Genomic DNA, 1,101,288 nt, shown 5'->3' with positions numbered 1-1,101,288 from the left:
AAATCACCGCCTATATTTTAGTAAATATCACGAAGACGAAATCCCCACTCCTATTCTTAATGGACAAGCTATTGGCAGGGGATGTTGATATGGCAACGCGAAAGCCGAAAGGAAGAAGGCAAGGAGAAAGAAATGGCCAGACACAAACTTATAACAATGTTGCTTCCCCTCCCCTTTGGCTCCAAGAAACAAAGGGTGAAATCTTAGGTGAAGCAATGCATGTGCACAAATCTTTTGTGATCGAGAAGCAATCAAAGAAGTAAAATTTGCTACATTCTATTCTCACCAACTCATTATTACAGCATCCATCCAGATAAATCTAATATGGATACGACGATATTGCCTCGAGTTCCGGCTGCAAAGTGGCGTGTGGTGGATGACAGGGGAGTTCGTGCATCTTGATCCCGGCCCTGGACTTATAGCAGCCTTCTTTGCCTTCCAGCAAAGTAAAACGAGAAATAACTCTTTAAGACGAAGAACCCCCAGGCTATTCCAGACAAGAATTGTCCATCACCAGCTCCACATGACCTTCTTAAACAGAGGGAGCTGTGATTCAACCAAGTAGCAGAGACACAGCGTCGATCTCGGGAATACCAGAGCCGGTTCTCAGATTCCGCCCTTCGGTCAAGAAGGATGAGTTGGCTCACAGCAATATTGAGGTGGATTAATGGCCTTTACCGAGTCATCCTAGCTTATATAGGATATGTAACAAGCTTCCCTAGCTTACAGGATCTGTAACAAATTTTGTTAGATAATCTTGTATACCTGTAATCTCTTTATATATGGAATACAATGAATGGCTAAACACCGATTGGTGTGAGAATTCTAAGACATTGTCATGGTATCAGATCCTATCGTGGATTAACATTTCTTGACTTTCGAAATCCCCACTTCCTCTTCCGTCCTCTGCTTCAATACAGTGGTACTTTTGATCGCCATTGAACTCTCTTCCTCAGACTTTCTACTTTGGCATTCTCAACTTACGCCATTATTACACTGCCGCAGCCATTATGTTTGGTGGATCCTCTCTCTCAAATCCCAAGTATGCTGAATGGAAACATTGGCCAAAGCAAAAGGCTGGAGGAAGAGAGTTTAATGGTGATCATGTGCACCATTGCGTTGAAGTAGAGGGCAGAAGAGGAAGTAGGAATTTCAAGAGTCGTGTGGATTGAGAGGTGTTAATCCACGATAAGCTCTGATACCATAACAATGCTCTGAAAATTTCTTATATAAAGAGGGTATACAAGGTTGTTAACAAAGTTTGTTACAAATCCTATAAGCCAACATAACTAGGTAAAGGCTTTTAGCCTCGAGTACCCTTGACAGTAAGGTAACCAAGACATAATTATAAATCGAAACGGCCTTGATGGCTGAACTGAAGACCAAGAGCAAGAAATTTCTCAATTGAGATTCATCAATGCACTCGTCTTCCACCGATCTTGAGATGATAGATTCGACATCCGAATAGCTCAAGCTATGTCGGACCTCGCCGGAGAAATTTTGCGACAAAATACCGCTATGGTATGTAGAAAGAGGAGAAGGAAGGGAAGTGTGAGGATAAGAAAAGGTTTTTATGACAGCAGAAGGATTTAGAATGGCAAGGTATGGTTTTAAGCAGAGGAAAAAGTTCCCGCGAGCGGGGGAATTGCCAACGGTAACTATGGATCTTTTTGGCTGCGCGGCGTGGTGCTATTGGACGAAGAGGCTGTCTGATGATTGAGGGAAACGACAGCATCTAGTAGATGAGTTGGCAATTGGGACCTGGCGTAAGAAGACTTTGGAAGACCTTTTGTCATTTTCTGAGTTTTGTTTCATTTAACTGTTCATAATTTGGTCCAAAAATTCTACAAAGAAATTGTTAAACATTGCATTGCTTCTGATAACTCTTGTATACCAAATTGCAGACCATGCTCGCACATACACCAAAAGGAAAAGAAAATAAAAAGGAATAAAGGTGTATCATCTATTATAGAGTAACAACGAGTCAAGTCAATACATATATTACAAGAAACTTTGCATAATTTCAAAGTGTAAACATAAATTGAGTAAGGGTTTTATCTAAGTTGGAGTTGAAGCTGAACGTTTTAGAAGTTTCCTTCTTGCATGCTTACACTCTTCAGTGCTAGTAATGCAGCTCCATATGCTGCCTCTGTCTGTGATGCTTTATGAACTGGCAAGCCAAGCACCCTCTCCCTTATCTTCATCCATTCCTGATTTTTTGCTCCGCCCCCTGCCGTAAACACTTCTTCCGCCTTGGTCGCCCCAAGATCCTCGAGTAATTTGTATCCCTTGGCCTGATTCCATCCAGAAAAGGCATTTTAATGTATCAACTGCTTGAAGAAATGGGATTCATTAGAACACATTTAAAGTTCGGTTACCTCAATCCGTGCGATGGATTCAAAAATACCGTGCAAGTATTCAACGTCACTTTCTGGGCGTGGATGCAACCTGAACAATAATTAACTCCTATACTTGAGATTAAAGAAATGCTGTACTGTTGAAGATAGAAATTTTGATGACTTCTGTGTGTTACAGTTAAGTTTACAAAATATTGTTGCTATCATTTAATCTCTCATTTATGCTTCATAGTGAATAAGCTATATAACTGGAAGGGAATTAGTACACTTTCTAATTAAACATATATGAAAACTTAAACAATATTCTGAGGAAGCATACCAACTACAAGAATGTAAACAATGTATTATACCTGGGCATCATATTTGGATCAGCGACAGGGAATCTTTCACCTTTACTTGGTAGAGGGTAATAATCGAGAGGTGAAGGTACCAAGGGATTAATTTCCCGACTCAGGAGTTCTAATTCTTTGTCAGTAAAAAGCTGCCTAAGAACAGCTCCTCCAGTATTTGAGGCACCACCGACAAGCCACTTATCATCCAATCGATGGCTGTATACCCCAAATCTCGCATCCTCAATACGTTTCGTGCTGAGAAGTTTAATTGCAAGTGTTGAACCCAAAGATGTTACCTAATAGAACTTGAAAAGATGTAAAGATGAATCACAGAACTACATAAATTAACTTCTTCAAGTAACACAGATTCAATGAAGAACTCACAGCTCTCCCTGGTTCTGCAGCCCGCGCTGCAAGAAAAGCTGCTATGCTATCCGTTGTGCCAGTACAGACAACACAGTCCTTTGAAAATCCTTACAGAAAAAAAAAACATAAGTTAGATATTTAAAAGTTAGATCTTACACAAGGAAAACATTATTATAGAACTAAAAAGTCATCTATTTTGGAGGAGAAACCAGGACAATAAGGCAAATCTTCAACCTAAAAAATAAATTATTGAAATGAGTTAATGTACCTTCAGTTGTGATTACTGATAGGAGAAGGTGCCTAGATGCTCATATTATTTCATAACAACAACAAAGACCATATATTCCAACTAATTATTGTATCATGGAAGTTCCTCATGGATATAACATGGAGCCTAAGAAGAAGAGCTTATCTGTGTAAAGATAATTTCACTCTAAGAAGCTCAAAAACAGAGATAAAAATTCATGAATTTGTTTTCTATCCTAGATTCCTTGTATGGACAGTGGATATAATAGAAAGTAACAACACCATGTTTTGAAGTAGACAACTGAAAAGAACTAAGATGTTTCCTGAGCTGAAGTTAACCTTGTCAACATGGAGTAAGAAATCCTTCAGGATCACCAACATGGCAATGCATGCAATACTAAATGGCTTAACCCACTTGGGTAACTGTTTTAATTGCAGATTTATCTTCTTAGCCAATGATATCAACTAAGGAATTTTTCATAAAGTTGAATCAAAAGAGGGTTGCGATGTGAAAGTAGAGCTTACCATATTGCAATCTAATATCACTTTTTATTAAACCAATAGGAGTTCCAGGTGCTTTTATAGAAGGTAAAACATGCGAAAATGGCTGAGACAGCAACCAACTAGGATAGGAATCAGTCTCTGGATCATATCCTAACTGTAAAAGAGAAAGAAGCTATAAGCATCTCTGCACATATTTTCCCAGTAATATGAAACTCAAGTTTCAAGGTAGGATAGAAAAAGAAAATACAAGAAACCAATATTGTTACATAGTTAATTAGCCATATTAAAACCAAGTAAATTATAATCATGCGATAAAATTTACTTGGTTTTTTTATTTAAAAAGCACTGTAATCTTTTGAATGTAATCAAGACAAATTTGGGCATTTCATCAAATTATATATATATATATATATATATATATATTATTTTTATTAATTTCTCTTTACATGTGCTGACAAGTTATGAACTTACAAGTACCTTTAAAGCATTATTATAGTCAGATACACCAAACTCGCCATGTAAAAGCCACAACAGCCAATCTGATTGATGCATCAATATGGCAGAATATTTGTCTGAATCATCTGAACTCCACCAGCTTACAAGCTTACATAGGGTGGATGACCCAGTGCACACAGTGTGGTTTTCTGGTGCGATAGATATAACAGTTGGTAATGCATCAGGGAAGCTTTCATTGTAAAGAAAAGGTCCAGATAGTATCTCCCCTGATTTCCTGCTTGCAGAAAAATTGAACTTATTTTCAAGGAACAATTAGCTGTCAATGCAAGTAAGAATATCTTATAAGAATAACAGGAGAAAGAGTATGAAAGAGACCTAAATACAATGTCCACCTGTCAATAATCAAGGTCGTTGCTGAAGTCCCATCAATAGAAATAGATGCAATATACTGCCGATATCTTATAGGGATATCATCAAGAAGCAAGAAAAGTGTTTCCTTCCAAGAGCTCTCCCAACCTACGGTCTTATCAACCTGCCTATAGGTTTGTCAGAAAAACAAAAGAAGTAATTTAACTATGAACGGATGAGTTTATCACCTTAATAAATGTCAAATGACTTATTTTTGGAAGAAAATCTTACACGATTTCGTGAATAGGTTCTCTTTTTTTCTGAATGAATATCCCCTTGTTTATCTATAAGGACATATCTTGCACCAGATGTTCCAAAGTCTATCCCAAGATAAAGCTTCTTGCTACCATGATTATTATGTGTCATGAAATCTTGGTTACTCTGACAGTGAGTACTCCTCATTCTCCTTGATACTGAAGAATTGTACCGTTTTGTTCTCCTCGATAAAAAGCATCCTGATAACAACGTAAAGAAAATGATATTTAAAATTTTAATTTAAGAACCAAATATTAACTTACATATCAATCTCCTATCCTGAATTTTAAGTATGAAAATAAAAGTTCTTCATGGACAATGACCAATTAAATTGGTTGCATTATGCTGCTTGATTTCATGCTTGAATGTTACTTATCAATATAAGGTTTCATATAAGTTATGGACCTTCTAAAGTTCTCTTTTTTGTCAAAAGATCAATCAATTTAGCTTGTTTCACCTTGCTCACTAGCTGTGTTAAAGATTACCTCTCTCCAGTCTCCAGTATGTTGACAACTTCGAGTTTGTAAGATTTTGGCGGACATCACAGCTTGACTTTTTTCAATACTATTTTTCAAGGGTGTCAGAAGATCATCTGACATGGGCTAAGAAGGACTGACAAGAGAAGAACTGAAAAATGAAAACTAAAGACTATGAAGTTCTTAAATTATAATCCCATACCAAATAGTGCTATGACACCGCAATCAAATTCCTAAAGGTTATACTTCTCTCCTCGGTCTATCGAGAATCAGCAAATCAAATTTAAATTATCTTAGGTAGATTTTTCTAATGCTCAAATAGTGCTTAAATATAGTTAATTTCCAATCTCTCATTCTTTCTTCTTACATAAACCGAATTGAACTTTACCCTCCCAACTTACAAAAGCAATCTCCCAGCATGGCACCAATTAATTCCCCATTTGATTATTGACTACAAAATCGATCCCATTTCTGAACAGGCCTAAGTAATCTGACAGTATCTATTTGAACGAGAATAATTTGCAAACTTATTGCTCCTCATAACCACCAACAAAGCCATGATGTTAAGATCTTGAAGCTTACCTCGACTGTGGAGGTTTGAGAAGGGGAGGGGCGCGAGCGTCACCATTCCCTCTTTCCTGAGGATTGCTTTCTGGGCTACATGAGAGTGGAGAAGAGTTTAACAAAAAATAAAAATAAATAATATAAAATAAAATAATAATAATAATAATAATAATAATAATAATAATAATAATAATAATAATAATAATAATAAAGTATTAAGTGCGGGGAAATTCTCAAGATAAGGAATGGGTGGACCATTTCCCATTGGATGGCAGACTTGGACTAGTGTAAGTTGGCCCATCAGTTGTTGGGCTTTTCCATTATTTTAGGCCTGGTTCCTGAACTAGTGTAGGGGTAGGAATGTAACCAAGCCGAACTTGAATTGAAAATAATTATGAGTCTAGATTTTGTATTCAAGTTTGAATTAAAATTATTTTAATTTAAGTTAATTTTTAGCTCGAGCCTAAATGAGCCCATTAATAATCAAATTTTAAAACATAACAAAAATATAATATATAAAATATTACTCATATTATATATATATATATTGAGTCTACTTACCATGGAGCTTCGCTCGAAATTAATATAAATAATAGAAAAAAAGAGAGAGAAGAAAAGAAATTAATTATATTTAGATCCTTTAAATTATCGTCCATTTGTACGCAAATCTCTCAAACTATATAATATCTCTCACACTTTTTGTCGATGTTAACGGAAAACATCTTACGTTTTATAAAAGATATTATATTAAAGGAACCTAATTTTAACAAAGATAAAAAGAGAGGAAGAAATAGTACCAATTATCATCAAGATAAAATAATTCCCAAGATTTCCATCCGGAAGGAAGCAGGTTCCAAAGTCCAGAAGTGGTAATTGGCTTGGATTTCTCTCTTTCCAGATCTGCCACCAAATGAAACTCTATAACCGTTAGGAATAGGCAGGCAGTGACGTTAAGGCCTCGTAGAAACGTTGATATAGAAGAAGTTCTTTTTTTTCTTTCTTTCTTTCTTCTTCTTCTTCTTCTTCTTTTTTAATATATGGATGGAGATATGGTCAACAGATTCCCCCCCTAAAACCGCAGAAAGGTTCAGGATTGATGGAGATCCATAGGCAGTGACGATAGATTCCTCCTCTCTCGTTAACAACAAATCTCTTGTGTGAAGTCGCCATAATAATTAAGAAGATCCATATGAAGATTTTAACTTTAGTAGGAGTTGGAGATTTTTTCAAATCTGTTTGAAAAGTGCGAATTTGATTCCTTTGGATTGAAGAGAAAACAAAAAACATAGATTTAGATGAATACATTCCTAATGAGTGAAATCTCCACTCGATCTCTTTGGTTTCAAGAATTTGATGGATGAACTCTCCTCCTTTTGTTCTCTCTCTCTCTCTCTCTCTCTCTCTCTCTCTCTCTAAAACAAGAGTTAAATAATCCCTGGAGTCAATATCTTTTTTAATTAAGTAATCAAACAGATAACTAATAGAAAGAACCTTCTTTTTTTTTGAAAAAGAAATAAATAAGAGAATCTATATGAAAAATTAATGAGCAACAATAATAATAGTCTCAAACCATGCTTGATCAAAGCTATGGTCGATCATGAGGAATAATTCTCATGGAAATATGTACAAACAAAGAGGATTCCTAGGTTTTAGTGGACCAGCTCAGTGACTTAAAAAACACACCAACTTGCGACCGATCAAGACAAGGACATGGCCACCAGAAGAGATGCAGCGGAGAAAGCAAAAGAGAAAGAGAAAGATGGTGATTGTGATTGTGATGGTGGTGCAATTTATTCCTATCTTTGTTTTTCCCTCTATGCGTCCTATATATTTTTGATAGGCAGCCTATTTTATTCTATTTCTCTTCTAAACTCTTCTGCGTATTGTCTGTCTTTGCTGACGATTAGATTAGTAAGCATAAATTAAAAGTTAAGGTAGTGGGTGGATAAGGGATTCTAGGTATGAGGAGCATCAGGGGAATCCATAGGGATAGAGCTAACCACTGCAACCCTATCCAATATTACTCGGATCAAATATGTTTAGATTAGTTTACTATAATTTAAAGGAAAATTTGTATTTAGCATCGTGGATGTATATTTATTATTATGTTTTAATGTTACGAATCAGATCTAGATCGATACAGACATAAAAAAATTATAAAAGTTTAGATGGTGGTAGCCTCGGAAGTCAGGGTTCTAATGATTTTAATTTCACGTAAATCAGAGGTTGAGATGAAATGTTATAAATAAAATAGTAGAGAAAGGTCAAAACGAGACAGATTGATAATTATCTGACGTTACGACAGTCGTCGGAGGGGGACGAACAGCCAAGGGTGGTGGTGGACGGTCATAAGGTAGAGTGGCTGCTGGAGGTGATGGTGATTATGAGTTGGAGAGTAGAATTAAGGTTTCTAACTTAGATATACTTTAAAAAAAAAATTAAACGGTCATAATTAACTTACTTCTACTCCTAAATTATCTTACTTTTACTTTTTAAAATAAACTCAAGATTAAAATAATTTTTCAATGTTTGAATACTTGAATTAACAAACAAAGCAACTCAACCCCTCTATATATAAAGGTCGAATACATTAAGTTCTACTCAGATTTAGCCCTAAAGGCTTATACTGATGGTGGTGGCTTGGACTGAAAATGTCTGGATCACCATCGATGAAAAGTTGGAGTTGTTGGCCCTAACTTCTACTGTGTGTTTTGGTTTATTTGTTTAAATAATACCATACATATCAAATATGCTCTCATCCTATGTGATCACTTTATATATTTCTATGGGTGGGGATTCTAGGGATTCTATGTATGGACGCGGATGTATTAATTGAGCATACGTATCTAATAGCTAAATTACACCTAAAAAGAAATATCTAATTGTAGGGTTCAAGCGACCATAATTGGAGCCATCTCAATGAGCACTCGGCTTGACCTGCACCACATTCTTAATTATAATCGACTGTTTACTTTTTTATTTCTTATAAAGAGCCTCGAGGCTAATTATAAGAGCTACTCTTTTTCGATACATAAATTGAATATATGAATCAATTCTTCTAAGAAATATATTACAAATGCGTTGAACCATGAGTCACAATGGCCCAAAAAGCAATCGCTCATGCAAAATACATTTAGATATATTGTTTTAACAAAAAGATTTGTACTCACAAGCGGTCGACACCATGTCGTCCTATCACGGGTGAATATGCTCCTACTACTATGCTACAGTGATAATAGGCTGTTGGGTTAATGATATATTTGTCGGTGACATTCCTAAAAATAGAAAAAAGTTATTTATTCTGAAAATAGAGGGAGTTAAAATGCAAATTTCTCTAATTTATAATCAGTATGTAATTGTTGAAACATCCACGTCCACAGTGACAAAATGAGAGATACAGTGGTCCTTCTCAATCGCAGTGAGTGCAACTCTTTGCAGAACGATTATTCAAAAAAAAAACCTCTTTGGAGAACAGTGCGATGGATAACGATTGAGATCGAATCTTGTTCCTAATCTCCAAAACTACATTATCTATATCCAATCTGCCGAATAATCTTATCAACTTTGAAGTTGAATTGCTTTGAATTCATATGAGATTTATATCTATCTATCTATCTATCTATCTATCTATCTATCTTCATCAACTCCTACCAGTGACGTGTGACATTGATTTTGGTTTAATACAATAACTCCGAGTTTCTTCTATCCTGCACATAGCAAGGAACATAGATTTGGTCCACACGCCGAGCTACGTTAGACCCAAGTTTCCTCCTCTAGTTTCAGCCGGACTCGGTCGTTCGAATCCGTCCGATGATCATCTCTAAAAGTCTAAACTATTTTCACTTTATATTTTTTACGTGTATTAATATGAAATGCTTTTACTGTCAGGAGTTAGTGGAATTTTCTTTCTCTTTTTCATCTTTTTACTATTCTTTATAATATATATTTATATATTTGTTGTTGTTGTTGTTGTTTATAGCTACAGCTTTAATCATGTATGAATGAAGTGGACCAGGGTTGAGACGTGAGTAAAAATAATGGCAGTGGAGCAGTGGGGGGGGGTGCAGAGATGGAGACAAACTGGCACAGAGGAGTAGCGTACGCCAAAGTCTTTCTCCCCTTGCCTGTCTATCAATCTATCGATGCCCATGGCCGGCCCCTTCCTCTTCTTTGTGCGGCATCATTTGCATGTAGGCATGTAGCACCTTTTATTTATTTTCTTTTGGGACCACCAGTCTCTCTCTATAATCTGCCTCAATTTTAATCTTCTTTTCTATTTCTCTGTTTCATACCAAATTTTTGAACGTAAAATGATATTAAATATTATCTACAGTATTCCCTTAAAGCTCCAACTCCCTCTTGGAAAATATAATTATATATTACCAAGAGGGAGAGAGGGTTTGGGTACTAGGGAACACAGAAGAGAGGATCTCCTCTCTCTCTCTCTCTCACTCTCACTCTCACTCTCATTCTATGGCAGAGTTGCATATGCCCTTGAGACGGGCAACACGTAGGGTTAACGTCACCTAATTAATGAGCAGATGGTGACGCTCAACGAGAGCAAGCTGTGTTATTAGTTTAACCTTAATATATTAATTAGCACACACACACGTTTCGGATATAGTAATTAACTGTGCCAAAATCTGGGTTGTTAGCCTCGGGATTCACGTACCCTTTTGGTGCCCTAATATCTCTCCCTCTTTAGTCCTAGTGTTCATACTATATATATAATATATTAGATATATTGTTATCCTATTCTTATGGTATATTTGCCAGCCAAGCGAGAGAAAAGAGTCAACTCCTGGGGAGGCAGCACAGGGCTCGAGAAGGTGAGACAAGGACTCGCTTATTGAAAGTCACCCACTAAATCAGCTCATTGAGTGTCCTTTTAAATCATTTTTATATCTCCATTAGTGGCTACTGAAATTAGGGCATTGATGTGAGTTTTTTTTATATTTAAATTATAAGCTCGTAGACTAATAATATGTTAGACAATGGGATTAAATTTATTAAATATCTAACCACAATGTTTATCCATAAAAGATTCGTAAAACTCTATCACTAAGCTATAATAGTTGACGAGCATTATTGTGAGTTTGGTAAATGCTAAGATAAAATATTAATTTACACTAAGATTAGATTCAGAATTATCTATGCCTGTTAAAATGACAAATAATGTTATTTATCAATTTGGATGTTACCATAGCTAACTTTATTCTAAAAAAAGTTAGAAAATTATTGTAGCATATTTCTGCCAACCTAATCTAGTAGCAAAAATTTATATATAATCATAGGTCAAATGACTAGGATATATAGTTGGATAGCACCATTCTCCTACTTTGCATGTCATGGCTAGAATACAGGAGATAGTTTTGTAGCCCAAGTAGCATATAGATAAGAATACTAGGAATGCGTTTAAAAGTTCTTTACCTAAATTTGAATTATATACTAGTCAAGAATCCTCTAGTATTAGAGTCCTCTTCTTTCTCCCTAGCATCTTTCAAGCAATTATTTATCCTTGATATTTGAAAAGTATTGAATTAAATGATAAAAGATTTTTTTTAAAAATTGCATTTGAATAAGGAATTTTCAAATCCCTAAGCAGATCTCTGGCCAGAAAAATTGTTATTATTTTTGAACTAAATATATTGTGCTACATCAAATTAAATATTTGGCACAAGGTCTCTAGTCAAATGTGTACTAGTAGAAACAATGCATTTTAATTCTTGGATATCCCAAATATTGGAAGAGGTGCAGTCCCTAGTTATATACATTTTTCTTCAAGTAGAATGCTATTAAAACTAGACTAATCAATGTAAATGTCATTTGTAGAAGAATTCTACATATAACTTTCCTTCAAATATAACAATACTGCAGACTTGCTAATGTTAGAAGGACAACACTAATCAATGTTCAATTATTCTAATGAATAATAATTCATCCTCCTGCTAATCTCATGTAGATAAGCAAGAGAAGCACAATAAAAGAAGACCCTAACTAAGAAATTTTAGGTATCTAGGTTTCACAAGTTGCATGCATGTGATTCAATTCCATTAGGCATCTAGATTAATTGCACACCTATGATCTGGAGCTTATGAAGCTAATCTTTAATGTTCACGAAGCATATGGATGTTAGTACCATAAAACCAAGTAGCCTTTGTACTACATATATAAGTCAAATTCAGAGAAGGATATTGTTGAGCTACTAAACTAATTAAGTATTTTGTAACACTCATCTATATATACAAGATGAAAGTATAGTTCCTATATATAGAGAGGTATCAAACTGTAATACTATCAACTTTACTTGAGCAAAATCTAATACATGTAGAAATTTGTTTCTAAAGTATTACAAGATTAATTGAGATAAAGAACTGAATCAAGAGTAATGTTTTATATACTATCGTCGCCAATTAAACTACATCCTAACACTAGATGATTGGGTTCTACTAACTTATGATATAAATTATGAGTTTAATTTTCTCGGTGGTGAACGTTGGAGTTGATATGCACCACTAGTAGATATTCTGTTTATAGCTATAAAAGAAACTATCTTTTTTTCTTTTCAGTTCTCTCTATTTAGCATCTGGTATACATGAATAGATAATTGGAACAACAGCGCCCTAAAGAGCAGCAGCATAGCAAAAGCACCCTTGTTGCCACGTGGCGGATCCAGGTCCGTCCGATAAGAGTCAACGGTCATTTCTTCCAACTTGACGTCAAGCACTCCTCCTCACTCCCATCATAGCTAATAAGCTCACTTCCTCCTCTTAATCATCTTACTTGGAGGCTTAATAAAGGAAATAAAGTATTAAGGGTTTTTTAGTCTTTGGCATAAGACGAGCTCGAGAGAGACAGAGATCTAGAGAGAGAGAGAGAGAGAGAGAGAGAGAGAGAGAGAGAGAGAGATCTAGATAAATGGAATCGAGGTAGTGGCAGGGAAAGGCGCAGCAGTCGATCTCCATGGCGGCGTCGAAGCACCGGCTCTAGCTAATTCCGTGTCGTAAATAGAAATCAAGAAAAGGAACGAAGAAAGGAAAGAGATCGAAGAGGAAAGGAGAGAAGAAAGAAAGAAGGACAGAGAAAGATCGAGATGCCCGAGCAGCTAGCTGCTAAAAAGAGCAAAGGAATCCGTAATAACAAACCGACCGATCGAGGTACATCTCGACTTCAATTTCCTCGAATTCAATTCGGTCCTTTCCATCTTTTCCCTTGATCAGTTGTTGTTTAAAAGCCGTACTCTTAGATCTTTATTGCAAAGTAAAGAGACTACTCCCATACAAACAAAAACAAAAAACAAATAATTGCGTGAATTGTGATGGATCTTAAGCTACAAGAATGGCTACTTTCTCTCTAACTAGCAACCATCGCCAAGCCGGAGATCAACAACAGAACAACAACCACTTCATCTCCTACTCGAGAGGTTTCGAGCTATGGCAGCAACTACATCAACAACAACAACAACAGCAGCAACAGCAACATCAACAGCAAATAGGGTTCTTAAGTTTCTCGACTGACCCGCCGCCGCCGCCTAATCCTACGACGGTGATGATGAGAGGCGGCGGCGGAGGAGGAGGGGGAGGAGGAGTTAGCTGCCAAGATTGTGGCAACCAGGCCAAGAAAGACTGCTCCCATATGAGATGCCGCACCTGCTGCAAAAGCCGGGGCTTCCAATGCCCCACCCACGTGAAGAGCACGTGGGTCCCCGCCTCCAAGCGGCGCGAGCGCCATCTAACAGCCGCCGTCGACCCACCTAAGCGACCCAGAGAGATCTCCTCAGGTAAAGTAACATATATAGATAACGCAGCTAGCTAGCCTTACTCTCGTTAATTACTAACCAGTCTAACTGGTGATATATATATACATATATATATGCATACATATAGGTAGGAGGACGGCGGCGGTGAGCTTCCCCTCGGAGATAAACTCACCGTCGGTGGTGTTCCGATGCGTCCGCGTAAGCCCCGTGGAGGAAGGCGAAGAGGAGATCGCATACCAGACGGCAATCAGCGTCGGTGGGCATGTGTTCAAGGGAATTCTTTACGATCAAGGACCGGCGACACGGCATAGTGAGTCTTCCTCTTCCTCTGCTGCTGCTGCTGCAGCTACGCTTGCGACCACTCTGACGTCGGCGACGACAACGAGCGTTACCGCCGCCGCGGTCTCCGCCGGCTTATTGGATCCTTCATTCTTATACCCAACTCCTCTTAGTGCCTTCATGGCTGGTACCCAGTTCTTCCCTCACCATCCCAGACCGTAGACATAGAAACTAGCGCAACCAAAAGAAAGAAAGTAGCAGGCAAAATATAAAGAGATCTAGATCAAATTAATTGCACCATTCAAACACCTAGCCGCTTGTTACATATCTTAGATCCCTATGTCTAGTTGCTGTTCTTAAAAGGAGCACAAGGCTAGGCATATATAGCTGGAGGTGGATCTTGTTAAGCTCTCGCTTACTACTTGTGTATAATTTTATGGGTAGTTTATTGTCTCCATGCCATGCATGGCATTGAAGTGCGGAAAGCAAACTTCTGCTTCTCTCCTCTTTCCTTCCTCCATTTTGTCATCACTTTGTTTGTTTGAGCTGCATTGGGATTCTTTAAGGGAAGAAGGGAATCAGAAAAAGAGAGAAGAGAGAGAATAGTTTTTGAAATAGGCTATACTAGATGTGGTGATTACATCTTGTCTTCTCACTTTATCACTAGTCTCTCACCAATCCCAACCTTCTGATTAGTATGTAACCTGCCCTCGTACTCAAGAAGGTTCTGTCTCTCTTTCCTCTCTCTCTCTCTCTCTCTCTCTCTCTCTCTCTCTCTCTCTCTCTCTCTCTACATATCTATTTAATTCTCTTTCTTGAGATTGAGGCATCCAAGGAGAAATATTTTATAAACTTCAACAATTATTACTCCTATATAGCTCATTTGGTGCTTTGGTGTGAGCTCTTGGAGTTCTCAGTTAATGCTGGAGGAAATTAATATGTATAAGTTGGTAGAAGAAAGTGACAATAACACCATATTAGGGCAGGCAAGTAGTCAGAGAGAGGGAATGGAGCTGTACTTCACAGTATCCTAATTGCATGATTTGAGGAAAAGGAAGAATAAATAAGGAATGGTGTTGAGATATGTGCTTAATGTAATGTAGCCAGATAGAGTAGTTATTATATGAACATGTCGAACTAATAATTGAAGTACTATAAAGTTTTATTAGTTCATATTTGAATTTTCTTTTGCTTTATTAATTCCATATTTTATGCATACTGAATATATTTTGCTACTTATACGACTCCGCATAGACATGTACATGCATTTGATGCACTTTAATCACATTCTTGAGATGGAGAAAAGATATCTAGTTTCTTATACTTTATTATTCTCTTCAGTAACTAATCTTGGAAGTGCACTTCAACCTCTTATGTTATAAAGTACTCCATTTGCGAAGCTATATACCTAAAAGTCTAAGAAACTATTTGAAGTCATTACAATTAATGACATTTGTAGAGTTCTCCTGTGAACTGTTAAATCTGATGAATAGTGGATGACTTTATGTTTAGGTAAAGAACATAAATGTTTTGATTTTTACAATAATAAAAAAAAAGAAGATAAATTTTTGGTACTACATGTTAAATGTGGGCATTGATTTTTTTGGCTGTTTCAGATGGTCTTATGAAGTCCCATCTTCCGTTTGAACTTGATAATAGTATTAAAGGTTCAGCAACAATAAACATAGATCTTTGTATAAACATGTATATATGTTTTCAAGATAAATTTTTTTATGCCAATACTTCCATCTTTTTTATGTCGATAACAAAGATTATCGAATATCTTTTCCTTTGTAGATATCTGGAGTACTCTAGATAACTGACTTTCCAAGAAAAAAGAATAGCTAATAGAAGTTTCAGTGACAACTATGCCTCTCAATGAGATAAGACAACAGCAAAATTTTTGGAGTAGCCTTCTGTAACTTTCGAATATGGATAGCTTAATTAATTGCAGTTTTGTTCAATATGTTTGATTGATCATTCGTAATAAACAATATATGGGTGATACCACATCTTTAGAATCTAGTAAAATTTGAAAAAACTATATATTAATTCGATCTGTCGTCAAGATGGTAAGAAAAGTTTTAACCTAACACATGCACTTTGGTGCAAATGCTCAAATGAAGTTTGACCTAATTTTCCATGGACATTCAGAATCAACTTATAGTTTTGTTGCACAGTTGTTCTCCGCAATCCCGGAGTTAATTAACGTTGTATGAAGTCAACTGCTTAATTGCACAATATTATAATTTGAACTGAAGGAATTTCTTGTCATAACTTGAAACGATTATTCTAATCCTTGTATGTATAAACCAACTCTTCATCTGATGGAGTTTCTCAAAGGAACAATGGCCTCAAGAAAAAGTAATTATATATGTAACTAGTAACTTAAGCATAAAGGTTGTAACATATGACATGATATTGATCCCATAAGTTGATGTGAGAAGCTTTAGAGATGAAATAAACTAACGTGTCTGTCAACCCTCATACATTTTTCCAAAGTTTAGCTTAAGTATAAGAATCTAATCAGAATAGGAGCATTCTGCCGGAGTGGTGGTTATTTTTTGGATTTGCAAAGGCAAAAGCAAGTTTCACTCCAAAACAAGCTAATAAGATTAGGTGATTGTAGTATGTTTGTAATGCCTAACTAATCTTTTTTATCTACATGTAATGGATAGAATGGAAATAACTCAAGAAATAGAGGAGGTGTTCAATTAAAACTATCAATCAGAACCCATTTGGGATCATAGATTTCAGCAATAAGCCATGTCATCTTCTTCTTTGGGAGATGTACTTAGAAATTCATGAGGCCCCTGTGTACTGGAGAGCTATATATTGAAACAATAGCTAATGTACCCGATTTAGTGCCCAGGTGCATGTCAGACCCCTAGATTGATACTTAAATCGTGCCAACGTGATAGACATGACAGTAGGAGAATTAGACTTCTTGGAATAAAAGGCTTGAAAAGTTTTTAAGTTGTGTAAAGATATAAAACTTTGTGGCAGACTCAGTATTTTGTGTAGTGATTAATCCATCAGGCCTAGTTTAAAAAGAACCACTTTGCAAATTTTATGTTATTATTAATGATTATATTAAGACGGATAAAAATACGTCGAGCATATAGAAGTTAATCAACTTATCATTAGGCCGTCATTGGAATAGGTTACTACCAAGATGCCTCTTCCTTCATCTCAGTATAAATTATACCCACCTCAGCCCAAAGCATAACCAGTTCCCTAGTTGATAAAGCCACCTGTGTAGAAGTGTAGAATCTGAGGCTTTATATCATTCTCATACCGTCTCTGGACATTTTACTTCTCAATTTTAATTTCTATGACACATTGGTAAAAGAGATGACACCCTTCGACCAGCTTAATCTTGCCATTCCCTTCCTGGCAATCTCCTCACTGAGAAGCTCACAAAAGAAAGATATCGAAACATATCCATATTACTGTAGCTGAACGCGTTGGAAAGAGACAGAGATGGTCCACACTCAGAATCTTTCATAGATCTTCTTTTCATCATCAATTTGCACTAACCCACCTCCCACTAAATAAGCCATCAAGTAGCTTTTTCCCAACTTAAAAAGCCAAAACTAAGAACATACTGTTCTAAGATTACACTTAGCACAAGGGCAAACACTTGCAAGGCCTTGGGTCAACCAAATGTAGGATATCATAACACAATAGGCCCTATAATAGCCTGTACTGAGGTCAGGTTTAACTTCTATAAGCTTTGGACAGTAACTGTCATGACCCTACAACCATATAATCCATTAAAAAAATTAAAAAGTCTAGGGAAATAGGTTGATAGGCATCAGTGCATGGTCCACAAACTACATCGGATGGATACCTGTGACCTCTTTCTTCTTTATGTGCCAGGCTTCTTGTTACTACCAAACCTGAAGAAAGAGAGACACTGCAAACTTTCATCTTCAGTAGCACCCCTCGAACATGTTACCTGTATTCAGTTGAAGCCCTCGGTTTTCCTTTGTTAGCGGAGTTCAGGTGTTGTGAAACGAATAAGACTCCCATGACAACTATTAAGCAGCCAACGAGGGTGCTAAAGAAGAGAGCTCCGGGCTGCCGGGTCTGAATGAACCCGTAAACCCCACCGGAAGTCACCAGAATAATATCAGTAAGTCCATCACCAGAGAAGTCTTCAAAGACCAGGGCATGAGTAGGAGGCGCGGGTAATTCAATTGTTGCCAGAATACTTCCTCCGGGAGATATCACCACAGCCTCTAGATCACCAGCTGCAGCAATCACCTCTTTATTATTATCATGGGATCGGAGAGAGAAAGCCTTGAGAGTGGGAACGACCACATTTTCCATCATTCCAGATGGAGATGGCAGATTTGACCAAGTTGCACCGGTTGAAAGTTGCCATCTCCAAATGGCATCGTGACCATGCGAGCCTGTGGAATATGACGTAACCTGAAAAATATATAAATCAAACAAAATAATTAAGACAGAATAGGTCATGAGACATGAGAATTTCATTGGATCAACTAGGTGTAAAAAACAAGCTTGACTAAGTGGCAGCATGGGCATAAGAAGTTATAGATGGTAATCTTTATGTTTTGAACTCTTCATCACAAGTGAAATTACCGAAACAACTAAGGTGCATAAATGGGCCAGTTCAGCTACTAACCTCTCCTCTATTTGTCAAAAAGATGACATCACCATGGCTTCCTCTCCGATGCTTATGCCCATCATCTCTGCTTATCAGGATAGGTGTTGCCACCTCCAGACCGTGTGCATCAAAATTCCTACCAAAGCTTCTCGCAAAGTCTCCATGCTGGAATAAGCCAAATTGACTGTGATGGCAGATGGAAACATTGAAGAGTTGTTCCCGCACTGGAACACCTGACGTGGCAAATGCCCAACAAGGTTTCAACACTTCCATAGAGCCACTAGCAACAGTAACCTGAGCACCATTGTTCCCAACGACCTATAGGAAGGAAAGAAATAGGTAATCAGTAAACAGTATATGCCAACATAACCTGATTCAGCAAGATGACAAAGGGAAGAGTAGCAGGCCTCAAATAACAAATAGGACATATAAGTTCCAAAAGATGATCTGATCAGTAGCAATCCCAGAATATTAGAGAAGACACATAGAATACTATCCTGCAACATTCTGATGTTATGTCAGCCATGAGTTTGTACACTGGCATTATGAAATTGGACGGCTCATTTTTTGCATTCTCAACTTCTAGCATCTTCCTATTGAACCGGAAGAGCCTAAATCAGGAAACAATGAATGCTGCATTGGTGCACCAAAGGCATCAAACATCTACACCTTTGTCTTGTGGCATGATGAGATTGTAGTCACACATACATCAATTCCCAGTTTTTGCACCCAAACAGAAACCAGACAAATAATTAATAGAAGACATTGAGCTCTAATCATCAACCATAAATATTCATTGTTGAGAATGTGGTCCTGATAGAACAGAGGTCCAAGGATTAACTATAAATAGCTTTAATTCAACTAAAAGCCTAAGCTAGAGATACTTTAAGAGTCCATTTTGAGATTAATGAACATCTTTTGGGGTCGCTTAGGTATCAATAAATAGGAACATATAGATGATTTTTTTTTATAAAGTCAATTCTTTGATTCACATATCTGCTAATACATCTTACATCTTCTCTTTTATGACTAGTTTCTTACCATCTCTAGCCCCTCTCCTGATATTGCAAAATAAGTTCCATATATTCTTATCTTCCTAGTCTCTGACCTTATTCCAACCAGCATATTAAATTGCACTCTTGGACATAGATTGTAGTGCCGGTTGGCATGGGTTGATATGAATCGTGCTAGTGAATTATCAGCAACGGTATGAAATGGAATATCTCGATATTCCCTCACGGCCACTCATACGTTCATGCCCATCTATGCCACTAGGAATTAAACATATTTCACTTCAAACAAACTCAATTTGAGGTATATTTCGTCCCTTTCAATACCCCTTTTAATTTTTGGTGTTTAATCCATAAATTACACATCAAATTTTAGAAATCAAAGGGAAATTCCAGTTATCTCCTACTTATTTAGCCCAGCTTAGAAATTCAAAAATATTAAATCATGAGATAAGATCTAATTCATGTGTTACACTAATATTTAGTGTTGAAGGACTTTAAGTTAGCCCCTAAATATCTTCTAAGGCCCTAAAATGGTTTAAAGATTGATTTTTGGGTATTTCAAGGTCATTTAGTATGGGAACAGCACACTGACACGTTCCAATAATACTACCTTGCTAAGCCAAGGTCGCATACACCGTACCTCTAGCACGACAATCCTTGCTCCTAGGTATTGAAAGACTATATAAAAGTTTTACTGGATCTAAAAGGCTTTCAAGGTCTCACCAAAGCTAGTTACCATAGATCAAGTTAGCAAGTCTAGCATGGAGTGGCGGTGAGCAAACAATAGAATCAAGCTTAGATTACTAGCAGTCCAAAAATATTTGTCACCTCGAAACATAATGCTACTCTCTGACCATTCACACCTAAAGGTTGATGGAAGTATCCAGCAAGCTATTTATTTCTACAAATTTACAAAAGCATATTTCTAATTCTTAATGTGTCCTTATACCTTCTTTAGCAATAAAATAGATTAGCATGTTATATTGAATTCCAGTCCAGCCAAAGATAGAAGATATTATTAGGCAACATTATCTATAATTTTGCAATATATTAGTGTTTTAGATATCAACCCATAACTAGTCACAGAAGATACTTCAATCATATTCATACGATAAGTAGCAGTAATATGTGGGAAATGATGCACCTGAACATGATCTAGAACTCCATCTCCATTAATATCAGCATGAAGGCCTCCCTCTGTTAGATGAAGCTGCCAATACAAGCGTGTAATATATCATACCTAAACCCCAGATGCAATAGTGTCTCTTGATATAAGTAGAAACAAAAACCGAAAGAATAAATCTGGATTGATGAAGTCCTACTTATACATCAAGTATTAAAAAGATTAGAGATGAAGTCCTACTTATACATCAAGTATTAAAAAGATTAGAGATGATTACAGTAGCCAAAAAAGAAATAAATCACTCTATGATCTCAACAAAGTTCAACTTTGGTTGCACTTGCTGAGAGTTGTCCAAACAACAATGAACTATATGAATTTTGATATGTATCCTTGAACATTAAGTACTTGCCCTTTTACAACAACAATTTCAGAAATCATGATTAACCCAATGTGTTTCAATCCATGTGCCCTTAGCAAATTAGTTACTTTCTACACAACAACTGAGAATTTAGGATGCTGTTCCTTTTCCATCTATCATTTTAGGATCATTTAAAACAGAATTTCTTGCACTAGCCTTTTTTGTTCTTGAATAGCAGTCAAGAAGTAATATTGCTATGAGCATATCAAATGCATCTCAACCTAGTAATAAATTTTAAATTTGTAACCAAAACAAAAAAACAAAAACAAATAGAGATATAAAATATCTACTTTGAGATAGAACTATAAATTTCCTTCAGTATCAAGGTACTTATCTATAAGAAATAAAAGAACATGTTCATAATTAACTAGGAAACCGCATTATGAAAATACAAGAATAAGATTACTGTTTTCAAATAGAAAATTTGTTTAAATGCTGATATATACCTTGCAAATGGTGCGTCCAGAAGCCAGATGGACAGCCTCTATCCCTTCCTTTTCATGTGCAACAACCACATTAGGGACCCACCAAACTTGGGTATGATTTGTTATGGTAGGAATGTAAAGAGACTTCTGAAGTCACAAAAGACACCGCAGAAACAAATGGTTAGAACTCTATAGCTCCGATAGGTTCATAGGAGGTAAAATCAAACAAAAATTAAGCATTACAAGGCATCGAACCTATGTTACCAACCTAGAACATGTTCCACATCTGTAGCAAGTGACTAACTACATCTTACAACCCACAAAGGTTGTAATATAGTTATTTACATATGATTTATGGTACAAATTACTGATTATTCAGCAGTAGAAAAGCAAAAAAGAAGTATTATCATTGAACTTTAAACAGAAAGGCATAAGGTGAGGAACAATATAACTAAGAACAACAAATGTTAACACCACATACACAAAATTTTGTGAAATGAAAAGAATCTACAGTACTTCACTTCTCATTTTCTACAAGCAGATGGAGTCAACAGATTGGCAATGAATATCTACATATATGCAACACTAAAGAAAGACAGGAGAAAACATTATACGTAATTCCTATTAGTCAGAAAATCTATTAGAATCAACTCAGAGAATAAATATACAGATAAAGTATCTTTCTGGTTATGCAATCCATTCAAACACGAATAACTGAAGACAAGCTTGACAAAAATGCACAAGAGGAGCATTTCCATGTTCACATATGAAACATGTCTGCTGCAATTATCCTTGAACATGTTCTAGTATAGGTTGACCAGTTGACCTTGAATTTCAAACTTGTTGTGAATGTTGCCAAATATGTAATTCTCTTGGTTAAGTTATTAATGATACATCATTCATTTTGTTGTTTTCATGTATTAAGAATACTCTTGTTTTATTTTATCTTATTATTTTACTATTTGAACAACCTTCCATCCACGTAGTGCATAAAGGGACTTGCCTAGCACCTAGGTTGTAAGTTGTCCTTGCCCACCTACTGCCTACAGTCCTTTAAAGTTTAAACTTAGCTAGAAACAATAATGGAACCTTTTCACATATATAAAGTTATAAATATAGACCAATGTGGAATAATTTGCGTCCAGCAAACCACCAAAAAACATTAATTTTCTTAAAAACGAACTTCTCAATTGGAATTAGCCTGGCGTGTCTTCAAACTTTTGACAGTTGGAAATTTTGCTGACACAACATTACACAAAAAAGAAAAGAAAAGAAATTTTATTATTTCCTCCAGATGGCATGAAACAGTTGTAGCATGGTTGTGCCTTAAATACAAGGTCTAAATGGACCGATGTAATTGTAGGTATGGCTTCATCATCTTATGCCTGCATTTGACATGCTTCACATGTACCAGGGTTAAGGAAAAGCAAACCATACAGAAATAAGTAAAACGGTTCGAAACATATAAACAAGTCAGCATAATAAGCACCACAAAAATAAAACTATAAGGTAAATGCTCATGAATATGTATGATCATTGCTACATATGTTTGAAATAACAAAAATTCTAGTCAAATGATCCTAAATAAAGTTTGGCTGAAATTTTCAGAGATGTTCTTGGTTTTAGAAAGGAAGAAAATTTGTGAACCTTCTTTTACTAACAGTTATAAATGGATAAAATGCCATAATAAGTATGTACAACACCAAGCATAAGCCCTACCTTCTTGGATTTTGCTGAGCCAGCATAATTTGCAGCCTTTCCAATCACACTAGCAATTTTATTAGAGGAATCTTTACCAGGTGGATTGTGTTCGGCAGGCTTGTGAAATGTAGTCGTCGTAGTTTTTCCGGGTGTTTTCTTCAATGATTTCCTCTTATGCTTCCTTAAATGAGCTAGTTGTAAAGAAGTATCCTCTCGTCTATCCTGGTGATATGATAGTCACAAACTTAGCCTGTAGTTTCATATGTTATCCTCAAAAGAGGAGCAAAGTGCAGTTAATTCTTACCCAATGATGAGGCATGACGCCAAGAATTGATTCCCTGAATTCTCTACATTCAAACTGCATGCAACAATTATCTATTAAACTCAAACTAAAACAAGAGTTCAAATAATCAAGTGGCCAAACAAGTTATCATAAAGGGTACGACCAAGCAACTGCTATCAGTAAGATCAAATTTCATGACCAAAATAAAATAAAAAACTACATAATAAGAAATTTCATCCATAAACAGCCAAAGTAATCTTGACAGTCTTTAGAAAAGTAGTCAACTGTTGTATTTGATCCTAATCTTCATTCCTGTCTATGTAAGGATGCTCAGAAAGGGAGTGGTTTTGCAGTGTCATACAAAAGTACAAAACAATCTTACAAGTGCATGAAGGAATTAACTGTTGAACATATTACATGTATCTGTAGACCAACATCAATTCACACTGGGAAATGAATATATCCATCTTGCACAAAAACTAAAGATGGAAACTTCTCTCTTTTATAATCAAGGAAATATAGTACTGTTTCAACCAAACCACTGTGCACCAAGGAATTCCATATTGACCATCATGAGGTTTGCCATACAATATTTATCAAGCCACAGGAAGTTGGTGCCACTATGGGATAGTACCTAGATACTTCCCCCTGCTGACCCTATGTGATGCCATATCTAACTCTACTGACCTTGTGCAGGTCATTCTGAACCAACACAAATTATTTGGCTCGAGAATGTGCCACCTCATGCCAATGACAAGGCAACCCTTGCGACATGCTAAATGATGTTAACTTATGCATAAGCATACCTCTCCAGGATGACGACTATTTAGGGCATGAGCATCCAGCTTATAATTGTGTTGTGGAATCAACATTGATGCATCCGAAGACTTTTCCTGGATATTCTGAAATACCAAACAGTGGGTGAGAGAAAAGATCATCATAATCTGCTTAATCAGATTAGCAATAACATTGAATATTGTAAATAAAGAATGATCTCATTTTCTAACGAATTACAATAAAGGGAGACTGGATGGCACATGATAGAAACAACATGTCCCATGACCAGGACAGCAACAATTTTACTCAATTAATGAACTACAGAGTAATAGGTAAGAAAATTCTTTTTGGAGAGTTGGTCCATATTCTAGAGAATATGAGGAGAAAAGAATCATACATCATTCTTCCGACTCCATCGCAGTGTTCCAGTCCGACCAGCAAAAGCATAAAATGCAAAATGGCGCAGATCTACAGCGTCAGTCCCAGATTCCTGAAATTAGATTTAATTCGCATTAATAAAAGTTAACAGAGTATACTAAAATGGAATAAGTGTAAGTGATTGTGAATCCATGTTAAGTTGATTTAGTTCTATTACAGTTGAAGTTTAGCATATATAACAACTGGTAACAATGATACCGGTCGGATATGTAGTTAACCGATAATGGTGAAAGAAAGCTGAAATGGTCCACATAAGTTATCTGCAGCCAACACAATGCTCCCTTTCTAGCACCAAAAAGTTCTAGCTAAAACAGAGAGGTTTCAGTCGAAAAATACAAAACAATCTACATTTTTTGGTTTTTGTAGGATTGATTCAAAACTATATGAAACAGTCTAAGACTAGTAAAAAAACTCCACTAAATTTAGTAAATCTAAAACAACTGGCTATAAATGAGAGAAGCTTGTTCGTTTAGGGCCAAATAGGTGAACTAAAATGACTGAAAATGCGAGTTCATTAATCAGTTCTAGAGGAAATTTTTCTCAACAGCCCATAACCTATATTTATCGTTCTTCCAAATAAATTGTATCTTTCTATCCCTTGCTTCCTATAGGTCTTTCAAGTGTTTAGGGGATATAGACATATAGTAGCTTAGTACAAATGGAGTCTTTTAATTTTCTTGCTATAGGTCCTTGCCCAGCTTTGCAAGAATGGCTCAAAATCAACAATGTTTTCAAACCACTCATCAAGGATGACAACATCAGAGAAACAATACAAGGGCTATTTGGATCATGAATAAGAAAATGAATAGAAGCAACCTGGTCCCCCAGACTCCAACAAGTCTTCTCTTTTCTGGCAAAGTGTCAAAGACCAGGAAATAAGTTCAATCAAACTTGTACATTGTGATACAAAAGGTTTAAGCAGCAATTTATTCTGTTCGAGTAGAGATTGTAACTCGTAGCTCATTGCAGAGTACCTAATCTTCTTCTCTTATAGTCTTATACATATTCAAAACAATATTATCCAAAAGTTAAAGAACCTAGAACGACTATTTCAAAAGCATAAAAAGGTAAGAATGAAGAAATGCTGTGAATGCTGGATTAATTTACTAGTTATGTTTTTCTATAGAAGTGAAAGTATTTTATGTTCTTTATAACTGCAAAACCAAACTACCACTGACCAAAACTCTTATTGGTCACACTTAGAGCCAACGTTGATTGTGCTGGTGGTGGCATGGTACCTGGCACACCTCCGTGCCAAGTCATGCCGACATGCACACATTGGCACACCCTGTGTCGAGCCGACTAGCACATGTGTATGTCCAGTTAAGCCAAATCAACAGGGTACGTGCCGACCGATGCCAATGTGCAGCCTATTTTTTGTAAAAAAAATTATTTTCATCAATCAACTTTAGTGTTATTCTTATGCCAATAAATGAAGTCATCGTCATCACTCATAATTAAATATTATTAACAATATTTAATGTAATATTTTTAAGTTATTCTTGTGCCTGCAAATGAAGTATTTGATCCTCTCTATCATTCTACGTTTAACTAGATATTATTTTTTAAATTAAATTATAATCAAATAATAATATGTGTTGACTATTATTATATGTTTAATTATAATATAATTGTTCAATCGTTAATATTAGCTTTAATGAATGTCTTCAATCATATTATATGTTGAATAATATTTATATTTGACTATTGTTATATCTTTAATAAAAAGACCATTTACAAAAATAATTTAAAGGTAAAGGATTGTAATGTAAGTTTTAATACATATGTTCAAACAAAAAACTAAAAATTGGCGTGCCGAAGACCCAAAAATATTTTTTAATATCCTCAACTTTTTATTAAAGCTATGTTAGAGACGTGCCACTGTCACAGAAGGGTATGTCAATGATGGCACAGTACGGCCATCATTGCTTATAGCATAATCATAGAATACAAGAAAAAAAAATTTTGAAACTTTATCCAAATGCGCACCTCTTTCTCGTTGGCACTTCTGCGGTGCAGCTCACCATCTTTCTCTGACATCATAGCTTCCTCAAATAGATCCATGGAGCTCTATGCAGTTCAATGTAAATTATTAGAATTTCAGTTAGAAGAAATTGGGAAAGACTAGCACGTGAAATCCGGCCACAATCTTTTAGAGAGAAAACGTCTCACTTCAGTTAAAGAAGTACATGAATAATTTTTCATGATGATTAGTATAATACTAAATTAATACAAGGGAAATTATAAATTAGTTTTGCTATAATGTTGAAGTATCAACTCATCATAGGTGTACCAAAATTACAGGAAAAATAACTATAAGATATGTCAAGATTCATTAAAAAGCATATGCTACAAGATAATGAAGAAGACAAGGAACATACATGATGTTGCATTTCCATCCTCCCTCCTACAATAATCAATCCTGCATCTCCATGTTTTAATGTATAATTGCTTATGGAAATTGCAATCTCCCGATGGTGAGCATTGTGGGGAAAGTCCTCCTAAAAAGGGATTAAAGCCCATTAAAACTTGTTAAAGATAACAATAGGAAATTGGGGGACATGATAATTTCAGTTCTTTAATGCACCTGTAGGTTATTTTCCCATAGCTTTTTAAGATTGTGATCAAAACACATAACTGACCAGCCTGACGTGACAACAACCAAAACCTGCTTCTTTATATCACCATGCCTATATGAACGATCGACAACACCTACAGCCATTGCAACAGGACGTCTCCCAGATGCTATCCGGACTTTGTCAGGCAACAAAGAAACCTCGGCTAGGACTCTTGCTTCACTAAACCCTTCATCTACACGTCTATTGTGGGGCTCCAGAACCTGCAAGGATCAAGATTCAAGTTTATTCAGTGGGGCAGTAGTACGGCACAGTGTGTGCCAACCTTTTGAATGCTGTCATGCCAATCCATGACGCACGTGGATTGTAGAGCATAACTACGGATCAAAAGTTAGCTTCTTTGTAAATTTATTGCTAGTTAAGAAAATAGGAGTCTTTAGTGACTGCTGTCTACATATGTGATAAAAGTCATGTGGGCATGGTAAGCCTACTACATACAATTCACTTTCCTCTTCAAAAAAATTCAGGTTCCTTTTCACAACAAGTCTTCTTCTTTACTTGGGCAATTGTTCCGACATTCTATTTTCTTCATTTGCGCTATCACAGTAGCGTCCGCAGTGATATGGTTTGGCACCACACATCATGGCATGCATGTGCTGACACCTTGTTGATTTGGCAAAAAGCACATGTACATGGACTACAGGATCCATTCATGACTGAGGTCATACTCCATGCTCGAAATAATCGGTCTAGAATACTGAAAGAAAGCAGCAAATATCCAAAATTTCACATCCCAATCTAATCAGAAGCCAACTCACTTGGATTTTTGCATCGTCGGTCGCCACGAGGACCTCGTTTTTTCCATCACCGTTGAGATCAGCTACCACCGGTGGCGGCAGGCGCTCGGCTTCATACTTGATCGGATACTCCTCGGAGAAGTGGACCCACGCCTCCCTAAAGGAGAAATCACCTTCGTGCTGAAAGGAACACAACCCAAAAGACCCAAGACTCGAATTTAATCCCAAACACTCGAAACATAACTGGACTCGAAGATAATTAGAAGGCTCCAAGGTTGAGAAAGGATCTGTTACCTGGAGAGAGAAGAAGATGGCGAAGGCGGCGAGGAGGAGGATGCTGAGATCGCGTTTCCGCATCTCTGCGGCCTTCGGGAGGGGAAGACGAGGTGGAAATCGAGCAGACGTTTCTAAGGTCGACCTGGTTGGTTTAACGGTTTTGGATCCGGAGTTCGAGTTCGGATTCTCTCCAGTGCATTGGACATGATCCGAGATTTTGGTGCTCTTTTTCGTGCAAGTTGCAAATAAAAAAGAAATATATAATTTTTCCTTTAGGCTCCAAAATCACTTCCTTTCTAATTCAAAAAATCTTAAATTTAGTCCTTATTTTTATGACTTAAATGAGATTTTTAATTTTTCTATTAAATTTAACTGAGCACTATAGTTATTTTGATTATTTCGTAGCATTATCTTAAAATCCGTATGTTTTCTCTAGTAAACACAATAGGGTATTTTAATTATTTTAATACTATTCAGTTAAGTTTAATAAAAAAATTAATCGTCTCACTTTAATCATAAATATAAAAACTTATTTGAGACTATTAGATTAAGGAACTCTAGATTCGTAATCAAACATCAAATTATCTCTATTCTAATTAAAAACAACATTCAAGTTATTTCACACATAAGCCCAATTATATCTTTTGATTTGATTAAAATTGTTTTAAGAATCATTTCTCCTCTCTTACCACTCACATATCTTATTCTACAAACAAAAATTTTCATGACACTTTCAGAGAAATTCTTGAGTCTTTCTGCGCCAGCCATAGCAGACTAAGGCTCTTCTAGAGGGCCTTCCCACTGACTGCCTGCTTGCCCGTCTCTCCTCTCTTTTCCTCTCTCCTACTTCTTCCTCAATCTATAGCTGTTGTCCCTCTTTCCCCCCTCGCCTAAAGAGCAGGAAATTTACATATCAGACAGCAATTACTCGTCTTTCGCTCTTTAGTAGTAGCCTAAATCACCTTCCAGTCCTTTTTCTGAGAAAACCTGTAATGTGCCATGGATTTCTCATGACTTTTTTAATAGAAAATCAATGTACTAAAATAACTCTGTGTCGTTCTGTATTTATTCAAGGCTTCTTTAATATCAGAACCATATCGCAGATGTACAGAAAGACAATTAAATTATACACTGAGCTTAAGATCACATATAAGTATGAAAGAATAGTCATTTCTTTCACTTCTCTCTGGACTGTAAAGACAAAGGGATCCAACAGTGAATAAATTAGTGCATGAAATACTTCATACAGAACGTAGACAAGAACGACGAAATACGAAAATACTCTTAAGGAAGCATTATCCTATATAGGTACACTTGAGTATGATATAGTGTAGATCGTGGAAGACAAGAAAGATTCCCTAAGAACTAGCGAACTAGTAGCTATCCAGTTCAACGGCCGTTGCCTTGAGGAGCTGGAGAGGTGTTGCCATTCCTCTTAGCACTACTGAACGTGCCTGTCACACTTTTACCCATGAACTTCCCAGCTTTGCTTAGACCACTGCCCACTGCACCAAATCCACTTCCAACCAGCCCGACACCAGCCCCAAGTCCTGTACCAACCAGTCCAACTCCTGATCCGACCAATGAGGCTGCCCCACCAAGGGCATCCATCGTGCTTCCGATGAGCCCAGCTTCCTTCATCCTCCTCCTCTCCTCCATGGCCCTCTTCTCTAGTTCTAGAGCCTCTAGCTGCTCTTCTTTTGTAAATGGATGATACAAGACCTGCAACAACTCGGAGTAGTAAATTACCAGACCACTGGATACAGAGGTAAACAGATAGCATAAACATACATGGCTCATATGAACTGATAGCTCCATATGGCATAGATTAGAGTATTTGTATCAGTTTCTCTAGCGAAATATAGAAAATTTGGCTCCTTTTTCTATTTTCAAGAAGCACTCTTTTGTACTTATCAACATCAAAATCCCTATTCCATTCTGTAAACATTTATGTATTATTTATGTTTAAGCTTATTATCTATTAATTTTTTAAAAGTTATGCTATTCAGCACTTCAAAAGATCATATATTGGTAAGGATAGGGAAGCTACAGTGCTTCTCTACATTTAGAGAAGCACTGTAGCTTTCTCTGGATTCAGGGAATGGCTAGGGAAACAGATGTGAAAGGGTTTTTATCAAAGTTACAGGCAGGAAATGCAGGAGACTCAAGATTGAACTAACCCACGCATCTGCTCCCCTCTCAATCCACCTATAACTCCCATCTTCCAGAATCTCATTCCCACCCCCTCATCGAGAGCAGCCAGCCCGATGTTTTTATGCAGCGGAGGACCATTTATTATGGGGACTTACCAATAAGGGAGATGCACAGAGGAAGAGAAGGCAGATGTTTGTTATAAACATTACAGGAATGGATCGCATATGTTGGTTTATCATTGCTTGGAATTCATTGATAGTGACTTTTGTTAGTTATAGAGGGACTACTTTACTCCTCTTTTTTCTCAATCAAGTCACTTTCCCTCATTCTAGCTCATTTTCCTGACTTACAATTTCTCATATTATGATTTTCAAGATCAACTTCTGGGATCTGAACCAGATGTGAATGCTCTTATAAACTCATTCACAAAAAAGATTAATAAATCTTCTGTCATAATGCCTAGTTCATAGATGTACGCAATCTCCACTAAAAAATAATGCTATTCTAGGAAGATCGCACAAGTGGAAATATGAGGGCTGCCACTCAGATACCGATCCATCAATGAATCACTCTTCATAGCTGGGCACTAGCAATTCATTGGGGAAACAGGTGATGATATTCATGCCTAAAGATAAATCACCATTAGATGAAGCTGAATTTTATCAATGACTCGGTTTGCTGAGCCCAGATTTCCAATCTCATAATTGTATCAAAACTAAAAGTTCCTTTGTCCTCTTCAATCTTACACCTTTAAGAGTGAACGAAAAAGATGTACGAGAGAATTGGTCGGAGTAGAAGTTTCTGAACAATACATGCTTCAGATGAACAGCATGTCCCTAGTGACAAATAGCTTCATCCTAGATTAGAAATTCACAGTGCAACAGAAGAAAAAATGGTAGAAAGAATGGTCAAAAATATGAGGAATACGTCTATACAGAAAATCAAGTGCATACTACTGATATGATCTAGTCTTTCAAATGGAGCTGAAAGTTCCATTTGTGCAGGCATATTTCCAGTGTGCCATGTGACAACTCACAATTAAATTTTTAGCACTTCTATTGCCATCCATAATGAATATAATAATATCGTAATTGAGATAGGCATATATTTTCACTTGCATATGTATTAAAGGTTAGATGTGGCTTCATAAGTCATTTTGGGCCACATAGTTGTACCTCCATCCTAGCAGCTAAAAATGGTGGATTAAAGACATACTTCAAAATCAAAGATGTACTTTTGGAAAGTAAGTGCATGGCTGAAGAACATCATATTGGAAATGCTGATTCTATGGTGGATAGAAATAATTAAGGAATTTTGCCACTAAAACATTCTAAACAAATTATATTTAAGGTTTTGTATCACCTCAATATAACATGATTTGCATTAAGCCATTTTTGCCTCTTATCCTATTTCACATGATAAACATTCTATTCTAATAGAAAAGAACAATTAGTCAATATGTAAGCATAAGAATCAGTTTTAAGGAGTGCACTTATCTTAGCAAACATGCAACAATGTGTTGACAAATCTCTTTCAAACATCCAACTCCTTTATGGTTCACAATTTTGGACATATCCAGATTACCCGAAATGGATCAAGAAGACTGCACGGCCGAAACGGGCCAAACAGCCCAATACGGGTTGTTTAAAGATTTTGGTCGGATCCGATTCCCCAAGACCCCAGCTACCCTCTTTTCAAATTTTCAACTTTTACTCTATCCCTCACTCTCTTTCTCTCAAACTCTCCTCCCACTCCTTAGATTTCATCAAGCTCATCCGACGCCCGATCTGAAGCTTTTTTAGTAAGTCTGCACTCTAGTGAACTCTAATGAATATTTTCTCTCTTTTGGTTTTCTTTTCTTTTGTTTTTTTTGTTTTTTTTGTTTCTCCTCTCTCTCTCTCTCTCTCTCCCACTCTTTAACTCCTTTTCTCTGCCTCTCTTACTACTGCAGAGCAGTAGAGAAAAGAGAGATTTTTTTTCATCTCACTTCTACAGTAGTCATTTACTATCGCAAAGTTTATCGGATTCAGCTCGGTATTTATCATAGTTTTAACTTTTAAGTAAGTAATTGTTTTAGTTTTTAAGCTTCATATGTGAGTAATTTTTATTTTTTTATTTTTCTGCCATTTCCTCAAAAAAATTAGTAAACTTTTTGCATTTTGAAATAATTTTTAAAATTTCTATAATTAAAAAATAGTCTGATACGGTATCAGCTAATACAAACATCTAATATCTATAATTTTTTCAGGTGGTTGATCCCGACCTCGATACTCAAAACCTTGATCAGGAGAAACACTAACAACTAATATATAACAAATACAGCTCATAAATGGAAAATTAATTGGCATTCATAAAAAATAAAACATGGATATAATTTAAAACATTCACGAAATAAACATGTTTTTATAATGCAAGAGATGTACTATTGTAAATGCTATTTCGAACTAAAAGGAGTGAACAAAGCAAGTGATACAAAGCAAGATACTAACCTTTACAGTAAGTGTCCCTCTGTCTTTCTTATCTTTAACCTTTAATGTATCTAGTGATGACAGCAGCCCCAGCTCAAACTCCTTGGAAACCTCCGCTTCTAGATCAATCAGTGATAACTTGGCTAAGCCCAGCTTCTTATCCTGTTTAAGTTGATCTTCATCATAAACCTGCAAATACAAGAGCAACCAAAAATCTGATATTAATTGCTGCATCCAACAGAAAATTAATGTATTATTTGGCCCATTAAATATAGTTTTAAATTCCAATACTAAATCAACCAATGAATAAGGGGTATCAGTTTGAGCTCAGCACAAAATGTGAATCTTGTGTAAGGATAGTCCAGATGTCCATCCATTTATAAGATTACAAAACATTATTAGCTGGGACATTGCTGGATGCTTTTTCCATTTGGTCCAGATGCCCATCTCCTTACATGATAGCCATGAAATAAATGCCAAAAATTTCTTAATATTTAACTTAAGTGATGAAATTTTTAGTTCCACACTAATGTCTAGGTAATAGGTCGTGGGTCAGTTTCAGAATTGACTCATGACAAAACCCAGCTCAAATACCTTTCTACTATCCTTTCTGTCAGATTCACATGAGAACAACTCTCTAAAATCAATTATTTTCCTGACAGAGGTTGTATAAGTACCAAAGGGGATAAATTTAAACCTATATTCATATGAGTTAACTAACAGCCAAAGGCAGATGTGTTCATTGTTTCAATATTCTCCTAGAAACTAGAAAATGAAAGATTGTAACTCTAACAAAAGCTGCAGAAATTCAGCAAAGATTGCATGTCTGAATAGAAGGAAGAGATGAGAAGACAACATAAAGCCACAAATTACTGATCTTTACGAGAAAATGGTTCAGATAATGACTATTGTCAGTTTGTCACGACCTGATTTTGGAATAATGACCGGCCACGTACAAGAGAAGTACTTGAGATACAAGAGCTTTAACATGTATATTCAAAACCCAATATGGTAAAAGAATCAAATGCATAATAAGAACTTTCTTTTACATAACCCAAGTACTAAGTAGCTAATTGGACTCCTAATTGAACATTGGTTATAAATGCTAGGACTTCATGTTCTCAAAGTACTCTCTTAAGGTATATTGTCGGTCATGATTTTGAAATCGGGTCGTGACAACTATTATATGAGAACATAATAAAAGGATGTAGCACACAACTAACAGACAATTCCAGAGGTAAACATGGATTAAAGCACACACCAATTAAAAGAAGAGTACCCTTGGAAATATATTGTACCTCAAAGAAAAGAGATTGTGTTTCCTTGTCTTCAGCAATCAACTCAAACGTTTCATTCCATTCGGGATTGAGATTGTCATCAATTACTTTTGTTTTAACCTTGAACATGGGACGTACATAAACAACCACATAAGGATCAGATTTACCAATATATTCCTTATTTTTCAAATCATTTGCTTTTACTACAGTCACTGAAAGCCTGCCCTGCGGTTTAAGCTCCAGCTCACTGCAAGAAATTACATCTTAAGTAAGATTACCATATAATCAATACCATATGTATAGATCAATTTGTTTCATTAATGCTGAAAAATAAACAGAAGAACAAAAAAAATATGAAGTAGATCAAACTATTTAATCCATTTTGTTCAAAAAGCAACATAAAGATCCTGCCAGTATTTGATAAACATAACTAAATCAACACAATTGAAATACATATACGAGCATCACATGAAGAGAAGAAAGATCTTCATGTATTAAAATCAATTTGAAACATGGAATAGACACAGAAAGTATCTAACTATCTATTATAGAGACATGGAATAGGAATAGCTGACAAATTACAGAATATTAAAGGAAATACTACAATTTCAAAAACTATAAACATATTTCAAGAGTCTAATACTTCCTCAATACCATTATCGATATCTACAGAGGTTGGTCTTGATTCCAAAGAACAAGGTTGATGTTGACATTTTTATGTCTTAGCACTTCATCTTGCAGTTGATTCTGCCAAAGTACAATTTTGACAACACAGTACAACCTTCCTTTGGCCCATATTGTGAGCAAATAACTTGATTCATCAAATTAAGCAGTTCAACCTAAGGCTGAAATGGAGAAGCTTATATGAAAGTGCAGAAAAAAAAAAAGTATTGTGGTGCAGAGTAAGTCTAAAATGCACAAAAACACCAGAAAGATATGAAACAAAAGAAATAGGCACAAATGATGGAATAAAGAGATCATCTCTTGTGCCTTAGTTACAATAATCATAAGGATGGAAAATTGGTGATGTTAGAAAGGCACGAGTAAATACTTTAGGGGGTTTACAACGTTGTTATATTTCCCCTCAAGTTTACCATAAACAGTTGTAGAAATGATGGAATCTGATGTTACAGGGCAAAACTGAAACACACACCAAAAATCAACGGCAAAAGGAGGCATCTTTTATTTTTTCATCCTTGCTCCATCCAGATGCCAATGTATCAGCAATAGTTAAGGGAATCAGTTATGGACTTATAGTGGCTGTGAAGTATTTTCCCTGGTTTACTATCCAGCCAGAAAAATTGGTTGCAGATGCCAGATTTGAGAAGAAAAAAAAAATGACATGGAAACTGGAACCTTCTGAGGAAAATCTTTAATAGAGTATTAGAGTTAAAAATGAAGTCGGCTTTTGAAGACACTAGAGCTTATCAATATCATATCCGCTGCAAGCAACCCCAAAAGAACAAATTGATGAATGGGCAGAAGAGACTACAAAGATTCAGTTATACATAAAAAATCTAAAACAGTTTGCCTGATAAGTTCTAACCTGAATCAATCTCAAGGATGATAAAATATCCATTGATTCAGTGAAGAAAGAATCTTACCTCATATCTACATCTACTCCGCCAAGTGGCACAACAATCCTATGAGGCCACTGAAGCATGTCGGAAACAATCGACTCCACAGTATCCTATTCGATGGGAACAAAAAGGCCAGATTCATAGGTACTTCTAGACATGGGCTACTACAGGAAGTGAATGGTACAAAACTAGTAAAAGCAAGATACTTACATCAATCATGTCTGAAAGTCCAGGGATAGCAGTCAGGCTTCCTCCCACAGCCTTCAATGTGTAATCAATTCTAGGCTTTGGCTGAAATAAATATTCATAACATTATTTCAGGCAATATAACTATTCCAAATAAGCATTTTCTTGAAAAAATTGCAAATGCATCTATATTTAACTATCTATAATTCTAGTATAGAATGTGCCTAATAATTTATGACAGAATATATCTCCATATAGTACCACTGGAAGCAAAGCATGTGTAGTGCAAAACTTTTTATAGGTTAACCATATGATTATATTACTTGGCAAATTTAACTTTACTCTGATAGTCATTGATCAGATATTACATATGTAGCTCCTCTAACAACAGTTATCACAGCATTAAACATGCTCTCTCTATTTCATACGAGGAAGCACAGTAGTTCCATACTATAGGTGTCATATAGGATAATATATCAGATAAGATACTTATCAAATATTTTAACAATCCAAATATTGCAGGTATGCTTAAATACTTCTCGAATAGTTCTAAGAGACCTATAGAGATAGTCCAATTGAAGGAGACTAATATCTTTGATTTCTCCAGAAGATTTCCTTTGCGAAATATGTTGATCTTATTTTCTATTTTGAGAAACCATTTATGGATGTGTGCGTGTATGTGTGCCAATAGCATTTCTTCCACCATGCAGATCAGCATACATGACCATGCTATGCCAAATAACTAACTACAAACTTTTTTTACTAAAATGATAATGTCATTTTATTGTGACATTTACACCACCAGCTGACAATTAATATACATAATTGATAGAAACATATCTTAAGAAGTATAGGTGGATAAAATCAGTCATACCTCAGCAAGGAGAGCAACAACAACAGCAGAGATGCAGGGAATCTCTTCAGAAAGTTGAAAAATGACACGGATTACAGTAAAAACCTGAAGATCTTTTAGCTGCAAAGTTTTAAGAACAATACGATATCAAAAATTATTGTAATAAAATAGAATGCCTTTTCTTTTCTGGCAATTTTACTATAGAGAACAGAATACAATTTAAAGAAACCGAAATCTCAAAGACTAATCTCTCATTTCAAGCTAAACAAACAAAAACCTGAATGGGTAGTGAAGCAACAACTGCTTCAACTGCAAGAATTATGCTTGGGTCTCCACCCCATCGGAAGTCAATATCCATTGTAATTTGGCCTTTCTTAAGGCTCTGAACACGGATACCTTCACAAAAATTAATAAATTCTTTTAGAGAAAGTAACAGGCGTGATTTCTCCAAACTCTATTACAAAAAGAGAAAATTAAAATAAATTACAATAGATGACTTCCCAACATTAACAGAATAAATTTGTAGGATATAATAGAAATGATGATAGGTGGACTAGCATCACCAAGAACAAAAAAAAGGAAGCAAAGAAAAAAGAAGAGATGTCCACAAGGTTGAAACTGGAAAGATGAGCAGAAAGTTCCCTAGAATAGAGTATCCTACATCAGGTTGTCTATAGGGAGACAAGAAAAAGATAGACACCATAATATTTACCAATCATAAAGAAAAACATAAAGCATGAAGAGATATCTAATTAAAATTTTAAAAGATGATATGCAGTTATGCACAAGCATTTGCACCTGAACTAGCTTTAAACCTTCATTGTAATACAAGTTAAAGGCAGTTCTGGGAAGTAATTTGTATTTTAATATAAGAAGTTTACTAGTTTAGCTTGAATCACGTGATGGTAAAGAAGTGAGTGTTTATTTACAAAGTCTGCTCTCTGAGTGAAGTCCTTCCTAAAACGTTACATTTTTTTGCTTCAATTATAACAACATCAAAATCTGCCTATAGGGCACCAGAAAGCAACTTTAGGCAAGAAACAGTCCTTACATGTTTAAATCTTTCTTTCTGTAGCACATAAATGGAAGGATATATCTTATTGGTCACAGTTAGTTTACTTGTCAAAGATAATCACCTATGATATCACGATACAGACAAGACAACTAAAATGAGAAGCAGAAGTGAGAAATATTACTTTATAAGTTTATATATCCATTGACAGCAATACCAAATTATCACTTGAGCAATAGAATGATAAAAGAATCCACCTTTATAATTTATATATCAAACGAAGTATTAAAATACAGTTGTAACCTTGATCAAGTAAGCCATAAATATGATTAGAATCATTGAACGTAAGATTGCAAAACAGTCACATAGTAAAGCATGTAAACTCATCTCACTCATTATTTATATGTTTCCAGAGAACTCAAAGTAAGCTAATGACATTAAACCAACAAAGCGAGGAAGTACTGTATTCTCAAACTTGTACTTTGTTTAAAAATTTAAATACAAACCTTCAATCTTTGGTGGCACATGTCCAAGAAAAAATTTGCTGAACTTAAGTGACGATATTCCAGCCGGTCGATAGTCATCAAGTAGTGGTTCAACAGATTCCTTAACGACCAGAGTGGCTGCCTAAAACCATATACAAAATGGAAATTAGTAACAGATTTACATAATTAAAACTAGCATTTATTATCCAGAAATATTGGATCTGGCTTTGTTTTATAGAGGGAGAATAATAATATAGATAGTTTGTATTACAACTCTTTCCATGATTAAGATTTACTAAATCAGGATGAAAATATACTATAAAGATCTCATCCAGAAAGTTATAGAAGTCAAGTTTTTGACATAATCTATTTAGGCAGTGCAACCAAGTTACCCGATGCAAGGTGCAAACTTACACAACATCAGTGTGCTCCACAATGTTACTATGCAGTTAAAATTACACAGAGGAACTAAACAGTGAAGAAATATGTGCACTTGGGAAGTGACAACTTTCACAAAAAGCTTTTGGAATGTCATACAAAGACATTCTAGCTACAGAAGAGCAAATTAGAATAACCAGATTTCTATGTAACTAGGTCGAAAAAAAGGAAATTTCTTACTTCAGCAATAAAAGGCCAGAGTTTGCTCAGTTGCTTGTTCAGCCATTTCACCTGCATGATAGAATAAAATCATGATTCTCTAGAACACTGCACAATCGTAAAACCAAGTAAAACATGAAGAAACTATCAAAACTTTATCAGTAAGAACGAGAAGAGAGAAAAGACTTTGATCTTTGATTACTAGTATGCACTTGCAAGAATGTACCCATGCATTCTGTGTACAAGGGTGCAAACCTCTACGAAATTTCTATTAGAAATCCCATGGAGGTTGCATTGCATCATTTTAAGTGGCACCTTATTTCTCATCCTATGGAAGAAGGAACATTTGATTCAGGAAAAGAAGAAGAAATTCACTTGCAATTTCCCACCTGAAACATGGTTCACATGATAGTACAATTGGAAGATCACAAGTGAAGAAGAATTAACACCAGACAATTGACAAGATAAAGGACAATTCTGGCAAAACTGAATCGCTGGTCAACACCTTTAGTATAGAGTAGCTAACAACAGAGATGAAGCTCATGTTGGTGTGCTGAAAACACTTGTGTATTTCCTACATCAAAGAAGTTCCCACTACAAAGGGAAGGCAAAGTGCAAAACAAACAAGAACTACTATCAATTGTCCTGATTCCATAAAAAACTAAGACCAAGGGTTCATGCAGTTGTACACCAAAGGATGGAGTATGAATATATTTATTAAGTATAAAGCAATTGATATTTCAACTTTGAAGAGAGAAAAAACTAAATCTCCATGATGCCATTTGTTCTTGAAACATTTCATCTGATGACTGTTGCAGTTCATTATTTTCAAATTAATGCACCAAAAGGATATCTATGCAGATGGATAGTAATTCCATCATAATAAAGCAACTAAAAAGAATAAACTAGGTGACAATTGGCAGATGAAGATCAAATTGGACATACCTGTTCAAAAGCTGGAAAAGATATCCATTCAGGAAAATTGTCACCACAAAGTTTCTTCAGATCATCTCTACTAAGAGAGCCAAGAAGTTTGATATCGACAGCCTGTAAAACAAGATTTTTAAGTCACATAAACTAAGAAATTGCTAAATCTAACTATCTAAGCTATTATATCACTTCCATATTAGTGAGTGGAGCATATATCACAATCTTATAGATCATATGAATGAAGTGTTATCATATGAGTAAGGTGCCATGACATTGATGCAGGAGTTTCATTACATAATTTTGACGGCAATCGACTGAGGGAAAATTAAGTGTCTTATCGCTGTAAGAGTGCAGCCTTTTTACCTTTTAGTTTACTTGATAAAATAAAAACGTCCCAACAATGGGCAGGCTTTGCTGAGAATAATACTATATACATCTAAACTGTTTATACTCTTAGTAAGTATAGAGTGTGTACATACATATTTCCTACTGAAAAAGCATGAACAACAAAACTTAATAGACAGACTACAAGAACGAGGATCGTTGTGAGAATGCTTTAGATAACTTGCACAGCTGCATTATCTACTTCTTAGTCAGTGTATGACACCTGTTTTATTCTTCTTTTGCATTTTCTGAAAAACATAGCTCAGCCCTTTGTATATTCCAGCAAATGACTACTCCCAAAAATACTGCCAATATTAACAAATAAGGGTCTCCAGCTCACGACTGCTGCTTTTGTCAAATATTTCATTACTCTGAAATTACTAGTAATACAGTATCCTATTTCAAAATATACATTACATAACCAAATTTACTACTTTATCCATCCATCTTCTTCCACATCATTGCTGATTCATTCCAACAAGCCAAAGCCAATAACGTCAGCAACTCTAACGCAAATTCAATTAGGTTAACCAAAAATTATTTACCAACGAAAATGACAAAAGTTACTCCCAATAAGAATGTTCTAACCATGTAATCCCAATATCTCCAATCAATTCGAGCATAGAACGAACTTTTGTCACAAAATCAGGAAATTCCAAGCAGGAAAAACTACTGTAGAAGAAAAGAAAAGATTTTAATCAACCTTGGTGATGCGTTTGGTGCTGCGATACCTCATCATGCGGCTCCACCCAGCCATGAGAGCAATCCCCACCAAAATCCCCATCACCATGCCCGAGATCAACCCCATCTCTCTCCCTCTACCTCACCGAAACCACCACTTCTCTCCCTCTCCCAACCCCAACAAAGCCAACAAGATTCCTTCTCTCCCTTCTATTCCCAATTCCTATTCCATTCTTACCTTGTAGCCTTCCTCCCGCGCCAAATTCCACCGGATCCAAGGAGGAAACCCAAGAATCAAGAAGCGCCCATGAGCGAGAAGAGATCGGAAACGCCCGTGGAGGATAAGAGTTTATCGAGATGGGGACCGAATAGGAGGAATAAGAGGAGTGGGGGTTGAGACTAAGCCGTCTATTAGTGGAAGCTGTAGAATAAATGTTAAATGGCGTTATTAGTTATTACTTATCCTCCCTATTCTTATAACGGATTAGGACGGGCGGAATAAGCCACGTTACTATTCTTATTTCGGCTCAGAAGCTTCTCATATATCTAGGATAAAAGATATCGTTTGTCACTTGTCAGGGCTATTTCTGTCCAACTTTAAGATGTACTTCTACAAAATTAGAAACTTTCCTCATTTTTTTTATCTCCTAAATTAATTTTGGTAGTAAGATTAATAAGTTTTTAAAAGGGAAGTCCTAATAATCTTTAGAAATATGCTCATTTCATAAGAGTATATAATAGAACGAAATTGCAAACAACTATCTATTATTCACATTAATGCAAGAAAAACTGCATGCTTTGTGAATGGGTAAGAATTTATTACTAAAATTCAACAATTAGGGCACAGATGAGTTCTGATTCAGCCTCCAACTCCGTCTGTATTTTCTCTTATATTTTCTTTAAATATTTTAAAAATATCGGCGAATGATTATATTATTTCTCTAGTGATTTTAAGTCTGACTTAAAAGGAATTCTTAATATCATTCTGCAAGTAAAATACTATATTGCCATCAAAGACATGACGATAATTCTTGTCCATAATCTGCATAGTGAGTTGCTGCACAATTGTTGTCTGGCAATCTCTTAACTACCAAGAAGAAAGAACTCTTATGCAGTAATTCCATGTTAAGCCCTTTTATGGATAGTAATTAATTTTCTTAATGGCTATTACATATTAATATTTTCTTTACTTAAAAGCATGAGGAAAAACTAGTAAGTGGATGGGTGGGTCCGAGTTGTAAAGCACTGATTAGGTTGGTTCCATATCAGGGCCGTCTTATCATTAAACTTAAAAAATAAATACACTAGACCCTCTAAATTATTGCTAATTTTTACTAAACCTATTTATTATTATTATTATTTACCATAACTGGGACACGAACAATATGCTTTATTTGGATAAAAAATGTAGAAATTTATAGTAGATATTATTAGTGCTTACATAACCCTATAACCGTCACCACTAACGAGCAAAGGCCATATTAACGGGGCGAAAATCTCTCTTATCAGTACATCTAAAGTCATCATTTCTATCAGAGATAGTTAATCAGTTTGTTACTTTGTTAGCTTCCGATAAACATAAAGAAAACATAATAAGAAACACTCAAAAACTATTATAATGGAAGATACTGTCCATGGTGAAGGATGCTTCTCGTTCAAAATATTGACCAATAATTTCGAATCAATTTCGACCTTCACATGATTATAACAATGCACCTCGAAAATCGTGTCATGGATGACATGGCTATCTTTATCAAGTTCTAGCCAATCAAAACGTTTTGCTGGAAAGGAGTCGTACTCCCCCCCTCGTGACTATTGAACTGCCAAAGGTTTCGAAACGACCCAAATCTACCGGTCCATCTGCTTCTCGGGTCAACATTTATTGAGGCAAAAAACTAATAATAATCATAATAATCAAGTAAGACTTGGTTGAGAGTAATAGTCGGCGACGAAGTCAAATTTAGATCAATAATTGTGGGAATAATATACAGAGATGAAGAGAGTTGGCCGTTGGGACAACCCCCCCCCTTTTGCCGACACGCATCGTGCGGGCACGTATGCGTAGTATGTAATATTATTATAATGTAATGTTATGAACAACCCAAAGGCCAGCATCTCGTTGTCGTTGTCGTTGTCGTTGTCGTTGGCGTCTCGCTGTCCGTTGCCGACATCAAGCTTGCGATCCAGAAAGAATATGAATGGCCCCTCGCTTTCGTCGCTTGCGGAAGCGGTTGGTCGTTACTGCCCTCACACGAGATCGGTTCAGTTCAGTGTACTTGGCAGCTTCTCATTGGCAATCACCTTTTCTTTTTTATCCAAAAAAATATATATATTAAAAATTACTTACTGGTTAATATATATTCTAATCTTTACATTGGGCTGTAAATAGTTGAAAATTTAACTCTGTACTTCAAAACAAATTATTTTTAAAAAAAAACCTCTGCCAAAATTCACTGTTTATTTATTTAGCTATTTATATGTATGTACTTATCCTTATAATCGCTCGTAAAATAGCAATTTATGTTATATAAAATTATGAATTTAAATGTTATAAAATGGATCAGACTCACTTGAGTACAATATTTGGTGATAAGACTTGAAATAGCAATTACTTATATAAGTTGGTTGACTTGATTTAAGTCAAAGTGAGCTGAACTTAGCTAGCTTGAATTTTTTTTTTTTTTTTGAGTTTGAATATGAACTAGGAAATTAGGTTGATTCTTTAGGTCAGCTCAAGTTAGAGTATGGTAAGTTTAATTCTAAGTGAATACGGGCAAAAGCTAGATCGCTCTTGTTTAGCTAGCAATCGGTAATTAGATAATTAGATAATAGAAGAAAATATTATTCTACCAATTTACTATTAAGAAAATGTGTTTTATTTTTCTATTTTGATAGATTATAAGCTAATTATGATTCTACTATCCAAAAAATAAGGAAAATTAAAAGAACAGGTCCCACCGAGATTTGAACTCGGGTTACTGGATTCAGAGTCCAATGTCCTGACCACTAGACCATGGGACCATTCTCTATATGAAACACCTCATCTTTTTAAAACTATATTTTGGTAAAATAAATATATTTAACTGTCTCCAATGAAATTAATATAACAGATAGTCTGATTGCCATATTAAAAAGGACACAAATATGTTGAACTAATAGTGAATATCTTTTACTGGAAATGCCAACCCAACACAAAACTGAAGTAACTGTAAACAAGTTTAGATCTAAAAATTAATTTATTTTATAACAAATTATAATTATTACTTTCATGTGATTTAGCTTCTTTTATATATATATATCCTTGTGTCAAACTTAAACCACTTTAACCCTATAGGACTCAGACCCATTACAATATTAGTGTCAATATTTTTTATATTTTAAATTAAAAATATATAGGCAAAGAAAATCAGGCTAAATCTTAAGGGTGTAATTTTTAATTTTATCTAATATTATAAGCATATTTACTTATTGGGCTCTATTCATTAAATAATCAACTTGGTGTAAATCGAATAGCGGTATAATCGGATCCTACTGTTACCCTACGCCAACCCGCCCTGTTAGGGTTTAAGGAGGGTTTAACTCCATTCCATTCACCTCACCCGATTCAAGGTTGGGAGAAATGGCGTCGCTCCGCGCCGCCGCTACGGTCGCCGCATCCGCCGCCAGATCCGCCGCGCTCCGCTCGAAGACCCTGCTACCCAAACCGTCGCCTTCTTCGGGGAGAGCCACTCCTCTCGTTCGCAGGTGAGCCGGCCCTTCTAAACCCTAGATTTCTTATCTCTTTAACCCCCCCCCCCCCCCCCCCCCCCAACACCCCCAATTATAAGAGCTTCCCGTCTCCAGATCGATTGCAGCGTTGGGAAGCGTGGAGTCTCTGATGCCGCTCCACAGCGCCATCGCCTCTGCCCGTCTCAAATCTTTCATCGCAGTCGATTCCTCCTGCTGGAGTTGGCTCTCCCAAGGTAACTCCTTTTGCGAATCTTTCGTGTCTAAATCGGAAAATTGTAAACTTTGGTAGGAAAAATGGTTAGATTATTTCAGTAGTATGAACCTTTTGAAAGCAATTTAATATGGGTTGGGAAGTTATATGGATAGTGATACTTGTTATCAATTCTGGTAGGTTTAACCAAGCGCATCTGATCAATGGTAGGAAGGGTGCGACAGAGAAGATAGGGAGGTTCCAATTTGAAGACATGTTAGTTTCTTTTATGATTTATGTGGCTTGATTTGTTATTCCATAACCATAAGCTTCTGCTAGGGAATTAGAATACTGGTGACGATGGCTCTACTTATGCGGAAGATATTTATTCTTGGAAACATATCAAAGAGTTGTTGACTTGATTTTGTTTGAACAATAATGGAGCAAAAGGCTGCTTTTGCTACTTAATGTTTGTTTAAGATGTGATGCTTTATTCTTCTCTTCTATCTTGCAACTTTGTGTCAACTTTGCAACTATGGGGAGACGGCAGAAGTTTCAACTATTCCATGCGCATTAAACATGCTTGTATAGAACTGTTGAACTGCCTGTACATACATTTTGCAGCTTGCAATAAACAAACCATTGATGTGAAAATAATGTTTTTTAATCTAGCTGTTTCACTTTCTTGTTTTGCTTTCATTGTTAGTTTACATTTTTTCATCATGCATCTCTAACTTCATCACGCGTTCAGTTAGAGATGAATGGTGAAGAAGTGCTTTGACAGTTTTTTCTTCTATCTAGGTGAATACATTTGTTTCTTCTTAATTTGTTTTGAAGCTTTTATGAAGTTTCCCATATAAATTTTCAGTATCCTGTTCCATATGGTATCATATCCCTCATTATCCTGACTTGCTTCTGTACGCCGTGATATAGGACGTGCTTTACCTTTGTGACGAAGGTGTGCTGATTCTATGGGCGGAAATAGTTCCTAGAGCTTCTATGTCATTTTGAGGAACAAATAACCATGTATCAGCATGGATGTGCTGAACTTTATTAAAAGGCTAAAAAAGCAAACTTACCTCTTATGTTCTTTAGGTTATTATGTTATTTTCTTCTTCAGATGACATTTATCGATGGATGATGGTTTTGTAATCTTCTTTAAACTTACTTTGGTTCCTAATATAATATTTTAGTTTCTATAGAAATTTCATGCAGGTGAATTTGGCTTATTTTTCACGGCCTTGTATACAGGCATTATTCTAGTTCTTATTATTGCTCTCCTGCTATAGATTTTAAATATTTTTCTAGTTACTGCATGTTGGTGTTGTTTTCCCAACTTGAATTTATATTTTACATGTATGTGTTATATAATAGGAGGGTGGAATTATAGTCTTTCTGATTAATTTGCATTTCCTCTGCTGAATATGGTGTCTTAGACTTCGCTGTCCCTCGGTAACGTTGGAAGCCTGCTGCTGTTTCCCGCCAAGCTTGCTGCTGGGTTACCATATTCTCCTTTATCTTGATGACTCCTTTGTTCTGCTGCTTGTGTAAAGAGAGATTCAGAGCCAAACTTATATTCAAGCACATCTACATGTCCTCCTTTCCTCTTTCTTTTTTCCAATCAAAACATTGGTAGAATCAGTTGGCATTGCTTTCATCATCAAATTATATTCGTCTATGCTATGTAGGTTTGGGCGATTTAAGGGTAACAGTCTGTCTTGTGACCTTGTCAAAGTAGTAGTCTTGTGGAATACTATCTTTGTAAACTTAGCACTATTGAAGGAATGAAAAATAAATCGGGCACCAAAAGTCAGGACTTAAATTGATTATTGATGAGTTTGTTATTGAGATTGTTGCTATGTCTTGAACTATAGGGATCTAAAAGAGATGAATGGTCATAACTTCCACGGTCCAGATTACAGCTTCTAACGTTGTCATTATGTGCTATCTGTAGACTTGAATTATTTGTCTTATCGCCATGAAAATAGATCCTAACCGACGCTACTTTTTGGAGATAAGATTGTGCTTTTTATAACTGCATCTTGTGCAAGTTTCTTGATCCCTCTTAATCATATGTAAAACTACCAACTGGAGGGTAACCTTAGATCTGTTGCAAATCTTTCTTGAGGCTAGTTGATTGCTTCTCTTTCTCTTGATAAAGGGAAGATATTTAAATCTCCTAAGGGATTTTAGTAAACGTGAGCATCATTAGAAATTGAATCATCATATGATAAAATAAAAGATTGTTTCTTATTGAATATATATATACATATGAATTGCTATTCACATGCAAATTTGTTCGGACTCCCAGCAACTAGCCAAAGCAATAATAAGGCGTCACATATCAGATAAAACTAGGATCTCTGTTCAAAGTTTAAATTGTACACAAGTATTTAAAAAAAAAACTTAACAGGCAAACAAACCCTAGTTGTTGTTCAAGAAAGAGTACTTATAGCTAGCTGCCTTCATATTTTGAGAGAAAATGTAAGTCCATACATAAGATTATATCAGCTTTCAGGTTTGATTACCATCAATAATAAGTATAGACTGCGAAATCCTGACACTTGAAATTTGAGAAGCTGTCTTTTATTGATTTCTCTATACAAAGAAAAGACTTTCATGCATTTTCCCTCATTTTTATCACCAGATTTGTCCACTCAAAATAACTGTAAATAACTACATTGCAGTAGGGGATATACATGTATATCGAACTATTTTAGGAAGCTACTCTTGAATAAACTACAGTGATGCAGTCCACCGGATCCCACCACGAGTGCCATAGGTTTCATATACAAGTAACTGGAGTTTGCTGCTCCTGTCAGTACAAAACAGCCAGGTTATTTATTAGAAAATGTGAAACACTTTGCAGTTAAAAGTCTGTTTGATTTTTGAAACCCTTTAAACATTTCAAAGCACAAAATATACTGCTGTTGTTGTGCTCGGTTCAGCATGCTGGAAAGCTATGTAATGGGCAACAGTTTCCTGATAGGATATTAGGACACAATTCACAACATTTTGAAGGCTTATGCATCATTTTTAATTGTCCTTTTCTTTTCAACTTACACTATACCGCATTTACACTGGTAGATGGCATCATATATAATAGGAGACAATCAAAAGCAGTTTGAGCTCTCGAATTTTCCATTTGTTAACTCATTGGTATTTTAAGCAGAACTTGGTTAAAGTTGCATCTAAGAAGAAGATCAATTTGTTCTGTACAGACATGTAATACTTTATATGTGGTGAAGTAGGCAGTGTACTCTAGTCTCTGCTAGTTTTTCATGTTAACACCTACATGGTAGAGGAAGTCATTTTAGTTACTTTGGGAAATAATATAAACAATGTACCTGTTTCGCTAAATGGCACACGCCATCACTTGCTGCAGTGCTTTAGGACCATATGCATGACAAGATGCATAGATAGTAAAGTTGAAAAAATTACTCAGTATTCAATTCATAAGCAGGTGCAATGAATTAGTTGGCCAACTGGACAAGCTGTTTCGATGATTCAATCCCGTGGCCACTTGGGTGGAGGAGGCAAGCCTTAACATATGTGACACCCTCTAAATCTGACTATTTTAGAAGGAATATAAATAGAAAAACATGAGAGAATGATAACTAAGATTCCATTGAGGCAACATAGGAAATTAGGATCAATTATACTGATGTTAATACATTATAACTCCTAATGGTGTTAACAGTAAAAATCAATTAGGGCAATTCAAAACATAGACATGATCATCACTGTCCCAACTTTTACCAACAAATTTAGGGTTGTTAATAAAGAATTGATGAGAAACTTGGAAACTTAATATCATGAAAAAGGGTACATTAAGTATGATTTTCAGCAAATTGACAAACTTTAATAACCACAAGTATTCTACTAGATCTTGCTTTTAGGAGCTGAAAATTAGGCTTTGCAGCACTAAAAATATGTGGAGGATGTAGCTCAAATTTTGAGCACCAGTGTGGATAAGGGAACAGGAGGGCTGACTATCTTCTAATGGTAGTAGAAAACAAGTTGCAAACATTGAAAGAGTAAAGAAATGACTAATTACGATATTTGACCCTTATCCAAAACATCCAAGTAGTGATAAAGGAAAGATTAAGAATATATTAGAACTACAGGAAGCAATCATTTTCCTTGCCATTATATAACAGACTGCATATTCTCATTCAACTTACTGCTAGCATATCTAATTACTTGAAAACCCAACCAGCAGATAGGTGTACAGCATTAACATAATTCAAAACATAACTTAAAATTTCAAACATTTACGATATTATCGATAAGCCTGGAATAGATTATCATGACATCTATAAGCTGTAAAAGACAATAAAATTAAAAATTAAAATAATTTATCAAGCCAAGAGAAGTTACATAACTTGTCATGTGTTTAAAAGCACTCGAGTAGGATGAGTTGAAGGGTTCCTATAAGATCTACAAGCTCCATGGGCCTTTAGAAAAGAAATACCTAAGTTGAAACAAGGCTGTTATGTCATATTAGTCAAAATTTTGGCATTTTATAGTATCGGCAAAGAACAAGATTTGAAGAATCTTCATGTAAACTGAAAGAACCATTGCAACAGGATCAGAATTCGAGGGAAATACTTTAATTTTCTTAAGTACTCGTTAGAATGTTCTTGAGAATATTTGCATGAATTCTTCCTTAATTGAGTAAATGATTTGAAAAATTACATTAGTTGAAGTAGTTGGTGGTTTAATTGCAAATAAAAGATAAAAAAAGAAACATCATAATTGTGTAGGATTAGCGTTGAAAGAAGTGTTAGTTATACTGTTAAATCATCCACAGACTCTAACAGTAAAATAACAAAGGATTGAAGGACTATTTTCATTTTACGCACATAAATGACAATTGATTGCATTTCTTTTGTCCCATACAATAGGTAGGATGATAGTAAGGTTAAAAGGCCAATTATGATAATAAGAATATGAGAAGGATTATCATCATAACTCATAAGAACAGTGAAAGAAGCAATATCTCAATAAGAGGAAATTACTTATGAATAAAAGAAAGGATCACTTCAGGTCTCTCCTCTAGAATAATTATGTTATTACTGTTATTACTTTTAATTTTATAGCAAGTTATAATTAATAAAGATTTCATCCAATTTATAAATAGTTTTGTGGTACTACTTCTACATCTTTGTACCCCAAGAGGCCAAGATACAACAAATACCGACATAAGAAAAATGATCTCTTTTGTACCTCTGCTTATGCTTCACTTGGTTCTGGAAGTGTGATCAAACGTGATGACGAGTCGTACACCAATGGAGTGCTACAACTGATTAAAAAGACATCACAGTGATAAGATCCAAGGATAGTGTTTTAAGTAATCTACAGAAATATGTTGCTAAAAATAACTCTTACTTTGAACATTTCAGAGTATTTGTCGAACCACCACTAGGTACTGTCAGTATAGTCCCAAAGAAGGAAACGTTTTCTGTACCGCAGTTTGGACATGGGCCCTAACAATTCAGTATATCTATTAGATTTTTGCCCTTGCACTAACTGAATTTATAAGTGGTGAAGTATAATTGAGACAAAAGGCATACTTTTAAAATTAAAAAGTCCTTCAATATGGCACTTGTAATTGCCTGTGCTGACCAAAAGATGAGAGGCAAAGCAGCAAACCATGTGAAGATGAAACTGAAAGGCTCTGGCAACTGCATTATGACAGAGAGCTCAAAGGTCAATAAAGCAAGTAGAACTACAAAGGGTAATTCTGAGCTGTGTTATATCCAAAAGTTGCATAGTAGGAACTTGGAAGTAACATTAGTAATTCATTAGGAATAATTATGCACATGAACTCACATTGGAAAATATATATAAATAGGGACGCCCACCAGAAAGACAAGAAGGACAAGGCCATAGGATTTAGTTAAGGGTTATTATCAGTACCATGATCTACTTTTTCCATAATGTGACTAGGGATGATTAGTATATCTATCACTTATCTCTTGAATCTCTTCATGTGTACTGAACAAAGTAGCATGTAGCCAATTCCTAAGACATATCAAAGTCACTAACATCTAGTCACCAAAAAGATGCAGTTCCTATTCTTCCTTCATGAAAGTCAAGATACTTTACAGTAATATATTAACTTTGCTTCCCTTTTTTTTTAGTGCTATTATCATGTTGTTGTTAGGTTTTATTGCTTATTGCCTCTGCCAGGCAGTTGAGTACTCCTGTCAGATTCCTCAATATTTGTACATATCATATATTCCTAGCTGAGCTTCATTATCTATAATTATGTTAATTAGAGTTAGCCAACTCAGGTTCCTGAACATTTGTACTCCAACTCCGATGGGATGCCTATTATTTACAGAAATTAAACTACATGATTCACAAATTTCAGACAAGCAGACCGCTTCTGTTTTATAACTCCTGATAATTGGTACACATTCCGTCCTCTAAGCATAACCACACTCATTTTGCACCATTATCGTATTAATCCTTCTAAATAGTTTGAAAGGACTGTAAGGCAGCTGATAAGCTTTTCCATGTTTTCAATTTTTTCACTGCATTACTAAAAAATATATATATATATATATATCTTTCATTCAGATTGTATGATCAAATTATGAAGCGAGGGACTGCACATTTTAAAATGAACCAAATAACAATAATATGATGTTTAGAAACTGACAAGAAGAAACTCAGCATACTACCAGTAGCTTGCTTTTCAGGAAAACTTGTATGCTTCATAAGCTGAATTTTATCATATAAACAAGAATATAGACCTCACCTCCATAAGATATGTGATCTCAAAACCTGTGAAATCATCTAGGAAGAAGAACCTGTAAAGGCAAAGTAGATACCAAAGGAGAGGGTTAGTGACATTGGCTATCGGTAGAACTCACCAAATTCAAGTTTTAGATCATTTTGGAAGTACAAATTATCTTATACTTCTGAAGTGCTTGCCTAAATTAGATTACTTAGCAGACATATCAGATTTATTAGTATTACTATGCCTAGAAAATTCTGAGATCAGTCATGTTGACATTTGCAATGTTACCAAACGGTAGTCTTTTTCCCTACAAAATTGTTGTATAAATTTTTTTGGCATGCTGCATATTACAACTGCAAGGATGGACAATGTACAATAAAGCCAAAATCCAAGCCTTGAAATAAGAGGGCTGATGATTTCTTATTTCTAGGGATGATAATCTCTAGAACAACTTGAAATATGAAGATCCATGAATTAGTTGCACACTGTGAGTTCTCGCAAACAGCCTGCATCGGTACAACTGTAACAAGGTTACAAAATTACAATCTACAGATAGTGCATGACATACATGTTCTCAACTGTCTATATATACTTATTTATAATAATTTCTTCAGATACTTTCCTTCCCTAAGATGAGATGGTGGTAGAGGAGGCTTGGATCAAAAGTTGTAGTTAAACTTTAACTATATTTAGAAGGCTTATGAGATTGGTAACATTTTTCAGCCAATTCAATATACCAGTGATGTATTTATTTATTTATTGAGAAAATATACCAGGATTAAAATCTAGGACACAACAATGCTAAGAGAACAGGTAACTCCTATAAGTCTCAGTCCATGAAGCCTTTGATGAAGTATGCAGTATATTAGACTACTCACAATGTTAGAGCCACAACAGCAGCAGGCACATTCAATAGGAACATCTTGAAGTAGTCGACTGTCAAGTCACTATAGACCTGTAAGAATATATTGCATCATGAAATCAACTTTACTAAATAGTGAATATATCTTGTCAAAAAATAGTGGGAAATGTCTGCAGTAATTGTAAAGGTGAATATTTTCAAACACAGTAAAAACATGTAGGCATATCTGACCACCTTTATTAGATCAAGAGACCCCGTGGACTGACAAATCATTTTACATGATAATAGCTAAGAGAATTTGCTACATTTCTATGTGTCTCAATGTCAATTTGCTGAGTCTGATTAAATATTTCCTATATTAATTGACTGGAGTTGCAATGTCTCAATGGACTATGAATAGGTTGATCTTGTGAGCTTGTTACTTTGGTTCATGAACCAGCTCTTAAACATGTGTGCGAGATTAATACCACAGAGCTTATGATCTTTCAAGAATCAAAAGTATACTTAATTCTCATATTATTCATCTTTTCTATTATCAACTTTATTTGGCTTATCTTGGGAGTTGGTCTTACTAGTGAGCTAAAAGTTTATCTTGTCTGTTGATGAAGTAAAAACAAGCTGAAGTAGAAGAATGCGTACTTTTAGCTGAAGTACAAGAATGCTTACTTTGCACACAAGTATGAAAGAAGCAAGCAAAAACAACTCAAATTTGTGTCAACTTTGCAAACTGTGTGAAACCATATATATTTGATTTGCAAGATCAAAGTATGTTCTACTATACACAATTCAAATTACTTGCTATGGGATCTAATGAAATTTTCCAAATTTTGTTAACTGATATATATTTCATTTGCACTTGAATCCCTATATGCTTTGGTTGGCATCATTAGTCAATGTAAACAAGTTTTTAGGAAATATAACGACTTTACTGATAAGCATGCCATCAAGTAATGTTGGACATCTGAAGAACTAGTATTATTTCTGATGACACTAACAGTGTGACTACTAATAAATGAAGTCCAACACTAGAAATAAGTTCAAAAGTTTCACTAATAGAATCTACCTTTCTACTACGAAGACTGCATCGGGGACCTTCCTGCACAATGCTGCTGCCTTCTTTCTAGAGAAGTAAAAGGAACACAATTTAAAGAAATCTAGTGAGATATACAGTTCAACAATTTATAAAATCTGATGCTACATTCCCTTTTCCTCAGATAGTATGATTAAATTGAAAAAGAATTAGGAAATACCAACAGTATTCTTTATAATATAACTAAATTGAACTCTGTGTTTCTAGTTTCTAGATCACAACCCAAACTAAGGTCTTAAGTTTTCAAAGTCCATAAAATCATACAGAACTTGTGCAAATATCAATACTAAAAGATCAAACTGTCAAGAAATGCTATAACAAACTGTCATGGCATGTTCACATTTTGTGACCAAGATGCAATATATGAAAAATACCTCGATTTTCCTTGTTTTAATATAAACAGATCTACATTGCTAAAAGGACATTTTGCCTTCATAACAACAATCTCATGTCTAATTGGTATATTCTAGTGGAGACACCCAGAATACCATTTAGCCACTACTTGCTTGAGCAGTTCCACTGAACTGATTGTCTAGAACTTGCCCAAAAAAAAAAAAAAAATCCCCAAACAGAACCTAGCCATATGTATGGGAGGGCAGAATTCATTAAAACCGGAAAGATGCAGGTAATAAAGTTTTAACTTAACTGTTATAAGTTACATGTTTCATGAGAAGAAAGAGAAAATAAACTAAGCAATCTAATCATCACTGATTCATGATCAAACAAAAAGTGATACTATGATATATTGATCAACTTCAAATTTCATATTATCTCAGCCGACAGTGCTCACAGCAATAATCAAGCTCATAAAATATCATATTTGAGGTTAGATATATATATGGGTTAAAGTTTTAAACTAAAAGAATATCTTGGCTTAGTTCTAATTAAATGTTTCACCCAAATAGAGAAGTGCAAACCTTTAATCTCAACTTCAGTTCATCAAATTCAGCATCTGTCATTATGGGATTGCCAGACACATAAGCCATGGAAGCTTCCAGAAGCTTTTGTTCGTCTGGACCTGAAACAACAGAGGTAAGGTATAATGCAACAAAAGGCTTCAGAAGTAGAAGCTTCATAAACTTTTTGCAAATACAGATTCTAATGATAACACAGAAGACAAGATTTTCTTGCAATGACAGGACATACTTAGCATGACCACACTGCTTCCTTCCCACATTAGTTCTTCCTTGAGATTATCAAATTCTTCGTTAGACATAATTGCCGTTTTGTCATAATAAAAAGCCTGAATGCACATCACTTTGTTAGCTAAAAATTCATCAAAGATAATAATTGATCACCATATGATGATAATGCATGTAAGAAGAATACTTGTAGTGCTTGCAAGAATTCCTGTTCAAGCTCTCCTAGAGACTTTTTCTGCTTTTTGTCTATGCTGCAATATGGAAGGACATTGCTATCGACAACTTCATCACCCTGCACCTGACCTGCAATTGGAACTAAGAGTTAGAAACAAAGTAATTACTAATTATATGACTGACAAATTCAATACAACTTTTGAAAAAAAGGAATACATGTGAGAAAGAAGAATAGTATAACAGAGTTACCTGAACATTAGACATATCTAACTGTCTCAAATAAAAAATCCAGGTGAAGTTAACTACATCTAGTATGTGATTACTAAGTGGTTTGGATCAATTTCTTCATCAGTTGATACATAGACCTCCTTGCTGTAGTTCATAGGTGTTGTAATAATTTGTGGCCTTTTCCTATCATATTTGGAACATACAAAGAGCACAATTATTGACAAGTATTCCATTAATTTGTTGCCAACCTCATAAACGTTATCTGATATATGTAATCCACTATATTCATTAGCGATGCACAATTGCCCACAGTGATTTCATGTAGAGAAAGTGATCATCGTATCGCTTCTTATTTATCTATTTTGGCCCATCCTACTGTGCCGCCAAAAGGGGAAAAAGAAATCCTCTCATGGAAAAGCTATAATCTCCTAATATTTTGCGAACTGGAAATTCCACTCACAGGACTAAAGTTCAGATTAGTCCAGAAACGATTTAAGCTCAAGGTTAAACATTTGCAAAACCTAATTCACTTCTCCAAACAAAGACACATTCTCGGAGATTTCTCGTGCGCCACCAGTCCAAAGCAAACAGCGCAAAACGAGATCTTGTATAACAAAATCCATCACCGACCAAGAAAGATTCGAAGCAATCGAGGCCTAACCTTGCTGATCGGTGGCTCGGATGCGGCGTACCAAGAATGCTCGGCCAGGACGGCGGCACGGGAGCCGGATCGTGACGGAGGAGGAGGAGGAGGAGGATGAGGAGGAGGAGGAGGAGGAGGAGGAGGAGGAGGAGGAGGCGAGAGGAGAGGGTCTGAAGAGGAGAGGGCGAGGAGGGTTGGAGGAACGGAGGCGGGAGAGGAGGGAGAGGCGAGGGGAGAAGGGGGAGAGCCAGGCTTCGGAGGAGGCCATGGAAGAGAGGAGAAGAGATGGTTTGTGGGAGAGAGGAGAGAGTGGTGGTGAAGTGAAGTAGGGAAAGATAAGGAGAAGACGTGTGGAGGGAAAGCAGGGGAGGAAATCTGATACTTTCTCGAGTGTCCGACCGTTGCTCGAGAGATATGGGATCGGATGAGTGACCAGGAAGACCAAACAGCTTTCTTCTCATATCCCGCATTCCCACCGGGGTTCTTTTTCATATGAGTACCTACATTTTAATCTTATTACGAAACTTACTTCCTTTTTTCATAATTGTGACAAACTTTAAAACTATCAAAAAATTATTATAATTGCTACTGAAATATTTTAAATTAAATATAAATTACTAATATATATATATATATATTGATATTAGAATGTAAATATTATCACTAAATCTTTTTATTGTCGATAATAGCAAGTAATATTATATAGCTTTCAAATCATTATAAACAATTTAGTTTTCACTATAATTTATTAGATTTAACTACTAATATGTCCTTCTTGAAAGAGCTCAATAATTTTCATGGCAATAATAATATTTTGAAAGTACAGTGACAAAATATATAAAAAAACCTTTATATAGTTCAAAAGCCTCTGGATAATCTGTATGAATATTCTCAGTATATTCTCTATTTTTACCTAACTTCTTATTAAAAATATAGAATAATATGACGTTTTCTTTTGGTACCATGATGATCTTTGGTGAAGGCAAACACTCTTTATTTTTCCCCTTTACGTATTTATAAATATACTCTTGCTGCCAAAAGCAAAGCAAGTTTCTTTCATTAATTTGGTTAATTAAGAGGGAGTTATCGTTGATAACTAAAATTGCTATTAGGTTAAAATTTTAGACGTAACATACTAATATTCAAATTAACATCTTAATCCTATACTAATTACCAGCAACATTTGGGGTACCTTCTTAAGAATCTTTAACATTAATACTCTTGGTTCGGTGTCGTACTTGGATCCTCATATAAAACCATACATACAAGTGCAACGTCTACGGTATAAATTAAGGAATTAATTAACATATCGCGTAGTGGGACAATTATTTAATTAGCTCGATTGTGTTTTTGACACTTGAAAATAGCCTTCTTCAGCTAATGATATTTTATTGACGACAATTTCAATTAAAAACACTTCAATCAAAGCCCAACACGAGCTATATATAGATAGCCATTCAAATTATAAACTCGAAAGAGACGACGACGCAGACCTAAACTTGAAAGTAGGACACAAACATATTAGAAAGCAAGCAAAAGAGGGATGTGTAAGTAGAAAGGCTTGGCTTCAATTTATTTGGTAGTAGTGAAGTCCTCCTGGGTCTTCTTGAAGAGCTTGTGCTGGATATGCTGAGCGAAAGTGCGAGGGGGGAACTTCGCCGGCTCCTCGTCGGTCACCGTCTCCGGGAGCGGCTTCAACACGATCTTATCCTTGGGCGGCTCGCAGAATATCGCCCACGAGATGCGTACCTTCTCCTTGTTCACCACCCCGCGGTGGAGGATGCTCTTGTACCTGATGGGTTAAAATCGCCGTTCTCTATTAGCTTCAGCTTTTAACAGAGTCACTGATTCAAATCCTGCAGAGCTTATCTGTGATTTCAAAATATAAAGTCTCTGAGCTTGGAGTTTACCTTCCGTTGCTGAGGATCTCAAGGGTGTCTCCGACGTGGACGACCATGGAGTCGGGGACGCACTTGGCGGTGATCCACCGGCCGCCGTAGTAGACCTGGAGGCCGGGGACCATGTTGTGGAGGATGAAGGAGAGGGCGCTGATGTCGGTGTGCGCCTCGACGCCGAGGGCGAGGTCAGGTTGTGGGCACCTGGGGTAGTAGTTGATCTTGAGCTGGAGGAGGAGGTCTTCTAGGCCGCCGAGCTCGGTCTCCAGCCTCTCCTTCTCTAGTCCAAGACCAATGGAGAGCATGGAGAGCATCTTGCTCACCACCGCCCTCAGCTGCTTTCCAAACTCCTCCGTCACCTCGCTACATGACCAAACTTAATTCTCAAGATGCTTTTGAAAACTCTACAGATGGGGACTTAGAAGAGCTAGCTATTGGTAAACCATCAAGAAGCTTTTTATAAATAGGCCACAAATACTAACTTCCAGGCTTATAACAAGAAGATAAATAGTTAAAGGATGAAAGGAAAAGAAGAAAGATTAGAAAGGAGGGAGTGTAAGTAGTATAACATACACGTAGTCAGCAGGATACTTAGGCCAAATCGTCATGTCCGACTTCTCCTGTGGATAGATGAGATGGAAGAAGTAATCCTGCCATTCCAACCTCCCACACGCATTATTGGCGAGCTTGCTCCCATACCCTTGGATCTTCCCCGTCGACTGATCATTCGCGTACATCTCCTTCTGCTCGATCGGCAGATCGAAGAACTCCTTCCCCACCCTCCTCACCTTCTCGATGAGATCGATCGGTATCCCGTGGTTGACGATGTGCATCACCCCCCACTCCGTCGCCGCCTTCCTCACCTCCTCCACGCACGCCGCCCGCACCGCCTCGTCGTCGGAATCGAAGCCCTTGAGATCCACCACGGGGATCTGGAGCCCTCTCTCACCCGACTTCTTCACCTCCTCGAAGGCGTCGCCGAGGTCCTTGCGCTCCGCCTCGGGCCGGACGTACTCCGTCGGGATCGCCTCCATGCCGCTGCTCGCCAGCCTCTCCACTCGCGCCGCCGCCGCCGCCACCACCTTCGTCGCCATATTTCACTCTCTCTATCTCTCTCGATATATCTTTCTCTTATCCTCGCAGTACTTCTTCCAACTTCTATTACTAATTTCTATACCTTCTTGGAGTATATAGGAAGTGCTGTTGGCCAATGAGGTAGATATGTAGATATTTATATACATATATATATACACACACACACATATGGATAGAGGGAGAAATGGGAAGAGAATAAGGTAGAACGCCGCATGCTACCTACGCCCAGGCATGTAACTACCCCCCCGCCTAACAGGACAAGGACACTTGGCATGCCACGATTGGCCGGAAGAATCATGTGACCTCCTATCGTTCACTTGAGCTGCGTGAACCACGTGCACGGTTCAACGCACGGTCCAAACAGTGACCGGAGGGCACGTAAGCCGTCGATTTCCGAATGGAGTGATGGACTGGCGGTAGGGTAAATTTTGTCTCGAAAGGTGTTTAACGGGTTTGACCGGAGGATCTGGGGGGGTCGGGGCGTGAAGAGCAGGTGACGGAGTCACGTTGCAACTTACAGTCGCAGTCCAAGCATTCGAAACTACGACTTTTTGCCGTCGTCTCTTGAAAGATCCGAGTCCCATTTTGGGACAAGTTTGGAGATCTTACTTCTGAGAGACATTTCTGAGATTTATTCTACTTGCTCGATGTTAGATAAGACATGGGACAAGGAGAGATGGTGACTTTTATTTTCTAGAGTTAATAAATAAATATATCTAGACATGATCGATCTTAGTGATCGATGCGCTCATTTTTTTCCTGTTGATATGAAAAGGCTTTCAAATGCATCCAGGGAAGCGAAAGATTACCCTGGATTTTGCATTTAAGAATTAATATAAAGATTGATTACACTTAGACTTTGAACTATTATTTCTTAATTTTCACGTCTCTCCTTTGAATTATGACAAATAAACCCCCTTGAACTATTGGATATTAATTTACTAGAATACTTTTACCTTCTTATGAGGTATTTTGATCCTTTTGGTTTAAAAGACATTCATTTTTAATAGTTCTAACAGGTCTATATGTCAAAAAATAAGTTCAAAAAAGATACATGGGAGATAATATATATGAAAAATTATGATAAAAAAATATGTTAAAAAGCCTAAATATATTATTTCTTAATATGAAAATAAAGAGAAATTTAGGCATAACCACCCACAAATTAAAACAGGTAGCGAGTAGTCCCTGTCCAAACCTCTCAAAGGTACGAGGCAATTGAAACCCAAATAGGTCGCTTACCAATCATTAATTTGGACCACAGAACAGAGACGAGAGAATAGGCTGTCCTCTTTTCTTCCCATTTTTAATAGCAAAACTGAGTGATCGTTGCATCGCATAATAGAAGACTAGTACTCGGCGTAATGTCTTCTTTACATTATTACTTTATTAGCAAAATGGACGTGCCATCGCATAAAATAAAAGAATATACGTGCTACTTAGCCATCCATGCAGCTCATGTAATGACTGTAGGCTTCTCCCTGCCAGTAAATTCCTTCAGCTTTGAAATCGACAATGCGAGGTCTGGGACAAGGCGTTTTTCAAGTTAAAAGATATTTAAGAGGATAAGATGGTCAATTCCATTGCTAGTAATTATCATAGCAGGAAGAACATTACCTATCAAAGGCTTTAATGCTGTTTGTGCATCCACATCATGCTTGGAGACATCAGGCTCGAATCGTTCAACATATATCCGTATAGTTGCACCGGCTGATCCAGTCCCCTAGTAAATTTTTAACAATTTGAACTATAAACTTATCACTATCAAAACAATGGAAGTGGAACTATCACTATCAAAACAGTGAAAGAAGTGTACCGAGAGACGATAGATAACCCTTGATCCATCTGTGAAAACAAACCGTAGGCCTTGCTTGGATGCTACACTGCCGTCTACCTGATGTATTGCAGAGTGGAAGTTGAATAATTCAGTTTTCTTTTTCCAATTTGCATATAATAGTTTCGTTATGTGTCTTTAAATGAATAAATAGAGGTAGAAAAGGTGAAAGAGCTTAAGTTAGTTTAGGAAAGTTACAGGGTCAGTGTAGGAAAAGTCATCTGAAAATTGAAGGGTATAATTTCCTGAAATAGAACATATCAATAATGTCAGAACATTATTTAGACAAATAAGCATCTGAATCCTAACAAACTTTTACAAGACACACCGTATTGTTCTCCAGGCTTGCTTGTCGAGATAAAGTCCCTAAGGTGCTGCATCATTTTATTTGCTCCTTCCGATTCGCATTCCTGAACAAGATAAGTCAGGTTCACATCATGACCTAAAACACTGGAGCAGATAACAATAGCAGACAAAGAAGCACTGTGTATAATTTTGTTCCAAACTACTAAAAGGAAATGCTTACTTCGTAATCATATCGAGAAAAGAAGTTCCTGCCATATTTTGCCCAGTGCTCCTTAGCAATATCTTCAACAGAGACTAATTTCTCTCCAATCCTTTTGTCCTTGTTTCTGTACGCAATTATGGAAAGCCAAGCCAAAACAGCCCTGTCGAGTATATATGAATAACTAAAGAGTATAGAATATGCAGCTGAATTGTAAGGTTCAACTACGATTTGGATTTAGTTTGATCAACAAGGACCAAGCAACAGCCACAATCAGCATGAGATAATAGTGCTCTCGACATAGCAAGCACAACAAAATCTACTGACTCAGTCTGATGATGTAAGGAAGAGAAAAATCGAGTTAGCTCAATAGCAGGACATTGTTAAAATCTTTGCAGAAAGATAGCAAGATAGTCACTCTTCTGACTTCTGAGTCCATTCTTTCTGAGGTTTCCCAGAATTGTCTCCTTTCGTCAAGCCATGAGATCTAATGGTAACAGACCACCTACTAATCCTGAGTCTTAGTGTCATATTTAATTTCTTTCCTTTATAATGAAGATGAAGACTTCTATTCTTCAACCAAAGTAACTTAAACTATTGTCTAACTTTCTAATATAAATTCTTACCAGATGCCATCCTTCTCCCGGATGTGATCAGAACCTGTGCCAAAACTTTCCTCCCCACAGATGGACAACTTCCCAGCATCCATCAGATTTCCAAAAAACTTCCAACCAGTTGGAACCTGTGCAGAAAAGAACATTTTGTGAGAGCTGTATGTAATCAGCTATGCGTGTGTACCTTATACCTACATGCTTCTAAAATTTGATAATGCAAGTCTATTATCTAATCATTCAAATACCTCAAAGAATGGGAGGTTCAATTTTTCGGCTACACGATCAAGAGCACCGCTTGTTGGCATAGACCTAGCAAGTCCCTGAAAGACTAATTAATAATTATTAACCATAGACAAGAATTTATGGACACCTGTAAAATGTAAATATAGTGAAAAGTTCAGGAAAAGAAATAAAAATATTTCTCTTTACTTTGGGACCAGCTTGGAAATAAGGAATAGCCGCCTGTGCATTAGCAGCAATCATTGCAACAGAATCTGATGGTGTAACAAAGAAACGTCTTCCAAGAATCATGTTTCGATCACCATCACCTGAAAAAATTTTGGTTTAAGACAAAGTAAAATAAGACATAAGTGTCTCAGTGGCAACAGCCTACACACCATCACTTGCTGCTCCTAGATCAGGTGCATCTGTGCTATACATTACATCAACAAGCTCCTTAGCATACCTATTCCAAAATAAAGAATATTTAATGATGTGCAAATAAATAAAAAAATTCAACCAAAAAAGAAATCTGATACGTCAGATTGGGGTCTGGGTGACCATGGCCAAAATCTTCAAGAGGCACTCCATTTAAAACACAATCCTGTATTTTAAAAAAAAAAACACTAGTTGTAAAGTCAGACAATCAAATGGAAGAAATAAAAATGTATAGCAGTTGCATCAAGAGATTGAATATCAAACCGGGCTGGCTCCAAGCCGTTCCACAAAGATAGGTTTTGCATATGCACCTGTTACTGCATGCATTGCATCAAATGTAAACCTGTTCGATAACATGGTTATAGGTCTCAGCTTAATAAGATTTTCAGATAGATTGCAACCTTCTCATCAACAAAACACTTTGGATTCGTAAATGTTAAAAGACTTATAATCTCATAAAAATATAAAATCAATACAAGGAAGAGTATTAGATAATTCATATTTAAGAGTTAGAAGAAAAAGTAATATCAGAAGGAAAATCTCATAATAAAAGCATGACGCGTAAAAATGGTGGCGACATATTTCAGTAGTAGATCTTCAAAGAGATAAACATATCAATGTAGAAGTACTTAAGAGACAGAAAGTCTAACAAAGCAGTATACCAGTAAGAATCAATGGATCTAAGATGGGAACATTAACTAAAGATAGGTATGAGGTGTTACGCATACTACAAATTGAACGAAATGATATTAGTTACAGGTAAGACAACCTAGTGATTGCGTGCATTTCTCCCTTGACAAGTTTCCAAAGGGAAGTACCATATTTTTATTTTCTTTTTTAGATAGATCATGAGGACGTAAACTAATTGTAGGTTAGGCAACTTGATCAACCCTCCCAAGAAACAAGTCACATTGGACTTAAACCTTGCGCATATAGTGCTCTTGTACAAAATCTACCAAATTAAATATCATCTCAAACACCCACTTGGGGATTCAAACTCATGACCTAAGGATTCCATCAGGGCTACAGTTGTCAGCCTACCACATTTTGTCAACTCCCAAAAAATTCTCTAAATTAAAATGTAAGGACACAAAATAGTGCAACTCCATTAATTTGTAACCCTTATGTCAATATGTTGGTCCCTAGGAAGGAGAAGAAACTACAAAAAAGTCTTTTCATGAACAAGGCATCTGTTGAACCTTATGCATTTACTTTCAGGTATGAAATACTGAAGGAAAACATGATGTATTATGCTGTAGAAACCAAATGCAGAAGCATCACAAAGTTCACAAGCACTCTACACATTAAGCAATTGAAGCTGCCATATCATATTTCAACATAATAGGAATAATTCTTTCTTCTTCTTTTTTGCGTGTGTATTTAATTGCCAAACAATATTCCATGGAAAAAATTGTGTTTTTTTTGTGAAGATCCAAACAAAATTAAATGCAAATCAGTATAGGAAGATATAATTTTAACAAACCTAATAAGCACTTGCACAGTTATGTGGAATAAAAGACATGATAAATTGCATAAAGATTCAAAGAATCAAATTCTCCATAGCTAGCAGGCAAAACATTCTCCGCGGAAATAAGTTGCAGATTTTTTTTTTTTTTTTTTTTTTTTGCGACTTTATAAACAAGTCATAACAAACAAGGATTTTACTATGGTGAGCATATTTCACTTCTAACATTAGACCATGACCGCATATCAGCTACTTGAGAATTGGGATGTGACAGAAGAACATGGGATAGAATATCACAAGCAAATATTATCAGGAAAACAGCTGAGTAAGAGATGTCCAAATAGTTACCCAAACAAGACTTACTAAGAACAAACAAACATCAGAAGTAGGCAGAGTGGCAGACTACATTAAAGATCTAACTATATCGTCCTCTATTGCAATATGAGGGCCCTTGCCTGTTGTAGAATTACTATTCCTATTCATAGGAAATAAGGTGACAGAAATTGACATAATGACATTTAACAGGTTTGTTAATCATTGAGCCGTTCATCATGCTAAATTAAAATATGACAACCTTATACCTGAAATCAGACCGAGAAAGAAGACCTTTGATGAGCTGAAAATCAAACACATTCTGCAGAAGTATATTCCACATCACCATTAGACGTAATTAAGAGAGCATTAAGAAGCTATGGGAATTTTCCGTACTTCAGTCTTACCTCCATTAATTCCAGGTAATCTGAAACAGGGTCTACCACCTCCACAGAAAAGTTGCCATAATTGGTAACACCTAGACTGGATAGATCAATATCAGGTATATCTGATGTTTTTATTTCAGAAATCTGCAGGCAAAATGTGAAATTTTTTACAAGAGCAATATATATAACAAGAACTAAGACTTGAGATATTGTTAAACGAATGCGCAAATAAGAGAAAAAGACAGTGTTTGGTTTACATGTTTTCTCCTATCCTTGAAATTGCAAAATAAAATAAAAAATATTTCGATCATGGAACCAATACTAAATTGTATCAAGCAAATGCACAATGATACACATTAATACTCTTTGACATGCCTCCGTATGTACACCTCTAGATTTTATGAAACCTAACCTCCAATGTATCAACCGGTAATGAGAGATGCAGGAGATATGTAACTTGCTACTATCAATAAAACTAGGCAAGTAAATTGACTGGTTTGGATCAAACTGTGATTTGGCCCAAATAAGTAAACCAAATCAAACCAACTTGATAACCCCACATCTAGGTAAAATGCTGATTCTGCCCCCATACCCATCAAATGTGGAGCAGCGACTAAATATAGCCTAAAGAACAATCAATAGTTTATGGACTTCACTAGAGCATAGATAAATAGAAGGGGTTCCATGCATCACAGAACAAGATCAAATAGATTGTTAATGGGACAGAAAATCATCAAAAATAAAAGAAAGATAAAGTTAATGGGATTTATAAGAATATTATGACTAGCATTAAAGCAAGTCAGTTGATATATGTGAATAGATTTAGGGACATACCGAAAGAGTGTTACCGTAGATTTTGTCAGTAATTGATTCAGGTGCAGGTTGTCCACTGCTGTAATTAAACTGAAGACAAGGAAAGCAGAGAAGAGTGATTAAAATTTACTCATCTCCAAAATAGTATGTCAGGATGAAGATTTTCTAAAGAAGAGGAATTAGACATGGTTATTTATGATAATTTAGTGTTGAAACATTCAGACAGCAGATAGAGATGAAATACTTTAGTACACTAAACAATCACTTATTCAAACTTTACTATTGTTAAGATAGCTAAATTATGAAGCTTAAAATAACTTAGCAAGGACATTCCCAGTCAAATAAAAGGACAACAGTTTAGCAAATATGGATCTGACAAGGTCAACAAGGAATTGGGTTTTTACCAAGGTCAACTATCTAAGTCCCCTTAGTACGTCAGCTCCCAGTTGGTTACTAGGAAGCAAAAAGATAGCTAAGGAGATTTGGGTTTTTTTCTTATTTATCAGTTAAGAAGTGCAGGACAAGTAAGATGACAAGAGTCACAAGATACTAAGGCCCTCATCTTTTTTCATCATCATTCAAACACTTTACATGGCACCTACAAATGGAAGCTCCAAAATATCAACCTTGTTTTAGTAATCATTAGTGGTAGGTGCTACTCCACTGATTTAATAGCACAAAGCAATTAACTAATTAGTTAACCTTTAGTACATTGTTCAGAGAGACTTTAACTTCAGATGCTGATTTCTCACTATATTTTAAAAGCAATTAATTAGATGCTCAGATATTGCACTTAAATTTCAAATAACCTGACACCTTTAGATTCACAGAAATTTCATCCTCACATAACTTATGATATCCTTGCCATGAAATAAAATTACAAAGCACAAACTGCTGAAATTTCAGTCGATCACTCTTAAAAAGAGAGAAGAAGAGTAGCACAACTTGTGTAGCATATTCACCTTAATGCCCCAATCATAGTCCGGACCACCAGGATTATGGCTTGCACTCATGATAAAACCACCATTCGCCTATAAAAAAAATGTCAAATTTAAAAAGAAAAAGAAGATGCAAATCACCTTAAGAGACACCACAATAGAGGTTAATGAGAGTAAATGATATACACACCTTCTGTTTACGTATTACTGCAGATACAGCAGGAGTTGACATGATACCATCCCTAACATCACAGCATTCTATATTCAGCTTACATCAATACATCTTTTCAAACAATAAGTGGGGCTTGAGAAAATAACTTTCTTCAAAAATAAAGAATTCAAAATAGTGGGACGAACAAAAAGGATAATTTCTCCTATTCTTTGACATTATGCCATTATCACTGCAGGCATCAGAACATATAGAGCATTTATATTTGTAAGCAAGTATGCACAAATTATATTCTGGATGGTCATTGTTATAGTCCATTCTAAATGGCCCATGATAACCCAAAACTTGAGATAAAGGGTGTAGGCCAAAAAACAATTCATAAGTAGTTGTTAATGAAGTTGAAGTTACCAAATTTTGAGGAGTTGGTATCAATTTGATTGGTTGACTCAATTCTATTAAATCAGGTGAGACATCAAATCTGGAGTCCAAATAGAACACACAAAAAGAAAGCAGATAACTAGAAAGGTTGCTAAGGAAACTTAAAATAGCTTTATATAGTACCGTACAAAATGACAGATTTGAGCTCAGCTCTCAGATTTCTCAAAATATTCCTATTTATAAGTAACTAGATTAATCAATATTCTTCCAAATCTTTGACAAATAATCCCTTTTATCCTGTTCCATAATGAGAAGATGAGGTTTTGGGACTTGTGAAAGTTATCGTCAAGTTATCAGTTCAGCAAAATGAGTACAGCAAAAGAGACCCACTGCTCATATATGAAGGTTGTATTATGCTAACTGTTTCCCCCTCCCTGGCCCAAACACGGGAGCCCAAGTGAAGCCAAACTCGAACTATTATTTCAGACCTTGATTAGTCAACTGATGATATGACAAATTAACGGATAATAATTGTCAAAAAGAAGAAAAGAAAGAAAAACTACAATGACTCAAGAGTGATATAGATAAAGTAGCCAGTCACTCACCTGCCAACAAGAATTTTTCCAACACCATTTCCAGCAGCAATCTTGATGATTATCTGCATCCAAAAGTAACACCAAAAAGAAAAATGGCAATCACAAAACCAATCAAGAACTCAACCAGAAAACTGGGGGCAGAGGAAAGGAGAAAAACAACTACTGAACTCCAATTTTTTCTCCCTAGTCAACGATGTCAGGGCACATATAGTATACCTGTGCAGCCTCTCGGTTAAAGTACCGCCCATCACCTCCCAAAACTAGCAATCCATTCTTGTAATCCTCCAGCGGCAACGAATTAAACAGTGCCTACAACACACATACGCACACAAATAAAATAATGAAAACAACAAATAAATAATCTATCAATCTTTCGGACCACCGAATTCCCAATAACTAATAGGATGCATCAATTCACCACAGACACTACCTGAATCCAGTTCGCCAAGTAATTCTCCTCCTGGAAAACCTTAACCTGAACCAAAACCCCAGATCATTCAGTTAAACCCATCAATCACAGCAAAACCCAACTGATGAAAAGCTACCTTCTTCCTTAATCCGCTAGTCCCAGTCTTCTGCCCCTCTACTGGCTTGGTGGGTATCGACTTGATCTGCATGCAAACCCCAATAAATCACTAACCAAACAAAATGAGAACCAAAGGAGCCAGCTTGATCGATTAAATCTGCTCACAAACCCCATTAAATAACTAACAAATGATTGAGAAAGAAAGGACAAAAAAAACTTCATCGGTGTGATCCACCCGAATACATCACTAACCAAGCAAAATACGAAAGAAAGGAGAGGCAACGAGAGGACCTTTATGCTTTCGGCCGTTGACGGAGTGGAAGAAGCGGAAGCCTTGACAGAGAACCTCAGGTTTGGCCTCCTAAGAGAGAGGAGAGAAATCCGGGAAGAGACCAGCACCGCCGGCGACGAAGAGCAGGGAGAGAGAAGCTTCGAAGAGGGGACGAGGGGATGCAACCTCATAGTCGGCACCGACATTGCCATTTCTTGCAAGTATGGAGAGAGAGAGCGATTAGTGGCGATAACGAGGTGGTGGAAGGGGGAGTAGTGCAGTAGGAGGGGATCGGATGCGGCCGCGGGACTTGGGAGGAGATACGCCTCGTGTGGTTGAAACCGAGGACGGAGGAGATGAACGCCACGTGTGCGGGAAAAAGTCCTCCTCGGCGATCAACTATATATAATTTTTATTGAGGCTATTGAGTATTTCAGGCCGCTCGTGTCATTTTCAGCCAAAAGACGGTGCCACGTGGCCTTGAACCCGACCAGACTACTCCGACCTCTAATGCTGGCCCGTGGTTTGACCCGCTTAGATTTGGAATCTAAGGCCCTGCCCTGTTTGAATGATTCAAGCCCAATTGTCTGCAAACGAGGGGGGAGCTAGCCATGCATGAACAAAATGACATACAATTTTCGTAAATCCGAATAAGAGGATTAAATTAAAACCGGTAAAATTTCTTTTGACCGCACTAATTTAATTAAAATACTTTCATATAATCTTTTATCCTACAAATTATATTAATCGAGATACTTATTATACATTTTCTCTTTTTTATATATAAAAATATTACTAATTACATTAATATAATAGATAATACTTTTATACGTATTTCTATATGATTAGAGATATTGCACCCACGCCACTAAATAAAATTCCTAGCTCCCCATTCAGACCCTTCTTCTTTGTCTGTATATCCTTCGTAATTTGTATTTATATATATAGATTCTCTTCGAGTTTAGTGTTTTATAATTATATGTTACAATTTGAACGATTCAAATAGATAGTAACATGAAAGAGTAATATATGTAAAAATAAAGATATGTTTGTGTTATTACTATTAAACAGATTTAATTGTTGGTTTAAATTTCATAGTATCTATGCAAAAATAAAGATTTTAAAGGGTTTATCTAAAGACCAAATAATATTTTGAGAGGTATACTGCGTGTATATATATTGGTACGTGAGACTTAATATTATAGAGCCAAATTGATACGAAACCCATCTAATTTACCATGATTTATATCTCTGGATTCCACTCACTTGAATGATGAGTTTATTAGCGTTGTCTAATCACACCAACCAGCCCAAATAAATCACTCATAAACATCATATCATCCTAACAAATGTCCATTTAGCACGATATAAGTTTTAACGTTTTCTAAATTCAATATTAGCTTCCAAACAAACCAATAATTATGGTAATTATTTACGAAAACAATCCTCATTGTCGTTTATCTATCCTCAGAGGTGTTGGAAAACGAAGAAACGATACACAGAGAACTATGCGGTGGTCCCAAATAGGTGATATTAATCTAAATTTGTTTGGTTCCTCCGTACGTCATAGGATATTATTCTTAACAAGTGAAGTTTTCAAAATCAAGGAGATGCCAATGTGGCATGGACCATGTCCTTCTCTTAGTACAATCAAACACTATCAGTTCAAAGACAAAGCACCCACCATTGAAAGAAGTAAAAAAGAAAGAGGAGAGAAGAAGGAGAAGAATAATAATAAAAAGGTAAATTTACATTCTGCCATTGATATGGTGACACCTCTTTTATCTTCTTCCTCCTCCTCCTCCTCCTCTACGTACGTACTACTGCAAAGAAGTTTAAAAAAGAAAAGAAAAGATTTCCCCCGACAAAAGCTAACAGATCCAACCAAACGACATCAGGCTCCCAGCAAAAGCCCAAATACTTGCAACTGAAAAGAAAAAAACGCCCATCTCTGAAAAGGAGAAGCGGAACAAAGCGAATCTCCCATCCTCTTTATACAGGACCCCTAACGTGCTTACCATATGTTCTCGTGTTTTTTTTTAATGTACATCATACATAGTTACAATACCATGTATCATCCATCACAATCGATCGACAAAGCAAGCACCGGACGACCCACGACACGACACGTGCGCATCGACCCCCGCGCCTTGATTTCCGAGGGCCGTTTCCGTTATTTGTATACGTCGTGACGTCAGCGTGAGCAGCGCGGCGGCGGCGTCCCCGAGGAGGTCGTCAACGATGGCCTCGCCCACCTCGGCCACGACGCCCTCGGCCTCGCCCGCCACCGCGGGGTGCCGTAGCACCCGGCGCACGTTGGCCTCGGCCAGGTCCCCGGCCACGAGGGCGTCGATGTCGCCGAGGACCCGGCAGTCGGCGGCCGGGAGACGACGGATACCCTCCCACACCTCCTTCAGTACCGAGGGCGGCGCTGGCGAATCTCGCCAGCCTCCCGCTAACCTGCGCCTTCTCTCGTCGTGGAGGTCGTCGAGGATCTCCTGCACGAGGTGGAACAGCAGCCGCCGGTTCCAGCGGTGCCGGAGGGGCCCGAGGAGGTTGAATGGGAGCTCGAGCTCGAGCTGGTGGAACACGATCGGGTCGATCCGCGATCCCGTGCATCTGCCGCGGGATAGGATCGAGCTCACGTATCTGTACTCGGGATCTTGCTCCTGCGGCACGTGGCTACTCTTTTGTGCGCATCGGCTTGTGGTAGTACCACTACTGCTAGTTCCTCTCTTGATCAAATCCCGCGGGGGAGCTTCACTTCTTTGGGCCGAAGGGAATCTCTCGCAGCTATCCCTCTTAGTACACTTGGCTGCCTTCACTCCCACTTGGTCTCTAATTGCGACGGGTGGCGGCGGCGGTGGTCGCGATGGCTTTACAATTACTAAATCATTCTCCAAATTATTCTTGGGTTGGGTTCGTAATTTGTCGTCGGCGGCGCACACTACGCTCTTCATGGGTGGTCGCGTCCTCTTCGATCGGATTCCATTTTGATCCCCATTGGCTGCTGCTCTTCTATTAGTGACGCTCTCCTTCACCTGCTTCACGATCTCCCGGGCGTAGTGGTGGCTCCTCGGGCTCTTATTCTCGTCCAATTGCTGCCTCCCAAGATCTTTCATCTTTCTAGGCTTTGCGGTATATAAGGATGGAGATCCGGGTGATGACAAGTCTTCGCATAGGTTGTTCATGTTTTCCTTGTTGTTCATATGTAGTGAAAGTCTCGGTTCGAATTCCCACGGCCTCACCGACGATGCCCTCGGTGTGTCCGGCAACGAGCGAGATCCCGCGTCGAGCCTAATTTGCGGTAGAGCCGGCGGAGAATTGCAGTTTAGAATCCTCAGAGGCTGCCGTTGTGGTTGTGTCGGCGATGCTTTCTTGCACTCCTCACTTACAATTGCTTTCTTCTTTTTCTTCTTCTTCTTCTTCTTCTCCTCCTCTACCATAACTGGCGTGTGGTACCCGGTGGTCGCCGGAGACATCGCCTGATCCGGTAGCCCGTCGAGGCCCATGAGCCGCGCGACAAGGCTCGGAGTCCTCGGCGTCTCCGCCTGCGTACTTCTCCTCTCTTCTTCAAACACCACCATCTTCTTATTGGTAGTTAATTGTATCCCAAGCTCAAACTAGTAACATTAGAAAAGAAAAAAGAAATTTAGCCATCAAACATGCACATATATATTAATTCCCAACGATCTATATATCAAATGGACAACTCTAGCAGACTCACAGGAACGTCGTAAAACTCCGCCGCCGCCGACGATTTACCCTCGTCGAGCTCCAGGCTGTTCCTCGGCGCCTCGACCCCTGAGTCAAATTTCCAAATACATCACACGCTCACACTAACTACAAAAAAGAAAAAAAAAAGAAAGAAAGAAAGAATCCCAAGCAAGTCATAGTAATCCTCACCTTTGGTATAAGAGGCAACTCGCGGAGACGAATCCGGCGGCGCTCGACTAACGTTTCCCGCTGCGAAGAGCAAGTGGTGGAAATCCAAGTAATGCAACATCCCACTCATGCATCCAGGGCTCTCCTTCTCCCCTCTATACCACTCCGATCTCCCCATTGCGATCTCCCTCTCCCTCCCTCCCCCCCAAGAAGCTAGCTAGCAAGAGAAGACCACTACTAAGAGTTTAATTAAGAGGGGGAGCGGGAAAAACGGATCGGCTTAGATGATGAATCTTTTGGCGAGAGAGAGAGAGAGAGAGAGAGAGAGAGAGAGAGAGAGAGAGAGAGAGAGAGAGAGAGAGAGAGAGAGAGAGAAAGAGAATAACAAAATAAGGTTGGGGTGGTGTCATTGGGGTTGGGAAAGGAATTGCTACGTAGCAATCAGAAAGTTGTTATCATCCCTTATCTCTTTGCCCGGGTGGGGGGACCCCATAAGGTTCCACTTCGGGAATTGGGTGATGACGATATGACCACGAGACACCCATGGCTCCCGTACCGACGCCCACAGTAAATGATGGGGCCGATGACGTGTTGCCCTCTCGCGCAGCGACCGCAGCCATCCGACGGTGGCCAACGACGGCGTGATTATATATTTACTGCGGTGAAAAAGAGACGTGGGGTGAGTTTTCTTTCTTTCTCTCTTATTTTATTTCGGTTGGATTCTTTAAATAGAGTTTGGAAGGATTCATTTGCAGCGGTTTAATTACTGCCGCACAGGGAGAACGTGAGATGGTCAGGAGGAGAGGGGAGAGGAAGGGTGGGGGGTGTTGTGTTCTCGTTTTGAAAATTTGAAAACCAACGGGGATCGTACGGAGCGAAGGAGGAGGAGGAAGATGAGGGGCCGATGTCACGATTACGCTCGTGATATGTTGGTTGGTCTGGTAGGAATTTTGACAGTTGGTTAGCTGATCTGTGTGAATAATTCCTCTTTTCTCTTATTTTTTTTAATTTCTTTTATGTAGGGTGGATTAATTATTAGCGAAATCCAAGTGTTGGTCACCACGCTACACTACTTCTCTATAATGGATTTAATGAGGTTTGATTACAAGTAAGTAAAATGAGGTTTTTGAGGAATTAAAAGAGCTTTATGATATATATATATATATATATCCTTTTGATAATGACTAGTGAGGCAGTGACATTTTATACATTCCTACACCGTCTTTCGATTCTCCGTAATACATTATAAATGTAAAATCCAACGAGGTATAAATGATTACCAAATTACTTATCTTATGATGTCACTTAGGTGTTTTTTTTCCTGATGTAAATCAGCTTTCAATTTACAATCCGATTTGAGTCTAAATCCGACAAAATTAAATAAATAAATCCGCTTTCAATATATATGCTGAGGATATATCGTATGAAAAGCTATAAGGTTAATGAAATTCACTTAACCTACTAACTCGAATCAGTCAAAAGTACATGACAGGTTTAACTGAGTCAGCAATGGAGCACCTAACCAGTTAGGTAGATCAAAGAAGAGGGAATCAAATGTATGCTGGTAGATAGATTGAGACAATTAAGTACTGAGGGGAGTGAAAGATGGATAGGGGACCATGAGAAAGAAAGCCCATGTAATTGGCCTTATATATAGCAAACAGGTCATAAGAGCTAATTAACTCTTCCGCCCCCGCAACACCCTGGCCTCAGGGAGAGAGAGAGAGAGAGAGAGAGAGAGAGAGTATAGCAAATGGTGATCAAGACAACGATGGACCCACACTGTGATCCATCCTTCGTTCCTCAGATCTAATCCTTGAGGGGAGGAGACACTGGTGGAGCGGGGGTACTTTGTTCAGCCCCTCAAACAGTGCGTACACATTTGATACCTTCAGCAGTGTACCCCGTAATAGTAGCCGGCCATGGATTTAGCATTTTATGATAAGAGTTATACGTATTCACCCATGCATGCATGTACATATTTACTATATATTATTATTATTATTATTATTATTTAAGGGTTTAAGGTTACATGCATAGCTAGTTAAAATCCACAAAAATGCTAAGCCACACACTAGATATGGGCTTAGTAAAGAATTAACCTTTTCTAAATATAAAAACACTTAGGTTTCATCAAGCTTTAATTAATCGTCGAACTATCGAGTTGTTATTCTAAGCCAACCTTACTGTTGAGCTATCAATCGAATCGAATTATTTAGCCAAGCTATCGAGTCACTAAATAATTTTTTTTCACTATAATTATTTGAGTGTTATAGTTGATCTCATGACCTCTTCGATCATGGAATAGGGAATCTATTGGTCATAGCATATATATAATAGAGAGAGGCAAAGATTTTTTTCCTTCTCCTATGGACTTGGTTGTACGAAATGTTTGCATGCTTAACCTAAAATTTACTAGAATGCCTTGGTTTAGATTGTTGTGGTTAATCTAACCAGAGCAAAACAGATGAAAAAGGATGAAATTAAGGGTTGGATTTCAAGGGAGAGAGAGAAAGAAAATAAAGAAGATAATTTTAAGATATTTATATAAAAAAGCACATCTAAGTGTTCTTTTTTTTGCATGCATATACTTTAAAAATCTCTTATTTATGTGTACACTTCTCTAAAGTTGATATAATAATATATATTATATATTTCTAAAAACACTTGTGATTTTTATATTGATATCCTCTAAACCCTTGTTTCTTCATAAGGACTAGTAAAAATAATTATTAAATTTCAATATATTTAATAGTAAAAATATTAAAATATCCTTATTGGTTTTTGCATATGTTACTCCCAGTTAAGGGCACCTTTGTCTCTATACATGTTAAATGGTTCAGATTTTAAGGGCATGCATGCAAATTAGGAGTTTTTGAGGGGTATGTATGCAGCATACACCTCTTGGTATATTTTCATTAGTATATGTTACCCTAAAGTTAGCACCTAAAGGTGCTTTCTGAATATTTTAGTGAAAGCTAAGTTTTTAATCAGATAATGAGTAGATTAGGTGAGGTGGTGAAATAAATATTCCCAATTTAAGCAATTAATTCCATCAGATCCAATAGTTGATCAAGTTTTTGCAGGGCAATATTAATGCAGCATTCAATAGCTAGAAAGGTCTTCTTATTATTATTATTATTATTTTGTCAAATATATTGTCCAGCACTATTATAAGATGTAATTAATTGAGCAAATAGTCCTTGAGAAAAGATTTATCCCATCCTGATTATATATATATATATTAATAAGTGAAAGATTTAATGATGTCTCACTAAATGCCAATATAGTTGAGATTCAAATTCAAAAACTCTTATAGGTTATTTAACAAGCACCATCTCATTAGTGAATATAATTTTATATTGTTGACCCCATAAGACTTGGTCTTGTAATGTCCTAGTGGTTTTGTAAATAAACACATATTTGAATATTAATTTGCAGACAGATAACTAAGTTTTGAATAAAATACTTCAAAGCTATACTGATACAATTCAATCGAGATAAATAAATGCCATAAATGTGTATCCAATCATGTATCAAAGTGTGACATATTTAATCTAGGGCTAGAAAATTTTGCACAGTTTTCGAGCAATTTATTATTACTAACCTCTTATAAGACAGTATTAGAAACATTATCATTATGTTATTAGCAAAACTATTGTTGAGAAAATTACTACTCATTAAAATACAGTCATTCAAACAAGAGTTTCAACCAATGTATTATTCCTAGCAAAATTGATGTCATATGAACACCACATTGGCGAGAAAGAACTACAATTTAATCACTTTTTTAAGATATTAAAATATATAGTAATGTATCTTAAGAGAAGATTTCTTTTGATAAACAATAAGGAGAAATTGTCCTCACTTAATAGTAAGTTGCAGATGGGGAGCATGACTTCATAAACCATTCTTTTAAGTATGATGTATTTAAACTAAATAAATAATTTATAAACTATATTAAACTAATAATTAGCTTTGGAGAAAATAATAGACTAAAGAATGTGATAGCAATAAATTTCTTGTTATTTACACAAGAATTTTTTTAAAAAAAAATTTGAGTGATAGTAAGATTGAGCTTTTAGAATTGAATACATTCATTTACTTTATTAGATGCAAATTTTTTTAATAATAAAACAGGAACAAGAGTTTGATATTTTAAAAATTGATTTTTAAATTCAAAATAACCTTTTTACGGGCTTATGTGAAAAAAAGAATAGAAATATTTATATAAAAAAAATGATGATGACGTGGTTGTGGGGCACCACAAAGGATCCAAACAATAGAGGAAACAGAGAGGGACACAGGGACTACCAGAGAGGTGTAGCTAGTAATGGATAGTAGTGGCAGAGAAAGAGAGAAGGGGAGAGAGAGAGAGAGGAGAGAGATGTACTTTGCGGAGATTCCAATAGTTTATTCTTTGGAGTTATTGTTGACTTCTTCTGCCATTGGAGGCAGAGGAACTTGGGCTTCATGTGACTCTCTCTCTCCCTTTCCCTGTAACCATAGTGTGTTTCAGAAATGTGAACAGTCTTGTGAATGCAAGATGCTGTGCATTTGAAGTGGGAGGTGCTGCGCGGGAAGAAGTGGTTGGGAGGGATAGAGTTTTGTGTTTTCGAATATATAATTCATGACTGAAAATCTGATTCTGATATGGGATAATTATACTTACAATTGCTGAATTGTTGCACATTTTTATATGCATTTTTTTATATATATATTTTCGCAGCTTGAGTTCTAAACAGGTCGAACTAAACTCACTTACTCTAGTTTTTAGTATATGTAACCATTGATGTGAGATCTAATGAATAGTAAGAAATATTTCTGCTCTCTAAAAGTCTTAAGTCTTAGACCGGCCCATAACCCATCTCATCCAAACCTTTGACTGGCGAGGTCTTTGATGGCACTCCAACTCTACCGGCCTTCCTTTATCCTTATGAAACGTTAGCAATCACCATTGGTATATGCCTTTATCATAACATTGCCCTTTTGCTACCTTACAAGGAGCTAGAATTTGAGCAAAGGCTTCAAAGGGACCTTCTTAATTGGTTTCCTAATTTGTATGAGAGTGATCAAGGCGTGTTGATGGTGAAATGAGTTCTTGATCATGATCGTCGTCTACCTCTCTCCTCTTTTGGAGCAAGTGTACTGGGGTCAAGATTGTGGACTGATCTTGTGAACTATACTCCCCTTCGCTCCATCTTGTCACGATCATCATCTTAGGTTATGCATTTAAGTATATGAGCACATTCTCTTTATCTTGGAGGAGAAAGAATGCGATTTCAATGAAAGTCTAGTTGATTGACTACAAGAAGACGATCAGATGTGATTATTTATTGATTTTTATCCTGTGCCCATGAAACACTTTTGAGCTATCGAGCCAACTTTATCTTAGCTCGTTTCGAGGTCAAGTTTTATCCGACCTTATGCAGCTCATTTCAAGATCAAATTTAATTGAGCTAATTTTATCCAACACGTCTCGAGCTCAAGTTGACAAAATATCACTATTAAGCCGAGCCGAGCTAGGCTTGTCCACACCTCTTCATTAACCCTTTTAAATATAAAAAACTTAAATATTATTTTTGTTAATTATTTGATATATTTTTTATTAAAGAATAATATGTGAATATCGTATAATTAATTTTAGTCGCTTTATGCACCACTTTTTACTATTCTTTCAGAGAAAATATTAGAATAAAAGTTTAATGTTAACACTATGAAGAGAACAAATATTTCATAGCTTAGAATGTCGAGCTATATATATATATGTAAGATCCTAGTGTAATTGTCCATTTTGATATTATGTTATATAGGACATGGATTAGGTTTTTAAAATATATGAAACCAAGCAGCCTTATATGATCTAGAATTGTCCTATTGTTTTGCACCATTCATGACCCACAGGTATATGCATGATTAATTATTTTCTTTTCCCAACGAGGATATACTTTTCTTCCTACAGATCGTAGCCCATTAAGCGGGCTTGGCAATATAAGACTAGTTTTAATTCTCTTCTTTCTCCCAACTATATATGAACTTGCAGGTTATATTATAAATTGGGCATTAATATAAGATCTTTTAGGATTAATTATATTTTATCCTCGTATGGTTTAGCTTAATTCTACAACATTCCCATACACAAATTTGATTAAAGTATAACTTAGAGATGAAATTGCTAAAGATTGAATACGCTTTCCACCGCATCTAAAGTAGCTTGTCTGATTTTAAATGATAAAGGTATTATAAAAATATAATTTTATTTAATATATTTATCGTATCTTTGTCATTTGAAAATCAATCATTATTTTAGATATATTTGAAAGCTCTATAAATTTAGTCTTTAGTTTAATTAAATACGATAAAAAAGATAGCGACTGCGTTTTAATTAAGACCGCATAGAGTTAAGTGTTTGACTTAAAATTACACAAGAATTTTATAAAATTGAGCCCAACCATAAGAACGTAAAAGTGTAATCTCTCCATCCTTTTAAGAATGGGGTTAGATAACCAGGTTATTTCCTATAAAAGCATGCTACAATGGACGACTGCGCTAATTAAAAGGCACTTGACACTTCTTCCTATATCTATATGGGAAGAATCTCAACTATATGTATTAGAGGAAATAACAAAGAATAACACTAATTTTACTTTTTACTATTAAACAAATTAAAATTTAATTTGTTGGTGGTTAGCTTTCATGGTTATCTATACAAAAATAAAGATTTGCAAGAGTTATATAAGTGTTTTGAGGGTATACATATAAATTCAAACTTGGTAAGAGTATATGTGTAAATAAGAGATTTTAGAGGAGTATACATGTAAAAAAAACATCTTTTTTTTTTTTTTTTTTTACTTTGCTAAAATTGGAGGGGTTTAATTGAAACTATGAAAGGCAGGATGTGAAACGAGGAAGCCCCCGTAACAAACACATTAATTATGTAGGGTGTGAAAAGAGAAAATCCCAGAAAAAACCTGAGCTCGCATGGTGGGGAAGTTTTTGGTGGTTTTACTATCGACGGCCGAGACCAATCGTTTTAAAACCCTCGTCTCCTCTTCCATTTCCCTCCTCCTCTCTCTCTCTCCGTGGAGCAGTTGGTCGAGTAGGATCGAATCCGATTAGGGAATCATATTCAACAGGACCAAGATCGTTAAGCTCTTTCGCCGATCGGTTCCCATCGTCCTCCAGAATTCCAACGGCCGCTGCTCTCTCATCGCCTATCAATAAATTTTTCTTCTTCTTCTATTATGTTAACGGTCGATTAGGGTTTTAGACTGTGAACAATCCATTGCAGATTTTAGCTTTCTTGAATCGTTAGATGTTTCTATCTGAAATCCCTTTCCTATGTCCTTTTGTGTTATTTTTCTTGATCTTGATAGTTTTCTTGAAATCTTGGTCGCAGCTTGGCCTTGCATTGACGATCTCTGGGCCGGTGAAACAAATTTGATTGGTTCCTGTTACAGGCAATGTTTTGCTACTGCGGGACGAGATCGATTTGGGCCCAGATGTCTCGGAGGTTTCACAGGAGGAGTTGCTGTTTCTTCTTGAAGGAAAATTGACCTTTTTGAGCAGAGGACATCAGGTTTTTGTATAGTAGTATAGACGATGGATGGAACAACGATTGGAATTTTGGGTTCTTGCCCTTCTTCTTTGTCATGGGATCTTGATGTGCATGTCTTGCTATTTCTGTTGTTTTATTTTGAGGCAGGTGAAGGATATAGTTGAAGCAATCGATTTGCTTCCTTGTCATTCTTCTGGGATAAATGTGAAGGTGCAATTTCACTAGGTATGTCACTATATAAGCTTATAGTTATAATTTTCCTTCCTTGATTGGATCACTTGTTATGACTGTAATGCAATTTTGATTGCATTAACCTCAATATTTCCAACATTAATTTCTTTGTGCACAGAAATGGAGACTCTGCATCCAACATGAATTTCTCATTATATATGCGAGTTTATTGTTCTACAACGAATTTGTGATTGAGCATCACTGGTGTGATGGTTCATTAATCTTTACATCCACATCATATTGCCACGGGATTGCAAGAACAAATAATGGTTTTGTCAAAGAAATTATTTGTAGAACAATGATCATAGTCTGGTCTATGATCACACTTCAGTTATTAAATTGCTGCGTGCTTAGATAGTAAATAAATTGATTCTGAAAATAAAGAGTTCAAAACTAATCAGTTACCCATAGTTTTCTATTTTCACATTGCTACATGACCTCCTCTAGATTCTTTACAACATCTATTTATTTTGAAGTACACCAAATTTAGAAAAAAGAGATAATAATGTTTACCTCAAATTGGGAAATTTGAGTGATACCATGTAATTATGCTGAATTGAGATGTTAATTTTTTTTTTACTTAAATTGACAGATACTTGTAATTTAAAATGGCCTTGTTATCTTGATACTAGCAGGAACTTTTATTTCCTAATTCATTAACCGATTACATCAATTGTCACTATATCATTCAAGTTGTAAGCTGATGTGCCCTTAATTGTTGGTCAGATTATTTTCTCTTGTTCCCACCAGACAATTTCTCTTGTTCGATGCTGATTAATCCCTTGAACTAGACTTTAAAAACAATTTAGTGGGAACAGTTGAGTTCTGAATGACTTTTGTAGTTTTACTAACTGAACATATTGGTACTGTAGCCATGATTAACTGAACAACTTAGTGGGAACAGAAATTTTATCCTTTGAAAAGACAAGATTAAGCATATTAAAATTGAGTTGCATGTGTGATATGTCTTATTCTCATTTAGCATTCAAATCATTCAAGCACTAGAATGGTTGTTTTAGCTAATAAGTTAGCATTTCACTAACCTGTTCTGATAAACTAAAATAAGTACTAAATAATTTAAATGCCAATTCTGTAATCTGTTTTAACAGTATATAATTGTTTGCTACTTGTCAGTGGTACGGAACATACATTGAAAGGTTTTAATTGTGATGTTATAAAATAGAGTCATCTATGGAAGAATGGAGCTATGCAATTTGAACTTGGATTGAAACAAAGAGAATTTCAGCGACAGATTGTAATGCAATTTTAAACTATGTATTGGTATTCTTTTGTTTATGAAGGTTGGACACAAATATATATATATATATATATATATATATATATATATATATGCAGAATTAGACCTAAAAGAAGTCATGGCATTCCTTAATGGAACAAATAATGTCAAAGGATTAGGAAGATACACTCAATGGTGCGTATTCCTTTTATTGAAACTTAATCTCTAGTTATATTTTAATTGTAGGGTTGATGGTTTTGAGTTTACCCATGGATGGAGCATCATATTTGACCTCCTTGACGTTGGTTTGTATCATGGATGCTATCAATCCAGAGGTATACACTTTTGTAACATGTTGATGCTGTCTCTTATCAGGCTAGGCTTGTCGTTTAAAAGTTTGTGCTGCATTTGAATGTGTATTCTTAATAGGCAAGACTGTCTGCCGTACTCACTCATCCATTTTCAGCTTTTTAATTATGTGAAATGTAGTTGATTAAACATGTAATGTCTTCAACTCTGTCTTGCACACTTAGTATAATATTTTTCCATCTGATTTCACTCCCAGATAAAAGAGGAGGGCTATGTTAGATAGCTCGACAGCCTATGCAATTTTTCGTGAAGAAACAATGAGGACAGTGGATCTCTAATAATTGGCACGTGGGATTAAATGATTAGTTGTTATTCTTGTTTTTACAATTGTTAGTTCTCATAATTTTTGTAGTTCGTATATGTTGGGGCTACCTTTTCTTCCTTGTGATAGTCAGTTCTGAAACTTGTCTCCTTAGTTCTAGGACCCTGATGGTCATAGATTCCTTGAGATCTTCTTGACAAACTAACTCAGTTTTCCTTGAAATCCACAGTTTGTTTATAGCTCTAATAGCGTGTTTTCTTGCGGAACCTGATAAGCATTTCTGGAAATGGAATAGGAAAAACCAAGGTACTCCATATTTGTCTTGAACAAAAATTTGAAATTTCGTTAGTCCTTACCTTCATTTAGGCAGCCCTGAAGGGCTACAAAGCAACAAGAATAACCAAGTTTGTAGTCCCAACTTTTGGAGGTCGATCACATCGATATTTTCCTTCTTTTCTTTACTCCACACAGTGTTCTTTATCAATTAATGGGTATAGTTTTTGTGTTCTTGCCTTACTATTTCCTCCATCTAAAAGTTTGGGTCTTTACCTCTCTCTCAGGAAACCTTCTACTTGAATGAAATCACTCTCCTCGTTGGTACACTTTTGTGGTCCTCACTGGACATATTTCTATGATCTTAGTACTGCAGAGATACGAATAAGTCGAATCCACTTTCTTAATCTTAGTTGGGTTTGCCTTGTCAACTGACATGTTGTCCCTCTTTCTAGGATGCTGATACTGCAGCTGCCATCAGATCAAAGTTCTATAACAGACTTCTTGCAGAGCTCACTGCCGATAAAACAGTCAACTCAGAGTATGATGGTAAGTGTATCATTAAAGATCAATTTGTTAGTTTTTCTGTTACTCCTGTATATAGTATATTTGTATCACTTGGTAATATCCAGGTACAATTACTGCTAAGGTAGAGGTGATAGAGAAGAAGAGGCAGCATTGGAGAGAATAATTGAATTATCAAATCTCAAAAGCTATAACACACATATCAGATATATCTCCATATTCTGATTTTGACTGGTATTGTACAAGCAATTTGGGCTCCAGTTCATTTGAAGATTGAACTACTATTTCAGATAAAAGTTGGGTTTCTGGATCTGCAGTTCAAGATGATTCCATAATGCTGCAGAAAGGAAATGAAGAATCTGATCAATGTAAACCACTTGCACTGTTAAACTTGAGTGAATCTACTAAATGTAGAAATAGCTCAGAAGATCTTTTGGCTAAAAGACACACTTTACTTCCTTAGTTCAGTAGTCCAATAGCAAGTGATTCAGTTTAAAATGAAATAGTGGCTTTGTCCCTCCAGAGTCAAGATCAACTACTTTTTCGTATTTCTAAAGATTTATCTGTTAAAGACCAAATTATTCAACACGACAAATCTGCAACTCATGCTGGAGACATTACATCCCAAATACAGAGCATGCCTAATGTCGCATTGAGAAACTGCAACTTGACAAGTCTTTCTACTACAACTACTTCAAGTGCAGATCATATGTTTAACAGAAAAGGACAACTATTAGATAATTTTGGGGGTGCTTCTTTGATCCTTGGAGGCAATGAAACCATACATGAAAGAGAAGACAGATTAATTGACCATGCCCTTCCAAATCCTAGAGACTCTGAAACGGGCTTTGCTGAGAAACGAGACACTTCAACACATAATAATGATGCAGTTTTTTAACAAAAATGTAAAGACTTACCCCTTTTTTTTGTTTTTTGTTTTTTGTTTTTTGCAGCATAGCAGCTGTATGCATTTGAACAATTTTTTATTGTTTCACTCTTCAATTGTTTACACGTCATCTGATATAGAATTTCTTAAACAATAATGCTAGCCATTAACATTATATGGTTAAATTATATTTATATTTTTAGTGATACATAATGCTTCTTTCATAGGCCTTATATATTTCAATTAACATAATCTTGTTAACTTGTTTCTTCTAAAGCTTACGGTGCCTGCAAGATAATATCCGGGAAAAAGAGCTCCGTATTCTTTCCAGGAGCAATTTCAGTACTATGTTGAAGGTATTCTTTAGCAAGATTAGACCATATTTCTTTCATCAGTTCAGTACTATATTTTCTAAGGTTCCTTTTATTTGTCTGCTGAAGAACTTTTATATTTTAAAAAGTTATGTGTTTCTGTATCATCTTATTGAAGAGCACCTTTTATTTTGCAGGTCAATGGTGAGCTCAATCTCCTTGCTACTGATCAGGTTTATCTCAACAAGCCCGATTTGGTGCGGGAGAAGTTAAGTGAGGTATATCAGATGATAATTTCCTTGGATATGTTTTCTCATCTTGTTCAATAGAACTTTTAGGCAGAAAGACACTCATTCTTTTATGCCATCCTACGTTATTCTTAAGCCCTTTGAAGATGCAAGACTGCAAGTAGTATATATTTTCTCTTCAAATATCTATCAGGTTAATGGAAACACAGTTTTCATGACCAGAAACTTTGAGGAATTTAAGACCATAGACCAAGGCACTAAAAACTTGAATGAGGACACTGCGGTAGCAAGTACTTCTGTATGTATCTCACCAGAGTCTATTAACTGCAGTAGATTATAGAGTAACCTACTTATAACATGCTCTAATTTCTCTTCTTCAGGTGATCCAATCTGCAATCGAAGTTTCAGAATCAGAAAATGTTAGGTATTTTCGTTATACCTGTTAATTTGGTTTGAAAATGCAACTTGGTTTTATCGTGCCTTTGTTATGGTGGAGAAACTGGAAGAACTTGTCGGAGAATATTTTAAAGGGATTTTTTCTTGTATACCCTTCTAAAATAATTTATTTTTTATGTATACTCCTTTAAATTTGAAATTTGCATGTGTAGTTGTGTGCCCCCAAGAACACTTGGTTTTTCATTCATGCTCCTCAAAACCTTGCTTTTGCAAATAGTATGTCTCTGCTCCAACCAACAGTTAAATTCTGAATCATTTAACAATTAATGACATTAAATACACTTATACACTTTTGCATTCACACCTCTCAACTAAGGGAAATTAGTAGCCTTATTCTTCTTAACTAGTACTTGTACATGTTTTCTACTAGGCTAACCTACTAATTTAAGTGAGTAAAGATGGCCAACATTGCATGCCCAGCTTTCTTTTTAGAGATTCAGGTTAAATAGAAAGAAGGGGAATGAAAGCTGGAGGCGTATCATGGATATGTACTGTAGGATTTATCTGTATACTAACAAGTTTATCATGGATATGTACTGTAGGATTTATCTGTATACTAACAAGTTTATAGAATATTCTTTATATAAGAAAAGAGATCTACTATTGGTTTTCAATTGACCAGGAAAATCTTTAAAGAAGGTTCTCAGAGATTAAGATGATGATAATAGAGTACAGTATATCCATATTACATGGTTACTTAAATGATAAATCTGTTTTTAACTTTCAAGTATTCACTTAATAGACAAAGTAAAATGTTGACATGGCTCCAGTATTCTAGCATTTACATGGTTACTTTACCCAGAGAAGTTACAACAATTGCTTGGGAATTGTGATGATCTTCCTGAGATAAATTAAGTCGAAGGGAGACAATTATCTTTTATTTTGACGCATAAAGGGAGGTTTGTTTTCTTTCAATTATTGTTTGATTTCAAATAGATAGAACATTGAGTCCTGAACTCCTGATGACACAATAGCAACTATGCCTCTCTCTTAGATTTTTCTTTTCTATATTTAAATCATTTTATGATACTTTATTATGGATGTCTTCAATTTGTTGAGGAACAAATACTTGTTGGATATGCACCATTAGCAGTTACAGATATAATTTTTTTAGTGTAAACATATATGCATTGTGTATGTGAGAGCATCTCTGTACTATCTATACAAAGTGCTGTATCCTTTTTGCACTATATCCTAGTTTTCCAAAATTTATCATATCAATGTTCGCATATTGCTTCAATACATTAATAAGGACAAATTGAAAGAGACACAAAGTGAATTTTTAATCATGATATAGTTACAGCAGTGGTTAGCATTAAGTCTTTACTACATTTTTTACATATTTATGAGACATAAGAAAGGTCCCATTCTATTTAATTCAACTGAGAATGTCATAATTATAAGTAATGCTATGTTAAACAGTTCCACAGAGGATATTATAGATTCTAGATAGCTAAGAACGATAAGGTCTAAAGTACATGAAATGCAAATTTTAGGAAAGTTAAGCATCAAAATAAAGTGATACTACTAAACTATGTGAGACATAAAAAAGGGATTGCCTTTTGTCACTTGGATTTAGTGTTTAATGTGAAGACATTGAAGTGAATTCTGAAGTATGATAATTAAGTGATGTACTGTTTGCATCTACCATGATCATCAGTTATATCACATAAGAATTGTCCTAGTACAGTCAGATGACTGGGGATACTCCATGATTTTAAATATTGGTTTGTCAAGGAACAGGATTATTAAAGGGCTGGGTGCGCATCCATGGTCCAAAAGATGTGTTTCCTTGCCCGGATATGCAGGCGATAGTTGAGTGATGTATTTCCTGTTCTTTTTTTGTTTGTTTTTTGACTTCTTCTATGAACTTTGCAGCACAATTTGGAAAAAATTCCAATACATTTTTAGTTATTGGTTGTGCCTCGTGATCATGAAAAACGAATCCCAGATGAAGAGATAAAATCTGCTCTCTCTCTATTTCTCATCTTGAAGTGAGTTTTTTGGATCCTGAAGTGTACTAAGTGGCTGCAATTATGTGAAACCTTTTATCAAAGATTTAACATAAGTTTTATCAAAGATCCTGAAGTGCCTTTCCTGGTGTTAATAATTTGGCACGAAACTATGGTAGCCACCAAGTACTTTTTCCTGCATTTTCATAAAATTCTTAGCCTTGTAAAAAAAACCTTATCTTTCTTAGCACTACTTTAAATCCTTCTCTTTATGCAGCTTCTTTTGGTGTTCTTGTCAAATCCTACAGGTGTTATCTACTTTCATGCAGATACATGGCAACACCAGATGTCCACCTTAGTTGCTTGCAATGACCTCCCGGGATCCACTTGAAGCAGCACTCTTAAAACAAAAGCGAACTACTGCTATATGATGTAAATAACTTTGTCAAGAAGGCAACTACCATACTTGCACATCATCATTATGGTAATTATAGCCAAGACAATAGCACTTGGGAATACCATTTTAACTTACAGCTACTGCACTATCCTCTGTCAATGGAGCTCTTTGCTGCTTTAACAGCATTGGAAGGAGACAATTGCAGGTCAATAATTTTGGATTTCTTGCCCAGATTGTGACATCTTGTCTTTATCCGTCTATTTTGATGTGTCCAAACTCCAATGGACCTGAGGCTTAACTAAGAGAAGAGAGGTGTGTTGATTCTTCTGCCACAATTTTGCTATGGGAAGAAACATAGAGGGAAGAAGCATTTGGAGATGCAAGAGTTCCTTAGGCATTAAGGCACAACCCTTGCAATAATGATCTGCACAACTGTTGGACCCACCCAAAGCACAGGCCTGCTCGTCGTCCTTGTAGTACTCCAGACTGTCCTCCACGGCAAAACTCGCACCTGCACTGTAAGTTAACACCTCCCATCTCTGTAAAGTTTTGTTGGATTGTGTCCATTATTTAGTTTCTTGTTAATTTTTGTGGCCGTTGGAAGATAACTCTCTGTAGCTCCAGTATATGATTTGAGAGAGACAGATGGTTTGTCACCTTCTAGCTATCTTATCACTTTGTTATATGCAACCAGCCCGTCACTAGTTAAATTGGTAAAAGTTTTTGGAAGTTTTCTTGCGGTAAATATAGTGACAGATTTCTTTTGGGTCTATCTTATGATGTGATAGTGACAGATTTCTTTCTTTGCAGTTTTAGTCCAATCGTAGCACTGTCTTCCTCTCGTAGGCACAAGATGAGAGAGAAGCTTCCAGTATCTTGTTGCTTTGCGAAGTAAGTTTCACAACCCTCTTCGTTCCAACTTTCCGTTTAATATTTTCGTTCAACTTTATAGCTGTTAACTAAGGCAGGGCCCCTTCAGAAGAGGAAATTGGTGATAGAACTTACTAAGGTCCTTTCGTCAGTATGGATTAGAGGTTATCACGAAACCATTTGTCTGAGAAGTTAGGATAAGAGGTATAATTATAAAGTTTACTTACAGAACACACAAGACAAACGTATAGCTCCTTCAAACTCTCAATCCAATTTTTAAGTGGGCTAAAGATATTCTGATAAAAAGGATTCAAACAAAATTTGACCAGACGTCATGCTAAAAATATTCTGATAAAAAGGATTCAAACAAAAGGGTGGGTTTCTCATGAAATCGAACACACGAGATTCTGTTGAAAAGTTATTTACCAGACCCACATCTTTGATGACAACTTCGCATCTAAGATGAACATGCAGAGTCTACGACGATTACTACTGAAGTAGTAGTCACTTTTTTTTTTTTTTTTTTTTGAAACAGAAGTCTCTCTTAGCTTATATGACAGGAATAGGTTTCTCATTGTGCTGCTAAGATTAGATAAAACAATATCTAACAAGTTTAGTGTCTGGATATGTATTATAGCCTCTAAACTTTTTATAGGTAAAACATTTTCAGAGTATGGAATAAGTAGTTGTCTCGGTGAGGTAGCAACATATTGGTGAATATAAATATATATATAGTATTGGAGGGGCACTAAATCCAACTTATTATGTCCCAATTAATAGCTATTAAAGCTTTGATGCAAAATTTGAGATTCCTCAACCTACCAAACACTCCCATTTCCATCCAGATAAAAAGTCTCCTTTTCTTCCTATCAACGTATGATTTCATCACTTCCAATTTCCCTTACAACACATCATTCCATTTCCACAAAGTGAGAGCAAAGCATGACTCACGCCCTCTTCATCCCCTCCCATTTCCAGAGCCCGAAAAAGAGCCCACCAAGACAATCACAATCACAATCATCATCCAATATACGTTATCCATCTACACCAATCATAAAGCTCCAAGGCAAAGTTAAAAGGATATACATAAAAGAAGAAGAATAAGATTAGCCCACTAGCTCAATCCAACGATCCATAGAATATTAGGGACCACACTATTAACCTTTAACCAGGCACATACGAAAACTTAGTCATGCATGATAGCCACATAGCTGTTATGCAAACCCTAAACTTACACTTACACAGTCGTGGAACACTCACTACCTTGCACCGAACTCAGTGGCCCGGCCACGCCTCCTGGCACGATCACCACTACGGCGATGCAGTTGACGTCGAACCGGTACTTGGAAGACACCCAAGTCCCAACCTTCCACCGGAGTTGCCCATCGAGCTTTAACGCAAGGATCAGCTTTCCGGCGACCTGATCACGGTTTACTTCGTATCCGAACGACGAGGAAACCGGCATGCCGGCCCCATACAGGGAGGTCGACAAGAAGTTAGTGTCCTGGTGGCCCTGGTAGAATCCCGGAAGCTCGACGTCGACGGTGATCTGCTGACCCTTGTAGGCGGCGTAGGTGCGAATCTCGTCGTAGTATATGCCCACCCGCGAGTTGGGGTTCTTGGCAACGAAGGTGGTCTGAATAGTGGTGTTGAGCAGGCGGGCCGGTGCGAGGCTGAGCTCGAAGACCGAAGCGTCTTTTACGTAGAATTGTGGCTTGGAAGGGTGGAGGATGAGCCAGACGAAGAAGACCAAGGAGAGGATGGAGAGGAGGAAGGTGGAGAGGCCAAAGAGGAGCTTCTTGTTGAGCTTGTGGAGGTGAAGGCCTTTCTTGGAGCAGTCTTTGGGAGAGTCAGTGAGGAGGAGAGACATTTGCTATATGGCTAGGGACGGGGTGGGGAGAGGGCTTTTGAATTGAGTGGTAGAAGAAGTAGGGGGCTTTGGAGTGGTGACACGGGTTTATATATGAAAAGATGGTGGGAGGCTTTAGTAATCATGCACAAAGGAAACAATTATTTTTGAGATACCCATAGCTTTTGACTAGCTGATATAGGTGGGATACTGGGGTTAGGTTTGTATATTCACTGTGAGGGGTCTTATTAGTGAGAAAGAGAGAGAGATGCAATGGCAAATTGACATGCAATGAGTGCCAAATTTTTTGTGGCCAACAACCTTTATTTGATATGGGTCCCACAAAGTTTTCTTGGGTTGATCCAATGGGATCAAGAAAGTATTCAGTACAATATGCGGTAGACTAGTAGTTGGTAGGTTGTGAATCAAATAAAGACAGACCTGACTTAGTTGTAAAGGAGGAGGTTACACAGATCCCTGGTGAGCTCCTCAGCAGACCCCATCTCATATTTAGCCGATGCTAACTTACCTCAATTAGCCGCCCATTCAGTAAGTAGAACTTTGTCTATGATTGGGTGTCTGTCTGATCAGAAACACCATATTGTACTGAATAGTAGGGTGAATAGTAGTGAGATGGGAATAGTGATATAGTCTACCACCATATTGTACTGAATAGTAGTGAATCAGATTACTTGAGATTGGGTGTTTGTTTGACCTTGTGCCATGGCAGTGCCCTGTTTCCTCTGAACGCTTTGTCTATGAACTTGGGGCATCCGATATTCATGTATATCTCTACAGGAGGACCACTTTATAGGGTTATATGCTCCAGGGATATTGTTTTAAAACTTTGGTTGAAATTTATTTTTCTTCTCTCCGTCGTGATCTTAGATTTCTGCAGGAAATATTATTAGAAAGTCTGCAGGAAAGGAAATACATATTTGCCATTTTTGTCTCACCTATCGTATTGTTTCTTGAAGATTCTATTGCGCACAATTTGATCTTTGATCTTATCACTTTTGGCACTTAGTACGACCCAGATTGATGAATGGGGGACTTTTGGATGCTAGTGTTACTTTCTTCTTCTAATCTTAAAAATGGAGCATGGGGAAGGGAGTGGAGGCATAAAAGTTGGTGATAGAAAAAGAAAACGGAAGGCAGGCAATATACCTTCCCCGGGTTGGGAAGAGAGTAAGATTTAAGAGAGTGAAGATAGTTGATAATGATTTCATCCTACTTGCTACATCCACTCTTGATAATTAGTATAAAGTGTGATGGTAATGAAAGTCCCACTCTCTCCAACCAAAGGCCCCCCCCCCACCCCCCCTAGGTTTGGTGCATCTCCCTAATGATAATAATGAGAAGTTTACCTAACTGTTGGTTTTTCTTCTTCTTCTTCTTCTTCTTCTTCTTCTTCTTCTTCTTTTTTTCTCTTCTTTTTTTTTTTTTTGGGCTGCTATTCATGCATGCGTCGTTTAGTCCAACACTTAAGAAGGTGGCAGTCATGATAACAAATTTTGGGAAAAAGATTGAATCAACTACTAATAGGGTCTTCTAATATTATACAACAAAACTAAGGTGTTATAAGCCATTTGGATTCTACAAAGAAAAAAAAGGATACTTTTGATACGATACAAATCTTCTTATTTTAATCATAGGAGCCTGAAGGCTTATAGGTTGGGAAATAGTCGTGCCCCCTTTTGTCCAATTTGAGCACATTAAAAAGTCCCAAATTAGACAAAGGGTTTAAATAATATTAGTATTTGTACTAAGAGTGATCTTTGTACAGTTTGTCTCTGCTCCTGATTGTGCTCCATCACAGTTTGCATTATGATAAAAATCTTAGGCGTGGTCCAATTAGAGAGTAGAACAGGATAGATGAAGGTTGAAAAATCTCTGAAGACACCTTTTTGGGAGTGTCTTGGGAATCATTCAAGACTATACTTTGGAGCTCAATGGGGTCACAAAAAGGCAGTAGCTTTTGCTAAAGAGCTAAAGAGAGGCTTTGGATGAAGGTTTGGTGGCCTTCGATCCTAGCCATTAAGACACACAGCCTGATGGGCTTGGGAGGGGTCCAGTTTTGATTGGGATATTCAAGCGAATATATTAGTCCCACAGAGGAAGCAGAATGAAATTAAAGGAGTACGTCTCTGTTAGAAATTTATTTGCTCCTCAGATGGCAGTGCCAATGTGGTTACACTCAACATCAGCTTTCTTTATCAAGTCTTCGTTTGCTTTGCCAATGCTTTATTACCTTTGCTCACTGGGTGGTGATATTGACATCAAGAAAATTGCTAGTGATAGAGCAACCGCAGTTCATTTAGTTTAAGCGATAAATATATCATTGCTCTGTCCCTTTCCTTGTTCCTCTCACCCCCCCCTCCCCTCCAAAAAAGAGAAGAAAAATGATCAAAACTTTTGATTTGATTTTCATAAAAATAATACTCCTTAATCATTGTACGTTGGACTTTGCCTACGAGAACATGGGGAGGGGAGGGGGGCTAGTTCGAACCTGAGTAGCTCTGGATTAGGCTCAAACCACTCTGTCCATGTACAGATCTGCTAGCCTCATAGGCGGCCTTTTATGATTGCAACTCAATTGCTCATTTGATCCGCTTATTTTAATCTGTTTTTGAAGCAAAAAAACAAATAAACAAGCGACTGTAAGCAACCTCACAAGGAAAACGTCTTTGTGAAGTGAACAGCTTAAAAATAAGATTGTCCTAAATAATGAGGAAAAAAACGAAGAAATAAGTCAAATGATACAGTTATGGGTCAATAATCTACATTCCTTTATTGAGCAAAGGAATAATTGCTACTCAAATATTATTAAAAACCTAAAAATGTAGATAAGGAATAATCTCCATGTAAATACATATTACAAACGCAGCAAAGTTGGCCCTTTTTATCAGATAAATACAATTGTCCAGAATCACAATGATCATGCCACAGGAACTGGAAATTGTCATCCAATTAGTTTAGGTACTTATAGAAATTGTGGCATCAACTAAGACCTGAATAACATGCCTATACCTAATGCAAAATTCCTACAAGGGGCCCTGGTCACAAGTATGAAGATATGCAGAGCCAACGAATACTTATCTGCTCCAATTTGGTTGTAGCGCAATGATTGGGTGAAACTGACAGTCCAAGAGTTGCAAAATATTCGCAGTGACTACAGATAACTCACAATTGTTAATGCTTCTGGCTATGTTAATTGATAACCGCTCTCTTTGCTTTCTCCACCGTACTGGTAGAAATTACATGCACTATACGGAGGTAGTGTGGTCAGAGGAGCATTGATGGCTGGGAAAATTAAACCACCTGCAAAGCAAAGCTGAATCCGACGTATTGGCAACTCCCCAGTGACACCCACTATGCTTCTCGGAATAAATAGGCAATATCTTCACCTACGCTGATTGGGATAGGATGTCACAAACCCATTTCTTTACAAAGGCAGCTAATATCAGGGATTATCCCGTCGCCGTGATTTTTAATGACGCCATTGCCAACAAAATCCTTCAACAAATCTGTGGGATTCTTTGCTCCACCATGCTGTAGGAACTTTCCTCTAATTGCAGCTCCTGTGCTCTGGGACAGAGGATCATCCTGGCATATCTCTTGCCATATGGTTGCCGCAAAACATCTCGCATACAGATAGCTATAATAACCTGAAATTACAAATTCAGATGATTGTTGAATGAACTATATACAGCTTGGATTTTTGTTTTAAGTTATGACTAAATCCAGCATGTAAGTTTCCCAAATCACATAAAGGCTATACCCTTACCAGCACCATAGTTTATAAGGTGATTAAAGTGAGTATGCCAATGTGTGCCCTCTACATGTTTCCAGCTTGTGTGTTGTCTTTTTAAATCGGCAACAATAGATATTGTATCTCTTGCAGTGGCTGGTTGCTCCCCAAAAAGTGTCAAGTCAATCAGAGAATAGAATATCTGGGAGGAACAAAAGAATCCAGAAATTAGAAATGGCAAAGAATATTGATTTTAGTCGATAAACTAAATGAGAATTGGTGTGATCAGCAAAACAGATTTGTGGATAAAAATCAGGCTGGTGAATCTGGCTAATATATGTGAAATTCAAACTTCTAAGAGGAAAATACACCTGACGTTGTAGTTCTGTTGCAGCAAACATGCTTCGAGCATCATTCATTGCCTTTACCAGCTTTTCTGGAATTGCATCACCAGTTATCTCATCTCTAGCAAACGTCCTGAGAACACGATAGTCCCATGCATAGTACCTGGGGGACTATAACCAATCATTTGACAGCAAAGAGAGGACAATATCCAGTCCTCTTTAGTAGCACAATGAGACTATTTCACAATCTCAAAGATTCAAAAAGAACAGTTTACCAAAATCATGTTGGGAAAAGAATTAAAGAAAACAAATATGGATCCACTCTTGGCCTAGCCATTAGGAATACAATTTTTCACCAAATGGATATGCATGGGATGTAGATACCCAACAGATACTAGAACCTGTTTTTACAAGATAATTATCTGTAGACTGCCCATTTTATTTTCACATTTCTACTTTATAATCCTATACTCCTATTGTCAGCGTCAAAATATTAATCCCTCGTTTCCTTCTCTCTCCTCTAGCATCCCCCATGAAGCACACATGCTTCAAGATACTAGTTCTGCCACATTAAGTACATTTTAAATATTGATAAATGCAGGACACTTCTTTCAAGTACCATAGTTTTTAGTGTTTGGAAAGAACAACAGTACTCTTTTTTTTTTAATTTTTCACATGTTGACAATTGGCACACTTCTTTTAGGTGTCATATTTCATAGCATAAAAGAGAAAAATACAAGAAACATCCGATAAAGTACCTCTTCTTTTTTAATTTTCACATGTTGACATTTGACAAACGTAACAGTTACTTAGGTCTCTTAGTCAATAGTATTAAGCATCTACAATGTGATACCAATTATAGCATGTCCATGTCCCCACAAATTTGTACAGAATCTTCAATTGCATAGCTGCAATCTGCAACCTAGACTACCTAGTGGATCAGCTATATTTAAACCTCCAAAGTGATGAACTCTAAAGAGAGCTACATTAATGTAGTTCCATCTTAAATTATTTAAAGAGATATACAAACTTAATTCAATGGAATCTGAGAATCTACCATACTTACTCAAAAAGGTTTGAAGGTGTTTCAGCCACATCAAGAACAACTCTAGTACCTGAGAAGTGTTGATAGTCCTAGGACATTCAATCTTAAGTTTGATCAGAAAACATAAAACGTCAGTATAAGCTTTGGTATGTGAAGCCACTAGAAAATTACCGTTCTTGAAAGAAGAGAATGAAGAGCATGGCCAAATTCATGAAAAAGAGTTTCAACATCCCAGTGATTAAGCCTTGTAGTTGATGATCCATGCTTATTTGGAAAGTTGCAGACTAGTGCAACAATCTGTAACAGTCAACTTATAATTTCAGAGAAGTATAACAGAAATCAAAAAGTGGAATAAGTTCATTGCATTGATGCAGTAAAGTGGCTTCTAATGTATGTACATTCACTTATATACATACTATATATATATATATATACCAATTCCTAGAATTGAACTTAAAGTGTGTGAAGGATTCAAGGATATGAGTTTAACTAGCTGCAAGAAGTCTAACTAGTTTTGGCATGTTCAAACAGAACCTACGCTTCATTTTTTCCCATCAATTTACCAAATAATAAGAAATGGTTTTGGTAAATTACAACTTTAGTGATGAAGTCCTTTATGAGTGCATAGTATGGCCCAGCAATTTCATTATGTAAAAGAAAGGTGCAAAGGTGCCATCATCCTCCCGAGCAAACACACTTGTCATTGGTTGATGCTGGTTTATGTTTGCGGACTTTCCATTCATTAAATGCTACATACACCTTTTTCTGACCATGTGCAAAATATTGGACTTATTTTCTTTTCCACAGAAAAGAGGGGCGGGATTTGTTCTAACAGTGTCCGTGACACCAAGTTGGCAAAGGTTGTCAAATCTCAAGAGGCAATAACTATGATTTGGCAATACAAGCTTCAAGTCCATGAAATGCCAATTTCTTTTCCTGTATACTTCAAAACATGCCAATCTTTGCCAACTAGCAGTCCAAGACGACAGGTAGATGACCACTTGCAAGCTATGCTGGTTTGGATAGAATATGCAATATGTAAATCCCTGTCCAGGAATTGCAATGATGATTAGTTGGAAGCCAGACATATAGGATGAGGAACAATATTCAGGGTTCAGTGTCTCAGGAAAATCATAGATGCCCCAATAAGGAGAAGTGATAAAATTCCAGCTGCAAATGGGACAGCAGGACATGAAGGCCAAAAATTAATGTTAGAAACAGTAAGGAAGGACACAATGATTCTCCAACACTCAGATATGGTGCTTAAGAAAGCTAAAGGGCAAAATAATTCATTTGGTTCACCCTAAAGGTTGTCTTGAGAGTTAAGACTTCATTTTTTATCATGATCAAGGGAAAATAAGTTCTCAAACAGACATGAGGTGGTCTCCCTTCAGTAGCCTGACTTACGGGATAATATCCTAGTAGCTTTATGAATATACTGACGTAGTCGGATGCATGGAAGGGCCGGACCTTCTGTCCAGACAAATAGCTTATCATTCAGCCTATCCAAAAAGAAGAAAAAAAGAAAAAAGAAAAAGGAATATCAACAAAATAAGTTGATGCCAACTATAAAAAGAGGTCTGAGATGATATACAATACCATTAATAGAGGCAACAAAATTGAGTACATCGAATAACCATCCCTAAATATTTTCAGTTTAAGTGATGTCAACACAACAAAGGTTCTTGAATGAAATAGATCTTTATCATGCAATTCAACTAGAAAATATTTCATAAAAGATACATAGCTAAAGAAACTTCAGTTTCATGCCATATAAGTAAAAATAGTGCCTAAGCCAAAAGATTGGTCAAGATAAAGAGGGTTCAGGATCATACTGGGAGTTGATATTCTGTCTCAGATATTCTTCGCCCACCTCTGATGGCAAAATGGGCACAACCTGGATATTTTCCCTTCCTGGAGTAAAGATCGAGATAGAGAAATCCTAAATCACCCTAGTTACATGAGAAAGATTCCCTTAGTTCATAGCACATATAACAATTATCAATTGTTGCACAAATATGCCTTGAAAAGTTGTAAGAAATTCAGAAGTTCATCAGAACACCACATCAGGGAATCTGGACTATATCATCTCCAAAGACTTCTCTTCAAGGACCATGTTAATCATTACAGTTGAAAATAATGTGGACGATAGCAAATAAGATCTTTGGAAAACCAATGAATTTTACATAAATAATAATTCTATAATGCTCAGTAGAAACAAAATATCCTCTTCGAGCAAATAGACAAGATAATAGCTTGCGCTGACCACACATATGCAATAAATGTGTACCTCTTGAGGATGATGGAGAGACAGTTTTATCACATCTGGATGCCAAGACTCGCCTGGTGTAACTGGAATCCTATGAAATGTGGCACCAAATAGTGACTCAACCAAGAGTTTCAAGCCCTCAAGACATTGGGACAAGGGGAAGTATGATGCAATAATCTGTTGGAGACAAGAAGAACGAAACTTAAGCACAAGAATGGAAAATAACACCTATGAGAGAGAAAATTCATTAGAAACGGATAGTGGGACAACAGGCATCCAGCTGAGTAAAAAACAGTTAACTTTTAGCCAAAAAGCAGCCATTCTTGAGTTCTGCCAACAGCAATTGTTTTTAAGTTTGAATAAGTTCTTTCTACTTTTCTATCTAACCAGTAAGTACAGTCAAAGAACAAAAGAACTAAATGGAATCAATTTCACATTGCAACATTTCTGAGAAGATCGGAAATAACATAAGTTACTAGAAGGGTGAACTATCTATTAGCATTATAATACCGAGGAGTCCAGATCATATGCCGAAGATTTCATCATTCCAGTGAAGTAAGACTCATCCCATGTCTCTAAATCTGCAGTCTTTTCATTACACATTCGCCTCTTGAAATTCTTTATTGTCCTAAACTCCTACAGAAATGGTGAATATCAACAAAGAAAGAATCTATGTTGGTGCCTACTGCAATATATGTCAGATAAATTTTAAAAAGTGGCTCAATATTTCAAACAAGTTATCTCTGTCATACCTCATTGGCTTTGTCTTTAATAGTCTTGCTTAAGTCAATAAGAAAGGATGTGACAACATCAACTGATGCGGCCATATTGGGTCGAATAGCAAAATCAGAATAAGACTTGCACTGCATTATCTACATGCATCACTTAGAATGTTAGAGAGCAAAAATTGGATCATTTTCTCAACAAAAGAGGAAAACAGAAGGATAAGACTTAATAGGCAGACCTTCGATATAAAAAGCAATATGCAAAAGAGATCACTACTCATTAAGAGTTAAGACTGAAAGCAATATATCAAAATCTCTAAGTTAGAAGTTGCCATCTTTTTTCATTATCCAGTAAATTTCCATACCTAGAGGTCTTACTGGGAGGGCTATTCCTGAGTTACTTGAGTCTAAATTGTAAACAGAAAGGTAAATTACTATTCATTAACTTGCCATGAGCTTCAACTGGAGCATTCCAGTTGTCTGATTTTGCTTTGAGTGAGTGTGTGACACCAATTTCTAGAAGGTTAATGCCAGATATACCCAATCATAAAAAATTGTCAAATCTTTTTGAGCCTTTGCTTCTTTGAGTTGTCCTCTGGTAACCTCATTTGGTTTACAATGGATGAGTTCGAGAAAAGAGTGGTATATTATTTTATGGACATCAGTTTAAGTGTTTAAGAATATACAACCTCATTTGGTTTACAATGGATGAGTTCGAGAAAAGATTGGTATATTATGGACATCAGATTGAGTGTTTAAGAATATCTCCGCTAAAAAAATAGAAGATTCCCCTTTACATATACAAGAACAATAATTATAAGAAATACAGAGATAAGCATATAACAATCATTGTTTATAACTTCCAGGCGCATTTATGTTCGAAGCACAAACAAAAGGATATCTTGAACCTACTTCACATACATCTACATATCAATAGGTCGAACCGTTGAAATATTTACTTGTGCAAGTTCATGACGAGTGCTTATAATCTCTTCGAGAACACCAAGATTTGCATGTGGTACAGAATTCCCCTTTATGTATGCTTGTCTCCTAACCTTTAAGAAGGAAAAAAAAAAACATAAGTTTCTTATATCTTGGCAGCAAAAGAGAATAATTTTGATAACAAAAAGTACTAAAAGATTACAATATTAAAGTGAAAGAATGGAATATAACAACTTCATTCTTTTCTTAAACATGCAGGCTGATAGAGATGATTGGATTTGTAAATAAATAACCGTAAACCTATAGAAAAAACAGTAACCTAAATATCTAAGTAAAGAAATTTCACATATAAATATGATATGTATTGCTTTGTAAATTAAAGCAATACGAGCAAAACAAAAGCTTTACTTAACCAGCATGGGACTTTTGCGTCATTTTTTGTGTATTTCTTTCCTTGAAATTTGACAATATACTTAAATAGAAAGAAGTTAGTCTTCTTATAAATCCATTCTGCATCAAGAAGTTGGAAACACATAAAGCAGAATAGGAGAAGAATGATATAAGAAGGTGAAGAATAAAATATGGTGGGTGGATATATGGGCCATGACCAAACTAATGATTATCTGGGCAAGAGGTACTCAACCTCTTAAATGCTGCCAATATTGATGGAATGGAAAGGTAAGCAACACAGCCTACACTAGCGGAAGAACTCAAGAAGCATACTTCCTCTGATAATTTCTTACACAAAAGGATATAAACTTTTAAATTAAAATCAGAACGAAAAGGAGTTAAACTAACAAGAAAATATAAGAGCATAGTCCTTGGTCAAAATAACTTCCTGAATAAGGACAGCAAGTTACTTTATACTTCTTTAAAGTTACTTAGATAGTTAGATCTTGAAAGAGTCAAAAAATACTGAGATGCATGTCAGACAATCCAAAAAATGGCCACTGTCCACTACATAATACCAATAACATAGATCTCAATATGTATTAAACCGTGTTAACCCAAACCACTACAGCAAGTTCAAAGAAGCAGGTTCAGGCGAGAAGAAGCCAAAATCTCATTCAAGTGATACTGTGATACTTAGGTTGGCATGATAATTTGGGCAGATCACTTGGGGTCAAAGTCTTTATATGGCTTAGCCTACAATCAAACTATCCACTAAACTATCTTAAAATAACCTAAAGACAGTTTTGGGACATTCGGTGATGTCCCCAAGCAATGCTAGTGGCACAGAGAGTGGACTACATCTTGCTTTAGTAGAGGGTGTTCACTGCTCAAGTCTCCTATTACAGCTTTCTAAATATTTGTTAATTTACCAATGTATAATTCTTCTTTTTCAAAATGTAACGGCAGCTTTTCATAGATATATATGGATTATAGACCCCTAAATAATATTAAGGTTGTGGGACCCACATAAACTGTAAACTTAGAAGAGTTTAATTGCTAAATTAATTTCCAACAGCTACGACTGATCACTTCTCACTCGACAGTTGCAGGCAGAAAATACAATGCAACCTAATTTCCAACAACTAAGAATGGTCAATTCTCACTCAATGGTTGCAGTCAGAAAATATGGCATATAGTTGACTTCATAGGTAACATTATAGTAGATGAGATTGAATTTCAAAAAGTAATGTTCATGCACAAGAAAACAGGGAACAGATCCACATCAGGAATATTCAATTATGGTACAAAAAAGATACTTTGTTAAATTCAAGACATTGTATTGTGAATAATATATCAGAATCAGAATTCAATTGTTATTAATGTTACAAAGAAGAAGCTACCTCAGCATCTGAAACCCACTTCAACACTGAAGAAAGAGTACTTGAATCTGTAGGTACTCGAAGGCCCTTTTCTCGTTTGCTATCGGTTAGTTCTCTTGATTTCTCAGATGAATCAAGAATTGCCCGGTAGATGGGCTTAAAATGATGTTGCATATTCTTTGGAATACGTGAAGATGGATATATATCAACAAATCCTGGGTCAATCAAAATATTTTCATTGAACCTGATGAGAAAGAATAAGAAATAAGCTTAAAGTTAGTGGCAGGGCAGGTAGCTAACTTCCTTGACTGCTAACAATTCAAGATGTGCATTAAAAAAGGAAAGAAACATGATCTGAAGAAAGAAAAAGTGAAAGAAACAAAACATTATCTGAATTAAACCTTTGAAAAAATAAACGTCAAACTAAGTTTGTACTACGCTACTACTACTAACAGCAAAAATAAGTCATCTGGACTTAGACAGAAGCTGAGTTCGACAAAGCTCCTTTGCATTTCAAATACAGGTTTAAATTTGACAGCAATTGTTGGACAAAGATTCGTATGAAAGTGCACTTGTGGCCTGAAATCATACCAAATTCTTATTTCCACTAATCAATGTAACTTTTTTAGGATCTCCACAGAGGTCATTTTTTCTTCCTCTGAACTTTGCTAAGTGACACCTTGTCACACCCTCATTCTTATATCAAATACACAAACCTAGGTGCAAATCTACAGAACCCATCCTGATCCATTATCTCATGCAAAAATCTCCTCAAGTAATGACAAAACCCTCCATTTTCCTTCATTATCTTTCATCAAATTCATGCAAACTACAAGAGCTGCTGATATCTCCATCTAACATCTGCTTGGTTTTGCAACTTGGAACTCAGAAATATATTAAGCATCCTTTGTAAATCTTTTTTTAGTAATACTGTTTCTGTTTCTACTTTCTAGTAATATAGTAATACAGCTACTTAAATTGGTATCAACAGCTTTTTCCACATGATCATTTTTCTAGTACAAATAAGCACACAAAACAGAAATCCAATCAGCATTATAAGCCATGAGGAAAACAATGTATACTAATTCAAAATTCTCATTTTTTGTACTTACTTTCTCCCCAGATGAGCAATCTTGAGATTCAATTGATTAACTTGCTCCATCTTGTCTGCCACAATTGATAAAGAGGTAAGTTTAATGCTATAACACCTGATATGCAAACAAAGGATATACTTGCATGGAATGTGGGATGAGTACCAGCAGGAAGATGGATGCCCCCCTTTTCAAAATCAACACGCAAGGTATAGGCTGCCCTTTGAGCTTCTTCTGTAAGCAGGACACCTTCAGTCTCAGCTTTAACTATTGCATTGTATAAACTAATATTTGTATTCAGAAACTGCAGACAGAAAATTCAGATATGTAAATTACATGCTTGCTTGCATACATAGGTAAACTCAGATTTAACAAAGTAAATGTGGCAGAATAGGAACTGATTGACATTAAGGAGTGAAGAAATTCACTCAAAGGTATAATGGTAAAGGAAGAAGCTTAATTGGTTCTCAATTTGAATGTAAGCTACAATATCCCATACTATAATTGATATAACTTTACTGCAGAAAACTTCCTCAATACTTACATATTTAGTATATATGTGAAAAAAAGCATTTCTGCTTCTCAATTAACTGTATTATAAAACTTCACACAACTGTGGGTTGAAAACCTCCAACATTGACCAAGGCCTAGAATAAGAGAACTTTGGAACTAAATGGCATCAGTATATCATGTAAACTCGTATCCATAACTAGTCTCGTTTTAGGCAACACAAATTTTGTGGGAGTCCTGCACTTACGTCAACTCTCTCATAGGTATAAGCGTTTTATCAACAAAAATAATAATGATAATAATAATTATTATTATTATAATTATATATATATATATATATACAAAACTATCAAAACTTTAACATGCAGAAATAAGTGAAGAAAATGAATAAATTATACTGTTCGATCTAACTCACATGAAGATACTCATAAATTCTCATTGATGCCTTGTCTGCTTCTTCCACGTACTCCCTAACACATAATAGTTGGGGAAAGAAAAATTCAGAGCAACAACATATCCACAAATGACCATTGCAAGGAAGAAATATATCATATAAATAGGAATCCACACCTGTCAGGGTGGGTGTTCCGACATAGCTCCGCAGAATCGATCACCGAACAGACCTGGAAGCACAACAAAACCCATCATTTGATTTCCCCCGCCCCGAGCCAAGAACAAATTTAGTATAGTAGTAGATCGCAGAATTCCATACAGTGTCCGAGATCTCGTCCATAGCGCGGATGATCTCCATGGAAGGAGGCAGTTGCGAGACGTAGGAGACGAGCTCATTGGACCTAAAAGAACGAGGCAAAGATTTCAAGAATCTCGAGAAAAAAAAAATCATGAACTCCATTCGGGTGAGAAAGAGGGAGTACCTCTCGATGGCCTCGTCGACGAACCTTCGGAAACCCTTGCCCGTCTTCAAGACCGGAAAGCCGTATAGGCCGGTGTCAGCAACGCCGGCGGCAGCGGAAGTGGAGACATCGAAGCAACTCCGGCTGGAGAAGGCGGCGGCGGCGGATGCGGCGCGGCGGAGTCTTAGGGCACGAGATAACATCTTTGAGCGTTGGGAAGAGGAGGGAAGGAGAAGCTCGGCCATTTCTTTTGGACGAGGACGTTATCGGGTTGGACGAGACCCGAACAAGATCCGAAATTATTATCGGGCCGGATCCTAGTACCAATGTATACCATTCATTACTCATTAAGCAATCGTGATAATATTTTGGGGCTTGCACTCAATTTTTTCTTTTTCTAGCTTACAACAAGCTGTTTATTAGAGTTAATTATCTAGATATTATTATATGATTGCTCCTCTTTTTCCATCTTTGTCATCAAACAACATTCTGATATCATCCAAGTATCGAGAGCTATTTTTAACCAACTTCTTTGGCATCTCAGTCAGTTGTTGGTTTGTTCTCAGCACCAACGACATAGAATTATAGATAGATCCATTGCATGTTGGATGTAAGTGATCACAAAGTGGCTAAGTAATAAATATACATAACAGCAACAGGATACATGGACATAAAACAGTATGTTAATACTACTGGAGAGGATGAAAACAAATCCTACGCCGACCGCGACGATGCTGCCGGCCGGAAACCGGAGAGTCTCAGGTGGGCCCTTCCAATTGCACGCTTATATTTATCTGTTTCTTGATTTAGTTACGTGATTCATGTTTTTCTTTATATTTATCTGGTTCCTTCCAACTGGGTCCCTGGGTGGCCAAGAGCCGGCTCTGCTGATCATATCATGAATCCAATACTTATATATTACCTATCTATTTATCCATCTTTTTCTTTGAAAGAGAAAGAAATAGCTAGAGAAAGAGAGAGATGGATTCCACGGCAGGCAGGAAGTGTGTGGCGGCGGCGGTAGTGGTTATAATAATGGCGGCGGGTGGAAGCATGGCTCAGCCGCCACTGCCTATAGATTGCATCGCTGAGCTGACGCCATGCATACTTTCCTTAAACATCACGGCGCCGTCGGCGTTATGCTGCACAGCGCTGAATGATGTGCTCAAGAATCAACTCTCGTGCCTCTGCGCCGGCCTCAATGATCCCGCCGGCGTACTCGCCCTCAAGACGGCCCTCGAGCTCTTCACCGCTTGCAACATCACCGGCGTCTCCTCGGACCTCTGCGCCGCCAGTAACAAACTCTAATTTCTTGTAGATGGATATATTGATAGATTCTATATATTTTTTTTTCGGCTTGATGATGAGAATTTAAATTAATTAGCGCGTGTTTCTTCTCTGGTTTCGGCGATCGAATGCCCCAACTCCAGGTATGGTATGTATTGAAAAATGTTAGATCCAAATTAATCTGGGAAACTTTTTTACGTTTCGTAAGCTTGATGATGATTATATAATTGATTTGTTCTGAGGTGGATATAACTCTTCTTTCGATAGGGAAATGCATATGTTTCTAATTTAGTCGTTGCTAGATTAATAATATGGAAGAAATGAGAGATGATCTAGTTTTTGTTAGCTAAAATGAATGATGTGTTGCACTTTTATTGTTCTAGAGAGAGAGAGAGAGAGAGAGAGTAACTTTTGAGTGTTGTGCTTAAAGTGGGAAAAACTTTTAACTGTGGTTTATGATAGTTATATCACAACATTCTTTGTAACATAATATGCTATTCTAGAAATATTTCAAGGTTACCGAGAGAAATATCTTAGTCCATAAATCATTTCCTTTCTTAAGAAGCAAGTCTCTTCATAAAACATTGGGGTTGCTATTTAATAGATTCATCACTAGAACAATATATAAAGTTTAAACCAATTGTGACCCATTTTCTAGAAAAATGGATTGACTTGGCCTTTGATTATATATCTTTGAGAACTCTACTGAATGGCTTAATGATCCTAGTGCGTACTCTCCATTGCAAATTTGGATACAGTTTAGCTTAGGTTAATTATTCGAGCTCACTAACTAATTTGTTACCTCATTTTTACTTTCCTTTTGCTTTGCATAACATTCTCTTGTTTCAATGATCAATGTTTACAGATGGAGCTCCTCCTCCTCCTCCTACTACTACTGTTGATCCAAATTTAGGTATTAATTGTTTTCTTAAAAAAATTGCAATCATATAATTTGGCATTTAACATATACTATCAAATAAGATTATATATATATACATGGAAATTATATTTTATAATAATTAATGTCCATAATAAACTATTTAAAATTGAAGATGTTGATTAACTATCTTTTGAGGCTTGAGAATTTTCCTTTGTCATTATTCTGCAGCTCCTCCACCGAAGGATAAAAATACTGCACACAAAACCACTTGGATTGGAGTGTCCACCTTCTTCTGCTTGCTTTTAATCTGATGGTCCATCATGCAATTGAAGTATACATGCCATCATGTTAGTACTAAATCAGAATAATTATTTCATGAAATTGGAGTTATGATGCTGGTATAGAAGTTCGTTATTGTCTTTTTTATCTATTTGATCTTTAACGAGGAATGTTTTATATTATAGTATATGTGTATGTGTATGTGTGTGTGTGTTGAGATGCATTAAACTCAGATATTGCTCTCATTTTATTTTTTTGTAAGAAAAGTCATAGTACTACTTAAAAAAAGCAAAAATACATCATATATCTAAGCACATATCTGACAAAATTAAATCAGAGGAAATATTGTCCACATAGATAGAAGTAAAATCTTGAAATAGTTCATTAAGAAACATCCTTCATTTTTAAGATGGTCCTTGTGATAAAATTATCATATCAAAATATAGGACCATATTCATACTAGTGTACTATTCTCACAAAAGCTAACCATATCTTGTTTCTTTAATATATACAGCATGAGTTATGAGTTTGTAGATTAGTCATATCTTAGAAAATAAATAAAAAACTAACTTTTCTGATACATAGTTGAATACCTGAGCCAATTATTAGAGAATACGACATGATTTGAATCTATAAAACCTATCACGAGACGATGCATCCTAACGTTGTACTGCAGTAGTGTTGTCAGAAAAGCTTCGACGTTCCTTTGAAATAATCATTGTCGTATATTTCTCTTGCCTATTATGTAATAATTAATGATGTAAATTGATTCTACTCTATAAGTCCCCATTTTGAGCTCTCTTTTTCCATCTAAAGAGAGCAGTTTTTGAGCTATTCAGCAATATTTGTAATAAAAAAAGGTTTTGGATTCCCTCTCATGCTGTCTCTCTCTCTCTCTCTCTCTCTCTCTCTCTCTCGCGATCTCTCTCTGCTTCTCTATCTCTTTTTATGAGGACGATGATAGAGATGTTTAACTTGTGAGCTATATATATATATATATATATATAACAAGCAAGGAGTTCATAACGTGAGTGAGCTTCCCGCTGATAGCTGCCATTGCTTTAAATAATAATGATAAAAAAGACGACTACATGGCTTTGCTGAGCAATCGTTTCGCAAGGAAAGAAGTCTGGGGGAGAATAAGGGTTGATTAAATCCAACATCTTGCAGAGAGTACAACCGTACAAGGTCAGTGAAATGGATTGATGAGATAGTCGTGGATCAATAACAATAGAATAATTACATTTTAAAATCTCGGTACTATTGTCTATTTTTTTTTGGTTTAATATAACTCTTATTTATTCTTTGCTATATTTTGACCTCGTTTACCTATGTGAAATTTTGAGCATTTAATTTAAAACCTCTAGAGACCCGTTTAAACCTCATTTGGAGAAAAGAAAGATAGCAAAGCTAATGATAAAGTAATTATTTGATATATTTTTTTATTAATACTGTCTTATCATGCGAGATATTAGACTTAAAAAGTCATGTTAAAATATGTAGATTTATAGTTTAGGAAGTCTGGATGATGAACCCTTAATAAAATGGAGAAGACCAAGATTAATTTTATAATTAGGATTATTTTAGAGATAGAAGGGAATTGATCAGATCTTAGTAACGTGTCTTCATCGCAACAAATAGATTAATTACAGCAAAAGAGAAGTTGAATTAATCCAGCCTAACGTCCAAATTCCAATCACAGCCTGTGGAAGCCGCAGCTGGTAAGTAAGGTTATTTGCTTAATTTTAATCAAATTAAATGACATGCATCTCAATGTACCATTGTTATCGTAATCCTAATCCAATACTAGAATGATTGTCAAGATTAGCATTATAATAACTATCTTGGCTTAAAGCTTAAGTAATAATAATAATTTTATTGAAATGAGACACTCGAATGAACTCCACTTTTTAGTTATCCAACACACATCCTAACTGACCACCAATGGTCACTCAATTAATCTCCAATTTTAACTTTCTTAATTACATGTGCCGCGACCAAGACAGTCCATGGATTTTGCTACATCACCGAATTGAAATAGTTTATCTCAAATATGAGAATATATCACATCTCAAATACATTACACAGTGTACTAATATTCCTCATTATTAAAGAACAAATACATGGCGTAATTGTATCTGAAGATTGAACATCACAAAAATCCCTAAACAAAACAAACTAATCCTTCCTGTCTATATCTATGCCATGAAACACCACAAGAATGAAAAGAAACTGAGAAACTGAACAAGCCTGGCAATCCAATGCAATAATTTTTGTATGCAGTGTTGACCTTAGGGAGAGGAGCTGCGGTATCATGAAAAGAAGATTTTATAATTAGTTCCAAATGGTGATCAAGAAAACTTAAGCTTCAATTTGTATTTTTAAACTTGACATTCTAAAACTTACTAAAATTTGGACTTTGAACTCTTCTAACAATTTAGATATGAAGGTTCATGAATTACGGTATTCTTAAGTAGCTTCTACAAGATTAATCAAGTGGGGGGATACATAGATTAGATATATTTAATTTAGATATATTGCATCTAGGAGAAGACTATTTAAGTAATTAAATACGCTGTTGTGTCAACTCAAGGGGAATAAGGGAAAAAAATATATTTGATTCCTTATATTCCATATATGAAATAGGACAAAATTCAATCTCTATTTAAAGCTAGACGACTTAGCAACTCTTACCTGCAGTTGGGTTGATAGGAGGAGGAGCTAGAGCTGGATCTATAATGTATTAGAAATCAAAACGAAAAGAACGCATTAGCAGCTTAGCTGAATTAATATCATACAAGGAAAGAATTCAAGAGGAAAAGAAAAACAAAGGGCAATGTGAATGAACAAGCTAGCTTGGTTAGAACATAGATTCATTTTCTCACCTTAATTATCATAAATATTGACTTATGGTGTATTACCAACAAATTTTTATGAGTGTGTATACATAATAAATAATGGCCAGATTGTCATCTGATCTTCAACCATTCAAGATAGCTTCATTAGTTCTTGAGTTAGAAGGCAATTCTCCAGAAACTTTACATGTTATGTTAATTTGTAGGACTTATATTTTGTTAGGAATATTCTGGACATTATTTAGGAGTTACCTATTAACAGCCTATATGAAATGTTATTTATGAAAAAAAGTATGGATTCTTATGTAAATGCCACTGGAATTTTTTAGAATATTATAGTTGCTCCTAAAATTATTGTGCTATTTCAAAAAAAAAAAACTATTTTGCGCTTACATAAATTATTAAAATGGTTTGAAAGTTATCTAATATTATATAATTATTGTAATACGATGAAAAATATCTTCTTTTATGCAAAATAAAAATAAAAAATAAATATTTTAGATTTTCAAGCTTAAAAAAGAAAGGGTAATTTAATCATCTATATATGTTTGTTAACCTTAATAATAATTTGTTAGGAATATTTTATTAAAACCTAATTATAATGATAATTCTGAAAGCGTTGAAAGATTTTAGTGATAATCCTAATATTTTAAAGAATGTAATGACAATTATGATTTTTAAAAATTTTCAGTGAAAAGTAAATAAAAATTGCAGAAAAAAGTAATGCATATCAATTATATGATATAATACTAGAATGCAATAGCATTCCTCATTGAAAGATCAAAAATAAATAAACAAGGCGATTATTAACTATGATACCAGCATCATAATCTTAATTTCATGAGATAATTATTATGATTTGGTACTAACATGATGACATGTATATTTCTATGGCAGGATGGACCATCAGATTAGTAGCAAGCTGAAGAAGGTGGATACTCCAATCCAAGTGGTTTTCTGTGCAGTATTTTTATCCTTTGGTGGAGGAGCTGCAAAATAATGAAAAAAACACTCTCATAGCCTAAAAATATAGTTAATAAACATCTTTAATTTGTATAGTTCTAAGATGGACCCTTAATTATTATAAAGTATCATTTCGAGATAGAGAACCATATGTGAATACTATTGTTAAATGCTGATAGAAATAACAAGATTTATATATGTTTAACGCGATATTATATGATCATAAATTTTCTAAGAAGATAATGTCAACAAAAAAAAAAAAAAAACTAATACCTAAATTTGTGTTGGTAGGAGGAGGAGGAGGAGAAGAAGCTCCATCTGTAAAAATTAATTATTGAAACAAAAGAATGTGTTAGCATGCAAAATGAAATTAAAAGGAAACTAAAAATGAGGTAATAAATTAATGTGATTGGATAATTGGCCTAAGCTAAACTTTATCCAAATTTGCATTGGAGAATACATTCTAGGATCACTAGAGCTCTCAAAGATAACTAATGGTCAAGGAAAAGAAAGAAAAATTATGCACTTGATCGACCCATCAAATTAGGATTTTCCTAGCTGTCCATTTTGCTAGAAATATTTTCAACATCCTTTAGGCGTTGACCAAAGGGAACCTATACGAAATGTTACTTGAGTAGCCATATTCTTCAATATATATATTTACTATCATTATCTCCATATTCTAGCAAAGAAGAACGTCCTACTCTTCTATCAGAGTAATAAAAAGTCAGAAACATGTGCATTTCCTATCTAAAGAAAAAGTAGATCAAGCTTGTGCAAAGGAAAGAGATTTCCCTGATTAATTTGCATCAAACAATAATTCTCACTAAACACCATACCTGGAGTTAGGTCGCTAGGAGAAGAAGCTGGAGCTGTAAGATCGATATTAGTCGTCGAATCCAAAAAATAAACACACGTTAATCACTATATATATATATATATATATTCAGCTTAATCATCAACAACACAAGCAAGTACGTAGAATTATTTTTCTTAAAAAAGAAAATCTATCTTACGAATCCATCTACAAGAAACTAGAAGAGTATTTTACCGGCGCTGCAGAGGTTTGAAGAGACGCCGGTGATATTACAACCGGCGAAGAGGTCGAGGGCCGTCTTGAGGTCGAGTTGGCCGGCGGGATCATTGAGGACGGCGCAGAGGCACGGGAGTTGATTATTGAGCACATCATTCAGCGGTGTACAGCATAACATCGTCGTCGCCGTGATGTTAACCATACACGGCATCAGCTCAACCATGCAACCTGTCGGCAGTGGCGGCTGAGCCATGCTTCGGCTCGCCGCCATTATTACCAACACCACCGCCGCCACACACTTCTTCCCTACCATGTAACCCATCTTTCTGTTGATATGCTAGATAGATAGATAGATAGATAGATAGATAGATAGATATGCTTCGATTTCTTGTGAAGATATATGTAATGGAAGGACAAGCAGACTTGGGGTTGACTTCCCATATACCAACAGCTATGTTGCATGGATTGATAAGATGGTTGTGGAACAAAGCTGTTAGGTTGCGGAGACCGGCCGACTATAACCCAGATATTGACGAAAATATCAAATCTATGTGTTTGTGAAATATATACTATTTTGGTCATGAAAAAGATTGAAGTATTTCATTTCCTTGCTCTCATTTTCTCACAAACTTTGATCTTACGAAAGCTCTCCATTTGTCAAACGAAAAGTCTTAGTAGCTACTTAGGATTGTTTAGAGATAAAAGAGAAGCAGTCAACTATCAGTAATGTGGGATTATCGCACCCGAGATCAACTAAGATAATCGAGAAGTTGAATCCAACCTGACATCCAATCACGAACAGCTGGTTGTGAAACTAACCTTTGGGCGTAAAAGGCTAAAGATTTATATCTGTAGGTTAATATATTGGCATTGAATAGCTCAACGTTTGGGTTAACAAAAGTTTGTAATCTATCTACTGATTCTACTCTTCATGGGTTAGATTAAAGACTAATCTTGCTTCAATCCACCACACTTAATCCCACGTGTGGAAAGAAGAAGAAGAAATTTAAGCTTCTTCAAGAAGATTTGATTCCCTTCTCGGATTAATTCCAAGGTGCATTCATGAGAAAAAGTGTTGAATATTTCTTCAGGAAATTTTTAGCATAAAGTTTTTACAGTGTCTTCTCTCACAGTATGAAGAAAAATATAAGTAGCAAACGAGTTAAACATGTTCCATGATCTGCGTTAGTTTCGGATCTAGATTAAATAGCTATCATTCCATTAATGCTATGTTCCATATATCACAATAGCAGAGAATGCCAACATTATTTTACATCATATGAGCTTCATTCTAGAGCCATTAAGCAACTGACAAGGAAAAGGGTGTAGCTACACTGTTAGAGAGACTTAATATAAGACAGTAAACTGTATCTTGTGGCTAATTAAGAGCCACATAAGTAGTCCATCAATGTAGTTACATGGATAAAAATGATGCATTAGTTATCATTAACTTGGTGCTAAAATCTTTAGCACATGGAAGGAATGATTTCCCCCTGCGATCAAAGAGAACTAATTTACCAGAAGTCTGGGAATATATTGATTTCGGTATTGAAGGGATTACATGATTCAAGAACTGAATCAATTTCATATTTAAATGCATCTAAGAACAATCCAAGGGAAAGCCCAGCTTTCCAGTAATTAAAAACAATGATGAAGTTCCTGATCCTGTCAAGGAACGGAAGAGAAGCCCTGTACATTAACGCACCAATCGCCTCAACCATGACAACAGCAAGGCCAGCAGAAAGAATGTCCCAATCACCGGTCTGCCCAATAACAGTGGCAAATGCTGTCGCACAGTAAAAACCAACCAAAAAGAATAGAATCTTCACTGATAACCCTTTCCTCAACTCCTTGATCCGGCTTTTTAACTTGGTTTGAAAAGATCTAATGGCTCTGATCAATCGAGTCCCATTGTTTTTCCTGCTTCCTGATGAGTCTGACTTACTTCCATCCACCATACTTATCACAAGTGATCTCATCCGCCTGCATTTAAATAAAAGACTAGTAAATCATTCATACTAGAACTACTGTTTAGATAATCATTATGTAATAAGGTTTCATATATAACCATTAAAAAAACCTGGAAGATATGCAACTACTGTAAGAACAAAACAAAATTGCTGAAAACAAACTCCTAGGAAGTAGACTAGTGCCAGCTCCAGGAAACAGACATGGAATTTTTCAGTGTATGATCAGCAAATTCTTTCTTTCGTTACTGTGAAGCTGTTTCCTTAAATTGTACAACCAGCTATGCAAGTTTATTGATAATCTAGGACACCAGACTGGTAGACACTCCTGCCTATTGACTTACATTCACACTGTTGCATCTCAATGGAGAAATATTATATACATTATTAAGCTTGCAACTCCAAATGAATTTTAGACAGAAGCTTGACAAGTTATCTAGAATCTCGTCATGGTTTAGTGAAACAGTAGGGCCATATATTTTTGCTGACTTACAATCAACATACAAGGGATCTATCTGTTGGGCGCAGCCTAGCATTGTGTGCCCTCAAACTGCTGAGAACTAACCAACAACTGACTGGGATGCCATGAAGTTGGCTAAATTTTCTTCCAATACTTAATGATATCGAAAAATTATTTAAAGGAAAAGTTAAAACAGGGTTTCGTTTCATGACGAAGGCAACCCAAAAAGTCTAGCTGAGTACTGTAGGCAGTAGAAGGGAGGACAAGGAATGCCTATGCGAACCGCAAAAAAATCTAAGCAGTTCAAAAGTAAACAATATAAGAAAATAATAGTTAAGGAAAATAGACAATAATTATAAACCATTGAAGCAGATAAAATCCAGAAATCTAAAAGTATTTGCAACAAATTCGGATTCCAAGATTAATCTACACACTAAAGCATGATAAATGATACTGAGACTGACCTAGGTAGACATAAAAGATCTAGAACTTGAAAATTAAAGAAACTGGTATCAAATTTAATCACACCTGGAATTGTTGACTGAAAGCACACGTACAGGACAACAACAAACATGAGGATAGATCTTTCTGCTACAATAACGAGAACCACTTTGCAGGTAAGATGTGCATAGAAACTCTGGTCTCAAGCATTTTGACAATGGCGTGATGATATTTTCCCCAGAAAATGATACCACCGACATGTGCGTCCACTATCTGCCAGACATCTGCAAGGGAATACCAACTACAGGATCAAGCAGACGTCATGTATACGAAATTCAACTAAACATGTTTCTTTTGTGTGTATAGTATATCAATGTCCATCGTAGCAAGAAAACATATAACCAATGTTTACTCGTTTCATAAGTAACTTGAGTAATCTCAACCATTAAATTTCGAAGCTATTCCTATTGACCTTGATCAAACTAAAGCCATTCATAAATTTCATCGAATATCTTTCCTGCTCCTCCCAAAATCCCATTCCCTCTCTGTCCCACCTCACAAATCGGTTCCTCTAAGACAATTATTACTCCGGAATAGGAAAACGAGTCTGTGCACCTCCTCCCCCCCACCCAAAAACTTTCCTTTTTGCCTACCAAGTTAGTTATTTTTCTTCATCAATTTTTGTATTTGCCTACACATAAAAGCAAGCCGATCGCAATTGAAGGATTCTAGGCAAAGGGTTCGCATAAGATCATGGAAGCAAACCCTATATTCTCCATTCGATTTTTTTGACAGAGGAATTGATAACCCTTTTAAATCAACTCCACAAGAATGAGATGGGTTCGTTCGTATCGTACCTGAAGGAAGAAGAAGATGCCACAGACGACGAATGAGAGAGACTCAAAGAAGCCCAGAATGGCTCGAAATATAGCCTTGATATCGAGAAGCCTTCACCTCGACTATCCGGGCCTGGAACTTTAAGCCCAAGTATTATCGCTTTCCTAGGAAAATGATAGACAAATCTATTCCAAATTTTGAATGACAAAAATACCCTCATGTGATTTAAATATTTAATGGAGTGGAAAAGTCTTAATAAAATAAAATAAAATATTATACTCAGGCAAATTTTTTACATAATTGCCATTAAAACTTTTCATAAAATATTATAATCATCACTATATTAAAAAAAAAACATATTAATTACTATCGAAATTATTGAACTCTTTCAAAAATATCATTCCATCAATTTAATCTAACATAATTTAAATTAGCTTCAGCCGGTTTGAAAGCCATATATACTGTTACACTGTACCATAGTACAAGAAAGCAAATATGTGATAATATTTTGCACATTAACTTCAAGAAACGAAGTTATTCTAGTCATTTATTCTACCCTTTTAATTTTAATAACAATCTACCAAGAATATTATATGAATATTTGTCAACAATCTAATCCTAGAAACATAAAAAGGCCTAAAACGTAGCGGCGGCATCCTCCACCACCAAGAGTATAGTTGACTAATTCTTCTTCTGAAAAATATGGAAGGAAAAAGAGAACAAATGGTGAATAGGTTCATGGTTTGTCTTAGTTGCCGGATGAGACTAACAACGACTGCATATATGTGTGACTAATAGCCAGGGCACTTTGACTCGGTGTATACGTTTTCTTCAAAAAAATGAATGATATGAGATCCAATCAAAGTAACTCCGAAAGAAAAAAAAAGAATTATTCGAGATTTTTATTTTACCATTGATGAGCCCGAAGGTTGGATATGGGTTGGACAAAGGGCCAACCCTCCCTAGATATAGAGGCACTTTAGGTCCCACTAAACTTTTAGCTGTTTAGTATAAGCTTCAAGTCATATGCGTCGTCGAATAATTGCTTCGAATCAAACGTCGTCGAGACCTGCTCTAAGTCGTTGCATTGCTAAGTTGTTCTTCCAAGCTAACCGTACTGCCGAGCCATCAACCGAATCGAGCCAAGCCACCAAACTACCAACCACCAAATAATTTCTCCACAATATTGTTTGGGATTGGAGTTGAACTCATGACCTCCTTGCTCATAAGCAAGTTACCTATATCCGAAAATTTTGATTCAATCAAAAAACAAAGTTAGTTTAGTATTTATTCTACCCTTTTAATTTTCATAACTATCCACCAAGAATATTATATGAATATTTGTCGACAATCAAAATCCTAGCGACAATTGTGAAAGAATAAAGATTCTAATGACCATTATAATATTTTAAACAATGGGCTTAAGAAAAAAAGAAAGACTCCAGGTGTCACAGTACACTCTGAGAATCCCCCCAAAAAATAATAATAAAAAGAAAAAGAAAGAAAAAAAAGGGCTAAAACGTAGTTGACTAATTCCTCTTTTGAAAAAGTTATAAGGGAAAAGAGAACAAATGGTGAATAACTTCATTGTTTGTCTTGGTGTTGCCGGATGAGATTAACTCCGACTACATATAACTAAAATACAATACGTTTTTAGATATATTTTGAGTCAATTACTATGTGTATACATTTTCTTCGAAAAAATTAATGGTATGTTCACTCTTTCAGGTCACTGATGAGATCTGATTAAATTAACTCGAAAGTAAAAAAGAATTATCCGAGAGTTTTGGTGGCATTTACACAAAAAAGACCTTTTAGTTTTTAAAATAATAAAAATAATTGTTGTGCGCATATTTTATATATATATTACAAAGAAATAAATTTATTTAATTTTAAAAGCCCAATTTTACCGTTGCTAAATATCTTGCAAATAGCCCATAAAACTTGGCCAACATCATCTATAAAGAGCAAACGAGGACAACCGAGGGAGACAGAGAACGGGAGACACACACGCCCAGAGAGGGAGACACAGAGAGAGAGAGAGAGAGAGGTAAGACAGTCGTTTAATTTTTATGGAAATTTTTTGATGGATGATATATTAATGCATCAAGTTGTCTACAAATAAGTGCCAAATTTGAGATTTATTTTTAACGTTATCTGATAGGTGTTTGGGTTGCTTACAAGAGCTTTTGTTAGTTGTTACGAACTCGCTTTTGCTCTGGATGATTTCATCGCTCTGCTTCTGGTGAATTTTTGCATCTATGTTGCGGGTAATATAAGATGTGATTTTAAGAATCATTCATGATTGTTTGGGAATTTAATGTGCCGAACTTTAAAATGCTTGAAGGAATCAAAGTGTCGGATTCGCTCGATCAAGGATGCTCACTGAAGGGAGAAAATATCACTGAATCGTTTACCCTAAACTTCAAAATAAATCTTAAGCTGTAAGCATATTAACAGTAGTTTGATGTATTTTGGGGTTGGTATTTTATGTACGCTGTAACTTTTATTTTTTGGTATTTCTAGTGGTATTTATGATGGAGGCCTTGGTTTTTTTACTGATGGACATGTAAAAGCTATATGAAATATCACCAGAAATGATCACTCATGTTGATGGTGAAGGCAATAGAAAGAAAAGATGGGAGAAATAGCCTTTGGAAATGAAATATTCTTTCTTAGCTAGGATGGAAAAGGAGAAAATAGAACATCGGTTTAGGCATAGACATTAAAACATGGTCAAAACATCATCAGTGTTTGTTAATCAGATCATAGGAAGACCAACCAGTGTAAACTGAAGTTTAGGAACAAAGAAGTTTTGTACCCCCTTATTGTTTTGTAATTTGATAGGGATTTGGCATGACTGTATGGCTTGTGATTAAATTTTCATCTTGCACACGGTGTTACATTATCATTTGCAACCTGAAGTTTCTATGAAATGTAATGTATTCTGCAAAATATTGGTACTCAGTACATTTGCTGTTTATAACTTTATTCTGAATCACCAGATATCTTACAATGGATACTGAATGTGGCACTGGGGATTGTCTTGGATGGGCTGCAAGAGATCCTTCTGGAACTCTTTCACCCTACAAATTTGACCGCAGGTATGTCTGAGATGTTGTACTGGGAATTGTCTTGTACTTCGTTCTATTTTTCTGGTTGGAATGCTGGTTACTTTGTGAGTGGATTTTATGACACAACAAAAGCACAATTTTCAGTTTTTGAAATAGAATGTGAGAATTCGGGAATATGAATATGATGAGAAGAATTCTTTACTGACTTTACTATATGATTTTAGTCTTTCTTTCTTCCTTGGCCTGCAAAATGTTCCCATTCTTGGATTTTGTTTGCCTTTTGCCTATCTAAAAGGATTTGAACCTTTTGCTTCTATATAAAATTGATTGTTAACATAATTTTTAGAAATTCATCACTTTTTCAGAGGCTTTTATTATCAAGACTTTCTATCCATCAGCTTGTCTTTAGGTCTTTTGATCCCATACCAAGCTTCACTTTCAGGTTGTTGCATACTTATGCTCTAGGTGAACAACCCATGTAATGCTAAATGTTACTGTGTTTTGTAGGATCAAACAAGGAGAAAAGAGAAATTTACCAGATTTGGTCTGGTCACATAAACCCTCTTTCCACTCTCTTCTATAATATATTATTTTTGTCCATTTTCATAGATTTCGCCGGTTCATAAACTTCATATACGATACCGTGTCCTAAAGTACATCCAAGCGATTTGTATGACAACTTCTTGACAACTTCTTATGACAACTTCTTGACAACCATTAAGGAATCTCCAATCTTCATGCAATAACTTCAATCTACATGCATTTCCACCATTGCCAGACCTTATCAACTGTTTGAGCCTACAAATCCTCTACATTTCGCCACCTCCCCAAATTTCTAGCAAGAACTTATTAAACCTCCATTGGCTATAAGACATTGTAGAGATGTACCATTGCAATTTGTAACACCTTTTTGCCCTATTTGTAATTCAAGGATGGCCGTGTCGGTTGGCACGCCTCATGTTGATGGAGTACCGGCACTCATCACGAGTATGTATCGAAATGCACGGCCTTGTGCTGACCCATGCTAGTTGGTATAGATTTTTTATATTTTATAGTTTAAAAACTAATTTAAGATGTACAAATGATAGATCTAGCCCAATTTTGTAAGATCTATAATTTATAAGAGTTCTTATATATACAAATTTTGTATTAGATCTATAAAAAGAATACTCTTTAAAATGTAGGAATCAAAGAGAAATTTTAATTTCCCCCAAATTTCAAAAAAGTCAAAATTAATGTCAAATTCATTTAAATTGGATCAAAATTAGTATATGAATATATTAGATTAACTCCACATGAGTTAACTAAAATTTTAGCATGAATAGATATCGCCTAATTTTTTTTCCCAAATTTCATAAAATTCAAAACTAATATGTCAAATTCATTCAAATTAGGTCAAAATTGATACAGAAACATGTTAGATCAACTACGCTCATCTAAATTTTGATTTCAATTATTAAAATATTATCTATTAATGATTATATTTAATTATATTATGTGTTGAATCATATTTCTAGTTGATAATTGTTATATCTTTAATTGACACATATAAAGAGCCTCAAAAATTTATTAGAAGCATCCCAGGGCGTGCCGAACTAGCATGCCCCATGCTGACGCTCGTTAGCATGACCATCCTTGCTTTGCATAAATGGCACGTCCTCTAAAATAAATTCATTCCACTAATTTCATTAGAATGAACTTTTTAAGGAATTGGATATTGTTTTATTACATAGTTGGACTTACAAAGTTGATGAACCTGCCATTTTGCATTAAAAATTGAATTAACCAAAAGGATGTAATAGTATGGTCAATATAAATTTTGAACTTTATTATGAACTACCAATATGTCTCTAATTTTGATAAAAATCCACAGGGTTCTTCGGAGTGATGATATCTCACTAAAGATTACGCATTGTGGAGTTTGTTATGCTGATGTCATCTGGACAAGAAATAAATTTGGGGATTCAATCTATCCTTTGGTGCCTGGGTTTGTATCTGATCTCAACTGTAGTGCATATTTTTCATCAGATGGATGTCTAACTGTCTCAATGCTTTAGATGGGCATGCCTATTTGATAAGAACCTAGAAGCCTTTAGAAAAGAAAGGTTGCTTGATAAGTTCCAGCCACAGATTTAGATAAGCCATGAAAAGCTCCTTTCAACTTTTATGATATGTAAATAGATTAATAGAACGTGATGTTCCAAATTGCAGTAGCTAATAACAAGTAAATCATGCACATTGAGTGAACGGGAATGTTTATAGATAGGTTCCTGCATCAAATTAATGGAAGTCAATCCACAAGGTGGAGATCATTAGCATTAGAACTGGAAAAACCAACATTATCTTATTAGCATCAATTATGAAAATCTGTTAACCAAAAAGATACTGATGCTTAAATGAGGGTGTCGTTCAGTGTAACATTAAAGCTTGTCCCTTTCACCCAGTTGGTCATGGGTCTGTTACATGAAGACATGGTGGGAGTCTCATGCATTAGAACTTCTTATAACGATACTAAAATCAATAGCATATCTCATTAGGAAGTCCACAAGGAAATTACTTCCTTAAGATGTTGACCTTGAACTGTCAAATAACTTTTTATTAGGTACGATCTTTCCTGTGCAACCCTGTTTTTATGATCATCATTAGTAAAACACTCTTAGCTTTGCCAGAAGTTGGCGTTGAGCTGGCTGTCATGAGTCCTTGTTCCAACTGGGCTTGTTGTCCCATGTCCCTTGCTCAATTGACCAAGTTTCACTATCACTTCAACCACCATTTCAAAGAACAGTAGTAACATGAAATGTTACACACCATCAAACACAATATCTAACATTTGTGGAATCTGTTCTAGAAATCGTATATTCTAATTACAGTTCACTATATATACAGGCATGAAATTGTTGGAATTGTCAAAGATATTGGTTCTGACGTAAAACGCTTCAAGGTTGGAGATCATGTTGGGGTTGGGACATGTGTTAATTCATGCAGAAGTTGCGAGTACTGTAATGATTTTCAAGAGGTTCATTGTTCAAAAGGGTCAACTCATACTTTCAATGCCCTTGATTCTGATGGCACAATCACAAAAGGTGGATATTCCAGCTACATAGTGGTCCATGAGAGGCAAGTAATTTTCTATCTAAATATGTCCTTTTCTGAGAGTAGTTTGTGATCAATGAAGGACAATAACAAACGTATAATATTACATTTTCTCATTTATATAAACTACGCTATCAGAAGAAATTATTATATGTGTGATCTATATTGCCGATTGGAACACTTCTTTTGCTGCACCAAGATGCAAGTGTTGACCGGTGTCCATATGGTAAATTTTGGTAATAGCTATATGGTATAGTGATTAATGATGTGCAATATCATGTTGTCTTTCAGCAAGGAGTGTGAAAAACATACTTATATCAATATCAACTCCTAGAAACCTGCAGACATCTTTCTGTGAGATTATGTCATTATGCTACTCATTATTCGTTTTTCATCAGGTTTCTGACTGATTCTTGTATTCGGATAACAGTGCAAAACTGTAAAATATATTAGCCAGGATAACTCGAGAAACAAAAACATGGTACAACTTATTTGTAGTTGCAAAATAACATTTCAAATATATGCACTTAAAATAAGATGTTTCTATTTGTCTATATATCATGGAACAAAATGATGATCACCAGACTCATCAGATGAGTCATTCAGTACTTTTGTTGAGCTAGATGACAGAACGGTCTACTTGGACAAGAAATTTTCATACAATTCCAGATTTTCAATAAGAATGAAAGAAAAACATACTTGTTGTGCAGCCAATACAAGGATCTTTTCTTGTACGTAAAATTTTCATCCAGATTTTAGGTTAATCTTTTGTTTAGAACTTAGAAGTAGGTTGAAGACATAAAGGGGCACATTTGTGGACCTATTGGAGTTAATAATATGAAATAAAAAAGACCTTTCTCTCTGGAAATTCAAATGAGTAAAAGGAAAATAATCAAGGATTTAGTAAATGGAAGACTAAGGTTGTGAATCTGGTATGGTTTAATTATTCTTTTGTCTTGCCTATGAGAATAACATATTACTAGCTAAGACGTTATTGTCTAGCGGATTTCTTTTGTTTAACAGTAGTAAATAACAACAGATGAAACAACGTAATTTTCCTTATACTTGCAGTACACGAGCATAGTGATGCAAGTACTTCGACAAGATTAATGATGTAGACTAGTTGATACGGATCTTATGCAAATTTGTAAACGACCTGCCGATTATAATTGATTACTTATTATCACCATATTAATAATCATCATTCTGACCTTCTTTCAACTATATATGTTTTGGCGAGATCACATTCAAGGACGAGAAGGATTTAAAATAAGTGATAGGTTGTTACATGATACCTGATGACTTATTTATCTGTCCACAGGTACTGTTTGAAGATACCTGATGGCTATCCATTAGATAAGGCAGCACCTTTGCTATGCGCCGGGATCACAGTTTATACACCCATGATGCGCCATAAGATGAACCAGCCTGGTAAATCCCTTGGGGTAATTGGATTAGGTGGTTTAGGTCATATGGCTGTGAAGTTTGGAAAAGCATTTGGATTGAAAGTAACAGTTCTTAGTACGAGTGAATCAAAGAGAGAGGAAGCTATCAAACTTCTTGGAGTTGACAAATTTGTGATATCATCAGACAAGCAGCAAATGGAGGTATTACATGTACTATTGCATCCTACAATGCAATATAGCTATATGGTCAATGTAACTAATGTTCCATACATCTTTAACCTGTCTCATGGAGAATTAGTTTATGGAGTTCAAAGTTATGACCTCAATTTTTTTTATTAACATAAGTAATTACTAGTTTATATTATTTTATTCTATGTTAAAATCAACTAAATTAGTTGGCCAACACCTTCTACTTCATTATCTTTAAAGGTCTCGCTTAAATTAATATAATCCCAGTCCAATTTATTCTTTTTTAACTGATTAAACCTTCTTCGTTTTGGACAGAAAAAGACGGACATTCCCAATATTTAGTTATGTAGAAGTAAGCATGTCTATAACATGATGAATCTAGTAATGAAGTTGCCATCATTTCAACCATCTTCTTTGCAGTCTATAACGAAATCCCTCGACTTCATCGTCGACACTGCTTCTGGCGATCACCCATTTGATCCGTACCTTTCACTCCTGAAAGTTGGTGGGATTATGGCCCTGGTGGGCTTTCCCAGTGAAATCAAAATTCATGCTGCAAGCCTCAACGTTGGTAAGTTTCTCTCTTTTCCTACTGGTAGATCATAGAACCTAAACTACTACTCCATAATCTTCATGTACTCCTAATAATAACTACTGTTTTAGGTGCAAAAACCATCTCGGGGAGTCTCACTGGTGGTACCAAGGACTTGCAAAAGATGCTTGAATTCTGCTCAGCAAATGAAATTTACCCAGATATTGAGGTAATTGATATACATTACATAAATGACGCTCTTCAGAGGCTTACCAAAAGTGATGTGAAGTACCGTTTCGTTATCGATATTGAGAACTCCCTCAAGTGATGTTATGCTGCACTAAGAAGAGAACTACGGTTCTGGCTATTTGTGGTTGCAGAAAAAATGTAACAGTTTCCAGAAAGAACATCTTACTATGGAGACTTGGTATTAGTTTCTTATTGAAATAAAAATATCTGCTAGAATCCTTGTAACGAGGGAACAGATACTTATATTTATTTGCTATGAATATAGTACAAGATGATTCCAGATTTTTCCTGTAATTATAGACAAAGAACTGCTTGATTCAGACTATAAGTAATGAGCCAAATGATGAAAGGAACATCCTGGATGAAGATGGCTATTTACGCATCAACAAGCTTTGCTGGTTACAAGTCATGAGATTTTTCCTCTCTCTTTTATGTTTCATCTTTTGCAAAGTGTATCTCAATTCTCACAGCAAATGCAGATATGGCTTGCTAATCAAGAGGTAAAAAGTGAGATTAGTTTGGAGATATGTATATGAGAATGAGTTGGGCTTGTGCAATGCATGTCACTACTAAGAAGAGATTAGAAACCTCAAACTATCTCTGTGTGATTGGTTAAAGCACAGGAAGGTACATCAGTAAAGTGATGTACCTCACCAAAACACAACTTTTCTGACCCACTTTAATGCAACCAAACATGCCCAAGGAGATAATGCTTACTTTGATGTTCTCCTATCTATGGTTCTAGATGGAACAACCTGATATCAATGCCATGACTGGCTATCTATTAATGTTTTCCATGGCTTCTAAATGAAGGCCATTATTACATTATATATACATATGTAAACACTCAAGGATGCCCCAAAGTTTGCTAGATTCTTTTTCTACTTCTTGTAAAAATAAAGAGGTTAGATAACTCAAAAATAGCTCCTGTCTGCAGAAACTTTCAAATGTCTTCTTAATTAAGGTGTTATTTCAACACAATCAAATTTGGGAAATTAAATTCATGGAACTCAGACAAGAGCCAGAGTTAAAAATTGAGCTGAAATACTAGTTCATGGTTGGCTCAAAGAGAACTCGAAATAAGCTTGTATTTGGCTAAGTTAGAGGCTTAGAGCTTGACTCAGTTAATTTGTTTATTGCTCAACCAGCTTGATTCACCAAATAATAACTAGAATACCTACCAACCAGGATAAATTATTAATCATTAGATATATATATATATATTTACATTATTCATGATAAATAAGAAATCTGATGGTCAATAATATTTGATAAATTTCTCATTGGAGCACTGTATATGTATAGTATGAGCCCGTAGTTTATTTCTTAGGAGAGTTATCTATAGTTGTCGAATTTATTTATGAGAGTGAATTAACCATTTATATAGTCTAAAGCTTACGAGCTTATAATATATGAAAAAAAAATTTTATTTTTTTGTATTTTTAACTTAAATTTTTATTAGAGATAAGTTTATATAGAAACGAATAATAATAAAGTATAATGAAAAAAATGAAAAAAATAATAATATATATATTAGGTACACTAATGATCTGTTGCAATTGCTCCTAATTCCTAATTAAAAAATAGGAAAACACTAATTAATAATCCCATAGGCAATAGGACATGGACTGGATCCATCGTTGGGGCCCACCATCACCATCACGGGTCGCCCAACGCTTTCCTCATCTTGTCTTGAAAAGTAGAGGGCTCTGTTTTCTTCTCTCTTCTCTTCCATCCCACCTCTCGAATAAGTCTCCCGAAGGGCTCGTTATCTCGCTAGAAGGAAGAATCCATGACGCTTGGTGGCTCTGCTGGATCCAGCGTTGTCGGTAAGGAGGAACGAAAGATCGATGGATAAATTTTGGCTCTCTTTCCTCTCGTACATCTTTTTTGCTGTAAATGCTTGCGGTGTTCGATTAGAGATTCGCATCGGTAGATCGCGTATGATGAGAACGAAAACGATCTGTCGTGTTACCGATTCAATTGATCTGTTAGATTACCAATTTTTAGAGTGTATGTTGCTGCGATCAACATCGAATCATGGTCCTTTGGCTTCAAGGATCTAGAAAATATTGTTTGGTTGTTTCAGATAGGGGGTTTGGCCAATTTCTTGCGAGTTTTGACCTCTTTTCTCGATCAATAAATTGGAATTTCTTATTATGTAAGTAAAGAAAGGAAGCGATTTTAATTATTATTGATATTTTCTTGATGCAAGATATGCATATTCACTCCACCACTTGTACCCACGGATTGCTCTGTTATTCTGAGTAGGAACTCAGATGTTACTTAGTTTTTCATTCTAGCATTTATATATGCAAGATATTTTCTTACCCACATTTTCTGAGATAGTATTCCCTTTATTTGGTGGGTAAAACCTAGTAAGAAATCTTTTTCCGTTGGAAGAAAGTTTTGCAGTCCTAGGTACTGTTGTCTTATTCCAAGTCAATACCACTTTCTTAATCATTCTTAATGTACAAGCTACCCTGTCGTTACCACTTCATCAGTCGTCAGTTATATCTTGTCACACATAATGCAAAGGAAATAGGTTATCATAAATGAATAACTGAGTTGTTTGAAAATTTTAGTTTTGGATATTTGATGGAAAGTTCAATTGATCGTCCATGTCTTTGCTAAATGCTTCATGTGATGGCCATGTTAGCTTGTGCCTATCAACTCGTACTAGGTTTTGTTAGATCTAGCGAGATGGCATCTTACGTCATGCCTTGTTGTGTTTCTCTACTACTGATTCAGATCAAATCACAACATTACTTTCAAGAATACCTCTTTGTCCTCCATTTTGCTGAGTGCCCACTTATATCCATAGATATCCCGCTCTCTCAAGATGCTTAACCATTCTACTTTCCAATGCAATTCTCTCTATATTCTGGTCAACTTTGGCTTTTGCTAATGTCTTATTCAATCAACTTTGTGTAGGATTGGAAGGGTGTAAAATTTGGTGCCCATGTCAAATTGTCAATATGTGCTGAAAACAATATCATTGTCTTTCTAAATCCTGAAACCTAAGCTGTCTTGAAACAAACTTGCCTGGAAGCTTTTGTTAGGATCTAAAGAGTAAAAACCATTTTATATTGTATCTAGGTTTCACTTTTATTACATTAATGCCTTAAAGCTATCTGAATCTACATATTGGCACAATAAGTCTGTTAACATTTTATTAATTGAAAAGGTTCTAGGATGTTCAAAAGAGGTCAACTTATTTTATAATCCTCAGGATCTTGAGGTAACCATTTGTGAAATTTGTTCTATTAACAAACTCATTTCCTGTAAAAGGACTTACTGTCTTAACTATATTTACTTTAGCATGGTGCACCATTTTCTTAGTTATGAATAGAAACTAGACTTTACTCCCTCCCTCCCTCTTTTGTGAATAGAAAAGGGCTAGAGAACAGAAATGGAAGTAAGGGTGTAAACATATCGAGCTTGAGCGAGCCGAGCTGGATTGAATTGGATCGAGCCAAGTTGAGCCACAATCTATGTTGAAATTGAATAACTCTTTTGCCATCTCTCTCTCTCTCTCTCTCTTCGATCACTCTTTTGCCATCTCTATCGCTATTACCACTCACCCATCTCTCTTTCTATCTCTCTTCCTTTTCTTCTATAAAACTTCTATTTCTCTGCCCACATGAGAAAATTGTTGAGCGAATTGGATTGGCCTAGGCAAAGACCAAATCGCTAAGCTGCACACTGTAGTGATGGTGGATGCTAAGCTGGATTCCAGTCGTCTGTTGATAATCGAAAGGTATGTGGGCCCCCATGCTCGCCAAACCCTCCGCTATCAGCACTGATACCCACCCATGCAGCACCTTGAACGATTGTCGATAGGATTTATCCCTAAACTTTACTAATCCACGGATAAGATAAGGTTCTCTGGGAACAGAACTGGGAAGAGTTTATATCCTACTTACTTGGCAGCAGAGATCGGTGACCTTGCAGGCGACCGATTGGTTGATTGGGGGAGACCTCGTCGATCTAGAAGCCAAGGGCGTGGACAGGCGCGTCGAGCTCGGCCGACTTGGACGGCGAGGTGGATGTCGTCATCGCCATGGGGGAATGAATGAGAGGGACTGGGTTGGGAACTTGGGATTAGGGATTATGAGTTTGGGTTGGTACTAGGGAGACACCGCAAGACTGGCAGCGTGTGAGAACTTTGAGGAGGTCCGCCCGAAGCAACAGCTACATTAGCCGAGAATGGTGCATGGGATGGGGTGTGGTAAGATGCGATGGTTTGGTGAATGAGGACGAGGCGGCACTGCGGCAGCTTGAGGAGGATGAGCATGGTGCCGAAGAAGGAGGAGAAGGCGGGGATGGGATTTGGGAATTAGAGTTTTTACACTCCTTTTATATACTGAGCCTATCGAGTCAAGTCTGAGCGAGTCGGCTCTAACTCAGGCTCGACTCGACATTAATTTTAAGCCGGTTTTGACGGCTCGGGCTCGGCTCATCTCTAACCGAGCTGAGCCGACCTCTAGCTTCAGCTAAGCTGAGCCTGAGCCGCTCGTTTATTTTAATAGACCTAAATAGAGGCAACATCCAATTATTAGTTGCAGCATTTTATTGAAGTTGTCGCTCGCTAGAACTTGTGTCATCTCAGCACGTGCATATCCATTCCGTATTTAGTTAGGATGTATGATTTAGGTTACTATTTTTTTGTTTGAAAAGGCATAAAAAATGAGTTTTTAATTAGAATTATTTGGTTTAGATAATAAAACAAACAGATACTCACAACTACAGACACTTTATAGAAAAGAAAGTAATCTTTGTAAGAGATCTATTGGATAAGGGATCTCCCTATTCCAGACCTTTCAAACTTTGCTTAAACCTGGTATTTGCATTCATTTTTCTTTGATATCTCTAACCACGTCTTGCACTAAATAAGGATAAGGAATTATCCAACTCATCCTCCACCTCTTGTTGGATGTTTGAACTTTCAAAACTGAACAACAAGAATATAAAGAAGCAGCCATGCTCTGATCCCCAATTCCATTGATCAAGGCCAGTCTCTTTGATGGTACCAACAATTGACAAATGACTGCACTGTTTTCTCATATTAATTATGGCAGCTGTTTTAAATTTTACATTGAAACAATTGCAGTTCATGCTTGATATTGTGTTTGTATAATTAATGGTAATCAAATAGATGGATAATGTTTCTTGTGAATACCTTGGGCTCAATACAGCATGATGTATTAGGAGCAAGACAATATTTTGGCAATTTAAAGTCACCCAGATAATTTTGTTAATCATCTCTGCAGTTCCTCGAAACTTTAGGCTGCTGGAAGAACTTGAACGTGGGGAAAAGGGGATTGGAGATGGTTCTGTGAGTTATGGAATGGAAGATGGAGATGACATCTTAATGCGCTCATGGACAGGCACAATAATTGGGCCACCTAATGTAATAAAGACCCATAATTTATGCCTCAGCTGCTAAATATTCTTAGATGCTTCTATCCGTTATTTATGTTTTCAACTTTTCATGTCAATGATTTACAGTCTGTTCATGATGGTCGCATCTATCAGCTCAAGTTATTCTGTGACAAAGACTATCCCGAAAAACCTCCCAATGTTTGGTTCCACTCACGAATAAACATGAATTGCGTCAATCCTCAGACAGGAGTGGTAATTGATAATTTCTTGACAATTTCTCTCCTTCTGCAGACATAAGAATGTTTGCCTCATTGACTATTGTATTTTTTTTCTAACCAATGTAGGTTGAACCAAAAAAGTTTGCCCTTCTGGGACATTGGGAGCGTAGATTTACAATGGAAGACATCTTGGTGAACTTGAGGAAGGAGATGGCAGCTCCACATAACCGGAAGTTACCCCAGCCCCAAGATGATGCATTCTTCTAGATTTGAGAATCTCTACTGTTGCATTTCATCATAGAGGAAGGTCATCATTGTTAACCAGCAAAAGATATTTATGTTCAAGTTTATGATTGAAAAATTGATAATTCTGCTGGAGTTATTAAGAAAAATTGTGTGGACTAGTTAATGTCGCATATATATGTTTCCTTCCTAAATGCTTTCTAGTGGATGTTTTTGATATTTTGGTTGTGTGCTCCAGTTACTGGAGTCTTCTGAGTGTTGTTTGATTTTATACAGTGTTTTGCCCTTGAAATCTCCGATGCTTCTGTTGTTCCTCTTTTTTCTTCTTCTGCTATACATATATGAAATTGTTAAGCAGAGTTCACTGATGTTTAATGCCCCTCTGCAAGGTTTTGAGCCATATGTATCTGCCTTTTTTGAATCGATTTCCTCTGCAAGTGGATGCCACTATTATCTCTTCTTCCACTCTCAATTCAAACTTTTCCTTTGTAAAACTTGGTATTATTAGAGAACGAAACGCTGGATTCTTGGAGCAAAGTTGTGGTATATGATAGGGTGCAGGTCCTAATCTACTGTGGTTTTGCTATGACTTCTTGGCTGTCGTTATGGTTTCTTTAGTTTGTAGTGAACCAATCCCCCCCTCCATTGCCAATGTGATCGGAGTCGTACATAAATGGTCACTGGGTTAGCCCAGTGTCAAAGATACATCTCCCTAGCGCACTTGCAACTTTGTACCCATTTGCATGTCGAATTCACGACTATACGTATATTTTTCAAAAAATTCTGGGCATTACGTTCTATTTGAGTGACGAATCTGAGTGTTTCAATCACTGCAATGCCGGCCGAGGTTAGGTAACGATCTCTATAATTGTGGTGGGTAAGGTTGTCTCCAATCAAGCTCTCTTGTGACTTTGCATTGCATCGGTTGAGGTCTCCATTGTCACAGATTTTTGACATGTTGATCATTTGATGATACACTACAACAAGATTCGCTGTATTCGATCGTTTGATGATACTCTTAAATATGTTCATCTTGTGCCAAAAGTCATACGATTTGCTAGTGTTCATGTTCCAGGATACTACTGATCGAATACCAACCATATTTCCTTCTGTCTCGTCGTGCACTTGGCCTCTCCAGATTGGCTGCCCAACAATCCAATTAGGCTGATGACTACTTGAGACATATGATCAATACCGTAGACGGCATCGCTTCTGCTATCGGTAGGTGGTACTGAAAGGTTCTTGTCAAATTTGTAGTCTAATTTCTGCATGCATCTTGTGGCCATAATACTCAACATTACATATATTATTCGTCTACCCCTCAAAATATATAGAAAGATGCAATCTTTCACTCTAGATCTCTCTCTCCAATGGATACAAATTATAGGAAGCTTAACGGTGCACAAAATTCAGCTTCTTCTCACTCCAATTTACACAACTCATCTGCATCAATATCATCAACAACAACAACAACAACAACAACAACTAGAACAGCAATATCAAACACATCAAACATCACACCAGAAGCAAGAGGTGGAAATGAGGAGGAGCTCTCGACTATCGAAAATGGAGTCATAGTGCTAAGGGGATGCCCTAGATGCCTCATGTATGTGATGGTCCAGGAGCAAAACCAGAGATGTCCGAGGTGCCACAACTCTTCCTTGGTCCACTTCTCTCAGTAAGTGGCATATGCATGGCTTTTATGTACTTTTTAGCCTGGTTTAAGATTCTACCAAATTGTTCTTGAAACAACTCGATACAATTGTCTTGGCCAACAAAATTTCTTTTGTTGTTTTGTTATTGGCTCATGCAGTTAGTAAAGGTTGCCTCCAACTCTCCAATTAAGCAACCGACTAGATTCTATTGGTTAAATGGGAATAGTGTAAAAATGTTTAATATATGAGGATGATATTGAGTTAGATACAAATTAGATTCAACTCAAATTTAGATTAAAATTTGAAACCTATATTAAAAAAATTTAAATTATTATGATTATTTTAGTTGGATGCTGGATTCAAGGAACAGCTTCAATGTAAAACTTCAAACCATGATTAACAAAAAAAAGTAACATGTAAACTACACTATGGTAGAATATAATTTTACCATAGTTGAGAACATAATGATTGCTTTTCTGGTAGTATTTTTTATTTTTATTTTTGTGTTTTATATTGCCTACTTTGGGAAAAAAATATATGGTCCTGAGTGAGTAACTGGCAAGCTAGAGTAATAATGTACGTTGAGAAGAGTGCTTTGGTTACAAAAGAAGCTTATTCTTAATACTATATTACTCCTAGATGGACTACATGATCCATCCATGATCCATAGGCTAGATCTTGGTATATAATTAATAATTTATAAATTCAAAACCTTCATCTTATTTTCATAGTAAAAGAGTTATATTTTGACTTGGAAATATTGCAGACTGCTCTTCTTCTTAACTAAGGAATTAAATTTAAGTCTCCGTTTTGTTTGGTTGGTTGCTGAATAAAAAAATCGATCATCTTAAATAATAAACTAAAAGAGGGATATTTAAGTGGAAAATTAACTAGATAAAGGTTTACCTTCTTTCACGTAATATAGAAAGATTAAAAAGGCTTTATTCCCACCATAATGCCTTCTTCTCCCACGTGGCAATACAACTCGATCGCACCAATAAGGTCCCTCCACGTGTAAAGGACACCTCACTACTCAGCGTCGCCGTCTCGGGCGTTACGTTTCTTCAGACTCACCTCGTCCGTTACCGTCAGCATTTCTCATAAACCCCGCCCCGTTAGCATTTCCAGATCGACGATCGTCGACAAATCCCCCCTCCTCTCTCTCATTCAAAACCCTACTTTCGAGATCCAAATCTCTCTCTCTGTCAAATGGCTCCTCGTTTCGTCCTCCTTGCCTTCGCCTTCTCGGCCCTCTTCCTCCTCCATGGATTCACCAACGCTGCTGTTGAGCTTGACAACGACGCCGACGAGGAAGAGGAGCTCCTCAACTTTCTCGAAGACGGCTCCGACTCTGACTCTGACATGGACTCCTCCCAGGAGTTCCCTTCCTCCGATGAAGTCTCCTTGTCCGACGCCTCCGACGGCGAAGACTTCGATCCCGACGAATACGAGGACGGCGCCGGCCAAATGCACGAGAACTCGGCGGATCCGATCGACGAAAGCGATGTGGTGGTGTTGAAAGAAGGCAACTTTAGCGAGTTCTTGGCTTCCCATCGGCACGTGATGGTGGAGTTCTACGCGCCGTGGTGCATGCATTGCCAGGCGCTGGCTCCGGAGTACGCGGCGGCGGCGACGGCCCTCCGCGACGAGGATGTCGCGCTCGCGAAGGTCGATGCCACCGAGGAGAACGAGCTCGCACAGAAGTATGAAGTGCAGGGGTTCCCAAGCGTGGCCTTTTTCGTTGATGGCGTTCGCAGGGATTATCCGGGTCAGAGGACAAAGTAAGAAGTTTGAAGATTGATGCGTTTCAGCCTTGATCTGCTCTTATTTAATTTCTAGGAGTTATTTTCCCTAAAGTGCTTCATTTTTTAATTTCCATCTTTACCACAGTGTTAATCTTTTTGCAAATCTACTATAACTAAATGTGCTTTCGGTGGATCTTATTACAGAGATGCTATTGTGACCTGGATTAAGAAGAAGATAGGACCTGGAATTCATAACATTACGACTGTCGAGGAGGCAGAGAAGATACTGATTGCCGAGGATAAAGTTGTTTTGGGCTTTCTCGACTCCTTGGTGGTAATTATTTTTCCTTGCGACTATGTCAGTCTAACCTAAGTGGATCCCCTTGAGCAAATTCAGTATCATCTCATTTAGTATAAGGAGTCAAGAGATTTAATAAACTCATAATCTCATATATCTGAAATTGGGCATGACTGTTAGATATGTGATTAGGAAGTCTCATGTCAGTATGTATAGTGTCTGTCTTTCTGGTCTTTATGTAATAATTTCATATTAACAAACATCCTGCACACAGGCTGCACTAAGATGTGCATCTCTCAAGTTTATTAGATCTTCTGGCTCAGATTTATGGATTGTTTTCTATTACACAAAGCATCTGAGAATTGACTTTATGCATCACTAGACCGAAGTTTCATGTATGATACTCATAGCTTGTATGTCAACAATATGGCCTTCTGCTAGATGGCTGTAGTATTTGGTCATTGTCAAGTGTTTGGCTTGTTCAGTTGACCTGTGAGGTATTAGACTTTCCATGGTATCATATAGATCTAATATCACTTTTCCTTCGAATGCCAATAATATTGTGAATTAGACAGACTAGATTTAGAAATTTATTTAGTAGCCCATATGCTGTTTGCTAGCTAAACGGAGTGTCAAACATGTCTGGTAATAATTCTTTCCTTATGTTGTATATGTTGATTCTTTTCTTTTCTATGGTGACTTGTACTTTCCCATGATTTATGATGGTTTTCTAATTTTGCTTCAGTTTTGGCTCAGTATTTCCTTTTCTATTGTTGCAGGGTGCTGACAGTAATGAGCTTGCTGATGCCTCGAAACTTGAAGATGAGGTCAACTTTTACCAAACTGCTAGTCCTGATGTAGCCAAGCTTTTCCACATTGATCCGGTAGCCAAACGCCCATCTTTAGTGTTGCTGAAGAAGGATGTGGAGAAGGTGGCCTACTTTGGTATGCTTGTATCTTAATTGTTTTAATTTCCACATTGCTAAATTCTTGTTTTAAATTAGAGGAACTAACCAGGGCACTACACTTTATGCAGATGGAGAGTTTACCAAGTCTACCATTGCTGACTTTGTATTTGCAAACAAGCTTCCTCTAGTTTCCATATTTACCAGGGAAAATGCTCCAGCTATTTTTGACAATCCAATTAAAAATCAGGTAGGCCATATCAACTGCTTGTAGTGATTTATTACTGATTTGTCCACATTCTCTTGCATCAATTTTTGGACTTTCTTACTTATTTAGTATTTCCTTTTTCTTCATTATCAGATTTTGCTCTTTGCTGTGTCAAATGATACTAAGGAGCTCATGCCAACCTTCCAAGAGGCAGCAAAATTATTCAAGGGCAAGGCAAGTGCCACTAAAGCACAACTTATATATGATGCACACTGGATGGCAACATTAGTTGATTTTCTATTCACCTATATCTTTACATAAAAATTGAGGGAATGATTTTTAATATAGAAGTTCAGGTTGATTCTCAAAATGTGGACCCTTTACACACACACACACACCCTCTTTATTTTCATAAGAAATATCCCATCTATTTTTCATTATAAACTATAAAGAGGTGCACTGTTCTCTATTTGTTTCAGTAGTTGCTTTCTTTGGAAATTTCATGCCACAAAGTTCTGTAGGGCAGACAGCTACATATAGACGTATAGTTGATTCGGAGATTCTTTGTTGATTCCATTGCAGCTCATCTTTATCTATGTGGAGAAGGACAATGAGGATGTTGGTGTACCAGTTTCAGATTACTTTGGCGTGACTGGAGATGATCCTAAAGTGAATTTTCTTCTCTTTCTTATTCTACTTCTCTTTTATTAACTTTTGTATCTCACATGTATCTCTATCACTTCTCTTCTTGAATGATGTAGCTAATAGTAGTTTAAAATTTTGAATTCCTGATTGTTGTATTTGTGCAGGTTTTGGCATACTCGGGAAATGAAGATGCTAGAAAATATATGCTTGAGGGTGAATTATCACTGGATAACATTAAGGTTTGTTACCCCTCCCCCTCCCCTTCCCCTTCTCCCCTCCTCCCTCCCCTTCCCCTTCTCCCCTCCTCCCTCCCTTACTGACATATTATGAACATATTGTGCATCACTGTATCCACACTGTACCTATCCAATTTGATATTGTACTCTGGCAAGGAAGACCAAAAATAGCAGTAGTAATGTAGGTAATCCTTTATATAACATTGGGTTGGTGGTATGCTTCCTTGTGAGCTCTGATACCATTTCTCTCACCTGCTACATACAGAAGTAACAAGAACTCTGGCAGGCAGGCATGCAGAGACACAATGTAGTTAGTGATGGTAAATCAGTACCCAGACAATTTTTCAGATTTACAGGATTGCACACAAGTTTGTGTATGCTCATAGACATAGTGCCTTTTTCATTTTCTGACTGAATGTAAATTAAGGTAGCATCACCAAACCATCTACTTATTCTGAGTCTCTAAGGCAATATCACTACTGCTTTGCTAGAATGTTGCTTTGATTCTGTTAAGGTTGTAATCTCATATCTTATTGTGCATTTTATTTAGATAATATATGACCTGGTATTTGATGCTCTTGTTGCCAAGGATTTGCGTGCTATAGTTTTGCAGTTTGTAGTATGTTTTGTGCAATCATTTGTTCTTCCATGAGAACTCCATGAGAACTTTGTGCAGGTCGATATTATCATGTTGTTTTCTGCGGGTATCTAGTACTGATCTTAACAAATTGTATCTTCTCATATAGACTTTTGCTGAGGGTTTCTTGGAAGACAAGCTAAAGATTTTCTACAAATCCGATCCTATACCTGATACAGTAAGCTTGAAACATGTCTTTGTGGCTTTCTCTTTTTGTATCCATATCTGATCGAGATACCCTTTTTGTAATATCTGCACAGAATGACGGGGATGTCAAAATTGTTGTTGGAAATAATTTTGACGATATAGTTTTGGATGAGTCTAAGGATGTCCTTCTAGAGGTAATTTTTTCTCATTTCATTTGTCAAGGAAGGTTTTAGTTGTAGTGCAGTGTAATCTCACTTCAGTTTGGACCAGCTCTACGCACCATGGTGTGGGCATTGCCAAGCACTTGAGCCAATCTACAACAAGCTTGCTAAGCATCTCCGTGGCATTGACTCTCTAGTAATAGCAAAAATGGATGGAACCAAAAATGAGCATCCACGTGCCAAGGTCTTGCTTCTTACCTGATTATGACACATAAACATATATTTATATGTTTATTTTATATTATGTTGAGTTTTATGTTTGAGTTTTACTCCATCAAGCAAGTAAATACTAAATTTTAATATTTCCTGGTACAATTTTATTGCATTATAGCTTGATTATATTCTCTCTTTTTTATTGAGTCATTTGAACTAACACTGTCTATTTAAAATTCCAAAATAGCACTGAATCTTAAAGCTAAAATATACCTCCTGTGTGTCTCAGGCTGATGGTTTCCCAACATTGCTCTTCTATCCAGCAGGGAATAAAAGTTTTGATCCAGTAAGTATTACCTATTCATGTTACTTTTCTATTTGTCTGCCCAAAAGTCCATCTATGTTAGGAAAGTTTGAATTAACTCCATCTTTAAGCAATCTAATGATTTTAATCCAATATTCATGCCTACACTCTAAAATAATAGAAAAACACCTCGCTATTAGATCTATTATTAGGTTTTGTGCAATGGCACGTGTTGATTTAACCATTCACATAATCAGCAAAAACCAATATCCAAATCTAGCATAACATAACAGATGGTCAAACTGGATTCTGCTCAATTAGACAGGCTTGTAACCTCCCTCCTACCTGTCTGGTTCTTTACCCAGTCAGAGGAAAGTCTGATGTTCTCACTTCAAAACTCTCTTTTGATCTCTCCTATTCCTCGTGAAGTGAGATATTCTCCTTTTATGCCATCCAGTTACACTTGGGCACTTCTTTTCATCATTTAGAGTTTGAATTGTAATATTGGTTAAATGTAGGTGTCAAATGCAAATTTTCCATCATGCTAATCTTCAGTAGGGTATTAGTATTATCATTTGTGGTATCATTATTCTTATTTGGTTGTCACTTGTCTTTTTGAAGATCACCGTCGAAACAGATAGAACAGTTGTGGCCTTCTACAAATTTATCAAGCAGCATGCCTCTATCCCCTTCAAGCTCCAGAGACCGGCATCTGCTACAAAAGCCGAGACTGCTTCTGAAGCACCTGCAGCTGAAGCACCTGCAGCAGAAGCACCGAGTCTGAAGATTAGCACCGCAGACATGAAAGATGAATTGTAGAGCTTTTTCGGTTTCTTGACAGATGCTCTCATTCATCAAACGACTAGAGATTTTACTCTATTAGGAGAGTCTGCATGATTGTAACTGGCTATAACTCGAATGTAGGCGATCTGAAAACCCTGTATGATTAGATTTGCAATCAAATAACAGAGGTTAACGCTTCTCTTTTCTGTTCTTTTTCTCATCCGCAATACACCTGCAGCAGAAGCACCAGAGGCTTCCAACCAAGCTTTGATTCAACTATACTATTCAATTTATCTTCATTATCCAAACTCCAATTCTCCTAACGAAAGAAAATTATCAGCTAACCTAACAAGACGCGTTGTGTATCTTTGACCGAGTGAAAACCTTTCGTACTTAAAAAAAAAAAGGATTAAAGAGCTTGCTTAAGAAGGATGCACTACCAATGTTGTGTACTGTGTACCATAAGAATAAACAAAGTAAAAAAGAGAATAATTTAAGTTTCCCCGCAAATTTTGGCCACCTTCTTCTCTTCTCTGACTTGGACTTGAGAAAGAAATGCGTACTTTGTCAACCTCCACTTTCTTAGAGATGGGAAATAGCTTTCTCTCTCTCTCTCTCTCTCTCTTGCTCCGTTAATCTATCGGACTCGAGATCCTATCTATCACATTAAGAATTACAAGTCAACGCCTCAAAATCTGAATCCACTGCAGGTTCGTCAAAATTTGGTACTAATACACACAACTTTACGTTTAAAACTAAGCACCATTGCAACAGTTCTTGTAAAATAGAAAGAGTGCAATATAGTTATTAATATTTTCAATAGAAGATCAGGTTAGCTTTAGATTTGGTTTTTATTAGGTGTGTGTGTGTGTATAGATTGTTAGGCAACAAAAAGTCTCAATATCCATCAAAAGTTGGCAGAATTCAAAGCACGTGCACTGCAGCTTACCCATGTCTCTGCCGTTAAGCAACGCCGTTACGCGGATCTCCAAATCCCAACGACCTCCCTCGCCTCTGTTTGGCGGTGCTCATATCCCATAAACCTCCCACTTCCTTCCTCTCTCTCTCTCTCGCGCGCGCTCGCCATCATTAGCCATTACTCTCCACCGCGAGCGATCTGGTCCTCCGCCTCTCCTCCTCCTTCTCTACCTCTCCATTTTGAAACCCTAGTAATCTTCCTCCATGGCAGTGGCATCTCTTCTTCTCCTGCTTCTCTCTCTCCTTTTAACACCAGATCTCTCCTCCTCCCAGATCTCACTCCCTCCGTCACCATCCCCCCATTCGCCGAAACCGGCGCTGTCTCCGACCGCTCTAGCTCCGTTCAACACCCTCTCACCCCCCGCGCCGCCGGAGGATTCCCAATCTCCATCCCCGTCTCCGGGGCCGTCCCCCTTGTTGTCTCCGGCGCCGTCGCCTCTCTCGTCGCCGCTGCCTCCAGCGCCGACGCCGGCGCACGAGGAGATCAAGGCCGGAGCGGAGGCGGACCAAGCCGAGGAGGGGAAAAGAGGAGGAGGGATGAACTGGGGCAAGAAGCTCGGGATCGCCGTGGGGGTAATGGCAGCGGCGGCGCTGGTGGTGCTCGGCGCGATTGTTTACAAGAAGCGGCAAGAGAACATCCAGAGATCCAGGTACTCCTACGCCGCTGGATTGGAGATGTTTTGATCTCCCTTCCACTCTCTCTCTCACTCACCATCTCATCGATTCGTTCCTTAGAAATCAGGAATTCAAGATTGCATTCGTTCCCTTATCCTTATCCTTGTATACTTTCGATATGCTCCGAAAGATTATTAGTTGGAATGTGAAGAAATGGTTACATTGTTCTTTGATCGATTCAAACCGATTCATTTAGTAGCTACATCACGTGTTTGTTTGTCCGAATCTGGAGCTATTTTAAGATTTTGCTCTTCTACTCTACCGTTTGAGGAAGTCAAGGCTTATCATGATATGCGTGTTTTTGTCGGGTATTGCCGTCCTAATCATTCATTCATTCATTCATGCATGGTAATAAGTCCACAGAATGCATGTGGGTCGGTTCAAAGGCCTCCAAAAGTGCCACCTTTGTCTAATTCGCTTTACCATAGTCCATAGGTTTGGGTGTTTCAGATTGGAGTTTATGTTGTTTCTTTCTTTCAGTGTAACCATGTTTAGTATATTGGACCACCCAATCCATACTCTGAAGGCCAATGAAGTAAAGCAAACAAAATACAAAGCTGCATTTTAAAGTCATCAAAGGCCGAGCAATATACTTCAGAGGCAGCTGCGAACGGTCGAAAATTAAAAATAAATAAATAATCATACATGATATATTTTATATAGTCTATACTTCAACATTCAAGATTTACAAACGGTGAAAAGAATAACAAAAATCTTCCTTATAACATCACCATTGCTGCTTATATATGTATATATATAACGGTTAGTTAAGTTATAAACCTGATCCAACCCGCTTCATTAGTTAGCTGACGTTGACCGAGTAGCCGACCTGCCAAGGTGTCCACCGGCATTTCAGCTTTAGCCACCGAAGCCCAGTAAAAGAATTGGTTGCGGAGGTTGTAACGAACGTCACGGAAAAGAAAGAAGAAAGAAGAAAGATGGCACTACTCGGATGCCTCCATGCAATTGATTAAAACATAAGAAAAAGGAAATTCTTGATCTTAATCGATGTTAGTATATGTAACAAAAAAGAGTTACACTTAATATTTTAAGCATATTTAAATTGGCAGGCCAATTTAAATACATGTGACATTATTCTCTGGAATAAATCAGATTAGAACAGTTCTTCAGGGGCAAAAAGAATAGCCGCAGTCCTACCTCTCAAGAAGCATCACCAACTCACAGTGTGGAGTATGAGGAAACAAATCGACCGCCATGGCCCTGACAGGCCGGAAAGGCTCAGAGTTCGGCATCGACTTTGTCCGCTGTCTGGCCAGACCAGCACTGCTCATGTTTCGCCATCCTCTGTTGCCTTTCCTCTTTTCCGCTACATCAGCAGTTGGAGTGCAAAGTTCAATCGCATTAGCCACCAAACTTTCAGGATTACAGGAAATGTACCTGATGGAGGACAAAATTTTCTATTTCAAATTAAAAAAAAAAGATAAGATATTTCAACGTTTGTTGCTTAATACAGTGGCAGAAGAGAACCGAACCATTTCATGCAAGTGATCAACATGAGTACAGGAACATCCTCTCAAGAAACAAGAGTGCATAAACATTATTTGAGTTTAGATAAAAGAGCTTACACAAGTCGCCTTATACGTGGATGAGTCCTGAGAGCTTTAATCACCTGGAAATCATAGAAACCATGAGTTTACCTTAAGAAGGTAACGCTGCAATCAACTATTTGGAATTTTTGATAGAAGAAAACAAAGGTCAGACGGTGAACACTATGTAAAAATCTGTACAGAGTTAAACAAACTGTGATCACAGTTTAGGAATGTTCTTTGATGGTATTGTTGCAACAGGTTAAATATGGCCCAAGGTGTTTTTCAGAGATATGTAACAAAGTAGATATGTAACTGAAATGAGGGGGTAAAATAATTTTTTTCCCAAAGGTATAAAAAGAAAATTCTTAGATTCATGACATTCAAGGTATCAGATTTCAAGAACAGAAACAAGTAGATATGTAACAAAAACATGTAGTTTAGATAGTCATAGAGCAAATGGAACTAATCAAGTTGACTTCAAAATTAAAAGGATATCAGGGCACTAACACTAAATAAACTAGCAGCCCAATCAAATTAGTCTGATTTCAATTGAAAATTGCTTCAGAAAATACATACTAAAAGCATCCATGGCTCTAAATCATGACTGCAGGAATATCAAAAAAAATATACATCAGGATTTGAACTGAAAGCAAACCTTTAAGTACCACAATGGACAATTCAATGTCATGAAACTTTCTTACATATTAATGATAACTGCCAAGAATGTTACCTAAATTTGTTAAATTAAAATAGTGTGGTGATGGAATATATTACCTCCTATGGAAAACAAAACAAAAGAAAAAAGTTTATGTAGAGAGTGGTAACTTACTATGGGGTGAAGACCGACCCGTGGAGGGTCAACAATAGCCACGACATTCTTAAATCTGCACAGAGGAGCTATATCAGCTCCCTTTTCTTCAGGAAGGCAGTTATCCCGACTTACATCTTTCAAATTCTGATTCTCTGGAATTGTGTCTTTAGGCCCTGTAGTGCAACTTTTCAGGATAACAGATGATTTGGCATCACAGGAAGAAAGCTCATGTTCAGAGGATCCGTTGTAACAGTTATCTGCTCCATTATTTTCAGAGCTCTCTTCACAGCTGGCCTCAAATTTTTCGTTGCTCCTATCACCTGAACTGTCTAGCATCTCCTCAGCAGTTGCACATACGAGTTCTCTGGATGTACATGCATCATGCTGGAAAATTCCACCATTATCAGCATTATTTGTTGCACTGTCATAATTTTCAGTGCTATTCGTTGCTGAGGTACCATTACAATCTAGGGCAGCTTGCTGTGGGACACCAAGATACTCTTTAAGCAGAGACCCCATTACATCCTCTGCCTGTTAAGACTCATGATGTAAATTCAGAAATGAATTAGAGGTCTAGAAGAGACTAATGAAGTGAAATTGAGGAATCAATATAGCATAATAGAACAGAGGAGTGCATCTGTCATAAAGCAGTCATTAGGGCCTCCAAATAAGAACATAAAAAAGAAATTTTTGAACTCACTTCCGACTTGTTTATCTAGAGAATCATACAAGGAACACAAGAGTGAGAATGGAAGAAAAGGATCTATATAGCCAAATCCAAATTGTTGGGACCAAAACTAGTTGTAATTGTCATGCATAGAGGCAGTAAAGATTAAGTTGGCTTCAATAGAATTGAATATTTTTGTCCTTTCTAATTTTCCTTTTTTCATATATCTCCATATATTATTAGGCTTTGAATATAACCTGTCATTACTATTTTAATAATACAATCACAAGCAATCAAGCGAGGCAGTTAGCTTAGAAATTTATTTACATGTTAAACAAAAGCTCAGGTTTTTTGTCATTACATGCAGCAATATTGCCTGTATTAAAAATTGGAACTTACGTTTCCAGTCATTAATTGGTCACAGTACAGGAAACTCTGATTGAAACAAACTTACCTTTCCACAGACAAATCTACAATTATTCACACCATTAAGCACTGCATTTCTCTGTGCATCTATGACTGCTGACTCATTCATCTCAATACCAACAACCTGGAGAATTTACAAGTTATCAATATAAAGAAATCAGTAAAGTGCAAAGTGAGATTCTATGAGTTTCCGAAGATTTAGTAATTAAAACAATTGTTTAGTGGTTAACATTTTAGAAAAATAAAAAGAGGAAATCTATGTAAAAATAGGGAACATTCTTCAATAAAGTATGTCCATCACTCTTGAGTTTTATTGCAAAGGGCCTGTGTTGTTGCATCAAGCACAAGTTTTCCTGTCAACCAGATATTTCAGAAAAATGCGAACCTTTTACCATTACAATATTTTTTATTTAAAAAGGTCTTCCAAGTTCCAACTGATACAGAATCAACATTGCCCACAACAAGCAATTATTTTGAAGGAAGAATGGAAGGGTTATACTTATTAATTATTATAAACAAGACCACTCACAAAATAAAAGGAGCCAAGTACGCTTTGTTTAAAATATGGTTTTAATTTCTACTACTCATGATGTTAGATTGATGTGATTATTCTATTAGAAAGAGGTATATCAAAGAACAGAAACAGCAGGCATTTAAAAACATATGGCCCAAGCCAGCCACACACATTAGGTCTGAACAAGAACCAAGAATTTAAGAAATCAACTAGAGTTTTTGAAACTACCATTCCAACACGGTTTGCTAAAGTCAAGCCAATTGTTCCTGTCCCACAACATATGTCAAAGAGTAATGTATCATGATTTAGATCAGCCCAATCACCTGCAAGGTTGTATAACCTCTCGGCAGCAAGAGAATTAACCTGCAGACTTAGTTATAATGGTGAGCACATCTTTTAATCATGAAAAACTGAGACTAAGGAATTGAAGTGTTTCTCACTTGAAAAAAGGCTGTCGGTGATATGGAGAAGCGGAGATTGCTTATGTAATCATGAATCCTGCCACCATTGTCACAAATTTTTTCTGAACAAGCACTTCCATCTACTTGTGGTACTAGCAGGGGAATCAATGGACAATCAGCTGGTGCAGCATTTGATATTCCTTTGTGATCCTACATGAAAAACACTCTTTAAAACAGAATTAGAAAGTACAGAAAAGAGAGTGTTAATACCCTAGAAATATTCTAGACACTGATGCTCCAAATATTCATGAGTCGTGACCAAAATCTTTCCTGTTCTGCTACTTGTCTCTATCTTGATCTAAAAACTTCTGGTAGTCCAAGTGGGCATCATGCTAATCATGTTTATTCGGACACCTTGTATTACTACATTAGGGTTCTGGATCTTGCCCTCCTCACTTTGTCACTAACAAATTGCTCTGTGCTATTGTAATAGATGGCCTCTCTGTTATCTAAAATAACTTTTAAGTTATCTTACCTCATCTTCTGATCTTTTACTATGGCCTAACCTCCCATTATTCTTCAGTCCAACTCTATCTGTTAAATATTGACTACTCTATCTTTGCATTTTTCACCTACATGCATTTACTTTTGTGAAATTGTTGCTTCCCACCGGCTCAACATTGTGACAGAGAACCATGGCTCGTCTGATGGTTGTCTTGCAACAATTTTCCATCTGAGATTTACTTCCTGAAAAATTATGTGCAAGAAGCACTTCAACTAAAATCTTTTTATGTAAGATATCTTCTGAAATTTCCTTGTTAAATAATAATCAATTTATGAAGACAGAAGAAACTTTCTTTTTGCTAATATTGTTCATCAAGTACAAGGGAGTTATATCTTGACCTAAATTTATTGAATTGTATTGTGTGGCCTAAGTTAAAGTCCAACTCATGCTATATTAGATTCCACTGTCCTCCCCAAGCTTGGAATTTATCCATCTAATCATTTTGTCAAGTCAAACAAATAATAAGCAAAAGAGATAAGAAAAACCAAACTATGACAATTCGAACATACTTATAAATCCATACAAAGCTAATTTATAGACATGCAGAATAAATTATAATGGCAGTACTCCATTTACAAGAATCAGCACTACAATTGAAAATCTAAAAACCATTCTCAAGCTCAAAGTTCTCATACAATTCCGGAGAATGTTATAAATAATTGTTCCGACAAATACAGAGCAAAGTAAAAGCAGTTCTTGATGCAAAACGTAGTGGAGAAAAATGAAATAGAGAGATAAGAAGGGAAGGAATGGGGTTTCACATCTCCACCCTAAAAATGGTTTCACACCAAAATCCTCTAGAAAACAAATCACATAAACTTTCATTAAGTTCCAAAAAAAATATAACGGATCTATATATAGACCTACAATAGAATTAAGCAAAAAACACCCTATATAGAAAATAAACAAAAGACACCCTAAATAAATAAAAATCAGAACCAGATCCCTATAGGAGGGATCATCAATTGTTGGCGCCTCCTGCGCTGGTATACACGCCATCGCATCCTATCAGTGATGTTCGCATCAGTTCTTCACATTTAAACTGTGTTAATTTAGGGCATAGAGATTTAATCATGAATTCATGATCATTCAATAACACAAAATTTTAACCCCATCCATATCATTAAGGAACCAAAATCACTTAGTATAGCATTTCAACCAGTGCACTGTCAATCAAAGTACCAAACCTTTACTGCATCATCACTAGAAAATTCATTCATATAGGGTACCAAACTACATGAAGAACTATTAAAGGAACTGACGTAGCTGCATGAACTTAGTAGGAGCAACTATATAACGAAATCCTCTTACATAAAGGAAAAATGCAGCCAAATAGAAAAAAAATTGATAACTAAGGGCTTAAGAATTGGTGTTTGACAGAAGATTGTGATTTCCTAGAAGTTGTTTCTAACAATATCTATTGGCAGTTATTAAGAAATAAAAATCAAAACTACAACAACAAAAGAAAATTAGATTCAATTCTAGCATCAAACTACAGCCTGATTCAGTACTAAATAACAATGCTTTCACATACATAGGTGCAGTCAGTTATTCATTCTACACCAAGATGGACCAAAAGAGCACTTCTCTGATATTAAAAAGCTCTAAAAGACCAAAACATACTAAACAAGATACTATAAACATCAACTGAAGTCAAAAAAGGATCCAGTAGTTTGGGCAGCCCTGAATATAAATTGTTCAAATGGATGAAGATCAGAAACTGTGACCATATCCAACTATCTTAACATTTTGACCTAGTATGTCTGTATGCTGGAGGAATCTATAAGGACTCACTCATTTTTCATCCGAACCCACAGACTAAGTAGAATCAAAGAATAATTCTTCTAATGATAAACTCACCTGCACTATTATTGTTGTCAGAGGTAGAGGATGTGAGCATGCAGCTGCTCCTTGAGCAAAAGCCCTAGACAAATTGTCAAATTCAGTTTTCATCAGTTCTTCATCAACGCCAGAAGAGCAAACCTGCAAATAAGTGAACTAGAACTTCAGCTCATGCTGAACAAAAACATCAATGTCCAGAGAAAATAACTCCTTAACAATCAAAGTTTATCAATCATGTTGAGAATTTCCTTTAAATATATTGCAATTACTGATTCATTTTGTACATGATACAAACTTACGATAGATTTCGCAGTTCCTATATACAATTATGCAAGAAACGGAAATAAGCATACGTAATTTGCAGAATGGATCAAGAATGTTGGCATGATTGTATGTTATATTTTGATATCTCCATGCCTATAGCACAATTGGTAAAATGATATTGCATGTAACACAACTTTGATTTCTTTCCTTTAGGAGGAGGTAACCTGAATGACAAGCATGACTTCCAAGACTTGAGGTTCCAGATTTTGAGCAACAGCAACTTGAACTGGATCCCTCCCCTCTCGCACCTAACATAAAATTTCAACAGGGTAATGATTAGATGGCAAAAGATGTCTAACAAAATATAGAGCAACAGTCAATATGTCAGCAAAAGTTCTACACCATGCAAATGTTTGATACTCTTAGTTTGTAAAGATATACACAATATATGGTACAGGAGAGCATACCATCAATTGGCGCCAAAATCCGATGTTGTCAATTCTGCTCCACACAGGCAAGACTGATGACTGTAAAAAATCTTGAAAGATCATAGCATACTTACAGGAAATTTTCGATACATTTGGGCAGTTGACAGGTTCCTCAACTGCTGTCACACCCTCCCTGGATTATTGTGGTAAAAGAAGCACCTGTTATCAGCTACACAAAATTGTTTCCTCAACAAAAGAATTGAGATATACTGACCTAAAATTTCCAAGCATAAATCCCACAGTTCGTTTACCCTGCAACGAATAGCCCACTGAAAACTCACATTTGTTACGGTATCCATTTATTATTGGTGACTGTAATATACCTTCAAGCTTGCACGGAAGACCACCTAAATGATTTAGATAAAAAATTCACTTCTAAATGAAAAAAATGCACCAGAAAATTTTTATTATGCAATATAGATGTAAAAAGAGAACACTTTGGATGAGCATCAAATAACAAAGAAACATTGTCTAGTGATAATGAACATGCTACTTTGATACTGATCTTGTAGATACTGGAGTTGTCTTTTACAGGAGTGCTTCATCAGATCATTTTTCTAGTCATAGGAAAAACTAGGTAAAAGCATCATAAAAGTTCATTTTATGTGAAGGATTTCTACTCTTTGATCCAGCCCAGCAAGGGTTAGCTTTGGCGAGTTCAGTTTTACTCTACCCGTCATCACCAGCAAGGGCACAAGGCAAGCAACAACCTAACATCTTATGCAAGTCAAAAGTTCGATAAGGTAGTTACTAACTGGTAGGATTTAGGAAGGCTAAGTCCAGTCTTATCTGTAAAGAATTTCCCAGGGAACTTGCATCAAATATTTTTATCACTATCAATACATAAATTTATTTATAGCCTAAACCTGAGTTTTTGATTCCTAAGTACTAAAAGCAAAGAAAGGAGCAATTGTGGTAGTTGAACCCAAAAAATATAATTGCATATCTTCCTATGTCAATCAATGTCGAAATGGATTAAGAAAAAAAAAGAGCTTAATAAAAAAAAAAAAAGACTCAAAGATGATCTACCTTATAGAAAATAAAATGATAAATTTTCCCTTAAAAGGATGACAGATCCGCTAGCAAAATTTTGTGATGTTTTCACCAGCTATTTTACAAAGAAAATTCAATTGCCATAGCAACTCTTTCGAAGAGAAGGTTACCAAGAGTGAATAGTGAAAGGGGACATTACCTATTTCTCTCGACTTAATCACCCACTCTGGAAGTGGTACAGAATCTGGACAAGCTTTCCGAGCATTCCGAGTCTGCAGTGGAATGAAAACTAAGAAACTCCCAATTATGCATAACCTGAATTATCAAATCTTTTTAAAGAACATTACAGACTATAACAATCAAGAACAGGATATAATAGCAAGAATATAGTTTCTCAACCAAATTTCAGTAGAAAATACATTCTACAAGGCTTGGCAACTCTCTTACAAGTCGCTTGAGTATTTGCAACAGCCCATTTTTCTTGTAATCCAACTGCTCATTGTAGGGCATATGAGCAAGCGGAGTGACCACATCACGAACAGCTTTTGTCTTTGAAGCTAAGCCTTCACCTAGAGAAGTTTCTTCTTCAGTATTAGTACCCAGCTTGACCAAATTTGATTCCATGTCAGGATTGGAATCTTCATTGCCTGATTGGTTTGCCCCGTGCCGTTGTCTACTTTGATCAGAAGAATTTTCCATCTTATGTTTCTTCTCATGGGATTTACGGATGGCATCTACAACCTTTATTTCCTTTCCACCAGTAGACTTTTGATTCAAAATCTATTCAATTTGAAAGGTGGCAGAAAAACCAAGATTCCGTTACCAAATACTCATACTAATAAATGTTTGGGAAGTACAAGGGATTACCTCAATAGCACTTTTAAGATGTTCAGTATTCTCAAAGGTCACAAAACCTACTGGCATTCCCTTTTTCTTTTTAGCAGACTTGTAGAAAATTCCCTGAACATTAAGTAATGGTTTCAGATTTCCACACAGAAAGAAAATCCAAACTTTTGTTGAACAGTCAACGGAGTAGAAATAAAAAGACTATGTAATATTTTACTTTGCTATCAGAAGTGCACAAACGCAATAGAATATACTGATGAGCATAAAAGATTCAAGCAATAACAATCTTTGACCTAATATAATCAATCATTACATGTAGTAGATAACTTCTCAAGATAGAAACTTAAGTAGTATAGACCAAGATGATGTTCTCATAATGGATAAATAGTATATTGTAGATGAGATAATTGAATATTCATTATTATGTAAATGATGGATGATTATTAATCAAAAGTCAATTCCTTCACTGAGAACCTCAGTATGAGTCTTAAATCAATTCTAACTTGTGCCTATTGGACATCCACAATAAGGTACACGGGAACTAATTAAAATCAGCTCCAAAAGGTTTATTACAACCTTTTCTCCGGCTTCCCTCCTCTTTACTCCCTATTCCCATTTCTCTTTTACCTCCTCTCAGTGGGTGGGTTAAGCATCTTTTCATTTGTTGGCACTGTTCTTCCTTCCTCTCTTTTCTGCCCCACATATGGTGGGGTATCCCTCTTCTCCTTTCCTCTTTTCACAAATTTTTTATTGTAATAGCTTTGTCCTAAAAGCTGAAAATTTGTGTTCCATGTGACCTTAAATCTATTCCTTGTCTCAGAGTAAAGTTACTTAGCTCAGCAAATTGATGTAGAGAAGAGTTCTATCAAAAGAGTAGATTTTTCATTACATTCCTAAATTGTAGTCGTTAGATTGATCAACAAAAAGATTCATATTTGCTTCTTTTGAAATTCTATTTTGTCTCTTGATTCTTTTGAATGTCCCTGTGTTTGAGATAGCAGCGTAACAACAAGATAGTACGATTTTAATATATCCTTACGTATCAAAGAAATCAATTCACCAAGATAGAGAACAGAACAACTCTACCTGACCGTCAAGGAAGCTCTTTAAATTGTCGGACGCCCACTTCCTCGGGAGGCCAATCAGGCATTTGTCGAGCGACTCCTCGTCTACCGTCACCTCCGGCGCCGCCAAAGCTTCCTCCACCTTTCCGTCTCTGCCGGCCCCATCAGACTTCACTAGCTTCTTGGCGCGGTTGGAGGTGGGATCCCACGTGTTGTCAGGTCGAGGGCGGAGCTCGGCCTCCCCATGGGCATAGCGGCACGCGTCGCCATGGCTGCAGCCATCTCCCCCGAGATTCCTACGGAAGTACGAGCACAGGCTCGTCTTCCACAGTGGAGCCTTGGTCTTCGAGTCTTCTTTGGCTTCCTCCCCAACTCCATTGCTCTCTTCCTCTTCCTCCTCTCTCTTGCGCTTCTCCGAGGCAACTAATGCTACTCTATCTCCGTTAACTTCGGAGCATATGGAGTCAGTGAACTGGGGATTGGACGGACCGATCTCTTCGACGGTGGGAGTTGCGTCCATCTCCATGGGTGTAGGGTTTTGAGAGCTCACTAGTTTTGGAAGAGAAGGGAAACGTAAATCCCTAATAAGAAAGCTAGACTTCGTTTTATAAGTTTCGGGCTGCCAATGGGTCGGATACTGATGTGGATCCGAATCCGACTTGTCGAATTTCCCGTGCACGCTTTACTAGCTTCCCAGTTGTTTTTGAAGTCTAAAGTTTAAACTACACGAGCTTTGCTCGTGTTTGTTGGGCTTAAAATTAAATTCATCAAGCTTAGAATGTTCAAAAAGAATTCGGCCCATTTTTAGCTTAACGAGCTATTTTGAGTTTAACTAGCTTTATTCACTTAATAAATAATTAAATTGACTTAAATGGCATACAACTCATAAGTCATTAACATTATCATACCATACCATGGAGAAATTAAAACCAGCAACAATCTAATGATTTAATTACTTATAGAACTAGGAAAGAGAGCTTTCCTGTAGTGACCAAAAAGTCAAGTCATTAAGAAACATATAGCCGCCTAGAGACAGCTTTCCGGCCACATCAGCAGATCATTAGAGGACCCAAGCTTTAATTTCAGCTCCTGGTCGGCTTATTTATTAAAGAATAAAAAGTTTGAGCCGAACACGTGTTATCTGCATAAAAATGAGATAGATTTTATGCCCTGGCGTTTCCAAGAATCCCAATCGCACTTTCTAATCTAACAACCTCAATCCATAGTTTTTTTTTTTTAATTTATTTAAAAACGCAAGCAGTCTTATATTTAAGTTTTAAAATGAATTGGGCATGAAAAAGAATTAGGAGCAGACTCAAAGTAGTCAAAAAATTACACTCTCTGTATCCCTTTTTGAATATAACCAGAATTATTTAATGTGCACTATCTCGGACCAGTAGCAGCAGATCCACAAAATCCTCACCCGTGATGTAACTAATCATTGGCCCAATTCCTCAAGTGGGAGGATGGAGCCGCCCTGACTGACCTTATTTTCAGAGAGTCAACCATGCCAAGCTTACTTCCTCCCTTCCCATTTTAACTATTATAAGTCTGCATCATTTTTGTAATTGTACAGACAAACAGCCATGCCTTGTTCCTTTCCATTGTCAGACATGCTAGTGCTGCTTCTGTTCATGGTATTCTTCTTTCCTCACCTTGCCATTGCATTGCAGCACAACAACCTAACTGACCTCTCCTCGCTGCTTTCCTTCAAGAGCCATGTACATGACCCAAATGGTTTTCTTGATTCAACCTGGAACTCTAACACTTCCTTTTGCTCCTGGACTGGTGTAGTTTGTGACCCTGGCAAGGATAGAGTCATTGCTCTCAAACTGCATGGGTTCTCTCTGCAAGGAACCATCTCCCCCTATGTTGGCAACCTCTCTTTCATGGCCCACCTTGATCTCAGTAATAATTCTCTTATAGGCATCATCCCCGAGTCCATCAGTCACCTTCCCCGCATCAGAGTACTCAATCTTTATGACAACCAGCTTTCTGGCCTTATTCCTCCTTCCATCTTTAACATGTCTCTGATCACCAAAATCGCCCTCCAAAGGAATAAACTATCCGGTCCTCTCCTCGCCAAAAATGATAGCCTCATGATCCCTCGCATCCAGTTCTTCTCCGTTGAGGACAATCAGCTCATTGGCATGATCCCGACAAGCTTTATTCGATGCCAAGAACTGCAGATCTTGTCTCTGTCCACCAACATGTTCAGTGGAACCATACCACCAGAAATCAGCATTTTACCAAATATTGTAATCCTATTCCTCGACAACAATAATCTCACAGGGACAATTCCTGCAGGTATAGGCAATCAAACATACCTTGCCCAGCTTGATCTGAGTTACAACAACTTGCATGGCGTGATCCCCCCAGGAATAGGCAATCTAGCCAAGCTCCAGTGGCTAAGCCTGGCACACAATAGCCTAACAGGTGCAATACCAACATCCTTATCAAATGCTTCCATGATCAATTTATTGGACCTTTCCATCAACAACCTCACGGGGAGCGTGCCTGCCGATATTGGGAAGAACCTTCCATCCCTAATGCACTTTGCTATCGCATGGAATCAGCTGAGCGGTGGGCTCGAGTTTATCACCTCTCTATGCAACTGCAGGAAGTTGGAGGAGCTCCATTTCTTGAAGAATGAGCTGGGGGGAGTTATCCCGGAATCTGTAGCTAATCTCAGCAAAAATCTCTTACAATTCAACGCCGGCGAGAATCAGATTATCGGGGAAATAACAGCAGGATTCAGTAATTTGAGTAGTCTCTTTTTCTTGAATTTGCAAAGCAACAAGCTGTCAGGAGCAATAACACCAGAGATTGCTAAGCTAGGAGGTTTTCAAGCACTCCTCCTGGGCAACAACAGCATCTCAGGAACCATACCACATGAGCTTGGACAATTAAAGAACCTGATCTACTTAGGCTTGGGATTCAATGCTCTATCTGGATCCATACCAGAAACAATAGGGAACATTAGTACTTTACAGAATTTGCAGCTAGACAGCAACAAATTAACATCAGGCATCCCTAGAAGCATCTGGAGCCTTACCAATCTTATGGGCTTGTCTATCTCACTTAATTCTCTGGGAGGCATAATTCCTCCAGATATAGGCAACTTGAAGGCCATAAACCAGTTGAGTTTATCGTCGAATCGGCTTTCAGGTAGCATCCCTGATGTTCTTGGGCAGCTTCCGATGTTAGAGGATTTGAGTTTGTCTAACAACTCTTTTGAAGGTCTTATTCCGCAATCTCTTGGCAAATTGATAAGTATCAAGAGTCTGGATCTCTCAAGCAATGAACTCTCTGGCCCCATACCAAAATCCTTAGCTGATCTCCACTACCTTGCAAGTTTGAATCTCTCTTTCAACAAGTTAGAAGGGCAGATTCCACGTGGTGGCATATTCTCCAACATCACCTTCCAATCTTTAATGGGCAATGCCGCATTGTGCGGCGGAGCATCGTCAAAACTCGGCTTCCCCCGATGCCCTCTCAACTCAACTCATTCCGATTCAAGGGCTGAGCCACTGCATAAATTAAGGATCATCCTCCCTGTCGTTGCTCTTGTCTTACTTCTTCTCTTCTGCTCATGTTATATCTTCGCTTATCGGCTACGACGCAACAGGAATACCATATCTTCCTCTGGAACACCACATCTTAATGAGTTCACCCTGGTCTCATACCATGAGCTAGTTCGCGCCACCGACAATTTCAGTGAGTCTAATCTCTTGGGTAGAGGAGGCTCCGGCTCGGTGTACCGAGGAGTCCTAGATGACGGAACCGTCGCCGCCATAAAGGTCCTGAATGTTGGAAGTGAAGGGTCTTCGAGGATTTTTGACGCAGAATGCCGTGCATTGAGCATGGTCAGGCATCGGAATCTCATCAGGATTATTAGCACTTGCTCCAACTTAGACTTCAAGGCTTTGATTCTCCAATTCATGCCTAAAGGGAGCCTTGAGAGATGGCTATACTCTCCTGACTGCTACTTGACCCTTCTCCAGAGGATGAACATTATGCTAGATGTGGCACAGGCCTTGGAACACCTCCACCACCACCACCACCAAGTTGTGCTGCATTGCGACATAAAACCGAGCAATGTGCTACTAGATGAAGACATGAATGCACACCTAGGAGACTTTGGCATAGCAAAGCTGTTAAACTCTGAAACCAAATCCATTGTGTCGGCCAGTGCAGCAGGCACCGTCGGCTATATGCCTCCAGGTAATAAATTCCACCACCATGATATGTTTCTCTTTTTTAAAGAACTGAAGTAACATGACATATGTAACAGAGTATGGATACATGGGAAGAGTCTCGAGAAGAGGAGATGTTTACAGCTACGGAATATTGATGCTTGAGACGTTCACGAGGAAGAAACCCACGGATGCCATGTTTGGTGGAGAGTGGAGCTTGAGGCAGTGGGTGTTTGATGCTTGTCCTAACACACTGACGAATGTGCTGGATGGAGTCCTCCTGAGAGACGAGTCTGGTGATAGAATGGCAAGACACAAATGTTTGTTAGCTATGGTGAAATTGGCATTGGAATGCACCAAGGATTCACCCAAAGAACGGATTTTGATGAAAGACGTTGTCCCAAAATTGCAGAAGATAAAGGTGGACTACCTCCAAAATTTAACTTGAAAATTGATGCAAGGCATCGGTTTTTGCTCTACTATTTGCACGCCAATTTAATCTATCTATCTATATTATGTACCTGGAAGAATAAATACAAATTGACATAATTCAATTCTGCGAAAGAGTCAAAGGCCCAACTTACCATAGCAGATGGATCTCTTCGACGGTGGAAGTTGTCAAACTCCATGGGTGTAGGGTTTTTGGAGCTCATGTTTTTTTAGGAGGAGAGGAAAACGTCAATCCCTAGAATCCGTTTTAGCACGCTAACGGATCGGATACCGATGCGGATCCGAATTGAGAGATTATTCGATGCACGCATTTACTCGTGGAATAACTTCCGGACATTGTATAGCTTTATTTATGTTTTAAGGTTGCAGAACAGAGCTTATTTATGTTTATACTATTATGATGTTTGATTAAAATCGGTATAATAGTATAATTATTATTCTTAATATGATATGAAAAGTAGAGATGTTTTAGTAAATAACTAAACTAATATTTGTAATTGATAGATGAGGAGAGGAGAGACGACAAAGAAGAAAGAGAGGGAGAGAATGTTTGAAATAATTTTTTTTCAATGTTAAAATAATATTTAATAAATATATAAGTATTATATAAAAGGAGATAAAACTAAAGTAGTTATTGGTAAATAGTATTGAGATAGTTACTATTTGGTTACTGTACTAATATAAAGAGTACTATAAAACAATTTTGCATCCGTAAATTCTGGAGATCCTTCAAAATAGCATTGCAAAATTAACTTCTCTGGATATTATTTGTAAACTTATAGCTATTTAAACGATTGAAAGATGACTATTTATCTTACAAAAGTCTTAAAAAAATAGCATTTAATATTTCATTCTGATGTAATAAAAATCACGAATGTTCTAGCTCTGCTAGGGTTTTGACGACACTTCTTTTTTCTTTTCAATAGTGTTCATAGCATTCGTAGAGAGAGAGAGAGAGAAGAGGTTTTTCTTCCTCCTAGAAAACATTTCCTAGCTCAAATTTTACTATCTTTTTTCTCTCTTCCTAACTACCCAATTTTTTTTCCTCCTCACCCCTCTCCATCATCACCCAATTACTTTCTCCAACTTCCTTCCCTCTGTTGACTACCCTCCATCTTTATAGTTGAAATACTCACCTCAAAATACATGCCCTTTAAGAAGATAAACCACCTGATTTAGGTTACTATTTCTATATAATATATAACATAAAAGTCTAAATTTTAATAATAACGAAAACAAAAAGAAGAGGATGATAAATCATAGGCCGAAATAAGCCTTAAAATATATATATATCCATAACACATCTAATATGAATGCTCAACTAGGGGCCACAATCCAACCAACTTATTTTATAAGAATAAATAATTAAATTACAAGTAATCCTTGCCAGCTTCTCTATGGACTCAAAATTATCTACTAATTTGAAATATTTTTATTGAAAGGTGGTCTAACCAACTACATATTTTTATGGTCTTATATAGTGTAAGGAAAGATGCAGCATGATATATATATATATATATATATATATATGTCAACCATTTTCATAATAATATATTTATGCCACATGCTCATTATGTCCGTATTTATAGCTCATATATATTTCTAATATAAAATATGGTATGTATCACTCCAAAATATCAAATTGTTTAACTCAAGCTTACTTAGAACCACAATCATAACCAATCTCAAATGCACGTATCAAATAATATCATTGAGGAGAAAAGACATCTAGAAGTAGTGTCGTCATACCCATTACCTAACAAATGACATGACTGATTGTCATACCCATTACCTAACAAATGACATGACTGATTGTCTACTATTGTAGACTTAGAATCTTAGTCATAGGCTCATCAACATCATATATCAATACTACCCACTTGATCTTTGTCCACCATGTATTATTGCCGACCACTATCTTATCCGTGAAATTTTAGTGGTCATCAAATCTGATTATATATTGTTATTAATTTTCACTTTTACTCTTCTATGCCCAGGCATGATGATTATTTTTCTTGTATTTCTCGTAGAATGGTTATTTAAAATATCTCCCATTTTCTTATATGGATCAAGCTTGTAAAACATATTTGAAATTAACGAAGTTATCTTTCTATGGGCTTTTTATTTTTTTTAAAAAAAGCAAAATATCTACAGTTTCATGTTGCATATTTTGCAAGTTCTTGATATGCAAGAACAACCGATCATAAAAGGTTAAAAGTTATTTGAATGGTTTATCGTGAAGTCAAACATAAATCACTAAAAATATTTCAAACTCTCAAGATGAGTTCACACTCTTATTCTAGTCAGTAGGGCTGTGAAAATAATCAACCGGCTTTAGCTCGGCTCCATCAAATTTGGCTCGAAAATAATTTCAAACCAAATTTGATCATGAGCTGTCTCGATCAAATAAGCTCGATAAAACTCGAAATAATTATATATATATAGAGAGAGAGAGTAATATTTTTTATATTATATTATAGTTCTATTATATTTTAAGATTTACTTAAGTGGATTGTTATGTATTCTAATCTTATAGAGTTTAATTCTAAATATTAATTTTATTAATTTATATTTTTTAATTAGATTTTATTTTAAGTTTGATTCAAGTCTAAATCAAGCATATTTATTCGAGACTGATCAGACTCAAAATTTGGCTTGAATTGATTAAGACTTGAAATTGCTTATTAATTGACTTGTTTAGCTCGAACACGAGTCTGAGTTCCAAATTAGCTAGAAATTTGCTTGAATTGGAATGATTTCAATTCAGTCTTGATCACAAATATAAGCTCGAAATTAGTTTCAATTCGAGCTTAATGCTTAATCAAGCTAGACTCAATTACACCTCTAGGTGTTAATTAGAAAGAATCTATTGACTGTTAAATCATCTAGCTCTCGGAAGGCTAGATTGATCGGGAACATCTCACACTGAGCTAGGTGTGTCATTAGCTGATCCAGGTGTACCAATGACACCACCGGAACATAGTTAGAGAAGAAGCAAATAATCGAAATATAAGCAAGATCAATTACAAGGATTACCAAGAAGATTTATTTCATGGGGACAATAGTTTTGTGGGTTATTTTGTACTTTTACAAACTTAATGTGGGTAAATTTACCGTTTGTTCCTTTTTTTTTTAGTTAGAGAAGTTTTAAAAATCCATGCAAATGCTCTATTCACTCGTCAAGCTATTTTTAGAAAAAAATAATCTAATTTTTAATATTAGAAAAAGAGAGCTAATACTGGTATAAGTTATTCTAATATTTAATTAAATAATATTACAAAAAATACTTATTATATTTGATCTAACATAAAATTGATAGTAAAATATTAAAAAATAATGAATTTGAACCGGGAACTAGTGATGTTTTATACCAAATAACAAAAATATCTTTGATTTAATGTAAACTAGTAAGTAATATATATTTATCTAAAATTATAATATTTTTTACTAAAATTATGAATTTAAATGCTTCATATATCCGAACTAATTTAATAAGAACTCTCTTGCATTACAAGCAAAATAAATTATTTAAATTTTTTCCTTGGACCAGCGCAGCAAATTCATGATTACTCTCACAAATATTCTTGCACTAAGCACTACTTCCCCGTATTTTTTGGGTACCTGTATAAAAATATATTTTACACATCAACAAACCGTAGCTTTCTGCAATCAGTCATTTTCCTACACACTCCCAACCCCGCACGGCAATCTCGCTCGGCGATATTTAATACTGAGTGATTAAAATATCCTTGATTGAATTTAAAATAGTACTAATATTTAAATAGGGTGTCAAGGTAGTCCTGGACAGCTAAGCTGGGTATTATGACTTGAGAACCCTATTATTAGATTTCTAATAGGGTAAGGAGTTGGTCCAAAAAACTTTAACATCATCTTTTTTAGGCAGCTAAGGGATTTAGAGCCCCTAATTTTATGACTTGAAGACCTCTTTCTTGGTAGGATTTTATCACACGATAGACAGGCCGTTACCGGTCGTTGACAATCTTACAGAAAGATTCCTTGGTCCCATTAAGAAAGCAAGACTAAAGCAAGACTAACTTGATTTTTTAGAGCAGCTCCTACGAGGCTTTAAAACTAGTTCCTGATTTGAAGCTAGAAATAGTGGGACTCTAAAAGCCCCAAAATGAAAATGGAGTCGGGCTCCATTTGTCATTTCAACCTTTCAAAATACTAAAATTATCCAATAGTTATTATATTTAATAATTTTAATTTCATTTATATCGTTTATTAAATAATTTAGATAGTTAAACTGAGTATATAATTAGTTTTACTAATCAATTTTTAATAAAAATAATATCATTGGAAAGGTCTCATCGAGACCTTCAAAATGTGTCTAATATTAAATTACTTTTGAGTTAATTTCAATTTTAAATTTTTTATTATTTATAAAAATGAGTCTGATATTAAATTATTTTTGAGTTAATTTAAAATTAAATTTTAAATCTAATATAGAGAGATCTTGTCAATTGATCTAAATAAAATTGAAGATCCGGATGAACGTGTTTTCTTTCAAAGAAAAAGACAACAAATTTGTATAAGAAGCAATATTCATTTTCAAGTCGGAAGTTCATCGTAAGAAGGTGGATACAATCAAGAAATAGAAGGTGGCTATAGAATCGGAACCGGAACTGGTGGCTACGGAACCAGAATCGATGGCTATGGAGATGACTTACTAGAATATTAAACATCTATTGTTTTTATTATGTTTGATTAATTTCTGCTTATTTTATGTAATATAATTTTGATATTTTTAGCGAATAACATGTAATGCTTATTTCGATGTTTATTTCGTGTAATATAATTTCGATACGTTTAATTAAAAAATTAATAATTTAAAATTACTTCTAAAACTATTGATTATTAGTTTTATTTTAAAGATCTCGACGAGAGTTTTCTAACTATATCTTTTATTAAAAAATAATAATACTAAGATGACCTATTAAATAATTTAAAATAACTAATATAATAATATATATTATATTATTATTTTAATATATATGGAGCCCGATGCGTTGCACCGGGCTCTTGCTCCATTTAGTGGACCAATGAAGCTTACTGTAAGATTCCCAACGACCAGACTGCCTGACCAGAGAGTCAACCATGTCAAGCTTACTTCCTCCCTTTCCATTTTAGGTTTTATAAGTCTACATCATATTTGTAATTGTACAGACAAATATTTAATGTGCACTATCTCGGACCAGTAGCAGCAGATCCACAAAATCCTCACCCGTGATGTAACTAATCATCGGCCCAATTCCTCAAGTGGGAGGATGGAGCCGCCCGGACTGACCTTATTTTCAGAGAGTCAACCATGCCAAGCTTACTTCCTCCCTTCCCATTTTAACTATTATAAGTCTACAACATTTTTGTAATTGGACAGACAAACAGCCATGCCTTGTTCCTTTCCATTGTCAGACATGCTAGTGCTGCTTCCATTCATGGTATTCTTCTTTCCTCACCTTGCCATTGCATTGCAGCACAACAACCTAACTGACCTCTCCTCGCTGCTTTCCTTCAAGAGCAATGTACATGACCCAAATGGCTTTCTTGATTCAACCTAGAACTCTAACGCCTCCTTTTGCTCCTGGACTGGTGTAGTTTGTGACCCTGGCAAGGATAGAGTCATTGCTCTCCAACTGCACGGATTCTCTCTGCAAGGAACCATCTCCCCCTATGTTGGCAACCTCTCTTTCATGGCCCACCTTGATCTCAGTAATAATTCTCTTATGGGCATTATCCCCGAGTCCGTCGGTCACCTTCCCCGCATCAGAGTCCTCAATCTTTATGAAAACCAGCTTTCTGGCTTTATTCCTTCTTCCATCTTTAACATGTCTCTGATCACCAAAATCGCCCTCCAGAGGAATAAACTATCCGGTCCTCTCCTCGCCAAAAATGATAGCCTTATGATCCCTCGCATCCAGTTCTTCTCCGTTGAGGCCAATCAGCTCATTGGCATGATCCCGACAAGCTTTATTCGATGCCAAGAACTGCAGATCTTGTCTCTGTCCACCAACATGTTTAGTGGAACTATACCACCAGAGCTCAGCATTTTACCAAAGCTTGTAATCCTATACCTCGACACCAATAATCTCACAGGGACGATTCCTGCATCTCTAGGCAATCTAACATACCTCGCCCAGTTTGATCTGAGTGCAAACTACTTGCATGGCTTGATCCCCCGAGAATTAGGCAATCTAGCCAAGGTCCAGTGGCTAAACCTGGCACACAATAGCCTGACAGGTGCAATACCAACATCCATATCAAATGCTTCCATGATCAATTTTATAGACCTCTCCATCAACAAGCTCACCGGGAGCGTGCCTGCCGATATCGGGAGGAACCTTCCATCTCTACAATACTTTAGTATCGGATGGAATCAGCTAAGCGGCAGGCTCGAGTTCATCACCTCTCTATCCAACTGCAGGGAGTTGCAGAATCTCTTTTTCTTGCACAATGAGCTGGGGGGAGTTATCCCGGAATCTGTAGCCAATCTCAGCCAAAATCTCTTAAAATTCAACGCCCGTGGGAATAGGATCGAGGGAGGAATACCCGCGGCATTCAGTAACCTCAGTAGCCTCTTGTTCTTGATTTTGCACAGCAACAAGCTGTCAGGAGCTATAACACCAGAGATTGCTAAGCTAGGAGGGCTTCAAGCGATCTACCTAGGTTACAACAACATCTCAGGAGGCAACTTGCAGATATAGGCAACTTGCAGGCCATAAACCAGTTGAGTTTATCATCAAACCGACTTTCAGGTAGCATCCCGGATGCTCTTGGGCAGCTTCTAATGTTAGAGGATTTGAGTTTGTCTAACAACTCTTTTGAAGGTCTTATTCCGCAATCTCTTGGCAAATTGGTAAGTATCAAGAGTCTGGATCTCTCAAGCAATGAATTCTCTGGCCCCATACCAAATTCCTTAGCTGATCTCCACTACCTTGCAAGTTTGAATCTCTCTTTCAACAAGTTAGAAGGGCAGATTCCAGGTGGTGGCGTATTCTCCAATATTACCTTCCAATCTTTAATGAGCAATGCCGCATTGTGCGGCGGAGCATCGTCAAAACTCGGCTTTCCCCGATGCCCTCTCAACTCAACTCATTCCGATTCAAGGGCTGAGCCACTGCATAAATTAAGGATCATCCTCCCTGTCGTTGCTCTTGTCTTACTTCTTCTCTTCTGCTCATGTTATCTCTTCGCTTATCGGCTGCGACGCAACAGGAATACCATATCTTCCTCTGGAACGCCACATCCGAATGAGTTCACCCTGGTCTCATACCATGAGCTAGTTCGTGCCACCAACAATTTTAGTGAGTCTAATCTCTTAGGCAGAGGAGGCTCCGGCTCGGTGTACCGAGGAGTCCTAGATGATGGAACTGTCGCCGCCATAAAGGTCCTGAATGTTGAAAATGAAGGGTTTTCGAGGATTTTTGATGCAGAATGCCGTGCATTGAGCATGATCAGGCATCGGAATCTCATCAGGATTATTAGCACTTGCTCCAACTTAGACTTCAAGGCTTTGATTCTCCAATTCATGCCTAAAGGGAGCCTTGAGAGATGGTTATACTCTCCTGACTGCTACTTGACCCTTCTCCAGAGGATGAACATTATGCTAGATGCGGCACAGGCCTTGGAACACCTCCACCACCACCACCACCAAGTTGTGCTGCATTGCGACATAAAACCGAGCAATATGCTACTAGATGAAGACATGAATGCACACCTAGCAGACTTTGGCATAGCAAAGCTGTTAAACTCTGACACCAAATCCATTGTGTCGGCAAGTGCAGCAGGCACCGTCGGCTATATGCCTCCAGGTAAGAAATTCCACCACCATAAGTTAGTTGATATGTTTCTCTTTTTTAAAGAAATGAAGTAACATGACATATGTAACAGAGTATGGATACATAGGAAGAGTCTCAAGAAGAGGAGATGTTTACAGCTACGGACTGCTGATGCTTGAGACTCTCACGAGGAAGAAACCCACGGATGCCATGTTTGGTGGAGAGTGGAGCTTGAGGCAGTGGGTGTTTGATGCTTGTCCTAACACACTGACGAATGTGCTGGATGGAGACCTCCTGAGAGGCGAGTCTGGTGATGGAATGGCAAGACACGAATGCTTGTTATCTATGGTGGAATTGGCATTGGAATGCACCAAGGATTCACCCAAAGAACGGATTTTGATGAAAGATGCTGTCCCAAAGTTGCAGAAGATAAAGGCGGACTACCTCCAAAATTAACTTGAAAAATGATGCAAGGCATCGTTTTTTGCTCGTAAAAGTACTATTGACATTCCAGTTTCATCTACATTATGTACCTGGAAGAATAAACTACTATTGAGCTAAATTATTATTTAGTTACTATATTAGTATAAAGTGTAATATAATAGATATTATAATAGAATAAACTTGTGCTTTTTTCTCAAGTGATCCCGACAGTTTAGGAATTTTATTTTAATATAAAGAACAATTTTGCAACAGCAAATTTTGAAGGTTCTCCGAAGTACCATCGCGGAAATAACTCGTCCAGTATCTGCTGTCATCTGCAAACTTATATAGCAATGTAAATGATTGAAATATGACAATTATCTTACAGAAAGTCCTAAACGAAGCAACATCTACAGTTTCATGTCGCATATTTTAGTGTTACAAGTTCTTGAGAGAACAACCGATCACAAAAGGTTGAAAATTATTTGAACGATTTGCTGTGAATTCAAACATAAATAACTAACATTTCAAACTCGCTAGATGAGTGCACGCTCTTATTCTAGCCATTGCAAAAAGAATTACTCGAGAAAAGTAAACTATTCTGGAAGATTTTATGCAACATTTGGTGTCAGCAAGGATCCATTGATTGCTGAATCAACTGACTCTTGGAAGGCTGGGTTGACCGGAAACATCTCACACTGAGCTAGGTGTGCCATCAGCTGATCAAGGAGTACCAATGACACCATAGATTCCACCATTGGAACAGCTACAGCAGAACCAAACAATCGAAATGTAAGCAAGATCGATTACAAGGATTACCAAGAAGATTTCTGGGAGGATGTGACAATAGAGCAGTACCTCGAGGGACCACACAGGGATCATGGCGACCTCTTGCAATAAGATCAGTCTCCTGTCTATCTCTGGTAACTGTGTGTTGCTTCTTCTGAAAAATTTTGAAACATAAAAATCATGATAAATCCCAGAAGTGAAGAATAAAGCAGTAACAATTACCATCATTTGGAAGTACCCAACTAGTACAATAACAAGGTAATTCCATATATCACTAAGTTTTGAGTTTCTGACATGACAAATCTTTCTTTCGACAGTAAATAAATGAACCAGAAGGTCTAAAAGGACATTTAGAACATAAACTGAATTCACATCCAAATGTACAAATATTCGACCAGATGCCAGACATCGCAAGGAAAGTGCTTACCCCAATAGTTGAAGTTGGTTTAAAAGCTATTCTCATGTATATAGTTTCACCATTTGATATCCCTCCCTGTACAATTAAATGTTTATATTCTCAGAAATGAAGGGTACCTCAAAATGGAGCTATCAGAATCAATATTCAAGTGTGAGTGACCAGAAAATATACCTGTATACCACCTGATCTGTTTGTCCGTGTTCTAATGTTCCCATTCTCGTCTGTGTAGAATTCATCATTATGTTCACTTCCAGTCATGAAAGTACCTGCATAATTGGTAAGAACCAAAAACATTACAGTGGTACTGAAATAAGCACAGCACAGCATGCTCCACTAGCTTTGTTTTCATAAGGGGAAAAAGCTAGTTATCCAAGATGCAGAAATCTATATGGACAGGAACTAGGAAAACAATAATAGAGAACTTGGTGGCGGTAATGTTTAACTACCTGAAAATCCACTGCCAAACTCAAATCCCTTGGTTGCAGGCAGAGAGAGCATTGCTTTTGCCAATTCAGCTTCGAGCTTATCAAAAACTGGAGAGCCAAGCCCCTGTATAGTATACTCATTCAAGTCATATATCTAGCCTACAATATACTTGACAAGGAATTCACTTTGAAATGTTGAAGACTTGAAGAGTAACACGAGGGCTAAATGAAAATTCAACAGGTGCAAATCTTTGACAAGTATGATATCTGCCCAGAGTAGATATGATTCACACTCAATGAAATACTTACACGTGGAACATTTCGTGCAATACATGTAACAACTCCACCAACTGAGTCCCCTCTTACTCTTACTGCATCAATTGCTTCAATCATCTTTTGTGCATATTCTGGATCCGGACATCTAACTATATTACTTTCAATCTGGAAAGGTTCCAACAAGAAAACTCATTAAGTAAAACACAACAAAATAACAATTGGAATTCTTTGATAAAAGGATACATCAACCAGACCTGATCGAACGTCACAGTTTCGTTATCAACTACCCCTTCTGGAAGTACAACTTTATGCACTTGAGAAACATAGGCCAGGATCTGCAAAATCAGAGAATGATATCAATTTTCAACAACCATGAAGCATCTGTATTTATCTATTGATAATATGGACAAAGATGCAATACAATTTGCAACAATAACAAAATTAATAAATTCATGCATCTCTTAAATGGCCCTGGTTTTTATTAATCAGAGGCATATTGCTATTTGTGATATTCTTACTATGATGATTTATGTTGTTAATATAGGCAGAAATGCATGGCTAAACAACTTTGTATGATTCTGAATAACAGAACTAAGAGGACACCATAAGCATATGAATGTATTTACAAGGTCAACTACAAAGAATTTCTCAGCTTCATTTTCAGTACTAGGGACCCATGGGAAGGTTCTATGATCCAACATGCTATCAAAGAAACATTGTTTGTCCAGTCTTTCGTACCAGTTAAACAGATATAACATGGGTATTCCGCACTACATGCTGTTTTATCATTTAACTCTGAAACTTACTGTACCAACAAAATGTTATGTGCATCACTGATTGTGACAATTCAACTAATTTATATGTCCAACACAAGAAGCAAGTATTGGATAGAGAGACATCCTCCTAGGGGGATATAGCATATATTCAACTTATGGCTGTAACTTATCAAAATCAACTGATGAATAGGTTCACCTCTGTTCCTGCTTTCATCTTGAGAATTTTCTTTGCCACAGCTCCAGCTGCTACTCTTCCAATTGTTTCTCTTGCTGAAGATCTGCCACCACCCTAGAGTTCATTTTGTGAGAAGGTAAACTATTAGGATTTCAAATTCAACTAAGTACTGCTACAGCATTTCATTACATAACTGTATTATTTCCTGTAGTAAAACTGTAATCGCAAGATCGGGCTTAAGGATATTCCCAAAAAGGAGCTAAAACAAACACAAAATACCTGCACAGATCTAAGACCATATTTGAAGTCGTATGTGGCATCTGCATGAGAAGGTCTGTATGCTTTTGACATTTCACTGTAATCCTGCAAATTCCAGTGGAGTTATCAACAATTACTCAGAAGAATATAATTATAAGGAATGCAACTTCAGAATAGGAGATATATTGATCAATTACTGAAAGGCCTAAACAGTTCTCAACATATTAGATGGAATTCAGAGGAGCGTAGCAGAATGTTGGATAGGTGATCACGCATAAAATATAATAATCTAGGGTCAGGTGGAATTCATAACAAATTTGGGATATATGGATGTCATAGATGCTGGTTTCCACACATCTTACCTTCTCACTAATCTGTAAGCCAACTAATCATGTGGCAACTTGTCCATTATTTTTTTATCAAGGAATAATCATAGGGACAGTGGATGAAAGAGAAAGAGCCTGAATAACGGTTGGAGATATAAAATCAGCTCACAGTGATTAATTAGGTATATTGGTCAAGAGTGTTAATAATTACCAAGTAATATTCAGTTTTGAAGATGTTTCACTAAATGCAGGTATTTTTATGGCCCACCACAGAATTGATAATGGTAACAGTTTGCTAGGTTTATATCAACGAAAATGTGATTAATATTGGATTGGTCCCATTAATTTAATACTTACATTTCCTCTTTGATCGGTATTTGGTACAAAAACATGAATTGGGGTTCCAGTTGTCATTCCTGCAACACAAATTGTGTCAATCAATATGTCTAATTCAGTAAAAGCAAGTACAAATTTGTGACATCCAAATAAGATATGCATAGCTACTTTACAAAAAAAAAGCTATATGGAAGTTTGACCTTCGGAGATTCCTGAAAGAATTCGACATGTATCAGTCTCCTTTCTTGGGGTAGTAATTCTACTCTGACCTGGCCTCCTGCATATATAATCATTTTAAGTGTGAGTACATGGAAATACACCCGAAACTCTTTGCATCACACAGGGTACAACAAAAATAGATTAAGAAAATGATAAGGCCAACTGGAAAGTAATTAGTTTGAAAATTGCAAGCATTGCTAGCATATCTACATATAAAAAGAGAAATGTTTAAGACCTTCTGTCCAATTCTACTTGCATATCAGCTTCAGAAAGGGGAACTCTAGGTGGGCAACCGCTGATTGTACAACCAACACCTCCTCCATGAGATTCTCCATAAGTCGCAACCTTGAAGTAATTTCCAAATACATTTCCAATTGCCTGCACTTCTGTGTTTTTGAAAATAAGTGTAGAAATGTTAAAAATGAATCAGCAGTTATGCATAGAAGATAATGACATCTTACAAACTTATACACAAAGAATTAAAAAAGCGGTAATTTATTTCCAGCTTTCCAACATGAACACAGGCATAAAACATGCTTTCGTTTGGGAATAAATCTCTATTTTCTTTCCTTTCCCTCCAAGTTCACAATTGTTTTCCATCCTTCACCATCTCAGGAAAATAAGACAAGCCTCATCGACACCATAGCTTCGATAAATTATCAACTCTCAATAGATCTTCTCTCTTATTTACTAGATTAAACCTATTCCGCCGGCGATACAATCCTAATTAAAAAGGAAAAAAGAAAGAACACTCTGATCTCATAGCAAATCATACGAATCCCAGAGCGATTAGTCTATAATTGACATAGATTCGTGAAAGCAACCAAAAGAAAAGGCATCGAACAAAGAGGAGAAGAGGAGCAAACCTAGACGTCGAGTATTGCATCTCCGCCGTTGGACGGAGATCTGAACGGCGGGGTGCGACAGGCCGCGGAGATCAGACGGCTGGAAGCCGAGCTCGGTTCTCGAACCCTTCACAAAGACCTTCGTCGATGCCAACGATGCCATTATTACTTTTCTTTTCCCTCTCTCTCTCTCTCTCTCTCTCTCTCTCTCTCTCACTCTCTCTCTCTCTCTCCTTCTTCTTCGACGCAGGGGTTGGTGGTGGAAGGGGAGGAGTTTATGGAAATGGAAACACACAGAGAGCCACCAACCCCACCCACCCACTCACCTCTACCTACTTCCCCATTTCCCAATCTTTGGACCGGTCAGTCTAATTTGGTTCGATCCCGAACCGACCAAAGGACAGGGACTCAAGGAGTCAAGTTAGACCGGGCAAGGGGTTGGTGAACAGGGCCTAACATTTTTATTATTATTTTTTGTAAAAAAAGGATTAAATTCACTTTAACTAAGAACCAAATTATTTATGTTAAATCTAATTTAAGACCTTTTAATGGTTCTGGTTTAGTATAAATAGATTTTTAACATACCAGACCATTTGGTTATCTACCTATTAAACGGAGAGTGTTTGTATATATCTTTTATTAGCTTTGCTTAAATTGGTTTAATCTATATCAGTTAAATGTAGTTATCCCTTTATCAATGGGTAATAAACGAATTAAGCTCGAATTAGTGAGTCAGATTCTAATATTATATGGTCAACCATGTACAAGTTTGTATTAGTATAACCTAAAATGATTGAGGTTTTAAACACTTCGACATAGAAAACCGGGTTTATATCAGACAGGTTTAAGCTTGGGGTTGACCGAACCAGTTCGGTTGGGGTTTGGTAAACTGAAGCTGGTCTTAGTTTGACTGCTCGTGCTATTGGAGCATCCCCGTTGACTGAACCAAATTACTTTCCCCATGATGAGATCGAGCCTGCATAAAAGGCATCGTTATCTGTGGGAAAAAAAAACTTTGGTATTACTTTTCTCCTTATTTTATTTCCTTCTCCAATTGACTCGGACACTGCGGAATCAAAACGCTCCCAAGTGTGGTAGAAGAAGACCGAAGAAGAACGAAAGAGACCTCAGAGAACAGGTTGGAAATTTTATTTCAATTTCCACGAATGGATCACTCCAAACATATTTATTTCCTTTTCCAATGTGTTTATCAACAAGATGCCTATCATGAGCATGCAGCTTCAACTGCCAAGCTCTTGGAAACTCCCTTGCATGGATCTCCAAGCACCTGAGTTGACACTCTGACACTGCAACTCCTCGCTCCGATACAAGCCTGTAGATTGTTTTGACAGCATAGATGACAGTAAGCTAAGACCACCAAATTTGATTCAAACTTGATGAAAACTAATGCCATTGCATTACGTACCTCCTGCACGACGGCACGAGCACTAGAACTGCTGCACCGGCCATGGTTGTAGCTTCCACACGTGCCATGCGGTGTCCCGAAGCTCGCAAATTTGATTGAAGAGATGACATGGTTCGGGTTTGGGCACTCGAGATGAAGCACTGGTCCTGCTTTCGCTGTCTTCTGTTGTAATGAGGTCCAAGAATCTACTGGTGCGGGATGCGACTCCGATATGTGCGCACACAAGCTTCCCATCTGCCTTGTGGCGAAAGATATCTGAGTTGGATCGCCCCCAACCTCCTCGAAAAGAACTAGATTGTTACTGCCCGGTTGGATAAACGAACGAGGGATGTGATACCTGTTTTGCATTGGCTAAACTCGTCAGAGATGATTGAAGTTTGAGGAAAGAAGTAATTCCTGAAACCTGGAGGAGAGCTCATTCTTACAGTTGCTGAGATGGCTTCCCGCAGTTCTTAAGGCATTTGTCCGATTTGAAAGCTCCCCTATAGTTGCATGAAGTGAGACAACCGTTCTGTGAAGAAACATAAGCAGGCCAGTAACGCCCAATGCTCTGCCCGTTCACCCATGCCTCGCCCTTTTCCATGCCAGTGAAGTCTATGGCAACTGGATCACTACCCTCAGGGGCATCAAATGTTGTCTGCATTAGAAGTATGAGATGAGCTCATTGTCAAAGAAAAAATAATAAGCCTACTGGAATAAGTGACACTATAATCATCTAATACAATGATATTGTTGCTCTAGGAGTTCGGACGTAGTAAATTAATCAAAAGTGACAAGAAAACCTGGAAACATGAGAACTAACCTTGTACCATATCAAAGGTTGATTTGTTGGCAAGGATCCTGAGGTCCATCCTGAAGAATCCACAGAATTGTCATACAAACTCAAGTCTTCCCCATTGAGACCGATCTGCAATGGCCAATATGATGATGGGGCATTAACAAAATCAACAGTTTCCAAAATATGGTAATGTATAATGTTATAGAAAACTAGTGATTTCAATTTAATTTGTTTGCATTATCCTAAGATCAGAACATTCTATGCTATCTGAGCAAGTATTTCCAATATGCTATATTGCTGAATGTTGTTTTAGACTTTTAGTGTGCCATAGAATGAATAACCTGGTAAGTCCACTGCATTGAAGATAAATCAAGTGTGCCATTTTGGCCCTTCAGCTTCACAGGACCAGTAACTCCAGCACCCCACAAATCATAGAATGCACCATAGTTCTGGGAGAAAGAAATTGAAGAGGAGAACCACATGAGTGAAGAGAAACTTGAAATTTGTAACCTAGTTTTATAGTGAACTGGGGATAACATCTTTGTGTAGATAGAGGTTAGAAACTTAGAATGATATTCTACAAGCTGTAGAGAATGGGTCTAATCCCAATGAACCCAATTAAATTTGTGATATAGTAAGGGAAACAAAGTAATCCTCTTGAAAGAAGACTAGAACAACCTGCAGGCCAACAGTTGCACTTAAAAGATCAATTGTGTTCTTTCCAACTACAAGCATGATAGGTTTTTCTAATGAAACCTTTGAGTTGCCACTGTTCCCCATTCCACTTCCTGCAAAGAAATTTAGAGTGGATTATTTGAATGCTAGAACTTCAACAAAAGAAACTAAATTTCATATTTACTCTCCAGGTTAGATGTACAGTTATGCTCACATAACAATATGGATACCTAGGTGTTCGCAATAAAATGCTGTCGTATTCTGGATTTTATGCAAGGAATTGCACTTTGAAAGCATAAAGATCAAACTCATAGATAGTAATTATAGTAATCACCTGACAATTTTCCATTGACGAAAACATGAAGGACATGCCCAAGTGAATCGACATGAAGATTAGATTGAGTTCCACTAAAAAGAAATGTCTCGTCGCCCTTGATATTAATGCTGCAAAGGACGAAGAAAACCATTGAAGTCAATAATGTGGTACTTCCTAGGAGATGATAGAGGGATATCAAAACATCCTTGTAAAGAAATGTCTTCCATACCTTACTGAGTACCAAAGGTAATCACTACTATCTGCAGTAGTATTTATCTGTTCCAGCAATCCTGCTTTTGTGAAGGCATTGGACTTTGAGATACCAACAGGTTCAACTATATAACTCCAGTCCGGTTTTATGTCTTTAGAGGAATCAAATGATTGATTGGAGGCTTGACTATAGTAATTTAGAGATCTTGTCTCCAAAGTAGAGGCTTGCGAGTTTATCTGCAGAAAAATTCATTGGTCAAAGTGCAGAAAAGGGTATATACATCTAATTGACGTCAGAATAATTTAACATACGAAATTATTTATCGAATTGTCTACTGTGAATTTAACTCCAGGGCAAGCAATTTACTGGATTAACGAGCAGAATGGGTTCTGCACAACTGTTTTCCAACAGACCAATTTAACATTTGAATACTTATTTTTTTGGTGTTCTCTGAGAAACTCATCCAGCAGAGATTGGCGATCTTACGTTCAACATTTAAAAACCATTCAAATAATAGACTGAGTATTACCAAAACATTGATTAAAGGGAAGTTCAGGGGCTATATACTGAGATGCAGATATTCTACAACTCAGAAGATATGCATCTTCTCTGGCAATTATTTCTGATGAGGAAAAGAGAAAACTCAGTTTTGTAACACTGCTATATGAATAGAGAATTGTCTGATGAAGTCATAACTTCATATGCTAGATTCTTCTTAGACACTGGATAACTATGTCACATGCCAGACTTCAATTTCTTTAATTGTACAAAATAATGCAAATTAGAGGAGCACCAAGCATCATGCTTTAGCTGAGATAAATATATTGTAGGTAAGAATGCATACCTGAGCACTATTGAATATCACATTTTGGCAGTCAGGCAGGATGCTCACAGACCATGCAGGTAGATGATATTGCTTGCCATTAAAAGTAACGGTTGCATCATTCTTCGTGTCTATATTGGCAAGAAATGCGGCACAGGCCCCAGATGTCTTGTAAACATGAGCCTAAAGCAAAGAAAAGGATAGCATCATGCTGAAAATCTCACATATCCACAGGGAAAAAGGGAAATTTAAGAAAAAAAAAACAATTACAAGAAATAGCATAACATCATGGAATCAGGAATGATAAAAGGCCATGCAAAAGAAAATTGTGTTGATGTCTAGAAGAAATAATAAGAAAGACGACTTACTTCCAAGTTCTGACCAAGTGAACTGTAAGATGGATCAGTTGCAACAAGTGCTTCCTCACAGAGCTTTATGGATTTGTGTAGATCTCTTAAGTGTCCCCACTTAGGTTGCCTAATGAGTCCTACAACCAATGTAAGAGAAAAGTAAAATGGAGGGAGGCTCCAACAGATGAACATGCTTTCATCTTAATGTGACAAAGAAACTACATCTATAAAATAATCATTCAATATTTTGCGTTTATATACATCTTAACATATAAGAAAAAGGTAAACCTTTGACATGAGTAAAATACTATGTCAAATGCCAAGATTGCTTTTATGCTGGAGACCTATGACTTATTGCAGTCTTTTACATTGACTATCACCGATGCAGATATACATCACATGCAAAAACTACATATATATTCCTCATGAGATGTAATGAACTAGTAGGACACTGTTGTATTTAAAAACAGAGGACGTCCTGAAAACTGAGTATCTTACTGAATTTTTTTTAAAAAAAAAAAGAATCAAAAGCTTACCATACTCGTCTAGTGGAGCATCATAGTCATAGCTTGTAGCAATAAAAGGTCCCCCTGAAGAGCGGCCAAAGTTCGTTCCACCGTGGTACTGACAAGAAGAATAGTTTAAAGATAAACAAGGTAGATAATAAAAGATAGCTTTCTTATACTCCTTAAGCAGGCCTATCAGAATTATCATAGCCTTAAAAAAGGACTGGCTCAGGAGTGATACCATGTAGTAATTTTGGAAAGTACCGCCACGTTGGAAGAATCGAGCAACCGCAAATGCAATGTCTTCGACAGGTCTATATGGCACTGCACCGCCGAAAGAAAGAAACCTATGAAATAGCAGAGACCTTAGCTATATAGGAATGATCTACGATCACAGAATCTCAAAGTTAACAGAATAACAGGTATTGACCTTAGACAACCAGTTTCATGGACAAGTTCAAGAAATTTATACGTATCAAGTTCTTCCACTCACATCTTGAACCAGATAACGTTGGGTGGAGAACATAAAGAGAGTGAAAAAAAACTTACCATCCAGTCCAGTTCTCTGTCCACATCTTGGGTTTCATGTTGGAATTTGGAGTAAACTGATCACAGTAAAAACCGTTGCAAGTGTTAATCTGTAAAGCAGGATGTGACATTAGAATGAGCGGTCAGGACGATATGAACATAATTGGATCACAATAACAAATAGCTATGAACAGTAAATATCTTGATTAAATTAGTAAAGACGACGATCCCTAATATAAAATTTATCTCCCTAGAATGAAATATCAAACATAAACACTCACAATAGGGTCAGGAGCATCAGATTGCTGGCACATCACCCAGGGAACACCTGTATCCAGAGACACAGCCATAGATGCCGACCAGTTGATGTATGACTTTGCTGCTTGCCCATATGCTGAATCGATATTCCCATATTCATTCTCAATCTGTTGCAAAATCAAGTACCCGACAACCATATCATCTAAATCATCAATTTGGTCAAGTCATAGAATGTGAAAGCATGGGAAATCATCACGAGATAGGTGAGCAACCTGAGATAAGATGATGGGTCCACCTTGAGACGCATAAAGATTCTCCTGCTTCATCATATCGACAATTTTTGCTGTGAATCTTTGCATCTCAGCCTGGGGATCAAAGGCATCAAACACAAGCTTATAGTAAAAACTAAACTGAATCAAAGTGGCAAAAAAGAGCACAAATCCCTACCTTGAAGGGCTCATTGTCAGTTCTAAACTTGATTCCAGGAATGAAATGCAACCAAAGAGGGAATCCTCTGCATCAAATTCCAAAACCAATTGTTACAAGAATGTCACCTATTCCCAAATAAAGAACCAAATTTACAGAGACAAACAAAAACACAAATAGGACAAAATAAAAAATCCAATATTCTACCCATAATTCCATTCAGCGCAGACATAAGGGCCAATCCGAAGATGGACATAGAGGCCCGCCTCCGCCACCGTCTTCACAAATCTCACCAGGTCCTTTCTCCCTTCAAAATCATACTGTTCTATCCAAAATTCCACAAAATTATAGTTCTTAAGAACCTCATTTCCTAACCCAAGAATCTTAAACCAAGCAATGCACATCAAATTACCTTGTTTCTCACAGGTTCATGGAGGTCCCAGAAGACGTACGTCTCGATGACGTCCAAACCCCCGTCCTTCGACTTCTGGATGAGGTCGGGCCACATCTACATTCCCATTCCCACTCCCAGTAAGCAAACATAATCCATAATTTCGACAAAAAGGAGCATTTTTTGTCAATTTTTTTCAAAAAAATAAACCTCGGGAGTACTGCGAGGGTAGTGTATGGAGCCCGAGATGAGGACCCTCCTGGTTCCATTGACGACCAGAGCGCGGTGGTCGTACGTAACAGCTACAGAAGCGGCGATCTCAAAGCGACCCAAGGCGAGAGCAAGGAAGAAGAAGAAGAAGAACACGAGCTTATCCGAAGCTTCTCCCATCACGTAAACGCTGAGAAAAGCCGCAAGGAACGAATGCGAATGTATACTACTCGCTTGCAGAGTGGATTTGGGGCGGGATTAGAAGAAGTCGAGGTGGGTTTGGTTTACTCAGTATTGGAAGCAAGTAAAGAGTGGAAGGAAAACTAAGGTAGTAGTGAAAGGTGGGGTTTGGTTGGTTATAGTAAAACTTTCTTCGCATCACACCGACAAAGGAGGTGGGAAAGAGAAAAGGAGAGGTTGTCAGATTCGTTGTCGTTTGTGATCCGGATATAGACGGCGGGAGAACCGTCTAAGTTTAGGCTAAGTAAAATGCTCGTGAACCAGAATATATATGTCGGATTTTGTGGATAAATATGTATACATCATAAACACCTCACAGATCAAGATCTGATATCTTTTGTTGAACTAGAAAAGTAAATCTACTACTATCGAATTGCCTAAAATAAAATACGTCTAATAATTCCAAGTATCTGACAAGTTATTTAGATATGGCAACAAAAATCCAAGCATATGCTGCCTTAGGATTCTGCAGTTCCATTAAAGGTGAAACTGGAAACAATTCAAGAGTTAAAAGTGGGAACTTATCCAATAGTTGAGCATTCTGAATGTTAGCAGAAACGGTTCGTGGTTGTACTAGAATTTGGTGAGCAATAACACCTAGGATGACAAGAGCTAGTGACGTATTCGTCCTTATCAATACCACCTTGCTAACCCTAACCGGCCTCTTTCAAACCCATCATCCAATGTCTATCTCATAATCAAGGTGGTCATGAGCTCAACTCCTACTCCAACTCCAAATAATATTGTGGAGAAATTATTTGGTGGTTGGTAGTTTGGTGGCTTGGCTCGATTTGGTTGATGGCTCGACAGTGCGGTTAGCTTGGAAGAATAGCTTGACAACGCAACGGCTTGAAGCAGGTCTCAGCGACGTTTGATTCGTAGTAATTGTTCGGCGACGCATATGGCTTGAAACCTAGACTAGACAGCTAAAAACTCGGTGGAGCTTAAAGTGCCTCTGTATCTAGGGAGGGTTGGTATTTTGTTCAGCCCATATTTAGCCTTCGGGCTCATGAATGATAAAAAAAAAATGTCAATCTCCATTTAAATACTTCCAACGTCGATCTAGGAAATTTATGTTGAAATTTTGCAAAAAGATTTCAAGATTCAATAACTTAGTTTTCGCAATCTATCACTGTTTTCTATGTAAATACTTTGAAATTTTTTTATTTAAGTTTCAAGATGAATTAAATATATAAAAAAAGTTTGTAAAGCTTCAAATAGTCAAAACAAGGAAAATATATATATATCCTAACATCCGTCTACCTTCTATCAACTACTTTGTACCTTAATTTCCAACTTCTCAACTAACATCACCCATAAAAAATATATATATATATAATAAAATAACATCACCCATCCTTTTCTTCTCCCAAATCTGGTGAAAATAAGACTAGATCTACGAGCATGAGCTCATATGAATCATATGCAATAAATAAAAATATTCCCAACTGTTACATGATGATGCTCCATAGAATTGCATCCCTGTTCATGTCAATCAGTCTTGGAGCTGATCGAATCATTCTTTGTTTATTTCATTACATCTCCAAAGAAGTCAAAAGGAGCCAAAAAATAAACAAGCACTCTTGTGTTTAGGATTCGTTGAGCTTACTCCATCCAAAAACTGACAAGCTTGCAGTGGAGTGCAGCTAAAATCCTATTGACAAAGACAAGCACCCAATTCTTCCATTGCACATTGCATGGCAGAGATCAAAACTAGATCAACTTTCTCTGGTAGGCATTCACATTTAGTTTGGTTGTTGTTTATAACGTAGTGCTCTTGTATCATGACATGATTGGTGGAGTTCTCCAATAATTGATCATTCTCTAGTCTTTTTAGCTAGTGCATGTTTGTTAGATAAGGTTGGGATGATCCCTTTAGTTCTAATCTTGTCTCACTTTTATTATATGTTATCAATTCGTTACCTAACAATTTAAGTTTCAGACCTAAAATTCTATTATATCATCTTTGCATCGTATTATTTATCTAGCAACTTAAATTTTTGGATCAATTGATTATCTTATAGTTATGCATTAATTCGTACTGATCTGAAACCACACACTCTCTCTATAGACTTTCCTGCCTTTACTTTGGATTTGCCACTTTAACACATCCTCTCCTTGTGTTGGTTTTCTACCACAATTAATTAAACGGGACAGGATTATGTTTCTTAATTTAGCATGTTGGATAAGTCTTCCTATCATTAAATGAGAGCTTGATTGGATTCATATCTTGCTTATCTAACTTCTATTCCATCCGCATCTACCATCTCATGTCTTGATTCCTTTTATTAGCTCCTTTTTGGTGCTACTCTGATAGAAGGAACCTTTTGTTAAGTTGTTCTTTGCTAAATAGTTTAGTATTTATCATCAAATACTAAATAACAACATCCCCATCATCAGAGACAGGATTCAAAAGGAAACAGGAAAAAGGTTTGGACAAACAAATCCCAGAGTTGTCTTTTTTGTTCAAATCTTTACTCTTTCCAGTTGTTCTTTGCTTCTTTCTTGTGTATTAGAGATCCTTGCGTACTTCTTTGTTCACAAGTAGGATAAGCTTTTGCTTTGTTGAAACTTCCAAGCCAGGAAAATAGAAACAATAAGCAAATAAGTCTAAACTTGGGGTCGCTTTTGGATGTTTAATTTGAATTTTGAAAGAAGAACAAATTGATCCTAGACAAAAGAGAACAAAAAGGAAGAGGACCTACTAGTAAAGCAATCTGACAAATCCAATTAGTATTTGGTTCATATTCGAATCAAAGATTTTGTCAACTAGGCATGCTCATTATATCTCCATGATAGGACTCTATTCAAAAGAGGGTGGAAAGTTTGACTCCAAAACTAATTTTGTTCTAATGTCAGAATTCTGGAAGTCACCAAGAGGAACTGCTTCATGTTTCCTTTCATTGTTTCCATTCTAATAAATTGTAATAATGTTGACTGGAAGTTGGAAGATAGATTTGTTTCAGTTAATTCCCTTAATTTAGTGAGTTGGTCCCCTTAAGACTCCATGGCTTAATTAGGATAGGAGCAACTACTCTAATCATAAGTCACCACAGAAAGATAGTTGGTACTCAAAATTTGCCATCAACAAACCCACCATTGAAACCCAAATGCTCCTTTTTTGTCATCCATCAAACAAATATCAGCAAAAAAAGGAAAAAACAATCCAAGAGATTACCAGAACTACAGAATTTGCTCACTTTCTAACTGCAGGTGCTAGAAACATAGTTTTACTACATCATTTGGCTCAAACCCTGATCTAAAGCATGTATATTACTTGTGAAATTTGTCTGTGCAAAAATTTCATCTGGCTTAGTATGAAAGCATTAGTATTATCCACTAGCATCTTGCACAATTTTGTATTAACCAGGAAACATAACTGCCAAAGAGGTAAACTTGCCAACCGTCATGAATGACCACAAAAGAAAGAAGAGGAAAAAAAACTACGAGTAATAAAGATCTCACATTCAATTTGAGGCATCTTTCATGAAGGTATTAACATGTCATTCCCTATTTTAAATACCAGAGCATGAAGATCTTCCTTACAAGGTGCCTTAGGATGGGATGATTCATGTCTACACCTACCTATATACCGACTCATGCTTGACCGAAGCCTCCATAAATCATGTTTCAACTGATGCCCTTGCCCTCAAGGCATCTTCAGCACTTACTTTAGCTGGTACAAAATCTGAGTACAATAGGTTTACAGAGATAAGTGTCTAACCAGCATAAAGTAATAACCCATTCTCATGAGTTATATAATTGTATTATCCAAGTAGAATTTTACCTGAGAGGAACTCGTATCTCTTCTGGTTGTTTACAGTTGATGCTGAAAAAAAAAACAGAAGGATTTACTGTGAAGCACAAGCTAATATATCAAGGAGTACCAATCTGTACAGTTCTAAAGCTCCTCAAACATATCAATGAAGCATTTTATTACAGATGAGTAGGAAAAGAAGTTACGGTTAGATTGTGTCCAAAAATCTGGAAAGAGAAGCCTATTCATGTAAAAGGAGTGTGGAACTCATTTGTTGGTGGTGTGGGCTACTAAAGGGGTGAAAATGGATGGAGACAGATCAGGTATTGGCATATCAATTTAGGAGTCCAATTCTCTTTCCAACTGTGAATGTGGTATATGGATATTGTAGGTCAAAAAGCTTCTAACTATACTTCCTTACCTAAATAAATATTAATTGATAAAACAAACAACCAATCCTTTAATTCCAACAATTTGTGGTTTGTTATCATCAGTATACTGTTGTTTTTAATAAAATATAAAGTCAATGTTAATTACTTAAAACATATTGACGAAGTCAATATAATAAAAAACTAAAGACATATAACACAAGGAATGCAGATAGTATTAAGCTGTCACTTAGTGGTCGCTAAGAATTTAAGAATAAGGACATCAGGACATATGGACATTAACTCTAGAAGAAATTTCATGCCAATATCTGTATGCAGATATCGATCTAGATCAATCCAGATATTGGAAACTATATCTATCATAGTTATTAGTTAACTCAGATATAAGCCAAATCAAACAGATAATATCCATCCAATTTCACCTCAGTGAATTACCAAATCAAGAGGTGGCAATTCCAAAAGGTAAAAAATAGCTTTATGGATAACTTTCTCTGTCTAAACTGTATCCACTAATATAGCTGAAATAAATGTTCCTTTTGACATATCTAAAAGATATGCAACAACAATTCATCAGTCAAATCTAATAAAACAACATAGAACTAGGACATATCCAGAGTATGAACTTTTAAGGACAAGCAGAGCTTTTCAAGATGAGAGAAGAAAAAGGGTGATCTTACATTTATATTTATTGGCTGTTGGGACTATGTTGGGGATCTTGAAAGCGGTAGGAAGAGATCAAAACACAAATGGCATAGTGTATAAACATTAGAGGTAGTTTGAAAGTCATGCAGCTTTTAAGAATCAAGTTGTTGCTCATCACGATGTTAAGTATAATGTCACTACTAAGTTACCATCAATCTATAAAGTGTAAATAATGTTATGATGAGTTAGAATTATGATATTATGAACATGATAATTCTCTTTGAGCGTACAAAGAAGAATTAAGTTTTTCACTGAAACTTTAGTTTTATCAACTAATTCAAAAGATTTATTGCTTCTAGTGCCAGGAAGGACTGGACAACATGATAAGGCTTGCTGTGTTTTTTATGGTCGAGGTGTACCTGATTATATTTTTGTTCTTAAACCTAATTTATTGACACAGATCTTAAGACTAGTTAAAAGCAATAAATCTCCATGTGTTTATGGTGTATATCACTCTAGCTGGTTTTCATGTGCATTCATTAGGAATCTGCTAGACTATCTTCATCTGTCCACAATGGAACAGAAAGCCAAGAGAAGCAATAAAAGCTGAAGGAAAATATATTTGGCACAAGAAATATATATTCATTACCTGACAAGACCAGCAGTATATTGAATTAAATCAAATTACTAGTCAGCACAAACAGGTTGCCACAATATGCATCCTATTGGATTCCTTGTAAAGTAATAATGTGCAATTAATTCCTCATAAAGTGTGCTGACAATATTAGATAAACTGACTTAAACTGGCATAACTTAGTAGATCGACCCAAAAGAACAAGAGAATCCAGGGTTTTGCCCCAAGCCACATAAAGTAGCTGCCATGATAAAATAAATAAATCTTAGATAGCAACAGTGCTACTAGTTTTCATGCCCTAACCATCTTTAACCTGAAAAATACCCTGGTTAGAAAAGCACTTAGTACTGTTATATTTCTAATTGAGTCACTTCAAGCATACATCTGCCATAGGTGTTCCAAGAAAGGACAGTCCTTGGTGCCTTAGAATGGGTTCATCATAAGAGAAAAAAGAAATGGCTATCAGTGGACCTAAGACTAGCCCAAGTTGAGTCGAAGTCCTATAAAAAAGATAAAAACAAAGAAAGTCCAAATTATGTGCAAGACTTAAGAGTCATATATCAGACATGGAGTAAAAAGGAAATCAGAGCCATTAGTAAAGAGCCCAAATGCTATATAATCAAGTTAACAGCAGTTGCAAGGATACTACAAAATAATTAGCCCTAGATTTTTGCAATTCAAGTACAAAATCAAAAAAATGTAATCATGCATCTATCCTTGTCGCTAAATCACATGGCTCTTTAGACTCAGATCCTCCCTGATGATCATCTCTCAGCAATTTTATGCTTCTGAAATTGAGTTTAAGAAGATTTGGTCCATAAATGGAATCCCTTTCGAATAAGTATCAATAAGCAAAGTTCTTCAGCATAAACATGGGAATTGGTGCATAAACACAAACATGCATATCTTACCTAAACAAATAACAAAACAGTCAAATAACAGGGAAAGACACAGAAGATTGGAAAACAGAAGAGTACCAATCAGTTAACTTACAGAGGTGCAGATAACTGACAGCTTTCTTGCGTTCCTTCGCAACACCGCGATAAGAATCCTCCGCAAACTTCTCAAGAAACAGCTCCTGCAATGCCAGGCATCAAAAAGGAAGAAATTTTACCATAACCCAACAGGAAAAAGTACAATTCTCGCCGACCCAGAAGAGTTTAGAGAGAGAACTACATACAGATGCCCTGTTGATGAGGAACACGGCGTCCGGGGTGGTGCGGGTGCCGGCCGATGCGGCGTTGCCGTTCCCGCCATCGCTTCGCACGAGGCGGCGCACGCGGCTCATTGGGAAGCTACAGGCGGCGGAACCCAATGCGGGATATCGAAAGGGAGAGGAAGAGTCGTTGCTTTCGATATCTACCTTATCCCTCTTCGTCGTCATCTTCTTCTTGACCTTGGTTTCTTTCTCCTCCTTCTCCTCCTTCTCCTCTTTCTTCCTCTTCTTCGCCTCGGATCTTTGATCTACTTGCTTTTTTGCCTTCTTGATCACCGAGTTCTTGACGGGGGTTTTGGATTTGGCTCCTCCCTTCTTACCGTCGATGAGCTCCTTGGCTCCCGCCGTCGTTGGCCCCATTATTATTTTTTTTTCTTCCTCTTTTCTCGGTTCACTAGTGGTTGGAACTTGGAAGGAGTATTTGTACTGCTCTTAATGGGCCGAGCCCATATATTATAAATTATTTATACAACTAAATAATGACTAAGTTGAAGCCCGTCTCAGCTAGAGCCCAATTGGCTTCTAGTAAGGAGAGCAGAGATCTAAAGTTAGGGTTTTGGGGTCTCTCTTTTTTCGCCGCAGCGGCTCACGCATCTTTTCGCAAATCGTCCCGTCTTCCTCTGTGATCATTAATGGCGACGGTCGTGGCGACGTCGGAGGAGGACCCCGTTCTCACGGTGGTTCGATTCACGTCGGAGCTCGCGTGGGCCGACGCAGGCCCCGAGGTATTCTTCTTGCTATCTTTCTTTCTCTGCTTTCACTCAGACCGGTACTGAAAGGTAGATGCGATCATGGCGATGTGATTTCGAGTTGGTTTTTTGTCAAAGCTAGAAAAAGCGAGGCCTTTCTTCTATTTTCTTCAATTGTAAAGAAAAAGATGGTGTTTTACATAAATTTAGATCGTGAGATATACAAAGATGGCCTTTTTCCTTCTCCTTTCGCTGGGCAAACTTCAAAGTTTGAGATGAGTGGAGCGAATCATCGTTTAACTTCTGCTGTTTTGGTTTAAATAGGTTGCAGAACCTCAGGTGACTAGGCTTTGTTTGGAAGCCCAAGATTGCATGCTTATGGGTAGATGGTTGGATCTGGCATCTCTTATGCTTACTTCGACGGACTTGATCGTCTCCCGGGTTTCAGAGAAAGGTAGGTGGCCGCCAGTTTCTACATTTTATGGGGGGGATATTGGTATGACTTAGAATATTGTGGTCTGATGTTTTTTGTTTTGGTGTACTTCAGAGAGTGTATTTAATTTCAGTGGTTCATCATTTGTGCTATTGTGTAACAGACAAGTTACTTCTTGGTAGAGTAATTTTAGAAACAAATTCTTAAAAGAACAGGATCCACATACATCTTTCAATAATATCGTTAAACTAATCTACTCCTTTTGCACTAACAGTTGTTCTAGTCAACTTAATTTAATGTACTTATCAGGTAATTTTTCTATTTGTGTCATTTTAATTTGTTTTTTGGTAGAATATGTTGCATCATGTAGTTGGACAGTTTGGACCTTTGGTCTTTTCATCTCAAGGGCAACCATGCAATCATAATAGCATGCAAAACTTAATGACTCCTATAGTTCATATCAGTTTATATCTCATGTCCCTTCACATCCCCTCCTTCAACTACACTCTCTCTCATTCATGTTATTGGGTCTCGGGCAATGTCACATGCAAGACTCCTCAGTTGTTAGCATCAAAACTTAATGACTCCTTAGTCTTTAGCATCAAGACTTCTTTTTACCCTTTGATTTATAAACTTCTGACTTGGAGGGGAGAAATGTAATTTAATGGCATAACTAATTTTACATATTTAGTGCATTAAGCTATCTTTAGTTTTATATCTCACCTGCACTTGTTGCTACTGGTGGTGGTAGTGGTGGTTGTGCCATAATTTTGACCATAAAGTATATTTTAACCGAGAGGTTAATTACAAATGGAAAACTTAGATAAATTCAGTATGTCACGTTGTGAAAATTAATGTCTGAAAAAATGAGGCAGTGATTTTTAACCAGTTATAACTAATTCGGAGAACCTTTAAATGTGTTTTTGTCTGTTAAATTTTTAGCATGTATTTACATATTATAAAATCTTCTAGCAATTAAGTGGCATAGTGATAATATTTCTGGAAGGCCTTAATGATCCTATTTTCTATGGTTTAACATGTATAAAGGCATACTGGTAGGAGCTTATGTGATTCTAGTGCATACATTGACTATATTTTTAGTTTATATTTCTCATTAATAAAGGAAGTTTTTTTTTTTAATGTTCAAGATGTTTAAAAAGTTCTAATAGATCCCCTTTTTATGTCTGTCAGTAATTAAGCTAACAAATTTCTGGAATTTGAAGTGAGTATCCAGTTGAATATTTTAACTTCTTTCTTAATAAAGAAGATAATGATATATTCTAGATCAAGGATTTATATGTCTGGTAGCACAATCATGCCAACTGGCATGTATTGTGCAAGGTGTCAACACCGCACCAAAGCTCTGGCATGGCCTGGGTTTAGGGGTGAAAACGGGTCGGATTAACTCCGACCCGACTCGGATCGGATTCGGATAAAAAATTTCTATCCGACTCGGATCGGATTCGGATTCGGATACGGATAGAATTTTAAAAAAAAATTCGGATATGGATTCGGATACGGGTCGGATAAATTTTTCGGATTCGGATACGGATATCGGATATCCGTTTACCCGCATATTTTTTTAAATGATTTACAGTTTTTAGTTTGCTTATTTAGATAGTAAGTATTAATATTATTACTAATAATACATTATATATTATTTATAGAGATTAATTTCTCTAATTTTATATATTTGACATACAAAAAAATTATTTGTTGTAAAACTCTTAATAATTTTGTGTTAATTATATTTAAATAAAATATTATAATTATTTTAAATTTAATCAATATCCGTTTAAGATCTGATCTTTTATCCGAAAATTATCCGTATCCGTTTAGTTAGGATATGGTTTTAAATTTTGCTATCCGTCCAATATCCGTATCCGAATCCGTATCTGAACTAAAAATACGGATCCGGATATGGATTGAGCACTATCCGATCCGTTTTCATCCCTACCTGGGTTACATAAGTCATATCAGGGCGTAGATCCAGTGTAGGTGTGATACCATGATGCTAGGCTACAACTATGAGGTGTATCGGTGGCATATAAAACCTTGTTTTAACTTTTAAATGCCTCTGCTCATACTTGACTTGGCAAAAGCCAACAAATAGTCACAATTGTGGTTCTTATAACAAAAACTGATTAACTTTATGTTCTTGTAGATCTTGAATGCATCTTCACAGTTATCTGCAACCTTGTCACAAGGGTTAATACACCTGATGAAGCACTGGAGATGGCAAAACTCATATCTTCTAAGGTTATTCAACAGCCAGATGATAAGCCGACATTGCGCTTAAAGATGTAAGGAAAATAAGCATTAATGCCTTAATTTCTCTGTAGTGGTATCTTATACATTCATATAATTCATCAACAGACTCTTCAATCTATACAATCTGCTGGAGAACCCATACAGTAGGTTCTTTGTCTACATGAAAGCACTTAATCTGGCAGCAGCTGGAAAAGTCACTGAAAGCATTATACCTTCATTCAAGAAGATGGATAGCTTCTTACATGAATGGGCTATTGGAAAGATGGATCAAAGGCAACTATTTCTCGCCATCTCTAACATTCTGAAGGACAACAAAAGGTTCACTCAGGCAGCTAAATGCTTGCTATCATTGTTCTTTTATCACTAGTATGCTTAGATTTCTTTTTTATGTCTTTTTATTTTGCAGCACGAGTAAAGATTCTTTTGACTTTTTGAACAAGTACTTAGCAACATTTTCTAGTACGGGGGAAGAATCATATACAATGAGCGAGGCAAAAGAGGAAGCTGTACGAGCTATTGTTGAGTTTGTGAAATCTCCAGACATATATCAGGTACTCTAATAGAAAGTATGCAGTATCGATGTACCTACCTAATAAGACTCTAAGCTTGTGTTATTTGGATTCAAAATATTTCATCGGGAAGTTGGAGTAACTGCTTTTTCTCTCTTTTCTTTCTTTTTTTTGCGTCAGTTATCAATTGGTGAAATTTGACATGCAGTTGGAACTGTTTTCTATTGCAATCCTTTCTGATATAATGGCCCTCATACTTAACGCTTTCAATGTTATCAGTTACTTTATAGTGAATGATATTTATTTGCTTCTTCCTTTTAATTGGACATTTCACCATTGTAAGTAGGCACAGAGCCTGTGGGTTCTCAAATGCTATTCTATGAGGTGAATGGCTAGTTTTCGGTTTCTATCCTTTTTTTATCCGGGTGTTAGAATTATGTAGTGAAATTAAATATGAGTCTCTACAACAAGACTAACCAAATAAACATGTTGTTTTGTCAGAGACTAAGTGGAAATTGATATGTCATAAGAGATTTACAATTTTTTGATTGTATTGATTTTGTACCTAATATATTTTTAATTTTGTTGTAGTGTGATTTGCTCGATTTGCCAGCTGTTGCGCAACTAGAGAAAGACGGGAAGTATGTCCTAGTTTATCAGCTTTTGAAAATCTTTCTCACACAGAGGCTTGATGCTTACTTAGACTTCCACGCTGCAAATTCTACTTTATTGAAAAGTTATGGTATGTCATTTCTCTGGATAAATTTTCACTCTCTTATTCAAGCTTCTAATGACAATCAATTAATTTGTAGGCTTGATTCACGAGGACTGCATAACAAAAATGAGATTGATGTCATTGCTAGACTTAAGTTCCAATCGATCCGGCGAAATTCCTTATTCTCTTATAAAGGACACACTTCGGGTAACTCCCAGTTAAGTTATCTGTTATTTTTTTCAGTCTGGTCAATATTCTGAGGATGTCTTCTGCAGATCACTGATGAAGAGGTGGAATATTGGGTTGTTAAAGCAATTACCTCCAAACTTCTGGACTGTAAGATGGATCAGATGAATCAGATGGTTATTGTCAGGTAATCCGCACCCACCAGATTTCCCTTTCTTTTTTGTGAATGTTGATCAGAGTCATAGAACACTGATTTTTTATCAAAGAAGAGGCATACTTATTTAAATTTGTAATTCCAAAGCGAGCAGACCCTTGATATATTTGCTTATTGTGACATGCAGCCGTCATACAGAGCGAATTTTTGGACTGTCACAGTGGCAAAATCTCCATTCAAAACTTGGGGTTTGGAAGGTATACTTCTTAGATTAGTCCTGGACTTGTTCTCATCTGCTTACAGATTGAACAACTGTGAACTTGAATTCGAGAACATCTTTCTTTATAACTTTTGGTTGTGCAGGATGTTTATTCCTGATATAGTGTTAGCATGCATATGCATCCCCGTGTCTGTGTTTGTTTGCATGTCTGTACAAGGTTGAGGTGCTGGATGATATATTCTTATGGGTTAAGTCTTAATTAAGGTACTGATGAGGCACACTGCTAACTTTTTTGACACTTCATATTGATGCCTTCCATTTCAGGCTAACATTGCCAATGCTATCAACACAGTCCAAGCTAACAAGATACCTGAGGAAGGGCAGCAGTCAATGCAAGGTTTAATGATACGCTAATTGGCAAATCGTCAGAGAAATGAACTGTGCTTGATTCAGAACTCCCATCCGAAAGACGACGCAGAAGGAATTCACGGGAGTTTTATAAGATTGTCGATTAGAGTTTCCTTTTTCTTTTTGGTTGAAACCATGCCCGGCAATTTTCATTTTTCTGCAGTTTTGTAGATCTTCTGGTGGCTGGGGAAATTTCCCTTCAATGTTTAGTCTGGTATTGTTAGAAAATATATGACATGATTAAATACAGCCATCGGTCGCCAATTTCTTTGAGCATCCTTCTGACATGGAGCTGATCTTACATCACTAGTATCATATGTACCATCTCTTATATGGGAATGAGGGATGATTAAGATAAGTTATATTTAAGACGGTTGGCATTTTACACTCGTTTTGTCCAGATTATCTGAAATGTATTGAGTAACACACAAGTGTCGACAAGGAATCAGATTTCTTTTGCAGATTTTAGTGCTGATTGATATAAATCTCATAATGCAGCTTGTATGTAACAACTCTACATAAAAACCTTTCCATTAGAAAGCCCATGCAGCCATTCTTCCTGTGCTTCAAAGATCACAAGTTTTTATTTTCTTGAAGCTAAAAGTTCCAATTAATTGCCGTTATTTCCCAGTGCTAGATGATTTCCTCTATGCAACTATCTGTGTGATTTTATTTTTTTGAAGATATACACAAAATTCAGGATGAGCTGTATATATAACAATGACTTAACAACAGTGAGCAACTGGCAATTGTTCTTAATGTTTCTTTTAATCAGACAGTGGTGCCTCTATTCATATATTCATTACTGAGAAAGACATAACAAATGGCATGATAGCAAAGAAGGGCAATTAGGAGTGGAACCAATCCAAGAACTTTACATGGTATTGAAGTAAAGCTTGGGTAGTGGAGTCTATAGTGGTACAGAAGTGCAACTCTTTATCGCCGGGGCCATGCCAATTTTTAGACATAAACCTAACTTCTTCTATAAGTACCAAAATAACTCTCTCTCTCTCTCTCTCTCTCTCTCTCTCTCTCTCTCTCTCTCTCTCTCTCTCTCTCTCTCTCTATTTATATATATGTTTAGCTTATCGTATTAACCATTGAATTACTTGGTAGTGCATGGAAAATTATTCTTAAACTATTATATTCTCTTTCGCATATTGGCATCTTGTGGTGGCTTTTCTGGGGAAAAAAAAAACATAATAACATAGTCTTCAGGAGAGAAGTTCTAACTGTTTCATAAGGTTTGAGGAGTTCTCTAAGATAACATACTCTTAATGACCTTCCCTCTCTCTTATTTTTTTCACTCTTGTATCTCTCTCTCTCTATTACTTCAATTCTGTATAAATATAACTGGGCTAAGCCCACTGTAAGTATAACTATCATCCATCCAAATATATGAGTGAATTTGAATACCTGACCACAATCTAAATGTACGATTTAGAATATATATATATTGAACAGTGATTTATAATTTTGGTCCCCGTCGAGAAATCCGCATTTCTATGACCCCCCGCCCCGTTTTGCACCTGCTATAATCTTACGAATAATGACGACGTGACTGATCGACGGGAAGCATGTCTCCGGCAAGAAGAGGACCCATGAAGTCGACTCTCACCATTCGCCTCTTCTTGTGGCATTAACCTTCGTCAGGTGTCCTATGGCAAACAAAGCTCCTACTGGAATCTCCTTCTCCTGGAGACGTTGCTTTCCACCATGATAGCGGACATAGCACTAGTGGAAAGAAGAAGAAATAAACCCACATATATATCTATATATAGAGAGAGATATAGAGAGAGAGGATCAAATGTATCCAGTATAATAACTCTATCTTCGTAACCTTTAGATTTAGAATCTGTTATCGGACTATGGCAAGTTGGGATAGAAAAGTTCGATATGCTATACTTCTTACTGTCCTTTAGATTTTTTTAATGGACCACAATGCGGATCTTTTAGTTGTTGCTATTCCCCTATTTGCTCAATTTGATATATAGATACAATTTAATTCCGATCATCAGATTAACTTAATTATAGGAGCAAATTAAGGCATTCAAATAACTTGGAGACACATTAAAATGTCAAAGTTCTAAGAAGATAGGATCAAATTAAGCTTATACTAAAAGTCATATCTAAACAGTGAATCCTACAAACAAAACTATGTTGTTTAATTTCAAAGGTTATATTAGATGAGTAAATTCAGGATAATATCATTGGAAATGGATGAAGTTTCTACTTTTTATTCCATTCCTACAGGCGTTTATTAAATTAGACTTAATTTAGGGTATTACTCAGTACTCTTTTAGTAAATAGAATGCTATATTTATAAACATTGAAAGGAGGGAGATTTATTATAATATAATCAAAATATATTAAGCTGGTTTTAAAATTTTTCAGGTTATCTTTTTCCATTTCGTGTAAAGCTTTATTATGTGTTTATTGTGATTTATTCCTCTCTTTAGTTTTATTTTAATTGGATCTCGAAAAAAATACTTGTTTTTTTAAAGGAAAAATAAAATAATCTAATTACCCACTAGCTAGGGTACTCAGGATATCTTTTTGGGATATTAATTGAAAAGTGGTAAAAAATAGTGAGATTGCAATGTATAAATCATAATAAATATATATTATCTTTGCACATATGTGAAGCCATAAATATATATATTTTTTACCTATAATTCATAAGCTTAGACAATAAGACTAACTCTCCTAATATATTATGCAGTTTATATAAATTTAGTATAATGCAGTTTATTGAAATTCATTAAGTTCGCAGTAAAATAAGATAGTATTTAGTACTACTACTTCAACATATATTTAAGAATATTTTCATTATTTTTTTGATACAATTTTATCATTCTTCAATTCTTTAATATTAATTTTATAGTAATATTAAATTAAATATTAGAATAGTTTACACTAGTATTAGCTCGCTTCTTCTAGTATTAAAAATTAGAATAGTTATAATAAGTCACCCTAAATCTAAATTCATACGCATGTAGCACTCTGATCCACTAAAACATCTGAGATATATACACACATGAGCGAATGGGACATTTCGACAGCGAGAGTGCGTGCACCTACCCATGATCACTAGCTCATAAAAGAGAAGGAATGGAATCTATAAGATAAGGAGAAAAAAATATAGAGAAAAGGAGAAAATAAAAAAATAAATACAATGGGCATCCATTAATTATTAATCCACCATGCAACCATGGAGCATCACTACCCCACTAGTGGCCAACCATGGACATATGTGGGACCCTTCATGTATAAACTTCCTATATAGAGGAGGAGGAGGAGGAGGAGGAGGAAGAAGAAGGAGAAGAAGAAGATATAGCTAGATAAAGGATAAAAGAGTATATGAAATTAGATAGAAGTGGGAGTTAAATATAGATAGATATGGAGGGGCCAAGTTCCACGTCGATGAATTCATCAGTGCACTCATCAACACCCACGTTAGGATTTCCTTTGGGGACTGCACTGCTTCTCATAGTCCTCTTCTGCCTCAGTGGAGTCTTCTCTTGCTGCTATCACTGGGAGAAGCTCCGATTCCTTCGCGACCGCCACCGCCGAGATGAAACCCTAGCAGATGAGCAGCAGCAGCAGCCCAGGAACTCAACCTCCAAGATCTCTACCAACGATCAAGTACTTTTAGTTCATATTCTACAGTCTATCAATTAGCTCTATTAATTCATGTTCATGTTCATGTAACATGTTTTCCACTTCATTGGATTAACTGTAACGTTCCTTTTCTTTTTCTTTTCTAGATTCATAAGCAAGAGACTGATCAAAGTTTGCCAGTTATAATGCCAGGAGATGAGATCCCAAAGTTCATGGCGTGGCCATGTCCATGCCAAGCTACTTTGCCCACAGAAGAGAAGGTAATCTTGGAGGTAGCAGTCTAGCAATCTCAATTATTAATTCCACCTGTAGATTAAGTGAGAAATTTGCTTCGAGCAGCAATGTTAATCGCTTTCTCTTAAGATAATATTATCTCTCGTTGCTTCGAAGTTAAAAACAAACATATCAAAGAGTACAAGAGAAAGATTGATTACATACAAACTTTGGTTGTCTTTATGCACACACAAAGTCAAGGTAGTACACCTCGAGAATATTTTTGATCGGCAAGGTTAGAATAATTTCGCTATAACTGGGACAAAAGATAATAGTTTCGAGAAGTCTCATCAAAATTGAGATCAGTCGCTCCAGAAAATGATATGTGCCATCGACTGATGTAATATAGATTATATTTGATTTATTTAAATTTTAAGAATTATTTAAACATTTAAAATTTAAAAATTTAGAAAAAAAAAATACAACAAATAGAAATTTCCCACGTATAAAACTAAAACCTAAAAATAGTAACGAGACAATGATAAGTTGAGTCTAATAATAAAATATCTCTCTTTGTAGCTATTCAATTATTGATGTCCTTATATTGGGTCCATTTTTTATTTGATCCGAATCTTTAGATAACTCATTTGGTTATTTTAGTCAAAGTGGTCCGAAATTGGCTTGATCGGAGTAGGCCGAAACTGGACAATAGGAGATGCAAGAATCTGGGACATCTGTAGAAGAGTTGTCCTATTATAAGCACCTTTCATGAATAGCAGAAGACATATCTATGCCTACTCTACTTTTGGGTTTATATAATGTAACAAGTTGTTGATCTAACTGATTTCTATGCCAAACACTTAACTTAATCCTCAAAATAATTCCTTTTTTTTTTTTCCTTAAAGCACGTCATTAGTTATTAGATCATTTAATTAGATCATTTTCCAAAAATTAGCCGTCATTTAATTGCTCTGCTTTTATTCATATTCAAACTCAGTAGTGCTAAGTGTCGAATGCGTCAAGACTACAGTGAACCCTGGAGATGTATGCCCTTATGGTTGTGGGAAGAAGCAGTCTCTTTATTCAAAAAATGGATACCTGTTTAAAATAATATGTGCATATTAGTTAAATATTGAATTTGAACTTCACTGCAGCAATTTTTTTTTTTTAAATTTCAGGTTATACTCTGCCTGTATACCTTTTCTTTTACTTATGTAGTTCTTTTTTAGCTTTTTCTTATGTGAGATTGATATTTTTTTGCCCAATTTCCAAGTCTATTTTTTAAAAAAATATATAAACGTCCGAGTAGTATTGTTAAATGAGAACATAGCACAGAGCAGCTTGAGTATGACACAGAGAGAAATACTGGCCTAGTTCTTCATCAATAGTTTACAAACAGACACTACATCCTCATCCAAGATAATTAGATTATTTTCTTTCCTAAACAAATATTTAGACGTGAATTATGTAAGAAAACTCAAGTATACAAAGACAAGAAGCTCCTTCGTATCCTAGATGAGCTCATTAACCAAATGAAGCTAATAATAACATACGATACGAATAAAAAACAGCTTTATTGATGTAAACCAAAAGGCACTGTGCTCATCTTTAGAGCTTTGGTCACTTGAACCAATGCTCTCCTATGTAAATGAAGTTGGCGATTTGCTTCTCTACATGTTAGTCGTCAGTCACAATGTTATACCTTAAATTCTCCTAACTGAAACTATATTTGAGAAGTTATATAATGATAATGACTGTAAAACTTTACTACTGAACTTAGGTTAACCTATTTGTACAAGAGATTGTAAGCTGGCAGATCTTGAATTCGATGGACGTCGTCCAAAGACAGCTCTCTTTCTAGTTGGATTCTTGTGGCTTCCAAGACCTCCTGGAGGAATTGTCATAGAGAGGAAATAGAATAATAACACAAACATTTTAAACTGTTTCAGAAATAAGCAAACCGGGAGGGCAAAGGAGAGTACTTTAAACTGCATATATGAAGCACGCATAGCTAACCACTGAGCATCCATCATCTCGAATGCTATACAGTACAAAACATCAAAGGCTTCTTCATCTTCTAAGATCATGGCAATTTAGAAATGCATTAGATGATTAAAGCATGAGAAAGAGAGGAAAGCATTACTAATTCCTATAGGAAAATGACTCACCTGATAATACCTTTACAAAGTTGATCCCAGGCAGAGATTTTGGTTTTGCTGCGGAAGGTAAAAAAAGTTCAGAGGGAGAAAGAGATAGAGTGAAGAAGATTATAATTTCCCAACATCATATTCAATTGTGCATCTATATGTTTAACAATGAACAAGGAACTAAAGGAGAGAAAGAGTAAAACAGGAACGAGAAAAAAGTCCCCACGGATGGTAATAAGGAAGATGAAGCTTAACAATTAGTCAAGCTTCATAAGGATAATCCCTAAGAAATGTGAAGGTTCCAGAAACAATGCCCCAAGATGGATCAAAAACACAGACGTCAAATTTTATGGGATGGAAGTCATAGGGCCACTTCTCATAAAAAAAAAAAAAAAGCAAATAAAACAACACCGACAACAACAAATGAATGTAAAGAAAAAGAATTTCATTTAGGAGTAGACGTCGTAAATTTCCATCTGTCAGAGCTTTTAGTGGTTAATGTGAGAAGTGGTTAGAGTTTATTCCACATTTCCTTAAAGGGTTTTAAGCCCTTCTAAAACTGCCCAGATAAAGCAGGATAATCTCTAGTTAAATGGATTATTAACAGCATGTAAAGAGATATGTGAACACATGGAAAATGACTATCACACCGTTTTAACTATTTGGAGTCAGTTAAATTAACTATGGACTAATGAACTGTATAGCACAATAAATAAATTAAGGAAAGAACATCCCTGATAAGTACCAAAAATTTGAAGCAACTTTCAGCATGAAAGATCTTAATCTCTTTTCTGACCTGAGGTAGTCATAGTAGTGCAGGAAAATAGAATAAAGTAATCATTCAAAACATTTTGTTGATTATAAAAAACAGATATAAAGATACCAAAAGTAATAGATAATCAACCTCAGCATTTCCTCTTATAACAAATTAATTCTCATTGCTTGGTGATCCCAGTGACTTAGGATATTGTGTACACTTGGCTGCACATCAGTTTTGGGGCTAAAGATAAACGTAGATCACATATCAGTTCTTGGATGCAATGATAAAACAATTTCTGATTTTTACCTGTTGCCCTTTTTCTTTTTTCTGTTAGGCTTATTTCACCCTATGGAATTTCAGCTTAAATTTGATTTGTTTCCAGATATCAGTAGAAGATATAAATTAAAATGAATTTAAGACAAAAAGTTTAAAGTTGACATCCAAAAATTCTTCCGTACCATGAAACAAGTGTCTAGTACTTTCTTTTCATATGATATTTCTGTCCAATTGATCATTTGCGTAGACATAATTCAATGCTGATTAATTCTATTCCAAATATTTCTTTTAGCATCTATGTATCTTGAAGATACCATTCGTTAAATATACTGCATGCCTGGCAATAGACCTGAATTTAGTTCCAACATCTGAATCAACATGAATGAAACATTGACGCCTGCGACAGCAAATGGATATTCCCATGTTGCCCGTAGACCTTCTTGTTTGAATAACAACCTTTGGAAAGAAGCCTTCATGTAGAGACAAATCAGTGTCAGTCTCAACAAAGTCTCATATTAGGCAATTCATTTTAAGATCAAAAGATGGAAACAATTTTATTTGCAGTTGACATATTATGAGAAGAGAAAAGACATACTGGATAAGTCCTTGCAAGAAATAATAGATTCTCAAGTGATACAAATCCACAGCCCCTGAAAAACAAAATTAAAAAGAGAACATAAATTCACAATAGAAAATTTGGTTATTTCCAGAACTTGAGAAAATAGTTTATGTTACATAAAAGGAAAGAGGTATCCTGGAAATCTCCCAAATTCCTCGTATATACACAATTCCAAAAAGAAAAATTGGTCGACTCCTTGTTTATTTCCATTCACCTTCCTTTATACTACTTAGTTGGTACATTTGAATAGGATTTGAAAGCTCTATCCACAAGCACACAAAGTAAGCTGTGTTGTCCATTTCTATCTAAATTTCAAATGATGGGAAAGGGAGATTCTATTTAATTGCTTTACCATGGCCAATAATCTGCAACATCCTATCAATATCATGCCTGCATTCTTGATGTGATGTAAAATTTTGGTTACTTATATATTACTTTTTTATGATTAATGATCAGTAAGTATAAACCTATATGTCCTCTAGAGCATCTCTCTGGTTTATGAAGTATTAGTGAAAAGAAAGCCTTCTGCACAAGAAAATCAACCGCCACAATTAAGTAAAAGAAAGCTATACAAACGCAATGTTTACCTGAAATCTGTTGATGGATTAGGACCTTGCCAACCCATATCTTTCCACTGTTCTGTGACCAGGCTTGTAAGTTCTGTGTCTGGAAAGGAAGCATGCCAAAGTGCTCTGAGAGCTTCCTGCCAATTATGGTGCAAAACATGATACAAGAGCCTTATCATATATTTTCTGAATAACCATTATCCTCAGGTTCATTAAGCAAAAAATAAAAGGTTATATTACTTTGTCACGTAATTAAACCATTTAGTAAGCAAGATCCCTTTATAATTGAGATAAAGTACTCAGGTATAGTGTTGTATGTTTTCAAAGTATCGGAACTTGGAAATTGTGCATATTACTTACTTGATGATCTGGTCGAGTCTCATCAAAAGGTACACTTAGTCGATCCTTAAGCCTTTGCAACCGCTGTTCCTGGAAAAGGCATATAATATAAGACCAAATTGACAAAATAGTATACGAATAAAAAAATAGAGCTATGAGAAAAAGAAAACATAGTTCTAATAATGTTTCATTTTCACCATATATAATTGTTCATCCAAACCTATGAATAGATGAGAATGTCTTACATAATAAAGAAGCAAAGGTCTCCAACCTACTAAAAGAAGAGCGATATAGCTAAGCATATAAAATCAATGAATTATAAGATTTTGTGGTCTTGCAATATCTATCTCTACTGTTCTTTAGCAATAAGTAGCAGAACAGTTGGAAAAGGAATCAGCTCAAAGAAGTCCTCCTGCCATATTTTTCTCTACTTTGGTGTTCAAAATCGCTATCAATCTCATGCTAAAAAAGTCGATATATTGTCGTCCTAACCTGACATTTTTATTGGACTAGAAAAAAAGAATCATTAGGTACCTTCTTGTATATAAGAATGTGAGCCTTAGTCATGCTTGACTAAATGCTAACTAGGTGATTTCTCCCAAGGTGAACTATGTCTCTATTTTAGTTTTTAATCCCCCTTCGTTCTCTCCTCTTGATTTTTGTGCTCTCAAAACCCTCTCAATGTGACACAGTTGAGCATGGAAATCAAATAGTAGGAGGTCTGGAAATTAAATGGCAGAATAAGGTCAGCCAATTTACAGACCTCATGGTCTATACCATATTAAGCAAACAGTTACTCCAATGCTTAATCTTTCAAGAGTAGTGGTAGAATCTATACATATATCCTGACAAAGCAAGATGATGGTTCTGTAATTGGATGTTTGTCGCTCATAAACTCAATGAGAAGAATCAATCATCAATTTACCATAGAATGAGGGACCAGTTTAAGGAAATAGCAGCCAACTAAATACAAAACTTTACCTGAAGAGGGGTGAAGTCAAGAACCTTTTCACCACTACCTTGACGTTTATTGCTCGAGCGGTTAAAGAGTCCTCCAAACCAGAATCGACTTCCAACCATAGCATCAGCTGTAACATCATGAGCACATACTTTTTTAGAATTACATGCAGATCGTGATGTCAGAATCTGGCCTTCAGATAAAACTGCTTGGCAATAGATACATATAAAGATGTTTAATTCTGATTTGGAGTAAAATAAACAGAGAAAATTACTTTTTTTTTCCTTTCTGGTTTACTGATGAGATGAAAATTATGGTTACAGTGACCTTAACAAGTACTAAGACTACCCAATATGCATCTTCGGGCCATTGTATGAGCGTATATCATTTAGGATGTCCCTTGCCTTCCTGCAGCTGCTTATAGTTTAGCATTCCAATGGAGAGGTATAAGCAGATAAGGTGGGGAATACAAGGTAAATTGTTAGAACTTTCAGATGAGCAACCAAACACTAGATAAGCTGCATTTCACATGATAAAATAACCTTCCTCAGATGAGCACTTAAACACTAGATGTTCTTCAATATTTCATAGTATCTTGTATTCCAATCACACATCATCTGACAGTTAAATTCACAACCCATCGCAAGCATCTACCCAATCATTCACAACTTAAGAAAAAGAAGCAGACCTAGGAAGTTCCCCTCAGGTCTGAACATAATAGTTGCAGCTTACAATGTTGTACTACCAGAAGTATGAAGATTTTTGGAATGCCGTCTTGTTTCTCTATTTTTGCCTACATATATTAGGTAATAATTAAAACCTCTATTCCTGCGAATGATTTAGAAATGGACTGCCTTTGTGCCTAATCCTTCCTCTGTCTCTTTATCTCAATCCAATCAATGAAAACAGAAACAAACCATTAACAGAGACACAAGGTCATTATCCATTCCGTAGCAAATTAAATGTAAGGCTTAGCTCTACAATGTCTAAGCCAAGAACTAGACAGATACCTAGAGATTAATCCAATAAAACAGCAAGCAAATCATTGAGGATTCCACAATCCTAATCTATAAACTGGAGATCTTGCAAACATTGAAGTAGATCGGTGCAGAAAATTAAATCATTATCTACAGCAATTAATTCTAGAAATTGGAGATTATAGCTCACCTGCGAGCGAATTAAAGCCGCGACTTCTCCATCAAATGAGACGAGAAGTTGCAAGAAAAGGAAGAGAACGAAAGAAAGAAATGCCTCCACTTTGGCTTTCTTTCTCACATCCCGCAACAAACAAGCACGCGTGATATCTGAGGAATTGCCTCAATGCCGATTGTTTTGGAAGACAAATGAGAGAAGAAGAAGAAGACGGAAGAGCAGGAGGAATAAAAAGGAGACGTATCCGATCTGTCAATTGTCATGCATGAATTCTCCCTTTCCCTCTCTTTCTCTCTCCTCTCACGGCAATGGAATGGACGGATATAGAATTCTTTCTTTCTCCAAACAATTACTCTCTCTCTCTCTCTTAACCGCCCATCCCGCCTAACCAACCATTCGCGGATCGCTTCTCTCTCTGCCATGTTATGATCTTTGAATGCAAATCGCAAGTAACATATATAAGTTCATGTCCTTGTATACTAATGTAAATATAAAGTGGGATTATCTTGCAAATTACTCGCCAATAATTACAACTAGGCTTGATGCATTGCACGATGTAGTACTCTTCCAGTTGTAAGTAGTTATAATATATTGCTACGTGCCCAAGGCAAAGAATAGTATGCAGGAGTTCTAACATGTAAGCAAGAAGGGATCATCCATCCTATATAAAAGGAGAAATTTTGGTGATGAACTATTGTGATAATGATTACGAGGATAGGGCACTTGTTCGAGCTTTTTTCTTATCAAATTAGTCCTCTAAATATTGGTTTTAATGTCTAGTACACTTATTAATTTAAATATAAGTAGCTAAATAAGTCTGAAACTTCTACAAAAATTCAGAATATTTAAAAAAAAATTATAATGCCTAGATCAATAATTCTAAACACGCTCATGTTTAAATTTCAAAATAAATTAGATATTAAAATAGCAAAAAAAATAAATAAAGAAAAATAAAAATGTAGCAAGTAGATCAATAATTCTACAGCCTATTTCACGTGTAAAAGTAGATCAGTTGGATCCAATAGTGATTGGTTGCAGAGCTTAGATTTGATGACAGTTTATTCGCTTTCTTCTGGATCTATCATTCAATTCTAGCAAAAGAAACGGGAAAATGTGACTTGCTGACAGGCAACTCAGCTGAGCAAGGCATATTCAACCGTGTATTACAGAACAAAGGGAGCGTCAGTGATAACATAGATAATGTGGAATATGATCAACCAAAAGAGTGTTGTACAGTTTAACATCTTCATGACCATAAACCAGAAAAGGGTCATCCCAAGAGCTCAACACAGTGGAAAAGCAAAACATACATATACAACAGTTGAAACTCATCTCCAAAATGGCAACTTAACAAATTCGTGGAATAACTATACACAACTGAAACAACCGGAGAAGTTACAATTCTTTTTTTTTTTTTTGTGTCAAGATCACAACATTAGAAACTTGCAAAACCAGGAAATGGTGAGAGATCATACAGGTCTCTCCCCTGGAAGAAGAGATGGAGAGCCACCATCTATTTGGTTCTTCTTCCTATTAAGTATGCCACTAAGACTTGGCAGAAGTGTCTTTTTCGAGACCATCTTACTGGTCTTGTGCTGTCCTTCGCTCCTATTTTGCGAGTGTCCTTCACTCTTGTGTTGTTGATTCGCACTCAGAACCCTTGGTCTAGGTGGAGATGCTTGCACAGATACCTGTGTCTCGGCCAGTATATGAGAGACCGCCTCAGCAGTTCTCTTTTGCTCCCTCTCCCGCCATCTCCTTAGTTCTCCTTCAACAGCTTTCTTTGCTGCCTCGGCCATCTCTGCCCTCTTCAGAGCATCCTCTGTAGCTATATCCATGTCCTCCATCTCCTTCCGAGCTGCCTCTAGTCTCTTAATTGCCTCATTCTCACTAGCTCTCACAGCTTCCACCTGAGCCATAGCAGCAGCAACCTTCATCTCAGTCAACTTCTCAGATTCCTCTACCTTTCTGCTCAAAGATTCAAACTCCTCCTTTGAGATTGTGATCTTGGCCCCCGACTCAGAAGAAGTTGAGGCCCGAGCAGCATTTGCCTTTTCTGATAAATCCTTGATTCGATCGAGGGCTCTTGCCTCTGCTGCTTTTGCTTCTTCTGCATCCTTTAAAGCTACTTGCAGCTTCTCCTCTGCTTCAATAAAGGCAATCCGTGCTGCTTCAGCTTCTTCTCTTAATTCTTCGGCACTTTTCTTCATCATTTCAGCTTCACGTAGTGCGCTCTCTGATTCAGAGGATACTTGCTGAAGGGCAAACATCAAGTCATTTGATGCCGAGGTGGCTTTAGATTCTGCAGCAATTGCAGCCTCAAGTTCAGCTTTGCATTTCTGAAGCTTGATGTGAAGGTTCCCTACAATAGACTCAGTTTCTGCATCCTTCTCTTTTAGATCATTATGCTCTTTCTTTACAGCTTCCAGCTCCAATTTTAGGGATTCCACCAAGCTCTTGAGAGAACTTTCTTCTTCAACCACTTTCTGCAACACCTCTTTAGCACCATCAAGCTCAGTTCTGACAGTTGTAACAGACTCTAAATCTGAAGACCGCGCATCTTCTATTTTCTTCTGGACAGCTGCAATCTCAGCAGTTGTTTCAGACAGCTTCACTTCAAGGTTCTGGTGATCTTTCAGATCAAATTCTTTTCTCAACGATGCCAGTTTGTTTTCAGTTTCTTCTAGTGCTTCTTTGTAAGACTTCCTGGCAGCATCTTTCTCAGAACGTATCTTCAAATCTTCCTGCTGGGCTTGCTCGGTGGCAAATTTCACATGCATAAGAGAATCCTGTGCTGCTGCAATCTCCTTGGAAAGCTGATCAGCCTTCTCAGAGTTGGCTTCAGACAACTGTGTGGCTTCAGCTTCTTGCTCAAAAGCAGATAGTTTGGCTTCCAAGGATGTGTCAAAATCCTTCCTTAATTTTCTAAGCTCCTGTTTTGCAGCATCAAGATCTGTGATGGCAACTGCATATTGCTCCCTAGCACTGTCCAGTTCCTGCTTCCAAACACCATCATTTCTACTGCCCTCATTGGAGCTGTCAAATTGTTTAGTTTGATCTTTTGCAGCTTCTGTAGCTTTAATTGCTAAGTCCTTGGACTTGTTTATTGAATTGAGCTTATCAGTTAGTTCATCAACAGTTTTCTTAGCTCTCTCTAATTCAGCAAGCGCTTGAACCCTGGTTGTTTCAGCATGAGTCAGCTGCTCCTTATACTTATTTAACTCTTTCTGGGCTAAGTGAAGTTCGGTCTCTTTGGCCAATGCTCTCTGTCCAAAATATAAGGTGTCAGGATTTGTGCAAATTAAAACAACTCACAAAGTCACAAGTAAAAACTGAAAATAGATATGGATAGGCTGAGGATCAGAAACTCCTTTTAGATCTTTCATTTAGTTCAATATAGTAGCCCAAAGCAAAAGGGACCTCAGTATCAAGCAAAGCATCTATATATGAAAGATTCAGCTTCACATTAAAGCATGCTTCTTGATATGCAAAATCTAAAATGGTCTGTTTTCTCCTGACAAAGTAATCCCATTAACCAATTTGGTGATAAAGCATTGGGAATCCAGCCAATTCTGAATTGTCTCTTGGTACAATTGACTAATTGATCACTATTTTGTAGTACATATTTCAAGTCTATGAAGCTCATATTCTAGAGATACCTCTGTTTGCTGAGGCTTCGACTTTCTTATGGTTTGTTTGTCAGCTGAAGATACAACCTCACCAAATAAGCTGACAGCAGCTTTCACAGACTCAAAAGGAGCCCTTGTATCTATCTCTCCCACCTCTGCTTTGGGCAAATCAGTAGCAGCTTGGCGAGCTTTTACACTCGTGTTGTCCATCTTCCTCAATCTATGTAAGCCTGCAAGAGTAAAGAATGTGCAATGAGGCTTCTGAGCAACAGAACTAAAATATGAGCAATTGAGCATATACTCCAATAACCCGTAACACAAGTACTAACAGGCTTTATGTAATAATTTCAGAGGGGCTTATATACCATCATCTTATCAAGTCAAATGACAGATTTTCCTAGCCAAATAACAATTTTTATTTTTAATTTTATTTTGAATATGCTTACAACTGCAGACTAAAGGCAAATGAGCATACTAAGCAGAGAAGAAGCCAATAGTACATACTTTTAGCTAAAACTACGAAAGTTATATTAAAACTAAAATCAGCACTATTGAGGAATTATGTAATATCTCTTTTTTTTCCCTATTCGGTCTAAATTAACCTTTGAGCTTCCAAAGTACATATGTAACACTAGTTTTCTCCTATTATGACCAGCAATGAGTAAAAACAATGAGATCAAAATATATCCAGAAAATCATGATTAGGGGAATTGCAAAAGTAAAATCTAGGTTGATCTTGAACTACCCAGCGGTCCATATCAAAAATGTTGGACAATATACTATTCTATGCTGAAAATGCCAATTGAACCAAGAATCCCACTAGATAAAAGCAGCCAAAAGTACAATATCAAGAAAAATGGATGATAAAGCTATTTGAAACAGATAACCCACTTATGGCCTTTTGAATCCTCAGAAACCAAAAGACATATTAGTCTCATATACATCATTAACTATTCAAAAAATGCTGTGATCTGCACCCTCCTCCATTCTCTTGAAGATAAGATAAAGAAGCTAGATTGACACAAAGAAGAAAAAGAAACTTGAAGTGCTTCACGTTATTCAAAAAATATCCTTTGATGGAAGTTATCTAGATAGGTTGCACACCAATCCTTTTTATTTTTGGACTCCAAAGCAGAAGAGAAGGAAGACCTTGACAAATAAGATGAAAGTCAGAACTGCCATGAAAACCAGTGAGTAGTGAACAATTCTGAGAACCTCATGAAGTATCACGATAATTTAACAACGAACATCCTGTAACTTTTTGAACTCAATATATTAAATGCCAAATTCATTTTAGAGTTGCTATTTGTATGACAATCTAATTTAACATGGGTAGCTTGAGCGCAGGTGAAGGTAGAAAAGGCCAAATATGTTTATGTCAATAAAGCCAAAAAAAGCAGATTCATTCATCATTAACTCATATTAAATAGTGGAACATCAAGTCAGCATGGTGCTTATAAGTACTGCCAATGGTTTGGGGCCATCGTGATGAGTGTATCTTGCGAAGTTTTGTGTTTCAAAGCATAAAAGACATAAATGAGTTAAAATGTTGCTTGCATCTGCCGTATCGTAGTGGCTATCTAAAAATCCTTTGGACTGCAATGTGACTTCTGAGTTCTGACCACCATTAAGTTCATTACGAGTGATGTTGTTGACTAAGTTAATAGTGGCTTTGCTAATTTATTTGTGCCATAAGTCAAGAATTACCAATCTTTTGATTCTTTCCGGCCTAACCATCTGCAACATAAACTGATGATATTAAGAAGAATAGTAAAAAAAATCTGATTTCCCAAAATTGCTCCAGTCACAACTTTAGGTACTCTCGAACCCTACTCTTTACTTCTCCTTCCTCCTTTTTTCATGTAAATGCTGTAAGAATTTCTCTGGTTGTTTCAGAGATCTGGTATTAGGGAAAAATCTATGCTTACGATCAGTTTTTACTTGTTACCTCAAATCTGAATCAGTTACATCTTTCTCATTGTCAAACTCCAAGATAAAAAAGGAAAGACAGAATATTCCATCTTCAAAGTGAAATATCAGATTATTTTAAAAAAATCTAAAAAAAAGTCGCTTATTTACCTTTCTTGCTATGTTTGAGAGGAGAAAGGTAGGCCTAGCCTAGCATATTGGGAAATTATGCTATAGGGCTTGTAAAAGCCTGTCACGTTTCGCTATGTTTAAGAGGAGAAAGTTAGGGTTAGCCTATCATGTCAAACCATAACAACTCTAACGAAAAACAGAAGCATGGAAAACCTGATCTGGGAGAAAGTATGGATATGGCAAAGACATGTAACAAGCGTATCTCAATCAAGAAATCATCTGAATGGACATGAAAAAGGAGGTAACAACAAAAATTACATCTTAGGTAAAATATTGATAATGGCTAACACAATATCTCCTAGAGATACCACTAACTACTGTATAGTATTACAATGGCAAGTAAAGTAGTAGATAACAGAACATGAAGGAGAAAAATAATTCAGACCTTCCATTTCAAAGCAGCACGAGGACCAGAATGGCTACAGTAGTTAACACTTCCAGGAACAAGACTTCAAGCCGCCAATAGCACTTCCACCTGTATACAACATTCATTTAGGAAAAGAAAATGAAAGAATAAAAGATAAAACTTTCAAGAGGAGAAAATGTTTAAGCACATACAACTTTAAACCAGTAGCCAAATCTCCTCCTTTTAATGTTATATAAGTAGTACAAAGATAAATAGAAAACATTTTACCATCTTAGAAGTATAATTTGGAAAAGGACTTAGCAAAATAAAGAAAATGATCCTATTTTACAGGTGAATGACAATTAAGGTCCCATTAAGATTGGAAAGAAGAACAAATGAAGAGCGTTCTTACACCACGGAACAAAGGGAAAATTCTGGAGATAACAAGCCCCCCAATATATAACCATGTCAATTCACATCCCAAACTAGGTTAATCTAGGAATACATTGAAGAAAACATGGCCATCAAATGGTCGTATGCGTGCAAGTCGACAAACCCAAATCAGAATTCGTGTCATAACTCATAAGAAGAAGCTAGTAAGAGAAAAATTGGGATCAAATTCCCCTCTTCATATAACAACCATATTTCCCGGCGATACCAAGCGAAGGTAATGCGATCCGGATGCGATCTGAAGCAGCAACCGATCGATCGCCCCTCGCGAAGCTTCAAAACTCGTGAGCAGGAAAAAGTCAGAGGGAGAAAGAGAATAAGAAGGGGAAAGAAACTTACAAAAAAGGAAAGGTAGCATTAACAGAGGAGGAAAAAGTAAAACAAAAACGCTCGAACAAAAAGCTTCAATTATCAAGCAATTTCGCTTCCTTTCCCCCAAAGATAACAAGCACACATACAGATGCGAAAAAAGGACAGAGAGAGAAGAAGAAGAACAACAACAACAAAAAGAATCGCGAGAAAGGAAGAGATGGAGAAATAGGGTTTACCGACGTCGCAGTGATCGCGTATGAGTCTCCCGGGGACGATCGGCGGAGGGGGAAGAAAAAGAGGAAGGGGTTTTGGGTTGGCGTGGGAGAAGGGATGGGAAAGCGGGCGAATAGTAGTACGAAGGTGGGGGATGGGAGGGGTGGTCGAGACGAGCAGTTTGGTTTTGTTTGTTGCAAAGAAGAGGAATTTAGACTATGACAGCTGACCGTGACCGGGTCTAAGAGCACGCACGGGGCACGCCAGGGGGACCTGCCCGCTGCCCGGCTAATCTCAGCATCTCATTTTTATAATCCACCCCACCGCACTCATGCTATTCTTCGACCGGCTCCTCCGCACATCCCGATTCAAATTCTACCCTGGCGTCTCTTTTGAATTTAAAGGGTGTGTTTAAATTAGTTAATCACAGGATTAAAACTAACACCTGGATTTACAGTTGATTTCTTTTGCCACAATTTTGAATTAATTTTATTCGAAAATGAAATCCTACTGCTTAGCAAAAAATGATATAATTTTTTAAAAAAATATCAAAATTAAAATTATGCGAATTAACCCTTTGATATTCTCACACCGCCTTTTATCAAAGGGCATTTGCACTACATGAATTTAGAAATAAGTTTTGATATTAATTTATTTTTTGCGTAATACTCATGGAAGCTAATCGATAGTTAAACTTTAAATTTATTTAATGGCCAAGAGGCAAAAATATTATATGATTTTTTGATACACTGGCACACTGCTCTTAAATAAGTGTATCTTTATTATCCCATCTATTAAATAATTTAGATTTTAATATATAATTATTAAAAAATAGTAGCTAGAAGGGCATCCATAAGGCTTTACAATTAATTATAGTTATATTTTAATTAGCAAGATCAAGATTTAAAAACTGTGTATATTTTTTTCTATAGTCAATACACTATTTATTTGTTATAATAGAATGAGTATAATTTATATATATATATAATATATATTAGAAACCACTATTACTAATGAAAAAATAAAATATAATAGAAATAAAAAGGCCATGTATTCATGTAAAAAGATTTTACTGAGTCTCTTTTATGAGCCAAGTCTGTGGCAAGGTAAGCTTTGTAGTGTGATCTGCACTCTAATTATTGTACTGAGTCTATTGTGGTTACTTTAGCTCTATTCTCTACCCTAAAAGTTGTAGGAATCCTAAAAGCTCTTTTGCTCTTTAGTGCTTATCTGTTATCTTTCTTGATTCTTGATATAATATGGAGAAAGATTAAGCTCGCCATCTAGAGATTACTTACATAGTTGATTAAAGTGACCAAATATAGATCGCAAACACTCACTGAAGGATGACGAGATAACTCAACCTCTAGCAGCCTGACCGAGTGCTTCTTATTAACAATAAAGACAGACCCTCTTTCAGACGATTGAAAATGACTCGAAGGAGTTAAAACCACATGAGTTTACCGGGGCGGAGCACGGCCCACCAAATTTGCATAGGTTTGGTGCTATTAATGGAACATGGTTATGCTATCCAATTATTGCCGAGTGATTTGATCTATTCTAACCCTTTTTTTACAAAAACATTTCCAATGTTTGGATCGAATTGAGATTCATTAGTATTGGTTAACATGTTAAATGGCATCACTCAATCTTCATGGGTAATGGAAGAGTCTTACTTATGATATTATTAGCGCAATTAATAATTATCAGAATCATAAAACTACTCGTAATTTTAGAGAAGCTAACAATTGGCCCATAAATTGGAGTAAAATATGATTAGTTATCTGTAAATTTTTTTATTAAAAATGATTTTTTAATTGATAAAAAATTAGAATTTTTTATTACTTATTTTTATAATTATTTTCATAATAATAGGAGTGTCAACTTCTATCAATTTATTATTATTATTTTTATTATTATTTATAAAAAATATAGATAGCTAAGAGAGAAATAAAATATAACTAATTTAGTCTTACAATTTAAAAAAAAGTGACTATTACTTTCAATTAATATGACCGATACTTCTAATTAATTTTATTTGGTATCATTTAATATCAGTTGCTAAATTAGGTGAGCGAGAAATTAATAGTTATTATTGATTCCAACCTCTTTTACACTTTTTCCCCTCCATTTTCTTTTTATTTTTCCCTCTAACACGACCTTTCGTCTTGTTTTTTCCTTACAACGGATGATTAATTGTTTGCTGCTTCAGATGAATCACATCCAGGTTGCATTACTACTTCCGATCATGGCTACTACCTTCTTCTTATGAGTTACGAAGACGACGATCGTTTGGCAGCAATGTTTTTCTTCAATCTATCTTGTAGTGTGGCCTGGTTTGGGATGTGAGTTGACTTTGTTATATAGTGGGGGCATTGGCCTTAGAGCATTTCTATTGTTAGCTGTATATTGATGGTTTTCTTTTCTAGATAACGTATCTATTAGAATATTGCACCTTCTCCTACTCGAAACCGTTGAAATTTTAGTAGTTTTTTCTTTGTTCTTCGGTGCAAGATCGCTTTCAAGTTATTCTTCTTTGCACTCTTGGCAGGATCGTAGTCGTAGATCACTGGTAAAATTGCTCATGTTCTTTAGTTTTCTGGTTGTATGTCAACGGGATTGAAGTCTTGTTTCCGGAAGTGTTAGAAGAAAGTCAACCATTTATGCTCCTCTTTTCTAATGCTATGCAGTATCGAAGTAGCTCCTGGATGATGGTAGAATGATGAGAGTGAGGCTCCTTGCGAATGGGTTCCAAATTCGCTCTTCTTTTGCCTCCTTCCTCCACACGAACTCTCTCGCTGACTTCATCTCCTCTGGCGTCGGCAGCCTTGACGACCTTGAATCCCACCTCAACAACTGCTCGGAAATCCCAATTACCCATTCTCTGATCACCCAAGTCATCGATTCTTGCACCAATACCTCCACCGCCACCACTAGCCGAAGGCTTCTCAGATTCTTCTCCTGGTGCCACTCCAAGAACCCTAGCGATTTGGGGGCGGATGTCTTCAACCGCGCAATCCGAGCCTTCGCCTCCATGGGTGATCTCACTGCTGTTGGCGTCGCCGTCTCGGATCTCCAGAAGGCTGGGCATGTAATATCCCCGGAGACCTTCGCCGTCGTTGTTGACACCCTCGTAAAAGCCGGCAAGGAAGATGATGCTGTCAAGCTTTTTAGATGTCTCGAGAGAAAGAAAATGTTGCCGAATTCGAGTAGCCTCAATGTTGTACAAGCTCTTTGCTCCAAAGGCCATGCTCGCAAAGCCGAGGGTGTCGTATACCACCACAAGGACGAGCTTTCTAAAGAATCTATGGCCATTGTTGTACAGAGAAGCCTTCTCCATGGGTGGTGCGTCAATGGGAATGCTAGGGAGGCCAGAAGAGTTATGGAGGAAATGAAATCTCAGGGAATCCCCCCAAGCTTGCTTTCATACAATGACTTGCTTCGTTGTGTTTGCCATAGGAATCTCAAATTCAATCCTTCTGCGCTCGTCTCGGAGGCCACTGATATTTTGACGGAGATGCGGTCCTCCGGTGTTTCGCCGACTGCTGCTAGCTTTAACATACTTCTTTCCCATCTCGGAAGCGCAAAGAGGGTGAAGGAAGCTTACCGCGTGCTCTACTTAATGCGGGAAGGGAAGGCGAGCTGTGCTCCTGATTGGGTTAGCTATTTTCTTGTTGTCCGGGTTTTGTACTTGACAGGTAGATTTGTGAGAGGGAATAGGCTTGTGGATCAGATGCTCAAGGATGGGTTGGCGCCGGGTGCAAAATTTTACCATGGTTTGATTGGTGTGCTATGCGGGGTGGAGAAGGTGGATCATGCCCTCCTCATGTTTGACAGAATGAGGAAGCGGGTTTTTGGTCAGGATTGTGGACCTACCTATGATTTGCTAATAGAGAAGCTCTGCAGAAGTGGAGGGTTTGAGGAAGGAACAAACCTATGGGATGAAGCTGTTCAAAGGGGAATTGCACTTGAATGCTCTAGCGATCTGTTGGACCCTTCGAAGACAAAGGTGTTCAAACCAACACGGCCTCTGAAGAATTTGCAGTCACAGGACTACAAGAAGGTAGGATATAAAGTAAGCAAAGTGCTGGTGAAACCAAAAAGAAGATTAGCAAGAAAAAAAGATCAGAAAGCTTAATAGGTAATCGGCCACTCCACTTAAATCTTCTGTTGCCTTTTCCACATACAGAAGAATTTCTTGTCTTGATAGTTGCAGATGCTTTCTTTCTTTTCCTTTTCATTTGTTTTGTTTTTGGGTTGGGGTAGAATGAGGAGGGGATTACTTGTCAATATTTTAGTGTTATGACATTTGACAATTCCCATATATTGTAGTTATAATCTCCTTGTCATATTGGATTCAGGAACACAATTGGACAATGACAAAAACATCAGAGAATCTATTTAGATTGCTGACATATTTTCAATTAATTGAAGTGAGAGTTTGCATGATGTACTTTTAATCAACTAATGATAGCCATGTGTTCTTGCTGATTTATAGTTTTAAAATCTTTGAAGGATGTTGATAGAACCTTCGGCCTCTGCTTTTCCTGAAATTCTAGTGGAGGTTCACATCTCAATTTCTGGTAAACTAATCCAAGTTGAATCTGTCGATCAAGAAATGGAGAACATCAAATTGCTGTCTTTCTTGTGAAGTGCAGATCATCTGGAAAGATCTACAATGAATTTAATTTCAGGGTGCTCATTATACTTTTGCCTAGTCTTTCTTTGTCTAGCCTGATTTTTCAATTTATCTATTGACTTTTGACTTAATCACTAATGCACTTGTATGAGTATGCATTTAGCCTTCCTCCATTAGTTATGCACTTCTTCTTCGGTTTATGGCTTATTAGTTGTTTAGTTGTGCTAGTAATCCAGGGTTTGCAAATTAATTTATTCTGCATGCTTAATTGGTTCTAGAACTTTTGGTTGGTTCATTGTCTTTTATCTGTGTGCCTAATTTCTACTGCGTTTGGACACGTAATTATGCAAGATTTTTAAGATGTCTTTTTGTGTTACCATTGATGTTACTTCTTTTCTTTTCGAACTCATGGCATGAGTAGAAAGAAGATTTTGAATTATATATTTTGAGTGTTTCTTTCCTCTCTTTTTTTCCTCTCCTTTTTCCTCTTGGGAACAAGATTGTGTGGCATTTACACTATAGAACAAGGACAATTATTTTAGATATAGTAATATATTGTGAACTCCACAACACTATAATGATTGGTAGTGGTTCTGTTTGTCTGGTATCCTTTAGATTTAAATAGGATATTTGCTATGCAATTGCCTACCAGAGAGATTGTCATCTCGCAAAGTCAGGTGAGAAAAACACATTTTAGTATCTATAACATCGTGGAGGTTATCAGAGTAATTCTAAATTTGCCTTCTAGACTATTAACCTATCACTTACCCAAGTTCTGATAAAGTAGTGTTTCAAGAATATCTTTTGATCGTAGGTAACCTTCATACATTCATTGCATCAGTAGGGGTGAAAATAGAATTGGATTTTATCCTATGCGACCCGCAACTCTGACCTGACCGAGGTCGGATATGGGTGGAAAAATCCATATCCAGGTTGGATTCAGATACAGGTCAGTTGTTTGCAAAAAATCGAATACAGATACAAATCGGGCCGACTTTTTCGGATACAGATACTTATATCGGATATCCATTTACGCATTAGAATTGGCTTCTTCTTCTTTTTTTTCTCTTTTGCTGAATTTTCATTTCATAGCTAAGTTTTAGATAGCTGCAATTGGATTGATATGTACTGTCAGAATAACTCTTCTAACCACAATAGTTTTCACTTTAAGTTCCTATTGTTCTTCCACTTCTTGGACCCAATTGCTGAAGAAGCCATGTATCATCTTGGATTCTTCGTTGTTGATGAATGGCTTCACATGAGACCAGGAAAGACAACCAAAGATCTCATACATGAACAGGTTTGTCATGTAAAAAGAACATTGACATTTTTTTTTGTCTACCTTCATTTTTCTTTATCTCATACTGGACATGAATCAAACTTATGTGAAATTTGATGATGTGCTATATTCTTATATAGTTGTATAATAACTATCTTTAATGATTGGTTGTTCCATTAACATAAACTATTTACTTGCTTCCAAATAAACCCACGCTATGCTGATCTGATGGTAGGTATACTAAGATACCCTCTGCATGCAGCACCAAAATAGTTTGCTGTCGTGTTGCTTTTAACTTTCTAATCTGGTTATGCTTTTATCACACAAATCTGTAGATGAACAAGCTGTAGTCGTACTAAATCTTAGCATTTTTTTTTCAATTTTTTCTTGTCTTTATCAATGATCGAATCAAGAAAAAAATGTTATGCAAAACAACAACAACAACAACAACAACAACAAATATTAATGGAAGATAACTTTGGTTTGATCTCAAATTATTATTATTAGATCTCATTACACTTACTGGGATCTCCAAGCCCAATAATTCCAACAATAACTTAGCGGATTAGAGGAAACTAACTATGTAAACCAATTCAAATATCAACCTAGTATATGATATCAATTAAGATGAAAGTAAGGATAACTATCATTCTAAATACAAATTTCCACAAGCATCGCCACCTGGAGAGCACTGCTGGCCTTGAACACGAGTGTCCACACCCACATACCCATCTCCACACGTGCCCTCCTTTGAGGCTTTGAGCTTATCTCTCCCCCCAGAAGTCTCCAACTCATCTCAAGAAAAGAAAGACGAAAGAAAAAGAAGACAGTCGACAAGTGGCAGAGAGATGATGAGACTTTTTGCTTGCAGGGTGGAAATATCCCCACGGATGAGCACGAGATTCTCTTGACCTACGAAAGCTATCTTCTCTCTTCTTTTCTTTTCTTTCTACAGATACTGACGATAAGCTCATCCATCAGCTAAACAATAGAGAGAGTCTTATTCGATCTCTAGCTACTCCAGCTAAACAAAAGAGATATTTTAGCTTTGTTAGCCCCCTGCTATACTTTGTATTAAGTTTGTTTATGTCCTACTTAATAGGTCTGTTGACTGATTAGTAAGTTTAAATAGGTATCATGAGTCATGGATTTACTTGGGAAGGATCTTCCTCGACCCACCGTTGCTTTTTATAAAGTGCTTACCTTAAGAGAGACAGATAAACAATAATTTTTTTTCCCATTAAGAAAACAATCTTTTGTTTGGGTCGATGATGACCGATAACCTAATCTTCTGATATGACTCGGTCAGATTGGATCCATTCGTGACACATTTGGCTCATATGACTGAGCCTATTTATCTAGTTTGGTCGTTTTTAATTTTTAGTAGCTATCTGAAATTTATTATCTGTTAAATATAGACTCAACTTGTTAATTGGTTAATTGAGTCTAGTCAATTCAATTAATTATTTTAGTTGAGTCATAAGATGTACTATGAACACTAGTTCAACTTGGGTTTTTTTTAATTTGTATTAGTTAATTGAATCCTTATCTAGGTCGGTCTAAAATTAGGCTTTTTAAATGTGTGGAGGTAGTCCTAATTTTGTCATTATCAAGTTATTGAAGCATTGCCGCCCCTACCTCTCACTATTTTGATCTCTCTTGACCGCCGGCTCATCTTACACCTCCTTCCTCTCCAACCAAGCTATCATCTTTCTACCGGCAAAGTCACGTCTAGCCCCTAAACTCTTTTGTTCACCGCACCATCCTTGTGCTTAAGGGTGGACCTCCTCTTCCTCATCTTCTATACCTCTCAAGTAGTATAGGATTTATCGTGACATTCGATCATTGATCGGTCAATATCTTAAGATCTAACTATCCAAGTTTTGAGATCTTTAGATCTGTTGGAAGCTCTCTTTAAAAATAACAATATATTCAAATTTTAAGAGAATCTAATAATTAGGTCGTCTAAAATAATCTTCGAAAGTTCATGCTAAAAAATTATCTAGAACCGTTATGAATTGAATCAAATCCGTTTGTAACATCTTCACTATCTATAGAAATGATCTTTTGTATTAACTTTATTGACATCTATCAAAAAGCTAATAGGTTGGTTGATTGGTTAGCAAAGTTTGGTAGAAATAAGGGATAGGGATGTATTTGCTAGCAACATATACCAATGGTATGTACAATGCAACTAAGTAATATATCTTTTTTCCTTATTAAAAAGAAGAAACTAAGCACAATAAACCTAAACTATACGAATATATAATCCTTTCATAAAATAAATTATTAAATATTATCTCGATTATGAGGAATCCACCTCATAACTCTCTATCTATCTATCTCTCCATTATTTGTCCTCACCACCCTGTGTAAATAAATATTTATTTTATAACTAGGTGTGACCTTATTATTCCATTACATCACTTTAGCAAGGACGTGACATGCAATAATGGAACTGGAAATGTACCCTAACATATGATATGATCTTGTTTCTTTTCGTTTATATTTATTTAATTTTGCGAATAATATTCGATTGGATATGCTATTCTATCGTGCGCCGCTGGTGCCACGTCATACTAGTGCCCATCGAGAGCTTTGGAAGAAAAGAAGGGAAAATCCACAGCCACCGTCGGTCTTCGTTTCCTCTTATTTTGGGGTTTTATTTGCATTCCACGTCCACATTTTAGTCTTATTTGTGAAAGAGACCTTGTTAATATATTTGCAAATTGTCGCTTATATTTAAGATGTATCATTTCTCTCTCTCTCTCTCTCTCTCTTAGGTTTTGCAATAATACACTCAGGCTCAGGAGTAAAAAAGTGTTATCTATTATAGAAATTTAATATTAAAATAGATTCTTTTGTATGTAAAGTAATTTATGGAAGAAATTTCTTAAACTTATGAGGGAGTTAATTGATGCTATTTTTACTAAGATATTTTTATTTTTGATAAATGAAATCTATAAATCTGAAGGAGAATAATAACATCCCCAGTGTGTGGCCCCTCTCTACTATTATGCGAGCTTAGTTTCTATTTTTCCATATGTACATAAGAGACACTGTGATAACATAGCATGTGAAGGGGGCCACCTTCCTCGAGTTATGCAGCCTTCATATTTATACTTCTTTCTTCTCTAACTCTCCTCCCTTTCGACTCTCATTTGGCCGCAAAAGACCTTTCCCATAGTTCTCTCTCTTTCTCTCTCCCTCGGTGCCACCGCTTGGTCAGAGCTTAACGATCACCTTGTCATCTTAGTTGTTGAAGAGATTGCTCCCTCTCTCCTTCCCTTTATTTGAGTAGTGTCAGCGTGTATGCTTATTTTTATAGCTTACCGTCGCTAGATTGAGTGATTGATTTGATCGGTTAACTACCGTCGATATTAAAAAACTTTTAAAAGAGAATTACGATAATATATAATTATTTAGATGACCGTCACATAATTGGGTATAGCATGCTTACAATATAACATATAATTATTTTATGATGATGATGTCTCTCAATATAGGTTAATGTTGATATATGATACCTGATATGATAGCATGTGAGTAGTACACCACATAATTGTTCTATAATGATGATGTTCCTAGAGTGTGGGTGTTGATTACCTTGCTTATATGATAGGATGTTTATAATAAAGCACAAAACTATTATATAATGATAATATCTCTTAATGTGTAGGTTGATTGTTACTTGAAATCTTACTTTCAAAATAGTATGTTGCAAGCATATCTGACTAATTTGAAGGTGTGATCTCCCCCTCTCGGTAGTAACTAAGACATCCCTAATAAGAATAACGAGACGAGGGAGTTATACTATGGTATTATACAGTAGAGCTCAAATATTAGTTTGTGGATCCTAGATAATCAACAATATTGTTCGTCGGACTTATTCGAATAATTATATTATCAATTAATGAGAGTCAAATTCTTTGAGATATATATGTTGAAGATCAAATACTAGAATGATATACTTAACGGTACCTAATAACGTATAATTAGAGCATTATCCGATAGTGGCTCATGATTCTATTATATGCAATAATCTTACGGTGACGATGATGACAGAGATGGAGATCTAAGTTTCCAAAGTGACATTCGTGATGAACAATCAATCAATTACTTATCAATATTTGTGTCAACATATTTAGTGTGAAAATAATTAGGGTCGCCAAAAGCGAACAATCGTAGCTAATTTATTTACGTGCAGATTTGGTTTTCATAACAGGTGATATGATATCGATGTATTTCATATATTATGTCATTATTTATATACTTAATATATGATGCATATCTATTGCCTATTTGGCGGAAGCTTTCTAGTAGCTCACTGATAGTGAAGCACTTAGTAGTGAAGCGCTGGACTTGTTATGTTATTGTTATTTAATATAATTAGTTGCTCATAATTAAATTACTTAATGGTAAATAGATTTTCATTTCATTTTTTTAAAATAGGATTATCCCTATCAAAGACAATTCCGATGCAGGTAACTTCCAGCCTGGTCATTCATCATTCACTCGCCCCCCCCCCCCCCCCCCCCCCATCACGCCATTTATTCGCACTCTCTCTCTCTCTCTCGCTCTGTTTTTAGCGTCATCTTCATCCCACCCACTCTGCACGGCCTTTTCGTACTGCCGTCTCCATTGCCTTTTCCCTCTCGTCTCATCCTCTCAGCAAAGAAAAAGAAAGAGAGAGAGAGAGAGAGAGAGAGAGTAATAATACAAGAAGGAGAAAGGAGGAGGAGGCCAATTTTAATGGTCATAAGGATCGAGATCGCCTCTCATCTTCTGCGTCATATGGACGGTGGTGGAGCTGCCGATCTCATCAAGCCCTCTAAAGAGTCGGCGCCGTACGCCGTGCGTTGTTGCATCAAGTACGTAACTACGACGACGACGAGGAACACGACGACGACTTCCAACGATCATGTGGACGCTTGATATATGCCTCCTCTCCTCTTCCCCTTCTCCTCGTCTGGCTCGTCTTCTTGATTCCGAGTTCGTCGCCTCTTCCTCCGCGGCCATGCTTCTCTCTCCGGCTTTTCCTGCGACGGGCCTCGCATCGCTGTCTCTTAGGTAATTGCTGTGTCTTTCGCGCTCCCTCACTCTCTTCTCTTCTTTCACCTTCCCCGCCATCTGTTTGTTGATATGCCTCAGAGGTTTCTAGGGTTAGTTTGGTTCCTAAGGAAGAAAGATGAGATAAATAGGGTTAGGGAGGGAGGGAGGGAGAGAGAGAAGGCTTAGTTAGTGTTGCTATCCCCACACGCGATTTGTTGTTACGACCAGGTCTGATCGCCGAAGGAATGGGAAGAAGACGAGGCACGTGGGGAGCACTCCCCCGTCCATGGCTTCCCCCACTCTCTGCTGTCAGGCGATGGATCATCCCTCTTCCCCTCACGCCGATGCACAAAACCTCAAGGTCTGCGCCGTCCTCACTCCTTGATGTCCGCAATTGCATGCCGCTGGATCGGCGGCCCGCGATATTATTTCCGATACCTCCTGACTTCTTTTGTTTATTTTTTTTCCTCTTTCTTGATGTTTAACTGATGAGTTCTTTTGATCGCTCCCTTTGGGGGGGATTATGCATGCAAAATAATCTGGATGCAGATTCTCAAGCTCGCGAGGGAAAGGTTTGCCCGGGAGATCGCTTCCAAATCCCAGGATGAAGATGTCTCCGTTGCCAAGGTAATGCGGTGCCAATCAACAAAATCTTTTGAATCGTGAAAAGTTAAGGTGCTAAGTTCATAAGTAAATATGGCATCTTTTTCAGTATCGTGACATTGTGATAGATTGGCAGAACGATTTTTTTTTTCTCATTTGCTTTACTTACTGTGGCTAGTAGAGTTTTAAGATCGTTCTGTTTATATGGCCCTCTTTGTGAATTTATGACTTTTATATTGCGTTATTACTCCATGTTTGAGACTGGATAAGTAAATGGTGTGAAAATGGCATCAAGATAGATTTTTCAGGTAAGGGATTCATATTCTTAGCTAGTGTCTATGTGACTTTTTAGCGCTTACAATGAAGATTTAAGAGATTTTGAATGTATCATTATCTCGATCCGATATGACTAAGATGGGCCATATTTGTCCACAGTACTTTTTGTTATTATCTGTTCTGAGAATGGTATGCCACCAATATATGCTGGCTAAGTTTGATTGCACAGGGACCACTTCTTGTTTTTAATGCCTGTGATGAACTGTATTTTATTATTGTTAGTGTAGCTCACATGCACAGGTTGTGCCCTTCCTATTAGTTAGCTTCATTTAAATTTGTCAAAACTGATTTACACAAAACAGATTTGGTGTATAGTTTAGATTGCACAAGAACCACTTATTTTTTGCATATTGGATGTCTCTCAAGAATTGAATTTATCATTTTTAGGCAATGCATGCAGCTTGCATGACACAGGTTTTACTCTCTGACTATCACTACTTCTATGTACTTGGTGGCAGAATTGTACATTGTCTATGAATACTTTAGTAGCTTAAGTAACATAAAATTAGCACTTCTGCGCTCCTCATTTCTAGAGATATACTGTATTCAAGACAAAGTTATGATCAATGTTGAGCTTTACTTGAAAACTTTTACCTCAGGCTTTGTTGTATGTTGCTGCTGAAGACGAAGCTTTCATAGCTTTTAACCGAGAGAAGGATGCTTGCTCATTTATAAATGAGAGAAAAGATGTTTCTGTACCCTTCAAGGCCCAGTCTGAAGTTAATGATGTAGAAGAGCTTTCTTTATCTGGCAAGAGCATATCTGGGTGGTTGACTGAGTTAGATATGATAGCAAAGGAAGTGGAGGCAGAGTTGGTTACAAGGGACATAGGTTGCCATTTGATGGAAGTAGTTGAGGCTGTAAACACTGTTCTTTTTGAATCAAGACGCTTCAAGAGATTTCCCGTGCTTGTAGATTCAAAATTTTCGTACTTGCATACAGTACTTTGCTCGGGATGTGGCAGCGGTAAACTGGCTGTTACTATGTGCAGTTGGCTGGACTATATTAAGTTAAGAGTATACTCTGCTTGTAGGTCCAAATTAAATTTCTGTCTTGTTGGCAGCTATTATGCTCAGCATCATCTATATTGAAATTTGCCGGAGACTCGGCGTGACTATAGTGGGCTCTCCTGTGGGGGAAGATTTTTTGATTTGGCCGCAGACGGAGAACCCAGAGGTACAATATTCCTAGATTCTGATTCTTTTGTAACTTGTCATGCCTGCACTTCAGTAAGCGATGGTTAATATTTCCATTCTGGTACTGTTTATATCCCTCCATTAGAGTCCTCATTGATCATATTTAGTTTATCTAACATAGTATTCAGCATCAGGAATCAATACTTGTGCCTCCTCCAGCTCTATTTCTCTGTTTTAATGCTTTCCTCCTGGTTTACTTTTCCTTTTGATTGACTTATTAACCTGTTGCTATATATTTCAAGTCCTTACTTTCTGAGAATCAACGCGTCACAGGGTGATCTCCTTTTTCTACCTAATCTAACTACTAACTAGTTATTTTGTTTTTTTAGGAACTTTTCAGGGCTTCTTCAGGACATAGCTTGTTAGCGACAATAAATGGTAGATGCATTGAGGATCCAAGATCAATGGCATCTGACTTGAACAGTAAAACACTTTTAGGACTTGAAGTTGCAACTAACAGAGATATTATTGCTATTGCCCTGGCTAATTTGATTGTAAGTTTTCTAGTTAACCGGCAACACTCCGAGTTAAGCAGTGAAGGTCATGAAATCAATTTTATCCACTATATCTTGTAGTCTCACCTTTCCCTTGTTTACAGAGGCTTCACTGGAAACGGGCTTCAAAGATGAATCATGGATTGATGTTAACTTCACCTCTTAGGCCGATTTACCCTGGGCACGATAAAGGCAACATGGAAAAAGTTCCACTATTGCGACCTCAAGAGCTCAGGTAATTGTTGTCGCTCAAGAAAGTAGATCTTTAATTTGGGTGGTCTATCAGTAACTTTGAATCATAATTCCATTGCAGAAAATTGTAAAGCGTATCCAAAATTTCAAACTGCTATATAGTGTTCATGATGAAATCAATGATTAAAATGGTATCATCAGTTTTGATGGTATATCAATGACTTCTGAAATATATAATGGATGGAAAGTATCTAAAGTGTGTAGTCGAATAATCAAACTGCTACATGCACATTATAAAAATGGATACGCACATCTGTGTCTGATAGGAACCTATTGGTTTTGGTCAATTTACTATTTTGATAATGGAGTATGTTGCTGAATACTGTCAAATGAGTAGAGTAACTTATACGCTATAGTGTATTCAAAGCACATTATTTAGTCTTATACTGAACAAGTTTGAAAATTAATAGAACTTTAAAGAGGATGGGTCTAAGACAGGCATAAATTTATTGTAATTGATAATGGCACATGAAGCAGGATGTTGTTTTGAGCTTGAAGTTATTATATAATGTATGATGTGTTACCCATCATGCTGAAGAAAGGATCCGTGAGCTTGCAAGTTGCAATATATTGTTGTGACTCGGGTTTTATTACTTATTAGTGCATTTTTGTGTCAAGGGAAAGTATACCAACTCGTGGTTTTATTTCCCTATTCTTAGAAGTGGTTTATCTACATATTTCATTAATTTATTAAGTTGCCGTTTCTTTTTTGAAGCTGATCTGAAGAGGAAACACTGGAATTATATGTGACATGATTAGTTAGATATCTGAATCTTAAAACTTAAAGTCTATTATTCATGTTTTTCTAGCATCGGTTATTCTGTTCTAGATATCTGTGGAACAGAAAGAAAGGTTACGCCAAATCGAACAATCTTGGTTCTTTTAGGATGATTAGATGAATTCTTAATGGAATAGTTCCCATCTTTGCTCGTTTTGTAGATTGGCCATCATGGCATCAGAAAGGTTGCTGCTTCTGCAGCCTGACAATTGGACTCTAAGAAGAGACCGCGGCATGCTCTTGTACTACAGCAGGTAATTGCATTACACCATTGAGAATTATGTTACCACGTTTGTACAGGACGTATGCCTAATTTCCATTTTACAGGAGGTACGGGGAAGCAGTCCAAGAACTCAGCATATGCATGGCCTTTGCACCTGTAGAGGAGGTAGAAGTTCTCGAACCGTTTGTCGAGAGGTTGCATCTGCTTCGCCTCGTATCATCCTGGGAGTCTTTGGGTCAGGCTGGCTCCGTAGCAGTTCCATGAGCTTTCTTGTGTAGTAGTTGTATGTTCTTAATCACGCAGCCTCTCTTGTAGCCAGCCTCCTTATTTACTAGAGGTGATACTGCTTGCTGCCGAATTCTGATGGTAAAACATCATCACATCATAATCTGACTAAAAAGGACAATCTGGATGTGGGAGTTGAGACATTCTTAATCATGATTTACGATCATTTCATTTTTGTTAAACTACATTGTTCTTTAAACCACCGTCCGTATGGTGCTAGATCTGATGCGATAACTGCTGAACTGAGATTGTTGAGACTTATCGCCTTTAAGCAGGATTTGAGGCCAAAACTTTTGGGACTAGCTTTTTGTATTATTTTCTTTATTTTAGTTGTATCTTTGCTGATGTCCCCCTCAACTGGCAGCATCATTATATTTTCCAATGCCTGACGCAAGACTTTAGATACAATGAAAAGTTAAGGGTCGATTTAGAATAAAGTTGCGAAATAAAATTTTCTAAATAGCTCCTTATATGAAACCTTTCAAAAGCTGTTAAAGTTTAAGTTATTAGTAACAAGATATCGAGAGCAAATTGGTTTGTAGTTCACGGTATGCTTTTAATTCGTTTAAGTTTAAATAACAACAAAAATTAACAATTGAACTAGAGAAGTAAATAGTCAGATAACTGGAATCCAATATAGGGTGGGAAAATGTGACTTATATGTTATCATCAAATAAGAATTTAATATGGTAAAACGAAAAACTGAAATAATGTAATTTAAATTATTTTTTTTACTTTTGCATGTTATAAATTCTTCTGTATAAGGTTCGTGCATCTCACATTTATCCATGGTTATACGGATCTCTTATTCGTATCATGTACCAAATTTATCATCAGTATCCGTATAATAATAACCTTGGTGTCCAGTAATGGTCGCCTCGACGACCGGCCTAATGGGGCAGTGGCTGCTTCTACCATACCCTAACACTCATCCTCTTCCTCCTCGCCTTGCCTCTCGTCCCTCCTCTTCCGCTTCTATTTCCAACCAAAACCCTAAACCCATCTCTGTGGTACGTGTTCCCTCTGGCCCTGTAAACCTCCATTCTCTCTCATCTCCATCTCGTCTTCCTCCTCCTCCTCCTCCTCTTCCTCTCCATGGCGGTGGCAGCGGCAACAACGCAAACAACAACAACAACGGCAACGGGAGGTGGTGGCGCGGGAACCCTTTCGATCCCAATGGCTGGTTTCCTCCTCCTGCTATCGTTGGCTTGCTACTACTCTTCCTCCGATTCATTAGGCACAACCCTCTTGCCTCCCTCTTCTTGCTCCTCTCCTTCTTACCTTCTCCCGCCGTCGCCATTAGTAGTGATGGCGATGGCGACGCTGGCGGTGGTCGTAAAGGTGATGACTTTGTTTGGGAAATAAGAGGAGGCAAGAGGACGAGGCTCGTCCCTGATCCTCTTCGGGATTCGTTCGTTGCTTCTCACTTAGAGGGGGAGGGGGAGGGGAACGGAATCTTCCACCATGGGATGGAATCTTGCTGGCGCTATTGCAGGGATATGTTCGTCCATTTGATGCTCCCTGATGGATTTCCGCACAGCGTTAGCGGCGATTACCTTGAATATTCCCTGTGGAGAGCGGTTCAGGGCATCGCCAGCCAAGTCAGCGGCGTCCTTTCCACTCAGGTATTATCTTCTTCTTTTATGTAATCTCTTTCAGCCAGTTTACCGCTATCGTTCTGTTGTTCTTTAAATTTAATTCTTTAAGGTTGTTCCTGAAGATATTCTACTGGATGTGGAACCACTAGGAAGGGAGCAAGTTACCTTGGCTATTTTTATTATTTTATTTTGGACCAAACTTAGCATAAAAAGAATAATAGAACGGTAGTATCTCGTTGACATGGATTTTGATTATATTGACACTAATACATTCACAGCATTTGAAGCAATTTTCATTTGCAATCTAGTTCGTAAAAGATACGAATTCTTTCACCTTATTCCTACTGGCCAGAATTAAATTACTGTACATTTTCTGTTGTTGCATCTGTTGCTTTCAGGCTTTACTTTATGCAGTTGGATTAGGAAAGGGTGCAATACCAACAGCTGCGGCAGTCAATTGGGTGCTCAAGGATGGACTCGGGTATCTGAGCAAAATATTGTTGTCGAAATTTGGTCGTCATTTTGATGTCAATCCTAAGGGATGGAGGCTGTTTGCAGATCTTCTGGAAAATGCTGCATATGGATTGGAGATTTTGACTCCAGTTTTTCCTCATCATTTTGTTTTGATTGGTGCAGCTGCGGGAGCTGGTCGTTCAGCAGCTGCTTTGATACAGGTGAGGAAAATCCCTGGATTAGAATTGCTTTATTAGATCTAGGTCAGTAGGTCATACATGTTGTTTAACTTGATGCGCTCCCAAGTGTCAGAGATCGTTCAAGTAGTAATCTCAGAAAATCCAAGGTCGAATCAAAAGGGAGAGGATAAGTGTGATCAGGTGTAAAGAAAACAAGATCGAAGACGAAACAGGGAAATTGTGAATTGAAAATTAAGATTGATTAGCACCAAAGCAACTGAGCAAAAAACCAATAAATGAGAAAGGAGACTATGAATCAAGGAATCATCTAAACCAGTTATAAACATGGCTATTTCTGTTGGATTTGATCGAAGGATATCATAGCTGCAGTGGTATTCAAAGCATATTGTATAATGCAATCACCAAAATTCTAATCCAAAGTATCTACATGCCTTTGTTTCGACAACGATAGAGCAAAGAAACAAGCAAGTTTGGTATTTCATTAATGAATTATCTAAAGATATCATTTTTTTTTTAAAAGCATTCAAATCCATAACCAAAAGATTAAGAATCCAGAATTTATTAAGTTAGAAGACAAATACAAATGTTTAGATCCATCCCTTCTCTGAAGTCAACGTGGAAGTAGCTATACATAGCTGCTTGTCTCATTTCAAGTACTTCTTGTGGATCAGAATGCTCCCAAGAAAAAAACCAGCACTAATCCTAATTTCGAGCTAGACAAATAGGAACTCCAAAAATCTCAAAATTGGACACTCATAGTAGAAAATTCTGGAAAGGAATCTTCTTTAAATGAGAAAGTCCTGGAATAGGAAATTCCGGAAAGCATTCTCTCAAATAAGGAATGTTTGAAAATTCTGAAATAGGCAATCATGGAGCTCGAAATAGGAGTACTTCAAATAGGGATTCTGAAAATAGCTCGTAATAGGAATTCTGGATCAAAATCATATATAGCTTCGTTGGACTCATGACAGCTGATTTGACTTGGTTGGATTGCTATTTCAAATTAAACCTTCAGCTTAGATGGATCTTCAAACATAGGAAAACAGCGCATTCAAGCCACTCTATTTTCCACTTTGTGCCATCTGATCTAATTTAAATTCATTTTCCTAGCAACCTGCACAAAGTGACTTCACTAAGAATATGGCATTAAATCAATAATATTATGATTATAAGATAGCAAATAGACTAGTATACGAGGTATTTAGGTGTACTTTTATGCTCTTATCATGTGTCCATTTGATATAAGGTCAAGTTGGCACGCACATACGCGCAACACATACACACACATACATACATACGTCTATATATATATATATATGTATGTATATATATTTGCATTTTCACTCACTTTTATTTGTAAAATGAAAAATTATTCATATTTGTGACAAACTATCTAGTACTCTGCCTTTTATTCAATAGTACCAAAATCTAATAGGTCCTATGCGAACACATGCCTTTTGTGGTTGTGAGATGTTATACACAGTGAGCTCATTTGTGTAATAAAAGGTTTATATGACGCTGATTATTTTAGTTATGGTGGTTCCTATTGTTTCGTTTATGTTCTTTTGTTAAAGAAATTTTAGGAATTCCTAGTATCTCACAATTTTAATTTTATTTGTTCCTAATATACTGCTGAATATGTGTGATTTATGATCTAATTACTCCCCTATTTGCATTATTCAGGTAATAGCATATCTTTTCTACTTAGCTGGATTTAGACATTTTCATCTGGCATTGCCATCAATTATGTCATACTGGTGGCTTCATTATGTTTATCCATCTATGGTTGAACTATTCTCTTATTCATTTTATTGCAGGCTGCTACTAGAAGCTGCTTCTATGCAGGTTTTGCTGTACAAAGGAACTTTGCGGAGGTAAACATGAGATCCTTAGCATGTCCCATCTATAATATTTCTTTGAAATTGGTGTATCAACTGTGCAGTTGCAGCTTATTCAGTGTATGATCATTAAATTATCCAGCATGCTTGAGATTCAGACATTATACAACATATACAGTATTCCAATTTTGTTTGTTGGTGTACATTATCAATGGATGCTTGATTACACTGTATTAGATAAAGATGCTTCAAAATAATATTTTGTTACAAAAGTTGTCCAATATAGCTAATGACCTAAAAACATATACATTCAGGTCTTAGTTCAGATATTGTAACTTTTCAGTTTTCATGATTGGTAATTTTGCAGGTTATTGCAAAAGGTGAAGCTCAAGGAATGGTTAGCAAGTTCCTAGGGATCGCGATTGGAATAGCATTGGCCAACTCCATTGGATCATCTGCACCTTTAGCTCTTTCTTCATTTGTTGCAGTAACATGTGTTCACATGTACTGCAATCTTAAGTCGTATCAGTCAATTCAACTAAGGACTCTAAATCCCTATCGTGCAAGTAATCTCTCTGTTTCTTTACTCATCTCCAGTATTTTTTTTTTCTTACAAAATATTAATTGTTGCTCTTTTTATGAAGTTATTAAGAATACAATGGTCAATGGGTAAATATTTAATTGGAAAAATTCATTTTTTTACTACTCAGTATCTCATTATGATATACAGAGTCATCTTTAGTAGTATATTAGTGTTTAGCTTAACTTTATATCAATCTTAATGGTCAATAGTTTTATATTCCAGTGGTAGTGCGGTTGATAGGCCAAGGCATGGCACATATGTGTATATGTTGAGAATCCTTTTTGTTGGATTGAGCTTCATGGCAACCATTTTAACTTCATGAGAAACATATATGTTGAGAATCTGCACTAACATGATCTGGACTTTCAGGGTTGGAGAGTAACAGTCAGGGAGTTATGGGGTTCCTACATTAGTTAGGTGACCTAAAAAATTACAATGTTGGCAATCCATGTTATGATATTTCTACATTTTTGATGGGTTAGAAGTATAAAAACTTAAAAAGAAGAGTGCTGTCATTGAAGGACTAAAGCTGAATGGTAACTCACACCAAGCATTGTAACCATTGGCTATTGTTTTAATTTTTATGACAATGATGGGTTTTAAAAATATGTGATTAGTAGACTTTGTTTAATGTGTTGTAAGATACTTACATCAGGATCAAACATTTGGAGCTTGACAGTTTGCTTTGTAAAATTTTTAGCACATTTTGTTTGTTTGATTTGTGCCTTTTATGAGTTTTTGACTCATGGTGAAAGACCTTCCCATATATATATATGTGTGTGTGTGTGTGTGTGTGTGTGTGTATCCTTTTAGTACTTATGTCTGTATATATATTGTAGATCCTGACAAGCTGGGTACATGTTTCCAAAATTAGTTTGTTAGTTCCTTGATATTCATATCTTAAGGTAAATACTTCCTATTATTAGGAAAAAAATATAAAACATGAATTTTCTAAATGCATGTGATGAGTATTTTAATATTTGTTTTAGTCTTATCTTACTAAATTAAATCTTGTTTAGTTTGAAATTATTTTTTTCTTTTTTGGAGCAGATCTGGTTTTCAGCGAATATCTATTGAGTGGACAAGTTCCTTCAGTGAAAGAAGTTAATGATGCAGAACCACTTTTCCCTGGCGTGCCAATCATCACTACGCATAAAGTGAGTGGAACTACAATATTTTTACTCTAAATTGCCTCTTATGTTTGGGAACTCTATCTAGGTTAACTATGACTGCTTTTCTTGGGCGAGGCACAGTATGAACTAATGGTACTTGATGTCTGCTATTGATTGTTATGTTGTCTTTTAAACTAGTGCAGAAATGTGAAGTTAGCTAGAACCATCTTACTGATGACTGACCTTTCTCTTTCAACCCTACTGTAGTTTTGCAAACTAGAAATGTCCTCTAGGGATCTCTTTCGAGATGCTGTCAGTAAGGAATCATCAGCCTTTTCTTGTCACATACTTTAAAAAACATCAATATTTATCAGACTTTCCTTTCTACTCTATAACCACTAAAGTTTAGGAACCCTGTCACAGAGCTTAGGCAATTTATATAACTGATCATGACTATCATTTAGTTCTATTAGTCTATGAATGATATTACTATGCAAGTAGCTTTTTTAGTTGATCTGCGTCAGTGGACCATACTGATTTAAAAATACATTTCATCTTTTAACTTCTGTTCAATTATCCTCTCCCAAAGTTTCATAGTATTACTCACTTTTGATTTCACAACTCAATTAAATTGGTATATCTCTTATGTTATTATTTACTGCATTTTGTCACTAAAATACTCTTTCTCTACTCATCCTGCGTCTTTTCAGCATGTTTAATTCTGTCATATAGACTAGTCAACCAAATTCAACCTGTCTCTTAATATATGTCTAGGCATACTATTGGGACCTACAACCTAGTTGTATATTCTTTAACCTTGTAATCTTATCTTTCTTGCATTTATGTATTCTGTATCCATGCCTTCTTTACTTAGCTCTAAATTTAGGACATCTTTCTGGTTCTCATCCAGTAAAGTGTGAAAGTAAGTCATCTATTTCTGTTTTGATCTTTTCCTTCAGAATTTCTGATTCACTTTTTATGTAATTATGTTGACCTAAATGATAAATCTTCTCTCTTTCTTCCCAACTTAAGCAAGTTTTTGTCTTTTGTCTATCTTTCTCACTCAAACATTTATTAAGAGGGTCCCACTAAGATAATTAATATATATATATATATATATATATATTTTTTTTTTTTGTTTGTTTGGAAATTGCTTGTTGGTTCATGCAAGCTAGTCAGGTCAAATAGAAATTGATAGCTTCATAACCTTGTTCCTGCTGGAAGTTAAATAGAGCAAACCAATAGTCTTAGCACAGGAAGTGGCTGCTGCATTCCCACCCAACCACCACCACCATCATGCACACGCAACATCATAAGGGCAAGGGTATTCTTATTTGATAAAAAAATTCTTGACTAATTCATAGATTTGAGTGGTGTCTAAAATGGAGTTTTTGTTATTAAGATACCTTGTTATGGTTTAGGATATTAAATGCTGATTGCAGCTTAGTGAGCTAAAACAATTTGGATATCAATCTCAGAAGGTCATTCTGATCTGCACCAGAGCATCTTAAATTTAATATTTGATTCCTGCTTCAGGGACTGTTCCAGACACTATCTGTGGAAGCCAAAAATGCATCATCTGAGATTTGTCGCCGGTTGCAACTGGGGTCCAAGCTCAGTGAAGTCATCAGCAGCAAAGAGGACGCATTTGCCCTGTTTGAGCTGTTCAGAAACGAAAGATACATTCTTACAGAAAATGGAGGAACATTTTTTGTAAGTTAGATATTCAAGATTTCATTAATCCTTCTTCATGAATTAGTTCTTTATCCTTTTGCATATTTATATCCATGTATATTAAACATCTGGCATTAATTATAGGTTGTTCTTAAAGAAGACTCTTCTACAGAAGATATGCTCAAATCTATATTCCACGTCAACTATCTCTACTGGCTGGAGAAAAACGTAGGGATTGAATCAAAAAGCATTTGTGATGATTGCAGACCAGGTGGACGTCTGCAGATATCTTTGGATTATGTAGAGCGAGAATTCGGCCATATAAAAAATGATGGTTTGCAAAGCGGCTGGGTTGTTGATGGGCTGGTAGCGAGGCCATTACCCAATAAGATTCGCCCAGGTTATGGTGTTCCTCCTCAGAAAGGTTGACAAGATAAACCTTATGATGTCCGGAATCATAAGATAAGCGCAGATGTGATCTCCAAGAAATGTGGAGTTCAGAAGAACGAGTAAAATTATCAACTTGTTCTCTCTCCACATGTGACAGGACATAAACAAAGATTCGATGATACTAGAGTACCGGAGTTGTTGGCCCTTGAGGGCTCTGGCTATTTTTACCCTGGAAATTCTGATTGCCTGATAATGCTGGGGCTAACTGATAGATCATTTGGTTTGCAGAAAAGAAACCATTTTGTTAAAAATTAAAGCCTTGATTTGGCACACAATTTGGTATAGTTCATGTTTTGAGATAGTTTGGCTTTCAAAAGAATACCAGTGAAAGGTAGTGATTGAACAAGACTATATAACTATTCTTTGAAAAGCCATCTATTATCCAAGTCTGCTCAAGTTTCATTGTCTCGCTCTCATCTCACTTCCAAATATCATGGGTTTTCTGAAGGGAGTTCCATTTGAAATCAGTTGGGAACTGTATTAATCCTCGCTAAGCCTTCAATTGATTGTTAACTTGAATTGCTAAGGTACTTGATTCATATGTAAAAAAAAGTTTAATGGCAGGTGCAGAGCTCACCCGCGATTGGGAAATTCAGATGGTTAGGTATGTCTTACACTTGCTTGAGTTCTTTATTAAAGTTGTTTGTCTATCTACAAGAGAAGATTTCATCTCATAATAGAAAGGGTGATAAAGCAGTTCCGGATGTTACATCTCATGATCCTGCTTAATTACATATAATGATTTGGATTGCGTATTAGTTGACTCCTCACCTGACTTAATGCACAGGATAGGGTTTCTGTAACACCACCACCACCACCACCACCATGGCTAGTGGATAATTCAGGTAACACTCTACTTGTCTTAATCGTCTGTTCATTGAAATCTTATGTTTAGTTTCCTCGGTTGAACTTTGGACGCTCTTTATTGTGTTTCCTTTACCATACAATGAAGTTGGAAGATTTGTACAAGGTGCTTAGCTTGAGACATTTCTTTACTGTCCTAATTAGTTGACATTTCTTTGTGTTCTTTTTCTTCTTCTTTGGCATACCTACTACAGTGCCTCCATGAATCTCCTACGGTCAGCCACTTCTAATTCTTGCTAGAAAATCTCATTGGCAACCCATTCAACGGCAACAGAAAGGGTCCAAATTGGATTCCACTCTCTGATTCCGATGTAGACCACCTGAAAAAGAAATTGGCATCTCATCAAATCAAGAAAAGTTGATGATCCCAGTGACCCCTTGGAGGAGCCCTGTGGCTATTTTTGGGGTGATGTGATCTTAGAAAGTTTTTGACCAAACTAACCCTCCATGACTTTTTTTAAAATGCATTCAATATACCAAGTATTTTGCCACGGTAAACTGCTGAATCGGACAACGACGTTGAAATATAAGTCATTTTTCAATTGTTGACTTATATGAAAGTTTAAAAGTGATGAATTGTTAAGTCTTAGGAATTTTTTTTCACATAAATCTTTTTTATTTGGTTCAGCAAAGACTTGCCGGTTATCGAACGACTTTTTTAATCGTTGAAGAGGAAAACGATTCCGGTTCAGCAAATTTAATAAAACATAGTTTCGTATTTAGATTTTATAGTAAATTAAATATGTAGAAAAATTTAGTGGGAAACTTAAAATATAGTCAAAAACTCTGATTTTGGACTTGTTTGGTCCTTTTACCTGTACTTGGTTGTGAGGTGATGCAGCAGGACCAGCATCTCTAACTTGGCCAACTCATTCCCAGGGCAGGAGTGGGCTCCACTTCCGAATGGCATGAAGGTGTTGGGCTTTGGAGCAACCTGAAGGTAAGAAGAGAAATTCGACATGATGTTTTAAGATTGCAAAGAGTAGAGGAGTAAAAATAGTTATACGATTACAGTATTAGTTGTTTCTTTACCTCAAATCTGGAGGGATCAAACTTCTCCGGGTCAGAGAAGTTGTCTGGGCTGTGGTGAATGTTTGTGAACAGCGGTAATACTTTCCATCCTTTTGGAATGACATACCCTGTATTCATACGTAAGGAAGACTTATTTATTAATAAATAATAGGATTCAAACCAATACATTAATTAGTAAAAGTAGACAATTATCTTAGTCAATAAGATCGTGTTCAGAATTTATGATGCTTAAACCACAATATTTTTTTTTCATTTATTGGCACCCACCTTCATAGTCCACGTCTTCCACTGCTTCTCTGAAGGTAAAAGATAGAATAGAAGCCACCCTCATCGTCTCCTGAATCACCCTCACCGTCGTCGGCATCCGTTTGGTATCCGCCCAGGTTAGCGAACCATCCCCGTCTTCCTCCTCCTTCTCTTTGCTCCTCATGATCTCCTCTTGCTCTTCCTATATAACAAGTAAACCAACGCTTGTTATCACACTTGGGACTAGAAAGAAAATCGAAGACGCAGAAGAAGAGAGATATTAATGAGTAAATTACTGAATAATCTTACTGTGACTGCTCCTAGAACACTTGGATTCTCTCCAAGATACTTGACAATCCAAGTGAGAACGCTGGCGGTGGTGTCTCTTGCCGCAAAGACCGACCCGACGATGTTATCAACAATCTGCTCATCCGTGAGCTCTTCTCTGGCTTCCATGAACGACCCAAGCAAGTCATTGGTCGTCTTTAACTTCCTCTGCCTTCTTGATAAGATAATCTTGGCTACTATTTCGCCAAGTTGCTTCCTTGCCTTCATTGCCTTGTTAAATAAGGTCCCTGGGAGATTGATGGGCATGGAGTTGTAGCCATTCTCCAGTGTGTAGTAACACTGCTTCAACTCCTCCACGTAGCACACCTCATCCTTTCCGAAGATAGAGTTCAGTGCCACGTTGAATGCGTACTGCCAATCATGGAGAAAAATTTGGAACCAGATTTAAGATTTTGTTTACATATATATATATATATATAGTATTGGAGGGTGTAGATTTGAATTCTCAAGATATTTCTTCTTTTTTTTTTCTGTACATACATCTTTAATCGTGTGGATGAAAGTTCTGTGGAGCTAGGCCAGAAGGAAATGATTCCTTTCTATATATATTATCTTTTATACATTCTACGTTTTTAACGTACCCTATTTGTTTGGAAGTTAGAATATATTTTATTTCCATTTCAAAAGGAATAAAAAAAGTTAAATACCTATTATATCTCTTCATTGATTTTTCTAAGATCTTCCTCTAAACTGTAAATCCTAAATAATGCTTGGATATTTATGTCATTTAATGTCTGTGGTTAGGTTAAAATAATACTGGAGCAACTTCCAACTACCTAACTACAAGAATGCAGGATCAAATGGAGCAAAAAAAGCGTCGTAAATCATAAATTTTCCCATGATAATATTATGGAATCGAATGAAACCAAAGAAGAAGTATAAAAACTGGGGCCATTGAGCTTACCGTTTTCATCTCCTGGAAGGTGTTGATCATTCGTCCATCCCATGAGCGGAGGGTGCGGACGGCGATCGCCTCGACGCCGGCCACCGTGGACCGGATGGCTTCGGGCATGAAGGCGCGAAGTACGAGGCGCCTCAGCCGGGCGTGGTAGTCCCCTTGCTGGAAGAAGATGGCCTGCCGGCCGAGCATCCGCTCCTTGCTCACCGGAAACGTCGGCTTGAAGAGGTCGGCGCGCGTCACTAGCACGAACCTCGCCGCCGCCGGGCTCGCCACCATCACGCAAGGGCAACCCAATATGTGGGTCTTAAAAATAGGTCCATACCTAATAAACAAACAAACAACCACCATCACCATCATCATCACCACCAACCCCAAGAAATGATAGAGATTAAAAATATATATATTATTACTATTCCAATACTTACATTTGCATGCATGATTAACGAATGCTCATAATCTAACTATGCGGTATAATAAACCAACAATGTATATATCATACTAGTAAGATAAGATCTACAGAGCCCTCCGGATCGGACCAGAATAAGTAATTAATAAAAGTATACGAACCTCCTAATCCTGAGGGCGAAGAAGGTGGTGGGGTTCTTGTTGGCGTAGAGCTGGAAGGTCTCTCCAACATAAGGCAAGCCCATGGAACCCGGAGGAAGACGCAGCTTACGATCAGCAGAAGGCCGTGCAGAGAAGAAGGCCTTCAGGAGCAAAGAGTAGAGGAGGTAGACGGCGGATAAGAGAAGGGATAGAGAGAGAAGCATGTGAATGGTGGTAGGAATAGTAGCAGTCCTATCACTATCTACGCACTTCATTCTATATTAGCTTTCTTTCTTCTTTTTTTGGCAAACTATTTAGATTTGTTTGAGGGCGATGAGGAGCGTAAGGGGAGGGGAGATGGGTATTTATAAGCGGTGAAGTCGAATCTAGGGGCGTAGTAGATACAAGAAGAAGAGAAAAAATTTGATTGACTAAGCTACGAAGAATTAATCATGGGATTTAATCAACCTTTAGAACAGGTTTAACGTAGGAGAGCGGCACGTGGAGGGAGCACGTAAGACAGCCGTTGTAATCTGTTGACTTGGAAATCTGAGTAGATTTGATTTTAGGGGACGAGATTTTTCTTTTTAAAATTAAGAGGGATTTTAGACGGGGAAAATTAAAATCATTAAAAAAAAAAAAGGGGAGCTGCTTGCTTTGTCGTGTTGCATGCGCTGTAAAAACCTGCAGTGCTTGTTGAGGATTGATACTCCCTTAATTTCCAACCAACTTCTATAGAATTGATAGGTACCTTTCCCGTGACCAAGTAGGTCATGAGTTCAACTCAAACCCTAAATAATAGTGTGAAAAAATTATCTGGTAGTTAGTGGTTTGGTGGCTTAGCTCGATTCGGTTGATTATTCGACAGCGTAGTTGGTTAGCTTGGAGGAACAGCTCGACATCGGTTATATCCGAAACTTTTAAAATAGTAGTAGAGAAGTAAAAATATAAAATAATTTAAAAAATAATAGGTAGGAGGGCTTGAGGAGTTACGCACGTGGAAAGATGTGCTCCTCTAAGGAGTAAAGGACACCTGGAGTGGTTTGGAGCATGCACATGAACTCTTTTTCCCGAATGGTTAATTAATCCCACCCCGCAAATATTCCTCCGGTCGCTATCCCAATTTGGTGAAAGAATTAATATACGCTATCCGTATACGAGTCCACCAATGGAGCTTATCCGCCTGTTCCAATCCGGACTCCGGAGCGAGGATAAAGAGCGGGGGAGGGGAGGATAACTTTGTCAAGATCCACGCGTCCACCCCTGGATAAAACCTTTGACGTTTTGCTTTTATTCCCATGTTCCAACTTCCAGCCTCTCCTTCGATCTGGATTTAGATCGATCGATCGAGACGTAGAATATCCACTCACTGGCTTTAAAGACTTAGACCTCCTCCTCCTCTTCCTCTTCCAATTCTTTTTTTTTTAATTATTATTCTTTGAATAAGAAGAAGAATAAAAGAACTTAATCGTGATTTTTTATCCTCCCCAACCTTTATCCCAATCGAATCTCTGTACTATTTGGTTCGTTTTTCCACGAGAGGCTAATTAATTTAAACTCAATAAGACGACGTGCAAAATAATCTATCTTTCTTTGTTAAAAAAGGTTTAAGGAGCAAGCAAAGGGAGAGAGAGAGAGAGAGTACAGTAGTAATGTACAAATGATGATGCTTGCAAATGCCACCTCATCCATAATAATTTCCAACCCAAGTCATCCGATGACTTTTTGGTAGGTCTTCATCCAGAAAAGTCATGTGTGCTACATAGGAATCAAACTTTGAACTATAGGCTATAGGCAGCTGCAGTCATTCTAGAAGCATAAGCATGGTATAAGATGTGCCAAGTGTCTGAAGGCACAACTCACTCTCGCATCAAGATGCATGTGTCGTGTGTGTACTCGTCCTTGCTGCGTTATGTTACAGTGGACGTAAAAGTCATCCAGGATTAACTTATTGGACAAAATGTATGTATATGATGTGACGCAGATAAAATTTTATCCTATGTTATCATACCTTCTTATATTTGTTGCAGTCTTACCTCTGTTGTGTTGGTATTTCAGCACATCTTAATCATCTTGGATAAGGAGATTATAAGCCCCTCAAAACCTAGGCAAAAAATTATGAATGATATCCAAGATCACAAACAAATTATTTAAATAATCGTATGGTTATAAGATGGACTTACCGCTCACCGGCCGATACCCATAACTATATCTGTAAGATCTTGCTTGCTTGCTTGCTCGCTCGAACGAATGATGTACTACTTGCGTGATCGATTTTCAATCTCAATAACTCTTGAGTTTGATGCTATCTTCTCAACAGCCGTCGAGATGAAGTCATTCAAAATTTGAACTAGATGGGGATGTGTGGAAATCTACATTCAATGTCTTTCATTACAGATACTCCAAAAGCTATGATGGTGATCTCCAATAGTCTCCAAAAATGATAGATGAAATGTCTTAAGGTTAGACTAGAATTCACTTATATATAAAGTTTTGAAAAGCCCATCGAGTCCAAGTCTTAGTTAGCCTAAGCCTAGAGTTGGCTCCTTTGCTTACTATGTTTGATTTAGTTATTTACATATTTAACTAGTTTGAGTCTATGTATCATTATTCAATTCGAATCGATTTATGACATGCTTTAGTTGAGTCCTAGTCGAGTATATTAGTTGGGTTAGCCTTTATAAATATGTGAAAGGCAATCCTTATACTTGAATGGAACCTAATTTAATCTTCTTCAACCTTGTCTTTAATCTCTGACTTCTCTCTCGCCCCTCATCTCTCTTTTTTCTAACTATCTCTACCTCCTGAATGACTCATCTTGCTCGCCACCACTGTCTACCAACCAAAGTTGTTAAAACATTTCTACATCCGAAACCCCACTATCCACCTTAATTGGCCACCATATTACCACCACTATTAACCCATGACCGGCTGCCCTCTCTAGTTGCACCCCTCCATTAGACCAAAGTCTTAGCCACAGCCTCCATTTAGCCACCACCAGTCCTAGCTAGTTCACCCACCTTATTCGCCACCTAATTGCCCTCCTCTTTGATCTAAACCACCTAGAAACCCTAATTAGTGTTGTGTCCAGTCCAAGTAGACCATCTCTAGCCCCCTGGCATCCCATCATGTACAACAGACATAGCCCAAATCCTAGCCAACCCAATGCAACCCATGCACGCGTTAGTAAGTCTAGTCCAGAGCTTCTACATGTTTGAGCGCTTTCCTCAGCCCAAATTCTAGCCCACCTCCATACCAAATTTCACCCTCAGACTACACTGCAAAAGACCTGAACCAGCCCAAACCTCTAGTTGATCCAACTAGACCCGAGCCGATCCGTCCAGTCTAGATCTTTCTCATTTTTGACTCATCTCCAACCCTAAACCTCGTGTTCTCTCTATAGAAAACTCTTAATAAGACCTTGACTCGTCTTCTAGTCGAGCGGTAGATCTCATACGATATAAGACACACACCAAAAAAAATCTCTAGCCGATCAGAAGCGATCCAATCAATCAAACTGGGACACCCAAGGCGAAAGACATTCCTCCTACTCTTGTCCTTTTTATAGAATCATAACCTAGGATTATAACACAATGATCCATGACATCACTCCAAAAATACTAAAGGTCCAAAATATGTAAGTGTGTGTAAAGGCATTTGGAGTGCGTTCATACGATAGCAAATTGTCCCCCTTTTTCACCCAAATTGATCCGGGACAAATTTTCTAAGGCTTGTGCATCAAGGATTCTTTAATTTCCGCACCCAAAGTCAAGACTATATGCCTCCACAACTCAAACACAATCTAATATTTTAGATCTTACTAAACTTGGTACGGAAAATCTATTCCACCCTACCAATTGTTTTCATGATCGACAATATCTATAAAGTTTTTGGAAAAGAAGAAAAGAAAAAGGTAACCATAAAAGTTAAGGAGAAGAAGTCCAGTGGACAAATTAGATTTTGGATATACTTGCAACCAACCAAAGATATTTCGGGGATATGGCTTAAAATATATATATATATATATATCCCTCTCGTTACGCTGCTGAGTTATTTAATAGAAAAAATACAAACCTAAGTTTAATTTATATGATAAATGAGAATAAAACAACTTAATTATGAAGTTGGTGAATGGGCGAACTCAATGCAATGGATTTTAGTGTTGAAAGAGCTATCCAACCATGACATATGGCAAAAGATATCGATATCTCACTCATATACATGTCATTTTCCCATTATTATCATTCTTCCCCCCTTTGCTAATTTTCTTTTTTATGCTACTCCATGTCCAGGGCAAATGCACCTTGATATTTTTTGGGCCAAGAGGGACCCTAGATTTTGAATATATTCCTACCTTATAAAGTCATAAAATAAAATTATTCCTACAAAAAATATTTAATTTTTTTTTATATAAAATGTTAAACGACACGTTCTGCTACACCGAGATGTGTTATTATTATTTTCGTAGAAAGAGTATGTGTGAGTGCTATAACTTATAAATGGATATATATTAATTATTTTTTTCTAAAACAAAGTTTAGTGCATGATTTAATCCTAATTAATTTAACTATAATTTTAGTACAATTTAAAAGCTGGAGTATTATTCTATATATATATATTTTTTAATCACGGTAGATGCAAAGCTTAGTTGATACTAATAAAAATTTATAATTTGATTAAAAAAAAATTTCTAGCTCTGCCAATGGGGATGTGTGTTATGAAAGTAGGAGCAGAAGATTAAGATACAACAAGATATATTTAATGAGGTAGTTGACGTGCAACTCTCACTTAGAAGAAGGTGAAGAGGTGAGATCCTGTTAGATAAATCTTAATCTTAATCTTAATTGCAATTGTAGCTAGCCTATGTTAATTAGGATAATATATAGATAATATATAATGAAGATGTCGATGCAATGCAATTGGTTGACATCTACTTCCTATTACGTACGTGTCCTAACAACCAATATGATGGGTAGAAGCAAGAAAAAGGTGCTTAATTATGCATGGAATATTGGGCCCATGCAGCTAATAGATAATTAATAGAGCAGGGATTATGCAAGTAAGTATTCGTGCATGCATGCACTTCCCTTATTCTTTTTTGGAGAGAGAAGTGGAAATTTAATAATTAAACTAATGCTGCTACTTTAGTCATTTAAGATGGAGAATAGAAAATAAAATTTGAGTGTGAATCATAATATATCAATAGTTTGTGGTGCAAAACATTATCTTTCTTTTTTTTTCTTCTCCCAACTAGATATATTATGCTAAGCATGTGTTGGAAGTGGCACTAAACCCTTTGTCTAGCTTGTAATTAGCTTATCTTATGATTTATAAATAAATAAATAAAATTTGCTTGTGGACCTTCTAAAGCCTTGGGCTCCTCATCTATTCCATGTGATACTTACAAGGCCCAACTTAGGCTCCAAATATTTAAACGAGGCCCAAGAATTGGACTGCGTTTGAAGCCTTATTTACTTCACGGGATTCTTAGGAATCATATCCTATATTTTATTTGTTTTGTGATTCGTATTCTATCTTTAAAGATTTTGTAACGTGACCATTTCTTTTTCTCTATAATTTTTATTTAATATCCTGACGTTATTTTGACTAACTAATATCGATTAAATTACTAAATACCCCCACTATTATCTCTTGTTTTCTATCCCTCTACTATCTTCTCCACCTACTTCCTTTGTCGCTGTCGCCACCACCTTTCCTCATCTTCCCCCTTCCTCCTCATCATCATTTTCTTCTTCTTCTTCTTCTTATTCTTTTTCTTCTTGTTTTTTTTGGGAGATAGAAAAAAAAAAAAAAGAGAAGAGAGAAATAGGATGAAAAAGATAAGGGTTATTTAAATTTTATTTTATATATTATAGTGGAATATTCTTTTTTTCATATCGTCAGGTTACAAAATAAGTATTACAGGAAAAAAGGATCGGGTTATAAAATCATTAAAGACGATGTGTGAATCATAAAATAGATAAAATATAAAGTGCGATTTGTAAAAATTTCTTTGATTTATTATCCATTGGGGACTTCTTTTTAGTGATAGAATATGGTTATCCCAATGGATAGAAAAAGAAAAAAAAGTGGTTTCTTGAAGGTTATAAAGAAATGAGAGAGGTGGAAAACTTGAACACTATTTGAAAGCTTTATGATCTATTGACTTACACGTTACAACAATAGGAATTGAGCTTTGCAAATCCTTATATTAGTTTGTGTCAATAGAATACCCTCTTTAGGAAAATATATATATATATATATAGAATATTTCTATATCCTCTGTGCACTTTTTCACATGTTTTCCTATGCAGTAGCTTTGTAGCTAGCGAGTTAAGTATCATGTTTGGGAAAGTATACTATTTGGGAAGTATCCTATGTGATACGTTTCAGACCATTGACGGCGGCTCCTTATGCTGGTGATCTCTTCCTTCTGAATCCAAGCTTGTGCAGTAGTGTATCGAAGACCTACTCATCGACGCCACCGCCGGTTGCGTCACATACATAAACCATAATATAAACACCACCGTGACAATAACTAAGGCAGCTGCTCCGGCGAAAACTCCATTATGGACGATATAACATTCTCCATCCATCCAACCTTTACCGTAGTATTGCCCAATGTTCATGCTAGACGCAGTCGCCAACAGTGTGATTGCCAGTGCAAAGGTAACCCTACAATTAATATGCCATGAATCTCATCAAGAAGTTAAAAGAGATGAAAGAAAGAATAAAAAGGTGGAATAGTAATCAACTGAGATGTATAGATAGTTTTTCTTTTTTATTCTAATTACCAGGATAAAACTAGTAGGACGATGGAGACTACTCGGGTGGTATTATCGTTGTTGTTGGATTTGTTTGTGGAGCGAAGGCTGCCGAGGGCTGCTGCTGAGGTACCAACCACCTGAGCCAATGATAAGCAAATGATTGCTGCCATTCCCAACCCGAAAGCTGAGCTCCTGGGGAGAGAGCAGAGGCTGCCATCCAGTTTCATGTCTTTTGCCTTTCAACATTGTTTTCAATCCAACCAAATCTGAAGTCAGAAAGATTTCTGAATAGATTTTTCTAAATGACTTCGATCTTAACTTATCTCTCGTATACTTCAATCTTAAATCATTCAATCCCTTCCAAACAGAGATATCGTCTAATTTAAAGATGATAAGAATTAAGTGCTTACTTAACTTTTAAAGTACAAGAAAGTTAATTAAGTCGAGCTAAATCGAGAATAAATTATAGTTTGCTCTTATTTAAAAGTTAAGTACCCTGTGGTTTTATCAAGGGTTGAAATAGTTACTGTGTTCTTATAGAGAGAATAGCTATCAACCACAACTAGAGTCTGTAAGTCAAATACTGAAATATGAAATGGATTAGTAGAAAACTTCTTCCAATCCAATAAAAACAACAGAAAGAGAACTCACCTTCAACTTCTTGAATTCGGCGGCCAGGGAGCAGGAGAAGGCCACCATGGTAAGCAGCAGCACCATTGCTACCCTCCAATGCCCAAACCTCTCCATCAAAAGAAGAGAAAAAGAAAAGGAAAGAAAAATTCTATATCTCTGGATAAGGATGCTATGTTATCCTATCAGGGCTTTTGCCCAAGGAGGAGGGAAGGGATGCTTGGCTTTCTAATCTCTCTTCTCTTCTCTTCTCTTCTCTTGTGGAATTCCCTTTCCTCCTCTTAAGGATTAGGATCTCCATCCTTGGATGGAGGGAGTGGGGGGCATTGACACCCCCCCCTCCCCCTCTTTCTTAGAAGGAGAGGTGGTCAACTGCTTGAGGATAGTTGAATTATTCGATTCCTATTCTAAAGAGAAAGGTAGAGAAAAAGATGAAAAAGAAAATGGGGGTTGAGTGGAAGAATCTTTTTAATTAGTGGACTAGTTAGAGCTTTTCTACATATGTATGCCTCTATCTGATAACAATTAGACCCTCGTTTGGGAATAAGAAATCATGATAACTGATAAATTATAGGATTGATATTTGATAGATATGATTCGAACATGTTATAGTCTATTTTTTTTCTTAATAGGGTTAGCATTTTTATCGAGTCTATGATAATACTTTCGACGTAAAAAATAATTTATCCCAAATATTCTAACCAAGTCGTCCAAAGTCAAGAATCTTATGATAGGAAACCTCTCAAGGTATTAATTTTTATTACTAATCAAGGGAGTCTGTGATACACGGCAAAGGCATGTCTTTTTCTTCCTTTAGTCTTCTTAATCTATTTATTATTATCAACTATGGCATAGTCTTTCTTCTTCCTAGTCTTAATCTATTTATAGCCATGATGTTATGATATATTATCAATTATTGACAAAGGTTATAGATTTATATTCACCGATTGTGATAATTCAGTAATCCAATCTATATATTACAGAGAGTTAACCCTTATATTTCGTTTGTAATTAGCTATCAAAACTTAATCAGCTCGAGGATAAAATAACTGAGATAAGAATATAATCTTGACCTTCAATGTAAAAATAATTCATCCCAAACAATCCAAATACATAAAACAAAGACCAAAGTCAAGAATCTAATAGAAAGAAATAATTTGATTGATAACTAATCGAGAGAGCCCTGTCTTCTTAATATAATAATATGCCCTAATAATGAAGCACTGTTGTTTAATTTAGTGGATCTATTGATGGTTAAGGAGATAATAAACAACGTTAATTAAAGAAGCAGGCGTGATGAGAGAATCAAATTTGACGACGTCTTTTGGCGACAGGATTGACTTTTGGTGTTCCTTTCTTTCTTCTTCAAAGCCTGCGGGCTTTGACCAATAAGGAAATGATGATGCTCCGAGGTCTAGTGTTGCATGCCAACTTGGAATCTTGACACTCTTAAATGCTTCTCGATATTTTATTAAGTAATGATTAATAATGTTTGGAAATGGGAATCCTCTTTCAACTCTTCAATTAATATTAATATTATCCGAACCTTCTGATGTTTTTTCTAATGATGCTTCGCCGTATTTTATTAAGTAAAAAAGATTATAATTTATTATTTACTTGTCTATCTAACTATCTAAATTTATTATTTCTTATATAGAAATAATATAGTAATAAATTGTAATCCATCCTAATTCCTATAGCTGACTGTGTGGGCACCATAGGATAATCCAGTCCACTACTATTTACTAAACATAACGTGGGGGTGGCCCATGAGATAAAGAGATAGTAATACCATGAACCAACTCTTGTTTAGGAACTCAAGCAACAAAATAACCACTTTTAAAAGCATACCAAAAGCACTCATATTTGCAATTGACATAAGCAATTAGGTTGCTTTCCTCTTTGTCAATGTCGTCACCATCCCAAATGCACTACTTCTCTTCCTTTTCTGGCTTGCCTCTGATCATCAGACTTACAAACAATTGCAGTGTATGTTGATCACTTTTGTTTTCTTTAAGTCGTTTCCTTTTCTAATTCCATTAACACTGTGTAGACAAATTAAGAAGAAGGTAAAATAAGGTTTAGATTCATCCTCCAGTGTTTGCTTCTTGTGGATTGTCAACACTCCCGGTGTTCGCCGCCGCATCGTCCATGGTAACGTCGGGAGTTGCACTGTTACTGTAATCAACTGTGGTGGTTGGAGAGGTGGATTGCATGCCAATAGCTTCCTCAGTTGCATTTGACACAGGCACCGTTGTCACCTCGTCTGTGTTAACATCCATCAACTTTCGCTGCTTCAGTGCCCTTTGTGCCACCAGATTGCTATCCTTGGATGTGCTTGCTGGAGAATCCTTCTGCATAGCCACAGATCCTGAGGCTCTTGAGGCTTGAAGTATCTGTAGCCGGTAATCTGTTTCCGGACGCCTACATACCTTTCTCAGTGGTACTATTTCCTGTGAAATTAAGAACTTGAAAAATGACGTACTATTTCACATGTAAAATTAAGAACTTGACGAAACTCTATTAATTGATGAATATGAGATCATATTTTCCTTCATTTATTGAAACAGCACAGATATCATTCTGAAATGGTTAGATAAAACTCTCTCTTAAAGCATGGAGGTATCAAAAAGGTATTCTATTCCGTTTGTTTCCTTTCGTCCATACAAACAGCATAGATATAACCATCAAATAAAGTGTGGCAATAACAAAAGAACTATTCTATGTCATGTATTTAGGAGAGTGGTTTTCTATGATCTACAATCCTCTTTCAATAGCTTAGGAGCTCTTCTAAACTCACTGAGCCAACATTTTGCTTAAACTATGCACACCAGCAGATATTTGACATCCATGCAACCATTCATTTCAGAATGATATAAGACGATCTACTTTCCAGATGAGAGAAGAAATTAGTAGCTGGTTACTATGATATCAAAAATCACATACTCTAACTGATGATTCACCCATACCAGCATAATCATCTGTATGTTACATCTAAAAGTTAACAAGTTTGGAAATTCATGTAACCTTCATAAAATTTTCTTAGATATACAACCATAAAGATGAAGAAGAATGATGATATATTGTCATAGCAAGTGGTGCCCATCCCTAGGGTACAAACATGCCAAAAAATTATATGTAGACAATCTCAACTGTGGCTAAAATATACTAGAAAGAGAAAAGACATCAAAATAAAGCTCCTTAGAAGGAGACACATCCTGCAAGAAATTTTTTTAATAGCAATAGCATCTCAAAAGGTATTTTTCATCACCGCAAATGGTCAAAGTACATGAGTTGACCTCCTCTTTTGTATAAATATTTAGAAACTTTGTTGTGGGATGGGTCCCTTCCTTAGTTGTTTTTAACTTCTTCGGGATTATCATCTGTGGGGTCATCATAGTATATGGTTGTCATTGATATGGTAAAGGCAAAAACAAATTGCCAATTCCACTTATCAGCTAACTCACCCTTGTGTAAAATCTGTCCTTGTATTGTCATTGTATCAAAACTTGTATACTGAGCATTTTATGGATCTTAAACAAATATAGCAGAGCAGTTTTATTCATAAAAAAGGAAATTGCAATTCTTGGATTCTAGAAATTTCATGGTATATACTGGCATTCATCTTTAACCGGATCTATAGTATAGAATATAGAAAGAAAGTACCTCGGACTGATCATGATCATAACGAACTAGAAATCTGCATCGACATCCTCGTACATCATGTCTTCGCCTTTGTGCATCAAGGACATGGGCATCGAAATAGAGAGCCTGCTCTTTTCCTTCCTGTTACATTCACAGAAAAAAGCTAGCAAAAATTAAAATCAACTTTTCTTGAATTATTTCAACTTCAATTGTGGAAGTACAAGAGTGCCTTTGAGTTCCTCAAACTGCATCACAAAAAATAACCAACTATTGTTCATTTCTAATATCGTAAAGGTGCTTCAAGAAGGGGAAACGAACTCCAAGCATTCAGGTGCATTCAGGTCTCAGGTCTTTACTGGCAATGATGAAAAAGCTATGCAGTTAACAATCTCAGCTCTCATAGATCTAATGGATAACATGAACAAGACATCACACCATATTCAAGCTTGAGATTTAACCAAAAGATATCCAGCAAACAGACAGTGCCAAGAAGTCATCAATAAAAGGGCTTTGACTGAAGGCTCATCTACTTAATGAACAAAGTAGCAGATTCGGCACCAGATACACATTATTTGCAGCACTTGGACATATCAAGAATACGAATCAGTCATACCGTACTATTTCTGCATATTTCAGAGGAATGAACTATAATATTCTTATTCAGTAATATTTTTGCCTCTTCTCAGTGTATCTGAGGATGCCCACATGTAGCTGGAGAATAGCATGCATGTGCACGAGACAAAAAGTGGACTCCGGTAGAGAGTGAAATTTTAGTGAACATCTAATTAATTCTCATACAAAGAGTACGACTAGAGTTCTTGTTTGTTGAGCACAAGATTGTAATTAATGTAAACTTCTATTCACATAAAACAATTAAAAAAATAGAAAAGAAACAAAGAAGCCAATAGTACCTGAAAACAAAGTATGAGATCACCCGGAAGTACGGCAACACATTCTGCAGCTTCACATGGAAGGGATCTCTGCCTCACACACTTCCGCACATTGATCCATTCGTCCTCTTCAACACCAAAGCCTGAAAAGCGAACCAGAACTTCCTGACACAAGCAGAAAAATAAATAGAAATTAGACATGATGGAAACTTCTGGTCCGTCTATTACCATTGTTTGCTACCATAAATTTCAGTACTCAGATTTGTCTCTTGAGTGATTTAGAAATCAATACATGCAATAGCATCAGATAACCACAGTAAAGAAACCAACCATTTGGTGGATACATAAAGTTTAATTACAATAAGTCAGTAACATTTTTATATTTCTAACAGTGCCAAATGACAATAATATGAAACAGAATAATCAATACCGGATCGCCTGTTTCAAACATTCTATGAGAAAGAAACACTGCAACATCATACCTGCATATGAAAAAATAATCAGCTCAAGTATAGGAAGCAGAAAATAGAAGACAATACTGACCATGCAGCAAATTTAACTATATTAAAACATATGAAAGATTGGCATTAAAATTCTCAGTGAAATACCGCATAGAAACCAATTAAACGGGGAAAAAAAGGTTTGAGGACAGTTATATCACAGATTATCCGTTACAAGATCTTTGGATCATCTGAATATGTTTTTTTTTCCCAGGGATAGATTCAATTCCTGAGCACTCAAGATTTTACTTCTGTACAACAAGGACACCGGGAATTTGGTTAAACAAGTCAAAATACCCTTGGCTTGTCAACACTCCTAAGTTTCTGAGACTGAGAGTACTTAGTGCACCAGTTAAATAGAAAAATATGATTTCCTAGTTTCAGGACCATACAGTTCAGGGTAAAGACAAAATGCTTTACATTATTACACATAGCAGGGTAAAGGATTACCCTGAAGGTAGTCTGTACTCAGTGCACACTTCCCGAAACATCCACAAAACTTGCTGCTCGAAATAACCTTGAATATCCTCAAACGACATATCTATACCTCATGTTGATGCGCATTGGCCAAATATCAACCTAGGTGATCGATGATTAGCAGCCAGGAACGATGTTCGCTACTAGGCTCAATGATTTTACATAAAACTAGAAGTACATGAGAGTAATGCCTCTCTGCCAAAAACATCCAGTGCCCTAACAAATCTTGCACACAATTGGCCACCTAGAGGATCCATAAATCTTAGACATTCTTGATCGCCCAGGGATCAGAATACAAATGGAAGAAAGCAAAAGATAAAACACTGACATGAATTTTTGAAAGGTAGCATGCAAAGTAAATAAAGTCTTGGGTACTTCCAGACCTCAGTTTTGCCTTAGTCAAGAGCTTAATTATTGCATAAGAAATGAAAATATCCAAGTAAGTTCACCTTATTTAGAGGTACAACCTGGAAATCTTGGTGTATATATTAATATGCTTTCCCAAAATGAAGCAAAAGATGGAATATAAGCCAATAACATCAAGTGTGTCTAGTATATCATAGAACTTGCAAATGGAATTATCCATGACTTGATTGCAGGGATGGCCTTAAGGTTTTGAAGTAAAAGCAGTTATCCAACAAACACCTTGATAAATCAACAAACATTTATAGCAAATATAGATTACCTACCATGCCCCATCTCTAGCTGATTTTGCTTCAAATTCCACCTGACCATTATCCAACGAATTTCTACCTGGATACCAAGGTTATGAGGAAATCATAAAGCAGCTATGATGCCCAAAAACATAGATGTTCATTCAAGAAAAGCCAGAAGATTTGGCAACCAATTGCACTGAAGATAGCAAAAGGTCCACAAAGCCAGTTTACATGAGCAGACTTTTTCTGCATAATAGCATGGCATGGATTGCATAATTGAGGGAAACATTAAGGAGATCAAGCTAACCAAGATAATTTCAAGCTCTGTTCATTTATAAGCAAGCAAAGCACAAGATTACCTGACAAATTTTCATGCTGAGCATGAAACAGATATTTTTAGTCTATATGTCTACACATTAAGTGATCCTCTGAAATGTATAAGCAGTTGTAGGACTGACACTGTTTTATTTTTTTTATCAAGTTTCAAATATATTAAATATTTATATATATAAATTTATTCAGCTTTTCTAGGTAAATTGAACCAATTACCAGAGCTTAAGTTGAAGCTTGCTCACCAACTGAGTTAATCAAGACACCGTTATTTAAAATTAGTATTCCAGAAGTTCAGAAAGACCTTTGTAGAATGAACTTCATTCAGCATTACGAGTTCTAAAATAAGCAACTCTCTCGTTAGAGATAGATCTAATGACCCAGAATACAAGCTTATAAAGTTGACAGTATAAAAATGCACACTTTACACGCAAGCAGGCATCCAAACAGCCACACAAGCTAATTTGAGCTGAGCTCAAGAAAACTAATGATTATCTCCAGCTTGGCTCCTTCATATGCATATGTCAGGAAGATATTTTTATATCCAGAGAACATATAAGCTAAAGAGTATGCGAAACACAATGTCCAGGTTAACATACTATAGACATTGATAAATTTTAAAAGATTTAACGAAAGATAGGCTGATTAGCTCTACAACATTATAAACTGGCAATCTGTACAATGCATCTACAACATTATAAACTGGCAATCTGTACAATGCATCTCAGATATCATACTAGTAGCATCATAATAAGCAATTGCGCAATGGCACTAATAACTTAAAAACTCTCTACAAAAAGACAGACCAAACACTCAGATAGATTCCATGGGTAATTTTTAACCTCCTAGTTACATAAAGATAACAGTTACCAAATGACAATAAATCCTTATATCCTACTTAATTGTCACATGAATGTATTCACCAATTGACTCTAACTTCAGAAATGCCTTCATCAATCTAAGCAGTATCTTCCCGGTGTTCCTATCACAGGTTCCTGTCTCCACCTTGTGACACCTTCCACTTTAAATAAAGTACTGTTCTTGTGTCTCTAAGGACAAGATTAAACTTTATCAGAAAATGACCTTAACTTGTCATTTCTTATTCTATCCATCTAGTACTTCCTCGTCAAGAGAACTCCAATTCTGTCATAAGTCATAACAACTGTAATGTCCTCCTCCAATTGAAAAATAGATTAAGAAATAGAGCTATAAACTTGGAATACCTTGTGATCATCTCTTTTCCTATTCTAGTACTTATTCTTTTACACATTTCTAATGTAGAAATTATCCAGTAAAAGTACAGCAATAACAAACACTGACCCTTTAGTCTCCAACTCTTTCATCTGTACTTAGTAAAGGGTTTGCATCCAATCAAGAGCTATGTCGGCTTAAATGAATATGACCGACTCTCCTTGGTGCAATATGTGATCCACGTTGGATATGTCCAAAGTCCAAACCATTATAATCAACTGTCATTTATTCTCTATCAATGCTACCGCTGACTTCATCTAATGTTATCATCATTACTCTTATCTTTCTTAGTAACAAGGATAGTGAGTATTGCCATTAGCCAAAAAGACTTCTCCTTCAAAAACTTAAAGCCAATCATGCAGGGGTTGAAACCCTAAGTTTCTTTCTCCCACAATGGTGGCTGGGGAAGGATGGAGCACTCTGACTTTCCCCTTCCTCCCCGCCACGGTGACAGTGCGACATGCTAGATGACAAAAGTATATCGAAGGCAACTCTCAAGCGCATCTCCATAAAGGATGACATGATGGTCTCAATACCACTGCAAGAGATACTTCTTGTGCCAGCAACCTATTGGCACAAGATGTGCCGCACATCAAGCATAGTGTAGGTTAGCACATAGATCCTTGCTCCAAATTCCAATAAATATAAATGCATAAATGTAAGGTACCAAGATTAGCATGCGTGCATTAATTAAATTGACCAAGCATAGCTCTTGAGAGAATCTTGAATGTAAATACATTGGAATGGGCAAAAGATTGAAGGGAATTTGTCAAGAGCATTACATAGCTCAAATGATTGGTTCTAAGATAACCACCTGAAGGAGCTGAAACTGGAGGAGCCACATTTCTAAATGAAAGTGATTCATCCCGATGCATAGGCGTAACACTTAGCTTCCCAGGTGCTTTACCCAATTTGGCCCTTTGTGCATATCTACGATTTTGAAACCAGTTCCACACCTGTAACAAACCTTAATAACTGGAAGTTTCTAAACAATCAAATAGTTGAAATAATAATTAAAATTCTCGTACCTGCTTCGGCTGCACAGAAATCTTTCCATTTCGTTCAGGGGACGCACTTAACGCAAATAACACTTTGTTGTTAGTAAGTCTCCTACTACATTGAAACTGTTAAGGGTTACCAAGGTAAAGTGCATGTTCGTGAATACCTAAACTTTTCAGCAAGGGCAGATATAACATGACGATGAGGTATTGCATTATTCACTTCCAGCAAGCGTGCTTCCATCTCCATGACCTTAAAAATGGAACCATTTTAAACCATAACTAGATAAATAAGCAACATCTAGGTACGAAACAATCATTACAAGGCTCTAATTTACCATACTTGCATTAATTGTGTCATAGAAAAAGGAAACGGTACTGAATAGTGAATATTATTTTCCAAAAAAATTCTATTATACAAACCAAACATTAAAAATAGAGAAAATAAAAGAGTTTTATCATAGACCTTCGTAAAAGATTCACTTTTTCGCACATATATCTCCTCCCAAAGATCTAACCTTTTTCCTAAATCTCGAGGCGCATTCGATGGGTAGAGCCTAGGAGTGTGCTCATAATCTGGATTTTGGCGTGACAAAAAACGCGGACAACACACATATATCAGCTCGCAATCATCAGCACAAGTAGGAATTGAGACCATAAAACGTGTAACTCCCAAAGAAATAACCCTCAGTTACCACCCATTCCTCTCACCACATCTCATTAAGCCGGGTAAAAACATCTATAAGCACGGATTAATTCCCAATCAAAGGGAGAGCAAGAGGATTCGAAGTTAGATCGCGAGGAAGAAGGAGAGAGGTAGGGTTTTGCATCCCGGGGGCGTCGTTACCTCGTTGGGGGTGAAGCGGAAGACGGGACCTCCGCCATGTGGGGGTCGACCCATCCGAGCCCAAAAATCCGAAACCCCCAAACCCCGAGATTGTGTGCTCGAGACCGCGACCGAGAGCGAGAGCGAGAGCGAGCAACGGTGAGGTGATGAAGCGATTTGTTATCTTTCGCCTTCGAGTCGACAACGGTTTACTTGGATCTACCATCTATTTCAAGTGTCCCATTTGGTTCACTCTAAACACCCACACGCGCTCGTCCGATTTGATTTCCTCTCTTCTCTTTTCTTTTTCTTTTTTCTCCTTTTTCCTAAATCCATCATTTAATCCATGGATAAAACCCGTGATGGATCACACACGATGCACAAAATAATGAAGGGCGGTGATTTCTTGGGGAACTTTTATTCAACTCCCTTACACACCATCCATTATCACAATTGGGATATTTTGGAGTAACACTAATATTTGATTTCATTATCACGGTCATTTTTTCAAATAGAATAGTATCAACTAAAATATATTTTATTAGGAATGAGGATGATTATATCTAGAAATAGATTTTTAATCTGGTGAAATGAACCAAGGAGATATATATAGCTTCAAAATACTAATAAATAATAGTTAGTAAGATATCATATAAAAATTATCCAAAAAATAATAGGTATGTGTATAAAAAAATATAATAAAAATATAGGATATTATTTCAAATTTTCCCTTCTTTATTTATCGAACTTAGAATTTTTTTGCTTTTTTTATCTCCGAAAATAAGAATAAAAATTAGGGGCGACAATCAAATGGGTTAATAAGAACATGATAAGATTATAAAAAGGTTTATTAGTATTATGAACAGATTTATTTAGGTTATAAAAGATTTTACTCAGATTATAAATGAGTCATTGGAATGGTAAATATGTTATTTAAGTTATAAGTAGGAAAAAGAGAGAGAACATTGAGGAGCTCCTAGTATTCTTCTAATAATGTGCATATATGCCAAGTCATGATCATCTTCCACGTCGAGGCAATTGATCGAGAACCATTACTTAATCGTAGCTAACTTGCCATATATATATCTACGCACGTCAAGCATCAAAATTACAAGTCCAACAACATATATATATATATATATATATATATATATATACTCTTTAAAACTTTATTTTATATTACTATGTCCTCCAAAGTATAGGAGTTAAAAACTAATAATAATAACTTCTCTCTCACTCTCTCTCTCTCTATTTATCATGGCACCAAGGTGGCAGTACTTACTCTGGGTCTCCATAGCAAATACAGAGTGGTGATGGTCTCACAAATATCACAAATTTTATTAGAAAAAAAGAAGAAAAAAAACCTTAGTAATATCAAATACGTACGTTCACATAGGAATATAGGATACTAAGAACATAGCAATTAGATATATAAGAAGAGACTAAGAACTAATCTCCTTGACACACAGTACTCCAAACACTACCATACCCACTAAACTTATTAACTCATCCATCATAGTTACGTACGTAAGTTCATGCATGGATAACAGGAGGGGATTCATGGCCGACGCTGGGGCTATGCCCGGGCGTAGTTGACTCCAACCGCGGACCTACATAGTCGGCTCGCAGGCGGTCAAGTTTTCCGTCGACTCCCAGATCCTTCGCCGTCGTCGTTGGCGGCAGTGGCGGCGGGAGGATTACTTGCATCTTTCTCGCACAAGCTGTGTGGAAGAGAAGCATGGCGAGTATCACAGCTGCAGCTGCACCAAAAGAGACCCTTGCAGTTGTCTTGGCCATGGATATATATATATATATATATATAATAAATATATATATCTATCTAACTGGAATGGTATAAGTTTAGTTGATAGTCTGGAAGAAGAGCAGCGAATGAAGAATTAGGATAACCCCAGGACCACCTTAAATACAAGAGTGTTCGATCGGCATCCAACTAATCCGTCTTTCACCCCTAGCCTCATGCATGCATAAAGTTGTCGTGTATCTGATCATATTGTCCTTTAACTTGTTGGGGCGTCTGAATCTGCATCTTTTTCCCCATGTAGTTGTATCTGAGGTGGACTTGCCAAAACTAGCTCAGACATGCAGATTAGCCATGGCCACAGGGCCAATGGCTACTGGATGGAATATATTTTGTGTCTTTAAAGTTGTAAATAGTTTCTTGGGTACGTCGCGATAATAATATTCTACACGTAGTGTATAATGCTTCCAAATTAATCTTCAAAGAGTAGGAGTGGGGCTTGAAGAGTGTGCATTAAATTGCTGAAGCATCTCCTCCCTTTTTCTCAAACCAGAAAGGAGGGGCCAAGTTGGAGGAGTTTTAAGTAGCAGTAGTGCTCTTATTTCACAAAGTAAGAGAATAAAAAGCATACTAAGGTTGTGGAAACCGAGGGAATATAATGATTAGTGTTCATGGAACACTATTTTAATCAAATTCTTTAGTTAAAACTTATAGTTTTAACACGTACGTACAACAGGCATCGTCTCATGACCCCCAACCAACTAAGCTAGGACGTTCTAGCTAGGAATATAATCTAACCGAACTTGATTTATACTTGTCTTGCAATCAGTTTCCGAGGCTATTAATTTTAGCTTATTTCGAGCCATTTGATTGAATCTTATGTGGTCTATATATTATAAAATCCAATCTTTCTTTCTCGATCCACAAGAGGTTGTTGGAGTATTCCGGCCCACGGATTATTGCTAATGGGAGTGGTTTAGTTTGAACAGTTCACATCATATCTTGATAAAACTTCTTTCTCATAGGTGTAGTTCTGATGCTGACATATAAGGCTTGTTTGAGCACCAACTTTAATTAAATTTTATTTTCCTCCTAACTCCTAACCAAGCTTTACTTCCTTTTTTTTGTGTGTTAAATATGACTTGGTAGGTGAGTTAGTTGTTTTGGTTCCATATGCTAATCCTTGTTTTTAGTTTACACACTCTCATAAAGAAGACTAGGAAAATTGATTAATAACATCATATATCTTTCTATTATTATTGTTCACACTCTATCATATGAATATATATATATATATATATATATATTATAATCTCTATATTTTACTTTTAATACCCTTAAGTAACTATTTTAAAGTTAAAGTAAAAGTAAGAAGGGAATCATATATATCTGAGGTAACATGATGAGATTTTAGATCTTTTAGTTTCTTATTGTTTTAAATAAAACTATATTCTCTATTCCATTATAGAGTTTTTTTTTTAAGGCGGTAGAAGCAAAATATAAGGTTCAATGACAAATATCTATATAATAGTGTATTTTGATAAATTTTCATATATATATATAGATATATACTAACATATAGTTTTTGCATTTAAAAAAGAGCACTATTACAAGTCTTTTGTAGTGTTTTTATAAATAACTATCAATGAGTAATGTAATGAGTAAAACATATAGCACATATGAAATTGATAGATATTAATAGGAGTAAAAGGACTTGCCAATCTTTTCTTTAATCAAGTCAAAACTCTTAGCTAACAAGTAAGTGGGATAAATCGAAGGTCATTCATCTTTTAGTGGATCTCATCTACTCGTCAAGATTGTTGCCTAATTATAATATGCTCTAAGCCATTAGGACAGGTTGACCTCAGTCACACCCAATTTACACATCAGCACGACACAAGCAAACACGTGTATTCTACGTCAGTCCTAGTGTATGCCACTCGTGCCCACGTGGCATTCACGGTACCCAGGACTTATAACTATAGATTTTGGGACTCCGAGCTTAAATTTAATTTTAAGACTTAAGAACTCCTTTGCTTAGGAACAAAGTCAATAAATATTTAATATTTTGTTAATTTTAAAATAAAAATTTTATTTAAGAAATAAACTACTTGTATTTTAAAATAAGAGAGTAATAATTATTTTTTATTAATACAAAGCGAAGAAAACGATGAAACAGATATTCTTTATTTATTATAAAGTAAGTTGATGGAATATATATTAAGAATAAATTAGTAATTATTGTTAATATGTGATATAAGATGTAATTTTAATAAATAGTATTTGTATTCTATAATGAGAGTTGTTATTTTAAAATAAATATATATTATATTCTAGAATAAAAAAATTAAATTGAAGACTAAATTGATCAGCAGGCTAACTGATTAATGAATGCAGCATAGTCTTGATTTCCCATATAACCCAACAACTGATCAACGCCGCTACTTCACCGACGCTAACGTCTCCATCCCGATATCGACGCCGACTTCTCCAACCCACCGCCTGTTATTCTTTTTTATTTTTTTTATTTTTTTATTTTTAATGTTATTAATTTAAAAAGACTCCACGTAATATAGTCGTGCGTGGGACCCATACAAGCTCCCTGAAGTTGATTAATATGATAGCATATTGAGTGAGTCGTTTTCGCAAAATCGAAGTCCCGTTGAAGGGTGTACATTTTTGCAAATTTCGTATCAGTCGTATATATTTTGTTGTTGTTGTGAATGAGTCGGTTGACTTTATGCGACGGCCGGAGTCGGGCTGGCCACGGACGGATCGCGATAGCGCCACCCGTCGTCGTACAAGCAGATCAACAGCAGCAAACCAAGATCTCCGCTGATCTTAAAGCACATAAGATATTGTGGGGGCCATCCGCCATCGGCCCACGTGGACTGGAGCCCCACTATTGGATATCAACATTAAGCCCCCCCCCCCCCCCCCAACCCCAACCAAAATTAAATAACTAATTCCGGGTCTTTTAAGTTAAACAGACAGAGGGGAAGGGGGAGGAGGAGAACGGAGACGCAGGGGAAACTAAAGAGGACTCTCCTCTCCTCTCCGGTCATCTTCCTCATCGAGACGAAACCCTAACCTTAGTCTCTTGATCATCCTTCTAGTACCCCCGTGTCCGTGGATTGCTCGGATGGGGCTTGAGTGCTTGACTCCTCCGGGTGATACGGTTCGTGCTGCGGCGGTCGGCTGCTGATTTGGAGCCGACCGAGATGGAGGTTCGTGAGATTAGAAAGGACGAACCCGGTCCGGGTTCGCCGTGGAGGCCGTGCGGGACGAAGGCTTTTCGTCCTTACGTCGATACCGGCGACATGCGTGTCGTCGTAAAGAGGCCTGTACGTCTTCTTATCTCGTTGCTTTTAATTTGATGGTGTTAATACTTGGGAAAAGGTACTGCCTTTTGTCATGGTCTCGATCGTTATCCTTTGATTGTAATTGTAGTTAGTAATTAATCATACAGAGCAAGTAATAGTCGCATAGGCTTCTAGCAGAATGTTAGCTTTCCTATTGAGTTTCTGATTGGAGAAAAGCCTATTTCGTATTGTTTATTTTCTTTTTTTTAGTGATATGTTTGTACTATGATGATTTGTATTGATTAAGGAAAGTACATGATCACCCGATCTTAGGTACCTTCTAATGTGTAAAAGCTCAAAATATAAACGCATCAATAAATCTGCACGCCCAAGTCTACTGCAGTAGTGAAAGAAACTTGAAGACTGAAATCTGTTTAACACTCTTGTAGGATGCTGTTTGATTCAGGAACAGCCAACATCATATTTTGAGATTCATCCTCTTCGCTTTTGCTTGCTTCATAGCTTGATCAGGTCGAAATTGTTATTATGTCACTTCTTGCAACCCACATGAACCCGAAAGCATCATGATCTTACTTTATATTAATTCCATTGGCATCCAACCTTTATATTAACTATGTACTGTCTAACAAAACATTTTCATAAGTAATCGTATCATGTCACATTATATTGAAAGTTATTCTTGAACAAACAGAGATGATTTCGTCCCTCCATCCAGCTTTCTTCAGGGTCTTAAATCACGAGAGATATAAGGATATCTTCCACCCCTTGACTCCCGCTGAATTTCTGACTAGAAGTTAGGTTGAAAAATTAATTTAAACTTGTCCATATTTCCTAGTTGTTACTTGTTGATACTGAAGATCTATATAAAAGCACTATTAATAACAGTATTCTTATATACTAAGTTGTAACAAAATTCCCAGACTTTTCTCACACTGAAAGAGCTCAGTAAATAAGTAGTTCATTAAACTGCTGTTATAGCAAATGCAGGATAATTATTTTTCCTTTGGATCCTTTTACATTAGTAAAAGCCAATTAGTAAGAACAATGTTTTAGATTCCTTGTATCCGTCACCTTGAAGAATCTTACTTTCTGCTGTTGATCATTTAAAATCTGATCATATTTAAGGCATAAGCTATAAGTGAAAAGGCCAAAAAGGTCCACTCTCTGCAGAAAATCAAGACCAACCACCTTTTGCAAAGGAAGCTTAAGTTTTGACATGTTACAGATGAGATTCTAATATTTTATTTATACGAATGGTGGTGGATCTCAATGTAATCAATGCATAGTTGGAGCCAAGATCCATAGTCGAAGTTCTTTTGCATCCATCTTTTAGAAAATATTATCCTGTCTTAGTTTGCGTACACAATTCCTTCTTTTTTGTTCTAAGAAGGTGAAATAAAATGAACATTTCAAGTTTCATGCTTCATTAGTTCTATATACTGCTAAATTTTTTAATGTTTAATACTTACTGATGACCTATATCTTCAAAATTTCTTTTCTAGATTTTCTTATACTATAGGACTGTAGAACTACTTGAAAGTTGGAAGAGTATCAATTCCTCTTCCAGGAGGACATGTGAGAACTGAGAAGTGATTAACGTTATGGCCTACACATAATATATGAAGGTTGCATGCAGAGTACTGTTGAACATAATTACGCAGCCATGATACCTGTCTTTAGAGTATACGTATGCATTCCAGTTAATTGCAATCACTTATACATGCATAAAAAACCCTGAAATGTTCTTGTCCTTGTAGTATGTTCTTATGAATGAGGATGTAAAACTGAATGCAATTTTCAATCATGCAGCTGGTGGCAAGATTGACTAACGATATTGTTCGAACTTTCCAAATTTGCAATCCCAATTTTAAATATTCAGAGGCATTCAATAAGCGCTACCTTACCAATCCATCTGTTGGAATGCTGAATGATGGCTACGATAATGGAAATTCAGATCTCATTTTACATGTGAACTTCGTCTTGGTCAATTTGAAAACAAAACGAAGGTTTGATTTTGTATCTTAATGTTAATCACTTAATCTTGTGTTTTACAGCATCCTCTTTTCTCTTTCTCTATTGCTGCTTACTTATAGTTTTTCTTCTGATTCTGTGTGCTAAATTTCATCATTAGGGCTGTTTCTTTCTGTCAGATCCATTTGTCAAAAGGTATAGGGTGGAAAAGAAAACTGTTTACCAAACTTTGAGTGTGGTTGCATATTTAGTTTCCAAGATTAGGGCCATCCATCCCTTCGATTCATGGTTCAAATTTCTGCTAAAACCCAAGCCATTTTGGCCAACAAAGATTTTGTCTCAGTGGAGACTGCTAGGTCCATGCCTTAAGCTGGAGAGGGACCGAATTTGTTCTCAAGCTTGCTGGTGTCAACTGATTTCAGGCTGTTAATCACATGTTCACAAAAATGACTATAAGAGGCTTGAAACTGCTAGATGGTTAAATCCTAGGAAACTGCAAGATTGAGCTCCTTTCAATTGCTTTCTTCTTATGGTCCTAATCCATAATCTCCATGATTATTATCTTTGAAGATTTGTGGAAACTCTACTACCGTTCTGCTGTAGAACAAGCTTTGGTGCTGTCATGAGGGGCCAAGGGTCTGTTCTTGTGTCAGCACCTCTTTTGCCAGATCCTCGTCCATGATAGTTGACATTGCTCACTTGATGGTAGCAGAACTGTCGCGGTTGTAGACAGCATATTCATTCCATGGCTGCCTCTTCTCCTCGAAGGAAAAGACTTTTTCTTTTCTTTAAGAGAAGACAAGAATGGAAAGGAGGATGTACTTAATGTTTGGAAGAGAATGATTAGGTTACTAGAGGATATGTGTTTTCTTTTCCTGATATTTTTCTATCTTGTATGGCTGATGCTTGGAGCTTTTGTGCTCTTTTGGACCTCAAGATAGGTAGATACTGATTAGACTTTAGAGTTGGTAACTTGGTTTACAAATTACAACTCAAAGACTCAATAAGTGCTCTATGGCTTAAATTCTACCAAGTAAAACTCAGTTCTCTATAGAGAAGGCTTTTAAGGTGTTCTCTTAGGAAACAAGTTGGAATTACAGCTAGAAAGAATTATGGCTTAGTTAGGAAGTGAATGGAGGGTACAGGGAACCAATAAGTGCTCCAATTGAAAGTAGGATGAGGATGCCTCCCATAAATCAAATTCTAGAATATTTTTAGTGTAATATGGGCAACCCATATCTGAGAAAGTTTAATTTAAGTTATCTTTATGAAAGAGGAAGGTTCCATGCCTACATTGCTGTCCTAAGAAACCTAATTCATTTTCCTAGGCAACATATATAGAACTCTCTGACATATCAATGTTAAGGAAGGGCTACTACTAGGAATCAGGATATTGACCACCTTTTTCACATAGCTATCTTTCTTGTACATCTGAAAATTAATAGCAAATAGTACTTAAGGAAATTCTTAGTTCAATTATTTTGTTAATTTACTAAGAAATGATTAATTGTTTAAAAACTAGAACATATAGTAAAAAATAAGTCAAAGAGGACATATATAGGTGAAGTTTTGAGTGTTGGCATGATCAATAATATTTGTATGCTGATATATAGCCATAGTTAAAGTGAAATAGCAATTTTAAATGAAGCTTATTGCTGAGTGACTATTATCATTGAATCTAGAAAGACAATCTATGCTGTTAGAATATAGAATATAAAAACTTTTATTTAATAACTTAAGCTTTAGAGCAATTAGTGAATTGAGTCAATCAACATTGCATTAGAGTAGAGGTCCTAAGTTTCACTAGGCCTATCTGTCATTTAAAATATAAAATCTCTATTCATTTTAAGTTAAATCCACTTCTTAGGTCCATTAAAAGTTTCAAACCGAGAAGGGAAATGGTAGAACATAAAATATAAAAATTATTGTTATCTAACAATTTAAGTTTTTAGAGAAGTTGGTGTATTAACACATTTAATATGAGGTAGCAAATATTTGACAATTTTTGGTTAACCTTTCATTGCGGATGGAGGAGCAAATCAATTTTTTCTTCCAAAATTGGTGAAGTCTGTTATTAATTATTACACTGAATATAACTGTTTTTGAGCATTTCCACTTCTTTGTGTTGTTTACTAAAATTTGGCAAATTTCACTTTTTGTCACACCAATGAGCGCAGCGACAGTTATAAGACAACCTGTCTCTCTTTTACTGCTCCTAGTGAATTTCTATGGGAAAGTTCGTTTGGTCAGAATTCCATTTGATACCAAACCCTATTTGCTTCAATTTTTTTTGTCTCCTTGCCACCTTAAGCCTTCTAATTGCATCTCCCCATTTTAACTCAACCACCTTTTACATGGGCATTTTGTGGTTTCATTCATCTGAGACTGCAAATTATTGGAACCATTTGTGTGCTTGAACAGGTTCTGCTAATGTTCAGGTTTTTGTTTGTTGGATTAAAAGGCAACCTAAAATTTAATTTGGTGCTAAATTTCAGAGAAGGAGAGTTATGTAAAAGAAACCAATTTGAACATGTATCGCTTGAATATGAGATCTTTGAAGTGGAAAATGAGCTAAGGTTGATTATGGAGAAGAAACTTGAGCTTGGTTTGTGTTCTAGCATATCGTACACAATAAACAAAGCTTGGACATTTTAGTATGCTGTTAAAACTTTTTTTTACAGAGTAGATGTTTTCTTCTTGCTCCTTAAGAAGATTACAGCATTAAGATACACTCTAGTTCACTTAGATCAAATTGACAAGGAGTACATTTATTTGGTTTTCAAATAAGAGCAGATTAATCAAGCTTTCCATCGATAGTGTTGTAGTCTTTTCTAAATTCTAGTGCTGCTATAAACATATAATTTTATTATTGTATTACATTTTTTAAGCTTAGTGAATTATTGATTTGGAAGAATATCACTTTTGTTTAATTTGCAATGCCTAGTTATACTGTCAAAGATATACTGGGCCAAGGTTCGTTTGGACAAGTTGCAAAGTGCTGGGATGCAGAAACCAACAATTATGTTGCTGTCAAAATCATCAAGAACCAGCCAGCTTATTATGGTCAGGCACTGGTTGAGGTCGAAATTTTGAAGATGGTAAAAATTTCTGGCATTTTTAATGTATGCATGTCTAACATGTGTGCAGAAATTGATTTTGCTATTTTGGGTGTACATGCAGCTGAATCAAAAGATTGATCCTCATGATCAACATCACATTGTCCGTATTCTCGACAATTTTGTATGCCATCATCATTTATGCATAACCTTTGAGTTGCTTAGCTTTAATCTGTAAGCTGCCATGCTATATTTTTTCTTATTCTTTCATGCATTCATGTACTACATGATCCGATTGATGTGTAAAAAAATTCTTTTTGGAGGTTTGAGCTAATTAAAATGAATGGCTTGAAAGGGTTGTCACTGAGCTTAGTCCAAAACTTCTCAAAGCAGGTGTGATATTCCTCCTGAATCCTGATATTGTTGAGTATTTGATGTGATGTCCATTTCATTTGCTAATACGTGACCTTGCTTTGTTCTCGTGTTTACAGATATTGCATGCATTAATTGTAATGAAAGATGCTGGTATCATACACTGTGATCTAAAGCCAGAAAATATACTTATATCTGCTAGGTGAATTGCTTATTGTTGAAAAATGGCATGTTTATGTATGTCGTACTCTTTTTCCACTCTTCTTTACTTTGATCATGGTGTATCAAACATTGCAGTGTGAAGCTACCGAAAATAAAAGTTATTGATTTTGGATCAGCATGCATGGAGCGTCAAACAATTTACACGTACATTCAGGTGTACAAGTTTTTCTTTTCCTGAGTTCAGTGGCTTGCATATATATTTAAAGTACTAATGCATTATGACCTACTACATAAATCCTGTCTGTATTTATTGATTGCTTATTTTCATTTAATACTTGCTACCTTTTTTTTTTTTTTAAACCCAGAGCCGTCATTACAGGTCTCCTGAAGTTCTTCTTGGTCATCCGTATCCTTGCTTGCACCTAAGCTGCAACAATCTTAAGATTTTCTCATATATCTTCCATCTGCATCTGTGTTTTTCTTGACAGCATTCCACCAATGATTTTCTAGCTGATTTCACCATTACTACTCAATTTTTATTTTTCCTTTTGAATTTTATCTCGATGATAGATAATATGGAAGAATTAGAACAAACGAGAAAAATTACACTCCAAGTCTTCGACTTCATTTTCATTGTCATGAATACCAGTCCCTAATCTTTCCGCAAGTATGGAAATTTTGTTGTCTTCTTTGTGCTTAACCTCCATCAGATATACGACTTCTATTGACATGTGGTCCTTTGGATGTATTGTTGCGGAGTTGTTCTTGGGATTACCTTTATTTCCTGGAGCCTCAGAATATGATCTCCTTAAGCGGATGATAGAGATACTCGGGTATGTCTCTTTCTGCAGCTTCCTCCCCTATCTGAATAGCTACCACTAAATAGGAAGTAGATGAACAGCTATCCATATCTTAAAGATTCTAATGCTGATGAATATGTCTTTGAAACAAGAGACTTTTCTATATAGCAGCTGAACTTTGGGAAAAATAACTGCGTAAAATAACAACGCAGTTTGGCAACATCATATTTGTGCTTATTTTACTTGTAGTTCATCCCCAATCTTTTCTCCCAAAAAAAAAAAAAAAATTGAAGTTGTGGTTGGCAGAGCAGGGAGGAGAAAATCCACCTACTTATCTATGCTATAGAAAAGCAATTACCAAGAAATGTTACAAGAAGTTACTTAGAGTTTACAGATTACTATATGAGTAATATATGAGGAGTTTTTAATTACTTTTATCTTAGTTATTTGTCTAGTTAACTCTAGAAAAGCCATTTGCTCTATTTGTTTGTATAGGTATTATGAAATCACTTTGCTCCAACTACTCTTTCATATCTCTTTTGATAACTGCAATCACATTTACAAATGTACACATTCTGCTTTTCATATGTATAATATTTTTCAGTAGGCAACCACCTGATTATCTGCTTGGAAATGCAAACAAAACAAGCAAGTTCTTTAAACATGTTGGAAATATTTATGGCTCTAAGGATGGTGAGAACTGCATGGATGTGAGTAGTGCTTACCAACTTTTAACTGGAGAAGAGTACAAAGCAGTGAGTCTTGTAACTTTTCCCCTGAATATATTTATCATTTTTACTTGGATGCTTATTTTCTCTTTTGGATGTGTCAAATTCAGAGAACATCAAAAAAACCAACAATAGGGAAGCATTACTTTAGCTCCGTGAAGCTTGAAGATATCATTTCCCAATATCCTATCAGAAGAAGTTTGCCTGAAAATGAGGTTTTCAAAGGTTAGCTCAACCATCTTCTTTGGTTTGAAAGATTATGTGTTGTAATATTGCACACAAGATGCATTATGAAATTCCTAACAGTATCATATCGTAAGTCATAAATACCTTACATCTCGATCATGATGCAGAAAGGTTGACCCGCAGGGCTTTGGTTGATTTCCTGAGAGGCCTTCTTGAGTTTGATCCCGGGAAACGCTGGTCCCCCTTGCAGGTATTTTTTCCGTTGAACTGTTTCTAGTGTTATTGTCAATAAAGGCATTCATTGGTGTGACAGTAGAGAGTTGCCTCTGGTGTCCTAGTGCCGTGTGTTCGTATCATAAAAGCAACCTCTCTGGTGACAGGGGTAAGGCTACCTACAGATTGCCCACCCTAGAATCCATTGATGGGAGCTTTGCTTTCAATTGAAGTGTCAATATGATACAGATTTATATGTATAATATTGTGAGAAAGCATTTTATGTATCTTTCAGGCTTCACGTCATCCATTTATCACTGGCGAACAATTTACAGGCCCTTATAAGCCTGGTCCGGAGACACCAAGAATTGTAAGTATGATCTTTCAGTCTGAGTCTAAAACCATTCATGGAGAAAGTCTGGTCTCTTTTTCTCTTATGTCAGTATGCAACTGAAATTTATGAAAGCTGTCGTTGCAAGTTTGCATTTAGAAGCATGATTTCTTCAGAAAAGGCAGACAGATGGCATACTTTGTATTTTATGTTTAAGCTTATCTATGTAGCTTTCGTATCTATGTAGCTTTCGTAATCTCATATATATAATGATACACCGAAGAGCTGGTTCTGTAGCAACTTCATGATGTGCCTCCATTAGGTTGTACTTTGTCTGAAGACAAATTCAATCAGTTGGGTGCCACTGACAATTTTTGTGCAGCCTTTATTTTATCCAGTTTCATCTGATCACAGTCCAGGAGGAAGTCACTGTCTAGCGGTTGATCTTTCTGCTCAGGTTGGTTTGCAACTGGTTTCATCTAGTTAGTGATGTCATTGGAATTAAATTACTTATTAGATCTAACTGATAGAGTTCATAAGTTATTAGTCATTCAGCATAATTTTCTAAGTGCAAATTGTCTCGATCTTTTTTTTTTCTTTACCTTTTTTATTGGACATGTTTCCTGGATCTAACAATTTTTTTTGTCATCTTTCTAGGCTGGATGTTTGAACAAAAGCCTACCACATAATAGTCCTCTTTTTTCAAAGGTGCCATCTTCTTATGACAGTAGTTTTGGCAGCCTGGAAAGCTATGGTAGCTACAATGACAATACTGGTCTGGGAAGCAGCTATGGGAGCTTTGGCAATATAAATCCTGTGCTGCCGTATTATTCTCCGCTAGGTCCATGCGGATTCAATTTGCATACACAAGTTGGAGGATCTTTCACTGGATCTTTTCCAGATACTAGGCAGAGGGAACAATTGTTTCATAGAAATGCATTAGACTTGAGCCCTGGATCTTTGATGCCTAATTTTCTTGAAGCTAATCCCCACCAATTTACTCTACCAAGTACCCAGATGCAGATCTCAACTGCTTCTCCAGCAAGAGGCGGTGTATATGGTTCACAGGGAAAAGCAAGTGCAGTAGGCAAAAATAGAAGAAAGAAAACTAGCAGTCACCCAATTATGTCTATGCAACCTCATGAAAATGCATCTCAGGATGGGCTGGCACATTATGGTAATGGCATCTGCAGTAGTCACCCTGACGCTCAACTTCAAGGTCTTGTTGGTTCCCATAGCTCACTTTCTGCATCCGATCACTCCAACTGGAGGGAAAATTTAGGTGATGTGAAGGGGTTATATTCATATGCCTCTTCAATTAGTGATTTTCTCCCAGCATCCTATGCACATGAAGTGGTCTCTTCACAAACATCAGATGCATTGTCTGATAGATCTGAATGCATTTCAATACCTGACCTGGCAGATTGGGACCCCAACTATAGGTAAATATGGCAGCTATAACTCATTCTAGATGAGATATAATACACATGTAATATGACTTGGCTGATTATCTTTAAAAAGCATTGAAGGTCTGCCCCTTCCACTTGGAGATTAAGTAAGAGGAACTTAATTTTTGTAAGAACAATTTAGTAGATCTCTATTTATACCCAAAAGTTGGTGACACAAATTAAAGAACTGTATTGGTCAATGTACAAATTCAGAGAGCCAGATTAGAGACTGAAATATCTGACTTAATACTTGTTTCCGCAATTTGTCCAGAGCAATTGTTTATCTTTAGGAGGGTTACAATAGCTGAAAGTTTTTTTTATGTTACTCTTATGAATTAGAAAGCCTTTTATTATACTTTGTAACCTTCTTCAATGTTATTATGTTGAGGAGAATATATACTCCTCGGTTGTCTTGCATGGGTCATCATAATCTTCAGTCAATGACCAAGTTTTTTTATTTTCTCACCAATCACTGATTGCCAAGGTTGGTTATTGCTATGATTGGAATTTTGTCATCTCTTCGAAAGTTTCTCTATTTGGAATATTGCAATCAATATCCAAGGTATAACATCTTAATGAGATTTTCTCTTTGTAGTGACGAGACTCTTTTGCAAAAAGATAATTCAGAAGACTGCTTCCTATCCTCCGAGTTTAATGGCGGCATTCGCCTAAACAACACAATGGATGCTGCAATTCCGACAAACAGAGCTGGCAGACTTCAGAATAACAGATATATTCGTACAAACTTGAATTATGTATCATCAAATCCAAGGTATGACCAATTTCACTTGAGGCCAGCTTTTCATGCAATGTACACACTTCTCAATGATAAGTTCCTCTTGGCAACTGAATGATGTTTAATGTTTAACTGTTAACACATTGATTATTTCTCTTTTCATAGTGACCTAGACTTCCAAGTGTTGCTGTGTGTACTTATCTTTTCTGTCGGTGCTGATTCAGAATATCTAACCATAGATTCACTTAGTACTGAATATGAATGTATGTTTTTGCATAAATTATTTTGACTTGAGTATGAAAAATTCCATATTGGCCATTGCTGCTTAATCCTTATAATAAGAGGCTGTTTTCTGCTTCATTATCAATATGGGTTTTTGGCCTCATCTGGTTCTTATGTCAGCTTGATTTCATTGTGCTTCGAATGTTGAAATCATTGATGTGATTGATTACAATATGAAGAAAAGGTCTGGAGGCATACCTCAGAAGTTAAAGAAAAGATAATACTGCAAATTTTGATTGGACTCACTATGAAGATTAAGTTATATCTTTTTCTTATGGCAAAGTTTTTGTCTTGCTTTCTTTTCTTTCTTGCTTGGCATTTGAATGCTTCAAGTACACAATTCCGTTTATAGGATCACTACATGCTATTTCCTTTTTACCGCCACTAGTAAGTTTCTCAGTTTTCCTCCTTACAAATCTTAGAAGGGCTCATCTACATGTAGTCACATTTATCACTACTGATTTCACTACCTCTTGGATGAACCTTGTAATACAGTATCTACATGAATGCATACATTTATGTTTCTTATATCAAATTTGCGTACAAGCATCGATTATCTATTAATATCATAACTTAGTTCTATGAATTTGAGATTCTGAATGTTAGAAATATTCAACATAATAATGTAAACTGTAGATCTATTTGATATGCAACAAAACCTTAAAGATGAGCCTCAGAATAATTTCTATACAGTCTCTTCTGAAAATCATAGTGCACAGAGCAATGAACCTGCTGCACTTATTGGCTTCTCATTTATCTATTTTGTTAAGGTATTCACCGTATTTTGGCAGAAGAAATTTGGACTGATATATTAAAAATTATTTGCTCTTTAACTTTACTAGTTCACCTTTTTGTTTGATTACAGAACAGAGCAGATGTTTCAAGCTTCTTCACATGGTGAGAGTAGCCTCTCCACAGATCATCATATGCATGCTGGTTATGGCAATTCACATTGTTTTCAGCAAACCTTTGAGAACAACCTTTCTTCTCATGATACTCATGCTGGTTACAGCCATTCATATTATTCCCAGAAAAACTTTTCAAACCAATTTGGACGGCCATTTATTCAGTCGTTCAGTCATATGAATTTAAATCTTATACATAGTGAGACGAGTAACCAAAATGGGCACATAGCTTACGCGAATGACAGAATCACAGATGTATATTCTTCTGCCCCAATGCTGGGCAACAAGATGCCTTCAGGTAATTGACTTAATCATGTTTTTAAAGCTTTGTTGGACTAATATTTCTGGCTTTTCCTGATTGGTTTTTGTGATGGTGCTTTTATCTTCTCCACATCAAGACTCGTACTTTATACTTTGTACTATTTTTCTGATAGCTGTCAGAAGATGTTACCAGTTGCCAAACTTGAGCAGTTTTATCTTCACCTATTCCATTTTCCTCAACTTGCTATAGCTAAATTTTCAACTTGACATGAGACAGAATTCATGTGAATCAGTGAAGAATTGAAATTGATTTGCTTTATAAAAGAAAGATGTTTGGTTCATGAGTATTCGTCAATATCTTTGATAAACAAATTCATTTAATTTCACGAAGGAATGACTGACAAATTTTAAGTCTTCTGTCATTGCTTAAATCACGTGATGCTTGGTGATCTATTAATGATATTGATCATCACTAAGATAAATGATCATTGAGTTTAGTGCATTCACATCATTTACCCATACCAAATGTTCAAGTATCCTTGCATGTCTCTGTTGGCAATCTCCAAAAAAGTTTACATATGTATACTTCATATCTATGAGTAAAGGTGGTCCATTTATGAGGCAATTGTACACATAGTGAAGATGTTCTTTGTACCATAGACCGCAACACAGATGGAGTGGAGAAAACCACCCTAATCCTCTTGTTAGTCAGAAAAGAGCTGATAATTACCAATGTTATTTATATAAAAAAGGAATGATGGCAATTCCTTAATTATACTTGGACACAACTAAACAAAATTGTGAAGTATCACTTTTGGATTCAGGAAATGCTTACCTTCAGTTATGGTTATTCAAAATAGTGAGATTTGCGTTTCACTATATTACTTATATTTCAGGTCAAAAGGCAGCACATTCGGCTGCAACTTCTCTGCCGCCATCATCCCACTGTCGTAGGATTTGATAACATAGAAAGGCTAGCCATCAGGAATACGAGATTTATTTCTGCTGCAGAATTAGTGTTTGCAATTTCCAGTTGCCTTACATATTTTCTGCTTCTGACAATGCTGCTCTTGGATTTTATGAAGATTGCCGGATTCTTCTTCTTGTTGCCGCTGGAATATGCCGATGCTCTCTGCTTGTCTGAACTATGATCTTGGTGGTGGTCTAGGCAAGTGCGTTTTCATCATTTAATTGATTGGAATTGGGACGAGATAATAGGCTAGAGCAATTTGAATGCTACACAATTGATGTGCTTCAGTTGTTTTGACCTAATAAAGAGTTACTACTTCCATTCTTGTTAGTCGAAAGTATACTTTAGAGAAGTTGTTATTAGAATTGGTAAGGGGGTGCGCCAGGCCCGTGCAGTAGTGCAACGCATGGGCGACGCTCGAGGGCCCCGCCAGCAAGCTGACGTGGAGTGGGCCCTCCCCCAAAAGAAATTAATTTAATATCGTGGTGGGCCGATGGCCCACGTATCAGATATTAAACTGATAAGAACAGATACTACACTTGATCTTAGCCAAAAGGCCGAGAAAGGTATGCTTTTCCAAGGCCCCGAAGCCCTCACTTTAAAGCCGCTTCTCCTTCTCAAGCCTCTCCAATCTCTCGATGTGGGACTAAATTGTTCTCAGGCTAAAATAGTTATTACGAGGTCATTAATCTCAACGCAATAAAGGTAGAATTATTGTTCCAACTCAACATCTGAAAGAAGACAGCGTGGAAGTTATGCCATCGTGATCTGGCCTTGAACATGGTTTATGTATATGTATGTGTGTATATATATTATATATTGAAGACAACGCCTTTTAAGTTAAGGAGACTAGTGGTATAAAAAAAATAAAATTAAGAAGGTAAATAATTTTCATAAAAGTATAGAAAGTGAAATATATTTTAAACTTGTATATAAAATTTGAGTTATTTATGCACCAGGGATTTTAAATTTTTAATCAGCACTTCTAAGTCAAATGATTCCAATAGCTAGTCACTTTTATCACCATTACGCCCTATTTAGACGGAACGATAGGATAGAAGAGAAATATTTTCTTTAGTTTCGATAGAAAATTTGGGATAAATGATTCCAATAGCTAATCTCCCCCCTTTCTTCTCTTTTCTTCCATTCTATTCTCTCCATCAATTTAGTACGGTGATTCAGTAAATGTTTTACATTGGGAAAGTGAATACTGCTGCTGATTCTTAGCTTCCCAAGCTTTTGGTTTCTTTCTTCAATAGACAAAGTAAGAGTCAAGGAGATCAAATTTCACAACTCAAATCACATTGAAGAGGTTTTCGTGAACACATCCATTAGATTTGAAGTTCGAATAATAATAATGAAAATTTTGAAACCCTTTACGCCTAAAAACCAACATCTCATAACCGGCCACATTTCCTGTCAGCATAGCGTGACTGGAAGCTTTCTGAGCGCCGCAAAGAAGAAAATCAGCAACTTCCTGTGAAGTTTGAGGCAGAAGATGACCATTGAACGCAGGTGTTATCAATATGCAAATCAGATAACATGCAGGAGGAGGATGCTGGTAACCCATACGAAATATCAGCTTCAGCTTTAGCTTTGTTTCCTTGTGCTTGATGCAGCATCCAGCCTGCATATATCCCCACGACAAAGTGGGCAAATTCTGCAAAGAATGCGAGAAGTACTAAATCAGCAATTACGGTATATGAAGGCATATTGGTGTGAAAGAGAGCAAACGGAATGAAACAAGTATCAGCATAACCCTTCAACTGTTGAAATGGAATTGCTTCATATACGATGATTAGCGGATGCAACTGGATCTCCAGAGTACATACTGTACCAGTAGGTTAGGCGTATTATGAAATAATTATTAGGAAAATTTGTATATGACACCTTGACTTTTAATGAAATTGTAATTTACACTATATATTTTTACTATTTACAAATCGAATCCTATAATTTAGAACATATATATGTAAAAAACAATTTGTCATTGTATCTGTTAGCTAAACTAAACTAAATATCTACGTTAAGTTAAATATACTAAGATGATTATAAAAATACCTTCGGTCAAATTAAACTAACCAAACCTATACTAACACAAATAAACCCAACTAAACTAAACTTAACATATACTAAGAAAATTTTAGTTATTTTAGAAATAAAATATTTCTAATTAATAAAATATTCTCTTGATGTTACTTCAAATCTAATCCAAAATATTTTCTACATATATTCGGTAAATTATAGAGCTCGATTTATAGATAATGAAAATATAAGGGGTAAATCACAATTTCGTTAAAAAGCAAGGTGTTATATATAAATTTTCCTAATTATTAGAAAAAACAGAGATTATTGGAAGCTGAATGTTAGAAGCCTAACATGTTCAGTACTTCGGTAAGCTAGATGTTAAGCACAAATAATATGTAAAAAGACAAACAAGAAAATTCAGGCCAAAAAATTGGTAGAATAAAGAACAAGAAACCGCAGGCAAATAATTTCTACCCAACATGACAACCAAAACAATTTATGTTTATAACTCTTGGCACACTAAAGAAAACTTAAGCATAAATAAAGAGCTAAATATGGTTCTGATATGTAAAGTCCAATGAAACATATTAGGATGTTACAGTTAGGAGAAGAATAAATGAGCTATATGCATGGCACAGAGCTATGTTACATGTGAAAAAATAATAATAATAAATGTATATCATAAAATGCTGCAGAATGATTAATAGATCAAATTTAGAAAGATACCTGCGAATTTCTTTCAACCATTTATCTACACAAGTTTGATGAAATTCATGATTGCAGGGAAGTATTCGCATGCAATCTCCTTCTTCATAATCAATGAGGCATATATAGCATCTGCTAAAGCAAATTGGGAAGGAAAATTATTATTAGGTTTCTTGCAGGCGTAAGCATTTGCAATGGATAAATATAATCGATGAGAAAATTGTGTTCCTCAAAAGAAATCAACATTATGAACACATGAGAGTACAAGACAAAAAAAAAAAAAAGTTCAGCAAAAAGTAAAGGATCTGAAAAGTTGGCATATGTTGATACATGCACACCATTTATATTTTGAGGTATAATATACGTCACAAACACATCCTCAAGATGCACAAACCCATATTGACATGTGTGTTCTTCATGCATGTTTGTCGTATATTTAAAATTATATACCTCCTTCAAGGCAAAAGTGGGAAATACTTACTGAGCAGCCCCCTCGGTTTGGTCATTTGGTGGCTTTGTATATGTCTTCACAGGCAAACACTCAACAACCTCCTTTGGTGCCGGATCAGATCCAATAGAGGAAAAGGATGGCCGTGAAGATAAAACTACAGATTGTTGGTGGATTTCATCCAACACCTATAAATCCATGGATATAAGTTCAGCTTCGAACAACAAGAAAATATAGCAAAAAGAAGAAAAAGAAAAGAATACAAGAAAGGAAGAATATGTTAGAGAGAGTCTATGTATACCTCAAACAGTGCTTCTGCTAACATAACAATTCTTGATATGCTAGCCCTCGTGCTTGTATCATCATCAGACCTACCAGCTCGGTTACGTGCTCTACATGTGCAGCGACCTGATCGATGTTGACCAGACAATATGCATGATCTGTCATGACCTGATAAATTCTCAAATCTGCTTCCTAATCTTTGAAGAGCACGGACCTGTTAAAAGAAGTTATAGTTAATGGACATCATGAGCACGTAGAAAAAGCAAAGCCAATTTACATGCCTGAGATCGTATTCTCCTCCTCCTTTCAAAAAAAGCTGATCTATGCTCCAAGAGATCACGAGTCCTGGCCCCTCTCAGCTGCAGTGTTTCTGAGACATGATCATCATTGTTATCCACAGAGCTAGAGGAATTTAGAAGCAATTCGATATTCCTGCTGGAAGAAGTATTTCTTCTTGCACCATCCAAGACTCTTCTGGCATTTGCCTGACCAGAAGGTCCCACAGACCTATCATCTAAAAGTGCAGGAGCAAATAATCCCTCAGAAAATGAAGTCCTTCTGAGTACTCTATCACGAAGTCGTCCAACACTTAATGTTCGGCTAAACCGTACACTACCTTCTAAAGGTTCTTGCGGTCTAAGTGATCTATAAGAATGTCTCATATCAGAGTGTACCCAATTCTGACGACAAAATCGTGTGACTAAAGCCTCGCGAGAGGCAGTAGTTTCCTCACTAACATTCTCTGAGTTCTCATTACTGCTTGAAGAAGTATCAAGATCTACATGAGCATTACCATCTCCTTCATTATTTGGGGCAGGAAAGCCAGACGATAAGAAAGAAAGGACACCTGACGACCCCGATGTAACCGCTCTGTTTAACCTACATGGCATATCATCCTGAACAAAAGCTAGTGAGAGTGACCTCCCAGAAGAATCCGTGGATTGGCTAATTGCAGCTGTAGTAGCAGAACTGCTGCTGGCACCAGAGTTATTCCCCTGTGGACAAACACAATCTTCTCTGTTTTGTTCACCATCTGAACAATTCAATGCGAGTATTCTAGCTGAGGCAGTCCTATGCTTTTGACAACCTTCATGGTTCCCTCCAGATTCGCTCTCGACTTCACTGTCACTTTCTGACTCTTCTTTCTGAAACCAACAAAAATTGGATAATTGTTATAGATTTGGAAAGACTTGTGAAGCTAACTATGGGTTCATCAATTTTTATGCAACTCCTTATAAGCTACCCATTCAGTTGGGATTACAATAACTTCTCATTTTACTTAGATTTACCCCAACTGTATATGTATTAAACGAATCTAATAGAACAATTAGTAAAATATTTCTATGGGGAACTAGTAGGAGTTTCTCTTTGCAGGTTGCATCCAAGGTAACTTATGATAACGAAACCCAACACAAATACAGCATCTCTAAGTAGTGTGGCAACAAAAAAAATTAAAATTTATTACAAATACAGCATTTCATAGGAAAACTAGTGAATCAAACCAAGTCAAGAAACGAAAAGGATTCCGACTTCTCGGAAGTATGACGGCAAAATCTATCATCCAAAACCATTGAAAAGAATAAATTACCAAAACAAAGAGAGAGATAGTAGCCACCTGCTTATCCGTAAGAGTCGGTGGGAATCTGAAGCAAGAAGAGCTAAAAACCCTAGATTTCCACGCTCCCACCTTCCGTCCTCCACCCGACGACGACGACACTACCGAGCTCTTGCTACTCCCAGATCCCATCACCTCCAAATCGCAATCCCGACCTAACAATGCCGCTCGATTCCCATACCAAACCCTAGGAGAAGAAGAAGAAAACGACGACGACAGCCAGAGAGAGCTCGATCCACGAATCCAGGGAAGCCTCTTCGGGTTCTCCCGAGAGATAAAAGAAAAATAATATAGCAAGCAAAGCTGCTCTTCTTTTAGGGCAGGGAGGGGAGAACATGAGAAGGGACTCAAGGGAGGGGTGGATATATTTGTTTAATGAAGCTCTTTTTGCAAATTAAAACCTACCATTTAACCTTATTAAGTACGCCTCCTCGGCTCCTCGTCTTTACATGTTTGCTTTTTTTTGTTTTTGCTATATAATTATAGGTGGTCCCATATATAATTTGAATTTAAAATTTTTTACAAATTACACCTTATATTTTTATTATAGTTCTCGTTTAACACCGTCCGTTTAACTTTAACGGTACCAACAAAAAAATATTATATTATTAATATATAAAATAATTTATAAATATCTAAATTATTCATAACTATTTCAGATGAGAAATAAAAAAATATAATAATAATAATATTCTAATAATTTAATTTATATTAATCAATTAAAATAACATCAAAATTTAAATAAAAAATTATAATAAAAAAGAGAGGTAAAGTTATAAAACATAGTTTGATTTGTAAAATACGAATTTAATTTAAAATTTTTCTTTTTTTTTCCACTAATTTGAAATTATATGGCACCAGAGTTAACTAAATCCAATAGGTTTTAAATTAAAGAAATATCAACCAAGAAATATTCTATTAAAATATCTAAAATATTATTTAATAGGATAGAACATCATGATTAGATCTAGAAATAAGATTTTAATTTGGTGAGTAGGCTAAGATTATAAATTCTAAGGATATTTTAGTAATTTAATTAGTAGAATTATATAAATTACAGACTATATGGTTATGTAGTAGTTAATTAAAATAATAATGGGATGTTATTTGAAAATTATAGGGGGGAAAAAGAAGAAGAGGAGGAAGAAGAAGAAAGAGAGGCGTGATTAATTGTGGATAGTGATAGCTGTGTGTACGGGGGAGGTGGAGACACAGCTCGTTGCAGTTCCAATACGTCTTCCGCCCCGTCTTTTCCGCAAGTTGGGGTTGATCGGATTTGATCCTCTGATTAATGCAGGCACTGGAATTGCAACAACAATTGATGCTGGCCACGTGTGATAGTTGAAGTGAAATGGCTTGCTTTGTTCTACTGTCCTTGGTACCGGATCTTGGTACTACAATTCCAGCTACTTGGTTGGAATAATTGCTAGGAATAGAATAGGCGGACCAGATCTGCTAATAAATTAGCTTTAATTGGAGATATTTATATTTCATACCCTATAGTATAGTTTATATATATATTTTTTATTTTATTTTATTTATTTATTTATTTATATTTTTACTGGTCATACCGGTGCTCTACTAGGGTTTGGCGTCTTGTCCTCCAAAACAAGGGTTTTCCCACAGTTTTCTCGATCGGCTTTACCCTCCCTCACCTCTCGCAAACATGTGTCTAGGTGGAGGGGAGAGAATATTCTTCTCCGATTACTCTTTTTTCCTTCTCTTCCTTGTCCTCTCCTTTTCCTCTTGTCATATACCTATAATTTTTTTCCTCGTTTCTTTTTATTTTCATCAAATCTCTCTTTTTTGAAAGTCAATTCTTGTCGCCCCATCATCATTGCATAAGTTAGAGTCCCCTCTTTGATGCCTTCATCTCCCCTAGTCGTATGCTCCGTGATAGCTAGCTCTTCATTTCATCTTTATTGTCTATCTTTGAGGCCACCTCCTCTTTGTTACTCGTTGTCAACTCTAAGGCCTATTACTCCTTCGACCTTGGATTCTGCCACCTTCTTCTCCATTGCCGCTCCTTTCCTCACTACATTCATCATTGCTCGGTCCCCTACTTATTGCTTGCCGATTGACTTGCCTCTCTTATTCTCCATCTCCACTTGCCTTCCGCCTTAAGGCGAAGGTGATGACTATGGAATATTATTGGTGGCCGCCAAAGTCACTTTTAGTTTCTTTTGTTGTACTTTATTTTTAGTTATATATATATTGTAGTTGCATTGCTTTAAGATCCAATAAAAATAAAAAAGGAAGCTAAAGCTAGGATGCATAGAAACCTCGAGGTTGATATTTCTATTTCGGAAACCTTCAAAATAAAATTCTTCGGGATACCAAGAAGATAGAATGCATAGAAACCCTATCAATAGTTCCATCACGAAGCTTCCTATAGTCGTGATCTTGATATCTTTAAAGACTTTAAAATAGAGGCTCTAATTATCCAAAAGAGCTTATCTAAGTTTAATATCTCCTCCAATAATATGTTAAAATATTTTTCAAAACAGACTTTAAAAATTTAAATTTGTCGTTGTTCATTCAAATCACATACGGTGCAATTGAATGCCTCTCATTAAAACTCATTCTAAGTCATTTTCATTTTGGAAGTGATTAAAATCAGTCTTAAAACACTCGTACATCCAACGAAAAACCACTCCACCAATAGTTCTTTTGCCTTTTATCAACAAAAAAATAAACTAAATTCTTGACTTTAAAAATTTATTCTTTCACTTTCATATTCTTTATCAATATCTAAATTACTCAGGCTTCTTCCGAGAAGGAGGGACAGAGAGGAGAAAAATAATGATATAAGTATTTTAGTAATTTAATTAATATTAGTTAGTCAAAATAAAAAAAAAAAATTTAACTCAAGAAATATATGTAAACAGAAAAAGGGTTTGAGGAAGAGTTTTATGGGTATTTATACGAAACCTAAATATTTTGAGTGTATATATATATATATAGATAAAGGGTGTATATGAAAATAAGAGATCTTAGAAGTGGATACATGCAAATAAACTTAAGAGAGGTGCCTTGGATTCGAAGGACTAAACCGAAAATTTCCATCCCCTACCCAGAAAACATAGTATAAATTAGCTTTCTTGGGGGAAAAAAAAAAAGAAAAGAAAAAAGAATTCTCTTCCGTGTTCTCATCTCCCTTTCCATTCACAAGGGAAGCGTCACGAAGTGGACAAACTCGAACATATAAGCGCCTAACAAACCACTAGGGTTTGAATCGAGAAGCGAGGGACGAGATGCACAGCGGCGGAGGGGACGGGCTAGGATTTACGCGTTTGAACCCGTCGGCGCCGGCGGCGGAGATGGTCGGCACGAGCGGCGGAGGTGGTGGTGGCAGGGGGAAGGATGAGAGGGTTCCTCAGTGGAGCTCGCAGGAGACGAGGGATCTCATTGCCATTAGAGGTGAATTGGAGAGGGATTTCACCGTGTCGAAGCGCAACAAGACGCTCTGGGAGTTGGTCGCCTCTCGATTGGCGCAGAGGGGTTATCGCCGCACCCCTGATCAGTGTAAGTGCAAGTGGAAGAACCTCATTAATCGATACAAGGTAGGGTATTGATTTCTTGGGCTATTCTTGGCGCTAGTTTGTTTGCTTAAAGTTGGTTCCTTTCTTATCTTATGACTTGGAATTGACTAGTCTTCTGTTGATCCCATGCTATTTCTACTAAATTTAGGATTTTGGAAAGGTTTTTCATTCTTTTCTAACGAGTATAGTGTATAGATGTTTCCTCTCGTTTTGTGTCAAAATAAATAGACAGATCATTATGTTCTTAACCAGTCCAGCATCAGTTTTTCTCGCATTTAAGTTAACTCAGCATTACTTGATAGTTGACACAGGCTGTACTTTTCTAAATTATTCTTCCTTAGTTTCTGTTTCTAAAATAGAGACCAGCTTATTTATTTATTTATTAAGTTTGGTGTTAGAATTATTTGAATCTCATTTAGAATAGTAGCTTGAGTTACTCAGTTTAAGTTCTATTGAGTTTCTTTGACAGGGAAGTATCCTTCCTGATCAAATGATTGCTTTTCTTCATCTTATTGGCATGAGTGGGCTGTCTTGGTGTTTCTATCTGATTTTATCGCATCATGGCTAGTAGAAAGGAATTGTAGTGCTAAATAGCTCGATAGATGAACCTTTTGTTATGTCTGAGCATAGTTTGGTCTCATTTTGTGCCTGAAGGAATGACAGGAGTATTTCTTCTTTATGGCGAATTAGCAATGTAGAATTCCTGGAAGGAAAAGAAAATTGATATGTTCAAAGAGAGGCCATAGAACTGCTCTCCCATTTACCATCGCCAACTCCATACAACTCTGTTCCTCTGCAGGGGATCACTGTCACACTCCATCTAACGGAGTGGTCAGTTGCAAAAGTGTGACTTCTGGATTTATTTATATATATGATTTGAAAATAGAGAGTGGAATGTGAGGGAAATTTAGAGCGCAATGATAAAATAGGAAACGGAGGAAAGTACACTCTCCATGGTTTGGGGGAAAAAAGTTCATTTAGGAGAGTCTTATATCCAAGCACAAACTATGTCAAGGCATGCATTCTACTCTTCTTTCTCCTTGATGCTTTTCATACAAAGATGTGCTGTCACTTATGAAGTGGAAGAAAATGATTTCACTTTGCTCAGTTGGCTTTGTTTCTAGAGGAATAGGGTTTATGGTTACATAGGCTTAATTGGAGGTCATGCCAATGTTGATATAATTAATGCAAGCTCAACATATACTGTAGGAAGAAAGAACCCATATTACCCTGATAGTATAAAATGGCCAACATGCCCCGATAATGTAGGGGGTCTTTTGTGGAACTCACAGGCTCAGCATGAATTACTGAATTGTCTTACTAGTTTGTCTTCACCATGGTTGCTTGATACTTTGATAGTGGATATAAACTGGTCTTTTGGTTCTCAGTTGAAAATTAGTTTCTCTTTTCAAAATGCAGGCTGAATTTTATGCTCTTTTTTCGTAGGTTTTGGAGAAAGACTTAGAGGTTTTGAAATTCATTAAGAGTAGTAACTTAGATATTTCATGTCTAAGGTTTGCGTTCTCTCATCTTTAGCCATGTTGTCTAATACGGAACAAAAGGTATTGGTCGTACTTGGTTGCAATGTCAATATTTATCAACTGCTGAGAGTTCAACCAGTTAAGTCTGCCTTGTTGGAATGTTTGGAGATTTGCTTTGATAGCACAGACCTGATACCATGTAGTCATTATTTGCAGATAAATGCATTAATAATCTGGGGCAGTGTAAATTTTTATAGATAGAGGAGTATTAAGTTTGATTTTATTCATTAGTCGGTCATTTTGCAGGATTGTTTCACATTTCTTTCTCTATAATCTAGATTATCACTCTGCTGGTTAGAAAGCTGAAACAATCATATTTAGATAAAATTTGGTACGTTGAAATGGAAAAATTTCTTAGATCATGTTACTAGTGCACTATAGCTTGATCATGGCATCATTGGTTTTTCCCTGCCATGTCTTTTTGTCTATTCACTGAAATGTTGTGTGATTTATCATCCAGTTAAATGACTTGTTTCTTATATCATAGTATAATGGATTAGTTTTCTCCCTATTACTTGGCGCGACTCTTCATTCCCCAAGACAAGGTGGAGGTGGTTTGTTTCTTTTAGATTATAAATTTATAACATGCTTGCTTGTGATTCAAATTGTTGCGCGACTTTGATTTTCTCTAAATTGGTCTTGTATGAATTAGAGTTTATTTGTTTGACCGTGCTTAATTCTTTCTATATTAATTTTGATTGTAAAATCAAATTCTGCTCAGTTAATAACTATCTTAAGTTCAAGGATGTTGTACAATATGATCTTTACCCTACTAACTCATGAAGAAATTTAATAGTTGATTTCTCTTTAGATTCCTCTTACATCTCCAGATTGATAGTTATATAACAATAATTATGTTGTCAAAGGGTGGAGAAATCTACATCTTGTGCCTGTTGTATCTTAACAGGGGAAAGAAACATCTGATCCAGAGAATGGCAGACAATGCCCCTTCTTCGAAGAGCTGCATACAATCTTCACAGAACGAGAAAGAAACATGCAACGCGAACTCCTCAAGTCTGAATCCGGAGCCTCTAATGTGACAAAGAAATTGAAAAGGTTTAGTGGTGATAGATCCTCTGAGGAACCATCTGATGACGATGAGGAAGATGAAGATAGCGATGATGATCATCACACAAGAAGTAGAAAGAGGAAAGCTGATAGGGTGCAGCAGCAACAGCGAACTACTGATAAGTCTGCATCTGCTGCTACTGGCATCCATAGCCTGCTGCAGGACTTTTTACATCAGCAGCAGCAGATGGAGATCCAATGGCAGGAGATGATGGAGAGGAGAACTCAGGAGAGGTTGATGTTTGAGCAGAATTGGAGACAATCCATGGAAAAGCTGGAGAGGGAGCGATTGATGATGGAGCAAGCTTGGTGGGAGAGGGAGGAGCAGAGGAGGATCAGGGAGGAAGTACGAGCTGAGAAAAGGGACACACTCTTGACCACACTGCTGAATAAGCTAATACAGGATGATCAATGACAAGAAATAGATTCAGAGATCACAGAGCTGGAGAGATGAAACTGGTATCCTGGTTTGCTTTCTAAGGACATCTGATTAGTTAGTATCGGTCCTACTCACCTATATTGCTAACATTGTATCTATTGGCCTGATTTAGAAAATATAGAGAATACTGTAACTGTTCTGCTTGAAAATTTTCCCTTTTTATTTATCCATATGGTCTATATCTAGGAAATCCATTGAGATAACTTTACTAGTCCAACATATATGTTGCAGGATATCTATGTTGAACTGTAACTGTAAATCTGTAATATAAAAGTATTAATTCCTTCACTGTTAGCTGGGAAATCAGATTTACTCTAGAAATATATATATATATATATATATATATATATATATATATATATATACGCACACACCTGTTAGTTTTAAATTTTAAATGTTATGATTTTGTCAAGTACATGTAAGGACCTTTATGTTTTTGAATCGGTACTTCCATTTACACCTGTAGATTATGGTAGACCCGTCACTTCGAAGGAGGATGTAGAGGATGCATCTTAGACTTTCAAATTATATTTATGTGATTTTAATGGTTCAATGCGTTTTTTTGACAAGGTCGTGTTAGAATAACAAGTTTCAGTATTCTTTCTGATTTGAAAACTCCCAAGAGGAGTTGATCCTGTTTATTATATCATTCAAGAATGATATTTTATGTATTTTAAGGGGCATGTACCGCGTTCCACGTTCCACTTGTAATAGGTGACACATATGGGATTTTAGATAAGTCCCATTAGTTTCCAAGCTGTTTCGCCAATTTACTTTTGAGTTTTGATTATAAATAGAATGGTATGATGAAAGGAATCATATCCACCTTTCATTACCTCCAGCCATTACCATTGTTTGACATTCCATTGTTGAATTTTTAAAACTCAGGCATGGCTATTCCCTCCATTCTGACTGTTTTCTTCCTTGTTATTCTTATTCCTGCATCCATAGCACAAGATCAAAACTCCACCACCCTCGAGACATACATAGTTCATGTGCACCAAACTCCCGGTACTGCTTCCATCTCCTCCATCGAAGAAAGGACGAGATGGTACGAGTCTTTCTTGCCGGCCAGCATCGCGGGCCTCGGCGAGAAGCGGCTTATCTATTCTTACAGCGAGATCATCAGTGGCTTCGCCGTCAAGTTAACCTCGGCGGAGCTCGCGGAGATGAGCTACAAAGAAGGCTTCACCTATGCCTACCCGAACACCATCTTGACTCTTGCAACCACTCATTCCCCGAGTTTTCTTGGCCTCCAGAATGGTGTTGCTGGATTCTGGGAGGACTCCGAGTATGGCAAAGGTGTGATCATCGGAGTACTCGACACTGGAATTGCTCCAGATCACCCATCTTTCGATGACGCAGGAATGCCTCCTCCTCCAGCTAGATGGAAGGGCTCGTGTGAGTTCAATGAGACTATATGCAACAACAAGCTCATTGGTGCTAGAAGTTTTGTTGAAGGATCGACTGCCATGGTGCAAAGTGCAAAATTGAGTCAATCGGACCTATTTGGCCCATATGACGGTGATGGCCATGGCACGCACACGGCCGGCACGGCGGCCGGAGCATTTGTCGAAAGCGCTGATATCAACGGCCTAGCCAATGGCACGGCTGTCGGAGTCGCACCTTACGCCCACTTGGCCATATACAAGGTGTGCGGAGACGCTGGCTGCAGTGTCGCCGATATCTTAGCTGGCATGGACAGCGCTGTCAACGATGGCGTCGACGTGATATCGATGTCTATAGCGGGATCGTCACAGCCCTTCTATAGTGACGGTACGGCCATCGGAGCGATGGGAGCGATCCAAAATGGCGTCTTTGTAAGCTGCGCCGCCGGCAACAACGGGCCGGACTTTGGCTCGCTATCGAACGAAGCGCCGTGGATCCTCACCGTCGGCGCGAGCACGATGGATCGGCTAATCCGGACGACGGTGAAGTTAGGCAGCGACGAAACATTCTTCGGAGAATCTGCGTATCAGCCGAGCACCGGCGGACCTGCCACGCTGCCCCTGGTCTACCCTGGCGGTATTGCCGGTTTTTGTACCAACGGCTCGTTGGACAACTTCGACGTCAAAGATAAAGTCGTCTTATGCGACACCGGCAGTGTGTCGGGGGTAACCAAGGGGATGGTCGTGAAAGCCGCAGGTGGTGCCGGCATTATAATCGCGAACCAAAAGTCGAGCGGCGCGACCACCTCGGCCGAGGCCCACGTCCTCCCGGCGTCGCATGTTAGCTACGAAGATGGGCAAAAGATCAAAGCGTACATCCGGTCGGCGTCAGCACCGACGGCATCGATCCTCTTCGACGGCACGCTCATCGGGACCACTCCGGCCCCGGCCCTCGCCGACTTCTCATCAAGAGGACCTAGCCTGGCAGACGAGAACATCTTGAAGCCGGACATAGTCGGCCCAGGAGTGAATGTCTTAGCTGCATGGGCTTCCAAAGTTGGAAACAAGAATTTCAACATGATATCAGGTACTTCTATGTCTACCCCACACCTGAGTGGTATTGTAGCATTGATCAAGAACACACACCCAACCTGGTCCCCCGCCGCAATCAAGTCGGCGATGATGACCACCACCTACCTGATCGCGAACGACGGCAATCCAATCGTCGATGAAACTTTACAGACCGCCAACTTCTTCGGCATCGGAGCAGGACATGTCAATCCTTCTAAGGCCAACAACCCAGGGCTAGTCTATGACATCAAGCCTGATGACTACCTTGCTTACCTATGTGGGTTGCAGTACACCGATACGCAGGTGACGACCGTCGCTGGCCGCGCTGTGAATTGTTCCGATCTCGGAGTTATTCTACCCCAAGATCTGAATTATCCATCGTTCATGGTGCTCCTAAATGCTAACAACAACTATTCTCTGGAGGTTAAACGGACCGTAACAAATGTTGGGCCACCTAATTCTACTTACACCGTAGAGATCACAAGTCCTAGTGATGTGGAGGTGGATGTGAAGCCCAAGCAGCTCTCGTTTTCGGAAGCCAACCAGGATGTGGAGTACACAGTTAGCTTCACAGGCAGCACAAGTAGCAGTGGAACTTATTCACAGGGTTATCTCATTTGGACATTAGAAGGTGGCGAGATAACAGTTTCAAGTCCCATCATGGTGAAGATTGAATGATACTATAATCAAGATTAATGTGCCGAGTTGACTATAATTTGTTGTTTTCTTCAATGGATATACAAGAAAGGCAGGAAACTCTTCTTACGTACGTGGAAGAGCTTCGATTGTCAACACACGTGTTTTGTGTTGAATATAATTTTTATCCATATGGTCTATATCTAGGAAATAGTCCATATACATTGCAGGATATGTATGTATCAACTATAATTATAAATGTGTAGTATAGAAGTATTAATTCCTTCAATGATAGCTGGAGAGTGAGATATACTCAAGAAATATATACATATGCACACCAGTTAGTTAAATTTTTTATTGCTGTTATGATCAAGTAATAAAAAACTGTAGATGGTAGACAGGCAGACAAGAAATCATATGGCAGGTAAATAAAATAAAATAAAATAAAATAAAATAAAATATTGTTAGAGAAGAAATTAAAATTAATACATACATTTTAATTAATATATTAATGTACTCTTGCTAACAGTTGTAGGAAGCTATAAAAATTCTCTAATTCATCAACACGTACTATAACTTTGAATTTCTAAATTAATCTACATGATAAATTATAATTCGATATGTTATAGGGGCTTTAGGACTTGAGCAGAATCTAGTTATAGGTGTTAAACAGAAAGTTTTTAATTGTAATTACCTTTATGTTAGCAATCTTTACTTCCATTTACACCTCTAGATATTGGTTGACCAGTCACTTCAGAGGAAGATGAGAGGATGCATCTTAGACATCAAATTATATTTAATGATTTTAATTGTTCAATGTATTTTGAGAGAATGGCTCAATGCAATTTGACTAGGTCATGTTAGAATAACAAAAAAATATTTCTTTTTTTTTTTTTTAAAATTTGGATACTTCCAAGAGAAGAGCTGACCCTGTTTATTATATCATTCAAGAATTATATTATATGTAGTTTAAGGGCATACACCGCATTCCACTTGTAATAGGTGACACATGGAATTTTAGTTAAGTTTATAAGCATATTTGCCAATTTATTGTTTATTATAAATAGAATGATATTATGAAAGGAATCGTATCTTCTTTGTCGTGCAAGCTAGCGATTTGAAAAATTAGAAGGTAGCGAAAGCAATTTCTAAATGTCCACAAATAAGAGCAAATATAATAGCAATAGATTTTGGTAAATAAAATATTAGCAAGGTTAATATCAATACCTCAAGATAATAGATGTAAAGAACTTTTAATTACTCAAGATAATCACAAGTAAAAATATCAAATCTACACAAATCATAAATAAGAGAAAATGAGAGACGATATTTATGTGATCCACAAGCGATGCAAATCTTCAACTACTAGCATTGATACAAAATACAATCTTTTCAAACCTCTATTCTATTAAACATGCAAATACAAAAGTTTCCAAGCCTTTAATTTCTCCAAAATATAATAGAGAAGTGCTATTTCAAAAGTCCTTTTTCTATTGTTGCAAGAGTCTCTTTTTTCAATCTTCTCTCTTAATCCTAAAATCCTTGATGAGGTATTTATAGGTGTGACCTATAAAAAGAAACTTCGTAGGGTATTTGGACGACTAACTCGAGTGCATTTAAACACCCTTTTATAATTTGCTGTAAATGCGAATGTTTCTCCCTCTTCGAACGCCGTGTAGAATTAAGCCAAAAATAACACTCCCTCTATTATCTTCAAACATTACCATTGTTTGGCATTCAATTGTCAAATTTTTAAAACTAGCTACAGCTTCTGATGATCTCATAGGAGGATTAGGGAAGAAGCATGAGTCTAGAAAAAGGACACACTCTTGACCACTCTGTTGAATAAGCTTCTACAGGATAATCAATGACAAGAAATAGATTCACAGATCAAGAGCTGGAGATATAATCGGTATCCTGGTTTGCTTTCTAAGAACAACTGATTAGTCCATACCAGCCCTACTTATCTATATGCTAACATCGTATCTATTGGCCCTACTTAGAAAATCTAGAGAATATTTCAACTGTTCTGCTTGAAAATTTTCCCTTTTTATATATCCATATGGTGGTATGGGAATTTATTGCACAAGTTTACTAGTCCAACATATATGTTGCAGGATATGTATGTATCAACTGTAACTATAAATCTGTAATATAAAATTTTAATTCCTTCAATGTTAGCTGCGGAGTCAGATTTATTCTAGAAATATATGCACAACAGTTAGTTTAAATTTTTTTTGGTTGTTGTTATGATCAAGGTTTTAAAAAGCTGTAGACTTGGGACGGGTGGACAAAAAATAATGCCGTTGGTGCTCATAATTCAAGATGGTTTAATATAAACAAATAAAATGAAAAAAAATTGTTAGAGAAGAATTAAAATTAATACATATGTTCTAATTAATATATTAATGCATTCTTGCTAAAAGCTTCAGTAAGCTATAAAAATCCACTAATCCATCAACATGTACGAATAATTTAAAATTTCTAAATCAATCTACATGATAAATTATGATTCGATAATGTTAAAAGGAGCTTTCGGATTTGAGCAGAATCTAGTTATAGGTGTTAAGCCGAAAGTTTTTAACAAACAATGGTTATGATTTTGTCAGTGCCTGTAACTACCTTCATGTTATCTATTGGTACTACTTCCATTTACACCTCTAGATGGTGGTAGACCCGTTACTTCAGAGGAAGGTGAAGAGGATGCATCTCAGACACCAAAATCGTATTTAATGATTATAATTTTTTTAATGCATTTTTTTGAGAGAAGAATGGCTCAGTGCAATTTGACCAGGTTATGTTAGAACAACAAGTTTTTTTTTTTTTTTTGTTCTGATTTGAAAACTTCCAAAAGAGGAGTTGACCTTGAACTTGTTTATTATATTATTTTAGAGTTATATATTATATGTATTTAAGGTCATGCACCGCACTCCACATGTTATAGGGGACAGATATGACATTTTGGATAATTCTTCTTGAGTTTCTAAGCTGTCTCGACAATTTAGTGTTTGTTATAAATAGAATGGTATGATGAAAGGAATCGTATCCTCCTTCCATTACCTCCGATCATTACCATTGTTTGACATTCGATCGTTGAATTTCCAAAGGTAGCTGCAGTTCCTGCTGATCTCAGGCATGGCTATTCCCTCCATTCTGACTGTTTTCTTCCTTGTTATTCTTATTCCTGCAACCATAGCACAAGATAAAAACTCCACCACCCTCGAGACATACATAGTTCATGTGCACCAAACTCCAGGTACTGCTTCCATCTCCTCCGCCGAAGAAAGGACGAGATGGTACGAGTCTTTCTTGCCAGTCAGCATCGCGGGCCTCCGCGAGAGTCGGCTTATCTATTCTTACAGCGGAATCATCAGCGGCTTCGCCGTCAAGTTAACCACGGCGGAGCTCGCGGAGATGAGCAACAAAGAAGGCTTCACCTATGCCTACCCGAACACCATCTTGACTCTTGCAACCACTCATTCCCCGAGTTTTCTTGGCCTCCAGAATGGTGTTGCTGGATTCTGGGAGGACTCCGAGTATGGCAAAGGTGTGATCATCGGAGTACTCGACTCTGGAATTGCTCCAGATCACCTATCTTTCGATGACGCAGGAATGCCTCCTCCTCCAGCTAGATGGAAAGGCTCGTGTGAGTTCAATGAGACTATATGCAACAACAAGCTCATTGGTGCTAGAAGTTTTGTTGATGGATCGGCTACCATGGTTCAAAGTGCAAAATTGAGTCAATCGGACCTATTTGGCCCATATGACAGTGATGGCCATGGCACGCACACGGCCAGCACGGCGGCCGGAGCGTTTGTCGAAAGCACCAACTTCAACGGCCTAGCCAATGGAACGGCTGTCGGAGTCGCACCTTACGCCCACTTGGCCATATACAAGGTATGCGGCGAGAAGGGCTGCACTGTCGCCGATATCTTAGCTGGCATGGACGCCGCTGTCAACGACGGCGTCGACGTGTTATCGCTGTCGCTAGGTGGATCATCACAGCCTTTCTACCGCGATGGCTTGGCTATCGGGGCCATGGGAGCGATCCAAGAGGGCGCCTTTGTAAGCTGCGCAGCCGGCAACAGCGGGCCGGAGTTCGGCACGCTGTCCAACGAGGCTCCATGGATCCTCACCGTCGGCGCGAGCACGATGGATCGGCTAATCCGGACGACGGTAAAGTTAGGCAGCGACGAAACATTCTTCGGAGAATCTGCGTATCAGCCGAGCACTGGCGGACCTGCCTCTCTGCCCCTGGTCTATCCTGGCGGTTCTGCCGGTGTTTGTTCCGACGGCTCGTTGGACAACTTCGACGTCAAAGATAAAATCGTCTTATGCGACGCCGGCAGTGTGTCGCGGGTCACCAAGGGGATGGTCGTGAAAGCCGCAGGTGGTGCCGGCATTATAATCGCGAACCAGAAGTCGAGCGGCGCGACCACCTCGGTCGACGTCCACGTCCTCCCGGCGTCGCATGTTAGCTACGAAGATGGGAAAAAGATCAAAGCGTACATCCGGTCGGCGTCAGCACCGACGGCATCGATCCTCTTCGACGGCACGCTCATCGGGACCACTCCGGCCCCGGTCCTCGCCGCCTTCTCATCAAGAGGGCCTAGCCTGGCAGATGAGAACATCTTGAAGCCGGACATAATCGGCCCAGGAGTGAATGTCTTAGCTGCATGGCCTTCCATAGTTGGAAACAAGAATTTCAACATGATATCAGGTACTTCTATGTCCACCCCGCACCTGAGTGGTATTGCAGCATTGATCAAGAAGACACACCCAACCTGGTCCCCAGCCGCAATCAAGTCGGCGATGATGACCACCGCCTACCTGATCGGGAACGACGGTAATCCGATCGCCGATGAAACGTTACAGCCCGCCAACTTCTTCGGCGTCGGAGCTGGACATGTCAATCCTTCAAAGGCCAACAATCCAGGGCTAGTCTATGACATCAAGCCTGATGACTACCTTGCTTACCTATGTGGGTTGCAGTACACCGATACGCAGGTGACCGTCGTCGCTCGCCGCTCTGTGAGTTGTTCCGATCTCGGAGTTATTCTACCCCAGGATCTAAATTATCCATCGTTCATGGTGCTCCTAAATGCTGACAACAACTATTCTCTGGAGGTTAAACGGACTGTAACAAATGTTGGGCCACCTGATTCTACTTACACCGTAGAGATAACAGTTCCTCGTGATGTGGAGGTGGATGTGAAACCCAAGCAGCTCTTGTTTTCGGAAGCCACCCAGGACGTGGAGTACTCAGTTCGCTTCACAGGCAGCAGAAGTAGCACTGGATTTTATGCACAGGGTTATCTCGTTTGGACATTAAAAGGTGGCGAGATAACAGTTTCAAGTCCCTTGATGGTGAAGATTGAATAATACTATGATCAATATTAATGTGCCGAGTTGAATATAATTTGTTGGTTTCTTCGATGGATGTACAAATAAAGGCAGGAAACTCTTCGTACGTACGTGGAAGAGCTTCAACTGTCAACACTAGTCTTTTGTGTGTGCTATTTAAATTCCCTTCTCCTTCATTGCCATAATTAATCTGTTGGATTTTTTTTATATAAATATATTTTTATTAATTAATTTAAATACAGATTTAAAAAATTGAGTTTAAAACATTGCTAATTAAGTATATTGTTGTTTTGTGATGAGGTCGTGCAACTTAATCTAGGCCTCATAAGATTCAATGGAAGTCTACAATGAGTGAACAAATTGGTTAATTATAAATAATCTAGATCCCCATTAGATTATTTTAACTTATCTATCAATTGAAAGCTTCTTGGGAAACACATTTTGAACGACATTCTCTCTTCACTTCAGGCTTTTGCTATTTGTTTTGTTACCCACTGCTAGAGAGATTAACCAGTGTGCCGGCTGATTAGCCAATCTGAATAAAGATCGATCTTATTCTTTTGACTGAGACTATTTGATTTCTTCTACTCATCTAGATCTTTGTATAGGGACAAGATATGTATCAGTTTGGATATTTGACATAATTTTGTGCCCCTTTTATTGTACTATAATATGTTTTCTTCTTATATATAAACAACAGCTTATTCTAAAAGGAGATGAAGAGGAAGTTCTAACTTTTCATTAACAATTCAAGATGCGCAACAAATGTATGATTCTAACCTTCTTGGTGTTTTAGGTAATAAATTGCATTATATATATAAAAGATGATAATAAAAGACCATTTATTCGAGCTTAAAACTGTTGGGATTTAATTTTAGTACAGAGTCCAAAATTATTCCCTTGGAAGAAAGAAAAGAAAAATAAGTTGAACTACTCTTATTGATTTCCTGAAGCGCAGTTATTTGTAATACACAAAGATTCGAAGAATTTCTTTGGATGCTTCCAACAATCCAGACCCGACCACTTGACGACGGCCCAAAGGAAGAACAAGACGCCGATCCAAATCCCGAAGTCCATCACGAGAAAAGTCCCCGCCTGCGACGTGATGAAGCTGAGCACTAGACTCGAGTAGGAGACGATGAACAACGACTTGATCCGGCGCGAGTTCGCCGGGACGCCAGTGAGCAGGCACAACGTCAGCAGCATCGAGCTGCCGAATCCGATCCAACTGGAGGACATGAAGAGCCAGTACCTCTTCTTATGCTTGTCTCGCATCACGGGGTCCCCTGCCTGGTATCCATTTTGGCTGTCGTCCGCTTGCCAGAACCCTCCTGGGATGTTGGTGCCCAGTTGGTAGAGTAGAGTTGTGATTAGAGTCGCAACTACGAGGAGTGTGTTCTTGTCGTTGCCCTCCCACCCGGTGTAACGGCTCCTCTTCGCCGGAGAATCACCGTCGATTTTGATGCTGATCTCCCCGCAGCATTGCTTGGCGCATTCAGACATTTCTTTTTAAGAGCGACGCAAGTATGTTATTTGATAACTTAAGCTTTTAACAAAATTAATATCGAATTAAGAAGAAAATTTGAGGCTTACCATTCCTCTTCTTATTCTTCGAATGACTGTGGAGATGGTGTGGCCTTATATAAGTTCGTAGAAAGTCTTTCAGGAGAGCATAAAACTTTACTTCAGAGAAGATAATAGAACAATACTTTTTTTGTTGGTCCATAACTTGAGCTAGCTTGAGTTCTTCTAATAAAAGGAGGAAGAAAAAAAAGAAAGTTAAAAGCTTGTGATCGGTGCATATGGATATGATTGGGCCATGATTTGTTGTTGAATTGATAAATTAGAAGTTATGTTTAGCAATAGAAGGAATCTCTATTTGTGTTGAAGGCAAGCAAAGGTAATGATAGATTCGTGGCTTACATTAGACCAAACAAGAACCATCAGGTTTACGAGTTCTGGACAGCGAATGCTCTAATCTCAATTCTTTCTAATTCAAAAGATTCATAATGGCTCGAGTTGGTTTCATAACAACGGAACTTATACACCCAGAAAATGAAATTTCGTAAGAGTTGGACCATTCCAATTCATAGGGGAAGATTTGGAATCTTTTCCTTCTCTTTTTTTCTTAAAGAAAATTGTACGAAAACAGAATGCTCTCTATAGACCATAGTAGCGAATCAAGAATGATTCATTCGTTACAAAGACATCGATCGGAATCTAATCAGTAACGACTTTTTTTAGGAAAAAACACACACAAATCTAGAAGAAAACAGAGCACGATGTCCTAAATCTAACTATTTCTGACAAGTAATACAACACAAGGGAGTCTTATGGCAGTGTTTGGAACCAATGTAGAGGAAGACGAGAACGCCGACCCAGATCCCGATGTCCATCAGCAACGAAGTCCGAGGCTGCGACGTGACGAACGTCAGCACGAGGCTCGAGTAGGAGACGACGAACGACAGCCGGACCCGGCGCGATTCGACCGGAACTTTGGCAAGCAAGCACAACGTCATCAGCATGGAGCTGCCGAAGCCCGTCCAGCTCGCTGCCATGAAGAGCCAATACCTCTTCCTGTCCCTGTCTCGCATTATCGGGTCCCCTGCGATATGCCCCGCGTGGTTGTCTTGCCAGAATCCGCCGGGGATGTTGGTGCCCAGTTGGTACGACAGCGCCGTGATCAGAGTCGCGACGACGAGAAGGACGTCGTGATTGTTGTCACTCCAACCGCCGTTGGCATTTGCTTGCAGAGCTTCCGGTGATGCCTGTTCCTCCTTCTCCATGTCGTGCTTCTCCGAGTTTGACATTTGGCGCAAAAATTTATGCTGCAATTAAGAGATCGATCGATATTGAATTAAGAAGAATGATCTTTGAGCTGTGATAGTCCGTCCTAATTGAAGGCCGAGAAGAAGTACATATAGATAGAAGTTACTCAGTTAGGGTCCAGCCGTCAAGGTTGAAATTAAGATCCACTATGAAGCTTCATGGTAGCACCATCTCTCCCACTTGGAAAACGATAGCCTCGGAAGATTCCAAAACCTTTTCCTTAGAAAACAGAAAGATTCGGATTATATAATGTTATCATACTTTTGATCCTGTTTCTAAGCAGTTTGAAGTCTTCGTCAACGGCGTAAAGAGAACTAGATATGGATTAGTTTGACCAATTAATCATCGTCTTCTGGTAAGTTACAGATCACACAACCAAGAGAGTGGGCTGGTAATGGTATGATAAGAAATATTTTGGCTGTTGATTTTTCCTTCAAGAATTGGGTTTAATTATGCAACTTAGTGTTTAATTCTGGATTCCCCCAAGTACATGACCTCCTTATGCATTTACCATCAAAGTTGTATAAATGGTATACACTTTGGATCTGTGATCATATCAGCACTAAAGCACCAGTAGTATTTATTATTATCTTTTTAACTTTCTCTGACATACTTGTCGGCCGACCACTTAGATCAATCATAGATAAGTAACCTTATCAGGTAACCCTAGTAATATTCTTTGTTTATAAGTCTAAAGTCTTTGCGAACAGTTTAAGGCTTGACAAGGATTGGTTTATGAATAACTTGTTTAGTAATTTGTCATAGTGTTTAACTATGGATTTCCCAAGTAAAATATCAAAGATTTCTAAATGGTAATTTTTAGGGAAACTTACATTTTCACCGTCTTAAAAGTTTAAAAATAAAAAAAAAAAATTAGTGGAAGGAGAAGGTAATTCTGACAGAAAGTAACATCAGAAAAGTTGTGCATCATGGTTTAGATTAAAATCGGATAAATTTGTAATTTTTTTATTAAGTTTGGATTAAAAAATTAATAATTTTATATTAAAGTATAATAAATGAAAGATTTTAAACATGACCACATGAGGATAATTTAATATTCACCTTTTATATTACTTTTTAAGGACAAATTATTATATACCCAAAATTCTATCTTTTGACAACTCTTCAAACTTGTGACCAGTTATTTAAATTCAAATGATTCTTCCTATAGATTAAGAAAAATTAAAAAGTCAAATTATAAATACCTCATAGACAAAGACAAGGTGTCAATTATACAACTATTAATATAGGCTTGTCGATAATTTCATGTATTTGACATGAATTTTTTTTATTAATTTTAAACTAAGTTTTAAGTGGGGTCCACACATTATTAATGATGGTTTAATGGTAAAATTAATTTAGTTCAAAGAGTACTTTATTGTCTTATATTCATTTAGTTAAATTTATGAAGGGAAGTGAATGAAAATTGGCTCTAAAGTGAGTATAATGGCAATGAAAAAAATAAAAAAAATTGAGTTTAGTACCATATTGGATATCTGAGAAATATTAGTATGGTATATAAGTAATAAACTTTTTATAGGCTTTGGGCTCCAAAAATGGTGTATCCATTCGGTGACCTTCTGCATCTTTTCATGAAGCCCGTTTAATTCAATATCCTGGGAGACCGACATCCACTGTTTCAAAAACAATTGGTAAATAAATTTATTTAATTTATTTATTTTGATTGGATTTTTTGTAACTCTATAGAATCAGATTGTTATTGCCAACAAAACTGTAATCTAAAAATTCCTCCAATTTAAAGTATGTTCAAGATTCCTTCAAAAAGCTCTCATGATGTCCTTTAGTGACTAAACCCCGTCCAATTAATTAACAGAGGGAAATCAGCAATAATTAGATCATTTATTCGTTACAAATTTATTCCAATAAAGCAAGGAAGCGAGAACAAAGTAAGAAGAAGAGGAGGAGCTCATGGGTTTAAACTTTAAACCAACTAAATTAAGCACACGAAGTACAACATAAGTTATCTCTATGGCAAAGTTTGGTACCAAGATATAGGATGACGAGGACACCGACCCAGATCCCGATGTCCATCAACAGCGAAGTCCGAGGCTGCGACGTGATAAACGTCAGCACGAGGCTGGAGTAGGCGACCACAAAAGGCCACCGGATCCGCCGGGAAGCAACCGGAACTCGAGTAAGCAAGCACAGCGTCATCAACATAGAGCTGCCGAAGCCCGTCCAGCTCGCGGCCATGAAGAGCCAATACCTCCTCCGGTGCTTGTCTCGCATTATCGGGTCACCAGCGAGATGCCCGGCATTGTCGTCTTGCCAGTAACCACCAGGAATGTTAGTGCCCAGCTGGTACGACAGTGCGGTGATCAGAGTGGCGACGACGAGAAGCACGTCGTGTTTGTTTGCATTCCAACCTGAACGATGAACGGCGGCGTTTGCTTGGATATGTACCGATGATTGTTGAGGTGATGCATCTCCCATCTTGTTGTGATGACTGACGGCGGAATTGTCGCTGCAAAGATGATTACAAGATAGATAGATAGATAGATATTGGAAGATTGACTAAGAATGAAATTGAATGGAAGCTAAAGAAAAAGGGAATTGGAGGCTTATCTTACGTCGGATTTCTATGTCAATGCTTTTGGGGGAGTTGGGAGGCCTTATATGGTGTGTGATTGAAGCTCTAAAGTCTTCGTATCTAAAATTTTGACCTGGTCTTGGTAGTGGGAAGTCATAGCCTGTAAACATGAGAGTGGGCAAGCATGACAAGAAATATTAGCTGTCCATCATTTTTAAGATTTGGGTTTCATATTCTGATGGTTAAATACATATCAAAATGCAATAAGATGATCAGTTTACATATGTTACTTGACCAACAGGTTAAGTAGTCTCAAAACCTATGTGATGCCTCAAAGAATTGCATATCTTCTAAATAGATAGGAAGTTGGCTTATAAATGTAGAGTTTGTTTTGATTTATGTAGCATCTAAGTATTTTTGATTTATTTTCTAAAACATCATTCAAACTTGGTTGATAGATGCATAGAGATAAATTAGAGGTAAGTATTGAAGTTAATTTAAACTTTAGTTGGTATGAGCTAATAGACTATAAGCTGAACAACATCAATACTCCTTACTTTTACATTTCCCTACCCCTCTGATGAAGATAAGTTGCAAGAGGTTTTACACTCTCGCCATCTTTTGCCACTGTTGCACTACCATTCTCACGGTACCAAAACGAATTTTCACAAATACCCATCTTGAGGAATTACTAATTTGTCCTTTAGACAATTAGTAAAACTAAGCAATATGCAATATTTATTAGACAATTGTGAGGGCCGTTAAGAAACTACCTGCTAACAGTCTGTGACCAGTTATTTAAAAGCAAAGAAACCAACTTGGCACTATAGTACTATACACATAAGTAGACATGAATAAAAACAGTTTGGTAGAAGAGAAAGGATATTAAAAAAATGAAAATTGAGAGATCAAAAGAGGAATTGACTTTCAACTGTGTAGCAGTCCAGAAAGAAGATAATGGAAGCACTGAATTGATATTGATATTTACATGTGAACCGAAACTTTTGCAAATCCAGTTCATAATACATTTGAGGGGACAAAAAAAATCTGCTTTAGGACATTTATTTGTACCTGTGATTTACCATTTTCAGCATGATTGGTCCAAATTTGGCAATCACATCAGCAATGCAGCTCATTTCACCAAAACTTGATTTCCTAAATCACAACTGGCATTGCAAATATACACTAATATTACATGGGAAATTGCATGAGTAATAAGCTTATTATATGATCCTCTCTCTCAGTCTTGAGTCCAAGAAGAGCTGCTTTAAGCCAATCATCTTTCCATACTGCAAAGTTAGCCAGCCTACGGCAGAGAAATAAGCAATGAGAAGACAAGCTCGTCTGAACTGTATCAAGAAGATTGTGTTCTGGTACTTCTTTGCATCCCACACTCGGGCAGCAGCACGGAATAAGCCCTGAAGGCTTTTGATTAAGATGACGAAGCACATGGCAGCCAACATACCTGACACAATCCCTGCCACCATATACACCACACGTCTACAACTTACTCTTTCAAATGGATTGGATCTTCTGAACCTGTTGAAACATAATTAAACATTGTTCGGGAGAATGAGTGACATGATAACTTAAGAGTGGTATGACAGTGAAAGATAGAAGCAAGACTGATCAGCACGAATGAAATATGCACCAGTAAGAGAAATGTGGTTTATCTAACAAATAGGTAATTTTCCAGCTCTGCAGCTTCTCAAATTTAATCACTTTAGATGAAATAGGAGCTCAGGCCCATCATACAGATTCAAATTGTGATTCGTATCATCAAAATTATTGGTTACCCATAAGTGGACAATTTGCCTGGTCAATAAACTATTATTCAAAGAGAATAAACAAACTTATATAGATGATAGATTAGAATCTTTGATTCTATCAATTCTGGCTGTGATGCTTCCTGCCGTGTATCACATGCCAAAATATGATTAGACTTATATATGGCTTCCTGCCAACAGGTACTGTTAAATGATCAGACTTACTGTGATTAGATTTGAACGGACAAATGAAGGCTGAGATACTCACAGAATAAAAATTCTTTTGATCATCTCTGCTGCAGAAGGCTCTTTCGCTTGGCAATTGAAAAGGTCATCTGAATAAATGTCAGCATTGCGACTTCCTAATGTATATCTGCATTTGTAGGTTTCATTGACCTAAGCAGATAAGAATATCAAAACAAAAAGCTTAAATCAGAGGGCACAAAAGATATTAGACCATTGAAAAAGAAAACAAATTGAACAGATTGATAAAATTTTAAGGCATGCAGAGAACACCAAATTCCATATATTTCAATTTAAGAGACTGGATCCTAGGATTTTAAAGGAAGAGTAGGCTGTAGTATACCAGTGAATCTTTTGTACATTAAGTTACAAGGTCAGTAGCTGAGAAGTAGCATAAACCATTAAGGGGATATATTTTAAGTAGCATTTCATGAAGAAATTGTACCTTGAACTTCAATCTTGTTGTCCATGCAGTGCCAAAATCAGGTCTGCAATCATGAGGTAAGGCCTCTTTTGGAGCCTCTGCAACTGCACGAAACATTTGACCAGAAAAATACTCTTTGTATTCCACCTGCAAAATATATATTGGATGAAATATAAGTGACATGCTAAAGCTAGGCGGACGAGGTCCTGCAAAATATATATAGGATGAAATACAAATGACATGGACGAAGTCCTGCAAAACATATATTGGATGAAATATAAGAGACATGCTATAATAGTTAGGGGGGCAAGGTCCCAACAACCCTACCAACCATAAAAAATAGTTGATGACTTGATTCAAGCAACATATGATGACAAATACAGAACCAAAATCATAGTTATAACTGATGAATCCATGTTTACAACCTAGCCACCCTACCAACCATCAAAACCAACCATCAAAAGTAGTTGATGACTTGATTCAAGCAACATATGAGGACAAATACAGAACCAAAATCATAGTTATAAGTTATAACTGATAAATCCATGTTTACAACAAATAATCCCTTACTGAACCCTCTCTGTCATTTGCGCAAACTACATCGTCTACAAACTCCATTTTCCCAACTCCATGCAGTCCATGGAAATGCTAAAAATTTGGTCGGTCCTAGCCCATCACAAATCTGAATCACATTCTCCGCTTGCGGCGACTATTTCCCCCTTTCAAGTTGATTACTTCAAAGCACCCAAAACTTTTGTCATTGCATAAGCTTTTTGATATGCTGATCAGACAAGCCGCACTTGGCATACCCATTTCTCATGTTACACTTGATTTTTAGTAAACAAACATTTTTTTTCAACACAAACTTTAACTCATCCAAAATTTTTGTCTTTGCACAAAACTTCTTCACATAAGTCAGTAACTCAATGAATATATCAGATAAGCACTTCATGGAACTTCAACCGACTAATCTATTGATTGCCAAACTTCATGCTCTCAAGAATATTTCTAGACTCCAGATTACTACCAATTTTGCCTTTAGTTCTTTAAACATGAGCATTTTGATCCCATTTAGATTGAAAAAGATAAAAATAAAATGATCAAGAATATTATATCCTCCACAATTGGCAATAAAAGATAAAATTACAGACTCAGATTTAACCTAAAACGCATCAGACTTCTTTCTTTGAAATTTATCTAAGCTTCTACTTGGACAATATTAGCAAGATATGCGTAATATGTTTGAGCTTCTTAAAACTTACCACACTGGTCATTGCTCATACTAGACTTTGACTTAGTTAATACTTAACAAGCTTGCACTGCTACAGTGAGTTGCAAGAGACCTCAGCATCAAAGAGATGTAGTACACCAGCGTGGTAGTCTCAATGTGATATGGCAACAAAAAAAAAACGAAAAAGAGAAGATACCAGTACCTGAATTGAATGGGAAAATAAATGGGAAGAATTTTAGGAACAAATGGCACACCTCTGCAATTGTTATCTACAAAATCTTAGTCTCAATTATAGTCCCTCAATCACAAAAGGACAATATGTCAAACATATGCAGTAGGGTCCAAAATTATATTCATGAAAATATACATACCAAAGAGATTCAGATATTTTTCACTTGGTTGTCTTTCCATGAAAATGCATTTATCCAAACTTTTAGGTGGCATTTGCTTGCCGGTTAAGGGAAAATCTAGTTTAATTATTCTCTTTTCTTATTAAAATTGTACCTCTCATATGAATTAGAAAAATAGGGTGTTTGATCGTCAACTAGAATAGTGGTTATAATAATTATCTTTTATGTGACATAAAAGATTTGAGCTAAAAGTAGAAATAGGAAGTGCGGATTGCAAATTGCACATCTTTTGTGAATTGAGTCAAATCTCCTTGTTAGTGGGAATTACTTTTTTTTGACATATAAATTCAAATTAACTTGTTACTTATTCTAGCTTAAGTAGTGGAAATTAACATGTGATACTTCTAGGTATACAATACATACTTAACATGAAAATTACTATGGGAAGAAAAGCTAGTTTAGCCAATCACTCTCTGAAACCAAAATTTTTTGCTCAATATAATCATATTTCCCGCTCAAAAGTAATTCCCACTAGGTAGCAATGCATACTTGATAAAATGCTTATTTGACATGAAAATTACTTTGGGGTGAAAAGTTGCAGCTCAAATTTTCGACTCAATTTTAATCATAATTTTCGAATGAAATAGGTGGGTGATAGGAGAAAGAAGAAAGAATCTTTGACTTGACATATAAAATAACTTTAGTCAAATCAAGAGTAAAAATTTATAGTTGGGCTTATGTGTGGAATAAAGTTCAAACTAGTATGAATAATGTTTTTAATTTAGAGTAGGGATTAATTTGATTTTTGGTTACTAATATATAGTAGTGTTCCTTAATCTAGAATAAGGAATTCACTAACCAGCATCCAAACAAGGCCTTGAAGGCAAACCATAATTCATCCATCAACTTCCCTGGTAAATACAGTTTCAAGTGGGGCAAAAATCTAGACTCTGAAGACCTCAGAAAATAGAGGCCCTATCAAACTCATGTTTGTACTGCCAAAATTCAAATTTGGCACTAATTAACATTAGTTTGTAGATTTTAAAGTTCTGTTTACATAATATTCAAGTGAACTGCACAAATAAAGCAAGAATATTGGCAAATCCTTAAGCCATTCAATTTATTCAGAGTATTATCGCTTTTGAACTTTCAGAGGTCATTTAACACAATCAAAGGATGATTCATTCCATAGAGCCATTTCAGTTTCTGGACTGAAATGTTTACACATGCAAATTTATTCAATAGCCTCATAAGCAGAAAACTAGAATTTTCTTTACTAATGTAACTTACTTAATAGTACATATTAAAAGTTCCATCTTGGCAAGAAATGTACAATATAGATATTCACCTGAAAGACTGAAGCCCAATAGTAGTCATCACGACATTGAAATCTTCTGCTCTCCAAAGGGTAGAATACATGCTTAGCTTTATAGTTCAATAGACCAAGTTCACAAACTTTGGATGACCTGAGATCTACACCTGCAAAATCACCAGCATTAAATCGAAATTCCAACGCAAAAGTACTAGGCAAAGTAAAAAAAAAAAAAAAGACAATGGAATTAAAAACTGCTTGTCAGCTAATTAACTCTTTGTCAGAGAAAAACAATGATATGGTGCTACATCAAAAAAGATAAATAATTGCAAAATTAATCCAAGGTTTAATTGCTTACACGGCCAAAAGAACACAAAGATAGCAACTTTGTTGCTAATTCAACCGCAAGGGGAGAGAAGGGAAGAGAGAAAATGAATAGCTAATTGAATAGCAAATCAGCAGCAGTTCACCACTGACATTACTTACATAAGCTTATTCAATCAACTAATTTCAACGATAACAAATAAGAAATAAAAGATTCGAGACATACAGAAATAAAAGAAACGAGGACCGATTACTCACTGCTAGAAACGATTCTACAAGTGGATGACACGGAGACGGCAGTGGAGGCCGAGAGATTGCCGATCGCCAAGGCTAGCAACCCGAACAAGAACGAGAACAAGAAGTAAGCAGCAGCGGAGAAGGCGACACTTAGGCAACAAGGGATCAGGACCCTGGAAGCTCTCCTCTCGCTCTTGCCCTCTCCTCCTCCACCTCCCCGTTCGCCTCCCTTCGAGGCGTCCGAGGGATCCATACGGCAGAGATCGATCCTACCGGCAATCCATGGAGGTAGAGGCGGATCTCCACTCCCACCTCCGATCGATGAACTCTAATTGTACGTACGATTCAAGATTTTGGAGAACGGAAAGGGGGAAAAGGAGAAGGGATTAGCTTAGACAAGAGAACAGGAAGGAGGATTTCTATTTTTTTTTTTCCTTTTTTTTTTTACTTTTTTTTGGAGGTATAAGTAACCGGCGGCATAACGAAGGAATAAATGCTATCTATCACCTGGACGCCTGGACAGACGGAGAAAGTCCCAGTCCCAAGGGTCAAAGGGCAAACGTCTGTTAGGTTAGAATTTTGCATTTAAAATCTTTTACTTTTCCAAACTGATATTTATACATTATATTATTTTTTATATTATAAACTAATTATAAGTTAGATAACGAAGCTGGTCATATACAATATATTAGATGAGACAATTGGTTAAATCCTTCAATCAACGAACCGTGATAAATTTAAATTATGGCTCATCTAATGAGCTACAAATAGTATCTTCAAAGGGATAATTAACAATAATAATAATAAATTATGGCTCAGAAAATAGATGGAGATGAAGGCAAACCCCTGCAATTGAATAAGTTTCATGATTAAGAAACAAACAGATAAGAACATTAAGATCTACCGCCATACGTTATGTTTGTGATCTCCCTAATAACACTGGACTTCTTCCATCCATCCAGGAAGAACCAAATAGAGCAGCACATTATTAAAATTGAACTAGCCCACCAAAGTCTCAGCAGCAGTGCCATTCTCAGTTGCTCCAATATCCGGAAGGTTGGATCTTATAGAAAACCTCAGCCACCTCTTCTTCTCCACATGCTTGAGGCAAGGGTGCAGAACTAGTCCAATGGCCATGGCTGCAAAGCTCACTACCATGACTTTAAGCGAAGACAGCGCGAGAACGACGACGATCAACGCCGTCGGAGGCATGAGCATCAGGAGCAATCCAATTGTGCCCAGAGGAACCTTATACGGCCGCGGCGCTCGCGGGTACTTGATCCTTAGTCTTATGAATGCTATAAACTCTAGCAGCATTCCGAAACAGTAGAGGAAATTCTCCGCCGCAACGATCTCTTGGAAGCTCATCCATGACAGGATCACCACCCCGCAAGCCGAGAACAAGATCCCGGCGAGCGGCGTCCCGTGCCGCGATCTCTTGCTGAAGAACTCCGGCAGCATCCCGTGCTCCGCCATGCCGAGGAGTTGGTATGAGTCGCTGCTCATCTCTGCGATGAACATTCCCATGTTGGACAGTGCGGATGCCGCCTGCACCCACACCATCAACCAGACGCCGCCGAGAATTTTTGCAATGTCGGAGAAATACCCATCAGTCCAGAGCTCCCTCTCAAGCGGAATAGCTCCCGTCCCCGCGAGGAGGGGGTACAAGTATCCCACCACGACCAAGATCACGGCGTAAAAGAGCGCCTTTGGAAGAGTCTTCGTTGGATTCTCTACTTCCCCTGCCAAAGTACTAATCGAATCCCAGTAGTTGAGATTCCAGAAGAGTGTATTCAAGTAGAGATTCCAATCAACGCTGCGTAGATCGACTGCAATCCACCTCGCCGGCCGGAGCCTTGGAATCGCGATGAGCCCCATGACGACGAAAGGCAGTATGGAGAAGACCCCGAGGCAAACGGCGAGCCATCCGACAATGGTCAACCCCCTGTAGTTCATGTAAGTCAAAGCCGCCGTCAAGCCCAATACTGCGAAAGTCCTAGGCGCGCCGGCTCCCAACGCCGGGACGCCGGACTTGAGGTAGTCCAAGAAGAGAACCGGGTACAGGGCGTTGTCAATCACGCCACTTAGCCATTTCATCCAACCTTGCTGGAATCCCCAGTAAGGGCCGAGAGCAGAGGAGACCCAGACCACGTAGCCGCCATCCTCGGGGAACATGGTGCCCATCTCGGCCGTGATTAGTGCTTCCGGAATGCTCCAGATGAGAGGGAAGACTACGAATCCGAGGATTGCGAGGAAAGGTCCGGCTGCTTGAACGCTGTCTTCTATGCCAAATGGGCCGCCGGAGACCTCGTAGAAGATGAGGAATATTAACGGTATGATCGAGACCTTGTTGAGGTTTTCCAATCTCGGCGACGCTTCAGGAAGGAGGCCATGGTGGTTTGAATCCCCTTGCTCGCCCATTGTAGTGGGAGATGCCTCGTTGTTGGATTCATTCTGCATGCAAAATTGCATCTTGGGCATGAGATTAGATCAAAGAATACAAGTGGGGGAGGGGGTGGGGGATTCTCATCATTAGATCTCAGGATATTCTTCCTCTCATCAAGCACTCAGAGGCTGGGAACGAAAGAGAAGGGCGTATCAGTCCTTTTGGTCGGGTGGAGCATAGAAATTTATTGCGTGACACGTTACACCGAAGGTTCCCTGCGATGGCTACACCTGGATTGCCAAATTGGAGGCATGGGAAAATATTGAGCTGCTCCAGCTTTGGCTTGATTTAGACTCCGAATCAAGCTCAAGTTATCGAACCACATCGTACACGGACGCATTAAATATTTTGTACTAATTATATAGGTCGAGTGTCTTACTACCTCTGTTTAAGCCCACGTCGCTTCTAGATTTTGCTATGATATGTTGCATTATTGTGTGTCAAGAGTATACATTATAATCCACTCAACAAATAGATGATACTTATAGACATGGGGAATTTACTCGTTTAACCCTCACTATTTGGAACACATGGAGCACTTTCCATTTCAATCCAGTTCCTTTCCCATCTTGTCTTGGAGACGAAATCCTAATTAAGGTCTCAATTAATACCATGAAGAGAGTAGTTGTTACCGGCTTACCTCTTGGCCTGTCTTTGAATCCGTCGTGCTCGCCTGACCACCGCGTGATGCAGCTTCGACGGCGGCCATGTTCGCGCCTCCGTCGCGCCCGGCTTCCTCGCGCGAGATACGAGGCGCTGAAGGCGATGATAGCCTTTCGGATAAATCGCTGCTTTCAGGGCAATCCTGGCCGTCCATTGTATTACCAGAGAACTATCTCGTGATAAAATGGATCGGATTACTCTACTCTCGTTATCCGAGGCGTTTTATGAAGGCAAGGAGGTAAAGTGACGCTTCCTTCCTTTCCGATAGATACTCTTCCGTTAATTCGGGTATATAAATCTGTAAGCAGTCCCAGTTCAGATAACTTAACCCAATATCCGTATTCGTACTGTACGGCTCATTATATGCGGATAGATGGGTCGGATCCGAATACCCGCACTCTCCCCATCTCCATCCGCTCCGCATAACTATTCTGTCCATTTATAATTAGGGTTTTAAAGGCGCATTGGCTTCTTCGCCTGCGGCCGGGGAGGAGAAGGGGAAATCCTAGCCGAGCCAAGCCACCCCAGAGAGAGGACGCAAATTTCAGGCAAGATATCTATATGTTCTGGATTCGCCACTCCATGTATTTTAGATCTAGTTTATAGGGATTTCGTGTTACGATCTCTACCTGTGTAATTTGGGACTTGAAGCAGGAGTAGAGGTTGCAGTGCATGAGACCTCCTAATTTTGAATATTCTTGAGATTATTCGTTGGGATTGGGATAAATATGTAGATAGGTTATCTTTTTAATCAAATGTAAAGACTTATCAAAGGGTTGGTTTTTAGATTTGTGATTTTGGTTTTCTTTTTCTGTGTCTGTGGATGTCTCTTGGACAGATGCTTGGTTTTGGGTTTGATATTTGCTTAAGGATTGTAGTGCAGATGATTGTGGAGTATTTTGATAGATAATTTGGACAAATTAAACTTGTTTAGCATTTCGATAGGTGACGCAAATCTTTACATTACTCTAGTGTTATTAGGATTGCCTGATAACAGTATATGAGTCCATTACTGTATGTCCAATTTTCCTGCCATCTTATGCTTACATACTCTTGGTTGATTAAGAGAGTTGCATACTTAAAGGAAGATGAGCATTTGAACATCAAAGGATGCTGGAACACAAGAAAGCATTAGCTGTCTCACTGTCCCCATCCAGGCATCAACTTGGAAGAAAGTCACGATGATACCAGAGTTGCTATTTTACTTTTAGCAGTGTTTTCACATTGTAATTTTTCCTCGGGTTTTGCAAATGGACAAATAATGCAAAAGAAAAAGAAGATAAAATATATATGATCATAAGACCCTTCATAGGCTGGTCCTAGTTTTCTCCATATTTGGGTCCAATTGGAAGCACTCCGCATCTTTGTATTTGTGGTAGTACCTTAAATTAACAGATTATGACTGAACTGTGTGGTGAGAGATACATAACACTATCTTTATCTTTCAGGAGACTAATGAACTTAGTTCAATTAGATTTAAGCTTAGATGCCAGATTACGAAGAATGTTTGCAAAAGGTATATCATATATCTTAAATGATTAATTTCATTTTTGTTGTAATTGCAGATAAGGAGTCATGGTTAAACATAACAATGTAGTGCCAAATGGGCACTTCAAGAAGCACTGGCAGAATTATGTCAGGACTTGGTTTAACCAACCGGCTCGGAAGACTAGGCGACGCATTGGTAGGCTTCTTTGACCTTCTATTAAGTTGCTTCTTTTATGCATTGGGCTTTGAACTTGGGACTCTAGGATCTAGATATTACTTTTTGTTGTCCTCTTCTCTTCATTCTCTTAGGATCTAGGATTTTATGGATAATTATATCATTAAGCATTTTACTTTGTTATTTCAGCTAGACAAAAGAAGGCTGTGAAGATTTTTCCACGTCCTACTGCTGGACCTCTTCGTCCAATTGTCCAATGCCAGACCCTCAAGTACAACATGAAATCTAGAGCAGGGAGAGGTTTCACATTAGAGGAGCTTAAGGTAAGTAGGTGATATCTACTTTGATGAATTTTGATTGGACTTAGTAATCAAGAAAAGAACTTAGATGCCAATCATGCTACCATATTTATCAGCTGATTTTCTTGAACTTGGATAAAAGATCATACTCAAATACTTTATGCATTTAAGCAATGTGATTTCGGCTGGCATGGACTACGATTGCAATTGAAAGTTAGGAATGCATAGTTGCTTACGACTCGACACTTTGATGTAACTTTTCATTAGGACATCATTAAAGATATAAAATTGGTTGTTCAAGCAGCGAGGACATAGAGTGATATTCTATTCTTTAATGTTCTACATAGTGTGAGTTCTTTGTTCTTCAAATTGGCCTGAGAGTTGCTGGAAGAACTCCTTTAATGATGAAATGCAATGTTTTTGCTTGAATGACTTGTTAGTTGAAGCCAATCATCGTTGTTTGTTAAGGCAAGGTTATACACATTCTGAATGGGTTATGAAATCACGCACTATAGTTATGGCAATAGCTTTTAATTGCAAAAGCTGAATAGACTTTTATTTGGCAGTGTGAGTTTACATTAGTTTGCATTATTTCTTCATGGTTGTTCATATTCTTTGGCTTGCTTGGTCTTTGGGATGATGTGCTCTTTCTTTTTCTTGGCGTATCTCATTTATTGGTTCAAATATGCAGGCTGCAGGAATTCCAAAAAAGCTTGCCCCAACCATAGGCATTGCGGTTGACCATCGCCGGAAGAATCGCTCCCTGGAGGGTCTTCAAGCAAATATTCAAAGGCTTAAAACTTACAAGGCCAAATTAGTCATCTTCCCGAGGCATGCACGCAAGTTCAAGGTAAGGGACTTTGATGTTTACTTATATAAGTCGAGAAATTTGTTGATTAAGATATGTTATCTAAAACTTGCATTTATAAGTCAACTAAAGGTATTACTAACCTACTCCTTGTCAGGCTGGTGATTCTGCTCAGGAAGAGCTGGCAACTGCAAGTCAAATACAGGGGCCATACATGCCCATTGTTCATGAGAAGCCATCCGTTGAGCTTGTGAAGGTAACAGAAGAGATGAAATCATTCAAGGCTTATGGCAAGCTTCGTGTTGAGCAAATGAACAAGCGCCAAGTAGGTGCTAGGATGAAAAAGGCTGCTGAGGCGGAGAAGGAAGAGAAGAAATGATTAAACCACACTCTGTCACTTATTTCATTCTTCACTGTGCTTTTTGTTAAAATTTGACTTCAATTTTGACTCATGGAGTGCCTGGTTTATCTATGTACTATTGCCATACAACTGAAAGTTTGCAGCAAATCTGCTAGTTTGAATTATTACTTTGCTCCTGCTCTCTTGCCTGGAACTAAGATACTTGAACTACTGGGTTTCTTCACTGTTTATTCGGAGTCCAAGACAGATTCAAGATTTTCTTCTTTTTTAAGTTATTGTCAACTCTGAACCCTGTGATGGTGAAAGTATGAACTTGGGTTCCAAGATGTTAATAACTTCAAGGTAAATTGCATGGTCTGCGGTTGGTATTCACTGTCCCCTAATAGAACGCTGTCAATGATATAAATATGTTATTAATGGTGCTATTAATTGGAGTAACCTAAAAATTATTTGATGGTTCCAAGGCCTCTGCGCTCGGATTTTACAATCTAGAAACAGATATGTGCAACATGAGTATGGCTATAGTGCATCTCTACGTGTGCTGTAGGATATGGCCAGAGAAAGAGAGCAAAACAAAATTGTAACAGTTAAGCAATGCACAGGATTTGCAAGTGCAGAACTTGTTCTATTGTTTTATTATGGTGCTAAATTGGCAGCTAAACTAAGTTTCATCGGCACTAGAGCTCGAATTTCATTTCAGCAAAATGAGCATGAATTTTCCTTGCAAACATATTCACAGACAAGAAAGCACTTCGAATGCATGCAGCAAAGAGAAAATAAAATAAGCGAAGATTTATGTGGTTCGGCAATATGCCTACGTCCACGTATTATCTAGTTTTTATAAACAATTAATAGTAGTACAAGCATGAATAAAGTTTCACAAGAAGAGCATTGCTCCAGTCTATTCATCCTGTAATTCTCACATCTTGTTTTCTATCCCAAGAGTTAACGAAATTCTTCCTGATCATGTTTAGTTCTGTCCACCAGCAATCAGTTTGCAAGTTCTTCAGAAAAAAAACGCGAACTCACAAGTGTAGCACCTGCTGCAACCAAAGTCAACTGTGTTTTGTAACCCGGCTAAATATTGTTAGCCTCAATTTAAAGGCTGTTTTTGGATAATAACCTGTTTGAGATTAGTCAATAAAATGAAATTTGAAATGAATTTGAAATATATATGTAATCTAACCAAGCTAATAGAGTAATTCCGACAGATAGAAACAAGAGGATAATTGTCTAAAAGCTCTCCATATGTATGATTTCCATAAATGCATACTAATCCCTGGTTACATATAATGTAATATAGCTATATTGATACTCTGTTCTCAAATATGCTACACTATGTCTAGTCCATTTAATGAACAGTTGACAGGCGAGATTCAAATTCAGTTACAGACCGACACAGACAGTCTATTTATTTTTCTTTATGAATCAGTTTTGCCACAAATTTCAACTAGATTTTAGAATTTGCAGACAAAGAGTTGATTTACCTGATTAGAGTAGAATGCTATTATGTATATTTACCGTAACAGAGTATCACAACATAAGGCAGCATTAAGGATCTGCATGAGAAATGCACATGGAAAAGAACGTCAAAATTTATTCTTCCATTCACAGCTCCAATCGACATAATAGGATCGTACGATTGACTAACCTTGTTTTACTAGAAACCATGCATCTCTCTTCGTCAAGGCATGAACACACAGACACCAGAATAAACAATCCCCATAGATATTCGGATCTTATATCCGCCATGCTGTATTCCTCATCTGATGTAGTTGAAGCTGGAAAAAGGCCCACTGTTTGATTTCTTGGCTGCAAGTTTTGCTGCTTCAGGATCTCCAAAGACATTCCAAAATCTCAAAGTTTCATCCCCAGCAGCAGATGCTACTGTGCAACCATCAGGGCTCTGAAATTTTCCAATAAAATGACACAAATAAGCAACCTTTTCTTTTAAATCTATAATGTGAAAAGACCTTATCCGAAGAGTAATTATATTAACCTGAGCCATGAATAGAACTCTAGAAGTATGGCCACTGAGCTCTGCAATCTTCACCATGGATGGGTACCTCCACAAGGTCAATTGGTTCTGAGTTGATCCATGAGAGCTAAGTAATTCCCTCTCGTTCTTGTTCCATAGCAGAGAGCACACCTGAGACCCAGTGTCGATAGAACCCAGACAAGCACCAGTGTGGGTGTTCCAGAACTTGGTGCACCGGTCGTTGCGACCACCCCCGGATGCGAGCATATTGCTCTGGAATGGGCACCAAGCAAGGGCCTTCACTGCAGCCATGTGGTCCTCAAACTTGTGCAGCCATTGCCTCTGGCCTGTAGCTGCATTGGAAGTTGCCATTGATACGTCCCAGATATGAAGAAGGTTGTCATTCCCTCCACTGGCCAATTTCTGCCCCGAGTCTGACCATCTCAGCCCACAAACTTCTTGCTGGTGACCTCTGTAGGTATGAACAACATGAGAACTTTTTCTCACATCATTGTTCACAATCTTGCCGTCCAGTCCGCCCGTTGACAGGATGTTGTTGTTCCAAGCAAGTGATCCAACTCTGGATTGATGAACTCCTCTAAGAGTCCTCAGCTGCAAAATTTGAACATAAGATAATTGGTAACCAAAAGACCTCAAATGCGAGAGACTGGATTCGGAGAGCATCAGCAATTGAAATTTAAGCACTAACAATGCGACCGGAGGTTGAGTCCCATAGTAGGATGTCGGAAGAGTTGAGCCCGATGGCGATATGCTGGCCATCGGGAGCCCAGCAGACACTGGTCACAGGACCACTGTCTTCATCAACTGTAACAAGCTTGGAAGTAGACTCATTTGAAGCATTCCACAAGTAGGCAGTGTTCCAGAGGGCGATCGACAACACGTTGCTGCTTCCCCAGTCGAGAAGATTCAGATAGTAGTCATCGATGAGCTCTGGCACATACAGTGTCTTCTCAGAAGACTGAGAACAAGATAAATAGATGTGAGAAAAGAAGAAGAAGAAGAAGAAGAAATAAATCAAAAATCAAGACAGCTTTTTTAACCTCTTATTCAGAGAGAAGAAAACCAACCAGAGGAATGTATCTTCGCTGCCTCGCCATCCTGGAGCAGACTTCTTGAAGAATGCTTTCGGCCGGCTCAGGCGGCTTGCTCTTGAAGGAGAGAATTCTGGTTCTATTCTTGAGAAGGTACTCATCGAGAAGCTTTCGGTATACCTCGCTCGAACGGGACGCGGCAGCCGTGTTCTGCTTCTCCTTCTCCTTTCTCGACTCGGTGAGGAGGTAGTAGGCCATGTCGAAATCCATGGAGGACCTGTATGGGATGAACCTATCACCCTGCAATTTCCAAACAAGATCGTTCAGAAACCCTATAACATCAATTCATGGCGACCATACGGCAACAAGAGACCCCAAATAGGCAAAATCTGAGAAGATTGCTTAGATCAAGAAACCAAAATCTTAGAACAGACTCTGTAACCCAATGTGTGACATGACTCAAGAGGATTGCATATATTATTTAGATCAAGAAACCAACCTTTTAGAACAGTTTAGAAAGAAAAATTATCAGAGGAATTCTTTTGAGGAAAAGGTAAGACATACGTAGTTCCGGGAAGATGGATTCTTGGGGGAGGTGCGCAGAGAAGGGAGATAAGGCCTCGGACCGACTTCTTCAAAAGGGCTGCGAGATGCGATCCGGTTCTTCTCAGAGGAGATGGTAGAAGCTGCATCCATGGTTAGCAACACGCAAGAAATGGAAAAGAAAACGAGACTATGGAAACCGAGAATTGGATTAGAAAACCTAAAACAGAACGCGGAAATCCCTGCAACCGAGAAAGTGTTAGATCGCGAAGCTGTAAGAAACGAAAAGGAACAACGAAGAACACGAAGTCGAGCGTTTTGGGATCACAGAGGAGAAGATTGAGATCCCCCACAGAGCGAAGCGAGGAAGGAGAAGAAGAGTTGTTTTCTCCTTCTTGAGAGCGCGCTGCGAAAGAACAGAGACATGGGAGCGTTTAGAACGAGAGAGACTTTTTTGTTGGTGGGAAGCTTAGAATAACCCGCCTTGTGTGTATATATACTATACAGAGAGAGGATTGGGGGGAAAATTTCGTCGCGCCAACGGCTAGTCTTCTTATTGAGGAATAAGACTTCATTTTTTGGGTGCTTTACAAAATTGCTAATAAAAACTCTGATATATCATAATTATCAGAATTGCATTCTTAAAAATTTTATAATTACCACTAAATTTTTTTAACTCTTTTACATTTGCAATTGCAATTATTTTAAAATAAAATATTCTTAATAAATTATAATTAAAATACGATTCCGTCTTAAAGTTTAGAATGTAAAATACTTATCATAAATTTTTATCTCACATATAAGAAGATATTTTTTTTATTGTATTGTGATATTTTGATTAAACAACATGTACCTTTAAAAGTATTTTAAATAATTTTCATAATGGCAAAATAGCTTTTTAATCCTAAGTTTTGTTTTAATTATGATTAGTTAGATTTAACTAAATAATGATATTTTTAAGAAAGCACAATAATTCTAATGAGTGCAAATTAGGGCTGTCAAAATAAACGAGCAGCTCAAGCTTGGCTGAAGATCGAGTTCGGCTCGGTATAAAAGGGTTTTTACAAAACCCTATTCATAAATCCTAATCCCTAGCTCATGAGCTTGTCCTCCTCCTCCTCCTTCGGCACCTGTGCTCGTAAGCCTGTCCTAATCAAGCTGCTGCGGTGCTGGCCGCCTCGTCCTCCTTTAGACATTCGCCAAGCTCCACCTCCTCCTCCTCCTTCGGCACCTATGCTCGTGAGCTCATCCTTCTCAAGCTGCCACGGTGCCAACCACCTCGTCCTTCTTTGCCAAGCTCGAGGGAGATTCTGACGACAAAGGCAGCGTTGATTAGGCTACGACAACATGACGAGAATGTGAGAGCTCCTCGATCTGCCTGCTGAGATGGATCCGTTTTTAAACTGGCTCATTGTCGAGGTGACAATGGTGATAGAGGAGGATGAGGGCAACTAGATCGGCGTTCCGGAAGGCGGTGATGACGTGGTGCCGGCCGCCTCCTCCTCCTTCTCAAGCTATCGACAGCCTCCTCCTCAAGCTGCCGCGATGCTCGGCTTGGGCTTGATTTAGCTCGACTTGAATGAGGTTTGATGATAGGCTTATTTCAGGCTCGAGTTTGGCTTGGGCTCGACTTGAGTTGAGTTGAGCCAAGCTTAAACCCAATTTTAAGGCTCGAAATTTATTTCGAGCCAAGCCTAATTGAAGCCGGCTTGTTCAGGCTTAGCTTATTTACACCCCTAGTGCTAATTACGATATTTTAAAAGTTTTCAACAGCAATTATGTAAAAATTTATATTTTATTTTAAATTAAGAGAGTGTTGATCCACAGCACCGAAGAGGTCAAAAGGCACTAATAAAGAGATACAATATTGAGGCAGTGCATCAGTGTGCTCAGTAATCCAAAACATAGTTCCAGATTCCAGACTCTCTAGCAGAATCAGCTAATCTATTGGCCACTTTGTTGGTCTCTCTAATCTATTTCTATAGGTATGGTTAATTTTAATTTCATCAAAACGTGTAGCCATTAATATGCAATCTTCTACCATGTAGAATGAATGAGAGTTGATAAGGGTGTAGCTCCATGCATCGTCCCCCTCAGCAATGCACAGATAAGACCACTGTTAGGAGATTTGAGAACAAAAGTTGATCTTCCCTCTGGATGATTACTAGAAAGAATGAACATTGATATGTGTTTGATTCAGAGGTGGTAGCTTCCGCTAGATAAACCGGCAATCCGACATTGTCCATTTTTTTCTTTTTCTTTTTAGCTTCGATTCACTTATGAAATAGAAATAATTTTATTTTAAAATAAACATATTTATTCTGATATAGTAACTAAATAACAACTTAACTTCTTTTGGTATATAAATACCATTCCCTCTCATCTTATTCTATAGAACTTAAAAAAATAATAATTTAATAATAATTTATAATACTATTTTATTTTTAAAATAGATATCACTTAATTATACAGCGTCTCAATTATGGAAAAAAATAAATATAGGAACTAAGGGAGAGAGGAAATTGTAGTGTAAAGGCTTTTGTATTAATTTTATATTTATCTAGATTTGAAAGCTATAATATCAAACATAAATTTCATCTTCTCCAATCGAATTCATCGGCAAAACAGTCATCTGTCCATCTCGCTCCAACCCAGGAAACTCTTTTTCGGTGTAACCTTGCAAATGATACCTTCTAATGGCTCTCTTACATGTCTCGTTGGCTACCAGACATGTTTACGATCTCTGTCGTCATCGTGCTGACTATGTTTCCAAATTGTTTCCCTCCGCTAGTAGAAGCTCGCTCGCTCGCTCGCTCCTCTTTTGAGCCCTCATGCGGGTGGTGATAATGATGTTTTCCATGGCCGTTGGCTATGGGATTTGTCTTTCCGAATCGTCAATTGTCTTGGCCGACGAACCTTAAACCCTTCTACACTCCTTTCTTCCTTTGGAAAATTTTGGTTGATGTTCTAAGCCAGTTTTGGCCCTCTCTTGTTGTTAACAAGCTTCTCTGGCCTTTGTTGTCCTCTTCATTTCGACGACGACGACGACGAAGAAGAAGAAGAAGAAGAAGAAGAAGAAGAAGAAGAAGAAGAAAGAGGTGTAGGTTGGACCCTTGAGCTCAACGCAAATCTTTTAGTTAAGGTGGGCCTAGCACCTTGCTTGTCACTGCCCAACTCTATTGCGGCCGATGGTTTTAGAGGCATGAGATAGGGAAGGTGACGATGTGAAGGAGACGACAGCGTCAAAGTTGGTGATGATAGCAATAATAGGCAGCAGACCAACAACCGCAACGATGACATTAGTGACTACAATGGTGACCAGGAATGAGAGAAAAAAGACAACAAAAAAAAGAGAGAAGAGGGGAAGAGAAAGAGAAGGAGAGACAGATGGGAGGAAAGAAGGAGAAGAAAGAGAAGGGATCGAAGGAGGAGAAAGAGAGGAAGAAGAAAGACCTATCATGGAAGAGGACGAAAAATAGGTGAAAGGAAAGTCGTCCCATTTACTAATTAGATTGAGATGATAAATATGAACATAATCAGTTTAATAATCGTATCAAATCCATCCGTTTACTATCATAATCTAATTATATTAAATCTAAACCCGTTTAAAGCCTTTGGATCGAGTCCGGTAAAAAATTACCATCCATACTGCTGAGGCATAAAAAAAAAGAAGTGATTAAACCACTACCTTGCATTTGAAAGTTCCTAGCAAATCTGCTGATTCTAATTACTACTTTGTGATAACTCAGTAACTACTATAAAAACTTAACCTCTTGAGAATGGTAGATTTTGTAATCTATATTTTATATTCTTAACACTTGTACTTCTAACATTGCTAGCATCAGCTGACTGGGAGGTGGTGCATGTGTTCGAGAAGCACTGTCCTACTGAAGAAATGTATGTTATTGGCATTCTTTTGTGTCACTCATGTGCTGGTTGGTGGAGGAGGAGCTAGCTTTTGTGGTCTAATTCTCTTGCCCGGAGGAAAATACTTCATTCATCACTGAGTTTGTTCCAATTCAACAACCTATGTCCAAAACAGGTAAATGAGTTTTGGATCTCTTGAATGTTCGGAGATGTTGCTCACGTTAAGGTTCGGTGGAGTTATTACGTATATCATTCACAGCCTTAGAGGGTGAGATAAATATTAGTTCGAATAATCGTAGCTTTTGTCAGCACAAGAGCTCAAATTCAGTTTCAGCGAAATGAACATGAATTTTCTTTACCGATATATTCACAGATGATGAGGAATCACTTTGAACACACGCAACAAAAAAGAAAATAAAAGAGACAGAGATTTACGTGGTTCGGCAAGGTGCCTACATCCACGGGGTTATCTAGCATGATTTCACTATAAAAATGTCACAGTACAAGAATGAACCGAGGAAGGTTCACAAGAAGAGCATACATTGCTCCATTCACAAGTTCACTGTCTAATTCTCACATCTTGTGCTCAAAATCTCAAGAGTTACAAGATTCTTCCGGATCATGTTCAGTTCTAGCAAATAGTCTCCAAATTCTTCAGAAAACATGTGAAGTCACAAGTGCAGTGTGCCTTCTTAGATGGACTCTGGCCTCTAAACATGTAAGAAGACTTAATCTTCTGGTGTACAGAAGCCTGCTATAAGCAAAACCGATTGTGACATGGGAAGTCACAAAGTCAATTGTGTTGGTTTATACCAGGCTAAAGATTGTTAGCCTGAATTTAAAGGTGACTTTTGGGTAATAACCTGTTTGAGATTAGACAGTAAAATGAAATTAGAAATGGTTGCAATATATATATACATATAATCCTGCAAAGCTAACAGCATAATTTATATTTTTCAGAGAAAAGCAAGAGGTCTAAATGTATAAAAGCCTGTATCATATATTTAATTATTTGCTGCATGTGTATGTAATAATTTTCCATATGTATGATCTCCATATATCCATATATCTAATAGTTCTTAGGTTACATCTAATGTAATATAGCAATGTATTCTGTTCTTAATATGCTACAATATGTCCAGTCCAATTAATTAAATGGAGGACACACAAGATCCAAAATTCAGATTCAATTGCAGACCTACACAGACTATTCTTTTCCTTTCAGATACAATTTTGCCACTAATTCAAAGTACATTTTACCTTTTGCAAACAATTACTGGAACTTTATTAAATGAAAGTAGTATGCTAATGAATACATTTACCTTAACAGATTTATAACAGGTAAGGTAGTAGATCTGCAAAGAGGAATGCGCATGGAAAAGAATGTCAAAATTTATTCTTTTATTCGAAGCTCAAATCAACATAATAAAATCGTACTATTGACTAACCTTGTGTTACTAAAAACCAGGCATCTTTCTTGGTCAAGGCATGAGCACGCAGAGACCAGAATAAACTATCCCCAAAGATATCCGGATCTTATCCCCCATGCTTATTCCTTACCTGATGTGGTTGAAGCTGGAAAAAGCTCCAGTCTTTGATGTCTTGGCTGCAGGCTTTGCAGCTTCAGGAGCTCCAAAGACATTCCAAAATCTCAAAGTTTCATCCCCAGCAGCAGATGCTACAGTGCAACCTTCAGGGCTCTGCAAATTTCCAATAAAAAGACACGCATAAGCAATATTTTCTTTTAAATCTACAGTGTGAAAAGACCTTATCCAAAGAGTAATGATATTAACCTGAGCCATGAAAAGAACTCTAGAAGTGTGGCCGGTGAGTTCTGCAATCTTCACCATGGATGGGTACTTCCACAAGGTCAATTGGTTCTGAGTTGATCCATGAGAGCTAAGTAATTCCCTTTCATGCTTGTTCCACAGCAGAGAGCACACCTGAGACCCAGTGTTGATAGAACTCAGACAAGCACCAGTGTGGGTGTTCCAGAACTTGATGCACTGGTCACCGCTGCCACCCCCAGATGCTAGCAAATTGCTCTGGAATGGGCACCAAGCAAGGGCCTTCACTGCAGCCATGTGATCCTCAAACCTGTGCAGCCATTGCCTCTGGCCTGGAACTGCATTGGAAGATGACATTGATATGTCCCAGATGTGAAGAAGGTTGTCATTCCCTCCACTAGCCAATTGCTGCCCTGAGCCTGACCATTTCAGCCCACAGACTTCTTGCTGATGGCCTCTGTATGTTTGAACAACATGAGATCTTATTCTAACATCATTATTCACAATCTTGCCATCCATCCCACCCGTCGTCAGGATGTTGTTGTTCCAAGCAAGGGATCCAACTCTGGACTGATGAACACCTCTCAGAGTCCTCAGCTGCAAAATTTCAACACAAGTGATGAGTAACTTAAAGACTCAAGAAAGCATCAGAAATGAAGATCTAGACACCAACCATGCGACCAGAGCTTGAGTCCCACAGTTGGATGTCGGAAGAGTTGAGCCCAAGAGCGATGTGCCGACCATCAGGAGCCCAGCTGACACTGGTCACAGGACCATTGTCTTCATCAACTGTGACGAGCTCAGAAGTAGACCCTGTTGAGGCATCCCACAAGTAGACAGTGTTCCAGAGGGCAATCGACAACACGTTGCTGCTTCCCCAATCGAGAAGATTCAGATAGTAGTCATCCATGAGCTCTGGTGCATCCAATGTCTTCTCAGCAGACTGACAACAAGACAAATAAAAAAAGAATTAGATCAGACACCAAGAAAGCGTTTTTAGCCTCTGGTTTAGGTAGAAGAAGACCAACCTGAGGGATGTATCTTTGCTGCCTCGCCAACTTGCTTTGATTTGAAGAAGTGCTACAGGAGCAGACTTCTTGAAGAACTCCTCCGGCCGGCTCAGGCAGCTTGCTCTTGAAAGAGAGAATTCTGGTTCTGTTCTTGAAAAGGTTCTCTGCGAGAAGCTTCCGGTATGCCTCTCTTGAGGGGGACGCAGTTGCCTTGTTCTCCTTCTCCTTTCTCGACTCAGTGAGGAGGTAGTAGGCCATGTCGAAATCCATGGAGGACCTGTCTGGGATGAACCTATCTCCCTGAATTTTTCCAAAAAGATCATTCAAAAACCAGAGGAATAACATCAATTCGTGACAAGAATTAGGCAAAAGAAGACCCAATAGGCAAAATCCGGGAAGATTGCTTAGATCAAGAAACCAATTCTTAGAACAGACCCTACAAACCCAATGTGCATACAAAATTCGTGACACGACTCAAGACACGAGCATTAGGAAAGAAAGAACCCAACAGGGCAAAACCAGAGAGGATTGCTTATACTATTTAGATCAAGAAACCAACTTTTTAGAACATAACCTAATTAGGAAAAGGAAAAACCCAATTGAGGAAAGACCATCAAAATGGATTCTTTTGGAGAAAAGATGAGACGTACGTGGCTCCGAGAAGATGGATTCGCGGAGGAGGTGCGCAGAGAAGGGAGGTAAGGCCTCGGGCCGACTTCTTGAAAAGGGCGGCGAGATGCGATTCGATTCTTTCCAGAGGAGATGGTCGAAGCTGCAGCCATGGTTAGCAACACACAAGAAATTGAAAAGAAAACGAGACTAACGAAACTAAGAATTTGATTAAAAAGGCTAAAAAGAACTCAGAAATCCTTGCGACCAACTAGAGTTAGATAGCAAAGCTTGTAAGAAAAAAGAACTCAGAAATCCTTGCGACCAACTAGAGTTAGATAGCAAAGCTTGTAAGAAATCAAGGGAATCGAGCGTTTTGTGATCGCAGAGAGCAGCAGATTGAGATCCCCCACAGAGCGAAGCGAGGAAGGAGAAAAAGATCTCTTTTCTCTTCTTCTTGATAGCGCGCTGCGTGAGAAGAGAGAGATAGAGAGCGTTGAGAGCGAGAGAGCGTTTGGTGAGAAGCGTAGAATAACCCGCCTTGTGCATATATAGAGAGGATTGGGGCAAAATTTTGTCACCGTAACGGCTTTGTTTCTTTTTTTGGATTGCGGAGTCATTGGGCGGGAGTTAGTTAAGTGATATTTTTTTTCAAAATATTTACGAATCAGACCTTATATTTTAACTATTTATTATTCACACCCTTTCTTTTATGATTTTATCATTCAACCCTTTTTTTTCATAGAACTTTTATTTAACAACCTTTCGCCTCATCCTACATCTTTTCTTTCTCTCCCATTTTCTAGGTCATCCGTATCACCTCATTATACACAAGTTGGATATTTTAATACCCAAATTAGAGTCGATCGAGATGCTTGATTCGCTCCATCTTCTCTGGTGAGTTTTTGGTCAGAGCAAAGATAGGTAGAAGATGAGAAGGAAGGAGGAGGAAGAAGAAAACGAAGAACATGAAGCTCGAGGAAAGGAAAGATGAGAGAAGATGGTAGTAGTGGCCGTGGTGACGACAACGAGAGGAAGTTGTTGGGGGAAGATGAAGGAAGATGATGAAGGGATAAAGAGGAGAGGAAGGCGGTGAAAATATTTTAGTCATTTAGTTAATATCAGTTAGTCAAAATAATGTTACGGTGTTAAAAAAATTATAAAAAAAATAAGAGGGTCGGATTATAAAATCTTCAAAGATAGAATGTGAATTAAAAAAATTCTTTATTTCTTAGGAAAGTTTATTTTACATCCTACAGTTTTAAGTAGTTACCAGTGAGTTTACAATTGCTCTCTCTTACTTGCTTAGAAATGTTTTACTTAATAAATTACAGAGACAATACAGATTAAGTTGGTGCGAACAACTAATTGCTCTCTTGAATCTGTCGGTGAATGATACAAATCCGTGTATTAGCTCTCTTGAATCTGTCGGTGAATGATACAAATCCGTGTATTAGCTCAAAGTTCTCAGCAAATTTGCTGATTCTTTTTTTATTCACTGAGAGCCTGATTCAAACTATTTGGCATTCTTGTGTCAAGTGCCGAATGCTGGAGCTAGCTTTTGTTGTTTTCCTGCTCTCTAACTTGCTTAGAAATGTTATACTTGGCATCTTCCTTAAAAAATACAGAGACTATTCAGATGAAGTTATTGCGATCAACTTACTGATATTAACTAAATGATACAAATCCGTCAATAGAGGGTGCTCTGGTTTTAATTGGAATAATTTCAAAAGTATAGATTGTGATTAGTGAGAGGTGAATTTCAAAAGTATACACAATCTGGAACCAGATTTGTGCAGAGTAGGTGAGTTTTAAGATGCGGCTAGAGAAGAGAGCAAAGGACATTGTTACGGTGGTAAATTGGCAGCTTGGTTTTAGTCCAATCCGTGGAAAAGGTCAAAATTCAGTTACTCAAGGTGGTGACCACTTCAAAAGTATGCGAAAAAGAGAATAATAATTGAGACAGAGATTTACGTGGTTCGGCAAAATGCCTACGTCCACAGGATGTCCAGCATGGTTTCACTATAAGTAATTAACTGTACAAGCATGAACCAAGGAAGGTTCATAAAGAGCACTCATTGCTCCATTCACAAGTTCACTCTAATTCTAACATCCTGTGCTAAAGAAAAAAAATCTCCATCTATAATGTTTAGTTCAGCAAATGACTAGTCTCCAAGTTCTTCAGTGTATTGCTCCATTCACAAGTTCACTCTAATTCTAACATCCTGTGCTAAAGAAAAAAAATCTCCATCTATAATGTTTAGTTCAGCAAATGACTAGTCTCCAAGTTCTTCAGTGTAGTGTCTTCTTTGATTGACTCTGGCCTTTAAACATGTAAAAAGCCAGCTGCAACCAAAATCAATTGCTTCATGGGAGATGTCACAAAAAAAGTTTGTTGTGTTTTGTTACCACGCAACTTTTGGATAACAATCTATTCGAGAGTAGGCAATAAAATGTAATATAGCCAAGCTAGTAGAATAATTTAACATCCCAGAGATAGAAGCAAGAGGTCTAATAGTATAGAAGTCTCTATCATTCTGGATGGCATCTGTATGCAACAATAGTTCTCCATATGTATGATTTTCATACATTTCTTCATAATCTCAGGTTGTAACATATAATGCAATATATGTTTGATATACTGTTCTTTAATAAGCTATATACCATGATGTAGTCCATTAGATTATGAATGGATGACATGCGAGAATCAAAACTCAGATTCAGTTGCAGGTACACAGGATCTTTTTTTCTGACTATGTTTTGCCAGTAGTTCAGAGTGACTTTTAGTATTTGCAAACAAAGAGTTGATTTAACTATGAAAAATCTATGCAAACACTTCCTGGTATTTTACTTGATGAGAGTAGCATGTTGTTTTATACATTAAACAGATTATCACAGATTACAGGCATCAATGATCTTGCACATGGAAAAGAATGTCAAATTGTATTCATTTATCCAAAGCTCAAATCAACACAATAGGATTATACTATTAATTAACCTTGTGCTACTAAAATATCAGGCATCTTTCTTCCTGGGAATTTACTTCAGAGTGAATTTTAAGTATTTGCAAACAAAGAGTTGATTTAACTATGAAAATCTATGCAAACACTCCCTGGGATTTTACTTGATGACAGTAGCAAGTTATTTTATACCTTAACAGATTATCACAGATTAAGGCAGGCATCAATGATCTGCAACATGGAAAAGAATGTCAAAATGTATTCACTTATCCAAAGCTCAAATCAACATTAATAGGATTAGTACTATTAACTAACCTTGTGCTACTAAATTTTCAGGCATCTTTCTTCCTCAAGGCATGTACACACCGAGACCAGAATAAGCTATTCCATTATATTCAGGTCTTACCCCCCATGCTTTACTCCTCACCTGATGTGGTTAAAGCTGGAGAAAGCCCCAGTGTTTGATGTCTTGGCTGCAGGCTTTGCTGCTTCAGGAGCTCCAAAGACATTCCAAAATCTCAAAGTTTCATCCCCAGCAGCAGATGCCACTGTGCAACCATCAGGACTCTGCAAATTTCCAGTAACAAGACACAAATAAGCAATCTTTTCTTTTAAATCTATAATGTGGAAAATCCCTTATCCAAAGAGCAATGATATTAACCTGAGCCATAAATAGAACTCTAGAAGTATGGCCAGTGAGCTCAGCAATCTTCACCATGGATGGGTACTTCCATAAGGTCAATTGATTCTGAGTGAATCCATGAGAGCTCAGCAATTCCCTTTCATTCTTGTTCCACAGCAGAGAGCACACCTGAGACCCAGTGTCAACCGAATTCAGACAGGCACCAGTGTGGGTGTTCCAGAACTTGATGCACCGGTCACCGCCTCCGCCACCGGACGCAAGCAAATTGCTCTGGAATGGACACCAAGCAAGGGCCTTCACTGCAGCCATGTGGTCCTCAAACCTGTGAAGCCATTGGTTCTGACCTGGAACTGCATTGGAAGATGCCATTGATAGGTCCCAGATGTGAAGAAGGTTGTCATTGCCTCCACTAGCCAATTGCTGCCCTGAGCCTGACCATTTCAGCCCACAGACTTCTTGCTGATGGCCTCTGTAGGTCTGAACAACATGTGATCTTATTCTAACATCATTGTTCACAATCTTGCCGTCCATCCCGCCAGTTGACAGGATGTTGTTGTTCCAAGCGAGTGATCCAACTCTGGATTGATGAACTCCTCTAAGAGTCCTCAGCTGCAAAATTTGAACACAAAGTGGTTGGTAATCAAAAGACCTCAAATGCAGGAGACTGGATTGAGAAAGCATCAGCAATTGAGATTTAAGCACTAACCATGCGACCAGAGGTCGAGTCCCACAGTTGGACGTCGGAAGAGTTGAGCCCGAGCGCGATGTGCCGGCCATCGGGAGCCCAGCTGACACTGGTCACGGGACCATTCTCTTCATCAACTGTGACAAGCTCAGAAGTAGACCCAGTTGAAGCATCCCACAAGTAGACAGTGTTCCCGAGGGCGATCGACAAGATGTTGCTGCTCCCCCAGTCGAGAAGATTCAGATAGTAGTCGTCGACGATCTCAGGCGCATCCAATGTCCTCTCGGCAGACTGAACAAAGGTGAGAAGGGAATTAGATCAAACACCAAGAAAGCTCGTTTAGCCTCTGATTCAGATGGAAGAAAACCAACCTGGGGAATGTATCTTCGCTGCCTTGCTGACTTGGTTTGGCAGGAAGAAGTGCTGTTGGAGCAGACTTCTTGAAGAAGTCCTTCGGCAGGCGCAGGAGGCTTGCTCTTGAAGGAGAGAATTCTGGTTCTGTTCTTTAGAAGGTTCTCGGCAAGAAGCTTTCGGTATGCCTCTCTCGAGGGGGACCCAGCCGCCGCCGCATTCTCCTTCTCCTTTTTCGACTCGGTGAGGAGGTAGTAGGCCATGTCGAAATCCATGGAGGACCTGTCTGGGATGAATCTATCGCCCTGCAGTTCACCAAAAAGATCCCATAAACCAAATGTGCATACAGAATTTGCGACAAGAATCAAAACAGAATCTGAGCGGATTGCTTAATATTATCTAGATCAAGAAATCAACTTCTTAGAATAGATCCAGTTGAGGAAAAGATTATCCAAAAGATGAGACATACATTGCTCCGGTGAGATGGATTCCTGGAGGAGGTGTGCAGCGACGGGATGTAAGGCCTCGGGCCGACTTCTTGAAGAGGGCGGCGAGATGCGATCCGGTTCTTCTCAGAGGAGATGGTAGAAGCTGCATCCATGGTTAGCAACACGCAAGAAATAGAAGAGAGAAACAAAAAAAGACAGACAGACTGACCAAACCAAGAATTGGATTAAAAATAAAATCTAAAAGAACACAGAAAAATCCCTGCAAACAAGAAGAGTTAGGCAGCAATAGAAAGCAAATTAAGTATAACAAAGCTGTGAGAAATCAAAAGAATCGAGCGTTTTGTGATCGCAGAGAGCAGATTGGGATCCACAGAGCGAAGCGAGGAAGGAGAAAAAGAGCTCTTTTCCCCTTCTTGAGAGCGCCGAGTGAGTCAGAGAGAGACAGAGAGAGAGAGAGAGAGAGAGCTTTTGGTGAGAGGCTACGATAACCGTTTTATGTATATATAGAAAGGATTGGGGAAAAATTTTGTCACCGCAACGGCTAGTTTTTCAAAGGTGTGAGAATCTAGCCGTTGGAGGTCCGACACTATCTGCAAAACCCTAGCAGGAGGCAGCCGCAAGGATCTTTTTATACATTAAACCCAAACAAAGAGAATAGTAACGAAACTCACTTCATGGGGTCAAACGAAAATAAGTGATAAAGAAGGGTCTTAAATGCAAGAGGTGTTATATGTAAATTTCTCATGTATCGGGTTGGACTGCAAATTGCGACCCACCGGTTCGATTCGGTTCGGTTCGGTTCGGGATTGAGTTAAACCAACTCGGTGGAAGATGGAAATCCATACGAGTACGACTACTTTATTCTTATTCTTAGGGATCGACTAGTTCTTCCATTGCTGAAGAGGATTAACGCGGCGGCTGCTCCGAATCGAATCTGTGATCAATCGATCCCAAGGTAAAGGAACCAATCTCAGATCTATTTCCTTGATCTCATGTCATTTGCATGGGATCTCTCTCACTATTGGTTCTTTTCCGGGACTTTTTTTTTTATTTGCTGCCGGTTAATTAGGGTTTCCTTTCTTACGTCTCTTGGGTTGGGTTTTGATCTGACGATCTAGTTTTCTGTCAGAGGTGTGGAAGTTGGATTTGTTCTTCTAGGTGGATGAGGTGAGAGGAGGAGCAACTTATATCTCCTTGTCGCTGTAGTAGAATGAAATTAAATTAGTTAACTTTGGCTTAGTTTAAGTCTCTTGAATTATGCCTTAGGTTAGCAATTGAAACCTATCGTACTGAAGAAAAATTGTTGGTTTATTTATTTAATTTTTGCACGAAATGGTAATTCCTAAAAATCTGGATAAGAAAATTGGCAAATAGTATATCAGAAATGATTGTGAGAACGTGGAAAAATAAATTGAGAGGGGAAGTGTGGATTTTTATTAAGGAAGCAAAAGTTTTATTGGCCCAAGTGCAGATAGAGATCCAATTAAGTTTGGTGTCTGGTATGATGACTAAAGGGGGTGCATGAGTAGATCAAAAATACGAAAATTAGACTACACATGATATCAAAAGTATGAGAATTAGCCATGGAGAAACTTTATATGATTCCAACTGACTGGTAGTTGTAAAAGATAAGTCACAAGGACATAATGGCCGTGTGCTTAGAAATCGATACTTTGAATAAAAATTTAAACAAGAAGATATGAGTGTTCTAATAGTGGAACATTTTGATCAAGAGAATTATAGTAGTCAAGATACATGGGAGGTTCTCTTTCATAATCCCTCCCTTTCTTTTTCTTTTTTGTCACTGTTATGATATGCTTAAATTGGAAAATTAGATGCCCTCAGTATGATGTCACGAATAACTACGAATCAATATCACATAGGCTAAGTGAAGAGAGTTGGACTAATTAGCACAAAGAAAGAAAACAGCTACAATCTTTGTATTTATTACAATCTTTGTATTTATTTTTCCTCATGTGTCTGCTACCAAACATGCTAGTGCGTTCACATGAGAAATTAATGGTGGGAGCATACAATAATGGTTAGTCTTACAAAATTAGATGTGTTTTAGTGCTTTGTAGCTCAACCCACTATTATTTAGGTGGACATTGCGGTGGCTTTGAAGTCGATGGTAAAAAAAAAAACGTGTTTTTCTTGCTCAATTCTTCATCTTTTCCTTTTTGCAGTTGACCACAAGATCTCACTGCATTCAGTTTGAAATTTATGCTATCCTCTGCTCTACAAAGTTCTATCTGCTTTCTTGCTTTCTTATCATCCATATCATTTAATTTTCTATATAATACTATTACCTGTTTTCTTTCTTAAGGAAAAGTGAACTAAGTTAATATGTGAAAATAGAAGTTGTAAGCATAGGTTAATATGATTCTGAGGATAATACTGGCCATACAAGACCTGCAAGGCTGCTCTCCAAGAATATGTGCATGCACTTCTGAGTTCTGATGTGCTTTCATGAAGTAGAATAGGAAAAGAAATATAGGCCACAAGGCCCGCACCATTGTGGTATAATTGGTAATACTATTAAATGCTTCCGATGAGATACACAATTCCTCTTTTTCTTGCTGACATTGCTAAGGCTGACATTTCTTTTCCCTCTCTCTAATGCTTCAAATTCTTTTCATTGTAGTTCAATTATGGCAACCAAATATATCATTGGATCTTTGGCAGGATCGTTTGCAATTGCATACATATGTGATGTATCTATCGCTGACAAGAAGATATTTGGAGGTAAATAGAAAGAAACCCTATCAGAAGCTTCGTTGGTTAGAGTAAATTAGTTATATGCATTTTCTTTTCTGAAAACCAGGCACCACCCCAAAGACTATAGTTGACCAGGAATGGTGGGAAGCAACTGATAAGAAGTTGCAGGCATGGCCTCGTACCGCTGGACCGCCAGTTGTTATGAACCCAATCAGCCGTCAGAATTTCATTATCAAGTCAGCTGAGTCTTAAGGTGAAACAGATTGACCATCTTAGTTTTTATACGATACTTGCATTTTGGTGCTTCACATATCCTGACATTTTCTTCACCCTTGCATGATAATCTGGCAGGATTTCCTTCTTCACCTGGACGTCCAGGTTGCTCTGTTTCCCAATTGAAAATTGCTTTTCTTTTCAAAACTTCCTGTAGTTTCCGGATATGTGAGCAGATTTCCAGCTAAATAATGGCTTGAGTTAGGAAACGTCTCTGGATGTGATTGACTAACTGATAAATTTCCTCTTAAAGGATTTGTTGCATCTGCCAGGAAGCATCTCTTGATGTGATTGACTTCTGATTCTTATAAATTTCCTTATAAAGTATTCTTACATGTATATGATGTGTTACATTTTTCTTTCTTCTTCTGCATCTGGAACATGGCTTTTTAAATTCCGCCTAAAACATTAGGCTGCTCAATTAAAATAAGGGTTTTTTTTTTATTTTTTCTTGTGAACTGAGTCCACACTTAGAATCTTAATCCTTGATTGGTTTGTTATATTATCATGGCAAGATAAAGCTTCATCTGATTCCATCACCAACATGATCACAATTACATTAAACCTCTGTTTTTTGACCTTTTTCTTTTTTTCTTTTTTTGATCAAAAACCTCATTTAATTCAGAACGGGCATTTTATATATGGTTCATTATTGGTCTTCACCTGTTCCAGTGTAATTTTTTCTAATCCCACCTATAAGGTGCATCATAAACTTTTATTACTGATTGGCTAAAAATGGCTCTTGCACTTATTTCATCTAGCACGAATGTACCACACTTCAGCTTGGAATCCTCTACTCTCTTCAAATTACTCGGCTTATCCTTTTATAAAGTAATGGAAAAAAAGACCAGACTTGAACAAGAGAGAACAAGATGGGAGAATGATGAAGAAAACCTATGCACATCTCCAGTCTCGCAGTTTGAGCAGTGCTGCCGACTTTTTGTGATTCTTCCAAGCAGTATGAGAGACCTGAGCTACTTCATTCAAGTGTTATAGTGTTAAATATCTTTTACATAGATGCCACAATAATCCGCACACCGTTCGACAAAAAATATATCTACTCCTTGGGACATTTTCAACCTGCTCATCTGCATTTAACTAATATAGATCAAAATGCATCCTGTACCCTCGAACAGAAGCAAGAAAAACAAGAGCACAAAATGGGGGAAAAAAGATTGGTTCACTTCTATAGAACTCTTTTAACTCCTCATAACATGTTGCTGCCAAATTCTACTCTTCAGTCCTTGGCCAATTGTAAGAGCCTACTACTGTGCGACAGCAATGGTATCTAAATCTGTTATTCCAGATTAAATAAAACAGCAGCAATCAGTATTTAGTAATTGTGAGCTTAAAAAAGAAAAATATTTGCATCCAAATATTAAAGTACCTAAAGAATCATGATTCAGCTACTAAAGACTTTAACTTCTCGCGGAACCTGGGAGCTTCCTCAGCTTTTACAACCATGACTAGTCCCATCTCCTGGTAATTCTTCAGCTGCAGTAAAAGACAATAACCACTCTTGATGCATATCGAAGGCCAAAAGTTAATAGGTTGATAAGAACATGAAAATTATTTTTCGCATTCTTTGGTCATCCAAAACAGTTTCAGAGAAATTCGTTATTGTTAGTTCTCATCACCATAAGAACATGTTGAACCTTACTTAAATAAAAATATGCCTACTAGATTAAAAGAATTTCACGATTGCATTCTGGAACTACAATGCAACTTTCCTTTTACTTTTCTTGAAAGGGAAGGCAGCATAAGAGGGCCTGATTTTCTAATGTTTTTGTGAAGTAGAATCCATTAGCCAAAATTCTCTGTAACCACTGGGTGTGGCCTAGTGACGTCAGTTAATAATGGAAAAATGGAGAGAATCAAAAGGATCTAGACAGGATTCGAGTCAAATAGAGAAAAGGATAATTGATTAATAGGTCTAAAGGTGTCACAAGAGACGTCATTTCCTTCTCATGGAATACAAAATTAGCTGCAGTGACAACTCAAAGCTGCAATTTCTTTCCCGACACTACTGAGTAGGCTTAGAATTGTTAGAAGATATGTAATAAAATCTTGCTCTTATCACTATAAGATTGTCCCAGTAGGAAATCTTAGAACTCCTGAACATTTAAATTTAAATCTTATAGATAAAACATGTGATTTCATTGATAAGAGAAAAAGAAAAACATATGACTGAGACAACCAGTGTTCTAATGACCAAAATAGCATTGAAGAGTTGTTGCAACAAGAACCAACAACATGTTTTTAAGCTGTTTAAAGACCTAGAGTTTCCCACATTCCGTGCTAACAAGAAAAATACCTGAAGAACATATTAATAAAAGAAAGACACAAGTGTATGCAACTTACTTCAGGGGGAGCCAATTGTTGAGCATGCAAAGGAAACGTAAAAGACCATGTGCTAAGCTGAAATAAGAAAGATTGTATAAACAACTTAATAATAAACAACAATTACATCTTATGGTGAACATTTAATACCTCACGAAGAAGTTCATCTTCGGCTTTCAAATAAATAACGGGTTCGTCCTCACCTCTGCTGCGCTTTGGCTTCCGTTGGTTGAAATTTTTGTTCTACATCATGAAGAAGGTGGCAACCAGATAATAGTTAACACAAAATGAAGCGATGTTTGCTTGGTGACAAACTACTACATGGAACACAGGAGAAAGGGGAAGCCCATCAAGACAATCATCTCGACATGAGATTGCTCTAGATGAGGGAGAAAATTGTTATATATCAACTTAGGGATCACTCTTTATACACTTAACCAATATATAAAGTTGGTAACTGGCTCAATCATATGCAAGCATGCAACTTCATTCAAATTACCAACATTGCAACTATAAAACAAATAACTTTGGAAGGAAACCCCAGTACCTCAAAAATTCTTGTAACCAATAAATACCATTTGAAACGGAAGGAATCCCGAAGCTCTTGCGTGGGCTTTCACAGTCAAAGACACAGAAAATAAAGTCACTCTCAATTGCCATGACCGTGAAAAGATAACAAATAGGAAGCAACCTAACATATATATGAGTACACTGCAACCAACCTCATCTTCAGTTGCCCATGAAACCTCATCGAAGAGTGCATCATACAATGGAGGCACTAATTGGTAAGGGCAATTCACAAATCGCTGTGAGACCAACAGACCCACATCGTTAGCTTTCTCTTCCAACAGAAGTTTCAGCTTTTCCTTTGCAGCTTCATCACTACAAACTCCAAGAAGGAACTCCTTGAGCTCCCTAATGCATCTATGCTCCTAAAGATATCAAAGTATAAGAACTAGTAAAGAAAAGGAACAAGATTAAAAAAAAAAAAAAGAAGCAAAATTTCAAATTACTTACGCCATATCTCCCCAAATTGAGCGCACTGACGACCCCATAGAGCCCCTCATCCTCATCCCCGTCCCCAGGACCACCATCTCCTTCGTCATCCTCATCATACCCATCCAATTTCACTACAGTGCCCACCGTGGTCTGCTCCAGAATAAGATCCACAAAACCACTGAGGTCCCATATCTTATCATCGAGGTAGCGCTGAAGAAGGAGCTTGGCGCCATTGAAATCCCGGGGCTTAGGATCAAAGAATCCGAAATCGGCTTGTACAGTCTCGAGCTTTTATAACAACCCAATACGAATTAGACGTCAAGGCGTCAACTTTACAACAAATTTGAAGTCAAAGAAAGATTCAATCGGAAGGCCCATACCTCTTGCTGCTCTTCTCCTTCCTTTTCCTCCTCTTCGTCGCTGGACGATTCGATCCGTTTAATGCGTTTCGGCGTTTTAGCTTTTCTGATTCCATCTTCCTCTATTCGATTAAGAAAGGATCAACTCCATCAGTATGTATTGAGAGGAAGAGAGCAAGGGGTTTAGATTACCTCGAGATTTCGGGGACGGAGAGGGATCGGGAAGCGCACGTTTGACGGAGGGGGAGGAGTGGGAGAGGAGCACACAGCGTGCGAAAGGGGAGAAGGCAAGGAAGGGCTGCGGCAACGATAGGCGGCGGCGCTTCGCCGCGCGCCGTCCCTGAACCATCCCTTGGCGGCGCGGGCGTTAACGGGGAAGCGGGGAGGGAAAGGGTTTGGTTGGGTTTAACTTTTATAACTTATAAGAAGCATTTATTTAAAAATAAATTACAAGAAAGCAATTAAGTTTTCTTCTTTTTTTTAAAGTCTTCGCCGGCAATTTAATTCTCTTTTTCTTTTTCTTTTATTTTTTTTATAAAAATGATAAAACACTGAAATTCCGAGGAGAGGTAGAAATCTTAGTTTAATTAGGAAAAAAATATATAAAAAATAAAAATTAGAGATCCAAGTCAAAATCAAATTACAAAATTCAAATCCTGTTAGGACTAAGAAATATGAATACTATACAGATTATGAAAATCAAATTCAAGTCGAAAATGAAAAACCAAGTAAGCATCAGAAAATATAAAGCTAAGAAAGAATTTTTTCAGTAAAAAATTATGGAAGAATTTTTTTTTTAATAAGAAATTAGTCTATATCAAATCATTACTCCTATATTAAAATTAGGAGTTGAATAATACCAAGAAAAGTTTAGGAGAGAAACTTACCCAGAAGCTTGCTTCTGCTCTCCTCCCTTTCTCTATGGAATTCCTAATAGATCTTTCAGCAAAATGACACTGTCTAATGAGAGAGAGGAACTAAGCCCAAATTAGCTTTCTCCACCACTCTTCATAAGCATCACCCCCTAACCCCATATCAATCATCGAGCACATTGAGGTCCTCCTCTCGGACGTTACGCCAATCATCTTTGAGGAGAGTCTATCTTCCTGCTTGTCTAGCTCCTCGGATTGTTTTATCTATTGGGTTGGATGTCTCGTGGAGAGGAGGTCGTCCCGTAGGTGGCGTCATCACCGTTATTCAACAGTTTACTAAAGAACTCTATGTTATCAGATTAATTCTACTCGAAGGTTGCAAGGATGCTCTAAAACCCAAAGCTCTCGCCATGCTCGAGGGGCTCAAGGAACTTTTGCTGTGGAGGTGGCAAAGCAATATACTTTATTTTCAGCTATTGCCAAACCGTTGTCAAGGCTATCAACGATCCTAATAATAATAATATATAGTGGGCTCTCGTACCAGTTACCAGGAAATATTTTAGGTGGATAAAAGTATTAACTTATAATTTAGCTGGTCTAGCTCTCAAAAATATCAAAAAAATAAATTCCGTATGCAGTAATTTAAAAATAACTAAATGAATAATGCACCAGCCGGGAATCGAACCCGGGTCTGTACCGTGGCAGGGTACTATTCTACCACTAGACCACTGGTGCTAGATGAGTAAGTTGACCTCCTTTATCTTCTAGAAACAATATCATTCTAGTTGCAAGAGCTGCTCCTACAATTGAACGCAAGCATTAGTATCTCATTTATCTGCTAGAAGAATGTTTGAAATTAGAGCCGGAGCTTTAAATTCCACTTTTTGTGAATTATAATATTTTAATTTCCTTGAGAGAAGTGAGGAAGTTTTTGGAGACCAACTAATACGGCTTTAACCAATTAAAGTATAATTACTACTGCAAGCTGGTAAAGATAAAGCAGCTTCCAAAGTTGGAAAAAGAAAAATAAAAATAAAAAAAAGGGAAAGAGTAGTCCAAGAGGTAAGGGGGAAGGGGGTCAAAAGAAACTTGGTTATGGATCTTATCCTATCGGATCCAACTTTGATTGGACCCGGACTGCTGGACAGGATCCAATGAGACAAACAATCAAGTTGTTGTTTCTCATTCGGGTCAGACACGGGTCGAGATATACCCGGAACCCACGTGCTTTAAGATCCGCGCGCATTAAAGAGCTACTCTTTCTTTCGCCCTTACCATTTACCAACGCCTTCTAGATAGTTCCGCAACGGAAAGGATCACGATATCGGACGGCGGAGATCGCTCCATGGAACCTTCCCGATAGACTTGCTTCCAAAACCCTCGCCTCTATATTAAAACCTCATCCCTTTCCTGCTCCCCCATTCCTAGCTGAGCTCTCTCACAGATTGGAAGCGAGCCTTATCCGCCGCCAAACCCTAGCCCTTTCAGTCCGCCTCTCAGGTACACTTGCCCTCTTCTCCTAGCTCTCGGTCTCGTTTCCCTTCTTCTCTCTCGCACTCTTGCGGTGCTTGGATTTGGTGGTCGTGTTTCGGTTTGGTGTGGATTCCGTTACTTTGCGGTCTACCTCGTTTATCTCGAGGGGAATTGGTTGTGCAATTTGCTGAAGAAATAAGAACGCCCGAGGATTTGGAATTAATGAATGTAATGAGAAATTAGGGCTGAATTATCTTGTTTTATTCTTAAATTTCCTACTTTAAGTTGTTTGGTGGTTGTAGTTTGTGCAAGTAGACGAGGATAAATTGCTTTGCAAGTTTGTCAAATGGTCCAGATTTTCTCTTAAGACGTTCACCTTTTCATTTTTTTTCTTTTTCTTTATCTTTTTTCGCTTTGCTGTTTTATGCTGGTGCTCGGTGGGAGAGAATTTGATGTGAGGTTTTAGTAACTTGGTAAACGACAAGTTGTAGTCTTGATTAAGATTCAATCCATTGTATAGTTCTTGGCTATCTCAATGTTAGTTTATCATGTGACTTGCAAACTACTACATTGGCATTAAAATATTGCTGGTATGAGCTGCGAGGAGCTGCTTAATTCACGTTCTCTCTCGAAGCTCTCATGGTAGTGTCTGACTGAGAATGTTCGCCTTTGCGTACATGGACAGAAAATGACATCCACATTCAGCACTATGTCAACAATCAGCGCTGTGGCTGCTCCTAGCAAGAAGCTCCCGGGATCTGGGGAGAAGTTCTCCAAGTTCTCTTCCCGCGCATCTATTTCTGCTAGCCCTCTAAGTGGGAGGAGGCAGGACTTGAACCTACAGAAAAGAGGCAGCTCTAAAGTCAGGGCAATGGCTAAGGAGTTATACTTCAACAAGGATGGATCGGCCATTAAAAAATTGCAAGTAAGTGCTTCGAAGTGTCTTGCAATTCTTTTTGCAGATGGACATTCTAAATCTTGGAACTTGGCCCTTAAATTTTGTTTCTGTTACACTAATTTTCTTTTGGCTGTTTCAGACTGGTGTCAACAAGCTTGCAGACCTTGTTGGTGTTACTCTTGGCCCAAAGGGTAGGAATGTTGTTTTGGAAAGCAAGTATGGATCACCAAAAATTGTCAACGATGGTGTTACTGTAGCCAGGGAGGTAATAATTAGGTTTATATAAAGCTTGTTCACTTTTCACATTATATGCTATATCTCAATTCATCAAATAGACATAGTTGTCTACAATTTCATGTTTTATATGCTAAAAATTATATAGGTCTCAGATTCTAGTGCTTTATCAATGTTCTGCTTTGATTAGGTTGAACTAGAGGATCCTGTTGAGAACATTGGTGCAAAGCTAGTAAGACAGGCTGCTGCAAAGACCAATGATCTTGCTGGGGATGGTACCACTACTTCAGTTGTTCTTGCTCAGGGGTTGATTGCTGAGGGTGTTAAGGTTTGTGATTTCTTCCTATTCCTGCACACAGTTCTCTCACTGGTTTGTTTGGGTGGTGGCATCTTTCCTATTTGCTGAAACTGTGGTATGCGCAGGTGGTTGCCGCAGGGGCCAACCCTGTTCAGATCACTCGGGGTATTGAGAAAACAGCCAAAGCTTTAGTTGCTGAACTGAAGCTGATGTCAAAAGAGGTATATATAGTAGACTTTGAATTGGAACCTTTACAGTCTCAGCATTTTGGTCCTACACTGCCTGCCATTTTCTCTCAATGAATTCCAACAAGTTGGTGTTATATAAATGCTTAGCCTTTTATATTAATCTCCAACTGCTTGCTGACGATATTTGGATGGTCTTATGGTCTCCACTTGTAGTGTATATATTAGCTATGATCATTAATCATGCATATGATTTGCAGGTTGAAGATAGTGAGCTAGCCGATGTAGCAGCAGTGAGTGCTGGAAACAACTATGAAATTGGAAACATGATCGCTGAGGCTATGAGTAAGGTGGGTAGGAAGGGAGTGGTGACACTCGAAGAGGGGAAAAGCGCTGAAAATAGCCTTTACGTCGTAGAGGGAATGCAGTTTGATCGTGGTTATATTTCTCCTTACTTTGTAACAGATAGTGAGAAAATGTCAGTTGAATATGAAAACTGCAAGGTTAGTATTTGCTTGCATAGTTTTGCGGTTGGATTCCATATTCATTTTTTATTTATGTCTAAATATATTTTATCTTTGCAGTTGCTTCTTGTGGACAAAAAAATCACAAACGCAAGGGATCTTATCAATGTTTTGGAAGATGCTATAAGGGGAGGATATCCTGTCGTGATAATTGCTGAAGATATTGAACAGGAAGCTCTTGCTACTCTTGTCGTGAATAAGCTTAGAGGTGCATTAAAAATTGCTGCACTAAAAGCACCTGGATTTGGGGAGCGCAAAAGCCAATACCTTGATGACATTGCCATCCTGACAGGAGGTTGGATTCCTTATACCATGTTTTAATACTTCTTGCACTGGTTGGTTTCCCTTTTTGCCATGTCATGACAGGCTGTTGTATGCAGCTACTGTGATCAGAGAGGAGGTTGGACTTTCCTTGGATAAAGCAGACAAGGAAGTATTGGGCAATGCTGCTAAAATTGTGCTTACGAAAGATGCTACAACCATAGTAGGTGATGGAACCACTCAGGAAGAAGTGACTAAAAGGGTTGCACAAATTCGTAATCTCATTGAGGTTAGATCTCCTGTGTTTTTCATCTTATTGCTTATGCTTTTTGCTTGTATGACACCTGGAACAGCCTGAATGATGCAAGAATATATTTTCAGGTTGCTGACCAGGAATATGAGAAGGAGAAACTGAATGAGAGGATTGCAAAGCTCTCTGGTGGTGTTGCTGTCATTCAGGTAATATATCGAACCAATATGTCTTTTGTGCTCTATTCTGATGAATTGTGTTTTACAATTTTACTTAACTTCCTGTTGGAATCGAGCAGGTTGGAGCACAGACAGAGACAGAATTGAAGGAGAAGAAATTAAGAGTAGAAGATGCACTCAATGCTACAAAGGTATGCCAAATTTATTTGTTGTGACTACGTCAAATATTTTTTGCTGTGAATGCTATGTTTTAAGTAATGGTCTCCTTGTTATAAGTAACAATATCCTTTTGCACCTAGACTATGTTTGAAGTATTTAAATGAAGTAAATTTGGTTTTCTATATGCTCAGGCTGCTGTTGAGGAAGGAATTGTTGTTGGTGGTGGTTGTACCCTGTTGAGGCTTGCGGCCAAAGTTGATGCCATCAAGGACACTCTCGAAAATGATGAGCAGAAGGTTGAAATTCCTTACATGAATTTATCAATTTTTTTTTTCTGATGGGCAAGTTCATGCATGTTGTCGAGACATCTAACGTTGACCTGCTTTATTGTAGGTTGGAGCGGAAATTGTAAAGAGGGCTCTGAGCTATCCATTGAAATTAATTGCCAAAAATGCTGGAGTTAATGGAAGTGTCGTCACTGAGAAGGTATGGGACTTCTTAGTTTGTGTACTAAGTTATTCTTATAATCTTGCTAACTGGGGGAGTATGAGATTCTTGATCCTTCTTTCTTTTCCTTCAGGTGCTCTCCAGTGACAACCCAAAATATGGGTATAATGCTGCAACTGGAAAATACGAGGATCTAATGGCTGCTGGAATTATTGACCCCACTAAGGTCGGTCCATTTTGCAACTCCCATCTTTTTTTCTGTTAATTACGTGGCTTTGTTTCTGTTGTTTGGTTCGACAAGATGGTACTGTTAGTGCTCCATAGATTCAATGACTAGTCAAAATGCAGTTTTCTTTCCAGGTCTTAGGATTAGGAATTAGATCTGGTCTTGCCCTCTTGTTTTAATATCTTTTGATTAGGTTGTTAGATTTGGTCATGATGTGTTGGATCAATCAGATATGAACTTTTTTCCTTTCCTGTTGGATTTGAGTAGCTCTATATTGATGCATTATCAAATGGTAGGATCCATCTTACCACTGTCGAGGTACTAAAAAGATTCTTTTCCATTGAGCAGGTGGTCAGGTGCTGCTTGGAACATGCGGCGTCTGTTGCCAGAACGTTCCTTACTTCAGATGTTGTAGTTGTCGATATCAAGGAGCCCGAGCCAGTGGCTGCTGGAAATCCGATGGATAACTCAGGTAATACCTTTTTGAAAGTTAAAATCACTTTTTAGCATACGTCCGAGTTCATTTGTATTTCCATAAGATAAGCTACCTGATATTTCCTTTTCTATTTCAACCAGGATACGGCTACTAATTGATAGCTCCACAAAGGTGTAGCCAGAAAGAAATAAGATGATCCCTCCATAGCCAATGCATATTTTTGTGGTCTCTCTTTGTAAATCTATTATTGATATCATTTTGAACTAGAGTGGTCAGAGGTTAGATTAAGCCTGCGGCATGCGATAAGAAAGCACCAAGAACATCTGTAGTACGTACAACCCTGTATTCTTTGTAAGACCTAACTTTAGCTTCCGATCCAGGTCTAAATGAATCGAGTCAGCTTACTTGTCTTGCTATTGAGCAACCGAAATTTTCATTTTAGTGACATCTAAGCTGCTGCTTGTCATTTACTATCTTTTCTGAACAGGATCTTCTGCATCCATTTCCTGAGCTTACTGTTGCTTTGATCCAAGCCTAGGCTTAGCATTAATTTTTTTTTTTTTTTTAATTTCCCACGAGAGTTTCTTGATTCTATTTATCCCGTGGTGGGTGTTTCCGTGTTTGTGATTGTTTTTGTCTTGATGTATATTAACACATAGATCATCATATGCGTACAATTCAAAATTTAAAAAGAAAAAGAAAAAAAAGAAGTAATTTAACCGTTTTACTCTTGCAGATAACAACTAACGACTTTGATGACATTAAATTTACTAAGTCGGTTCCTCCAGCGGCATTTATTCGATATTCCTTGCATTTATTGATCCTAGTGTCCGGTCTGTTGATTATATTTACATGGCGATCCATCCGATGATGACTCCTTTTTCTTTTTATGTAGTTGTACCGGTAACTTTTCCTTTTCTCAGTGTATGGTAAGTGCAAAATTTCCTTCCCTCTGTGTTTGAGGAACAGAATAAGCGAAAAGAAGAGATTATTTTTATTTTTGTTGTTGTACTTTTGGCTGGAGGTAGCTGCTCAGCACTTTAACATGATCCAGCTTATCTTTGTTCTATTCTTTTGTACCTAAAATTACTATTAAAACTTTGACATCTAGCTTACAGCTATATACACCTTTTCATTTATTACTAATAAATAGTATATAATATCCAGTACATGTCGCCTAATAGACGTTTGTCATATAAAGCCAAAACACCTATCCAACTCATCAACAACTACTACCAATGATAAAAGAGAGCTCTGTTAAACAACACTATAAGCATGATCGGTTTACAGTTTAGACCTCCTTTTGAGCTCTTTATCAATGATAAAATTAGCCCTTTTGGCTCTCCATTGTCTTGTTACATTAGATTAATTGGAACACAAATGTCAAGCTAAGTCATATGATGTATATATTTCATGAATGATTGGAGATAAGACATGAGCATTATAGTGTCTTTTCATGAATGTTTTGTGGTGATTGAAAAGTTTATTCTTTTTTAGCATGATCAAATAGGACTTGGAAGACCTTCCATTTCCCTGCAGAGTTATGGCCCTAACAGTTGTTCCTTATTGCCACATAGTTGATGATGGCTGATATTTCACATCAATCAAATGAATAGGCCAAATGAAGGGAGCTTTGAACCCCTTGTTGATCTACGCAAGTGACTTGGAGAATAATGGAAGTGGAACAAATCATAGAAGTGCAAGTTATCATGTTACTTTCTTATAGAATGATTGATGAGGAGTTGGCTCTTTAGATGGTTGACATATTTTTATGCATAAAATTTCAAAATATATTCTAAATCAGCCTGTCTGAAACTTGCACTAGGTTGATCATCTATTTTCATGGCAAACATTAGAACAAAACGCATGCCTAGCTAAGAAACTAATTAGACATTTCAAGAGATAGAGTAGATAGGACGAGAACAACTTTAATCAAGAGGACTCAAAGAATTAAGACAAAGACAAGAAGACAAGTTAACTCAGTTTCCCAAATATAATACCAGTAAACGACCAAGTTTCTAATCTGCAAGGATCAACACCTGCTCAAAAATCCAAGCAATCTCCGGAATGTGCCACATATTGGATCGTTTCAATTTACCATATAATAAAAGGTTGTGGTTGTTTCTCAAACTTCCAAATGGTGTACATCATTGGAGAGTACTAGGTAGCATCTTAATAATAATGGCCAGTGAAAAAGGTGTCAGAGCTTTGAACCCCTTAGTTATGTTCATGAATTGAGATTACTAACTTAGCTTCTTGCTCTTTAGGGCTATCGCATGTAAAGATAACATTACTACGTGATCTAGAATCTACATGCATGGATTGCATGGATCTGAACATGTTTATATATAAAAGGGAAAAAGAAAGAAAGAAGAGAAACATATAAGAAAGTAAAACCCTGAGTAAATAAAATAACTTCTGACAAAGTTTCGCCACTACACGTAGAAAGTAAGTATTTAAAGAGTCGTATGTTGTGGTACAATGCCTGTCCTCAACCTTTAATTTGTGGAACACGATGGAGGGTTGAGTAAAAGACTCAACTCATGTCGGGAAAAACACATAGTGTCCAATCATATTTACCAAAGTGAGAAACAAATGATTTAAATTTGAACTCATGAACACGTTACTCATGTCCTATATATGTGATTTGAAAAGTCACCTAATACTTTCATGTACATCAAGCTCATTTCTTTCAACTAGACGATAATAGAAAGTTCAGGAACAGGAGCAGAAACCCTAACAAGCTTATATCCTTCCTTCCTTCCTTCCTTTGGTCTAGCTTGTAGTCAATATTGATATATATATGTATCTTAACACAAGAAAGACAACCAATTGTTTGATTATCTTTGTTTGAGACTATCAGAAGTAATGTAATGAACTGTTCGTGTGTTCCTCCCTCTTAATTTGAGAGATAGATAGATAGAGAGAGAGAGAGAGAGAGAGAGATAGATAGATAGAAAGAAAGAGTTAATAAAGAAGATCTCATCCTATTATATTATCAACATCATCTCTCAACTTGCTCATGAAGGCTCCTCTCAGTCACATCTAAGACGTGTACTTCCTCCAACTGTTGAAAGCTTCTGTTCCTCAGCTTTCTGTCCCATCCCCCAACAATTCAAGGATGGTGGTCTACCACATGCCTGCTCCCATTTCACCAACACTTCCCTTTATTTTTTTTCTTTTTTCTTTTTAATCTTCTCCTACTTAATCTTTTTTTTTTGTTTTTCGCGGCTGTTCATGTTAAAACAAGATTTTTGTTTAATTAAGAAGAAAAAAAAAGTTAACAGAAAGAAACCCCTCGACTCCAAAGACTCAAACTTGGTGCAAGGTTTATATAGGTAAGGCTTGAACAAATTAATTGCATATATCTTGTTATATTATCAACCTTTCTTTGCTTCTCCAAACGAGCTCCCTCCCCAATCAAACATGTTGAATGGATCCAAGCCCTTGTCTCCCCTCTCCTCATCCGGCTTTGCTTCCATGAATTCTTTGGAGAAGATGAGGCTCATTGGGTCTGTCTCTAATTCCGTCAAGTCCGCGAAGAAGTCGTCCGGCTGGTTCGTCTCCGGGATCATTGGATTATAGCTCTGATGTAGTACTTGGTTGAGTTCATTGTCTTCAGATGCATCAGCGGACTTCATCTCCCCCACCTCTTCCTTGACGAGAGGAACGCTTGAGCTTCTCGTCGTCTCCTTTGCTTCTTCCTTAAGACCTTGCGGCGGCTTCTGGTTATGAGGAGAGATTTTTGAAGCTGAGGAGCTACTCTTTGAAGGCTGCGATCTCGTCGATCCAGCAAGAGCGTTTCTTTGCGTCGGCCATGGATGGTTGTGCTCCGATGTGTAGGTGATGACTAACATGTTCGGATCGGTCCGACTGCGCTCCACTTGTTTCCTTGCTGAGCATCCTTTCGAACTGCTACATCTGTAATAACCCCTGAATTGCATTCAAAGTTTCAGCTAATTATTAGACAATTATTTTACCAATGCACTCATCCATTCAAAAATGAGATAGCACTAATGTCAGTTGGCAAAGCAAAGATGAGCATATTATTCTATTACAACATAAAAACAAAAGAAACCAGAATTGCTTTGCCATATCAGAAACTTGTCGATTGCAATTCTTTTATATTAATGACGCTCTAAAATAACAAGAATTTGGAGTGAGTTTAATTATCCTGCACATTCAGAATTATGCACAAGAGCTTCGGCATGCCTATATGTAGGTTTGCAAACTGAAGTTCCAATAGGCTTCATGATTGATTATCAAATAAAAATCATCAGGACATGAGATATTTATTTAGGTTATAAATTTGAACATTTCTTGGTGAATTGAGGAACTTCACTGAAAAAGCAAGCAATCTGCTTGCTTTTTTTAACTCCACGAAACTAAAAAAACAATGTTACTTCAGATCCAATAAAAAAACAAAAGGTGTATATTAAGTAGGTAGCAGATGAACTCGTATCAGTACTTGAGTTGGTCTAATGAGAATGATGCAAACAAGCTAGAGGAGAAGGATCTGGTTCTTTTCTCCAAAAGTTCCCTTTTGCTCTCATACTTCTTTTACACATCAATGAATAAAATTCAAGACGGTAGCAAGAAAAAGAAGAAGAAGAGTAAATTAGTATTATGAGATGACACACTGTAGAGAGAAGAGACTAGGGACTTGTTCTTCTTTTCCCTTCATCAGAGTAGATCTTAGCTCATCCTTTGACTAATTATTAGCTACTCATGCAAATGCTTCTACTAACTAACAAAGAGGTTGGAAGAAGGAAGAGGTTATAGCTAGCTCACTTCCCAGCTGAGAATTAAGGGAATCTATGGGTTTTTGAGCATGTGATTATTAGAGGAATTAACAATTTTACCTTGGATATGGAGATCCCTTGATTGGTTTCTGGCCATACTTCCTCCATGCCCATAGGTCAGATGGAACTACCTCTCCACTTGACCTCCCGCTTGCTACTGCTGGTGCTGGAATGCACACCACCTTCTTTGCCTGGCTTTTCCTATTCATGGCAAGGAGACACCAACTCAAAACTTCCATTTGCCACACTCCCATAAATAGGAAAGAAATGGCTCAAGCAAGAAAGAGAGAATATGTAGATATAATACACATATAAAAGCTTTAGCACAATAATGATGATAGAGCTTGAATCTTTTTGGTAATTGTTTTGTTTTCGGTAGAGGATATCTGTTGGTTTCTCAGAGCATCTAGGGTTTGCGAACCACTTGACAGAGATAGAAGCCCTCTCTCTATTACTATCGAAATCTTCAGGGCTTTTCCATTGTGTGTTCTTCTGTCAGCTCAGACAAGATCACTCCTTTTGCATCATTCCCATCAAAAACCCACTTCCTACAACCCTCCTAATACCTCATAATTTTAAGAGCTCTATGTGGCTCTAACTTCAATTTAGATTGGCTTACAAGTCCTTTCCTATCCTATCCATCTCAACCCACTTGCTAGTTTTTTTTTTTTAGCCTTCTTCTTCTTCTTCTTTCTTAAAAACCTCATCTTGGTGAACCTCAAGGTTACAACCCCAATGATCAAAACCAAAAATAGCTAGAAAGAAGAAGAATAAGAAAAATAAATAAAAATAAGACAAGTAGCTAGCTATAAGCTTAGCAACAAGATATAAGCATACGCTAAGTAAAATTGATCCGAACCTTCGCTTGATCCCCGGAGTCCGCGGCGATGAGATCTGCGCTCCGACGACTGTATCCACCTCCGGGCCACCGCCGACCTTCAGCATACCTCCGGCCACCATCGGAGGAGGCGTCGGCAGGAGCAGCGAGGGCTTCACGCCAGCTGGCGAGATCTGGAGAACCCGTGAGAAGATATTATTGCTCATCTCCTCACCCACCTGTATCTTCTGAGCTAAAAGCCCTCCACCTCCTTCTCTCCCTTCGCCGGCGCTTACCGCTGCGTCCAACGACTCCATTCCGGACAATTCGTTAAGCAGCGGGTCGCGGAGGTTGGCGAAGGGGTCGCCGAAGTCCCCCGCCGGGCCGACATCGGCTGATGAGGAAGCGGGGAAGCTCACCGGCTCCACCGGGAGATGCCAATCGGGTGTCGGGAGGTCGGCCCTCGGCGTAGCGCCGCCGCCGCCCCCGGCGCGGACTATGTCGGCAAGGTCGCCTTGGTCATTCTCCATCCTCTGCCAGAAGAAATCACACATGACTAAAATTACTTTTCAGTAGCTCAAATCAACAGGTCTTTATTTTTCCTCCTCTTTTTTTTTCTCTCTCTCTCTCTCTCTATGCTGCTGCTGCTTCCTTTGGGGTTTGCTTGGTGTTGCACCAAAGAGAGAGGAGCAGACCCATGCAACAAAAGCTTTAATTCCTCTGAAGCTTCTTTTCTTTCTCCTCTCTTTCACTGGCTAGATGATAGATAAGAGCTGGATCAAGTAAAGGTAGTTTAATCCCTAAGAGGCCAAGTGGGATAGAGAGAGAGAGAGAGAGAGCGAGATGGGGATAACCTAATTTTTTATATGTAGTTGAGGCTGACTTTTTCATGGCAGAGGCCGACTTGTGCATACGCAACAAAGAGAGAGGCAAGCTGAGAGCAATGGATATAAATTACAAGGAATTCTAGAGAGAGAGAGACAGATAGATAGAAGAGGTTTGGGATTTATTAACAAAGAATTAATTAGATATATAATAAAAAAAAGTTTAAACAATGATGGTTTAGAAAGGCTAAGTGAGGATTGGGAGGACAGGATCCTGTACATCCCTAGTATGCAGAAACTTACTGCACAGCCAATCATGAGCTGCCAATTACTCCCCCCCCCCCCCGTTCCTAGGATATTCCTGCAGGATGCCGAGAGTTTCCTAGTGTTTTACTGTTGGTGTCCTGGTTTTGCCCTTGGGCTTTGGTTGGTTACCTTCTTCCTCTTTGTTCTCTTTCCCTCACGGGTTCCTTTTGGGAGGAATTCTTTCTTTTATCATATATCCTTAACTTCTTCTTTTTTAAGAACAAGTCCTCCCTCATTCTTCTCTTTTCCTTTTTCTTCCTCCTCTTCCTCTTCTTTTCCTTTTCTTTCCTTTTATTATTAGTAGTGATGTGAGATGAAAGGAGGAGAGGCGGCATGTAGCCGCATTTCTCGGCTTTAAATGTTTGGATATTTTGCACTTAATCTGCTTATCCATGTGAAGTATGGTTTCAGCTTTCCCTACTGCTCTATTTTCAAAAGCAACTAAAAAATAGATACTACTTTCGTATAGAGAGATCTAAGGTTCTTCCACTATTCACAAGTGAAATGTGTGTACTTTGTCTTGGTGAGCAAATAAGAAATGTCAGCACATATAGTAGCAGCATAAAAGCACCAAAAGTAATTATTATCTCATCTGCAACTCATTAAGAATCGATAATGAGGAGAAGATAAGGTTGAGAGTACATTAAAACTTCACGTACAGAACGCTTATCCAATTAGGGTTTTCTGACGTTGCCAGTTATCTCTTGGGTTAATGTGCATTGATCTGATTAAGAGGGACTTCGCCATGCATGATAGGCTGTGAATTATTACTCTCGAGTTTCTTTGCTAGCTCGATCCTTGATACGCTTTTAAGAAGTCATTACTTTAGCAGTGGAACTCTTGGTTGGAACTTGGAGCACTCAAAATCATGATTCTGATATCCTAATTTTATGAAATAATCCTAATAATCCTAATAATGCCTGACCATTTCCCCACCGTGATATAATAATAATAATAATAATAATAATAATAATTACGTACACTAATTCCATTCTTCTAATTTAACTATTAATTAATTTCTATGACATCATGGTGTTGGACCAAGGCTTCACAATGGCTATGTAAATTAAAGGAGCTTTGAGATCTACAGATATATCTGCCGTTCTACCACAGAAATTAACTATTAACGGAGCTTTGATATTAGAGAAATTAAGGGAGATTTGAACATTAGAAAATATTATAAAGCTATCAAAGAGAATTTTTGTTCCATCTACGAAACCAACTTGCTCTAACTGGTGATGTATTAAGGATTAAATTAGAGAGAGGTTGCGTCCTAAGAAAAGTTCCTTTGAATCAAATGACGTATCCGAAACTCTAATTTATTGCCAAAAACTACACTCGGATTAAGAGAACTGTCACAATTAATTAGCATTTAAGATCAATATAAATATGGGGACTTCTCGATAACCAGCAATGTGAGATATCGCTGTTTGTTTTGGTACACCAATCTTTTGAGAATTGATTAAGAAGGAAGGATAAAATTACATCGTTTGTGTTTCTCATTTCTTCGAAGGAATTGAAACAAAGAACACTGTATAGAATTTACATAATTGGAATGGTTCTAAGACTAGACTAATTGCATAAGTCCTCAATAGTGAGTAAAGTTGACTACAATGTTGCAGTCCTCTTACCTTATAATTCTGGAGTAGTTATGGAGTTATTTTATGTCCTTAATGCTGGAAAGCCATATGATTCAAGGTTTGACTCAGCTCCTCAAGTCAAATAAGTTATATTCCTTTTCCCTACCACACTTGATTGGGATGTGCTTTTTGGATGTCTATTGTAGAACCTTTAGTAGTATTGGATTGGATTAATTGCTTCTTTTCTACACACAATTACTACTTTCAAAGTAGTTGGAGATTCTTCAAAAAGTCGAGTGATTTGAATTTGATATTGGATTTGTGGAAGGTGAGGCATCTTAAAGAATTTACCATCTGACTACTAGTCTGCTGGAGTTGAGCATAGATTAGCGCTAATGACTTGGATTCGTTTAATTAATGATGACGAAATTTAATGCAGTTATAATTAATAATGAGCATAAGACAAAAGGACATACGAGTAATCTAGCTGTTAGTGTAGTGCTTCTACATGTTATGTGATAAATGCCATTTCTAAAAAATGGGTCCACATGGATGGTAAATTATAAAGGTAGAGAGAATCTCGGGCACTTAAAGAGTCCTTAAAATTAGCCACTTCTTAATTGAGAGCACACTGTGTTTGCTTAAAGACCTTAATTGTTTGCAGTATATTCATGAGGCTAGCTAGGAGTAGTCCTTCCAAACTTGTACTATTCTCATCTTATATAGATCAGTATACCATCCAATATTAGGCTATAGTACAACCTTACAAGGTAATGATATAAAGCAACAAAATATGTATTACAAAAGGACAGTTGCTCATGTGTTCTGAGGTACAAATGCAAATGCCAAGGGTTTTCTTTCAAAAGTAATCTCCCTTTTCTTTGAATCTAACCATATATATATATATATATATATACAGGAAATTAACATGTAGAGTAATAGTAAGCACACACTGTATCATTACATAGTGCATTGGTTTTGTTAGCTAGGATGTTGAGGCGGAGCTTACACTTTGACTTACTTTTACACTACTGATACAAAAAATATATATATAAAAGATGACCTCTTCATCTTCTTCTTCTTCTTTTTTTAACTTTGTGATGAGGTGTAAGAACCAATATTTAATGTAGCTTCCTTTCTTTACTCGTTCTTTCCTCTTCTTTTTTTAGGTAGAATAATTAATGCCTTGGATCTATACGTGTTGTTTTGCGCCTCTATGTAACATGTCATCCTCACAATTGTGAGGTAGTAATAGAGAATTGGGATGAGGGTTTATAACTAGTTTTATAGTTTAGATTTTTTAGTATCCAAGGAATTGAAGTTTCCAAGGGCCAATGATGTTGAGACTTAGAGAGAGAGAGAGAGAGAGAGAGAGTCACCGACCTCTTTTCTTGGCTGATGTGACTTCTTAAGGATCTTATTGGATCTCTTTAGAATGACAAATGAAGGAGAATGACAAATGAAGGAGAATGACAAATGAGTGGTAACAAAACCTACTTCCTCCCTCCAATTTGTCACTCTCTCCTTCTTCTCTCTTTCCTCCTCTCGTCAAACTCACCCACACACTCACACAGTCGATTTCCTATTGATGATATATGTAAACCTACTGTTTTCAAAGGGGATCAAACAAGCTTTGTTTAAATCCTCCTAAATTAACAAAGGACCCACTTGGCCATGTAGGCACTGCTCACCTTTTAACTTTATTATTCTCTTTAACCAATGTAATGATTTGGACTCGGCCAACTCATGGCATTCAATGTGGGAGAATCACAACTCCTCTCCCACGTTCATGCATGAACTGGGGAAGTAGACAACCAGCTCTCTCACTGGGATTCTCAAGAATAAGAAGCATCCTCTCCATGTGATCCAAAATCTTGTACAAATCACCTCTAACTAGTACTAGTGTACTACTACTACTACTACTGCCATTGCTAATGTAATATGAGTAGCCCTAGATTAAGATTTCTTTCAGCATGATCACTCTTCTATTAATTATAATTAATCTTGATGTACAGAGTTAAAAGATGGCATCACTGATTAAGTTAATTAATCCGATCGAGAAGGGGCTGAAGTCATGCTCCATTAACATCCAGTTAGAACAATCTAATTATAAATAAATAAATAATAGGGAATCGCACGACGGTAATCACCTCGATATGCACCTTTATTAACTCGAGAAAGTATACGATAACTTCGTGATGTCACGATTGCGACGAAAAAGATACCTAATAAATTTTAAAATAATTTAAATTGGTTGCATTGTTATACATGTTGAGAGAATGAATGAGATTCTTGTTAATCCTCGAGATACATCGAGGAATGAGCTTAGGGTTGTTTTCTAGGTGAGCTAGCTAAAATTTCAAAGGGGTCGGTTAGGTTATGGCTCACTCTAGGGGAGGGAAATTAGAATTACCTCATAAAGTCATACTTTAATTTTGGAAGATTGTTGCTAAGAACGATGGACTCAATTATTTATCTACAAAAAGACAAAATTATCAGAAAAACTCGACTATATAAGTTAGATATACAAGTAAATTTTTTCAAATTATAACTTCTATATGTCAAATTAAAGGAGTATCTAATCATCATCGAATTTCTATTTTCTATTAGAGCGAGGGCATACATAAATAGCATTATGAATCAATTATTAATACACTGACATCGGATATGACAGTAAAAATAAAAATTTTAGAAAACAAAAACTCTTAGTCTATGATCTCGTAAAATAAAGGTTTATTTCATCACATCAGCTGTCAGTACATCGGTGACGATAAAAAAGCTTTTATAGAAGAGTAGCAGTCTCTAAAAAATTGCCTCTTTTAGGACATTTACGAATCCGAGCTTTCTTCCCTTCACTCCAGGGAGAGAGAGAGGGAGAGGGAGAGAGAGAGAGAGAGTATAGTACTGTTTAAGAGATTAGATAGCGATAAGCCTCGGAAGGCGTGGCACGTGATCCTCCCACGTGATTGAAAAGGGAGGGAGGGATAGATAGATCGATAGGGAGGAAGAAGGGCTTTGCTTCCAATTGGGAGCTCGCCGAGCCTTTTGGTCCGCAATCCCCGCGGCTGCGGGAAATGTGGGAAGGAGGTGAGATTCCTTGGAGAACGTAATAACGTACTATAAACCTATTGAGACTTGAGAGAGCAAGCTTTTGGGTTAATAGATTTAATAGATATATTCTTTTTGAAGAAGAAGAAGAAGAAGAAGAAGAAGAAGAAGAAGAAGTTGTTGGATTAGCTTAGTGGCTAATCACGATTGCGTCTAATCGTGTTCTTGGATGCTTGCTTGTCTAGTGCAACTTGTTTGGGAGCTTATGATGAGCCTGAGGTGGGAGGTGGGAGGTGGGTGGTGGTATTGAGGAATATGTTAATAATTGTTTGTTTGAGAGGCAAAAGTAATTCAATTAGCCCAAGATAATACCAATTAAGTTTCTTTTTACTAAGGCCATAAAGAGGATGGGCCAAGGCCCATCACATTTAACAGACGGGACAATGGCAAAGAGAAATAGAATCTTGCAAGAAGATGATGTAAAAACGAAGAAGAAAGAAAGATAAGAACTGCGTACTAATTGTGTTATTCTATAGGAGAAAGGATGCCATAAGATTCTAAGTCCACCCATATGGGACAAGGCCATGAGAGATTTAACTATCAACAACCATCGATAGTGCTCTTCTTAAGCTAGGCTTGACTCTTTTACATTTGCCGAAAGCAAGGAGAGACTTCCTTGGCTGTACTAGTAGCTACAGTAGAACACAAAAGCAGGTTATTGCTATTCTCCAATGATTTGTACTTTGATGATGCCCACTGCTACCAAGCATTACATCCTTCAAATGAAGACATTAGCACTGAATGGCGTGATGCTTATTCCAGCGATCTACCTTTTCCACAGCCAGGTAGTTGTTCTGATTGACAAACTGAAGTCTGTTAACTGGAACACAGGATGACTGCTTTGATTAAAACTTAGAGGTAATCATTTGATTCATGAAATCAGAGTTCCTTCAAAGTTGAGAAAACACATAGAACAGTGTGGAGTCTCAGTCACCTGGGCCATGGTTCGCCGGACAACCATTCTTTGCAGCTGCGGCCTACAAACGGGGAGGCCCACGCACCAGGGCCGCATGATCTTGACTGGACGGATATGATAAGATGGATCAAGGGACAAAAGCTTGGGATGATGGGCAAGGAATTGGCACATCTCCGTCTCTTTTCTCCTCAGCTCAGAATCTAGTATGGTGGACTCCCCCACCACTAGAAACCAAAAGCTAAGGCAAGCCATGCAAGTGAGAGGTGCACAGAGAGAGAGAGAGAGAAAACATGACCATGCACTAACAAACTCCCTTTGAGAAAAAGCCACAGAGCAACAGCAGCATACCCTATTCCAAGTGCTCATTGACCTCACCATCCATGATAGCTTTCCTCCTCCCCTAACTCACTGCTTTCAGAAATGTTCTTAACTAGTGCCTGTCCTTTTCCCATCAAAGCTGTTTTCAAATGCATGAATGCCTAATATCACCACCTAAATTTCATTTATTAGGTCCAAAAGAAAGAAGCTGCAGCAAGTTTCAAATGACAGTGGGTTGGAGTTTTCCCAGTCAAAAGTCTGGTGCAAACCCTCTTGAGGCAGAAAGAACAGATTTTGTAAAAGGTCATGAAACTTCATTTACCCCCGTTATATCCTGGTCATTGAACAAGCATAGAGTCAAGCAGTGAAAAAGATCAAGTGAGACGACAACAATAAACAAAAAGACACAACAAGCTAAGCTTTACCGAGAGTGATAGCTCAACTTGATGCAGAAACTAATATTGGAGGAGATGATATGATGCTTGTGACCTGATTAGAGATGTGGCTTTAATCATTCAAAGTTTCAAACACTACTTTTTTGAAAGCTACAAACTGAGTTTCCCTGGACAGGCTGATCAGGAGTAGCTGACATTGTGCCTAAAGCAACAAGTTCCATAAAGCAATCAAGTAGATAACTATTGTGGAGTTTGAAGGCTGAATGCCGGCCCACGGAAGAATTTGATCAATGAGCTTTTTGACTAAATCGTCACTCTGTTTCTTGGGTCCACTGTAGAACGATGTACGATTAATGCCAACAATAATGACAGCAGACTGAAATGCCTAAAATAAGATGGAGATAAATGGAACTATTATTAAGATATTAAGGCAAGGCACCTTCAATGAAAAAGAGAAGGGAAACAAGGAAATGGTAAGTTACCAACCTATCATCGTCATTACTTATCAATGAACCCAAAATTTGGACATAAGGCATCCCAATGCACAAGGCTTCCACCAACGTGCGGCTCAGGGAGGGCATGATGTAGACAACCTTACCCCCATTACTGAAGTGGTTGTTTCTAGGCTCAAACGCATGACCACTTAGCCAAAGTAAGCAAGCATTACTGGCGTACAAAGTGATGTAACATAAGAAATACTACAACTCTATAAGACCACAACAAAGGCAACCTATAGCAGTAGAAGTTTCATCTAATGAAAATAAAGAAATAGCATGTATCTGTTACTGGAAGCACATACAGAGAAGAAGGAAATATTCTACTATTGGTCTATAAGGATTAAATAATTGATTTTTATTTAACTTATTATAAAGAATGATGTACAAATTAAAATATTCATGCCTTACCAATGTCCAGGGACTCATACTTCATGTTTAAAGCGAATCAGATTTGATCTTAGAGCATCAGGAAAATGATGTAACTTGGGCATCAAAAGCAGAGCCTGGCTGGTACCAAATACATATCCAGATTTGTGTCAGCCCAAAATTTTGGCTAGTCTAAGGCCTGCCATTCCAAGTTTCAGGCTCCCCAGGTCCATAACAACATTGCCAGACTATAATTTGATGTCCTCTAGAATATATACAAGTCATAAAGGAGATATTCTCCTCGAGGCATTTGTTCATTGCATGTTCAGGTGGAATTGCATGTCTCCACAATTACCTCATAGCTACAACCGAACTGTTGGAGCATACAATCAGTCATGCAAATCAAGGTGTAAGGGTGTGATAATCATGTAGACAAGGATGCTTGATATTCAGGAAGATTAGCGGCTTAATAGCAGGGCCATGTATTCCCAAAAGACCAAAGATCTGAGTGAACCAAATCAAACAGAGTAATGCATATGTGCATAAAACATACACATGTATGAGCTTACCGTAATCCAATAGGCTAACAGACCAAATAATAGAATAACAAGAAAAATGTACAGTATGTGGATCTGATTGAGGTATCCGGCGAAAAAGCGCATGCCAAAAAAAAAGTATAGCACCAAAGAACTGTTGAGCAAAAGGATAATGCAAGATTATGCTATGAATGCTGGGGGGGTTAACCATTTTTTAAATGAAATTGATAGTATTTACTAGAAAAATAGCAACTGGTGGAAGGAAAGGTAAGAAGGATTGAAGTAGTCTGACAACAAAACTACAAAAGGGCATCTTCCATTTCCATATTTGCCGAAGTGAAATCTCCAGCAAAGCAGATAAGCCAGCAGAAGACAGAAGATAAAAAAAAAAAATCTGCGAATCTGACTCTTTGCTACAATCAAAACAATTTATTAATGTTCTGCTCTAGTTATCAATTTCAGCGACTAGTTTTGCAAGGTTCTAAAACAATTTGGCTAGTGCATTCAACAATGGTTGAAGAATTGGTACTCCAAACTAAAAACAGTTGTCATTCTTTTCCAAATACTTGAAAGTGTCATATTACCAGAAGGTGAGTTAATGATATAACAGAAATGAAACTTGGGAAGCAAGTCTTAAAAAAAAAATTTACGCATGCATGTCGCAGAGGGAAGATAATGTGTATAGTTAACAACATGTCATGGATACTGGTCCATATCACAAAAGAAATTTGTTCAATCATGTAAGATACTAAAATCCATAATTCCAAAAGAGGCAACACATGAGGAAACAGAAATCAGTACTAAAATGAGACAATCTGTTGACAATGTTCAGGTAATGCAGGAAAAAAATATGACTACTAATAAAGGATGGTGCAAAATTATTTTGTCATTATTAATTATATGTCATGATAATGCATTCAATCTAGTTCCTCCCTCCGTTGAAATAATTACCCAACGAGCTTATTTTCTTGCTTGATAAACATTGCAATTTTCAAAATATTGGCCAAGATCAAAGTTACCTCAGAATATCAAGACCAAACCTTTTAATTTAGACTGACCTTGAACTCTTGAAGGCTTGAACCAACCCAAAGGGAGGGCCCAACACAATAAAAACCAACCAAGTGATTAGATCGAATCTGTCACTAAATCATAGAACAGTTATTGATTCTATCAGCTCCAGATCAAGTAGACCTGGACTCCACTTGATGATTTGTAGTGCTAGCTAAGAGGCTAAGATTATACTTCATAAGGAACAAATGAGTAGAAATAAATTCCAGCATTCCTAGTTTCCTGTGTCCTACAAAATGCTTCACATGGTGGGCATTTGAGATCAAATTTTCATCTCCCTCTTCTTCCTTTTCTCACTTGTCCACCTTCATTTTTATCATCTTGCTATTTACCTCTTGACCTATAAACGTGTGCACAACTTTTGATCAATTATTCTTCTTTCACCTCTTTCATCATCTCATAAACAGTTCATACATCCAAATACATTTAGATGCACTAAGCGGCCTTGGTACAACATGTGGTCATCCTTAATTCCTTATGGCAGCTGACTAGATTGCAGACCTGCCTGGTCCATTCATAAACCTCAAGAACCTCATTAATGCTGCCTTAGACAGAATAAATCTAGATATCACTTCTAAATATGCTAACATATCCTACTATAATCACACTTCATTGCATCTACTTTTGTAACAAAAAAATCTACCCAGTGCCATCACATTGTTTCACTTATTGGCTTCCTTTATTCTCCCGTGTTGCATTCCGACATTAATATGATAGGTAGTAGTCTAAGTTTACGAGCTTATATTTATCTTAAAAGATCTCTGCATTCCTAACTAGTTCCAGGCATACTTGTTATATTGGTTGCACTCGGATTTCCTTATACCATTATGATGGTTCTATCTATTATGTTTTTCCATACAGGTTCTCTAAACATCATAGCCAGGTCGGGAAATGGCATCATCATACCTTAAACACAATCATCTTTTGCAACTTCATACGATGAAAAAGCCATCAAACAATAAAGAATCGATATTATTCAAGACACGAACTTTATCCCGATAAAGACATCCACCTAAAGTATGTAATTCTACCAAGCAAAGGAACAAAGACTAGATCTTTTTTTTTTTCGATTCAAATAGGTATCTCTGATCTAAAGAACCAATGCCATAATAATACTAACACTGCAACTAATATTAATAATAATAATAAGCAACTACTGACCAAGATAGGGCAATGCATCCAATTCACCTGGAAACATATGAAGTAAAGCTGTGAAGAGTCGAATCAGGAGAGGAAGAGGTGGAAGCAGTGGCTAAATCACTGATTATGTTATAATGGAGAGCGTGCTAGGGTTATGGTAGACTGGTGGTGTGGTTAGAGAGAGGAAGGGGGGAAGAGAGCGGCCATCGATGAGCGCAAACGGGCGGTATCCGGATCGGATCCGGAGGGTGATAATTTTTTGGGTCTTCGGTCACTTTTTAGTGAGTTTAGAAGTAAATAAGTTGGTTCGGATTCGGATCGGGTCGGAGAAATAGCGGGTTCCATCACCAACCTTTAAGGAAGAAGGGAAACAATAATAGATCGGGGAGAGAGACGCAGGAAAGGGGCCGCGGAAGATAGCAGCGGAGGAGATCGAGGCGATGGCGTCGGTGGTAAGAGGTGTGCTCAAGTCGATCAAAGAGAAGGGATTAGGAAATTTCATCAAGGAGCTCCGCACTGAGGGCTACCTGTGAGTTCTTAATGGTTTGTTTCTCTGATCTAGATAGAGTTGTTAGTTTCAAGAAAACAAGAACAAATTTTGGGAATAATCGTTTGAGTACCGTTTGATTTCATTTTCCCTAATCGAAAGATCCAATCTTTTAGACCGTGATTGCTAGTTTTTTTTTGCATCTCCATCAAGTTGGAATCTGGTTATGCTGTGTCATGGATTCATTTAGGTTTGTATTGAGATGCGATAATGAAAGTTTATCTTAGTAGATTTTTTTTAATCGACGTATGCCAAGATGGATTCATTTGGGCTGGTCAGAAGTTGAGATTTGAGGAGGTATGGGAATGGGAAGAAGCTTTTGTTTTGTTAAAGTTGCTTGCTTGTATCCTAATTTATTCTCCCAAATCTGCGATATAGTTTTTTTTTTTTCGATTGATTGCATCTGTCCATTTTGTAAACCTGAATTGTGGGGGCGATGTGATCAAAGGCTTATCCGTTGGAATAGCTTCCCACCCATTATTGAAGACAATAAAACTTCGAATCTTTTATGATCGAAATGAAAAAGGGGGCATGCCATAGAATGAATGGACCATGCAGTAGCTAAGATTATATGACATCTTTTATTTTCCTTGGGATGCCCTATTCATTTTGGCTTGTCCGTCCTGCCTGGCGATGAATGGGGGAATTTTGAAATCAGGGATACTCAACTTTCTTTGTTGTAAGATTTTGATTAACAGGGAGTTGTGGGTGATTATTGTTGACCTCTTTGTTGCCGGAGTTCTTTGCATTTTGAACTTAGCATTCATTCTTAAGGGATTTCTTGCATGTTGTCAAGTTAATATTTTACATTGTTTGTAAATATATTCTTTGTTTAATAGTGAATGTCTTGGACAATGTGAATGATCATTATTTTGAGGAAGTCGTAGTATACATGATACTTCTAGATAGCCATGAAATCTAGCAATGCCACCTAGGTATTTTCGTGCAATATAATAGAGATCATAGTTACCGGAACTGGACCAAATTAGGTGGTTGGACAGTGAACCTATGAATACCATCAAACCGGTTCAATTTTGTTATCGGATCAAAAATGCAATTGACCTAGTAAAAATAGATTAATCCGGTAGTTCAATTAGGGAACCATGCCACTCGGACGAGTTTCTTCTCATTGATTAAGTTGCTAATTTTTTTTTTCAAAATTACCTAGTTGTCCTTAATATTCAATTATTCTATTATATACCTAAGGATAATTTTGTCCTAAAATTAAAATATTTATATCTTTCAAAATTAGAAGTGTATTAATCTGATGTACATAAACCTAAATATTAGTTAAAAACTAAATAATGGAAGAATACAATTATATTGCTTTTATAGATATTTTTAGAATTATTTAGAACTATTATTTAATTATTTAAAAGAATTTTGAATAAAGCAGCAATCTAACTAGATGACCCAATGGTTGAACCAATAATTCAGTGACCTAGTCTCTACCTAGGTCAACTTCTGGATAACTGTGATAGAAATAGCTTTTTGTACTTCATAATGAAGTAAAAAAGTCTTGAGAAACTTCATCTCTAAAAGATTTAGCAAATGGTCCTTCAAGATTATCCTACTAGGTAAAAATGCTTTTCCATTTTCTCTTTCTCTATTAGTTCAGATTGGTCACTTCAAATGGCTATGCAAGACTACGGGAAGTGAATATGATTCCCATTGCTTAAAACTTTACAATTATTCTTTATGCGACTCAGATATACAAAGTGAAAAAATATAGGCTGACATGCCATGGTATTCAGTTTTTCACAAATACAATGTGACATATATTGGTCATTTTTTGTCAATATCAATTGTACTGTTTGGTTTAGTAACATTAACAATTGAATTTTGATCCATCATTTGCTTAGCTATCACACAATTAACAAATTTATAATGAGGTAGGTGCTAGAACCCTACAACCCTTGACAAAAAATTATTAACTTCTTGCCTGTTCCATTAGCTTCTTTGATGGGAATTAAGTAAGATCGGATCACATCATGGGGATATTGGGTTTGATGCATCGAGTTTATTTATTTGTTAATTGATTTATATTTATTTTTTATGTATGCCTTTAAGACAAATCTAGTTAAGTCATATAAATTTTTAAGATAAGTAGAGTTAAGTCATGTAAATTTTTAAGATAAGTAGAGTTAAGTCATGTAAATTTTTAAGATAAGTAGAGTTAAGTCATATAAATTTCTAAGACAAGTCTAATTAAGTCACATAAACCTTTAAGGTAAATTTAATTAAGTCATGTAAGCCTTTAAGTCTAATTAAACCATATAGGCGTTTAAGACAAATTTTAGGTCAAGTGGTAAGTCTTTAGAGCTATTCCTAGTAGGACTTATTATATCCCGATATTTGTATATATGAGGGTTTGAGTTCCTTTATTTAATCATCTAGGCATTGAGAAATTATTCTAGTTTTAAATTTATTTTAGAAGTAAGAGCAAGATAATCTAGAAGTAGTACATTAATCTCTCTTCTCTACTATCACCACTCGTCTATTCTCTCTCTCCACCGTACTTCATCTTCTTCCTCCACCATACCACCGCTATCTTCCCTCCTACAATCGAGATCCACCACCTTTCGCCATCTCCATCAATCATCATTCACTCTAATCAAACCCTAGATTCCCTTGTCGCGGATCGACTCTAATTGGTCCGTAACATTCTCTCAATCTCTATTAGTGCCAAATTGTTGATAGAACTAAAGCTCAGTTGTATGTATTGCAGTCATTTATTAGGAACTTATATTACCCTCATAGATATGTATGCATTATTACTACATAAATCCCATTGACAATAAAATTGCTTCTTCTATTATTCTTTAGTACTTTTTACTATATTTTCTAATGCAAGGAAATTTCTTGCAGAAAAGCTCTTTTGGATGGGAATCTAATGTAAGTATCTTGTGCATACTTCTTTATTCTAGTAGAGCATCTTTGAGACAGTTATGATCATCTTTTTTTTTTTTTTTGAAACTATTATGATCTTGATGTGCTAGTTTTAATTGGACTCTTGTTCCAAGTTCTCTTATAAGTGTATTTCTTCTTTAAAGTCTGAATCATTTTGTTTGAATTATGTGCTTCCTTAAAAGAAGATACATATATATAGCTGACAAAGGTTTTGCTAGTTTCTCCAAGTTAGTTGCTCACAGAGTTCATTTATTGTTGATGATGATGACATAGACTTTTGGTTTGAGCTTCCATGTTGGGTCTGGAAAACACAGTCCTCAGGAGTCGGGCCCGACTGGGTGTAGAACCCCTGACACAGGCTTGCCCATGCATACTTTGGGCCCAGGTCGAGTTTTGGCCCAAAAAAGATCGGGCCAGACATGCAGGCCACAGTCTTGCAGACCTTTTGAGCAGGAAAACATTTCCTTTTCTGACTATAATTTTTAGAATGAACCTTCTAGTATACGTACCTCCTTTATTGAAGAGGCCCGCCAGCCTGTGGCTTGCCCAATTTCAAGACTTATAGTTATCCCCAATCTTAAACTTCTCATCTCTTCTCCTTATGACTGGAAGCGTAAATATTCATGGGTGCTACTCCTTTTCTTTTACCTGATCAAAGTTGCAGACTTTATCGCTGTAATTTGTACGTCTTTGCAGGCAAACAAAGATTCATAATATTGGTGCAACCGTTGTTGGAGTTGACAAATTTGGAAACAAATATTATGAGAGGATGCATGACACTCAATATGGTTTGTACAAATTTTGTTGCATTATACACGATAAAAGTTGAACCTTCACCCTTTCATTGTTGTCTTGTCAGACCATAATTAAGAACTTTTTTTTTTCTTAAACCTTTTATCGATTTCTGAAATATTAAGTTTTTATTAGTTAGAAAATGATATGAGAAGACGTCTGATAAATGTGCAGGTAGACACAGGTGGGTGGAGTATGCAGAGAAAGGCCGTTATAATGCATCTCAAATTCCAGCTGAGTGGCACGGATGGCTGCATCATATCACTGACCATACAGGAGATGAAGTAAGCTCCTAAATCTTGCAGATTGACTGTTTCTAAATGAATATATCTCATAAAAAGTGTTAGCTTCTCTCAAGTCTGAAGCATTGTTCAATTTGAATCAAAATTAGTTTCTTGCAGCAAAATTATTAGAGAGGGCACAACTTTGTAAAACCTAATATAGAAAGGGCTGCAGATAAGTAACATTTTTGTCATGCTACTCAAAGATAATATATCGTCTACTATTTCCACTTAAATGGTTTACCAATTGATATGGTCTTCTATTATAGGAAACAAAACTGAGTAGTTTGCAGTGATAGATGATAATTCTGATAGTGATTATCTAATACAGTTCTCTTAATTGGCAGCTCTTGATGTTGAAACCTAAAAGGTATGGAGTGGAGCACAAGGAGAACTTCTCTGGAGAGGGTGATGAGTACATCTACCATTCAAAAGGCCATGCCCTCAACCCCGGCCAGAGAGATTGGACCAGATACCAGACTTGGCAACCAAAGAAAAACTAAGGCATCCTTTCCATTTCAGCCCACATTCATGACCTACTGCATTGGCTATGTGGTTTTCTTCTTAAATTACAAATAAGTCTGTGGTTATCCTTAGACTGAGGTTGGATTCTTCTTCTCTTTCTCACCATGAATAGGGTTGGATGAGATGCCCAAACATCAATGGTTGTAATGAACCCACCCTGTTTGCATCGTCAGCCATATATTATTGATAGTCTCTCATCCTTCTCTCGTGGGTCTTTCATCCGTGTCACATTATCTAGTTGTGGAATTTCCCCGGCATAACAAATTTATTTTCAGGAAGTAATGGTTGATGCTCATGTTTTCTTTTGGGTCGTTTGCTCGAAAAGTCTAAAATATTTTCCATTTTTAAGGAATCTTCACCGAATTCCTGTCGTTCCATATGAAATCCGTAGAGAATTAACAGTTTTGAGTTATTTTCCATTTTGGTTTTTAGTGCAAACGAATCTTTTCTTTTGGGGATATTTATTAATAACATCAAACATATTTGCACCTGTTACTTCACACCTTTTCTTCTCAACATTCTGCACTGATTGTTAAGCACATTATCTCAGGTGTTCTTAGTTTTCTATTAAGGTAGGACTTATCCTTTGTCCAACCTCTCTGTCAAAAGGTAGGAGTTTTCAAGGTTATAAGTGGACCTACACTATTCAGTTGGAGAGAAGAGAAGGGGAAAACCTCCAATGGAACTATTCAGTTGGAGAGAAGAGAAGGGGAAAACCTCCGATGGACGCTTGCCTCCGGTGGTCCAATAGACCAAAAAATTGAAGGGGAAAGCGAAACGACTCTGCAAAGATAGAAGAAAAGGTATCCAACATGAGATCGTTAAGGGATTCTGACACCTCCCTGCATAGAATGCTTGAAAAGGGTCCCCAAATCCCTTGTATTCAGATACTTCTCCTCTTGAGGGCTTCTTCCATACCGTAGAGTTAATTATTTATTAATCGATTTGATAAAGATTTAACAGTTAAGATTTACCAGTTTATTAGATAATTATTATTTTTTAATATATATAACTTTGCATATTATTTTTTGACAATTATATTATCTTAATATTTTATCAAAGACATATATATATATCCTTAACCGAGAGTAATGCATATATATATATATTAAAATAAGGATATCGATGTCTTTTATAATTAACTTAATAAAATTTTAATTACATTTTTATCTCTTTGATTATTTTTTATTATTTACATATATCTCTTATTAGTTTAAGATTGATTTAAATTAAATTTTAACAGATAGAGACAGAGATAGAGAATTTTATTTAAATTAAATTTTATCTCTAAAGAATCAAATTTAAATTATTTAATAATAAATAATATAACTTATAATTAAGGTATAATTATATTTAAAAGAGAAATTTTAACAGAAAAAAATCATGTGATAGAAAAGTTAGGGATACGTAATTAAATATATATTTTAATAAGATATTCTTTATTTATCTAATGTAGTTTGATAATCGATACCGAACAATTAATACCGAATATAAAAATTAACTATTATAGTCATTAAATTAAAATAATAATTTTTAAAAGGACATCGAAAGTACCTGTTATCTTAAAATATATCCTCTAACTCGCCAGGACGCCAGATGCTCTACGTACCAGATAAAGAACAAAATAATAAAAACAACAGTAAAACTCACAATCCAACTCGATTAGATTAGATAATATTTCAATCTATATTTAGATAAGATTGAATTTAGTTATATGTTTGATTCGATGTTATATAATGTACATATATTATCTAAGATTATATGATTCAGGGTCTCGAACTCGAAATATGTTGAAATCGAATCTTTTCAATTTCAAGTGCTTTGCTTAGGCTTGAAACTAATTTCAAACCCACACTTTCGGTTCGATAGCACTCGTGGCTGCGAGGGAAAGTAGTCAACTTATTTAACCCAAACATGGCATAAAACTATTAAATTGTGGGTTCCAAGAGGATCCACTGCTCAATAGGCAACGCGTGGCGGCCTACCTTTGTTAGTACTCAAAATTAAACGGCTATCTTTGCTCTCAAGTCTCAAACTTGCATGCCTTCCTCGCTCCTCTTGCGCTACTCTTGCGCTCTATTCTCATCCTCATCCTCATCCTCCTCCTCCTCCTCCTCCTCCTCCTCCTCCTCCTTTACCTCTCTTACAACTTCTTCGAGGCTCCGTTAATGGAAGGAGATTTGTCCAATCGTGTAAATGAGATGCGAAGCACGAGGTTTTTTTGCCCTGAGACGGGCATCTATAGCAGTAAGCACGCTCCAAGAGATTTGCCCCAAGACCCATTTCAGGATTTGGTGTCCTTTCTCTTCTCTCAGGAACACCGGGGAATGACGGCTTTGGTCGATTCCCGGACTGGGTCTTCGATTTCATACGCTATGCTTCGCGATACGGTGGAATCCGTGTCCTCTGGGCTTCACCGTATGGGGATTTCTGGCAACCATGTCGTTTCGATTCTGTTACCGAATAGTATCCTCTTCCCTGTGATGTTACTGGGTGTTCTATCGGCTGGGGCAATCGTCACTACCATGAACCCTCTGAGCAGTCCGGATGAGATCAAGAAACATATGGGCGTTTGCAAGATAGATTTAGCTTTTACTTCTCTCGACAATGTTGTAAAAGTCGAGCGATTGGGTGTTCGTAGCGTCGCGGTTCCTGAAATCTTGGATTTTGACATTGAAAAATTTGCAATTTTCCATAAAATTATTTCTAGCAATCCGAGGCATGCGCCTAGGCCGGTGATTCGGCAAACCGACACGGCTGCCGTTCTCTATTCTTCGGGCACTTCCGGGCCCAGCAAGGGCGTCGTGATCACACATGGGAATTTGATTGCTATGGTGGAGCTTTTTGTAAAATTTGAGGCCTCGCAGTATCAGACAGAGAGTTGGAAGAATGTCTATCTCGCGGCTTTGCCGATGTTCCATGTTTATGGGCTCTCGCTGTTTACAATGGGGCTTCTGTCTTTGGGATCAATGGTGGTGGTGATGAGGAGGTTTGATGTGGATGAGGCAGTTCGAGCGATTGATAAGTATAAAGTTACGCATTTCCCCGTCGTGCCGCCGATAATTACAGCACTTTTGAGAGCCAAATCTGCCATGGCGTGTGGTGCGAGATCTTTGGTTCAGGTTTCGAGCGGGGCGGCTCCTCTGAATGAAAAACTATTAGAGGATTTCTTGCGCGCTTTCCCTCACATTGACTTTATACAGGTTAACAAAGGAAATTTAATCATCCTTGATTGCAACTTTGCTAACCATCATTCTTCTATATCATCTACTGTTATATTAATTTTTGTACAGTGAGGTTTGACGATAAGGATTTACTTATTGTGACGTCTGTATGCTATATCTCAGCTTGATTCTATATCCTGTAGAGGAAATTAAACATATTTCTATGCGGCAAATAGTATTGCATTATATGTGTAGGATTTAGCTTTTTAGATTAAACTATTTACACTACTGAGGGTGTTTCCAAATTTCATAACTTCTACTTCAAAGTATGAGTATTGTGATTATGCCTTCACAAAAGCACTTATTGATTGTTTTTATTAATCTGGGATTCCAGTTTAATTATCATGACCTCGTTTGAGTACAACACCAATGTATATGTTTCCCTGTATATGATGATGTATCTCTATGATTGTTCTTTACACAGGGTTATGGCATGACAGAGACTACTGCTGTAGGAGCTCGTGGTTTTAACACATCAAATTGTAAAAACTTTACTTCAGTAGGATTATTAGCTCCAAACATGCAAGCTAAAGTGGTTGATTCGAAAACTGGTTCATGTCTGCCTCCAGGCAGTAGTGGGGAGCTATGGCTACATGGACCAGCCATCATGAAAGGTAGAATTTTGAGTTCGTTACTTCTAACTTATGCTTCTACTGAGTTAAGATAGCAAGGTATTTGGCTGTCTTTAATTCTTATCAAACTATTTGCATATCATGCCAGTCTTAATTCCTTTAAGAAAATGGAAGTGGCATATGACATGAGAACAATCACACTAGACAGTGACGGAAATATGAATCGAACATATATATGACTACATGAGAATGTAATTTGATTCCTAAAAAGAAAACAGAAAAGTTGTCAAGAAATACTTATTTGTCCCATTCCTGTGTATCATGTTCCTTTCCTGAAGAAGGCCTGCTCATTTTAAAATCATGGGCATAGTACATTTAGCTCGTAAAATTCCCAAGTATTGTCATATCATGGTGTTATTGAAAAGATAAATCCATGGGGTCAAGCTAATAACATACAGTAGTAGTGACCAAATAAGTATTTGGCAACCTTATATTTAGTGGATGGCTTTTTTCTGATGACTCTGCTTTCTAAGCAACATGCAGGATTATTTGAAATGGTTAGGCTTATGACTTATTAGAATAAATAGACAGAATTATCTTATGCTTGGCAAATAAGTTGTTTTGCTTTTGGATAACTAGTACTAGTATAAAGATCTTCCTTCACTATTCTAATTCGTTCAATACTGAAGTATAACAGAATTGAATCTTATAGGATACCTAAATAATGAGGATGCAACATTATCGACTTTTGTTAATGGTGACTGGCTAAGGACAGGCGATATTGCATATTTTGATCAAGATGGTTACTTGTATATATTGGACCGCTTGAAAGATACAATTAAGTACAAGGGATTTCAGGTATGGTTCTTTTCTCATTACTTATTCAAAGAACAATCAGCATTGTTGGAATCTAAATACTATCATAGAGATATACGATATAAGAATGTACGTAGAATCTTAGGCCCCGTTTACTTTAGGAATAAAGTCAATTTTATAATAGGTATTCATTTTTGTTATTACCAAAATAAGGTTTTTATTCTAAGAATAATTATTCTCGTATTCACTTGTATTTTAGAATAAGGGTATAATAATTATCTTTGATGTGACATAAAGTGAAAGAAGAAAATAAAAAAAGAATGTGTTTTATTTTTTATGAAATTACCATGAATACCTTTTAATTTGATATAAAATAAGTTGATGGGATAGATATCAAGAGTAAATTAGTAGTAATTGAGTTAATGTGTGGTATGAGATATAATTTTGATAAATAGTGTATATATTTTAGAATGATGATATTGTAATGTTTAATTGTTATTTTGAAAAAAAGAGTTATATTTCTGGAATAAAAAAGTTATTCCTAAAGTGAACGGGAGCTTAGTGATTATTATAGAGACTAAATTTATGAAAATAATTAATAAATATTTTTTTATCGTTTTGGATGTGTAAGATTGAGCAAATTTGTTGGCTTACTATTAGTCTGTTACAGTAAAGTATGATCCACTTAAATCTGTCAACAAAGATAGCTTCCTACTAAAGGTTAGGAACCAAGGCATACCTCTTCTCTACATTTGGAGAGAAAATCAGTTATATTTGTCCTGTTTCATCTGGTTAAAGTAAATCCACTGGTGAATTAAATAATTGCAACTTGTCCTGTAGGAGAACTTCAAAGCCCGAGCTTGCCTTCAGCTTACATTTTTCTTTGGAAAGGGGTGAACTAAGCAGCTAGAACATGCTTATTTATATGTTTGATCCTCACTGAGTGAATGAACAGATATGATAATTCTAAAAGCTTAAGCTTGAAAAAATGTAACATATTCCTTTTCTCATCAACACTCTCTTGCTCAGTGCTCACCACTCATCGATCTTATACTCAAAAGTATTCTTCCAAGATTTTGAGGCCTAAACTTGAAAGTTGAAACTACCTCCTGAGCAATGTGGTAAGACTTAAATCTTGTTCTGCCCATCACTGCATTATCGGGAGCGCCATGAACTTGAATGCTTTCCTTATCGTCAGGAAGAAACTACTTGAATGCTTTCCTTATCGTCAGGATGAAACTCTTTCTTAGTTTTTGGCTTGTTTAAGCTCTCTCTCACCTGCTATTCTAACTTAGCCAATAAACTTTTCTTTTGTTGCAAGACAACCGATAATCTCTATTTTGAATCTCCTGGCCCCTGAGTATGATCCTTCGAATTCCTTTAGTAAAGTTGCTCTGTTCAAGCTAATTTTAGGAATTGCAGTTATTGCTGGCTTATTTGGTCAAAAGTAGGCCTGTATTAGATCTCTGTTTATGTTCTTGTTATCATTCATGTGGACTATTGTATTGTATTTTATAACAAGACCTTTGATGCAGATAGCACCAGCAGACTTAGAAGCTGTGTTGATTTCGCATCCTGATATTCTTGATGTGTCGGTGATAAGGTTCAGAAACTCATGAAATGGAGATTCTGCTCTTTATATGAGTTTGTTAGCTTGTATCTCCTTTTCTTTTTTTTCTTTCTCATCTTATGCTGCTATGTTTATAGTGCTGAAGATGAAGAAGCTGGTGAGATACCGGTTGCTTTTGTGGTTGGAAAGCCTGGAAGTGCAATTTCTTCTGCAGAAGTCATTGATTATGTAGCTAAGAAGGTTAGCTTATTCCTTCAACTTTTATGCAAAATGTTCTAGAAAAGTAAGGTGAATTATAACATGAAGGACTTTTTAGGGCACATTGGCAAGCATTGTGATGATGTATCACCTTTTGAATGTTCAGAGTATTGGCTATACAATGAAGACAATCACATATCTGGGTTGGTTCATGACACAGCATTATTGCTAGGCCTTAAGAACCACTTGTTATTAAACTGAGAGCCTTCTGGCCATTTGATTGTGACAATGTGTTCCCTATTTACTAACTCGGACCCTGTTGAATGTTTCGATTGATCAAACCATGATTAAAATTCACATTCCTTTATTAGTTATATTTATTGATTATAATCTTGTCTGATGTACTTGTTGAATGTGTATGTCAGGTGGCTCCATACAAGAAAGTGAGGAAGGTGATGTTTGTGAAATCGATTCCAAGATCGCCCGCTGGAAAAGTACTCAGAAGGCTGCTCAAGAACAGCCATGGAAATTCCAAAATGTGAAACCCTTGACACCCAACACAGCTTCTCACAGAATTCCAAAAGCTTCAATAAACCAAAGTCCTCATTTGCGCCTTTGTTTCATCGACCGATGATTGATATCCCGCATGTAAGCTTATATTCATTATAAGACGCTAGCCCTATTTATCGATCTATCATGCTAAATTGTAATTGAAATCCATCAGTTGGAGGAGGAAATATTTTTATGCCTTTGATTATGATGTGCTACAATGGAAAGAATAAGCATTTATGAATCTAGACCTAGAATATCCTTGTAGTACCCTGATTGACAATTCTTTGCACATATCTGATGCTTTGCATGCAGACAGACTATAATTTGAATTGACTTTGTAGAGAGCTTGGTAGTTAGTCTAACAAACCTAACTAAAATCTGCTGCCTAATTAATGCTCATACTAATGGCCAGCAAATGGTCCCTTCTCACTACTTCTATTTGACTAATCCTTTATTTAATTATGGAAGAGCTTATTCTTGAATTATTATTATTTTAATGTCTTAGAGCTTGCTTTTTATTAAAATGCAAGACTTGAATGGACGAATGAAACTAAATTATTTGCCACCTTAATTAACTTGGTCAACAGACATATGGCGATTAGATTTGACTACTCGGATAGTGTTCAACCCATATCCGGATCCATATTTTTAGTGCTCAACCTATAACTATATCCTAACTAAACGGATATGGATAATTTTTGGATAGAGGATATTGATCGAATTTAAAAAAATTATATATTTTATTTAGATATAATTAATATAAAAATATTAAGCGTTTTACAACAAATAAATTTTTTGTAGGTCAAATATGTAAAATTAGAGAAATTAATCTCTATAAATAATATATAACGTATTATTAGTAACAATATTAATATTTACTATTTAAATAAGCAAACTAAAAATTGTAAATCATTCAAAAAAAATATGTGGTTAAACTGATATCCGATATCCATATTCGAATCCGAAAAATATATCCGACCCGTATCCGAATCCGTATTCGAATCAGTATCCAAATTTTTTTCAAAAACTCTATCCATATCCGAATTGAGTAGGATTGGAGTTAATCCGACCTGTTTTCACCCTGTATATATACTCTTTAGAACTATAAGATTAGACACCTAAAGGTTAGGTATATGTATTCCGATAATAAATGCAAATACAAATATAGATTGGAAAATAATATTTGAATTAATATCTTTATATTCATATTTAAGATATTATAAGAATATTCTAAACAATAAATATTTGAACAAACTAGCTTCTTCACAAACTTGTTTACTAACTAACATACTCTTAAATTTATTACCTAGAGATACCTATTTTGGATATAAAATATTAAACTGTCTAAAGATTTTAGCACTTAGAGTGAGAAGATTTAATTTGATATATTTTTCTAATTTGCCAGATTATGTAGATAAAAAAGATGATAATATTATATTAAATTGAATTAAATTAGGGACATATGTGAAGAGGTTTATCATGTTATAATAAGGATAACTAACTAAGGAAGGATAACTATCTTTTATTTTATTTTTTGAGGGGGTAATTTATTCGTAATATATGTGATACGTATAAATCATGATGTAATTAATCCGTACTGGTATTTGAATCCGTATCTCACGAGGAGCAATAGAATAGAGGGCTTGGCGTGGTCTTCAGTTGAGATCCACGTAGTGGACCCCAACAACTCTCTCGAGGATTAGTACTAGAATAAACCCATCCCCATGCTTGAATTTACATAAATACCCTCATGGGTGGACATCTTAAATTAATATATTATTACCATCATAATAACTTCTCATATAAATTTGAGTGCCAAGTTGACTTGAACTAATATCACAAATTAATCGAAATAATAATTAATAAAAAAGAAAGAAAGAATTGGTCGGCAACTAGACAACTACTAGTAGTATTAGGTTATTAGCTCATCGCTCAGGGGTATTTTGGTAATTCGACAGCATAGTCCGAGACGAACCCGGTAACATAGAGCGATCCTATAAATACCTCGGACCCGGAGATCTCCTTCCCCGACAAATCACTCCTGGGTTTGGGGCAAGCGGTGAAGAATCCTCTCATGGCGCGGATTCCTAGTACGAAGCACGACGACGACGCCGCTCCACCGCCGAATTTCGTTGCCGGCGATCGGCCGGTCCGCGTATACGCTGACGGAATCTACGATCTCTTCCACTTCGGCCACGCTCGGGCGCTCGAGCAGGCCAAGAAATTGTGAGATCTTTGGAATCTTGGATCGTTCTTTCTCTTTAGTTTTCGTTATGATTGTGTGTATTTCGATTTCCGCTCACTGTTCGTCGCACGTAGATGTCAAAGGTTGGATTTTCCTGAGAAAGTGATTCTGATGCACAGAGAGTGCGCGGATATTTTCGGAGGGTAGGATAATGCATATGCAAATGTATATGGATACAGGCCTTAGATTTGAAAGCTTTTATATGATCGAACTCGTGGGATTGAAGTTGGGTGATGACATTTGAATAAATTTATTTCTGAGTTTCTGGTAACGGAATTAAACGGATGATAGTGTTGATTTTCAAGAAATTGTCTGCCTGGAGAGAGAAAGAGTTTCTGACCGATTTACTACTCCTCTTCTAATATTACATTTCTACTATAATTTATAAACTGTTTACTAAACTACTACAGTTTTTTTTTTTTTGTCATGTAAGCATAAATTTGGGACAAGATTCTGTTCTAAGATATATTACTATATAAATCGCTCTCAGAAAATGATTTACATATCACTTTTCAAAACAGCAATTTACCTTGCTAATGTGGTGCTTACATGGTAATAATTGTACTAGATTGGAAACTATAGTAGTAAAATTGAATTTGTTTGAATTGAGACTAGTAGCTCGGTCAAAACCTCTAGAGACATACAAGGTAGAATATAGTTATATGTTGTTCCTCCTTTTTTTTTTTTAAAGTTTGAACTTTGAACTTGTTCTTTTGAACTGGTAAATTGAACAGTGTTTTGAGTGTATTAGGCCTTCACAAGGTTGAAAGTGTTTTGAGTCTTCCATCTTCTGTTATATAGATTATAGATGCCCTCCCTTCTAGAAGGGAAGTATGCAATTTTGTATCAAGTGCATATCAGTTGACATTTGAAATTTAGTTTATAACACTTTATTTTCTTTTAAATCCTGTGAACTAATTACTATCAAGCCGTTGAATAATAGGAAAAGAAGGATAAATATTTATTACATGAAACTATTACTTCCATGTGTGCAATATCAGTTTCTGCCTGACCAAATATTTGATGCTACTTGACAGTTTTTATCTATTTTGTAGGCATGCAGGCGTATGTTTATCTTAATGGGTTTATTATCTTCTGTTTTTCAGATTTCCAAACACGTATCTACTTGTTGGCTGTTGCAGTGATGAGGTTACTTATAGGTACAAGGGGAAAACTGTGATGACAGAGTCCGAGCGCTATGAGTCACTCCATCACTGCAAGTATGCAATGCTCCATATTTCTTGCTGAAGGTTTTATTATATACTTCTGTAGAAAATCACTGATTATTTAGTATATCAAGGGGGTGTTCACTCTGTTCATTTCTTTTTTTTTTTGTCATCAATCTAGTTGCATGGTAATATTTGCTACATCAACTTACTTCTGCTGTGACTTGCTATCTTCATTTTCTGGACATTTCTGTAATGTTAACCTTTAAGCTTTCTGGTTAGTATGGAACTTTTAATTTAATCAGTTGAGGAATTGTGACAAAGTTATCTTACTGTAAGATAGGTAACAGAACCAGAAAATGGAAGCTACATGTGGAAAACGTTTTTTTTCTCACATTTTGTAGAATTACATGTTGCTCCTTGATTGTTTTCCATTTTCAGTCATTGAGGAGTTGGGTAATGGACTCCTGCCTTTAGTTGATGAAATATATTAACATGTGCTGTACTGTTATCTTATTTGTTACCTTGAAAGAATTGATTTGCATTATCAGTCATAAATTGTTCTCATGCTTGTTGCTGCAACAACAATAAGACCAGAGCCTAATAACTGTAATAGATTGGTTGCGTAGATCATCTTTCTGGGTTCAGCTTACTTGTCCGTCTTGCTGTATATGATTTTCTATCATTCTATTACATTCAAGCTCTGCTGTTATTTGTAATTTAGAGCATTTAACTGAAACAATATTTGTCTAAGTGACAGGATATGCAAGGTTTTCTTCTAATAATTTGCCACTTGTTATTTTTCTTGCCTTGCAGGTGGGTTGATGAAGTTATTCCTGATGCTCCATGGGTCATCACAAAGGATTTCCTTGACAAGTACAAAATTGACTACGTGGCTCATGATGCGCTGCCGTAAGATTAATCCAAACAAACTCAGACTCTTTGAAAGTTTCACCTAGATTTCACCTTGACAATATTTTCTTTTTCTTCCGACTCTTCTAGTTTATTTTCAATTCAAAATCTTGGATAGTGTGGACATGAACTAGCCTATAGGGTTAAATTTGTGATAAAATTATCCTTTATTAGACAATGTCTCAAAGATCACAGTTGCTAAGTGGTAACTTCTCATGTTTGCCATGGTTCTTGTAGTCTATTGACTGATACAGTTGTCTTTGTCTGTTTGTGTGCATATATGCGACTGCTTTTAGTGCTGATGTATACATACATTTGCTTGCAATTTCGTCACTGAGATTTATAGTTCAAAACCTGACAAACTCAATTTGCCTTTTGCTGATAATCTATGTTCACAAAAGGTCCATCCTTTTAGAAATTTATTTTCTTGTCTTCTTCTAGATTAGCTAGGTTTTAGATATATTTTACAGAATGATGCAATTTCCGATGTAATTATATGTAAGAAATTTGAATAGTTGGTGAATAGTTTTGAATCGCCAGTTTGGTTCTCCTCTGTTGTCATCAACTGATGCATTAGCCAATAAGATCAAGTGGATGATTCATCAGCAACATTTGATTTAAACGGTGGAAACCCTACTGATTTGCGATTATTTGGATTACATTACTTTGTATCTAGTTTAATCGTTTATAGATAAGCTTGAACTCCTGAAGCAGATCCTTGATTGCATGATAAATTTATTAATATGGTAGCGTTGAATCTTGCTATTATGTTCTGATATAAGTATATAACTACTCACCTTTGTAACCTGTGATGCTTTGTAGTTATGCCGATTCAAGTGGTGCTGGAAATGATGTCTATGAATATGTTAGTTCTCATAGCTTTATGGTCATACAGCTCTTCCTTTCTGTAAAACTGAAATTTATTATTATAATTACAATTCATTTGTTCTTCAGGTTAAGTCCATTGGTAAGTTTAAGGAAACGAAGCGTACAAATGGCATATCTACGTCAGATATTATAATGAGAATTCTGAAGGATTACAATCAGTATATTATGCGGAATTTAGCACGAGGGTATACAAGGAAGGACCTTGGTGTGAGCTATGTGAAGGCATGTTAACTGTCCTCAAGATTTTGTTTTTATGTACAATTAGGAGATATGATAGCGGTCAACAGAATTTATCACTTGACACAATGCAGTAATGAATTTTGACTGGTATTGTCTTGTTGTGCTACTGTTATCAGGAGAAGCAATTGAGAGTGAATATGAAGATAACTGAATTGCGTGAATCTGTGAAGGCACATCAAGAAAAGGTAGGAAAGAAGTTTTAAATTGATAAGTTTATATAGTTATATGCATCCTTTTCCTCTATTTCCTAATTTATGGGACAAGCAAAAAAAGGAGCTTCTTACAAGAGGAAACACGGAGAATTAGGCACAGAACTATCTTTTGTATGCTTGTACTTTTTTTCTCTAGATGATATTATACTAATGTGGTATGAACTATGAAGAGCTTTGTTCCTTATTTTCTATTTACCTGAATTATATTTGTATCTACTGGGTTCTTCTATCAAATAAACTTACCTCAACGTGTATTTCTCTCTTTCTGCAGTTACATACAGTAGCAAAGATAGCTGGGATGCGTCATGAGGAGTGGGTTGAGAATGCAGATCGGTGGGTTGCAGGCTTTCTTGAGAAGTTTGAGGAAAGATGCCATATCATGGTGAGTTGTCAAATTTAAAGTTTAATTTTTCAAATTTGCTTGTTATTTCTCTTTGATGCAGGCAGCAAAACGCCAAAAAGCCTCTTTTGAGCTAGAAAATATACTACTTCATTGAATCAAGAATTCAAATTCTTTAAGTTTTTTTTTAATTTTTCATCTTCCAGATATGTCATAATCAGAGGTTGTCTGCTCTAATTACTTATCATATGTTTTACTTGCAGGAAACTGCCATTAAGGACCGAATTAAGGAGACATTCTGGCAGTCTAGCAAACTGATAAGCGCCAACCTTGTGCACGAAGTAGCAGTTTCTTGAGGTTAAATACTTGATAGATAGCTATAGAACAACTGACAGATGGATGACATAGTGCCGCCCTATCAGCAACATCATTTTGCTTGGATTCATGAGCCTCCACAACATGGAAGCTCATTGGCTACTTCTTAACGATTGCATTAAAATCAATGCATTGTCTTGAGTAATGTAGCTTTCTCGTGAGTGCAATATGTATCTTTTTAGGATAGAGGATAGTATAGATAGTTTCCCTTTCATTATTTTGCTGCTAAATTCTTTTGTAACACTTCTGTTCTTTGAATCTTTCTATGAGGAGCATTTAGTTTCCAATATCATTTGTCCCGAACTAAGATTTTTTGCACTTCTAAATCCCAGTTTAACACGTATACTCCTCACAACTAATTTTTCAATTGCCTATCTTTTGTATTGCAGTTTTCTTTTCTGTGTGAACTTTGAACACCCCCGATCAGTTTTAATTCATTTTAGACAATCCTATTATTGTTACTCAGTCAAAGAAGATTTAAATCAGATCAGTCCTTCAAGATTTGATCAGTTTCTACCACCGAATAATATCCCAAGAAATCCATTTCTGTGCACATAATTAAAGAAGAATTATATACATACCTGTGGGAAATGCAAGTGACGCAAGGATATATAGTTCATTTAGCTAGCATGACCCTGTGAGTCTGGTGTATTCTCCAATAACTTGACCAAATCTATATGTTGTATTTGACAATTAAAAGTTACAGATTTTCTACATTCTTTCCCTTTAATTAAAGGGAAACAAACTGCTGTCTTTTGCCATCGTAGATGGCTTTCTTTCAGCCAAAGAACAAAAAAGGAGGAGAAGAAGAAGAAGAAGAAAAGAAAATTAGAACAAATAAAACATTTTTATCAAAGAAATTGGTATAACTACAATTAAGAATTCTCTTTTGAGCAATTCGGTCTATGTATTATGAATCTAAATCAGTATAAGAATTATCGTCGCACGACGTACTACCATTAGCTATTTGATACTCTCGATAATTCTCAAGTTTCTTTGCAGCATTGGAGATGGACCCCTTGTATCAGCATATGCCAAGTTGTGGAATTGATGATAACCAACACTATATAAAATTAGAAGAAATATATATATGTATATATATTTCATGAGTAAATTACAAGAGGTACAAATCATGGCGCCTCCCATCTAGGAGTAAACATGAGGAGAAGAAAAAATTGAATGTGAACATTGTAAATTCAAATATTCAAACTTTTGCTGCTTCTGCAGGAGCAACTGCCTTCTCTGCAACAATCTGCTCGTAGAGATCTCTTATTTTCAATCCGACGATCGTCTGGAAGAGACCAGTACCATTGTTGCTTCCTGGGAAGTCTCCATGCTTCAGCATTTGTTGTGTCACCTCTCCATAGTATTTCGTCGAGAGGCTGCTTAGATGGCTCTCCACATAGATGAGCTCATCTAGTCTGTCAAAATGTCCATCCATCTCCAACACAGAGACCTGAGAACCAAAAAAGTGAGAGCCAAATGAGATTCCTCAACTTCAAATCCATATTTCTGATTATATGAGTCTATTTTCATATTGACAGTAAGAGGACTTCAAGATAATTTCATTTTGGTTGCTGAGTTGATAGGAATACATGTTAAAACATAGGATGAAAGGAAGATAGCTTTCAGCCTTATATGCATCACCTCATTGGAGAAGTATGAGTCCGGGCCGTAAAAGAACTTGATGCCAGGGTATGAGCATGATAGTTTCCTTCCACAGGGAATCCAACTGATTGTTGATCCTTCGTCGAAAAGGTAAACTGGGTTGAAGTACTTCACCCCTTCTTTCATGATCAGTCGGACCCGCAAAACCTTTCCTTCATTGTCACCAGGGATTAATTCGGTTGGCAAAACTTCAATCACAGCATCAGCATATTTCTTCTGTGGATCTGCCATGCGCATCAACCCCAACAATTAGAGAGATTGATCTTATCGACAAAGGCCAAAGAGGCCAGATTTCGATATAAAATAGCCAGCATTCTAGCATTATACAAAGTTCTCTTTTGATACAAAAAAATCTTATTGTGGATCATGTTCTTTTTATAGATTAGAAACTCAGACAGCAATTCACAATTCCCTATCTGAATAACAAGGACATCTTTAAACACAGAATTTTGCCGTTTTCTTGCAAACTTTTTATGTAGTTGATTTTGTGATTTGTTCACATGTTCTATGATAAGCAAGATACAGTGATCGCCCAAAAAGTTGTAAAATTAGATTTCCATATGAAACAGTACCAATATAAGCATCAAAGTCAGGTTTCCGGGCTTCAATGCTTGCTTTAATGCTTTCGAGACTATGCCCACGCTCTGCCATATCCCTCTGCAATTGACAAAATAAGATTAGAAATAGAGAAACTTATTCAAACTAGTGAAATTACATAGCTCGACAGAGTCCTGACCTGAATTTTCCATGCGAACTTGACCTCATCGCTGATGTCCAAGTAGATGCTAAAGTCCAATAGATCCCTCACACGAGAATCATACCTGAAGTGTTCAAAAGAAAATGCTTGTAAAGTTAAAAGCCAATTCGCTCGGTCCGCTTAGCAGAATTTGTTAGAACTATTGAATTAACTCAAATCTTTAAGCTTTTAATCACTATTCTGACGTAGTAGCATAATTCACCGGTTCAATTTTATTGACGTGATTAAGTATCTTAGCCAAGTTTCATTAATCACAGCCAACAATGTAGTCACAAAGAGGAGTACCTTCTAAACTTCAGACCGTATCTGAAACTTATATGTAGTTAACCTTCTAAACGATCAAGGATGAAAATAAATTATCATTTCACAATTATTAAGTCAGCTGATAGGTGCCATATATTGATGAATAAAGCTATCAGATATTTCTTTTATACAACATAATCACACAAACCAAGCAAATCAAGGATGAAAATAGAATGCGTAATAAACAAAAATTTCAGAACTGAACAGGAATCAGCAAAAGCTCACATTGGATGCAATCCTTCAATGACCAAGATCTTGGGTGGCTGGATGAGCTCAGGTGGGTCCAGCAATCCAGTGACATGGTTGTATATGGGCTTCTCCACAGCAATCCCTCTCTTGAGAGCCTTCACTTGCTCATACATGAGATCAAAGTTGTTAGCCCTTGGATCCAAAGCAGTCACCCCCTTCTCCTTCCTCCCAGTCCTATCCAAGGAATGGTAGTCATCCAAGCATATCACTGTGGTGGTATCACTAATCAATGTGTTTGAATCTGGATTCCCTCCCTTTGGTGGCTCCGCTGCTCCTCCAAACACGCTCGTCAACCTCCTCATGAAGGTACTCTTCCCACACCCAGAGTCCGCAGCCAATCCAATCACCACCGTCTTTGCCTCGGCCGAGCAGGAGACCGCAAGGCCGCAACTCCCACCTCTCCTGCTGCTGCCCCTCCTGGTCGTGTAGAAGATGACATGCCTCTGGTGGGATCCCAAGTGGGTCTTTCCTGGATTGGCGATTGAGCAAGGGGAGTGGAGAGAAGGGGTGGTGTAGACTGCACAAATTGCCATCTTTCAAAGACCTCTCTGTGCTATGTTGGGGAAAGGCAAAAAGGCTTGGGAGTTCTTATAAGTGCGTCGAGTTCTGTGATGCCCATTGCTTCTGAGGAAAACTTTGGGAGGGCATGAGATTGAGGACTGGCAAGTAGCAAACCAAGCTGTCCTTTTTACATCATCATCCCCCATCTCATTCTATAGTAAAAGTACATCAAAAAGAGTAAACTTTTTAATCGTCTTTTTGGCGTCGGTTATTCTTGTGGGCAGAGTCGCAGAGATGTAGGGAAGATTCCATGGCGGTTGCCTCATGACTTCTAGATATGGTACTGCCACGTGGCAACAGAACAAAGGCTGGTTTAGGATGAGGGGATGAAGTGTGGGAGCTGGAGATAGGTTGCATGATCCAAGTGTGGGAGAATTAAAAGTTGTGGGCTTCTTCCAACTTCAAGATTATTATAATTTATTATTATTATATTTATTCTCCTTGCTATCCCATCCCAGTAGCATCCCTTGTGCTAGGAAGCTGCTGCACAAATATCTCTCCCTTTTGGAAGTTTGACAGGTAGTCTCCAAACAAGTATTTTGGTCTATAAACTGTGGATTGCAATCTTCATGTAGTTGCTGACTGAAGAAAAGTTGAACGAGGTGTATTAAATATAAACCAGGATGAGATGTAGGCTACGTAATTGAATGCTTCAATTGCAATATACCACTATTGCAAGGTAACAAAAAATTAACATTCCTCTCAAACAATGCATGAAGAAGTATTAGTTTTTTTTTTTTCAAAGAAAGATGAGAGACCCTATGGACTCATAGTTTTTTTTTTCAAAGAAAGATGAGAGACCCTATGGACTCAAATTATACCTCGGAAATGGGAGAACAGATTGATTCGAAGCCATAATAAAACCTGCCCCATTGTTTATATAAAATTAGGTAAATCGTAGTTTATCAACACAAGAATACAATCTAATTTGAAGATAGTATGAGTAATTTGATCATTTAATAGCTCGACGTCAATGATAATAAGATAATTTGGTTATTTATATCGTTAGTTTTGGATGAAAAATTTAATCGTTACAAAAGAGAAAGTGATATAAGAAAGTTGTATGGCAAATTAGAGACTGCAGAAACTGGCAGGAAACATCTCTGAACAGTAGAAATTGCTATTCTGCAGTCAAAGCTGAGTCATAAATAGAAGCACTAAGTATCATTGTGAAGCATTGCTAGCTCACCTTACTTACGTAAGACAAATCAAACAAACCAGAGCGCACCTAGAAAAGAGGATCCAGTGATAAGAAAACATATGCTTGAGGCTAACATAAAGCATCTAGCCAACTTTACAATGGAGCCACAACTCAACAAGCTTCAGACTGTGGTCAGTGAAACCAAGGCACAGGCCAATAGCTTTGTCAAACCATTATGCCATCAACTTTACAAAACCTCCCATGAGGATCTTGTGATTGACTTGTACTCTACTAGTCATACAATAGAATAACTAGATACCTTTGTCTCTTCAAATCAGGTGCTGCATACTGTTAGTTTTCCTTTTCTTCTCGGAGAATTGATTTGATTTTAGGCACAAAATAAGTTGCCTTCCAGCACGCTGTAAACTGAAGCTGTCAATATTTGTCCTTTATTCATGAACAGGACGAAATATGTTCTATTAACACTGTAGTAGAAGGGTATGACCTGCAGCAACCTATTGAGATTATGCTCCGTAGAGTGAAAGACCTATAAAAACACCTGCCGTACTATTTTACCTATAGAAAAATATGATAAGTACATGCAAATGTATAGATTTTGGCATATAAATCATTTACAAGTCATATTGCTTTACTAGCTACCTTTGTTAGAGTAGGATACAATGATGTAATGCAACTCTCAGAATAAGAATAACTACTAATGTGCTATACAAAATAATTTTGCTAAGAGTCTCTCTACGTCCTTATGCTTTTTAAGAGATATTTGAAATGGGGGGGAATAATATAATGAGCTTACAACCTAGTTTAGTGAGTAAAACCATTTAAAATATATAAATATGCATTAGAAAACATATCAAAAATATGCAAATAATCACAATTGAAAATTAAGCTTTAACACACAAATTTAATCCGTGTAGCATAATCAAAACCACATCATCTCAAATGCAAATGATATACTTAATATCTCAAAAATATATATCAATTGTAATAACAACTTAGGAAACTATGGTTAGTATCACCTACTGATAGGCTCATTTTATTTTAACTCTAGGATACAAGAGTTTCAATATATTCGCCCCACTAATTGGGTCACCCCTGTTAACCCCTAGAATTATCAAGATTCGTCCCATTTATACTCCATAATACCATACTTTTTAAATTTCTATCTTTATAATCATATGTTAGTATTCATCTACTAACCAACCAGCATAAAGCATGATTCCTATTCCTGTCAAATGATTCAAATAATAGCTTTCAAGCCCATCATCTAGCATAAATTTTATAAAGCCTTCAAATATAGTTTTATAATCTAACATAAGTTTCATCCTAAAAATGACCAACTGACATTAGACACCAATAGAGATCTATCCAAAGTATAAAGGTAAATTTTCCTCCTCGAAACTGAGTAAATACCATTAGAGATCATGTTATTTGGTATAGGGATGTCACGGAATATACTTAGTTACAAGTTTTGTCTTTCAGCACTTAAGTGATCAGGAATTCCATAGATAACCCGAATTTATATCTATAATCACTAGAGGAATACCTTGTCCTTACTTGGAAGCAGTGAATTTACTTAATATATTGGAGTTCAAGAGTTATCATGTAAGACCTTCAGCCACTTCTCTCAATTAACTTGCACAGAGCTTATGCACATAATTTCAAATCCAAGCTGCATTTGTCTACTTCTTGATTTGAACCTAAAGAATTTTTTTTATATCAACATCTTTATTCTGACATATATTGTGAGTCAACAGTTCCTTGTACAATAATCTTTTTCCTCTCTATTTCTGTAAGTTCATCTGGTCTGCATCTTCTCTTTCTCAAAAGGACAAAAATGTTGGGTTGCTTGCTTCTTCATTGCCTTTCAGATGTGCATCACCAATGATGCCAATATTGAAGAATCATGAGAAAATTCAGCTTCTATCATTTCATGGCCTTGCAACACTATATAAGTTTGGAAACATAATCTGTGGTGTTTCAATCCAAAAATTCATACCCCACAGACAGTATCCAAATATTCTCTTTCCTAACCGAAATATTATCTTTCCAAGTATCAAACATGGCTGCTCATTGTATGATTATGCTTGTTGTCGGTGTTGAGCGGGATTTGTCCACCTCCATGTGCATCACAATGTCCTGTAGACATTCATATATCATCTCAGTCTGAGGATGTGAGTCATCTTCAACAAAGAATTGGTGGATCTTTTTGTCTATTTCAATCCAGCTACAACCTGGATTCTTCTTCAATCCTCTCTCTCGTATCATTGCCCGTACCTTGCGAACATCGTCCCATCTCCCAGCAGAAGCATATAAGTTTGCCAGGATTATATATGTAGAGTGATCATCTGGATCCATTCGAATGAGCAACCTGGCGATTTCCTCTCCCACTTCCAGGTTCTTATGCAAACTGCATGCTGCAAGCAGTGAACCCAATAACCCAGCATCCAGTTTGTTACCAGGTATGTTTCTAAAGATGTTGTAAGCCTCTTGCAATTTTCCTGATCGTCCAAGAAGGTCTATGAGGCAGGAATAATGCTCTATACCAGGTTTAATTCCATATTCAGATGACATTTGGTTGAATAAATAATGCCCTTCCTTAACCAATCCTACATGGCTACAAGCAGAGATTACTGCAAGAAATGTGACACGATCTGGTTTCACACCTGACTGCTGCAATTTGTGGAAAAGCTCCAATGCTTCAGAGGCCTGGCCGTGGGAGCCATAAGCCATGATCATGGAAGTCCACGATATAACGTCCTTGACTGCTAACCTGTCAAAAATGTCTCTGGCCTCTGTTACCGCACCACATTTAGCATACATGTCAAAAAGCGCACACATGACAATCTCATTAGTTTCCAAACCATTTTCACTTATTTGCTTGTGAATCTCTCTACCTTGCTCTAGAGCTGTCAATTGAGCACAAGAAGATAAGCTGCAGGTATATGTAATAGCATCTGGTCTCACCCCATGAGTTCTCATATCATGGAAAACATCGAGAGCTCTAGAATAATTGCCCACTGTCACATACCCAGAAATCATCACATTCCATGAAACTACCCTTCCCTTAGGCATCGTCATAAAGACATATTCAGCATATCTAATGTTCCCACCTTTAAAATAAATATCAATTAGCGAGCTGGAGATATATATATCAACCTTAATACTGCGTCTTAGTACATATCCATGTATAAATTTTCCATGCTGTAGATCAGATATTCTAGCACAAGCCACCAACAAGTTGCATATAGTTGTGGAAGTGGCACCGATTCCTTCTGCATTCATCCTTGAGAAAAGCTTCAAAGATGCATCGCTATCACCTTTCAAAGAATACCCACCAATCATTGAGTTCCAAATAACAACACTCTTTGCTTTGGTCTGTTCAAAGACCTCTCTAGCACTCTCCAAGCACCCACATTTTCCATACATGTCCACAATAGCAGAGCTAACAAATGAATCCAACTCAGACCTAGTCCGGATTAACTCCTCATGTATCCTCTTTCCCATCGCCAAGTCCCCAACCCGAGCACAAGCAGAGAACACAGTTGTGAACGTCACTGAATCCGGCTTAAACCCACAACCTTTCATTGTATCAAACAATTCCAGAGCTTTCAAAGCCTGCCCAGTTTGGTAATAACAAGAAATAACAGTGTTCCACGACGGAACATCCTTTTCAGGCATTTCATCAAACACTCTAACCGCAGGATCCAAGCAATCACATTTCGCATACATGGTGACCAAAGAGCTCGAGACAACGACATCCGACACAAACCCATATTTCATCAGATGGGTATGAATCATCTCCCCTTCCCTGACGCTACCTAACCCCCCGCATGCCTTGAGAACACTTGGGTATGTGTAGTCATCCGGCTTGGGGTGGCGGGAGAGCACGAGCTTGCCGAAGAGAAGAAGGGCATCTTGGTACATCTGGTTCTTTGCGAATGCAGCGAGGAGGCCATTCCACAAGGAGATATCAGACGGGTTTGGGAGGGACTCGAAGACGAGGCGAGCGGAGTCGAAGGAGCCGAAGGAGATGTAGAAGTTGATGAGGGATTTGGAGAGGTGGGTGTTGGTGACGAAGCCTAAAGAGATAGACTTGGAGTGGAGAAGCTTCCCTCGAGCTAAGGATTTCGTGGCAATGCAGGCTCTTAGAAGAGCTGCGACCTTTCGAACGTCCATTAGAGTCGATCATATTTCGCCGCCATTGCAGCAACAGTAGGCTTTTTTGCATTTAAACCCTTTAAACCTCGTAAATTGCTTAGATTAACTACAAAAATAAACATATATGGTTTTTTTATTACATTTTTTTAACTCATATTTATGAAAAAGTATATAATATATACATATGTAGATTTGAAATTTAGAAGTGTACATACAAAAGAGAAAAGAAAATTCTTAAAGGCGACTCATATGATGTTCTAGCATTATATATATATATATATATATATTAAACTTAACTACTTTAACCCATTACAATAGTTAGTCAACTTTTAATAGGGATATGAAAAGATTTAATCATCCGCACACAAATACAATATAATTTGATGGTAGTAAGGATAATTTGAGATACTGTGGATTGATCCAAGTTTAGTATCTAATCTCAGTTCTTTTCTTGTACACTTTTCTACTTCCAGTTGGTTGGAATTTCCTGTTTGGTGTTTCAAGTCTCGTATCTAAATTTACGCCGGAAGTCGTTTGATCTCCAGCTGGCTTTAAGAAGGAGCCGGCGCGGGGCGGCGCACCCGATGTATCCTAACGCCGATCTGAGAGCCCAACGAGACGAGAGCACGAAATCTAAAGCGGTGGAGGTCGAGCTAGGGTTTCGGTCTCATCTATCTCTTCTCCTTCTCCTTCTTCTTCCGTAGATCTGATCGATCGATCGCGATCTCGGAGATGGCGGCTCTCCAGTTTCTGGAATCGCAGCGGGAGTCGCGACCGGAGCTCGCGGATTGGTATAATGCCCTTGGCGATCTCTACCAGAGGAAGCTGTGGCACCAGCTAACCCTTAAGCTCGACCAGTTCGTCGCCCTCGCCGTTGTTCAGGTCTCTTGCCCTTTTCGCCTTTCTTGATTTCGGCTTTTGGCATAACTTCGATTGGTGAGAGAGATCTTAGTGTAGGGAAGTAAAGATTGTAGCTCTGAATGCTCTCCGTTCATGTTTCGTTATAAGTAGGAGAGAATTACTCCATTTAGTCCTTCCTTCCCCGATTCAGGGCGCCATTGGAAACACGATACATAGGAAAGGGAAGGAGGACTTATAGTATGAAACTACTGCTATTTACGAGTTGAAGATAAAATGGAACGTTTGATGTATAAATAGATGTAAAAGGAAAATATGGGAGAATTGGGACATGAAATTGTAGTAACCATAAGAGCATTGTGGCGTGAATTTTATACATGAAATAATTTAATCAAAGTTTAGATTGTGCAAAGTTGGTTGTCGGAGGTTCTGATCTAGGAAAGCTTGGAATAAAACAGATCTCTCAGGTTGCTGCAGAAAGTTCTATGAAAACGTTCAAGAAGGATGCAAATTCAGTAAATGAGGTTCCTGGGGTTTGAAGGATGTTGGGCCATAAAAGGAAGGTGATAAATATGGAGATGAACTGTTACTGAATGTAAGAATGAGGAAGGTACATTGGAAGACAGAAACAAGAGAAGGGATAGAAGCAAGTAAAGGGAAAGGGTAGCTGAAGAGAGGGATTGAATGGAGATGACTTTTTTCAGTTTCTTTTCTAACTTGGAAGGTTTGTTTCAAAATTAACTTTTGTTATAGGAGACTTCCTTCTGAACACCGAGGCAGTCCCATTAGAATGCCTAGACAATCTGCTGCCTAGCATCTAGTACCTCTACATATAATGGGTTGTGATACTAGATGTTGTAATACACTAGAACTACACGACATGCTTGATAAGTTAATCAGAAACTACCTTAATATTACAAGAGTTTGCTCAATCAACTTACATGCTGTCAGATTTCTTCCTTTGATGTTCTTCAAAAGTTGAATAGGTGTATGCTTTACTTATTGTGGTAGTTAGTGCACTTCTGGAAATGATTCAATCTAGGATATCAAGTTATTCAAGACTATTTTAAGCTTTCTGCTATGTTAGATTGAGATAGTTGCAGATTCTTTTAATAGTAGAAGTGATTTGATTCTTTCATTGTAATTTTGCCTCTCTTCCTTGGCTCTTTCTTTCTTTATTTCTTGTTAACTATGTTTCAAATGTGCCTTATCTAACTAATATTCTTTCTTTTCAGGCGGGCGATGCTCTCATACAGCTATATAATAACTTCATCTCTGACTTTGAGACAAAGATCAATCTTCTGAAACTTGCTCATTTCACAGTAGTAGTTTCACGACAATATTCAGAAAAAGATGTTGCAATTAGCTATCTTGAGGGGGTAATTGCGAAGCTGCGTGACACTCAGGATATGCGAATTGAGGAACCTATTCTATATGTGAAGATGCAAATAGCAACACTTAATCTTGAAAAGATAAATCAAAAGGAGTGCAAGAAATTGTTGGATGAGGGAAAAAGTAATTTAGATAGCATGACTGATGTTGATCCTTCTGTTCATGCTAGCTATTACTGGGTATCTTCACAGTACCATAAATCACGTCAAGAATTTGCTGAGTTTTACAAGAGTGCTCTTCTTTATTTGGCATATACAACCGTCGACTCACTTTCAGAATCATTCAAGCTGGTATGGTTGCTATTTGTGCTGCAATTTTATCTTCGAAAAGAAGAAATGAATAATTTTAATGCATTCTTCATTGCAATGTTGATAACTCTTACTAGTATTGCAGATGTTGTTCATGTCCTGTTGCAAGTTCTGTATTAATTGCTCGGATATTTATACTATTTACTTCTGATGACTTAGCCTGTTTTCCCTTCTTTTTTATAATAATGCTTGATCATTTCTTTTGATTCCTGATTTCACTAATTCCTAGCTGATATTCTCTTGTTCTAGGACTTGGCATTTGACCTTTCCCTTGCGGCTTTGTTGGGTGACAACATTTATAACTTTGGGGAATTATTAGCCCATCCTATTGTAAGTGAAAGTTATCCAGAAAAAACTTTCCTTTTTTTTTCCTTTCGATTTAATATGTAGCCTTTTGTGCTTATATTTCTATGGGTACCTTTATCAGTTGACAGGGCTAGCTGACATTTGATTATATCAGGACAAGTACCAAGTACAATGAATCTTGTTATGACACTTCATCTTAGTATTTTTTTATTTCTTCATGGGAAAATAATTAATTCACTACTGTGCTACCTCATCCACTGTTCTGAGAAAATGTTTACTAATAGGAAATCCTTTATCACGTCTCTTTCTTTTATCTCTTTTTTATTGGACATATTTGTTTATTTCCATGCTGGGCATTTTCCGGAAGTGTCTCCTGCATAGACTGTGAGGGCTTTTATCTAGTTCTAGTCTTTACCTACTTTTTCTATGAAGAATATTTGACATGCATTACACTATAGGGGTATCGGGGGGTTTGCTAAACCAAAGTCTGATCTGTGGTGAGGACATTTTGTCATCTTGGAGTTGGCCCAAGTACCAGAGAGCATTTCTGTAGTGTTGTCAAATGTTTTAAAGAAGCTATAATTTTGACCAAGACTTAGGTTAGTCAATTTATAGTTGCAAAATGTTTGATTGACTAAGCATTTGCCCATTCTTTGGCTACATAAATAACCCTATTACAGTATCTCTTGTGCTTTTTCTCTGATGTGGACCTACTGGTTCCTGATGATAGAGGGGGAGTGTTGATGATTTATCACCCTCCCGTTCATGTTTATATATAGAGAGAGAGTCAAAGATCCATCATTTTCTCTGTAAGTCCTAATATATCATTGTCATCCAAGTGTCCAACCATTGTATACAAGTTCTATTGCAGATGTCTTATCTGTTTTTCAGTTTGAGAGTTGCTGCTAGTACTGGTAGGGTGGAGTTGGAGCAATTTATATTAACCATTGACTAATTTTATGTGTAGAAGGATCATTTCCTATATAAATGTTCAATCTTTTTATTGGTATCTTGTAGATCAATAGTCTTCTTGGAACCAAGGTGGAGTGGATTTACCATATTCTTCAGGCATTTAACGCTGGTAATCTAGTTCAGTACCAAGAAATATGCCGCCTCCACACTGCTGATTTGAATGCACAGCCTGCATTAGTTCAAAATGAGAGGAAACTACTTGAAAAGATTAACATTCTATGCTTAATGGAAATAATCTTTTGGTAAGAACTCTAAGAAGCATATTTAATTGTATAAAATATTTTATATGTTGGATAAATTATTTGTTTCTTGGACCCTTCTCTGAATGCATCAATATGGGTATTGTTTATTTATTTAGTCTGACATTTAAAATTCTTGTCGCTTCACAGTCGGCCATCTGAAGATCGGACTATTCCCTTGAGTATTATATCAGAACAAACTAAGCTTTCCATTGAAGATGTGGAGTATCTTCTTATGAAAAGCCTCTCTGTAAGTTTATCATCTGTTCACATTCAATAATTTGTCATTGTTAGAATATTAGAAATATAAAATCAATATTTTCTAACAGTTTGAGCTTTTAGAGTAATTAGTGAGTGAGTATTAGTGACTTACATGATTTTAATTTTCAAATCCTTCTAGGCCGATCTATCCATTTAAAATATAAAATTTCTACTCGTTTAAGTCATTCATTTCTTGGGCTGATCAAAATGTCTCAATCCAAAAATGAGGTGGAGTGTAGAATATAAAAAAAATATAAAAGTTATTGGTCTTTAACAACTTAAGCTTTTAAAGTAGTCAGCTAGTTAGCGGTAATTATTTCACAATTCCTGTTAGCTTTTGCAATTTATTCCTTGATTCTCAACTTTTTAGGTTTTTTTCTCATTAGCTGACAAAGATTAATGTTTTTCGACATTGAGCATCTTTTTCTCATTAGCTGACAAAGATTACTTTTAGGTCTCTCTTATATTATAGTAGCTATTGGAAGATTGACACTGGTTCATATTTGTTATTTTGTTCTTCAAAGTGCAAGGTTCTTTAAATTTATTTGTTGTTTCTTGTTGGCATTGTTTTTCAAATGTTCAGGATGTCAATTTCATCTCAACATCTGTTATCTAATATTTTTGTTTATTATCCTGAACCTATGACTATGGTACATCAAGCTAGTCATTCTCTAACCTTTGCCTGTTACTTACATAACAAAAGATTTTAAGTTATATCTTAGAAGTTTGTTGTTTCATAATTCCATTTAAGTCCTAAAGATTGAGGCGAACTATCACATAAGGTAAAGGTCGTCATTTGAGAATTTCTGTTGAGGCTACAACCGCATATGTGCTGCTTTTGCCAGACACAGATTTCCTTGGAAACCGGAACACTTTTTAGTTCAAAAATCCCTTACCTGTTTGATCCAAAACTTGGATCCTTTTCATGTTGGTTCTTGGCATAGACTAAGCAATAGTTCTAGTGATGGCCTTTATTTTCTTTCTCTTGGCCAATTCAACAATTATAAAGCAACATCCAAGCATTTACATTGCTATATTGATAAGTGAAAATTGTTGAGGCAGTTGAAAAGGTTTGGCAGCAACAACAGACCTGAGGATGACAGGAATATTGACTAACCCATACTATTCAAGGTTCAGTGGTAACAACTTGTTGGCCTATGGTGTGGAAGGGGATTAGTACTGTGTCTGGAAAAATTATTCCAGTGTATTCTATGTCAAGAAATTCTGTGATAGTTAAATTTCCTAATAAGTATTGTACTTCTATAACCATTGTGATTCGTGGACTTTATGCTATTCTTATTGTTGTTACCATGATAATAATTTCAATGCCATCTTCCACAGGTTCATCTTATTGAAGGTATAATTGACCAAGTGGAAGGTACAGTTTACGTGTCATGGGTACAACCTAGGGTACTGGGAATATCACAAATCAAATCCTTGCGCGATCGCCTAGATACTTGGGTTGGGAAAGTGCGTGCAGCACTATTGTCAGTCGAAGCAGAGACACCTGATTTGGTGGCTTCATAATGTGTTTGCTAGATCCTGTCTACAAACATTCTTGTAACAGTTTCTGCGTATAACAGATCAGAAAAGAAAATCGCTGCAGCGCCCTACTTGGGGTCCATTATGTGCTTAGATGATCACTTCTTAAAGCTGACTGAGGTCTCTATTTTTTTTTAAAAATTCTTAGCATGTTGGAACTCATGATACGCTTACATACAAGAAACAGAGGACCCATGTTTCTTGTGGTCAAGATCATTTATTCAAGAAATTGCTGCCCATTTCTGGCGGTGCTGTTGTTCATCATTGCAGTTGTTATTCTAGTTCTCAGGCATATGCATATAGTGAGGAAATTGCTGTTGTTTCTCTTTTGTTTGAATTAGGTGCTCCATGAGGATTCGTTCTCATAATATGGTTTTAATAGATTATGCAGCTAGGGTTGAATAACATCGTCAATTTGCTTTTGCTGCTACATGAAGGGCTTCTTAAGAAGGGTCGCCTGGACATTGAAATTATTTTTAGTGTGCTGACCCTCAGAACTAAGTTTGAGCCAAAGAGTTCTTCCATGCCAAGGTTCTTAGGTGAAGAAGCTATGCAGTTCCATCCATCAACAGCTCAAGAGTATTGCATGATATGATCATCTTATTTATTAAATGAGGAAAAAAATCTTGCATTTGAATCCTATGCATCTTATCAATCAATAATTGTTCATCCTGCTTAAATGAAGAAAAAAAGAAAACACACACACAAAAAAAAAAGAAAAAAAAGATAAGGTGTTATAGACCTTGTGGTGCATAAATACTTGGTACCGTCAAGAGTATCAGCATGGTTGCACATCATGCATCATACTAGAAGAGAAAGGGCTTCTTCTCACCGACTATGTATTCTATAATCCCTCCTTGCTTTGATGTAGTGTTCCACAAGTGGGCTAATGGGATTTGGCATCTGGCTTAGGCTGGCCTCAGACTAGCAGTGTTCCAGTAAATATTATCCACACAACGTAGGCCCCAAATTTGCTGACCCACCCAAAGGGAATCAGAGATGAGGAACCTCACCATGCCAAGTGTAGACTCCCATCTTTAGAGCTCAAACCACTCCAATAGAGGCTGTAGAGCTATCCTCAGATCTCCCAGTACATCCAATGTAAGCAAGCTGGACCCCATGTTATCTCTCTCTCTCTGGCACCTTATCCCTCACTTGCAAGAATTCTAGGCCTATTGTTTCCTTTCCTTTTCCTTTTTGCTCCCCTAGGTGGTGTTTGTGGATGCAACTCATGGATGGTATTCGAACCATAACACAATTCTTAAGAGCATTATAGGCCACAAGAAAATTGAGACTAGTTCAACTCCACATATCTGAGAGAGATAGAGACAGACAGGGAGAGCAACTAAATTCATTCCTTACCTCTATCTAGATTTTTGATGTCGAAATCGCAAGTCTTTGCAGTAAACTACTAATGGTGATCAGTGGCAACTCCTCGAATCGCCATTTTGCTGAAAGATGAAGCTTTGTCAAGAGAAACAAATCTTGCCTGTGGAACTGCTTGAAGTGAGAAGACCACCTGCCAAATACCTTTCATTCAGAATCCAGAAGCTTTGTAAGTGGTTTTCGGTGTTCACCATATCAATTCTTCAATTGCGCTTCCTTTTCAGCTTTCTACCCATTAGATCTGTGCAGTCAACAATCCCATCTCACTGAAAGAGTGACAGTACTGACACTTTGAGCTCATGCCATGGGTTTCTGTTCCAATTCCTCTTGCATCATTTGTCCACTGACTGCTTAAAAATGCTTGAAAGCCTTTTCAAGGCAAATGAGCTCTTTTAACCATCTAGAGAACTCTTCTGTGTGAAGGTAATGATATAATGGTAAGAGGTTTGGCCTTCCATCCAATCCAGCAATTCATGGCATCCACAAGCAAGCCCATTGAGACCCTTGAAGAGAGACCAAGAGGGCAGCCTTCATGGCTCCCCTCCCTGCATCAAGTCAAATCTATCGAAGAATTCAAGAAGATCCATGCGCAGTACATTAAGCTTGGATTAGACCACAATCGTCGACAAGCCGGAGATCTCCTTCTAGCCTGCGCACTCTCCGACTGGGGCAGCATGGACTATGCCTTAACGATCTTCCTCTCGCTCGATGAGCCCGGGACGTTCGACTTCAACACTTTGATCAGAGGTTATGTCAAGGACTGTGACCCAGAATCAGCAGTCATCCTATACAAAGAGATGCAGAAGAGCAATGTCACACCAGACAACTTCACATTTCCTTTTGCTCTCAAGGCTTGTGCTCAGCTGTCTGATATTCAAGAAGGAATGCAGATCCACGGGCACGCCACAAAGTTTGGATTTGAATGTGATGTCATAGTCCAGAACAGTCTGATCAACATGTATGGTAAATGCTGGGAGATTGAATTAGCTTGCAAAGTGTTTGAACAAATGGGTTGCAGCAGGACTGTTGCTTCTTGGAGTGCCCTTGTTGCAGCTCACACTAGAATGGGTCTCTGGGACGAGTGTCTGTATCTGTTTGCGAGGATGGTTGCTGAAGGTCTGAGGGCCGATGAGAGCTCGATGGTCAGCGCTCTATCCTCATGTGCGCATTTGGGTGCTTATGATCTTGGCAGAAGAATACATTGTTCACTGCTGCGGAATACTACTAGCCTCAATGTGATCATGCAGACTTCCTTGATAGATATGTATGCAAAATGTGGTTGCCTGGAGAAAGCAGTTGCAATCTTTGACGGGATACCTGAGAAGAGCACCTGGGCATACAGTGCAATGATCTCAGGTCTTGCAATTCATGGGGAAGGCAAAAGGGCTTTGCAAGTTTTCTCAGACATGCTCAATGAAGGCCACAGACCTGACGAAGCCATTTATGTGGGAGTCTTGAGTGCCTGCAGCCATGCCGGGATGCTCAAAGAGGGCCTGCATTACTTTGACAAAATGAGACTTGAACATCAAATCATGCCCACTTCTCAGCATTATGGATGTATGGTAGACCTCATGGGCCATGCCGGGAAGTTAGAAGAAGCACACAAGCTCATCGGGAGCATGCCAATTGGACCAACCACTGCAGCCTGGCGCAGCCTGCTGAGTGCCTGCAAGGTTCATGGAAACTTGGAGCTTGCAGAAATTGCCAATAGAAATCTGGTACAGTTAAATGCTCATAACAGTGGTGACTACATAATACTATCAAACATGTATGCAAAAGCTAAAAGATGGGATGATGTAGCAAGAACAAGAACAGAGATAGTAGACAGAAGGCTATCACAGGTTCCAGGGTTCAGCAGGGTGGAGGTGAAGGGTCAGATGCATACCTTTGTTTCACAGGACATGTCACACCCGCAGAGCGACAAAATCTATGAGATGCTCTACCAGATGGAATGGCAGCTTAGGTTTGAGGGATATACCCCAGATACATCCCAGGTGTTGCTCGATGTTGATGAGGAAGAGAAGAAGCACATGCTCAGAGGACACAGCCAGAAGCTTGCTATAGCTTTTGCTCTTCTAAATACAAGCCAAGGGAGTCCAATTAGAATAATCACCAACTTGCGCATGAGTGAAGAATGTCATAGTTACACCATGTTGATTTCAAGAATTTTCGAACGGAATATTATCATTCGGGACCGCAACCGCTTCCACTGTTTCAGGCAAGGGTCATGCACTTGTGGAGATCACTGGTGAATGTAACAGTGGAAGAGAAGAAATTTGTAGTGTAAAGAGCATTTTATGTGTATGCATCATTATTTCTACACCTTTTTCTCTGAGTAATGGCCTCACAAGTTGATAGGATAAAACTTTCAAGATGTAATGACCTGAAATACAGCAAATGAAATAAAGGTGCAGAGAAGTTGTACAGCAACGAAAGATCAGATTTTTCTTGTACATTCAGCAACCCAAATCTTATTCAGTAACTATATTGCTCTGTATCAGCAGCAAACTCTCAGCAGAGAAGACTACCGGTCACCAAAAAGAAAAAGAAAAGATGCAGTTAAAAAAAAAGGCTGGAATCAGATTGGTGCCTTGCTCAGAAAAAGCTCCGGTGAACAGAAAAGAAATGGAATTATCAAACAGACTTATCCTTTACTCATGAAGATTTATTATTCAGTGAGAATATCTTTCAAAACAAGTACTCATTCATAAACTTGTGCAAGGGGCATGTGTGTTCATGCAGGTGTCCATCAGTGAGAGAGTGCTGAGAGAGATTCTTGAGTTGACTAAATCACCCCCAGATGCTGATATCAGAAAAGAGCAAGGAAACATTTTATGCTCTTTATAATGTCTGCAAACAGGTCACTGGTGCAGGAGAAATAATCTGTTACATTGAAGATGCAGGAATTTTTTTTTATCAGTTTCTACAACCAACTATTATATTTTTTGTCCAAATTACATACCTCTGGATAATAATGTCAAACCTCGACAAAAATAAAACCAGACAGGAAAGGGTTCCGTCGAATACATAGTTCACTTTTCTGCAAGATGTATCTATTTAGTCTATTTTGATTTATTTATATAAAGAAGCTTCCTTATCTTTAACAATGGAAAGTGTCATGAGAGAGATCTAGTAGCAATGTTGAAGTAATTTGTGACAATAAATTGTCGAATACTTTCTCTATAGCTTCTAGGCCACACATTGCTACTGGATTTAAGATTGGAAATGGAAGAGGTGATCAAACTTTCTGAAAATGATACTTGTCTTCGTTAACATTTTAACATTATTTTACCTTCTTCAAACCTAAAGGTGTGAATAGCTTCAACTTAAGCGGAAAGGGCAGAATTTGAACTGCGCTCAGGTCTCTTATTTCAGTTCAAGCAGGCTTAACAAATTTAACAAACTGAACTATATATTTCTGCAAAAGCAGTAGCAGATTCAGTACATTCATTCAGAATTAGTGGCAAAATAAGCATCATGATTTACCTTTATTTCCCAATTCAAATAATCAGAAAAGTTCTAAAGAATTAACAACAAAAAACATTTACTCCTCAAAGGGTATCAAGATCTATACCAACTCTAGTAACAAATTACCTGTCATCAAAACACAGGGTCTTCTGTGGCCTACTTCAGAACAACAGAACCATGACATCCTTTTTTATAGAATGAATGAAGAAAATGTGAATCTAGATAAAATTGAGTCAAGGAAGTGAGAATGAACCACCAATATCTGAGGAATTTGCTGACGGTGGCTTGATAGCAACCCAAAGAAGTGATATGGTGATAGCAATGAGCCCTGACCAGACATAAACAATGGTCGGCGTCCTCCCTCTCCTACCCATCAGACCTTTTGCAAATGGATAGAGGTGAGCCAACACCCAGAAGCTAAAAAACACTCCACCAAGCAGCTTGCTCCACTGAGGGATCACACTATAAATCGTGCGGCTAAACCCGACGGCAATGGCAACCAGATTGATCATGATGATGGTGAGCGGTGGTATCATTAGCGACGTCCATTTGACAACATAAAGGTCTGCGAACTCGTCTTCAATATCATCACCGCCCGATTTCGAGGTGAGTGTGAATGAGATCTCTATGCCTGCAATCACCTTTAATAGACCCTGCAGCACTGCAGCAAGGTGAGCACTTGTGCCACCAATGAGCCAGAATTGTTCATTGCGCCACCACTCCTCCAATTCAATTCCAGACCACTTGACCTCAAGTATGGCCAACATGCAAAGAGTTAACGTGATAATAAGCAGGTACGTGAGAAATGTCACGTTAAGTGTCTTGACTATGAATTGCCCTGAGAAGAGCGAGAGCGCAGGCAGGAAGCAGTACACAATGAGGAACACAGACGTGAATGGATAAATGCCTACATTGAGGTATGCAATCCTTTGCAGGACCTTCATCTTTGAGCTTGCAAGAAAGGCATTGTTCCGAGAAAAGAAGATCTCAACGGAGCCCGTCGCCCACCGGAGGACCTGGTGGAGCCGATCAGTGAGGTTGATTGGTGCTGTGCCGCGGAATGCATCACGTTTGGTCACGCAGTAGACCGACTTCCAGCCCCTGTTGTGCATCCGGTATCCAGTGACGACATCCTCAGTGACCGAACCGTAGATCCAACCGACGCGTTGGCCCCATTCGGTCTTTTCTTCGTACCAGCATGATATGACACTGATTGCTTCTGCAACTATGGATGCATCAAGTACTTCCCGGGGAATGGTCAGGGCACCCGGCGGCCGCCCGTTCTTGACCGAGGGGTGATCAGCAAGCGGTCGGCCTTGGAACTCCGCCACCGGGATCGAGTCAATAAGAAAGGTTGAATTCCCAAATTTCTTCGGAAATGTTGCAAGGTTCATCTCTTCTTCATCCAAGTCTGCCATGCGAAGAGCCTGAGTCTCCTCGGAGTTGACCGAAGCAGCAGTAGCCCTGCGTTTACGTGGAAGGCAGCAGCTGCAAAACCCAGGATGGTGCTCCTTGGAGCGAGGAGGATCGAAACCGTAGAGAGCTACACGCCGGAAGAGGCAACCAGTACCAACATACACCGGACCTTGCAGGCCATCGAGTGCACGCATGTTGACGTCAAAGAAGACGGTGTTGTGGTTCGCATAACGATCAGAGGGATCGATACCTTCAAATCTTTGGGGGAATTGGACGTAGCAAAGGCGATCGCCGCCGCGATCCATCATGAAGCACATTCCCTCCCGTATGGCTTGGGAGTTGTAGATATAGTGGTCGCAGTCAAGGTTGAGGATGAAGGGGCCGTTTGACATTATTGCTGAAGCTCGGACAAGGGCGTTCATGGCACCGGCCTTCTTGTTATGGTCATAACCAGAGCGCTTCTCACGAGATACGTAAACCAACATTGGCAAACGTATGTCAACATCCTTGAAGTCAATGGGTGTTCTCTCATTGCTGTTCCCACACATAAGAGCGTCACTAGGAGGCTTCAGCATCACCTGAAATAGAAAGCATACAAAATTTTCCACCATTTGCTTTTGGTTAGTCTCTCATGCATACTCCGGTGGATAATCTAGAGAAAATGTCATCTAATTCACAGTTCTGGACTATGATATCTTGTTAGGTTTGATTCCAGAATTTTGCGTATGAGTGAGATAAAGGATGAGTTGGTCATCGAGTTCATAATTTAAATACAGAGCAATGTCAAGAGATGACCTGTATGATTCCAGCATGATCACCACGAGAATGATCTGGTGATGGGTTAAGCCAAGTGCCAGGCCAATGAGTGCCATCAGCCATCCAGGTCGCTTTTGGGATCTTGACCGGCTCCGTCGGCCCATCACTGGCCTTCTCTCTCTGTTGATTCATTGCCTGAATCTCCTCGCGAGCATGATACGCGTCGGAACGACGACGGATGGAATCCGGCAGGCCATTAACCCTGACCTTAAATTCATCATACTCACGCTTAATCCGTCTCCGGTCCTTAACAAAATCGGCTTTCACCTTGTTCTTGTAAGGATCTCTTCTCAAATTGAAGTAGCTATCAGGATTTCTTGGCTCAATGTTATGCTTCCTACAGAATGGCACCCATAACTTCGCAAAGTTAGCTGCTTCAGCCATTGCCTCGAATGTCAAAAGTGCACCCCCATCATCCGAGACATAGCAGGCAAGTTTCTCAACAGGGTAGTCAGTCGCAAGGATCGAAAGAATTGTATTTGCTGTGACAAGCACAGGTTCTTTCTCTGGATCAGCCGTGGAAACAAAAACATCAACGCCGGGGAGATCAGATCTTCCTGTAGGATTGTTAGGTCTGGGTGTTTCGAACTTCTCTTTCAGAACTGCGAGGTCTGTGGCGCGGTTGACAGGGTTGAGTTTCGGGAGCTGGTCCAGAATCCAAGAGAAAGCGAACCAGAGCTCGCAGATTATAGACATCGCCCAGAGCCATACCGCATCTTCGTTCTTGTGCGTGATTCTCCACGTGAGAAACAGGGCTAGGGCGATCATGCGAATGAGCACCAGGAGCCTGATGCAAGGCAAATAAAGTTATATGTTGGAATTAGAAATTTAGAATAGATACAAATAGAGAACTTAATGCATGCATGCATGCATGCATACTGCGTACCTATATGGACTTATGACTGCCGCCGGGATCCTCAGTTTCCTCGTCAGCGGCCTCCATGGCTTACTCATCAGCTCCTTGGGATACCCATTGTCTCCGCCGCCATCATCTTCGTCACCGTTCTCATCGGGCCATATGGCATTGCCATACCCATAAGTCCCTTTAGTCTCGAAGAGCCACCGGGTGTGATCAAAATCCCCGGTCTGCGACCGACTCATCGTCGGCTGCTTCATCAAAGACATTCCCGTCTCTGCCTTCCCTGACCGAGACCGCGCCGGCAACGATAGCGGCCCACCACTGTTCGAATTAGCCACCACCTCCTCCCACTCTGTGGTCTTATACGGCTCCTTGCAACCCGGGCAGGCCCCGCCGCCGCCCTTCACCGCGTCGGCGAAGCAGTCGGTGCAAATCTTGAATTCACAGTCACAAGGGAGGATGGGCTCTCCAAGCTGGTTAAGGACGACCTTCGAGTCGCAGCCTTGGACGGAGCATGTAGGCGCCTTTGATCCGGCACGCACGCCGGAATCGAACACCTATTAGTATTCAAGAAACAAGCAATTAATTATGAGTTCATGTAGAGGCTTAAATTTATCTATATATGTAATCTTAAGATTTTGTAGAAAAGATGGTGAGTTCGCATGCACCACCTTGTCCATGAGGTGGGAGTGGGTGGCGTTGTTGAAGCCGCCGGTGAAGAGGGAGCTTGAGGAGATGGGCGGGCCGTCCATGGGTTGGTTGTCGGGGGTCATGGGGAGGTGGACTTGGTAGTCCTGGTAGTCAACGCTGCTCACCTCGCTGTCGAGGTCGTCGGGGCGGGAGAAGCTAACGAACCGACCGGAGTCAGTGCGGCGGCCGAAGACCACCGTCGGGCCCGACGGCACCGGGGGAGGCTTCCCGCCGCCCATCGATCGATTCGTCTTGAGGATGCCTTTGGACGCCATGGAAGTGTTCGCTTGTTGGTTTCTATAAGATAGTAATATGTGATATACCACTTAAAAATCAAATCTTTCTCCAAAAATTGGTAAAGATGGCGCACCTCAGGGATCAGGGAGAGGAATCGCGAAGTAAGTATTCTTCAATAGAGCATTCTTCTCGAAAATGCTGTGGATTTTTGTAGGAGATGCGAGAGAGTTATGGAAGAAGAAGAAGAAGAAGAAGCCATCTTCAAATCCTTCATTAGCTCAGAGGGATAGGAAAGAGACGGTCGAATGGACTCCTCGTAAGACGCCAAGGAGAGACGAAGCAGAGGGAAGAGGAAAATATATTAATGCCTCGACCTCGATTGCTAAAATTCTATTATACCAACCAAAGGTCTTCGAATAATTCCCAAGAAGGAATTAAGGGGATTAAAAAAAAAGGCCACAAACACATTAGTACTATCACGATATGAATCGGTCGACGGTTGACCCTTGCAGCGGGAATTAGTCGTGCTCTCAACTCTTTGCACGAAGAAGAGATCGTTGGGATCACGACGAAGGATGACATGCAGAGTGGGGTCCACGACTGGAGTTGCCGTTCTAGCATTAGATTGGATGTTTTCACTTAATGTCAATTATTTCGATCTAAAAGTCAACTGGGACATCCATCCTCAAAGCCAAACACATTGTGAACACACACACATATACATAAACCATGTTCAAGGCCAGATCACGATCGCATAACTTCCACGCTGTCTTCTTTCAGATGTTGAGTTGGAACAATAATTCTAGCTTATTGCATTGAGATTAATGACCTCGTAATAACTATTTTAGCCTGCGAACAATTTAGTCCCACATCGAGAGATAGGAGAGGCGCGAGAAGGAGAAGCGGCTTTAAAATGAGAGCTTCGGGGCCTTGGAAAAGCATACCTTTCTCGGCCTTTTGGCTAAGATCAAGTGTAGTATCTGTTCTTATCAGTTTAATATCTGATACGTGGGCCATCGGCCCACCACGATATTAAATTAATTTCTTTTGGGGGAGGGTCCACTCCACGTCAGCTTGCTGGCGGGGCCCTCGAGCGTAGCCCATGCGTTGCACTACTGCACGGGCCTGGCGCACCCCCTTACCAATTCTAATAACAAAATTTCCCTGCCTTCTGGATTGACGTGTTCTCTGAATTATGTAATATAAACTCTATACCTCATTAGGTGTATTATTATTAGACTTAATGTCTCGTCTCTCATAGAACCACTAAATTAATTGGTTGCAGTCTGATTACCACCAAATCTAGGAAACTAAAATACGATCATATAAGCCATAATTTGGTAACCAACCATAAAAATAATCTACAGCAACCTCAAGAAACTCACTACCCCAACCTTTTTCTACAAGTCAACCCTTGGTGAGGCTTTATTCTTTTTCCTTTCTTTTTATTGACTCACATAATTCTAGAACCCGTTTCTTTCACGGCTTATATTTAGACTTTAATTTCGGGGTTTTGGATACTTTGGTTAACGCATAACATTTCTTTTACTTGCAAATTAACTCCGCCATTTATAAATCTTACTGTAACACTATTCTCCCTAGAAAGCTTAAATGCGGTTAACATGCATAATTTTTAATTATGCATATTATTTTATCTCAAATGAGTAGATTTTTAGTATCCTTGACAAATTAAAGAGTTAGGGGAAATAGCTCATCCAATTAATTAATTTATAGAATACTAATTAATATTTTCCTATCTATGCGAATCTAAAATTGCTCATATAATTTAAAAAATAATTATATTAAGTAGAATCATTAACTCAGACGATATTTATTATGTAAATAGTACATATTATGAATTAGTCAGTATTCCTGTATTGTTTGTCGTGGAGACTTATTTTATACTCTTAACAATCCCGAAGGGGGTCGTTAACCGACGAGCGGTAGGATCTCAAGGTCCGATGCTTTGAGATTGCGAACGCTTGTTAGGTCCGTCGGATCAGGTCTATGGCGGCGGCGTCGTCGTCGTCGTCGTCGTCTCATTTGCGTTTGCCGCAAGAAACAGAGAGAGGATTTGATCTCCCCTTCGCCATTCGCCGCCTTGTCTTCTCTCTCGTGTCCTCGACCTCCGAAATCGAGAAAAAAGGTTAAAATAGAGAGAGAGAGAGATGACCCTTCTAGAGGAGATGAAGTATTTGATCCCCGCAATATTCAGGTATCTATTTCCTCCTCCGATTTGTTTCATAAGGGATCTGAGATTTGGTTGGCGGATCCGATCGATGGTGGTCTCGATCTGGTTCTTGTGTGTGATTGCGTTTTTCGAGCTCGTTCTTTTGTTCTCGCTGTTGTTTTCCTGTTGATTTGATCCGTGGCATCAATTTTGGGAGGTCTTCATTGGAATTGGGGGTTTTGATTGATATCGAATTGTGATTATCGATCATGGCGGTGGAATGGATTTCCAGGCGGAACTCTTTTGGGATGTTAAACGTGGACAACAAAGTTGTTACATTTTTCTGGGTTTTGAATTTTTTTTTTTTTTTTTTTTTGTGAAAGATGTCAATCTTATGATGGTCTTTGTTTTTGTTGTAGAGGATTTTAGCTTATTTAGAAAGATTAAATTAGTTTCTTGAGTCTATTTGATTTGGATTAGGTGAATGATCATGCGTTTCTCTGTTTAGCGTTTAGTGGTTCTGTTTCAACCTATACATCAAAGTTCCAGTACAAACAGTATTTTAAGATTATAGAGAAGTTAGATGTGAGAAAAAAGAAACTGAGACTGTTCTCTTGTGGAACTGGCATATAGGCTCGATAGTTGTCGATTAAGAGAACCCCTTGGTTAGAGCAGTGGTTCTGTTTCAACCTATACATCAAAGTTTCAGTACAAACAGTATTTTAAGATTATAGAGAAGTTAGATGTGAGAAAAAAGAAACTGAGACTGTTCTCTTGTGGCCCATTTTTTGTGTCAGTTGAGATAATGTTATCTCTTAACAGGAATTGAGGTTTTCACAGTAATAATAGAAGTGATTGGTGTGTCTATGTTTGTTTTTCCTTTTGAAAAATAGAGAAGATATTTATTTAGTAATGTTCCTTTAGTGAAGTGTTGTGTTCACCTGCATGCTATTCTTATAGACTTTCTTGTTAAATCATTTCACTACATTCTTATACTAAATATTGTGCTTATTGTCTTCAGGGTCAACTTGCTGATTGACGTTCCTGACATGAATCTTTTTGCTGTATTACATCATGATCAGAATTTGTAAACTAAAATTAGTAAAGTTTGTGGATACAGGTCTGTTAACATAATTAGTTAGTGTTAGTATTAACTTCTGTGTATGAAATAAATGGATTTGAGAGATCTCGTGGTGTTAGATAAATTTGGGACAAAGAAAGGGAGTCTTAAGAGAAAGCGAAACTCTGCTGCATATTCCACTGAGGCTGGTCTTTCCTCTGGACTGTGTCAGCATGCTGCAGGTGGAAACCATATCAGGTCTTGTAGCAGGATAGCATGTAGAAATGATGTCAGTCACCGTACTGATAGACATATTATCAAAAGCTACCGCAATTTTATGACAAGTGGTTTGCCACAGCGCGTGCTGTTTTATCAGGATGGTAAGTGGAAAGATTTCCTGGAGGACATTATAAGGTTGGCCCAAGGAGATTTCCAAATAAAGAAGACAATTACTGAAGCAGTATGTCAGAACCAGCAACTATTATTGGACTTTGTACACATGATCTGCATAGATTTGGAGACAGGTCTGAAGAAGCCACTTGCATGGATTGATGAGCATGGGAAATGCTTCTTTCCAGAATTATATCCAGAAGTTTATGCATCAGATGTATATGAGCCTTCCAGCAAAGGTAAGCATATTAACATTAGCTTTGAGCCAAATGGAACACGTGAAAACAATGGCTGCATTGAGATATCTATAAGTGCATCTGAAAGCTCAAATTTAGGACCTTATGATGAAGTAATTTCTAATGTTAAGAGGTTTAAGAGTGAAAAAGATTCTGCCAGAAGCAAGGATGAAGATATTGAAGTTGAAGAAGTTGGAGAAAATGAATGGTGTTTGCCAATTCCTTCTAAAGTTTCTCTTGTTGAATCTTGTCAAGGAAACATGACTAGGCAAGTTGATGGTGTAAATGTGGATTCTTCTGTTTATCATATGTTAATCCAGCGTTTGGGCCCACTTGTTGATGGGAAGGATGTTATTGGAATCTATAGAACCCCATTGATGGATAATTTGGGACAAGTTCGTTTTAACATTTTCCAAAAGCAGATAGAGTTTACTAAAACTCACCGTGGCAATGCAAATGTCCGTTATGCCTGGCTTGCTTCTTCTAGGGATGCTGTGGAGAAGATGATGTCTCACGGTGTCTTGCAAATTAAGAAGCCTTTAGAGAGCCCTATGTACGGTGTTGGTACACATCTTGCATCAGCAAATTGTCCCGATATCTGGTAAGTTTCTTATTTGAACCTGAACTATGGTAGTCATGGTGTATTGTTTAAAATCTTCTATGTTAACCCATGGATGTGCTCACATGCGTGAATTGTATCACCATCGTTGTTTCTTAATGGCACATTAATTTCTTTTTTTACTTTTGATCATTCTAAGAGAGAGCTAATGCAAATACTATCTACAGTGCTAGTTATACCGATGTTGATGAAAATGGCGTCATGCATATGATGTTATGCCGTGTCGTAATGGGAAATGTGGAACTCATTCCTCCCGGATCTAAACAGTTCCAACCCAGTAATGAAAATTATGACAGTGGTGTAGATGATCTTCAAAAACCAAAGCATTATATCATATGGGATGTGCAAGCGAACACACACATCTTTCCAGAATATGTTGTGATCATCAAAGTGCCTTCCAAAGCCAAAGGTAGTTTTGTTCCATTTATTGCTTCATTGATTGCTACAGTTCCTTTTCTGTATATAGAAGTCTAGCATTCTCATAATAATATTATTATTTTCTTTCACATGTCACTGCAGAATGTTTGGCTGAGGATGAGAACGCATCTAATGTCTCTGTGATCACAAATTCTACTTCACCTCATAGTCTACTGGAGGTACCTCCTTAAATTTTATTAAATTAAAATGTTTTAGCACAATAATATGCTACGCACAGTTTGGATCCATTCTTTTTACATGCTGGCAAAAGTTTGAATGGTTGATTTAATTGATCTGAAAGTAGCTATACGCCTACACCTGACTATCTTCTTAAAATGATAATGTTTTAGTACTTATGCTTGATGTCCTCCTGTCACAACTATCAACCCCTTATGCCATTTCTCCAAGTAACAAATTCAGGATGCAACTCATAAGCATTACATGTCCCGAGAAGGAAAATATATTATAATTCAGAGTATTTAAGAAAAAATATTTTTTTTATAATTTAGAGTATTGTTAGTAATTACACTCTAATTTTTTTCTACTGGTCTTCAGTTGTTTAAAACAACCTGTAAACTATATTTTTATTACCCTATGATTGCTATTCTTTTCTTGCCGCTAATCAGGATATAAATTTTCAGATATCTCCATCTTTAGCAAATCAATCCCAAGCTCCAATGTATGGTAGAGCTCCAAGAGCCCCCACATCACCTTGGATGCCTTTCTCAATGTTGTTTGCTGCCATTTCAACTAAATTGCCTCCTAAAGATATGGACTTGGTGAATACACGTTATGAAGAATTCAAGGTTCCAAATGTTCTCAAACTGATAATATTTTGTTGTGGTACTTTGATAGCCATGCTAACTTCTGTTTCTTTACCTTTAACCAGAAAAAAAAGATGAGCAGAATTGACCTTGTAAAAAATTTGAGGCAGATAATTGGTGATAAACTTTTGATTTCTACAATAATGAGACTTCAGCACAAGGTACTTCTTTCTCCCAAATTCTGATTGATAGTCGGATAGATGTTATGCATTGGGATGCCATAAACAGGCCCAGTATATTAGGAAGTTAAGTTGGGGGTGGAGGGGAGGGACAACTTTCATGATGGCCCCTCATAATGGTTCTTTTGGTTTTGATTCTCAGTTACAGCTTGGTTGACTAGTTGCATAGTAGCTGGAACACATCTCCTATTCTCCTCCCTTTAGCTGCCAAATTCTTTATAATATCAACTCTCAATTGGATGAGTAGCATATAGTTGATTTTTATATTTGTCATACTCTATAATACAAGTTGAGTCGTCAAGTATCTAAGATAAAAGTTGGATTTCACCCTATGCTATCCACAGGTGCAGAGGATCTTTGTTTTGTAAACTAGAAATGCTTACACTCCAACAGCATAAGGATAGCTAATGTATTTGTTGCAAATTTTATCTCCTTGATTCTGTTCTTTAGAATTAAGGTTGTGACTTTCGTAACTTTTTTAATTAGTCTTTCACCTTTTCATTTGATTATTTTTGACTGTCAGTTAGTATTCCTTTTTCTTTTATCAATTATTTGTTTGTACCACTCACTAGTTATGATTGAGTGGTTACATGTGAGGAACATCAGATTTTTCATCTGATAATTGCTTGTGTTACACATGCTGTCGATGTTTTCTCTAGCTGATCTCAGGACCACAACATCCATTATTCCATCAGATAATTCATGAGGGCCAGCTCCGACCACTCATCGCATAGCTTACACATCGACAGATGGAATCCGAATTTGTTGGATGCTCTCCTTTCCGTACGACGTGAATGATTGTGATAATTTATGCTTCTATTGGAGTTGGAATTCACCAAAAGTAATATTCTATTGTCATTCTGATTTGATAGGATTACCACCCTTAATAAGATTTAGTATGATAGTACCTCAGATGGTTTAGTTAATTATTAGCTTTCCTGTTTTTGAAGGCCCATGTATGCTAAGCCTAGAAAGTATGTCGAGGCCTGGTAAAACTGCATTGAACTCAACACTATGTTATGCAATCTGTTGCCTGAACATTGCTGTTCACAGCCCCATTCATGTGAGGCTGTGAGACTGCACCGAGCAATTCAAACATGTTTTTTCTTTGTTTGATTCCACATGTGGTGTTCAAACTTCCTGATTCTTCCAAACAATATAGTCTGATTAGAGTAGATCAATTTATTTTTGAAGAAGAGCATTTGCTTTTGTTAATCATTTGGCCTGATCTAAGCTTTTATAAGCTCTTGCTAATTCATGACATGTACCTTTATATGTGACTTCATGTTTTGCACCGCCATGTAACATTTGTGTGCCACTATTTTGTCCATTAGTGTTTTTCTCTTACTTATTTTGTAGGATGTTATAATTAGGTACGTCTGAGATGTACTTTATGCTGCTCAGTCTCTGGCCATTTGAGTTGTCATTACTTCTGTTAATCTTGTACTGTGTTCAGACACATTCTTGAGTAGGGCATTTTTGCAGTGTGTGCTACTAGACATTGAAGTTGCAACATCCAAAAATTATAATTTTCATATTTGCAGCTCCCGCCGAAGGCAAGACACGAACCATCAAGATCCTTGCCAAGGATGCAAGCTGAGCCTTGATGTGATGAAATATTTCTTCCAGCAAAGAGTGGCTGACCAATTCGATCTTTGCCAGAAGGACTTGAGGTTCAGCTAGTTATCAAACTTAGTATCATTGTCATAGAGCTAGAGTAGGTTTAACATAACACGTATCTGCCAAGTCATGTTAGTGTGTGTACGTTTTACTCTTATCAGTAACCCTGTTTGCGTTATGGATATATTTCTTTTTGCCTGCTTAGCAAATGTTTGTAGCAGGAACGTTCATGATGTCAAATAATTGTTCCAATTTACCGCTAGTTCTTTCAAGCACTACGCGAATTAAATGGTGTTGCACACGAGACAATGCTCGAGGGCTTTGATTTGCAATCATATTTATCTTTTCCAATTTCGCGATCAATTTTTTTTTTTTAATTTATTTAACGCACAGTAACTTGGTATGAAGTTATGAATGCTGGGTTATATGGTGTGTTGTGGCGTCGTCATTTGTATGATTTGTAACTGAGCTTTATTTCAGTTTCCAATTGACTGATCATTGCGAGGTGATTGATCTATGGATAGAATTATGAAGGCCTCGCATAGTAAGGAGATCTGTAAGGCCTGCGCATGAAAAAGAGAATCAAGTGCCTTTTACCACATGATAAGTATTTATCTCCATGCAAGATGAGCAAGTAGTCCATCATACGATATGCATGAACAAAAATATCAACCCTCTTCTAATCATGAAAGCTAACCAAGAGTTTAGTATGGTGAATTCAAGGTAATCCTTTTGGAAGAAAATTTTTATGAAGGGGGTCGGGCAGCAGCAGAAGTAGGTCTTCTCTGAAGGAACAAAGGGAGTCAATCCCGAGCAAATATCCAGAGAGCAATGGCTGGGATTCAAATACAAAATTCTTCCATGCTGCCTTCTCTTCCCGTTGTGCAAGAAAGACATATTCTAAACATGCCTTCTGTTATTGTAAGCCTGTATGTAACATCTGTTTGCCATGTCATTCCATTATTCCATTCATCTCTCCGTTATATGCATGAACAAGAAAGCATCAAATGTGTTAAAACATTTACCTTCGGGAAAACTAACCCTGAGCTGTCCCAGTTTAGATCTAGTCTGAAGAAAAAAAACAGAGAGAGAGAAAGAGAGAATTCTTCTAAAAGAATTCTTCTAAGAGAGAATTGCGGAGCTACTCTCTTACTCGCAGCAATTTGCTGGTTCTGTAGTATGATTTCCTGTTTATAACAAATTGTATTAATATGTGCAGAGAACTCCAGCCAGATGTACATAAGAGTGTAATCGGTTGTCAATTTACACTGCAGGAACGTCCAATAATGCATTCCAATGCACAGCAAACCATGAGTCATCAACAGAATCCAGACACTTTCGTCAATATTCTGGATCACTTCCACTTGATGGATCCCAACCAGGTGGCTTGATGTTGGGCCAATCCCCACGGCAACCTAACCTAATATAAAGACTTTTCTTCCCTGCAAGATATATCAACAGTCACAATCGAGATATTATATCTGAGAAAATACTAGAGAATCTCTAAAAGAAAGAGCTACAAAAATACGTGGCGTGTGGTTTGCTACAATAAAGATAAAAGCTGCTTCATGGTGAGTGCTCCAACAAATTTCAACAAGACACTCGCACTGGCATCCAAAGTGATCGATAGTGTAGATATATATAAGCTGATATTGCATGGACCTCATTCCTTTCGGGGGCTCATTTATGGTGTCACTTGGTCCACAGGTAATAGAGTTGCATTATATGAAGTGTGCCGAAAGCCAAAATAGTTTTAACCAATACTAAATTCAATTGAGAAAACATTTGGAAAGGCAAAGAAGCTATGATCAAATAATATGTTTCTGGTTCTTGAAAAGTGATTTTCTATATATAATCTAGTCTAGAGTGATTTTCTAAATATAATCTAATCTAGCGCATGTTACACATCATAACGTCTCACAAAGTGCGAGACTAGATAAGGACAGGTCGGTTTAGCATATATCTTTCTGTTCTGCTGCTTTTACATACGTAGGCTGTCTTCTCAAGTACTATCAGTATTTGGCAAAGGATACAATTTTGACGCCTAAGCAAGAAATCAGACACTGATCGTAGGAGTAAGGATTATACTTAGCTTTCCTGTTATCTAGACATTACAAAAATTGAGAGCCAACTTTAGAAGCCCTAGAGAGATAATGACAGTTATAGTTTAAATTATGCACAAAGTTATCAGAAGTAGAATCATCAGCTTCATATGTTCAGGGTAAGACACCTCTGGCAACCAAGGATTTGTCATTCTTAAATTTAATAATAAAAAAAAGAAAACCAATAAAATGTCTCATATGTTACCATCTAATAAGTGCCATGATTATGAAAGCAACTAAGCATGCAGCAGAGGTTATGCTGATGATGTACCTGCAAGCTGCTTATCTAACGAGGTTAATTGTTTTAAAGCACTTAGGCATCCTTGAGCAACCTCTCTAGCATGGTCCAACTCCCATTTCCCAAGCTTCACAATGACATCAGCATTGGCATAAGCTAGACTTCCATCTTCTATGTGCCTTCGAGCCTCCTCCTTTGCAGAAGCTTCATCTGTATCATAAAACCAGGATTTCAAGGAAGGGCCAGGAAATGAAATGATGCAAGTATTATAGTTGCATATAACCAAGTCCAAATACCCTTGTGCTGTGGTGTTACCATGCTAACGTTGGCATTCATGGTGCTGTTGAATGTCTTAACTATACCTCGTCAAAGAGAACCATCGCAATACAAACTATTAAGGTGCATCACCTACCAGGTTTTATGACTTCATGTAGCTAAAGATTTCCTCTGGTGCTAATGCAGCATGTAGAGCATAGGATCACAATTGTTTCATTATTCAGTGACAAACAAAACTAGTGTAGTTCGACAAAAGTCAATCTAGAGTGAAACTACAGAATACTGAGAAATATTAAATTTGAATTTCTGGACTCTTCTTTTGATAATTAAAGCATTATCTTGATCAGTCACTATATCAGTGAAATTCCAATTTTAATTTTATATAGTGAAAGTCAAAATCAGTGAAAGATTTTCATGGGAAGACTGTTGGTTGCAATCAACTTTAATGGAGTTTGTGCAAAACTATAACTAGCACAGTTAGTTCAATATGACATCTTATAGTGAAGCTGATGTAGTCTAGAAGAACCAAAAAAGGAAAAACATTTTGCATATTAATTTGACATCTATACGGTAATTCTAGACAGCCACATATCCATATAAACATGTGGGCATATAAATATATGGATAAAAATGTATTTATATGTATATATTTATTGTAAATGCTAAGTATTTAAGGATGCCAGTATTGGGAGGTCGATAAATCATGAGAACTTCTATGAAGTATGGATGCACTCTCTCATGTCATTTTGCAAATTAACTTTTACACCAAGAACATTACATTGTGATTTCTAGCTTCAGAATTAACTTAACTACACTAGCTAGGTTATGTAAGTTACAAACAAAAATTATATCTCCAGTAAACACACAAGAAAATGTTGCCATATGTGAATACATACATATGTAAGTTTGAGCATATGGATCAACATAGGTATGTCCACATTGAATGGGTTATCTTATCCAGATCTGCTCATGTTTGAAACAAAATCACATATGCTTACACTAGGTAAATTCTTGAACAGAGTGAAAATTTTACTCATTGTCAAACAAACTTACATATCAGTCAATATCGTAGGAAATGATTATCTTTCTAATATTGCAATTCAATCTTCAAAAAATAAATGCTCATTTAAGATCGTCATAGTCATGCAAGCATCCAGTTGTCTAAAGCTCATGCGAACACTAGTAACTCATCATATACCGGCATGACATTGCACCCAAATATGAGATGACAGTGATTTTTAGAAGTGAAATATTATACTGGATTGGTTGTTATCAGAACTAGAAGATTGTCTGAAGCTCATGCTAGCACTATCATAATCCAGCAATATCTCGGTATTTCAGCCTTCCCATTCCAACGAATATTGGTTGAGATTGTTTATTCATGAAGTAGAGAATGTTAAGAAAGTAGCCTTGCCTACAGCTTCAGATTGAGACAACCATACAGTGAATCCTGCATACAGATGCTGCCACTTGTCAGATCGGCTTGCAGCTCCATGCTTTCCCCCCAATGTAGCAACAACAGTGCGGACATGACTGTTAAAGGTGAAATTTAACATGATGCCCTACTAACCAGTTGTAACAAACTTCGGAATTGCAGTAAAACCATACGATAACCTGCTAAGACTTTCTAAGACAGCACTTTCGGCTTCAGCAACACTTGCTGCTCCTTCAGAAACCACCCCTGGAAGTTATTACACTTGGTTAATGCACTGCAAAAAGAACAATACGGAGGAACTGAGACTTTTGAGCAGTTGAGGACATGTCTAGGACTCAAGCTAAGTGAAAGCATACATGGAGCCATCACAATTTTTTACTTACTCAGTGTAAAAATAAACTATAAAAAATGGTGGAATCATCAGCGTAACCACATCAGATTGTGCAAAAAGTTAAATGGATGTTGTAACATGTTTGGCTAATTACTCTTAACTATTAAGATTTTGAGAAAATCCCTCAACAAGAATCCACTTTCCCTGATTGGATTGTTGGTATACTTTAAAACTAAATAAAAAAAGCATCTTGTACAATTGTACTCGAACCAAAACTGGGTCTGTACTCTACTAAGGCAAAATTCACGGACACAGAATAACAGACTGAACAATAAAATTCACATATACATGATTTTTAGTGGCACATCAATCCTTCTATGTTAATTGTTAAAAGCTCATCCTAGTTAAGAAAACTCCTACCAGAAAGGTGGTCACAAAGGGCGAGATATATTCAGCCTTAATTCATTCCTAGTGAGGCGGTTATGACAAAGAAATGACACTATGATGCACAACAGCAAGCCTTACTGGCAAAGTGGAAGCAATAGCAAAAGAAGAAAAAAAGAAAAAAGAGTCAAATATAATTCAACATGACCAATCATAACAGTTAGGAGTATCTTTCTATTCTCCATTATAGGCAATGCCCAACTTAAATTAGTAAAGTACATATGCACTTCTAAAGACTGAATCAAATGAACAGAAAGCTCTACTTGATGCCTGGATTCTCTGAATATTCTCTTTGGAACCTTTCTATTTATTTGATAAAGTTTTTTTTTTCATGTTTAGATTCTGAATTTTCTCTAGCCAGTACCCTAGTTCATCAGGTCAATTTAATGCTGGCCAACTGACACTCTCAAACATTATACTCTCCGGATGGTGCTGCTACTAACTAACCTACTACTGAAATCTGAAGTACGGATATATTATCAACCCTAAATGCTTTTAATGAACTACATGGCTTCTCTACTTTGTCCTTTTCTCCAATTCATCCCCTCACCAAACATAGAGTTCAACTTTACCAATACAAACAATAAAATATAGATTTATACAATAACTTTTAGTCATTTCATTCAATTGATGGCAGAAAAAGAGAACATAATGAAAATAAAGGTCAACTAGCAATGAGCAAATTCATACATGTATCAATGGGCTTTTCAGCATAGCTTTCCAGCAATTCACTTGTACAAAGTGGAACATATCTGCAACGTCATAGATAAAAAGGTAAAATCGAGGATAATTGCTTACTGAACAAACCTTATTTTCAATTTTATCTCAGTTTTAGATCAAAAAGAAACAATTCAATAGATTGGATGCACTAATAGAGATATAGACAACCACGAATCATCAATCATGCATGTGAAAGATAGAAAATGATCCTGCATAAAACTTTTTTTTTTTTGAGTGAACATCTTTCAGTTACTACTTAATTCTGGCAAATCAAAAGAACATAATGGCTGCTTTCAACTTTGGACTCAAGCATTTCTCCATAGTATCAATTATGTGCTCAAAATTTTGTGGCAATCATCTTTATAAAAAAAAAAATTCTCTTTCTAGAGCTACAAATAAAATAAGACCTAGTTTCATATTGTTTCATGGCATTCCTATCATTTGGCTAAACAATTCGGCAATTAATACTCAAAGAATGAAAGGCTAGGCTGAGCTAAAGTTTTTCATGTTAATCTTGACAAGTTTAAACAAATGCAACGGTAAACCTCGCAAGAAAAGTAACTTCCAAGGTTTTGAAAGGCACCTTGTATCCAAGATATGCGATCGGTCATCCTATGGCACCAAGGTGATATGCAGGCTCTTATGAAGCATGGATACAGATACGAGAATATAGTGATATGGATATAGAGATATGATAAATTCTTTAAAAATAGAAGAATATAGATACAACAATAAATTAATTAATAAAAAAATAGTTTTTTAATTATTGCCAACCAATATAACATATGGTAAAAAAAATGCATATCAATCTCCAAAAATTCATAGAAAAATCTAAGTTCCATCATTAGATAATACTTACACTAAATAAGTTCATGTACTATGCTACTATGCACTAAATAAGTTCCATCATTAGAAAAAAAAGTCAAAAACCCAAGTTTCTCCTATTGGCAATTGCGGATTGACATCAATTCTAACATGGACAAAGAAAATTCAAATGTAAAGCTAATATAAAATAGTACTATTAACGAGCTCCAATTGATTCAACTATGAATAGACTTGTAAAATTAAACATCAAAACAAAATATTAAGATAGTGAAGAGTATCGAAGCAAAATATTATAAATAGAGCTTCCTTTCCACTACATTTTAGGTAACTTTTAATGGGTTAGTCAAGTGGTTAGTGGTCGAGACTTATTTTTGTTGCAAACCTGACCCACTAAATCCCAAATAACTTCAAAACATATCCTGTCATATTGGAGTCGTATCCAACTATATCCCAGCCATAGCAGACAAATTAAAATTAATTTTTTAAATCTAGATATTCCTTCAATCATGTCCAATACATATTAGATCGTATCAATATCCGATACATATGGTATACCATTACAGAGAGGTAAAAGAAGTATCCATGCTTTAGAGACAAGCTATTATGAGGTAAAAGAATTTCCTTAGTCCACAACATCAAACGATATGGAGGATAATCAAGTAAACAACTAATTGGTAAATAGTGATACTAATCACTAATTAGTAAACGATGACCACTAATCACTAACCAGTAAACAGTGAATCATGCAATTCTATATGAAGAAAGCGTAAGCTCCTCCCTCTTGCTTCTTTGCAGACTGACTTTCTTGACATAGTTGCATAAGATGGAAAGATCCAAACCTTCCTTTTCTTTGTGGGAATGGCTACTCAATAGGGGTGATTAATCTGGCTATCCATCAGATGTTAAACTGTGTCTCCATAAGGAAAGAGAAAACTAGCATAGCTCAATTGAAGCTCTGTATTCCACAAAATCTTGGAGGCAATAAATTTCTGATATGTTATACATTACTTCATGAATTGCATGGATATATATATGCATCGGATTAGTTTGTGTACTGGCTATAGAATTAAGAAAGGAAGGACGATAATTGCAACCGATCCAATATGAATTGCTAAGAAGTTCTAGGAACATCACAATAAATGCAATAAAAAGTGCATACCCAATGCCAGCAGCAAGTTCTTCAGCAACTGCCTGATTAATCTCTGTGGAATCACCAACAATATAAATTGAGGTTCCCTTCAATAACTGAAGAATTCCTGATGTAAGGGACTCCCAAGATTCTCCAATATCAGGCCATTTCAAGTCTGTATCATACTTTTTCAGATTAACAACCAGTTGTTCCTCATCAATGTACCTGTTCAAGAATAAGGAGAAAGAAGGGAAATCTGATTAAGTCTTCATATGTAATATTATGAGCTTATGCATCATACTAAAATGCGTGTTTGATATCTTTCTCAAATCCACCCATAGTTACCAGATTGTCTCAGAGGGGTTTATCTTGTCAAATAAACGATTCGTCTCCATTAGAGTTACGAGAGTCCCAGATGCTTTAACTCTGATTAACAGTGAAGTCTCATCTATATCAACAAAAATATCTCTGGAACTTTGTACATCCATTGCGCCGATATCTAATCTCAGCTCTGCTTCAGAAACACTATCAGAAAACTGCATGCATTGTCAAATAAGAACTTACTTAAACGGAACGTCAAAATTTAAAAGACAACAAAATATAACAGTTTAAATGCATACGAAGAGAAGTAGACAATGGTACTTGACCACAATAATTTTCCTTCCAATAAAAACGCCCTATAACCCTAATCACACCACCCGCTGCAAGAACTTGATCAAGAAACAAGACGAAGAAGAGCCTCATTTACCTCGTAATTTCTCGTTCCAGCGGGAGCGGCGGAGAGGTGCCCACCGGAAACCGATCCGACCCTCTCCGAGACGCCGCGACCTCCGGGGAGGTGAAGGGACGGAAGAGATGGTCGATTTCTAACCCTAAGGAGAAGAGGAGAGCCGCAAAGATGTGCATCTAGGCCAGGGATTCTTAGGGCTTCGGTGGGGCTTCGGGGAGAGAAGGAGAGGGCGGAGAGGAGAGCAGCGGCCATTAGCGGAGCGGGAAATGGAAAGGATAAGATAGAAACAAGAAGCAGCTCCAACCTTCTTCTTCCCTCTCTTTTATGGGTTTGTAGTCTCCAATGGTGGCTTAGAAGCCTATGAGTTGGGCCGCCCCACGGAGGCCCAATAGTTGCATCCATTACTAGTACAATGGGCCAATTTAGGCCTCTCCAAGAAGGCCCAAGATATAAATCCCCAAAATAAATAAATAAACTCGTCAAAAAACAACATCAACTCGTTGCCATAAAAATAAAAATAAAAAAAGAAGAAATTTCCATAAAACCCCCCGCGATTTTGTAGCACGGTCTCCCAGCCGTCCCTACTGCACTATTCCTGACTAAGGAAACCAGCAGCAGGTCCGGTCACATCCAAGAGCAATAATCCCCCCCTCATGTGATCCTCGCCGTACAGTGCCCAAAGGCTAATAATAAACAAACCGAGGGGTCCTTTCTGCAAATCGCGGGTGGCAAATATTTGCGTAAAGAACCCTGGAGTAATTCTAGGAAAGGGAGGACGCTCGCCTTGAATGCCGGGCGGAGAGGTCGGGTCGCCATCACGTGCGAAACCCGAGCTTGCCCGTGCTGCCCGGACGATGGGATAGGAGTACGCGCTCGCCCTGCTCCTCCCTGCCCGGGGGCCAGACCCCCAATCATAGTGTAATGGATTGCGCTATCATTTATTTCCCCAGCTTTTATTTCAATTCTATTTTTCTTATTTTACACCTCGCTTCTTTTCTCTTCTTTTTTCTAAGGACTTTTATAAACTTTTCCATATGGATCTAAAAAAAGTGTTGTTATATTATACAAGTCCAACAAATATTAAACTATGAGTTTAAGAGAGTAATGTATACAAAGGTCCCAAACCATTTTGGTAATTCCCTTTTAGTCCTTTTCTTCTTAACAAACTCTCGCTTTGGCTCCCGCGCGATTCTCGCATACAAGAAACGGACTTTTGTCATCTACCCACGAAACGAGTGGGAAACGAGATGCGAGACGTGTTATTTAATTGTGGATTCCAAGTGCACGTTAATGATTGATGTGCAAGAAATGTGCTTTAATTTGTGTGAAAGGAGAAGAAGGGCTTCTTTTACAATTAAGACAAAATATAGGTACTAATACGCACACATAAATAAAACAAGAAAATTATCTTGCACGGCGAGTAATACATACAAATATTAATATTAAAAAAGTGCTTATATAAATAATAAATATTTGAAAGATATAAGTGTAAAAAAGAAAGAAAATTTGTGAGAAGAGAGTCAACTCACGGGTCCAATTACAAATTACACGCAGTGTCCTAGTGGGACAGAGCATGACGTCGTCGTCTGCTGGCACCGGAGGGAGGAAGCTCTTGGTTCCTGAGTTCCTTCCCCTGTCCTTGGATGTAACAGAGATCACAGATTCCATTCTTTTTAGGACTTCCCCTCTAACCCATGCGCTGCTGCATTCTTATACGGCAAAGCTTCACATATTTATGTCTCTTTTCCTTATAGATTATGCTCTCGTAAACTAGTCCTCGATCGACTAATGCATTGGTTAGACAAGTGTTTGGGACTTCTAGCTGAGATCCTTTGACTTCCAAGTTGTTAGTCAGGCAGGTAAAGATAGGCGCTTTTGTTTAGGGGATATAAAGCAAACCATGCATCCACTTGCAAGAGTAAGATGAAACCCTATTGCTTTCTTTCTTCTTCTTTTTTTTATTTTTTTCTTTCGCTTTATCAACATCTTGAAATCAATAAGCTATCTCATGTAAATGCAACAATATAGCTTTCTCTCTCTTGCCTTTGATCATAAGCCTTTACTCGCCTTTGGCACTCGTATCATTTCGCCTTGCTTTCTGCCACAATTCTTGCCTTTGTCTCTCTCTCTCTCTCTCTCTTTTCTCTCCTTTGCTTTTTATGGATTCTCTATATGGACATCTGATCATATATATGCATACGACTCAATGCGGCCTTCCTAGAGTGAATTCAAGATTAGGCTTCGTCTGCGAGGCCAAGTTCGACATGGTTTCGAAGTTTCTTGGGTGCATGTCCTGATTCAGAAATAATGCTGGCATGTTACTAATCCATCAACGACCCCAGATCATGATGAGCAAATGGGTTGAAGTGGAGATATATACCTCAAAAGAGATTATGCTCCTTGGAGTGGAGTCCCTAGTTTTGTCTGGCAACCACCTTCCTCTGCTGCAAGAACCATCATGAGGAGAATATTTTCTTTCATTAGTGGAAGTCCATGCAAAAAGAAAGAGCACAAGGGAAAAGAAGAAAGCATGCATCTTTAGTTCACCATAACCATGCATGATCATGCAAATTGCAACGCATCTTTAACTGAAGTAAAGTTGAACTCCCATGTGATTGCACTATATTACTTAGAAAAGAAGCTGCAAGGGAGGTTCAAAGGCCCATCTTTTTCTTGCTATATATCCTTGGCTGAATCTAATGTTGGGAATTGTCCCTTTCTCAGGTAGACTACGAGTCTTCTCTTTGAGAGGAAGATAGATAGGCTTTCTAGTTTAAGAGGCAAATAATTTTCTATTGAGGAAAATAAGCATCTTGCATTCCAGACATGCTTAATTTTCGCAATGTCATCCACAAAGTCTTGATCAGTATTTTTGTTCTATCTCAAGAAATAGAGCAATCAAAAGAAAATAGTGCATATTTTAGTTTGATAGGCATGAGAAATTTCAATCTGCTATATATTTGGTCGGCTAAGTAACAAAAATGGGAATTACTTTGCACTCTCGTAACCTAAAAGTTTAAGTTGTTAGACAGCAGACTAACAGTATTTAAGCATATTGGATGAATGATACACATTCAATTAAATACTTCATTGTTTGATAATAACTCGACAAATTTGAAAGAGCTTAGGAGAGAACTCATCCATTAGAAGTATCGTACCTCGAATTAAAATCATCTCTCAGTTCCTTTCTTTTCAAAATGTTAGAACAAACATAACTCTTATGCTTCTTTTAAATTGAGAGACTTACTTGGTAATTATGATCCACAAAATATTTAGTCTCTATCATAGGAGAACTCAAAATTGTAGATATCCACACAAAAAAAATGAGATGCGGCGCTCTTTAATGTAACTACATACATGGAGCAAATTTAAATGTTCCTATAAAATGACCTTGACATTCTTGAGATACCCAACATCAGAAATTAAGTTAAATATATGCTACAAACTTGAAGATTGAAAATAAACTCAAATGATCGAATAGCATGAACTCACCTTGGTGAATTTCTCCACAGACAATCCAAATCCGTGCTGTCATTTCCAACAAATCTTTGATGCTGAATAGACTGTTCTGATCCATTTGTGTTGTGAATGTCATGTATATTGTCATCAGAAATCTCTATGGGTTCACATTGTCCTACGATTAATAAAAAAATTATACATCACCACCGTTATAATCAGTAAAAGAGATCAAATTATTCAAAAAAGAAATTAATATTTACATATTACCAGAAGAGGTTGCTGGTTTATCTGTGGTTTTGATTGTCCGATACATCTACAAGAAAATAAATTGAAAAAAAAATACACCATAAGTCACTAAATGCAATATACTTAGTTTTTTGATAAATGAAATCAGATAATTTCCAGTAGAGCAATTGGCAGATTAACTAAATGCATATTAGTAGATTTTTTATGGAGTTCTCTATGAACCTATTGGTCTACATAGGTGCTCATCTCCTGGCATGTATATATAGTGATATCAGCTACTTATATAAAGCCCAAGAAGAAGAACTATTGAGACATGATATCTTTGTTTCTATAATATGGACACTATACTGTAGGTCATGACCTTAGTATTTTTCCTTTCTTCTTTGCTTTTGTTGGTATGCTTTCTGATCCTCAAGTAAAAAAAGCTGCTACCTACTTGCTGAGCTTACAGATAAGGCTTCAGGCCACACACACACACACACACACACACACACACACACACACACACACACACACACACACACACACAGAGTATATAACTTCACGATCCATAATAGTGCAGTCAAAGGAATTAATTAATTGAAAAAAGAAAAAAAAAACCAAGTAGATCATTTTAGCTCCAGAAAAGTGATCCTAAATCATGATGATCCAAAAATTTTAACCAAGTTTGGGATCGAAATGTAGAGTGCGTATAACTTCATCCAAAAGACCATGAGAAGAGAAGTGATCATGAAAGACAAGTCAAGGAGATCAAAGGATAGCTTCCTCACCTGTAAGTGAGACTTGACATGAGCCAAGGTGAGATCTTTCACATCCATGAGCTCAAGAACTGACTTAGGTGTGGCCCCTATTATATATGATCAAAAAGCAAAAGAACTAATTAATCAGCTAATTAGATTCAAACCTGACAAATTTTTATGCCAAACGAGCAAGTGTGCATACTCTCATGGCCTCCTAGCAACTCCACGGCATGTACGAAGCGGCTGTGGAGCGTCGTCGTCCACCGCATTCTCGGCGCCCTCATACCACGCTTGCCGGGCGACCGCGACAAAAACTTGGGCAGATGACCTTGTGTTGCAAATGGTGATGAAGAGGTTGTGGTAGGTGAGTCACAAGAATATTGTTGTTGCTGGAGATGGAGATGTGAGTTTGGGATGAAAGGAAGTGAGGGAGAGGTTGGGTAAACTGGAATTCCCCTTATAGGCTTCATGAATCTACTAAAGCTTTGGTGATATCCTTCGTGTAGGAATCCCAGTTGGTGGTGAGGGTGGTGGAAGTTGTTGGTTTGGTTGGAGAATAGGGCACTTGGGTGTGCTAAGGAGAGCTCGAAGCCACTGATATCGGTGTGCGAAGCCGATATGGGAGTACTAGTGTTGTCGTTGTCGTCGTTGTTGTTATTGTTGTTGTTGTTGTTGTTGTTATTGTCTAATGCTTTCCTCCAAAACCCTAAATCAATGGGCTCATCTGTGGAGTTCCAGCTCAATGATGGCTTGCTGCTTGGTGGACTGATTTGGAGAGAGAGATCAGGCTGTGCTGGGAAAAGCTCCATTAACTCGCCCTTCTTCTTCTTCTTCTTCTTCTTCTTCTTCTTCTTCTTCTTCTTCTTCTTCTTCTTCTTCTTCTTCTTCTTCTAGTACAGCTACTGGTTGTTGGTGTTATTATTACTTATAATGATCCTTTTATGTGAAGTGTGGAGCTTTGTGGTTAGAGGAAGAGATGCGTGTTGCTTTGGTACGTATGGGGAATAGCAAGTAAGTTGGAAGGTAGGGTAGGAGAAGAGTGGTAAAATGGCTTAATGTTGTGTGTGTTGTATTGAGAGAGAGAGAGAGAGAGAGAGAAGAGAGAGAGAGAGAGGAAAGAAATGTGTGAGGTTTTTCCTTTTTACTACTACTTATCCATAGGATGAGTTCACTTTTGGAAGACAAGAAGAAAAGGGAATTTCTTTAGTGAGGTCCTAAAATTGAGTGTTTGTCTCCAGCTTATTACCACCACCCCTTCTGAATTTTTGAAGCTTTTGCTTTGTGATACATTTGATTTCATGAGACCTTTATTCCGCATGAGGACTCCATCTTGTCTCTTTGTAAAAACCCTAGTGTCCACTTCAAGGGTTTTTTACCCTTACTTTTACTGCCCTTTTGCTCTTCCCTACATGCTACATCAGTGTATCAGAACAATCAGGGAAGCTTTCAAATCTGAACATTATTAACATTCATGAACAATCCTGATCATCTTTTACTCCATTTGAGATCTAACAATCGTTTTTGCACTTTTAAACTCCTCTAATTATCATGTCATCTTCAGATGGTCATATGATGTGTCACTTCTTTGAAAAGTGCATTCTTTTCTTCTTTTCTTTTAATCCTTTCTCCAATAGGCAATCTCTTTGATGATGAATGGACAACCTAATCAATCCCCATTTCATGTGCAAATTATTTAAGATGTATGAATTCTATAGTGATCTGACTATAATTCGATTAACATTCGATCCGTAGAAACAGTTCGCCTCAAATTTAATATAATTTGATGAAATTAGGCATAAATTACCAAAGAGTTGAGATTTAAGACACCATCTAATTGTATCTAATGTGCACAAATTTTACTCTCTTTTTTTTCTTTAAATGAAAGAAAAAAAAAAAAGTTGTGTTGATTTGCCACCACCATAATATTATTTCCTTCATGTAGATTGTGGAATACATGCTTCTCCTGCTTTGTTCAGCATAAAATCTTCTATTTGCAAGCAAAGCCTTGCTCATTATCTAGAGAAACCTTATCTTTATCAGGGTTGTTGAAGAATTATCCAATACTTAGTAGCATCATCAACCATAACTTTCACTCTGATCAAATTAATTAAACCAAGGGACAGAACTACTCTACCAACTAGTATGCATATATAAATGTGATTCAAGTGTACTTAAAGATAAGTTCACATCATTCATAGGTGGTCCTAATCACCTATCCAACACTAACAGTAACATTGAACTAAAACCAAGTCTAATGGAAAAAAATATATACATATAGCAATTAGAAGTTTCTAACAATCCAAAATATTGCAATAGAAATGGACATGGCTGTCTGTTTCAGAGCCACATGTGATGTGGGAGATATAAGTAGGCCAATTTGTGATGCTTTTTTTTTTTACTTAGAATGTTAACTTACATGCATGGATGCAGGGATAGCAACAGGGCCAAAGCCATGAGGTACAAGACAGCATAAAGCTCAGCGAGAGAGAGAGAGAGAGAGAGGACCAGAGCTTTAAATGCATGCCATTAGTTTGGTGTTGGAGATGGTTCTTTGATGCCAATGCATGCAGCTTGGCATCATACATATTTAGCCTTCATGGGCCCAGACCCCACTGAGTGCAATCAGCTCATGGGATTCCTTTCAATGACTTAAAAACCTACCTCATCTAAAACAATAGTTTCTATTCTCCTTGTCTTTTTTTAGATCTCTAGCTTCCCTGTACTCCATGCATATGTCACAAATGATATATTCATGATGTTTACTTGACTTGATTCACAGAAGACCCTATGAATTGCCAGTAAATATAGTACACCTTTTAGAATACAACTATTATATATCATTTGCAGATTTACTATAACTGAGTTGTCTATTAGATCTACTCATGCTAACCTTGTGTGGTAGTTGTGAATAGTTCTCATTAAGTCTTCTAAGACAAAATGGAATTTATTTGCAAACATTGTCTAAAATGATACAGTGTGATTGCTTAATGACTAACTGCTGAATTAATTCTGAATTAGGTCAATCTATTGATAAGCATCAATCAAACACAACATCTTGTCATCAGAAAGGCTTAATCTTGAAAGAGAAAAAAGAATGAACACTGGTGCAGATCTAGAGGCCTTTCAACCTTGTGGCTTTAAATGCATTGTCTGTTTTCCATACCTATCTATCAGAGTGTAGTCACATCTAGTAGATGAATTTTATAACCATTCATGGCCAGACACAGCAATGCTACAATTCACACTGATCACAGAAATTGGAAATGAATCATCTCATGACAAAATATAGGCAAACCATTTGAGAAGTCCATTTTTCTTCACCATTTTTGGTGTCTTAGGCCTCACCATAGATGGGCTCATCCTAATTCTATGTTCATGCTTACTTTTGCTAGGAGACCTCACTCTACCTCTCTCTCTCTGTCCTGGCCTCAAGATCTTTAGAGAAGGAGAAATTGAACACTAGATATCCCTGTACTTCCCTTCCATAAGGATCAGAACAGTGGACCACAAATCTTTAACAGACACCAAAATCCCAGCTACTTAGGTCAGAGCACATTAAAGATTGAAGACAGAAGAAATCTGCAAGTAGATCAAGCACTACTAAACTTCTTTCTTCTTATTATTAATTACACTTAAGACTCCACAAGTAATTGCACATTTTTTTATAGACTCCTTATTTTTTTTAGCCTGAAACTTTAAACCCCTCAGCTTTCTATTATCTCTCACCCTCAATCAACTAAGTCGGTAACAGTCATGGATTGGTTCCCTTGGATGGACTTCTCCTTTTGGCATACTAATCTACATTTTTCTTTCATTTTAAGGTAAGAGTAAAATGGTCGCTAAAATACCTTGAATTGGTCAAATAAACTACTAGCACTAAAGGGGTTTTATATAAGTTGAAATGACACTATGCTATGAAAAATAAATAAGAAAAAGTATGTGAAAATGGACAATAGAGGTTTAAGTGTAATTATTTTTTATTTTTTAAAGGGAAAAAAAAAGAACAAAAGAATGTAAGTAAAAACAAGAAAAATGATTCTAGGATATCTAATCTTTCAATAAGAATCCTTAATTTAGTCTAAGCAAAATAATTTAACCAAAAACTAGGGGTGTAAGTAAATTGAGGCTGAGACTCTGACTTAGCTTTGGCTCAAAATTACTTGTTAGCCGAGCCTAAGCCTAAACCAGGCCATAATTTGAGTTGTACCAAGCTCGAATTGAATCTAAGGTTGAACTAAGCCAATTTTCAACCCGAGCCTGAGTTAAATCGAACTCGAGCTCGAGCCAAGCCCAAGTTTAAAAGGAGCCTATTCTCACACTAAGTCGGATCGAGCCTATATTCAAGCTGAGTTGGACCGAGCCCTTTATCTTAAGTTGAGCCATTAGAAATTTGATCCAATGAATATATATATATTAATAAATTTTAAGTCGAGCCTAAGTTGGAGTCAGGGTCAGCTCTAGCTTAAGCATCGCTCGAGATAAATTCTAAGCCCAAGATATTATTTACACTCAGAGTGGCTAATTTATTTTTGCCGCCCCAAACTAAAACTAAAAGTTTAATTTGGAATTTTGAACTTGGAGAAATATTAGCTTAATAAGCATTTAACTTGGATTTATTTATGGGCTGGGCTGGGCTGCACCTTGGACAGAACCAAGCCAAGGCATCATGGGAACTTTCCTCGAGACTTGCGCAACTCAACGGCTAGTTTTTCAGTCCACCATCTTCAATGGTTTTGTTACCGTTGGAGAAACTATATTCAAATCTTATATAAACCTCGCCATCAAGCTTTCCCTCAACACCACTATCACTCTCTCTCTCTATCTCTCTCTCTCTCTCTCTCTCTCTCTCTCTCTCTCTCTCTCTCTCTCTCTCTCTCTCTCTTGCCTTCTTCCTTGTAATCTCTCTCTTGCCTTCTTCCTTTCAATCCAATCTCATTTGGTGAGCGAAAACGCCATTAAATTAGTGTTAAATAGGACCCTTTTCTTTCTTTCTTTTTCCTCCAAGAATCTTAGAGCTAACGCATTGCTTCTTTTAGGTGTCTTTTTGCTTCCAGGAATGGAGACTCCATCATCCATGAGAAGGCTCACGAGATCTCAGGCCTCTGCTGCTTCCCGTGAGTAAAAGAACCTGTCTCTCTTATTTAAATGATAATATATGAATTGGGTTTTCTCTCATCTTCCTCCTTTGATCTAAATCCAGTGAAGAGCAAGCAAGAAGAGACCCTCCCAAGATCAAGAAACGCTCTGCTCGACATCACGAACGATTCGCCAATCGTCGGGCTCGCGCTGGCGACGACCGCCGTGGCCGAGAAGACGCCGTCTTCGTCGGCGATCAAGAAGCGTGTCGGGCCGAAGAGGACGCCGGGGTCTGGCGAGGCCTTGCTACGTGGCCAGGTGAAGACATTGTTGCAGAAGGTCGAGGAGGAAGGAGAGATTGCAGATAAGCTCTCATCTGGAGATCTCCCTCCTGCGAGAGCAGTCTTAGGCTCTTCGAGGTCCCCGACGCAGCTTCTCGCTCCGATTCCGGCAAATACGACTGATGCCATGATGGCTAGTCTTGTTGAAGAAGATACTACAAAGATTCCTCTAGAGGTTCCTAAAGCTTTGGATTCTCTTCTTTCTTGTTACTTTTCCAGTTTTTTTCGAGTTTCTTTTAGAAAGCTGATCATTTTCCTCGCTTCAGGTTGTTTCAGTTTTGAAGCAAGTGGAACATCTCAACCGGGCACTGCTCTTCGACTCACCGGCAAAATCGCAAGTTTCCGTCAGCGACTCAACGATCTCTTCTTCATCTTTAACAAACCAATGGAGCCAAAGCTCCTCCTCTGCTTGGTCCATCCAGGTTAATGCAAGTAGCCCCGAAGACGATGAAGAAGAAGAAGAACCAATGGGAGAACTCGAAGAGGTAGACGATGATGGCGACGAGTCTCTCGACGATTTGTGCGACGAAATGACAAAGATGTCGATGGCAGAATTCAGAGGAAAGCACACGAGGTTTGTCTACAACAGCGACGATGAGATCGAAGGAGAAGAGGAAGTGGGCGAGAATTGTAAGGCAGCGCCGTCGCCGAGTGTGTTGTTGCTTAAAGGGCTGCCGGCGCCGGAGGGGAAGCATCTGCGCTTCCAGGAGGAAAATTGAAAGCAAGAGTTTCGGGATCTTGTAGTGTTGTTATATGGTTGTCATTCCCTGACACCAACCTAGTAGTGCTGGTCCGTTTGATTCATTTCATTTGCTGATTCATTTTTGCATCCTTAGAATTTTGGTATAAAAGTTTGTTTGATCTGTGATGGGAGGACAACGCGTGAGCTCATTCATTTGCTAAATTTTCCAGCAGAGCAGAACAAATTAATGATATAATAATGACATTCAATATAGCAGCACAAGATTCACCAAAATAATATTCAACTATCAAGATTTCTCAAATGCTATTTAAATGCACTTATACATTCAGACTATATTGTGTGTAGTTGCTAGCTACATAGAGCCGGACCAGCAGACCGAGAAACACTTGGAAAATTAGGTGAATGTACAAAATTTCAAGAGGTGGGGGATGGAGGAGGGGGAACTGCAAATCTCCAAGAGGTTGAGGTCCTTGATCAAGCATAAGATCTTCATGTAGACGGCATCCGCAATAACTGACCGCGTTCTATATCATCAGACACAATTTGCAGAAGGAAATTCCCAATAGCTACTTCCTCTGCCAAAATCAGAGATTGGAAAACTTTGCATTTCAGATAAAAGGAAAGAAGAAACTGTTGATAAAGAGAACAATTGTTCAAGGAGATAAATACGAGAAACTAGGGTCATTCTAACTAAAGAAAAATTGGACTATCGAAATCCTCCTGTATATAATTGATATTTTCTGCTCTCGGAGAAGCTGAAAAAATCTCAGAGGTCCAAATTACCTGGTGACAACATTAGATATACAGACATTGCCATCAGCCTTTGGGGTCTGAAGAAAGAAGTTCCATATGATATGTAAGATTCTACATGTTCCTGGTGCTGGCCCACCCATTCTCTGATCTTTTCAGCATCTCCTCAGATTCCTTTGTGGTTGACTCAGCCTCCTCTGTATCACCAGACAGAGGAGGACTACTACCTGAAAGGAATTGTGCCCAGAAAGAATCATTGATGCCTGGAAGTTTCTGATCATCATCGTATAAAATATCCGTATCAAGGGGAACTGTCTCATCCACTTCCATTGCAATAGGGTTTACATATGCGGATGCTGGCTCACACATTATGAAGCCCTCACCTTGAGCATTGATTACACTGTCCTCAGGTGCTATATTTTGTAACTCGGAAAACTCTGGCATACTCATACCCTCAGGAACAGAAGGCAGAATACCTACACCAGCCTGTTCTTTGGACGAACTGTTATTTGCCAAACCAGCAGATGGATTCCCAGAGGTAGCTGAAGATGAGCAGACCGCGGAGAATCCTGAGCTCACAGTCATGTACGGAGCAGCTGAAAAACCAGAAGGAACCTCTGAAAGGGTAATTCTAGAGTTCCGAATTGAAGAAGTGTCATTGAAAGTTTCAGATGTGGATGCAAAATTCTCTGGTAGAAAACTATGAGAGTTGCTCAAAGGCTCCAATCTAGGAGAAGAATTTACCTTCAGGATCTGACTTAACATTGCTTTGCCTGCTTCTTTAATTAAAGGCTGATATCTAATGATTTGGCCATCAGGGAAAGCAATTTCAGAATCCAGAAGATGGCCTTCTTGCTTGGGCAACCTCCTTTTCTTATTCGCTGCAGCTAGTCGTCTGTTGCTGTCATTTTGTTGCACAAATTGGGCGAAGAATCCTGGATTATGCATGCCTTTAGCTAAAAATGACATCATCTGCTGCTGCCGCTGTTCCATTCCTTGAAGGAGCTTACCTAATGTCTGTAATTGATTATCTGAGGTCTGTTGTTGCTGTCTCAGTCTGATCAGCTCATGCATGAGCACATTCTTATCCCTTTTGAGCCTCTCAATTTCTTCCTCCAAACCAAACTTCCCCACCTCAACACATACAGCAACTGGGGTACTCTGTGTTTGAGGCTGCGGCATCTGACCAGGCACATGGGAGGTTTTTCGCCTATGGATAGTCCTAAGAAGATCCTTCTTCCCTCTTAAGAATCCTTCATTTGCAAATTCCCATTTATCAGTATCAACTTTCCTAAATCCCTGCTCAAACAACATAAGCAAAACAAAAAAGATATATATATGAAAAAAAAAAGAATTCAACTTTTCTTCTCGGCTAAAAGGAGTACTTGAATTTGGAGGCTTAATTTAAAACACTTAAACCTTTCAAAAGAATAAAAGAACCAATTCCAAGCATTCTAAGCCTGGCAGCTTGTGGTAGTAGAAAATAATTAAAAAAAACAAAGTTATGTTAGGTTCTGGCACCATCTTTCAGTTTTAAAAACAAACACGAATTAAAGGACAAAAAAGTTAAACGAAGAATACTCATGAGATTTAGGTTCCCAGCAGAAATGAAGCTATAACAAATGTTGTGTTTGATGTTCTTCAGGAGAAGATCCCTCATAAATTCATCATCATCCATAAAATTAATTTACTCTGATATTACCCAGGTGAGAGACTACTGTGTCTAATCAATGAATCCACCATAAGACTTTCACCCAAACCCTCGCCCGCTTGACCCGTTGGGCTCCATTATTCTTTTAACTTTTTTTTCAAATCAAATTGATACATATGTGGACCAAGATTGAGGAATTTCCATTTCCTCTAGAAATTATCTACCAGATTCTAAGAGCATAAAAAGAATGTCCAATTTTACTCCATCTTCTTCCTCGGGAAAGATAGGAAAACCCAAAAGAGGCTCGAAATTACAAGATCAAGACACCAAACCTAAATCAAACCAACAATTTTCAAGAAACCGAAACACGAAGGAGAAAACAAGAGGGAGAGGGGGTGGGGGAGAAGCGTACGTAGGTATTAAGCTGGCGGACGAAGCTGGAGAAGTTATTGTGCTTGAAGTACTTGGGAAGGAGATCCCTTGCAAACTCGGGCGTGTTCCACACCACGAAGGTGTTGTTCTCGGCCCCCCACGACACGATCGCATTCGTAGCTGGGTCGTCCACCATGTCGTACGTCTTACCCAAGAACGGCGGCGGCAGCGCCCCCCCGTTCTCCGCCAGTCCGCCGTCTCCGCCGGAGGCGTCGCTCTCCATCACAGTCAGATCGAGATCAGCTCCACCAGGGATCTATCTGGATAGTATCTCTTCTTCTTCCGGAAGAGGGGGAAAGAAAGGGTGTCGAGAAAACGAATTCGAGCTGGAAGGATGGAGGCCTGCAGGGGAAAGAGAAAAGAGAGTGGCCGAGCTAGTCTACTCGGGCTCGACCATTTCCTGTCTTCTTCTTCTTCTTCTTCTTCTTCTTCTTCTTCTTCTTCCGTTTTTCTTTTATGTTTTTTACCCCTTTCCTCCAATTCTTGGTTGACTGTGATGTGAGGAATGGATGGGCTTAAAGCACGTATAAGGTGAGAGTGCTTATAGTCAACTGTCCCGGCCCAAGGGAACTCAGATTTCCTTTGATGCTGACTCAAGGCTGAATGAAGCTTCTTCTTTTTCTTTTTTGTTAAGAAAAGCATGTTTGTTTTGGCAGCGTTCACTCTTTGTTATCTTTACCACGAAAAAAAAAAAAAAAAAGGCTGCGTTTACTCAAAGAGAGAGGTGATTTTTGCTGAAAGAAAGGATTACACGTAGAACCGTTTTCCCTTTTTCTTTCTTTTTTGAGTGACCAAACAAAAATAAAAAACGGTTGGAGAAGTTTCAAAGGAAGATTCTACTATGGATTATGGTCCTTTATGCAATTATATGTTGCTAGAAGTTTTTAGGTGATGTTGTTGCAATAGTTTTGTAATGGGAGGTTTAGATTATAAGGTCATATGAGTACCCCTAGAATCTCCCGAAAATATCAAAAGTTGGGATAAGTTTGCTTGATTCTTTTATTATAATTAGAATTTAATTGAGACGATGAATAAACCATTTGAAATTGGCCAAAGATTAACTTTACCCTTGTATTGAGAGGGATAAAGACTATTTAACAATAAATTATTTGAACCTGAAATATAGCACAACCATATGTCCAAGTAAGAGACTAAAAGGTTGAACGTTTTTTTCTTTTCTTTGTTTGAATAATTTGTCTAAGTTATAAATTTTAACCTATAGCATATTATTAAGCCTTTCCCAACGATCACCAGAATAAATTCCCAATATACTGCAACAAGCTTTACAATTTTGCTCAATTGAGACCATTCATCTAGGACATTAAATTTAACCATTACAAAAGTATTTCTTTGAGAAGTATTATCAACTTCGGTATCTAAGTCATTTAAAAAGCTTCTTGCTAGAGGGGGAATAAACACTCAAGTAGTAAAATGATACTGCACCAATCAATGAAACAGTGAAATCAAGAAGAGAAAAAGAAAAAGCAGTTACAAGTACCCATAGATTTGTGGACTACTTATGCTTACAACAACTAGGCATCTTTTACCACAGTTATTCTAGCTTCGCCCTATTACAAGACCCACAAATTCCATTTTTTAAAGCTCTTCTAACAGTAAACAAAGGTGCAGAGTGTGATTTCTATCAATATCAGTGTATATATAAGAAAATATCCAGCAAACAAGTACATACTATTGGCAAGTGCACTAGAATCATACCTCCCCTTGTTGTCATTCAACTCATTGTAGGTTGCAGGAATTGAATCAATGATGCGCAAAAGATAAAAAAAACGATTAGTAGTAAGTATAGATCCAAAAGGCTAAGTTTTGAGTATATTATAAAATACTTTTACCTCTTACTACAATATCAGGTACCAATATTTTGCAAAATTTGAAACTAATGGAATTTAGACTTCTGCACCAATTTGAGGTCCAACAGAACATACTGGCTACATAAGATATGGGGTTTCCCTGACAATAATAGATTAAAAGATGCTTTAGCACCAACAAAGAAAACGGAGGAAACATGTCGTACAAGATGTGCCAAATAAGTTATTTGCTTTCTGATGTCATGCATTTACATGTTTACTGAAACTATACAGATGCACTTTCACAATACCATAACAGAACCACGTTCATATAACCATCAATTGCACAAAGAAGAAAACCAACCTCTTTTCCTTGGTATTCTGGACTACTGCTCTAACTCCACAAGTAGAATTGCATAATTAGATTGTATACTTGAAACTTCAGAGCACACAAATTAAAGAGCAAATACTGCATTCTTCTTAGTATCTGGAACTACCAAAAGTATTTATGATAGTATGATATGAACTTTCACCAAAATAAGTCCTGAATGATAAGGTCAGCAGCATTAAATTTCATGATAAGTTCACTGTCCCTTCCTCTAACAAACTCTCCAGTACAATAGTAGAATTCTTATTTAAGATACAATGGCGTTTGCCCATATCATCTTTAATTAAGCACACAACATGCAGATATATTTCAGTATAAGTCTTCAGATTTTAGATCCATGTTCTAGTGGAAAAATAAAGTTTCATTTATTAGAGTAATCATTAGTACATGCTTCCAATCTTGAGAAGGTTTTCAGTCAATATATGTCCAAACTTCTAAAAGGAAGAAAAAAGAGCTTACCTTATGTCTGTTGCTTGTTTAGTCATCAATTCGATAAGAAACTGTATTTGTGATATGGACGACTTGACTTCTCAAGAATATTTTTGGTCCATATAAGTTGAGTCAGCATGATGGGGACAACTATCTTATCAGCACTTGGATAATGTGTTGACTGTTGAAGCTTCTTTCTCAGCCACACCAATGTTCCTCTCTCAACCACATCTAAGTTTTTCGCTCAACCATATCAAAGTTGACCTCGCCCATTTGAATCAACATGCAACAAAGATTGTTCTCGAACTTTGCTTAATATAACTCACAGATTCTCACCCAAATTAACCTTCATGGCCTATCTGAAACTTCTGAAACATAAACTTACAGAGTGCAATCAAAAATAAAGTATCACCACCTCTGAAGGTCGCTATTCTCAATCCAGAGTTCCTAAAGACAAAGGAGCATATTGTGATGATTAACAAGCATGTGAGTATGTGACGATAACTTTTTCTCCCGATCACGATCAATTTCCCCAGATTCCTGAAAAACAAGTTCCTTTCTTCCTTCTACTCTAGCCAAATCCAAGATGTACCCACCCCTGCTTCAAGCACAAACTGAATGGCCCAGCCACTATCCCACTTTTTATCATGTGCTAGCTAATAGACATGAAATCCCAAAGGACTTGGATCTTCAATGAACACCAACTATGATTACGAGCAGTGAAGAAGGAGACTGAATTTGGTACTCTAATCCACCAATGACATGAATGTTAGACTTTTCACATAATTCAGCATCCAACTTCGTCAATCAAGATGACCATCTAAACAATGAACATAAGTATTTATGCAAATTTCTATCACCCATAGAGCAAAGTATCACACCCACTGAATAAGGGGTACAGTTACAAGATACAAGGGCAATAAGAGATAAAAATGTTCAAGAACTAAAAAGATTAGCAAATGGCAGGATAAGATTGGTAATTTCTTTCTATTTTCTAGTGTTTGTACAAAATCAAATTTAGACTACTGAAGTAATTAAGCATCAAGAACAAGAATCCAGATCAACTAATTCCAAACAAACAGAGAAAAAAGCAAGACAGCAATTTGCCAATTTCAACAGAACAGACAATTCTCAGTCGATTCATCCTGCAACCTTGGTGGAAAGAAGAATTAGGAGAAAAGCCTTTTTCCATGCACCAGAAACCTTCCTACAAATTTATATCTATTCCTTGGACAAATTTAAGAAAGATATGTAATGATTGGCACGAAAGAGAAGGAAGGATATACACTGTCCAGAAGTCAGAATATCCTACTTATTTAGATCCCTCTGATCTTTTTGATCAAGCAGAAGACTGCAAACAATGCCATTTGATTCCTCCAAGAACGAGAACGAAATTTGGTTACCAGAAGTCAGAAGATAATTCACGCCACATTCTCCATTGCTTTATCCTCCTTATTCAAAACCTTCCAGAAAAAATCCGTCAGCACTGCCTCATACGATGGCATCTTGGCATACCCCGGGAAGTAATTGATATCGATCACGAGGTACCGATTCCCGACCCTCACGTCCCTTATCACATCAAAATTGAAGAGGCTAAGCCCCAGTGCTCGCCGCAACCCATGAGCAATATCGGTAAGGAATCCAAGCGGTGGCATTTCGACCTCATCAAGGCACATTTCTTCGGCCGCCACGGCGCAATCCTGGCTAGGGACGTTGGACACCTGCGAGAAGGAGAGCGATCTCTCGGTGGTCGACTCCAGCTTATCCTCCGATACATCCGGCAGCGACCGCCGCTTCACACATTTGACGTGGTCTCCGACGACGTAGACCTTAAAGATGACCCCGCCATGGTTGACGAATTCTTGGAGCACCAGCGGGGGTTTGAGTTTCCGAAGGCCGTCGCGGTGGAAGATCAGCGACATCTTGTGCGATTTCGCGCTGCCGTCGGCGACGAGGGGCTTCGCGATGACGGGGAAGCGGAGAGCGCCACAGACCACCCCGCCGGGGTCGGCGAGGGCGGCGGAATCGTAGATCACGACCTGACTCGGGATCCCGAAGGTATCGGATCCGTTCTTTTCGGAGATCTTGATCTCGGAGACGACCTGGAGCATGGAGATGCGGTTGTGAAGGCGCTCGATGGCGGCGGGGCGATCGAGGACGGGGATCTCCGGGTGGAGAGAGGAGAACGCTGCGAGCTGAGACGTCCAGTGCTCGCCGCAGAGCTTGTGAAGGACGCAATCGAACGGTCCTTGGTCAATCAACGGGATGGAGGGGTCGATGGGGACGAGATCGATGCCGCGAGATCGAGCCATCGAGAGGAGGGAGGGCTGGATGAAGCTTTGTTGCTTCTTGGGGGCGAGGGCGTAGCCGATCGAGAACCTTCGAGGTGGCTTCTCCTCCTCTGCCGCCATGACGCATTTGAGGGGAACAAGACGAGCTCTCGGTTTCTTGGATCGGTCTATTAGGGCTTTAAATCAAGAAAGGAAGGAGGAGTAGTAGAGGAGGAGGAGGAGAGCAAAAGAGACGAGAGGGAGAAAGGAGGAGAAGCGACGAGGAGTCTCGCGCTTATACCTTGAACCGAGGGATACCATCACTCGCCGGTAATCATACTTTCTGTGCGACAACTTGCTTCCACAAAATCACCCCTCCCTCCAATATGTGCATAAAATATTAAAATGAGAAGAACACCTAGGATCAAGTTGTGGCGGGTGACTGGTGAGCAGAAGCAGTGCCGTTTCGGCCTTCCGCTTGCGGCGACGACGCGTGTCGTCTCGTAGTGCTGCGGTGCAGTTCGAGGGGTCCGATTTTGGGTAAAAATAGTACTGGTGCGATGATGTGTCGCGCTGCACCAAGTGGCAATCCCAAAAGCCTCCTCGAGGAGAGGGGTTCTCAATGGATATACATTACTGCTTTTTAACCCCCAAAATATTATTTATTTATATTTTTATAATTTAATCCCTTCCATCTGAATCCATATCTATATTTTATTTTTACATTTAACTTGTTCAACTTTATTTTCTACTAAATTTAAGCTTTAAGGCACCTCATCTTTTGCTTTTTTTTTTATAGTGGATTGGTTTAGAGTACCTGAGAGAAGTTAACATAGTATTAGAAACTCTAATATTATATATATATATTTGTCTTCCTTATTCTGAAGGTGTAATATGATATTGTGTGAGAAGAAAACTATACTCATCTGAGCAACAACAGTGTCAATGGATCGAAGGTACAATCCAAGAAGATGCCAAGAAAATCCAAATGAATATGTCAATATGACTAACTAAAAAAGGTCAAATTGATGAGACACCATTATCACTAGAATGTAGTGGGGCCTAACAAAAGGCAAAGCATCACTAGTATAGAACTCAGATCAATGAATAACTCTATCCATATGTTTTTTTATTTTGGGTTATACACAAAATATAATAAAATTATTAAAATACTTTGATTATTTATCTCCGATAAAGTTTAATTTTTCTTAAACTCAAATTGGCTCCACTTGAATAGTATTAAACTGAAATAAAAACAAGCCAAGCTTAATTGAGAACTATGTAGCTTAGCTTCCAAACTACTCTTGTACAACTCTCCATCTTTTCTCATTTAATTTTTAATTTTTAATTTTTAATTTTTTGTTTGTTTGAAATAATTTGCTATTAAACTAGTTTGATTAATTAAAACTATGATAAGCTTCATACAGTCATAGTATATGATTCAAGAGATGCCAAATTCCAATCCACATCTTATCCTTTCTTGCATAGATCCACAAAAGGGGGATCCTTCAATGTGCAACTGGAGCAAATGATATAGAAAATTACTTCATCTTATATATATACACACGTATGTGTGTGGCCCTGCCACTGGCTTTAAATATAAGGCCGGAATTAAAATTATCAAATGGTGACATAAAATATTTGGCCCACTTGATTGAGTGTAACACAAACTAAGTCCATAAAAGAAATTATAGAGGTCTGAATAATTTTGGATTGAATATATTTTTTACTTCTCTATTAAAGATTAAAATTATTTTATCTTTGAAATTTTAAAAGAAATTATAAAAGAGTGAGGTAAAATAATTTAGAAAATATACAAATATTATATGAAATTGATGAAATATTCTGCTTTTTATTTTATTCTTTCTGATGCATGTTTGATAATTTTTTAGTAAATAGAATGTTTTATTTATAAATAATAAATAGAGCTATATTTATAATATAGTAAAACATAAATATAAACTTTATCCGAGATAAATTACAAAGCACTCGTTGCAATGCTCTCATATTAGTACCGGTGTAAACGGCCGAGCCGGAGAGAGTCCAACTATGATTGAGTTTAGATTGAAATTAATTTCGAGTCTGGCTCCATAATCAAACTTAAATTTAAAAAAAATTTAATTCAAGCTAATTTTGAGTTTATTTTAAACTTGAGACGGCTCGAATATTTTAGTAGCCCTACATATGAGTACTAAAATAAATAACAGAGAAAATATCAATTAAAATATATCATAATTTGGGAATCCAACCTGCCCCTTAGAAAGGACATAGCTGATCATCTGGGAATATAATTTTGTTTTTTGCAACATAGGTTATGATAATTTAAGTTAAAACTAACCTACATTGACAAAACCCTAATACAACAACCACCATGAATTATTTATGATTGGAAAAATAGATCCAACACATGGGAAATGTTTAGGTGGTCCCTAATTTGGAATGTGATTTACATCTATTTTCTCTCCTTTTTTTTCATGAAGAGTAGGTAAATTTCTTTGCCAAGGAGGAAAAAATAAATTAGTTACATTGAAGTTGTCATAATTAAGTTGAAAATTATTGTCGAAGATCGACACGTGACTACTTAAAAGGAGAAATCAGATGCCTCAACTACTATGAAATATTAACTAAGAGATATCACACCGCTGGAAAACACGATTGCATTCACATTAGAGATATATCTCGATCTCTCTTTTTATCGCTACATGAAAGGGAGAGATGCAAAATATTATAAGTTAATTTTAAAATAATAATAGTTGACAAAATAGATAATATTTTATTATTTTTAAAAAATAAAAGATTTAAGATATCTAAAATACTCCTCATTTAATTTTAAAGTTTTAAAATTTTGCTTGTAATATTATTTTGCATAGAGTTTAATTAGCTCAGCTACATAGTTTAATTTAACAGCGTTCGAATAACTATTTCCAGGATTATATAGATATATATATCACAACTATACCAATAAATAAATTCCACCACCTAATAATAATAATAATAATAATAATAATAATATTTTTTAGTAGAGAAGACTAATAGGGGCAGTTCGGGAATTTCAGATGTTAGTGTGTGAACAAAGCGACGACACCAAGTCATGCGGTACGTCTCTTATGCTTCCACGTGTCAGATGGGTCCCGCAAAGGTCGTTCTGGTAAACCTTCGGCACCGTATAACAAATTCTTCGCTCATCGTAGGGACAAAGAAATAAGAAAGGAGAGGATAGAGTTAAAGAGATGGAGCCAAACTGTTGCAATGCGAATATTCTTTTCCTTATAAACCTGGAAGAGGAGGAAGCGGAGAAGAGAGGGAGAAGAGCAGGGATTTAGGTGACAAAATTTTCCATCTTCTCCCTTCTCTTGCTCCCTCGAATTGGGTTTCTTTTGCTCTATCTAAGAACCCTAATTTTGTGAGAGAGAAGAGGGGGAATAGAGATGGGAAAGTGGAATAAGTTCCCGTTATCGGGGTGGGAGGTGGCTGTGGCGGCTGGAATCGTCGCAAGCTTCGGATTGGGCTTGATGGGGGTGTATCTGTCGATGCCGGCTTCGGATTACAGCTTCCTCAAGCTGCCGCGCACCCTGGAGGAACTCCAAATCCTGAGGTAAAGATTTAGGTTTTTCGTCTTTTGATCTAAAAGTTGCCTCCTTTACGGGAAACTTTTGGCTTGGGTGAAGTTTTGATTTGGGCTTGTGCTTGACTTATGATTTGGTAATGGAACAGTACCGATTTAATTTCGTAGATGTTTGGAAGTTTGGGATATTTCTGTTTACCCGTATATTTAGGGAAGTTTTGGATATTAAATGGAACAGATCAATGCATACTTTTTTGTTTTCTGGTCGCAAACCTGCTTGATGCATACTGTTTCCTTGAAGTACTTTTTAGAGATCTTGCGGTTTTTGGCTATTCGGGTACTCAAAACTCAGTTTTTTATGCTGGCTAATATTGCTCTGCATCTCGGTCCATGTAATTCGAAATTTGGCATTCTTATGAAGTTATTTGCATAACCTCGTGTATTTGTTCTTATTTGTTGAGGAGAGGGATGCATGAATAATATCAAAAGAATATGAAGTTATTTCCATGAGCTCATGTATTTGTTCTTATTTTGGCTGTTGTCAAGCTCGTTTCCATGTAGATCTGAGTCAATCTAGATTATATTTTGTGTTTAAGCAATTTGAAGTATATTTATTTGTTCCCTTGTCCTCATGTGTTTTCTTGCTTAGCTTTAAGATCTGGTCGGTTATACTTCTTCTTTTTTTAAATTTTTTTTCTGGTAGGTTATATTTAGTATGACCTTTTCATTCCATTCATAGGTATGTTTAACTGCTTGGGCAAGTTTTTGACCATTTTTATTATCTTAAAGGAGCATCTGATATTGGATTTATTTCTTGTAATATTATATTTTGAATTGGATGTCTTTGGGTCAGATATATGCAATACAAGTTATCATTACTTTGTTTTCTACACTTCTTCTTTTTTCTGTGGATATCTGTATGAGCAGAGCTATAATATTTATTTATTTTATTTATATACCACAAGCCCAGATGATTTGTTTAGCAAGTCCAATATATATGTATTCACTGGACAGCCCCTTCATCATGACCACATTGCAGTACCTATGAATCAGTTCAGAGCTATGTTTATGTTGGAAAATTTTACTTTCTGCTTGATTTTTATATGCTTCTTTTACAGGGATCATCTTGAGAGCTATACAAGTGACTACACCATTCAAGTTCTGGTGGGTTACTGCACAGTCTACATTTTTATGCAGACTTTTATGATTCCAGGGACCATTTTTATGTCCCTTCTTGCTGGATCCCTATTTGGAGTTTTCCGCGGTGTAGCTCTGGTGGTATTTGCTGCCACAGCTGGTGCATCTTCCTGCTATTTCCTGTCAAATTTGATAGGAAGGCCCTTGGTCTTCTCGTTGTGGCCAGATAAATTGAACTTCTTCCAAGCACAGGTGATCATTACCTGGTATTTGGGTCAACTATATTTTTGAAGTGTTAATTATTATTTCTGTGCGGTGTGGGTATTTTATGAATGGTATACTTTGGAGTTCCTATTCTTCTTCTCAACAAGTTATCTTATTTGCTCAATCTCTTCGCAAATTTTGCTTGTGCCAGAGAACAAAGAGGTTGCTTCTAAACAATTGAAACTTTTGTACAGAAATTTTGCCTTCTAATGTCGATTATCTTTTTAGTAGTTGCAATCCAATTTCTTATTTTAATGTTTGTAATGTCTGATTCTGATATAGGTGCATCATAACATAATTATACAAGTCTTGTTTTCATTCTGAGATGTCTTTGCATTGATCTTCTACGTTTTGAAGCTTTATCACATTCTGCTAACAAGGTAAATTACCTTTCCTTTCAGGTGGCCAAAAGAAGAGAGAAGCTGTTGAACTACATGCTTTTCCTCAGGGTCACCCCTACATTGCCTAACACTTTTATAAACGTTGCTTCACCGATAGTTGATGTACCCTACCATATCTTTCTCTTGGCAACTTCGATTGGGCTCATCCCAGCTGCTTATGTGACAGTGAGGGTATCGTTATTCTTCTTTTTTCATGCGAATTTGCTGGTCAATTCTGATTGCCCTATAAAATCTATTGCTTCAAATACTGAATGCTGTATTTTCTGTTTTCTTTTGAATGCAGGCTGGGATTGCTTTGGGAGAGTTGAGATCAGTAGGTGACCTTTATGACTTCCAAGCAATAGTCACCCTGTTTTTTATTGGGATTGTCTCTATCACACCTACTCTAATAAGCAAGAGTCAGACAGAAGATAATGGATTGAAGATAACACCCGTAAATGGGAGCTGATTGCTGAATTTGTTGGAAGCATTTATTGTACATATTAAGCTTCCTCGTCAACGCGGCATCTTCCACACTGATGCAGCAGTTTCCTCGTATTGCAAGGTCACATATTAAGCTTCCTCATCAACGCAGCAGTTTCCTAGTATCGCAAGGTCAGCGTAGTTGGATTAGCGAGTAACTGGATAATCATTTGTGGGCAGGAATGGTTCCAAACTCGCCTGTAAATTTAATTTGCTATCTGAATTATGTACTCGTAACTCAATTATTCTCACAATATGGGGAAACTAGGAAGAACATTGTAACATGAAAAAAATACGTTGAATGTTTTTCATTAAATTTGCTCATCAAAGTCGAGAACATATTGTACACTGCCCCACTACAATCCAGTAATTTAGTTGGTTCAGGAATTGCTCAGCTTGTTCACTCATCTTTTGATGTTCTTATCATCTTGTGCAAGCCTTCCTGAGAAAAGTAACACTGCCTTAAGAAATAAAAGCAGGCTAATACATAACAATCCAATATTTAGCACTTTGACTTGTGCCCACCTAGTAACCTGAAATGGAGGTGATGTTATTTCGAGACAGCAATATACAGTATAACTTGATCCGAGCCAATTTAGCCAGTTCAAAATTTTTAATTCCATTTGACTCAATCCCTAATCTGCCAACGGGAACAGCCTCCATTCAGAATTTCCAAAAGGGAATACTATTTTAGTGGAGTCCCAACGAAATGTTACAAAGATGTCATAAGATTTAACCCCTAAGTAATTCCAGCAGCCTATGAAATAAACTCCAGCGAAGGTGATTAGCAAGTCACTGTCTACAGTGAGATACTAACATCAGGCATCTAGTTTTACTGTTTCCTCGGCCTCTTATGCCGATGAGTATTCTCTGGAGTTGCATTGTCCTGCTTGCGTTTCATGGAGAGCTGCTTCGCCTTCCGAGCAGCAACTTTAGGCCTTTTACTGTTTCTAACTTTCTGATTTGGTGTTCGAACATTCTCACGTTCATGGTTCCCGTCCTTGTTCCCATTATTACTGGACTGTGGGCGCTTGCGTGCCTTTTTCAAGACTCCAGTTTTGCTTGATTTCAGGCCTTGGTAAGATAGAGAAGCTGCCTTCAGCTTAAATTTGTCATTCTCTCTGGATGAACCGTTTCCTGAGGTCAATGCCCTCTTCTTTTCTGGGAAATCCCTGTTTGACCCAGCACTCTTCCTCTTAGTCGGCGTAACAGCATCTGATGGCTTAGCATGGGAGAGCCTCAGAACACGATCTCGAATCATTAGGTCTCGTTTTCTAATGATGGTGTTTGCAGCCTCCTGCAGTGGTAAATGCATAACATGATTAAAATAAATATTTGGGCAAAAAAGAAAGGCAAAGCAACATTCATATGATAAAATGAACTGGAAGTTCACAAGTTATATACATACACACTTGTGTACACATGGACACACACACATATATATACTTCTTTTGAGAAATTGGCTGATTAATTACATGACAATCATCCAAAAATTAAAAGCTAAACATAAAAAGAAACAAATCTGTTATGATTCTTCATCTGTTAAAAAGGATGTCATGCTTGTGACATATATTAACTACTCTACAGACAACACAGGGCACAATTATTCAGCCTAAAGAACAGCTCGAGGGATAGAGGAAGCAAGATCAAGAATGGCAGTCTTGAGAAAGAAATATGGGACAAGGAGGTGGTTAAGAAGCACTAATTATTCCGGAGTCTAGTAAGGAGAAGATGAGGACCTTGATTCAGATTTCTAATACATATATATATCTTCACTTTAAATCATAAAATCCTATTTAAGATACACACACATATATGCATAGAAATATGTATGTATATATAAACATATACATGCATGCACACATATATGTAAACATTGTTGAAAAGGTCCGACTTGCTGGATAGCTCCAGCATTTAAAGGCTAAACGTTAATGCTAAAGCGCAGTAAAACAACTAGTTTAGTTTACTCTGATCTTTCTATTATCTGCTTGCAATAAAACATTTGTTATAAGTTTCAAGTGGTTTACATATTTACAAAAAGGCAAGTTCATCAGATGATGCATTACAATTACGTCTCTAAGATGATTGAAAGTTCAAAGATTGCATAATAAAATAATTGAATTATACACAATTTTGATGTCTCAGTCAGTTTGAACCTAAAGCACCACATAATAACTAATTGCTACTCCATTTTTACTATGCACAGGTACACACACAGACATTCATAATACAAGTTCTCCAGAACATTTAAACTATGATAGCATAAATTAGGGTACAATTGTTATAGCACAGCTTCTAACATTATCTTTTTTGTTTAAATAAGGGGTCAATGAACCATACCCTTGTTTTGAACAGAACATAGGCAATACCCTTTCCCAAGCTCATATTGGGATCTCTGACAACTCGTATAGCTTCAACATTAGATTCTGCTCCACTGGCCCCACAAAACAGTTCGTAAAGTTCTTCATCCTGATGTAACAGTAAACACACAAAAATGAAGACAAATATTAAGCAGCAAGGTTAGAAAACAAATTTTTCTTAGAACAACAAACGTCATTTTAACCACTGTACACTACAATCAAAGGGGAATTCACCTTCACATCAAAAGGGAGGTTGCCCACGAAAACAGTCCTCTTTCTATCATAAAGTGGACCTTCTCCTTTTAGTTTTTTCCGAGGAGGGCATGCCATGTCGACACGCATGTGGTGTCCTCCAACCTACAATTATAAGAAAGTTTAAATAAAAACAGGCAAAGTAGTCGCCTAACTTGTAAGTTGCAGGCTTGCAGCTCATGGTAAAATTAGAAAAAGACCAACTAACTTGTTAGAACAGAGTAGATCATCATACCTGTGCCATATTGTGAGATAAAGCAGCATGTGCCGACTGCTCATCCTTAAAAACAATGTAAGCATGAACGCTGCAATGACAAAAGGGAAATAAGGTGCACGTGGAATATAGCTAAGAGAAATGGCATTTCTTATCATTAAAGAGTATCATTAACAACCCAATAGTATCCCATAAAAAGAGAGAGGCCAATCAATGGACCAGATTATCTACATTTCCTATTGCGGTTAAGGTGGGCATGGGATTAATCTAGAAAAAGGACAAATGCGAAATCTTTCAATTCAGGGATTTGCCATGCACCCTTATTTTGCACTCAAATTCTAATGTGAAATTACTACAGTACCAGTGATTCTGTCTATCAGAATTAAAATAACATATGCGAGAGCTCATCACAACAGTGATCTCAGTTCTCATGTCTTTAACAAAAGTAAAGAAGCTTTAGATACTTCTCCAAAAGCTAATTTTCAGACACACAGACAGAGGAATTACATGGTTACACTGCAAAGGAGGTCCAATGCCAAGTCATAAAATGCCTAGGATAATCATGTCACTGTAACAAAGAGAACTCAGCATTCAGATAAACACCCATACCCGTCTTTTTTCTCTCCTCTTTTGATTTCAACAACATGATAAGGTAATAAAGTAACCCTACAGAACAAGATTTGGACTATGCTGTGGCAGTGACAAGATCCGCAAGTTTGCACAACATCATCTGGCTTTTAAAACTTCCAGCCAACTACCACTCACCACTCGGAGGTAGGAGGACTCAAGGTTCACATAAGATTCAGACACTATTGCCTCCAAAAAAAAACTCCAATTTTATGGCATATGCAAGTAGGGATGTCTGAAAATTAACACAGTTTTGGGTTCTAAAGTAGTTAATGCTGCAAAGGAATAAAAAGCTAACCTCCAACACACAACTGATGCCACAAGTAGTGACGGACCGTATCAAGTTGCATTAATTTATTCCGAACAACTTGTCATGAATATGAATAAGAAGTCTACCAGAAACTTGAAAATCGCATCACATAGAAAGTATAACATAATAATAGGAAAATGAGGTAATGAAATAATAAATATAATTGTAGCTGCCTTCAAGAAATAATGATTTACCTAATCATAACCACACAAGCAAACATGCTTTATACTTAAAGGAAACAAAGTAACTAGAAAAATAAAAAAGCAATCATCCACTAGTCAAAAGAGCGGGAGAAGAATAAATTGATATCTCTAATCAACAACTCAAAGTTGCAGGATAACAAGAAAGAGAGAGTTAGATATACACAGATAATGCTAAACTGTAAGTAACTATGTGATAGCACGGTGGACCAAGAAGGCAAGAACACAATGTTTTCTTATTTAAATATGTTGTTATCTAATGCATTTGATAAACAAACACAATTTCCAAAACCAAATAGAAAAAAAATTCGGAGCAAAGAAATTTTACCTATCAACAGCATCATTGATTTCTCCCTGAAATATAGCCCCTTTTCTAGGTGTCTTGGTCTGATGAACAAATCCAGTGTCAGAAAACAACATGATTTAAATTAAAAAAACATATTCCTCCACATTGTAAGAGCACAAAAGAGAACAGAGAGATAAAATAAACTCACATTTTTTAGAGGCACCGATCTCACCCTCACCGACTCGATCTCCCCAAAGGTCGCAAACTCTTTTAAGAGCGTCTTATGCTTCGTCTTCAACGGCAAATTCCCGACGAAGACCGTCCTTGCGAGCTTGCTCTCGTCATCATAAGACTCCTCCTTTGACACCACCATCTCCGCAGCCGCATCCGACGCCTTCCTCTTCTGACCAACCCCAACGACAACTCCTCCTCTTTCGTCGTCATTTCCCTCCAAATCCTTCCCCGCCGCCGCGCCATACTTCCTCCTCTCGTACTCCTGTTCTATCTCATCCCTCTTCCTCTTCCTCCTCTTCTTCTTGGGGCTCCCATCGCCATCGTTCTCGAGCTTCTTCCTCTTATGTGGAATCGAGTCTGGGTCAGGACTAGGACTAGGGCTTCTTTCCTTCTCCCACCTCCTCTTCCTCTCCTTGGCGGGGACGGCGGCCCCGCCACTGAAAGGATTCTGCGGTTCTTCCTTGGGAGGGAGCCTTAAACCTAGCTCCGGCGGGACGCCCGGGGGTTCCGGCGAGGGCTTCCGACGGAAGGGGTTGTCGGCGGCGAAGAGGGATTTGACGGCGTTGCAGAGCTCAGGAATCGGGTTCGGGTCCTTCGATTTCTTGCCCATCTCTCTTTGGTTGGGGAGGGGGGGATCGACGCATTTGGTTGCCCTCGGAGACGACCATTTTAAGCTCTCTTCAAATTGGGCTTGGTGGATTAAGGCCCAATAGATCATAATTTCGGCCCCGTTTGGTTCCTCCTTAGGATATTTTGAACACTACTATGGATTTGTTACCCAAATATCAAATTATTTCTACCTTATGTTAAAATTATTATTCAAATTATTTCATACATAATATAAATATAATTTTACTCTTAATTTAATTAATTTCATACATAATATATTATTTCTACCAAATGGATTTAAATTTTAGAAATAATTATATTTAAACACTTAAAATTATTGTTCATTTTCACATAAATCTCCTTTGCGAGACATATTGACAATCGTAGTTTTGATTAAGTTGACATATATCTAACAGTTGATTGAGTTGACATATATCTAACAGTTTATTCAGATTGATCTACACAAGGTCAACACACAGCGAGTAATGTCTCTTATATTAGTTGTCAGATTAATTTTTTTTAAATGGCAGTTGACTATCGCTTGAGCAATTTCAGGCACTTAATATGGGGATCATTTTACTTTTGAAGAAAAGAACAAAGAAACACTATAAATATTTTTCCTAAATAATTATTATGAAGATTAGTTCATAATAATTATTTAATAATATACATGACTTAAAATCTAGACTAGACAATTTAGTATATTTGACTAAATATTGGTGGGCCTAAGTGTCTTGTCTATGTATCTAAAGACATTTCGCTTTTGTTCAATATATATCTAGCATTTGAGCTAATGAACTATGAAAAAAAAAGTTGAAGTGTCGTAAAATAAATAAAAGGGGTTATGTGAAAAATGGGCAAATTTTAAGCTATCCTTAGATTGCGTTTCGTTTGCGATCCAAATTTGATGCTTCTTAGGAAGGGTGAAACAGGTTGGATTAACTCCGATCTGACCCGACTCGAATCGGATTCAGATAAAAAATTTCTATCCAATTTAAATACGGATTCGGATACGGATAGAATTTTTTAAAAAAATTCGGATACAGATTCTGATATGGATCGGATATAATTTTCGAATTTGGATAAGGATATCGGATATCCGTTTATCCGCATATATTTTTGAATAATTTACAATTTTTAGTTTATTTATTTAAATATTGATATTATTACTAATGATGTGTTATGTATTATTTACAGAGATTAATTTTTCTAATTTTATATATATTTGACATACAAAAAAATTATTTTTTATAAAACTCTTAATATTTTTATGTTAATTATGTCTAAATAAAAGATTATAATTCGTTTAAAATTTTATTAATATCCGTTTAAGATATAATACTCTATCTAAAAAATTATTCATATATATTTAGTTAGGATATGATGTCTAATATTTGTATTCTAATTTGTATCTAAAATAAAATTATGAATTCGAACGTAGATCAAACACAATCTGATCCGTGTCCGATTCGTTTTCGTCCTAATCTTAGCAGTCCATGTTGTACCAACCATCGGTTGCACCAACCAGACGATAATTACTTTTCCCACAAGCACTAATCAATCCTCGCAGATCCGGTTTTTATGACATTTGTCCAATCAACAGCAGCCGAGCACCCAACATTTGTAATTACCTGCAACCACGGTTGCAGAGAATCCTTTATATTCCCTAGTAAGAAACACCGAGGACCCGTTCATCTCTCGCCATTGCTTGGTTCCTTTCTTACTCGACCGCTACCCAATCGATCCACCTTCTCATCTCCCAATAACCACCCCCAAGAGCTAGGGAGAGAGAGGGGGGAGAGAGATCTAGAGAGAGAGAGAGGAGGTTCTCCGCCAAAACTCTCCCTCTCTCTAGCTTCAAATCCAACAGCCATGGCCTTCGATGCATTCAGCGACAAGAACGCCGTCTTCAGGAAGCTCAAAGCCAAATCCGAGAACAAGGTACCAATTTTCTCATCTCTATCCTTTTCGCTTTGGAAATCTATTAGGTTTTATCTGGATCTGGTGCCGAAATCGCGGATCCGGAGGTGGATTCCGCAGATCTGGTTGTTTTGGACGGCCGTATTTGACTTGTATTTCCGGATCGTCGTGTTTCGATCCAGATTTGCTTCGATTGCAACGCGAGGAATCCGACATGGGCGTCCGTGACGTACGGGATCTTCCTCTGTATCGATTGCTCCGCCGCGCATCGCAGCCTCGGTGTGCATATTAGCTTTGTTAGGTATGGGAATCCTCGTTATTCTTGCTTGATTTGAGGAAAAGAGGTAGCTTGAATTTGTTTGTTGGAGTCTGGATCTGACCTCTGTAATAGAATCAAGAAATCACAAAAATGTTTCTATCATCTAAATGTAGAAAAGCTAATCCATCTTTAAGCTAAGTTCATGTATTAATTATGTGTCCGCAGCATTAATAGGACTATGGAGGAAGTATATATCTGTTGGTATTCTTGCCGGTTTCACCTACATCTGGCTATAGAAGGTTGTTGACTTGATTACAAACGAATAAAATTATGGGAGTACACCTTTTTCATTTCTTTTATGTATACGTCCTTTGCTGATATAATGATGAGTTATTTGGGAACGTTTAAAGCTCGTCTCATGTGCCCTTGTGGCACAGTTTGGATATTAAAGACAAGCTCTTATATAGTGGGGGTAAGGCTGTGTACAACTTGCTTTCCTTTGATCCTGTTTTGACACAAACCTCTTGCAACAGAATGCCTTTTTTGAAGTCATGAATGACAAATCAATTTCCAAAGCAAACTGCACAACTTCTGGTGTTTTGCCTATCGATGAAGAATAACTCAGGCCTGTGCCTGAGCTGCCTAAGTGCCTAGACCACCCCGACCTTTCTTTGGTTTCATCATTATGTAGCTTTGTTGATGGGATGACAATGTGCTTTTGTTTCTTATTGAAATGACTTTTAAACATTCCGATATTTAGCAACGCAAAAAGTTGGATTAAGATGATGAGATTGTTAAGTGGGCTGAGTTTCCTGTTTGAATGTTCATTTATAGCAGATATAATTCCAGATTCATGATAGCAAGATTCCTTATGGCAAAAGTTGGATTAGTGCTTCCTCCCTTTTGATCTCTATTTGCTTCTTTCAAGTTTTTCTTTTGATGTATGTATTTGCTTCCGTGTTCTCAGGTCAACCAATTTAGATTCTTGGACTCCAGAACAGCTGAAGATAATGGCTTTTGGTGGCAATAACCGTGCACAAGTTTTCTTTAAACAGCATGGCTGGGTGGATGGTGGAAAAATTGAGGCAAAGTACACGTCCAGGGCTGCTGAGTTGTATAGGCAGATACTATCCAAGGAGGTTGCCAAAAGTTCTGCAGGAGATAATGGTCTGCCATCATCACCTGTTGCGGTGTCTCATGCACCAGATTCAGCCAATGGTTTTTCTGATTTTAAGCTTGCAGATGCACCGAAAGAAAATTTAAATGAGAGGCATGAACCTGAGATTACTCGTTCACCTAGGGCTCCCACTCATCCTACTTTTATCAGCTCTGTTAAGAAGCCCATTGGTGCAAAGAAGACTGGAAGTAAGACAGGGGGACTCGGAGTCCGAAAACTTTCTACAAAGGTCAATTATTTCTTCTCTGTACTGATTATTGGTGAAATGATGTTATATCCACAATGATATAACTGATACTTCCTGTAAGCTTATATATTTTTCTGGTGGTTCGTATCATGGCATTGCATAGTGCCTGAAGATTATGTTATTGTCTCTTACTAAGATTTTAAATCTTTATTTACTTATGAATTTTCCCTACTTAGTCTTCATTTCCTTGCTCGTTAACAATTACTGTAATCTTTTCTTTCCAAGTACAATGAGAGACATGATTTTAGTTTCCTATTGCAGCCAAATGAAAGTCTCTATGACCAGAAGCCCGAAGAACCAGCACCTGCTTTAACATCCTTGGCTAGTTCGGCCAAGACACAGGGCCCAAGCCAATCCTTTCCTTCTCGATTTGAATATGTAGAGAATACACCATCAGCTGAGACTAGCTCTGGAGGAACTCAGGTGTTTGGCCATGTTGCACCACCAAAATCTTCGAACTTCTTTCAAGACTTTGGAATGGATGGTGGATTTCAGAAAAAAGCAAGCTCCACTTCATCCAAAGTACAGGTAAAATTTTGTCAGCTCACTGTAATGTAGTTTAACTGAAGAAAGTGGCATTCAAGTTCAGTGTATATTCTGAATCGATTTTTGAAAGATGTTCTTTTTCCCTCTAGGTGTGTCCTAGTGCGTAGGAGTTTGATGTTGGATTGCTAGTCGAAAATTGTCACTTTTTTTTACCTTCTCAACATTGTATTGTGTTCAAGATGACTCCTTATTGTCAGAAAAGGCATAGGGGAGGATACTATCATCATCTCCTTGCTTTCACGCTCTCCTTGGTATATGATTGTTCCCTATCATAAAAGATATCCTTATTATCTTGCTTAGAACCATGCTGAGTAGTGAAGGAACCTAATATGCATGCCTAAGAGTGTTACCTGGAGAGCATTTAGAATAATGACAAGTATGCTACTTACTTTGCATATCTATTTAGGCTTGAACAATTATGATTGTCGTTATTGAAAGATTTTAACCATGCTTTGAAGCATAGATGAATCATGGACTAGATTTATGACCAATTCAGTTGGATCTTGGGATTATATATGATACATTGTCACAAAGATATTGACCTATTATTTTTGTGGTACACAGGATTGCTCTTAAAATACATGTGACTTCGCTTAACTTTCATATTGTTCTTCAGATACAGGAAAGTAATGAAGCCAGGCAAAAATTCTCAAATGCTAAGTCAATTTCATCATCTCAATTTTTCGGTGATCAGAACAAAGCAGAAAAGGAGGCTCAAGTTTCCCTTCAAAAGTTTACTGTACGTATATTCTGTTGTTAAAATTAGAATACTTCTTGCTTGAACTCAAGATATGTGCCTACTACATCAATTGCATGGTGCAGCTTGTGTAGTCACTTGTCCATGAGAGATCTGTGTCTTATTATTCTCAAATGGTAGAAAGCTGACACTTTAGTGGAGTTCCATTTGGTGTTTTTTTTTTGGGTCTTAAAGTGTTTATATTCATTTGCTGGATAGTGGATTGCAATATGATCTGTATGGTTAGTTTAATGTTGACTAGGGGTTGCTTAACTGCCCACAACTGATTGCATGCAAACCATAAACTAATATGTGCATGAGGATGCATATTTTGAATAAGCCATTACAGAATTGGCTGCAACTAGGATCAAAATCTCTTGCATCTCAATGCATGAACAAAGATGGCTTAGCATCAAATGGGTCTCTCATCACTGTTAGACTGTTAGTGCATCACTTAGTCATATCTCTAGTTGCAGCTCCTTCTGTTCATCAGTATTGCTTGGTCATGGCCTCCTCTTTCCCATGCTGTTAAACAGAATGAGATAGCTGTGCTGCAGCTATTTTGTTAAAATGCCTGAGAAAATTATGTTTTCATCTGAATCAATGCATTCACAGATGCAAGAAACTTGACAGCCCCACATTAGTAATCTTTTAATTCATTACGGTCTTCAAGCACTGAAGCTTTTGTCCAATGAGGTAGACGATCAGCAGGTTCTACATACTGCATTTTATTAACTATAATTTCTAAGAATGAGAGCTAGTCCTACCTTTCATTTTTGTAATTGCAATAGGTATTTATCACTTTGTTGCTCTTCAATAGGGATCAACATCTATTTCCAGTGCTGACCTCTTTGGCCATGATATGATGGATGATTCTCAACTTGACCTGACTGCTGCAGACCTTATCAATCGGATATCTTTCCAGGTACTTTCTCTGCCGCTGTTCAATTATTATTTGCCAAGTTGGAGGCTTTTTTTTTATTAGAACAGAGAGCTGGCAAGCCAGCTAAGGAGAAACCAGATTACATCTTACGGCTTGACCAGCCAACTGAGATGTCAAAAAACAAAGTATCCTTAAGGTCATGGGGCAAAATGATAATGTCCTTTACTCAGCAAAATGTATTCATTGACCTTTAGTTGACTTCCCTTTGTTTGCATCAGAGCTTACTATTTCTCCAGACAGCGAATGTCAATCTTAAGATGATTTTAATTTAGGATAACATGCATTTAAATTTCTCTCGAAGCAACTGCAAGTTTAAAAGAAAAAAAATTATATACATGGCTCATGTCCTACCTTGGTTTTGCAGGCATCACAGGATATATCCTCCCTTAAGAACATAGCTGGAGAAACCGGGAAAAAACTGACATCTTTGGCTTCCAATCTCATTAACGATCTTCAAGATAGAATCCTCTGAGTTCACGAAACGAGATTACTTATACATGTTCAAAGGCCAGACTCTTTTATCATATAAGATTGATGCCCATATGAGGGATTCTGCCTTGTCCACTGTACCAACTTCATTTCATTTTTTCCCCCCATTAGAGAGTACATTGATCTACGGTTCTCAGCTGCAGTTCATGGAGCTACAGAACCATTCAAGAATGCTGTTTATTTTTGTTATTATATATTTGTAAGTCCTTGAGAATTTCGTTTTGCCTAGTAAACTGAGTGGTGAATGAGTTCCTGATATCTATGAGCAAATTAGTCCGTAGTTTTTATCGCTAACGTTTGCAGGTCAATGCCACAGACAAATCTTGGGTTCTTTATATCATCCGGCAAGTACCAGGAACTAATACAATATCCGGAGTTAAATCCCAATTTTGAGCCATTAGCGTGTCAGCAAAGTCATTAGCTTCACTTTTGGGCGTTTTCTTAACGCATAAATCGTTTTTTAAACAACCAGTATTCTACTTCATGATGATCACAATTTGTGGAACATTTAATCTTAAAAGGTATAGCATAGCACCAGAAACATATAGAGACTATCATGATCTCCAAATCTCAAATACAACTAGCAGTACCTGCAGTCTGTAGCTAATTAGACCACACACACATAGTACTACAAATTTACTTTATATCGTGAGACATAATGCCTACTTATTAGTAACACACACATATATAACAGGTAGATACTTCTTATTCCAAATCTCTCAAGGAGCATCGTTCAAATGCCCATCACCCTCTCCTTTACCACCACTAAGGTGGCCATGGCCGCCGGCACCGTAACCACCGCCATTTCCAATCCCCTGGCCAACGCCGCCGCCGCACCCACCACCACCAAGCCCCCCACCAACCCCAATTCCTCCACCTGTGCCACCACCATAGCCAATGCCATGCTCTCCACCTCCTCCATATCCAGTTCCACCACCAATTCCTCCCCCTGTTCCTCCACCATAGCCAATGCCATGCTCTCCACCTCCTCCATACCCAGTTCCACCACCAATTCCTCCACCACTGCCATAGCCACCTATACCACCACCACCAAAGCCACTGCCAGCACCGCCAAACCCACCACCTCCAAAACCAGGCATGAGACCACCTATACCTTGCCCAGGGCCATATGGGAATTGGCCTTGAGTGAGGCGGGCTCTACTCACACCCAAGAGAAACAAGAGTGCAATACTAACAAGTCTAGTGGTAGTAGAAGTAGTAGTAGCCATGAGTGAATTCTTTGTGCTGAGGACTTGGATAGGAGGAACTATATATAGAGGTAGTGGAGGTTTGCATGTTGCATGGTTTGCTCATGACTTGTTGCTTGTATCATTTTCTAGGAATTAAACGGTTAAATAGTCAAGAACTACTCCCAGAAAAGTTAACCATTGGTCTATTTTCTTTCTATAAGATGCAAGTTTAGGTGTTTATCTTGTGAAGAACTGGCAATTCCTTAGATGAGTTAAAGTTCTATCTAATTCAAAGTGGAACCATATGTGGAAAAGAAAATGTACACAAGATAGACGTAGAACTCACGAGAAACTCTGTGGAATAAGAGAATCTAGCTACTGTCGTACTAAATCCAAGGGAAGTGGTTCTAAAGTCTAAAGTAACTCAACAACTCCTAACAAATTTTTCCTCAATTGAATTGAGGCTATAAGATGATCATAAAGACTCTTACTAACAATTGATGAGTTGATTTCTAATTATCAGAGTGCCTTCATTAACATGAGATATATAATGGACAACACAGTGAGTGCTTATGAAATGGTATTTGAGGTTACGAAGTAGAAAAATGAGGTATCATGTTAAAGTTGGATTTTGAGAAAGTATACGATAAAATTAGATGTGATCTTTTGGCTGAGGTTATTCACTAGAGAGGGTTCCCAGTGAAGTGAGTTGATTGAGTGATGCAGTTAGGGCTGTTAAAATAATCAAACAGGCTTAAGCTCAGCTCGAAAATGAGTCGAACTGAACTTAGTCTTTAAAATAAACTCGACAAATAATTTTAAACCAAGATTGATCATAAGCCGGTTCAATCAAATAAGCTCTCACTAAGGCTCGAAATGATAATATATATATATATATATATATATATATATATATAATATGAGTAATATTTTCTATACTATACTATAATTTTATTATATTCTAAGATTTACTAAGTGTATTATTGTTTACTCAAATTTTATAGAGTTTAGTTCTAAATTTTAATTCTATTCATTTATATTTTTGAATTAGGCCTTACTTTTAGCTTAATTCAAGCCTAATTCAAGTGATTTAGTTAGTATGTTTTGATATTGGTGTATAGATTTGGTTAGTATGTTTGGATCTGTATAGAGTTTGGTTTTCTTGGTTGTGTGCAATTTATTTTGAGCAATTAGTCTAGTGACCAGAACGATCACTTGAATGAAAACTACTGATGATTTGTTGAGAATATAAATGCAGCGCAAGGGAAAAAGGAATAGTGCCTAAGTATACAATGATTATGCACATAGTATAACTCTGCAACTGCTAAAGCCTTTTATTGAAATGGAAACTTAGCTTTAACTTAGCTTAAGTTATCGTCCATAATGTAAGGATAACAACACCACTCTCAATGTTTGTGATTGAATAAAGAACAGGCAAGCATCTTGACAGTCTTCAGAAAGCTCTCTTCTCATATGAAACTAAGCCATGCACCCCTCCCTCAACTTGAGCAGCTCCTGTGCGCACCTGTAACGGAAGACCAGCATAGCTACATTTTTAGCCAACTTTGCTTGTCGCGTTGTATGGTCACAGAATTTTGGTTCAGAACAAGATGCAGATATCATCACACAACCGTGGAAAGATAAAATTTAAGAGATGAGTTTTAAGTCGTACCTCAAATCTTAGCTCCTCTGATCGTAAAAGATTGTGAGCCGACTGCAAAGATGATGCACCAAGATCTTGAAATCCTTGCTTGACAGCTTGCATGGTATAGGGAATGAACTTCAAAACAGAGCCTTTGTCTGCTACTGCTCCAACAACCCCCTGAGCGACTTTCAGCTTGAGAGTGTCGCCCAAATAGCGTGCATCACTTCCCTTCGTCATAGCTTCAAGTGATCCCATACCTCTATATTTTTTGACCCGAAAGCCATTCTGCAAAAGAAAATTGTAAGACTACAGAAGTTCTATCAAAAAACCTCTAAAACTATTTGTGTGGAAGAAATCCTCAACTGAGTATTAGAAATTTCAGAAGGACAGAACACAAAGATGAAGATCTAAAAATACCATTTGCTCTAGAGGACTTATTCAAGAGTTGTAAAAGATATAATAAGGCCTTAAGAACCACAAACTAGTATTTTTTCTACATCAATAATCAACACATAGAAAGCTTCGACATCAATGAACTTGACTAGTCGATATGTGGCAATACAATGTTATACATAAGAAAATATGATAGTTCAAAAACCTAGTTGTGATAAATCTAATGTTTTACAGGCCTTACAATTTCCAAAAAATAATCGTGTCATTGTACATAATGTTAATTAAAACAGCTTTGCATCATTATAGATAGATTTACAGCATAAGGTACTATCAAAGAAAGAATAACTCAAAATACACTCGAGTATATTAAATAGGCACATTAGGTAAAAATTTCAAAGTAGAATATCTTCCTTCTAGGAAAAAATAAGGGTCTCAAATAGAATTACCTTATATTCATATACTCCAGGTGCCTCAAGACTGCCAGCGAGGAAACTGCCCATCATAACGGTAGATGCCCCTAGCACCAAAGCTTTAACAATATGTCCCGAATTTGAAATCCCACCATCTGCAATAACCGGCACACCGTGGTCCTTGGCAAAAGATGCAACTTTGTACACGGCTGTTGCCTATCAGGTCATTGTAGACACAAGTGATTATCAAACATCACAGTCCACCCACTCTAAAGAAAACCAAGAGAAAGACGCAAAAAGCGGTGAGCTAACCAATTGCTTCACAAAGCAGTCATCCCCACTACTTGCATAAAAGGCAGTTTGGAAGAAAGGCCCATTTATATATTAACCAGTAACTGATTTCTAATAAATCTTCACTTTCTACTCAACAAAAGAATCAAAGATTTTAAGACAAAAAAGTTATTCCAAGAACAGTATAAGAAAAAATCTAATAGAGTCAGACAACATTACATCACTAAATAATCTATTTTGCATAAGCTAGTACCTTTATTCCATAATTATCGAGTATATTTCATTGCAGTACCAAGAAACTAGTTCAAGTGAAATAAAAAAGAGTAATGAATTATATTCTCACCTGTCCTCTACCCACTGCACAAACCTCCTGAGTGGTGCAAATAGAACCTGAGCCCATCCCCACCCTCAATCCATCAACTCCGGCCTTTACCAGATTCTGAGCCTGTGCGATCGTGACAACATTCCCACCAATAATATCCAGCTCCGGATACAAATTCTTCGCATATTTGATCATCTCAATCTGATACGAAGAGTTCCCCTGAGAGCTATCCACCACCACCACGTTCGCCCCGGCCTTCACTAAATGCTTTAGCCTCTCCTTATCCTCCTCCCGGGTCCCTATCGCCGCCCCGACTAAGAACTTCCCATCCGCCCCAACTGACGGCTTCCCCAGCTTCGGGTAACTTCTTATCCTCTCCACGTCCTTTGCGGTGATCAAGTCAACCACTTCGCCGTCCTCCTCCGCCACCAGCGGCGCGAATTCCAATCCCTCTCTTTCCAAGAAAGCCGCCGCCTGATCAAAATCAAATCTTGCCGACGCCGCGGACTTGGGGGCGGGGCGCATGTACTCTGCGACCGTGGCGTCCTTCTTCCAATCGGAGGCGGCCACGATGCCGAGCAAGTTAGAGGTCGAGGTGCCGGCCTCGGTGACGAAAGCGTAGCCGTCCTCGCCGAGGACGGAGGATGAGATGACGTCGGAGGGGGAGAGAAAAGGGGTTTGAGAGACGAAGGGAAGGCGGCGGGATTTGGCGGCGCGGACGAAGGCGGCTTGGGATGAGGGGGAGGAGTTGGAGTGGACGATAGCGGCGCCGCCAAGGGCGGCCATGGCAGCGGCCATGGAGGCCTCGGAGACGGTGTCCATGGGGGAAGCGACGCAGGGTATAGAGAGGGGGACACGGCGGGAGAGGAGGGTGGAAAGGTCGACGGCGTCGGCAGGGAAGTCGATGAAGCCGGGGAGGAAGATGACATCGTCGTAGGTGTAGGAGACGCCCTGGGAGAAAAGCCGGGAGGCCGAGAAGCCATCGCCACAGAGGTCGAACGATGAGCCGTTCATGGTGGAGATGGAAATGTAGTTAGGGTTTTGATGGAAGGAGAAGGGGAAGGAGAAGGAGAAGGTTATTCAAAGTAAGAAACTAAGAAGATGGAGATCAGATATAAAGAAATAAATTATGTCGATTTTTTGACTATTTTAAATCAGCTAAACAACATAAGAAACTAAGTGCATTCATAACTCTATTTTATAAAAATCCATCATATATTCAAAAAATATTTTCAAATCCAATTTAAAGATTAAGCTCCCTTTAACTTATCTTTTTTAACCAAATCTTGAATTAATTGAGTATCCTATTTTGTAAACATACCTAAAATATTTTAGAGAAAACTTAAAAATTTACAAAGAATATAATTAGTACTTATCATATAATATTTAAATATAAGAAAAATCAAGAAATTTATATTATATTTATATATATATATATATATATCCATATTATTAATTTTTTATAATTTGAATATAACTAAAAAATAAAGATTAAATATATTTTATCTTAATTTAATATATTTATTTTAATAATTTAGGCAGAATTTATTGATTGAGATCAATCACAGGTCCCAAAAAATATTTAATCCAAAACTTACTTCTCTCATGCAAAATAGAGAAATTAATAGCCAAGTTGCTTGCTTAAGATAGATAATATATTTGCTAGTGCACCTTCTATGCTATCCGAGCTGGATCCAATTTACTCTAAATTACAAAATACAAGTGGAAAGCATGGTTAAAGTGAGGAGGATAGCAAGAATAAAATATGGAGGCCTAGGAATATCTCGTAATGATAATGATGGTATCAAGTGAAAGATCCATTGATGAATATTACAGTTTTAATAATATTTACTTAAATATAATATATATTGTTGAATATATATATATATATATGATTGATGTGTTAGTATGTATTTAATAGAACGTATGTATATATATGATTGATACGTTAGTCTGACACCTGCCTGGTGCTGGAAGGTCGAAAGGAGAAGTGCGATAAGCTTTGAATGGAAGCCTGGGTAAAACTCTCATTATCCTAAGGTAGCGAAATTCCTTGTCGCATAAGTAGTGACCTGCACGAATAGTACAATGACTGCCCCGTTGTCTCCGAGACCCAGTGAAATTGAATTCTCCGTGAAGATGCGGAGTACCAACGGTTAGATGATAAGACCCCGTGCATCTTGATCGAATGTGTAGGATAGGTGGGTGGTGGTGACACACAACGACCAATCCTGAATTATTTCAAAATATAAACACATTCTATATTTTATTATTAAAATAAAAAAATATATTAACTAAAAAAATTAGCAAAGAGATTAAAGAAATTTGACAACTTTTAATAATTGTTTTATTAGTTAAAGTTATTAAAATTATTTTATATTAAAATTAATGTACGTCAAGATAATTGCATATAAACTAAAAATATAACAACTACAAATGATATTAAAAAAAACTTCAAAAAGACATTCTAAAATTTAGCTAGGGATGTAAATTAACACCATAAAATCTTTAAAAATAGATAAGTACAATTTAGAGTATTAAAAGAATCCTTTTTATAGAACTAATTTTATCTTCATTTAATTATAATTTTGAGATTAAAAAAATCCCCATAAATTGAATCACCAACAAGAAATATCTATGCATCTAGAAAAATATCAAAAGCAAAATATAAATAATATTTTTAGAAGTGGAGAAAAAGAAAAGTACGCCTCTAACACTCTAATCTCTAGAGAAGAGAAGAATTGGCGTAGCAAAATGATCACCATATGTATTCAAACACCTCAATATCTTCGCCGAATTACCCACGTGTTACTCTAGATCTCTCTTCCTCCGTCCGATCCCCATCAGACGGCTTTAAACAGCCCCAAATCGAACCGTCAAACCCTCCTCTCCCCCGAACCGACCATCCCAGGAAGCGGAAGGTGGTCTCCACTTTCCGCATCATCAACCTCTCCACATTCTTATCCAAATCGATAGACCAAATCTATATCCGAATTCTGATCTCTCTCCTCTCTATTTTTGGCGATTAGTAATCTTTTTAGTTTTAAGAAAAGGAGTAGAAAGATATCTTCTTCCGCTTCCCTAATCGGAGACCGCAGCCGGAGGTTTCCTTATGAAGTATGTGATCGGGCCTTCGTATCCAGTGGAGGATGGACGGCTCCGACCAACCGTGTAAGGTAAAGCTTTTGCCGGTTCGCAGCCACTTCAATTTTTGGCTTGGTTGATGAGTGCTTCTTTTTCTTATTTCGATTTAGGTGTTGTGCATTAAAGGTGTTTGCTTTTTTGTCATCTGAGATCTTATATAAAGATTGGGGTAGAGAAAGAATCAAAAGAATATGGCTTTTCTGTTAAATTGTATAGATATTCGTAATGATCAGTTGGGAGGTAACAGATACCGATTTAATGCCCTTCTCTTTTTGTAGATCAATGGACCAAAAATTGGAGTTGTTCACTTGCCAAGGATACCGATAGCATTAGAATTTCGAGTCATTCCTGCATCTTCCAATCCAAACTTATTTTTCGGTTGGTTGCATATGTCTACATTGTTTAGAGAGAGTTGGGGACTTGCGTTACATCTAGGGTGCTCATAAATTCTTGCGGTTAGTTTGGCTTCTTGTGTTTCAGAGCTCACTTGAAATCATCTTTATATGGTTTATTTTGAAATACACTCGTTAGAAAACGAAGAGGAAGAAAAAGTAGATCCTTTCAAAAACAATGGGAGTGTTAAGATTCTACATATGAGCTTTCTTTGTTATCTAGAGGTGTTATATTATGTTCCTATCTCACTAAACCAAACAATTTGTTTTAAAGATAGATTCTGCATTTGTAGATGTAGCATCTCTTACAATGAGCCAAAAGGGTCCCAAGTTGTTTGCAAGGCATGGTGGCTGGGACAAATGTTTTTTTTTTTTTGTCATGCCTTCTATGGTTGTTTGTGGTTTTCAGTACATTCTTTTTTATCTTATAAAGTGGTTGAGTGATTGATTGATTCACTTGTGAGACTTTCTATGCAATGGTAATTTGTGTGCTCAGTAATTAGTAGGAGAGGCGGATTTCATATTATTTACCATCTATTATCCTAAATTTCTCAAAGTACCACTGAGGGTTGATATGGAATAACATCATAAGATTCATAACAAATCATTTCCATCCAAATTGTATCTGGTTGCTCAAAAGGGATTTATTTATTCTACTGACACTATTACAGCTGCAGTTTTGACGTCTAAAGAATTAACAGGGAAGGTGGTGTAGAATCAGGGATCCAATCTTAAATTAATTGATGATGGCTTTAGTTGGTGCAATCTTTTTATCTAAATCGACCAATTTCTGAGTCAATGTTATCGTAATGAATTGTGTGATCTTTCACAGTTTTCATCTCCCTTTTCTCAATTCGATATACTTTGCACTTTTACTATCAATCTGTTGGAACTTGGAACCTTTTAAGACATCTTCCAGTAATTTTACTTATCAATTCCAGTGCAAGCCCATTTATAAAATGGATCTCAAATAAAACTACCTGTGATTTTACCTCATCCTCTAGCCCATCAGGATTTAGGTAGACATGCCTTGAAATAGTACAATACTATGCCTTTATCCTAATTGATGGATTTAGTATAAGGTAGATCTTTCTCTGACTACCAGCATGCATTTGGTTCTTCTAAGATGCAGCATAAAGTTGACCTACAGGTCCTACAAATCTCTCATCTAAATCATAAATTGTTTCAGTTGATTGAAAAGGAGATGGCATTATCGTTACTTATAGACAACCTGCCTCTATAGGTTTTGAAAAAATATGACTACCTCTGCACAATCACTGCTACTCAAATTTGCCCAAATAGCTATTGTCATTTTCCATGTCAATATATTCTGGTCAAAGATAAACCATTAACTGTCATAACAAATTTCAATGGCGATAAGACTTAGTTATCTATTTCATATCCCAATTACAATGAATCGTGAACTTTGGTTAGTTAAACATATCCCTTTTAAATCTAAATTTTCTTTCATCTTGTTCTTTGTTTAATCATATAAGGCCATGGGTAACCTTATTTGTACAAATAATCTGGAGGTAGCCAATCAAAATCACATTGGTACGAGCGAATTTTTCTCAAGCATGGAAAGTACAAGAAAGAATCTTTGCATCGATACTGGTATTCTATTTGAGGTATCTATAATTTTGAGTGCAAGTTTGGAAAGAAGGGATAATTTGAAGATGGTTGATTTTATGAATTTGTAACTAGTGGTTTCCCTCTCGATGGATTTAATATTTCTTAAGAGTTAGGCTGATTGATGGCTCCAATTGATGGACTTCCACGACACAGTATATAATGTTATTGATGATCAAATCCACTAATATCCATTATTATTTGAGTGAGCTCTGATATTCTCAGGCTATTTAATCTTGAAGAACTATACATGTGATCTATTAATTTGAAGAAGTATATAACTAATGTAGTACCCACCCTCATGATATATTGATCTAGGGATGCGAATTAGAATATTCTATTTATGTGAAATTGTTCTTAATCTAAGCTGCATTCTATTTTAGGACTACTACAAAGTTCTGGAGATTGATTATGATGCAACAGATGATACTATTAGATTGAGTTATCGAAGATTAGCATTGGTGAGTTATCTTTAACTTTCTGGCTTGACCTTCACAATTTTTTACATTCACTAGTAGATAAAATGGGAAAATCCCAAGCATAACAAGCATTAGATCTTTTTGTTCTTTCGTAGAAGTGGCATCCTGACAAGCATCAGGGCGATAGTGCTGTTACTGCAAAATTCCAGGAGATCAATGAAGCTTACAAGGGTAACTTCTATAAGTTCTCCCTTAGTTATGATGAATCTCTTGATTTTCCTTCTCCCCTTGTTGGTTCTTAGCTGTTGGGGCTGCCTTTCCGTTTATTTTCTTGCTTTATGTGGTGTGTATGCATGCACACTAGTACATGTGAGTTTTAAGAGTATTTGGTTTCTATTTGTTCCATATAAGACATTTTGTTCATTTGAAGAAATAACTCTATACATGGTTTCCTCAAGAGATAGCTGAGATAAGTGTTTCGGATGCTGTAATAATATCGTAAAATGGAAAGCCTGACTTGTGTACTTATGAATGTTTGCAGTATTGAGCGATCCAGCTACTCGACTCGAGTACGATATATCTGGTAGTTATGAGATCAATAGGTACACCTTACGGGTAAGGATCTTATCTGATAGTGGTGATTGCAACTACAACTTTGCATTTTTATTATTGATTTGCGGACATCACATTTCTTGTTTGTGATTAATTGCATTCCCTTCGTTTAGGAGTACCTTGCAAGATTCAAAGGAATGATCCTTACCTGCAATGGTCTTGGTATCAGTCACTCAATTTGGTAAGCATCTAAGTTCATTTTATCTTCTGAAGCAAGTATTACTGCTTACAGTGCTTAGCATAGTAGAGCTGGGGCCGGTGTACTGGTACATGCACTTTACTCTTGAAGTACAAACCTCGTATTTATAGTTATTCGATTTCAGGACACAGCAACTGATGGATATGGAGCCGATTGATCGATAGTGCAGGTTCTTTCTGCGTGAACCTTTATCAATTACATCGACTTTTCTTGCACAAAGTTACCTATAGAAACTGACAAGCAGTTTGATCGATGGCCTAAGGATTCTTGTTTAATGTGTCATCAAGCTACAATTCTTCATTTTTCATAAAAGCAACTGTAACTTATTCCTCAGGATGGTCAAAATCTTACAGCATGCCACAATTTGTTACTCTATAATGGAACTCATTCATAACAGCAACCAGTGAGTGTTAATAGACCATACCGAAGAATTCGTGCTGTTTCCGTGTAAAAATGTGATAGTCTTAGTGTAGTTATCATTTTTTTTTGTACCAAAATTTCTTTTCTATGTGAAAGTTATTCACTTCAGCAACGTCCAACTCCACTTGCTGTCATGTGGTCTTTGATGACATTTTCTTACTCTGGACATAGGAATTTCTTCTATTGCGGTGTCTTATTCAATTCGTCAGGCCAGGTGATTTAGAAGGAAGAAAGCTTTGCTTTCCCATTAACTATTATAGTCTATGTAGAAAGATTAGGTAGAAGGTCGACGTCGCCGCAATATGTTATAATTTGAAGAATTCTTCCCTCAAGCATGGCCTAGCAATTCTGGTTTAAAATTATAGTTGACTTTGCTTTCCACGTAATGGTTTGATGTGTTGATTGAGACCTTAGTATTCTTATGATCATGGACGAGGAAGGGCCCCAAACGATTTATTATTTTATAAGATTTATCTTTTTTATTTGGATAACAAATAAGAAAATCATATGTATATTTGGATTTGGGTCAATTCTTTGGGATTCGAAATGCGTAGAATATTTATTTATTTATTGAGGTTTGATTCTATTTTTTAACTATTTAATGTCTCACGAAGAAGAATAAATGAGGAGTTTTTATGTGAAAATTATAATTATCTTGCATTTAAACACTTCATAATCTTATTTGAAAGACAAGTTTACCCCTGCTTCAAATTACATAGCTCCTCCAAAGCACTGCAGTGAGGAGGGCAAATTCGGAATAGGAAAGAGAAGAGAATCACAATCCCTAATTCTAGTAGGGAGATTCTAATTATGCGAGGCGACGAATACCCTGATCTGGTCGAGAAATGTGATGTCCTGCGGCCGGTCCTTCCGCTTAACGTATCCCTTCGCCTCCGCGTCCGAGTAAGCCCCGAATCCCAGCTCCCCGCTCCTCCTCCACAGCTCCGCAGCGTAGCTCCGGTGCGCGAAGTATGCCTCCACCTCCACCTCCAGCTCCACCTCCTCCTTGCCGTGGAATACGACGACGGAGATAGGGAGTCGCTCGTAGTGGCCCCTCGAGACGCCCTCGAGCTCGTCGAGGCGGGCGAGGGCGCGGGAGGAGACAGCGTAGAGCTCGCCGGAGACGCGATTCCCGGCGCCGGGCAGGTTGAGGAGAAAGGGGACGCGGTATGGCCCGCAGACGAGGGGGAGCCGGCCGGCGGTGGCGGCTGCGCCGACGAAGACGGCGTCGCCGGAGCAGATCAGGCTCTGGATAAGACCGTGGTTGGAGAAACCTCGCTTGAGGGTCCCGTAGGTGAACACCAGCTTCCGATCCATCGCATTCGATCCAGCCACCATCTTCTTCCTCCCCTCCGATCTAACCCTAGAAGAAAGGTAGGTGTACTCTTCTCTCTTCTCCTTCCTTCTTTGGGGATGGTAGTAGATGTAAGGTGGTGAGTTGCGCTACGGTCTCCGCCTCTTTATAGGACTTGGTGACATCTCTTTGGTTCGCGGAATCGTGGTGTAGAGGGCTCGGAACGAAATGACGATAGTACCCTCGCAATTGTTTGAGCCAATTAAATAATATGGTAATTACAAAGAAGAAACGTGTTCGTTTTTGCCTTCTATTAGGGTAGTTGGGTCGGGTCAAATCTTGGACGGGTTTGTCAATTTAACCCGTTACCGCTTTCAAACATATTCTAATCCATTGAACCTCAAATAAAATATTCCCAAAAATATTTACACGCTAAGCAAAATTTTAAACAAAATAACCACACACACACACACAAAATAAAAAAATGGAGTAAATTTATACTCCATTGTTCTCATCCGCGGCACAGCGGCGAGCGCTCTTGCGCGACTCTCGCCTTCGCCGACTTCCTTTGCCGGAACGCCTTCATCGGGCTCGCGAGATACCGATTCCACCCCTTCCACCTCCCTTCTCCTCCGATTGAACCAGGGGTACTTTCAACCACGACTGACGTCGACCTCGGCAGCACCACTACCTCCGGCTCCTTCGCCCTCGAGAAAGGCCACGGTAAAAGCCACCCCCGCCGCCTCTCCCTCCCCTGTCTGCCGGAGATCGATCCCGACCGCTCGATCACAACCCCAACCGATCTCGACCGCCGAAATGCCGCCTCGCTGTCGATGAGGTTCGTGAGCTTCCCGACCACGCCGATAGAGGAGGCGCCGGTGGATCTGGCGAGATCGGAGGAGGAGCACAAGGAGGGGGAGGTGGTGGAGGGGGAGCATGCGCACGGGCGCACGTTAGCGCAGCCAGGGCAAAGGAGGAGGAGGCGGTCGCGGAGGCAAGTGGGGCAGACGGCGTAACGGGGTTGGGGTTGGTGCTTCCAGCATCGCCATGGCTCTTCCTCTTCCTCGTTCCAGAGAGGTAGCTCCTCCACCGTCGATCTGCGGTCGCCCTTCATCACAGCCGTTGGTTCCTCTTCCGAAACGGTTACCGCAATGGGCGTGGAGTGGAGCGGAGAGGGGCTGACCGTTTTTATACTCTAAAGCGGAACAGTAACGGAGAAGAGGTAACAGTAGCCCTTCGTTTTTGCTTTAAATAACGATGCTGCCACGTGATCAAACGTGGGGATTTCCATTGGTTCGTGCTCATGGACATGGTATGGCTAGCACCAAAACCATTGTTCATGATGGGATTATATTCCCGATGGAACTATAGTTGCTCTATCGTTATATATATCCCCTCAATTTCACAATAAATTTCACTGCAATAATGAAGTGGTAGGGCCTTAGTGTTGAACGCTAATATACATAAAAGTTAGTGATGATTAGATAATTCTTTTTAAACATTGTTAGGCCAGTATTCTTATTATTTGGTTAGGCTAAAGTTTAGTATATTTATTTATTGATAGAGAGATCGTAGATTAATCCAGATAATGGAGTTAATCCTCTCCTACATATGTTGGAATATCATAAAGACTAAATCTTGATACCGTTGATGATTATGTTCTACTTACACTCACGAGGGTATTTTTGTCATTTTGGAAGAGCGTCGTGTCTTATCAAGAATTCCTCAAAGATCACGCGGCCGAGAGATCCCACTCGATCCCAGAGGAGATCGTTTCCGTGTGCGCCCGCCCGCGCTACGATTCCCGGGTTTTAAGGACGGACGGTTGAGATTGCGACCTAAGAGGGAGGAGGGCTGCGATTGGTGGCGGACAGGTCGCACGGTTTACGAGACCATCCGTGGGATCCGGCTTTATTGATCTGGAACACTCCGAGACGTCGGACGAGTGACTGAGTGAGGTGACCCACAAACGGCTGGGCTTCGGAGGTAAACTCGAACGTCTCTTCCCCCCTATCTCTCTCTCTCTATATATATTTCGTTCTTTGCACCCGAAAGTGTGGGTGATGATTAGACCAAGTAAAAGGACCGCTCCTCTGCATCACATGTCAGGAGGGGGAGGGTGGGGCCCATGGCCACACGTATTCTTTGTGAGCGAATATCATGTCAGATAGGTGTATTCCGATTCCGCGGGGTCCAACTCAGTCCGTCGGATCGATTCAAGCGCACCGAAGCTTCTCGAATGCATGCCAGCGTACGTATCCAATCACGTACATACACCTATGATTCTACTCGTTTTAATCGTTCTCTTGGGTTGGGTTGCATATAATAATATCTGCTTAGATTGATCTCGATAAATCGACCTATATCGATTACATAACTAAAGTAATCTTTGTTAAATAAATACTTATTCCGAAAGAAAATTTAGGGTGACTTCGTAATTAAAATGGTAAATATTTAAAGTGTAAAGTGTTTTTTTTCTTCTTCAAACTAGTATTAATTTTAAGGCGTTAAAATAGATAGAAAATATGACAGTAAAATTTTTAAGGGGTAAAACATATTCCGGGCTTCTTCTGGTAAAGTATGTTTTGAATTTTTATGATGTTCAAAGATCAATAAGAAATCGTCAGACAATATACTAACAATATTTATTTTCTTTCAGTTATAGGTGTACAAATATTTTAGAGTGGTCATCTACAGTAATGGAATAATCTAAAACAGAAGATCCAAATGTAAGAAAAAAGGTATCTTTTTAAACATCCAAAATGCTGTGAATTGGTAGTTAAGCCCCCCGGCTTGTTTTGAGCTTAGAGGGGTTATCTGAATAACTAAACATATTTTTATCTTTTCTATATCTAACTAAATTTACTTTAAAAAAAATTAAGACTAAAAAATAAAGTAATTAAGTTCGAGACTTAATCTCAAACCAAACAGAACCTAAGAAACTTAGTCTCACTGTCCCACACAACAAAATTAGTATCATATCAAGGTTAATTTATTACCCACATGTGTTAAATCACTCTACTGATATCAATGGATTTGTTTTTACTTTTTAATATTACAGTTAAATTGCACCAGTTTGATGGTCGATTTATCTGTCCAACTAGACGGGCTAGTCCTTTTTCATAACTATGCATATCATATTAAACAAAAACCTTCACCATAAGTATTTCTTTATTAAAAAAACGTCAATTATATATATATATATATAAGGAATCATTATAAACATTCAAAATAGGTTTGGTTGGTAGTTATTGTTCCACATGGTGTTTCCTATCCCCTAACAAAGCATATCATATGAAGGTCCATCTTAAACTAAGGAAAACCATCAAGGATTCCAAGGAAGGAACGTGATCTTAACCTAATTCTCCAAAGAGATGCTCTAATATTCTATCTAATAATCCTTTGGTGGGTGAGGATAAAACCTCCCATCTCACCAAGACAACCACATTGATCCAAGCTTTCGCCCTGTCATTATATGAGCACCCTCGTGGATTTATTCTAATACGAACTCTTTATTAAACTCTGGACTAAAAATGTCACACTTGTATTCATTTGAGCCCATCATCTCTCTGACATTTTGCAATAACAATCAGCCAAAATGGATTCCCCTCCCTCATTTTAAAAAAGAAGAAAAGCCATTTGCACTTAGAATAATATTTATATCCTGACAGCATAACATATAAAAGGTTACATGCATGGTTATTGATCATCAGTGAGCAGTAGTGCATTACAGTTAAACATAGATCTTCTTGAATGCACACTAATATATCTATCATAGACATCTAATACTGCTCTTCCCCGTTCATTTTTGGACGCAATTATCGCTATGTCCTTCACTTAATGGGCTAGATTCAGGTCATAGGTTTGGTCCGTGATTATAACTTAAGTTTTTAAAGTAGTTTGATGAGTTTATAAAATTTTGTCTTATAAAAGCTTTCACCATCAATATAAGCATATTAATATATTGTATAATATAAATCCAGATCATGACAACCTGCATTACAAGTTGAATAAATCAAGGAGCAAATAATGAAGTTTAGCCAATTAATTATCCCACGTGGTACTAGATGTCACGTTAGCTCAACAGAAATCTATGCCAATGTCGTCTCTGGATTTTGTCCAAATTTACTATTCTGAGAGCCATAAGAAGACGATGTTTCCTTCAAGCTAAATGTTATTGAATTAACTTCGTCAGCAGCATTCATACCTACGGAGAGTATAATCGGGCTGCTCATTTAGGTAAGCATAGAATACTTTTTTTTGAGCTCCCATGAACGACTTCTTTTCTCTCCTCCGAGTTGACTTTTATTCTTATTTAACGCATCAGTAGGGTATCAATTGGGTCAGGTTATCAGAATCCGAGTTGAGTCGAGTCCGACTCATAAGAGTTATGATAATACAAATATAAACAATCAAATATAATTTATTTATTAAATATATTATATGGGTCATAATAAAATTATGGAGTGATACAAATTATTTAAATTAATTTAACTTATTTATATTATAAATAAGTTAATTAAGTCATAAGCGGATTGGAATAAATATGACTAGCTTAACCCGTTTACAAAGTCATATTTTTCACTCCAAGCTTTGACTCTCCTTCAAGTGTAGTTTGAATAGCAGGTACCATTTTCATAAAAAAAATAATAATAAATAAAAAGAAGAAAGAAATCGTAGCAACATGTCACGAGTTTAGTTGGTGATAAATCTCATCAAATCTCAACGCAAGGACGAGGTTATCCGACGTGTCGTGCGATGAGATGCACTAGGGATGAATAAATAAATCTATCCACCTCCACTAGGTAGGAGGATTCCCGGATAGTTTCGCTCTCCTATTCCAAGAATCGCGCATGTATTGTCCTCTTTATCGCCTTATCGGGGGGGGAATAAGTTTGTATTCCCCGGCCGCTATCGTGGTGAGTGAGGATTACACGCGTCGTCCCACTTAAGTGGCGGCTTATTCGTTGAACTAGGGGCTGATACTATCTCAAAATATGTGCATTTTTTCTTTCAATCGGCAAATAGTTCACAAATTGATTCTAAATTTTGTATTTCAAACTTAAGTGCTTTATCATCTGTAGTTTAGATCACATTAGATTTTTCATCTAAAATTAACGGTATAAATGATGAATTATTCATATAATTATTAATGCTAATATTCTTCTACCATAAATAAGTTGTTAAATAACTAAACTACTCTTACTATTATTAAATCATACTATAGCTAACACTTGCAACTTTATATAGAATAAATTAAAATCGAGCCAAATCACATAGAATAAACTGTAATTTATCCTTTCAAATTTTATAAACATAAGTATAAGAACACTATCACTCACAATTTCATTGATCTACTATGCTAATATATATATATATCACCAAATATAGGAGACTCAACCTCCTCCAACAAGTTTCACAATTAGAACTAATTAAAAAAAAATCATAACTTGTGTCAAGCTTAGGTTGGATCTATCTCAAGTTTTTTTTTACTCATTTAGATTGTAGAGTGACCAAAATTTGTGGGCATTGGAAGCTTAAAGTTTGGTCCAACAATTTGGTCATCAAAGTACTAGTCAATTGCTTCACATACAAAAAAAAGAATTTCAAACTTTTTCTCCAACAGGGAAGAATAGAATCAAAGTTGACCAGGACTTCCAGATGAGTGGCCTTAGGAACTATTATTTCCAACTATATAATTTGTTTGTTTAGCCTTCCATCTTCTATTTCTTGGTAACATACTATATAAATGCTCCTTTAGAAATATCTTGTCATGAGGTAAGCTAACACATAGCTAATGCCTTTAATTAATGATGGCAATTAATGCCATTGTTCTATATTGCTAATTACCTTGGTTATATTTGCAATTGGATTGGAAATTTATATGGCTACAGTTAGATGCTAGAAAAGGATTGATGGAGAAATAATGCAAAAAAGAAAGTAGGCCATTACAAATAATGAGGACTAAACTAATTGCAGAGGAGAAAGTGAGAGGAGGTTTCCTTGCAATTAACGCCATCTTAGGCTTGACTTTAAGCGGATAAGAACAACGCAGCTCTCTCATCTCTTTCTCTCTCTATCTCCTAAGTCTACAAGAAAGACCCCCTTTCCAAGGAGAAGTTTTAGAGCAAAACAGAGGAGACCCAATTCGCCAAACTGGCGATAGAGCACGAATCCAGCTTCAAGCTCAAGAACAGGAGGAATATGGTGGGCTCTTTGGCTTTCATTTTGGTGAATTGTTTGGTGGATTGGAACTGGGTTCTAATCTGTTTGTGAAATTTTGTTTTTTGTGCTGTTGGATTGGAACAGGGAGGAGGATGGATGGAAGAGGAGAAGAGATGGCCGCCGTGGCTGAAGCCTTTGCTGTCGACTAGATTCTTCGTCCGATGCAAAGTCCATGCGGAGTCGCACAAGAGCGAGTGCAACATGTACTGCCTCGACTGCATGAATGGAGCTCTCTGCTCTCTTTGCTTGGCGTCTTACCATCGTGACCACCGAGCCATTCAGGTACGAATTTGGCTCTCAGTTTATTCGTCAATAGGAAAAGGAAAAAAAGATAGATGGATATGTTGGAAAATAAGATCGTCTTATTCGCAGATAAGGAGGTCGTCCTACCACGATGTTATCAGGGTGTCGGAGATCCAGAAGGTGTTGGACATCACTGGAGTCCAGACGTATATCATCAACAGTGCCCGCGTCGTCTTCCTCAACGAGCGGCCGCAGCCGAGGCCCGGCAAGGGCGTGACGAACACCTGTGAGGTCTGCGAGAGGAGCCTCCTGGACTCCTTCCGCTTCTGCTCCCTTGGCTGCAAGGTTCGCTCTCTCTATTCCCCCCAATCTGGAATTACGTCGAGCAGGTTGTGATCAAGCTTTTCGTACTTTTCCCAACGTGTTTGATGAAATGCTGCAGATAGCCGGAACGTCCAATGGCCACGAGAAGAAAAGGAAGAAAAAGAAGAATTGGGACAAACCAATGACGGCTGCGTCGGACTCCGACGAGTCCTACACGAGCACGAGCCGCGGGAGCGAGAAGAGCAGCGTGGTGCAAAGTTTTACCCCTTCGACGCCGCCGCCGCCGCCGACCGCCGCCGGCTTCCGCAGCGCGAAGAGGAGGAAGGGAATTCCACGCAGAGCCCCATTTGGAAGTCTTACACTGGAATTTTAACTACTACAACAATGTTCTCATATATCCCTATATAGTATGAAACACAAAGTACAAGCAGCTAAGATCCACCCAATCTCCCTAGCTCTCTCTCTCTCTCTCTCTCAGGATTCAGGTATAGATACTTCTTTAGATATGTCATAATAGCTAGGTTTGTGGTGTTTCATATGATTAATATTAGTATAGGAGATCGTAATTGTGAATAGTAAATGTAAATATCTACTCATGAGAAAGAATTAATAGAGGTGTTGATGATGGGTTTCTATGGATGCCATGGAATAAGATGCTATTTTACATTAATGGGTTGTGGTGCTTGCCTACCAATTTTAGCTATTTTTGTTACTATGAATTATTTTTTTTAAAATATTATAATTCTTGTTAGTTTAAGTCAAACTTTAAAACATGGCATTCGATGCACATCAACGTATTAATTTACAGTAAATCCTGAGCATTACTAATTAAACTTTGAAAGGAGGTTGTTTGTTTTAATTAAACCCTATTTACTATTAAAACCTGAATAATAAAACAGCAAAAATGAGTCACGTAACACCTAATCCTGCGTAATTGCCACGTCACGACTTTCTTACGTGTCGCATTATCATTGGACGGCAGGGGAGGACGTACGTGAGACGCCGCCCGCCTTCGTTGACTGATCTCGCTCACATGTTGTTCTCGCCGTCCGATTGGAACCGGACGGATGGATTCCATCAGGTCAAGGTTGTTGGAAGAGACTTGTACTTCCGCACGGCTCTCCTCTACAAACTATAAACTATGGCTTGAAGCATAACACATTGATTATAGAAATATATTATTCCATTATTTAAAGGCTTAAAACTATCAATTAATAAGCCAACATGACATGAGACGTACGTAGGTATTTCGCACATCAAACGACTCCATTTTATTGTTTTTTTAATATCTTAAAAATACTCTAATATTAATTTATAAATAGATACGTATTATATAGATTAGTTTAATTAACTGTAGATATAAAACAAACTTAATTTCAAAATTAAGGTAAAAGTAAAAAAAAAAAGTAGCAGCATTTTTAAAGATGTTAGGTTAAAAATTAAATCAAACTATTTAAAAAAAATTAAAAAAAATAGGGAAGTTGAATATAAAAATAATACTCTTATTAATAAAATTCTCATTGAGTAGACAGTGGAGATGGATGTGGATCACACCAAGTCTCTATATATATATACATATCTTTCACTAGATTCACCACCCAACGACAAAAATATACACGAATATTACGGTTAAAGAGGCTTCTCATTAGCTCCAACTTAAAATAATAATAATAATAATTATTATTATTATTATTAGGGGGACAAATATCCAACTTTATATTATGTGCGTGGCTTATGATGTCATAAGCTATTATAAGAATATTCTCTCTAATTTTTTTTTAAAAAAATAATAAATATTTTAAACTATTAAAAATACTTCAGATATTAATATTTCATTACGACGAACTTACTCTTCTATTTTTATTTTATAATATTAAAAGATGGGGTATCTCTATGTTAAAAAAAAAAATAATAATAATAATAATAATACTTGATAGAATTAAAGTATAATTATCCAAAAGGTGGGTTGGTAGGGCCCATATAGATCACGGGTTAGCTTAATGCCAAAAGTTAATACTATTTTAAGGTTGCTCCATTTTGGTTGCCTGCTTGATTTAATATTGCTTTAATATGTGTCCTGTCACTTGATAGTTGATAGGATTATTTGCACTCTATTTTTCCTTTTTGAATTTTAAATATTTTTTCATACTCAATACAAGATATACACTAATCTTATTATTACTAAAATTTAAAAACTTTTTGCTCAAAATATTTCGTATTTGATATATATATATATATATATATATATATGTGTGTGTGTGTGTGTGTTTATAATTGCTTGTCAACTATTAATTAGAATGTAAATAGTCTTAATTATCTATATAAAAAAATATGGTGCTAATAAACTATTAATTAGTTTAGACGAAAAATTTAAATGATTACTATTTGGTCTAGACGAAGGGAGAATTAAGTACCTAAAATTGAAATAACATGTTAAACTACAGCGGATAAACTATAATTTGTCATATATATATATATATATGATATTGGTGCTAATAAATTCTTATTAGTTTTGAAAAAAATCCTAATGATTATAATTTAGTCTGAATTAGGAGAGGATTAAGTGCCTAAATTTGAAAAGGATGAAACTAATGGAGATTAATTTTAATTTGTGCTTTGTGTTTGTGTATATATATATATATATATATATATATATATATATATATATATATATATATATATGTACATTGGCAAAAAGGTGTGTGAGTGGAGTTAGGTTGATGGGCACCAATTGGTTTGAGGAGTGATGATTAGGCATGGATGCTTAAAAAAGTGGTGCAATTGTTGAGCAGTTGGAAGCCAAGTTGCTGAAGGTGACATCCTTCCTTTCTTTTTGTTCATCTTCTCTTTTTCAAAAGGAATTGGAAGCCAAGTCCCTGACACAGCTCGCTAAGCTAAGCTAGAGGTGCCAAATGAGATGAACATGACCTGGCTCAAATACTTTTGGAATCGAACTCGAACATGAGCTAAGATGCTAATTCGATTTTTCTGGTTCGCCTTATGTTTGAACTCGGTAAATTGAAGTCGGTGCTGGCTGAGAGCAAACCCTAGCTTGATCATGTTCCGCTTGTTAATACTTCTCTACCTTATCGGTAGAAGTGATCATTATCGAACGGGCCGAACCAGATTCGAGTCGGACTTTTCAGGCCGATCAGATTTAAATATTTTATCACGATCCAACTCACTAATCACTCGAATCAAATCAGATTCGAACTACGCTAGAATATAATAGCATATTACCGTGCACTAGCTCATGCGATATCAGACCTAGCATAATAAGCTGAATTTAAAATTGAGTTGCTCAATGTAGAGGCGAAAATGCAGCTTCTTGCATTACTTACGGAGCAAGTGATAACAACAGTACTGGTTATTCCAAAATGACTGTTTCTAAGGTTTATCAACCCACTGAAGAATTGAGAAGATGCATTGGATGTGTTGGAAATATTTGTTTTCCCAGGTTTGCAGATCTTTCCTTGTCTAGAGAGGATTTGATGACTAATACTAACTTAGGGTTCCACAGCTTTCCCAAGGGAGCAGATCTACTTTCATATTTGTATGTTAAGCTGTGAGTAAGCCATCGGAGCCTTCATGTGTTCTTCTATTTCATGTTATTTGTTTGTATTTAGCAGAGCATGTTGCAGTAGTGTTAGAGCTCCCTCCGTCAATTTACTAGAAGTGTGATCTCTGGTAGAATTTTTACCTGGATATTGTTTTCCTATATCACCATTTCCTGAATACCACTGTTCTGTATCTACTAATTTTATGTTTAAGTATTGATATCTACTATAATTTTTATATTATTTACCATATTACATTAGTTTTTATCAAGTATATTCTAGAATTATCACGTTAATATATTATTTAGTTCTTCTTTTTCGATACCCTTCGTATCTGTTTATCTTTCTAAGATAAAGAGAGATAAGAGGATAATAGGAACACTAAAAAGTCTTATAACCGGTTCAAAATGTGATTGCCTATATCTAAATTATAATTTCTAAGTTGTCGACGCTATTTAACTGAACGTAATGTATATATTTTTATATTGATATCTTTTTATAGTTAACTTGAGGAAAGTTTAATTAAATGAATGCCTTCAATTAATTTTTAATTACTTACATATATCTCTCAATTGTTTAAGGTTGATTTAAACTAAAATTTGATTATTAAATGATATATCCTATAGAAGTATTAAATTAATTCTATCTCCTATAAAAAGTAAAGAATCAAATTTAAATTAAATTCTATCTCGTATAAAAGTAAATAATCAAATTTAAATTATCTTGTATTAAATAATATATCATGTTAATTAAGGTGAAATTATATCCATCGTAATTATAGCCAAAAGAGAGAGAGAGATCGAAGTATTTGTGTACATTATTGGCAAAAGAAAGGGGTAATTCGCATAGAAAAGAAGAGCAAGAGTAGAATCATAGATAACGTAAAATGGAGGGGTTAAATAGAAATTTCTTTTCTATTAAATTTACAAAAGAGTCCTCGACATTGGTGTAAAAGTCCCTTCCACAAAATAAACCCGGTTTGTTTGTGATAGGCTCATCTCCACGCCCATCCCATCATCATCCCCTTCTCCAATCTCCTCCAATGGAGTCTCTCCTCCTCCTCTCACCCTCCTCTCCATGAAGCATTTGGCGGCGACGATGGCTCTCCCATCCTACCTCCTCCTCCCTTCCTCCCGCTTCTCTCCTCTCTCCCGCTCCATCTTCGCGGCGCCCACGCTCCCCCTTCCCCTTCTTGGTCGCAGCCCCAATGGAGTACAGCAACCGACCGGGTTTGGGAGACGTTGGGGTGGTAGTTGTACAGCTCCCCGGAGCCGGAGTCGTGGGCCTTCCATGGTTTTCGGTCTTCTGGGCGGAGACGAGGTGGGGAGGGATCCGTGCAGCGAGAGCGAGGGGGAGGAAGAGCACGACGAGGAAGAGGAAGAGATGATGGCATCTGTTGCTCCTGAGAGGTGGGATGTGTTGGGTCTTGGCCAAGCCATGGTATGGACTTGTTTCAGCTCGGGTTTCTTGCATAATTCCTTATGTTAAAGTGTGCTCCTTTGATGCTAGCGCTAGGTCATGGCAGCGTTTTTTATTCCAATTAACACGATAATGCAACTTGTTATATATGGAATTGTAGAAAATAATGAGGAAAGGACAGTATTGTGCATGATTTAGTTAAGAAGACTTGGTATATTTCAATTTGATCCTATTCTAGTTTACACTACATGTTGAGGTGTTGTAGGAACTAGGAAGTACTTTGTCATAATTTTAAACTTCCAACAGCTGAGCTATTCTTGCTCCACATTGTCTCGCTTTACTTTCTGCTTATTTACATGATTCTGTTAGGTGGGAATTGTAGATTTTCTTTCTTCATAGGTAAATCTGTACAGCAACATAGTCACTAGTAAGTAGTTGATGAACATGGTCACTAAGTTCAAGCTATCATTAAGTTCTATATATATCTTTTTTTACTTGGATTGATATTTTTTTTATCAATATCGATGTTATATATGAAACCACAGAGGTGATGATGTAGTTCTCTTGTTCCATCAGGTTGATTTTTCTGGCATGGTTGATGATGAATTCCTGAACAGAGTAGGCATAGAGAAGGGTACACGGAAAGTAGTTAATCATGAGGAGAGGGGTCGCGTATTGCGGGCCATGGATGGTTGTAGCTATAAGGCTGCTGCTGGAGGTTCTCTATCCAATACATTAGTAGCTTTGGCAAGACTTGGTAGCCGGTCAATCGGTGGTCCTGATGTAAATGTTGCCATGGCGGGTAGTGTGGGCAGTGATCCATTGGGTGGTTTCTATAGGTAATACTAATTTATTTTGATTGTTATCAATGTCTACAAGATATTCTGTATGGTGCTTTCTCTACATCTTGAGATTGTAATCATCTAGCCTGAATGCCTTCAAATTAAATTACTAGGAATATTTGTGTTATATGCATGTGAAGTTATGCATTCTGAAGTTATTTTAAAAACTTTCTCTTGTCTCTCTTGCCACCCACATACCTCATTCCACAAACTAATAGTTTTCCCTCAAATTTTTTTGCTCAATTTTCCCAATTGCCTCCTCTCTCCTACCACCTATTTAAACCATTTCTTAATAAGTATGCTTTGCGTAATTGCAAGAAATGAGAATGCTTTAATTTAAATTTATATATCAAATCAAGAGTTTCATTTTTTATTTGTATTTTATCTGTACTTTATGTCACATCTAAAATAATTATAACATTCATATTCTAGTTTACAATCAAGTATTAAATTACCTACTCTAGAATTTTAAGAGTAATAATAAGAATAACCATCCCTTAATCAAAAATCAAATGGGGCCTTAGAGCTTTTACCAGACAGGAGCATGTTTTTGAATCAAATAACTGTGTTAGTGTGTTTTCCTGTCTTATTATGAAATGCTTAGGATTGATAGCTCCTAGAAGGTGTCTTCCTAGAATAAATTTTGTTTCTTCCCCTGCTATTTGGTGTCAAAGATATTGAAGAATGACTATACTAAGTGGCTGAATTTATAGATATATCTTTTGAACTTTCAGGGCGAAATTACGTCGGGCAAATGTTAATTTTCTATCTAGACCTGTCAAAGATGGGACCACTGGAACAGTTATTGTTCTTACTACTCCAGATGCTCAACGAACTATGCTTGCATATCAGGTCTGCTCCTTTATAAGTAACATCTTGTTCTAAGTCTGTTAAGTTTTATTAATAATCTAAATGAACTCAGCTGCATAAAGTGGTCACACACATACAATTATTCAAGTATTATATTGGCACATGGTTGTCCAGATGCTGGTAGTGCAAACAATTTTACTACCAACAATTACCTTAGTATGTCATTAACATGTTTGACATGTACTAGATAGCCATCTTATGCCTAATTAGGAATTTAGGACTACTATTACATTATTTAACACCTTGTTGATGTACAAGAATTTCTTGACCATGGTGACACGAACAAGAAAGTTATGACATTATGTCTTTATTAGATGCCCATTATTTTTTTCTTGGAAGCAATTGTTTCATTGATTGTTCTGAAGCGTCCCTATCCTCAGTGACTCTTCATATGGACTTGCCAAGGACAATAACTCCTCACTGAACTTACTGTTGCAGTCTTGTTAGAAGCCCTTGCTGTTTTATGATTATTGACCTAATGATTTCCTCTGCATATTCTTCAAGGGCACTTCTTCTACGGTCGACTATGATCAATACTTGGCTAGCATAATCTCTAAAACAAATATGCTAGTCATAGAAGGTTACTTATTTGAACTGCCTCACACAATCGAGACTATCAAGAAAGCCTGCGAGGATGCTCACAGAAATGGTGCACTTATTGCTGTAACGGCATCAGATGTTTCCTGCATTGAGAGATGTTATGATCATTTCTGGTAAGTTCATGTACATATTTTTCACAGGTATATTGCTCGTACAAGTTGTCAGTCTTTTGTTCTGAGATTACACAGTTCTTCTTTAAGCTTATATCAAAGCACAGATTCCCAAGCCTCCTTTCATGATTTCATCAAACAGTGAAAGCTAGCAAAGGAATCACTAATTACTTGTCCAAGAATGTTCTACAACTAGAAGTGATTTGCCTTGACTTATCAATTCTTCAACAGAGATTTCCTACTTCGATATGTTCTGCCAAGAAGAAACCTGTGGATTTTTTTCAATATATTTGTATGAGTTCTGGCCCATTTTGTCTTATATCACCAAGTGCTTCTTTTGTGCATAATTTCTCTGTTTCTGCATGTGTCTCAACTCCTCATTTTAGTGCATGTCGATGAAACGTGAATTGAAACTTACCAGCTTATCTCAAAAAATTTATTCTGAAGGGACATCATAGGAAACTACGCAGACATTCTGTTTGCCAACAGCAACGAAGCAAGAGCATTTTGTGACATGACCTCAAAGGAGAGCCCCATGTTAGCTGCTCGCTACTTGAGCCATTTCATTCCATTAGTGTCAGTCACTGATGGCCCACAAGGCTCGTACATCGGTGTCAAAGGCGAAGAAATATACATCCCTCCGTCTCCATGCATACCTGTGGATACCTGTGGCGCAGGTGATGCATACGCTTCAGGTATTCTCTACGGTATTCTTCGAGGGGCCTCAGACTTGAAGGGCATGGGTATGCTGGCCTCGCGAGTGGCAGCGGTGGTGGTAGGGCAGCAGGGTACTCGCCTTAGGGTGCAAGATGCCTCCAGGTTGGCGGAATCATTTGCCTTTCATCTTGATAGCTTAAAGATGTGCTCAGATGTAGGATCAGATCATATCTCCAGCTTATGATTCTATGGATGTAGGTTAAGTTTGCATGATTCTCATTTGACAAAGAATTTCTAGGTGTTGCATTATAAACATTGTTTGTTAGTTCATTAGGAAAAATGCTCAAAAGTATTTGAGGATTGAGAGGAGGGAGAAGGAGCATTGTGTCTGTTGTATCGACAGGACTGCAGTTAGAAGGGCTTCATGTAACTCGAACACTTAGTATTGAGAAATGTCAAAAGACTTTTGTCTGTCTTCATTGTTTGTAATATCTAAATGGCCCTTTTACCATCATCTTGTAATGTAGAATGACATATTTGTTGTATATATAGCACTTATAACTTGTTAATCAAATAAGAAGAACTAGTATTGAGTTCTTATAATACTAATCCAGGGAGGGGAGAGAGGGTAAAGTACTCTGTTTTAAGGCTGAAGTGGGATAAAAATAAAATACAACTAAATACGCGATTATTGGAGCATTTATACTAAACCCCGAGTGCAGAAAATTCCCTCACCTTCCTTCTATATAATTATATATATATATATATATCTATTTATTTATTTTTAAAGAATGATTTAATGAATATTATAACTTATGCTGGTTTATTTTAAATTTATTAAATATTAGATGGGAGTATCAATAGTTATCATATTATTCTCTCCTTGATTCAAACAAAATAAATTTATTTTTCTCTTCTCTTCTCTTGATTACATCTAAATAAGATAAGAGAAAGTTATTTTATCTTCTCTGCTCTCCGTCCAAATAGAATGTAAATTTTGTATCAGTACTAACGCCTTAGAAAGCATATAGAATCTTTGCAGTCTATGAGTGTTGGTAACTTTGACAAGCATCAGTTTCTGTCTTGACCTTCGTCAACCATCATTGACGTTTTAGTTGCAGAACAAAACTTGGTAAACAGAAACACAGACAAATACACAAGAGCAACATGTTTATATACTAAAGAAACTACGCCGCCACCACGAAAACTGAAGGTAACATACCACTGAGTTCTAAGGAGCATTGAGATTTATGGCCTTTTCATATGTACAAGCAGCCGCGGTCTACACTCTGAACTGAGAGAAGAAAGAAAAAGACATCTATATGGTTTATCTACATATGGAAGGGCTTCAAAGCTGCCTCAAACTGAGGCGACAATTCACAAAGAACCTGGCGATTCAAGCGTTGGTAAAGTCTCTGAAGAGAAGCAAGGATGTGTTTAGACAGGGCCTCTCTGGCAAAAACTGCTCCGTCTTAAGAACCGAATTGGCCTTCTCTTTCTCGATGCCAGGGAGGCCGAGAGATAGAGAGAGTGACACAGACAGATCATCTCGATCACTCTTCGCAGGAGCAACCATCTCCAAATGAGATTCTTTTTTGTTAACCAAAGGGAAAAGTAAAGGCAGAACTTCCTTCTCCGATGACTTCTTTACACCGAGAGCTAGTTCAAGATCTGGAGTTTTGGATTCTAGTGCCTCTTCGTCATCTGAAGATGGAACATGTATAGCATTGTCAAATATGGTGCTCTTGGCAGGGCAGCACAATCCTGCAGGAAAGAAATTTCTATTAGCGCCTTCTATATTTTTTGGCATCACTACTGCACTGTGCACGTCGTCTGTATGTTGCCACCGATCCATATTGCTGTTAAACAAATTGCCAATTCTTGAATTGGCCTTTATCTTCTTGCATTCCGTCTCATCTTCATGAAATATGAAATTTGCCTTTCTGTTCCAAAAGTTCTCATTAGTGCTCTTTGCTGTCTCACCAGAAGCCTGTGATACTGTTTCGACTGAAGACGACCGTGACCGTTTCTTGTTTGGCTTATACTCCAAACTGACATGGTCCCTCACCGTGAGGTTTTCCTGCTGGTTGCGATACAAGGGTTCTTCACATCTCATAGATATCTCTTTCTCCCTCACTTTCTCAATGTTACCTTTGCCTTCTCCGCCTGCTCAACAGTCAGGCAAAAGAAAATTGAGTATAACTACTTTTGATAGCTAATGCGCACCAAATCTGGGAAACACATTACCTTGTGCAAAATCTGGAGAAATCTCTTTTGCGGATAATGCACCATTCTGATGAATCTGTCTTGAATTTTCAAGACCACAAGATGGGGAGACAGCAGCCACACCAAATTCACTTTTACTCACAATGTTCTGCAAGCAGAAAAATAAAAGATCAAGCTTGATAAAACCTACAAATACATTTTTCACCGTCATATTATTAAAGCAAGCAAGTTATTGTCATATCTTTCTTCTCAACTTGCATACGAACAATCAAAGAAACAGTTCTACTAGTAGAGACTCAGAAATCATGATCTATAAACAGTTGAGTATTGAGCTACTACTTCATATGCCTTGCACCTAAACACCATTCTCTTTTTTTGTCATTTTGAGGGCAAGATGGTCTGAAATTAACATTAAAAAATGCTTTTCCATGGTGAGCTAGAACACACATTTGTCTATCTTGTGGCATGGTCTATGTACAAGCTTTCACCAGATGATAAAAACAAAAGGTATCTCATGCACGCTTTTTTCTACACAAAGTGTGCAGTTAATATTAGTTAAGAAAGTGATAACTCCATACAGATCTCTAATGTGATCAAAGGAGAAGAAGAGTACCAGGTCGATACAATAGGCTCCCTGTGATGTCTGCACCTCTTCAGCACTGATCTGAAGTCCAGAACAAGTATCAGGTGAAGCATGTAGCTCAAGTAAGCTTTTCAATGGCTTGTTCACAGGAAATAAGCAAGAAACTGGTTCTGAAGGTGCCTGACGCACAGTTTTTTGATGAAAAGGCGGATTGATTGCATTCAAGATCCTACCATCAATACCAGAAGCCAGGAAAGGCTGAGCATCCACATACGCACTTGACTTTTCAGGCTGAGGCTGCTGAGCATTCAAGATCCTACCATCAATATCATTTCCACAAGATTTCTCATCTAGATTCCCATCTGAATTTTTTTTCTCACAAGGAAAATCATCTGGAGAAGCTAAATCTTGAGCGATGGAATCTAAATTCAACTTTGATCCACAAATTTTCATCTGGGAATTAGATGGGCCATTTAAGCATCCTTTTCTCCTTGCTCTAAAGATACCCCAGAGAAAAAATAACCTGTTCCAACCTGGAAAGGAAAAAGGTTATCTTTTAGAGAAGAATTCAGCATGCCAAGTGACCAAAAGATGCTGGTAGGCATTTAATGCAAGTTATCAATGTTAGCTCTTACGCTGGGAATTCTCTTGTAACTTATTTGATGGAAATATAAGAAGCTCAATACTGTTGATGTTTCCTCTGAGGGCTAGATCATTTTCAAGCATATTGTCCAACAGCTTTAGGTAAATTCTTTCGTAACTGTATCAGAAGAGAAAAATGCAGTCAGCCAACCAATCCTGATGTATGAACTACTAGAGAATTACAAAGGTAGCAAGCTCACAACTATACCTATCAGTATCCTTGGCAAAGAAATAAAGAGCAATATTATCATCTTCTGGCTTCTTCCCCTGAAATTGCGAAGGCCACGAGCTAAGACGAGGGACTTCCTCTAGTCGGACTCTGCTAGGAAATTGGGTAACTACTTCAAGCACTTTAGGTGATGCACAACTTGACAAATGAGCTTGAATTCCATCATAGATTTCAGGAAGTGTCCCAGCTCTTAGAACCTCAAAACTCCCTCTGCAAATAAATAAAGAAATAAGGATAAGAGCATTACAACATCCTTACATTTAGGGTAATATTAAAAGTTGCCCTAACTGATGAAAATAACTAGATATCTAGAATGCATCCTTTGAACTGAAAATTTAGAAGAGAAAGATATCATACTGCCAGATGAATTCATGATCTGGAATAACCACAGCTCTAAATGGATTTGAAAGAGAAGAATGATCAATTTGAGGCGAATCTGTCCCATTAGGAACATCCAAGGTTTTCGTAGAAGTTTCAGTCAAAGTAGTGCCTTTAGGAAGGCAAGGGGATTCCTCTTGATGTTTCGCTTGCTGCACATCTGTCGCAGGCTCAGCATTTCCCGACATATTTTTTTGATCAGATATTCCATTTACATGCAAATTCTTCTCAGAATTTGAATTTGCCAGTAAATTTCTAGAAACTAGTTCACAGCTCACATCAGCCCTTGATGCAGAATATTCCTTAGATTTGTCTGACAATATACTCTTTTTCCGCTTTCTTGTCTCTGACATTACTGCTGCAGCAGCACTTTTCCACTTATTGGAACTCTTGGTGATCCCTCTTAAACTTTGCCCATCAGATGACTTACTGATAGAAGAATCACGAAGATTGTCAGTTGGGCATAACTGTGCAGCGTGACCTGCTTCATTACACTTATTACAGCATAATATTTGACCAACACCAGGAACCTCCCGTTTTGTACTAACAGAATTGCCTGGAACTTTGTCTTTATCACCTCGATGGGATAATCCTGCAAGCTGAGGCACACTGTTTCGCAAAATGGTATCAGGAACTCTGCGTTGTTTATTGGTTGCACCGGGACTAGCAGAATCAGCTTCCTTTGGAACAACTTGGCGTGTGTCTTGTTCCAAATTGCACCTTTCATAACTTCCAGATGTATGTGATGTCTTCTTCATTTCACTACATCCTGAGAAACCACAAAATGGCAAAAGGTTATTTTAAAGTAAAATAGGGAGCTAACAAAAGGTGAAATACACATGACTACAAGTCCAATGCTTGGGAGATCAGTTACCTAAATTATTTGTACTATCCAGTCCTCTCTTGAAGCTAACTAAGTCTGCCTTAGACTTACTGACAAAATCTTTATCATGATGAGGAATCTTCAGGTCCAGCTTCGGAATAGAGCTGCCAGTCTTTGCTGATGGACTAACAAGGGGCCGATCTAGAATAAAGGAGTTATTCTTATCTAACATCTTCACTTCGTTTACTGGTTTCAGTGCTCGAGAACTCTGAGCTCGAGGCAAATTAAGAAGCTTCTTTTGTTTTACTGATTCAATGTTGGAATGGCCTGAATTCACACTCTTAAATGATCCAGACCTAATTAATTTCCTGACTGATGCTCCCTCTCTGGTGTTTGTGGAACCAAAATCCCGTGTTATCCGTTTCTTATCAGGAACGTCTCCGATCAACTGTTTGACTCTTGGTTTTGAATTCAAATTGTTGAACGAATTTTGCTTCAATAAAGAGCCTGTGGGAAAAGTAGAAAATAAACAATTTTCAACCTCAGAAACAGAACATGATTCAATTAAATGCATAAAGAAAATGTCTGACAAAAAGTACCTCCAGGTGAATGGAGTTGTTCTTGAATCTTAGGCATGCTGCCTATTGCATGTGAAGAAGAGGCCTGGAAACTTATGACAGATGGATCTCGAGGTGAGGAAGCAATATTGGCTGATTTTATCTTTTCCATATGAGAGCTTCTGAAGGAACTTTCACGAGATAGGACATTACTCTTCCTGGGGCTGGCTGTCTCCCTGGACCCAGAATTATTTTCCACAATTCTTTTGCTGGTTGTAGAAATAACTTCTACATTATCTACATGTCTTTTGACCGATTTTTGTAGATTTTGTTTTCCTTTTGTAAATCCTCCCACTTCAGGATCAGTTGCCGTGTCACCTGATTTTACCAAATCCTGAGGGGTGAGTCTGCTTCCACAGTTCCGATTATTTTCAGTAAAAGATTCTGATATTGGTGTACTAGAAATCGTCTCATATTTATCCTTTCTTTTATCCTCCACATCCTTAAGCTGGCACTCCTCACATAGCCAATTGCCTTCAGGAATTTTGTCCACCATTACTCGCATGCAATAACTAGTCATATTATTAAAAACAAAAAAATCAGTGTTAACTTTTGATCATACCAAATAAGAGAGGTCTCTAATTAGAGCAAAAAATGGGAATAAATCAATAAATCAATAAGCATGCTTACATGTGCTCAGCTCCATCAATGCATCGACTGCATGTAGCTAGAAGCTCCTCTCGACCTGCATCTCCGCATATATCACATACTTTAACCTAAAACAGAATGACAGAAGATCAAATCAAAACTCAGAAGAATCCTCTACAAAATCTGAAGAGCAAAGGAAAAGCGGTTGCTAGCTATCTCCTTGAGGTAAACAACCATCAAGAAAAACATATGGAATCACAGCAGCGTAAACCTAATCAAGCAAATATCTCGACAAAAAAGAAACTCCTTTGCTATCCGCATAGTAGCAAGTTTCTACTCTTCAAAATAACTAAGTCTTTCCCTCCATTTTATTATATTATATATTGAGCTAGAGACAAACTTTATGTTAAACCTTTGCAAAAAGGTTTTAACACATTGCTGGTCATTGAATGCCTCTCAGCACTCAAAATCATTATCCCAAGGTGGGAAAAGATGAAAATACTTTCTCTCTCCACTTCAGGATTAGTTTTTCATGATTTTGGGGCACAATCAATTGATAGAAATGTGTTAAAGCTAGTTCCAAAAGTTTAATATAAAGCTTGCAGTCCAATTCACATGCAACCTGCTATTCTTATTTCATATACTGTTTCAAAGTTTCTAACATGACGTTGAATTGAAGAGTATACAAAATAATCATGCATCATCATCATCATTATCCAAGCCATTATATGGGGTCAATAAGAGCACAACCCAATATCAACACTTTCTACTTTTTTTTTCTTTGTACCAAAGCTACCCTCAAAACCAAGATTGGATGGTCAAACCATTTTATTTGTCTAAAGGGAGGAGAAAACCTTTGAACCTTTGTCACGGGTTTAACATCTGAGTTGAGAGGCTTCCCTAAGACAACAATATGTTTTTTCCCCAACTTAACTTGCCAAAGTATTATTCATACAAGTCCCAATGTTCCATACATTATATAAAAGAGAAAATTAGTATTTATGCAGATCATTCTTGACACTACAGCAGTAGCAGTACCATAGTTATATTTCAAATTAACAGTTCAGCTACTTAATTAGTTATTTCATTCTTTTATCATCTCATTATGCATTCGTTGCACAACAAGTACAATGCAGGTGCAATAAAATCCTAAACTGAAGGGCACTTTTAATTCGTTTTATGATCAATTTCCTTTAAGAAAACACAAAAAAAAGGTACCTACATCATCCAACTCATTGTCTATCTCCTGATTCTCTCTGTCACCCGTCATTCCAGGTTGCATTTGAGACTCATGATCACTCAAGGGCTTAAGAAATGAACTTTTCAGTTGATGCTGTTCATTATTGCTGCTGCACTTGATGATTTCATCAGATTGGATCTTGCTATCATCTCTGTCTTTATTTTCCAAGCATGGAATATCAATTTTTAGAGCCCTTGAAAAAGACTCCCTCCTTGTATCATTTGCTTTACTAACTTTGGTGTTTGAAAGCATATCACACTTCCTTCCTTCAGTGCTCTTAGAAGCCAATTGTCCACCAGCTGAAGATTCCACATAGTCCATTGAGCATTCAAAAATTTCTTCATGATATTCAGTAACTAAATTATGTTGTAGATCACCAAAGTTGGCCTTGGGCCTCACATCATGGTTACTGTGGGCATTGGAACTTGGATATTGTACTTCAGGAAAAGTTGTTGCTTTGCTGAGAGTAGACTCTGCAGGCACGGACTTATCACAAAGACCAGCTTTTAGAGCACTAGCATCAGACTTCTTTCTTGGAGATCCATCAGTGCATGCAGTAGTCTTTCTTGAGTCACCTCGGCTGGCTCCATTTTCATAGTTATACAACCCATAAGAGCCCTTCTCTTGGGAAACCTTTTGCATGTCTAAGTCACAGGTTAATGCAGAATTACATGTGATGTCCTTCTTGTCCACTTCCACAGTTTGATCACTGGTTGGCACACTGGCATCTTTAAATCCACTAAGACATGAAATATTGTCCCCGTGACATTCAACACCATGCTTCTCTCCATCTTGATCTGAGAACCTCTGGTGCTCTCTAGGTGAGGAACAGAACTCATTATCAGAATGAAAATTCTTTGGTGAAAGAAGCTGTTGTCCAGCAATTGCTTCACATACCTCTGAAGGCATGTCAACATTTTCAGAGATATCACATGTAGTAGAGGTTCCTAACATAACTTTACTTTCAACATTTTCACAGGAAGAGTCATTACTTGAATTAGCACTTACTATGTTGCTTGTTTCACTACTGACATGTTGTTCATCATCAAATTTTCTTCTCTTACAAAGAGGTTGCTCATCAGCATCAATCAATGTACAACTACCATCTTCTTCTACCCTACCAGAATTATCAGAAAAGGCAGACTCGACTTTCAACTCCATAACTGAAAGACTTCGATGCAAACAAGAGGAGCAAGGAGCAGAGCACACATTGCATGTCCCAGATTCTGCCCTCATACGAGGACTACAAGCTGAAAAGGTACCCTGTAAAATTGCATAAAATACAGATTGTCAGAAGTGATTCTTTGAAAAATGTAAACAAAGAATGTAGGAAGAAATACATGAGTTGCAAAAGCATTTACTTATATGTGCCAAGCATGTCTCACAACTAAATAACTTCTCAATTTTAAGTTGTAATCTATATAAAGAAAAAGGAAGTACAAGACCATATTTCCAGAAAACAAAAAAATGAGGAAAAAAAAGAAAACAGTGAATATCAAATAATATTGTCCTCAGTAGTAGAGTGTCCAAATGTAAGGGAGAGAAAATATACCAGAAGTTCCACAGAAACTTCTGAAAACAAAACAAATAGTTTCTCTTCACTGCAAATCAATCCAGACTTCCAGATGTATCATTTAATTACTCTCACCAAGATTAACAAATAAGGAATAACTCATTTTATTGTGGGCAATTTATGAAGCATTTGTCTTCAAGTTTAGGAGAAATCTTCTCAAGAACAAACTAGCACTTAAAAATTTATATAGTCTAAGAAACTTCATCGATTTGACAAGTACAAGATGTTCAATACAACTTACAAATTTCCAAAAGGGAACCACAATTTCCCTCTTCAATATTTCATCAAGGTCTAACCAACAAGGCAGATACCATTGTACTCGTGGACATTTAGAAGCTTAGAGAGAGAAAAATTCCCAATAGTAAACTGGCACTTTATAAACAGAAAAGATATTTGATTCATCAGTTGACTTAAGAATAAACATTTTATTTAGCACAGGCTTTTGTCCTTCTATGAAATATCTCATGTCCTTTTTTCCCTATTTCTTTCCAATTCCAGTTTTTCCTCTAACTCTCTCTTCTGCTTATTTACAAAAAATCATTGCTCCATTTTGGTGCACTGTGGTTTTAAATTGGACATCAGTTCAAAACTTATCCTTTATAGATGCTACATGTGACAAATACAATTATTTCATACTGTATTTTTCCAGTAACAACACCACTCACCTCAATAACCTCTATGGCTAAGCTGAATGTTTGGTAGTTAGTTTCCTAGTTGCCCAGCATTTTATTCCACAAAAGAAGCTAATCTTATATCGAGTAAATTTGATGTTTTGACTTCAAGGATACATGATAATTATTACACAACACACTAGTGGCGCTTCTCTAATTTAACAATCCTATGCTAACCCCATGTGCACTCATTAATCTCCTCTTCCTGTTAGATCCAATATAAAAAAGTATGTCATGTAAGTTATTTTCTGTCCATCAAAAATAAATCCTTCATCCTCATATTTTCTCGTTGTCTTGAAATTGCAATCTGTGCTTCAGTCTTAGCAATAGTTATTCTGAGCCTTTAGATTGAGCTTCTTCCCTGTATTTTTAGTTCAAGGTTCAACCTTATCCTAAATTGCTCAATTAGAATGATGTCGTTGGTAAATAAACAATACAAAATTCCATATCTCATGTCTTTAACTAATTTACTTACAAAATCAATTGAAATAAGTAACAAAATATATCCTCTTTTAATGCAACAAAACATGTTAATCAATTACAGAAGCTATACGCCTTACCTTTTCTGGATTTCCATATTAAGATGAGTCAAAAAATCTGATGTCCTAATAGGTACAAGAATATGAGCTTTCATTTCCTTATCACAATTGGGGCACACTATATTTCAACCTTAGGTGAGTTTTAGCTGAGGCAACTAGATAGGCAATTTGAGGCACATGGTACTTCATGTTGCCTACATAATTTAACAAAACTCAAGATACTCGATAAATTGGAAAAGCATGAACTGGTACTGGGGAAATTGTGATGATGAACTTACGTCAGGAAAAAGGAGTTCAGAAACGAACTATGATTAATAATTTAACAAAAATGTAGAATAGTACAAAAGCTGTACATGTGTAATCCTAGAAACTATTAAATCTCATGATGTCCTGTTGAACAAAGTCCCCAGTTCCATGCTGCTGCAAAATACATAAAAATGCATGTAGAGAATTACATATCATTAAAAAATTTAAACAAAATATAATTTAATGAATTGCTGTTGATCGAGGATTCAAGATTCTAGCAAAACGAAGGCCAATTCATCATGGAGTTAAGATAAGCAATTTGTGGAAGTAATTACCAAAATTATGGTTAGAATATCAAAGTACAAGTATCACTCTAATATGCTTCTAGACTAGGAAATCACAACCATTTATTTAAAATTTAAAAAAAAAATTAATGTCAAAGACCAAAGAGCTACACAAACACAACTTACAGAATGCTTAATCTCTGAATAATAAAGGAAGAAAATGCTTATTTGAAAAAGAACAATAATAAGTCTTCCTCTTTTCTCAAAAAGATAAATAAAATAAAATAATGATATGCTAGATTTCCAAAATTAGTTACTAGAGAAAAAGTCCTTTCCAATCTAATCTCTGTGCGTGGAATTTCAGATAATAGTAGCTATCATTCTGTGATACCATCCTCAAAATGTCCTCTAGAAACTGCTTAGAAACATCATCCATGTAGCTTTGTATGTATCCTATATATAGAACATCATGAAGCATCTGACAAATGATAATTCAAACCAACTGTAAGTTGATGCTTGACCTGAGCTGGCAACCTAATTTTGATTACACCGGCCTGAACTGTCTTCTGATCTTCTCAAATTCATCAAATTGAAGACATGCTATCATATAGCAATTATACAGGAAGTGCCTGTTTAGGAAGAAGGAAAAAAAACTTTGACTACCACATGGAAAACAATTATACGTGATAGCGTTCTTCTTACCGATTTCATTCTTAGCAATTCGTGGTCCAATTGATCCCCTCGTCCTTGGATGCAAAAACTCTCTTCTGGGACTGGTGTTATCTAGAAGGAAGACACAACACCACATCGATCACAAGGACAAAAAATAGCAAATTTGATGATTATTTCAAGTTATAACTAATCACCCGTCTTCCAATTGATTGTAAGAAAATGTACGGATGAACTGATCGAAAAATCCCAATGCACGAATAAACAATTGGTAAAAGAGAAGCAGGATACCACAAATTTCAATCTTTATCGAAAACCATGACAAGAAATGTTAATTAGCAGTTCATAAGTTAAAACTCACAATCATCTTACAAATGAAAATAAACACCAAAAATTCCTCGGGGAAACAAGATCGAATCCTATTAAAACAAAAGGAAACTCCCAAAACTAAAAGACAATTACAAGCCTACACCGATCCACAACAAAATCATTAGAGAAACCAATTCCCAGCATAAAGGCGATAACTTTACATGCCTCCGGTTGCGAGATCTTCTTCGTTCGATCGTAGAGATCCTTCACGCTCCTCTCCCCGCGCTTCCTCATGTCCCTCCACCTCCGGAATCGTCCCGATCGATTCCGATCGCCCTAACCCCAGCTACCGCTTCGCTTCTCCATCTCCATCCCGGTGAGCGTTTCGAACTGGCCCAGAAGATTGATGGATAGAGACAAAGAGAAAGAGAGAGAGATGAGGGATACGGGCGGGGGGGGGGGGGGGGGGGGGGGGCAAGAGAGAGAGAGGTGAACAAGGACAAGGAGACGCCAAATGGGCGCGCCGGGTGCGAATCGGATCGGATGGAAGAGGTTGCTACGATGCGAGCTTCACATCGAATCAATCCATGGCGAGCGAGAGAGAGAGAGAGAGAGAGAGAGAGAGAGAGAGAGAGAGAGAGAGGAGAGCGACACACGCGTGGAGTGAGGACTCTGTCTATATCTCAATGCGAAATTTGCTCATTTTGCATTTTAGCCCCTCGAATGAGTAATTACTTCTGATCTTAATTCGATATCGACCACATAATCTCTACCACTAAGCAGAAAGTAATTAATTACCTAATTACTCTTTACAAAATCACATACAGATCACACATCATCCCATCAATTTTAATGGACTAATTATCACATTTTTTTCTTCACTTTAAATTCTCTTCTTCTTCTTTTTTACTTAATGAATCACATTAATTCTAACTATTTCTTTTATATATATATAAATATATTTTCCTCAGTTACTATTAACTCCTAACATTTTTCTACGGTATGCGTCGTGAACTAGACGCCGACATCCGTTGAAGTGTTGAACCGAACGAATCTCAGATCTACTGCTGGCTGACGAGAAAGACGAGTAGATTGGAGTACAGAAAAATGTCATAAATCCAAGTCTTCGGAAGACTATAAACAATCAAATGATGTAAGGAAGCATGTATGAACGTATGGAATAAGTCAAGAAATAAATATTCCAATATCCACAGGATATTTAAAAAACTATTAGACTATTTATTGCACCCATGCAGCTGACCTGATGACTCGTCAATATGTCATTATAACTAGTTTAAAGAAAATATTGGTGATGTTTGGAATTTGCAACTCGATTTGGTCTGCAACTTCGGCGTGGTGGAGTCGGAGGTGGACGAAGAATGGCTGGAGATCCTCTGCACTCAGTGTTGTACGAAATATATGTATGTTGCCAAATAATTCCACTTTATTAGCATATTATTAATACAGTATTAGTGTGTATTCCCTAGTCCCGATTTATTAAAAAAAATTACAAATCACACCCTACGATTTACATATTTTGTGATTTATTTCGTTTTGAGGATTTTGTAACCCGACCTCTCTTATTTGTCTATAATTCATATTTAACACGTTGATTTAATTTAGACGATAGTAGAAAAAAAATATTCTATTATAATATATAATAATTTATAAATACTTAAATTACTCTTGTCTTTTTTATCCTAATTTTCTCTTCCTAGAAAAAAAGTAGAAGAAGAAGAAGAAGGCGGTGATGAAAGGGAAAAGATAAGGAAATATGACGACAGTAACTGGGGAGTAGGTAGTGGGGAATATAGCGAAAAGATATAGAAAAATAAGATTGAATAATAGAGATTTCAGTAACTTAGTTGATATTAATTAATTAAAATAATTTTGTTAAATGAGAGATTAGGTTATAAAATTCTAAAATACGGAGTACTAATTATAAAATGTGTAAAATATGTAGGTGCGATTTGTAAAAATCTCTTAAATAAAAAAGCAAATATAGAAACCTCTAAAATTAGAGCCGATAAGATAGGATAAGCCCGATTAACATTACAATACTGTTGTTAATTAGGAACAGTTTTCCAATCAGATCGTAGGAAAAGCGTGCAATTCATACTGTATAGCATCCGAAGTAACTTTGTTGGAGCGTCGTGTGAACTGCATGCAGCTCATGGTGTATCACGTGGAAAGTACTACGGCTTACAAGGGAATTGGAATCCAATTCCATCCTCTCCTTTTTATTCTCTCTCTCTCTCTCTCTCTCTCTCTCTCTCAATGTATAGAAGTTTCTTCGTGCAAGTGATGTTAAATCGCTTTAACGCAAAGTAAACCACTGGATTGTTTTCCATGCAATATTGCAAGCTTTGGAGTTGTGAAGCATTTACACGTAATTTCCTTCATATATTTATATATATATATATACACACACACACACACACACATACTTTGATTACGATTAAGCTTTCTAAGTTGCAGTAAACACGCATAAAGCTAACATGCTTGTGAGATGCGATCACTTCACAATTCACGCAACCTTTGTTTCTGACCATACGTGGCCATTTAACACAAGCATAAGTTATAATTTAAAAATAAAATAAAAATAAATTATTTTACTGTTATATACTTTAGCATAGAACCACTTTTAACCCTCTCTAATCTATTTTGTATCACTTAGCGAGCATTTTAAATTACCAAAATACTTTATTCTTTTTATTAGATAGTCTTATTCTAAGGTTTTGGGGATCAAGCAACTGTTTTCTATAATCACCTTTCTTAGAGACTATAGAGTTCACGTTTGCTAGTAGATGTATGGTATTGACCTTAATTATATTGCTTGAGAGTAGATGTAAAGAAAGATGACTTGAAGAAGATATTATATGTGGAAATATTGAGAAGATTGCCCTTCTTCTACACTTGATTAAAGATAGGTTTTAACTCATTCCTTAAATCCATAATTTTTTTTAAGAAAGTATAATCATAAGGGGAAATTAGTCAAGTGGTATTAAATAATTTGATGCCAAAATGAAAGAAACTAAAATATATTTAACATATATTTAATCTCTATTTAATTCAAATTAAACATGACAATGCAAAATACTAGAATTAAGATAGTCAACTTGAGCAAATATTTTTCACCATAATTAAATTTCTAAACAACTAAACTATTTCTATCATTCATAATAAGTAAAAATTTTAAGTGATTAAGTTTAAAATAAATATATATATATATATATTTTGGATACACTGTAATTTATCCCTACTACTATATTAAACACTAAAATTACTCTCTAATTAAAATCACTATAACCTATAGTATAAGACGAAAATTTACGTGGTTCGAGCGATGGGGATTCACAAAATCTCCAGGTAGAGGGAGGTATCTGGACACGTGTTCGGTCTGGATCTAAAGTTACTGGGTGGGGGCGGTGGCGAGAACAGTGCGTCCTTTAAATGCGAGGAATCCGAGGACGAAATCTCGAGTAAGATGACAGATCGCGTGGAGGTTCGTGCGAACAGTCGATCCGGACCGTCCAGTTGATGGGGTCACGGGCACCGCCTCACCCCGATCGGACGGCTGGGGACCGGGTAGCGTCGGAACGGACGGCAGAGATCGTTCCGTTGGTTGGTTGGGGGGGGGGGGACCAAAGGAAGGCGGGGGGGGGGGTGGGCGACGTTGAGGCTTCTGGAAGCTTCTCCCCTGCACGTCATCCTCAGTACGGTCTGCTGTTGACCACCGAACAGCGTGTAGGGAAATGGCGACCAATCTGTTTGCTTTCTTTGCTCCTTTTGGTGCTGGACCCTCTCCCGTAATTTAATTTTGATTTTAAATTCATTTTTTTTTAATTTTAATTTTGACTTTTTAGAACAAAAAAAGAAAAAAAAAAAAAAAGAAAAAAAAAGAGGATCGAAAGGGACTGATTGCAATCAATGGATCATCCGAAATAAAGGTCAAAATCAACACTTTTGATCAAACAAATTTCCGCCATAATTTTCAATCAAGTTTTTGGATTGGTACTATTGGATTTTAGACAAAACTTTTATCAGTTAGTACATATTCTAAATAATACAATAATTATTGAGATCCTATAATGTATTCTTCTTGCCACGTGGAAGAAAAATATAGTTAGTTGGGCGACTTTAAAAGGCCCATTCACGGAGGAATCCTAAAATTTCCATCCAGCCAATTAAATTTTCTACTCGTCCAAAAGTTACTCAACTATATGGTTTAATTTTATTTAGTTTCAAAAGCTCAATCTACGTTTTAGATAATATAAATAAATAAATAGTAAGCAGGAGATGAGAACGTAAATAGAACCTATGAAAAGAGTTACTTTACGTGTCACACAGTACGAGACTTAATAACAAGAAGCCAAAATGATGTCAGAAATCAAAATCACTGTTGGTTTTTAATAAGTCCAATAGTATAATACTATTTGACCAACAACTACCAGTCCTTTACTCCCAATTTATTCAATAGAGTTCTTCAATTTATAATTTATTTTGTCCCAAGTAAATAAAAAAATAAAAATAAAGTCTTCTATTAATTAAAGATAACTTTATTTTTGGGGGATAATAGAAATGTTTCTACATGAATTGTTGTAGGAAAAATACTTCACAACAACTATAGTGCTTTAATAAATAAAATATATTTTTATCAAATATGCTAAGGTAGATAGTCCTAGTAATCCAACCTTTGATAATATATTGACCGGTAGCTAGTCTTTAAATATTATACTTGTCAACCATAGAGGACCTAGTGAATGGCATTAATTTTCTGGCCTCCATGGGGACCATCGAGAAGTTAATGACCTATATCTAAGCATTCTTTTTGTAATAGCCAATGTTGTTTTCATCTCCCATATATAATGTTTTATTTAACAGGAAAAAAAGAGTTTAGAATTGGGATTGTATAGTTTTAAATAGTTTATATTGGGAGATTGAAAGTTTTTTTTTTTTTTTATGTTATATATCATATGTTATATTTAACTCATTTTATGATCGGTACTCTGTCTTTAAGGATTTTGTAACCGAACTCGTTATTTTCTTCTATAATTTTTATTTAACACCGTGTATTAAAAAAAGAATATAACGTTTAATATACAAAATAATTTAAATTACTCCTGCCTTTTTCATCCTATTTTTCTTTTTACGAAAAAAAAAGAATAAGAAGAAGAATAAAAGGAAGAGGGGGGAGGGGAGAATATGGGGAAAAGTGCTGGTGATAACAACATGTAGCGACGATGGAAGAGGTAGGCAGGAAAATTTGTAGAATAATATAAAAAATGAGAGGAAATGATGGAAGCATTTAATAATTTGATCGACATTACTTAGTTAAAATAATAATGAGATCTAATAAGGAATGCGTAAGATTCTATTATGCTGCTGCTGCTGCTGCTTCTTCTTCTTCTTCTTCTTTTCCACTCTTTGGTTTGTAATAATTAATCATCTATCTATCTATCTATCTATCTATCTATTTATCATCCACACCAACCCATAAGGGAGACCGTTACTTTGTATGGCAACAATAGAGGGTGAGTCGCCATCGCCTTTATTTTTGGATTGCTCACAGTTAGGAACATAAAAGTGATAAAGACTGAGAGAGACGGGTTGCAAACGTTTCAAACCTGCAGTTAATCTTCTCCTATTGGTGTTATTGGTGTTTTCCTTTTCTTTCTAAATACCATGGCGTAGCCTAAGCTCCATAGGCTAATCATAATTCCTTTTTTTTTTAAAAAAAAAAAAAAAAATATATATATATATATATAATACCTTACTTACTCTTTTTTTTAACGTAATTCTAATTTATATCTTATATTTTCACTATTTATAAATTAAACTCTATAATTTAGTGAATATCTGTATATATAAGTAGAGATATTTTATTTCTAAAATAACTAAAATGCCCTTAGTATAACTTGGTTGATGGTATTTTTATAATTTTCTGTATATTTAGTTAAGTTTTACGTGGTATTTTTTTTACATATATTTGCTAAATCATATGACTCGATTTGTAAATAGTAAAAATACAGGGTGTAAACTATAATTTCGTTAAAAGATAGGGAGTTATACGTAAATTTATTAACAACAAAAAAATTTGTGTGCATTCCTAACATAACATACAAGGAAAGTTTTAATTTGGAGAAGGGAAACTTAGGCACGCATCATTTGAAAGGAGGGTAATTCAATAATTTTATACAAAAATATAGCAAAAGCATTTCAAACAGAGGAGAGAGGAGGAGTCTCACAAGGAAAGTGTGAAGTAAAGCAAGACTCTAATTCTCATTTGACTTTTCCTGCTTCTTCTTCTACTTTTATTTTTTTGGCTCTGTTAATAATATCAAGTCAATTTAGATACATGAGAGATTAGATTGGGCCAAACTCCCAACTCTTGTCTAAGTTTTTGGCCCTCAAAGCCTGATATGGCCTTCACACATGAGAGTGGGCCTGAGGGGTCCTTAGTTCAGAGATAGAGAGAGAGAGAGAGAGAGAGAGAGGGCTACACATTTTGTGATAAATTTTAAGCCTGATCTCAGTAACTCAGTTGTAATCTATCTATTAGAGGAGGATTATAGCCTATGAGTATTTATTATATTCAGATGCATAAGAGGTTCTTTGTTTTATAAAAGATTTCCAATATAGATTGAGAATGCTTATTTCAGAGGAGAATTAGAGGAAGCAAGAAAGAATCTTGAACTTAAAACTTATGATATTGGGAAATTTTCTATTCATTTTCATCTTTAAATTTATATTTCTATCTGAGTAGTTTGTATAAATATGAATATGAGTTTAAAAGTTAGTATCTAATCAATATTCATATCTCTATTTGAGATGTTATGAAAATAATGATATAAAAGATTGTTTAATATTTTTATATCTATATATATATATATATTTACTTATACAAAAGAATTTAATAAATTTATTATAATATCCAATCTATATCCATAACTATACTTTGTAAATATGAAGAAAGAAAAAAAAATAGATACACATATAATTTTAGAGACAATTAAATTAAATTAAATTCCCTTATTATTTATTTTCATAATGAATTCTAATTTTTGATACATATTATTAATGTTAATGAAAAAAATGTCAAATGATAATTTTACCACCAACTATTTTCTTTTTTTTTTAAAATTTAAAATGAGGATAAAATGATTCAAATAGAGTCTAACATTGATCGCATGATACTCGTATATTATTTTTTTAATAAAAAAAGCCTAATATTTGGAAGTTTTCTATATGTGAGAAAATAAATGAGGCTAATTATCTCTTAATTTTTATCACTATCGGATCCGTTTTCACCCCTGCCGGCGTTGAGACAGTAGTAATAGCCATCCGACCCAATAACATATCGGATTCGGATCCACTAGATCCTCCGTATTATTTATATCCCACCCAGTTCACTCGCCTCACCTCACCTCACCTCACTTCACCTCATCCGCCACCGGAAAAGCGACCGAGGGATGGAGACGGAGGAGGAGTTCTTGAGCTGCTCCGGCAGCAAAAGATTCGCCAAGGAGATGGCGGCCGCTTCCCCCTTCTCCGATCTTGATCACGCTATCCGATCCGCCAGAGACATCTGGCTCAACAAGGTCTCGCTTCCTCACTAGATTCCTCCCCCCCTCCCCCCTCTTTCTCTCTCTCACGCGCATCGAATTCGTCTTTGATCCATCCATCTCCCCCTCCTTTTTGTTTAGGTAGACGTGAATGGATGGCTGGAGGCCTTCGCAGCCCACCCAGCAATCGGATCCACATCCCCCTCCGTCTCCCAGTTTGATCCCTTCCACTTCCTTCTTTTATTTTCTTTTCTTTTCTATTTGGATTATTGAATTCCATCTTGTTCCGCTTATTTGGTGGGTGGTGGATTAGGCGGGCCAAGGAAGAGCAATCTGCAGCACTGGCCACCGCAACCGAATCGACTACGCAGGTGTGTACTGTGCGCTATATTTTTATTATTTGTAATTTGGTGATAGTTTGATGGATTTATGAGTATTTTGGAGTAATTAAAGTGTACATTTTATCTTCTTCTATTTTCTGCCAATTTTTGTAGGAATTGGTTGAGTGGAATGCGAGGTACAGAGAGAAGTTTGGGTTCGTGTTCCTTATATGCGCGTCCGGGAGGAGCACGCCGGAGATCCTAGCTGAATTGAAGGTATTCTGGTTTATTTTGTTTCTTTGCTTTGTTGTTATTATTGTTGTTTTTTTGGGATTTGGGTATAGAGCCCATCTCTTGAATGCTGCTTTTTAGAGCTGAGAAATTCTTTGCTTGTGAGAATTCACTCTGGTGAGTGCCGTATTTATTAGGAAGAAAAGGTAGAATTGCACACTTGATCAGATGCGGCAATCTATTGGTTTCGGCAACTAGAATAACATTTTAGGTTTACCCAACCATCAACTTTGTTCATATTATCTATCTGCACAGATGATTTCGATCAACTACTCTAAGTGAGATTTATCTGTTGAGGGTCCAGTTAAGGTCAAATTTAGATTTGATATGAGTATCCTAAGCTTAAACAACCAGTGATTTGGTCATATGTAGACTAACCAGATAGTTTAATTAGAGAGACTTAAAGCAACCAACCCAACTATGAGGAAAACCAAGAAAGTTCTATGATGAGATCATTCTTGAAGTGGGAGAGGAAATACATGATTTGCATTAGCTACGTGACTCTTCCTTCTTATTTAAAGTAATGGTCTAACAAGGTTTTGTTCTAGAGTTTGTTAGCCTTTTAATTATTATGTATATGTCTATATATGTATATTTGCGCGTGTAAGTCCCTTTAAAGTATGATTACTTGTTGCAGAGGGCGTAATTTCCTTGGTCAAGTGGTTTGATACTTTTATGGGAAAAAATGAGGAACGTATGGAATACTATTTTTTCTTATAACCAGTAGTTATCCCTGCCAGATGTACCAGTTCTACTAAGCTATCAATACTGCTACTCATGGTTCCAGGCCTATTTCCCAGAATCTTACTAGAAATGATGGGTAATGGTAGGATTTTCAAAAGAATAAAAAGGAATTAATGAAAAGAAAAGATAAGCAAGGAGAAATTGTTGGATTGATTAAAGGATGGCTGGTGCTCCAGAATATCCTGACTGTGCCAACGTTAGTTGGCCACCTCCATTCCTCTTTCTTTTCAGAGTGGAGCATCGGGAAGAAAGGCTAAGCATTAGGTATGGTTGAGTTTATTCTGGTAGTAGTACTTAAACCAATTTGAAATCAAGTTCATCCTAGCAAGTTATCTCTGACAGTCACTCCGTTTCTCCATGTTTCGTTACTCTAACACCTTAGACCAAATTAAGAAAATTATCAAAGAAAAACTTACCCCTGTCAATTCTAACTCGACATGGCTATTCAAGCAGATTAAATCATTTAGAATCTAGCTTGTAACTCTTTCTACCTCTGGAAATTGAAATGCATTTAAATTGCAACTTGCTTTCACTTTTCTGTAAAGGCTTCCGAAAAAGCAAAATTCGCATAGTTTCTAATTGCACGTACCATTTCTTGCTTCATAGATACATGCTTACCTCTGACTAAATCATTTTCAAACTTTCATCTTTTCCTGCCCTGTTGTAGAGGCGTTACCTGAATAGGCCCATTGTTGAGCTCGAGGTAGCAGCACAGGAAGAGTTGAAAATATTTGAATTGCGTCTGGCAAAGCTTTTTGTGCCTAAGGCGAGAACTATACCATCAGTTTCCATGGCACTTCCTGTTAGTCATTCAAATAAAGCTGGAGGTACTAATAAAACTGGACTTACATTGGTTATGTTTGGTAATTATTAGATATTTAGATCATGTTCATGCCTGCTTAATCTTGTTTCTACATTTTTGTTATATCTGAAGTACCTTTAAAGAAGATTGCAAAAGATGGAAGTGTCTATTACTCTATTATTGGCAATTCTTTAGTGCTATATTTGATTTTTCTGTGAGAATTTTGTGCTCATGTCTGTCAAATATTCACATGTACTGTAGGAGCATATATGCATTTTAAAGAAATTAAAGAGAGACATACATGCACCCTCTCTTTTTCCTTTTCTTTATGTAGTAGTTTATTTGACTATTCCTATATGGTTAATGCTTGTCCTAGCGGCCGAAACATGACTGCATAAATTTTGCTCTCCCAGGATTCTTTAGACACGAGCCTCATGAACTAGGATTCCCTTATTAAAATGGTCAATTTGGCAATGGTCCTTTTAAAATGTTATTATTGTAGACAGTAGATATATGCAATGGACCAGCTATGGTTAAACAAGCATGAATAGATGAATCAGGATGTTTTAGTTAGTTGGTCTTGTTTGTGCTGATGCTACAACCATTTATTCTGCATATGTTTGCATTTACATGTTTTCTCCATTTGGGTAGTTTTGGTTTATCCTGACATCTCAATTTTGAATGTTATAAAGATCGCATAGGCATTATTGGAGCACATATTACAGCTTCTGCTAAGGCATCTGCAAATAAAACTCCTGAAATGACAGGTAGCACCCAACGCACTCGCCCTCCCATAACAACCCATGTCTTGGATGTTGCCGGTGGTTCTCCAGCATCTGGAGTGGATATTCACCTTGAGATGTGGAGGGATACTCGAAAGGGCCCATCATTCACGAGCCGAGATTCCGCCCAGTGGCTGCTTTTAGGCTCTTCAGTCACAAACTCCGATGGTCGCAGCGGTCCTCTGATGGACATTGCTGATTCCATCAATCCCGGTTTTTATAGGATAAGTTTCAACACTGGTAAATATGCACCATCAGGCTTCTTCCCTTATGTTAGCATTGTGTTTGAGGTCAGAGAGAACCAGAGGTTGGAGCATTTCCATGTGCCCTTGTTGCATTCACCCTTTTCATTCACTACTTATCGTGGGAGCTAACTTAGTGTCGTAAGTGCTTGAGGCTGTTGGTCGTTGTTTTTATGGACTCTTATCTTGTTATTGTAGTGCTCTGAAGTTAAAAAAACATAATTTACTAGTTGTATCATCAGGTTACTCTGTTTAATAAATCATCATCTAATTTGTCGCTTAATGTTGGAGTTGGCATCAATGATTTATTATTCACCATTCATAGAAATAAAAATACGCGTCTTTACCGGTGGTGGTGGTTCACTGCCTGTCTGTTTAGATTACAGAATTATCTTGTGAGATCATCTGACAGATTATTTGAGTAATTTTCCTGATTTAAAAAAAAGACCTGGCTTGATAGCACAACATAATGTCATGGAAGTATCTGCTATTTCTTCGTCTACGGAAAAGTTTGCAGCATGAAAAAGAGCAATAACTCAACTGAGCAAAACTGTAAGCAGTATTGTGAGAGCCACATCCGTTGCCTAAATGTTACAGTTTTTTTTTTTTTTAAATTTTAAAAAAGATCAAAGGCCAAAGAAACCAAGCTCGCTGGCTCTCTCCTTCTCGAATGTCTCGAAATACTGATAAATGATCGTCACGGCGAGAAGAATACCAGTTCCAGAGCCGATTGCACCCATGAAATCTGCTAAAACAGTCAATGCGCCAATACACATGCCACCAAAAGCAGCTGCAGTGGGGATGTATCTATTCAATTCCTTTTGCAAATTTGACTCGCGGTGGCCAGGCATCACCATTTGTTGTTCCTACAAAATAACAAAAATTGAACGACAAATAATAACGGATTTTAGAATAGTAATCGTTATGGATGTTGACACCATAGAGAACAAGAAGTATTGCCTAAACTGTAGCAAGCAAGATAAAGTTTAGGTTAATTTATGTCATCATTTCTAACTAGGTTAAAACTTAGTCATCCTAGAGTCGAAGAAATTCTTCAACTTATTTTGCTACTTAGGAGTTTATTTAGCTAATTTGTGCTACAAAATCATGAGAAAAGGGACATATACTAGACAACTGTAATGTAACGGGATACAAAACAAGGAAATATTTGTACCTTGAGCTGCTTTGCCACATCTCTCGCTGATGATCCAGAGACCTCTATCCAAGTCTTTGAGAAAAGAGCACAAGCTGAGAGCATAAAAACTATATAGAATAGTGCATGGAATGGATTTGCGGCCATATCTGCCAAGCTGCGGGATATAGTACCAAACATGAAAACAATAAGCTACAACAGTAAAGAAAAGAGAGACTATAGACATGCACCAACTATAAATCCAACTTCATAGAACCAATAACACCAAACCATGAGAGAGAGAGATATGTCAAGTCGATTGATTACCTTGAAGGTGCTGTAATGTAGTAAGCAATACCGCCAACAGGAATAGATTGACCAGAATACTCGGATTCCTTCCACTTACCCAGCAAGTTTACAAGGAAATTTCCACTGTATCTCCTGTGTAATAGCTGCATGAACATGAACAGATTAGATGTTCCCAAGTATAAGAAAGATCAGTATAATGTGACAGAGGCATAGATGTGGCGTCAAATTACCTGAGAGATGAAATATAGGTTGGTAACTAATGCGGACTGTAAAATGATGGGCATATTAGAAGTGTAAAATAGCTTAATAGGATAGGAGCCTTGCTGCCCACGAGCAGTCTTTGACCTCACAGGCAGCACAACACGAAAACCTTGAAAATAGATAACTATAAGGAAGACAAGGACTGTTGCAAGCAAGTTGGTCACATTTGGAAGATTTTGACGGTAGAAGGCTTCACGAAGGGCACGGACTTTGTCTGCTCGAGTAATCAGAAGATGGAACAAGGCAATGACAGCACCTTCAAATTCAGCACCACGTCCACTGTTAATTGTTGTGGGGCTAAATGCCTTCCAAATGATATTTTCACTGCATGATAAGGCAAAAGTACGGTTATATACCATATGCTGACAGCGAATAACAAGTGAAACATTTCCATATACTTACCAGATATTAGTAGCGATGAACAAAGAGATACCAGATCCCAAACCATATCCTTTCTGGAGAAGTTCGTCCAAACAAATGACAATGATACCAGCAAAGAAGAGTTGAAGTATTATGAGAATAGCATTCCCAGTTCCTAGTTGACTAACACTGCCATACATCCCAGATAAGACATATGCTACTGCCTCTCCAATAGCAATCAAGATACCGAGCAACTTTTGTGCACCGTTTCTGGAGGAGAAAAACAAAATTAAACATCAGAGAACCAACATTTGATTAGCTGCCCATAGTGAGACTTTATAGTAACATATAACATAGTTGCACAATGCAGATATTAGCATAGGAACACCTCATTTCTCTGTTAATAGCATAAATTCTGTCAGTACTTGCATAAATTGTATATCAACATATAAAAGGTCATCAGAAATTTTTTTTTTCCAAGAAAGACAAAGAGAATGACACCTGAATTCACTACTTATTCTCTTCCTTTAATGATACCAGATAATGAATAATAACTATACCTTCATAGAAAAACTCATAACCCAAATAGACCATTGTAATTCGCTAAATCCTTTAGAGATTTTCTTAACAAGCAATTTTGATGAAATTTCAACTTTACATGGCAACTTCAGCAAGCAGAACTTACAAAAGAGCTCGATCTTCTCGCACACTGTTATCAACTTCAATGATCTTTGAGCCAACCAAAAGTTGCATCACTAGTCCAGATGTGACAATTGGAGTAATACCTAGCTCCATGACAGTTCCACGGCTCGAAGCAAGAATAACACGCATCCAGTAAAATGGATCAGCTCCAGTAGTTGAGTGTATGCCATATAAAGGAAGCTGACTGCACACCAGAAAGATGAAAAGGGAGATCACTGTGTAGATAACTTTTTCCCTGAATGGAATTTTCCGATCAGCACTTTGAACTTCAGGCAGGAATGCTAGAAAGGGCCTGACAAGATGAAGTACCCTGAAGCCTCCTGCCATTTCCTGCACCAGGGGCAAAGTAATTATAGTCTCTAGACAAAAGAATAAATGCCACAACATTTATTGGCAAAAAACAAGGAGAACATCATCTTGTGATGCTTCATAAGGAAAAATAATGCAATAGGAAACAACTGCTGCAGATATCCAATGTTTTAGAGAATACAAAGTAATAATAAGCATAGTAAAAATAAATAAACAAAGAATTTTTTTTTTCCTTCTGCCAAAGATTAGATTGCGATAGATGAATCATAAAATTAAATAAATACCTTTCTACAAAAACTAAACAAAATCAGCTCGATATTAAACAATATGATTATATCTCCATGAGATAAATATTTAATAAACATGCATGATAATATAGTTCCAAATAGGCAACAAATGTCTTAAAGGGGATTCAACCCAATTATTTTTTGCAAAATATTTAACCTGTTCAACCCATAATTGAAGTCTATTATGCATCTATCGAGACTTGCAATTTAATTATATTTAATTTTCAATTTTGCAATAATGGACTCTAACATGCGCATATGTAAATTGTGTGCACTCAATTATAATAAATGTGCATATAAAAATATATGCACCCAAGTTTATATGCTAAATCGAAAAACCAAACGTAATTGAATTGCAAAAGCCCTTGCATATATCTAGAATATATTTCACTTAATTCATTGGGCCTAGAAAAGTATTGTATCACCAATTTAGGCAGTTAAACAAAATTTTACGGCCTTAGTACGCGAATTCTTCTAACTGCATTTGAGAAAAATCATTGTGCGACACATGAAGAAAGGATCTAAGCTAAGCACCTGAAAATATCTAGGAATTTAATCTTCCATGCAAAAAGATCATAACCTTCTAAGAAACATGACCACGATCTCACTCAAAACTTTTGAGGCATCAGATACACAAACATGCAATGATTAATCCTCCAATTCTTATACTATCCCATTATTCTCGTGTTTCTCAAATTAAATTGTACTACGGATACGCCTTCAAGTCCCAACATTATAAATATGAACAAGTCCAAGCAAGATAAGGAAGCATGCATCATCCAAATCCAGACCACGATCGCACTAAAATCCTCACACGCTCTCCGATATTGATTCTTGGCTCGTTGATCGGATCAAAACCAACGTCAGAAGAGTCGATCAGATGATTAATCGGCTCAGCGCGTTCAGCTCGATTACGAGCTTGCTATTCTCCGAAAAATAATAAGCAATCAAGAGATCAAGACAGAGATTTACCTGCGAAGGGCGTGGAAAACGAGGAGAAGAACAGATCTAGGGTTTGTCGGGGGAGGGAGGAAGGCGATGCTTTCAAGTTTCAAGGGAGGTTTGGATCCATCAATAATACGAGACGACACGAGGCGAGCGACGCATTCAATGCTTGCTGTCCACCAGAGAAAGCATTACGCGACGGAATTATATGGTGTTTTTGACCAAACTGGGTCTTCGGTAAAATTATTTATCCGAATAGTTCAACCCTATAACTAATATCAAAATAAGTCTATTTATACCGGTCTATGTTTCTATCAATCCAAACTTATATTACTATAGTTTTTATTTTAAATAATATTTATTTATTGTGCATAGATTAATACTAACTGTAGGTAAAATTATTTATCCAAACAAATAATAATAATAATAATAAAATAAAATATAAATATTTATGTGAAAACTCTTTTGAGGAAAAAGAACACTTACATAAATATAGAAAAAAATTAATGAGTAAGAAAACTTAATATACTCATCATAAATTAATTTATATCCGAAAAATATTATTTGTACAACTCAATATAAGAATATTTATAAAAATTATTAGAGAAGATATTCTTCTACTTTATTTTTTTCTCTCTGCACTCCCTAATTTGTCATCCTGTCTATATTAATCTCTTTATAAAAATATTCATATTTTTCTCTTAATTAAATTAAAATACACTAGTAATTCTACTAAGAGAGTCTTTATAAATCTAATTAATTTAAAAATATCTCACTACCCCTCCTTCATCTAAGAGAACCAAAAAAAAAAAAAAAAAAAAAAAACCTATCAAACTAAGATTACTGGTGAAGAGACCTACTCTAATAATTTAATACCAATATAATAGTAAGTGTCAAGAGAAGAGGCTAGGAATTAAAATTGCGAACTGGAACACGAGCCAAATTGAAATTATATCTCGTGTTCGGCTCGGAAGCGAGCTAAGTTAAGCTCATGCAATTAATATACTTACGAAACTAAATATCTAATAAAGCTTTTAAAAATCTCAATCTAATGATTAAAATACCTCTTAACCAGCAATCAACTAAGTATGCAAACTTTGAGATATTTTCCCTTTTTTCAAATTTAATTTCAATTAAAAAAGAGAGAATAAAACGGCCTTCCCTTTCTTCCAGAGGATAGCCTACCCTGCCCCCCCCCCCCAAATCCTCTCTCCCTCTCCCCCCATGGCATCACTCTACACCTCCACTTCCACCTTCTTCCTCCACTCTCCGCACCCACCTCCTCCTCTCTCTTCCCCCAAACCCACCTTCTTCTGCCGCTCCTCCTCGTCCAAACAAACCGCCAACTCCGTCGATCAACAACCTACCACCACCGCAAACCCTTCTCTCTCAGACCAACTCCTTCCTCTATCCCTCACCCTCCTCAAAGAGAACCCTTCCAAATCCCAACCCCTCCAAGCCCAACCCCCCAAGCCTAAGCCAACTTGGGTCAACCCCTCCAAGCCCAAGCCCACAGTCCTCTCCCTCCGCCGCCACCAGCGCCGCCATTTCCCCTCCTCCTCCTCCTCTAACCCCGACCTCAGGCGCCTCGTGCTCATCGCCCGCAAGCTCCGCGACTCCCCCGACGACGACGCCGAGGCCTTCTCCGCCGCCCTGCAAGAAGCCTTCCCAGACCCCGTCTCCCGGGACGACGCGCTCTTCGTCCTCAATTCCCTTCATTCATGGCAGAAGTCGGTCCAGTTCTTCGATTGGCTCAAGACCCAGAATTCCTTTTCCTCTGAGACCATCTTCTACAATGTTGTGATGAAGTCCCTGCGCTTCGGCCGGCAGTGGGATTTCGTCGAACGCCTTGCGTGCGAGATGGTGGAGCGAGGAATTGAGCTTGATAACATCACGTATTCCACTGTCATTACTACTGCGAAGCGGTGCCGTCGCTTCGATAAGGCCATCGAGTGGTTCGAGAGGATGTATAGGACCGGCGTCATGCCGGACGAGGTGACTTACTCCGCCATTCTTGATGTATATGCCCAATTGCGGAAGCGAGAGGAGGTGATGAGCTTGTACGAGAGGGCTCGCGCCGGGGGTTGGAAGCCGGACGCAGTCGCCTTCGCAGTGCTAGGCAAGATGTTTGGCGAGGCAGGTGACTACGATGGCATTCAGTATGTCTTACAGGAGATGAGGAAACTCGATGTGAAGCCGAATCTTGTGGTGTACAACACTTTGCTCGAGGCCATGGGGAAGGTGGGGAAACCCGGGCTCGCACGAAACCTGTTTGAAGAATTGGTTGAAAATGGCTTGTCGCCGAATGAGAAGACGCTGACTGCGTTGATTAAGATTTACGGGAAGGCAAGGTGGGGACGCGATGCATTGGAACTCTGGGAGAGGATGCGGGAGAATAAGTGGCCAATGGATTTCATACTCTACAATACATTGTTGAGCATGTGTGCGGATCTCGGCTTGGAAGAAGAGGCAGAGAAGCTGTTTGGCGATATGAAGCAGTCAGAGGCAGGTGTCCGACCGGATAATTGGAGCTATAGTGCTATGATCAATATATACAGTAGCGGAGGGAAGGCGGAGAGAGCCTTAGAATTGTTTGAAGAAATGTTGGAGAGCAGAGTTGAGCCGAATATTATGAGCTACACTTGCTTGATCCAGTGCCTGGGAAAGTCCAGAAGGACAGATGATGCTGTCAGGGTATTTGAAACTGCGCTAGAGCGAGGTATAAAACCTGACGATCGGCTCTGTGGGTGCTTGCTCTCTGTTGTTGCTTTGAGCAAAGAAGGGGAGATGGGCATGGTTCTTGCTTGCTTGGAGAAGGCTAACTCAAAGCTGGTTAAGTTGGTGAACATGCTTGCTGATGAAAAGGTCAGCTTCGATGAACTTAAAGAGGAGTTGCGAAAAGTACTGAATGAATCTGCCATGGAAGTGCGGAGACCGTTCTGCAATTGCCTGATCGATATATGCAGGAATCAGAACTTTCCTTCTCAGAGGGCAAGTGAGCTTTTCCAAGTTGGAACACTGTATGGTTTGTATCCTGGTTTGCATTCGAAGAAAACCGATGAGTGGTCGTTAAATCTACGATCACTGTCAGTTGGTGCTGCAAACACTGCTTTTGAAGAGTGGATGAAGAGTTTATGCAATTCTATTCAGCAGAAGGATGATTTGCCTCAATCCTTTTGTGTACATACTGGCGCCGGAAACCACAAGTTCTCTAAGGGATTAGCCGGTGCTTTTACCGCGCATCTCAGCAAGTTGGCTGCGCCATTCCACCAGGATGAAGAGAAGAGTGGTAGTTTTGTTGCTTCAAAGGACGAATTGATACCATGGTTAGAGGCTGGCATTGTACCTGCATTTGTAGCTGGATAAGTGAAAGAGTGTTGCTATTAGTTACATTTTAGATTTTTCTTCTCATTCCCTTACTTTGAAGCTGTAGAATCTAATGCAGATGAAGAGAACAAATTTCATACCTCATCTTACTATGGTGTTGGATCTGTTTCATTCGTCCATTTGCAGTGCCAATAGTTAAACAACTGGATTAGTGCAGATGTGTAAATCTAAATATGCTCTAAGCTGTTACTGCAATGATGATAGCCGGAAGGAGTTAATTAACCTACATCTCAATCTCAATACTCCACTTAGGTTTTACAAGAACCGACGGGAGGATATACATACAAGAATCAACTTCATGTTCTGAATTTTGATGTAATCTGATTCCTTCACAAAATATACATTTCATTGCTTGCCAAATAAAACTTTTGCTAAATGAGATGATTCTGTTCAATTGACAAAAGAATTTGGATCTCATATAAAGTCCAACAGTGACAAAGAAAGGATAGCTACATACTTGTAAAATTAGTTAACCCTGAAAAACACTGACTATTGAACAGAAAAATAAATAAAGGGAAGGCAACATGACTACTAAGTTGCTGCACATCCGCAAGTTAGAGAGCATAGTAATCCCTCTGCCAGGAATTATGCTGCATCGTTCACCCAAAGAAATTGTTGTTTGTGCTTGTTATGCGACATCCTTAAGCACGCTGAGAAAGTATTGCTGGGCATCTTGTCTTCTTTTTCTTGGTCTCTTATGTGCTTGATATGTGACATCCTTAAGCACCCTGAATCAGGGGTGTTCTCAGGAACCTCTGGTAATGGCTTGTGGGATGGATCAGACAAAAATAAGCAGAAGCAAGGAATAGCACGTTAACCATTCCAGAAATTGGATTGGTAACATGCTGCGAGCATTCAAGATCACGACATCAGTTTGTTTATCTGGGCCACATCACACGTATTTACCGGAGGACTTCCAGATTCTTCCTTCAAGTGATACAACCATTACTGTAACATCATCATGATATTTTCTTCGGTCCCCTTGAGGTATGTCCAACAGTTCGTATAAGTCCATACCTGTAAATGGAAACAGTCAATTTTTATAAGATCATATGAGATGTTTAAATTGAATAATTTGAATCAAAACTATGTAACTAAACCAAGGAGACAAGCATTTTGCACTATGTTAACAAGTGCTATGCATTCTACCATTAATGCTTAAGTGGCTAGAAAACTTGAGTGGTAATGAATGAAATATCTTCAGAAAAAATATAGACGTTATATTCAAAAGAATAAACTCACAAAAGTGCATGGGAACAAAAGTCACCTTAGACCATGATGGTTAGTCTGGTAGTACTATAGAATGTACCAGTGGATTAGAAGACTTAGTTAGTTGAAATTCCTTTCTGCTCCTCAAAATTTTCCTTATTTTCTGAGTTAAAACTTTAAATGTTTTCCAGGACAGCATTATACCTTCAGTTCCCACTAAATACTTGTAATGATGGTGAGTAAGGATTGCGTGACCAACCTTACTATCAAGTGAAACATATGACATAATTTTTGTGTCAATGAAGTTAAGGCTGTAAGTGATTTAAACAGAGACTCAAAAGTGAAACAAAATAGGACTAGGGACATTACTGCTTGGCAAACAGCCATCATAAAAACTTTTGCTGACTTTGAGGGGCTTTGAATGCACAATCAACTAAAGGGTACAAAATGGGAACAAATAAAATGCACCAAATGTTAGTTTTGGAAGCCAACTCTCAGAAAGCTCCAGAGACTATGAGAGAGGTTCAAGTGGTGATCTCATGTGTTGGAGAATTGGAACATGTGACTTTATACTTTGTGTAAAGATCCTTCACAAAGATCCCTCACATTTTTCGTTAACAAGATCTCATTCCTCACTACATAAGGCTGGAGGCTAGAAAGTATCATATGGTTGGACACTCAGCCAACATTGCATCCTTCAAAATTAAGATTTTCTGGAACAACACTTTAGACCCTAGATTACTGTACAAGATAACTTGGCATACCCATTCTGAATATACCCAATTTTCTTCTTGATTATGGATCACATTTTTTTTATTGATGATTTAAACTTTTATCCAGGAATAAAATACATGTTTGTGTTGTTCAGGTCAATGCCTGAAATATACTACAGCATGAAAAGATACCAGAGATGTGCCTGGCATGCCAAGTACATTCACAGATGCTCTTGTGCTTACACTGCTTTTAAGTCCTTTCTGCTAGCGAATTAAGAAAAGAAAACATGCTATATGCCTAGCCACTAGCTTATTTCACACTACTTACCATCTAAAATATACTACAGCATTAGAATCCGAAAACTTTATAATTTAAAGTAGTGCAATTTACAGCTGTAGAATTCTACAAATATTTCATGACCTGTACGCTTTTTATGACCAAATCCACTTGATGCAAGCTAGTAAGTGCATCCTTTGTAACTGACTACCCTTCAACAAGACAACTACCAATCTTCTAGTGCAACTTCTACACATGCTCTTGAGCAAATAAATCATCATAGCTGTCTAATCATATTTCTATTATGCTCCTGTAAATTCCAAGGTATCTTTACATCACGAAACACCGAAGGAATATTAGATGATGTCTAACCATGACTATGGATAGAGGAAAGAGATAGGTAGCTGGTAAGCCACACACTGCACAAAAAAAAGAGCGGGGAAGAAAAGGAGTGAAAGGAAGAAGAGGACTACCCTAATTCTGCTTCGATCTCATTTCAACATAAATGTGATGAGAATGATTGCTGTTAGGATTCTGGACCTGATAATCGGACTCCCTTGCCATGATTCTCCAAACAGTACCTCTTGGTCCTTCCACTCTGCATTTATAGCACAATTCCAAGCCTAAAAGTCTCTCTAGAAGTGCTTTCTCTAAAGGTGTGATTGGTTAGCTTCTACTTTTGATTCTTACAGGTGTGCCTGCTATATACTTGTCGCTTTCTCTAAAGAAGCTATGGAGTGATAACTCAAAGGTTAATTTTATGAATTCATGACTGGCGTCTTCCCTCCTTGTAGGAGTTTGCCTTTCATAGTCAGCATAGTTAATCACTGAATGAGATTCCTTTCCATTTTTCACATATATCATTCCATTGTTGAAATGGTAACCAGCTCTCTCTGGAGTTTAGACATCAAACTTCATGAGCATTTGTGGAATCTTATATACTTCCCAAGTAACCGAGGTGTAGCATGCAACACCAGATATGGTTTACTATAGGACTTTCCTCAATAGCACATTTAGTTCCCATAACCTTTGACAGTGCCTATATTTGTATTGTGACTTCTCATTTACAAATGTCTGCATAAATGAATGAGGATAGTTCACTGATACTTGATGTGCTGATAGAGTAAGGAAGCTAGTCAGAGATGCAAGTTATGAGAAGTTGAAGAACACATCCATTTGATTAGAAACCCAACATTGGCTGGTTGCCATTAAGTCTGGTTGCTATACTTGCAAGGAAAGAAATTATCATGAGACCTACATGCCTAGAATTTGAGATGTCATTCATTTATATATAGAATTCAGTAGTAAGTACCTGTCTGTCGGTCATATCCATATTCTCTTTCCAAACTAATGCAATAACAGGAGAAGAATTCGAAAATAAATCTTACCAGCTTTCTTGGCTGCTCGGAAAAGAAGCTCCTCAATTAAACTTTGTGCAGGGTCTCCATCAGGAAACTTCTCCATGAAGTTTTCGACATGTAAGACTACTTCCTCATTGCTCAGATATTGATATAAGCCATCAGAGGAGAGGACCAAAAACTGATCATTTGAGCTCAGCTTATGGTGGCGAAGGGAAGGCGTGCAGGATATATATGGACTAGTTCCAATATACTCATTGCGGAACATTTCCAGCAATCCATTGTTCCACTTAGGCTGTATCAAATACAGAGAAGGCAAGTTAGGTTTTTCTCCATGATTAGATAATTCAAATTAAAACTGTATACCATAACTCAACATGTAAAGCTTATCTTACTATCTAGGGTGAGTTACAATGTGTTCAGAAAATGCTACTAAGTGCATTTGGATTAGACTACCCTCAGCTGAATGAATAAATGAGCAGCAGACATAATAGGTTGAATGCTCTATATCATAGATACACAGGAAAACAATCTAAAGACAACACATATTACCTGTTTGAGATATCCAACCCCAAATGCTCGGGTGACCTTTAGCCGCCCCTTAACTCTATCATTTACAATACAGTGTTTGTCATCAGGATGTTCTTGCTTAATTCTGAGGATTTCCTGCACAAGACAAATTAAGTGAAGAAAAGGAAAACGTCAATATACTATGTGAGTTCATAAATTCAGCATTTCAATATATTATTCATAGCTTCTATTCACAAGCAGATATATGACACAGAGATGCATCATAGGACTTCTATACATGCATCCCTAAAGATTATTAATTGAATCTTACTTCTTCAATGCTGGTACTGTGATCAGAGGATAGCTGCAGTGCCCCCAATTCCATCGTTCCTCGATCCAATGCCTCATTTTCCATAGGCATGCCATTTTCGCCGACATGTCTGTCCATCTGATCTAAGTTACTAGACCTATACTGCCCAATGACCGCTCGACTATCCCCGACATTCATCACATACACATCCTCATCCCTCATCAGCACCACTAGCAGGCACGAGCCCATCAGTGCGATTTCCGGATTGCAATCCATAGCCTTATCCGTCATCTCCAAGTACGCATGCTCTGTCACTTCTAGGGCGCGAGAAAGAGCACTCAGAACCAATCCATGATTGGACACCGGACCGGCCTTCCTCCTCCTAGAGTCGCCACGATCAGCGGCAACCTTGGTCTCCTTAACCTTGTCTTCGGAAACATATCTCCATTTTGGGAGCCATACTTTCCGGCTATCCTTTCTCCAGCTCCCAATACCATACCTCAACTTCGACAATGAGAATGTAAACCTTCCTGATCCCGAAAAGTCTAATTCATCGGCGCAATCGCTGTCGCCATCAGCGAGGAACTGCCAGAGTGGCTTGGAGATTTTAGGATTTTCTCGAAAGCTACCTCTTTTCTCACAACCCTCGTCTTGGCAAGCTTCTTCCTCCGGCTCCGCTGCGTCTTCCCAGAAGAGGCCGCGAAGCTGATCGAACAAGCAACGGTAGAGATTGCCGACGAGGAAGTCGGGAGCGTCGGGGCCATTGAACCCGTCGTAGATCCCGACGAAGAGCCACCTCTGCTCCTCCGACACGACCACGTGGACGCGGTCCTCGCCGGCTTTGCCGTGGGCCCACTGCACGCTCTCCGAGGCGGCCTGGAAGCTCCGCAGAGGGACGACCCAAGGGGGGTTCTTCTCGGAGAAGCTCCGGCGGAGGAGAGAGGGCTTCCGGAACCTTCTAGAGAGGGCCCTCCGCTTCTTCTTAACGAGAGGACCGGAGAAGGGGATGGGATCGAGGGGACCGGAGAGGGCTCCTCGCTCGATCGGACCGGAGAGGAAGAAACCGCGGTCGAGCGGCCCGGAAGCGGCGGCTCCGCCGCCGCCAGAGAGCTGGAGGGGGAGGGCGGAGAAGGAGGACGAGCTCTGGAAGTCTGCGGCAGCGGCGCCGCCGCCGGCGCAGGAGTAGACAGGGAGGGGGGCGGAGGAGTTAGCGGAGACCGAGGCGCCGGAGATGGTCTTGAAGGCGATCTCGGCGGCGGAGACGTCTCCGCCGCCTCCGCCGGTGGAGGAGGCCGAGGAGGTGCGCGAGTGGGCCGGGGAGGAGGAGCGCACGTAGCAGAACGAGTGGCCTAGGGTTTCGTCGAGCGGCCCCGCCTCGTAATCCGGGCCGCCGCAGTAGGCGGCGGGGGGCCGCACGCAAGAGATGAGCCGCGAGGCACCGCTCCCCATCGCGTTTGAACCAAAACTACTCTGCTGCTACTCCAACTCTTTCTCCTTTCTCTCTCTCTCTTCTCGCCTCGCTCTTTATTCGATTAATTTCTTTAACAATTATGAATATTATCTTATATATATATATATATTATAGATTTAAAATAGTAACTAATTATTATACATAGGAAGTGGGGGGGTGGGGGGAGGGGGAGAAGAGGAGGGTCATGAGCTCTGACGTCCCTGCGGATTCCTGCTCATGCCTTCCAGGACAGCGCTGACGTGGCGCCGGCAGTGTTAATAGTCAACCTTGTCAACCTCTTTTGCCCCTCGCCCCCTCCTTATTTACAAGACGAGGCATTAACAGAGAAGGTCATTTCCGTAAATTCCGATCCCCATAGGGCGTTAGAAAATTAAGGGGGCGGGCCAACTACCCGCACCGGCAGCTCCGCCGCACGCCCCCTTCGATCCGACGTCTCACGATCAGATTGACGTCGCCGTCACGGAGTCAAAAAAAAAAAGAAGAAGAAAAAGCCCCACGTAAAATAAATAAATAGCAACTCGCCCTAGGGAAAAAGGGGAAACGCTGCCTGGCGTTTCCCCCTTTCGCGATTCACGTGTTGAACCGGTGGGCGATATAAAATAAATATAATATGGGAAAGTGATTCAGCTCTGCAAGTCAAAATTCCAGCCGCTGGGCGAATTCCGTTTCCCCCTTTTGCTACGCTCTCATTGGACGAGGCAAGTTATTAAAAAAAGAAAAAAAAGAAGTCGGGAAAAAACGACACCGAGGGGACATGGAAGACGACTTCCTAAGCCCCTCTCTCTATCTTTCTTTCTCTCACATCACATGCAAAGCATAGTCTTCAAGAGTAAGACACCTGCTCTCTCCGAACACACACCAAATTCAAAAAAAGGAGTTATTTATTGGCGAGTATCAAATTTTGCGCACACGCCGGGTGCGAAGCGTAAAAGTGACTCCACCCCACTAGGGTGCTATTTGCAAAAAACCTCTTCATAAATAATCTTTTGGGGAGTTGGGTTGGCCCGCGGAGGAGTCAAAGCAGTTGACTGGTCAGGGCAGAGGGCGGGACCCACCGGTCGTCCAATGGGAACGGCTCTGCTTTTGTCGGCTTCCCGCCAGAAACGTTTACCAAAATGTTTCAACTCATCGGAGGAGGGAGGAGGGAGGAGGGAAGAGGAGGGAAGAGGGAGGAGAAGGGAATCTTGGACTTTTGCTGGTCTGCTGCAGTAGAATATAGCAAGTTGGGAGAGGAGATTTTTAATGGAGACCTGAAATGCAAATATAGTACGAGACCCACATTTATTGGAAGGAGATCCAAAGCCAAGTCTTAAAAAGTAATAAACAATCGTTTGGAATTAGAAGAAAAATTCAATTTGGAAAGAACAGCAGAAAGGGCCATTGCTGCCTCCTTTTGGGTCTTTATGCAAAAGGGTTTGACAGGAAAAGAGCATCATCAAAGAGTACACATCTCTCTCTCTCTCCGACCTACTTAATTTTTGCAATATTTACTCCCATCCTTTTGAATTTTCCTGACCCTTAAATCACAATCTTGTGTAGAAATTGCACAATCTCTCCCAGATCAGAATCATAGTACGTATGGGAAAATACAAGAGTTTTGTCTGGAAATTTGGTCTGAAGTCAACCCCACAAAGAAAAAGGGTGGTGGATGATTCGCCACCTTTGGATGGAAATTGTCATGAGGAAGGTGGAAGACAAGGACATGCTGGCAGAGCTCTAAGCAAACCCCCTGCAATGACTCCACAAACACAAGTTGGTCAACTGCCCCGATGGCAACAAGCAACCTTACTGGATTCTCAGCAAAGGAAAATACCTGCATTATTCCAAAGTGGGCCAACAAAGCTACAAAAACTACTTTGTTAGATTGAGTTTTTATCTTTTTGGGGGGTTAGTATTTACTCATCAGAAAGTTAAAGCAACAAGATGTCATGGCATTTTGGTGCAGTAGAATATATCAATTAACTTTATAAGGTTTCCAGCAACAGACAAGAATATAGATGTCAAATGTAAATTAGGTAAGTATATGCCCTGAGCCCATTTGAAGAACAACCAAAGTAGATTTTATTTATAAGTCAAAAAGATACAGAAAGAAATATTGCACTGTTCTAGAAAGGAATTGTATATAGATATATAGACTTGAAGTCTTTGGAAAAGGAATTAGCACTTCAGTAGTCATTGAATGTACCTCAAGATCTAAAAAGCTCATCTAAAGGTGAAAGAAATGAAAGCTTTTCTCTCTCTCTCTCTCTCTCTCTCTCTCTCTCTCTCTCTCTCTCTCTCTCTCTCTCTCTCTCTCTCTCTCTCTCTCTCTCTTCATCTTTTGAAGTCCTCTATGATCCTTGGGTAAAATCAATGGGCCGAGAAGTGTTGAAAGTTTTCCCAAGTATTTGTCATCCAACTTAAAATTTATACATTTACATAGCTTCCATATATATTTTTAAGTTTTAGGTGGCAGTTGGATGAGCTAATAAATACTATTTATAACCTAAATGAGTGCAGAAGTGTTGTGGCTCAAGTACTTACAACAAGGATGCATGCATCATTTTGAACAGGATAAGTAAACTAAATGGATGAGATGTGCTGTAGCCTCAGAGAAAAATGGTGATAAAATCAGAGAATCACCTAGAGGAAGCGGACAATCAATCCCTCAAGCAGACAAAGTTTCCAGCAGCTTACTATTGCCAACCCACCAATGATACTAATTCCACTATTTCTGGTCAAGTAGTTGCAGCCACCACCAAGTTGACTCAGTAGATCAATAAACTAATCCTGGCACTCTGGCAGTCATAGGGCCCAAGAGGCAGAGACAGAAGAGAACAGACTGAGGCAGTACAAGATTACAAACAACAAATGAACATACAGTGTCAGCTCATAATTCTCAAATTATCCATACAAGCTTGGGAGAATCATATACATTACATTTTCTTGGAAATGTGGAAATTTACCAAAAAAGAAAGCAGGAAAATCATCAGAAAGTACCATGAAAAACCAAAAAAGAGTAGGAATGTTGAAACTAGGAAGATTTGTATTACTTTTGGCTGAAACTCGTAAGTCAAATGTCAGCTGGTATATACAAAAGCTGCACATAAAACAAGAAAATGGTTGGCCTGATATTCATCAAGACGTGTTAACTTGCCCACTGTAATTTTGACAATAAAGACAATATAAATGACGATAACTGAGTCACTTGAGCACTGGAGATAGCTTATCAGAATAAAAAAAGGTGAGCTCTAGGGCTGTAAGTGATTGCGTAGAGCTGGACCTGGCTTGGAAAATTGACAACAACTATAACAGCTGGCCCATTCAAACCCCATATGGCAGCACAGATCTAGCTCACTCAATTCTCCGATGGTAAACATCAAGAACATAATAGTTCAACTGATCCCCAAATATCTTGGTAGAGAACTTCTGCATAACATGGCCTCGCGCATCCTTACCCATCTTTACCGCCAGATCAGGGTTATTTATCAGCGTTAACATCACCTTTGAGAATTCCACAGCTGAAGGATCACAGAGAAAGCCTGTAACTTCATTGATAACTGTCTCCACAGGGCCCCCACTATTGCATGCAATTACAGGCTTTTGTGCTGCCATAGCTTCAAGGGGAACAATACCAAAGTGTTCATCCTGCATAAGCAGAAAAGGAAATACCAATCTATATGTAAAACTTACGTTTCTTGTGAATGAGGAAAGAGTTCAAGCCCTGTAAAAGCTGATACCACATAAGGAAAATATATTCCATTTCCTTATGCACATTAAATTGATAGTTGATTAACTAGCTCCCTGGCAGGCCACAATCCAGAGCTGGGAGAATTCAATTACTGTTATATATCCAAAATCATTTCAAAATCTTTAATTTTCTTGCATCAGCAACGTCATGAAGAAATACGGGGTTTTGCTTCTAGTAGCGACATACTATTGGGTATTTTCAACATAAACAAAGGAAAGCATGTGTTTATTTAGAATTCCTTGATTGAGGAACTCTCTAGTGAAATGGTCTGAGAATTTGCTACTCGTATACTAACTTTTAGAACGCTTTTAATGGGGAACTACTTAGCAAGAGCCTACGCGAAACAGAAATTTGAACATTTAGGTAATAGTTGATCTTGAAGAAAAGGAATATAGCAGCATGAAATGCATATAGCTACTACAATTTCCATTCAAGTACAATTTACCAACAATAGATAGGATCTAATGATGAAAATCCATATTGTATACCAAAATTAGCAGCTAGAGGCTGAAATTTATGGCCGATAAATGCATTGACCTTCTGTCCACCGTAGAATGGGACTAACACTAATATCGGAAGCATAGGTCCAAGATAAAAAGGTGATGTAAATCTATGTCCCACAAGAAAAATATAGTATAAAAAACAGAATTACCTTTGGAGTATATATAACACAAAGACATTTGGAGAGAAGTTCGTTTCTTTCTTCCGTAGAGCATGATGTGACAAATTTAACTCGATCTGACACTCCTTCAATTTCTGCCAGCCTTTTAAGCTCATCTAGGTATTCAACGTTCTCTTTGAGGCGTTTATCAAAACCGCCTGCATAAGAAAACACAGTGATTTACAGACAAAGGGAAATGAGATCATCAGAAAGTTATCTTATATATATAATTCATTATCCCACAATAACTATCCATCTCAATATCAATGTATGTTAAGAAAATAGTCATACAAAAATATAATATCTAATGTTCCTTTAACCTTCCTAGAAATAAGCAGACTATTCGTATAAACTTTTCTTTCTTTGAGAGAAGATCATTCGCACCAAACAAGGCTTGCATTGGATCTCAGTCCCAAATAATGAAATAACCATAACAAGAGGTTCAGGCAAAGAGAGATATGAAAGAAATATAACAGAAATATAGAAGTAATCACCTGCAACTATCAAGGTAGCCTCCAATAAATCAGTACAAGGAGGGTTACTTTCAAAGGAATGGAGCAATGCAAATGCTGAAATTGCTAACTGAAGGTTCTTTTTTCTTTCAAATCGGTTAATTGAAAGGAAATTCAACCTGAAAAATGCACGGAAGAAATTAAGATTCTTAAAAAACTTAAAATGCAAAAAAACATAGTTTGTATCCTATATGTTACAGCTTCTGATAATTGTGTAACCGACGAGCCCTATAAGACAATAAAGAGATATACAAGCATGCCAGTTACTTGTAAGCAGTAGGTGCATCAAACTGCTCCACATTGACTGCTGGATAAAGAATTGCAGGTTCAATTCCTCTCGAATGAAGATGAGAGAAGGTGGTGGCAAACGTAGATGCAGTGAACTTGCTGTTAACTAGAATCAAATCTGCCATACCTGAGAGTATGAGTGTATAATTGTCAGGAGACCAGATGGAATGAAGTCTGAACTCGGAAATAAAGCATAACAATTAACAAGTAGAAGGTATGCAGGGAAAAATGAGATCTGGATTGGGCCAGACCAGTAGTAGCTTCTTCGATCATGTCAATTGGCTTGCGGTAGAACCTTCTAAGCATAGTTGTATGTTGTGCGAGCAACATATCTGGAAAATGGCAGTAAAATACTATCTGCAAAGATGCACTACAATTCACAAGGTTGTGTTTTCAATCTTCAATAAGATAAAAGAACATAATACAGTACCTTGGTTGACCTTTTCAATTTCATCAGGGGAATGACAACAGATACTTGGTCTGCCAGTATGATGTCAAACGAGGGCCACATAAATAGCACACACAATGCTACAAATATACAACGAAGATATGCACATACAGCATGGAAACGGTAGAAAATATGGCGAGGTAGGAAACCGCCATAAACTGTAACTGGGAAAGGACCTGAACAAGCAATAAAACCTGTTATTATTACTACTTAACAGATCTGAAAACTACAATAAAAGAAAATTACATCAAAATATGCATAACTTACTATCTCGACCTCCTTAGACAAAGAACTTCAAATACAAGCATATTAAAAGAGAATGTAAGTGATAACAATAAATAGTTGCACGCTCTTAGCGAAATGATGGAGGCAAGAAAGTTGAGTTCAGCAGCAACGTAAGAGTCCTGAAGTGCTTTTTACCAGAAAAATATTTTTCCCACCCATCTATTGCTGATAAATTAAGATCCCGGAAGGTACTCCTAAAACTGTGCTGATTGTGCAGTCTCATTGTAACAAACTGAATAAACTCACCAGACACAGTCTCCTCAAAGCATCGAGTTTTATCATGGTAAGATGTGAAGACATGAACATCGTGTCCATGGCCAGCAAGCTCAACTGCAGCATCAACAATCAATCTTTCTGCCCCACCTACAGAGGTCAACTGCATTGTTCATGCTAATTTTAAAGTAATGTTAAATAACTAACAACAGAGATCATTAGTCATCCAATTATCTAAATATAGAGCTACTCATTTTGCGCTTCAACCAATGGTTTCTTAACGGAGTATAGAAAAATGGCATCGCTAATATTTACAAAGCTGCTCTGTTCAGAAACAAATTTGAAGGGAACTTTACATGACACTCCTACTTATGCCGTTTCAAAAAGATACGTGAGTGAAGGACAGTATGACATTGAAGATGAGAGATGAAGAAAATTCTCCACAAATCCAAAAAAAAGATTGTTAGTTCGAAAGCACAGTTTTCCTTAGTCAACTAATTTGACAATTCTATCGACAAAGAGTTCCAACTGAGGAATTCTATATTCCGAAAGCGTTTACAAATTAAAATTTGCGGATAACCGAAAAAAAAAAAACTAATGGGCAAGAAACTACTCATAGATCACGGAATCGTCTAAAACCTATCTGATTTCTTATAGATATAGAGATTAAATAAAGATATAGCGGAGAGAGAGAGAGAGAGGGTGACCAATTCCGAGATCGGGATGGATGATTGCGATCTTTAGTTTGGGATCACTTCGCCTCTTCTCCATCCTTCGCGTCGTCCTTCACCTCCGAGAACTTCTGTTTTAGAATCGTTGTTCTAAACCTAGACTGGCCTTCTTTAACGGGTCTCGTTCATAATGGATCGACGTCGATCCAATGTTCGATCCATTTATTATTCTAATTAGTCCCGATTTGTTTGACTAGCTTGCTGATATTAGTTTTGTTTAATTGAATTAAGAAAATTGGGTTAAAATACTCTGACATCATAGTTAAAATTGCATAATTTCATTTAAATCTTTTTATGAAATTAACCCAAAATAAATGAGGTATTATAGATTCAAGGATGAGCATCTGTGACATAAAATTTTATTGGATTTTCCTCTTGTAAATTGATCCATAACACAATACTTACTTGTACATATCTAGATAAATGCATTGTCCTTGGGGCTTAAAAATTATTTGATTATGTTTGTTAATAACTATTGTTATACTATTAACAAAACTAAGTTCTTATATATCAAACATCAACTATTACTATGGATTGAGGCCATTAGAGTTGTACTAATATGGTTAAAAGACTAATATAGTATGAGTATTTTTTTGAATTCAAATTCAAGCAACATTGGTTTAAACGGGACACCATTAAGTTCTTATTTTACAATAATAAGAGAATATCATGAGAAAAGAATAATTACAACCATTTTGGTATAAACTCTATTTATTTTTTTTAATATATTGACATTCTTAATTATTAAAGATCTTTAAGACCTCTAGAGATTATTCACTGAAAAGAGAGTAAAGTTTGACAGTGTGAGATAGACCATTTGATATCATTAATATCGCTAAGAACGAATTAATTTTTATAACTCAGAGGATTAATATGTATAAAAGAAATAAGTGATGCACATAAAAATAAGTAATAATTTATGGGGTATTTTAGTATAATTATTCTTATGATATATTCATTGTTAATTAGGATTTAAATGCAATTATATGAATTATATGTTGAATAATATGCTGATAATTGTGATATAGGAAAAGCTTTCAATAGCAGTTATGGGAGAAAACTCTTATTTTGCTGGAAAAAATAAAATCTAAATCTTGGCTAATTATAACATGATAGCGGATTGCGGATCCAATTACGAAGCCTAATTAACCGAATCAAGATCCGCGAAGTAATTACTCGCCGCTTTACGTCCTTTTTCGTAAATATCCCCGCCGCTTCGAAGGTCTTACGACCGCTCAGCCAGCAACCCCACCCTATAGAAACCTCGCCAACGGCTAACCGAGGCTTCTCCTTCTTCCCTTTCCCTGGGGTTCCACTTCCTAAACCCTAAACCCTAAACCCTAAACCCTCGTAAGCAGCAAAGGAGAAGAAGAGGAGGAATGGGAATTCCGGCATTCTACCGGTGGCTCGTCGAGCGGTACCCTCTCTCGGTCGTCAAAGTCCTCGAAGAAGCTCCAAAGGTCATCAATGGAGTCCAGGTCCCCGTCGACACTAGCTCGCCGAACCCCAACGGTTTCGAGTTCGATAATCTCTATCTCGATATGAATGGGATCATCCACCCTTGTTTCCACCCAGAAGACAAGGTTTATGATCTCTACGCTCTTCTGGTATTCTCTTGAAACATCTCGAGATTATTGTTTTTTGATAGTTTTTGAGTTTTCATTTTGATGTTTAGCCTCCGCCAAGTTCGTACGACGAGGTTTACAAGGCGGTGTTTAAGTACATAGACCACATCTTCTCCTTGATTCGGCCAAGAAAGCTTCTTTTCATGGCAATTGGTGAGTTTGGAGCTCATTGGAGCTCAGAACTTGATTTTGAGATACATGTACAGGCTTTGTTTTGATTAACTTAGTATATTATTAGATGGAGTTGCGCCGCGAGCGAAGATGAATCAACAGCGAGCGAGGAGGTTCAGGGCTGCTAAGGATGCGGCTGATGCGGTGAGTTTGGTGCTATTTTTTTGTTTTTTGGTTTTTGACGTGGTAGTTTTGTTTGCATCCGTACTTGACAACGTAAGTGGAAAATGTCAGGCGGCAGAGGCAGAGAAGCTCATGAATGAGTTGGAGAAGGCATCCTATAGAATATCTCAGTCTGAGAAGCCTAGCACGATGGATTCAAATGTTATCACACCTGGAACTGAGTTCATGGCCTCCTTATCTCTTGCTCTTCGATACTATATTCAACTAAGATTGAACAGCGATCCTGGATGGCGGAACATCAAGGTAAGTCTTGGTCAATTGTTCAGATGTGTATATCTTTTTAGCTTATTAAGTATAGTTTTATGAGTTTTAAGTGCTTGTGAAATTTTGAAGGTCATTCTTTCTGATGCCAATGTGCCGGGAGAGGGGGAGCACAAAATAGCATCATATATTCGTGCACAGAGGAATCTTCCTGGATTTGATCCAAATACAAGGCACTGCTTGTATGGATTGGTAAAACCATCGCCTGTTGTTTTTCCCTCTTTCTTTTTTCCATTCCTTTTTTCCCTTATCAGAAAAATCTAATATTTGTATAGGATGCTGACTTGATCATGCTTGCATTAGCAACACATGAGATTCATTTTTCTATTCTAAGGGAGGTGGGTACATTTTAGAGAAATTTGGAATTAGTTTTTTTGTCTGATGAATGATAGCTGATGTTGGGTTTACCTTTATTATTATGTAGGACGTTCGAGTTCCAAGGAAGAATGGAAACATTGGAAAGCTTAGTGTGAAAAGTAATTTTTCACATAAAAGAAAAGGACAGTTGGAGTTGGACCGAGAAGAGAATCATAGCATGCTAAAAATAAAGTTTCAGGTTGATCACTTCATTATTTTTACTGACAGGGGTTATATGTTTGCTGATTTACAAATATGAGCTTCATCAATTGGACCAAGTCCGAAATTAATTTCAATCCGAGTTTAAGCACTGGCTGACTTGATTAGGTTTGACTCAATTAGGCTCAATTCATATTTATTAATATATATTATACATAATAAATAAGTGTCATTCTTGTTACATGTTTGATTTGATTTTATAAAATGTAGACTTCCCAAGATTTAATTTTAGCTTGATTTAAGTTGGATTCAAGGTTGTTTCAAGTCACACTTGATTTGAACTTGATTTGGGCTTGAATTAAGTTTGATTTGATATGGGCTTGAATCAGCTTATTGAGCAGCTCGAAATTGGCTAATGCTCAAAATGGGCTCGAATTATATCTAATCAATTCACAGTTGATGCATTGACTTAGGCTCGAAACTAATTTCAAGGCAAGCTTGAACAAAGGTCTGCTTGATTACATCCCTAGTGCTATCAGATTGTTAGAGCATATGATATACATATGTTATTTTAGAATATGACTATAAACTTTATATTACTAAGTAAACCATAAAAACATAATATTTCAATACACTCTCCCAACTATACTATTTTTTCCTTCTATGTATCTGCAGGAGCATTGAAGTAGTTAAATTAGTTTTCACTTTCTTGACATTTTTATTTTACCTACCTTATTCTTGCTTTTTTTTCTTCTTTCCAATGGAGCACTTTGTTACACTATTTTGTAGTGATCTCTGTCTGTTGTTTCCTATATGAAAGCCACTGCGATTCAACTAATTAAAAAGAAGTGTTCTCGAATAAATTGTAAGATAAAAACATAGAGAATTCAAGAATGATAAAAAGTAACTAAACTTTGACTTTGAAAGATCCAGACTTTTGTACTATTTGTTTGATTTAGTGTATCGGTGTCTTGCTCTTATGCTACCAGAATGTGCCTATGCCATTGATGCTCGTGAATGAAGATTAATAGTCAATACAACTGACATTGGTTCTCCAACTGATTTTCATTTTGTTGCAGTTCCTCCACATTTGGATTCTGAGAGATTATTTAGAGCATGACCTACGAGTATCGAGTGCATCGCTAAAGATTGACTTTGAGCGCTTAATTGATGATTTTGTATTTATCTGTTTATTTGTTGGAAATGACTTTCTTCCTCATATTCCTTCCTTGGAAATTTCAGAGGTTTGCTATACATCTTCTCTCTATTGTTTTCTTGTTATGTGAATATTATCTTGTAGTTTATCTATGTATTACCTGCTCGAACGCAAATGTGTACATATAATGTTCACTAGTGATTTATCCTTCTATTTGAAGGCTACACAAATTCTATTTAGATTTAAGTACATAAAGCAATTATATGCAATCAGAATATCAGATACAAGGTAATTGACATATGAGATAGTTCTGGTTATGTTTCATCTATTTAGTGTATTTTGAAGGAAAGATGTGAGCTATATTTCATCTGGAAAAGCAATTGTATTTAAGACAAAGAAGACATCAGCAAGATTTGGAGAAGTTGGAAGGAGAAGAAATAAGATAAGGAAAGGAGAAAATAGGGAATTGAGAAGGCGTATTGAGATGCAAGTAGAAAAAAGAAGTGGTTGAAACAAATAATCTCTTGTTCTCATGCCGGCTTTTGGCTGCTTGGTGCTGCATGAGAAACAATAGTTTGGGGAGACTTACCTCAGATGCTATCTCTCCTGTTCAATCTTACCAGCAAAGAGGAAGGAAGTTGTATGGATTAACTGTAGCGTCTACAAGACTACAACTCCACATATGGTATTTTGGCTACACTTTGAGATACAGCAACAATAGTGATCTTATAGGGCCTCATACGCATGGATTTGTGGTCTCACAACTGTAGTTGCAGGCAGCTAAATAGCCCCGAAGTAAATCACTAAAGTCATAAAACGTTGCAGCAACATTGCATTCTTAGGGCCTCGTACAATCGCGTTTGTGGCCTTCCCACATGCTAAACTGTTGTTGCAGGCAGCTAAGCAACCCACAATAAATCATTAGAATCGTACAACATTTTATCCTCCGTGGACTTAAATTCAAAGCCAGACCAGATGATAAGGCAATTCTAGCACATTCAAACCATATAATCTTTAAGGGCATTTTACATAATTTGACAAATTAAGTCTCCGATGACTCAAATTTTGACTATCCTGAAAAATAGAAAGTAGACTCAATTACAATAGGCACTTCTTATGTTCATCCCATAAGTAGTTCCATAAGCATAAAAATGAAATTAACACAAGTTAGAGATTTGTTGGTATATATTCATATATTGATGCAGGGAGAACTGCTTTGATTTTTGATTGACTTCTGTAATTTGATTTGCACATCATTTTTTAGAAGTGCAACTAACCTTTTTTACGTTATCAATGCAGGGAGCGCTCGATCTGCTTATGAATGTATACAGAAAGGAGTTCTCTAGCATGGGTGGTTACCTAACCAACTCTTTTGAGGTTTCTCATTGAATATCACTTTGATTGGTCAAACTTTTCCATTTAAATTAGTTTACAGGTGTTGAGACAGGACATTATACTTAATTACTTATGTTACTTCCTCTCCCAGTCGGACCAAGAGCATTATGGAAGTTTTACTGGACGGTGTTAGTTATTTTGTTCGTCTCATTATTACAGGAATTTATACCGGTATTGAGAAAAGTCACAATGAACATGCACCATAATGGCATAAACATCATATGAGAGCTTCAGAAAGTTAAAGTATAAATTGTGCTGCTTAACAAAAAACTACTTTTCTTTCAAGATGGTAACAAAGAATATTGAATAAAAATAGAGAAATTTGATCAAGTAATAAGAATCAAGATTCCAAGATGTCGGAAAATGAGAAACATCAGTTTCTAACAGAAAGTTTAGAGGGATAGCTTGTGCTGATTTTGATGTCAATCGATCTTGAGATATCTGGAACACTCACAACTATTCTGATAGCTTTCTTGTCATAAGAGGTGTTCTCCCTTTTTGATACGTCCACAGGGAATTGACTTAACTCTGTACAAATATAACGGAAATGTGTAATGGAAGACAAAATTCTCATGGGCAAGGGAAAAATCAACTAAGATCACATAAGGTTCTTGCTTGTTGGCTACTATTTGTAGTGGGTATTACCATTAGGTTCCATGGCTTCCACAGATAATGAAAAAGAGGAGCAATGTGAACTAGATTTTAAAACGTTAGATGCGAAACACAGGAAACTGCCTTTTAAATATTTCTCAGATTGCATCATTCAATAAATGTTCTCAATATAGTGTCTGCAATCTTTATTTGCAATAGTGCATTAATTAATCATAATACAATACTGGTTGTCTGATACATGTTTCTTCTCATTCTAGTTTTTGGAAATTTCTTTTTAACTCTCTTAACTAGAAAAGAAAGTCCATGAAATTCACATGCGTTGCTGTAATACATAGGATACTTTTACGTGCATCCATATATTGTTCTCGTAACATGTCCTTTTAAGTTTTAGTATTTCTATGTGCATAGAATTTGATCAGTTAGTATGCTTAATTTTGTTGTTTATTGTTATTTGAGGTGTAATGATAGGTCCTCCTTCCTGTTTCTGATTTTTTAGGTGGATTTGGCGCGTGTTGAGCATTTCCTCCAGGTAGTTGGATCTTGTGAAAGTGCCATTTTCCGAAGACGTATCCAGGTATCATCAAACTGAACTTCAGATCGGAGGTATTTTACACTTGCATATTGATAATAAGAATTCTGAATAGGGCAATAACTTTACTACCTTGAAGGGGAAAGGTGGGGTTTTACAGTTCCATGTTCTCTTTGTTATCATGCGGTGGAAAAGACAATATTATTCTTTAATTTAGTGAGAACTTGATGTAAAGCATGAATAATCTTGAACATGGAGAGAACATGATGAAGAAGGTCCAGCAACTCTTTTGCATGGCCTATTGATTAATACCCCTTGTGTTTCTGGATTTGGCATCAATTCCTGAAAGTGAAAAGCAATGACAAACTGGCTGCTGAATTTTCTGACATGATGAGGACTTTATGTTTACTTGTTATGGCATTGATCAGGTTGATAAGGAATTAAGGGATTCATGGATGTAATATTTGAGTCATTTAGCAGAAGTATTTCTATCCGTCATCATCACTCATGGCAGAACATAGTTGTTTTCTACTTTTCTGTATACTTCATTTAGATGATATTTTCTGTTTTCCAGTGCATACTATATTTTTGTGGCTCGACTCAACATCTGTGTATCTCTTAGATGGACAGGAACTTGTTCTTAGTTGCAACTAGGGATGCTAGGGGTGGTGTAGAATTTGGATTTGTCGACTCTATGTTGGGGAAATGCAGGCATCTCCATTGGGTGAGGCGCACATAGAAGAAGGTCAGGCCAAAAGGGGACTGATGTTGGTGGACAGTTTGACCAGAGTAGGAAGTGTAGTAAAGATATTGGATCTGAAGACAAGGAAAGGAGGTAAAGTAGACAGAGCAAAGGGAGGCGGAGCAGAGGGAAGGAAAAAGATCATTGGAGATGAGGCAGATGGTTGTGAGGAGGTGTAGGTGATGATAAAGACTTGAATACTGATGTTGTTCTGGGATTTGAGTTAGGGGTTTAGAGGTTGGTGGTGTAGCACATAGATTCAAGTTTAGGAAGCTAGACTTGGCTTTGTTGCAGGAAATTCAACCTAGTCCACCTGGACATTTCAGGATTGGGCTCAGGTTGGTCATTTGAAGATGTATCAGTGGCTCAACTTTTGGAATTTCAAGTCTCACTTACAGGATCAAATATAAGTGTGGGTGACTACATATTACATAATATCATCCTGAACTACCTGTTATCCATATGCTAGATGACACTCTCGTGCATGCTACTTGTTATTAGTGCAAATGATTGTTCCTAATTGTGATAAATTTGTAGATTATGTCATAGATTTGATCTGTCTGATTTAGCTATAATGCTACATATTTTTCAAAAGAATGCGTTGTTATTCAGTTGCAGAAAGAAAGGGATATTCAATTTGGTGCAGCTTCAAGTATGACGAAGATTGAACAAAAGAATGGATCTGTAAGTATTCTATTCTTTTCTATGACCATCTTTTCCTTGCACATTCAAGAATTTCATGCACTTTGAGGATAATCTAATTAACTATTGCTTTTCAGGTAAGATAATGTGTAATAAGTCATAATTTTAATGATTATTGAGGATGGTGACACCTTTTAATTCTAATTAGAGACCATGTTGACGAAGTTTTCTAATGCTAGCAGAGTTGGATGGAAAGCACTCAGGACTCCTCTAACTTGGTTTGTAGAGACTCCCCAAGTAATGGAGGATCTTGTAATCCAATGAAAAACCAGGTTTATTTCCTTTTCCATTGTGGGTTTGCAAGAACCTTTAATTGTAGAATATTAGTTGGTATTTATTTGAGCAGCTAAAGATGCATGAGGAAGTTTGGAAGGAAAGATACTATGCAGAGAAATTTGAAGTTAAGACTGAAGATGACCTTGTAAATTTGAGAAGGCATACGGTGAGCCTTTCTGTCATGAAATTCATATTTGTAACATTGAGCAGATATTAGGTAAATAATTTTTTGTACTCAACCATGTGCTGATCACCAATTGGTTTATGATCCATTCCCTTTATTAGAAGAATTTACATACTCAAGAAATTCACCAATGAAGTGTAACATTTGCCTTTCCTGATCTGCATTTACACTTCTATCTAAGCATAGAGGTTGGATGAAACCTTTTTTTGCTGACAAATCTATTAGAATATGAATACTCTTCTGCATGATTTCATATAGTTTCCATTTTTATTTATTGTTGCGTGCAGTATATAGTTGTGCACAAATATACTTCATCTGCATACACATATCAAATATTTGTGCAAGCATGCACATATAAATATATACATATGTACAAACAGTTAGTAGTGTAAACAAGCCGAGCTCAAGCGAGCTGAGCCTAGCTCAAGCATGGCGTGAAATTGATTGAAGTTTAGCTCGAGTTAGGCTTGAGATCGAGATGAGCCTATATGGGCTCGGCTAGCTAAGATTACCAAGCTAGCTCGACTCGGCTTGAGCTGTCTAGGTTTTTTAGAAGTTTTATACCATATTTACTCTATAGTATAATAATACAACTTTTTGAGAGGTGGGTACATATCAAGATGATTCTTATCTCTTCATTTCCTGATGTGGGACTTAATACTGTTCAACCAATTTAAAAAATTAATTTTTTATATGTAAAACCTAGGATTTGAACCTGAGTCATCTTTTTTGAGGTTGAAGTGCATTCACTACCATCTGTGCTACAATAAATTATTGTAAATTGTAAAACATAGAATATATCTTAATTATATATATTGAGCTAACTTGAGCTTGAATGAGCCAAGCTGAACCAAGCTTACGAACCTCGTGAGCTAGGGAGCTTCTTTGACAGCCCAAGTGCATATAATATATATGCATGCAGATGTATACAGACACACATACACAGAAAAATATACACTAATAGATGGACCAAAATCTTGGGGGCTGCACCTATTGATGTGTTAATGCATAAAAATATGTATATATGTTATTGCATTTTTATTGTTTGTCTAAAAAGCAGGATGATAGAATCATGGAGGCCATTACTTTGTGAAACAAGCATTTTAAAGGATGAGGCCGTTTATTTTCTCTGGTTTTCTTGTGAATTCTGAACTTTTAGAAACCTATTAATGTATACTGGTGCATACAGATTGTTTTGGTTTCTCCTTTTGTTTGGAGCCAGAGTGGAACTCTTGATTACTAATATACATATGTTAAAGTGTAGGTCATGAAATATGTTGAAGGGATTTGCTGGTTCATGCACTATTACTACCAGGGAGTCTGCTCCTGGCAATGGTGTGTAAATATTTGTCTTCCTTGTTTTCTTAGTTCCTTTTCTTGCCTAATATTTAGTACTTTTCTTTACATGAAGTTCATTTACGGTTTCAAGTTTGTTATTTTCATGATTCATTATTGTTCACCTGTTAATGTAATTAAACCTATTATTTTAGGTTCTATCCATATCATTATGCACCTTTTGCTTCAGATTTTCTTGACTTGAGACAGTTAAAAATTCAATTTACACTTGGAGTTCCCTTTAAGCCATTTGACCAATTAATGGGCGTATTACCGGCTGCAAGGTTAGAGATGATTTAGTTTTTTGAAGTGAAATAGCTTTAGAGCATGATCTCATAGGTGATCCATGTTGCTACTTGCAGTGCACATGCATTGCCTTTGTCGTACAGGAAACTGATGACAGATCCTTCCTCATCCATCATCGGTTTTTATCCACCTGGTTGGTTAACTCTTACACAATTAACTTCATCCTTTTGTTTACTTCTGCTCAGTGGTTTGACAATCTCATGCAGACTTTGAGCTTGACTTGAATGGCAAGCGTTTCTCCTGGCAGGTGACGGTCTTTTCCTGATAGTGACTTGTATTTTCTTTTGGGTACATCATACTTCAATTTTTTCCGGTACTTAAAAGGAAGTATGTTGTTCGTACCATGGACAGATTTTGTATTCCATACAATAGCCAATATTGACATGTCTAGAGTATGGAAGCACCTGTGGTTCCTAGGATTAAATCAAATGAGTTATACTGATCTTTAGAACACGTAAAATCAGTACAGTCCTCAGCATGCAATTCATAATGGAGACCAAGGTTCATGTTGCATGAAATCATGAAGACCTCTCTGTGGCCTTTAAGATCGTAACATCTTTGAAAAAAAGAGTTTCTATGTATTCAGTTTCTTGCAACTTTCAGTATATTATTATTTCTTGATGTTCATCTTTAGAAGAACTCTAGCTGAGGGTGATGATTCTGTTTGTAAATGGTCCTCTGTAGTATTATGTAGTTTCTGCCCACATATAGGTTTGTGCTACGCACTTTTGTCGTACTATATTTTAAAGAATCAAGATGACCTAAGGTTCTTTTTCTTGATTTGGTCTGATAATTACAATATGTCCCTATCATAAGTGGGCTCTATTCAATTCTGAGAAGCAAAAGTCAACCTCATAATGTTACATGAGACAGCTTTTCAGAAGATTTTATTGGAAGTTGATTTATCATATGTTCTGTCTTGAATTGAAGGTGAACCCTTTTCATTTCCCAGTTGAAATTGTTGGAATTTGCAGGAATTATAATATCCATATGAGCTTGTATTGAGTATACTGTGACATCCTTAAGCTTTATCATGGTTGAATTTTTGTTTTTGTTTGTCATTTGAGTAAGGCGTTATATAGATTCACTTGTGTTCATTTCTTTATTGTCAGGCTGTATGTAAACTACCTTTTGTTGAGGAATCTCACCTTCTGCAAGAAATTGAAAAAGTGGAACACACTTTGACGGTAATGATTTATTGATTTATATACCATGCATGTGATCCATTGGTCTCTTGCCTTTGGTCTAACTTTCTACTCTGTAGGATGATGAGAAACAGAGAAACAAGTGTGCATTTGATGTTCTGTTTTTTCATATCTCACACCCCTTAGCTTCAAAGATTATCACATTTTACATGAGGAAAAGGGATCATCCAAAATTATCGAAGGTCAAACTTAAAAAGAAGCTTGATGCAAAAGTCAGGTTTGTGATGAATATTTTGGTTGCACCAGAGAACTGGAAACTCATTTGTTGTGATAAAAATTGGGCAGTTGCAAATAAATATCACACACGTATGCATGTATGTATTACTCTTATTTGGCCTAGCAGTCATTTCATTCCTGTATAATCCCTACTTTGAAAAGCAGTAACTCGTGACTTCACCATTAGTTGCTAACTTTCATAAACTGTGCAGTGTGCACCGGCAATTTCATTTCTTTTCTTAGAAGATTCATTAAGATATATGGACTAATGCCTCATACTTCTTTGACTATGTTTTAAAGAAATCAAGTTAATCAAAGGTTGTCCTCCATTTTCTTGATTATTAACTTGTGACTTCACCATTAGTTGCTAATTTATTTACTGTGTACCAAGTACCAACAGCTATTTTTATTCATTAAAATATATAGGTTAAGGTCTCATAGTTCTATGGTACTATGTTTAATGAAATCAAGATAGCAATGGCAGTTTTCCATTTTCTTGATTATGCTCTAATAAGTACAATGTTTTTCTTGTCATAAATGATATGTAATATTTTCCCATATCTAGAATACTATCTTCTTTACCTCAGTATATTGCTGATGCTGTTGTCTTCTTCTTCTTCCTTTTTTTTTTCTTTGTGTGTGTTTGTGGGTTTGCTCTTTCTAGATGTTGGTTATCTAACAGGCTAAAAGGATATTCTGGTTGATTGTTATTGAACTTCATATAATGGATAGTTAAATTCTGTCACAATGGTGATCGTTACTTATGGATATGAGCTTATGGAATGTTCATTACCTGCAGTGCTGGAATGAATGGGTACATGTACATTTCTGACAAGACTGTGTGCTCATCAGAAGTATATTCGCCGGTTGAGGGCATGGAGATGATAAGAGAAAATAAAACCATGTATGTTTCCTTATCCTGTCCCTTTTGCACGTCGAGTGTATCAAAAATTTATCATGAACAGAAAGAGCACAGATGTTCTGCAAATAACGAGAGGCGTTGATTAGCAATAACCATTTATCCTAGTCTAGTGCCCTATATTATTGAGAGAAAGGAGGATCATCATTTACCCTTGCAAATTAACATATTCATACTGTGACAGATTTGTGTACTACAAAGGACCTCCTATCCAGATGCACATTCCTAGAGTACCAAATGGAGCAACTTTACCTACGAAGGTATATATTGTCACTCTTTTATGGAGCTGCTTCCATTCATTCCCATATGGCCGGAGGGTTCTTAAGTATGTCCTTTTCATGATTCCACAGTTGATTTCCAAGAAAGATGTGCTACCGCCGCCGATATTGTGGCATAAGAGATCAACAGTACAGAGGCGTATGTATTCCGAAAGGTGAATCCTCACTTCCTTAGTGATCTATCTTCCTACTTAGAGTCGATATGCATTGTTTAATCTCCCTTATATATCATGTACTGTTGCTTTCTTCATAATCGATGACTTGTGTTCTTGTGATGAGTATACAGACCTATTATCTAATTCCATAACCTGTTCTCATCTATCAAAGTTAACCCCTTCTTGTATCAAACTGTTATCATGAGAAGAAGCAAGAAAACAAAGCTGACGCACTTGATGACCTTGCTATTGATGGTTCATGTCACAGGCAAAAGATTGCAAAACAAGAGAGCAACCACAAGAATAGCGTCCTAGGGAAAAGGAAGCGCATGGATCTCCAGAATGGAAAAAGGAGGCCCATCAAGCAAGAGAGAAACCATGAGAGTTATACCAATGGTAGCAACCTAGGGAAAAGGAAATACAGGAGCCATGGTGGCAGAGGCAGGAAGACTAGAAGTAAATACAAGAGGAAACAGCACTAGAACTTTATCTGTAGCTTTTCTTTGTTCTTTATTTTAGGTAATGTAATCTTAGCCTAGGGATTAGTTCGGCTTCCTAGCCTTTGTTGCTCTTGCTTATTGTGTAGTCTCAACATTCTTTTTTTCACAAAATAATGGATTATTGGAAGAGAAAAACTAAGCTAAATGGAAGCATTCAAGTTGGTTTTTGGAGTCGGCACCTTCCCTCTTCCTGATAATATATGAGGTGGAATTTTTCTTCATTCAGATTGCTCAGGTTTCATCAATAGATTGGTTTCTTATTTGATACCTGAAAACTTTCAGGAGCTTAATGATTAATGGCATTGCTAGTCTTGCATTTTCAACCTTTTTCTTGTGTAGATATTGCTGTTGTTTATCGTGTGCTGCTATTACCGTGAGAAGTTTCATATTTAAGCTCTTATTTTATATGAAATGTACATAAGATGCTCAAATAATTAAGGAGCTCATATTACATTGAGTATTTTTGAGTTCGAATCCCAAACAGCTTCTGTTTAATTGAGGCTCATTAAAAGTTCCCATCTCTCTTTCTCTCTCAAAAAATAAAATAAGAATTAAAAATTTAAGCTCTTGTTTTATTATGAACTGGCACATAAAATTCATATTAATGTGGTAGTCCTCACTCAACAACAAGACCAACATAGGGTTTGAATAATGTGGAGGTCTCTGGTTTCAAATTGCTCTCTACTTCTGTTGCTCCTTTCTCTTCCATCTCCCCTTGTTATCTTCTCATCGAATAAACTATAACTGGCTCAGCCCACTTTTCTCAACAAAAAGAAAAGAAGGGACTCGAAATATAAATACTGAAAACGTAGGGTGTGAATTGTAAATTTGTGAAAAAAATAATAAAAAGTAGTAGATATATTCCTCCGCGTGGCATTTGAACGCCGAGATTTCACCCGTTCCTCAATCCTCTTCTCCTCTCGGCTCTTGCTCACACTCTCGTCCCCACCTCCATGGCTCTCTCTTCCGCTACTCTCCCTTCTTCTCTTGTGTCTCCTTGGAATCCATTGCCAAGTAACCCCTCCTCCCTATCGTGGTCTTCCTCGATCCCACTCTCCAAGATCTCGACGCCTCATCGCCTCATCTCCCCTACTCCCCTCGTACCCAATCGACAGGTTTGATATGCGTCCAACTCTCCTTTAGCCTTTCTATTGTTGTGGATGAGTTAAAATGGTGAAAGATTTCTCATTTGTGGTATAAACCACTTGTATGAGCTGTATCTTTGCAGAATCTGATCCATGCCTAGATATGTCATGAAACTAAACCTAATAAGGGACTTGATTTGCACAAGCGGTGCTCTTCTTGTTAGTGCCAATAGTGTTGACCTGGTTTAGTTTCATAATGTATTCATTCCTACTCCATTGAGCTGCTAATCGAGTAATTTTAAAAAGTTATCTAAAATATTAGAGAATCTGCGGGGATCCACATGCTAAAATTTCCTAATGTTGCCAAGTTGGTTCATTTTTTTGTTCTACAATGCCATGGTCTTGATTCATGTTATTCCTATGTGATAACTGGAATATCCTCTAGTCTTGATTCAGTTTATTCTCAATATTATCAGCACGCATATCACGCTCGTACTTGTAGTCGCTCCTCTTTGCTGGTACATTACCTCGTCTGCATGAGTCGATTCTCATGTAGCTAATTCTAAGTGGGTGTTGTCCCTAACTTCTGTTTGATATACTACATTCCTATTCTATTTTTTTTCTACCAAGTCCATTTATCTATCTCACATCTTCATCCCAGGTATACTTAACATCCATAAACCATGACTAGTTTTATAGTTGCCTCACAAAGTTTCCCTTTAATGTTAAATGAATACATATAATCAGTTGGTTCAATTTAATAGACTTGTGGAATGGCTATGCATATGCACTTCTCCATCATTCTCTTCAGGAACCATCAGAAAGATTCCTCTATATGCTGCTATATTAATACTGGATTTCTTCTTCTGTTTCTGTTGTTCATTCTTAGTCTCATAGATATGGAAAATGGTCATATACTGGTAATTTTTTTCCAATTATCAGTTTACTTGGAAGTCATGACTAGAACAATAGCCAAATAGTATTCAAAAGCTAGCTACTTAGTTTGAAGATCAACACTTTGACAATATTATTTCTGTCTTACGATGTGTATCCAAATATAAACATATCATATGCCATCTTTGACTTGCCACATCGATGTTTTGGCTAATCCCAGCAGAGCACGAGTTCCGAGTTGTTGTCCAAGTTTTAAGTTCTCAGATCATGATTTTTTTCTCACTTGATTTCTTAAAACTGGTCAATGATGAGAGATCTTATATCAATATCTGTAGGAAAGCGCTTGATTTCTGCATTGTGTATATTTTGTAGGCTTTTGTGGTTCAAGCTGCTTGGACCCGTAGATCTCGAGGTGAAGCTGCAAAGAGACCCAACAGAAAATCATGGAAACAAAGAACAGACATGTACATGAGGCCTTTCTTGCTAGATGTTTTCTTCTCCAAGAGATTTGTTCATGCAAAGGTGATACACAGAGGAACAAGCAAAGTCATCTCTGTTGCAAGCACCAATGCAAAAGATCTAAGAAACACATTGCCATCCCTTACTGACAATGATGCCTGTAGGACCATAGGACAACTTATTGCAGAAAGATCAATGGATGCAGATATTTTTGCTATGTCATATGAGCCCAAGAAAAATGAGAGAATTGAAGGTAGGCTTGCTATTGTCCTCGACACAATAAAAGAGAATGGTATTATCTTTGTGTAGGCAACTTCAAATGTTTGTCAATCCACCAGCTGGAGCAGCTAATATTGTTAAACTACCAAAAGCAGAACTCTCTGCATCAGAATGTAATATGTGAATTTTGCCGTTCCCATTTCTAATTACCTAAATTTGTACTCAGATCCAATTAGAAATATTTTTTCGTGTATACCGAGAGTTGCGCAATTCCATTAGATTGGCTATGTATATTTACTCACAGGAAAAAGGGAATCAGAACACAGTAATGTAGTCAATACCAGCAATCCTTTATTGTGTGTGGGATCAAACTTTATTCCTCTATAAGTATGACAAATTTAATGTAATCTGCCAAATCTGTGGCCCAGTAATTGTACAAATAACTATATGGTGGACAAACATAAATAAGACAACTACATGAGAGGTGTAACTATCTCCTACTGCACTTGCACTCCAGAATCATAAATCGCACCGGCAGTCCAATTCTGCGGTATGTTGTTGGTCGGAATCACCCATGTCTCATCCCCATCGTCATCTCCGCTAAATAGCATCCTAATGGAGAGAGGCCCACTTGGAGGAGACACCACAGTCCATACTGCTCCATGGCTCCGGTCCAGTAGCTTGCATGTCAGGTTCACAGTCTGCATCCCATACATCACGTCATTTGTATACATAGATATATAAATTAACCAAAAGCAGTATTAGTATACATAATTATATATACCTCACATAAATGGACGGCAGTGATGTCCTTATCTCCTTGTTGAAACCATATTTGGAAGGCAAAGTAATCAGGGAAGTTGCTTGCGTTATCGATCTTGAAAGAGATGTTCTTATTTGGATAGCTACAGGAGACCCTGTAATATACGTTGAAGAATAAAATCACTGTAAAAATACCATAACCGGTGGACATTCCTTTTGATGTTGTTTAAGAAAAATGGCAACTCGAGGTCCCCAAGGCCAGGGAGAGCGAGATGTACACATGACCTTTCTCTCAGTGCCATAAAATGACTATATATATACGTACAGAGAGAGGAGAGAGAGAGAGAGAGAGAGAGAGAGAGAGAGAGAGAGAGAGAGAGAGAGAGAGTGATAAAAGATTTACCTTTGGTACTCAATGCCTACTGCACCTAGGGCAAGTAAAGAAGCACCAGCATCTGCATTCTGGCCCATCTTAGCAAAGGCATGTTGGCTAAGTATGAAGTCGGTGTTGTCACTCGATCCCGAGTCAGTAATCACAATCGTCACGCCATTATTGGAGCAGTAGTTTGCATTGGTACACCTCACCTGGTTACATATACATATAGATGCCCAGTTTTAACTTTTAACCATGAACAGTAGATAAAAAGGTGATAGAATTTGCTAATATAACATAAATATTAGATTCTGGTCATCAGCAGCGGAGTTATGTGTTTGATTCTAATCATAAACGTTGAGATTGATATTTAGTAAATATAACATGTAGTTTTAAGAGAGTTAATCTAATATATATACTGAGAGATATTTGTCTCGTAACAAATTAATAATAGAACTTCCTTATTCAACAACAGCTTTACAAACCTGATAGCATGCACCACAACCCACACCATTCCTGTAGAGGTTGGAAGCAGCAGAGACATCACCACCATTGAGTGTTGCTCCAAAAGCACCATACCCGCATGCCCCAGCTGCAATTATATTATACTTAGTCAATATTACGATCTCAGATAAGAGAGAAAAAATTTGTACTTCATTAGAAGCACACTAATAGATAATATCATCTCATGCTTGCTAGTAAAGGTGTAAAGGTTATCACACTTACTGTCAGTTCCCTGTGTGTCAGAGTTGGGATAGTAAGCTGCTCTTGATTGAATAAAAGTATCTCCTCTGGCAATAGAGAGGAATAGAAGCAAAGGTAAGAGAGCAAAGAGAGGGAAACGAGGTGAGAGAGCCATTAATGAAGCAATTAATAGAAAGGAGAGCAAAGAAGAGAAGAAGAAGAAGGAGATGGTGGTATGAGAAGGCTTTGGTTGTTGGGCTATTTATAGTGTAGTGTGTATATAACTTGAGGAGAGATGTCTTCCATTTGCGTGATTCTTTAGGATTTGACATTGTTTTTGGACCTGTGGTTGTTGAAATTGATACAAATATTGAACACTTTTTAAGATTTGAAACTTTGAGTTTGGTGTAGTCTAACTAATACTCTTTTTCATACATTTCATGTGTGGACACATGCTGGAATCATGCATCAACAGCAATAATATATCCTTCTTCTAATAATTATAAGTGTATCTATAAACTCTTTTGTATAGATTAATTAGTTGATCTTTTACATGAACAAATTAAAATAGTAGTTCCTATTTGAGCTTTCAAAATAGTATGTGAGTTAACATAATATTACAATAAGGATTTGACATTGAATTTAAAATATAAAGCGTTCGCTCATTTAAGTTAAATCCCTTATTACATTCATCAAAATATCTCAAGCTCATAACATAAAATAAAAAATGAAAAACTATCATTTCTTACCAACTTAAACTTTTTAGAGTTGTCGGTGAGTTAATTACTACAAATCCTCCTTGTTTAGTGTCATACAAACACTTGTCAGACCTAAGTAGACTCCATCACATATTAATCAGTAACTGTGCATCCATTTGCATGATTAGGTGCTTAATTAAATATTATTATGTTGCCAGAAATAGTCAGATGGTCAGAGTTGTCCTCTTCCATTGTGCTTCACATTCCAAAAGAAGCAAGAGGCATTAACCTGGATATAGCTGCAACTTGGAAGTCCTCGGTAATGGTTTGATCCTATCCGTAGCACTCAGAAAAAAGAGAAGGTGCACCAAAGGTTTAGTGCTTGTGTACCAAGAAAGAAGAGGGTTGAAAACTTCTACAGGAATTCTATGCACAATCTAAGATTCTTTGATATAACCCCAAGTTAGGCAGATGCACTTATGACCATCCGTATAACAACTCCCACTGGTACGTAGCAATCAAACAAAGGCTTTTTGAATCCTTGAGGAAAGGAAGGTGACAGGAAACATTCATCCAATCCTAAGATATGGCCATCATGTCTAGTCCTTCCTTTCCCCCAGTCACCACTCACCAATTGATACATGCCATAGTTGACGATTGTTTAGTCCACAAGTTATGCAAAGATTAACAACTTTAACATATAAATATACATCTTGCCAGCCTTGATATACCATGGATGGACCTAAGTCTTGGGGTCTAAGTTTCTTCCATGAGATGGAAGAAAAAATTAGGCAGGGCAAACATGGTTGGCTATTAGCTAGGCCATGGAAGAGCTATGGCACTCGGGGACCATGAGCTTCTCATCACATCATCAATGACATGGATAGCATTATAAGGTGTTCATAGACTTTGCTTTACGCAGATGATCAGCAGTGTAATCATACAAGAAGAATTCATGGATAAGCAACAGTCTTATAAACACCTATTGCTAACCCTTAGGAAAGCAGTGATAATTGCCATTCGCCTTTTCGCTATTTTGTTCTATAACTTGGCATAATCAACTGGCCTTGTAAAATAGTTTCCTTGTTTAGAAATAGTGCCTATTTTTTCTTTAAAAAAAAAAGAGAAAGAAAAAGAAGAAGCAAAGTTCTTTTGTATGATTGTTATCCTTTTCCTCCCTCCAGGTTTATTGTGGACAATGAAAGGTGAGTGAGAGTTGGCAGTGCTATTGGAGATGTGTGTGCCAAGGAGGCATGAACAAACCCAAATTTAGAAACTTAGTGATCGAAAAGGTCACGGATTTAACTCTAAGTCTAAGTAAATTTATTGTGGGCAAATTATCTTATTATTAGTAGCTTAGTTTAACGACTCAGTTCGATTTAGTTCAGTGGTTCAATAGTATAATTATATGGAGAAGCAGCTCAAACAGTTTGAAGCGGTCTTGATAGGACTACTTAACATAATATGTTGGCTAAAATTTAGTAGGATTAGAGTACTTTTATATTAAGAGAGGATTAATTCTTTAGTCTTTGAGCTATTATCCAACTATGCACAAAAGAAGAAAAGAAATAGAGGGATGAATGAACGAGAAGGTTCACGTTGGTTGCTCCAACAGTGACAATGATGCAACACCACTGATGTATACCTTCACTATCTCTGATGGATAAGCATATACTGCTGTATACCTAAAGTGGATCTGAAGGGGAAAGTGGTCATCATTAGAATCTACAACTGGCATGGGCAAAGAAATATAAGAAGATTTGAGATCATCTATTATGATCAAGGATAAATAATTTATGTCTTCTTAGCATCCTGAACTATTTGTTGGTAGTACTTTCATCCCCTTGAAAAAGAATTCAGCACATACCCTTCTTAGATTATCTAATTATATCATTAAACCCTGTATATTAAAAATTCTGATAGAAAAATAATCCTAAAATATAAATTTACTAATTAGATGAATATAAATGGTCTAATCCTCTCCTCCCCTCCTATCAGAGGTAGATTTTAAATATATTAGAAAAGGTCGATTTAAAGTTCGATATTTAGAGTTGTTGTCTTAGAGACAGAGGTCACAAAAGAAAAATATGGAAGGCAGCAATACTTTTATCCATCTATTAAGTTAGTCAAAATTTCAAAATTATTCCCATTAAAAATTTTAATAAAATATTGACAGAGGAGTCATAGTAACACATTTATATGGTTTATAGGATTAAAAGTGATACAAAGTAACCCCAACTATAAACCATCAAGATCAAGATGATTCATATTTGAGTGAAGGTGGTGACAGACTAATAGGCAAAGTCACGGAAGAAAAATTATGCAACAATCTCTACATTAGAATGAGAACAATGTGATGGATGTTGTATTTATCTGAAATCAGCAAATGCGATGAACAAAAACATCATCTAGGCGATGATATAGTATCGGTCTCACCCTGTTAGATATGATGATTTTAATCTACCAATAGTCTCATGTCTCCACGGTTCAGATGGCTGTCTTCATGAAACTCTTTTGAGGCTTCTTAAAAAGCATCTGGAAAAGAAATAGATAAAATAATATGAATTACTTACTGAATGAATTGAAGCTTCTTCTGGATGCCTGAAATAATTGGGAGCACTCTTGGTTAAGCAACAACAACCTTGCTCGGGAGAAGTCAAATTAGGTTGATATCATCAGCTTCTCGAACCCTCTTCTTCACATTTTGCAGAAAAGAGGAAGGCTTCTTCAAAGTAGCAGGAGCAGATACTCCATAAATCTGGCCACCACCAGGGTGCCAGTAATTTTAAGCAACTGATTTCAGAAGTCGATAAGAAGAACCAGAGTTGCAGAATATAATTTAGATAAGTCCTATAATGAGCAGAGAAAAGGGATGCAAGGTATCGAAAAAAACTGGTTAACATTTCAATTGCAATAACCAAGTAATTGCCATTGATATCTGATGATTGACTATTCCTGATAAAGCAAAGCTTACAGAAGTTCTAAACTATGCCTCCACTAGATAGAGATCACTTGCAAGTTACAACTGGTAGTGCATAATGTATATGATAGGAATCTGCATGCCCGTAGAACTCGGACCATCACGATATAACAGCCATCAAGACAACACTATTCGTCTTCTACTTCACTCAAGTAACTCAAATGATTCTTCAAACTTGACCAGAACTCAGGATATATAGAAGTTAAGGTTGTTTCTTGTTAGGACATATGAAGGGAAGAATAATATTAGTTACAGCATTCATTATTATGAACTTAGAGCTAGACAAGGAGTTCACAGAAGTAGACAAATGAAGGAAAGTGATCCCAAAGACAATTGCTTGTCCTGTTTGGGATTGCCAGAGATGAGTTGAGGGTCGAGAAGGAGAACAAATGAGGATAGAGAACATATGTGAAACATTAAGGTTTTAATTACATATATGCAAAAGCTTGAAATCCACAGTAGCATATAAGATTGTTTAAAGAATCACATCGTGGCACTAAAACTTTGACTCTTACATCAAAATCTTTTGTAGAGATTCATCTAATACCGGTTAAACAATTAAAAGCTGACCCAACAAGGAAATATGCTCGCTGAAGTCATCTGATAATATACTATGTTACATTTCTATTTCTATGGCATAGATGGCTAAAAGTGTATCTGTTATTACTTATTACTTGAATAAGTAGGGCCCTGAAAGAAACCTTCAAGAATACGACCTAATGAGAATTGTAGTCGGTTAGTATCTTACTAAATAGATTGTGTGAAATGTCAAAAGATCTCAATGAATCTTTCTTTTCACATATCGACTCTACAACTAATGAGCCCTAATGTGTTGATGTTGTATTACATATGAAAATACTTACATATTTAATCATCTTCAGCTTCTGACTCAACATATTTTGTTGTGCGAAAGCTGAATTTCATTTCTTGATCAACCAATTCCGCTAGATCATGTTTTCCTGCAAACCTGTAGGCATCTACAAGTGCCTTATATAGTGACTCATTAGGTTCAATTTCCTCATATTTCAGAAGTCCATAAATTCTTCTCAATCCTTCAATCATTCCTGCTTTTCCATAACAACCTACTAAATAAATATAAGTAACCAGATCTGGATCCAATCCCTCATCTTGCATTCTCATAAACAAGTTCAAGGCTTTGTTGATCTCCCCTGAAGCTCCATATGCATGAATAGCAACATTATAAGCAACAGAATCAAGTGCAAACCCAGCAGCTAAAAATGAGTTGCAACATTCCAAAGCAAAATCGTGCATCTCTACCATGGAGAACAAGGAGGTCAATATGGTCTGCCTAGCATAAGGCCTTCCCTCATTGTATGATGATTCTAACTGCAATATTGCTTCAAATGGGATACCGCCTTTCTTTAGTATGGTAAATATTGTTTTGAAAGTTGAGGCATCAGGTAGTATTTCACATGCGATCATCTGTTGTAATAATTCAGCAGAATCTCTGAGCTTGCCGCTGACTGCATAAGAAGCCAACACATTATTATATGAAGCACAATCAATCAGTAAGCCTGACTTCTGGAATTCCTGGGCAACATCAGTAGCCTCATCTAGCATGCCCATGCTCTTGTAGAGATACATCATGGTAGCATATGAAACACCATCAACCTGCATATTCTTCCTCATATCATCAAAGATCAACTTGGCCTCACTGACCATTCCAAGATTAGCATAAAGGTTTATCATGCAATTTGAGGCAACTATGTCAGGACCATCTCCCATGTTTTTCATTTTAGAATATAAATCCTGGGCTTCTTGCCAGCAGCTGACCTTGCTGTAGGCCTTGATCAAAGAAGTGAGGACAATCTGATTGGGGGCAAGTCCAGACTCTTCCATCAATCTATAGTAGTGGAGTGCCTCCTCGACCATCCCACCCTCTGCAAACATATCTACCAACAACCCATAAACAACTTCATTTGGTTGAACACCTGAGGCTTTCATTTCATTATAGATATCCAAGGCCTCAGAAACCAAATGTTTGCGTGAATAACTTGCAATGACAGCAGAAAAAGTCTCACACCTAGGTTTGAAACCTGCATCCTTCATTCTTTTTATGTACTCCCTCGCTCTCTCTGGTGAATCGCCAACAGACAGCATCTGAATCAGTGAATTATAAGTGCAATCATCAGGCCAGACCCCACATCTTCTCATGGTCTCAAACAGAGAGAAAGCCTTGTCATATTGCTTTGCTCTCCCATAAGCTTTTATCATGACATTATATTCCACTATATCTTTCTTATGCCCTATTTCTCTTTCCCCACGGAAGACATCCTCAGCTAACTCCCACAAGCCTTTCTCTGCAAAAGCATCAATAATGGCAGCATAATTCTTGGAAGAAATCCCCCCGCCACTGCAATGCTTTTCAAAGAAGATAGTTGCCTCATCAAGCAACCCCAGATCAATATACATCTTCATAACAACAGGAACTGATTGCTCGTCTACACTAGCACCTAATTTCATCATTTCCTCAATTGTATCCTGCAGTTCTTGAACCATCTTCCTCTCACACAGCAGATGCAACATTATTCTATGGCTCACAATATCTGGACGCAAACCAGCTTCCCTAGTCCTTTTATAATACTTGCACACAGCCTCAATATCTCCAAGAGAAGCATACATCGACATAAGTATGTTGAACGTTTTAGTATCAGGAAGAACCCTTCTCTCCTCCATCTTGTGAAGCAATTTCTCTGCCTCTGACAAATGCCCATGCGACCTGCATATATTGATCATGGTGTTAAATGTGATCGTATCAGGAGCAACACCTGACCTAAGCATCGTGGCAAAAGCATCCGAAGCATCTTTCAGCCTCCCAGCCTTCCCATACATATCGATCAATGTATTGTAAGTAGCAGCAAGCCGCGGCTTTCGGGGGCTCTCCTCAGTCCCTGAGGCAATTCTCGAAATTGGAGCTCGGACACCAGATTTGAAGAGCTCAGAAAGCAAGAAATGCTCAGGATTAACCACATCCAACTCAGAGTTATCCAATTCGAGAAAGTCCAATTCGACTCTCCCATCGCACCATCCTTTGAAAAACCTCTCCCCTTTATCGAACTGACCGGAATCCTTTAAAATCCTCAGAACGGTATTCATGGTGACCTCGTCAGGCGAAACCCCCCTGGATTTCATATGCCTGAGCCACAAAAGAGCCTCCTTTACGAGCCCAGCCTTCCCGTAGACATCGATCAGGGTGGCGTACGAGTTGTTGGTCGGCAAGATTCCATCTTTAGCCATCTCGATCCAGCAGAGCCGCAGCTCGTCCCACCGCCGACCCCGGCCGAGGGTCCGGAGCACGACGTTGTAGTGGATTGGATTGGGAAGGTAGTGCGTTTGGGCTTTCATCCGGCGGAAGAGCCGCAGCAATCGACGCCAGTCGCGCTGCCGCTTGAGGAGCAGGGTCTGCTCCTTTGGGTTGAGGTTACCCACAAGGGAATCAAGAGCGGCGTCGTCGAGGTGCTCGATCGCGTTCGAGGAGAGGGCAGCGCACGGGGCGGAAGGGACGCAACGGGGATTCGGGGCGAGGGAGATGTGATGATGATGATGATGAAGAAGGTTAGAAGAGAGAGGGGGAAGAGGGACGAAGCGGTTGGAGGAGGAAGGAGGCAACGAACGGAGATGGCCAGATACGGGAGGGCAGCAACAGTGGAGAGCGGCCATTGAAAGACTCTCAAGGGGAGAGAAAGGGGGAGGAGGGGTTTAGCCAAAGGAAAAGGGTTTTAGGCCTTGAACTGAAGAAAAGAGGGAGATTTTTATTTTGAGCATTCTGATGAAGAGCAAACTGGGCAGCAGCAGCAGCAGCAGCAGCAGCAGAGATATATATTCCTCTCAATTTTATAAAACCTTTTTATAGACTTTTAACTGAAATAATTAACCACTCTTTAATTTTAACTAAAATATAGCATATATATATATATATATTATCATATTTAATCAAATCAGAGATTTAATTTAATGATCTTTATTAAAGAAGTACATTTATCCAACCGTCGTTATTATCTTGCTTTAGCAAACATCCATTGCTGTTGATCTCACTTGCATTTTTCATGGACACGTCAACGAGAGAGAAGGGTGTCTTTAGTTTGATGGCAGTAGGTCTTGATTTGAGACAGTGGATTGAGAACGTAAAATTCCTCCGCTGACCCAAAACGACTTTATTTTTCTATCTCCTGACTTCTTTCACTTTCTATCTCCTTTCATTAATAATCATAATTATCCATCTCGACAACACTTTCAATTTATACCGAACACTAATTAATCATGACTGTTTTAAGATATAGAAACTTCTAACTATCAAAATTCACTTTCTTCCCTCCATATTTTATTAAACAAACACCGCCTAAGCCACAGAGATCAATCTCAACTTGATAGGAAAAGTGATCTTTTAATTAAATCACGAACGTTATTGATTAAAACTAAAGAACGATGCAATTGACATACTTGTTTGCCATACTAACCACACCTTAAACTTCAAATTTATAAAACTATAAACAACACGAATATAACTATAATACAACAACGATGTCCAGTGAAGGCAATTTTGCAAAGAACATACGAGCCACCAGGATGGTGGTTTCGACAAGTCTGAAATCAGCAGATAGCAACAAGAACAAGTTATCCAAACGGCTATATTTTAGACGAGATAAATGTCAAAAACTACTAATTTCATCGGGCCCAAGAAACCGAATCTATCTCGTCCCTTGCTGATTTGTATAACTGGAGTCTTTTAGCACATTGCTGCCTGCGCTCCATCAGCGCAGGGTCCTCATCTAGCAGCTGAGCAAGCTGCTTGCTCTGCACGAAAGAAAGACTAGTAAATAGAGAGTAAAAGTGAAGAGGCTTTAAACATGGTAAAAAGAATGGCATACCTCCTTTCTCCCCACTAGGGTGTAGAAATGATTAAGCAATGAGCGTTTAGCTTCACGAACTTGACAATAGACGACTGCCTTTGGGATTGTGTTTTTGAGTGTTTCAGACACCATTCCGATGTAGGAGGAGACATTTAAAGCTATTCTCCTGAAGTGCCCGTCAGTATACCTGTCGACAGAAGGGGCTGGAGGATTCCCACCTTTCTCTACTTCCTGCGGGAGCTTGCGGAAGAAATCGACAGTCAAGTACGATGATTCCATGTCAACCAACCTTATCGTGGTCTTACGACTATCTTCGCGAAACCTTTCCAAGGCTTCATAAGAGGCAGCTGCAAGTTCAGCTTGGAGAGTAGGAAATCTTTTCAATTCCTGAGGATTAGAAACAAAAGGCATGTGTTTTTTTTATATATCTGCAGTAGAAAATATCCTGGGGAAGTTAAAAATGAGAATGCACCAACCTGAGTCTCTCCTATGGACTTCCTTACCAATTCCTTCAGAACATAGTGCACCTGCAAAAGAAATAAATAAAAAATATAATCAACTTCACATGAATCAAGTTCCACGTGTAGAAAATTAACAATAACGTTGGAAAATGATTTCTTACAGCATCGACCGAAGCTTCTGCTGGGCCCCTAAAATAATTGAGAGCACTATCAATTAAGCGACGATAACCCTGCTCAGGAGCAATCAAGTGGGGCTGATAACCATCTGCTTCAGAGACCACCTTCTTCACATTTTGCAGAGAAAGGTATCGATCAAATGGAAGCTTTTTCATAGCAGCAGGGAGTTGATTATCAAAAACTCCATAAATTCGGTCACCACCAGGACGGCTATTCAAGCACACAACCAATTCAGAAGTTGATAAGAAGAACAAGTTACCTCAGTAGAAGAATAAGTGCACAGAAACAGCAAAAAGAGATACATTTTATTAAAACGTTCCAGTTGATATCAGAATTGCAACTACCTACTAATTGTTGTTGCCATGTGACAATTGAAAGCTATTAGTTTAGCAACAGTCTATAGAGACCCAAAACTGCCTCTTGCATGTAGAGACCAATTTCTACTTTGGCATATGACACTTATATTTTAATTTTCAGCATAGCATAGAATATTGGTCCATTACACATTTTATTTTTCGGAAGAACTTATATTAACTAACACAGGAACAAAAAAGCACCGTTAACATCTGTAGCCAAAAGTTGTACAAGAAGCTTAAGGATAAACTCCTTCCCAAGTACATTTGTACTCATAGAATAGGCAGTATTGTTGTGCACAGCCTAATACTAACCGTTGAAAGCATTACACTCCTGTGTGTGATCCGATCTCACCAAACAAAAAGGAGAGATAAAACAGCAGTAATAAAGCACGACAAAAAGATTTACAAAGAATACTCTCCATAAGAAAAAAAAAACCACGGGACAACTAAGAAAAATCTACTAAGCAAGAAAACATAGTATACCTACTCAAACCTCTTGGAAAAAAAATTAATTTGCATCCAAGGAACACCACTTGCATAAACCCAGTATAAGAATAATTTCACTATGAAAAATCACAGGATCTCTAGAAAAATTATCAGAGAAGATAATACCCAATTGAGAGTATCCACTACGCTACAAAGTCCTGGCTGAAAGCCGATGCAGATGCCAAACTTCAACTAAAAGCCCTTCTACTTCTTTTCTCTCCCAATTCTCTCTTTTGCTTTCTATTCACTTCTTAATTTTGTCGTATTCCATCTAGCATAAATTGACCTCTTTATACAAGTGTCCAAAACCCATACCTTTCTCAAGTTAAGATACACTCCTAATCTCACCAAGAGATTCCTTATAAATCTCCTAATTTAAATAAAAAAAGTCTCACCATCTCCTACCTCATTTAGGAGACCAAAAACATGATGAACTAATATTCCTAGTCCGATTATGATTCCTCATGAGGAGAACTAATCCAGCAGGTATTCGTGAGCCAGTGCACTGATTTGTAGGCCTCACGATAAGTACATAGGAAGGGGGGCAATATTCAACAAGGAGCTTCACTATCCAAAGGGCTCCATGCATAACAATGAGTATAGCAGGAATGTGACAATGTTGAATGAAGATGAGGGCTTCCTGGAGGGTCACAGTCTCAGCCATACGAGCAGAAGAAACTCATACCGGCAACCGATGAGGACAAGGTATCTAGTGGCTGACCTGAGAACAAGTCTCGCCCTACCCGGATCCAAAGGGCGATAAACAAGCCATTTGTATTCGACATTAGCCAGGTCGGAGTGGGAGGCTCCCGTCAAATGAGATGCTCGGGCTGACTGAGTGCATGGCCAGAGTATGCTCCCAAATGAGGCATTTTTGTCCATTATTAAGTAAATCAAATTTCAACATTTTTTTTAGAAATTTCTAATGATATATTGATGGATGAGACTTATTAATGCACTTAAATAGTTTAGAATGTGTATCTGTCCACCGTTTTTCTTTGGGGGTGAAAGTGATAAAGAGTGATAATTGAGGACGTCAATATGTAATTAACTTTTTATTATATAGCATAATTAAATGGGCAATAAAACACAAGGCAAACTAGAAAAAAAAAAGAAACTGTCATTGCTACCTAATCTAAAAAGTCACTAATATTATGAGTACGTAAGAGTGCTCTGAGATGTGAAAAGTGGACTTGAGCAGCAATAAGTGCACCAATTTATATGACCAGTCCCCAAGCAAACAGCATGCAAATGCTGATTGCAAGTGTGCAACATTTCCTGGAAATATTTATTGAAACAAAGAAGCAACTAACAGCATTTACCCTCCATCCAGATGTTCTTTAAATATCTTGTCAAAAGCACGGCAGAGTTCCAATATTGTATATAGTTGAGCCTGAAGATACAAATAGATGTTACGATTATGTTGTAAATTAATCAAAAGCAAGATCTTTAATAGCATTAGCCGCTTACCCCTGCATCAACAGCAATAGGTCTACCAAGATGATCCATCTCCGATTCAAGTTCATCAATAGTTTTGTTTATCAATGATGTGATACTTGGAATGCGTGTCCTTATGACTGACTCAAGATGCTGATAGAATAATCCAAGATTACAATTGACTATTTCCTCTAGGAATGTCAAGCAAGGCACATGCTAGTAAATAAGTCAAAGTGTACCTTCGAAAGAAGCTTAGCAAGATATTCCGAACCCATTTTATTGGCTAAGTGAGAGTAATCAGAACTAGTAGCAAAATACTCGCGTTCCCTTCGCCTGGCAACAATCATATCTGTATTCTTGTTGATATCCGCTTGTGAACGGTTAACAATCCCAACCCAAGGATGTTGCAGCCTATAAGCTCTTCCTTCTAGAACCTAATAGGTAAAGCCTAATGGTATTAGCAACACTTAAATTAACCAGAAGATATTTTACAATATATTTTCAATAAGCTACATGGAAAAGAACACCTACATCAAGTGCATTTGTTCCCTTATCCATAAGATCAAGCTTTGTAAGCACCCCAAATGTCCTCTCACCTGAGCAAAAGTCAGCATGACCCTTATGCAGACGAAGGATAAAAAATTTCACGAAATGAAATGTGATACACAATATAGACCCTCCACTATTGTCAATAATGATAGTTGCAAAAAGACAAAATATTACATTAGCATCTCTAAAGCAAAACATTAGTGACTTTTCTTTGATAACCTCACATCATACCTGTTGGGTCAACTTCTCTAGCAAGCTTAATGGCATCAGATGTTGCAATATCTTGATTGGCAGGAGAAATTGCCAGTATAATACTATTAGGCTACAAAAGAATTTAAGAATGTGAGGTATCATGTTTAAATTGTTTTGAAGATACCAACAGTAATGCAACCTAGTTCCCAAAAGGAAAGCTAGAGGCTAGAATGAGGAAGAAGTTTGGGAATAAAAATGAGTATTCACTGCAATGACTGGATAATGATTAAATAGGAACCATAATTTAACAAATAAATTTCTGATTAAGAAATTTTAACACATAATCAAGATGTATCTAGGAACACTCCAAGTCTCCAACTTTCCCAAATTAAAGTAGGTGTTGATTCATTTATCAAAAGATCAACATCCTGCTCAGTGAGACCTTCCCGAAGGAAGGGCAGTCAGTACAAAGCATCTTGTGTGGAACTGCTTAAGCCCCATTACTAAGTACATTAGCACTTCTAGGGTTCTAGCCTTGTAATAGGAAGAAACAAACAAGTAACCCCTACAGATCCTTTTTGAATTGATTTCCAGATTTGCTCAACTAATATTTACTCATGGCATAAACTACTTTTTAATGTCTCCAAATAATAGGAAAAAAATGATGTCTATCTTATTTATATCAAGGATGCCAGTTTCGACTGATCCTGAGTTGGATCAGCCAAATCCTACATCAGGACCTTCTCAGAAATTAGTCAGATAAGATCCAACCCGCTTAGAATCCTGAATCAGGATCTTCTATTTTTATTTTTATTTTTTTTCATTTCTTCTCTCTTTCCCTCTCTCCCGCTCCCTAACTCTCTCTTAGTCTCTCCGCAGCTGTGATGGTTTTTCTCATTCATCTTTCTCTGTCAAGTTCTATATAAACTCAGTTTTGTATTAATAATGCTCCAGAACAGCAATAAATTACTATTGCAGAAGTGAGAAGGCAGAGAATTTTCTCTTTATCACTATTCTAGAGCATTACTACTGCAGAGCTTAGAATTATATGCTGTCTTTCATTTTCTGAATGAATTTGATCTCTGTTTTGATTTAGTTTACACGGGAAAATTAAAATGGCTTCAAAAGATATGACAAAAGGCACCAACATTGGATAGCAATATTATAGCACAGTTTAGCAAAATAAAAGACATATTAAATACAACTGGTGTAGAAAAAAAAAAGTAGCATTGTTAGTCGTACGAAAGAAATTTTTTTGATTAGAAGATAAAAAATATAGCAGCTTATACTTAAGTAAGTTAGAAAGTCAGAAAACAAATGTCGGCTCACTTAATATGACAAAAGAAGGATATACAATTTGTACAATGAAAAGAGAGAATGGTTTGTTAAAAATTGATGCATGACACTAACATTAAAAAGATTAATAATGATAACAATAAACATAATGGAGAGGATAATGAGCATAGGCAAAAGAGGAGGGCAATGAAAGAGCAGAAATATGCCTAAAAAAGGGAGAAAGAGAAGATGAGAAGCTAGGTTTACTAGATCTTGATTAGTTCACATGTAGGGAGAAAAAGAATATAAAGTTAGTACTCTAAAACTCTTGATGTTATCAGGGAAAAAAAGAGGCAATGCATATAGCACTAACAAGACAACTATTAAAAAAATAAAAAATACAAAGAATTACATTGGTAAGACTAGCTCTAATTTTTTTCCCATATTCTTTTCAATGTAGCTGATAGTTTTTTGTGAGAGAGAAAGAAAGAGAGAAGAAATTGAAAAAAATATAAAAAAATACTCATCCGAATTTGCCAAATCTATCATCACAGGAGCTCGTTGAAGTGCAAAATTGCAAAAAGGGTGGGAGAAGAGTATGTAAGAGAAGAGAGGAGAGAGAGAGAGAGAGAGAGTAAAAGAAAAAAATCAAAAGCAATTGTCCCTAGTGAGTTTTGGATCCGACATGTTTCACACCTGCATCGGCCTATTTTGGTCAAGACCAGTTTAATGCTTGTATTGGCCCATTTCAGCCGAAACAGCTCTAATATGGGACAAGATCAGTCGATCCAACCTAAAAACTAGCCAGTAAACTAAAATCGGCTATGTTCAACATGGGATCGACTAAAACTAACATCTTTGCTTACATGTTTAGATTGAGACATACATATTACAGGCATATGCTAACTAATAGAGAAAGTGGCCCTGACAAATTGATGAAAATTTTGAAATCTAGAAACTTGCCTAGCATCACAATGAAAGTCAAGCTTTCCAATTCCATGGATAGGCACCAAAATCAAATAAATCACAAAGGAGGATTGTAAGATTTAGTATTTGGATCGAAAAAATTATATATTTTGCACATATATGTCATCTCTTTCTCCAATTTACATAAAACGTTGATTTTAACCGTAGAGACATGTTGCTAAGTAAAACATATGGATAGTATTAGTGTTGGATATTATGAAGGAACCATATAAAATAAAATCATTCACTAGAACGTTCCAAGAAAAGAAGCAAAACCCTTATATAGACAGACTAGGATGAAGTTCCATTGTAAAACTACATGAAACATGACAAAGTAAATGGTAGACGCCTTTATGAGCAAAGCATACAAAAAAATGTGGCTTGATGTTCTAACATTACTTGCACACCTCATAGTGTAGTAAAATAGCAAATACCTTCTCAACATACGAGCGCACCATGTTTTCAATATCTTGAACAACACTTTCAGGCTGTCCTTCTAAAAAACACAACCCAGCTTAGTAGGTACTTAATGCATAAATCTTGCAATATTGCAAATGAAAAACAAAGATGAAACAAGTATCATACATACCAACAGCAACCTTTGTCAGACCAGGAAGATCAATCAGTGTTAAATTCACAACTGTAAAAACAAAACAAAGCTTCAGATAGTGTTAGGAAATCTAGGATACTTTCATTTATTACATAACACATAACATGGACAATGATAATATATACATGGGAGAGCAGATTTGCACATAAGCAGGAAAACCCAACGAAGGGCAACAAAACAATTATGTCATGAGCCGTAGTATCATTCACTAATAGCCCAAGTAACAATTGTCATCGAGGAAGATGATTGCGATACGAGTTGCAGCTCTGGACATAAATTAACACGAAACTTTTAAAAGCAATAAGGATTGATCTAACCGTTGAAATGATCTGACATTCGAATATGTTGTTCCTCTGAAAGTCAGAAATCTATTACTACTAGAATCTCATCGATTGGAATAATAGATCACATGTTATTATAAAAATACTAACCAAAGGTCAGGGGTGGCGAGATGGACGAGGACGATTAAAATTGGTGATGTGGGTAAGGTTAGGGTCATGAGAGTGGAAGGTGGCTATGGTGGATGGGTTAATACCTTGAATGAGTCGAGGAGAAGAAAGGGGTTTCTAGGTGGAATCAGTCACCAAAGCAAGGAGAAACGATGAAGTTGTAACCTCAACCGTGGGTTAAATTTCGAAGTGGTTACCGAGAAGGCGATAGGCGGAGGGAAAAGATTAACTCAAGCCTAGATACAAAACAAATGTTAAATGTTCAATAATACAAAAGTGGCTGTCATTCCACATATTTAGAAGCTAGCCATATGTTAAAAATAATAAATAAACCGTAATACAAAATATTTCAGCCGTCAGGTGTTTAAACAACCTCGTAAAGCTATTCGAACGACCAAACCAGTGCTTCCGTATATGCAAACACTATGTAGGCATCCGAGCGCCACGTTTGAACGGCCCTTCCTGCCGTTTGATTGCCCTAGTCAAAAATTCTTATTCTTAAAAACAAAAAGTCTAGTCCGAGGCAGATTGATCAGGTTTAATCTGTATCATGCGAACGCTATGCAGGCATTCGAACGTCACGTTCGAACGGCCCTACCTACCATTTGATTGCCCTAGTCAGAAATTCTTATTCTCAAAAAAATCTCAAAAAACAACTATAGTTAAGTCTGAGGCAGGTTGATTAGGTCTGATTCGTATCATAATCACAAATTGTAACAATTTACCATACTTCCTTTACCTTGTCCTCAAGGTACAAAGTAGGAAAATGATCCATCAAGTCATTTTCCGTCCGCCATGTCGCTTCATTCGTGGGTCGTTTTAGCAACTCCACCATAACCTCCATCTCCAAATGCCCGTCATATCATCGTCATCGTTTGGCTAGGACCGGTATTGGCTCATCTGTCTCTTGCTCCTTAATAGGCTCTGGTAAGTTGATTTCTATGGCTAGATTAGGTTTGATCCTAACTTTCGGAACTAAGACATTGAAGGCTAGATGTACTCGTGTCCACTCAAGAAGCTCAAAGCAATATGCTACGAGTTCAATACGCTCCAATAGCTTGTATGGGCTGAAAATCCGGTATGACAACTTTTAGTTTTGCACAAGCCGCATTGTCACCAGATAATATGGTTGCGCCTGCATAAAGACCCAATCACCAATTGAAAACTCGCACTCGTGATGCCCCCAGTCGTAGACCTATTTCATCATCTTCAAACTACGCTCATCGACGAGGCCACCTAGCCTTGGCTCATGGATCACCAATGATCGTCATCATTATCATTGGCCGACTGGTGGGGTCATCATAGGGAGTCTAAGTGTGGAAAATCAAGATACCTCTTGTCTTTCGATTAGCCTTTCTTAGATCGCCCGCAACAAACCGGTGTTTTATTTCACGATCGTTTGACTAAAGTAACTAATGGTTTAGGCGAGGATAGTAGAGAAGGTTTGTCCCAAAGTATCAATAGACCATAAAAGCATTTCCATGTTTGGATCCATGATAGAGGGTAGAGAAGGCAGCCTTGTGTACGTGGTCCTCTTGCCCTTAGATGCCTACGAACGGAGGTGTAGAGTTCTCTGCACGCGTGGATGTCTCCATTTCTTCTTCTCTCCGTTGTGCTGTCATGGATCTAATAGTTGGTGTCATTGTCATTGTTGCAGTCCCCTCGAGAAAGATGATTGCGACCCGAGTTGCAGCTTTGGATAGGAATTAACACAAAAACTTTGAAGGAAATAGGAATTGATCTAACCGTTGAAATGATCTAAGATTCTGATATATTGTTCCTCCGGAAGTCAAAAATCCAACGTCACCAAAATATTATCAATCTAATCAGTAGATTAAAAGATATAGTAGATATACTAACAAAGGGTTAAGGGTGGCCGGATGGACATGGATGATGAAAATCAATGATATGGGTAAGATTAGGATTATGAAAGTGGAAGGAGTCGTTTATACACCACTGTCCGATCCACCATCTTTTGGAAAATCAAGAACCCAGAAGGTGAAACCATTTACTTCACACCTAGGAAAAAAGGTAAAGGAAGCGTGGCAGTCAGTTACAAATAGGCCGAGGAAGTTAGCATTCCAGTGGTGAGGGTGAAGCAAGAAAGTTCCACATTTCACCAAGCCATTTATTTATTTGACTTTTATATCTTTTTGTGATTGGTTATAGCTTTTAAAATTACTCAGGGAGTCAAACCTAAGCTATTTAAGCCAGACTGGACCAGTCAAGCTAGAATTTGCTTACTTGAATGAGCCATATTCAAATTTGTTCGAATCGGCTAGTTGAGTCGGTCTAGGTATCCACCAAATCCATTGTAGCGCACACCTTACCTTTTGATTTATTGCATTAGAATTTGGTTCGAGTCGGTTTAACCCAAGCTAAGATTAGCTTGGTCGATCAAGTTGATTAGGAAGACACTATAAATTATGTGGTGCAAGATTGACTTCCTTCTTGTTTGACTAGCTCCAAGCTGTGGTCGCCCTAGCCACCGCCTAGGCGGATCACCGTTGCCTACCTCCTCGTCTTGCCGCACCCCCTTGACCTTAAGGAACAGTCATACTTCTTCTCTACCCCCTTCCTTACCAACTACACAGATATCCACCATTACCATCATCGCCACCTTGGCTGATTACCACCACGCCCACTTCGGCAACCATTTTTCCACAATCCACTCTGATAGATTTGTCCTTCATCCCTAGTCTATCACAACCTTAGAACCATTGGTCTATCTATCTATTAGATCTTAAGTTGTATCTTAACCTTGACGATCTACGGTAAACCTAACTTTCTCTACATGAGATGAAATCCAATTCCGTCTGTGAATTTAGACTCACATAGATCGCGGAGTTAGAAAATTCATATCACAAACTTATCAAAAAATTACGAATAATACATAACGCACAATAGTCAAGAAACTTGTACCATTTGGTGAGTAAATGCTGAGATGTATTGGAACAGGAGAAATCTGCTTTGTCTTCCCTGTCAATCTATCAGTTTCATCCTGGATTTCCTTCCGCACAAGAGCTACACGAGAAATGCGTGCATTGCAAGGCAGTCAATGCACTTATAGATGAAAAAGATTCGAAAAAAAAATCCACATCAAAATAACTTATAACACTGTAGTAATGTCGCATAAAGTGGCGGCTAGAAAATGCTAGGCATATATTCTTAGAAAACAAAACCAACATTAAAACCTAACAAGTAATTCATTCAGTAAAATTCAAAAACACACAGAAATCAGTGAATCTCTTCTTTGGCAGGTGAAGGAACTCAGCATACTCCTGCTGCCCTTCCTCCGTCTTGTGCAGCTGTAGTACCAATGGCCGCCTCGTCACAATCCCTTGAAAAGACCACACAAAAGATAAAATAAATAAGAATCTCTCAACTAAAACAAAGACAGCAAAATATACAAGAAACGCCCGTGAAATCAAGAGAACGCATTCAAACCAGATCCACGGGGAAGGAAGTCGCGCCCTACAATGCTCTCCAACACCGAAGACTTTCCCGAACTCTGACACCGATCACAATCAAGAACGAGCTCAGCATAGCCAAGAAAGAAACGACTACAAAAGCAAAGGAAAGAGAAGTCTAGGGTTTAGAGTTAGCACCTGACCTCCAACGACGGCGACGGAGGGAAGGGCCTCCCATAGCGTGGGAAGGGCGGCGCCGTCAGCCCCGCCGTAGTCGCCGAGGACGGTGCAGGCGCGCTGTATCCGGTTCACGAGCCCGATCAAGCTCTCCATCGTCGTCATATCCGAAATCGTAACCCTAGAATGCAAGAAACCTTGGAGGAGAAGGATGAGGAGAAGATCGAAGAGGTGAAGAAGACGAGAGAGAGAGAGACAGAGAGAGAGCGAGAGCTCGGAGAAGACGAGGAGGGTTTACTTATGGAACTCCTTGTTCCCGGTTTTGCCACTCCTAGTTTCCCGTTTTACCCCTGTTATTCTTGCTGTCAGTCGCATACAAGGGGTAATTTGGGAAATAACACGCCGCTCCTTTCAATTCCTTGTCCATGGCCGGTCGTACCAACTTTCAAATGTTTTCAAATTCTCCTCTTCGAGGAATCCCAACACCGTCTTAGTAGCGGATCGCCTGCAGTCTCGGCTGTAGGAAATACTACAGCCCGGATTTCATGGCATTTATTGGATTTAAAATAACTCTTGACCTCATATATTTGAAATTAATATCAGGGAGATAAAAAAAAATATTCTATTTTATCTACAATTTATGCTAGCAATGTCCAAAAACCTTTTATATGTATGATACTCAGATTCCAAGAGCAAATTTAGTGCAAACCGATTCATGCATGTATTTGATGTTGCACCAATCATATAGTTCATATCTTACAACTCCGAGTAAGGAATATGAGAACTATAAGATTTGGGTGATTAACCCGGGTTAAGCCAGCTGAATGAAGCTCCTTAATTTCAAAAAATATATATATATATATATAAGATTTTGGTGATTTAATTAAAATTGTCCCATATATACCATCGATGCACTAAATCACATGTGACGATGAGCACAAAAAATTGGCCCATATTAAGTTTTCAATCATAAATTAATATAGGTTTGATGCAAGCCAGTTCATGCGTGTCGATGATGGTGCACCTTTAGATTCTCATATCTGATAGCTACAACCATGCCTGATAAGAAATGCAAGAACTATAAGATTTAGGTAATTTTATAAAATCGTCAGATACATACTATCGATGCACTAAAGCACATGCAATGATAAGCCGAGACAAATCAATACAGAATCGGCCTACATTGAGTCTCAAACATAATTACTATAACACCCTAAAAATAAGAAATGGAGGCACGTGCTATGTATATGCATGGCTACTTATCTTCTTCCCTCTCTCACTTATGTGTTATGGAATGGCACAAACCAGCCTTATGATCGTGAAGTAGATGGATTGACGATACGAGATCCTAGATTCTCACATCTTTAAAACCCATCATAACTCTTCTAATTTTCTCACTCTTTTAGTCATATGCAACATTTTCATATATGTACCGATGATGTTAACGTTAATTATTTATCCCTTCTTATATTGTGATTGCGCTATATGAGTTTATAATATGTTGTGTGATTATTTTATGTGAGCTTATAATATGTTGTGTGATAATAGCTGAAATTATCTATGATCTAATGATATGATGGATTATAAGTAGTTTAAACTCTATGTAAACCTGTAATACACGATGTTACACATGATATTGAGTATTTGATAAGTCACGAGTAAATGATAATGAGATTTAGTTATTATTCATGTGAATCGCACATTGTTGTCACATTTCTTTAGAATGACTTGTATTATTGCTATGTTTTGCATTGCTTTTGAATTGTTGTAGATTACACTTACTTAGCATTATATTCACCACATTTTTGGTAGAATACGTTACAAATATAGAAAGAGGATTATGAGTTAATCATAGAATAGTTGTTGATGTTTAGTTATTAGATGTTTTATATTTGCTTTGGTTAAGATGAATGTCACTCCTGTGTAGGTTTTTGTTGGGTTATATGGACATGTAGTCTGAAGTCTTACTATCGTCCCTATTTTATATTAGATATTTTATTATTGGGCTCATATTTTAATAAAATCAATTGTTGTTGAAATATTAACTAATGGGTCACATAAATATCATGTGAGTACTCCCTATATGAGGAGCACGTGTATTTTAAAGGTGAATATTTTAGATACCATCTTCCCTATTCTTAGGTTTTTTTTTCTCGTTTCGCATCAACTATTATTTTTTTTTTTGAAAAAAATATATGAATAATTTCCAAATTCAGCTTTCTATATGAGCTTATGACCCTCTAGCCTTTGACCAATGAATAATTTTATTTGAAGTTCAAAGTACATAAAATGGAAAGGAGGATAAATGTATATGGATTCATGAATCACAAGATATGTTTGAAAGGTTGATCAGGTAGGAGATGGAAGAGGGTGGACTTCCAGATTCTAAATTGCTTTTGGTCTTCAAACAAAATCTGAATGGTTCCTCCAGTGGTGCCCAAGGTTATTGCATGCAAACTATGTTGATCTTTACAGAAGACACCTGCTGTTGTATCTTCCAGTTCATCAAAAATTGCATCTGAAAAAAGAAAATTTATTACAATTCAGATAAAGACAAGGCCTAAACTTTTTTTTTTTTTAAATTCTGAATCATTTACAGTTAAAGTACTGCAGATTTCATAAAGTTCCGTAAATTTTTCACAAGCATTAGATATCAATGTTGATTTGGATCTTAGTTCTGAATTTAGATAAAGAGACTAATTTCTTGAAGCTTTGCAGTAGTAGGAGGAAGAAATTTAATAATTAGTATGGAATTATGCTTTAAATTCAATTGAGTCTAAAGATCTTACAATCCTTGAATGAGGTAAAAGCTCCACGCATGTGTTTCTTCCCCAACCTCAGTGTAAGTTTGTCACGTTTGAAGTAGATAGAGACGATTCTGAGTTGAATTCTGCCTGCATATGCCCAAAATTTTTATCATATGAAGACTTAAGAGGAATATAAAGAAGAATTATATTAATTTTGGAGGCTTTAGAGATGTTCAGGTAACAATTTATACTAGTAGTTCCTTACCAGCAGGCGCGCGAACCAGGAGTCGAGTTCCTCTTTCGAGGATCTTGTGTTCCTCTGAGACATAACTGCTAGTTGCTGCCCTTAGTTCTAGTGCTGCAGCTCCTCTTAAGCCTGGAAACAACAGCAATAGATTAATGTTAGCTTCAGAATGAGGCATGCAGCAAAGTAATGCAGAAGAAGGTGAAATGTTTCTCATGTACTATGACAACTAAAATCATGTCAATTTCTCCTTTTTATCATATAGAAGATTCTCTGATAACTGAATGAGAGATAAAAAGGAGGAAAAAGTTCAAATCAAAACCTTTATAAATTGGTGAATTTCGACGCAATTCTAAAATCTTGAGAGTACTTTATGAGTTCCTTGCATTCACAAATCTTAAATTTCCTTAGGAAAAATTATTTTGTTATCCTTCATTCCAACATTAGTCCAATAAAGAGTTGGCTTCTTTTCATCCTTCCTTGATTCATATGCAACAATTACCCTACTGCTAAAATTTTTCTGGAGAAAGTTATAAGTAATCTTGCATTCATGCATTGAGCTACTTATCAATTCTATGTAGTAGTAAGTAGTTCAGAGTTTTTGTTACAGGTTGCAGCAGTTGCAGTCAAGGTGAGCATATCAGGAGATGTCCGCGCCTCTAGGCCCATGTTGATTGCAGACGCAACAATAGACCTGTTAGCTCCGACCGACTCAGCTGCTTCAGCGCACACCGTTGCGACCAGCGCTGCAGCTGAAGCAACCACTGTGTTCATCTTCTTGTCCCAGTCTCCTCCCTCACTGGCCATTGGCATGCTCTTTGGTTCCATATGCGAATTCGCCACAATGCCAGCAATGGCTGCAGCCAATCTTGCCACAGAGAGAGCTGCATGGACTTGAGACATATGCAATCTTATCTCTTCCTTCCTTTTCCTTCTGTGACTCTTAGAGAAGCTACTTAGTACCTCCCCTCTCCACCATGCTTTCATGTGTCCTGCATTCATCTGTGCAACAATCAAGAGTTAATATTGGAATTAAGATGCTCATTGGCATCTTAAAAGGAAAAGGAAAAAAGAAAATTCTCTCTTACCCAGCTAGTGTGGACAGTCTTGTACTTTTGAGGAGCATTGCCATTGGAGAGCACTGTCTGTTAACAAAAATAAGGCACTGAGTTTGGCTTGAATCTCTCTTCTTCTTCTTTTTTTCTTTTTTTCTTTTAAAAAAAATGTTTCTTTACTATATATTGGTGTAATTTAAGTTACGGTACCGATATCTGATCCACTCTATGTGGATTGAGATGGACCATGTTATGCTCCTTCTCTTGATCATCTAGCATTTCAGTATTCTCCTCTTGTCCACCATTATCAAAGCATGACATTAGGCTCTGCACCAAAAGAATTCTATTTTTAGCTTTTCATATTACTCTGAGATCTAGACAAAATATAAACAAATTTTGTAATATGATCACTTTCATGTTTTTTGGCCTTATTCTTGAGTCCTTTGAAATTTAAAATCAAAGTGCAGATCCATATGCAATATATGATTAAAAAAAAGAATAAGATGAGGAAGAAGAAGAAGAAAGAATATATTTATGATTCAATGCAAATGATCAGCTTTCACTATGCAGATTCTTAACTAAAAGGAGAAGGGAAGATGAATCTTATATTTAATTATATACTTATTAATTATTAATAACTCGTGCAAGACATTGGAAACCTCATCATAGACTTCATGATCTCCATCAACATTAACAATAATTACTTACATTGGAAGAGAACAGCTGAAAGAAATCAGAGGAAGATGGGCTCCAAGTCCTAGAGAGGAATTCCATTGCTTTCTGAGGACTTTTGGGAATTTCCAAAGGACAGTAGCAGTTTGAGAGCTGCAAGTCTTGCTTACACATCTCAAGAGCTTTTAGATCATCTATATTCTCCAATCTCTGACTCTGTAAAGAAAGTAAAAGTATGTTACACAGCAACAAAGCCCCCTATAGTCTATACTAGATTACTGAAACACTGTAATATTTCACAAGGACTGCCATTGAAACAAATGAATTCAAACAGACTGATACTAAATGGCAATGAATGTGCTCACCATTGGATAGGTCAATGGAGTTTGTCTCTGGAAGGAAACTCTTCCAATTTTTGCTCTTCTTGATTCCTCCATTTGCTAACCAACCTAGTATCCGATGAGGGATGTCGAAAAGCAGAGAAGAAAACATGGATGACATAGAAAGCATAAGTAACAAATATATCATGCAATGCATGGAACAAACTGATTGACAAAAAGGCGAAAGCTTATGCTCCCCACTTAGATGCCATATCCAAAGTCTAGATTTACAGCATAAGCCTATATCCAACTACTAAAACAAAACAAAGTAAAAAATAGTAGTCTAAAGATTTAGTTGCTTTAATATCAATACAATCAGAAAGGGGGGGAAAAAAAGAGAGAGAGACACACTAGTGCTTCTAAGGAGACCTGTTTTTGTGCAACAAAACATAGTGGTAGCGACCCTTTTGAGCAGCCACCACTGAAACCAACATAATTCCATGGTGTTCCTACTTTCCTCAAAATGAAGCTCATAGTGATTGGATGTTTATATAACATGAAAGAAGACTAGTAAAAGATGCAACGCAAGCTTATGACGGTTCTTACTCAAAATGGAAGGCTTCTAAATGGCAAGAAGCTCCTAGGCTCGACGCGTAGCGCGTAAATGATATTTGTACACATTCTAAAAGAAGCAGGAATGACTAAGCCATGAGACATGCTGAATTTAAAAATGGCTTACCGTGCACACTAAAGTATGGCATCCATCATGTTCTTGAGAAATTCTTCTGAGTCTAGGATATCCAACTCCTCTAAACGAGATTTTTCTTCTCTAAACTAGGTTATCATGAGTTGATTAGAAATTGAGACTTGCTTCAGAGCCCTGTAATGAAGGTACAAAACTATACAATTGCTCAAGTCAGACAGTACTTGAGTTCAGTATTAAAATCTCTAGTGAAGGTTCACATAATAATGACTAGCATGTTATTGGTTCTGTATTGGCTAGGAATATTCTTAAGATCATTGATATGCAACCATCTCTGCTCCATTACTTTTCACTCTTCTTTTGATGCAACTTGTAGGAAAAGAAGAGGCAAAACTCAGAGCACAGTAAGGAAATAGAATTAATAATGGCGACTCTATGACCATTAGTAGGTAGTTGCAGGCATCTTCAGAAAGTGAAGACCGGCAATTTGCATGATACAAAATAATGGCAATCTTCTTAGGTCTCACATAGGCTAGGAGGAGCTATTCAATATCAAAAATTATCCAAGTCCTAAAGACTAATTTAATAAGTATAAGATCATATACTAAATGCATTCATTCCTAGTTCAGTGATATGATCCTCCAATCTGGAGCCTGTCACATGAACAAAGAATGCAACTAGGCAAATAATGGGATATGTGCAACTAAAAATTAGAGCCAAGTTTCCATACTGTCAATAGTTAATAGCTTAATTATATCGATGGGAGCCGTAATAACCCGGTAATTGAAGCAGGACCATGTGGTTATGCTCCCATAGTGACACGAGGCTCGACGCGCCACCGGGTCAAGTATGAAATGGTAAGAACTGAACTCTCACCAAATGAGTTCATGAGATTGTCACCTGAGAAGCATTTGACTTGCATAGTAGTAGTATGCTACTGAAAACTTGACTCAAGATTGTAATATTATGAGTAGTATCTAGTAGCTAGATTGTTATTAATTTGTAGGAAAATATATAGTAGTGTTAGGTCTGAAAACTTGATAATGAGTAGTAATTAATATAGCAAAACTATTAGCTAGATTGCTATATATCAATTGGCAGGAAAAAAAAGTTTCATGGCCAGCAACTGTTAATTTTAGCTTTATAGTGGAATTGAATCGATCTAAAAGTACATAAAATGTTAATGCATTAAGAACTCCTAATTTTCCTTTCTGTTTGCCTTAATTTACTTCTCACTGAATACCCTTTGCCATTGTATTCTTAGTTTCCTTTCTGTGTCTCTTGACATACTTGGCATCAAAGTTACTTAATTTTCTCATTGAAGAAGAGGAAAGAAAAGAGAATTAGATGATCAATAACAAAGCGAAGAGCTTTTAATGCCAGACAAGATTTTCCCATAAGTTCCTCCTCTTAAAAAATGCCAGAAAATATAGTCAAACATTTCCTTTTGCTTTTGGAATCGCTTTTATATAAGAACAACAAAAGAAAAGGATTTGGAGGCAATGCTTGAGAGTGATAACATTTGCCATGTCAAAATTTGATGAAGACTTCTAACATGACTGTGAGATGAAAACTTCTTCAGTCGAAGAAATATTGATATCTTTTGCGACGGAGCTGAGCTGATTTCATTTTATATAAAACACATGTTAATCTAAATTAGAACAATATATATATGATATGATATGATATGATATACATCCATATTATAAACTCAGAAATTGATTTAAATGCCATGGCTCGAAATATATCACTAGTTTCATTGCAAGATATACATGCATATGTGTGATATTTTAGTGATACCATATCGACAATGTTACTCGAATATATATATATATAATATCCATGGAGCATAGTAGATCCAATGGAATCACAAGAACAACATGCATGCATATTTCATTGTAAATTATACTAAACATTTTAAGGAAATTTTGGAAGTATCAATATGGAAGATGAAGTAATTATCAAGTCCTAGAATACATAAACACGCATGGCGATTAAGTTGTTCATAGAGGCATGCATGCATGGAAAGCAAAGGAACGATCCATAGCAACATCACACTCTTTCTTTTAAGAGAAGCATTATTATATATGATGAGAGATTGCATAAATTCAAACACTGCAGTTGACTTTGTAGTGCCCAAGAACTAGTTCAAGTTTGATCTCACGTGTGCAGTGCTATATAGCTAGCCGTAAAAACTTTGATACCCTTTTTCCATCAATTAGCAACTCAATATCTTTTGGGGTGAGTAAAATTAATCGATGGTGCATCTGTGTGTAGATCCAAAATGGAGAGAAGCATGAACTACACACACTTGGCTATAAATATTATATGAACTTTTGGGAGTATCAATCTTGATTCTTGAAGATGAAGGTGATTGAATAGACACGAGTGGACACGTGCATCGAAATGACATCATCGAATGAATGCATGCATGCATGCAAGATAGCACCATGTACACCAACCTCCTTGATGTAGGTGTGCAATTCATAGTTGGGTTTTAATTACTCTATTTGATGATGTGAGCCTCAGCCTCTGCTAGATGACTATGATGTATCTCTTCTATATATCCATTTGAGCAGGCTATGGACATACTCTTTGGGTAAAGATACACACACCGATCTCCATGAAGTGTATGTGTTTTATATGCACCAACCTCCAATGCCACTATATACAGTTCTCAATAAATCCTTTCCTTTTGGTGAATATAATGTACATCCATATGTACACATATCATTCAAATAAAAATAATCAAATTGAGAGTCCATAAAATATATTTTTAGTTCTGAAGTGGGTTATTTTTAGATCATAGAAAGGTTAATTTTTTTTTTTTTTTTTTAAGGAGAAGAAGATGATTCCCAAGTAATCGATAAATAACGCATTTGTAGATCCAATAATATAATGGGGATGCATTAATATTTGTGTAGTTTATACTAAAACACCTTTTAGAAGAAGTTTAGGAAGTAAAAATTGTATAGAAAAAGAAGCACTATAAAGTATAGAACCAAGTCATGGATGCAGAGATTGGCCCATTCATCCAAGCACATTAGCACATGCAAAAAGAAATCTTGCAACCTCATCCATAAACTATTAGATTCTCCCAGACAACGCCCACAAGATTTCAGAAGATTATCTTGGAATTGGAACATTCCAATCACTCCAAACTCCAAACCAAATACTTGACAACTATTGCCACGCCCATCTGCAAAAGTTTACAAATATTTTTGGCCATAATACATCACTCAATTCTCGACCTTCACTGCCTCAGGATTCTATGATAAAAACTCCTACCACCTACCGAGAAAAATAAAACCCTTTCTATCAGAGTTAAAAACTCCTTTTGAGGATTTTCTTGGCTATCTGTCAATTGTATTTCTATGGTAAAAAATTATTCAGACTTGGCTCAGCTCGCATCAACCTGCACAAGACTGAATCGAGAACCTATTTTTAAGCTGAATTGAGCCCAGGTTGCTGGGCCTTTGTTTAAACCTATAGAGCCAAGCCTAAGCAAGCCGTGTATATATTAATAAAACAACAAATTTGAGCCGAGCATGAATAAGCCGGCTCTAGCTGCTCAAGCTTCACTCAAAAATTTAATCATAATATAACAAACTGGGTACAACCCATTATTTCTGAAAAAAAAAAAATTCTAGTAATTTTTATTAGGGCACAACTTAACATGAAAAGTGCCCTTTTCTCTAAAAGTGTAACTTAAAAATATTTCTGTCACATACTAGGTATGGCACGTTATATTTTGTATGAACAAAGTGCATTTTAACCTTTAACTCCTCACTTTGTCTCAAAAACAAAAATTAATTAAAAAAAATCACTGGATTCACTATTCTTCTAAAAAAAATGAAAAAAGAAGGAAAGAAAAAGATTCTGATATGAGATGTGAAATATTTTACTGGAAACTGCAACTGTTATACCTTGAGAGCTGTTCTGCAAAATATTCAGCTGCAGTGAGGACCGATAATTATAGGCTGAATAGATAGCTACTAATCCGTTATACTTCAGATATATCAAAGAAAACGGGATTTGCAAACTTTATATCTGCAATGGCTGTGCATAAGGTCACAAGCAATTATTGAGCTTCTGAGTTTGCTTCTGAGTTCCATCAGATGCATCACTTTTGTGCCATAAAATAAGAGTCTTTCTTTCTTCCTCAGCTCAAAATCGAAGAACATGAGAACTAACTCTTCCAAGGAAGATTTCCCTTCAGTAAACTAGTTCTCTGGTCATCCAAAAAAATTAAACAACTGAACCTTAGAGAAATTGACCCTAGTCCTTTCTGTATACCAAGGTTGGGTAGACCGGATTCCACATGTTTTTCTGGACGTAGGCAACCATTTCCTCCTTGAAAACATAAAGAATTATGTCAAAAAATGGAAGGTGTATCAATTATATTTAATGGACAAAGGAATCCCTGATCCACATAAAGAATAGATTCACCTGATTAAGTCTTTGAAGCTCCCGGGCATCCATGTTACGATATCCCTCTGCTAGATCCTCTGCTACTGCTTCCCTCACCACAGCTGCAGCCACCTCCTTTGTTATGTCACGTATGCTGCACAGAGAAGATATTCAAAAGCAAAAATTTGGGGAAGCCAAAACATAAGAAGCACTAGAGGCAACACTAAGGACCTGGATATTGAAGGATATATTATGCCATTGAGAACTTCCTCTTCTTTCATATAAGCAGCCAAGCTATAATAGGTTTCATGTAAGCACAATATCTGAATGTCCTGACACAATAAAGAAGAATCTTTAAGATAGAAAGGTTATTTGGACTACCATTCAGCTGCAGCCTGAAGCATGCCATCGGAGATGATGCGTGCACCAGATAAAAGGGTACCAAGACCTATCCTGCATGGCCACACCGCAATGGAAATAAAAGAAATAAGGAAAAACACATATGAAATGCAATTAGAAGAAAGGCAACACAACTAACCCAGGAAAGAGATACATGTTGTTTCCTTGATTGCAGTGGCCAACCCTACCATTTCCTGCAAGGAAAGAGATATATTGCTTAAGTGGCAGTAGAAAACCATTTCTTCCATCAGTTGTTTAACCGATAGACATCCGAATATATCCATGCTGACATTTAGTGGATCATTAGCAGCCAACAACTGCAATGATGATTATCTGTTGCATAGCAATAGTCATCTCGTTGATGACTACTAAAGTTTAAAGCCACTTGAAACAGACTATTTCCAAATAAATATTTTGGGCCTACATATTCTACATTTGACCTAGCAAGGAGTGTTACGGATGGACTGTTACAGATTTATATAGCAGCAAGGAAGAATACCACATAAAACAATAGATGACACAATATGACCTACCTCAGTGGTATGTTGTTTTATTCATATTTGATACATAACAGACTACAATTGTATAACACACTCAATTGTACCATCAAACTCCACCTAGGATCAAGAAACAGCACATTTTTATTTTTTACTTCCAGAAATATGATTCTGGTAACTCCAACATTACTATCATTATGAGAAGCTTTCTGTGATGCAACATATCATTTACCAGATAGTAATACCGGCACTGTAGACTGAATTTAAACTACTCTAGCGAACTTTGTTATATGCCTGAACTTTCTACTTAGAGCAAGAAAATTATTTATGTAACAGTACGAAAGAAGATGTACCAAGATTCACGTCATTAAATGGGCTTCCGCTAGCAAAAATTATGTTCTCCCCAAGAGTAGAAAAGGCTTCTTCGGGTGTGCATTCAGCTACCACATAGAAGATCAAAAGAATAAGAAAATTAGTACATAAATTAAGGCAGATGAGAACTCTCCACTTCACGGACCATTTTTGGTAGGATTTGACATTGCAAAAATTGCTGGTCTAGAAGAAGAAGAATCCTTTAAGGCTTCTAAAACCTGAAAATAGTAAAAGATCAACATTAAGCATCCTTCATACCTTTTAAAATATATGTCAATAATTTATTTACGAAAAAGATCTATTTTACATAGTAGGTAAAGCCAATACAGCATTACACACTGAAGGGGAAAATGAATGTGAGGAAAAAGAATCTATTTACAGAAATCCCAGTAATAGATATTAAAGGATGACAGCCTGAAACAACAACTCACAAAACATTTTCAGGACCACACTTCCTCTTCAACCAACCAACCAACAATGAGGTAACTTCCACCAAACAATCAACAAATGATATTGATCCCCTATTTCATCATATCTGTAATATTTCTTCAATTTGATTAAATTGTAAATGCCTTGTCTACAAATGTACAGAAGTTGATATATCAGAAGCAAAGGATCACCAATCTTTTCAGAATAACTACCAGGGACAAGGACAGAAGATCTACAGAACTTACCAGAAACTTTAGATAGTAGTACTCACTACTCAAAAGAGCATCTTTCACATGGATGGGATAATAAAGGTTCTCAAGAGAACCAGTAGCCTTGTTGAGTTTCTAGACATCTTCACTTTGCTAGTGCATCTTAGCTTCTTACTTTTGCATTCACATTTGCATCATGAGTGTTCCCATGGAACTTTAAGAATTTACAATTGAACTTCAAAAGTAGAAAAGCTTTTGAATAATCTTCCGTTGTATATAATACGCTCAGCTTATAGTCATTTTAGACTGTTTCTTCATGTCTCTATTATTGAGGGAAACTTAAGGCTAGAGTTAAGGCACTCTGAGAAATCATCCAGTAATTCCAAAAGCACATTTGCATACCCTCCTCCGTACAATCAAGTCACTTGATTCCTTTAAAAAGAACCAATGATAAATGTCAAACTTATTATGCTTTTACATTTTAAAGTTACCGAGAAACCTTCTTTTTAAACAATACATCCAAGGTTTTATAGAATAGATTAGGAGGCTATCTAAAAAGCAATCCACTAAAGGGAAACTCATATAATGTATTTGTTCTATAACATATCAAGTAAGAAGGAATTAGGATGTTGCGAACTAAAAGAATGATCCACTAGACTAAAATATTGCTCCATTTTTAACTAGATATTTCTTTATGTTGTCTGAACTTTGAGTGAAGCAATGCAACTCGTGAAGGGACTTCATGAGTATTATTTGAGTGATGTGATTGGGAAACCGGCTATCAGCTGTAAGATTTTTTAAAAGAGATACATGTGCAACATTTTATGTATGGGTTCAAACAAAAGGAATGCAATAATTCAAAGTAAAATTGGGAGTTAGGTTGCTTTATGCAAGCCTAGAAACAGGAAAAAACAGAAATTCCAGAACTTTGAATTCACTGTTATATTGATCCATAACTGGCAAGAACCTCTATGTTTCTTGTTTACTCGCTTATCACCACAGTCAAGTAAACTTTAAAGCACATGTAAGTATGTAACTACCAATATATAATTCTTGGAAAACCAGAACTTGTCTTCATGTAAGAAACCATATAAGTAATTTCAGACTTAATAAAATGAGATTCAATCAAACCAGACAACAAAAGGAAGGTTATCAGCTTAGGAACACAATATTGACATAGGGGGGAAACAAACAACTAGACTTTGTACAATTATATAATTACAACTTATAGATATTTACCTCATTGGAGAATAAACCACCAACTGCAGATAATCCTAGTAGAACGTCAGGCTTTACTTTCTTAACCTGATTCATACACAAAACGATGCATAAATGCATTTAATATAGAATAATCCAGGTCTAAGATATTACATACAAAGTCAGAAAACAAAAAAAGGTATTCAGATTTCAGGGTTCCTTCACTGAACTAAGGATGCTAAATGCTTAGTTCCATTATACATAAGGTAGAAATACAAGTTTCTTAGATGAGATAGAAATTATTACCTCAACAAAGGAATCACGGATTGCTGACAAGAAGACAGATTTCTCAAGACAAGTTAATTAACTATAACCAGATTTCTCATCAAAGTAAAACGTAGGTTTTCAATGCAAAGGGTTGAGAGACCACAAGGATACATAAAAAAGTAACAGCCAGTAAACAAATGTTCCCAGGGTAATTCATACATGAGTAAATTGAAAAATAAACCTTTACCACATTATTGTATATGAATATCAGTTGAATTATAGAGAGTAAGAGAAAGTGTTGAAAGAGATAAAAAGCATATTCATGCAATAATTTCATGCTAATAGACTCATCTCATATGTCCAGAGAAGTGAGAACAAAGAAAGGTCCTGGTTTCAGGAGCTTTAAATGTTGTTTTATATCAGTTATTCAGCAGTAGGACATCATATGTTATGTTACTGACCTGTGGACAACATAATTTTTGCTCACTAAATCCAAAGAGACTAGAAAAATACTATTTTTCAGTTTGGATATTTCATTCATAAAACCAATGACACCTATAAATTGGTTAGTTTAACAAAGAAAAAAAATGTCTTAAAAAAGGTGTGAAAGAGGAAATCCCAAAGTAGAGCCAAGATAGAAGCTACTTTTCTTTTTCTCAAACAGAAAGATAGACAATGAAAAAGCTAGAAATTGTGAGCTGCATCAAAAGATTGGGACTTGTTTGCCAAATACATCTAAGATCCTCCAGGTTCCTTCTTATAAGTTATAAGCATCTTTTACTAGTATGAAGCCAGAGAACTACGGGAAATAATCATGATATGCAATTATTATCAGATTACGATGACAAAAAAGGGAAATTTATAAAGTTTGTAGTCAACTGGACTTCATACAATTTTGGCCTGTAAAAGACTTCCAAATACTCAACAAATCAAGTTGCGAAACTTGCCTATTAAAGGTTGTGCAGTAAAATACAAATACAATTTTGCTTTAAAGAAAAGCAATTCAGAAAGCGTCATGATAATCCCTACTGCACAAAGTTAAAGAAGCTTTAGTTTTTTTTTCTTATTCCATATGTACAATATATATCAAATTTTCATTTCTTTGGAACTCATACATATTGCGTAACAACAGATTTATTTCACATTGATTTTAATTTGTTATGCTAGTGACTTGCTTGAAGCTGTTTCAACAATAACCTAGAAAATCAAATCATATGGAATTATGAATATATGTACATGAAAAAAACATTAAGGTATATGGCAGAATTGAAGATACATACAACTTCAACTAGGCTTGCCCCTTCACTTAGACCTTGGTGACCCGCTTCTCTAAGCTTTTTCGCAAATGGTAATGCATCTGGATCAATGTTTGCACGATCTTCTGTTATTAGACCCTGATATTTCATGCAGAGGATTTTATAAAGAGATATATAAGGAAGTATAAGAACAAAAGAAGTATCATATAACAGAAAGGGGATTTGATGGTTCCTTGAAAGAAAATAAGACATGATGTGATATTTTTTTGAGTTCTTGGAAATGAACTTTTAACATTTTTTTTGTTCCAAATATTGAATAAAATATAGCTGTCAATATTACTACGGTAGATTACTTCATTCCAGGGAATGTCCTTATAGGCAAAGATTTTCATATTGAGTGGCAACCACTGCCAACAAGAAACTCCATTTCAGCTCATGCCAAACTGCACACAACTTTTGGCATGAGGTTGTGCTACCCCTTGCAGATGGCTAACCTGCATGCCCTGTGCCACCTACTCAGAAAGTCAGAATTCTAGCAATAATCGATATTGGGTGGCACGACCCAGTTAATGACAAAACCACATTGATATGCAGCATGCACGCCCAGTGTGGCAAGGGAAGTGGCAAAGCAAAGGTCATTAAAACTCAAAGCCCCTTCCCTTATCACGATTATGTTGTCCCTTTATTTGTGTGTATATATATAAAGATACTGAAGTTTTCTGTATACCAGCTTCCTGGGAAACAAGAATGCCTACAACATGGAATCAAAATTATATTTCATAAGCAACTTGTAAGGGATAAATTAGATGTTATTTCGAAGAAATAGATATATTAATAAGATGGCTTCTGGTGCTGCCTTCTAGTACCATGGTATTTGTAAATAAAATTAAAGTTTCATACTCACCATAGCATCCACCACCCAGAACTGGCTTCTAGCACTCTCAAAGGCAGATTCATTATTTCCCAGCATTCTTGCCATTGTTTTACTTGCAGCATTTACTACTCCTATTCCAGCACTGTAAATGAATCAACAAATTATTTGATACCATTATTTAAGTAGCTGAGACTGAGATTTAAGATATATTGGATGCTCCAATATAAGCAGCTCTTAATAGGGATCCCAAAGTTTTGGGGAGAAGTAAAGAATTTCAAGAACCGTGCATCCCAAAGTTTTGAGGGAAAAATTGTAATAAAATTATCAAAATAAGCAGCTCTCAATAGGCAACAGACTGATAACAACAAAAGGTTTCCGAGGCTGAAACTATACCTAGAACATGGCTCAGAAGACAGTAATTTAACACCTCTATAGAGGCTCTTAACTAATATATGTGTATATATATATATATATATTGAAATTCCTTAATAAACGGAAGAGGTTAAGATTCAGTACTGTACTATAAAATGTTCAGCACATCACTGATGTATGAATGACACCAGCCCTATGCATCTTGATACAGAAAAGGCCAATAAATTTTTTTCTTCGCCAAATAATTCTTCTTTTTTTAAAGGGAAATCTTTTTGAGTAATAATCAAAATCAAATGCATCTTATTCACCTATATCATTATTTGACCATGATAAGATCAAAATTAGCTATGTAATTAGAAAACCAGGAAAAGTCAATAGCAAGAATCTTATTTTCTTGAATGCAATTATATGATAGATAATACATGCACTAGTGTTATTACAGTACTTCTGCAACTATTAATCCAAAAAAACAATGAGAAGGCATCTGAGAAAAGCTTCTGGTACCTAAGATTATGGTATGAGAAAGCAAAGTGATAAAAAAGTTGCAATTTCAAACCTTCCAGCACCAGCAACAACAATTTTTTGCTTTGGGAAGTCAATCATCGGCTTTCCTTGTGCCCTTACAGCTCCTAAAAGACCAGCTATTGCAACACCAGCAGTTCCCTTTGGGCAACAAGAAATTGATCAACTTAATGCTGAAAATTAGACACTTTTACTTTATGAAGATGTAACTAATCAACAAAATGATTATAGTTCTTTAAACGTGGACAAAATGGCAAAATAAAAAATCCAAATATTACCAAGCATCTTTAGAGGCCGTTTGGTTTTATGTATTTGAAAAAACCGCATCTACATATATAGAGTACAATTCAAAATCAGTTTTAAAATTATGAATCCCATGACATATGCTTTCCAAGTGCGACTAGGGGCCTATGTAGCATCTTGACATCCATTTAATTTCAGTGGATATCAAAACACATACTCTCAACCTTTGATCGGAAGAACGAGGAAAGACTTAGGTTCTTCCGCTTATAATGGTTTCTCATTGAACACTATAGATACAACATCTTGAGATGCATGATTGACAACATCTGTCTATCCATTAGAATATAAGCATCTCCTTACCGTATGCATACATCTGTTGCATGTTATACTAACTACTAAGAATTGCTGTGCTTGTAGAATGTGTCGTGCCGGCCACCAATCAATACAGTACATGCCACGGTAAATGACATGCCAACAAACGGCACGGTTGGCATGGAAAAGAACTGAGAGAGAGAGAGAGAGAGAGAGAGAGATCTATTTTGGAACCCTTCACCACCACCCCTCAATCTAAAATCATCCATAGTCATCGGCTTTAGGCTAAGCTTGCAAAAAAATAAGGGTTGTGGACCAGTGAGAAGAGAGAAAGATGATGAGTTAGCTTATCAGACCCTATTTTAAGCAATAAAGGATTCTGACTTGTCATAAAGGATCCTCGATGATCCAGATCCTATTTTAAGTGATAATGGATTCTAACTTATCATAAAGGATCATCTACAATTTGAATCCAATTTTAAGTGATGCAGATCCTATTTCTCCACACCCATCTTCTCCATGAAGTCTAGGAAACAAAAAGAACCCTAGTAATGGCCCTTTCTTCTTCTCTGGCTTCTCCACGCAATTACAGAAGTCCTATGTGAGGCCTTTCTCACTCATCGGAAGGTTTTATAAGCCTTTTGGGGATGCCGTCAGCACTCCTGTGCCATGTGCCAACATAGCATTGACACGATAAGTGTCGGCCGACACTACAATAAATGTGTTATACTAAAAGGTGCCCAACTGCTCATAAGTTACGCATGCCAACTAAGACGTGCACCAAAAGCTGCCCAGCTGAAGTAACATAAGTATCTCCTTATGGTGTCTATACATCCATGGGATGTTGTACCATGAGGTGCCCAACTGCCCATAAGTTAGGCATGCCAACTAAGTTGTGCACCATCAGGTACCGGACCACCCATTAGGCCTGCCAACAAATACACTTGTGCATATAATAATTACTAAATACCATCCTCAATAACATTGTCCTAGAGCACAAATAAAAGTCGAAATGGCTCTTAAGAAAAATTGACAAATCCTAATGATCGGCTCTCAACATGCATTAACCACTAAAATTTCACAAACATTTTTTGATCAAATAGTAATCAGGCAAGAGATTGTCTTAAGCTTCACAGAAGCAATAGATAAAACACTATCTTCCTTACGCTCATAAAACATTGTAGAGCATTCAAAACTTTCTTTGGAGATAACATGTATATTGATAATATATGCACACCTGTTGATATAAAACTGCAGCAGATTGACAAACAAACAATTGAATGTGAAAGGAACTAGGTAGATTGAAATACTTCTTACCTGAACATCATCATTAAACATGCGATAAGTACTTCTGTAACGCTGCAACAATTTGAATGCCCACTTGCTTTGGAAATCTTCGAACTGCAAAGAACAAGAAATATTCATCATGCCTCAAGATGGATACGACAATATGATCATATAGGACTTTACTAGTAAACAACAATATGTGTAATTTCCAAAAAATACCTGTACGATGACATTGGGCCAACGAGTAAAAACAGCTTGCATAAACTCATCAATAACAGAAATATATTCATCACCATCAAGACGATGCTCTTGAAGGCCTAGGTCTACACAATAAAGAAAAACAGAATTTGTAACTTTCAGCATAATTAACAATATCACAGACTGTAAACTCATCTGCAAAGAGAAATGCCATGTAACATTAGCATTAGAGTGATAAGAAATAATAGATCATACATTGAAAGCATACACAGCAATCAAAAGTCCTTTTGAGAAAGCATGCATCAGTGTAAAATGGCAGAATTAAAATCAGAAGCCAATGGCACTATCCCAGTACATGGTGAAAGTGAAATACACCATGAAGTATATAGCTACATAATCTCATACGCCAATGCTGCTCTAACCCTCTGACAACAAAATCATGGATGATGTATAATATAGCATTCTGAGCTTTCAGGGGACTGAAGGCATCAAAGATTGTTGGATAGACCCTAGTGCTAGTAAAGATACTGCAGTAGCAAGGCACATGCCACTCCATGGCACCTAGCAGAAAGATCAAGGTTCCAAAAATCGGTATCGGGATCGGGATCGGCCGTCCGAAAAAACGATACGTATCGGCTGTATCGGCCGTATCGGCTGCCTGTATCGGATCGGATTATTTTAATTAAATAAAATTCTAAATATTATTAAAAATGTTAGAGAAATTTCTAAAAATTTAGAAAAAATTATAAGAAAATAAGAAATAATAATTACTCACATATAAAGCCTAAAAAGTAAAAATATCTTTTTCTCCTTCTCTTCTTTTCTATTCATTCTCTCCCACATTCTTTTTTTTATCTTTTTCTCTCTTTCTTTCTCACCTTTTTTTTTTAATCTTTCCCTCTCCCACACTCTCTCTTCCATTTTCTCTCTCTCATTCCCCATTTTTTTTAATCTTTCCTCTCTCTCTCACTCTCTCTCTTACTCTTTCCCTCTCTCTCTCCTTTTCTCTCCCTTCCTCTCTCTCCCTCACTCTCTCCCTCACTCTCTCTCTCCCTCTCTCTCTACTGCTGCTGACAGCAGCAGCTGTCAGCAGACAGCTGTCTGCTGCCTGCTGCAGCCACCTGCAGCAGGCAGCAGGCCAGGCCGATCGGGATCGGCTATAGCCGAGAGTGGGATCGGCCGAAACTCAAATCCTTGAGAAAGATCATCAACACGCCTTAGTGCAGCTTGCAAATATCAAAGTTGTAGGTCATCTTATACACAACTCTTCACAAGTCTCAGGGAGGTTCCTTGTTGGGGAGGAGAGTCCTAATCCAAGAGAAAGATGATGTTAACTTATTATTTGAACCCAATCCAACACAAAAGATTTAGCCATTAGGTGAGGGTCCAAGAGTCAATATTTATCCTTTTCAATTTTTGCTATCCTCCCAGTGTGAGATTAAACCATAAAAAGTGAATCTCAAAATGTCAGGGCAAGAAAAAATTCAAGATATTGGTCCCTTGACCTGGAACTTCAGAATTAAATTAGAACTGTTAATTAATAGGTAATGTGCAGGTTTAAAAGAGGCTAACCAAAATTCTGCACCCTCTTATCAAGATAAAGTACACAATAGGTGGAGCCACATAATGATGCAGATCAAGAAATTCAGTAAATTTGAAGTCCTGAAAATGTCAAAGAAAACCTTACAGAGAGGATCTTTAAGAAGTTTCTCGTTGTTAGTTCCAACATCAATCATCACAGGAAGAACCTGGAAGACAAGGATAACATTGAAAAGCAAAGGAAACAGAAATAAACTTTGCAAAAGGGAACTTTCTTCCACTTACTAGTTACTACTTAAAACAGCATGTGTAAGTGAATATAAACTGACAGGATATGACTATGTTTTCTATTCACCGGTCATACTACCAATGAAGAAATTTGGACGTGAATTTTAGGAGATAAACTCTTCTCACAGTTCCCAAAATCAGCTACTCCCGAGTTGGATCAGCCGATCCCAATCCTGACCTGAAATGTTTGAGATAGGCCAGTTTCGGTCATATCTGCCAGATCGGCCAAAACTAATTTTTTTTAAAGATCCAGTCAAATCTAAAATAGATTTGACCTAAGAAATATTAGTAATTAATATCTCCAACTGCCTTCTTTTCAAGTTTTTAATTTTTACCCTCTATCTCTTACACATAATTTCCTTCCACCCTTCACATTTTACCGAGCTCATGCAGTGAGCCCCTCCGGCTATTCCACACTCTGTTGAACTCGAGTGAATGTTTTTTCTCTTTTATCTATTTTTTCCTCATTTCTTTTTTCTCTTTCTCGCCCACTCTTTAAATCTCATTATGTTATTACTATAGAACATCAACGAAAAGAGGGATCTCTCACGTCATCTCACTTATGCAATAGTAATTTACAAGCATAGAAATTCACCAAATTCAACTTAGAATTCATTATGGTTTTGAGTATTTTTTTTTTTCAGTTTTTAGGCTTCATGTGTGAGTAATTTTTATATTTTTTTATTTCTATTATTTTTTTCTAAATTTTTATAAAAGATCATATATTTTTAAATAATACCTAAAATTTTGCATAATTAAAAAATAATCCAATATGATACAAGTGGCCGATACGGCCAATATAGACGATACGTATCACTTTTTTTAGTGGGTGATTTTAATATCGAGTTTCAAAACTTTGCTCTTTCTTTTTTCCTAAAATATAACTAAATTTCAAAATTTTCATTCAGGAAACAAAACTTTGGCCAAATCCAAGGAGGGGGAGGAGAATGCCCAAGATGAAGCTCATGTGTTGTGCTTTATGTTGATGTTTGGCCACATATTAAAGGGACATCATATAGGAAAGTGAAATTTGTTTGACAACAAAATGGATGCACAAATCATCGGGAAGTATATCCTCGATTCTTTAATGGCACGCATTTCTTATAGAATTTGATAATGCAGCTAAACCAGCTTAAAACTCAAACTCAAATTCTATATATTGTATTTTGTGACAAAGGGTTCATGGCCTTCAATATCATAATTCATGATAGAGACCAATACAAACACCAAACAAACCAAAGATTCTCTAAAGAATGCTCATGTTGTGCTATAGGGGTGTAGTAATATCTGGATTATCCGAAAATCTGATCAAATCACCGGATGTGCATTGGCAATTCCAAGATACAATCATAAATGGATATCTGATGGAACTTCCATACATCCAATGTTTAAATGCATTGGTATACATATGTTAACATAATCAGAAATTTTGGATGTCGAAGACTCAAAGTTAGTATTATGCTACATAAGTGGAGGATATAAATCAAAGATTGAATATTCGGTAAGAACCTAATCCCAAATGATCAGACTCTTAATGGTGTAGATACGATCATGAAATTAGATTGCAATTAAAATCCAATCCAAATCCAATATCCTACAAAGCTAACTGAAATCAGACTCTACTTCCAACCCAGCTGAATCCCCCAAATACTAATTTACACGCAAGTTACTGTTCACAAATAACTATCACCCCGATGAATTAAAGAATACAAAACAATGATGAATTTTATATTCCTAAAGCACCTAAGAAAATACAATAATACGACTGCATAGACTGCAAAAGAATTCAAAATCATCACAGAACCAAGATAATTATAAAGCTAGTCCTTTCTAGTATAAAGCTAGTCCTTTCTAGTATAGAGCTAGTCATTTCTAGTATAGAGCAGAGAGAATTGGCCAAAATCACATATTTAAGGGAAGCATAAATCTACCCTCTGAGGATTTATTCCAGCAGCAGCAACATAAAGATCCAGCTTTCCAATAGCGATTCCAATGCCCTGAACCCCAAGATCACCAAGGCCCAAAATCCTGCTTCCATCAGTCACTACTATCATGTCAACCTAACACAGGTCATTGCCACTTGTTAACAACAATCAGAGCACTTTCTTAGCATTACTCTAAAGATCTGCTCGCTAATAAAAACTAAAGAAAGCAGCTAGTGAGCAAATACATATATGTGCTATGTGCATTGCGATACCAATCCTTGATAAACATACGCATAGCTGTGAGATTAAATATTGCTAACCTACAAAAGGGAAATTCCACAAGTTAGGAAACAAAAAAACAATGGGTCAAAAATATCCTCTATGCACTAGATAGAGTACATCAACAGCATGATATCGTCCTTACCCTTTTATGTGGATATAAGTACATTAGGTCCACTGAAGAGGAGGTCCATCCAACAATAAATACTACAGCATTTGCATTCACATAGATATATTTTTCATATACGAGAGCTCCATAGTGAAGTACATAACTCAAATAATATAAATACTCAAGTTCATGAAACATTACATCCTTATCTTTAAAGGGAAATTTTGAACAGTATATATGAACATATGATCGAATGAAACATAAACTCACTTTAAATTGCATATGGGGGTCTCATAAGTAAGGAACCATCCAAAGGATCACAAATATTCTGAAAGAAAATTAGAAACGAAGAATAGCTTATGGATCATCTCTTTTACAACATTCCACTGTAGATAGGCTGTGTTCTAAGTTCTAACTGTAAAAAAATAAATAAAGACAAGTAAAGAAATCAGATAACAACATTGTAGGACGCTATATTTTAAGTTATGATAAACAAACAATAAGCTAAATTAATTTGCAGAAAGGTCGCCTAGATGTTTCCTCTGATATCTAAAAACTTCAATATGTATTTCAAATAAAAGTGAGTCAAGTGACGACAAAGTACTAGCCAAGATATCAATTACAGCTGATTCTTGAAGCATGAATTATTTCGTAGATAATGCTAATAAGATGAGAGACAACTATAGCTACCTGATCAGCTGGCCAATTGTAAACCATTGACATCATCTCCCCACGGTCTTCTGCACTAAAATACATTCCCCGTGGCCGCCGGAACAGCCCACTATAGTTCTGGCAGACAAGGCCAACAGTGGGTGTATAAACTATAGGTGCATACTCCTCAATGTTATCAACTAACACCTGTTAAATGATCAAAAAGGAGGCAATAACAAGGGTAACCATTATAAAAGAGAAAGATCTGGAAAGTATTTACTGAAAGAGCATTTCGTGGTAGAACAAAGTGCCTACAAAAGCATTCTAACAAGAAAAAAGCGTCACAGATGCTCTCAGTAATATGAAGATAAAACTCCACTGTTTTGATACTATGTGTCATGGTCCATGACAGGGCGCTGGAGCTGAATGGAGAAGAACTGTAGCTTTTACAAATAAACCCTGTATCAGTGATACAGGGACTGCCTATTTGCATTTGAGTTCCATATCAGTAGCAATGTTCCATATAAGCCTTTAGTTAACCCATGCTATGGACATGCAGTTAGTTAGGGTGAGGAGTCCAAATCCTAGCAGTTAGGAGCAGAGAGAAAGGGGATCTGGGGATAATATCAGAAATCCCCAAATCCATTGTAATTGCTTTTTCATCTCAATCAAAAGGCTAATGAAATAGCTCCCGTTTTCAGCTGGAGAGGGAGAGTTAATCCATTCCATTTCCTTAAAGGCTAATTGCTTCCAATCTAAGCAAAATTACTGCAATTCGAGGTTAATTGCTGCTGTCGGGGTTCAGATCCTGGCTATTATAGTTATTAGATTTATATATAATTTTTTTTATCTTATCTCATAGTGACTTTGTATAGATAGGGGTCAGCCCCTCTTTGATCATTAAGGAAATATAAACATTTTTCATCACTCTTCTCTTCTCCTCTCTCTTCTCCTTTAACTCAATATGGGATAAACCAACTATCATTTCATGTTATCAGAGCGTCCCGATCTCTAGCTCTCATTCTCCAATAATCAACTCCCTCTTCGATTGTTTTTCACCATCGTCGAACTTAAGAGTTGCCACCTCACTCCTCGAGCTCGCTGACGCTACAGCAGCCACTACTGCAACCTCCATCACTGCAGCAACAACTTTATCGTAGATACCTTAGCTCCCCCAGATTTATCTTTTCTAAATCTCCCTACTTCTAGCTTATCCTCCATCCTCTCTGAGATGCCTGGTTCAGCCTCACCATCTACATCCCACATGCTTTAAATTTCTCTATCCATCAACACGCCTTTGCTACTAGTTCATTTTGCTTCCCCGGGTGTCTCTCGCTGAGTCCCCAACCCCAAAGGAGTACCCCCTCCCATGACGATTTTGCCCTACTTTTATACTCATAGATCTTGTCCTCCCACAACTAAGCCTCCCACTCCTTGTAGTATCTTTCTGATTGTCTCATCCTCTACTATGACGGCTCATACACCCACTCATCATTACTCAGAGCATGAGAATCGATATACTCCCCCCCAAACCCCCAGTTTCACACTTTTCTTGCAGCTACTCACTCCACCCCTTAGCCTAGGTCCTATCATGAGGTAGTCCAAGTTCCAGAGTTACAGCAAGCTATAGCATATGAGCTTCAGGCCCTTCAGCAGATGCATATTTGGGATGTTGTCCCTCGCCCACCAGACATTGTGCCTATCAGCTGCAAATGGATCTTCAAGGTCAAATACTGACCTGATAGATCCATTGCTAGGTACAAAGCTCATCTGGTTGCTCGGAGTTTTACTCAAGAATATGGAATAAGTTACAAGGAGACATTTGCTCCAGTTACCCGGATGACTTCTGTTCCGCACTCTTCTTGTTTTTGCTTCCAGTCACCAATGGCCTTTACATCAAATAGATGTGAAGAATACGTTTTTTCATGGTCTTCTTGACGAGGAGGTATGCATGGATCCTCCATCAGGTTTTCCTCTTCCTTCAGGTCACATCTGCCGACTGCAACGAGCTATCTATGGCTCAAGCAGGCCCCTCGTGCCTAGTTTGATTGGTTCTCACGGCCTATGGATTTTAGGAGAGCTCGTCTGAACCATCTATGTTTCTATGATTTTTTGCTCAGAGTCATCCTCCTTCTGTATGCCGATGATATGATTATCACCGGAGATGACTCGACCGGGATTCACTCCATTCACAACATCTTCAGAGTCAATTTGAGATAAAGATCTCAGTCTTCTTCGATATTTTTTGGTTATCGAAATTGCTTAGTCATACCATGATCTTTTGCTGTCCCAACAGAAGTATATTACAGACATTCTCAGTCGTGCTACTATCACAGACACTCATCCCGCTGCTACCCAGTTGAGCTTCATGTGAAGCTTCAGTCCGATGACAGTCAGTTTCTTCCATATCCGACTAAATATCATCAACTAGTTGGAACACTCGTGCACCTGACCATTACTCAGCCTAATATCTCTCATGCAATTGATCTTGTCATTCAGTTCATGTAGGCTCCTCGATCTGCTCATTATACTGCTCTTATGCATATTCTTCGATACCTTCGTGGCACCATCATTCATTCTCTTTTCATGCCATCGACTTTTATCTTGGTTCTGCGAGCTTATTATGATGTAGATTATGCCAGTGGCAAGTTTGATCGAAAGTCTACTATTGACTTCTGCATTTTTTTAGAAGATTCTTTGATTTCTAGGCATAACATGAAGCAAAATGTAGTCTCTCTCCAGTACTGAGTCAGAATATCGTGTTATGTGTGTGCCGACTAAGGAGATTGTTTGGCTCCGTCATCTCCTTAGTGATATAGGTGTTCCCTTACCTCCCCCAACTCCTCTTCATGTCAACAATAATAGTGCTAAAAAGCTCACTGAAAATCCTATTTTTTATGAGAGGACGAAGCAAATTAAAGTCAATATGCACTATACTCGTCAGTAATATCGAGCTGGCATCATTTCGCTCCATCACCTTAGCACTGAAGAGCAGATTATCGATTTCTTCACGAAATATCTTTCCCTTCCGCGCTTTGCGCATTTAGTTGGCAAACTCTCAATTTATGATCCACCTTGAGTTTAAGAGAGAGTATTAGAGTTATTAGATTTATATATTATTTATTTATCTTATTTTATGATGACTTTGTATAAATAGCGGTCAGCCCTTCTTTGATCGTTAAGAAAATACAAACATTTTTCACCACTCTTCTCTTCTCCTCTCTCTTCTCTTTCAACTCAATCTGGTATAGGTTAATATTTTCACTGCCAATATGGAATTCCTAGCATAGCAGTGTCTCAAACTCCAACAATTTTGTAAAGCTTACCTAAGTAGTTTGTGAAATTAGTTGGAAAAATGTGCACTGAATTAAAGAAACTCACCTTATAAAACATTGTCTCATTTCTGTCATGTAACCTGTTGAGTATTCGCCATTTGGCCAATGCATTAGTGTCTGATGGTCCATCTCTTGCATATAATGCTAGTCTTTTCAGGTCAACCACTGGTGATAAAAAAAAAATACTTACTATGATTTCAGAAAAATCATATGATATTATACAGTATTCTAAGGCCGTCATTATGATGTTGAAACTTATTGATTAGAGTGATAATTCAAATTCTGCTACCTATCTATGCCTCACAAAAATTCCTAAGAAGTACTTATCATAAGATAGAAACAAGCTAGTCTTTGGTAGCATGGTTATATGCTGATACTAGACTCTGGACAAGAATATATGATTTTATTTGCAAGAGTCAAAGATGATAACAAGGTCCAGTTTAATAAAAATAACTACGACTTTCTGACATGAATTAAAAACGGACAATGTTCGTATCACCTAGTTCTATATAGCTGTACGATACACGCTTACCACCGAGATCAACAATAAATGCATAACTATTTTTGGAAAAAGAGGACAAGTATGCCCCAAAGAACAAGATTGTAAACACACAGAATAGAAGATTCAAGAACTTACTGAAGCGGTCGATCTGCTGTTGGGGAGTCATCACATTGGGCGGAAGCAATCCTCGGAGATCAAGCCGGTCCCGCTCAGTCATCGAGAAAGCCGTGCCCTTTTCACCTCAAACAGTGAAGAAACCCCACGAAATCAAATCTTGGAAAAGTTCTTGAAAAATAGAAAAAGAAAATCGATAAGAATCGGGATCGAAGGATGAGGTTAATACCTTGTTGAACCATGGATCGTGGAGGATGTCGAGGCTGCGCTTGTGGACGATGGTGGGCCGAGATCCCTCGGTGGTGAAGGAACGCCGTGATCCCTCGACGGCGGCCGTCCGATGATCCAACCGACGGAGGAGTGAGGAGGAGAGAGATCGCCTCAGATGAGGATATAGAGAAGGAAAGATCGCCATCTCCTTCCTATCTCTCTCTCTCTCTCTCTCTCTCTCTCTCTCTCTCTCTCTCTCTCTCTCTTGGAAGAGTGGTAAAGTGGTGCGGAGTCTAAAAATTTCCAACGGATTCCTTCTTCTTTCTTTTTCTTGATTGGATTTTGGATGAGGGTCGAAGAGAGCGGCCGAAGAAGTCGGACTGTCGATCGGTCGATGAGGTGTCAAAAATCGTGCCCGATGATTAATCCGGAGTCTGACTGTCGGAGTGATTAGCGGATAGATACCCTGATTTCTTATTTGATTGGAATTTTCAAATTACACCCCATATTTTTCATCATTTTTTTTCTATAATTTTAGCCTTGGTATATGGTTTACATACTAATTAAATTATTACAATTCTTTCAAATTTCTTTTTTTGGTTTAGCCCTAATAAATTTTAAAAAAAACTGTCATGTCTTAAAAATAAATTATGTATATATAATTTATACGCGTTAACTATAAAAAATATATACTTTGATTTTAAAAAAAATATCACGTATCAATTATATAATTTATACGTATTGCTCATGCAAAAGATACGTCTTATTTCCTTTTTAAAATAGCATACATCACCTAATTTATACACATAATTTACATAAAATATACACTTGATAATACGAGGGTAATTTTACCAATTGAAAAACTAAAGAGCTCTTTACTGTAAATTGCCCGATATCATCTAACACCAAAAGGTAATTAGATACTTTATAAATTATATTTAGTATTTATATTTAGTATTTATATAAATATTTCTTAGTCAGTATGTTTTTATCCGGATTTAGTTTAGTTAACTATAACGTTCGGACCGGGTATTAAATCCGGATTGGCTTAATTCAATATCACCTGTTCGTTATCGGATCGGATCCTATAACGTTCGGACCGGGTATTAAATCCGGATTGGCTTAATTCAATATGACGGTATCACCTGTTCGTTATCGGATCGGATCCTAACTGTACGTGTCAGGCCCCACATTAAAAGTATAACCAGTACCAGAGCGACAGTAGAACGTGCCCCTAATAAATTCCGATCCCAGTAGCTCGCCGGCGCACTGGAATTAAAATAAACCCAGTCTCCTTCTCCATCTCCGATCGAAGACAAAGAGAGGAATCGCCAAACCCTAACCCTAACCCTTCTCCTCCTCGTCCATGGCGGAACCGAGAAGAGGACGAAAGGAGATGCCACGTTGGCGGACGCTATGAGGTGCAAGATCCACCCCTACGAGTGTGGGGTCGGGGTTTGCGCTCCTTGCCTCCGGGAGCGCCTCCTCGCCCTCATCGCCGCACAGAACGAAGCCTCGGCGGCAGCTTCTCCTTCTCCTCCGCCGCCTCTCGCGTTTCCCCGGTCCGTTTCACCCTACCTCTCCCGCCGCCGATCCGACGCCTCCACCTCCGCCGCATGTCGCCACCGCCACCCCCTCTTCTTTAGCACTCCTCAAATCGGTCCCTCCGCCGCCGGTGACGAGCTCGCCGGGAGCGAGAAGAGGTGGAGAGGGAAGTTCTCGATCCTATCGTCTCTCTTCGGCCATTCCAGATCTGGCGAGCCTTCAATAGCTTCAAGAGCGAGCTCTTGGCTCTCTCCGCTCATCCGCAGGAAGAAGACGACCGAGATCGTCTCCCCCGAGCTCGCGTCACCAGCCGCGGTTGGGAGGGCAAGGAGGTCGTTTCAAATGAGGGATCGGGGAGTATCACCGGAGAGAGGGGAGGACGAGCCCGATTCCCCGTGGCGGGCGACGCCGTCTCCAATGAGGTCAACGGCCAGCCGCCGCCGCCACGGCGGCGGCGGCGGCGGAGGGATCTCAGGGTTCGCGGTTTGCCTGAGTCCTTTAGCCAGGCCGAGGCCCTGCCGTCACCGGGGCTCCGGAGCTCCAGCGGAGGTCGGGCTCTCCGGCGATCTCCGGAACGCGAGGTCGCCGCGCCACATCTCCTCGCTGGAGCACAACCGGTCGAGGAAGCTGGCCGACTTCGGTAGGTTTCGATGACGCTTTTGCCCCCTTCCTCTTTCGTGCTTTTACCGCGCTTGCCATTTTATTTTTATTTTATTTAAAAAAAAAAAAGAAGTTTTAACTCTGCGGAATTTGTTTCCTTTTTGTTTTTTAAATAAATATATTACCTAGTCAACGTTCTGTAAATTACGCTACTATTTATGAAATTTCTATAATCTATATATTCCCTATCTTGATATCGAGTGCCTCAATAAATTTAAAATTTAGCCAAAATAATTGCAGAATATTTAAAAGGTTACGACAGTAACTCTTAAATTAGGGAAGAAAATAAGTAGAAATAGTTTGATTTAGTCTCGGGTGGCAACTATGACTTTTCCGATATGTGAAGTGGGATCCACGCAACTTGCTTGCCTAATTTACCCGCCTTAATTGCAGAATTTTCAAATACTTCCTTATTATTTGTATTTATTTGACTTTTATGAACCTCTTCAACAGATCTTATCCTCTCTTAAAAATAATTCTTCTTTTAACCCACATCTCACATCAAATCTCTCAGAGTATTTGGATGAGATCTATGAACACTAATTTAAAAATTAAAAAAAAAAACGAAATCCAAATCATTGGACTAGCATTCACACAAATCATTACAGAAAATGAATGATTGGTTAATAACAATGGGGGGCTAGGAGTCAACTGGGGTTAGTCGGCAGAACGAGGGAAACCGTGCCAAATATCCTTTGAAGGAGTCAACTCCAAGTGCCCCTGACCCATCTAAGTGTCTGTCATCTCGTTGGATGCTGCTTCTTCCTTTTTTAAGTTAGTGTGGTGGTTGAATCGTAATGTAATTGCGACGGTGGTGATAGTAGTGGTTGACTAGTTGCAGGTAGTGGGTTGCAAAATTCCATATAGATATAGATATAGATATATATATAATACCTTCACGTCCACCATCCGAAGTGGTGGGATCCAGGCCAACCTTTCTTCCATGGAGGTGAAAGAATTGATGAGTGGGACTGTATAATTTGGTCGACCACTAGTTGCAATTTTATCTCTTTTTCAAATCTTTTGAAAATTCAAATATCACTATAGCTTAGTGATTGAATTCTATTGATCTATGATACAGTTATTCAAATACTCCTATAAAACGATACACTATTTGTTCATGTGAGTTGTATTGACTCTCGTTTCTAAGTAACGCAAATCTTATTTAACTTCTTTACTTAGCTTATTATCGAGTTTAGATGTGATAGCTTAGCTACCATCAACTTTGAAAGTAGGTGAGGTTGGAACGCATAGGGGAGCAATTTATTGAATCCCCCCTCTCATTGAGCTCAGCTCGGTGAGGAAGAAGGAAAATATTAATATTTGATGTAAGAAATCATCCTTGTTAAGAAACCATGAATGGAAGGGAGGTAAAGTGGTAACTTATGTTCCCTTGTTTACATTTAGAGATGGTCATGACTCATGAGCTTCTTATCAGTCAAAGGTTGATCAGTATGAAGAAATAAAGTGTTTTTAACTTTGCCTGTCCTGATAAAAGGAAGCATAGGTAGAGCAACAGATAGATAATAGTAGCCAGATCAGGACATTGAGATAATCTTAATTTGTGACGCTACAATTTTGGAACCAACGACATGATGAAGTTTAAAGTAACGACTGCTGGATCTAAATCAATGCGATAAAAACAAACAAAATAAGCGTAGAGATTTATGCGGTTCAACAACTTACCTATGTCAAAGAGCTCCAACAACAGTCTTTTTCACTGCTACTGGAGCAATAAGAACATATTTATCTGTCAACTTTGTGGTTCATGTCAACTTTGTGGTCCCTTACCACCGAAGCATGATATCACTAAACTGTGAACTTTTCTCAAACCAAAAGAAGGGAGAACTTATATTTTACCCTTGCACCTAAATTTAATTAGTTTTCATAATTTTATTTATGTCATTTTATTCTATTATAATTATATTTAAATTAATATTATATTTTTTTTCATCATATCTGATCAGTTTATAAAATTAATTTTAAAGATATTTATTAGAAATAAAGTTGTATATAATTTGATAAGTATTTTAACATATTTAAAATAATACCGATTGAATTTCGTAAAAGTCATAAATATATAAAATATATGTATATTTTTATCATATATTTATCACTTGAAATATAATCGGAATTATTTTAAATGTGTTGAAAGCTTTATCTAATTATTTATGACTTTGTCTCTAATAAATATTTTTAAATTCGATTAGCCAAATATAATTAAAAAATTAATAATTGTAAGTTAAATATAACTATGAAAAAATAAAATGATACAAATAAAATTATAGATCTATGCACGTTCTGAAACTGTAAATAAAATATCTATAGTACATTTCAAAAAAAGAAGCTATAGGTCAACATGACAACATTAAATCTTCAATGCACCAGTACAATCTGAGTAGACGAGCAGCTTTCTTCAACATGTAATCAATCAAGCTTTTATTGAGGTCTCAACTAATAATAAATGTGAAGGAAATGATGACAGACAAAATTTGCTTGTCTGCTATCTCAAATATGCACGAAAGCCAAAATTGATGCAGTAACACTACATTCAAGATACTATTAAAAATAAAGAGATTATATTTTAGTGCAAGAAAGGAACGACTTTGAGAGTTACAATTCAACAAAATGCTTCGGTTTCTTCCTCACTATTGCAACTGATGGAGGTTTCCCTCAACGGAGAAAACTCCAAATGCATTCAAGCTGTTACCTGGTAGGTAAGGAGTAGCTCCAGGACCATCTTCAGTTTCTAGCAACACAATCTTGTGGGTCATTACGATATGGCTTAATTTGCTTGTATGTGTATGTCCATCAAAACATAAACAGTTCCTTGACGCATTTGAGAGAGACAGGCATTCTCTCATTCCTACTTCAAAACACTTTTACATTTTCCCCAGCAAAAGAAAAAGAAAGAAGAACCAGAGGGATATAGCAGTCGGATTGTATGGCTAAGGATCAAATCTAAAGAGAGGAGGAAAATAAATAGAAAGAGAGAAAGATGCTAATCTAATCACTTGGTGTGCTAAGAAAAGTATAGTAATGTCAGAAGGGATCACTGACCTCGTTTCATCATAGGTATAGCAGACTGAACAATGCCAGCTTTGCACTTCAGGGACCTGAGGCAATTTAATTTCCTCCAAATCTTATTAGAATCATCACTATGGCCCATCCAGTAGGTAGAGGGGAAAAAAAATATGCAATGAAGATCGGTACCATCTTGATGTAATTATAGATAATCATTCAAATCATTATTTCCTTGAGCATTCTATGAATGCCATTTTGACCTGTAAAACAGCTGATAGAATGATGGCAAATACATATCAGCTCAAAAAGACCATCTGAAACAATAATAATAAGAAAATAACATATATGCATTTCTTACATTCCAATAATCGCTTTAGATTTTTAAGCAAGATTGTAAGAACTCCAGAAGCAAGGAAGTAAGAATGGAAACTATTGCCACGAGAGTACTATTAACACATTAAAAGTTCAGGTCCAGGAAAGTTTTATCACAGGCAAATACTAGGAATATATCACACAATAAAATCTACCTCTAGGCTTCTAAATTCTAATATTCATTTACTCTAGGCAGACGTGCACCATGGCACATCCAATATTGCTAGTTTAGGCCACAATAAAAGAACAGCTCCTGCAATTACAGTGCCAAAAATTCTTTAAATTTACTAAATGTGAACTGGAGTAAAGCACACAATAACGAGATACTAGTTCACCACACTGCACTGCAATCTTCATGGATCCTCCTTTGCAGATGTAGCTCTGATGCAAATAATGTTGTATAGTCGAGTTATAGCTGATAATCTTATAGCTTCCATTGGAACAAAATCTGGATGAGGTTCAACAACTGCAGCCCCCAGACTGTGGCTGCGACTGGGATGAATTTGCATTTGTCGCCTTCAAGTTCACATCAACCATGTCTTCTTGCTTTGTTGAATTAAGGGTCTCCATTCCTGGAAGGGCAGCAGCAATCTTGCGAAATAGTGCCTGCAGTGACCTCGCCAATTGTTAGTATTCACCTTGTGGAAATAGATACAAGAAAGAAAGCAGAATAGTATAAGATGCAAGATGGAGAACTGAAAGGATAATAAAGATGAGAGAAAAGAAAGACAAGCAAACAAAGTACGGTTGTAGATAATATTCCTTATGGATTTAGTATTTATTGCAAGCGGAACTGGTAGCTAATAATCCTTGTGTACTAACTGAGAGGTCTCTACAAGTTATCAGTTATCCTTTCATCTCCACATGCACTTCCACTTTTAAAGGAAAAGGATCAGAATTATTCAAAGGATCGCCTAATAGTTTCCTACAATCTGCTTTTCAATCGTCCAACATGTTCCATTTTCAAGTCAAAGAAAATGACGATGATAACCATTAAAACCTTGGATGCCATTCCTTAGCAGAAGCAATTTGATGGTGTACAGAGTTCTACATGACAAACAGGATTTGTATGCTTGAAGTTAAACCCATTTATGCACCTCCTTGTTTTGAATAACCATAGAGCCGAACCATAGAAACATCTGCTCTATTTGAAAACTTATCATACTCTGTATGCTTCAATCAAACCCAAGAACTCTCTTTGGAATATTTCCACCCTGTATGGTGCCATCAAACCCAAGGAAGTGAGACACACCTTTATATTAAAACCGGCTTTGGCACTTGTCTCAATAAACATGACGCCAAGATCTTGTCCTTTGGCTTCTCCTTCCTCTATTGATACTTGCCTGTTGTATCAGAAAGAAAATCAATCATACGCAAACATTTAATGAGGCTTTAAAATTAAGTTGAAGACCTCTCGACAAGCAATATGTCAATAATAAAAGTAAGCATTATGAATATGAGAGTAAGGCTAGGTTGAAAACCTCTAAAAAGATATACGATCTACTATTTTCTTGTTTATCTTATACTTGTCTCAGCAGTGCTTTAGATACTACAAAGTACTATGGTTTAAACATCCAAGTAGCTCCAGAAATTACATAGGGTGAAAAGAACCTACCACCAGTACTCTTTATTGATTCTTCTTATGATTCACTTAGCAATGACTCGATCTTTTATTCCATTCCACTAGGATTAATCATTTCTTCTTTTCTAAGCAATAATATGATCTTAACTGAACAACCCTCATTTGAACTTGATAAAGGTCAGGCAAGAAAGTAGTTAGCATCAGATGATAAAGGTATTGTACTTCCAAATTACTGACTAAAGTTTACACAGGTAAGAGGAGGTTAGGTACCAAATTAAAGCAACAATAAGATCTCTGTGATTACTTGCATAGGCAACAAATAAGAGGTTCTCCCTTTTCTTTGCATTTGTACAGAAAAGAAAATGTCCACAGCACATGCCTAACTTTGCCAGAGGAGGCATACTTTCCTAGGTAATAACTAGACAAATCGATGTAAATGGACCCATATTTAGATTACCAACATAAACAATTAAACATTGATGGAAAAAGATCCAATTATAGATAACCAAATTGAGTTTCAGTAAATACTAAATATAGCACTCAAAATTCAATATCTAAGTCAAAACAAGTACAGAGAACAACTAATTTACCTATTTAACAATTCAAAAGTTTTAGATCCCTGCTTTCAAATAATCCAAAAGTAAGAAATCTGACTAGGATAACACAATGGATTGTTCCCAAGAGTACGAGTAAAACTGAATCAGGCTCAGAGGCATAAGAAACAGGGAGCTTGCTTTTTTTTCTCCTTTAGTTTTGGTAGTAAGCATATTCAATAATTTACACTGCAACTGCTGTTTGGAGTTTGCTTTCATGAGTTTTTGACTAAGTACTGCTACAGTGTAAATTATTTCTCAAAGTACATCACTATTCAAATTATTTCCCAAACTAGTACAATAATGAAATTGTTGTCCCAAACAGTGATTTTTAATAGATTAATTAATTTTTCAACACCCTGGAAAACCATTAGGAAAATAATTGTCTTAGACAACGAAATTTTTTTCACCATTATTTTTATATAACATGCTTTCAGAGAAGACGATTTATAAACTATTATATAAAAAAATTGAAATTGAAATTTGGAGGAGCTATGGTCTTTATTTTGCGATTCTGAGCGCAATTGGTTGAGGGAAATAACTATGTCATTCTATCTTATAGATCTCTTTCATATCTTTACGACGATATATTTTATGTCCAAAAACATATAACCTAGTGCAAAGTTATGATAATATAAACTTTTTCTTTATATTTTAACCTATTAAAAAACTGATTAATTTACTAAGAATCATTATCTGAGACAGTGATTTTTACTATTGTACAAGTTTGAACAATACTTATTTTGAAAAATATGTTCTACTATAGCAGCACTTTGGTTAAAAAACTCTTGCTTTCTTAACCACCACTTTTAGTTTGCAAGTCAGCTCTCCTATATAGGGCTGTCAAAATAACTCAGCAACTTGTGAGTCACTCGAGCTCTAAACAAGCCAGGCCAAGCTCAATTTTTTGGCTTAAAGAAATAATCGAGCCGAACCGATATAGACTCAGCTTGTTGCATACATATATATATAATTTGAGTTATTAGAACCATTGGATCTTAGATCCAATGAATATATATATATACTCTCTAAACACTCTAAATCTCACTGTGACCCATTGCCTATCTTGCCCGAAACCCTTCCAAAATTTATCGGCCTTCTTCTTTCTTTCGCATTCTCACAACTTCTCACTAGCAGCACCCCAACTCTCCACCTGCCTTCTTTCTCTCGCCAAACCTCTGATGGCACTCCAACTCTCCACTAACCTTTTTTTTCTTCCTATTGCCTCCTCGCAATTTGTTGTTGGTAGCACTCTGACTCTCCACTAGCTTCTTCTTCTCTCGCTAAACCTTCAACGACACTCTGACTCTCCACTGGTCACGCCTTTACCAGCTTTTTTCTTCTTCCCCTCACCTTATCACAACTTGTCACTGACAGCACTTCGACACTCCATCAGGCTATTATAGTCTACAAGTTGCCTTTGATTCCCTTTTGGTACAAACTTTGCAAAAGAAGTTGTCGATTTTGGTGCTTGTTTGTCACCTATCTTCTCTAAGCTTTTGTGACCAAGTTGATTCCGTAGACTTGAGATGTTCTTTGTTTGTTCTTAAATAATGGATTATATCTATCCATCATGAGGTTATCAAAATCTAATTCTATTTTGGTCAAAAATTTGAATCTTTTTTTTCTACATCGATTACCCTCATGAAGTTCATGTCTTGTGGTTTATTAATGTTTTTTCTATTGATTTTTTTCCTATGCCCATGAAACACTTTTGAGCTACTGAGCCAAGCTTGAACTTTCTCGAGCCTTATCGAGCCAACCCATTTTAGCTTGTTTCAAGCTCGAACTTTGAAAAAAAAATCACTATTATAATATTTTGACAACCCATTTTAGCTCAGCTTGCTCAAGCTCGGCTCATTACACCCCTAATCAGCTGTAAACTCTCTATGTTGTGTATGTATTATAATACATGTATAATAAATACTTGGTACCTATGCTCTGCACACGCATTAAAGGAGACACTCACTAGTTCCAAATAGTTCACCTCAATTTACAAGTCCTACCCTATCATTACTTTGTAAAGTAACCAATGATGGACAAGTTGACAAAATTAAAAAGAGAACAAATTATAGTAACAGCATAACAACATCATCACTGATCACCTCTTGTCAACAAGGTCTGTTTTGTTTCCAACAAGCACAATGATGACATCACTGCCCCTCTCTGTGCGGACCTCTTCTATCCACTTTGAAGTGTTCAAGAAAGACTGCCGGCCTACATCAAGGGAAAAAAAGGAAAGAAAAGACAGCAAGATCAATTAAAAGCTTATATGTGAACAGAGGATAGTGAAGAATAACATGGGAACAACCTTCAAAATCTCAAGTATAGAAAATTTATACAGTTCAAAAGGCATTCAGAAAAATAATATAAGTATAACTTTCTATTAAAAATCTTTTGAACTTTAAGAATGAACATTCTAATCCACAGTAGTAATGTGGTTCATGTTTGATTGTCTTGTTTATTACACTTCATAAGAAAGCATACTTGCAACATCATAGACAATAACAGCAACAGAAGAGTCCCTTATGTAGCTGGGAATTAAACTTCTAAATCTCTCCTGGCCAGCTGTATCCCTGTCAGAGTAAAAGAAAGAAACATAAATAGTTGAATGAGATCCTCAGAGTATAAAGCACAACACAAAGAAATTGAGTACACCATAATTTTAATTTCTAACATCATGCATCATCTTCCGAGTGGCCTTTCTTTGTGATCAGATATCATCTTCCTATGATTGACATCACTAACTGGGTGGTAAGGATTGCCACACTTGCACATAAGTAGTTGCAAGTTCGATCTACAGAAAGAGGCTTTCAAATAATACATCTAGCCTTCCTAGAGACTGCACAAGAAGGAGCTCCATGCATTGATGCAGTTAGACGTGCCCAATTTGTTCTTCCTAATAAAGTTGGCAGTTCATTTTCTTTGTCTGCGACCTTATGTTTTACATAATGCTAATCAATAAGAAGCTCTCAGTAGTCAGCTAGATAATTGGTTCAGCTTTACAAAAAGAACGGCCAAAAATTAAATGGAAGAGGCCAGAAACAGAGAAAAAGAAAATTTTACATCTATCTTTGAAGCCCCAAGTTTGAGTGTTACTGTGGAGACAATTTTGGTCTTTCCCAATAAGTTAAGGGATTAGGAGTTACTTGTTTTGCAGGAAGGAATGAAGGGATATAAAAATTGAGAAAGAAATTGTTTTGGGGGGGCCCACTAATTACTGTCGTTAGGTAACATAGCCCAAAATTTTGTAGCCTTGAGCCCCAAAGTATGCAGGTGACCACTCTTCAGGTCAGGGGCCTTAGGCAATTGCCTAAGCTGCCTAGGGCTTGAACCAGCCCTAAGCCCAAGACAAACAAAGTTGTGGATAGAAAATGAATTGCCTGGTATGGAAAAAGAAAAGGAGAATGATAAGCAGAAGAAGATTTTATGGATTAAAAAGATACACTGAGGCTGTCACTTAGCATATGAATGACACTACATTACAGTATTATACACAACAAATGTAGGAAATGGGACAAGAATATGTTCATCTGATGATAGTGCCATACAATTGATTGATGTAAAGCATAGTGAAAAACTGAGCATACCAAAGTTGCAGTCTGACAGTTCGGTCTTCAAGATACATAGTTTTTGACAGAAAATCAATGCCGATTGTAGCCTGTTCATCAATGTAAAAAGTCATGGGCACGACAGTTTAAAATTAAAATGTTTCCACTGTTACTGTCTTACTAACTTTAGATGATATTAAATAAAGATATACTTTACAAATATAAAATAATATCAGACTGCACAATATTGGATGAAATAGGAAATGATTACTAGAAAAATCCTGCAACAATTAGTTATTTCTTCTTCCTCGCTGAATACAAATGGAAACAATCAAGCAATTGATTAGCAATTCGTAATTCAAATTAATCTTAATTCTGAAACATAGAAATCCTGTAAAAGGGGCCACTTTCCTAGTGGTGGTTATAGATAATAAATATCCTTTGGTACAATACACCATCCTATATTTGTGGGTTAGTTCCTCTGCAAAGCCCAAATCTCTGTACCACCAAAATGTCAAAGACTGGAATGTGTCCTAAAGATTCTGTGGCAGACTTTGAAAAGAGCATCAACAAAGGGGGCAATATTTACGCATGCCTTTTATAAAGTTCATTATGATATGTAAATTGACGCATTATAATTACTCTGCCTAAATGTATCAATCATACTGTTAGATGGGATCTGACTTACCACTTGACTTGATTTGTTTACCATCAAGGCATTGCCTTCATGAACCATTAGCGTAATCCTAACATTTTATGATGGTTCCAGTAGCAACCTTTATCACGAAACCCTATCGATTTCCAAATCAAGTAGTTTAAGCATATGAAATTCTACATAAACTACATGAAATAATTGGAATTCTTCTGAGTAATTGATATATTGAAACAAGTAGAGAAAATCTTCCGTTATGTAGATTAGTGAAATAAAAAAAAAAACAAATGTAGTTCATTCCAATTCGGGAGAGCAAATTATGCACCCTAAAGGACTAAATACTGTATAAGGAAACTTAGGATGCGCAAGCACTCACACAGTATCACTAGAGAAAGTAGCAAACACAATCCCACAAAACAAAAGGAACCTTGGCATCATTCAATTGACAGCCTTGATCAATTATCTTTCCCACATTCAACACAAAATGGTAGCCAGTTATACCGAGATTAATTCGCATTTCAGTTGTCCTACATACATACCGAGCAGAAAATAAACAAGTTTCAGCACTCCAACGAGAAAGGTAAATGAGTTTGAGTCTGCAGATAAGTCAGAAAATAGAAGCCAAATTCCAACAAGTCTCAGTGGTGGCTCAGGAGGAAGAGGGCTAATTGATTAATTGTTTGAATCAAGTAGTGACTTAAAAATGAGATCCACAAAAGTAATAGCTCTACTGTTAATTTTCTGATTCTAACAATGTCTTCACGCAGATCCAGATCTCTCGATAAGTATCGGCCTAAAAAACGGACGATTACAATTAAGTGTCACGTAATTTTACAATCACTGGGAAATCAAGAACTAGATCTCACATCCAAATAAACTTATACCAAAGATATCTAACCAAAAAGATCCCTAGCCCATTAAACAGGTAAGATCTCCACCACTTAACGAGCATCTACAGGGAAACCAAAAGAGGAATGAAAGATCTGAAACCCTAGTTCCGAGATCAAGGTCGGGAGAAGGAGATCCACCTGATAGGTGTTGTCGAACTTGTCGTACATGAATCTGGTGATGATGCTCGTCTTCCCCACCGATTGATCACCCAAGAACACCAGCTTATACTTCGCCAACGCCGACACGGGAGCCATCACCACCTAAACCAGATAGATCGATCGATCGATCAATCGAGCAGCAAAGTGGAAGCTTAGAGAGATGGAAACGAATGCGAAGGCGGAAGTGACGATATATTTATACATCTATACATATAATTTTTATATAATTGCCGCTGATAAATTTTAAAATATGATAATACCATTTTGCCCTTATATAAATTATGTAATATGACAATTATAATATTATATATATATATATATTAGTAATTACAGTTAAAAATCTCATTTAGCATGTGTAGATGCACTTTGTCCTCTTTGCAAGTAGCTTCATGGAGTATCATTTTGTTATAGTGAATTTTGGTCTGATAATGGACTCATCTCTTAGAGAACTGGATTCTCTCTGCATGTGTGTGTGCAAATGGCCACCCCTGAGATGGTATGGAAATTAAGCTAGTCTCAATAATCCATCTAGGGATATTGAGGAGATCTCTAATCTTCTTCCTCCACAAATAGTTGAAGATGTGGTTTCTCCTTTGTCTGCATGTTGTTTTTCTATTCAACGAGTTATATGAAAATCATTATCCTTTAATATTTTGTTCTCTTGTTTGGTAATTTACTTAGCAATTTATATGACAAATTAATTTTCATATAACTTGCTTTTTAATTCAACTACTTATATTTGAAAATCATTATATGGTTCAACAATTTGCTGAACTAGACGAAAAAAATAGTGGACGGCTTTTTGAAAAAAAATAAAATATATTAAGATAAAGTTCCACAGTTACAAAATGCTCAACTAATATCAGAGGCACAGAACTGTAAAAACAATGGGGGTTTCAACTCAAGTACAACTAAATCCTTAGGATGTTTCTAGGCTTGCTAGACAGTCAGACACCCGATTGACCTCGCGAAAAATATAAGAAATATCATCAGTAATTAATTTGATAGTCCAAGAAGGGTTGGTTAGTCAAGTTAGCATGTTGACCAAAAGTAGAGAATTAATTTCAAGCCACATCCGATCAACAACAATTTAAGTAATAGCACAAAGAGCATCCAACATCGCCAAAGCTTCAACAGCAAGTGTAGAAGCATACTTTCCACATCAATTGCCTACAAGAATAAGATCACCATTAGCTTGCTGAGCAACAAAGTGCATTCCACCCAGGTCCAGTTGCCCTATGAAGGAACCATTTGAATTGATCTTTATTTAACCCGAGGAGGTTCCCACTAAATGGAAGGATCGGTGGCTGTGGGTTTTGTCGACCTTACAACTTTCTGATCAGAAAATTCTAAAAATAGCCTAAAAGTACAATCTCAAACCTTAGGCACCGGCTCAAATGTGTTGTTAAAGCAAACATAATTTCAAAGCCTCCAAATGTATCAATGGGCCACAAAAATAGTAATAAGAATTAAATCACTTTGGGCCCCCACTTAGCCTCGATTAAGTGAATCCATTAGCCATAGTCCTAATAGTAAAGATTAGGTAAGGCAAGATTATATTCAACCTTCAAGCAGAACCATAAGTCAGTAACAAAACTATAACTATAGAACAAATAGCTAATAAATTTATTAAAGAGGCCATAGTTAAGGCACACGAAGAAAGATCCAATATTTATAGAATGGAGCATGTCTAACGTCAAGAGGCGACTCCAGCAAACTTTTCAATAGAACACCTTGATTTTAAGAGGGATGCTAATGGCGTATAATTTCTCATAGCCTTTAAGCCTTACCAAAGAGATTCAATCACAAGATTCTTGCGCAAGAAAAAAAGTATAGTAAAAAAACTCTTAAAAAACCTCATTCATATATAGAATAAGATTAAAATAGGAATACAAATTCTTATTTGTTATTATCAAGAGTTATTTATCCTAAAAATAACTATTCTTATATTGACTAGTATTATAAAATAAAGATATAATAACTATATTTAATATAATATAAAGTGAAGAAAAAATAATTAATTATTCTTTATAAAATTATAATAAATATTATTTGATTTAATATAATAGATTAATAAGATAAGTATCAAACTATCAGTAATTGAGTTAGTGTGCAATATAAGATTTAATTTTAATAAATAATATTTGTATTAAAAAATATAGCTATTATAATATTTACTTGTTGTTTTGGAATAATTGATTGTATTATTAAATAAGAAAAAAAATAATTCCAGAAATAAATAAGAAAAAGAAACAAAAACACAACCTATTTAATAATCATATAAAGTGGCTCAACCAGTTTATAATTGGAATCTTATTATATTAAACTCAGACCCCTCTAAACTACGCCCACTATCCTGCGCCCAGGAAGCCATTTTGGTTAAACTACGCCCCCGTTCCACTATCCATTCTATTCTTCCCCAATCCGACCTCTCCCTCAGCCCCTAATTCGCCGCCATCATGTATCGCCAAGCCTCGCGCCTCGTGATCCGCGCCGTCGGCGGTCGGCAAGGCGGCGCAGCCGCCGCTTCCCGGGCCTTCTCTTCCGATCTCCCGGCGGCGCCCGCAGAGGATGCGGCGTTCGTGGAGGCGTGGAGGAAGGTGGCCCCCAACATCGAGCCCCCGAAGACTCCGCTCTCCTTCATGAAGCCCCGACCGCCGACCCCTTCCTCGATCCCCTCCAAACTCACCGTCAACTTCGTCCTCCCCTACCAATCTGAGATCGCGAACAAAGAGGTTTGGTTTCTTTCTTTGCTCTCGCTTTGGATCTGGTTTCGTTGTGGGCCAGTATGCGATTTCTTCTCGTTTATTTGATTTGTGGAAATTTTGGTTGACATGTAGGGCTTCCTCGTGATAAAAGTATCTGCAGTCATAAGTAATTGTATTTTTATGGATACTTGAGAACATATTGATTCGCACATTTGTGGCAAGATAGTTTGATACGAGTAATGCTACAAACTTCAATAAAAGAAACCTAAAATTTATCTTACTCCTAGGTTTATTAGGGTTGGTTTCTTTAGTGGGTGTCAAAAGTATTACACTTTGATAGGTATCATTTGGAAATTGTTCCTCTATGTGGTCGGCATTCATACACAATAACACAAGTGCTGGATAGCAACACTACCTCATTCATGTATGGTCCTTTTTCCCATTTAGGATCTTTAACTAATACACCATGCACTGCTCGTGATTTTCCTGTAGTTGAAGGCATCTCCTGTAAATTATGTTGACCGAACTCAATTTCTGACCCTCCTTTCCCACTTATATCTAATAAGACGTATGTATGTTGAGAGATGACGGTGATCTTTTGCCACTGATGCTAAATATTAGGCATTTGATTGTCTTTGTTCTAAAGAATGTCTGTAGGTGTTATAATTACTTCGAACAGTTTGCGGTTCTTTGTAAAGATGCGCCAATATATGGGTATGTCTATCATTGTTCAATCACCAGTGGTGGTCAAGATTAGGGAGATGCCCACTTGATTGTGAAGGATTTGAGTGTACTACAAAAGAAATCAACAGTCACCCTCAAGGATATTGATATGTGCACCCTCAGGGATAGTCCAAGTTGACAGTTGGATGCTAATCCTGGTGACAATGAAAATGAAAGATTATTTTGGCTTGATTTTTGAATCATAAAGCAAATTTTAAAGATACATTTATGGTATCCTCAGAAATTTTTGCTAGAGGAATGATGATCTGGAAGATTGAATTAAAACCTGCCTATTTAAATGAATAATTGTTGATATGCAGCAAGCTTGCTTACTTCAATAGTACACCTTATACATCAAGTGGATTACATGTTGCCTTGAGTGCCTGATGTCAAATGTTCTTGTTGACAGCCTCTCTCAAGTCTCAACAGACAATTTTTTTTTTTAATGTAAGGGTGATTGTGCACTACTGTAAATGGATAAATGGATTCTTTTTGCTCATTAGTCCCGCAAGATTCATTTGGATGCTTCAGAAAATATAGTTTAGGGGATTTCACCTCTTGTTACATGGTTGTTAAGAAATAGTGAACTAGCTTTACGAATTTGATGGGAGCATTAGGGTTTATTTCCATCTAGATTTGCTGCTAATTTGAGTGATTGGAGGTCTCTATGTGAAGTTACATGGTTGTTCCCTAACTCCTTTTCCACCAAAGCAACTTTGAGTCTCTACGGAATGCTCGTTCTTTTGAGTTAATATATTTCTAATATGCACCGCACATTCACTTTTTAAGTGTTTGTCTATGTGAAGTAATTCATTCACATAGGAACTTCAACCTTCTGATTAGCCTTGATTACTATCTCTTGTTTACCTCAGAAATTCCTTAGAATACATTAAATTCCGTAATTTCTGTACGTTAATGACAGCTACCATTCAGTGAAGAAAAACTTTGTAAGCTTGTGCACTGTAATTTACCTAATCTTGATTTACAGTTACCACTTAGTGAAGGAAAAACTTCCTATGCACTGTAAATTACCTAATCTTGATTTCTCCATGTCATTGACACTTACCACTTATTGCAGTATCTTGCTTCTGGGATAATTACAAACTTTGGTTAATCAAAAGAAAAAAGTGCTAGCGTTATTATTCTGTGTATTTTGAATTCTCTTTCCTGGTGCCCTTTTCTGAACTTACTTTGTCAGTAAGTGTTATGTCTAAACATAACATTTGCCTAGGCAGCATTGATACTGCTTGGCTTCATAGAGAATCTTGCTGTTATAACTTGCATCATAAGTAGAACACTAGCTTATTCAATCTATGTGAGCTTGTGAGGTCATGGAATGGATAGGCAGAGGTATCGAACACTTCTGATAATTATCAAGGTAGATTATCAGTTTATGAACCCCATATGTCTCTTCTAAGAAAAGGGGATGCACTTAGCTTCTATGCAGCATAATTTAATTTGTTGGGCCTATATGTGAAAAATCCTAAATACAGTGCTTGCAAGGAGATAACTGGAGATAGTTCATGATTACACCAACAAAAGCATTCAATATTTGATTATTTTAGCAAAATGTAACAAGTATTTCAGAGGAACAAAACATATGTCAGAGGAAGATAGACATAGTGGTGAGACATAAGTGTGATGAGAACACGTCAAAATCCTTATTTTGTGCTTATGGTTGCCAATGAGATGATGAGTAGCCCATGGATGGATTTAGAGATGATTGCTTTCTAGAACCATGATTACAACTGAAGTTCTTGTGGTTACCTACACATATTTAAGTACCTGAAAAATCATCATGCTGAACTTAATTTTTCTCTTGAACTGCATGGCATTATCTTTTTGGTCAATTTTCCTTTAACTTTTTGGATATTTCAGGTCGATATGGTCATCATACCAGCAACAACAGGTCAAATGGGTGTTTTGCCTGGTCATGTCGCCACAATTGCAGAGCTCAAGCCAGGCCTTCTTTCTGTGCATGAAGGGAATGAAGTAACGAAATACTTTGTCAGCAGTGGGTTTGCCTTCATCCATGCAAATTCTATCGCTGATATAGTGGCTGTCGAGGCTGTTCCTGTTGACCGCATTGATCCAAGCTTGGTCCAAAAGGGACTAGCTGACTTCACCCAAAAGCTTGGCTCTGCTACCACAGACTTGGAGAAGGCTGAGGCACAGATTGCTGTGGATGTTCACAGCGCACTTAATGCTGCATTATCTGGTTAAATGATTCATCATAATAGAGGGACCCCTTTTGCGTTTGTCATTAAGGATGAGTTAATTTAGGTGCAAACTTGTGCGGTGGGAGGGATACGAAAGAGATTTGAATAAATTGTGCTTATGTTGAATAAGTATCATTTTATCATATTTTCTTCCTTTGATGCATGGATATTTTATGGTAGATTATTGGCTTCGCATCACTACCAATGCTCTGACATTGGGGTTTGGTAGACACTTCTGTTTGACATCAGAACAGATGAAATAGCTGGAATCCATTTTTTTTTATCTTGGTCAACCTCTTCATGTTATGTGGTATTCTATTCGTAATTTGTTCGCTGACCGACTATCTGAGGAGTTATAATATTTTCTTTTCTTTCTGAAGTTGTTTGGGTTTTACTTTGATCAGTTGACTCTTCAATTTATGAAGTTGCAGATATTGTATCTATCTGTTTTAGGTTGAGTTGCCGATAAGTTATCACGCCATCCTTGATGTAATCTCAACTTGCTGTTATTGGTCATTGGGATTGTTACTACCAGCCCACCATCTGCATATCATATAATACTACTGGACGGATTATGGCAAGCACTCAGCTCATTATCTGAACATCTTATGTTTATTATCAGCTTATGGTCAAATCTATCAATAAGTAGGAATATAAAAAGGTCATACAGTTGATAGTCAAATCTATCAATGAGACAAATTTGCTTCCAGATCAGCCATGAATCCATGGGCTTTTGCTCAAAATCTCACGTTGTTTGCAATGAATCTTTCTTCTTAGTTATTTTCTAGTGGCATTGAACTGTTGATGCCTTCTGGAGGTTGTTTTCTTGTATAATATATACTTATGTAGCAACGCGTGTTTAACCTGGTGTGGTGGTCGTACTTCTAATTAACATTGACTTCGTAGCTAGATTCCAAGCTGAACAAAGTGGATTTGGAATCACAGACTAAAAGATTTCAATCTCCATGGTTTTCTTTCCTTAGCTTTACAAGATTTTTAAAAAACTATGTGCTTGGTAGCAGCTACACATCCATATGCCAATGATGTTACATTATTATTTCACAAGACTAGATCCAAGCAATTAAATTAGTCATCTCAATCACAAAGTAATCTATCATATCAGCATGTTAAGACTCTAATCTCTGCCATCTTAGTTTATTTTGCTAGTGATGCCATTTGAGATGTCTTCACAATCAAATTGAATGCCTACAGGACTAGCTGAGATGATAGGCGAGACTTATTCAAATATCAGACTTGTAATCATCTGGTTGAAATGAATTGATTCTTTTGCCTTAAAGAAAATAAATCAGAAAGAGGGAGGAAATTTGAGATGCTGACATCCTCTCTCTCTCTCTCTCTCTCTCTCTCTCTCTCTCTCTCTCTCTCTCTCTCTCTCTCTCTCTCTCTCAAATTACATGCCATTCATGATGGTTGTGGCTGGCATACTTGTAAGGTCATAATGAGGTTGGCATGGCATGGGGCACCCATGACTTGGCTTCTCTCACCAAAGTCAGTGATAGATTGCACCAGGAGCAGTAGAAAATAAAAGGATAGGCAAAAGGACAAGCCTGATGGACTATTAAAATATAAAGAGATATTGCTTGTATAAACTGAATCCGTGATGAATGAGAGAGAGAGATTGGAAAACTCACATGATGTCTCTCTCTCTATTCTCCTCTCCAATTAAGAGAGAGAGAGAGAGAGAGGGACAGAGATTAGAGAGATAGAGCAAAGGCATGTGAAGGGAAGGTAGCTTTGATCTAATTAATAGATAAAGAATTTATAAATGACACCTTATGTTTTAACTTATACTATAAATAAATCTCTCCTTCTTTTTATTATTTATATATAAAAACTCTTATCTCACTCCCCTGGTATTGGGATAAAACAACTGTTATTTTAGATCTCTTTCATCTTATGAGATTCGGTGTTTAGATGTAATTTTAGTATTTAATTAGGATTTATATATAAGTTAACTAGATATCTATCTAGATAGACAGATATTTTTCTAATAAATAGAAGACTTTATTGCAAATAAAAAGAGAGTGCTTTGGTTGTAAGATAGTTAAAATATTGGCTGTTATTTATAATTTTGTCATCAATAAAGCAAGCAAGAAGGCATTCAAAGGAAAGATCTGGATCCAGAGGTAGTAATGGTGGCAATTGGCAAAATTGGGCAGGTGATCAGTGCATGACTATGTAATGCATCTTCTCCAAGATGCTTGCTATGCACCCAAAAAAAAAAAAAAAGACCCAAATTAAAGTATCTTAATTATCAGTTAGTTTAAATACATTTTTCCTACCAAATTATTATTTTTATTATTATTTAATAGAAGTAAAAAATTTAAAGATGATTCAGTTAAACCGATGCCGATGGTATTTAAATTCGAGAACACTTATACAGCATGGGCCCCTTTATCCATACGAGCGTTATCCCATTAACTACGGTCTAAATTATTATATTCTATTGGACTTTATTTTGTATCATTATGTTTTCTTGTATTTTTGACTAAGTAGATACTATTAGGATATTCATTCAAAGTTAATAGTATTCGTGCTTTTCTTAATTTTGTAAAAGTACTATTAATTTAAATATTAAAAAATCACTTTACTCCTTAAACTACTACTGTCTCTCAAATATATATCTCAATAATATAAATAAAGTTTACTAGGGTGGGTGGGTGTTTACAATAAAGATTCAAATGTAGGTTGGTTATTTGCAAAATAAATTCTCCATAACATTCAGGGGGTGTTCAGTGTTCTCCCTTCCACAATGCTTTGAAGTTATGTTTATAGCTGCTAGCATTTTGAGTATAAATGTATGAGAATGTCACATGATGCTCGTTCATTTTGGCTCCCTTTTGGTTGCAACTTTGTCTTTCTCAGCACTCAAAAAGAAGAAGACGAGGTGAGTTCTTTTAGCCATTCAATCTCATGCATGACAAGTATTTTGCCCTGGTTTCAACCACCTCCCATTAATATTTTTCTCCTTCTTTCTCTTTCTAAAGTAGTATTTATCGATTTACCTTTTATAATCTTCTATAATAGTTTATTATAAATATATATATAATCCGTCTCACAGTAACACACCAAAAAGAAATTCATCAGCGTTATGTTATGTGGGATTCGACCCACAAACTCTTGTCATACGATAATGCATTTCGCATGAAGATAAAAATATGTTGAATTAAATCTTATATCCGTATTCGAATAATTTATATAGATTTAGACATGAGTTGAAAAATAGTATATGAATACAAAGATACTCGATAGCTATACTTAGGAGATATGATAATTAAATTTACTATCTTTTCACTATTCGATATGTATCCGGTCCGTTTTCTTCGATTGTAATATTTATATCTTTTTAACTCGAAATAAATCTTAAAAGTCACAAGCCCACATAGGGTTGATTTTAATATTAAGATCGATGACATCCTTCTGTTCTCTATAATGGACTGGTCTCCTAAATAGATAGAATTGATGGTATATGGTTGAGTGCATAGCAACAACCCGGTTGGAAATTATTACGCCGTAGAAGGGGTGGTGGCCCATTGTTGAAAATTAAGAATCACAAACACATCTCTCTCTCTCTCTCTCTCTACTCACTCTTGTGGAATTATCTCAACAAGAGATCCATCTATCTATCAGCATTATAATGTTTAGCACCATGGAACCAATAATATAGTACCTAATTAATGTATCTTTTATCTTTTCTAGATGATATAATAAACGTGTCAAACAGTAGCACCATCAACAAAAAGAAAAATAGAAGATAAATTAATAATAATAATAATAATAATGATTATTGTCAAAAGTACATTAATAATAATAATAATAATAAAAAGTATTTAGCCCTGATTTATAGTTCAACTTTGTTGGGTAATCAATCAAGATTAGGTTAAGTGCACTAATCTCCTATCTACTTAATGATATAATTTTGGTCATTTTTTAAGGATAAGGCTGGAAAAGTTGGGGAAGTTATTGGTGCGTGGAGCCCAAAGGCTGGGAAATCCAAGGAAATCATAGAGAGCAGCAGATCCCACCGCCACCGCTGGCTGCAGGAAATTTGGTGCAGTCGGGATACAACCAACGAGAGTTGGCCAAGTAATCCTACCCTCTTTGGACCCGAAATCTCAAATCAAACAAACCCATGTACTAAGGAAAGTTGGAGTCGTAATTTGTATTCCTCTCCTCGAAATCTTCGGTTATAGTCGGAGGTGGTGGTGAGAAAGGCGATCGATATCTTTGGCGTTTCGTCCTCCTTTTCTGCTCCGGATTCTTCCTAATGGCGGTTCTCGATTTGTTGAAGTGATCGTGGTCGGTTTGTTTGTGCTCATGGATTTCTCCCAACCACCATCTCGCGCAATCTTCTTCTCCAATGGAGGTACGAGGCGAGACCAAAACAACTGTTCTTCGTTTTAAACTTGTTTCCATCTCTTTAGATTTTTGATTTGGTTACAGAAGCGTCGCCGATGGTTATGAATCAGCTTCCTCTCGTTTCCACTGGGTTACACCTCTCTTTTGGAGAGCACCAACATGGGAAGAGCCAATCCGATCTCGTTCTCTCCTCCGTAGACGAATTCACTGCCCAAATCAACCACAACAGGGACGAGATCGATCGATTTATTCATGCCCAGGTATAAATTTCTCATCTTTTGGGTTTCGTTCTGAGATGGGATAAAGATACGAAATTTGGGTTTTAGGGAGAGCAACTACGTCGAGCTTTAGCCGAGAGGCGGCGGAGCCACTATCGAGCGCTGTTGTGCGCCGCGGAGGCGGCGGCGGGGCGCCGGATGAGGGAGAAGGAGGCGGAGCTGGAGAAGGCGCGGCGGGACGCGGCCGAGCTCGAGGAGCGCCTCGCGCGGCTCAAGGCCGAGTCGATGGCGTGGCAGGCCAAGGCGCTCTCGAAGCAGGCGGCGGCGGCGGCGCTCCGGGCTCAGCTGCAGGAGGCGGCGGAGGAGTGCGTCGGCGAGTCGAGCCCGGCCGAGGACGCCGAGTCGGCCCACGTCGATCCCGGCCGGGGCGAGCCGGGCCGGGTCTGCTGGGGTTGCCGGACTAGACCGGCTTCGGTGGTCATATTCCCGTGCCGCCACCTGTGCCTTTGCGATTCGTGCGAAGTTGGCAGGGAGTACTGCCCGGTCTGCAGAAGCATCGTGACCGGAAGCATCCATGTCTTCCTTCCGTAATTTCCAAAAGAAGAAAAATGGAAAACAAAAACAAAAAGAAAAAAGAAAAAAAAAACTTATTTATGCCGCCCTCCCCCTCCCCACTCCTCCTTTCTACTGATTTGGTTTCTAGGTGAAATTAAATTATTAATATATTAATTCTTTTATATTTTTGATATTTCCATAAATGGAATATTGAAGGTACCGTTTGTCGCAAGTCGAAGCACTGTGCTTCGATCGCCTTCGTTTGTCTTTTATCCTCTCTTTGTCGGAGGTGGGTAGCTATTGATACGGTCGTACGTGCATGAGTTGTTGGGAGATCGCAAGCCGGTGAATCTGAACCGTCCGATGCTGCGAGTAACAGCGTGTATCCATTGGCCACGTGTCAGTTGCTCCTCTCGCCTGTCGTGGATGTTCCTTATTTGGTGCTGCCAGGTTTCCACGCGATCAGGCCGTGAAGGGTTTGGGCTGGGCTTCTACTAATTGGGCCTGGCCCACTAAACAAGCCTCCAGGCTAATAATTCAAAGAGCATTTGTGTATGAAAGTTTGATACCAAAGCTTGAAATCTTTTGTAATAATATTAGACTTTTTGCCAACCTAATATAACTTTGTACACCACGACAGCAAATCTATTAGAAAAATGAGAAGAAAAAAAAAAAGAAGAAGAAGAAGAAGAAGAAGAGTTGTTAGTGATAGTCAAAAATATACACAAGCTTAGGCACAAGGGAATGCTCCTGTTGGCTACTGCTACAACAAAATTAAACTAACACCATGAAAGAGCATGGAAATAAGCCATCACTAGCAACAAAATCATACAGGACTGGCAGCCTTCATGAGCACAAATCTCCTCCTTCGAACCATATTTGCATTCTCCCCCAGCTTAGCCAGGTGAAGCATTCTCCGTCTCGAGGAGTTTGGAACGGTAGGTTGCTCCGTTTGCTTCTCCATGTCTGGGTGGAGTGGTGAGCTCTCTTCACTTGGATCAACGTGCCCGTCCATTTCCTTATATTGCATGGCTTGCTTTAGACTTTCGATCACCTCACTCATCTTGGGGCGATCCTTTGCGTGCTTTGAGAGGCAGCTATTCGCCAGCTTAGCGATTTCTCGAGTAGCTTTTAGGGAGTACTGATTCTCGAGTCTCGGATCCATGATCCTACTGAAACGTTTACCTTCGACGGGATATTGCTTCACCCATTCCAAGAGTTTCTGCTCATTCCTCGGACGGTTTCTCTCCATCGTGCGCCTGCCTGTGAGGATCTCATATAGTACGACGCCAAAGCTCCAAACATCGCTCTTGGTAGTGAGATGGCCTGTCTCAACATAATCCGGGGCTGCATAGCCATAAGTTCCCATTACCTAATTGGCATCAAGAGAAAACATCGAATAAGTTCTCATATAATCAGAGGCATTTGAATAGAAAAGATTACTAGAATGAACATGTCAACCGATCCTTTTGGTCAGAATGAATTGACATATGAGTACCTACTTAGATTAACAAAGACGCTTACATTAAGTAGAGTTGAATGAAAGAAAAAGATCAACATGGCAACTAGCGGCAAGTTGTTGCTATTATTTCACAAAAATCTGATGTCGAAGGAGATATGGGGTCACCGTAATGCATGTCAAAATCTTCAACTCAACCATTTTAACACCCAATGCATGGCAAGACTTGAACACCTAGAGCTCTTGGCTCCTCTAAGGAAAATGTCCTCTTTCTATCAGATGTGAAGAGATTTTCTACCTTACCAAATTGAACCTACGAAGTTTCATTCAATTGCTAATATGAACAACAAACGGAAAATGAAACAGAACTGCAGTTCCGTGATACACGGTGATATTCTGGTAAGCAGGAATATGATATATATATATATGACATATATAGTTCTTTATTACTATTGATAAACCAAGACATACCGCAGTGGACACATGAGTTTGCCCAGCTGATGGTCCCTCTCTTGCTAACCCAAAGTCTGACAGTTTTGGTTTAAACTCTTCATCCAGTAGCACATTAGATGCTTTGAAATCACGATATATCACCTATCAAATCATGAATTGATATAATTAATACTTGTAAGAAGAACTCAACAATCATTGCTCGACATAACAAGATTATATCTACTGTAAAAGTGAAATAGAATGGAACACCATTTGTCCAAAATTGCACATAATTTCCACAGGATGCCATCTTATTACTTGTATATGCTCGAAGTACAACAGGTAAGTTTCTTCTTCACAAATATGCTCAAGGTTATTCTGAGACTCTAACCTAGAATTTGGTTCTTCCAATATTGCCATCAATCCATGTGATTTTACTCTAGAAATGGAAATACCCTCATCAATAGCAAGTTGAATTCCACCATTGAATTTAAGGCTCTAGAACATCATGATCTCCAATTGGGATATTCTGGAAAGAGAATGTCCCATTATAAAAAGGAAGGTCTGTGGTAGAAGATGTAGGTCAGCAATGTAAGTGAACGATTCCTGCTTAATGTGTAAGTTTAAAGATATTTAAGTATGAAGAGCATTAAGTTTGCTTTGCCTGACAGGTTGATCCAAAGATTGCAAAATACCGAATAAGGATAATGACAGTAGAAATAGGAGCTTATTTTCCCTGTTTGGATCCTTAAGAAACATCGAGGGACAAAAAAAATTAAATCCAAAATGATTACGTAAGAATATTACATTTGGATCTGGATATTTAATAAATTCAAGATTATAATCATTATCAAGAGAAAAATAGGATGTGATGAGAGAAATAAAAATGTGGTGCGCTATCTGATACTTTTACCAGTACTCTAACCTATAAGGGTTTTGATACCTGGGTTGAAAATTCATTGGTGACTTAGGATTATTTTTCTCCATCATGTTAAACTTGGAGGTGAAGATCCTAGCTATTGCCGCAGCAAAACTATCCAGTCTTAGATTAAAAAAGGAAGAAGATAGAATACACATAAAAAAGATGCGGAGTCATATGATAGATAGTTTAGTAATAAAATCTGTCTTCAATTTCAGTAGAATATAAAAAGATTCTGAAAGGAAACCTGGACTTCCAATCCCTCATGCAGATACTGTAACCCCTCTGCAGCACCCAAAGCAATCTGCAATCTCACATCCCATGGAAGGCAAGGATAGGCTTTATTAAATAAATGATCTTCTAGAGTTTTATTAGGTATAAACTCATAGACCAGCAGCCTCTGGGCTCCTCTTTCACCATCGACGGCACAGTACCCGATGAGCTTCACGAGATTAGGGTGTTCAACCACTCCAAGAAATTGAACTTCCGCCAACCATTGCTTATGACCCTGACAGAGGCAAAAAGAATCAAAAGAGAGGAAATACTCGATGTATATAATTAGCATTGGAGCCCCAATTCTATCAGTGAAAATTATAAGTGCGAGGCGCTCAAAGTGAAGTAGGATCTGATTGGTGGAATTGGAAGACAGTCCTAATTGAGTTCAAGCATGATATTTAAAGTGAAGATTGACACTGCTGATCATGATCTAGAGCTGCCAATTTTCTTAAATAAGAATCTACATGTCCTATAGCCTCTCATGATGAATCATTTGAAGAAAATTGTGAACTACCATATAGAAGCATCTAAAGTTATTCAATTTATGACACAACAATTTTCTATCAGATAGATTAGAGCAATAACAGTTGGTTCAAATGTTCTATGATGTACCAGTCTTTATCATGAATCAAGACAACAGCCAAGAGACGATTTATACCTGCAGGCTATTCTGGTTGAGCTTCTTCACCGCGACTACGGTGCTCTCTTCCTTCCCGCCGGGAGGCTTGATGAAACCTTTGTACACGCTCCCGAACCCGCCCTCGCCGATCTTGAGAAGCCTGTTGAACTCACTAGTAGCAATTCTTAGCTCTTTGAGCTCAAATTCTCTCAGGTTGTGAGCCTTCTGCTCATACAATTCCGGTATGCTTCGCTGCGATGAGACGGAACCGGAGGATTTGCTCGTCTCCTTCGCGATAGCGAGATCATCCGAACAGGCCATCCTGTTCTTCGAAGCGGGTGAGCTGACGGTGGTCGAGCTCGGCGCCGGAGCAGACTTCCGCTGCTTCCTAATCTTGTACAACTCCTTGATGTAGTAAAAACAAGCCATTCTTTACCAGACCTTCAGCTTCCAAGAGTTCCTTGCGCTGCTTTCTTCATCGGAATCAACTAAAAGCCTGAATGAATGAAGCCAAGGAAAGGAACCAAGGTGGCCAGCGGAAGAGACCAATCAGAGGAAATCTATGGAGAGAAATAATGGATATTAAGACTGGTTGGATATTGAAGAACACCCACCTAGCGAAACCCAACGAAGTTGCTAAATGTAGAAGAAGAGCCCCAAATAGGAGTCAAATGAAAGAGAGAGAACTGGAGACGAAAGAATAAAGCCTCCTCCTTCTCTCCCAAGTCTCAACCTTTCTTCACCTACACAAACACCCCCAATTAGACTTCCAACTGCAGTCTTCTAAGACCTCTCAACGTAGCCTCTCTGCCCTGTTCAAGCTCCCAACCCGGTCAATCGTATTACTCTAACAAAGATGGGACTTTTGCGGCTTCATTTGGGTGAAAGGCTGAAAGGAGGAAGGCAGAGAACGACAAAAAAGCTCCTTTTAATGTAATTTTGGATTAGAGATGGATCGAGAGAAGGCAGAGCAGCAGTGTGTTTATGGAGAAAAGGACAATTAGGTGGGCACATAGATGTCCCTGTGATGCCAAAAGCTGTTCAAAAATGTGGATCTCTCCCCCAACTACTAGATTCACTTCAATACTACCCAACAACTGCTCAAAAATAATAATAAAAATTTCACAGAGCGCTTTTTTTAAAAAAAAAAAACATGTAAACTCATTTTATTTTTTTGCAGAATCTAAAGTTAGATTTGATTAATTATATAAAGTGAAATAAACAATGGTTGATTCGGTAAAACAGAAGATGTCTCTGTTTTGAGAATTAGCCTTCAAAATTAAAAAAATAAAAATATATAATTAAAAAGTGGATCTCTCCCCCCAACTACTAGATTCACTTTCAATACTACCCCAACAACTACTCAAAATTAATATATTTTTTTCACAAAGCTTTTTTAATTTACATGTAAATTGATTTTTTTTTCTAAGTTTGCAGCATACTCAATTTTATTATTTGCAGAATCTATAGTTAGATTCGATTAATTCCTTTAAGTGAAATAAACAATGGTTGATTCAGTAATATAGAAGATGTCTCTGTTTTTGAGATTTAGCCTTCAAAATTTAAAAATAAAAATAAAAACAAAAACAATAAATAAACAAATAAAAAATAAAAAAATAATGTTAGCCTATCTTTAAATGTTGGCATTTGGATTTCCCTTTCCTCGAGGAGCCTTGGAGTCATCAATTGCTCAATTAATATTGATGGAAGTATGTGAGTTTGTAGATTTTATTGACAAAACTTGAACAACTATTTATTTTGCTGTCTAGTATATTATAAAATTTAAATATAACACTATATATGTTTGTTAAATAGGTGACTTATATACATTTTTTTATAGGAAATTATTAAATTTTAAGAAGAAATTTTTGTATAAACTATTTTATATAAATCACTGATCAGATCAATAGTTTTCAAACACATAACTTTACATTTATATTTTAAATAAATTAAATTCGTCTTTATGTACATGCTCACATGCATCTTTCTCAAGTCTATAAGAGAAACTATGTGTTAGTGAGCTTGAAGAAGATAGATAGATAAATAGATGAATAGATCTAAGAGTGAGCTGTCTTAGCTACTTAATATCAACTTAGTTTTGTTTTTAATCTCCAATTGATCATTCCATCGTCTTTTTTATTAATCTCCCCACGAGATTTTTATCGAGATGATTAAGTTATTAGTATCTAATAGGGGAGAATATTTATAATATATGAGTCCAGCACACCAACCGAGGCAGCTCATAAAATAGTGCCAATGTGTGACGTCTAAACTTTTCCCTAATCTTCTGCCTTTCTAAACCTATTAACTTATATTCATACCGTCGAGGTTACTTTCAAGTTGAGATTTTAATAGTTAATATTTTGATAAAAGAATTCAGAGTATTTTTGATATATGTAAATAATATATGTTTTGAGAGGTATGCATATAAATATCAACTTTAGAAACGCAAAAATAAAAGTTCATGTTTTATGTCAAATAATAATAAGTCATGATCTTGACTGTTAATATATACATATAGAGTACCTAAACTTTTAGAGTGGTTGAGAAATAAATAAAAGTGATTTTGAATGAAAAAGAAAAGTAAAAAGAAAAAGAAAAATTGCCCAGATGCAAACAGAGATTTGATCTGGGAATAGTATGTCTGACCCAGTCAAGAACTATGGGTGAATTAATTGATGGATAGCAGAGTTAGGTAAAGGGGCCTACATCTCTTAAATCTTGCTGAGCTCACTCTTGAAAAAGAATAACAATCCCATTCACATATTCACATTAATCCAAATCCCAGAGGATTGGAATTATGGAATAAACCAATCTTTAGAATAACTTAAGTGGGAATCATTTTACCGCATAGGATGGCAATTATGTACTGGGAAAAAAAAAGTTGTATTGTTTCCCTTCTTTTCCCCCCGTCAATAATACCATGACAATCTCCTTGGTGATCTGCAAAAGAAATGAAAGTAAATTATGATGCATTCAATTATTAATTAATATAATATAGAGAAATTTGTCAAAAATACTCATAATATTGCCTGTGTTATCGTTCACATCCTACAAGATTAATATTTATCATTCAAACCTTGCCTACAATTACTATATAGATTAGTTAAATTAACTATGGATGTAAAATTATCTTAATATTCTTGAGTATGTCATACAGAGTGCTGTCGTTGAGGTATTAAAAGTAAATTATAAGGATTTAATAATAAATATTTTGTATGGTAAGATTTGCATACTTATTCATGGCTGAAAGCAAAACAGGACTGACATAAACCTAACTCTGATGAGGCTCTTGAAGATACGGGTGCAGGACTGCAGGTATGGGATACTAAAATCAAAACATGAAGATATATTTTTAACAAATTTCCCCCCATAAATTTAGCTAAGCTTTGCCCACTTATCTCAAAAGATTTTAACTTACCAATTACTCCTTGTATGCCACGTGTCACGACCAACAACCTGCGATGAACCAAAGGATGTTGCTATGTCGCACAACAACTAGAGATAGACTCCCACTCGAACAGATCTACCAACTACATCACGTACATCTCTCTAATAAATTTACATGCATGCATGACTCTCATATTTCTTACTTCTTTGTTAATTCTCATTGAAGTCAGCCATGCCAACCAACCCTCCCTGCGTGCTGATTGAAGCCCCAGGCATGATGTACCAACAATGGAACCGGCCCAAGCACTACAAGGAAGCATCATCAGAAGATGATCAAAGACTGGATCTGAGGGTCGCGATCGACTTCAGTTACAACTACACCAATACTTTCAGCATGAGACGCTAACCTCAGGGACGACGGTCGCCGACGACCTCAACTGCTTCGCCACGGACACCGCCTTATGGAAGGTGGAGTCGGCCGTATCTCTTCTGAGATCACTTCATTCAGAGAATCTTGGGTTCATAAGGAGAAACTACATGAAGCATGTGGGTGAAGCTGTCACCGGCTACAGCTTCCTCCGAGGGATGGCAGAGCTCCGAATTAGGGGGGTAGTCACCTGCCAGTCTCTGCAAGAGGGAGAGCAAGTTGATCAATCTTAGACCAGACTGTGACATTGCCAACCAAGATATATGAGTCTTTCGGATATGTAAACGAGCATAGGTTTAGCATAATGTCTGCAGACTACGATCTGTTTGACCTTGCTGTTTAAACAAATATGTATTATTTATTTATTTTTTAAATGTTATATTTGCTGTCAACTTCATAGACTACCACATTACTATTGTCACGTAGTAAGTCTGATCTATAAACATGTGATGTCAAATATAGCTGCAGATCTCATGCACGCAATCATTATCTAAAGATGAAGCAAATCAAGAAAGTGTGAATCCCATGTCTATACAAGTAATGAGTAATTATTGGTAAAGATAGATTAGAAGAAACCCAGCAGAAAATCTTACCATGTTTGAGGTGGGTAAAACCCATCTATTGTCTTCACAGGACTTCTACAGCTGCAGAATTTGTGTCTTCATCATCGCTTACGCATTTTAAAGCCTATCTGTGGCTTGAGGTAAACCATATGTCATCAGAGAAGTCAAGAAACTAACAAACAAGCCAAGTTGAAAGGCAAGATTTTATGCAGTTTTTTGTTGCAAGAAATCAAAAGGTCAGCTCTAATTACATGATCTGGCAAGAGAATATTGAAACGTGAAACTATCTCCATAGAGAAAAAATATGGAACTACTCATTCCATGAAACAGGAAATCCTAAGAAGCATTATAAGCAATCAATCCAAAATATGTAAAAATATCATTATATATATAATGTATACATACATACATACATATACGTTATAACATTGTAACTACGCAAGAAATTAATCATAACAAAAGGATACTACCTTGGTACTTGGATCTCGGATATATATCTTCACATCTGGGATAATGTATTTTCCTTTTAATGGATACAGGAACATCTGATCGTAGAAGATATGGGCCTGCCATTGCAGTACATTAGGCACTGCCTCAGCAATCATCATAAAAAGTAGTCAACCAAATTCTTATGCATCACAAAATGGAATTATAAGTTCTAGGTTTCATGAAACAACTCACTGGTTCAACCACTTCTTTACCACTAAAAATTGTGCAAGGATAAATCGATTCATAAATCATCTCTGCAGTTGATTCAATCAACTTATTGTGGTCGTGACTGAACATATCACCTGCACATTTGCATACAGAAGACCCATCAATATCACCAAGCTTACATCTGGAGAAACAAGACATAACACCAAATGCAATAAAGTGATAAACAAGCTAGATGTGAACACGGCAAAATATTTGGTGCATGAAATATGATTGTAAATCGTAGTACTCCCAAACAAATAGCAGAAACATGTACTTCAAGACCAAGCAGCTGCCTTGAGCCACAACTTTAACAACTAATATGTTGTTAATGAAGCTGAATTAAATGAAGAAGGCTCAATTTTCTTTTATGTGGGAAGAGAATAGAAACCACCAGAATCCACTACTGTACAGTAAAGAAAATACTAAACTATCTATCAAGTGCTCCCGGAGCAGTCATAGAATGGTTCAGAACGCCCAAAACAAGCTATTGAATGGTCATCAAAAATCATTTAATAGCTACTAACCTACAGCTCCTAAGGAATCAGAGCACTAGAAATACAGGTACATCTTCTAGCTACCTTTGGTGAATGCCTGCCCATAACCTAAAAGCCCTAACATGTTCGAGCCTGTTAATCTGAGCATCTGTTCTGATATTAGATGACTTTAAGTTCCTGTACAGATTCTTGTGGAATTTCAGAAACTCCCTTCTGTACTTCCACTTGTCAGCATATATTTTGTGCCTCGTCATGTAACTGATAATCTCCATTACCCTCTCAAAGTAGCCACCTTTGAGAAAATTCACTAGCAAGCAGTCGAACAAGTCTCTATCAGCAGTTAAACTGCCAACTTCCAGCTCTCTCTTTATTTCTCCCCATAAGATTGTAATCTCACGGTACATGTTTAGAGAAGAACAGCCATTTAATAAATGACTGAAAGTCTGTAACGTGGGCTTGATATTTCTCTGTCTCATATGTTTAAATGTTTTAAGAGCATCTCCCATCATCTTGGCCTTACAAAAAAAAGTAATTGAATTATTAATCTCATAAAGTACTCCACTTCCGTGATCTTCTTGCATGAATTCTTTTTCTAAACACTCAACCAAATATGTATTCCCAATGGAGGCTTCATTGGTTGGGTTACAAGCAATATCTTTTGAAGTACATGAGTTACCAACATGAGTATCTGTTATGAAGAGTCCTGCTTTCTCTATCTGTTTTAGGAGGACTTCAGATTCTTCCAATTTGCTTTGCTTGTAATATGCTGTCAACAGTGATTTGTATGTCATTACCCCAACTGGAACTCCACCTGATTCTAAATCATCTAGAATGTCATGGGCAACATCCAACCAACCCATATGAATGCAAGCATCTATCACATCTGAACCCAAACTAGGTTCTTCTAAACCTTTGTATACACTAACCAAAAAGCTAGAGAGTCGACCAACCTTTCTCTCTTTCACATAGCTATTGATAAGTTTTGCAAGAGCCTTCACGCTAGGAACAAGCTTCCCATCAACAAAAATGACAAGTCCTGGATGGCTTTGTGCATCAACAAAGGAACAGTTCTCCTTTTTTGTGAGCTCAACTGTTATTTTATGCCCCGTCTTTAAGTTACTAGATCCGCTATGCATGAGACAATAATTTTGGAACCCATTACTGGAAGATTGAAAAGGTTTTGGCTGTCCATAGAGATCAAGTAGAAGCTCTGAAGCAGCATCAATGTCATCATATTTGAAGTGCAGACTCAACAAACTGTCATAGAACTGTCGGTAGTGGCGAATCAATGACACAGAAGAGATGCAATCAATATGTCCTTTTAATTTCTTCAACTCATCACGCTGTCCAGTCATTTCATAGATCCGGGAAATGGTAATGATGGTATCTGCATCAGCCATGAGTCCAACAAGTGGCATCAGTTGTATTATTTCTTGGGCCTTCATGGTACATCCAAACCTGGCACATGAATCCAAGACAAGGTTGAATAATGTAATATTGGGCTTTATCAGCTGCACTTTCTTAAATTTCTTTCTATCTGAACTCTCATGCAATAGAAGCTTACAAGACTCAATCAGGACATCCATTGCAAGGTATGATCCAACTTGCGTCTTCACCAAATGTAAGAACACGGTGCACAAAATATCAACCGACGGAAGCTTGCCTATCTCTAAGATGATCCTTAGAATCGTGGAGGCATGGATGGGCATTTGACTTCTTGCAAGTATCAGAGCAAGCCTGCTTAACGAGCTGCAGTCAAGAAGATGGGGCTTCTCTTCGTGAATCTCACGGACCATGTCATATGCTTTCTGAAGCAAGTCTCTACTGGATGAATAGGAGAGCAATACAATGATTCTACTCACCAACTGCCGTGTAGGAAAATCATGTAGTCTTTTAAAGTTGTTGAACGCCTCCCATGCTTCGTCTACATTGCCATCTTTCAAAGCAATTTCAAGCTTCTTCAATAGAGTTTCATATGAGGAGCCTTCCCATTGGATCATTTCAGGTAGAAGAGTAGAAAGATGCTGAACCCCATGGTCACAATTCATCATGCAGAAGATAGCAGGTGCATGAAACACATAAGCTCTATTGGGCAATGATAATCCAGCACAGTTGACCTGAATTAAAGGTGCAAAATATGGCGCGTCAATAAATAATAAATTTAGTCGAAATCATTATGCAATTTACTTGAGTAATAGATCTTACACTCCAAACATCTTTAGTTGCATAAGCCACCCGCGAGAATCTAGCAGGGAGTCGGCAAAACCCAAGCAAGCCTCTCATTGTTATTAAATAAAAAATAGCTTAAGAAGCCATTTCTCTACAGACAAACATAAGAAATTTCTTCGACATCGCGAAGCTTACGACCTAAGATCTGTTAGAAGTGTAAAATTAGTCGTGTTAGCCTCAGTAACCAAACAGTTCCAAATGCTAAGCTAAATACCTATCAAGAACAAAGAAATAAAAATAAGATATTCTTCTAATCCATGGGGAAATTTTCCGCATGGATTAGAAGAAACATGGATTGCCGAGGTGAAGGTCAGCACTGATGGCGCCAATAAACATTTCCACTTCCAAATTTTTCCGAACCAGAATCATAAATCTACACATAAACTCAGAGGTCTCATTCTGTTAACCTAATCTATCGCAAACCTTGCCTTCGCGCCGCGCCGCGCCGCTCCGCCGCTAATCTGATTCGATACAAAGAATCGACAGCTAGAGAGAGAGAGGGAGGAAGAGGTGGAGGGGAGGAGAAGAGAGGAAAAGAAAAGAAGGGTTGGGTCGAGATGGGCCACTTTGGATCTTAGAATTCCTCAGCCCACTATGGACTTAGTTACTGGGCTACTTTATGAGCTCTCTTACGTTATTCATTAGTAGTAGGATTTGAATTTAATATGCAATCGCGCGTAGAAGTGCCAGCAACGGTGAAGCGAGAGTGAGAGGAGGAAAAGGTGGGGATCGATTTAGGGTCCCGACTTAGTTGGTGTCAGGTTGTACTAAGCCGCTGACAAGGAGGAGATGTCGGCAACAGCAATCTCAGCTCCGTCGACTTTCTAGTGATGTCATTAATAATAAAAGAGAGGTTGAGTGAGAAAGATGATAAATTAATCCTAATTATATCTCTTTTTATCCTAATTTATTTAAAGGGTCAACATAAAGCTGTATTAAAATTTTTATTAATTTGATTGAGATACACAATGAGTATCTAAGTCATTCACTAAAAGAGATGGGCTAAGTTTGGATCGTAGAATTAAGCCGATAAGGCCCACTACGGACTTAGTTACTGGGCTTTTCTTTATGAGCCTGTTATTCATTAGTAGCAGGATGTGAACTTAATATAACCAAATTTGAATCATAAACAGATTGATGTCATTTAATTTGACTATTAAACGAATTGCATTTTAAACTTAACTTGTTTATCACGACCCAAATAATTTAGTAGAATTTAGTGTTCCACACATATCATGCGCTGGAATAAGCTGTCAAAGCCGATAAACTTCACGTTCTCTTTCCTCATCTGTGGTCGTCTCCAACTCAGCAGGAGCGCGGTGAGTCGACGACGCTTATCCACTCCAGCTCAGCCAAAGCCAAGTCCAAAGCCACGTCACCACCGACCTAGCTGCCCACCTGCCAAAGAATAAAAAAAGGTGACGGCACTCACGTTTTCCGAGGCGCGTTCTTACCCGAAACGCGGCGGCCCTACGGCGTGATTCGATGCGATTTCCTCGCCGAGCTGGAACTTAAAAAACGAAGACAACTACGAATTTGAATCGTTTTCTGTGAATTGAGTGGCATTAAGTTCCAAATATAGTTTATTTTTTAAAAAAAATTCTTCACAAATTTGGCATTAATTGAAATTTTGTCATGTTTGGGTGATGATTAAGCTCGACAATAATAGTAATAGTCTACAGAGATAGAGCCTGGACCAGATCCAACCGGCCCTCCCAGTTTCGTACAGTCGTTCTATACTACACCTAATTCGTGCGTACTTCGTTCTAAATTTAGATCTTCATGACTTATTAATTCATTTATAATTAACTTTTAAAAAAATCACGTTTAAAATCGATATGGATGTTTTACGTAGTCTCTCTCGTCTGTCAATCGGTGGCGTGTAGAGTATGTAGAGTACTATGAGTACTCCGCGACTTGACTGTTGAGTAGTTTGAACGGCTCTTTTTCTCCGCTTCCTTCCTCACTTCTCGCATCGTGCAGTAAATTTTCTCGTCTCCTGTCGCCACAAACCAAATCCAAGAAAAGAAAGCATTCATTCTCGGGCTTATCCGGCCCGTCCTCTCCCCGTCCTATAAATACCCACCTCCCGCTCCCAACCCCTTCCACGCAATCGTTTTAAGACCCAATACGTATTTTGGTTAGATATCCTCGATTTTGTCAGAAAGATCCTTCCTTTCTTTAGCGTTTTCTTGGTAGTCATGAATGCCCTGGCAGCCACCAGCCGCAACTTCCGGCAAGCGGCGAAGCTTATCGGGCTCGATTCGAAGCTCGAGAGGAGCCTCTTGATCCCTTTTCGGGAGATTAAGGTATGGGTTGGATTTGGGGCTTCTTGGGTAATTTCTTGGATGGTGGTTCATGGTTGGGATATGGGGCCGATCTTTTTCTTGGGGGTGTGCAGGTGGAGTGTACCATCCCGAAGGACGATGGTACTTTGGCTTCGTACGTGGGTTTTAGAGTTCAGCACGACAATGCTCGGGGCCCCATGAAAGGTGGGATCCGATACCACCCGGAAGTGAGTTCTCTGGCTTTGTCTTGATTGCTTGGATGTTGATAATTTTGGATCTTTTCTTGAAATATCTTGTAGTTTTAAAAGTACTGAAAGCGACTGCTGTGGTTGCATGACAGCTTATGCATTAGCACTGGTGAAAAATAGAAAGAGATCGTCTTATAGTCAGTTTGAATAACTCACAATCTGACATTTTGTATCGCATCCCTTTGCTTCTCTGTTGGTATCTCGTCTTTAATATTGGACGTGTATGGTTGGAAGTTGCGTTCTCGAATTGTACAGTCACTTCTCTAGTTTGTCAAATTGGTTTATTCTAAATGATGTTTGCGTCTTTTCTATGGCATGGAGATGTTTTTATTGTTCTAGCAGGCTTAGGTAGCTGCCAGCTGATATAGCAATTTTCAACTGAATTGTATACCAATTTTTATTGTTTTTTATAAGGTAGGTCCTGCTAAATTTATATAGCAAATATCAACTGTGGAGATGATAAGCGATTGGCTTATGATTTGACAAGGTGATATTACAGAATGTCCTTGTTAACAATAGGCTGCTGGCACTTTCTAAATTTTGCAACTTCCAGTTGAAACATTGCAGATGCACAAGCTCTCTTTCTCAAATATGAGAAATTGAATGCTTACTTGTGCATCTGTATGGGAACAAGGAAGGCAGGATAAATGTGGTTCTTAAGATTTAATTGTCTATAGTCACTATAATCCTTCTCGGCATATGCAGTACATGAAGAAAGAGGCTTGATGATGATTGTATCTTCTTTGGCCTTCTCTATTATCGGGTTTTGGTTTTCTAGGAGGTTACTGTCAAATGAAGTTGTCGATAATCTTATTTGAGGTTATTATAATCTAGGAGAGCAACAATCCTATTGTTTAAACGAAAATATTTCTGTGTCATTTCTTGACTGGTAAATTGGAGCAAACTGGTATATTTCAAACTGTTTTGCTGTACTCTCTCTTACTCTGCCTTTGTGAATTGCAGTGTATCATACCACCTCTTAAATTCTCTCTTCTGCTCCAAGCTACCAAGATTTGCTTTCAAGAAACATTAGAATTTCAGATAGTTTCTCAGGAAGTTGAATATATCTAGGAAATTATGTGTTTTTGGTTTATATTCCAAAGTTAACTGCGATAAGTATTATTCTTCGCTTCTCCCGCTTTTGTTTTTTTCAGAAAGCAGAGTCATTCTTTTCTTTCTAATAACTATTTATTATATGCTAAAATGTTTATAATCACATCTTGCAGGTTGATCCTGATGAGGTAAATGCTTTGGCTCAACTGATGACCTGGAAGACTGCTGTAGCAGATGTACCATATGGTGGAGCAAAGGGTGGGATCGGATGCTCTCCTGGAGAACTAAGTAACAGTGAGTTGGAACGCCTGACGCGTGTCTTCACGCAGAAAATTCATGATCTTATTGGAACACATACAGATGTTCCGGCCCCTGACATGGGAACTAATGCACAGGTACTTTCTTTTGTTCATTTCTCATTGCCTATGTGTATGTTGTATGCCCTTTCAATGCCTGAGTACTCCTCTCTGACTTATGGTCCTCATTGTTCAATTTCTGCTGGCATTGTCAAACAGACTATGGCATGGATATTGGATGAATATTCAAAATTCCACGGGTACTCACCAGCCGTTGTTACAGGAAAGCCAATAGTAAGTAAATTAAATTCATAGAATACTACTTCTGTTTACTGTTGAATTTTTTATTTTGTAAATAAATCTAAATATCTTTTGTCTTTACATGTATTGTAGGATCTTGGTGGTTCACTAGGTAGAGATGCTGCCACAGGACGAGGCGTTGTCTTTGCAACAGAGGCTTTACTGGCTGAACATGGGAAGTCTATTTCAGGGTCGACTTTTGTTATCCAGGTGAATATGATGTAATTATTCCATATTCTGCATCAACTTTGAATGAACCACAAGATGAGTACTTCAGTAATTGAACTTATTCAGCAAAACTATATATTGAGAAGAACAGCCATGATGAACTTGTGAATTATGTATGATCTACCATTCTCCAGTGACTTGCCTACCACCTGATAACATTTTTATGCAAAAATGTTTTTGACACGTTCCTTATGAATTCCTTCACAACATGAATATTTTGCTTGCATGATGCATCATCTTGATAATGAATCTATCATTGTCAATAATGGTAATTACTAAGTTTGTTTGACTTATTATATGTTTCAGGGTTTCGGTAATGTTGGTTCATGGGCAGCGCAACTCCTCCATGAGAGGGGTGGTAAGATCATCGCAGTTGGAGATGTAACTGGTGCAATTAAAAATGAAAATGGGATAGATATTCCTGCTTTAATCAAATACAAAAGAGAAGGCGGTCCTCTGAAGGATTTTCATGGTGCTGATGCCTTGGATGCAAAAGAATTGCTTATGCACGATTGTGATGTTCTCATTCCCTGTGCCTTGGGTGGAGTTCTCCACAGGTACTGACAATTTGCCTTGCTAGTTCTTAATTTTAACTTGCCCTGGCTCATTTTTTGCTGTCATATTCATAATAATCTATATACACTCTTTGATGCTTGAAAATGCATTGGCGTTTTAATGCTTATACTTGAACGTATCACCTTTTCATATATTCCCAACAGATGTGACCACAAAATTCATATACTGACAGCATCCTCATTCTTTTTGTTCAAATAATGAAAGTTTCTGCATGTTGCCAATGTTCTGCCAAGTTTGCACCCAATTGACTGGTTTAGTAATCATGTCGCATCCATTACGTTGAAGCTAACTTTGTTTAACTGTTTAAAGGGAAAACGCTGCTGATGTTAAGGCCAAATATATTATAGAAGCAGCTAATCATCCCACAGATCCAGAAGCAGATGAGGTAGGCTGGCCTTTAAAGTAATAGCAAGAGTAATTTTATTCGGAATCTGTTAACCTTTCCCGTTATTCAACTCTGTGTAGATCCTATCTAAAAAGGGAGTGGCTATACTGCCTGACATATATGCAAATTCTGGCGGTGTGATTGTTAGTTATTTTGAGTGGGTTCAGGTACTGATCAAAATGCAACACTCCTTCTGCTTTCGAGTATATTTAGATTATCTAGGCATTCAACCATTAATTTCCTTTTCCATATGTGGCCTGCAGAACATCCAAGGATTCATGTGGGATGAAGACAAGGTGAACATGGAGCTCCAGAAGTACATGAACAGCGCATTCAAGAACATCAAGGCAATGTGTAAATCTCATGACTGCAGCCTCAGGATGGGCGCGTTCACCTTAGGCGTGAACCGTGTTGCGCGAGCTACTGTCTTGAGGGGTTGGGAAGCTTAAGATGCATGCAGTTCTTCTATTCATTCTTGGGTTTTCCTTTCGTTCTGAGAGGATCCAAAGAGAAAGATAATTGATTTTGCATAAGATACTTCACTTGCTTTTGTTGCAATAAAGAAAATTGGAAGCTATGAATTCAGATATATTCCGCAAAATTTAACGCTTACAGTGTAATTGCAATGAAGATTGATTGCATGCCCTCTGGCAAGTGTTCTGAATACAAAGGATATATCTATTACATGCCATTTGGTATTCTCTGATCCTTGGATTTGTTTAATAGATCTTCGTTGTGAGGGCTTTGCTATAAAATCAATACTATACTAGTGCATATTACGACTTATATTCTCTTACTTCATGAAATTAGTGAACTTGTTTAGTCCTCTAAAAATTAAAAAGAGTTTTAATTACACATGTTAATGCATGTTGCCACTCCTCCTCTACTTCTAATTATATACTCTCTCTCTCTCCCTTTATCAATCAGCATCCATAACGTTGACATTTGGTTCCATCTATGTAGATAAAAAGAGGTGCTATTTATAAATAATAATTAATTCATAAACTCGGATAAAGTTTAAGTATAAAATTAGGCTAGTAGTTATTTACCCAAAACAACCTTCATCCCAAGCATAGGATAGGAAGTCCTCTGACGTCAGCAGCAACCCCACAATACCCGTCCGGCTTAACCTACTCCGCCCGATCACGTTAACCAACGCAAAAACCAATGCGTTGTGGACTTGTGGGAATCCCAATGCCCGCACGCCGTTCCCACTCTTCCTGTTCTCATTCTCCCCCAATTGAATTTAATTGAATTGAATTCTAAAATCCCTAATTCGGAAAACCGAAAGCTTTAAAACCGGGGAATTGGGGGAGTGGTTTGATGCGGAGATCTCGACGTCGCCATGCCGTTCCTCTCCACGCCTTCCTTTGATCTCTCCGCTGGATCCGATCCCTCTCTTCTCCCTCCTCGGGCGCCGACGAAGGAGGTCGGCGGCGGCGGCGGCGGTGGCGGCGATGCGGCGGAGCGCCGCCTCCGGGAGGCGGAGGATAGGTTGAGGGAGGCGATTGAGGAGCTGCAGAAGCACCACGTGCGGGGAGGCGGTGGGGAGGGGAATCTCGAGTGTGGCCACGCGGATGAGTCGTGCGTGGCGCACGCGGTCGGGAATCTGTGTCAGAGCTTCTTGCTCTCGTACGGTGTTAGGGTTGGGATAGGGATCCTGCTCCGGGCGTTCAAGCTCGCGAGGAGGCAGTCCTATTCCTCTCTGCTTGATCTCAAGGTATCGTGCCTATCCATTCCTCTTACTTTTGGATTGCTTAGTGATCCGGAGTTAGTTCAATTGGATCGTGATATCTTGATTGTCTGGAATTCCATGTACTTTAGATAATGCAGATGGTATGCGAATGAGAGAGGAGATGACGTCTTGATGGTTGACTCTATGACTTCTTAATTTTCGTAATAAGCTAATTAGTTCTTTTGTGATCGTATCTCATTTGAATTGTAGTATGAACATTCTTAATCTAGTCGAAACCGCATTACAGTAGTTAACTGGCCATTTGAATATCATAAAATATATATCTTGCTCCTACTCAATGCCGAAATGTTTGATGCTTCCTGCCATTGTGACAGATGATAACATAATACAAAAGAGTGCAAATAGAGCCATGATAACTGAAGTCGCCTAACTTATTAGCTGTTTGTCTTTCATGTACAGCAACTTGTTTCGGAGAAAGATTTGATTGTAAGAGAAGAAGCTTGTCGTGTTGGATTGCTTTTTGGTGGCTTTACTGGATCATATCATGCTCTAAGATGTCTTCTGAGGAGAATCCGGAAGAAAGAGACACCATTTAATGTGTAAGTTCTAACACATGAAAAAGCTCTGTCTCTGTAGATAGATATACTGTTGGGTCCATTCAGCTCTTTGGGTGCTTTTTTTTTCCTTTATAAGTCACGAAAAAGAGAATTAGCTTTGGATAGTCCAAGTATCTGTTGTGCTATCGATTAGATTTGCTTCTTGTGTTATTCTATTCTCAACCACATTCATGAGTTAATCGAAGGGCATGATGGAGCAGAATATTAGCAGGTGGAGTCGCAGGCTTGTCAATATTAGCATTAGACGATTCTAGTCGGAGACGCACGCTTGCTTTATACCTTTTAGCTAGGCTTGGTCAGGTATAAAATTATTGGAATTTCCATAATGTTGTACACAGAATAAATTGCTTTATTTATGTATTTTGAAAATATATTTTGTTATTTCACAGTGCGCATACAACTCAGCAAAGTCAAAAAATAAGTTTCACCTATGGGGCAGCCATTGGAGGCACGGAGATTCACTTCTCTTTTCTTTAGCATGTGCCCAGGTAAGTAAAACATACGTTCGATATGACTGCACTTTTTTGTGCTTGCTTAAACTGAGCAAAAGAGAGAAACCTAAGCAACAACTTTTCTAGTAGTTCAGTTCTTGACTATTATACAACATTCCAAGTTCTTAAAATGTTATTGATTATGTTGGTAGAATTGGCATGTGAAAATGTCATTTGGAGAAAGAAGATGTGATAATTGTAAACTAAAAGTCACCGCTATACATGATTTTTTGTAAAAAAAAATTTGTGGTCAATGGACATATGCCTACTTGTTGAGAAATAACTTATCTCCACATGATATAAAGCCCTAAATTTGTTGATTTTTATAGCCTTTTTAAATGCGAATCATGCCTAATAGAGTGGTTTTCCCTCTTAGATGACCTACAATGCATTTTAGTTGATACTGTTGCTCAATCTTCAATTACACATTTATCCATCATTGGCATATCTATGATTATGTACATGTTTATGTGCATTCGTATATCTTATTACTAATCATGGATGGCCGTGTCATGGCACGGCTCTTGCCGATTGGTGGTTGGCATGGCACGTGCCACGGCATTTGCTGGCCGTGTCGCAAGAGTGGGAGAAAAAAGAAGAAGGAAGACTAGTAACGCTTCTTCGTTGTCATCGTCGCTTGTCGTACCCGAGGTCGTTGATCGCAATGCGGATGCCCTAGCCTTTGGCTCGAGGAAGAAGACGACCCGAATGGGTCGAGTCGATTACGAATAGAAACTTAAGTTGCGGATTTGCCCGTCGAGATCAACAGCGATGGCGAACGGCGACGACAACGATGACGACGAAGAGTCTTCAGTGAAGCGTTGCTAGGAAGGGTGCCGTGCGGCACCCCTTGTGCCACGTGCCGGTATGCCGCCGGCACGGCGGTCGTTGTTACTAATATTAAGGCCATCATTTATTCTTGATGTTATGCATGCACAATAGTTATTTTTGATCTCTTGATGCGGCAATTTATGTCTCATTTTCCGACTCGCATATTTGCTTAAAAGAGAATTTACAAACAATTAAATAATATCAACATATTAACAGCGTGTTCCATATCCATCTTTCATGTCATCCTTCTACTAGATTTATGCTGAAATGCATGCTTCGACTACCTGTTTATGATATGATCTGGAGATTATCATCCAGCTGGAAATTTGGAATTGCCAAATTTTTACTTAACACTATTTGATTATTTCTTTCGAATCTGATTTATTCAGTGTAACATTTATCGTGCGTCCTTTTATATCTTTTGATCCGGTCTAACTGAACGCATCAACTCAGTTAATTTATTGACTGTATATTGATTCTGTTCATCTCAGGTTAATGGTCTTCTTAATATGGTGTGATACCATCACAGGACAATGCACTTCTAATAGTTAGTTTACTTAATTTTCAGATTATGTATGCTTTTGTTATGAGACCAGAGAGCTTGCCTAAATCATACCAAGATTTTATTCAAAAGACTGGACCAGTTGCAGAGCCTGTATACAAGGCTGTGAGAGAATGTTGCAGGGGTGGTCCTGTGGATGTCATTTCTTTGTCAGCTTATTTGTCAAACAAGAAGGGGTCTAGCTCTATGAAATTAACAGAGTATCCTTCCATAATTCCGTGCTCCATTATTCATCCTGACAGCACTTCTTGCCTGGCTCACAATGCAACAGCTGCATCAGCAACATTCAGAAAAACATTTCCGCTATATTTCTCGTTGACATTTGTCCCATTTGTCGTTCTCCATCTTCAAAAGGTACTCCACTTAAATGTTTTGATTGTCCCTATGTTTTTGGGGTTACTAATCCTAAGCTTAGATGTATATTGTCAATTTAGTTTGTACAATTTTGTGTTCTAGTCCTTGGTGTATATCATTTGTAATTTGGTGTAATGAACCCAATGATGAAAATATTTTCTTTTATTTTCTGATACATTTGTCACTATCCTTCTATATTAAGTTTGCATACAGTGACGGACATACTTTTCTTCTTTCTATTTGGGCAATCTCACATTATTTAGTTTACATATATTGAGGGACATGCTTTGCGAGAACTAATCCTGTGAGGCTTCATTAAATAATAAGAAGAAATCATAAGCTTTTGATATGCTTTAACAAAACACGAATAGTTTCTGGGCTCTTTTTGCTTGCCTTTTATTTCAGTTTAATTTATATTGCAAATGTTGATCTAGAAGCCCTGTGCATGAATTGCGCCTATATGTATTGAAGTTGAAAAATACTCTGTTATACGTTGTGAGCTAGAAATAATCTTGCAAATCTTTTTGCATATCTAATGTAAAAGATTTTTTTTTGAATCAAATACTAGTTCTTGGAGTCTCCTTCTCGGACTTGCTGGCGTGCTGTTGTCGGTGCCGTTCGCTCAACTACCTTCTTGTCTGCTTTTGTTACAATCTTCCAGGTAATTTCACTGATAAAGCACTTGCTTTCTATGCATTGCTTTCACTTATATTTTTTCTTGTTCATTTGCAGAGTGCCATTTGTTTACACCGTAAGGTGGCAACAAAGGATCATAAACTCATATACTGGTTTGCTGGCGGAATATCTGCTCTTTCTGTGCTTTTGGAAAAGAAAGCTAGAAGAGGTGAATTGGCACTCTATGTTCTTCCCCGTGCTGGAGATTCTTTGTGGCATATCTTGGTCAACCGCCATATGCTACCTAATATTAAAAATACTGAGGTACTTAGGTTCTACCTTTGCTTCTGTTTTTCTGATCCAATAATAATAGATCTCATACTTTTATTTTGGCAAGGGCGGGCGGGTGAAATTTATACCAGACAAATTGTAGCAGTTGTGATGTTTTTTTTTTTTTTTCCCTCCTATGGGTTTGGCTAGACTTTCATTGTTCTTGTGACATAGAGAAAATATTCAGGTCTTAGAATATCTAGCTATTTTTGAGACAAGGGAGATCAAAGTTAGTTGAATCAAAAGTTCGCTGGAGGTTCATACTATGTAACTTGTATTGGCAAGTGCTCTTTGGATCTAAAGATTACCTAAACTAGGGCTGCTTGTATTTCTGTTAGTTTTCTGCACCATCGCATTTGTTTTGGTGGGCCATTGATAGTCAATCTGGAAAACTAAACTTATTACCTATATGTGCCAATGTGAAAACTTAACATGAAATAAATGATGATTATGATGACACAAGTAAGATAGTAAGGTTAAGACTATAAATTTGCTAGGTGTATTATCTTAGTGTAGGACATGCTAAGATCTTGCTACGAAGCAATGATTGTTGCTCATTGGCATTCCATAGACTCATGAAGAGAAAACTTAATTTCTGAAGATATGGATTAGTGTTCAGTCAGCAGCAAGCCTTTCATCTAATATGATGATACTTTTTTACTTTTTTAATGATGCAACAATTCTGATGGTGGGGTCTGTGACCTTTATCTCAACTTTTGGTTCTGATTTAAAAAAACATCTTCCTCCACAGAACCTATGAATTTATAAAATGGGATACTATGGTTTTGCTAGTGGACAATAGGAATATGCGGTTGTGTGAATGGTCAAAATTCATCATTTTTTTTAGTGTCTATGTAGGTTTTTTGGCCGAATATTTGGTTACAACTATCAAATATTAAGTACATCACGTAGCAATATTTTAATTTATGAGTTCTAGTAAGACCCTTTATGTGAATGCATACGTTGGACCCATCAAAGCATGCAATTGGATGTCTGAACTCTGATGTATCCAGAAGTTTACAAACATAAGGATAAATTTATTATTATATTTTTATTTGATTGCATTGGATACTTCAGCAGAGGTGTGCCTACCCCTTGTTCACTATCTGTGCAAGTCACATTGGGTTTATGGGATTAAACTTCCTAAATTAAAATGTTCAAGTCCTTAATGATCGGCAGATTACTTTTTAAGGTCATTTATTTTAAAATCTTTCCTTAAATTAGGTAAATATTCTAAACATACCTATGAGTATATTCTGACTTGAGATGTTTGCTACTATGGCAGGTGGCTCTCTTTTGTCTATGCATGGGTGGAATCATGTATTACTTAGAGCATGAACCAGATACAATGGCTCCATTTCTTAGGGGTCTCATACGCAGATTCCTTGCAAGCAGAATAAGCAGTCCAAGCCCACCTTCCAATCGAAATGCCTCCTACTCTTACTTGCACACACTGGGTGCTATTGAAAATTCAAAATCACAAGAGAGCAAGGAGAACAGAGCAGCAGAATCAGCTAAATACAATCTTGAATCAATACCTGGACTTTAGGCGTCAAATTAATAACATAAGAGAACTCTGCCTCAACATTCATCATGTTCCGGCTATTCATCACATTTGCTTCTGAGTTGACAACTCTTGACTCCCATTTGTCGCTGATTAGCTGAATATTTTATTCACCCATTTTTGTCTGCAGTTATCCTGTTTGTTAAGGACGGCCCCCCATTCAATCTTTTCTTGAGATTGAACCATCATTCCAGTTGTTAATTTTTTTTCTTTTTCTTTTTTGTTGTTGTAAAGCCAATCATACTTTTCTTGAGTTACATAAGGAAATAAAGCTTGAATAATATCCGCATATCTTTGATTAAGCTGGTTGTGCATTGTTTTTGTTCTATTGGAGGGTGCGTACGGAGTTGAAAAACTGCATGGTTGAAGTTAAAGCAGCTAATTTTGAGTCAAGAGTGTTTTCCTTGATTACGTTTATATGCTAACTGGTTGAATTGGTAGCAAAGGTGGCCTTTTACCAGCCTGTGTGGGAACGTATTAATTAATTAGAAAGACATACTTAATATTATGCATTAGGCCTTGAAACTCACAATGTCGTTTATCTTCGCTAAACTTTTTATTAAAGGAATTATATATCATGAAGTAGAGCCAAACTGAAATGACTATAATTGGTTCCTGAAGTCTCTCATAGAACACAAAATTTATAGAACTCGTTATTGGATGCAACTTTTACACTGTAAATCACTTCTAATCTGGAAGCTTGCAAATGTCATAAGTCTTTTTACCTATTTTACATACTATGCTACTAAACTTGCACATAAATATATGCCTCCGGGATGAGCTCGCATTGCTCTGAGATTTATCGAGTTCCTCGATTGCCTGCTTTAGCCTGTGGCTGATATCACCCGACGCCCATAGCATTGATATATGTGGACGAGGATTCTTATAGAACTCTGGAAGACCATGCAGTCTATAGATTTCATCGACACTATGGATCTGCTTAGTTATCTCCAGCAGACCGCCCCCTGTAACTTCTAGCGAAAGGAAAGAACGAGTCTTTTCGTCATTCATGAAAAAATCCCACTTATTGAACTCCATGCAATATCTGTTTTCAGATATATTATTAAGCATGTTTTAGAACAATAAATCATGAAAAATTTAAAGGCATTCGCAGCTATGATGGTATATAAAAAGGCTTGTTAGGCAATTAAAGAACAAATGTTCTCAGTGAAGAGAATATACTAACCGTCTTTGACATTGGAACTTTTGTCGGAGCATTGCCACAATTGAGTCTATTTGATGTACTTGAATTGCAACGGTTCTTCCCAAGCTAACATGAAATTCTCTACTTAGAAGTACTTGGTCAAGTTTTTTATCATCTTTGCATAAATCACTGAGCGCATAGTCAGCATCCACAGCATAGAGGTTTGGAATGAGAGATGCAAGCTTTTTCATGAAAATTGTCATTTGATTCCTTGTTGTAGATGGTATCAGAACTGTATCAGGGAAGATGACTATCTCAGTTCCACAAACATATTGCGGAAAAATATATCCTACGAGGTCTCCATGTAAAGGCAGTTAGTTGTATGTGTGTCTGTTTGTGTGTACGTGATTACATGTAATTGTGTGTTGTGTGTGACTATGCATTGGTATATATGTCTAGCTATACATTTGAGATGGCAGAAGAAAAGTTTTGGTTGCACGTTCATCTCAATTAAGCATTTTTCAACTATTGTTAGTCTTTTCCTTGATATTGGATGCCAAAGAACACTTGGACGCTCCATTACATAAAAAGACCACCCAAATTTATCTGGCAAACTTAAAATATATAAACATCATATTAAGACCATATACAACCAAAGGGGAATTTCTAGCCATGCTACATTCAGATACCAATATCTATGCACTAATTCAATATGTTCATCATAAACTTATATAGATGATGAAGATGAGTGAAACATAAGGAAAAGGATACCTGGAATGAATATATGAAGAGAATAATTTCCTTCAATATGTGGGAAGTTCCTGACACGGCTTCCTCGAGTCAGTGATGAAACATCTGAAGATTATCATGGCAAGTGTGTTTAGACAGAACTTTTAGCTTCAGTTCTAAATCGGAGATGAAATAATGTTAGAGAAAAATAGCACACCCAAAATTTAAAATTCAGCTAATCATGATCTTAGGAAAGGTAGAAAGACATGTGAATGTTCCACACTAGTCATGGTAGCCCCATCTGATCGCTTATATCCCCTAAATAAGTAACAAGTCAAGTCCTCCTGATTGTGCATAGGTGCTAATATTTGTTGTTTTATATTTGATACTATGCTTTATTGCTGTCCTGTTTGTTTTCAACCAAGCGTCGGACTTGTGTTAAAAAGACCGCCACTCTATCTCTTCCTTTAAACTTTCTGTGTTTGTGTATCAAGTTGTAATCAAATTATGAATAATTATTTGCACCGACGGGATTTCCGCTCAAGAAAAAGAAAAAAAATGACGAGTCAAGTAGCTTCTCATCTATTCCAAATAATTTCTGTCAAAGACAGTATCCTGCATACCTTCTCCCATGTCACTAATCCACATGAATACCTTTGATGTCTATCCACACTCAAATGCCATGAAGTAGAACTAAATCTTATTGCTACACATCACAATGATAACAAATTATTAAAGCATAACATCCACCAATACATTGAATTACTTGCAAGAAATTTTTATATTACAAGTAAGAAATACCCAAAACAGTGCACTTGATTAAGATTAACAACGAACTGATGCTTACTCCTTAGCAAACAAAGGGAAAGTAGATACCTTTCATGTGAAACAACTAAAAAGAAATCAAATACGCAAAGAATTAAAAGGTTAAGTTTATAATCTTGATAGAAATTAGACAGCAGTACCTACAAAGTTAGGGGGTTGGAGGAGATCGAGAGGAGGAGGGGGCAATAGATCCGCTGCTTCGGAGGTTACAAGAACTTTGCCGGAATCCTCGCTGCTTCTTCCGATTCGGGTCGAAGGAGGCGAACTATCCGACTCGTCCGAGTCCGAGCCGTACGTAGCCATCAGAGTCTCCATCTCTCTCTCTTCTCTCTTCCCTCTTTTGGTTAACGGCGAATTAAATCGGATTGCAAACGAGCTTTCTTTTATGCTTTGTTTTGTTTCCAGTGTGCATTCCCCGATCTGCCCTTGACTAAAGTATTGGATGTCTATGACGTTTATGGAGCTCCAAATGGCCTAAATTAGAACTAGAGTTGGATAGAGAACTTCGCCGTGACATAGAAGTTTACATGTTCAGCTTCACTTTAAATAATATTATAAAAAAATTATTTAATAATTTAATAGTTTGGCTCGGTTGATGATTTAGTAGTACGGTTAGCTTAGAGAAACAGTTCGACAACGTGACATTTCAGTCCATATCTAATTTTCGAACTTATGAATGTATAAAAAAAAGGAATTAGAATTATAATATGTCGTTTCCTTTTCGTGCATATATTATTTGTCACTGATTTCAATTAATTTGAGTGAATTTGAAAAGGGTGTTGTAAAAATCCTAGGCTAATTATATGATAAATAATTAGACTAACACTGTTTGATATATAATAAATAGAAGAAATTAAATTATACGCATATACTATTTGGGTTCGCTCCGCCGATTCGAAATTTGGACCATCCCGCCGCTCTCCTTTAAAACCACCACCTCACACGCCCTTCTCCAAGCTTCTCTCTCTCTCTCTCTCTCTCTCATGAAAAATGGAGAACAACTCTCCCCTCCGGTCCCGAATCCCCCACCATTACCAATCCGCGAAGCCTTTCCTCCCTTGCAAAAGACCCCAAGAATCTCTCTCTCCTTCCCCCTTCTCCAAGTCTGTCCTCTCCTCTCATCGTTTTCTTCGATCTTGTTTCGCATTTAACACCCTCTTCCTCCTCGTCCTCCTCCTAGATGCAGCACCAGGAACCCTCTCTCGGAGATCAACAACAACGCGGCCCGCGAATTAGAAGATGGCTACTCGACCCCTTTAAAGCCCCCCGGTTCTTGCAGCGTGCATCGGGCAAGCGGCGATCTTGACGAGGATCTCGACGAGGCGTTCTTGCGAGAAGTGGATGCTATCTGCGAGGAGCGGTCCACGGCGAAGAAGGAGAGGCCGAGCCCGGAGGAAAGCGGGGAGGAGGTGAGTCCGGATGACGGTTCTGTGCCTGACAAGTACTGCGATTACCTGTCTTCCCTGAATGATGTGCAAAGGGAGGCGGCGTGTAGCGATATCTCGGTTCCTTTGATGATTGTTGCTGGGCCGGGAAGCGGGAAGGTATTGTCATCATCGTTTCTTGAAATTAGGAAAAAAAGGCCCTAATTTTGGTTTTCTTGATTTCTATTCTGCTTTCATGTGCTGTTGATGATTTATAACTGCTGGATGTAAAGACTTCTACTATGGTTGGGCGAGTGCTTACCCTACTCAAAGAGGTAAATTCTAGCTTTTTGATTATTTCTGGAATTTTGTTTTCTTCTATTATTCGGATACTCGTCAGAAAACAATCTACCTTTTCTTTTCTTTTGTTTAGGGGGTTCATCCCTCCAACATTCTTGCGATGACCTTCACCACCGCTGCGGCATCTGAGATGAGGGACCGAATAGGAGCAGTGGTAGGAAAAGCGGTTGCCAAGGAGCTCGCGATCAGCACATTTCACTCGTTCTGTCTGCAGCTTTGCAGGTCTCACGCGGAAAAGTATGTCAGTATATATATTTTTTCTTTAACAGGAAATCTTTTACATCTCACGGTCATGCTCGTTTATTATGAAGTAATTCACCTTGTTGCATGTATAAATTATATGGCTATTGATAGAGTTGAATTATGAATATGTCTTTAATATGGTGAAGGTTGGACCGCACAGCTGAGTTTTTAATATATGGACATGGGCAACAGAGAAAAGCAGTTGTTGAGGCACTGCGTCTAGTGGAGAGTGGAGAAAGGAATGGAGGTGAAACTGCAGCTGAACAGCTTGATCAATTTTCTACCGATGATGTTGCAAAATCTTTTAAACAGAAATCAAAGAAGTGGCAAAAGTTTGTGACACAGGTCCATTTTCAGCACCTTCAATTTATTATGTTTATATTTGACACAGATATCATGTTAGGTTGCCAAGATATGTGATATAATCTGCTGAAACATGGTATATTCAGTCTACCAGTACCGTGAAGTTTGACCTACTGTCCGTTCTGTTTGATCTTGAAGACTACTTTGACGTCCTTTGTCTTGTTGCCTCAGCAGCTACCATTTAGAATCTTTAGATTTTATGGATCTTACTTGTGCAGGTTCAATTATCTTCATCTTATTCGAGGAGAAGTGCCTATATCTGTTTGCTGCTTTTGGAGAGGTGTCATGACTAGTGAAGTAGTGATATCTATAGCTACATATGTTTATAATATTTGAGGCCTTAAGTGATATTGATTCTCTACTACTAGTTCAGATAATGAATGGATTGTGGTAAAGGCATGATCATACAACAACATTATATTTGTTAATTTTTTGTGGCTAATACAATTTACATACTTATTGCCAGGCTAAGGCTTCTGGGAAAACTTCTGATGAATATGAAAAAATGGGTGATGTGATAGGAGTAAGCCAATCTCCACTAGTCCTTTATTATGTGATGCTAAATTTTATAACAGTTGTTCAAATTTTCTGCTTGGCTGATTCAGGCTTTGGTTCTTAGACACTATAATGAAATACTCAGATCATGCAATGCTCTAGACTACCACGATTTCATTAGCTCCTCAATTAGGCTGCTAACTGATTTCCCTGAAGGTTGTTAACTTGTTATCGTCATTACCTTACATTGGCAGTATCTGACATTTTTGTCTTTCTAATACTTTCGTTTATAAACATTCTAGTGCATAACAAGTCTTTGGATACATGGAGGGCAGTAATGGTAGATGAGTTTCAGGATACAAGTTCCACACAATATAGTCTTCTAAGAATTCTTGCTTCCCATAACCATGTAACTATCGTAGGCGATGACGATCAGGTACACAAGCTATGATATACGTGTTTCCTTTACATAACCCATTTATAGTTATATGGTTATATTTCCTTTTTAATAGATCCTATGTTGTGTTGCTTGACTTTTAATCTCTTATCCAGTCCATATTCAGCTTCAATGGTGCCGATGTTTCAGGATTTGATTCATTTCGTAGAGACTTTCCTAGTCACAAAGAGGTCTTAGTTTTTTCCCCTTGAGTTGTTTTTTTTTCAGTGAATGTGATGTCCTATGGACTAGTGAGCTCAACTTTCTGATAAAGTTCTCTTACTTTTCAAGATATATCAACTTATGTTAATGACTGCAGGTTAGGTTGAATAAAAACTATCGCTCCACGCGGTCTATTGTTGAGGCATCATCATCTCTTATTCACAATAATATTAAGAGATGTCATCTTAAAGCTGTTGAGACTGATAATCCTACTGGCTGCAAAGTATCCTAGTCAAAGTTCTTTTGCTAGGAACATCAATATATTATATATCTGGTTAAAGATCACAATTCTTCAGTATTCTGTTTAATCCTTGACACTTTTTAGATCACTGTTAAGGAGTGTAGCAATGAGGATGCACAGTGCGCTTTTGTTGTTGATAAAATAATAGAGATTACATCTAATAGTTCAACTGATGGCTGCAGCTTTGGAAATGTAGCTGTCCTTTACAGAAGACAGGTATATATGCTTATCTAACCATCATGTTTTGTTATACTTTCTACTATGTGTCCTGATCTTACTATGTGTAGATATCTGGTAAAGCATTCCAGATGTCCTTCCGCAACAGGAGAATCCCCTTCAATGTTCACGGTGTGGCCTTCTACAGGAAAAAGGTTCTACGTTACTCTTGCTTTTATCAGCTGAGATGTTCTAGCAGCTCTACCTGACCTACTTGTGGATCTCTGTTAGTTTTTACTTTGTAGCATATAAGAACCATAAATCTTAAAGCTTAAGAAGAAACCTAGCAGTTGGCTATAGGTCCATTGCGTTCACTGAAACTAAAGAGTACTTCATCAAGATTTGCAGATGTTATGTGTAGTCCAATATTTATTACCTCAAGTGTTGGGACTGTCTTTCTGAAGGATTATTTGAGCGATGAACAACTGAACAAGAGTGTCAATAAGGTGGTCCACGAAATCCAAATTATTTCGGCTTTGGAAGTTTAAGTTAGTAAATGATAAGATAATCTATAACCACCATAAAGCTTTACTTGATAGAGAAGTTTGGACCTTCAGTAGCTTAGTCCTATGTTTATGATATAGTCTTTTTCTCAACGTAAAATTGAGCATTTAGGTGTCTCTTCCATTTGCATGTGGGCTCATATTATGAATGCATTTATTTTACTGGGATTTAATTGTATAGAATCTATCAAGACCTTGCAAGGCAAGAAGTTCTCAATGTTCTGTTTCATTGTTCACTTATTTTCTATGGAACTCCTTACATTGTTACTTAGCTGTTCAAATTGATGCCTTTTGTTCCGCAAAGAGAGTTTATTAGGTGGTTTTTCAAATAGGTAATCAAATCCATTATGGCAATACTTAGAACAACATTGCCATGTTATGATGATGGCCCATCTCGTCAAGCCTTTAAAGCACTTCTCCCTGGTGATAAAGAAGAAAAGAAAAAGGTGTAATATAGTTATTTATTTTTTATTTTTCTCTCTTTCCTTTTTGCCACTTTCCCGTTTCTTGTGTATTAATCTATTCTTCCTTTTTAAGTAGTTCTTTTGTTGATCCTTCTTTTGTTTTGTTTTCTGTTGAATCTTTGACTTGCATCCTGCAGGTCATCGATTATGTTGAAAAGATATCTTTAGCAAGGAAGTGCAGCTTTTTATCAGCTGCCAGAGACATATTCAATGCAAAAATCTCGGGTACTTTTAAAAGGTTCTGTATCATTTGTTATGACTGTGTCCAGTTTTTGTATGCTTGTGTTCAATTTTGTCGCTCCATGTCCTGCACTGCATGTTCTATGCCAATGGAACAGTATCATTGATTTTGGAGAAATCAAGATACTTCATATCGGAAGACTAGCTATGGTTTTCATCTTGACATTGCTCATTTTATGTTATATTCTAACATATCGCCCGTGTATAAAGCATTCATTGCTTCTCTGAACACGATTTTTATACCCAAGTGTTGGCAGGTAGCAAAGGGAGATCCAAAATGGCAGGCCGCCATGCTGGAGGAACTTAGGGCCCTTAATAAAAATGGGACATGGGAACTTGTGTCACTATCGATGGGAAAAAAACAGTAAAGGGAAAATTAGTCTTTACGGTGAAGCAGACCTTAGAAAGGAATGTTGAATGCTTCAAGGCAAGATTGGTGGCAAATGGATATAGTCAGACTCATGGATGGTCGTGCTAGTAGAGGCACAACACTTGGCACGCCCCCGTGTCATCCGGCACGACCTCGTGCCGGTCATGTACTAATGTAGAGATAATTTTTTTTATTTTTTTTCAATTTCTATCAATCTTTATCAAATTAACTTTACTAATTTTCTTAACAAATATGATATGACATGTTGAACCCATTTTTTTGTAACTTTTTTTTTAATTTTTATTAATCATCATCAATTAATTTTTGTCATTTGTCATTCTTTAATTTTTATAATCATTATTTAACAAACATAGAATGACAACTCATTTGTCATTTTTGGAATAACAACTCATTTGTTATTTTTTAAAATTGGAATGATAACTCATGCCTAATTTTTATTTGTCATTCTCTTATTTTTATTTGTTATCTTATTTCTTTTTTATCTTTTTTTTATTCTCATCTATTAAATATTTTTAAAACTCTTATGTTAAACATAATTGTGTTTAACACTTCTCTCTCTCAATCAATGATAGCCGTGCCAGTGGCACGCCTCCTCGGTGCTAGTGACACGCATTTATAATATTTTTAATAAAATTTTTAGGATATTTAGAGATGTTTTTGGTAACGGTGGCCGTGCCACTATCAAATAAGATCATTAGAGTAGGAAGTTATTAAGAAAATAAAAAAAGAGAAAGATAGAATAAAAAGGGCTATGGTTGGAGTTAAGAGAGAGAAGTGTTAAACACAATTGTGTTTAGCATGAGAATTTAGAAATATTTAATGAATGGAAATAAGAAAAAAGACAAAAAGAAATAAGATTAGATGACAAAATATAATAATACATGATTTGATTGAAATTAGAGAATGACAAATGAAAATTAGGCATAAGTTGTCATTCCAATTTTTAAAAATGACAAATGAGTTGTAATTCCAAAAATGACAAATGAGTTGTCATTCTATGTTTGTTAAATAATGATTATAGAAATTAAAGAATAAGAAATGACAAATTAATTGATGATGATTGATGAAAATAAAAAAAAGTTATAAAAGTAGTTTCATATGTCATATCATGTTTGTTAAGAAAATTAGTAAAGTTAATTTGATAAAGATTAATATAAATAGAAAAATAAAAAAAATTGTCTCTACATTGGCACATAACCGGCACGAGGCCGTGTCTCCACCGGCATGAGGCCGTGTCTCCACCGGCATGGCCATCCATGCTCTCAACTTCTCTAATAGTAACCTTTCTTATTCTATCTTTCTCTGTTTTTCTTTTCTTAATAACTTCCTACTTTGGTGATCTTATTTGATGGTGGCATCGCCATCGTTGCCAAAAATATCTCTAAATATTATAAAATTTTTATTAAAAATATTATAGATGTGTGCCATTGGCATTGAGGGTCATGCTACTGGCACGTTAGGGCGTGCTGCTTGGCATGCCCCGTGCCGATGGTGTCATGACACGGCATATGCCACCAACATGGCCATCGCTGGTTAGACCTACAACATCGACTATGATGGGACCTTTGCATCAGTGGTAAAGATGAGCACTGTCAGAACACTTGTCTCTCTTGCTGTGAATAGTGGATGGCAATTGCACCAACTGGATATGAAGAATGCATTTTTTCATGGAGACCTGTTGGAGGAAGTGTATATGAAGCAGTCTCCTCAAGCTTGGTTTGACAGATTCAAGAGAGCTATGATAGGCATGGGATATTAGCAAATTAATGCTAGCCACAGTGTTCTTCCAATAGCATAAATGCCATACTACTATGGTCGCAGTTTATGTTGATGATATGATCATCACAAGTGATGATGAGAAGGAAATTGCCCAACTGAAGATGAGACCGGCTAAGGAATTTGAGGTGAAGGACCTAAGTCTGCTCAAATACTTCCTTAGAATTGAGGTGTCTTGTGGAGGAGAGGGGATTGTCTTATCTCAGAGGAAGTATGTGCTCGACTTGCTTACAGAGATTGGCATGCGAGGATGTAGGTTTGCAATCACTCCTATTGATTAGAGGCACAAGTTGAGTAGGTATGTTGGAGAGTCAATTGATCGGGAGAGATATCAGAGGCTAGTAGGTCGGTTGATTTACCTGGGTCACACTTGTCCTGATATTTCATTTGCAGTGAGCATGGTGAGCCGCTACATGCATGACCCAAGGAAAGGCCATTTGGATGCAATTTATCACATCCTAAGGTTTTTGAAGGGTTCTCTAGGAAAAGGGTTGTTGTTCAGGAATAATGGTCACTTAGACATTGAGGCTTATAGTGATTTTAATTAGGCAAGCTGCATCGATGGCAGAAGGGCCACCTTGGGGTATTGCATCTTTGTGGGAGGTAACTTGGTCTCTTGGAAGAGCAAGAAGCAATTAGTGGTAGCACAGTCTACAGCCGAAGCTGAGTACAGAGCAATGGCTCTTCTGGTGGAATTAAAGAAATACAAAGGTACTCACATGAGACTCTTATGTGATAACAAGTCAGCCATTAGCGTTGCCAACAATTTGGTGCAACATGATAGAACCAAGCACATTGAGATCGATAGGTTATTTTTATCAAGGAGAAGCTGGATGGAGGACTATTGAAGTAAGTCATGTTTCGACTGAATATCAAGTGGCAGATTTCCTCACCAAGGGTCTTAGCTCGTTAGGTCTTTCTAGATTATATGACAAGATGGGCTTGGTTGATATCTTTTGTCCATCTTGAGGGGGAGTGCTGAGAGTTAGATTAATGCAATTATGTAATAAGCTGAGGGCCTATTTGAAAGATGTACACTATATAAACCTTGTTAAGCAATAGAGAAGAAGAGTTTTTTTCTTGACCTAAATTATAAATAGTTGGATATTGCTTTGCCTGGTCTGATATACGGGTATATCCCTTTTTATGTTATTCATATTGATCTGGCTTTAAGAACGGTATGTGAATATATGTTGAAGTTTGGCTCAAATTTAGACTTTTCAGATTTACTATGTCGGGGCGTTCGAACGCAATTTTCCGAGAGAATTTGAACTCTATAGGCGTTTGAACGGCCCCACAGGCATTTGAACGCCCTCCTACACTCTAGATTAGAGTTTTTTTGGTATCCAAACGGCCCCACGGGCGTTCAAACGTTAGGCCAGATTTTCTGCAGCTTTTAGTCAGCCCTATAAATAGAAATGTTGGGTTTTAGGGTTTAGTGTGTGCATTTTGCATGAGAGAAAAATTGAAAGGGAGAGCTATCATTGTTTAGAGTGAGATTAGAGTTTAAAACTTTTAAAATTTTGTGATTTGCCTAGTAGATTGAAGATTGCTCTGTTTGTGGTCGTAGGTATGTTGCCGAACCACATAAATTTTGTCTCTCGTTCTTTTCCTCTTTGTGGTTTGCATTTGGATTTCTTATTTGTGGTTATCTTAGGTGTTTAGAAGTTCTCTACATTTAGCAGTTTGGTTAAAGATTTTTTTTTTTGGGGGTATTGATATTAGTTTTGCTAATATTTGATTTGCCCAAATCTATTGCTATCATGTTAGTTTTATTGGGGGAATTAAAAATTGCTTCCGCTAGCACCCACTCATTTGGCATTTAGGTATACCCCTCTTTATGTTAATGAACACTGAACTTGTGTTCCAAATGTTGTGGTTTTGTATAAAAACACCATGTATACTGTCAAATGAACTGCATGTAAGAGAACCCTTTCATTATATATATATGCTGTATGAACATGATGGACAGTTCCTTTGAGCATATAATTATGTTATTTTTTTCATGTATTACCTTTTACTTTAGTACTCGTTCAGTTTGTATTGAGTTTGCGGTTAGACATTTTTCCTTCTCATGTCATCAAGTAAGGAAATTTTCTATTCCGAACATATGCTGATTCTGATGGTTGTAGGACTCAGCTAACTCAAGGACGTAAAGTTTTATCAACACTAGATATGCTATCAAAACTTGTACAAAGGGTAAGAAACTAGTGAGCTTCAGCTTTCTATATCCATTGTACCTATTTTATGTTATGTTTTAAAATTTTCTCCTTGTCTTGCTGAATGAGTGCCCAACATTAATTAAGAATCCATTTTTAAAGGGACTTGATGCCTTCTTTGTATGCAGAAGAACCACAATCAAAGGGATTGATCTGCAACTTTCAGTGAATGATTTAATTGGTACATTTTGCGTCCAATGGGAGAGTGACAGGGGGTCATCAGGAAGTAGATGATAATTGTAAGGACCAAGAAAGTGGAATATGTTCTGGGGTTTGATTGTACAATGTAGACTTCATAACTTATATAAGCAAGTGGTATGCAAGTATTGTAGGAAGTTCAAACCAAAATAACTCATTATTATACCAACTTAAAACAAGAGGTTTTTTCTGCCCCTGAGAGGTGGTAAATTTTGAAGGTCAAGGAGTAAGGTCAGAATTCCTACTTGTCGCTTTTGAATCTCAGAATACATGAGGAAGTTTTAGGAAGAAAGCTCCCTTGATTTACTCATTGACATATTATTGTCACATTTAAATGCCAAAAAAAAAGGGAGAGAGATAGATTAGGTTGACCTAATTATATGATGTTGCAATGGTAATGAATGCGCTCTAAGACCAAATTTGAAACATTTACATGAATGACTTGCTATTATTGTGACGCCTTGATTCTTTTCCTATGTTCTTCTGTTACATTGGTTTAGAAGTTTCATCAAAGGGATTGACAGTTATCATTCTGAATGATTCTATTCATTAAATTATTTATTGCTGAAATTTCTTCTTACCATCAATTTATTCTTGTCCATTATCAGTTTTGGCATTAGGAACTTCCTTATGCTTTCTCTTTTAATACTTCATGTTCATTTTAAAGCAATGCGTATTTGAAGGCAGTGGTGAATTGTTCTGTTTCTCATTTTATCAATGCGAATAAGCTCTTTTTGGTATCTTTACCTTCAAATTTACTGCCCTGACTGTAGTATGATGTTTGTATATTTTAATAAGCTATGCCTGTTTTTGTGCTCTTAGGAACAATCAATTTCGGTTGTCATTTCTTCAGTGGCAGATGTGTTACCTCAGGTTTAATCTTGATTCTTGAATCAATGTCATATGTAACCAATATACTTTATTTACACCTTTTGTCCTTTTCTTTGTTTTGCATGAATTGTTGGAAGATAGATATGCTTTTACTGAAAACTATCATTTGTCTAGATGCAGCTATCTTTGTCTGTCACTGTCAGCATTTTTGTCTTCCTAAAGGAATTTTTAACTGAATTTATGTTTACTTGCTTGTTTTAGTTATTTTGAATAGTTACATCACACTGGGGCTATCGTATCTCTTCTTAAGGCACTTTCATTAGGGAATTTGTAATTTTCTATTGCTGTGATTTAGATTTTCTTTCTTTGCAATTCTGTACATTTGCCCTATAGTATAGGCTATATAGCTTGTAGAAATGTAAATAAGTATTTTGTAGTCTTTTAAGTCATGAGAATAAATGGTTGGCATTGAGATTTTCTGTCATCTAGGTCATCTGCTTGCTTGGAAGGACTTAAGTTACTGCTATATTGTGTTAGGACGTGGGTGGCTTAGTTTTCCAACAATAATCTGTCCTCTTTGGCTGGTTTGCTGGTGCACATATACATATGCTAGTTGCATCTCTAGTTAATAATTAAAACTTTTAACTATGGATGGCCGTGCCGATCGGCACCGGGCGTGTCGGTCGACACTTGCCGTGCTGGCGGCGTACTGGCACGTGGCATGAGGGTGCCGCACGTCACCCCTCCTAATAGCATCGTCGCTCACCATTGACCTCATTACTAATTGCCGATCGCCACCCGCCGCTCGCCATGGTCGTCGCTTCCTTGCATGCTCTAGCCCACTCGAGAAAGAAGAGAGATCGAGAGAAAGAGATCCGGATCCGAACCCGCAATTTAAGTTCTCTCTCTCTCTCTCTCTCTCTGTCTCGATCTCTCTTCTCTATCGGGCGGGTTAGGGCACCCGACAAAGTGACGGCCATGGCGAGGGCAGGCGGCGATCGGCGAGTGACGGTGACTACAGAGGCAAAAGTGAGTATCCCTTACCTTTTTTTCTTATTCTCTTACGGCACGGCGGGCAAGTGCCGTGCTGGCCGGTGGTCGGCACGGTTCGTGCCTGTGGCATGGCCATCGTTACTTTTAGCTTCAACGATTGTTGCAAACTCTTAGATTCGGATCATGGATCTTTGAGGCAATCATAAAAATATTCATCTTCCTAAAATGTAATATCAAAGTACAACCTACATTGCATATAGTTTTTATTTTGATTTTGTGCACTCAACATCTCAAGATCCACAACACCTTTCCAGCCTCAATTTCCAGTACCCTAACACAAAACAGACCCTTTTCTCTATAGTGGGTGGACATGATCATGCATTGAGTTTGCTAAATCCTATGGGCTATAATAGAGGCTTATAGAGATAACAATGTGAAGCTATTTGCCATTGATGGTCTAGCTGTGCTAGCCTCTTCTGGAATCTGGAGAAGAGGATTGTGTAATATGTGACATTGGCGTGACTTTGCTGCTGCATTTATTTCATGTTAGGCAACAGATAGTGGTCTTGGAAGTGATAAATGATTGTCAACCAGGTAGGTCTTCTACCTATTCTATAGAGCCTATTGGAACTTGAATACTAGAGGTTTTTGGCCAAATGATGCATGGCATTACCATAAATGAAACATTAAAATACTTGAAAGTATCCAAACACTTTAGTGTTGACTGTTTGGTATTTGGGAAACTTGAATATTACCATCCCGATACCTGCTAGCAACTTCTAATCTATTTTCTGCTAAAGTCATAGTGCACTTATCTGGAGCTTCGACAAGTGTGTCATGCTGTGTTGATTTGTGTCCAAGTTTGCAGAAGACAGATGCTTTAGAAAATCCTGAATCATACATGTTCTGTTGACGTGTTTGTCTCTTCTTTGCCTCAGGCCATTGGAAAAGATTAAGAAGCCATCTTCCCACTGTAGGGAAACCCTGTCCATATTGGTTTATATGCATATTGAATTAAATCACCATCATTAAGGTGTATTATGGAACTTTTTACCAAACCCTGTGCCCCGATCCCCCCACCCCCCAACCCCCCCACCCACACACACAGAAAAAGTAGTATGGAATGAGCTTATCAGCTCAAGGTGAATGGACTCATATTTTCAAATGTTTCCAGTTATTTTTTTCCTCGTGTAAGCCAATGAGTCTAACAAATCTATGAAGAAAGGAAAGGAAAAGAAACAGTTTGCACAGCTACCATTTTTTCAGGAGTACCTTCAATTACATGCCTTTTTGTGAAGTGACTGAAATAAATCCTTGCTCTGCGATTGCTGTGGCCTTTCTATTTAGTAACTTATGTTATTTTCTGCTTCCCATCATTTCTTCCCAAGTCTAATATTCCTAGCCCCAGTTTAGATTTTCATATTTGCTTGTAGAAGTACCTGCTTGAACAGCGTGCAGTTGTTGATGTGGAAGGTGGAAAGCTGTTGAATGAAGATAATGACCTGCGATCTGTAAGTTTATGATAGATCTTACAATTTCGAAGTTAGCAAATAATGTAAAAATTTATTTGCTGAAGTTTTAAGTTTTACTCATTTCTTTGGTTTGTGGATTTGGAAAAATCTTTCTGGTATGATTAATTTATATCCATGTTGTTGGCTAGCCAAGAAAGCTTAAAAGCATGCAACCGAGAAGAAATGATTTCAGCTAGGAATTTGACAAGCAGTCCATGTAGATTCAACCCTTTTTATTGATAATTCCAAGTATACTTATGTGTATTTTTTCTATGTTACTCTATACTGTAAGATTTTTTTACAATTAATTGGTTTCTGAGATTTATGTCAGTCCTTATTGTTTAGTTTAAGAGATGTATACCAAATTAATTGGTATTGTGTTGCTTTGCAGGTCCTGCAATATTTAATGGATGACATATCTGATTTCTTGTCGACGCATTTTGCTAATCCAGAGGATAAAAGTAAGAGCAAACAGAGAGGCTGTGCTGATACCCTTAAGGCATTTACAGACTATATTTCTTTGAGAGAAACTGAGAACTTCCGCTCTCTAAAGCGAGAAAATGACAACTCTGTTACGTTGACTACTATTCATCAGGTCACTGCGATGAGAATAATCACATGCTTTCTTGCTTGTTAATTCTATTATCTTTTCCTTTAAGATATACTTGCATGCTGAGCCAAATTTTCATTTTTGCAGTCAAAGGGTTTAGAATGGGATATTGTTTTCATTGTCAAGGTATGATTCACACTAGAAATGTTATGTTCATGTAATGTTCAATTGCGCTTTTAATTCAAGCTGCTATTAGTTTGCCATTTTATTTTGTCTGCATTACCTCCAAATGGTTGTATAGTTTAGAGAGATTTTGTTTCGTAGTTTGTGTTGTCTGTGGTTGTCACTTCACTATTATACTCGTGCATTTTATTTCTTTCTCACGCTGCTATTAGGAATTTAGTTTTGTTGGTTATGTGCAAATGCAGTGATAGATCATGAGATGGTCTACTTGACATTATTCAAGTTCAGTTTTCTTCCTTCTGATTGCTGGCGTAAGGTTTTGTAGTTCAGAAGCATCAATGCATAATTACCAATTGAACCCTTGCTAATGGATTTGGCCCTTGCTTTAGATCAGTAAAGTTTTACTAGACTCTCCAGATGATGCATTTGGCCCAAGAGAAGATGCATGAAATTGCACTTAAGTGTAGCTGGCAAGGGATCTTTCATTCCATTGTTGGTCTGAAATAGGATTAAAGTTGACATTTGCAGTAGACTTCTGAGTTTCCATTATTTAAATGTCGTAAGTGTTAAATTACCTATTAACCAAAAGCTTAAACTTTGGGGTGTTGCATCAACAAAAGCGTAGTCTACTAGGTAAGGACATGTCATACATTAACACTAAACATCCCAAAGCAAATAATAGAGGACAGAAGGTAAAACGTAACTTGGAATGACATAAATGTTGTCATGTGTTATTGTGCTTAACCCTTTTTAATTGTCTTCTTGAAGTTCTTCAATTTTTGTTAAAGTACATATGACTTTTCAAGGAAAAGTAAAATAATGCTGAGAATTTCTATCCAACAATATAAATTTTTGTGATATTTAATTCTTTGATAATGCTTAATCTGACTGATCTGAGCCTTGTCTGAAGAGATAACTTATACTTGGAGCACATAAAATAATCTATTAGAATGCTGTTATTTCTTTTATACCATTCAGTCTTTTAATGTTTTTCATTTTCTCTGGGGTGATACTTCTTAATATGTATTTGTTACTCTCAAATCTCCAGATAATCAACTATTTTGTGAACATTGCTTCTGTCCTAAGCAGTAAGACTCTAATTGACAAGAAAGGTCTTAGCCTGGCAAATTCTTATTGACAATAACCAAATGTTTCTAAAAGTTGTACATATGTGAGGCATGGAGAACATTGCTTCCATCTATTAATGTTAATATATGTACAAATATGGTTCATCGGATATTATAATTTTGTAGTATCTGCTATAGGTTTGACTGTATATCTCTGAACCAGTTCTTGAATAAAGCATAATTAAACAAGAGAATGAAAAGACATGAATGTCAGAACCACAGAAGGCTGATGGGAGTCGAGGTGCATATCATGCAGATACATGACTTCTGTTTTGGTTTGGATATAGGTTGACATTTTTCATGGCGAAAGAAGACCTATGAATCCAAGGACCCAGTATGTCTTCATAAAAGCACTAAACCTTTCATTTCTTTCATAGCATTCCATTTGGGACTTATTTTGGTTTAGAGAACTATTTATAGCATATTGAAAATGTTTCACCACCACCAACATCACCAGCACCACCATCGTTAAGGGTTAAGAAAGTTTGGCCGTGCTGCAATTCATCTTTAGAATTTTTGGTCGTGTGGTAGTCCATTACATATGCATATATTCTCTCTTTGGATGGCTGCTATAATTGGCTTTGCATTTGATTCACCAGGAACTTCTTTTTGTAATTAAGAAGTATTAATAAATTTCAGGCAAATGACTCTGAAATTCCTTTGTTGCATGAGTACAATGGGAGTGTAAAAGATGGTGAGACCATGCTCGAGGTATGGTTGTGTTATTTCATATTTTTGTTTTCTCTGGCTGCAAAAGGAATCTGCTTATATGCTGCATTTACACGTTTGGCTACAACTTGTAGGAGGAAAGGAGATTACTTTATGTTGCAATGACTCGTGCCCGGAAGAAGTTGTACATTTTATATGTTACTGTGGATTATAATTGGCAGGTATGCCATATTTTAAATGTAATATGCACTATAGATTCTGCTATGTATCTTCTTTACCTTTCCTGATTAAAGCATATTGATTACTAGTTGCTGCAACCTTCACGTTTTCTCAAAGAACTTCCTGTTCACCTTCTGGAGATCCAGGTCAGCGGCATGATTTCACATCTTCCGTTTTAAATTATCCAATTTAGAAAACTTAATTTATCTCAGAAAAGAAGATGTTGCATCATGATTCATCTTTGCTGGTGCGTGGAAGCTTTTCCAGTGTCTCCTTTCAATACAAATTTGTCATCTGAAAATTTTATTTACTTGTATAAAGTTTAACATCTATTAGTACTGGATAACATTTTATTTACTTGTATAAAATTTTATTTATACAATTTTATTTACCGTGGCCCGAACGTATATTATTTACTTGTATAAAGTTTAACATCTATTAGTACTGGATAAAATTGTGATTTATACCACTTTGGCTTTTCAGCTGATTGCACATATGTTATCCCTTTAAATCCAAAGTGAGCATAAAACTTATAAAGTTCTTTCTCCTTACCTGCTGATCTTCTTCTAGGTTTGATGGATGCCTTTCTTTTTCCCAAAATTTTCTTACAGCCAAGGTTTTGGACATCCACTTAGGTTAAAATGAAAGATGGGGCTGTGAGATGCAAGATTATTGTTGGTAATATAATCAGTGAGACTGACACTTCATTTTTCAAAATGAACTTAAAATTCTATCACATATGAAATAAACCAGAGACAGGAAGATATCTCTTGGTCTAACCTAGATTTCTATGACGTGTAAAAGTTAACTAATTTAGATCCTCAAATCTATTAACAAAATAGACACCTGTAGTTATGGTTGGAATTGTTCAGTTAGACTTTTATTACATTATAGTCCTTTTGCACAGTCAATCTGAAAGCTTGTGATTTTGGACAATAATTATACAACAGGATTGTGTTTCATTTTGTTTAATGCTTTGGTGAAGAATAATCCTCATATCCAATTTCATCATCTTTCTATCTTTATCAATATTATTACTAAGAATAATGGATTTTTTTTCTGTTTGGAAGTTTTTTCTAGTTGCATGAGCATGCTTGTTCAGATTATTATCATGAATGGAATTTCTTTTATTGTTCTCACTTTTGAGGTTGCTCCTAGTTGCATGAGCCTAAAGTACAATCAATGAGAATGTAAGACAGATAACTCTACCAAATCTAAGTCTTCCATGCAAGTCTTGGTATTTTCATGTTCCCTGTTGAAACAATAAGAGATCCAAATCTAAAATGGGTTTGGAGAGGAGAGGAAAAGAGTAGAGGATTTTGGTGAAGTATTTCTTCATGAGTGAAAGAGATGGTTCAGCCCTATTTATACAAGATTACTATAAAATAAGATAAATTAAATGATATAAATTCGAATAACTCTAATACCCCCCTCAAACTCAAGGTGGATTATAAACCAAGAGTTTGCTAACTAAATGTTCAAATTGAGGAAGAGGAAGCGACTTCGTGAAGAAGTCGGTAATTTACTCCTCAATGCTGAGGCGATGGAGTGAAATGGTGCCAGCTCGGTACTCCTGGCAAGTATAGTGAATATTGACTTTAATGTGTTTCGTTCTCTCATAGAAAATAGGATTTTTAGCTAACTTTTTAGCACTATTATTGTCGACATGAAGAGGGGTTGGAAGGTATAAGAAAACACCCCTATCACTAAGGAGACGATGAAGCCAAACAACCTCCTTATTCGTCGCACACATGGCATGATACTCTGACTTAGTACAGGAGAGAGACCACATTCTGTTTCTTGCTACGCCAAAAAATCAGAGAGTCTCCTAATAAAATGTAGAAGCCAGTAGTAGACTTTCGATTAAATTTGTCACCAGCATAATCTGCATCGGAATATGCTCGCAGAGCTAAAATAGAAGTCGATAGCATAAAAAGAGAGCGAGTGATAGTGTCACGTATGTATCGAAGAATGAGTATAAGAGCAGCATAATGGGCAAATCGAGAAGCTTACGTGAACTGAGTGATAAGACCAATTGCATGAGAGATTAGGTCGAGTATTGATCAGATAGACGAGTGCCTCAACAAGTTGACGATATCTGGTCGGATCTAGAAGGTGACCATCATCGGGTTGAAGCTTAACATGAGGCTCAACTGGAGTAGCAATAGGATGAGTATCAGTGATGGTGGTGGCACTGAGAATGTTAGTAATATATTTCTACTAAGACAACAAAAGAGCATAAGATGATTGGGCAATTTTGATCCCCAAAAAATATAGAAGAGGACTGAGGTCTTTCATCTCAAACTGATGTTGAAGATGCTGTTGAAGGGAGCGGATATCGACTGAGTCATCTTCAGTGATAATCATATCAACATATAGAAGAAGAATGACTTGCCCTTGAGTAGAAGATCGTTGAAACATAGATGGCTCAGAGGGGCTCTCTCGAAATTCATAGTCTGTGAGAATACTACGAAATCGATCAAACTAGGCACGAAAGTCTTGCTTAAGTTTATAGATAGCTCGTCGCAGATGATAAATGTGACTTGGAGGAAGAGGGAAACCAAGTGAGGGTCCATGTATACCTCCTTATCAAGAAGACTATAAAGAAACACATTCTTTACATCCATTTGATATAATGGCCACTGGCGTTTGGAAGCAACGACAAGAAGAGTGCGGACAGAAGTCATTCGGGCCATTAGAGCAAAGGTTTCATCATAGTCTATCCCGTATTCTTAAGTAAAGTCTTGAGCAACTAGACGCGCTTTGTACCTGGCAATAGATTCATCAGGTCGATACTTCACCTTGAAGATCCATTTGCAGCTGACAAGCACGATGTTTGGTGGGCAAAGGACAACATTCTAAGTATGCATCTGTTGAAGGGACAGAGTATGCATCTGCTGAAGGGACAGAAGCTCATTTCTCATGGCCTGCTGTCACTCTGCAACCTGGATGGCCTCACGATATGACCTGGGTTGAGGAGTGGAGTAGATGGTTGCAAGAAATGTGTGAAATTGGAGAGAGTATATAGCGAAAGACATTAGAAAACCATACCAGTCAGGAGGGCGACGCTCACGCTCTGGATAACGACGGTTAGGTGCAGGAATCGTCACAGTAGAGGATGAGACTGTCGGAGGAATACTACTAGTGAAGGGAGGCTTAGCTGTATCGATCCTGATCCTTTTAGCTTGTAGACGGGTTCTGCACAACATAAGTAGACGAGAAAGATATAGTATAACTAGAGTCAGAAAGCTGAGTAATAGAAATAAGACTCATAGTTAGGCCAGGAACAAGCCAGACATCAGATAAGGTAAGACGACTAGTAGGATTCTCTGATGGGATGATGTGACCAATGTGAGAGATAGGATAATGGGCCCCATGAGCTGTGTGAACATGAGGAAAAGCGAGTGGGGCAAGTGTGAGGCTAGTAAAAATGGAGAAGTCATATGATGTGAGGCACCTGAGTAAAAAATCTAGGGTTTAGTCATGCCAGAGGCAGAAGTGGAGGCGCCAGTGAAGCTAAAAGCTCCATGAATGAGCTGAATCTGTTGGAGCTGCGCACTATTGAAAGGTGGGATTAGTGGAGTGAAGAGATGGATTGGTGCTTGGATCAGCAGTTGAGAAAGACAAGTGAAGGTGCTTGTCCTTGATCTCCTTTGTTAGAACGAGCAATAAGCTTAGGATGAAGTTGATAGTAGTGAGCAGCAAGATGATCAGGACAGCCACAATGAGTGAACATAGGTCGTGATGAGTGATGCTCTCGTCCTGACACATAAGTGACATGAGCAGTAGTAGAAATGTTAGGTTGGACTAGCATAGGGGCAGGTGTAGCACCAAGGACACTCTTTATGGCGACACGGGGCTGTGTAGGTGTAATCTGTTGAGAGGGCAAGAGACGCTGTCGAAACTTCTTAGTGAGGTACCAAAACCTCCAAATACACGTGTATATCGTGTGGGTAAATCCCTCCACGCGGTGCATCACAATATCTGTCAGTAATAAGTTTTCACAAGGCACATAGCAATATAGGTTCACACCATAAATAATCTCAAATAAATATGAGTCTAGATACCAGTTCTACAGGCCACAACAAGCCTTTAAAATACACATCCAAAATACAACTCTAAAGTCCAAAATATAACGTCAATCATAACACTCTCGTATGGGTTAATACAATTGATAGACATAGACATAATCGAAATAAAAAGGCAGCTACTCCTCGCTACCCGCACATGCTTTCTTTAGCTCTAAAATGATGCCACTAAGAGGTAGTGAGCACACAGCTTCGTGAGTAGAATCCATACAACCTATAACAATAAAATCACAAGTGTATATTCAATACATGCTTATAGTTGCTAGCAATAATAATACGTTTGTTTAAATGACTTATCATGAGTTAATTAATGCAATCAATAAAGTCTACATGTCACTATCCTGGAACATGTCAACTCCTAATCATATCAGGATAAGTCCATACAGATATAAAGCTTGATATAATCTTTAATTCATATAAATCTCAATCATAGTGTTTACATGTTATGTTTAGCAATAAAAGAGTAGTTTAGTCATTTCATGCTCACCAAGGTATTAATTATGTTTTATCAAAGCTCATCGAGCTATTCACCACACAGTGTAGATATTCTCAAAAAAAAATCATTCATCACATAATTATCTATCATCTTATACATTAAGGGATATATACACATCTAGTGGTAATGCCACCAAAACATGCATGGCGACACTACATGTGATAGGTTGTCTGTGGTTATCAAACTAAGGATCTCGGTCGTGGGCCCATATCTCACTCTAAATTATCACTGCCCTCAGCGAGAGAATCGGGAGCCCTTGGCTCATTAATGGACGCCCTAACCTTACGTCGTCAGGTGTCGTTAGAGATATATCTCCGCCTCATAATTATGTTCTATCATCATAATCTAATTTTGACTATGCAATATAATTACCTGAATTCCACACAGGCTCTCGACCTCAGTTATAATTCGCTAATAGTATAATCATATATGATACACTCTACTTTTAACCTCGGGTTGAGTGAGTAGGGGCACTGCCTAGTCAGAATTTAACTACTAATAATAGGTGGAAGTGGTGCAGTGTATGTGAGTGTATAAGGCATGTCATAGTTATCATGATCGTTATATTTTATATTCACAAAAGATATTTATGCAAAAGTTTATCATACAGGATATATGTAAAGCATCGTTACACTAATGTATATGCTAACATTAACATTCTCATAATATTATGATGAGTAAACTATCAATAACTGCACATGTCAAGATATATTATGTTACACTAGATGCATGTATTAATGCTAACATTTTCTACAGCATCATGGAAGGTTATAGTAGCTATAACTACATTATTCTAGACTTGTATAACCTCTACTTGCCTGAAGGTATCCAAAGTACTTTAGTTTTCCTCAGCTAGCCGGCTTTTTCGAAATCCCAAAATATTCCTGAAGTAGTGTCGAACTTAATGCCTTCCAATTCTAAATTCTACTAGAAATTCACGAATGAATGAATAGAATTAATTACCTTATTAGAGGATTTAGGTTTAGGCATATACATAAGTCATGGGTCTTCTAAGGTGAGTTATATGTCATCGTAAAATTCACACTATTTAAATAATAATAAATTATCTTTAGCGGAGTGATTAGGCTAATTAATCAGGTGGAATAAAGAAATGAGGCTATATGGTCCAAATAGCCCCAAAAAGGCTAGGTTGGGGGTGTTGGGTTAGGCTCAAGCCTAATCCAATAGGCATGGGGGGCCTTGGTGGGTTGCAGTCCAACTGCAGTTCACAAGGTTGGTTGAGGTGGGCTGGGGGTCTAATCACAGCCCATCAAGGTTTGATTGGTGGGCTACAGTCTGCAAATCACCCAAATTTTTGGGTTAGTGGGACCGCAGCCCACTAAAGGCCTGGGGTTGGTGGGTTATGGCTTGTAGCCTACCCAAATTAGGATTGGTGGGCTGTGGCTTGTAGCCCATCAACGCTCATCTCTCCAAATTTCCTTCGAAGGAGGGAGACAGAGGGGAAGAGAAGGAGGGAGACAGAGGGGAAGAGAAGGAGGGTCGGCGGCCAGTGATCCTTGACGGGGGGGGGATGGCTGGTCGGAGGGAAGGAAAAGAGGAGGAGAGAGAGATGCGACGACGCAACCACGAGGCTAAGAGGGGTAAGGCACATCAAAAGAAAAAAAAACAACAAAAAGAAAAAGATTTATTGAGGGGTTGCGCGGTTGGCTTCGTCGGTTGTTGGCTCCGGGGCTTCGTCTTCGGTGTTGGCAACCCGAGGGAGAGAGAGAGGTAGCGGGGTGGAGAAGAAATAGGGGGCTGGGGATGGTTGCGTGCACATCAAGAGAAGAGGAAGAAGAAAAAGGAGAATAAGTGGACGGGGGTGGCAGGGGCACTAGGACGCACGTACGCGCTTGGCGGGTGCACGGGTCCCTCCTATCTGGCGCCATGAGTGTCGTGGTGAAGTTGAAAGCGACGCATTAGACTCGATTGAACAAATCGACGACGAGATGGGTCTAGATAGCCTGTGCAGAGGAAAAGGTCTGGAGCTGAGGTTAAAATGATCGATGAACCTGTAGAATAAGGTATGTGTAGACCTCTATGTCACGTAGGACCCACACATTATACTCTGGAAACCAAACCTCGGATTGAACAATCTTGAGTGTGTTAGACTCAGAAGAAGTCACAATAGTAGTTTGGATGATAATGTGAGGGGGAGCACACCCCGGAGAGATGCTGTCGTTGTGCCTAAGAAGACGTCGCCCATGAAGGACGATCTCAATGGAAGAGGCCTATGTTATCCAGTCCCGTTGAGTGACAAGAAGAAATTTGGCTAGTGATACACTCTCACGATTGACCAGGACATAAGACACCATTGGAAGGGATGAAAATCTATCACACCTTGAGGGCGATTCAAGATTTTACCACTCAGGCCTTTCGTCGAACAGTTGGAGTGCGGAAAGATTAATCTCAATTTGCAGTCAAGCAGTTGCCTTATTTCCACTGTTTGGATGAATGGAAGCAAGAAGCGTAGCCTTCATTCACAGAGCTTGAGTGAGTGGGAGGAGATGGTCAGACGAGCAACAACCCAGCCATTGATGGGTGGCTTTGCTGACAGCAAATGGAGATCAATGATGATTTCTTTGCTAGTGGTGGCTCTATGATATGAGCTGGGAGAGCGCACCAACAAATGGAGCTTGAGCTCACTACTGCAAGATTGGAACTTGCGGCGATGACTATGTGATCCGAGCTCTTGGCGGTGAAGTCATCGACGGCAATAGCAAGCTTTTGGTTGAAGTCGAGCTCAAGAAAGGTGACCGGTGAAGGCCACCTTTTCTTCAACGGGAGAGCTCGAGTTGCGAAATCAGGCTTGCTGGTGAAGGAAGGAGGCAGCTGAGAGAGCTCACTGGTGGCAGCAAAATATTTTGGTTGAACCCGAGCTCAAGGAAGCCAACCAGTGAAGAAGAAGGAGTTGCCTCTCCAGCGGCAACCTCCTTGATTGGAATGGGCAGCGATGATAGGCAGCGCAACGGGCAGCGATTAATTCCTCCGTTGAGGAAGAGGAAGAAAAAAAAATTGATGCTCGCTTGGAACGATGAAGTCCAAGGGCAGCTGAAGAAAAAGACTTACAGATTGGTGAGCTTTGATACCATAAAACAATAAGAGATCCAAACCTAGAATGGGTTTGATGAGAGGAGAGGAAAAGAGTAGAGAATTTTGGTGAAGTATTTTTTCATGAGTGAAAGAGAGGGCTCAACCCTATTTATACAAGATCACTATAAAATAAGATAAATTAAATGATATAAATTCTAATAACTCTAATATTTGTCTCATCTAAATTTGGCAGTTGTTGCTTACTTAAGAATTGGCATTAGACTAGAACCGATTGTCACTTGTAATTATTTCAGTAGGTTTTGCAAATTGAGTCATGCGGTAGTTGACTTGCTTTACTTAATTTTATCGTGCATGTGGAAATTTATTCCCAATATAATGATGTAAAGGGTCTAGAATAATTGATATTTCTTTTGTGTTGTACTGTAGTATCATATGACATCAACCTTCCAAAATTTGGTGCCATGTTGATATCCACAGCAAAATTTGACAGTAGAGGGAGTGACCTCAAAATCCATATAGCTATTGGTGGGTAAGGTAATCTACCTTTTTGGTTGTAGTTTAGGTTCATGTGATTAGGAGTAACACTCCAAAACTCTAGGCATGGGGATTGTCTAGATGAGTGAGAAAAATGACAAATTTTGACTAGTCTTCTCCGAAATAACTAAGCAGAAGAGACAAATGGAAATTTGTCTATATACATGTATAAGTATGTCAATTAAGGAGGAGATGGATCTCTCAGTTTACTTGATTATTCGCCTCACAGTTTCTTCTCGTCTGCTATATCTTAGGATCCAAAAGATATCTGCTCATTTTTTGAACCTTTTCCCTTTGACTCCTAAATTCTTATAGGGTGGCTTAAGTGACCTTCCTTATAATTTTTAGTTTAGTTTGGCATCAAGAAGAGGCATATAGAAGTTGCATACTGATGTATATGCTTCATGCTAATTACAACATTTTGTAGGGCACGGAACCTTATGAAGAAATAGGGCGACTGACAGAGACAAGAACCCTTCATCACAGTAATTCTGGATGTGAACCGTCAGTTGGAAAGCCTATTTTTGAAAACAATGAGTGTTCAGGTTTTCCTACAGAATTGGCTCAAATGCCTCCTGCGAATGGTTTTTTGAAGAGGTTAGTAGTAATTGTTGGCTTATTGCTTGTGGTGTATGCTAAGGAAGTGATGATGTAAGTATTGGTTACACCAAGGTCTCTCATGAGTCATGACTCTTCGTCTTTTACAGGTTCAGTACAGATGATAGATCTATTGTATCTCATCTGTTCCATCATTGGGCAAAAAAGAAGGCATTTCAGCTTCCAAAGCGTTTGCTAGATAAGGTACTTTTTATTGAAAAAAAAAAATCAGTGTAGAAATTAATGGGAACCATGAACATAATGTGCTTTTCTCAAGGTTACAGTGCAAGAGATTTTAATGAAAATCATTTGAGGAATACTCTATATGCACACTTAACTTTATGGTTTAATTCATTCCAGGCACTGCATAACCACACATTTTTTATGGGCAATTTTAAATGAACATTATCGATAAAGGGCCTAAATTATATGGTTATTAGCCTAGATGGTTTAGAGAAAATGATGGTAAAGATTGATTATTGCAGATGACAGTAGCTTTCCATTGTCTTTGCCATGTGAAATCTGTTTGACTAGCTATCACATTTGACTTTTTGTGAACAAAGGATTTTTGAGTTTGGTGTCAATATAGAAAGTTTTGCTACTTGCTAGTACTAATTTTGGAGCAGTATTGGTAACTCAGCCGCAATTTATTCTAGTAAACTTTTGTTGCAAGTTCCAACATGCAGGTCCAGAACGTTATATGATTATGTTAGATATTTCATAGTTCTACTTGGAATTCGTTTGTGATGACTGTGATGATTAAACTGTGATGGACAGCAAAGCTGTAGCATTTTTACTTTATTACATGATATGATTTAAAATATAGGGTTTAACGAATCCTGGTAATATATAATGTAAATCATGGCTCCATTTCTTATCTGTGGTTGCAGGTTGGCTTTGCAATTGATGAGCGTCTAAGGAGCAAATCGTACAAACGCAAGGTTTTCCTTTTCCAGAAGCTATATTTTCTTTTTATAAGTGATTTTGATACTCCCCATGCTATGGACATAATAGTTGCATTTGTATGCCATTTACATATATATTTTGTTCAAATATGTATACAAATGTATCCAAAAAGGCTTAATATTCTATCTTCCATCCTCTGTCTATTCCTAGTGACCAATTGTTCATCCTTCCCATATCCTCTTCCCCATCTTTATTCCAAACCTCTTTACCACCTTGCTTGAATACTAAGGGTAGAGATTAATTAAGCAGTTGTGAGACGAGAGGTGAAAGAAAGGAGGATAGAACAGTAAAGAACAAGAAGAGGTCTGTATTCTGGAAAAGTGATTAACTAATTTGTACGAATGGGATGCAAATATGCAATTCCTTTTTGTGCTATTTGGTACTAAAACCTAAATAAATGTCTACATCTCGTACTGATAATATACTGCAGTTCTCCTGGAGCTGCCATGGCAAATTCTGTTTTATATGACAGACATCTTTAAATAAATTTAACCATAATTCAAGTGTCAGAAAAACAGTTATAGTAGGATTCTTGAAGGTCATAGAAGAAGTTTGACTCTCTTTTTCTTTGCAGTACCAGAACGATGAGACTGCTGGGTTTGCTATTCTTCATTTCTTCACATTTCAATGACTTGTCTCTATCTCATCTTCCTGCTGCATTTAAAGCTGAACAATCTGAAAATCTTCTTCTCAGGAAGTTCTATCTAGCCTCAAATCATGTTTGGGTGGTGATGAAGCCTTTTGTTATGCACAATACGTGAGTTGACATAAACAGAGATTTTCATAAGCAAGCCAAATCATGTTTTACTCATGGGATTGGCCAACTGCACATTGCAGGTTATTAGGTGGGAGCAGATTCCTATTGATAAGCGTGCTTATTTGATTAGAGAAAGACAGGTCTGTTATTGTATTTTACTTTTTAATAAATAACTGTTTATAATTTCTTCTATCCTATTAAATAATGAAACGAGGTGCCAATTTCTTCTAACTGAATTCACAACTGTAACCTCAATATACTCTTACTAGTTCATGCGCATATTTTATCCTGTATTTTCTAACCTAGTACTGCAGTCATCTACTTCAGTTTTCTGATTAATGACATTCTACATAGGCCATTAATCCCTGTTCCTCAACTGTTGTGCTGATGTGCAGAATACTCTGAAATTAAATTGTAGCATGTATTGGAAAACTATTCAGTTAATTGCAGAATTAACGAACGGCTCTAATCTCACTACTTTCTTAGCTGAGAATTTTCTCAATACATGATATGACATATGTTAAATACATCAAATTTGTCTTAAATTTCCAGAGCATCATCATGCAGTAAATGTTAATAAGCTCTTTTTTTTTTCAGGAACATTTCCAGAAGCAGAGAATTGAGAACTCAATGAGTTCATCAGAGGCTACACCTAAACAGGTTGTATGTCAGCTAGTTCTCGTTTATCATGTTTTCCTGTTGTATCAAGTGAAAGCTTGATTCTTTCTCCCCGAACTTCAGAGTGCTAACACAACTATCTCATTCATGCAAAAATATCAGTATTCTATTTTTCGAGTATTTCTCTCCATTAAGGGTATTTTTATCCTTTTTTTATATTAAATTATTCAGATTTAATTTGAAAATTAACCGGGAGGGTATATATATGTGCGTGTGCGCAAATAACATATGTTTTGAGAATGTAAATATCAACTTTCCAGAGGTATACACGAAAAAGAACCCCTCTTATTTACATGTGAATTTCTTTCATTACAAGGATCCAGTTACTTATGATGAATTTAATGAGACCAACTGAATGGTAGAGTAATAGAAGGCTTTGCCTTGTTGCTGGCCTCTTTTCCACCTCTGTACCTTGCTTTCAATAGTCATATTAAAGTTAAACTGCAACTCCTTTCCGATAAAGGTTAGGCCGTTATAGCCTAATTCAGTTGATTTTATTATTTTAAGAGCTAACAGTCCTATTGATTTTGTTTTGCTCCCACTAAACATTTTTCTTGCTTTGATTGTTATCCACAGATTGCATATCTTCGGAATCTGGGGTGCACTATCACACCTAATTCACGCCTTCATGCATCACATCTGATAGAGCAGTACAAGTCCTTGTGAGATAAGAGGATGACTTGAAGATTATAATATGTTTGTTCTAAATCATTTAAGATAATTTAACCATAAAACTATGGTGAGAAAAAAAAAATAATCTTGTTTCATTTGAAAGATTGATTGGCATCAAGATTAGTGATCGATATGTTATATCTTGTACCATTGAACAAGAAATATTTAAGAATATGCCAACTTTTCTCCTTTCCAAACATTCTCTAATATTGATTATCTTGTACAACTTGGGCCGTTCTGTTTCAATCCATTTGGAGGCACGGTCCAATGTGCATTAGTGCATCAATTGCGTCCATCACTTAAAAGGATCAAGGCAAGAATTAGAATTGCAGCAAGACGGAACCAGATTGAGGTCTGGATAGAAATCAGGCCTGTGCTTCAATAGTGTTCCAAAAGGAGACCTTCCTGGGCATGGAAATGAAATTAAGAACCATAACCATCTGGAGTTCATCTATTTCCAACCAATATTGATATAGGAATTGTTTTCTGTAAGCATCTGTAATGCCGATGCACACACACCTGACAAGTTCTTTGTAGTAAATCTCAATTCATGGTGCTCCCTTACATGTATCATAGTACCAATCTGGTGATGCAGCACTTGTGTTTTTATTGGCAATGTATACAAAGTCTGCAAGTCCATCTCTCCACCATCCTTAACTATCTTACAACTCTTGCCAAGCTTTACAAGAAAGAAACCACTGAGAGCCAGTTTAGGGGCAAATCTAATATTAGCTAACTTATAAGTCAGCGCAGTCATGATCCAAGGGAAGCAAAAATATAGGAGAGCAACAAACTATGAATTCAAACTGCTGAAATCTCATTTATGTCAATGTTGTTAAGGCACAATGAGCTGCTTTCGAACTATTCCCCCCCATGGGGGGTGCATAGGCTGCTAGTTGCTGAATCTGGAAGATTGGTAGTTGGAGGGGCTTCCCTCCATTTCTGCTACTCCACTCTCTGCAGGGGAGTTGTTTGTGGCTGATTTCTCTTTTGGAGGATGGTAGAGAAGTTCTGCTTCTGGGAATGATCCATTGCAAGGAACATCGACCAATAGGTTGTGATCAGAACTATCATCAGTATATTGGACCAGCACAGATCTCCTATCTGGAGAAGAAGCTAAAAAGTTCCTTGGATTGAAGCAAGCTCCATCACTGTCAACAAAATCATCAGTGTCAACGACAAATCTGGTCGCTGCATTACTAGATTTCGATTGATCAGAACTTTCCAATGGAGGATCCATGTTGCTCCTAGATTTGCAAACTTTTTTAGGGCTTCTCATGGTGCCTTTCAGCTCTGAAGTTCAGGATATGTAATGAATCAGCTTATGGCCCGTAACCATAATCATGCACTTCCACAAATCATTTTTTTAACATAAAAAAGAGATAACTGCATGTGTAAACATCTCATTAAATTTTGAAGTAAAACTTTTGGCAAACTATGCAAATTGTTTCACAGAAAGACCAGATATTCTATTGAATGAAATTGTAAAACAAGAAAATATATTTCCAATAAAGTGAACAGTATCAGAAGATACCTTTGCAATCTTCTATCATATAGCATTATGATAATAAAGGGTGTTGGAAGTTCCCCTTGGATAGTTGAAAGTCTAGATGGTACTCCAACTGGAAAAAAGTGTGTAGAAACCTAGATAAAGTGGCTTACTAGCTTGTTGCCTATAGATGAGCAATTTGCATATTTTGAAGAAAATATAGCTGCAACTTTGCACGGGACTTATTATTATCTCTGATTATGCAAAATGTTGTCTTTTTTTCAGTTACATGTAAAGGTTGATACCGCAATAGTGAGAGTATATTAATCTTCATAACAAACTTTAAGTGTGCTTGTTAGGTCTCTTAGTTTTGCAATCATATTGCATTTGAAGGCTACAACCATGACTTCCTCTTGAGGTTCCTGCAGAGTAAAAACTCTGATTTGATGGATCTGACATCAAGATGAGTTTTCCAGAAGAATTGTTGACGTTTGTTTGTTTAGTGTGGAAATTAACTGAGGAAAGAGAATAATAAATAATTAAATTGATACACGCAGATTCACAAGCATCACCGAATGATGGTCTTATGCAATTGCTCTTCAATCATGAAAATCTGCAGTTCGTACACAAACCAGTATGATCAGCGGCTCTTCATTAAGTGTATATGGATTCAATAGACAGTCCACTTCCTAGTATATAAATTCCACAAAAGTAGGACATTTGTCCAGGAAAAGATTTCGGATGCAAAAGAAGGAGATGCACGAGTACTGTAGTGGTTTGAGGCACTAACCTGTATCGGTGCAACTTCGGCTATCATGAGGCCTCTTGAGGGATGCTAATTTTGAATTTGCAAGCAAATTTGGCCTAGTGAACATTTCCTTTCCTCCCGTCTTTTTATGGGTTTTGCCCTAAAAGAGATACAAGCAAAGATAACAAATTTGGATGTCCATACATACAGCTTAAAACGAGAAATTGTTCATATAGCAGGAAATAAATCTACACCTAAGAAGTATAGACTAAGCTTCTATCCCTATATATACTAGGTTGTAATCTTTTCATACCTCCAGCTGTTTATAGCACTCCACCCACTTAGACTTTAATGGATCAAGCAATACTAGACTCTTTAAAGCTCTACATTCTTCAGTGTTTGCTTCTGAAAAGGAGAGATCGAAAACTCCCTCTTGAAGAAGCTTTTGATAGCAATGTAAAGCTTCCAGATATTGGGAAGTGCTAAACATACTTCTAAGGCTGCAGATGTAACATGATAAGTTTATAAGTAACGACATAGTATTTCATCTACTGAAAGACAGGAGTGCACTTGCAAACCTTTCAGGAGGTTTTGTATCTGTAGGAGGAAGATACTTAAGCAACTGTTCTTGTTCCTCACGTGTTAAATAATTAATAAAATTCCCGAAGTTAATAACATCCTACAAACATGAATAAGAGGATGTAAGCTCAAGTGCATAGGCACATTAATGAAATGTCTTACGGTTAATAGATACCCAACCAAATCTGTAAATGAGAAGTTATATTGAAAAGACTGAAACCTTGAAAAAAATGTGAAGCATGCTAAACTTACAGCTAAATCTAGTAATTTTAATGGTGAACCAGCATTTTGAAGAATCTGTATCTTTTCATGATGTTTATCCCTGCAAGAAAGTGACAAGCTAAGCCATGCAGAACAATCTAAGTAAAGACTTTCTCTGAAGGATAATCCTTTAACATATACAAGTTATAGCCAAGAAAAAGAATTAACTTCAGTCATGTGTACTCTTTTTATATTGCTATAGTGAATGTCTAAGAGCACCTTTTTGAATTATCTTGAGCCACTTGTGCTGGACACTTCTTAAATTTCTCGGTGTTGATATTTGATAGCCTTGTTCCTTTTCTTTCACTATGTACAGGAAAAGGTGCTGACCCTGAGTAGGCCTCATTACTAAAAGACGATTGATGATCTAGGGGAATTGAGCTTGCTTCTGATTCTTCCTCCAACAATTTAGAACTTGGATGTCTTATGAGATAACTTCCATAGCCTGTCTCAAAAGAACCTGCTGGAGTTTCACTTTGATAAAGCAGGTCTTCGTTTGAGGATCCTGAAAGGTAAGATGACTGTTGTTCATGCATTATCGAGTAGAGATCCTGTGTGAGCTTTTCAACATGAGAAGGCTTAGGATGAGCGATGCATGTCCTCTTTTTGGATGGCACTAGTGAATCCCAAACATTGGACTGTGCTGAACCTGGAAAAGAAAGATATAAGAAGATTAGATAGAGACGAGACACATGATATCACGTACAGGCACAACAGCACCTCAGGATAGCCAGCAACTTCCGGGCAAAACATAAATTCATGAAAGGAAAAATTCTATTTGTTAAGCCAGACAGTAACAAGCTTCAAAACATTTGGTCTACAGTTAGTTCTATTTGTTAACCAAGGAGTTCTTGTTATAATTGTAATGACATAATTAGAAGTCTTTCATGCTGAACAATATCGTCAGTCAAATAAAAGGCTGCTTCAAAAGAAAAGAATCAAGACTCCAGAATAAATAACGGTGTCAGATGCTGGATAGCATATAGGAGGCTTGAGTACGCCTATAAGTCATCATGTAGTTGAAATTGATTAGTTTTAAGAACTTTATGTGTGCTGCAATCAAGCTAGTTGAGTAAAAGAAAGATCACTTTGCCTCATTCAATCCAACAAGTTTAAAAGCAAGTATGCTCAAGTTCAGGAAATAATTTAGTTATGAATAAACAAACAAATTACATACGTTTGCAACTTTAATTACAAGAGGTTCTTATAGAAACAACAACCAACCCATCTTAATTCCACACAGAATGCAAGGGCAGCAAACAACCTTATAAAATGGCATAATGTCTTTAAAATTCCACACAGAATGCAAAAGTACTAGGATTTATGGATATAGTCAATGACTACATAATAATAGTCTGAAGAGACATGTTGACAGTGTGATTCTGAAATTCCTATTCCAAGTTCAACAAACTCTCCTGTGACATTATATCTTTGAAATGTACCTGCTAGCATTTGCATCCCTCAACTAGGATCCTTGTCCGAGAAAACAATGTAAGATAAATATCATCTATTTGCTAAGGTACATCAAGATTATTTGTGGACAAGAAAGATATATAACCTGTCAAATCACTTGCATCAGCAGTGCCAAAATGTCCACAACTCTCTGAATATGATATTGCTGATCCAGAACTAGATCGATTGCTAGTATCACCCTCAACAATCTTTCGGAAGTTTTGATCACAGAATGGCATTTCACGCTCATTTTCCAGTATAGCATTATTCTGCTTCTTCTTGGGCAACTTCTGTTCCTTGGGCTTGAATGAGATACCTTTAACTTTAGTAACATTTATTTCTTCAGAATCTATAGCTTCCCGAGCATGTATTGGAGTGTAGTTTGTCAGGGAACCCTTAGTTCTCCACCTTGAACCACATGCATTGCATAACACAGGCTTTTCCGGTGGTCCGTTCCGCCAAAGAGGAGTACCTGTTGCATAAATTATCTTCAACATCGGATGGTTCATAATTGTGGAAAATTCACTAGTCAAGAGTCGATGTCATTGAAGAAATGAAGAGCATGGTGGTATAGTTATATCATGATCTTGGTTCCAAAATATCAAATGCAGATTAGAAGTCCTGTTTGAAGATCAAGTAGATTGCAGATTTTATTGGTATGTGATTAGGAGTTACTAATCACACATGTAGGTAATTGAGAAAGAGAGACAGATCTCATTGGGTACTACAGGTAGATTTAAGCTACATTCTTTAATTCTAAGACTTAAAAGAGTTGCAGAAATGACTTTCTTTAAAGCAATAAAATGGTGCCATAAATCTCAAGAAATACAAACGGGAAAAAGGTCCTAAATATTGAGAAATCCAGTGATGAAAAAAATTAAAGAAAAGATTGAATGTTTTAGATTGTAATAACTAACTTCAAACATCACCACAGAACCTTTTTTGAGATTAATAACAAATCTTATACACTCATTAATTCCATCACGGTTTATATCCATGAGATGCAGTCATAAGTTGTATATGATGGTACCTTTTAGATGCAAAGTTGATTGACGCTAAGATAAACATATGTACTTGATAAAATTAATTGTATTGAGACCAAGAAAAAATATAGTCAAATGCATTATAGAGAATGAACCAACTAGTATCATTTCATAGTGAGAATAAGCAACCAACTGAAGAAATTGATAGCTGCATCTAACAAAAGTAGGATATTTGTGGCAGAGTGGCATGAAAATTCTTGTGCTGAAACACACATTAAGTCAACTATCTTAAACAATTGGATTTTTAATCAAGAAAACGGCAAGTCAGAAACAAGTTATTCCAGTTAAAGAAAATGGAACATATCTGTAATTAGTAGTATCAGTATTCCTGATTTTCCTTTGTTTTGACAAGTAATCATTTGCCACTTTTGCAAATAATATACTTCAAAGAAGAAAGTGTCATTTGAGTATAGGAAGATATAGGGTTGATTTATGGGTCTTAAATACATATAGAATGAATTTTAGTCTTAAAACACTAAAGAATACTGCATATCTGAACAAGAACCAGAAAGCACAAAACGAGAAACAATTCAGAAAACAAGAAACCATAGTCCGCTAGTTTCAGGCAAGATTTATCACAAACACCTGCATGGCCAGATGCATTACTCATTTCATCTCAGTAATTTGAAGGCATGCAACTATGCAAGTGCCTAAATGGAAAAGGGAAGAACTAATACAAAAAGAAGCATCTCAAAACAATTTTAATCAGATGAAAGTCCTCTCATAAAAGGGAGATAAAACCAATGAAACAGAGAAGCATAGAAAAAAAAAAATCGAAATAGTAAGAAAATATTCATCAGAAACACAAATAATAGCTCACTTGTAACTCCACAATGACGGCAAGGCCCATGCTTTCCCATGTCTATCTATCTCCTTCCTCCCCTCACTCCTCCTTAACCCCCCAAGAGTTAAAATTATCAGAAAGGGAGATAAAAAGATTCGTTCTTCATACAGCATATATCTTAGCAAAACTAGCAATAGTTCTATATCCTTGTAGCCAACTTCTTCTAAAGGTGTTCTCGCAGTGAGAACAGCAGATAAACTCAACACAAGTCCTTGGTGGATCCTATTCCTCCTCCTCCTCTCCTTCTCTTCTCCTATCAGTCTCAGTCTCTCAGACCCAAAAAGAGAGAAGAGAAGAGAAGAAAGAAGGCCAAGTGGGGCAGAAGAAAAAGAAGACAGAGATGTAGATGTAGAGAAGAATGCACCCAAGAAAAGGAAGAAAAATTTAGAGGGTCAGATGGGTTTCTTTGTTGGAATTATACAATCCAATGGAAGGGAGAAGGCTGCTGGGAATCAAATTAATGGTCAGGGAAAAAGGAGAGGAGGTGAAGAGGTGGGAGATTAAAAAAAAAAAAAAAGGATTTTTTTCCCTATTTGTATTTGTATGACCTCAGGTTATGGGCTGCAACATTCATTCATATTATCATATACATGAGTTTGAGGGAATGAGCAATTATATTTATTTATTTATTTATTTTATTCTATTCCTCCTTGTTAAAGAGAAGAGATTAACAAAGGGGGATTTTTTCTTTCTTTCCATTTCACATCCTACATTAAATATTTAATCCCAATTTACACACTCTTACATTCATATCCTGCTGACCTTTTTGTAATTTTTTTTAAGAGAAAATCTTTAGGCATAGATTTCATTCACTCATCTAATAAACTGATGAGATACAAAAATTAAACATCCCAAAGAAAATAAGACCATCCTGCAGACCTTGGACTTTTTTGTGATAGCATTCAAGAAATTTTTCAAGGATAAAATAGATTAAGGTAACCATGATTAATTATCTCCTAACAGGTGCTATGCATTTTAATTGGATTTATTTAATATGGAATGGTGGTGTTCTCTTGAAACTGTGGATTAATAATACAATGAATGTCCTGGTAATTAAAGATTGCATTACCAAATCTTGATCACTACATCATAATAAATGCAAAATAATATTCTCTGTATATTGAATGATTTAAGAAGATTTTTTTTTTAATCCTACTGTAGTATATATCTCCTTAGAAGATTTGAAAGTTAGGAAGTTCATCCATATATATATATATATATATATAATATTCTCCTTTATGACACTGATAAAGTTGACCGTAGTTATTGAACTTTAATACAATTAATTCTCTTGCACTAGAAGGCAAAGGTGGAGGATCATTTTTATTCAAAGTTCCTCATTCAATTTCCATTATATCCCAAATTATTTCTTTTTTCCTTCTCTTTCAGTAGTCTTAAAACATTATAATTGCTATTATATTCTTTAAAATGTTACAATTGCCATTAGGGTTATTTTTTATCTAGTATTTAAAAAATACTACATATATGTTAATAATTATAATACCTTTATTTCTTGAACTTTGGAGGGAAAATATTAATATTAATTTTTCTTGCGTAAAATATATTTTTTATTATACGGATAATATTGGATAGTTTTCGAACAATTTAAAGCTCAACCGAATGGTATTTTCTTAATATAAGTTTAGTTTTAATTGTAGTCATTAGATTTAGTTGATGTCAATAATTATGTTTTGAAGAATATAGTGACACATTATATAATTTGAAAAGTTTTCAATAGCAATTTATGTTAAGAAAAAAATCCCTAAAGAAAATAAGGTTACTTGGAGCACTAATTCTCTCCTTATCTTGTGCTAATCCAGAGTGTATTCCTTTCAAACACTTCAACCTCCACACTTACCCAACCACCCACCTTTGCTTGCATGATCTCTCTCTCTCTCTCTCTCTCTGAAGAGAGTTGGGTCATGCATTGGTTGATGCCTATCTTTTTGCCATGGCTAGTGACCATCACTCCCATTCATTTTCAATACTAAGAATTCAAATTTACATCCATAACCTAATCAAACCCATAGGTGGCCCATCCAAAATTTGTCTGCTTTGTTCCTCTCTCTATCTTCTTTCCTCCAATTTCAACATATATATTTACATACTTATTTTATAAACTTAAGCACTTAACCCTCGATAATAGTACAACAAGTTATAATTATTAAAATTGTCGTTGCTAGAATCGATATGGTTCATTAGTGCCAACATTTTTTTGTCATAAATAAGTTGCTAAACGACTAAAACTATCTTTATTTGTCTTAAATCATACTACGATTTTGTGAGGATAATAAAGTTTTTTTTTTCTATCGCTATTAATGACTGATTGACTATCCGTTGTAATATAGTGTGAATAATATACGGATTGAGTGCCTAAATTTAAAATTAGACTAAGTTAAAATTAAACCAAACAACAATGATATTACCCATAATTTTAATACATAAATTTGATAGGGCTAAATATGTGGGGAGAGAGAGAGAACTTGACCTACTTGCCAACCACAACTAAAAGTCTTATAAATGTTAGGGCTTGACCATGACCAACTTCTAACTTACCTTCTTTATGAAGGTTTTAATATTTTATCTTCTAACATTTACTTCAGAGATAAGGTATTCCCTTTTCTTTGTTATTGGCCATCTCACCTAATGGATTGCCCATGGACTCCACTTTTCCTCCCCTGAACTTGTGGATGGAAAGTATTGATTAGGACTCTCATTGCATTCACCTGGAGACTACACCAAACTTCATATACAAGGTGAAAAAAAAAAAGAAATCGACAATGTTAATGGAGTAATAATTCCAAAATAATGATATATGTTCTTATAAATTAAGTGGGGGTGTAATTGAGATGAGCATGATTTGAAACTTTTTTTTCTCTAATTTCAAGCTTGAATTGTCTTTCACTCTGTCTACATGTACACACATCCAAATTCTTATTGAGACTGAGTTTGATTGAGCTTTTGCTAAAATTTGGCTTGAAATAAATTATGAACCTGAAAGTACTGCTGAAATTTAATTTGATTTTTATTTCTTATTTTCCTAAATTCAATGCTTGAGTAGCTGGATTAATTTGACATTTATTACAAGATGAGGTTCATTTTAGTTTTCTTGTTCTATAAAGAAAAGGAAAATAGCACTAATATTTTCCTCTCTTGAATTGACTAGTATTTTAGAATTCTAGAGTTTATAATTTAATCAGGACAGCGTAAGTAACTAGGGCACATCATTATGGGCCCATTGAAATAATGCATGCAAACCTGCCTCTCTTGTTTAAAGCTCAATCCAAGTATCAAAATCCAAAGATCTTCTCTATCTCCTCTATGATTAGAGTTCTCGTATGAGCCGATCTAAATCACAGAACCACTAAAAATATCTTCCAACTTGGACCCAATTCAACCCTCTTCTTACCACCGATCTTACTTTAGGATTGAGATTCTGTACAGACCGACCAGACAACCAAATGCATGATGTAGTTTTCGCTCGAATTTTATAACTCCTCTTATATTTCTTTTTTGAGCATAATCAAAGCTATCAAATGTGTGTGTATATATATATATACACACAAAAACAAAAGTGGATTGGATCAAATTAAGCATGATAGAGGACTAACTAAATTAATTTAGGTCAGATGAGACTTTGTTGTTAAAAGAAGGGTTGGTTGCATGCACCATTTCACTATTATATTAATATTTGGTGATCAGGCAATGGAACACTATTAAAACCATTGATGCCCACTTTGCAAAGAATCAAAACTAGAAAGTTAATTAATTTAGTATAAATCCAGCTTATCTTGGCTGTTTACTTTACGTCAATATTTATTCCTCTCCAAGAACAATGTTCCTTTGGACTGAATAAATTATATAAACCTTTTGATCTTCGAGAGCACCAAACCACATCATAAACTTACAATCTTTTGTTGTATATTAACCATCTTATCCACCGCCCTCCTCCCTCGTCTCTCTCCTATTTTATCTTGTAGAAGGAGAAGATGATGAAATAATAATAATAATAATAACAATAGAAAGAAGGAAAAAAATAATAATAACTCAAATGAGGTCAGCAGTAGGCACTAATTTTCTTTAATCTACTTAGCTTGTACATATCTGGAGACTTTTTTTTTTCTACTAGTACAAGAAAACAAAATTATGAGACCCAAAAGGACCGATCACTATAACCTATTGGCTTAGAGTATAGTTCAGATTCCACTATAATATAGTGTATGATTTGTATCCATTATGACTCAGTTTCTTGAAACAAATGATCAAGCTGTTCAAATTCGAGAAAAACTAATGGTTTGTCTAACCTATGATTAGTCTACATGCTTATTATTATCAGTAAGAAGAAGAAAAGAAAAATTAATGGGGATTTGGCATCACTATTTTGTGGGACTACTCTTATCTATTAGTAATAAGACAAGACGATCTTATCCCAAATTCTTCTGGTGGGCTTCAAAATCTGACAATAGATTTCTTTATTGATACAGGGGATTTGGCTCTTTAATGCGTCAAACTTTTAGGCGTATTTAATCCATTTCTAAAGTGTGATTCGCTATTGAACCAGTCAGTTAAATTGCCACTAATTTCTCATTCATAAGAGCAGTGCAGTGTTCCTTATAAATGCTATTGATGAGTAAAATATATTGGATTACAGGAGCAAGAATATAATAAATGAAAAGGAGATGGTATTAGTAAAGGGCAAAAAGTGTTAGAAACCCACCACGTAGGACATCCAAAGCATCGGTAGTATTTTATGCAATTATAACATCATCTTTATATAAACATTCTAGTTATCAACATCAGTATAGAGAATGTTATAAAAGCAATGTACCCAGCCAGGTATAGTGTTAGGGTTAAGTCATGTCTACCCTTGAATTCTAGTTGGGTGAGGCATTAGTTTATTCAAGTCGAGGTCTTGGGGTTTGGAAGTTTATAAGGGACATAGTCAAAACTCATAATACTATACTCCTTTCCATCTTCCATTCAGAGTTTATGAATGCTCTACGGTTGACCATGAGAAGAAGCCTTTGAGCCGCAGCTTTCACCTTTATAATTAAAGTAATTGCAACCTGAACTACTTGTGTTAATAATTATAATGTAGAAGATGATCACATCTTGTTACGTCTAATGGTGAAATAGGTAGAGATAATCTTTTCGAGGCATCACATCGAACTGAAACAATCAACGTGGAGTTATCCACTGTAAAGCATAATCCAATATACCCTTGCGTAGGACGTAGACATATCTATACTTGTATGACAAGATGAACACGTAAGATATCAATGATTATCGTATCCAAGGCATATACCGTAGATGTGATCTGCTAGAGTGCAATCAACGAAAGGGTTCCAGGAGAATTCACAAGAGCTCTTCTATCAAACATGGATCTTCTTCTTGGAAAATAAAAGAAAAGAATCATAACCCTAAACTTTAGTGTTTCTTGAATATTTCTAATTTTGTTGACGTGTATATCCTAATATTTCCAAAACTCGTTCTTCTGATGAGTGATAAATTACATTGAAAGAATAAAAATTAAAACACATCTTCTCCTGGAGACGGTATGTCCTGCAAAACTCATTAGCAGCCTGGCCAGTTTGAGAACACTATATCCTGGTCTCCTACATTCCCATGTACAAATACTTTTGGCTCTTTAAGCTGTATAAAAGAAAATATCATCAGTTGGTCTCAAAGTTCTAATAACACAAACTGCTGACTTAATAAGACAACTGGAAGCAACATTCTAGTTGATAGGGGAACCTGTAAGTAAGATAAGATCTTTAACTAACACAGTTAAAAGCAAAAAGATCTACAGGGGACTCAAAATTATGCCCACAACTCTATTTCAACTTGTGTCAATACTAATCCCATGATATGAACTTTCTCAGATCCTATCTTTCAAGACTTAAAATAATACCATACCAGTAATATCGGTGGAAAATGAAATCCAATACGGGCTCTAGAGAATCCGTTTACTGCAAGTAAGCATTTATAGCCAGCAACTTCACTGTGTTCACTGAAAAATAACAAAAAAAGAAATGAGGGGAAAGAACCAGACCAAAATTGAAAAAGAAAAAAGAAAAAGAAGAGAAGCATCTTGGCCATAAATCTATCCAACTTTCTGCATTCTAAAATGTAGCCATGCATCTATTCACATAAAATTGGCAAAGAGTGTGCTCAAAAGAATATATATGATAATAGAATAATTGATCATCATCCACTTTTCAGAGAACTGTATAAACAAAGAGAATGAGAAAAGTTATTCACAAATTCCCCAAAATATGTATTAGCTTTCCACTCATTTTACTTAATGTGGATTAATCTATTATGTAAAAATGCAAAGAATGTGCAACTGCATAAGCAAAAAAGTTGTGCAGTGCCTTAATTTTGCAACCAGCATCAACACAACTTGCATGTGCAAAATAGCCAAGGCCAAAAAGTCAACTTTCTTCTGATCAAGATATGACAATAACAAGGAAAGGAAAGTAGAAAAGAACAACCTTCTTCAAATAATGGATGCACTCACAATGAAGTCTCTCTTCAATACGAATCCACTGCCCCACCCACACAAAAAGCAAAAAAGGAAAAGAACAAAAGCCAAAATAAACCGGTGTAGGCCTGCATCTTGTCAAGATGTTCTTCCTTTAATATTCAAAAGGCAACAAAGGATGAAAATCACACCATAGACAGATTACTGCATGAGAAGAGGATCTGCAGCTTAAGAATTGAAGTGAAATGTGACAAGAGAAAGTATTGAAAGTGCAGGTTATGAAGCCATATAATTAGTATATAAAGGACAATCTCTATGTGCATGAAAAGCAGAATATAACAACTGATAACATGCAAGTCTTTTTTATGTTCAACATAGTGCTAGCATGAGAATGGAATAAGATCCGACACTTACTTCAATAGGTAGGTGAAATTTCTGCTGCGATATTCCTTGACGGCAATCCCTTCCTCCTTGGAGTATCTATAAACAAAGCAGAAAAATATCCCAAAATAGATGAAGAAATCAAAGAATTTCCAATTCGCCGGGATGATCAACTGATAGTGCTGTGTTAATATACCAGTATTTATCAACTAACTCTGAATATTTGCATGTACTAATTCCTAAGAAGGGCAGAAAGAACATCAGTTTGACATAGGCTTTCAATACCCAAAGGCAAAGGTACATACATAGCAAAAGGTGTATCACAAAACTAGTCCAGCAGACAATAGTTATGGTGTATGTTTTTTACAAAAGAAGATAGGTTGAATATTGACCCCATAATGCCCTCAAGATAGGTTGAAAGCTTGGAAGTGTTCTATGTTTACGATCTACTCCTAAAAAAATATAAAAAGATAAAGACGATCTAACGACTACGATAAAAAATAAAGACAAAAATAATAATTTAGCTAAACTCAAATCCATTCAATGATTTTAATCAACACATATCTATTCCTATTTATAGAAATAAAAACCCTAGTAGATTGAATCCACATACGAATTATCTGATTTATTTAAAATTTAAAACAATAAAATAAATCAAACTAACTCAAGTTGATTCAATTCGACTCAACCAACTTGACTAACCTAACTCACGTGATCGGATCATAACAATCCACCACGCTTTCAACTATCTTGACCTCAAAGTGTCTATGGTGGTTTCCATACCTTCTGTCGCTCTCGAAATGCATGTTCTTAATCTCCGTGTGGATCTTATCTGCCACGTGGAGGAAGGGCCTATGATGGGTTCTACTTTAGGGCCCACTTATTCGAGCCATAATCTGTTATAGCCACGGTTGGCTAAGATCGAATCCTAGCCATAGTGCATGCGGTTTAGGCCATAGCTCAGGTGCGAAAGCTCCAAGGAAGTGATCGGTCATGATGGTTTGTGCCGATGGGGCTTAGATCGCCACTGGTGAAAAGCTAGGGTTTTCGGTCCTAGCTTCCACTGCAGGTAGGGGAGATGGCGTCACGGCCGTCGCTAGGGGCTTCTCCGGCATTGCTACGATGAAGGGCTCAATTTGCAAGGATGGAGGGTGCTCCACCGCGGCCGGAGGAGAGGTGGTTGCCGCAGTTTAGATGGTCTCCATGGTTTCACTATTGTTAGTGCTCAAAGGTGGAGGTGGCGGCTGTTCTGCAGTAGCTTGCAGTAGTGGTGGCGCAGGGCGGTAGAGGGCGGTTAGTAGGACTTCTATTAAGGCTTGAATCGAGTCCTTGAGGATGGTTTGGATCTCCTTCAAGTTCTCCTTCAATTCGAGCGAGAATTCTTTACAACCATTGCCCACGCCGATGGCTCGTTGCCGACGGTTGCTAGTGGTGGCGGTGGCACCAGGAAAACACCCATAGGAACAGAGATGAGTTTATGATTCTCCAAGATTGCTCCTTCATTCATCTTCTTCAATCTCGTGCTAACCATCGGCCGAGGAACACCGACTCTAATACCAACGTTACAAACCAGATTTGGACTAATCTGGACATAAAAAAAATTATGAAATTTATATGGTGGTAGTCTCACGAGTTACAAACAGAGTAGAACGATAAATATCCAATATTGTGACGGTTGTCGAAGGGTGGTGGACAGCCAAGGGTGATGGTGGATGGCTGTACAGTAAGGTGGCTATTGGAGAGAGATGGTGGCTAAGGTTTGAAAGCTTAGAAGGATTCTACGGTTACGATCTACTTCTCGAAAGATAAAAATAATATAACATCTACGGTAAAAGATAAAGACGAAAAAAATAATTTAATTAAACTTCAATGATTTTAATCAACACATGTCTACTCCTATTTATAAGAGAAAAAACTCTAGCGGATCGGATCCATATGTAGATTATCTGATTTATTTGAATTTAAAAAAATAAAATAAATCTAACTAACTTAAGTTGACTCGACTCGATTCAACTAACCTAACTCACGTGATCGGATCATAACAGCCTAGTTGGGCATTCCTATGGCGAAGGAGTACTATGATAGCAAACAAGACCTAGTTGATTATGGTACTTGCCAATCAAAACGAGAACCATCAAACATGGCAATAAACCAAATTGTATTGCCTCGGGAGCTAACCAATCGTAAAAGGTAGTAGCATATCTAAACATTGGTATGGATCTTGCTCCCCTTATTATAAAGTTCAAATTTGAGAAAAGCAATTTGTAGCATAACCAAACCTTATGTTTGGACTTTGCTACCCTTATTGTAAAGTTTAAACTTCGACAAGATGGAATTGAAACATGAACTAATTATTACATGTTTTATTTATGACTAAGTAAATCTAACTCACACTTCCATGAAATTCCTAAGTTTTCATCACAATAAATAGGGATAACAAAATACACTAATCAAGTGGAACTAGTGCAAGCATGAAGTTGATTCCACAATAAGAAAATCCCCTTGCAAGATGAATCAAATTTGAAATATATTACATCAAATCGAAGACAATTAATGGCTATAAAAGTGTACCTCCAAGGATATTCACTTTCAGAAAAACGAGAAACTCCATTCATTGCTGCGAAGGTATCAATATGAACAAGCTTTTCTCCTGTTGAGACATCTGTTGTCATAAACACAATAAGCATAAGATTGTTGACAACAAACATAGAACATCTGAAGTCAATCTTTGCACCATCATCTTTCAAATAATATCAATTGTGGATTATCATGAGCTAGTGATATCTCTTATGATTGATACTACACTTGCTCTGCAGTGAAAGACACAAAGAGAAGAACGCAAACCATGAAAAAAACTGAGACATTTGCCACAACTCGACATCATGAAGAAAATACATTAACTTCTTGCTTGATTATAGATGGAAACAAATAGAGAATTAGAACACCATGAGATGTCAATCACAAGAAACAATGACATGTGTACAAGAAAGAATGAAAATAGTTTACCTGCTTGATGTAAAGCTTTCAGAGCATAACCACCTGGATAATTGTTGTAGGATGCCATGAATGTCACGAGAGAGCATCCCAGACTAAAAGAATTGGAATATAAGCATAAAATAGAAAGGAAGATTACTTTTATCCTCACTAATCAATAATCTAACCTGAATACAAAAGATCCAAACAAAAGAACATAAAGCCCATTCCATACATTCTTCTTCCTGTTGTTATATCTGTAAATATTATGAAACAAGACATTTGTCATATGGTAGAAAGTTGAAAGATTAAGGTTATTATGACATTCTTCAGTTACATTACTCCTAGGTACCATAGCATATGAATATATGATCAATTTGTCATCTGCTCTACAAGGCAAAGAAGGCATGGAGCAATCATGATTTATCTCAGAAGCTACAAATTTGAAGCTTACTCCTAGGAGCACAGCATATGAAAATATGATCAATTTGTCATCTGCTCTACAAAGAAAAGAAGGCAGGGAGCAATCATGATTTATCTGAGACGCTACAAATTTGAAGGATCAGTACATAAATATGAAAAGTACTTTTCTAGGTCATCTGTTGATAATGAATCATAGAATCATTTATGATCATCAAACCCCACTATTACTTGGTCTATGAAAAGAAACAGTCTTCATTATGTATGTATTGTAAATCAGTTGATTGCAACTCAAGAAACAAAATACATTTCCTGTTGATTGGAACTTAAATAGAATATAGTTTCCACATAAATGCTAGATGCTTTAGCCATATTAAGTACAAGTAAATACAAGCCTTTTATGAAACAATGGCAATAATAAGAAACAGAAGTAAAATCTTCATATCCCAGTGAAACCAAATTGTCCATGATGTTGCAATTATAATCAGTGAAACTAAACACTTAACCCAGCTAAAATCAAACTGTGATATGCTGCAAGATGACGTCCGCTGAGTACTATACCGACTAGGCACTGCTCTGACACAGGCCAACTAATAATTCAGCGCTCAAATACCCAAATCCAATGGGGCCAGTTAGAATTAAAAATGGGAAAGGATATAAGATAAAAACAATAGCATGTAAAACCAGCCTACTGTTATCTTAACAATAAATTACAAAGAGAATTAGAGAAATAGCGTAAGAGGAGTAGATTGATGGTGCATACATTCTGCTAGCAGCTAGTGATGCAGATACATTAAGCATTGGAAGAGAACCAATTATGAAACGAAGCTCCTGAGATATAAGAAACATAATCACATGTATCATATATTGATATAGAAAGAATGTTAAAAAACTAACTGAAAAGTTGAGCATGAATTAGGAACCTTGTGTGGAAGTTTTGAATAAAGTAAAATGAACGACAAGATTGGAACCATGTATCGCATTATCCTTCTATCAAGAAGCACACCAATCTGTTACACAGAAAAAAATTGTAGGTTGGTAATTACTTGGTAGCATATAATTATTTCTCAAGATAAAATAATGAGAACTAAGAAAAATAGAATTATGTAGCATCTTATATCCTACTATAAACCACCCCTATATCAGCTGCTGATGCAGTGTAGGATTTACAAGGTAACAACATACCCACAAAAGAAAAAAAATTCTCGGTACTTTATTTTCAATAATATATGTGAGAGGGCTTGCCACTTGCAGATTCTGTATGTCAGAATATTGTATATGTTTGCGAATTAATACATTTATATGCATGTTCATATTCGTTTCTACCATTCTGAAGCAACTTTATCATATTAGAGTAACCAGGCAGAATCATGTGGCATGTCCTAAGTCTTAACCAAGGTTATTTGTCACAGCATGCCCTACTGCTGTCACTAACCTATTGGCACAGTCAACATAAACCCATGCCAACATAGACCTATATTGGTTTAAGTAATGTACCTAACTGGCATGTAACAAATGGAAATCAGTCAGCTTGATCCCTCAATATAAAGATTTATGAGATAAAAGAGAAATTATATGATCAAAGCATAAGAAAGACCAGGAAACAATTCTCTTAGTGAAGGTGATCCTGGACCATGTATGAGAGATAGGGAAAAATTCTTGTTTGAAGGTGAACCCAACATGTAGGTGTCAGAACCAGAAACAAAAAATAAAATAAAATAAAAATAAAAATAGGGGTTGAGAGAGGAGGGTGCATATGCAGTCCCTCCCCTCTTCCTCTCCAGCACGCAACGAGGCGCAGAGAGAGAAATCACACCTAATCCGGATCGGATTAGGTCTAGATTTCTCTTCTAATCTATAAATTAAAACCCTAATCTCTTCTCTCTCTCTCTGCTTAACCATCTTAGCCCTCTTCTCTCTCTTCTTCCTCCCCTCTTTTGCTTTCTTCTTTCTCACCGTCGGAGTCGTCGCTATAGGATCGGCCCGCCGGAGCGCCGTCGGAGCCATCGGAGACCACCACGCAACTCGTTGGTAAGCCCTCTCCCACCCATAAATTTTAATTAAAGTTTAATAGGGTTTAGCGAAAATACCTAAATTGGGGATTTCGGCTTCGCCGGCAACTCTCGTCGGCTGGCAGCTTCGAGCTGTTGCTGCTCGTGCTCGAGAGCTCCAAGTCGTTAGCCTTGTGTCATGGATGTCTTCTGGATGAGCCCTCGTGGCTCCAGTCGACGTCGGCCCCGACGTCGGTCGTCGGTGGTGGGTCCTCCTCCACCTCGTGAGGACGACAGAGAAAGAGTGAGAGAGAGAGGGAGAGGAGAGATTGAAGGTGATTGTGAAGGGGTCACTGGCGAGGGGTCGCCGGCGGTCACCCTCTCCCTCAGTCCTCTTCTCACGTCGGTCGCGAGAAAGGAGAAAAGGGGTTGGCTGGGCTCGGGTTTAACCCAAGCCAACCCCATTTTAATTAAGTTTGGGTTCGGGTCGGGTTTGGATTTCGGATCCACAGACCCGACCCGAACTAGTTAGTTTTGGGATGGGCTGCGAGTTGACCTGTAACCCAATCCATTATTTTGGTTGGGCCTTGGCTTAGCCCAATTAGCTCATTTTCTAGAATGGGCCAGGCCAGCATTAGCCCAACCCAATCCAATGGGTGAATTTAAACCCATTTTAGTAATTTTTAGTTTTTAAAATTTTAAAAATAGTGTTATTATTCAAATTAAAATTTTGATTATTATTTATTATTTAAGGTGGTGATTTTTAGTACGTGAGCTAGAGATTTGAGATTTCGATTGTTTTGCCTAGACTCAGGTGAGTGGGTTCACTCACATGTTCATTTTATTGTATTTCGGATCTTTGTCAGACCATGTAAATTTTCTGTGTGTAATTTATTTATTTCACCCTTATGTGTAAAAATTAAATTGTTGTAATTTTCGTATGCAAATCTATTTATTTCATCCGTACATGCGAAAATTTAATTGTTTTATTTTCTGTGTGCATTTAATTATTATATTCGGTGCATCACCATACTTCGTGCAAATGTTGAAATTTATGAAAAGAAAAATAGACTAGTATTGATACAACTTAGAGAACAATCCCGGTATAAATCGTTTGCGATTTTCCGTGGTGACTCAAGTCTATCTGGAAGTCTAAGGGATAGTCCTACATTAGATCACTGCAGCGACTTTCTTAGGTGACTCTGGCGGGGTTAGGGAACAGTCCTAGGATGAATGAGAAAATTTCCTAGGTGATTCTAACTTCTCTCAACGGTTAGAAGAAAAGACAGTGTGTTAATCACAGAATGATACCCTCTGATGACCCTAACCGGATCAACTATAAAGAAAAGTCCTGAGCGTCATCTCGAGGTGACTTCTAGTTGATGTGGATCCACAGGGTTTAGACCCATTGAGACATATGACAGTATAAATATCAAAAGATGTTAATATGTTGAAAACGTGCAAGATTACAAGTTGTGACATTTCTCTATTGTTATCATTGTTATTATTTAGAGAGCATGCCTATTGTATATTGTTATAGATATTGTTGCTTTTAGTTTAATTTATTCAGCATTAATAAGATTTAAAATTTATTTAGTTTTCGAGTGGATTCCACTCACTGAGTTATAGTTGTTGGCTCATGGGTTTTATTGTTTTTTTTTGTATTTGTTTATGTATTTCAGGTAATAGTCAGCGGGGTGACTAAACGAGATGTACCCGGACTCCACCTCCACTTAGGATTCACCTATTTACCTTTCCGCTCTTTTAGATTTTATACTTTAGATTAGAAGTTTTATTTATTTAGTTTAGAGACTCAAAAACATTAACATTATTTATCTTTATTGCAATTAGTTATAAAATTTAATAAAGCACATTCTCATTTTATTTATTTATTTTGCCATCGTACACGTAGAGAGTATTAGTAAGGCTTCGTGCATCTCAAGCATATTGAGATGCATGGCCGGTCATGATTCCTATTTTGGGTCGTGACAGTAGGAAAGATCAGGAAATGTTTCACCGTTTGAAGATGACTGTGGTATCATTGATCAGAAAATATTCCTTTATGTGAACTTGATTGTTATCATGTTTGTCAGCTCAGAGAACATGTCTCTTTTTGAAGGTAACTCTGGCAACTAGGCACTACATGAAAGTAACACAAGTTCTCAGCAGTTCATGAGCCAAGACTAGATAATTTCAACAAATTTCCATGGTTGCCTTGACAGGTGTGACATTCAGACTATGCAATAAATGGAGAGAGAGTGAAATGTGTAGATATCATGCTTGACAAATGACAGGCATAGAGAATATTGCCAAAGGAAGCACCAATGCTGTTGCACCTTTCCTCCACCAATTAAGCGGTTCAGCCAATTGATGTAAGTTACCAGAGGAATACAAGCACCAAACAACAGAAATTCTAGATAATCAAATAGGCATATGAATATATGATATTGATTTTGTAAATCGTTGAACAATTGCATTCTTTTACCAATGAATGAAAAACTTTGTACATGAAGAAATAAGTCAAATAACAGTTTAACTAACCACAATTTTCATCAACTTCTTATCCAGTCCAACTTACCACGGAAAGAGGATATGCTACAAGCATGGAGCGTGGAAGAGCTGATGTGAAATACCAATGGAGCGGTTGTGTCTATGTTTGCATCTTATAAAAGAGAACAGCTCAAAAAGAGTTTCATACACATGGATATAAAAGAAAAAGAAAAGAGGAGAGCATGTGCCATGAAATGCATAAGCAATGCATAGAAAGAAAACTATGTTCTAAACAGAACCCTAAAAGTCAAAGAGAACCGGAAACAAAATAAATTAAAGTTCAATACAAGTATTAATCATAATATCTACTTCCTGATAGCGAACAAGGTTATTGTGGCCTCCAACAGTGCTATGGCATTGTAGGCTTAATTCATGCATTAAGCACTAGCTTGCCAGTTACCCGGTAACAACAGAAATGTACATGCTTCTCTATCAGCCATGGTAGTCCAAACCATTGCTATCATCTCCTAATATGTAATAAAGCTAAACAAAGAAAATGAAGCACATGAAGGCTGAACCATGAGAGCTCCCACAGTCCTACTGTTCTATGTTATAGTACAAATGAGAGAACTGTGATAGTAATTGCACCATACTATAGCAAGATGTATCAATCCAAACAAGTAGAATCTTCCACTAAAGAGCTTGTAGATCAAATTCACGGCTTTAAAACTTTCAAAACTAAAATAAATGAAATTAAAATGGTGGACAACCAACTTGAAAAGTATAAACTGGCAATATCCACTACTTTGTTCTGATAAATTTCCAAATGTCAATACTCAATACTACTAATCAAGATAAGAAAAAACAGAACAAATAGAAATAAATGCTCAAAGCAAAATCTTCTATTGTTTGATCTTGGTTAAATAGTAATTCTGGATTTTAAAGCACGAGGGACATCCTTTTAAGAAGAACTAAAGAGTCAAAAGGTTCTAATGTGAATAGAACAAACCAAGGCACTCTTTAAATATGTACATTAAAAGAATTCTGCAGAACTCAAAGAATCTTACACATGTAACTCAAAAAAGAACACAATTATGCAAGAATCAGTAGCTCGCATACAATTTTGCAGACAATAGAGATAATTTTCTGGATCAATTCCATTTGCAAGAAAACCACCTATAAATATCTCAAGGATACACCCCAGTCCAAACTCAAAGAATCTTACACATGTAACTCAAAAACGAACACAATTATGCAGGAATCAGTAACTCGCATACAATTTTGCAGACAATAGAGAAAATTTTCTGGATTAATTCCATTTGCAAGAAAATCAGCTATAAATATCTCAAGGATACACCCCATTCCGAACTCCGGTTCTGAATTGAGTTAAACAAGAAAACTTCCAATTCTGGCCACAAAATTCTCTGCCACATTATTGAATCAACCAGCACAGTAAAGCCTGAAAAATGAATGTGTGACGAAATAAAATAAACTAAATCAGTACCACATTAACTCTCCAAAATGAATTGTTCATTCTAGGAAACATCATACCTATACATGGAAGTGCTGTGCTTATGCAGCATATAATTGCTTTCCATAGTGAAATAGATTTGCTCTGTTGTGCATAATATTAAATTCAGAAATATGAACACCAGAGTTCTAAAATCTAAGAAGTCCTATACAATAATATGATGCAGCAAAATGAAAGAGTAACAGAAAACAGATCAGCAGCCAAATGGAAGAGAATGAGATGTTACAGCAATCTGAAACTTTCAAGTAAAGAAGAGCCATGATCATTAAGCAGGAAATGGACAAGGAATCATGGGTCGATAGATAGTGAATTATCAGAGCCAATACGGAAGGAATATCTTGATACTTCTTCATCACCACTTTTCAATGTGTGTCACTAGAATTTTTCATATCTTATTTTAAAGAAATCTAACATGGAGTCTTTTTCATCACTTTTTGATACCCCTTTGCATTTTAGTGCTTGGTCTACATAAATTATGCTTCAAATTTTGGAAATCAGATGGAAATTTTGGTTTTCTCCAAGTTATTTGCCCCAACAAAGTGGATATGAGAAAAATTAGGAAAAATGAGATTTGAATCTAATTGCATACACTACACTAATATATGATGTTGAAAAACTTTGATTTAGTTTTTATAATCTATTTCAAGGCTTTAGAGAGGTTTAAACTTTAGAGATTGTTTTTTGGCATGTCAAGACTATTCAGTGTGACAATGACACTCCGTCTAATCACAACACGTGCTAGCGATCCATATTGTGCTGAGCCAAAGTCAACAAGCCTTGTGCCACTGGCATGACAATCATTGCAAGGATTAAAAAAAATTAACTACTTATAGTCATATTTACTATTGTGGAGGAGATGCTGACAGCTAACAAATTGAATAGTGTAAGACAAAAGAAAATGCAAATTAGCTCTGCAAGAAAAAAAGAAAGAGAGTCACCTACATATGGTTGTATGATAGAGTCTAAAGAAGAAAAGTGAAAAGGTAAAAGGAGCAACTAGGGGCTATCATAGCTACAAGTTTGTATCATGGGGAATCTCCCCCCCTAGATTGCATGACCAACCTCTAAACAAAGTTTTATTTTAGCCATTATCAATTCCTCTCTAAGCTTCCCAGGCTTATTTATTCCAAAGGAACATTGACTAATATAGCTCATTTCAGTCTTGATGTGAAATAAAATTTTAAAATATTATTTAAGCTGAAAATTAATTAATTAATTCAAAATATTTAAATACGATAAAAAACAGGTGCATGGGCATAAGAAATAATATAGTTATCATCCTACTAATTGAAGGAAAAAAACAACATAGATACAGAGGAAACATACCAGCAAAAGTTCGATCCCAATTGGTCCAAAGAGAAGCACTGTATCACATCTAAATACAACCGTAGAAATAGTCTGCTATGCAAAAGTAGACAATTTATAATTTCTTGATGAAGAAAATCATATGATCGGACACTAATTGCATAAAATCAAGAATCATAAGCATGTCTCAGCAATCTGTGATGACAAAATAAGAAGAATTTGAAAAGGTATGCTTTGGATACCTACAGGAATTAAAACATCAATAGGAAATTATATTTGACACCACATGTCTTTTTGTTTATTAGATTGTACACACACAAACAGGACACAATTGCAAATTTGATTAGGTTTAACAGACATTTTAAAGAGAACGAATATAAAGAAGAGACGTACCAGACATTTTAAAGTTGTCAGGGGATTTCCCTTGAACCAGAAGGAATATGCCAAATTAACTATATGATAAAAAGCAATAAGTCAGTATACTATAACCCCATAATCTCTCTTTTTTCTGCTGGTAATTAACTTCACTAAAAAATCTTTTACCATGTAAAACATCAGTAGCAACATCTATTAATAAATAGAACTCTCTGAATAACTAACATCATCTTCACCTTGAATTAACAAAATTCAACATGAAATTATAAGTAGGACAATATGCTATCCTAATTCACAAAGCTATTCATTGAGGGCACGTAAATCAAATAAGTCACTCCGAATACTTTGTTAATACAGATTTACACCATTAACTTTCTTTATTGGCATCAACAAAAATCTTGGTAAAAAACCACTGAAAAACAAAGAAAACAATGTCCAAATTTCACATGTAGTAGGCTGTCTGCACAATACAGGCGATGGAACTAATCATCCAGAAGAACAAGTGGTCTTGAGATAGAGATTAGCAGAAACTGCATCTACTTTTGTAATTTCACCAATGCCAAAATTAGTTCTCCATGGTTATGTTTATGCATTTTGCTCATGTGCATAGACCTATTACAACATGAAAGCCTTTAAGCAAAACAGCTAAAGTATGCCAGAGAAATGAAGCAACACCCTTCTCAATTGGAAGCTAAAATTTTACAGCATTATGAATGTTCTATAGTAATTTACAATTTTCTATTTTAAATATCACTCACTCTTGTGAGATCTAACTTTAACAGAAAATACACAGAAAATAAAATTCGCTTGTTTTGGCTATACCATGTTTATGCATGAACTGCTTACTTGAAGGTGTCATCCCATCAACTTGGCCACCATATATGCAAAACATTAATTCAGTAGAAGATAAGAATCTTAAAACATAAAGAGCTGCATCACAAAGCAGGAAGTTCTCCTATCTATGGGAAAGAGAAGGATCCTTCAGTTAATCTGTCATCTCACCATATAATGTACCAGCCTACCAGCCAGACCTTTTTTCTGGTTTTCTCATGTATAACAACTTGAATATAATCTAAATGCCTCAAGTTATAATAAATTACACCAATACTATTCTAGTCTCCATGCAGGACATAAACTGAGCAGTTTAACACTTTATATACTGCAGCAGTTAACACTTTAGGGAGCCCAATGCCAAGTCTTGCTGACTAAGATATGATAAATTATAGTATGTGATACATGATGCATTCATTTCAATGAGATCTAAATAATAATACAGATAGTAAAATTTTGATTAACACAAATTGAAGCATGAGGAGAACCAAGAAATTTATCTATCCATTAGTCACACATGCCATTGAACTTTTGGCAGTAGAACAATCAGCTTGACACCAAAATCCAACTGTATCAGAACCAGAATATTAAAATAAAAAATAAAAAAAAGGGGGTTGAGAGAGAGGAGGGTGCACGTGCTCTGCACGTGCAGCCCTCCCCTCTCCCTCTCCAGCACACATCGTGGCGCAAAGAGAGAGAAAAATCACGCCTAATCCGGATCGGATTAGGTCTAGATTTTTCTCTTCTAATCTATAAATTGGACCTTAATTATCTCTCTCTCTCTGTTTAATTATCTCTCTCTCTCTCTCTCTCTCTCTCTCTCTCTCTCTCTCTCTCTTCTCTCTCTCTCTCTCTCTCTCTTTTCTTCCTCCTTCACCGACGGAGTCGCGCCGTGGAACCGGCCTGCCGGAGCGTCGTCGGAACCAGCGGAGACCACCACTCGATTCCCCCGTAAGCCCTCTCTCTCCCCTCAAAGTTAATTTAAGAAATATAGGGTTTAGTGAACTTACCTAATTTTTGAGGGTTTTCGGCCTCATCGGTAATTTGGCCGGCCGGTGGCTTCGAGTCGCAGCCGCTACCTCCGGATCCCGTTAGGAACTGAGAGTGCGCCGGCAAACCTCCGCCGTGGCGGTCGCCGGCGTCGCCTTCTTTTTCTTTTTCTTCTTCTTCTTCTTCTTCTTTCTTTTCCTCTCTTTTTCTCTCTCTCTCTCTTCGGTTTGGGGAAGACAGACTCGGGTTGCCCGAGTCTGATCTTCTCCCTTTTAGTGATGGATTCGGGTCGGGTTGGATCCGAATCCAAGGAACCCGACCCGGTTCCATTATCTAATTGGATTGGGCCTTGGCCCAATCCATTTAAGAATTTAATTGGGTGGGCTGCGGGCCAACTGCAGCCCAGCCCAATTGATTTGGGCTTATTTTAGCCCAAATTAATTATTCTTAAGTTAAATTGTATAAACATTTTTAATAATTGTTTTGATTAAAAAAAATGTTATTGTTATTTATTATTTAAGGTGGTGATTTTTAGTACGTGGGCTAGAGATTTGAGATTTTGGTTGTCTTGCCTAAACTCAGGTGAGTGGGTTCACTCACGTGTTTATTTTATTGTATTTCGTATTTTTGTCAGACCATGTAAATTTTCTATATGCAAATTATTTATTTCACTCTCATGTGTAAAAATTAAATTATTGTAATTTCTGTATGCAAGTCTATTTATTTCATCCATATGTGAGAAAATTTAATTGTTTTATTTTCTGTGTGCATTTTATTATTATATTCAGTGCATCACTATACTTCGTGCTAATATTGAAATTTGTGAAAAGAAAAATGAGATTAGTATTAATATGACTTAGAGAACAGTCCCGATATAAATCGTTGCGATTTTCCGTGGTGACTCAAGTCTATCTGGAAGTCCAGGGGAAAGTCCTAAGTTAGATCACTGCGGTGACTTTTTTAGGTGACTCTGGCGGAGTTAGGGAACAGTCCTAGGAAAAATGAGAAAACTTCCTAGGTGACTCTAACTTCTCTCAACGGTTAGAGGAAAAGACAGAATGTGTTGATCACAGGGTGATACCCTCTGATGACCCTAACCGAATCAGCTATAAAGAAAAGTCCCGAACGTCATCTCGATGTGACTTCTAGTTGATGTGGATCCACAGGGTTTAGACCCATTAAGACATATGACGGTATAAATATCAAAAAGATGTTAATATGTTGAAAACGTGTAAGGTTACAAGTTGTGACATTTCTCTATTGTTATCATTGTTATTATGTAGAGAGCATGCCTATTGCATATTATGATGGATATTGTTGCTTTTAGTTTAATTTATTAAGCATTAATATGTTTTAAAATTTATTTGGTTCGAGTGGATTCCACTCACTGAGCTATAGTTGTTGGCTCACGAGTTCTATTGTTTTTTTTTTGTATTTGTTTATTTATTTCAGGTAATAGTCAGCGGGGCGACTGAGCGTGATGTACCCGGATTCCACCTCCACTTAGGATTCACCTATTTACCTTTTTGCTCTTTTAGATTTTGTGCTTTAGATTAGAAGATTTTATTTTATTTTATTTTAGTTTAGAGACTCAAAAACTTTAACCTTGTTTTTATTTTAATTGCATTTAGTAATAAAATTTTAATAAAGCACATTCTCATTTTATTTGTTTATCTTGTCATCGTATACGTAGAGAGTATTATTAAGGCTTCGTGTATCTCAAGTATATTGAGATGCATGGCCGGTCATGATTCCTATTTTGGGTTGTGACAAACTGTCACTATAATAAAGATTCTATGACAATGCCATGGAATGACTCAAATACTGCACGCCTGTATCTATAACTTAACTCCAGATGTTAGTTCACTAATTCGTAAATAATTTTCTACAAGTTCTTGTAGTGTTTCCAAAATGAAAAGGGAAATCTTATAAGTAAAAAGAAACTTGTTAAATCTTTTGATAACATATTACAGAAAAAAGAAAAAATCACCAAACAAGTGAATGACAGAAAAAAGAAGCATCATCAGTTTATTTTGAAGAGCATAATAACTTCCAAACCATGATTACCTAAAACAAAAGCTAAAATATTCGGAAGAGGACGTGTTGAGTAGAACAACAAATGAAACTGCAAAGCCGTTAGTATGGCAAAGAATGCTTCAACATGATAGCCAAATTTCCTTCTAACCTGTTAATAGGAAAATTAGTTTAATTCAATCTTTGATAAATACCTGACAAATAAAAATAAATTGAAGATAAATTCATCCTGCAGTTACTGCCACAGATGAAAGGGGCATGGACAGGGAGAAGACAAACAAAATGACAAACGAGACATAACCAAGTATACTGACCAACAAGTACCATGATTTGTGTGCTAAAATAGAAAAGAGAAGAATTTCCCATAGAACATAGCACATTGTTACATGTGAAAGATTAGATTTTGTAGGCCCAACCACTAACATAAGAGGTTGGAGTCCTACCTTATCATGAATGTTGTCATGAGTTCAATTCCCACCTTGAGCGCAAGGTGCGATCATTGTTTAAAAAATTTCTGCCTCATATAAAATATAACTAGCTTATATAAGATATAACTAGTTTCTGCTTAGGTCTTGCCTAGGTGACCCACAGTAGCATCTCATATTATATTTTAGTATGTAGAGTGATTCTAAAATTCAAAATTATTATATATGTTGATAAATATAGTTCTTAATAAAAATGCATAAGTATAATGTTTAGATTGTATGTATTAATTTTTTTACTTCTTCTCTAACTATTATTTCTTAATTTGTTTATTTTTTAACCGTCTTGAATTCTGGGCACCCGTCTAACACCTACGTGCTATATGATCCCTTCTCTGCCTGCCTACCGCCTATATTCTTTTAAAACCTCGGGTGTGATTTATGGTGGAAATTCCACGTGGACACCATGTGCGCATAGTTTACACCCACTGATTGTGGCCCCCTTTTTAAGGGTTAGCTCAGTCATCCAACCTATTATGTACCAATGATAGCTAACTTTTTTATTTAGCTTATGATTAGCCTATAAACTCATAATATATTGAAAAGAAATTGAGATTAGATTTTATTATAATCTAATAAGTACTTGGAATACTAGTTATTCAACTTGTAATAGAAATTGCATGGAATCAATTATCTAGGCTAGGCAAAACGGATACCTTCATACTCCCACCGTATCCGTATTGAATACCATATCGGATACTTCTTAATACATATCAGATACTTTCCTAAAATATCCTAAATTTTATGAACAAAATTAATGTTGTAGATACTTCTCAAATGCTTTTTAGATACTTCCTAAATTCCTAACAAAATGCGTAAAATCAAAGGAAAGTATTACCATTTATTTCTTATCAAATCTAGAAGGTTTCTCTTTTTAATTCTTTGTTACAAATGGCAGTTATTTTAATGAATCAATTAGAGGTCTTGTTACATAAAATATCATACACAACAAGAATATATGATTCCTTAATTAAGAAAATTAAAGTACAAAAGTTCACCAATATATGTGTGTGTCTGAACATAAATATATACATTGTATCCTAAGTATGCCTTATCCTCATTTTTCAAGATTTGTCATATCAAAGTATATAGTATTGTATCGTATATGTATCTCATATTCATATCCTAGGTAAAGCAATGATGGATCCCAAAATCAGTTGATCCGGATCGGGATTAGCCATAACCGATCCCGATCAGACCAGTTTTGTTCGGTATCGGCCAGTTTTGGCCGAATCGACCGAAACTCAGCCGTATCTACTAAAAACAACAATATCGGATGATGTTTTTTTTTTTTTAAAGATTCAAGTCAAATCTAAATGTATCTAACCTAGGAGACATTAATAATTGATGCTATTAAGACATCGACTGCTTTCTTTTTTACTTTTTAGTTTTTACTCTCTATCTCTAACACACACTCTCCTCTCACTCTCACATTTTACCAAGTTCATTTGGCGGCTGTTTCGGTGAGTCCCTTTGACTAGTCCACACTTTAATGAACTCGGATGAGTTTTTTTTTTCATTCTTTCTCACCCACTTTTTAACTCATATTTTCTTACTGCTATAAGACAACAATGAAGAGATGTCTCTCTCTTCATATTGTTTTGCAGTAATAATTTATGAATATAAAATTTGTCTAATTTAATCGAAATTCATTATAGTTTTGAATGAGTTTTTTTTAGTTTTTAAAGTTCATCATATGTGACTAATTTTGATTTCTTATTTTTCTGTTAATTTTTATAGATTTTTAGAAATGTTTCTGTATTTTAAATAATATTCAAAATTTTACATAATTAAAAATAGTCCAATCCGACATGAATGGCCAATACATCCAGTACAACCGATAAGTATCGTTTTTTCTAACGACCTCCTGATTCTGATACTGAGTTTCGAAACCTTGATAGCAATTTTTTGTGCATACAGTCTATGTGGGTTCACCTAACATAATATTTTATTGTCGGATTCAAGAGCAAACTAATAACTATTCTAAATCAAATAAATAAGTAATCTCATAAAGGCATACATGAGATATCCTTATACATCTAGCCTTCCATAAAAGAAATTAAGAGAACAACACTGCGACCAAAATTCACAAATCTTTCAAACACAAATTGAAGGAAAAAATGCATATCATAATGACAACAAGACATTGTATGAAAAGGGAGGAATGCACCTTCAATGAGGTGTAACGTCCACATTCTCAAAGGAAAGAAAATAAGTATATAATATCAACATTAGTTGAAGACGAAAAGTTTAAGGACTAAAAGATACCTGAAGTCGAAAAAGTCTTAAAGTCATTAATACAATGCTACCCAATGCCAAGCGAACTAGAAAAGGGCAAAGTAAACAAAGAGTTGGTCACACACAATAAAAAAATGAAAAACAATAGACATACTAAAAAGATAACTGAAAGCATAATAACATTTTACTAGAAGCACTAAAACTATATTTGAGTTGAACACTAAAGAATATGCTTATGCATTATTTCTGACTGAAGGAAATCAAATCATGAGAAGATGTGTAATTGAAGCCTATATTGGTGCATTATTTCAGATTGAAGGAAATCAAACCATAAGAAGATGCATAATTAACTGTTCAATAGAGCAAATTGCAATAAATAAGTATGAGTAGTAAGAACTACACAGTACACACAACATAAATAAACCCAGGTACAATAATATAATGCTTGTTTAAACTTCAAGAGCACTTTAGTCACCTAGAGAAGAAAGACAAGAGGATAAAGCCCTTAGAGATAAAATCAGCTTTAAAATTTATTATCTTCTCCTTCCTTCAGAATTTTTAGTGTCTTGAACAAACTTCCAAATATGCCATTGTTGGGAAAGACTAAACTGCCATAAATAAGGTAGATCTTCCCACCAATCAACTGAGTTTAATCCTAGTATGCAATAGGCTAGTCATGAGCAATAATTTGCATGGTGCATTGGATGAAAATAGAAGTACAAGCCAGTGGTCAGAATTTTAACTTGAAGATAGCAAACAGAGTAAGATTACAAATTTGTTAAACATTGTAAAAAAAAGCTGGCACTTTTGTAACCCTCGAGTGTGCATGGGATTAACAATCACTCATCCGAAGAGAGAATATGAGAGTGCTTTATCCTCACCATCTAGGAATGAGTTCTGGATCTGAGGTGTCCTTCATGGGTATGAAAGTGCTAGAACTTTCTTCTAAGCTTCAATGTAAAGTTTGTTGTCCATATATGTACATACAGTCAGCTCAGGAAAACGAAAAACTATATTGGATAAAAGATGAGCCCCAGAAATGCAAGAATAGCTATACCGCCCCATTTTAATATAAACTAACTTGCTGGTAAAAATATCTAAAGCATATGAAACTAGGATAATTCATAGCTATGTTATGATATTAAAAAAAAAGGATAGGAACGTTATTCATTCACCAGTTTGTTGACACTGACAGAATGTCATGCTAGCGTGCTAATTATCAGTGGTAAAAGACATTTCTTTTATGCCAAAGGGAAAACAGCTACCACAATCTACGCACCAGCCAATACTACTCCATACATTATGATAATTACTGTATCAACTGCTGTAATTTATAACTTCAAGTAAAGGCTAAATATTAAAGTGGCAGATGTTTAAAACCTGGGATACAAGCTTAGTGTGTACCCAAATTAACGTTATCTAAAAATGGAAGCAGACTTTCCACAACAAAGCTTCATGACTTTGGATACTTGAAAGGAAGGTTTATCAAAGCAAGTCAAACATTTGAAGCCAACAAAAGTTTGTGGTCCTAGATACCCGAACTGCCAAAAGAAAATCCCATAGAAGAGTGAACGATGAAGTTTTTTTAAATGACAAGATCACCATATATCTCCTTCCACAAAATAAATTTTAGGGATGTTTATATAATTGCCCCTGAAAACTTTCAAAGTATAATAATTACCACTACATTTTTCAAAATATCATAATTGCCACAAAAATTGTTGTGCTCTTTCAAAAATACCCTTCCATTAGTTAAATCTACCAATCACAATTGACACCGAACTTAGATTCAAAGAAAAGATTATCTGTCCTTGCATAAATTGTTTAAAATGGTTCAAAGCTATCCAGTATCACAATACAACAAAAAATATCTTCTTTTATGTTGGTAAAGATTCTACACTCTAAATTTCAAAAGAGAAAGGTATTTTAGTTATTTGCATGTGTTTGTTAACTTCAGCAATAATCTGTTAAGTATATTCTGTTAGAAACTAATTACAAGGGCGATTCCGAAAGAGTCAAAAGATTTTAGTGGCAACCTACGATATTTTGATTATTTTCAGTGGCAATTATGTAAAAAAATCATACATCGTAATGATAACTTTTACTAGTAAGGCCGCTATGCCAATTTTCAGTGGCTTTCAGTCCAACACATATAAAAGATAACAAATGAGCAATATCAAGTTTCAAGCACAGTAGAGTAATGTTCTTGGATATTTTGAAGACAACATATCCTCAAGTTAAAAAAATAGTTACCTATGAGGAGACCATAAATCTTTGGCATATGAAAATAATGCATCAGTAAGACCAGTGGTGATGCCAGAAGTGATACAAGAAATGCTCCTGCAAAGCAGATACACCATAAACAATGACACCGATGCTAATCACTACAAGATTTTACCTTGGAGTTAAAATTAATAATTAAGAAGTAAGAGATATGCCACATTTGTGCTATACTGGCTGTCTAATTGCAGCAAATTCCTAGGCCTTTTGATATGAAGATTGAAGACATGATATAAGCATATGGCTGGATGTCAGATGACATACTTATTGCCGCACTAGCAAAATATGTGAGATAATTAATTGCTTTACTATAATTACCAAGTGATTATGATGCCTTCACCTTTACCGGCCATACCATGCATAAAAACAATGATAATTAATTAATTTGCAGAGTTGAGAATATATTCAAAATAAATTGTTCACCACGACTTAAATCAAAAGATATATAAATTCTCGTTCATAACATATATTCCAGTTGAGTTTTATGTGGTAAACAGAAAAAAAAGGAATTAGTTCTAGTACAATAACTGGTATCCTTTACACTGTTGCAGACATAACCTCACATTACAGTATCATCATATCTATCACATCTTACTTGCTTACAGAACTCTGTTAGTTCCCTTGCAATTTAAATTTGGGATTCTTAATGCAGGACAGGGAAATTAACTCAAGATCGACTGCACCAAAACCATAGTGAAGGGCTATTGTAGAACAGTAAAGACAATAAGTCTACAGCTAAGTCTACGATCTCAATGATCATTACCCACATCTAAACAATTAATGATTATTTTAATTGTCAGTTAAGTCTACAGTTATTTTCTTCATTATTTAAACAGACCGACTTGATTTTCCTTTTAGAAGTCAGGATTATAAGCTGTTGGGCAAAGGATAAGATCTAGAGGTCCGACGGAAAGATTTTATCCACTCTTCTTTCATCAATAAGAAGTTAAAGGAACTTATTGTCTTCTTTATACAAGTCCTTTCACTTCTTTTTGGAGTCTAATTCAATTAGTGTTTTGAATTGGGTGGAAGGTAGATACATGTGATGGACAATTCGTCAACGAGCAATGCTTCTCCTATGCAGAGCCAATGCATGCTACATTGATCTTAATTACTAGGATGTAGGTAACAACGGCTGTTGAGACTGAATGACTAACACTAGAGGTGTAAATGAGCCGAACCTGAGCAAGTCGGCTCTAGCTCAGACTTGGCTCAAAATTAATTTTGAACATTCTAAAGATATTTAGGCTCGGCTCAGCTCAGCTCAACTCGAGCCGAGAAGGAGGAGGCATAGGAGCCAGCGGGGCGGCGGCTTACTGAAGGAGGAGGAGGAAGAAAGGGCCAATGGAGAGAAGAAGACAGTGGTGACTTGTCAATGAAGGACAATGAGGTCGGATGAGTAGGTGAAGGAGGAGGAAGAGGAGATGGTAGAATGGTTGCTTGTCGATGGAGAATGAGGAGGTGGTGGAGAAGGAAGATGAAGAGGCGACGAAGGAGGCCGATAACAACGGAGGAGGCCGACACCGTGGTCAAGATCGAGCAAATAGAGGAGGCTGCCGGAAGAGGCTGGATGAGCCGATTGAAGAGGAAATGAGAATGAAGAGTGCGGTTTGTTACTAGTTTTTTATTAAATTTAGGGTTAGGATTAGATAGGGATAGGATAATAATAGCTATTAAATCAAAGATCTAATGGTTATAAATATATTTATATATTATATATATAATTAATAAATATTATATTTAAACGAGCCGATAGCCTGAGCGAGTTGGCTCCAGCTCAGGATTGGCTCGGCTCAAGCCAAATCGAGCCGAGCTCGAGCCGCTCATTTATTTTGACACTCCTAACTAACACTCATGTTGGTGATATGCAGAATAGTAATTTTTCTGATACTGTATTGTAACTATTGACTTTTCCTATAACTTAAATTTTCATGATAGAATACAAGGATCTTTCTGTGATTTAGAATTACTTAAGGGCATATTTCCTATATTATACCCAATGTCAGATACCCTACACAAGATAACAAGTGACCATCCCGTTTTTGGTAATAGAGCTTCAATAATGAATAGAATGTCATCATCTAATTGATGGGTAAGTTATATCTATGTTGCAGACATTGCACTACCATTGCATCAAAGCATTACATGCAGTGATTATCTCGAAGAGCATATCAATTCGCCTAGTAGAAATATTAGGAAAAGCAATATATATAGAAAAGCATAAAATGTTGGCAGATGCAACAACATTTCAGGAGAACTACATTTTATATACAAGGAGCATTCTGAAAGAAGGTAGCATTTACCAATAAAAGTTCGGGGAACGACACCAGGAAAATCCAAATGGTCATACTGTACCAGTGATATGTATAATAAATCAGCATCTCATAAACGATCTCAAAACAATAGATACAGTACAGCAAGTGAGAAACTAAAAGAATTGGAAAAAAAATAGAACATATGCTTGCCTTCTCAATATGATGATGATGATAAAGGATATCATGCATTGCCTACAGAAAGAAGAAAAGAACATCGGTTATCTGAAGCACTAGAAGTTTATATAAAGCAAATAGAATAAATCTAACAGTGTAATCTATCCTATAAAAGAAGTTAAGCTGACACAGAAAATAATAATAATTATAAGCTAGTGTACCTGACCAAACCGTAAGGCTAAAATAAAACAAAACATTATAAACAAAGAAGAGCTGCAGAAAGAGAGAGTAAAACAGCTAACAAACAAGCTGACGATTTGCCTCAGAACCCAATATCTGTCTGGAGGCAAGAATACGGTACTGTGGTTAAGAAACAAACAAAACCAATATCATGCATTTCGTTGCATTATGTCGACACACAAAGCAATCACCTCTAAATAATCCAATATATAAAAGATCATAGTTTCTGGGATTTGGGATTCCTGAATCTGATTTCTAGACCAAAAATCTCAAGAAATCATGCCAATTCAAATTCTACAAAGACCTATTCACTTCAAGAAAGATGGCCCCGGCAGCGATACTGCAAATCCCAACTTCTAGTATTGTTCTTCGATGATTCCGTCAATTTCAACTCCATATATACGGTTTTGAAAGAACTGATCCAATTTCAACTCAATTTCTACTAACCACCTTCTAGATTTTTTTATAAAAAAAATTTAAAAAAAACACACACACACAATGAGACATGAGATTCTCGAATCGGAACTCCATAGATGAACTTCCAAGAAATCAGCGACTCGGAAACATCTAATCGCGTTTTCGGTGAATACATCAATTTCGAAAAGAATGAAGGTTGTAAAAAGGAGAAAGAAAGAGCAAGGAACCATGCCTGGACATTGAAGCTTTCTTCGACCTTGGTGTAGGGAACCATGACGACGTAGAACGCAGCGATCGATCCCAGCATCACATCCCAACCTGCGATCGATCACACGAGTCTCTCAGACACTAAAACCTCCAATACCAACGGATCGTAACGGGAAAGGGGGAAAAGGAAAGAGAGATCACCGAATTCCTGAAGAATCTTGGAGATCCTCGTGGGTTTCGTCGTCGCCATTGTTACGAAGACACTCGCTGGTGAGCAAGAAACGACCGTTATAATTCTCCCCTGAGCTACATACACCTCTTCCTTCCCCTCTTATTTATAGCTCCATTTCTCCACTCTGAAGCTATCCACCGCGAAGACGGGAAAAAAAAAATAGAAACTACAATTTACATCTAAACCCAAATATTATTTTGACTACATTACAAATAAACTCCTCCCTTTTCATTATTTACTAATTGAGCCCAGTGCCAAAATGATGTAATTTTGTCTATTGTAATAGACGATCCAACGGCCGATAGGTCTTGACCGAGAGCTATAAGATTCTCACGACAAAGAACAAAAATATAAGCCAAGAACTCGAGGAATATTACCAGAAATATTCCTTTTTGACGGCTCTCTGTATCTCGCTCCTCCTATAAAGATACGCCCCTCTTTATCTTCTTTATACTACTCTCCTCTCGTCCTCCAATCTAAAGTTTAGGGTTTTCTCCGCCGCCGCCTAACTCTTCGAGAATGGAGCAAACTTTCATCATGATCAAGCCCGACGGCGTCCAAAGAGGCCTGGTATTCTCTCTTTCCCATCTCGATCCTCATGCAATCCTCTAGAAAAATTAAAGGAGCCAGCCACCTTTAACCTTGTTTGTTGTTTTTGAATCAGATCGGAGAGATCATTAGCAGATTTGAGAAGAAGGGTTTCTACTTAAAAGGTAAGCAAACGATACATAGATCTTCGTTTTAGAAGAAGAAAAAAATGGAGTTTTGATTTGTTTCGGTTGGTTGGTTTAGGGATGAAGCTCATGAACGTGGAGAGGTCTTTTGCTGAGAAGCACTACGCTGATCTCGCCACGAAACCCTTCTTTCCTGGGTTGGTGGATTACATCGTCTCCGGCCCGGTGGTGGCGATGGTGTGGGAGGGGAAGGATGTGGTTCTCACCGGACGCAAGATTATTGGGGCCACTAAACCCTCGGATGCTGCTCCTGGGACTATCCGTGGTGATTTGGCCGTTGAAGTCGGCAGGTAATCATCTCTTCTTAGTTTAATTTATCTTTCTATTTTCCTTACGGTAATCATTAATGCAATTGAGTTTGGTTGGGATGTTAGCTATGGTTACTATCTAGCTAAAATGGATACTGATGAAAAAATGTAGCATTTTTAGTTGTTACATATCTAGTGGCATCCATAGTGACCTCTTTTATTCGTTACATAGTTAGTAAGTCTGCTTGTAGCCAATTATTGTCCAGTTTGATTAGCTGAATAGCTTTTGACATTGCAAAGTTACCAATTAGTATGTTTATTTGTTTGGTCTTATGGAATGGTGATAGGTTTTAACTTTGACATCTTGTTGTCCCACTGCTGGATTTCTCTGTAGAGGCATTTGCAATATTTGGATGTTACTTGCTATCGGTTTGACCATACTGGTCTTGATTTAAATGATTAATGCAGAGTAGTTGTTTGCCAGTAGCTGCATTTGTTTTATTTCCATTTTCTGTGCAGTGATAATATTCGAAATGAGCCGCCAAAATTCTTGCCCTTTTTTCCTCTCCAATTAATGTGGCATGAGATAACATGTCTGTAGTTAATAAATTTTTGCAGTTAGTGAGACACTAATTTCAGACTATTCTGAGTTTTCTTTGAAGGTGAAGGATTCCTTGAATTCTCCTTTTTCAAATTAATAAAAAGTGTAAGAATAAAGAATCCATAGAACTATCAAAATTTTATGCTACTATTTTTGCTATCATAAAGATTCTCGAACAAGTATCATATTAGTCTTCCCATGTAACAATCTCAAGTTCCTTTGAACTTCTTACTAATTATCTTGATCTTTTGCTTAGCTGATTAACTTCCAATCTGATTTAGAGTTTGTTTTGGTTAATCATGCAGGAATATTATCCATGGAAGTGATTCAATTGAGAGTGCAAGGAAGGAGATTGCACTATGGTTCCCTGAAGGCATAGCAGACTGGCAGAGCAGTCTCCACCCCTGGGTTTATGAAGCATAAGCTGTGATCATCCTGAGCCCTAGCTTTAAACTTTTTCCCAATCTATATTTCGACAGAGAGTTCTCAGTCAAACTCTTATATGTGAGACTTAATATGCGGTGTTATGGTTGTGAGACTTATGAGATAATATTTCATCTTATCACTTTTGATACTCTTCAGTCTTGGAGCTGATAAATTGTTTGAAGTGTGCAATGGATGGTTGGCTACTGGTATTGCAATTAGGAGTTAAAGAGACATACTACATTGTCTTGATATTTTCTTATTCACAGAAGTGCACCAACGAGATTGAATAGAATATGGAGTAAAAGAATTTTACAACTGCACAGATGAAACCAATTAATCAAAGTTAAGCTACACAGAAATCAGCACCAAACTCACTCATTAATGCATCTTGATCTTAATCCAAGAGCTCAAGTCATTCGGATGCATCATGCTAGATACAAGCAAAACGATATTGTGGAGAAGTTTCCTCGAATATATTACAAGGCATATCTATATATGTACACACACACAAAAGGAGAAGCCAATTATTCACCAATACAGAGTGAATCTAGAGTCTTACCAGCAAATGCAAATGTTTTTGTTCTATGTACACTCTATCCATAGCAATGAAGTGCAACCTTTAACCGTGGATTGTCCTACTCCTCCAACACGCCCACCCTTCTCCAAGTATTGCTGGTGGTACTACTCCTCAGCTTTGTAGAATTTCTTCGCCGGAAGGATCTCTGTCACAATTTTTCTGTTCAAAATTTTCCGGTGCCCCTCCAGAGATTCCCTCACAGCTTTCTCCTGCTCCGGCGTGTAGAAGTATATCCCAGACCTGTACTGGGTGCCCACATCATTTCCCTGTACAATTACATGAAATGTATACTTATCAAATCAGTTCAGGGCTGCCATATTGGCGACCGCAGCTCAAGGGTTTGCAACTCATTTAAGCAGGACAGTGATATCTACTGAGCACTGATAGTGAAACTATCTAATATGACAAAAGGTCCCCTAGAAAGCCACAGACCTAGGACTAAACATCACATTTTCTGAAATGAGGTAGCTTTTCCATTCTTCCAAGGTAAGAGATTGTATGGTTGAGATCAGGATTGAAGGACCGCGACAATTTACTGTAATTTGATTGAAGTTATCATGCCGCAATTTTTCACATGTTTTATATCGTGCTCTCTGGTCATCTTCTGAGATGAACAACTACTAAGAATAAGGGGAAAAAGAAAATGTGTGCATCAATCATTCATTGCAACCTCCATAATTCTCTCAGCAAAGTTCATTATTTTACGGATCTATTTGTTCTTTGCGAAGGATTCACTTAGGATGCGAGTAGCTTTAACAACAAATCATCGAAACTGAATTGCATATCTTCTCTTTGATTCTGATCTCTCCACCTTTTTTTTTCACGTTTTCTCTTCACAGAAACAACGTTCCGCCCGCAATCCAATGAAGTCGACATGATAATGTACTATAAAATATAAATTGCTGTCTAGGTTACATGCCAACCAGATAGTATTGCAGCTTCAGATTCTATCCTTTTTATGCTGCAAACTATGAGTACAGCAGACTTAATTCTAAGAATTTGTCAGGAACTTACACAATCACAAGCCCCTTGATATCCTAAACTCCTAACAGTATGCCAATACACTAACACCTTCCATTCTTGTGAATTACTACTAGAGGAATTAATTATTGCACAAATTAGTTGATTCATCTATATAATAGCATTCTCCCCTGCATAAAGTGTAGCTTATCAACCTTTTCCTCACAATATGCTTATCTATGCAATATAGCAAGTTGAATAACCAAAAGAAATCTCAATCGAGTCCAAACGAGCAATAAGAACATGAAATCAAACAACGGAATCTTAAGATTGAAAAAAAGAAGAAGGGAAAAACATTTACCCATCTTACCTACCGATTGAGCGTAGTGGGATCGTGGCGCCGTGATCATACTGCACCCTGACGACCTCCTTGTGGTTCGTCATCCCCGTGCACACGTCCTCGTACGTGGGCTCACGCGACTGCCCCTGGCTATACCCCACCTCCGTCCTCATCAACCCCGGAACTCTCTGGAAGGCTAGCTCGACTCCCCAGAAGCATCCGGCGCCGAAATGCGCGAACTCCTGCCCTCACTGGGCGAGTCGTCGTCGGGCCCCCCGCGAACGCCGGGGAGGGCTCCGACGAGATCCCCGGCCGAGTTCCGAACCCCTAATCCTAGTTTCCCGAATCAGCACATTGTAGAAGTAAAAGGCGGCGGGGGCGGCGGAGAGGGAAGGGGTTTGGAATTAAGGGGGGAGGCGGAGTTGGTGGGAAATTTCGGTAGTACATAGGAAGAGGAAATGCTTGCGGTGTGGTCACCGCAAGTGGGGTTAAGCACAGGACTTAGATTATTCTTACAGATTAATCCAAATATTTTAAATAATTAAATAAAAATACAAAAAATTAAAAAGAAGAAGAAGTGAGTTTTCAAATTATTTGGAGGAATAAGTATAGATGAATTTGGCACCTAACAAACCGTTTTCGGCCAAATAGACCAACATAGAAGGTTTATACAAGTATGATCATACAAACAACAGAACACATGATCATTCTGGATTAAGTAAAGTAATCACATTTATCCTCCTCCTCCAGTACCATAATCCCTTATTCAACTCCAGAAGGGGATAGCACACTACCACAACAATTGGGAGAAACACATTTCTTTCAGCATTCAAAGGGTGGATAGACTGATACAATGTTGCATTGCAACCTTATATGAACTAACTTAAAAGTACAACAGTGCATTTTCATGGCGTAAAGGAAAAGCTGCAACCGCAAAGTTCTTAATGGAAAGACATTTTAAGCATGAGCTTTTTCCAGAAATATGGTTACACCATTGCCAATGCAAAAAATCAAATTACATCCATTGATAGGTTATGGCTTGTATGAGAGTTTCACGGTAGTTAAGATTACAGAAGGTTCAGCCATTGCACCAGTCCCATAATCTCCGCATGCAAGCCTTTTGGTAATCGGAGGGATCAGAGATATGCCGAGTTCACTGATTGTTTCTAGGTGGCGTTGTGTGAAGGAATTAGTCCACATAAAGGTATTCATAGCTGGAGCAACATATAAGGGCTTGCTATAGTCCCATGCTCGCACGATGCATGTCAAAAGGTTGTCGCATAATCCACCTGCAATCTAAATAGACAAAATATTTACAGATGGCACTAAAATTTGCACAAGGACTAACAGCAAAACAAATCTTGAGGTTATGAAAAGCAACAATTAAAAATTTTAAATCAAAACCTAGTTGAACATATTTAGTCTAATATGTTCATATATTAATTTTGACCCATATAAATGAATATCACACATTAATCTCATATTTTCTAAAATTTGAGGAATTCTTTTTTCTAATTATACTAAAATTTTAGCTAAAAATTGTAAAATTTAGGTCCAAATTACCTCATATGGAATTATTCTAACATGTTTCTATATCAATTTATACCAATTTTGACCCAATTTGAACAAATTTTACATATTAGTTTAAACTTTTTATTTAAATTTGGAGGAATCAAAATTTTCATTTGATTCCTACATTTTAAAGAGTATTTTTGTATATCTAACATCAAAATGCTAGATCTTACAAATAATAGATTCAACAAACATGAGCTAAATAAAGAAAACAAAAATTAGATTGGCACGAGTTGGAACACCCAACACGGGGTTGTACCACTGGCCAACCCATGTTGGGTGCCGATAGTGTATCAACATGGCCATCCTTGGTGAGAAAGATAAAATAATAGAAACTATTCGTGCTATTCTACTCCATTATTTTTTTTCTTATGCAATGGGAGAAGGATAAAATACCATAAACTATTTGTGCTATTCTATATCCCTTTTTTTTCTTATGCAATGGACATGTACGCAAAGTCTTATATCTGTTTAACAAAATTAAACCAAATAATAAAATACACGTGATTTTTGTATTTCGTTCTTTTTATCATAAGAACATACCTTAGCAAGGGTATTTGCTGATAGTGGAGCAATTACCATAAGGTCTGCCCATTTTCGTAGCTCTATATGCAAGACTTCATCGCCTATCTTTTTCCAACTAGACCACTCATCATCATCAGTGTAGAAAATCACATCCCTAGGAAATGTTGTCTTATCTAAAAAATGTAAGGATGACTTGGTGGCTACTGCTCTAACTTCTGCCCACTCAGAAAATATACGACAAAGGCACTCAAATTTAATTGCAGCCACACTTCCTGAAGCAGCAAGGAGGACCCGTGGTTTAGTAGGTTGAACACTGTCATCTATCATGTCTTCTGATGTTAATCTTGGATCAGCCATCACCTCTTAGCTAGTAAAGTTTCTGGTTGGCTGCAATAACATAAAATGAAATAATAGTAAGATCTAGAAAACCTAACATGAAGCAGATGTTAGAACCAATAGACAAGCATATTAGACATCCAAGAATGAGCATTGTTTATTTGAACAAAATTTGTTGGGCCAACTCATAGATAACCATTGGCTTAAAGAATGAGAAGAGCAAGAGTATTCCTAAGGAAATGATAACATTAGACACTTTTGAAAGAGTTCTCTATGCCAAAAGAAAAGTTAATGCTGACAGTTTCCCCATTATATGTTGAGATTTTATCACAAAGTTACTACAATGTCATTATGGCATCCTTTTAAGATGTTTAATACTAAAAATTCATCACCATTAATTTAGATTTCCAATGTGTAATAAGGAGATTGATTAGTTTAAAGCCACAATTACTGCATGATACTACCTATTGTAACAAGTTAAGGTCATACTTCACTATGATCAAAAGATACTAACCTACTAAAGCATGGATATGAATATGGATGCGAATGCGAATGCAGTATATAGGGATTAGGGAACAAAAAAATTCTTAAACAATAAAACACGGATATAGCATGGATATGCCAATACATAAATTAACAAAATATATATATATACAATCTATTGCCAACTAATGTAACGTATGGTAGAAAAATGCATATCACAACAATACAATGCAACAATTCTAATTCTAATTTCTCCTATTGCAAATTGACGTCGATTCTAACATATACAGCTTGAAATAAGTAAAATTAACGTAAAACTAACTACAAAATAGTGGAGTTTTTGACCAATGTATTGACTATTAATACAAATAGATTCTACTTCTAACTTCACAAGCTTCAATTGACTTCAACATACAATCACTTCATTCACGCTAACTTTAAGAAAATTAAATTAACAAATATTCCAATACAAAGTCCAGAGAAAAATTGGCATTAACTTCAAGAAAATTAAATTAAGACAAACAAGATCCAACAGACGCATGGATTAATAAAGAAGAATGTAAACTTACAATTTTACTTTTAAAACAAGAATAAAATGTTCAGTGAAAAATGACTCAGAATCAGATAATTAACTTACAATCAGATAATTGCAAAACAAGAATCAGAATCAGATAATTGCATTGAACCCAAAACAATGAAATAAACCAATTGCTAATTAAGGAAGTAAAAAAAAAGAAGAAGATTAAAATAAACCAATGGCTAATTAACCAGACTAAACAGAAACTTTAACTCTGATCGATAAACGAAAGTACCTATAAATAGATAAATTAACTCATATTACCTATAAATTGGTGAAATAATGGAGCTTGGTGACGGCGACGGAGTGGTACGGTGGAGCTTGGACAAGGCGAGCTCGAGGAGGGAGGAGGCGGGGCTTGTTGACGGCAACGGAGAGAATGATGACGGCGGAGCTTGGTCACGGCGAGCTCGAGGAGGGAAGAGGCGGAGCTTGGTGAAGCGAAAGAATGGTGGCGGCAGCGGAACTTGGTCAAGGCGGAAATGAGATGGTGGCGGAGAGCATAGGTTGGCAAGCCGCCGAGCTCGAGGAGGGCGGACCGCCGAGGAGAGATTTTAAGAGTTGGGGGTGGAGGCGGCTACGGGCTCAATTGGGATTCGGGGTGGGGAGGTGGAGATTGGAGATGGGGGTAGCTGGGGGGTAGGTATAGTGTAAAATATTCAAATAGCGGGTAAACGGATATCCGATAACATTAGTTATACCCATATCCTTATCATTATCCAAATTAGCTTCTTAGACAGTAAACCCTTTTTAATGAGACTATTATTGTATGTAACCATCCATGTCAAGTTTCCATTCCTGCTTTCTTTCATGTCCTCAGACAGACATGAGAGCTAGCTTTCATCCAATTTGTTCAAAAGAACTCGCAGACAATGTCTGATGTCTGTCTGTCTGCCTGAGACTAAACAACAAACTGGCATAACTTGATGTTGAAGCTGTCCATCTTGCTAAGAACGTAAAGAGCATCATGAATCATTTCAGATTGGGCATACATGCTTGCAATCAAAGAAAAGGTTCCAGGAGTATTCACAAGCATTTTTGGCATAATTTTAATGCTATCAGAATGACAAACACCATTGTAAACACACAGCTATTTGCTTCAAAAAGCTCTTAAATTTTAGTTGTAGTAAGATTTGAGTTTTTATGTCCATCTCTTATATAAATTAATATTAAAAAAATATATGCATCTAATGTAGAAGATTAATGCAATCTTGTTATTATTACAATTTAAGAGTCATCAAAATGTCCCCATAAACACACCACCTGCTTCTCTATATATCTTTGATGGCATCTGCTTTTTTATCACAAGGATATGACAGTGGAAAGAGATAGGAGATAATGAAATTGCATAACTTTATATGTTCTTAGCATTTCAAATATAACAAGTGCTTCCAGAGATATTAATTTGTTCATACAAAGATTAAAAAAGGACAACAGATGGAAAGAAGAGAATAAAAAGATCCAATTAACATGGCAAAAGATGTGAATGAGAGACACGCTCTTCACTGTTCTCTATGGTACTAATTACAAGTCAATAACAAAAGAATATATCTCACGAGCAATCAAACTAATCTAAAATGAGGAGGCTGTAGCAACTGCATTCCTTCTAGTGCAACAAACTTCTTTAGCACCAGCTATTGCTGATAAACAAAGATAATGTGAGGCAATTTGTCAAAAGACATGAAGTATTAGAAAATCATTAACGATAGCTAACTGAGCTGGAACAGTTCCTATTCGGTGGGTGGTGCAGAGATCAGGAGATTCAATAAAAGCCCAACTGTTACACCTATTAGTCCAGCAAATGCAGCAAAGGTCAATGAGAAGCCTGCATCACTTTTACGGGTTTTACGCCTCTTGAGCATTTCCTGAAAAATATCTTAGATAATCTAGTCAAGAAGAAAATGAGAAGGGGAAAATTGTAAAAGGTATCTGCTGAATAACTAATGAAAGAAAAAGAATAGCTGTATTGACTGCAGACGTTCTCTTCAATGTTTTTGCACCACTCAATCAGTCAATGAAGTAAGGGACAACGAATACATACCACATGCCAAACCGGTAAAACCAAATTTTACCTAAATGCTATTTTACAGTAAATATGGTTCAACAGTCCTGCAGGACTTCTTTTGAAACTGGGGACCAAATACTGAACTATAATGTCAAAAATCTTTTATAAAACAAATGGAGACATTTCTCTAATATTTGTGAATTAGCTTGTAAAGAAGAATACAGGCCACTTTAATTTATGCCTCCTTTAGTTCACTCTTGAATTTAAATCTTTTTCCTATTTGCGCTCTAAATCATTACCATGGTATGCCAGGAAACATGGAACAGAAGCATAGGGGCCAAAATTAAAAAGGACACTTTTAACTTGGAAAGAAAGAAAGAAAGAAAGAAAGAAAAACGCCACTGGATATTTGAAACAGATTTAGAGGAAAAGAAATGATTATGCACCAGTTCACGTTGCATCTGCTGATTCTGTCGAAGAGTGAAATCTGTTTCTTCCTTCAGACGCTGTACTGTCTGCATCTGCACACAGAATTTATTTTAGAACAATTGAAAATCACTTTAAGAAACAAAATTTCAAATTTTGAACTTGATCAATTTGATTATATCATAAACTTAATGGTGTTAAGAAGTCATGAAATTACTATACAGTTAGCTGTGGTGCTCAAAATATAGATTCTGTAGGATCTCAAGTAGAAATGGGAAAATCAGGATGTACACACTGTGGGGTCTCAGAAATTATCGGGAGCAAGATGCATATAGGTGCCATAATTTGTTTAAGGAGTTTTAACTTCAGCATTCATGCAAGATAACTTATGGTAAGAAAAATTAAGAGCAAGATATTCAACTACTAAATGAGAATTTATATCCATTAAACAGAAATACTCATTAATAACTTAATCCTTTTTCTGACCCATCTTTTAAACTTCAACAAGGATGACACCAAAGCACTTTCATGTGCCACCAGAACTTATACAAACGAAGAGTCGTGTACAAAATTACTCTATTTATCGTATACTAGGATTTCTTGGATGTTTGTAATCTGTAGCATATATCTTAAATGAAGAAATCCTGTTACTCTATAAATTCTTGCATATACAAAGTGTTTGAAATACAGTTGCTTCATTATGAAGAAAAACCAGAAGAAAATTAGGTGAATTATTTTTATACATTTATTAAGGAATAAGGGCAAGGTAATGATAAATGTTAAGGTAATGGATGTCTTTACCGCTTCAATATTTGTACTCTTGAACACCTAAGAAAAGAAGAAAAATGGATCAGCTATCGTGTGCATGCAAATGTTTCAGGAACCAGGTCATCAAACAAATTAGTAGAAGAATGAGGTAGAGTAATATCTTGGCTTCTTCTGCGACTATAGTATAGAAGAGTATCTCACCATGCGATCATCAGAACTTTGTCTAGACCTCCTCGCTGCTGATGAGGTAAGTCCATAGTCTTCTTCAGAATTTGCATGTCCAAATGGACTTGTGTAAACAACCCCAAGCTTCAACTCTTCTATCACCTTAATGCCATCTTTATTGAACTGTGCCCAATAAGAAAAATGGCTTTAAAGATAAAAATGAAAGTCGCCTAATTTTCTATTGAATGAGAAATGCCAATCTCACTGTGTCTGCAGGGATTTCGTCAATGTCAATGCTTGGTGGTACTCTTGTACTCTGGATGAGGAATTTGTCCTTGCATTGCACGTCAGGTGAGTACTCTTTTTGTGCTTGGAGAGTGACTAACAAAAGGATGATGATTCAGTGTTGAACATGATTCAAATGCTACAATATATAACGAGAATTGGCATTAGAACTAGCCAAATCTCTACCTTTTATTGTACAGGAATCCCAAGGTTGCACCACAGAAGCGTTGGGCCGAACAAAGTATTTCCTTGGTGATGTCGTTTTCACCTACCCATATGCAAAAAAACACAATTCTCAGAAGGGATTTTGCAACACATAAATTTCTAAAATTCCTTATTCAAATTTATCCACCTCTAAAAATGCTATTTGCTTGTATACCCATTTTATTTCTTTTTTTGCATGGATGCCCTTCTGAGTTACTTTCTACTTTTCTAGGTAACCAACAACTAAAATCTGAATTTAGCTCTAAAAGGATAAGAGCACTCTCTTCACGTAGGGATGTTTCAGTAATTTTCACAACCTTACAAGAGTGTTTACATCCCTTATGATTCTAATTGCTGCTCCCAGAAAAGAAACCCAGGTGCACCCATGAAACAAAATGTGACTTTGAGGGGTCTACAGGCAAAAAAGTACCCAACTCAAAATTCTAATAAACAAACACATCAAGAAACAATACAAACTAATGGAAGAAATTGAAGAAACCAAGGTGGATAATCATGGCACCTTAAACGCCACATGGTGTTCGGTATTGTTGACGACCTTTAAATTGCAATAAGATGGCTTATCCAGCTCAACTAATCACCAAAAAAAAAAAATGCAATTTTTTCACAGGAACTAATCGACAAACAGTTTGTGGGCAAAAATTTTGGAACTTGGAAGGCAAAGAAATCAAACCTACCTTCGAAGGTTAGCTGTTCCGGATGAATCGAAATCAACCGACCACCACCACCCATCCTGTACTAGAACGGAATCAAATCATCAAAAGATTGGAAAGGAGGGTAAAATTCGGGAGTAGAAAAACGAGAATAAGATCGAAATCTCGGAGAAATAAGTACCTTTCTCAGGGATTAGTAAGAGGAAGGAATGAGGAAAGATTGGAACGATCCGGAGTCTCGGTTGTGGGCGACAACGACGGGGCAGCGCTGGCTTTAATTTTACCACCAAAATCATTAAATATATTTCTTTCAAAATAATATGACAAACATCCGGTTTATTTGCAAAAAAATACTTTTAATTTTTTAATTAACAGAAATAGACTCCCAATTTATCAAATTATAAATTCAGATTTTTTTATTTATTTAGACTAATTTATTATTTTAATCTTAATATAATATTATTAAAAATTAGAGCGTACATATATTTTACACAGATAATATATATATATTACATAAAATAAAATTTAATTACGACTAAAAAAATTAATTATAATTATAATTATATATGCTACTTAAATATTACTTTATGAATTTATATTCATCAAACTAAGTGGTAAATTTCTTTCATGATTGAGAGTGCCCTTTAAGAACTTTTATTTAATATATAGCACAATTTCAATAAAAATAGCTTCACTAACACGTAGGCCAATAAGTTGATTTAATAATATCCCCATGAGAGCAATGAGGCCAGTTAGTTGTTCCACATAAAGTTTATAAGGTTTGAGTAGTAGAATAAATTCTTTTATAAAGAAATAAAGTATAATAAATTCTATCGACAGGAAAAAGATAAGCTTGTAATAGATTGCATGCTTCCCACTAATAACCATAACGTAATTGACCATATTATAACACTTTTATCAGCATAAATCCAGCAGAGAATGCATTAGATTTTGGATTGGGAACAAGTAGTAAATTGACGTAGAAGGTTTATATGACTATATCCATAGAAACATCAGAACACATGATCATTCTGGATTAAGCTATCACATTTATCCTCCTCCTGGAAATGTATTGAATGATAAATAGCTAAAAAAACCAATTTCATTTCCTATTACTTAGCAACTGTTACACTTGCCATTAACTCATCAAACTCCTATTCCCCTCATCACCAGATGCCACAACATTATATGACAGATGAGCAGGCTTATTGCCTTCTGCGAGAGTTAGCTCTTCAACACCAAGCTCACTCCATTGCCCCACCACAATTGAGCCATTGGATATGCCATCCGGACTGGACTCGCCGTTAATTGCGAGAAAAAATTTCGAAGCCATCTTTGCACCGAGCTTCTTCACAGCCTCCTCAAGGAGGATGGCGGTACGGGTAGTAATAACAGTGGGGGTGTATAGGGATATAGGCTTGAGATGTTCCTTTGAAGAGCTGACCCTTGGTGAGCATTTAGGTGTGGATTGGAACCCCAGATTTGAGGAAATTGGTCAGGAATAGGGGGTCAGCCAGGGGGGACACTGTAAAAATCAAATAGCATGGAAATAATATTGGGTTTATCTACAAGAATCACAAATACAATAGAACAGTTGTATATGAGCTCTTCAGTGGTATCCATTCTCAATAAATAGGCTTCTCAATACTAACCTCTTCAAAAAAATCATTTGCAGGAGGCATCTGACCCAATTCTGTAGGAAAACCTGAACTTTCATTGCTTTCAAAAATAGGCTTTTCAAGTGCCGGTTCACATTCAGAATTATTGTGATGAAAAAGATCTTGTCTTAGACTATTGTAAGTTTCCTTGCCCTGCAAAATGTTGTAGATAGCATGAAGCATGAAGCATGTACCTTGACATGAACATTAGTTGAAAATAACGTTTCTAGAGTGAATTGTACCTTGACATGAAAACAGTATCCCATTCTAAACCCTTTGACTGCAAAACTAAAAATTTGGCTCAGTAAGTCAGTGTGCATTTGTACCTTAAAAGAAAGGATAATATGCTTAACAAGCAAGAAAGCATGTGATTGCTTTCATCCCAGTGACCTGATGAATGGTAGTCAATGTAGCAGAACTGTCATTTTCCTGCTTTAGAGAGTAGAAGCTCTCAGTTTCCCTCAAAGAAATATAGTTTACAAACACCTTAAGTAAGAATATGAGCGCAGCCTTTCTCTTCACTCTTTAGTTTTATCCTCTGGATTAGCAAAATGTGCCAACAAGAGATTAGAGATGTCATCCATTAAATATTGCAGGACCTACAAAGCAACACCATACCAGTTAATCTAGTGTACCATCTATGAAACTAAACCGCAAACATATGAAATCGCATAAATCTCAGAAACCATTTAATTTTTAAAAAAAAAAACTCACAGGATAGAATAACATAGAGAAACTACCTATAAATATACTACTTAAGAAAGGGTTGAATCTACATGGGAGTGCTTGTCAAATTCCTAGCTGAAATGAATTTCTTCTGGGTTGCATGCTTTTAAGCATTCTTGGCCTGCCCATGATGTGGATACAAATTAATCTTACCACAAATATTTTTCCAGATCTGCAAACAGAAGAAAAGAGCAAAACTCAGCATAAAATTTTTACATTATTTGCTAACTTCAAAGTCATAAGATCTAGCATGAACTTACAGATCATAGGTCATCATCTTCGTTCAACAACTTCCTGCCTTCCATTTCAATGACCGCATGTTGTTCAAGCAGGTACTTCTACAAGCAAAATTAAACATCTAAACTAAGGCTAGGAATAATAGACTTGGGAAGAAATGATGGAAAGCAGCAAATGGCATTAGTTAATAGATGAAAATACTTCAATCCTTTAAGAGAGTATAATATAGAACGCCACAGCAATCACAGAGCAACAACTTTTTAGCCTCTTCATAGAAAGGCATGTAATAGAATGTACTTGTGAAAAAGTATTAGTTGTGCTAAGTGTTTTTTCTTTTCTTTTCATTTCCTTTCTTGATATTTGCTTAGACTCATCGGCTTACACAAGGGTAAAAAAATACTAGAAACGTTTGAAACTATGAGGTCACTCACCTTGAGCTGATAAGTCCATTCCATACTACAGGGTTGGGGTTAAGAAGTTCCATACTACACCTTAATGATGGTGTTTAAACTCAAAGGATTTGAAAATCACAACAAAAATAAATATGCATATACCCATGTGGACATGGTTTCCCTAAAGTGAGACGATGGCTTCTTAATCTTATCCACTGGCCTGAGGCAAATAAGAGATAAACACATCAACAGAACATGTAAGGTTCACGATTTTTTAAAGCTTCGGTCTTCCGCAAACTTGGACACAAATCGACACTGCTTGACACACTTGTTGAAGCTCCACAGAAGTGTCTCATGACTTTAGCAGAAAATCCAGGACAGTTGCTAGCAGGTATTGTGATCGCATTATTCAAGCTTCTTATAAACCAAACACTTAACTATAAAGTGTTAGGATACTTTCAAGTAATTTAATGTTCCCTATTATGGTAATTTCATGCATCAATTGGAGAAAAACCTTCAGTATTCAAGTTCCACTAGGTAAAAAACAAGACCTGCCTGGTTGACAATCATTTATCACTTCCAAGACCACTATTCGGTTGCCTAACATGATATACAGGCAGCAGCAAAGTTACGCCAATGTCACATATCATACAATCCTTTAGTCCAGATTCCAGAGGAGGCTAGCATAGCTAGACCATCAGGCAAAGTAGTTTCACATCGTTATCTTTATAAGCCTCTATTAGAGAATATAGAATTTAGCAAACTAAATGCAGGATTATGGCCACCCTATGGAGCAAAGGGTTCCATTTTTGTGTTAGGGTACTGGAAATTGAAGCCTAAAAGGGGTCTTGGGTCTTAAAATATTGACCGCACATGATTAGAAGAACAACTCTGTTAGGCGATGTAGGTTGTACTTTGATATTACATATTAGGAAGATGAGTGATGAATCTTTTTATGGTTGCCTCAAAAATCCATGATCTGAATCTATCACTTTCCCCATAAAAGAGTTTGCAGCAATCATTGAAGTTAAAATTTTAATTAATAACTAGAGATACAACTAGCAAATGCACAATGCCACCAGCATACTAGCCAGAAGGGACAGCTTATTGTTGGAATACTAAACCACCCACGCCTTAGCACAGTAGGGCAGTAACTTAAAGCAGTCCTGCCAAGCTGGCAGATGACCTGGATGACAGAACATCTTGATACCAACCATTTATTCTCATGACTTAAAAAGACTACAAAATACTTATTTACATTTCAAACAAGGTACAACAACTTCCAGATTTACTATTAGGGAAAGGAAGTGATCGCAAATACCTCATAGATTGACGAGCACAAGATAGAAGGTATAAAATGCCAAGTTACTATGGACTACGCCATGAGTAATTAGGGCAATAGACCACATTTGACAACAATAGCTTGCAATGCAGATAATGACCAAAGATCATTTTTCTTGCTTAGAGCACTACACATCACATAAATTAACTCCTGATCTGGAAACAAGCCAATGTGTAGCAACATCTTGAAGAATACTTTTGCTTCATTTAGAAAGTGCCTTTTGCATAGTCGATTGATTGCTGAACTGAAATCTTTTATTGAAACCTCAAACCCAGCATTTACTAGTCTGTCAAATAGGACAATGGCTTTATAAGGCATTCCTTTTGCACACTGTGCTTTGATTATTGTGGTGTAAGCAAATTTTCTCAACTCAACACCCCTATCAAGAAGAGAATTCAGAAGAATTTCTGCCTGGTTGACCTTGCCATTCACGCAAAGGACATTAATAAGCAAGTTGTAAGTAACAGGACTTGGCATGAGGCCCTGATGTAACATATAGCCATGAAAGCGAAAAGCCATTTCCCAATTTCGTGCTTCACAAAATCCCTGTATAAGTGTATTGTATGTAATTTGATCAGCTTCTACACCTTTGTAGTTCATATCATTAAGAATGTTGATTGCCTTTTGAAACCTACCTTTCTTACAAAGTCCCTTTATAATCACACTATAAGTAATTGTATTTGGCATGATCACCTTTCCAACCATTTCATCAAACAGCTGTAACATCAAATCAACGTTTCCAGCTTCACAAAATGCATCCATAATAGTAGTGTAGGTTACTGCTGTTGGAGCCAATCCATTGAGCTCAATTGCCCTAAATATTCTTTCTGCCATTGCTAAGTTCTTAATTTTGCAAAATCCATAAATAAGTGAATTATAAGTGACAACAGTAGGATCAATTCCTAATTCAGAAATCTGTTCGTATAACTGCACAGCACTATGAACATCACCAACTTTGGCATAACCATCAATAACTATGTTATATAAAACAATGTCAATCACCTGCAATTTGCTAGCCAAGTTTTCCAAGTACCACCTAGCTTCGACCAACATACCCTTCCTACAAAGGCCTGACAGAATTGACCCGTGAGTAAATGAATTTGGTATTAATCTTTTGGAGCACATCATCTTGCACACTTGAAGTGCCCTCTCAATTTCTCCCAACTTGCAATAGCCATGGATTAGGATGGAATAAGCAACAACATCCATATCCAGACCAATGGTCTCTATTTCATCTAGTAAATTTTCTGCTTCAGCAATTAACCCCCTTTTGCAAAGAGCATTTAGAAGCACGCTATATGTGACAATATTTAACTGATATCCTCGGGCAAGGATCTCCTTCCTCATCCTTAATCCTTCCTCAATGTTCCCCTTTTCACAATGGCCAGTAATCAGTATAGTATAAGTTACAAGATCTGGTTGGAGTCCTTGCATAATCATTATCCGAATTAGCTTCTTAACCTCACTCATCAAACCAAGTAGACGGTAACCATTAATGAGACTATTGTATGTAACCATGTCAAGTTCCATTCCTGCTTTCTGCATGTCCTCAGACAGCTCCAAAGCTTCCTCCATTGAACCTGCTATACATAGCCCATGTATCAGAGTGGAGTAACTGTATCTGTCAGGAAGCAACCCATATTTAAGCATCAGAGATAAGAATGATTTAGCAACCTGTACAAATCCCACATTGCATAATGCAGACATGAGGACATTGAAGGTCGTGAAGAATGGTTTAAAGGCTTTTCCACCTCTTGCCTCTTTGAAGAAAGCTATGGCTTCTCCCAATTTGTGTTTCCTGCAAAGGCCGTCAATTAGGATGTCATACGTGTGTTCACTGTGTGAAATACCACAGGCTTTCATTTCTTCAAAAAATTCGCAGACAATGTCTGTCTGCCTGAGACTAAACAACAAACTGTCATAACTGGATATTGAAGCTTGCATGTTCAGGCTGTCCATCTTACTAAGAACGTAAAGAGCATCATGAATCATTTCAGATTGGGCATACACGCTTGCCAGCATATCCCATACATTGCTGTCATAATCCCACTCTCTGAAGTTATTGCATAATATTCCACAAAGGGATGGTGCTGAACCTGACCCTAAGGTAAAAGAAAATGAAATAATTAAGTGTTTGATCTATATATTTCTGATACAGGGAAGAAAAAAAGTTCTGAAACTAATGGTAAGAACTCAAAGAAACAACAACCAGATTGCGTAGGCTGATCCATCTATACAATGATATAAACTAGTACGAATCAAGATCAAGGATCGTTTAGGAGTCTATCTATCCAAATGCTGATAGTAAAAAGTATAGTCCTTTCCTGCTGTAATAAAAGTAATGACGAGAAAAAGATAACTGTTTTAAAGACTATCAACAAAAATTTGAAAGTACAAAAGCAAGTTAGAGGACATTCAAAAAGAAGACGCCGGTCAAGTCAACTTAAAGATCAATAAGATCATAAGAACGGAGACTAGAAAACCTGCACAAGAAAAGTTACTCATATAGCTGATGAGTATTCTAACCTTCTCATACTCTGTAAGGAAGGTGAGAAAAAATGAATTGTTGATAAAGGAATAGCGGGAAAAGGATTTAACTACAAATATCGAACTGAATAAATGGTTATTGTAGATGGAGTTAATCACGTTTGGCTTGTAATGAATCCTAAAAGTAGGTTTTTAGATTCCAAGCTGTAGAATCTATGTTGAATAACCACTTGAAACTTGGTAGGACTTGAAAACCTAAAATTACGTCATATTATCCTGACATGTACTGCATTTCAAACTGGAATTTCTAACAATCGTCATTATTGCTGGTAAATATTTTAAATTTTAAGTTCTGAGTCAAAAAGAAGAAGAAGAAGATAGAAAGATAGAAAGATATACCTTCCTCATCTACCATTTGCCTCAAAACCTTTCTCATGTCCTTCAACCTCCCCTTCCTAGCCAAAGCATGGCAAGCGTCAAAACGCAAGACCCTCGCATCCTCCTCAAGCCGAGGGCCCGAAAAGATCTCCTCTCCCAAAATCCCATCTTTTTCACTTCCGAGAGCTCCTCCATAGACTCTAGCTCGATCCCAGCTCGGAAACGATGGCCCAAACCTAATCTTCGACAGACTTAGGGCCTCTCTAAGCGGATTCTTCCCTTCTGATGAGGAACGCCCGACGTGGAAATCCTCCTCCACCACCGCCGCCGACGAATAAGACGAAAGCGAGGATTTGGGAACAACAGCACGAAGTCGAAACCAGATGAAATGCCGAAGCTTTGGACGGGAGTGCATGGAAGAGGTCAGGTTTCATGGTAAGGAAGAAGGAGAACCTCTAATCCGGTGTAGATAACCCGGTATAGATAAAGAGATATGGAATACCTCTACTGCCGCCCGAGGCCCGAGAGAGAGAGAGAGAGAAGGGGGGGGCAGTCGCAGAGGAAGGAGAGAGGAGAGCAGAGAGGGAAAAGGGCAAAAGCGAGGAGAAGTCTTGGATCAGGCTTGGATTCGGATTTTGGTCCGCTTCGGATCCACATAACTCAGCTCGATCCGACCCGGTGGGAGTTTGTAAATCGTAATAATAACTAATAAGCTAATTTCGACCCAAAAAATAAGGGGAAATTTATAAAAGGCACCCAATATTTTATTTTTATTATTATTTGCATCCCCCCGGATAGCTTTCTATGAGTAGACTCATTCATTTAATCATTTTTCTTTTATTTCCTCAAAAATATATAAATGAATTAATTAAATGAATTATATATGCTCGACTGTAATATTAACATGAGCTCACTCTCCTTTCTTTAATTATTAGTATTCTTAACAGGTATTATGGTGTTTAATTAGGTACTGCCATTTTCTTATTTTTAAAAATAACAAATATATCCTTTGCTATAAAAATATTAAATTAAAATGTTTTCTTAATAATTTTCATGATTTATTATGAAAATATATTTAGTTAGAATCTATCCCCTTTATGTGGAATTTAAATGATTTAGGATTTCAATATATACAGTGAAGTGAACATCTGATGATTTGAGGTTAGATGGAATTTATTTACCACCTAATTAACCTCAAAACCAACATTTTATTTGGTTACATTCTTATTGAAGCTTATGGGTAAAATAAAATAAAATTTGAACATAATAACCCTAGCCCAAGTAATAACATTAGATGGATTTCATTATTTCCAAACAATAAAAACTCAAATGAATTCCAAACACATCAAATTTTACAAAAGTAAGCAATCAACCTTCAATTAATTCAACCAACTCATTAATAAACCATTTGTGCTGCAACAAAAAGATTACAAATTACAAGCACTAACAATACCAAATTCCATTTCCTATTACATTTCTTATTCCTTAGCAACCGTTACACTCACCATCAACTGACCCTTTCTTGGTGCCATGATCACCACAAACCCTTCATCAGCAGAGGCCATAACATTATAAGACACATGAATAGGCTTATTCCCTTGCACTAGGGTTAGCTCTTCAACACCAAGCTCACTCCATTGCCCTGCCGCAATTAAGCTATTGGACATGCCCGGAGATTGCAAGCCAGTATTATTACCGTCACCGTATGATCCGACTTGCATCTCTCGAGATTCATCGTTAATCACGAGTGAGAATTTCGAGGTCATCTTTACGCCGAGCTTCTTAGTAGCCTCTCTGAGGCAGAGCAAGGCAATCGCCTCGAAAGACATGTCTTGAGCTTGAGTTTGATTGACTTTAAAAATAGCAGTAGCAGTAGCAGTAGCAGTAGTAGCAGCAGCAGCGGCGGTAACGGAGTCAAGGGATATAGACTTGAGATATTTGGGATGGTCGGGCCTTTGGAACTTGCTTAGGTGGAATATTGGGTTCTTGCAGAGCTGGCCTTTGGTGAGCATTTGGGTGTGGATTTGGGCCCAGAATTTGAGGAAGTTGGTCAGGAATAGTGGGTCTGCCAGGAGAACACTGCAGCTGATTCCAATGGAGTATCCATCTCCTTTGAATTTTGTTACCTACAAAAAACCAAATAATGTGGAAATAGTATTGGGTTTTTTATTTTTTGGCATGTATACCTCTCAGAAGATTGTATATTCTCTTCTAAATATGAATCTCATATTTATGTATTGATACCCTTTTAGTTACTCTTTTTGATAGCCGAATGTTAAATGAAAAATATAAAATTGCTCTACAAAATAATAAGAATATATTAGGAAAATTTTATATTTTACTCTTCTGCGATATAAATTAAAATGCAACCGTTATATTTTTTCATCATATTTAATGGTCATATCCTTAAAAGCTAAAATATTATTCATCCATAACTTAATATTGAGGGGCAAAGTTATTATTTTACTTTTCATATTAAGGGCAGACTAATCATTGCACTTTAGTCCACACCAGAAGAATTAAGCCACTGAAGGGCAAGTGCAATTTTCCTATATATTAGCTTTTTATTATTAAATTGATAGGAACGTCATCAAAATAAATAATGTATATCATAACAGATCACTTTCACAGGCTTTGATATCTAATTATTTTTGTCCTCACACAATCCTTGCCATATAGTTATTTAGAAAATTATAAATAACACTCTATATTTTAATTATTCACAAATAAAGCTATCTCTAACTTAATTATAGAATAAAATTTAAGCCCCCGGAATAACTTGAAGATAGACTGAAGCATTAATTTACGATAAAATTAAATTAAATTAAGCTTCTCAAATACTAAATTTCATAACTTCAACCGAGTGAAATGAAGTAAGTTAGAAAATATATATATATATAATCTCATTTATATAACAAAAGGAGGGGTTTTTTTTATAATATTGTTAAAGTGAAGGGCGTTTTTTTTGTAATTTTCTCTTAATTATAATTGACCAATTAATTCAACTAGGGGTATAGAAATTCATAATTATATATATATATTGTTTTAGTTCCAAAAGAAATTTAAAATTTTGAGTACCTGAATGTAGAACAGTGCAGAGAAATGAGGGTTCTCTTTGTCAATATCCACCCAATAAGCCAAAGCATCCTCCTTGGCCTCCCTATCCTCCAGAGCCAAGAACTCCGACACCGTCATCTCCGCCGTCGCCTGCACCAGCCGGACTCCGGCATCGTTGAATTTAACCTCCCAATACCCGTCGGCCTCCCCGCCCCGCCGTAGCCTCCCCGCTAGCTCCGGCTGGTCGGCCAGCGCATTGCCGATCGACTCCTTGATCCACGCCGCCACCGTCCACGCGGACTCCTCCTCGGCGACCTTGTTATAGTAAAAGATCACCCGCAGCCGGCTCTTCAGGGCTCCGGGCGGCATCGGGGTGGCCGCCACGGCGATCCGTCGCGATCGCCCTGGCTCGACGATGCTCCTCGGGATCGCCGATTGGATTGCCTCGATGTGTACTTGAGCCATCGGATCAAACAACAACACCTCGAGGCAAAAATTTCTCTCTCTTTATTCTCTTCTTTTTCTGATACAGAGTTTGGGAGGGAAGACTTATCTTGCTTTCGAATTTAAAGCCTTCTCGGTGCAGTGGTTAGTTGGTGAGCAGCAATTGAGTTTAATTCTAAAACTGGCCCTGTAATCGTACGTTACCACGAGACTACCACTTGTCCTAGTAGTTGAAGATTTAATGGTGGCATTCTCGTAATTGGGGAGAAGAACATCGGTTTCTTGGTAATCAAATGCTTGCAACAGTTGGACTGGTACACCTGCCATTTTCTTGACAAGGTTATATTAAATTTGAGTACATATCTACTAGCTAATATGGATGGGCTCCTATGCATTAAAAAAAGTCATGCTTTTGAAATTAAATGTAGTTATTTTTTTTATAATATAATATACATAATTTATATAGCAAGATGCCCACAATAACCTATTTTTACTATTTTAAGGCCTTGTTTGCTTTGAGTTTTGGGATCTCCCCGGGACTCCTAAACTGGTTCAGTAGCTAAATATATTTTTATCTTTTTATATCTAATTAAATATATTTTTTAAATAATTAAGACTAATTAATCGAGTTAGGAGCTTAGTCTTAAATCAAACGACGCCTGAGCTAACAGTGTAGCTACTGACTCATGGCATAGATCATAAATTTAATTTCTCTCTCATGAATATCAAGATTGATATTTAATAAATTATTTGTCATAATATTATATGTGCATAGCTTGTGCTTATTTTTTTTAAGGGTTAACTTAGTTGTTTGAACTTTTTTTACGGTAGTCTATTTGTCTAGCTTATAATTTATTGGCTCTGGTTCGATCCTATAAAAAATGTTCCAAATAAATATTATGTATAAAATTATAAAATGCCATTAACTGAAATAAATGTTTGCAAATAAGAACAAAATATCCATGTTTTTTTAAATAATTAGATGAATTTTAACTGCAAGTAATTTTTAAAGAGCCTCTTATGCAACAAAGAAGAGTTTTAAACAGTGTCTTGTCTATGCATAAGCTAAATATTTTAAGATATATATCAACTTTGAGAGCTATTCATGTAAATAAGTAATTTTAGAATAATATAAATACAAAATAATAATATTAATTAAAAAATATTGGGTGCATTGTGCTACATTTTCAATACTTTATACTGATTGACAAAAATATTAGAGATTTTCACATATTACAAGCGATGAACTATTTTAAAAATATCATCATTCCTGTTAAATTAACTAATCACCATTAAAACAGAAATTAAATTTTAAAAAACTATTTTGCTATATCATATAAGACAAATAATTCACATAGTATGATTGATATTAAATAAATTTAATCAAAAGTACCGATCATACGAACTAGAAGTACCGATCACTTTTTTAAATTGCGAGAGTAAAGTAGTCATATTTTATTTATTTCTTAGCTATCCATTTTTTACCAGGGTCTAGCAACAATCCGACAGAAATCAATCTTAGTATAAGTGAATAACAAAGGCCTGTGTTCATCGACGCTAACCTATCCGAAGATGAAAGGGAATAGTAATAAATTAGCAGAAATTGATACTCATGTTATTAAGAAAACCATTATAAGGATAAGCAACGAGAAAATAGTTAAATTCTAATTTTTATATATCAATATAGTGACAATTGTAACATTCTAACAATTGCCAAACCTACCATTATATACAGTATTTTTACTAAGGAAAATGTATAAGATGATGTCACATCTACAAGGCTGGCAGAAAGCAATATAATTCCTAAATATTAATTACAATTTACAAAAAGAAACCCTTATAGATGTAGCTTAACAATTTGCTCGTGTTTCTTATGTCACATCTTTACAGTTAGCCGAAAGCAATGTAATTTTTCTAAGTATTAATTACAAACCCAAAGCTACCAACTCAGTTGGGTATTTGAGCCTAAAGTTTCCAAATAATAATATATAATATATATATATATAGTGATGGCAGATGAGCTGGTAATCTGGTATGCATTCAATGGTAGGTATGGGTGGATACTGGTAGATGATTGCTGATTGCTGAGCCTATATATATCAATTATATCAATAATATAAATTTAAACATAAATAATAGAAAGCCCATCATCACTCTTATTCATATTTCTTTCTCTTTTTTTGAGAAATAATTTAAAATTTTATAAGATATATAGTTTAGGGAAGAATATAATAAAATAAAAAATACTCCTGGGAGAAAGTAAGGGATGAAAAATTAATGCAAAAGTAACTCAGAAACCTAAGTATAACTAACCCTATTAAATATATGCCATATCACTCGCTGGTCTTCTTTCTACGTCGAATAAAAGTCAAACTTTGGCGTTACGTTGCGTGTATTCGACGGTTCAAATTGCACTCGGAATAAGATGTATCCACCTATAGCCGTATAGGATATGAACTAGAGTGATGGTGGTCATTAAATGTGTGTAATTGATTTATTAGTAATTTTAATATGCATTTAACGATGTAATCGGAATCCCGGGACCCTGTTGCCTTCTCCCATTTTGAGCTAATTCACCACCGGGTTGGTCAACTGGCGATTGCCATCGTTGTGATTGAGGTGAGGAGAAAGAAGCCTGAAAATAATGGGTTGAGAAAGACGAGAAGGAAGTAGAGGGTGAGTGAGAGAGGTAGGGAAATATACACATTTATATCGGGGGGACAGCTTAAAAGCATCTCCGATGGAGAGCTCTATATTAGAGTAAAAAAAAATAGATATATATATTGTATATTATATTTTTAATCAGTTAATAGGTTCTCTTAATGTTATTATTTTTTTAATAAAAAGTCTATAGTTAGAAAACTCTCATTGACATATTTATAATAAGACTAATATAACAATTTCAGAAATAATTTTTAATTAAAATATATTGAAATTATATTATATGAAATAAAATTTAAAAGAACTTAAATAATTTAATATTAGACTCATTTTAAAGATCTCGATGAGATGAGAGCTTTTTAACTGTACTGTTTTCTATTTAAAACTTATTAGTAAAATTAATTAATATTATTTAATTAGATTATTTAATAGAGGATGCAGACGAAATTTAAAATTTTGGAAGTTAAGTTTTTGTAAGGTAAAATTGGTATTTTAAAAATTAAATAGTATTAGAGCTGGGCTCCAAATTTTTGTATGAGGCTCTAAATTTGGAGCTTCACCGTCGCTGACTCCAAATTTGGAACTCCTTTTGAAGCTTGGTTGGAGCTACATTAGGCTCCAAATTTGGTGGTGTTTTGGAGATGTGTTGTTTTCTTATTAATTTTGGTGATAATCCCCTTTTCTACCACATAAACTATCACCCATTTTAATAATGACTTTTAAACTTTTTCATTAGTACACATAGAGATGATCATAGGCCAAACCCGCCAGATTTTAATCAAGCTAAGTTTGGTCCAACACAAGCTCAAGATGGTAATGAACAACATAGGCTAAGCCTTTGCTTGCCTGGCCCAACGCAAAAGCTTAACCCACTACTCTCATTTATAATCTGACTCATAATGCATACATATTCCTATATTTTTTAAATCACACAATGAATACTTAATAAATTATATATCAATATATAAGTATGTTCTTATGAAAGATAACTAAAATGTCTTCATATAAACTCATTAAGCTTAGCCCAATAAAATATAATATTTTTTAGATCCATTATACCTAACCCAAATCCAATATGTAATGGGCTAGAGGGCAGTAATAAGCTAAAATATTTTACCCCGACCTCGTATGAGTAATTAGTGGGTCGGGCCATGAATAAATATATAAGCTCGGTTGGCTTAAAAAGTTTGACCTGAATCCAACCTCGCCCACCTAATAATCACCTCTAGGTAGACACTAATCCCTTGAATTATTAGAAATACCTTACCACCTTAATGTTATGGACAGAATCAGTGAATCGACTAAATTGCATATGCACTTATAATAACGTAATAGTTAAGTGGCTTAGCTAAAAATTAATTTTTTAATCTTTTTTTGAAATTTTATTATTGCCCTCTGCCCTAATCCACATTTCTCCTAGAACTTCTTTCATCACTAAGCTCCTTGCCTTGTTAATGGTCATGAAGCAAAGGTAAGTGCTCCTCTAGCTCATCCAGCTGCCGGTTAAAGTTTGCATTTTCCACACCTACCGTATCACCTCCTTCGTCAACCACCTCAACCCATCGTCTTGTTGCTCCAAGCATAACTGCATAAGCTCATCCATGTGTTCCACCTCATCATGCAACCTCGCCACCAATCAACTTCTCATGCCTCATTGAGTTGGGAGATTTCATCTATTCTCTCCTTGGCTGTGCCGAGATGGCTCTCTAGATCTCCACGACTCCACATTTCTCTCTTCTTTCCTAATTTAGAGTCATAAAGAAGATGGGTAGAGTTGAAGTTGGGAAAAAATCTTGAGATTTTTTAGAAGGGAAAATTTTCACCTTTCTCTCAAGGATGGTTGTTTTGCATGTATCTACAACAAGAATAAAGAGAAAATAGGTAGTAATAGCAGTTGATTATGATTTCTCACAACAAAACAAAAGGAATTGATAGCAGTGCCAGGGGCGTAATTTGAAAATAGCGGGAATACAGGGTTTGAACAGTCAATCGTCTAAATGCAGGGTGTTATATGCAAAATTCGCAAGCGTATAAGGTTGATTGATAAGATTTTTCTTTTTTGGCGCTCTCTCTCGTTCGCTCATCGACTTACGGGCTTATGGCTCTCATCCAAATTCCCTCCTTTTTCCACCCCATGGCTTCGCTCTCCTCCTCTCTCTTCCTTCTCCCCTTCCCTCCATCTCCCCGCCTCTCGATGCGAAGCCCTAATCCCAACCCTCGGACCTTCCTCCCAATCTCGGCATCCGCCGCTCGATCCGAGGATGTCGTCATCGTCGGCGCCGGAATCGCAGGACTCGCCACCGCCGCCTCCCTCCGCAAGCTCGGGGTGCCATCGCTCGTGCTGGAGCAGGGCGAGTCGCTTCGCACCGGTGGGACCTCCCTGACGCTGTTCAAGAACGCGTGGCGCGTGCTCGACTCGATCGGCGTCGGGGACGAGCTCAGATCCAAGTTCCTTCAAATCCAGGGGTACGATTCGAACCCTGAAGGCGCCATCTTGGTGCCCTGTTCGTTAATATTATTTGGGAAAAGGCACTAATTTAACCCATGCGGTTTTGGATATCTTTCATATTTGGTTTCTATTAAGGAATTGATATCCACAGAGCAACCGTAAACAATTTCATGTTTGATTCTTTAGGCTCTTTGCACTCCAGCAATTCTTTGTAGAATTATTTGCTGTAGATAGTTTTTTTTTCCTGCTATGTGATGCCAGTACCTCTTCTATAATAGAGATCCATAAGTTAAGCAAACTCAATAGAAATCCTTGGTTTAATCGTGCGGTACGCTTTGCAATTTTACAAAATTACTTCTAGTCTCTTGAAGTCAGGAGGTCAAATGAAGTAACTTTAAATGTCATGAACCACATGATCTCTATTGTTGAAGTTAAACCCCAAGAACCAGACTGAATTTCTAATATCTTGTTACTATTGTTTGTGCTGCATGCAATTTTTTTTTTTCTCACTTCTTTGGTGGTTTCAGCTGTGCTCAGATTGGTGATGAGATCGGAAGATGGAAGAGAGCTTAGATCATTCACATTTGAGGAAGCAGACCCTGGGTAATTGTTGTCCTCAGTGTGGTGTAACTTTTAGATATAGAGATTACACTGTTTCAGCTATCTGATATCCATTGTGGCAGGCAAGAAGTGCGTGCTGTGGAAAGGAGAGAGCTTCTCGAGACTTTGGCTTCTAAGTTGCCTCCGAACACGATAGCTTTCTCATCCAAATTGAAGTCTATTACAAGGCAAGGGAGCGATGGGACTTTACTAGAACTTGATAATGGTGACCGTCTGCTGGCTAAGGTATTTCCTAATTAAGTTGATAAAATCTGCACCTTGATGAAAATGTCTCTTATTATATTTGAATGGTGACAGCACTTTTCTGATGCTTATATCTTCGTTGAGCACACAAATATGCTTTTTGTGCCGCTATTTTCTTAGGATCTGGCTGAATTCCTGCAACTGCAGTTGTAGGCAGACGACAAATAGGATGATTAGAGATTTTATATTTGCTGCATCTATGTATCTAGTGAACCTCTTTAATCCTTGGTATTTTGTCATCTTGAGATTTTGGATACTTTTGCCTCCTCTTCACACCTGCTGGTAATTTAAGAAGAGTGGTTTCTTTTAATATGCTGTCTGATGGTCAAGTGGACATTGAACATAGTATCTTGATCTGCATCAATACATGATTCCTGTAAAAGTATAACCAAGAAAATGGTCATTCACTAAAACAAGAATTTTAACAATTTCTAGTACGAAATCAAAGAAATTCAATGTTGCACTAAGTCATGCAAAAAGGACAATGCTAGGCTGAAATGGTGCCTAGGCATTAGGCAAAGGCGGCAGTCTTTTTAATTAAAATATTTTGTTTTTCCAATTTATTTTCCTTTAATTGGGTCAATATCCATATGATACAAGTGATATAGAGTTCTCGAATATAAATCGTTTGAGTGTGGAGTTCTGGTTTCCCTATTCTTTGATACTCTGCTTTACAAAGGGGAAATAGCTTCTTTGAATTAGTGTTAGTTTAGTCACTCTGTGGCTTACTACCTCATCATCCTTTCGTCCATGGTAACAGATTGTGATTGGCTGCGATGGCATTCGCTCACCAATAGCCAGGTGGATGGGATTTTCAGAGCCTCGCTATGTTGGGCATTCTGCATTTCGTGGCCTTGGACTATATCCTGAAGGTCAACCATTTAAATCAAAGGTGAACTATATCTATGGAAGGGGCCTGCGAGCCGGTTTTGTTCCAGTTTCTCCTACAAAAGTCTATTGGTTCATCTGCTTCAATAGCGGTACTTCAATTCCACCAGGTCCACCTACTGAAACTTTGCTCTAACATGTCTTCTCAGTTACTTAAATTATTCCAAATGAAAGTCATACTGATCTTGAACAAAAAACATGGAAACTACATTCTTTTCTCTGCATAGAAATTGAGTTATATTCTTGTTAGTATGGTTGCTGAACGAAAAGATTAATGATCGAGAAATCACTAGCAGAAACAATTATAAGTGATCATAAGAGTTGGTAAAAATTGTGCCATATGCCAGAGGCCGCATCGGTGGGAGCACTAAGACGTTCTTTATAACATTAAGGGATTTATAAGCAGTAATGGATACTTCGAGCAATAATCCTTGCAGTAGTAATTTGAAACCTGTTGTACTTTTTAGTACCAATTAAGACTAAGCAAAATGTCAGAAATATATAAGCATTATTATTTGGATACATTAGATGACAAATTTTACAAGAATGAGCGGCATTGGTATATTATTATGTTACTAGAATTTTTCTTCATATTATGGTGGCTTCAACAATACAATGGTGAAATAGCTTCAACAGCATGCACATATGTGGAGTTCCTTATTAGTCTAGCAACTAACGAGTTACTTTTATATGTGAATCATGTTCCAACAGGATCAAGAACCGGCGACAGATCTGCTCTGAAGAAGGAAGCACTTAATCTTGTAAGAAGCTGGCCTCAGGAGCTCTTGGACATCATCCAAGAGACCCCTGAAGACATCGTTGTCAAGACTCCACTGATGGACCGCTGGCTATGGCCCGGTCTTAGCCCACCGGCATCCAAACGTGGAGTGGTGGTGGTTGGAGACGCATGGCACCCCATGACGCCGAACCTTGGGCAGGGTGGTTGCTGCGCACTGGAGGATGCAGTGGTTCTATCTAGAAATCTTGCAGCCGCCATTGATGGAGGGCAGGGAATGATTGATGCTGCTCTGAGAGATTACGGCCAGGACCGCTGGTCTCGTGTTTTTCCGTTGACAGTTCGATCTAACTTGGTCGGATCTTTGTTGCAGTGGGAGAATCCTCTTGTCTGTGCCATTAGGAATGATATTGCCATCCCGAAGCTGGTGAGACTAGGGCCATTCCTTGAGCACACAAATTTTGAGTGCGACTTGCCAGAACCAGGGACATCCACGTGAAGTTCTTGTATGAGACTAGTTGCATCTACTTGGCCTCTTTCCAATTCACACAGTTCTTATACTCAAAATTACGTAAGGCGATATTTGGGGATTAATACATCAAAGGGAGTAGGCACTATGAACTGGATGAATCCATGTATATGTATGTCAATAAACGTCTAAACTTTTTTTTTTATTTTTATTTAAATACTTTTGTTTACTTTGCTTGTTAGGATTGTGGAAATTCCAAACTTGGGCCTTGTGACAGAGTTGTGGATGAATACAGTATGGTTACATCGTTTGGTTGACTATTGTGAAGTTGGTGGATCTTATACTCCAACCAATATCATGATTTAGATCCGACCCGGTATCTTACCGGATTGGCAATTTGGGCCCAGATAGATAGAAGTTGGAGATGTGCCATGTTCTCTGAGACTCTCGACACTTGCATCGCCGACTCTGACTTATCTCCATCTTCTCACTGTGCCTCTGCCGCCGACTTATAACTGAATTTACCTAATTACCCCCACGTCAAGTGAACATTTAAGAGCTGTCGCTTCTCCTTCCTCCCACGTCTTCCCCTATTAATATTTGGTCCCCGCAATTCTTCTCTCTCTCTCTCTCTCTCTCGCTCTCAAATTCTCCATTGCTTTGCTTCGAAACCCTAGGAGGGAAGGGATACTATTGCCTCCGGTCTCTTCTTTCTTCCCCGTTTCCCGCCGAAGTTCTGCCCTTGGTCCCGCCGGGGAATCGCAGCCGTAGGCGTCGTTGTCCTCATCCATCACGCCATGAATCCGGAGTAGTAAGCTTCTCATCTTTATCCGATTAATTCGCAGTTCCTTTTGGGGTTTTAGATCGGTCGGTGGGGTTGGTGTTTAGATCTCGCCGGATCTGGTTTGTTGTTGTTGTTGTTGTTAATGAGGAGGGATCATGAGACTGGTTATTTGACGAGATATAGGATCCAGATCAAATGATAGTGCTTGAGATCTGACTGTTGATTTGACGATACATCTAGCGGTTACTAATATTAAAAGAAGTCTATCTGTCTCATACGTATACATTCAATTATGTCTATATATGTTTTTCTTAGAGTATTTGTGCATATTTATAAATTACAATCCTCACTAACTTTTCTCTCTTAAATCTCGTGGCCCGATGGTTAAAATTTCTTTGTACTTATATAACGTGAATCCAATGTGTGAAAATAAGTCTACATCCTCAGTCTTATCTTCTACTAAAATTACCTGTAATTGTAAGTAGGTTTTGAATATTTCAATATATTGTCAATTTTGTGAAGTTAGAAATATCGTGAACAGATACTTGTATATGCTTTTGTCTTCATATGTACATGCACATTTGTGTATTCATAAGAACGTAAGGAAGATGATTTTGTTATCTCTATTGGAAACAACAGGTTAATGGCAGTAATGAAAGGAGAAAATCTTCAGACAAATATTATACCAGAAAAATAGTTGTTTGAACATAGTTTGACACCTCTCATGTTATGATGTTTATGTTTGTGTAGAGACTTTTGTATCTGGGTACACGGAATCCTCACTTCTGATAGCCAGCCTGATATTTTAATGGGAATACAAGTTGCTCGAAGTGTAGTTTCTGCCTTTCTGGGCATATCCAATATTATGATAATTATGTTTGCGTAGAGACTCTTGTCAAAGCTGAATATTTGGGTACACGGAAAACCACACTGCTGATATTTCAATGGGAACTAGAACAGAAGACAAGTTGCTTGGAGTTTTGGGCATATCCTCCTATAGTATGATGGTTATGTCAATATGTTGGGACTCTTGTCACCGCTAACCGTCTTAGAGGCATTATATTATGATTCCTTGTTTGTTGTTATGTTCTGGAAGGGTGCTGTGTCATTCCTAAGGAGTGAAGGGTCAGCAATTTTTTTAATGTTCTAATTTAGTGGATGGTGAATATGCTCCTTCAGTGCTTCATCTTCATGTATTTTTTTCATGCTTCTAGTATTAGAGTTAATTTCTTTGTCTTTTCCCCCATCCATTCTCTTTTAATATTTTTAATGTTGATACCTCTTGTTGTATATCAAATGAAAGATCGGATTTATATCAAAAGAATGTTATATTTTAATTCTTTCTCTTTATTCATTGGCATGAGTTACTATATTATGCAACATATATTTTGTGAAGATATTTAAAAAATTATCATATAGTAGGGTTCAGCTATCTGGAAATATGACAGATTAGTAGTTATGACTGAATGAGCCATTTATTTACTGGTCTTTCTTCTGGTTGTCTACTGATGTTTCTTAGTAGTGTGTTTTAGTGGGACCTGTAGAATGTAGATGTAATGCATTTCACTAACAACATTCGTGACTTTCCTTTTCTTGTTTATTTCTTGAAATTTAGGGAATTAACTTCATGATCTCTTAAATTTGCAGTGACTATCTCTTCAAGCTTCTGCTTATTGGAGATTCAGGCGTTGGCAAGTCATGCCTCCTCCTGAGGTTTGCGGTAAGAATTAGAGGAAGAATGTTCTCTTTTCAGCTTTAAATGTAGTCCTCTAGTTGGAGAACTGATTTCCGAGATTGCGAACCTTGTTATCATAGGAAATTAGAAATCCCTCTCTAGTTTTTCTTTATGAAAATGAATGCGGTACACCAGTATACAAATAGCTAATGGAACTGTTTCTATTCATAAATCTGCTATGGACATTTATCTTCTTTTATGCATTAAATGGGTTGAAAACCTTTTTTTGTGCTTGTGGACTTTGGTGATCAGTGACCCTTATCCCTGCACGACTAGAGTATACTTCTGATATCTTTAGAAAATGATAACACAAACACAATTTTCTGTTATGTAGACCATAGAACTTGATTACATACTTTGTCAAGCCCAAAAAGTTTTGGTGGAACCTACATGGCCAAGGTGATCCATTTGGTTAATCCCCTGTTGTAGAACAAAGTTAATGATGTTTGTGTACACTGCTGAAAGTTTATCCTATAGTACTATTGTAGTATATTGTGCGGATTGTACCTGTAGGGGTTAAGCATAGTGGCTGTAGATTATGCTATAATGAGTTTTTTTTTCTCTTGTAAGAGGCTTAACTATATTTTGTCTTTTTGTGGTTAGGATGATTCATACTTGGAGAGCTATATCAGTACAATTGGAGTTGATTTTGTAAGTGCAATATCTATTAAATGCTCAGAAAAGTATCTTTACTCTGCATGTAACACATAAGTTACTCTTTTTTTAAAAAATTCCTGCAGAAAATACGCACTGTGGAGCAGGATGGGAAGACTATTAAGCTTCAAATTGTGAGTTTTGTTTATATGATTTGCAACCTTAAAATATTTCTTCTACCTGATATGCTTATTAATTTCTTGTGCCATTGGTAGCATTCTAATAGTCTTTCATGTCTGCTGAGGAAGGTAAGTAGTAGTTAACCTACTTCGCAATTAATCATGTCTTGTTGCATAGCTGGCCAAAGATATGTTATGATACATCTTATTTCTGGTGCACATGTGAGAAATGGCTGTAGAGGATCAAATGCATAATTCTTGTCATGTATCTTTTATTCGATATATCGAGGATGAACTTGCAAGTTGGATATAGTAGATGACTTTACTAAATTGGTGGTTCCTCGATCCTATAGATTGAGGTATATTGTTAGGAAGAAAGACAGGAGTAGAAGCTGTCGAAGCTGAATTGTGAAAAAAATCTGTGCACTTAGCTTTTAGAAAGTTGCTGATATCTTAATAAAAGCACATCTTAGAATTAGTTAGAGCATAAAGCTACCACAAAAGTAATGTATTAACCTTAAAATGTTATGTATTTTATGTGAAACAAATTTATAAATTCCTAGTCCACTGCCTTTTGTTAAATACAGTGAATATTGAAATTCTTTTCCTTCTACTGTGCAATCTTTACCATGGGCTTTTAAGAAACAAAAGGAATGATGTTATGCTCTCTTTATTCTGAATAAAACAGAAATTTTGACCAGTGCCTTGTTTTATGATTTTTTTACCTTAGTGGTGCAGCCAAGGAACCTCATCCACATAGAGAAGTGCATAGATCACATTTAGAACTGTAGATGCAATCACTGTTGTGTATCTGTTTCTTTATGTAAGAAACATGCTTAGTAAAAGGCAACTTCATCAGTTAGTGTTCTGAACTCTTGTGAGTGACTGCCATTGAATTATGGCAGTTCCATGAATTTGTTGACCTACAGTATGGTCCATGTGCCCTGATTCCCTGAAAGTAGCAGTGGTTGCTAAACTAATCTTCTCTTCTTGAACTCTATTTCTCCTTTTTCTTGGTCACAGTGGGATACAGCTGGTCAAGAACGCTTCAGGACAATTACAAGCAGTTACTATCGAGGTGCACATGGCATCATTGTAAGTCCTTATTGCAACTCCCTTGATAATTTGCATTTTACTCTTCTATAAAGTATCGACAAAACTCATGCAACATGTCATGGTTTGCAGGTTGTATATGATGTGACAGACCAGGAGAGTTTCAATAATGTAAAGCAATGGCTAAGTGAAATTGATCGTTATGCTAGTGAGAATGTAAACAAGCTTCTCGTGGGCAACAAGTGTGATCTTACTGCCAACAAAGTAGTGTCTTACGAGACAGCAAAGGTGATTTGTTGATAAATTCTACTTCATTCGATGCCCTTTTACAGTCTTTTATTTTTTCTTCTAGACCTTCACATCTTAGTGATCATGAAATTGTCGAGTTGGTAATTCAGAGGCTTATTTGCTTCCTTCATTTGGTTATTGACTTAAAACCACTTCTTTTAGGCATTTGCTGATGAAATTGGTATTCCATTCATGGAGACTAGCGCAAAGAATGCAACAAACGTTGAGCAGGCATTCATGGCCATGGCTGCCTCAATCAAGGACAGGTGTGTCATCTAAGGAAACTTCTAACCTTCGATAGTTATTCCCACATGTACATCCAAGTTATCTAAGATGAAATATTCCTCTTGCTCTCAGGATGGCCAGCCAACCAACCATGAATAATGCGAGGCCGGCGACTGTGCAGATCCGTGGACAACCTGTCAATCAGAAGACTACTTGCTGCTCTTCTTAATTTGCATACTTTTAGCAGTGGCGTCTATATACTCAACTGGTCTGTGTCCTATCTATTCAGGACGATGTTCTACATACGTTCTTCACCATGCTATTGTCATTATTCGATTCTTTCTAGGATTTGTTTATAACCCTGGACTTAGACAGGTGATTTGGGAAAAAAGAAAGTCTGTTTGTATTGTGGAATTAGCAAAGTATCCTTTTTTTTGTGTCCACGTTTGTTTTCTTTACTCTGTAACTAAATGGTAAAACCCAAGGTTCGAAATCTGATTCTGTTATTAAGCATTCAGTCCTTTTAAGTTGATGGTAAGACTGTCTGACAAAATCTTCATCATACTGGGGATATTAGTATTGGGGGTTCTCCTTATCCAAACCTTGAGCCCTTCTAGTGGACAAAGAAGTTTGGTAACTAATGCCTTCAATTTCTTATGCTAGCATCAGAGAGCTAAAATATCGAAGTGTAACTTATTCTAATATTTATTTGTATATTAGTGGTGTGTAATAAAATGTGATATAAAATTGAAATGATAGTTTTATAAATGATCAAATACTTTTTATATGGAATGTTTTTTAAAGGGTAAAATAATAATCAGCAAATATAAAAGTATTAAATGAAGGAGACGAGCAGAGAAGCGAGAAATATATATTACTATATTAGTATAGATCTAAGTGGTTGTTTCTTTATTATATGATATAAGGAGCCAGCATATTTTCACACAAAAGTTTGAAACCCTCTTACCTATCTCTTTTACTGATCTTGAGGATCCAGATTCATCATATAAGCCATCATAACGGGGAAATTAATGGGTAAAGCTACTTTTTCTTTATTAAGCATCACCTTTTGGAATGAAGCAATTCTTCAGAAAGGAGTTAACCTCCTGCCCGACTTCCCACACTTGATTGAGTTTTACCTGTTTGATCCTATTAGAACCTGGAGGCTGTGAATAGCTTTTGTAAAAAATAAAGGACCCCATAGCAATCTCTAATAAAAAGATTTGGTTTGCGTTCTTTGGAAGCTCAGTCACAAAAAGAACCTCCTCTTAGCAGCTACAGACACAGCTATCCTTGAAAAGTAAAGAGGCAAGTAGTAGCTGGCCTCACACAATGATGCACTGTACCATCCCAATCCCTAAAGTTGAGTGGACCACATAAACACCCCCCCTTAACATCCTCTTCCAGTAGTATCCTTTTTACAGTATCGTCTCAACATCCCAATCATTCAAGCATCAAATCAGAAGCTCAGAGCCACATGAGCCTCTCTGTCCCAAATGTTTCTCAAGTTGGAACAACGAACAAACACACTCATAGAGATAGAGACCTCTTGTATTCTTCTCCAATTATACATTATGAGTAAGGACACATCTCTGGCATTAGTGCTAGTTCACGTTTAGAAACATGAAATCACTTTGGATTTATAGCTCCTTGATTCAACAAGGCATTACCCATCTTTTCAATTGATCGTATGTCCATAACATGTCCCAGAGGTAGAGAGATTTATCATACAGTACCAAAGCATATTAGCTAACACTTATGGCGCCTACAGAGCCCTGAGAAGATAACTTAGCCAGACTTTGTGGCTGAGGCGGTGCGATGCGGAGCTCCAGATCGCTGCCTTCATTTGATTTAGAAGTCGCTGAAGAATGAGTTGGGCAATGCGTGTGAAGTAAGGATAGTTTGAGGAAATCAGGGGTGCATGCCATGGAGCTGGCTTGAAAAACTGAGTTCATCTGGTCTGAATTCTTCACAGGTGCAACCGGAGAGAGTGTTGGAATGGCTTGATCTGTTGTGCTGCCTGACAAATTCACCTGTTAAATGATCCCAATATTAGTAGATTTAGATCACTCACGTCAAGATGAATATAGGATTGAGCTGAAGTTACCGTGTACTCGGTGTTTTGGAAGTTTGTACAGTTTCCATGATTTGTCATTAGGAGCATAACTGGGGATGGTTCTACACCCTGAGGTGCTATGACAAGAGGTGACCCCGGTATCTGCAGAATGGCCAATAATGGTCCATGGTTACTCTTGTTCATATTCCAGGGAGTGCTCATAAAGTTGATGGTATCTATTGTCGTGTACAGGCAAAAATGACATGAAATGTATAAGAATCATGTGGGAGAATTACCATTTGATTGTCCTGACTAAGATGGTCAGGCTCTTCCTTACGTCCATTGATTTTCTTTGGAGGCAATGCTGCAGAAACTTCTGGGATGGTAACCTGAAAAATTACCAATAATGATTAGAAATGAGACCAACAATAGAAGCACAAGAAATCACTCTGAGGAGTCAACAGGAGTTACCTTGTCATTCATCACAACATCAAAGAGGCTGGACCTGCGCTTCTTTTTACCCTGATTGATTTGCCTGAGGAAATACTTCTGAGCATGGCTAGCCACTTGGGTTGGCGTTCGAGTAGTCACAAAGTTCCTTGAGATTCCTCTCCAATCGCCTTTCCCAAGTTTCTCAAGTCCAGCTAAAAATGTTCGATGCTCTTCCTCAGTCCACGGTACCCCTGTATCAGAAAGCACAGTGATCTAGGCATCTCTTTCGCAGAAAACAATAGAACTCCATCAAATCAACAAAGGAAGTGAGATGCAAATAATTGAATGAGATGCAGATGATAGAAAGAAAAATAAATAGTAATCTTGCTTGCTTCCGACAGGACAGCAACATTATGCAAAATTTAGATCGTAATAATAGAGCAAAACTGATGCATATGTAGCAAAACATAGATACCTAAGAACAAAGGGAAAAGTCTATAATTCTTATTGGAATCAGCCATCTATTTATACTAAGTCAGCTTGCAGAAAACTTGCCAATTATTACTGATTGCTGTCAAAGTGGTAGAAGAGAAATGTGCATGAGTGACAAAGGACTGAGACTCTTCAACTTCACAAATTTGTCTTCCAATTTCTTCTTTGGATTACCAGAATAACAGACAATTTGAAGCAAAATAAGATTTCATAAAATGAATAAAGCATTTACCAGATCAAGGGGTTGTATATTCTGTAAATCCATTTCTTCTTGGAGACATTCTACTTATTATCAACAATGCCAAGAAATGGAAGGATCACTAAATACCACCCAAACCTAAATTTGGACAGTATGTTGCAGTATTATGATGGGTCAAATTGCATGAAATATTCTGAAACAAATTGTCAGCAATTCCCCTAATCCATTTACCTCTTTGATCAATAATAAAATGTTATCACATACAAACATACAATACACAGATGATTATCTTGCAAGGATTACGAAACATAATTGATTCCCATTATACTCATCAGACCTATAAATTGTGATTCTGTATGAGAATATCACTGCTAAAATAAAAGAGAACTTCGCATTAACCACATATATAGAATATTGCAACGCATAATACTCTTCGAGCAATACCAACAAACATTCCCACCCAGAGGGCTTCTTAAAATCCAATTTTTAACAGATCTAACTGACTAAAAATTGAGACCCAGAGAGCAAAGGCAGCAAATTAACTCAGGCTATAAAGAGACCCACCTCTCTTACGCTCCTGACCTCTCTTCCTCCTCCTCACAGACTGGTCGAGGCCGCCATCGGAGATGTACCCATGATCCCCGCCGCCGCGATCGGCGAAGGACGCCTTCGCCACGGAAAAGGAGGCCAAGTTCCCCATGCTCGCGCTCTTCCTTATCATCTCATCGTCCTCCTCGTCCTCCTCTTCCTCTTCCTCCTCCATCCTCCTCTCGTCCCAAATCCTCACCCCGAAGAGCTTGACTCCCTTCCTCTCCCCCTCCTCCTCCTCCCGCTTCATCTCCATGGCCAGCCGAATCTCGCGCGAATATCGATGCAGCCCCCTCCTCCTCCTCCTCCTCCTCCTCCTACCTCTCCAGCTCCGTTTTCCTCTTCTCCTCCTCCTCTCCTTCTCTCTCTCTCTGGATTGCGACCTCTGAGCGGTAGACGAAGACGACTCGCCAATGGATTGGCCGGAGAGGTCGTCTGGTCGCAAAGGTTGTTTACATAGGAACCGGAATCCAGGAACACCCCTAGATTTGGGTTTATTTACGAAACTTGTCCTTATCGTTAAAGGACGGTTTTTAGTTCAGCATGGCGTGGGTAAGCAAGATATGGTAACCGCTGGTGACGATAAAAGCCACTTTTATACCATATCACCATTTTCTTAGAATAATAATAATAATAATAATAATAATAATAATAATAATAATAATAATAACTTTAATAAATTTTAAATGGAAATTTTTTTCAAAACATCTCCGCATTATAAACTTTATATATTCAACCTTTACCTTCTCACTTTTTATTAAAAAATCCATGCTTTTCTAAAAAATTATTATTATAGTATCCTATTTTTACCATCATAATAAATTACTATCATGCATTAGATAAAATTCTAATTTAAAAAAAAAACTCGAGGTGATTTTTTTTTAATAAACTTCCCAAACCTAACATAAATTTTATTTGTAGATTTTATAATAAAATAAAATCTCATTATTTTCTAAAGAGTATTGGAGGGTGAGCTCACAGGGAGTGACCACACCGCTTCCATTTCGGTAAAATACCTGCATATTAACGTCCAAAGATCTCATGCCACCCGTGCGGATATTAGACGATTGCGTCATTAAAGCCTCTAGCTTTTCTTTAAAAGAAAAAAGGGGGGCTTTTTTACATAATTTTCACTAAAAACTTCTAAATATCATACTAGTCCTCACAATTTCTTTTTTTAAAAAATACTTTCGACTATTAATTAAAATAAAATCCTTTGTTTTTTTTAAGAAAAAAAGAATTATTTTAAATTATTTATATAAGAGCAAAATGATCTTCTTTTATTATTTAATTATGATATTTTTAAAAGTTTTTAATGGTAAAATAGCCTATAATTACTTCTCTATGTAGGGTCAAATATGAAAAAAATCCCACCGTATTTCCCACGTCCTAGAATTTGTGAGGAAAGATACCTCGCACACCATTTACCTATCTTTTTCCTAGAAAATTTCTACCATTTATTCTTCCTCGTATTTGACTAATTTATAGGTCAAATTTGTTTGAGATAATTAAATATTTTCAACGTGGCAAGAATAATATCAATCAAATTATAAACGATAAAAGTATAATAAATATGTTAATATTAATTTTTGTATGTGTTCTATAGATTACCTAAATATATGATTAAAAAACTATAGAAAAATCCCCTCTTTTTTTCTATTGGTTGAACTGGATTTTTTTTTAAAATAAAAAGTATTAAAGAAGAGAAATTAAAATAAAAGCATATTTGGGTTCTATTTTGGCGATAATTTATCCGAAATGCAAATTAATTGAATAATAAGTCAACGGTGACACCATATAATGTAGTCTTGTGGTGTCATTACCTATCATTTTCCACTACATTTATTTTCTATCCTGTCAAAGTCTTGGAAAATTTTCTATTGTTCTCACTTTGGACGGTGGAGTCATTACATAATAATAATATAAATAATAATAATAATAATAAAATGTCAATTTCCTGGATCGTTACTGGTAGAGAAATCTATTAAAAACACCCTTTTTTATTTTTTTTATTCTAATTTTTGACCTAATAAAAAAATAAAAATATCTAAAATATTTTACTCAGAGATATATTATTTATTTTTTAAAAAATAATTATATAATTAAAAAGCAGGAATTTTTTTTTTTGGATAGATTTAAAAAAAAGATTTATTAGAGTTGGATCTTGAGATAGATTTTATGAAATAAGATTGTGTCGGCTTGCTGGACGACAATCTTGTGGTGTGGGCCCACACTTGTTTGTCTACACCAAAATATTGCGCGTGACGCACGTGATGACCACATAATTAAGTAATATTAGATTAGTTGATTAATATTGAATTGCTTTAAGATATCGTAATTAAGTAATCGTAGCTGTCACTGGAATTACTGAGCTTTTTCTAGAATATTATTCTATTACTTAGATCTAACCAATTACCATTAGAATTGGACTTAGATTGAGTGAGATTATTTTGCATTTATATAAATTGTTTAAAAATAGTTTTGTGTAATAAAAGATAGTTTTTTTTTTAATTTATGCGGGATAGAAAATATTTGATAAAAACTCCTTACGAATGGAATTTGTTTTGGTAGGGAAATAGATTAAATAGGACAAAACGAGCCCCCTAGAGAATGGAGAGCAAGGCGACGAAAGATAGGAGGGTGACAAGGCATCTAAAGAGGAGGGTGGCAATAGTGAATGGGATCTGAGGTTCACAAAAATCATCGAAGTGGTAGAAAGAGAGGCGAGAAGGCACAAAACCGACTAAGATTAGAGGATACCTTGAAGAATATGACATGAAGAGGACAACGACGAGGGAGGAAAGATGGATAGGAAAGAAAAGAAAGAGAAGGAGAAAGGTGAGAGAGAAAAGAAGAAGAAGAAGAAAGAATAATTCCTTCGTGGGGGGCTTTCCTCTCCACTTAGCCACCCAAGCAAGGGAGAGGAGAGGGGGATATCTTTTTTATTATTATCATTTAAGAACACGAAGTTTATATGAGCTAGATAAAAGGGCAACATTTCGTGTAGATATTGACCAAGTTTACTTAATATACTAAGCCACCTAATATGGGCTTCAAGTTATATGCATCGTTGAGCTATTGTTTCTAGCTAAAAATTATCAAGATATCATTCCAAGCTGTTGCGTTGTTAAGTTGCTCCTCTAAATAACAATACTATTGAGCTATCAATCAGGTTGAGTCGAGCCATTGAATTGAGCTACTAAGCTACCAAATTATCAAATAATTTAGGGTTGGAGTTAACCCTAGGAGAGGTACCTACCAACTTTATAAGAGTTAGTCAGTAAAGAGGAGAGGAAGTCGCTAAAACGTGAAAATCCTTGAGATGAGGGGAATATCTTAAAACCCTAGCAAAGCTATTGGGGGAGGTGAAGAGTTGGGAAAATGTTACCATTTTCTAAACAAGTGCAATAACCCATCTATCTATCATGGATGTTTGGTTTAAGAAGGCATTGGGGCACAATCGAAGGTTATATGTCTGCTTTAGGAATGCTTAAAAAGCTCGTTAGTCTGAAGCCTATCTATGTCCAACTCAATAAAAGCTGACCATAGCTTGTCCCAAGCCCCTTTTGGATTTAGCTTGACCAGATCCGAAAGTCTATTGGATTGGTTCTGAGTTGAGCCATGTTCAAGCTCGACCTAGCCCGAGCTCGTAGCGCCTAGCCCACCCATTAAGGCCCATAGACAATGGCCCATCTTCTGAGCTTTAGCCTATATGCTCGTAATTAGTTCGATCCATGTCCATTAGATTTAAGTTTAAACTCCTTAAATCATATTTAATTTCTTATATTCATTAAACGTTAAATATTTGATTCTATTACTTTACTCATAGGGAATATTAGCAGCTGTAAAAAATATTATAGGATAATTTCACCTAGACATCGAGAATTATCATTATTTTCTGTATACACTCCCTGAATTTTTTTACCACATATACCCCTTGATTCAAAATATTTTTCGTTTAAAGGTTTGTATAGTTATATTTTTTTTTCTTAGTTCAAGAGATATACGTGAATATTATTTTAGTTTAGAGGTGTATGTAAGTAATAAAAATGTTCAAAGTATGTATATAAAAAATAATGATAGTTCAAGTGTTTATCCGTTCGCTCACAATTGGCCTCATATGGGCATGAACTGAACCAGGTCAAAAAACTTGAACCCGGCCCCCTGAGCCCAGACCCGGTCCTATACTAGTTTGGGAATAGACTAACCCGAGTCCAATTTTATTTTATTGAAGCCAGGTCCCACTCAGTCCACACCACTAGTTTGCTTATCAGGGAAAGGGACTGGCAGGATAACAAATTTAATCCTCCTATTAAGTATTATATCTTCCACAAATTCCTACAACCGGGGTTGTATAGGGTCTGCTCCATTATGGCCGCCTCACCCAAAGCTTATCACTCAAAGCCGGATCCAGTACTCGACTCGTCGCACGGTGCTTTGCTCTCGCAATGCATCGCTTCCGAGGCCTCCTCGTCTCTAGGCACTTGTTCCTCGCCGGCGTGTCCTCCCACACGGCGGCTGGAGCCGCTGCCTCCGGCCCCCTTGCTGTATTCCGTCGGACTCTTATAGTCCAAACCCTTCCGGAGCCAATTAAGATAGAGAGGCTCTCCGACCAGGATTCCGGTGATCTCAGCTTTGCCTCTCGATCTCTTCTTCTTCGTTGTTCCGGTTTGCTATCTAAATTTACTGAGAAATATCTTGGAATTTTGAGGTAGGGATCGTTGAGCTGAAGCTTGATCGGCCGGAGGCGAAGAACGCGATCGGGAAGGAGATGCTGAAGGGATTGCAGCGTTCTCTTGAGGCGATCGATCGGGACTCCTCGGCGAATGTTGTCATCGTCTCCAGCGCGGTTCCTAAGGTTTTCTGTGCCGGTGCTGATCTCAAGGTACATAGCTGCTTATTTTTAGATCATGGTTAGTTTTATAAGATTGCAGGTTATTGATTAGTTAATGATAAATTCACGAAGAAAGTTTCAGTTAGAGGAATTCGGGGTTTATCTTTCGGATTTCGTGTGCAAAAGTTGTTCTTTGGAAGTGCTTGGCCTATCAAAAGAGGAGATGGACAACTATTTGTAACTAAAATCGAATTCTTGTTGCTTAGAAGATCATACAATCATAAAAATTCTATGTTCTGCTCTACTTGTGGGATTTTAGCATATGGAGACTTAAGTTAAATGAAGATGTTTGGGCTGAATGATATGAATGCATTTTACTGATTATTTCCTTCCAATACCAATAAAGGTGAATGATCCCATGGATTGATGTGAGAGTTGGTACATCGAGCATGCTGACTTTGCTAAATCTTGTTGTATCAATGTGGTGCAGTTAAGGAGTGCCGAAAAATAGAACTCTTACAGGGGCATACTGATTGTGCCACGTATCAATGGCGCGCAGCTGCAGCACAAAATTTGTGAACAAACTTCAAAGTTAGGGGGCAAAGGTTGTTGTTTAAATTAGTAACACTAGAAACAACATGTAGCGAACCCAATTACGTAAAGTTGCTGATATACTCTAGTAGCTCAGAATTTCTTCTTTTAATGATTGATACATGTATTGTGACCTTTTGTTTTGTTTTTTCAATCCCTAATTTTCCAAAATGTGTATTATTGTTTGGATTTCAGATATTGGATTCAATTATTTTGTTATCTCCCTGTCCCTTTGGAATCTAGCGTCATTTGCAATAGTCCTTTTTTTTTTATCGTAGACTGCTGCAACAATTATTAAACAGGTTGTAACTTAGAATAAATACCCTTTTTTATGATGCTTAAGGTTGGGTCTTCTGATGCAGGCATTGTTGTTATCCTGCATGCAAAATTCTTATAATTTAAGCTACCGATGCAGTCTAACTGTGTATCCTTTTCAAAAATTCTTGAGATGCAAGTTTGTTTGAATTTCTATTTTAATTGTTTCTCCTATTTCTTGCATCTTACATGATATTTTAGTTATTTTCTGACGTTCATATGGCTTGCTTTGACATTCTGCTCAAGTTGGTCATAACTGAAGGTCTACTGGCAGGAAAGGAGGCTGATGAGTCCTAATGAAGTTGAGCTGTTTGTTAACTCTTTAAGGTCAACCTTCTCATCCATTGAGGTTTGTGCCTGATCGCATGCTTCAATTTATTCATATGTAAGTAATGCTGGTTTCTTCAAGAAGATCAAAAGAATGACTATGCAGGTCAGTAAACTAGTTCCCAGTGGTAGGAATGCCAAGATAATAGTAATTGTCTGAAATCCTCTGTTAAGTAGTGACTTAACCACCTAAGATGAAGACTTGGATTTGCAATCAGTTTTTCTGCATTTCCAAACTTCTTACTACGTAAATTTTATTTAGGATGTATCTATAATGGATATATTGTTTTTCTAGGAGGATGAAACATCTATATTTTGTTTTTCAAGTCTCCTCACTATGCAGCCATCTAATTTCGTTAAACTGGTTTCTTTTGTCACTGCAAACCCCTTTGAAGTTCCAAGATTAGATTCCCTGTTGTTGAAAAAGGTTGATATTGCCTTCCTGTCTCTTTGCCTTTTTCAGTCATCTTTCCTACTATTGGGTTTTACTGTGAGCAATTTTCATTTTTAACATGGTTTCCATCCCATATGATCTTATGGATCACAGTAGATTCTCTTTAGTGCAGGCACTCTCAATACCTACAGTAGCAGTTGTTGAAGGAGCAGCATTGGGTGGTGGACTTGAGTTGGTTCTGTCATGCGATCTTCGTATATGTGGTATCACAACAATACATTAGATCCAGTTGATTTGAAGTATATAGAAATATCTTACATATCTGCTTAGAAGGGTATTTGACTTTCAAAATTCTTTCAACCTGTTTCGTAGGAGAGAATGCAACATTTAGTTTGCCAGAGACTGGACTCGCTATAATTCCTGGGTATGTTTTGAAGCTGGTGGTTATATCAGAGAGTAAGGTGTTTGTTGTATAGTTTTGTTACTTTTGCATATGCCTAGCAGATGAAAAATATCTTGTCTGAAACATCTGCTGTCTAAGTTATGCTTAATTATCCACTTGAACTTTCTAACGACACAAGGATACCTTCATTCATCAAATATTAAAGCTGATGTTTCCTTCCTACAAAACTTGGAAAGAGAAAATTCCTTTAAATGATAACTGACATTAATATCCACTATATGTAGAGCTGGTGGGACCCAACGCCTTCCCAGAATAGTTGGGAGGTCTGTGGCAAAGGAGCTCATATTCACCGGTCGAAGGATTGATGGAACAGAGGCAGTGTCTATGGGTAAGAAGTTTGATTTGCTTATCACAACAAATCCTCACTAGAAATTCTTTCTCACCATATAGGATTTATTCAATGGCAGGGCTTGTCAATCACTGTGTTCCTGCTGGGGAGGCTTATCTAAAAGCCCTTCAAATTGCTCGAGATATAAATCAAAAAGTAGGACTTTTGTTCTTGTTTTTTTCTCCTTGTGGTTTCAGAGTTTCTCTATAATATCTTTGGAAGAGGTCTACCGAGCATTTGCATAAAAAAGACATTAGTTTTTAAAATGTATGTATCTAGTATAAAAAATTTAATGTATTCAGTTGCAAGATCTCAATCTTATTATTATTAAAATCTTCGGCAAATAGTCCGAGATCTATCCAATCTATCTGTTATGTTTATTATGGATCGCATTCTATGTATGTGTATGATATATTAATCCAAGTAGTTGCCCTATTGATCTTATTTGCATTCCATGTTTCTCTATCAGGGTCCTCTGGCTCTAAGAATGGCTAAAAAATCCATCAACCTGGGCATGGAGGTGGACATGCCATCGGCACTGGAAGTAGAGGAAGAATGCTACGAGCAGCTGCTGAACACAAAGGATCGTCTCGAAGGATTAGCTGCTTTCGCGGAGAAAAGAAAGCCAAGATACAGCGGTCGATAATTCATTACTCTTTAAGTCTTCTTCACAGTCTTTCTTGGATTCTTCTCAGGGGATTATGCATCATAGCATATCTTTTCCTCTGCTGTAATCAAATGATACTAAAAGCGATCTTCTGACTTTGATCATGTAATAAGGAATAAAATTACTTTTTCACCTCCCTCTATTGCGTGCCTTACTCAAGGGACATTAATTGTTTTTCATTTTATGGGGGATATTTTATTAAAATTTTATTTTACACTGTGTCTATTTCAGTTTACATCTAATAATTTTACTTAGATCTTCTAAACTATTATTATTTTTCATATTTTTTTAATTTTTTTTATTATTTAATGAGGGATTTTTTTTAATTTTATTTTACACCGTGTCTATTTCAGTTTACATCTAATAATTTTCCTTAGATCTTCCAAACTATTATTATTATTATTATAGATATATATATTTAAAAGTTTTTATTATCTATATATACTCTTAAACTAAAAGAAATATTCATATATATCTCTTCCGGATAAGAAAAAAAAATCTATACGAACAAAACATATGCAGAAAATAATAATAATAATAATTCAGGGGTCTATATGAAATTATTTTTATTTTTTTTAAATAATTATACTTAGACTGTGACCCTTTTTACGTGCCTATGACCATAAATTTTGCGGTTGGTTTACCGGTTTGGTCATCCTGTTCCGTTCGGCTATCATAATTATAGGTTCGATAAAATTTAAAATTAAAAATAGTTGAAAGGATAAGGTGTAAAATGAGATATTTTCTGTGGGTTAATTATAATATAGTTGAACGATTGGGTTTGAAATGAACATTTTCCTCTGATATAAAATATAATAAACATAAGAAGGAAAAAGAAAGGGAAAAAAATCCAGGCGCCTCGGTACTCGGTAGCTCGTTCTACGATTCGGACAGAGGTAGAAGCGGAGGAGGAGAAGGGAGAAGAGGAAAGCTCGAGGCGGAGGAGGCAATGGATATGGAGCAGAAGCAAGCGGACCTCATCGATCACTTCTCGAACAGAGCGGCGAGCCTCGACGGCCCTCAACTCGCCGATCTCGTCCTCGAGGCCACCTCCCACCCTTCTCTCTTCGCCTTCTCCGAGATCCTCTCCCTTCCCAACATCGCCAAGGTTGTAACCTTTTTTTTATGCTCAGATGATTTCGATCGCTCTCGTTTCTTTTCCCATTTAGCCTCCATTTTTTCTTTTTTTAAAATCTCGAAGTAGAGACGTTATCTTGCTGGCTTTGCTTGCGTTGCAGCTCGAGGGAACGCAGTATTCGGCTCCTTTGCACTTGCTTCGCTTGTTTGCGTATGGGGCATGGAGCGATTATAAGAGTTAGCACCCGCACCCTCTTTTGGTTCTTCTTGCTTATTTTACGATGGCATCTATTCTTTTAGATGGACTCTTCTTGAATAATAAATTTAGTATGTTGTTTGATTACGAAGTTGTGGATTTAGTTTAGGCAATTAGAAATCTTGATGTACTTTTGATATTTTTCTTTTGTTGGGGGTTCTACTATCCTATTTCTTTAGGGAAACTCGTGTTTTAAGTCCTTTTTCTTAGGTAATGCTGGCTATCTTCCGGAGCTATCGCCTGATCAAATAAGGAAGCTTAAACAACTTAGCGTGCTGTCTCTGGCTGAGTCCAACAAGGTACTTGTAGAGTTGTAGTATGTATATCGGTTCTATATATATATGAATTATATATGTATACAGACTTTGCCGGTACGTATATCTCTTCTTAGCTACCCTGTAACAATTGGGACATTTAATATGCATGAAAATGTGAAGCAATACCTGCATAATAATACCTATATTCTTTTGGATGACATCTTTGAAAATCAATATTTTGGTTATCACTTTCATCCTTTTGATCGATTGCATATCTTAAAATTAAAAATATTTTGATTCTTTAAATGAATAGAGTTGAATTTTAGTGCATGTGAAAAGCAAACATATTTGTTTTACTATGGGCTAGTATTGATATTGTACCCTCTAGAAGAGATTTTCTCTCTTTCTGTTCCGGCTTGGATGAGTAATTGTATAATGCTTATTTTGTTGCATATTTTGAAGTAAATAAGAATCATGCTATTCACCTCTTTGAGTGCTCTTCTGATCTCAGCGTTGATCACATAAAGACAAAGTTTTGTGCAGACTAATGGTTTTAACACCCTAAAGGGCTGGTACTACATAATGGAAAGATATGATGTATATGTTAAGGGAGATGCTGCTGTTTGTCAAATGTATCTTGGACTATACAATAAATTTTTTCAGCTCGTGAATTGCTGACATAGAATTCTGACCTGAACTTGGGCTCTATATTTTTTCTGACCTTGGGCGTCAAATAAAAACAGATTATGTAAAGTTGTAGACTAAATGTATACTCTAGTAACTCTACTTAAAGTGCAAAGAAACATTACAATTATCAGCCTTTTGAAACTGTGACACCCTTGAAGTGATACAAATAAATGACCATATGATTGATAAAATCACATGCGTGAGAAAATCAGAGATTGCATATTTGATCAAGAAGATGTTTTTTTTTTCTTCCTGTAGATGTCATAGTTCTCAAATCCCATAAGTTATCTCTTTACTATGTATTCAAATATAATCTTCTTAGCTGCATCCTGATGAAACAAATGCCTAATTTTCATGTTGGTTGTTAGGTATTACCATATGATCAGCTCATGCAAGAAATAGATGTTTCCAATGTAAGGGAACTTGAAGACTTCCTCATCAACGAGTGCATGTATTCGGTGAGAGCTTGCCAGATTGATCTTACATTGATGTAAAGGCACTGTATAATTCATACATATTTCCTGGCCAATTCTGAAATTCATGTGACGCTTTTCTTTTATGCTATATATAGTATGTTCTACAAGTTACCTTTAATTTCATATGTGAAATGCATATTCTCTGTGAAACCTTGATCTTCTTGGGAATATCAGTCCTTATATTTCCATATTATATTTTACATTCTTCATGGTCAACCATAAGTTGAGCACATCCGTGGGAACTATGATGCCTCTTCTTCATATTTGGTAGCTTAAGACTTTAGGCTTAGAGATAATAAGTTTTATAATTTTGAGATTACTGTACAATACTTGAGCTCCAAAGTTAGTTTAAAGAAAAGTAATGGATCAGCCATGCTTCAGAAGTTTCTGTCAAGTTTTAACTATGTTGACTTTGTGGATTGAGAGTTATGTTCCATTCCAATTAAAAATTCCTCAACTTGTACTGTGCCATGAGAACATTGAGAAGAGTGGGTGAAAAAAGAAAGGTATTGTGGCGCACACACTAGGCATTCAAGGGTGTTATGGTAAGTGTTTGTGATAGGCATTTGAACGGGACTTCGATCATGTTTTCTTGAGAGTAAGTTTTGACAATTTTCGAATGGATCCTCAAGCATACGAATGGGTCTGTTTGGGTGTGAACTTAAAAATGCTAGCCAAGTTGGATTCTCAAAGCATTTGTGATCAGCTTAACCTGCATAGGCTTCCTTGCCTTTTAGATTTCAGCAAATTTAGACTTAGAGGATGCTTTGGATAACTTGGGCTTTTTACGGTCGCTAGTCGACGAGGATTTAGTCAATTTAGATTTGTTAGTCTCTTGACCAATCTGGAGATTCCTTGATGGCATCCGATTTAGACATTTTAGAAGTGGAGCAGCCGATTTGAGCGCCCCCTATTTACTTTGAACACTAGCCGAGAATTCTGTTCTTCTTAGCCTGAGAACTTTCTGTCTCAGTCCAATTTGAATCTCTTTGAATTGGAAGCTGCCAATTTGATAGCTGATTCCCCTGGACCTCATAAAAAAAGATAGAACAAAGAAATATTTATCTACATTCCACATGTTTGGGTTAAAGAAGAAGTTGCAGTATTTAAATTTATTTATGATAAAATTTGTGTTAAAAGAAATTCTATGATTTATTAGTACTTTCTTCTGTTTTAGTCATCCTCCATCATCTAGATGCACATTCTGTTAGAATGAAGATCACTCACTTGGTGCATTATATGGTCACCATTAGATAGGCTCAAAACATCCCGGTCAAACCAACCCCTCATAGTTGGGGCAAAAGGCATGCTTTCTGTACAGACTTTGACCTCTTGAATTGTGACTTGTTCTTGTTCCTTGTAGAGAACTGATGTAAGACAATAAACTGGATCTTATGCTTTGTGTTTCTTGTAGGGTATTGTTAGAGGAAAACTGAATCAATCACGCAGATGCTTTGAGGTTAGAATGGACTATTACATGGCTCTGGTCATATGTTGATGACTCTTTTCTCAAATCTTGAAAATAATCTTGTTCTCTACTCATCATTTGGCTTGTTCTATAGGTGCAATTTGCAGCTGGGAGGGATCTTAGACCTGAACAGCTAAATGACATGATACAGACATTAACGGGCTGGTTAGTTTTTAAATTTCGTCATATTACTTTTGGTTGTTATCTTTTGTTTATAATTTATTTGGCTTTGAGCCTTGCAAGCCTTGACTTCTTGTAAGCTAATCAACATAACTTTTGTCATGTGTAACATCTTCAGTTTTTGTGTTTGGAAATAACATTTTTTATGTAGCCGGGCAGCCCGCCAATGCGGGCTGGCTGTTCGACCCGCTTAATAAATGTTATCAAGTTGGAAATGGGTCAGTTTCGGTTTAATGGATCGAATCCGATTGACTAACCGATAACCATTATATATAAACAAAAAATAATTAAAAACCTAAACCCATCGCTGCTCTCTCTTTCTCTTGATCAAACCATCAAAACCCTAAACCCAAACCCCTCTTTCGAATTTCGATCATCTTCTCTAGCGGCAACGAGCGGCGACCAGCGAGCTAAGGCGCCGGTCAGCAGCAGCAAGTTATTATGGACGGCGATGATCAACAGTGGCAAGCAACGGTATGGCCACTATCTTTCATCTCTCTCTCCCACTCTCTTCCACTCTCTCTTAGTCTCTCCCACAGCTTCACTTCTTCCTACTGACAGCTCCACTTCTCAGTCTCTCCACTCTCGTTTAGGCAGCTAAAGGAATTAATTGCTTAATGCTAATTAGACTGTGAATTAAGGTCACTGAAATTTTTTTCCACTATCTTGCATAGTAATCAGAGCCTTAGAGGAATTAATTGCTAATTAAGTAAATAGTTAGAGGAATTTGTAATGTGAATTGCCGTTTAGTGATTAAATATTTAACTGATTACTAATTAATGTTTTTACTTTTTATGGTTTTTAATTTTTAATTACTAATTAGTTAGTAGTATTTGTTATTTTGGTGTAGTGCATCATTGCATCATTACAAATTATATATATATATATATATATATATATATATATATAATATTAGTATTAAAAATAAAATATATCATATATAATTTTTTTATATAAAAATGTTAGACAGTCTTGGCACCCGCCTTCTGCCTTGGAGCTAGGTGGTGCGGTGACTGCCCACCACCCACAACCATTTTTCAAAACATTCATATGTAATTACCATGATTGAGTTCCTATTTGCTAAAAGTTTAAATATCAATGGTCCACTTCCAAGTTCCAATAAATAAATCGCCGAATGTTGGATGGGTGAAAGTATTTTGAATGAGGGGCGCCTAGTTGATGCTTTCCAACAGATATTGATGAGTATTTACCAGTGCATAAGATTTAGTTTTACATTTTCTGTACTTGCACTAATTCTGCAGGTTGGGCACTTCAGATAGTATACTACATCTGATTCAAGAGAACATCAAATGGGCTGATACAACAAGTGAGGCAAACAAGAAACACCGGAAGGAAGCTGAAGACAAGGTGGAACAAGTCAAAAAATCTGTCAAGGTCAGTTTAATCATCTGAATATAATATCAATTGTTAATATTAGAACACATATTGAGATGCTTTGCGGAAATCTCTTTGTTGCTGAAAAATTCTTTTGCATGATACAGAGTGAGATGACTTTTCCATTTTTTTTCAGTGTCATTATGTCAATTGTATTTCCATTTTGTTTGTATACGATACAATACTATTCACCTAACACCAAAAGAGTGTAAAATAGGAAAACTGATTGTCAAATCTGGGAGTTTTGGTCTGTCTTACTTGATGACAGAGGTTAAACACTTATAAGCAGGCCGACATAGACCTACGAGGCCATGAAGGAATCTTCTCTGAGTTGGGAGGAATGATGGACTATGAAGAAGATCGTACCCGACCTAAGAGGTAATTAATAATTTAGGAAGTACAGTTATGATCTGTACATAATTTTAGTAACTGTTGCATTGATATGTAAATGACTTGTTTCTTCATAGCAGCACATTGGTTAACCAAGAAAAAAGGTTTGATCTGACTATCTACTAATCTATTATAGCAAGTTTGGTGCATATAAGGACATATATAACAAAAGTCTGCAGTTGATAATAGTCAAGGTCATTATCATTTCACCTTATCATGGATTCTAGCAAGAATACTGTGAGAGATTAATATCATTTTGAGTACAATTTTGTTCATTGTACTTTTGCCTTACATCTAACATTTGCTTCACACATGTTCTAGATCACATTTATAGTGTTTGCACACCTCTTCAATGTACTCTCAGCACATACAAGATTCGCTCGAAGTAGATATGTCTGATCTGTGTATGGCATTTGATTTCAGAATCTAGGAATTTTGTAAGATCTTAAGTAAATATAGGAGTTCTTCATTTAGCTGTTTTCTGTTTCAACACGATTTTGGATGGTTTTGCATTCCAGACAGTATTATTGCACAAACATTCTTTTTCCTCAGCCTGATCTGAGCTATCCGTACTTTTTTAGTCAAATATATCTGTAGCTTTTCTGTTGACTCTTTAACCTACTGATCTCTTATAGACATAGAGTGGTTTCTTACAATTTGATCTTTGTGTTGCAGAAGGCGGCAACCAATTCTATAGTTGCTAGGGAAGCTGACATGCTAGATTTCTTTTTTGGGGTACAACATTTCACGCTTCAGGATCTTCTGTGATCAAAGTTGCTGATTGTTCTCTGAAGTTTTTCTCAACAATATTGATATCCAACGACATCGTTCAAGCTGGTTCACCATTCTCATATATTTTGAAAGAAAAAAGAACAGGTTGATGTGCCACAGGAGAAATCTTATTTGGATGATGTTTCTTAAAAATTCTATGTGATGCTACCTTTCAATTCACTTACTGCGACCCAATATTGCACTGTGACATCCTTTTCTTGTTACATCTTGAGTGAATCAAGTGCAGGTATATGGGGTGTTTGCTTCTGCCTTTTTCTCACTCAAATTGTATGGTTCGTGTTCTTATTATGCCTAGAAAGTGTACACGCCTGGTCCAACTCTTTGGGGACCCCAAAGGGATTAGGTGATGCTGACAGCCATCAGATTTTGATTGGCTACATTTGATGATACAATCAGCATTTATCATACGAGTTCAATGATCTGCAAGCTACAACCATGCTGCAGTTCCCAACTTCCAAACTTTGGGGAATTGGGTTTGGATGGAAAGGTAGGGTATTCATTGCAGCAAGTCAACGTAATGTATTAATCACACATATTTGATGACATTGATTGCATCTGATATTAAATATATAGAGAGGTTATAGGATTAAAGATAAATCAGGACCAATGGGGCCGCACCTAATCAGCGGATGGAACGTGCCAAGGTGGCAATAGACAGTACCCAATAACTTCCCAGCAGTCATCAACCTGGATATCTATAAACTTCCAACTATTATGACATTTGAACAGTTAGCATGCATCTAAGAAACAAGAACAAAAAGGTCCTTTCACAAACATTTATATACAATCTAGGGCATTTTGACTTACAAAGCCACAACTGAAACATAATATTAGAGCATGTCCCATATTGATGATGTCGTTACTCTTTTCAGCAGATCTGACAAAGAAACTTCAACAATTTAGGTGTATAATAAAATTGTTGCCACATGCAACCACCTGAAAGATCTCTGGTTTCCATCCAACGACTTTCACATCAAATGAACAATAGAGTTCGGGTTAACCAACTGAAGATGTCCAAATGTTCACAGAATGCAATGCCACTTGACTTAAAGAAACATTGTACAAACTTATGTACAAGAAATAGTAGTAAGTGTAAAGATTCTACATCTATGTATAAAATCAGTTAGATCATTTCTAGATTTCATGGACAAAACTACTAGTCATCCCTGCCGTCCTGCAGACAGTGTCGGCCTCTTTTTAGTTAATTCTTGCTTAAGAGCCCAAGAGACCAGAGACTTCCTGTCAACCTGCAGCAGAAGGATGAGCTGGATAAGATGATTGGCAATATCGATAGAGGAACTTGGAACTTCTTTGCAGCTTAGGATTGTTATTTGTACAGGTTAACCTGAAGGACAAACATTTTGCTGGTTTCTCAATGGGCTTTTCTGAGACTGACTCGAGAACATGAAAATGGAGGATATCAGAAAACAACCTTCTGAAAAAGAGAATTTTGGAGTTTATGCTTTTTTGAAGATACTGATGTGAAATAGTTCCTCTTTTTGTATTTCTTCCAATTATAGATTTTAGATGAAAATTAGAGTGCTTTAGAGTATACAAACTGCATTACTTATGTTTACGAGTTCTATATCTTAGTTGATTAGGAGAGTTTTTCTAAAAAGTTCAATATATAAAAACTTCAAGGTCCTCAACAAGATTATATCACATCTAACAAGCATATAAGAGCAATTCATGACTGAAATATAATAAATTGAAGAATATCATAAAAACCATCAACATATTTTCCTAATAGAGGGGTGGAGAGGTATATGCAATAGTAAAGTCCAAACATAACTCTAACTGCAAGCACAGGAGAACTGTCTAATGACTCTAATTTGCTTCATTTGTGATGAAACCTTCACATTAGGCAATAGGAGATACACAGTTATCAAAAGAATTATAGAGGAATAAACATGAATTTTAAAATAACTACAAGCTACTCAAGGTTGAATCAAGAAAGTTATTTATCTTACTTTTCTCTAGATTGTTTCTCTCATTGCTTGTTATCTGCTGCACCTGTTAACATTGAACCAGAAGTTAAGTGGTGGATTTTGCTCCTTATAGTGTAAACCAGATTCTGTTTGTACTTCCTGCTTACAGTGATAGAGAATAAAGTTACCTGGTCATGAATCCGAAGCTGGAAACTTCCAAGTTGTTCCATTTGACCTTCATAATACTTCTTCCTTTTCAGACACTGCATAGCCGCTGTTGAATTCAATAGTACAAATTCTTAAAGTTCTCACTCACAGCAACGCTCCCAAACTATTATCTAGATTACGCTAATATAAATTAGTACCTTATCTAGCTTTCATATGTACATATATATCTCAACAGAATTTATCCCACAAGCAGGTGATATCTCTTTAAGGTCCATTGAAAATACAGTTATGTAGGGTCACTTTTTTGCACTCTTTAAAATAGAAAGAAAGTCGAGGAGCACTTTTTTTCATGAAATAAATGGGGGAATGCCTTTAACCCACAAAAGACTGACTGAAGCTTGACATGAGCTGCGCACAGATTTGCAAAGAGTGATATTGGCTCCTACGGTATTGCAGTTTGACATTTAATAAAGATAGTTGCGTGGCAAAATGTCCATGTTGTTGCAAATAAGCTAGTCACTGTTCGGTTATAAGCCATACCCAAAAGGGATGAGCATTTATACACAACGTGTGGTGGTACTAAGATCTTCTGATGAAATTTCAACACTACTCCACTTTTTAAAAATAAAATGACAGAACATGACAAGGAATTTTTACTCAAAAGTGTAGAATTTTGCATTTGAAATTCAATTTCCTAGAATTTCTTATATCTGATTTCTTCTTACCTTGTTTATTTCTTGACCTCGTAAATTCCTTTGCTCTATCCACCTCTAAGGAAATCTTCTTCTGCAAGACAATCTCCTTTTTCTCAAGCACTTCTAGAGCCTGCAACATAGAAAAACTATTTGTAAATCACTTCCAGTTTGAAATGCAATATTATAATGGTACCCTCTGGCAACCAAACATATGAATCTACACTATATAACACTGTTTGCAAATATAAGGTGTATCATCGAATTGTTTTACCTTCCTATATTGCTTGGTCAATGATGTTATTCTTTTTGGCACCTTTAACCCATAAGTTCAATATATTGCAAATTTTGTCTCCCTATGTAGTTCACTTTGACTTATTTAATTACTTGGACTATCTTAAGGAGGGTTTACATTTTTAGAGAAATAACAACCTATGATACTCTTTTATTATATTTCACTTATATCGTCTTAAATTTAGTCTCTTGTCATTAGAAATTTGTCCTTTCTCTTCCCCGATGTGCAAACATGTGCCAATTTGCTAGCATAGAAAGAAGATCAACCTTAATTCTAGTAATACAGTTTGCAATCTGTATACTTGGTAGAAATTTTATTCCCTCAATGTCCTTAAACAAGCAAAACTTGAGAGAATTAATCTTCTCGTAACAGGCGCTCCCATGCAAATATTCATGCCAGTACGCTCAAATTAGGGCGAGTTCCGTCAAAACTTAAACAATTGTTCCCTTCCAATTAAAAGTTTCTCCTCTTCCTCCGCATCTTCCTATCCCATTTCGCCGTCCCAAGATTCTTCCTGTCTCTAACTGATACACATTAATCTCTAGCAAACCCTACTTCAAAAACCTTAGATCAAGCTCATGTCAAACTCAATCATCACAAGATTGGAAGTACTCGACAAGCTTCAATCTTTTCCCTTCTTTTTGTTGCAAAAAGGCGACCGAACAACCGTATTAATTCCCAAATCCTTCCAAAATCCACTGCAGGCGGCACTCTTCTTCACCCGATCGCACAGATCTACTGCCCATATAATGCGATCCCCCGAACCCTAGGCTACCAAATCCCAAGAATCTACCGAAAAGAACAGTAATTTAAGGAAGATAAAAAAAAAAATCCAGGAACGACTCGAAGAGACCTGCTTAAGTTTGGAAGAGGGCGTCGGAGACTCTTCCCTGCACCCTCGGAAGAGCTTGAAGAACATCGCCGGGAGTGGGGAGAGAGGAAGAGAGGTGAGGAGTGAGAAAGAGTGAGGGGGAACAAAAGCGGGAAGCTTCCTTGGGTTATTATTATTATTATTATTATTATTATTTCCTTATATTTTGATGGCAATTTCCTTGTCTGTTGTTAAGCTCGAGCGAGTGTAAAAAAGGAAGTGGGCTTCTTATGGAAATTGGATTATTTATTTATTTTTTTTAAATAATGAAATGGAAATTGGAATCCTTCTCGGAGTCGTTTTGGCGAATTGGAAAAAGGGAAGGTGGGTTGTGCGCATGGGAGGGGTTTTTTTGGGGTATTTTATAAATCAAACCTTATATTTTATAATTATATATATATATTTTTTTTATAATTTTCTTTTAACGAAAGGTGCTAAATGAAAATTATAAAGAAAAGAGACAAAATATAGGGTGTGATTTGTAAATTTTTTTAAGACGCCCAAAAATTTATACTCCAATCATCAAGACATACATGGATATGAGCTCAGGCATACTGATACTGAGCTATCCCACAAACGGAGAAAAAAAAGAGTTATTCAAGTAATGACTATTTCGCTAACTAAAATTTACTTTCTCTAAAAATATAATTAATAATTACTGAGATGTTGCATATTTGTGATCGGAGTTTCTAACGGTCGGTAAGTTCATAATTTTCTTATCTATATATATAATTTCTTTTGTTGGAAAAAAGATTACACTGAGGCAATTTTGATTAAATAATTAGCAAAAAAAACATTACATTCATGAAGCATATATTCTTGATCGTGACTCAAGCAACACGTGCCAACCAGTCACTCACGTGTCGTACTAGAGGAATCCAGTGGCAATGAAAACGAATGTTTTCTTTTGCATATATACACCATTGACAATATTTTATTGACTTGTATGTCCTTCTGATATTATACCTGCATAGCCCTCTAAACATATAATTTTGTATGCATATTTTCAAATCTTCTTTTATGAATATTCTTAACTAATTGGTTGATAGGGGAGGTGTATATATTTTTAACACCTCAAGGAGAGGTTTAAATATGTTTATTACTCCAGCTCAGGAGTTTTGCGATAGTAATTTTGGCCTCTCACCATTTTGATATTGTAAATCACTTTTATGTTGATTTCTCTCTTCCGCTAAATTAGACTAAAGTCAATACTGATGGATCCTTTGATCTTGTGGTCCAAAAAGGTATAGTAGTATATATATATATCATAAATTGCTTTGATGGCTCTGCGATATTTGCCGGTGTTATTTGAATTGACGAAGAAAGCCCGCTTGGATTCGAAGCTACATGAGCATTACAGATTTTAAGACAACTAGCGGGTCATTTTGGAGCTGGACTATAAGGAATTAGTAGAGTTCTTAACTCACGATTGAAAGGTTCCCCTTTACGTCAGCTTTAATATGCAGAATTGAGAGTTAATACTTAGTCCAACATATGTATTGAAAAGCTAATATGGTTGCTAATTTATGTATGGGGCAGGGTCATCGGCAGTTTATCAGTTATTTTATAATAAAAATAAATTAAAATTAAACATTTTTAAATATGTAAAATTTAAAAAATATATATTTTTATTTGGCTTTTTCTATATGAAATTATTCAGATTTAATTTTAAAAAAAAAAATGGAAGAGTATCGATGCATATTGGGTATATATAGATGCAAATATTAATTTTAGAGGGGCATACAGGCAAATAAGAGATTTTTTAAAGGTTATTCGCGCAAAAAACCCTAAAGCGAAACGCCTCCGGAAAGGAGACTCGAGTCTCGCCTCGCATGAGAGAGAGGGAGTAGTAGGAGGGCTTCGTTTGTCATTGCCACTCTCGCCGCCTCTTCCCCTCGCGCTGCGTCCTCTCCAATGGCTTCCGCCAAGGTGATCGATCTCCTCTTCGTCTCCCTCCCTCCCTACTTCTCTATCTCCGCTTCTTTTCTTCTATGCCGGCGAATCTAGGGTTTCATCTAGCTCCTCCTCATACTCCTCGTCGTCGTTCTTGACGATTCCTGATTGACCTAATGGTTTCTTTTGGGCGACACTCCCATGTGCATTCAGTCAAGGATCTTCTTGTGTTTTTGATTTGTGTTATTTTGCTCATGCAGGTGGACAGTCGGGGCTCTTTTGGATCTAAAAGGTCTCGCAATGATGGTAGGTGGAAGTGATTTCATCTTTCTATCTTAGATTTTCTTTTTTATTCTCGAAGTGTACGTTTCTCTTGTGATCAGTGTGAGATTGACAGTTAGGCGTTAGATATATTTTCTTGAAGGTTGTCATAGGGTTATGATGGTTATCTAATTGTTGTATTAAAAGTGGGGCGCATTGATTATTCTGTCTTTAGCTGTTTCGGGTCATCAGTTATGCAATTTCTGACGTCCATGATTGAGCTGTTTCTCTTATACAAACAGTAGCTAGTAGGACCATACAGGAGATCAACATCTGCCAATATTTGTCTACTCTTTTGATGTTATAGTTTTTATTTTGGTTCATGATCAAGCGACTGCTTATAATTTCAGCTTCGGCAAGAGATGGGGACTGGACTTGCCCTCAGTGCGGTAATATGAACTTCAGTTTTAGAACTGTTTGCAATCGTGGAGCATGCGGGGCTCCTCGGCCTACAACTAGCCCAAGCCCAGTAAGTTCATTTCGGTCTCCTTTATACTAAGACATTTTTAGTTTAACTAAAAAGAAAGCGACACTCTTGTTGTCTTTCTACTTTTTGAAATGGACTTCTTTTGTAGGAAACTTAGCTTCCTAGTACAAGTTTTCTTTGCTAGCCTTACCAACGGTTGATAGCACCTTGAATATCTCGAGTGAACTGATACAATTCCACATCCATATTCTTCTAAAATCAATATCAATGGAAAGCAACAGAATTTAGAGCTTCCCATAGATGTTAATGTTAGCGTTGAGCCGGCTTCTTTCTTGGCCTACCTTTTGTGGTTAAGCATGGCATTTGGGGTTTGCCTTGCAACTTTAGATATTCGGACAAGATGCTTCTGTGGATATAATATACAGAATAACACAAACCTTGTAGAATGTTCAATGTGCTTGATGTGCACTTTTCACCTAATCTGCAGTGTTTTTAGTGAAGAAAAGACAATCATTTGACGATTATTATGCGTTCTAATATGGTAGCAATTAGCTAATACATTATTTAGTAGGTGAAGCAGGATGGTGCTAACCAAATGAAGACCATCATGTCAGCTGCAGGTGCCATTTTTGCAAGTGCCACAAAAAAAGATTCTTCGACATAAATATCTGCTAATAGAATATGTAGATGACATTGTTTACTCTTTACAGTATAGACTTACATTCAAATGATATAGAAAATAGAAGATGATCTTCATTTTGTTGTAGCACTAACTTTTCGGCGTCCATGTGAAGTTCTTGTTGTACATGCTATTTTGGCTTGTGAGCTGGATTTTTATGTCTGTATGTATTCATTTTTTCTTATTCTTATCAGAGAATGGGGCCAACACCTATTGCTGGAGGTTACGATCATCCAGCACCTTTCTATTATGGTGGTGTTGGGGCTCCGCCGCCCATCCCACTCGGCATATCCGGTAGCTATGGTGCTCCATTTCCACATCTTGGATTGCGTTATGACTATGGGCCAGCTGCTGGTGCTCTGGGAGCATATGGTCATTTTTCTTCATATGGTCCACCTGGACCAATGGGAGGTTCTCTCTCTCTCTCTCTCTCTCTCTCTCTCTCTCTCTCTCTGTAGGTGTACACATGTTACTGGGAGCTAGTGAACAGACACTATGTACATTTTCTGTTGGCATTGGAGAGTGATATTTTAATTATAGAGGTGTGCTGGAGTCCTGGACACGTGTCTTTGCCTTACTAGTGTCTTCGGTGTTGCAGGCGGCATGGGCTATGGTCCTGGCCCTGGCATGGACCGCTATGGTTATGGATTTCGAGGATCTCCAATGCCGGTTGGACTTTTATATTGTAGATTTGTTTAATGGCTGTTCTTCACAATTTTCCCTACATTATTCAATTATATGCGTCATTTGGCTTCTGAAGGTATCCAGTCCATGGTCTGGAGGGGCATTACTGGATAATAATGCTTCACGAAAGCGTCGCGGAGGTAACACAATAAATGGATCTTGTATTTTGTGTTTATAGGTTTATTTTTTGTTATGCTGAGATCAGCTTGTTTGGTAAATTTATTTGGTTTTGCATTAAGTCACATGTTCTATGTATCAATGTGCTGCTCGTGTTCTAGTTATAGTTAGACTTGGTACACACACATATTTATATCCACATGATCATCATAAAGAGCTCCCCTCCCCGCCCACTATTGTGTGAAGTTGAATATGGATCACATCCTAAGGTTGAGAAGGTTCCTTGCAAATATAGTTAATGGATTTGAAAACATTATCAACTTGATATCTAGGAATTGGTGCTAGCGTTGCAAACTTGCAATTTAAATTTGGGGCTTTAAGCCAGAGTTGGCAAGCCAAACCTTCTTTGGGTATGACTTGAGAGTTGAGATATAACTTTTTCTGAGTTACTTCTAATAAATATAATAAATTCAGTATTATTGGCTTTCATTTTTGTTGGTTTGGAACTTCATTAGACTTATTCTAGTGATCTTGTTTTCTTTACGGCTTTGACTCTTCAGTATGATGGTTTCTATTGGTCATTTAATGACAGCTTTCATACTGTTCTTTATTTTGAAGTATCACCTTCATTTCTTGATCATCAGGTTAGGTGTTGTTTACAAAAGAAAAGGGAAAAAAACAAAGCTGTTTCTCGTAACTATTCTGTCTAACTGTTATTCAGTATATGATATAGCTTGCGCTAGTTTTACTTTGTGGTATCTTTTTTTTGTTTCTAAGTTTAATATTCACTTTACTTGATTGCTGTTGTTATTTAAAATTGATAGGTCCTGATGGGCTATCAGAAGGTGATTGGATCTGTCCAAAATGTGATAATGTTAACTTTAAATTCAGAACCACTTGCAACATGAAGAAATGTGGAACTCCAAGGCCTACTTCTGTAAGCACAGTTTTCTTTTGCTTTCTTATTTCATCTTTCTGTGGAATCCTCTAAGCAAAAACTCTGATAAGAGATGCAAGTTCCTTCTTATCTGTTGTATTAGATTGTTCATAATCACAACTCCTGAGGGATCATTTTGCTTATGTCAACTGATGAAATGTGTAGGAAATCAACCTAGGTTAGGCCAGGATGTGTTTGTTAGGCATAGAGCAATAATGCCGCACGTGCCATTTTCTCTCGGCCAAATATTTTTCTTTGAGAACCCACTGTCATGAGCCCTCTGTTGTCTGAATATGATTTACTCTTTCTGCAATTGAAATTAATGTTAGTAGAAGAAATGCATTCGATAGGTTCCCCCTAAAGAACTTGAGAGTCGGCATATTTTCCATCGTCTGGCATGATGGCATCTTAATTTATTTATGGGCCTTATGGCCAACTAATGGAAAGAAATTCTCTTTCAAATGGGTCATAAAGTAAATAATTGCTTGCTTGTCTAAGCTTCTCTTGACTGTAGCCCATTTTTGATGAGATTTCAGCTTGTTAATTTCAAGATTAGGTCAGCCGGATTTTGTTATTTGCTCACATTATCTGTTTATCCATGTACTGGTCAAGATGATGCATATTACACTAGATTTTTTTTCTTCAAAATCTATTTAAGCTTGTAATTTCATCCAAGTTCTATTTTTGGATGGAGGTACTAAACTTAAATTAAATATTTCCTGTATTTATCTCTGCTTGATATTTTGCCGGCAAATTGTTAGGCTTCTTAGTACTCGTAGCATCGTAATCTCCTTGGGGTGTTCCGTTGTTCCTAGTAGGCATGAGGATATATACACAAACCAGCAGGTCATCCATTGAAGCAGACCAAGGTTCGTCACCTGGCAATGCTGGATCTCTCTGTATGGTCATTGCCTTTTCACATCTGAAGTGGGCGTAAAGTATTCCACTTTCCTAGTAGCTGGTGTGGCATAAAGTCCTTTTTTCTGCATCAGGCGTGCATAACCTTGTAGATGTTCCTCGTTAGTAGCATAAAAACATCCTGCCAGTTCATTATTAACATCTGCTGTTTATTATCTTGTTATTTGAAAGTAAATTTCTTAAATGCAGATCTCAGGCATTTTGATTGTGGCAGAGATAACCTTTTTCATGCCTATTTTTCCTCTTCCTTTCTAATGCTCTTTTGCTGTTGATTACCACCAGGCTGCTAACCGAGGTTCATCCAGCAACAAGGACTATTCAGATGCCCCTGAAGGTAGCTGGAGCTGTACCAAATGTAACAACCTAAATTACCCCTTCCGAACGGTATGCAACAGGAAAGGATGCGGAAGCGATCGGCCTTCCACAAGCAATTAGAGCTTCAATTTGATGCCCCCGTTATCAATGTCTGAATTCGATATGCTACTTGACTTGACGCCATTACCAAAGTCTGAATTCGACGTGGATACATGCTCGTCATGCGGGATTTAGAGCGTAGATGAGATTATAGTGCTGGAAGCTTAGATAAGCGAAGGTGCCTGTGCTCCATGCTGTTGCTTAACAATATCGCTAGACAATTTGGTTTGTAGTTTGCTCCATCATACCATCGATGCTATGAATGCTGGACTTCTCTAATATATACTCGAGCAGACAAAAGAATCCATGAATTATTCTTGAATGTAAGATGCCGGTAGATGCATTATATCCAAGTCTTATAGTTCTGGCCCCAAGTATGTACCATCATAGTGACCCCGTGTTCAGATAAGCTCCAGATCCCAATCACTTTATTATATCTAAAAGATGTCCAGAGGTTAGAGTTTTTAACTATTTTAAGTCTTGCTCATCAAATATTATACCTAAACAGGTGAGTTCTAAATTTATTTATAGAATTAAGTGAGTTATATTCCATGTGGATACCACGTAACGTAAAATAATTTATATAAGTATATATAAAAAAATTGATTGTATAAAATGATGAGTAATCTTATTTATGCATAAAGAGTAAATAGTAAATATATATAAACTAATGTACACAACATCTAGTTTACTACGGGTACTTGAACTCACCTACTTAGGTACAATATTTAATGGGCTTATCTAGAATGGTAAACAAAAAAAAAAAAAAAAAAAAACTCATGATATTTAACAAAAATTGCACTTGACACACGTGGCACAGATTTAATAACATTAGAGATGAAGGATAAAATTACTCTTTTATCCTTTTCTCTTCTCTCATATATAAATAATAACACGATCATTACTATTTACTTGATTATATATTCTTTTTGTTTTCCTTTCCTTGATAAAAAAATATATAAATATAATATTATACAACGATGGTGATTGGTGATGCATATAGTTGTCCCACTCTTTTGGAGGATCCACGAACCCTATCCTCTCCTCCACGTGGAGACCACTAAGACCAACCACCGAACAAATCCACGAACTAAGTTAATATATTCCTCCTCCATCCAATTAATTAATTACCAAAATAGCGACACGAGCCCAAAAGATCTCAATTTAAATAGACCACTCGTAATTGGGCTACCACTTGCTTACAATTAATTAATTATCCCAACAAATTCCAAAATATCCATTTGATCCTCTTTTCTTCTTCTTTTTTCACAGCATGCCGTAGGAATTGCATATTATCCTCCATAATATTGCCCATATTTCGGATCTATTATCTTTGGGCCCTTATAATGGTCCTAAACTTTGCTGAGAGTGAGGTGAAAAGGACTTAGAATTTTTTTTTGAAGAAAATATAATTAATAAAAGTGTTTTAGGATTTAAAAAAAATTAAGAAAAAACTATATTTAAATTTACACCTCGTGGTTAGATTTAAATTCACTTAACCTCGTATAATTTTATTTGTGCCGCTTTCATTACTATAGTTATATATGATTATATCCAAACTGAAATTATTATTTTCTCCGTCGACTGAACCACATGTTGAATTTTAAAATATTTATTTATAAATAATGTTGTAGATAATTGAATAAACTTTTCAACGATTCTAAAATATTACCGATTAGAAATATTATATATATATATAATATTTTAGTCCGTCTATACAATTTTATATATAATTGAATATCTTTAATTTCAACAAATATATAAGTTAATTATGATAACAAAAAAAAAATAAGGGTCCTAATCACATGGGTAAAACAAGGTAGATTATAATTATTTTTCCTAACTACAAGATTGATATTTAGTTCTGCCCATCAATAAGTTTCACACTTTATATTATATGGTTGGAAAACCACAGCTTCAGCAATGTTGGGGTAGTATTTGGTACAAATTTGAACTCCTCGGCTACCAATCAACTCCCCCCACCCCCCCAAAAAGATCAACTCCCCTGCCGACATCAACGACAGCTAATTAATTAACAACATTCTTTTTCTAAAAATAAAGAAAATTTTCATAAACACCCTGTACTTTATTATTATTTAGGATAACTTTTTTTTAACTATAAATTAATAGTTTAGAGGATCATTAATCGTGGAAAAGAGTTATCCTTATTATTTATACTCTATCGTGTAGTTATCATAAGAATAAATTAAATTAACTATAGATGCAAAATAACATTAATAATTATATTATTATAAGATAAATAAGAGTTAACTCTAGATATTTTTTAGATAGACAATGGAAGATAAAATATAAGAGTCGAATAATAAATATTTAATTTTAAACATCAATAGAAGTAAAATCTTGGAACATTTTTGATATATTTTCAGAAAAAGAAAAAGAAATAATTCTCTAAACCCCCAACATGAATCACGTGCCCTCGTGCTGGCTAACAGGAACCAACGGTACGACTGAACACTTATTGACACACTTTTGACGGCAGATGCTTTTCGTTCAGATCTGCAGTCCATCAGAGAAAAAAAATAATCAACCAACGTTTACAGCAAATCGCTTAAAAAACTTGCGAGTCACTTTCGGACACTGTCCACCGCTCAATTAGTAGAGATAGTAGGAACAAAACCCATTTGGCCGATACCGGATTTAGGATAAGATTCTACCTAATTAGTCGTAATTTCGGGGGATTATCAACTGGGTTTCTTGCAGTTTGGGGTTTTGTAGTTAGTGAGCATTGCGGCATCCGAAATGCGACAATTCCCACGGTCTTACTTGTTGTTTTCGATGTTGATTTGATAGGCAAAATGGGGGTTTTTTGTTGTTGTTGTTGTTGTTGGAGTGATTCTTAGATATTATCTGAGGAGTATATAAGTTTTGGTGTGTGCTTTATTTGAGGGTGATGGAGAAGGTGGTGTTAGATTCGAGGTCGGAGAGGCTAATCTTAGGGAAGACATGCTCAAATTTCTTGAGGGGTCGCGGGAGATTCTCTAATTGGTTATGTTCCTCTCAGTGGAAAGGTAGTTTTCTCCATCAGCAAATGCTTTATTTTTTTTTCTCTTTTAATGAGCCATTTGTGTTTTGTTTTTACTGTTCTGCATGGATGTTAAGTTAGCAAAGTTCAATGATTGATAGATAGGTTCTTGTGCAAGTAAAATCATAGAAACGCCATCTCTGCGTTTATGCATTTCCTGATTAAGTTTGATTACATGGATGAAACCTTAAGCAGAGCATTGTCCTGTTCCACACTTCTCACACAGTAATCTTTCAGTGGAATAATTTATTCAAGTCAAGTGTGATTGATGATTTCTTATTGTATACAGATTATTACGATGCCTTTCAATGTGGATTCATGTAGATTGTCGTGGCACATACGAGCTTTATAAAAAGTATTAATCTTCTGAGTGTTATGATGACAAGACTGAACTCTCTCATTGTTATGAATTTTGTTTCACACTATGTGCACTATGAACTCAGTTCATACTCGCTGAGTTGGAAAGTTAGCCATCTCAATATTTGGTTTATTCTCTTTGTGCACCAGGAACACTGTTATGAATTTTGGTTTATTCTTCTAAAGTTGATCTATCTTCATCATTCATATCCTTATGTTTCCAATTTCAGTGTTCCCAGTGAAGGCTTCGTATGCAACTACTAGAATATCGAGTGAAAATATAGAGCCTATAGCTCCTAAGATGTTCTTGAGAAGTGATTCTTCTGATATGAAAGGATTTAATGATTCTTCATGTTTATGGACATCCCCTACAAATGACCACATACTTGATGCTTATGAAGATGAGTATGGGGGAATCATCATCAATCCAGACAGATTGCCCTGGGAGACTAATGCTTTTGGTACTGCCCTTCAGGCTTCTCTTTCTTATTGGAAATTAATGGTAAGATCTGGTTCTTATTTATCAATTTCATTTGTATAGCACATCATATTTCTGGAAACAATTGAGAAATAACTCTAGTTTCCAATGGCATACAGTTGCTTTTTGAACATATAAGGTGAAGATATGTCTTGATGGAGGTGCAGATCATATTTGCTGACAGGCTCATATGTTCTCCATTTATACTTGTGGACATTCAGATTTTCCATTTTTTTTATGAATCGTTAGAGAATTGGGAAAAAATATATGAAAATCGCATCTAATTTGTAGAACATTCAGATGATCAGTGAATCAGTACTTATATGTCTTTCTCAGGGAAAGAAGGGAGTATGGCTTAAGTTACCACTGGATCGATCTGAGTACGTCCCAATAGCAGTGAAGGTATGTTCTCATTAGCCATCTCCCCGATTGAAAATCTAAAGTGGTACTGTGGCATATGAAATTAATGGTAGTAGGCATGTCCTTTATTCTGACAGTTATCTACATCTATGTATGCCATTTGAAACTGGTATCGTGACTGACAACTTTTTAGCAAATATAGAAAATGCTCAAAGCATTTCTCACAGAAGATAACTTTACCAGCATGTTATGCAGGAAGGCTTCAAGTACCACCATGCAGAGGAAGCATATGTAATGTTAACATATTGGATTCCTGATGGACCTTGCATGCTTCCTGCCAATGCATCACATCAAGTTGGAGTTGGAGGTTTCGTGATCAATGATCAGAATGAGGTATGCCTATAATGCTACATTGGAGAAGATGATGCTTCTTCCTTTTCTGTGATGTAAGAATGTACTGACCTGATAGACTGATACTCCATTTGTTTGTCGTGAAATGCAAATATAAGTTGCAGACTTTCCAATTTTAGCCATATTACCACATGTACTGATGTTTTATTTTGTTCTGAAGTGTCTGAAGCAATGAATTGCAACAAAAGTTGGACAATATAAATTTGTGAACTTATTCTGGAATCTTTTAAGTATAATCACAGAATCCATATCCTGAGGTGAACTATGTATCTGTATAATGATACCGGCTTCTTTTGATTTATTATGTCCTTTCCTGGTAAAATTGAATATATGTTGCTTGTTTTAATTTTGATGGTGCATAGTCGAGGATCCTACTGTTATATTGTAAATTATGTGTATATAAAACCAATGTCATGCAGCTACGAGGATGGATCTTGACTGCCTGAAAACTTAAGGAAATTCCTGAGTGAAATGGTCACTGCTTTAGAACTTCTTGCAGCATAAGTGTTCTGGTTGATACTGTGAACTGTCAGAATTTGCTTAGGGAGTAGATACCCACATGATGACCTCAACATTTAGTATTGTGTGATGACTCTGCTAGCGGTTCTATCCTCTATGATAACCATAACCTATTAGAACTTCAAAGATGCTCACCACCAAAATAGTGCATACATTTCAATTTTACAATTTTACTGATGCCACTCTAACGAACTTTCGAAGGTGCTAGTTGTTCAAGAGAAGTATTGCGCTTCATCACTTTGTGGTGTTTGGAAACTTCCTACGGGGTTCATTCATGAGGTAACTTCTCAGCCAGAACTACAATAGCATACAATATATAATGATTAAAACCCACAATATGTCATTCAGTATTTTCAATTTTGCAGTCTGAGGAGATCTTTGCTGGGGCTGTAAGAGAAGTTAAGGAGGAAACTGGTGTAAGGCACAAACTCATACATATATTTGTTTTATAAATACACATTTTATGCAACTTAAGTAGGCTACCAAACTGAATGTTAATGCAACCTCTGATGCATTGTACAGATCGACACTGAATTTGTGGAAGTGATTGCATTTAGGTAATGATACTTCTGATTGCTGCATATTTTCAGAAATTTTCTAGTTTGACTCAGAAAAGCTAATGCAAATCACATTCTCAATGTCACTCTTCGAGTGCAATTATTTTAGTACTTTTAGAACTGTAATATCATTCTCAAGAGGCCTAATGCACCACAGGCTGCAAGATGTCATGCCTATCCCTCTAAGTGACACCCTCCAACACACGTGTTCTATAATTAGTAAACTGAAATTCATAGGACTACTATAAAAAGAAACATGGAGCATGCATTTATGCTCATCATATAAGACATGCAAGATTATCCTGTTGGTTTTATGAGTCTATACAAGGAAAATACTATGATTTAAGTTCATCTGTAATCTTTTTCCCTGAGTATTATTGTCTAAATGTCCATGTTCTCAAAATAGAGTTCATTGTGAGTTAGGATTTGGTGGATCTGGGAACCTGGAGATCATTCCACTTATTTTTATACATGGTTGACATCCATTAATGCCACCTCTTAGTTGATAGTAGTGATCTTCTGTAATGGCCTTAACTTTTTGTTGAAATGGGGCAGTGTGAACAATTTATTAGAGAAATAAAGATATGATATTCTTTTCTAGAAGTTAATTCATTGATTTATTTCATCCTTATTAGGCATGCACATCACGTGGCGTTTGAAAAATCAGATTTGTTCTTCGTCTGTATGCTGAGACCTTTATCACACAAGATCAACATAGATGATATGGAGGTACAAGCAGCTAAGGTAAATATTGTTTTGGTTCAGTACAAAAAGAGCATTCATATCTTTGGAACTCAGTTTTTTATTTGCTGGTTATATGATTACTGCATTGTTTTTCATTATCTCGAGCGGAGTAGGGGTTTCATGCTCCACTACTTATACACCTGTTATATTGTCGTCGTTAAGGACAATGAGAATTAACATTGATTGCTTACTAACAGAAAAGATTCTGATGACAGGGATTTATCCAAAGAGCTCCTACTTAAAATTTTTGTTTTTCATCCTTGCTGCCTACCATTCTCTTTTATAAGATTGCAACATGGAACTCTTTAATACATATATTTGTTTCTAGCAATTCACATTGTATCATCAAATGCAATTTCTCATATTATACCTCAGGTTCTGTGTTCCTGGTTCAATCAGCTTATATACAGACTAATCAAATCGCTAAAGATTAAGACAGTACTGAATGTAGAACTCTTGTCACCATTGTAGCCACTTCTCTTTGTCCGACATATAATTTTCGTAGTGTGGATTATTTCTGCCGTTGATTATTTGAGCAAATTCTTCTGTCTTCTGATGGCATGTTTCTTTCTACGCCCAGTGGATGCCGCTCGCGGAGTTTCTCGAGCAACCATGCATTCAGGATGACAGTATGTTCAAAAGGATCATCGACATTTGCATCGCACGTCTTGGGAAGAGATATTGCGGATTAGCGGCCCACCACATGATCTCAAAATTTGATGGAAGATCATCTTGTTTATACTATAATGTGGCAGAACCTCAGGATTTTAACTGCCAGGGCACTTGAAGGATTGAAACACCTATTTTGTATATTGTTTCTTACATGCCTACACCTATTCTGTGTAATTGTTTCTTGAACCTCACAGAGCTTTCTGTATATATCTATTAGAAAATGTTTCTATGAGTAAATATTTCCATTAAGCTTCCTCAACCTTGGCCTGTTCACTTTTTTTACTCTTAAAATATAAAAATTTTACTCAAGGGTATGAAAGTCATTTTACATTCATGGTTAATTTAACTAATCGACAGGGTCTAAATGATAAATATTCATACGACAGAGGGTGTAAATAATAATAAAGACAAAACATAAGGTTGCCTTCAATAAATTCTCATATTTATTTATTAAAGTTTTCCTTTGGTAGATGAAATTATTAAATTTATTAACTAAATGCTTGTTTAATTTGGATAATTAGTAACTAATCACTACTTTGGTTGACTAAGCTTAAGGTTTCCAACTTGGGAAGTTATTGGGAAGCTAATGTTCTGGTCCCGCACAAAAAGGCCATCGCTTTCCAACGAGTTACTTGAGCTACTTTTTCCCCTCTTTCCGCGAAAAAGGTTGTGGAGAAGAGATCGACATAGAAATCTCCCCAATTTCTAGGGTTTCAATTTCGTGCGCGCCAGTGTGCTCGATTTGGCGAAGAATCGTCGAGCTCGAGCGCGATTTCATGGACTTGGAGGGGGCGAGGCGGCCGTGAGGTTGGGGAGTTTGAAGGGTTTCTCGGTTTCATGGGGTCTCTTCTCAAGTGTTATTCTTCTTCTGGAAAGGAGGAGAGCGATGGTGGAAGTAGTACGACTCATCTGTATCTGAACGTGTACGATCTTACCCCGATTAACGACTACCTTTACTGGGTTGGCCTCGGGATCTTCCACTCGGGGATCGAAGGTACGTTCTCAGTTTCACTTTTTTGTTGGTATCATTGCGAGATCTTGTTTGGAATTCAGGCTTTGAATGCGATGTTTTGAACCTGGGGATACCAAAATTCTGCTTCGTTGTTATTTACTTCTATGTCCTTGAATCCTCAATTATGAGATATTCTTGTGCTAGATGGATACTTTTGGAATATTTTTTCTTGCTGGTATGCATCTGATTTGGTGAAAAAATATCGTAAATGTGATTGAGTGGATGCTGAAGCACGGCTTTTATCTAATTCTTAGACGATGAAAGATTCTAGGTGGAAGTCTGAAAGGGTGGTTTTGAACAATTTGTCAAAAAAAAAAAAAAAAACAAAGTTTTCACTTTGTTGGAACTTAATGAGTTATTGCAGATTGTTAAATTTGCCAAACTCACAAATTCCTTCCAGGAGAAATTGGACGAGGAGCTTTTTTTTTTATAGATTTACTTGTGAAAATTGCTGAAGAGTATATCATTTTTAATAAGAGAAATTATATTTACATTACTCTAGTTATTACCTAGTCTCATTTTAACTTCTTTAGCAGAATTAATCCATGTTAGTTGTTTCTTATCAATTCAAGACAGTCCCTATTTGTCCACATATGTTGAGAAGTACAGTTTGGAGTAGACAAGGCTCATGTTTCCCTACCAATGGTGGTGGTTTTCTTTCACCATAGCAATGATTTTTCAGGCCTTATTCTAACTATTTCTGTTAACTTAATTAGCATTGAAATTGATGTGGGAATAACAATTAGATTGGCATTCGTTGGTGAAGTCTTGTAGTGTTATGGTATACAATAATTAATTTGGCTAATAGATGCAAACAAAATATAGGGTTTTACCTTCAAATCAAGCCTAAAGTATCAAAATAAGTTCAACAACATCATAGGCATTGATGCTCATGTTTCAGACTCAGTACTTATTTGCCATCATGATGATAGGCTGTAGGCTCCTATACATAGTCTTAACAGCATTAGATCTTAGAAGCTATGTTACTGAGATAGTGTTGAGTAAGCACACGATTCAAAGTGCAATTCTCATCCATATAATTTGATAGTGCTGTCATGGGTGACCAGATTTAGCTGCAGCACATGTTTGATAGCTGCCTGATAATATGTACTTATTTTCATTTTCTCTTTCGAAATGATTTTCTGAAATTTAGTGTTTTAGATTCACTATACGTAATGACACAGTACAGAATTTCCCACAAATCATCATGGCAACTAGTAATTCTTACTTTTGGGCATCCAGTTTAACTCGAGGACAATTGAAACGGGATCTTCAACTGTCCTTCGCTGCAAGTTGATAGCAGGCAATGATAACACTGGATGGTAAAAATTGCACATAGAAACACACTTAAACTAGAAAGTAACTTGAACTAGATCAGAGAAACACGAGAGTCAAATAGGATGAAACAACCAAAATCGGAAACAAGGAGGACATAAGTGACTGCAATGGTATTATTTTAGCATGGTAAATTTTTCATATTTTGCTTGATCAAGTCATTCGGTTTCTCTAGAATATGGGAAACCTGAGAAGACATAGTAGCAAGATACTATGGGTCAATAACTTCTACTTACCTTACACTTTTTGCAACCAATTGTTGGAAGTTTCATAAGTTACACAAAATAAAAAAAGACAGCTATTCAGTTAGGAGTCTGTCTGGATATCCTGCTTCATCTTCTCTGTTTCTTTGTAATAGAATTACATCACCTGAATACTAATTCTTAACAAGCAGTTCATGGCATGGAGTACGGGTTTGGTGCCCATGAGTACCCAACAAGTGGAGTGTTTGAGGTGGAACCAAAAAGCTGCCCCGGATTTGTCTTCAGACGTTCTGTATGGCTAGGCTCCACTGACATGTCGCGTTCAGATTTTCGTCTGTTTATTGAAAATCTTGCAGGAAAGTATCATGGTGACACCTATCATTTGATTGCCAAGAATTGCAATCATTTCACTGAGGATGTCTGTACACGTTTGACTGGAAAACCAATTCCAGGGTGGGTGAATCGGCTTGCTAGATTAGGTTAGTGTTTAATACAATATATTAAAGCCTCAGACGCCGTTGAAGAATGATAGGTGCTGACTTGTATGGATTTATTGAAATGTCAGGTTCCTTCTTCAACTGTCTTCTACCAGAAAGTATTCAAGTTAGTGCAGTCAATCATGTGCCAACTCATCCTGCATTCTCTGGTAAGTTCTTTTCTTGTATTTTCCTTGCTTATTTACTACAGTGTGGTAGTTTTATTCTTAAACTGCAAAGGACTTGGGTGCTCGGCATCAGAAAACTGTACAATTGGATAAAGGTCTGTCAACCTTTCCACTTTTCAGATTTTGCATTTAGAAGGCCATCTGCCCCCACAATATAATTGGATAAAGCTCTGTCCACCTTTCCATTTTTGAGTTTTTGCATTTAGAATTCCATCTGCCCCACAGCATCTGGAAACCTAACTAAAGCGGAAGAATGGTCATTTCATGTCTATTAAAGTGACCAATTTGCCCATGCAAAACAAAATCTTAACAATATCCTGGAATGAGGTTTCCTGTAAGCTAAAATCTTCGGAACTTCTTGGACTAAGACTATTTGATAGTTTTACAATTTTTCAAATGTTATGAGGATGCAATTGCTAATTATCAATTCTTCATGAAACCAATTGTTCTACAGAAGATGACACGGCATCATTTGCCTCATCGACCATTGAGGAGAGCGATGAGGAAAAGCTAGATCATCACCTACTAGCGACACCGAGCAGCGATCTTGCACATTCAAGAGACATACAACTGAGGCTTGCTAAGGATGCCATGTGAATTTTGTGCGTTGTGCTCGTTGGTCTCCCATGTATAATTGTAGACTGATGATCATTCTTTGCTCCTCTAAATGGCCTAACTTGAAGCATCAATATGCTTCCTGATTCCCTTCAGTTGTTGTTCTAAACGGATAGAAGGTTTATATAAACTTTATTCGATTTCAAGGCCCAACATAGGGTTGGGTTTATGTATATCTTTGATCCCATTACAGTTGTACTTTCCTCCCTAACTGACAGCACTAAGGCACGCATATGCTGAACAACTAATGTTGTATAAATCTGTTTGTTAGCTTTTAAGTTGTCTGCTCCTATTATGGGAGCCATTGTGATACAGTAAGCCAAATGTAGTGAGATGTGAGACCAGTGGATCAAGGTTCAGGTTAGGGGTATAGAAGAGGGGGATTGTTACACTTTTAAATGTTGGTGTAACTGTGAAGGGATTTTTGGTTTTGTAATAATTTGTAGAGGGTTGTCAGCATTGTTCTTTAAGTGCTGGATATTTTAAGTGATGGACATTGGGGGGATATACACTTTGATCACAAGTAAAAGAGGATGGTAAAGGAGGCAAGTCTGAGGTTTAATCTAACATGAAATGCTGATATTGTTGTATAAAAGGATTGATATACTATTTGTCCCACAAAAGTTTTTTGATCAAATTTGAATCCCGTTTACTCATAATTGGATTACCATCATCTTTGGGAGCCTCAGCAAGCAATCAATAGAATGACCATGATCTCTGTTACCTATAGCCAAACAGAGGATTAATTCAATCAAATGTAGAGCCTACTATGATAAGTGCCTTTAACCCTAAAATCAATTAATATGCCTACATATTAAATTCGGTCGCATTAAAATGATTGTACACTCCGTGAGCAAAGAAAATTTGAATGCTGTCTACTCATTTGCAGACTACATCCGAATAAAAGAAGGCTACGGTCCTCCTTTCACAGTCTTGAACTTCGAGTAGTTCTATGTCAAAAACTTCAAACTGCTTTGCACTGAAGAATGTTGACGGCCCGACCTGCAAATAGTTTGTGTTGGATAATCAGTATCTATAGAAGGTAAAGGATTCAACAATCCATTACATTTTCAAGGAAGGTAATATGCCTAAATCAGTGATATGTTTTCTCCATTTCTGTGTTCTCATATAACTTTTCAGAAAACATCATTTTATATATTATCTAATGGCAATAAGCATTGAAATATCCAAGATAGATAGATGGTTTATAAATTTATCAGCGCCCACGTCCGTAACAATACAAATAAAGATACTATATTCTTGTGAAGAAATTGGTGGATTCAGTGTTCAATAATTCTGTCAGAGTGGAGAAGCTGATATGGGTCCAACCAGGCTTAGGTTTCCTGAAGAACATTCTACTTATCCACCTACAGAAGCAGTAAACTGGAAACAGGGAGAATTATATTCTAGAAAGCACAAAGTAAAGAACTAACTGGAGGCCCAAGTTCTGGAGGAATGATGATTCTTCGCTTTCCCCCTGGTTTCATATCTCGTATTCCTTCTTCGAATCCTGCACTAACCAATTTCCCGTCCTGTTAAATACTGGATGATATACAAACTGAATAAAAACTACAGTTGCTCAAAATTTGGTTCAAAAATTGCCTGGGACAAGTGACTTGTTGCCTAAACGAATCTTCGCAGGTGCACCTTGCAAGTAAGTGCTATCAATGCGACGGCCTGATTCATTGTAGCCAACATAATGAAATATCACCTGTTATTCCAAACTAACCAAAGTTAAAAGTGTCCTCAAATGGCTAGCAAATGAATATGTAAGAAGGAACCGAGTGAGACCTATCTATGTGTATGTGTATGCACATGTGCACGCATAAAGATAATTGCCCTTATATTTTAAAACCTGTTGCTAAATTTTCAGAAAAAGAATACTACTCTCCTTGTTGGCAAGAATACCTCTAATAACCCACCTTTACGAAATGCATTACGACAACATAATGCATGCACCAAGTTCAAGAGAAGCACCCATGTCAGTTTCTACAAGTCCACAATCATCATCAACATCATCACTACCTTGTATAATAATGCAGAAGCAACCTAACATCAAGTCATCAACATTACAGATTTTTTACGACCAACTGCCAAACTGGTTCCAAAATTCCAATCCTTTACAAATTCTGCCAAATTCTAAGGCAAAGGAAAATCAAAAAGGGAGGAATTAGCTTATGTTACATAACTAATCTTTCATAGAAGTGGATTCACACAACCAACCCTTATGTTCTTGGATTATTTTCTTGATCTCATTCTTCACTTTGATTTCTTCTGTAATCTAGATTTTTTTCTTTTATTCAATGGTGTTATCATTAATTAAATAATCCACAAATACTTGACCTTCTAAAAATAATTAAACAATATGAATACACTGTAAGCATGCTTCACTATAAGTATGGCTCATGGATAATTTATTTCATCAACAATTCAAAGGACAAAAGATAAAGCTACTTAATCTCTAATTATAATAAAGCATGAGCCTGTCAAGACAACGGAAGGAAAAACCTGTTGGCCATCCTTCGGGTAATCACCTTTACCAACTTCTATATCTCGATATATAAGTCCAGAATCACGTTTCAAATAGTTATCAGATGTCACCACGTTGACCTGAAAACCTGGATTATGTTCCAAGGACTTGTCAGTGCCATATTCATAAGATGGACATTCACATTCATTCTAGAAGAAGCAATCCATTCATACAACAACCTAACACCTAGCATTAACAGCCAATTGATTAGTACATGAATACCACAATAACAGAGATTCATATTACCGAACGATAGTTAGTTTCTCAACCAAAAGTTAGATAGTCTGTCCTCCATATAGTTCCTCAACTAAAATGTATCAAGTCCTTGTTATTTGAACTTAAGAAACAAAACATATCTAATTCAGAATTTGCTTCCTGTAAGTGGTTATTCCAAGTGCTGTTCTTGGTCACTATTTTTTTATCAGCCTGTTTCGTATATCAACAATAGCAAATCTACAGGTAATTTAGTTTATTGCAAGTAATTGATCACTTAATTAAAATTTCCTACAATATGCTTACTCAAGTTCCCGTAAGCTCCAAAATCCAGCCAAATTTGAACAATTACCTTCTCTAACAAAATTTGGAAAGTCCTCCGGTGCACGGTTCGCCTCTTGTATCTTCTTGTTCTGTTCAAGCAGGCGCCTCTCATCATAAGGGCTCCTACTCTTCACCTTCCCATGAGCAGATAATGCGACCAACAACCCCGAGCTGACCACCGTGAGCATAAGTACCGCCCTCCGGCTTCCATTGTCCCCGTGCTTCCTTCCACTTGCAATTCCTTCCTTGCTACCCAAGACACTAATTCACAGAAAGTACCATTCACGCATTTCATCAAACAGTTGTAATACACAAAACAGATGCCGGTTAAACGGAACTTGCGAAGTCATTCTTACCACAACAGCGGTTGCTTCTTGTGGATTTTATAACCTCCAATCGCTACCTTGGAAGGTACGAGCAATCCTGAGACATGGAAAGAAAGGATTGCACAATCTATCAATAAACACCCACAAAAAGAGGGATGAATGCATGGAATAGTGAGAGGAAATACTTGGAATTGACAAGAAAGAGGAAGAAGAGATCGTATCCATATTGTTCTTCTTCGAGTCAGGCTTGCGGCATTGCGATTTGAAGAGGAATTGAGTTGGTTCGTTATCTCTCTGCGCCTTCTCAAACTAGTCCAGTAGGCGGTGTTGGATTTGAAGCCAGTTCGTAGAGCTTCACTCCTATTGGTAGAGAGAGAGGTAGTATTAGGATAAGGAAAAAGGGTTTCGAATTCATCTTGAAATCTGATGCCGAGGACTTGCCAAGTAAACTACCGCAGCAAACTCCTGCGCCCGGAGCTACATACGATCCTTTCTCTGGAATGATAATTTATTCTAAAAGATAGGATGTTTGGTTTGAGGGCGTGAACTCTTATTAAGCTGGTCTCTCTAGTTTCTTAGTATTAATGTTTTTAAAAATAAATTTAATTAGATATAAAAAAAAAAATTAGTTACTAAATCAGTTTTTTTTTTTTTTATCATTCATGAGCCTTCATGAGCCTGAAGACTAGATATGGGCTGGACAAAGAGCTAACCCTCCTTAGATACATAAACACTTTAGGCCCCACCGAGCTTTTTAGCTGTCTAGTCTAGGCTTCAAGCCATATGCGTCGCCGAACAATTGCTTTGAATCAAACGCTGCTGAGACCTGCTCTAAGCCGTTGCGTTGTCGAGACCTATTCTAAGCCGTTGCATTACTAAGCTGTTTTTCCAAGCCAAATCGCATTGTCGAGTCATCAACCGAATCGAGCCAAACCATCAAACCACCGATCACCAAACAATTTCTCCACAGTATTGTTTGAGGTTGGAGTTGAACTCATGACCACCTTGGTCATGAGCAAGATACTTACCTTAGTAAATCAGTTTAAGATGTCTGTAAACTTAAAACAAACAAGAGAAGAATAAGTTGAATCAATTTATTAAGGGAGTTTTATATAAATATTATAATTGTCAAAAACATATTGGATCATCTCAAAATGTAATCTATTTCACATTTAAATTGCTTAGAATATTCTAAGCTTATATTATGTTACGAGTAGTACTAAAAAAAGAAAACCTAATCTTTTGCCAAAAAAATATAAAAAAATAAAAATATTTTATGCTTAAACTTTAGAAAATAAGTATATCTTATTAGTTATTTATATGTATTTAATTATCTCAGTAACTATTTATTACGAATATCCTATAAATATTCTGTTAAAATCTAGTTGTAACGATAATTGTGAAAGAGTTATAGTAAGATTTCGATGTGATATTTAAAATATATATACTAACTATTATAATATTTTAAAGTTTTGGCTGGCAAAAACCTATTTATTAATTTTTTTTTATATATGAACTTATTTTTCCAGAGAAGTAGACTGGTAGTCAACAACTCTTTCTATTGGTAGTTTCCTTTTCCGTATCGATCTCGAACTTCGTAGTTTCCATCTCTATCTCAAACTCGTGCATAGTCTTCCTATATAAATACTAACTTCTATTTACAAGTCTCCTAGATAGTCGAGAAAATCTAATCTTCTTCTTCTCCTTCTTCTTCTAATCTAATCGTCGAGTACCCAAAAAAGAAAATCCATGGGCCGCCACAAGATCGAGATCAGGAAGATCGACCAGAAGCACTCGCGCCAGATCTGCTTCACGAAGCGGCGTAAAGGTCTCTTCAAGAAGGCGAACGACCTCGCCGTCCGCGGCTTCGACGTGGCCGTCCTGGTGCACTCCGCCGCGAACAACACCTTCGTCTACGCCGTCCCTGACGTCGACTCGGTCATCCAGAGGTTCCTGAACGCCAATCCTCCGGTAGCCGCGGTGCCGATTCAAGAACGAGCGCCCGACGAGGCTTCAAACACGCAGGAGGGTGGCGCAGCCAACGGCGAAAGCCATGACAACGAGGATAAGGATATCGTGGGTTGCATGGATGAAGAAGACAACGAATACGACGACGACGATGAGGAGGATTTCACATTGGAGTTTATAGAGAGCGATATATTCTGGTGGAATAAATCTGCGTGTGATCTTGGGATAGGAGAGCTGAACGAGTTCAAGTTACGGCTACAAGAGCTTAAGAAGAAGGTAGAAGAGCGTGCTAATTTTCTATGGATAGAGAAACCTCTAACGCTCGGCTTCCCCCAATGGAGATCGTGATTGATGAAGCTGTGCCAGTGTATTGAGAATAATTGCTTTTGATTGCAGATTAATTTTAATTTTTATTTGGTATATAGATATAGTTTGAATTCTTTTAAAGTATTATGAGTGATTAGTGGTTTGTGTGATTTGTTTTGCCTCTATGTATCCTTAAAACTCTGCAATCTTTTAGTAGGAGAAAAGATTTGGTATCGTGTTGGTTTAGTAATTAATCAGATGGTTTCTAATTAACTAAATCTTGGGTGTTATGAAATCATGGATATTATTGGTTCCAGGTTAAACCAAAGGGGAGATCTATCCAACTATAGGAATTATAAGATTCCAAACCAAGTTACCAAATATCCCCCAACGAATCGTATTTATCATCTCTTATCTTGAAATAGCCGGAAAACTAACATACGTACGTACGTGCTCTTATAAATATGGCCTTTCCGGGCACGTACGTAGATATACATGCGTCTTGTCTTGCTCCACTGCGTAGCGTCATGGGGCGCCACAAGATCGAGATCAAGAAGATCGAGGACGAGCACTCGCGCCTGATCAGCTTCTCGAAGCGGAAGAAGGGGTTCTTCAAGAAGGCCGACGACCTAGCCGGCCTCGGCTTCCTGATAGCAGCGTTGGTTTTCTCGCCGGCGAGAAACGTTTTCACCTACGGTAGTCCTGACTTCGACTCGGTCGTCGACTGCTTCTTAAACAGCCGTTCGATTGACGCGTTAGCTGATCAAGAACGAGCAGCGCCGGCGTTGGCGAACAAGCCTTGGAGGATGTCACGCCGTACGCGTGGAAGAAGAGATGACGGCAGTGATCAGGAGGAGCTGCTACGTGCGGCATCAGACTTGAGGAAGAGCAGTAGATTCTGGTGGAATAAGTCAACGGAAGATATGACGCTGGAAGAACTGGTTGACTTCAAGGTAGCGCTACAAGCGCTCGTTTCTAAGGTAAAAGAGAAAGCCGAGGAACGACAACATTTGAATCTTGACATCTCCCTGTAGGTGTTATTAGTTATGATTCAGTGACTCTCTGAGTGAAGTGTTTATTTAATTATTTTATCTCTCCACTATGGAAAATAGTGTGAAATAATTGATTATTTATCACATCTTCAATAATTTGATACTCACTCTTATTGCGTACGGAAGCCCAGCAATTATAAACAAAGGACCACCAGAATATGAAAACGAAATTTATTTATGCATAAGGAGTTCATATGAGAAAGAAAAATAAAAATAAAGAAGTAATTCTCGTAGCATATATAATGGTTGACAAAGTTTAATGGTACACCCAGCTCTTCGTTGATATCTTATAGGTGCTGGGGTGCCATTGGAACAAAATTTAGCCAATAAATACCTAATCTCACATCTATATTCGACTTGTTAGCCTTGTAATACATCATGAAAAAAGAAAAAGAAAAAAAGGAAAAGCAATATTTGTACCATGTATGTTATGTCTCCTTTTCCTCCAGAAGACTGTGAACAACCATCTGAAGAATGTTAAACTACAGGTCCTGATGCAAACAAGTTGATGAGCCCATGGCAGACTTGAACCGAGACTTGGCATGCCTGGAAGATCTCTCCGTCCAAATTCCAAACACTTTCGTCATGAGATGCAACAAAAGTGAATGCAGGTGTCTGTGAAAAAGATTAGTTAGGATTTGGGATCGAAAACATACAGTGTGGAACGAAATAAGTATTAAAGCTGATCTATACTTGCCTTATGATGTTCTATAAACTTAAATTTCAGCGGGTCGGAGCCTCTCTTGGTTAGCTGCGTAAGATGCCTGTAGTAGTGTCCCCATCAGTTAGGCAACATTGAGAAGCAAGAAGCAACAAAGAACAAAATATTGTCCTCTTCACATTTCACGAATAAGTTGCTATCTTAATTATAGATAACATAGTATGCCTACTACCATACGCTGGGATGGTCTAGTATGTTAGTCATGCTGTAATTACATTTAAATCCAAGCAAAAACACACAAAATAATACTTGTAAATAACAATTGAACAGGTATGAGAAAAAATAAATATAGCCAAAAAAAAATCTAAACATACGTAGGATTTACAAAATATGGAGGAATTTTGTCTATTAATTTCACTAGTTATGCAATTGAGCAAATAAAAAATTTGAAGTCATAGACTACAAAGTAATCTCATTATCCCATAGATAATTCTGCACAAGCAAAGTTCTTTAAGAACTTCACAATGGATATTTAAACAGTTATAGAAAGGTTGATGCAATTTCTTGACTTTGTGAGGCTACTCTCTTGAAAGTTAAATGAACTGCAGGAAACCTATGAGATCATTAATCTGCATGGTAATATCAAGTAAGAACAAAAATTTCTGGAGTGTTTTGACAAGGATAAGTATGGCTACCACAATTTCCTAACTTCGTGTCGGAGGTAAAAGACACCAACATACTTTATTGAAGTCGCTGAAATAGTTTTGTGTCAATATAGTGAAAGGAGGTCGCATCAGCTGCATTTATACTGGTGGTTGGGTGGGGGGCGGGATGTAGAAGCTTTCATGTAGATAAGTGAAAACAATTATTAAATAAATTGCAAATCTGAGGTAGAAGCTTCTTATCTTACCACAAGTAAAAAGGACGAGGACAATCTTTAATGAGTATGAGATGAAGAAAACCATCAGCTAAGTGTGCATCAGCCACTAAACCATCAGGAGCTCTTTCATTACGACATGACATAATGGCAGCACCAATGCTAAGAAAGCGTCCCTTGGATCGTAGCCACTTTGATTTCTCAGAATAATTGTTGGTTGCAGTGATGGTTCCACCTGCAGAATGTTGAGCTGATTTTGTAGTTCCACTACAGATGGTGCAGTTCGTACGGCAGATTTGTCTGTCAGAATTTTTCCGAGAGATTTTTGATGGTCGCATCCCAATTCCAGCATTACTTAATGATCTAGGAACAGGATCTTTCTCCACCTCCAGGAAAGCAATTTCCGCCTCATAAGATCTGAACAGATGAGATAGAGGGTCATCAAAGATATAAAGGGCATATCACTTCATTTATGTCATGAAGTGCATGATCTAATTCTGATTAAGAAAAACCTGTGCTTCAGAAACACCATTGTTCCAGCATAATCATAACGAGCAGGACCCATCCAACGATACTTTTCACTCTCCTGAATGACGTCTCCATAAAATCCATACCTAATGACAGATTTTAAAATTTCTCTATGGTATCATAATGTGATGAAGGAAAAGTTGTTGCCTGAGCTCAGTAGCATAAGTTAAAATGTGCTAGTCAGAATTCCTAGTTTAGTTTCTAAACTTAAAACGCCATGTGGGGGAAAAAACAACTGTATAAGGATAAGTTTGGAACAAGTGATTCAAGAAGGCACAGCAGTAGGCAAGAATTAAAGTTCAACAACGTGAAATAATCCTAATTATTTATGCAGAACACAGTTTAAACATAAACATCACTATGAGATTGACTATCAGAAACTCTTTTCATGCATATGCAGATGTTATGACGATAAAAATTAAGGTTGCTCTCTGGTTGTATAATTTATGCTGCCACCTATTAGAGAATTATACTCGAAGAGTGCGTATTAGAAGTTTAGAACCTCTAAGATGTCATCATAGCTTGGTTAGAAAGATTGTATAATCTCCTATATAGATGAAGTAAAGTACCCTGCAAATGAAGCCGCATAGCGTACAGAAGGCAAATCCGTAGATGAAGGGCTAGTTTTCCATCTGACCACCTGAGCAATATCCAGTAACATCTTTCTACCCTGGATAATCTGCAGTGCAGATGTTACAGGATCCCGCAGTCCAGTAGTACTGCAGAAAGAGAAAAGAGCTTTTCTTATTAAACCACTAATGCGCATTTCAAAATGACTGTTATAGATATTAGATAATCAGATTAACTACTCAATTGTAGGAAAACATAGTAAAGCATTTAGGCATACAAGACATCCGCACACAGGTTATAAATGCATAGGTGCACCATAGCTTGATGTTTCACTGCTGATTTCATTCCCAGACTAGACAAAACATTTTGGAGATCTCAAAACATAGATTCAGTGCTTTTGGTTTCACTATTTTCAAATGATTGATGTAACAAAATACTGAAAATCAATATAAAATTCAAAAAAATAAAAAGAAAATGAAACATAGAAGGGAAAGGTATTAAACAAGTTATAAGTAGGATCATCTCATGCTGATAACATCAAATCACAGAAGAATGGACAGTCACACCGGTGTTCATTGTCACAGCACAAATGATAGTAGTACTACTACTATTATGTGGGTAATAACATATTTAATTACCAACATTTAGTTAACTTATATTAGAGACTTGTCCTATTTGTACAGACAAGTATGCATGCAGGTTGTGCAAGTAAGGTTTTCAAACTATTAAGGCCATTAATATGGGAATAAATAAAGAGAAGATTAGTTTTCTTCCAAACAGTTAACTGCATACCACAATCACAGATGAGGCAATACGCTCTCACTGATCCACAAGAGTTATTAACTCATTGCATTCACTGTTGTTGTCCACCTGAGGTTTCACTCGGTAGCAGCTCCCAGCAGTTATTAAACCTTCTTTTCTCACCTTCAAACATGGCTAAAATGCACTCCACCTCTTCAAATCACCCTACTTACTACAAATTTGCCATCTTCCTTTTTAATTCCCTTATATTTATCTTATGATAACAATAGAGAAAAAAGAAATAATGCAAGCCCCGAATGGTCAGTCCCTACAACAGGTGGGAAAAGAGCTCTGTTCTAATGTCCCGGCAAAAGACACCACACGAGCGTGCTTGGTAGATCAAGCGGCACGTTCCAAGCTTGCCTTCTATTTACCTAAACAAAACCAAGAAAGGAGTAATAACATAACAAACATGATCTCATCAAAGAATGGTGATGTGATCGAGGGGACAAGAGGAGAAGGGCACTACCATGGCAAAGGGAGAGGCTTTTGGGGAAGGTATCCAGCGGAGGTCCAGGATCTGTGTAAAAACCAGTGTGGTTGAAGACTTTTGATGTACTCAACCTTGTTTGCTACCTTTGACCATCATCTACAACCTATCCCTGACCTATCCATCTCCTTTTTCTCACTGACCCACTCCATCTGCTACTCTCTCAAGTCACAACCTCCTCTACTCAACCAAGACTAGGCCTGATTGGCAGAGTGGCTCTCACTGAAATCTATCTATCTCACTTGAACATCGAATTATGATATGTGTGTTTATATGTATATATGTATGTACATATTTGTGTGTATCCAGATGAAGCTGTCATCTGAAAATCCATATGATAAATTTCAGAAGTGAACAACATTCATGCTTAACAATTCTGGACCAAAGTGATACCTGAGAACTATGGCATCAGTTGAACCAGCAGGTATCATTCCAAGTCCAAACCAATCATTTGGGAAGTCAACTGAAGGAAGTTGGTCTGCAACAACGCCCAAAATGATTGCACTGCAAATGTCAGCAATTCACATCGAAACTTGTATACACACAGCTCCCGGAGGATAGAATATACTCTAGGAAATCAACATCCCTACTTCATCTTTTCCATTAAAAGGAGAACAAAAATCAGAGATATGTAATTTTAACTAACCTGATTGACACAGTCCAACATTACTTGCTGAAATCCAAGACGAACCATGATTTGTGTCAGTGACTTTAAGGATTAGCAACTTAATTTTCTACTGGCTTTGCATCATATAAGAACAATAGGTACATACTGAATTTTGAGATGGTAATTCCATTAGCCTTTGAAGGCCCGAGAAGAGGTTCATCATCTTCGTTTGTATATGAACTCTCAGGAAGCATGCCACTTGCATCAATAAATAAGGACCTACTATTACTAGTGTCGTTGCTCCCATGCTTTTGACTTTGATCATCATATCCAACAATGTTGAAATCATTTGGAGTAGGTGGATAAGGAGCCTTGTGCCTGGATGCTAGAAGCCCATTCAGAACTTCATTGAAGAGACCATCACCCCCCTGAGATCCTATTAGATTTAGTCACTTGGAGACCATAAAGAAACCACATAGTGGACCCATTATTAATTTAGAACAAGAAAGCAAAACAAAAAATCATTTTCCTTGTCAATCACTTATTATCACACCATAGTTCACGCTGTTGGTAGTTAAGGCATAAGTGTAATATACTTGTGATCAACCGAATAGCCGATAACATTTAAGTTGTAGAAAATCTCTTAAAAAGAGTTGAATATCTAATTATCTATTTTAAAGTGCTCGCAAATTTTTAGGGATAACTTAATAGTACTTCTACAACAAAAATATAAAGGGTAAGAAGAAATAAGCCATTTGTCCACAACATATAACCTCTGAAATTTTTGCCCTTTAAAAAGTTTTCTCTACACATTAGACAATTCCATTTATTATATCCAAAGATGGTCATGCTACAGGCATAGCCCATGTCGACCACGGGCCGGCACAGCACGTACTGCAGAACTTGCCAACCGTGCCAAAAGAAAGGAAGAGGAAAAGATGACGGAACCTACTCACCTTCACCTCTTGTCGCTCGCCGTCGTCCACAACTTAGGTTTTTATTCAAACCCGACTCTACCCACCTGCCTTTCTTTCTCTTCGAGCTAGGGCACCTGCATCAGGTGCGAGCGGTGCCTTGAACTCAAACGACAATAAGGTGGTCGGTGAGCGACGACAACAAGGTGGACGGTGAGCGGCGACAACAAGCTCGATGGCGAGTGGCGACGATAAACTCAACGACGAGCGACAAAGGGCAAAGACGAGTAGTAATGTCGATGGCGAGCGGATCGTTGCTAGAAGGGGTGTTGTGCAGCACCCCCCCCCCCCTTTGTGCCATGTGTCGATGCATTGTTGGCACAACTATTGTTGATTACATCTTTCTTAGATCTTCCAAATGTATATCGCCACATCTCAAGCGGGTGTTAGGTTAAGGTTTTACTTTCGAAAATTTCTTTTGTATGTACAAGGCTCCTAAAGTCATTGTTATATTGGAAGAAACATGGTTCTATGCTTTGAAAGACACAAGTCTGCTTACCTAACTAACGGTGAACTTCCATGGAAGAATAAAGCTAACCAACACGGTAAAGTCATTGAGGTATACAAGTTCCATAAGTATTCCTGAGATGCTTGAGGAAGCACCATATAATAGAACAAGACGAAAAGGAAAACAAAAAAAAAGAAGATAATTTCTTGTTCTAACTGTGAAAATCAATTAGCTGCACATGCTCTCCACACATTTTTAAAGCGGCAACCTTTTCAAGGTGCTCCACCACATATGGAGATAATGTCTTTTTTGGGTAACAAGTTAATAACATCAAAAACTAAAAATGCAAAAGGGAAGCTAATCATGACATAAAAGACAAATCACAAGTGTCATAGAAGAAAAGGATTTGACATCTCCAGCAAGAAATTAACGTTGTCTACATAGTCCAGAATTTCAAATTCCATGGTTCCTCGCTGCAGGATCATCTTGCTAGTTAATAATTTAACCAAACTAAAGCTTAAAGAAGAATATAAATAACCAATACCCTAGCAGTCAGCAATATTATAATCTCACATTTTAATGAGATATGGCTTCTAATCATGTTTGACTGAAACAAAAGAAACCTGGTACAGAGATCCTGGGGCTCCTATTCATGTTGACGATTGCAGGTCACAATTTGTTGAATAGACAAGAGAGTAATTGATTGTGGTAGCCCGATCTAATATTTCACTATTATTATAGTTATAAGTATGTTCTTTGACTTCTTCCCTAACATATTAAACTTCAATGATGAAGATATCCTGAAACATAAATATGACTGCTGAAGTCATAAGTACCATACATATTATTCAATGAAAAATAAAGAATACTCTACCAGGAAAGAACTTACCACAGTAACAACGCCATCAAAAGATCTAAGTTCTTCGTCTGAAGTAGATGCTATCATATCATATGCATGACCAGCCCTCTGAGTCACTGTTACCTGAGAAGAATGGAGAACGTGATGCATCACTTTTACCATCTGGTTAAGCAAATTCTGCTATTGTAGGGCATAGTGCAGAACTGAGAACAAGGTCCATGTTTGTTGTTACTCGTGTGTAAAATATTCAAATTTCAATATTTTCACTAATGGAACTTACTTACCTTTGTTTGAACTTCAGCATGGGAAAATATAGGAGCAACTCTTTCCCAGGTTTTGGGCCCATTCCCTTTTCCACACAATGGATGAACAATGACCTAGATGATACTACAGCAAGTTAGCAAGAATGAGATCCTGCATGAGAGAACTGCTGTTTTAAGAAACTAAAAGAGAAGGATCAAAATGAAAAGTGTGAGATCTACCCAAAGACTCTTTGGTCTTCTTACACCATTTTTTATAGAAGCTTTTAATTGTTCAACCCATGCCAGGCATACTTTCAAGTCCTTGTGCCCAAAAGTATACTCCAAAAGAACCCAAGGTGAAGAGTGCTCTTGCTGTCTGATGTATCCATGAACGATGAATCGGTGCATCTGCATGGGTATATAGCTTTTAAAAAGGTTATATGATTTTACAAGGAGCACAAATATCTTATCCCAGCTCAAACGCTACCAACTACATTCTTGGATATAAGAGATTATACTACAGAATAGCTTTCACTAAGAAACAATAACCTTATTGGCACTGTTCTGAAGAAAATTGTCAGCACTCCAAGTCGGATCATGAATCAAACCACAACTTAGAAGCTCTACGGCATAAACATCTGAAAATCTGATCTCTGTTTCTGGCTTTGACTGAAACTTCAAACAGAAGCAAGATGATGTATTTGAACCCTAAAAGAGACAAAAAGAAGCTCAAGAAAGAAATAGAAGAAATAAGAAAATAAGAACAATTTGAGGTATCATAAATATGGAATTCCTTAATTGTAATTATATAAAACAAGAGTAAGCTAGAAAATAGTGGAGCTATTAATTAATGGCAAAAAATAATGTGTCCAAAAACACGACTGGAATGTTCAAAATATGCAACTGCACGCTGTTAGAGTGAATTTTAAGTCATTGTTTAAGGAAACCAATTCTAGGATACTGAAGATCTGATAAATGGTTTTAGTTCACCTACTAACTAATTACAAATTGCCATTATTAGAACCCCATTAGTAGTTTTCAGCAGGTGAATTGTACAACACAATCTTGTAATTTCAGGAAAAGAGACAAAGAAAGAATATGTTGAAGGGACAACGGTGCACGTGCTAGTCAAACATCTTCAAAATAAGATAAAAGGAATTCCATCTGACTAATTCTTGCCTACAGCGGACTGTTAGTAGCTTACCTTAAGAAGAGTAATTCACTGTAAATAAGTTTCAGAAACAGAGAAACCAAACGAGAACCTTCTTCATATTACCAGCACAGCATAGAAATCTAACAAAAGGTAAAATAAAAGGAAATACAAATTTGAAGAGGATTATGCAGCAGCAATCACGATTGCTTTTCCAACTGCCTCTTTCACTTATTTACATCTAGAAGGTGAACACACTGTGCATATATATAAAATTATCATCTTTCTCCTCTACCTTGTAAAGCAATTTTTGTAGGTACACTTCTACCCAATAGTATATTCTTAGAGATCATGGCAAGAAATTTATACTTCCAACTAACCCCTTAATCACTGCTGAGCTTAGGATTTACAAAGCTTAACTCCGATCTACAAAGGCGACAGCATCAAGCATCACAATCATTTCCTACAGGATCTGCTAGTATTAATTGATTCAACTGAACTAATTGACCAGATCAAACAACTCTGCGTTCCAAGAAAATTGCCAATCCGATTGATTTCGACACAGATCAATTAAATACTAAAGGAATACTTCAGAAACAATTCTATGATCAAAATTGCACCCTATGTTTAGAAAAAGGAGGGAAACGTATACCTCGTCGATGTGCTTCCAAGATAAGCGATCTGGATGAAGGGCGACGGCAACTTCCCCGATGCGATCCAAGAACAGCGTCGAGCTCAAGACTAGCGTATTCCCTTCCATTGGTGCGGGGGAGATCAGAAAGGAGCCCAAAAACCCAATTGAAGCTTTCGCTTTCCTCCCACAACGCGCGCCCTATCTATGCATAGGGCTCCATTTATAGATGGACATGGGAGACTGGGACTTCACGGCAAATTTGCGAAAATATATGTAGCCATTTTATGTTTCAATCCCTCTAAAGTATCTTATTTACGTATATATCCTATATATATATATATATTTATTTATATGTATATATAAATGAATATTAGACTATTAATATGAATTAGGAAAGATTGGTAAGAGTTTTTGACCAAAGTAGCCCTGTTTCAAAACTTTTTTACGAGAATGGACTACTCTTAAACTTATCTACCAAATAGGGTCTAATTCACGGTAGCCCTAATAAAAAACACTAATCTGATTAGTATTTTTTTCTAAGTAAAAACGCTGATCAGTTCGGTATTTTTGTTTACTCCTAAAACGCTGATCTGTTCGGCGTTTTATATATATAAATCTCTTTAACTTAGTCTTTCAGTAGTTTAGGGAAGGAATTATCTTATGAGAAAAACGTTGATAAGTTCAGTATTTTTGTTACGACTACAGTGAATTAGATCTCATTTGATAAATAATTTTAAGAGTAATTTATTTCGGTAAAAAAAATTAAAATAAGTCTATTTTGATCAACAACTCAATCCCATACTCATACACCCAAACCCAGACCCAAGACTAAGAAAGGAGATGATGAGGCAAATAAAGACCACAAGTAGCAGTCCAGATAAGAGATGCATCAAAAGAGAAAAAGAAGCCCCATAACTCCACTCCTACTCCAATCCATTTCCAAAACATTTCCACTCCTATGGTCAGAATGGGAGTCCTTCACTTCACTTCTCCAGCCTTCTCATCCACCCCACTAGCCCCAAGCTTCACCTGCAACAACACCAAGCTACATAGATTCCTTCATCTCCCCAGCCATCTGACTCTCAGTAGAGGAGGAAGGCTCTCTGCCATTGACACAGACTCCATAACCAGTGCATCAGAAGCCACCACTGCACCAGAAGAGCCACCGTCCCTCGATTTCGCCTTCGTCAGTGTGAGTTCAATTAATGGTTCCATCTTGAGTTCTTGAGATGTTTGTGTGAATAATATGCATTTGAATTCATGGTGGCATTTGCTGGCACAGCCTAGGCTTCTCCCTGATGGGTCGCCGGACGTGCAGTATAGACCGGCGTGCGGCGGTCGGAAACTAAGGGATATAATGCTTGATTCGTACATTGATCTATATGGGCCTTATGTAAGTATAATGAATATTTTTTGCTAGTATTGTAGTTGGCTCATTGCCCATGCGAGATGAATCAATGCATTGGCTGGGTACTACTGCAGGAGAAGCCACTGCTGAATTGTGGAGGAGGTGGTACTTGTGGAACTTGTCTTGTAGAGGTAACATAGTTTCCTAGTAAAATTCCACTTGGGTTATCTTTAAACTATATCTTCTTCTTGTCTGTGCTTAGTTAAAGACGAATTTAGTGTATATTTGGACACCTGAAAGGTGCTTTCCTTTTAGTTTCAAAAAGGGTATCTTGGAGAAAGATTGTGGATACCTATGTGTCAAAAGAAGTTGTTGTTTTTGTAAGCTTTGTTCTTAATTTCCTTTTGATTAGTAGCAAGTTTTCGTTTCAGTGACCTCCCTTCTCTTTTTTGCTACTCTCAATTCAAAAGTAATTCGAGACAGCAATCTTTCTTGCGTCGAATTTTAATTAGACTTCGACAAACGAAAATTTGTTGATAACTCAACCAAATTATTTTGCATAGATTTCAATTCTCTATGTATGATTTTCTTGCATTGATCTCGAAGAACAGAATTCATTTAAAATCAAATGATAGCATCTCCATGGAAGCACTATTATCTGACATACATGCAATTCAGTTTTCTGTCATCTAAAAACAAACTCCAATCTGATTGTAAATTGGCAGGTGCTTGAAGGCAAGGAATTCCTTTCTCCTCGCACCGATAAAGAGAAGGAAATACTTCAAAAGGTGTTTTTCATGCAAGCTATCTTCTATTTAAATTTAAGATTCATTCATAATTTCATATCTTTTAAACGTTTCATCTCTTTTCTTGCACTCTTCAGAAGCCCAAAACTTGGAGACTAGCATGTCAGACTGTCGTTGGTAAACATGATTCTCGAGGACAAGTAAGCTACTATTCTAATTAACAATTATTCGAGTATACAAAAAGAAAAAATCACAATGTTATAAGACTACTTATGTTTGATTTCTCAACAAGATCTTTCTAAAACTTTTATTTCTTCTTCATGTATGCAGCTTGTCATTCAGCAATTGCCAGAGTGGAAGGCACATGAGTGGGAATAACTCATGTATTAAGACAATAAGATATAGTGATGTTGATTCTTAGGTTATATGTATTGAAATCTTGGTTTCCTCTTGAGCTTGGAGACATGATGTAAGAATTTAATTTGAATCAAATGCTACTATACCAATCAATATCTGTACATCTGAAATTTCATGCCATTTTACTATCATTGAGCAAATTAGAGTGAAATGATACACTTTTGGACTATTAAGTTGAAGTTAGATCAAGATTGAGAGGCCTTTATGAATGTTGTGATATGGAGGACATAAAAGCTAAAAAATGGAAGTTTTATGTCAGTCATGCCGTATTTTAGATCTTCAAGTATACTGGTGCAAGTAAACTGGAGTGTTTTCACCATTAAATTGCCTACGTATTTAATTATCCTGGTCATATTCAAAATGGAATACAATAAGATTATAAAATTTGAATTCAAGTAGGACTGATGCGTTAACATACATCTAATATGCCAAACTGACTCATGCGGTCATCCCACATTGAATCTCGATCCTAATTTTATAAATGAGATTTTACTCATCAATGAGACTCATCTCCCCATGCCACTGTCGTCGACCTCCTCCCTTTCCGGTGAGGAGAAGGGGAGAGACATCCCTTCTCTTTGTTAGGTCTCCTTATTTATTCTTTCCTTCCACATTTTTTCTCCTTTCTTCACTGTATTAATTACGAGTTGCTAGTGGAGTCTAATGAATGGTGGGGTGAGTTATTGAGCATCGCCTCTATCATCCTCGATGGTCTTGTCCTCCGCACTCAACTTGGATTGATCATTTTGTCTACATTTACCTTTCTTCTAGCACAACGAAGAGCGATAGTAGGGTGGCTGAGCATTTTTCCCTCATTCCCGTTAGCTCTAGCAGATGATTTAAAGTTGGTTTTGAGATGATTGAAAAGTTTGGGGATTGTTGTGGTGGGTTATTCTAATTATGATGGTAGAGATCTGAGATTATGTCTTCTCTTCTTCGTTTTTCTTTAGGCGATCAAAATTTATTTGATTTTACTTTTTTTCTTTTACACTACTATATGAGTGTTGTTTTATTTGTCATTATGAGGTGTGAAACTGTCCGAACTACTAGAAATATCTCATTTTATTTCTTTCATTAATTTTTTTTTCAAAGTTATTTTTAATAAGGGAGGGATCTTCCCTATTTATTGTGAGCATTATGTTTATATCTTTTAGTTATATTCCACTACTTTATAACCTTGTAATACTACCAGCTTTCTCTTTAATTAAAATAATAATAAAATAAAAATAATCGTTCTACTGTCCAAGTAGCATTTACACTTTAGTCATGTATGTGTATATGTTTGGTATCTCAATTACTGCCCAAAGAACATCTCTACTAGAGTCTAAACCCCAGCATCTCCATCCCAACCCTAAGGCTAAAACCCATTCGGCCATTCTCCTCTTCTCTCTCATCCCATCATGCGTCATGCTCTTCTTCTTCCACTCCTCCTCCCGTAGTCACTCCCACCTCTTCCTCTTCCTCCGCCTCCTCTCCTCTTTCCCATGTCCTTCCTCTCCTTCCCCTCCAAAGCTCAAGAACATCTGCTACCGCCACCGCTCCCGCGCCCTGGCTGACGCCCGCTTCGCCCTCACTGACTACCTCCACTCCACCCGCTCCCTCCCCTTCTCCCACGCCGAGCTCATCGCCTCCCATTCCCCATTCTCCCTCTCCCTTCTCGTCTCCCAGATCCCTTTTGACCCCTCTTTACCCCTTTCTGACTTCCCCCGCGCTCTCCGCCGCTTCCTCTCCTACCGCCCCATCAACGAGTACGACTTCTTCTTCGAATCCATCGGCCTCTCTCCCTCTTCTCTCTCCACATCCGCCACCACCTCTACCTCCACCTCCACCTCCACCCCCTCCTCTTCTTCGCTCTTCCTCGATCCACATCTCCTAGCGGCGGTCTCCGCCCTCGTCCACTTTGGCTTCCCCTGGGCGCACCTTGGCCTCCTCTACCGCGGTGACCCTGCTGTTTTCCGCGCCGACCCCGACCGCCTCCTTACTCGACTCCGTGCTCTTGAATCACGTGGCCTCCACCGCGCCTGCGCCATCGCCGTCTGTCTCGCCTTCCCTGCTGCCCTCGTCCGTGACGCTGATCTGAACAGCGACCTCGATCTCCTCCTCGGCGATATCACATGTTTCTTCGCGGAATTTGACCTCAAGGGCAACAATGTAGATGCATTTCTCCAACTATGTCAAAAAATCCGGGTGTTATACGATACGGGTGCGGAGGTGGGGACCATGGGTGAGCTCATGGTAAGGAACAAGAAGATCTTTCTTAAAATTGAGAAATCAGCGCTGGCTCAAAAGTTGGGATTTTTTGCCCGATTAGGCATGAAGAGGGAGGAAGTAGGACGATTTTTGCTGCAAAACCCTGAAATTTTGGAGCTGGATCTGGACAACCCGAGCATTTCGATGCCAGGGTATCTGCGGCATATCGGATTGGGCCTAGATGAAGTGGCTGAGATAGCTTGGAGGTATCCGTATGTGATGGGGAAGAATAAGCTGGGTAATCTACCTGGATCGCTGCGTGCAGTGGGTCTCGCTGAGTGGTTCCTCTGCAAGATTGTTGATGGTAATTACCACCTCCTCTATGCTGATTTTGTATCCTCTACTTCGCATGATGAGAAGATCGAGAGTGAGTTCTTGCTAGGCATGGAGAAGGCAAGGATTGATAAAAAGGAGCCTTTTGTGGATAATAAATTGGAATTCCTACTAGGAATTGGGTTTGGGAAGAATAAGATCACAAGTCGAGCTGTTGCTTTGGTAAACAGCACGAGGTATCAGTTGCAGGAGCGTTTTGACAGCCTTCTTGAGATTGGGATTGGATACCCTACTCTATGTAGAATGATAAGTGCAACTCCCAAGTTACTTAATCAGAGCAAAGAAATGATCCAGGAGAAGGTGTATTACCTCTGCAATGACTTGGGCTATTCATTAGAGTACCTTGATAGTTTCCCGGCGTATCTATGCTTTGATCTAGAGAATAGGATAAAGCCCAGATATAGGATACTGAACTGGCTTCAAGAACATGGTTTGCTCAAGAAACCTTTTGCCCCCGCGACAGTCCTTGCTAATTCTGAGAAGAGATTCATGGTTAACCTTTACAATGCTCATCCTGCTGCACCTAAACAATGGTTGGAGTGCTTCTCTTCTAGAAGTCACAGGGACCACTACCACAAAAACCTATTTACTTCGCGGCCCGAAAATCACTGTTAGATGGTCAAAGTTACTTGAAATTTGCTGCAGTACAGTGAACGGTTAGTTGGTTACCATGTAACTTTCAATACTAGATACGGGCCATGACTTTGCCATTTGAGAAAGCTAACTTATGACTGTCAACAACAGATTTAATATTCAATCTCTTGGACCGGTCAATGCAATATGGATTTTATTACATACTGTAGGATGGAATCATGGAATATCATAAAAAGTTAGAATTATGTAGCTTGTCTTGTGGCTATAATTTGTATATTACATAACTTGAATTAATAACAATCCTGCTCCGCTCCCTCAGTGATCGCACAAACTTCATATTTCCAATGTCCCAATGCCCACTAATATGGATGTGATCTTCAGGTTTTCGAAAAGAAACTAATATTTGATATGATACCTAGATCACATTTTTTAGGAGTTTTTATAGAGAAATGAGACTAATCTGGATTGCTTGTCGCCATTTCAATGTTGTCTATTTCTCTGTAATTGCAATAGTGGAAATTTATGCCAATCATGACAGTCTTGTACTTATAGGACATGCATTGCATGAATAACATTTTTTATACTAAAGGATCATGTCTTGGTAGCTACTTGTTTCTTTAGTTGTATCCATATGTAGAAGTAATTAGTTACCGTTTCTTTTAGACTATCAGTATTTAGTCATATATTATAGGGGATTCTTATTAATGGTTAGTCTACAGATAGATGTAAATGTTGATATTTGTGTGATAAAATGTTTTGTAAATAGCTATGTATTTTTTTAAAAAAAAATGTCACCTCTCACCTGTTTCACAGTGGGCTATTGTTTATAAAAGTTTTCTCGAAAAGCTGTGGACCATGATTTCCTACGACAGACAGATCGGTGGATCAAGCCCTCAGTATTTTCTTGTCAGCAAAGATTCTAGTTTTTCTTCTAACAGTTTGATATCATAACTCATAAGTTGATAATAGTAATTCCTATCAGTAGATAGTGGAAATCGTTGGTGTCCATAGGAAGCTAGGTCATATACAAGTAGGTGGCCAGAGGTGAAGCAGCAACTTAAAAGATATATAGAAGCTCAAGCAGTAGCATAAGTGTTTGATTATTAATTTTGGAGGAGAGTGAAGCAAACCATTACATATTTGGTAATTTATTGATGGTTCACTATTTGAGACCTCAAAGATCTAGGATTTGGAATTCCTTTTGGCTGACGACAAGCTTTGTCTTTCTGAAATTGATACTTGTATCTGGATGGCTTCTGTAGTATTTGGTGATTAGAACTTCATCAGATGATATTAGAGTATGGTAAGGAATAAGTGTATACACTTTCTCGGCTGAGTAGTGGTTGCAAAAGCTATGATACGCTGCTGTTTAGGTTACTTTGATGCTGTTATACTGCAAACATTAACGAATCCCTTAACTCATTCAGTTCAGCTGATCCTGGGAAACCCAATATTTAATAACTCAATGATAGCCCTATGACCATATTTTAGTCAGCCCTAGCTAATTAAGTTAGATCCTAAATCACAGTCGTGTAATCACGATTCATCTATCACAAAAGATTAACGAAGAACTGGCTATTTTCTCAAATTGATAACATTGGTTTCCAGGGAGTTCTAGACGTGCTTATGACATCAGGTCATGAAGTTGATGGCTCTGCCAATTCTAAATTCATCGCTTCTCCTCTGATGCAGAAAAAATCTAAGCAGAAAGCATGCCATCATTCAATAATTTTGCCCAATAAAATATCTCTTTATCTTCCTCCAGGAAATTGAACCATTGTGCATAACGCTTGATCTGCTTAAAGCACTGCTCGTGAAAATTCGTCATATCTTGTCTTCCAGGATGTCAATGAATCATGATAATATGCCCCGCTGAGGACAAACCATGTGGCTTTTCATGTTGCTGATCAGTTTCTACTTTTGGTTCTTTTGTTCACTCTCATTTTGGTTCTTGTGACCCAACACTAATTGAACAGTATCACAACCATCTATACTATACGTGAATAGATCAGTACATTGTAATAGAACCTTGGGCATTAAGGTGGAGTGACAATATCTCTAAGCAGTTACGTTTCAGAAGCCTACAGGTGCATCCTCCAATGAGTTTTAACTACTGCAGGTATTTACAATTCATCTAGGATCTTGCTTTCCAGGTTTCAGATCTGAAGTCTCTTATTTCCATTAAGTTTTATGTTTTGTCACTTTGCGAACCATAACAATCTTAGTCATTTGAACGATGTTATTTTGCATCAATGAACAATGTATGTGATAGATCCAATATGACTACTTACATACACGCTTAATGTGTGAATGCATTATGATCCAGAACAATATTTAAATGTATGGCTACTTTAAATGCCCAAAAGCAAACCCTTTCATGCAAATTTGAAACTTCAAAATGTTAACTTGCTCTGCCATATTAGTGACTGGTAATTTCTCTGAGTATCTTTGCAGTATTTGCTGCTTAGTGTGTAAACATCTATCTGCAAGCAAGTTATGTATTACTGCATCAAGGAAATATCAACTGCTTCCTTTCTGCTGGAGTTTCAGTCTGTTGCCATATGAATAGCATCGTGCCTGATACATGGTAAAGACTCCCTGATGTTGCTTCGCTTCAGTTGATACTTAACGATGAGCATTTTAGTTCAATGTGTTGATCCAGTAAAGTTTACCACAATGCTCAATATTTACCTGCTGTGTCACATGTATCCAGTTTACTTCAAGAGTTGCTCAATGGGAATCTAGGGGGCATCACTTAATGATGAGAAGGCTTGTGCTCCTTGTGATCACTGATTCAAGTGGTAATAATCCTTCATGAATGAGGATAAGGTTGCATAGATCTCGCCTCCTTTTGACTCTGCATTGGTAAAAGCCTATTTAGCTGCTCATTGGAAAGATGGCCACTGGATGGAAAGCTACCATAGGTCAGTATTCTTTATAAATTGCCCTCTGGTGGATTCTTGTTCAATGTGTAAATACATCATCTGTCACTCTATTGATTAGGAATTGTTGAATTGGTTGTACTTTATGAATTCAAGGAATTAGTTTGTCATTAACCTGTATGAATTATCAATCAATTAATGTATCTCCCGCAACTACTGATGCTGTAGATTTTTATGACATTTTAACTCTCTCTCATGCTCTCTTTTGCAGGTTGTATAACCTGCAAACTAATCTCCTTTATTAGCTTCTTTTCTCACTGTTAACATGCACAAGTGGGAGGTGAAGTGGTTAACTGCCAGCCAATTATGGTTTTATTTGAAGCGGTGGACTTCAATTCATTAAACTTGAATTCTTTGCTCACCTTTCATTGCCAATAGGCAATAGTATCTGATCTAGTCTAACCAAAAGTACATGCTTTTGTTCCCTCCTCTTATCTTCTCACTAAATTTTTAGCAAAATTTATCTTACAGATTGCACTTTGTGCGTTACATCAAATGTTTGCATAGCATGCTTTGGGTTATATTAACAGTAGCAGATGACATAGGAAGGGAAATATTCTGCCTAGTTTAAACTACTTGTCTACTAAAATGACTAAAATGTCATTCCTTTTCTTGTTCTTCTCATACTCTTCTTGGCCTAAATATTTCAATGCTGGAAGACAACCCATTTAACGTTCTCCCTGAAATTCTTGAGAATTATATTTTAGTTTCTAAAGATGAATTAATTAGATAGAAATTCCCAGTGTTGGATATATATATATATATATATATATATATTTCGTTTGATATTTAATTGATTAATTACTATTGTGTTTTAGGTAAGAATTTGGTTTAAATGAATTTAAAACGTAGGATGGGATTTGCAAATCTTAATAATATAATGTATAAATAATAAATCCCAAGTGTTAAATGCAAATCTCCCGTTATTTTATGAAAATTTAAGTGATAAACTTTTATTTTTAATTTTTTAATTTTCAAATCCGATCAACATGTGTGCAAATTAACTCATTATTGGTTATCGAGTAAATGAAGAGCGTTTGCAAAATAAATAAATAAATAAATAACTTGCTAAGCTTTTTCCAATTTCCCCCCTCTTCCACTCTGATAAAACTTTTCAATTTCCCCCCCTTTTTGCCGCTCTCGCCATTCTCCTAACCTCACTGCTTTCCCACTCCCTCTCCCTCTCCCTCTCCCCTCCGATTACCAAATCCCGAAACGATGACTTCCCGAGAGAACTACCGCAACGAGCTCCGCGCCGCCATCCGCCAACTCAGCGACCGCTGCCTCTACTCCGCCGCCAAATGGTAGGCTCCCTAATCCCTCTTTCCCCTCTACTGCCCTACGCTTCCCCATCTCCCATCTCTCTAACTCTCTCTTGCCTCTTTGTTAGGACGGCGGAGCTCCTCGTCGGAATCGATCCCGACGCCCCTCCCTCCTCCTCCTCCTCCGGTGCTTCCGCCTCCCGCGCCACCCCATATTCCTCCTCCTCCGGGACCGGCGGCGGTCGGACCCTCCACCTCCACCGCCACCGCGAGGGATCCACCTCCCGCCGCCGGATCCGATCCGGCGCCGTTGACGTCATATCCACACCCCTGGCCGGGGTATCCTATGTCAGCACGCCGATCCCTGACGATGGCGACGGGTTCGATGGCAGCGGCGACGCCTACCTCCTTGCTAAGTCTTACTTCGACTGCCGAGAGTACCGACGGGCCGCTCATGTCCTTAGAGGTCAGACCGGGAGGAAAGCCGTCTTCCTCAGATGCTATGCCCTCTACATGGTAAAAGATTTCTCATCTTCGTGCTTCTTGATTGATAGGCTTGTCAGGACGCTCTGGTTTTGTTTGACGAAATGCATCACTGAAGGCTTCGTTCAAAATCATAAATTTAATTGTTTCGAAAATTTATAGCTCTGTCTGCAAATAATTTTGCTATCTTTTGAGCAAATCATTGCGCTCTTTTGGGATCCACGCAACATCCTTTGTTAATTGCTGTTTGGGGTAGCTACATCAGACGTGATGTTGCACTTCATACTTTGCCTCGCCTGCTCTTAGAAACTCTTTGCGTGTAAGTGCTGCAAGTATAAATATGTTTAATTGCTCTGCATCTGCATAATTTTTACCTGATATTTGGGCTTTAAAGAGGAGTATTTCTCCACACTTTAGACATCAAATTACTCACTAAATTTTTTATCTGTATCACTTTACCTCCCTTGTGGTTTAAACTAATGTGAAACAATTAACTATTCCATCCAAACTTAACAGAAAAATATTAAAAATATTATTAGAGGGAATTTTCAAAAACAATGAATATTTAAATGTCAGAATTGTCTTCTCTTTCTATTTAATTTATTCATAGTATTCTGTTCCTCAAATTTTAAAACAAAATGTACTCTCATACATTTTCAACCTTCCTTATCTTTTCTTTCTAAGATTATGAGCCTCAAATCTTAGTTATTATCTAACTCTCACAATGTATCTCTTTTAAAATATATATTCATAGAATAAAAATTTCAATCATCTTAAAGTATGGCTTGAAAATTCATATTTAATCAAACGATGGGATTATTAATATTATAGGGATATTATGATATTTTGTATTTTCTCTATTAAGTTTGGATGGAAAAATTAATCATTGTACATTAGTCTAAACCACAGAAAGCAAAGTGTTACAAATAAAAATTCAGAGGGTTAGTTTAATTTTAGGCATAAACATGGAGGAGTAATTTAAAATTTACCCTTATATTTTATCTTTTCTTTCCTTAACCCTATTTTCCAAGTCAAATAGAATGCTCAAATAATTCAATATATGCATGGAATTCAAGCAACAACATATGGGCCATAATAAAAAGCTCCATTAAGTTTAGCTATTTTTTTTAGGAGGCTTTGTTGGAGACAATAAGGGTATGGGTATGGAGATGATAAAACAACATGCTGGGAACCAGCAAAATTGTAAATCAAAAGAAACCAAAACATTCAAAAGGATGTGGATATGGAGATGTATTTCTCCAAGAGCCGTATAGAGCTCCTAGCATGTTACCTAGCGGTAACCAAGATAAGCATCATCTATAACATTCAATCAGCTTGCTTTTTTTATTTTCCAAATCATGCTTACACCTTTTATATATACCTCTTGGTGGCTCTTCAAACTTGCAGCTCATGACCTTTAGCCTACAGCAATTTGTAACTCTTAACTCTTAGTCTTGACATTCATGACTTTTTGGTTCTTGCGACTCCATGACCTTTGACTCACTCTATTTGACTCTTGAAGTTCTCATGACTCATGAATCTTGAATATTTACTAAAATATACCAAGCTCTTCCTTTACCCATTGATAGAGAATAATCTTTATCTTCAGTTCTTCAATCTTGGCAGTTTCAGATTTAGATAAATTTGTAGACTACCTTGGCTCCTTGCAGCTTGACTTACTCATTGATCTCTTGATAGTGAAAAAGTAGAATACCTTTTATGCACGAGGAGGAAATCACTATGAAATGGTACAATGTATCTCACCTCTACTCAAGCTGGCCAAATTATGGATTTTAAAGAACAAATCACATCTTCAATATTTAATCTAACATATTCTTCGGTTTGTTTCCTCTGTATGGTCATGTACATATGTTGCTATATTGTCTCAATGTGATCCTATTTCAGTATTTTTATGGTTTCTGGTGCTCTTAATATTGATTCACATCTATGCTAAACTGGTCAAGAACTGCAATATGCCATTCTCTTAGGGAAAAAAAAGAGGTACTAGGTTGATTTGCCACGAGCAAGTGTGGTGCAACTTTATCATCCTTAATTTTGTAAACTCTACATATACCCTCTATAATTATGTATTTACGTATTTGACCTTGGTTGAGCTATTTGGCATCTTTATAATTCTTTCTGCTAGTTTATTTCTCGTACTGGAAAATCTTTTTTATCCCCATATTTCAGGCTGGAGAAAAGCGCAAAGAGGAAGAAATGATAGAACTTGAGGGACCCTTGGGCAAGTGCAATGCCATGAATAGTGAACTGGCTTCATTGGAGAGAGAGCTATCAACGTTTCGCAGAACTGGTGCCATTGATTCCTTTGGTCTGTACTTATATGGCATTATACTGAGAGATAAGGGATGTGAAAGCCTTGCTACATCCATTCTTGTGGAATCTGTCAACAGTTACCCCTGGAATTGGAGTGCTTGGTCAGAGCTATTGTCTCTATGCACTACTAGTGACATTCTAAACAACCTGAATATCAAAAATCACTGGATGAAGGACTTTTTTCTTGCCAATGCATATCAAGAACTTAAGATGCATGACGAAGCTTTGAGAAGATATGAGTGCTTGATGGGTGTATTCCGGTTCAGTGACTACATCCAGGCTCAAATTGCAACAGTGCAGTATAGCATGAGGGAGCTTGATGATGCTGAGGTGATTTTTGAAGAGCTTCTCAGGACTGATCCTTATCGTGTGGATTCAATGGACATTTATTCAAATTTACTTTATGCAAAAGAAAGTTTGTCTTCTCTGAGTTTTCTTGCTCACAGGGTATTTTTGACCGATAAATATCGACCAGAGTCTTGCTGCATCATTGCAAATTACTATAGTTTGAAAGGACAACACGAGAAATCTGTTCTGTACTTTCGGAGAGCATTGAAACTTAACAGGAAGTATCTCTCAGCATGGACGCTTATGGGTCATGAGTATGTTGAGATGAAAAATACACCAGCTGCAATTGATGCCTATCGGAGAGCTGTTGACATAAATCCTAGGGATTACCGTGCCTGGTACGGTCTGGGACAAACCTATGAGATGATGGGGATGCCTTTTTATGCACTTCATTATTTTAAAAGGTCATCATACTTGCAGCCTAGTGATGCCCGGCTTTGGATTGCTATGGCTCAATGTTATGAAAGTGCTCCCCTTCAGATGCTTGAGGAAGCCATCAAGTGTTACACAAGGGCTGCAAACTGTAATGATATGGAAGGGATAGCCCTACATCAACTAGCAAAGTTGCACAGTATTCTTGGGCATTCTGAACAGGCTGCATTTTACTATAAGAAAGATTTAGAGCGCATGGAAGCTGAGGAGAGGCAAGGGTCAAATATGATTGAAGCTCTGCTTTTCTTAGCTAAACACTGCAAAGCTATGGATAGATTTGATGAAGCAGAAGTCTACTGTACAAGACTCCTAGACTACACTGGACCTGTATGTCTTCTCATCATTTATTTATAGAACTATTTAACAAAATGAAGAAAATGCATAAAGTTTCTTTTCAAAATCCCAGAGTTACCGGACATATTTGCGGTGTTCTTTTCCCTCTAGTTTTTGGTTAATCTTGAAGAAAGATAATAGAAATTATTCTATATTAAAAATTCTGGGAATTCTTGTTTATGATGGCTGATTTCCTGATATGTTTTCTACTAAACTTGCAGGAAAAGGAGACAGCAAAAACTATTCTGCGAGGATTAAAAATAGCTCAATCTGGTTATCCGTTGATGGATGTTGACCATTTTGCTCCTTAAACTTCACCCTCATGTATCTTCAATCTCAAGGGCTCATGAAATTGTGTTAGAATGGGAGAAATCTAAGGTTGCCAATTTGGACTTTGATGAAAGGTAAAACTTTGCGACAGCTGGAAGTTAGTCATCAAATGAGGTTTTCCAGATTTCTGACTTCTGACCTAGATCCGCTTGAAGCAGTCTAGTGAAGCACTTTTAGAGTCATTATGTTTAGCCTTGCTAAGGAGGCTTCAATGTGCCTGCCTGGAGACGTTGATCTATTTTGATGGAGCTGCTGAAGCTTCGTAACCACAAGCACAAATCAACCGCATGGTACAACATGAAACCAAGCATTTGTTTAGGACTAGCACTGCATGTTGTGTGATGTTAAAAAGTTAATTTTCTAGTATGATTTAAGTTACCAGGGGAAGAATCTTTCTAGCTGATGATGCTCTTTGTTGGAGTGATTTGCAGATGTTAGATGTTCTATATTACTCGCACCTTATTTTTGTGGCAATTCTGATATTCTAAAAAAATGTGATGGTAATTATGATCTTTTGAAAGTTTCCGGCTGACACTTGTGTAAAGACCCCAAAAGTTTAGAAACAATTAATTAACACCGACTTTTTTCATTACGGTACACAACTCTGTGATTTAATCATATCCAAATTGAAATCGTCAATGCTCCAAATCTTATTAGTATCCACTGTACAATATCAACAATCTATGATCATCAGCAAGATAATCAACTAAAATCTTTTATGATACATCCTAGCAATCAAAATTAGTAAAACTCCAAAACCGTCATGTGAGCTTTATCCAATAATTTCATCCTAATAAATGTTCAATGCAGAGATAGGACTGCCTGACTGCCAAACGAGGAACTACTAGAACAGCCGACCATAGGATAAATCACCTCCATACAGTTTCATTCGCATCTGTAAAGATAGCATTATGATGTTCGATGAGGCATTGGATAACCTCAATGGCACCATAATCAGGGGGCAAACCATCATCCAAGGGTATCTGGGAAGAAGCATCAACACCGTCATCTTCATCTGCTAAGAAACAGCAATAATGTTAGCACTGCAATTAGTTTATCCCCATTAACCACAGAAGGAAGTCTTATCCTTCCCAACTTTGGCATTGTGTCATCTTCATCTTCTTCGAATATATTTTTGAGGTTTTATCAATTCTACTGTAGAGATCATAAACCCTGTTATATAATGCAATTTCATGCTGTTATTTTACGAAATTATATTGATTTGAAAAGGTATAAAAATTCTAAAACTGCTTCTTTTTCATTCAGTCCAGCTGAACAAAGTGATGAATTTTGCGAGAATACCATTAACAAGAATCATAAGACTGCCATCAACACGTTGTTATGTTGTTTTTTAAGTTTTAACCATTTATCTCTTCATTTCTGGTCTGATGATACATTTCAGCTTTGTTTCTGGTAACATGATTGATATGGTTATATATTCTTTTGAATAGATTTGGTTATGCTTAATTATAGTTTGCTTTCCTAAACTTTGACTTAGTATTACTTTGCCCCCTCAACAATGAAAGAGGTGCCAAGTGTTATACTTTAGATATTATGATGAGTAATTTGTTCACTTCATAGTTGAGGGTAGTTTAATCATAGAAAAAAAAAGGTTGAGAAAAGCAATGTGACACTTAGTCAAAGTTCAAGAGAGCAAAGTGTAATTAAGCTATATGATTATATTAAATCATGGCTACAGTTGGCTCATGGGAAAAGCTGAGTCAAAACTCTGATTATAACCAGGATAATAGAGGGCCTCATTTAGATTATGATGAAAATACAGGACTTGAGAGTCATAGAGTCACTATAAACCACCTATCTATTCAATAAGAACCTATCTGTTCCAAGTAAATTCACAAATCATCAATAAAAAGTATCCTCATAACATCCTATAGTTTGGGAAAAAAATGTTGTTCATATGGCTGTTTTGCATAGGTAGGAGAGAGAGAGAGAGAGAGAGAGAGAGAGAGAGAGAGAGAGAGAGAGAGTTTCTTTAGTTTAAAAAGAAAAAATATATAATTAAAATATTCTTATCGACTTACTTGAGATTCCAAATATACCTAAAATATGAGTTAAATAATAGCCAACTAGCCAAGTTAAAAGAGGCATCTAAATAATGCTAAAATGTAGGGTAAGGATATGCAAAAACCCAAAAAATTATTCTGATGTCTTAGTAGATTTTAGGAAAAAAGTCCAAACTTACCCAAATATTTATCCCATTCATTATTGTTTGGTGCTAGACCCACAATCTTGGGAGGACCCCTGAATGTACACCTAAGGTGATTGCGTAAATCGGCTCCAGAATCATCTCGCTGCCACATAATCAAAGGTGCGAGCTCCACAGCAAGGCTATGAGCATCCATCTGCATTTGAGTAAACAACTGATCAAACACACAACTCAAATATCGAAAGAACATCTCATGTTAAGAGCATCTCAAATGCAAGTTTCATGGGTTAATGAGTGTAGTGAAATTGGATAAGGCAAAAGCTCCTACACAATAAAGCACAACATTTATACGAGAACATGAAAGAGATAAATATACAACTAAGCAAGGATAGTAAGGGAGTTGACTCTCATAGATACAACTAAACTCATTGCATCAAGGTAACAAAAATTTCATTTTTCAGTAGAATAATTAATTGGATTTGACAAGTCCCAGAGCATGGTTAGTTTCAGTACAAAGTCAAGTTGGTCAATAATAGTACTGTTACAACAACAAAAAAATAGTTAGACTGATTGTTCAAATAAATTGGCTGCCAGTAATTGTTAGAAAAGATTAAGAAAATCACCTTATAAATGACAAAATAAAAGAGCAAATATGAAGTCATCAAATTAAACTGCTTTCACAAATCATAAATGCACATTAAATAAACTAAGCAAAACTTGTGCTGCGTTCTATTTTATCTTTTAAAGGAAACTAGGACAATTATGAACTATTACTCGTCATTTAACTCATATGTGTTCAAAGATTACTCTTTACATACCATGATACAAATGTAGCAACACAAAGGGAACATGTATGCTTGCACTCGAGCACACAAAGCTATCTTTAAGAAAAAGTGCCTTTCTGCATACATAGTGTGAGTCACTTGAGTGCCCATTTGCATCAAGTATAAAAACTAGATAGAGGTGTATCAGCTTTTACATACCAAAAATTGTTATTTTAATAAAAGGTTCCTCTATTGCACCAATATGGCAGGAGAACAGAATATCCGATTTGATAAAAATTGGTTGAACTGGAAATTTTAAAGATTCAACCAACTCTCCAACTAGAAGAAATCTCTCATTAAGTTGCAGCAACCACTAGGATATCCCTTTCACATCCAAAAGCTTATCCTATTTTCTAATGTATAAATCTCAAAAATTATCCTACTCTTTTCAGAATTATGTGTGAACCAATGGTCCCCTTTGATGGGGAATATTATATATGGTATATGAATAAAGCAAATAAACTATAGAAAAGAGACTACATTGTTAAGTGAGGGCTTCTGGCTCCTCAAAAGAGCAGAGCAGGAAGAAACTCAACCATTTTTCCAAAGTTTCTAGATGTCTAGTTTTATTCCTTTAGTGTGAACCAGAGTCCCCTTTAGATAGGAGATCTTTATAGATTTTTGTGGACATGAATAAAGCAAAAATGAAAACAAAGAAAATAGACTACCTTGTTGAGAGACGACTTCTGGCTCACTTGAAGAAGCAGAGCGGTAACAAATTCCAGTGTCATGTAACTCACATTTGGAAGATTCTTCAAAATGTTTCTCATATCATGTATGTTACTCCTTGCATCTCTAATCTTATGATACAGAGAAAATGTAGTAAGTGGCTCAGGAAGGCTAGCAAGATAACACTTAATCAGTGCAGCCACATCTATTGAGTTTACACCCTCTGGTAACGAAGCATTCCAATCTGTGAAAAATAAATCCAGATATTATATTCAAGATTGTGTATTAAATTATTAACTGCACAAAACAGAAATAAAATAATATCTACCTTGGTTGTAAAGTGCAATTAATTGCCGAATGACTTTTCTATCACCTTCGGATCTGAACAAGTACTCAGATTTCAATCCTAGGTCCAAAGGATTCACCATCAGCACACAGTATTAGCTAAAAAATGAAGTTATTACTTGTGAACTCGTAATTCAATGTCACCTGATATGATTAGATTATCTGCACATCTCACAAGTACTTGAGGCACGGGCCCAGAAGAGTGTTGCCGCTGCACAATGATCTCAATCGGAACACCAAAAACTGCAAATGTCGGAATAACATTACCTTGTATTGTATTCCTATTTCTTTCGATTTTTAAAATGATACACTTCACTATTTGAAATGTCAATGATCCTAAATTCAAACTTAATCTTAAAGCAATAAATCTGAGGCCGGTAAAATATCGTACATATTGCACTAAAAACCAAAGAGAGTCAAGGACTCACAATCTAGTGTGTCAGCAACACACTGGCTCAGCATGGGACGTACCTCAATATGTGCCATGCTAAGCCAAGGCCACACTCCCCCTGTCTTTGGCACCGAAGTCTTTGATCTTAACTAATTCAAATGTAGTATTATGGAGCAAAGTATATATGTCTGTAAATTGCATTTGGCATTTACTCATGTTCTTCTTAATATCCAGAAGAAGTGTTCTAAAGTGTAAAATATTTTGCATATGAATGAGAAGCAATACACTTCCCAAGTTTCACAGAACTCAGAATGACTTTTTTTTTTCCTTTGTTTGGGCCATAGATTTTATTATACTAGGTCACAATATTCAAGCTATGTTTTGGAGAATTTTAGTTTTTTACAAAATAGAGTTCCTATACTATATACCTTATGCGATTATAAGCCAGTTTTTCTTATGCTATACCTCCGTCTTTTGACCCTTTCTTTATTATCAGAAAGTCCATTTTGTCATAAGTGTCAAAATCACGTTAACTACTAAAGTTGAACATTCATTTTCTAAAAAAGCTGATAGCAAGCTTTTAGGTCAGCTAGAATAGCAGGGGAGCAAATCATCAATTTGACAATATCCTACCAGAATATACTCTATCATAAACCAAGGAGAACAATTTTCAAGTTCATTATAAGACTGACTGTATATTAGGCAAGAAAAAACACAAAAATGTAAAAGCTTAAATATGGTACATAGTCAATCTGATGCATTAAGATAAGCTATATACTGATACAAAAAAAAGTACGAGTTCCAAGCTTAAATTCGGTATGTATAGGCTCAGAGAAAGCAAGTAAAAAAGAAAACAATTTTAAGAAAATGAGCCTAAAATTTGGTAGAAATAAAAAAAACAAAAATACAACAGGCTGGAAAATGAAAAATGAACTCTACTGATCCTCATAAGGTTTCACAACAACAGAACATTTTTTTAAAATGAAGGCAATGAACTGAGACTCACCATCATTGCTTGCAACTCCCTGCAAAATTTAAATAATCTTAGATCAGAAAGGATACAACTAAATAAAGACCCATTTATTTAGTTTAAATGACAAACCTTTTGCCATCGTTCAATATTGTTCAGAATATTCTTACTTTTATCTGCAGTCTTCTTTGCAGCCTGGAGGGAAAAAAGATTATATCATCGACATTAATTAATAGTTCATGAGCTACATCCTAAAAAATGAATTTATATTTTAAAGAAGAAGACTGACATGATGTAGCAAAATAAGGGAAGCACATGGAATCAAGATTAAAAAAGATAAAATTAAATATAAGAACAAGACAGCAATGATATCATAATAGTTCAAAGATTAAGCACAGTTCTGTCATGAATTAGAAAGAACATACCATTCTTAGAATACTATAGCTAGTATTCATAAAGTCAGCCTGTTGTTACAACTACTGGAAGGGAATTGTGTCCAAAACACCAGCAGAAATTGCTAATGTAATTCTAGAAACATTGAAATGACCAAAAAATTCGAGGTTCTTTTCTTATCAACATATAAGCCTTGTATAGGCATGGCACATTCATTAGACATCTTAACATACTTGAGCTCTACAGGGTCTAATGACTCTGTGGCATAAGCAGCAATGCAATATAAACTAAATTATGAAAGGTCATATGGGTCTCCGAATTACCAAAGGATGTTTGAAGAGAAAACATTTTTTATTGCAACTAACAGATCCAAACAAGATAACCCAAAAAAGAAGGTAAAAACAGATAATTCAAGGTTGTACTGATATAGATGTTGGCCTGATGTAATAATCTAGATCAGGTCAAATTAATTGGAATTCTTATGTCTATGTACATTCACTAGTTTTTACGACAGAATCAAACATCAATTTAGATATTTACATATTATCAGCACAACATTTGACAATTGGAACAAGATCTACTTCATTCGAAAGTCATCTAAGTACATGATTTGACCAAAATAAATGAACAAAATATGGGATATCTATAAAAAAATCAATCTCTTAGCATCTTTCTATATGGTATTGAAAATCTTGTAGTGTCACTACACTGGGTCCTGCCACACTTCCTATCTTTCCATAGTACGCATGCAGCACTGTACCATTCTGAAAGTTATTTCTTCAAGAAGGATAACTAATCTAAGTAAAGTGATGAAGTCACCCACAGATGACAATTGATGATTCATAGATGGCTATGTAAGTGAAATATAAAGAGTATCCAAAAATCTATCACGAAGGTTAACGTTTTCATGAAGACGTCTTCATCTAAGGCTGATATACATTGAATAATATAAGAACATCTTTTTTTTATATACTTAATTCATTTCTTAATGTCGAAACTACATAGACAAACAACATTGGAAATAAATCAATAATCATCTGGAAAGAAAAATGATTGTTTCTCTTCATAACATGTTGATATTTGAAAGCTCTATGGCAAAAATAAGCGGAACTGTCAAAGCCCTTGATATTTGCAACTTCCAACAAATCATGCTGAAACTACAACTTTCAAAAGAATTATTGTTGTCCATAGGATGTGCATGCGGATATCAAACTTTGTGAATTTTTAAACCATGTATTTTGATCCCCATGCTTCATTAGACTGCAAAGAGATCATATTCTAGAGGTTGCTTCATCACACAGAATATTTTTGATCAAATATATACTTCACTACAGAATTAATGTGCCCTAAAATGAGTTCCCATGAAGTTAGAGTTACATGGTACCATAATTCAATCTCCACATTACAGATTAATTTTCCTGATCAATTTGCTCTACTATTTGAGATGAAAAACACTTCAAACCACAATTTTACACATTGAAACAGAGGACAAGTACAAAAAGTTTGAAAAATCATGAAATTCTACCTCTTCAACTTTCATCTTTCCAACGACAACCTTCTCCTTCGTCTCTGAGATGCCCTTCCTCAGAAGCATCCCAGTTGAAGCAGCAGCAGAGATGAGCCTTTCTTGCATACTCTCTCCCGGTGATCCAACCGAATCCCGTTGCCTCGCTTCCTGAAACAACGACCAACGGCTCTTCACCATTGACCCAACCTTACCGGCAACATCAGCTGCATTTTCGCCCGCAGATTGCCCAGCTTGCCTAAGCTTGACTCCTATACCAAACCCTATGACCTAAGAACCAAATCAATCAAAAGAACCAGGGAGTAATCAAATTTGAATTACCAGAGGTAGAGAAGAACCCAGATGCCTTCTCACGCCAGCGAGGTGATGCCTCCATGGGCATCAGAAAACACCGGCACGAACCCTAACAGAAAGAACACAACGATCTCAGATCAGGAAACCCTAAAAATCGGACGAATTAATCAAAAAGAAACAAAAAGAATCGAATCGTAAATCCAAAGTCCGCATCAAACAAAAGCAAAACTCCAATTGATCCAGGAAAAAGCGGACCGGCAGGGAATGGAATCAGAGAGAAATAAAAAAAAAATTAAAAAAAAAAAGATCGAAACCAGAAGAGAAAATCACCTACGTCTAAAAAAGAAGTATTATCCAATCCAACGAAATAAATCGGCGATGGAGATGAGATGATCTGGGAACCCTAGAAACTACGACGAGATACCCGACCTTACCCTTCTCGGGAAGCGGAGAGCAAGGGGAGGGAGGGAAGAGAAGAGAAGAGAAGAGAGAGCGATCTCTGCGCTGGACTCCGCAGCCGTCACAATCGCACGACCGCTCCTTCCCGTGCGCTGGCCTACAAGGATCTGAGACTTGGTGGTTGGGCACACGACTTGGGGTTTTCTTTTATATAAAAAGAAAAAGAGAAAGAGAAAACACTTTATAAAGAGGGTTTGCGTCTCCGAACTAATAACTCCAGTCGGCGACCGGTATGTTTTCTAGTCAACTGGAATAACGGTTGCCAGTGGCGTCTGCTAGTTCGTGGATTTATCATCCAGCACTCACAGCCGCACAGGTGTCGCTCACGTGCAAAGGAATTTTTTTTTTTATCATTCACGAGCTCATGATATGGTCCAGGTAAAAACTAACCCTAATTTTTAGATACAGAAACACTTAAATCTTACCAAACTTTTAGCTACTTAGTTTGAGATTCAAGTTATATGTATTGTCAAACAATTATTTCGAACTAAATACTGTCGAAACCTATTCTAAGTCGTTGCACTATCGAACTGTTCCTCTAAGTTAACTACATTGTCGAGCTATCAACAGAATCGAATTAAGCCAGAAACCACTAATTTTTCCATGATTATTATTTAGGTTTAGAGTTGAACCCATAACCCGTTTGGTTGATACGGTGCAAATGATTTTAGACTACTCTAAATATTATTACATATGCTCCACTTAAATTATTTAACGAACTACTATAATTATCATTTACAGGAATGCCATGTCAGCGAGATAAATCATTATTTTTGAATGGGTTTCTAAAATAATTTATATAGTAATATGCTTAAACAAATCTACATGGTTCTTACGTGGTAAAAACTATAATAGTTTGATAAATAATTTATAGGCTATAGTACAGTGGTAATAAATTTTAGGAGTATCAGCATGTCGGTCAAAACCTCCTCTTAAAGTTCCATCCTTGAGTGTTATGATTTATTTCTTCCTCTAAAGTTCCATCCTTGATATTATGATTTATTTCTTGAGAAGATTAACCATTTTGTCTAGCTTACTTATCAGGCAGCAGTGAGTGATACAAATTAGTTTTTGTTAAATATAAACCTGTTTAATGGCTTCAGATTAGTGTTGGTTAACAACTAGGGTTAAATTTTGGCACCAGTACCACCAATAGAAACTCTACAAGGGTGATATCATATGAATTATGTTGTCAAATAGCAAAGAGAGAAAAAAATATATATACATGCAAACTAAAATATAAGTTTAACTATAAAATTGCTCTTGTGAACTTTGATGTATTACTTTACTCCCTCAATTAAGCGCAAAATATATAAACAAATAAGCACATTTACAAGCAAATCTAGGATACGAAATTGAACCTGTAAATCCAATCATCTTCCTTTTATACACCAACAAAGGAATAAAGGGGGCGAAAAGGAAGAATCTTCTTACAGAAGAATATGTTTATACTGACATCTGAAATCCAGCAACCATTAAAGGAAAAATGAAAGCATTTCTGACTAAAATAAATAGCCAGAGAGTTCAAGAACCACCACATGAGAATAAGACTTCATTGGGGTTTACAGACCAAGCATTACAAATAAGAGAGGAAGCTTGTGCGGAAGAATGTCACCCACCCTCGCAGCATCAGATTCCTTCGCTCTCAGGAGTAATAATATAGTGTACACCCGTTTGACCGTTCTTGGTTAGAACTATGAAGTTTTCAGCAGTAAATGGCTGTGTAGGAATAAGTGATATCTGTCTTTGAAGATGAGAATATGCACAGTATTCTACTTCATAAATTTCAACATCATTCTGAAACGAAGAGGCTGAGACCCCAACACCTTCACCTGCAAATGAGAAGATGGTTGTATAGTGGCTGTCCAAAAAGGAAGAAGAAAAAGAAAGGAGTAAAAAGAAGTATGAATCTAACAAATATGGACATAACAAGCACTTCTAAGAAAAGGGGGAAACTTAATTGAGGATAAGGTAATTAGTCACGGCACCTGTCAGCCACCTAAAAAGCTAAAACAACAGCAACAGGGAGTTAATCACTCAGCAAAGAACAAATTGTTTCTTTTGATATTAATGGAGAACTCTGGTGAACATATGTTGTTTCACTACCACTTTTCTGTAATTTCCTGCCAGATTACAGACTGAAGTTTTCCAAGAGATAACAACCACTTTCATGAGTTAGTGGCAGTATTTAAGCAGGGGCTTGTATCCAGACTCATCAGATTAAACCTGACTGAGTTAACTTGCTTGGTGGGTCCAAACAATCTACCAAAGATAGACTTTGACCGACCAGCAGAAACAAACCAGATATGTCAGACGGAAAGTGAACCAAGGGAACTAAAAATAAGTGAAATTTGTTTATCATCAACAAACTGTAAATCGATTCTCTACTGAAGAAACCTAACATCTAATTTTGGACTTACCATGTGTAACCAGAAGCAAGTTCTCATGAGGATATTTGTCAGCAAGTGCCTGAATAATACCTTCGTATCTAATTCTTGCATCCATGACAGATTCACCCCATTGTGGCATCTGCAACAGTCCAAAGTGTAAGTTCTCACTCTTTCTGCTAGTAAAATACAAATTTCAGAACAATCTCTCAAATGGCATATACACATGCAAAATATCATAGTGAACAGTAAGTTTAAACCTCTTGGTAGACATGCTCTACAGAATGATCTATAGTTCCAGCTGGTAAAACAGCTTCAAGTTCCAATAAATCAGGGAACCACTTCCCATCTTTAGGAATCACGCCTATTGCTTGAGTGTTCAACATCTCACTTAATCCATACTCGATTGAGACCTGTAGAGTGGAAAAACAAGATTTCAAGGATATGATGAGAAGTGTGATATAGTATACAACTGATAAGTGATAAATACATATACAGAGTCTCGAGCTCCACAACATTTACTGGCTTTAGTAAAAACTCAAATAAGACATTGTGTTTACGTCTGTTAGTCAGCTGTATCAGCTCAATGTTATTCGTAGTAATACTAAATCAGCTAATCTGTTCATACCATATAAACACAATTTATTTTTAAGCAACAAAAGAATGTGCATGGTCATGATCACTACTCATATATAAGCAAGGCAAGTATAGGATGGGTGGTAATTGTTTCAATCATAAATTTCAGTTTCGGCCTATCCCGATTTGGACTGGTTGGTTTCGGCACTGCAGCAACTGCTGCACACACACACAGAGAGAGAGAGAGAGAGAGAGAGAGAGAGAGAGAGAGAGAGAGAGAGAGAGAGAGAGAGAGAGAGAAGAGAGGCTTTTAGGTTTTATATATGAGTAATTATTATTTTCTTTTTTTTTATATAATTTTTTCTAAATTTAAAAAAATTAATATTTTTAAATAATATTTAAAATTTTATTTACTTACATAGTCTGATCCGATACATATTATTTTTTTGGACGGCTGATACCGATTTTCGAAACCTTGGTTGCAATAAGACAAAATACCACAACATTAAATTCATATAGAACCAACGCATCTCTTCATAGAAAGAAGGTAGGATAATTGCTTAATCCATAATATCTACCCATTTAATGCTAGTTAGCATTTCCTCTAGGAAAGAAGATGGTAAGGCTATCATTACCAAGATAAGAAGGGGACAGAACAGAAAACTATGGCACCTCGCATTCTGTCTTAACTGGACAGGTAACAAAAACCAAATCAGCGTCGTATCATGCTTCACTTGTTGGCCCATCTTTATTGTATCATTACAACAACAATAACCAAACCTTTGGTCCCATCACTTTGGCATATATTTGGAATACTTCCTACTTTCTTGACAGAAGTTATATATTTTCTGTCAAGCTGCATAGCATCACTCTCTTCCTTTATCCAGTATTGGTATCAGCTGTTGAAAGATACAATGTCAAATGTGCACAAGCAGAATTATCATTATCGTATAATTGGCTCATCAAAATTCTTGTCTGCAGCAAAATTCAAAAAGTTATCATCACAGTAATTACTGGATAGCCAAACAAGATATGATTAGTCCATTGGTTGACAAATCCTCAAACTTTTGAAAGCAGCAAAATTATCCCAAGTCCCAAGGATGTGGAAGGTGCTTCCACAACAAACATGACCGGACAACAGTCAAGCCTGAAGCCTCAAGTCCCAACTATTTGGGTTCCTATAATGTGTTCCCTATAGAAAAAAAATATATGAAGCAAGGGAGAAATTGTTGTTGTTAAATTCAGCCTTTATTTGTTCACAAATTGGAGGGAAGAATGAGAGTGCAAGCAGGTTTTGCAATGGAATATTGTTTTTCATAAATTAGGGATGGACATTATGTCAGAAAGAATAGCCATATATGCATAAAAGGTGAATAAGCAGTATCACAGCATGCTTGCAGAAATTTAAGGAAAGACCGTTATATTAGAAGTAGATAATTAACTATGCATAAGACAAAAGCCTTTGATAAATTATGGAAGTAGCTTATTGTTCTAGCAAAGAATAGTAAATCCAAATGATACTAATAATATCGGAAATTTTATCTCCTATCATAATAGAAAAGTATAGGAATAGATTCTCTTCGTTTGCTAGACTTACCTAAACTGAGGCAAACAAAGAGTTTGGATTGGATAAGTCGATAAGAAATATTAACAACTTTTGTTATATTTAATCATTTTAGCTTAAGTAAGAAAGCAATCAAACGAAAGAACATTTCACAAAAGCTACCAAACCACTTGAGGTAAAAGAGAGTGAAATTTTCTTGATCATTGATGTACTTTTCTTCTAGTAATACGGTCGGCATCCATATCACAAGAGACTTCATTTAGTTGAGGAAATATTTCATTCTCTATGACGATTAGCATAGAATGAGGCAGAAGGTACCCAAACAGCATCTTTACAAAGCCAAACCAGAATCACATTCTACCTATACCAATGTCCGCCATGTCTTCTTTATCACTGTCTTGTCACTATTATTTGCATACTTTGCTTCCACATCGAATCACTTCACTCGGCGTGAGAACGACGTTAATCTGATTGGTCAAGGGATTTATTCTAATTACCCCAACTCATCTCAGATCAACAATGTTTTAAATACGTATCTTAGCATCCATTTGCGTATAAAAAGTTGAATCGATCCGCAAATCTATCTATAATAAGAAATGCAACCCATTGAAACACAAAAAGGGAGGAATGGAGACCTTGACACGGGAGGGATCGATGGCGGCGCCGTGGCTGGTCTCGAGTGCGAGGAGGGCGGCGGGGTCGTCGATGACAGAGCAGAGTGCTGTGACGACCTCTGCGGCGGTCTGGAGGCACCGGACGAAGGGGGAGACGATGACGCGGTGGATGGAGAAGCCGACGCCACGGAGGCGCTTCCCGGTCGTCCAGGCGCGGATCTTGCCGGCCTCCGTCAACGGCGGATCCCACGGCCGCGGCGCGTGGAGCGGCCACAGAGGCTCCGCGTGGTCGATACGGTCGCCGTGCCTCATCACCAACACGTTCTGCGCTCGCTGCTTCTCTTCCATCTCTCTCTCTCTCTCTCTCTCTCTCTCTCTCTCTCTCTCTCTCTCTCCTCTCTCTGCCTTCGCTTCCCTTCTTCTAATACTCGGAAGTCGCAGAAAGACTAATGCGCGTATTTGATTGCTGGGCACGGTTACGGCAATACGGATTTGTACACAATGAAAAAAAAAAAACTAGGGGTGTTGACTAATATTAATAGAATAAATACAGACGTTTATTAAAAATAACATTTAAAAATAAATAATATTACTCTATCATGTTAAAAAAACAGAGTTAATGAACACTTTTTATATCTTTATCTCATCTTAAATTTGTAATACGAAAATGGGTTAATTACACTTGAATCTCATGAGCATAAGGCCCCTTTAACTCGGAACAAAAGAATATAAAAAATAATAATAATTCTAGTTATATGTAAGATAATTATTAGAGCATCTAAAATTAATCACACAATGATTATATTTACTGCTAAAAAAATAAACATACACGTGATGAAATCAAGTTATCATGATTCTCTTATGCTGGGGATTTGATTCGGTGGGCCTGAGATCGATTTCTGCGTGCTTTAATTTGTTGTAGACTGTGACTAAGTTGCGTCTTCCGTGTCACACTCGTGGCAGAACTACTTGTCTCTTTATTGCAAGGGAAAATATATATATATATATTGCCAGCTCTAGCTGATGAATGCATTCCACGCTCGACAATTTTTATTATATGTTTATTATATTATAGGTCCAACTTAAAGATACTTGTTATAGACAAAGTTGTAAATAATATATTTTTTTAAAATATTAATTAAATTTTATATGACAAGTGATACAATAAAATTATACATCTGTTCAATATATTTATTATATCTTTATTATCTAAAATTCAATTGGTATTTAAATACTTAAAAAGCTTATTAGATTATTTGTGATTTTGTCTCTAATGAAGATTTTCAAATCCGATCTGTAGTTCGATTAAATACGTTGGAAATAGTAATTGTTAGAAATAAGTTTATCGATGCATCTAAAATAATATTGATCAAATTTTTAGAGATGAAAAATAATAAATATATATATCTATTCAACGTATTTATCATATTTATATTATCTAAAATTTTATGTTCCATGTGTTTTAAAGTTTATTAAATTCTCTATGATTTTGTCTTCAATAAAATCCTTCAAATTATATATATAGTTTGGTTAAATATAGGTTTAATTACGCTAACACCCTATGTATTATACTTAGTTTTCATACATACCCTATAAACTCTTTTAGGTTATAATATCTACCCTAAAACTTTGGATCTAAGTGAAATGGCAAGTGGCGGTGACAGAATGCATCAAATGACTCTTATACCCCTAATGTATATATATGTATATATATATATATATATCACATTATTAATTTTTAAATAAACAAAAAGTAAATTGCATAATTGCCCTCAACTTAACCTTCTTCCTCTTTCCTTTCTTCTCCCCTACTGTCATTTCCTCGGGATTTGCACCTCCCTCTCTCCTCCTCCACCATCACTACTCCTCCTCTCCTTCTCCTTCGTCTTCTAGTGCGAGCATGGAAGACCTTCCCCTTCTCCTTTGTCCGATCTAAGTCCTCCACAGCGCGTGACTTCACCCGTTTTGCTTCACCATCCTCGTCACCCTTCTTGGCCACCCTTCTCTTTTGTCCAATTCGAGTCCTCTATCGCGCGTGACCACGCTTGCTCTACATTGTCATCCTTGTTCCCCTCCTTAGCAACTCTTATCTTTTGTCCAATCTGAGTCCTCCACTGCACATGATCTTATCTATGTCGCGCCATTGTCCTCAGCTACCCTCGCTCTCACCACCCATGGTTGCTGCTCTCACCCTCACCACCCTCAACCCCTGACTCTCACTTCACATGGCCGCCCTCACTTTCCTTGGCCGCGGCAAGTAGAAGCTCCTCTTCAAGGCCAATGAACGATGCTCCGACACTGCCCCCCAATATCCTAGCCAGCTGCACAACGCCTTAAGCCCCTCGCTAGATGGTGAGGGGAAAGAGGGAGGAGGGGAAGCTATATTTAAATCTAAATTAATCATCCTAATTTAATTAAAGGGTAATAAAAATATATTTAAATCTCTATTAATTTGATTGAAATATATAGCCAGAGCATTTAGGTCATTTCAAGAAAATATGACTACCACTTAAGTCGACTCGTCCAATTTTTCTTATGGCACACTAACATAAATGTGGTATTAAAACTTCCCTAAAATTCAAGAAGGACATTGTAACCTAAACAACAAGTTCACGAGGTTTTAGCATGATTAACCCTTAAAAATATTAAAAAAAGTAAGCATTGCACTTTAATTTAGACTATAAGACAACAAATTAACATAAATAAAATAAAATTATTGGAGGTGAAGCAAACTTTAGTCTAACTGGTAAAAGTATAATACAAAAAAAATTAAAGATTTGGTGTACCAGACCCGATAAAATAGATCTGAAATAGACCGCAGCAATTTATTGAAAACCTTGCAACTTGAGGTCGATTTCCAGCGAGGTCTACATCAGAACGAGGAATTCTTTTTAAAACTTAGTTTAATGACGAGGAAGTTTATAATGTGAACTTGCAAAACCAACCCCTTTTTCTTATATGAATCACAAGCGAAACCTAGTGAAAATCACCCTCTATTTTTTTTGCTGTCTCTATAGATAATGTAAAATAATAGCTAATTAGCTGGTCATAATATATATATATATAGGGCTGGTCAAGAGTGAAGAAATATGGAACAGAGGGTTGAGGGAGATGCCCATGCAATTTAAAGATATTATTTTATTTGGCAACTTTGACAATGGAATGGAATCACTAAAAGCAGTGTATTTTTACTCTGTTTTATAAAAAATAAAATTTAAAAGATAAAAGCTAAGAGGAGGTAATGGTGACAACTATAAACGTCTATATGTAAGTTTATAATTCGCCATATAATATTCACTTAATTAGTTGTAGCATAATGGAAAAATTAATTAAGAGAATTTTAATGGAGCAAGAGAGTTAGATTTTTCTTATCTGAAAGTAATAGTATTATTAATACATTGTAAAATAATTATATTATTTTTTATTGTTTTCAAATCTAATTAATTAATATTATAATTTACGTAGATCATATATAAAGATTAGAAATGCTTAGGTTTAAAGTACAAGTAAGTAAATTAAAAAAAAAATCATGAATTTTTAAATTAATAAATAGGCTTTTGGTATCTGGAATCTAGCACGCTTGAGTTCGGCCTATCTCCACATGATGACGTGGCGGAATCTCGTTGGCCTTTTGGGGCAACCTTAAAGCATCGGCCACGTGTTAGTAAACCAGTGACGTGCCTCACACGCTCACCCCAGTTGTCCGGATAGGCTGATCGAACGGCTGGCATCGCATCGCGTTGTGACGCGGATCTCGAGATGCGAAAGCCTACTTAACGATCGCCAGCAGCAAACGTACCTCCCTCTCCTCGAAATCGCTTCGGAGCTCCTCCTCCGTCGATATTACCCAATCGCCGCCTCCGTCGCTCCCAAATCGATCCGATCCTAAATCGATCTAGGGTTCGTATTCCGATCTCGATCTGCGTCATCTTTCTCTTCCTTTTGTTTTTCTAGCAATTTATGGTTTGTTTTGGAAAGATTTCGCCTTTTTGTTTCTATTTTAGTTTGTTGTTTGGTCGGAGATGAAGTGTTGGGTTTTTATCATGGGAAGTAGGTTTCGGGAAGAAGTACCTGACAGATGCTGCTGATGTTTTTCTGGTTGATAGATCAGATGATTATTGCTAAAGTTTCATGATCCTTTTATTTTTTATAAAATTTTTCAAGTTAGATTATGCACTTGCTATGCATTAGTATGTTAGGAAATATGATTTCTTTTTTATATTTTAAAGCCCAATTTTCTAGGGTTATTTATTAGACTGCGAAGAAATTGGGATCTAGTTAGGGTTTTCTTTTTACCTTTCCTAAAATCCGGCTTTAGGTCATCAAAAAGTAAAACTTTAAAAAGTTAAGATTGGATTCTACTGGTTCATCTCTTCTTCGGAGGATCTTTTCTTACGGCAGTGCGTGATCTCTCCCTCTTCTTCCTATTGTAGGGATATTGGGGAAGTCAGTCTTTTCCTCCATGCCATTGTGGTTAATGGTTACGGTGGAAGTGCCAGGTTTGAGGCTAGGTTGTTCATCTACTAGTTCGTGATGTAAATAATTGAGCATAATTTTCTATTTAGATCAGGTTGTTCATCTACTAGTTCATGATTTTCCCCTTTTTTTTCAGTTTTTTTTGGGATTCTCTAGTAATTACAGATCAACCAGTATCTACCTATTTTGACCACGAAGTTCATCTGATTAGTTGATGATTCTCTCTTTTCCTTGGATTCTTTAGTAGTGACAGATAACATTAATGGTCAATTTCGGTTTGACAGGAGAGTTTGGTTGTGAAATTTTGCTTAAGTTTTTATTGATCTAATTAAAGCAGGTTTTGTAATGACGGTTTCCTGTTTATTAAAGTATTATTTAGATTTTGATGTTGCCTCTTTGCTTTGTAGGCTAAGTTGTGCTTCTTAAGAAATTGTTGATCCTTCATTGTTTGCAGTTAGATTTATACCACATTTTCTTGGGAAGGTAAACAGTGAATTTCCAATACCTTTGGGGAGATTTATTGTTTGATCAGACTTCTCTTTTCTCTTTTCAACTCTTCATGTAACAACTCTTGTCCCTTTAGCTGTCCATATACCAAAGATCATTGTTGAGGTTGACCAGATTGATGACTAAATATCTTTTTGATGGTCATTAGATTACCAACCTAACTAACTAGATGAAGTAGATTTGTAATGAAAAGGGACTTTAGTTAAACTTGATTATAGACTTATAGTAATCATAAACACCAATTATAAGCCAACTAGTATGAATTTGCTGCAGAATTTATATTGAAATGATACTTAAGTTAAACCTGATTCATTCTGGTAAGTGGTATTCATAAACATCAATTATCAGCCAACTAGTATGAATTTTCCTGCAGAATATATAATGAAAGGGTACTTCAGTTAAAACTTATTCGTTCTGGTAAGTGGTATCTATAAACATCAATTATCAGCCAACTAGTATGAATTTGGAGCAATAGAATTTTATGTTTAATAAGTTGGCTTGATAGTATGTGTACATGGCCTGATGATTTGGTTGCTATGTTATTAGGCGCTGTGGATTCAGATGTAAGATATGTCAGGAGATAGATTTTGATTGTCATTCTTTTAGTAGCGCACCAGTTTCAAGCCTCTCTTTCCTTTGGGCCATCCTTTTTCACGCACACCATCAGTGACCATATTCTTCTCTTTCTTTTTTCCTCATTTGATACAGGGGAAGGTCTTTAAAGGTTTGTAATCATGTTTGGACGTGCTCAGAGAAAAAGTGACAACACCAAATATTATGAGATCCTTGGTGTTTCAAAGAGTGCAAGCCAAGACGAACTTAAGAAGGCTTATAGGAAAGCTGCAATAAAGAACCATCCTGATAAGGGTGGCGACCCAGAGAAGGTGAGCCAGTCCATCTGTTTTTCAAAATTTTGTTTGTCACCTTTTGTCTTTTTTGGTAATGAATAGTGCTCCATTAGGGATAAACTAATAGGAGATCCTTTCTCAGGATGATTAGTGTCGTTTATTTGATGTGTGGTGTATTTGGGATGTTGTTTATGTCATTGGACAGTTTAAAGAGCTGGCTCAAGCCTATGACGTTCTTAGTGATCCTGAAAAGAGAGATATTTATGACCAATATGGAGAAGATGCCCTCAAAGAGGGAATGGGAGGTGGCGGTTCTTCTCACAGTCCATTTGATATATTTGAGCAATTCTTTGGTGGCGGCGGTGCTTTTGGTGGTGAGAGGGATAATTCCCACAACATATTTTTTTCCTCACTTGTTTAATTAATATTTTGCAATTGTTTAATTAAGCTTTTTCTTTTTCCTTTTTTGATTAAAAGGCGGTAGCTCAAGAGGAAGAAGGCAAAAACAAGGTGAAGATGTCGTTCATACCTTAAAGGTGTCCCTGGAAGACTTGTATAATGGGACATCCAAAAAGCTTTCTTTGTCAAGAAATGTGCTTTGCTCAAAGTGTAAAGGGTATGTGTTTGGATCTTTTTTATTTGGAATGACCTTTGCCTTTTTGTTTAGAAACATACTTATTGTTTGTGTGTTGTCATTGTAGAATAGGTGGTTTTTCTTTGTAGTGATTCTATTAGCTGACTTGTTGCAATCATCATCATCATGCACTCATGCTTTTTCCAATTCTTGATGCTTCCACTTAACTATTTTTTAAATCTTTGAAAGTCATTTTTAATGAAAGGAAGTCTTTTTTTTAGTATATAAATGCGGAAGAAGTGAATTTTTTAAACTGTGAATTGTGAAGAGCAAATTTATAACACAATTTGTTAAATTATTCTAGGTCGTTATATTCCTCGTTTAAGATAGAGGTATTCTTTCCATGGATTCTTTTTGACACTAGCTTCCATATCATTAAGTTTTGAAAAACACACTGACATTTGTGTTGTTTACTGCCTGGGTTTCCCGATTCAATTTGTATTCTGTGTATCTAGTGACGGCTGTGCTCATGTATCCCTTAAGCAAGGTTCTTAGCATCAGCTTAAGTTCTGCCATGTGGCTTATGAGATTTGTTTCAGCTTTACCAATTCGATATTTTGGATTACGGTTATCATCTGGAAAAAAAAAGAATCATGAGATTACGGTTGTGTTTTAAATTGGAATTGTTGGGCGTAAATTATTCCCCACTTATTTTTTTGAATAGGGCAATAAAAATAGTTCCACCTCCTTGGTGTACTTATTTATCTCAAGAAAAACTATAAAAAGGATAAAAGCACCTTTTTGCCTTTTCAAATTGTCAATTTTGCCCAAAACCTATTCCCCTCCAGAAGATGTATGCTAAATTTTAAATGCTAGACGTGGTATTGTGGCATCTAAAAAGTAATTAGATTTTTGTTTGTGTTTATGTATATATTTAGCCAAAAACATTACCCGAAACCTTCAAAACAGACCTTTCAACTGAAAGTCTCTAAATGCCTGAACTGTACTAGAGAGTAGAGAAACTTGTGAAGTTGGAGAAATTGCTGGAGCTCTAGCAATCAGGGCCATTATTGTAAGATGTTTTTAGGTTCAGGAAAACTTACGAGGGTTAGTCTTGAATCACATGCGAATATTGGTCTTATTATGCACCAAGAGTGGATTAGTGTGCAGGTGGGCATGGATGGCTGATTGTTAGGTCCTGCAAAATAGTTGTATTTCTTAGGCTTATTTAAGATTTTTTGCTTGTCGACTAAATAACATTCCCCCATTTTGATTTTATCCTGATTATAAATTTTTGTTTACTATCCATTCAGAAAGGGATCAAAAAGTGGTGCATCAGGAAGATGTTATGGTTGTCAAGGTTCAGGAGTGCGGACGGTAACTAGACAGATAGGACTAGGCATGATCCAGCAGATGCAACATGTTTGTCCTGAGTGCAGAGGAGCAGGTTTGGCAGTTCTTTCATAATTCATATAGTCCTTGCATATTCTTTGTGGACACCATTTGCTTCATTTGGATTTCCTAATTCTATTGCCATGCAGGTGAGGTCATCAGTGATAAGGACAAGTGCCCACAGTGCAAGGGGAACAAAGTTGTCCAGGAGAAGAAGGTGTTGGAGGTGCATGTCGAGAAAGGAATGCAACATGGTCAGAAGATTGTATTCCAAGGAGAAGCTGATGAAGCTGTAAGTGAGAGCTATTGTTTTGGCTGACCTTGCCTCTTTCTTTCTATGTTAACTTAGCTTAAGCTGTGTTCTGCTGTTTTCCTGAGTATGCTCCTGCAATCTACTCTTTGTTTTCTAGTTCTTTGGGCAATTATTACTATTTTAAATGTTGTTGCCCTTTTTGGATATTAGATTTTAATTTTTGACATGCAGAGTGATGCTAGAATTTTCTCTTCTTTCCTTTTTATTTGGTTGAGTCATTAACATTGCCACATAACATCCTTATTTCTGCAGCCTGACACGGTGGCCGGGGATATAGTATTTGTGTTGCAACTGAAAGAGCATCCTAAATTCAAGAGGAAATTTGATGATCTTTATGTGGAGCATACTCTCAGTCTGACTGAGGCACTGTGTGGTTTCCAGTTTGCTTTGACCCATCTTGATGGCCGACAGTTACTAATCAAGTCTAATCCCGGGGAAGTCATTAAGCCTGGTATATTTCTTCTTGAATCTCTAGCCTTAGCATAAATTTCCTCATCCTGTTTTACCTGTATTGTTATAAATAAATGCAACCCTTTTCTTGCCAGAGAAATTAATTTGACTTTCTCTAAACAGATCAACACAAGGCAATCAATGATGAGGGTATGCCTCAGCACGGCAGGCCCTTCATGAAGGGCCGTCTCTACATCCAATTCAATGTTGAATTTCCAGACTCAGGAACACTTTCTCCTGATAAATCTCGAGCCTTGGAGAAGATTCTGCCGCCTAGACCCAGCGCCCACTTGCCAGACATGGAACTCGATGAGTGTGAGGAGACCACTATGTACGACGTCAATATCGAAGAGGAGATGAGGCGTAAGCAGCAACAACAGCAGCAGGAAGCCTACGACGAAGATGAGGATGCCGGCCCAAGGGTACAATGTGCTCAACAATAAGCTCACCGTTGCGCCTTAGATAATTAGACCTTGCTGCTGCAGAGACTGCAACAGTCACCACAACATTCTATTACCTCTTCTGCTGGACTGTACTAGTTTAGTTTTGGGTTCTTTTGCTTGATTTGTGTCCCACGTATTTGCTTCATGTTAGTCATATTATCTTCCATTTTTTTGAGCTTAGTGTGTGACAATAGTATACTCTGTTATTGCATGAATTATGTAGGCTTCTCAGTCGAAGCATCCTTATGATAAATGTTTGTTTACCTCCTAGTACAAAGTAAACCTCAAAACACAGAAATTGAAGATAAATATCTTGGGATTTAATCTCCATATCTGATGCCAAAGAGATTAGCCCTTTGCTAAACCCATTTAAAAAAAATTATGGCTTAATTATCTTCTAATGCATTAATCTATTTGGTTTTGGTGGCGTGAGAGCCCATTTGAAGTATGGGAGGAGTAGAGGTTATTTAATTTGAGGAAGCTGAAGCTTCCTAGTTCTTACTGACTTGCACAACACTGATAACTTATGCAATCACTAAACTTTCTCTTAAGAAACTATTTATCCATAAGCTAGACAAGCCTAGAAAAATGGAGGGGTAGCAAAAGTCTTACACTATCTCTCTTTTTTTTTTCTTCTCCTTTCTTCTCTCATCTATAAAAGAAAGGAGTCTTGCATTACATGATTCCCTTGCCTAGTCATTAGGCTCAATAATGCCTTGCCTTGGATCAATTAGTCAATTAGATGAATAATAATTTTATCAGTGATAGCATTACCTTGCAGTGAGAATTATGACTGTAGCTATAGCTAAGTCATTGCTCTTAAAAAATTAATCACTAAACAACTAGAACATAGAAGTTAACGCACTAGCAAATTACCCTCTTTGGACATATGCTTGCTTAGAGCTCATAGTTTTTCCTATGTGCATTAACCTCCTTAATTACCATAGGTTGTTAGACTAACCAAGAAGCCAGTGATAATTAAATTATTGTAGGTTGTTAGATCAGAGGTGGTTGTGCTGTGAACAGACGAACATTATATGCCATATGGTACACGCCATTTGACATGTTTCTTCTTCTTTTTTCTCTCGAAATTTTATTTTAAAATGATGTTATATTTAAAAAGTGGAAACTTTGGGATAAATAATACATGCTGGAATAGTGTTTTTGCTCATATGGTTAAAGAAATTAATATTTATACGAGTGTGTATTCTTTAGTTTAAATCTCAGCCCTTTAGATTTAAATGGATTAATATATAACTCTCTAATTATGATCTATGTGTATGACTTTCAATTCAAAAAAGTAGCAGAAAAAAAGAGGAAAAATTGAAAAAAAAAAAATTGGGTCGGCTGCCACCTCAACTGTGCGAAATCAGAAGATTTTGTTGGCAAAAATAGAAAGTCATAATTAGATTATCACCGAATCTCTGTCGGTCTTTTTCTTTTTTTTATTAATTAATAATTTTGCATGGCCCCATCGGCCCATCGTCTTATTAAAATCCTCATTGGCTTTGCTCTTTTCTCTATGTTGCTGCTGTCCCTCGTCCAATTTGGGCATTCAATAAAAAGGCCCTCTCTCATTACCTTATATTCAACCCCCCCAGACCCCAGTACACATGAACTCCTCCAAAACTTCTAAGCCTTCATCATGGAATTAAAAGCAAACTCCTCCTCCTCTTCCTCCTCTTCTTCGTACTTCTCTGCCCCTACTAGTACTAATGCACAAGAGTCTAAGATAACAAAAAAGGACAAGAAGAGCGGCGGCGGCGACGGCGGTGGCGAGAGTACTAGGAAGAGAAGCAACGGGGGGAAGCACCCGGTCTACTGCGGCGTCCGGATGCGGAACTGGGGAAAGTGGGTGTCGGAGATCCGTGAGCCGAGGAAGAAGTCGAGGATATGGCTCGGGACGTTCCCGACAGCCGAGATGGCGGCGCGGGCTCACGACGTGGCCGCGCTCGCCGTCAAGGGCCGGTCGGCGCACCTCAACTTCCCCGAGCTGGCCGCCGAGCTCCCTCGCCCCGCCACCGCCTCTCCCAAGGACATCCAAGCGGCGGCAGCTCTCGCCGCCGCCGAGCTGCCGAGCTCGCCGCACTCCCCGGCGTCGGCAAAACCGTGCAACGGCAGCGGCGGTGGCGAAGATGATGCATTCTTTGATCTCCCTGATCTCATCCTTGACTTGAGAGGTGGATGTTGCTACTCTTCTTCTTTATGGGGGGTTTCTTTAAAGGATGGTGATGTTCTTGAAGAGCCTTTCTTATGGGAGTATTGTTATAGCTCATAGTAGTAGCAGCAGTAGAAACTCCAATCCTACTTTGAGTCTTCCAATTGATCAAAGATTAAAAGATAAAGGAGTTCTAAGCCACTCCAGTAGAGAAGGACTCTTCAATTAATACAATGTAATTAAGCAAATATTAAGTATGCCTACTATGGCTTCTATTTCTGTGTAAGATTATGATGATGAACTGATGGTTTGGTTACATATGTGCATGCTTTTACTATAAATTCTATAATCATCATATGGTGGCAAAGGATCCCACTTTCTATTGGGAAATATGATAAGAATAATTGTGTTATTTAATTGCAAAGCTAATCTTCCAGCAGTCAAGAAGATCCCTCAAATATGAATGCCCACATCACTTTCATCTCCTTGATTAAGCCAATATAAGATCTTTATTTTTTCTCTGTAGAGGGATGGATACCACCAACCTACACAATTATTATGATGCCTTAAGGTGGGGTAATTAAGCCTTTCTTTTTTTCCCCTTTCCATTATAAAAATAGGGGAGATCTCCTAAAGGCTAGTGCAGTATGATTTTGGATACACTGACCCTCCCTTAATTGTCTTGGCCAAATCATCGCAGCCACGCGTCGACGAATAGCTGGTCACTTGGGCTTTTCTAAAACTATTAATTTCTTAAAATGACATGAAACAAATTAGTTGTTAATTATGAGTGGCAAGATGCTTGTAGGTTGATGTTTTTCAAGTGTACAGGTAGCAAGATTTTTGTTCTATTTGAGTGAATAACTGATGCATATGCTGATGGAGAAATTTTTGTGTTCAATTGAGAAATAATTGGTACTGGACCACAATTGTGCTCTTATGTCTATTATTGAGTCCTTCCTTAAGGATGAGGAATTAGCTAGAGTTTGGTGCACAAATAAGTGGTACAAGATATGTTTCTTGCTGGTGAAAACTAGTTATGCCTATGTCCCTTTTACAATTAATGCAAGGTGTTACATAATCTTTTATTTATGTACATTGCTCTCAGTAATGCCACTGAAGTTCTCAGTACACTTCTTTTTACTTACCCACAGTTGGTATTATGAGAAAATAGATCTGGAGACAAAAAAAAAGAAGTCATAATCTACTAGCCCTCAGAAAAAGTTAGACATGGAACAACAGAAGCAAGGTATAAAGGGTCTTATTTATCTTTTGAGGAGGAGAAGGGCAATCTTGATCCAACCTTTAACTTTTTCTTTTTTGTTGGAAAGAAGCTCATCATGCACCTCGTTTTTGTTTTTATTTTTATCTTTTAAAAATCATAACATGAGACAATTACATTCTTCTGATGCATGCATCCTTCACTATTTTGTATGGATTGTGTCAGGTCTTAGGAATTTCGACGATCTGGTATATGTCACAACCCAATTGGTTGTTCTAAAGTTAGAAAGCTACTTCAATATATAAATCTCTTGAACATATCTACCAGTCAGTCTGATACGCCAGGTACACAGGTTGGAAGTTCCTTTAAAGACATATGATCAGCAGCTACTTATTTGGGGTCGTCTTTGCACTTAGAAGCAGCAGGGAGAAGACTATTTTACAATAACCAATGCTTAATTTCCAAATGGTTAAAGCAATATATATATATATATATATATATAGCTGATTTTGGGTCAATTTTAAGTCTGCGGTTAATTTTTTTTTTAATGTCCAATTCATTTTAAAATTTAAATACGAAACTAGATAAGTTTTATAATGTCTAGTGGATAATAACTTTCAAAGATAAATCTTTTATTTTTTTAATTTAAAAGTCATAAAGCACTAAATTTTAAGAGGCGAAATTTCTACATAGATTGCCGAATTGAACAATGATTTCCAAATAAGTGTCACTTTCCCTTCTTAAGACTTGAGCAACTTAGCGACTTTTAAATTTTCACATAAAAAGTAACTTAAAAATAAGTCATTGAATTAAAAAGCAACTTATATTTAAAAGTTAAAGTGGGGGTAAATCCTATTGGATGCATAAATAAATAAAAAAAGGTTGTAGGAGGGCTGGTTTGGTCAAGAACTCCAATATAGCTTTCATTATTGTATAGAAAGTGTGGACAACATAGTGAACGGAATGCATTTCCACTTGGCATAAATAGGCTGGACGATGGTACTGCCTGACACAAAGATTTGAGACATGGAAGGACGTAATTATTTATGAACCAAAAGAACAGAGAATAACAAAACTTTAAGCAGATGAGGAGTGACAAAATAGGAAGAGAGATGAAAGGGAATAAGGTGGGGTCAGCGTGCTAAACAGGACGATGAATAGAACACTAGGACAGGCATTACCTACAGCGACTTTGCCTCACCCAGTTGTTTCGTGACACCCTCTTTGGAAACCTGGAGTTGCTTTCCGACACCCTGTTTGGAAGTCCTGAAATCTAGATTTTTCCACTTGACTGCCACATGACTTAGAGATTGATTGAAGTAGATTTGGATCGATTTACGCATAGGGAAAGCCCCCCCCCCCCCCAAAAAAAATAAAAATCTGAGGATTTACACTCAAATCCTGCAAAACGACAATATGGCAAGGGCGAAACGGTACGTCCTGCAAAATAAACAATTAACACACCAAACATGACTCAAGAGTGATAGAAGTCGGTGAATTATGGGATGCTCATCATTCTGAAAAGCCATCTCCGAGCTTTGAATCTGCAACTCTGTACTGATTCAAACATTGGAAGTTGAACAGACACGGGCGGCACCGACACTGCTTGAGAGAAACAGAACATGAAATAGCAAGGCGGAATAATGAAATAGTATAGCACTTGGAAGAGAATTAAACAAGTGGCAATTCCATTACTGAGGTAAATACCAGGACTGTAGAATAAGGCCAAAGCAAAAGAGTTCAAAGAGTTGCTCTGAACAAAGACAACAAAACTTGATATTGAGACGTCTATCAAACTATCAAAGAGCGGGCAAAATGAAAACTCGGAGCAAAGATCATCTAAGGAAATTTTAACGGTATCTGCGGAGGGACAATGTCTGGTTCCTCTTCCAGGTTGCTCTGCGAGACGGCCTCGATTTGTGATGACGATGGCCCTTGCCACGCAGGCCACGATACTTCTTACCGGCTGATGTAAGTCCACGAAGCTCACGATGTTTGTGAACACCCTTGCAGATCCAGTTGATCCTAGGGTCATTGCGAATTGCATTATGAGCAGCATCAACAAGGATAACCTCATAGTATTTGTAAGTTGAATCCTGCAGTGAAAGGACAAAAAAGGTTTCAGAGCTCAGCAATTATACAATTGAAAAAGGGAGACAAGGAGACTACACAACTATAATTTCATAAAGGAAGCTATATCTACAGTCAGGTTGGTCGAGCTTTACACTAATGTATTGTAAAGCATACTAAGATAAAGTCCACATGAAAGAAGGGTTAGTCATGCTCAACATTGCAAGTATCATCATGCAGGAAATATCTCATAAAATCAAATGTCATGCAGGTCTTCTAACCTCATTGAGCCAGTATGAGTTGAGCACCTTCAGACCACCCAACTTCCTACCAGCTCTTTCCTCAGCAACTGACCTCTTGTTCCTTTGAAATTTCAACTGAGTGATACCCTGGTTCTTGGGCTTGCCATAAACAATACCTTTGGGAACTGGTCTCTTCCTGCCTCCACGCCTAACACGGACACGATAAATCACATAACCCTGCACATTAATGCATAAAATGGAATTAATATGCAGTAACAGATCATAACAAAATGAAAATGATGGTTCAATGCACAGTCTTTACCATTAAAAGTTTGCTTTTGTTGTGTGGAGTATTTACAGGCATTCATATCACAATACAAGAACATTCATATGCAAAAAGACAGAGTCACTGTACAGTCCAAAGTTATCATTTAGAGGATAAATGACAGTCCTCTGAGATACAGCCAACAAAGTACTGGCTAGATAGAAACTTCTGATGGACTGGACAGTTTTATTATCTTCATCTGAATAAGTATGTCATACACCACCTTTCAAAAACTAAAGGTAGTACAAATTAACATATGAAAGAGAATATGACCTCATAAGTAACTATAAAATGGATTAAGGGGAATTAGTGAGGAAGGACATTGCAAATAATTTTTTTTAACATGACTGTTAAAATAAAAAAAGCCTCTAATGTGTTACGATGGAAGAGCAAGGTTAGTAGAAAAGATAGACCCAAGAGATAACTGTATCAGATAAAATCATAGAAATTGAGATTCTTTCAACATGTTCAAATAATTGAAAAGACAATATACAAGACGAATGCAACTGACAAATGATGTGAGAATTAGTTGAGATTCTTTAGACAGTCTAAAAGAGAATAAATGTCCAAGAGATTGCCACAGTATGAATGAGCAATTTTATTGATCTAGAAGGTGTATTGAGAGATGACCCAACATGATATGCAATGAAATGGTAAAGGAGAAGATGAAGTAACAAAGAACTTAAAAAATTAGGTAGCAGCGACTGGAGGAACGGAATCTTTATAGGCCATGAATAGTTGACTTTAGCAGCTCGTTATTGATGTAGTCTTGCAAGGATAAGGTCTAAGAACAGTCTCCCTACAATGCACCAACTACACTTGCTACTTTGCATGATGCTTTACATGGAATCATAAGTTAATCATAGCTCAAATGTAGCTAAGATAAAAAGATACAACAGACATAACTTCCCAATTCAGTACCTCAATTCATATAAGGAGCTATCTTTAACCCTAAACAAAGCAAAAACTCATACAGTAATTCTACAACCTATATCTCTAGCCACCAACAGGAACCATGCTTCAAATATTCACTCTAGTATATATAAGAAGCCCACAACAAAGCAGTAGATGTTTTCAATGAATGCAAAAGTGGACAATATATGCACTACATTTCTCTGAATTGGTTCTTGGATACAAGATGGTGTTGCAGTGGACCAGTATTCGCCACTAAATCACAAATCCAAACAGCATATTCCAGGTACACTACAAACATGCTTTATTCTCAGGGCGCAGAGCAAGTTCTACACCATGCGGATATGCATACCTATCTACAATCAATAAACTGATTACAGTCTGCCTTTTTTTTGAAAAGTACTAGATCTACCAAAAGATACAAAGCCCTAGATGCAAAACCGCAAAAGTAAAATGATCTGCGTAATGTTCAAGATCTTATACCTGCTTGGCCTTGTACCCGAGACGCCGAGCCTTGTCAGGCCTCGTCGGCCTCGTGACGCGGACGATCGACGGGTGCTGGCGATACTCCCAACACCTCACTCGCTGCAAGAACCGCATCACATCCGATTGCTTCTTCCTCCATAGCTCCGACACGTACTTGTACGCACCTAAAGGAATCCATCACGCCAAAGAAAACGATCAATAAGTGCATCAGAGATGCTGCACGAGTACAAAACTAGTAGAAATTTCTGGCGATCAAGCAATATCTAACACAATCAAACGAGAAAAATATATAGCAAAGAGGATCGAGAGCTCACCCATTGCTCAGAAGAAGCTCCTCCTGCGTTCCTAGGGCTGGAGTGGCGGCTTTGGTTGGAGAGTAAACGGGGGGGCTTAAAAGGGCGACCAGGTTTGGATTTAAGAAATAAGGACCGTCAGATTTTGTGGGTGCGATCCAGACCGTTACTTTCCTTCTAGGGTTCTGGAAAAAGGGTTTTGGTTGTAGGTGAGAAATGGATCGGATTATATTAGGTAGAACCCGTATTTATTTGAGTTCTTCTACGGACTTGGGTAGATCTAACTTGAATCCGGACCCGATTATTCTTTCCGATATTTCCGCAGTAACCTCATTATATTGGGTCTTAGGTCTATACTGCATAATACCCGAAACCCGTCCGAGTTCTTGGATACGGGTTGGGTCGTCTTTGGGTCCTAATAGCACAATAGCTTATCAGATCCATTTGCGGATCTGATCTAACATGAAGCCGACCCGTCTGCGTACTTGCTTGCGTTCTATAATCGGGACTCGAGAGCCAGATCGAGAGGAGGAAGAAGAAGAAGAGTACGGTGATCCCAAGCTATGGGTGGAAGCGTGGTTGCGAGCCACGACATGGCTCACACCTTCAAATACCTAATGGGTGAGTTCTCTTATCTATTCCATCTCCGATTGATAGATCGCTTTCTTCTCGTCCTCTTGATTGGTTTTGTATCTCAGCGACGCAGTTTCTATCGAGAGGAATCCCCTTCATATTTAATTCTTGGATCGTGAGGCACCTCACTGAAGCTCACTATGCGGTATTTCATCTTCCTCAAACAGATTTTTTGCGTTTAGTTTTAAATCGTTTGTTTGTTGAGTTGGTTAAAGTAAAGAGAAAATTTAGATGGAAGCAAGCTGGTTTGACGATTAGTATCATGAAATGTTTGATGTTCTAGTATTGTATGATTAGATAGTGTTTGATTAATAATTTAAATATGCAATTCTAGTTTATTAGTCGGACAAATATGCCATACCAAGGAAGCTTGCTAATTAATGATGTTGAGAATGGTGTGGATGGATGAACAAGAATAAGACACAATTTCTTATTTTGAGAAGAAGGGAAGAGTAAAGATTTTGTGTCAGATATTATTACAATAGTATATTAGTATGAGGATGTAGAATTAGTATAAACGGTTGAGAGAATCAATTATGTTTCACATTTGAAGACATTCTATTTATTTCTATAGTGACGCTAGTGTTAAGTTCAAATGCTTTGTCATTTAGTTTAATCTTTCTGTATAGCCTTTCAACTGAGTTGTGTTCTACAGCCGATCATATATTTAGTTGGGAAGAGTTAGTATAAGAAGAGTTGTTTGATTGTTATAGTACATGCCTTTTAAATTTCTATAGCACACACCATGAGTAGATTTTGCCATCAATTACCGTTTTGGTTTTCCTCTTCCTTTCCTAATTTATTGATTCTTTAATTATCTTCGTTTAGTATTCTTTTCATTGCCAGCTCATCCTTGTTTAATTCCCCTTTTTCATAGTGGCCATCTTTTTACCTGTTATCCTATTCACCATTCTTTCTTTTTCCTCCTTTGGGTCACCTCTCTTTATGTTCTTTTAACTCCTTGTTTCTCTTATTTTCTCTAGAAACAGGTGGTCCATATGTCAATGAACCTAGTCTTTGCATTAACTTTTTTTCCTTTTCTCTCTAGGATCCTAACCAACTGTAGTTAGCAGGTCCTTAAAAGCTTCTTAAAGTATATTCTGGGAGTGGTTACTTTTAGTTGGTTCTCCATTCCAGCCATACTTTTCTGTTTCCTTTATTTCGTCACCTTGATGATTTTTTTCTACTGGAACTCATCTATTGCCTTTCTTTTGTATGTATCTTTTGCAGTTGTATGCAGTGCAATTTCATCTTTTTGTTACCTGCATCTTGTTTTTAAGTCGGGAGGGTTTCCGGCGTGCATGTATGCGAACTAATGTTGAAAGGTAGGCATTTTCTCTTTTAACTGTAAGCGGTTATTTTGATTTTGGTTATTTCTCAATACAGAAGAGCATGGACTTCATGTTGTTGATGATTTTTCTTTGGGGTTTGGTTTGAACTAATTCATTTGTTATTCACCTCATCCAATATTATGCTAAGTCATAGTCATACTTTGAGTGCCTTATAGCCAATTCACATCAATTTTCTGTTGCTCTATGTATTATGAGGGATTCATCTCTCTGCTACAATTTGTCTATGCTAGTCCTATGTTGTGACTACTGTTTTGTTTGACGGTGCATTTAATAATCCTTGCAAGACAACTAATGACAATATCATAGCATCAACAACAAATTAATTAAGGATGGCTTCTTGAATTTTCTTTCTCCATTTGACTCTATATTGGGTAATTTCCATTTGACTCTATTTTTGGTAGTGTCTTATATCAATTAAAGATCAGATTAACTTGTCAGTTGGATGTACACAATTTTTCACATATCTTAGGGTTAACTGGTTCACTTAGTGATGTGAAAGAGAGTGGTGGAGTATAATTGCAGTACATTTACGCTTCTCTTTATTGATGAACATTGAACAGATCATGAGTGAGCATGGAGGAGTCAAATGTGACATTCTCCGTTGTAAAGTTTCCAATAGAAATATTTACATTAGATGGCAACTGTGCTACTAAACTGAGGCATTTACATCAGATAGACATGCTCATGCTGTGAATCCTTCTTTTCTTAACATACCCTACCTGTTGCTCAATTCTTCTGCTTTTCTTTGTGTTTATATTTTTCATCTATGTAAACTTTATTAAGCATTAAATGTACTTCTGAATCACTTGTTAGTAACACTCAAAATGTGCTATGGATTGTGTATTTTTATATTTTTCTCCTGTAACCATTTCTTTGTTGTTGAATAGTTCTGAAGTATGTGTTGAAAATGGTTGTATAACTCATTAGTATATTGCTCTAGTCCTCTAGTGTATAATGCATTGGTAACATTTTTAAGTTCCAAATAAGATTTTGACTGCTTTTCTTATATATTGCATGCGGGAAAATTTGTCTGGACTTCATTATGTAGCAATTCTCAGTCTTGAATTTTTCTGTTATTTTCTTTTCAATGTATGTCCATGCATCTTTGTCTGGACTTCGTTAGCAATTCTCAGTCTTGAATTTTCCTGTTATTTTCTTTTCAATGCATGTCCATGCATCTGCTAAAAGATAATGCTAAGCTTAATTACAGTGATGATGCACCAGTGGATGAAAATGCTGCAAAATTGTTGAAGATAGCTTGGATGACTTTTCCAATTGGCATACTTTTTACTGTTGCTGGCTGCATCTTTGTATTCTGGTATCAGAAACTCAATTTTTCTGATCCATATGCACAAGCTATATTAATTCATGGTAATTTTTCGGTCCATGTAATACTGTTCCCTAGATTTTGGTTTATGAAGTTCTGATGTACAAATTATACTCCTTAGAAGAGTGTTTTGTTACATCTCTGAAAGTATTGCCATTTTTAGAACTATTTGGAGTTTCCTATTAAAGAATGTTTCACTACTAGTCATGTGACTTCCAACTCTTAAAATTTCCAGCAGTAGTATGTTGATTAGTTTTTCTTCCTCTGTTTAGTCTTCAAAAATGAGTACAAAACTTTTCCCTGGTAGTTTAGGATTGAAATGTGTGTGAAGCTCTGATAACATGATGTATGGCTTTCGAAATGTGTTCCTGCCTCGATAATTTGCTTGATTCCAAGCATGACATAGCAGAGAACACCTGCTGCACCCATTTTAGAACTCTATACATCCTTTTGGTCTGTGGACAAAGGTGCCTTTTAGAGTCACCATCCTCTAGTATTAGAATTCGCTCCAGCTTTCCCTTTTGACAGCTGATCTGTAAAATTCGTTCCACCTCTCCAGTGAGTAAAAATTAATATTTTTGACCTCAAATCTTGCAGTGGAAGGATGGAAAAAATGTATATGGGGTATATGCTGATAATTATGTCATGAGATGTGACCCAACTAATTTATATCTCTAATTCATACTTACTTTGAAAATTGGAATATTTATCTTGTCCTATTTCTGAGGTAAGAACATTCTAAATTTTTTAAAATTATTCTGATTCTGCTTGCTACAAGTAGGGAGTGCTTTATAGTTATTTTCATTCATTCATTGACACTGTTGATTAAGGTGGACAATAGAAGTTGAAGTCACTAGATAAAAGGTTTGCTCACCAAGGAGCAGGGTGAAGGGACCTAAACAAGAACTAGCTTCGAGTATTAATCAGATTAATGAAAATTAAGTAGCATGGTGAAATGACGGTCAATTTTTTTGCTTGCTCAGTCTTCTGAATTTCAGTCTGTGTATATGTAGTCCCTTTTATTATTATATTGCCTTCTCTGTCTTTTGCTTATCTATTTTCTGGTGCTAGTAATTTATTTGAGTTTCCAAAATGACAGGATTTGCTTGTATGTTGGAGTTACTGGCAGAACCCCTATATATTCTTTCCCAGAATTTGCTTTTTCTTAAATTAAGGTTGATTACTGAAACTTCAGCTACTATCCTACGTTGCTTGACAACCTACATCTTCATTGCCAGACAAATTCAGATGGTATTATCATATCCCTCTTTCTTTCTTTCTTTCTTAATTTCTTTCTTTCATTCTTTCTTTATATTTCACAATTTCTTGAGTTCACAACAAGTTGAGCATTGTCATGTGGCATGTGTAAAAATTTGTACACTGTGGTCTGTTCTTATATTACTGTAATATTTTCTTTAGAAGATCTTTCAGATAGTAGGAAATCATGAACTCCCGATAATATAAAGCTGCCGAAAGGCATGTAACGTTGGTTTTGTGCATGTTTCAAACAATTGTCTTCTCCATATTACCACCATATCATGTACTAAGTGATTTATATGTTGTTGAAGTTTGTCATTGTCAAATTATATTGGTATTTTTTTTTATTAAGCAGCATATTAGATATTTGAAAAATATATAGATTGTATTACATGTGAGGAGCCCCATATGCTGCAGCCTGAGAGATATAAAATTCCTACCTTTTATAATTAGTGTGTACTATCAGAATTCAATTATCTGGTGGAGTAGAAGGCCAATTTGCAAGGCTAAAATTGATGATTTGTGGTGGGATTTTCATTTGGTTTGTCACTTAAATACTAATTTTTATAATCTCTAAATTGAGGAAACTCATCCATATTGTTAACCCCAAAGAGTTGGTCTAAGATTGGTGTTGTTATTATTTGTGTCTCATCTGTTAAAGATAAAATAGTTTGGTTTGCTATAAATTTATTTTATCTTCTTGCTTGCTAATTACAATGCTAAATTGAATACTTTCAGGAAAAGGAGATTGTATTTGCTTTATCTCAGGCTGCTTATGGTGCCTGCTTGCTCTTTGGATACTGGGCATATTTTATACTTTTTCATAAAATCAAGCTCTCTCATCTTTTACCCTTCAGGTTTTAATCCCTGCTATATCAGGCTACTTTTCCTTGTCTCACTGCAATCCTTATGCCCACTCTCCCCCCTATGCTTTTGCATAATACTCAAAACATCACCTGTTTTCAGGTTGCAGAAGTCGACCAACTATGACAAACAACTTTGGCACATGTGCATGTTATTCACGGGTCAGTCTGTTCGAAAGCTGATCCTCCAAGAAGGCGAAAAGATTGTTCTTGTATGGTTAGATACTCCCTACAATCAAGCTGTTTATGGGCTTGTGGATAAATTAGGCATGTTATCCTAGTATCTTAAGAGGTTCAAAGAAAATTTCTTTACATTCTGGTGGAAACCTATTGTAAGGCTTATTATCTGTAAATTCTCAGGATATATGATCTTCTGACTCTACAGGAAGTCTTGTTGTAAGATTGGTATTTCTTCCTTTCGAAGAAAGTTCATATGCTACTTTTGCGAAATTAGCATCAGGTTTGTTTCTTTATTTAAATAAAATGTCCTTATCTACTTTGGTGAAATTAGGATCAAATTAATCTTTTTATTTAACAAACTGTCTTTTTGGTAAGATGTTTTGCCTAGCTATTGGACAGCATATAGTATGTGGTATTTGTGTCCAAATTTTTAATTGTTAATTTGTCGCTGACTATTGTCAGCCTATCCTTTTGGTGTGAAATGAAGTTTCTATGCTGGTGATATTTGACAGCTTTTGGAAAACTAGAGCATCTCGGAACCATGTTGACTGAATTCAAATTGTTTCAACCAGCTTGGTCATTTTAGTACTGTATATGCACACACATCTATGGCATATTATGTACAAATACATGTGTATGATGTATAAATTAATAAGTAGTACAAGTCATGCCTTAATAATAAGATGATAAGAATTTATTTAGCTCATATAAGAGACCAAAGTTTCAAAGTTTGAACCCCTCTGATATACTTACTCAATTGTTTGACCTTTCTTTGTTGCAGAACGATCTCCCCGGACGATTATGAAGTTGAGGAGTTCCTTAACTGAGGGGTTGAAGCTCGTTCTGCTGATAGGTATTCTACTAAATGGTTTTCTTAATATCTTTTTCAGTTCAAACATCCTGGCTAATGATAAAGCATCTTGCTACACACATCACAAGATATAGTATCATTAACAGTGATAATGTACATAGCTGTTAAAAGGGATATGAATCAAGTTGGACTCACAGTAAGAAGAGTGTTATGATACAGTAACTTAAGCTTACTTTCATTTGGAAGTGAGTCAAAAGTGGATAGCCATGACTTGTACAATATGTTGTCTTGACCTTCACAATATTCTTGAAATGCTGGTACAGACAATTATATAACATTCAAATATTTTGTACATCTTTCCATATGCACAATTTCTCTAACTTTTATACTGAAGTATTGGACCCTTTTAGGACCAATTACATTATTGAAGGTTATTTTTCCTTGAGAAACTCTCAAAGGTGAAGTTTTACTGGCCTTCTGGCTGATGTTTCCATTTTGCTTTCTCGTAGGGCTTGTGGTACTAGCATTTGGTCCAAGTTACTCATATACACTCATAAGACTACTATACGGAAGGAAATGGAGTGATGGAGAAGCTCCAGTTGCCCTCCGTTGTTATTGCTTTTATGTCATCAGCTTAGCCATGAATGGTAAGCGAGTTGCAGCATACAACAATATTGGTGGAATTCTTGCAGAAAAAAATCTGATTTGTTGTTTACTGTAGTCATTATTAAACTTTTAATTAACCAACACATACTTATAATGTTATCCTTTTACTGTTTTAGAGATGATTATACAACATCAGTATATCATCAATGACTTACTCCATCGAAAGCTACAATATAGAATTGTCATTTAGTTTTTCTTCTTCATCACTTGTCTCTTGTAATAGCCTCAGTTTATTTTACTTCTCAATCCAGCTTTAGTTAAATCCTCTCTAATAGTATATGCGAAATGTCTTCGGTCTTCGCCTTACTTACATAGGACCTTTGCTGTTGACTAGTTTAACTGGTTAGTTTCAATGTGCTTCCTTTTACATAGAGCAGTGCATATGCTTGGGCATGAGCATGATATAATTTTTTTTCTCCTTGTTTAATCTACTTCTACCATGGAATATATTAATTGCACAGTAGTAAAATGCTTAAGTTCTTTCGTGTGCTCCAGGAACATCGGAAGCTTTTCTCCATGCTGTTGCAAATGAGAGTCAGCTCAAGCAGTCAAATGATTCATTGCTCATTTTCTCTGGAATTTATATAATGCTAAATGTCCTCCTGATTAGAACTGCTGGATCTGTCGGGTTAATTGCTGCTAATTCAATTAGTATCCTTTTTGCAGAAGCCACTTTCTCCCAAAATGTTGCCTCATAAGTAGCGTTTTTTTTTATAGCTGTAGGGCCATGTTACATATAAGGATGTCATAGTTCTGATCTCCTTAATTATCTGTAAGTATTTTTTAGGCTTTTAGTCTTTCAATCATTTGAACATGGTTATGGTGTTTTCATGAAATGCTAGTCTCTATAAGGAAAAGGGTTCAGATAACCTGTACAAGTACAGAAGTACTTGTACCTTGTGCTATCTCACATAATTGCTACCGAATTTCCCCGTATAGGAGTGAACTGCACCAATGTGATAAGCACTCCTTTTGTTTCACATGCATTTGATCTGTAGTACGTTTTTAACATTGAAAGAATAAGGTCAAGCTTCTTCCTGACTGTTGTCAAAGATATGCTATTAAGAATTATATATTCAGCAGTTTTCATCAAACGATATTTCCAGGTAAATTTCTCCTGTATTCTTTTGGTACTAGTGTTTCACAACATTCCTGTTTGAGTACATGTCAGCTCATTGAACAACCTTTCCTTTTCAGGAATCTCCATTTTCATTCTATCATTGCTTGCCATCTGGCTGGGTGGTTTTACTTGTTTCTGGTTCTGCAACTCTCGTGTCGGAGAGAATTTTCCTTGATAAGGAGAACTTCTGGCAGACGATTCCGGTTCACTTGACCATCGGGGTTATGTGCTTCTGCATCTCCTCTGTTGTAATGTATGCACCAATGTTCTTGTTTCTTCAATATTTTGGATCTGCAGGAACATGTTGAATTACTGTATATGGTTCCCCTCTCTTATTTTTTACCACATGCTTTGTGCCTTGTCTTGTTTTTTCATGCCTTAGCTTTGTGAAGGGTATCTGTATCTATTTGATGAGCTTTAAATTTTAAACTCGTTCTGAAAACAGATACCGTCATGAAAGGCATTTGATCAACAAAATCATACGGAGGCGTAAGCATATCGACTGAGAGAAGACCATCTAAGTGTATGAATGTAAGTTTAGCTGTAATTCTTCCCTTGATTTTATTATCATAATTTTATCTGTTTGGATTATAGTCCTGATTTCTGGTCTCCTTCCAATGATCAGAAGGAGCAAGTGTTGATGATATTTATCAGGAGGATTAAATACTGATCATGTTTATTCTGCTTCCTGTGAAAAATAATGGGAAGTCTATGAGGCTTCATATGGTTCAGAATTTTATTACTTTTGAAGTGCGACAAGAATTTAGGAGAACTTTGTGTTCCAGTCTCCTGGCTGTAGTCAGTGGCAAGAACTAAATTAACATGATTTGAAACTTTCAGCTTTCTGTGCGAAGGTGCATGCTGCATTTATTGTGGAGGCCTGGTCACGACCTTGAGCGATTACAAAGATGAAAGATGTTCAGTAAATGTGCTTATGGGACTGTTTAACTGCAGGATCAAGGCATTGTATGTTCTGGAGGAGCTCTTATCTGGTGCTTTGTTTATGTCATTTTTCCCTTGAGTTAGTGATCGAGTTAATCCATATCAGGATTCTTCTTTTCCTTACCATATTGTATCATATTTCCGTTTGATAGGCATTTTACATTAACATATAAGTTTTACATGTTGTATAATAACTTTTTATGCTAGGCAGTTTTTTATTCTCCTCTGATGAGTGTAATTTGATTGGTATAAATGTTCAGGGAACTTTATCTACTTCATGCAACATACTTTCCAATTCTTGAAGTATCTAATGCTCTTTGGTTATATTATGAATTCAAAGAGGACTCTGATGGATTATTCATGTACTTCATTATCTTGGAGTTCCTTACAAATTTTTGTCCTAATGGCTATAGGTCTGTTGTTATATGCATGTAAATATCTGGCTAGTGCTTTTAGAAATTAAGTTAGCTTCAGTAAATGGTCAGTACTATGTATACAAGTAAAAGAACAATTATAGAATCGCATGTATGCAGTGAACCTAATGATTTCATATTCCTCTAGATTTAAGTCCTTTGCATTTTAACTATAAAGCATAGTACGTCATGTTAATGTGCCTACACTGTCAGATTAACGTAAAAGTGGCAGAAATATGCTTTATAGTTAAAAAAAAAGCTCTATAAGTTTCTAAGTAACACTCATAACAGTCCATCATCTCTCTGCAGCTCCTGGAATTCCTAGGTTTACACAAGCATCAGTATCATATGTATATATCTATATATACTCTCTCTCCAGTTATATTTACTCTTTTATTCCATTTTCTTCATTCTGGTTCCTTTTCTTATCATCCACTGTGATAATTTTCTCCCAATGAAATCCCAAGTGAGTTGAATTTCGTAATAACTAGACTCATCTCTCTCTCTCTCTCTCTCTCTCTAGGGCAGCAGCACATGCAAACTTGAGCACGTACAAACACCACCAACAGAGATAAATACACATTCATAGAGGCAATCAGACCTGCTATCTTCAGTATAACAAGAGGCAGGTCACAGATATATAAAAATCAATAGACCACAACATACACTTCCCTAAGGTCTAAAATTAAAATTTTCATATGAATCATCCTTCTTTGCAGTGACATGCTTGCTTGCTGCACACTACGAACGGAACCATCCAAGATCAAGCCTTTCAGGGTCATAAGAAGGCAGCTCCGGTGTCGGCTGACCTGATTCTGAGATCTTTGCGAAGCGACCTTTGATCCTTGGCCTCATCTCGGCGTACGCCTTCCTTGAAGCATACCTTATTTGCTTCTCGTACTTCCTCTTCTTCCTCTTCTCTTTGTACCTCATGACCTTCGCTTCTCTATCCATTGCAGGATCTCCTTGGCTAGGAGTCATGACTTCGCCGACCTCCTTAGAGTTCTCGCACGACGAAGCATCGATGAATGTGTTACCGGAGAATGCCATCTATAGAGGAAATTTAGAATGATCATCATGCCAACATAAATAAGCAAAGTTTGGTGTGCATATATATATATATATATATATATATATATATATATATATATATATATATATATATATATATATATATATATATATGTAGAGAGAGGAGGCACATGAAATTTGAGTGCACTTCTTAATTTCTGCCGATTATCCCTACGTTGCTCCAGATCCAACATAAATTTGTCAGCAATTAGCATGGAAGCACCACTGCTGCTATATCCTTAAAGTCACAGAACTATCAGCAACCATTTTCTACGAAAATTTTACTTGGAAGGGAAAATCTTCGCATCTTCCAGCAAGATTTGGCTAAATATATTTGTGGATATGAGAGAGACTTACAAAATTAATGAGCTAGTGGACTGGAAAAGGCATTAATTAGAATGAACGTCACGAATTTATTTCATGGTTGAGGGGACTAAACTTAAAGATAGCTTGATAATGACTAATAATGACTGTCACCACTCGATAACTTTTTTCGCCACTATAGATTAAGAGCAGCTTTCTGCATCTTTGCGATGAAACGATCAACCTAAAAGTGCCAATAAAAGTTTACAAGATCGAGTAAAACGTGACAGTAAAAGATTGAAAGATAATCTGCACTGAGTAAATTAAAATGGAAATATCCAATATACCCCGGATCGACAATGTATGTAATGTATTGAAGGGATCACGTGGAATCCCCATGACACATTAGATATTTTGTACAGGAATGTTTTAGGTCTCTACTTTAATTTTTTATTTTGAAAGATTACGATGTTATACATGTTTATAGACAATGTGTTATAAGAGCTAAATTAGGTTGCCAATATAGGGGGTGAGGTAGATGGGTCTGAAAAAGAGGTTTAGGGGAAATGCCTCTACTACTACTACTACCTCTTAAAAGGTTTCATTTTGTTTGGCAACTCTGCGGCTGTGGTTGGCCAAATCCTGTGAGGCAAGACAGTTGTTTTCTTCTCTTTTGCACAAGGGTAAGAGGAGTGTAGAGTTTGTTAACCCTTTATTCTTATAATTAAGTTGAGCTTTTGCTATCCAGCAGACCTCTAAATTTAGCTACCAAAACGCAGATAAAAGAAGTTCCCTTGAATAACACGGGAAGGAAGAAGGCTGGAATTAAAATCCCATTATACTCGAGTGCATGCATGGATGGATTCCATCAGAACAGTGATGAAATTAAGCTCAGAAATACTGATCTCAACTTTAAAAAAAAAAAGAGAATCTTCTAAAGAGAGTCAAAAAAAAGAAGAAGAGAAGAGAAGAGAAGAGAGCTAACACTGCACTCACCAAATTGGCGGTCGAGGCAGTGGGCATCATGCCGGAACTGTCCATCGAGGCTGGGATGGAGTCCGGTGGACCAGACCTATCCAGAGATACATTAAAGGTGAGCGGGTGACCGGGATGGCAGGAGGATTCCTGGGAAGTATCTATGTACTTGAACGACGTCGGCACGACGGGCTGCGCCTCACCCGTAGTCCTCGGGTCGCTGAACAGCCACGAGACCGGCTCGTCGTGGCCGAAGAATTGGAACTCGTGAAGCCCGTCAGGCTCCCGGCCGGACCCAAGAAACATTGGCATCGAGAGGTTGAGGTCAGTATGATGGGGGCATCCGCCGCCGGTGCGGTGGCATACGTTGCATGTGGCGGATGACGACATGGAGGCAGGAGACGGCGGCCTCCTGTAGCTGTGGGGGAGGCTGGGGGGGGTTATGGGTGGGGGATAGCGTCTTAGTTGTCTTTGTGGGCGCTGGGAGTCAAAATGGGGATGTGTGGTGTGGTGTGGAGTGATACTCCGATACGAGAAGTGGCTGCAGGAATTTCTTTCCGTCTGGATGTTTGGCAGCTTGTGATTGGCAGATATAGTTTTGCAGCCAGCTGACAATCAACTTAATTCGACTGCAGGAAGTTCCTACAGCTAGGGGTGCAGAAGATTTTTCTCCCATCCATTGGGGGCCGCGGGGAGGGGGGGAGAGCGAGAGGCCAATGAGAGGTAAGGAAGAGATTCGACCACAAGAGCGATCAATATTTTTTTTCTTTTCTTTTCTTGCGTGGAGGTTTGCTTGCCACCTTCTTATTCGTTATAATCCCCAATCTATCTTATTAATTTGGGAAAATAACCTGGATTTCCGAGGGCAGGATGGGAACTTTGCAGGATATCATGTCATGTGGGCATGTAAGATAATCAATCTGGTCCCTCCCCTCCCGGCTCCAGACAGCGAAAATGTAGACATTGTGCGATCATGTGGTGCACACGATGAAAGGTACTGTTTTGCATGCGAAACAAATGGCTGTCTACCACGTGGCAGATAAGGAGCGTACCCACTTTGGAAGGCAGTGTTTGAGGATGGTAGCTGATGGGATTCTGGTGGATAGGCTGTCGGACTGGTAAGTGGTAACTAGTCTTGATTCTTGAAGATGTGGTCACGTGGCACGCGGGGATCCATAGAAAAGAAAAGGGCAAGAAGAAGAGATCCAAGTAGGTAGGATAGACGTGAAGAGAGGAAACCTTAAAAGAGTATCCCTAAAGTTTAAAAAGCATCCGATTGTGGGTATATATAGAGATTAGAGACTTTTTTTTTTTTTTTTTGAGGATTATTGTCACGTTTCAAATTATTAATAATCTTTTGATGATGATTAAGGAGAAGTTGTCCAAACAACAACGGAATGAATTGATGAAGGTAAGAGAGAAGGTACGTGACGTTTGAAACGAGTGCCTCCGTGTAGAATTGGAAGGTCGTGTGGTTGTTGCGACAAAAGCTGCTAGGTACCTACTAATGCCTGCCATTCTTGTCCCGCATTACAGCCACACATCTATCTTGAAAGTGAATCTCGCACGATCGAAATGCTAGCAGCGATAAAGATGGTATTCGACGATAGAGCCAGCCCTAGCAACACCCCCCCCTCCCCTATGCACTTCTTTTAATTCCTCTTTAAAAAATAATCTTGCGGAAGAATTTAAGCAAGCATTCCAAAATGAATACAATGCGGCCACATAATGTTTGCAGATTGCCCATTTCGGAATTTATATTTGGAGAGGGAGAGAGGGGCATACATTGTCCAGCCCACTGTGAGGGTCATATCAAATAAATAAATCAATCGATATAGACTGCTAATAGTCAGAACTACTTCAGAAATGTCTCTTTTTTCCAGCGAAGTAGGTAAGGCATGATTTTTAACTGGAGTATATCATATGCATTCTCTTCCCGAATAGAAATTGAAGTTAAAGTATTCCTTTAATTAGGGTATTAGCTGTCATTTTTCTCAAAGAAAAGAAAAAAAAAATGATTCTATGTAAAACAAGAATAAAATAAAAAGCAATTTAATATTATTCACACATTTTCAAGTTACATAGGTGCTGCCTAATTGGGGTGGGAAAAATAATGTCACAGTGATTGATTCATCATAACCTGTAAATCTTAAATGCATGCCATTGTTAGATGTTTGCCTAGGAATAGGATCTCCTGAAAGTCTTGGAAAGAGAGAATCTCCTCTACGGGGGGTGTCGTGAATGAAGATAGATGTGTCTAGTTAGAGGCTTAGAGCTTCGCGTTAACGAGGCTAGACTTTCACTTGGGTGAAGGAATGATGAGTTGAATTAAATAGAGAACCGAAAGAAATATTTGTAGCCTATCTATCCGTCCAAAGGATTTAGTGTTCCATTCTTTCTTAACACTATAACAGAAGAAGGACTAAGGCAACAAGATAAAAGAAGATAAGACCGATATATGGAAGAACATTAGATAAAGAGTTAAAAGAGATAGAAGAAGAAGAAGAAGAAGAAGAAGAAGAAGAAGAAGAAATAGTAGTTTTCTCTCCTTCATACAACGCTCAACTTTATGTAAAAAAAACTTATTTTCCCACCTTGCAGCAATAATGAGGTGTATTTTTTTTTAATGCAAATCACCCTTAAAAATATGCAAACTGTGGGAGAAATATACTCATAAATTAAAATAAAAATAAAAATAAAAGACCTACTTGTTCAACTAAACACTATAAATTAAAATAGGCATTTTGATCTTTCAAAAATCCCATCCATTTATTTAAATGATCCGAACCGAACCGTACCATTTTTTTTTATTAATAGCCTTTAACAAAAATATGCAATTAATAATCTATTAGATAACCAAACTTATTAAATTATCAATATATCCTCAGAAATACCCATTAACATAGGTATAATTCTAAATTAGAAATATAAAACTTAGGAAGAAAATATTGGAAAAAAAATTATATGATGGTCAAAATACCTCTCTAAGTCCAGAAAGATAGCCAAGAAAGTCAGCCCGGATTCGACCACCAGCTTTAAGGTGAAGTGATTCAAAATGCATTGGGTGAAAGCACAATCGAAAAAAAAGTGTTCCAGACTCTAAAATGGCATTACAAAGAGGACAAACAGTAGGGCTTGTGAAGCCAAGATTTTTCCTGGTATGAAAGTCTGTCCAAATATATGCTAGAGAAAATTCTAACCTTGGAGGGAACTTAAATATTTCAGAACCAGGAGCAGTAGGGAGGTTTGACGCCGAAAAGAATAATGATGCTGTAGTAGGACTAGACCGTGTAAATCCCAGAGGAAGTGAATTTCCTACCAACGCTATCCCTGGCCGAGGAGCAGCTGAGCTTGCCTACAAGGGCTCGTATGTCAGCAAATTCCTTGTAGATCCCAAAATCCGCTCTCCTCGGCGGCTGAAAGAGAGAAGAAATCCCAGGAATGGAAGGGCAAGGGAGTGTTGACTACATCTAATACTAGACTAACTATGAACAACCAAATCTATCAAATGCACCTACCAACACGAACTATCCAAGCAGTTGACTACATGTTGCATGCCTTTCACGCATAGTTTTCAGACAAAAAAAAAAACTGTTATCTGCTTGTAGCAAAGCATTCGTATCATCCATCTTATTTCTGTTAGCACTCTAATCATATATGTGAATCCATGTATAGCACAACTAAGAGGATGGAAAGTGATACACCATAATAACTAAAAGCAACAGATGGAAATGATATAGTGACAACTGAAATATTAAAGGTATCAATTAAGCAATTATAGAATTTTATCAATAAAAAGGACTCGATGAACTAAAGGGTACCCGGTAGCATAAATAAACAATCTCATCTATTGTAGGATCAAATCACATAGACTCCATACAGTCCACTATACAGACTCTAAAATTTTGTCCGCTATCTTCTACCACTAGAGATATTAAAATCCGTAATTAGAGATATTAAAATCCATACTAAGGATAAGAAGGGAAATTTATTGCTGGATACCTGCACAGAATATTTACTATCAGGTAGAGATAAGAGCAAAAACATACTCCAACCATCTTCCCTGTTGGAGGTTGGTGTTGTTTGGTGCTCAACCACAGGATCCCTGAACAGGAGAAAATTTAAGGAACAGAGAAGGCAAGAAAACATACTAAATATGTGGATGGGTTCCACCATGCACTGGAAGCTTTTGTTCCTACTCCCATGCAGATATGCTTGCAGTATTGCCCTTTTAGATTGATGAGGGTAAAAGGGCTTTCTGGGTAAATGACCAACCATAACCCCAATCTTGAATTCCATCACTAATCATAGCCGAGTCTCTAACCCAAATGGAAAGTACATTTTTTGCATCATAATGGATGTTAACAAAATTCTAAACAAAAAAGGCTATTTATAAAATTTAATCTTTACTTGTCATTCAAGGATTAAATGACTTATCTACATAACATCTTTTGACCTAACTTTATTTAAGCAATGGACTGCAAAAACCATTCAACTCGACAATGCTCCAGTTTGATCCAAGAATCATAACCAACAATAGGATCGACACAAATGGTGCATCAAGTATAGAATATTATAATAATATAGACCTGAAAACCTAATGCGATATCTTGGTTTTAGATTATAGGTGCACCACCAATTGGTTGACAAATTTGAATTTTCCTTTGGCTTTGCCATCCCGATGTGCATTTGCAAGTCTTTTAGTGTAAGGATTGTCTACAATCACTTTTAATTCTTTACCAAAGAGACCACGATACATGCCTTTGGCATCCTGTATGCTGGTCATTCTCTCTCCTACATGGAGAGAGAACAACTTAAATATGTAAATAGTTTGAACTCACTATCAAAAATATTTTTTTATTAAAGTAATTGAAAATAAAATAAAGTATAATATTATTAAAATAGTCTGCACTCTAATCATATACATAAGGTGCAATTGCATTCCTCATGTCCGCCTGAGTGTCACTTCGTACTAATAGAATCAAATTTGACAAATGTTAATGCTTTGCAAAAGTCTAATTAACATGGGACATCCTTATGATATTAAAATACTATGATGTGACTCATGTATATGGATGCATGTAATAAAACTAATAATCTTCCCACACATGAAAATTATAGATATATCCCCTCAAGTTAACAGTTTCTCAAAACAAAACCGACATGTATATCTAAAGGAGGGAACCCATATAAAATTAACCACCAACCTTGTCACCGAATATCTCTAACTTGTCTACCTTCAAACCATCAGACCTATACTAAATAAAATATCTAGCATTGGTAAGGTGTTTAACCTTGATCTTGGTAGCTTTGATCCATGCACCTGGCCACTTGTCACAAAAGCTGATCCATATAAAAAGAAAAACCATCTTTTTTTTTTTCCTCCAATAAAAAAAAATTCTGCAATTTGTAAAAACGATATGCCAGCATGAAAAATTGGACAAGCACACACAATTAGGCAACCCATCGATCAGTCATCCTAATAATGAAATCAATCATAACATACCTATCTTTTCAACAAATCATAATATTTGCCAGTTTACTCAATTAGATCAACTTCTATATTCTTTCCTTACTCAAATTTGCAGCAGTGGTACCACCAACACATAAGTAAACTAACAAGTTAATATGCCATTCTAAATGTCCAGCAGATTCTGCAAAGTGATAGGAATGGAGGTCTAATAACTCCATACCAGTCTACGTATCAAAGGAGATGATGTCTTGCTGCGGGAGGAGAAGATTCACTGGATCAGAAGAATCCTAAGCCGAGCATTCGAACGGCATTTCTGGCATTTGAATGCTAACATCAGAGAGCAAGAAGGCCTTTGGAAGCGTTCAAACGGCCTTCTTGGTGTTCGAATGCCAGTCCGATTTACCTAGAAAAATTCCTGATACGTTTGAACGCCCGACAGACGTCAAGTTAATTAATAGGTTATTTTGATTAGGTTTTGACTATTTTCTTTCCTTAAGTGAATAGTTCGATTGAGAGACTATATATAAGTTGTTTTATGTGAGTTAGAGTAAGCAATAAGTGATTAGGGATTGTGATCTCTTTTTTTCACCATTATTCTGATGTGGTATTGCTTGATAAGATTCCGTTGGGTTGGAACCTATCAATTGGTATCAGTGTTTCTATGGCCGGTCGGAACCTATCAATTGGTATTAGTGTTTCTGTGGCCAGTTGACGAAACTTTGCTTTTCAACTTGTCGCAAGGTTAAGAAGGATGTCGAAAACATGGGCTACATTGACTAAGGACCATCTCGATGTATTGGAGTTACACTCTTCATTAGAAGCAGTTAGAGGATGGAGAGGCCATGCAAACAATGAATACAAATATGGAAGAGATAAAGGAGCAGATGCTTCATATCACGGAGATACTAGCCAGGATGGAAGGGAGATCGACAATCACTCCGACAAAGGGGGTTGAGAAAGACCATATTGAGGAAGTCCAGTCATGAATCACTCGTTTAGATTTTTCGAAGTTCTCGAGCGAAGATCCTATAAGTTGGATATCCAAGGCGGAGCAATTTTTTGCTTATCAAGGGACGTAACTAGCGGAGAAGGTTAGGCTTGTCGCCTTCCACTTGCAAGACGAGGCCTTGCAATGGTTTCAATGGTAAATGAACCTATTGTCAAATTGGTTGGAGTTCACTTGAGTGTTAACATCGAGGCTCGAACCATCAAAATAATAATAATTTCAATGAAGCCTTGAAGAAGCTGCAACAGATGGGGTCATCAGTGATTATTAGAACGACTTCGATAAATTGGCCTCGAGAGTTTATGGATGTCCAGAGTCGGTGCTGTTGGGTGCTTCATTGGAGGGCAATGGAAGAAGGTACAACTGGAAGCGAAACCTTTTGAGCCTCAAATAATAGCTAATGCCATGACTTACCACGGATGCACGGGAATCAATTTGTGAGGGGATGCAGATACATAGCAGACCGAGGCTTCTACCCATGCCAACCGTGAGGTTGAGTCAGACGCTACTTGTGGACAATAAGACCTTAGGGCAAATGCCAACAGGGGCTCAACCAGATGGTGCTATACAACCTACAACTCCGTCGAGCAATAATTTTCAGCATTTGACTTATGAGAAGATGCGGGAGTGATAGAAAAAGGACTTGTGCTTTAACTGTGACGAAAAGTTCGTCCATGGACACTAATGCAAAGGAGAACAATTATTCGTACTCATAGCTGATTTAGACTTTAATAAAACAATGAATGTGAAGACTTGTCATGCCGCAGAGGTTAGATTGGAGGACTATTTGAAACACCCAAACCTCCAAATACACGTGTAAACCGCGTGGGTAAATCCTTCCACGCGGTATATCACATGACCTGTCAGTACAAGGATTTCACAAGGCACACAACCACACAATTTCACCATAATTAACTCAACTAAAGGAGTCCGGATACAAGTTCCACAGGCCACAACAAGCCTTCCAAATATACATCCAAAATATTACTCTAAAGTCCCAAGAAGATACAACGTCAACATCATACCCTCGCAGGGGCTTAATACAACTACGTACGTACTAAAAAGAAAGAAAGCGGCTACTCCTCGCTACCCGCACCTGCGTCCCCTAGCTCTGAAATAATATGCCACGAGGGGTGAGCTTACAGCCCAGCGAGTAGGATTCATACAATCTAAAATAATGACAGCACAGGTGTATATCCAATGTATGCCCAAATTGCTAACGATAACGACATGCTTATTTAAAATGACTTACCACAATTTACAAGTCAATGCAGTTGATAGAGATTACCAATCACTATCTTGGAACATGCTAGTTTACCAAACATATTATGATCAGTTCACACAGATATAAAGTTTGAGACAATCTCTTATTCGTACACATCTCAATCATAGGTTTACATGTTATGCATAGCAATAAAATAGCAGTTTAGTCATCTCATGTCTACCAAAACAATAATCACATTTATCATCGCTCACCGAGCTATTCACCACACCAGGGTAAATACTCCTACAAAACAATCATCCATCATCACATACATCGAGGGGGGATATATACACATCTAGCGGTAATGTCACCTACACGTGTATGGCGACACTACATGTGACCGGTTGTCTGTGGCCATCAGACTCAGGACCCCGGTCGTAAGCCCATATCTCACTCTCTCTAAATCATCACCGCCCTCGGCGGGAGAATCAGGAGCCCACGGCTCATCAACAGACGCCCTAACCCTGCGTCGTCGGGTACCGCTAGAGTTATATCCCCGCCTCACAATCATATTCTTCTATCATTATAATCTAGTCCTAACTATGCAGTATAACTACCTGAATGCCACACAGGCTTCCCGACCTCAGGTGTAGGCCGCTAATAGTATAGACATATATGATACACTCTGCCCTTAACCCTGGGCTGAGTGAGTAGGGGTACTGCCTAGTCAGAATTCGACTACTAATGATAGGTGGAAGTGGTGCAGTGTTTATGCGTGTATAAAGCATGTTATAGTCATCATGATCATTACAGTCCATATCCACAGCAATCATACATCTATGCAACGGTATACCATACAGGACACATGTAAAGCATTATCATACACATTATCTTTCTCATGATACTATACTGAACAGATTATAAATAACTACATATGCAAAAGATATAACAGGGAGTACCAACTGCATGCATTAATACTGACATTTCCTACTGTATCATGCTATTCTAGATTTGTATAACTCTACTCGCCTGGGAGGTCTCCACGGTAAGGTAAAACTCGTCAGCTAGTCCGGGATCCCAAAATCTTCCTCACGCGGTGTCAATCCTATTAATTCACGCAAGTAAAGTCATTAGCGAACTACTAAAATTAACTATCTTATTAGCAATCAAGGGTATCCTAGGAATCTTATATTATCCCAAAATTAAGGATCAGGCTAATCAAATTAGGTGCAAATGGTAAACAGGGTTATAGGGTCCAAATGGACCCAAATGGGCTAGGCTAGAGGCAATAGGTAGGCTCAAACCTAACCTAATAGGCAAAGGGCCAAGGTGGGCTGCAATTGGGCTGCAGCCCACAAGTTTGGCCGAAGTGGGCTGGATCCAACCACAGCCCACCACAGGCTTGGTTGGTGGGCTGCGGTCTGCAGCCCACCCAACCCAAGCCTAGTGGGCTGGGGTCTGGACCGCAGCCCACCAAGGGGGCTCGGTGGGCTGCGTCTGACCGCAGCCCACCCAAGGGCTCGGTGGGCTGCGTCTGACCGCAGCCCACCAAGGGGAGGGGAAGGGCACGGGGGGTTTAACAAACCCCCCTCCCACCCACCTACCCTCCCTCGATATTCCCCAACCGAGGGAGGAGACGAAGGGGAGGTGGAGAGGCTGATGGGCTGCGGCGGCGCGGCACGAGGCCGGCGGCGCAGCGCGGAGACAGCGGCGGCACGGCACGAGGCCGGCGGCGCAGTGCGGGGACAGCGGCGACGCAGCGCAGAGGCGGCGGCGCAGCGCAGAGACAGCGGCGGCACGGCACGGCACGAGGCGGCGGCGCCGCGCAGAGACGGCGGCGGCAACGGTCCGGCACAGCACGAGGCCGAGGAGGGGAAGGAGAAAGGGAAGAAAAGAAGGGGGTTTACCGGAGGGGGGAGTCGGCGAGTCGGCGGCTGTCGACGGCTGTCGGCGACCACGAGGGAGGGAGAGAGAAGAAGAAGAGTGGCTGCGGTGAGGGGAGGAAGGGATAAGGGAGATGGGGGGAAGGGTGGCGTGCACGGCAAGGAAGGGAAGAGAAGAAGAAAAGGAAAGAGGGAGGGTGGCAGGCCGACGCACGTGCTCGGCACGTGCGTCGGTCAGGATTTTTTTTTTTTTTTTTTTTTTTTTTTTTTTTTTTTTTTTTTTTTTTTTTTTTTTTAATTTGGGGTGTTACAACTATCCCCAACAACAGGGAATTTCGCCCTCGAAATTACGCACCTGAGTCGATAAATAAATGAGGGTAGGTAGACTGAATCTCTTCCTCAGGCTCCCATGTAGCTTCCTCTACTCCATGATGCCGCCAAAGGACCTTGACCAGTGGTACGACTCTTCTTCGGAGCGTCTTCACGCATCTATCAATGATCCGTACTGGTTGCTCCTCATAGGACAAGTCCCGATTTAGCTGGATAGGTTCTTCCCTCAAAACATGTGACGGGTCATGTAGGTACTTCCTCAACACTGACACATGAAATACATTATGAATCTGTGATAGCTCTGATGGCAAATCCACCCGGTAAGCAACCGGTCCGATCCGTGCCAAGATCTCATAAGGGCCTATATAACGAGGGCTCAGCTTGCCCTTCTTCCCAAACCGAAATACCCCTTTCCATGGCGAGACCTTGAGGAAAACTTTGTCCCCGACTAGGAACTCTAGGTCTCGACGCCGACGGTCAGCATAACTCTTCTGTCGACTCTGGGCAACCTGTAAGTGTTCCCGTACCTTCCGCACTTTGTCCACAGTCTCCTGTATCAGCTCTGAGCTCTCTATCTTCCGTTCCCCCACTTCATCCCAACTGACAGGTGTCCGACATTTCCGTCCATATAACGCTTCATAGGGGGGCATCCCAATGCTGGAGTGATGACTATTATTATAGGCGAACTCAATTAGGGGAAGGTGTCGGTCCCAACTGAGTCCGAAGTCTGCAACTGAGGCACGTAGCATGTCCTCCAAGGTCTGAATCGTCCGCTCTGACTGACCGTCAGTCTGAGGATGATAGGCAGTGCTAAATTGCAATTTGGTACCCAGTGACTTAGCAAAATGATGCCACAGCCTAGAGGTGAACCTGGGGTCACGGTCAGAAGTAATGGAGACTGGTGCCCCATGGCGAGCAAAGATCTCATCCCGGAATAAAGTGGCTCGATGATCCATAGAATCAGTGGTACTGACTGGGAGGAAGTGAGCTGACTTCGTCAATCGATCCACAATCACCCATATAGAGTCCTTTTTCTTCAAGGTCTTCGGCAGACCCACCACAAAGTCCATGGTGATATGCTCCCATTTCCACTCAGGAATAGGTAATGGCCTGAGTGTCCCAGCCGGCCTCTGATGTTCAATTTTGACCTGCTGACAAATCAAGCATCGAGCTACAAACTCTGCAATACTCTTCTTCAATCCTGGCCACCAAAAGTATCTACGAACATCATGGTACATCTTCGTCTCCCCAGGGTGCACACTGTAAGATGTCTGGTGGGCTTCCTCTAAAATCTCCCGACGGAGTCCGCCCACGTCAGGTACACAGAATCTATCTCCAAACTTCAGGGTTCCCAATCCATCAAGGCAAAAACCCTTTTTACCTGAGTCTCGAACCTGCTGGAGGACTTGCAGTAAATAGGGGTCTTCTGCCTGTGCAACTCTGATCCTCTCCGCTAGAGTCGGCCTCACGGTTAACTGGGCCAGCAGTCCAGTACCCACATCTTTGGCTATGATGTGCACGTCCATCTTCTGCAGTTCTCGAAGGATGTCCTGCTGCTGCGTAATCAAACTAGCCAAGTTCCCCATCGACTTTCTGCTCAAGGCATCTGCCACTACATTTGCCTTCCCAGGGTGGTAGTTAATAGTGCAGTCATAATCATTCACCAGCTCAAGCCACCTGCGCTGTCTCATGTTCAGCTCCCTCTGGGTGAATAGGTACTTCAAACTCTTGTGGTCAGTGAAGATCTCGCACTTCTCCCCGTAAAGATAATGCCTCCAAATCTTCAGGGCGAACACTACCGCTGCTAGCTCCAAGTCGTGGGTAGGGTAGTTCCGCTCATGGTTCTTGAGCTGCCTGGATGCATAAGCGACAACTCCGCCCTCCTGCATGAGCACACAACCCAAGCCTGAGTATGAAGCATCACAGTAGACCTGGTAGCCTCCTCCACTGCGAGGAACTACAAGGACGGGTGCAGATGTAAGTCTCTTCTTCAGCTCTTGGAAGCTCTCCTCACAATCAGCCGTCCATTCAAAACACTGGTCCTTCCGGGTTAGCTTAGTGAGGGGACTGGCAATTTTCGAAAATCCTCCCACAAAGCGCCGATAATACCCGGCCAAACCCAAGAAACTACGGACCTCCGAGACGGTACTCGGTTGCCTCCAATTGAGAACGGCAGTGATCTTGGATTGATCAACCCGGATGCCCTCTCCTGAGACCACATGCCCAAGGAACACCACCTCCTCCAGCCAAAAATCACACTTGGAGAACTTAGCAAATAACTTTTCTCTCCTTAGCATCTGTAGTACCAAACGAAGGTGCTCTTCATGCTCCCGCTCTGAGGCAGAGTAAATCAAGATGTCATCAATGAACACCACCACGAACCGATCCAAGAAAGGGCGGAAGACTCGGTTCATCAAGTCCATAAAGATAGCTGGTGCATTGGTCAAGCCGAAAGGCATAACCAAAAACTCATACAACCCGTACCGGGTACGGAAAGCGGTTTTTGGGACGTCCGCTTCCCTAATCCTCAGCTGATGATACCCCGATCTCAGATCGATCTTCGAGAAGACGCGCGCTCCACGCAATTGATCAAACAAGTCCTCAATGCGAGGCAATGGGTACTTGTTCTTCACAGTCAGCTGGTTCAGTTGCCGATAATCAATGCAAAGGCGGAGGGTACCATCCTTCTTCTTCACAAACAAGACTGGAGCGCCCCAAGGAGATGAGCTAGGCCGGATAAGTCCCCTACTCAGGAGGTCATCAATCTGCTCTCTCAGCTCTTCCATCTCCTTCGGAGCCATACGGTAGGGTGCCTTGGAGACTGGTCCCGCCCCCGGGATCAGGTCAATGATGAACTCAACTCCTCTGTCTGGGGGAAGCCCTAGAATGTCCTCGGGGAAAACATCTGGGAACTCCTGCACCACTGGTAAGTCAGTCAGGGTTTGGGTCCCAGCTGACTCGATAGACATGATTGCCACCAACTGTGATCGGTCCACCTGTCGATCCTTACACAATCGACACTCAATGCCATCATTAAGCTGTAAGATGACCTCCTTGCTGTAGCAGTTGATACTGGCATGGTAGGCGGCTAACCAATCCATCCCCAGGATTAGGTCAAAGTCCTGCATCTCGAGGGGTAGGAGGTCCGCCTTAAAGTCCCACTCGCCAAAAGTCAAGGTGCAAGAGCGATAAACATGGCGGACTTCCAGGAAATCTCCAAGTGGGGTGGCTATGACTAAGGGCTCCACAAGAGGTCCCGGCGCCACATCCGCATTTTCCAGGAAAGACGTAGAAATAAAGGAATGGGTGGCCCCGGGGTCAAATAAAATCCTAGCGGTGTGTGCAAATAAAGTCATAGTACCTGCCATTACGTATATAAGCCTTAACTAAAAATAGGAAACACATTTTTCACAATATGTAAATTGCATATGGTTAGGAAGGAGGATCTAATATTATTTATGAATAGGACATACGCAAAACTTAAAACATGCTTAATTTACTCGGTTACCTGTGGCCACGTCATTGGATGCTTCGGCATCCCGCAGGGTCATAGCAAAGACCCGGCCGGTACGTCCGCCCCGCCCTCTGCTAGGAGGTCCCGATCGCGCGCCCCCACGACCCCTACTTGCGGCAGTACTGGCTCCCGATGCTCCAGATATAACAGGCGGGATAGGAGTGGCTGGCGCTCTGCCCAACAGGGGACACTGCGTGCGGATATGCCCGGACTCTCCACACTGGAAGCAGGTAACTCGAGCCCCGAGGCAGTCACGAGATATGTGACCCCTCTTGCCGCAAGCAAAACAAACCCGACCCTCAGGGGTAGACGGCCGTGCAAAACCACCACTGCCCGCACTGCTCAAGACTGCTGCCGACCTCCCGCCACCAACTGAAGGTCGGGCCCTACTCGGCCCGCCTGAACCCTGAGGGCTGGGTCTACTCGGGGTAGCACTAGATCCCGCGCCACCCGCATAAGGGTGACACCTCGGTCGTGGGAAGGTCCCACCAGAATGGCCTCCACGTGGACGCCCATCAAAGCGGCCCGTACGACCCGCTGCCCGCTCCTGATGCTGTGAGCGCTCCTCAAGTAAGTCCCTCTCCGCTATCCCCGCATTCTCTACCAGTTCTGCATATGTCAGGTTCTTCACCATGTTCACCTGCTTGCGGATCTCGATTCGGAGGCCCATCTTGAACTGGTCAGCCCTAGCAGTATCATCCGGTATAACTCTAGGGCAGAAGCGGGACAAGGCATTGAATCTGTCCTCGTACTGAGCCACTGTCATATCCCCCTGCCTCAACTGGGTAAACTCCCTCGTCAGCTCGAAACGCAGGGATGCAGGGAAATATTTCTGGTCGAAGGAGTCCGAAAATGCCCTCCAAGTGATGTACTCCCCAGCAAGGCGATCTGGCATCAGGCGTTCTGTGGCTCTCCACCACTCTTCCGCCTCCCCACGGAGAAGGAAGGTGGCAAAGGTCACCTGACGACTCTCCGGGCACTCAAACGCAGTCAGGATCTTCCGTACATCCACCATCCACCTATTTGCCTCCATGGGGTCTGTCGTGCCGCTGAACAAAGGGGGGCTAAGCTGCATGAACCGGTTCAGCGACCAGGCGGACCCACCTCCAGTCTGCTCAGCCGGAGTAAAATGACCTAGCGGCTCCCTCGGTATGTGCATCCCAGACATGGCTGCCGTGCGCTCTCGCACTAACTCCTCGATGAGCCTCTCTTGCTGTCTGACAAGCTGTCCCAGAGCCTCAATGCTAGCTGAAGCACCGACTGCTGGTTCGTCGACAGGGGCTGGAGCCCGTCCACGACCAGTCGCACGAACAGACCGAGCACGTCTAGGCGGCATTCCTGCTAAGTTCAAAGCAGTTTAGCTCTTAATTCACAAGTATAGCGCAAGTCGTGAGTGACTATATTATTCATTACTCCTAAGTATTCCTTATTATTATTCATTTCCTATGTATTTGGATGATATATAGGAAGACTTGCCGGATTTATGGTGAACCATAGCTCTGATACCAAGTTGAAACACCCAAACCTCCAAATACACGTGTAAACCGCGTGGGTAAATCCTTCCACGCGGTATATCACATGACCTGTCAGTACAAGGATTTCACAAGGCACACAACCACACAATTTCACCATAATTAACTCAACTAAAGGAGTCCGGATACAAGTTCCACAGGCCACAACAAGCCTTCCAAATATACATCCAAAATATTACTCTAAAGTCCCAAGAAGATACAACGTCAACATCATACCCTCGCAGGGGCTTAATACAACTACGTACGTACTAAAAAGAAAGAAAGCGGCTACTCCTCGCTACCCGCACCTGCGTCCCCTAGCTCTGAAATAATATGCCACGAGGGGTGAGCTTACAGCCCAGCGAGTAGGATTCATACAATCTAAAATAATGACAGCACAGGTGTATATCCAATGTATGCCCAAATTGCTAACGATAACGACATGCTTATTTAAAATGACTTACCACAATTTACAAGTCAATGCAGTTGATAGAGATTACCAATCACTATCTTGGAACATGCTAGTTTACCAAACATATTATGATCAGTTCACACAGATATAAAGTTTGAGACAATCTCTTATTCGTACACATCTCAATCATAGGTTTACATGTTATGCATAGCAATAAAATAGCAGTTTAGTCATCTCATGTCTACCAAAACAATAATCACATTTATCATCGCTCACCGAGCTATTCACCACACCAGGGTAAATACTCCTACAAAACAATCATCCATCATCACATACATCGAGGGGGGATATATACACATCTAGCGGTAATGTCACCTACACGTGTATGGCGACACTACATGTGACCGGTTGTCTGTGGCCATCAGACTCAGGACCCCGGTCGTAAGCCCATATCTCACTCTCTCTAAATCATCACCGCCCTCGGCGGGAGAATCAGGAGCCCACGGCTCATCAACAGACGCCCTAACCCTGCGTCGTCGGGTACCGCTAGAGTTATATCCCCGCCTCACAATCATATTCTTCTATCATTATAATCTAGTCCTAACTATGCAGTATAACTACCTGAATGCCACACAGGCTTCCCGACCTCAGGTGTAGGCCGCTAATAGTATAGACATATATGATACACTCTGCCCTTAACCCTGGGCTGAGTGAGTAGGGGTACTGCCTAGTCAGAATTCGACTACTAATGATAGGTGGAAGTGGTGCAGTGTTTATGCGTGTATAAAGCATGTTATAGTCATCATGATCATTACAGTCCATATCCACAGCAATCATACATCTATGCAACGGTATACCATACAGGACACATGTAAAGCATTATCATACACATTATCTTTCTCATGATACTATACTGAACAGATTATAAATAACTACATATGCAAAAGATATAACAGGGAGTACCAACTGCATGCATTAATACTGACATTTCCTACTGTATCATGCTATTCTAGATTTGTATAACTCTACTCGCCTGGGAGGTCTCCACGGTAAGGTAAAACTCGTCAGCTAGTCCGGGATCCCAAAATCTTCCTCACGCGGTGTCAATCCTATTAATTCACGCAAGTAAAGTCATTAGCGAACTACTAAAATTAACTATCTTATTAGCAATCAAGGGTATCCTAGGAATCTTATATTATCCCAAAATTAAGGATCAGGCTAATCAAATTAGGTGCAAATGGTAAACAGGGTTATAGGGTCCAAATGGACCCAAATGGGCTAGGCTAGAGGCAATAGGTAGGCTCAAACCTAACCTAATAGGCAAAGGGCCAAGGTGGGCTGCAATTGGGCTGCAGCCCACAAGTTTGGCCGAAGTGGGCTGGATCCAACCACAGCCCACCACAGGCTTGGTTGGTGGGCTGCGGTCTGCAGCCCACCCAACCCAAGCCTAGTGGGCTGGGGTCTGGACCGCAGCCCACCAAGGGGGCTCGGTGGGCTGCGTCTGACCGCAGCCCACCCAAGGGCTCGGTGGGCTGCGTCTGACCGCAGCCCACCAAGGGGAGGGGAAGGGCACGGGGGGTTTAACAAACCCCCCTCCCACCCACCTACCCTCCCTCGATATTCCCCAACCGAGGGAGGAGACGAAGGGGAGGTGGAGAGGCTGATGGGCTGCGGCGGCGCGGCACGAGGCCGGCGGCGCAGCGCGGAGACAGCGGCGGCACGGCACGAGGCCGGCGGCGCAGTGCGGGGACAGCGGCGACGCAGCGCAGAGGCGGCGGCGCAGCGCAGAGACAGCGGCGGCACGGCACGGCACGAGGCGGCGGCGCCGCGCAGAGACGGCGGCGGCAACGGTCCGGCACAGCACGAGGCCGAGGAGGGGAAGGAGAAAGGGAAGAAAAGAAGGGGGTTTACCGGAGGGGGGAGTCGGCGAGTCGGCGGCTGTCGACGGCTGTCGGCGACCACGAGGGAGGGAGAGAGAAGAAGAAGAGTGGCTGCGGTGAGGGGAGGAAGGGATAAGGGAGATGGGGGGAAGGGTGGCGTGCACGGCAAGGAAGGGAAGAGAAGAAGAAAAGGAAAGAGGGAGGGTGGCAGGCCGACGCACGTGCTCGGCACGTGCGTCGGTCAGGATTTTTTTTTTTTTTTTTTTTTTTTTTTTTTTTTTTTTTTTTTTTTTTTTTTTTTTTAATTTGGGGTGTTACACTATTGCTTCCTTCTCGATATGTATCGCTTATTAGGATTACAAGGCTTCAATATCGTCTTGGGGGTGCAGTGGTTACATAGTTTAGAAACTATTGTCTTTAACTGTAAAAATTTAATAATAGAGTTTCAGACGGTGGGGAAGAAGTATCGATTGCAAAAGGATGTAGGGGCAGGCTTTCAAATAGGACAAATGGACTTGCTGCAATGGATGATGAAGCGAGGGCATTCTTGATGATGAGGATGGAGACGACTCCAATCAAGCCACTACCAGTTGAGCGAAACCTATGAGATCCGGGTCAGATATTCGAACTTATGCAGTGCCACCAATAGAGGGGAAGAATTGTAATTGGAGGATGCTGCGTGAAAAGATTTTGAGGAGCTAAAGCTGCAATTTCTACATCTAAACCTTAAGAACATGGTTTGTTTTTAAGGGGAGGAGAGTAATAGAAATGGAGGTCTAACCACTCCATTCTAGTTTACAAAACAAAGGAGACGACATCTGGCCTTGGAAGGAGAAGATTCATTAGATCGGAAAAATTCTGAGCCGAGCATTCGAATGGTCTTTCTAGCATTCAAACGACAGTCCAATTTGCCTGGCAAGTTAAATAATAGGTTATTTTGATTAGGTTTTAGCTATTTCTTTCCTTAAGTGATTAATCCGATTGAGAGACTAAATAGAGGTTGCTTTATGTGAGTTAGGATAAGCAATAAAAGTATTTTCTTCTCTTTTCTCTTCTCTCTCAAGTCCAGTCAGGGGCTAAGGTTTGTGATCTCTTCTTTTCATCATTATTCTACTGTGGTATTACTTGATAGGGTTCCGTTGGGTCGGAACCTATCATAAAGTTTGCAAGATATAATCATCACCTAGAAGTCGCTGAAGGGGGCAAAATGAAAGGCATTTTCGGGTCTTTACCAAACTGTTTGCATGGTCTCGCGGTGCATTTGTATGGTTTGGAGAGGCTTACTTGTCTTAGTTTAGCTGCTTAAATGATTGGTTTGAGTCCCCCACTCAGCAGAGGGACTCCGTCCATATGTGAATGAGTCAAATTACTTATCCATTGGTCTATTAGAGAACTATCTCTCCAGGGATTTGTTATAATACTGAACAATCTCTGTGAAAGTTCACCTAGCATTTACTAAAATTAGTCAAAGACAGCTGAGAATGCTTTCCTGCAAAGTTTACCAAAACTTTTGGTAAGTCAACTATCGGACAATTATTTCCTGAAGATCAACTGAAACAAAGAGTATAGATGTTAAAATTCCAGATATCCCTAATAAATGAACTCACTTTGTTTCTGGATTAGCCTCATGATGGCACAAAGATCAGCATGTTAACCGACCTTCTCCATAACTCTCCTTCAGATTCTTCAACACTTGCCGGATATAATCCTCACCTTGGTTGGAATATTTTAAACAAATAAGCCTTTGGACAACCTGGTATACCGATTGAATTGAATGATATTCTTCACAGTTGACATCCATCCTCTTCACTTCCTGGTCAAAAGAAAGACAGGAGATGCAGTATATTACTGTGCTTTCGACCTATGCCACATAAAAAGCAAGATCTTTGTTACGCTCGGTCATTTCAAATGTTACAGAAACATTCTCACTAAAGGCAAAGATAGTTGCAGACGCATTCTGCTGCATTTCGATTAGAAACAAGTTACTCAGATGTCGCTTCGTGTTCACACCCTTTTCCCGACAAAAGTTGTTGACAAATTGAACAATAAACTGTTCTGATAAAAGGAATTGGCTTAATACCTCTTCTGTGATCCTTGAAGTAATGCTTCTTGCTGTCTCCACCACTGAGCTTGGTAGACCAGCAACTCCAGCTAATAGAAGGCCATAGTGTGGAATCCGTCGTGGACCATCCTTAAGACGGAACTGATATAGAATAGCTAGAACAAATGTCATCATGAAAATATTGTGGCAATGATTCCTGATGCATTTAGTTAAAAGAACCACCTTAAAATCCAAGCGATTGTTCCTCAAGTCAACTTCAAAGTGGAGTATCTTCACATTTGGATAGATGGTCGCAAGTTCAGATAGACCTTCCATATGAGTAGCAAAAACAGTATAACTGGTGAAAGGAAAAGGAGAGAAGGAAGTTTTAAAGGATAAGTTCATGTGAATAAAGCCAACAACTACATGCACAAATGGCAGGAAATTGATAATACTGAAAATGGAATGTTATGAAAGCAGGACATATACAGAACTGATGAACTGTGCTTATCTTCTGTCAAACTGGGTAGATAAATCATAACTTTCTGTCAAACTGGCTAAACAATACTACATAGCAGCAAAAAGAAGAATCAATCTTCTACAGTATTCTAAGAAGTGCTTTATAAATCATAACCTCCTTTCTTTTAGATCAGAATCCAATAATACTTCTAGAGATACTTAATAATTAACAATAAGTATAGGTATTACGCTTCGAAAGACAGCAGATGCTCGCAACAGCTCCATGCAATTGCAAACCCATCAGAGGAAGAAGTAGCCCTTCCAAGTTCGTCCATTACAACAAGGCTCCTAATTTGAAAGAACATCAGATGAAAAATAGTGGAAAGAACTAGTAAACACTAAGCGAATCGAGACTGTAGATCTGATACTTGGGAGAAACGTTTTGCATTAGGAAAGCTGTTTCTTTCATCTCCGTCATAAACTGCAAAATGTTTTAATGCTGGTAAGTAGATATTTCATGCCCATTCTGCAGTTTCACTCAGAATACTCAGAAAGTGTGTTAAACAACTAGTAAAACAAACCAAAGGATTTATGTGGGAGAAAACAATGATAGCAACAATAGAAATTATTAGCAGCAGCTTCTTCGAGAATAGAGCATTTTGCCGAATATGGTCTGTAGAAAGTAACTCATTTTCACATTTGTTTGAAGTGTATTCAGTTAGTAAATCAATTGTTACTTCCGTTAACAGAATGATTTTAATATCTACTCCAGAAATATCAACTTTGGAAAGTAACTCACCCATTGAAAGTTCTTATTTACATTTTTCAGAGTTTGCTATTTATTATTCTCTGGAAGAATGAAAACATCATAATGTTCCTCAAATCTAATACCTTTTAGTAAGATGTTTGCGAGCACAGGTTTATTCTTGTCATGCCTAATCTAGTTTACAATCAACAAATAACCAAATAAATAAATACATAATGTACTACCAGACTAGAAGTTTTACAGCTCTGCAAGTACGTCAAATACGATAAGCATGAAAAAGAATCCAATGAAGAGATTCTTATGCATAACAATTTATAAAATGTCATATATAAGTAATACTTGGCTTGTCAATTGAAAATAAATCAGACATTTTACATCTTGAAAGAATTCATTGGACTCATAGTTCCGTATTTGATTAAGATTTAAGAAGATTAGTTATTCATTCATTTTAAACTTTCAGATATAGCAAGGCCATTTACTAGAGAACCAATATGATTTTTAACTTCCATACAGTGCTAGAGTTGTTTTCAACATTGTCTCCAGTCCCTATCCGAGTGAATATTCGATCGACAACTCTGAGAGATGCAAAACGAGCAGGAACATAACAACCAATTTGAGCAAGAATGACTATCAGACAAATTTGCTGAAGATAAGTGCTTTTCCCACTCCTGAAAAATAGACACAATTAGATTGAGAGCTAGAAATGCACTAGTTGGAAGTAACGGATACTGAAACAGTTTAGAAGCAACATGAAGGCACTCTCACATGTTTGGGCCCATGACAATCACCATATTAGATGCTTCAGAAAGAAAGAGATTGTTAGGCTGCATTAAAAGTAGGATTATCTCCTAGGATGTAAACAAACATGGTACCAGTATAACAAGATTTTAAGTGAAGGTAAAGTAACTATATAAATCAGTGAATAGAACCACATACAACAAAATCAGTGTGCAAGCTTTCTAAAATAGGGTGCCTTCCAGCATCAATTGCCATTGGACCATTCTCTGATCAGTTGAACTTAGTTAGACAGTTCACTTCACCACATCAAAGTATCCAGGAAAAGAAAGAAAAGAAGTTACCAGTGAACTCTGGTCTCGTATAATGGTCAACAGGCTTAGAAGATATAGTATGTGCAAATGAATTCACAATCATGTCGAGAAGACATAGGACCTCTGCAAGAAGTGTTAGTATTGAGATATCTTCCCTTATCACATCAATTAACCCTGCAAAAATAATGGTTAGATGAAGGTAAAGATTTTTGGCAAGAAAATTTAACTCTCAATTGTTTGAGCATGAGCTTAGTGAGTCATCCCTAATGACAGAAATATGGAAAGTGATACAAAAGGGAAGTCCTCATGAAAAAAAAAAAAAGAATTAATAGTTCGAACAAATCAGGTTAAAAAATGATTCAGGATATACTACGGTAGTACAGTACTTCCTAAGCATGCAATGGAAAATAGTAAGTGGAAGTTACAACATTTAGCATTTCATAAGATATACAAGAAAATGATTCAGGATGTGACAAAACATGCCCATGCTGGACCTCAACGAGATTATATGACATGCCAATATAACATTTTAATGTACGCAAGAAGAAAGATTTGCAGCTGCACCATTTCAAGTGTCCACATCTAAATAGTCATCCAATTTACAAGAACGCTTTCACATGACTAACCAAAGGATAACTTGAAATTGCATGCTCACATGGATCAAACTATTAGTAAAAAATTATTTGATCTACTAAAGATATCCAACAAGTTTGAGACCAAAACAATAATTCAAAACTGTTCTTAAAGAATATTTTATCTCACAAGTAGAATCAGCAAAGTACAGATTATATAAGAAAAGAAAAAGAAATTGAAATTAAGGTGTTGCTAGTAGTGCACAACCTTCCAAGCAAAACTCTGTACGAAGAAAGCATTCAGCAGCAGCAGACTTGTTTCTAACATTCAGCTGCAATGATATGAAAATATGAATATTTATATATGTAAGAACTATAGGTACAAGACTGCATAACTGCATAAACAAATGAAGGTTCCTACAACTGTATGGCACCTTTCTACCATATTTGATATAGTAAGAATCATAAGTGGCATAACTCTAGATAACCATAGTAACAGTCTAATATATAATTGCTCCGAAGGTATTGAAATTCATCATTATTTTTGCACTATATTCAACTAAATCTTGAATGTTCCCTAAATCTAAATATAGGTTAAATAGACAAGATCTGATTCTGAATTGTCAAAAAAATGAGATTAAGTGAGATGAATCAGAAATTTTTGATGAAAGTTCAAAAGGCTGAAGGAGACTTAATATTAAATTATTAGCTTCACATTTTGTCTTAATTGTCCATTTTACAAAATGGTTAAAAAAATAAAATAAAAGAATGCCAGAAGAGTGAAACATTGAATTTTAGAGCCAATATATATATAAAAAGGAGAATTATGGAGTTAGATAAATAACAATGAAACCAAATGTATGAATCAGAAATTTTTGGAATAAGTGACCAAAAATTAGGATGTGAAATGACTGCATCTGAAAGTGAATTTGCTTTTGTTTCAGAGAGATTGACTACATAAGCTATCTACTTAGACCTGTAGTAAATAGGAGTGCTTGATTATGAAATCAAGCACAGAATTAGAGAATTGTAGCTAAAATGGAGAGATGCGAAGTGCCTCCAGCATCTAGCATATGTCGCGTTACTGTCACATATCCCTTGAGCTGAAAGGAAAAATTTATAGTAGGTCTAGAAGACCAACGAAGAACCAACTTCACAATAAGAAACTTGAAAACAAAACCCAACAGTGGTTCTATATGCTAAATCTAGTCAATTAATGAGTTTTTGACCAAAGTGTTGCTATAGTAAAAAAAAATTTCCAATATATAATATTGTTCAAACTATTTTCCAAACTAGTGCAACAATAAAATTGCTCTCTTAGACAGCGATTCTTAGTAAATTAATTAGTTTTCCAATACTCTAAAATATAAAAAAAAAGTTTAGATTATCGTAACTTTGCGCTGGGTTATCCATTTTAGTCATAAAAACGCTTTCAAATTTGCATATAAATTATATATAAATCGCTTTCTCTAAAAGCGTTTTATATAGAAACAATGGTGAAAAAAGTTCGTTGTCTAAGATAATAAATAACAGTGTTTTAGTGCTTTTAATAGTTAATTAATTCATTAAAAATCGCTGTCTAAGACAACGATTTCACTGTTGTACTAATTTAAGAAATAGTTTAACTAATGATGTAGTTTGGAAAATAATTTACACTGTAGCAGTAGTTTGGTCAAAAACTCATCAATTAATAGTGGATGGTAACCATTGGAAGTTCAACATATGGACTTCTATGTACTCCTCTCTTGCCAACCAATCTTGTATATTCATTATGAAGCCTTTCCTACCATATTTGCATGGGGCAAGAAGTTAGACAGTCGTGGAGAAACCAACCATGTTACAGGCTTACACAACGTATCATAGGGGTGGAGAGGCTCGGTAGGGTTTCATTCTGACTGAGCAAAAGACATCAATTTTTAGAAGGTTGATGTTAGGTTAGTAATTGGCCCTACAAGTATGTACGTAGCCTTCTAGAGTCAAGATGCTTCCTAGACATCTTACCAAACACACCATTTAGATGTAAATAATAGGGAAAGATAAAAGATGATTAAGAGTATTAAGAAATCTTACATACTTGAAAATGAAATCTTAGGGAAAAGTCATAGACTACAAATGGCATTTGACGCATGCCAATAGGAGGAAAGACAATGAGGTATATGGATCCACCATGAGGGAAAGAAAAGGTAGTGCATCCATGAAAACCTTTTCCCACCTCATGCATTAGCAATGTTATATTGGTTGCACCAGTAAATATTTAACAGTCTTGAATCTGAAAGGAGATTATGATTCATGAATAATTAAAGTTCATCGAAAAACAATTCGTTGTGCATGTTATCAAGAAGATTCTCAAGGAGTCCCATGTTAAGAATGGTAGGATCAATTCTTAAATGACCCTCTTAAGGTTGATGATCATGGATGCTATAAAGGCATAGACAAGGTTCCTTCTTATCTGATTTGTTAGGAAACTATCTAAAATAGCGCAAATATCTATATCACTCATCTCCCTATTAAACATTTTCACTAAAAAATGCTTCCTTCAATAATTTTAGCTGCACCAGTGAGTTCATGCACACGTATCACAACCATGGATGGCCATGCCAACGACGTACTGGCACGTGGCACGAGAGGTGCCGCACGGCACCACTCCTAAATAGTTCCGCCGCTCGCCATTGACCTCGTCGTCGAGCTACCTGTTGCTGATCGCCGTCGTCAATCGCCATCGCCTTCGCGATCGAGAGAGAGATCGATATATCTATATATCGATTTCTCTCTCTCTCAAGATCTCTCTTCCTCCTCCCTCGGGTTAGGACAACCAACGCGAGTTTGAGTGACGGTGACGACAATGGCGAAGGCGAGCGGCGATTGGCGATGGCAACAAGGCGAAGGCGAAGGTGAGTATCCCATTTTTTCTCTATTCTTACGGCACGGCCGACAAATGCCGCGGCATGTGTGGTGCTGTGCCGGTCGGTGGTCAGCATGGTTCGTGTCTATGGCACAGCCATCGTTGATCACAACATGAAGTAAAGGCAAAAAAATGTTCAGCTAATAGTATAAAATTATAAATTTGCACCAGCACATATTAAAAGTATTAGAACTAAAATGCAGTCATGGATATCTCAAGTGGATAAAGTAATAATCAATAATCATAATAACACTAAATAAAGATAAGGAAAAAAGCAGAAGTAAATATACTTACGGAAGCAAGTTCAAAACTTGAGCAGTGTACATTCTTCCCATGTTTCATGACCTAAATGCCGCAGCATTCCACAACTATTGACATGACTCCCACAGATAATCAAGAATACATCATATAAAGAAGAAAATTTATAAACCTGAATAAATCTATCAGGCAGCTTTCCACTTATATCCTTCTGCGGAATACTGAAATAAAATCCTTGCCTACTGTTGTAAGGAATCTTCAAATTTGGCATCTTAAATTCCTCTCTGTACTTGTTTGCAAGGTTATGTATCGCTGTAATCACAAAATGATGAGCATTGTGGATTATGCATTGACCACAATTACAAATAGTTAAGCACCTTCACTTGTATCACAGAAAGACCGCCGTGCAATATCAAGAAGACCATCTATTCCAGCTTTAATAGCAAAACACTGTTGCGTGCAAGCAGCAAAAGGTGCCCTTGAATGTACCACGTCTTCATCGATTACATCCCCGATTCTGGGAGAAAACAAATATGAAACTTAAGAGATGTACTAAACAATGACAATGTCAAATTGCCAATACAAAATAAGAAGTGCCAACATTTTTATAACCACTAATGTCAAATAGTAGGCAATTGATACGGAAGCCATGTGAAGGAATCTAAACACCAATATAACATTTTTCAACTTCTTCAGTAAGACATCTTAAGTAACATAAGAGAATAAAACCTTATTTTGGTCATTACATTAAGGTAAAAGTAACAAGAGATTCTTATGAAGAATCCTACTCAAATCCTTCAACATTGAGACATAATAGTAACCGAAAAAATCCAAAGCATCCAAAAGATCATAAGCCCGCACATAACAGCTAACAACAGTTGTCATGAACAAGCAATTCCAATATGCATACACAAAATAGGTATAGAAAGATATCACCATTTAACAAAAAAGAACCGATAAATGCACATGCTTATTCTAGAACAACATAGAGTTGATATAGAGTTACTATGGTGAGAAATCAAAAATGAAAAGAAGTGGCCATTATTCAATTCCGTTCAAGAAATGATAGAATTTATATATATTACTATGTAGCATATGCATTAGTTGATAATCTTCTTATGCATATTCTTCTGGTTTCTCAAATCAAATTTTCCATTAAGAACTGTGGTTTTGTACCCATATAATCAGTTTCTAGCTATACATGTAACTCGTCAGAAAACTTAAGATGTTAAATACTGTCAAAGAGAAAATTATAGACCTCCCATAGCATGTAATAGATTTTTGAGCAATAGTAATTGTACCTGGCTTTCCTTGACGTCTTATGGAAAATTTTGGGTGTATCTACATCTAATATGGCAGTGCTTTTATCGGTTTCCATTTGACTGCTTTAATTATCCATAGAGTTACCTTTGCAAGAAGTCATGCATATGAAATAGCATGGAACTACGGATGTTCACTTATATACAAGCATAAATCCAGAAACACTGGTATATGCTCACAGTGCTCTCTATTCCAATAGTCAGCATATAGCCTATCAAACTACTTACGACATTGATGATTGAGCAACAATTTTGATTAAAGTCCTTCATAGAAAGCATATAAGCTATACTTGGAAGAACAGAATAGAAGGAAAGCTCAAGTACAAGGCTATAGAACAAAACCTCTTTTTCATGCTTGAGTATTTTTTATTTTCACAAACAGTCCTGTAAATGTTGCACAGGAGAATGCTTTTTCCATCCTTAAGAACCTGAAACACCACATTCTGTCCATTAGTCCAACATAATCATTAAGGAAGGCTCTGAATTCATAAAAACAGAATGCTTGGCAATGTTTCTCAGCTGCATGTCCATCATTAGCAATATCTTGAAATCATTTCACAACTGATGTTAGAGAAATATAATTCATCCCTTCAATACTCTATATTTCAGAAGCATAAAGAAGCAATGTCTTGAGATAGTCATATTGTACCTTGGAGAGAAAGGGTATTGCATCCAAAGCAGTTTTTAGAACAATAATGTCTGAAATCAGCATTTGACTCTTTCTACCATTTATAGGCCTCAAAACATCTTCTGTGACCTTTTTGGGTTTGAAGCAGAAGTGACAAAGAACCTTATCTGGGAAAAACATTTTACTAAGTCCTAATTCACAACTAACAAACATAGCATAAAAATAGGCAACGAATTAAATACTCATCCCACCAGTTTCTTTTGGAAATTTACGAAGACCCTGTGTCAAACCAAAGAATAATTCCTCATTGCTCATTAACTCATCCTGAAATTAATTGCACAAATTTAAAAAAAAAAAGTAACTCAAAACTCAAAAGGACATGATCTTCAAACAAGGACTCTATATATTAAAGGGAACAAAGTGAAGAAAATCAAGACCGGTTGCTTCCTGAACCTCATTCATGGGGATTATGTCAATTTCCAGTAATATCAGTGACAAGACACATTTAGTATTCAACACTAATAGAAGCATAGCTCAGTTTACCATGTAATAGTGATTTCCATGTAAATTACTGATTCATGCATCTAATAACAGTCTACTAAGCTTGAAATTAAATTTAGAAAATTTCATACAAGAAAATTGTAATCAATCAACACTAATAGAAGCATAGCTCAGTTTACCATGTAATAGTGATTTCCATGTAAATTACTGATTCATGCATCTAATAACAGTCTACTAAGCTTGAAATTAAATTTAGAAAATTTCATACAAGAAAATTGTAATCAATTACAATGTGTTTTAAAATTATAATCAAATAGTTTTTGTGGACTTCACCAACAGACATGCCACTACAGATAATTGGTATGGCAATCTCCATCTGTTATGTTACACTTTGTTCAAACAACACAAAAAAAAGGTATATGTAACTGAATTATGTTCACGGAAATGCTGATTTTTCTGTATTCGGGTAGTTTTACTGCACTACCAGTTCATTGATCCATCAAAAAACATAAATGCATTTGCCATCATCAATTTACAAGAAAAAATTCTACGAATATGTGGTCCACAATGTGCAAAAAGGGGATAGATATCAGCCTTGTATTCTTGCATTTGTGCTTATTTAGAAACAAACTCATGTTTTATTTCAATTTTCAAGTAATTATACATGAACACTATTTCAGGCAATACTACTGTACTACTCCATCACCATCAAGCAAGTACCGAATCAGCAAGCCAACAACCAAATTAATAATGGTGCATACATAATTAATAAGAAGCAGAAAGCCAGAAAGTATAACAATGACTGGGAATATGGTTTCAAGAATGCTAAATCACAGGTAACACCACTGACTACATATACTTGGCAACAACCAAATACAACTGAGAGTATAACATAAATCTGAACATGGGAACAACCAAATACTCACTAAACAATCAAGACGAGCATTAATAGTTTCCATATCCTTTAATGGTTGTAGCAAGTTGGCTCGAAGTAGTCTAGACCTGAAATAAGTGTGCACATTAATAAGGACTAACTGAGCATATGTTTTAGTAGCTAAAGGATACAAGATTATGAATTAAAAGGACTCAACAGAAGCACAAGAGTAATGATAGAGCAGTGAATGGTAAAAAAAAAACAGTTTTACTGAATGTCTTTGTTATATTGTGGACAAGATGTAACAACCCAAAATTTCGAAAATAAATAAATAAATAAATTAGATTTAATAATTTAGATCATGACGGATTTAGTTTTTTTGTGGCAGTACCGTAGCACTGCTACAGTACTGAGATGAGTCAGTTGTCATTTCCTACTTCCTCATCTAAATTTATTTTTTTGTTACATCCTTACCTCGTCGGAACTAGTGTTGTCAAAGTCGGTCATTGGGGAGTCGCCGGAGTAAGCGAATAACACCAAACAAATCGTATGTGAAGAGTTTTTTACTTGATTATTGAGTTGAGTTGTTCTGTATGGACCTTAGGTGAATGAATTTACTCATATAATTATAGTCTCATATTTCATACTATGATTCTTTTGTATTATTATTCGTGTATTATCTTTTCATGCTATATTGTATTTTGTGTCATACTCTACTCCGTGCAACACTTTAGTTCATAAAATATAGACCTTAGTGCATTATTATTCTTTGTGCAAATAGTAAAATATTGACTATGAGTTGGTAGGACTTTGAGAACAAACACAGATTAGATATTCTTCGTGCATCTCCCTGTGGTGACTCAAGTCTACCTTGAAGTCCATAAGACGGATCCATTCTAGATCAGTGTATGATCTGTTTAAGTGATTTTAACACGATTAGAGAACAGTCTAGGAGATAGACTTATTTCTGATCAGCACATGATCCGTTTAGGTAAGTGACTCTGGCGCAATTAGATAATAGTCTCAGGCTAGATCAAAAATCTCCCTAAGGTGACTCTAATATCTCTCTATGGTTAGTAGAAAAGATAAGTTATGTTTATCACATTGTGACACCTCCTGGTGTCCTTAACCAAATCAACTATGAGAAAAGAACTCGAGCATCATCTCGAGATGACTTCTAGTTGATGTAGATCTACAGGCACAGTCTCAAACTGAGACAGTAAACATTACTGAGATTGAGAATGTTTGAATAATAAAATAAAGCATAATATTAGCTTGTTAAGTGCATCTTTATGGCTTATACTTATTATTCATATTATGAGCTTGCTGGCTATTGTTATTAATTATTGAGCTTTGGTTAATATCTCATATTAGATAAAAAATAATTCTTTAGCTTTTGGGTGGATTCACTCACTGAGCTAAAATTGTTAGATTATTAAAATCTCCATTTAGGATTTTGGCATTTACACTTTCAATTATAGTTGTGGTTTTTAGTTTCAAATTAAAAAGTTAAAATATTGCATTAGTAATATTTAAAAGACATTGATTAATTGAAGTGTTTTATGTCTTTGGAAGTTTTTTAATTGAAGTAATTAAATTAATTTTGAGTTTTATTATATTAAGAGTTGGTAATTACTAATACGGCTTCGTGCATCTCAAGCCTATTCGAATACATGGCCGGTCATGTGATACATTTAATTAGGATCTTTACTTACTGCATTAGTTATTTATTTTCATTAAAATAAAATTTTCATAAATCGCGTTCAAATGTAGGAGGGGTCGCGTTTGAACACCCTTGCGAATGCCTGTATCAGGTTCACAAATACAGAGGACGCGAAAAGTGCGTTCGAACGCGGTTGAGCGAGTTCGAACACCACGTTCAAACGTCTGCATCGCGTTCACGCATACAGAGAATATCTTTTGTGCGTTTGAACGCGATCAGGCGTGTTCGAACGAAATCGGCGAGAATCCTCCAAAATTAGGATTACTTATTGTTTTAGAACTTATTGGCTAGCCTCTATAAATATGTGGATGGCAGCTAAATTCAGGATGCTATTAGATTATTGATTTTTTGCCTCCTATCTTCTCTCTAATCCCTCTCTCTCCTCTCTTTTCACCAACCTACCACCTCTACCGTTGGCAAAGTCTCTCCTAACTTTTAATCTCCCTCGACTGTCGAATCCTTTCTCTTCTTCGGGATCTCAACCACTTCTTCCCCTTCGTCTATATCCCTTAACCACATCCACAATACTAACATCCACTCCACCCGTCACCACCACCATCACCCACGTTATTTCGTGTTTTCGTCTCAGTTGCAGTTCGAATCTGCAAAGGACAAAAATACAAAAATTGTAGATCAAGGAGTTACGAATCTAATGCACTTGGTTTCGTAATTTTCTAGCTATAGGAGAATATCTGACGAATATTTTTCTATGGTCGCGCGAACTGATTCCTATAATAAATTCAGATCTTAAATGAATCGTTCCGTAGCCTATCTTTTGGTACCATAACCCATCAATTTGGTATCATAGCCAGGCGAACCTCAGGCCTCCATTAACGGTGAAAACAAGAAAAATGACATCAACAAGGAGACCAATGGAGAGCACACCGACAAAGAAAGACTCAACCCACGATAACCCTAACCGTGAGACCGATTCTTTTGGAGCAACTACGGTAGGACCGAGTCAACTAACATCTATGGGTATGAATATAGGCTTGGCGGATGAACTTAGGGGCATATTCCAAACATTGCTACATAGAGTTGATGCAATATAAAAGGATCACGATGATCTAAAGGAATATGTCATGAACCGATTGGCTTCGTCATCTCCTCAACGAAGATTAGTACCTCAAGAAAGATCAACGATGGTACCTCAAGTGCTATAATTTGTCTAGCACTTGTTAAGAAGTGATAAAACAAACTTAGATCTTCTGCCAAAAGAGGTGGAATATTAATTATCTTGTAGCACTTCGATGCAAGCATCTTGCATTCTTTTCTGAAAATTGTAACCCTGACATCTCCTTCAATCAACATGAATGGTGTCCCACGTTGACTATGTTAGGAAACATGCCAAGAAGACACAAAGGGTTGGATATGTTTGTCCCTCCATAATTACCTTTGGGAATCCAATATAGATTATGTTTTGGATCAAAATTATTCATTTTTGGTCAAATTGACATCTCCATTCGCACGGAAACCAAGGATATTATCCTATTGTTTAGGTCCATAATTATTGATATAAATCCATAAAGTGCCAAATTGGAAATACTTGCAAGTTTGTCAAAGATGGAGGAAGACTTTAGGAAGTATAAGTATATAGAAGTGTCCATTTCAAATCGGTACAAATGATAATTCATACCAACTATCAAGACTAGCAAGAAATTCTCATTATAGTAAAGGCAGTGAAATTGAACAATGGTGGTAAGCAGCACGAAGTACTGGCATACTATAATTTCTTAGTGGAGATAGGCATAGAACCAAGGATAGTCGTGCCGGTGGTGGCACAGCATTGGCACAGGTTGTGCCAGTGGCACGCTTCTGTGCCTAGTTGTGTCGGTTTCTATGTCGATGTGTAGTAATTTTTTTTAAAAAAATTTATTTTCGTCAATCATTATTAAATTAACTTTGGTCATTTTCTTAACAAACATGATATGACATATGAAACCTATTTGTTTTAATTTTTTCTTAATTTCATCAATCAACTTTAATATTGAGTATTTAATGTTATTATGTATTGAATTATATTATAGAGTATTCAATAATTAATATTAGTTTTAATGAATGTATTCAATCAAATTATGTGTTGAATAATATTTATATTTGATTAATATTTTATCCTAAATAATATTCATTCACAAAAATAATCTACAGATAAAACACTACAATGTAGATTTTAATATATATATTTAAACCAAAACTTAAAGATTGACATGACGAAAATCCTAAAACATTTCTAAATATCTTAAATTTTTTATTAAAATTATGTTAAATGCGTGCCAAAGATATGCTGCTCCTATGGTGGCATGGCATGACCTATAAATTATAATAGAACCCTAAGCAACTAGATAAGTTTGAATTATAGAAGAAGATCTGAACCACACATTACCTATAAAAAGCACGAGCAAAGATATATTGGAAAACAAGACATCATATACACAGATTTTTAAGAATATCAAGAAATCTTTGAGAAAACAAGAACTTTGTTAAAATTGCAAACTGCCACTATCAAGAGATGTACCCTCCTATAGTCTTTGTTGTCTTCAACATCTGGAATAGACTTCTCTTCTTGCTGCTAGAACCCCAGAGTTCAGTATGTAAAGGGTCAATAATTTCCAAATTTTGAATGCTGTTAAATAACAGTCGAAGAGTAGTAAGAAACCCTTAAATATTTACAGAACTTGAACCTGAATGACTTCTGATATGGTGTTCTAATGCAATTGTATGTCATCAATCAAAAAACAACTAGTAGCATGATAGATTTACATTATTATGCATAATTAGCACATATCATCTACTTAGAAGGACATACCTGGTGGCATCAACATTCATGTGGTCAAATGAGCCATTGAAAGTAACCTGAGAATGTAAGACATTTTGTGAAACTGTTTTGTGTTTCAACTTTCGAAGAGCTGCTGAGGTAAGAAACAAACATATGCCAAGTTGCTAATAAGGAGTCGAATCCCAATGCACCAACACATCTTAGAACTTATCCTCATTAAATGAAAATGAGGCAAGGAGGCAAGCATTCTCGTCACACCAAGTAAAGCATACACTAAGTTGCTAAGTGCCAAGTACAAACAGCTTTGTCAAAGAAAAAAAAAGTCATATTACTGGATGATGGGAGTGCATCAAATTAAAATTTCCCAATTGCAACAAACATGTCCAAAATTTCAAGCACATTCACTGGATTCATTCATAAAATTAGCTGCCATCTGTTGGAAAAAAAAATCAAGTTAAAGTTGGAAATGCTCTTTATATAGAAAATTACAAAATTTTCAAAAAGATCATCATGGAGGCACTCTAGTGCTTAATAAAGAGTTACTGCCTACTTTTTAGAAGTGAACAAAAGGAATCACATGCTGTTAGTGTTGTGATTGATTGTCATCCTTTCTGGTGTAAACAATATATATATATATATAATGATCACAATTATGTGTTCAAAGAAGTGTATCAGATTAACAAAATAGATACCTCATCTTGAAGGTTAATATTGATTTTGCATCTCACCAGCCAATGTGTAATATTTGCAACTTAGGCAGCTGAAACAAGGGCTGTCCAGTATATGTAATGGTAAGAAATTTGTTTTTTTTTTAACTTTAAATTCCAATTGCTCGTTAGACAGTTTTGCATATACTGTTATGTAATTGCATGGCATGTATTTATCATTATAGTAAGAACTCAACTAGTTATTATTTTTCTGATAAACAGACATTCAAGTTCAAACTGATCTATTTGGGTACCTTTTACTTCTTTGGATAGAGCATTCTACAGGGATAACAGGTCAGCTTATCAAATAGCAGAAGTTACCTATGCGGCAAGGAATAGTTAGGTTGATTTACATCAGTCAAACAATTAAGCATTCCAAGTAGCATTAACCCCATACAGGGGGGTGTCTAATTTTGAATAACTGCAATAATGGTCATCACCATACAATTTATCATCAGGATTGAGGTGAACAAAAAAATTGGTCCTCAAGAGTCAAGAGTAGTTTTTGAATCAATTTCTAGGTTATGCCCATTGATGTAAAATTTGTTTGGCGGGAATTATATAACCTTAATTAATTTAATGTAATTTCCCATATTCTTCTTCTCTCCCTCATTGGTAAGCCTTCTCCCACCCCCAAAATTTAATTTAAGTTTAATAAGGTATATTATAAATACCTAAATTTGGTGCTTGCGGCTTCATCGGCAAATCAGGTCGACCAACGGCTTCAGGTCGATCAGCGGCTTCGGGTTGCTACCGCTCGTGCTCAGGAGCTCCATGTCGTTGGCCTTGTGCCATGGTTGCCTTCTAAGAGAGCCTTTGTGGCTCGAATCACCACCAACTAAGGGTTAAGGCCGTTGATTGTCGGCATTGACTTCTCCTCCACCACGTGTGGTTGGCGTGGTCGCGAGGAGGGCGTTGGTGAGGTAGGCGGACTGTCGGCGACTGTGATCATTGGCGATCTTCTTTCTCCTTCCCTCCCCCTCGTTTTCTTTTTCTCCCTTGTCATTCTCATCGAGGAAGAGAAGGGTTGAACTTGGGTTCAACCCAAGCCAACATTTTCTCCTATTGGGTTCAGGTCTGGGTTTCGGACCCAAAGACCTGACCTGATCCTTAGTATTGAGTCACGGGCTGCAGGTTAGCTCGCAACCCAGTCCTTTATAAATATTGGGTTAGGCCTTAGCCCAGCCCGATTATTATAAAGATAAAAAATGTGGGCCGTGGGCCAATCGCAACCAAGCCGAACCAATTGGGCTTAATTTGGCCAATTTGAGCAATTTAAAATTTAAAATTTATGATATTATTTAATTAAATTTTTTTATTATTAAAGTTGGTGATCTTTAGCAAGTAGATTAAATATTAAGATTTCAGTTGTTTTACCTAGACTTAGGTGAATGGGTTCACTAACATATTTATTCATATTATATTTCGTATTTTTTTGTCAAACCACATATTTCTGTGTGCAAAATATATGATTTAATGTATTGCTATACTTTGTGTAAATAGCAATTGTTAATAAACAAGAATATTAGTGAAAAATATAACTGATATTTGGCATGACTTAAAAGACAGTCCCGATATAGATCGCTTACAACTTTCTATAGTAACTTAAGTCTGCTTGTAAGTCTAGGAGAAAGTTCTATTTTAGATCACTAAGGTAACTTTCTTAGGTGACTCTGGCAAGGTAAAAGAACAGTCCTAGGTTAGATCGAAAAACTTTCTGAGGTGACCCTAATCTCTTTCAATGATTAGTAAAAAAGACAGAGTGCGTTTATCATATAGTGACACCTAATGGTGACCCTAACCGGATCAGATATGAGAAAAAGACTCGAATGCTATCTTGAGATGACTTCTAGTTGATGCGAATCCCCAAGCTAAATTGAGACAAATGACATTACTATTATTGAGAAAAATTTTAATATGTTAGAACTGAACATATTATGAGATGACTCTCTGTTATTACTATTGGCGTTATTATTGTTAGTTTAAGAACATGCTTAGTGAAATTGTCATTTTATATCACTAGATTTAAATTTTATTTGAAGTTATTTGGCTTTTGAATTTATTTGGCTTTTGAGGTTATTAGAGTTATAATGTTATATTTTATTTATTTATTTAGATATATGGTGACTTTATATAAATAGGGCCAAGTCCCTCTCTATCAAATCAAGCAATATATTTTTCACCAAATCTTCTCCCTTCTTTTCTTCTCTCCAAATTCAATCTAGAATTAGGCTTTGTATTGTTTCATGGTATTGGAGCATCCCGATCTCTAGGGACTCAGCTTAAATAGTCTCCTTTCCCTTTCACTGTCTCCATCGGGTTCTCTAGACATATGGCTCAATCTGAACTCTTCGATAAGTAGCTCCCTTATGGCCTCCTCCCTATGAGCAACTCCAATAGTAGCTATCCACAAATTCCTGGTGAAGAAACTAGCTCTTCTCGTTGCAGCCTCCCCAAACTACGTCACGCCAGCCGACCACGTCAAACGCCACTTTTTCCACAGCTCCAACAGCGTCGTCTTCTCTTGCAGCTGGCTCCACTGTGGGTCAATGAAGCTACCTTCCCTCCTTCACTTCTGTCGTAGCCCATTGTTACTAGAATTGAAGATAAGGAAGCCTTGAAGGCTTGCTCACCAATTGTTCAACGAAAAGCCGCACTGACTCCACCAGCCAGCAAATCATGTTTCACTCTTTCTACAGCCCACTAGTTTTGGCATTGAAGTCAAGGAAGCTTTAAAGGCTTGCTCTCCAAGTGTTTGACAAAAAGCCACACAGCAGCAAGCAATATTTTCAACGATGCCCACTAGGTGATTGACATGAGTTCACCGTGTCAAGCTCTCATTCTTTAGCAGTTTTATTTTTAGTAGTGCTCATCAAATGTTCGACAAAATTTCACAGTGTAGAGCCCTCAAGTTTTCAGTAGATCCGTCAAAATTTGGCATCTATTTAGCAGCGCGTTAAGATTAGTAGCATTGTCCATCAAATGTTCGACGAAAGGATCAAGTCAGAAAATTTCGAAATGCCCTCAAGGTGAAATAGATCGTCTCTTCTAATGGCATCTTTTGTTCCTCGATCAGTCATGAGAATCTCAGCTTCACTAGTGCCTCTATTTCTATCTCTAGTTTCTCTAGTATAATTAAATTCTGAATTTTTTATTCTGGCGTCTCACATCATATGACTGGTAATCACTAGTCTCACTCTTGCCGTCACTGTCCTTCCTCATATTCACACTATCGATAAGACTCAGTATCCCATCTCTCACATTGGTTACATACCCCACACTTATCCTACTAGTCGTCTTACTTTATTAGATGTTTGGCTTGTTCCCGATCTTTAGTGTGCCTTATTTATCAAGGTTTCGAAAATTGGTATCGGGATCGGGATCAGCCGTCCGGAAAAACGATACGTATCGGCCATCTATATTGGATCAAACTATTTTAATTAAATAAAATTCTAAATATTATTTAAAAATATTGAGAAATTTCTAAAAATTTAGAAAAAATTATAAGAAAATAAGAAATAATAATTACTCACATATAAAGCCTAAAAAATAAAAATCTCTCTTCCTCCCTCTTTTCTTTCCTATCCATCTAATTATTAGTCTGAAGTATCCATTCTCTCCCACGCATTCTCTTTCTTTCTATCTTTCCCTCTCTCTCCCTCACCCTCTTTTTTTTATCTTTCCCTCTCTCCCACTCTCTCTTCCTTTTTCCCTCTCTCTCTGTAACACCCCAAAACTATATATATATATAAAAAAAAATCCCGTGACGCACGCGCCGAGCACGTGCATCACAGGCGCCTGCCACTCTGTCCCCCTCCTCCTCTTCTTCTTCTTCCCCTTCCCTTGTCGTGCACGCCACCTTTCTCATCTTCTTATCTCCTTCCCATCACCGCAACCATCTCGATCCCCCCCCTCATTTTTTCTCCTCCACCGCATTGCCTCTCTCCCTCTCTCTCGCAGGTTGCCGACGCCGGAGCCGACGAAGCCTCGGAGCCGCCGAAGCCCCGGAGCTAGCGAAGCCGAGCGCACGGGTCGCGGTAAGCCTTAGCCCTGTTAAAACGCATTAGTTAATCTTTCACGGCGGCCGACGACCCCGCGTCTCGCCGTCGGTCTGAGAGCTCCGAGGAAGCGGTTCTCTGGACGGGCTTCGGGCCCTTTGGGTTGGGAGGAAGGACCTCCATGGCCGGCGGCCATGGAGCTCGCCTCGCCGCCTCGTTGGCCACTCCGGCCGCGGGACGAGCTTCTCCCGCTCCCCTGTGGGTGGGGAAGATGAGCGGTGGCTTCTCCGCGGCGTGAGTTACGCCCGTCTCCCCTTCCCTCCCCTTGCTTTTCTCCCCTTCCCTCCCTGGCGAAGTCGCGTGGTGCCGACCTGAGGGCGGGCTGCCGGCGGCCCACGCCGCCGGCAGCGCCGAGCCTTTGCTCCTCGCCCCTTCTGTCTCCCTCCCTCGAAGGAGATAGGGGGGAAGATGAGTGTGGGGGGGCTGCAGGCCACAGCCCACCTGGTCTTGGACTCGGGTGGGCTGCAGGCTGCAGCCCACTAACCCAAATGTTGGGTGGGCTACAGGCTGCAGCCCACTAATCCAACCTTGGTGGGCTGTGGTTAGGCCCCCAGCCCACCAAGGTCCTCTTGCTATTTGGGTTGGGTTTGAGCCTACCCATTGCCTTTAACCTAGCCCATTTGGGGTCATTTGGACTCTATAACCCTGTTTATCTTTTTCACCTGATTTAATTAGCCTGATCCGTCGTAATGACAATTTAGTATCATGTGAATTTTAGGATGACATAAGATTCGCCCTAGGAGACCCCGACTCATGTTTGCTAAGCATAAATGCGCTAATAAGATAATTAACTCTATTAGTTCGCTAATCTTACGTATGGTGTTACTTGCGTGAATTAATAGGATTGACACCGCGTGAGGAGGATTTTGGGACTCCGGAGGAGCCGGCTAGCTGACGAGATTTACCATACTGTGGAGACCCCTCAGGCGAGTAGAGTTATACAAATCTAGAATAACATAATTACAGTCATTATACCTGTCATGACACTGTAGGAAATGTCGGTATTAATGCATGCAGTTAGTACACCATGTTATATCTTTGCATATGTAGTTATTGATAACTTACTCATCATAATATTATGAGAATGTTAATGTAGCATAAACATTAGTGTGATACTGCTTTACATGTATCCTGTATGGTATACCATTGCATAGATGTGTAATTACTGTGAATATAGAATGTAACGATCATGATGACTATGACATGCTTTATACACTCATAGACCCTACACCACTTCCACCTATTATTAGTAGTCGAATTCTGACTAGGCAGTACCCTTATTCACTTAGCCCAGGGTTAAGAATAGAGTGTATCTTATATGACTATACTATTAGCGGCCTACACCTGAGGTCGGGAAGCCTGTGTGGCATTCAGGTAGTTATACTGTATAATTAGGACTAGATTATGATGATAGAAGAACATGATTGTGAGGCGAGGATATAACTCTAGCGGTACCAGACGACGCAGGATTAGGGCGTCTGTGGATGAGCTGAGGGCTCCCGATTCTCTCGCCGAGGGCGATGATGATTTAGAGAGAGTGAGATATGGGCTTACGACTAGGGTCCTTAGTCTGATGGCCACAGACAACTGGTCACATGTAGTGTCGCCATACACATGTAGGTGACATTACCGCTAGATGTGTATATATCCCCCCTCGATGTATGAGATGATGGATGATTATGTGGATAATTGTTTCTTGAGAGTTTATCCTGTGTGGTGAATAGCTCGGTGAGCGATGATAAGTATGATTAATGTTTTGGTAGGCATGAGATGACTAAACTGCTATTTTATTGCTATGCATAACATGTAAAACCTATTATTGAGATGTGTACGAATAAGAGATTGTATCAAGCTTTATATCTATGTGAACTTATCATGATACGTTTAGGAACTAGCATGTTCCAGGATAGTGACTGGTAATCTTTATCGATTGCATGGATTTAGTAAATTGTGGTAAGTCTTTTCAATAAACATATCGTTATCGTTAGCAAATATTGGCATACATTGGATATACACATGTGATTTCATTATTTTAGATTGTATGGATCCTACTCGCTGGGCTGTAAGCTCACCACCTCGTGGTGGTATTATTTCAGAGCTAGAGGACGCAGGTGCGGGTAGCGAGGAGTAGCTGCTTTTCCTTTTCAGTATGTATGTTAGTTGTATTAAGCCCCTGCGAGAGCATGATGATGATGTTGTATTTTGGATTTTAGCATTGTATTTTGGATGTATATTTGGAAGGCTTGTTATGGCTTGTGGACTTGTATCCGGACTCTTATAGTTGAGTTTATTTATAGTAAAATTGTACTGTTGTGTGCCTTGTGAAATCCTTGTACTGACAGGTCATCTGATGCACCGCGTGGGGGGATTTACCCACGCGGTTTACACATGTATTTGGAGGTTTGGATGTTTCACTCTCCCTCACTCTCTCTTCCTCTTTCCCTCTCTCTCCCTCTCTCTCTCTAGCTGTTAGCTGCTGCTGTCAGCGGACAACATGAGCAAATATCTCATCGTAATTTATCCCGTATTCCTAAGTAAAACCCTAAGCAACCAGACGAGCTTTGTACCTAGCAATAGATCCATCAGGCCGACAATTGACTTTGAAGATCCATTTGCAGCTGAGGCACAAAGGACAACATCCCAAGTATGCATCTGCTGAAGGGCCTAAAGCTCATCTGTCATAGCCTGTTGCCACTCTAGAACCTGAACAGCCTCACGATATGACCTGGGCTGATGGGTGGAATGGATAGCTGCAAGAAAGGTGTAAAACTAAAGAGAATATATAGCAAAAGACATCAGAAAACCATTTTAGTCGGGAGGGCGATGCTCATGCTCTAGATAACGACGAGCGGGTGCAGGAGCCGTCACAATCGAAGGGATACTACTAGTGCAGGGACGTGGCCTGCAAGTGCAGAAGTATGGCAGGGTCGTCATGGGAGGGGAGTATTCCTCTGGAAGAGCTGGAACCTCAGCGAGAGAGCGGTCTAGATAGACAGATGAAACTGATAGTAAGGGAGTGTCTAAAGGTAGAGGAGTATTAGGCAAGTGGGGAGAGATGGTAAGGCTGAGGTAGGGACATCCGAGCGGATAGAAGATAAGGTAGATGTAAGGAGATCTCAAAAGGATAAATCCGAGGGGACTAAAGTATTGGAGGTGAAAAATGGTATCTCTTCTACAAAAGTGACATAGCATGATAATCTAAGACGACGAGCATAAGTGTCATAACAACGATAGCCTTTATGTTCAGGATTATATCCTAGAAAAACACGTTTAGCTGCTCGAGAGGACAACTAGTTGCATTTACCTAGAGGAAGAGAAACAAAGCAGGTGCACTCAAAGACCTGAAGATGACCATAAGATGGTGAATTACTATAGAGACACTCGTAAGGGATCACTCCATCAAAGAATGAAGATGTAGTTTAATTAATTAGATAGAGAGCAGTAAGAAGGGTCTTAACCCAATAAGAACGAGGAACAAAAGCTTCAAAACGAAGAATACGAGTGCTCTCAAGAAGATGACGATGCTTTTGTAGAGGTATAAGGACACGACTGTTGAGCTATGGTATCGACAAAAGCATGAATAGAACGAAACTCATAAGAAAGGTACTCCAAACACCGTCAGATAGGAAGATCTTAGTAGATGGACCGTATTGAGTACGAACCATAGAATAGAAATCACGATATATCTGACATACCTTAGAGTATTGACGCATGAGGTAAATCCAGGTGAAACGAGAGATATCATCAATAAAGAATACATTATAGAGAAAATTAAAACAAGAAGAAAGGGAGTAGGACCCCAAACGTCATAGTGCACAAAATCAAAAGGGGAATCAGAGATTTTCTCACTAGGACGAAAAGAGAGGGCCTAGTGATTTGTTAACCTACAACTAGTACAAGGAGATAAACAGGAAAAATAACTATTGCATAAGGATCCAAACTTGGATAAGGTCTTGAGACGCTGACTTGATGCATGACCTAAACGTTGATGCCACTGGTCTGAAGGAGATTGAGGAGTGATGGGACAAACACTAGGACTAGGTGGAGGAAGGTGAAGCTGGTCCAAGTAGTGAAGCCCATTAATCCGATTACCGGCCTCAATCCTCTGGCTTGTTGATGTGTCTTGCATTACACAAGAAGTAGAAGAGAATGAGTCAGTGTAACCAGAGTCAGAAAACTGAATAACATAAATAACATAGTTTCCAATTTCGACCGATCCCGAGTGGGATTCCTTTTGTTCAGGATCGAGTCCTTCTATATGTCTATGTTTCTGCAGTCTACTGTTCAGGATCGAGTCCTTCTATATGTCTATGTTTCTACAGTCTTCTGTTCAGGATCGAGTCCTTCTATATGTCGATGATATGATTATCACCAGAGATGACTCGATCGGGATCCGCTCTCTTCAGTAGCATCTTCAGAGTCATTTGAGATGAAGGACCTCAATCCTCTTCGATGCTTTCTGGATATCGAAATTGATCAGTCATCTTATAGTCTTTTGTTGTCCCAGCAAAAGTATATTATGGACATTATCAGTCGTGTTACTATCACTGACACTCGCCCTGTTACTACCCTAGTTGAGCTTCATGTAAAGCTTCAACCCGATGACAGTCAGCTTCTTCTAGATCCGACTAGATATCATCAACTAGTCGAGGCACTCGTCCACTTGACCATTACCCGACCTGATATTTCTCATGCAGTTGGTCTTTTCACTCGGTTCATGCAGGCTCCTCGAACTACCAATTATGCTCCTCTTATGCATATTCTTCAATATCTTTATGACACTATCACTCGGTCTCTTTTCATGTCATCAACTTCTATCTTAGCTCTGCGAGTTTATTTCAATGCAGACTATGTTGGTGATAAGTCTAATCGAAAATCCACTACAGACTTCTGCATTTTTCTGGTCTCTCTCCAGTATTGAGTCAGTGTATCGTGCTATATGTGCAATGACTAAGGAGATTGTTTTGCTCCCTCGCCTCTTTAGTGATATGGGTGTTTCATTATCCCTCCCAACTCATCTTCATGTCGACAATGATAGTGCTAAAAAGCTAGCTGAAAATCCTATTTTTTGAGAGAACGAAGCACATTAAAGTCGATATGCACTACACTTGCTAGAAATACCGAGCTAGCATCATTTTCTCCATCGCCTCAGCACCGAGGAATAGATTGCTGACTTCTTCATGAAGTCTACTCCTCTTCCGCATTTTGAGCATCTAGTTAGTAAATTCTTGATTTATGATCCACCTTGAGCTTGAGGGGAGAGTGTATTAGAGTTATTATGTTATATTTTATTTATTTATTTAGATATATGGTGACTTTGTATAAATAGGGCCAAGTCCCTCTCTATCAAATCAAGCAATACATTTTTCACCAAATCTTCTCCCCTCTTCCTCTCTTCTCACCAAATCCAATTAAAGATTAGACTTAATGTATTGTTTCAAAATGGATTGCACTCACTGAGCTATAGTTGTTGGCTCATGAGATTTCTCCTTCTAATATTTCAGGTAATGGTCAACGTGGCGACTGAGCGAGATGCGCCGGGACCCCACCTCTACTTAGGATCTATCTTTTTTACCTTTCAATTCTTTTGGTCTTTATGTTTTAGACTCTGTTATATCAATTTGCTTAGAGATATATTAGTGATGACATTAGTCTTTTCTTTATTATTGGATTATATTTATTAGCGTTTTGTTAGTCATAATTAAATTCTTGTTATTTGGGATTTAGAAATATATTAGTTAAGGCTTCGTGTATCTCAAGTGTATTAAGGTATATTATCGGTCATGATTCCGATTTTGGGTCATGACAATGTCTTTATGGAGCAAGTGAACTTTTAGGTAAACATCGGTACTTCAAAAACCTAGTTGACTTTGTTGATTCATTTGAGCCACTGAAACAGGTTGCATAAAAGGTAACTACTAACTTAATATAAATTCAGACCAATCTAAATGGCTAAACAAGATCATGTTGTAGACCTATATGTTAAAATTTAAAAATTGAAAGTCCTCTTATTATTTTAATTATTAAACAACATTTCAATATTTTATAAAATATTTAGCACTGCAAAAGTACATTCAGCAGGTCTGTTTTCCTACTAATTCTAAAAAAAGACTAGTCTGGATTTGTCTTTGATACCTAAATTGTTGGGAACTTTATCAAGGAGTCAAAAATGCATCAGTTTGCAAACACTAAAATAAACAGAAATTCCAATGAACATATGAAAAAAAAACGAACTGAAACAAGAGGCATCAAAGACAATTTCATAGCTACGTTAGTACATCACTAAATCATACCGACAAAGAGTGATTTGTAATGATTACACCCTTCTCTGCCTCAATCCTGTAAACATAAAAAGTTTTTACAGCGAATATTTAACTGTAGAAGGCAGAAGCTATTGCTGTAACAAAGTTGCCAAAAAGAAAGTCTAAGAATTGTTTAAAAAAATTGGGGAAATTTAAACGACAAACCCAGGGTAGCTCCTGGAAGCTAACACGCGTACACATATGAAGTACACAAATATTACTCATGGATGAATTAGATCATGCTCAACAGGAGAGTCGAAAGAGGGTTCAGTTAGCAAGGTTCAAAACTTCAAATCATATAGTTCAAGTGATATTCTATGACTTGACTCATGAATGTACTACTGCAGAGAACTGTTAAATCAAGTTTAATAAAAGAGATGAAAGTCATGCTGCTGTAGAGCCCTATAAAAAGAAGGATAATTGAGCATGGCATTGATCTTATGATGCTGTGCCAAATACATGCTACATTCTTGCCCATGTTCCACTTCTCTTTTTCTCCTTTACTCACTGCATCCAAAAGAGCAAAACTAAGAAGAATATCTTGGAATTTGAAAAAAAAAAAATTAAAGGAGAAGGAGGAGGAGGAGAAGCAGGGATAGAGGAGAGAGAGAGAGAGATTTCAAATATACTGCTAAGCCATTGTTCTACCTCTTATCAGAATATCAGATCGAGGGGAGCAGGATAAAGTGAGGTGGTAGACATGCACTACATGTAACTTCAGCAGCACAAAGCAAGAGAGATTTATGCAATTATGCATGGCTGTCTGTCACTCAATACCATGAGGGGAGAGCACCACAATCAATATATAGATAATAAAACACTTGGCAGACATATTAAAGGTTTAAAACCTAAAAGTGATACTATCATACTAGAAATACTATTTGAACTTCTGCCAAAATTCATCACTCCCCTTATTGAAAATAGATCACTATTTGGGTGACTCCAATGTAATCAGTATTCTCATACTAAAACATATGTCTCTTATGGCAGATAGCAGGAGTCAAACCCATATCTTCTCCTTGGTAGGGCTTTCAAAGAGAAGTTCTATTTGCAGCAAATTCTCCAACCTAGAAAACTAAATGATTTCTTCCAATAAATTTTAGTTATTAACTTATTAGTTATTACCTCATAATAATTCTCAGATATTTGTTGCATGAACTTTTCCACTCTGTTAGTATTTCAAATCTTGCCCTTTCTTGCTTTTTCTAAAGTATTAACTGGTTCGAGCATGCCAAATGCTTGTACAGATTTCTCATGAATTAATAAATTAATAATGGCAATATTTCCGTTCTCTGAAGGAAGAAAAAGTTGGGACTCACTCAACAAGTTCTTTCCCATAAGAAAGGGGAAATAAGCCACCACATACCAACACTAGTAAATCAACTACTAGACATAACACAAAATAAGATACTCACAAAGATGGATTCTGTGAGCATTTTGTCTATTTCTGATTCTTTATATAACCTAGTCATAAGATGGATTCTGTGTAATGAAGTGTTATAAGACTGACCTAGTTTCACAACTAATTATATATATTCAATAAAATTGTCTTGCTACAAAGATTATGATAACGAAAAAGTTGTTAGTGTGCAAATTTAAAGTGCTTTAGAAGAACTATTCACAAATGCGCTATTTATGTCATAGCTCACAGACCCTTGTACTCTAAGAGGACATAAGAATCACTTGGGTTGTTAAAATATCTAATAAAAGATGAAGTAGCTCCTACTACTTCCGACAAGTAATGACAGACTACAGGACCATGTTATATGCCCCAATTCACAAGTTTAAAGTTAGTATACCATCTGACGGTAGCAGCAGCAGCAGCTAAACAGAGATAATATTGTTTGTAACAAGTATCTAAGCCAAGTGCAGATGGCTCCGTAGCTGACAAATTCTTAACCAGCAGAGCACCCTTCAGGTAAAACAGGAAAATACCTAAAAAGTCATCTTCCCAAGACATGTAAAAGAATAAAATACTATGTTAAGCAGAAAACATGTACTTTATATGACCTTGGTATCATCAAAGAAGCTACGAGGCATTATAATCTGCAAGATGAAGCATGCTAAGCATAAGTAAATTTTTCCAGAAATAAATCTAAATAAAAATCCACAAGGCAAACAGCACCTTCTTGTTTGATGAATATCTTTTATCAACCAGCTCGGAAACTCCTACCATACCATCTGGTGCCAATTTAACTGGGGGAACAATTATTACCATAGGATCATAAAAATGCAGGAGAGTCTTTGTATTGTGATATGAACAGCTTGTCTCAATATATTGGGAAAGATGCAAAGAGGCTGATCTCAAGTCAAAGGCAGCCACACCAACCTGCATAAAGTTTTGATTGGCATTTCTTCCAGCATCTAAAAAGATCACTAGAAAATTTAGGCAGCTTGTTCATCTTCTTTGCATGTGGAAAGCAACTAATTATTTATCAATATAGTTCATGAGCTTAAACTACTTGAATTGAAGCAAATAATGCAAGAATATCAAGTTAGACATAAAAAATAAATAAATAAAGAGGAATTTTGTCATTCTGCTACAAAAAACCCCTAAATCTTAATAAAATCCCCATAATTAGCACGATAAATCATTTTATATCATTTATTGCAGTTAATTTATTACTCTCCGCACTACAAATTCAGATCTGCCATCAATATCGTAAGAAAAATTAGCACAAAAGAAGATGGATGACTGAAGAGAAGTTTGCATCCTTTGGTTGGAAACTCAACACAACCTACAGAAAAGAATAACAATAAGAAAAACTACTGAGCTCAGAAACAAATCAATAAATCAAGAAGATGACAACAGCTCATTGAGAACACTACAAGGAATGAAGAGAGACATTTAATGCATGGGAAGCATCATGGCAATACCTCATCCGAATGCGTTCTTGCATAGAGATATTCGATATGAAGCCACCAAGACGGGGCATGAAAGATCACCAATCTGAACAGTAGTTCCACTTTACGGACTCAATAAAGATATCTTGAGAATACACCGTCTAAACCATAGATCGATCGGAGAGAGATAAACATTGCACATTCTTGAATTCAGATTCGAGATGGAGAACAAGACCAAAAAATACTACGAATCAAACCAGAGAAGAGAAAAATACTCGAGACCTCAAGAAAGATATCGAGGGAATCGAAATACACCTTCTAAACCCTAGAATGAATGAAGAGAGACATAACACCGCGCATGTTTGGATTCAGATACTCGACGAGGAGAACAGAGCAAGAAATATAACGAACCCAACCAGGGAAGAGAAAAATCCTCATCAAAGAAGAGACACGGAAATATCAACAATCTAAACGATCATTCCACACGGCGGACCTCAAGAAAGATATCTCGAGAAACGATATCGCCGCAGAAACCCTAGAACGAAAGGATAGAGATATAACACCGCACATTGTTGGATTCAGATATTCGATGAGAACATAGCAAGAAATATCACGATCAAAATGAGAAGAGAATAAAAAAAAATCCACGAGACTTGATCATCTACGACGAGGCACGGAAAGATCGACAATCTAAACGATCGTTCCACTTAACGGACCTCAAGAAAGATATTTAGAGAAATTATATCGCCGTAGAAACCCTATATCGCATCAAAACCGGCGTATGATTCAAATTCTTGCGAAGTATGGGAACGAAAGCGAGAGAAAGATCGACATAAACCAGATTCGAAGGAGAATAGATGAGAGATCATTTACTTCTTTTGCTCTGTTCTCGATCAACCCGATCACGAAGCCTGATCGATCTACCCCACCGCCTTCGTCCTCCATCACACCGCAGCGAAGGCTCACTCCGAGCTTGAGAAATTGAAGGCATCGGGCAACGAGGACGGTATTTATAGACGGAGGTTGTGCGGACCTTTTTCTCTCTCCGACGCATGCGACGACTGCTACGTCAGCTAACGGTCCAGCACGTGTCGGTTTATGTTTCTTAATTAACTCGCTTAAACAAACCCTGCTTTTTCTCTTCTTTTTTTCTTTTTTTTTTCTTTTTTGTTGAGAAAATGGACGAGCTGTGTTCAACTTGGGAACATGGCCAAACACTCGTTGGTCAGGGAAGATCCAACTATGGTGCAGAAAGACTCAAAGTTAAATGAATGGAAGATGCCTCTAAAATTTTGCTTTTAGGGATAGGTGTAAAATACGATGCTGTGATTATTGGAAAAGCATGAACTGGTGGTAAGGCATATGTCATCGGTTCAAATCCGATAAAAGTGGTTTTTCCACTATAAAGGTCAGTAAGGTCTGTTGTATCTTTGCATTGAGAAGGCTATATCGACTGAGACTCTTGAGAACACAAAAGATTTTGTATGCTAAGGTCTTTCATGTGGAATAAACTGTGACGATGAGACTGAAGACCATATATCTGCGGATTTAGATGTACCTTGTTACATTAGAATAGATTGGAAATCTTTTTGGTAATATTTTATTTTCTTTTAAGCTAATGTTCATCAAGATTTTCTTTCAAGCGAATGTTCATCAATTTTTGTTCGAAACCAACCAACAATTATAGGATCGGGAACTCTTTATATTATGAATACTCTTCTCCGTTCAAGAATCTACGTACGCATAATGTCATACCTGTAGCCAACCCAAGTTATATGTCTTAGGCTTTTATTCCTTTATACTTGTGGATTCTTGATAACAAAGAGCTTCTTGATGCACAAGTAGATGGAATTGCAGCGGATTCTAATGCGCCATGGGCTCGTCTTCTCAAGTAATAATTTTGGGAAGGTGACTAGTTGGATAAATAAGTTTTCGAGTAGATCTACTTAATTTTGTCAAAACACTATACAAATAAACTCATCAATTTTAATTTTTTTTCCTTTGGCTTTAGCAAACAACCCTGCTAGGATTTTGGTTTCTTTCTTCATTTTTTTTGAAGGTTTTTAATATCATTTATCACTCACTATTGGTTTTGCTTGCCTTTCCCTTCTAACTGGGTGGCTTAGAAAGAGAAACTTTTTCTCTTCTAGTAAGAGGTTTTTTTTTTTCCTCTATTTTCTCCTCACCTCTAATTCCCTTTCTTGTTGTCATCCTCAACCAATCATCCTCTCAAGGCTTTTGCGAGAGGCAATCTTATTATCACTCTTCCACATAATCTATACTTAGCCAGTACTCCTCACCCCATCTTCCTCCTTCAAACTCATCCTTTATCCCCCGGTTGAATTTATGCTTGGATGTCGCTCTCTTATCAAATTTGCATCTTACTTTACTCCTCTATAAGATATATATGCCTTACTGTCTGATTCAAGCCAAGCCACTATTTTCTCATCAGATTTATAAGTGTTGTGCTTGTTGATGTATTTTGTTTGTGCCCTGTGACAATATATCTTATTTTTCTTTAGTGTGATACTTTCTTATTGTAATTAAGTGGAGGCTTGTGTCAAATCTATCTTCCCTCTTAATTTGCACATAAGAGGTGGGTCGCTTTACGTGCATCTCACGCACCACATCATCCGCGACCTCGGGTCAAACCAATGAACCTTCCGAACGCGAAAGCCCTAGGCGGTGCACCGTGCTCAACGGAGTGACCAACTAGTATATGCGTTCAGGTAGGTCGCGGGTCACCAGATTCCCCAGGCGGTTACGGATTCTCCCATATCCTAGATTTCTGCTCCAGATCTAAAACTCTTCATCCATCTCTCGGAGGTCCTGGATCTCCGATCGTCTCCAAAAGTTTCGAAGAATGGCGGAGGGCACAGCGGCATCGCGCTACGTGAAGCTGGGGAAGGATCAAGATGCCCCAGTGGAGGAGATCCGGCCCGGAGAACTCAATCAACCCGTCCGCGTTCCTCAGGTTTGCTTAGTTCTTGATTCAATCCCATTTCCCAACGATTTCAGATTGGAGTAAGGGCTTCGCTTGTGTTATCGTCTTTTTTAATCGTGATTAAATTTTATTTGGTCAGTTGGAGGTGCGGAGATGCAACGAATGCGGGCAGCCGCTTCCGGAGAGCTACGAGCCGCCAGCCAATGAGCCGTGGACCACTGGAATTTTTGGCTGCGCAGAGGATACTGAGAGCTGTAAGATTAATTTCCTTTTCGTGCTTAAAATTTTGTGATTTGGTGTTAGCATAAGATGTAGTTCAATTGAGTTGGGTAAGCTTGAATTCTCATGCTTATTTGTCGATACAAGTTCAATATGGGAAAAGGTTTTGTAGTGATTATATGATTGAATCACTACAGTACATTTTCGTCAATTATTTTGAGGGTATCATGGTCAACAAATGCAAAAAAAAAGGGGGTAACACCCCAAATATGTGACCATTTTCCATCAAAATGAGTAACGTTACCCTAACAGAAAGTCCCTTTTGTCACACTTTGATAGTTTACAGGGTGTTTGCATCGGGTTTTTTTCTTCAAGGGGTCAGTGTGATATTGCGCTATTGTTCAAAAGGGTGTCCCTGTAATTTAACTTTTTTTTAGGAAACACAAACATATATATGAAATGCAACAGAATGCCATTTTATATTGCACTGAAGAATATATCTATTGTATGTGTCTATGCATACACTTATAGATAGGCGTATATGTATATATATCATGTACCTTTGGCTTATACTTGTTATTAAGATCATATGACAGGAAAACATCAGAGCTGAAATGGAAAACTGCCATTCTAACAATAGAATAGTGAAAACTGCCATTCTAATAGAAATAATCCTTGTGTTTGTTTAGCTAATTACTATATGCCGAACTTATGAGAAGCTAATAAGGAATAGGTGAATAGCTCCTTGATGATTAATGATATTTATCTGTTGTTTCATAATTACAGCATATTATATTGCTTAGCATATTTACTTTTACTGTTCCCAGAATATGTAGCTGTTCTAAGCACTATTTCCTGTTCCGCACTTTTATCTTTTGTTAACAGTGTTTCCTACCATGGCAACTTTTATCTAAAGCTGTCAATGCTTGCAACTTATCTGAAATCTGTGTTTCTTGTTAATGATAGGTTGGACTGGACTGTTTTGTCCTTGTGTGTTGTTTGGGCGTAATGTTGAGAGAATCAGAGAAGATATACCGTGGACAAGACCTTGCACATGTCATGCTATCTTTGTGGAAGGTGGTATTGCACTTGCAGTTGCTACAGCAGTTTTCCATGGCATTGATCCAAGAACATCATTTCTCATTGGAGAAGGGTTGTTGTTTAGTTGGTGGATGTGTGGTATCTATACTGGTATTTTCCGTCAATCTCTGCAGAAGAAATATCATCTAAAGGTGAAATTCTTATGCCATCCTTTACTGGATTGCATGTTCTGTATATCTTTAATCTCTGAATGTGACACTGGGAGAAAAAATGTAGCCAAAATTTGTGTTTGCATTTGCTCTAGAATTAATCGCCTACATGCTTGCGTATTTTCCACATTTATCTTTTTGCTTGGTCATCACTGAATAGATACATGGATTTCGTTTAAATAGGAGCTGCAGTAGCAATTTTTTTTAATGACAAAAAGGCCCACAATAGCATATTTAAGCACCAGGTATGTGGGCATCTACCTGTTATACTTTTTGTTAGGTTTCTTATATAATTGCCACTGAAGTTTTCAAATTATCATAATTGCCATTACATTCTTTAAAACATCACAATTGCCACTCAAATCTTTTGGCTCTTTTAAAATTGTCATTATGGTTAGTTTTTAATGGAATATTCATAACAAGTTATTGTTAAAATTAACAAACATATATAAATGATTAAAATACCCTTCTTTCTTGAAGTTTAGAGTGTAAAATATTATTAATGATTTTTGTCTTGCATAAAATAAGATATTTTTTCTTCTACTATGATATTAAATAAAATTTTGGATAGCATTGAACCATTTTAAACAATTTATATAAGGGTAAGGTAGTCTTCTTTGAATCTAAATTTTGTTTTAATTATGATCTCATTTTTGAAAGAGCACAACGATTTTGATGCAATGATGATATTTTGAAGAATAGTAGTAGGTGATTATGATATTTTAAAAAAATCAGTAGCAATTATGTGAAAAGCCCTTTTTTCTATCACTTTCTATCAACATGGTGTTGTTTTGGTTATATTGACCACCATCCAATAAATTTATTAGGCTTCCAAGATGTTTGTCCCTACCAACCCTTGTTGCCTTTGTGTCTTACTTCCAAATGAAATTTGCATCTTTCCTCAAACAGTTACATGAGCTATATAGAGTAACCTTAGTCTTTTGCTTTTATAGTGGTATACTTGCTGTGGGTTTTGGAAAACCAAAATATTACTGTGGGTTTTGGAGTAGCAAAATATTGAATTCAACATCAGGATAATACGTTTTTGATATGTATGTCTATCTATTCATATGCACAATTTTGAGCTTCAATTAGTGTTTGAAGAAATATTCAGTCAATATCTTGTTCATGTAAGTTAACGGCACCTGGCTTACCTTTCATCCTGAAATATTTGAAGCCCAAATGCTTTATATGGAGAAGAATATGTCTTGTATACATAAATGATCTATTACTAACTACTGCGAAAGGGTTAAGATAAGTGCTGTTACCAATAGGAGGTTTTTTTTACCTAGAACAAAAACAGTTCCTTTAGAAAAGATCTGAAGTGTTCTCTGGTTATCCTGATGATGTGGCTGCTGCTACTATACTGGGTGAATTAAATTAGCATAACCTATGCAGTAATTTCATTGGTGTTTATTCATGATTATTCAGTCCAAATTGCATGTATCTTAAATCTGTAGTTCTTTCTGTTATGCTAATGATGTGATAGGAATGAAGTTTCATGCATGGAGGACAAAGACAGGCTAGATGCATTCCCACAGTGTTCTAAGTTTGAACTTCATTAATGTCATTTTTGGTACAAGTGATGTTTTGTAAGTATGAACAGAAATTAGCCAGCTGATCTGCAATTTCTTCATTGGCTCAACAGAAGATGCTAATGGCTGGTCCATGAACGTGTTCCTCATCAATAGATTCCATATGAGTTATGCTTGTCTGCCCAGAACTTATTTTCTGATATTTACTCGTAAAGCTAGTGTTATCGGCATTATGTTGATCCATCACATTAATTAGATCTTACTGGTTTCCTTCTTCCATTTGTTCCTCTCGTTTTCATATGCTAAATTCTCTAGCATCTGTGTGCAATCCTTTTTATTGTTATCTATTATCATTGCTGCAGAACTCGCCGTGTGATCCTTGTGTGGTTCATTGCTGCATGCACTGGTGTGCTATCTGTCAAGAACACCGAGAAATGAAGGGACGCCTCTCGGATAATCTTGTCTCACAAATGACTGTCGTCAACCCGCCTCCAGTGCAGGAGATGAACATGAACGACGTTCATGGTTCATCTGTCTCGGAGACTGAGGCTGAGAAGAGTCAACATGCCAACTTGGAGATGCAAGCTTTGTAGCATTTACAGGATCAGTGATGGATAAAATGGGAGTGAGGCAAATCATTATATATTTGCATCAGATAATCAAACGTCCTCTTCATTTCCTAACTTTCTTCTTGAGGAACTTTACCTATTACCTAGTTAATACAGATCATCTCGTTATATTTATATTGCTCAACTCTTGATGTTAGATAGTTACGAAAATTTTTTCAAGCATGTTCCGTTGCTTTACTCGATATCAAGTCCCTGTGGAGTCTCTACCTCAATACTTCCTTTCTCTAGGAACTGTGTATTAAAGAAATGACTTTTTTTAAGAAATAATGGGCTTGGCCTAGTTATGAATTATAAGAGAGAATGTACAACAGTTAAAAGATTACAGGGGAGAAGGAAGAAAAATTTATTATTTGCTTTGGTCAGGTTCTAGCCAACTCGGTTAGACAGTCTAAATCGGATTAGCCTCCTATATAATACGTGGAGTGCTACTTGGTCGAGTATGTTTTGTATTTACTCTAACCCATCTAGTCTCTTTCTCTTCTTAACTCTAATTGGCCCCTTTGCGCACAGCCACCACCTAGCTAAACGCAGCCTATCACTGTTGAGAACACTCCTATGCTAGACCATCACCCTCCCTACCATTCTCACTCTTGTCCACCTATCCATCATCATTGTCTCCGCAATGCTAATCTTATGCCACTTGCACCAGCCCTAACTAACACCAATTCGAGCGCATGTGCCCAAGCCAAACTGAGAGCGCCTCCTTATCTCGACTTGCCTAGCCTAAGCTCGGTAGTCCCCTCACCTAGGGTTGTACATTGTGTCAGGCTCCAACTATTTTCCATCATTTGGTGGAAGATTTGTCACGAGGACAGCAATATAATCTTTAACCCTAAGCTCTTACTTAAGAGATCTTGTCCTTTTGTTTGTTCTTGTGATAGAAATTTTTTGATCCTATATAATGTTTATTTCTACTGATTATATTCGAATAGCCATACTAATTTATTGGATGATGGAAGCAAACATGGAACCAAATAAGACTATCTGAATTCTACATACAAATTAATTCGACACATTCTATTAAAACAAAATCCACGAATAAGTTTCCTCGTAGCATTGCTAAGTCTGATCCTCGCACGTCTAACGCACTCCATAACACCCAAGTCACGTCAATCCGAAAGAAATCAACGGCTATAAACGTTGATGCGAAAAACGAAAAATAAAAGAAAAAAAGAAAAATAAAAAAAGAACCCCCCGAAAAGTATTAAGACGAGAAAGAGAGAGGAAGAGGTGGCAGCGTAACGGGAGATCTCATCGTGCTCCGCGATCCCAATCCAATCTCTTCGACGACGAGGGGGGGACTACAACGGCGACGACCCCACTTCGACGGCGAGATCGACTCCCGAGAGATCTTTCTCTTCCCCTTCCCGGAGATCCAGATCCGGTCTTAAATCCCGAGGTCAGCGCTCTTCCTCTCATTTCTCTTCTTGATGACACATGACTACCCCGATCAGAGCGTTAACCCTAACCCTTGCACTGGATTTCGTCCTAATTCGACCGTTTCCTCTTCTGTCGATTTCGATCTCTCAGCGTTCTTGTGGTAGCTCGGGTTTCGTGAGATCCGGCAGTTTGAGGACGGCGGAAGCATTGGAGAAGAGATGTTGACCAAATTTGAGACGAAGAGCAATCGGGTTAAGGGGCTCAGCTTCCATAGCAAGCGGCCATGGATCCTCGCTAGTCTCCACAGCGGGGTGATCCAGCTATGGGATTATCGGATGGGCACGCTCATTGACCGGTTTGATGAGCACGATGGCCCAGTTCGCGGCGTCCACTTCCATAAATCACAACCCCTCTTCGTCTCTGGAGGTGAGATACGTTTTAACATTCATATTCTAATCGTAATTTAAACTTCTGTATATTGTAGATACGATGAGCTTGTACTTGGTTGTAAAGTGTAGATCTAGTGAGTTATATGGATTTTGTAGAGATCACATAGCAAATGGTTTTATACTCATCCTTTCTACTGCTGTTGTTGAGATCGGATTTGGTCATGATTTGATGATTTGCTACAAACTTACTATTTGATATGGTTTTTCTTTGACGAAATTGATGTTTGGAGATCTTTTCAAGCATGAATGGTTGTTGAAAAATAAAGTAGATGTGTGCCATTTCTAGTATGTACTACTTGTAGAAATAATTATGATATCATATGAATTTGCAGGAGATGACTACAAGATCAAGGTCTGGAATTATAAGACCCACAGATGCCTGTTTACCCTTCTTGGACACCTTGATTATATTCGTACTGTACAATTTCACGATGAGTACCCGTGGATCGTCAGTGCCAGTGATGATCAAACAATTAGGATCTGGAACTGGCAGTCTCGTAACTGCATTGCAGTGTTGACTGGGCACAACCACTATGTCATGTGTGCATCCTTTCATCCTAAGGAGGACCTGGTTGTATCGGCTTCTCTGGATCAGACAGTCCGCGTCTGGGATATTGGAGCGCTGAGGAAGAAGACAGTTTCTCCAGCTGATGATATTTTGCGTCTAACCCAGATGAACACCGATTTGTTTGGGGGAGTTGATGCTGTCGTCAAGTATGTCTTGGAAGGTCATGATCGTGGAGTCAACTGGGCATCTTTTCATCCTAGCTTGCCTCTTATTGTGTCTGGAGCTGATGATCGGCAAGTGAAGCTGTGGCGAATGAATGGTAAGCTCAAGATCCCCTTCCTACACTTCCTTGTGACTTCAAAAGTATCACATTAACTCGAGGCTCATGAAAGTACCTTAAGGAATAATAAAGAAGCTAAAAGCACACAGATCTTGTCTATCATTATTTCTATTGAATTAGGAGAAAATATAAATATTCTTGTGTATTTCTCAAAAATTGGTCAGCAGTATTAGCACCTTCCGAAAATACTTAGAAGTTAGAACTTAGAACTTAGAAATATAAACAGCAGGTAGATTACTCTGGCCAATGGAGAAATTGTTGAATTTTTTGTTGCTGTTGGGAAATTGATAAGCAGTATGTTATGCCTTTTCTTTGATAATTCATGAATTATTACTATTCTTCTTGTCCAGATACAAAGGCTTGGGAAGTAGACACATTGAGGGGGCACATGAATAATGTATCTTGTGTAATGTTCCATGCAAAGCAGGATATTATTGTTTCGAACTCAGAGGACAAAAGCATTCGCATATGGGATGCTACCAAACGCACTGGTCTGCAGACATTTCGCCGTGATCATGATCGTTTTTGGATTCTTGCTACACATCCAGAAATGAACCTTCTTGCAGCTGGTCATGATAGTGGCATGATTGTCTTCAAATTGGAGAGGGAACGCCCTGCTTTTTCTGTGAGTGGTGATAATCTATACTATGTAAAAGACCGGTTTTTGCGGTTCTATGAATATTCATCTCAAAAGGATAACCAAGTGGTTCCAGTAAGAAGGCCTGGATCTATTAGCTTGAATCAGGGACCTAGAACATTGTCTTATAGCCCCACAGAGAATGCTATCTTGATCTGTTCTGATGTCGATGGGGGATCATATGAGCTATACATCGTGCCCAAGGAAGCTGTTGGAAGAGCTGATTATATGCAGGACGCAAAGAAAGGAGCTGGGAGTTCAGCTGTTTTTGTAGCTCGTAACAGGTTTGCCGTTCTTGACAAAAGCAACAATCAGGCATTGGTGAAGAACCTTAAGAATGAAATTGTGAAGAAAAGTGTCCTTCCCATTGCTACTGATGCAATATTTTATGCTGGGACAGGCAACTTGTTGTGCAGGGCAGAGGATAGGGTAGTCATCTTTGATCTTCAGCAGAGAATTATTCTCGGTGAACTTCAGGCTCCATCTGTTAAGTATGTTGTTTGGTCGAGCGACATGGAGTCTGTTGCATTGCTTAGCAAACACACTATTGTTATTGCTAATAAGAAACTTGTGCATCGTTGCACATTGCATGAGACAATCCGTGTGAAAAGTGGTGCTTGGGATGACAATGGTGTCTTTGTTTACACAACTTTGAACCATATTAAATATTGCCTTCCTAATGGGGACAGTGGAATCATAAGAACTCTTGATGTCCCTATTTACGTAACCAAGGTATCTAGGAACAATATATATTGCTTGGATCGTGAGGGGAAGAACAAGGTCATCTCTGTTGATGCTTCAGAGTACATCTTCAAGCTTGCCCTTCTGAGGAAACAATACGACAATGTGATGAGTATGATCAGGAACTCACAGCTATGTGGGCAGGCTGTGATCTCATATCTGCAACAGAAAGGATATCCTGAAGTAGCACTGCATTTTGTCAAAGATGAGAGGACTCGGTTTAATTTGGCTCTTGAGAGTGGTAACATCCAGATTGCTGTTGCTTCTGCAAAAGAGATAGATGAGAAAGACCACTGGTACAGGTTGGGCATTGAGGCTCTCCGGCAGGGAAACACTAGTATTGTGGAATATGCATACCAGAAGACAAAGAACTTCGAGCGACTTTCTTTTCTGTATCTTGTGACTGGGAACATGGATAAGCTGTCCAAAATGCTCAGGATAGCTGAAATTAAGAATGACGTGATGGGTCAGTTCCACAATGCCATGTATTTAGGTGACATTCAGGAACGAGTCAAGATCTTGGAAAAAGCTGGCCAGTTACCTCTTGCATATGTCACTGCTGCCAGTCATGGACTAACTGAAGTGGCCGATAGGCTTGCTGCTGAATTGGGAGATAATACCCCCTCTCTACCTGAGGGAAAAGTCCATTCTCTTCTGATGCCTCCTGCACCTCTCATGTGTAGTGGGGACTGGCCTTTATTGAGGGTCATGCGTGGTATTTTTGAAGGTGGATTGGATAACCTTGGAAAGGCAGGAAATGAAGAAGAAGAGGCTATTGACGGTGAATGGGGCGATGAGGAACTGGATATGGTTGATGCAGAGGGCATAATGCAGAATGGTGATTTAGTAGCAGAAGTTGAGGGTGAAGAAAATGAAGATAATGATGAGGAAGGTGGATGGGATCTTGAAGATTTGGAGTTACCACCTGACGTTGATACACCAAAGGCTGCAGGTAATGCTCGATCTGCTGTGTTTGTTGCACCAACACCAGGCATGCCTGTCAGCCAAATCTGGATCCAAAAGTCCTCCCTTGCCGGGGAGCATGTGGCAGCTGGAAACTTTGACACTGCCATGCGCCTACTTAGCCGGCAGTTGGGTATTAAGAACTTCACACCACTAAAACCATTCTTCATGGATCTTCACATGGGCAGCCACACATATCTGCAAGCTTTTCCTACGGGCCCAGTGATATCTATAGCTGCCGAGAAGGGGTGGAGCGAGTCTGCCAGCCCTAATGTGAGGGGCCCACCAGCACTTGTGTTCAAGTTGTCGCAGATGGATGAGAAGCTCAAGGCAGCATACCGAGCCACTACCGAAGGAAAATTTCCAGAGGCTTTGCGACAGTTTCTTAATATCATGTACACTATTCCACTAATTGTAGTGGACTCGAGAAGGGAAGTTGATGAAGTGAAGGAGTTGATCGAGATAGTAAGAGAATATGTGCTTGGATTGAAGATTGAAGTCAAAAGAAAGGAAACTAAAGATAATATCATTCGGCAGCAAGAGTTGGCAGCATATTTCACTAACTGTAAGCTTCAGAGGATTCATATGAGACTCGTGCTCACAAGCGCTATGACTATCTGCTTCAAGGGAGGGAACTACTCTACTGCAGCTAATTTTGCAAGGATGCTTCTGGAGAACAGCCCAAATGAGGCCCACGGAAAGAAGGCCAGGCAGGTGCTACAGGCTTGCAGCGATAAACAAGATGCTAACCAGTTGAATTACGATTACAGAAATCCATTTGTTGTTTGTGGAGCAACCTTTGTTCCGATCTACCGTGGTCAGAAAGATGTATCCTGCCCTTATTGTGGGTCTCATTTTGTACCAGCCATTGAAGGACAAATTTGTGCTGTTTGTGAGCTTGCAGTGGTGGGAGCAGATGCGTCAGGTTTGCTTTGTTCTCCTACACAATCAAGATAATTGGCAAAAGGTACTCCCTCTATTACATGTCATCTTTAATTTAGCTTTAATTAGCGTAAGACTACAAGACTGTCATGTTATGTCTTTCTCGGGACCAACCTGATTGTGTGAAGGTAAAGCAATAAGAGTAGGAATATTTCATTTGAGCATTTTGCTCAGCTTCTTTTGCCAGATGGAGGACTTGTTAAAGTGTAGGATTTCCATAAGTTCGTGCATATCCTGTTATAAGAGACAGTGTAATAGGCTCATTTGTTTCAGAATTGTGGTGAGGCTTTCAATTGGTTTTGTATTTATTTAAAGATGTGCAAAGTTATTTCTGGATACCTCTGTTAGTCAGAAAAGATTGTCATTCTAAGACGGCATGCTTCTGAGTCTAATGTATTGTTGTTGTTATGGTCATTTGGCAGTTAATTTTGTTCGAGACATTGCTGTGGTAATTTGTTCTGAAAAAAATATTCCCATTTCATTGTTTTGTTTATCAAACTGCCGGACAGTTTCTTGTTATTTCCTGAGTGAATTACAATCTATATGCGCTTTGCAACATATATACACACATGTATTATATAGACCCTTATATTCTGCATCAATGCTACTTTATGTAGGTTTATTACTCAGTATTTTATCTACTAAAATTTTTCTTGCTTCTACTCAGCAGAACTTCTCAACAGGGTCTGTAAGACAATAATTTGCTTGTTTTTCTCTGTTTTTGGAAGTTTGGGGGTGTTGTCTTTCAAATTTTTTACAATTTTGGATACAGAGGATGCAATCACAAGCTGAGAGGATTTGAGGTAAATATGTTACAAATACACTGTCGTGCTTAAAAATTAGAACTTCGGTTGCCACGGATCAGGATGGAATTTGATAGAGGTTGCACAATTATGCTCTCACGTTGGATAATTTGACCTGCTCACGAATGAAACATCATTAGGATAAGATGGTCTAATAAATGTATTAGACTTGAATGGAAGGAATATGAGTGTTTTTTTTTTTTAAAAAGGAGTACTGTACGATAATAATTAGTAGATAGAAAGAAAGTGGATTTGATCATTTAGGTTTTTTTTTTCTTAAATTTTTTTTTTTTTTTTTGGGGAGAGAAGTGGTTTTAAGACAAGTAGAAACGTAGCGGCATTGAAAGACCTGAGATGATCAGTGTGCTAGATACTTGAAATGCATTAGATTTGGATGGTATTATGCTATTTCAACTCACTACTTCGTGAGTGGTTCGACGAATGGTTGGTGCAGGAGTTGCAGAATTTCCTTCTTTCGTGAGAGATGGTCTCACTATAATTTGTGTTTTTGGGTAAAACGATCTCTGGCAATCCTGGCACTCGGATTCTCGGAACCACCCACTACTATCTACTAAATTGGATTGGCTTCTAGGCCAAGAAAAATATAAAAATTAAAAAAAAATCTTATGAGGAACGAGAGACATAAGAATTCATTTCTGAAGGAAACAAACAAACAAACAAACATTGAGAGGGATTGAAAACGGAAATGTTACTGAAACAAGAGACATAAGATGGAGAAGACGAATCCAAGCCCTATTACGAATATTACATTCATACTGTTTCCTATTACGAATGAACTATAGCAAAAAAGCAACTGCATACAATACTTGGCATTGGGAAAGTATGAGAATTGCTCCTCCAGATTTTATTTATTGAAATGAACCACACCCCTAAATTTAATAAAAAAACGATCAACCTTTGCCAGGTCATTATATATGTAAATTTACAGGACATTTTGGCGATCCTATTTATCAAGTTGGATTTCATGATTATAGATTGTACGTTTTTTTACATAATTACTACTTAAAATTTTCAAATTATTAATTTGACACTATATTTTTTTAATTATAATAATTTCTATCGAAATCATTAAGCTCTTTAAATAAAAACTCACAGTTAAATTAACTGATCACATTTAAAACTAATCATAATTTATATTATGCCCTTATGTAAATTACTTTTAACGCTTGGAAAATTATCTAATTTTTGTAAGAAAAAAATATGTAACAAAATTTTTGCACTCTATACTTCAGAGCTAATTTTGTTTGAGTTCAAAGAGCCTACCTGAATTGGTTAAGTGATAGAACATTTATTTATTTATTTATTTATTTATTATATTTAATCAAGTTTATTTTTAAAATAATTAAGACTAAGAAATAAGATCAACTGATCAAATTTGAGGCTTAGCCTCAAACCAAATAAGCCTAAGAAACAAGGGTATTTTAGTATTATGGTTGTTAACATTAATAAATATCTATGGCGAATATTCTGTAAATATTTTGGTCAAAAATCAACCATAATAATAATTTTAAAAGAATCAAAAGATTCTAGTAGTACTTATGACATTATAAATAAACTTTTCGCTGACAATTATATAATATCGACTAGATTGTAATGTTATACTGTTATTAGAGAAATATAAATAGCAAATGTTTTATATTTAGCGTATTATATATTTACCCCTGCCCATCCTATAAGCCAAATTTTGAGCTGAATCTTGCTTGTTGGCTGTTGCCGAGTGAATTATTGTTTAGTTACTGTACTAGAATAATTTGGTTTATTTCACAAGAAGACTATTCCTATTTTACAAACAGATGGGGCCTTACTTAGATTGGAATTTTCTTAAAAAACAGCGCACAGCTTACATCCGATGAAAAGGGTGATATTACACTACTAAAAAATTCGCTTATTTTTCCAAAGCTTTTGTACACTGATTCAGAAAATGAACAATAATTCAATGAAAATTTTACAATAATCACTTTTTGTTTTGCATGGTTTACAATAATCAGATCATACTACATGTCCATGATAAGATGATGCAACACTCTTGAAAGAAGTACAAATTACAGATAAAACCTGGTAATGAATCTTAATAGAATATCTAAATTTCTTTTGTCTCTACAGATAAAGCTCTACGGTAGGTGAGAAGGGTTGTTCATAAATCAGTAACAAATTTGCGTTTCCACCATTAGGAGCCTAACTAATCATGGAAGGAGCAAAGAGAATGCACATACAGAGAAAGCTCCTATTTCGTGCTGTAGTATCAGCACCGCTTGCCATCCATGCCAGCTGCAACAAAGATAGAAAGAAACATCTGCTAGACTGAGAGTAAAATGAAGTGTGCAGGATTAGAGATCAACTATTAAGTTATTTCAAGTGATCAGCTTTGAAATAAGTTGCAACAGTGAAACTGAGTAAAATGAAGCAAGGTTACTGCAGCTGTCACTGTGAAAGAGTCCTCGCTGAACCCCTAAAAGCATTCAAGAAAAGGTGATTTCCCAATTTACAAAGGAAATACCAATACTTCATGCATTTTTACCTGAATAGGAGCTTCTCAATGCAGGATTAGAGAATCAGGAATATTTTCATAATGTTCTGAGATGATCAGATACTGCTAATGGTGTGTATTTGCAGCTTCCAGCATGGCCAGGTCATGAGAAGTAAGCTTCCAGTATGCAGAAGGCATATGCTACTCTGGCCTGAGAACAGCACGAGATCTAATAGAGTTTGTGAGAAAAGATTAAGAGAAGTGGGTGTATGGAGTGGAGAACTTGTTTCAGCAATCCGCAGGTGGTGCTACTCAAGTAAGGCTATGGTACTACCAAAGCAGAGATTGGCAAACACCTTCCAGGAAGTTCTCAAAAATGAAAATAGAGAGTTAAAGACCAATATGGCTGTTGACAAAAGGAGCAATGTATCACCAAATAGTTAATGGATATCATATACAGCTTGTAATATTTACAGAATCCTTTCAAAATACAACGGTCTTGTTTGATTCAAAAGGTAGCACTCGAAGCTCACAATATGATTTTATTGCTTGAGCTAAACATTGCCTCTCAAGGTTCTCTGATTTTAGCACAAAGCTTCGTAAGTTATCTCTATGAGAGACTCTCTCAACCTGTATCACATAAATAAGCATCCAAATTGGTAATTATGAGCACGATATAGATGATTTACTTGTGTGAATCTGCAGTAAGGTAAGGAAAATATGACCATATGCCTAATTCACTATGTAACGATATTGGGTCTTAAGCATAAAGAGATTAATATCAAGTCCTTTATTCACGCTAGCTTTTACTGCCAATAAGATGCCAAAGCAATAAAATTTACAAGCAATTACCATCTGTTCAATAATTGGACCTGCATCAAGTCCTTCAGTTACAAAATGACTTGTTGCACCAATCAACTTAACCCCAGCATTATAAGCCTGGTTTCATATTAGAGACCATAAACATTTGCGGAAAAAAACAAAGGGAGTTCCGACTTCTTGATAGATTTATTGAATCAATTACCTGTTTAGAGGGATTTCCTCCCTTGAATGATGGAAGGAGGCCATGATGAATGTTAATGATATCTTTACCATAGCTCTCCAAAAATCTTCCTGACATGACCTGCAGGTAAGAAATAATTAGATAAAAGACACAGTAAGACGACAGTGGCAATGTGATCATGCATCTATGGTATACAAGCTGTGAACTATGTTACCTGCATATATCTTGCAAGTACAAGAAAATCAGTATCATCAACTAACCCCAGAATTTCTTGTTCTTGCTTATTTCCTGAAGTTGTCGGCAAGTAATAATATGGAATCCCATGCCTTTCAAGCAAACGTATAATGTGGGTATCTGGACCTCTATTATGATTGCTGCGATAACATACTATAAGCTTTAAAAAAAAATTCATTTGCAAAAGAAACTCATCTTAAACAGGAAAACAGAAGAACTAAAACATATATCACCTTATTACACAGCTAATGTCCACAGAAAGCCTACCCTCCTGCCACCTATGTAACAAGTCCACCAAGCAATGATCCTACAAAGGGAAGTCTTAAGAATAAATATCATGCATATAACATATCGACTCACTTCATGTTCAAAAATGCTTCATTCTAGTGCAAACATCTGAAGAGATTCATGGGATCATGCAATTTTAAGTACCAGAAACAAAGTTTGGAGAATTCTAGTATAGCATCATATAGATGATCCGACCTGCTTTGATGCAAGAACTGCAATCTTATGTTTGGGGTCTAGAGCAGGTACCCGCAAAACAGATGCTTCTGCATTGAAGAACTTCGATAATTTTCGGAATTCAGCTTCCATTGCATCTCGTGGCCAACACACAGGATCAAATGTAAATTCACTGCCAAGAACTATTCAAACTCAGGATCATTTAATAGTACAGAATATAGAAATCAAATCAATCTTCTATTTAATGAATTGACATTCATTTACAGACCAAGAACTTGCATTTCCTGTATGCTAATTACTAGGCAATCGTCCGTGGTAGAGTGACGATTTCACTTCATAGAATTATGACTTCTTGATGTCTATAGTTGTCCAAATGTCAACACTGAATGTGAGAGGGTGTGTTAAAGGCACGACATTTGGGTCAATTGTTTACTTAACAAAAAACTAATAGATCACATAGTAGAAGGCAAAGAAGCCAACCTCCTGGAGTAAAAGACCTGATTGCTCTCAGGAACGAAGACATCAACGCTGTGTATGTTCCCCCCTCGCGAGGCGATGCACTCCGATAGCTTAGCAACGATCCCCACCGCGTCCTAATCGTATATTAATAAATGCTACCGATAACTACAAGAAAGGAAGAGGAGGAGGAGCGAGAAGATATCGAGTAGCTTACGGGGCAGTGGAAGACGTGGATGCCATGGATGGAGGTGGCGGAGGAGGAGGAGAGCGCCCGCGCCATCGTCGCGATTCGCCGGAGGTCCCTAGTTGCTGGGATTCTTCCGAGAACCATTCCTTTTCTTTTATTTTGGCAATTACTTCGAGTCCCGTACCTTAAACGAGACGACATAGTTCGGTAGTCGGGATTTTCCACCCACATACAGTTTATCTCTTTATCCCCTGGTAGCTGTCGAAAAAGGAAAAAGAAAAGAAAAGGACGATATCGAGTAGCCTCAGCTGTGATCCCAGTAGACACTTTGGATGTAGTTTAAATACATCCAGTATTGAATAAAATTGCCACATGACTGTGACTAAGCCATCACAATGGATATCATATTAATGACACAGTTTTAGGTATCATAATCAATCCAAAATATGTTACAACTTTATCCAACTGCAAAATTGTAGGTTTACGATGACTCCAAAAGAAGCTAATGAAACCATACAAGCAAGGAAATGATTAATGCAACACAACCACCAGATGACCAGCATCACGCAAATAAATTAATCAGATCCACAAAAACAAGGAATTCTGGATGTAACATTCTTCTCTCAACATGCATGTCAGCCAAAATACATAATCTTTTGAGTACAAACCAAAGTTATGAATCGTCAATCAAGATAAACTTTTACATCGATACCATTATCTATCAGCGACTGAACCACTGCTCGTATCTTCCCCTCAAACTTGTCCCGTTCCCTCGGTGTGTATGTACACGTGTATACATCGGCTTCTTTAGCTCTCTCAGCTAAGATTCGCCCAACAGCCAAGCATGCAGGTATGTCTGATCTAGACTTGAGGACTGCTTTGATGTCCTTGGAATTGGTCCCAGCAACCGCAACTTGTTTGCATGTCACCCGGTGTGTAACTGATGCTGAAACAAACCGTTTAGATATAAACACATCAAGTGAGAAGGCCTCCATGAATGCTATAGTGCGCTGCTTGAAAGAAATATGCTTGTGTGGGTTTTTGGATTTCTTCTCCTTCTTGTACGTGTATGGTCTACTGTTTTCATCGTCCACGAAATCTTCCACCCCAAAGAAACTTCTGGGGGAACTTAGGATCTGCAGCAAGAAGAATAAAATTCTTATAAGCTTTCATAAGCTTCTTACAAGAGATAAACTAGTAGTAACATCAATTGCTTAAAATGTAAAGAGAGAAACAAGAATTCAATGCTAGAAGGAAGTTGAACAGTTCAGAAGTTGGAGCAACAGCATTGCAACTTCAATTGAACTTCCCACATTAAATAAGTGAAACCGTACATACCAAATGGAAACTTGGTCATATACTATGCAATCCTGATGTCTATCTAAAGATCAAATCTAAGGTGTACATGGTTGCGACAAAATTCTCCTCTAAAAAATAGGGAAAAAGCAAGCAATCATGAGTACTCTTTTTTCTAAAAAGGAAAGACACAAAACTGTAACGCTTTTGAGTAACACATTGGTGAAGAAATATAGTGAGAGGTATAACAATGATAATTATGATACAAATATTATGGAAGTATGGTTAGCAACAAACTATTCAGTAAGTAGAAACTCAGTAAACTTGTCACCTGCCCATCATGGAAGCTGCTTCTACAAACATACGGAAGTGCAAAATTTCTGTATTCCAGCGCAAGAGCTCCTCTCTTCCATGTTTGGGTGAGAGAATGTTTTAACATTTTCAAACAACAAAAATAAAACAGCAGAAGTTATAGCACTGTGCAGGCTTAGTTTCCTCAATTTTATCAAAGCCTGAGACAGATTAAAAAAGAGAATTAGAATATATAAAATGGCAAGTAGAACACACTGAATACAATATTACTGCATTTCTGATGTAAGCATCAACCCCAGGGAGACATTAAAACAGGCAAATTAAACATCTACTATATAGTTAGAAATCATAAAATTTAAGGTTACCCGACTTAGCTAGCTAGCTGAATCGCACATCAGATAACAGAGGAAAGCCTTGAGAAAACAATTTGGGGTTTGGTGATGCCACTACCTAACACATCAAAATATAACATATGGCATCATCCTAGTCTTAAACAAGTGGAATGGGCAAGCCACCAAAACATATATGACTCAACATGTTCATGAATAAAAGAAAACCAAATCAGATAGCAATTAGATATGATGTTTTCCCCTCAAACCTGAACATAAATTGGGTAATAGATCAAGCTATTCAGGACAAAAACTCTTCATAGAATTTAACTAAGAGTTGCAGAAGAGATAGAGCTAGCACCCTGAAATAAAAATTCAATTAACAAGGCAAACTAGCATGTCTAACATGAATAATCAGTAATTGACATTTTCTTTTTCACTTTTGTTTCGTACTAAAAGAGAAAATATTAGAAACATTAGCCATAAGATGACTCCTAGACCTCAATTACATGTCTCAATCATCATCATGGTTATTGAACAATAAAAAAATAAAAACATTCAAAATTCCAAATTACATCTGCATGCAGGATAGTATAAAATGGAGGAAGAATAAATTTACCAACTTTGATCCAACCTCAAGATCATTAATATAACCTATGTTTTTCATTACTCTAGGATCATATATATAATCTAGGGTTTTAATATAACACTTAGGCTCTACCAAATTAATAATTAAATGCAAAAAGAGTAAAAGGGATTTAGGGCTCAAATTCATTTTGAAAAATGAGGTGACTTTGCAAAAGATAGCAGGATATAAGCAACGACATTATTGCAGGAGAATTGAAATAAGCTCTGGATATAAATGGTCGATATATTAACAAAAAAGAAGAAGAAAAAAGAACAGAGAAGAGGAAGAACGATAATAAAAAATTCCCCCTCTCTGTTTTAGATGACCCCATTTCAAATAAAAAGAAAGAGCGAAATGGTCCTACCTTATCTTAGCCGGCAATGCCTTCCGGGATTGGAAGCGGGACGCCGGAATGCAGCGGTGAGCGTAAGAAAGAGATGGGTTTGAGATAAAAAAAATGGCTAGGCTTTGGAATTAGGGGGATGCAAGTGAGGTCTACTGTATTTTTGAGTTTGTTGCAACAAATCAAACAATTAATTTTGAGTTAGATGCTGCATCTATTAATACATTACCTAAAAAAGATCCTAACCAAACAACCTCTAATTGCTTTCGATCAATTCAATTTGCTCAACTCGGTTGAATAAATCCAGAGTCCGATTGGGTTGCTTGTTATATACTCGAAATGAATCAAGGAACGAAAAGAAACAGAGGCATGCATGACGCATCAAAGCAAAAAAGAAAAAGGAAAGAAGAGTTCCAAAATACTGACTGTTACCTTGAGGCTTTAAAGTGATACTGGAACCTGTGCGGGAGTGGAAAAGTAGCGGCCAGCGCTGGAGAGGCCGAAGGTGGTGGGAGGCGGACTAGAGGCAGTGGCCGAGAAGCCCTACGGCTAGGGCATTCAAACGCCGTCGGATGCTTTTGCTTTTATTACGGCTAAAACGACCAGATGGCTAGTTTCTACTTTCTAGGACAATAAAATCCTCAAATTATCTATAATTGCAATTGGTGAGGCTTTTGACGTTTGGGGACAGTGAAGGGCATAATGGTAGTTTTATGCAAAATCATGACCCTTTGCGCCTCCGTGATCACACTCCTAATTTATCCGTTAGAGTGGAAGCGCTAATGACTCGTGCGAGCGAGCGACGAAAAGTGCCTCCTCTCACTTCCATCTCTGTCTCTTTCCTCGCTGCTACTCCTTTCGATCTCGCCGGAGAACCGACGCCGACGTCTGCCTCAGAAATCCCGCCGCCCCGGGGTCTTAGAGCGAGTGGGGTTTTCGCGAGCCAAGTGGCGCACCTCCGATGTGATTCGAGGGTCTCGGGAAGTGAGCCTGCGGATCGCCGTGGGATTTGGGGGTCCGGGCGATCAACGGCGGAGATTTCATCCACGGATGGAGGGGTGTAGAAGCCTAGGCATCCTATCCCTGGTACGCGTTTTCTTTCTCTCTAGGCATACCACTTGATACCTCCACTAAGTTTTCCTTTCGATTTCTTGGTATCTGCAAGAAGACAAATTAGGATTCTTTATGTGCTAAAATTTCTTGATGTCTGGTCCTGGTAACTCTTTTTTTTAATCCAGTGTTTCTTGGCGAGAATTTCTTCAGCTAGGTTAGTTTGGAGCTTCTAGAAGAGTCAGTGAATGTTATTATTAAGTTTTATCATTCAAATTAGGGTATTTGATGTGCTCAATCTTGCATGCTGCATTGTTCGTCGTGTTTGGGTTTCTTGGGCTTTTCTTGAATTCACTGTTTCTTGTTAGTTATTTTTGTTTTCTACATGATTAATGAGAGTCAGTTCAATTAGGTAGATTTTGAGTGTGACAATACTGCAATATTTGAAATCTATAACGCTAAATGCATAAACGAGGCTTCAAATGTTGAGTTCTTTACAGCAGAATGGAGATGTCCCACTTTGTATTATTTGGTAGTGCATGCATCTTGCGGTGATTTCTGCTAGTTTGCATTGTTAGAGGACCTCTAGTAAATTTCAATCTTTTTTCAAGTGAATTTGTTAACATTTGTGGTTCCTGTAAAATTTTCTGCATCAGTAATGTTGAGATTATTTATGGTAGGCAATCTCATCACAAATCATGAAAGATAAGGAAACATAGGTTGAAATGAGTTTGCAAGATTTTGGAAATAATCTGCTAGACTAGGGTTACTAATCTGTAAGAGTATTTGTATGGTTATATACTCTCTTTTTACAATTATACCTTTTCGAACCAAGTGATCTTGGGTTTGATAAATGGGGGTGAGTCTATGTAGTATGTACATCTTGCCCTCCCAGACCCAGCAATTATGGGAGCCACTAGAATGCCCTTTTCCTTTTTGTTGTAATTTCCATTTACATGTGGCTCATTGATGCTTGATGCATCATGTATGCAAACTGTGGATGGAATGAGGAACCAAACCTTTTGTTATCTTTGGATACATATATTAGTCTTTTCAGGCTTCTATAATGCTTTTGCTATTTGATGGCTTGGATTGAAGGTGTTATTGACTTATGGACTTGTTATGGTTCACTTTACAAATGTATGCCAAACTCGACAATTTTGCAGGGTTACATCCATGGATTATGATGATAATGACATTCAAAACAAAAGTTTCCAACTATCTAGGGAAGACAACAGATTTCCGCAAAGTGTGCTACCATTTGCTCTACCAAAATTCGATATTGATGAACACCTCCAGCATCTGAGATCTGACAATCTAGTTGAAACAGAGGTTTTATTTGGTATACAGGGTCCGGAAAGCAGTTGGATTGAGGACTTCTCACCTGGAAGCAGTGCAATAGAATTCCGATTGGGTGCTGCTGAATCTTGTTCTTTATCTAGGCACAACAATGTCTGGTCTGAGGCCACGTCATCTGAGTCTGTGGAAATGTTGTTGAAGTCCGTCAGAGAAGATGAGATGGCAGGTAACAATGACACCATTGTGGACGGAGATGCATCTGGTTGCTTGAATGTGACAGATCGTCATATGGATCCTTTGCTCAGACCAAATGATTCCAGTGACACACTACTCTGGGCTGTCACGGATCCTACTATACCTCTTGATAAATGTCAGAATAATCTTTCTGGATCAAATGACGTTGTAGTTAGGAGCCAGCCTGCAATAGAGGACAATTTCCAAATTTCCAGCATTGAGAAAGGTGAGGCAGAATTAGATGTAACCTCTTTAGATGATCAGTCAAATGCTGAAAGCAAGTCTGGTACCAAGAAATGCATAACATATGAGACCTTGGCTCCATCTTCTGATGAAACAACAAAAAGAGGTCTAGCTGTTCAGGTTGTTGAGGTGGTTCAGGGTGAGAATCCTTTGGATAATACTTTAGCAGAGGTTGATGATCATGCATGTGTTGCAACTGCAAACATGCCAGTAGGTTCTGATGCTATTATATGCAGGGGTGCAAAATATGATCCTTCAACTTTATCAAGTGATAAGCTTGATTTAGGCTCTGAGAAGTTTCAACCAGTTTCAGAGAAAATACTGGAGGTTCAGGAGATCCAATTGAGTGAGCAACCAGGTGGATTTCAACTGGACAGTTATCAAGAAGCACTAACTGTTGATACCTGCCAAGATGAGAAGGTGGATGATCATCACTCTAGGGTCTACAAAGCTGAGGATGACCTGTGCAACTTGAAGGATTCTTCCTGTTTGGATCCATCTTTGAATTCTTTGGTGTTGTTAAATGATGCGGGCAACAACTCTTTGTCTTCTAATAATACTGATGGATTGCTGGAATCTACTGCTGATCCAGTCCATACTTCAAACAAAGTCAACGAGAATTGTATTACAGCAAGAACTATTTCCGATCCAGCTGAAACTTTTAGCAAAGACAACAAGATTGGTGATAATACTGGGACATTCACTAACGAGATATCTTCTTTAGTTGTGGAAGGAAATACAAATACTGTAAATGATGTAAAGGAAGGAAACAAAGAAAATGGTAGCGAGCTTTTCAATGCAAATGATCGTTCTGAAGATGTCAGTCATTGTCAAACTGCAAATAATTCAAAGAATGATCTGTACCTTAGGAACCCTCTGTCAATTAGTTACAACAAGTTGCCTGATTCTGGAGAAGAAAGGGAAAATGATTGTTTTACAGAAGACTCTGGAGAAAAGCAAGACACCCAGTGCCAGCTATCTCCCAAGAAAACTATTGGTATTGCTGACAGTTCAAAAATGACGGTTGATGGACATTCTCAGATTCACATGAAACATGAAATAGAGAATGGAAAAAAAGATGGCAATGCTGTCACATCTGATCCAAAACCAGCTAATATGGAAAAGAATGCTGAAAATAAGGATGCTAAAATTAATCCTGAAAAATCTGATCTTCCAATTGGTGCTTCAGAAGATGTTGCTCTTGAAAATTGTCCACCTGCATTGCTGGATGAAACAGAAGTGAATATATCATCAACATGTGGTTTAGATAGATTGGCGAACAAGCCTAGTGCTGAGTTAGTTCCTTGTGAGATTTCTGCTGGGATGGAGGAAAACACTGCACTATCTGTTAATGGATGTAATGAGATATCACTAGATGAGAGTTGTACTATTGTGGCGGATATGGAGTGCACTTCCTATGCAGCAGAAAGTACCTGTGCAGTAAAGTCTACCAGAGATACATCAAAAATGAATCAGGATAAACCAGGTGAATACATTCTCTTCGTTCATCCTTTTCATTACTTGTTTTTTCCACATTTGCAAGTGTTGTGAGTGTCATGGGTTGAGATATGTCCTTTTTGAACAGTTTCTTATCAAGCTGCATTCGATGCTAAGAGGCCTTCTATTAGTAGTGTTACTACACTTCACCAGCCGCATCCTGAAGATACCCCTAGTGTGCCATTGTTTACAGAGCAGCAAGAAGCTACACCATCATCTCTAACTTTATCAAGTTGCAATGAATCCTTTGCTAAGAATGTGGATATCACAACAATATCTTCTCCAAGTGGTGTAAAGAAGAATTTGGATGTCCAAATATCTGGTCAGGTGCCCACCACTATTGTTGACATGCCCTCATCAAAGAAATTGGTTCAGGATGAAGCAGGTAATATGAAATTTAGTTTGGTTAATTCGTTGATCTTAGAGAGTCTCCTGAAGGGGCATTATGTAGTTTGGAGGCGCTTGTGGTTTAGTTCAGACTTCAGATAGGTTCATTTGGTTTTTTATATGCAGAATTAAATGAAAATTATTACCTGTAGGTCAATTTATTCTTCTAATAAAATGGAAGTGATAGGTTTAATAAGATCTTGCAATTTTATCTCAGAGTATTTTTTTTTCTGGATTCTGAAGTATCTGCTTTCAGATATCAAAATTTATTCTTCATCATAAATTTATAACACCCTTTTTGATGCAGTAGAACACTTGCAACTTATTGTATTCAATTTCTTATTTTCCGGGAACTGAACAGTTTATCATCTAAAGAAAAATGTGCTAAGAATTGAAGGGGAAACTTGTTTTCCACAATGTTGTATACAAAAGGTTTTGATCACTGGGATTTATGTTTCCATGGAGGAAATTTAAAACTTTTTTTTGCATAACTCTTCTGTTAGAGACAAAGGTAGCTATGCATTCCAAGCATGATTTCATTAATAGGCTGATGCCTGTTAAGCTGTACATTTTAGGGAGAATATATTTAACGCCCGTCTACACAAGGATCATAGATCAGCATTCTACATTTAAGGATAATATATTTGACACCCGTCTATTTCCTAATATAGAACACAACACACTTGATGAATCTGACCAGCACCAATTTGTCAAGTAAGAAATGATGCTGTTGTCGAGTCAAGGCTTTTATTAAGGACATCAGCAATTTGGAAATCAATTGAGACATAGGGAAGTGAAATAGTACATCGATCATAAATGTTGGGAATAGAATGACAATTGGCCTCAAATGCACACTCATGGTAAACAGGATTTGATGTAATTTGAATAGCACTCATGTTATGCACGGAGGAGTAGGATCCAACTGTCTAAAGCAAAGTTCAACAAGAGGACCCGTAAGCCAAACTTGGCACATGCAACAGACATAACCTAGTATTCAACTTCAGTGGAAGACTAGGAGACCACATCATGTTTCTTGGCCATCCAAGAAATTATAGCATTGCCTTGAAACATACACCAGCAAGTGCTAAAGGGGTGAGTATTCAGACAACTTGCCTAATCAGCATCACAATAAGCAGTTAAGTTCAAGGAAGAACCTAATGGAAATAAGAGATTGCAAGTGGAGGTGATTTTCTTTTCATAAATGGGAGTGAAAATAGACTTGAAAAGCATAGTAAAAAAAGACAATATATCTGGTGGTCCTATTTAGCTTCATGGAATGTCAAATATCTCAGCATTTTCTGTTGGTTTTCTTTTCAGGGTAAGTTGTTAGCCATGAAAAGCAATGTCTTTCTTTGGATGATATCAACAACAAAAATAAGTAAATCTTTGGATTATCTGGAAAATCAAGTGCTATCATATCTTTTTTCACTGCTTCCTTTCATGCCAGTTTTGTCTTCCCTTCCTCTTGGGATAACTTCTAGAAGTCAACTCCTTATTGGTGCCTTGTGTGGTCTCCATTGGCCATGTGCATATCATATTAACCAATTTCTATGCAATCCATATTCCATGGGTGATACATCTAACTAGTAATGCAATCTATCTTTGATTATTAGTCTTTCTAGTTTCAGTCATTATTATAGTTGTATGGACAAATTTGCTGTATTATCATTTAATACGAATGCACAACATTCAAGACACTTGTAAATTTTACTGCCTCTCCACTAGATCTTAATTTTGCACTAGAGTGCTCGTGCCTTAGGTAATTACATTTGATAGGAGCAAATTTTGGGATGATTGGACTAGTTTCTTTTATTGCAGGTGTTGCTTTAATTCAATATTCAAACACCTCTCTACAATCTACTTTAACCAAGAGCAGTGCAGCGACTCAGTTAGTGGAACCTGAAAGTGGAAATCTGTCCTTGGTGCCAAATTGTGGTTCGCCTACAATAATCAGTTGCAGCAAAAGTTGCCAGGATGAAATTGACAAGAGAAACAGAGGATTGTCAGATCATACAGGTTCCTCTTTGGATGATCTTACAAGTTCTAGAACCGACACTGATAAAGACAAGTCCACTGTTCAAGATTCTAAGCAGAGTGCTACATCTGAAGATGATAGAAGCTTCACGTTTGAGGTTGGATCACGGGCTGATTTGTCTGAAAGAAATGTTAGAAATTTTTGGAAATCTTCTTCCCAAGGAAAATCTTCTGAGATTGCTATGGTACCTGGAGTCTCCCCCTTCCTCTCTCCCTCTGTGTGTGTGTGTATCCTTTCTCCAATCCCTTACCCTATTAAGTAGGAATCAATTTTATAGTTCTTTTATTGTAATTATTACTTTATATACCATTAAATGTTAAATAATTGTTTTAATTTAATCTGTAGATTTCAAAAGAGAATCCTGAAGGGCATTGCTTGGATCAGGAAGAGACGATTTCTAGTGGGAACCCTCATAATGTTAAGAGTAAGCAAATATCTGGCTGTGCAATTGAGAAGGTTGGTTCCTTCAAAGAAGCTACTGAAGAAACAATTTCAAAAAGGCAGATGACAGAAAGCAAGAGTCCAAGCACTACATCAATTAGTGCTTATGTTAGTGAAAATAACAATATGCAGTTGAAGGAGATGCAGAAAGATCCATCTACTGATAGCAGTGATATGAAAGCATCTTGTTCTCCAGCTGTTCAGACGTCTAGTTTGCCTGATCTGAATTCTTCAGTTTCTACTGGCTCATTATTCCGCCAACCTTTCGCAGATATTCAGCAAGTGCAATTGCGTGCACAAATATTTGTTTATGGGTCTCTTATGTGAGTTTTACCATGTCTTCTGAGATTTCCTACATTAATGTGGATCAGCCATTAATTCATGTTCCAACTTATTGCTGCAGTCAAGCGGTTCCACCAGAGGAGGCTTGTATGACCGCGGCCTTTGGAGAATCTGGTAAGTGCAATTTAGTCAATGCAAATATACATGCATGGACCTTATCTTATAGTATGAATGGTTTATATTCATAAACTAACAGATGGTGGAAGAGCTATATGGGAGGGAATCTGGCATGCTGCTTCTGAAAAATTTCAGAATAAAAAGTCACCTCTCAGTGTTGCTGGAACACCTATATATTCTCATTCAGGTAAACATTATTTGATTGAGAATTATTGAATCAGTTTGTGATTCAATCTTTGACTGCCTTTATATAAACCTCCTGCAGTTCTTCGAACCACAGAACATGCAAGTGACAGCCCTGCTAAAAGCAATTCTTTAGACTCGCCTGTTATCCTAGAAGGTAGCAAAGTTATGCAATCAACCGTATTAAGTTCCACAGTGTCTGTGTCTTCACCATCATGGACTATACCTCGTTGCGATGGTTTAGCATTAAACATGCCAAGAGGCAGTCACCTGGACTTTAATCAGGCCATATCTCCACTGCATTCCTTTCAATCATCTTATGTGAGGCAGTACACTGGCAATGCTGCACCTTTGTTCTTTGAGAACCCACACCCTGTTTCCTGGGTTGTTTCATCACAGAGCTCAAAACTTGAAGCTGCAGCACAATACTCTACAATAACTGTTGCTGAAACAGCTCAAGTACTATCTCATAAAGACTCATCCATCTCGCAAGCTTCAAGTATGCAGCTTGCATCACCTAGTACTTTGCTTCTTAACCAGTGTTCCACAAGTGTTTCTGCTGCATCAGTTGTACAAAGTGAGACAGAGAAGAAAGCTGCAGTTACTTCTAATCCCAAGAGTACCTCTGAGAAGTCAAGGAGGAGGAAAAAGGGTTCAGGTCCTGAGAAGGTGGGTTCTGTTAGTGACGTCTCTCGACTTCAACCTGCTTCTGCTAACCCATGTACTATGCATACTCCAACTTCTTCAGGTTTTATATTATCTGCCAATTCTCTAAATAAGGTGTTGCCTGATACTGGTGTTTCCCAAATCATGAAGAAGGTCATTTTTTCAGAAGAGGCAAGCTGTAGGATTGATCAATCAAAGTTGCAAGCAGAAGAAGCTGCTGCCCATGCTGCTGCTGCCATCAGGCATAGCCAAGCAATATGGAGTCAGTTGAACATCCAGAAGAAATCTGGTTTAATTTCAGACAATGAGGAGAAGCTTGCATCTGCTGCAGTTGCAGCTGCAGCAGCTGCCTCTGTTGCAAAGGCTGCTGCGGAAGCTGCTAAGGTTGCATCAGAAGCTGCTTTGCTGGCAAAGACGATGATCGCTAATGCTATTGCTTCTGCTAAAACTGAAATTGGCCAACTTGATGTAGGGAAGAATTTAGCAAGGTTAAGTCCTGTTTCAATCCTGAAAGGCAATGATAAGGACCATGGCTCTAGCTTGATCATTTCTGCAGCCCGAGCTGCTTCTAGAAGAAGGGTAGAAGCAGCTTCTGCTGCCACCAAACGTGCAGAAAATCTAGATGCCATTCTTAAAGCTGCAGAACTTGCTGCAGAAGCTGTGTCACAAGCAGGACAAATCATTACTATGGGAGGTCCTTTGCCTTTTACTATAAAAGATATGGTGGAAGCTGGTCCTGATGTTTACCAGAGAGCTTATCTTTCAAGGGCTGAGAAACCTGCAAAAAACAATGGCCTGCAGCAACAGGAGACAATGGCTGTTGATGTGAGTAGTGATAAATCTATCAAACACTTTGACAAGCCCTTATCAAATCATGACGAGGTAGAGAAATTTGTTGGACACGGGACATCTTCCACTATTCAACAGTCCTTGCAGTTGGAGGGAAATAGAACAGGTATCTTTAGTCGCTAAATTTTGATATGTTTTACAAATTCTAATTGGTCTTGTCATTATTGGCCAATTTCCTGGTCAGATCAATTAGGAAATGGAGTAGGAGTTTCAGCAGCCATTGGTACACTTGGAGAAGATCCTTCAGCAGATAATCTAAAAGGAAATAGTATCCAAAAGGGTTCTCTTGTTGAGGTTAGTGGGGTAACCTTGACTTTAAATTTGCTCTCTTTTTTTATTGCAATGTGAAGTGAGATGCATTTTGAAAGTCCTACCTGGCACGTTATTCTTTTTTCTATTATGTTTTATTTCTTCACCTTGTTTCATGATGGAGGATATCAGTATTATTCTCTTTTGTTGGTTTCTTTGATTAGTTCTAAGAAATATATTTTAAATAAGATTTCTTTCCTATTCACAGTCCTTGTAATGACAATTGAATGTCCTGGTGGTTATTGCCTTATACTTTCATTTCAAGTATATCAGGTTTTAGGTGATAGGCACAGTCATAGTGGAGTTTGGTTTGCAGCAACTTGTCTTGATGTGAAAGATGGTAAAGCATGTGTCTGCTACAGAGATCTTTCTGATGAAGGTAAACATCTTTGTAACTAGCTGTGATGAGTTGACCTTTGTGAACTGTTAAATATCTTTTTCACTTTGCATTGGGCTTCTTAATTAGTTTCCCTTTTATGCTTGTGCATTTCAGTGATTACAATAGAATCAACTGCAACCTTTTTTAAATAGAAAAACTGAGAACCTTTTATGCAGGATCTGATCAGCTTAAGGAGTGGATACCACTTGAACTTGAAAGCAACAAAGCCCCCAGAATACGGCTTGCTCATCCTATTGCCATTGCTAAATACGAAGGAACTAGAAAGCGGAGAAGAGAGGTGGTAGAAAAATACACTTGGGCTGTTGGAGATCGTGTAGATGCATGGATAAAAGATGGGTAGGCATTCTTACTTTTATATTGCTTCAAGAAATGACTCATAAATTAACTTTCTGCTAATAAATCAATTGTAAAATAATCCAGAACTTGTGATTTTGGTTGAAGTAATAGCTTCGCAGTTTTCATTGTTCTGCTTGTTGTATTTGGATGTTTGTTTTGTCACCGAAGCTGAATTTCTTTACTTGTGCACAATGTTGCAAATGTCTATATTCCTACTTGCTAGATATGTGGGCCACTTTTGGAAGCTTAAATTGAGATAGCAATTACAGTGAGTAAAAAATGTAGGCTGGACACAGAAATATTGTTTGAAAATCTTGAATATTTGGTACTAGCGGTGTTGCAACAAGTACAAAGCCTCCAGCAGGTCCAGGTGGTGCTTATATATTGTCCAAATATCCATGGAAGATTTTGCTGGCCTGATTTAATCATTCTATTGTCCAATTAGTGCATCAGCCTATTTGAGCTCTAAGCCCCAACTAGACTTGCATCTCAATCATGCTCAAAGTGTCAAATAGGCGCTGGAGGAAGCTTGCAATGAGCATTGTTTTTTGGTAGTGTTTGATAGGTACAGAAGGGCATCTAGCAAAGTCAGGTGAAACACTGAAACCTTTTTAACGGACACACACACACACATACAGAAATCCTAGTAGTAATAGATCCATAGATAATGTTTTAGTTGGTGAATGACAGACGATGAGACAGCAGTCAACTGGCATGCTTTATTGGATTTTGCTTGAATAACACGTTTGAGGTATTTGTGGATCATTTGGACAAGGTTTGAAAAGTTGCTGATATTTTTATTCTAAGTCACTGCTTTTATAGTTCGAGTTGGGATTGAACAGGAAAGGATACTAAGCTCCAACTCTGGCATTTGAATCCTTGTGGAAAATCCTTATGGTGTGGACCCGTTTTTAGTTTGCCTGAATATCATATGGGCCCAAACTTTGATTTCACATAGTATCCATATTTTGGTTATGCTCAATCTTAAGCTTGGCATCTAAACCTTTACTCTAAATGGCCTAAACTGAACTATCTTGGTTGACCTTGTCTGATTGTCATCATATCATGTCTAGAATGCAGATAGTAGCATTTGTTAATATCATGTAAAGAGCCAACCCACAATTTCTGAAAATAAATCTTTGTTGCGTCTTAGTCTTCTCTTTGATGACTCTTCCACACTAATGTGAGAAACATGATATAATGATGTTATTATGGGAACATGTACAATTCAGTTTTTGTGCTTCTTTCCTCTAGTTAGCTTATATGTTTATAGTTTGAGACATCTAACTTAATTTGTGTGGCTTGATTTGATCTATAGTTGGTGGGAGGGCAATATTACTGAAAAGAGTCAAGAGGATGAAACAAAGTATACTGTTCATTTTCCAGGTATGACCACAGGGTTGTAACTTAAATATCTTATTTTGCTGAAAGTTTGTGATATCAATAGTGTAGTGGACACATGCTATGACTATATCGAGTTTGTGCTTTATAAAAGTGGTGATAATTCATGACTACTGAGTTGCAATGGAAATATGTTATTTTGCTGAAAGTTCTTTATATCAATAGTGTAGTGGACATATGTTATGAGGTTATGACTATATTGAGTTTGTACATTTTAAAGTGGTGATAGTTCGTGCCTATAGATTTGGTGAATATTTAAGGCAACTTCAGGAAATTTTTACTTGATAATTACTGGTGGAATTTTTGTCATTGCATATTAAGTTGGTTTATGTATTTGTGAGCACCTATCTGTTATTTATTCCTAATTTAAAAAAATTATGTACATATTCATATTTATTTCTGAGACGAATATTTTAATCTGAATGCTGTTTTGAAGTCAACTTCTGTGGTCACCTAGGTAACCTCTTTGTTTTATTTGTCTGGTTGAGATTGGCAGTATGACATTGAATTTCATTTTGCATTAAATTTGGCTAATTGATGGTTTCTGATGAGGTGAGTTCCTTAACTATAATGTGGTTTTCATGTTTATTTAACCCTCATGGAATATTTCTGTAGCACACCAGGATCTGGTTCTGATTATTTGTGTACCTGTGACAATTAAGGTTCCAATATGCTGATCAGGACTACCTAAGATTTGTCTTGAGTGTCATGCACCAGTAACTTATCCAGCCAAGAAACAGTTAGTGTTTTAATGGCTCTGAAGTGGTTGACTAGTTTTATCTGCTTTTAAATATGTACCTTTCATGTCCAGGATAAATTTGGTTGAGCTTTATAATAAATAATTCTTTCTAATCATCTCGCCACAATATAAAGAGCTTAGGAGAATCTGTGGTTTGTACAATATTCAACTAATTACTGTGTTTATCGTGACCTCAGGAACATACTTGATTATGAAAATCTTAATAATTTCTTAATACAGAATTCATGTTAAGATATCTGTTAGAATTACGGAGAAAGCCATTGAGGACCATTTTTCAATCATTTAGTGGAACATCATTCACAGTGATTCAAAATGTTCCTACAAGTGACTGCAGTACAGGGGTGTCTAGGGACTGCATATATCATATGCAGAAGATAGGTGCATATTATTCGGGACATAACTACATATGTGTTTCGTTTGTTAAAATACTTAGAAGTCACAAATATTTCAATTAATGCAGGAAACTGAAATAAACGAGAACCTCCTAAGGAATTATAATAGAGAGAAATTCTTGTAAATACATTGACATATAATTTAGTAAGATATTAGATGTTATAAAATGATATTACCACTCGTTAGTAACTTTGTGCAGTCTCATTTGTTTGTTGTCAGAGACATGCCCATGTATGGCCCCAGGCAACTCAAGCAGTCAAAATTAGTACTTCATGTTACACATCATGCTACAATGTCAATGATCATTCCTGTTTGTTGTGTAAGCATTTTAAGAAATTATTTTGTCCTGTTGTAGTTTTCATATGTTCATCTAGTAATATTTAGATCCTACTGTACGAAATGGATTTCTTAATCATTTTAAGTTTTCATTTCATTTCACATATTTTTACCAGCACTCTTTGGAAAAGGAAATTTCCATCTCTTCGTCACAATCTAGTCATTTTATCATATTCTGACTGTTGTCGATTTATGGATCTTCTATGCAGCCCGAGGTGATTCGTTGATTGTCAAAGCTTGGAATATTCGGCCTTCTCTTGTTTGGAAAGATGGCCGCTGGATAGAATGGGCTAGTGCAAGAGAAAGAATCAGTCAACCTTATGAAGTTTGTTCTGTTGTCTATACTTCATCGTTCTGTTCTATTTTTGCTATTTTACTAGTGCTTTGGGGCATACATCTGTTTTTTCAAACCAGTCTGTTATTTTTGTGTTTTCATGATCTTTAGGGTGATTCTCCCATTAAGAAACGTCAGAGACTTGATCCAGAGATTGATGGCAGAGGAACAGGGGCTCAATCCAACAATAAGCATTGTGATAATTCAAGGAAAACCGAGAAGATGAGAGAACTTAATCTATCTGCAAATGATAGAGTTTTTAAGATTGGAAAAACAGCAAGAGATGTGAACAAAACTAATGCCCTTAATGTAAAACAGAGGGGCCTGCAGAATGTAGGATCAGGAGTGGTGTTTGGTGTACCTAAACCTGGAAAGAAAAGGAAGTTTATGGAAGTAAGTAAACATTATGTTGCTGATAATACTGGTAAGATGAGTGAAAGAAACGATTCTATCAAATTTGCAAAATATTTGATGCCGCAAACATCTCGGGTATTGAGAAACACTTCAAAAGTGGACCCAAAAGGGAAGCAGGCTGATCAGCCTAAGACTAGGAACCCTAAATCTGTTAAATCTCAAAATATTCAGGTCAGGAGTACTGATAAGAAGGAAAGTTCATCCTCCAGACCTGTATCAGTTTTAAATGGCGGACAAAGTGGTCGTGGTGGTCATGGTTCTATAACAAATACTGGACGTTCTTTTAGCAATGAAGATACCGATGTAGAGAAGAATAAATTTTTGGATGACCATTCTTCTCTGAACAGTTCCAGAGATACTTTGTTTGATGTGTACTGCATGCAACCTGGGGATGGTGTTCCTACATCAAAGAATCCTGTGGAATCAGAGATAGAGGCAAAAGGGAAGTTTCCTCCTGCTATGAGCAGATCAACCAGAAATGAAGCAAAGGCTTCTGAAAACTCTGGAAAAGCAATTTCTGATGCTGTTGAGCCTCGGAGATCCAATCGCAGAATTCAGCCAACCTCAAAGGTAAGGTTCACCATGTCTCTTATACTTTGCAATGTAGTTTCTGAACTCTCTTAGTCCTTGTTGACAGAGGCATCTCTTCAGACTATTTTTTATAGTGGTCTCTACCTCTAGTAATCATTATGGTTATGCTTTAGGAGGTTAATTTTGATTTGTTATGCTTCTCTAATAGAAATTTACCTTAGAAATTTCTGCAGCTTCCCTTCAACATGGATATTAAAATAACACATACAGTAATCAAAGTTTTTTGTCAGAATCCTATTATGGAGTAAATAAAATGTCTTGTTAGAATCATGTCCTCATATCAGTATCTGTATTTTAGCATGTACAGAAGAGGCCTTTCATTTTACCTTAGAAATTTCTGCAGCTTTCCCTTCAACATGGATATTAAAATAACATATACAGTAATCAAAGTTTTTTGTCAGAATCCTACTATGGAGTAAATAAATATGTCTTGTTAGAATCATGACCTCCACAGTAGGATTCATGGACGCTATTTGATTCTATTTCTTCTTCTGTATGTGGAAGTATTAACTCTTGACCATTTTGTAACCTACAGTTATTAGAAGGTCTACAAAGCTCTCTGATAGTATCCAAAATTCCCAGTGTTCCACATGATAAGAGTGCCAGAGGCCTGCATAAAGGTGCATCATCCTTGGGAGGTAAATTTTCAACTGTTTATCCTTTTTTCATCTGTAGTTAGGAATTGTTGATGTAAAATTCAAATCTTGGAACAGGGAGCAGCCATGGCTAAAGACAGCTATGTCACATCACTACTTGGTACCTTGCGAACTTGTGTACCAAAGTAAAAACAGAATCTTCTGATATTGTACAGAAAGTGCCATGTTAGGATGGAATAGAAGCTCTAATATTGTTGGATGTAGAATGCTATAGTTGATCTAAATTAATATTTTGATTTTTCTTTTTGGGGCGCCAAACACTGTCGTCCTTTTTTGTAGTAGATTTGGTGATTGATACAAGGAGCCTACTTTTCACTACCTAACTCGAACATCTACAACCAGTGTAAAGAAGAAAGAATCTGACTTGTATCAAAAGTCCTCATTTTTTGCATGTGATATTCACATATATAAAGAACATTTTGAATTGTTACAGATCATCATTTCCTGTTATGTGATGTTCACTTTGTTTTCTTTTTCCAGTGTTCTACTTCTTTATCAGCCTGACTAACCATATGTTGTTCCTCTTGCTATTGTGTGTGTGTATGTATGTATGTATGTATATATATAGTGTCTCCAGGAGATTGCTTACGAATATAGCATCCTTATGTAGGAATAATTGCCTTCTGGCTCAAATGACTCTCTGGAGACACCGATATTATACTGAAGGCATGATTATTTCGTGTTTTTTTGTTAAGGGCTTCTCTTGCTGCTTCATGCATCGGTTGCTTTTTGTCTTTGCTCATGATTTGGTCGTTGATAATATCCTTGTTTCCTGGTTTATTTTTCTTTGTTAAGTAGGTTGCTGAATAATATGGTAAGCGTACTATTTGTTATATTGCTGCTAATCAATATAAACAAGCCGAGCCTAGCCGAGCTCAAGCAAGTTGAGCCTAACTCAGCTCTGCACGATAGGCATTTTGTTCTTAACTCGAGCTTGAAACGAGCTGGGTTATGCTGGTTTGCCTCAAGCTTGAGTTTGATTCGGTAGCTTGACAATGAGCATTGGAAAATTAGTCTCCAGGTGATAATACCCTTTGTAGGGAAAAATTTAGCATATGAAGAATGCACAAGGGAAGCTTCAATGGCATCTGATGAGTCTTTCCATAATTTCTCCCAGTACTCTTCAAGTGAATCACAGAAGTCCAATTCAATAGAAGATCTGGTTTTTGCAACAGAGCACTTGTTGGTTATTTGACCAAGGAGATAAAAAAAAAAAAAAAAAAAAATGCATAACATAAGCAGCGGCTGAAAGTTATTCTGTTGATGAAATGCATTTACCTTCTACACAAAAAGATACCTCAAAGAACCACTCCAGTGGTGACTTGGCCGGCAGAGTCTTAGCCGGAGACTCGGGGTGACCATCGGAGAGACGATTTGGACGAGAAACCAAAAATTCTCAGTTTTAGAGGAGTATATATATATAAATATATAGTATTTTGAGCTTCGAGCTTGAACGAGCTCGATTATTATTTATTTATTTTCCCAGTCTAAAAACGGAGCCGAGCTTTAAGCCGCTGACAGGCCTAGTTGGTGGTGCCGGGATCACCGAACAGATTTACTAAATTGTGAGAACCGTCGGATGCTTATTTATAGTAATTGTCGGCGGTGTGGGTTGATGCGCGGTCTTATCCATGCATTAAAACGGTGTATCCTTGATTGGCCGACGATACTGTTCTAGAAGCCCTTCCCAACCGTTGCCAACCGAAGTCTGCGAGAGGACGGTGACGTCGCCGATTAATTTTCCTGCAATCGATCTGCCGCTGATATAAAAAAAATTTAAAAAAAATTTTAAAAAAATTTAAAAAAAAAAGAAAGAGAAAAATCCACAAAGTTGTGGAGTTGACATGTGGAGCTGAGCCGCGGTACGTGTTCCCTTCTCCTAACTCAAAAGACGCACCTCTCTCTCTCTCTTTCTCGTTCTCTCTCTCTCGTTCTCTCTCTCTCTCGGATCCAGCACCCAAGTCTCGAGGCATGGCATCATACCACTACCGTAACGTCAACACCTGCTTAGTATTATCTCTTTCTTACTAGCAACCTATTATATATTTCCTTATATCGCCGGATCAATTTCCTACACCACACAACTGGATCCGACTCTTTCCTCCCCCCTTCTCCTATCAATTATACTGGGTGACCCCGCCCCCCCCCCCCCCTCTTTCATATCGTCACTGCTCCCTTCCCTTTCCGTCCTCCATTGCCGACAAAAGGATAGGAAATGTGATACCTCGACACATGCCGCTGCATGCCCTTGGTCTTGCCACAAGTAGTTAGGTACTACTAATTAGCCAATCATCCTTTTCCTGTGTTAGCCAAACGGTACTGCTGCTCCTGTAGTTGGTTGTACGTTAGTAACCAGGAGAAAAAGAAGAAGACAGACAAAGAGATAGAGATCGAGATAGAGATAGAGATGAGTCAGTGTGTACCGAGCTGGGACGACATAGACGACGCACCACACCCACCACCTCCCGACCTCCCTTCAATCCACCAACCACAACCCTCCGCCGCCGCGCCCATGCCGGAGTACGACGAGGTGGCTGAGCTGACGTGGGAGAACGGGCACCTCTCGTTGCACGGCATGGGGGCGTCACCGCGCGTGGGCAAACCCATCCCCAAGTACCCCGCTGCGTGGGCCCAAGGCAAGGGCAGCGCCGCCCCCGGGGGCACCCTGGAGGCCGTCGTGCACCAGGCCACGCGGTCCCAGCTCCACGCCGCCGTCGCCCAGGTGTGGGTGATGGGCGGAGCCCACCCACCCCACGTGGACGCCCTCGTTCCTTCCGGGGTTGCCGAAGCGGCGGCGTCTGGGAGGAAGAGGGGAAGGGAGGAGAAGCGGGCGTGCACGAGCCAGGGGAGTGCGGTGCCCGGGATGGGAGAGAGCACGCTGGTCACGTTCGACACGTGCGGCGAGGAAGTGGGCTTCACCACCACCACCAACAACTCGGTCTCCTTGTCTCCCGGGTACGACGAGGATGGTGACGGCTCGCCTGAGACGGAGAACACTAGCTTCGGTGTTGGCCACGAGCCCATCCGCCACGGCCGGCGACCCCAGGCACACTACTCACTCTCCTCTCTCTCTCTCTCTCTCTCCTGTAGTCTTTGTTCTTCTTTATATAATAAATATATTTAATTAACTCTTGTTATTTAATGGGATGGTACGTACAGAGAGATGGCGCGTGCGAGGAGGAGGAAGAAGAGGAGGAGGAGGAGGAGAAGGCGGGGAGGTCTTCCATCTCCACCAAGAGAAGCAGAGCTGCCGCTATCCACAATCAATCGGAACGAGTAAGGAAACTTTTTAATTAATGATACCAACCGAACCAATGTTCTTAAATTTTTTCTTTTTAACCTTCAAAGTTATTCTCCTCCTCTTCATTCACTTGTGCCGTATCTGGGCAACACGTGAGCTGCTGCACCCCCACTGCGGAAGTGAAATCGCCCGCCGCCATTTATCCGGTTATCCTAGCTATCTAGTAGCCGAAGCCAGCGGAGCGGTTAGTCCCTATCACGCAGACTGGAACGTGAACCCGAGTTGGAAACACACATGGCCCCACGTAACATGCATGCAGCTGATCATCTGCGCCATCGGGTGCAGGAACTTGCTGCACTCTGATACTTGGGAGTCGGCCATCGGTTAATTTTATTTATTATTACTTTTTCCCTATTTTTTCCAATATCCAGACTGCAAGTCTGCAAGCAATTAGGCGATCTCTTCCTAAAATGAGTACGGGATTATGGACCATCTCTTTTGGCAGTAGAGAATTATGACGAATTAGCTGTTGATCTTTTTAACCAACTGAGGTAGGATTGACTTTTCTACTTCTTCTCCATGTGGTTATGGCTTTGCCAAGTATATGCAAAACCTACCATTCTTTGTCCAAGTTGGTTTATTAATAAGAAAATGACTACATATAGATCATTAGGTTGGCAGGTTATAGTGGTCTTATACATTATCTTATATAATTTGGTCGGGGATAGATATAAGCAATCCTCTATCTGTTAAGAGGTCAAATACCAAACATTACCTTATTGGCTACCAATAACTAATTATTGTCATGCATACAGAAAAGAAGGGATAGGATCAACCAGAGGATAAAGACCTTACAGAAGCTGGTCCCAAACTCAAGCAAGGTAAATCAACCTAAGTGATGGGATGCAATATTTAGCAAGCATGCATCATGTTATATATATATATATATATATTCTAATCCATCTCATTTTAATTCATACATTCCTCATGTAAAAAGACTGACAAGGCATCAATGCTGGATGAGGTGATTGAGTACCTGAAGCAGCTACAAGCTCAAGTGCAGATGATGAACCGGATGAGCAGTATGATGATGCCCATGGCCATGCCACAGCTCCAGATGTCCATGATGGCCAACATGGCCCACATGGCCCAGATGGCCCAAATGGGGATGGGAATGGGCTTAATGGACCCAAATTCACTAGGTCGGGCCGGGCCTACTGGCGTGCCGCCACACCTTCTCCACCCCTCTGCCTTCCTCCCTCTCGCAACCACCTCTTGGGATGGCTCTGCCGAGAGGATGCAGCAGCAAGCTGGGAGAGCCGTCGTGCCAGATCCCTTCTCGGCGTTCGTCGCTTGTCAAGCCGCTCAGGTATTCATTATGTTTTATATTTATATAATGTGTGTTGTGCATCATACAGTGAGACAATAAGATAGGAAGTTAATAATATCCCACTTAAATCTATACTAGTGCAATTTGAATTCGTGAATACTTATGCAACATGAACCTCTTTTAACTATCCGAACACTATCTATATAGAGACAATATAATTTGTCAATATGTATATGTGCTAGAGGAGAGAGTTTGAGTGACAGTAAAGAACCAAACAACCTCTTCAAAAAATTAGGGTAAGACTGCACAAATCTGGGACCTCGCATTAATGTACACTGAGACACTTGTATTTATAATGTAAATGTTATTGATAGTCTGTCTTCTTGACAAAACTCTGATCACCTGCAGCAGCCAGTAGGCATGGATGCATACAGCAGGATGGCAGCTTTATATCAGCAGCTATATCAGCAGACACAAGCGGGAAACCTAAAGCAGTAGCTACTGTCATATATCATCGTTGCTATTTGATGGTGTTTACGAGCTTAACGATCTCCATTTTTTTTCCCTTCTCTTTGCATAATTAATCATTTGTCCTGTAAATGTATACATATTAGCACCAAGATTTGCATAATCCTTGGATTTTTATATATTTTTCTGGCTTATGATTCTTGATAGCTGATGCTAATCAAAAACCAAGAGGAATATTGCTGCTACCTATTTTAAATTCCATAAAGCAGGTCCTTGTTTTTTAATCTTTGCTGTGTCCTCCGGGCATAAATGTAGCTAAGCATAGAGTTTTTGGCAAAATATGTTTGAGATTTTTATGGGTCTATTCGCAAAATAGGCAAAAGATAAGCTTTGCCTTAACTAAAGGCAAAGAAGATGTGATGTGAATATAATACAAATAAAAAAAAATGAAAATAAAACACTGCCATTTGGCATGTTATGGCATGCAAGAAGTGGTGGGAGGAATATGTTTTGAGTCATACTCATGCTCAGTCTCAAAAGGCAACAACCACAACTATGCATGAGAGTGTCATAGCCCACGTTTCCATCTAAATCTCCACAATTATAGATGTCATACTCCCCTAATGGCTTTCCATCATCACATATATCTTCACATATGATGATGCTGCGTGTCCAATTGCCAATTTGATCACAAAGCCACTACAGGAGTAAGAAAAATATCTTACTCTCAGTACTCTTTACTGGTTAGCATGTGTGCATCAAAGATATTTTTCTTTCCTATACATATCATCCGCTCATAGGTTAAAGATTAGTCTTCTCCGATATAAATATTAGATAACTTTATCAATCCTTTTCTTTTCTTTTTTCTTCTTTTGGTGAGCTCAAATAATATACATATATTAACTGATGAAAAATTCATCAAATATTAACTCTCCTGTTATATATGTCAACTGCTGAGCTATAAAATTCTGGATATTGGGTTTGGATTGGGCTTTCCCATCTTCAAAAGCCCAGCTTTAGAGGTTTGGGTCATTGTAGTCTCTCAGCATAGTTAGACATCAATATCAACTACACAGACACGTAAGTAACTACATATATACATTGTATCCATTGCATTCAACGCCAAGTAGCTAAAATAAACAAAAGATAAATAATATGATCACAATCTGATTGAGACTTTGCACGTTTAACTTGATCGAGAAGAGTAAGAACTTCATATTAGTTCCCAGGTCGTCGTGCCAAGTAACTGCGGCTAAGGGAGAAGGAATCCCTAAACCTGCCCAAGATTACGGCACCTGCTGCTGCCCACGTCATCGTCGATCGAATCCCAGCCATCCAAATCGCCATCCGACGTAGACTAATGTGGGGCCCTTGTGGGGGATTCGGACGGCCGGGAGCCACCATCAACGGCTCGGTTGGCGGGAAGCCTCGATCGCGCGCTGAGATTGGGGAAGTCCACCTGACGGCTGCCTCAAGATTCGCGCCTCGCGGGCCCCGCCCTAACAGGAATAACGGTCTTCGTCCACCACTAAGCTAATTAGAATATGCTATTATACGTTTAGGGTCGAGAGGAATGTTATGTAACTTAAAGTAAGCATATGCAATAATTAATTTCCCAAGGTATATATATAATATAAAGTCAAACTTAAGCATTAGCTTGAACGAGTGAGTAATGATATATGCATGAATTTGCTCATGGTCGTACATCCTATTTTCATACGTTACTACTAAAGCGAGCTTTGTGTATAGCCTCTTAGCCATGTGCATGCAAATAAGAGTTACAACTTTATAGATAACGTCCATCTATATTTCGTCACTCCATCTCTATAAATAGAGCATCAGAATTCTCTTTTGCAAACTCACCCAGTACTACTCTTCTCTCGTCGATCTGCTATCTCCTTTACCAAGTGAATATTAGATTGCAGCAATGGCCCCTTCTCCTCATCAAGCGCCCTTCTCTTCTTCCATCCTCTCCTTCATAGCTTTACTATCACTTATCTCAAGCCTTACCCCCTGCACTTGTTTCAATCCAAAGCTCTTGAACAACTCCTTAGCTGCTTCCTCCTCCGGCTGGTCCTCGGCCGGAGCCACGTGGTACGGGAGCCCTACCGGCGCCGGAAGCGATGGTACGTAATATATGTTTTAAAGTTCTCTCTCTCCTTTTTTTTTTGTGTGATACATATATATCAACTACGTGCGGTATATAACTCATGAGCAATCTAGGTTGCTAAATTATCACTTTTAATACATGTAGGTGGTGCGTGTGGATATCAAGGTGCAGTGAACCTGCCTCCTTTCTCATCCATGATTGCAGCTGGAAACCCTTCTCTTTTCAAATCTGGCAAGGGATGTGGTGCTTGTTATCAGGTGACGAAGCCATCGTCTAGCTTAAGTTTTTTCAGAGCAGTTGTAAGTTAATAACACTATGAGCTTAATTTGCTTAAAGATATATATACGTATATGATCGTCAGGTGAAGTGCACTGAAAATTCTGCATGTTCCGGTAACCCGGTGACCGTCGTCATAACCGACGAGTGCCCCGGCGGCGCGTGTCTTGCTCAGCCAGTTCACTTCGACCTAAGTGGGACGGCGTTCGGGGGAATGGCGAATCCCGGTCAAGCCGACCAGCTTCGCAACGCCGGAATACTCCAAATACAGTACACTCGGTGAGCAATATTGATTCAACTTAATTAGCTAGCTATCACAAAAAGAACAGTCTCAGTTACTGCTTGTGGATCGCTATATATATCTTACGTAGGAAGTAATACTGTATGCTTTGGAATCGTAGCTAGCTAGTTTGGAAGCTAGCCAGAGCACGAACTCTTAGTTTCCTCGATTTGGAAGTAAGCTAGATATGCAGTTAGTTAACGTTACACAACACTCACTTTATAGTACTGCATGCAGGCAGCGTGCGTGTATGCAAACTATGTCACTTTTTGGTGACATGCATGCACTTATATAAGACAATTTAAGCTCTATTTGGCATTTTAGTTTCTATTTCTTTTCAATTAATTTATAAAATATCATACAATTTCAGTCGTGGAGGTAAGTACTAAGTACTGAATCACTTGTCAAGATAATGTTTTTTTTTAAATTAGTTTTGACTTTGACCCATGGCTTTTAATCTTTTTTATTTAAACGAAACATCAAAACCTAATTAATGACTATCTTTGGCATGCACTGTAGTGTGCAGTGCAGCTACCCTGGTGTATACCTAACCTTCCGTGTGGACGCTGGATCAAACCCTAATTACTTCGCCGTCCTCGTCAAGTACGAGGGAGGAGACGGCGACCTCGCCGCCGTCGACCTTAAGCAAGGGGGCTCCAGCGCGTGGACTCCGATGCAACATTCGTGGGGCGCGATCTGGATGCTGAACTCCGGCTCGGCGCTGCAAGCTCCGTTCTCTCTCCGGCTGACCTCTGGCTTGAGCGGAAAAATCCTTGAGGCGAGCAATGTGATACCGGCGGGGTGGCAGCCCGGCGGCACGTATCAGTCTGCCGTGAATTATTAAGTCCTCCTACGTTGACGTATTAATTGATATTGTGTGTTACTATACGTATGCATATCAAGCGTGTGGTTATATTATGTGAATGACCCTTGATATATATACATATATATACCAAGTGTGGTGTAATATTACGTTTGAATTAAGGAATAAGATGTGCAAAGAGGAGGAGGCAGTGTGTATTCTCCCATGCGCAGCCCGTTAATTTGGTAATAAGCTTTGTGAAACATTTGTTTTATTGTTTAAGCTAGTAAACATGTCCCCGAGATCATTATAGGTGATTATGTTCAGATATATAATTATCTTAAAGGATATCTGCTACACCTAGTAAACATTTTACTCTTAATTTAGAAACAATAAAGAGGAAAAAAAATTAACGTAAAATAATTATTTGAGTTTTTTTTTTATATTAATACTATTGGTAGAGTAAATATATATATAATAGTTCAAAGTCTATTGTAATTATTCCTTATCTAATTTGCAAAGAGAACAAAGGATAAGTTTTGTTCCTCTCAGATGATCAAAATTACATTTCGCAACTCTCGATAAATTAATATAAGAAAAATAAAAATTTATCATCTATTTAAAACCTAGTAAACTTATTTTTTACAAGCATTTTACTTTTTTTTCTTATAAGAAAAGAAGAGCTTTTGTTAAGTTGTTTCCTAAATTATGGAGGAAGAGATTAGATGGACTATTTGTACAAAAGAAATTCTAAAATTTTAATAATAGTAATTTAGAATAAAGTGTATATAATTTATATAAAAGTACGCAAAAAAACTACTTTTTATTTTAAAAACTAAAGAATTTTTTTAGTGAAAATATCGTACAGAAAGAGACGAAAGGCCCAGGCCTAGTTTTTGAACAATTCCTTTTATGTTGGCCCAAATCAACAGGCCTGATAGGCCTCCCTATTGTGGAGCTTAAATCAATTTGATTACATTAGGTGCCAATGCCATTTATTCCATTTGTAGTTTTTAAAACACTTATATTTAGTTTAAAGAGATTAGACTGAGGCCTTACATCAAAAATACTTTGCAACAGTGTTGACGTGACATCATCATATGACTTATGAGATGGAGACACAACTTACTACACTACTCTCCTACCATAAAATCTATTCACTGCATCGATCACTATAATCAATTGTTATATTATCTTTAAATTACACATAAATACTGTAGAGAAGAACCATAAATAAATTAAATAATATTAGCCGTTACTTTGTCAAATTATATGGATAGAAATTTCAATAAATAATTTAAATAATACCATCCATTCCTCTACCGTAATCATAAATCGTAAATTTTTCCATGTTTTATTGCTCGATTTATTCTCTCCGTAATCTCTCGTCCCAACCGCCGCACGTGCTTAGTTACCTTGAGAAGAATTAGAAGGCAGCAGATCGTCTGCATCTCAGAGCGCAGGAATATGCTCCGGATGTTACTCGGCAGCTCCCCCGGCTATGCGTAGACGTACTAAATTCCTGCGTGCATAAAGTGGAGTCGATCCCCTTCCCTTAGGAATGAGCTCAAAAGACTGAAACGGAGGGCGATTTCAATTCCGAGATCTCTCTTCTTAGTCCTGGACCCTTCCATCTCCCTTCTTCCAGATCTCGCTCTCCTCTCGGCGACGCGCCGGATTGACGCAAGGTTTGTTCTTCACCCAACTTAATTATCCATATGTTCTCCTCCTTCTATCTAGATCTACGGTTTGATATCCTCCATTTCCCATGCGTTAGATCCAGATCTCTAGGGTTTTCGCTTCTCGATCCGCCATGGAGAAGTCGTGCACCCTCGTGATCCACTTCGACAAGGGCAGCCCTGCCATGGCGAACGAGATCAAGGAAGCCCTCGAGGGCAACGACGTGGAATCCAAGATCGACGCTCTCAAGAAGGCCATCATGCTCCTCCTCAACGGCGAAACCCTACCTCAGATCTTCATCACCATCGTCCGCTACGTTCTCCCGTCGGAGGACCACACGATCCAGAAGCTCCTTCTCCTCTACCTCGAGATCATCGACAAGACCGATTCCCGCGGCCGCGTCCTGCCGGAGATGATCCTGATCTGCCAGAATCTTCGCAACAGTCTACAGCACCCGAACGAGTACATCCGCGGCGTCACCCTCCGCTTCCTTTGCCGCCTCTCCGAGCCGGAGATTATCGAGCCGCTCGTGCCGTCGGTCCTCGCGAATCTCGAGCACCGCCACCCCTTCATCCGCCGTCATGCCCTCTTAGCCGTCTCCGCCATTTATCGCCTCCCGCAGGGCGAGCAGCTCCTCCCAGACGCGCCTGATCTGGTGGAAAAAGCGCTTGCTTCGGAGCAAGATCCCTCCGCCCGCCGCAATGCCTTCTTGATGCTTTGTAACTGTGCCCAGGAACGTGCCGTTGCTCACCTCCTCACCAATGCCGACCGTGTACCCGATTGGGGCGATCTACTCCAAATGGCTGCCCTGGATCTTATTCGCAAGGTCTGCAGATCCAACCGTGCTGATAAGGGGAAGTACATTAAAATTATAATATCACTTCTTGGATCCCCCAATACTGCTGTTGTCTATGAATGCGCCAGCACACTCGTTTCGCTCTCTTCCGCCCCCACTGCCATTCGTGCCGCCGCCAACACCTACTGCCAGCTCCTCGCGTCGCAGAGTGACAACAATGTTAAGCTTATTGTCCTCGACCGCCTCAATGAGCTCCGATCCTCCCACCGCGAGGTCATGGTCGAGGTCGTGATGGATGTTCTCCGTGCTCTCTCGAGCCCCAATCTTGATATCCGACGAAAGGTGCTCGACATTGTGCTCGAGCTCATTACACCTAGGAATATCGACGAGGTTGTGCTCGTCCTCAAGAAGGAGGTTGTTAAGACGCAGAGCGGTGAGCTTGAGAAGAACGGCGAGTACCGCCAGATGCTTGTTCAGGCGATCCACTCGTGCGCCATTAAGTTCCCTGAGGTTGCTGCGTCTGTTGTTCATCTTTTGATGGATTTCCTCGGAGACAGCAATGTAGCGTCCGCCATCGACGTGGTCCTCTTTGTGAGGGAGATCATCGAGACAAACCCAAAGCTTAGGGTCTCCATGATCCAGCGGTTGATAGATACATTTTACCAGATCCGGGCTTCCCGGGTTTGTTCCTGTGCCCTTTGGATCCTTGGGGAGTACTCACTCTCTCTGTCTGAAGTGGAGAGTGCCATTGCTACCATTAAACAGTGCCTTGGAGATCTCCCCTTCTACACTACCTCAGAGGACGGGGATTCGGCAGATGCCTCAAAGCCATCTGCGCCAGTGAACTCCTCTGTCACTGTTTCTTCAAGGAGGCCGGTGATTCTGGCAGATGGTACATACGCTACTCAGAGTGCTGCTTCTGAGACTGCTATTGCCGCTCCTACAGTTGTGCCAGGATCCTTGGCTGTGACTGCAAATTTGAGGTCTTTAATTCTGTCTGGTGACTTCTTCTTGGGTGCCGTCGTGGCTTGCACTTTGACTAAGCTTGTACTGAGGCTAGAGGAGGTTCAGCCCTCAAAATTTGAAGCAAACAAAGCATGCACTGAGGCCTTGTTAATCATGGTCTCCATTCTGCAGTTAGGGCAGTCTTCATATCTTCCCCACCCTATTGATAATGATTCTTACGACAGGATTTCCCTCTGCATAAAGTTGCTCTGCAATACTGGTGATGAAGTTAGAAAGATATGGCTGCAGTCGTGCCGGCAGAGTTTTGCAAAGATGCTTGCAGAGAAGCTATTCAGGGAGACGGAGGAGATCAAAGCAAAGGCCCAGATTTCTCATGCACAGCCAGATGATCTTATTGACTTCTACCATTTGAAGAGTAGGAAGGTAAGGAAAAATCATTGCTTAAGAATCTAGGGAACTCTAGGAATATACATGTATTGTTTCATTTAGTACTGTTGCACATGCATCATATCCATGAGTATTAGCTTAAAGAAATTAATGATCACACAACATTTTAGATCCATAATCAGTAAGAAGTTGAGGAGCGTTCTCTACTGTAGATTCTTGCATATGCTCTAATATTATAGAAAGAGTGTTCTTTTCTTTATGTTTTAAAAGGTTGTAGTGCGTGCATAGAAGAGCTATGATAGCTACATGCATGCATACCCAGGATAGACTTGTAAATGTTTCTAGGCATGTGTACAAGAAACCCTCGAGTATGAGTGTCAAGAGCAACTTAGCAAATCATTTCTCACAGTTTAGTGTAGCAAAAGTTTCAGATACTGTTTGCCTGTCATTCCCTTTTCCATTCACCATGTGAGACATATGTGTCTTTCTGTCAATCTACATTTTATGACATCTTTACTTTGTGCAAGGAAGCAATTACAATATGGATCAGTAGATAATGAAGAAAATTCACGAATATAGCTTTTTGTTTGAAGGGGACAGATGACTAAAAGGGTTGAAAGGGAAAATTAGGTACAACCTTGGAAAACCTATACAATAATATAATATCATAATCTAATATTATCTCTGAGATATTTAGAAAGGAACTAGTTTCTTCAAGAAAAATTCTTGGTATTTTGGTCAACAGCAGACAATCACGAGTTCTATAGGACCAAGTTGAATTTCTAATTTGTCCCTCCAGTCCCTTGCATAATGTGTTTGGCAGATAGCCTGTTGGATGCAAAGTGGCAAGATAATAGTTTTAAGGTTTTTAGATTGAAAGAATGGTTTGATGGTTGCGCACACAGCACACACACACAACAAAAATAAACCATTGGTGAGAATTTTGCGGTCATTGTTCCTCATTGTTATGCTTTGTTTCATTAAACAAGTGCTAAGGTTCTCTCATCTTTGAAATTCTCTTCTTTAAAGAATAAAATAAACATATATTTCATAAGTTGCCTTTTACTCTTCCCACAATCCTGTATTCTTTATATTATTTCTTAGAACATTGTTTTTTGAATCAAATTCTTGTAAAATGTTTCTTGTACTTTCTTGTTTTCAGGGTATGAGCCAGCTTGAGTTGGAGGATGAAGTCCAAGATGATTTAAAACGTGCAACTGGAGAGTTCACAAAGGATACAGATGATGCAAATAAATTGAATCGCATTCTTCAACTTACAGGATTTAGCGATCCTGTTTATGCTGAAGCATATGTTACAGTTCATCACTATGACATAGTCCTCGATGTTACTGTCATTAATCGGACAAAGGAAACACTTCAGAACTTGTGCTTGGAATTGGCAACTATGGGAGACCTGAAACTTGTTGACCGACCGCAGAACTACACATTAGCACCGGAATCGAGTAAGCAGATTAGGGCCAATATTAAGGTCTCTTCAACAGAGACTGGAGTAATTTTTGGCAACATTGTATATGAGACTTCAAATGTGCTTGAGAGAACTGTTGTTGTCCTCAACGACATTCACATCGACATTATGGACTACATTTCTCCTGCTACATGTGCTGATGTTACATTTAGAAACATGTGGGCAGAATTCGAGTGGGAAAATAAGGTATGGCCTCCTAAGACATTAAGTAGAAAATATTCATTAAAGCGCTTACAATAACTGGATAATATATATGAGGCATTATAAATGTCATTAGACAAGAAATTGTTATCTGGGTTGGTATTGATTTGAAAAAATCATCAGTCTTTCTACAGTAAGTGCTGAAGTTGTTTGGCATCATTATTCTCTTGTCCTTTTTTTAATGTATGTTTTCATTTGGAATACTGGAAATTTGTTGACCACCTGTAAGTCTGTAACTCTTAGAGGTGCAAAACTGAAGGGAGTTACTTGAATATGGTGCAAAACCTAGGAAAGTTGTGGTTAAGTGGCTGCTTGAACTGTAGCCCTCCTTGTGCAGTTATATGTTCTTTACCCTGATATTCCATCTGATGGTTGTCATTTGATACCTTTCATCAGTGCACTCTTGATATTTCTGTTTTTAATTTAAAATGAAGCAATATTTTTGTAACTTCCATCACTCAATAACACTGGATGCAACTTTATTGTAACTAGATTTCCATCTAGATTTGCACAGCATGAAGAATTAGAATATCTCTACATTGTAGAATCCAAATTCCTGTTGGATTCTGAGATTCTCACTGCTATTGCGAGTTTGGACATCCTAATCATCATGTGATCTCATTTAAGAATGGCACATGTGCCTATTATGTAGATGAGTAAGGATTTATATAACTCCCAAAATAAGGGCATATGGTTTCATCATATCTTTGACCAACAATAGAACATGCATATTGTTATAAGAGAAACTGAAGGATCATGCCTATGGTGGAAATTATGATGGATACTTTTATGATGAGTATGTTCCAATCCAAGATGCATGATTCTTCGGCCTATGTTAAAACAAATGCACATAAATTCTGAAGTATCTCCAGTATTCTCTTTGATCCTATATATAAATTGATCCTTTTGTTTCCATGCTCTCCATTTCATCCCGTGACTTGAAAGCTTTAACTTCTTGTTCACACATGTGCTATTACTTCATTGCAAAGCTGATGTGAGAGAACAGTTTTGCTGTTATTAGTAGACAATATCATATGAGTCATTTTGTAGCTCGTTTCTATACTATGTGAGGGAGATGGTTAGTTTTTTGGGAGAGACTGATACCACTATTTCCTGAGGCAATTCCCACTGCTTGTGTTAATTTTGTACTTTCTTCTATTGCTACATCTCTTTTGCTCGATAGTTCTTTGTTTGTTCATGAAGTATGTTTCTTCTGTTTGATCATGCACCTTGTAAATAGTTCATACATGAAAGATCTTTTTCATGCATTTCAGGTGGCTGTGAACACTGTGATTCAGGATGAGAAAGAATTTTTAGACCACATCATCAAATCTACAAATATGAAGTGTCTCACTCCACCGTAAGTTTTCAAGTCAATGTTGTACTATCATATCTCATGTGCATATACCTGTTCACATTGAACAACTCTTTGGGGTTCTCTTGGCACAATTTTCTGCTCTGCTAATTTATGTTCCTTACTCTCCAATATTATCGATTTTAGGTCCGCACTCGATGGGGAATGTGGGTTTCTTGCAGCTAATCTTTATGCAAAGAGTGTGTTTGGGGAAGATGCTTTGGTGAATGTTAGTATTGAGAAGCAGGCAGATGGGAAGCTCAGCGGATACATCAGGATTAGGAGCAAGACACAAGGAATCGCGCTCAGCTTAGGAGACAAGATCACTCTTAAACAGAAAGGAGGAAGTTAAAGCTGAAATCTTTCTGCCAATAAATATTACCTTTCTATACAACATTTTGAACTTATGTTTGTATCTTCTTTTTTCAATTTCTTTTTGAAGTTATTTTGTTTTGGCCAATTTTTATCACATTGTTATGGGACTAGTAGTACTAATTGTACCAAGAGCGACACTGTTTGTTTCTCATTCTATTTGGTATACAATGCGTTCAGGAACTCGTTTATTCTAGAAGGGCCTTTCCTCAAAAATTAATTTGATAACGTTGTCTCTACAGCTTCTGGGTTTTAGATTGCCGTTTGTTCTTTGGTATGTCATGCAATGGCCGTTTGTTCTTAAGTATGCTAATCCCGCTACAGAATCATCAGGATATTGTAACATTTGCCTTATTTTTCATCACGGTTGGCCAATATAGTATTTCAGGATTTAACAAGACTAAGAAACCATGTTTGTATTTCATCAGATTCTTGCATTTGTAGGTTGTTGCTATCTTATCGTGGGAAAGAACAACTCCAGTAAGATGTCAGCTGAAGCTTTAAACCTTTTTAACATAATCTGGCATTTAGAATGCAACGCAATGAAGTATGCCACCCTTAGTATATCTGACATATCATCAGGAAATAAAATAATAGATAATTAGACATGCCAATTTCCTCTATCAACCAAAAGTGAGAGAAAAGTGAAGTTTTTGAATGGAGCACGACAAATATCTTGTCTTTTTCCTAAAAATTTTCCCACCACCTGAGTTGTATTCTCAATTATCACACTATTAAATTATTTTTACATTCAATATTCTTTTTTATCGTTCATGAGCTCGAAGATTAGATATGAGTTGGACAAAGGGTCAGCCCTCCCTAGATACAAAGGGACTGTTTCGAATCAAACGCCGCCGAGATCTGTTTTAAACCGTTGCGTTGCCAAGCTATTCTTTCAAACTCGAGGCATCAACCAAATCGAGCCAAGTTATCAAACCACCAACCACCAAATAATTTCTCCATAATATTATTTGGGATTAGAGTTAAATTCATGACCACTTTGATCATGAGCAAGATACCTAGCAACTCTACTAGAGTGGTCGGTATTTTTACATTCAATATTAGCTCCTCACCGAACACTTCGTCCACCGTTGACCCCAAGCAGAAGCAGGCAATTCGCTATTCTCCCCAAAACAGGAAGCCTGTAATCTGCCCATTCATCAACGCCCGACGTGTCCTATATCCGAAAACCAAGCTCTTTAAAACGACTATTACATTTCCACGAGATCCCATCTCGTTCCTCTGTCTCTTGCTTGTTTGCTTGCTTGCTGCTATTCTCTTCCTTTCCTCTCGCCATGGAAAGCCACGGTACCAGCAAACACGAAGAGGAGCACGGAAGAAGAGAGGCCAAAGTGGAAGGGTCCATCCATGGCTTCGAATCCCTCCACCGCCTCCTCGAGGCCAATCTCAAACCCGAACTCTTCCAGGTTCCGACCCAAATCGTTCTTCCACTAAGTAATATTAGGGCTTCTTGTATGATCCTATAGTGATGGTATCTGATTTGATCCCAAAATTGCATCTTTTGATACCCGAATCTAAGTTTCTGTCACTCTTAGAGGGCACTATGTTGTAATTGGATTTGATCTTGATATAATTTTGAAAGAGAGAGTCTCGATCACTCCAATCAATCAAAGTAATATTGTATTAATGAATTAATGCCACTACTTGGTCTAAAAAAATCCAATCAATCAAAATAACAATAAGAACCGGGCCCTAAAATGTAGAGATTACTGTATTTTTCTTTGTATCACAAATAGTTTTTTATAGCATCTTGTTCCATCGACAGGAAGCGACCCGGTTGTTGTTGGGGTTGAATTGTGGGCGTCCTCTAGAGCGCATCGCCATGCCAGAAGCTGCGGCTTTGCTCTCAGAAGAACACAATTTTGATCTGCAGGTGTAGTGCTCTTCTGTCATTGCATACATGTTGAGAGAGAGAGAGAGAGAGAGAGAGCAAAAGAGGTTGAACTCAAGAAGGAAATAAATTTAAAGCTGAATATTATGCCTATCTACGTTTGCCTAGTTTAATTCTTGAAACTTAGTTATGAAATTCATTGTGAATTTGGAATCAATGTAATATATGTTGTATTATGAACATGTAAAAAGTAACAGTTCTCAACTTCATCGATTATGTAAGTTGTTTTCAAATTTTTACAGAGTTTCTGTTTCCGTGCTGACAATGAGTTACTGCGACAACCTCGAATTGTCCGTGTTGGCCTCATTCAGAATTCTATAGCCCTTCCGACTTCTGCCCATTTTGCTGACCAAAAGATTGCTATCATGGAGAAAGTGAAATCCATGATCCATGCAGCTGGTGCTTCTGGAGTCAATATATTATGTTTGCAAGTAAGTACTGCATAAAGATTTTTTTGTATTTCATCTCCTTGGTGAATGCTGAATGTGTAAAGTCATCATATTACAGCATGAAGATTCTGGATTAGTAATTCTAAATGCATCATAGAATTTTTCAATCCTATATTTTCCTGCTTCAGTGAATGAAACAGTTCTTTTAGATGATTTTCTACTCTATTCTTGGCTCATCAAAGCAACACTTCTTTTAATATCAGAAATACTCTTATGATTAGTTTATGTTATACGTTATTATAGAATTGTTGGTAAAACTGTTCTACATTCCATGAAATTTAGTTTGTACAATAGAACGGAGAGTTATATGCTGTGTTTGGGAAGGATGAATCGCTCCCGAAAAGGAATATATTTCTGTTATTCTCTAAAGTTAGTTTGCTCTTCCTTTTTGTTTTGTTTCATCCTAATATTTTCTGAACTACAAGCTCTCTACTTGACAAAGCAATCGTGTATCCCAAGTTCTTATCTTCGAATGCAGGAGGCTTGGATGATGCCTTTCGCCTTCTGTACACGTGAGAAGAGATGGTGCGAGTTTGCAGAACCAGTTGATGGAGAGTCTACTCAACATCTTCAGGATCTTGCACAAAAATATAACATGGTTATCGTCAGTCCAATTCTTGAAAGAGATGTCAATCATGGAGATATCATTTGGAATACTGCTGTTGTAATTGGAAACCATGGCAACATAATTGGCATTCATAGAAAGGTAAATATATGTTGTTTCCTGATTTCTTCAGATATATTCTTTCTTTGTAATGGGAAGGTAAAAAGATAACATTTTTCATTTGTCAATGAAAAATGTTGATAATTTTCATATTTTTAAATTTGGTGAATCTGAATCAGAACCACATTCCAAGAGTTGGTGATTTCAATGAGAGCACATACTATATGGAAGGAAACACAGGACATCCAGTTTTTGAGACAGCTTTTGCGAAGATTGGTGTGAACATCTGTTACGGAAGACACCATCCTCTAAATTGGTTGGCATTTGGTCTCAATGGAGCTGAGATTGTCTTCAACCCTTCTGCTACTGTTGGAGAACTTAGTGAACCAATGTGGCCTATTGAGGTTGGTCTCTTTTGACTTTATTCTATACTCTTTGGCTATTTCATTCTTTACTAACTAGCATTACATTTCAGGCGAGAAATGCTGCCATTGCAAATAGCTACTTCGTCGGTTCGATAAATCGAGTTGGTACTGAGATCTTTCCAAATCCATTCACTTCAGGTGATGGGAAGCCCCAGCATTCAGAATTCGGACATTTCTATGGCTCCAGCCATTTTTCATCTCCAGATGCTTCTTGTACTCCATCTCTCTCACGCTCTAGGGATGGTTTATTGGTCGCGGACATGGATCTCAACCTTTGTCGGCAGATAAAAGATAAATGGGGGTTCCGTATGACCGCTCGTTATGAATTATACGAAGCGATACTCTCAAAGTACTTAAAACCAGATTTTACACCCCAAGTCATCGTTGATCCCTCATTGCAGAAGAGGACCTACTGATAGAATGCACGCAGGATACAAAGTACATAAAAATGGAAATCCTCATGCTAAAAGTCGACAGTGCTGTAAAGGATGGAAAGTTATTCTCTGTTAGAAATGTCTATTAGCTTCTATATCGCTTCGCTGTATCTGCTGTGAAATTGTTTTAGCGTTCATTGGTTCCTTCCGAATGTATTCAGATTATCCTTATCGTATTCAAGTTTCTGTGGGTGGAAGAGTATCGAATTGCTTTATGAGAGGAAAAGTTGGCATGTTTGAAAAGTTAAAAGAAAAAAAAAGATGCTTTTGCTTCTTTGTTAAATAGGATAAATAGTTCTACCATAAGGGTGGAACTATATTATTTCACCTTATTCTTGGTCTTCTTAAGTTTTGCAAGCGAGCTGATGCGCGTTACAGAAGCCATAATGTCAAGTCAAGTGATTCTTATTAATAACGATTTCTATTTATAAGGTAATTTTCGGTTCAACTGGGTTAATGGTTTATATGAATTTTTTTTTATCTCAAACCCTAGTAAAATTTTAAGCTATTTTTAAATTGTTATATAAATAGCTAACTACATTTGAAAATTGCTGTCGGCGGACTAAAAATAGTCAAAAACTATCGATCGACCCTCTCTTGCAAGTGCAACCACCCATCATCGTGACGTTGCAACCACTCTTAACAACTTAACTAAAATATATTTCATAAAAAGAAGCAATATGTCAACGAGACAACTAATTCAATCACAAGAGAACTGAAGGGCAGAAAGAAGAGCCCCTACAAGGCCAAGAGAATAAAATGGCCTTGTGAAAAGAAAAAAAAAAGAAAAAAAAAAACCAATTCAATATCAAACTTTTGATTCAAATTAACTTCGCCTCTGCATGGCAGTAGCCCAGCCCAGCCCAGCCCAGCCCAGCCCTGTTCCTCCACAATCTGTTTGTTTTTCAGTAGTCTAACTACTGATCTATACACAGTAGTTGCTTATGGATTAGTTAAATGAGAGTCATCACTTTGCACCAACGTGCCCTTCCTTCCATCTCACCAAGGATTTCAGGAAGTTCATCACCTGAAGACAAATTGCAGAGCACATTCAAATCGTCGAAATTATGAATGATTATAATGCCTCTTTCTACCACCGAAAACCTTACACCGAGATTATTCTCACCTCAGATGGGTCTCTCAAAGAGAAGAAAGCATCCGTTTCTTTTGGTATAGATGATACTAGAATTCCATACCCACGGTTCCCCTCTCTGAGAAACTGATCGAATCATTTGGAAAGAATAAAAACACACCTGCAAGAGATCCTATTCCAAGAAAAGATACAATAGAGAGAGAGCAACTAACTCTACTCACCTTGAATGCATCTTCATCAGTACGATCATCTCCAACATAAATTGGAAGCACATCATGGCAGTTGCTCAGTCCGAGGGATTCAAGTAAAAACTCAACAGCTTTGCCTTTGTTCCAGTCAATCACAGGACGGACTTCAAAAACCTGCACCATTTTGAACGACCAAGATTAAAGCTACACCAATTAGAGAAGGAATGAACGATTAATTGCACCATAGAAAAAGACCAATGGCTTTCTGTTGTACCTTCCGCCCGTGGGTTAGTCGTAAACGAGGGTAGGCCTTCAGGACATCATCCACAGTTTGTGCAACCAGTGCCCAATCCTGTAAGCAATGATAGAAAAAGCAAAAGGGGTCATCATTACTCGGCCACCCTAAGCTCCTTAAAGAGATAGTCATCCATCCCACGATACAACTACTGAGTTTTAATCTTCTTACCTTGTCGTCAACGTTACGATAATGTACAGAGACACAAAACTTATTGTTTTCTACATTGACGCCTTCAATTCCTTTTGTATTCTTCACGAGGGAATTAAAAACCTGCAATGCAATCAATAGGTAAATGAGCTCGGAATAGTCCAATAACAGCTATCAGTTGTAAAGCATTAATGAGGAGAACTAACCTCCTCGATCATGGGTAAAAACTCGCTTGCAGGCTGGAAGAGATTCACTTCCTTACCCTGATAAAAGGAGCATAAATCTTAATATTTAGTTGGACAAAGATTAATGAAGCATGCCAGAAAGCTAACCCCCTCTTCACCTGCTTGTTAGTAGATCTAATGCAAGATTTTCTGACTGGGCCCATAATGTCCATTCCATGACTACCAGCATAGAACAGTTCAGTTAGCTTTACGAATTGGAAAACCTGGCAAGGGTGAAAGGAGAGAATGGTCAGACGACAAGGGCATTTTAGTGGCAAACAAGCACATAACTAGTACAGGTATGCGGACTAGAACAACTTGTCATACAAGGTATTGCTGAATTAATCTATACCTTATCACGGGATCTTCCACTAATAATTGCAGTAGGAAAGTACTTCGCAACATTCTGGACAGCGGCGCGCATCTGGTGAACAGGTTTATTAGTTACAAAGTGGACGAGCATGACCGAGAGAATTAGAGTGGCAGTTTTGCAGAATATTTTTTGCGACAAGTTTGTAATGATCCAGAAGAGGAAGTAGAATACCGCATTCGACATGAAAGCATCGTCGGGGTTATCCACAATAGGCGAAAGCGTTCCGTCGTAGTCCAAAAACAAAGCTATCTTCTTGCCTTTAGCATAGGCAGTGATTTGCTCAAATGAAGTTAAAGCTGATGGATACTTCATCTACAAAGAGGGGGGGTGTTGCATACTAGTAAGCACCTTTCTACTAAACAGGTTACACATAGTATGTAGTACATCACAAATTGCAGAATTACCATCCAGGTACGATAAACGTGATCAACTTCATCAGAGGCTGCATCATGGATGGAATGCTTGTTTGGATTCTTATGAGGAGGTGAAGATGATTTCATCACATCCAGCCAACCACTAGCGCGGACATCATCGAGCTTACTAGGAACATGTCTTCTTCTAGGTCTATTTAAATAAAGACTAGAAGAATATTCCGCAGATTGCGTTGAATAAGGCATCAAATTTGAAGGTAAGCCTAATCTTGAGTTGCTTACAGGCGCAGGATCAGTAATAACAGGTGAACCATGGTTCGTCTTCAAGTCCATCAGATACCAATGAATGCAGGAGTTCTTCTCTAAATGAAATGTGACAACCAGACGGGAGAAAGTTGAAGAATCCTTGTCTGTGATATATCTAACCAACACTCTTGTCAATGAAATACCACCTCTTTAACGTCTTCTTATCACTGCACTTGTGCATGCAATCCATCAGTCAGAGAATTCCCGAGAACTAATAAAAAAAACCAAGGTTAAAATAAGAAACAACCACATCACCAGATGAATTATACAGTCAGCGCATATCTATCTATCTATATTACCTTCTCGTTGCCAGAACCAAAAAGCATTACGGCTGGCAGGAACTCATTCCAGGATTGTTCACTGCATGGAGCAAGAAGGAACAAACAGTTTCATTTACCGGCTATTATTATTCACCTAGGTAATCAAGTAAAGTGATATGATCATACTAACATAACTAAATTCCATGTGCAGTGAGCTCAAGAAGATATTTTAACTTTTTTTCATAAGCCGGACACCAATCATTATTCTGACAGAAAAAAGCATAAACAGATAATTTAACGAACTATTACTGTGTAGATTTTTTTTTCATAATTGGAACAATTAATCAGCCAGCAATCATATAACAGTTCCTACTTTTAACAGTGGCAAACTTCTTCAGCACAGCCAAACAAAGGACTAAGCACGAATCCTTGCCAACATGATAAGATATGCACCAAAAGCTTGGGCATTGGTGCGGAAGGAATACTCATCCTTTTAGAGCTTGTGAATAGTGCACCACCGTAACTTCTTTTCTCTGTTTATATTATTAGTATGTCATACGATAATATTTCACAAATTTCCTCAAAAAACCGGAAGAAAAGAAACGATAATATTTCGGAAAAGGTGCGTCTCTAGCGAACTCACAACAAAACAGACACCGGTCTACAGTTTATTTCATTTCTTTATTTTTGTGAGGAAGAAAAAAAAAAGAAAAAGGAGCTCGACTAAATACAATGCACGACGATTAAAAGATATATATAGAGGGCATGCCAATGTAGGAGATTATACAGCTTATGTATGCAATGAAAAAGGAATTGCTCGTTACGACGGTAGACATTGTTAATGGCGAAAAGATAGATCACATTGACAAAATTAGGATAGAAAGCTACAAAGAAATCAACCCGGTTGAAGTAATCTATTGAAGACTCTTTATCTTTGATATGTGGGCACGTAACAAACTGAACATTATTAATGTATGCTTCGAGGCACATCTTTCCACCAAGAAAAGATGTAGTAAAAGTTAAAGCTCGTCAAGGAACCACAAAAAAGGCATCTATACTAGAGTACCCAAAAGGCACATAGACGTTGGAAAATCTGTGGGGCAACGTATGGCCCCCGCATCACATTTAATAACAAAATCTTCGACTTTAGGGGCTAAAAGCAAACAGACATGTCCTTTTTGATTGCAAACGCACGTTAAACATGCCAAGACGAAGATTTAACAAAGAATGTATATAATTAAATCGTCAAATATCAAATAAGAAGTAACGTCGTTTTCCTAATAATATATACTATCATGACGGTCACATCACCGAACACAGATGCATATGAACTCTAAGCAATCCGTTGGGCATCTAAAAGATCACAGGGAGATTTCGAATCCGAGAGATGTCGCCACTGAAACATTATGAAATCAAGAACCTTTCCAAGAACACACGAGGTAATTCAAGATGAAACCAAAAAAGAAAAAAGAAGAACCCATCGTTCGAATACAGCAGATGAGATGACTTTTTTTTACCTGATCGAAGAGAGGAGGAGGAGGAGGAGGAGGCGGTTGTTCTCACGAAGGTATCGAGATCGAACACCGCAATGCCCGACTCGAGGAAACCCTAGAAGAAGTTGGAGGAGGGGAAGAAGCGGTCGCGTTCTCTCGTAACAAACCCTAGCGAAACGCGGTGGAGAAGGAGCAAAGAAAGGGAAATTTAAGAGCGCATAAAAGAAGGGAGAGGAAGAGACGAGAAGAGGGCGGGGGCGCGTACTTATAGAGTTTGGCTCGGGCTCGGGTTCAAAGAGACGTGAGCATTAAAAGGAATTAATTAATTCATTAATAGTGGGTGGATTCTGTCCAAGTCGGACTCCAGGAACTTCCTCGCCAAGTATCTGCGCGTAGAAAAGCTGCTGCTGCTGCATCCCGGCTTCAATTCAAAAGATAAAAAGGATAACTAGGATACGGGATCATGGGGGTCCCACCGTGCCTAATTACTAATCCAGGGACTTAATCTACAATCCACGACGTGGCTAACCGTGGACCAAGGGAATCGTTTAACCGAGATGACAGTAAGGGGCCAGCCGGTGGTTAAAATTAGCACCGGTGCGGTTAACGTTTCTATAATGAAATGATCCAGTTAACGTTCTCCTCACCGACACGTGTAGCTTCATCAGCACCTACGTGGAGCAGGCGAGGAGGCTTTCGTGGTCAGTTTCACCGGGCTGGCCCGCAATCGCCGGTGGGAAGTGACCGGGATTTTTGTTTGGTTCTATGATATCTAATTAAAGCTGTCAATTGACTGGTCTTGGTCGGAAAAAAGATGAGGGAAAATATCCGTGGAGGTCAAAGTAACGGGGCTTTGCTTTGGCCGGATGCGGTTGGTTTATTTTCATACAATCACACTTTATGGGGGCAAATAATTAAGCTTTGAAATGACTAATATATCTATTTGTTATATGTTATAAATATAAAGATTAAAAAAAAAACAATAGTTTTTTTTTAAAAGGCAGTGAGTATTTGTTAAGTAGGTTTGCAGTTTCAACCAAAGATGGGTAACAGTATTATTAGTCGCATTACACATATAATGTAACCTACTTACTTTAGGTACTACTAGAAAGTTTTAGTTAATATTATTTTACGACTAGATAGCTCACCAACTCGGCTAAATTTGGACAAAGAATCTGAAAAGGTTGGTGCATAAGTTTTATATATATATAAATAACATTGCAAAATGATTTGAGTGACATAATACCAGCTTTGTTTACCTATAAAGTAAAGCGGTAATAATGAATAAAGAATAAAAAATGGTACTTACACGACGAAAGTAATAGTACTTTTTACTTAAATTTTCACGTTTTCCACTGCATGGTAATAACTAGAATTGTTAAAGCTATCGTACTTTTACTTTTGGCCTTTTGGTTGACAGTATGCGCCTGCGGATCCACATCGGATCCGCGAAGCCACGTTTGTCGTGTTCCGGAGGAAGGACAAAAGGTGGGGGCCCACTACCTCCACCGCCAGGTCCTCGCCACGTGTAAAGGTCGACCACGTCGACCGCGCGCGGACAAACAGCTGGGAGAGACAGCTTTCGTACGGCGGCGCCTCCGTGGCGGCCCGTGGGCCCCCCCCACAATCGCAGCTGTTTCCTGCACACGTCCTGCCTGCCAAGTTCGACGTGCACGTGGTGCGGAGCTCCCCCCCCCCCCCCCCCCGTCCCGTCGTATTATATGCAACAAAGAAGCTAGAAGCGAGAGGCGAGAGCTATTATTTACTTTTATTTGTGCCATTCTAACTCTATTGCTCCTCAAATATTGTACGGTTGTATCTAAACAAATAAGTTTTAAGTTTATCTTATAAAACTATAAATAAGTCAATTTTAATTCACGTGGAAGTCATGTATATACGAAATTATTATTATTTTTTCTTAAACCGCTAGATTATATATACAATATTTAGTGAGCATTTCTAAAACGATAAAAAAAATATAAATAAATAAATAAAAAGAAATTGGGATAAGAGGCAGGTTAATTGATGAGGTGTTAAAAGAGGAAATAGTTAGGTGAGACGTCTCTGGAAAGAAATTTATTATGTTGTACGTGAGAGTCGGTATGACACGACGCATCGGAGAAAGTCCTATGCGTGCGCGATCGGTTCCACGATTGGATGCATCCTCGTTGGGAGACAGCTTGACAAAGTTTTGGTCGCATTAAGTTTAATGCATCCAAGCCCATTTATTCTGCTCGATCTGGCCAACGGCATAGGTTAGCCCAGGATTCAAAAGGGGGCCCATTGCTCTCCACGGACCCCACCCCACACACACAAACATACATACATACATACATGATACATGACATGATAAGATCGGGAAGTTAGTCTAAATTTATTTCTCGATTCTGGTTGGCTAGATGCTGTCTGTTTGCTATTTGGGCCGGCCCAGCTCGATATGGCTCTATTATATATGTCAGAAAGTTTTGCATTATAACTATATCATGTTAAGAATTAAACATAACTAAAGCTTAATCGAGCTTAATTAATATCTCCTGTCCGACTCAACGAAACGACTGAGGTGGGGATGGTGTGAGAAGAGGATTGGTTAGGGAAGTGGAGGAGAAGATTTTATTTATTTATTTATTTATTTATTTATTTATGGGGAAGGGTGGATGGAAGTGGAATATTAGATGTGCATTATTTATGCATAGTGGTAGCCAAATCACTCCACACTAGACATACACACACACGCACCCACTCCATCTTCTACCCTTCTTCTTCTTCTTCTTCTTCTTCTTCTTCTTCTTCTTCCACTCTTCTTCTAATCACAGAAGCAATAATGATCACTAAGGAACAAAACATGACCTTTCTCATCTCCCCCTACCTTCCCTTCCAATATTCCACCTCAGATTGTGGTGACAATGGAATTCCCACCATAGATGGTACCCAATATATGTAGATGTCCCTTTTAGTATATGGGTGTTAGGTGAGGTCAATTGTGTGAGAAAGTGGTCGATCTATTAAGATTTGAATTTCTCGGGACACCACTGGAGTTCTGCAGGTCCCTCAGGAAAATTATGAGTTCAATCCCCCCCCCCCCCCCTCTAGGACATTAAGGTTGGTATTTAGTGAAATTGTCTCCAACTCTTATCAATTTGGGCATTAAAAAAAGAGAGGAAGTATTAGCCTTAGTGGAATCCTACTACTGTCCTTTGCTTCCACTTATTTCTTTTCAGAAATCTATAAAACCTCGAGCTCCAGGTATTGGGTTGTGAATTGTGATCATAAAAGGAAGCACCTTTGGCAAGTTGGACGCAAGCTTAGGACTCACTCACCAATGGCTTCCATCGTCTCAAATCTAGACCTTACCATCCTCCAAACCGCGCAGAGAAGTATTAGATCGGCTCATCACCTATTGCACTGCATTGCTGGCCAAAGGCTAAGTAGAAGCTCTCATGAGCTAAGCTCAATTGCCCACGAAGCCATTGCCGAATTCAAGACCTTTCTTTGCTTACTTGATAGCTCCTCTCCTACCCACTGTAAAAGGATAAGGAAAGGCCCATTGCCGAGTTCTCCTCATCTCGATCCAACTTCACTGATCGAACGTTGTGTTTCTCCCATCAATCCTGTAAGCACCCCCACCACCACCAGTGCTAATATATTGCCTTCTATTGGAGTAACTAGTAGTAATAACATCAACAAGCACTTCTTGAACTCATGCTGCTACTCTTCATCCTCCTCCATGCTGCCATCCAAGAGGAAGCATGGCAGTGAAGGCGGCACCGCGAAGTGCACGGCCTCGACCGGAGGATGCCACTGCTCGAAGAGAAGGTGAGTTGATGAATTCTATAGGAAATCTTGGATTGTTCTTAGTAAATAACACTGGAATTAGCCTCTACTCTACTCTATTTTGATAGAACGATAAGGATTAGGAGGACAATTCGAGTGCCAGCAGCTTTGAGCAGCAGATTAGCAGACATACCATTCGATGACTTCTCGTGGAGAAAGTACGGCCAAAAGCCGATCAAAGGTTCGCCACACCCGCGGTATGCTACTATTTGTCAACTTTAATATATATATATACTTGGCTTTCACCCGCTGTTCTTAAGCATCATACTCCTATTTATTAATTTATATCTATACAAGAGCACCATATATACTTGATATTTCTTTACATAAACAACAAGTCTTAGGGTGTCATTAATTCTCGCTCAATATGGTGTGGGTCGGTATCATCCTCAGAGTGAAGCATCTTCACATCTACTTCGATCATCGTCGTCGTCGTCGTCCGGTGACTGAGCTTTCCTCATTGAATTCTTCCGACAAGAAATAATATCACGACTTCCTTTCGAGATTTGTTCTTTCAAATGCATTTTCCCAGTTGCTAATTTCTAACTCTAATAAATAAATTACTTAGGAGCTATTACAAGTGCAGCAGCATGGGGGGATGTCCTGCGAGGAAGCACGTCGAGCGATGTATACACGATAATAGTATGCTGATCATAACATACGAAGGCGATCACAACCATCCAAGGATTACAATGGCTGCACCTAGCATCGTGATACCTCGTTAGACTCTGATCAGATGGAGAAGAAGGCCAGTCTTAACCTTTGTTTACCACTCCAGCTTAATTTAAAGAGATCATATAAATTAACTTCAATGGTTCTTCATGATGTAGAAAAATTGATCATCAGATGTCAAATGGATGCATGGCATATTGGCATTGCATATCAAATGCACTTTATATTGGACCTTATGGGCCAAACGGGCCAAAACTTGAATCTATAAGATTTCATGATGCCATTATATTTGTAGGTGAGAACCAAATGCATGCATGTGTGGGGGCATGCATTACGTTAGCTACAGTTTGAAGTTAATTAGAAAGAGCCACATCTACCTCTTGGCCATACTCCTATGATAACGACTGTGAGATCTCCGACATGTCTTGTTGATAAAGTTAAATGTCATTAAGAGGATGTTTTGGATGTTGGAATATCACATCCTCACAAATAGGACTTCATGATCTTGCAAAAGAAGAAGGTATAAATATAATTGTTCATTAAATATATGACTCTAATATTACAAAAATTTCTGGACCTTAATTATTATATTGTGGGTTAGGAAGTCACTAGATATAGTTGAGAGTCTTTTGATGAATGAAATGAATTCATTTAAATATCAAAAACACATCAATCATCAATAAAAAAACATGTCGATCTTAATGAATTAAAAAGCATCTTTGATCTAATCATTCAGCTAACATGTTCCTATCATTTCGGCGTCCTACCCAGAGATTCGACAAAGAGTGTCACGTCATGATTATGTTAATGCCGATTATTATTATTATTATAAGATCAAAACTAACTACTAAACTGTCTAACTAAGATATTAATATTACTTGGAGTTGGCTACTGGCTAGGAACTAATAACAAGTCATGAACACTATTATGTTCTCTCGCTAAAGAAAGCTGAGACTAACCACGAAAGTAATTAAGGAAGAAGCACAGATAATTAACTAACAAATGAGATTATTATCAAACAAAGAGCTTTTTATAAATAAAGTGGTAGGACATGATAGTGGCAACTAATAAAGTTTCAACCTTTTTGAATGGCTTTTTATGAGATGGGCCTTTTTTTTTTAATTATTATTACTTTGATTAAGTGACTCATTGTTATCGTTGGTAATTACTATTAGTTGCCGGAAAAATACAACAAGCGATTGCCTAACAAGACAAAGACAGTTGTTTAATAATTATTTCACCTGCCAACCAAAGCAATCATTTGAAAATTGAAAGTGCTATGGGCCGTTTGTACGAGCCTGTCTCCCAAAATTTAATTGTCAAAATAAATTACACCTCAAATTTAATGCTAAAAAAATTTAATTTTGCCTGGCTCAATTGAACAGTTAAATGCATAAGTTCCACATTTACTTATAAAATAGAATATTAAAATATTCAGTATTTTTCTTCTCGGTGGGCGGGGCGCTAAATATATACACTTAGTCCGTGTCTTAGTTAGCTTATTGATTTGGATGCTGAGACGATAAAACTAGACCTAATAATATTGTTATTAAGTTCTATATATAACTCGTCGGAAGAGAGCTACAGTCTCCTGTTTGTATTATTATGATTATTTATATACTGTTGATAAATAGGATGTGCTGCATCATTGGAATAGATATATATATAATAATAATAATAATAATAATAATAAAAATAAATTATTGTTATTATAATCGGTAGCATTTAAAAGATGACATCTTGATTCATTTGCGAACTTCATATGGGTGAGCAATCATGCCATGCCATCCGCGCGCCTACGATTGGCCACAAGGTGCGGGTCCCGGTGGTCATTTTTCGGAGTACATATCTACGGGGTGCTTTAGTGGTGCGCTACATCCTGGGCCCACACTTTGGCAGGAGGAAATCGAGAGGATCCTCCGGGTGGGGCCCGCGTAACTGGCTCTACTCTGGGCGGGCCCCACGGAGGGTTCAATTCGGGTGTCAAACGCGGGTGGATTTGTGGGGTTAGGGTGGTCGGATCAGCTCTCGGTCGGAGGATTTTGGTACTGTTCCGCCCCGAGAGGGACGTCACCGAGGATCGTTAAGGTGTACCCGCGAGAGCATTTGGTAGTTGAAATAGATGCGTAATGGGCACTAATGGGACGATGATGGTCCGCAAGAATAATGAATAGTTTATAATGCTCACGACTCCGAGTTTTTGGCCAAACTTCAATTATTTTTTTACGAAAATGACTTACACCCAACTTTACTCCTAAATAAAACTCTTTAAAAAATTAACTTTACCTAAACTCTCTCTATCTCCCAAACTCTAACTGAAATGCTAATTTAAATACAAATAAAATGCTAATAATTTTAAATAAAAATATTAAAGTAGTCAACGATTGAATAAAAACGTAATATAAATTCATCGATAAGGCTACTTTGGTCAATGACTCTGAAAAACTCTTACCAAACTTGCCGAATTCCACTATGGGCATTAAGGAGCATAAAAAAGTTGCTCCTTTTTCTCCTGCAGAGCTCCCCTTTTCTCTCTCGTGCATTGCCCTCCTACTCCTAATACTCTACAGTCCATACTACACTTCGGTGTCTAATCTTCCCCTTATATATACCCCTATAATCCTCGCCTTTGTTATCCCACTCTTGCCTTCTCTCTGCCACCCCCACTCTCTTTGCTCGAACCAGAGAGCTAGAGAGAGCTAGAGAGAGAGAGAGAGAGAGAGAGAGGCTAATGGCGATTTGTGAGGACGAGAAAGGAGAGCTCCAGGACTCCCGCATTGAAGGGATAGCGAAATCCATTCGCGTTGTGCCCAACTTCCCCAAGCCAGGTCCTTCTCTTACTCTATTCGCTTATGCCCATTTGTCAATTTCTTATTTTGATCAAGTTTTGTTGTCGTAATAGCATTTTTCTGTTGTTTTTATTTGGCGGTGCGTGCTACTACCGATGTGGGTCTTCTTCGTTGCCTTCTCGAATTGTTTCTTGTGTTCTCGGTCACTTTTCTCCCGTAAAGATTGCTTTTTGAACTCATTGTTTGACGTTTTGACTGCTCATTTGGTTCACCGACGGATCGGATTGTAGGTATCATGTTTCAAGACATCACCACCCTGCTTCTTGACCCGAAAGCGTTCAAGAATGCGGTGGATTTGTTTGTGGAGCGGTACATTGGGAAGGATATCGCGGTCGTTGCTGGTAAAAGTTTCTTCAATTATTTCTCCTTTTTCTACCCATAATGGGCAATGATGGTGTCATAGATTGGGAACAGCAGCATTTTTACCTTCTCATGATTTCAAATTGGAGAACTCTGCTTTGCCTTGTGGAGTCTAGAGAACCCTTTCGCAGTGGTCTCTTTATCATGGACCATATTCGGGTCGAGTCTTCTATTTGGGTTATGCACTAACATTGCTCCCTGGCTCCGCACTCTTAAAATAGATTTTTTGAAAGCTTCATTACTGTATGGGGTTTTTTTATTCTATTTTTTTCTCTTACATGTCGTCTCCTCACCTGTTTGGATTTGATAGGCACAGTTTTGTTTCAAATGTTGAACCACACTTTTGTCCCTTGGGTGCATTTCTAACAGCTAATGTTGGAATGAAGTGACATTAGCTGCTATGGGACGATACATTATTCGTGATCTTTGACTCTTTAGATCTTTGTGCATTAGTTATAAGTAATGCTTACTTACTATACAGTACTACCAATACTATGTCTAATTAAACTATCAAGATTGGCTTGTCTTGACAATGGTAATACTTATTTTTCTCTTCAAGTGATGATTCATATGCTCTTCTTGTTCCCTCATAATATTCGTGAATGTATTGCAAATATACTACATTTAGATATAGAGATGGGCTTGTCACTAATTTTGTGGAACGGACATCTTCCCTTTTCTGTTTATTATTCCTTCATGACCTTAGGGTCCATCAATGATTTCTGAAAGATCTGAGGACTGCATTTTTCACGTTATCTGGTAATTTTCATGTTGTAGAGAAAGTATTACTAACTGTTATTTGAACCGCGGACTTGGCAATTTCCCCTTTTCATAGTATAACTTGTTATTATACATCTTATGGAGGTAGACGATTGAGAGTATAATTTTAATTGCTTATCCCGTAACATCTTTTGTTGTTTGATGCACTTTTATGTTGATGTCTTCTCATGTTAATTTATAAATGTTGCATGATATTTTTTTTCCCTTATAATAGGAATTGAGGCTAGAGGGTTTATGTTTGGTCCTCCAATTGCTTTAGCAATTGGCGCAAAGTTCATCCCTTTAAGAAAGCCAGGAAAGCTGCCAGGTATCACAGTCACATTCATGAATTTTTTCTATCTAATGCTAATGGAAAAACATAAATGCTTATGAGTTCAAAGTGTCCATTAAGTAATTCCACAAAATCAAATGCGTTAGTAACTATTACCATAGACCATCATGACTTGACTTATTCCCTTTTTTGTTTGACGCAAAGATTATCGTGCCTGTGGCACAGCTCTTGCCGGCCATTGGGGTCAGCATGACATGGCATGTGCTACAAGAATAGAGCTCTGTCGCCTCCCCATCCAAGAGAAAGAGAGAAAAAGAGAAGGATAAAAGGAGGAAGCTTCCATCACAGATCCCATCACTGATGATCGTCTCACCATCACCGCCCTCTTTCTCTCTCTCTCTCTCTCTCTCTCTCTCTCTCTCTCGCATGCCCTAACCAAGGTTGAAGATGGGTTGAACTCTCTTAATGGATCGAGAATAAAAGGATCCATTTGCTATCTAACTTAAAGTAGCAGATCAAGTTATGGCATAAATACAAGAGAGAAAGAGAGAAGAGGGGGGCGACGGCTTCGCAGCGATGAGGAGAGAGGAGAGGTGTCAACCTCTCATGCCACGTGCCGGTATTGTGCCGGCATGGCAACTATCGATTGACACGAGGCGTGTCAGTCGGCATAACAATCCTTGGATTGTTTCTTCACAATAATAGTAGGAAAATACTAGTTAATATTTTGCCTTTTTACTTTGATAACTAGCCATGTATTACCTTCCAATTGGTCACTATTTTCCATGTCATATTGAAGTCATGGTGGCAAGATAGTCATAAGATTGTTCTAACTTCTACAAGTCATGAAATTTAAGTTCATAATTAGGGAGGAGCTGATGATTATACTTGTTTGTTGTGGTTCTTTGGCATAAATATGTGAAACTTCCCTTAACCTGTCTATCTGGAGATCTAGCACCTGCTAAACAGCTACTCGTGCCTTTTCAACTCATAAGAAACACCTTGTAGCTTCTAAGGAACATCTTATCTCCAACAGGTAACTCTTTATTAGAAAAGATAAGAAATGTTTACTCGTGCAATATATGGTGATGATTTGTTCCAGAACATTAGTTTGCAAGTTATAAGGGCAAAGAAATTTAATCTGACAAAAATCCTATGGCCTATATCCTCTGTTACATGGACCCAGTGTATTATTTCTCTTTGATGTTTGGGCAAGCCCAGAAATTCCTCTTGGTAACAGAAATTCCCTTTCTCTGCAATATCTTACGGGTCCTTCTAGCTTCTAGTGATAAACCCTTACATTTTAAATCACATGTTGCTACTCCTCTAGTTCACTGGGGTTAGCCATGATGCTTTCTTTTCATAAAGAAGCTCTTGTATAATCCAAGTTCTGATGAGCAAGTTTTTGTATTCTTCCTAGGTGCCCTTAGGTTATTCTTAATTTCATATCCCAATGTGCATACATTTGAAAAGGGGTATGAGTTCTGGTTGAGAATTATTTAAGAGCCATCTATTGAGGTTTAATGAGTGTTCTTGATTTCATTATTCCTTTCACAATGCACCTATAAAGATAGCATTGGAAAAGCCTTTTCCGAAAATTGAGGCTTTTCTCCAAATTATACACTTCTCAACTTAGTTTAAAACTAGTCATCAGTTGGTACCATTTACGTTTCTTTTATATATGAAATGAGTGTTGATCATACTTCTAACAAGGTTTACTTTGTTGGAAGATAAGCTAGTAGAATTTCTTGGTGACTGGTTTTGGGTTAATGTTTTTCTGAAAATCTTAAAGGTTGGAATAGGACAGTCCAGTTTATGCTTGCATTCAAGTTACAATGCTCATGCTAAACTGTTGATGAATAGTATTTCTAATTGTGAGTTTTAAGTTTCTGTATTTATGTCTTATTGTACAGCCTTTTGTTTGTCATTTGTTTTCACTTTCCACCAATCCTTGTCACAAATGTCCAAGATAAAGGGGTTTTCTTTTTGTACTTCAGTTAATGACTCCAATCAACTGGTTCAACTGATTATGATAAATTTGTAGGTGAAGTCATTTCAGAAGAGTATGTGCTAGAATATGGAACTGATTGTCTTGAAATGCATGTTGGAGCTGTTCAACCTGGTGAGCGTGCCTTAGTAATTGATGACCTGATTGCAACCGGAGGAACTCTTCGTGCAGCTATAAATCTACTTGGTATATTCTTTGGATACATGATCTTACTGCTGAAAGTTATGACTTTGCAATGACATTATTTTCATATGAGACCTCTAGCGGCTATAAGTTTACCTGGGATATTCTTTGGATACATGATCTTAGTGCTGAAAGTTATGACTTTGCAATGACAATGTTCATGTGAGACCTCCAATTTACTAGCCAAATTACATGACCTGATAGTAAACTTTCTTTGTGATGAATTAGTTGGGTATCTCATTAGCCAGTCAATTAGTTGACACAGAAAGTAGAAGATAATATATAAGTGGCTAAAATGTTCTCCTTCCTGAAATGGCTTGTCAAAGATAGGATCTGTCGTTTAACTAGGCAACCTTTATTTTTACCCTCTTCTGTCTAGAATAGCTAAAATACATGACATGCTTTATTGGAATTCCTTTGCATATTGGCAAATAGTCAGCATCCACTGTTGTTTATATAATGTGGGAAACAGTGATAAGATTATCACTTGATGACACATGGACTGGTGTTTTAGACCTATCGTATGATGTTTTCTCAGATCATTGATTCCTCTTTCTGTAAACATAGACCCTCGTAATAAATTGTGTCAACTCCTTCTGTGTAATTCTTTGATCTCTAGTCTAAATTTGGGATTTTGCTACTTGATAAGCTTGCACTCTGGCTGCTAAGGCAGATCACCCCTATCACAAACTAGACTACCTGAATTTTGGGAAATCCTGTTCCTTACCTAGTTTGCCTGAGCTGAACTCCAACCATATTTTGGAAAGGTTTAAGTTGCCGATGGTCGATATTGCTGGACTAAATATTGTTATAAGAAACATAAAATAAAGATTACCTGGCTAACTAGACTTATTCAACGTTAAACTAAAGATTCATGTTGCATTAAAGGAAAATGAAGCGTGTTGTTCACTCTGTTCATTTTCCGTATGTGTGCTAGTTGACATGTTAAGGTGATGGAGATTCGTAATAGTTTACCCTTATTATGACCTGAATCAAGAGGCTTGAGTTTGTCGTTCATGTAAAATCTAGTATCATCTTACAACTTTAACCAGAGCAATTTAAGAGTTTGCCACTAAAATGGATGTGTAATTAATTTCACCAGATAATTTGACATGATTTGGGATGTTGTCAATTTATTTTGGCGCAATGAGAAATCATCCTATTCAATTTTCTGTTGGAGATTCTTTGTGCTTCTGATTTTCTTTGGCGACTATAACTCTAGGATCACTTCTGGTGTCAATTTAATTAACCTCTGCCTTCCTATTATGAGCAGTTTAATTCTTATTAGGTCAATTAATTCTTGCTTTGTGGAACAATCAGTGATCATTATGTTCTGATGTCAGAGTGTGTTGGAGCTGAAGTCGTTGAATGTGCTTGTGTAATTGAACTTCCGGAACTTGAGGTACATTCATGACTCTTTCTTATATCATGTGGTTGTGATAATGGAAACCCGAAACCATAATTTTGAAATCCAGAACTCTCTATCAAGTTGGAGTCTCCCTCTTTATTTCTCGTCCATGTCTCAAGATTCTCTCCAAAGTCCAGGCTGCTTTTTTGTTGAGATTTTCTGTAAAATATTTCTTAGTCTTTGTCCAATAACCTGCCCTGATTGAAGTTCATCGAGATATCCATCTCTGTCTCTGTTGACTAGCATTTGGTAATTTGCCCTTTTTCCAAATGTATGTGTGTTGAAGGTCTGTACTATTACTGCAGAACACACAGACTGAAGACCAAACTTATCACCAGGATCTAAATTTACAACTGGATGCATACTCACCTGTAAAAGTTTGAAAGAAAACCTCATGACATCTAGCTTCTTGAAATATTGATCGATTACTGAAGCCATCATTTTCCTATTTGTCATCATATATCTCAGGGTCGCCAACGGTTGAACGGCAAGCCATTGTACATACTCATTGAGTCCCGCTGACGTTGTCCGCTTACTAGCTTCTGGCTGTCTGTACACTGGAGGTTCTCATTCAAAATTTGCAGTGAAAGTGATGGCGTCCTTTCTTTTCCAAATAGTAGTAAAATTTCAATTGTTTTGCTACTCTTGGGATGTCAATTCTCATTATTTATCTCACTCTTATGCAATGTTCTGGATTTCTGCTGCCAATATTTATTGATCTAGCTAGTGTCTCAGTGTTCTGTTCTTGATTTCGCAATGCCTATGTAAGAGAAGGTTTATTGCTTTCTTCATGTTTAATCGCAACGGCACTGCAGGAAATAATATTTTACTCATAAATCTCAAGTAATTATACTTCAACTGTTTTCAAGTAATCTTTAAAAGGAAAATATATTTTCATCTTCAGATGTGTGGATCTCATGAGAGTTGCATCAGAGACTGTGTTTGTGTTGCAATTTTCCTTTCAATGTTCATTCTGGCTTCATTTTCGGCATAAAGATATTGCCAAGTATTTTTAAAAGAGTTAGCAGAAAGGAAGATCCTGACTTACAGTGAATCAGTAGTCACTCTTTGCTCTACTTGTATATATATATATATATAAAAAGGAGAAGAAGATTCATATCCTAGATAAGAGATCATCAACTGTAATGAGATAAATCTTCATGCAAAGAATAATCAATTATCTCATCCTTCATTGAGTTTGGTATGACCATCAAGCTATGACCCATCAGTAACATTATTTATAATATGATTTGCCACTAAAAAGCAAAAGTCTTATCATTATTTTTTAGGCACACACAATGACAGAATGGACCATAACAAGGTTAGTAACTATGCGACTTATATTTAAGTTAGATCTACTCAAACATCATGGTTATTTTAACTCAATGATACAGTGGCACTAGTGTGTGATTTCTTTAGTCTTTCTATAATGGTTCCCATGCTGTGTCTTCCATCACCTTCCAAATTGAGACTTGTGCTGTCTTTGTTCTTGCCTGCGAATAATGGACCAATGCACGAGTATAGCTACAAAAATTAAGGCAAGTTGACACACAAACAAATAAAACTAAAGCTGCATAATTAACTAGTGAATAGTGATGGAAGCTGGCAAGTGGGAAGTGGGAAGTATACATTATATATATATATACAACCAAAAAAAAAGAAACCCATATGCGACCTGCCGAATATGTTCACGGGTTGCTTTAACTTGCCAGCTATAATGAGTTATCAAAGCCACCTCATTCACATGCAAACTTTTTGTCTTCACTTCTTTGTAACAACTAATGCATGTTCCTATCAATCCCTAAACTTTTATCCATCCTTGGGCTATAAATACTTCACACTTGAATCTACAATAGAACCATCACAAACACTTTGAGCACACTTGGAGTTTGAGCACTCCGCTGCTATACAAAGTGTTTTGTGTGTGTGTGAATAGTAGCAGGAGCACAGCACATCGCATCATGGCTTCCAGGTCTTCTTCAGTACTAGTCGTCATCTTCCTTGCTTTCAACCTGCTCTTCTCGCTGGCCAGTGCCTGCGGCACGACCTGCACGCCGACCCCGAAGCCGACGCCGACGCCGACGCCTACCCCTAGCTCCGGCGGCAAGTGCCCGAGAGACGCGTTGAAGCTCGGCGTGTGCGCCAACGTGCTCGGCCTGATCAAGGCCAAGGTCGGCGCCCCGCCCAAGCTGCCCTGCTGCTCGCTTCTCGAGGGTCTCGTCGATCTCGAGGCCGCCGTCTGCCTCTGCACGGCGATCAAGGGCAACGTTCTCGGCATCAAGCTCAACCTCCCCATTGATCTGAGCCTCATCCTTAACTACTGTGGCAAGGGCACTCCCTCGGGCTTCAAGTGTGCCTAAGACTACGCTAGTTATTTTATTTATTTATTTATTTATTTATTTTCTCCTGCATGCATTGTTCTTTTGTGTTGGTTCTGATCATGGCTTTGCTTTGCGCTACCTTCTTGTATTGAGTTCAGTTCATTTGATTTGATGTACGTTGTTCGTTCGATTTCCTGCGTGCTTATTGAGTAGTAAAAGTTCTTTCAATTCTTTTTCTTCTACTAATGATTAAAGTTAATTTCCTGCCATATGAGAAGCTATAAGCATCATATAACTAGTAACGAAATTGGACGTTACTAGTTACTACTAAATCAACTATATATCATTGAGAGGAGCTAAAAGCTAGTTAAGCTAAGGGTAGATAGAACTTGGGAGGCTGCCGCCAAGTATCACGACAGCAGCGCTAAATTCCTCCTTTGTCGAGGCAGCGGATTTAATATCGATATGCAACATGTGCTCACGTGGGCAAATCGTATAAAACTTCTAGTTGCATAAGTGAGTTGTTCTTAATCAACCGACAATAATTGCAAGATTACTCCGTAATTGGAAACAGATCCCCTTGGACGGACATGTAGTACTTTCTAAAAGAGGAAGGGAAAGAACTTTCAAATGATTCCATTTGGTCTAATCTTCAATGATCCAGTTGCCCAGTTCACTAATACGCTGTAATCAGTCCCGATCTGAGATAGCATGGCTAATATATATATATATATATATATATATATATATATATATATATAGATAGATAATTAATTGATCCAAAAATTTAAACTATTAGATAATAGATCAATAATAATGTATCTCATATATTTAACACATCTCTTCAAGATGTTATGAATTAGATAACAGATAACAAAATAATATTATTTTCACGAGAATTAAATAATAATTTTAATACCTATTAAAATATATAAGAGTTACTTGATCATTTTTTTTTGTCTTCATTGATGCCATAGTTCTCACCTATGGGATAGATATGGTTTTTCAGTTTTCTATTTATATTAATATTTATTTTTATTAGAAAAGAATAATAATTTTTATTTCTCAAATCAATTCATATATTTACGACTAAAATGATCAATTAGAATTGTTATCCCATTAAACGAGAACCTCGTTCAAATTATCAAACTACTTCTTTATATTTATTAGATAAATTAATTAGAGAGAAAATTAATTTAAATATTTTGATAATTTAACAGTTTCAATCTACTCAAGTACTGATTTAGTACGAGAAATTATGCAGTATGTAATGATTAATGATTTTAAGTATAAAATAAGAGATAAAATATATTTAACATATATATATGGACCCACGTACTAGTGGAGAGACTCACGGGTCGGCACAAGGAAAAAAGGGTCTACGAAGGGAAAATTTACCTGGTACGCATGTCGGGTCGATTTGGAACAAAAAGTCATTTTAGTTTTTTTTTAATTGGCACAAATAAGTTTTACTATTATTAAATTATAAGTTTAAACCTTTTTTTTTATTAATTTAGACTAATTTATTATTTCTCTAAATCAATCCAACCCCTTAATATTGATGCACATGGTTAAAAATTAGAGCATACTTTTATATAAATAATGCGTATAAATTATATAATTAATACAAAATATTTTATTAAATCTCAATGCATACAACGTTATTTTGCTTAGTTTTTAAAAAATTAGAACGTAACTTTTATATAAACGATGTGTATAAATTACATAAGCAATGCATATAAATTATATAGATGATACGTAGTCTTTTTTTTTTTAAATCTCGATACACATATTTTTGAAAATTAAAGCGTAACTTTTACATAAACAATATGTATAAATTACATAGACGATACGTGGTCTTTTCTTTGAAATATCGATACGTATATTGTTAAAAATTAGAGCGTATATTTTATATAAACAATACGTATAAATTTCATAGGTATTATTACATCACCTTTTTTTTTAGGACACATCAATCATTTTAAAATTTGTTTGGGCTAAATCAGTAAAAAAAAAAATTAATTGCAATTTGATAATATAAAGATTTATTTCTGTAAATTAGAAAATTAAAAGACATTTGCTGCAAATCATCTCACCCATATATCATCGAACAATATTTCATATCTAAGTAAAAGAAGAAAAAAAGAAAAAGAAAATTAATGGAGGTATTGTAGGGAACAATAAGTATTCTTAATATTCTAGCTATTGGGTATAATGAATAAGAAATTACTTGATTAAGGGAGGAACTGAGGAACGAAACCATTCAGTAGAATTTTCAAGCATGTAAATCGCTGTCGATGTAAATGTAGATAGATTAAATCAACAGAAAATTTAAGACTTCAAAAATGAAGAAACAAACAAGAATGAAAAAGAAATTGAAGCATATTAAGACATCAAGCAAGCTAATCAGTTCTCACAAGCAAATAAGACCCATCTGGATTCAAAAAAGCAATACGCATCTGGACTTCTCTACCCTAAACCACAATCCCACTACTTTTAACGTACTTTTGACGAACACCCAGGCCCTAATTGATACAAAACCAACTTCAAATCATCACCATTAGCCAAAAGCAAGCAGAAGAAAACTAACAAACCACCAAGTCCCAACTACATACTAAGTAGGAATCTAGTACTAGTAAAGAGGGCAGAGGTAACCAGGAGGCGGCTCCTTCCCACAAGTGATGAGGACCTGCAAGGCCAAAGGTATGTAAATGTCCAAGCTGAGCACCCTTAGCTTTATAGCAGTACATAAACAAGCTGCAGCTTCCAACTCCAGCAACCCCTGGAGCACAGGGCAGCACATATTCTCCACTGGCTTACCCAAGCCAACATGCACCAGCCCACCCAGTACATCTACACACACGCCAAGCTTCAGAACATCTAATGAACACTTGGTCGCTGGCGGCGGCGGCGGCGGCGATGGGTTGGTAATTACCGGAGGATGGTAGCAACGGCGGCAGGCAAATACTGGCGGTGCCGCGGAAGTGAGGATCATGAGCAAGAGTAATGCTACCGTAGTTTCAGAAGCCATGAAGGTAATGTTTGTGATCTTTGGGGGTGGGGGAGGAGAAGGATAATGTTAGGACGATATATAGAGAGTTCTAAGAGCGACCCGTGATCATTCTCTCTCATCAAATCATTTTTCCACTAGAAAAACGAGAGAAAAGGAATTTGAATTGTCTTGGGAATTTGATGAACGAGCATCCTGTGTGACTGCGTGAGTGATGCCGCGCGGATCCTCCCAGCCCCGTACTTGGCAGCCCGTGATGGCTGCCAAAACAGTATGTTTGGTTTGTGTTATTGAGAGATGTAACAGATGTTGTATCTAGAAATGCGACATCACTGCATACCAAAAAGACATTCACTTAGATTAAATGTGTTTCAAAATACATCTAAAAATGATTTGATTTGATTTTCTATAACATATAACTAATCAAACAATACTTTCAGATCTTTACGTATATAAATATATCTATCTATACGTGCACCTCCAACTACAACGGACGAAAAGACTCCTCAAAAGTATTCAACCATAAAAAGCACTTTAACTACAGGAAGTTCTCGCGGCTCAATGACTACCAAGTACCCCAACTGCAGGAGATTCCTGCGGTCGGGGCTTTGCAATCTCTGCTATCTATGTATATTTTCAGTTCCTCAGTTGCTAGCGGTGGGTGGTCTATCACTGATTTCCATGCATGGTTCTCACTATATACCTATGAGGTGAAGCGCCCAACTTGAAGAGAGTTTCTCTTTCTTGAATTTTGCTCGAACTGAAGTACTCGAATAACTCTAGAGAGCATCAAACTAATAAGAACATCAATTATTTAATTTTTTTATTTTATATCCTAACATTATTATTATTTTTTTACTAATGATATATTAATAATCCTAAAAAATAATAGACTATACAGAATTCGAATTTAGAGACTCTACTATAATATAATGTTAACTCATTGTTAGAGAACCGTAATTTTTATACCTCTAACAGTGCCCATCGTAAGTCTTAGTTCAGTCCTGGAAGGCAACACGTGAGCCCTATTCCAAAACATAGCTAGATTTTGGTCAGTGCTTACAGCAGTAGGACAGACAAACCTATTCCATCTTCCCTGAAACAAATCCTCATAAGTCTCTGACATAGCAGTACACTTGGTTCTGTTGGACAACTAAGGTCTCAGAAATCTATGGGAGAGAGCAGTTTTGGAACTTGGAGGTTTGGATAGTGAGGAGGATATGTCTTGGCCAATTTTTGCCGCTTTGGCCTTCGCCCAATTCTGCGTCATGACGAGGCCAGCAACGAAACACTTCAAATCCTAGTTGGTTGGCGTGTGATAATACGATGCAACCAATTTATTTGTGGTTGCACGTTTCCTAAACTCTTTCACCAAGAGCATCTCCAACCGATGAGGCTCTAAACATGGAGCCAATAAGAATTCGATGCACTTAAATGTACCGAGCCTTATATTTATTAAAATAATATATATATTATTTATTTTAAATCATTTAATAGATCCCTTTAATATTATTATTTTTTAATAAAAAATATATGGTTAGAAAACTCTCATCAAGATCTTTAAAATAAGACTAATATTTAATTATTTCAAAAATAATTTTAAATTACTAATTTTTTAATTAAACACATCAAAATTATATTATACGAAATAAATATCGAAATAAACATTACACATTATTACTAAAAATATTAAAATTACATTACACAAAATACATAGAAATTAACATTTAATAATAAAAATAATAAATATTAATAGTCTGATGTAAGCAGGAATATAATTTTTATTTGATATATTTCATGTTTAATGTATTTGATGTCTGATATATTTCATGTCTCATGTATTTTATATCTAATATATTTTTTATCTGATGTATTTTAATATTTCACATTTATATTAAAACATAATTTTGAGTCATTATATTTTTGGACACATTGATTTTAAATAATAATAAAATCAATATTATTTTATAAATAATAAAATATTTAAAATTTAAATTAATTAAAAAATAATTTAATATTATACTCATTTTAAATGTCTCGATGAGACGTTTCCAATGGTATTATTTTTATTAAAAACTGATTAGTAAAATTAATTATATACTCAGTTTAACTAACTAAATTATTTAATAAAAAATACAGATAAATTTAAAATTGTTGAATTAAATACTTATCGGGTAAAGTTAGAATTTTTAAAAAACTTTAAAAATTAGAGCCGAGCTCTATTTTTTTAGTCGAATTTCGAGCCCCACTATAGCAATGGAGCTCGATTAGAGATGCTTACTTTGACGGCGATGAGAAATTTCCCAAATTTGTTAATAATTTATTCACTTTGTGGAATAAACATTTTTATACTAGAATATGGCTAAACAACAACTTAATTCAATACTATTTTATTAATTTCTACTCTCTTCTCCTCTTCCATCTAGTATTTTATATTTATGAATTATTATTTTATTCTTGAAAATATATCATTTCAATTATTTTTCTCTTTCGTTTCTCTTTCTCTTCGCTATTTCTTCTCATTCATCCATTATAAATAACATTTTAATCATTTTTTAAAATTCTCTACTTTTCATATTACAAGTGTAATAATAAACTGTTATACTGATTTACGACCAAACAACATAACAAGGTATAAGCTCTCTCATACAAGTTTTTAAAATGAGTATAGCTAAACTAGTATGAAAGTTAATCCACAAGTGAATGCCACAAAAAACAATTATTTAGAAACAAAAATTCTCTCCAACTTTGAGAAGTATAAGCACAAAAAGTTTGAAGTAGTATTGCCACGAAAGATATCCTCAGAAACTAAACTAGAAGATGTTCTTATAAAAATGAATGAAAAACGGTAAGTAATCCAACATTACATACTGTCAATGTGGTTTTGGCAAGGTCAGGACACGATGATGGCCAACCCGAGATTCCTGAACACGACCAAGATGGCGAAGGACCTGAATTGCAGAATTACACAAGTTAAAAAGAAGCTTGATTCGAAATAATGGTGAATACGGTGGTAGTCATCCATAAGATAATCCTTGACAAAATGATAGTAACTTAGCACATCCAATGAGGCTTAGCCATAGAGCACCTATTACAAAATAGTAAAACAAGTAGAACTTCAATTGTTATCAGTCAGGCCGACGATGGACATTAGATCTCAAAATATTTTGCACATGCAGTCACACGATAACAAAAATGGAAAACATTGTGCTTAAGCGTATCTGGATATATTTGGCTTGCGTATACAGTAAGGGTTGTATATCTACTTACAGTCAGAATTGCTTTGCCAGTGTTGTCAAGTTTTAGTCCTGGCCCTTTTATATCTGTTTCAAGGAAAAAATGCTTGCCTTTCACTGCTTCAGCCATAGCAATGTCTCTCAGTTCCTGCATTAAAATTAAGCACTTGATATGCTTGAGGAAAATACCATGATATGATTGTTTAACTGTCTTGATAAGTTTAAAGAAAATATCATGATTTGATAGTTTAATTGTCTTGATATGTTTGAAGAAACTATCATGGTATGATTGTTTAACTGTGTCTAGTATGTGCCCAATACATGCATGCATGCATGCATGAGTATGCCGTATACAAAACTTTTATCTTACCAGAGCCTTTTCCCAAGTGTCTTCCGCCAACTACATGAACAAAATAAATTCAAAAATGAGATGGATAAGTTTGGAAGTACATCATGATTGACAAAATAATGGACTAACTTGAACCTTCTTTTTTGGGCATGAAATAAGATGAGCATTTGCATCTGCATATGTAGCCACCTCATTGATAGCAATGTTAACCTTCTCAAATGTGAGTCTTCCCCTCATATAACTGTAGTAATCAAGAAGCTATGAAATTATTTACGAAATAATGTGTTTACCTCCTGTATCCTATAATTGGAAAAATAGTTTAAGGAGCCTAACTCACAAAATTAGTCTAGCCACAATCATGAGAAGAAACTATTCTCACATATATTAACAAATATCATTTTTAATTGCTTCAAAAGGAATTTATTGCAATTACATGTTCTTCAAGTTTCAGGTATCGGATTTCATAAGAAAAGGAATGACTCTGTTGAGATGTGCTTCAAATTAAATATAAGAAAGCAAAAGGCTATTGGTTCTGTCAAATTTCAAGACTTCCATTAACATATGTTTCTCCAAAAAATTCCTAATGTGCTGTTTGAAAGCTACTACTAAGTTCAATTTTTAATTCCTCTACTTGTAACTCTGTAAGATTCAAAACTTCATACATCAGAAGAGTGTATCCATACAAGCAGCGTGTCACATGTATTACCAGTAAGCAATTAATGTTGGAAAGGTGAAAACAAACAGCACTGCTAACTAAGAAGCGGAAAAGAAGATCCATATTAGAAGATAGAGAAAATAGTTGATGTATAAGATAAGAAAGCCAACAGAATAATAATATAAAGTGGCATGAAAAGGATAATGAACTTACGATGACAATGAATCCAGCTCCTCAGCGGAGATGTACCAACGGGGTGCAGAACCTCTGCCCTTCTTCTCAAGAAACACAAATGAATGGATCCATCAGTTTGAGAGCCAGCAACAGAGTTTTCTTAGTTATCAATTATCAAGCTGTCAGGAAAATTTCCTTAGTAATATACAGCATGTCTGGCATTTCTTTGTGAAAAGAGACATTAAGATACATTTACAATTGAACAAATAAAAAGAAGAAAATAATATATTCCCACAGTTTTGGTAAACTTTTAAGTGATGGCATACCATTCAAGCAACCTATGTTAAGAGGAAGGCAATTATCCTTTCACTGTTTGTTCGCCAAGAATACGATACCAACTATATTATTAATTGTGAGGACAAAGTAGCTTCCAGTTAATACTTATTAGGCATGAAAAGTAGAAAAACCTTATGAGGCTTTCATTTTGTAGTTGACGATTCTTTCATGTTGCTTACTGATTTCCTACCAATTTAAGTATTCAACTAGATAACATTTAAATAATTAATAGTTATCTAAAATTTTCCCATTATCTTCTGCCTGCTTTTTTTCCCAAGGAGTAATTCTGCTCTCTTCTCTGATTATTTGATTTAATGGGCAATCAGCGTTAAATAACTTTTATAGACAATTATAAAATAATAAAATATGGAGGCATAACAGAAAAGGCATTCTCGCGGCAGCTAACCTAACCAATTGCATATCAAGATCCTTCCGATAGGATATGTTCCGCAAATTCATACTTCTAAACCACACAATCAATGCAAAAAATCTAAAACAAATGAAAGAATCTAAGTCAACGTGGCGATACCTTGGGCATCGCTACTGGATCCTCCTTCTGCTTCGAAGCCTCATAAGCTACATCGCACTCCACCACTTCCGGAACCAAACTGCAATCCAAGCAATCAAATCACTTCCCAATCAAAAAGCTTTAGCAATTTTTAACAAGAATTACCTCGAAGTGTTGTGATCCGAGTGGCTTACGCTTTCCAACATCCCCGACGGCATGTGAATCAGCATGTGCTGCAGCTTCCTCTGCTGCCGCCTCGACTGCTCCATGAGCCTCTGCATCAGTATCCAACGAATCAAAAAAATTGAAAACAAAAGAGAAGCTAGAGAATCCAATGAATCTAACACCAAATCTAACTTTGGCTTTCGGGATGGCGCTTCTCTCCTCTTGTAACCGATCCCTGATCGCTTGGATCTGAGTTTCCATAGTCTTCAGGGTCGAATCGACGGCCGAGAGATCGGGAATGCTGGTGGTCGGATACACTAGGAAAAGGTAAGAGAGGATTTTAGAGCGATCGAAAGACAGAGAAAGAGAGGGGGACTATGGCTTTCGGAGACTACTGTTGCGGGCGATGACGAGTTCTTGGAGCTCAACGATGCGGGTGTTGAAGGAGGAGATGAGGGCGTCGAGAGAAGATCCCGCTTGCTTCAGATCCATGGCGATCGCGCCCTTCTTGATCGATAATTCTCTCCGCCTCTCGAATTCTTTTTCTTCTTTTTAAAAGTGACGAGGTTTTGGGCGGGAAAAATATTTCGATACAATCTCGAACCCGTACCGGATCCGAAACGACCTTGGGCGGGCTACGCTTCATGGTCTAGGGTCCGAAACTTGTCTGCCTGTTAGTAGACGTTAAAATAATCAAACTCGCTCAAGCTCTTTCATTTGAAAGGAGTCTTCTCCAATTCGAAATTAATCTCAAGCCGAGCTTGAGGACAAGTTAGCCCCATCAAGCTCGGCTCAATAAAGATCGACTTACATCTATTAATATTTACTTAATTATAAATAATACATAGAATTTAAGGCTTATGCTTTAAACTAATTACAATCTAAGATACAACAGAGTCAGCTCAATTATTGTAAATAAGATTAATTTTTAATCTTATATCCTTTACTTTGTATTCTTTCTTTCTTTAATACACTCAAACGCTTTTGAAGTCCTCTCTGTTAAGGCAAGCACTGGACGCAATCTAAATTGTTGACGTAAACTAATAATTAAATCATAAATTTAATGTAATTTATACTTCTAATAATAATAGTTGAATAATATGATCCAGCCCACAATTACCATTCTTATCAACTAATTTATTTTATTTTCATTGCATAGCTAAAAGAGTCCACAAAACTTATCTAGCTCAAGCTTCATTAGGAGCATCTAACCATAGTGTAATCTATTGTTCATTAAGTTTAATCTGGTCACAACTTAGTATTAAGATTAAGAATAAGAGAAATTTATGGAAAACGCCCTATCTTTTACTTTAATTATTTTTAAAGCATTGTTAATTAAATTTAACCTACATGCTAGTAGCTATCGATTAAATAAAGAGTATTTTATTTGTGTTAAAAAGAGTCTTTCCCAATATACTTATTTACACGAATAATTCATCCTCAAAATTTAATATAAAAAATAATCCCTTTCAATATGTTAGTAGTAGAAAAATACTACTAAATTTATCCGCATTTTTATATGAACATTTTATTAAAGCATAATTCACTGTTTTATCCGATCAGTATTTGAGAATAAAAAATTTATTTCTTGATCTATATTTATATATTAATTAGATAAATTAGAGATATTTATTAGATTACAATTAGACAAAGTAGATTTAATTATTAGATTCACATATGGATCAAATCAAAATTTTGATATATCTAAAGAGGTAGACAGACAAATAATCAAATTAAAAAATAATAATAATATTATACTTTTAATGCCTAAAAATATCTGAATATAATTATTTTACATTTACACTATTTTTACAAAATGTATAAGTTTGCGGTGTTTTTTGAAAAAAAAATTATCGAAAGAGATAAAGTTAAAAGATAAGGATGTTTTTGTAATTTAGTACTTTTATGGATACGTCAAATCAGTTAAGAGAACGATTAGTCCGGTTGCAGAGCATCCTACACCTACCCGAAGCCAAAAGTGAAGGTGAGTCACCGCCACGTCTCTTTCTCTTCCCACCCCGCTTACGGCTTATCTCTCCAATAATTTTATTATAAATGATCTCAAAGTCGACGCCAACCTTCGTGTGGTTTTCACCCTTAAGCTAAGGTTTCCTTTCCTCTTCTCCCACGCTTTCGTACTCTTGAATTCAGGTATACTTTGGGGGCTTCGATTCGTTTCATCTTGATTTAGTTTCCGGGGTTTGATCCGATCTCTCTTCCTTTGTTGTTTCTTGGTTGTGGAAAGCAGGGATTTCTAACTGCTGGTGGTGTTGGATTGCAGAATTGATGGCGAAGAGTAGTTTCAAGCAGCAGCATGACTTTGGTATGCGATCGGTTCATCTATTTAGCGTGTTGGTGTCGTTTTTGTGCTATGAGTCTTGTATTTGTGCGGTTTGATGTGATTTTTATTGTTTTGATGGGTGATTTGGGGTTTTTTTTAAAAAAAATAATAATAATGTGCAGAGAAGAGGAAGAACGAGGCGGCGAGGATAAGGCAGAAGTACTCAGATAGGGTCCCGGTATTGTTTGATCCTCTAGTTCTCTTTGTTTCCTGATCTTTTCTTATTCTTTGTCATGATGCTTGTAACTTTTTATTTGATTGTGTGAGCAATTGTTATTGGTAAGATTGGAAAGTTAGCCTTCGGATTCAGTTTAAGGAGTCAAGTTGTAGTTGAGATTTTTTGACATGAAACTCCTAGCATGCTTCAACTTGTTGACCTTCGATATTTCTTAAAATATCTATGAATTTTCCTGTGGTAATTGTACTATCTTCTTCTGCTATTTCACTGGATTTACTTATCAATGCATTAGTTGAAGATTGAAACTGCTACAGCCTTTGCTTATAGTTCTCGAATCGAGTAAATTTTTTGTGATGATTATTATGTTTCTGATTCCATCTGTTCATATGTTCTTGCAACTTTTAAAGAGGGTCATATGTTGATGAAAGTTTACTAGCTGCTGGAGTTTTGGCATAGTAACTCTCTTCTCCCTCTGTTTCCATAACAACCAACAAGCAAGCAATTATAGCCATGGTGTATTGTGGGTTATGGATTGTAATATATTCTGGGATATTGCTACTCACTGCACAAGAAGAGCATGCATAATAAATATTGAGAGGTAACCTGGTTGTTGGACTTGGAACTTAGTGGTATACATGTAATCTATTTTTATCCATTCTCAAGTTGGTTTTATAACATGTAATCTTACCTTTGTCTCATAAATTTGGCCATTGTCTTTATATGTGATCTTTTTCACAATTGTTGGATTTGAGACGAAGGGTAGAAGCCTAGAAAATCCCAGAATTAGATTAGGGGTAAGGATTGTATGTCATTAGCCATAACCAAAGAAGCATCTGTACTTGACTTGCTGTAAAGTGTTATCCAATCAACCATTGTTACATGTGACTGTTGACCTCATAGGATTCTACATCTTGCTGAAGCTACTCTTACATTCTAGGATTTTTCATTCTGTAATCTTGCAAGATATATGCTCTGCTGCTGAAACACATTTCATTGTTTTCACTTTTAAGGTGATTGTGGAGAAGGCAGACAAGAGTGATGTGCCGAACATTGACAAGAAAAAGTGAGTATAGTTTGTAACTTTTGAACTTTTATTGCATTATTTTCTTAACTGACAAGCTACGAAGTACTGTGCAATCAATCCAACTCTGTGAAAAATAATGTTCTAGCTAAAGAATAGGAATATCATTTATTTGCTCAACCAGCTCCCTGAAAGAATTCAGTTTTGATTAGGTTAAGGGAGATATTCATTGCCGTAAACTCCTACTGTGATGCAGGTATCTCGTTCCAGCAGATTTGACACTCGGGCAATTTGTCTATGTTATTCGCAAGAGAATCAATCTAACTGCAGACAAAGCCATCTTTATGTTTGTGGACAATGTGCTTCCACCTACTGGTACAAAGAACATAAAATTCACCTTATCTGCTTACTTCTTATTTGAATAATCAAACACGTTAAATTATATCTGATTATCTATTACTAGGCATCATCATTGAAACTATACTTTTATTTGTTCTCAGGAACTTTGATGGGCAAAATATACGAGGACAAGAAAGATGAAGATGGCTTCCTTTATTTAATCTACAGTGGGGAGAACACATTCGGGCATGAAATGATGCATTAGATTGTTCACCCTCTATTTTTTTTCTTTTTAATTATAACCTCTGGTATAAAATATCCTGCTATTTGGGACTTCAATCAGCGTGAAATTGTACAGCCATATCTCTGTATAGGTTTGGCAGGTTAATTAATATGCACGAATTCTTAAATAAATTATCCTCCTTGGATGCCCCCTTTGTTGTTGTTGTTGTTGTTGTTTTCAATTATTACTTGCATCACTACAAGGTCCAGGTATGTGCTATATTATCCTTTTTGTGAATGCGAATCTACAGAAGCATGTATAAAGTTGATTCACATTTAAATTTGTTCGAATTTTGTCTATGGAATGCAATTTGACTTGATATGATCATGGACTTATGGACTTCTAATTAAGATGTTTAAGGTGGATAGATTTGGGATTTATGTGATCATAGTCCGTGAATGCTTACATTGGATAGAGCCCATAACCTGTTCATGGGCCTAAATTTGAAGATTGATCCACACTTCTACCCCAAAATAGTCTGTAAAATTGAACTAGTTTTTTTACAAGATTTATTTTTTATCATTCATGATATAACAAAAGGCTAACTCTTCTGAACAATTACTCTAAACTAAATACCATGACCTGTTTTAAATTAGCATCATACTGTTAAGTCAAATCACTAAATCACTATAACAATTTTTTTTATAATAATTATTTGGAGTTGAAATCAATCCCTATGACTACCTTAGTCATGGAAAAGGGTATCACCAACTCTAGAATTGATGAATTTCTTTTACAAGATTAATGGACTTCTATTAGTAGTGGTGTCTCATTTTTTTTTTTTATTTAAGAGAAAAGCCTCTAACTTTTCTAACATCCATCTGAGGTGTCGGCAGATTAAGAAGAGTCACAAAAAACTTATGAGTGAGCAAACCTTAGTAGAGCTCATCGAATTGATGGTAGCTCGGCTTTAATTTCTCTATTTTGCTTGCGAAGTAACTTAATTAATAACCATCATCACAAAGGGCATACATTACAGTAAAATATTTACTAAATATCAATTACAATATTCTTAACAAGTAGAACCCAAACAACTAGGCTGCTATCAATTTCACTTGTACCGGTAGTAACAACTACTTACTGTAGGTTTAAATAAAGTTGAAACAATTAAGTCAAAAATCATATAAGAAAATAAATATGAATCATAAAAAACTTATTCCAATATATACCGAGATCGCCGTGGAGACAACGGAGTCGAGTGAAGCCGACCGACGCGCCGATGCACGTGCTCCCTTGCGGCCGCTTTACCCGGCATCGGTCCGAGTCAAACCCTCGAGTCCGAATCCCGAGTCCCTCCCCCGCACCTCATTTGCCGCTACATTGGCTGGCCACTTATGCTCCTTCGACTGGGGACCACCAGTACCCCCAACTGTCCTTCTCCCACGTGGCAAGGAGAAATTTCTTTAATCAAAGAACCCTCCCTCTCCTCCACGAGGGGTCGCACACGCGTCTCACCCAAAATGGGCCCCAGTGTTGTACTTTGGTCTTTCGGGGAGGATAGCTCGTAGGACATTCCTAGCTATATATATATATATATATATAATATATTGAGTTTATAACATGCAAGTATGCAACCCAACTACCATGGATTAATCTGGGATCAAAGGCAGCATTGTCTTTTAATAATATAAAGTGAAGTCAAAGAGGAAACACTGGCGTTTTCTTCTAAAATTTGCAGCTATTATTAACAGCAATCCCAACTTCCCAAATCACTGCCTCACTTTAAGACATAGATGTCTCTGATCAAAACTCTTGGGCTTAATTTAACTCCTATATCATTAGCTCTTATATATTCACAAACTAATAGCCTCTATGTTAACTTTCTTCCTTGAACCTGAAAGGTAGTTTTGATATCTTTCTCTCCATCCCTCTCTGTATCCCCTCACACTATCAGCATTTCACCTCAATATATCTCATGTATGCTTTAGTTTGATGTCATCATCCACAAAACTTGTAACTCAATCAAGCCTCACCATGTCTTCTCTTCTCTTCTTCCTCCTCCTCTTTCTCTTTCTCTCTCTTTCTATCAGCTCATGCAAAGCTCGCCATCTAAGTGTCCATTTCGAGGACTTGGAGAACTCATCACTTCCTCATTCAAGCAAGGTTAGCCTATACACCTATATGTATATATAACATGCAATACTAAGGTTAGCCTAACTCTTCTAATTAATCTTTCTTTTTTGTTTCCTTCTATCTTACTTAGGATGAAGCAAAGGTTGATGAAATCCGAGACAGTGCAACCACTGAAGGATTGAATAGCTCAGACGATGTCGGCGTGAAGGAAGAATCGATATCAGGTTCTTCTCGAACAAGATCAGTTATTAGGGTTTTACAGCCCGTTCGCCGTCGAGGATGCAGGGAGCATCCAGGGATTAATGTGGATTATGTTGGGCCGAGAACTCATCCTCCATCTCATTACTAAAGCTATCTAGTGCTCCCCACCTCTATGAGTTTTGGACTTACAATCCTAGATAACCTCTCTTTATAGGTTAGAAACAAGCAATAGAAGAATTAGAGCACATAATGCTTGTTTTTTGTGAACAATATATCACCTACATTAGTGATCATCAGATGATATAATGTGTAGCTATGGCTTGATTCTCCTATTATTGTACCATAGAGAGTGTTTGATTATTGAAAAGAATATTGGTCGTGTTGTGTTCCTACTATAGAATTAATAGTCATGGGTAATTTGCAGGAGCTGATGTTTTAATGCCTTCTCCCCATGGTGGTTTGCCGGAAGGAAATCAATTAGAGGTAAATTACTCAAATCTCTTATAATTAATTTCTAGATGGTTGTGGGGGAGAGTATCCTTTAATTGAGAAGTACTTGATCCATATATGGTGGTGAGAAACATAGAGGAATGTCTACGTGCATGACCCTATTCATATACATGCACATACATCACACTTATATAATTTAACACACACTGATCTAAGAACACAATATCAATCTTAATTTGATGGGCAATTTTCTTTTAAGGGATCAAGTGCCTAAGAGGGTGTACATGCTGAGATCTTTTCATGTTATCATGTAGGTGAGTTCAGGGACACGAGTGCGGTCGTCAGTAGGAATCGAGTCTAACGAAGAAAATCTAGGGTTGAAGGAGGCTAGGGCGATGGCGAACCTAGTGACGATGGACTATGCGAGGGCGCAGCGCGGACCATCTGTTCATAATAGGTAGAGATGTAGTGAATCTAATTCTATATATGCAAACCATTGAGAGAATTCCAGAGTTTTTGAAGTTAAATTTTGAGTATAATTAGGAGATATTGGCCTACCTTTTTATATTTTTAGTTAAGAGGATTGTGTTCAATATCAAACTGAATTGATGAAAGCTATTTTGATGTAATGGAGTAGATTGATAGAATTACAGAAATTTTGGCTGTAATGGTTTATATTCTTCCTACATAGGATAACATTCTTGTGAACTATCAAAATATGTGCACTTTCTTTACACAAGTAGCACTGGCTTTAGCTTTGGCATGGTTTGAGATTTGGTAGGCAATTGGTGGTTCTAAGATTTAGCTTCATGAATGTCTGTCTTTTGATCCAAGTACACTTCCTAAATCCCAGGTTGACTATCTACAACTACAAGCTAGTTGGTGATGTTGTTATCCTATCAACTGAAATCAGAAAGTAAGACAAAAGGAAGAGGGAGAAAGAGCTGATCACTTGGGAGTAGCCTTTGACGATACTAATATAATGTTGCCTATGGATGCATCAATAGTAATATATAGCTTTGTATATTACTATGACTTCGTCGTTTCAGAACCCAAGAAAGAGTCATCTTTAGTCTTCCAAGAATGTCTCTTCACTGTCACACTAAACTGCCAAGTTTAGCTTAGGGTCCTGCTAATATAACTAATAATCAATCGACAGTAGAAGAATGATTTGATACTAATTGCTGCTCCAAAAGGACAGACATCCCCAACAGCAAAACCTACTGGGTTGTCTCCCTTGGGATCAAGCGACTGAGATTACCAAACTGCCATGTGGCAATAGTTTTCAAATTTGCACACAGAGATGGAGTTTTTGACTAATTGTCAGACAAACTTAAATACAGTGAATTACAAAAACCACAAAGACTTAGACTTGATATTTGAAAGTTGTGTCATCCCGTTCAGTGGTTTTACATTTACAGATGTGACAAACTATGTCTAAGTTCTATATTTAAATTTTGAAGTGTACATTGCTAAATAAAAGTCTGAGAGGGGCTAGTTTAATTAAAAACTCCGTGAAGAAGCTTCAGATCAATCAGGCGCAAGAAGACGGACAGATAGATATGCAATGTGGCTTGATCTTTATTACAACAAGAAGGTCTGGGCAAACATATGAAATTAGAGATATCCTAAATAATATACTTAGTATAATTGGGCTAACTCCTTTATTCTCAATAATAATAATAATAATAATAATAAGCGGTTGAGATCTGATTCTCAATATCGTAGTTATACTTCCATAGTGATGATGGTTTGTGACTTAATTATCGAACATGTTTATCTTTCTTATAAGCCTCTGGAAACGTGTGGTTATATTTTTATGGATCTAATAACGAGATAAATAAATTAATACTATACAACATTTTGTGTCTTGTAACCTAATAACCATCTCCATATCCATAAAATATTTCACAATTTACTTTTTTTTTTTTTTGGTTGAGAAAAGCTAATAAAGATTTTCACAATTGTTGCCCGTAAATCCATATCAATAATACCAGAGGCTGACTGAAGAAGCTCTAAGACACATTCCTTTGTTATTTACATACAAATGTATCGATGCTACACAAAGAAAGATGAGAAAAGTAACTACCGTGAAGTGTTAAACTATAAACAAAATTCAAAATTTTCTTTAAATCAAAGAATTATACAAGAAAAGAAAAATATGCCCAATTTCTCAACAACTTCCTTAATATTCCTGCTTCTCCTGATATATTTGAATACTATACCAACTTACTCTTTGCAAAACTAGCAATCTCCAACCTCCAGCAAATACTATACACATGGCCGAATCAAGCCATTGTTCGATGGTCTTTCACCATAGTAACCTTCATCATGACCGAAGTAGCCCATCACCTTCCCAGCCAAGCCGAAGCATTTGATCCACTACCTTCAAGCTTAACTGTCATGAATCAACAATTAGATCAGAGAAAACAAAAGAAAGGACAAATGGCAAACAAAAAATTGATCTAAGGGATAGCCCATTTGCATCCTTCGGTGTATGGCTGAGTCATTGCATGGAGATTGTCTTAACTAATTAGAAAATTCACATCGTTCAAAGAGAGCTGAACTTGCTTTTTATTAGCGAGATGAATGAAGTAACCTATTTTGATTATGGAATTTGAAGTAGCACAAAATTTTGGCTTTCCCTCCTTTGAAGTCAAAATAGCTTTGGTAACAAGATATTCAAAACAGTCCTGTAATTTATTTCAGAACATTATGCACAACGTGTATTCTAATTTGTAATACTTACAGCAGGATCTGTGAAGACTATTAGCTGTTTATCTGCTGTAGAAACAAGAAGATTAGTGTTATCTTTGTTTAATGCTATGGCAGTGATGTCTTGACCTTCTATCAGCGCCAAGGAATGAAACACCTGTCAGCATTTTCATTTTTAAATCATGGTGCTCTAAACAGGAACGTAAACAAAAAAGAAACTGAACCAGAACTTGTGATTTACTTTCTTTTTACCTTAAGGGTGTGCAAATTAATAAAGCAGATTGAAGGCACAGGAATAATTTCAGTGGGTTTGTCCAAATGTGGTCTGTCCTCTTGAGTACCATCATTGTTAAATTGAGATACATAATTCGTTGTACCAACATCATCTTTCTTCTTGTCATCACTAGAACAGGTTCCAATTAAAGCATATCCACCATCAGTTGAAATCTCAATGCAACTGATTGTGCTGGAGAAAGGAGATAGAACTGCAGTAGCAATAGGGATCCCATTAACAGTGAAGGTGGAGAGACTTTTCCTTGAATTGTTCCAGATGAACACGACTCCTTGAGACGAGAGACGTACTGCATCTGCCTCAACATCTAGCTTCCGCATCAACCTGCCTCTCCTAAGTGAATGCAGAAGAACACCAGAAATATTTGAACTGGAGGCAATAATACCCAAATCAGGACTAACAGCGCAACAGATGACTTCCCCAAGATGTCCTCTCAGTACATGCATAGGTCCTTCAATCCGACGCCTCCGACTAGCTTCTGAAGTACTCTTGGAGATATGACCACCAGCTAGAGGACTACTTGGTGCCGATGGTGCTGCTGAGGAAGGATCTGAATTATTCTTTTTATGTGAAGGGGACAAATGATGCATCCTCCAGAGTATAACTGTAGCATCCCGAGACCCTGTAACAAGATAGTTGCTGTCTGAAGAAAGAGCGAGGCATGTCACAGGAGCACAATGTCCTGCTGCTGTTTCAATGGTTTTTGCTCCATCCGAGGAGATCAACTTCACAGAGTTATCAGCATGGCCACCTATCACAAGATAAATCATTAACTTGACTTTCAATGCAACAACCAACAGTAGAGGTTCAATATTCACATAAAGTTTGTAATATTACAAGGAACTGTCCTTGTCAGACTGATACATCATAGAAGTCAACAGAATGTGTTGTAATATTTAGGAGGGGAAAAAATTTTGCACTTATGCATGCTGAATTGTTGAAACCTCTTATTACCATTTCAGGATTATACAAGGACAGTCAAGTAAATTGACTAAGAGAGAACATTTAGCACAATATAAGAATCTAAAAATAATTCGTGCTACATTAGTGGTCTAGAGTCTATACACCATATAGCCGCAATAAGCATATTCAATAATACAATATAACAATCTAAAAATAATTTGTGCTACATTGGTGGTCAGAGTCTAAACACCATATAGCCGCAATAACCATAATCAATAATACAATATAGCAATCTATAAATAATATGTGCTACATTTGGTGGTCTAGAATCTATAGACTATATGACATGCAATAAGCATATCCAATGAAACTTATTTTGTGCATATTATGCTATTACAGTATACCAAATAGACTTCAGGTGAAAGATGAGAAACCAAATAAATAAAAATATACTATGGTGAAAGATGAGTAAACAGTAATCTCCTTAAGGAAGTCAGCAATTGTAGATATCAAAGCTTCTTACTAAGTAGCATTAACAACTAATGAGTAGCATCATGATGTGGCTGGTCAGATAAGAATATTAAGTAATTTCTAGATGTATTATAACACACTATAAGATCATCTATACAAGTTGAATATTAAATGGTGAAAGATGAACTGAGGGTATACATACCAGTGAGAATTTCCCCATCACATGTGATGGCAACGACTGCTGAACTCCTTATTCCACAAGCAGCAAATGCTATTGCCTGAGGAAAATGGCAGACTTCCGAACCAGATCCACCAGACCCTCTGAAAATTCGTGCGAGTGTGCCACCCCCGGAACTTGCAGCAGCTTTCCCATGTTGAAAGTGGAAAGGTGTTCCTTGGCCATCTGGAGTGTTTGGCTGCCATTTGTGCAGGGCCACACTTGCTGCAGGAAGATTTACATCCACAACAACAATAGAATCATTCGATGCAAACATAGCAGCAGCAGGCACATTGCAGCGCTCTGGATTCGGAATCACATAAGGTTTAACTTCATTTGGATTCCTGAATATTGTCTGTATAAATTGATATGAAGATCATAGTTAAGATAACTATTCATGCATCATGGTTTATGCTTTAAAATAGCTGGTTGTTACCATTAACCAGCAGAAAAGTGAAGCATTTGTCTTTGTAAAAGACCATATTATATAGATAAATCAATAGAGTGAAATTACGAGCAACTACATAGCAGAAATGCATGATTCATAGTTTCATACAAATTATAAAGGACATTATGAAGTTTAATGAGAGAAGAACTCATGAATTGGAACTGTGAAACATTACCTAAGGCAAGTATAATGATACGGTACAACAACAATACTTGTTTTACTTAATGACTACTATTATTTTATTCTTCAAGGTGGTATGGTGAAGGCATCATAGTAATATGGAGAAGCATAAAAAAAATAGAGTATGACTGAAGAACTATCATGCTTTCACAAAGTTGACACGATGCATTAAAATTTGAAAGTCTCCTATCATAATAAATTATCAATGACTGAACTAACACAAATCTAATCACTGTAAAAGAAAAACATCCAGAATCCAATCTCTTAGCCTTACAATAATCTTATATTATCTGATTGTACAAGAGCAAGATAATGGAAGCCTCATCTTAACACTTTTTTCTACCTTAAAGAATGCTTAACTGCAGTTCTATCACCACCTTGTTTTACAATGTAGAAACATACAGAAAGCTATTCTTATGTTTCTCTCCCTCTTTACTTAGTAAGTTCAATAGACATCACCAGTTCGATACACTACATCACTTTTACTGTTCCCCTATCTTTATCTTTCAATCAGACTAAATAGCAAAACCATTCCACTGTTATTGCATTTGGACCTAAACTTTGTATTCATCTCATATCTTTTTGTACACTATTGTGGTCGAGTGCCTCACTAAAATGACTCAAAACCTACCTGAAACTGATAGCCAATTAGAGAAGGGTCTTTTGAAGAAACCATGAGTTTATTCTTTTAAAAAAATGGTCAAAAGACTCAAAACACCTCGGTAGAGAGTAGAGACCTATATTGTAACATTCACAAAAAAAAGGCCCACACATGCCTGGCATGTGTGGTCACTGTTCACTTCGTTCACCCCTATTTAAGGGAGAAGATCCTCTCATCACGGGGAGGATTCTTTTCTTCCCTTCTCTCTATCCTTCTTCCTCCTTCCTTGCCGGGGGTTGCCATCGTCAATTTCGGTCATCGGAGAGTTGTCAGAGTGAGAGAATAACACCAAAAGCATCACAGATGAGTCCCCTTCCACCTTCTTCAATTAATTTAGTTCCTTGGTGATCGTGGGGGTTTATGCCATGAGGTTTTGCTTCGCCGACTTTCCTCGCCTTCATCCGATCGTCACCTTCGGCGTTGGCTTGTACGAGTTTCACACCTTGTGGGTCTCTCTTGTCATCAATTATTGAAGCTTTCAGAGCTTAAGAGCCAATCTTGCTCACCACCATGGTCGCCGGCCATAGGTGGTGTGCCCCTTGACGTCGACTCTCCTAATCGACTTCGTGTGGTTTGCCGGAGTAGCAGGTGGGGTTCTGGTGTCACCATTTTGGGCTAGATCCCAACCCATGAATGGTCTAACCCAAACCGTTTTGGAGTTTGTGTGAACTAGGCTTTGGGTCAGGGTAGACACAACCCTTAGTTTGGTTGTGTTTGGGCCTTGGCCCAACCCAAATTTTGCATTTAAATGGGTTGTAGGCTAGCAGCCAACATCTAAGTCTTTGGGCTCGATTTGGCCCATTTATAATTAAATTAGAATTTTATATCAGAAATCACAATATTGATTAAATTAGTTATTATATCCTGTATATAGAATATATGACTCAGTGCATTGCTATACTTCATTCAAATAGCAATAGAAATGATCATAAATATTAGTGAAAAAAATATAATTAATACATGGTAGGACTTTAAAAATAGATATAGACTAGATATTTTTCGTACATCTCTCTATGGTGACTCAAGTCTATTTTTAAAATCCAAAGAACATACTTACACTTAATCAAAACATATTCAAAGGATATTCTTGTAAAACCATCACATTGGATCTGAGAAAATTCCGTGCTGTTGGACCCACAAACCAATATAACAACACAAAACAGCTTATGACAATCATTTGTCATACTGTATGAGAATAAATACCAGGTCAGTTTTTCCAACTTGTTCATAAAGAAAGCTCTCAAACAACAAAATGGGCAACACATATGAAAAAGAAATGTGAATCAGGATATATCAACAAATAAGATAACTCTTTCCATAGATCATTACAAAAACAATATCATTACCTCAATCAATATATTCTTAGAATCCCTAATAACACAACAATACTAAGGTGTGTATTGTTGTCACAAGCACTTGCATTGTTTCGTCACAGTTTGTACGGTTGTGAGATATCACATAGGTACAAACATGTGTATATATGTAATATGTATATACATATTTAGGATACTCTAAACAGTAAACTACCACATTATTAGAGAATAATCACGCAATCAGCCAATTGTAAACCAATATAATGGCGGCAAAAAGATTTGCCATATCTTGTGATAATACCAGGTCAAGATCACCAAGTTCTTCATAGATGAAGTTCTCACAACAAAATGGCCAAAAAATATGGAAAATAAAATTTCATGATATATTAAGACATAAACTAAACATTTCCGCAAATCATAATAAAAAACAATGTCATTACCTCCAAAATAAAGTAGTCTTTAAGCCCTTGTTTGGTTTAAGGCTAAGCTCTGAACTAAATTAATTGGTCTCACTTCTTAATCTTGATTTAGGTACCTTAAACTAGGCTAAGATAATTTAGTGTTTGGTTCTGAACCAGGTTAAGAGCATATATATTATTTATGATGTGATGTGAAAAAGCAAAAAATGTGTTGATTTTAAAAGGAAATGAATGATATGTAAATTTGATGGATGAAAATACCCTTTTGCCATTATGGTGGTCATTATTATAATATACAAATATTAAAGTGTATTATAATTTATAAATATTTGTTATATTATAATAATATAATATTCACATTTTATTAAGTGCATATTTGCTTGCTTATATAGTGCTTATACTAATTATTTACGGACTTAAGTGTATATTTAATGGCTTATATATTGTCTATAATAGTTATTTGTAGACCTAAGTGTATATTTGTTGGCTTATATAATGTCTATAATAGTTATTTGTGAGCCTAAGTGCATATTTGTCGACTTATATAGTGTCTATAATAGTCATTTGCAGGCCTAAGTGTATATTTAATAACTTATATAATATCTATAATAGTCATTTGCGAGCATAAGTATATATTTGATGGCTTATATAGTATCTATAATAATTATTTTAAGCTTAAATGTATATTTTCTGACTTATATTGTCTATAATAATTATTTATAGGCTTAAGTGCATATTTGTTGACTTATATGGAGTCTATAATAATCATTTGCGAACTTAAGTGCATATTTACTAGTTTATATGGTGTTTATAATAGTCAAGGATAAAATTAGAATCAATTTAAAATGATATTAAAAATTATATATTAGTATTTATTTAAGGAGTAGATACTGAACTAGATTAGGAAAAAAAAATATATAATTTGATATTTGGTTACTGAACTAGGTTAGAGATCCCTGAATTAGTTTAGGAACCTCCCCTGAACTCAAAATAAACAGGGGCTAAAATCCCTAAATCACAATACACACCATCAATAAGTTGGCATCAGAACAAAAAGCATTTGCTCATTATGTACAAGAATGTCCTATATAAGAAGCTTCATCTGAATTAATTAGTTGGTTGGTACAGACAATCCAGATAAAATTGTGTAGGTATACCACCCAAGTGCCTAGACTAATCTTTTGATAACAGTGGTTTAGATGCAAGCTATGATCATATAAATATACCAACAACAAATCAAAACAGGACAGATAAAAATTAAGAATGATACACTAATAAAAGATTGCAAGCACTAATTTTACATGCCTACTAAAAGAGAAAGTGATTACCTGTAGGTGCAATATATCTGTCAGTGGTCTTTTCTTTAAGTGCGGGACAGTCAGCAACTGAGATGGGGTTTGCCCGAAGTATGCAATCTGATCTTGTGTAGCTCGTTGGTGTACCTTCAAAAATTTCAGATTGACAAATGTAAGAAACTAAATTTTTTGAGTGTAGATAATTAGAATCGTACAAGCTCCAACTTGCTTACTGGATCTGCAATTTTGTCAATGTCAACTGCCCCCTCATATGTGATGTAGAAAAAAACATTGTTTGCGATCACGGCTTCTTTACCTCGCTGCTTGTATCTGAAACAGCATTTTGTCCATGCAAATATAACTAATAATGCAACCTTAGCAAATTAAAGAAAAAACTCAATGGGCTTAATTGTTTTTATATCAGAACTGCAGCGAATTTTCAGCTTCCTTTTTGGTGCCTGGCCTTCATCTGGATAACTAAATCATACTAAAAGGATCATAAGAGCGTTTTTTTATCCTTTTATTACTTTAATTTTATAATTGGATTTTCTAAAATCCTACAAATGGTGATCCAACACATTACATGCTCAGATCTTGACAACAAAACTCAAAGCTCAAAGCAATATCATGGGGGGTTGAATTAGCACGAGTTCAAAAGAGAATGTACATGAAATAAAATTTTAATATTCTTAAACCACTCAAAACATTAGGATAAGGAAATATAAAGCTCAATCACAACAAACTGGAAGAACGACCACACACATACCCGAATATAAGATCAATCCATTCATGCAGATGAGCAGATACATATTCGCTCTCAAGAGCCATGCGATGCTTATGGATGAAATCAACAGGGTTCTCAGCCCAAGGTGGCAAGCTGACAGAGTCTGCAGCAGGTGATCAACAGGATGCTTAGTTCCTACTAGATTGTTCGCATGAGTACGGAAAGACATCTATAATATGGACTGAATGCTCTTACCTAACTTTTCTCCTAGTTGAGTCATACCAAAATCAATTGAGTTCATATTGGTTAGTACTTCAGGGAGGTAAAACATCTCCGGGACCTAGAATACATGCAAACATAAATTCAGATTAAAGGTAAGGTAAACTCAAATTTGCAATTTAAATAAATCAGCATCAAAAGAAACAGAACGAATATCATCTATACTTATGTCGGCCCCAAGAAAAATGAACTGAAAGTAGTGCTTTAGCAAACTCTTACCAGCTCTTTCACATCACTCATGTCTTCAAGAACACCATCCCATGTACTGCTAATATTAGAAAACATACGGTCAGCATGGTCAAATTTTCCACCTTGCAGCTGAATAGAGAGAGTAGTAAATGGCTCCACTCTGACAAGGTAATACAAGACCTGATACAAACAAATTATTAGTCAAAAAAATGCAAAGAACGAGAGCCTTCTTATCAATACAAATATTCATTCCAGAGTATTTACTACTACAGAAAATTTAAACTACAAGTCTTTTGATGAGATGCATAAAATGAATTTAGGCAAGTCAGCTCATCACTTTTTATCATAATTGCACATGGGAACTCCAGCACCAATCCCTTTCTCCACTGGCTCCTTTCCTTTTGCTCGCTCCCTCCCTCTCCCCTTTTGTGGTACCCGGTCAAGTGGTGGGACGAATTGTAAGTGTATTTTATACCCATAATTGTAATGCAATAGTTTTAGTCACATGGAAAGGATTTTTACTTTCTTACCCTATTATTTTTCATCTGTCCATACGGCTACCAAACTAGTTTGGTGGCTTGCGAGCAGCTCGAGAGCCAGACTAGCCGAGCTTGAGCTAGATCCAGCTCAGCTAGGTTAGGGCCCAAAACACTAGAGTAACATGTGTGTGTGTGTATTAGATCGATTGGATCTTAGATCCACTGAATACTAATAAGTAATAACATATATTAACTACTCTAAAAACCCTAAACCGAGAATTATCAGTTTCTCACCCAAATCCCTTCTTCGAAAATCCAAAGAGGTCTCTCCGATGGCCAGACTTCCACAATCCATGCCTCCATCAGTGACCGCTCCAAGCCTCCACCGGGGCTAAGCCTCCACCACTCTGACGACCACTTCTTCAGCATTGTCATTTTTGCAATCTAGCCGAAGAGATAAGCCTTCTTCAATAATTCTACCATATCTTTAGCTTGTAAATATTGGCCCAGCTTCTGCTCTTTTTTTTATACCCACTTGCATTTATTCCAAGATGAGACTAGTTCGATTTCGCCAGCAGCATGGTAAGCACGAGGCAATTCCACACTTTTCTTAGCTTATTCCTGTTGAACAATGTCAAGAAATCTTGATTGGAGAGACTTGTAAAGTTGTAATCTTCAGTTGTTTGTTGTAAAATTGCCTTCAGGTTTCGGTCTTCTTCTCTTATCTCTACTAGATCTGCTTTTGTGGACAGAAGTTTGAGTTGTCTTGTTGATTTTTTGTTTTTCCTATGCCTATGAAACAGTGTCAAGCTACTGAGCTGAGCTCAAGCTTTATTAAGCTTGAGGCAAGCCAATCTCAAGCCAACCAACTCGTCTCAAGCTCAAGCAGAAAAAAAATGCTTATCGAGCCAAGTCAAGCTATGCTCAGCTCACTCGAGCTCGGCTCATTTACACCCCCCTATTTGTTGTATAGAGGATGCATGAGAGGAAGCATGTTAAATGTGTGATAAACAAACCATGGAAAGCTAGAGGTGTATTCCTGAATTTTGAATTTGATCAGGTTTCGCAATATTTGGTCAAAGGCAAGTAAGATTTGGACCATGACAATTTGTTTGATCCACATAATTGGGGCTGGTGTTTTATTTGATCTAGCTAGAGGTGATCATCAACTGGGCCATGCCAAATTCAGTCTTGGCTTTTCAAACCAACTGGATTAGGCTCTTTGTTCACCAACCTGCCCATGAACCACTCGAGTCAAATGGAATAATCCGACCAGTTACCGTCTACTAGACTGAGCGATATCAAGATTGGGAATAGCATAACGAGCCGAGCCTGTCAAAATTATTTTAGCAATATTACTATAGCAACGAAACATTTAGATTACCTTCGATAGGGAAATACTGATATAGTAGTTTACAGAACATCAAACTTTCAATGTGGGACTAAATAAGCATACAAAACAGATGAGTTGGGCTTTCAGGTCAGGTGGCAAAGGCCTGCCAAGTATCACCCATTACCATTTCAAGTTAGGGCTAGGTCAGGTCCAAACCGGACTCTAGCCGAGCTTAACCCAGGTAAGTCGGGATCAGGTGGGCTGAGCCAGTTGATCACCTCTAGATCTAGATCAGCTGATGTTTACTTATTTGATCAGTGCTGTCGACAACATTCCATTATGTCAGTCCTTAAACCTGGGGTCAGGTTTGATCCTGACTTGATACAACCTCATTTTCTATCCTCCTCAATGTTGCATTCCCTCTCTCTTCCAACTGCACATACCCTTTATCTACCCTATCTCCTATCCCACCAGATTCTGTCTTTCTTCCTTCTCCCTTCCCTTGTGATTGCTGCCATCAACATGTGGCTATGCTGCCCAACAAGTAGTGTATGTCAAGGTCATGGCAAGGATATGTATTTTGATCCTTGAGACCTTCGTTGTGAGCCTATGGCTGTTTGAATTATTTGAAACTGATGAAATGATCCTAGGACATTTGAAGTGGTGGAATGTGAAAATTGATTTGCAGTTAATCAATAATTGTTCTGTGCCTTCTGCTGAACTATATTAGATTTCTACCAAAAGAAGGCAATATGAGATCCTTTCTCCAAAACAATCTTAGGATATATTAGTCCTCTTTGGATCCTAGCCTAGAAATGAAATGCTCCAAAGGTGAAAAGATAAATAACAAAGCAGGATAAACTAAAACAAACAAAGGTAGCAAATACCCACATGATTAGATTATGCTCTAGCACTGGAGGTACAAAGACCAAATAATCAATTGGTAAGTAAAAGAGAAAAATTACCGTTCCAGCACTAGAGTAATGTGAACCATAGTGAAACTTGGGAATGATTGGATCATCAAAACTAGAATACCGTTCTTGGAACTTCATTAATCTATCAGGATTTATTGCACCAATTGGCTGCAAGAGATATGTAGACATGGTCATCTATATAAACAAATTGGTGGTTGAAATATAGTATAACAAAGGAGAAGATGATTCACCTTTGAAAGATCTCTGAATGTAGCAGGATCTCCAAGGTTCAAATTTTTGGAAGAATAGTCTGCTATTATCCATGGAAAAACAGGATACTACAAAGAAGAGACAAAATTATAAACTATCATGTTGCCAAATCATTAGAAAAAATAACTTTCAAGCAGACTCACCTGGGTAATGTCATTGTAGCTACGCCCAGCGAGAGTGTTGAGTTCCATTAAATATTCAAAATTGGTAATCTGCAGATATAATATATTCAATCCTGAATCTAGAATCCCAGATGAACAAATATATAAGAAAATCATAACAAACATAGTTCTTTACCTCCCATCTAGCCCAACGCTCCATTAGCTGAGTTCTTCTAAGAATTTGCTCCGGTCTCTAGAACAAAATAAGTCTCAAATAACCGTAAACTATTGCACAAGACTAAAAGTCTAATATATCTACAGTTCACTCAAGGAGTTAACCTGTGTAGCCAGATATATATCATTTAAATAAGGAGGCCGAGCTTGAACAATTGCCCTGTAAGCATTTTTGCGCCCCTCTGTATTCTGGAGCAAAGTACCAAGAAGAAGCTGAATAATGCTTGTTTCGGATATATTAACATTGCACTAAATTAAGAAATGGAAGAAAACTATTTGTCAAGATTTTACCCCAAAATCAAAGAAGAAGTTTGACCGGTCAACCATAAACAATTCCAGAGCGCTCCTCCTCAGCAGATACCTATAACAAAAGTAAGTACGAGAATGGATCATTTCAAGTTTTAAACATAGATAAATAAACACTATTGGGACTAAATAGCATTTTCATTTCCTCCCTTTTACTCTTCAGCGACATTAAATTCGATAACAAATGCTACAGAACCAATATAGAAAAACATAATGTTCTATTGTAAATACTAAAATCCTAAAATCCTAAAAAAATGATCTGACTTCAGAGAACACCTTACATTCTTAAGCAAGAAGCAAAAACACAAACGAGCATATCTCATGAACAAAGGAAAAAAAGAAGCATCAATATTTCATTCATACATAATGTCCTTTTTGCAAAAAACAATTAGTCAACCATAGATAAGTACATGCAACATAATATGGAAAGACAACAAGTTATTGAATATTGAACAGCAGGCCTACACTTTCCAGGAAAATTTGTAAGGCATTCTGCACTGAAGTTACCATCAATCTTCACTAAATGAATAAAAAATGAAAACTTGATGGGCAACTTATATTTCACTTGTGATTGAAGTGCAGTAATTTTCAAATTAGAAGTTATAATCATGTAAAAGGTATAATCACTATAATTTTTTTCTTCAAACAAGTGAAAATATGTTGAGCATCCATTTGAAAATTTTCACCACAGGGAACTTCTGATCACTTTTCATGTGATTCTAGCAAAAGTGAAAATTTTAATGCATGTTCATCCTTAAAACAAAGTGACTAAGTTCAGTATCAAGGGGCATGGATCAAGTATTGAATAATATATTTCGGCAATCATAGTCTAAATTAAGATTACAATTTCCAAGCATATGTAAATCCCCAAATAACTTGTGAAGGTAAATCTTCACATTTTGTTTTTGTTGTTCATAATGGTTGTTAACTAACTAGTTAACCCAAAAACTTAAATTGTTAGATAATGCCTATATATATCACATATAGATAGATAAAATATAATAAAATGTGTGGCTCATTTATATTGCACAAAAATAGATAATTGAAAATAAGGATAGAATGGCACTAGACAAGGTTTTAAGTTTGAATATATGACCTCCACAAAAATCAGCTCGGATACTACGTTAGATAACTAATTGACCTAAAAGCTTTAAGTCATTAGGTAATAAATCAATGCATAAATTTAAGAATGCAAAGAAGATTATACCTCTGTCCTTCAACCAGATTCATGACAGTGAGCACACTCATTTTACGGATATATTAGAACAATTCGGTTTAACTTGTCCAGAAGAAGTAGGTATAACAATTTTTGTCTCAAAAGTACATCAAAATCTCTTGTGGCAGATGCTTTGTGTTTAAAGTTGATAGACCTAGGGCAACCACATATTGTAGGGCATGTCCTATTTCCTAATCAATAACTTCAGCGAATGTAAAACCAAAAGGAATAGGTGAACAATTCAGGAAGAAGAAGGGGTGTTGGTTCACTTGTTTTCTTTTTTTCCTCAAAAAAAAGTTACAAGATTTACATTATAAATACCATCTTGACAAGATGGATAACAAAATGAGATATACCTCCGACTAAATATTTGATGAAGGGAAGAGATCAACCAGCTTCGATCTTTGTCTGGCTCATTGCATTGACTACTAGTATTCATGCAATTATCCTCTACCAAAGTGGCACTTGCATGCTCATCAATTATGAAATTTATCCTCTTTGATGTTATCTGAAAAATAAGAGCCATACTAAGCATGAAAAGCTTTGTGATAAGATTTACAACATGAAGCAAGAGTGAGCAAACTACAAAGAAGGCACAGTCCAGGAAGCAACCATTCAAATCAACATAGTTTTCTTGCAATGGATTGGGCCCAAGTGAAAAAAAAAATTCCGAAAAAAGAACATAAATAAAGGGACATATATATGAACAACTGAATAACTTGGAAATTCTAGCAATGCATCAGAGATCAATGTTCCAGTTTGCAAAACATTGTCGAATAATCAGGACCTAAATGGTATATCAATTCTTAGGAACTCAAATTTAAAACCCAAACATAACACAGAAGTATGATCCAATATTAATTAATCAAAGACAGATATACCCCTCAAATAATACTATACACATTCATGTCAGATACACAAAGTCATGCTCTACCATTGTATCTGCATTCAGTCGCAATAAAAAGTTATAAGATTGTTGCCGTAGGACTCTCTGATGAAGCTAAATTGTCAGTTCAGAAAATCTCTAATAAAGAGAAACGAGTTTTCAATTTTCCTATGATTGTTAAAACGTGCTTTGACTAATTTACTAAAAACCTCAGATCAGTTCATATAAGATCATGCAGTCCCGGTCATCATTCAAAACTGCCTCAACAATGTGGCTGAGGAACAGCACAACAAAGTTTGAGAAGGCTCATGGAAGAATTAACATATTTGGAGCGTTTAGAGCATGCAATTCAAGTGCTAGAAATATGAAAGTATAACAATAGCAATCAATTGGACCTTTACATACTAATTAACCGTAATGGAAATGTGTAAATCAGATACCACTTACTTGGAAAGTTCCTCGAACGACTTTCAATGGCCGCACCATCAAAGAAGGAAGTTCAATAATAATTCTTTCATCAGACTCACTAGGCACATAGCCAGGAGCAACCACTGGTGTGGATTCAACCAAGTTATGATGAACTGAAGCTCCAGAATTTCTAGGATCTAGTGGTCCCTTCAAAGATTGATCAGCATCTGATGAATGTCTCTGCTGATTGTCCATACTGTTGCGAGTTTGCTCATTTTCCATCTGTTCATCATCCTCAGTTCTTTCATCCATAGACATTGCCTCTGCCATTATGATGGGAGTACTTGAAGGTAGATCGGTAACAAATGAAGAGCCTGTATGATCTACACGGCATGCATCTGATTCTGCCCCAGAATTAAGGAGCATTCTCTCCTCATAGTCAGCAGCAGAACCCAAATGGTCAGATCCCTTGTAATTCCTTTTCATAAATCTTCTTATCCTTGAAGAACTCTCCATAAAATCTAGCTTCCAGAAGATCTGGAAAAGCAGGTACCAGACAACCCCCATATAAGATTTATTAAATAAAGATATTCTTCCAATTCTTTATAATATGGAAACAAGTAAAAATAAGAAGATGAAAGGATCAAAGGACTACTAAAATTTTGATGGTTAAACGTACACGATCAGAACATAGAGAGTCACCAAAAGGTCCATAAAGCCTACTCATCTCCAATAGACAACGAAGAAGCTTGCGCCATGCTCGTATTCCTGTTGATCCATGGTGTCTATCTAAGACATCAACTTGTGCACGCCTATCCATCTGCATGTCTAAAAGGTGAGTACAACATCTGGTAATCTTAGAACATCACAAATGGAAATATTTCAAGCCAGTCATACCTCTGCTCGTTGCATATTTCTTGCTAAAGCAAAACTTGCAACAAGAACTGCAAAATATTTGTAGGAAAGGGCAGAAAAATCTCTGCCGGAAACTGATTTTGAATCAACTAATTGAAGGCATTCTGTCCAGGCTACACCCATGGCTTCAGACATATTCCATCTTTTTGCACGCTCAATATCACTTTCACTCCTCCTCTGTGCTGATGTTGCCATTGCTACAGCACTAAGACCTCTCCCCGAGCCAATCTTGGCATTTCGTTCAAGATCACGTGCCGCAGCTAAAGCCGCAGCCTTTGCAGATGCTCTGTCCTTCGGCATGGGTGTGAACTTATTAGGTGTATCAAGAGGTTTCTGGAAGCTTGAAAATGTATGTAGTCTAGCTGTTTTACGTTCAAGCAATGATGTATCACGCCTATTCAGTATAGTACGTGCAGGTGTTACAGTTTCCCCACCAGCAGAACCAGCAGCAATCATAGCTAATGCCATAGCAGCAGGAGGTGATGCAAAAGCAGCAGCCCAACCAGGGGATATCATTGAAATAGAAGCCTGCATTGAAGTAAGCATGCAGTGAGTAAGATGAAAAGCTCTACACATGTAGCTCATTCTAGATTCAGTATATTCATATCTTCATAAGTATTGGACCCTTCGAATTTCTCAAAATTTCTACCAGCAATAGGATGCCAACTGTGATATACAGACAATGCCATCATTGTCATGTCTTCTTGAACTGGGTAATTTGGTGAAAAAATTATGTCAGATTACATAGAACAAACAAATACCTAAATGCACCACCTATATATTCCTACTACTCTGAGAAGTCATGTAGCAAGTTCATTAGAAGCAGCAAAGAGGAAAATCAATGCAGGATTATGACTTGAAACTGGGAAGAGAAACCACAAAATGCATGAGTTAAAAGACTGTCAAGCCCTAAAAGCTGACTTGACAAAGAAAAAGACAATCAAGATTCAATAATTTCAAATATTCAGTATTTTGAAAACAGACCAAGGGAAGCTTCAGAGAATAGTCATAATAGAACCGCTTGCTCCCGCAAAAAGTAAATCACCTATATCAACTTACATTGTTAATGGATCAAAACATCATTCAAAGAAACACTATTGAGATTAATACATATTTGCATATGAACATAAAGACCTAGTTATATTATATTGATCACGCAGAAGAGTTGACCAAATATTTGTAACATTACCACCTCAAGGGGAAGTGTGTCTGCTGCCAAAGCACGATCATCGGCAATGAGTGGGTTTTGGCCATCTGAGGAAGTAAGTTCATGAATACCAGCCAAAAGTGGCCTCCACCGTCTTAGAATTGCCACAAATGGTGGTAAAATTGCCTCAAGATACTGTTTTCGTATAGGTTTTCTTTCCCTGCTAATTGCATGCCATACCTGCATCAAAACGGCAAAAGAAAAAACAGCATAATATTTTTTGTAAATTCTCAAGCATTACTAACTTTTGTGTTAATCTAGAGATGAAATTTTTGGAACAAAACAACTAAGATAGTAAATCATAAATTTAGGAAGTAGAAACATGGCTATATTACCATAAATAGAAACAACAAAAATTGTATTTAGCTCTCCTCTAGACTGTAAAATATGCTTCCAAATCTATTTTCTTTCTTTGTTGGAGCATTGGATTTTCCTGACACATCATCAGGGCCAACAGAAAGTTGGAGGAGCATTTCAAAATAAAGCATGTAAAAACTATGGCAAAAACGCCCACTTAATAGTAATTAGAAACCCCTCACAACTTGAACGATGGGTATGTTGGGGACCAAGTAGGAACAGTACTTTATACTTAATACTTGTACTAGAATTGTTAACAAGTTCAAAATTACCTAATAACCTAGTGCCTAGTGCCTGACTCTTACCACCTAGGTGCACACTTAACCGCTAACTCCCCTCAAGGACCTACCTAATTGGTAAGTGCCCTTACCTAACGCGGCCACCTTGACTGTTTTTTGAAACATTAATATTCATATGACAGAGATATGCTCTTAAATTTTGCTATGAAATATATCTTATTCTTGAATCTTGACAAGTAAATTAAGGATGTTAATCATGATCATGAAAGCAAATCATAGGAAAACTGAAATTCAACGAGCAAATGTAAATGTTATATATATATATATATATATATATATATATATATATATATATAATATATAGATGCTAATATCGTGCATATTTTTAGTCAACACCATGTTGTATCTTATATCCAAAATCTGCTACATGATGTATCTTTCTTAGGATAAACTTTATTCCATGTCATATTGTATCATATCCATTTGAAGATTGCCATATGATGTGTCTTTATTATGCTGTATCCATTTCCTCCCACGCCCATACTTCATCAACGTGGACAAAGATATTTTTTTGGCATATACTGCACAAAAATCAGGTAGATTGAAGCACAAGGATACACGGTGAACAAAAATGAGAATCATATTATAACAGACTGCATTTTGTGCTTGACATTGAGAATGGAACCTAAATAGAACTACAACTTCTCGCTTTCTGAAATTAATTCAGATATTTTTCACAATCAACCTATTTATTTAGAAATAAGAAGAATCATTGGTCTTTAAGACAAGTTCCAATATGTTGTGACTCAAGATGTTAAAAAAATGTGCTGTCATATAGAAGCTTTTACCTCTTTTTCAAGTCAAGGACAACAAATCTTCTTAGATTGAGATATGATACTAAAAGATGAGTTTAACTAACCTCAGAATAAAGAATGGACGACGCAACCAACACTCTCTGTCTTTTCGATTCAGTGATTGGCATATTTAGAATAGGCGCAAGAACACTGCACATCAACATGTTATTAGTACGAAATGAGTAAAATAACAAAAGAGAATGTTAGCGTAGCAGAGGAATGAGTGCATCTACTTTAAAAATAACCAGACAACTAACAAATATCAAGTATATAGACAGCTAAACAAGTACCTCTAACAAGATCTAGTAATTAGAGTTCATTGGGTAACAACAATGAACAAGTTTTTTTGTTCAATGATAAAAGAAAGCGTTACTACTTTATCCTCCAAAATATCACTCATTGGTCATGAATTGTTCAATTTATTTTTTTATATACTCTTAGAACAAAAGAACATTTAAAATAGTGAATAACTTGCCACTTATCCTAGGATTACTCAGAGTAAAGCTTGTGTTGTTTCATTTGCTTGTCTTAAGATGGACTATGATGCTCTAACATCAATTCTTATACAAAAATCCAAATTTCACTACTTCCAGTATTACACTGAAGAACTTGCAAAAGCATCATCAACATTTTATACTCGTACACAACTTCAGTTAATGGTCATACATATAAACGAATAGTATACACCACAAATATGTTTGCTAAGAAGGGACTGATTTTGAATTATAATACAATTGAAAATAGAGCTCCATAGATATAAGGAGAATGAGCCGGACACAATTGAACACCAACACAAGTAGACTTTATAAGCAAACTTTTCAGATGGAGAGCCAAAAGCAAAGAGTAAATTAATAAGATGTCTTACTATCAAATAAAAAAAATTCCAAAGTTAAATATATTGGAGAAAAGAGGTCTAAGAAATGCTACCTCCAAAGAAGTGCTGAACGGGGTTTTCTCGTTGACATGCGATTGTTACTTTCTAATGGCATCGCATTCAAAGTCTGATAGCCCATTCCTTCTGATATGCCATCTTTTATGCTAGCACTTCGCATAAAAATATCTTCTTCTCCATTGTCGTCCTCCCTCATTGAAGCAAGCACCATCCGAAGCATGCACAAAAATGGCTGATCACTATCTAACAACTGGTAAAGTGCAGTCATAAATCCTGTTCCAGTAACAGATCCACCTCCGATACCAAGACCAGCACCAAGCCCAGAATCATCTAATAGAAGTGCCTGAAGCATGGCAACTGATTTCTTCACTAAAGGAAGTTCAATCCAGTTTCCGTTTGAGTCCATCTCAAGAACAGACTTCCAAGAATCCCAACCACTTCCCCCGCCACCAAAGACAGTGGATTTTAAGGGTATTCCAACACCATACCACAATCTGCTTCTGAACTTCCAACCTTCAGCAAGATCCACAATACAGCTCCCATAAGATACAAAAGCATGCCGAACAGATTCATAAGGCTCTGCTGCAGCTGCTGCAGTAAGTCGCTCCATTACTGCTGCAGAAATTTGTCCATTTGCATCAGCCATGGAAGCAAGAACCTGATTTGACGCAGAATATGTGTACTTTAAGTGAAAAGCATTCAGGTGGATAAAAAATATAAACAAAATTTGAAGGTTGTCATGTCAGATATAAGTAAATCCAGTAACCATATGTTTATACATAGACATCCTAGTTCAACCATTATAAGAAATGGATCACATAAATATATAGGCTAATGGAAGAAGCATGAAACTTTCTCCACTAGCTGTACAATTAGTAAAAAATTGTCTACTTACAATAGGCAGTGTTAAGATAATAGATAACCCAAGAAAACACTAAATCATTCTTGGTGGCTTTGTGCATGCAACAATAAGCTGAGTATTAAGGAGAGAATCTACAATCTCGGGTAAGCTAGAACCCAAGCAATGGCATGGAGTGAACCGTTAAATCTATTATTTCACTAGATCCCACAAAATTAGACAACAAATTAGTACACTTTGTAGAAAAATAAAGTTCTATATGGCCTCAAATGAAGTAAAGATAAGTACTCAATTCAAACATTAACTGCTGCAAATTATCAATCTGAACCATTATATATTTGACAATTACAATTTTGTAGAATAGCTCTTAGTCAACTTAGTGAAGATGTATCGGAATGTATAAATTTTGATTGGGAAGCTATCAAATTTAATGTCATTCTAGGAGACATGAAGCCAAGGAGTATAGCCCGATGATAATCCATTTCTAGCAAAACTTTGCCAGCATGTATCACATACTCTCATACTACATACAGATACGCATACATTATTCTACAAAAAAGATTAGAATTGCACTACTGCAATTAAGGGCAAAATGTAAGGCAATAAATAGCCCCTATCCAACAAAATATCTAGAGGGTCATGCCAGACAGGTGGTACTGTATTCTTCATTTTCCCTTCATTGGCATGTAAGGTTTGCTCAATATCATGTAATTTGATTGCACATTTACTAATTACTATCTATTAAAATATCGATACTATTTACTTGTCAAATGAGATGTGACATGTCAAATTATTATCCATTCTGACTAGTATTTAAATTTAAGGCAAGACTAGGAGATACAATATCATAACTGTAAACATAAATAATACATATTAGTCCCACTAAAACTGCAATATCTAGAGAGAGTCATTGAGATTTGAGACATAATATCACCGCCCTTATCTCCCAGAAATATATTGAGCTGATATGTCGTTTCCACTTCTATCATGATCCTTTTTCCCACACTTTTCAGAGTTTGCCTAGTTCACCTTTTATCTTTCTTATTTACCTTTTCCTCACCTACTTTCCCATTGTTAATCCAAACAAAACCAAAGAGGTTTATTTCTCTCTGCAATATTCTTTCTCTGCATTCCATGTTGAGGAGAACTGATTCCCTACCACTCAAATATGAACCAAAATTCATACAAATTCGACACTGACGGACCACAGTGTGTACAGATTATCATATCCTTATAATATAAGAATGACAAGGCCAGAAACTTGAAGAAAGCTCTCATTTCTAAAACTCTACTAGTCACTATGATCTAAAATGCAGACCGAGTAAAGTTAAAAACTTAAAACTCCGTCTCATCTACATTACAATAACAAGATGTTGGCAACTTATAGCATCTCAAGAAAGAGCTTAAGAGAAAATAATGACCTCTATTTTTTATGAAATAAGAAAGACAAAAGATTATGTGAATTCTGTGATATGTATAATGGGAAAGACATTTGCACCAACCATAAATTGTAAATAACATATTGACTTTAAAACAAAAAAATAAAAAATAAAACATACATCCAATGGAAGACCTCCAGCATCACTGGACAATGACGACTGCCTAGAGCCGGTGGTCTCCGTAGATTCACCCGCTGCTCTACTTAACGAATTTGAACGACTTGTGGCAGATGAAGCTGATGAGGCAGAAGATCCAGCACCATCAACCAAACGAGAAGTACAAAAGTTCTGCCCTTGTAGCCTTAGATGATCTTCTACAAGCATCAAAATCACTATGGAATTCTCAGCCAATGCAACTGAAAGATGTGCAGCATTTTCTGCTTCTACTTTGGCGTCTTGTGGTGACAAACCCTCAGCAGCAACTCCAGCTGCTGCTGCTGCAATAACTTGAGTCTGCTGCAAAAAAAGAGCTAGATGAAGACATTATCGTGGAATCTCTAAGGTTCAGGAATCAAATCTTGCTTGTATTGCATAAAAACAAAAGAATTACACCATGTATATAAGATAAATTCAACTACATACGAAAAGAGAGGAAAAAATGATGAACAGTTGCAGCCTGGAACTCTAAAATAGTGTTTAGACGTTCCCACTTCGGCCCTTTTGGTTGCAGGATAATATCTTATAAGTTGTGTGATAATTACCCTGGATAAAGTTGAACGGCAGACTTTTCAGATTTACTACAATTCCCTCAGAAAGTAGGACTTTGAGAGAGCAAAAGGGTGAAAAAGCCAAAAATGAAGGCTTGTGGTATGATAATGGAGAAGGACAATTTCCTGTCAGTTCTTATCATTGTTCTTGCTCTTGTCAGTGTCTTTCTGGTGCATGTCAGACAAGAATGAAGGTATGATATGGACAAGGACAAATCATAATCAAAGCTAATTAATTGCAATATAAAAAATTAAAAAGTACAAGATGGATAAAATTAGCTGCCAGTGGAAACGAATTGAAGACAAATAACAGCAATATTACTGTATGATAATTCATTTATTTAGTCATTTGAAGGCCTTCACATATGAAAGATAAGTGGCACGTTTTACACCTTTAGGATGTCAAACAATAAAAATAACCATGATATTTTATCTACTCTGGTTCTAAACTCTAAAGGAGTACTGAAAAGGTATACAATCCTTTATTTGAAAATAGCTGCTCAGCTTGGTTACATATCTTTTGTATACCTTTTATTTAGTGTCAAGAATGGTGCCTTCTGGAAATCCTAGCTATTCTTAGCAATTCACGAAATTTCACTGCTGGAGGAAGTAGGAGGATGAAAAAACAATTTCAGACCCACAACTTCTCACAGGACAGAACGCATTCTAACCAAGTGTGATATTTTCTCCTTCCATAAGTACTGGTGATTCAAAAGACACGTACCAAGTTACCAACTACTTTCATAAAGAGAAGAAGCTGTACAAACAGATAAAAAAAATTGTTCTTGGTGCTAACAAGTAACAATTACCTACATAGTAGTGGAGACAATATGAAATGAGCAAGAAAAGGAAACCGTAGCAGAATTGTGCTGTTCTCATTAAACCAGTAGCTGGATCACCTTCCTCTACCACTCTAAAGCCTATTTCATTGTTTTTCTTGAATTACGTCAAGAGGGTGCATCAAACAGTGTGCCAGGAAACATCAAACGCAATAATGAGAGAGAATTAACTTTCTGTGTAGGGATAATATTGGAATAAATTTCATAATCCTACAGAGCCTAATAAAAAGAGGAATGAAGATAGGTAGATAATTAACTTTTCTGTGCAGGGATAATATTGGAATGACGATTGGTACCCACAGCATCAGATCCTATCCTCTTCCTCACCCCAAACCTACACATATTTTCAATGTTTCAAGATATATGATAACTCTGTTTGTGTGTGGTTACTGTGATATATCTTTCAACGGTCGGTCCCAAGCCTGGTCGACAACCAATGCAACTGTTGTCAAGAAAACTAAGAAAATGGACCCTAAAAAGGAAAACAGGATCCATACAGCTAACCCGAATAGTGAGACTCAAGGTTTGGTGGTGGTGATGGAGGTGGTGGTTGTTGTTGTCGTTCTTATTGATGTTGTTTTGTTGTTACAAGATATATGATCCTGATCCATAAACAGTTGTACTTCATGAGAGGAAGGGAGGTTAGAAATCTGATTAATATCAAACAGAACCATGGATTCTTTAACTAAGCTGGCAGATATTCATAAAACCTAGAAAAACTGAAGAAATCATAAGACCTAGGTTTACAACCGCTACTGTTAAAGAGCACCGGCTATGGTTCAGATCAGATCACCCTGTCTATAAGTGAAACCAAGGCTTTAGCAAGCTAAGTTCATTTGCAGCTCTAGTCCAACATTGGCACAAAACATTAAGAAAAAAAGAAAAGGAAAAAAGAAAGAAAAGTAATGTCATATGCAAGCATGATAATAAGTCAATAACTGAAATTTCCATGCCCTTAAGCCTGCCAAAATGCTGCAGTTACCTGAACCTGAAGCTCCCTAGCAGCAAAATCAAGCAGGCTACAAAACAACCTTCTTTTGAAGATTGGCAATGACTCTTCACGTCTTCAAATACATAAAAATTGAATTAGTAAAAGCAGTGTCAGTAAAAATTTCATTTATCAAGCGAAGCATAATGATTTCTTCTGTAAATCAACAATCTCTATTTCTTTTCTAAGTAGAGATTGAAAGAGAAAAAAGGAGATACAGAATCGAGACAACCAGAATGAAGCAGAAAATGATGGGGGAAAAGCTAATAACTAAACACTACAAATGCAAATGCGACGACTATTTGAACAACCATCCGAGTTTCCAATTTTAGTAATGGTTATCAAGTAAAGAACGTTAAGGCTCTGCAATCTCCCATAAGTACTGTTGACCAGGTGTCAGTCGATAAGCCCATGCATGATTGCATGGTGTCGGTGTATGGTGTGGGCACTTGCATTGGGTTTGCCAATGATAACATACCAACCAAAATGTCATAATTCATTAAATGTTTGATAGTTTCAACTTTCAACTTTCGAGTGTGGGAAGTTGGACTTTGTAGAGTTATTATCTAGGGACTCTGGAATGCATTACTCGGACAATCAAGAAAATCACTTTCCCCAACAATTTAGTTTAAAAAAAATGCCAATCTGTGAATTAGTGACCAATTAAAAAGTAAGATTGTGTAGAAGTACCCTTCGACTGTTCGTATCAAACAAATTTCTGAATATTGAAGTCCATTTTTCAGCAAAAGCTGGGGATATTTGAATCTTCAAATTTCTTAAATCCAAAATAGAAAAATCAGAAAAAAACTCCTAAATAGATGTGCTGACCCATCAAAGGAAGAATGCCTAATGACTACAAGGGACAGTAATATCAGCAGTATCAATTTTCTTAAGAAAGCAGAAAAAAACATTAGAACCATCAAAGATAAAATCCAAGAAATAATAGCTTTTTATGCAGAATATTAATACTAGAAACCTTATATTTTGCTTCTTTTTCATGCTTTTAAGTTTTAACCCTTCTCAATAAAGCGAGATGTGAAAATTGGCACAATATCAGATATTGATGCTGCAACTCAGGCATTACTCAATAGAGGTGCAAGGCTTACAGGAGAGCCCAAACAACCACAATATTTAGAACTTTAAAAAAAAAACAGATCGATATTTATTTTATGCAGCTGTCACGGGCTTCTGTGATAAAATGCCACTAGACAGAATTTCTCAATACAAGAGAGCCATTCCAAGTAGCATAGGCCCTGAATTACTCAAATTCCTGTGGCTAAGCTTGTACAAGGCTTGTGTCAAGCTAAACCAATTAATTGGAAGGGAAAATTTACCAATTGTTATGATTGTATACAATAAATCATCTAGAAATAAGCTAAGCATGCTTACAATATCCAATCTTTTAAAGAGGTGATAGACAACATTCTCAGGCAACAGTCTTAGCACAAACTATGACATGAAATAACAGCAATGTCCTTTAAGCAATAGAAATAATTGCTTCACTTGCATACCTGATTCGTTGGTCCCCAGTACTAGATCCTCCAACCATTGATAGCCATTCTGCACAATGAATTGTTGCCTCTACATCCTACAGGATAGAAGAAGTAATAAGTAACTTAGTACAGCATACCCAGAATGAATTAAATACAAAAACTCAAATAAATGAAAAGGAATAGGTTGTGAAATATTGAGCAATATCCATTACATAAGGCCACTTGTAATATCCAATTTATATATCGGGCGGTCACATGCAACGCACATGACCCAACATTCTTCTTCCCCCTCCACTCCCTAGAGCGGTTTCAAAACTGCAAAATCCCCGGCTAGGTTGCCCTTGGGGATGAGATTTTGATGAAACCCTACCTATAAAACCCTAGACCTCTCCTTTTCTTCCACTAAGCCCCCACCTCTCCCCTTTCTTTCCTTCTCATTCTTTTTCTCCCTTTCCCATCGTAGAAGTCTCAAGCTAGATATATTTCGTGCACCTATTTATGGTGACTCAAATCTACTTTAAAGTCTAAGGAACAAATCTATTCCTGATCGTGGGATTAGGGAATAGTCTCACACAAGATCAAAAATCTATTTGACATTACTCTAATCTCTTCCAAAATAGAATGCGTTTATCACATATTGACGCTTCCTTGTGATCCTAATCAAATCAGCTATATAAAAAATACTTGAGCGCCATCTTAAGATGACTTTTAGTTGATATGGATCCATAGGCATAGACCTAAAATAAGAAGTATGACATTCATTAAAGATCTACATAATAAAATTGAGCATGTTATCAGTTGATTATTCACATTATGAGTATGTTGGTTATTGTTATTAATTGTTGAGGTTTGGTTTTCATAGCATATCGTATGAATTTTGGTTCTATTAGCTTTGAATGGATTCACCCACTGAGCTATAGTTGTTGACTTATTAATCTCTCTTAATAAATTTCAGAGGTTAATAGGCGTGGTCAATGAACATAGTGCACCAGAATTTATCTACTTCTACTTAGGATTTGACTTTTACCTTTAGTTGTATTAATTGTTTAAAAGACATTGATTGTCTAACTTGAATATCTTTATTTCTTTGACAGCTTATAGTTATAGATTTGGAGTTGTTAGTTATATTGAATTCTTTATATTGCGAATTTGCAAAGTTAATGTTAAGATTTTGTGTATCTCAAGTCTATTAGGATACACGGCCGATCATGACTCTAATTTCAGGTCATGGCACCCATGAATGACACTACTCTTGAGGCCCAAACTGTAAGACCTTAAGAAAACGAAAATTGACAACATGTGCTTGGCGTATGCACTGTAATATCTGTTTCTCCTCCCCCTCATCTAACTGCCAAGGATTCCGCGACGATCTCAACAAGATTGTTGGGGTAATGGGAGATCTAAGTCCTAACCCTATTATTATGAGAGAGTAAAGAACTAGAGACAGCAAAAAATAGATACCTGAATGCATTTATGCCTCATCATGTTGGCTAGTATTTATGTTAAATACTAAAATATGGCTATGTTGTGTTAATTCCCAGATCTTTTCCTTGTAAAAATGTAACACTATTATGTGTAACAGAACTCTTATCAACACCTTTAATATTATCATCTTAGGATGTTATGCAATTTAACCAAAAGATGTAAGTAGCTAACTAGCTACTCAATTGCATTTGATATCCACCATGAAATCAACATAAGTTAAACCAAAAAGCACTTCGGTAAAAAATTTTAGAAGGTCTTCAAAGGTGGGGAAGAAAGAGAGTATCTAAACAGAACCAGTTACGACAGAAATTAAAAGCTTACCTTCCACCCATCTTTTTGCCGCATTGAATGCTCTAACATAATGATAAGAAAGTTGTGTGCAAGGTCTTCAATCTCACTAATGCTTACCCCATCTAAATCTTTGCAAGTACCCATCTGTACGATAAAGAGATATTACAATGAGACATGCTAAAAATGTGTAGCATAGCATAATATTAGCAAAATGATGCCTTTGAGGTAACATAAATCTCTATTTAAGAGCAGGACAAACCAACAAAACAATTTTCTCCTATTTTGCAAAAGAAAAAAATTACCTCATGGTTAGATATCAGAACCTCCAAAATCCATTCAGGCCATTCCGCCATGAAAATGAGAATGCTTCTGTTTTCTGGATGACTGCAAGCCAGAAAGAGAAGATCCTGAAGACACATAGAAGGAAAATTCATATGATAACTAGATTAGCAGGATGGAAGAAGCATTAGAGTCACGAAAGTACCACAAATAGACAACTTCAAAAGCCAAAATTCACATTACCTCTTTTTATAGTTTTTAAATCAAAATTAGTAGGTATGAGTCTTAACATTGTGAATTCTAGAAAGTAAGCTTATCAATATAATTTGTATTTGGAAAATCTATTTCACAAGAAATAAGAAGGTCAGGCCCAAATTTTTATTTTGTCTTATTTTTTGGACACTGACTAAACAAAAATTTTGAATAAAATATCCACTCAATGAAATGCTAAAAAATTTGCTGAGCTGCCAATCATCATCACTTAGCATGACGATGAGATTTACCACCTTGCAACATTTGCTCACTGGTCCAAATCACAAAAAAGACCTCCAACAGTGCGTCCCCAGATCCAACATTGGTACAAGTCTCACATATTGAGAGTCCCTAATTAATGTCCATTACACAAGGAACATACAAAAGAGTTCCTTGTACAGTGATTCAATGAATTATGTGCTGTGTATGTTCTATGCTTCAAAATCTAAAAAACTACCGCATGTGGTGTGTGTTTTGTTAATATTAACAATTTCACCATATAATAGACATGCATAATCTCCTTAAGAGGAGTAACTAATATGAACACCATTACTGCTTATATTCAAATACTGATTTGTGGACAGCTTATGAGTTTCTTCTGAATTCTGACAACAAATCATACAGAAATACAGAAGTCATGTACATGTTTGCAAAGCAAGGCAATCATGTTTATTCCTTTCCATAAATTGCAAAAGTGCATGCGGTTTAGTATGATACAAAACAAGTCCATATGGTTTCCAACCTTTTTAAAATTACTCCTCTCAACGTTAAGCTGCAGGGGTAATCCTTAAGGTAAACTAAAACACAAAATAGTAACTAACAGGGAAAAGACAGGGATCCCTATTATAAAAATTAAACCTAATCCTTGAGGTAAACTAAAACACAAAGTAGTAACTAACAGGGAAAAGACAGGGATCCCTATTATAAAAATTAAACCCCATGGAATAATTATGTAAAGCTGCAAAATGCAAAACACAGATCATTTTTATAGAAATCAGACCATAGGGACCTATTTTGAAGGGATGTAATCCACAGTGCTGAGTAATATATTCCCCTAGTTATTCATTATGAACTAGATTATAGACAAGAAAATCTATTCATATAAAGTAATATAAGTTAAATATATAAAAGCAGAAATAGGAAGTAGGGAGTTCATACCCTGAAGATACCATATAATGTACATCATGCTTAAGTTATGTTTTGAAGCCTTTTAGGCATTTATTGTATCATTTCCTTTTTCTTCTCTATATTTGCCATTCAAATAGAGTAGCTACCTATTTAGTTGGTCAAAGTTGGCAAAATACACAAATGGATGTTGATGAATTTATCTACTTTGTCAATTTGTAAAGTTACTTCCATGATTTTAGGAAGGATACTTTCCTGAGCGTTGGCAGGGTTGGTTAGATCACCAGGAGGTAAGGACTGACAAGACAAATTTTGACAAAGGGTGTTTCCAAAATAACTTGTAGAATCATAACCGCAAATGGAACCCACTAAAAGAGATATCAGAATACTCTTTCCACTAACAGGAACTAAGATAGTTGTCACTAACCATATCACTGTTACGGAAAACATATATCTGGAATCTTATATAGAGAGAGAAAATTTGCACAGTTGAGTTGTTGTTGAGCAAAGACTACATTACAATGACCTCATATAGTACATATTTTTATTAGTTCAACAAGTTGTCATAAAGGATGTATTTAAGAAAATGTATATTTACACATAAAAATGTAAGTCAGCAAATCTGAAGTATAAAAATGAATCACCATATAGAGTTAAGTTGATAATTCCCAGTGTTTTACCTGCATAGCTCGAGCTTGGAATGTCCTAGATGCATACGGAAGCGAGCGAAGAAGGACCACCAAGAACTGGATATGTTCAAAGCGGTGACCCGAATCATAGAGATTCAGACCATCATCAGCTGAAGAAACATTTATCTGCAGTATAAGTACATATATTTGCTAAGATTTTCACAGTTTAAGAAATCTACAAGGTACCAATGATTGAAAATATACTATAACATCAACAGAAACAAAGCAGGCATCAAATCATATTATTGTTCCAGCAGGAACTATTGGAAATCAGATGATAATGTACAAAAGTCATTATTTTAAAAACTTATGTCTTAACACCTAGGCTGCTTCCTTAGATAGAATATAACTAGACTCCACTTAGGTCTCACCTAGGTTACTGCCTTAACCATATAATATTATATTTTAGTATGCAAATTGACTCTAAAATTCAATATTATAGTACATGTTGAAGAATTAGTGGATTCTAATAGCTAACTATAGTTCTTAACAAGAATGCATTATTATATTGTTAAGATCATAGTCATTAATTTTAACTTCTTCTCTAACTATTATTTGTTTATTTTTTAACCATCTTGAATTTTGGGCACTCACCTAGCGCCTAGGCACTACATGATCTCTAGTCTCGTCTACCGCATACAATTTTTTAAAACCTTTATAGAGGCATTTCCTAGATTACCAATTATTGAATTAGTTCTAACTTTTTATCTACAAAAGATTAGTAGTGAAAACAAAACAATAAGTTTTGTTATGGTTCAAATTATTTTCAAGAGCATTGGCATCAGAAATAGGTTACAAAAGAAAATTAGATGATAGAGTCTAGTGAGGTAATGCAAGTCTATAGGAGATAGTACCATAATGAGAGAAATCATTAAGATTCATTCACTTAGCCTAAATCAATAATAGCCTAGAATAAGCTTATTCTAGTATAAGCCTCTTTATATTAGTTTAGTAACTAAACAACAGTTCATCTTAATACTAGTTTACTAATATCTAATCTTCTTTTCTTCCTTATCATATTTTCATATTTTACTCTTGAAAAGACATCACTTCAATTAACTATTATTTCAATAATGCTTTCCATATTGTTCATTTTTCTCTTCCCTCTCTTCTCCTCATCCATCCATTATAAGGCATTTTAGTTATTTACTGAAATATCTCTACTTTTCATGTCACATTAAGTGTAATAATTATATTACTATATCAACAAACATCATAATAACCTAAATCGATATAAGTTCTCTTATGCAAGTTCAGAAAATGAGCATAGCTCAACTAGTTTGGTAGTTATTCCACAAGTGCAAGCCCCTTAAAATATCTCAAGTATAAAGAACATAGGACGGCGAGGAAACGCTTAGTACAAAAAAAGTATATCCTAAATTAGCAACATTTAGATCATACCGTGGCAGCGATCAAAGCCATGTAGACATTGGTAGTCATAAGCCTCCGAGGGGCAGCGTGGAAAGCTTGCTGTAATGCAAAAAGTAGCAAAGCAACTTTGTCTTCGAACATAGTGCTTCCTTCTTCAGGATCAGTGTTTGTAGGAAGGTTACCTGGTAGACTTGAAGCAGCAGCACTTGAGACAAATTTCAGATGACCAGACGTAACCAGAGCACCCAAAAGGTGGATTATTCCAACAACAATTCCATCATCATTGTCAATATTATACACATTGTTTCTAGCACTATCAGCACTTATTGAGAAACTAATACCACCCAAATTCTTTAGGAGTTGATTCTCTGAATGGGATGCCATTCTTTCAATATTCACACCAGAGGAAAGCTTAGAGGCATTGTCACTATCCAAAGGTTCACAATGTTTGTCATCTTCAAGAGAAACAGATTTGTCCTGTTCAGGAGATTCCACTTGATGGCCCTGGAACTTTTCTTCACTAATAGTAGTTCCCAATTCAGAATCTTTCTCCAGTGCCTCAGTAGCACCATATACACTAGAAGTATCACCAATCTTAGCCTCTTTCTGCAAAAGAACAAGAAGAGCTTCTACGCCGCCGCAAGATATGAATGATTGAGCAAACATGTGAGCCTTAGATGTGTTGGGCTGCACCACCAACCTGTAGAGAAGGTGCAACACCCTAGCAACCTGGGGACAAGCAACAATAAGGAGAAAACTTTACCAAACAACTAAAAGATTAAAATCAAAGGTCAGAAAGAACACAGAAATCAGACATGAAATACATGAAAGCAAGGATGGTTGTGAAGCTCTAGGCCAATGTACTCATCTTTGCTTTTCTTTCTCCCCTCTTCCTACGGATTTTCTCTCATCCTCTTTTTCTTTCTATCAATATGACTTTGTTTTCTTAATTATTGTTGCTTTATAGGGAATCAAAGGTCAGATGCAGAAACAGATGTTTGACATTAGTTTTGCTTCACTTTTGATCCACAAAATAAACAGCAAAAGGTTTCAGAAAAAAACTAAAACAACAACAACCAGATATGTTTCAACACCAAATTTTGTTGTTTTAGAATCAACAAAAGCAAAAGACAGAACTATTGGCCAAAATTTACCTAATTCAAATAATGAAATATGCACAATGAAATTGAGAAAAACAACAATGTCCATGTTGGTTTACCATAAATAACTCTTACTAGGAAAGATCAAGAAATATACCTGATTAGGTTGCGGACAGTCAACCACAAATCCAATTAAACAAGGAACATCATCAGCCGCCAATGAAGGTGAAGCTGCTCCTATTAAAAGTTCGATGACCACTAACAGCTCATCAACCAGAGCATTCACTTCGCCCACTGGCCTCAAAGTTCCGCTAAGTGAGAAAGTATCAATAGAGTCTGCTTCATGAACAACCCAATAGCACCTTCTGCAGCCGTCAAGAAGCATTTGTAGGGCATTCGCATCCCGCATGCCAGCTGACTCTGTAAAAACCATGTCTGCAAGAGAGGAGAGAAGTTTTTTCTGTATACTATAATTGCATGAACTCCACATCTTCAGATCCAATAGAAGAGTGCTGAAAAGCTGCACCTTGAATGCATGGTTGCTCCTCTGGGACTGACATAAAGACACTACCGCAGCAACAACTTCCTCATCACTTGATCCATTTTCTTTCCCAAGTTCCACTGTAGAAAGTGTTTGCAGTATATAGCGTAAGATCCTCGACAAAAGCTCTGGTGCCCGTGTTCGACACAACTCTTCATTATTTCCAGGAAATTGAATAGCCATGGAGATAATTCTGAGAATAGGGGCAGAGAGAGAAGCGCTAGAAAGAGAAACTGTAGAATGACTAAGCAAGGGGTCCAAGGTATCCATCTGCACATTGCCAACTGTCAGGGGAAGTAAAGACATCGGCCCCCCATAGGCTAAGGCCCATAAAGATTCTGCAGGGCGCACTCGAGAAGCAACAAGAACCTGCCCAAGGACCTCAGCAGGCCTTCGGTGTACACCTGAAAAATCAAGAGTTAAAGAACAATGTCAGATGCAAGGTAAAAAGCAAGATTACTAACATACTTGCAAATAAACCATAAGATAATGGAACTTCCTCAGTCATATGAAATAGGTGATAGTAAGATTCCACTGACTTGAGAAAGTCAAATAAGAAAATTGAATAGTGAGCCATCTGATGCATAAAGATGAAAGCAACGATCAAGTCAACACTCAACAAGACTTGCAAGTATATGTGAAATAAGTGGCTTAAATGTTATCTAGATATACAACTCTTTTCAGAATAAGAGAAGGGAAACTGAAAGTTTTTTCAATCAATGCTTACAATCTGAGTTGACGCTCTTCTAAGAGAGAAAAAGATAAAAGAAATCATTATTGATCCATTAATTCATCATTCAAGTTTCCCACCATATGCTAACCATCTTCTGTTATGATTCTTCCATAATGAAACAAAAGATGCGTTAGGATGGATGGAAAGAGGGAAAAAGATAGAAGTACCATTAAAGATTTTAAAACATCTACTGGCATTTCATCTTTCTATAGAGTATAAGTGACATCATTATAAAGAGGCTTCATGATTGTCCTCTTCTCTTTTCGTGAAGAACTTCCCTGATTGCTCTACACAACCCATTATTAGAAACATGGTTGGTCCTACACGAGGTTTCAATTTTTAAGACTGTAGGCACTACATGGGAGGTTAGGAACCTTTTAATGCTTAGGTGCCAGGCAAATACCTAATATTCGAGGCGACTTAAAAATGGATAACCTATACAACTAATATATGAAACATCTAACATCAATGCACGAAACCCAAAACTAAAACTAATTATTTTAATTAAGAACCTAGCAAGCCATTATCCATGGATTTGAGCTGACCAACAATAATTCGAAGTTCAGGAATATCCTACCTATAAAAAATTATGTAAAACTCTAAGATAACATAGAGGTAGTGTGTGAGCTGTCCTGGGTAGTAAAATAACGCAAAATAATAGCCCTAGGTGGGCACCAAGAAAATTTGTTCAAAGTTCAATCCTTCTTTGCACTTTGCACCTACTTTTATAGTATAATCTCTAGCACAAACTTGACTGAAGTCAACAACCAATTAGAAAGTGAGGTATCTTCATGCTTGGGTTCGCTACAATAGACTGTATCATCACGTGTAGGCGATGACACATCTACACGTCGCATGGCATTGTGTGAAAGATAATTCCCCTGTGCCACTAGGTATCATTTTATTGAGCAAGATTAACGAAAAATCAGAAAAACTCATAAAATTAAGTTGAACTGTCATAAGATCCAAATAAAACTAGTAAACATTGGCTGATCAACCCAATTGCAATTCTTGATTGAAATTTTATTTGTTGAAGGCTTGAAGCATTAGTATGTAAAATAAAACGAAAAAATGATTGTCCATCCTTGTAGCTCAATAAGCAAATGATTGTCGATATGCCCTTGGTTGATACAATGATCTCCATATAGACAAATTTACTAAAGGAGCTCTATCTCCATTAAACCATTATGTGAGTGATCCTAGTCAAGTTTCTGTGCTGAGTAGAACGTCCTTTTCATCAAAGGTGGAATTGAAGACTTACAAAGAATTTGCAATCTATTCCTATAAGTTTAAAAAAGTGCTCTTACAATAGTGGTTTCTCATCATAATTGTGTAAATTTTCATTAGTTGGTTGAAATCTTCTGCAGTAAAATGGAAACTTTTGACAAAATGGATTTTGTAAAAGAGAAAACTAATTGGGCAATTACTAACCTGCTGAACCAAAAGGTGAAGTATCCGGACAATATCGACCACTGAGTAGAGATGGATGATAAAGAAGATGCAAGCTTCCTCCAATCTCGAGATCCAATGAGGTGCTCTCTTCTGCCAGACTTCTTACATGGTCATTGGTCGACAACCAAGGTAAACCAGCACCATTCCCAAAACAAGGAAGTGCATCTCCTCCTCTTGAAGCCAGCCGCTTCATCCTCTCCAACCCAATGGGTTCCTTGAAGATATAGATCGGACCCATCTCTGCAAACAGGGGACACTGCCGCCGACGCCGCTGCAAGCCAGCAATGGTGGGAGGTGGATTTGTCCCTATACAGCAAAATGCGAGGGGCTTTGAGATGCGAGGAAAATCAAAAGGGCGGCTCTCATACAAGATCCCATCCACATACAACCTCAATTCACTATCTGCCTTTCCAAGCAAACCCTGCTTGCAGGTATGCTCTAAACCGATGAAGTACCAGCATTGTGGCTTGAAGGAATAAGTGAAATGTAATGAAGCCTTCCTTCCCTTTCCACTGCCACACTCCACAACCAAGAACTGGCCATGGAAGTAGGCCTCCACACCTTGGTTATCAGAAGAGAGAAAGCTGAAGAGCCTCGGCATATGAGCAGTCCCTTCTCCCGCCAAGGCACTCGCTGCTGCTGCCGCCGACATTGCAGATGTCTTGCCTGACTTTGCCCCTGCTGCGGCAGCTATGGCGGCAGCAGCAGTTGCAGTGTTGAGAGTATCAGCAAAAGATTCAATGTAAATCCAGGTGACAAATCCATACCCATTTGAAAAAGGCCACCTGCTCTCTCCTGGGCCAAGCAACCCAGAGCTCTCACCATCAAATTCGAAGGTACATGCCGGTCCCCTCGCTTCCTTACTCCCCGTGGCCTTCTCCAATGCCAGAATCAGTGGCTTAGACCAATCAGAAGCAAGTGTCATCTTAATCAATCCGAGCCATGAATGGAGATCTTTCACATTCAAAGAATGCCCTCCCAGGACCTGAATGCACTGACACAATGGCATGCCATCCCAGGAGATCGTACTACCCGACTCTGTAAATATCTTCTCAGCGGCATTAAGTAGAACACTTAGCAGACCAGAAGCTGAGCACATTGCACGGTTCCTCGTGCATGCCCGTAAGATAATAAGCAAGCCACTAACCATCCTAGTCCTAGGAGACATGAGGGCAATCGAATCTCCTTCCCATGGAAGGGACCGGATCAGCTCGGCGGCAACAACTGCAGCTCTCGAATTCAGCATCACAGTGGGAGGATTACCCGCCCCACCACCGCCGCCAATCTCGTCAAGACCTTCTACGCCTCCCATCGTCGCAAGAAGCGCATCCACCACCGATCTCGACACGTCACCAAGATCCTCTCCCCCGCTGCCGGACGCTAACGACCTGAGACTCTCCAAGCTCTCAACATTCCCCATGATCGCCGAATCCACGAGGTGAATCAGTTCCGCCGGTACGTCCGGCATCGCCGGCTTCGCCCTCGAATTCCTCGGCGGCTCCATGGACGCCAGCGGGGACGGGCTCTGCGGCGTATCGGAGCGCACGGAGGGAGAAAGAGCGGCGTCGACGTCAAGCTCAGCCGCCGTTCGCCCGGAGCCGTCCGACGCGGCGTCGTTGCCCAACGAGCGGCTCAGACCATCGGGATCTGGAAAGGTGAGATCAAGATCTCGGAGGCAGACGGGCTCGAAGAGGTCGTCCTCGTCGATAACGGAGCTCGGGGGGCTTCCGGCGCCAAGAAAGGATTCCGCCGGGGGATTCGCACTCCGTGACGATGCCGAAGAGGGGGGAGAAGCATTGACTACGAAGTTGGGCGGATCGTCCTCCATTGATACCTACAACAAGAAAATAATTAAAATAAACAATATTAGAGTCAATGAAAGGGAGTTGCGGAGAAAAAAAAAACTAACACTAATAATGTAGATCTGACCGAGTAAATGAGAGATCTAAAGAGAGAGAAAAAAGAACTGCAAGGATTGGATCTTACCGTGATGTTAAAAGGAGATCGGAATCATGGAGAGATCAAGAAGGAGGGTGCAGAGAGAGAGAGAGAGAGAGAGAGAAATGGAGATTGGGAGGAGAAGAGGAAATAGACCGGCTGATAGTGTATTAGTGTTAGCGGTTTACGGCTATTTTCTAGGTTGGGTTTGGCCGGGTGAGACCCGGACGGGTTTTGGATCCGGTTTAGAGATCGGGTGTTACTGCCTAGTTTATCCAACTCGGGTTAGAATCCGATATCGTGAAATCCGCACCCGGAGAAAGGAATCCTCGCAATGTGCTCATATCAAATTATTCATGATTCGGTAGTAATTCGTCCTTATATATTAAGTTAGTTTGTATCACGTATGCATTGCTTTTCTTCTCTTTTTCAATAAAAATGTATGCATATTTTTTTTAATTGACTTAATAATTAATTTAGAAATCAAATGATTCATAGGATTTAGGCGATTAAGCACAATTAAAATAAACAGTAATTGTTTGTTTTTATTTTTTTAATAATAAATTTGATGGGTAATCAAGTCAGAAGCCATCATTCCGATGACATATTAAAGTGACTCTTCACTTTAAACCAAGCAAGAAATATGGTCAACGTGCCTGTGCCATGAATTATGAATATCGAGATTAATTAATTAAACCTGAGATTAATTAATTGTCCCTCTTTGTCGTTAATAATGCACTTATTATACTTCCCTTTGAGTACTTGTCTGTACATTAATTAGACACAATCGCAAGCCCACTCCTAGCAGATTAAGTGACAGTTTAACTATGTAATAGATGGATATCTATTTATTCTTCGATAAGGGTATATTTTATGAGCTCATTACCTATCTCACTATGTCATCCGCTCTTATATGCTGGCATGCATGCATATGTGTAGGAGGAATACATTCTAGTAATAAGAATACATGCATGCATATATTCTTGTTCGTGAATACCTGGGTGATTTTAAACTTAGAAAAGCTACTGAGAAGAGTAAAAGCCTCATGGATGAGGTTTCTAATGAGCAATGATTTAAGGATTAGGGGTGTAATATAGGCGCCTCATTTATCGAATTATAAATTTAGGTTTTTTTTATTGATTTTAGACTAATTTATTCTTAAAAATTAAAAGGTATATTTTACATAAGCAATACATATAAATTATATAAGTGATTCGTGGAATCTCAATACGCACGTCGTTGAAAATTACAGCATACATTTTATATAAGCGATGCGTATATATATTACATAAGTGATACATGACGTTTTTGAAATTAGAGCGTAATCTTATATAGTCAATGTGTATAAATTATATAAATGATGCTCGATTTTTTTCTTAAATCTCGATACATATATTTTTTTTAAATTATTACGTATATTTTGTATAATCGATACGTATAAGTGATGCATTCAATCTTTTTGAGATTTGTTAATGCTAAACCAGTAAAAAAAGGCCAGAAATTATAATTTAATAAATGAGAGGTTTATTTCTGCGGATTAGAAAATTGAAGGACTTTTTACTGTAAATTATATACACACGTGGCGTGTAGTAACACCACCATGTAAGAAAAAGAGACGCATGTTATCGGATCATACTCTATTTTTAACGTGAGTCATATATTTTGGATTAATTTATTTATTTTTAATTAAAAATATAATGTTTGAACTGTAACACCATAGAGTATAATATTTCCTTCGTATTATTTGTTTGTTCACCATCTATGATCTCTTCCCCTCCCACCGCTCTCGCTCGCTTGCTCTGCTTCAGATATCCGAGGCTGTCCTCCTCTTCTCTCCATTTCTCCAAACACCTCTCCTGCTTTTCTCGGAACACCCCTCGATTAAACCCATCAAACACCCCTTCTTTCCCTAGGCGTGATCCCCGAAGACCCACTCGCTTCCCTTCTTTGCTCCCTTCTCTCTCCTCCAGATTCGCTTCTGAGATGGCGAGCCAGTCCGCTAATTCCGTCCACGACTTCACTGTGAAGGTGATCGTCATCACCTTCCTCTGTGATCGTGATTAGTTATGCTTTGTTGGGTATTTCGAAAAATCTAATTTTGATGCTCACTCGATTTGTTTTAGCTATGAGCTTTTTTTTCTTCTTTCTGCTGGTTGACTTGGGGATTTTCCTGTTCAAATAGTTGTGCGTGGATTTAAGTTCGAATTTTAGGTAGAATTTATGAAATAGGATTCATTTATGTTTAAAGATCATTCGTGGAGCGAATCTATTGTAGATTTTATGCTGGCTCTTCAGCTTGGATTTAACTTTTCATGCATAGTGTTATCTTGTTAATCTAAGTGGTAGTACCTTACTTTTTTTATTTTATTTTTTGAAATATTAACTAATTTCCTGGTCGATAGTAGCTTGTCAATATATACGAAATGAAACTGACCCTTAGGGCTTTTGATCAAGAAATAAAAATAAAAAGCTTGTCAATCTAGAAAGGAATTCAATCATACTTCTCTGTCATTTAAATAGTATGGATTTCTACTATCGAGTATGTACGGAGATTATAACTTCAGCTTGCAGGATGCAAGAGGAAATGATGTAGATCTCAGCATCTATAAGGGGAAGGTTCTGCTGATAGTGAATGTTGCCTCTAAATGGTAGCACCCTAAATCCTTACTTTTGTTCCTTTATTATTATTATTTTTATTTTACGTTAACTAATCTCCTGGTAGATAGTAGCTAGGCAATCTAGAATAACGACTGGTTGAATCTTCCTTTTTTATTTGTAGTAAGATTGTTTGTTTTAGTGGATAATTTTGTCTACTTGCAAGAGAACAGATATTTAAAGTCTTGATGCATCTTCTTTGACTACCTTTTTCAGTGGATTGACAAATTCTAACTACACGGAGCTGAGTAAGCTGTATGAGGTATATAAGGATAAAGGTAAGTGCCTGGCAATTTAAATGCTGTTCTCCTTTTCAATTTATTTGGTCTGTGCTTTAATAAGTTCATCATCATTTAATGCCTTGTCTTTCATTATGTGTTAATTAAATGTTCAAATAGTCTACTTGATTTAGTAAGAGATTTAGGTAGCAAAATGTATGATATTTTATTTCTGAATCAAATACTTTGTGTAAATGCTTTTGCTATCTTCTTACAATTCAGGTTTAGAAATCCTAGCTTTTCCATGCAATCAGTTTGGTGCAGAAGAACCAGGAACCAATGAAGAGATTGCCCAATTTGCTTGCACTCGCTTTAAAGCTGAGTTCCCGATCTTCGACAAGGTATTTCGATCAAAGTTTGGAGGTTCTATTCCATCATTATTATATAAAATGTTTCTGTGAAATTATAAAGCTAATGCGCAAAGCATATATCAATTTCGCTTAAATGATTTGGACATCTAGAAGATGTTTGGTAGGCAGACAACATGACGTACTGAAATCATCCTGCTTTTGCTTCATACAAATTACTGTGTTATTTTTTATATGAGAACTTGAGAAGCAAACACCTTCTCATCATTCTTTTTTGTCATTTTTGAACACCAGAAGATGCAAAAAGGTACAAATCTTATATAATCATAGGTAGAATAGCAACAGTCCAAATGTTGAATAACATTTGGAGATGTGATACTCTGATAAGAAGAAAACCAGCACCAACTTATTAGATTTTCTTTCCTGGTCTAGGTTGACGTGAATGGTAGTAATGCTGCTCCTATCTACAAGTTTCTGAAGTCTAGCAAAGGTGGTATTTTTGGGGACAGCATCAAGTGGAACTTTGCAAAGTTCTTGGTAGACAAGGAAGGGAATGTTGTAGACCGCTATGCCCCGACTACTTCTCCATCAAGCATTGAGGTAAAGCGATTATTACCGCAACATATCCCTTGAGCTCTCTTGGAATTGCAGGTTGTCATAACACTTTGCACACATTTGCAGAAGGACATCAAGAAGCTGCTTGGAGTTTCTTAATGCTGCGTGCTTGGAGTTCTGTTATGCTCAGGATGATGGCATTTTATCTTCTAGGTTATGATTGGCTTGTGTATTGCAACTATCTTCCTTAATTCTCAAAGTTTGTAAATTCTGCAGCTTCCCAGAAACTTTATCTGGTTTGTAATATTGAGCTTTGCAAGCATTCGGTACTTAATAAAGCTTTATATGGTAGACTTTATGGGGCTCGTAACCTTCAAATCCACTGCTATAATTCCATAGAATAATAAGATCAAATTTGTTGCAAATGGAAATTCAAGCAGCAAATATCCAGAAATTGAAACTGAAAATGGCTTTCTAGCTACTATTACATTCTTTAGCTGAGAAAATATTGGAACTCTTGTGAGTACGTTACAATGGCAAGCGATTTCGGCACTTTCCAGGAAAGAACACCCAACACTGCTTCATATCAACAACAATTCATTTCTTTGCGTTGCAATAAATAGTATTCACATGATTAAACGGCAAGCATTTTGATGAACCACAATATTACATCAAACTGAATGCTCATGTCCTTGTTAATCCAGTCGATTCCCTTGGGTCACCAGATTAGGCAAGCCTCTGGGATTCATAGAAGTTATATAACTTCCATAATCCAGAGTCCTACCATTTGGGAAATCTAGACTCTCCCCATAGGAGAAAAGGGCAGATCGATGAACATTTGTTCAACATTCTTTGTATTTCTTTTTTCTTCAACCGCAACTGTTTCGACGAAGTCTTTCATTTCTTCTGCAAGCAGCAACTTTAATGAATTCGAGTACAACTTGTGCTTGACCTCCTCATTAATGGCTGAAGAATTTTCTGAACTGTGTAATATAGCAATGCAGATTGAGAATGCCTGCAGTGCTGATAACTGTGCATGAAAATTAACTGAATACTGTCCTTTTCCACTGTAGTTTATGGAGAGTGCAGGTATCTTTTCTTTGTTTCCCTGTTGAAAATTAGAACAAGATTAGAGGAAATTGAATCAGGCATCAACAAGCAACTCAGTACTGAAATAAGATATATCCCATGTATATTACATGTAATTGCAAAATCATTCAGGACAGATGATCAAAATACATGGTTGATTGCAAGAAAGAAAAAAGTCCATGTGATCAGCTGTAAGGCTAAGATGGGTTACAAGGAAGTTGATAGTCTTTTGTTGTGTCTAAGGGCCTTGATAATAGAACTTCCATATCGAACAAAGTTTATCTTCATTTGTCTGAATCACCGCAATATCATTCATAACCAACTTAACCAACTCAATCACACAGGTGATTGACGAGCACATGTGCCCATCAGCCTTGATAGTGCGTGGATAATTAATTATTGTAATGTATGCCAATCAGTAGTGAGGTCATACACATTTGTAAAAGAAAGCTATTTCGTGACTATATTGTTAAAAGTGTTTCTTGGGCCAAATGTTCCACACCTGACAGTCTCCAAGCTCACAGGCAATTCTTTCATTCTTTCAACTAATTCAGATATAGCATAACCATCATACAAGTTAATCATTGCACCACTGCCATTATCTGCTTAAACTTGTATGTACGGTATAATTAACTATCTAATAAGTTATTCCAAATTCTAAAACCACTAGTCAGGCTTGCACACAGAACACCAACTCCATCCAATTTTATGATATAAGTGGAAAAAAGGAAAGAAATCCTATAGAGTGCATACCTGAACAAAAAGAACCAATTCTTTCTTATTTCCCATTGTTATATAATCTATGCAGTCGTCACCACAAGGACTATCAAGGACAACAACTGGGCAGGCCATGTCCCAGCCACCACAATCGCAGCCCCCACCAAATCGCCATCTATCTAGTAAAGACAAAGGGCCACTTACATCACAACTTGGCAACCCATGTGTTCCGCTTGGAATAACCACTTTGACAGTATCAGGATACACGAAACTTGCAATTGGCTCTCTTTCCTGAATAACAGAAGTTACAGTCGATAAATTTGGAGATTCCTTAGAATTGGCCTGTTCTTTTATATCTTTTGAACTATCATTTTTATTGAGAGGAATCTGAATCACAATAGCAGCAATTTCCAGCTGTGGGTGCAAATCTTCTTGTGACCAAGGATAACAGGTCGAGGCATTTGAGTCCCAAGTACTAAGAGAATGTCTAATATGATGCTGACGCTCCATTGAATTTTCTCTCTCTAGATGACCCTGTGCAACCAAGCTTTCAGCAACACCATGTTGAATGAAGTCCAAAGAGCATCTTGTTCTTTCTTCAGCAGCAGAGCTCCTTCTGGCCTGAACAATGTCATATAGAATAAATTCTGCCTCAATGAACTTATCTAGAGTTCCATTTTCTCTCACATCCGAGGAAGGATTGCATGAAAGCTGCATCTGGCCAACAACTGGAGGAGAATGCCTGTACTTATCTTTGGTGCATCTTCCAATGCTGTTAATCCTCTTTTTGTGGAAAGTGTAGACCCACTTAGATGCATTCTCAGTTTTCCATGCCTTTGCAGAAAGAATATCTTCTGCATCTTTCATGGAGAATTTAAATAATTGAATGCCTTTCTTTCCTTCCACTTTGAGAATGGCATGCAGGTGAGCAGGTGAGGGAGGGATTTCCAAATGTTGGTGTTCTCTAAGCGACCAATCATTGTGCTCCATATTCTGTGTTGTCTTTGAAAAATCATTCAAAAGAGATTTGCGGGAGTGTCTACTGACTCTATTCCCCTTGATGATTGAAGGATTGATAACAATAGCAGCTTCTGTTTTTTTGAGTGATGAGCTTCTCATAGATTTTGATCTCATGATGGGATCAAAGATCCTCTTGAGTGGACTGAATGGACCTTCTGTAGTCACCTTGTTAAGAACAACTTCTGATTCATATTGTGAAGTGTGCGTTCTTGTCTTTGCTGAAAATGACTTGGGCAGAGCACATGCCATGTCTCTCTCATTATGAATGTTCCTATCAGTTTGAATACCAAGTATCTGACCGCAATCAGGCTTTAAATCTTTGATTGCTCCAGCTTCTAATAATTTGGGAGCCACATACTTGGAAGGATATTTAATATCCTCAGAGTCAATGCAGATCTCAAAGAGATCAGTAGCAATACCATTTTGTGGTGAGTCAAGATCAGTGCATGAGCTATCAGGCTTCAAGTGCTTACCGAAAAGGTAACGGAAGGAAAGATCTAGAAACTCCATGGATCTTCTAGTGATTCGGTCAGCTGTGCTCACAGAAGAAGACTCTGGTTCAGCATTTATACAGAAAAGGGATAATTGATTCTGCTGGGAAACATGAACTGCTTCACTTGGTCTATGCAGCAATGAATCGACAATCTCGAAGGACAAGAGGGTGTCATCATTATAGGATGATTCTAGTTTCCTCCCTTTCCTAAGCTTACTCATTCTCCTTACCTCACTAGAAGTTAGATAAATAGAACTCCTCTTTAGCATTACATTCTCTTCAAAAATTACTTCAAGAGTTCTGGAAGGCATGCTTTTACAATGGAAATCTGGGAGTTTATCATGGCTCGATCCTCTGAAGTCATCATATGAACTATTCAACTGGTGGCATCTGTTACTACTATGTTTTCTTCTATTTCTTTGTCCTGCATTTTCATTGCTGCAAGAAGAGGAATGAGCACTTCCAGGCATTGGTTGTGATGTAAAATGGTTCTCACATTCCATAGCTACATCTTCGCCCATAGAAAGATTGAGCTGTTGAACCATAAGACATCATGTTAGCTTCCATAATTCTTGCGGTGGCATGTGTAATTGTCTAAGTATAGCAAATTAAGTAATCATTATATAGTAAAATGCCAGCTCATGTGCTGCCTAAAGTCTTCTAAAACTTATGATCTATATGTTTTAAAGCATATAAGGTGTTTCCAGAAATTCTGCACGATTAATCCAACAGTAGCTTATACTGAGAAATTCAAACTTACTGTATGAATCCAAAAGTTACAGCTGGGAAGAGATCTTCAATCTCTTCAATAACAGGATGTACAACTTCTCTAAAGCGTGATTTATAGTATTGAAAATTAGAGAAATGTCACATACCTCCTACACAAGCAAGGGCTTCTGAATTTCCTCCCCACTCCATTCCCCTTTTATTCTACTTCTAGCAAATGAACAACCAGATGATCTATCAACACGGGTAAATCTAGTGCACAAAATGTTGTAGATTAAGGCTATGGAAGTTTTCAACTTAACATCAAGAAGAACAAGTAAATCACTATCTCAAACAGCAACAACAGATAGACCAATGAGAAAACTCCTGTAGAAAGAAAGGACGTCACTATTTCAAAGTTAGCGCACTAAGGAAAACAAGAAAAAAAAAATGTGGCTAAAATCAACAGCGGAAGCAAAACCCAATGTAGGAGGCCATCCACAATCCAATCTCAATCACAATACCAATCCCCAGGAAAAGCAAAACTGCGAATAAAATGCTACAAACCCAGCAAATCTCACCAATATAACCTCCACAAATTACCCAAAATAACTAAAAGAAGACACCCAAGAGTTAAAACTACAAAAAAGATGACGCCATTCATTCAGAACCAGCCATCCTTCCACAAGCAAATTGACTCGGCAGTAGGAAAAATCCAATCTTTCTTCATACCATCTCTCAAAACCTCGCCCCGAAAATTCTCTCGACAAAAAATGATAGAGAACCACCCAACAAGAAAACTTTACGCATAGGAAACCAAAGAGAAAAGAACGCGGAGTACCTCAATTACTCGAGCAGTACCGATGGAAAGCAAGCCATCGAGAGGGAGAGAAGGCGGCGTCTTCCACTGGAGGTTTGGGAGAAATTAAAAAGCAAAGAAAAAAAGAACTAGTGATTTGATAGTAATCATAGTTAGTACTTGTCGTCTTGTACTAAAACAATATGAAAACCCGGAGCTCTCGTTCCCCTCGAGCTGCTGTAATTGCTCATGAAGCAGTTCACAGGTAATTAAAGCGGTCTTTGTCTGCACTTGATCTGGACACAGGTGCTGTCGTGGTTGAAATTACCGACACCTCCCTTCCATCTCGAGCTACATCCGCTACCTTGCGAGGGCACCGACTGGAAACTATAAATAGTTAAATACCATCTGCACGAAGGATGACATGCACGTGGGACCACGGCGTTTGATTCCGATCCAAGGAAGCAGACGCTGTCCCGGACAACGAGGCCGAGGTCACGTGACATGCACGTAGGGTCCACCAGCTGTGCCAGTTGGTGGGTCCATCGCCCGTGAGCATCAAATCTTCAAACCACGGATGAATGGATTTTGAGAAGAATAAAACAATCAATTGAGAAAAAAACGTAACACCTGGCCTTACCCATAGGATTGCTCATTACTCAAAGGTCAACACTTGATTCTTTCGTAAATAAATCAATGATCAGATATTGGACACATTGTTTCTTACAAATAATATCGGCAATCACAGATGCTCAAGTGATCAAGAGAAAAGAAAAAAGATAAACTAATCAGCAACTAAAGAGCCAGAAAGATTGCACGATTAATAATCCGCCTTGACCGAAATGTGTGCTTGAGGAACTACCAGAGTGGAACAGATCCAAAGAGCAGAGGAGCTGCAAATTAATCTACGCTAGCTAGTTAAAAGAAGAAGAAGAACTCAGTCGAGCTTTTATCTACAACATTTCCAGGGCTTGCTTGATCATCTCTGGATGCGCTATGACTGAACTGGTAAACTGCAATGAGATTCAAAGATCATCAGTACCAACCTTTGGTGCAAGTTACAATGCCAAAAGTGTAAAGACATGCCTAAACATTTCATAGTTGAAATGTCATCTGTTAAAAATATGTGGCAACATAGATGGTAGCAGATGTAAGAAGAGAGCGTTGCTTGCATGTATAGATTACCTTGAAATTGTGCACCATCGATGCCAAGGTTATGGAAGACGAAGCAATTTGCTCACAGCCAGGTCCAGCGAATCAACGTTCTTCTTTAAGATCTTTCTTTGTAAAGACTTAAGAAATCAGCTAACAAGGTATATTAGAAAATCAACTAAAACTGCACGAGAAGGAACTAGTGCATAGTTTTGAGCCAAAATGCCATTTTTAGAGTTCTTAGCAACATAGTACAACCCAAGCCCCTGCAATGAAGTAGAAATGGTGAGAATATCTCTCTATAAGGAGTTACTGACTGTGGTTCGACGTAATTACACTTGGTTTGTGTCTTGGGATCCTAGGTAAGTAGGCATTGGTGGTCCATATTTGGGCCTTATGTGGTCCATCTTGTAGGGAAGCCTTGCCCCCTCTGTGCATTCTGGACTAGGATTTAAGCTGAATTTATGCACAAAAAGAGAGGAAAGAAAACATAGTACAAGCCACAACTTAAGCAGACAGCTAGTTTCAGAGACAATTGGCCACTAGCCAAGTAGATTTGCTAACTGCCTTAAAATTCAATCTGTTTGCATCGTGAAAAGCCATTTGAGGAGAAAGTTTACTGTCTCGTATTAGTGGGTGGTACCTGCTACCTATATCCTTGCAAGAGATAGCAATGAAGAAAAGGATACAATTGCATGGCCAGACTGTCCAAGCCCTTCATTTCCTCATTCAACCTATGGAAAATAGTAGAAACCACCTCAACATCAAGATGCAATTGAGAATTGGAGTAGAACAAATGTTAATTGCAAATAACAGAAGAAACAACTTGAGAAAATTTGCATAATACATGAGATATCTATGTTCAACCTAGAGATTCTATATAAGAAAAAACAGAATCTGAAAGAATAACACGTCCATGATAATTAATATTGCTACTTCTACTGATATTTTTCTCTTAGTAGAAGGTTTAAATGTGATCTGAAGTGAATAATTGTCTATAGGCAGACAACAAACAACAATCAGAATGCTGATTCAATACTTTGTATGAAGATAGTTCCTTACAAAGTTGAGGCATATAAAATAGGAAAACAAATACAATTCTAGTAGATGTGCCAGTAAAAATGTAATGAGGGAACATAACAAGAAGATAATACCCCTGGTGAAACTATTGAATCATGCAGCCCGAAAAAGGAAAGATTTTATCTAATCAGTCAATATGCTCTCCAATTACAAGTCAAATAATTGCAGCACAGAAAGATGGATCAACAATTGACAGATGAAAATCATATCACCAGAAAACTGCATATGGAATCATCAACAATATGAAAGGCAATCATCATTGGGGAGGATGCAGAGAGTTAACCAGACCACCGAAGGGGATGGCGATGGGTACACGTATTGTGTGTGAGTGTTATGAACCAGATCTAGATTGATCCGGACGTAAGAAAATTATAAAAATTTAGGTAGTGGTAGCCTCGGAAGTTAGGGTCCTAGTGGTTTTGGTTTTACGTAAGTCGGAATGAAAGGTTGGGATGAAAAGATATAAATAAAATAATAGAGGAATGTCAGAATGGGGCAGATTGATAAATATCCAATATTATAGTGGTCGACGAAGGGTGGCGAACAACTAAGGGTAGTGGTGGACGATCGTATAGTAGGGTAGCTGTTAGAGAAAGGTGGTGGGTAAGGTTTAAAAACTTTAATGGTTCTACAGCAATGATCTACTCCTAGAAAAATAAAGTCAATCTAACGACTACGATAAAACGGTAAATACGATAATAAAAAAAAACTAAACTCAATTAATTCTCAATAATTGAATGCTTGCATGAATAAACAAAAAAATCCAGCCTCTCTATATATAAAAATTAGGTACAACAAGTTCTACTTAGATTTAGCCTTAAAGATTTATACGACTCGAACTATAACTTATCTTAGAGGCTTACATAACTTAATTGAATTTATCTTAGTGGCTTATATGACTTAACTAAACTTACCTTAAGAGCTTACATAAAAGATGAACATGAATCAATTAAAAAATAAACAGACTCAATCTATCGAGCCCAATGTCCCCGTGATTCAATCCGATTAGACCCGAATTATATTAATGAGAGAAATCCAGCCACTAGAAAAAGGTTATTCTTAGGAATTTAGACATCTATCATTTACATCAATGGCCCCTTTAGGACAGTTCCATGAACATTTTAGAAATGCAACTGGAATGGCATTTTTTGTAGTCATAGATTTTAGTGGGACAGATCATATTCGAAGAAACTTAGTCACTAATATTGAATTTCTATTCCATTTGAGGAATATATATGCACCAACTTATGGTTATGAGGAGGAAGGGCCTTTTGGTCATGTAAAGTTATAAACATGTATTTTATCTCTCGCAGACTAAGAAGCACAGACATGGATACGGGACATGGATACGACACGATACAGACACGGGGATACGACAAATCTTAAAAAAACAGGACACGATACGTTTAGGACACGACAAAATAAATAAATAAAAGCATTATATATATTATCGATACGTTTAAAGAAATAATTTTAAGAAAGCCCATCTCTCAAGGATAAATATAAATATTTGAACAATTTAGGGACAAACCCACAAAGTTACCATATATCTGTTAGCTGATAACAGTCTATGTAAGGGGGGGAAATAGTTATCTAGTCCGACAAATGAACTTGCCTTGAAATGAAAATAGTAAAGTTGAAATTACTATATCATAAAGAAGAAAGACAAATGGATAGAAGTAAATCACCTCAAGCATGAATTAATGTACTTATTTCCCTTTGTAGATGCATCAAGTGCTGCAAAATGAAGTAGAACTCAAGTTTTCAGCAGGAGTGTTCTTCAGTGGTAAACAATCTTTTGAAAAAGAAAGCTCAGAACTGATGCAAATATGTTAGTGAGCGTTAAATCGTGTTCATTTAACAGATGCATTAAGTCATTTAAATTTAGCATCATTTGATCACCATAGTTTTCTCTTGGAAAATAAATGACTCTTGAAACTTGTTCTTTTCATTTCCTCCCATTTGATTGGAATTGACAAATCTTATAAAGCAAAGCTAGGTGAACTGAAAGGATAATTAGTACTTACTGTTCACCTTAACTACAGGCGACTCTTTTGAGGATCAGCAACAACATCCATACAAATGAAACTGGTATGGTGCACTATAGGTTCATAATTGACCAAGACCTTAGACACGTCCAATAAAGCCATAACTAGGCAAGTCTTGACAATACAGAGTCGATGCAAGCAAGGTCAAATGTTTCAAGCTAGAACCAATTGTTTATTCATCTCGATATCTAGAGAAACTATTCAATCAACTCAATATGCCTACATGAATTTTTTTATCAAAAAGCATGGATCTTATTCCTTACATCACTACCTTACCAGATTCTTGAAGGCGACCTACAACGTCACTGAAACATTGCATGTTCTCGACTGAAGTAGAAGTGGCCTGCATAATGTAAGTTATTCATTACAAATAGCCGATAATAATGTGACCACAAGGGCAACTTGTGAGCAAGCCTCCACTATCGATCCGAGGCATATATTCTTTACATAAATTACAAGAACGCTGAGATCAATATTAAATTGCAAAATTCTCTTTTGAATGTGCTAAAACCGCAAATTTAGGCAAGAAACTCAAAAACGAGAGCAAGAAAACCACTTCCGGTTCATGATTTCGTAGAAGTTATGGGAAAGGGAAGGGACGGAAGAAGAGAAGACCTCGGAGAGAGCGAGGCGGAGGGAGGAGAAGAGAGAGGTGAAGCTGTCGGCAATGGCGGCGGAGTCCCTCTCCACCACCTCTAGGGCTCGAAAGATCTCGCGGCGGTTCTCCCAAGGTCCCGCCGGATCGACAGAGGCGTCTGAGACTGCGGGCGGAGATGGTTCTTCTTCCTCGATCGCCGTGGGGAGGTCCGTCCGAGTCGCCGCGTCTCCGTCTTCCGCCATTAACGTGGGCTTCGCTTCCTTTGGGCCGGACAGAGAGAGAGAGAGAGAGAAAGAAAAGTGAACGGCTTGGTATACTGGTAATTTAAAAATAGAGAAAATTGCATCTCACACCCTATCATAAATTTTTTCACGAATTTTACTATTCACACCCCTACCTCCATTATTTACATTTAGAACCACATGTTTTCCAAAAATACCCTTCCTTTTCTAATCTCTCTCAGAGAGATATTTCCTCTTGAGAAAAAAAAAACATAATGATATTTACACAAAAAATAAAAAATAATAAAAAAATCAAATTCGATCTTAGCGAAACATTATGTTTTTCATGCATTTTCTGCCCATTTTGGTTAATATTTAGATTGTTATTAGATTGTTAATTTCAATATAAATATGCGATGTAATTTTGAGAGAAGTCAGCACGAGCCTCTGAACAAGAAACAAGAATGCTCCACTAAATTCTAGGATGGAACAATGAACATCATAATTATTAACATTAATAGCAGATAACAATATTCAGTATACATCTTTGAGAAATCATCTCCGGGGCACCATTTCCCCTGATTCATCCTTCTCAAAGATCCTTTCGATCCACTCCTCCCATGCAGTCCTGCGACGGCTGCTACTGGATGAAATCGGAGAACCCTCTTCTTCGACCTTATCATGGGAATCGTTGTCAAACGTACCGTACATTGATGGCACATATGCATCTGGCACAGACAGCGTTACGGCTCGTCGGAGCGCAGCCCTGTGCTCCTCGCTGTGCTCCCTTATAAGGGTCCTCTCTTGCTCCATCCTTTGATTTATAGGCGTCTCCATGGCACGGTCATTCTCCATCATCAGCTGTTCATAATAAATCTCGTTTACAAATCGAACTTTTATAACAATTTTATCATGTTTAAAGATATAAGATTGGTCCAAAAAATTGCAAGTTTCAAATTGTTGCCCATAAAGTTGCTAAGATCAGAATTTTGTGAAGAGCATGGAAGGCGTGAGGCAGAAGTATGAGAAAAGTGGCTAAATACTGCAGGAATCTTGTTACGCTGTATCTATGCAAATGACATGGTTAGAATACGTATGGACTGATAAATGGTATTTATACCTGCTTTACTTTAGAAGGTTACAGCGGCGACAATGAGAAGAACAAGAAATAAAAATCCTATGCTGCTTAAGAGCTCTATCCAAATTATTTACCTGCCATTTTCCAATGAAGCTGCTAAACTCAGTGACCAAGAGATAGGGGGGCACTCTTTTCTTGATTTTAGAACATGGTGAGAAAGGGGCTTCCCTTTGTCAATGTAATAACAAAACTTTAGATTGTAGAAACAATGAAGAAGCGAAGGCAAAGACTACAACTTACATCTAAGGCCCTTTGGGCTTCTCTCTCTATCCAAATGATAGCATGGTCAGAAGTGGCATTACAAGAAAGTACGATGTGCTCAAATCTCCCATCCACCGGCACTGCAGTTCTAACAACAGGAGGAAATCTTCCACACCTGCGACCAGTGTCGAAAACAAACATTTCTTCAGAAATAATGAGGGTCAGAAACCTCAAGCAAATAAATGAACATATATTTTTCTTTTTGCTTTCTGTGTATGTTTCCTTTGCAAAAATTTCCTGAAAAAGGAGATTGTCTGTGAAGCAATGACTTTTGTGAACATGTTGGCACATGTCATAGAATGGCCTCAATTCTCAGAGCAGTAAACTTGATGCAGTGCCTGCTATATTCAGCAGGATTCATTAAAATAACTAACATGAAATGGATGGGAAATGCTTCCACTTCAAGTAGGAGAAGTTGACTGGGTAAGCATAAAACTAGCATAGAACTACTCAAAATTAGCAGTAAAAAATACCAAGGTAATGTAGGATATGAAACTATTCATATGAAAAGAGAGAAATCTACAACTAAAAGGAATGTAAGTAGTGACAACAACAAATATGTTTTAAAACAAGCCATCCACACTTACTGTGGTGCAAACAATCCCTAAAAAATGTAGGCAACGCTAACTTCCAAGCAAAAACCTAGTTTTCTGGAAGCCAAGTAATTAACTGAATTATGGTACCTCTGCTTAAAAGAGATATGACCTATACACTTTGAAAGCCCATAAACCTCTTGATAAACAATCCAACAGTAAAGAAATTTCCACATTATGTCACTTATCAGCAGGCAGTTTGCTTATTTCAAGCATTTTTCACCTCTTCTAGTCCATCTTTCTGTTTATGATACACTTTTTCCATAATATTCACTGATAGTGGACCATGTCTTTCTCCCCAGAAATCTTTTCTCTAAAACCATGTTTTAGTGTTTACTGATCCTTAGAAAAAACAGAACTTCCAATACATTCATCATGACTACCTGAAATTGTACGCAGTGTGCAATCTTCTAAGGAAAGTAGAATCAATACCTGAATGGTTTCCTCTCGACTATATGATAGAGTCTACCGGGTGCATAGAGCCGCCTAGGATCTCTTAACATGACATCTTCAGGTATACATGTGTCTACCAGGCACCTTAGACATAGAAGGCATGGCAAACTGTAGAAAGATGATTATATCAGCCTTCCTGAAAAGATATAAAATTTTTATAAAGTTCTAAGAAAGGATTTGTACAAGCATTAATAGGAATCTTAATAGTTTTCCCATCAATAAATTGGTAGTTACATTGCTAAAACATAATAATATGCAAGGTGCATCTGAAGAGGAAAATAAAAAAGAAAGTACAAGCACAAGCTGGTTTTACCAAAGGAATAACTATATTGCGCATACTAAATATATTATAGAGATTTCTTTGTCTTTCATGAGAGCAGGTGCTTAGTTGAGCTTTAACAAGCATATCTGCATTCTAGCTTCAAATGGAGACCGACTTCTTCAACTGTCCTCAGATCTTACAGATCTTATTCTTTCTTCTACTGAATTTGCAGTTGTACTTTACAAATGAATCTCCATGTGATGGTGATGACTTTATTTATCATCATTCACCAGTAATGTTTACTAAGGGCTATCACGATGTTACTAAGAGATTTTTGTTAACTTGTAATGCAAGTAACTCTTTCTTTTCCTCGCCTACCATGGGGCTTTGATTATAATTTTATGTTAGTACCAACTTAACCGATTCTCCACTATGATTCCAAGCCACGATAGAAGAGAAGGTTAAAGACAGCAAGCGTTTACCAATTGAAAGGTCAAAAATAAAATGCATGTTAATCTAGTGAAAACCCTAAAATGAAACCAAATCTGCCAATAGTTCTCAGAATGCCAACAACTTGGATTTTAATTCTGCAAATACTATTTCCAGATCGAATAGACTCCTAATAAGAATAGGTTTCCCTCCTGCTACAAGAAAAAGTAAACCATAAAATGTAAGTTGACAACAACAGGTACAAAAGTTGAAGTTGAACCCTCACTTTTTAAAGTGCAAGATAACATCACACTGAATCCTTAAATTGGAATTACGAGTTTCTGGGAAATCTGGTATGATTTGCTGCTAGTATAATATTTTTAGACCTTTCTAGTCTCTCTGTCAACATCAATGTTCTTCCTAATAACATTAACTATTGCAAAATGATCTTGATGAGGAATAAGTGGATCTCCATTTACCAGAATAGTGACTTGAAAATATCTTCCAAAGGAGTAGCTGTCCGAGGCAAAAAATCATCCTGCTTAATTGAGATCAATATTAGGAAAAAGTGCAATTGGCTGACGATGAACTTGCTAAACGATCATATAAATATGCAAACTATATGCAAACTAAGGCACAAATTATATCTAGATGAGAAACTTTAACATATTATGCAGAAAGTAACAAACAACATAGAAGATATACTTGCATTTTGCCAGCTAAGTGATGTTGAAAAGCATTAAATGAAATAGCAGAACTAATGAACAGGTAATGTCACTCAGTTTCAATTTTTCTGAACGCTCAGAATTGGACATCACAGCAGTCGGTCACCTATACTGTTAAAATCCATTGTGTCAACTGAACAGACATTTTTCATCGAGGATACAACTGGACTATAGAAACCAGCTAGCAAAATCTAGTATGCATTCTAGAGTATCCGCACCTTTTAAGCCTTGGTACTACATATTATTTTGATAGATCATGAGCCCATAGGCTAGACAAAAGGATTAGCCTTCCCCGATACATAACTCGGAAAATCGGGTTAACTCTCTCAAGAAATGGGATACGGGTCTTAATCCATACACTGGCGCTTTTGCAGAAAATTTACCAAACATTATCCCTAAAACTTGGAGGATCTAAACTCATGACCTCTATTATAAGTTGATAGAGCCCGACCACTAGACTACATAGGTTGGCCTTAATTACTAAATATTGACTATTTAGAGAAAAATATAAAGCTCAGGAAAGATAGCATTATCACCTATGATGGAATATTCATCTTCTCTTGCCTAGAGTCATTAAGCTAGTCATAAACAAACTTCCTATCAACAAAAGGTTACCAAGAATAAAAGTTTACTTATAAGAAGTATTGTATCTTACATGTGATTCTGCATAAAAGTAAGTAGATATACTCACTGAAGTTTGTTAGTAAAAAAATATCTGTGCTGTTTACTGGACAGTACATATTAAACGGAACTCTTAATGGGTTTCCTTTCCTGTGATGGGATGGGATACAGGAAAGAATATACTTAAGGAAATATTAAAGGATTGTAATGGTCTGAAAGTATCAAATTTAACTAGAGAAGGATAAATTACTGAATTTGTCATACTGTCTTCATTGAAAATCACATTGACCAATTGCAAACAAGAACCACCATTCAAAAGACAATATAAACAATCATAGCTAATGTTGGAACATGACAAGAATGGAATTTTGTAGCGCTCAAAATTTTGTACCACTTATTGTCCTATAATTTGCCTCCTTTTATTTCTAGAATATTCAACGTGAGCCTCAAGACAAATTCCAGATCAAGTGGACTATTGAACAAGGGTAGTCTTCATTGCACACTGAGGCCGATCAGTAATTCTGCACGCCCTAATACAGTAGTGCCACAGTAGCCCACAACAGCTGATGCTGAACTAACATGGGCAGTATGCAGCACTAGTCAATATACTATATACAGGGAATTTTCCTGAGTGTTGATTCCGCACTACTGCGGACAGTCTAGTTCATCCCTGGTCTAAAAAACCTTACCAAGTAATGTTCCAGACTAAACTTTGGATGATCCTTATCTTTTAAGACACATAAAACACATACAACACATTGGAAATCAGAAATTAGATATTTGACACTAAGATGATAAAGATATCTTGCCTGAAGAATGACTGAGTTGATGACATCCGCATATCTAACAGCCAGATTAAGTGACATACACCTGGCAGGCGCAATTGCAAAGCATCTGATCCTCTTCCTCTCCACATTCCCCAACCTATCCAAATTCTGAACAGCTACCATAGCCAGCATTGTTGCCACACCAGAACCCAGAGAATGCCCAGTGAAAGTAAGCGTATAATTATGATTACTCTCTAACAAATCTCTTAAAACATCACATTCAGCATCAAATACAGACTCCGCAGCCTTCAATAGCCCATTGTGAACATAACCACCATCAAATTTCCTCTTTCCAAGCCTGTTGTCCAACAAAACTGCATAATCACTCTCTTTTGCCATGTTAAGTCCTCTAACAGCAAGGACCACATCAGCATGGTCATGATCAAGATATATCAAGTAAGTCGGGGCGCGGCCTTGAGTGTCCTCATATGTCTTCCGATGAACCACCCACCGCGGATTAATGCCATACCCTCCTGGTGGAGCCCATTGCGGGTTATCGAGATCATCCTCGTAAACTGAGAGGATGAGGCGGCAGAGCCGGGGCACGGGCTCAAATTCTACGGCTGAAGCAAGGCCCCAGGTCTCACTATCGTGACCGGCACTGTGAAGGCATCTCTTCCAGGCCCAGCGAGCGCATGCGAGGCAGTATACACACTCAACGATGGGGATGCAGCAAGCAATAGACATTAAGAAAAAAAAAAAACTATGAAGGGAGCATTCGTAAATTAGCCTAGTAGGAATAAGACGGCAAAGATCAACCTGGTGGGCATCCAAGTTAGTACTTTTTTCACTCAATTCACAAGTAGAAAAGGTATATAGTAGAAAATTGCTAATTTAAGGACAAATTCCTACGTGGGCCTGGGACCCTGGACCTACAATTCAAAAGGGAGGGAGCAGAAAAGATTAGGGATTTCCTAAAGACAAAAGAGTTACTCCAAACACCTATGTGATTGAGTGAAAACAACACATACCGCGAAGAAAAGATACGATTTTGGAAGCACATATAGGAATCACTTGCAAAATTGAGAGTGCTGCAATGGAAAGCAGCGAGCTTTGCAATCTTTACAAATGCCTTCGATGATGGGCACCATAGAGATGGAAGAAGGAAGTAAACTTACAGACGGATTCTTTGAGGAGGGATGAAGGAAGTGGCGATTCCAAGTTTGAGGCGGACTCCTCAAGCCATGAAAGAAGAGCAGCAAGGACTAAAGCTCGGTGAACCAACTACGAGTCAAAGTGAGGAATCCCACAACTAGATGAAATTTAGATAAAGAAGTAATTAGACCCAACTACGAGTCAAATTAGAACTTCCCAGAGAAGGAAGAGAGAAAAACAACAGAAGAAGATTAGTGTGTTGTTAGTGACATTAATACTATCTATGTGTGTATGTCAGTCAGTATGTTTATATATCGTACTTATTTACCGCTGGGTCTAATTGTTAGGTGCACACCAATGACAACCCCATGCCATTGCAAACGATGAACCCCATCTTAGTAATCTCCGGGAACTCGGCAGCACGTGGTTTGCCGGTGGCAGTTTGAATACATTTATTTATTTATTTTTCTTTTTCTATTTCATAAATATATTTAGGGATAAGTGTGCTTACACTTGGAACGCTTCCACTTTTTTATGATATATTGACTTCTTAATTATAGAAAATATTCAAAATATCTTGTCGGTTAGATTTTTTTTATGGTTTAAAAATGACATGTGAGTGTAACATCATTAATTTTTAGGCCTTCTATAAACTATCTTATTATATTTTAGAGAAAATCAAGAGAGTAAAATAATAAATTTTTTTTGTTAATTAACAAGGGAGGTGACTGAGTTAGATTTTTATTAAATTAATAGTACAGGAGCCTTGGTGTAATTATCTCATATATCTATCTTCTTATAGTAAGTTTTATTGACTTCTCTCGAGAGGATAAAAAAAGGGGTCTTTAGTAGCTTTAGGCTCAGTGTGGTTGGAGTATGGGCCCTTATATTTATAATTAGGGTTCGCCTGCAAACACTTAATATGATCAATTGAACACCATTAAATACAAAGGAAAAAATGCCTCCTAACGGGGTATCGGCGTATTGTTATCCACCAAAAAAGGGTCGGATAACACTGGTGATTATGACCGTTCATGGCATCTAAAGTTTCCTTTTTTGTTGAGAAATAGGGATAAGCACTTATCTATTAAAAGAAAAGAAAAATTGCCGAATTGTCGTCCGATCTCTTCAGCATGAGCACTGATGATTGTTTCAGAACAATTCAGACAGAGTATTTCAGATTATAGTTCAAGACAGTAAAATTTGCACGGAATGCGCTTTTTTCATTAGCAAAAAATGTTACAACAATAACAGACAGGAAGCTGTATAATTTATTCCGAAGGTAAATAAAAACCTTTTATCCTTGCAACTCCTAACCCTCAATTTGCCTAACAATCTTCTGTTTATGAGGGAGGCAAAAACTGGAATTCTCTCTATTACATTTGATACAAATCCAAAAACATGAAGTTCTTCTCAGGTTTTGAATTTCTGTGAGATCTTCTCCATACCTTCCCTGCAATCTCCGACAACCCTCTTTGCCCTATCCGCAATGGTTGACCCAATTACACATGCATTCTCCTGGAACCCATCTACAGATTTTGTAGCACTAGAAACTGTAGAGGTCCACAACTGTTTACAATGTTTAGAACCTTCAGCTGCCCTCTGCTTTAAAAGAGAGATTAAAGAGACTATCCTTTGAATTAGATTATTGATAACAGCAGAAGATCTAATTTTCATCTCAGCAGCCATCGCTTTGAGCTTCTGTATGAGCGACCCTGCTCTGTTGATTGTCTCATCAACAGGAGTCTCTTTTCCAGGAGTAACCCATGTTATTCCAGCTGAAGCATCATCTTGGAGATCCTCATCAACAACAACTTTGATGCCTTGCCGCTCCCACCGGTCCCTGGCCTCCTCGAGTGCTTTGGCTTGCTCCCTGGCTCTTTTAGCCTCCTCCTCTGCCCAAGCCCTGGTGAACAGATGTTCCTCAGGTGTCACTCCATTGAAAAATAAGTATCTCTTGAGATGATAAGGAATAGTTAGTTTGACTAGAACAAATATAAAACACTTACATGCATCTACATACTGGAGTTTCTCATGGCAGTGAAATTTTGTGATTGGTAAAGTGTACAATTAATCAAAATTGAGAAGGAAAAGAAGAGCTACTAAAGTCAAATGATGCATGAAATTGGGTACTAGTAAAATTATTCTTGTTACCTTCCTATTGTAACCTGTCACCACATACCTAATCATATATATGTTGTTTTGTTTTATGTGGGCCTGAGAAGTGAAAATATTAAAGGTTACATTTGCTCAACTATGCAATACAGGACTATCCAGTTATGGAAGATAGAAGACTGCAGTTACCAGTAAACTAATCACCTCAAGAGCCAAAAAGATATACAAAGGAACAAAAAGAAAACCAACAGCAACATACTATAGTTTGGTCTACCTTCCTTGTAATATTCGCCAAATTTTTTTTCTTGGAGGTTAAAAATTGCTATCTTTCTGAGGAACCTCCACTTACATTTTCAGGTTTTTTCTTTTTTCTAGATAACCTAAAATTGCTATCTTTCTGAGGAACCTTCATTTACATATTCATGTAAATCTTTGAGACCATCTATTTTGCACCATAGGGAAATAGTCAACTCCTTCTAAGTCTGCCATCCTATAGAGTCAAATGTTGCTAAGTTTCTACAATGCAAGCTCATGATATACCTTTTCACATGACACATAACACATGCATATCCAAACAGAAGGAGAAGAAAGAAAAAAAATCTAGGAACGTACATTCGACTAAATTTGTCTCCTCAACCCTTTACAGTAGGTAGTGTTTGTTGTTGATAAAGAACCAGGAATGCTAACAAAAGAATTCATTGTGCATGAAAGAAACTTTTTTACATACCATTAAGTAAATAATTGAACAATAGATTAATATGATCATGCTGTCAGATTAGATAAACAGAAAGAATAAACCTAATTGCCACTATAAACCACAACAAATTCATAGTAGATAAGTTTCACCTGGCCATGGACAAAGCTTTCCTCTCAACTTCAAGCTCATATTGTAACTGCACAATCATCTTGTTCTCATTCTCAGCTTCCTTCAGAAGTTTGTTAATCCTCTCCTTCTCAAAAGATATCTCCACCTTATTGCTCATGAGGCTTTGTAACTGCTCCTCCACCTCATGCCTTAACCTCGAAAGGACTTCCATTTCAGATTCAACAGCAGCTCGGCCCCTGATCAGGACATTATTTTCTTCCTCTCTCTCTGCTCTTAATTTTTCCAATGCCACCCTAGCTTCTTCAGCCAATTTCTCTACCACTTCAATCTTTTCCCTTTCTTTTGCAAGCTCTTCCTCGAAGCTAGCATTAAGATCTTTCTCGACTTCAGCTACTAAAGCAGTATGTGCATCCACAGCAGTTTCCGCTAATGTTTCTGCCTCTATACGAGCAAGTTCCTCGCTGACAACATCCGCAGCATCACCAATTGAAAGTGCAATAGCAGCTTGTGCTTTGGTGACAGGTTTGCCAGGTTGGAAAAGTCTAGTATAACCTATGTCAAAATAACACATATCATTTTATTTCATAATCTAAATCCAACGGAAGAAGATAACACCATGTAAAAGAACTACCAAATGCAAGAGCTGTAATGCTCTGCTCTCCAGCAGCCAAGTCAGCTACCAGAGCAGGCCAAGCCTCTGGGTTTATTTTATCAATGTCTATATAGCCAGAAGACTGGTAGAAAACCTGTCCATATAAGAGGACATATATTAGAGAAAGGTATAGAAAGAAACTGAGGAAAAATATTCAATCTTTTCCTTACTTTTCTGTCAACTTCTGGTAGTTGCCTTTTCTCTAAAGCCATCTTCCAAGTGACAAGATCTTGACGTGATAAGGGACTGTAATGTGTATAATTTGGCAGAAGAAATTAAAAGATAAGGTAAAGATAAAAAAAGTCATATTGAAAAAAACATGATCACCTGTCAGGAGAAAAAAGATTATAATCCTGCTGTCCACCGACACAGACATTATAATCAGATCTTGAAAGTTTACTAGAAATCAGTCCGGCTTCTGCCAAGCCTAAGGTAATCAATGTAACAAGAAACATTGCATCAAATTAAATGTACTAAAATATCATTTTATTTGCATAATTTCCAGAACCTAATGTGTTTAAGTAGATAATTAAGCATCAAAAGCAATTTCATACCTTGAATGTATGGAAATTCAGGATCTTCAGGAGTGACATCATCAAAAGCAAGTTCAGTGATGTGCTGAACATACATTGCTGGATACACTTTTGAGCTTGTGTTCCTATTCAGGAAAGGATACAAAGTAATTTATTATCATCAAACAACTGAGAATGCACGCACTTTTATAGATTTGTTCATATTTGTTTTAACATGTAGAATGCATAAAATGTTGAACTTCCCTATCCAAGCGTAGACATGAGCAAGAAGTTGATGGAGAATGTCCAGCCATGCAATCCAGTAATTGGGTTTCACCGGAGATCACCATTTGTCCTAATATTCCTAAAGTAGAGGATTCCATGCTAGTTGGCCTTTCCTTGGCCCATCTTCTTCTATTCCTGACCTCCACTAGTCATGCCTCTTATCATCCACAAAAGGATGTCACCCTTCCAGAAACTTGGTGTCCTAAAGGGACCTAGTCCGACATTATGAGGTTGGAACATTAAAACATGGTATGGAGTTCTGGATGATGTGCAGGAAATTAACTAGTTTTGTTTAGTTATGTCAAGATTAATGTTCCTGCAAGCTACAGCTTTGATCAAATCAAAATTAGATAGTTCTGAGGATTAGGAGAAAACTCGATGGACAGAGAAATGCATCTTTAAACATCGTGTTGAAGGAAAAGAGACATATTATAAAGAATTTTCTAAACTGAACCTGTGTACGACAATATACTACAGGTTGCCGAGCCACTTCGTTCCCATATTTATATGTAAAAGTTTGGAAAGAAATGTACCTTGAAAGAGCACTACTTGCCACCACCAACCAACGAGCATATTCACGACGAGTACATAAATCACCTGGTTGAGCATCTGGTTCAATAACCTAGAATAGAACAAGATCATTTTTGGATTCCAGCAATTATCTTGGAAAGTATAGATAAAATAAGTATGTATCATATTTTATACTCTATCTCAGTGGCAAATACAACAACATTGTTCTAAAAACCAGGCCTCCATGGCAGTCCACACCATGCTACTTTTGTGGCAGTTGGGAATGGAATACTGGGATAGAATAGCTGGCATTGCAGGTTTTTGCAGCCACCATGGCAGGTTATAACTATTCCAGCATATTAAGTTTTTTAATTTATTAGATGACTTGTATCCACTATTACAATTAAGAACTAATATAAAGGTGCCCACATAGCTCCTCTAAGTTTTTTTAATGTTTCTTTAAGCTACCAAGCAAAGAATGAACATGGGAATGAAAATCATCCTGCAGAGGAGAAAATTGGAGAAAAAGAAGATCTAGCAAACCATGGAGCAATTAAAGTAAAAGTTGGGAAAATTTCTTAAATTAATAATTAATATGGTATAAAACATGTCCTGCCAAGTATCTGACTGCAAGAATTTCCTATAGTCAGGGTTGTAGACGATCTATGATCTTCCTCAATAGACCACACAAACAATTATAACATAACTCCTGAGCATTGAAAAGGTGGAAGTTGATTTACTAAAATAAGGAGGGAGTGGATACAGAAGTTTCGGTGACACTACAATATTTCAGCTCTGACATGAAGTAGGAGAAGGGAATCCATCAGATAACATGATGAATACAACAACAAAAACAACAACCAAGCAACTAGTTGCAACTTCCAACTATACAATCTGAAAAACCGAGCAGTATTACTGGTTGATAGTAGTGATTTAGTTTTATGTAATATAGGCAATTTAGAAAAGGTAAATTAGAAGAATTTCTTGAGACCTGCTTTGACTTTGTGGCCCACAACCCACTAGGCCACAAAAAATCCACAGGTCCCATGTACTCAATGAGCGCATTTTTGACATTGTACAACAAATATAGTCTTGGAAAATTAGAGATTGAGAAACATCAATATTCAAAACCAGTTCTAACTAGAAAATCTTCTAATATTTACAAAGCATGGTTCAGAAAGCTGCATGAAGAGGATTTTTCTAGATGAAATACATGAGGAATGTCATCTGTCTGCAATAGACCGCTAAACTATACAGAAGTACCTTCAGAACTTGCAGTGCTGCCAATGCTTGCGTCTGAGCTTGGTCAACTACAGCAGGAACCAGAACTTTTCCAGGAGGTACCTTTAGATCTGTAGAGAGCAGAGAGGGAGCAGGGATGCCAGCATTGCAAAAAGATCCGTTGGGTGTTATAGTATCTTCATTTTCCTTTAGATCTGAATCTGGCATATTTTGTGTTACAATTTGCCCATTTCCTGACAATTCACAGCCTTCTAGAGGTGAACTGATTGTGTCATCTGGAAGCGCCAATCCCTCATGTAAAACAAAATCTGAGTTGTTAACCAATGTTTTGTCATATAATGAAGGATGAGAACAGCTAGCCTCAGGGGCAAGCTGTTGAACATCGTTCTGCTCAATGTCTTGATACTCTGACACAGGTCCTGAAGAATCAACTATATCATCTACAATAAAACCTGACTCGTGTGTTATTGGATTTGTTGTTAGCTTTTCCACCTGATGCTGGTTTTCAGAACCATTCAGAAGATTCAATGGAATTTCAGCATTTAACATATCATCTGGAGTTAAATCTCCCTTCTGATTATCAGTTATAAGATCTCCTGAACCAGTGGTGGTACCAGAAGACATGTTGCTGTTTGAATCTCTCAAAGGTATATCAGATGAGACGACAACTCCATGTCCAGTGTTTTCAGGTAAGATGGAAGCAGAGACATCAGGTACCACAATGTCACTAAACTCTGGGGTAATTGGCTCATCTTCCTGACTTCCAGTTTCATGAATGACATTAATGTCATCATCAGCAGGTTTAGTGTTTTGTATGATAGAAGGCTCTTCGTGTTGTATACTATCAGATGTGCTCTGAGCAGAAGCTTCATTGATTTTGACAAGAGGAAGGTCAAAACTTTCACCTATCTCATTCTCCAAATGATTGCCAATTGATTTGCTGTCATTGTTTGATGGCAAATCATAACATTCATCTCCAATCTGATCACATTTAAAAGTACTGCCAGAACTAATTAAAACTTCCTGCTCACTTGTTAATGGTTCCATTTGTTGTTTTGCTCCTGCACATATGAAACAATGAAAACATGTCCCAGGCTTGACTAAGCAAGTTGGTGTGATAGCTACTGACTACTGTGGTGCCACACCTCTTTACGTGACCACACACGCTTAAGAAGAAAACTATATTGCCAGGGCTATTTTTCAAGCACCAAATGCCTAACAAAAGTGCCATGGACTTAATAATAGTTGTGAAAGAACTTTGATAAAAATCTTGTTAAGTCCGCTACTAATGACAGTTAAAGCATCATGGTTAATTCAAAACCACTGCATGCAGTGGTAAGGGAAACTTCATACCAGAAGTGCTTCTGCTGCTGAGAGACAAGGCAGCAAATGAAACTCCTGCAACAAAAAAGACTCCAGCTAGTCCTGCTCCGAGAATCCCTGTAAGTGAACTACTACAGAAGTGTCATCACTCATCAGTACTCCAAGACCCTAGAAACCAAAAATCATTTAACCATGCACGTAATGCTGGGTGTTGATTATTTGACTTGGTAAGAAAAAATAGATAGTAGTCACTCTAACACATCAGCGTACATGAATGAACATGTTATTTTTGGTTATTTAAATTTGAAATGAAACATCAAATGTACTTGGCTAATAAAAGCATGTAGATGCAGCATATTGTCTTCTTCTTCTTCTTCTTCTTCTTTTCTTTTCTTTTCATTTCTTCTTCTTCTTCTTTTTTATTTTTTTGTTTTTGTTTTGTTTTTGTTTTTGTGTGGTGCTTTGTGACACTATATATCAAATGTAAGAATTTGAGAATACTATAGCACATACCAAGTAACTACCAAAATCAAAATGGTTCCACAAATTGACAAGGACTTATATATGATACATTTGCAGAGAAGTTCTGCAATTTAACTTCACTAAAACCTGATGTGTACTCAGATTGTAATAAAGAACTTCCATATAACATTCTCATAAATAGTATCCCTTTAAAAGGTGCAAACAAGCTGTAATGCAAGTACTAGCTGTATTAAGAATGATCTAAATTTGTATATATTTGATCAATCTTATGACACCTATGGAGCAGGAATTAAAAAGTTCTGAGCTGAGAAAATCAACAAGTTTATGGAGGCATATGCAAGTAATCCTTTGGAGCTGATTTTAACTTCAACAATATCTTTACAACGGTATTATACTATAGATCTCAAACGCATTTCAAGTGTCTGGTATTCATGTAGTCTAGAACTCTAGATTCATTCTGAATCTAAGATAGATATTCTAAATTCCAAGTCTCCAATGTTTAGGTTCATTCTTCTGTAGCAATGTGGAGTTTCATGAAATTTATACATGATGTATTGGTCAGGTAATTCCTGCTCTGACTTGAGACTAAACAATGTTCTCATCTTGTACCTGTCAAAGCTTTAGCCAAACTTATTGTAGCCAATTTGAAAAGAGGAGCAACTTACGGGGTTGCGTTTATTCAGCGGACCAAATTATATCTATAACGAGTCAAATAATTCTCTAGAATTTTTGGTTGATTTTGTTCAGTATCAACTTATTTTGGATTCTACTACGATTTGCACAGCCATATGGAAACTATACAAAATACATAGCTAAGAATACAGGACTTCTAGCTTATATTCATACCATCAAGTCTCGTATCCATCCATAAACTTCTACATCGTTTTCTCTAAATCAAGAAACGATTTTGTTCTATCCCACGGTATAAAAGGAAATTATTAGCGCACTGTTCAATCAAGAATCGAGCCAAAACTTTAACTCACCTCCATACCTGCTCTTCTTCTCAGAGTCTCCATCACCGCTCTCCGACTCGGACCACCCGGCGAAAGAATCCGGCGACCCATTAGATTTGACCCAAGCCGGCCCTCTGCCTCTATCACTCTTCTCAGATCCCGAGGCGAACGCCAGCCGAATCCGGCGATCGGACGGCCGGAATCGAATCCTGAGGAAGGCGGAGGAGGATTCCCGGCACCTGTAACCGAGATGTAGCTGAAGACAGCTGGGAGACGAGGGGACCGTCGACGACGCCATTCTCGTGACGAGGAATTCTAGGGTTTTCTCCGCGAAGAGGAAGGCAGAGAGGGAGGAAGAAGATAGATAATATGTTTAACGTGGGAAGAAAAGGACGGTTGAAAAAAGAAAAGAAATGAACAGTAGTGGGAGTTTTTACATATCAGCCATCCAAAAGTTCCAAAATATAATTTTTATAGTAGCATGCATATATTGCTCGTAAATATTTATTATCATATTCTATTGTTAAAAGTATCATAAAACTCTTATAAATAATACCACCATCAATTATAAAATATACATTTATTCATACAAAGTATCATATTCTTAGGCTATAGAGCAATAGTTTAGGTATATTTTTACATTATTTAATGGTAGCTGATATGATATAATTGATGAGATACTATATGTTACTTTCTTTGGTTTATTGTTACAAAAACTAGGATAAGGGAACTTATCGCCATGATGGGGTTATTCTTAAACATCATAAGAATATAGGATAGAGATATATATATATATATGAAAATATTATCTGGAAGTTATCTGTTCGTATTAATACTAAAAGAGTACAAAAGGTGGAGGGGGGAATTTTGGAAGTCTTGGAACTCGGGACACTACTTATTCTCGTCTCTTTATCCCTTCTATTATTCTATCCTGTCGATTGAGCAAGAATAGCGAAGGCATGAAAAGGGAGGTATATCTATGGATAAATGTGCACTGTATCTTATCTTAAGATTGGATAAATTAAATATGAAATATAAATAGGATTACATCTAAACCTTCTGAGCTATTGCTTATTCTTATATAAACTTTCTCATTTAATTTTTGTGACGCATTGATATGTTTGATTATGTAAAACCTTCAAATTATCTCTTTGTTAATTTTTCAACTGAAAAATATCATATAATTGTTACATGATTAATCTTAAGTTTTTTAATAATTATTTTACTATTATTTTAGGGAAAAAAGAGAAAAATAAAATAAAATAAAAGTACGATAATTATTTCATGTTTTCTATCAATGCTATTAAGGAATGTGAGATGTGAGAAATTAGATAGTTGAGAGGGGTCTCTCACATAAAATAAATCTTCTTAAAAAGATGGTCTAAAGAATTCACTAAAATTCAAAACCCATATTAGCTTAAAAAGAGAAGGGAAAATATAACGAAAAGGTAAAAAAAAAACAAAAGGGGGTAAACAATTGAGAAACGAGTTTTCAACAGATCTACTGCTCCCAAAATATATTATCTATTTCTAAGATATGATTTGTCTTCTAAGATATATTACTATGTAATCATTGTCTCAGAAAGTAATTTATGTCGTTTTACATTGCTGTTGTGGTAGTTAAAACAGTTTAAACCCAGATCAGTCAAAAAGTCAGAGAAAATATTAGATGAAGGCATCGGTTTGAAAGTTTTGTTCCAGTAAAGTATATTTCGAAACTAACTGATCTATCTACCTTTGTCTATCATTCGGCAAAAAATGACATGAAAACTCTTAACTCCCCACTAAGCACAAATGACCTTCCCCTGGCTTGGCATCCCAGTAGTATTGTCACTTCGAAGAACAAATAATAGAGACGAAAAGCACAACAGTCCAATAATAGAGAGGTCCCATAAAGCTTGGATAAATAACAGCAGCTTATACTTTCTGGTGGATCTTCAGTTAAATAGAAAAGGACTACTCCTGTAGATGGGATGAGTAGTCTCAAGCACTGTAATAATACACAATTAAAGGAGCTCTCATTGGGCACAAAACAGAGCAGATGACTATAAATGATTAAAATGAGAACAGTGGGTGATGAAGCAGGACATATAAGAACACAGATGTAAGCTAAGGGGCAGTTATATGTAACACAATGAGCTGAAAAATGCACAGGCTGGAAGAGTGAAGGGTGACTGGATCCGACAGTCGGAAGATCAAGAACTTAAAGCTTTTCCCAACTTGGAAAGTTATAGTTGCATCAAAGACGGACTGAAAGACTACGGATCCATGAAGGGAAAAGGTGGTCCATAAAATTTAACATCATCTCTGTGAGGCGAAAGCTAAAGGTACAAAAGCTTGGTCATAGACCTCAGAAAATACAAGGATGTTTAGCAGTGTTTGGTGGAGTTCAAAGGATATAATGTTTAAGGTCTTTCATTTCCATACCTTGCTTGCATTGAGAACATACTTCAGATTCATATCACTTACTAGGCTCAGTAGCTTCCGCTAACTCTTCACTCTATCAAGGTGCACAAGGCTTCTTTAGCTGTCACCTGGATCGGATTCAATACTTCAAACTTATAGAGGACAAAAAAGATGCATGACTCTCTCACCACAATTACTTGAGTATGTTGTGCATTAGTGGAAAAGATATGGTTAACCATTTAGCTTCATCTGACATGAATCACACAGTGGGATGACAGGTGATTTATGACAATTTCAAGCTTCATATACATTAGAGTAGTAAATGCTACTGTTGGTTGGGCTGAAATGTGCTCTAACATCAGATTGTCAATATTTGTTTCTAAGTTGATGGCGAGAACTTAGAGATTATCTATCCGCTGATGCCTCACTCTACCTGTAAGAATAACAACCTTAGTGCTTGGTTAAACTAAAATTAAAAATAAAAGATAAAGAAGGATGGAACTAAAACTGTATTGTCTGAGACATACCCATATCAACAATTCAAACTTGTTGAACGATGATACAATCTAACTGTTGCTTGACAAATCTACAAGTCAGGGAGGTTCAGAGTCCATACAAATTGCATTTGCAGCTCAGCTGTCTGATTCACACTAGCAGGAAAGACTGGTATGGAGATGCAAGTCCAAAATTGTCCTCCCGAAATTTGGCTTTTAAACTTGTTGCAGTATGAGTGCCATAGCTTTTTTCCTTTTAATCTCACAGAAAATGAGACTCACAATGCTCACAGTTTGTAAAAGTTATGCAAGCATTTGCCCCTCAGAACTTTCCACAGCCACTCCGCAGTTTACATGTTTTTGATTTGGCTAGTAAATTTTCTTGTGCAGCACAACGAGTAGCAATGTCAGGGGAATAGCAACCTTCACAATTATAGTGCAGACCAAGACTCTGCACTCTTTATAAAATTTGTATGCAGTTAAAGAATATGAGAACCTTTTCTCCAATTCGCAGCAGTATATGGTAACGAAAAGTCCTAATGGTAACAATACAAAGTTGTCCCAGTGACATGGTACTACTGTAATCTGCAAGCTGAGACGATGGATATGTATAGACTGGGAGATCAATTGCCTCTCCTGTGCAATATCTCGATCCATAATTATGTTCCCAATTTTCCATCTTCTGTACAATAGCCTCAGCGTAACAGGGAAAAGAGAAAAAGGAAAGACAACTATACAACTGCAGATCCTGCTATCTCCAGCCATTGCTTCCTTAACGTTTGGAGGTTTTCATATACAATTCAATCCTCAAAACATTAATTGCTGAAACTTTCAGTGCAGAGAACTGCAGGTTATGATGTGATCATTGGATAATATTCTCCCTGATCTGAAAAAGCACTTCTGAAATTCAATAACTTGGTAAGGTGAAAGCCACCTATTAAATGATTAATCAGAGAGTTTAGAAAAGAAACAAAAGAAAATATGAAAAAAAAAAAACTTAAGCAGAGTAAGATGACACCAAAGGTATCAGAATGGAAGCAATCACTCAAGAAGGTTCAAAAAAGAAAATTCCATAATTACTGTGAGCACATTTTTACATTGCAAAGTTGGTGATATATGTAGGTTATTTCAGAAACTCCAAAGAAAAAAAATTCAAGATTTCGTATGTTATAAAAAGAAACAACCAAGATAGGAACACCATATACCTTTTTATACTTCAGCAAATTGCAATGATATTTCATTATCGGAATCAAGGATGGCTGTGCCATAGGCAAGGCCTGCGCCAACTACCAGCTAGCATGGCATAGCACGGCACTTGCCGAAAGAGAGGGAGAGAAAAAGATGAGGGAGATTACTCATCTTTACTCTTCGTTGTTTGTCGTCGTCTGAGCTCGAGGCGCTGCTCGCACCAGAACTACAAGGAAGTCGATGGCGAGCGCTGACAATAAGCTCAACAATGAGTGGCAAATGGCAAAGACGAGCAACAACGTCAAACAGATTGCTGCTAAGAGGGGTGTCGTGCGGCACCCCTCGTGTCACGTGTTGGTATACCGCCAACACAATAAGTGCCAACTGGCACGACTATTGTTGGTCAGAATATTGGAAAAGGAACCAGCTTAAAAGAAAAAAAAAAGTTTATAATGAAATAACGAACAACATTTGTAGTAGACTCAATAAGTTGGGGAAAAGAGTGTTACCAAACCACTAATGCATCACTTATGCAGAATAAAGGCTATGATTGAAAGTCCAAAAACAGTTAATTTCAATTATTTAAGCAAAACAATGATAAAGACAATTAACAAAGCTCAGCAAGGAAGGAAAAAGGAGACAGAAAAGAAGCTAACTTACCAATATGAACTTGATGACAAAGACAATCTTCCATCCACAGCTTCATTGCTCAAGTTATTCCATGGATATTTTTGGCACAGTAAAACAGTCTGGTTTCTGAGCATCTAAAGATGAATGATACCGGATAGGACAGAGAAAATAATCCATGAAGGTAAAAAACAAGCCTTCCCTGGCTGCCAAACTCTTGCAAAATTAAGTACTATGTTTCCGTCCACGTGTTGGAGAATTAGGATTAGTGTCGAGTGATTGGTTCAGCATGTGATCTCTCAAGACTTGATGGGAGGCACGATCAGAAAGTGGCTGTCTATCAGAAGAATTCCAAACACGTCCGTATCCTATCATCCCATATTGAGGACACAAAATCTCAGCCTCAGAGGTCATCTTCTCCCAAAGGACAGGCGAGCCTTGTTGCAGACCTAGGAAAAGGTCAAGCGTTGGATCTCGAAATGTAATGCCACTAGGATAGAGATCATTTTGCAATCTTGATGAACTTGTGACACCCTCTTTATGGTGAGCTGAATGAATTAGATGATTGAATGGAATAGCACCATTACCACCTGTTGGAGGCGTGGAAGCAGCTGAGGTAGTTCTAGGGCTTGATATGGGAGAAGGAGACATCCTTCCATTAGCATGTTGTGGAGACCTCGATTTCTGCAGAGGACTTTGAGTTGGAGAGACTGGACAGGATAAATTATGTATGTGGACTTCGCTGCAGATTTATAGAAGTGGAGTCAGATTTTATATGTTAGGCTTTTGTCCAAAATAAGATGACCACATTAAGAGAATGCTGCAGTGCCAGTTAAAAAATCCTACACAAGGACAATGGGTAAAGTGAAAAACTTGAAGCTGGCAACAGTATTACATACACTATAATGACTAATCAAAGCTACAGAATATACTATTAGCTGGAATCGACAGTTTCAGGCTGAAGAGTGAACTAAACTAAGGACTAAATGTTCAGGAAACAAGTTGACACCATCATTTCTCTTTAAAGTGATTTGTCAATAGATGAGTTATCTGATTCGGAGTATTCGAATCAAAAAGTCTTGAGGAGACAAATGGAGGATGCACACACACACACACACAATATTTTTTTATCTGTATGTGTGTGTGTGTGTGTGTGTGTGTGTGTGGCACGTGCCATGCCGAGACCCAGCCCAGCGTGCCCCAGGCACACTGACATGCCTCTAATAGATTTGTTTGAGATTTTATACATATTTTTTATTTTAATTTATATATTCAAACATATATTAGAGTCTTTTATCTCTAGATAATATTTTAAATGACCAACTTTGTTAAAGTTATAGAAATAATCAAGTAGATATATAATTCGACACATACTAATTGAACACATTCATTAATTGACAATGGCTCAGTAAATTGTAGAAAAATAATATTATCAAATAATTCTACTTATGTTGAAATCTCAATATTGAAAATTTTGGTTTCAAATCAATTTATATGGAGTTAATATTACATATTCCTACACTAATATTGACCCAATTTAAAAGAATTTGATACATTAATTTTGATTTATTTTTAAACTTGGGGCAAATAATTTTTTCCTTTGATTCCTATATTGTAGAGAGTATTTTTCATAGATCAAGCATGAAAATGCTAGATCTATAATTCTATATAGGATGACTCTCACAAATAGTTGTTCTAACAAAATTAAGCTAGATCCATAATTTTCAGTCTCTTTATAATGTAATGGGTTTCAGGTGGCATATAGTGGGTGTTGTTCGATACTATACCCATATCAGATGATATGAGTTTGGCATGGACTGAAACGAAGGTATGCCGGTCGACATGGCTCAACAAGCCTGGCACGGCACAACCCGTGCCAGGCACCGGTAGCCCATCAACACGACAATCTTTAGTCAACAATACACATGCATAGATAGACACAATCTCAGACTAAGACACATGCAAATTTAAACACACAAATGCACAACATATAGATGTACATAAATAAACATATGCATCTGCATATAATATAAATATAATCCTATATTTGCAAGAAAATTGGCAGCAAAATTGATTAACTACTTGCTATAAGCCTAGAACTTCTCAACAAAAGAAAAATATTGAGATTGGGGAACTTTCTGTAGGTAATTGTGTAACTCTCCTACACAGTTATTTGTTTCCACATCACCATTAAGACAAAAGCAGATATTTCCCAAAGGCCTCATCAAGAATAAAAATAAATGCCAATTAACTGCAATGATCCTAATACTACCAATTGAGTAGATTGGCCTATCAAAAGAAGCTTTTATAAGTTGACGTGGCAAGGACTACTCTTTTCTAAAGTTCCTAGCAAAGCTAACCATTATTAAAGTGGATAAGAGCAATTGACTTTCGAGGAAGTTTCAAGTGAGCTTCAACAACAGCAAATGCAGATAAGCATTCTGATTCTACCACAACATCCACAACATAGTTTTTGGCATTTCCATGTCTAATAGATTCCATGCGCAATTTGGAGAAGCAACTACTATCATGCAAAAATTTATGTAATCTGTGCTTGCCCAGCCGATAACTTCTCACGTTCTATGAAAATTGCAAAATAAAACAAGTAGAAATGAGAAAATGCTAGATAATTTACCTGGGCAGTGCTACCAATTTTGCACCTCTCCTCTGTTGAATTGTCAGTCCTTCCATTCCCAAGGAAGAAATATTTCTTGAACGACCAGCACCCTGGAATATCGTGAGAGTAGTGCATAAAATGCCACAATAATTCAAAAGAAAAGCAAATAACTTACATTCTACACAAACCTAAACAGAGGAAAAATAATTAGCCAGGGAATATTGTTGATAAGAATATAAAAGAGATTTTTCAGAGCAAAGTCGGAAGAAAAAAAAAAAGAATACTGATAGTACTTGTATTAGCAAAAGAGACAATATCAATAATGTGCATAAATCTCAAATAAGATGAGCTGACCACATCAAACAAGAACAGTAGGAAGATATAGAGGGGTTAATTCAAAGGATGTATGTGAGGGAAACAAAATCTATTTAGGAAAATTAGTGAAGCTAAAATTAGTGAGGCATATTATATACTATAGACCAAAAAAAGGACAAAATTGTATGAAAAGTTGCTAAAAGAAACAAAAGAGGAGGCTCATAGGCAATGCTACGTCACTAAGAATGTGGATCAAAGAGTTTTAGTAAAAAGACAAGACATTAAGGAATGGTGACTTTTGACAAACTATACAATAAAAAATGTTGTATAGATCAGAGGTCTTGCCATGAAAACACCATTTCTCAAAATATACTCTTCTTAATGCATATCCTCTAGTGCATGCATGCGTTACTATTCTTCCTGATAATTGTGTCAATCAGAATTCAGAAGCAATAAGTACATTCCAAAAGATGCTTGTATATATCAAAACATTATGAACATTTAGTTTGTGATCACTAGCACAAGTAAGATGGCCCATCTTGCTGTTACATGCACCCTTCTACGAACTGCTACCTTATAAATTCTATCACATTATTAGTCATATACCCATGCGTAAAAAGGGAAAAATACGACTAAAATTGTCAAGCTTACAGCTTGAAAATCTAGAAATTCCAAATTAAAGAGCAAGAAGCAGAAAATCTTCATTACTTCGTTAAAGACAAACAAGTAATGCATGCAAATCATCTTCATGTCAGACAAACAATAATGCATGCAAATCATCTTCATGTCCTAAAAGAAATAGATGGTCAATAGCTCATCACAAACTAAATTGGTCTACTATGATCATTCACTTGTAGTAATAAAAAATATTTTTTAAGCATGTTGGAATTTAAGCTCAGATATCAGTAGCAAAATGAAAACTACCTTGGAATATGTTAGTTCAATCTTTCATGCCATTCAAAATAAGTAGGGTTTACATCCACCCACCGAATGAGAAGTGGCAGCCACAAAGAAGAATTATGTCCATTAAACTTGCATAATACAATCAGTAGATATGCAACTAATAGCAGATAAAGAGCCACATTCAATACTTTAAGTAGGATGAAACAAGATTAACAATCAAACAGATAATAAATATAAAGATATAATTACCTTAGAAATCACTCCACGTGTCCGACCATCAGAAGTTTCTGAAGGATCAGAAAAAACAATGGATCTTTCTAGCGAGGTTCCATTTTTGACAAATGGATGCTGCAAGAGATCAGCTGCAGTAGGACGTCTAGATGGTTCACGCTGCAGGCACTGTCTTACAAAATCTTTGCCCTTCTCTGAGAGATGATCTGGGATTGCTGGAAGCTCCTTGCTATTTCCAATCTTGAACATAGCTGCAATCTGTAGAACAGACATAGTCAACGAGATAAGCAGGATATGCAGAGGAAAATAAAGTAAACTTTTCAACAAATGATGGATCTAGCTAGATTCCTATGTTTCAACAAGTTTAAACTTTTCAAATAATATTAATAAAGAAAAATCATGAGCTCCAAGATTGTAGGTACCAACCCCTTCATACTGACTCCATGGTGGTTTTGAAGTGGCCATCTCCAGAACAGTGCATCCTAAGCTCCATATATCGACAGCAAGGTTACAGCCATTTGTGTTTTTTATAACCTGCAAATGTACTTGTTATGGAATTAAAAAGGAAGGATGTGATTTACAAAACAAAAGAAGTAAAGAAGTTAAGCATCCAAAGAGGTAGCTAGCAAGGATCTAAAACAAGATTACCTCAGGCGCCATCCAGTATGGGCTTCCTTTGGATGATAAGGGACATGATTGTCCAGTAATCTGAAACAATGTGCCAAATTAAGTGCAACATCTAAGTACAAACAATTTAAAGGTTCTTTCAATAAGGAACATAATTTTCAGAACAAAAGAGAGAGAGATATCATAATAGTAGAGAGATCATAACAAACAAAAACAGTTTGCAAAACTACTACAATCAAATATTTGATCCCCTCCTCCTGAAATGAATCATCTTATCCTCAAACTGCTATATATTGTGAGAAAATTTAGCTCTTGCCCATCTTCAACGCAAACTTGATCATCTGGCTATAATATGGGAATATCATACGTATTTTTTCCATCACTGTTTTATCCTGCAACTTTTTCCAAAAAATGGCATAACCTCTATGTATGCAATCTTCTTGTTTTCACTTTGAAGTCAAAATTCTCCTGCTACATTCAGTGAATCACTGACAAACATGCTGCAAGCTACACATTGCAGAACTCCCTCACTTCCTTCTTTACCCTTATTCTTCAATCTGTCTAAAATGAAAGTCTCATCAAGTTACATACACCTTCCATCCATTCGCATATGTGTGTTGCATTTGACACTTCAAAAACAAGTTTCAGATATATGACAGAATACACATTTCTCATCCCCCACCTACGTCCTCTTAGCAAATTGTCTAATTTACAAGCAAACCAGGTAAAAGCTCTTACTTTCAGTAGTAGTTCAGTTTCCATATCAGAGGATGTGATACTAAATCCTCCCCCTATTATTAAAAGATCTGTTAAATGATTTAACATTGTGGTCTCATTATTATTCAACATTTATTTGACTTTAACCTTCAACTGCTGTCTTCTCATCTCAAATATTCTCTGTTCCTCCTCTAACAACTAAGAGTCAAAATTCCTTCAATGCTTTAATTTCCTCATGTCTCAGCCACTCAAGCATTTTCATTCCTAGCCACTGCATGCAACCTACGAATACAGCACATAGATTGCAGTATCCCATCTATTTGAATGTATAAACCATGCCAGGTTTTATCCTCTCTTTTTAAAGTCTTCAAGAGCTAGTGGTGCTTTGTTCCTCTCCTGCTCAAGGATCCACCATTTAGCTCGTAGTCAGTTGCAATCTGTACATATGAGATAGAGTAGCCGAGCAGGTTCTAACTTCTAAGATCTATATTGTTATTAAGATAGAAGCCAATGGGCATGGGCAGGATATTCCAAAGAGCCCATTAACATATATTTATCAAGATATGTTGAAACAAAATCATGGGACTCAAACATATATTGGCATGAGAAACTCATTAATCTGCACATACATAAGAGCAGCATATGAATTTGAGTAGAATGTATTTACTTAAAAGTACCAGAAAAGACTAGTGAGCATATGAAGCTTACATGTTTTGCCATCCCAAAATCTGCCAGCTTAACACGACCATTTGGGTCTACAAGTATGTTTGCACCCTTAATATCCCTGCAAACTCAGAAAAATGCAATAATTAGAGGCAGACAACTTCCTAGGTAGCAAAACATTGCATGACTACAGGAAAACAAATGTAAATGATAGTGAGAATTTACAGAGTACCTATGGACAGTATTTTTGGCATGCAAATAAGCTAAGCCAGAAAGAATTTGCTGGGTATAGCTACGAATTGCTGGTTCCCCGAATTGTCCATACTCTTGGAGCAGTTTATGGATGGAACCACCAGAAACATACTCCAAGTATATATAAAGCCTATCATCTATCTGTCAGGAAAGTAATAATGTGATATCAAAACACCATAAGAACAAATAGAATATAACTACTCGATCTTTTCTGAAGTGAAAAGTTGATCATTATTTCACTCAAACCACAATATACTTATATATTTACATTTTTCTGTTCTTCCAAAGCATATTTAGTCAAATTTCTTACTTGAAAATCAACGACTTAACTACCACAGGAATGTTCCTGGCAAAATGATGTAATAAAGTATGGCTCTGATACCAAGATAGATCAACGGTTGTCAAGGGTTTTCCAAAGGCAATATCAAGGGATAGTCAAATAAGCAAATGAATAAAGGATTTACAGTTTGAGTTCATATCTAAACAAGGGCTGAAACTTTACAGTTTAATCAGACTTGTTCTATGTAGCTGGCAAGCAGTAGGATTCGTTGCTACTTATCATTTTTGAAGGAAATAAATTCAAAGTTAGTCAGTTATAGGACTAAATTGCTCCAGAACACAGGACTTGCAGTAGAACAGATTTTGCCAGACAAAATAGAATCATAACTCATAAAGCGGTGATTTTACTTGCTGAAATCTGATTTATCATCAAGGACGGTAGCAAAGGGGAATCACACAGATAAAAGAGCAGAGGAAAAGGGTTCTGGATAGCTGGAGTCACTCTGGAGGTGACTCACACTTGGCATGGTTTAATGACAAGAATAACTTTCTTTATCATAAGAATACCAGTAGCCAAATGAAACAAGGTTTACAAGCCTTTGTCCCAACTCTCTGGAATCATCTTATCTCCATTTGTTCCTTTTAAGGACCAAATATGCTCTAGCAATGCAAATGAATTGAACTTGGAAGTTGGAACCATGTAAAAGCAACAACTATAAACACAGAAAAACCGATGAGATAACCAATGGTAATAAGTAGCAACAATCTTGTTGGAGACAAGAACTAATACCATATCGGATCCATAATACTGTACTATATTAGGATGCCGCAAGCAGCTCAAAAGAGATATCTCCTGTCAAAAGAACCCAACTATTACCAAGGAGTTACCTAACCAAAGAAGAAAACAATTAAATGATGTTATATTTTCAGCTGTACGAAAAAAACTTACCTGCTCCAGTTGCTTTGCACTTTCTTTTGATTTAGCATCATCCGAGAAGAGGGTAACCTCCTTCATCGCACACATTTCACCACTCTCACTAGTTTAAATAAGAAAAAAGCAAAGCAAGAAATATATGATATTGAGGAACATAAGTTTCCATTGTAATTGGGAGAAGACGATAAAATCGCAAAAAAAGCTTTTAGAAAGTAAATATGACAAGATTAATTTATTCTAAATCATTAAAAGCTGATTTATAGCATATAAGCATTACCTGCTTGTGTTGTGAGGTAGATTTGTTGCACACCAATTACTGTTGTTGTTAAGGCCATGTTAGTCCTTATAGATTATCGATTCAACTTTCAAGCTATTATGGCCACATGTTTCTATCAAAAGTCTTCAGATGCCCTATGACAGTGGTCCCCTAATAGATCAATAGCGCCATGCCATTAAATCTAATGAACTAACTGACTAGGAATCACACAACTTTACATTTTTAGACTAAGACAGGAGAGTGCCAGTAGTTTGTGCAGGACAGACATTTGGTTTCTACATAGGGGAATTAAATTTTGGGTATTGTTTATTATTTTTTACCTTTTTTGAGGAAAGAGGAATAACATTTTCTCTAAGATTCAAAACTTTTCCCTGAAGCTATTCAAATTTGACTTATTCCTATTATGTTCCCTTGTTTGCATGTTTTTCGACTTCTTATAACCAGTGATTAAGAGAGTATTTCATTAATATACTCAGTGCAGAACTCATATCTTCTTGTGTTAACCACCAGCATAATGCATGTGTTATGACAGGGAAACTTAACAGTAGTTTTAAAAGATATAGAAACCAATGAATGAAAAAAAATATATCAAAACTCCCTAGGAGGCATGAGGCAAGCATACCTATCGAAGCCAACATAAACATGGCCAAATGTACCTCGACCAATCAACTTCCCCTTCTTCCAACGTGATCCAGGGCCTGCGGTATTATCTGCTTTGCCAGGACTACGAGGCATAGATAGAGGGCCATTTGATGCTGAGTTATTAGGAGGGAAAGGACTCTTAGTAATCCTTATTGGCGGAAGCATCAGTTGATGGGTGTGCTTCTTCCCCTCATCACAGCGACTTGTTGGTGATTCAGGTGCCGTCCCTCCAGCCCGTGGATGCAGTGGAGAGACAGTTCCACTGTGTATCCTAGAGCTAGGGCCAGGGCTTGTCATTCTTGGGCTAGGTATGGGAGAACACTCTGCGCTACCCCTGCTGGTTTGCCAGAATAACTGGCTCAGCATATCTCCTCCCACTGAATTATGCCCAGACGTCTGACCTGAACCTGGACTAGAGCACTGACCAGATCCTAGGAAAGTTACATCTGCATAAGGCTTCACTGCCCAAAAAGCTGACATTTGAATTTGATCGAGGATTCTTTTAGGACTTCTAGAAGGACTCGAAATTGAACTATCTGGGGCACTTCCAAGGGAAGCCTGCTGAGGATTTTGTATGTTGGACCTCTGATTGTCAAAAAGCCCCTTCTTGGGTGATGTGGAGACCTTTTGGTTACTAAGAAAAGTATTAGTGGGCTTCACTGTCTCTCTCAAGTTCTTTTGAGTTACGGCAACAAACTGATCTTTGCGCACAACACTTCAAATTGGGACAATGAAATAATGTAAGGTACAACATTATAGTGAAATAGCAAGCACAAAATGACCAGCAACACGTCATTTAGATTTTCATCAAGCTATACAGAATTTACCTGGAACGGTTGTTAGTAATAGTTTTATCTCTATGTCCATTTTCGATATCATTGCCTATAGGGCTCTGAAGCTGAGAATCTGCTGGATCATCACTATCGAAGGAACAATTGCTAGAAACTGAAGCAATAGCCAAGTTTCCATCAACATCCATTGTAGTTGGTCTTTTCGTAACGTGACTAGGAGTAGAAAGTGGCAAAAGCAGTTGTGGTGGCTTTCCCCGCTTTTCCAATTTGGGCTTTGACGTACTGACTTCAGATGATGTGCGTGTTATACGTGGATGCAGCCCAGGAAGAGGAAGTGGCTGGGAAAGTGGCCTATCGGCAAAACTTTGACAGCGAGAAACTTGATTAGTGGGTGATGTTGAACGTGATTCTGCTCTAGATAAGGATCCTTTCTCTGATCTTGCCTCCCTGTTGCGTCTTCCAACCGCCCCAGATTTCGTGTTTTCTTTCTGTGGAATTGGACTAATAAATCGATGCAATGTGTCGATGAAATTTTCCTTAGTTTTCTTCTTTGCATCTTTAGAGGACAATTTCCCCCACAATGATGGCATCTTAAAAGCCAAAAGTACTTTTAGCCCAAGTTACAATTTACCAAGGAGTTACTTAAACTATCAAAACTCATAAGTTAGCATGAGAGCAATCCAGGGGTTTGCCTGAGGTAACAGTCTGTTTGTTGTGTAATGAATCCACAAGAAAAAGGACTTCAAATATGGGAAGCCCTCCAAACAATAAATGAGTCATCATCTAATTTCCTCACTTCTCACATTCCACCTACTCTCTTTTTTGACCTGAAACAAAAGGCAATTACAATACCATTAATAGACAAGCAACAATATGACTAGACAGTTCATAAGCATAGAAGAGTGAATTCTTACACCTATACTATATGGAAGTAATAACTGGTTGTGAGTAAAAGCAAGAAAAGCATCATTCAAGAAATTCTTCTCAAGTTCAAACCACCCATGCCTGCCAATCTCAAACTTCCTTTTTACAGGTAAAGACAAGACATATATTGTAGGGATCAATTGTAGCGCCATTCCAGGGCAGGTAGATTATTTTTCAGAGGTATTCAAATCTGTAATGCCTAAGAAATGATTCTTCCCCTCACCGCACCACAGCATGTACTATATAGAGAAGCCATCATCAAAAACCACCACTCAAACTTGTTATGTAGCATTTCCTTGAAGAAAATTTAAGCCAAATGAATGAACTTTTCGCTTCATTAGGCACTTCATTCATCACTCACGATAGTTCTACATTAAATCTACCCAGACAGATGAACGTCAAATTATGTAAATAGAGTTCTACCAAATATCCCTATAAATGAGTACATAAGCAAGTGAAACGGATCAGAGCCCTCTCAAGATTGCAGATCTGGACAAACTCAAAACAAAGAAAAGACCGAAAAAAATCCATAAATTTCCCAATAAATGTTGCTTAACTCAATTAGATAATCACGAGCTCACCTCTAGAAACAAATGGCTCACTAATTTTTCCCGTAATCCTTCGATTTCCTCTCAATCGTTGAATCAGCTCTTCCGACAACTAGATTGAGAGCTCCGAAGGTCCAGCTCGCGACAGGAGTGAGAAATGGAGAGGTACGAGGCTAGCCTAAGACACTACAAAGAACCGAGAAAGCGAAGGCGAAGACCGAGTCTTCGAGCTCAAAGAATTCGAAAGCGAGAGGCCTCGAGAGGGAGACTAGAGGAGACGAAAGAGAGGCGAAAAGGAGAAGGAAAAAAAGAAAGGGTTTGAATAAAGAAGCCCGAGAGTAGAGTAGAGTTAGAGTAGAGTAGAGTAGAGTTAGAGTAGAGTAGAGAGACTTTTACTTCTCTAGAAACGAAATCACCCTTAAGATAATTATAAAAAAAATAAACGTAATAATTAGTATAAATAAATAAATAAATAAAATGTACTTTTTCCTCCGAGTCGCTCTTTTATAATGCTATTACTTGGCAGAGACAACCAATAGTTGTAAGAATAACGTCATTAGTGCTTAATCATCGAGCTTAGCTGTTATTTAACTTTAAAGAGTTTTTCTATTCAACCTTTGAGTTTGAATAGAATGTAACTCAGACTGATGTTAGACAACGTGCAAGTGAATAATCTGATGAGTTTTGACCAAACTAAAAATATATTTATTAAACTAAAATTACTACATTTTTTTTCATTAGATCAGCACCACCTGAAAAATTACTGTCACGGATTCTTAATAAATTTATTACTTTTACCATTATATTAAAATATATATATATATATATAATTTTCTATATCGCTTAAAATACTAGTTAAATTTATTGCAGAACAGTCCCTCGTGTACTAGTTTGGTAAAATACTTTTCCAGCGGTAGTTTGATCAAAAACTCATAATTTGTATCAAGAACTAGCCCCATATTATCCAAGCCACTTAGATGGAGTACCAGTTAATATAAAGCAAACCTTTAGTACCAGAGAAAACGATAGAATCAACTCGTGTACTCTGGACGAAAATCAAAGCTTTATTTTGTATCATCTTGAACTTCTGACTAAATAAGGATTACGATAAATAATTCAGACAACCTCTGGACATCCATTTATGATAAATAGCAGCATGGAGGCAGATTATTACAACCACTTACAGGACAAGTCTCTCCCCTCCGGACAACATTCTTTTGGGTCTCATTATGTGATAATTAAAATCCTCAGTAGTTTACAGCACAGGGAATTGCTACATCTCACGAAATAAACAATAGTTAATAAACTTACAAAGAACTTCTACAAACATTTGGCCTTAACATATGATAAATAACATATATAGCAACTGGTGATAGATTCTCGATAAGAATCGGAAGAGGTGAAATCAGAATAGAGGCAAACATGAAGGAAAGCGCACATGCATCCACTGCCTCTCATAAGATGCCACATGCCTCCATCCAATCTCATCCAACAATTGGATCTTTAGATCATAGAGCTTCTTCTTCGGTGGCTCTGACTCATCTTGAATCATATTATTTAGCATCTGCAGCGAATAACATAAATGTCATTAATCTAGTTACATTATAAAAACTTCAGGCTAGCTAATTATGCCTGCAGCCACACTTGGGAGGGATCGAACTTATTTGACATCTTGTTCTAGTTATAAACATTTTTGTATTTTTCAGCTAACAGAGAAGTATCCTAACTATGAAATGGTGGTGAACATGGGAAAAAAAATTGATATAGAAGTGTAAAACATTTCCTGAGCAAATGTTTAGATGCAATCTACATCGAATGCCTAATTCCCTAATACCGGTAGTCACTGAGTTGCATATCTCTTCCGCTCCTTACTTAAGGATCACAACCACATCTCTTGATCTATATGTGGATACATAAATCACTTTGGAACAAAATGCAGAACTTCCTTTGCTCAGACAAGTGATTATGAAGTGAAAAAGAAAGACCATAATATAGCAGCACTGTATAATTAGCAAGAGAAAATCGTTTCAGATAACAATATCAAGGATTTCAAGTACATGACTATCAGTTGTGCATTTAGTATACATGACTTGCCAAAATCTTCATCTAGATAAAATCCAATAAATACTGAATAAAAAGAAAATTGTACGCTGACAGGATAATTAGAATTTACCTTCAATGCTGTTCCAAGTCTTCCACAACGTTCCTCATGTATCACCAAAAGCATGCAGTACTTAGGGGATTTAATGTCCACCCATTTCTTTAATTCTGTATAATTCTCTTCAAAAGCATCTGTTTCATCACTAGACATGCTAATAGATTCAGCTCCATCTAAATCTTTAGTGACTGCAATAAAGGATTTCTCCACTGGCTGATCCACCTGCTATATATAAGAAGACTACCCGTGAGTTCCTAGATCCACACTAGGAAAAACCACTCTCAGTAGCTATAACCCAACATTTATCTTATTGGAGCCACTTGGGAATCAATTAATTACTTGCATGAAAACTCTCACATGAATGAGCGACTAAACAAAGACTAGACTCTTTGAGCATTCTTCATTGCCTACAGTCAATTTCACATACAGAAGTTTTAGAATGCACATATTTAACCTGCAATTGTCATGGAGAATGAGGACCTAATGAAAGATGCACCAATAGAATAGTTAATAAAATAGAACATTGATTGCCTCTATGTTCTCGTTAACACCATCAAATGAGACAGTGTTTTTTGGGAAATGGACCTTTGTGATTTTGGAATAAATCAATGATTGCTAAATTCTTTTTCCTCTTTCTGATTTACCACCAAAATTTACATTTTCTTTATACCATTTCTAAATATAAGCTACTAAAACATCTAAATTGGAAGAATCAAAAGATGAGCCTTATTTTAGGGTGACAACAAAAATGAAAAGTTTGGTAATTTTTCCACAAGGCCTTCTTGACTTAGGTTCTGACAATTATGAGATTTTCAAGCTCTTCTCAAAAAGATAATATAGTATAGATCAACAGAGGTCTTGTGCTTGAAATATGAGCTCGTTTATACATCCATAGTTTGGATCTTTCTCCAAATGAAAATTTTCTCTAAGTATGAGCTCGTTTATACATAAAATGAATTAATCAACTTAGATGATTGTAAAAGACAAAACCAAATTACAGGTTGTTTGCTTGTTTATAGGGATCCAGTTAGAAGCATTACATGGACTAAAATAATTGCTCTGTGCAGCAGATGGAGTACATTAAAAGCAGAGAGGGAAGAAGCAGATGGTTTGATTTTTCACAAAGAACAGCCACCAGCACATCAGATAAGATAGTTTACTAGAATACAGACTTTTGATAAGGAAACATGTAGCTTCCATATTAGTGTGACTAAGAGTGCAACAAGGTTAATTAGTAAAACAGAAAGTACACATTTATATAAGTAGACTTGAATGGATTTGATGATAAGTCAATTTACCTTGCAAGATTCAAGGTCTGCAAGTGCCAGCCCCTTTTGATACAAAGCTTCAGCCAATTGGTTGCGGGTTTCTTCCATTTTCTTCTTTATTTTCTAGGGAAAAAGTCATTTAAAAATTCCAACAGATCAATTTAAACAGCAAAAGTTTTCTTGATGAGTAATAAAAATGAAGTGTATGAATTGCTCTAATCAAATGACTAAATTTCATACATGTATAACTAAAAGATAACAGTGATGACCTAAAATAATAAATATTATCAATGCAAATGAATGAACAATATAAATTTATCAAAATTCAATGAGTTTTTTTTTTACCAAACAAGCCCTCCCAAACTTGTTTTATGTGCCTAGTAGACTGCAAAACTTAAATATAAAGTTATGTGTGTTTTGTCACGTTTAGTAAATCCACTTATTGGGACAGTGACTTCCAAATATAAAATTCGGTCAACGATTTATATAAAAATTTAAATAATAAAAATTGCCAATCTTAAAGAAGAAATTTTCATAAGTCGTTTTTCAGTTCAACAATTTATATTTGGAAAGCACAGAACCAAAAGACGACATATGAGAAAATTACTCCCCTAAGACTTAGTAATTTTTTACCGATTTTCAATTTTTTAAATAAATCATTGATTAGGAAAGCGATTTATATTTGAAAGTCGTCGTCTTAGTCAACAGTTTTGCTGATGGGGCAAAACATACACATAAAAAAAATAAGCAGTAGACTTAAAATAGTCAAAAACTCCAAGATTCACCTCCAATTCTTCATCATCGGGATCTGACTTTAGAGATAAGTATTTTGCCAACTCTTCTTTGTCAATACTATCTATGACCTCATTAGCTGCAGCAATTATCTGAGAAAAGAAACCATGTAAAAATGTGTTAACTACATGAGTACACTACACAACAACAGAAAATGAGAAGATTACATAATTCATAAGTTTTGAAAATTGAAATGAAGACCACTGAGCTAGTAAACTGGAACAAATAAAAAGTTGCTTTCATATTGTTTCTTTAGGCCTCATCAGATAAATAAAAAACTGGTCAATACTTGAGTGAACAACTACATTATGGTACTAAATGAAGTACTGTACATAACAACATATATATTCTTGGTCATCCACTGACAAAATTGAGTATAAGCAATATTTGATAAGTTAGAATATAAGGAGACCTTCAGACACATAACAAGGCATTAGCCTCAAAAGCATAAGGGTTAAACTAGTGGATTTTCTTGAATCATTACTTCAAATAATATATATATACAAGGACAGTCGTGCCGACCCATGCCGGTTGATATATTTTCTTTTAAACTTTAAAAAATAACTTGGGGTGTAAAAGAGCCCGTTTGGTTGCAGAATAAGGAAAATTGGAAACGAAATAAAATGAGGACTTATTCCAGAATAAAGAAAAATTTTATTCTAATTTCAATTTGGTGTTTGGTTGCAAAAAGAGGGATATAGGGTAAGGTGTTTGGTCAAAAAATAACTTAACTTAATTCATCATAATTTACACAATATAAATATCATCACAAATATTATCAAAAATGGAATCCCATCTCAAAACATTTTTCACTACAAACAGATTATAATATATTCCCGAATATATTATAGTCACATTGTATTGTTCAATCGAATCTAAACCACAATATATCAGCATATTCTACTAAGAGGGCAATTGGGTCATTTGGGGTGTAGAATAATTGGGTGAGTTATTCTAAGAATTTTATCCAAACCAAAACATGGAATAGAGATATCCGGAATAAGGAAGTTTATTATATTTTCCTATTCCACATCCTTATCTTGTGTTTGACATGTTTATTTCATAATAAAGGGGGTTTATTTCCAAATAGGGGGCTCATTTCATCTTAACCAAATAGGCCCCAAATGATAGATCTCACTTAGATTTATTATTTGTAGGGATCATTCTAATTTCTACATAGATCTAACACAAAATGCTAAATCTTTTAAGAAAAGCTCTTTAAAATGTAGGAACCAAAGGGAACATGTTAAATTAACCACAGTCAACTAAGTGTTGGTTTTAATTTATTATCAATTATTCAGTCATAATATGTATTGAATTGTGTTTCTACTTGACTATTGTTATATCTTTAATAAAATAGGTCGTTTATAATATTATCTAAGGATAAAAGACTAATGCAGGTTTTTATACGTACATTCAAACCAAAAATATGTATAAATACCATAAGAAATATATTAGAAGCATGCTAACGGCATGCCAATGCATACCACTTGGATTTAGGGGCATGCGGACTGCGTATCGATATGACACGTGAGTTTTGGCATGGCAATCCTTGTATATATATATATATAATTGCCGATAGAAGGTACATATTATACCAATTTAAAATTTTGGAAAAGGCCATGGAAAGACAGAAATCAAGTCTGTTTCTTCTCACATCTTTACAAGTTTGGCCAAAGTCAACTAATGACTACTAAAACCCAGGAGATCCTTCAGAACACTCCTTCCACTTAGCAAGGGATTGGAGGCCCTAATGTTTGTGAAAATCTGGCAAGAACACAATATAAGTATATGATCCCATTAGGATTATTCCTTCCTCAGCCACAATATGGAGGAAATGGGAGACCTTATGTAAAGACATTCGTTTATCCTCTCTTTCTCAGAGGCTTGTAATTTCTAATCTTCTATATATCTATCTCTCTTCTCGATATCGTAAGTTTCCTCTCTTAATAAATCATAACTAGGGGAAATCAAAAAAGAATCCAAGTTTTCAATCTACAAAAATTTATGCAAGGCTAAAAGAACTCTGTCCATGCCATCTATCATTTTATACAAGAGTTGATGCCCAAAGCCCCAAAGACTATCTCACATGCATGGCTTAGTATAATCTTCACAGGTAAGGTGAACATTTGTCACAAAATCTTAAGATGTTAACAAGAAGAACATTTATGTGATAGACATGGGCCACCTTGTACAGACGCACAAATGCTTCAACACATTTTCAGGTTAAATTTGACGCAAGCATCAAATAAGTTATCCTTAATATTCGACATCAGAAACATTTGGTACATTGATTTCAGAAAGAGAAAGATTTCACACCGACATTTATGATTATTTATTATTAGATCACCCTCTATCCAACACACCATATAAACTACCTAAGTAACTAAATAGGCATAAGGATCACAATAATCTCATGAAATTCACCAGATGAGTTCATGATGTAAATGAGATTTCAGAGAATATGTCAAAAAACTGAACACCGGTATGCACTTACCTCATGGTTACGGCTACTCTTGTCATGATTACCAGCTCCAGAAAGCAAACATTCCAAAATTTTGGCAAGTAGAAGTGTATCTTTTGGATATTCCACCTGTTAGTATATCAAGGTAAAATGAAGACATGGCAGTGAAATTAATATCACTAACAAAATTTTGAGTGATGATTATCAAAAAAAAAAAATATTTGCATGCTCTCAAGATTAAGAAATATCATATCCATATAAGCTAGTGAATCCTAAAATGCCAAGTTGATCTACTTATAGAATCTGTTGCAAAGTAAGAAAGAATATATAGAAATTAACATTTGGAATCTGAGTTCCCAGAGGAAGAGGAGAGTAATAAAGAAGACCGCAGTATTCTTTTAAATCAATTCATATCTCAATTCGAACAGCAGTAACCATCATATAATCTCCAATAAGGATACCTAAATCATAATGAATTGTGTGGTTTCTACTTTCTAGTAGGGCTAATGAAGACTTTCAAAAGAGAGACACTTACCATTTCCATAATAGAATTTAACTTCCTACGTTACTTTTATAATACTCTAGAAAAAGTAAACATGGACACTATTTGGACAAGAGACTCGAACACAAACAAGGAAGAGTTCAAGTATCTACTTAGATAACTTTTATCAAATATTGAATTTTGGAATCATACTAATAACTACTCCTTAGCAGTAAATAACTGATGTGGGCATCATCTTCAATATGACCAAAATAAAGTTACTTGAGTCCAATTTTCGCCTAATTGAGCTAATTAGGCTCAACTTATTTTCATATTTAATTTATTGAGTTGATTTTTAATTCAAATGATCAATTAAATTAGTTAATTGATAGATATGGTAAGCTATTATGTGAGGGATATCCACATTGATTTATTATCTAAATTGGGTTAGTAAATTTAGGTGAAATGATCAATTAGAGTCTTATTAGAATCAGCTAGAATTAAAGTTGTTAACTTATTTAAGGATTAAGATTTATTTGAAATCTCTCATTTCCTGCCGTCTTCTTCTTCTTCTTCTTCTTCGTCTTCTCTCTCTCTCTCTCTCTTCCTTTCTCTTACCCCATCTTAAGATTCTTTCCTAATTTCTTCTATTTTCTCTCTAAACCTCTCTCCTTCAATCTCTACTTTTCATTGGTTACTGTTGCTGTCCAGAAGATTCCAGTAGTGAAAGAGAATCTTTGGGTGCCCGAAGGTGAAGAGGAAGACGTGGTTTCAAAGTAAAAGCACTACTATTTTTATTAATTGATAAATTAAACTCTAAAGTCTTTCCTTAGACCATACTTTTGGCCTTTCTACTGTCAGAATACATATTTGAGAGTTGACAAAGTTATTACCTTATTTGAGTAGTTTTCTCTCCTTCCATCTAGTAGTAATCATTTTCATTAATTAACTTATTGTCAATTATTGTTTACTATATTTTATTTTAGTTACTTGTTTGGTTCGATTGTTCTCCAAAACATTGCATTCATACTAAATTTGCATCAATAATGAAAAATGAAAGTGAAGAAATGAAAAGAAAAACTGGAAAAAGATCAATACCTTAAGAGAGGCAATAAGATCATTCCAGGCTGATATGTCTTCTTCAGTATCTCGTTTCATGCTCAAAAGAAACTTTATCTTGGTGTTCCGTACCTAATCAAGCAATGGCTAGTTAAAATTAAGTTTGGTGAAAGACCTATTTGTGGTTGTTCTCATTTGGTTACCTAAGCAGATGCATAACAATTATGATCTATACAGATGCTACAATCTGTAAGTGTTCTACGAACAAAGAGATCGTTTCATGATTTTCAAGCCATCATTGAAAAAAGGTAATTTCATCTGCACAGTGCAAATGAGAGTGGTCTTATTGAAGTAGAATGAGACACATGGGAAGCCAAAACTGAAGCGGGATAAAAAGAAAAGGAGAAAAGGATCCATATAAAAATCAGAAAATAGTTGGGCCAGTTGGCTGGTTATTGTATATCACGTCCGGTCCATAACAAATGAAAGATGCAATAGATACATAGTAGTCTTTGATTACCTCTTCCTGTAGACGCTCAGAAACACTCTTTGAACCAGAAGAAGTACCCTTTCCTACATCCTCGTCAACCTGTTACATCCAGAGTCTAAGCGTAATATGGCCTATCCCAAAATAATATTTGTCATACCATCACCAAAAGCAGAGATGAAATTAGAGGAAGAAAAATGAATGGACAGATACAACTTCCAAACGATAATTCAGCTGTATTACAACAAAAAATACAGCTGTTAAAAGCCTACAAGATAACCCAGCTGTATTACATCACAAACATTCTAACCTTGGATGGTGGAACAATATAAGAAATATGATAAATTGCTGGTGACCGCTGATTGTTTTGATCGCTTTTGTTGTTCTGTGTTGCTGTACCATATGATATTGAACCAAGCAATACAGCTCCAGGTGGAGCATTCTGCAAGATGATACATAAATTAAGATTGCAATGGACCCAATAAACAAACAAAAATGGCAGTCAGTAATTTATAATCAACTCAATTCCATTAGAAACAACATTTTACATCAAACTATACCTTCGGGAGTTTTTCTCTAGATGGAGGACCAACATAAAATGCTTCTTGTTCACTGAAAAAGCAGCTCATGTTAGTCCACTAAAGAGATGACTCTGAGAGTAAATTTCAAAAATAAAATGTACCCAGGAACTAAAGAAGATGATTTGAAGGTGCCATTTCCTATTAGAGGGCCATCAGGTTGGGAGAAAAAGCTCAACTGGATGCAGTCCTGCATTTACAGATTAAGCTCAGCGTCAGGATATGCTGTGAAAGTGTCAAGTTGATCATTCTAATAGTGTATAAATAATAAAACTACAACATCAGAAGCATCATATCTTTCAAGATCTTTTCTTGTACGAGCTTCTGAGAAACAGTAAACAAACGCAAGTACAATAAACCAAGGTGCCAAACTTCCAATGACATGGACAAAAACAACAAACAGAAGAAAAAAAACAGCAATATGGAAGTGTTCCTTCTCTCCATCAACATTCATCAGCCTTAGTAGGAAGCAGTGCGAGCTTGATTCATTGCCAATGATCTTTCTAGTGGTCTAATATTTCCTGGTTGATGATGAGATTAATAGTTTCCAAGTCTAGACAAATGGTTCAGTACATTTTCCATGAGATATTTTCACTGCCAAGAGGTGCTACTTAGATTTAGAATGTTGGATGCCAAAATGGAGGACCTAATCCTGGAATTTTGGTTAGAATAAGATGCAGGATGGACTGCATAACTCACAAAAAATAAATAAATAAATAAAAAAAGAAACATAGAAACTAAGTATCAAGTTCAACCTGGAGATTAATTGTTCTTTTCTTTTCTTGTGTTTACAAACCTTCTTCTTGATTTATTCACGTACTTTTTTTTTGAAGAAAATAAAAACTCCTATTGGACTCCCCCACAATCTGCGGACCAGATTGCCTATTCATGTTGCTTACCAAAGCCCATTTCGGCCATCTTATTTGTTTATCAATTTATAAATCACTTCACAACTCATAAGTGATCCAAATATTTATTCCCAGATATATCCCTCACACAAAGGAACCTTTTTTATCTGTCTGTCATACCAATAAAGGTTGCTATGATGTCCAGAAGGTGGAATTGGTAGAGACACCAACAGTCATCTTCTTGCAGAAAGTCTTATAAGGTTGCATGTTGCTCTCAACATCTACCCTGAATTAGCCTGACATCATTTAAATTATCTGAAAGCAACCACTTGGAGACAATCTATCAGATAGTTCAATTTCAATGACAGTCTCCTTTTTATGTATAAGAAATAGTAAGTAAAGAAGACCAGGTATCATTAACCCAGGGATAATCATTAAAAGAAAACAGAGACTTGACATAACTTGTCAGTCAATGAAAGCATAACTAATGAGCTAAATTTGCCACATAGCCAGGCAACAGGTAATTATTTAGAGTTCTAGAAGACTTCTCAAATTTAACTGTAAACCATATTTTTATGAAACACAATAGCTTACAATATTTTTTTCATTCTAAGCACAATTAAGAAACTAAACCACCGGATAAGACTGATAACAAGAACAATAGCTTACACGAAAATTCATTACAAATCCAAAAATATGCATTCCTTTGCAAATTTTAATAATGATATTACCTTTTTCTCTAACTTTCTCTCAATGAACAATACTAGTTGCTTCATTTTCTCCAGGAAATGAACATTTTCATGCCTGCAGAAAAAAAAACGAATACATCCATTAGACAGATGAATGAACACAAAAAGGTGATGACCTATAGTATTTCTTGACAGTTTCCCATAAGATATATGCTTCAGTCATACAACTTATCCAACTTTTTCTGTAAGCACATGTCGGATATGCATCAAAATCCAAAGATTCACTGGAATATACTTATGTATTTTCTAATGTTTTGAAAGACAGCCTCAGGTAGTGAGCGGGCACCTCACCGCATAGTACCTTGGCGGAAGGTGAATGCTAAGAAGGCCTGACATTTTTAATATATATTTGTGGCAAAGAGCTCCTAGCCTCTTGAAGAGTTCTTCTCTTTGTCGGTGCACCATTTCCAGCTTTCCCTAAACACCTAACAACCAACGAGCTCCTCCCATGCTGATTGATCTCTTTGAATCAAGAGGCAAAGAGGTGAGACAAGGCTCCAGATAGAAGAATTGAACCTAGCAGAAAACTTTGATTCGTATCCGATCGCAACAGGAGCGAAAAGAGGGAAAGCTAGAATGCTTCACCGGTTGCCCAAGCAGAACCCAATCGCCCCTAGCTTCCTCAGGTCTCCCAGGGAGAAACCCTAGATCAAACGAGAGCTATGATACGGCAGTGGCGACAACGTGGGCTCTAATACCGTGTAAAGCAAGGAAAATATCTAGGTTTTCTCATTAAGAATAAATATAAATACATTTATGTGAGGTAGGTTTGTCCGTCAGGTACAATATAAGAGTATATATACATTAATGGTCACTAAAGATTACACATGTCAATCATGAGACTTGGCAGCTTAGCCCTGCGCTGAAACAGTAAAATATTCCACTCTATCTTTTGCGCTGACATGTATATGGAAATAGTGCTTTGCATGGTCGTGCAAATGTCTTACCTTATCCATGCTGGGAAGTTTGATGACTATTTAATCAAAATAAATATTAGTAGGGACAACCATCAAGTAGGAACTTATATATACGCTTTAACAGATCCTGATACTTCCCTAGAAGCTGAAAGAATATTTGCCACACAAAGTTCTCCCTGAATATCTAAATCATGTATCTTTGACCCTCTAAAGGTCACTGAAGGATTAAGAAGTTCTGATTCCTGAGGATGGCTGGTTTGGCAGCATTTTTTAATAAACTCAAATTCATTGAGATATCATCATTATCATGTACAAGAAAAGATAGTAAAACTTCTTAGCCTAATGAAAATCTTAAAGATTGCCAAAAAAAACTGCACCTTATATAGAGCAGTAGTGTGTAGTCACCCTTGGGAACCTTCACATACTTGGGGTAAACATCTCCAGAGGAGTAAACACGCTAAAAAGGAAAAAAACAAATAAAATCTTTCAGCTTCTTTTGTATATGAGCTTACATATTACAATTATTTATCTGTATCAGTAGTTAGAGTATCCTTTCACTGCATTAATTCCATATGTACCTATCTACAGTTATCAATTAACATAGAAAATAAGAAGGGCATAGCAAAGGAACAAAATTTTGATTTCCAAATTTTAGAAGATATGCTAGAGAATGAATCATCAAAATTTCTTCAATGGTTTAGTAAAGAAAAATCAACTCAGAATATAGAATAAGGTGTCATATGATTTGTTGAGAGATTGATACTCTTGCTGGAAAAAGACAACACCCAAAAGGGAAAAAATATTAAAGATAATATTTGCTGCAAGACAATTATATTTGCTTAAGATACATTATCTGTATTCCACAATTCATTGTTGGTCACTAGAGACAGAATAAACTGCTTAGAAGAATCAGAGACCAGAATAGTAAATAAGGTACAGAAATAAACCTTGTTCGAATCTGAGATAGTATAAAACTGAGATTCAAACTTATTGTCGTATATTCGATTATTTAGTAAAGGGAGGCGGGGCTTTATTTCAGCTCCTTCTTCCAATTTGAACTTGTAACTGCAGACATCAAACAGAATACACAAATTTACACAGATAGAATTAGAGATTCATGTAAATCGCAAAAGAAAAAGGAGACCCACGTCAAGGTCAGTGCAATAATCTGCTTCCCAGAGGGCAATCTGTCACGGTTTAGAGGAAGAGAACTGAGCTTAGAATCCACAGGTCGGTATGGTACCTTTACCTGCAAATGTCATCAGAAATAAAGAAAATGTATCACCAAAACAAGCATCTTTTTATGCACAACTCAGTTTGAGTGTCAACTGCCAAAATCCAATAGGAGAATCTAATACCTTGTTCAAAGTGGCAGCAGGAACAAGTTTCTCAGATGCTAAGAGTGATGTAGCAACTATTCTTGAAGGTGATTCACTTCCATCAAGTAAAACTGCCTCTAGATTTGTACTTATTCCATGAAACACGACCTAGAATGTTGATTCAGAAAAAGAACATCAAGTCAATGTTTCTTAAGATGATTTATTATTATTCCAAGTTTCCAACTAACGAGTATATTCTGTAGCAGTATTCCCCATCCACTGAAGAGTGGCTCCAAAATTTAGGATAACCAGAGGATTGACATTCTTCTCTTTTTCTAACCTTAAAAGTTTTCCATTTCAATAGATCTTAACCAGAGGGATTGGCTCCAAAGTTTTTCATTTCAAACAAAAATATGGAGATTGCATAGCAAATATGAATGAAAGCAAAGTTTCAAAGTGTCATGGAACATTTTTAGCTAAGTTAATGCTGGAATTCTAAGTTCCATGAGTCGCATAACTCTTAACTGCAATGATAGTTCTATAAGCAGCCACAGAGATAATTAATGGAATCATAAAAACTACAATAACTATCAGCAAATAAAGTTACCAAATTATCAATGCAGTTGAAGACCCCAAACTAGCAACACAAAAATCACATGTTAAATAGACAAATTAAAGAATGCTTACTCATCAACTCATTTAAAAACTTACACTATTAGAGATAGATGGTAAATATCTTTTGTTTCTAACACTCCTCACTTCTGGATGTGAGACATTTTCATAGATCCAAGAAGTGAGTTTGGCTTAAATGGGTGAAGGTTTTGTATTTTAAGTAACAAATAGATCTAATAGAATTTGAAATCAAGACTCCTGCTTTAATATTATATTTAATCAATAATACTTTAAAAGCTTAAGTTATTAGAGAAGTATGATTTATATCTTTTCTGCTCTAACAGAGAACAAGAAACAAGCAGCTGCTTATCTATTTCCTTCATAGTTTCATGTTAAGGGCAAAATAACATCAATAAGCCAATTAAATGGATATACTAAAAGTTAAAAGGACGTAGTATTCACAGTAAAAACAAGGAGAATACTGGATGATTGAAAATCAAGTTTGCTACTCATAAACTTCCTTCCCAGAGTTAGATTTAGATATTCCCTGGTGAAGCCTAAACTACTTAGACCATTGATTGAATTAACATTTTCTCATGCCAAACTTACAAAAACCAAGAGAAACCATTTGATAAAACAAACTTGTGAAACTAATATGAGAAAAAAAAAATGCATTGCCTCAATAGCAACAAAAAACCAACTCTTAGAGCACACTCAAAAGAAATTGTAAGATGAGAAAATATATATATATATATAGCAACAAAAACTAAGTCTTGGAGCACACTCAAATGAAATTGTAAGATGAGAAAAAATGAAATATAAATAGCAACAAAAGAGAAAGAATACTTCTGTAATTGGAACTTCTGAAAATGATATCTGGGGTAGTACTTCTGTAATTGGAACAACATATAGGAAGAGAAAAGGAGAAAATGTAACCATAAAAGAAATGCATTGCCTTAAGCTTCCGAGATTCAACTAACCAACTAGTGATTCAACTAGTAATTTGTGACTCTGGCAACATAGCACAGGAAAAAGGATCATAGTAAATAAAGAGATTACTATAGCCTAGAGAAGTACCTCAAAATCAACAACACAAGTTTCATGGCTACCAATGCCACTGGACCAAAACTGAGCAATAGCCAACTCCATAGTTAAGCCACCTTTAACAGGAAAGGTGAAACTCTTAAAAGATGGAGAAGGAAAAGTGGCAACTGCCTCCCATTTAATAGGCCGCTTCAATGGGGAGATCTGTTAAACAGCAAGTTAAAGACTTAAAGCTCACATCATAAAGGTAAATAATCCCTCCCTCCCTTCCCGCACACACCCTCTCTCTCTCTCTCTCTCTCTCTCTCTCTCTCTCTCTCTCTCTCTCTCTCTCTCTCTCTCTCTCTCTCTCTCTCTCTCTCTCTCTCTCTCTCTCTCTCTCTCTCTCTCTCTCTCTCTCTCTCTCTCTCTCTCTCTCTCTCTCTCTCTCTCTCTCTCTCTCTCTCTCTCTCTCTCTCTCTCTCTCTCTCTCTCTCTCTCTCTCTCTCTCTCTCTCTCTCTCTCTCTCTCTCTCTCTCACTAGATGTAATATACCTGAAGAGTGTCTATAAAGAACTTCCGGGCAGTATCAAACCCTGCCGTTCGCATTGTAGCCTCTACCCATGTTGCTCCAAGAGGCACATCAATAAACCTCCTTTCTATATGACCTGTTAATGAAATATGTCAAGAAAAGTAGGCATCCCTATACATGAAATGTACAAGAAGCAATCAAATGAATTAAAGTAGCACTACCATTTTTCACAAAAGTTAATTCAAGTGAAACAGAATGACCTAACCAGTAAAGAAATATTTAAAAAGATTGATATCAATTACTAGATTGAAAGCAAGAACAATAAACACAGATAGGGCTAAGAGCCTAAGACTATAAAGTGCTAAGGAGTAAGGATACCATTAAATTATAGAAGATGATCAAATATAAGGACGCGAATGTACAGTAATTGAAAATAGATTTCAAGTAGTAATGTCATAAATGTATCTGTACTTCAAATTTCTGTTATTTATGAAGATATGACATAAATAGCGGATGACACGGTGAACCATTGTATCCTTAAAAGTAAAATAAAAAACCAACTAGGCAAATGGAGCGACTGGGAAAAAGCTTAAAAGTATGGACACAGAAGTCGAGTGAATCTCAGATAACCAGTACATGTAGGCATCAATACCTAATTTTTCTTTAATTGATAGTTGGGTTAGCCTACATATTGGGACCTATTTAATTGCGCTATTAGATTAAGAACATATGTTAAGTGACTTTACAGAAGGAAAGCAGTTAGCCCTAATTTGGCTCCAACTTGGACAGCCAACTATATTCCTTATTAGGCTTCCAAGTCTTCTGGTCTTTTCATAATTAAACCACCCTTTATTTTCCTAATCGAGCCTTTAATTTTCTTTGTACTTTATGGAAACAAAGTAGGTAGCTCTAATTTGGCTCCAATTAGGACAGACAAGTGTATGCCTAATTGAACCTCCTCTTTTCATAATTCAGACTTCAGTTGTTTATGCACTTTACCCCCCTAATATTTTCCAAGTTGAGTATATCACACCCAGAGCAGCTCTTTCTCTTGGTCCCTCACTCTTTGTCTCCTCTTTCTTCTCCACTGCAGCCAGTATTCTCATGATGTTTTCCCATTTATTCTCCACTACAGCTCCCTTACTCTCCTCTTCTGCTATAGCAAGCCTTACTAGGAACTCAGCCCTACTCTTAGCTACTTCTCTCAATGATCTGCCAAAAGATGAATCTAATAAGTAAAGAAAGATATTTGTGTGACGATATGAGCCATACAAGATTAGCACTACTTATTTTCATAGAGGAAATCAACGATAGTCATACTGGTGGCACATACCGTGCCACCATCATCACACCCTCAGCACGCTCCAACCTTCTAGTGGCACGCGTTTAACTTAATTTTAATAAAAAATTACGGATATTTAGAGATGTTTTTAAAATTTCGGCATATCAATCTTTGGTTTTTGGTTTAAATATATATATTAAAACCTACATTATAGTATTTTATCTTTAGATTACTTTTGTAAATAACATATTTTATTAAAGATAAAATATATATAGTATTTTCATCACACCCTCGGCACGCTCCAACCTTCTAGTGGCACGCGTTTAACTTAATTTTAATTAAAAATTACAAATATTTAGAGATGTTTTTAAATTTTCGGCATATCAATCTTTGGTTTTTGGTTTAAATATATATATTAAAACCTGCATTATAGTATTTTATCTTTAGATTACTTTTGTAAATAACATATTTTATTAAAGATAAAGCAATACTTAAATATAAATATTATTCAACACATAATATGATTGAATACATTTATTAAAATTAATATTTAATAATTAAATATTTCATAATATGATTGAATACTCCATAACATAATTGAACGCATAATATTAAATTTGATTGATGAAGATTAATGGCAATAAGAAAAAATAGAAAAAAAGGGCTCCACATGTCATATTATATTTGTTACGAAAATAATTGAAGTTAATTTGATGATGATAGACAAAAATAGAAAAAGAATTTAAAAATATAGCTCTACATCGACACGGCTCGACATGGGGGTGTGCCACTAGCACACCCCATGCCAAGTGTCATGCCACCACCGGCACAGCTATCCTTGGAGAATATAGCACGAGTCACATGGAAACTTCTAACAAACCTAGTGCAAAAGTACAAACTAGAAATAATGACATAAATTATACTAACAAACCTCATTCTCAACAATGTTATGTAGATCAATGGATGCCTCCAGTTTATAATGAATGACAAGCTCCTAATTTAGATAAGTTTAACAAATGAGAGCAACCAAATACCAATGTATCACAATATTTATCAAAATTCAGGAGCATCACATGGCCAAATCTGATACATAGGAATAATTTCTTGATTATCAGAGCTTCTGAGAATTTTGTGTATTTTGTAAGAAATTTCATAATGAGCCACCATGTTCATCTAGATACTAAATTATTGATAATGAATTGAGTGATAAAACAGGTGGACAATCAATAATTTGACGCTTCAAAACTGACTGCAGTAAGTACAAAATCATGTATTAGATATGGTAAAAATAAATAAATGTAGTTTCAGGAACTGGATACTGGATGTGAAAGCTTAAAACACTTGCATGAATGTTGGTCTGATGCTACTAGGAGATTCAGGCAAAATGAATATTGGGGCTATCTCATTAAAGATGCAAATGTTCTAATGTTCTTGACTTTTTTCTCCATTTTTTTATGGATACCAGTATCTACAAAATAATCCAAGTTGCATAGTAGCAATCTCGAAAAATGAAAATATGCCAATCTTCATAATAGTACAGGAATTGAAAGTTCCAGTAGTCACAAAATATATTGCTTACAGAGGATCATACATCCATCAAAAAACTGAAAGAGAGTATTGGTCCTACTGGAAGCTTGAAATAAGTTGCAGTCACATCAATACACCATTACAAGTATGTACCTGGCTGAAAGGAGAGACTAGAGAATGAAGATACTGGCGGCTGGCCCATTGGAGCAATAGACTTAATTATGGTAATCGGCACTCGGAAAAGAGGACCACGCCACGGAGCTTTGCAATCAATGCCATAGACTTCATGATAGTGCAGACCGTAACTAATATTAGTAGGATCGACAACAATGCTACAAAAGGTAGGAAACAGCAATTACTATGACAAGACATCAACCACAACCAATGTATTATGGACAACAGATTATCATGTTTAACAATCAAATTTATACTGGAAAGAACAGAAACAACTTTGTTTTGGAAGGAAAAAGCAGAACAAAGAATACTTACCTGAAACTCCTTCCATTATGTGTCAGTAAAAGATACTCAGGAGCATGGATGACGGATTCCTCAGTTGAATGTAATTCGATGCACTCTTCAAATGGAACCAGTTGTTCCAAATTACTAGCGCCCTCATGGAATTTTGGGTCAACTTGTACTGTCCACTGCAAGAAAAAAGAATAAATGCAACTTAGTTTTCCATAATAAACAGAATAACAAAGATAAAGTCAAGGACGAACGATTTCAAACAGAAGTAGCTAGGAAAATTGGGGCAACTCTATGTTCACATTTAAGGGACAACAAATATTTCCAAAAGTTCTATGAGACTATGAGCTAGAACACAAACCAAAGTTTTTGCCTCATGCACCAAAAGCTTCACTACTCCCATAACAATAACCTCAGCAACCAAAAGTATCTCATTCTCAAAAGAACATTTTTGGGTTTAACTAGTTACACTTTACACAGCCAAATCAAAGAAAAACAAATACAATAATTCAACTAAGTAAATATCTGCATAATTCATTTTGACTTACCTCTAGAACACACAATTAGTAATTTGAGAGATGTCAAGAGCTATACCACCGAGGCCAGAAAAACACTCCCTTTATTGCTTTAATCATTTATGCCATAATATTTCCAATGAGGAAAGGGAATTCAGGAGTTGCTCTTAAGTAACTATTAAAATCATGTAAAACATTTTCTGAGGTATTGAGCTTATTTTATGCCTTATAGTCTGTATGAAATAAGAACAAGTTAGTGAAGAATGTGGAGAAAGGAACACATTCTTTTTGTTGGACTTGGCATCGCTAATTTAGGTTCAATGGGTATAAGGACCTACACTTGAACTGGCAGTAACAGGTCAATTGCTCACAGTTCTGATAGATCTGAACTAGAGGCAATAAAGTACATGAACATTGAGTATCATATTTTGGAAAGAAGAAGAATTACATGAAGAAAGGGGCACAGCTAACTAAAGAATAGCAACAGGACTAAAATACAACATCAGATGAACCCTGGATCAAAAAAAAATATGATGTACCGGTTACTTACCCAAATTGCTCCAAGCTCTCTGGATCATGACAGGTTTGATGAGATCATGTGGCATCAACAAAATATACAATGTTCAACTAGAAGAAACATCAAAATATTTGACTAAGGAGTTTAAACAAAATAAATGCCATGAATCTGCTACTTCTAGATTGACACCATGCCTGAGAGATTGGAGATATGGAGAGTTTTGACACAAACCTTTTGCATTAGCCTAATTTCTGATGTATGTTAAAATCAGATAATCTTCTCTTATTTAGAATAAAATGGTCTTTCTAGTCGGGACTTCCTCTGGTTGTTCCAAAATGAGGTTTGGAGTATCACAGGCGGGATGCACTTCTGCTGGGCACATTACTTATGAGGTCCAAACTAGTTCAAATTCATCTAAAGCAACACTTAATCGGACAATCAAGTTTAATTACCGATTGCATAAGGAACAGTAGTACTCAGCCAAACATACAGGGACATACAAGCCCCTTTGTTGGGGGTGTTTGGATCATGAACATGCTATCACCACAGTATCTCACCTCACTGGATTGAAGACAAGCATTGCTCCCCCTTAGATAGATTCCTCGTAATGCAGGAGCTGCATATCAAACAAGATGTTATCAGATATCTTCTCACTGCTTCATTCGTTAAACATACTCAACAGGAATCTAAAAATCTTCCATACTTGCTTGTATGATGCTTGAAAGGAAAGGCCCATACTCTTGTCAAGACAAGATAATAGATGCACACTAATGACCATTAATACAAATAATTGAATATTGTAATAAAGTGTTTTCCAATTTCCAAAGTGTATTATTCGTCTACATCCAGGGCATACTCAAGAAGCAAATGCCTGATACCTTTGATCTCAAAAATGATAGATAAATATCTTATAGGAAGAATTGACTTCTTATAAGGAAATTTAAAACAGAATTCAAAGAGAAAAATACTTTCATCACCTAATATTTCAAAAAAAAAAGACGACCAATAAGGAGAGAGAAAATGACTCACTAGTATAAATAAAAGAAACCAAATAGCTATATGGAAATTCAGAAAAAGACTCACTGGACTTCCCAACTTGATTAATTGAAACTTTATAGCATACAGATGGAAAATCCCTAGTCTTCTGGACATATTCATGTGCCCTGCCACATAAGCAATCAGCATATGTATTAATAGTAGTAAAGCTCAGAATTATCAAAAGTATTTCAATTCAAAATTAAAAAACCTCAAAGTCAAAGCACCAGAAGGAAACTTGCAATAGTAAAAACTAACTTATCTACTAGCAAAAGCCCCTGGCCTGTTGTTAGTTTATCTTCAAGCAAATCACCAATAGAGGATGCTGTGTTTTCCAGAGCTCTTCGCACAGTATAAGGACTTACAGGAATACCCTCAGCCTGAATAAATACATGTGGATGCATAATGCATATCATGAATCCTTACAGGAAGAATTTGAAAAGGGTAGCCTTACAGGAATACCTTCATCGCACTAACAAGAAGAGCAACCCCGCCACAAGCAGAAGGAGATGCCATAGAAGTTCCATTCATAAGCATGCGCCGCTGCAGTGTCCATGTGGGAACAGGAGCCACAGCTCCCCCAGGAGCACTTATACAGACACCACTATCCCCATCTACTGTAGGACCTCGACTAGACCTGCCAAATCCATCATGAATCCTCAGGTTGAGTGAAATAATTGAGTACTAGGTTTAGCTGCTAATGTCATTACCCATAAGATTAGATTAAAGAAAAAAAAAGAAAAAAAGAGAAGAGACAGCTAGCTAAACAAGAGGGAGTTAAGATCATTTGCACTTATATAACCAAGGTACAAAACTTGGATTCTTGGCACTGACTGTGAAAGGTTATACATATTACTCAGTTAACATGCTTTACCCAATTTAACAATTATGAAATGGAAGTGCTGCTTAAAAGCGAGTCCATAAATAATCTTCATTTATTGGTGATTAACTTATTATACATCGAACTGACCAGGTACTTATTTCACTAGGATTTCAAAAGGAGCTTTGCTTGTCTATAAAGTGTGTGCCATGCCACTACAATTCAACTTCCAATGGAGCAAGATGCTTCTGGGCTCTGATTTTTGAAGTTCATTCATCTCACAAAGTACAAACCAATAATTACATGTGATATGACCCAATAAAATTTAGCAGTAACAAAATTTTGGAACTCATCTTTAGTAAATAAACCTAGAAAAGACTAAAGATGTCCTCCACTTCATCTATCAGAGGTGAATTGAAGAAAAACAAATCTTTGCTCCTTTGGCAAGTCCTCATAAAAATCAAATGCAAGACCCAGGGGTCATAAATGATAAATCAGTTGGTCCTGGTCTACTTTCAAGCCCATAGACACGCATATTAAACTAAATGAAGGCCAGACTTCCAAACAAAATGATTTACATTGTTGGCATACATCAGTCAAATATGCCTCACCGTCCAACCTCCCAGGTCATAAACCAAGAACTGCAAGCTCCCAGGTCTATTTCAACCTGGCAGCCACACAACTTTCTTCTTCTAATGTCTAACCTTCCAACTTCCCAATGCTTCAATGGGCCCACTATTGATGGCATTGTCATTCACATACATGCCTTGCGGATCTACACTAGCTATATCACTGATCATATGAGAAATATGGTATCTACATTCATCATGCTTATTACGAGTGATGTCTCACTTTCCACCGCTGCCTAACATCGTTGTCTTGAAAAAATGGCAGAATGTTATCAGCATGTAACTAACTTATATGTGAATGCTCGCAAGATAGCCAAAAAAAGGCAGATCCTGGGTTGGCAACAGGCTGGATCTATACACAATAATAAATCAAATCAGGCAAGTAACTGGTACTAGACTATTGCTAACAGAAGGTATTACTTCGAGGATCCAAACTCAATAAAATAGTTCAGCATGGCACATAAAAATGCAAGTAAAATATCTCTTCATAAGCAGCATGAGTTTTTATTAAGTTTTACAAAAAATCCCGACTGATTCAGAAGTTATGATACTTCTATCTTCAACACTTTTATAAATTTATTAAGTTATTATTTCTGATGTATAGTAACTATTACTTTGACCATAGTGTGTGTCCAAGACAATATCATTTAGCATAAGAGAAACTGGCCATAAAAGCTAACGAGGGTCACTAGATGATAATACTTAACTGTTCGTTTGTTGTATTCTAGTTGACTAGCATGGTGTATAGAGGCAACAGAACTTTAAATGTCATTCCATCTAATTTCAGATGAAGATACACAGGAAGGGAAATATAAACTATGTCCTTTTAAACTTGCAGAATTACTAGGTATTAAATTCTAAATAGGATGAAGAACTAGAGGAAATATTTGAAGACAATAAACATCACCATGTTTAAATTAAATACAATTATTATTATTAGCAAGAAATAAACATCACCATGTGTATTCCAGCCCCTCAGATGGAGGCTCAACCACACAATGGGCTCCAGCAGCCATGGCAGGGGAGACATATGCACCGACACCTATTATGCTTGAACTAGTCCCACCAGGTGCACCTACAGTACTTAATGCAGGTCCACTATTTCCAGCACTACTGATAAATATAAGGCGGTGCTTGTCCACAACCTGTTGAAAAAATTTCCTAATACATTGACAGAAAAACTGAAGATGGAATAAAAGATAGGAAACTTTGACACGCCAACATGGAAAAACAGAATAACTTACCTCATTAACAAGATCAATAAATCGTCCATAATCAGGCAGAAGTGTAGGTTCTCCGTAGCTCATATTGATCAGATCACATTTATGCTGAAATATTGGGTGAGGATTTCAACTGAGGATCTCACTTATTTTACATAATTGAAGAACAAATTATACGGATTTTATATATTATCAAACAAAGAGTTAATATCCAAATGATTTAGCTATTCTGAAGAGGAATTAATGGAATATGAGAACAGGAATCAGAGTGCATGTCAGCACAGCAGGAGCATCTCGAATGTATTTTATTGCACATAAGATTGCATAGTCTTACATCTAAAATATGGAAAGATGCAGATGTTTTCACTAACATATCCCTACTATTATGCCAGCATATCACTTCAAAGGATTTAAATCAAAGTAGAGAAAAAGCAAGAAGATCAAGGAAGAGAAAAAGCAGAAGAAAGAAAAACTAGACATGCTAAGATGTGAAGTGAGGTATTCATGGTACATATGTTCTATACAAGAAAACTCAAAGAATGCACTTAAGTACATTTAACTTCCGCTTCGTGAGACAGGAAAATTCAAGTTTCACAACCATCCTAAGAAAAAGACAACAAGAGCTATGCCTCATCTCAAAGGCAAGAAAAACAGCAGGAGCATTTTTTTACTGCACTTCATGTGCAGTTAAAATCATATAGCCTTTACAATCTAAGGTTATAAACATTCCGTTAGATCACTTGAAAAATTGAAATAAAAATCAGAAATGGTTTATAAATATCTACACAACATTATTTGGTCAGCATATCACTTTTCACAAGATTTTGATTAAAGTAAAAAAGAATATAAAAAGAAGAGAGAAGCAGAAGAAAACCATAATTGACATTATAAGAGTTTTACTTAAAGAAGGTTATTAATTAATCATACGAAGCTCTGCCAATTGTTACATAATTATTAGCATGGGCTGTCCTGAGTGCAATGAACCACTCTAAAGCTATAGGTTCATGCAAATTCATGATCAAAATCACTTTTATTAGAGTTGTACAAACTACAAACTAGAATTATGTGTATGGTTAAGTCACATATCTTATGGAAGATCGTACCGTGCAAAGAAATCAAGCACAAGTGTGAAGAAAAATAAATTCAGCCTGAAATTATACCCTGTACGTCTGAATGCTGACACAGAATTATGAAAGGAAGCATAGGTGGCATCGGACGACACTTAAGGGCGTTCGGATGGCATACGTAGATCTTAAAAGAAAAATTCAATTTACCTATTCGGACTAGAAGTTTTTTTTGGTGGTTCTCCACTTCTAATACAAACCAGATATGTTTCTCATCTCTATTTAAAGACCCAAGAGTTAGAAGGAGGCATCCATCAAAAGATAAACTCAAGAGAGATAAAGTTCTAAACTAAGAGAGTTATAGGTTATCATATGGAAAATACTTCACATTAAGTGTGAGGAGAGCCACCTACACATGACCAATTGTTGTTTCTACATGAGAGATTGATCAATTGCATCGGAGGAGCCGAATCGAATCATCATTATTGACAACCAACACCGTCACAAAGAGTTTAAGGAGCGATCTGTAGCGACATACAACGTATCAAACTTGGTAGTTATATATTCATTGAATAGTTAACTACAATGTATTGGAGGAAAGAGGCGGACTTAAACACTTGGACGCGGACTTTCTAAAGCTTACATCTACGAACGATATGAAATAGATTGATCCAGTTTGAGGGGATCTGTGGTTTCTCTATCGACGGACTGCAAGATTTTTAATGCTAATAAATTGTGGTCGTATGTTTACCATGTTTTACTTATCTATTCTTCCTCGATTTTCTAAACCTAGTAGAATTGGCTTTCCTAATTCAAATCAAATTTGACTTTAACTTTGACTTTGACTTTCTATTTTCTAAACCTAATCAAAATAGAATCTACCTCTCCCCCGAAACTTCAATTGGTATCAAATCATCGGATTCACGTTTTTCCACATACTATAGGAATCTTTATCTGATAAACAACTTCTGCATGTATAACATGATTTTATGATCTAAATAGACCAATCTGAACCAAAAATAGGTCTACAAGTCATAAAAGTGTGCAACAAAATGGATAAATAATTTAGCAACAAATCAAATATTAATCAAACACTAGCTAAAATCCAGAGAAGCTTCATTTTCACTTTAGGGTTCAAAAGCAAGAATAAACTAGCTTACGTCCACTGCAGCAATTAATGCTCGAGTCAATCCAGTTCCGGTTTCCATTGATCCTAAGCGTGTGTCTCCAATCTTGCAAGAAATCAATTGAGCTCCAGGCGCAACACCATTTAGCAGAGGTTCCTGTATAACAGTCATTTGGTCAAAGGAGTAATGATGGTATTTGCATCAGTAGAACAGAAGAAAAAGCCATGCTGTTTTAGTAACAGTACCTTGGGATGGAAGGCAGTTGCAATACCAGCGACATGAGTACCATGGGGAGAACAATCTGTTACTATACTTACAAGATTTCCTTCATCATAAACATTCGTAACGAAAGAGCAAGCATCTAATTTGCTAAATATGCCAAACTTCTGCTCAAACCTACACATAAATTTTTGATGGAATGGATTCCAGTAAAATACTAGAATAAGTGTAAAAAATGAACACAAGGTTTTTGTTATTATCTCATTTAAAAAAAAAATTCTAACAGTGAGAAAAAAAATGAATGCCATAACTTATAAACCAAGCTAAGGCATAACAACATCCAGTTAGCCATATGATCTGGAATCAATTTAACTAACAAACGCACTTCAAATTTTATGTGTCCAAATGAATATCATAATAGTTGTTATGATAAAATCGACAAGATAAAACCCACATAATAAGCAGGTTAAATCCAAGATCCAAAAAGTCAATTGATTTTTCAGCATCCAACTCTTTCAAAGCAAAGCTCCTGAAGAATGTTGGCATGAGATTCTTCAATAAACCCAGGCCAAAAATTCTTAGAAGCAGAGGATGTTCTGCGAGATCCTAACTTGTCATAGTGGCTTTAGGTGCCTATATTTCTAACTAACATTATAAAAGGCTAACATGAAAATTCATGCCTGACCACATCCTAGTCTTTCTATTCATGAAGCTTTGATTCTAATTCTTTCTTCTTCTTTTTTCTTCTGGATGTCCTTCAAAGATTATAGCATGATGCCATGATCAACTATTCAACACAGTCGGGGCTCTTGATTGCAAGTTTCTATCTGATGGCTTTGGTTCCACTGGTTTGAGGACAGATAAAACCACACAACCTGAGAAGTGTCATGAGATCTTCCATGAGATCTTCTCGAAAGTAAATAGTTCTTGATTGCATCAAGTTGGTACTTAAAACTTTGTTGGAGGACTCAAAGATGAGAGAGAGAGAGAGAGAGAGAGAGAGACTCACTACAATGCTATATATATATATAAAGAAAAATCATACCATGTTAAAAATATTGACAAATATACCACTTTCAGTCTCAGCTTCTACGGCCAAAATAAAAGAATAGAGACACCATACCTATAATTTGTCAAAGGAACAAAATCAGCCAGTTTTCCATGCTGTGGATTATCCTCAAGAGTCTGCGTATCTACAGCAACCCTCCATACCTCACCGTCATTCCAGACAACTATATCTATTATAGGACCCCTGTCATCGTAACTCTAGAACACAAAAAAAGGAGAATTCTCTAAAATGCATTGAACCAATAAATCAATGTTGGCACACAAAGTATAGTCTTACTTCTTCTTGTTTCCCAAGAAAATCAAGTCTATCTTGGAGGTCTTCACGAGCCCTTTTTAATTTCATATCTTCTGCTTTAGCATGCTTCTGGAAGATTAAATCATTAAACTACAGATGAGTTCCTCGTAGCCACATTAGTTCAAAAGTATTGCCACCATCTCAGATATGCAACAAGAGCTCCAATATCAAATTTCACATCTTCAATTAAGTAGTAAGATTAACAAAGAATAGACTAATTTATTCCTATTGAATATGAATATAATGAAGCAAAATAATGCCTAAAAACTAAGCCACTCCACAGAAAAGCAAATGGAGGGAACAAAAAAAAAAAGACAGCCTAAACAAGACAAAGGAAATTTAGAAGTGTCATACCAGATTGTAGTTAATAAGTGTTCTTTTGAATGTGATATTATGGCCCATTAAATAAGCATTTTCTATGTAAGCTTCACAGTTAAACAGCAAGATCATTCTCAGTTCTAGGCTGGTACTAATTTGACTAAGTAGGGTAGTGACTTCATTTCCTACTTTCCACTATAAAAAGCAGAAAAGATCAATGGAAAAGAATATGGGGGCCTCTAATGTTCGGTCATCTAACAAATAATCTCAAATCTAAAGTTTAATGTGCAACTTTTCTGAGCTATACAGCTATATACTTATCTCTACATGAGATATTACGTGCGGCACGCACACACACATATACATACAAATGTATGATGAGTTAGAGGGAGAGCTACAGAAAAACCTTTGGTAAAGATTCAATATTGCTAGCCACTTTTTCACATCAGAATCTTCAATAACATTATTCAATGGAAGAAAATTGTTATTTAATTTCCCGCCTATAAAATAGTTTTCAAATCACAAGACAGTTAGACACACATGTGGTTAGAGAAGGTAAATGACCTGAACTCCCACAGGCAGCCAGGTCTTGCCAGTAGCCTGAGTTTGTCATGGTAGTGGGCTGATGGGCTACTGGCATAGTGTATGTCAGCAACACTTAAAACTTTTGCATTTTTGCTTTGAACACTATGGAATATTTACATTTCACACTGAAATCAACTTCCTGAGTAAGACTAACAATATGTTTCAGTCTTAGCAGAATTGGCACAAAAGCCTGACAGATGAGAAGAGCACCTAAATACAACAAGCAAAACTAATAAAACCTTGTCAAACTCATTGAGATGCTTGAGTGTCTCTGAAATTGCTTCTTGATTTTTCTCATCCCACTTCTTCTTCCTCTCTTTCTGCCATAATATTTGAATAAACATAAGTAATTAAACAAGATAGAGGTACATCTCCATAAAAACAATAAATGCAAGCATTGAATACAATATGTACCTTAATTCGTGAAGTTAGATTGTCTGTAAAGAGTTCATAGACTAATTTACAACCGATATGCCACTCCTGAGAAGGGTTCTTCCATGATGGATTTACAACCAACTGTCTTCCTGAATACGAAGAATAGAATGTTTGCACATTTTCATGACTCAAGGAGGTACAGATGACTAAGTACCAACAGAAGTTTTAAAAAAAAGGGTCATCATATGGTTGCCAAGACAAATCAGAAGGTTAAATTGACAAGTTTGTATAACTTCAGCCAAATGCAATCCATTGGCCACACACAGAGTAAAACCAACCTGATGCCCCTATGATGCAACCATCAGCATCAGCCTTCACCACTTTGGAGGTATCAACATCACCACTCCCCGTGCTGCACTACAATGCACAGAGCTCAAAAGAGACCCAAGATACGATAGAAAGAATCCGCTGATTGATAATTCTCAGAACTTAACAGCATTCAGTTACCAATCAAGTATGTCAACTATTTTGGGTTTGCCATCTGATGTCACTTGTAAGCCCGCAGCTGCTGGATCAACACCAGAATCTGTAAAGCCAAACTCATGGTCAACTATTTCATCTACTCACTACAAGAAATTAAAGCAAAAAAGATGATTTATTCCAAGAACACTTCTTATAGACCAGTCAATTTCGAGCTTCTTAGGACTTAGAAGTGATGAAAGGTTATTGTTCTCCTCCAATTCCAGCACTCAGCCAGATTCAGTAACAGGAAGATAATCTCTCCTTTCTTGGAGGAAGAAAGCACATTATGACGGAATGTTCCAGGCCGTCAGCAAAACATAATCTTTCCTACACCGGAATCTAATCCAACCAATAAGTCTCACAATTCTTGAAAACGTAGAAGCAAGTCAACAGTTCGTGGGAAAGAAAGCATCCAAATTCAAACCCGAGACCGACAAAAGACCTATTGATCAAGCGATCTTGCCACAACTACAATTCACAAAACAATTCCCTGTTACGTACTTCCAGCCCAAGAAACAATAACACCCTTGTGGAAATTTATAATCTTGATACGGAAATTCATAACCCGATCAAGACTCGAGAACCGCAAGAAGAAATCAAAACAGCAAGAAAGCGGTACCAAGAAACCGTACCAAATATGGCGATGAGCACCCCACGGCCGTCGTACTCGGGATGGGATTCGAGGAAACGATCAGCTCCGATCTCCTTCTTCGGCATCAGGGAGGCCAAGAAGGTCGATTCGCTCAACTTGAAAGCGTCGTTCCCCTTCTTCTTCTCTTCGGGGAGCGAAGTAGGAGGACAGGAGGAGGAAGAAGGCATCGCCCTAATTATTACACCTTTTTGCCCAAGCTTTCTTGTCGCCCGGGAAAAAGGAGAGATAGAAAGAAGAGGAGAAACCGGGCAGAGAAGAAATAACCTATGCCCGGAATATATACTAACAGCCCACATTATTCTTTAGCAGCACTTTTAAATGAAATTATGAACTTTTAGAGGAGTTTTTTTGGAAAAAAAAACATTGGAGCGCTTTGGAATTTGAAGCCGGTGACGAAGTGTAGTGAAGTGGCGGCAGTGGATGGAGCACGAGAGGAGGCGGATTCGGAGAGCTTACGTTTCAGATAATATCTATTTGTCTTTTCTTATCATCTCCGCAACATTTTCTTTTATTAAATATATCTCCACAAGAAAAATAAAATATATTTTTACACATTAAAAGTATTTATTATAATTCTTATTACATAAGAAAAAACTATTCAATAAAATGAAGGCCTCGTTTAGTTTTGAGGATAATAAAGAAGAATATATATTCTATGAAAAAATGAGCTGCAGTAAAAAAAAATTATATTTTAGGCTAATCTATACGTCAAATTTAAGAATGTTTTTTAGAAATAAAGTTATAAATAATTAAATAAGTTTCTTGACGCATTTTAATAATATTTAATATATTGAATTTATATATTTATAATCTAAAAATTCAATCAAAATTATTTTAGCCGAGTTAAAAAAAACTTACCTAATTCGACGTATAAAATTAAGTAAATATGATAGAATATAATAATTAGGAAGTAATGTGATGCATATAAAATTTATAAAAAAAAAGATAAATTAATTGTTTTTTCCCCTTTTTATTCGGATTTGACAGTTGACGTCGTTTCTCTATTTTTGGTTAGCTTCTCATACCAAAGTAACACCTCACAGACGTTCGAGCCTTTTACCTTATATTTTAGCAAAAATGGTTATCATTTAAGCTCCATTAAATTTCATCTGAAAAGAGGGGATAGTTATTTGGAATGTTAGTTACAAGTTAAGGTCTTTAGTGAACCCAATGTTTCACACTTATAATCAGGCAAAGCATGTAAAACTTTTAATCAGCAAGTCCTCAAGAAAAAGAAGAGAAAAAGGTCAAAGACAACATAGATTCATACTTTGCTGAAGTTCTGATATAAAAAATGAATCATCTTGTTTCATCACAAACAATAACTTGTGATGACTATACACGAATAAATAGACGGAATCTTTTAAAAGACACACGAAATATGTGATTTCTCCATTCAGTATGGATCTCAATCCTTTACCTTAAAAGACTTACAAAGTTGCTTGCAAAAGTTCTACATGCCAAAGAGAAAGCAATTTGAATAGCAAGGGAGGTACAAAGCACTATCTTCGACCATCATTGGCTGCCTGAAAGGATTTATCTGGATCTACAATGGAGGCCGAATTCATGTTACTAAAGCTTGGCATTTCGATAGTCACAAAGCAAGAGAATAGATAGAATACCGGTAGCCTGAGAGGGCGAGCAGTCACGGAGCTTATGCAACGGGAAGCCAGGTATGCAGCTTCTTCACAGAAATCAGTAAATATTGCAGGAACGCCCATCTCATTTATTAGTTCCTTCAAAGACACAATAATTAGTTGGATTTGATAATGCCATTCAACTCATAGATAGTGACTGCTGAAAATACAGCAGTTCATCTCCTACAAGTTCAATAATGCTTAATGATTATCTAAAAGTTAATGTAACTAGTATCAACAATCCCTCACGAGAAAAGAAGGAAAAGATAATATAAACATGAAGGTGTCACCTAAAGAATCGGAAAACATAAACTACACACGCAGCATTAGCACAGAAGTACTATCCTTGCATTAGGTAAGAATTTTAAAAGATTTTACCAAATATCAAGTGTCCAAATCTAGTAACCTAAGCACGTACATAGAGGCTTGCAAGGGAAATCACAACATATCTTGGCTTTGTCAGGGAGAAGTTGCAGATCAGTAGTCACAACATAAATGAAATGATTACTTGCACCAACAAATTTGAAAACAAATAAGAAGCACACTAGGATAGAACTTCTCCAGATTCCTCATGGGAAATCAGGTCATAACAATAGGCAGGCAGGTCTCATCTCTTTTATTCTGGATAATATGCTCTTTGGTGAATATTCAACATGCAGAATGCAATCAAAGAGGAAAGAAGTTACACAATGTAAACAATGCAAATAACAATAAGGTGAAAAAAATTAAAAGCATGCAAATGGTTGGAACTTGGAATTGATCATAATTGATAACTGCAAAAAACATTGATAAGTCATTACAGCAGATAATACATACAATAGTTGGCAACCAAGTAGAGTACGCAGCAACACCAGCATTAGGAGCCACTATAACATTTGGACGTGAATCCTGCAATTAGTTTATGTGTTAGTCAAAACTAGCAAGCAGTAAACAAAAAGAAGGGAAAAAGAACTACTACTAAAACACGTGTGTTTCCAAGTAAACCAATAAGGTGAATTTAATGATAGAATGTATGCAAATTGTACCCTTAATGTGATGCATGTTTTATGCAATAGCAGCACAAATCTTCATTACATAATGTAACATTAGTAAAGAACTTATAGTAATCATTTAGATCTATGGTCTTCTAAAATATATCAATATGCTTTCTACATAAAAGCACCTTTTTCTATGGTTACTTAGCTGAAGGAAATTTCAATACAATCATGGAATATTATAAGGTAAACAAAAGTATTTAGTGTCCGCTAGAAAGATCAATTACAAATTGTGAACAAACTTGGTGTACAGAATTATTAAAAAGAAAAGGGGAAAATTTACTTTAATTTGTTTAAGCTACAAGATTTCAAATAAGAAAGAGTTTCCTCTAACTTATATAGATAAATAATTTTGTTCACAAAAAATAACTTCTCAAGCTTCTTGCTGCTTCTCTAGTTTCTTCTGAAATTAATACATAGAATTGTGTTTCATTAATACCTCACCACTCACTGATATGAGGTTCACATAACCCTGGAGATTCATGAATACCACCAACTCCAATTTAGGTAAGGTTCATTGTTCAGTTACCACTACTGCCTGTATTAGCAAAGCATTCCACTAAGATTAAAAATTGAGAATTCCAATATGTCAATGTCCTATAGCTTCGGTCCTTTGGTTCAAGTGGCTAATTAAATTGTTCTCAACACAAACTAGCCAGTCTGGCAACTTCAAATAGTATTGGTCCAAAGTCATCAAACAGGCATGTCCATAATAATCAATCAAACTTGCAGTCACGGCAAACTGACAATCTATGCAGTTCATGCCTCAACAAATCAAACATTTGGTGGACTATTAGTTCAAGCAAATTCTCAGTTAGAGTCATTCAACAAGCTAATAGGCACTGAAAGGACACCAGTTATACAAATTATCGTCATACAACAAGTTAAAAAAGATTTTCACATAGTTGTATGCACAAGTTCTGTTCTTAGCTATTCTTTCTTATTTTTTTCCTTTGTATTATTGTTTTGCTTCCATGTTGTTCACTGCATGTCAAGAATGACAAACTTTGTTCGACTTCGTCGTACCAATAAAAAATGAACAATAGGTTGGGAATAACCTTGCTTATATCTCTGTATCTGTCATGATAAAATCCTTTGCGGAGCTTAAGAGTCACTGTGGTAGTGCCACTTGATCCTATTTTACCAGAGCCCGTACATGAAGATTTACAGCGGCAGCTCTCCTCAGAACAACTAGCATACTTGGAAATGTTTATTGTCTCACCATCCCTATTACCCAATATTCAAATAAGAATAAAACAAAAAACAAAACCAAAACCAAAACCAAGAGTATACTGACTTCTAAATTAAACCAACATTTATAAAAATGTTTAGCTTTTCACTTTTTCTTGTTCACCAACTGCAATATGCTTTGTTTTCATCAGTCAACACTGCAATTGTCGGTAATACTCACTGATGTTCATAACTCCCCCGAACACCTGATGCTTTATATCCCACCAGAGTTACAGTAGGATGAAGAAACAGATATTCGGTTTTTTTTAATTGTAGGAATGAACGAAGAGTTGATCGTTAAAGAGAAATATAAATAGCTGCAAGCATGCTATTCTTCCCTGCTATCTGTCTCTGTGTGCGTATATACTACAAGCATAGGCTTAAGAAAATAAATCTATAATCTGTAGGGCATTTACCAACATTTTTAGCAATTTTATCAATATGATGTTAATAGTTGACCTAAGCACAAAATCTGTCCAATTCAATCTCACATATGGTAAAAGTTACCTCATAATTAATGGAGAGTTTTCGATCTTCTAACAACTAAATATAGCTGTCACCTCCAAAAGTAATGAACAGTGTTACATTGCATCTCATTTGTCTTTCAACATGATGCTTCGGCTAGATATCAACAAACAAGTGCACATACACAGACATCCACATTGCCATATTAAATTGACAGTTCAGAGTGCTAAATAAAGATACTGATTTGGGCAATAAATATCCAGTCAAAATTTGGAAAAACTGGCTCAAAACAATCCAAAGTATGTGAAATTGGCAGTGGAGGTACTAGAAACTAACCTACATTCTGGGATAGCTGGGCCAACAAATTCGATGTATAGATGAACACCGGGAAAAAGGGCCCGCAGCTCTCCAAACACCGAAAGTTGCAAAAGTTCATTTTCAGGCCCTTCAAAAGGTAAGTTACACAAGAACCTTGTGACTATTAATACCTCAAATCTCATAATTTCTGGACACAGTTTCTGGCATGACATATAAATTACTTGTTGAGAAAATAATGACCAAAAATTGTACAAATGGTTGAAGAAGAAGTATACTAAAAGTCTGATCCTATTCTACTGTAAGCTCATGCAGGCCAACCACAATGAATTGGTTAATCCAATCAAGTTGAACATGTTACCTACTACTACTAACACAAAAACTGGAGACAATTTCAATAATATGAGAAAAACTAAAATCACAGCTATGTGATAATAATAAAAAAAAACTCATAATTATCAAAGAAAACAAGCTCAGAAAACTATCATAAAGTCCTATAACAAAAACATAGCCAAATTAAGGAAGTTCCAAAGGCAAGTACTTGTACCTAAGTAGTGTATGTGCAATTTGTCCCCCACTTCTGAAATTGAGCTTTGCACAGCAGAAAGTTGAAAGCAGTGATATAATGTAAGCGGCTGTTATTTAACAAAAATTTAGAATTAATCATGAAAGACATTGTGACATACATTATGATATAATTTACATTGCAGTGACTTTATATCTTCTGTAATAGGACCCAATTTTCTGTAATGTATGTGTAATTTTGAACTTTCTGCAATGTACGACGATACAAAGCCTACAATGTTATTATGAGACCTAACAAACCATTTAAGTTACTCTAGAAGTGATAAGGGAATAAAATACCATAGGAGACAAGAGAACAAAGCAAATAGAAATTCAACTGAGAGTGTGAGATGAATTAAGAGGTTGTCAGCATAAAGATCCAATCTGAACAGAAATTTTGCAATCAAACATAAATTTCAGGTGGTTTTTTAATCTAATCTAAATTTAAAAAGAATATTATGTAGATAATGTCAAGGAAACAAGAATATATGCTACATATTATTCCATGTGTTCTTAAAAGCAGCTCTTGTCGCCACCATAGAGGATCTGGCATCCCACTGTCACACCAAGGCCATGGCATTACTATATGTCATATTGGTATAAGATGGGCAACAGGTGGATTCACCAGCGATGCAGAATGCAGTGGTAGTAGCTCTACCGCAGTGTCAGGTTTAAAAGCTCATGCTGGTTAACTTAAGTCAATGGACCAGCCAGTTCATTGGATAATATAAATTTATGGCTGGTAGTCCATACAAATCTTGGGATGCCTTCACTTTGCTGTAAGCAGAGAGAAGGAAAGAAGGGAGCTGGAGAGGAGGTGAGGAGTTAGTGTCATAGCCAAATATCCTCCCAAGCAACATAGATTTAAAGGGGACATTTTGTGAACATATAAGCAGGTAACCCTCTCCCATCCATCACCCTGTCAGACAAGGTGTTTCTCAGGGTGAAAAAAGAGAGGAAGGGAGATAGAGAGATAGAGTATTACAAGCTACAAGCCGCTGTATTGCATCTGAATGTCCTTGTTTTTCCAAATTCTTCTACCTACTATTTTTTTCTTCTTTGTCTTCCTGCTTTCCTCGATTCACCTCTGTTTCTTTGACCATTGTTTCCTTTTTCTTCTGTTTTGACCTTCAGTTTTTTTTCTGTTCTTGTCCTTCTATCGTCTTTGTTCTGTTCTTTTATTGTTCTGTACTTCGGTTTCCTTCTGCACGGGATGTCAGCTGTATTCTATTCTCTGCTTTCACCCTTTCTACTCCTATTTTTTTCTCTATATTATGCAGCCTAAACTACAGGAATGTCCTGCAGACAAGGCTCATGGCAACCTTTTGATTGTCTGTCAAAAGTAAAAACATTTTTAACTTTCAACAGCTAGCTGCCAACTACCCTAACATCAGGAAACTCTTCATCCAGCAGATGCAAACTATCAAGTTATCTGAGACAGTAATGAGTCTCTGCGTGCCACCAGCATTCAACAATTAATCCCTCAACCCACCAGTAGGCATGCCAGATTATATGACCTATTTCATACAGTACTGATAATGGAACAACTAGAGATATCATGTCTTTTAGCAGATTAAGTCGGTTAGGAAATATGATGATTTTGCAGTACCCATGGAGAGAAAAACTAGCAGCATAACTCTTTCAAAGCCAGAGAGCAAGTGACAACAAATGAGGAATATCCAGTTTTGAATTTGAGATCATAAAAAACACACTTCCTGCATACCCAATGGAGTAACAATGCGACAGGGGAATTAAAAGGAAGGCATCTCCACTGGTAATAATCCTTCCAACTACTCAAAGGAGTTGATATAGAACTTTGTGGATCTGTTAAACACAATTTTATATGACTATATGCCATTAAGTGTCAAATGATATCACTAGAAAAAAGTGCCCAGATGTGGAAATATACCAAGACATGGACAAAGAAAACTTGGAAGATTCCAGTCATCTGTTATCCTGCTAAAAGAACAATTAGTAGAGTGAAACAGCTAACTGTAAATCCACATGCTCACACAAGTAATTTTTTTGCTAAAAGCTTCTTTTATTGCAAACAATATGGAAACATAAAGATTTTGAGATGTAGCAAATGAAAAGGAATAAATTTAATGCAAAGAGCAAGGTCATTCTCATGCAGCAGGTATATTATGTCATATCTACAACTATACACAAGTGAACAAGTGTAGGAGAAAACCCCAAGTGATCGGTAGAAGAAACGGTAGGTCTACAGCTGCATTCAGATTTCCATAACCCTATATTGTGAAGACCTTTTGATGTCAAAACAGAACATCGTCCCATCTGATCCCCACACTCCTATAAAATATGAAAAGTATGTAACTGGAAAAAAGAGCTAGTCATAAAGCAAAGAAAGTGTTTTGTAAAGAAACAAATGGGCATGCTGCAGACTATCAAGAGTAAATTCTTACGGTCAGTAACTAGTATGTGGGATTCAAAAAAGAGATGAGTTACTTGATGCAAACAAATAGGATGTTTTGTACTGCTTTTTCACTATTGTATAGAAAAAGAAATGAATATAAGGGATTAAGGATGGATTTACTAGATTCAACCATGCTTCAAAAAAATTTGAAATAATAAAGCTTTCAGAATTAATCATAAATTAATCTCTTAATATATATTAAACCTAACCTTTCCAACCAATGAAAAGTTAATGCATTTGATGAGGACCTTTAATTGTATGTCTCACTTTGTATAATCCTTTGTTCAAGTCATTTTGATCCAATTATCAGCCATATCCATATCAAGGACGTAAAACATCTTGTTTGACTTTGCATAGGAAATCAGGGAAAAGCTAAACTGACGGCGATAAAATGGCATGCTTAGGTACAGCATTAGACAAGGCCAGCAAAATTCAGTATGAGACTAGCAATCTGGCATGTCTCAAAATTATAGCACAATATATTGCATAAAAGAACAGGAAAGATAGCATAAAAGGCAATGGATGGATATGATATGATTAATTTTGATAATGTCATCTTTAACGAGTAGAAGAAACACAGTTAATTACCGGGAATGTTTCTTCCGTAGAGAAAGCAAAGGGAAAATCATTCAAGATATCTACACGCCTCATTTGTTCTTCAAGCCTTGCACATTCATCTTTATGATCATCCCAATGTAACATCTGGAAAAGGAATTATTAAAAAAAAATTATAAATTTTATTTTAACCATTGGCATATAAAATCCGATAGTCAAATGTGACATAAAACAGATTTTGTCATTCACCTACTAGAATCTGCTCAAAAAACCAGTAAACGTAATCACCAACATCAAAGGTCGTCCCTATCTAAAACAATCAAGCAACATTTACAACAACAAAGTTTCAATGGTTAATGCTCAGAGAAGGGACTGAATATCAAATTTCAGAACCAGGAGATGAACAAAGCTGAGAATCCACTCCTTGGACAGCAGCCATTAAATATATATTATACAAGTCAAATCGCAATGGCAATGATCCACCTAACTCTATAAACATTATCATACAAAATTCATCATATTACACATACATAGTCAATAATATTTAACAACTTTTCTGTACAAGTTTGCTCATAAACACAGGCAACCTAGCAGCCGTATGACCAGATTGTATCAATCCATATTCTGGTCAGATACTCTAATCAAATTATTGTCTGAATCCACCACAAGAACTCTACAAATAACAGCTCTCTGTACTTGAGTAAATGCAGGATCTTGGGCATGCCTGTGATTTTACTGGCTTAATTTCTGCCCAAGAGCCCTTGGAGTTGATCGATTTCTCTCCTCAATTATCCACAATAACGTGTTTGAATCACCGGAATAGCATCTAATTAATTTCTGCCCAAGAACCATTAGAATTGATCGATTTCTTTCCTCAATTATCCACGGTCACGTGTTTGAATCACCGGAATAGCATCTAGTTACAGTCAACAAAAGGCTACGAAGACAGAAATCGGAGAATGGTGCCCCAAGATTAGAATATTTGGTAAAAGTTGAGCGTGATTCAAATCTTGCTTTCAAAAAGAGACAGTAATGACTTGAAGAGATGATGGAGGCTTTCGGGTGTAATCAAAGCAGTGTGGATGCGAGAGAGGGAACAACAAGCCAGAAAAAAGGAACAGTTCTCAGTGAGAATATTAAGTAAGTAGTTACGACACAACATTACCCCAAACGAGAAAACAATCACTTAAACAACTGAAAAGGGAAAGAACTGTAAAAACCTGAAACCATCATCCAAGGAAGCAGCATGCACAAACGGATACAAAATGTAGGAAAATGTTTACTCCCTTCAGAGCGACATATCGTCAAACACCTTGATGACGTAAAAGAGACGATCGATGGATAAAATAAGAGAAGAAGAAAAAGAAGAGGGAAGAGAGAGAGAGAGAGAGAGAGAGAGAGAGAGACCTGGTGGGAGACAGAGCAGTAAGCAACGGCGCCGCAGACGCCGCACCGGCGAGTGGGAGCGCCTGGCATGCACGGCGTTCCGATGCACTTCGCAGCACACTCCATACCACCACATGCAGCAGTCTGAGGCCGTTTCCGGAAACTTCATTATATAATCACTTCGATGGAATCTTTTGTTTGTAGAAATTTCATTTTACACCTTACATTATATTATAATAATACACTCTACTCGACAGGGCTGTCAAACTAATATATTATAAAATAAAACTAATATGTATATATATATATTATAAATAATAAATAAAGTTTAACTTGAGTAAATATGTTTGATTTAAGTTTTTTGAGTGCACACCATCTTGATTGAGGCTTGAATTGTTCTTGATTTAAATTTTTCTTGAATTGTATTCAATTAATTTAAATTTAATATTTAGGATAGACTCAAAACTAATTTTGACCAAAAATTTAATATTTACCCTCGGCTTAATTACGCATCTATTATACCATTTATACTCATATATTTCAATTTATGCACTCAGCTGAACCCGCACATTGTTATAACTAAATTATAATCGTTAGATTTTTCATCCAAAACTAACAATACAAATGTTAGAATCAGCATCTTTCGATAATGTCAATATTTTGTAATTTCTACCGTCTTCAATTTGTATTTCTGCACGGGTAATTAAGTTTTTTCATACTTCGATGATAGATAAGTTAACGGTTGTAACTTACTGTGAACCAGAGAAAGATCAAACTACATAGAGATAAGTTAACATCGGGCCAAATCAAAATCATAAACTATGGTGTTAGACTAAGCTCATCTCTGGTGTGGAAAAACACATTTCAATTTTCACTAGATAATGGTTTATTATGTACAACAGAGACTAAGCTCAAACTTGACCCCCTTGTAAGGCATTGAGATGTACATTAGCCATTGTATACAAGAAAATTGTACATAAATAAGTGAACACACTCGTCTATCTGATCTCTAATTACTAAACAAGTTCTTCCTGTAACGTTCTAGTGCATAAAAGAGGCTGAAAATAAAGTAGGCTGTTGATATTATTCCCATTCCCACCCCATCAATATCTTTGTGACTACATCGATAATCTTGTCCCGAGATGCCGATAACTCAAAATCATCAGCGAGGAGGATTCGGTAGACTTCCCACTCACTACCTCCAATGACATGCCTTCCAATCTCAGCCTGAGAATTTTGAGAATTTGGCACACATAAGTATAAGAAAAGTTCTGAATTGTTACCATCTGCAAAGATTTCTGAACTTGAACTAGAAAATTCATAACAGTGGCTAATTGGAAATGTTATCAGAATTTGCATTGACATTGATCTATCAATGGACTATAAAGGAAATCAGAATGGGAGAGGACGAACCAAGAACACGCGAATGTGAAGCATCTTGAGGGCCAGGGTTATGTCGTAGAACACAAGAGGGCGGCCTTTGCTGGACAATTCAACAGGATTCGCGACGAGAAGCTCTGTATCAGGGCCACGACTAACAACAGTAACTCGAAGAGGGCGGAATAATTCTGTTCTCAAGTGCGAACATAGAGCTGTCTGCTTGTTTGAATCAACAATCTTCTTACCATCCTTCTGAATCACAAACAAGTCGATTTCACAGCTTCCATTATGTGTTGAATAGAATCTCCCATATGATATCTGGCAAAGTGAGCAGTAAATTTTCTGAAATGAATGAATGATACATACAGTAGACTATTGATAAGATAACCATCTTAAATTTTCAAAAGTATCTAGTCATTGTAAATTTTGTAATGCAGTATCTACCGATCTATTATCCTATGCGACGATTACTCCCAAAGAAACTGAAGTGAAGTGTACCTGGATGTTGTAATCCTTTAAAGTCCTCATAATATCATAGAGAATGCCTTTATGATCAGGAGACTTTATTTGTATCAGTGTGTGACCGGGGCTAAGGGAGTTATCCATTGCGACCGAGAGATTCTTAAACGAGGTACGAGATTCTTCAGAAAGCTCTAAGATGAACAATTCTTCCGTGATTGAAGGCGGCAGAAAAAGAGAGGCCTGCAGATAAGCAGCCATTTCCACATTGGCAGGTTCAATGTCACAGTTTGTCATGCATTCACCAAGAACACTTCTCAGTTGTTCACAGGTCTCATCCTTTCTCCTTCTTGTATGAAGAAGCTCCCTAAATTTACATATGTAACTATTTCATATCCGAAATCAACGAGATATAAAAGTATAAATGTCTTGTTCTAGTCAACAAAGCAGAGTTTGTGATTGATCTCCTATTCTTGCCAAAAAATTCTACAGCTCTACTATAGTTTTCAAACTATTTATCAAACTACTACAGTTTTTGCTAAGCACCCAAGTATTTTGCATTTGGAAACAAGTAGAGATTGATATATGAAACCTGGTGTCCGTGATGAAGAAGAGGTCCATAACTCTTCCATCTGGAGTGGTGGATACCTTCACTCTCCTAATGGTGAGCTCTAGCTCACACAGAACCTGTGTAACATCTACCAATCCACATAGAACTTTAGAGGAAGAAGCAAGAAGGACAGAGATTGAAATCACGATCAGAACAGGAGGGATTCACCGTGCAAGAGTCCCATTCGATCAAAGCAACAAAATTTGAGGAGAAACACCTGTGGCTTCTCTTCCGCCGCCACCGTCTCCTGCTGCCTAACATACCAATTGTAGAAACCCGACGCCGCCGACACGGCCGGGCAAACGCCGAGCAGCCTCTTCTTGAGCAGATTCCACCTCGTCTCCCTCCCTCTCCTCCCCACCACCCAGAACACAATGTAACACCACTTCCCATCCGTGCTCACATCTATAAATCGCACGTACCCAACTCAAATTTCTCCAATTTTATAGTGGATTAATAATAGACGGATGGGGAGAAATTGGGCAAGTGGGTGGACTCACCTCCTCTCACAATGCTCAGCCCGAAGAACAGGATCACGCGGCAGAGGTCGCAGCCGAGGCCGGTCTTATCGGGGCAACTGACGGTGATCACGCTCGGCTCCCCGGCGATCTCGGGCTCTCTGATGACGACTACGTCGTCGGAGAGGATCCCCATCTCGTCTCTGCTCCAAATTGGTGGCACGACGAGGAATCGCCAACTGGGTCTTGTTCCTTATGCTCGGATTCCACTTGGGATGATCGAAGTATCCGAGGAATACGAAAAAAAGAAGCAATTAACTTGGAGTATCCTCTCTCCCTCTCTCTCTCTCTCTCTCTCTCTTCTGTTCTCTTCTTGTCCTGTCCTGCGTAAACAGTTTGGTGTAGTCACTTGGAATTTGAGACGAGAAATATAAAAAGGCACGATTATCTAGAAGCTTAAGGCCGTCCGATCGTGCGATATTATCGGATGCGGAGAGACTGGGGGAGTTGTCGGAGAGAAAGGGCTCGTACCCCAACACGTTGACTGGTACTTTACCAAGAAGTCAAAACAGAAGGTGTTAGATTTGCCAACGACCGCACACGTGTCAGCTGTCTTCCCTTCAAGTGACGTTCCTTAACGGCCGGTGCACGTAAACTTACTCTCACCTCCACCTCTATTCATTTGCACTTCTGAGATTTTTTCTTTATACTATGAACAAATTGATATTTAATGAGTTAATTTTTTAGTTAATCCTCAAATTCATAATCTAAATAAATAAAATCTTCTTTGGCATTTAGTTCACGTATAAAGTTAAATGATCATATAAAAGATGTGATATTATAAAGAGTGAGTGATGTTAATTAATAATTAATAGTTTCATATCATCTAAACTATATATAAAATAAGATTTTAATTTTTTTTTAAAGAAACTTTTCTTTCTTTTACTCTACTTTATCTTGGTGTGATCTATTAGATTGAACTAAATTAATTGAAATCCCTACTTTCCCCCACCTACCGATCATCTTATCAAAATTCCTTTGAGTAAAAGCATACCTTTAACTTTTGACGTTTAATTACATTTGAGATGTATTGATTTGATTGGTTTTGATTGACCGTTGAATATATAATCAATATAATAATTAATTGATTGATTAATTAATTAATTCTGCACCATTTTAATTATAGTTAATTACTTACAAACAGCTCATGCAAATTATTTGGAAGACAGATAATAGCACATTTTTTTCATATAATATGATATGTAACTTTATAGTAAAATTATAAA

General features: G+C 37.3%; 149 protein-coding genes, 1 long non-coding RNA gene, 4 other non-coding genes and 2 pseudogenes across 308 annotated transcripts; 72 read left to right on the top strand and 84 right to left on the bottom strand.

The window, feature by feature from the left end:
* Window positions 1–1,949: 1,949 nt before the first annotated feature.
* On the bottom strand, window positions 1,950–6,873 carry LOC140765146 (D-ribulose kinase). The gene is made up of 10 exons (XM_073104087.1): window positions 6,762–6,873; window positions 5,983–6,057; window positions 4,901–5,124; window positions 4,654–4,793; window positions 4,283–4,535; window positions 3,827–3,959; window positions 3,074–3,162; window positions 2,708–2,985; window positions 2,379–2,448; window positions 1,950–2,294 (listed from the first exon to the last, which is right to left on the bottom strand). Exons 1-10 carry the CDS (start codon window positions 6,769–6,771, stop codon window positions 2,085–2,087), a joined length of 1,482 nt encoding a protein of 493 aa, XP_072960188.1. The 5' UTR covers window positions 6,772–6,873; the 3' UTR covers window positions 1,950–2,084.
* A 5,942-nt stretch (window positions 6,874–12,815) lies between these two features.
* On the top strand, window positions 12,816–14,787 carry LOC140765215 (protein SHI RELATED SEQUENCE 1). Its single transcript, XM_073104185.1, has 3 exons — window positions 12,816–13,121; window positions 13,295–13,744; window positions 13,851–14,787. The coding sequence occupies exons 1-3, from the start codon at window positions 13,058–13,060 to the stop codon at window positions 14,222–14,224; spliced, it is 888 nt and encodes a 295-aa protein (XP_072960286.1). The 5' UTR covers window positions 12,816–13,057; the 3' UTR covers window positions 14,225–14,787.
* Window positions 14,788–17,557: 2,770 nt separating this feature from the next.
* Window positions 17,558–28,639, bottom strand: LOC140764793 (uncharacterized). Its single transcript, XM_073103548.1, has 13 exons — window positions 28,484–28,639; window positions 28,211–28,369; window positions 27,404–27,655; window positions 27,198–27,317; window positions 26,806–26,886; window positions 24,776–24,868; window positions 24,408–24,503; window positions 23,623–23,676; window positions 23,337–23,540; window positions 21,639–21,764; window positions 20,796–20,861; window positions 18,657–18,956; window positions 17,558–18,439 (listed from the first exon to the last, which is right to left on the bottom strand). Exons 1-13 carry the CDS (start codon window positions 28,544–28,546, stop codon window positions 17,960–17,962), a joined length of 2,094 nt encoding a protein of 697 aa, XP_072959649.1. The 5' UTR covers window positions 28,547–28,639; the 3' UTR covers window positions 17,558–17,959.
* A 1,020-nt stretch (window positions 28,640–29,659) lies between these two features.
* LOC140764602 (calcium-dependent lipid-binding protein-like) lies at window positions 29,660–41,505 on the bottom strand. Its single transcript, XM_073103247.1, has 11 exons — window positions 41,095–41,505; window positions 40,023–40,124; window positions 39,099–39,149; window positions 38,502–38,622; window positions 37,261–37,379; window positions 37,005–37,103; window positions 36,155–36,235; window positions 35,969–36,054; window positions 34,386–34,611; window positions 33,109–33,276; window positions 29,660–30,187 (listed from the first exon to the last, which is right to left on the bottom strand). Exons 1-11 carry the CDS (start codon window positions 41,197–41,199, stop codon window positions 29,855–29,857), a joined length of 1,491 nt encoding a protein of 496 aa, XP_072959348.1. The 5' UTR covers window positions 41,200–41,505; the 3' UTR covers window positions 29,660–29,854.
* Window positions 41,506–44,021: 2,516 nt separating this feature from the next.
* On the bottom strand, window positions 44,022–44,093 carry TRNAQ-CUG (transfer RNA glutamine (anticodon CUG)). The gene has a single exon. It is a non-coding gene; the product is annotated as a tRNA-Gln (tRNA).
* Window positions 44,094–44,655: 562 nt separating this feature from the next.
* On the top strand, window positions 44,656–46,817 carry LOC140765212 (protein NONRESPONDING TO OXYLIPINS 2, mitochondrial). 4 transcript variants are annotated; one of them, XM_073104176.1, is made up of 4 exons: window positions 44,656–44,816; window positions 44,916–45,034; window positions 45,193–45,267; window positions 46,428–46,817. In XM_073104176.1, the coding sequence occupies exons 1-3, from the start codon at window positions 44,692–44,694 to the stop codon at window positions 45,210–45,212; spliced, it is 264 nt and encodes an 87-aa protein (XP_072960277.1). In that variant the 5' UTR covers window positions 44,656–44,691; the 3' UTR covers window positions 45,213–45,267; window positions 46,428–46,817. The 4 variants fall into 4 exon arrangements, with proteins under 4 accessions (XP_072960277.1, XP_072960276.1, XP_072960278.1 ...); XM_073104175.1 differs by lacking the exon at window positions 46,428–46,817 and adding an exon at window positions 45,925–46,201; XM_073104177.1 differs by lacking the exon at window positions 45,193–45,267.
* A 744-nt stretch (window positions 46,818–47,561) lies between these two features.
* Window positions 47,562–56,220, bottom strand: LOC140765901 (PGR5-like protein 1B, chloroplastic). 3 transcript variants are annotated; one of them, XR_012105243.1, is made up of 12 exons: window positions 55,900–56,220; window positions 55,024–55,139; window positions 54,841–54,937; window positions 54,612–54,712; window positions 53,668–53,724; window positions 52,621–52,697; window positions 51,761–51,812; window positions 50,568–50,678; window positions 50,383–50,480; window positions 50,221–50,296; window positions 49,377–49,481; window positions 47,562–47,806 (listed from the first exon to the last, which is right to left on the bottom strand). XR_012105243.1 is itself a non-coding variant. In XM_073105204.1 (11 exons), exons 1-10 carry the CDS (start codon window positions 56,147–56,149, stop codon window positions 50,227–50,229), a joined length of 1,029 nt encoding a protein of 342 aa, XP_072961305.1. In that variant the 5' UTR covers window positions 56,150–56,219; the 3' UTR covers window positions 47,562–47,806; window positions 50,221–50,226. The 3 variants fall into 3 exon arrangements, 1 of the variants encoding a protein (XP_072961305.1); XR_012105242.1 differs by having other exon boundaries at window positions 49,377–49,465; XM_073105204.1 differs by lacking the exon at window positions 49,377–49,481 and having other exon boundaries at window positions 55,900–56,219.
* Window positions 56,221–57,238: 1,018 nt separating this feature from the next.
* Window positions 57,239–59,000, bottom strand: LOC140766019 (leucoanthocyanidin dioxygenase-like). The gene is made up of 3 exons (XM_073105393.1): window positions 58,350–59,000; window positions 57,792–58,139; window positions 57,239–57,673 (listed from the first exon to the last, which is right to left on the bottom strand). The coding sequence occupies exons 1-3, from the start codon at window positions 58,868–58,870 to the stop codon at window positions 57,454–57,456; spliced, it is 1,089 nt and encodes a 362-aa protein (XP_072961494.1). The 5' UTR covers window positions 58,871–59,000; the 3' UTR covers window positions 57,239–57,453.
* Window positions 59,001–60,139: 1,139 nt separating this feature from the next.
* Window positions 60,140–68,711, bottom strand: LOC140765900 (phosphoglucomutase, chloroplastic). The gene is made up of 22 exons (XM_073105203.1): window positions 68,356–68,711; window positions 68,084–68,149; window positions 67,969–68,013; window positions 67,755–67,847; window positions 67,548–67,600; window positions 66,586–66,637; window positions 66,420–66,488; window positions 65,479–65,547; window positions 64,666–64,788; window positions 64,528–64,580; window positions 62,746–62,824; window positions 62,583–62,647; window positions 62,442–62,509; window positions 62,254–62,372; window positions 62,070–62,144; window positions 61,837–61,952; window positions 61,232–61,373; window positions 61,034–61,115; window positions 60,904–60,950; window positions 60,688–60,765; window positions 60,489–60,594; window positions 60,140–60,395 (listed from the first exon to the last, which is right to left on the bottom strand). Exons 1-22 carry the CDS (start codon window positions 68,545–68,547, stop codon window positions 60,328–60,330), a joined length of 1,860 nt encoding a protein of 619 aa, XP_072961304.1. The 5' UTR covers window positions 68,548–68,711; the 3' UTR covers window positions 60,140–60,327.
* A 1,356-nt stretch (window positions 68,712–70,067) lies between these two features.
* On the bottom strand, window positions 70,068–72,613 carry LOC140765140 (uncharacterized). The gene is made up of 3 exons (XM_073104077.1): window positions 72,242–72,613; window positions 72,063–72,139; window positions 70,068–71,958 (listed from the first exon to the last, which is right to left on the bottom strand). Exons 1-3 carry the CDS (start codon window positions 72,396–72,398, stop codon window positions 70,417–70,419), a joined length of 1,776 nt encoding a protein of 591 aa, XP_072960178.1. The 5' UTR covers window positions 72,399–72,613; the 3' UTR covers window positions 70,068–70,416.
* A 6,545-nt stretch (window positions 72,614–79,158) lies between these two features.
* On the top strand, window positions 79,159–95,732 carry LOC140765803 (uncharacterized). Of its 19 annotated transcripts, none has more exons than XM_073105050.1 (13): window positions 79,159–79,799; window positions 79,926–80,003; window positions 81,493–81,581; window positions 82,606–82,699; window positions 82,783–83,580; window positions 83,839–83,917; window positions 84,070–84,150; window positions 84,314–84,418; window positions 84,501–84,544; window positions 86,837–87,012; window positions 87,158–87,443; window positions 87,736–87,816; window positions 95,592–95,732. In XM_073105050.1, the coding sequence occupies exons 6-10, from the start codon at window positions 83,909–83,911 to the stop codon at window positions 86,898–86,900; spliced, it is 303 nt and encodes a 100-aa protein (XP_072961151.1). In that variant the 5' UTR covers window positions 79,159–79,799; window positions 79,926–80,003; window positions 81,493–81,581; window positions 82,606–82,699; window positions 82,783–83,580; window positions 83,839–83,908; the 3' UTR covers window positions 86,901–87,012; window positions 87,158–87,443; window positions 87,736–87,816; window positions 95,592–95,732. The 19 variants fall into 19 exon arrangements, 13 of the variants coding, with proteins under 13 accessions (XP_072961151.1, XP_072961153.1, XP_072961154.1 ...); XM_073105052.1 differs by having other exon boundaries at window positions 87,131–87,443; XR_012105230.1 differs by having other exon boundaries at window positions 83,380–83,580; window positions 84,343–84,418; window positions 86,858–87,443.
* LOC140765801 (mitochondrial intermediate peptidase, mitochondrial) lies at window positions 91,485–103,207 on the bottom strand. The gene is made up of 17 exons (XM_073105036.1): window positions 102,969–103,207; window positions 102,806–102,887; window positions 102,664–102,716; window positions 102,509–102,563; window positions 101,749–101,887; window positions 101,605–101,659; window positions 100,514–100,736; window positions 98,738–98,833; window positions 97,806–97,925; window positions 97,564–97,689; window positions 97,075–97,230; window positions 96,620–96,736; window positions 94,956–95,081; window positions 94,806–94,873; window positions 93,767–93,902; window positions 93,432–93,597; window positions 91,485–93,312 (listed from the first exon to the last, which is right to left on the bottom strand). The coding sequence occupies exons 1-17, from the start codon at window positions 103,190–103,192 to the stop codon at window positions 93,074–93,076; spliced, it is 2,181 nt and encodes a 726-aa protein (XP_072961137.1). The 5' UTR covers window positions 103,193–103,207; the 3' UTR covers window positions 91,485–93,073.
* A 789-nt stretch (window positions 103,208–103,996) lies between these two features.
* On the top strand, window positions 103,997–105,545 carry LOC140765802 (non-specific lipid transfer protein GPI-anchored 15-like). 2 transcript variants are annotated; one of them, XM_073105037.1, is made up of 4 exons: window positions 103,997–104,241; window positions 104,332–104,382; window positions 105,100–105,147; window positions 105,343–105,545. In XM_073105037.1, exons 1-4 carry the CDS (start codon window positions 104,001–104,003, stop codon window positions 105,423–105,425), a joined length of 423 nt encoding a protein of 140 aa, XP_072961138.1. In that variant the 5' UTR covers window positions 103,997–104,000; the 3' UTR covers window positions 105,426–105,545. The 2 variants fall into 2 exon arrangements, with proteins under 2 accessions (XP_072961138.1, XP_072961139.1); XM_073105038.1 differs by lacking the exon at window positions 104,332–104,382.
* Window positions 105,546–107,580: 2,035 nt separating this feature from the next.
* On the bottom strand, window positions 107,581–110,506 carry LOC140766116 (non-specific lipid transfer protein GPI-anchored 7-like). The gene is made up of 5 exons (XM_073105552.1): window positions 110,263–110,506; window positions 109,485–109,529; window positions 109,119–109,237; window positions 108,088–108,126; window positions 107,581–107,697 (listed from the first exon to the last, which is right to left on the bottom strand). Exons 1-3 carry the CDS (start codon window positions 110,495–110,497, stop codon window positions 109,155–109,157), a joined length of 363 nt encoding a protein of 120 aa, XP_072961653.1. The 5' UTR covers window positions 110,498–110,506; the 3' UTR covers window positions 107,581–107,697; window positions 108,088–108,126; window positions 109,119–109,154.
* Window positions 110,507–111,639: 1,133 nt separating this feature from the next.
* Window positions 111,640–114,080, bottom strand: LOC140765459 (uncharacterized). The gene is made up of 3 exons (XM_073104569.1): window positions 113,970–114,080; window positions 113,200–113,396; window positions 111,640–112,227 (listed from the first exon to the last, which is right to left on the bottom strand). Exons 2-3 carry the CDS (start codon window positions 113,370–113,372, stop codon window positions 111,759–111,761), a joined length of 642 nt encoding a protein of 213 aa, XP_072960670.1. The 5' UTR covers window positions 113,373–113,396; window positions 113,970–114,080; the 3' UTR covers window positions 111,640–111,758.
* Window positions 114,081–115,923: 1,843 nt separating this feature from the next.
* LOC140764175 (probable cinnamyl alcohol dehydrogenase 1) lies at window positions 115,924–122,774 on the top strand. Of its 4 annotated transcripts, XM_073102586.1 has the most exons (9): window positions 115,962–115,999; window positions 116,114–116,219; window positions 116,297–116,393; window positions 116,955–117,053; window positions 118,897–119,010; window positions 119,910–120,140; window positions 121,438–121,723; window positions 122,132–122,282; window positions 122,375–122,774. In XM_073102586.1, the coding sequence occupies exons 4-9, from the start codon at window positions 116,965–116,967 to the stop codon at window positions 122,569–122,571; spliced, it is 1,068 nt and encodes a 355-aa protein (XP_072958687.1). In that variant the 5' UTR covers window positions 115,962–115,999; window positions 116,114–116,219; window positions 116,297–116,393; window positions 116,955–116,964; the 3' UTR covers window positions 122,572–122,774. The 4 variants fall into 4 exon arrangements, with proteins under 4 accessions (XP_072958688.1, XP_072958687.1, XP_072958685.1 ...); XM_073102584.1 differs by lacking the exon at window positions 115,962–115,999 and having other exon boundaries at window positions 116,150–116,194; XM_073102587.1 differs by lacking the exons at window positions 116,114–116,219; window positions 116,297–116,393 and having other exon boundaries at window positions 115,924–115,999; window positions 116,953–117,053.
* A 1,390-nt stretch (window positions 122,775–124,164) lies between these two features.
* LOC140765512 (ubiquitin-conjugating enzyme E2 variant 1C-like) lies at window positions 124,165–128,532 on the top strand. The gene is made up of 4 exons (XM_073104640.1): window positions 124,165–124,321; window positions 127,766–127,905; window positions 128,004–128,129; window positions 128,222–128,532. Exons 1-4 carry the CDS (start codon window positions 124,285–124,287, stop codon window positions 128,360–128,362), a joined length of 444 nt encoding a protein of 147 aa, XP_072960741.1. The 5' UTR covers window positions 124,165–124,284; the 3' UTR covers window positions 128,363–128,532.
* Window positions 128,533–130,998: 2,466 nt separating this feature from the next.
* On the top strand, window positions 130,999–136,481 carry LOC140766051 (protein disulfide isomerase-like 1-4). The gene is made up of 12 exons (XM_073105450.1): window positions 130,999–131,774; window positions 131,943–132,072; window positions 132,816–132,981; window positions 133,073–133,191; window positions 133,303–133,383; window positions 133,732–133,818; window positions 133,959–134,033; window positions 134,777–134,845; window positions 134,928–135,008; window positions 135,085–135,219; window positions 135,478–135,534; window positions 136,114–136,481. Exons 1-12 carry the CDS (start codon window positions 131,203–131,205, stop codon window positions 136,309–136,311), a joined length of 1,770 nt encoding a protein of 589 aa, XP_072961551.1. The 5' UTR covers window positions 130,999–131,202; the 3' UTR covers window positions 136,312–136,481.
* Window positions 136,482–138,898: 2,417 nt separating this feature from the next.
* LOC140764288 (zinc finger CCCH domain-containing protein 24) lies at window positions 138,899–148,941 on the bottom strand. Its single transcript, XM_073102766.1, has 14 exons — window positions 148,382–148,941; window positions 147,317–147,409; window positions 146,897–147,229; window positions 146,649–146,721; window positions 145,671–145,803; window positions 145,436–145,589; window positions 145,193–145,276; window positions 144,723–144,845; window positions 142,337–142,507; window positions 142,125–142,259; window positions 141,411–141,506; window positions 140,308–140,820; window positions 139,515–139,558; window positions 138,899–139,326 (listed from the first exon to the last, which is right to left on the bottom strand). Exons 1-14 carry the CDS (start codon window positions 148,883–148,885, stop codon window positions 139,083–139,085), a joined length of 2,700 nt encoding a protein of 899 aa, XP_072958867.1. The 5' UTR covers window positions 148,886–148,941; the 3' UTR covers window positions 138,899–139,082.
* Window positions 148,942–151,559: 2,618 nt separating this feature from the next.
* Window positions 151,560–161,397, top strand: LOC140764487 (uncharacterized; annotated as a pseudogene).
* Window positions 161,398–161,686: 289 nt separating this feature from the next.
* LOC140766058 (chorismate synthase, chloroplastic) lies at window positions 161,687–166,329 on the bottom strand. The gene is made up of 13 exons (XM_073105462.1): window positions 166,089–166,329; window positions 165,458–165,608; window positions 165,204–165,280; window positions 165,025–165,083; window positions 164,363–164,446; window positions 164,105–164,197; window positions 163,387–163,467; window positions 163,166–163,297; window positions 162,878–162,980; window positions 162,603–162,697; window positions 162,441–162,506; window positions 162,083–162,167; window positions 161,687–161,990 (listed from the first exon to the last, which is right to left on the bottom strand). Exons 1-13 carry the CDS (start codon window positions 166,228–166,230, stop codon window positions 161,836–161,838), a joined length of 1,323 nt encoding a protein of 440 aa, XP_072961563.1. The 5' UTR covers window positions 166,231–166,329; the 3' UTR covers window positions 161,687–161,835.
* Window positions 166,330–167,190: 861 nt separating this feature from the next.
* On the bottom strand, window positions 167,191–173,299 carry LOC140766057 (beta-galactosidase 6). The gene is made up of 19 exons (XM_073105458.1): window positions 172,966–173,299; window positions 172,777–172,872; window positions 172,572–172,684; window positions 172,386–172,452; window positions 172,211–172,303; window positions 171,962–172,105; window positions 171,702–171,790; window positions 171,394–171,499; window positions 171,183–171,270; window positions 170,665–170,783; window positions 170,318–170,479; window positions 169,492–169,709; window positions 169,281–169,390; window positions 168,950–169,059; window positions 168,613–168,720; window positions 168,296–168,400; window positions 167,919–168,130; window positions 167,494–167,830; window positions 167,191–167,400 (listed from the first exon to the last, which is right to left on the bottom strand). Exons 1-19 carry the CDS (start codon window positions 173,143–173,145, stop codon window positions 167,293–167,295), a joined length of 2,565 nt encoding a protein of 854 aa, XP_072961559.1. The 5' UTR covers window positions 173,146–173,299; the 3' UTR covers window positions 167,191–167,292.
* A 3,220-nt stretch (window positions 173,300–176,519) lies between these two features.
* Window positions 176,520–180,245, bottom strand: LOC140764968 (uncharacterized). The gene is made up of 4 exons (XM_073103856.1): window positions 179,808–180,245; window positions 179,621–179,705; window positions 176,993–177,034; window positions 176,520–176,893 (listed from the first exon to the last, which is right to left on the bottom strand). Exons 1-4 carry the CDS (start codon window positions 180,201–180,203, stop codon window positions 176,829–176,831), a joined length of 588 nt encoding a protein of 195 aa, XP_072959957.1. The 5' UTR covers window positions 180,204–180,245; the 3' UTR covers window positions 176,520–176,828.
* Window positions 180,246–180,381: 136 nt separating this feature from the next.
* Window positions 180,382–185,815, top strand: LOC140764967 (uncharacterized). The gene is made up of 10 exons (XM_073103855.1): window positions 180,382–180,568; window positions 180,857–180,986; window positions 183,130–183,268; window positions 183,342–183,554; window positions 183,643–183,787; window positions 184,337–184,487; window positions 184,558–184,667; window positions 184,736–184,833; window positions 184,988–185,057; window positions 185,345–185,815. The coding sequence occupies exons 1-10, from the start codon at window positions 180,476–180,478 to the stop codon at window positions 185,432–185,434; spliced, it is 1,239 nt and encodes a 412-aa protein (XP_072959956.1). The 5' UTR covers window positions 180,382–180,475; the 3' UTR covers window positions 185,435–185,815.
* Window positions 185,816–188,689: 2,874 nt separating this feature from the next.
* Window positions 188,690–190,466, top strand: LOC140764210 (uncharacterized protein At5g65660-like). The gene is made up of 3 exons (XM_073102649.1): window positions 188,690–189,073; window positions 189,196–189,309; window positions 190,263–190,466. The coding sequence occupies exons 1-3, from the start codon at window positions 188,828–188,830 to the stop codon at window positions 190,266–190,268; spliced, it is 366 nt and encodes a 121-aa protein (XP_072958750.1). The 5' UTR covers window positions 188,690–188,827; the 3' UTR covers window positions 190,269–190,466.
* A 127-nt stretch (window positions 190,467–190,593) lies between these two features.
* On the bottom strand, window positions 190,594–196,478 carry LOC140764209 (uncharacterized). Of its 4 annotated transcripts, none has more exons than XM_073102646.1 (9): window positions 196,095–196,478; window positions 194,951–195,057; window positions 193,991–194,059; window positions 193,652–193,767; window positions 193,041–193,095; window positions 192,795–192,915; window positions 191,431–191,478; window positions 191,245–191,339; window positions 190,600–191,150 (listed from the first exon to the last, which is right to left on the bottom strand). In XM_073102646.1, the coding sequence occupies exons 2-9, from the start codon at window positions 195,047–195,049 to the stop codon at window positions 191,049–191,051; spliced, it is 705 nt and encodes a 234-aa protein (XP_072958747.1). In that variant the 5' UTR covers window positions 195,050–195,057; window positions 196,095–196,478; the 3' UTR covers window positions 190,600–191,048. The 4 variants fall into 4 exon arrangements, with proteins under 4 accessions (XP_072958745.1, XP_072958746.1, XP_072958747.1 ...); XM_073102648.1 differs by having other exon boundaries at window positions 191,245–191,336; XM_073102644.1 differs by having other exon boundaries at window positions 190,594–191,339.
* A 783-nt stretch (window positions 196,479–197,261) lies between these two features.
* LOC140765360 (WEB family protein At5g55860) lies at window positions 197,262–203,301 on the bottom strand. Of its 2 annotated transcripts, XM_073104412.1 has the most exons (5): window positions 203,153–203,301; window positions 202,795–202,877; window positions 202,194–202,283; window positions 199,739–199,938; window positions 197,262–199,345 (listed from the first exon to the last, which is right to left on the bottom strand). In XM_073104412.1, exons 3-5 carry the CDS (start codon window positions 202,198–202,200, stop codon window positions 197,549–197,551), a joined length of 2,004 nt encoding a protein of 667 aa, XP_072960513.1. In that variant the 5' UTR covers window positions 202,201–202,283; window positions 202,795–202,877; window positions 203,153–203,301; the 3' UTR covers window positions 197,262–197,548. The 2 variants fall into 2 exon arrangements, with proteins under 2 accessions (XP_072960513.1, XP_072960512.1); XM_073104411.1 differs by lacking the exon at window positions 202,795–202,877.
* A 1,957-nt stretch (window positions 203,302–205,258) lies between these two features.
* Window positions 205,259–208,024, top strand: LOC140764858 (pentatricopeptide repeat-containing protein At5g61370, mitochondrial). 3 transcript variants are annotated; one of them, XM_073103678.1, is made up of 2 exons: window positions 205,259–207,270; window positions 207,645–208,024. In XM_073103678.1, the coding sequence occupies exon 1, from the start codon at window positions 205,849–205,851 to the stop codon at window positions 207,265–207,267; it is 1,419 nt and encodes a 472-aa protein (XP_072959779.1). In that variant the 5' UTR covers window positions 205,259–205,848; the 3' UTR covers window positions 207,268–207,270; window positions 207,645–208,024. The 3 variants fall into 3 exon arrangements, with proteins under 3 accessions (XP_072959779.1, XP_072959778.1, XP_072959777.1); XM_073103677.1 differs by lacking the exon at window positions 207,645–208,024 and having other exon boundaries at window positions 205,259–205,474; window positions 205,820–207,533; XM_073103676.1 differs by lacking the exon at window positions 207,645–208,024 and having other exon boundaries at window positions 205,259–205,701; window positions 205,820–207,533.
* A 5,571-nt stretch (window positions 208,025–213,595) lies between these two features.
* LOC140764859 (uncharacterized) lies at window positions 213,596–218,448 on the top strand. The gene is made up of 9 exons (XM_073103679.1): window positions 213,596–214,117; window positions 214,328–214,460; window positions 214,649–214,726; window positions 215,638–216,004; window positions 216,102–216,214; window positions 216,564–216,728; window positions 216,833–216,963; window positions 217,920–218,012; window positions 218,086–218,448. Exons 1-9 carry the CDS (start codon window positions 213,969–213,971, stop codon window positions 218,243–218,245), a joined length of 1,389 nt encoding a protein of 462 aa, XP_072959780.1. The 5' UTR covers window positions 213,596–213,968; the 3' UTR covers window positions 218,246–218,448.
* A 611-nt stretch (window positions 218,449–219,059) lies between these two features.
* LOC140764856 (protein root UVB sensitive 1, chloroplastic) lies at window positions 219,060–227,369 on the top strand. The gene is made up of 9 exons (XM_073103673.1): window positions 219,060–219,891; window positions 220,263–220,538; window positions 222,335–222,391; window positions 222,723–222,921; window positions 223,989–224,095; window positions 225,587–225,763; window positions 225,869–226,778; window positions 226,962–227,019; window positions 227,233–227,369. The coding sequence occupies exons 1-7, from the start codon at window positions 219,136–219,138 to the stop codon at window positions 226,151–226,153; spliced, it is 1,857 nt and encodes a 618-aa protein (XP_072959774.1). The 5' UTR covers window positions 219,060–219,135; the 3' UTR covers window positions 226,154–226,778; window positions 226,962–227,019; window positions 227,233–227,369.
* LOC140764857 (abscisic acid 8'-hydroxylase 1-like) lies at window positions 227,032–230,440 on the bottom strand. The gene is made up of 7 exons (XM_073103674.1): window positions 230,133–230,440; window positions 229,569–229,887; window positions 228,626–229,015; window positions 228,338–228,518; window positions 228,071–228,177; window positions 227,854–227,972; window positions 227,032–227,358 (listed from the first exon to the last, which is right to left on the bottom strand). The coding sequence occupies exons 1-7, from the start codon at window positions 230,384–230,386 to the stop codon at window positions 227,265–227,267; spliced, it is 1,464 nt and encodes a 487-aa protein (XP_072959775.1). The 5' UTR covers window positions 230,387–230,440; the 3' UTR covers window positions 227,032–227,264.
* Window positions 230,441–236,252: 5,812 nt separating this feature from the next.
* On the bottom strand, window positions 236,253–237,895 carry LOC140765218 (protein MODIFYING WALL LIGNIN-1-like). The gene is made up of 3 exons (XM_073104191.1): window positions 237,530–237,895; window positions 236,906–237,114; window positions 236,253–236,786 (listed from the first exon to the last, which is right to left on the bottom strand). The coding sequence occupies exons 1-3, from the start codon at window positions 237,623–237,625 to the stop codon at window positions 236,501–236,503; spliced, it is 591 nt and encodes a 196-aa protein (XP_072960292.1). The 5' UTR covers window positions 237,626–237,895; the 3' UTR covers window positions 236,253–236,500.
* A 1,450-nt stretch (window positions 237,896–239,345) lies between these two features.
* LOC140765982 (protein SAWADEE HOMEODOMAIN HOMOLOG 2-like) lies at window positions 239,346–247,288 on the bottom strand. Of its 4 annotated transcripts, none has more exons than XM_073105346.1 (10): window positions 247,103–247,183; window positions 246,774–246,831; window positions 246,423–246,508; window positions 246,286–246,331; window positions 246,072–246,187; window positions 243,710–243,773; window positions 242,474–242,525; window positions 242,065–242,208; window positions 241,175–241,294; window positions 239,346–239,961 (listed from the first exon to the last, which is right to left on the bottom strand). In XM_073105346.1, exons 3-10 carry the CDS (start codon window positions 246,469–246,471, stop codon window positions 239,596–239,598), a joined length of 957 nt encoding a protein of 318 aa, XP_072961447.1. In that variant the 5' UTR covers window positions 246,472–246,508; window positions 246,774–246,831; window positions 247,103–247,183; the 3' UTR covers window positions 239,346–239,595. The 4 variants fall into 4 exon arrangements, with proteins under 4 accessions (XP_072961447.1, XP_072961445.1, XP_072961444.1 ...); XM_073105344.1 differs by having other exon boundaries at window positions 246,072–246,213; window positions 247,103–247,180; XM_073105343.1 differs by lacking the exon at window positions 246,774–246,831 and having other exon boundaries at window positions 246,072–246,213; window positions 247,103–247,288.
* A 4,520-nt stretch (window positions 247,289–251,808) lies between these two features.
* Window positions 251,809–264,921, top strand: LOC140765723 (dual specificity protein kinase YAK1 homolog). Of its 2 annotated transcripts, none has more exons than XM_073104941.1 (18): window positions 251,809–252,184; window positions 253,973–254,169; window positions 257,079–257,232; window positions 257,315–257,424; window positions 257,514–257,583; window positions 257,682–257,764; window positions 257,860–257,938; window positions 258,090–258,130; window positions 258,435–258,557; window positions 259,129–259,279; window positions 259,363–259,477; window positions 259,606–259,688; window positions 259,947–260,021; window positions 260,365–260,439; window positions 260,640–261,424; window positions 262,026–262,202; window positions 263,314–263,651; window positions 264,700–264,921. In XM_073104941.1, exons 1-18 carry the CDS (start codon window positions 252,062–252,064, stop codon window positions 264,756–264,758), a joined length of 2,838 nt encoding a protein of 945 aa, XP_072961042.1. In that variant the 5' UTR covers window positions 251,809–252,061; the 3' UTR covers window positions 264,759–264,921. The 2 variants fall into 2 exon arrangements, with proteins under 2 accessions (XP_072961042.1, XP_072961041.1); XM_073104940.1 differs by having other exon boundaries at window positions 264,511–264,921.
* A 34-nt stretch (window positions 264,922–264,955) lies between these two features.
* Window positions 264,956–265,154, bottom strand: LOC140766354 (U2 spliceosomal RNA). The gene has a single exon (XR_012105394.1). It is a non-coding gene; the product is annotated as a U2 spliceosomal RNA (small nuclear RNA).
* Window positions 265,155–265,851: 697 nt separating this feature from the next.
* On the bottom strand, window positions 265,852–270,029 carry LOC140764155 (uncharacterized). 2 transcript variants are annotated; one of them, XM_073102551.1, is made up of 6 exons: window positions 269,663–270,029; window positions 268,329–269,192; window positions 268,067–268,261; window positions 267,799–267,953; window positions 267,339–267,452; window positions 265,852–266,244 (listed from the first exon to the last, which is right to left on the bottom strand). In XM_073102551.1, the coding sequence occupies exons 1-6, from the start codon at window positions 269,792–269,794 to the stop codon at window positions 266,175–266,177; spliced, it is 1,530 nt and encodes a 509-aa protein (XP_072958652.1). In that variant the 5' UTR covers window positions 269,795–270,029; the 3' UTR covers window positions 265,852–266,174. The 2 variants fall into 2 exon arrangements, with proteins under 2 accessions (XP_072958652.1, XP_072958653.1); XM_073102552.1 differs by having other exon boundaries at window positions 267,339–267,449; window positions 269,663–270,028.
* Window positions 270,030–272,797: 2,768 nt separating this feature from the next.
* Window positions 272,798–276,549, top strand: LOC140765649 (trihelix transcription factor GT-3b-like). The gene is made up of 2 exons (XM_073104827.1): window positions 272,798–273,225; window positions 275,653–276,549. Exons 1-2 carry the CDS (start codon window positions 272,917–272,919, stop codon window positions 276,226–276,228), a joined length of 885 nt encoding a protein of 294 aa, XP_072960928.1. The 5' UTR covers window positions 272,798–272,916; the 3' UTR covers window positions 276,229–276,549.
* Window positions 276,550–277,029: 480 nt separating this feature from the next.
* On the top strand, window positions 277,030–279,670 carry LOC140765333 (subtilisin-like protease). The gene has a single exon (XM_073104367.1). It carries the CDS (start codon window positions 277,143–277,145, stop codon window positions 279,387–279,389), a length of 2,247 nt encoding a protein of 748 aa, XP_072960468.1. The 5' UTR covers window positions 277,030–277,142; the 3' UTR covers window positions 279,390–279,670.
* A 2,681-nt stretch (window positions 279,671–282,351) lies between these two features.
* Window positions 282,352–284,890, top strand: LOC140765548 (subtilisin-like protease). The gene has a single exon (XM_073104690.1). It carries the CDS (start codon window positions 282,483–282,485, stop codon window positions 284,727–284,729), a length of 2,247 nt encoding a protein of 748 aa, XP_072960791.1. The 5' UTR covers window positions 282,352–282,482; the 3' UTR covers window positions 284,730–284,890.
* Window positions 284,891–285,647: 757 nt separating this feature from the next.
* LOC140764486 (uncharacterized) lies at window positions 285,648–290,081 on the bottom strand. Its single transcript, XM_073103071.1, has 5 exons — window positions 289,505–290,081; window positions 287,802–287,854; window positions 287,010–287,545; window positions 286,305–286,330; window positions 285,648–286,219 (listed from the first exon to the last, which is right to left on the bottom strand). The coding sequence occupies exons 1-5, from the start codon at window positions 289,992–289,994 to the stop codon at window positions 285,648–285,650; spliced, it is 1,677 nt and encodes a 558-aa protein (XP_072959172.1). The 5' UTR covers window positions 289,995–290,081.
* Window positions 290,082–291,027: 946 nt separating this feature from the next.
* LOC140766164 (uncharacterized) lies at window positions 291,028–296,438 on the bottom strand. The gene is made up of 5 exons (XM_073105623.1): window positions 296,000–296,438; window positions 295,454–295,584; window positions 292,546–292,671; window positions 292,126–292,253; window positions 291,028–291,630 (listed from the first exon to the last, which is right to left on the bottom strand). The coding sequence occupies exons 1-5, from the start codon at window positions 296,229–296,231 to the stop codon at window positions 291,315–291,317; spliced, it is 933 nt and encodes a 310-aa protein (XP_072961724.1). The 5' UTR covers window positions 296,232–296,438; the 3' UTR covers window positions 291,028–291,314.
* A 347-nt stretch (window positions 296,439–296,785) lies between these two features.
* LOC140765944 (probable polyamine transporter At1g31830) lies at window positions 296,786–299,343 on the bottom strand. Its single transcript, XM_073105284.1, has 2 exons — window positions 299,065–299,343; window positions 296,786–298,432 (listed from the first exon to the last, which is right to left on the bottom strand). The coding sequence occupies exons 1-2, from the start codon at window positions 299,239–299,241 to the stop codon at window positions 296,978–296,980; spliced, it is 1,632 nt and encodes a 543-aa protein (XP_072961385.1). The 5' UTR covers window positions 299,242–299,343; the 3' UTR covers window positions 296,786–296,977.
* Window positions 299,344–299,518: 175 nt separating this feature from the next.
* LOC140765945 (large ribosomal subunit protein eL13z-like) lies at window positions 299,519–302,382 on the top strand. Its single transcript, XM_073105285.1, has 5 exons — window positions 299,519–299,635; window positions 300,653–300,771; window positions 300,940–301,073; window positions 301,741–301,899; window positions 302,015–302,382. The coding sequence occupies exons 2-5, from the start codon at window positions 300,663–300,665 to the stop codon at window positions 302,234–302,236; spliced, it is 624 nt and encodes a 207-aa protein (XP_072961386.1). The 5' UTR covers window positions 299,519–299,635; window positions 300,653–300,662; the 3' UTR covers window positions 302,237–302,382.
* Window positions 302,383–303,118: 736 nt separating this feature from the next.
* On the bottom strand, window positions 303,119–306,230 carry LOC140765586 (cell division cycle 20.2, cofactor of APC complex-like). 2 transcript variants are annotated; one of them, XM_073104744.1, is made up of 7 exons: window positions 305,813–306,230; window positions 305,285–305,548; window positions 304,906–305,175; window positions 304,218–304,808; window positions 303,870–304,124; window positions 303,706–303,777; window positions 303,119–303,341 (listed from the first exon to the last, which is right to left on the bottom strand). In XM_073104744.1, exons 1-5 carry the CDS (start codon window positions 305,942–305,944, stop codon window positions 303,981–303,983), a joined length of 1,401 nt encoding a protein of 466 aa, XP_072960845.1. In that variant the 5' UTR covers window positions 305,945–306,230; the 3' UTR covers window positions 303,119–303,341; window positions 303,706–303,777; window positions 303,870–303,980. The 2 variants fall into 2 exon arrangements, with proteins under 2 accessions (XP_072960845.1, XP_072960844.1); XM_073104743.1 differs by having other exon boundaries at window positions 303,119–303,777.
* A 3,986-nt stretch (window positions 306,231–310,216) lies between these two features.
* LOC140765551 (cell division cycle 20.2, cofactor of APC complex-like) lies at window positions 310,217–313,560 on the bottom strand. Its single transcript, XM_073104693.1, has 7 exons — window positions 313,106–313,560; window positions 312,474–312,755; window positions 312,119–312,388; window positions 311,452–312,042; window positions 311,107–311,358; window positions 310,981–311,013; window positions 310,217–310,521 (listed from the first exon to the last, which is right to left on the bottom strand). The coding sequence occupies exons 1-5, from the start codon at window positions 313,235–313,237 to the stop codon at window positions 311,215–311,217; spliced, it is 1,419 nt and encodes a 472-aa protein (XP_072960794.1). The 5' UTR covers window positions 313,238–313,560; the 3' UTR covers window positions 310,217–310,521; window positions 310,981–311,013; window positions 311,107–311,214.
* A 1,494-nt stretch (window positions 313,561–315,054) lies between these two features.
* LOC140764166 (cell division cycle 20.2, cofactor of APC complex-like) lies at window positions 315,055–318,739 on the bottom strand. The gene is made up of 6 exons (XM_073102573.1): window positions 318,173–318,739; window positions 317,724–318,008; window positions 317,374–317,643; window positions 316,686–317,276; window positions 316,340–316,591; window positions 315,055–316,255 (listed from the first exon to the last, which is right to left on the bottom strand). The coding sequence occupies exons 1-5, from the start codon at window positions 318,302–318,304 to the stop codon at window positions 316,448–316,450; spliced, it is 1,422 nt and encodes a 473-aa protein (XP_072958674.1). The 5' UTR covers window positions 318,305–318,739; the 3' UTR covers window positions 315,055–316,255; window positions 316,340–316,447.
* Window positions 318,740–318,952: 213 nt separating this feature from the next.
* Window positions 318,953–321,482, top strand: LOC140764972 (uncharacterized). Its single transcript, XM_073103862.1, has 4 exons — window positions 318,953–319,107; window positions 320,797–320,897; window positions 320,977–321,123; window positions 321,222–321,482. Exons 2-3 carry the CDS (start codon window positions 320,804–320,806, stop codon window positions 321,120–321,122), a joined length of 240 nt encoding a protein of 79 aa, XP_072959963.1. The 5' UTR covers window positions 318,953–319,107; window positions 320,797–320,803; the 3' UTR covers window position 321,123; window positions 321,222–321,482.
* Window positions 321,483–322,118: 636 nt separating this feature from the next.
* Window positions 322,119–325,249, bottom strand: LOC140765099 (protein BCCIP homolog). Its single transcript, XM_073104016.1, has 9 exons — window positions 325,034–325,249; window positions 324,863–324,963; window positions 324,501–324,770; window positions 324,206–324,415; window positions 324,031–324,096; window positions 323,634–323,726; window positions 323,505–323,561; window positions 322,531–322,637; window positions 322,119–322,437 (listed from the first exon to the last, which is right to left on the bottom strand). Exons 1-8 carry the CDS (start codon window positions 325,188–325,190, stop codon window positions 322,539–322,541), a joined length of 1,053 nt encoding a protein of 350 aa, XP_072960117.1. The 5' UTR covers window positions 325,191–325,249; the 3' UTR covers window positions 322,119–322,437; window positions 322,531–322,538.
* A 1,128-nt stretch (window positions 325,250–326,377) lies between these two features.
* Window positions 326,378–326,448, bottom strand: TRNAG-GCC (transfer RNA glycine (anticodon GCC)). The gene has a single exon. It is a non-coding gene; the product is annotated as a tRNA-Gly (tRNA).
* Window positions 326,449–327,051: 603 nt separating this feature from the next.
* Window positions 327,052–331,749, top strand: LOC140765188 (ruBisCO large subunit-binding protein subunit beta, chloroplastic). The gene is made up of 15 exons (XM_073104140.1): window positions 327,052–327,213; window positions 327,872–328,111; window positions 328,224–328,349; window positions 328,509–328,646; window positions 328,742–328,837; window positions 329,062–329,304; window positions 329,386–329,620; window positions 329,706–329,875; window positions 329,968–330,045; window positions 330,135–330,206; window positions 330,366–330,470; window positions 330,568–330,660; window positions 330,755–330,847; window positions 331,196–331,319; window positions 331,424–331,749. The coding sequence occupies exons 2-15, from the start codon at window positions 327,875–327,877 to the stop codon at window positions 331,435–331,437; spliced, it is 1,824 nt and encodes a 607-aa protein (XP_072960241.1). The 5' UTR covers window positions 327,052–327,213; window positions 327,872–327,874; the 3' UTR covers window positions 331,438–331,749.
* Window positions 331,750–334,320: 2,571 nt separating this feature from the next.
* LOC140765479 (probable WRKY transcription factor 14) lies at window positions 334,321–337,850 on the bottom strand. Its single transcript, XM_073104591.1, has 3 exons — window positions 336,945–337,850; window positions 336,146–336,286; window positions 334,321–335,216 (listed from the first exon to the last, which is right to left on the bottom strand). Exons 1-3 carry the CDS (start codon window positions 337,454–337,456, stop codon window positions 334,664–334,666), a joined length of 1,206 nt encoding a protein of 401 aa, XP_072960692.1. The 5' UTR covers window positions 337,457–337,850; the 3' UTR covers window positions 334,321–334,663.
* Window positions 337,851–343,116: 5,266 nt separating this feature from the next.
* LOC140764622 (uncharacterized) lies at window positions 343,117–348,207 on the bottom strand. 5 transcript variants are annotated; one of them, XR_012105071.1, is made up of 5 exons: window positions 348,005–348,207; window positions 345,255–345,716; window positions 344,836–345,015; window positions 344,380–344,734; window positions 343,117–344,288 (listed from the first exon to the last, which is right to left on the bottom strand). It is a non-coding gene; the product is annotated as an uncharacterized lncRNA (long non-coding RNA). The 5 variants fall into 5 exon arrangements; XR_012105070.1 differs by lacking the exon at window positions 345,255–345,716 and having other exon boundaries at window positions 343,117–343,540; window positions 343,655–344,288; window positions 348,005–348,205; XR_012105069.1 differs by lacking the exon at window positions 345,255–345,716 and having other exon boundaries at window positions 347,978–348,205.
* A 130-nt stretch (window positions 348,208–348,337) lies between these two features.
* LOC140764620 (probable NADH dehydrogenase [ubiquinone] 1 alpha subcomplex subunit 12) lies at window positions 348,338–353,293 on the top strand. The gene is made up of 5 exons (XM_073103279.1): window positions 348,338–348,485; window positions 351,372–351,398; window positions 352,110–352,201; window positions 352,380–352,489; window positions 352,834–353,293. Exons 1-5 carry the CDS (start codon window positions 348,397–348,399, stop codon window positions 352,987–352,989), a joined length of 474 nt encoding a protein of 157 aa, XP_072959380.1. The 5' UTR covers window positions 348,338–348,396; the 3' UTR covers window positions 352,990–353,293.
* Window positions 353,294–355,019: 1,726 nt separating this feature from the next.
* LOC140764185 (4-coumarate--CoA ligase-like 6) lies at window positions 355,020–360,223 on the top strand. The gene is made up of 6 exons (XM_073102607.1): window positions 355,020–356,214; window positions 356,660–356,849; window positions 357,520–357,665; window positions 359,159–359,226; window positions 359,331–359,433; window positions 359,817–360,223. Exons 1-6 carry the CDS (start codon window positions 355,180–355,182, stop codon window positions 359,931–359,933), a joined length of 1,659 nt encoding a protein of 552 aa, XP_072958708.1. The 5' UTR covers window positions 355,020–355,179; the 3' UTR covers window positions 359,934–360,223.
* A 1,759-nt stretch (window positions 360,224–361,982) lies between these two features.
* On the top strand, window positions 361,983–366,608 carry LOC140765615 (choline-phosphate cytidylyltransferase 2-like). Its single transcript, XM_073104784.1, has 8 exons — window positions 361,983–362,169; window positions 363,295–363,408; window positions 364,171–364,266; window positions 365,089–365,131; window positions 365,221–365,376; window positions 365,511–365,579; window positions 365,878–365,988; window positions 366,210–366,608. The coding sequence occupies exons 1-8, from the start codon at window positions 362,018–362,020 to the stop codon at window positions 366,300–366,302; spliced, it is 834 nt and encodes a 277-aa protein (XP_072960885.1). The 5' UTR covers window positions 361,983–362,017; the 3' UTR covers window positions 366,303–366,608.
* A 779-nt stretch (window positions 366,609–367,387) lies between these two features.
* On the bottom strand, window positions 367,388–370,068 carry LOC140765011 (phosphoribulokinase, chloroplastic-like). The gene is made up of 5 exons (XM_073103922.1): window positions 369,275–370,068; window positions 368,726–368,810; window positions 368,562–368,646; window positions 367,969–368,213; window positions 367,388–367,777 (listed from the first exon to the last, which is right to left on the bottom strand). Exons 1-5 carry the CDS (start codon window positions 369,829–369,831, stop codon window positions 367,526–367,528), a joined length of 1,224 nt encoding a protein of 407 aa, XP_072960023.1. The 5' UTR covers window positions 369,832–370,068; the 3' UTR covers window positions 367,388–367,525.
* A 1,145-nt stretch (window positions 370,069–371,213) lies between these two features.
* LOC140764193 (pentatricopeptide repeat-containing protein At5g27110) lies at window positions 371,214–375,367 on the bottom strand. Of its 3 annotated transcripts, none has more exons than XM_073102619.1 (2): window positions 372,565–375,367; window positions 371,214–371,576 (listed from the first exon to the last, which is right to left on the bottom strand). In XM_073102619.1, the coding sequence occupies exon 1, from the start codon at window positions 375,195–375,197 to the stop codon at window positions 373,089–373,091; it is 2,109 nt and encodes a 702-aa protein (XP_072958720.1). In that variant the 5' UTR covers window positions 375,198–375,367; the 3' UTR covers window positions 371,214–371,576; window positions 372,565–373,088. The 3 variants fall into 3 exon arrangements, with proteins under 3 accessions (XP_072958720.1, XP_072958722.1, XP_072958721.1); XM_073102621.1 differs by having other exon boundaries at window positions 371,216–371,515; XM_073102620.1 differs by having other exon boundaries at window positions 371,216–371,505.
* Window positions 375,368–375,694: 327 nt separating this feature from the next.
* Window positions 375,695–381,321, top strand: LOC140764191 (26S proteasome non-ATPase regulatory subunit 13 homolog B-like). Of its 2 annotated transcripts, none has more exons than XM_073102618.1 (6): window positions 375,695–376,061; window positions 377,273–377,719; window positions 377,987–378,067; window positions 379,061–379,257; window positions 379,405–379,504; window positions 380,578–380,841. In XM_073102618.1, exons 1-6 carry the CDS (start codon window positions 375,912–375,914, stop codon window positions 380,629–380,631), a joined length of 1,029 nt encoding a protein of 342 aa, XP_072958719.1. In that variant the 5' UTR covers window positions 375,695–375,911; the 3' UTR covers window positions 380,632–380,841. The 2 variants fall into 2 exon arrangements, with proteins under 2 accessions (XP_072958719.1, XP_072958718.1); XM_073102617.1 differs by lacking the exon at window positions 380,578–380,841 and adding an exon at window positions 380,857–381,321 and having other exon boundaries at window positions 375,703–376,061.
* A 142-nt stretch (window positions 381,322–381,463) lies between these two features.
* Window positions 381,464–385,489, top strand: LOC140764190 (pentatricopeptide repeat-containing protein At1g31920). Its single transcript, XM_073102616.1, has 3 exons — window positions 381,464–382,158; window positions 382,267–382,612; window positions 382,867–385,489. The coding sequence occupies exons 2-3, from the start codon at window positions 382,516–382,518 to the stop codon at window positions 384,693–384,695; spliced, it is 1,926 nt and encodes a 641-aa protein (XP_072958717.1). The 5' UTR covers window positions 381,464–382,158; window positions 382,267–382,515; the 3' UTR covers window positions 384,696–385,489.
* Window positions 385,490–385,930: 441 nt separating this feature from the next.
* LOC140765667 (cellulose synthase-like protein D1) lies at window positions 385,931–390,196 on the bottom strand. Its single transcript, XM_073104858.1, has 5 exons — window positions 390,063–390,196; window positions 389,674–389,989; window positions 389,030–389,559; window positions 388,123–388,930; window positions 385,931–387,905 (listed from the first exon to the last, which is right to left on the bottom strand). The coding sequence occupies exons 2-5, from the start codon at window positions 389,965–389,967 to the stop codon at window positions 386,145–386,147; spliced, it is 3,393 nt and encodes a 1,130-aa protein (XP_072960959.1). The 5' UTR covers window positions 389,968–389,989; window positions 390,063–390,196; the 3' UTR covers window positions 385,931–386,144.
* A 673-nt stretch (window positions 390,197–390,869) lies between these two features.
* On the top strand, window positions 390,870–391,068 carry LOC140766355 (U2 spliceosomal RNA). Its single transcript, XR_012105395.1, has one exon. It is a non-coding gene; the product is annotated as a U2 spliceosomal RNA (small nuclear RNA).
* A 773-nt stretch (window positions 391,069–391,841) lies between these two features.
* On the top strand, window positions 391,842–397,795 carry LOC140766253 (inactive poly [ADP-ribose] polymerase RCD1-like). Of its 3 annotated transcripts, none has more exons than XR_012105307.1 (8): window positions 391,842–392,144; window positions 393,121–394,386; window positions 394,572–394,813; window positions 394,924–395,000; window positions 395,463–395,627; window positions 395,711–395,806; window positions 396,484–396,665; window positions 397,369–397,795. XR_012105307.1 is itself a non-coding variant. In XM_073105746.1 (7 exons), the coding sequence occupies exons 2-7, from the start codon at window positions 393,272–393,274 to the stop codon at window positions 397,429–397,431; spliced, it is 1,758 nt and encodes a 585-aa protein (XP_072961847.1). In that variant the 5' UTR covers window positions 391,846–392,144; window positions 393,121–393,271; the 3' UTR covers window positions 397,432–397,795. The 3 variants fall into 3 exon arrangements, 1 of the variants encoding a protein (XP_072961847.1); XR_012105308.1 differs by having other exon boundaries at window positions 391,843–392,144; window positions 396,520–396,665; XM_073105746.1 differs by lacking the exon at window positions 396,484–396,665 and having other exon boundaries at window positions 391,846–392,144.
* An 811-nt stretch (window positions 397,796–398,606) lies between these two features.
* On the bottom strand, window positions 398,607–405,980 carry LOC140766255 (probable inactive shikimate kinase like 2, chloroplastic). 2 transcript variants are annotated; one of them, XM_073105747.1, is made up of 8 exons: window positions 405,693–405,980; window positions 405,290–405,480; window positions 404,975–405,169; window positions 402,961–403,022; window positions 401,675–401,741; window positions 401,475–401,593; window positions 399,818–399,994; window positions 398,607–398,886 (listed from the first exon to the last, which is right to left on the bottom strand). In XM_073105747.1, the coding sequence occupies exons 1-8, from the start codon at window positions 405,924–405,926 to the stop codon at window positions 398,786–398,788; spliced, it is 1,146 nt and encodes a 381-aa protein (XP_072961848.1). In that variant the 5' UTR covers window positions 405,927–405,980; the 3' UTR covers window positions 398,607–398,785. The 2 variants fall into 2 exon arrangements, with proteins under 2 accessions (XP_072961848.1, XP_072961849.1); XM_073105748.1 differs by having other exon boundaries at window positions 405,290–405,455; window positions 405,693–405,830.
* Window positions 405,981–407,191: 1,211 nt separating this feature from the next.
* On the bottom strand, window positions 407,192–411,005 carry LOC140765748 (probable transcription factor KAN2). Of its 2 annotated transcripts, XM_073104971.1 has the most exons (6): window positions 410,322–411,005; window positions 410,150–410,226; window positions 409,401–409,446; window positions 409,167–409,308; window positions 408,055–408,118; window positions 407,192–407,967 (listed from the first exon to the last, which is right to left on the bottom strand). In XM_073104971.1, the coding sequence occupies exons 1-6, from the start codon at window positions 410,926–410,928 to the stop codon at window positions 407,878–407,880; spliced, it is 1,026 nt and encodes a 341-aa protein (XP_072961072.1). In that variant the 5' UTR covers window positions 410,929–411,005; the 3' UTR covers window positions 407,192–407,877. The 2 variants fall into 2 exon arrangements, with proteins under 2 accessions (XP_072961072.1, XP_072961073.1); XM_073104972.1 differs by lacking the exon at window positions 410,150–410,226 and having other exon boundaries at window positions 410,284–411,005.
* A 3,922-nt stretch (window positions 411,006–414,927) lies between these two features.
* On the top strand, window positions 414,928–416,365 carry LOC140764688 (uncharacterized). Its single transcript, XM_073103384.1, has 4 exons — window positions 414,928–415,058; window positions 415,156–415,233; window positions 415,320–415,711; window positions 415,803–416,365. Exons 2-4 carry the CDS (start codon window positions 415,176–415,178, stop codon window positions 416,253–416,255), a joined length of 903 nt encoding a protein of 300 aa, XP_072959485.1. The 5' UTR covers window positions 414,928–415,058; window positions 415,156–415,175; the 3' UTR covers window positions 416,256–416,365.
* Window positions 416,366–416,518: 153 nt separating this feature from the next.
* On the bottom strand, window positions 416,519–422,615 carry LOC140764686 (heat stress transcription factor A-1-like). Of its 3 annotated transcripts, none has more exons than XM_073103381.1 (4): window positions 420,789–422,615; window positions 419,053–419,745; window positions 417,023–418,288; window positions 416,519–416,814 (listed from the first exon to the last, which is right to left on the bottom strand). In XM_073103381.1, the coding sequence occupies exons 2-3, from the start codon at window positions 419,293–419,295 to the stop codon at window positions 417,104–417,106; spliced, it is 1,428 nt and encodes a 475-aa protein (XP_072959482.1). In that variant the 5' UTR covers window positions 419,296–419,745; window positions 420,789–422,615; the 3' UTR covers window positions 416,519–416,814; window positions 417,023–417,103. The 3 variants fall into 3 exon arrangements, with proteins under 3 accessions (XP_072959482.1, XP_072959481.1, XP_072959480.1); XM_073103380.1 differs by having other exon boundaries at window positions 419,053–421,040; window positions 421,725–422,615; XM_073103379.1 differs by having other exon boundaries at window positions 419,053–422,615.
* Window positions 422,616–422,863: 248 nt separating this feature from the next.
* On the bottom strand, window positions 422,864–424,317 carry LOC140764687 (inositol-tetrakisphosphate 1-kinase 5-like). The gene has a single exon (XM_073103382.1). It carries the CDS (start codon window positions 424,103–424,105, stop codon window positions 423,116–423,118), a length of 990 nt encoding a protein of 329 aa, XP_072959483.1. The 5' UTR covers window positions 424,106–424,317; the 3' UTR covers window positions 422,864–423,115.
* A 2,883-nt stretch (window positions 424,318–427,200) lies between these two features.
* On the top strand, window positions 427,201–430,200 carry LOC140764537 (uncharacterized membrane protein At4g09580). The gene is made up of 4 exons (XM_073103142.1): window positions 427,201–427,559; window positions 428,648–428,918; window positions 429,332–429,502; window positions 429,615–430,200. The coding sequence occupies exons 1-4, from the start codon at window positions 427,393–427,395 to the stop codon at window positions 429,777–429,779; spliced, it is 774 nt and encodes a 257-aa protein (XP_072959243.1). The 5' UTR covers window positions 427,201–427,392; the 3' UTR covers window positions 429,780–430,200.
* Window positions 430,201–430,312: 112 nt separating this feature from the next.
* Window positions 430,313–434,917, bottom strand: LOC140764536 (uncharacterized). The gene is made up of 6 exons (XM_073103141.1): window positions 434,251–434,917; window positions 434,085–434,143; window positions 432,641–432,710; window positions 432,388–432,510; window positions 432,134–432,262; window positions 430,313–431,090 (listed from the first exon to the last, which is right to left on the bottom strand). The coding sequence occupies exons 1-6, from the start codon at window positions 434,884–434,886 to the stop codon at window positions 430,626–430,628; spliced, it is 1,482 nt and encodes a 493-aa protein (XP_072959242.1). The 5' UTR covers window positions 434,887–434,917; the 3' UTR covers window positions 430,313–430,625.
* Window positions 434,918–436,589: 1,672 nt separating this feature from the next.
* Window positions 436,590–441,458, top strand: LOC140765411 (probable ADP-ribosylation factor GTPase-activating protein AGD9). The gene is made up of 7 exons (XM_073104483.1): window positions 436,590–436,826; window positions 436,988–437,106; window positions 438,032–438,470; window positions 438,750–439,016; window positions 439,651–439,773; window positions 440,591–440,695; window positions 441,078–441,458. Exons 1-7 carry the CDS (start codon window positions 436,758–436,760, stop codon window positions 441,183–441,185), a joined length of 1,230 nt encoding a protein of 409 aa, XP_072960584.1. The 5' UTR covers window positions 436,590–436,757; the 3' UTR covers window positions 441,186–441,458.
* A 2,244-nt stretch (window positions 441,459–443,702) lies between these two features.
* Window positions 443,703–446,549, bottom strand: LOC140765883 (inosine-5'-monophosphate dehydrogenase 2-like). The gene is made up of 4 exons (XM_073105180.1): window positions 445,475–446,549; window positions 444,877–445,056; window positions 444,065–444,322; window positions 443,703–443,917 (listed from the first exon to the last, which is right to left on the bottom strand). The coding sequence occupies exons 1-4, from the start codon at window positions 446,465–446,467 to the stop codon at window positions 443,846–443,848; spliced, it is 1,503 nt and encodes a 500-aa protein (XP_072961281.1). The 5' UTR covers window positions 446,468–446,549; the 3' UTR covers window positions 443,703–443,845.
* A 1,735-nt stretch (window positions 446,550–448,284) lies between these two features.
* Window positions 448,285–452,269, top strand: LOC140764478 (uncharacterized). Its single transcript, XM_073103064.1, has 6 exons — window positions 448,285–448,629; window positions 451,002–451,079; window positions 451,193–451,268; window positions 451,579–451,652; window positions 451,763–451,830; window positions 451,973–452,269. The coding sequence occupies exons 1-6, from the start codon at window positions 448,603–448,605 to the stop codon at window positions 452,010–452,012; spliced, it is 363 nt and encodes a 120-aa protein (XP_072959165.1). The 5' UTR covers window positions 448,285–448,602; the 3' UTR covers window positions 452,013–452,269.
* Window positions 452,270–452,898: 629 nt separating this feature from the next.
* On the bottom strand, window positions 452,899–453,716 carry LOC140764477 (putative gamma-glutamylcyclotransferase At3g02910). Its single transcript, XM_073103063.1, has one exon. The coding sequence runs from the start codon at window positions 453,604–453,606 to the stop codon at window positions 453,073–453,075; it is 534 nt and encodes a 177-aa protein (XP_072959164.1). The 5' UTR covers window positions 453,607–453,716; the 3' UTR covers window positions 452,899–453,072.
* A 145-nt stretch (window positions 453,717–453,861) lies between these two features.
* On the bottom strand, window positions 453,862–454,784 carry LOC140764476 (uncharacterized). Its single transcript, XM_073103062.1, has one exon. The coding sequence runs from the start codon at window positions 454,674–454,676 to the stop codon at window positions 454,074–454,076; it is 603 nt and encodes a 200-aa protein (XP_072959163.1). The 5' UTR covers window positions 454,677–454,784; the 3' UTR covers window positions 453,862–454,073.
* A 4,815-nt stretch (window positions 454,785–459,599) lies between these two features.
* Window positions 459,600–460,993, top strand: LOC140764475 (protein RGF1 INDUCIBLE TRANSCRIPTION FACTOR 1-like). The gene is made up of 4 exons (XM_073103061.1): window positions 459,600–459,769; window positions 459,872–460,069; window positions 460,160–460,375; window positions 460,473–460,993. Exons 1-4 carry the CDS (start codon window positions 459,767–459,769, stop codon window positions 460,725–460,727), a joined length of 672 nt encoding a protein of 223 aa, XP_072959162.1. The 5' UTR covers window positions 459,600–459,766; the 3' UTR covers window positions 460,728–460,993.
* Window positions 460,994–464,880: 3,887 nt separating this feature from the next.
* Window positions 464,881–468,880, top strand: LOC140765564 (uncharacterized). The gene is made up of 5 exons (XM_073104711.1): window positions 464,881–465,351; window positions 465,907–466,169; window positions 466,907–467,024; window positions 467,547–467,755; window positions 468,200–468,880. The coding sequence occupies exons 1-5, from the start codon at window positions 464,989–464,991 to the stop codon at window positions 468,651–468,653; spliced, it is 1,407 nt and encodes a 468-aa protein (XP_072960812.1). The 5' UTR covers window positions 464,881–464,988; the 3' UTR covers window positions 468,654–468,880.
* A 682-nt stretch (window positions 468,881–469,562) lies between these two features.
* LOC140766112 (uncharacterized) lies at window positions 469,563–480,641 on the bottom strand. 5 transcript variants are annotated; one of them, XM_073105543.1, is made up of 13 exons: window positions 480,252–480,641; window positions 479,751–479,821; window positions 478,872–478,938; window positions 475,718–476,998; window positions 474,538–474,623; window positions 473,890–474,419; window positions 473,342–473,797; window positions 472,447–473,236; window positions 472,069–472,299; window positions 471,854–471,978; window positions 471,249–471,751; window positions 470,657–470,783; window positions 469,563–470,575 (listed from the first exon to the last, which is right to left on the bottom strand). In XM_073105543.1, the coding sequence occupies exons 4-13, from the start codon at window positions 476,969–476,971 to the stop codon at window positions 469,806–469,808; spliced, it is 4,872 nt and encodes a 1,623-aa protein (XP_072961644.1). In that variant the 5' UTR covers window positions 476,972–476,998; window positions 478,872–478,938; window positions 479,751–479,821; window positions 480,252–480,641; the 3' UTR covers window positions 469,563–469,805. The 5 variants fall into 5 exon arrangements, with proteins under 5 accessions (XP_072961644.1, XP_072961642.1, XP_072961641.1 ...); XM_073105541.1 differs by lacking the exon at window positions 478,872–478,938 and having other exon boundaries at window positions 480,248–480,641; XM_073105540.1 differs by lacking the exon at window positions 478,872–478,938 and having other exon boundaries at window positions 479,751–479,831.
* A 6,812-nt stretch (window positions 480,642–487,453) lies between these two features.
* Window positions 487,454–491,055, top strand: LOC140766027 (uric acid degradation bifunctional protein TTL). 2 transcript variants are annotated; one of them, XM_073105407.1, is made up of 6 exons: window positions 487,454–487,627; window positions 487,733–487,806; window positions 487,905–487,962; window positions 488,086–488,187; window positions 489,614–489,773; window positions 490,516–491,055. In XM_073105407.1, the coding sequence occupies exons 1-6, from the start codon at window positions 487,499–487,501 to the stop codon at window positions 490,902–490,904; spliced, it is 912 nt and encodes a 303-aa protein (XP_072961508.1). In that variant the 5' UTR covers window positions 487,454–487,498; the 3' UTR covers window positions 490,905–491,055. The 2 variants fall into 2 exon arrangements, with proteins under 2 accessions (XP_072961508.1, XP_072961507.1); XM_073105406.1 differs by having other exon boundaries at window positions 490,441–491,055.
* A 170-nt stretch (window positions 491,056–491,225) lies between these two features.
* Window positions 491,226–495,264, bottom strand: LOC140765984 (uncharacterized). Its single transcript, XM_073105347.1, has 7 exons — window positions 495,105–495,264; window positions 493,520–493,866; window positions 492,877–493,104; window positions 492,444–492,798; window positions 492,232–492,356; window positions 491,947–492,082; window positions 491,226–491,638 (listed from the first exon to the last, which is right to left on the bottom strand). Exons 2-7 carry the CDS (start codon window positions 493,861–493,863, stop codon window positions 491,399–491,401), a joined length of 1,428 nt encoding a protein of 475 aa, XP_072961448.1. The 5' UTR covers window positions 493,864–493,866; window positions 495,105–495,264; the 3' UTR covers window positions 491,226–491,398.
* A 1,013-nt stretch (window positions 495,265–496,277) lies between these two features.
* Window positions 496,278–498,548, top strand: LOC140764367 (pentatricopeptide repeat-containing protein At5g46580, chloroplastic). The gene has a single exon (XM_073102904.1). The coding sequence runs from the start codon at window positions 496,302–496,304 to the stop codon at window positions 498,441–498,443; it is 2,142 nt and encodes a 713-aa protein (XP_072959005.1). The 5' UTR covers window positions 496,278–496,301; the 3' UTR covers window positions 498,444–498,548.
* A 155-nt stretch (window positions 498,549–498,703) lies between these two features.
* On the bottom strand, window positions 498,704–504,387 carry LOC140764368 (probable protein phosphatase 2C 26). Its single transcript, XM_073102905.1, has 4 exons — window positions 502,863–504,387; window positions 502,574–502,687; window positions 502,052–502,316; window positions 498,704–499,481 (listed from the first exon to the last, which is right to left on the bottom strand). The coding sequence occupies exons 1-4, from the start codon at window positions 504,288–504,290 to the stop codon at window positions 499,357–499,359; spliced, it is 1,932 nt and encodes a 643-aa protein (XP_072959006.1). The 5' UTR covers window positions 504,291–504,387; the 3' UTR covers window positions 498,704–499,356.
* Window positions 504,388–507,311: 2,924 nt separating this feature from the next.
* On the bottom strand, window positions 507,312–511,287 carry LOC140766158 (uncharacterized). Its single transcript, XM_073105612.1, has 8 exons — window positions 511,157–511,287; window positions 510,483–510,599; window positions 509,934–510,127; window positions 509,755–509,860; window positions 509,483–509,630; window positions 509,198–509,334; window positions 508,695–508,861; window positions 507,312–507,939 (listed from the first exon to the last, which is right to left on the bottom strand). The coding sequence occupies exons 1-8, from the start codon at window positions 511,218–511,220 to the stop codon at window positions 507,646–507,648; spliced, it is 1,227 nt and encodes a 408-aa protein (XP_072961713.1). The 5' UTR covers window positions 511,221–511,287; the 3' UTR covers window positions 507,312–507,645.
* A 1,127-nt stretch (window positions 511,288–512,414) lies between these two features.
* Window positions 512,415–524,581, top strand: LOC140764765 (5'-3' exoribonuclease 4-like). 3 transcript variants are annotated; one of them, XM_073103510.1, is made up of 23 exons: window positions 512,415–512,763; window positions 512,856–512,958; window positions 513,044–513,120; window positions 513,211–513,402; window positions 513,493–513,612; window positions 513,696–513,758; window positions 513,845–513,976; window positions 515,016–515,180; window positions 516,392–516,469; window positions 517,596–517,673; window positions 518,983–519,054; window positions 519,255–519,344; window positions 519,419–519,514; window positions 520,797–520,867; window positions 521,023–521,151; window positions 521,230–521,306; window positions 521,380–521,420; window positions 522,286–522,360; window positions 522,438–522,595; window positions 523,394–523,498; window positions 523,698–523,773; window positions 523,864–523,946; window positions 524,215–524,581. In XM_073103510.1, the coding sequence occupies exons 1-23, from the start codon at window positions 512,560–512,562 to the stop codon at window positions 524,426–524,428; spliced, it is 2,499 nt and encodes an 832-aa protein (XP_072959611.1). In that variant the 5' UTR covers window positions 512,415–512,559; the 3' UTR covers window positions 524,429–524,581. The 3 variants fall into 3 exon arrangements, with proteins under 3 accessions (XP_072959611.1, XP_072959610.1, XP_072959609.1); XM_073103509.1 differs by having other exon boundaries at window positions 512,415–512,787; window positions 519,425–519,514; XM_073103508.1 differs by having other exon boundaries at window positions 512,415–512,787.
* Window positions 524,582–525,334: 753 nt separating this feature from the next.
* LOC140764168 (uncharacterized) lies at window positions 525,335–527,356 on the top strand. Its single transcript, XM_073102575.1, has 2 exons — window positions 525,335–525,561; window positions 526,798–527,356. The coding sequence occupies exons 1-2, from the start codon at window positions 525,400–525,402 to the stop codon at window positions 527,191–527,193; spliced, it is 558 nt and encodes a 185-aa protein (XP_072958676.1). The 5' UTR covers window positions 525,335–525,399; the 3' UTR covers window positions 527,194–527,356.
* A 78-nt stretch (window positions 527,357–527,434) lies between these two features.
* LOC140764167 (expansin-like B1) lies at window positions 527,435–529,164 on the bottom strand. The gene is made up of 5 exons (XM_073102574.1): window positions 528,965–529,164; window positions 528,724–528,830; window positions 528,269–528,450; window positions 527,888–528,020; window positions 527,435–527,804 (listed from the first exon to the last, which is right to left on the bottom strand). Exons 1-5 carry the CDS (start codon window positions 529,095–529,097, stop codon window positions 527,601–527,603), a joined length of 759 nt encoding a protein of 252 aa, XP_072958675.1. The 5' UTR covers window positions 529,098–529,164; the 3' UTR covers window positions 527,435–527,600.
* A 2,644-nt stretch (window positions 529,165–531,808) lies between these two features.
* LOC140765602 (pentatricopeptide repeat-containing protein At1g73710) lies at window positions 531,809–536,397 on the bottom strand. 3 transcript variants are annotated; one of them, XR_012105202.1, is made up of 3 exons: window positions 533,464–536,397; window positions 532,262–532,413; window positions 531,809–532,155 (listed from the first exon to the last, which is right to left on the bottom strand). XR_012105202.1 is itself a non-coding variant. In XM_073104764.1 (2 exons), exon 1 carries the CDS (start codon window positions 536,279–536,281, stop codon window positions 533,468–533,470), a length of 2,814 nt encoding a protein of 937 aa, XP_072960865.1. In that variant the 5' UTR covers window positions 536,282–536,397; the 3' UTR covers window positions 531,809–532,413; window positions 533,464–533,467. The 3 variants fall into 3 exon arrangements, 1 of the variants encoding a protein (XP_072960865.1); XR_012105203.1 differs by having other exon boundaries at window positions 532,262–532,378; XM_073104764.1 differs by having other exon boundaries at window positions 531,809–532,413.
* Window positions 536,398–537,015: 618 nt separating this feature from the next.
* Window positions 537,016–548,318, bottom strand: LOC140766070 (phragmoplastin DRP1E-like). The gene is made up of 15 exons (XM_073105478.1): window positions 548,038–548,318; window positions 547,877–547,940; window positions 547,662–547,769; window positions 547,352–547,453; window positions 543,960–544,010; window positions 543,805–543,866; window positions 541,169–541,259; window positions 540,920–540,984; window positions 540,628–540,822; window positions 540,422–540,541; window positions 540,274–540,344; window positions 538,094–538,319; window positions 537,948–537,998; window positions 537,490–537,858; window positions 537,016–537,415 (listed from the first exon to the last, which is right to left on the bottom strand). The coding sequence occupies exons 1-15, from the start codon at window positions 548,179–548,181 to the stop codon at window positions 537,287–537,289; spliced, it is 1,848 nt and encodes a 615-aa protein (XP_072961579.1). The 5' UTR covers window positions 548,182–548,318; the 3' UTR covers window positions 537,016–537,286.
* Window positions 548,319–550,340: 2,022 nt separating this feature from the next.
* LOC140764485 (uncharacterized) lies at window positions 550,341–553,171 on the bottom strand. Its single transcript, XM_073103070.1, has 8 exons — window positions 553,100–553,171; window positions 552,771–552,950; window positions 552,273–552,389; window positions 552,096–552,152; window positions 551,616–552,009; window positions 551,029–551,139; window positions 550,806–550,910; window positions 550,341–550,534 (listed from the first exon to the last, which is right to left on the bottom strand). Exons 1-8 carry the CDS (start codon window positions 553,169–553,171, stop codon window positions 550,341–550,343), a joined length of 1,230 nt encoding a protein of 409 aa, XP_072959171.1.
* Window positions 553,172–557,642: 4,471 nt separating this feature from the next.
* LOC140764753 (NAD-dependent malic enzyme, mitochondrial) lies at window positions 557,643–575,944 on the bottom strand. The gene is made up of 19 exons (XM_073103487.1): window positions 575,573–575,944; window positions 575,365–575,461; window positions 574,774–574,892; window positions 571,432–571,599; window positions 570,360–570,488; window positions 568,289–568,349; window positions 566,623–566,726; window positions 566,434–566,517; window positions 564,596–564,702; window positions 563,698–563,809; window positions 562,818–562,931; window positions 561,313–561,378; window positions 559,581–559,653; window positions 559,417–559,503; window positions 558,706–558,760; window positions 558,549–558,620; window positions 558,399–558,461; window positions 558,207–558,321; window positions 557,643–558,110 (listed from the first exon to the last, which is right to left on the bottom strand). The coding sequence occupies exons 1-19, from the start codon at window positions 575,756–575,758 to the stop codon at window positions 558,036–558,038; spliced, it is 1,887 nt and encodes a 628-aa protein (XP_072959588.1). The 5' UTR covers window positions 575,759–575,944; the 3' UTR covers window positions 557,643–558,035.
* Window positions 575,945–576,778: 834 nt separating this feature from the next.
* LOC140765240 (uncharacterized) lies at window positions 576,779–577,937 on the top strand. The gene has a single exon (XM_073104216.1). The coding sequence runs from the start codon at window positions 576,970–576,972 to the stop codon at window positions 577,750–577,752; it is 783 nt and encodes a 260-aa protein (XP_072960317.1). The 5' UTR covers window positions 576,779–576,969; the 3' UTR covers window positions 577,753–577,937.
* A 3,262-nt stretch (window positions 577,938–581,199) lies between these two features.
* Window positions 581,200–588,758, bottom strand: LOC140765838 (ras-related protein RABH1b-like). The gene is made up of 6 exons (XM_073105097.1): window positions 588,561–588,758; window positions 586,920–586,990; window positions 585,817–585,905; window positions 585,435–585,546; window positions 582,407–582,497; window positions 581,200–581,760 (listed from the first exon to the last, which is right to left on the bottom strand). Exons 1-6 carry the CDS (start codon window positions 588,675–588,677, stop codon window positions 581,614–581,616), a joined length of 627 nt encoding a protein of 208 aa, XP_072961198.1. The 5' UTR covers window positions 588,678–588,758; the 3' UTR covers window positions 581,200–581,613.
* Window positions 588,759–590,935: 2,177 nt separating this feature from the next.
* LOC140766147 (ATP synthase subunit delta', mitochondrial-like) lies at window positions 590,936–594,410 on the top strand. Its single transcript, XM_073105599.1, has 2 exons — window positions 590,936–591,316; window positions 593,891–594,410. Exons 1-2 carry the CDS (start codon window positions 591,041–591,043, stop codon window positions 594,233–594,235), a joined length of 621 nt encoding a protein of 206 aa, XP_072961700.1. The 5' UTR covers window positions 590,936–591,040; the 3' UTR covers window positions 594,236–594,410.
* A 3,980-nt stretch (window positions 594,411–598,390) lies between these two features.
* LOC140765828 (BOI-related E3 ubiquitin-protein ligase 1) lies at window positions 598,391–599,577 on the top strand. Its single transcript, XM_073105085.1, has 3 exons — window positions 598,391–598,618; window positions 598,696–598,871; window positions 598,938–599,577. The coding sequence occupies exons 1-3, from the start codon at window positions 598,570–598,572 to the stop codon at window positions 599,418–599,420; spliced, it is 708 nt and encodes a 235-aa protein (XP_072961186.1). The 5' UTR covers window positions 598,391–598,569; the 3' UTR covers window positions 599,421–599,577.
* A 491-nt stretch (window positions 599,578–600,068) lies between these two features.
* On the bottom strand, window positions 600,069–604,054 carry LOC140765827 (probable serine/threonine-protein kinase PBL19). Of its 2 annotated transcripts, none has more exons than XM_073105084.1 (5): window positions 603,704–604,054; window positions 603,129–603,649; window positions 602,442–602,702; window positions 601,315–601,437; window positions 600,069–600,756 (listed from the first exon to the last, which is right to left on the bottom strand). In XM_073105084.1, the coding sequence occupies exons 2-5, from the start codon at window positions 603,516–603,518 to the stop codon at window positions 600,211–600,213; spliced, it is 1,320 nt and encodes a 439-aa protein (XP_072961185.1). In that variant the 5' UTR covers window positions 603,519–603,649; window positions 603,704–604,054; the 3' UTR covers window positions 600,069–600,210. The 2 variants fall into 2 exon arrangements, with proteins under 2 accessions (XP_072961185.1, XP_072961184.1); XM_073105083.1 differs by having other exon boundaries at window positions 603,129–603,585.
* A 1,616-nt stretch (window positions 604,055–605,670) lies between these two features.
* LOC140766031 (pentatricopeptide repeat-containing protein At4g17616) lies at window positions 605,671–611,470 on the bottom strand. 7 transcript variants are annotated; one of them, XM_073105421.1, is made up of 10 exons: window positions 611,312–611,470; window positions 610,865–611,033; window positions 608,744–610,776; window positions 608,151–608,260; window positions 607,940–608,035; window positions 607,500–607,597; window positions 606,887–607,106; window positions 606,683–606,785; window positions 606,511–606,548; window positions 605,671–606,032 (listed from the first exon to the last, which is right to left on the bottom strand). In XM_073105421.1, the coding sequence occupies exons 2-4, from the start codon at window positions 610,940–610,942 to the stop codon at window positions 608,257–608,259; spliced, it is 2,115 nt and encodes a 704-aa protein (XP_072961522.1). In that variant the 5' UTR covers window positions 610,943–611,033; window positions 611,312–611,470; the 3' UTR covers window positions 605,671–606,032; window positions 606,511–606,548; window positions 606,683–606,785; window positions 606,887–607,106; window positions 607,500–607,597; window positions 607,940–608,035; window positions 608,151–608,256. The 7 variants fall into 7 exon arrangements, with proteins under 7 accessions (XP_072961522.1, XP_072961523.1, XP_072961521.1 ...); XM_073105422.1 differs by lacking the exon at window positions 606,511–606,548 and having other exon boundaries at window positions 605,672–606,032; XM_073105420.1 differs by having other exon boundaries at window positions 605,676–606,032; window positions 606,511–606,785; window positions 607,500–607,603.
* Window positions 611,471–612,879: 1,409 nt separating this feature from the next.
* LOC140764156 (glutamate dehydrogenase 2, mitochondrial) lies at window positions 612,880–616,968 on the top strand. The gene is made up of 9 exons (XM_073102553.1): window positions 612,880–613,197; window positions 613,290–613,403; window positions 614,651–614,872; window positions 614,993–615,067; window positions 615,167–615,283; window positions 615,608–615,858; window positions 616,187–616,262; window positions 616,343–616,429; window positions 616,526–616,968. Exons 1-9 carry the CDS (start codon window positions 613,090–613,092, stop codon window positions 616,709–616,711), a joined length of 1,236 nt encoding a protein of 411 aa, XP_072958654.1. The 5' UTR covers window positions 612,880–613,089; the 3' UTR covers window positions 616,712–616,968.
* A 468-nt stretch (window positions 616,969–617,436) lies between these two features.
* LOC140765661 (uncharacterized) lies at window positions 617,437–623,635 on the top strand. Its single transcript, XM_073104848.1, has 8 exons — window positions 617,437–617,982; window positions 618,418–618,557; window positions 618,776–618,875; window positions 618,965–619,063; window positions 620,466–620,813; window positions 621,382–621,474; window positions 621,546–621,752; window positions 623,044–623,635. Exons 1-8 carry the CDS (start codon window positions 617,608–617,610, stop codon window positions 623,305–623,307), a joined length of 1,626 nt encoding a protein of 541 aa, XP_072960949.1. The 5' UTR covers window positions 617,437–617,607; the 3' UTR covers window positions 623,308–623,635.
* A 266-nt stretch (window positions 623,636–623,901) lies between these two features.
* On the bottom strand, window positions 623,902–626,410 carry LOC140765283 (uncharacterized). 2 transcript variants are annotated; one of them, XM_073104277.1, is made up of 4 exons: window positions 626,161–626,401; window positions 625,238–625,321; window positions 624,509–624,758; window positions 623,902–624,367 (listed from the first exon to the last, which is right to left on the bottom strand). In XM_073104277.1, exons 1-4 carry the CDS (start codon window positions 626,333–626,335, stop codon window positions 624,010–624,012), a joined length of 867 nt encoding a protein of 288 aa, XP_072960378.1. In that variant the 5' UTR covers window positions 626,336–626,401; the 3' UTR covers window positions 623,902–624,009. The 2 variants fall into 2 exon arrangements, with proteins under 2 accessions (XP_072960378.1, XP_072960379.1); XM_073104278.1 differs by having other exon boundaries at window positions 624,157–624,296; window positions 626,161–626,410.
* Window positions 626,411–626,987: 577 nt separating this feature from the next.
* LOC140764541 (ATP-dependent DNA helicase SRS2-like protein At4g25120) lies at window positions 626,988–654,054 on the top strand. 3 transcript variants are annotated; one of them, XM_073103145.1, is made up of 29 exons: window positions 626,988–627,123; window positions 627,201–627,564; window positions 627,678–627,719; window positions 627,818–627,981; window positions 628,134–628,332; window positions 628,817–628,873; window positions 628,956–629,061; window positions 629,148–629,281; window positions 629,398–629,472; window positions 629,601–629,726; window positions 629,829–629,960; window positions 630,032–630,115; window positions 630,796–630,909; window positions 631,065–631,165; window positions 635,467–635,533; window positions 636,574–636,624; window positions 639,009–639,086; window positions 639,478–639,681; window positions 639,784–639,822; window positions 641,586–641,657; window positions 641,750–641,836; window positions 641,924–641,980; window positions 650,434–650,603; window positions 650,714–650,807; window positions 651,494–651,544; window positions 652,264–652,326; window positions 652,407–652,466; window positions 652,924–652,986; window positions 653,581–654,054. In XM_073103145.1, exons 1-29 carry the CDS (start codon window positions 627,011–627,013, stop codon window positions 653,668–653,670), a joined length of 3,057 nt encoding a protein of 1,018 aa, XP_072959246.1. In that variant the 5' UTR covers window positions 626,988–627,010; the 3' UTR covers window positions 653,671–654,054. The 3 variants fall into 3 exon arrangements, with proteins under 3 accessions (XP_072959246.1, XP_072959247.1, XP_072959248.1); XM_073103146.1 differs by lacking the exon at window positions 630,796–630,909; XM_073103147.1 differs by lacking the exons at window positions 650,434–650,603; window positions 650,714–650,807; window positions 651,494–651,544; ... (2 more) ...; window positions 652,924–652,986; window positions 653,581–654,054 and adding an exon at window positions 649,899–650,112.
* Window positions 654,055–654,472: 418 nt separating this feature from the next.
* On the bottom strand, window positions 654,473–660,521 carry LOC140764542 (GATA transcription factor 27-like). 5 transcript variants are annotated; one of them, XM_073103151.1, is made up of 9 exons: window positions 660,069–660,520; window positions 658,312–658,677; window positions 656,973–657,402; window positions 656,745–656,814; window positions 656,492–656,592; window positions 656,227–656,413; window positions 655,956–656,073; window positions 655,211–655,298; window positions 655,020–655,062 (listed from the first exon to the last, which is right to left on the bottom strand). In XM_073103151.1, exons 1-9 carry the CDS (start codon window positions 660,106–660,108, stop codon window positions 655,035–655,037), a joined length of 1,428 nt encoding a protein of 475 aa, XP_072959252.1. In that variant the 5' UTR covers window positions 660,109–660,520; the 3' UTR covers window positions 655,020–655,034. The 5 variants fall into 5 exon arrangements, with proteins under 5 accessions (XP_072959249.1, XP_072959253.1, XP_072959254.1 ...); XM_073103148.1 differs by lacking the exons at window positions 655,020–655,062; window positions 655,211–655,298 and adding an exon at window positions 654,473–654,969 and having other exon boundaries at window positions 660,069–660,511; XM_073103152.1 differs by lacking the exons at window positions 655,020–655,062; window positions 655,211–655,298 and adding an exon at window positions 654,651–654,827 and having other exon boundaries at window positions 660,069–660,517.
* Window positions 660,522–665,435: 4,914 nt separating this feature from the next.
* Window positions 665,436–690,573, bottom strand: LOC140764815 (dol-P-Man:Man(7)GlcNAc(2)-PP-Dol alpha-1,6-mannosyltransferase). Of its 4 annotated transcripts, none has more exons than XM_073103598.1 (21): window positions 690,392–690,573; window positions 690,216–690,301; window positions 689,363–689,404; window positions 689,201–689,246; window positions 686,871–686,957; window positions 684,648–684,703; window positions 681,931–682,048; window positions 678,865–678,909; window positions 678,061–678,119; window positions 677,689–677,763; window positions 676,383–676,446; window positions 676,187–676,290; window positions 674,920–674,991; window positions 671,274–671,360; window positions 671,114–671,181; window positions 670,119–670,187; window positions 669,964–670,046; window positions 669,529–669,619; window positions 666,991–667,056; window positions 666,009–666,102; window positions 665,436–665,744 (listed from the first exon to the last, which is right to left on the bottom strand). In XM_073103598.1, the coding sequence occupies exons 1-21, from the start codon at window positions 690,438–690,440 to the stop codon at window positions 665,667–665,669; spliced, it is 1,539 nt and encodes a 512-aa protein (XP_072959699.1). In that variant the 5' UTR covers window positions 690,441–690,573; the 3' UTR covers window positions 665,436–665,666. The 4 variants fall into 4 exon arrangements, with proteins under 4 accessions (XP_072959699.1, XP_072959700.1, XP_072959701.1 ...); XM_073103599.1 differs by having other exon boundaries at window positions 677,689–677,760; XM_073103600.1 differs by lacking the exon at window positions 678,865–678,909 and having other exon boundaries at window positions 690,392–690,572.
* A 263-nt stretch (window positions 690,574–690,836) lies between these two features.
* LOC140765463 (nucleoside diphosphate kinase 1) lies at window positions 690,837–692,586 on the top strand. Its single transcript, XM_073104573.1, has 4 exons — window positions 690,837–690,992; window positions 691,087–691,135; window positions 691,215–691,446; window positions 692,311–692,586. The coding sequence occupies exons 1-4, from the start codon at window positions 690,942–690,944 to the stop codon at window positions 692,426–692,428; spliced, it is 450 nt and encodes a 149-aa protein (XP_072960674.1). The 5' UTR covers window positions 690,837–690,941; the 3' UTR covers window positions 692,429–692,586.
* Window positions 692,587–692,782: 196 nt separating this feature from the next.
* On the bottom strand, window positions 692,783–695,333 carry LOC140764484 (peptide methionine sulfoxide reductase-like; annotated as a pseudogene).
* Window positions 695,116–698,426, bottom strand: LOC140765301 (phosphopantothenoylcysteine decarboxylase-like). The gene is made up of 3 exons (XM_073104308.1): window positions 698,066–698,426; window positions 696,424–696,792; window positions 695,116–695,604 (listed from the first exon to the last, which is right to left on the bottom strand). Exons 2-3 carry the CDS (start codon window positions 696,760–696,762, stop codon window positions 695,341–695,343), a joined length of 603 nt encoding a protein of 200 aa, XP_072960409.1. The 5' UTR covers window positions 696,763–696,792; window positions 698,066–698,426; the 3' UTR covers window positions 695,116–695,340.
* An 815-nt stretch (window positions 698,427–699,241) lies between these two features.
* Window positions 699,242–702,611, bottom strand: LOC140765300 (vesicle-associated protein 2-1-like). 3 transcript variants are annotated; one of them, XM_073104304.1, is made up of 9 exons: window positions 702,507–702,611; window positions 702,350–702,405; window positions 702,175–702,245; window positions 701,637–701,718; window positions 701,431–701,546; window positions 701,202–701,348; window positions 701,034–701,060; window positions 700,253–700,327; window positions 699,242–699,666 (listed from the first exon to the last, which is right to left on the bottom strand). In XM_073104304.1, the coding sequence occupies exons 2-9, from the start codon at window positions 702,402–702,404 to the stop codon at window positions 699,532–699,534; spliced, it is 708 nt and encodes a 235-aa protein (XP_072960405.1). In that variant the 5' UTR covers window position 702,405; window positions 702,507–702,611; the 3' UTR covers window positions 699,242–699,531. The 3 variants fall into 3 exon arrangements, with proteins under 3 accessions (XP_072960405.1, XP_072960406.1, XP_072960407.1); XM_073104305.1 differs by having other exon boundaries at window positions 702,350–702,410; window positions 702,507–702,573; XM_073104306.1 differs by lacking the exon at window positions 701,034–701,060.
* Window positions 702,612–703,290: 679 nt separating this feature from the next.
* On the bottom strand, window positions 703,291–710,119 carry LOC140764853 (uncharacterized). 3 transcript variants are annotated; one of them, XM_073103670.1, is made up of 8 exons: window positions 709,567–710,119; window positions 706,660–708,782; window positions 704,970–705,047; window positions 704,724–704,881; window positions 704,374–704,582; window positions 704,226–704,263; window positions 703,978–704,136; window positions 703,291–703,850 (listed from the first exon to the last, which is right to left on the bottom strand). In XM_073103670.1, the coding sequence occupies exons 1-2, from the start codon at window positions 709,958–709,960 to the stop codon at window positions 706,729–706,731; spliced, it is 2,448 nt and encodes an 815-aa protein (XP_072959771.1). In that variant the 5' UTR covers window positions 709,961–710,119; the 3' UTR covers window positions 703,291–703,850; window positions 703,978–704,136; window positions 704,226–704,263; window positions 704,374–704,582; window positions 704,724–704,881; window positions 704,970–705,047; window positions 706,660–706,728. The 3 variants fall into 3 exon arrangements, with proteins under 3 accessions (XP_072959771.1, XP_072959770.1, XP_072959772.1); XM_073103669.1 differs by having other exon boundaries at window positions 704,226–704,582; XM_073103671.1 differs by lacking the exon at window positions 704,226–704,263 and having other exon boundaries at window positions 704,310–704,582.
* A 776-nt stretch (window positions 710,120–710,895) lies between these two features.
* Window positions 710,896–713,153, bottom strand: LOC140766010 (uncharacterized). Its single transcript, XM_073105386.1, has 2 exons — window positions 712,624–713,153; window positions 710,896–711,671 (listed from the first exon to the last, which is right to left on the bottom strand). The coding sequence occupies exons 1-2, from the start codon at window positions 713,065–713,067 to the stop codon at window positions 711,024–711,026; spliced, it is 1,092 nt and encodes a 363-aa protein (XP_072961487.1). The 5' UTR covers window positions 713,068–713,153; the 3' UTR covers window positions 710,896–711,023.
* A 4,629-nt stretch (window positions 713,154–717,782) lies between these two features.
* LOC140764983 (monooxygenase 2-like) lies at window positions 717,783–721,330 on the top strand. Its single transcript, XM_073103881.1, has 5 exons — window positions 717,783–718,173; window positions 718,694–718,759; window positions 718,840–719,002; window positions 719,781–720,018; window positions 720,620–721,330. The coding sequence occupies exons 1-5, from the start codon at window positions 717,806–717,808 to the stop codon at window positions 721,141–721,143; spliced, it is 1,359 nt and encodes a 452-aa protein (XP_072959982.1). The 5' UTR covers window positions 717,783–717,805; the 3' UTR covers window positions 721,144–721,330.
* A 351-nt stretch (window positions 721,331–721,681) lies between these two features.
* On the top strand, window positions 721,682–726,488 carry LOC140764984 (GTP-binding protein YPTM2). Its single transcript, XM_073103882.1, has 8 exons — window positions 721,682–721,924; window positions 723,545–723,617; window positions 724,236–724,283; window positions 724,373–724,420; window positions 725,429–725,500; window positions 725,591–725,746; window positions 725,909–726,012; window positions 726,104–726,488. Exons 1-8 carry the CDS (start codon window positions 721,911–721,913, stop codon window positions 726,198–726,200), a joined length of 612 nt encoding a protein of 203 aa, XP_072959983.1. The 5' UTR covers window positions 721,682–721,910; the 3' UTR covers window positions 726,201–726,488.
* A 1,137-nt stretch (window positions 726,489–727,625) lies between these two features.
* LOC140766233 (uncharacterized) lies at window positions 727,626–730,152 on the bottom strand. Its single transcript, XM_073105717.1, has 5 exons — window positions 729,715–730,152; window positions 728,499–728,710; window positions 728,324–728,416; window positions 728,079–728,189; window positions 727,626–728,004 (listed from the first exon to the last, which is right to left on the bottom strand). Exons 1-5 carry the CDS (start codon window positions 729,992–729,994, stop codon window positions 727,717–727,719), a joined length of 984 nt encoding a protein of 327 aa, XP_072961818.1. The 5' UTR covers window positions 729,995–730,152; the 3' UTR covers window positions 727,626–727,716.
* A 3,951-nt stretch (window positions 730,153–734,103) lies between these two features.
* LOC140766063 (probable enoyl-CoA hydratase 2, mitochondrial) lies at window positions 734,104–737,793 on the top strand. 2 transcript variants are annotated; one of them, XM_073105467.1, is made up of 8 exons: window positions 734,104–734,361; window positions 734,454–734,623; window positions 735,753–735,827; window positions 736,372–736,462; window positions 736,572–736,623; window positions 736,887–736,990; window positions 737,070–737,146; window positions 737,460–737,793. In XM_073105467.1, the coding sequence occupies exons 1-8, from the start codon at window positions 734,187–734,189 to the stop codon at window positions 737,634–737,636; spliced, it is 921 nt and encodes a 306-aa protein (XP_072961568.1). In that variant the 5' UTR covers window positions 734,104–734,186; the 3' UTR covers window positions 737,637–737,793. The 2 variants fall into 2 exon arrangements, with proteins under 2 accessions (XP_072961568.1, XP_072961569.1); XM_073105468.1 differs by having other exon boundaries at window positions 734,226–734,361; window positions 734,450–734,623.
* Window positions 737,794–738,481: 688 nt separating this feature from the next.
* LOC140765580 (COP9 signalosome complex subunit 7-like) lies at window positions 738,482–744,881 on the top strand. Of its 4 annotated transcripts, none has more exons than XM_073104733.1 (9): window positions 738,482–738,765; window positions 738,896–738,971; window positions 739,201–739,289; window positions 740,303–740,392; window positions 741,825–741,869; window positions 741,973–742,043; window positions 743,321–743,453; window positions 743,743–743,831; window positions 744,519–744,881. In XM_073104733.1, the coding sequence occupies exons 1-9, from the start codon at window positions 738,607–738,609 to the stop codon at window positions 744,538–744,540; spliced, it is 774 nt and encodes a 257-aa protein (XP_072960834.1). In that variant the 5' UTR covers window positions 738,482–738,606; the 3' UTR covers window positions 744,541–744,881. The 4 variants fall into 4 exon arrangements, with proteins under 4 accessions (XP_072960834.1, XP_072960833.1, XP_072960835.1 ...); XM_073104732.1 differs by having other exon boundaries at window positions 743,722–743,831; XM_073104734.1 differs by lacking the exon at window positions 743,743–743,831.
* Window positions 744,882–745,390: 509 nt separating this feature from the next.
* Window positions 745,391–748,706, bottom strand: LOC140765572 (vacuolar protein sorting-associated protein 32 homolog 2-like). The gene is made up of 5 exons (XM_073104720.1): window positions 748,572–748,706; window positions 747,457–747,556; window positions 746,752–746,837; window positions 746,606–746,648; window positions 745,391–745,882 (listed from the first exon to the last, which is right to left on the bottom strand). The coding sequence occupies exons 1-5, from the start codon at window positions 748,635–748,637 to the stop codon at window positions 745,878–745,880; spliced, it is 300 nt and encodes a 99-aa protein (XP_072960821.1). The 5' UTR covers window positions 748,638–748,706; the 3' UTR covers window positions 745,391–745,877.
* A 1,654-nt stretch (window positions 748,707–750,360) lies between these two features.
* LOC140764170 (ranBP2-type zinc finger protein At1g67325-like) lies at window positions 750,361–755,306 on the top strand. Its single transcript, XM_073102578.1, has 8 exons — window positions 750,361–750,518; window positions 750,743–750,788; window positions 751,154–751,272; window positions 752,104–752,320; window positions 752,508–752,578; window positions 752,670–752,733; window positions 753,535–753,647; window positions 754,848–755,306. Exons 1-8 carry the CDS (start codon window positions 750,504–750,506, stop codon window positions 754,998–755,000), a joined length of 798 nt encoding a protein of 265 aa, XP_072958679.1. The 5' UTR covers window positions 750,361–750,503; the 3' UTR covers window positions 755,001–755,306.
* A 2,248-nt stretch (window positions 755,307–757,554) lies between these two features.
* Window positions 757,555–762,379, top strand: LOC140765095 (nudix hydrolase 8-like). The gene is made up of 9 exons (XM_073104010.1): window positions 757,555–758,008; window positions 758,610–758,881; window positions 759,194–759,259; window positions 759,473–759,610; window positions 760,349–760,426; window positions 760,513–760,563; window positions 760,670–760,704; window positions 761,340–761,448; window positions 762,029–762,379. The coding sequence occupies exons 1-9, from the start codon at window positions 757,891–757,893 to the stop codon at window positions 762,233–762,235; spliced, it is 1,074 nt and encodes a 357-aa protein (XP_072960111.1). The 5' UTR covers window positions 757,555–757,890; the 3' UTR covers window positions 762,236–762,379.
* Window positions 762,380–762,767: 388 nt separating this feature from the next.
* LOC140764733 (deSI-like protein At4g17486) lies at window positions 762,768–766,122 on the top strand. Its single transcript, XM_073103464.1, has 4 exons — window positions 762,768–763,114; window positions 764,862–765,149; window positions 765,236–765,316; window positions 765,789–766,122. The coding sequence occupies exons 1-4, from the start codon at window positions 762,958–762,960 to the stop codon at window positions 765,929–765,931; spliced, it is 669 nt and encodes a 222-aa protein (XP_072959565.1). The 5' UTR covers window positions 762,768–762,957; the 3' UTR covers window positions 765,932–766,122.
* A 543-nt stretch (window positions 766,123–766,665) lies between these two features.
* Window positions 766,666–769,826, bottom strand: LOC140764732 (peptidyl-prolyl cis-trans isomerase FKBP20-2, chloroplastic). The gene is made up of 8 exons (XM_073103463.1): window positions 769,784–769,826; window positions 769,528–769,702; window positions 769,373–769,439; window positions 769,045–769,277; window positions 768,458–768,567; window positions 767,552–767,660; window positions 767,383–767,459; window positions 766,666–766,951 (listed from the first exon to the last, which is right to left on the bottom strand). Exons 2-8 carry the CDS (start codon window positions 769,565–769,567, stop codon window positions 766,829–766,831), a joined length of 759 nt encoding a protein of 252 aa, XP_072959564.1. The 5' UTR covers window positions 769,568–769,702; window positions 769,784–769,826; the 3' UTR covers window positions 766,666–766,828.
* Window positions 769,827–771,091: 1,265 nt separating this feature from the next.
* On the top strand, window positions 771,092–771,658 carry LOC140764479 (agamous-like MADS-box protein AGL62). Its single transcript, XM_073103065.1, has one exon. It carries the CDS (start codon window positions 771,092–771,094, stop codon window positions 771,656–771,658), a length of 567 nt encoding a protein of 188 aa, XP_072959166.1.
* Window positions 771,659–772,143: 485 nt separating this feature from the next.
* Window positions 772,144–772,650, top strand: LOC140764474 (agamous-like MADS-box protein AGL29). The gene has a single exon (XM_073103060.1). The coding sequence runs from the start codon at window positions 772,144–772,146 to the stop codon at window positions 772,648–772,650; it is 507 nt and encodes a 168-aa protein (XP_072959161.1).
* A 175-nt stretch (window positions 772,651–772,825) lies between these two features.
* Window positions 772,826–781,752, bottom strand: LOC140765294 (ceramide kinase). Of its 2 annotated transcripts, none has more exons than XM_073104298.1 (13): window positions 781,528–781,752; window positions 780,275–780,433; window positions 779,966–780,133; window positions 779,768–779,860; window positions 779,514–779,606; window positions 777,369–777,630; window positions 777,242–777,268; window positions 776,989–777,073; window positions 775,304–775,453; window positions 774,719–774,820; window positions 774,240–774,623; window positions 773,366–773,432; window positions 772,826–773,283 (listed from the first exon to the last, which is right to left on the bottom strand). In XM_073104298.1, the coding sequence occupies exons 1-13, from the start codon at window positions 781,633–781,635 to the stop codon at window positions 773,146–773,148; spliced, it is 1,836 nt and encodes a 611-aa protein (XP_072960399.1). In that variant the 5' UTR covers window positions 781,636–781,752; the 3' UTR covers window positions 772,826–773,145. The 2 variants fall into 2 exon arrangements, with proteins under 2 accessions (XP_072960399.1, XP_072960400.1); XM_073104299.1 differs by having other exon boundaries at window positions 780,275–780,394.
* A 648-nt stretch (window positions 781,753–782,400) lies between these two features.
* Window positions 782,401–784,113, top strand: LOC140765480 (photosynthetic NDH subunit of subcomplex B 3, chloroplastic). Its single transcript, XM_073104592.1, has 6 exons — window positions 782,401–782,701; window positions 782,792–782,902; window positions 782,992–783,048; window positions 783,583–783,645; window positions 783,741–783,803; window positions 783,934–784,113. Exons 1-6 carry the CDS (start codon window positions 782,468–782,470, stop codon window positions 783,979–783,981), a joined length of 576 nt encoding a protein of 191 aa, XP_072960693.1. The 5' UTR covers window positions 782,401–782,467; the 3' UTR covers window positions 783,982–784,113.
* Window positions 784,114–785,339: 1,226 nt separating this feature from the next.
* LOC140764472 (transcription termination factor MTEF18, mitochondrial) lies at window positions 785,340–789,926 on the top strand. Of its 2 annotated transcripts, none has more exons than XR_012105051.1 (2): window positions 785,340–789,784; window positions 789,911–789,926. XR_012105051.1 is itself a non-coding variant. In XM_073103057.1 (2 exons), exon 1 carries the CDS (start codon window positions 785,428–785,430, stop codon window positions 787,216–787,218), a length of 1,791 nt encoding a protein of 596 aa, XP_072959158.1. In that variant the 5' UTR covers window positions 785,340–785,427; the 3' UTR covers window positions 787,219–787,259; window positions 789,652–789,784. The 2 variants fall into 2 exon arrangements, 1 of the variants encoding a protein (XP_072959158.1); XM_073103057.1 differs by lacking the exon at window positions 789,911–789,926 and having other exon boundaries at window positions 785,340–787,259; window positions 789,652–789,784.
* Window positions 789,914–796,181, top strand: LOC140764471 (anaphase-promoting complex subunit 8). Its single transcript, XM_073103056.1, has 5 exons — window positions 789,914–790,121; window positions 790,351–791,443; window positions 791,530–791,917; window positions 794,075–795,325; window positions 795,553–796,181. The coding sequence occupies exons 2-5, from the start codon at window positions 791,358–791,360 to the stop codon at window positions 795,640–795,642; spliced, it is 1,815 nt and encodes a 604-aa protein (XP_072959157.1). The 5' UTR covers window positions 789,914–790,121; window positions 790,351–791,357; the 3' UTR covers window positions 795,643–796,181.
* A 67-nt stretch (window positions 796,182–796,248) lies between these two features.
* Window positions 796,249–803,861, bottom strand: LOC140766046 (uncharacterized Rho GTPase-activating protein At5g61530). 3 transcript variants are annotated; one of them, XM_073105441.1, is made up of 10 exons: window positions 803,574–803,861; window positions 803,267–803,348; window positions 802,946–803,196; window positions 801,160–801,222; window positions 801,064–801,082; window positions 799,811–799,909; window positions 799,650–799,727; window positions 799,321–799,565; window positions 797,865–798,024; window positions 796,249–796,676 (listed from the first exon to the last, which is right to left on the bottom strand). In XM_073105441.1, exons 2-10 carry the CDS (start codon window positions 803,325–803,327, stop codon window positions 796,531–796,533), a joined length of 1,122 nt encoding a protein of 373 aa, XP_072961542.1. In that variant the 5' UTR covers window positions 803,328–803,348; window positions 803,574–803,861; the 3' UTR covers window positions 796,249–796,530. The 3 variants fall into 3 exon arrangements, with proteins under 3 accessions (XP_072961542.1, XP_072961541.1, XP_072961540.1); XM_073105440.1 differs by having other exon boundaries at window positions 803,669–803,861; XM_073105439.1 differs by having other exon boundaries at window positions 803,674–803,860.
* A 1,185-nt stretch (window positions 803,862–805,046) lies between these two features.
* Window positions 805,047–809,304, bottom strand: LOC140764180 (uncharacterized). Its single transcript, XM_073102601.1, has 4 exons — window positions 808,861–809,304; window positions 806,346–806,498; window positions 806,119–806,227; window positions 805,047–805,530 (listed from the first exon to the last, which is right to left on the bottom strand). The coding sequence occupies exons 1-4, from the start codon at window positions 809,185–809,187 to the stop codon at window positions 805,328–805,330; spliced, it is 792 nt and encodes a 263-aa protein (XP_072958702.1). The 5' UTR covers window positions 809,188–809,304; the 3' UTR covers window positions 805,047–805,327.
* A 3,278-nt stretch (window positions 809,305–812,582) lies between these two features.
* LOC140764837 (chaperone protein dnaJ A6-like) lies at window positions 812,583–818,095 on the top strand. Of its 3 annotated transcripts, none has more exons than XM_073103635.1 (9): window positions 812,657–812,739; window positions 813,273–813,338; window positions 814,531–814,706; window positions 814,876–815,044; window positions 815,148–815,286; window positions 816,558–816,691; window positions 816,786–816,928; window positions 817,202–817,400; window positions 817,523–818,095. In XM_073103635.1, the coding sequence occupies exons 3-9, from the start codon at window positions 814,557–814,559 to the stop codon at window positions 817,840–817,842; spliced, it is 1,254 nt and encodes a 417-aa protein (XP_072959736.1). In that variant the 5' UTR covers window positions 812,657–812,739; window positions 813,273–813,338; window positions 814,531–814,556; the 3' UTR covers window positions 817,843–818,095. The 3 variants fall into 3 exon arrangements, with proteins under 3 accessions (XP_072959734.1, XP_072959736.1, XP_072959735.1); XM_073103634.1 differs by having other exon boundaries at window positions 812,665–812,739; window positions 813,273–813,350; XM_073103633.1 differs by lacking the exon at window positions 813,273–813,338 and having other exon boundaries at window positions 812,583–812,739.
* Window positions 818,096–819,383: 1,288 nt separating this feature from the next.
* On the top strand, window positions 819,384–820,320 carry LOC140765447 (ethylene-responsive transcription factor ERF039-like). Its single transcript, XM_073104544.1, has one exon. It carries the CDS (start codon window positions 819,488–819,490, stop codon window positions 820,118–820,120), a length of 633 nt encoding a protein of 210 aa, XP_072960645.1. The 5' UTR covers window positions 819,384–819,487; the 3' UTR covers window positions 820,121–820,320.
* Window positions 820,321–822,893: 2,573 nt separating this feature from the next.
* LOC140766149 (large ribosomal subunit protein eL15z-like) lies at window positions 822,894–825,700 on the bottom strand. The gene is made up of 4 exons (XM_073105602.1): window positions 825,572–825,700; window positions 825,255–825,421; window positions 823,574–823,771; window positions 822,894–823,318 (listed from the first exon to the last, which is right to left on the bottom strand). The coding sequence occupies exons 1-4, from the start codon at window positions 825,573–825,575 to the stop codon at window positions 823,073–823,075; spliced, it is 615 nt and encodes a 204-aa protein (XP_072961703.1). The 5' UTR covers window positions 825,576–825,700; the 3' UTR covers window positions 822,894–823,072.
* A 329-nt stretch (window positions 825,701–826,029) lies between these two features.
* LOC140765890 (uncharacterized) lies at window positions 826,030–834,996 on the top strand. 3 transcript variants are annotated; one of them, XM_073105190.1, is made up of 15 exons: window positions 826,030–826,171; window positions 826,249–826,328; window positions 827,414–827,508; window positions 828,760–828,906; window positions 829,962–830,113; window positions 830,858–830,976; window positions 831,086–831,249; window positions 831,368–831,442; window positions 831,944–832,015; window positions 832,483–832,620; window positions 833,135–833,290; window positions 833,693–833,745; window positions 833,837–834,012; window positions 834,205–834,290; window positions 834,385–834,996. In XM_073105190.1, the coding sequence occupies exons 3-14, from the start codon at window positions 827,499–827,501 to the stop codon at window positions 834,263–834,265; spliced, it is 1,323 nt and encodes a 440-aa protein (XP_072961291.1). In that variant the 5' UTR covers window positions 826,030–826,171; window positions 826,249–826,328; window positions 827,414–827,498; the 3' UTR covers window positions 834,266–834,290; window positions 834,385–834,996. The 3 variants fall into 3 exon arrangements, with proteins under 3 accessions (XP_072961291.1, XP_072961290.1, XP_072961289.1); XM_073105189.1 differs by having other exon boundaries at window positions 828,746–828,906; window positions 834,600–834,996; XM_073105188.1 differs by having other exon boundaries at window positions 828,746–828,906.
* A 704-nt stretch (window positions 834,997–835,700) lies between these two features.
* Window positions 835,701–837,923, bottom strand: LOC140765257 (transcription factor GHD7-like). The gene is made up of 2 exons (XM_073104238.1): window positions 837,485–837,923; window positions 835,701–836,164 (listed from the first exon to the last, which is right to left on the bottom strand). Exons 1-2 carry the CDS (start codon window positions 837,851–837,853, stop codon window positions 835,856–835,858), a joined length of 678 nt encoding a protein of 225 aa, XP_072960339.1. The 5' UTR covers window positions 837,854–837,923; the 3' UTR covers window positions 835,701–835,855.
* Window positions 837,924–855,792: 17,869 nt separating this feature from the next.
* Window positions 855,793–885,446, bottom strand: LOC140764423 (DNA mismatch repair protein MSH4). Of its 16 annotated transcripts, none has more exons than XM_073102981.1 (25): window positions 885,329–885,446; window positions 883,737–883,940; window positions 883,622–883,657; window positions 883,411–883,523; window positions 881,603–881,648; window positions 870,575–870,621; window positions 870,284–870,391; window positions 866,098–866,173; window positions 864,922–864,994; window positions 864,692–864,837; window positions 864,385–864,470; window positions 863,101–863,240; window positions 862,896–863,035; window positions 862,760–862,810; window positions 859,832–859,895; window positions 859,022–859,165; window positions 858,879–858,946; window positions 858,708–858,766; window positions 858,454–858,610; window positions 857,605–857,657; window positions 857,426–857,524; window positions 856,961–857,075; window positions 856,757–856,879; window positions 856,284–856,537; window positions 855,793–856,165 (listed from the first exon to the last, which is right to left on the bottom strand). In XM_073102981.1, exons 1-24 carry the CDS (start codon window positions 885,398–885,400, stop codon window positions 856,319–856,321), a joined length of 2,439 nt encoding a protein of 812 aa, XP_072959082.1. In that variant the 5' UTR covers window positions 885,401–885,446; the 3' UTR covers window positions 855,793–856,165; window positions 856,284–856,318. The 16 variants fall into 16 exon arrangements, 12 of the variants coding, with proteins under 12 accessions (XP_072959082.1, XP_072959085.1, XP_072959086.1 ...); XM_073102984.1 differs by lacking the exon at window positions 855,793–856,165 and adding an exon at window positions 884,489–884,561 and having other exon boundaries at window positions 856,174–856,537; window positions 885,329–885,421; XM_073102985.1 differs by lacking the exon at window positions 855,793–856,165 and adding an exon at window positions 883,941–883,975 and having other exon boundaries at window positions 856,174–856,537; window positions 883,737–883,807; window positions 885,329–885,417.
* A 1,623-nt stretch (window positions 885,447–887,069) lies between these two features.
* LOC140766170 (cell number regulator 6-like) lies at window positions 887,070–891,146 on the top strand. The gene is made up of 4 exons (XM_073105631.1): window positions 887,070–887,429; window positions 887,539–887,653; window positions 888,585–888,850; window positions 890,766–891,146. The coding sequence occupies exons 1-4, from the start codon at window positions 887,319–887,321 to the stop codon at window positions 890,994–890,996; spliced, it is 723 nt and encodes a 240-aa protein (XP_072961732.1). The 5' UTR covers window positions 887,070–887,318; the 3' UTR covers window positions 890,997–891,146.
* A 1,078-nt stretch (window positions 891,147–892,224) lies between these two features.
* Window positions 892,225–897,382, top strand: LOC140764369 (coatomer subunit alpha-1). The gene is made up of 4 exons (XM_073102906.1): window positions 892,225–892,431; window positions 892,563–892,838; window positions 893,194–893,688; window positions 894,060–897,382. The coding sequence occupies exons 2-4, from the start codon at window positions 892,631–892,633 to the stop codon at window positions 897,005–897,007; spliced, it is 3,651 nt and encodes a 1,216-aa protein (XP_072959007.1). The 5' UTR covers window positions 892,225–892,431; window positions 892,563–892,630; the 3' UTR covers window positions 897,008–897,382.
* Window positions 897,383–899,723: 2,341 nt separating this feature from the next.
* LOC140764159 (formyltetrahydrofolate deformylase 1, mitochondrial-like) lies at window positions 899,724–902,907 on the bottom strand. 7 transcript variants are annotated; one of them, XR_012104990.1, is made up of 9 exons: window positions 902,656–902,899; window positions 902,463–902,575; window positions 902,004–902,154; window positions 901,754–901,827; window positions 901,501–901,660; window positions 901,308–901,406; window positions 901,136–901,222; window positions 900,335–900,913; window positions 899,735–900,084 (listed from the first exon to the last, which is right to left on the bottom strand). XR_012104990.1 is itself a non-coding variant. In XM_073102561.1 (8 exons), exons 1-8 carry the CDS (start codon window positions 902,679–902,681, stop codon window positions 900,767–900,769), a joined length of 816 nt encoding a protein of 271 aa, XP_072958662.1. In that variant the 5' UTR covers window positions 902,682–902,907; the 3' UTR covers window positions 899,724–900,766. The 7 variants fall into 7 exon arrangements, 6 of the variants coding, with proteins under 6 accessions (XP_072958662.1, XP_072958663.1, XP_072958661.1 ...); XM_073102561.1 differs by having other exon boundaries at window positions 899,724–900,913; window positions 902,055–902,164; window positions 902,656–902,907; XM_073102562.1 differs by lacking the exon at window positions 902,656–902,899 and adding an exon at window positions 902,251–902,364 and having other exon boundaries at window positions 899,725–900,913; window positions 902,004–902,164.
* Window positions 902,908–903,210: 303 nt separating this feature from the next.
* LOC140765421 (uncharacterized) lies at window positions 903,211–906,161 on the bottom strand. The gene is made up of 3 exons (XM_073104503.1): window positions 905,969–906,161; window positions 904,256–904,436; window positions 903,211–903,764 (listed from the first exon to the last, which is right to left on the bottom strand). Exons 2-3 carry the CDS (start codon window positions 904,361–904,363, stop codon window positions 903,312–903,314), a joined length of 561 nt encoding a protein of 186 aa, XP_072960604.1. The 5' UTR covers window positions 904,364–904,436; window positions 905,969–906,161; the 3' UTR covers window positions 903,211–903,311.
* Window positions 906,162–906,291: 130 nt separating this feature from the next.
* Window positions 906,292–921,246, top strand: LOC140765418 (protein SWOLLEN 1-like). Of its 3 annotated transcripts, XM_073104497.1 has the most exons (17): window positions 906,292–906,622; window positions 907,753–909,848; window positions 909,948–910,244; window positions 912,065–912,504; window positions 912,627–913,045; window positions 913,126–913,178; window positions 913,261–913,368; window positions 913,447–914,033; window positions 914,181–914,985; window positions 915,064–915,173; window positions 915,462–915,567; window positions 915,744–915,924; window positions 917,243–917,310; window positions 919,024–919,139; window positions 919,260–920,132; window positions 920,689–920,791; window positions 920,867–921,246. In XM_073104497.1, exons 2-17 carry the CDS (start codon window positions 907,763–907,765, stop codon window positions 920,881–920,883), a joined length of 6,369 nt encoding a protein of 2,122 aa, XP_072960598.1. In that variant the 5' UTR covers window positions 906,292–906,622; window positions 907,753–907,762; the 3' UTR covers window positions 920,884–921,246. The 3 variants fall into 3 exon arrangements, with proteins under 3 accessions (XP_072960598.1, XP_072960596.1, XP_072960597.1); XM_073104495.1 differs by having other exon boundaries at window positions 906,293–906,622; window positions 913,447–914,985; XM_073104496.1 differs by having other exon boundaries at window positions 906,296–906,622; window positions 912,065–912,465; window positions 913,447–914,985.
* Window positions 921,247–923,001: 1,755 nt separating this feature from the next.
* Window positions 923,002–926,054, top strand: LOC140765419 (transcription factor UNE10-like). 2 transcript variants are annotated; one of them, XM_073104501.1, is made up of 5 exons: window positions 923,002–923,855; window positions 923,969–924,085; window positions 924,866–924,931; window positions 925,048–925,419; window positions 925,792–926,054. In XM_073104501.1, exons 1-5 carry the CDS (start codon window positions 923,217–923,219, stop codon window positions 925,876–925,878), a joined length of 1,281 nt encoding a protein of 426 aa, XP_072960602.1. In that variant the 5' UTR covers window positions 923,002–923,216; the 3' UTR covers window positions 925,879–926,054. The 2 variants fall into 2 exon arrangements, with proteins under 2 accessions (XP_072960602.1, XP_072960601.1); XM_073104500.1 differs by having other exon boundaries at window positions 923,006–923,855; window positions 925,789–926,054.
* A 1,643-nt stretch (window positions 926,055–927,697) lies between these two features.
* On the top strand, window positions 927,698–929,568 carry LOC140765420 (expansin-B18-like). Its single transcript, XM_073104502.1, has 4 exons — window positions 927,698–927,974; window positions 928,103–928,215; window positions 928,320–928,513; window positions 929,034–929,568. The coding sequence occupies exons 1-4, from the start codon at window positions 927,776–927,778 to the stop codon at window positions 929,356–929,358; spliced, it is 831 nt and encodes a 276-aa protein (XP_072960603.1). The 5' UTR covers window positions 927,698–927,775; the 3' UTR covers window positions 929,359–929,568.
* A 1,276-nt stretch (window positions 929,569–930,844) lies between these two features.
* Window positions 930,845–936,757, top strand: LOC140764333 (coatomer subunit beta-1). 2 transcript variants are annotated; one of them, XM_073102852.1, is made up of 5 exons: window positions 930,845–931,004; window positions 931,094–933,181; window positions 934,308–934,817; window positions 936,107–936,192; window positions 936,334–936,757. In XM_073102852.1, the coding sequence occupies exons 2-5, from the start codon at window positions 931,130–931,132 to the stop codon at window positions 936,536–936,538; spliced, it is 2,853 nt and encodes a 950-aa protein (XP_072958953.1). In that variant the 5' UTR covers window positions 930,845–931,004; window positions 931,094–931,129; the 3' UTR covers window positions 936,539–936,757. The 2 variants fall into 2 exon arrangements, with proteins under 2 accessions (XP_072958953.1, XP_072958954.1); XM_073102853.1 differs by having other exon boundaries at window positions 930,858–931,004; window positions 931,100–933,181.
* A 976-nt stretch (window positions 936,758–937,733) lies between these two features.
* LOC140766143 (beta-ureidopropionase) lies at window positions 937,734–940,644 on the top strand. The gene is made up of 6 exons (XM_073105591.1): window positions 937,734–937,985; window positions 938,345–938,452; window positions 938,713–938,901; window positions 939,398–939,625; window positions 939,763–939,987; window positions 940,059–940,644. The coding sequence occupies exons 1-6, from the start codon at window positions 937,854–937,856 to the stop codon at window positions 940,422–940,424; spliced, it is 1,248 nt and encodes a 415-aa protein (XP_072961692.1). The 5' UTR covers window positions 937,734–937,853; the 3' UTR covers window positions 940,425–940,644.
* A 443-nt stretch (window positions 940,645–941,087) lies between these two features.
* Window positions 941,088–945,458, bottom strand: LOC140765348 (trehalose-phosphate phosphatase A-like). 3 transcript variants are annotated; one of them, XM_073104392.1, is made up of 12 exons: window positions 945,220–945,458; window positions 943,742–943,802; window positions 943,170–943,653; window positions 942,937–943,077; window positions 942,745–942,816; window positions 942,512–942,616; window positions 942,375–942,431; window positions 942,190–942,291; window positions 941,998–942,075; window positions 941,757–941,897; window positions 941,569–941,653; window positions 941,088–941,469 (listed from the first exon to the last, which is right to left on the bottom strand). In XM_073104392.1, exons 3-11 carry the CDS (start codon window positions 943,467–943,469, stop codon window positions 941,570–941,572), a joined length of 1,080 nt encoding a protein of 359 aa, XP_072960493.1. In that variant the 5' UTR covers window positions 943,470–943,653; window positions 943,742–943,802; window positions 945,220–945,458; the 3' UTR covers window positions 941,088–941,469; window position 941,569. The 3 variants fall into 3 exon arrangements, with proteins under 3 accessions (XP_072960493.1, XP_072960491.1, XP_072960492.1); XM_073104390.1 differs by having other exon boundaries at window positions 941,569–941,661; window positions 945,220–945,456; XM_073104391.1 differs by having other exon boundaries at window positions 941,569–941,661; window positions 943,170–943,609; window positions 945,220–945,456.
* A 2,472-nt stretch (window positions 945,459–947,930) lies between these two features.
* LOC140765645 (uncharacterized) lies at window positions 947,931–950,097 on the top strand. The gene is made up of 3 exons (XM_073104823.1): window positions 947,931–949,008; window positions 949,095–949,223; window positions 949,595–950,097. The coding sequence occupies exons 1-3, from the start codon at window positions 948,515–948,517 to the stop codon at window positions 949,749–949,751; spliced, it is 780 nt and encodes a 259-aa protein (XP_072960924.1). The 5' UTR covers window positions 947,931–948,514; the 3' UTR covers window positions 949,752–950,097.
* A 2,107-nt stretch (window positions 950,098–952,204) lies between these two features.
* LOC140764270 (adenine phosphoribosyltransferase 3-like) lies at window positions 952,205–958,297 on the top strand. 4 transcript variants are annotated; one of them, XM_073102740.1, is made up of 6 exons: window positions 952,213–952,526; window positions 952,778–952,888; window positions 953,902–953,994; window positions 956,003–956,152; window positions 957,493–957,551; window positions 957,863–958,009. In XM_073102740.1, the coding sequence occupies exons 1-6, from the start codon at window positions 952,430–952,432 to the stop codon at window positions 957,938–957,940; spliced, it is 588 nt and encodes a 195-aa protein (XP_072958841.1). In that variant the 5' UTR covers window positions 952,213–952,429; the 3' UTR covers window positions 957,941–958,009. The 4 variants fall into 4 exon arrangements, 3 of the variants coding, with proteins under 3 accessions (XP_072958843.1, XP_072958841.1, XP_072958842.1); XM_073102741.1 differs by lacking the exon at window positions 957,863–958,009 and adding an exon at window positions 958,026–958,297 and having other exon boundaries at window positions 952,219–952,526; XM_073102742.1 differs by lacking the exon at window positions 953,902–953,994 and having other exon boundaries at window positions 952,205–952,526; window positions 957,863–958,015.
* Window positions 958,298–959,418: 1,121 nt separating this feature from the next.
* On the top strand, window positions 959,419–960,106 carry LOC140765495 (cortical cell-delineating protein-like). The gene has a single exon (XM_073104612.1). It carries the CDS (start codon window positions 959,519–959,521, stop codon window positions 959,915–959,917), a length of 399 nt encoding a protein of 132 aa, XP_072960713.1. The 5' UTR covers window positions 959,419–959,518; the 3' UTR covers window positions 959,918–960,106.
* A 2,805-nt stretch (window positions 960,107–962,911) lies between these two features.
* On the bottom strand, window positions 962,912–968,835 carry LOC140765518 (SKA complex subunit 1 homolog). Of its 3 annotated transcripts, XM_073104649.1 has the most exons (10): window positions 968,707–968,835; window positions 968,504–968,628; window positions 968,312–968,421; window positions 968,168–968,246; window positions 967,342–967,406; window positions 966,609–966,714; window positions 966,495–966,524; window positions 966,159–966,272; window positions 965,760–965,839; window positions 962,912–963,220 (listed from the first exon to the last, which is right to left on the bottom strand). In XM_073104649.1, the coding sequence occupies exons 1-9, from the start codon at window positions 968,801–968,803 to the stop codon at window positions 965,762–965,764; spliced, it is 804 nt and encodes a 267-aa protein (XP_072960750.1). In that variant the 5' UTR covers window positions 968,804–968,835; the 3' UTR covers window positions 962,912–963,220; window positions 965,760–965,761. The 3 variants fall into 3 exon arrangements, with proteins under 3 accessions (XP_072960750.1, XP_072960749.1, XP_072960751.1); XM_073104648.1 differs by lacking the exon at window positions 962,912–963,220 and having other exon boundaries at window positions 965,519–965,839; XM_073104650.1 differs by lacking the exon at window positions 962,912–963,220 and having other exon boundaries at window positions 965,519–965,839; window positions 967,342–967,403.
* A 1,492-nt stretch (window positions 968,836–970,327) lies between these two features.
* Window positions 970,328–972,633, top strand: LOC140764799 (autophagy-related protein 8f-like). Of its 3 annotated transcripts, none has more exons than XM_073103569.1 (6): window positions 970,328–970,462; window positions 970,560–970,634; window positions 970,775–970,830; window positions 971,841–971,893; window positions 972,108–972,226; window positions 972,352–972,633. In XM_073103569.1, exons 2-6 carry the CDS (start codon window positions 970,598–970,600, stop codon window positions 972,453–972,455), a joined length of 369 nt encoding a protein of 122 aa, XP_072959670.1. In that variant the 5' UTR covers window positions 970,328–970,462; window positions 970,560–970,597; the 3' UTR covers window positions 972,456–972,633. The 3 variants fall into 3 exon arrangements, with proteins under 3 accessions (XP_072959670.1, XP_072959671.1, XP_072959673.1); XM_073103570.1 differs by having other exon boundaries at window positions 970,362–970,462; window positions 970,593–970,634; XM_073103572.1 differs by having other exon boundaries at window positions 970,420–970,510; window positions 970,593–970,634.
* A 1,680-nt stretch (window positions 972,634–974,313) lies between these two features.
* Window positions 974,314–975,673, top strand: LOC140766011 (uncharacterized). The gene is made up of 4 exons (XM_073105387.1): window positions 974,314–974,576; window positions 974,677–974,770; window positions 975,172–975,230; window positions 975,512–975,673. Exons 1-4 carry the CDS (start codon window positions 974,406–974,408, stop codon window positions 975,656–975,658), a joined length of 471 nt encoding a protein of 156 aa, XP_072961488.1. The 5' UTR covers window positions 974,314–974,405; the 3' UTR covers window positions 975,659–975,673.
* A 1,529-nt stretch (window positions 975,674–977,202) lies between these two features.
* Window positions 977,203–1,013,657, bottom strand: LOC140764796 (BEACH domain-containing protein C2). 4 transcript variants are annotated; one of them, XM_073103556.1, is made up of 32 exons: window positions 1,013,544–1,013,657; window positions 1,011,537–1,013,391; window positions 1,008,989–1,009,776; window positions 1,007,762–1,008,460; window positions 1,006,352–1,006,486; window positions 1,004,318–1,004,422; window positions 1,004,046–1,004,159; window positions 1,002,258–1,002,334; window positions 1,000,741–1,000,822; window positions 998,333–998,668; window positions 995,950–996,572; window positions 995,088–995,172; window positions 993,555–993,752; window positions 992,348–992,893; window positions 992,130–992,270; window positions 991,490–991,987; window positions 990,513–990,664; window positions 988,926–988,995; window positions 988,740–988,823; window positions 988,597–988,653; window positions 988,443–988,511; window positions 988,281–988,367; window positions 988,081–988,197; window positions 985,334–985,483; window positions 985,091–985,175; window positions 984,878–984,998; window positions 984,345–984,441; window positions 984,145–984,258; window positions 979,781–980,150; window positions 978,165–978,955; window positions 977,947–978,069; window positions 977,203–977,595 (listed from the first exon to the last, which is right to left on the bottom strand). In XM_073103556.1, exons 2-32 carry the CDS (start codon window positions 1,013,383–1,013,385, stop codon window positions 977,527–977,529), a joined length of 8,832 nt encoding a protein of 2,943 aa, XP_072959657.1. In that variant the 5' UTR covers window positions 1,013,386–1,013,391; window positions 1,013,544–1,013,657; the 3' UTR covers window positions 977,203–977,526. The 4 variants fall into 4 exon arrangements, with proteins under 4 accessions (XP_072959657.1, XP_072959658.1, XP_072959659.1 ...); XM_073103557.1 differs by having other exon boundaries at window positions 993,558–993,752; XM_073103558.1 differs by having other exon boundaries at window positions 998,333–998,665.
* Window positions 1,013,658–1,015,235: 1,578 nt separating this feature from the next.
* On the top strand, window positions 1,015,236–1,017,649 carry LOC140764798 (probable phospholipid hydroperoxide glutathione peroxidase). Its single transcript, XM_073103568.1, has 6 exons — window positions 1,015,236–1,015,523; window positions 1,016,067–1,016,143; window positions 1,016,367–1,016,428; window positions 1,016,651–1,016,769; window positions 1,017,169–1,017,336; window positions 1,017,418–1,017,649. Exons 1-6 carry the CDS (start codon window positions 1,015,257–1,015,259, stop codon window positions 1,017,448–1,017,450), a joined length of 726 nt encoding a protein of 241 aa, XP_072959669.1. The 5' UTR covers window positions 1,015,236–1,015,256; the 3' UTR covers window positions 1,017,451–1,017,649.
* A 219-nt stretch (window positions 1,017,650–1,017,868) lies between these two features.
* Window positions 1,017,869–1,027,079, bottom strand: LOC140764797 (uncharacterized). 7 transcript variants are annotated; one of them, XM_073103564.1, is made up of 9 exons: window positions 1,027,010–1,027,079; window positions 1,026,666–1,026,737; window positions 1,026,035–1,026,083; window positions 1,023,300–1,024,000; window positions 1,022,157–1,023,127; window positions 1,021,662–1,021,723; window positions 1,021,486–1,021,546; window positions 1,019,134–1,021,143; window positions 1,017,869–1,018,399 (listed from the first exon to the last, which is right to left on the bottom strand). In XM_073103564.1, the coding sequence occupies exons 8-9, from the start codon at window positions 1,021,129–1,021,131 to the stop codon at window positions 1,018,088–1,018,090; spliced, it is 2,310 nt and encodes a 769-aa protein (XP_072959665.1). In that variant the 5' UTR covers window positions 1,021,132–1,021,143; window positions 1,021,486–1,021,546; window positions 1,021,662–1,021,723; window positions 1,022,157–1,023,127; window positions 1,023,300–1,024,000; window positions 1,026,035–1,026,083; window positions 1,026,666–1,026,737; window positions 1,027,010–1,027,079; the 3' UTR covers window positions 1,017,869–1,018,087. The 7 variants fall into 7 exon arrangements, with proteins under 7 accessions (XP_072959665.1, XP_072959666.1, XP_072959663.1 ...); XM_073103565.1 differs by having other exon boundaries at window positions 1,021,662–1,021,702; XM_073103562.1 differs by having other exon boundaries at window positions 1,021,662–1,023,127.
* A 582-nt stretch (window positions 1,027,080–1,027,661) lies between these two features.
* LOC140765213 (uncharacterized) lies at window positions 1,027,662–1,033,858 on the bottom strand. Of its 6 annotated transcripts, XM_073104182.1 has the most exons (7): window positions 1,033,641–1,033,853; window positions 1,033,494–1,033,553; window positions 1,032,505–1,033,394; window positions 1,030,829–1,030,887; window positions 1,029,638–1,029,766; window positions 1,028,592–1,028,727; window positions 1,027,662–1,028,074 (listed from the first exon to the last, which is right to left on the bottom strand). In XM_073104182.1, the coding sequence occupies exons 3-7, from the start codon at window positions 1,033,207–1,033,209 to the stop codon at window positions 1,027,769–1,027,771; spliced, it is 1,335 nt and encodes a 444-aa protein (XP_072960283.1). In that variant the 5' UTR covers window positions 1,033,210–1,033,394; window positions 1,033,494–1,033,553; window positions 1,033,641–1,033,853; the 3' UTR covers window positions 1,027,662–1,027,768. The 6 variants fall into 6 exon arrangements, 5 of the variants coding, with proteins under 5 accessions (XP_072960283.1, XP_072960281.1, XP_072960282.1 ...); XM_073104180.1 differs by having other exon boundaries at window positions 1,033,494–1,033,853; XM_073104181.1 differs by having other exon boundaries at window positions 1,032,505–1,033,553.
* A 940-nt stretch (window positions 1,033,859–1,034,798) lies between these two features.
* On the bottom strand, window positions 1,034,799–1,042,897 carry LOC140764555 (uncharacterized). 6 transcript variants are annotated; one of them, XM_073103168.1, is made up of 10 exons: window positions 1,042,549–1,042,897; window positions 1,041,113–1,041,199; window positions 1,039,781–1,040,820; window positions 1,038,541–1,038,629; window positions 1,037,765–1,037,868; window positions 1,037,538–1,037,637; window positions 1,037,381–1,037,456; window positions 1,037,190–1,037,304; window positions 1,036,579–1,037,110; window positions 1,034,799–1,035,523 (listed from the first exon to the last, which is right to left on the bottom strand). In XM_073103168.1, exons 1-10 carry the CDS (start codon window positions 1,042,814–1,042,816, stop codon window positions 1,035,031–1,035,033), a joined length of 2,904 nt encoding a protein of 967 aa, XP_072959269.1. In that variant the 5' UTR covers window positions 1,042,817–1,042,897; the 3' UTR covers window positions 1,034,799–1,035,030. The 6 variants fall into 6 exon arrangements, with proteins under 6 accessions (XP_072959269.1, XP_072959266.1, XP_072959268.1 ...); XM_073103165.1 differs by having other exon boundaries at window positions 1,041,113–1,041,213; window positions 1,042,557–1,042,897; XM_073103167.1 differs by having other exon boundaries at window positions 1,041,113–1,041,210; window positions 1,042,557–1,042,897.
* A 1,339-nt stretch (window positions 1,042,898–1,044,236) lies between these two features.
* Window positions 1,044,237–1,058,273, bottom strand: LOC140764762 (mitogen-activated protein kinase kinase kinase YODA-like). Of its 3 annotated transcripts, none has more exons than XM_073103502.1 (14): window positions 1,057,987–1,058,273; window positions 1,056,518–1,057,308; window positions 1,055,671–1,056,405; window positions 1,054,787–1,054,874; window positions 1,054,628–1,054,690; window positions 1,053,539–1,053,699; window positions 1,053,352–1,053,427; window positions 1,051,948–1,052,007; window positions 1,051,726–1,051,833; window positions 1,051,318–1,051,557; window positions 1,049,869–1,049,960; window positions 1,047,267–1,047,975; window positions 1,045,452–1,046,318; window positions 1,044,237–1,045,357 (listed from the first exon to the last, which is right to left on the bottom strand). In XM_073103502.1, exons 2-12 carry the CDS (start codon window positions 1,057,069–1,057,071, stop codon window positions 1,047,459–1,047,461), a joined length of 2,694 nt encoding a protein of 897 aa, XP_072959603.1. In that variant the 5' UTR covers window positions 1,057,072–1,057,308; window positions 1,057,987–1,058,273; the 3' UTR covers window positions 1,044,237–1,045,357; window positions 1,045,452–1,046,318; window positions 1,047,267–1,047,458. The 3 variants fall into 3 exon arrangements, with proteins under 3 accessions (XP_072959603.1, XP_072959600.1, XP_072959601.1); XM_073103499.1 differs by having other exon boundaries at window positions 1,044,238–1,045,357; window positions 1,045,452–1,046,352; XM_073103500.1 differs by having other exon boundaries at window positions 1,044,238–1,045,357; window positions 1,045,452–1,046,304.
* Window positions 1,058,274–1,059,068: 795 nt separating this feature from the next.
* Window positions 1,059,069–1,087,812, bottom strand: LOC140764497 (tripeptidyl-peptidase 2). Of its 3 annotated transcripts, none has more exons than XM_073103092.1 (34): window positions 1,087,456–1,087,812; window positions 1,086,809–1,086,887; window positions 1,086,640–1,086,713; window positions 1,086,341–1,086,450; window positions 1,086,166–1,086,246; window positions 1,085,006–1,085,092; window positions 1,084,784–1,084,926; window positions 1,083,687–1,083,837; window positions 1,083,475–1,083,597; window positions 1,081,275–1,081,358; window positions 1,080,988–1,081,175; window positions 1,079,044–1,079,218; window positions 1,078,840–1,078,961; window positions 1,078,630–1,078,709; window positions 1,078,104–1,078,162; window positions 1,076,539–1,076,693; window positions 1,076,203–1,076,381; window positions 1,073,264–1,073,376; window positions 1,072,763–1,072,933; window positions 1,071,113–1,071,241; window positions 1,070,903–1,071,003; window positions 1,070,702–1,070,819; window positions 1,070,132–1,070,211; window positions 1,068,820–1,068,892; window positions 1,067,345–1,067,430; window positions 1,067,223–1,067,274; window positions 1,066,973–1,067,104; window positions 1,066,696–1,066,764; window positions 1,066,215–1,066,307; window positions 1,064,669–1,064,764; window positions 1,062,165–1,062,263; window positions 1,061,410–1,061,502; window positions 1,060,127–1,060,336; window positions 1,059,069–1,059,517 (listed from the first exon to the last, which is right to left on the bottom strand). In XM_073103092.1, exons 1-34 carry the CDS (start codon window positions 1,087,769–1,087,771, stop codon window positions 1,059,359–1,059,361), a joined length of 4,080 nt encoding a protein of 1,359 aa, XP_072959193.1. In that variant the 5' UTR covers window positions 1,087,772–1,087,812; the 3' UTR covers window positions 1,059,069–1,059,358. The 3 variants fall into 3 exon arrangements, with proteins under 3 accessions (XP_072959193.1, XP_072959194.1, XP_072959195.1); XM_073103093.1 differs by having other exon boundaries at window positions 1,060,127–1,060,333; window positions 1,087,456–1,087,811; XM_073103094.1 differs by lacking the exons at window positions 1,086,166–1,086,246; window positions 1,086,341–1,086,450; window positions 1,086,640–1,086,713; window positions 1,086,809–1,086,887; window positions 1,087,456–1,087,812 and adding an exon at window positions 1,085,906–1,086,025.
* A 1,045-nt stretch (window positions 1,087,813–1,088,857) lies between these two features.
* On the bottom strand, window positions 1,088,858–1,097,269 carry LOC140764839 (uncharacterized). Of its 4 annotated transcripts, none has more exons than XM_073103638.1 (11): window positions 1,097,117–1,097,269; window positions 1,095,743–1,095,856; window positions 1,094,912–1,095,030; window positions 1,094,630–1,094,679; window positions 1,094,444–1,094,544; window positions 1,092,704–1,092,791; window positions 1,092,178–1,092,286; window positions 1,091,205–1,091,373; window positions 1,089,929–1,090,000; window positions 1,089,098–1,089,211; window positions 1,088,858–1,089,021 (listed from the first exon to the last, which is right to left on the bottom strand). In XM_073103638.1, exons 1-11 carry the CDS (start codon window positions 1,097,219–1,097,221, stop codon window positions 1,088,929–1,088,931), a joined length of 1,134 nt encoding a protein of 377 aa, XP_072959739.1. In that variant the 5' UTR covers window positions 1,097,222–1,097,269; the 3' UTR covers window positions 1,088,858–1,088,928. The 4 variants fall into 4 exon arrangements, with proteins under 4 accessions (XP_072959739.1, XP_072959740.1, XP_072959741.1 ...); XM_073103639.1 differs by having other exon boundaries at window positions 1,094,630–1,094,676; XM_073103640.1 differs by lacking the exons at window positions 1,092,178–1,092,286; window positions 1,094,444–1,094,544.
* Window positions 1,097,270–1,097,946: 677 nt separating this feature from the next.
* LOC140764838 (ACT domain-containing protein ACR10-like) lies at window positions 1,097,947–1,100,407 on the bottom strand. The gene is made up of 6 exons (XM_073103637.1): window positions 1,100,045–1,100,407; window positions 1,099,713–1,099,949; window positions 1,099,527–1,099,632; window positions 1,098,974–1,099,301; window positions 1,098,509–1,098,793; window positions 1,097,947–1,098,322 (listed from the first exon to the last, which is right to left on the bottom strand). The coding sequence occupies exons 1-6, from the start codon at window positions 1,100,196–1,100,198 to the stop codon at window positions 1,098,179–1,098,181; spliced, it is 1,254 nt and encodes a 417-aa protein (XP_072959738.1). The 5' UTR covers window positions 1,100,199–1,100,407; the 3' UTR covers window positions 1,097,947–1,098,178.
* Window positions 1,100,408–1,101,288: the final 881 nt, after the last annotated feature.

This window comes from Typha angustifolia, chromosome 8 (assembly GCF_048772165.1).
Source record: "Typha angustifolia cultivar Huaian chromosome 8, ASM4877216v1, whole genome shotgun sequence".
NCBI classification, from domain to species: domain Eukaryota; kingdom Viridiplantae; phylum Streptophyta; class Magnoliopsida; order Poales; family Typhaceae; genus Typha; species Typha angustifolia.
Note: the sequence above shows the minus strand (reverse complement) of the source record. Positions and strands in the feature narration are given on the sequence as shown.

Coding starts and splice junctions, on each gene's coding strand:
- LOC140765146 (XM_073104087.1), bottom strand. Junction 3,960..4,282: donor ACTATAATAATGCTTTAAAG/GTACTTGTAAGT, acceptor TCTCTTTTACAG/TTAGGATATGATCCAGAGAC. Junction 2,295..2,378: donor AATCCATCGCACGGATTGAG/GTAACCGAACTT, acceptor GGATGGAATCAG/GCCAAGGGATACAAATTACT.
- LOC140765215 (XM_073104185.1), top strand. CDS start 13,058: ATGCCCGAGCAGCTAGCTGCTAAAAAGAGCAAAGGAATCCGTAATAAC. Junction 13,122..13,294: donor TAACAAACCGACCGATCGAG/GTACATCTCGAC, acceptor ATGGATCTTAAG/CTACAAGAATGGCTACTTTC. Junction 13,745..13,850: donor ACCCAGAGAGATCTCCTCAG/GTAAAGTAACAT, acceptor GCATACATATAG/GTAGGAGGACGGCGGCGGTG.
- LOC140764793 (XM_073103548.1), bottom strand. CDS start 28,546: ATGCGGAAACGCGATCTCAGCATCCTCCTCCTCGCCGCCTTCGCCATC. Junction 20,862..21,638: donor CTGGACGCACCATTTGCAAG/GTATATATCAGC, acceptor TTGTATTGGCAG/CTTCATCTAACAGAGGGAGG. Junction 18,440..18,656: donor TTTTGACAAATAGAGGAGAG/GTTAGTAGCTGA, acceptor TATATTTTTCAG/GTTACGTCATATTCCACAGG.
- LOC140764602 (XM_073103247.1), bottom strand. CDS start 41,199: ATGGGGTTGATCTCGGGCATGGTGATGGGGATTTTGGTGGGGATTGCT. Junction 39,150..40,022: donor CTTTTCCAGCTTTTGAACAG/GTATGTCCAATT, acceptor TCTATCATGCAG/GTGAAATGGCTGAACAAGCA. Junction 36,236..37,004: donor TTGTTGCTCTCCTTGCTGAG/GTATGACTGATT, acceptor TATTTATTTCAG/CCAAAGCCTAGAATTGATTA.
- LOC140765212 (XM_073104177.1), top strand. CDS start 44,692: ATGGCGTCGCTCCGCGCCGCCGCTACGGTCGCCGCATCCGCCGCCAGA. Junction 44,817..44,915: donor GCCACTCCTCTCGTTCGCAG/GTGAGCCGGCCC, acceptor TCCCGTCTCCAG/ATCGATTGCAGCGTTGGGAA. Junction 45,035..46,427: donor CTGGAGTTGGCTCTCCCAAG/GTAACTCCTTTT, acceptor ATGGTGTCTTAG/ACTTCGCTGTCCCTCGGTAA.
- LOC140765901 (XM_073105204.1), bottom strand. CDS start 56,149: ATGGCCTCCTCCGAAGCCTGGCTCTCCCCCTTCTCCCCTCGCCTCTCC. Junction 54,713..54,840: donor AAGCAGTGTGGTCATGCTAA/GTATGTCCTGTC, acceptor CTGTTGTTTCAG/GTCCAGACGAACAAAAGCTT. Junction 50,297..50,382: donor AATACTCTGAAATGTTCAAA/GTAAGAGTTATT, acceptor CTTTTTAATCAG/TTGTAGCACTCCATTGGTGT.
- LOC140766019 (XM_073105393.1), bottom strand. CDS start 58,870: ATGGCGACGAAGGTGGTGGCGGCGGCGGCGGCGCGAGTGGAGAGGCTG. Junction 58,140..58,349: donor AAGTATCCTGCTGACTACGT/GTATGTTATACT, acceptor TTGGTCATGTAG/CGAGGTGACGGAGGAGTTTG. Junction 57,674..57,791: donor GAGATCCTCAGCAACGGAAG/GTAAACTCCAAG, acceptor TTAACCCATCAG/GTACAAGAGCATCCTCCACC.
- LOC140765900 (XM_073105203.1), bottom strand. CDS start 68,547: ATGGCAATGTCGGTGCCGACTATGAGGTTGCATCCCCTCGTCCCCTCT. Junction 66,489..66,585: donor CAGTAATACGTAAACAGAAG/GTGTGTATATCA, acceptor TTTTTTTTATAG/GCGAATGGTGGTTTTATCAT. Junction 61,953..62,069: donor TGAACCTCCCATTCTTTGAG/GTATTTGAATGA, acceptor TTTTCTGCACAG/GTTCCAACTGGTTGGAAGTT.
- LOC140765140 (XM_073104077.1), bottom strand. CDS start 72,398: ATGGGGAGATCGGAGTGGTATAGAGGGGAGAAGGAGAGCCCTGGATGC. Junction 72,140..72,241: donor AGTTGCCTCTTATACCAAAG/GTGAGGATTACT, acceptor AATTTGACTCAG/GGGTCGAGGCGCCGAGGAAC. Junction 71,959..72,062: donor CGGAGTTTTACGACGTTCCT/GTGAGTCTGCTA, acceptor TAATGTTACTAG/TTTGAGCTTGGGATACAATT.
- LOC140765803 (XM_073105047.1), top strand. Junction 84,151..84,313: donor TGCGGGAGAAGTTAAGTGAG/GTATATCAGATG, acceptor AATATCTATCAG/GTTAATGGAAACACAGTTTT. Junction 84,545..86,454: donor TCAGAATCAGAAAATGTTAG/GTATTTTCGTTA, acceptor TGAACTTTGCAG/CACAATTTGGAAAAAATTCC.
- LOC140765801 (XM_073105036.1), bottom strand. CDS start 103,192: ATGGCCGAGCTTCTCCTTCCCTCCTCTTCCCAACGCTCAAAGATGTTA. Junction 97,926..98,737: donor CTCGTCATGAACTTGCACAA/GTAAATATTTCA, acceptor TGATGCATGTAG/ATAATGCAGTGCAAGTCTTA. Junction 96,737..97,074: donor CTCTCCATCATCCTCAAGAG/GTACACATTTAT, acceptor TCATGTAACTAG/GGTGATTTAGGATTTCTCTA.
- LOC140765802 (XM_073105037.1), top strand. CDS start 104,001: ATGGCTCAGCCGCCACTGCCTATAGATTGCATCGCTGAGCTGACGCCA. Junction 104,242..104,331: donor CTCGGACCTCTGCGCCGCCA/GTAACAAACTCT, acceptor TAAATTAATTAG/CGCGTGTTTCTTCTCTGGTT. Junction 104,383..105,099: donor ATGCCCCAACTCCAGGTATG/GTATGTATTGAA, acceptor CAATGTTTACAG/ATGGAGCTCCTCCTCCTCCT.
- LOC140766116 (XM_073105552.1), bottom strand. CDS start 110,497: ATGGCTCAGCCGCCACTGCCGACAGGTTGCATGGTTGAGCTGATGCCG. Junction 109,530..110,262: donor TTCAAACCTCTGCAGCGCCG/GTAAAATACTCT, acceptor TAATTTTTACAG/ATGGAGCTTCTTCTCCTCCT. Junction 109,238..109,484: donor TCCTACCAACACAAATTTAG/GTATTAGTTTTT, acceptor ATTATTTTGCAG/CTCCTCCACCAAAGGATAAA.
- LOC140765459 (XM_073104569.1), bottom strand. CDS start 113,372: ATGTCGGTGGTATCATTTTCTGGGGAAAATATCATCACGCCATTGTCA. Junction 112,228..113,199: donor CTTTCAGTCAACAATTCCAG/GTGTGATTAAAT, acceptor ATTTAAATGCAG/GCGGATGAGATCACTTGTGA.
- LOC140764175 (XM_073102587.1), top strand. CDS start 116,965: ATGGATACTGAATGTGGCACTGGGGATTGTCTTGGATGGGCTGCAAGA. Junction 117,054..118,896: donor CCCTACAAATTTGACCGCAG/GTATGTCTGAGA, acceptor AAAAATCCACAG/GGTTCTTCGGAGTGATGATA. Junction 119,011..119,909: donor ATCTATCCTTTGGTGCCTGG/GTTTGTATCTGA, acceptor CTATATATACAG/GCATGAAATTGTTGGAATTG.
- LOC140765512 (XM_073104640.1), top strand. CDS start 124,285: ATGACGCTTGGTGGCTCTGCTGGATCCAGCGTTGTCG. Junction 124,322..127,765: donor TGCTGGATCCAGCGTTGTCG/GTAAGGAGGAAC, acceptor TCATCTCTGCAG/TTCCTCGAAACTTTAGGCTG. Junction 128,130..128,221: donor TCAATCCTCAGACAGGAGTG/GTAATTGATAAT, acceptor TAACCAATGTAG/GTTGAACCAAAAAAGTTTGC.
- LOC140766051 (XM_073105450.1), top strand. CDS start 131,203: ATGGCTCCTCGTTTCGTCCTCCTTGCCTTCGCCTTCTCGGCCCTCTTC. Junction 132,982..133,072: donor GGAGAAGGTGGCCTACTTTG/GTATGCTTGTAT, acceptor CACTTTATGCAG/ATGGAGAGTTTACCAAGTCT. Junction 135,220..135,477: donor ATGAGCATCCACGTGCCAAG/GTCTTGCTTCTT, acceptor TGTGTGTCTCAG/GCTGATGGTTTCCCAACATT.
- LOC140764288 (XM_073102766.1), bottom strand. CDS start 148,885: ATGGAGATGGACGCAACTCCCACCGTCGAAGAGATCGGTCCGTCCAAT. Junction 146,722..146,896: donor TGCAAATACTCAAGCGACTT/GTAAGAGAGTTG, acceptor ATTCCACTGCAG/ACTCGGAATGCTCGGAAAGC. Junction 142,260..142,336: donor CACCGACAGCCTTTTTTCAA/GTGAGAAACACT, acceptor CTAAGTCTGCAG/GTTAATTCTCTTGCTGCCGA.
- LOC140766058 (XM_073105462.1), bottom strand. CDS start 166,230: ATGGCATCGTTGGCATCGACGAAGGTCTTTGTGAAGGGTTCGAGAACC. Junction 165,084..165,203: donor TCTTTCAGGAATCTCCGAAG/GTCAAACTTCCA, acceptor TTTGTGTTGCAG/GAATGACAACTGGAACCCCA. Junction 161,991..162,082: donor TCCCTGTGTGGTCCCTCGAG/GTACTGCTCTAT, acceptor GTTCTGCTGTAG/CTGTTCCAATGGTGGAATCT.
- LOC140766057 (XM_073105458.1), bottom strand. CDS start 173,145: ATGGGAGAAGCTTCGGATAAGCTCGTGTTCTTCTTCTTCTTCTTCCTT. Junction 168,721..168,949: donor GTGCAACTGTTGGCCTGCAG/GTTGTTCTAGTC, acceptor TCTTTCTCCCAG/AACTATGGTGCATTCTATGA. Junction 167,831..167,918: donor GGGAAGCCATCTCAGCAACT/GTAAGAATGAGC, acceptor AATGCAAAACAG/GTATCACATCCCTCGTTCGT.
- LOC140764968 (XM_073103856.1), bottom strand. CDS start 180,203: ATGGGGCCAACGACGGCGGGAGCCAAGGAGCTCATCGACGGTAAGAAG. Junction 179,706..179,807: donor TCCTCATCAACAGGGCATCT/GTATGTAGTTCT, acceptor CTGGCATTGCAG/GAGCTGTTTCTTGAGAAGTT. Junction 176,894..176,992: donor GAGATACGAGTTCCTCTCAG/GTAAAATTCTAC, acceptor TATTGTACTCAG/ATTTTGTACCAGCTAAAGTA.
- LOC140764967 (XM_073103855.1), top strand. CDS start 180,476: ATGGCGACGGTCGTGGCGACGTCGGAGGAGGACCCCGTTCTCACGGTG. Junction 184,488..184,557: donor TACTTTATTGAAAAGTTATG/GTATGTCATTTC, acceptor ATTAATTTGTAG/GCTTGATTCACGAGGACTGC. Junction 185,058..185,344: donor CAAAACTTGGGGTTTGGAAG/GTATACTTCTTA, acceptor CTTCCATTTCAG/GCTAACATTGCCAATGCTAT.
- LOC140764210 (XM_073102649.1), top strand. CDS start 188,828: ATGGAGGGGCCAAGTTCCACGTCGATGAATTCATCAGTGCACTCATCA. Junction 189,074..189,195: donor AGATCTCTACCAACGATCAA/GTACTTTTAGTT, acceptor TTTCTTTTCTAG/ATTCATAAGCAAGAGACTGA.
- LOC140764209 (XM_073102644.1), bottom strand. CDS start 195,049: ATGGTTGGAAGTCGATTCTGGTTTGGAGGACTCTTTAACCGCTCGAGC. Junction 193,768..193,990: donor AGACTCGACCAGATCATCAA/GTAAGTAATATG, acceptor CATAATTGGCAG/GAAGCTCTCAGAGCACTTTG. Junction 191,479..192,794: donor GATGTTGGAACTAAATTCAG/GTCTATTGCCAG, acceptor TACCTTCCGCAG/CAAAACCAAAATCTCTGCCT.
- LOC140765360 (XM_073104412.1), bottom strand. Junction 199,346..199,738: donor CGAAGCCTCAGCAAACAGAG/GTATCTCTAGAA, acceptor TATTTTGGACAG/AGAGCATTGGCCAAAGAGAC.
- LOC140764858 (XM_073103678.1), top strand. CDS start 205,849: ATGATGAGAGTGAGGCTCCTTGCGAATGGGTTCCAAATTCGCTCTTCT.
- LOC140764859 (XM_073103679.1), top strand. CDS start 213,969: ATGTGGACGCTTGATATATGCCTCCTCTCCTCTTCCCCTTCTCCTCGT. Junction 216,215..216,563: donor CGCAGACGGAGAACCCAGAG/GTACAATATTCC, acceptor TTGTTTTTTTAG/GAACTTTTCAGGGCTTCTTC. Junction 216,729..216,832: donor TTGCCCTGGCTAATTTGATT/GTAAGTTTTCTA, acceptor CCTTGTTTACAG/AGGCTTCACTGGAAACGGGC.
- LOC140764856 (XM_073103673.1), top strand. CDS start 219,136: ATGGTCGCCTCGACGACCGGCCTAATGGGGCAGTGGCTGCTTCTACCA. Junction 219,892..220,262: donor GCGGCGTCCTTTCCACTCAG/GTATTATCTTCT, acceptor TGTTGCTTTCAG/GCTTTACTTTATGCAGTTGG. Junction 225,764..225,868: donor AAAATGGAGGAACATTTTTT/GTAAGTTAGATA, acceptor CATTAATTATAG/GTTGTTCTTAAAGAAGACTC.
- LOC140764857 (XM_073103674.1), bottom strand. CDS start 230,386: ATGAAGTGCGTAGATAGTGATAGGACTGCTACTATTCCTACCACCATT. Junction 228,178..228,337: donor GGAAGACGTGGACTATGAAG/GTGGGTGCCAAT, acceptor GTATGAATACAG/GGTATGTCATTCCAAAAGGA. Junction 227,359..227,853: donor CACCTCACAACCAAGTACAG/GTAAAAGGACCA, acceptor TTTCTTTTTCAG/GTGGTCTACATCGGAATCAG.
- LOC140765218 (XM_073104191.1), bottom strand. CDS start 237,625: ATGGAGAGGTTTGGGCATTGGAGGGTAGCAATGGTGCTGCTGCTTACC. Junction 237,115..237,529: donor CCGAATTCAAGAAGTTGAAG/GTGAGTTCTCTT, acceptor CAATGTTGAAAG/GCAAAAGACATGAAACTGGA. Junction 236,787..236,905: donor GTCCTACTAGTTTTATCCTG/GTAATTAGAATA, acceptor TATTAATTGTAG/GGTTACCTTTGCACTGGCAA.
- LOC140765982 (XM_073105343.1), bottom strand. CDS start 247,156: ATGGGTCGACCCCCACATGGCGGAGGTCCCGTCTTCCGCTTCACCCCC. Junction 246,214..246,285: donor TTTCTGTGCAGCCGAAGCAG/GTACGAGAATTT, acceptor GGTTTGTTACAG/GTGTGGAACTGGTTTCAAAA. Junction 242,209..242,473: donor TGTTTGAAACAGGCGATCCG/GTATTGATTATT, acceptor TGCTTGTGTCAG/GAAGTTCTGGTTCGCTTTTC.
- LOC140765723 (XM_073104940.1), top strand. CDS start 252,062: ATGGAGGTTCGTGAGATTAGAAAGGACGAACCCGGTCCGGGTTCGCCG. Junction 252,185..253,972: donor GTGTCGTCGTAAAGAGGCCT/GTACGTCTTCTT, acceptor TCAATCATGCAG/CTGGTGGCAAGATTGACTAA. Junction 254,170..257,078: donor AATTTGAAAACAAAACGAAG/GTTTGATTTTGT, acceptor TGCAATGCCTAG/TTATACTGTCAAAGATATAC.
- LOC140764155 (XM_073102551.1), bottom strand. CDS start 269,794: ATGGGATCTGGGAGTAGCAAGAGCTCGGTAGTGTCGTCGTCGTCGGGT. Junction 269,193..269,662: donor CGACTCTTACGGATAAGCAG/GTGGCTACTATC, acceptor TGTTGGTTTCAG/AAAGAAGAGTCAGAAAGTGA. Junction 267,954..268,066: donor TAGCAGAAGCACTGTTTGAG/GTATACATAGAC, acceptor ATGGATTTATAG/GTGTTGGATGAAATCCACCA.
- LOC140765649 (XM_073104827.1), top strand. CDS start 272,917: ATGCACAGCGGCGGAGGGGACGGGCTAGGATTTACGCGTTTGAACCCG. Junction 273,226..275,652: donor ACCTCATTAATCGATACAAG/GTAGGGTATTGA, acceptor GTATCTTAACAG/GGGAAAGAAACATCTGATCC.
- LOC140765333 (XM_073104367.1), top strand. CDS start 277,143: ATGGCTATTCCCTCCATTCTGACTGTTTTCTTCCTTGTTATTCTTATT.
- LOC140765548 (XM_073104690.1), top strand. CDS start 282,483: ATGGCTATTCCCTCCATTCTGACTGTTTTCTTCCTTGTTATTCTTATT.
- LOC140764486 (XM_073103071.1), bottom strand. CDS start 289,994: ATGGGAGATGCATCACCTCAACAATCATCGGTACATATCCAAGCAAAC. Junction 287,546..287,801: donor GCTTAGAAACAGGATCAAAA/GTATGATAACAT, acceptor TCGATCTCTTAA/TTGCAGCATAAATTTTTGCG. Junction 286,220..286,304: donor GAAGAATAAGAAGAGGAATG/GTAAGCCTCAAA, acceptor GTCGCTCTTAAA/AAGAAATGTCTGAATGCGCC.
- LOC140766164 (XM_073105623.1), bottom strand. CDS start 296,231: ATGGATCCCTCGGACGCCTCGAAGGGAGGCGAACGGGGAGGTGGAGGA. Junction 295,585..295,999: donor TTGTAGAATCGTTTCTAGCA/GTGAGTAATCGG, acceptor GTGATTTTGCAG/GTGTAGATCTCAGGTCATCC. Junction 292,254..292,545: donor CAACAAGATTGAAGTTCAAG/GTACAATTTCTT, acceptor TTATCTGCTTAG/GTCAATGAAACCTACAAATG.
- LOC140765944 (XM_073105284.1), bottom strand. CDS start 299,241: ATGGACGGCCAGGATTGCCCTGAAAGCAGCGATTTATCCGAAAGGCTA. Junction 298,433..299,064: donor ATTCAAAGACAGGCCAAGAG/GTAAGCCGGTAA, acceptor TTTTGCATGCAG/AATGAATCCAACAACGAGGC.
- LOC140765945 (XM_073105285.1), top strand. CDS start 300,663: ATGGTTAAACATAACAATGTAGTGCCAAATGGGCACTTCAAGAAGCAC. Junction 300,772..300,939: donor GAAGACTAGGCGACGCATTG/GTAGGCTTCTTT, acceptor TTGTTATTTCAG/CTAGACAAAAGAAGGCTGTG. Junction 301,074..301,740: donor TCACATTAGAGGAGCTTAAG/GTAAGTAGGTGA, acceptor TCAAATATGCAG/GCTGCAGGAATTCCAAAAAA.
- LOC140765586 (XM_073104743.1), bottom strand. CDS start 305,944: ATGGATGCAGCTTCTACCATCTCCTCTGAGAAGAACCGGATCGCATCT. Junction 305,176..305,284: donor AGCGAAGATACATTCCTCTG/GTTGGTTTTCTT, acceptor TCTTGTTCTCAG/TCTTCTGAGAAGACACTGTA. Junction 304,809..304,905: donor ACTCAACCTCCGGTCGCATT/GTTAGTGCTTAA, acceptor CAAATTTTGCAG/CTGAGGACTCTTAGAGGAGT.
- LOC140765551 (XM_073104693.1), bottom strand. CDS start 313,237: ATGGCTGCAGCTTCGACCATCTCCTCTGGAAAGAATCGAATCGCATCT. Junction 312,756..313,105: donor ATCCATCTTCTCGGAGCCAC/GTACGTCTCATC, acceptor GGAAAAATTCAG/GGAGATAGGTTCATCCCAGA. Junction 311,359..311,451: donor GAGTTCTTTTCATGGCTCAG/GTTAATATCATT, acceptor GGAAATTTGCAG/AGCCCTGAAGGTTGCACTGT.
- LOC140764166 (XM_073102573.1), bottom strand. CDS start 318,304: ATGGATGCAGCTTCTACCATCTCCTCTGAGAAGAACCGGATCGCATCT. Junction 317,644..317,723: donor AGCGAAGATACATTCCCCAG/GTTGGTTTTCTT, acceptor ACCTTTGTTCAG/TCTGCCGAGAGGACATTGGA. Junction 316,592..316,685: donor GAGTTCTATTTATGGCTCAG/GTTAATATCATT, acceptor GGAAATTTGCAG/AGTCCTGATGGTTGCACAGT.
- LOC140764972 (XM_073103862.1), top strand. CDS start 320,804: ATGGCAACCAAATATATCATTGGATCTTTGGCAGGATCGTTTGCAATT. Junction 320,898..320,976: donor TGACAAGAAGATATTTGGAG/GTAAATAGAAAG, acceptor TCTGAAAACCAG/GCACCACCCCAAAGACTATA.
- LOC140765099 (XM_073104016.1), bottom strand. CDS start 325,190: ATGGTTCAGGGACGGCGCGCGGCGAAGCGCCGCCGCCTATCGTTGCCG. Junction 323,727..324,030: donor TGGTTACAAGAATTTTTGAG/GTACTGGGGTTT, acceptor TTCATGATGTAG/AACAAAAATTTCAACCAACG. Junction 323,562..323,633: donor AAGATGAACTTCTTCGTGAG/GTATTAAATGTT, acceptor TTCTTATTTCAG/CTTAGCACATGGTCTTTTAC.
- LOC140765188 (XM_073104140.1), top strand. CDS start 327,875: ATGACATCCACATTCAGCACTATGTCAACAATCAGCGCTGTGGCTGCT. Junction 329,621..329,705: donor CATTGCCATCCTGACAGGAG/GTTGGATTCCTT, acceptor TGTTGTATGCAG/CTACTGTGATCAGAGAGGAG. Junction 330,471..330,567: donor TCGAAAATGATGAGCAGAAG/GTTGAAATTCCT, acceptor GCTTTATTGTAG/GTTGGAGCGGAAATTGTAAA.
- LOC140765479 (XM_073104591.1), bottom strand. CDS start 337,456: ATGTGTGATTTCTTCTGGCAGAGGATGGAGAATGACCAAGGCGACCTT. Junction 336,287..336,944: donor ACTCCGGGGATCAAGCGAAG/GTTCGGATCAAT, acceptor TGCCATGAATAG/GAAAAGCCAGGCAAAGAAGG. Junction 335,217..336,145: donor AAGGGATCTCCATATCCAAG/GTAAAATTGTTA, acceptor AATGCAATTCAG/GGGTTATTACAGATGTAGCA.
- LOC140764620 (XM_073103279.1), top strand. CDS start 348,397: ATGGCGTCGGTGGTAAGAGGTGTGCTCAAGTCGATCAAAGAGAAGGGA. Junction 348,486..351,371: donor CTCCGCACTGAGGGCTACCT/GTGAGTTCTTAA, acceptor AATTTCTTGCAG/AAAAGCTCTTTTGGATGGGA. Junction 351,399..352,109: donor CTTTTGGATGGGAATCTAAT/GTAAGTATCTTG, acceptor ACGTCTTTGCAG/GCAAACAAAGATTCATAATA.
- LOC140764185 (XM_073102607.1), top strand. CDS start 355,180: ATGGAAGGAGATTTGTCCAATCGTGTAAATGAGATGCGAAGCACGAGG. Junction 357,666..359,158: donor TTAAGTACAAGGGATTTCAG/GTATGGTTCTTT, acceptor CCTTTGATGCAG/ATAGCACCAGCAGACTTAGA. Junction 359,434..359,816: donor TTGATTATGTAGCTAAGAAG/GTTAGCTTATTC, acceptor TGTGTATGTCAG/GTGGCTCCATACAAGAAAGT.
- LOC140765615 (XM_073104784.1), top strand. CDS start 362,018: ATGGCGCGGATTCCTAGTACGAAGCACGACGACGACGCCGCTCCACCG. Junction 365,132..365,220: donor GAAATGATGTCTATGAATAT/GTTAGTTCTCAT, acceptor TTTGTTCTTCAG/GTTAAGTCCATTGGTAAGTT. Junction 365,377..365,510: donor TTGGTGTGAGCTATGTGAAG/GCATGTTAACTG, acceptor TACTGTTATCAG/GAGAAGCAATTGAGAGTGAA.
- LOC140765011 (XM_073103922.1), bottom strand. CDS start 369,831: ATGGCAATTTGTGCAGTCTACACCACCCCTTCTCTCCACTCCCCTTGC. Junction 368,647..368,725: donor AGTTCGCATGGAAAATTCAG/GTCAGGACTCTG, acceptor TGTCAATTGCAG/AGGGATATGGCAGAGCGTGG. Junction 367,778..367,968: donor ACTCATACTTCTCCAATGAG/GTGATGCATATA, acceptor TTTGGTTCTCAG/GTCTCTGTGTTGGAGATGGA.
- LOC140764193 (XM_073102619.1), bottom strand. CDS start 375,197: ATGGACGTTCGAAAGGTCGCAGCTCTTCTAAGAGCCTGCATTGCCACG.
- LOC140764191 (XM_073102617.1), top strand. CDS start 375,912: ATGGCGGCTCTCCAGTTTCTGGAATCGCAGCGGGAGTCGCGACCGGAG. Junction 376,062..377,272: donor TCGCCCTCGCCGTTGTTCAG/GTCTCTTGCCCT, acceptor CTTTCTTTTCAG/GCGGGCGATGCTCTCATACA. Junction 379,258..379,404: donor TTAATGGAAATAATCTTTTG/GTAAGAACTCTA, acceptor GTCGCTTCACAG/TCGGCCATCTGAAGATCGGA.
- LOC140764190 (XM_073102616.1), top strand. CDS start 382,516: ATGAAGCTTTGTCAAGAGAAACAAATCTTGCCTGTGGAACTGCTTGAA. Junction 382,613..382,866: donor ATTCAGAATCCAGAAGCTTT/GTAAGTGGTTTT, acceptor TTCTGTGTGAAG/GTAATGATATAATGGTAAGA.
- LOC140765667 (XM_073104858.1), bottom strand. CDS start 389,967: ATGGCGTCCAAAGGCATCCTCAAGACGAATCGATCGATGGGCGGCGGG. Junction 389,560..389,673: donor ACTCCCACCTCATGGACAAG/GTGGTGCATGCG, acceptor GAATACTAATAG/GTGTTCGATTCCGGCGTGCG. Junction 387,906..388,122: donor ATCATGCTGGAATCATACAG/GTCATCTCTTGA, acceptor TTTCTATTTCAG/GTGATGCTGAAGCCTCCTAG.
- LOC140766253 (XM_073105746.1), top strand. CDS start 393,272: ATGGATTTGAGAGATCTCGTGGTGTTAGATAAATTTGGGACAAAGAAA. Junction 394,387..394,571: donor GCAAATTGTCCCGATATCTG/GTAAGTTTCTTA, acceptor TACTATCTACAG/TGCTAGTTATACCGATGTTG. Junction 395,001..395,462: donor CACCTCATAGTCTACTGGAG/GTACCTCCTTAA, acceptor ATAAATTTTCAG/ATATCTCCATCTTTAGCAAA.
- LOC140766255 (XM_073105747.1), bottom strand. CDS start 405,926: ATGGCCGCTGCTCTCCTCTCCGCCCTCTCCTTCTCTCCCCGAAGCCCC. Junction 399,995..401,474: donor GTCTCAATCTGAAGCTGTAG/GCAAGGCTACTT, acceptor TTTATGATACAG/ATGAAGCTTCTGCAAAGGAG. Junction 398,887..399,817: donor GTTAGATAAGCAGCTTGCAG/GTACATCATCAG, acceptor TATATCTTGCAG/GGAAGAAAAGTCTTTATATT.
- LOC140765748 (XM_073104971.1), bottom strand. CDS start 410,928: ATGGAGCTTTTCCCAGCACAGCCTGATCTCTCTCTCCAAATCAGTCCA. Junction 409,447..410,149: donor ATGTCAAGTCTCACTTACAG/GTGAGGAAGCTA, acceptor ATTTTCTTGTAG/ATGTATCGGACAATCAAAAC. Junction 407,968..408,054: donor GGAGCATAATCTCTTTTGAG/GTATATATCTCC, acceptor TTTCTGAATCAG/GACATGCACCCAAGAAACTT.
- LOC140764688 (XM_073103384.1), top strand. CDS start 415,176: ATGGAGACTCCATCATCCATGAGAAGGCTCACGAGATCTCAGGCCTCT. Junction 415,234..415,319: donor TCAGGCCTCTGCTGCTTCCC/GTGAGTAAAAGA, acceptor ATCTAAATCCAG/TGAAGAGCAAGCAAGAAGAG. Junction 415,712..415,802: donor CTACAAAGATTCCTCTAGAG/GTTCCTAAAGCT, acceptor TCCTCGCTTCAG/GTTGTTTCAGTTTTGAAGCA.
- LOC140764686 (XM_073103379.1), bottom strand. CDS start 419,295: ATGGAGAGCGACGCCTCCGGCGGAGACGGCGGACTGGCGGAGAACGGG. Junction 418,289..419,052: donor TCCGCCAGCTTAATACCTAC/GTACGCTTCTCC, acceptor TTGTTTGAGCAG/GGATTTAGGAAAGTTGATAC.
- LOC140764687 (XM_073103382.1), bottom strand. CDS start 424,105: ATGGCGGCAGAGGAGGAGAAGCCACCTCGAAGGTTCTCGATCGGCTAC.
- LOC140764537 (XM_073103142.1), top strand. CDS start 427,393: ATGGGAAAGTGGAATAAGTTCCCGTTATCGGGGTGGGAGGTGGCTGTG. Junction 427,560..428,647: donor GAGGAACTCCAAATCCTGAG/GTAAAGATTTAG, acceptor CTTCTTTTACAG/GGATCATCTTGAGAGCTATA. Junction 428,919..429,331: donor TGAACTTCTTCCAAGCACAG/GTGATCATTACC, acceptor CTTTCCTTTCAG/GTGGCCAAAAGAAGAGAGAA.
- LOC140764536 (XM_073103141.1), bottom strand. CDS start 434,886: ATGGGCAAGAAATCGAAGGACCCGAACCCGATTCCTGAGCTCTGCAAC. Junction 434,144..434,250: donor GATCGGTGCCTCTAAAAAAT/GTGAGTTTATTT, acceptor TTTGTTCATCAG/ACCAAGACACCTAGAAAAGG. Junction 431,091..432,133: donor ATGTTCTGTTCAAAACAAGG/GTATGGTTCATT, acceptor TTACCACTGCAG/GAGGCTGCAAACACCATCAT.
- LOC140765411 (XM_073104483.1), top strand. CDS start 436,758: ATGGCCTTCGATGCATTCAGCGACAAGAACGCCGTCTTCAGGAAGCTC. Junction 439,017..439,650: donor CCACTTCATCCAAAGTACAG/GTAAAATTTTGT, acceptor ATTGTTCTTCAG/ATACAGGAAAGTAATGAAGC. Junction 440,696..441,077: donor TCAATCGGATATCTTTCCAG/GTACTTTCTCTG, acceptor TTGGTTTTGCAG/GCATCACAGGATATATCCTC.
- LOC140765883 (XM_073105180.1), bottom strand. CDS start 446,467: ATGAACGGCTCATCGTTCGACCTCTGTGGCGATGGCTTCTCGGCCTCC. Junction 445,057..445,474: donor GTGCAGTGGGTAGAGGACAG/GTGAGAATATAA, acceptor ATGACCTGATAG/GCAACAGCCGTGTACAAAGT. Junction 444,323..444,876: donor CTGGAGTATATGAATATAAG/GTAATTCTATTT, acceptor TTTCTTTTGCAG/AATGGCTTTCGGGTCAAAAA.
- LOC140764478 (XM_073103064.1), top strand. CDS start 448,603: ATGGACGGCTCCGACCAACCGTGTAAG. Junction 448,630..451,001: donor GCTCCGACCAACCGTGTAAG/GTAAAGCTTTTG, acceptor ATTCTATTTTAG/GACTACTACAAAGTTCTGGA. Junction 451,831..451,972: donor GGTATCAGTCACTCAATTTG/GTAAGCATCTAA, acceptor ATTCGATTTCAG/GACACAGCAACTGATGGATA.
- LOC140764477 (XM_073103063.1), bottom strand. CDS start 453,606: ATGGTGGCTGGATCGAATGCGATGGATCGGAAGCTGGTGTTCACCTAC.
- LOC140764476 (XM_073103062.1), bottom strand. CDS start 454,676: ATGAAGGGCGACCGCAGATCGACGGTGGAGGAGCTACCTCTCTGGAAC.
- LOC140764475 (XM_073103061.1), top strand. Junction 460,070..460,159: donor GTGACCACCGAGCCATTCAG/GTACGAATTTGG, acceptor TCTTATTCGCAG/ATAAGGAGGTCGTCCTACCA. Junction 460,376..460,472: donor TCTGCTCCCTTGGCTGCAAG/GTTCGCTCTCTC, acceptor GAAATGCTGCAG/ATAGCCGGAACGTCCAATGG.
- LOC140765564 (XM_073104711.1), top strand. CDS start 464,989: ATGAAGCATTTGGCGGCGACGATGGCTCTCCCATCCTACCTCCTCCTC. Junction 465,352..465,906: donor TGGGTCTTGGCCAAGCCATG/GTATGGACTTGT, acceptor TTGTTCCATCAG/GTTGATTTTTCTGGCATGGT. Junction 466,170..466,906: donor CCATTGGGTGGTTTCTATAG/GTAATACTAATT, acceptor TTGAACTTTCAG/GGCGAAATTACGTCGGGCAA.
- LOC140766112 (XM_073105540.1), bottom strand. CDS start 480,320: ATGAGGAAGCGCGGGGAGAGGAGCGTGAAGGATCTCTACGATCGAACG. Junction 476,999..479,750: donor AATTGCTAAGAATGAAATCG/GTAAGAAGAACG, acceptor GCAATTTTACAG/GGTACCTTTTCAGCTTGTAG. Junction 470,784..471,248: donor GAGCCTATTGTATCGACCTG/GTACTCTTCTTC, acceptor TTCTGCTTGCAG/AACATTGTGAGTAAAAGTGA.
- LOC140766027 (XM_073105406.1), top strand. CDS start 487,499: ATGGAGACGGAGGAGGAGTTCTTGAGCTGCTCCGGCAGCAAAAGATTC. Junction 487,807..487,904: donor ACATCCCCCTCCGTCTCCCA/GTTTGATCCCTT, acceptor GTGGTGGATTAG/GCGGGCCAAGGAAGAGCAAT. Junction 489,774..490,440: donor TCATTCAAATAAAGCTGGAG/GTACTAATAAAA, acceptor AATGTTATAAAG/ATCGCATAGGCATTATTGGA.
- LOC140765984 (XM_073105347.1), bottom strand. CDS start 493,863: ATGGCAGGAGGCTTCAGGGTACTTCATCTTGTCAGGCCCTTTCTAGCA. Junction 492,799..492,876: donor TTCATCGCTACTAATATCTG/GTAAGTATATGG, acceptor CTTATCATGCAG/TGAAAATATCATTTGGAAGG. Junction 491,639..491,946: donor ATGTGGCAAAGCAGCTCAAG/GTACAAATATTT, acceptor GTTATTTTGTAG/GAACAACAAATGGTGATGCC.
- LOC140764367 (XM_073102904.1), top strand. CDS start 496,302: ATGGCATCACTCTACACCTCCACTTCCACCTTCTTCCTCCACTCTCCG.
- LOC140764368 (XM_073102905.1), bottom strand. CDS start 504,290: ATGGGGAGCGGTGCCTCGCGGCTCATCTCTTGCGTGCGGCCCCCCGCC. Junction 502,317..502,573: donor GGGTTGGATATCTCAAACAG/GTAATATGTGTT, acceptor TATTTGATACAG/CCTAAGTGGAACAATGGATT. Junction 499,482..502,051: donor CCGAGCAGCCAAGAAAGCTG/GTAAGATTTATT, acceptor TTCCATTTACAG/GTATGGACTTATACGAACTG.
- LOC140766158 (XM_073105612.1), bottom strand. CDS start 511,220: ATGGAGAAGAGGCGAAGTGATCCCAAACTAAAGATCGCAATCATCCAT. Junction 510,600..511,156: donor CCATCCCGATCTCGGAATTG/GTCACCCTCTCT, acceptor TGACCTCTGTAG/GTGGGGCAGAAAGATTGATT. Junction 509,335..509,482: donor GATGCACCTACTGCTTACAA/GTAACTGGCATG, acceptor TGCATTTTTCAG/GTTGAATTTCCTTTCAATTA.
- LOC140764765 (XM_073103508.1), top strand. CDS start 512,560: ATGGGAATTCCGGCATTCTACCGGTGGCTCGTCGAGCGGTACCCTCTC. Junction 521,152..521,229: donor GGCGTATTACCGGCTGCAAG/GTTAGAGATGAT, acceptor TGCTACTTGCAG/TGCACATGCATTGCCTTTGT. Junction 523,499..523,697: donor ATAAGAGAAAATAAAACCAT/GTATGTTTCCTT, acceptor ATACTGTGACAG/ATTTGTGTACTACAAAGGAC.
- LOC140764168 (XM_073102575.1), top strand. CDS start 525,400: ATGGCTCTCTCTTCCGCTACTCTCCCTTCTTCTCTTGTGTCTCCTTGG. Junction 525,562..526,797: donor CCCTCGTACCCAATCGACAG/GTTTGATATGCG, acceptor TATATTTTGTAG/GCTTTTGTGGTTCAAGCTGC.
- LOC140764167 (XM_073102574.1), bottom strand. CDS start 529,097: ATGGCTCTCTCACCTCGTTTCCCTCTCTTTGCTCTCTTACCTTTGCTT. Junction 528,831..528,964: donor TGACACACAGGGAACTGACA/GTAAGTGTGATA, acceptor ATATAATTGCAG/CTGGGGCATGCGGGTATGGT. Junction 528,451..528,723: donor GTTGTGGTGCATGCTATCAG/GTTTGTAAAGCT, acceptor ATATGTAACCAG/GTGAGGTGTACCAATGCAAA.
- LOC140765602 (XM_073104764.1), bottom strand. CDS start 536,281: ATGGCCGCTCTCCACTGTTGCTGCCCTCCCGTATCTGGCCATCTCCGT.
- LOC140766070 (XM_073105478.1), bottom strand. CDS start 548,181: ATGACGACGATGGAGAGCTTGATCGGGCTCGTGAACCGGATACAGCGC. Junction 547,770..547,876: donor CTTCCTTCCCCGTGGATCTG/GTTTGAATGCGT, acceptor GGTCTTTTCAAG/GGATTGTGACGAGGCGGCCA. Junction 540,345..540,421: donor CTATTGCTGTTGATGCAGGG/GTAAGCGGCTAA, acceptor TTGTATCTTCAG/GCTCAACTATATACAATATT.
- LOC140764485 (XM_073103070.1), bottom strand. CDS start 553,171: ATGGAGGAATCAAGAAGAGCAAAAATTGGAAGAGTTTCCTTCCAGAGA. Junction 552,951..553,099: donor CTCCATTGACCTATCCAATG/GTGAGCACATTC, acceptor CTTTCTTTACAG/AGTCAGAGATTGGAGAATAT. Junction 552,010..552,095: donor AGACTGTCCACACTAGCTGG/GTAAGAGAGAAT, acceptor ATTGTTGCACAG/ATGAATGCAGGACACATGAA.
- LOC140764753 (XM_073103487.1), bottom strand. CDS start 575,758: ATGGCGATCTTTCCTTCTCTATATCCTCATCTGAGGCGATCTCTCTCC. Junction 566,518..566,622: donor GGCCCAATGTCATCGTACAG/GTATTTTTTGGA, acceptor TGTTCTTTGCAG/TTCGAAGATTTCCAAAGCAA. Junction 559,654..561,312: donor GTGGTTTATTCTCCAATGAG/GTAAATATCTAT, acceptor TACTATTTTCAG/GTTTTAGAAGCCTTAAAGGA.
- LOC140765240 (XM_073104216.1), top strand. CDS start 576,970: ATGAGGTGCAAGATCCACCCCTACGAGTGTGGGGTCGGGGTTTGCGCT.
- LOC140765838 (XM_073105097.1), bottom strand. CDS start 588,677: ATGGCTCCCGTGTCGGCGTTGGCGAAGTATAAGCTGGTGTTCTTGGGT. Junction 586,991..588,560: donor AGTTCGACAACACCTATCAG/GTGGATCTCCTT, acceptor ATTGATGAACAG/GCTACAATCGGCATTGATTT. Junction 585,547..585,816: donor TATTGTCTATGATGTTGCAA/GTATGCTTTCTT, acceptor CCCTTGATGTAG/GCCGGCAGTCTTTCTTGAAC.
- LOC140766147 (XM_073105599.1), top strand. CDS start 591,041: ATGTATCGCCAAGCCTCGCGCCTCGTGATCCGCGCCGTCGGCGGTCGG. Junction 591,317..593,890: donor CTGAGATCGCGAACAAAGAG/GTTTGGTTTCTT, acceptor TGGATATTTCAG/GTCGATATGGTCATCATACC.
- LOC140765828 (XM_073105085.1), top strand. CDS start 598,570: ATGGATTTCTCCCAACCACCATCTCGCGCAATCTTCTTCTCCAATGGA. Junction 598,619..598,695: donor AATCTTCTTCTCCAATGGAG/GTACGAGGCGAG, acceptor ATTTGGTTACAG/AAGCGTCGCCGATGGTTATG. Junction 598,872..598,937: donor ATCGATTTATTCATGCCCAG/GTATAAATTTCT, acceptor TTTGGGTTTTAG/GGAGAGCAACTACGTCGAGC.
- LOC140765827 (XM_073105084.1), bottom strand. CDS start 603,518: ATGGCTTGTTTTTACTACATCAAGGAGTTGTACAAGATTAGGAAGCAG. Junction 602,703..603,128: donor TCAACCAGAATAGCCTGCAG/GTATAAATCGTC, acceptor TGCCTCTGTCAG/GGTCATAAGCAATGGTTGGC. Junction 600,757..601,314: donor AAACTCATGTGTCCACTGCG/GTATGTCTTGGT, acceptor GATGCCAATTAG/GTAATGGGAACTTATGGCTA.
- LOC140766031 (XM_073105421.1), bottom strand. CDS start 610,942: ATGAGAGGCTTGCTTGGGTTTTGCCGACTCCCTGCTAGATTCTCGCGG. Junction 610,777..610,864: donor CAACTAAAGATGTTTGGAGT/GTAAGATCTATT, acceptor CCTTTAATTCAG/GTCAACTGTGCTGGATTATC.
- LOC140764156 (XM_073102553.1), top strand. CDS start 613,090: ATGAATGCCCTGGCAGCCACCAGCCGCAACTTCCGGCAAGCGGCGAAG. Junction 615,284..615,607: donor GGTCGACTTTTGTTATCCAG/GTGAATATGATG, acceptor TATATGTTTCAG/GGTTTCGGTAATGTTGGTTC. Junction 616,263..616,342: donor CAGATCCAGAAGCAGATGAG/GTAGGCTGGCCT, acceptor AACTCTGTGTAG/ATCCTATCTAAAAAGGGAGT.
- LOC140765661 (XM_073104848.1), top strand. CDS start 617,608: ATGCCGTTCCTCTCCACGCCTTCCTTTGATCTCTCCGCTGGATCCGAT. Junction 617,983..618,417: donor CCTCTCTGCTTGATCTCAAG/GTATCGTGCCTA, acceptor TTTCATGTACAG/CAACTTGTTTCGGAGAAAGA. Junction 618,876..618,964: donor TTTTAGCTAGGCTTGGTCAG/GTATAAAATTAT, acceptor GTTATTTCACAG/TGCGCATACAACTCAGCAAA.
- LOC140765283 (XM_073104277.1), bottom strand. CDS start 626,335: ATGGAGACTCTGATGGCTACGTACGGCTCGGACTCGGACGAGTCGGAT. Junction 625,322..626,160: donor CCAACCCCCTAACTTTGTAG/GTACTGCTGTCT, acceptor GATAATCTTCAG/ATGTTTCATCACTGACTCGA. Junction 624,368..624,508: donor AAGTTCCAATGTCAAAGACG/GTTAGTATATTC, acceptor ATCTGAAAACAG/ATATTGCATGGAGTTCAATA.
- LOC140764541 (XM_073103145.1), top strand. CDS start 627,011: ATGGAGAACAACTCTCCCCTCCGGTCCCGAATCCCCCACCATTACCAA. Junction 629,473..629,600: donor ACTTTCCTAGTCACAAAGAG/GTCTTAGTTTTT, acceptor TAATGACTGCAG/GTTAGGTTGAATAAAAACTA. Junction 650,604..650,713: donor GCGAATGGTTTTTTGAAGAG/GTTAGTAGTAAT, acceptor CGTCTTTTACAG/GTTCAGTACAGATGATAGAT.
- LOC140764542 (XM_073103148.1), bottom strand. CDS start 660,108: ATGGGAAAGCATGGGCCTTGCCGTCATTGTGGAGTTACAA. Junction 658,678..660,068: donor CCGTCATTGTGGAGTTACAA/GTGAGCTATTAT, acceptor TTTATGCAACAG/GTACTCCTCTTTGGCGGAAC. Junction 656,414..656,491: donor GATACAAAACCTCCTGAAAG/GTTTGCAAGTGC, acceptor TTACATCTGCAG/CCTTAGAAGTATGTTTAGCA.
- LOC140764815 (XM_073103598.1), bottom strand. CDS start 690,440: ATGGCGACGACGAAACCCACGAGGATCTCCAAGATTCTTCAGGAATTC. Junction 676,291..676,382: donor CACAGCACTTCCATGTATAG/GTATGATGTTTC, acceptor TTCATTTTTCAG/GCTTTACTGTGCTGGTTGAT. Junction 665,745..666,008: donor ATTTTCCACCGATATTACTG/GTATGGTATTAT, acceptor TCTTTTATACAG/CTTAAAGAGCCAAAAGTATT.
- LOC140765463 (XM_073104573.1), top strand. CDS start 690,942: ATGGAGCAAACTTTCATCATGATCAAGCCCGACGGCGTCCAAAGAGGC. Junction 691,136..691,214: donor GAAGGGTTTCTACTTAAAAG/GTAAGCAAACGA, acceptor TGGTTGGTTTAG/GGATGAAGCTCATGAACGTG. Junction 691,447..692,310: donor TTGGCCGTTGAAGTCGGCAG/GTAATCATCTCT, acceptor TTAATCATGCAG/GAATATTATCCATGGAAGTG.
- LOC140765301 (XM_073104308.1), bottom strand. CDS start 696,762: ATGGCTGATCCAAGATTAACATCAGAAGACATGATAGATGACAGTGTT. Junction 695,605..696,423: donor CAGCAAATACCCTTGCTAAG/GTATGTTCTTAT, acceptor TTGTCTATTTAG/ATTGCAGGTGGATTATGCGA.
- LOC140765300 (XM_073104304.1), bottom strand. CDS start 702,404: ATGGGTGGTGGTGGTCGGTTGATTTCGATTCATCCGGAACAGCTAACC. Junction 701,719..702,174: donor AACACCATGTGGCGTTTAAG/GTGCCATGATTA, acceptor GCATATGGGTAG/GTGAAAACGACATCACCAAG. Junction 701,349..701,430: donor ACGAAATCCCTGCAGACACA/GTGAGATTGGCA, acceptor TATTGGGCACAG/TTCAATAAAGATGGCATTAA.
- LOC140764853 (XM_073103669.1), bottom strand. CDS start 709,960: ATGCACTCCCGTCCAAAGCTTCGGCATTTCATCTGGTTTCGACTTCGT. Junction 708,783..709,566: donor GCAAATGGTAGATGAGGAAG/GTATATCTTTCT, acceptor CTTTTACCTTAG/GGTCAGGTTCAGCACCATCC.
- LOC140766010 (XM_073105386.1), bottom strand. CDS start 713,067: ATGGCTCAAGTACACATCGAGGCAATCCAATCGGCGATCCCGAGGAGC. Junction 711,672..712,623: donor CTGCACTGTTCTACATTCAG/GTACTCAAAATT, acceptor GGTTTTTTGTAG/GTAACAAAATTCAAAGGAGA.
- LOC140764983 (XM_073103881.1), top strand. CDS start 717,806: ATGGCTCTCATCCAAATTCCCTCCTTTTTCCACCCCATGGCTTCGCTC. Junction 718,760..718,839: donor TTTGAGGAAGCAGACCCTGG/GTAATTGTTGTC, acceptor CCATTGTGGCAG/GCAAGAAGTGCGTGCTGTGG. Junction 719,003..719,780: donor GTGACCGTCTGCTGGCTAAG/GTATTTCCTAAT, acceptor CCATGGTAACAG/ATTGTGATTGGCTGCGATGG.
- LOC140764984 (XM_073103882.1), top strand. Junction 723,618..724,235: donor GCCTCCTCCTGAGGTTTGCG/GTAAGAATTAGA, acceptor TTTTGTGGTTAG/GATGATTCATACTTGGAGAG. Junction 725,501..725,590: donor GAGGTGCACATGGCATCATT/GTAAGTCCTTAT, acceptor CATGGTTTGCAG/GTTGTATATGATGTGACAGA.
- LOC140766233 (XM_073105717.1), bottom strand. CDS start 729,994: ATGGAGATGAAGCGGGAGGAGGAGGAGGGGGAGAGGAAGGGAGTCAAG. Junction 728,711..729,714: donor AGGTCAGGAGCGTAAGAGAG/GTGGGTCTCTTT, acceptor TTTCTGATACAG/GGGTACCGTGGACTGAGGAA. Junction 728,190..728,323: donor TTAGTCAGGACAATCAAATG/GTAATTCTCCCA, acceptor GCCATTCTGCAG/ATACCGGGGTCACCTCTTGT.
- LOC140766063 (XM_073105467.1), top strand. CDS start 734,187: ATGCATCGCTTCCGAGGCCTCCTCGTCTCTAGGCACTTGTTCCTCGCC. Junction 734,362..734,453: donor GCTCTCCGACCAGGATTCCG/GTGATCTCAGCT, acceptor ATTTTGAGGTAG/GGATCGTTGAGCTGAAGCTT. Junction 736,624..736,886: donor GGACTCGCTATAATTCCTGG/GTATGTTTTGAA, acceptor CACTATATGTAG/AGCTGGTGGGACCCAACGCC.
- LOC140765580 (XM_073104732.1), top strand. CDS start 738,607: ATGGATATGGAGCAGAAGCAAGCGGACCTCATCGATCACTTCTCGAAC. Junction 738,766..738,895: donor CCCTTCCCAACATCGCCAAG/GTTGTAACCTTT, acceptor CTTGCGTTGCAG/CTCGAGGGAACGCAGTATTC. Junction 743,832..744,518: donor GATCGTACCCGACCTAAGAG/GTAATTAATAAT, acceptor TTTGTGTTGCAG/AAGGCGGCAACCAATTCTAT.
- LOC140765572 (XM_073104720.1), bottom strand. CDS start 748,637: ATGTTCTTCAAGCTCTTCCGAGGGTGCAGGGAAGAGTCTCCGACGCCC. Junction 747,557..748,571: donor CCTCTTCCAAACTTAAGCAG/GTCTCTTCGAGT, acceptor TCTATGTTGCAG/GCTCTAGAAGTGCTTGAGAA. Junction 746,838..747,456: donor GAGGTCAAGAAATAAACAAG/GTAAGAAGAAAT, acceptor TGAATTCAACAG/CGGCTATGCAGTGTCTGAAA.
- LOC140764170 (XM_073102578.1), top strand. Junction 752,734..753,534: donor TTCACGAAAGCGTCGCGGAG/GTAACACAATAA, acceptor TAAAATTGATAG/GTCCTGATGGGCTATCAGAA. Junction 753,648..754,847: donor GAACTCCAAGGCCTACTTCT/GTAAGCACAGTT, acceptor GATTACCACCAG/GCTGCTAACCGAGGTTCATC.
- LOC140765095 (XM_073104010.1), top strand. CDS start 757,891: ATGGAGAAGGTGGTGTTAGATTCGAGGTCGGAGAGGCTAATCTTAGGG. Junction 759,260..759,472: donor ACGTCCCAATAGCAGTGAAG/GTATGTTCTCAT, acceptor CATGTTATGCAG/GAAGGCTTCAAGTACCACCA. Junction 759,611..760,348: donor TGATCAATGATCAGAATGAG/GTATGCCTATAA, acceptor GAACTTTCGAAG/GTGCTAGTTGTTCAAGAGAA.
- LOC140764733 (XM_073103464.1), top strand. CDS start 762,958: ATGGGGTCTCTTCTCAAGTGTTATTCTTCTTCTGGAAAGGAGGAGAGC. Junction 763,115..764,861: donor CTTCCACTCGGGGATCGAAG/GTACGTTCTCAG, acceptor CTTAACAAGCAG/TTCATGGCATGGAGTACGGG. Junction 765,317..765,788: donor AACTCATCCTGCATTCTCTG/GTAAGTTCTTTT, acceptor ATTGTTCTACAG/AAGATGACACGGCATCATTT.
- LOC140764732 (XM_073103463.1), bottom strand. CDS start 769,567: ATGGATACGATCTCTTCTTCCTCTTTCTTGTCAATTCCAA. Junction 769,440..769,527: donor CTCTTTCTTGTCAATTCCAA/GTATTTCCTCTC, acceptor TCCATGTCTCAG/GATTGCTCGTACCTTCCAAG. Junction 767,460..767,551: donor CAACAAGTCACTTGTCCCAG/GCAATTTTTGAA, acceptor TGGTTAGTGCAG/GATTCGAAGAAGGAATACGA.
- LOC140764479 (XM_073103065.1), top strand. CDS start 771,092: ATGGGCCGCCACAAGATCGAGATCAGGAAGATCGACCAGAAGCACTCG.
- LOC140764474 (XM_073103060.1), top strand. CDS start 772,144: ATGGGGCGCCACAAGATCGAGATCAAGAAGATCGAGGACGAGCACTCG.
- LOC140765294 (XM_073104298.1), bottom strand. CDS start 781,635: ATGGAAGGGAATACGCTAGTCTTGAGCTCGACGCTGTTCTTGGATCGC. Junction 777,074..777,241: donor TGTTGGACTGTGTCAATCAG/GTTAGTTAAAAT, acceptor GCGTTGTTGCAG/ACCAACTTCCTTCAGTTGAC. Junction 774,821..775,303: donor TATGCGGCTTCATTTGCAGG/GTACTTTACTTC, acceptor ATCTGTCATTAG/GTATGGATTTTATGGAGACG.
- LOC140765480 (XM_073104592.1), top strand. CDS start 782,468: ATGGTCAGAATGGGAGTCCTTCACTTCACTTCTCCAGCCTTCTCATCC. Junction 782,903..782,991: donor TTGATCTATATGGGCCTTAT/GTAAGTATAATG, acceptor GTACTACTGCAG/GAGAAGCCACTGCTGAATTG. Junction 783,804..783,933: donor AACATGATTCTCGAGGACAA/GTAAGCTACTAT, acceptor TCATGTATGCAG/CTTGTCATTCAGCAATTGCC.
- LOC140764472 (XM_073103057.1), top strand. CDS start 785,428: ATGCTCTTCTTCTTCCACTCCTCCTCCCGTAGTCACTCCCACCTCTTC.
- LOC140764471 (XM_073103056.1), top strand. CDS start 791,358: ATGACTTCCCGAGAGAACTACCGCAACGAGCTCCGCGCCGCCATCCGC. Junction 791,918..794,074: donor GATGCTATGCCCTCTACATG/GTAAAAGATTTC, acceptor CCCATATTTCAG/GCTGGAGAAAAGCGCAAAGA. Junction 795,326..795,552: donor TCCTAGACTACACTGGACCT/GTATGTCTTCTC, acceptor CTAAACTTGCAG/GAAAAGGAGACAGCAAAAAC.
- LOC140766046 (XM_073105441.1), bottom strand. CDS start 803,327: ATGCCCATGGAGGCATCACCTCGCTGGCGTGAGAAGGCATCTGGGTTC. Junction 799,728..799,810: donor AGATAATCTAATCATATCAG/GTGACATTGAAT, acceptor CTTTGGACCTAG/GATTGAAATCTGAGTACTTG. Junction 799,566..799,649: donor AATTGCACTTTACAACCAAG/GTAGATATTATT, acceptor TATTTTTCACAG/ATTGGAATGCTTCGTTACCA.
- LOC140764180 (XM_073102601.1), bottom strand. CDS start 809,187: ATGGAAGAGAAGCAGCGAGCGCAGAACGTGTTGGTGATGAGGCACGGC. Junction 806,228..806,345: donor TAGAGCATGTCTACCAAGAG/GTTTAAACTTAC, acceptor GGACTGTTGCAG/ATGCCACAATGGGGTGAATC. Junction 805,531..806,118: donor CTTGCTTCTGGTTACACATG/GTAAGTCCAAAA, acceptor TCTCATTTGCAG/GTGAAGGTGTTGGGGTCTCA.
- LOC140764837 (XM_073103633.1), top strand. CDS start 814,557: ATGTTTGGACGTGCTCAGAGAAAAAGTGACAACACCAAATATTATGAG. Junction 815,045..815,147: donor TGGCGGCGGTGCTTTTGGTG/GTGAGAGGGATA, acceptor TTTGATTAAAAG/GCGGTAGCTCAAGAGGAAGA. Junction 815,287..816,557: donor CTTTGCTCAAAGTGTAAAGG/GTATGTGTTTGG, acceptor CTATCCATTCAG/AAAGGGATCAAAAAGTGGTG.
- LOC140765447 (XM_073104544.1), top strand. CDS start 819,488: ATGGAATTAAAAGCAAACTCCTCCTCCTCTTCCTCCTCTTCTTCGTAC.
- LOC140766149 (XM_073105602.1), bottom strand. Junction 823,772..825,254: donor TCGGGTACAAGGCCAAGCAG/GTATAAGATCTT, acceptor ATTAATGTGCAG/GGTTATGTGATTTATCGTGT. Junction 823,319..823,573: donor ACTCATACTGGCTCAATGAG/GTTAGAAGACCT, acceptor CTTTCACTGCAG/GATTCAACTTACAAATACTA.
- LOC140765890 (XM_073105189.1), top strand. CDS start 826,114: ATGGGTGGAAGCGTGGTTGCGAGCCACGACATGGCTCACACCTTCAAA. Junction 831,250..831,367: donor TGGGCTTGTGGATAAATTAG/GCATGTTATCCT, acceptor CTGACTCTACAG/GAAGTCTTGTTGTAAGATTG. Junction 832,621..833,134: donor CATCAGCTTAGCCATGAATG/GTAAGCGAGTTG, acceptor CGTGTGCTCCAG/GAACATCGGAAGCTTTTCTC.
- LOC140765257 (XM_073104238.1), bottom strand. CDS start 837,853: ATGTCGTCATCCGCCACATGCAACGTATGCCACCGCACCGGCGGCGGA. Junction 836,165..837,484: donor CTGCCTCGACCGCCAATTTG/GTGAGTGCAGTG, acceptor TTTCCTCTATAG/ATGGCATTCTCCGGTAACAC.
- LOC140764423 (XM_073102981.1), bottom strand. CDS start 885,400: ATGGAGGACGAAGGCGGTGGGGTAGATCGATCAGGCTTCGTGATCGGG. Junction 883,941..885,328: donor TCGAGAACAGAGCAAAAGAA/GTAAATGATCTC, acceptor AACTTTATGCAG/GTTGGTGTGGCTGCCTTTGA. Junction 864,995..866,097: donor ATGCTCGTCTTGATTGTTTA/GTGAGTATTTGG, acceptor AATTAATTTCAG/GATGAGTTAATGAGCAATGA.
- LOC140766170 (XM_073105631.1), top strand. CDS start 887,319: ATGGCGGAGGGCACAGCGGCATCGCGCTACGTGAAGCTGGGGAAGGAT. Junction 887,430..887,538: donor AACCCGTCCGCGTTCCTCAG/GTTTGCTTAGTT, acceptor TTATTTGGTCAG/TTGGAGGTGCGGAGATGCAA. Junction 887,654..888,584: donor CGCAGAGGATACTGAGAGCT/GTAAGATTAATT, acceptor TGTTAATGATAG/GTTGGACTGGACTGTTTTGT.
- LOC140764369 (XM_073102906.1), top strand. CDS start 892,631: ATGTTGACCAAATTTGAGACGAAGAGCAATCGGGTTAAGGGGCTCAGC. Junction 892,839..893,193: donor ACCCCTCTTCGTCTCTGGAG/GTGAGATACGTT, acceptor ATGAATTTGCAG/GAGATGACTACAAGATCAAG. Junction 893,689..894,059: donor GAAGCTGTGGCGAATGAATG/GTAAGCTCAAGA, acceptor CTTCTTGTCCAG/ATACAAAGGCTTGGGAAGTA.
- LOC140764159 (XM_073102557.1), bottom strand. CDS start 902,859: ATGTGGGTGGAAAATCCCGACTACCGAACTATGTCGTCTCGTTTAAGG. Junction 901,407..901,500: donor TACTTGCAAGATATATGCAG/GTAACATAGTTC, acceptor TCTTACCTGCAG/GTCATGTCAGGAAGATTTTT. Junction 901,223..901,307: donor GAGGAAATCCCTCTAAACAG/GTAATTGATTCA, acceptor ATATGAAACCAG/GCTTATAATGCTGGGGTTAA.
- LOC140765421 (XM_073104503.1), bottom strand. CDS start 904,363: ATGTTAAAACATTCTCTCACCCAAACATGGAAGAGAGGAGCTCTTGCG. Junction 903,765..904,255: donor GCAGCTTCCATGATGGGCAG/GTGACAAGTTTA, acceptor TTCTTGCTGCAG/ATCCTAAGTTCCCCCAGAAG.
- LOC140765418 (XM_073104495.1), top strand. CDS start 907,763: ATGGATTATGATGATAATGACATTCAAAACAAAAGTTTCCAACTATCT. Junction 913,369..913,446: donor ACCTATATATTCTCATTCAG/GTAAACATTATT, acceptor AACCTCCTGCAG/TTCTTCGAACCACAGAACAT. Junction 917,311..919,023: donor GTATACTGTTCATTTTCCAG/GTATGACCACAG, acceptor TCTTCTATGCAG/CCCGAGGTGATTCGTTGATT.
- LOC140765419 (XM_073104500.1), top strand. CDS start 923,217: ATGAGTCAGTGTGTACCGAGCTGGGACGACATAGACGACGCACCACAC. Junction 923,856..923,968: donor GCCACGGCCGGCGACCCCAG/GCACACTACTCA, acceptor TGGTACGTACAG/AGAGATGGCGCGTGCGAGGA. Junction 924,932..925,047: donor TGGTCCCAAACTCAAGCAAG/GTAAATCAACCT, acceptor TCATGTAAAAAG/ACTGACAAGGCATCAATGCT.
- LOC140765420 (XM_073104502.1), top strand. CDS start 927,776: ATGGCCCCTTCTCCTCATCAAGCGCCCTTCTCTTCTTCCATCCTCTCC. Junction 927,975..928,102: donor TACCGGCGCCGGAAGCGATG/GTACGTAATATA, acceptor TAATACATGTAG/GTGGTGCGTGTGGATATCAA. Junction 928,514..929,033: donor CTCCAAATACAGTACACTCG/GTGAGCAATATT, acceptor CATGCACTGTAG/TGTGCAGTGCAGCTACCCTG.
- LOC140764333 (XM_073102852.1), top strand. CDS start 931,130: ATGGAGAAGTCGTGCACCCTCGTGATCCACTTCGACAAGGGCAGCCCT. Junction 933,182..934,307: donor ACCATTTGAAGAGTAGGAAG/GTAAGGAAAAAT, acceptor TCTTGTTTTCAG/GGTATGAGCCAGCTTGAGTT. Junction 936,193..936,333: donor ATGAAGTGTCTCACTCCACC/GTAAGTTTTCAA, acceptor TATCGATTTTAG/GTCCGCACTCGATGGGGAAT.
- LOC140766143 (XM_073105591.1), top strand. CDS start 937,854: ATGGAAAGCCACGGTACCAGCAAACACGAAGAGGAGCACGGAAGAAGA. Junction 938,453..938,712: donor AACACAATTTTGATCTGCAG/GTGTAGTGCTCT, acceptor AAATTTTTACAG/AGTTTCTGTTTCCGTGCTGA. Junction 939,988..940,058: donor AACCAATGTGGCCTATTGAG/GTTGGTCTCTTT, acceptor ATTACATTTCAG/GCGAGAAATGCTGCCATTGC.
- LOC140765348 (XM_073104390.1), bottom strand. CDS start 943,469: ATGGACTTGAAGACGAACCATGGTTCACCTGTTATTACTGATCCTGCG. Junction 942,617..942,744: donor GTGGAAGATCCCGTGATAAG/GTATAGATTAAT, acceptor CACCCTTGCCAG/GTTTTCCAATTCGTAAAGCT. Junction 942,292..942,374: donor TTTTACCCATGATCGAGGAG/GTTAGTTCTCCT, acceptor ATTGCATTGCAG/GTTTTTAATTCCCTCGTGAA.
- LOC140765645 (XM_073104823.1), top strand. CDS start 948,515: ATGGCTTCCATCGTCTCAAATCTAGACCTTACCATCCTCCAAACCGCG. Junction 949,009..949,094: donor TGCCACTGCTCGAAGAGAAG/GTGAGTTGATGA, acceptor CTATTTTGATAG/AACGATAAGGATTAGGAGGA. Junction 949,224..949,594: donor AAAGGTTCGCCACACCCGCG/GTATGCTACTAT, acceptor TAAATTACTTAG/GAGCTATTACAAGTGCAGCA.
- LOC140764270 (XM_073102740.1), top strand. CDS start 952,430: ATGGCGATTTGTGAGGACGAGAAAGGAGAGCTCCAGGACTCCCGCATT. Junction 952,527..952,777: donor GCCCAACTTCCCCAAGCCAG/GTCCTTCTCTTA, acceptor ATCGGATTGTAG/GTATCATGTTTCAAGACATC. Junction 952,889..953,901: donor GGATATCGCGGTCGTTGCTG/GTAAAAGTTTCT, acceptor CCCTTATAATAG/GAATTGAGGCTAGAGGGTTT.
- LOC140765495 (XM_073104612.1), top strand. CDS start 959,519: ATGGCTTCCAGGTCTTCTTCAGTACTAGTCGTCATCTTCCTTGCTTTC.
- LOC140765518 (XM_073104649.1), bottom strand. CDS start 968,803: ATGGATCTGAAGCAAGCGGGATCTTCTCTCGACGCCCTCATCTCCTCC. Junction 966,715..967,341: donor GAGCTGGATTCATTGTCATC/GTAAGTTCATTA, acceptor TGATTACTACAG/TTATATGAGGGGAAGACTCA. Junction 966,525..966,608: donor TTTCATGCCCAAAAAAGAAG/GTTCAAGTTAGT, acceptor TTGTTCATGTAG/TTGGCGGAAGACACTTGGGA.
- LOC140764799 (XM_073103569.1), top strand. CDS start 970,598: ATGGCGAAGAGTAGTTTCAAGCAGCAGCATGACTTTG. Junction 970,831..971,840: donor AGTACTCAGATAGGGTCCCG/GTATTGTTTGAT, acceptor TTCACTTTTAAG/GTGATTGTGGAGAAGGCAGA. Junction 972,227..972,351: donor CAATGTGCTTCCACCTACTG/GTACAAAGAACA, acceptor ATTTGTTCTCAG/GAACTTTGATGGGCAAAATA.
- LOC140766011 (XM_073105387.1), top strand. CDS start 974,406: ATGTCATCATCCACAAAACTTGTAACTCAATCAAGCCTCACCATGTCT. Junction 974,577..974,676: donor CACTTCCTCATTCAAGCAAG/GTTAGCCTATAC, acceptor TATCTTACTTAG/GATGAAGCAAAGGTTGATGA. Junction 975,231..975,511: donor CGGAAGGAAATCAATTAGAG/GTAAATTACTCA, acceptor GTTATCATGTAG/GTGAGTTCAGGGACACGAGT.
- LOC140764796 (XM_073103556.1), bottom strand. CDS start 1,013,385: ATGGAGGACGATCCGCCCAACTTCGTAGTCAATGCTTCTCCCCCCTCT. Junction 1,000,823..1,002,257: donor ACTGGGGACCAACGAATCAG/GTATGCAAGTGA, acceptor ATGTATTTGAAG/ACGTGAAGAGTCATTGCCAA. Junction 992,271..992,347: donor GAAATATGCAACGAGCAGAG/GTATGACTGGCT, acceptor TTAGACATGCAG/ATGGATAGGCGTGCACAAGT.
- LOC140764798 (XM_073103568.1), top strand. CDS start 1,015,257: ATGATCTCTTCCCCTCCCACCGCTCTCGCTCGCTTGCTCTGCTTCAGA. Junction 1,016,429..1,016,650: donor TGAGGTATATAAGGATAAAG/GTAAGTGCCTGG, acceptor CTTACAATTCAG/GTTTAGAAATCCTAGCTTTT. Junction 1,016,770..1,017,168: donor AGTTCCCGATCTTCGACAAG/GTATTTCGATCA, acceptor TTCCTGGTCTAG/GTTGACGTGAATGGTAGTAA.
- LOC140764797 (XM_073103560.1), bottom strand. CDS start 1,021,131: ATGGGCGAAGATGTAGCTATGGAATGTGAGAACCATTTTACATCACAA. Junction 1,018,400..1,019,133: donor AATTGGTTCTTTTTGTTCAG/GTATGCACTCTA, acceptor AATTTTCAACAG/GGAAACAAAGAAAAGATACC.
- LOC140765213 (XM_073104179.1), bottom strand. CDS start 1,033,209: ATGTCTATTGCTTGCTGCATCCCCATCGTTGAGTGTGTATACTGCCTC. Junction 1,028,728..1,029,637: donor GTCGAGAGGAAACCATTCAG/GTATTGATTCTA, acceptor CACTGGTCGCAG/GTGTGGAAGATTTCCTCCTG. Junction 1,028,075..1,028,591: donor AAGCCCAAAGGGCCTTAGAT/GTAAGTTGTAGT, acceptor TATTATGAACAG/CTGATGATGGAGAATGACCG.
- LOC140764555 (XM_073103165.1), bottom strand. CDS start 1,042,816: ATGGCGTCGTCGACGGTCCCCTCGTCTCCCAGCTGTCTTCAGCTACAT. Junction 1,037,457..1,037,537: donor AATCTTTTTTCTCCTGACAG/GTGATCATGTTT, acceptor TACACATTACAG/TCCCTTATCACGTCAAGATC. Junction 1,037,111..1,037,189: donor CATTACAGCTCTTGCATTTG/GTAGTTCTTTTA, acceptor ATTTTGACATAG/GTTATACTAGACTTTTCCAA.
- LOC140764762 (XM_073103502.1), bottom strand. CDS start 1,057,071: ATGCCATCATTGTGGGGGAAATTGTCCTCTAAAGATGCAAAGAAGAAA. Junction 1,056,406..1,056,517: donor ATTACTAACAACCGTTCCAG/GTAAATTCTGTA, acceptor CCCAATTTGAAG/TGTTGTGCGCAAAGATCAGT. Junction 1,051,558..1,051,725: donor CATGGAGTCAGTATGAAGGG/GTTGGTACCTAC, acceptor TCTGTTCTACAG/ATTGCAGCTATGTTCAAGAT.
- LOC140764497 (XM_073103092.1), bottom strand. CDS start 1,087,771: ATGTGGGCTGTTAGTATATATTCCGGGCATAGGTTATTTCTTCTCTGC. Junction 1,071,004..1,071,112: donor CTGCTGCCACTTTGAACAAG/GTATTAGATTCT, acceptor TGACATTTGCAG/GTAAAGGTACCATACCGACC. Junction 1,064,765..1,066,214: donor ATCTTATTGCCTCTCTTAAG/GTATTGATCTTT, acceptor ATATACTAACAG/GTGGAATATCCAAAAGATAC.
- LOC140764839 (XM_073103638.1), bottom strand. CDS start 1,097,221: ATGGAGTGTGCTGCGAAGTGCATCGGAACGCCGTGCATGCCAGGCGCT. Junction 1,089,212..1,089,928: donor CTACTTGGTTGCCAACTATT/GTATGTATTATC, acceptor GTGTCTTTGAAG/GAACTAATAAATGAGATGGG. Junction 1,089,022..1,089,097: donor CTCGCCCTCTCAGGCTACCG/GTATTCTATCTA, acceptor CCTCCATTGTAG/ATCCAGATAAATCCTTTCAG.
- LOC140764838 (XM_073103637.1), bottom strand. CDS start 1,100,198: ATGGGGATCCTCTCCGACGACGTAGTCGTCATCAGAGAGCCCGAGATC. Junction 1,099,302..1,099,526: donor TTCTTCATCACGGACACCAG/GTTTCATATATC, acceptor ATGTAAATTTAG/GGAGCTTCTTCATACAAGAA. Junction 1,098,323..1,098,508: donor TTCACATTCGCGTGTTCTTG/GTTCGTCCTCTC, acceptor CAAAATTCTCAG/GCTGAGATTGGAAGGCATGT.